Source organism: Toxorhynchites rutilus, chromosome 2 (genome assembly GCF_029784135.1).
Source record: "Toxorhynchites rutilus septentrionalis strain SRP chromosome 2, ASM2978413v1, whole genome shotgun sequence".
In the NCBI taxonomy this organism is placed as follows: domain Eukaryota; kingdom Metazoa; phylum Arthropoda; class Insecta; order Diptera; family Culicidae; genus Toxorhynchites; species Toxorhynchites rutilus.
In genome coordinates, this window is record NC_073745.1 from 28,247,326 (window position 1) to 29,400,758 (window position 1,153,433).

A 1,153,433-nucleotide genomic window follows, 5' to 3' on the forward strand; every position below is an offset into this window, starting at 1 on the left:
ACATAGTTTAGGGTCAGGACTACGTGCTTCAAGTAATTAAATAACGCCAGATAGAAATTTTCAATTAATTCAAATTTTAGCAATCCAAAATACCTTCGGAGTCCTTTTTTTTGTTGTTAATGTATATTGTCAAAAACTAATAAAGAGCGTTGTCTACGAAAGTTTGATCCTCGCGCGCGTTTCGGTAGATCTGGACTATGTTAATAGTGAACACTGGCAGAACACTGATACACATTGAAATTTTTATATGGGGTCTGAAGTGGAAACTAGAATGAGAATAGCTCATGCAGAATTGTTGTGAACTACCTTTTTATCAGATGGTTATATCGAGTATTTCTGAATAGTGAAAGATCAAACGGGTGTTAAATAAAAAATGAGAATTTTTTCAATCACACATAAAAAAAAATATTTTTTTTCATCGATTTCAGTATTTTTTATTAATAACATAATGTATTTTCTTCAAAAAAATGTCAATGAATGTTTGAGTAAGGGCCGTGGTCTGCTGTTCGACGCAACTTTGTCGCGATGCTCTCACAAGAACGATGTACGGCACTTACGTCCATTTTCCGGATACAATTCCGGATTCTTGTAGTCAGTTGCTTCGTGTCCTTGGCCCTCCAATTGTTTTTATACACTAGGGTACTGAATGAGCCAAAGAAATCCTCTATTGGGCGGCACTGGGGCAAGTTTGTTGGGTTACGATCTTTCGGAACGAACGGTATCTTTTTCTCCTCAAGATACGCCAGCGTCTTCTTGGCGTAATCGGAAGACGCCTTGTCCGGCCGGAAGACGTACTTCCCATCCGCGTGATGCTCGTTCAGGAACGGCAGCAGGATTTTATCGAGGCACTCTTCTCGATAGATTTGTTGGTTGATTACCAGACCGCTCGGCTTAAACCAAGGCTTTGAAATGCCCCGATCGGAAATGGCGATGTACAACATAACCTTTGTTTCAAACTTGAGCTTGAACTTGTATTTCACTTCAGGCGGTTTGGATGACTTGTCGCTGGAGTAGTAATTATCATTTCCTGGAATATGCGTTTTGGACAGCGGAAAATAGCTTCCGTCGTCCAGAACGAAAGACGTCCCGCGGTTTTTTTTGGTCATCCACCGACACTGTGATTTAACCGTCTCAATCTGCTCCTCCGTGTACTCCGGCGACCTCGTCTTCTTCCTGCAGACGATTCCTTCCATCTTGAGGGTCCGATGGATCAGCCATATTTCCGACCGGCGTCACGCAGGCTGGTTGCGTCCTTGTTGTCAAACAGCTTCTTTAACGATGTCTTCCTCTGCTTCGTCATTATCGTCACCGGACGTCCACTTCCGACCTTCTGCTCTACGTTCAGGGAACCCAGGATACGATATACCGTACTGACAGGTACATTTTCTTCCTTAAAATGTGCCACCGTGAACTTTTTTCCTTGCTGGAAATGCGTTTCCTAGAACCGTACAATGCGTTCGCGGAGCACGTGCTGTTTCGACGCCATCTTTGCTTTGACTAAATTCAAACTAGCAAAACCAAACACGCCTACTGTTTCTAGGGAGCCCAAAGAACAATTTTCTTGGAGAAAGAAAATTTTACGCTCTTTATTTGAGTTACTGAACGGTATTGAAAAAATTCTCATTTTTTATTTAACACCCGTTATATTATGTTCTGAGTTGACACTTTTGAATGTTGAATTCCCAATCAGTTAAGGATCTTCCCTGGTTGGAAATTTTCTTGACATGCCTTGAAAAAAGCTTTGGACCTGAAGTTGAGACTATGATTATGTCAATGTTGATACGGATATAACCATACCCAGCAAACATTAAATCGCATAACAAGCGTATATATATAACATCATATGCCCTAAAATTTAGTTGGCATATAATGCGCCTAACTGGCATATGCATGCAAAAGTGGAGGCCATATACATACATGGCAAATGCTTACCGAATTTGTTTGGATGAATCTTTGACCGGCTATAATAGCGATTATGTTGGAATTGAATTGCGATCTAATATGAATATATTCATGAATTGTCAAAGCACCAAATACGACTTTTGCCATACTTATATACGATTTATTACAGACATAGAAAAAAACAAATGGCGCAAAATATTTTCGTGAAATGTTTATTATAGCCTCACGAATTGCCATTTTGATATATGAGTATTCATGTTTGTAGAAATAATAAAATTGATTGACTTGTGTTGGGAGTGGAATATGAATATTTAAAATGCCACAGATTGATGTTTGGTGAAAACTGCTCCGATGTGGGTTCGAACTCCGGTCGTCTGGATTGTCATCCACCAGCTATCTCGCGCGGCTATCTGAAATTTAATTCAACAGCGGTTGAAACTTTGGAGTGCATCATTGACATTTCAATATGATGTAATATGTTCTATATTAGGATCTAATATGATTTACTGTTTCATGATTTTCTTCAGCATGCAACACGATTTACTACAGTACTGAATCGATTTAAATTATACTCTTATACGACACACAAACTGCATCAGCGTAATATACGCATATGATGCGGATTAAATATATTTTACGACAATGTACATCATAAAACTGATGTTTATTATACCGAATTGCGACTTAATTTGATAATGGTATATAAAATCGAGTTTTTACATTTTATGCGATTTCAAATATACACGATACATACTTTGATTGATATTATATGCGATTATGATTTATTCGGATTTCTTGTAAGACTTGGCACGTGCAAAATTATACGATTTAATGTTTGCTGGGTGGTGTCTTAGTTTTGATACAAACCTAAATATTATTTTTAAGATAAATCGACCTGTTCAAACATTTGAAGGGGTATAAGGTAGGTCATCAGCATCATTCATTCATGAAAATTGGTATGGAAGGGTTTTTGGGGTCGGGGAAGGTTTTTATGATGGTTCGAGACCCCTCCCCTCTCTCTAAGGGGAGGACTGCCATACAAATGAAACACAAATTTCTGCATTACTCGAAAAATAATCAAGCAATCAAAACCAAATTAGACATATGGAGGTTTTAAGGTACAATAAATGTTTCTATGGTGGTTAGACACTCCACCCTCCCCTCTAAGGGGGGCTGCCATACAAATTAAACACAAATTTTTGCATAACTCGAAAACTAATCAAGCAAATGGAACCAAATTAGGCATATGGAGGTTTTAGGGAGCAATAAATGTTTTTATGGTGATTTTACACTCCTTTCTTACTCTAAAGAGGAAGAGGAGAGGGTGCAGAACAACTCGAGAACTAATCAAACAAATGGAACTAAACTTAGCATTTAGAGGTTTTAGGGATCGATATACGTTTTTATGGTGATTCGACACTCCTCCCTCCTCTCTAAGGGGAAACTACCTACAAATGAAACACAAATTTTTGCATAACTCGAAAACTAATCAATCAAATAGAGCCAAATTTGGCATGTGAAGGTTTTCGAATATGAGGAATGTTTCTATGATGGTATGACACCCCTCTCTCCTCTGAAATGGAGAGGAGGTCCCGTAAAGACAATACACATATTTCAACCAAACATGCCAAACATGACAAATAACTTTTTTAATGTGATAAAACGCACTCCCACTCCTATATTCTATATAAATAAAAATGGATCAGCACAACACCAAACAAACCCCCCCGCCTCCCTCCATAAGAGCAGGGCGGGCGAGCAGGGCGAAAGCTCAATCGCCCAAGTTGTTCGGCCAATGAGTGTCTGTTCGCGCAGCGCTTACTTTCGTGGCCTTGAGTTTGGGGAGGGGAATGAGAAGGTCGTATTCAAGGACGGTTAGTTGGAACAAGATGCACACGAGGGGATGCTTTGGGGAAATTGTCTTCGGCTGAGCTTTAGCTCTGAATCGCGAGATACCCTGCGGTTTATCTGAGGACTACAATGTTCTTCGACCATTTTACTAAGTACTGTCCGACGTCGCAGAAGCATTGTGTCTTGCTCACGCGTTTCAAATGTATGGTCTATTGTATAACGTGAGGTTTTTGTGATTGTGATTTGGATCGATTTTCAGCGTGAGCATTGTTCCTACGTATCAAATAAAACCTCAATTATTTAAACGAGCAACAAGCGACTACAGGTATGAATTTTGTTTAAATTAGGGACCATTTCTAAATGTACAAAATTGAAAAAGAGGGAAATCATTCTGGACGGAACCTGGCAAACGGAAAACCGTCGGAAACAGGCAGCGCCATCATCATCGCGCCTTCGAAGGATCCGCTGGACCGAATCAACCGGCGGAAATCCACATCCAGAAAGCAGAAGGAGTGGGTGAGGAAATAGGTGTTCTCACCGCACTCCCCAGGTACCCTGTATTGTATAGTTTTGTCTATGTGCATATGTGATGTCCCTTAGATTTAAGTAAAAGTAAATGTAACAATAAAATGTATCAATGTAAACCGTAGTCCGCTCAGAAAGATTTGTCGTCAATATAATGTTCGTTAGGAGTAAAAATGGTCAATACATGTGATCCTGTAATTATTCAGTTTATATTCATTAAGGTTTCACGTTATCCGTGTTACGAATTTAATGTTTGGAGTGTTTTTGGTTGTCAGTCTTTGGTTCCCAGATGGCCGTGCCAGTCTGGTGATTTGTTTGAAAAACGTTGACTGTGATGAGAAAACCCTGTAGAGGTTTTCCGTCGTTTTCAGAGTAATTCTCAGGTGTTTGGCGATTTTCTTGGAGCTTCCTGTGGATGTCTTCTGTCAGCCTTCGCTGACTAGAATTCGTACAGTTCGATCGTCCCCCGATCCTTATAAAAGGAAAGAAATTAGACCTGCGTGTCAGACCTCTAGCTGGACAACGAACGCGGCGATTGGTCCTCGAAAGAGGTGGCGCTTAAGCCAATCGCTTAAGGGAGGTTGGGTGGGAAGGCTAACTTCTCAGCCTTCTTCGAGCTGGCCGTAGGTTTCGGGTTGTCTTTGGAAACCCGGTCCGCTACAACATGCCAAATTTTGTTTCATTTACTTGATTAGTTCTCGAGTAATACATAAATTTGCGTTCCATTTGCATGGCAGCCCCCCTTAAGAGAGGGGGGTGGAATGTCTAACCACCATAGAAACATTCATTGCATCCTAAAACCTCCATATGTCAAATTTCATTTCATTTGCTTGATTAATTCTCGAGTAATGTAGTAATTTGTGCTTCATTTGTATGGCAGCCCCTCCTTAGAGAAGGGGGGAGTCTCAAACTATCACGAAAACCATCCCCTAAAACCCCTACATACCAATTTTCATGTCGATCGGTTCAGTAGTTTCCGAGTCCATAAGAATCAGACAGACAGAAATCCATTTTTATATATAGAGATCTGGGTTTAAGTGTGGGACTTGGTTATGAATGAGGAATATAAAGTATTATTTTGATGGGGAAATCAATTTGATTCAACAATGTGGAATATTAGATTTAATTGTTAGGCAACACTACCTAGTTCTTGCGGATTATCAGTATTTTTTGGCCATTTTTGGTTAACTTACGGGAGAATCAAGGGAGCGTAGGGAAGGAATTAAGTTACTTGAGCTAGAAGGGGGATTAAGCGGACAGGGATATGTATAGTTTTTGAACAAAGCATATAATCCATTGTTTTCTTCGCTAATCAAACTTTTTATTTATTATATAATAACATCAACGCTCTTTGAGCTTCTCTTTTTCACATATCTACCTTGTTATACACCCCGAACGATCCAGTTCCACTTTTGCACAGCTGACCCACCATGAGCCGCGATGAGGGCGAATCAAGATGATCATTGTTCCCGTTCAGTGCGGCCGCCTTCAAGAATTGAATCGAGGATTCGAACGAAATCTGTTGCAGCGGTGAGGCGTTGTTTTCCATTCCTTTGCGACTCATCGAGTTGAAGGTTCCATCTACAGTCATGTAATCCGCCACCAGCAGCAGATGGCGCGGGTTAATCGTAATACCGTACACTTTGAAAACGTTCTGCACTTCCTTCACGATCACCCGTGAAGCCGCCTCAATTCCGTACGTTTTAGCAACGGCATGAATGTCGTTCGAGTAGAGCCGATTCAGGTCCAGGATCTTGCTGTACTTGGTCATCGCGTAGATGTTGATACCGTCCGTCTTCAAATACAGCTGATCGTTCTGGGTATAGGTAATGGCTCGCCGAATGCGGGGGATCTGCCAAAATTGGAATGTATTCATCAGTTTTTGACGAAAAACGCAAAACAACAGTAAATTACCTCCCAGATGACACACTTCTCGGCTATTTCCCGCAGAATTTTGGTGAAATCAATTTCCTTATATTTCATCGGCATATGGAACATTACCTGGCACCAACGAAATTCTTTCTTATCGTAGATATAATCTCTGATCATTTGGCTCTGGCTCTCCACAAGCATTTTCTCCGTATCCTCCACCAAATTAATGTCGGAAACATTCAGTGCCCCTCCGTTAATCATTTCCTCCTCGCTATCAGATTTGCCCTGCTCCGGCGAGGCGACACTACTCTCGTTCTCTTTATCTTCCTGGGAGTTTGGCAGCTCATCCTCACTTTCGTCAACTTCCCCCTCCTCCTCCGACTCGTACCCCACTTCGTCACTCTTTTTATTCTTCCTCTTGGAATCAGTTGCATCCTCGTCACCATCATTCCCCTCAGCATCCTCGTCCGAGCTGACGGCTCCGTCATCTCCAAACTGAGAAGCACTCGGTTCGGCACGATCCGCAATCTCGTCTTCTACATCCGGATTGGTATCCGGATTGGATTTGGACTCTTGCAAGGTTTCGATTCTGCGTGATGAAAAGAGAGAAATGGTTGTGAATTAAAACTACGTGCGGATCTGGCAGATACACTCACAGCACATTCTTGCTCCTGGCCGATCGAAAGATGATGCGGAACATACTCTTGAAGTAATCTCTCGACATTTTGTGCAGAATCTCTTTCGGCCCGATGCGATAGTCGTGCGAGTACGCATCCTGGGGTAGAAAGTTGAACCTCACGACGTATTCCATCCCGCGGACGGGTCGTAGCACCAGTCGACATTTCACCTTGATATCTGCAGTGAGAGTAAAATTAGGCGTTGTTTTTGGTGGTGTTAAAGTGTGGTCTCCGAACATCATCCCAATCGTTGGAAACATGGAATTCTCAGCTCCGTTAGGCTGACGCGAATGACACTACAATGTATTTTCTTTGTGCTTTAACCCTCTTCGATCAGGTTCACCTTTGTGCCAATAGAATACATTGAATCTTGAGTCTTTTTGTTTGAGGAACCACCCATAAGCCATTTATTTAGGAAGAATTGTTGGTATTCTTCATATCCCCTTCCATATCTACATCTTCCCTCATAATTTCAGACAAAGTTAGTTCCAAAAAGTTCCATAGATTTAAATTACAAATATTCGTCCATACTCAAATTTCCGACCTTCACCGCTGTCGGTGTAGGGTTCGTTATTATATACATTCTTTTTATATCCTGACAATTTCTATGAATCTTGATAATCGATCAGATTTATACCTGCGAGCGCAGACCCTTGGTTGAATAGACTAGAGATTTGACAGCTCAGAAATATGGGAAGGATGGAGAAAATTGGGGACTGAAGGAGAAGCCGTAAATAGTGGTGAGAACCAGGAATGATTGAGAAATAGCTGGGATAAACTCTACAGTCGGAAACTTGAGTATGTCCCACCTAGAGCTATAGTTTGGTGGCAACAGCTCAGAGATATTGTCGAAATCATGGAGGGTTCGGTTAATTTTGAGTAATTTCAATTCACCGAGCCCAATTGGTTTATGACCTGTGCGATAATTCTAATAACCAATTTGTTTAGCAAATTTCTGCAGCAGCATTGTTCCGCGGGGCTGGAGACAATTTACTGTTAGAGTGAAACCTATTAATCCAGCCGGCGACCACAATTCATTCGAAAATAGCTGGAGAAAATGATGCGCAATTTGGGTTCAGAAGAGGTAAAGCACAAATGGTTGTCTAGCGTTGTTTTCGTCTGAAATTCAAATACCATTTTCTCGTATAGAACAAATCGATTTTACTTGATATCAAGGAAGATTTTAGCTCAGTGTATATTGCTGAATTGGCAGCAATTCATTGGGCGCTGGACGCGTCGCCTCACGACCTGTTGAACACTATTACATTGTAACGGATAGTCTTAGTTCTGTCGAAGCTATCCGTTCAGTGAGGCCGGAAAAGCACTCGCCGTACTTCCTTGAGAGAATACGAAAAATTTTGAGTGCTTTATCCAGACGCTGTTATGTCATTACCTTTGTCTGGGTCCCTTCTCATTGCTCAATTCCGGGCAATGAGAGGGCTGATACATTAGCAAAGGTAGGTGCAATTGAAGGCGATATTTATCAGCGTCAAATCGCCTTCAATGAATTTTATTCTTTAGTCCGCAAAAATACCATCGCTAACTGGCAACGCAAGTGGAATGAAGATGAATTGGGCCGTTGGTTTCACTCGATTATCCCTAAGGTTAGCCTCAATCCGTGGTTCAAAAATCTGGAATTGAGTCGGGAATTTATTCGCACCTTCTCCCGACTCATGTCCAATCACTGTTCTTTAGATGCACTACTCTTTCGTTTCAATCTTGCCAGCAGCAATCTCTGTGTTTGTGGCCAAGGTTATCGCGACATCGAGCACTTTGTTTGGTCGTGCGAGGTGTATCTGGTCGCCAGATCGAATTTAGAAAACTCCCTTTGGGCCCGAGGAAGACAGCCCAATGTGCCGGTGAGAGATGTGTTGGCTCGGTTAGACCTTGATTACATGTCCCATATATATGTTTTCCTTAAAGCTATCGATCTTCGTGTGTGATTGTCCCTATGTCCTTATACCCTCCTTTCCTTCCTTTGCGGGTAATTCGTCCCCTTGCTATAAATAGTAGAATAAGTTGAAATGTAAAAACACTATAGATATACGAACAGATGTAAGAATTGAGTGTTCATCAACATTGTTACAGTTTCCTTATACCCCATCCTTCTCCTAAAAATATGTCTAAACCTTCTAAACTCGAGTACACCGCGAGTAATCGGTTTTCCACCTTACTAACCATAGATGTAAGAAAATTGTTTATATATATAGTTTTAAAATTATATTTAAGAATTCGGCTCCTTTAAACTTAAGTTACTGAGCCTGCAAAAATAAACGAATTAATAAAAAAAAGGAAGATTTTATTTCTATTGAAATATTATCAGATCATAATTGTGGATTTTCACCAACTCTAAATAAATATTTGTAACTAGCTGACTCGACAAATTTCGTCCCGCCCAAAATTCATTTTTCGTTATCACATCGTTTTCTTACTAAGCGTACGTTCATGGGTGCAATCGCAGAACTGTTCATTGATTGATCTCTAATATACCCTTTAAAATTATTTTTTACTATAAAATTTCAGTACATCTACCAAAACTCGACATTATAATATCAGTTTATTCTCAGAAACCATTTTTCTAATTTTTCCATTTTCCTTCACTGTTTTCTGAAAATTTTCAATTATCATGTTTGGTTGAAATATGTGCATTATTTTTATCGGACCTCTCCTTTCCGCAGGAGAAAGGGGTGTCATACCATCATAGAAACATTTCTCGTACCCATCCCAAATTTGGCTCCATTTGCTTGATTAGATCTCGAGCTGTGCAGAAGTGTTTCATTTGTATGGCAGCCTCCCCCTTAGAGAGGGGGAAAGGGTCTCGAACTATCATAAGAACCTTCCCCGACCCCAAAAACCCCTACATACCATTTTTCATGTCGATCGGTTCAGTAGTTTCCGAGTCCATAAGAGTCAGACAGACATCACTCCATTTTTATATATATAGATAGATATTTTGCTGTCAGAAAAATACATGAGCTTTGCTCATGGAAATTCCGCTTCACAGAACTATCATACAGATATCTTATCGAAGAACGCCTTCAATTAAATACAGAGTCAAGGTTCATTATCTTATACACTGCGTTTCATAACTATAGAACCACTCCATTTTTCTGAGTTTCCAGAGATATTAAAGAAGTCGGTTGAATTGAAGTAGATAGTGTAGTATACTATAACTATCTTCAGACTGGCAATTTAAACTTTATTGTTGTGTTCAGGCGCGAAACATTTAAAAAACAAAAATTTCAGTGTTTCATAACTATAGAACCAGATGGAAAAACTATCACTTCTTTACAAAATTAACGCCAATTCGACACGAATTTCAACAAATTTCTAATTCGTAGGTCATCTTTAGTTCTCAATCAGTTCAAATTATTGGTTTCGAACCAAGCTGCGCCATGTTGTGGTGAGTATCTTATTCTACAGAGAGGATACTGCTCGTTTAAGCTCTCCAAATCACTCATACTGCTTGAAAGCTGCATCTACTATTCATACGATCACTCCTTATAAGTTCTTGATAGGGTTTTGATCTGGTAAACAAGCTGGCCAGTCCTGAATCTGAAGCCCTTGAAGCCCAAATTACCCAATTATCACACTGTTTTTGATGCAGTAAATGATTCTGAAGTACTTCGTTGCACTTCTGACTGATCATTCGTGTTGATGGTAGGCTATCTAAACCAGGCCTTTTTGAGAAAATTCTCATCTCCAAAGCTGCCTTCAAACATTCACGTTTTCTTACTAAGCGCACGTTCATGGGTCTAATCGCCCTCCCTTAGAGATGCGGGAGGGGCTTCAAACCATCGTAAGAACCTTCCGCGGCCCCTAAAATCCCTACATACAAATTTTAACGCCGATCGGTTCAGATGTTTCCAAGTCCATGAGAATCAGAAAGACAGCTTTTTTGATTGCGAGCCGATCCGAATCCGCTCACTATGATGAAGGGAGTCGGATGCACAACTCATGAGCGGATGGCACATCTCTACAATGGGGTCGATTACATTGAAAAAGACCTCAATCGTCGCAATTGCTCCCAATTCCGCCCAATCGAAAAATATTGGGTAATTGTCAAGCGGAAATTGAAAAATCGAAGATCGTGGAATTCGTTAGATGGGCGTTGAGGTTAGCAAACAGAAAACCAAAATTTTTGATGGAGGGTATCCGAAGAAAAGCATGAAAATTCATCAAAACTGTAACGGACTCTTTTCGTACCCTAAAAGAACAATGAATTGTCTGCATTTTGAAAAAAAAATATATGTACCATTAATCAATCCTTAGATACAACTGGTTTTGTGTTTCTGGATTCTAAATGTTTAAAGACAAAGCGCAAGGAAGTGTAAATATTAACAATACAGTGCATCACATGATACCGAATAAAATGAGTCAGTATAACAATAGTTGAAACACTATGCGTTCGTTCATTTGTAGTTTATCTGAAACGTATTTGAAGCTGACGCAGAGCCTATGGAAATCTTACTATTCGAAATGACACACTTTTTTTTTTGATTGAAGATCCAAAATCCAAACAGCATCCAAATTTGTCCGAACCCCTCAAAATTTCAAAAGAACCACAAACCTTCCAGCACATCGGCAACCGTCACCCGGTTCAGCGTTTTCCTCATCCTCTCGGCGATCGTCTCCATCTTTCGGGCACTCCTGTGCGCCCGGAACGGAATCTCCATCGAAGGCGTTTTGATGTTCTCCGACGCCAACATGAGAATCTCCCTCAGCCGAGGGATACCCAGGGTGACGTTCATCTCCCCCCGACCAGCAAAGTGAAACGTGTTCAGCGTCATCTGGGTCGACGGTTCCCCGATGGATTGTGCCGCCAGCAGTCCTACCGATTCGCCGGGGGCGGCCAGCGCGTGGCTGTATTTCACCTTCAACAGTTCGTCGATGTCATGAAGCGGTCGTTGCGCGGATCGATATCGTTTGACGAGCTGTTCCAAATGCTCGGAGATTGATCCGTAGCAGCTGTCGGGTCGGAAGAGTGACGCCGTGGGATCGGGACACGGGGCTGTTTTGCGGTTGTATTTTGACTTTACCTCCGGCGCTGCTTTGATCCATTTCTTGATAAGCTTCTCTGTGAGACGGATACGACCGCTCTTGGATTTCAGTCGATCCGGATCGTTGGTTTCTGCGCGAACGGTTTCGTTCATGTCCGTGGAAAATTTGGCAAAGGCTGAGACTCTTCGTTTTTGGAGAGCGGTTCCGTTCTTTTTACACCAGCCCTTCATCTTCTTCACGTGCGCTTTAATCTGGTCGTTCATATCCTCGTCGTTTGCCAGCATCCTGGTGAGCTCAGGCCGAACGATTACGTCACGGTTAAGGTCCAGGAAGTTGAAGTGATTCGAGCTTTCGATGAACTGGGCTTTGGAAATGTCCATTCCATCCTCTCCGTACATGAACTGCACAACGCTGTTATCGCTGTCGCGAACCGTCATATCGTAGTTGATGTTCAGCCCCTCCAAATGTTTGATCAAGCACCGCTGGAGATACCCGGAGCGACTGGTTTTCACTGCCGTGTCGATGAGACCCTCCCGGCCGGCCATACAATGGAAGAAGAAATCCTGTGGCTGGATTCCGGTCATGAAGCGACCATCAATGAATCCCCCCGACTTGGGTGACGTCTCGAAGATGGCAAAACTGGGCAGCGACTTCCCGGATATCATCAGTGGAGGTCGCTTACCCTCCAGCTCGATCTGTCCGAGAAGGCAGGAGATTTGCATGGTATTGACCGTGGAACCCTTCGCCCCGGATTGCACCATCAGCTGGAGGTTGTTGTCGGGGAACTTCGTGATCAATCCACCCGGAAGGCAAGCTTCGTTAATTTGGTTGGTGTAGGTGTCGAGTGCCGTTTTGAATTTTCGATCGATTATGGCGCGGAATTTAGGATTCCGGGCGTACGTTTCCTGCATTCGAGCGTTCAGCTCGGATTCGGACACATCCGGGGGTAAATCTAGGGCGGAAGCGGCAGTCTGATGGCCAATCTGGCGGCAAGCTTTGATTATTTTCGCTCTCTTTTTGTCCGCTGCCTTCTGAACCAGGATATCCTTCACACCCAGCGTGAATCCTTCCCACTGGAGGTAGTAGGTGAATAGTCGGGAAAGCGAGGATAACAGAGCGGAGGAGCAATGTCCACCGTATAGCTCGTACATACAGTGAATCAAGCCGTAAGGTGTCGCACCGAAGTGGTTCTTATCCAGGATGCCTACCAGCAATTCCCCGTTGCGGATGAACACCTCCGTTTCGGACATTTCGTTGTCCACGAACGGAGTGCCTCCGGCAAGCCACTCGCGAGATGGCTGCGTTTGCCAGTGTTTATTGCTCAGCTTAGCCTTTCCAATCATATTGATGTGGGGCATCTTCTTCGGGATGATGTTCTTTACAATCGTGGATATGATTTGTTTTCCGGACCAAAGCGTTGCCGGCTTGAGGATGGTCGGTGGGAGCAACTCGATGTCGCCCCGTTGATTGCAAAGCGCTTGGTAAACCAGCTGATGATAATCATTCCGATTGAAGAACTTGCCTCGGATGAACAGTTTCACAGCGGAAACAATATGATCCTGAATAAGACCTCCCAGCGGAGTGCCATCCTTCGGAACCAGATACTGATGGGGAACGGCCACAATGTTATACGCTTCGCTGCGTGCCAATTCACTCTGCGGGAAATGAGCATTCATTTCATCACCATCGAAATCGGCATTGTAGGATTTGCAGTTCGAATAGTGCAACCGGAAGATCTTCTCTCCGCTCAAGATTTTGGCCTTATGGGCCATTATACTGGGCCGATGAAGTGTCGGCTGCCGGTTAAGTAGAAGCACATCCCCATTCAGCAGATGACGATGGACAATCTTAACACCCTGTTGATTGGAACTGTGCGGAGTCAACAACGTCTTGGCAACCGATTCTCTTTGGGTCACATTCGTGCTCGAAATCCTACTCACGTGGCCATTCGAATCTTCCACCATGTTCGCACCGGGATAACCTTCCGGTCCATTGAGCACCATCTTCCGCAGCTCCGAAACATTCCATGAAGTCACCGGAACCGGATAGGTGAGCCTCTTAGCGAACGTAATCGGAATTCCGATTTCATCCACTCCGATGTTCGGATCCGGCGTGATGACCGTTCGAGCCGCATGATTCACCCGCTTCCCCATCATGTGCATCCGTACGAGGCCTTCCTTCTTCTCTATGATCTGCTTCAGCCCAAAGCCACGACTTTTGTTCCGATCCTGGGCAACATTGATGTCCAACAATTGATCGACGAAATTTTGCAACAATATCCAAGCTCTGTACATCTTCTCGTGGGTACTCTCACCCTCAGCTGCGGCATAGATTTTCTTCATTTCAACTTCCATCGCATCACCCGTTTCTTCGCCCTCCCTCTTCGCCAGCACCAAAATCGCCCGCAGCGTCGTGTTTGCCATCAGAATATTCCGCAGCAGAGATGTTTGCGGGTGTTCCAGGATCTCCATGCCATCGACCCGTCGGACGGGACGCACCAGCGGGGGTTGCACCGGAATCACATCCATGAAGAACAGATCGATCGGATGCTTCATCGAGCTGGAACTGTTGGTCAGGATCGGGAATAGTAGCTGCAGCAGGGCGCCATCGTTTTTGTACAGCTCGTGAAAGTATTGCTGACATTCTTCGGCAAAAACCACCATACTCGACATCTTGATCTTGTCCTCGCTGACGTCGCTCATGCCGTTCTTTTCGCTGGAATGATAAAAGTGCACATGCCATTGAAATAATTCCCAAACGGAGTAATTATAAAGAAAAACAAAAAAAAATATTAAGGTCCCACTTCGTTTCACTGCAAAAAGGTTTGAGCTGAAGGAGTTATCTTGGAGGTAATTAAATATTAGGGTTTTCCTTTAAAGTTAGGCTGACCAAATAGTTCAGGAATAAAAACGGGACCCGTAAACCAAAAAAAAACTAGACGAAACATTTTTTGAAGAATATTTGGTGAGTGAGTAAAACCGAGAACAAAACCAATCAATCAAACATTCTCAGCTGTCCCTGCTTTGGTCGCTACCAAAAGGAAAAATGTGTATGCTGAAGAGAACTAGTGAAGCAGATTATGGTTTTTGGAACATTTATCATAAAATTTGTCTCATTCCAGATCAAAGTTCTGTTTAACAATTATCATAGCGTTTATGCCGTGACTTTTCTGTTGTCCAAATATTGATAATCGCAGAAAATTCTTTCAACTGATGCGATACTGCCACCCAAACACAAAATATAATATTAAGCTTCACGAATTCATCAAATTTCAGATTTTTTAATAAATTCAGCCTCCTGTATTTCACCTGAATCAACTAGTCTTACTTCAAAACTACATCCTTCTGTAAGGGAGCCAATTAAATAAATACACCATCCACGCTTTCTAATACGCAGTCTCGCTCCAACTAGCAAGCAGTTAGTAGTCTCTCCTAGCGCTGATGTCACACACAACGGTTTTGCTCGATACAAAGTTCAAGAGCGAAATCACTACGGAGGATCGAAATAAATGAAACAGAGCCTCTTGTCGCCATTTTAACATTCCATGCGTTGAATCGGTTAAACATTTGTATACTGTAACCTTTGGAAAGGGTGAATATAGTACACTAGTTGACCCGGCAAACTTCGTCCCGCCCAAAATTTATTTTTCGTAATCACATTTAGGTTTTTTTACTAAGCGCACGTTCAGAAGGTCCAATCGCAGAACTGTTCATTGATTGATTTTGTCATATACCCTTTAAAATTACCTTTTACTATAAAATTCCTAGTACTTCTACCAAAACTCGTCATTATAATATCAGACTATTTTCAGACACACCTCTCGTTCGAGATTTTTCAACCACTTCCAAACAACACGTTTCTCCGTTACATGGAATAAATGTTTGGTACAGAAAATATGATAGAATAAAGACAGCCCTATATCGGGTAATTCCTTTCTCGAGTTTTGCTCTTATCAACACATTCGGTGATCCATTTTTATTTATATAGATATAAGAAGATATAGGAGTGCGTTTTATCACATTAAAAAAAAATTCAATTGTCATGTTTGGTTGAAATATGTGTATTATTTTTACGGGACCCCACCTTAAAAAACATTTATTGCACCCTAAAACATCCACATGCCGAATTTGGTTTCATTTGCTTGATTAATTCTCGAGTAATGCAGAAATTTATGTTTCACTTGTATGGGAGCACCCCGAACCCCTCACCTTAGAAAGGGGGGTAGAGTGTCTAACCCCCATACAAACATTTATTGCACCCTAAAACCTCCATATGCTTAATTAAGCATATAATTTGGTTTTATTTGTTTGATTAATTCTCGAGTAATGCAGAAATTTGTGTTTCATTTGTATTCAATTTTCAAGGTTATTAGTCGAAATGGCAAGGTTACCAATTATAGACATGTAAATCAGCCTATCGTTTTGAATTTTTCATTGATAGTACTTATGAATTATAAAGTGCGGCCGAGCATTGCGTGCTGCAAAATAACTTTATCGGGTCTTTGCTCGTATTGTGGCCGTTTTTCCTTCAGTGCATGGTTCAAACGCATCAATTGTCGTCGGTGGAGGTTCATTCGGTTTTAGCAGCTCATAGTAAACCACATCCAGCTGGTTCCACCAAATAGATAGCCGTGAATATTCCGCCGTCTGGCCGTGAATATTCCGCGCGGCCGTCGACGTTGATGCATGACCGGCGTATCCATACGTCGCCCGACGTTTGGGATTGTCGTCGTAATGGACCCACTTTTCATCGCCAGTAACGATTCGATGAAAAAAATCTTTCTTTTATGCCGTTGGAGCAGTTGTTCGCACGTGAAAAAACAGTGTTCGACGTCTCGTGGCTTCAATTCATACGGCACCCAATATCCTATCTTCCGGATCATTCCCATTGCTTTTAAACAATCGGATATGGTTTGCTGAGCTACTCCAAGTGTATCTGCAAGTTCTTGTTGCGCTTGTGACGGATCTTGATCGAGTAAAGCCTCTAATTCTTCATCTACAAACTTTTATGGCGGTCCGGAACGTCTTCCAAATCAAAATTACCACTTTTAACCCGTGCAAACCACGTCTGACACGTTCGTGCTGTTGGAGGTCACCATAAACTTCCACCAAAATGCGATGACTTTCCGCAGCTTTTTTCTTCACTTTGAAGTAATGAAGTCCCCACTCCCCGCAAAAACACTCTCGTTGGTACGAAATTCGACATATTCGAAGTGGCAAAAGACTATGTTGTTTACGCTTCAACTTTTTGACATATACTGAAAAAGACGCGCAATGACAGTAGCTTTCAAATTTTCAGGATTCCGGATTCTAAATGAATCATGCTTTAATCAACAGTACGAAGGGAAACATCATGTGAAAGGCTGGCTTCGTCTTCTGATTGAAGTTATTCATTGACTTTACTAAAACAGCAACACAATATTGTATTATAGACTACGTTTGTGAGTACTTTATTATGCTTCGATATAACGTACAATTTTGAAAGTGAAACGTACGTTATATCGAAGTTTACCTGTACAAAATACAATCTTACGTGCATCGCGGTACAAAGTATTAATGAATATGTGAAAATTAACGTGAAAATACATTTCTATAGATCTGCACACTTTTACAGACTTTTCCACATTTTTAACAGACATTCACATGTTTTTACAGACTTTTTTTTTTAAATCATCTGGCATCTCTTCGTTCCACTTTTCATCGAATATTTTAAAATCGCATTAGTAAACATTTACGTAACTCTGACTTCGTTTGTTTTCATTTCATTCGGAAAAAAATTATGTCAAAGAAAGGGGACATTAAAAATGCGTTGCTCAGTGAAAGGCTGAGATGCTCTTTCAGAGATGCAATGGTCAATTAAACAATTGACGGAAAAAATGTAGTTCGTTCATTTTATAATTTTAATTATTTTTGCCCTTGTTAACAATACCCTTTTTATAGTGTTGATTATCATAAGAAAAAAAATTCGAGGGGTTGTATCCGAGACGCGAACGTAGGGCTACGCAATCTTTTTTTTTTAATTTGTTGGTTTATCATTTCGGATATTATTTGATAATACGTCGGAATTTCATAAATAACTCTTTAGTAAAAAGTCCCGGGACCCTGAAAAAGTTTAATGGCTTGCGTGGTTTTGTAGAATCATTTCGAGAAGAAACGATTCTTTCTTGCCTTTGCGAGAACAATAAACTAATTGGTCATATGTCGCATTTTGTTTTCTTATATCAATGCACGCATTGCACTGAGTATTTAACGAGAGACATCTTCCGTGCATCGCCATTTAACAAGCATCAAACACGCGTCTAACAGATGCACACAGTCGCAGCGATGGGAATGAAGCAACGAATGCCTGAAAATTTGATTCACTGGAATAATAATCAAGTTACGCCATCTGTTGTAAAACTGAAGAAACTTACCGGTATACCTAATATTTAATTTTGTTTATGCAGTAAACTCTTCGGTAATTTTTTCTATAGATAATATTCCGGTTTGAATAATTCTATAGCCATGAAGTAAAATTCTGTGCATAGCAGTAGTCATATAGTATCAGGAGTACAGATGAACCTAACGCTAGGTAGTGCGGACTGAATCAAAACGGCTGTCAAAAAAGATCCAAAAAAAAAAAGAAAAAGAAAAAAAATGTAAAAAAACAGAAAGTGGGTTATTTCTATGGTATAACCGCAATGGTGACGTAGCTCTTTCGTTGATTCAGTGATCCTTTGTTTGAAGTTGAATCTAAATCCATTCTGAATGAATGAATAAATGAATATTTGGGGGACTTCGAAAACGAGAGCGTTACGTTGGAGGTACAAGGTTTTATGCATCCAATATTGGATACGAAAATATCCTACTGATGGGGAAGAATAATCTTCAGAAGCTATCCTGTTAATTGCGATTGATTGAAAAATCATAAAACCAAATGTATTTAGTCACAGTGTTACATGGATAGAAAACATTCGAATAAACTCTTTCACATGAATGTATTTTTAAATTCCCAGCGGAACTGGCAGATTATTTTCAGTAACGATTAGATATTTCCACATTTTCCTCGATACTGGAAGCCCACCAGTGGTTAATGCTAACTCGATAACCATCTGTTAATAGCACTTGATTGAAACATATTTGGTCACAGTGTTACATGGATAGAAAACATCAAAATATACTCTTTCACATGAATGTATTTTTAAATTCCCAGAGGAACTGGCAGATTATTTTCCGGATCTTTCTCGATGCTGAATGGCATCCAAACGGAAAGAATTCCGTGCGTGTATGTGTGTGTGTAGCGGCTGCTTCGATGGTCACCTTCTCTTCTCCTGAAGGATCGGCTTCTCTGTGCTCCCTCACAGTTTCAAACAAACTGCTTGCGTTTCAGGGCAGATCTCGATCTTTCGCCGTCCAGCATCCTCAGCAACGATGTTGTCTTGTCGATGTCCTCACGAAAAATGAATGCGTCTCACCACCAGAATATCGCTTAAGTATGCTTTTTGTGCGTGATTGAATCGAGAGAAGGCGTGGTTTACGATGGCAATTTGGAAGGCAAACTAGAGGGGAATGAACACTCTGAGCTCGGAACTTTCGGCGACTGAGCAATAATCGATTGCGGGCGCATACAATGTTGGATACGGAAATATCCTACTGATGGGGAAGAATAATCGTCAGAAGCTATCCTGTTAATTGCGATTGATTGAAAAATCACAAAATCAAATTTATTTGGTCACAGTGTTACATGGATAGAAAACATTCAAATAAACTCTTTCACATGAATTTTTAAATTCCCAGAGAAACTGGCAGATAGTTACTGATATTTTCAGTAACGATTAGATATTTCCACATTTTCCTCGATACTGGAAGCCCACCAGTGGTTAATGCTAACTCGATAACCACCTGTTAATAGCACTTGATTGAAACATATTTGGTCACAGTGTTACATGGATAGAAAACATTAAAATAAACTCTTTCACATGAATGTATTTTTAAATTCCCAGAGGAACTGGCAGATTATTTTCCGGATCTTTCTCGATGCTGAATGGCATCCAAACGGAAAGAATTTCGCGCGTGTATGTGTGTGTGTATCGGCTGCTTCGAGATCTTCCCGGGGAACCGTTTGTGGCATCACTCTCCTCCTGATGGATTCATGTCTAGCCTAAGGTGCACAAACAGGCTCTTGGTGACACCGTTCATCCGCGCTTTCATGATAAACGAAGAGCTTCACCACAACAGCGACAACATGCTCCAATCGCTGTTCAATTAGAACTGAGTGGATTTCCGAGCGGCGCTCGCTTATATACCGATTGGTGATTTCAATAGCCTGCAATTTTAAGACTATTGAAACAAGTTTTTGGATCAAAAAGTAACAAGTAAAAAACGCGTAGACATTTTATCTTTCGAATAAAGTGTTTATCATACCATTTCGTTCAGTTGTTTAGGAGCTATTAACGCTCAAAATCTCGGTCTCCGGCGTAACGATTTCGTTTTCGAAACTTTGATTTTACACCCTGGTATAGAAATGAAAGACGTAGTCCTACGTCAAAAAATAGATCCACCGATCAGGAGTGTTATTGACGTAGGACTACGTCTTACATTAAGGGTGCCAAATCAGAAAACAGGTCATATTTTTATGAAATAAAGTTAACGTTAATAACTATTCTTGCTGCGAACGGATTTTAACGATTTGCATACCAATCGAATCGGAAATTTTCTAAGATTTGTTTGATATGCTATACATTACAATCCCATAGTCTGTATATGGTTTAAATTGATGAAAATTGGAAACATTCCCATTTCCCCATACATTTATTTTGTTCATTTGTGTGCTTTCCCGAACAGAGCTGTCGATAACGGGCAACTTATGCAGCCGCTAGAATAGAAACAACGAATGGTAAGAAACTTGCATAGTAAGTAAGATGTCGCATCTCCTCTGAGGAAAATTCTCAGAATCTTTCTGTGCTCGAAACAACAAACGTTGCTTATTCTGCTCGTTTTGTGTTTTATGTTTCCCCTCAAGCTGTGAACGCTAGCGAATATTTAACTTCAAGTACATCTGGCATTGCAATTAATACAACCATCCAAGCCATGGCAAAGCAGGAGAAACAAGAGAAGAGTGCAAGCTAGCTTTGTGGACGGTTTTGACCGAGAATGGAGAAACGATTTTTCATAAACGGTCATTCTCGCGATGCTTCATTTCTATCGCTGCAACTGTGTGCATCTGTTAGACGCGTGTTTGATGCTTGTTATATGGCGATGCACGGAAGATGTCTCTCGTTAAATACTCAGTGCAATGCGTGCATTGATATAAGAAAACAAAATGTGACATATGACCAATTAGTTTATTGTTCTCGCAAAGGCAAGAAAGAATCGTTTCTTCTCGAAATGATTCTACAAAACCACGCAAGCCATTAAACTTTTTCAGGGTCCCGGGACTTTTTACTAAAGAGTTATCTATGAAATTCCGACGTATTATCAAATAATATCCGAAATGATAAACCAAGAAATTAAAAAAAAAAGATTGCGTAGCCCTACGTTCGCGTCTCGGATACAACCCCTCGAATTTTTTTTCTTATGATAATCAACACTATAAAAAGGGTATTGTTAACAAGGGCAAAAATAATGAAAACTATAAAATGAATGAACTACATTTTTTCCGTCAATTGTTTAATTGACCATTGCATCTCTGGAAGAGCATCTCAGCCTTTCACTGAGCAACGCATTTTTAATGTCCCCTTTCTTTGACATAATTTTTTTTCGAATGAAATGAAAACAAACGAAGTCAGAGTTACGTAAATGTTTACTCATGCGATTTGAAAATATTCGATGAAAAGTGGAACGAAGAGATGCCAGATGATTTAAAAAAAAAGTCTGTAAAAACATGTGAATGTCTGTTAAAAATGTGGAAAAGTCTGTAAAAGTGTGCAGATCTATAGAAATGTATTTTCACGTTAATTTTTACATATTCATTAATACTTTGTACCGCGATGCACGTAAGATTGTATTTTGTACAGGTAAACTTCGATATAACGTACGTTTCACTTTCAAAATTGTACGTTGTATCGAATTGTACGTTATATCGAAGCATAATAAAGCACTCACAAACGTAGTCTATAATACATTATTGTGTTGCTGTTTTAGTAAAGTCAATGAATAACTTCAATCAGAAGACGAAACCAGCCTTTCTCATGATGTTTCCCTTCGTACTGTTGATTAAAGCATGATTCATTTAAAATCCGGAATTACAAAACCAGCTGTATTTCGGGATTGATTGAAGGTACAAAACTTGTTTTAGCATCACAATACAGATAATTCATTGTTCTATTAGAAAAAAAATATTGGAATTTTTTTTCCTCTACACTTTGGAAATGTGTACGTTATATCGAGGGTACGTTATAACGAGGGTACGTTATATCGAAGTTTCCCTGTATATATACAGCCGTTCCATGCCAAACCGATATAGTGGTTCTCAGATTTTCGTCAAAAGTGGTAATTTTGTTCTCTATCGCAAAACATTAGATCCGTATTTTTTTAATTTTTCATTAGGGTGCCCATTTCCATTTCAGGGTTGTCCGAACAATCAACTTTTTTTTTTTTTTCCCAAAATACATTTTTCAAAAATTCTTAACTTTTGAACTACTAGACCGATTCAGATGATCGACATATCAAATTGAAGCCAATGAGCTTTAACTGAAAAATATTAAACTTGCAGAGAATATGGATCCCATTTTCGTAATTACTGATTGTAGTCGTTTTTAATGTTCTCATGGCTTTGGACTTGGGGCGCTATATATTTTTTATATTTTTTCTTGAAAACTGATAATTTTTTACATCTCGATATCAGAGATGCTATTTTTTTTCGTTTTTGAGATATGATTTTTCAAAATTAATCGATGGTTTAAAAAACAATTTTCCCCATTTTTCCCACTACAAAAATTCATAACTTTTAAACTATTGGACTATTGGAAAACATATCATCGACATATCAAAATGAAGCTTACGAGTTATTTTTCTTTGAAAAAAATGGGTGGGTTATATCTATGATATTACCGCAAGGTTGACGTGGGACTACCTTAGCTTAGTAATCATTTGTTTGTATTGATTAAATTTTTGATTGAATAAAACAATTTCCGAATTCAATTGAATTCAATATATTTGCGTTGTGAGAAAAAATTTGAACAAATGCAATGTCTCTAGTGTCTGCACGATCTTACCAGGTACCTAAGTTTAGAAGACCGTGTTAGGGAAACGCATTCTAGTCTGTACAAAGGTAAGCGAGTACAAAAGTACTCGCAGTTTGCATGTATTTTCAATGCCGATTTCCCCAGACACATTGGTCTAGAAGTCTTTATAGGTAATCAGATTTCAGTCGGAACAAAAATACTCCCGACCTGCATGAATTTGCATTTCCAATTTTCCTAGACACCTTGGTTTTGAAGCCTGTGTTAGGGAAACACATTTCAGTCGGAACAAAAATACCCCCGACTTGCATGTATTTGCAATGCCAACTTCATGCACGCTCCTTAGATTTGAAGTCTGTGTTAGGGAAACACATTCCGGTGAGAACAAAAGCTCCCCCTACTTTCATGTATTTGTAATGTCGGTTTCGCCAATACTACTTGGTTTTGAAGTCGGTGTTAGGGAACACATTTCGGAGAGAACAAAAGTCCCCCTACTTCCATGTATTTGCAATTCTGAATTTCCCCAAGGCTGCTTGGTTTTGAAGTCTGTGTTGGGGAAACCGTAAAGCGGGCCAATCAAAACGAGGCAGTAAGTGCGTTTAGATAACGCTTAACATTTTACAGTTATTCAATTATTTACCTAATGGAAAATAACACTTTACTAATTGCGATAGATGCGTAGAAATATTCCCTATTAATTGATGCAAACATCTTTCCGATTCAGTAGAAAATGTTCGAGTTATAAGCATTCGAAATCTTGCATTTTTTCCTGCATGTTCAGTGTTTATGTTTTCATTTTACCCCCCATATATTCCGGTCAGACGTAGTCCCACGTCAAAAATATTACTTTTGCGCAAATTTGAATTTTGATTGAGTTAGTTTTTCATAGTTTTCTCGGTTAAAGATAGAGGGTGCTATATTTTTTATATTTTTTATGGAGGATTATTTACATAACATATCTCAATATCAGAAATGTTATGATTATCGTTGATAAGTTATAGTTTTGTAAATCTAACATGCTTTGAGTCTTCGATCAATATTCCTATGTGACTAAACTAGACCTATGCGACTAGAATTTAATCTACCCGCAAGTGTGATATTTTTTCAAAGTTTGCTTATTGACTTCAATTCAATACATCTATCATCTAAATCGGTTCAGTAGTTCATATGTTATGATTTTTTGCAGAAAATCGTTTTTGGACAACGGGGGAAAAATTATTTTTCGAACCACCGGTTAACTTTTAAAAAATCATATCTAAAAAACCAAAAAATAGCATCTCTGATATCGAGATATGTTATGTAAAAAATCCTCAGCTTTAAAAAAAATATTAAAAAAATATAGCGCCCTCTGGTCCAAAGTCATAAAAAAATATAGCGCCCTCTGGTCCAAAGTCATAAAAAAATAAAAAACGACTACAATCAATAATTGCTAAAATAATTTTTTTTTTCGCAAGTTCAATATTTTTTAATAAAAGGTCATTAGTTTCAATTTGATATGTCGATCATCTAAATCGGTTCAGTGATTCAAAAGTTATGAATTTTCATTTGTCATTTTTGGGAAAAAGTGGAAAAAATTTATTTTTCGGACCACCCTACAATGGAAATGGGTCTAATGAAAAAATAAAAAATACGGTTCTAATGTTTTGCGATAAAGAACAAAATTACCACTTTTGATGAAAATCTGAGAACCACTATATCGGTTTTGCATGGAATGGCTGTCTATATACCCGGCAAACGTAGTTCTGCCATAAAAAATTATTTGTAATGAATATGTTGAATTAAAAATAACTTATGTGTTGTAAGTTTGTTTGAGTTTGTTTGTTTTTATGTCTGCATTGTTAATTTTTATTAAAATCAGTATATTTTCGTTGATATATTGGACATCCACCAAGGCTTGCGATCTTGTCGTTGGTGAAATTTATAAGAAAATGCAGTGTATATTTTCCATCCGCCATGCAAGGCTATACAAGTTTTAGATCACCACACGGCCATGAACCATGTCTGTGGTAACAATATCGAACAGAAACCATATTTCGTCATAAGCAGACCCGAAAGCAAATTTAAGTTGTTGAAATTTTGAATGTTTTTATTCGATGTTGTTTAAATACTTAGAAGACATAGTTCTGACCCTAACTTAACTATTTTTCCATAAATCTCCTTGCATTTCAGCAAAAAAATATTATCCAGAACAGAAAATAATTATCAGAGACAATTTTCGTTCAAGATTTTCCCTACTTGCAGAAAATGCAATTTTTCATTAATTGTGAATAGTCGTATCCTCTCTTTCGTCTGCAATGATGTCAGGGCAAAACTACTTATGTGTATGAGTTCCAAACTTCATACACACCAGATGGGCCAATCAGAAAGTTTGCCGGGCAACATCTTTGATGTGATGAATAGAGCCTCTCATTTTTCAAAAACCTGTGAAATATTGTTATATCCAAAAATCTGCAACAAGAATAAAGTGTTTTACAGATATGTCTGTGAATTTACAAACATATTTGTAAATCTGGCATCTCTGGCGGTCTGATAATTTTCTACAAGAAATCGCTTGAAAACATGCATTTGCTTAAAAATGAAGTGGATTGAGTCTGCACCACAAATTTTTATAAGAATATTTCGAAGTAGTTTAATCAATTCTTAGTTCACGCCAGTTATTTCGGAACTCGTTTCCGGATTCACAAAAAACTTACAGCCTTTGGTTTGTCAATGATGAGACCCATTCTAGTTTTGAAGCTTTCCTAAATGTGAAAGTTCCATTGATTGGGATTGCTGGGCAGAAATACCGATCTGTTCTTACCTAATTTTTTTTTGGTGGTATGGCATGTGTTTCGAAACTAAATTTTTGCCAGCGCTTGAATCCCAGCCGATATGCCGTATCCAACCATGTTAATATTGTAACTTCACAAGCACACCAGCGTTGCACAGAAGTTGTATTTGCTAAGGAATTGACGCATTTTCCATCAATCGTACATTTGTACATATGAAAGCTTATGTTCTTGTCTAAACTTTGAATGCAGTCACAACCGTGGTAAACCGCGGCAACAATACTTTAAAGTTGGAATTCTAAAAACATCACTTTTTTTCATTAATTTTTTTTGTTGGGCCTAATATGATCAAATTTTACAACATCGAATGAAAAAGATTTGTTTTGTATAGTTTTTCGAACAACTTTTTCGTTGACGCCAAAAAAATCCAAGGTATTATTAAAGCTGCAAAATTGTTGGAAAAACTTCAGTATGCCAGTCTCTGAAAAGTCATAAAAAATCAGATTTCATGAAATTGCGCCCAAATTTGGGATTTAAGCACTCGAATATTAAATATTAAAAGGGAAAATATTACGAAACAGCTGAGATAATTTTGATTTTTTTCCTGGTGGACTGCGATTCCCCACCGTGTGGCACTTCTTTGAATTTAAACGTAAATTGTATAGCAGAGGTGTCTCTGGATCTGCGTTCATTTCAACATTTTTTTTTTAATCAAATTGCTTGATTTTGCTCTTATTGCATCTTTTAATTTGTACCCAAAACTGTTTGCCAAATCTTGATTGATTTTAGCACCCGATATTATTAAGAATTTGACTAACGGAGACATCAAATTAATTATTTCCGAAGCCATTTCCATTCAACAAGACAATGAAATGAAAATCTATTTTTCCACAATGAAAAACAACAACCGATCAAACCAAAGACCAAAGCCAAGATTCCCAAATACTCACTAGAAAGCCTTCATTTCGTTTCGGTTCATGCTGAACACCAGGCGTTTATTGGAAACCCTGATCTTCCTGATAGCCATTTTGCAGTGGATGCAAATGGATTTCACACCTTCCTTCATCGCGCTATTAACGATAGCAGTACGAATCGCATCCGAGCTCTTTGTGTTACCCAACTTATTGTACGGATCTGTAAATAACAAAAAAAACATCAACATTTTACGCTACTATCAACTTCACCCCACCATCCTTACGATTCATCAGTAGCTCCGAATAGTACTCCACCCCTTCGGGCAGCCCATCGGCCGGATTCATCGCCACCTTCTGCTTGTATACCTCCAGTTCCTCCGCCTCCACAATGTATCCGGCATCCGCAAGCTGCAGTTGCAGCTCCAGCAAGCTCTTCATCGCATCGTGGAACTGCAACCGGTGGCAGCTGGTGCAGCAAGCCCTCAGCAGATTGTATACCGTCTTTACGAAAAACGGATTGAACACCGGCAAACAAATTTCAATGTGACCAAAGTGTCCTTCGCACTGTGCGATGTCCTTCACACAGGTGCTGCACACCTCGCCCCGTCCGCTCGGACCCATCGCTGCATCGTACAGACCCCCGGGGATGGCATGGCCCAGCTCGTCGAACGATCTCGCCGTAACAATTTGCGTGACACTGATCCGCTTGATGTCCTCGGAGCTGAACACCGTGAAATGCAGATTGGTGGGGTCGAGATTAACCTCCACGTTTTGATCGATGGTCATCTTATGGATGCAAATTAAAAATTTCAGCACTGAAGCGGTTAACTAGCGAATGAACGCAGGCGGGTTGAGTTTGTTTTGGACGACGTGAAACTTTGGGTTTCGATTTTTCATTCAACTCCGATTAGTAAGTTGCTCTTTGTGTGTCTTTCACTTATCTGATACTACGTACTTTATATCACATAAGAATAGTTACCATTAACATCACTATTCACGCTTATTTCACATCAATCCCAGAGCACACCTCGTAGCACATGTTCTGAACTGTCAAAACTGGAATCAGAATGAATCGTTGATTTAAAATGAATGGATCTTCTCGACGGGTGTGTGTTCAAAAAGTGTGAGTGATTTGTTTTGGCGGCGTTGGTCCAGTAGCGGTGTATATTCGTGGTAAACAAATGTATACGAATAGGCGGGCTCGCATGAAAACATTGGCACTGTTGATAGTGTGCGCAGATTGTTTACGGCAAAACACTGAAAGAAAATGAATCGAAAATAAAACAGACTGAGAAGATATTCAGATTATGTATTTTATCACTTTTTTCTTACAATTCGTAGTGTATATTTTAGGCATGATTGGCTGGTTAGGCACTTTCTTATGGGCACCTTACACAATCAACCGGATTGACAATAAGTGTCTTTAATATCGTGACAGCTAGGCTTTTAACATCTGGTCTAACCTCAATCAATATTTTTCCACCTTACACGGTCAATATCGCCCTCAACCCGAGACAACGAGAATATTCGCGATGGCTAGTGGCGACATTTGAGTTTGGGATCGAAACTATTCTCTATCAGATTAGAAGGCTAAAAGGCAATTTTCAATTGGTAAAATTTGAATAAAAATATCTACTTGGTATTATTTAATTAGTTGAAGCGCGAAGTCCTAACCTTAACTTAACCTATTTCCCCTGAATTTTCAGATATTCCTACTAAAATGTATTATTATAATATAACGTCAATTTCAGACATAATTTTTGTATGAGATTTTCTCACCACTTGCAGAAAAAAAGTGATTTGCATTCACATAGAATACTAATTTGATTCGTATAAGTTAATTTTCATTCATAATTTACACTTTAGAATTCGGGTTTTCTTCTCAAAAATACATCATAATACTCGTTTCACAAATACAGACTGTTCCTTTCAGTTTCAGAGATGCCAGATTATTTTAAATAGTTTGCGAAAATATATGCAAGTTATTTTATCTGCAAGCAAATGTTTTTATTCCATAAATGAGACTATTACAGTAGAACCCCGATTATCCGCAAGCGGGTTATTCGTGTCTGCGAGTTCCATAGTAAATCAATAGGCCTTTACGGAATTTGTTAGTGAGTGGTAGGCCCATGCTCTTTTGTTGTGGTCATGGCTTTTACATTATTTAGCCACTGGTGTACACGACCTTATAGATGGATAGTTGATTGATTTCTGTATTGATAGAACATAGTTTTTATGTTGAAACATCTCTTTTCGTGTTTGCATTTTTTTGTCCTTTAATGGGTCATCCGCGATTTTCGTTAATCGCGGTGAGTTTGCCCGACGATTCCGTTGATAATCGGGATTCTACTGTAGCTTGAATTAACACATGATGTTTTTTCATCTGTGATTTTCCCAGATCTTCTCATTCTCCAAATTTTATAGCGTAGTGTGAAGAAACACACAACCCGCTCACTAGCGCAAAGAATGATCGAGTTCAACGTTAAAAAAATCCTAAAACGTTGTTAAGTTTCTTCCACTCTCTCACCATCACATTGTCAGTTTACTTTGAAGTTTTGATTGGTATCGTGAAAAGTACCGTATTTTGCTATTCAAAGTATCGGTTTTCCAAACCAAAAGCTTCCATTTGTGATTCCTACAGTTTCAGTAGTTTATAAATTTTAATTGCAATCGCAAAAAAGACTAACAAAAATTAAATGTGCGCTTGCATATCTGGCAACTCAGTCTGGAAGTCCGTGAGGTAAAACGTCAACATCATGCATCCATATGAAATGTCACGATATTGATGCTCGAAAATCAGAAAATCCGGATTTCTGCGTCGTCGGCCATGTTCAGCTGTCATTATGCTCTCAAATGTCATCATATTGTCAATAAAGTTGACCGTGTAAGGTCCGCTTTAAACTAACGAATCAATATACTCTACAACCGCGGAAATTTGTAATAGAAAAATCAACTTTTTTTTTATCCCATTTAGAATTAGGATAATTCGGCTCATTAGCATTTTATCTGTAACAGAGCCGGGTTTTTATCGTGTACATGTACATATGTAAATGTTTCTATAAATTGTAAATTACACAGTAGTAGTAGTAGCCATTTAGGCGTTTTTAAGGTTTTCTGTTCCATTACATTATGGTAAATTACACTGTAGTAGCCATTTAGGCGTAGGGGTATTCTATCTGTTCTTCCATGTTCTTTCATTGTTGGGTTATTTATAGAACAGCAGCCCGATGATTTTTGCAGAGCAGAGCAGTTGTATGTATGAATCGATCTTTTTTCGACCGTGGATCGATCTCCATCGCTGATGATGGTTACGTGGCCATAGTTATTCTGTTATAACACAAAGATGGTCAATTGAGGGCCCTGAGTTTGAACTCACGATCGATCGCTTAGTAAGCGAACGCGTAACCAAGTGGCTTCGAAGACCCCTCAAAAATCAACTTGATAATACAAAGTCCGTCAAATCCGACGCAGGAAATTGAGCGCATTTCACAACTACTAGTGTAAATTGAATTATCCTGACCCGCATCGAAAAAAATCCACTCGCATTCATTAACTTTTTTAAAGCTAAATGATTAGATTAGATAAATAAAAGTGCATATCAACCGTTATTGAACAGCATTGAATAACATAAATTTAATTGGAAATTTTCCAAGTTCTATGCAAATTTGGTAATTTTTGGTTAGAACAGGTATGACATTAAAAAATAATCCGTTGGAAAATATCACAATATCTTTCACAAAACAGTGACATACTCCTTGTTATTGGTGTTGCCTTATGTAAAAACTATTTGTACGCGCCATTTACGTTCGATAGATTCAAGCTATGCTATCGCTGAAAAGAGTGTTGGAACTTGGAGAAACCTTTTTTTTTTGCCCATTTCGCAATGGTCCAGGAGATGCATTTAAGCATTTAGAGCTCGACGGTTATTCTCAAGAAATAAAACTGACTTCGACAAAGTTGTTACGTATGGTAGAGCGCTCATTTTCATGTTATCAAAAATAGGGTGACCAAAATTGTCGACGAAATAAAAAATATAACTTTCTCATCTTTATAGATAGAGTTTGTAGTACCAGTTTTTTTTATTAAATCGTTTATTTTTACAGGCTCAGTTACATAAGTTTAAAGGAGCCAAACTCCTGACTGTATTGTTACAAGTATATATAAACATTTTTCCTTAATTCTAATGTTAATGGTGTAGAAAACCGATTACTCGCGGTCTACTCGAGGAAAAGGAAAGGATAAAAGGATATGTTGACAATGTTCACTCTCACATTCACACTCACATTCATTACACTCAATTCTTAAGCCTATCATATATCTAATATGTATTTACATTTCATCTTATTCTATTGTTAATAAGAAGGGATTTGATTTCTCGCGAAGGAAAAGGAAAAGGAGAATATAAGGATATAAGGACAATCAGACACGAAGATCGATAACTTTTAGGAAGACATATATTTGGGACATGTAATCAAGGTCTAAACCAGCCAACACATCTCTCACCGGCACATTGGGCTGCCTTCCTCTGGCCCGAATAGAGTTCTCTAAATTCGATTTGGCAACAAGATACTCCTCGCACGACCAAACAACGTGTTCGATGTCGTGGTAACCTTGGCCACAGGTACAGATATTGCTGTCGGCAAAATCAAAACGAAAGAGTAGCGCGTTTAACGAACAGTGATTGGACATGAGTCGGGAGAAGGTGCGAATAAAGTTCCGACTCAAGTCCAGACTTTTGAAGCATGGTTTAAGGCTAACCTTAGGGATAATTGAGTGGAGCCACCGGCCCAATTCATCTTCGTTCCATTTGTGTTGCCAGTTAGCGATTTTGCGGACTAAAGAATAAAATTCATTGAAGGCGATTTGACGCTGATAAATATCGCCTCCAATTGCACCTACCTTTGCTAATGAGTCAGCCCTCTCATTACCCGGAATTGAGCAATGTGAAGGGACCCAGATAGAGATAGAGATAAACATAGTTCGACAATGTTGTAGCCCCAATTATTTTAAATAACTTTGTAGAACAAAGCTTTTTTCTATCTTTTAATATAATCGATTTAGCGCTTTTTTTCCTAAGTTGCATTAAGGTGACCATGAAAAAGCGGGTTTTTTTGCTCTAACTTTTATATTTCAAAGTTTACATCAAAAATGTCTTCATACAACTTTTAGAGCTTATCAAGACCAACATTTTTCGATGCAGAACTTGTTATTATCTTAATCGTACTCAAATTCATTGATCGTTTTTTACCCAAAAACTCATGATTTTCATGTTATCAAAAATAGGGTGACCAAAATTGTCGACCAGTTATTTGAGATATCTTTGTAGAGCAAAGTTTTTTTTCTATCTCTTGAATTAACCGATATAGCGCCTTTTTTCCAAGTTGCGTTAGGGTCACCATGAAAAAAAAAACGGTTTTTATACTCTAACTTTTATATTTCAAATTCTACACACATACTGTCTTCGAAAGATTTTTAAAACATACTAATACAAACTAATACAAAGATGCAGAACTTGTCTATATCTCAACTTCACTTAAAGTTATTGATATTTCTTCCCAAAAAATACGCTCTCTTCAATTGCTTACCATTCTTTCTGGTGCAAACATAAAAAATGTTTGTTGACGGAATTTGAAAGAACAAATTTCACTCTATATAATTTGTGATTTTCGAAGATATGTTATTTTTTGCATTTGAGTAAATTAAAATTGAAATCATGAGTTTTTGAATGAAAACCAATCAATAACCTTGAGCAGGATTATGATATTGACAAATTCTGCATCGCAAAATGTTGGTAATGATTAGCTCTAAAAGTCGTACGAAGGCAATTTTGATGTAGAATTTTAAATATAAAAGTTAGAGTAAAAAAAAAACGTTTTGTTCATGGTTGTCCTAATGCAATTTAGTTAATAAACAACTTTGTGGCAGATATTTATTCTTTAGACAAAAACTGTCTTCGACAAAGTTGTTACATATGATAGAGCGCTCATTTTTAAGTTATCAAACATAAGGTGACCAAAACTGTCGACGAAATAAAAAATCTAACTTTCTTATCTTTATAGATAGAGATAAACATAGTTCGACAATGTTGCTTCAGATTCAGCATTCGGTTGTCACAGTAGAACACGGCGCTGGTAGTCAGATGATGCATGGTAAATTGGCGGCTTCTGGAATTGGAACCATGGTGTTTATCGATTCGGCGATGTACAAGATGGCTCAATTGATCTTCCTGAAACGTAACCTGCAGTCTCCCGTCCAGAAATTCGGTCTCCCTCGTGATACAACAGAATAATGACCCGAAGCAAGCTGACTTCGGGTTGCTGGAATGCCTGTTCTATTATGTCCCAATCAACTCAAAACACCTCCGAAATCACCGAACTTGAACAGCATTGAGTATATATGGTGGAAAATCAAGAACCATCCATCCATCCATCATGATCCAGGGAACGAAGCGGAACTCAAAACGACGATTACGGAGATCTGGGAGGAACTTCCGTCTACAGTGACCAGAAATCTCGCCTCGGTGCTTGCAGGAAGTGTTGGACGCCAAAGCGGGAGCATACCAAATACTAGGTGATTGATTTTTGTTATCTATTAACATTTCTGAACTGATTTCAATGATTTCAATAAAAAAAAACTTGAACTGTACACTCAATTTTGCAACGTCTTAATTGGAGATTTTTTGTTTGTATTTTAAACATGAAGTAGAAATGTGACAATTTTAATTTTTTTCTTATCACTACATGAGAGTAAAATGGGTCGATTTTACGATGAATATAAGTCGCATTTAATTATTTATTTCTTAACCCCGAAAAACTCAACAATAACAAACCAGCACGAGTTGTATACTCAATTTTGCGATTGATTGTACGTTGATTTGTGCTTTTCTTACTCCACCGGTTACCAATTCTTGGTGTTGATCAATTCTACACGCTCGACAGTCTTCTCAATTACTTGCGGAGTTCTGCAAGGAAGTTTACTCGGCCCATCACTAGTCACAACTTTTTCCCATCTTTCTGGCAAATCACGGATCCCTAACCACGCTAACCACGAATCGATCCAATTTTTGACTTCATCAAAATTGGAGAAGTGTTGGTCAACCAGGTCATGTTACATCGATCGAAAAAGGTAGTAAACGGACGGAGCAATGTCTGGAGAACACGGCGGGTGGGATAGTACTTTCCATTTCAGCATTTCCAAGAATGTTTTGACCGGTTTCGTGACATGCGGCCGAGCATTGTCGTGCTATAAAATAACTTTATCGTGTCTTTGCTCGTATTGTGGCCGTTTTTGTTTTTGCTCTAGTGCCGGGTCAAACGCATCAATTGTCGTCGGTAGAGGTTTCATTCGGTTTTAGCAGTTCATAGTACACCACATCCAGCTGGTCCCACCAAATAGATAGCATAATCTTCTGTTTGTGAATATTCCTCGCGGCCGTTGATGTCGATGCATGGCCGGGGTATCCATACGTCTCCCGACGTTTGGGATTGTCGTAATGGACCTACTTTCGCCAGTAAGGATTCAATGCCAAAAAACCTTCTTTTATGCCGCTGGAGCAGTCGTTCGCACGTAAAAAAAAGGGATTCGACGTCTCGTGGCTTCAATTCATACGGCACCCATATTGGAAAGAAGTAGGGTAACACGGGGTGATTTGGTCATATGGGGTGATTTGGACCACCCCTTTATCTTAAAAATTACGGCTCAACTTGGATTTGTTATAATGTCATTTCCTTCTATTGTTGAACCGTATGTACCTAAAGTGAAAAAACTTTGGTAAAACTTCACAAGTAGAGGAAAACGGTAGCATAAACACAGCAAGCACTTTGATCGTCTAGAAATGTGAACTTTTCGTGTATTGTGCAGTAAAGTTATGTTCGCCTACAGAAGAGGAACAAATAGGCCTTTGGTGTAGCGAAACCGTAAGTTTGATAAAAATAAATGAAATTGATTGCATTTTAATTTTTGCGTGTTGTGTGGGGTGACATGGAAACGTTTCTGTGGGGTGAATTGGTTCTACAGGTTTGAGACTTTTCTTTGGTCTAATTGATTCCAGATGCCGCTGAATTACAAAAAGAGGATGGGCAGACAACGTTGGAAGAAGGAGGAGCTTGGAAGTGCAACGTAGGCCATCGAGAACGGATTTTCTTTGACCAAACATTGCTACCTTGGCTACCATGACTGTTGATAGATCACAGTAGCCATGCCAGAAGCAGGAGTGACATGCTTTTCATGCCATACAAAAGCCAGAAAAGGATCCTCAAGCAAGTTCACCAAGGACATCCTGGCATCGAACGGGCAAAAGCTATCGCTCGTGGAATCGTTTTCTGGCCGACAATAGATGAAGACATCACCAACTACGTTCGTAGATGCCCAAGCTGTGCGAATGCTGCAAAATCTCCACCACATGCTCAACCACAACCGTGGCCTCGAGCTGAAGGACCCTGGCAACGACTCCACATCGATTTCGCTGGACCTGTGGATGGAGAATACTATTTAGTTGTGGTGGATTCTTTCTCAAAGTGGCCGGAAATACTGCAAACTCGTTACCCGACTACTTCCACAACGACCACATTTCTTCGAGAAAGCTTCGCAAGATTTGGAATTCCTACAGTCATTGTGTCGGACAATGGAAGCCAGTTCTCCAGTGCTGAATTCCGTGATTTCTGCGAAGAATTTGGGATCGTCCATTTCCGTACAGCTCCGTATCATCCACAATCAAACGGGCGAGCGGAGAGGTTTGTGGACACCTTGAAGAGATCGCTGAAGAAAATTGTCGACGGAGGAGAGAGGTCAACCCTTACTGCGCTTCAAACGTTCCTGTACGTCTACAGATCCACTCCATCAGCGGTTCTGAGTGGACAATCTCCAGCCGAGGTGATGCTTGGACGCAAGATGAGGACAACTTTGGACCTGTTACGACCGTCACTCAAACCAGAATTTCACCCGCAACATCAACCAGTCAAGCGAAGTTTCCTAGCTGGTGCTCGAGTTTATGCCAAAGTCTACTCTGCAAACGATAAGTGGAAGTGGATGCCCGGTGTTGTGCTCGAAGCTATTGGCAACGTAAACTACAACATATTATTGGACTGCCAAGTTGGTCGACGCAAAGTGCTACGTTTGCACATTGATCAACTCCGAACGGGAATGGAAGAAGTTGCTCTTGCACCAGCGCCATTATCCATCTTGATTGACGACTTTGGACTTACTCCAGCTGAACCAACACCTCAGCTGGACAGAACCCAATCTTCGGTCCAGAACGATCAACCATCACCTAATGAAGTCCTGAACTTGGATCAACCAACATCTGATGAGGAGCACGTTGAGTCAGCCGAGGTTCTTGATCTTCAAGATACGTTGTCGAGTGAAGGAGATGAAACTCTACTGTCAATGGATGTTCCCCAGCCGATTCTGACATCGACACCTTTGCAACGTCCCGTGCGATCAACCCGGCCACCAATCAAGTTTCAAGATTATCACTGCTACCAAATTAGAGGGGGAGATGCTACCTTGGCTACCATGACTGTTGATAGATCACAGTAGCCATGCCAGAAGCAGGAGTGACATGCTTTTAGATTTGTGCTTATTCTAGTTTTACCTCCCAACTAATAAAGACATGAAATCCTCAAGCTCTCATAATTTATTTGACTACTGAGAAGGTAACAAACATCAAAAGTGTTTGAAAATGCTCGACCAACAGTGAAAAGATTCATGCAGAATTCGATATGGTGTCAATCCAACTTTTCTGGTGTGGAATTTGGCCAAGACACCTGGTATCGATCCCAAAACATTGTTACTGATTGTAACATTATCCCAAAATACCTTACATAAACATAAGTATGTTTTTTTTCGATGAAACACACACTTGACCAAATCCACACACTTGACCAAATGTCCAAAAATCATCTCTTTTATTTTATGATATATTTGGTAGATTGAAGCTTTATATAATGATTAAACATTATTTATTGAGAGAAAACAAGTGTAGCTCAGTATACAATGTGACATTTTTTATTTAGACCGTATTGGTTTGGACATATTAGGCGATTTGCTTAGGTGGTCCAAATTCCCCCCTTTTCCCCTACTGTATGTTGAACCTTCTTACAACTTCTGGTAGAACGCTCGTCAACTGAGACTCGTGGACTTTATAGAATCCCTAGCACTCAATTTTTACGATTATTGTACAAACATCATATAAAACCTAACAAGCCATTTCAGATTTGATAATTGATTGAAACTACTTGATATAACAACTTTCTTTTCTTTCTTTCTTCTTTCTCCAACATCCCATATTCAATACAATACCACCAAAATCGATTGGTGACAGAGAGTATTCGGCTGGTTTGGATCATATTTTATCCATCACCGTTCCCCATATAACCAACACACATTGAGCTTTCCTGAGTGTTGTGCTCAACCCAAGAATGTACCGGTAAGAGACGATAAAAACAGGCTGAAACAAGAAACAGAAAAAAAATAATATGAAACGAGCAAAAACCGCAAACTGGGAAGAACGAGAATAACAAATGATCCTGGAATGCTCGTGTTCAACACGATCTTGATGCTTGACCACAATCCGGGGTGAAACGGGCTTATTACATATCAAATGTGAACTGCGAAATATTTTCGGGGATTTTTTAAAACCGGTGATATTTTTCACTGTAATTAACGAATGTGATTTTACTCGTAATAAACGGCGAACACGTTTCAATCTTAGTTAAACTCGACCACGTGATAATATTCGCTCTGCGGATTGACACGTTTCTCTCATCCAAAGGTCACATCAACAGGATGCTGGAGAGTTACCACCTCGTTTTAACTGTTTTCTGTTCGGTGTCATTCAGGTGTGAAAAGAACCCTCTGATGGTCAGTCATCTGAAACGTCGTCCGAATCTATGGTTTCATATGCGTTTATGGAGCATTCGTTTTTTTTCATTTGGTTCTCTTTGAACTCGTCTATTTATGTCTCATTTGTTTCGCTGGCGTTGGCTCGTGGTTGCTCTCTGCTTATGGGGTAAAAGAACCAGTAGATGGCTGTCTGGTGAGTTGTTTCATAGAGTTTGTCAAATATGTTGGCGCAAAAATGTATAGTTATGTGATTAGAGGTATTGATAATAGGGCATAATTAGAATAAGTTTACATTTTAAACTGTAGTTTTTTTCGTATTGTGTTTCTGTGGACGCCATTGTCTTGATAGAGGAAGTGAGGGTGAAAAGGCCCACATATTTAAGGAATATGCCCATTTTTTGCGTCCACATACCGCTTCAAGTTGTTATTGAAATTTTCTCATGCGCACAAGAACATAATAAGAAACATATAATGAGGCCTGGGGTTGGTTAGGGTGGCGTATTTTTCTCGACTCTCGAAACCACTAGAAAAGCATTGAGGTGTTAAGGTCTATCAATTTCAATAAACAGAACATTGTAAGTCGTAAGACCAATGGCCGTTTTGTCTCCAACCAAAAATGTAATTTCTATGTGCATTTGTTGCTGAAATTAAACAAAATATTAGGTTGGGGAATCAGTAATCCATTATTTTTGGGTGAAATTTAACACTATTTTTAATGTACTTGGGATTGTCCGATTTGGGTCAAATATGCACCGTTTTGTTGTCATTCTAAAGGTAGCTTCATAATGTCTCTACAATACAAGTCTTGGTGGTAATCGCTTGGTGTCAGGACCGGACTAGATGGTGGCCTTGCGTTGTCCTGATGGAACACAACACCTCTTTTGTTCGTCATTTCTGAACGTTTCTGGTCAATCGCTTGCTTCAAGTGATTCATTTGTTGACAGCAGAGATCAGAATGTATTGTATTGCACTAAAAAAAAGTATTAAAAAATTTAAAAAAATAGTTTTTCTTAAATAAATTAAATTGCACGTATTTTACTGTTGCATTATTGGCACCATAAACACCATTCACATTTTCAGCGACCTAGCTTGTATTTTCGCCTTTATAAGAGAAAAAGTATAAAATATACCGAGTTTTCTCTTTGTTGACCTCCATTGTCCTCACTCACAACTGAATGGAACAAACAAAAAATACGTAGCTATACGTACGCGAAAAGAATTGTTTAATACATAAGATTCATTACGTCGGGGCTTAGAAAATTTATTCGTTGTCACTTTTTTCACAGATGAAAGGGCTGTTCCTTAAATATTCTCCGCAAACGTGTAGACCAAATGTTTATTGTTTCATGAATTTTATTCGCAATACCCATTTTAACTGATTTTCATTTTTCCTGAAATTGTAATTAAATCTGCTGAAGTTTTATCTTTACTCTTCATGCTCATGTAAATTTTGGTATTCAGTGGGAAAATTCTTGTGATATTCTTTCTTCAATTGTTTGATCCTTTAAAATCCGAGCATTTATGGCCAACTAGCTGACCCGGCCAACTTCGTCTCGCCTAATTTTTTTTGTTATCAATACCTTCAAACATTCACGTTTTCTTACTAAGCGCAAGTTCATGGGTCTAATCGCAGAACTGTTCATTGATTGATCTTCTAATCGACCCCGTTGAATTTACCTTTTACTACAAAATTCCAGCACTTCTACCAAAACTCATCATTATAATATCAGATTATTTTCAGACATTCCAGAGGAGGGAGGGGTGTCATGCCATCATAGAAACATCATACCCAAAAACCCTCACATCCCAAATTGTGCTTGATTAGTTCTCGAGTTATGCAGAAGTTTTTGTTTCATTTGTACGGCAGCCCCCCTTAGGGGGGGGAGTGTATTCACTATAGAAACGTTTCGTGCCCTGTAAAATCTTCACATGCCAATTTTGGTTTCGTGTGCTTGATCAATTTTCGAGAAATGTAGAAATTTGTGTTTCATTTGTATCGCAGCCCTCCTTTAGAGAGGGGGAAGGGTGTCGAACTATCATAGGAACGTTCACCGCCCCCAAAAACCTCTACATACCAATTCTCATGCCGATCGGTTCAGTGGTTTCCGAGTTCATAAGAATCAGACAGACAGACAGACAGACAGAAATCCATTTTTATGTATATAGATTGCTAGATTTTTTTTATTAAATTCATTATAAAGGGGCGCTTCATCCGTAAAATTATACCTATGCGTCTGCCGTCATGAGGTCACCGTATCAGTACATTTCAACAATGGTTGTGGATAGTTGAAAAACTCGGCCAAATGACCCTGTCACCCTTACTCAAAGATTTATTTATTTTGAATCAGTTATGGAGAAGTTTCATGAAGACGAATAATTTTTTGTCAAATTTTGACAGTTGAACGCTGCAAAATTTTTAAAACGGTTTCAAAAACAACGAAAAAATATCAAATTCATTCACAGTAACTTCTTCGTACGACAAACGTTTCGTCACATGGCACTGAGCGATTACCTCTAAGCTTCAAACGAATCACTTTCCAACTTGCTGCCTATTGGCGATCTAACGCAAAACGCAAACGATCGGTGAGACACCTGGATTTTGTTTTTGAACTATGAAAATGATGCTAATGTAACCTAAAACTCAAAAACAAATCACGAATATTTTACTTCCGGGCTTTCCAAGGTAGTTCTCACATGCAGGAATCGTGCATTTTTCTACTTGTGTTTGATTGTGCTCTCGAATTTCCTTCTTTAATTCAACCATTGTCAACATTTTTATAGTTTTCACTACTGAAAGAGGTAAATAAATAACATGTTATATATAAAATTGCGCAGAATTAAATTTCTTACAAATTCATCGCAATCAAATAATCTTTTATGATTATAACATTGTAATTTATGGAAAGAACTACAACCTTCCATAAGCTCACATAGCAAATTTTTGAACCATCTTCACTTTCACCGCAGCGCCGCCTAGGTGTAGATTTGTACGTTAGATCGCAAATAGAAATTAGAAATTTTGCCTTACTTTTTAAAATTTTTAACATACACTGATAGATATTTTTCATTATCTTCTCCTACATTTCAAGCATATATTCGCTGAACTAAATGTTTGTTTTTTCATATTTATTCATTGTATTTTGTTCCACTGTTTCGTTTTTTCTCTTTTTTTTGTTTTTCTGGTATGGGACGTTTTCCATGTGTTCCATGTGCCATGAAACTGACAGATTTCAGATAACTTGATTTCTTCAAAACTACATTGTGTCAGCCAGACCACTGCCGGCCGAATCGTGTCCACACTCTCCTGCGGAGCTGTTGGGGAAGGACCGATAAGCAACAGTCGATCACGTGCTTCACAGCAGGAATCTGCTTAATTCCTCACTACTGGTGTCAAACCACCATAGAAACATTTATAGCACCCTACATGCCACATTTGGTTCCATTTGCTTGATTAGTTCTCGAATTATGCAGAAATTTGTGTTTCATTTGTATTGCTGCCCCCCTTTAGAGAGGTGGGAGGAGTGTCGAACAACCATAAAAACGTTTATCGATCCCTAAAACGTAAATATGCTTAGTTTGATTGTTTGATTAGTTCTCTAGTTGGTCAGCACCCTCCTGCCCCGTCTTTCGAGAGGGGAATGGAGTGTCAAGCCACCGTAAAAACATTTCTTGCTCCCTTAAACCTCCACATGCCAAATTTGGTTTCATTTGCTTGATTAATTCTCGAGTAATGCAGAAATTTGTGTTTCATTTGTATGGCAGCCCCCCCTTAGAGAGGAGGGTGGAGTGTCTAACCACCATAGAAACATTTATTGCACCCTAAAACCTTTATATGCCTGATTTGGTTTCATTTGCTTGATTCATTCTCGAGTAATGCAGAAATTTGTGTTTCATTTGTATGGAAGCCCCCGTTCAGAGAGGGGGAGGAGTCTCAAACTATCACAAGAACCCTCGCCGGCCCCTAAAACCCCTACACACCAATATTCATGTCGATCGGTTCAGTAGTTTCCGAGTCCATAAGAATCAGACAGACAGACAGAAATCCATTTTTGTATATATAGATGAATCCAAAGTGTTAGAAATCCTGACAATTGGATTTTGATTTTGTGTTATACTTTCTAGCAATTTGATCATTTCTACCTGGTTGGCCATCATTAACATTTACCTGTTTTTTCTATTTCTACAAATTTATGCTCCCAACTTATTGTAAATCTACAATTATTTGATTTGCAAAACTGCATTGCAAAACGTACCATTTTGTCTGTCTTTTGTGCAGACTTGGGCAATTATACTCAATCGAAAAGTTCCTAGTAATGTAGTTATTTTTGATACAAATTATATTGAGTAGGTCTGCATCTTGCTTCTGACGAAGTTAGCTGATCATAAACAATAACTTTCCCAACTAGTTAGTAGCAGTTTTGGCTGTTTTTTATGCCACACCGTCGATATGAGAGCAAATTTGTCAGTCCGCAAATGCTGGGTTTGCTCATCTCTTCTGTCAAAACGAATAAGTCGCATAACTTCTGAGAAACAATTTCTGTTCTTTTCTTTTTCCATATAATGGGACGGTTAAATTTCTTGTTCGATATGCATCAGGTGCATATAAAATTGCATCTAAATCTCACAGAAGCATCTAATATCTAAATCTGTAGAAATTAGGGGTCGCGCATAAATTATGTAACGCTAAAAATGCGGTTTTTGTACCACTTAGGGAACATCTGAAAACGGTCTGTAATCGGCTGTTGGACGAAGATTCCATTTGATGTCGGAACAGGAGCACGGCATACGGTCTTTGCGAATGCATCTCTCGATTCTACCAAACAACTGTTTGCTATTCGTGGTTCTCCAGTTGGACTCGTACACCAAGGAGCTCAAAATCCCGAAGAAATCTTTGATTGGGTGACACTGAGACATCGATTCGTTTATTCGATTCGATTATTGAAAAACAATCGTTCCTGAATTGTTGGGAAGGGGGTTATTAAAGGGTGTGTCACATCAAATTGCATCACGGAAAAAACGCTGTAGAAATTTAATTTTTAGGAATTATATCTTCAGCTTTCGCTTATAATCAGATAAGAGTGTTTAGATCACGTTGGCCATGCTTCACTGTCAATTTTTCGTAAATTTGGAAAAATGTCGTCGAACGAAAAAGAGCGTCGTGAATTAATCCTGTGCATTCATTTCGAGAATCCGGAGTTGTCACATCGGGACATCGGTAAGATGCTGGGAATCGTCCAATCCACGGTCAGCAGAATATTAAAACGATACTTCGAGAACTTAACCATCGACCGGAAGGTGAAGAACGGCAAAAATGGATGCTTCGTCAGTGAAAAAGATCACAAGCGCGTAGTTAAGCAGTTTAGACGTGATCCGAGAAGTTCGGTCCGGGATGTCGCCAATAAGCTGAATTTGTCAAGTTCATTCGTCCAGCGGACCAAGCAGCGGGAGGGCCTGCGTACATACAAGGTTCAGAAGGCAAAACATGGTGGGGAAGACGCGAGCCCGGAAGCTGTACACCGAAATGCTGACGAAGCCGCATTGCCTGATAATGGACGACGAAACTTACGTCAAAGCGGACTTTCGTCAGCTTCCGGGCCTGTTGTTCCTCTCCGCAGAGGACAAATTCAGCGTTCCGGAGGAGATTCGCAAGCAGAAACTATCCAAGTTTGCCAAAAAGTACATGGTGTGGCAAGCGATCTGCTCTTGCGGAAAGCGGAGCGCCCCCTTCGTGATAACCGGCACGGTAAACGGGCAGGTTTACCTTAAGGAGTGCCTACAGAAGCGCTTACTACCACTATTGAAGCAGCACGAGGGCCCGACCATCTTCTGGCCGGATCTCGCTTCGTGCCACTATTCAAAGGACGTGTTGGAGTGGTACGAAGCCAACGGGGTCACCTTCGTGCCAAAGGAAATGAACCCGCCCAACGCACCGGAGCTTCGCCCAATAGAGAAATATTGGGCGATTATGAAGCAGGTCCCCCGGAAGAACCCCAAAGTTGTCAAATCGGAGGCGAACTTCAAGAGAAAATGGATTTCTGTTCAAAAAAAACTACAACCTGACGTTGTACAGAATCTTATGGACGGGGTAAAGAGGAAGGTGCGAGCATACGGGCTTGGGCTCGACGTATGAATAAAAAGAAAATGCCAAAAGTTGTTTAATAGTTTTTATTTTACTGTCTAAAATTTTCAAAAGGATCGGTCTATTGGGCGAATTTTTACAGCGTTTTTTCCGTGATGCAATTTGATGTGACACACCCTTTATATTGATCTACGGGAAGAGACGAATACAACAAAATACAGAAGGCTCAAATCGGATCATCCCTTCTTCGGGTTATCCGCTTACCAACAGATTTTGTCTTACATTTTTATTTATATAGATTTTGTGGACTTTGTGGTAAATTAATACCTGGAGAGGAATTATTTTTCATGCTGCATACGACACATGTCTTTATAGATTAAACTATAAATTGTTGGTACTCATGAGTCTTTCATTAAGGACCTGTCAACGGTGGGTTCGTTGGACCCAATTTTCCACTATTTGGCCACGCATTCCGACCGGAAAGTTACGAATTTCGCGATGGATGTTGTAGACCAGTTACCTGACATAGGCCCATGAAAAGAAATCCAATGACGTCAAATCGCATGAACGAGGACAAAAACAATAATACATATTTTCTTGTTAACAAAGTCATTTAGCCAGAAATAAACATCATAACTGAAGATTTTAGAGGCGAATGAACTGCAAAGTTTAAAGCCTCTTAAAAACAATGAATCAATCAATAACTGAAGATGATTTTGATTTCATAATTTTTTCCAAGATTCGTCAGGTCCCAAAAGGGGAAGTTTCGGCACTTCAAATGATCAAGTAGCTTTAGTTCTTGAATCAATTTGATCTTCTAAGGTTGTAGCCCAAGATCTTTACGCAAAATACGCCATAATGAGGTTTGGGAGATGCCCAATTTTTGAGAACGCCGTGCAATTGACAGATCATTTGAATGTTTTAAGGGTACACGAATACACAAAACTAACAAGTCGCTAATGGTATTTGACTTTTCAGACCAAAAATTCTATCGATTCGATATCAATGAAAGTTCCATAGCATTTAATGACAACTGTTTCCTGATCCGAGGGAAACAACATTACGTTTGCCTTAATATGATTACTGACACACCAGCAAACTATGCATGTTTTGTTAATTTTCTTAACATTGTTATGTTTTCAAGTACTGTTGACTATTATTCATATGACAACGGGCAAACGTCCACATTCTTGGTATGATCGCTATTTCTAGTAGAGTCCAACATTTTGTGAGGTTATCATCGGTCAGGAGATCGCACACACATACACACCCGCTAATGGCATCTCCGGATAAAACCGGACCAAAAACCAGAGACAAATGGGAGTAGTAAATGAGCGACAAGAGCGCGAGAGAGCCATGAAAAAGAAGAGAGGATGCATCAACTCCAACTCCATCGCGCTTACCAGGTTTCAGTGGGTTAAGCCTAAACTGCTTGTCCGAAGTGACGCTAGTATTGAAGCGACAGGTAGAGTTTCAACATTGCTCGGTAGAGTTTAGTCGGTGTTTCGCTCAACACGCGGGTTTCTCTCGATTAGCTGAAATCAAGGAAGTGACGGAGAAGGGAACGAAGGAACGACAACGTAATAAAAATAATAATATTCAATACAGACATCCGAGGCTCTGTCCATAGTGCATTCTTTGGTGCTGGTTCTGAAAGTGAGGAAGCAAAGTTGTGTGACGGTTTGTGTGCAGGTGCAAGAAGAAAGGTGGTCACCTCGAATTTCTACCAGTTTCGCGAGTGGCTGGCTATTTCAATCGGCAAAAATCTTACAAATTTGTCGTGTGGATTCAGTGCTACTACATCGAAACGAGAAGGTAAGTGGTTGACCTGGCGCTGTGATGTTAAATTGTTGTAAACGGCTGTATAGAAGGTACGGTTCAGAAGATAATTACATGCTCAAAGTGCGATTTCAATATCCATCATCTTACGAAGAAGCCATTAGGGTTGAGCTATGAACCGCACGCAATTGCATACACACGGTGACCTTAAGGTTTTTCAGTTCAATAGGAGTATGCCCGTCACTGACCGCCTGACTTTGAACATTCACAAAAACCGGTTGTAATTGAAATTATTCAATTCCACCAATGGTGCGTTTTGCGTAATGTTAAGTCGCGTTCGTCGGATTATTGGACATTAGAATCAAGTTCATATTGTTTATCATTTCTAGACTAGATTAAAACTAATTATCTTAAAAGTGATTTTTATTTTCATAAGAGTAATAATTGATCGCGAGTAGTGAATTAGAAGTTGAGTATTATTTACACCTTCTACTTACATTTCACGCGATTGAAGGTCAGTACGCAGTAAAATGGACAGATCAACAACAATGAACAACTCCGTGTTGAAATTGACTATTTAAGAATTATGCCAAATCAACGTTAAAGAAAGTGTGCATCGAACAAACGAATTACGCAAGTGGCGCCAAGCAGCCTTGTAAACAGTCTCAGCAATAAACAAATAAATCCAGAACAATTATGCAATATTATTGATTGATTCCATCATCGATTCGTGAGTGCTCTAAAGTGCTCTGTAATCTACTTTGTTCAATTTGTGTTTCTTCTTTTGCAAAGCCCAATTTGCAGGGGATTTTTCAGTGGAATTTTTTGCCAGTCTGCTCTACATTTTTGTGTTACATATTATTCTCTCATAAAAAGCAATACGCGAAATGGAGAGTTTTTTCGGTTAGAAATAATTACTCGAAGATGTCGCTGAAGTTTGGTCAAATACGCTAAGTAGGACTTTGATCGTGCAAGGAAAAATAACAGAAATGTCAATATTGACAGAATTGAGCAATGTCATGCGGTTATGCAAGGAATCATGGCAATGTTATTGTTATGTTAAATTGCGATGCTCAATTTGAATTCAAATATTTTCGCAGTGAATTCAAAATAGTTCCTTTGAAGAAAGATTGTGGCACAGACCGCAGAGGACCGGTTTTTGTCGGAATATGAAGGGAATCATGAGGCGCTGGTGCGGCCTCGAATCAACTATGCCTCGCTCAATTGCTCAGATTCGAAGTAAAAAAAACATGCTTGGCATCCTGATTAACTTCTGTTTACCGCGTTGGTTTAGTTGAGAGATGGAAAAGTTTGACGCAACCAGTTGAGGTTCTAGGGACTGGACCGGAACTTTGACGCCCGGGTCAAAATTTTCCACGCTTTGCTCCACGGTTGGTTATCATTTTCCGTGCTTTATTCGTATACAAAATTAACATTGAATACATTTGTGATCGCGGATATATAGTTCAATATGAACTATCGGTCTTATTAGTAACATGTTTTTCATCAAGAACATCAAGAACGGGATCACTGACCACCACGGGTCCGTTTACAGTGATCGAATCGTTGGACCCAACTTTCCATTACTCGGCCACACATTTCGACAGAAATGTTGCGAATTCCGCGTTGGATTTTGTCTGTGACAGTGACTTGATATAGCCTCGTAAAAAGAAATCCAATGGCGTCTAATCGCATGGATGCGCCGATCAATCGATAGGTCCATTTCTCGAAATAACACGTTTATCAAACTTACTTTTCAATAAATCCATTGTAATGTGCGCTGTGTGGCAAGTGGCACCGTCTTGTTGAAACCATACAGTATTATTGATGTTAAGATCTTCCAACTCTGGTCGAAAATAGTCTTCCAACATGTCGCGATAGCGCTCTTCATTGATGTGAAGGGGCTGTCCACTAACCACGTGTACAGAAAAGCACAATTTTAGGCTCCCCCTCCCCCTCCGTGGACAAGCGTGGACAATGACTATACCCCTCCCCCGTTGTCCACGTGGACATTCTTCCATATTTTTTTAATATTTTGATTGAAAAAAGGTAAATAATTGCATTGCGCCTATATTCTATTTTAAATTAGTCCTATTTTATATTTGGTGTTTTTCAATGATAAAAAAAAACAATTCAAGAATAAAAAACATGTTCAAGGAATATTTCGATTCATTCGTCTCCGCAAATCATATATTCAAAAAATGAAAAAATTATACAAATTGGCTTTTAAATAGGATCGGTTGTTTTCTATTCTTTGATTTTTCCATCAACATTGCGCAAAAAGTTATTTGTATCGCTCTTCAGTTTGTTTCAAATTCTATTTTTGTAGTATTAATTACACCTCTTCCTACCAATATATCTTACAGTTTGAAAATATGTGAAATAGTTTACTGCAGGAAAAGCTCGGCTATGGCAACTGTATGAAATGTTAACAGTTACTAAAAAGTCGTTCTTTTTCATCACATTTGCTCTACTACATATGGAAGTCTATTTAATCATTTATATTTTGGGCTTAACTGATATTGAACCCAAAATACTACTCGGAGGCGATCTGGCGTAGTGGTAACATCCATGCCTCTCACGCTAAAGGTCACGAGTTCAATTCTCACTCCCGACATTCTTCCAAAAATGGAAGTAAAAGTGACGAACCAGCCAAATGTGTTGAAAGTCACTATAATACAGATAAAAAAAAAAAAAAAAAAAAATACTACTCCTTCAAAATCGCTTTTCGAGAGCCCACGACAAATACATATCTTTGCTTTTCCAATGGCAAAAACTAAAATACTATTGATTCCCTTCGACACTAGGATTGCATCCTAAATAATCCTACCGAAATTAGAAATATTTCTTTGGTGACTTCAAAGGACTGTACAACAATAAAACTGCACAATCAAGTAAAATGTTGAAAATTTATCAAACATTTTTCTTCTAGAAGATCAAAATCAGCAACTAAGAATCAGGAAGAATGAAAATAAAAATCAAGAAGGAATCAGCAAAACTCATATTGGGTTGTCCGAATAGTTTGTGCCGATTTTTGGGAAAACGAGTAACACAACAAAACCGATTGTTCATTTCGGTAAAATAGACTTATATCTAAAACAAAGAAAGCTTACTTCGATGTAAATTACGTTGTCTGTAAAGTTCACGAACTTTCTTGGGAACATCTGAAATTAGGTTCCGTACAGTATCCTCAGATACGCTGGCGGCGGCGCTTTTCCATCTCCTCTTGAAATCATTAATGCCATTCGCTTTCTTCTTAGTTTCGAATAGTTTTCGCTCAATCAGAGCCCAGTACTTTTCCACTGGGCGAAGTTCTGGACAGTTAGGTGGATTTGCTGTTTTTGGCACATATTTGACCTCATCATTCCAGGATGGACTTTGCCATCTGTGCCAAATCTGGCCAAAACAACGCTGGGGAGTCGTGGCTTCTTATGAATGGTAGCAACCGCTTCTGGAGACATTCCTTCTCGTAGACATCCTTTTTGATAGTGCCGGTAGAGACGAAAGATTTGGCTTTTCGGCCACAACTGCATATTTATGATTGGCAGGTACCAAGTACTTTTTGGGGAATTTAGACTGCTTCTTGGTCCGGAAACACTCGGCTACGGCATTCCTTTGCATTGCAGTATAAAAAGCGAGACCCGGAAGCTGTTTGAAGTCTTCGAGAACATAAGTTTCATCGTCCTTTCTGGTACATGAACATTTTGGCAAAAACTGGGTGTAGAGCACCTTAGCACGGCTTTTTGCAGTGAAATTTTGCTTATCATCACGATTGGGTACCTTTTTCACTTTGTACGCCTTCAGTCCATGCCTCTGCTTCACTTTTCGTACATATGATTTTGATTTTACAACCTTTCGAGCCACATTTCTAACTGAAAGGCTACTACCTTTCGGTCCATCTGTCGATAGCACAGTTTTCGATTTGTTCCGCTTTCAACATTCCGATTCACAGTTAAACGCTGGTCGAACAACTTGCACACACTAAACACGGTACTGTTCGGCAGTTTTAGCTTTTTGGCGAGATCGCGTACCGACAGTGTTTGATTTTGCTACCGTTCGCGCAAAATGCGTTTGCGTACTTCCACTTGATTCGACGCCATATTACCAAACTGAAGAAGAATGTAAACATGTTGGACATCGAAATAAAGGGTTTCAGCTGTCATGTAAGTGAAATATTCCATTGATTAATGGAATATTTCTTAAACTACACTGAAAGAAAAGTGTCCGAAATTTAACGTGGACAGGCTTTAGGTAGACATTCATTTATTAAATTTTATTTTCACAGTTTTTTCCACATGTTCTGGCCAAGGTTATTTTATGCAGTCCATGGAGTAAAAGTTTTGCCCTTGAGAGTATTTTGCTGAAACCTGAACTTGTGAAAATCTGAAGGTGCAATATTCGGTTAGTTTAGCTTATGTTAGTATCGTCCTATGGTTAGTTTCATGGAATATTAGGCTGTCAAAAAAGTCCTGCGGTATTTCCGCGAGGTGTCGTTGTAAGCGCGTAGTTCTAGTTGTATTCATTGTATCGAGTCATACTATAGCTTGTTGGAAAGGTATTTTGCGCGCTATAATATAGTCGTTTACAGTGTTTTGTTTGGTTAAGTCGTTCGTGAGTTATAGTGTCGCAAATATGGAGCAAAATAAAGAGAAAATCCGACATATTTTACAGTACTACTATGACAAAGGCAAAAATGCATCTCAAGCTGCCAATAAAATTTGTGCAGTTTATGGACCCGATACAGTTTCCATTTCCACCGCACAACGATGGTTTCAACGTTTTCGTTCTGGTGTAGAGGTCGTCAAAGATGCGTCACGCTCCGGAAGGTCTGTCGTCGAAAATTGCGACAAAATCGCTGAATTAGCCGAGAAAGACCGGCATAGTAGCAGCCGTAGCATCGGCCAAGAGCTGGGGAAAGTCATCAAACCGTTATTAACCATATGAATTAGCCTGGATTCACAAAGAAGCTCGATGTATGGGTGCCACACACGTTGACGCAAAAAAACATTTTTGACCGTATCGACACATGTGAATCGCTGCTGAATCGCAACAAAATCGACCCGTTTCTGAAGCGGATGGTGACTGGCGATGAAATGTGGGTCACTTACGACAACGTGAAGCGCAAACGGTTCTGGTCGAAGCCCGCTGAAGCGGCTCAGACGGTGGCCAAGCCCTCATTAACGGCCAGGAAGGTTCCGCTGTGTGTTTGGTGGGATTGTCAAGGAATAATCTATTATGAGCTGCTTCCCTATGGCCAAACGCTCAATTCAGACCTGTACTGCCAACAACTGGACCGCTTGAAGATATCACTCATGAAGAAGAGGCCATCTTTGATAAACAGAGGCCGCATTGTCTTCCATCAGGACAACGCCAGGCCATACACTTCTTTGGTGACGCGCCAGAAGCTCCGGGAGCTCGGATGGGAGGTTCTTTTGCATCCGCCGTATAGTCCGGACCTTGCACCAAGTGACTACACCTGTTTTTGTCCATGGCGAACGAGCTAGGTAGTCAGAAGTTAGCCACAAAAGAGGCCTGTAAAAACTGGCTCTCCGAGTTTTTTGCCAATAAGGAAGCGAGCTTCTATAACAGGGGTATTATGAAGTTGGCATCTCGTTGGGAACAAGTCATCGAACGAAACGGTGCATATTTGACTTAAAACAGGTGATTGTAACTAATTTTATGAACAAATGAAAATTCAAAAAAAATACCGCAGGACTTTTTTGACAGCCTAATACATCATTTACTTCAGACGCAATCAATCAAACAATACCTTCCAAGTATGTTTTTCATTGATTTTGCAGAGTACAACTATTTAACCCTACCACAAACAGGACAAACCCACTACTTGACGATCTGTGTGGTTACCAAGGCTGTACGTTGGCTTAGCCTCAAAGGTCACGCAAATGTCCTGGTACTCTCCAATTAAAAGTTGAATCCTGGAACTCGGAATGGTTCTACAAGCATAACGTTCCTTTCGTTTTTGGCGTTGGAGTAGCTGTTCGCACGAAAACAATTCATCGCCCAATATATCAAAACCAATACGGTCTAAATAAGAAATGTAACTTTGTCGTTTGTCGAGAAATTTATAGAAATGTATTGGATTGTTATTAGGAAATATATTCCCAATAACAATCCAATCAACCTGATCGTTTCGCTTCCATTTGATTCATAGAAAGTTTCAGTAGGACTATTTACTACAAAGGTATTCTCTATCGAATGAAAAATTATGCTTTAATTTTGAATTAAGAGTATTTCATGAAATAATGAACGCACAGCAAATCGATGGTCAAAACTGCCCACTGCAAACTTAACAATATTCTATACAAGGTCCAGTTGTTGCTTTGACGAATGCATTATTTTATAACAGAGTTACTGCGTTTCAAAAATCACTCAAAATTTTCGATGTGGCATTTTGCTCCTCTTTTTTTGTCGAGTGTAGTTCTTTGTCCACTCCGGAATACGATTGATCACAGGAAATGTCGGTTCATTTACACACTCGATTCACTTTTACTCGTCAACACAATACGAAACCTTTTTCGCAATAGTTCGGGAAATTTTCAGAGGGCACTAATAGCGTATTAAAAATATTTTCAATATATATTTTCTTATTTTTAACTGCTTATTGCCCAATCTGCATTAAAAGTCTAGATGGCTTCCAAATAGCTCGTGGGGAAAACTTACATAAAAAACTCACGACTCATTGATTTTTTACTAACCTTACCCGAAAAGTTATTTGTATTGCTCTTTAGTTTCTCCCATTTATGTTGTTTTGATTTTCCTCCGCTTAAATACTTATCAAAACATCACTTATGAAACTCCAACAGTTTACTAGAGAGTGATTCCATGCCAAATTAATCAGCCACTGCCCTTCCCCATCCATTATTTTAAATTTGTTCAATTTTCCCAAAAAAATATAGCTCTGCCCGATTGAAATAAGTTTTTGATAGATCAATTAACTTTCTATTAAAATTTAAAGAAACTTTCTCATAAGTTGAAAAAAATATTGTTAGGTAATCGATACGGAATATTTCAGGTGATAGAGGATCATGTTTGATGATAAAAATTTTCCACGCTTATGGTCAAATCTCAACTACGAAAGAATGATTGAACATTCATTTTTTTGCCTTGATTTTAATTCAAAAAGTATCCTGCTTAACACGATTCAATTGCTTCCATTTGAAGAAATTTTGCATAAAATTCTGTTGTGAAACATTTAAATTAGGGGAATATAACAAAAAGGAAAACAGTGTGGCATCAAGGAAGGAATTGTAGAGTGGTTATAGAGCTTCAATGTGGTTGATCAAAACAATCCAGTTTATAATGCTTTTTTGGAAAATGAATAAAAGCCCATAAAAGACACAAGATTTTAAAGTTCTTTTTTACTTCTTAAGGTTTCCTGGTTACATTAAATTGAATGTTTTACAACTGCATTCTACGCAAAACGTTCTTATCTTTCAAATGAGCAGCATAATCATTCTAAGTAGCGTACTTTCTAAATTAGAGTTAGTTCAAGACATGCAATAAGGCTCAAGAAAAGTTCAACAACAGTGTCCTACTTGAGAATTGACCATATGCGTAGAAGAATCTTTTTCATCAAATATGTTCCTCTATCACCTCCTGAAATATTCCGAATCAGATACCTTATTCCATGTATATTCTTATCAGAATACTGGCTTAATTGTTTTGAGTTTGACGACTAGTGGGGCATGGACAATCTCACAATATTTACATTGTTTCCTAGAAATTGACGAAATTAAAATACTTTGGAAGGATGATTTTACGCGCAATTCTGTATGAAAAACTATACAGACATTATTATCCTAAGACTAACTGTTCTCGAAATATAATAAAATGTATAGGAAATTATATTTGATAATAAAACAGTTTACGCATATCATAAAATCTCAACCATTATGAAATCGTTTATTTTTGTAGCATACTTCGTTACTATAAAAGTTCGATCATAGGAAATAGCTTGGTCATTCACAGTTTACGTGAGATATTTTTATAATACAGATTTCTCTGAAGAAGTTCAATGATATGAGATAAAATATAAGAACTTTTGACTGGGTAGCACTCTCAAGCGGCTCAATCCATTTATTGATAAATATGGAAAGTTTTGAAATTCTTGAACATGTATTTTTAAATTTAATTTTGAATGAATAGATGATTGTATTTAAACAAAATAATCTTCCTGTCCACGTGGACTCAGTGTATACCCCCTCTCCCCTCTCCGTGGACAAGCGTGGACATTTTCTTACCCCCTACCCACCCTAAAGTTGTCCACGTGGTATGTGGACAGCCCCTTTACATGTTGGTGTTGGTGCATTGGACAACATCGAACACCTGCGAAAAGCGTGTTCGTGTAAACAAAAACATTGAACATCGCGTGCACATGTGTAAGTGTGAGTGTGAGTAGATCTTTTTTTATCTTACAGATGATCATGTTGGCTTTTGCTCCTCTCTTTGGTCGATCAGCAACACTTCCAAGCTGTTGATTACCCATTCGGTTATATACAATGCGTTTCACAACTATAGAACTACTCATTTTTTCTGAGTTTCCAGTGATATGTAAGAAGTCGGTTGAATTAAAGTATATAGTGTAGAGTACAATAACTATCTTCATTTATAAGACAGGCCATTTGAACTTCATTGTTGTGTTCAGGCCCGAAACATTCAAAAAACAAAAATTCCAGTGTTTCATAACTATAGAACCAGATGGAAAATCTCTCACTCCTTGACAAAATTAACGCCAATTTAACATGAATTATGATAAGTTTCTAATTCGTAGGTCATCTTTAGTTCTCAATCAGTTCAAATAACCCATTCGGAATGGTATGAATTTGGCATCAATTCATGAAATCCGGAAGGTCATTGCATGGTTTATTGAATAGGGGCTTCAGATTCTGGACTGGTCAGCTTGTTCACCAGATCAAAAACCCGTAAAAAAACTTATGAGGAGTGGTTGTACGAATTGTACATGCAGTTTACAAGCAGTATGAGTGATTTGAAGAGCCTAAACGAGCAGTATCCTCTGCGTAGAACGAGATACACACTACAACATGGCGCAGCTTGGTCAAAACCACCCCGAATGGATTATTTGAACTGATTGAGAACTAAAGATGATTTATGAATTAGAAACTTATTGTAATTCATGTGAAATTGAATTTAATTTTGTAAACGAGTGAGAGTTTTTCCATCTGGTTCTATAGTTATGAAACACTGAAATTTTAGTTTTTTGATTGTTTCGCGCCTGAACACAACAATGTAGTTCAAATGGCTAGAAGATAGTTATTATATCCTACACTATATACTTCAACTCAACCGACTTCTTACATATCTCTGGAAACTCAGAAAAAATGAGTGGTTCTATAGTTGTGAAACGCAGTGTACTGGCGCGAAGATAACGATAACCGTCTGGCAAACAAATCCGCCGGACGGTACTTCTGTTTGAATTGTATTTCATGACAATATTGTCATCCGAGAGTTCTGGTTTTTTTGGTCCATCCGAATGATTTTTTTCCTGCTAACGGAAATGTTTGAGGATCCTACACATGGATCATTTTTGTACCCGTCCCGTTCACGACAGCTCTGGTTTTGAAACCACAAAGTGCAAGTACAAAACCCCATATAAAAATGATAAAAGTATTCAGAAATCTCCAACTGGGGAACAGTGCGTATTCGTAACAGATTGTGTAGGTCAACATGTCAAATTAATTACCAAAACCGTTCGGGAACTCCTCACCCTCAGTCTGCATCCGCGGAAAGGTGGCCCGTAATTTACTGCACGATCGTAACAACGAAGCGTTAAATTGTATCTTCAATCAATGCGGACTCGATTTTGGGAGTTTGCCATTCACAGTGAGTCTACCGCATGTCATTTCCATAAAGTAACGCTCAAATAATATGTGGTTCCAACCGGAAGTCATTCCATAATTTTGTACGTTCCGTAAACGTGCCGAAGATGGTGCAAATTGTACACACGATCAAAAGCCAGTCTGGGCATATGGGATGTACCAAATAAACACATTAATCAATCTCTGTCAGCGCTCAAGTCACAGTGAATGTTGCGTATGGCTTCGAAGATAAACCAATGGCTCTTGAAATAACATCGTCCTTCATTCAGCTTCGATTAGCGAAACTATCGTTGTGATCCGGGTTATCGATGGCTATGAAAGTTAGTGATAAAAACGATGAGTAATGTTCTGCTCTGTGTGGAATGAAAACGAAAGCACAGTCCAACGGACGAAGTCAGTCAATTGGAGTGGAGCAATCGGACCAGATAATTCTAGTCTGGAAACCCCCGGTCCAGATAATTATGCTGAAGGGGGAGGGCCGTAGAAAGTGAAATTGTGACATTGAAGGTGGTCATTTTCACTGATTGCACGGTCACTCGGTCCATATCCAAGGTGTACCCGACAATTTGAGATGAAATAGCTAATAAGTATCTCGGATGCAGCTTGCAGCATCGTTGTACGCGTAGGTTGATTAATCTCACAGGAACTCACATCTGCATATATTATTGATTATTTTTATATCGCGACGTAAACATAAACAGCTAGGAGGTACATTGTATCACTACCTGGGTGCGTGTGGCGCTAGGATACGGGTACCATAATGCGCCAGTCGCCTCCTCGTGGTAATCGAAGATAACCAAATGCGTGATGTGTTTTCTCCACCGAGTTATTATCGCGTACACACGGGGGCATTGATAGCAGCAGGCAGAACAAGCGGGCGCAGAACGGACCCAAGGTGAGCAAGCTTTGACCGACGAGTCGGTCGATCAACTGTGAAATACCTTCGATTCGGATCGAGACGACAAACATAACACAAACAACGCTTCTTATTTTCATTGCTCCCTCTTTCAAAAAATAACACTCAAAGTCGCACGGATTGGTGGCACTAAGCTCGCGCGCGCTTAGTTACCGTCACGTGATTGTGTGTGTGTGTGTGTGTTTGTTTGTGTGCTCTTCGTGCAGAATTCCAAGCTCGATTTATCACCACGGGGGGTAGGAGGCTGGCAATTTGCGCTTTGTTCGCGGTCCAGGTCGGATAAGGTTGGAATGTTTTGTACACTTTGCTTCCATCAACAGCACCGCACACATTAGTCATCTCCAGTGCGCTAATCGGCCAAGAATGCTGCTGCTGCTGCCATTACACACACGTTTTGCCACCCTATTGAAGCCGAACGTGAGGAGATAATTCGCGACCGCGTCAGGTTAGTTATGATGAAGATGACGAGTAGTTGTTCATCAAATGGTCACAGCGACAGGTGACCTTCGCGAGTGGAAGGTGTTCTTGGAATGAAACGCGAGGAATTTAAATTTTGAATAATTAGATGATGATCATCGTTCGGCTAACGGAAGTGTCTTGTTTTTGTTCTGACCGTGAGGATTCACAGCAAAGTCGTTTGGAAATATCAAAGAAGTTGGGAATGTCAAGAAAGAAGCAGAGTATAACAGGATTAAGACGATTATTCTAATAGCGTGTAGATTAATTGTTTTGTATCCTAAGCAAATGGCAAAAACATAGACAGCTAGTTAAGTTCAGCTTGTTCTCATCATCGTAAAAATGAATTCGTTAGACTCCTTCAGCGTAGCTCAACGGGATCAAAATTCCACTGTTTTCAAGAAACGAAAACTTAACAACTAGGTTATTTTTTATTAAAACCGTTTACTAAAGTTAGTAATTTTGATTACATTATCATGAAAGGAATAAAGGTTCTTCCATTTTCATACAGACTTTAACTTTTGGAGGCGATCTGGCGAAGTGGTAACATCCGTACCTCTCACGCTAAAGGTCACGAGTTCAATTCTCAATCCCGACATTCTTCCAAAAATGGAACTAAAGTGACAGCCAATGTGTTGAAAGTTACTTTAATACGGATAAAAAGATAAAAAAAATTATAGGAGGTTGTGTCCAAGATACGACCGCATTGTTGACGTAGAACTACGCTGTTATTTTATATAAGTCGCTTTTTTATACCTTCGGATATTATTTATAATGCTGTGAAATTTTAGAAACAACTGCTTAGTAGAATAATCTCTAAAAAAGTTTTTTCATTGTAGAATCAGTTGACGATAATTGATTGATGATTCATTCCTGCACTCGCAAAACAATACACTAGCTGATCGTATGTCACAATTTATTTCATGTCAATGCATTGAAAATTTACCTCGAACGTTATTCCGGTGGCCTTTTTTGCAATTGACGTAGACTCGGCTACAGTCGATTATATACATGTTGCACCAGCACCATTATTCCACATCTCATAACTACATCAATATATCTTTGGCGCCGCATGGAAACAACAACAATGACAACACTTGCAAGTATCAAATATCCTGCTACATATTATTTAGTATTGCCTCAAAGGAATCGCACCTCTAGGCATCGTTCGTACAACGTAAACCAAGCGCCAAACAAGCGTTCGCCATAGCATGCATACAGAGCCATATATTGGTGGCTTGAAACTAATAGGAATATAAAAACTTCTCACTATTTTGCGCTATCCTCAAAAGAAACTCTTCTGTTAATATTACTGGTCTCGAAAAAAGTTACATTACTTTCTCATCCTCGAGAGAAACGCAGTTGTCACCCTTAGTGGAGGAAGTTTTTCTACTGGCAAGCGAAACCTAATCACATACAAAATTCCAGAACAACATTTACTTTCTTGGTGACTAAACAAACAAAATAAACTCTTTTTGTTAAACCTCGAAAACAGTTGCAATGCTTCATTATGATCAATATTAGCGCAAATGAAATTCCAGTTGAAGGCAGTTTTGCGACTGGCACGCGAACCCTAATAACTTATGACATTCCAGTAAGACATTCAAGATGCTTGGTATTCCCCAAATAATTTTTTGGCGCACAACCTTAACGCCTGCTTCGCCATAACGTCAGTTTAATGCATTGATGCATTCTCAAAGGCACCAACGAAGCCCTTATGATGACGGAAAACAAATAATGTTAATTGCTTGGAAAAAGACTGAATTATGCCACACAGCTTGTACTCTGCTGTAACACCCATCGATGCGAATTCGCTGATGAGTTTGTCAAGAGCGACCGCCTTCACCACCAGCGGGAGGCCACCAGTTCCATGCGGTATCACACTCGCGAAGGCTCGGTTCAGTGCGAGCGCTTTTCACTGCACCAACACCGCGTGCATCACTAGCTGAAGCTTGCCTCGAAATGTTATCGCCCCTGGCAATGCGTTCGTTTTTTTGCAGGGCTAGAGCCTGTTTTCCTCTTCTTCTTGCTCATTACACACTACGCGAAGCGTCCAATTTATGACGCGGAAAGAAAAAAAGTCACAGGAGGGTTGTGTCCGAGACACGACCGCATAGTTGACGTAGGATTCCGTTAGGCTATCTGTTGAATTTGGATATGTTTGAAGAATTACATCGTTAAACTCTTTGATAATGATTTGGTGGCCCTGAAAAGGACAACTTTGTTTGGTTGTTGGATATTGTTTGTTCACTCCACTAGTGTTTACCGAGTGATGATGACAGAAGTATGGTAAACAGTAGTTGGGTGGTGCGCATAAGATGGAAGATGCCGAAGTGGAATAAGATAACACCTAACACTATATGTAGAGCATATGGGAAATCACTTTTTCAAATATTTCTTCACTTTTCCATTTTTTTCTCGCAGCATGAACTCCCCTTGGGTGAAAATGAACACAACAAAACAGACAACTTAAGCCGAACGACCCGTTCTCGAGCGGGAACACACCTTGGTTTTTATTTATGAAAATTGAAATAAATCGATTCATATATCAAGTCATTTTTAACACAACTGCTACCATATACAATTTTACAATTACACTCGTGCTAAATTTTATCACAATACGCGACCAGTCATTGATATGAAATTTCACGAAGCAACCAACATTAAAGTTCCAAATTTAAATTTTATTTGCTAGAATTAATCGTATCACTCACCCTACTTGCTATATAAAAATACTCCCGACTTGCTAATATTTGCAATGCCAACTTCCCTCGGGCACCTTGGTTTTGATGTCTCTGTTAGGGAACACATTTCGGTGGGAACAAAAGCTCCCCTGTTATCATGTATTTGCAATGTCGATATCCCCCAGGCAGCTTGGTTTTGATTGCTCTGTTAGGGAACGCATTTAGGCAGGAACAATAATTCCCCCTATTTTCATGTATTTGCAATGTCGATTTCCTCCAGGCAGCTTGGTATAGATGTCTCTGTTAGGGAACCGCCGCATTTGTCGCAATTTCGACCAATTAGAAGTGGATATTTCCGTTAGACTAGGGGTTGATATTTTTCAATTGTTCGAAAGTTAGTTTCATTACATATATTATTTTATTCAATATAAAAAATTGTTATGGAGTGCCGACATCGATTGACGCAAAAATTTCATCAATCCATCATGAAATGACTTAGCAATAAGCGATTGAAATTGGACAATTTTCACGATGTGCTCGATTTTCGATTTTCAATTTGTACCCCAATATTTTCCCGAAAGACGTAATCCTACGTCAACACACGATACGAATAACGCGAAAAACGAACAGAAAAACCAAACGCGCAGCGAAAGCAAAGTGAACTGGATTGCTCATCAGTCCGATGCCGAATGAAAGTTTGCCTCAGCGAGATCCACTGTTTATACTCTAGGCAAGTATTCCCCTTCATTTTTCTACTTTTCCTTTGTTCACAGAGACTTTCCCCTCCGTTGGTTGTCGATAAGTTGCTCGTTATTGACAGCTCTGTTCGGGAAAGCACACAAATGGACAGAACAAATGTATGGGAAAATGGAAATGCTTAAAGTTTTCATGAATTTTAACCACTTCTCGTTTTGTCGACTAAATATTTCTTTATTGTTATGATTCCACACGCAGAAATCCCAGATTGTGAAGGCGATCTGGCGTAGTAATAACATCCATACCTCTCACCCAGAGATCACGAGTTCAATTCTCACTCCCGACATTCTTCCAAAAATGGAAGTAAAAGTGATGAACCAGCCGAAATGTGTTTGATAGGCACAATAATAGAGAAAAAAAAATCCCAGATTCAAGGACTTCCTAAACGTTCTCTATGGGATTTAAGTTGGGTGAGGTTCCAGGGAAAAATGTTATCTATATGGCATTGTCAGAACGAGCCATGCATAAATCTCGCCATCGGGAAACCTGCTACCTATAAATACATTTATCGCTCCAAAACTTTCTGCTCCCTTTTGAGCTGATGACGGATCTTTTCACGACTGAATCAAGATGCTTGACTCGTCCAATGCAATCGTCATTTTGTTTTCCATCAGACCTGCGTCGGAAGAAGTTTGTTTCTGACACCCCAACCCCTAACCGACGTCTCATTCACAGCGGAAATTCTACGGAGCTTTATCAGATTTTTGTCAATCTCTGTGCGCAGTGTTGGTAATGGAAGATATGAAATGTTTTCGATCCTTTGCGCTCTACACCAGTGAGATATTTATAAATCAAAAACTTACATTCTGACAAATATATACCGGGAACTTGTTATTTTAAATTTTCCCGATGAACATTTTACAATTTTTCTCTTTAAGTAGGTACTACTGTCAGTAATCTTACTGTCAATATTGAGCGTGATTTGCCATTTAGTTTTTTTTTAACATTGAGAGCAAGTTATTTTTTTTTGGCTCGACGATTTTTGATATGGGGTATTCTAAGTGGCGTCGAGTGGAGCTTTCGCACCCCTCCCTCTTCGCTATTTATGCATGATACATGCCGAATGATGAAGTATTTGCGAATGTATGGGGTGTTTTGTACCCCTAAAATCGTGTACCCGGAGGCGATCCGCTATATCCGATTTTATCCGATATCCGATTTCCGGTATATATTTGATAGAATGTATTCCACAGCACAGTATCTTATTCATTTCAACAATTACATATTTCATTGCTCAGAATGCTTCGGATAAATGGGGAAGCATGATTGTTTGGACCACCGGTTAACTTTGAAAAATCATATCTCAAAAACGAAAAAAATAGCATCTCTGATATCGAGATATGTTTTGTAAAAAATAATTAGCTTTTCAGAAAAAAATATACAAAAATAGAGCGCCCTCTAGTCTGAAGCCATGAAAACAACAAAAAACGACTACAATTAATAATTACGAAAACAAAATCCATTTTTTTGTAGCTTCAATATTTTTAAATAAAAGACTAACTCATTGGCTTCAATCATTTTTGGGAAAAAGTGGAAATAATTGATTTTTCGAACTACCCTATAATGGAAATGGTCACCCTAACGAAAAAATAAAAAATACGGGTCTAATGTTTTGTGATAAAGAACAAAATTATCACTTTTCACGAAAATCTGAGAACCACTATATGGAATGGCTGTATTTACACCCAGCATGTTGGAAACGGACGGAGCATGAATTGCAATATTTCCTCTCTTCGCATTGTCACATTGTCTTCACATTGAATGCTGTGTTTGGATTTCCTTCGCAGTGGTATAAAAGCGCGGACATGCTCACACATAAATAAACAAAACGAGTGTATGAGAAAAGGAAAAGATCAATTTTCGTTAATTCAAACCAATTTCCTCCAATCAACGGTGTATGAATGTCCTGAAACGACACTTTGCTGTGACACAGACACAGAGAAGCAAAGGCAGCTGATTATAAAACAAGCGCTAAGAATAGCAGGAGCGCGATAATCCTAAAGCATGAAATATTTATCTGTTTCTCAGCTGTATCTCGGCATTGGTTGCACATACCAAAAATGATTTTATGTCACAATGCAGATTTGAAAATGCCAATTGAAAAAAATATTCCGTTACAGTTTTGATGAATTTTCGTATTTTACTTTGGATATCCTCCATTAAAGTTTGGACTCTCTACCGGTCAACCTCAGCGGCCATTCAGCAGCATTTCGAAACACTTTGGCACCTTTCTTCAATTATCGTTTGACAATTGCCCTATACTTTTCGATTGGGCGGAATTGGGTGCAATTGGGAGGATTGAAGTCTTTTTCAATGTGATCGAGCTTGAGCCTGGGTAGACTGTACAATTCGTAGTTGCTCTCCATGACCTGAACCAACCAAATTGCACAAAGAACACACAGAATGACGCTTGGGACTAGCACATCATTCTCGTTGTGCAATTTTCCGTGATTCGAGCTTTAAATGGTCAATAACGACGCCGGCCACGTCCTTACAGTCACCAGGGGAAGGGAAGGAATGTTAGTATGATATTCGCCGCCCGAATGCCAGAAGGGTCGCCCCTATAGCGTGGTTCCCTAGCGTTTATCAAGGAAGGGATAGTTGTTAGTGGGGAAGGTAAGAATCGGGATTCACTGCGGTAAGTGATGAAGTCTTTTTTAATGTGATTGACTAGTTTTTCAATGTGATAGAACTAGTAATTTGTTTTTTGTGAAATACTACTACTATTGCATTGGTCATTATGGAGAACGTAAAATATCGGGTATGATCACGAACGTCACTTTACGGTGAAAACGAAATGATTTGTATGCAAGGTTATATGCACTTCATTTCGTTTTCACCATTCGTAATCAAGCCCATCATACACCCAAAATAAATATTTAGCACATCTTTTGACGTCCTCATTCATTACATTAGATGAGTAACAAAAATGTGCTATCTATCGGCTATGCACAAACTCTGTACTGCTGTACTCAAGCGAGAGGCGAGTTTGTACATAATGTATATGCCATAGCAATAAAAGAGTGATGTGAGAGAGCAAAATAAAAAACACTTTGCAAATAACCACGCATTAACCTTTTTGAGACGACGCATCTCAACCATACTTTGCAACTTTTCGCATACTTTGCCACTAACATGTCACCCGTCGCGAAATGGGTAAAGGTACAGATCACATTCAGTCTGAGAGAATGAGAGGTCTGCTCCATACATACAATCATTTTAACACTCGTAAATAAGGTGCTTTTATTTGTGCATTTGACCCTTTAACGCAAGAAAAAGCATCTTTCCTGCCAAAGTAACATCTTTTCTGTCAACGTAAGTTTTGGTGTAAAGGGTCTATTGAAATCCAAGAAGTTTCATTTTGTTTCAAGAAGCTCCATCAACATGTACTTTCTCGAGGGTTATCAATGACCAAAGTATTGGATTTCAAATCACAGCCACTTATTACCACTTGAACCATTGTTATCAGTAAACGAAATGCCATCTTGTTATAAATTTTTCGGTTTGGTTTGGTTTAGGTGACTACAACAGTAGGACTCGAAAGATTTAGTTGAAGATGCTGAATGCCGCCAGTGGAAAACAATTTGTCAGAACCTTATTCGCAATATCTCACAGAAAAGATCAATGGAATAACCACTGCTGAATTAGCAGTGCTAATCCATGAACTTCTCAACACATAGTCGAATGAAAAACGGTAGATTTGCCGCGTACACAATCTTATTTTTACGTCCATACAAGGTGAAACGAAAACTTGATTTCTGATGCAAAAAAGTAGTTACACCATTATTGGACGGCTCCATTGTTAACCCACCGTGAACTCAAACCAACGAACTTAGACAATTGCCAGGTATGCTATGAAGTTTCGGAGGAATTCTAAACAAAATTTTAGTTCACTTTATCTCCGAGTTCATATTTAGTGAAAAAAAAAACAGTCAGACAAACGGGCTTATATCAACAAAATTGACAAATTTGTCAGTGTTTCTGAACACAACACTGTACGCTATTTTATATGCGTGAGTAATTTTCATGTACAATGAAAAACAGTCGAGTTCACCTGTAGTATATGTTGAGCCACGTTGAACTCAAACATCGATACATTCATACGTGATACATGAGAGAGAGAAACGAATTCAATTTTGGGGGAATCACTTCAATACGCCTTGAAGTCCATTTGACGGGGAAGCATGAAATGAGATAGTCGAGTCGTAGAGAGATAGCTACTAACGCTCGAATGGCCGCTGAGTCATGCTGACGGTCAAACAGCTGGGATTTTTTAAATACCAATACTATCGCGTTGGCCAATATGGGGAGCGTGAATATATGATATAGGATCTTAAAATTTCAAGAGGTTTATAAAAAGTCTCATTACACGTTCTCTTTCGCGGGTTATCAACGATCAATACATTGTATATAAAATCATGAGAGTAATGCTACTTAAACCATTGCTGCCAAACAAATGAAACACAAATTTCTGCATAACTCGATGACTAATCAAGCAAATGGAGAAAAATTTAGCACGTGAGGGTTTTAGAAGGCATGAACCGTTTCTATGGTGTATAGACACTCCTTCTTCTGTATAACTCGAGAACTAATCAAGCAAATAGAGACAAATTTGGGATGCGAGGATTTTTGGGTACGAGAAATGTTTTTATGATGCTATGACACCCCTTCCTCCCCTGGAATGGAGAGGGGGTCCCATAAAAATATTACACATATTTCAACCAAACATGAAAATTGAAAATTTTCGGAAAACTCTGAAGGGAAATGGGAAAATTTGAAAATTCAATTCCCATATGTTCTATAATTACATAGTGATAAGCGTTGTTAGTCCGTTTGATGTTTGCGCCAACGAAATTGATTTTTGTTCGAAAGTTGAAATGGATTTCAATGTGATAAAACGCACTCCTATCTATCTATCTATATAAATAAAAATGGATCGCCGAATGTGTTGATAAAAGCAAAACTCGAAGAAAGAATTATCCGATTTAGGGCTATCTTCATTCTACCATATTTTCTGTATCAAACATTTATTCGATGTAACGGAACATGTTACTTGCAAGTGATTGAGAAATCTTGAACGAGAATTGTGTCTGAAAATAATCTGATATTATAATGACGAGTTTTAATAGAAGTCCTAGGAAATTTATAGTGAAAGTACATTGTAAAGGGCCAATTAGAAGATGAATCAATGAACAGTTCTACGATTGGGCTCATGATCGTAAGTAAGAAAATGTGAATGTTTGGAGGTATTGATAACAAAAAATGAATTTTGAGCGGGACGAAGTTTGCCGGGTCAGCTTGTTTATTATGAAATTCTAAATTTCATGTCGGAAAACAAACTTGCTCAGGGGGGCAAGGCAAAACTGCACTTGTTGAGTAAGGTATTCATAATACAAGGTACATAACCTAACCTACGAAATCATTCAGAGAAGTTCAATTGTTGGCAGAAGAGCAAATCTTCACTTCTCGTCTGTTTTTTCGTGTTTCGTGTTTCGTGTGCTTAAAATTAAAGATAGTTTTATGATGAACCTACAGCATCAATAACGTACGATTAATAATGTCGATTTATCGTAAGCCTATCTTTAAAGCAAACGAAATTTCTTTTCCCATACAAAATTTGAGACAACCCTGTTGTTTAGTATTCTGTAAAAATATGAGGCTGGTTGTAAAAAAAAAAACAAAACATCCATAAAACCATCAAGAAATATTTGAGCGCCCAAAATTGGAACATTCTTCGTTATGTGACCGATTTTTAGTTTTCCAATTTGAATCGCCAATGTATCTCCCATTAATCGCATTTGTTAGAAAAAATCCGCTTTCGGTTTTCGTAGAAAACAGAATCACATCGCGGGGCATATTTGTATCGAAAATTCAAGCCAACAGTCTTAAAATTCTACAAGACACGCAAGCTCTTATCAGGTTACACTCACTTTATAGCTTTAATCCAATAAACCTTGAACGTGGTTTTGTCTTTGAATTTGAAGCGGTACGATAAGCGATTTTAAATTACCCCACATTCTCGACGTCGATACCGTCGTCTCTCGTGTTTGCTCGAGTTTATTGTTTGTACAAATGATATTCAATTTACCCCGGCAGCAGCAGCAGCAGCATCATCTAGCCGAACGAAGATCGCTCAGAGGATGACAAACACGGTACGACTTACACTTTAATGATCGTCGCCAGGAATGACAAAATACGTGACAAGACCTGGTGGCCTTGGGCCGAGTCAAGGACAGGTTGTCGCCATAAAAGTTTTCTCGTGATTTACAGCGCAAAGAGACATTCTTCTGGTATGTTTCGAGGGTTGATTCAAACTTCAGTGCCACTGACGGATTGGCGGATGCTCAAAAGGTATACCTACCCGGTTCTATGTATGTCAAACAAACGCAATTACAAAAAAAGTAATGTTTCCACGGGTGGAAGAGAACACAATCGCTGCTAAGCGAACAACGAGATGTGCACCACCCAGTTAATTAGAAACCTCTCGCTTGCAATCTCCATTGTGTGACCCAAAACGAGAACCTGCGCGCGACAACGACTCGGTGACACGGTGACACAGCCCAGAATATGTGGGTACTGCCGATGGGACACAACACCTGTGCTCTAGCGCGATGTTTGTTCTGGAACCAGTTGCCAGTTGCAGCAGTACACATACAATATCTCGCAAGACTTTATCTGCATTCTGTGCGACCGGCAATGCGGACGGTTGGAGCTGCTGCTATTACACATATTTTTCAACGCGATATGCAACGTGCCGCCAGATACGGAATTGACACGCCATTCCGTTACACGCGTGCCTCCATCCCTGCGACTAAGGGAAACGCGATTTTCCACGAGTAGGGTGCTGCTACCCCGATATAGAACTGCAGCTATGCATATATGACGGCGTGGGGGTTTCAAAGATGTGTATCTTCGGTATGATCCACACGCGGTGGCAAGCGACGATCATTACTCATCAACGCGTTTGTTTTCGGTTTGTGGCGAGATGCCGTGCCCCTCTCCGAGCGGTGTCGCAAAGCTTCCGACACGTCCAACGCCACCTCCAGCTGTCATGTCGAAATTACATATAAACACGTTCCTCACCTCGCAATGATTGATCAAACTTTTGGTGTGTAGTATGTACAACATCTTCCTCCTTCCTCCTTTTTGTGGCTTTGCCAACACGAAACCCGTTCACCGGCTGCTGGAGTGAATTGATCAATCGGCTGATACCATTTTAAAAGTGCGCTAAACACGCCACGGGAGGGAAGCAAACATTTGCGCATTTGCGACAAAGATAATAAGTTTCGCACAAAGTTTACTCAGGCTTTTTCCCTGCGCAGCAGCGTACCAGCGATAGATAAATAGAGTTTTCAGTGCTTATTTTCGTTTATGATCACATGCATGCACGAAGTGTTTACTCAGCAGCTCCGCCAACACACACAGAGAGAGAGGAGGTGGATTTGGTGGCGTCTCGCTAGCTCCGATAACCGCGTCGTCTGTGCGAAAGTCACTGCGTGGAAAGCTTGCGTGGGGACTCCACAGCAACAACAGGTCTGCATTTTCCTTTCCGGTCCGACCCGAGCGGGAGGTGAAAAATTCCCACCTTACGATGATGGGCTTAATGTGCGCGGTGAATGACTGCTAAATGAGACAAAATTTGCGCCGTTTGTGAAGATGTGCAGATTTTCAGGAGATTACCCAAATTAGATGCGTTGCATCATTGCATCAGAAACAAATATTGTATTTGTGGGATAAAGTCGACCTCTCCGGGTTGGAAATCGACATATTGAAGTTTGAACACGAAGAAATCTTCTTGTATTTACTTGCGTAATTTTTGTTAGTAATACTTAGTTGAGATTTCTATGCCGAAAACTCGCCTTGATTGTATTCTGAAGTGGCAAGTTCTAGAATACGCGTGAAATACGGGCTCTAAAATATCGCTAGAGTAAAATTACGCATTCACATTACGCATATTGTAAGGTCATGGTCCTACCTCACTGCTTACCATAACTGACCTACCATGTTCGAGCATTTCCCTGAGCAAAGGCCTCATTTTTTGCACCAACTGTTCCCAACTTGTTCGGTAGCCAATTTCCATTTTCGCATGAACATCTTCTCGTCACTTCTCGGCCTTAGTTCCGGAGTATTGGTCGTATTCCGCTTCTTTTGAACCACACTGTTTTTTGAACCACTGTTTAAAACGTTCGTCGCCCAATACGATCCGGCTGAGTTTCTTACGGGGCCAAACTTGCGGATCAATGAAGGTCGAACTTTGTTTTACATATTAGGGTACAAATTGAAAATCGAAAATAGACCACATCGTGAAAATTGTCCAATTTCAAACGCATATTGCTCAGTCATTTCATGATGGATTGATGAAATTTTTGCGTCAATCGATTTCGGAACTCCATAACAATTTTTTATATTGAAGAAAATAATATATTAGGCTGTCAAAAAAGTCCTGCGGTATTTCCGCGAGGTGTCGTTGTAAGCGCGTAGTTCTAGTTGTATTCATTGTATACGAGTCATACTATAGCTTGTTGGAAAGGTATTTAAAGTTATTAGATGATGTCAGTAAGGGCAAAGGCGAAGGACCTTTTGCACCAGATAGCGTGGTATTCGGCAATAATAATAATAAACCAAAATCTTGGGAAGAGATATTGGACAGAATTATAGAATTACCCGGAGATGATCCAATAACGTGGATGAAAATTCCCGGACTAAAGAAACGTCGTAAACAAAGAGTAGCGAGTAAAAACTATAGTTAAACTTTTTTTTGGATGAATAAATAATATGAAATTTTTCCTTATTTCAAATAATTTTTTTTTACTCTATCTCTTCAATTCGAAAGGATAAATCCTAAACAATCATGAAAATTAAATGGAACAGCTCAGAGAAATTGAAAGTTATTTGAAACGAGAATATCAGAATCTAAATAAAAACAAAAATAGACCTCGAACATTACATAACATTGAAACTAAAAGGCAACAGTTACATGAGAACAAAGCCAAATACAGAACAATATTGAAATCTTATGAATATCGACTTACAGCCTCCGTTTGGAATGAAGAAGTGGAAACATACGGAGCTTTGAAATTATTGTATCAGAAAGTTGTAAAGATTATAGACCAAACTGAAATCATCCAGCGGGAATACGATAGTGAACCGGAGACACTTGGTAGGTCCAGTGGTCTCCTACACCCAATCGCTGACGATTCCCTATTGAAAGTAAAAAGCGAAATTAACCTGGTTAAAAGAAAGATCAAATTCAAAATACTAATAAAAATTTTAATTTGGTACTATAAATCACGCAACTTAACTAAAATGGCGTTGAGTATTAAGACAGCTGCTGAATTAGCAACCTTAATACCCTTTTATGATGGAAACCCAGGAGGAGTAAATTCTTTTCTAGATGCGGTAAATCTAACCAAAACGATAGTGCCAGAAGAAAACAAAGCTGCAGCTATCACAATTATTTTGACAAAATTAAGTGGAAAGGCAAGAAATTTATTTCCTGTTACCCCAACTGATTATGACGAACTTACGCAAAAAATTAAAACAAATTGCGAAGAGAAAGGTAATTCTGATTTAGCATTAGCTAGTCTTAAAAACCTGAAATTGAAATCTTCAAATGACGGTGAGAATTTTACAAAACAACTCGATTCTCTAACAGAAAAACTGAAAGATACCTATATTAGAGAGCAAATTCCTGATAATGTAGCAAGGAAAATGTCTCAAAAAGTAGCGATTCAGACGCTCATTGAAGAAACATCAAACAAGGAAACTAAAATGATGTTAAAAATTGGAAAATTTGATAATCTCCAAGAAGCAATTAATGTTATGGTAGAAAATGAAAAAACTGAAACAAACGCAGTAGTATTACAATCATCTTATACCAATCAAACACATAATAACAGATACGTAAATCGCAATTTCACCTATAGAAATCCTATGGGGAATGAACGATTTACGCCAAGAAACTTTTCTCAAGGTAGATGTCAATCTAGATATCCCATGAATAATAATAGAAATTTCAACCAAAATTGGCAACGATATCCCATCAAAAGAAATACTGGCCAAAATTTTCAACAATATAATAATCCAAGAAATTTTAACAATAACAACAATAGAATCCCAAACACAAGATTTAACAGAAATTACATACCTACGCGAATGTATTTCGCAACCCATCAGAATACAACTCAACCAAATAGACAAATAGGTAATAATCAATATTATCCTCAAATGGAGTTAGAAAACTCTAGCCAAGCTTTGGTAGCAGTTAGTAGCAATAATGCAAATAACTCAACTAATCAACTACCACAAGAAAGATCCTATATTACCGACCATTTTTTAGCCAACCAGTAACAATTGATAACAGATGTCGACTAACTGGACAATTGTTACGGACAGGCATACCGATTTTGACATTAAATTTAAATGCATCAAATTTTATTCAAGTCAAAGTGCACATGACTGGAAATAAAATATGCAACCTGATCATCGACACCGGTGCAGATATTTCGTTGTTTAAAGCACGAAATATTCTCCCAAATCAACATGTAAATACTAATAATAAGATTAAATTAACTGGAATTACGGAAAATAGTGTAGAAACACTAGGATTAACAAATACACCTCTATGTTTTAATAATACTTTAACTTTAAATCATGATTTCCATCTTGTTACCACTGACTTACCAATACAAGCAGATGGTATACTAGGAAGAGATTTCCTAATAAATTACAAATGTATAATAGATTATGAACATTGGCTACTTACATTCAATATAGCCAATATACAAATTTCAATACCAATAGAAGATAATTTAAACGAAGGCTTCATTCTACCGAGTCGTAGTGAAGTAATTAGAAGGGTACCATACTTAAACATTAGAGAGGATATGGTAGTCCATTCAGAAGAAATTTACCCAGGAGTTTTCTGTGGTAATACCATTATTTCACCATTAAAGCCTTATGTAAAATTTGTAAATACTACGAATAATCCTTTGTACATACATTATTCGGAATTTAAGCCTACCTTAAGTATTCTAAGTGATTACACTATACTTAATGTAAATAACAAAAAAATTAATAATAAGAGGTCTGAAGAAATTTTCAAGAGCATAAACACGGAAAAAAATTCTACATATGCTAAAGATAAATTTAAAACATTAATTAATGGTTATCAAGATATATTTTGTCTTCAGGAGGAAGACATTACACAGAATAATTTCTATTCACAGAATATTGTGCTCAGTGATAAAGTTCCTGTATATATTCCTAATTACAAGACAATTCATGCACAGCAAACCGAAATAAATAATCAAGTAAATAAAATGTTAGAGAGTAATATAGTGGAACCTTCAGTTTCACCATATAATTCACCAATTCTTCTAGTACCAAAAAAATCCCAGAATAATGGCAAAAAATGGCGTTTAGTTGTTGATTTTAGACAACTAAATAAAAAAATTTTAGCCGACAAATTTCCTTTACCAAGAATTGACGATATTTTAGATCAACTTGGAAGAGCAAAATATTTTTCAACATTAGATCTCATGTCAGGTTTTCATCAAATACCTTTGGACAATGAATCTAGAAAATTTACAGCATTTTCAACACAAAACGGACATTATCAATACACTAGATTACCATTCGGATTAAACATAAGCCCAAATAGTTTTCAACGCATGATGACTATCGCAATGGCAGGTTTAACACCAGAATTAGCATTTATTTACATAGACGATATTATAGTCGTAGGATGTTCAGTAGACCATCACATTTCAAATTTAAAGCAAGTTTTTGAACGATTAAGATTTTATAATTTAAAGCTAAATGCACAGAAATGCAAATTCTTTAGCACTGAAGTTACCTTTCTAGGTCATAAAATAACAGAGTATGGCATGTTACCAGATGATTCCAAATTTTCAGCTATTCAAAATTATCCAATTCCCAAAAATGCAGACGAAGTTAGAAGATTCGTTGCATTCTGTAATTATTATCGTAAATTTGTACCAAATTTTGCCCTAATTGCAAATCCTCTTAACCAACTTCTAAAGAAACATTCACAATTTATATGGACCAATATTTGCCAAAACGCATTCAACACCTTGAGAAATTCGTTAATGTCACCAAGATTACTACAATATCCAGATTTTACGAAACAATTTATATTAACAACAGCTGCTTCAGATATAGGTTGTGGAGCTGTATTGTCTCAACAATCACAACATGGAAATTTACCAATAGCTTTCGCAAGCAAAACTTTTACACCTGGTGAAAAGAATAAACCAGTGATTTTAAAAGAATTAACAGCCATACATTGGGCTATTAATTATTTCAAACCTTACCTTTACGGTAGAAAATTTTTAGTGCGAACTGATCATAGACCATTAGTTTTCTTATTCGGTATGAAAAATCCAACTTCAAAATTAACAAGAATGTGTCTTGATTTAGAAGAATGTGACTTTACAATTGAATACATTGCAGGAAAATCAAACGTAGGAGCTGATGCTTTATCAAGAATAGTATATTCCTCTGAAAAAAAAAAATTTTAAATATATTAGGAGTAAGCACAAGAGCGATGACTCGAAAATTGCAAGATAATTCAAATATGGGAAAAACATCTGATAAACGAATTTCTGTACCACGAGGAACTGATCACCTCTCTACGTACATGACAAATAATCCATCAGAAACAAAAAAATTAATTAAACTTGAAACACACGTCGACAAATATGGAATGATATTTTATTTAAAGAAAAATAATAAAATTGTTGCCCAAGTGCACCAACGAATTTTACATGGAAGTCAGACATTAGAATCTGCACTTCTGAAGATAAAAGAAACAATGATGAAAATGAACCAAAATTAATTAGCGCTGTCAACAAAAGACGAAATATTTAAAATGATATCAATCGAAAATTTTAAAATATTGACAAATGCACAAGTGTATTCATTTGAAATAATTATTTACAAACCACCAACTGTTTTAAAGAAAAATGAAGATATTCAAAAAGTATTGAATGACTATCATAATACCCCGACCGGAGGTCATATTGGTCAGCATAAATTATACCTTCAAGTAAGAGAAGTGTATCATTGGAGCAATATGAAAAGATCGATTGCAGAATTCATCAAGGCCTGTGAATTATGCAATGCACGCTATAATATAGTCCTTGACAGTGTTTTGTTTGGTTAAGTCGTTCGTGGGTTATAGTGTCGCAAATATGGAGCAAAATAAAGAGAAAATCCGACTTATTTTACAGTACTACTATGACAAAGGCAAAAATGCATCTCAAGCTGCCAATAAAATTTGTGCAGTTTATGGACCCGATACAGTTTCCATTTCCACCGCACAACGATGGTTTCAACGTTTTCGTTCTGGTGTAGAGGTCGTCGAAGATGCGCCACGCTCCGGAAGGTCTGTCGTCGAAAATTGCGACAAAATCGCTGAATTAGCCGAGAAAGACCGGCATAGTAGCAGCCGTAGCATCGGCCAAGAGCTGGGGATAAGTCATCAAACCGTTATTAACCATTTGAAGAAGCTTGGATTCACAAAGAAGCTCGATGTATGGATGCCACACACGTTGACGCAAAAAACATCTTTGACCGTATCGACGCATGTGAATCGCTGCTGAATCGCAACAAAATCGACCCGTTTCTGAAGCGGATGGTGACTGGCGATGAAAAGTGGGTCACTTACGACAACGTGAAGCGCAAACGGTCGTGGTCGAAGCCCGCTGAAGCGGCTCAGATGGTGGCCAAGCCCTCATTAACGGCCAGGAAGGTTCTGCTGTGTGTTTGGTGGGATTGTCAAGGAATAATCTATTATGAGCTGCTTCCCTATGGCCAAACGCTCAATTCGGACCTGTACTGCCAACAACTGGGCTTGAAGATAGCACTCATGAAGAAGAGGCCATCTTTGATAAACAGAGGCCGCATTGTCTTCCATCAGGACAACGCCAGGCCACACACTTCTTTGGTGACGCGCCAGAAGCTCCGGCAGCTCGGATGGGAGGTTCTTTTGCATCCGCCGTATAGTCCGGACCTTGCACCAAGTGACTACCACCTGTTTTTATCCATGGCGAACGAGCTAGGTAGTCAGAAGTTAGCCACAAAAGAGGCATGTGAAAATTGGCTATCCGAGTTTTTTGCCAATAAGGAAGCGAGCTTCTATAACAGGAGTATTATGAAGTTGGCATCTCGTTAGGAACAAGTCATCGAACAAAACGGCGCATATTTGACTTAAAACAGATGATTTTAACTAATTTTATGAACAAATGAAAATTCAAAAAAAATACCGCAGGACTTTTTTGACAGCCCAATATGTCATGGAACTAACTACCGAACAATTGAAAAATCTCAACCCCCATCCTAACGGAAATACCCACTTCTGATTGATCGAATTTGACGACACATGCTGCCTGGAGGAAATCGGCATTGCAAATACATGAAAGTAGGCGGAACTTTTGTTCCTACCGAAATGTGTTCCCTAACAGAAACATCAAAACCAAGCTGCCTGGAGGAAATCGACATTGCAAATATATGCAAGTCGGGGGCATATTTGTATTGCAAGTAAGGTACGTGATACGATTAATTCTAGCAAATAAAATTTAAATTTGGAACTTTAATTTTGGTTGCTTCGTGAAATTCCATATCAATGTACGATCGTGTATTGTGAAAAATTTAGCACATGTGTAAGTGTAAAATTGTATATGGTAGCAGTTGTGTTAAAAATGACTTGATATATGAAACGATTTATTTCAGTTCCATAAATAAAAACCAAGATGTGTTCCCGCTCGAGAATGGGTCGTTTGCTTTAAGCTGTCTGTTTTGTTGTGTTCATTTTCACCCGAGGAAAGTTCGAACGGCGAGAAAAATTGGAAAAGTTAAGAAATTTCCCATATGCTCTACATATAGTATTAGGTGTTGTTAGCCCAATCAAAATTCGCATTGGGTTGAATAAACACTCAGAAAGTAAAAAATGTAAAAAAATAACCCTTTTCAATTTCAAATATGTTTTCTCTATATCAAAGTAATATGTTTTTACTGATGAGAAAAATTGATAATTGTGTTCGGTATTGGTAATTATCAAAAGATCTTCTTCTTGAATGGCGTTAATGTTCCCTGTGGAAATTTTGCCGTCTCAACGTATGTATTAGCTAGCGTCATTTATTAATACTTAGTTGAGATTTCTTAAGCCAAATAACACGCCTTGAATGTATTCCGAGTCTTGAATACGCGTGACCACAGTGCAAGTCGAAGGAAATTTCTTTGACGAAAAATCCTCCGGCCAGAACGGGAATCGAACCCGAACACCCGGCATGATAATGTGATACGCTAACCACTCGGCCACGGGTGCACAATTATCAACAAACTAACGAAATCCAACGTCAACTATACGGTCGTGTCTCGGACACAACCCTCCTGTGACTTTTTCAATTTGAAGAGATAGTGATGGACGCGAAAAATACACCCCCCATTTGATATCAAAGTGTTCCAATACTAAAGATTTTTCAAACTTTTCGGTATTACAGCAAATACTACGAAAAAGTAAGTAATAAGTAGACCCTTCCGCCATTTCGATATCGTTGATTTATTTTTTAGAAAAACAAAAAAAAAAATACTTTTTTTCCTAAATAAGTTCTTTTAGGGCAGGGTTTCTCAAAGTGGTCGATATCGACCCCCTGGGGTCGATTTCGGATTCCCAGGGGTCGACAGAAACGAAAATTGATTTTGGGGGTCAACGGGGTCTTAATATCGACCCCTATAAAACAAAACAATTTTTTTTTTGAAATATTTAAGATGCTCCGTAAGTTGTATTACGTGAACTACCCTGTTATAAGAATGATCAGGGTTGCCACATCTGAATAAAAACTGTATAATTGTATTTTTAACAAAAAAAACTATCAAAAAACTAACGGAAAAAGGAAAGTTTATTTTCATTTTGAATTTATTGTTCTTATTTATAGTTTGCTCAAGTCGTATCAATACAACAAAATAAATCATATAAAAAAATTTCTCATAATAAATTGTATGATGTTTATACATGGTTTTGTTGAACTCTTCCTAAAGTTTCCGTCAATTTTAGTAAGAAGGTAGACAGAGAAAATGAACTGTAATTAAAAAAACATTTAAATTTGAATTTGAAAAAAATATCTTTAAATTCTGTATCTTTGCAGAAAATCTGTAATTCTGCATATACAGATTCTGTATCTGAAATTTAGCGAAATATCTGTAAAATACAGAATATTCTGTATATGCTGCAACCCTGAGAATTACTAACATCTTAGTAGAAACTATTTTTGCTGTACATTTTAAAAACTCAACAAGACGATGAGTGTGTCCAAGATGAAAATAAAAAAAAATGATGAAAAGTACAAAAGTACACGATGAAGAATTCGGAAAGAAAAAAAAACACGAACAGGTTCTGCAAGATAATGTGTTTGAGCGTACGAGTCCTTCAGGCATGTTTAATATTTCTCTGCATTTTAAACATGCACTCTGTCCAACTTCTATAAGACCACCCTGATTCTGTTTCGTTGCAAAACAAACAGTTAGAATTCCAACAAGATACATTCATACATTGTTGAATGCTTGGAATAAAAAATATTTAACGTCAATTTCGTTCAAAAGAGTTTTTTGTTCTTTTATTGTGCTTAAATATGATAATTTCAGCTGTCCAGTTTCTATAAGACCATTTCAAAATTCGTAAGGATGATCAATGAAAAATTCACAACTATCGGCTGATTTACATGTCAATAATTGGCAACCTTGCCGTTTAGGCAAATAACCTGGAGAATCCAAATGGAACTATTTACCAAATGCTACTAAACGAATTTCTCGATATTTTTCCATGTTTCCGAAATCGCGATCTTGAGCTCTTCAACCGTGGTGTACCGTTTTCTCTCAGTGTAGATTCTGCGTACTAGGATCCCCCTAAAATTCTCAATAGGATTGAAATCTGGAGATTGAGCCACTCCAAAAAATTAAGTCATTTAAATTGAAATATTCCTTTGTTTGCATAAGCGATTTTGAGGTATTCGAATCTGTTCTAGCCATTTCCCGCTTATCCCGGTCAGAGAGCTTCGATTTACATGGAGCTCTCGCCTTCTTACCGTATCCTTGAGAATTCTCCAAATAATTGAGCACTGCTTGATGGGATCGTCCAATCCGATGAGAAATTTCTCTGATACCAACATTTTCTTGGTGAAATACATCGATTTGTCTTTCTTTTCTCTCCGTGAACACTTTTCCCTTCGGCATTTTCCAGATTTATTGATCAAAACAACTAAAACAACGGAAAAATGTAACAGGTCTTATAGAAACTTGACACTTGGAAAATACAAAACCTTTGGTTTACGCTCAGCGCTTGCACACACACATATTAAAATCAGGCAATGTATGGTAGTCACCAATACAAACACACTAGAATATAAGTTGAACCATTGTTTATTTATATTGGCACAAAGCACCAAGATCATCACTTGGTCTTATAGAAGTTGGACAGAGTGTATACGCGATTTAACACGAAGAAAGACATCATCAAATTCATGTCCAAATATGCTCCTGATGCGGGGCAAAAGTGCGCACCTAACTGTTGTCGTCCAATAACTCTTGGAATAAAAGCAAATAAAATCCAGTTTACCAAATTGTAACTATATATATATGACCTTAGAAACGTAGTACAAGCTTTTCTCGAGTTGTGTTTGTAGTTGGACAATAGGTATTTGTACAAAAAGTGTGCGCACTTTTTGAATCAAACTTTTGAGATAACTTGTAACAAAACTAAATGTTCTATCATTACCAGCGGGAGAAGCCTCATTACTAGAGTGTGTAGGTACCATCCAGAGGGGAGGAGCGGGTGTTGTATAATGTTTTATGGGTGGGGAAGGGTGGTTGTTTTGGTCGAACATAATTTTGTTATGTGTTGATTGAGTCTTGGCATCTAGAAATATGATAACGAGCCATCCAGTTTGGAAAAAAACAATATTTTTTGAAGTTCATTGTGAAAATATAAACATAAACGAAGCATAAACGTTGTTGAATTGAAAATAAAAAAAAACATTTTTAATTTGAAGTTCATTTTGAATTATTTTTGAGCAATTTTTTGTCTCATCTTGGATTTCGGTTCTGAGGATTCCGACGCTTTGCGCTGTCGTGGGGTTAGAAGAGACACACGATGTTTCCTCATGCAGCTAGAAGCCCAATCCCTTCCTACCAGTTTTGCAACTTGGTTGAATTCATGCTGTAGATTGTGGCTTCCGTAAAATCAAACGACAGTTGCCTCAAGTCTTTGAGAATCATTCCATAGAAAGCTTTGTCCAGTGCTCTGCAAAGGTTTGCCAGATCCACAGGCTGTTCACTCGTAAATACTTGTCTGAACCGCCCTAGGTGCTCGCTGGCACATCCCATCAAAAGTAGAAATGTCAATAAAAGAAGATTCAAATCATGAATCACTTACTGATATGATACTCTTCCTCAGAGCTAATTCAGAAATACCGAGGTCTGCCGCAATCCGACGCTTCAACTACCTCCCGAAGCCTCTGTCGGGCCATTTTGGGCATTCCTGGAGTGCATTTCTTTAAATTAGTTTTCTTTTTTGTGGGTCCCGTTAAAAATAAAAATTGAAAACATTTAATTTTATTTGAGAGCAAAACTCTGGTGCGAACTTTTGCCCCACAGCCACTGCGCACCTTTGCCCCACAAGTAATTTTTCAACTAATCGATTTTTTAAAAAAAGCTCACTTTCACAAAAACTAATACGCACTATTATCTACTATAGAATAAAGGTTTCCTTGACAATGTAGTTTCGAACTTTCCAGTTATTTTAGGTAACTAAATCGCCATCCCCAAAGTTGCAAAAAATATAAAAAATAAAAAATAAAAATTAGATCAAAAAACCACTTTCATGAAATGTATCATGTATATACGTGTGAACAGCCGGTGTAATAGTGAGTCAAACGAATACACTATTGCCGAATTTTCATACTCGTTTGTTACAGAAAGGCCACTGCGTACTTTTGCCCCGCTCTACTCTATAACAAGCTTGCCCTGGAGCAATGATAATGTACTAAACTTCTTATTAAGTTCAAGAGATTACAAGGTATCTACATAGCTAAATGAAGTGAACTAGAATAAAGAGATTGAAAGAGAATTTAAAATGCTTGGTCATCTATGTGCATGGCGTAACAAATTTTTTTTTAATTCTTTCAGAAAACTTGAGATTTGTCGCGAAGAGGGAAAAATGTTATTCAATTTATTATAGACCAACAGATTTTCTCTCCAGCTGGACGAGTCTACATTACCCCGCAATGAAGCTCTGTTGTTAGGGTATGTTCGATATATTAAAGATGAAAATATGTGCCAAGAAATGATTTTTGCTACATATGGGAAGACTGACACTAGAGGTGAATCGATCGGTTTTTTACCGCAAAAGCTATTCCATGGAAGAACATTGAGACTGATGGTGCCCCATCAATGGTTGGTCGTCATCGTGGTTTTACAGCTCACTCAAAGTTTCAAATGCGTAAGGTACTGGTCATTCACTGCGTGATTCACAGACAGTATTTAGTAGCAAAAAATCTGAGCCCTAGATTGCATCAGTCTTTACTATATGTTATGAGTGCTATTGAAAAACCTTCGACGCAATTTTTTGAACACTCGATTATTTGCTCAGATATATGAGAAAAGCGACGAAATCTTTACTCGATTACTTCGACACGCTGATGTTCGCTGACCACCAAGAGTCTCTTGCATAGCAAGATTTTTAGCTATTTTGAATTTGTGTTTCAGCTGCAGGGTGACGATTTCAACTTGATTGAAACAATATCAAAAATATCGACCCTTCTGACAAAACTTTCAGAACAAAATTTAAGCAGAAGAGAACATTCACAGTTTCCGCATTTGTCAAAATTATCACAAATGTCACTCAATGCGTCCATTACACAAGGATTCTACTAAAATGTTTTTAGATCTTCAAAATTCCTCAATGGATAATAAATCAGTACTATATCACATTCATGGTGATAATGCAAGAAAAGTTGATTATCATCAGCACAAATGAGGCAGGAGTACAAACAAGGTTGTCATATGTTCTAGTTATAACGAAACATTGAAAAACAGTATCCTACGATGTGAGACATTGCTGAAAAATATCTTCTCGTTTTTTCATCATCCTACTTTGTCGAAAAATTATTATTATGCTTCATTATGGTTAAAAACAACGCGAAACCGAAGGAACCATTCAAAAATCAATGAACGCGGAGGTTTAAGGCTTTAACTAACTAATATTGAACCATATTTTGATATTTTGGTATTCGTTTGCGATTTGAATGTTTTCATAGTTTGTGAGTAAATTGTATTAATAATTATTTATTACACTTGATATTTACTAAATTTTATCTCTATTTAGTTTGTTGAATATGATTACAAGATTACAAGGTATTTACATAGCTAAACGAAGTGAACTAGAATAAAGTGATTGAAAAAGAATTTAAAATGCTTGGTCATCTATGTGCATGGCGTAACAATTTTTTTCCGAATTATTTTATGGGTCGCGAAGAGGGAAAATTAAAGTATTAATAATTATTTATTACACTTGATATTTACTAAATTTTTTCTCTATTTATTTTGTTGAATATGTTGAGAAGATATTTTTTTCTGTTTTATAGTTCTGCAATCTTTTCAAATTATTAATTATTCAGTAAGAAAAAAAAACTAAAGATATGATTTTCAAAGAAATTTGGCTATGAGAGTCTAAGGTATGACTTAGGTCTGGAAAAAGGATCTCTTGCCCAAAACAGTTTGAGAACCCCTGCTTTAAGGTATATAAAAAAATCACTCCATGGTTTATTTAAATAAAATAGTATAAACAAATAATATGACTTTGGTCTCGATAATCAACTGACAACGCTTTGGCATACTCTCCACGAGGTTCCGGAGGTGTTGTGCGTCCAGCTCTTCCCAAGCATTCTTCAACGCAACAAAATAGATTTGCTTATTCTTAACATCAGTTTCGTCCACCTTGTTGTCCAAAATCGCTGGTGCAGATCCAACTTTACTTTAATCACCCGAAGGGTCATTTTTTACATCCCGAATGATAAGCGTGTCCGTTCTTGCATCAGTCTTACGATGCCAGACATCTGATGCCTCTAAATGTCACGTCACGCACAATCAAATTTTGGACCTGTGTTGGTATTTGGTATCTCCATCCATTTTCCGCAAGCTTCCTCAGCGTCAAAAACACGTTACTACGCTCGGAAAGTTGACTAAACAACTACGAAAATAAAAAAAAACCGAGGGGTGCATCGATGAACAAAACACGGTAAAACAAATTTACGCAAGTGGATTTTTTTTGTGTCATACCCTAAAAGTACCGATTTAGGAACAAAAGTAATTTTGTGTTTTACTAAAAAAAATAAACAAACGATACTGAAATGGCAATGTGCCCATCACTGCAGAAGGCCCGAAGGCAGTTCTAAATATCTAAAAATTTTATAAAAAAATTTTTACTTGACATTATTTAATTATTTGAAGCACATGGTACTGACCCTAACTTATCCTATTCTATGTTTCGTTATTCTCACTAAAATTTATCATTATAAGATGAAATCATCTTCAGATACGATTTTCGCATAAAACGGTTGGAGGACCTTCAGATGGATCATATTTTGAAGAAGATAAAATAAATTTGCCTGAAGATTAACTCTATTTTGTTTTATTAAAAAATTCCTGGTACTTTCTGATTATAGGGTACTAGCTGACCCGGCAAACTTTGTCCCGCTCAAAATTTATTTTTTGTTATCAACACCTTCAAACATTCACGTTTTCTTACTTACGATCATGGGTCCAATCGCAGAACTGTTCATTGATTCATCTTCTAATTGACCCTTTACAATTTACTTTTAATATAAATTTTCTAGGACTTCTACCAAAACTCGTCATTATAACATCACTGGTGGATCACACCATTGAGGAACTAGGCGGATCCATCGGCTGAAGGAGGCCTCGGGTTGATAGCTCAGGATTATACACGGAAACTTCTAACACTTGGAAAATTAAACACCGGAATACTTTGGATTTGTGGATTTATTTCGCGATGCTACACATTGGAAAGTTTGATTTGGAATGAATAATAGCGTGGAGATGGTATTCTTCGTTTGATTCACGTTGTATATGTGTAAGCTAAAATATGCTGCTATCTGTATTAGTGAAATGCGCCACACATTGCATTATTGAAGGGTGGGGAGTTGTTTTGGATGGGGATAAGGATAGGGATGGACATTGGAAATAGGAAATAGGGGTACTTGCTCAACATTCGCGCTGTCGGTCGCGAACAATCACATTATTTTCAGACACAATTCTTGTTCAAGATTTTTCAATCACTTGCAAATACAGTTATACCTCGATATAAGGCAACTTTATTTTCTTTCTCGTTACGTTATATCGAAGCAAAAATTTTTTTTTTATTGATGCGAAACTGTTTATGATTACTTAAAAATGAGCAAAAACTAGTTTTCTATCACCCAGTTGTATTTATAAACCTTTCTTAAGATAATTTTCGTAATTTTCTTTAAGATAATTTTCGTAGACAAACATGATCAGTTTTAGGTAGAGGGAAAGGTCTACAGAAATTGAAGTGAAATTGGTATCAATTAGTGATGAAACGGATAGTAGGTTGGCTGGATACCGGATAGCTTCAAGTCTTGACAGTCGGATATTCGGCTTTTTATTTGCGAATACGAAACTGGATGACACTGCATTTGTGCATGAAGCGAATAAACGATTACGTTTTAAAGGAAATAAACACATCTTTAAATAAAATTAATGAACTATGAATAAATTTCCCGTTTCCGTCGATATCCTTTAATAGAGATTCAAGTTTTATGGAAGTAATCTTTAATAGGGTTTTTTTCTGGTAAGGATTCAACTACTTAGGAAAAGATCAGAATTACTCAATTGCAACCTTTTTAGACCCGAAGATCTAGTCAGACTATTTAGGAGTTCTTGAAACGTAATGACAATGTTATTGGAGTACATAGAATATCTTGCGACGAATCTTCTGAGAGTAACAGTTCATCGTCGTCTTCAAGACCTGTAAATGGAACAAAAGAGACGAAACTGAATCAAACCTTATATCCGAGACTGATTTTCAGTCGGAATGAACATGTTTCTAAAATTAAAATTATGAATGAAAATTAGCTTTTCCATATCAAACTAGTATTCTATTGAAATGAAAAACATTTTTGTTTGCAGGTGGTGAGTCTCATACGAAAATTACTTATGAAGACAATTCTATATTATGATGAAAAAATTCAGCAACAATGCTGGAATTGTTTAGTCATATGGTTGAATGAAAGTCAGAAACACGTGTTTCAAGTAATCAAATAACATGATGTGGAAATTTTCATTAAAATTTTAGAATTTACAAACCGGCTTCGTGTCTTCTAATCTGATAGAGATTACACTAACGAGTTTGGGACCCAAATTATGGCCATAATTTGAAGTTGCCACCAGACGTCGACACCATGCCACTGTCATCGCGAATTCGGGGCAAGCAGTTTAGAACAAATGTTAGCGTTTAGTACAACGATGCTAATGACGCAACGCATTATTGTGTTTGACTAAATGGAAACACACATATTTAAAATGAAATGTCAAAGCACTATTGTCGTAATGCGACCCATAGGGCAGCATCACAGCAGTGGAACTCCATACAATTCACTGACTAAAAAGTGTCCACATTTTCATCGCTTGTTTACGTGAAGAATATAATTTTTTCAGGCACACTTGATTTGAGAGTGTATGGATTTCTAGCTGTCTTGACGCAAGGTCTTTAATGAAGAATGAGAAGATGGGAAGGTTTATATAAACATGTTTATAATTACATTAGTTTATTCAAATATTAATATTGCTCTTATTTAACTATTTAGTGCAATTTTATCAAAATTTGAAAGAGTAATTAAAAAAGGAATGTTTTTTTTCAATATTTTTCTGAGATGGTTATTAAAAATCCATGATTAATATTGCTTTATTATTTACCCTCCATTATTTGTTAATTTCTCCTGCTTTTCATTCTTTGACCTATCATTTTAACAATTCAATTTGAGAGGTTTAAAATTGCGACAAGATAAAAGTTTGGTGTGAAAGAGCGAATTGTGGAAAATTAAGTCGCAAATTCTCTAAGCGTTATAATTAAAGTTTTTCTGTAGTATTTAATTTTTGAGTTTGTGTGAATGACAGATTAAAGTTGATTCATAAAAGAATAAGATTTCATTTGATATGACGATTTTTTAAATCGACTCAATGGTTGTAAAGTTATGACGTTTTGTAAGAAATCTTACTTACTTAATCAGCAAAAGGCCCTAGTGGCATGTGCAAACCAACATATCATATCTTTCCGTTATCCGCAAGCATGCCAAGCAGTAACTTAAAAAAAACAAACTCATAAACGACAAAAAGAGTCTTAGATAGTATATTTTTTATATATTTTTCACAGTTTTACAGTACCATTTGCTTATTGGCGTTTTTTTAGTTGGAGTGCCTTTTAATTGGCGGTTCACCAGTTGGAGCAGCGCCAATCAAAAAGCAATCATCTGTCATAATTGTATGTCAGTTTTACTATGTTGTTCCAATGCCATTTTTATTGAAGGGTCTTTGAACGTTAAACCCAAAAAATGAAGGCACAGTATAAAAGTATTTAGTTTTGCAGTTTGATTGACAAATGTATTCGTTTGAAAACATTTATTAATATATCTACATATATAAAGTGAATTATATCACATCCACTATTCAAGGAAGTTAATGATATTTTCTAGCATCAATCCAAATGCAGTAATTCTAATTATTATTATGGCCGCACTAAAAGACATAAAAAACAACAAGAAAAACGCGAACTTTGAAATTTGTGAACTATTGCAGTATTACTTCAGCCATTCCATGCCAAACTGATACATTTCGTTTTCGTCATGGTAAAACATTGAACCTATATTATTATTTTTTTGGGTGATTCGATTTTTTCACTTTTTCTCAAAATGACTTTTATCAAAAACTCATAACTTTTGAACCACTAAGCCGATTCAGATGATCGATACATCAAATTGAAGTAAATTAGCTAGTCTTCGGGACCAACGGCGCTATATTTTTCTATATTTTTCCTTGAAAACTGAGGATTTTTTTGCACATTTATATTTTTTACTCAAATATAGATATATTCTTTTTTCTTTTTTGAGTTATAATTTTTTAGAGTTAACCGATAGTTCGGAATATTAATTTCTTCCCCTTTTTTCCTATTTTCAAAAATTCATAACATTTGAACTGCTAGGGCGATTCAGATGATCGATATATCAAATTAAAGCCAAGAATTCAGAGTTGTTCGAGAAATAATAAAACGTAAAATAAGTAAAAATAAATTTTGTTTTTCATAAATAAAAAAAAATTTGCGCCTGTGAAATTATTGACTTAAATTAACTATGTCGATTATATGAATCGATTCAAGAGATAAAAGTTATGAATTTTTAAAAAACCTCATTTTAGGAAAAAAAGGAGAAAAATGATTTTTTGAACCATCGGTTAATTTTGAACAATCATAATTTAAAAACGAAGAACACATTTTTGGATATGTTATCTAAAAAATCCTCAGCTTTCGAGAAAAAATATAAAACACATAGCGCCCTTGAATGAAAACTATAAAGAACAATTACGATCAATAATCAAGAAAACAAAATTATTTTTTTTTGCAAGTATAGTATTAAAAAAAAACTGGCTAACTGGCCAATTTGATATGTCGATCATCTGAATCGGTTTAGTAGTTCAAAAGATATGAATCTAAAAAAAATATCTTTGGAAAAAAGGAGAAAACTAGATTTTTCGAACCACCCTAAAATGGAATGGGATCTAATATTTAACGAAAAGGGACAAAACTACCAATTTACACGAAAATCTGAGAAGCACTATGTCAGTTTGGCATGGAATCTATGTATAATACTAAACAAAGATAGTTTGGTGTTAATTTCCCCTGCAACTAAAAAACTGATTACTAGAAACTAATTGACGTTAACGTTTGATTACCTTGTAAATTCTAGATACAATACCAACAGAGGGTATTTTAAAAAATTAAAATAGCTTTTTATGGGGTGTGTTCAAAACTGAAAAAAAATATATTCAGAAATCATATTTTTATGTTGTTTTTTAAGCGTACCTACATTATTTAGTCGTATAATTATTGTATCATTCAATTTATTCCGATGAGAATGCTTTAAAATATTTCAACTGATGCTCTTACCACATTTTAATTTTTTTTATTCAATGTTCAGTTTCTATGGCGAAGTTTCATTCGTAAATTACACATTTGTCATCATTGGTGGAATACGATCATAAATGTTGTTATGATTACAATACATATGGATTTATTTTGATAATACATAAAGCGATAAAAATGCATTATAATATCTATCCACAGCGTTTTTGCGTCTATATGTATATTTTATTCAATTTCAGTTATCATGATGATGCTAAAATTAAAAACATTATATACGAACCTCCTACCTTATATATGATGTCTCCCACCCTTTTAGAGACATCTTAACATTATGTTCAATTTTTAGAGCGTAAACTATCTGTCAATTTTTTCACTGTTTACATTTTCTTGCCACAAATCGTTGCCACTTTTTTCTCTCAAGTTCCACTTCTCTTCTCTGGCGGCATTCTGGTCCCACCCTAAGACAAGACGTGACAACTGGCTTCTTACTCTTCTTTCTGCATTTTCGTCAACCAAGGCTAGATAACAGGGGGCCGAGCCACACGAGATGTGAAAGTTGCCAAATGTTATAAAATTTCGGAAGATTATTTTCCCATAAGAGAAACATGTGTTCTTCGTATCATGTATTATTTGAGCTGTACAATTTTTCATATTATTTATAAAATCGGGTGTCATATATTAACAGTTAGTATTTTCCTGTTATTTTGGTATCCAAAACAAATTTAAATTCAGAGAAAGCAAAAAGAAATAGAAAACGTAGATTTGAACAAGAGTATGATACGTTGAAATACATGAATTGAATGAAAATTAACTTCTCTGTATCGAATTAATGTTCAATGTGAATGGAAAACTTTGTTTTCTTCATATGGTAAAATAATCTCTTACAAAAATGGTATCTGAAGATAATTTTATATTATAATAAATTTAATGAGAATATCGGAAAGTGTATAGAAAATGGGTTAAGTTATGGTAAGAAAGACGTGCTTCAAGTAAATAAACAACGCCAAGTAAAAAATTTCATTCAGATTTTGACAAATTTAAAACTGCCCTCGGGCCGGGTAATCTGATGTGGTGAGAGTAGTAAGCCTTGTTAAAAACTAATTTTGTTTCCAGGTGTCAACATTGTATAGTTGTCATCGCGGATACACTTCATTTCGTTTTCACCGTGAAGTGTATACGGAAATAAGGCCTTATAATTCAACTCCGACATCGTTCAAAAACTAACAGTACTGTACAATGTTTCCCTCTCTTCGGGAACTGAACACAGGACATAACAGAAACGAAAATATACAAAGAATCCATAATAGAAATTTTCGCTAAATTGAAATATGAATGCAACTATTAGTCAATTTTGAATTTTTTTGAATTTTAGTATATTTATCTTTGTCAACTGTTTTCCTCATCAACCAATCAGGAGTCGAGTTGCAAGTGGTCCTAGTTTGACAGAAAAAGTGGTCCGGAATCGGCCCCCTATTGTCATGTCTCGTCTCAGGTCTCACCGTCTGAAGTTAGCCTGGTTTTCGAAGCAAAGCGTAATCGGTTGTCATCAGCAACTTCCGAAAATTTATTATTTGTTCATCCTAATAATAAACAGTGGGTAATTTTGGATACAGTTATTAAATTAATGTTATGAGTAAATATTGATTTAATTAAAAAAAAATCTGGCATTTCAGTAATCAAACCTTATTTTTAATCATGAATAAATGGTTTTGCTGTTTCTACCTATCAGATTCAACAACTCATGACCGGGCCAACTTCTTTTACTTCCCTTCCGGAGGAAGACGTAACCAGAGATCTTTCGCCTCAGAAAATCCCAACGACGCCAGCTGGGAACCCAGGCCGATCGGATTGTGAGAATGTTACGCTAACCACACAAACACTGGCGCCGTCCGTTATTTATGTTGTGTTAATGACTGTCGTGGACTGTAATACAAAACAATCCGTACATTGCTTTTCCACATGCTACTTTTTATCAAAAAAATAAAACAGAGATCCAAAATGAAAACTACCAATGCTACCCCATTTTACGGTACTTATTTGTTTGAAAACTAACTAGAAATATTTATTCGAAATAATCTATACTCCAAAAACTATTTCTGTATTGTTTATTTTTACATCTTAAAAAGTTACGTTATATCGAGGTTGCCTGATATCGAGGACTGACTGTAACATGTTTCTCCGTTACATGGAGTAAATGTTTGATACAGAAAATATGTTAGAATGAAGATAGCCATAAATCGGGTAATTCCTTCTTCAAGTTTTGCTCTTATCAACATATTCGGCGATCCATTTTTGTTTATATAGATAGAAGACGATATAAGAGTGCGTTTTATCACTTTAAAATTCATTTCCACTTTCGAACAAAAATCAATTTCGTTGGCGCAAACATCAAATCGACTAACAACGCTTGTCACTATGTAATTATAGAACATATGGGAATTGAATTTTCCGAATTTTCCCGTTCCCTTTCCGAGTTTTCCGAAAATTTTCAATTGTCATGATTGGTTGTAATATGTGCAATATTTTTATGGGACCCCCTCTCCTTTCCAGAGGAGGGAGGGGTGTCATACCATCATAGAAACATTTCTCGTACCCAAAAACCCTCAAATGTCAAATTTGTGTTCGTTTGCTTGATTAATTCTCGAGTTATAAAGCAAATTGTGTTCCATTTGTATGGCAGCTGCCACTTAGAGAGGGGAGGAGTGTCTATCCAACATAGAAACATTTTTTGCATCCCAAAACGTTAACACGCCGAATTTGGGTTCGTGTGCTTGATCAGTTCTCGAGTTATACTGAAATTTGTGTTTCATTTGTATGGCAGCCCCCCTTAGAGATGGGGATGGGGTCTCGAACTATCGTAGAAACCTTCCCCGGTCCCAAAAGCCCCTACATACAAATTTTTACGTCGATCCATTCAGTAGTTTCCGAGTCCATAAGAATCAGACAGACAGACAGAAATCCATTGTTATATATATAGGTTGGGGTGACAATGGATGTATGGAAAAAATTTCATCATCGAATTTCAAAAACCGACTATGTATAATTTGTTTATTGGCTCAAAAAATGATCTGTGCAAAGTTTCAGCTCAATCGGACATGATTAAGAGGTGCCTCAAAGCACTCAAAGTTTTGATTTTTTGATCAAGAATTTTTTGGGCCAATAAACAAAATGTACATGGTCGGTTTTTGAAATTTGACATGACCATTTTCACTGCCACCCTAATATAGATACTTCATCAATTCCGCAACATGGGAGCCCGCAATACAAAACTTCCTACCATGTATGCGGCGGCGTACATTTTATCTTCGACATCACAATCAATGTTCTTGAAGTATTGAGACTGTGAATTTCGTATTATTCTACATTTCATACAATTCACGAGCGAAAATTCCGAGATTTTATTTGCGAGATAGATCAACTCGCTGACGACTTCTTCCAGTCTGACATTCATACTTCCAGATGTGAGAAGTCTCTCATGATTGTCCCAAGAACCCTAGAAAACCACCAGTCAACAGTCATCGTTCGCGGGGGAAATAACGCGATAAAAATTCACAATTGAACGCGCGTTGATTGCAGCATTGCTACGGAAATACGATGACGTTACTGTTTTGGTTCCGCATCTCTCTCCAACTTTAAATTTGCCTACGGTGAACAGATGAATCATAACGACAGCAACGATGCTGATGATCGCCTCGTTCAAATCCGCATTGAACGGAGAGTTCGAGTGACATCAGTTCTATAAATTACAACTTAGCTTGGATCAGTTTGTTTGGCTTCCTCCTCATCCAGCATTCAGTCTGTTCTCGGAGAAATATGCATTACTGATTAGTTTATAATTAGCCACAAAATGATCATCGGGGATGGTTCGCATCATCGGTCAAAACAAATCTGAGAGAGAACGAGCAAACAGCGGAGACTGGTAATTTTGTTTTGCAACCTTAGAACGTGTCCATAATATCACCCAAGAAAAAAAAAACATTATTTATTCGCTTCTTTTCACTTCGTTTCGGTCTATCCGACGGGGCTTGATTCTTCAACCACATTGATAAAAAAGCGAACCTCGGTGGGACCTGTGGAGATCAGTCGAGTCGTGGTCCGTCCGTCACGTCAAAGCCCAAGTCTCGCGCATGTATGGACATAATCGAAGTTAGAGGCTGGAGTTTTTTTTTTCTCGTTATTATTATTTTGCTGTTCTGTAGATTCCCTTCTTCTTAGTTGGTTGGCATGTGGCATGGAAAAACCGGTTCACACACGATGCAAATGGTGTGTGCTGTTTGACCTATCCGTGGTTTCCCGTGTGCATGCAACATGATCATGAGTACCAACAGTTCTACAGTGGCAACCATAACAGCTATGAGAGCGAAACCCGGGGGAGAGTGGTGACCGCATCTTCGATACTACATCTCCTCCTCAGATTGGTGTTCTGCTGCTGCTGCTGCTGAAGTCGCCGGTGAAGGAACTTGCAGGCCAAGGTGGAAGAATTCTGGTCGGAGAAAAAAACTTGACCTGTGGGGACTGCGCATGTAGAAGTTGGGAAGAAAAAAGTTGCATCACAGAACAATTGACGTGATGTTTAAAAAAACGATACCCGCCCCCTTTTCTCTACCACTTGTATGAATAAGTGAGAGATGTACCGTTCGAAAGTTATGAACTGATAGTTTTTTTCCACATATTCTTGGGTTTACTCGAGTGTGATCATACAGGTAATTGAATTGTGTTTACCAGTAATCATGTAGATTTTCTTCACCCATGTACGAATACATTAACACTACAAACCTTGTTCTCGAGCTATCCGTCGGATAGACGCACTGTAAATTAATGGGCCATCAATAGAAGCTGAATTCTTTTTTGTATATTGCGAAACAAATGTTGAATAGTCAAATCTGCGAATTTTCATATCGTACAAGGACAACATTTCTGCTATCGACAGATTCTTTAGCGATGCGCTTCAAGTGACCTAAAATCTGCTCTTCCGACAAGCTTCTTATCTTTCGGGGTCATGAATAAAAAAGGCCGACAAGGGGTCGTTTAAGACAATGAGATTGGTAATGATAACGAAATGTACAATCAGATTCGAAGCGAAATAAATTATTATTCTATGACTAATGACAACCAATCAGACCTATGAGAAATGAGTGTGATGGAGAGTAAATAATATAAGACTACTTGCTGACCAGACAAACGTTATTCTATCATATAAATTATTTCTAGTAAATATTTTGGGTGTTCGATAGAACATAACTAATGTATTGTGAGTGTGTTTTAATGTTTTAACGATCTAGAAAATTTATCGAATGTGATCGTTAAAGAAACGGACGTGCTCACTTTATTCTTCACCGCCAAATGTGGAGGCGATCAGACGTAGTGGTTTTGGCATCCTAAAGCTGTTATGTGACGTCATGATGTTATGTAGCATCCTAATACAGTATGTGTGACGTCATGAAGCGAGGTCAGTAGAAAGATAGACGTTTGGAGTGCACGGTTGAATGGTAGCTCGTGGAGTATCTCATTCATTTTACAGGATATCACATTGGCGATCCTGCCAAAAAGCGAACGGAAGTCGTGAAAGTGAGAGTATAGATTTTGTGTTGTCATTGCGAAAGCGATAGGATAGGGGTTAATTGAGGTAAGGACAAAATTTAAAGTTATATACATCGACAGAAAATAGTGATTCAATAAAATAAAATCAATAAAATGGAAATTTTTCGAGTCGAGTTAAGCCCAAGGCCGAAATATACAATGAAAGTTCATATAGTTGAGTCGGTAGTAGACCAAGACCAACAAAGTGAGGAGAAAAAATGAGTCGGGTAGAGCCTAAGACCAATAGTAATAAAAATAAAAATACAATGTTTTGTTTGATTGAGCCGGAGGAAGACCAAGGCCAGTTATAAAACAGGTTGAGTCGGGAAAAAGCCCAAGACCAACTGTCGAAAAGATTGAACCGGGAAAAGCCCAAGGTCAACGTGTCATGAAGGTTGAGTCGGGAAAAGCCCAAGGCCAACGTATCACCAAGAATGAGTCGGGAAATACCCAAGATCATCAAATTAAAAGAAGAAATAAAGAGGAAAGAACAAAGTATGAGCTGGTAAACGACCACAGCCAACATGAGAAAAAGTTGAGTTGGCAGAAGCCCATGGCCAACAATTTTTAAATGATGCATGATATGATTTTATTGGAGTGGTAAAATGGAAAGATGCTACTTCATTTTGCAATTGTGAGTATTGATGAGTTAATTATGTGTATCGTGAAATGACAGAGAACGGGATTTCGAATGATTGTGAACCCATCTCAAGGCGACGAGTAACAAGAGAAATTTAAAGGGTCACAGCGATACATAAATAATATTGGTAATCTACTGTGTTTCATTTGAAACATTGCGATGTATTGATCTTTATTTAGGGCCTAAGGCTGTTAGGTGACGTCATGATAATACAGTATGTGTGACGTCATGAAGCGAGGTCAGATAAAAAGATAGACGTTTGGAGTGCACGGTTGAATGGTAGCTCGTGGAGTATCTCAATTTTACAGGATATCACAGTGGTAACATCCATACTTCTCACGCTAAAGATCACGAGCGCAATTCTCACTCCCGACAAGCGTTGCTAATGTTCCAGTTTAAACTGGATTATCCCAGATTTTCTTCTTGATCCAGTCATCCAGTTAAACCCTGAAATCATCCAGTTTTTTGGAATATCGTCCAGTTTTATCCAGTTTTCTATATGTGTGCTCTAGTTTTATCCGTTATCTCTCCCTCCTCCTTCCTATCCCTTGAGTAATTTTATTTTCTGACATTTATCGTTTGACCCTGGATCGACCTCTCTTTTCTGCAACAGGTGAGGTTGTAATTCGGTTCTTTCCATTTCGTTCAATTCGTCGGTGTTTCATCGAAAATCACAAAACGAAGAGCTTTCCCGAATGCTAGAAACTTATCAAACTACTTCAAAAACAGGGTATCAATCAATTGTTAATCTTATTTAACAGCCTACCCAAAAATTAATGTGCTACACTGTGTTTCAATTTATATAAATATCAGATGTTCTAGGTCCTCCAAACCATTCTGAAGTTCAGACCAATTGATCACGACTGGTACAATGTTCATAGCAAGAAAACTTACCCAAAATAGTTCATAGAGTCCGCGTGCTATGCTGGCTTTGAGTTTATATAATCATTAGATGTTACAGATTCTCCAAATCATTCTGAAGTTCAGAAGGTCATAGAGTAAATGGTTTCCATTGACTTTAATTGATATGCATATAGAACCCAAGTAACCTTGCTTCCATTTACATCAAATGGATATTAGTTTCACTCAAAGGAATTTTAGTTCTAAACGTCATTAATTTAATGATATGAATAATGCAATGAATGATACAAAAAAAATTATCTCAATACCAAAATTTGATAATTTCAACACCAAAGTAATACTTGAGCATTGTTGTTTTGGCATTGAATGTGGTTATTTGAGTATTGAAACAATACTATCCCATGCTAATCCATACATTTTTGAGGTATCGAACTATTCGCAGTTTTGCGACGAATCTTCTTTCATTGATTTTATGGACATGAAGCGATAAATACAAGACTCTTCAAGTTTTGCCTAAATAAAACCATCCCTCAAATATTGTTTCACAATAATTACAGTTACAGTTTTATAAAGTACATATAAATACTACACGAAGCATAAAAAGATTCAACTTCTCAAGTATTGAAATTGGTAAAAAAAATCAATTTAGAAAAAGCATTGCAGGATACAGTTTTCTTTCAGTTTTTTCAAAAATATTATTGGCAACCCTGCTCCCGACATTCTTTCAAAATGGAAGGTTTGTTTTTCTCTCTCATGTATCATTTATGCATGTATCAACGTAATTATAATATCAGATATATTACATCGCCTATTTGATACACACACTCTCCAATACAAAGAATCTAATTTTAAAAACACTGTACAATTATCATGTTGAAACTATGTTTTGCTAACGTTCCCTGTGGAACTTTTGTCGTCTCAACGTATGTATTAACTAGCGTCATTTATTAATACTTAGTTGTGATTTCTTAAGCCAAATAACATGCCTTGAATGTATTCCGAGGGGCAAGCTCTAGAATACGCGTGACCACAGTGCAAGTCGAAGGAAATTCCTCTGACGAAAAATCCCCCGGCCAGAACGGGAATCGAACCCGAACACCCGGTATGATAATGTGAAACGCTAACCACTCGGACATGGGTGCGATGTAAAAATAATAGAGCCGTGCGCTGGATAAATAAAACAGCCGTCTATCAATGGTGTAACTATATTTTTGCATTCGAAATCAAGTTTTCGATACACTTTACAGGGACGTGAAAATAAGATTGTGTACGCGGGCAACGAGGCACATGTCAGGGTGGAGTAGTAGTGGTGAATTGAAGTCAGGTTGAATGAAGAGGCAGATTTGTACTCATTCGTCACGTCGATTAGAATAACTATTTGTTAGAATTGAGTTGATGAGCGTTAAGAACGTGGATGACTGATGAACTAGTTATGTTGACGGCGAATGCCGAAGTAGTGCTACTCGAAGCGAAGCAACTGAGAGAAGAGTCGATTTTCATATTACGTCATTGAAAATGTTGGACCCTGCATATTCCATCTACCACGGCAAGGCGATAAAAATTTCACCTCATGGGCAATGAGCCATACTAGTGGTAACAGTATCGAAACGGTCATTATTCATATATCGGAATACGATGGTTTTGAAACTCGATTGGATTTCACGATTCGATCGAAATCAACTTTTGCATTCTCAAATTCGTTCGATTCAAATTCAATCGTTTTATGTAAATGTGGCAACCTTGCCTTGTCGCAAAATATACGTCAAAATGATCCGTATTCGTGAAACAATTTACTCTCGATCAGATTGGCAGAAAGCAAATTTGAGTTGTTGGAATTTTAATGGAAATTGTCACTCAATGCCGATTGAATGCATAGAAGACATAGTCCTGGTATACAACACAGACAGGGGACAAATACTGAAGAAGATCTCGGCGGGAGTTCCATAAGGATCCATCCTAGGTCCAACGCTTTGGAACACGATGTACGACGGAATACTAACGCTGAAGCTTCCCAAAGATGTGGAGACCGTAGGCTTAGCTGACGAGATTGTAACAACGGTGATTGGCGAGACGCCTTAGGAAGTGAAAATGTTGGCGACACGATCGGTAGCTGGATGGACAGTGTAAAGCTCCAGATGGCACACCACAAAGTCGAGGTGCTGTTAGTGAGTAATCGCAAAGCAGTGTTGCGAGCAGAAGTCTCGGTCGGAGGCCATACCATCGTTTCGAGGCGGGCGGTGAAATAGCTCGGCGTTATGATCGACGACCTGTTAAATTTCAACCAGCTCGTCGACTATGCATTCGGGAAGGCGACAAAAGCCATCAACGCAGTAGCGAGGATCATGCCAAATATCTTTGGTCCAAGCAGCAGCAAGAGGCGCCTTTTGGCAAACGTATCATCGTTGATACTGAGGTACGACGGCACTGCCAGGTTGGCGGCTCTGGAAACTCACCGAAATCGAAGGAAGCTGAACAGCACATTCCGGCTCATGGTCATGCGAGTCGTAAGCGCTTATAGGACCATTTCAACAGAAGCTGTGTGTGTAATCGCCGGGATGATTCACATCTGCATCACTCTGGCGGAAGACAGCGAGTGCTACAAGCGGAGAGTAACCAGAGGTTTCCAGGAAACGATGAGAGTGGAGTTGATGGACAAATGGCACCAGGAATGAGATACGGCAGAGAACGATAGATGGACGTACAGGCTCATACCGATACCATCAACCTGGTTGAATAGGAGACACGGAGAGGTAAATTTTCATTTGACGCAGCTCCTGTCTGGACATGGCTGTATCAGGCAATACTTACATCGGTTCGGGCAAGCAATGTCACCCCTTTGTCCGGAGTGTGAAGATGTGTAGGAAACACCAGAGCATGTCGTTTTTATATGCCCCAGATTCACCGCAAGGCGCGAGGGGCTGCTTGCCCTTCATGCCTGAAAGGTGGTACCCCACGTGAGTGGCTGTGACGGAGTGCGCGTCATGTTGGAGGGCACTACCTAATCGGCGCTCCGCTGGTAAGAGAAATCCTGCGAGGGTAACTGACGGAGCGTGCGTTACGTTGGAAGGCGCTTCCTAATCGGTTCACGTCTCGACAGGTGTGGAACCCCGCGAGGGTGGCTGTGACGGGTTGCGCGTCAAATTGTATGGTAATTCCTAATCGATACACGTCTCGACGGGTAAACGGATACTGGCGAGCGGTTTGGAGTACAACAAAATGCAGACTGGCAACATCTGATTGTGCAATGAAGGTGTAACATTGCAAGGGTCGTTTCTAACGTTTGCATTAAAAAAATGGACTTTTTTCGGATGGTGATAAAAAAACTAAGACAGATAATTGAGTTTGATAAATTTCCCATAGAAGGTAATTATATTAGCTTACTTGCAAATAAATTCTACGCCCTTGCGAGCGGTCTTCCGACAGTTAACCGGAGCATAAGTCATGGCGGACGAAAACATGCGTGTAGGCATGTTTTGAGTTCTTTCTTCGTTTTATTTATCAATTCCTTTTCAGTTTCATGACAAAATTGTTGGAGCAGATCTTTTCAGTTTCACGACAAAATTGTTGGAGCAGATCTTACGCTTCAGGTTTGCCCAGAAATTCTCAAAGGGACGCAGCTGGAGGACGTTGAGCGGGTTCGTAGACTAGGGTATCACATCGATATTCAGTCGCTCCATCTCCTCCAGCTGCTCATCTCCTCATCTCGTTTCGAATAGTAAGTCGACACCACATCCGGCCAGCACACAGCGTCTTCGCTCTTATGGTATTTCTTGATGAACGACGCAACTTCCGACAGGCAATCCGGAGCTCAATAAGAGCGGCTTTGACATCGCTGATTTTGATTCTCGCTGATTGTCAACCACAGCAGCACCTTCTTGGGGAACTTGGTGTGTGAAATAAACTTCACTTCGGAGCTCACTCACAGAATACGAAGTGCCTTGCCAGTCGTTGCCTTCCAGGGTGAGATAGGTCTCGTCATCCATCACCACCGCCACGTCGCGATTCGCCGGGAAAATCGACTTGACCATCTTATTCAGCCGCTACCGCTGCGTCATTGCCTGCAGCTCCGAGGCTAGTTGACGGGACGTCCGCTTCCTGACATGTATGTCCATGTTCACCAGGTACTTTTTCACTGTTTGGTCGGTTGCACCGACCTCCCGGCCAAGCGCATTTTCCCTCGATCTTCCCGTTCACCATCCTCTGGTGCTTCTTGTTGCTCAGGGTCATCGGCCGTCGGCCGTCGTACAGTTCTCTGATCGCGCACACTTCTGAACGGAGTAGCTTCACTGTTTCCGCCATCACGCTTACAGTTCGACTGATAGAGCTGTCATTTTTTTCTGCTGGCTCATGGGTTACTATGATTGATGCTACATGGGTAGTTTCGACAGTGCGCGTGAAGGTAAACCCATGAAAAATCGGCAATTTTTGTCCATTTTTTTAATGCAAAAGTTTTTGTGTAGGCCGCAAGTTGTTTCCCTAATACAGATTATAATCTCGGTATAGTTGTTAGGGAAACACATTGCGGTCCACGCATTCATTGTTGTCTTTCGCACCATCGTTAAACGTAACCTAGATAGGTTCACATACGACCGAAACCAAATAGAAAAACGAATTTTGAATTATCGAACCGTTCAAATGACCAAATCTATTTTACTATTTTTTGAGTTACATTTTGCAATTGAGTATTGAGTTGAACAAAACAAACTGATACACCTGAACTCATTTGGCTTAATTTGGGAACCAGAACAATTAATCTTACAAATATATGCCCAGAATGATACACCAAATCTAAGGTAGCGGACTTTGAAGATTTTGAACAGGATCTGAGGAAGCCATAAAGTATCTATGTGTTAAAACTATATCTGTGTTTAGGTGCCATCTGCTGAATCGTCAGACGGTTGAACGACGAGTGTTCGAATACAATTTTTTAATTTGAATAAAAACATAAAGAACCATAAAAACATTAATTTATTTAGAATGAAAAAAAAAACTCTATGAGAACCTATTGGTATCTCATGCATATTGTTTCATAGCAACTTTATGTCTCTTTTTCAAGCGTTGACAGTTCTCCAATTTTTGAAATGTTACCTTTTAATTCTTTACAACATTGTGTGTAACAGAAATATTTTATAATAAAGGTAACTGTGTGAACTTCCATTACATCTCAATGAAGCACTGTTTTTACGCATTGTAAATCCTAGCTGGCTCTACGTGAATACCATCAACGTGTCGAATCTACAAAAACTATGCCAATCACTGATACTAAAGCTAAGATTATGCTTCAAATTTGGAAAACATTTAATACAGATAACGATATAGATTTTTTTTAGAAAAACAGGAAGTGGGTTATATCTATGGTGTAACCGCAAGGGTGACGTAGGACTATCGTTGATTTAGAGATCATTTGTTTGAAGTTGAATCTGAATTCATTCTGAATGAATGAATATTTGGAGAACTTCGAAAACGAGAGCGTTACGTTGGAGGCACAAGGTTTTATGCATCCAATATTGGATACGGAAATATCCTACTGATGGGGAAGAATAATCTTCAGAAGCTATCCTGTTAATTGCGATTGATTGAAAAATCACAAAACCAAATGTATTTGGTCACAGTGTTACATGGATAGAAAACATTAAAATAAACTCTTTCACATGAATGTAATTTTAAATTCCCAGAGAAACTGGCAGATTATTTTCAGTAACGATTAGATATTTCCACATTTTCCTCGATACTGGAAGCCCACCAGTGGTTAATGCTAACTCGATAACCATCTGTTAATAGCACTTGATTGTTAATAGCGCGTGTATGTGTGTGTAGCGATGTCTTCCCAGGGAACCGTTTGTGGCATCACTCTCCTCCTGATAGATTCCCTTCTGGCCTAGGGTGCACAAACAGGCTCTTGGTGACACCGTTCATCAGCGCTTTCATGATAAATAAAGAGCTTCACCGCAACAGCGACAACATGCTCCAATCGCTGTTCAATTAGAACTGAGTGGATTTCCGAGCGCCGCTCGCTTATATACCGATTGGTGATTTCAATAGCCTGTTTTGAAAGCAAATTTAAGACTATTGAAACAAGTTTTTGGATCAAAAAGTAACAAGTATAGAACGCGTAGACATTTTATCTTTCGAATGAAGTGTTTATCATACCATTTCGTTCAGTTGTTTAGCATGCTATTAACGCTCAAAATCTCGGTCTCCGGCGTAACGCTTTCGTTTTCGAAACTTTGATTTTACACCCCGGTATAGAAATGAAAGACGTAGTCCTACGTCAAAAACCAAGTTTGAAAGATTTTCTTAGTCCAAAAACACAGATTTTATTATGGCAACCCTGTCCCAGAACACTGTTACTGTTTGTAATATTATCCTGAATTACTTTACATAATCCTAAGTATGCTTTTTCTCTTCCATTTTATTACATACTAACTGACCCGACGAACTTCGTCCCGCCCAAAATAGATTTATGGTTTGAATACTTTCAAACATCCACGTTTTCTTACTGAGTGAACGTTAGTGAGTCCAATCACTGAACTCTTCGTTGATTGATTACCTTTTGACCCTTTACAATTTCCTTTTACTATAAATTGTCTAGTACTTTTACAAAAATTCGTCCTTATAATATAAAATAATTTTCAGACATAATTCTCGTTCAAGATTCTTCAAGCATTTGAAAATAACATGTTTCTCCGTTGCATGGAATACATGTTTAGCGCCAACATCAAATGGACTAACAACGTTTAGCTAATTGTAGAACATATGGGAATTCAGTTTTCCGAATTTTCCGATTTTTCTCTTCACTATATTGATCTATGGGAAAAGACGAATACAACGAAATATAGATGACTCAAATTGAACCATTCCTTCCTCGGGTTGCGCTTACCAAAACATTTGGCCATCCATATATCCATATTTATGGATATAAGATATGGAAATGCGTTATTTCGCCTGAAAATTCATTTCCACTTACGAAAAAAGATCAATTTCGATAGCGCAAATATCGAATGGACTAACAACGCTTATTATGATGTAATTTACGAACATGTGGGAATTCAATTTTCCGACCTTCCTTCAGGATTTTCCGAAAATTTTCCGATTTTGCTCTCCACTATATTGATCTACGGGAAGAGACGAATACAACAAAATACAGGAGGCTAAAATCGGACCATCCCTTCTTCGGGTTTTCCGCTTATCAACAAATTTTGCCTTACATTTTTATTTATATAGATTTGATAGTTTGAAGCTTGATATAATGATTAAACATGATTGAAAGAGAGAAAACAAGCGTAGCTCAGTGTACAATGTGACTTTTTTCATTTTGACCGTATTGGTTCGGAAATATTAGGCGATTTTTGCCAAATTGCCCCCACTTATCCTATATAGATAAAATAATTTTCAGAAGCTTCAAACATCAGTTAGGAAGACCATTCAATGCTATTCCTGCATGCCTTATTCAATTACCTATGCTATTATGCAACCTTCCGAAAGCACTTCATAGCAAACAAGAATCAATGGCCTAGGCCTCTCGGTTCGGCTAATTGTCGATTAATTAAAACTATGCATCGGCCGCATTACGTAACAACAATTGTAACTCACTTCTGAAGACATTGTCTCTCCCAAGCGCACGCCTCGGAGCATTCAAATTGATGCATAAACTCTACTTCCCCGAATGAGCGCATCATTAAATCAAATTCAGCCACTTTAAGCGACGGTGTACAGACCCGCGATTTGCATTTGTGTACAATGCCTCCGCGGACCGGTTGCTTAGATCATATGTCATGAGTTTTGGTTTCGGGCCGAGTGGTGGAGACACTGTTTCAAAAACCATAACAAACTCAATGAACGCGCCACGCCGACTTTGCATTTCACTTTTCGCCACCGCCACCATATTTGTATACGGAAAATCCCATCCCATCGCTTCTTGGATTATACGTATTACATCACGTGATGGTGGTGGCTCAACAATAACACAGCATCAATCTGCTTGTTTTGAATTTTGTCCACCATAATAACCACCACCACAAATCGCCGATTGCAGTTCCCATCATTGCCGGGACAAACAAAGTTGTTTCGAGGAGAAATCCACCCGAAACCGGCCCGGCAGCGACAGCTCCGCAGTTTATATATTTCGTTTCGTATTGCAAAGTGCTACTTAAGGCGCGGAACGCATACCTGTGTCCGGTGCGGTGAATCACACCACGTACTTTCGCCTCGTGACGCCAACCGGTGGAGTTGGGTACGATGCCGCCGCCATCCATTGATGAGTTTGACATATCGGAAACAGACCCCATCAAGTTCACGATGACATTTCAGCGACTTTCCGTCGCATCGAATTTGACTGAAACCTACCTCAGTTTGCGGTAATAAATTGCGCTAACCTCATTTGTTGTAAACACAGATTTGACGTAATTGAGCAGTTTCGCAGTGTGTCCTAAAGCTTAATCACCGTGGACAAATTACAACCTGTCGGCAAATTGCGGCAGTACCCGAGAGTAGTGATCCCCGATTTTTGAAATTAATCGTTCATCAGCTACTCGAATACTTTTCAGCAGTTTGTAATTCGATACGATTAGTCGCCCCAAATAATCGATTAATCGATTAATCGATTAATCGTCACACTAGGAGAAATAATTATTTAGACTAACATTTCTCGTTTGCTAGAAAGCCATCTAGAATCAAAAAAGTGTTCATTTCGCCTGAAAATCTATTTTTCTCCTTCACGCTCCCCTAAAGTCGTAAACGAAGCTCAATTCGCGTTGACGGAATTGAGCTTTGTTTACGAATTTAGGGGAGCGTCAAAGATAATGATTGATTTTCAAGATAAAACTGCAGCCGCGTATGTTTTTTTCTCTCTGGATTTGGATCGATTAATCGACGTAAATTATTCGTTCGCTTCGATTATCGGTTGTGCAGTATTCGTTCGATTAATAATCGATTTCTGTATGAAGTATTCGATTAATCGATTAATCGAACGATTATCGGGGATCACTACCCGAGAGAGTGCACGCAAGTGTGTGGGTAACTAGTTATTGCCAAGTTATTATAACTTATCGCTACTTTCCGGCTAATTTGTTTCTCTGTATGGCCAAGACCGAGAGTGTAATGTCAGGCCTTAATTCGTTCCGAGCAGCTGGCGCTGAATTTCGTGTCGAAATTGGAGGTTCTCTTGCTCACACCAAAACCGGAACCGATGAGGCATGACATAAGAAGGCTTTTTCGAGATTGAGAACTCTGAAAACAAACATTGCCCAAATGAAGTGTGTTTGTCCTCCATTCTTTTCACCTTCTCGCTTACAGCATTAAGATCTGGTGAGCCACGAAACGGCTAACAGTAATGGCTCACTACCTGTTTGAGCAAGGCACGAGCGATGTGTTCCACATCGATAATGATCGCTGGTTGAGGGCTTTAATCCAAAACCTGTCACACGGTGAACTTCTTGCGGCATGGCGGTAACAGCTGCAACGCATTGTGCCACAGTAGCGGGTGGAGGATTTCGGAAACGAACTTTGTTCTGCTCCAATGGCAAGCGGCCCAGTGTGGAGATGTAGAGGCCGGCTAAGGTGGCTTTTACTCTCTTTCTCGTTCTCCATCGCATCTCCGGCTAAGCTGGATCATTTCTCCGACGTTCAACGACGTTCCGACGTTCGTTCAATGTCACTGGAAGCAATGGCAAAGGTTGAAAGTTTTAAGATACGTTATTACTGTGAAGCTATAGAAGATATTTCATTGTTGAATTAATTTTCACTAAATTGAATTGATGTGTAAGAACGGAAATAATTTTCAATTACTCGATTATAATAATAAGTTTGAAAAAAAAATCGTGCTGATTTTTAGGCATAAATCAAAAGCATCATTTATACGTTATCATACACCGGTTTGTTCCACAATCATCCGACATCTTTCACACAGATTGAAAATTTCACTCTCCCAGCACTTGTTGGATTTCTCGTCGGAAAACTGGTTTCGAGGTGTTTTTTACTCATTGAACTCAAAGAGTCTAAGTTCTTCCCTAAAAGAATTTTGTAGGTACCTGAACAAGAGATAACCTGAAGGTCCAATATCTGTTGAGTGAGGCGGATGGAGTAGCACATCCCAGCCATACTCTTAATTTTTTGTTGGGTTTCCGAAGAGACAGGAGGTCTGGTGGGACACCACGCCTTTTGACTAATCAGAGACGTTTGTTCGGAATCGTTGCCTTTAATACATACAGTTGCGAACAGTACTACCTGGAATTTCTCGACTGGTTGCTTGCTAGAAGCTCACAATACAGAATTCTTCTCCAATCTCACCAGATCTGCTTTGGAAGAAGCGCAAAGTGGTTCATTTCGTTTATATGTTTCGGTAAAATTGCGTCGAACCCATACATCGTAACGATTGACGTAACCAAGCTTCACCAGATGCTCATGAACGGTGGTTTTAGACAAGACAGGTCTATGGTACTAAGTGAAACCGTTCCGTCAATAAGTTGGTTGGGGAGTAAATTTACAACTGCGTTCATTCATATTCATTCTGTTCTGTCTGAGTTTCTTTATCAGTTCGAGTCATGAGAATTTATTCACATTTATTCATTGCCATTGAATTGTGAGTAATTTTGTGACTGTTCATTTTCAATATCCCGTTAAGTGTGTGATTTTCTCATTGAGACAGTGCCTTGCTTATTCGGTTATTTCTGAAATTACTCCGAAAATCGGTGGTTCAAGCGGAAATTCCATCAAAAAAGCAAGATCTGCACGCACACTCGCAAAAATTGCCAAGGATTACATAGGCTTGGACGGCGAAAAAGCATTCTGCAAAATCGATCCGACTAACGAATGCGAACTTTGTTTGCGATCTTAGCCTTATTTGCTGTTTAATTTTCAGCATAGAACTAAATAAACCTATACCGTTTTGACCCATATTCCGAACAGACTCAAATTCTCAACACCTCATTTTAAAAACTAAATTTATTGAACATCAATGCTATAAATAGTTGAAACATTTATAGGTATCGAAACAGGTATATTCAGTAAATTTAGTTTTTGAAATGATTTGGAGTCTTGCATGAAGCATGTCTGACCAGTGGAATTGGAATTGCATATTCACTATGTAAAATGAAAGCATTTCGATTGAGACGGAAACATTGCTTGCTTCAACAATAAAAAGTCTTTTTCTCGACTTACATTGTCGATTCTTTCACATTCCGCAATACCATCCAAATTTGTTGTCACTATTATGCATTTTCTGTACTTCCTTATATTTCTCAACGAATTTTAACGCTTCGAGTTCGGGAACGATGTTGATATTGAATGGGCTGGTATATCAATATCAATGAATGACAAAACTAGGAATATTTCCCTTTGTTCACATTCCGCGAACGCAGAGCAGAACGAAATAGATAATGAACGAAACTGGATTAATCAACTATTAGTAGCTTGCTGTGATTGTGAGGCTTGGCGTTGGTTCATTTTCGGTATCCCGAATGTAATGGTAAAGGGTGTGTCACATCAAATTGCATCACGGAAAAAACGCTGTAGAAATTTAATTTTTAGGAATTATATCTTCAGCTTTCGCTTATAATCAGATAAGAGTATATAGATCACGTTGGCTATGCTTCACTGTCAATTTTTCGTAAATTTGGTAAAATGTCGTCGAACGAAAAAGAGCGTCGTGAATTAATCCTGTGCACTCATTTCGAGAATCCGGAGTTGTCACATCGGGACATCGGTAAGATGCTGGGAATCGTCCAATCCACGGTCAGCAGAGTAATAAAACGATACTTCGAGAACATAACCATCGACCGGAAGGTAAAGAACGGCAAAAATGGATGCTCCGTCAGTGAAAATGATCACAAGCGCGTAGTTAAGCAGTTTAGACGTGATCCGAGAAGTTCGGTCCGGGATGTCGCCAATAAGCTGAATTTGTCAAGTTCATTCGTCCAGTGGACCAAGCAGCGGGAGGGCCTGCGTACATACAAGGTTCAGAAGGCTCCTAACCGCGACGAAAGGCGCGAGCCCGGAAGCTGTACACCGAAATGCTGACGAAGCCGCATTGCCTGGTAATGGACGACGAAACCTACGTCAAAACGGACTTTCGTCAGCTGCCGGGCCTGTTGTTCTTCTCCGCAGAGGACAAATTCAGCGTTCCGGAGGAGATTCGCAAGCAGAAACTATCCAAGTTTGCCAAAAAGTACATGGTGTGGCAAGCGATCTGCTCTTGCGGAAAGCGGAGCGCCCCCTTCGTGATGACCGGCACGGTAAACGGGCAGGTTTACCTTAAGGAGTGCCTACAGAAGCGCTTACTACCACTATTGAAGCAGCACGAGGGCCCGACCATCTTCTGACCGGATCTCGCTTCGTGCCACTATTCAAAGGACGTGTTGGAGTGGTACGAAGCCAACGGGGTCACCTTCGTGCCAAAGGAAATGAACCCGCCCAACGCGCCGGAGCTTCGCCCAATAGAGAAATATTGGGCGATTATGAAGCAGGCCCTCCGGAAGAACCCAAAAGTTGTGAAATCGGAGGCGGACTTCAAGAGAAAATGGATTTCTGTTCAAAAAAAACTACAACCTTACGTTGTACAGAACCTTATGGACGGGGTAAAGAGGAAGGTGCGAGCATACGGGCTTGGGCTCGAAGTATGAATAAAAAGAAAATGCCAAAAGTTGTTTAACAGTTTTTATTTTACTGTCTAAAATTTTCAAAAGGATCGGTCTACTGGGCGAATTTCTACAGCGTTTTTTCCGTGATGCAATTTGATGTGACACACCCTTTATAATAATCGAAGGTCTGAAAATCAACAGAAAAGATTGATGTGAAACAAATATTTCTAAGCACTGCCCAGACAGGTGCGTCTGTGGTCGGTATGGCTACATAATGACATCCATGCCGAGGAAATTTGCAATGAATGTAACTACAGCCATGATGATTATCAATATCATTAACCCATTAAGGGGGGTTAATCTCTAGAATGTCGAAAAAAAAACGGATTTTCGCGATTTTTATTTTCGAGTTGAAGTTGGTGTTGGGGCATTTTGACGATTGATCAATGTATATTCGAAGATGTATTTTTAGTTTTTTGGATGCCAATACAAAATATTGACTCCAAAATGATGCCTTTTTCTTTGGCAGGCCGATAACGCTGATACGCTATCCGCGGAATAGAAGACAAGGTCACCGCGGAAAATGCAATAAACGACAAAGATGACGTGAAAACAATTTTTGTGCACTCACGTATAATCGGAAATCTGCTGTAGTTTTTAGCAGAGCCACACGAAAATTACTTATCATTAACCTCGACAATTTATACGAACTTTGTCAACCACTTGTTATGTCCCTTGTGATGAAACTAAGCCCTGCACAAGAAATCATATTCAGCAATTCCAAATGAAATCGACAAATGACAAAACATGAGTATTTTTGATTCGAATGAAAGTGTGTATTCCGTTTGGGTTAGAGGAAATATGAGTTTTCCACAGCAATTGTGAATTTTTTGACTCAAGCGTAACTTTTGAAAAGGGCGTATCGATTTGAGTAAGAGAAATCTTTGATAATTTATATCTCAAAAACTATGAGTCGTACCGAAATAGTGTCTTAGAAGAGTTATAGAGTATTGATGGTTAATATGAAAAAAATGTACACTGAGAAAAAAAATTAGTACTCTTTTTTTTATTTACAAAATAAAGATTTAATTTGCAATATCCAAAATACATATTTTTTATTTTTTTTTATTTTTTCATACAAAATAGAAGTATGTTATATCGATCATGAAGAAAATTTAAAAAATGGGCCCAAGATGGTAAAACTATTTTTGACGAACTTTGTGCAACATCGAACTTTTAGGAATTTTCGAAACTTCGAATTTTTGTATGTTAACAATCATTTTTAGCCACAAATTATGAATCCTGATGTTATTGAAAACAAAAAAGGTTATTATCAATCTCCTTCTAACTGTAACTATTCTCGAAATATTTAAAAAAATATTTCTAATTTATTGTCCTTGTTATAGTAAATAATCCCTTTTAATATGTTTGTCGTGTTATACCGTCATGTTCATGACATTTTATGAATTTGCTTATAATTTCCAACAACTTTTCCAAATACATTATCATGGTTAATTTTTTGACTCAAGCGTAACTTTTGAAAAGGGCGTATCGATTTGAGTAACAGAAATCTTTGATAATTTATATCTCAAAAAATATGAGTCGTACCGAAATAGTGTGTTAGAAAGAGTTATAGAGTGTTGTTGGCTTAATTTGAAAAAAAATATACACTGAACAGAAAAATTAGTACTCTTTTTTATTTACATAATAAAATTTCAATTTGCGATATCATATTTTTTGTATTTTTTTAATATTTTTTTCAATTTTTTCATATAAAATAGAAGTCATGTAGAAAATTTAAAAAATGGGCCAAATTACAAATATTTTTTTAAATATCTCGAGAATGGCTACATTTAGAAGGAGATTTATAATAACCTTTTTTGTTTTAAATCACATCAGGATTCATAATTTGTGGCTAAAAATGATTGCTAACATACAAAAATTCGAATCCCTAAAAATTCGATGTTCCACAAATTTCGTCAAAAATAGTTTTACTCTCTTGGGCCCATTTTTTAAATTTCCTACATGACTTCTATTTTGTATGAAAAAATTGAAAAAAATATAAAAAAAAACATATTTTTTGATATCGCAAATTAAAATTTTATTTTGTAAATAAAAAAAAAGAGTATTAATTTTTCTTCTCAGTGTATATTTTTGTCAAATTAAGCCAACAATAATCTATAACTCTTTCTAACACACTATTTCGGTATGACTCATATTGTTTGAGATATAAATTATCAAAGATTTCTCTTACTAAAATCGATACTACCTTTTCAAAAGTAACACTTGAGTCAAAAAATGAACCATGATGATGTATTCAGAAAAGTTGTTGGAAATTATAAGCAAATTCATAAAACTTCATGAACATGACGGTATAACACGACAAACATATTAAAAGGGATTATTTACTATTAAAAAAAATTAGAAATATTTTGTAAAAGATGCCCAATACGCAAACTCGGTTGATGCGAAGGAATCAACCTTGCGAATCTGGATTGGCACTTTTACTGGGTTGAAGTAAGAAAAAGTGTCGAGTGAATTACCCTAGTTCCTGGAACAAACTGAATTGACTGCTTTCGCACTAATTCCCTACGGAACGAGCCACGAACGGAAGTTAACCAGTGTTATTCCTTTCAACAAATTGAACTGACTGCCTTCGCACTAATTCCGTACGGAACGAGCAACGAACGGGAGCAGAATCAATCTATTAAATATCAACTAAGCGGGAGGGTCAACGAGTACAAGATCTTCACGAACTCCGAGCGTAAATTATACAACTGTTGCTACGGACGTTGGAAAACTTGAATCTGAAGAACTCTCGTGAGTCGATTCAATAGGAAATTTCGGATTTAATCGTACGACACGATTCCAAAGACTACTTGCTTTATTCAGAGAACCTTGGGTTTTTATACAATTTCCTTCTATCCTAATTCTAGCCTAAATTCAAACTTAATGTGTGAAGGAAAGGGAAAACTATAAACGTTCTTACACCTTTGCATATAAGTCCTTTACCTATCGCTTATCTGTATTTCACCACATGCAACCTGGTTAGACTTTGACTTTGACTCATAGCTGCATTCTAAGGGCAACGAACTTAGCACGATTAGAAATGTGTGCGATCTATTTGGTCCCTTTCCTTTCCGTTATTCTATTGCATTGGGTTTTATTGCACCCGCTGCCGGTAGGTGAGATTGTTATTTTAGGATCGTACACATGGTTCGCTCTTATCGAATCATGTTTTCCTTCTGTCCTTCTTTCGATCGTTTAGGATATTGAAATTGAATTGCCAAATTCTTTCGATTTCTTACATATTTTTTTAAATATCTCGAGAATGGTTGCATTTAGAAGGAGATTGATAATAACCTTTTTTGTTTTAAATAACATCAGGATTCATTATTTGTGATTAAAAATTACTGCTAACATACAAAAACTCGAAGTTTCGAAAATTCCTAAAAATTCGATGTTCCACAAAGTTCGTCTAAAATAGTTTTACCATCTTGGGCCCATTTTTTGAATTTTCTACATGGCTTCTATTTTGTATGAAAAAATTAAAAAAAAATTAAACAATATTTATTTTGGATATTGCAAATTAAATTTTTATTTTGTAAATAAAAAAAGAGTACTAATTTTTTTTTCTTAGTGTACATTTTTTCATATTCAATCATCAATACTCTATAACTCTTTCTAAGACACTATTTCGGTACGACTAATAGATTTTGAGATATAAATTATCAAATATTTCTCTTACTCAAATCGATACGCCCTTTTCAAAAGTTACGCTTGAGTCAAAAAATTCCCAATTGCTGTGGAAAATTTATATTTCCTCCAACCCAAACGGAATACACACTTTCATTGGAATCAAAAATACATGTTTTTAAAATCTGCATTTTTAGGACGATTTCATTTGGAATTGCTGTATTTGAATGGCGGTTGTTTCGACACTTCCATCCGTCCGTGTTTCAAACCAGTATTAACCGAAACGCTCTCAACCGCTCGATGCTAACGTGTTCTCTCCTTTTCTCTTCCAACATTCCAGATCTGCGGCGCTCTCGCGGTTAAGCCGACGCTTCGGAACTTCGCCGCTCCAGTATTGACTAGAAGCAGCAGCTGATAAGACGTGAACGGCGGTTTACAGCACGTGCGTACGTGGGAGTGAGTGTGTGTATTTATTTATCTTGGAGCAGAAGCCAAACAGAAGAACATGTCCAGCGGTAACAAGAACGGATCGGCCAATGGCACCGTCAAGTACGAGGCCCGGCTCTGTCACGTAGTCAAGCGGCCTGACTTCGATGGGTACGGGTTTAACTTGCACGCGGAGAAGGGTCGGCCCGGGCAGTACATCGGCAAGGTGGACGATGGATCCCCTGCGGAGTCGGCTGGCTTACGCCAGGGCGATCGGATCATCGAGGTGAACGGAACTAACATCACAACCGAAACCCACAAGAAGGTCGTCGAGCTGATCAAGTCGGTCCCGAACGAGACAAAACTGCTGGTTATCGATCCCCGGGCAGATGGTAACGATCTGAAGATGGCCTCGAGCAAGGCCAAAAATGGTGGCGTGGATGTGAATGATAACAGCAAACAGATCATCGAATCGAGCGAAAAATCCACCAATCAGAATAAACATGACGTCAACGGGGATGAGGACGCAAACAACAAAAAGAACAACAACGTCGACACGAGTGCTAATAAAATGACAAATGGCGACGCGAAGAAACAACCGCCACACGCCGTCGATCAGATTATCGAGGACACAAAGGCCTTGTCCGTGGTGGCAACGTCCCCCAAGACAGCGGAATCCAACGGCAAGTCGGCGGTGGCGAGCGCGAATGGAAGCAGCACAAAGGAAGGCCTTAAGCTGAACCTCAACATGACCGCGGCTGAGCTACGTGCCCAGCTGGCTGCCCGGAAGAAGTACGACCCAAAGAACGACGTTTGTGATTTGCGCAAAAAGTACGAAATTATTCAGAAAATGTGATAAGCCAGATAGAAGTGACACAAACACGTGTGCTGCGTTTTCATCTCGTTTTCGGTTAGTTACTTAAAAAGAGAGAGAGGTACTCTTCCAGAGGATCAGTATTGTACTTCGAGAACCACCCAAACTTACGGCCGGTGGGCATTTAGTTAGCACTAAGTGACTGTGTACAGAAAAAAAGTTTTTACGCGCCCTTTATCGTATTTCCCTATCACCCCACTCGCGTAATGCCGGCAGATAGGGGGTCTTTATTAGAGAAAACACCTAGTATTTTACCAGTTTATTATTAAAACTATTACAGTATATCCACCTCACACAATGGTAATGAAAAAGGAGGGTTGTGTGTGACCAAAGTTCACGCCAGATTACCTTCTCCGGAATGCGACACAGGAAAACAGTCAGAGAAAAAATCGATCGCTGTTATCATTGCAATTTTCGATAGCAGCTGATAAGGAGACAACAGTGCATGTGTATAAAGTGAATATCTAGCGCGATGTGTACACAATAAATTAATTAGCAAGCCCAAAACATGATACCGACAGCAGGCAGCCACACTCTGAAGAGGTAAACCCTCAGACCAGAGAGCGGAACACGAGATAGAATACTGGTTTGGTAAACAACACTCGAAAAAAAAAAGGAAACAAAATATTTGTGCTTTGCTTGATCGTTCGGTTCCCTCCGAAGCAACATTCTTGTTATTTTTGTACTTTTCGTGTTCATATTTGATTGCGTCGTTTTTGAAACACGTTATTTGATAGTGCCGCCTGTGATTTGGTTCAGTTCTTTTTTTTTTTTGCGTTTGTTGTTTCCGATATCAGATCCTGAAACGGCGTTTCCCGCGTGTGCTGTTGCTGTTGCCGCTTGGGGGACGCGGGCAATGCTGATGTGTTGTTTGCAACTAAGAATTAAGTTAATTGAACTGTAGAGGACAAGTATGTATATGAAAAAAAAAACTGAAGGGGTAAAATGTGCCAAAATTTAAGAGAAGAAAAAAACGTGTGTCTGAAAAAGATTTGTTCTTTTATCGTGGAGTTTATGTGAAATAATATATACCGAGAGTTATACAGGAAGGAAGTGAACAGAACTGTATCGCATAAAATGAATAAAGTATCATATTTATAGTGCGTTAGAATCGCTGTGGTGAATCTTTTTTCCGAATTCCCCTGACTTGATATAAGGCTGTAATGAGGTTTGATTGTACGGAAATTTTGCGGTACTGAAAAAAAATCACACGGAATGGAATTGCGATGAAACTGTTCTTTATGATATCGTCATTATTTCACACGCAACAGCCAGTTTCCAATGGATTTGATTTCAGACGTATTCCTATTCGGGGGAAAGCAATTTCATTCTTGAAAGCAAAAAAAATATATTGTATCATTTTCCACAAAATCATTTTAAGTAAAACGTTTGTCATTTGGAAATTTGAGTACAGACCGGAACAAATAACTATTCAAAAGCGTTAAATATTTAAACCTTTGTAGGTATGCTTAAGGTCGTCCACGAAATTATCGCACCATATAGAGACTGACCAAACATACCGTTTTGAACGGGAGTGTACCGTTTTTTCACCCATTTTTGATTGTCCCGTCTTTCAATCAATTCGTAATGTATTTTCAGTATGAAGAAAAAAATATTTATTCATTTTAATTTTGTTTTTCAATAAGTTGTTTTCAAATGACCATCTTCAACATGCAACTGAGAGTTTCAATATTTGAGATACTGTTGTGAAAGTTTATAACTATTTATTAGATTAGGCAGTAAAACGTACTACTCTCTCCAGTGGTTGAAACAGAAGTGAAAAATTTTATTTCCTAATTTATTACATGGTTGCTGTGTTTGAATCTACGGTCTGAACGCCTACTACTTCTAACACTCCTCCTCGATCAGATCCGGACGAATTCCTACTTCACAGCGTAGTTTTTCCAGTCGAAGTCGTTGAAGTGGCTTCGTGAGAACGTCGGCCAACATGGACTCCGTTGGACAATACTCTATTTTAATGATCTCCTTCTCTTGCAGGTCGCGAACGAAGAAGAACTTGGTGTCGATGTGCTTGCTGCGTCGTTCGATTCGGTCGCCTTCCACCAACTTGATGCAACTTTGGTTGTCCTCAAATACAGTAATGGGACCATCGATGCCTACGCCGATTTCCTCCATCAAACGTTTGGTCCAGACGAGCTCCTGGCAGCCTTCAGCAAGCGCCACGAACTCCGCTTCAGTCGAACTTAGTGCAACGCACGTTTGCTTCCGCGAACCCCACGCAATTGGTCCACCTCCGAACATGATGAGGATACCGGAGTTCGACTTCCTGTCGCGAGAATCTCCGGCCCAGTCCGCATCCACAAACATCATCAATCCACCGGTCGATGAACCTAGCTGCAGCTTGTGGTCACTGGTGGAATTCAAGTAGCGCAGGATCCTCTTGGCTTCAGTCCAATCCTGGCCGTTAGGGCAGCTGGACTTCTGCGCCAATATCGAGACACTCACCGCAATGTCCGGCCGTGTGTGCACTGCTACGTACAGGAGACCACCGATCAGACTCAAATAATCGTGGTTATTGGGTAACTGATCCATTTCCTCCTTCTGCTGTAGGTAGCTGATGTCGATAGGAATTTTCGATGGTTTCGCCTTGTCCAAGCCAAAACGTTGTGCCAATTTCCGGATGTACGAGGTCTGGTTGATCTTGAATCCGGACGCACTTCGTTCCACCTCCATTCCAAGGAAATGACGAACGTCTCCCAAATTCGTCACGTTGAAATGGGCTTGGAAACTCTGGAAGATACCCTTGAATTCCTTTTCCGTCTGCGTCACGACGATCATATCATCAACGTAGATGAGGATATACGACCACGTACCATTCTTCAGTTGCACGTACAAGCATGGATCCGACTTCGTTGGCTGGAATCCCATGGCCTTGAAAACGGAATCCACTTTCCGGTTCCATACGCGCGCTGATTGCTTCAGGCCGTACAAACTTCTCCTCAAAAGGCAGACGGTTCGCTCATCACCCGTCGTGTACCCTTCCGGTTGCCGCATGTAAACGGTTTCTTCGAGTGTTCCGTTCAAATATGCGGTCTTGACGTCGACATGCTTGACGATGGATCCCCTACGGCTTGCCATGGAAAGCAGAGCTCGGAAGGTTGTCTGCTTTGCCACCGGTGCGAAGACCTCATCATAATCGGTGCCGTACTTCTGGGTGAAGCCTTGTACAACGATTCTCGCCTTGTGCCGTACCACGTTTCCTTTCTCGTCCCGCTTGGTCTTGAACAGCCACTTGCATCCGACAGCCTTCTTGCCTGGCGGTAGTTGCACCAGTTCTCACGTTTGGTTCTCCAACAGCGCCCGAAATTCTTCGTCCATGGCGGCTTGCCACTGGAACGCCTCATCACTTCGTAACGCTTCCGCCGGTGTTTGAGGATCGCCGGTCTTCCTCGTCGCCCGTCGCTTGCTCACCGTGAGGCCTTGCTGGGCGGCATTCGGTCCAGCTTCGTTTTGTGGAACTGGGGAATTGTGGAACGGAAAGTTTTTGTTCGTGAAGACAAAGTCATGGTACTTGCCTGGAATCGCGCGCTCCCGATCACTGCGCCTCAACACCTGTGACTCGGGTGGATTTGAAGATTGTCGTGGAGGGAGCGCCGGAATTGTCACGTCAAAAACGGTTTCATCGGATGATTCGCCAGCGCTTGTATCAACTTGCGAAAAGAAATCCTCCTCGGAATCCGATGACTCCTTGGGATCCGACGACTCTTCATCGGTTGTCTTATGATCGTCAGTCTCGGCTGGTTCTTCAACATCCGGCTCGGTTGGTTCCACTGGTCTTGCTTCCGGAACGTCGTCAAGGAAATCGAGACTCACGAAATTCCGGACTTGAAGTTGCTGTCCGCTCGTAGCTGCAGGTTGCGTCTCGACTTGGGGTGACTCGTTGAGGAAAACTACATCCCGACTCTTGAAGACATTCTTCTTCACCGAATCGTACAACCGGTATGCCTTGGTCTGCTCATCGTAACCGACTAGGATGCACTCCTTCGATTTTACGTCCCACCTCTTCCGCTTTTGCTTCGGAACGTGCGACATCGCCTTCGAGCCGAATACACGAACATGGGAAAGATCAGGCTTGCGACCGGACCAGGCCTCCTCCGGTGTCAGCTTGTGACCTTTGGTAGGGGAACGGTTGATGACGTACGTCGAAGCTGCTACCGCTTCCGCCCAGAACGACTTCGGTCGTTTCGCCTCGAACAGCATGCACCTAGCTCGCTCAACGACGGTTCTGTTGACTCGCTCGGCCAACCCATTTTGTTCAGGAGAGTACTCGGTGGACGTTTGGTGTACAATCCCTGCATCGGCAAGGCGTTTCTGAAACGATCGGTTAGTATACTCCTTACCATTGTCGCTGCGAAGAACTTTCAGCTTGAACCCGGTCTGTCTCTCAGCTAGGGCTCGGAACTGGTTGAATGCATGTAGGACCTCAGCTTCGGATTTCGTCTCCAGGAAATAGATGAATATCCGCCGTGTCCAGTCGTCCACGAACGACACGTAATACCGGCTTCCGCCGATTGACTCTTCTTCCATCGGTCCGCATATGTCCGTGTGGACAAGCTCCAGGACGCCATTGGCACGATGACCGTTCTTCGGAAACGGTAGACGGGTTTGCTTACCCATGGCACATACTGTACAGTTGTCCATTTTCGTTTCCTTGAACTCCATCCCGGTGGCTAGCCCATTCTTCAGTAGCTTCAGGCTATGGACGTTGATATGACCCATTCTCCTGTGCCAAACGTTCAAATCGGCTGCCGTGGATGCGAGCGACAACGCGCTCTGCTCGTCCCCCTCTTCGAATCGGAACAATCCACTCTTCAAGTCATGTATCCCGGTAGCTATCACCTCACCATCCGGATCAATCACCTTCACGCCTTGGGTGCTGAACCGCACTTCGTGACCATGGCGAACGATCTGACTCACCGACAGAAGATTGTTGGACATCGTTGGAATGAACTTGACATCGTTCACGTCGATGGGGGGACTCTCAGGACTGCACTTAGCTGAAAGCTTGACGACACCCGTGGAAACAATCTTCATCATTTGTTTGTCGGCTGCCATGACAACGCCACTCGCCGGTTTTTCACCATGTAGCAGGCTTCGATCCTTGGTGAAGTGGTCTGATGCTCCAGAATCAAACACCCAGCCATCGTTGCTATGGTAACCGCTGGTTGTTAGTACCGTGCAAAACGCCGACCCTTTTTTCGTCTCGTTTTTCACATGGCACTCCCTGGCGATGTGTCCGTATCGATGACAACGCTTGCATTTTGGACCTTTTGGCTGCTCAGCTGACCGTCCTTCGGCTGCACCTTGCTTCGGTTTTGATGGAAACGGTTTTCGTCCAACGAACGCCGTCTGGTCCTTGGAAAATTGGACTTCCTGGAGCAACTTCGTCTTGATGCTGTCGCCGGTGATCGGGGTGCCGGAATTTTCCAGCGCCATGATCATTGGCTTGTACTCCTCCGGAAGGCCCGCAAGCAGTAGGGAACCGACCCACTCCTCGGAAATGTCGAAACCAACTCCCCGAAGGCTATGAGCGGTGGAAATGATCTCCGTTACATACCTGTCCACCGTGACGCACGACGAGAGGGTGGTGGTGATGAGCTTCCTGAGCAGTCCCACGCGGCGGGTTAGTCCGGTGTCCTCGAAAGCTGCTTCAAGCTTCGCCCATACCTCACGGGCCGTCGGTGCGTCCTTCACGTGAATGTAATTGACGGGATCCAAGAGCAAAATGATTTTCGCTCGTGCTCTTCTGCACTTCCGCTGGTCCACCGCTGGCAGCGTTCCGTCCGCGTTCGGAATCGGCTTCACGGCTTCCCACAGCTCCTCCAGCTCCAGGTACGTCTCCACCGCGAATTTCCACGTTGGCCAATTCTCTCGGCCGCTCAGACGCTCGATCGGCGGAAGACTTGAAAGGTTTTGCTGGACTTGTTGCGGGATCGCTTGACCATCACCAGCTCCGGTAGACATCTTGCGAAAAAATCTTGAAGAATAACTGGGCCCATAACCTATTAGATTAGGCAGTAAAACGTACTACTCTCTCCAGTGGTTGAAACAGAAGTGAAAAATTTTATTTCCTAATTTATTACATGGTTGCTGTGTTTGAATCTTCGGTCTGAACGCCTACTACTTCTAACACTATTTTCATAACTACACGTTGCATGTAGAACAAGTGAAGAGATTTTGTGATTATGCTGAATTTCTCGAGCGTGCTGACACACAATCACTCCTGTTTTCTTTCACAAGAAAACATTTCTATTGTATTTATTTGATTTACAGTGGAAACACCGATTACCCGCGAAATAGTCTGGCATGATAATGAAAATCGCGGATAACGCAAACAAGGATGAAAAATGGGGTCTAAATACGAAAAAAAAAAATATTTCGGTACGAAAATTATGTTCTATAAACACAAAAATCATTAAACTATCCATCTGTGATGTCGTGAAAACAAGTGGTCAGATAATTTGCAAAACAAAAAAAAACATGTGCATACCCCCAACTCTCTGGCAAATTTCGGAAAGTCCTATAGATTTACTATGGAACTCACTTTCGCGAATAATCTTCACCGCGGATAAGCGGGGTTCTATTGTATTTGATAACCCTTTTAAACTACGGTTGCTTTCTACCAGAGATCAATTGGTGACCTTTCGAACATTTATTGACCTTGTTGAGAGAGGCGAGGTATCTGCTGCTGAAGTTGCTGGTAATTTTGATGATTTTATTAGAATTTTTCAACATGAAAGGGAAGATGTTTTTGACTGATGAGGTGCGTTTCTTGCCTCCTGAAACCTCCACATGCCAACTTTTGACTCCATTTACTTGATTAGTTCTCGGGATATGCAGAAATTTGTGTTTCATTTGTATGGCAGCCCCCTCTTACAGAGGGGGGAGTGATCTCGAACCATCATAGGAATGTTTCCCGGCCCCAAAAACCCCTATATACAAATTTTCACACCGATCGGATCAGTAATTTCCAAGTCTATAAGAACCAGAGAGATATAAAGGAGGACAGACAGAAATTCATTTATATACAACCATTCCATGCCTAACCGATATAGTGGTTCTCAGATTTTCGTGAAAAGTGGTAGATTTGTTTTTTATCGCGAAATATTGAATCCGTATTTTTTAAATTTTTCATTAGGGTGCTCATTTCCATTTTAGGGTGGTCCAAAAAATCCATTTTTTTCGCAGTTTTGCTAAAAATGACTTCTTTCAAACCACTGGATGGTGAACAGATGGTGAACATATTAAATTAAAGCCAATTAGCTGGTCTTTTTTTGGAAAAATACTACAGTTGCAGAAAATTTGAATTCTGTTTTCGGTATTATTGATTGTATTTGTTTTTTATAGTGTTCATGGTCTCGGGTCCAAGGGCGCTATATTTTTTTAATTTTTTTTCTGGAAATCTGAGGATTTTTCACATAACATATGTCGAAACCAGGGAGACGTTTTTTTGTTACTTTTTCCACAAAAGACTAGCTAATAGGCTTCAATTTTATATATCGATCATCTGAATCGGTTCAGTAGTTCAAAAGTAATACATTTTTGAAAAAAAGTCATTTTTGGGAAAAAAGGGAAAAATGATTTTTGGACCATCGGTTAACTTTGAAAAATCACAACTCAAAAACGAAAAAAAAACACCTCTCTGGTTTCAAGATATGTTATGTGAAAAGTCCTCAGCTTTTCAGAAAAAAATATTTAAAATAATACAGCGCCCTTTGTCGGGACTAAGGGCGCTGTATTTTTTTAAATACTTTTTATATTTTTATGATTACTTTAAAAAACAAATACAATCAATAATAACCAAAACAGAATTCAAATTGTAGTATTTTTCCAAAAAAGACAAGCTAATTAGCTTTAATTTAATATATCGAACATCTGAATTGGTCCACTGGTTCAAAATTTATGAATTTTAGAAAAAAGGCATTTTTGGCAAAAATGTGAAGAAATGGATTTTTCGGACCACCCTAAAATGGAAATAGTCACCCAAACAAAAAAAATTAAAAAATACTGGCCGAATAATTTACGATGAAGAACAAAACTACCATTTTTGATGAAAATCTGAGAATCCCTATATCGGTTTGGCATGGAATGGCTGTATATACAGGGATTTCCATTTCGGGCTTCCGAAAGTATACAGCCCTGCGCTGACAACCGTTTGACATAACTGTCAACCAAAGCGTCATATCGTTATACTTATGACAGACATACAGCTGTACTTGCGTTGTACTTCGAAAATTGTATGTCTGTCACCATGTACAGCGCTAGAACCATGCAAGCAACTCGGTACAATCGCTGTACCTGTACCGACCTATTTTACCGCTGTACATGGCTACAGTTGTACTGTGCGCAGCGCCATAGACGGTTAGTGGTGGGTAGCATGAACAAGCAGAATCAAATCACTTGATAAACGTTCTTTTCATTGACTTTCTTTCAAGTTAATAACTCAGATTGGAAACTTTTTTGTTGTGTTTGATAGTTTAGACACTAAATAAAAACCTTTTTCATTGAAATATTGGTGGAAATTGGAAAAATATCTGATTGTCAGTTTGACATACGGTACAACGTACAACCAAAGTATGTCTGTTATGGTACGATGGTACCTGTACAACGCTGTACACGTACAACGCAAGTACGGCTGTATGTCTGTCCCTGGTATTAGTTGAATGTCTGCCATTTTACAATATGGATCGTTTTAGCATCGCACAACGTGTTAATTTTGTTAAATTATACTATAAAAATGATGAAAAACCGGCAAATGTTTTTCGAGCATTACGGACGGATTTTGGACGTCATGCCTACAGAGCACACAATCGCTAATGTAATGCGTAAATTCGAACAAACTGGATCCGTAGCGGATATTGTGAAACCTGTGCATCATCGTAATGTGCGTTCGGCCGAAAATATTGCTGCTGTTGCTGCCAGTGTGGAGGATGACCTGAATGTTTCGATTCCACGGCGTGCTCAGCAATTGGACTTGTCAAACACATCATTGTGGCGAATTTTGCATTTGGACTTTCACCTACATCCATATAAAGTCCAACTGGTACAAAAATTAGAGCGTGGTGACCATGGAATGCGTCGGGCATACGTCGATTGGGTGAACGAACAACAGCAGCAAAATGCTGAATTTTCGCATCAAATTTTCTTCAGCGATGAGGCACATTTCGAGCTCGGTGGCTATGTGAACACCCAAAATTTCCGTATATGGGGCTCAGAAAATCCACACGTGATTGTTGAGAGGCCATTGCATCCGCCAAAAGCCGCTGTTTGGTGCGCATTATGGTCTGGTGGAGTCATCGGGCCGTATTTATTTGAAAATGAGGACGGCGAGACGGTAACTGTGAATGGTGAGCGCTATGGCCGCATGTTAACCGATTTTTTTTTGCCACAAATTGAAGATATGGATACGGATGACATGTGGTTTCAGCAAAACGACGCCACGTGCCACACAACACGACCGAACATGGCCATATTGCGAACGAAATTTGAGGGACGCATAATTTCGCGTTTTGGTGATGCCAATTGGCCGTCCAGATCACGCGATTTGAACCCGCTAGACTTGCCAACTCTCCGCAAACTCTTGAACATTTGAAAGACAACATTCGTGAAGTTATGACCGAGATACCGTCCCATATGTGCCGAAAAGTCATCGAAAATTACCTGTTTCGGATCAAGGTGTGCGAGGAAGCCCTAGGTGGACATTTGAATAATGTTGTATTTCACACATAATGGCATGAACCAAACTTTAATTTGAAATAAAAGTTTCATCGAAATTCGAATTCTAAGTGTTTTTTTTTTCAATTTACTTTCGGAATTTAAAGTTGGAAAACCCTGTAGATCTAGTATAAGCATGTTTTCTCACTAATTTGCCTCCCTTTTATTGATATTCAGTTCGATTTGGATAATGTTTATATAGGTGCTGCTATCCAAATGTTGATCAATGAATATTTATCAGTATGTAAAATTTCACACAACGCCGTAGCTGATTTCAATACCAAGTCGATCAAGCTTTGCATTACACTCTGCAATCAAGTTCTAAAACATTTCAATTTCAATGATTCTTTAATCATCCACAATGCGACAATTGATCCAACTATTGTCATGGAAGGAAGCATGTGTAAATTGTTCCCCTTCAAAGTCTTTCAAATATTTACGATCGAAATGATATCCAGGAAGTAGAACTGGAGAAAAAAACTATACAAGGAATTCTGGCTTTCAAAAATTATGTAAAAACGAAGAATGATGAAGCAAAATAAAGCAAAGTCTGAATTAGAATGACACTACATGCAAAACAGAAGTATAATGTTAAAATGTATGATCACAAACAGGAAAATAAATAACATGGCCGGTCCCAAGAAGTCATTGGGAGCGTATACAAGGAATGACTGCCCAGACTTGTTCACACTAAAATGTATTTGCCATAGTATGTCCCTTTATGCATCATATGTATATAAACATATGCCTAAGAGAATCGAGCAGCTGCGTAAGGACATCTACTCCTATCTGAGCTGAAGTCCGTTACGGAACAGTAAGTTTACTGAAATTTAAACTCTTTGAAACCCTTGCAAATGCTGCATCCGTCAGCCACGCGCTAGCTTCCATTAGAAATCCACAACACGAACGTATATTGAACGTTATGAACCGCTCAGAATTTATTTTGGATTTGGATTTTGAATGGTGATAAAGTGGAGAAGATCCGAGTAAGATCGATCTATGACGGTTTAATGACCCTTCGACGATTATCTGTGAACAATATTACCAGATAATAATCAAGGGTTTCAATACTAAGAGAGTTTAAATTTATATTTTCTGTACATTGCACTGCGATGAACAAAGAGAAGCAATTGTGTTTTTTAATGTTATAATTACCTAAATTTCTGCATTTGGAGGAGATAATGAAACCATCAGATCAGTAGTAAAATTTGAATAATATTGGTTCTTAGTATCATAATTATTGCATATAACATTGCAGATTGTCTTTACAAATTCAATTAATTAAGGAAAAAAACTAACCTGCTGTTCTTATCATATCCTAGAGTATTAAAAAAAAAGTACTATCATAGACTCGCAACAAATCCAGAGCACCTTTCCAGCAATTTCACTAAATTTCTTTCAAACTTTCTTGACTTCATCCGATAACAACTGAAACTACCGACGGAGAAGTTTGGGCTATTATCGAAAATGTAAATACTAACGTAACAGCCAGAGCAACCTGATGATTGCGTCTAGCTATGCGAACAAATGTTCATTGAAACGATTGGTTTTCCGCATAAATAGACTTAAGCGTTTTCCAAATGGAAAAAATATGGTTTAATCCGCAAAATCTCCTAGGTCCTCTTTTTGCCGATAATATCCTTCAATTGGAAAAATTATTTCATTGGAAATTTGCATGGCTTCGCTTGTAGGCAAAAAAAAACCCAGCAAAATTGCGTTTTCCCAACACTAATGGTGTTGGTAATTACGTCTCCTATGCAAACATGGGCAGTGTTGTTGTCTTTTGCGTAGAATTTATGTGAATCTGAATTTCCTACAATGCTGCTGATGGGAACAAAACATCGTAACAGAGTAGAAATCGAAGACATGAGATGTGCTCCTCGACAACGTTCTGAAAAATTGGCGGAAATCGTTCAGGAAATGTCATACTGACATGTCAAACTTTATAACCAGATACAAGTATAAAATCAAATTTGTTGCGAATATAACTTGAAAAACGTCTGTATTCTCACATTAATTTACTGATATGCTACAGACTTTCTTACTGCTGCTTACTGATAGGGGTGAAGCACTGGGATTAATTTTCGTAAAGAGGGGAATTGACCCCCTAAATTTTATCATTTGATGGTTTAGATCAAGACGGGTCTATGGTACTAGGTGAGGCCGTTTCGTCACTAAGTTGGTTAGGGGAGCGGTATATGAAAACAGTACGGAAGAAAGCAGAAGAGGAATTATTTTCTTGAAGCGTGAAAGAGACAGACTGATCAGGAGCGAGCTTCGGCACTAGCGTATTGTGTTTTGTTTACAAACTAAACACAGTAGACTTCCAAGATGGCTGAAAAGTGGTTTTAGAAAATTGGCCCACCTTAGGATATACTTCTACGCGTCTTGCTATAGTCCAAAACCTCTCTATAGGGCTTAAAATGGAGACAGTTAGGAGAACTCAGTTAATTTTATATGAACTGTTATCCTCGTATCATCGTAGCATGTTTTTGCTGCACCGGTAACTAGCTAGATCTAGCCAAAACGTCATCGGAACATCATGGAACATGATGAATGATGAATTCCGATTTTCGAGACACTCCGTTTTATACATTTCTGAATTATTAACCATATACACCAAAATTCCGAGATTCTTATCGTAACTACACATTCTTTGCTATTTTTTTTTCGCAAATTTATCTACAAACGCAAATTGCAATTCCACAGGAAACTTGTCAAAAGCACAAGCTTGATCAAATTTTTGTCACGGGATTTGTCTGAAGTCAGTCGTCACACACGTTCCATCGTTCATTAACCCTTTCACAACGGCAATGTGCTCCATCGGAGTGCTACCGCTGAACGGAGCACTGCGCCGAAAAGTATGCATATCGCGCTGGTGTGATCGATGTGCGGTATCACCCTGATGTCTATAGACGACGCTCGTAGCGGTAGAGCTAAAAACATCCTTTGAGTTTTATCAGCGCCTAGAAGTACAGCCTACGAACTTGGAGTTTGGCGCCTTTGTTCTGTTAAACGCTTTTGATTACCCAATAAGGGTGGTTTTCATGGTCTATACAATTTGTAACCTACCCGAAGACGAATTCGTCACACAGTACAGCGTTTAACATCCAGTTTTTTTTCTCTAAATTGTAATTTGAGATACAGGGATAAGTCTTAATCTTATGGTAAACCTTTAACGACAAATAAGGTTTTTTTTCGACGCTTGATTAATTGGGATTTTATTATTTTTGTGTCAAAAATATTGTAATAATTTAACCGTTGTTCGTTTTTTCAACAGAACGAATTCATTTAAGTTGTTCAATGACTGATGGCGTAACGCCCGCTTCATTGAACATCCATCTACAAATACACAAGTAACATCAATTTATCTCAAGCAGGGAGCATCTCCGACGAGCTGGAAGCCTTTTTGAATGAGCACAATGAGTTATCGAAATTCTTCAAATCACATTTGCTCGGATTACAAAATGACAATCACGCTATTGCCATCAACCCTGATAAGACATCAGCTGGAGAGCACGTGTGTAGATCCAAAGCACAAGCGCTGCTGGAATCTTGATAGCACGGTGACACGAGAAATTTAATGCGAAGAAAAAACAATAATCTGGAATTAATCGTTGACACACACCGTTCATACGACCCTCGCTATGTTCTTCTTCAATGGCACTAACGTTCCCAAGGTTTGCCTTCTCAACGTAGTACTACTTGCGTCATTTTTATTAGTAAATAGTTGAGATTTCGATGACGAACAATACGCCTTGAATGTATTCTGAAGTGGCAAGCTCAAGAATACGCGTGACTACAGTGCAAGTCAGAAGGGTTTCTTTAACGAAAAATCTCTTGCATAAACATTAGACCAACGAGACCCCGTCACAGATACTTAATTCATTATGAACATCATTTCTCATTTTGATTTAATATTTATGAACATGCAACGAAACAAACAGAGGGTGCGCTCGAAGGATTTTTATGTTTATCATATGGTGATTTGACATGGTCAAGAAACGCCAATTCAAGATATCGTTAGTTGGGCCAACAATTTATGGTCGACATATACGCGAAGGTAGAGATAGAACGACTGCAATTCTTACTACACAATCAACAAAAGCGGTGCGAGGAATAATACATTCACTTCCGAGACACTATCATGAGCAACGCCGACACAGCTTTAGTTATAGCCAGGCCAAAGCGCAATGCATTGTCATGACATTGCGCGTGTGTTCAAACACAAAATGAAGTTCGATCGTATTCGTCCCCACATATTGTTGGTTGTATTCTGTTGAATGGAAAAAACGCAATTTTGCATTCTGTTCAAGCTCAAGTCCAATCAAGTTGAGCAAATGTGACAACCTTGCCACGCAATTCGACGTAAACAACATTGGTCTCCATGTTCCATTTCTATGAAGCAAAAATAGTAATGGTTTTTCGGGTGGAATAAACACGCAAAATTTAGCATTCAAACACATTCAAAACAAATTTAGCATCCAAACGAAATCGAATAATAATTTTCATTCAAATTCCAACAATTCAGAATTATTCCCGAAATAATGCCGATCAGATAGAGAGTAAATTGAACCACAAATACGGATGACTTATTTTGACCATTGTTTCGCGACAAGGCGAACAAATTTAAGAGTGTAAAAGTTGATTTCGATTGAATTGTAAAATCCGATCACTCATATGCATATATGAATATTGAGTTCTACAAATCGGTGAAGAGTAATAAAAACATCCATGAATAAAGGAAGCAATATAGGGCTGTGCTTCAAACTTAGATCACCGATGTGAATACTCCTCGATTGAATGACAACGATAAAATAACGCGATTCCAAACAGGCCGATTAATCAGCTCCATTGAAGTTAGCTGGTGTATCGCTGTTTTCCAATTTATGAACGAGACCAAGCTGTTATAAACTATGCCATGTTGAAAATCACATGCACGTATTTTCTAACAAGGAGACAGCAATAAATATTGATTTTCTATATTTCATTTTTTCAACTTTACGACAAACTTATTACTTTTTTCAGTTGACGTTTAACTTTTAAGAGATCAAACATGCCAGTTACGTTATGAAATACACCAAGAAACATCATATAACCTTTTGTTCAAATCATTTAATTCGTTTTTTATCGGTCACATTCGATTTATTTTAAAGATCGTTAAAATATACAAACACACTTACAATACATTAGTGTGTTTTATTCAACACCCAAAATATTCACTAGAAATAATTTATTTGGCAGAACAACGTTTGCCTGGTCAGCTAGTATATATATAAATCTCGTGTCACGATGTTCGTGGCCGAACTCCTCCGAAACGGCTCGACCGATTTTAATGAAATTATGCACAAAACGTTTGTTAGGCATGAGAATAGGTAGTGAACCATATCACATACCGCTAGGTTACCAATTACCGTAGTTTTAATACTGATTAGGGTGACATTTCATTTCGCAAATTTAGTATTTTTGTAAAGACAATATCCAAATAAAAAAATTAACCCCCGCTCAATTTTCCAACAGGACGAATTTATTTACGTTGTTGAATGACAAATGGCACTAAGTACGCTTCATCGACCTTTCACTCACACATGCGAAAGTAATCTCAATTCGTCTGAAGCTAGGGGCATCGACGAGGTACTGGAAACCTTATTGAATAAGTGAATTATTGAAATCCTTCATTTCACACATGCTCGGATAGCAAAATGTTAATTACTCTATTGTCATCAATCCAGATAAATTATCAACTGGAGAACACGTGTATTGATTCAATGATTTGAATTAATATTTATGAATATGTAGTTACAAGAGACGAAACAAACAAGAGAACTCGATGGATTTTTATTATTTAACCATCATTCAACGCAGCTAGGGCATAGTCATTCTACGATGTCGTGAGCTGGGGCAGCAATTCAAGGTCGGCATGTACGCGAAGGTAGGGGTTGAACCACTGCGATTCCTACGACACAATCGACAGAAGCAGCATGAGGACGAATAAATTGACCTGCGAGAAGCTATCAAAAGCAACGCCGACACAGCTTTTGCTATTGCCAGGCTAAAACGCAATGCATTGTTATGGATATTGTTCCCACAAACATGGTCAACGGCCCATGCGGTGATCTGAAGATTGTACCACCTTGCGTTGCAGATGGAAAAAGCGATCACGAGGGTAGGTTGACGGACTGAGAATGGTTGGGTAGTTCCCTATTTGGCTCAACTGAGCAAAATATTGAATGTTCGTATTGATGTTGAGTTCCGCTGTTCGGCGAAAAACAGTAAATACAAACAAAAGTCCGTGAATAAGGGAAGGGGAAGCAATATGGCTGTATTTCAAATTCAGAGTATCGATGTGACTACTTCTCGATTGAATGACAACGACGAAATAATGCGCCAACAAATTCGCCGGTATGTCAGCACCAATGAAGTTGTCTGTCATATCTTTGGTTTCATTGGCAATTCATGAACGGGACCCAACAGTCATGAATTTGGTTGTCCTTTCAGAAAACCTATAATTGCCGTAAATCGTAATTGAACAAAATTAATATGGATTTCATTTATTTCATTTTTTGCTTTAAGACAAAAATATATTACTTTCTTTCACTTCACATTTTACTTATTAAAATTATTCATTTTTTATTATTCACATAATAAAACTTTACATCAAACATATCAGTTACGTAAATGAAATACATTAAAATAATATGGTTTGAATAATTTGATTTTTTATTGTTGTCGGCGGTCATCGTCTAAAGCCCTCAATTCATCTGTATGTTATAGCTCTTATTGCCACATATTCGTTTGATCTGCACCAACGAATGGATCAAACACGTAAAACCATTCAAACATACATACAATATATTAATTATTGTTTATTCAATCACCAAAATATTCACTAAAAATAAGATATTAGGCAGAACAACGTTTTCCGAGTCAGCCAGTTTATTCTATAAGTTCCTCCAAAACTTGTGGCTTATTCAACATAGCAACGGTATCTTAATAGAGGAAGTAATCGAGAAATGTTGAAATTCTTACCTTAAGAGGTCAAAGTTTCATTAAGGCTTCGGTTCTTGTAAATTCATGTTCTTGTAAATTGTTAATCTTGCGCTGAAAACCATCCGATCCGACTGAACGAGTAGCCGAATATTATCGTCCCGAAGTGGGGAATGCAGTGTTACCATTTTTTTTTATCCCATTTATTTATTTATTAGGCTCATTAGCATTTTAGTTGTAACAGAGCCGGGTTTTAATCGTGTACATGTACATATGTTTATGTTTCTATAAACTGTAAATTACACAGTAGTTAGTAGTAGCCATTTAGGCGTTAAGTTTTCTGTTCCATTACATTATGGTCAATTACACAGTAGTAGCCATTTCGGCGTAAGGGTATTCTTTCTGTTCTTCCATTGTTCAGCAGACCGGACAGCAGAGACAGTTGATATTGATCATTGTTGGGTTATTTATAAACAGCAGCCCGATGTTTCTTGCAGAGCAGAGCAGTTGTATGGATGAATCGATCTAATTTCGACCGTGGATCGATCTCCATCGCTGATGATGTTTGCGTGGACGTAGTTATTCTATAACAACACAAAGATGGTCAATTGAGGGTCCTGAGTTTGAACTCACGACCGATCGCTTAGTAAGCGAACGCGTAACCAAGTGGCTACGAAGACCCCCTCAGTGTTACCATTGACGGAGCGGAAAAATTATAGGAGGTTGTATCCAAGATACGACCGCATTGTTGACGTAGAACAACGCTGTTATTTTATATAAGTCGCTCATTTATACCTTCGGATATTATTCTATAATGCTGTGAAATTTTAGAAACAACTGTTGCGTTGTCGTTGAAAGTTGCATTACTTTCTCATGCTCGAGAGAAGCGCAGCTGTCACCCTTAGTGGAGGAAGTTTTGCTACTGGCAAGCGAAACCTAATCACATACAAAATTCCAGAACGACATTTACTTTCTTGGTGACTAAAGAAGCGAAATAAACTCTTTTTGTTAATAACAACCCCGAAAACAGTAGCAATGCTTCATTATGATCAATATTAGCGCAAATGCAATCCTAGTTGAAGGCAGTTTTGCGACTGGCACGCGAACCTAAATAACTTATAACATTCCAGTAAGACATTCAAGATGCTTGGTATTCCCTACATATTTTTTGGGCACACAAACTTAACGCCTGCTTCGCCATATCTTCATTTTAATGCATTGATGCATTCTCAAAGGCACCAATGAAGCCTTATGATGACGGAAAACAAAGAATGTTAACTTCTTGGAAAAAGACTGAATTATGCCACACAGCATGTACTCTGCCCATCGATGCTAATTCGCTGATGAGTTTGTCATGAGCGACCGCCTTCACCATCAGCGGGGGGTAGGCCGAAATCGCCTACTTCGCTGATGTTCGATGCGGTGTCACACTCGCGAAAGCTTGGCTCAGTGCGAGCGCTTTTCACTGCACCAACATCGCGTGCATCATCAGATGACGCTTGCCTCGAAATTTTATTGCCCCTGGCAATGCGTTCGTTTTTTGCAGGGCTCGAGCCTGCCTTCCTCTTCTTCTTACTCATCATACACTACGCGAAGCGTCCAATTTATGACGCGGGAAGTAAAACACACGATACGAATAACGTCAACAACGAACTGAAAAAAACACACGACGATATCCAAGTTGGATTACCACTGGTGGGGTCCAATCTTAGATCGAAGCGCAGCGAAAGCAAAGTGAACTGGATTGCTCAACAGTCCGATGCCGAATGAAAGTTTGCCTCAGCGAGATCCACTGTTTATACTCTAGGCAAGTATTCCCCTTCATTCTTCTATTTTTCCTTTGTTCACGGAGACTTTAAATCCTACGATTTCCCCTCCGTTGGTCGTCGATAAGTTGCTCGTTATTGACAGCTCTGTTCGGGAAAGCACACAAATGGACAGAACAAATGTATGGGAAAATGGAAACGCTTAAAGTTTTCATGAATTTTAACCATTTACAAACCAGGGGATTCTAATGTATAGCATAATAAACAAATCTTACGGAATTTTCGATTCGTTTAGTGTGTAAATCGTCAAAATCCGTTCGCGGCAAAAATAGTTATTAACGTTAACTTTATTTCATAAAAACGTGACCTGTTTTCTGATTTGGCACCCTTAATGAAAGACGTAGTTCTACGTCAAAAAATAATTATATGGAGCTATTCGATTTTTTGCGTGAGCGTTTAATCTGAAAGACCCTGTAAAACAGTAAAAATCACTTTACAAGGAACAAAAACTGCAATCACCCAAAGTGGGTGTCCCAATCAAAAATGATCTAACTTTTACGCAAGTTCCGCTGAGTGCATGATACCAGGATGCATTGTAATTGAAACAGAGGCTGATAAAATGATCGAGCGAATCTAATCACCCTCTTACCATTGTTTCAATGAACGACGGTTTATCTACCATTGCAATCAATTTCATTGCGGCTCCCTCATCTCCTGCTATGAGCATTTGCGTGGCATGTGGATGGATCAAATTTCGCATGCCGCTCTCAATTACTACCGCCAAAGTTGTCCACGAGTTAATTCCGTTCCCTCGAACAACCCTGCCATTGACAATGCAATGTTGTTAAATTTCGCATTTATTGTGCGTTGTGCACCAATTCACGGTTGTTTTTTTTTGTTGGTTACAATTATCTCACCTGGTCAAGAGAAAAATAGGCTCGGCGGCAATTAATCTTCGCGCGTCACTGACCGCTGTATGTGAAGAAGCAGTCAATGATCATGATGTCAGTAGGCCACGGAAACTGTCGTCATCGGTTGGTGCGGGCGCGGGCGATCATATCTTGAGGGGGTTGCAACCTAATACCCCCATTACTACTACTGCTGGCATGGCTTGCTTTGTGCGATATGCGCGATGTGCGATGAAGCGCATGGGAAAGATGTTCGCGCGCGCGCAAATACACCACATGGGAAACTAATTGAATTCGTGAAATATAATAAAGAAACAAACGTAATGAAGCCGCGGGAAATAGGAGCATTTATTGTCATGTGTTGCATCAGAACACACTGCAGCACCAGCAATATCAACCGCCGCGCTGCTGGTACTGTTTTGTAATTGATCTCGGATCTCGCCATAAACTGCACCTCGATTCGTCGTCTGGTGATTTTGGTATTGAATGGTTGGAGTGGGATATTATATGGGGATCTTCAATTATTTATATGAGTCGATAAGTGCCTTGCTTACAATTGCATACTATATTGCTGATTTTTGAATGAACCAAGATAAAACTTCTCACCCTTCAGTCACATGCTACATTTGCCCCGGTGGTGACGATCAACACGAGCACTTAACAAGAGGATGATGATGAGGTTGCAACCCAATGGTTGCTGCCAAACAAACGCTCTCATACCTTACCGCGCTCTGTGATGAGCACTTCGCCATGGGATCGAACACAATGGGAACGGGTTGATAGTGGACGCTGATAATGGGACAAATAGCATGTAAAAACGTTTCGGATTACTGTTTTCCAAACAAAACCTCACCTTGCCTCACCTGTCTCGCCAGACGAACTTCCCGACCTTCGAGAGCACATCGAAACGCGATGGATTAGCCCCGCCGACCGGCTATTCAATCGCCCGAAGGGCAGCGATAAACCAGTGCTCCTATCGCTTATGCATTTACCCCGAATGTAACCCGTTTTGTGGAATGTTCGGAATATTTTCCACCGCCACCGCCGCCGTCACCTTTATTGTTGTTTATCTCCCGTGCGTAAATATAGCTCGAGGCTATGGGGCCTCGGGTCGCGATCAAGGTCATTGGAAGAGAGGCACTTCGTGTGGCGTGCGACAATGGGACGGGATCCAGTGGGTCCATTGTATTCGAAGGCGTACTTTTAAATCCGTCCAATTTGTTTGGATTTGGACGGTAAAATAGATTTCCGAATAAATTATCAGTAGTGAGCTGCGTGATCCGACAACGTAACTGTTTCGGATCACGATGGGGTGGTGGTGGCCTGATTGGGAACCAGTTCTGAATTGTGTTTTGATTAAGATAGCCGGAACCGGGCGCAACTTGTTTCGCTGTTTTTTTTTATCTGAGATATTTGATAAATGTTTTGCTCACATAACGCGATGACTGATTCACATGATTCACCGCGTGTGGTTTTGAACTGGATGAATGTCAGTTGCCACAATTTTGGCAGAGAATGGTACAATCTTTTTGTCTTAATTGTAAACTAATTCAAAAACTATGTTTTTAAATCTGACCAGCGAGTGGATTGGTGGAGAATGTCTGTCACCATCAATCAGATTGAAATTTAGAACACAAGCTAATTGTTTACGACAATGCTTTCGCAAAACATTCGACCATATACGAAATGTCGAAAATTACTTATTACCTCATTACTTATAAATCGGAAATAATAATGAAAAACAATTTTTTATGCTTCCGCTCGGGCGAAGAATTTCTTCAAACTTTAATTCGAGTTTGCAGATAAGTTCGCGAGAACAACAAGATTTGGAAAAGGATCTGTAAATGCGGCAAAACGAAGTGTCTGAAGAAACGAATTTTATTTTTCATTAGGTTCAATGAAGATCCAGTGCCGTATTGTCCAGATCCAGCTAGCTGCTATTACAGCTATGACGTGCTACGATGATATGGAATGAACGGAGTCTAATGCATCAAAAGAACCATTGAAGAAACTTAACTCTTTTAACTGCTCTAGTTCCGCCCAATAGTGATATTCATTAAAGAAAAAGAGAGATAAAAATTAGAAAATGTTGTAGGACAATAGGAAAACCCGAAAAACTGTTTTCTCATATGTTTTTCAGTAACATCGTAGTATGCGCCTTTAATCCAATGGAATTCCACGTACACGGCATTAAGCTTCGTGTACCGTTGGTGTTAAGCGAAAATAGTAATAGATTTTCACGTGGAATATCGCATTTTGAAAATGAAAATTATAAATGAATATAAACTTTCTTTTTTTATTAATTCGTTTATTTTTACTGGCTCAGTTACCGTTTAAAGGAGCCGAATTCTTAAATATAATTTTGAAATATATATATATATATATATATAAATACATATATATATATATATATATATATATATATATATATATATATATATATATATATATATATATATATATATATATACTAGCTAACCCGGCAAACTTCGTCCCGCCCATTTACTTGATTAATTCTCGAGTAATGCAGAAATTTATGTTTTATTTGTATGGCAGCCACCCCTAAGAGAGGGGGAGGGGTATCTAACCACCATAGAAACATTCATTGCACCCTAAAGTTTCCATATGCCTAATTTGGTTTAATTTGCTTGATTAATTCTCGGGTAATGCAAAAATTTGTGTTTCATTTGTACGGCAGCCCCCTCTAAGAGAGGGGGAGGGAGTATCTTAACACCATAGAAACATTTATTCCATTCTAAAACCTCCACATGCCAAATTTGGTTTCATTTGCTTGATTAATTCTCGAGTAATGCAGAAATTTGTGTTTCATTTGTATGGCAGCCCCCTCTAAGAGAGGGGGAAGGAGTATCTTATCACCATAGAATCATTTATTGCATCCTAAAACCTCCACATGCCAAATTTGGTTTCATTTGCTTGGTTAATTCTCGAGTAATGCAGAAATTTGTGTTTCATTTGTATGGCAGCCCCCCCTTTGAGTGGGGGAAGGACTGTCTAACCATCATAGAAACATTTATTGCACCCTAAAACTTTCACATGCCAACTTTGGTTTCGTTTGCTTGGTTAATTTGCGAGTAATGCAGAAATTTGTGTTTCATTTGTATGGCAGCCCCCCCTTAGAGAGGGGGAGGGGTCTCAAAATATCACGAAAACCTTCCCCGGCCCCAAAAACCCCTACATACCAATTTTCATGTCGATCGGTTCAGTAGTTTCCGAGTCTATAAGAATCAGACAGACAGACAGACATCACTCCATTTTTATATATATAGAAGATATATATATATATATATATATATATATATATATATATATATATATATATATATATATATATATATATATATATATATATATATATATATATATATATATATATATATATATGAACAATTTTCTTACATCTATGGTTAGAGTAAGGTAGGTGGGAAACCGATTACTCGCGGTATACTCGAGTTTAGAAGGGTGACATATTTTTAGAAGAAGGAAGGGATATAAGAAAATCATAACAAGGTTTATGAACACTCAATTCTTAAATCTATTCGTATATCCATAGTGTATTTACGTTTCAATTTATTCTACTGTTTTGCAGCGAGGGGACGAATTACCCGCAAAGGAAATAAAGAGGTATAAGGCAAAGGTTTGCGCTGAGGAATTCAGGATCGAGAGAAAACCTGCCAGTATACGAAGATCTCTGCTGTTAAGTAGACATGGATACTATCAGAAGTAGACACAGAATCGCGGATATGATTTTCTCTTGTAAACTATTGAGCGGACGGATAAGAAGCCCGTGTCTCCAGGGACGGATAAATTATAACACCAGCCCCCTTTCTCTTCGTCGCCGGAGGTTTTTTGATCCACCTCTGAGGTCCAGAAATTACACCCAACACGAACCTACAACTCGATTCATGCGTGAGTTCAACATGCTGCAAGAAGTGATTTCCATAAACACAACAGAAGAAATTCGAAGAAGACTACGATTATTTTTAAGAGGTTAACTAAATGTATAAGTGATGATGTGTTTTATTTCTGTTTCCATGTTTAGTTTTTAGGATGAGTTTTATTTTCTATGTTTAGTTTAAAAAAAAGGGGCTTGCAGCCTATAATCTTATAAACATTACATTAAAACTGTAATGACATAACAGCGTCTGGATAAAGCACTCAAAATTTCTCGTATTCTCTCAAAGAAGTACGGCGAGTGCTTTTCCGGCCTCACTTAACGGATAGCTTCAACAGGTCGTGAGTTGACGCTGTCCAGCGCCCAATGAATTGCTGCCAATTCAGCAATATACACTGAGCAAGGAAACTGAAGAGTATGGGAGGTGCTGAAAATTTTGTTGAACACTCTAAATCCTGTGGACTTGTTTATAGTGGACCCACCAGTAAAGTACATTTTATCACAATTGATACCCCCATACTTTGCATCGAAGATCGTTGAAGCAAGATATCCATGGATATCTTGCTTCATGGACAGATAAAAATGCACAGAAGAATTGATATAGTCAGGAAAACAAACACGGTTGGGAATATACGAAGAAGGATCAACCTGCATGGAGATGAATTCATGAATCCAGAGTAAAAATTTAACTCGATCAGCTGCTCAAAATTTCCGATCACCAATGGGTTCATGACCTTACACCGGATGAAGAACCGAAAAGATAATAAATTGAAGCGATCTTTTAGTGGGAGTACGCCTGCCAAAACCTCGAGACTCATGGTATGCGTTGAGGGCATACATCCCAACGCAATACGGAGACAAAGATACTGAATTCGCTCGAGTTTAATGAGGTGTGTTTTAGCAGCTGATTGAAAACAGAAACTGCCATACTCCATCACTGAGAGAACAGTTGTTCGATACAACATAATAAGATCTTCGGGATGGGCTCCCCACCAGGTGCCGGTAATTGTACGGAGAAAGTTTATTCTTTGTTGACATTTTTTACTCAGATACCTAATATGGGCCCCCCAAGTACATTTGGAGTCGAACCAGACCCCAAGATACTTGGATGACATAGCATGAGTGATCGGCTTTGGTTTTGCTGGTCTATGCTTCCTAGAAAAAAACCACCATCTCTGCTTTCTCCGTGGAGAACTCGATCCCTAGCCCAATGGCCCAGGTTGAAAATTTGTTCAAAGTATCTTGTAAGGGTTTTTGCAGGTCGGATTCTTTCGATCCTACGACAGACACCACTCCATCATCTGCAAGTTGTCTTAGGCTGCAATTTTGTGTAAGGCAATTGTCGATGTCGCTTACATAGAAGTAGGCTTAAACATGAGCCCTGGGGGAAGCCCATGTAAAAGAACCGACTTACTGCCGAATCTCTGTGAGAAAAGTTCAAATGTTTCCCACAAAGCCAGTTCAATATAGGCGGCAGACCCGAGAGAGTAATTTGTCTGACAAAACCTCTATTGAAACAGAATCAAAGGCCCCCTTTATGTCCGAGAATACTGAAGCCATTTGTTTTTTTTTCGGCGTAAGCCAATTGAATTTCTGAAGAAAGCAACGCAAGACCTCTTGCCCCTGCGGAACCCATATTGTGTATCTGAGAGTAGACCATTCGTTTCAACCCATCAATCAAGGCGAAACAAGATCACTTTCTCCAACAATTTCCGTATACAAGACAGCATTGCGGTACGAATTGAAGTCGGACGCGGGTTTTCCGGGTTTTTTAATAGCTATAATTCGCACATGTCTCCAATCATCTGGAGAAATATTATGCTCCAGAAACCGATTGAATAAATTCAACAAGCGATGTTTCACCACATCAGGGAGGTTTTTCGGCAAGTTGAACTTAATTCGATCCGATCCCGGAGCAGAATTGTTACATGAAAAGAGAGCAAGAGAGAAGTCTACCATCGAAAACTCGGAATCAAGATCGCACCTATCTTGTGGTATATCTCGAACAATTTTTTGCACAGGAGCGGAATCAGGACAAACCTTTCGTGCAAAATTAAAAATCCATCGATGTGAACACTCTTCGCTTTCATTCGTTGAAGAGCGATTTCTCATGTTTCGAGCCACTTTCCATAATTTTTTCATTGACGTTTCTCTTGACAAACCTCCCACGAAATTTCGCCAATTTTCCTTTTTCGTTTTTTCCTTTTGATCAAATTTTTGAACTGATTCTCAAGGGCTCAATACGTTTGAAAATTTTCAGGGTTCCACGTTACCGAAAAGCTTTAAATGCATTCGATTTTTCTACATGAAGCTTGGAACATTGGCTATCCCACCATAGATTGGGAGGCCTTCGGAGAATGGTGGACCCTGGGATGGGTTTCGTTTGAGCGCGAACTGGGCTGTCATAGATCAAACGAGAAAGGAAGTTATACTCTTCCAATGGAGGTAAGCCATCTCTGGAATTGATGGCTAGAGCAATCGCGTCCGCGTATGTTTTCCAGTGAATGTGTCTTGTGAGGTCATATGCCATGTTTATAGATTCAGAAGAATTCGACCCAATGGTGATGGAAATTGATTGGCAAGTGATCACTACCGTTGGGGTTCTGGATTACATTCCACTTGCAATCTAACGATAGTGAATTCGAGCAAAGCGAGAGGTCAAGAGCACTTGGGTTAGCAGGAGGTTTAGGTACACGTGTTGTTCCCCAGTGTTCAAAACGGTCATATTGAAGCTGTTACAAAGGTCATATATCAACAATGAACGATTGTGGTCGTACTGTTCCCCCCAGGCAGTTCCGTGAGAGTTGAAGTCTCCCAAGATCAATCGTGGCTCAGGAAGGAGTGAGCACATGTCATCAAGTTGTTTGCGGCTAACCGCAGCTCTCGGAGGCCAATACAAGCTGACAATACAGAGGTATTTGCCTCTGATGTTTGCATGACAAGCAACAGTTTCGATCCCTCCAATAGGTGGAAGGTCAATTCGAAAAAATGAGTGACACTTATTGATCCCCAATAGCACCCCTCCGTATTTGTTATCACGGTCCAAGCGTATAATATTAAAATCATGGAAAGAGAGATCATCTCGCGTAGAAAGCCAAGTTTCGGACAGAGCAAAAACATCACAATTGAACTTATGAATTGAAAATTTGAATGAATCCAATTTAGGGATAAGACTACGACAATTCCACTGTAAAATAGTAATATCTCCGACCTCTCTATTTGAATTAGGCATCACGAGAGATAGTCATTGCAAGAAGGGGCCATGTTTGCATCAATTGTTGCAAAATTGTCTTTAATACTGGAAGCATTGAATGACAATGGTTCTGATGAAGTCGGAAACATTAAGGCTTGTGAAGATTTGAGCCACAAGGTCAGTCAACTTTATAAATCCCGATTGGGAAGTTAAGCTGGACGGAAAAATAGGGACAGTTGGGGTTTTTGATGTCCCCTCGAGTGCTGGGTCGTTCGAAGGTGAACTATTCCCACGGAAGCCAGGAGGAACCTGATTTTGCTTGTCCGCTGCACTCGATTTTTTAGGCAAGCTAACAGGGGGTATCACCGGGGGGACTTGTTCTTGAACTTTGGGAATGGTCATATTTTTGCGTCGGCGATTCCTTTTGAATATAAACGGTGTGCCACCGCTAGCTGTGTCCGCTTCCATTTCGTCAACGGGCAACGTGGCGAAGACATTTTGTGTGTTGAATGGTTGTTGTTGTTGGGCCAGTGGAGAAGCACTCTTTAAAATATCCGCAAAAGTGCGTTTCGAGCGTTCCTTCAAAGAGCGCTTCTGTTTCTCCCAGCGACTTTTGTAAGTTTCATAAGCTGAGAGCTCGTGTGGGGATCCCTCGCAATATGGTCATTTATGCTCAGTCGCACTGCAGGATTTCCCCTCATGTTGCTCTCCGCAAGTGGCACAGCGTTCCTTGTTGGCACAATAATCTGAAGTGTGACCAATCGACTTGCATTTGTTGACAGTCATGGGTTTTGGTACGAAGAGTCGCACAGGTAGTCTCAATTTGTCCACCATAACGTAGCCAGGGAGGGCGGAACCAGCAAAGGTGACTCGAAACGAGTCAGACGGCGTAAATTTAGTTGTCTCCCCATCATGGGAGAGTTTCCCGAGTCCAAAATTTTTACTTCCATTGAGGGGAGCTTCTTGAACTTGCCTTTTCCTTCAGTTTTTATTTGTTCGCTCGTCAGACCCGTTTCAGCTATCACCCTCTCAATTTCTACGTTATGGGAGGGAATCCATACGCGATATTCGAGAGTGAAATGTTGATCAGCAACAATCTCGTATGTGTGTTTCCATTCACGACAACTCGCAATTTGTTCGGTCTAACCCTGCGAATTTCAGACACAGAAGGGTATCTGGCCAGATCTCTCATGATCTGAATCACATTAAGGCTTTTTCCATTTGGTTTTGGCCGGAGGAAAACAACCTAAAATAAACTTTCGTATCAGATATGTATTCCATGTAATACACTCCGTCTGCAGAAGGCGGATCTCTATAGTATCTCTATAGTACCGGAAAAGTACTTAAAACTAGTCGAAAATATGATCATGGTTTGTCCACTTTTTTGGATGCTCTAATTCAGGTTTTCAAATCGAATTTAAAAATTTTTCAAATTAAATTTTAGGAAAAAATCTGATTATTTTTATTGTATCAATACACCCCTCATTTGAGATAATTTTTAATTACCCACCAGATGATTATTTGTGCTCCCGTGGCCGAGTGGTTAGCGTCAAACCTAACATGCCGGGGGTTCGGGTTCGATTCCCGTTCTGGTCGGGGAAATTTTTCTTCAAAGAAATTTCCTCTGACTTGCACTGTGGTCACGCGTATTCTAGAGCTTGCCACTCAGAATGCATTCAAGGCGTGTTATTTGGCATAGAAATCTCAACTAAGTACTAATGAAAATGACGCAAGTAATACTACGTTGAGACGGCGGAGTTCCTCTAGGAACGTTAGTGCCATATAAGAAGAAGAAGAAGATGATTATTTGGTACGTGTTCAAATCTTTTCTGGATTATAACACTTACAAATATTGTAAAAATCATGCTTGCACACTATTCCTATCAGATTTATAAATCAAAATCATGTAATTAATGTATCTTGATGACCTCAATTTTGATCATAGTTTGACCGACTCGCTGATGTTGGTTTGTCTACATGATTACTATGGCAACTATGGTTTGGCACGCTGCAGTTTGTTTGTTTTGTTTTGTTGTCCATCGCGTGAAGCAGCAATAAAGTTTCTCTGTGTTGAGTGCTGTTCACACTTAAAGTGCCCAAGAAAAGGCAATGTGCTGAAGAGATACTAAAATATTAATGGATCAATATAATAACAGGAAACTCAAGCAATGAGAAGTGCAATATCTACTTGAAAATTCGATTTTTTTCATTCAAAAATGATGAATTCTAAAACCGGACAAACCGTGATCAGAGGTGTACAAACCAAGATCATATTTTCTCTTTTTTTTTATCCCATTTATTTATTTAAGGCTCATTAGCAATTTAGCTGTAACAGAGCCGATTTTAATCGTGTACATGTCACATGGTTATCATATCTATAATTAGCACATTACACAGTTGCCATTCGCCAGTATTCCTTCTATACCATTACATATGGTACATTCACACAGTAGCCATTTAGGCGTAAGAGTTATTCTTTCTGTTCTTCCATTATCCAGTTGGACCACCGGACAGCGGAGACAGTTGATTGATCATTGTTGAGTTATTTATAGAACAGTAGCCCGATGTGTCTGGCAGAGCAGAGCAGTTGTATGGATGAATCGATCTTATTTCGACCGTGGATCGATCTCCATCGCTGATCGATCTCCATAGCTATTCTGTAACAACACAAAGATGGTCAATGAGGGCCCTGAGTTATGAACTCACGATCGATCGCTTACTAAGCGAACGCGCAACCAATGTGGCTACGGAAACCCCCTATATTTTCTCTTTGAAGAAAATCGTTAAAAAACGTAAAAAATTGAGCAATTCGAACGCCTTATGATATTATTAGCAACTCTAGACTTGGGGCTTTTCAACAAATCCAAACTCGTCTTGATTTCATGTGATTTTCATGACGAAAAATCGATTTGCATTTACTAGTTGCGTGAAAACACCCTAAATCGGACAAACCAAAATCATTTACCATACCTTATTTTTTTAAGGGGTAGGTATCTTCAGAGAAATTGTTCACAACATCGATTCGGACAATTATAAATTTTCATTTAAATTTTTGTTGAGTTAGAAAAAAAATTTAGAATACTAACTTTTTGAAATTACAAGATAGTTGAGTTTTGTCTTCAGCAAAATCGTAGAGCTCTCAATTTTTTTAAACACTAGCTGACCCGGCAAACTTTGTCCCGCCTAAAATTTGTTTTTTGACCTTCAAACATTCACGTTTTCTTACTAAGCGCAAGTTTATGGGTCCAATCGCAGAACTGTTCATTGATTGATCTTCTAATCGACCCCGTTGAATTTACCTTTTACTATAACATTCCTAGTACTTCTACCAAAACTCATCATTATAATATCAGATTATTTTCAGACACAATTCTCGTTCAAGATTTTTCAATCACTTGCAAATAACATGTTTCTCCGTTACATGGAATAAATGTTTGATACTGAAAATATGATAGAATGAAGACAGGCAACCAAATTTAGTTCTGTTTGCTTGATTAGTTCTTGAACTTCATCAGCAGTGCAGACAAAAGCCGTCCTCACAGCAATAAAAAACACAGCAACGACGGGCAACGATTTCTTCATCCTCGCCCAGCACAACTGCCGGAGTGACGCGACAATTCTAAGAAGCGGCTTGGTAAATGAAATTGGCGAGAAAAACACATTCGAAATCTTCGTTCTTTCCATGTCGTATAACGAAAAAAATGGGTGGGTTATATCTATGATATAACCGCAAGGTTGACGTGGGACTACCTGAGTTTAGTAATCCTTTGTTTGTATTAATTAAATTTTTGATGGAATGAAACTATTTCAGAATTCAATATATTTGCTTTGTGAGTAAAAAGATTGTATAATTCCATGTAAGGTTAATTCATGCATTGTGATAGATTACGTTCTTCGTTACAAGTAAATTTTATGACAGTCCTTTTACGTTTGGTATCAAGTGTACGTACTTCTAGAACCGCGAATTTGTTTGATTTGATGAACTTCAGGCACTCAGTTCCGATTTTGACATGTACGTCGAACGCATATTGTTTAATCAATAGGCGTTATCGCAGAAAATGGTTAACAACATTTTGCCTAATCATCAAATGGTATGCGTAGAAATTTAGTGAGTGGAAGATATGAAGGCATATCCTTCAATGCAATAATGAATAACCAAGCCAAAGCGTTGTGTTCGTACCCGCTTTTATAATCCGTGCTAGGAAAACACTTTTTGGAGTGCAAAAAAATGCGGGTGCAGAAGTACCCCCGGCTTGCATGAATCAAAAACTTTAACTTCTACTTTTCATACTATGAAGGATTGAAATTTGAAAGTTCATTCGTCTCTAGTGTCTGCCGATTTTCCCAGCTTCTTAAGTTTAGGAGACCGTGTCAATGAAACATATTATAGTTTGCACAAAGGCTAGCAAGTACAAAAGTATTCGAAGTTTGCATTTATTTGCAGAGCCGATCTTCCCAGACATCTTGGTTTGAAATCTGTGTTAGGCAAACACATTTCAATCGGAACAAAAATGCCACTGACTTGCATGAATTTGCAATGCCAATTTCCTCAGACATCTTGGTTCTGAAGTCTGTGTTAGGGAAACACATTTCAGTCGGAACAAAAATGCCACTGACTTGCATGAATTTGCAATGCCAATTTCCTCAGACATCTTGGTTCTGAAGTCTGTGTTAGGGAAACACATTTCAGTGGGAACAAAAATACCCCCGACTTTCATGTATTTGCAATGCCGATTTCCCCAAGGCTGCTTGTTTTGATGGCTGTGTTAGGGAAACCGTAGATCGGGCCAATCAAAATGAGGCAGTTAGGGCGTTTAGATAACGCTTAACATTTTACAGTTATTCAATTGTTTATCTAATGAAGAATAACATTTTATTAATTGCGATAGAAGCGTAGATATATTCCCTATCAATTGATGCAAACATCTTCCCGATCCTGTAAGAAATGTTCGAGTTATAGGCATTCGGAATCTTTAATTTTTTCCTGCCTGTTCTGTGTTTAGGTTTTCATTTTACCCCCCATAAACTCCGGTTAGACGTAGTCCCACGTCAAATTGATATAGCTATTATATCTCGAGAACGGTTAACCCTAGGATAAAATGTTATACATAGTTTTTGATGTAAAATCGCATGTTGATTTCATTTTTTTCATTACTTTTCCTAAACAGTTAAGATTTGGCAAAGTATTGAAATTTCACAAAACTTTTAAAAAATCAATCCCCATTTTGGTGAGTCGGACATGGTACCACTATACGTTAAACTTTGTTAAATAGAAAAAGTTTTTGAATAAAAATATGTTTTGGCCATGTTTTGAGCTATAAACATTTTAAATAATTAATTAAATTTTTGAATAAAATTATTTAAACGATCTATTTAAAATTTCATTTTTACTAAACAGTGCGTCGATTTTCCAACAATTTTTCCATGCATTAATTTTTAATCAGACATCAGAATTTCGAGCTATGATTTTATGATCAATAGTCAATGATTCTGGAAAGGCCCTCGTAATTAAAATTGGTCATTTGATTTCGGGTAGCTTCCACCTTATGTACAATGTTTAAAAGAAATCGGATGGTTGCGTTAAAATTGGTTGTTTCTCGGCTGTTTTGGCATGGAATTGCTCCATTTATAATCTTCTCATTGTGAACACTGCAAATTATTTGGTCCAAGCAACTGATAATTTTGAAAACGAAATGATATCGTTATTTCCATGTACTATTGCAAACAGTGATACAGTATTCATAATTGTTCGATCTAGGACGAGCATTGCGTTCATGTATAAAAATGATAGCGTTTGACTCGAGAGACATTCGTCCAACATATACGAATGGATCTGTCAATTATACTGTGTCAAAACACCTATACAGTAATGCTTTTGTATCCGGATACTTTGCAATACATTCAATATCATGCCACAGCCATAACATTTTTTGCTTGTTAAGTTAATGCGATCGATTAGTAACTATTAAATGATTATGCAAAGTGTCCGGATTCGAAAGCATTACTGTAATTATGGAAATTTCTTCAGATCGTGATGCAATAGTTTTGAATTGCAATGAATGATATATTTCAGAACCAAAATTAACCGGGCAAACGTAGTGCACCAGACGAACGTATGCTGTCTGATGCTCGCTAAAGCTTGGTCGGATCTTGCAAAAGGATCGTATCCTATGTTTCAAACTAACCGTGTAATCAGTGGAACACAAGTTTGTGTGCGAGAGACCGCCGCTTCCGACGGCGGATCGGTGAGTCGACGATCGACTGGAATCGCGTTATCTTGGCGGTCTGGGCCTCGACTTTTTATTCTCGTTTAATGGGGACTTCGCTCCCCTTACTTTGATCTCAGAATAAGTTTCGAAAAACGAAAACGAAAAAAAAAATATTTATAATATAAATAACGCTTTTCTTCTGTGAGGCATTTATACCCATGATATTTTTCAAAATAGCCTATAGTTTATAGCCTACTACACTTTTTCTGAGTCGATGTTGCTGTTGCAGTTGTTTTCTGGAGCAATTTATTCCGGTCACGTTTATAACAGTTCGGCTGAAAAGTTTGTAAGGTAAAACACTTATAAACCCTTTTTTTACAAAATTCAATTTTGTTATTCAACATAATTGCCTTCGAGGGCGATACAGCGTTTACACCCAGGTTTTTTTACGCCGGGGATACGTACCTCGTAAAAAAACCGCGTTAATTGGAAAATCAGCGCTAATCGGAAAATCCGCGTAAAAAAACTCGTAGAAAAACCTCGTAAAAAACCGCGTAAAAAAACCTTGGTGTACCATTTTTATAGTACTCTTTCGGTTTTCCTCAAAATAGGCTTCAGTTTCGGTAATCACTTCATCAACGGTCTTAAATTTCTTTCCAGCGAGCATTCTCTTCAGGTCTGCGAACAGAAAATAGTCGCTGGAGACCAGATCTGGAGAATACGGTGGATGCGGAAGCAATTCGAAGCTCAATTCATGCAATTTTGCCATCGTTCTCATTGATTTGTGGTTTTTCCATTTTTTTATTCACAATAACAAAAGTTGCTTCACTCTCAATGCTGTAACTCACGAACCAATCGACCGATTGTTGTTAAATTTTGACACGTATCCATTGAAAGATGATGCTTTGTAATAGTCAAGTAGATTTTTGAAAGTGGAGCCATCTAGACGTCAACCTTATGAACTTTTCAGCCGAACTAACCTTTTTTTCTCATATATATATTTTTTTTCTTTTTTCTCATTTTCTCAACATTGAAAATCCTTTACTGCTGAATATAAAAGAAAGGATCATACAAGGAGCACATTCTCTGCTTAATGTACATTCATTAACGATCAAAATAAGTACTAATGAAACAAGTACTAATGAAAAAATCCTAGGAAAATTCTCAATGTTATGAAAAATTTTCGAAAGCAGAAAAGTGCAATTTTCGTCATTCCTTTTATTCTGGCGCGGGAGCCATAGTTCAAGGTTTTGTCGAGTATAATTTAAAAATGCATAGATTATAGTGTCTAAACCCTCAAAAAAAAACTGAAAATGTTTTTTTTTCGTATATTACGTGCTTATTTGATGATTGTTTTTTCGTTCATTTTTAGAATCAATCATTTCATTGGAAAGAGTACGATTAGAGATTTAAAATGATCTGCATAAATGTATTGTTAAGAGCAGTCTGTTTGGAGTTTCAATCGAGTAAACTCAAAAAGAAGAATAATTTTCAACTTTGGTGTTGTTTACGACTAAATTTGAAAAGATAGTGATTCTTAGAAACAAATCTTGTGAAAGCACATTTTATAACAAAATGAGTACCGTCGATGGGGGTGAGAATGAGTCAAAAAAGTATGTTTTCAATTTTTTGTTGTTGAATAACTATCGTAAATTAGACTGGAGCGCAGTGTTGTTTAGAAAAATGTTGAAAAGTATTAATTTTTCACTAAACTGCGATTAAATGAAAGTTGACCCTCAAAAGGGGTGACGATGAGTCAAAGTAATAAATATTGTTTCATGTCATAGGTTCGAAAAAAGCCACCTCTAGGGTGGTGTAATGAGCGTTGAATTTGGAGAATTGGTACTAATTGTGAGTGTATTGATGCATTTTCGCATGTACATTGCTTAGTTGTTGTATTCAATTTTATGCTTGACTCATTCTTTCCCCCACTCAGCGTAAATAAGAGATTATTTCGAAAATGTTGAAACAATGATTCTCCTAGACAAGACATGAAAGAATAATTCTACGAAATATTTAACCTTATAGTAGTTTTTATTTTTTTTAAATTTATTAATCATTACAGTGTAAGGTGGAACCTTTTAATTTACTGCAACCAGTTACTAATTCGAATTCAATAGTACATATCCTTAATCACATCAATTATCTATTTTTCTAATTTATCTATTTTCTAATTTGATTATTTTTGACGTAGAACTACGTCTTTCATTTCTATACTGGGGTGTAAGTTCAAACTTTCGCAAACGAAAGCGTTACGCCGGAGAACGAGATTTCGAGTGTTAATAGCTCCTAAACAACTGAATGAAATAGTAAGACAAACATTTCATTCGAAAGATAAAAAGTCTACGCGTTATATGATTGTTACTTTTTGATCCAAAAATTTGTTTCAATAGCCCTAAAATTGCTTTCAAAACAGGCTATTGAAATCACACCAATCGGTATATAAACGAGTGCCGCTTGGAAATCAACTCAGTTATAATTGCGCAACGATTGAGGTACGATCGCTGGAATGGATGGATGTTTCCCTAACACAGACTTCAAAACCATGGAGCTAGGGGAAATTGGCATAGTAAATTAGATGCAACCAGCGGGTACTTTTGTATTCGTTTGAGTTTCTGCAAATTGGTATTTTTCCCTAACACAGACTTCAAAATCATGAAGCCTGGGGAAATCGGCATTGCAAAATAGATGCGAGCTGCGGGTACTTTTGTACTGGCTTGCGTTTCTGGAAATCGGAATGCTTCCCTAACACAGGCTTCAAAACCATAGAGCCTATGGAAATCGGTATAGCAAATCAGATGCAAGCAGCGGGTTCTATTGTACTCGGATTGATTATGGATTTGATATGGTATGATACGGTGTAGTGGATATAATCGAAGTGGATATTATATTGCATATCGAAGACATCACATTTATAGAAGCAGCGTTATAAAATTATTTGCTTACGAATGCTGCAATCGATCGTCGTTATTGGGAAGTTGGAATTGTTGGGAAGGGGGTCTTATTTTCGCTGTGTAATTCCGAGGAGGAATCCATTCCTTCTCAAGCGTTAATAATCCTGATCCGGATCAACGATGATTCCAATTGTCGGGGTTTGGGGAGTGGGTATTTCCGAGGAGGAATCGATTCCCTCTTTGAACGTTAATAATTCTTTTCCGGCTAAATGAAGTGTGATAATCACTTTATTCGAAAGATGAAACGTCTAAGATTCGTATGCTTGTTACTTATTGATTGCTAAGTCGGCGTTAGTTCTACGTCCACCTTGAGGTTCTATCAAAGATATAACCCACTTCTGGTTTTTTATAGTTGCTGATTTTCCACATTAAGCCAAGCCATGCTATCTCGCCGAAATCCACTGATTGAATGATTGTTTTTTACGAAATTAGGAAGGAGATTCCGATAAGTTATGCCCCTGACAAACAGTTCTGTATAATACTAAGTATGGATTTTTTTTCTGAGATGTTATTTGATGGCTTTGATGTGCGAATAGATTTAATTTTGTGTTGCGATATGTAGGCTATGAATGAGCAACTCGCGATTAGTGGTAAAAATACATATATTTATTAGACGATAACTACGAACAATAAAACTAATGTGCGCGAGCTGCTGATCGCAAATTTAAACTTGTGTTCCAATGATGGCTGTCGTTGTCGGCGACAATGTAAACTGAGAGCCGCGGCGGCATCTGTCAAGCTGACGGCTGTCAGCTGGAGAGCCCCGCTGGCAAATTTGGTAACGCCAATTGACGGTTGGTGGGATGTCCTCCCAACACCTCCCCTTTCAATAAAGTTGATACGGATTGTACCTCGCAGGCTGCCTTCGAGATCTCGAAGACTGACGAGTAAGAATCGGTTGTTGCTGTTGCGTGCTAAGGGAGGCTCGTTGACGTCGACGACTAATCTGTGGCTGCAGATCTTCTTGGAGTTCGGCTGGCAAGTCGAGTTCATCAGCTTCCGGCTCAGGAGTAGGACGTAAACCCCAACTGTCCAGGAGAATAGACAACGGTACTTGGGCAGTTTCCGGTGTCGTCTCAGCTTCTGCGTTTATTTCAGATTCGTGACGAGTCCGCAGTTGGTTGCAGTGGGATCGAATGAGATTTTGCTTCACAGGCAGACAGATGTTATACATAACCCGACCGATGCGCTCGATCACCATGCCAGGCTGCCAGGTCCACTTGTTGGCTGAGTAGACCTTAGCCCAGACGAGATCTTGTGAATCGTAACTTCGAGCTTTCGCGCCGTGCTTCCGGTTGGATTGCTTTTCCTGTTTAGTACTAGGTAACTTGTAGAGCGGCTTAGGCGGGCGAAGTAATTCCAGAGACGTACGTCCATACATCAGGTTAGCGGGAGATTTCCCACCAGGTGCGCTGCGACAGGGTGTTGTTCTGTAGCACAGAAGGAAGGTATCGATGGCTTCGTCGAGGGTTTCCCCCCCTGCGGTGATTTTCTTGAGCGACCGTTTAAACGTGTCGACAAACCTCTCTGCTAGTCCATTTGACTGTGGATGGAATGGCGCTGTCTTCAGGTGAACGATACCGTTCGTGTCGCAGTATGATTCGAACCGGTCGCTGGTGAGTTGTGTCCCATTATCTGTGACCAATGTTTCCGGCTGACCGTATCTTGCGAAGATGCCACGAAGGATTCGCAAGGTTGCTGTGGTGGTGATCTCCTTGGTTCGTACGACTTCTGGCCATTTGGTGAACGAATCCACCAGAATGAGAAAATAGTTCCTATCCAGCGGACCGGCGTAATCCAGATGTAACCGTTGCCACGGTTTCTCCGGTGCGGGCCAAGATTCCATGGTAGTCTTCCGGTCTGTCTTGGCTACGCTGGCACACTCGTTGCACGAAGCGACAAGCTTCGCTACCTCGTCGTCGATGTTTGGCCAGTAAACATATTGACGAGCGACGGAACGCATTCGTTCAACTCCGGGGTGTTCTTTATGCAGCTGTTGGAGAACGCGCTTTTTGAACGTTGGCGGGATGACCAACCTTTCACCATAGAGTAGGCATCCAGCTACGACGGAGAGACACTCCCGACGTTGATAAAATTGTTGGATTCCGGGATCGGTAATGCTGGTCTTCTTCGACGGCCAGCCTTCGTTGACGAAACGAATGATTTGCTGCAAATTCGCGTCGCTTTTGGTTCCGCACTGGATGGCCTTGAACGAGAGCGGGGAAACCTGCAGCGACTCGTTGATGACGGTGCGAATGCTGTGTTCCAGTTGGAGATTGGCAATCACGTATTCCTCTTCTGGTCGCACGTGACGGTTGATGAGTCTGGAGAGTATGTCCGCGTGACCGAAGCTATCCGTAGAGATGTAGCGAATTTCGAAATCGTAAAGGAGAAAGGTTAAGGCCCACCGCTGGAGCCTGTTAGCGGTGTAGGTGGGAATACCTTTCTTTGAGCCAAATATCTGCAGGAGCGGTTTATGATCGGTCTCCAAAGTGAATCGACGACCGAACAGCATTCTATGAAACCGCGTCACTGCGAACACCAGTGCCAAGCCCTCCTTTTCGACTTAACTGTAGTTGCTTTCGGCTGGGGTTAGGCTACGGGACACGTGATAAATGGCTTTGATGGACCCATCGGGGAATCTGTGGCATCGCCCACTCCCAGCCCGACCGTTGATGCATCCGCCGACACGACGATTTCCATGTTAGGGTTGTAGTGCGTCAGAAGCAACGGTGATTGAAGAACCTCCCGGATGCGATCGAATGACTTTTGGCAGGCGGACGACCACTCGAACTTGGTGTCCGCTTTCAGCAGCTGGTCTAGCGGCTGCCGAAGAGTGCGCATTTCCTTTACATATTTGCCATAATAATTAATGGCACCTAGGTACGAGCGAAGTGTAGAAACGTCGTGCGGGGGTGGCATGTTGGCAATTGCTGCTACCTTCTCCGGGTCTGGTCGAATGCCATCTCCATCGAGAATTTGACCCAGATATTTCACTTGGCGCATGTTGAAACTGCATTTTTCAATGCGTACGGTGAACCCAAATTCCTGCAGGCGAGTGAGGACCCGATACAGGTTCCGACGATATTCCTCCAACGTTCGGCCCCCTACCAGGATGTCATCCATATAACCAGAGGTGCATTCCAGACCAGCAAGCATGGTATCCATTATTTGCTGGAACGCTCCCGGAGCTGATTTGACGCCGGGTGACAGTCTGGTGAACTGGTAGAGGCCTTTATGCGTGTTGATTGTAAGAAGTGGTTGGCTTGCCTCATCGACCTGGACCTGGAGGTAGGCGTCCGACAGATCAATGTGGCTGAAGTACCGGCAGTTGGCCATCTTTGTGAAGATGTCTTCGGGTAGAGGGAGCGGATAGCAGTTCGGCTCTAGTGCTGCGTTTAACCCCGTCGAATAATCCGCACATATGCGAACTGTCCCGTTAGGCTTCCGCACAACGACTATTGGTGCTGCCCAGTCGGAAAAGTCAACCTTTTTGATGATGTCAAGGCTTTCCAACCGGTGAAGTTCCTCTTCCACGACGCTCTCCATGCTGTAAGCCACCGGCCGTTTTGGTCGAAACACCGGCTTGGGATCATCCTTCAGCACCAGCTTTACCGGCGTCTAGTTGTACATGCCCATTTTCGTGGTAAAAACGTCGGGAAACCCGGCCCGAAGGTCGGAAACGTCTTGGGTCTGCTGACTAGTAACTTGGTTGCAGAACGCCGTGATCGGTTGGTTCCACAGACCGAACTGGTCCATCATATCGATGCCTAAAATGTCGAGATGAGCGTTAGGAGCTGATACGTAACCTTTACCCTCTCTGGTGATGTTGTTGAGGGTGATGCTACACTGCAGCTATGAAATAAGTTTCAGCGGCTCCCCGGACGCTGTTTTTGCTCGACAACTTGCTGGCAGTACTTTCGGACGACCAAGTTTGACCCATGACTGATGCGAGATGATGGATATGTCCGACCCAGTGTCCAACTGCAGTCGGAGAGGGACACCGTTGAGTTGGACTTCGATGAATTTTCGACCCTGACGAATGTTCCGAACTGTCACCGTCTTTGTTGACTGCTCACGCTTCTTCTTCATCTTGATTTTCTTCGGTAGCTGCTTTCTCGAACCGCTCGCTGCCGACTTCGATGAAAAACATGCGCAGTACCCTTCTCGGTGACCTTACCGCAGTCGCGACATTTGTGATCGCGAAAACGGCAATCTTTGCTGAAGTGCATCCCTCCGCAGGACCAACAGGGTGTTCTGGGCTGATCGTGCGAGGGAGTGCTGCTGGTTGATCGACGCCTGTTCTTCTGGTTGTGAGCAACGAAATTCACTCCCGATGGGTTTTCTACCATAACAGTGTCCATCTTGAGGTTGACGAGGTTGTTGCATTGCTCAACTACTTGTTGAAGAGCAAGATCCGCAGCTTCATTGAACTTGTTGATTAGCCGTATTCTGATCTCGGCGTCTTGCTTGGACTTGAGGCCACACACAAACGTCAGACACTTAAATTGTTCTTCAGTAAGTTCTGACAGTTTGAAGTCAACACAGGACTTATTCACCCGGCACGAGTAGGCGAGATAATCCTCACTGTCCTCCTTGGTTGTCTGGAGGCAGTTGTACCGTCGACGAAAGATTGAAGTGGACGCACCGAACAGTGATTTCAATTTTTCTACCGTTTCGGCGAAGGTGTACTCACGAGCGAGCGTTGGTAAGATAAAGCTGTGGTAGCGCTCGTGGTCCGGTGGGCTCATTTTCCGTAGGAGGAGTCGAACCTTAGCAGCGTCATCCAATTTGGCGGCGTCCTTCTCAAAGAGATAGGTGTAGCGGGAAAACCACGCATCGAATGTGTGCCCGCTCTCTTTCTCGTATACGAATTCCGCTATGTTGCTTGAGAGGAAATCCAGTACGGTTTCATTGCAGGACAACTTCGTGATGGCAGTCTGGGTGGCTGATATCTGCTGCGACAACTGCGTTATGAGCGTGTGTTGATTGTTCAGGATCCGCAAAATGGCATCCGGAAAGTTCGGCTGCTGTTGAGCTGCTCCACTTGCTGCACCGGCAATTCGCCATTGATTGGTCGCCATTGCGAAAATTTCCACGTGCTTTCACGCAATTCACGAAAAGCGTTTTTTCCCGGATAAACGAACTAAATTAGCTCAACTCCACCACTATCTCGTCGCCACTGTTGCGATATGTGGGCTATGAATGAGCAACTCGCGATTAGTGGTAAAAATACATATATTTATTAGACGATAACTACGAACAATAAAACTAATGTGCGCGAGGTGCTGATCGCAAATTTAAACTTGTGTTCCAATGATGGCTGTCGTTGTCGACGACAATGTAAACTGAGAGCCGCGGCGGCATCTGTCAAGCTGACGGCTGTCAGCTGGAGAGCCCCGCTGGCAAATTTGGTAACGCCAATTGACGGTTGGTGGGATGTCCTCCCAACATTTTGATAAATTTTGAAATATTTGTAGTACAGTTAATTATTATGTATTGGAAGTAGTGAAAATATGTCTCCTACTCAGGCATCCCAAAAGTACTGCATTTTCATAACAGTCGGTATGAAATTGAATCGACAGTCTCTGTGAGCGCGCTACACTCGTATACAAGCGACAGAGCATGAATGCATAAAGTAATACTATACAGCAACAGTCGGTGTTTCGTCGAATTCATCTAATTTGTCGTGCCCGACCGTAGTGAGCCGGGGAGACTGTTCGTTTCCGATTTTTTCGTGTCAGCTATTCCGTTCGCTCTGTCGCCGTAACAGTCGCTGACGAAGCGAGGAATCTCATCGGTTTACCCGGGTTACTGTCACACGTGACTGTCGCCAGAAAAATGTCGTAATGCTAGCTTGTATCTTATGCGTTTGTGCTTCTTCACCAGTACGCTTTGAGATGTGTATCGGACATATGGCTGTGATCACTAGTTGCGTGCACACATAGGAAGCCGAGTTAATTTCATATCGACTGTAATAAGAATGCTTTACTGTTGGGATGCCTGAATCCAGATACACAAATGATCAACAATTCATATGAGAAAAACACGCACAGCTTAATAATTCTAGGCGAGAGTTTCTTCGATAATATATTGGTGACGTCGGAAATACTCAGTGTTGGGAGTGTTTAGATTTATCCTCCAAGTTGGAAACTAATGCAGCGCGAACTCGATTATATACAGTCTCCGATTTATTTTCACTGTATATAATAGAATCCTGTATATAATCGAGTCAAAAAAATGTTTTTTTTAATTTGTTTTTCATGCATATAATTTTTGATTATTGAATGTAAAAGAAGAATTTAATATATTTTCCCAGAATCTCTCAGGAGGTGATAGATGATCATATTTCATGGAAAAAACCCTCCTACGCATATGTTCGAATTTTAACAATGACAGAGTTATAGAACTAAACTGGCTCTACACTAAAAAGTACGCTACGTGAGCCAATTATGTTGCTTTCATTTGAAAGATATATTTTTTTTAAATCTTTAAAACATTTTCTTGCTAGTTGTACGTTTTTCTCATAATCCAGTGGACCGATATGGCTGATTTTTTTAGCATGTAAAAATCTTATTATCTGAATTGTTACGTAGCGGTTTTTGAAAATTATGAAAATCACCAAAATGTCGGCCATTTGAATAATAATAAAAAATTCAACAAAAATTGTAAGGCCGTGGTTATCAGAGAAGTTATCAATGATGATAATCGATCAAAGCAGATAGGTCCTTTTCGTAGGTCAGAATTCATTTTTGCATGCTGAAAAAAAACTTCTGCTAAATTGGTCCACTAGATTCTGAGATAAACGTACCACCAGCTGAAAAAATGCTCTTAAAGATTCGTACAGCCATGTTACTCTTGAGATGACCCCATAGTTTTGACGTAGGACTACGTCTTTCATTTCTATACCGGGGTGTAAAATCAAAGTTTCGAAAACGAAAGCGTTACGCCGGAGACCGAGATTTCGAGCGTTAATAGCTCCTAAACAACTGAACGAAATGGTATGATAAACACTTCATTCGAAAGATAAAATGTCTACGCGTTCTATACTTGTTACTTTTTGATCCAAAAACTTGTTTCAATAGTCTTAAAATTGCTTTCAAAACATGCTATTGAAATCACCAATAAGCGAGCGCCGCTCGGAAATCCACTCAGTTCTAATTGAACAGCGATTGGAGCATGTTGTCGCTGTTGTGGTGAAGCTCTTCGTTTATCATGAAAGCGCGGATACACCGTTCATCAAGTTCACCAAGAGCCTGTTTTTGCACCTTAGGCCAGACATGAATCCATCAGGAGGAGAGTGATGCCACAAACGGTTCCCCGGGAAGATCTCGAAGCAGCCGCTACACACACACACACACACACATATACACGCGCGGAATTCTTTCCGTTTGGATGCCATTCAGCATCAAGAAAGATCCGGAAAATAATCTGCCAGTTCCTCAGGGAATTTAAAAATACATTCATGTGAAAGAGTTTATTTGAATGTTTTCTATCCATGTAACACTGTGACCAAATACATTTGGTTTTGTGATTTTTCAATCAATCACAATTAACAGGATAGCTTCTGAAGATTATTCTTCCCCATCAGTAGGATATTTCCGTATCCAATATTGTATGCGCCCGCAATTAGTGATCCCCGATAATCGTTCGATTAATCGATTAATCGAATACTTCCTACAGAAATCGATTATTAATCGTACGAATACTGCGCAACCAATAATCGTAGCGAACGAATAGTTTACGTCGATTAATCGATCCAAATCCAGAGAAAATAAACGTATGGCCGCTGCAGTTTTATACTGAAATTCAATCATTATCTTTGACGCTCCTCTGGGATCGTAAACAAAGCGCAATGGCGTCAATGCGAATTGAGCTTCGTTAACGAGTTTAGGGGAGCGTAAAAGATAATAATTGATATTCAGGCGGAATGAACACTTTTTTGATTCCAGATGGCTTTCTAGCAAATGAGGAACATTAGTCTAACTAATTATTTCGCTCAGTGTGACGATTAATCGATTAATCGATTATTTGGGGCGATTAATCGTATCGAATAACAAACTGCTAAAAAGTATTCGATTAGCTGATGAACGATTAATTTAAAAAATCGGGGATCACTACCCGCAATCGATTATTGCTCAGTCGCCGAAATTTCCGAGCTCAGAGAGTTCATTCCCCTCTAGTTTGTCTTCCAAATTGCCATCGTAAACCACGCCTTCTCTCGATTCAATCACGCACAAAAAGCATACTTAAGCGATATTCTGGTGGCGAGACGCATTCATTTTTCGTGCGGACATCGACAAGACAACATCGTTGCTGAGGATGCTGGACGGCGAAGGATCGAGATCTGCCCTGAAACGCAAGCAGTTTTGTTTGAAACTGTGAGGGAGCACAGAGAAGCCGATCCTTCAGGAGAAGAGAAGGTGACCATCGAAGCAGCCGCTACACACACACATACACGCACGGAATTCTTTCCGTTTGGATGCCATTCAGCATCGAGAAAGATCCGGAAAATAATCTGCCAGTTCCTCTGGGAATTTAAAATTACATTCATGTGAAAGAGTTTATTTGAATGTTTTCGATCCATGTACCACTGTGACCAAATACATTTGGTTTTGTGATTTTTCAATCAATCGCAATTAACAGGATAGCTTCTGAAGATTATTCTTCCCCATCAGTAGGATATTTTCGTATTCAATATTGGATGCATAAAACCTTGTACCTCCAACGTAACGCTCTCGTTTTCGAAGTCCCCCAAATATTCATTTATTCATTCATTCAGAATGAATTCAGATTCAACTTCAAACAAAGGATCACTGAATCAACGATAGTCCTACGTCACCATTGCGGTTATACCATAGATATAACCCACTTTCTGTTTTTAATGCAGATTTTCAACGAAATGAAATATCGAAGAATCCTTCCGGTACAACATTGCATAAAAACATTTTTTTTCGATTTACCAGAGTTGATTCCCCCATTAAACAGATTCCCGAAAAAATCGCAAATGAAACAAGTATAACGAAAATTTTCGCAAGTAGAAGATTTCATGGAAATAAATTTGTACATAAAAAAGGCAATGTTTTTTTTTATTAACTTCACACTTTCAAAAATAGCTGAATGTTCAAATCAAAATATCTCTATATGTGGAAAATTCTTCAGATCATGATATAATTATAGTTTTGAATGTCAATGAATCATATATTTCAAAGCAAGAATCAACCAGGCAAACCTAATTCACCAGGTAAAAGTATACCGTCGTATTCTGAAATACAATCGAGTTAGAATTACCCGAACGGATCGCAATTTTGCATTCTGTAATCCGTTCGACGACTCAAGTTCAATCGAGCTATGCATCCTAGCCACACTCTACCGTATCAAACATGTGTTCTATGTAACAGAGTAATAAAATCTTGCATGAACAACATATATATTAATGTTCTGCAGTTCTGTAGTTCCGTGAAAAGCATTAAATACATTTGCAAGTCCGTGAATGAGGGCAGTAAGGTGGCTGTATTTCAATTATCTAAATGGCAGCATAACGTTTACCGGGTCAGTTAGTAATAATGATAATAATACTAAAATTTTGTTGATAATATTAAGATTACGCGCTAAACATATTTTATTCATAAATAAAATAAAATCTCCTTCATGTCCAAACCTACATTGCTAAGTGCGCAACACTTCCCCCAGCCGCATTCTAATCTGGCCCTACAGTTGCATTCGCGTAACTTTCATTCACACGACTACCACCCACGACACTTCTCCACGCACCTCTTTCAACAGATTCTCTTCTGTTGCTCACACTATTTCCCCCGAAAACTTCTCTACATAGAATAGCCGCGTCATCAACAAATTAAATTTTCCCATATCGGAATATGCTGCAGAATTCGCCAGTTATTAATTGTTATTAATTCTTCGCTGCACAGCAGGTTAATCTCTTTAGTTTGCGAAAATGAAATGAAATAAAATGACGTTGTACTGGAAAAATACATACTAAGACACCCGACATCATCAGCACGAGGGAAAAAAATCATCAACGACGGTAGCAACGTATAACTATTGCATTCAGAATCTACAAAAACATCACTAATGAGCAAGCGGGTCTGTCGCAGACGAAAGACCAAAATACTCTCACATGGGAATGTATTCGTGTACAGTACACGACAGTAACAATATATGTCGCATAACATTTCCACTGTGTGACTGTAGTAAAAATTCAATCGCGTGACTGTCACGGGACAATGGTGGCGACAGTCATGAGATTACTGTCGTGATGCAGTACATTTGGTACCCCTGCTCCTACTAAACGGTTCACGATTCATTCAAATATTCGAATGATTTGTCAAGATATTACTAGTAGTAACTTTCTTCGTTTTTTAACCTAATCTCACCGACGTTACAAATTTAATAAAATCAGATAGAAATGTTTGAAGTTATGCAGAATTCAAAGCAAATGATAAAGAAAATACAATTCGAACAATTTCCATAGGAAACTGACCGATTTGGCTGAAAATGTGTGTTCTTCCAAGAGAGTAGCATCTCTAAATATAACCTCGATACGCGCCTCTCTAATAGAGCACGGACTTTTCAAACGACCCTCGTATATAAGTACTAGTTGCTGTAGGTTCAATTTATTTACTTGTGGCTACTAATTGAATCACTCAATAAATTAGATTATAGTCTATTTACCAGGCATGCTATTTCAGGAAACGGGCGAATTTGTTGGATAACTACGATGTTCATTCGGAAACACTTATATTTTGATAGAGGCACTACTGTAAAGGTGGCCGTACACTGTTTGCCCGGAGGTCAAATATTTGATATTTTTTGACAGATAAGGTTTGATTTGATATTTGTACAAACACTATTTTGTTTGCCACTCTTCAATTTTCAACAGTAGTAAACAATATCAAACACCGAACATGGAAAAAATCAGCTGAAATATTCAAAGTAACCTAACCATGTACCGACAGGTTCGAAGAACAGACTGAAAAAATATTCTAGGCATCCAATAATTGAATATTTGCTTGTCGTGTTTTGTGTAGAAAATATTTGATCAGTACACGTTGACCAAATTTTATCTGTCAAAAAGAGTCAAATATTTGGCTTCGGTCAAACAGTGTATGAGCACCCTATGTAGCTGCAACTATTGTGCCAATTAGAGGTGGGAAAAACGGTTCACTTCAATGAACCGTTCACTTAGGAGAACTAGTTCTTTTAAGCAGTTCACTCACTCTTTTGCACAGTAGAGGGATATGTCAAAGCAAGTATAAAAAAGTGTGGGATGTTATGTAAGACTGTTCTAAGAAAGGGCTTTTTGTATAGAATATACTAATTTTGATTCAGTTACACGAATTCAAATAAATATTACGGTTCTCCATGGTGTTATATATCCAACAAACCTACAAAATAGGTTCAACAGAGCGGTTTCCATGGTGTTCTATCTGATACTTGTCAGTCGAGTAAACAAAGAACCAAATATATTTTGACTTTTCACACTAATGCGTTTCGAACGTTGCTTTCTTCAGTACATATTATTCTGATTTTTTTTCATTATCAATTCTATTATTAATTGTTCCAAAATGGCAAGGCCATGAATCATGAACGAATAGGAAAATAATAAAAGAACACAGAACAAATTGTAGTCTTATCTGTTTATTTGTGGTTTGACAACAAACGAAATTTTCTTCTTAAGTTTCATGCCTATCAGTAATTGCGGTATTCCAATCATACATAATCGGGATGATGTTCTCGAATATATTGTTGTTGAGTATCCTGATGTATCCTGAAAAGCTTCTTCTGACAATCCTGTCCTCAAATCCGAAAGAATTAGTGCCAGTGCACTGTTTTCGAAGTTGAGATTGCGAAGCTGTTGTTGGAATGTGGATATAATAGTTGATGAGGTGTCCTCCGAACTTCCAAATAGCTCAGTTAGATAGTCGTCCATTTCATCGGCTTTCGGGGAACTAATTTCGCATCTCGGCTTTTCAGCAGATGCAGACGGTTGAAGTTCATTAGCCGCTTTTCCAATCTTCACTATACTTTCCCAGTAGTTAACACTTAAGTTCTGATTTTTTAATTATTAATAAGCTTACAATTTCACATCCAAAGCCACAATTTTAATTAACACGTTAAGCTTTTTTGGTAGGAAAGTGCTGACTGACTGAGACTGACAGTTATAAAATAATAAATTTAAATAATGATAAAATAATAAAATTATGATAAATGATAAAAATTTAAATTATGAGTTCATAAATTCATAAATTCATAACTTCATAGATTCATAAATCCATAAATTTATAAATTTATGAATTATGAATTTCTTTTTTATCTTCACTTATTTTCCGTCGCGACGAAAACCTATGTTAAAAGTGTTACAAAAAAATGATAAAATAAAACAAACATAAAAAATATATACATTTAAAAGAAAATAAAATAAAACAAGAAGGACCGAAACCACATCATTGCCATCCTCGCTCCCCACGCTCGAAAAAGAGGCGCAATGCCAATAGTCATGGATTCTATGCAACTTAACGATTCCATTGCTAGGCTTGTACCGAAAATGAAGCAGCGTAACGATATTCCCCTATTCTTCTTTGTGCACCGAGAACGGCTACGCTCAGTAATGGCTGTAAATAGTTGCAACTTGCTGCCGCGCGACTATCTTCATCGTTTGTCCGCAACAATATAGAGAATATTATTTGTTCCTTCGCCTCAGGGGGTAACGACAACTTTTATTTTTTCTTCTCCTTTGTGTGACGGGAATGACTAATGTCACCCCTGTTCATCAGTATGGCAGTAAACCCACCCCCCTCCCTCAGAGAGACGGGAGGAGTGTCTATTCACAACAGAAACGTTTCGTGTCTCCTAAAACCTTCGCATGCCAAATTTGGCTCCATTTGCTTGATTAGTTTTCGAGTAATGCAGAAATTTGTGTTTCATTTGTATGGCAGCCTCCCCTTAGAGAGCGGGGTGGAATGTCTGTCTTTATTCTATCATATTTTCTGTATCAAACATTTATTCCATGTAACGGAGAAACATGTTATTTGCAAGGCATAAAAAGTCTGTCAAGTCAGTATGGCACCTGCGCCTAAACATTTTCGCCAAATTTGCCTTAATTCTTGAGGCAAGTCATCTTCGATATCCACTCTGTTATGGTGTTTTGTACTATGCAAAATACTGCGCAAAAGACAACAACACTCGTAACGCTTTTTCCGCATATCAGGATAAGAATCGATCATTCAAAGATCGATGAATTTGTTCTGAAATTGATCCGAAACTTTCGTCACTGCCAGTCGGAAGGGGTTTCGTCCAAATCTTGTTCTTTGACATAAGGAAAATATGTTTCAAGTTTAACTTGAAGTCTCAACAAATGCTGTATAAATCCGTTTTTATGGTCTTATATACTGTTTTGTCGTCTGGTCCACCATCAATCGCTGACGAAAGTCTTTCAGACATTGCGAAGCTGATCAATTGAACATTGCATTTCAGATTTGGAAATGTTTGCCGAGGATCGCATCCAGTAAAATTTTTGTGGTAATTTATGCTAATCATTGTTATCTTCAAAACGAAATAAATGTGTAATATTCCCTTGCACAATTCCCCCCTTTTAATGACTAAATTCCCCACTAGGGGGGAATTCCCCCCGGTTGAAAATCACTGATCTAAATAGGAATAAAATGAATTATCACGACCGCATCTTGCTTTCAAGTGCATCATCACTTTTGTTGGATCTGAGCTCTAATGTAGGTGTCGGTCGGTCCTTGGTTTTAAAGAGGCTTTAAACTTTGCAGTTCATTCGCCTCTATGTAGGTGTCGCATAAGCTGATTCAGCTTTGCGTAAGTTTGTCAATACCAATATACAGAATACACATGGAGCGCACCTACACAACAATGAAAAGTTGTATTAGAACTTATTGAACACTCTGTAGTTCCACATATTATCGAGACTCTCGATTCAGACACAGAACACATGAAACCAACTCCTAGCTACGAAACTTACCTTCAACTCGGTGAACTTCAAGAGTTGAGCGACAAACTATCCAAAACGGTCAGTACTTTCGGTATGCTCTAGCAATGAAAGCGCAATTAATCCACTCCTGCCGATAAATAACCTATATTCGCTGGGTTGATATCACGTAGCCCGCGTGTACTCCGCCACGATGATTGCTTGCGGTTTACCACTTTTATGACCCGTTTGCTGTTGGTGTCTGTAAAGCCCAGCCGTAACTACGAAGGCCTGTCCGCATTCCTCACAGCTGAAGGGCTTCTCTCCCGTGTGCCGCCGGTAGTGAACTTTGAGGTCTCCATTCGTGACGAACCTACAAATTCGGTTGTACATTTATATGAAAGTTTGCCGTGGAAGTTTCTCAAAATTGACCTACCTCTTCTCGCAGACATCACACGAGAACGGTTTCTCACCCGAATGCGATCGCTGGTGAATTTTCAGGTGATCCTTCACCCGAAAGCGCTTGAAACAAATATAACACTGAAAGGGTTTCAAATCCTTGTGGATATTCTCGTGCTTCCGAAGGGCTTGCTGGGAAGAGAAAGGCTTCCCGCACGTTTCACAAACCGGGCGCGTTTCCGGTGGAGCATGAACGTTCCTATGCCTTCGCAGCGTTGACGGACAGTTGAAGCGGGCCGAGCAGATTTTACAGCTGTAGCGTTTTTCGTTCGAGTGGATCCGCATGTGGGCCTTCATGTCGGCTTTGGTGCGAAAGTCTTTGGAGCAAATTTCACAAAGGAACGGTCGAACTCCCTGGTGCTTGATCTTATGACGCATCAGCGTTTTGCGTGATGGGAACTTCTGGTCGCACTCGTCACAGGGAAGATTGAAGTGAAGCGTGATGTGATTGCGGAGACCACTTTTTCGAGCGAATCGCGCAGGACACTCGCTGCATTGGAACGGCTTCTCTCCGGTGTGAATAACGACGTGCATTTTCAACGATGCCGCGTCCCCGAAGGATTTTGGACAGCTATCGCAGAGATAGGGTCGTTCGCCTGTGTGAGTTCGTAGGTGGTTTGTGAGCACAAACTTCCGGGAGAATGATTTGTGACAGGTTGGACACTCATAATTTTTCGAGTTTTTATGACCTCTTGGAGGTTTCAGCTTTGGTTGTCCATCGCCCAACACATCTTCGGTAGGTTGCGATTCTAATTGTTTGTCATCTTTGTGAGATTCATCCTCAATTTCGGCGGATTGCTCATTTTGATTAAAACATTCATTTTCTGATAATTGCACGTCACTCTGTTCCTTCTCATCTTTCGCCTTTTGTAGACTGGTCGCTTCCTCATCGCTTGGAACTTCCTCTTTGATCTCGAAATCAACATCAATCGAATCAATTGCGATTTCTTGCTCATCTTGGACTTCCTCTTTGGATTCGGGAACTATTTTCGAAGAGATTTCCGGCACTGTTACAAGCTCTATAGTCGGGTTTGGACTTACTTCCTCCTCTCCAGATGACTCATTATGATCTGTACCAAAGCTAACAGATTCGTCTTCGTTGTCACTGCTGCTATTTTTCACATTTTCCTTCAGTCTACTTTTACGTTTCTTGATTATCTGAAAGTGATATTTATTATCAAGGGTATAAATACAAACCACAGTTATACACAATACCTCCGTTCTCCGCTCCTTCTTCTTCGTTTCTTGCATCTGTTCCAAAAATTTCTTCCGCTCCTCGGGAATAAAAACCTCATCGCTACCGCCCGGATCTTTGAACTTACTCTTCGAAAACTCACACCTTCCGTTCGTAGTATGCTTCCTCCAACCGCCGCTCGTCTCGAACATTGCCCCGCAACGCTCGCACTTATGCTGCTTGTTCCGGAAGTGCAAACTGCGATGCTCCAGCATCGACTTCCGGTGCCGATACTTCTTCCCGCAAATTTCGCACTCATGCTCCTTGAATTCCTCGTCTTGCCGCTTCCGCTGTAGTTTGCTTTGCTGGTAGTGGGCATCACATTCCCCGTTTTTCGCCAGATGATTTCGGAGGCCACTTTTCGAGCTGTACTTCGTACCGCAGGCGCCACAATTGTACCGATCATCGATGTGCACCTTCTCGTGGTCGCCCAGCGTTTGCATGTGGGAAAACTGGCGCCCACAGAACCGACAGCAGAAGGCTTTCTTCTCCTCCACCGAGACGTATCGGTGGCCGGTTTTGTGCAACTTCAGCGATGTGACGGCCAGGAAGCGACTGTCACAGATGTCGCATTCGTAGATGAAATCTTTTTTCGTTTTCGGGGTGACAGGCTTCGCTGTAGGAGATTTTGTCAAATGTTTCCTTTTCTTGGTTCTCTCATGGTTTACGGAGATCTGATTAGACTTTTGTGGGGCTTCTGCTGTAGCTTCGCCGATCTGAACAGAATCTAGTTTTGGGCCAGAAACAGATGATGGTTGTTCACCATTGATGCTATCATTTTCAATTGTTACTGTTGCTGTATTGAGAATTGTATAATTGTTGGCCGAAGAATGGATTGTAGGCACCTTTTCGTGATTCACTTCAATCTGGTGGATAACTTCCTGATGTTGTACATTTTCCACAAATCGGATGATTGGTGGCTGAGCTTGAATAATAGTCCCTGTGCATGCTGTATTATTTAAAATAAGTTGTGTTTTATTTCCAGATACTTGAGGGATCAAAGTAAACTTGTTTACCTGGTACAATTTGAACGATGTTATCCGGACAAAGTATGGTGCTAATTGTTCTCGTTGGGACGGAATTTGATTGCACATTACCTTGCTTGATTTGGTATATCTGGTCCCCAAGAGTGTAACCATACACAACAATATTTTGAGAATTGTTCATTTTCTTTGAGATTTCACCGGATAAACGAACTGGAACTTCTGTTTTTGTTGCTGTATGTATCAACAGAGCTGTCTCTCGCTAAGACATCTCGTGTAGTAAACAAACTACACTGATGGAAAAGTGCAGCTTTAGTTAATCATTGAATTTTTTTGTATTCACAGGGTGTGCTTAAACTGAAAATCAGAAAACTGAGTGAATATGATATCGGTATGGATCGAATAAAAAAAATAATTCAACTAATAAAAATAACTAAATAGTAATATTGGGTTGGGGAAAAAGAAATGTCGTATTTCTGATCGAAATTTTACGCTTTATTTAACATACTTAAAATTATCCAATTTAAGTCAAATATGCGCCGTTTTGTTCGCAAACTTGGTGTCATTTAGAAGGCAACTTCATAATTCCTTACCCACCACCCCGCCTCCCCCCTTTTGAAACCCTCCCCCCTTAATTGCAAAAAACTCAGAAAGCCAGTTTTCGCGAGCCTCTTTTGATGCCAACTTAGTATCACCAAGAGCGTTTTGCGTGGACCGGAAGAGATTATAATTACTTGGAGCCAGGTCCGGACTATACGGTGGGTGCAATAGAGCATCCCATCCGAGCTCCCGTAGCTTCTGGCGGGTCATCACAGATGTGTGAGGCCAAGCGTTGTCCTGGTGGGAAACTACACCATTCCTATTGATCATTTCTGGCCGCTTCTGGTCAATCACCTGCTTCAAACTGCTTCAAAGGGTCTGGCCAAAGATGAGCAGCTCATAGTGGATGATTCCCTTCCAATCCCACCAAACACACAGCAAAACCTTCCTGGCCGTCAATCCGGGCTTGTCGATGGTTTCGGTCGGCTCACCGCCCTTCGACCACGACTTTTTTCCGCTTTAGATTGTCGTACGTGATCCACTTTTCATCACCAGTCACCATCTTCTTCAAAAATGGGTCGAGTTTCTTCCGTTTCAGCAGTGCATCGCAGGCGTTGAGTCGGTCTAAAAGATTTTTTTGCGTCAACTCAATGATTTCAACGATTTTATCGGTTTCCACGACGATTGGCCTACCAGTACGGGGTGTATATTCGACAGCCACAACTTCTTCTTCTTCTTCTTGGATGGCTCTAACGTTCCAGTGGAACTTTTGCCTTCTCAACGTAGCATTACTTGCGTCATTTTTATTAGTAATACTTGTTTGAGATTTCTATGCCGAATAACACGCCTCAAATGTACTCTGGAGTGGCAAGCTCTAGAATACGCGTGACCACAGTGCAAGCCGGAAAAGTTTTCTTTGACGAAAAATCTCCCGGCCAGAACGGGAATCGAACCCGGACCCCCGGCATGATAGTGTGGGACGCTAACCACTCGGCCACGGGAGCCACAACACCAGAACTAAATCGATCAAACCAACGCTGTGCTGTGCGAATCGTTACAGTATCGGGTCTATAAACTACACGATTTTTTTTTTCGGCCACCTTTGTTGCAGTTTGACCTCGCAGGTAATAAAAACGTAAAGTATGGCGAATTTCTTGCTTGGTGGATTCCATCTTTGACGCGCTATAACTTGAGAATGAAAAGGACAATCACAACCAGTGATGGTAAAAAATAACATTCAACGATCAATGAATAAGTATATCCCTCTAGTCGGATGTTTTTAAATCACCCCCAGCAGGCGATGCTCTTTTATCCTTCATATGTACGCAAAGAGAATACTTGGAACGGTGAGCTACCAAGATCTCAAAAAAGCAATATGAAAGAGGAATCCCAACTGTATGCACTCTCGAAGCATTACTTCTACTACTCAAGGCTACTCGTGAGTGCAAGCCACAAACGATTAATCCCATCCCATGGAGCGAATGATGAGTTCTTGATCGGAAAGTGTACAAGAGACGATCAAATGAAATCTTACGACACTCGTCGAGGGATTTTTAATTCTCTATTGAACTGACCGCAGTGAGTGGCGTGTCGATTTTATTTTGCTGTCGTCTCTCGCCCGATAAACCGCCGACGGGTAATGGATGCAACTGATTAATTTTATTACCAGCAGATTTGGGCGAATCTCATCCCACCCAAAATCGTTTTTTAGATTCCAATAATTCTGAACATTCACATTTCTCTTCAAATATTTTTTTCTAATAATAATTCAATTAGTGATTTCACGAAACACTTTTTTTCAATGGAATTTAAGATCATTTTTCATTTTGTAGATAAAACGGATCACATATTTGATTAACTCAATTCTATGGTTATGTTTTTCGTTGCAAATAAATGTAATGAATTAGTATGGACATATGTTATTCATATATCGTGGACTTCCGACATATGTGGCAGTAGATTTTTTGAACGACCAATGTTTTTTTTCATATCCCTTCAAACTTGTTTCATTTCTTGAGTATACATACTGCTTTGTCCGCAGATTTGTTTGGTTGAATCTGGTTAATTTCAAGTATTCAATCTCCATATTGTCGAATAAATACTGTTGGAACAATCGGTATCGCAGAAAATGATTATCAACATCCTACCTAATCATCAAACGGTATGCGAAGAATTTAAGTGAAATGACATTGGAATATATGCTTTGTGAGGACCACACAATTATTATCAGACCGGATAAACGTCCGACTGGAAGTCATGAATATTAATTTAATGTTCCCAAGATAAATTTATCATTTGAATGTCGTTAACCTTCCTAAAGATGATCAGATGAAATATATTCCAATCTCGTTTGGAATAACCGAACCAACACCTTATGATCGTGATGTTGTTTTTGCTATTGTTCTGATGTTTCATAACACGGCACTCTATTGATTATTCGCCGAAAATGGATAAAAAAAATATCCTTGAGGTTAGCCTACGGTTTTAGTAGCAGTGCAATATGGTGAGCCAGCCTCAGGATAAGAAAACATTTTAAAATAAAGCTTTTTTATTTGAATGAATCAGTAGTAAAACAAAACGTCAAAAAATTTCTCAGCTTTGTAATAGCAGATAATCATTACCCATTTGAGTAGTATGAGTATTCCCCCCCACAAACTATGGATAGTCTATCTGCATACAACTTATGTAGAGTTCCACAATCCTAAAATTTTATGAGTAAATATTTACGTGCTTACACAAAAAACACATGTTGACATATTTGCGCTAGTTTATGTTATTGATTAATTCAAGGTAATTAAGGTCTTTTCTAGCCACAAGTTTACTCGGGCCCGAAAGGACTGCTCTGTATTTGGGCTGGCGGAAAAATATATCTCGCAAGACCACGTGTTCGATATCGTAATAGCCTTGGCCTATAACGCATTTACATTAACTCATAAAATTAGTGATTTGAGGCGGATTATTGTTTGTAGTCTCTTGTAGATGAATTTAAACACCATCTGAGAAATCCTCTGTGGAACATTAAACATTAAGGTGAAGGTGGAAGCTAGCCACAAATGGCTGCCACAATGGCGCTCATTTCTTTCATCTCCGTCCCTCACCCCTCGCCCGAAAATAATAATTGCGCGAAACTATGTGAAGAAAATTATCGTTTTCGCACACTTCCCATGAAGTAATATCAACCAAAATCTAATCGATTACTCACAAGATATTAAATTTTCATCTGCTGTCGCACTGTATAGTGAAAAACGTCGGAAAACTCGAGCAAGTGCTCTGAAAGTTAAATTTTCATTTTTCAATCTTCGGCAATGGTTTTGTTTGTATTGGTGAAAGCATCGTTATTTTTTCGACACTGATGCCAGACAACATAATCGAAACAGCTATCAAAACCACTCAATAAAATGTTATTCCTGAGTCATAGCCTTTCATGTCATGAAAATCAATAAAATTAAATAGTGTTGATATCAATACAATCATTATTTTTACGTTTAATGGGTCTATAATGTAAGTTTTAGCAACTTTAATATTGGGTAAGAAAATTGTATTGCAGAGCTCGGAACACTGCCACGGCTGCCTATGCTTTCAAAAACAATAAACGGAAAAGTATTACATTCAATCAAAATGCCTCGGCCAACGAAGAGAAGGGTTAAGGCTCTCCAACGTGGATATGTGAAAAAAATATTAAAGAATTATCAACATCGAGTTACTATGCGTGCGTCTATTTACGTGTGCTTTGCTCTTCTCTCACTAACACTATTACCCCATTTTTACACGTGGGTTTACCTATACTACTACAATGGCTAGCTTCCACCTTCACCTTAATGTCGTCCTATCTGCTGTAACGCATTTTTCCCTCACACAGTTTCACCGAAGTAAACGCGCTCGGAGAGGAAAATTGAACGCCCGGACGAGAGAGCCAGAATTGTAAAGCGTACGCCATAGAGATATTCATTCCCATGGAGTAAATTCTTGTTACGAGGTGTAAACAGAACGAGGAAGGAGAGTAACCAAATTATTCGAACTAGTTTCGGTCTAGCAATGCTTTGGTCAACTCAGAGTTACCAAGAGAAAATCATTTGGTTATGATGGGAGAGGATTAATAGTTAGTCGCAGTTTGCACAGATTACGATCTGTGCAGTTTGCGATTAATCGTAAATCTCATCATGCTCCCTTGTTTTCCATCCTTGATCACAACACTGTCAAAACGACACTTGTCGTCATTAAATAGCCGTATGGTATGACCCGATGCGATAAGTACAAAACAAGATATGTTTAAGTGTTGCCATATATTGACAATATACGACATTTCTTTTTCCCCAACCCAATATACCGAACAAAAACCAAACTGTTTTTTCATAATATTTTAGATTTCAATAAAGTATAAAATTTTTCGTATTAAATCAATTACTGTTATTGTGTAATTAGTTTAACAGTAGTATAACTCAGGGGTTGTCCACATACCACGTGGACAAAAAAGCTTTTAGACACCCGCTTCGTAGACAATGTTAAAGTTGTTTCTATTGTCTATTCTATGGACCTGACATTGATAGAAATGTTAGCTTTATAAACAGTAGAAATGTTCTCAATTTTCTCCCCAACATTTCCCGAGAAATTATTTGTATAGCTGTTTAGTTTCTTTCAAATTCCATTCACGTTTTAATTACTTCATATTAGCTGACCCGGCAAACTTCATCCCGCCCAAAATTCTTTTTTCTTTTTTACATTCACGTTTTTTTACTAAGCGCACGTTCATAGGTCCAGTCGCAGAACTGTTCATTGATTGATTTTCTAATCTACCCTTTAAAATTACCTTTAACTATAAAATTCCTAGTAGTTCTACCAAAACTCGTCATTATAATATCAGATTATTTTCAGACACAATCCTCGTTCAAGATTTTTCAACCACTTGCAAATAACATGTTTCTCCGTTACATGGAATAAATGTTTGATTCAGAAAATATGATAGAATAAAGACAGCCCCTAATCAGACAATTCCTTTCTCGAGTTTTGCACTTATCAACATATTCGGTGATCCATTTTTATTTATATAGTTAGAAGAAGATATAGGAGTGCGTTTTATCACATTAAAGAAAATCAATTGTCATGTTTGGTTGAAATATGTGTATTATTTTCACGGGACCTCCTCTCCATTTCAGAGGAGGGAGGGGTCATCATAGAAGCATTTCTCCTATCCAAAAACCTTCACATGCCAAATTTGGCTCCATTTGATTGATTAGTTTTCGAGTTATGCAGAAATTTGTGTTTCATTTGTATGGTAGCCTCGCCTTAGAGAGGAGGGAGGAGTGTTGAACCACCATAGAAACGGTGATCGATCCCTAAAACCTCTATATGCTAAGTTCAATTCCATTTGTTTGATTAGTTCTCGAGTTGTTCAGCAACCTGTGTCAAACCACCATAAAAAACATGTTTTGCTCTCTAAAATCTCCATATGTCAAATTTGGTTCCATTTGCTTGATTAGTTCTCGAGTTATGCAGAAAATCATGTTTCATTTCTATGGTTACGATCTAATAAGCCCCGCGGGATGTGTTTACAATGAACTTGTTACCAACATTTTTGATTTTGCATACAGATACAGATAAACAATTTAAAATTTCAACACATTCACACATTAATTTGTTTTTCCTGGTCGTTTGGCGAAGATGCCCGATTACCAAGGGCCCAGGCCAATGGTGGTCAATCACGGAGGGGAAGAAACAAGGATCTTTGGATCACTATTCTTTATTTAAATTTTGAAATACAAGTTGCATCTTGTATTGTTTTCTTGAAGGGTTGCAGTTATCTTCAAGTATGACCACAAATGTTCCCGCTGATCCCGTAAAAGTTCCAGAGGTTTTTGTATTTCAGGCAAACACAATCGACATGTTCGGCCGAATTGCGGATCTCGCACAGACCGCAAAGGGGATGTTATTGTGCAGTGGACAGTTCTTAGTCTGGACAAGATCCGCTGCTTCCTCATCGCTTTCGTGTCTTCGATCCGTCGGAGTGCTACCGCTGAACAGAGCATTGCGCCGAAAAGTATGCATATCGCGCTAGTGTGATCGATGTGCAGTAGCACTCTCATGTAGTCTAAAGACGACGCTCGTAGCGAAAAGGTTAATACCACGTTGCGGATCATTTTCAATGAGCGGTGAAACCGGTTGAAATAGGCCTGGTTGCTGGCCATATATCAAGGACCATCCAAAAGAGCGTGTCTGTCCACCCGATCGTCGTCAGCCCTCGCCAATGCTAATTTACGCCACACTCGAAGTTCTTCTTCTTAAATGGCACTAACGTTCCTAGAGGAACTTCGCCATCTCAATGTAGTATTACTTGCGTTATTTTCATTAGTAATTAGTTGAGATTTCTATGCCGAATAACACGCTTGAATACATTCTGATTGGCAAGCTCTAGAAAACGCGTGACCACAGTGCAAGTCGGAGGAAATTTCTTTGACGAAAATTCCCCCGACCAGAACGGGAATCGAACCCGAACCCCTAGCATGTTAGGTGTGACGCTATCACTCGGTCACGGGAAGTCTATAAACTATTGTTCATTAACCCTTTCGCTACGAGCGTCGTCTATAGGCGATATACGCGCGACGACCTGTGTATACGAGTGTCGTCTATAGATGACATGAGGGTGATACTGCACATCTATCACACTAGCGCAATATGCATACTTTTCGGCGCAGTGCTCCGTTCAGCGGTAGCGCTCCGGCGGAGCACACTGCCATAGTGAAAGGGTTAATCTAGAAATTGCTTAATATCGCTAAACAGATCCGAAAGCCTCCCCACACAACTCACGCGGTGACCCTGAGACCCAAGGATCCAGAAGAGGCCTTTCGTGCCCAGACGTGCACGGTCATAGATGAAATCTAGGGGCTTAGACTGCGTTCCCTTCTGGAATCAGTGAGTTGGGGACTGAGAGCAGCCGCACCAGAGTAAATTGTAACAAGCGGAACGGTATACGTAAACAGTATGGAAGAAAGCTTTTATCGAAGATAGATATTTTGCGTGTAGGAACGACGAAACATTTGCTTAGGTTGAACTAAATGTCGCATTAAGCGGCCAATATTATTGTGCAATATTTTGCGTAACATGGGCTGCTTTAAATACAGTTCACAAAACGTGTACAATGAACAAACAATTATTTAAGATAGACCACTATTCGGTATTGAGATATTAACCCATTTGGTATTGGCGGAGGAGGGGGCAGAGCAGAACAATTAACGGGAATCGGATAACACGCGAAGAGAAACCGTACCGGAGAAAAACGTGTAATGCAATGTGCGTTTATTTCTCTACTTGTGGTTACAATAAAAGGCAAAACATAACTGTCTCTTTCGGTTAATGATGGCGAAGATGATGGATAACGCAAAAGGGCGTATTCGCGGATTATGTACTAAACAGTGCTGTACGGCCAACATTTGGTAGTATACTTCTGAGCGGCTTGATTAACACCATTTTAATAATTTGACAGTTCTCGTGATAGACGTTGCATTTGTGACCAGAACATGACAATGCTGTCACATACTGTGTGTAGTGATCCCCGATTTTTGAAATTAAACGTTCATCAACAAATCGAATACTTTTCTGCAGTTTGTTATTCGATACGATTAATCCACCCAAAAAATCGATTGATCGTCACACTGAATAATTAGTTAAACTAATATTTCTCATTTGCTAGAAAGCCGTCTGGAATCAAAAAAGTGTTTATTCCGCCTGAAAATCAATTATTGTCTTTAACGCTCCTCTCAACTCGTATACGAAGCTCAATGCCAAAGTGTCAAAGATAATGATTGATTTTCAGGATGAAACTGCATATCGAAAATAACAGGTTGTGAACCAAAAGTCCACAGTCCGAGGAATATTCCAGATAGCGACAGAAATATTTCACAGTTCCATCCGTTTCATCCGTTTTTCCCCATTTGTTAATATATTTAGACTCATTAGCATTTTAGCCGTAACTGAGCCGGATTAAGTGCGATTCACATACAACATCCACGTCACGTTCACGTCCCGTTACGTCACGTCACGTCAGTTACTCTACCATACAATTCTTATGAAAACATTCACATACACTGGCAACGTAACGACCCGTCAGCATACGTTCAACGAAAACGACCGGCAGGATTTGTAGAAAAGAATAATTGACAGAGAAGGACAGTTCGTTGGATTTTTGTCTGGGCTTTATGTCACGGCTTCTGTTTTGATTTTGGTTGTATTTTTTATGCCAACATATTTCTTAGTTCCAAATTTCGGAATCAAAATCATTTGCGACTAGCTGAGAAAAATAGTCTATATATTATTATTGTTGAATAAGGGTCGGGACTACTGAGTTTAAGCATTCAAATAATATAATTCAATGAGTTTCATTGAATTTTTCTATATTTAGAACTGATTCTAGGCATGCTGATTCGGAAGAATGCATTGCAATTTAAAATTGTTGTAGGTGGCGACACCATGAATAACATTGAATAGATCATTCGTTTGACATTTGACGTGACGGTGCTGGTGCAAGCATTGACTGCATGTGTGAATTGGTGGAGACGTTGAGGGAACGTGGACGTTCTTTTCCGTAACGTTCTATGTGAATTGCACATTAGTGCTCCCGTGGTTAGCGTCACACCGTCACACACATATCACACTGGGGTTTGGGTTCGATACCCGTTCTGGCCGGGGGTTTGTTCATCAAAGAAATTTATTCCGACTTCTCCTGCGGTCACGTGTAATTTATAGCTTGCCACTTAGAAAGTTTTCAATGCGTATTATTTGGCATACAAACCTTAACTAAATAATAGTAAAAATGACGCAAGCAATACTATGTTGGGACGGCGGAGTTCCACTAGGAGCATTAGTGCCAATAAAGAAGAATAAGATCGAGAGCCGGATTTAGTCTTGTACATTAGGGTGGCAGTGAATATATGGAAAAAATCTGCAGTTTACAGAACGTTTATTCTCTGGGTTTGGATCGATTAATCGACGTAAATTATTAGTTCGCTTCGATTATTGGTTGCGCAGTATTCGTTCGATTAATAATCGATTTCTGTACGAAGTATTCTATTAATCGAACGATTATCGGGGATCACTAACTGTGTGGTAGAATCCGCGTTAACGGCATTGAGCTTCGTTTACTAGAATAGGGGAGCGTGAAAGAATAACTAATTTTTAGGCGGAATGAACACATTTTTAAAATTAAAATTATGAACAAAAATTAACTTTTCCGTTTCAAATTAGTATTCTATTTGAATGAGAAACACTTTTTTGCAGATGGTGGAAAAATTCATACAAAAATTGATTTTGAAAACAACTTTATATTATGATGAAAAATTTAGTAAGAATTTTGGGAATGTATAGACAATAGTCAGATAAAAATCTGAAATACGTGATTCAAGTAATCAAGTAAGTTTATTTGGGCTCCAATTGGAAGTCGCCACCAGACGTTGACACTCTCGCACTGTCATCGCGAATATGCATGCCAATAGGCCGAACAGATCCGTCTATGGATTGTATAAACATAGTGCAAGATTACACCAATACAAAGATAGTGTGAGCGCTGCAGTTTCGCCACTACAGCAAGGTAAAAAAGTGTATGAGAATATATTGGACACTGTGTATATTAGCTTTGAGATATTATATCTCAAATATCTCAAGTTATGCGTGCCAAGCTAGACATTTATTTACAAACTTACCACGTCTGGAAGATAAATTAGATAAATGTTTGCTTCCATTAGTACTTAATCTTAGAAAATAATAAAAGACGAGATGTTTGTTTTCGGACAGTAAACAACGTTTTATTGCAGACACAACATTCGCTATCTGATTAAAGTTTGCACTTTTGATAACAAAAGTGAATGCAAGGCGATAAGAGTCTATCAATTAGTTTGCAATCATCATTTTTCTGACGAATGCAATAGGCAGGAACTCTATTTTTTGCAAGAACCAACTTGGTTCGCTTATTGTCCTTGAGTTTTTTCTCCACATTCTACGAAAATTGAACTCGTTTAACACTCTAAATTTATCTCACTTTTCACATCATTATGCACCTTCTTCCGGTGTTTATTGAGCAGATGTCCGACGATGAAGGTCTTCGGACAGAGCTCACAGCTGAACGGTTTCAATCTTTTGTGCTTCCCACGTTGATGAACTTTCAGATCACTGTTGGTGAGAAATCGCTTACCACAAAGATCACAACCGAACGGTTTACTTCCCGTGTGAGTTAATTTGTGCGTCTTTAGGTGGCCAGATTGTTTGAATCTGGCTGAACACTGGTCACATGCGTGGCGACGATCCTTCACATAGTGAACGTTTTGCTGGTGCTTCCTAAGCTCTGAGGGCGACTTAAAATGCAATTTGCAATCTTCGCAATCGTTTGCACCGTATTTGTCCGACACGTGCGCTTGTTTCCGGTGAATCTTCAGCTGACGCGGATATATAAAAGCTTCCGGACACTCTGAACACTTGTGGCGTTTTTCATGCGTATGAACACGAGCAATATGCTTCTGGCAGTTTCCGGACGATGAGAACCGTTTGTTGCAATGATCACAGGTATAACCATGGTCCGCGGTGAAGTGAGTTCTGCGGTGAAAATGCATGTGGCTGGAACTCTTGCATTGCTTGTTGCAAACATCGCACACGAATGGGTTGATGCCGACATGGTGCTTCCGGTGGCGATGCAGCGAACTTTCGGTGACAAACAAACGCAAACAGATGTCGCAGAAAAATGTGGTCTTGTGAATTGTCTTGAGGTGTTTTTCTAACTCTAAGGTGCTTTTGAACAGTTCGTTGCATCGACGGCAACGACTATAGATTTTTTCAGACTTATGAATACCGTCCAGGCGATGTTTGAACAGCATATGTCTCACCAAATGTGCCTTTACCTTGAATCTCAGCAAGCAAACGCCACATTTATACTTGGACTCATTATTTGGCGTTTCGCTCTTACGCGTCGAATTTTCCACGCCCTCAATAGGCGCTGTTCGCTTCTCCTTCCCGTTACATAACGTATCCTCGTTCTCCTCCGCGGACGAATCAATACTATCGTTCGCGTATAGACTGTCTCTTCCATCGGCTTTGATTGAATCTAGCACCGCGTTACCATCCAACCGTACGAAATCCACAAATTGTTCATCGTCTTCGGGCGTGAGCAGGTCATTATCGACCGGAATCTCCTCCCAGATCACACTGTTTTCGTCACGGCTCAAAACATCCTCGTCTGCCACCTCGGCTGCGTTGAGATGAGCGAGAATTGTAGCTGACATGCTAGCGCGAGCACTTGCCGGGATAAACTGAGCGATGATAATGCAGTACAAGTGCAAAAATCGCCGGCAAGTGAGAGACGGTGAAAACATAACTTTTCCCAACGTGGGCCACCGATCTGTCTATCACGAGACGGGTTGCTTTGTTGTATTTACAAACGAAAAAGTCACGTTTTTGTTGGATCTATTTTAAAATTTCCGTTTACTTTATAATGGACGCGCGAATGCGGGGTTTGATGAACCAATTCACACGGATTACGTTCTTATGTTTTTGTTCCGATGATAATACGATAAGACTAACTACTATTTTAGAAAAAAAAATGGAATATTTTTTTTTTTTTTTTTTTATCCCATTTATTTATTTCAGGCTCATTAGCATTTTAGCTGTAACAGAGCCGAATTTTAATCGTGTACATGTCACATGGTTATCATATCTATAATTATAGCACATTACATTACACAGTTGCCATTCGCCAGTATTCCTTCTATACCATTGCATATGGTACATTTACACAGTAGCCATTTAGGCGTAAGAGTATTCTGTATTGTATTTTTCTTCCATTATCCAAGTTAGACCACCGGACAGCGGAGAAAGTTGATTGATCATTGTTGAGCTATTTATAGAACAGCAGCCCGATGTGTCTTGCAGAGCAGAGCAGTTGTATGGATGAATCGATCTAATTTCGACCGTGGATCGATCTCCATCGCTGATGATTGTTGCGTGGACGTAGCTATTCTGTAACAACACAAAGATGGTCAATGAGGGTCCTGAGTTTTGAACTCACGATCGATCGCTTACTAAGCGAACGCGCAACCAATGTGGCTACGGAGACCCCCCGATGCTGAATATTTGATTGTGTTGTATTTTCACGAAGGAGTACGTCTTTTGGGCATTGAAAAAACTAAATATCGATCGCGTCCTGAAAATTGATCAATTCTGAGCGCTTCCTGTCGCAGTCATTTCTTGATAGATTAACGAGATTTTTGCACCAATAAACTCCCTACTACTTCACCAATGCAACAGGGTTAATAAAATAGTTAGTATGTTAAAGTAGAGTTGAAATGTTAGCTTCTAATTTCCCATACAGTTGCGTAGACCGTAAGGTGTTCCCTAACACGTGGTTGACTGCGGCGAATTTAGTTCAAATATACTCACAATAAAAGTGCAACATATACCGTTCTGAATCATATTTCGGACACTTTGTTCTGATCTTGAAATGCTTAATGCACTGATGACATAACTATAAAATTAGTATCACAATTGCTTCTTTAGGGTAATCCCTTGGCTTCACTATCATTTTGTATGAGAACTACATTTGAATTTTAACATAATCGGCAAAAATTTGACAACACTACTCATTATTGTTTGTGTTTGACGTTTACCTAGCGAGAGAATTTACCCGTTCATAGATATTAAAATTTCTCCAGTGTTTCATCAGTTTTCATCATCGTTAACAGTTTTCTGTGATTGCATGGTAAGTGGTGTTTCGCAGTTGATTATACAATATAATCAAGTGTAATGTAATTTTCGTCCAAAAAATTACAAAATAAAGTGTACGAAATTTGAATTCAATCTGTCCGAAATTTGATTTAGTGTCCGAAGTTTGATTTTTATTCGCTTCATTTGAAAAGCATTCTATTCGATGATTTTTTTATGTTTTCAATCAAATAGGTACCAAAATAGAAAGCTTAAATGCCTTAAACGTCCGAAATATGATTCAGAACGGTATCGTAACCTAATCCTATGCCAATTATTGTCTTCCGTAACAAGTTTCAGCGACACAGCGCGACCGAAATTGTCAATTAAATATGGTTCTATTAAAATGAACCGTGAAAACCCAAAAAATGTTTGACACATTCCATGAGGTTGCGCATTAGAGAACCAAATTTCGAATCTATTTTTAGAAGAAAACTAGCTGACCCGGCAAACGTGGGTCTACCATATAATTTGTTTTTAGAGAATATTTTGGTTGGTAAAAATAACCAGTATATTTCAAGAGAGTTTGTATGTTATCGTACAGATCTGTAAAATTGATCTAAATGATGATTTTCACAGCGCTGTTCTGGCAATACAGCCCTGCAGACTTCAACTGTGTCACAGCAAGCGTTGTCAGAATATTCAAAAATCAATTAGGAAAAATCCATTTTCAGACCGCGTTGCTTGAAGAATGTTGTTCCGGATAACAGCGGTGAATTTTGAAGAGAACTCCGCGAAGTAGTTATGCGATATTCAAATCGAGAAGAAGAAAAAAACTAATGTAAGCAATTCAATTTGTACTAAGGATTGTATCAATTATTGTATCAATAAATGATTTTCAGCTTAGAGCAGTTGAGAAACCAATCGCTGCTCCAGGGACTTTTTTTTTCACGTCCGAACAAGCGCAACATACATAACTTTCTGCAACCTCCTGGGAACACAACTCGAACCGACGACTTTGATTTTCGACGCTGCAATTTCACCGAACTCAACAGATCTATCTCTGCCACCGACTGGGTTACGTTGTTTCTCGGGATGGATACAGACGAGACGGTGAGCATATTCTATGACAATCTGTATGCAATCCTGGATGAGCATGTCCCTCGTAGTCGATCCTACAAGCAGACTTGGTGGACATCTGAGCTGCAGCACCTTCGTAACGTAGTTCGCAAATCCCGTAAGCTTTATTTTCTAGCGCGAACGGATGCAAATCATAACAACCTTCGTACAATTGAGACTTATTATCATGAACTGCAAACCGCAACATTTTGAAATTACATCGCCCGTCTGGAGATGACTGCGAAGCAAAATCCCTCCTATTTTTGGACGTTTATCCGCAATCGGATACAGTCTAACCGATTCCCAGCCGAGATGACTTATAACGGTAACATAGCTGATTCCCCCGAAGGCTTAGCCAACCTGTTCGCAGATCATTTTGAGAAGGTACATAGCACCAATTCACCAGCTTTCTCGCCTGACAGTCTCGGGAATTGCCCCGCTTTCGATTTGGATTTGCCACCGTTCGAAATAACTCAGCACGATGTCTCATCTGCCTTGAATAGACTTGACGTGACCAAAAGATCTGGAACTGACAAACTTCCGCCACTGTTCCTAAAAGAATGCGCCTCATCTCTGCAGACACCACTAACGACAATTTTCAATAATTCGCTACGTCACAGCACTTTTCCGCAGCAGTGGAAAACCGCTTCAATATGTCCGATCTTCAAATCAGGATCTAACCATGCTGTTGAAAATTATCGAGGCATTTCCATCCTATGTTGCGTGGCGAAAGTATTTGAGGGACTAGTTCACAATGTGCTGTTTGCTGCATGTCAACCGATGATATCGGAGTATCAACATGGTTTCGTCAGTAAACGATCGACAACGACCAATCTCATGACGTTCACTAGTTTTTTGTCAACGCAAATCGAGCTCAGACACCAGGTAGATGCAATTTACTTTGATTTCTCGAAAGCGTTCGACAAGGTTCCCCACGAACTCGCAGTAGCAAAGTTTAGTCACCTGGGTCTACCGTACTGGATAACTGAGTGGCTTCGTTGTTATTTATCTGGGCGGAAGGGATACGCTAACATCAATGGCTCGCATTCTCGAATTTTTCCCATCACATCTGGAGTACCGCAAGGAAGCGTTCTCGGACCGCTTATCTTCGTTTTATTTATAAACGACCTGTGCTTCCGACTGAATGCTGGAAAACTGCTCTACGCCGACGATCTGAAAATTTATAAAGTAATTAAATCTCACCTTGACTGTTGTGCGCTACAAGCTGACATAGAAGAGCTACGGTTGTGGTGTCGGGATCATTCCGTTATCCCGAAATGAACATAACAAAATGCAAAACAGTGTCGTTCACTCGCCGGCAGTCTCGAATTGAATTCCGTTATTTCGTTGGGCCTGGAATTCTGGAACGCGTCGATTCCATACGGGACCTTGGAGTCGTCATAGACAGTAAACTGAGGTTCAACCAGCATATCTGCGTCACAACCGCCAAAGCGTTTGCTGCCCTCGGATTTGTCCGTCACAGCACAATTAACTTCAACGATGTCTACGCTATCGAAACGCTATACTGTTCGTTAGTCCGCAGCATTTTGGAGTATGCTGCCTGCGTGTGGTCCCCGTTCCACACTACGCAAATCATTCGAATGGAGAGAGTGCAACGTAGCTTTATCCGATATGCTCTCCGACAAATGCCTTGGACTGACCCAGACCATCTTCCGAACTACACAAGCCGTTGCAGACTGATCGCCTTGGAATCGCTAGTTACTAGGCGTGCCAATCTTCAAAAACTTCTTGTGTTCGACCTATTAAATGGTAATCTTGACTGTCGATCGTTATTATATAATGTATCGTGTTATGTGCAATCTCGACAACTACGTGAGCGTGATTTACTGTTTGTTTGTCGCCACAGGACTTCTTATGGATTTCATGAATTCAACAGTGTATGTGCGATGTTTGACTTTAATATGTCCAAACCCTTTTTTAAAAATAGGATTAAGAGCTTATTATAGTGATACAGTCTGTAGAATTGATAAACAATTCGAGACGGTGATAAATAAATAAATATGCGTACCTCTTATTTTCGAATTTTCCCTCTTTATTTTAAATATCCTTCTTTTGTAATCATCTCAAATATTTTCCAAAGTACTCTATCATTCTAATTTAGGTGAAGGCAACTTCAAAAAAATATACTGACCGTGCCGATCTGATCAGCCGTTTTCCTGTAATGATATTTTACACGTACGTGGGAAAATCCTTCTTTCCTATGAGGGGCTTAGAATGAAAGGGATGTAAGTGATTTGATCGATTTCTCTACATCGACTCTCTCTTTTGGTCATAACTGAGCTGCAAATACATTCCCAGCTGTATTTGACAATGTGGAAGATAGATCAGAACCTCAACTATCGAATTATATTGCAAACTTAATTTGGAACATTTTTACAGTTGATTTATAACTAAAGAAAAAGTTGGTGAAGAGAAATCGATCAAGTCACTTACACCCCTTGCATTCTAAGCCCCTCATATATAAAGATTGAAAACATTATTTGAACAAGAAATAGTTATAACATAATTTTTTTGAAACGAATTTTATTTTTATGCCAAAAACTTTGAGAGAGACGAGTTAAAAAAACTACATAATTATATTTAAAATATTTTAGATTTTCACTATTTTTATGTTTCTTGAGATACCTCTGCACTTGCTTAAGGAGGAACTCCTGTCCGGAAGGTCGAAAAATAATGATCTATCGTGATTTTTTTTCGGGTGTAGGAATAAAGTTAAGTGTACGGGTATTTTGGTTATTGTTCAAGGTATAAGGTACATGATTTTAGTTTGTCCAGTCGCAAATATGATCATGGTTTGTCCACTTTTTTGAATGCTCTAATTCAGCACACCTTTGTGAAATCAGGTATTCGAATGCTTTAAAACATATAAATAAAATTGTCTTTTTGATTTACAGTAGATTTATAGTGTATTTTTACGTAATCACATGTTTTAAAGGATTATAAAATGCACCTTCTATTGGTGTCAATGCGCCCCTCATTCGAGCTAACGTATTCAGACCTATTCTGGATTATAACACTTACAAATATTGTAAACATCATGCTTGCACACCATTTGTATCAGATTTACATAGCTAAACCATTAAATTAACGCATTTTGATAAACTCAATTCTGATTATGAGTTGTGCAATTCAATAATGTTGTTTTGTCCACATAATGTCTATGGCAATCGCTTGGCGCGCTGCAGTTTGTTTATTGTGTCCTTCGCGCATAGCAGAAATAAAGTTTCTTTGTGTTGAATGTGTTGAGGTAAACACTTTTAAAATGCCCAAGAAAAGACAGTATTCTGAAGAAAGCCTAAATTATGAATGGATCAATATGATGACCGTAAATTCAAGCAATGATAAATGTAATATCTACTTGGGAATTTGAATGTTTTCATTCAAAAATGGTGACTTATAAAATCGGACAAACCGTGATCAGAGGTGGTCAAACCATGATCATAATTTCTCTTTGAGGAAAATCGTAGATCTCAGGATCTACTATTTGAAAAAAACAAGGTTTCGATCAAAACGCGTTTCAAAATTCGTACAGCAATACTATAACCCTTGAAGTGACTTCATACTTTTGGCTGTAACTTTCCAACGAAATCAAATATCGAAAAATGCTTTTAGAACAACATTTCTGAAGGCATAAGCTTCCCAAAAATGCAAAAAAAAAAACAAAATCCGATTTATTCGATTTTTCAGACCGTGGTCTCCCCTTAAACAAACTTCAATCTTTATATTCCATTGAATAAGGATTAAATACCGTGGGTTGACCTAGGTTGCATTTTTTAATTTATGTAAAACAGGTATTTTGACGCATTGTCACGTCACAAAAAATAGAGCATTTTTATAGTTTATCAGTTGAACTTAAGTTCGAACATTTTATCATGTACATTTAAATCATACAAAATTAAACGATGTTATTGGGGAAAGTTATGTATGATTGATGAACTACGTTTTTACTTTAAATTAGCTGACCCGGCAGAACTTCATCTCGCCTAAAATGGATTTTTTGTTATCAATACCTTCAAACATTCACCAATACATTCATGGGGCCAATCACAGAATTGTTCATTGATTGATTCTGTATGACAATTATTGATTGATTGACTATTCCCTTTTACTATAAGTTTCCTAGTACTTCTACCAAAACTCGTCATAATAATATCAATTTATTTTCAGACACAATTCTCGTCCAAGATTTCCCATCACTTGCAAATAACATGTTCCTCCGTTACATGGAATGCATGTTCGATACTGAAAAAATAATAAAATGAAGGTATCTCAAATCGGATGATTCATTCCTCGTGCTTTGTGCTTACACATTTTTTACACAACACATTTGGAGATCTGTTTTTTATATAGTTATAAGATGTAGGAGTGCGTTTTTTCACTTGAAAATCCATTTCCACTTTCGAACAAAGAACAATTGTTTCCTTTTGCTTGATTATTACGTAATCGACGACGAGAAATGTTGAAATTCTTACCATAAGTGGACACAGTTTCATTAAGGCTTCGGTTGCTCGAGTAATACGAGTTCACCAAAAATACACGTTCTTGTAAATCTATTGACACTAAAAACCATCCGATCAGACTAAATGAGTAGCCGAATATTATTGTCCCGAAGTGGAGAATGCAGTGTTACCATCGACGAAGCGAAAAAAAAATTGAGAGCATATTTTATAGTGAGACTATCTGACACGGCAAATGTTGTTCTGCCATATAAATTATTTCTAATGAATATTTTGGGTGTTAAATGAAACATATATAATGTATTGTAAGCGTGTTTGAATGCTTTAACGATCTATAAAATTAATCGAATGTGATCAATAAAACAGCACAAATGAAAAGATTTGAATGGAAGTGTGTATAGTGTTTCTTGATTCATGGTATTTCGTTAACGTAACTGTTTGATCTCTTAAAAGTTAAATGTAAAGTGAAAAAAGTAATATATTTTTCTCGTAGTATTTCTTCGTTGATATATTGGACATCCGGTGTGATGCAGTTAAAACCTGGTCAAACGACTAATGATGAATTCTACAGGCAACAACTGATCCGTTTCACCCCTTCACGTATAACGTCGAACCACACTCGTGGCGATTAGAGTGTGCCAGATCGTACAACATCGAACCTCACTCGTGGTGTATCGATGTGATATGATTACATAGCTTTCGGCATATGATGTTCGCTCAGCAGCGGAACGACTCGATGTACTCGTGTTTTGGTCGTGCTGTTGGAAATCAAATCGTAAGGCAAGGGGTTAAAGCGAGCTATTGTCGAAAAACGTTCAGATTATGCGACCAGACACGAGTCGATAATATTCCTTCACGGCAACGCTCGTCCTCATGTTGATGTTCGAGTTCCAAACAATTTGAAGAATAGAGGATCTGAAATTAATTCTGATTCACTCGCATTATAGCCTAGATCTGCCCCTACCGACTACCATTTGGTTCGATCGATGCAGAACGTTTTGAGTGGAATACACTTCAGAACAGAGTATCAAAAATTGACTGGATTCATTCTTGGCATCAAAAGATGAACGCTTCTTTCGCTACGGAATATTTAAATTGCCAGAAAGATGGGGAAAAATAGTGGCTCGTGATGATCAGTACTTTGAATAATGTATTAATTCATTTTAGTATTCAAATAAATGTGACCGGAACCGGAACGAATTAAGTGGTGCACCCAATACAAAAATGTTTCGACACTCTGCCGGGCGGCCTCTCGGCTGATGGTCAGAACCTTAGAAATTGCCGATGAAAAGACATGTTCTTCATCTCATTCGTGGCATTGGCGATCAGCTGCTTTTTTGTTTTAGCCACAAAATTATTGGAGCAGATCCTCCGTTTGAGATTCGTTTAATTTTTTGACGTACGACTAGGTCTTTCATTTCGGGGTGTGAATTAAAGTTTCGAAAACGAAAGATAAAATGTCTTGTTACTTTTTGATCCAAAAACTTGTTTCAATAGTCTTAAAATTGCTTTCAAAACGAGCTATTGAAATCACCAATTAGTATATAAGCGAGCGCCGCTCGGAAATCCACTTAGTTATAATTGAACAGCGATAGGAGCATGTTGTCGCTGTTGTGGTGAAGCTCTTCGTTTATCATGAAAGCGCGGATGAACGGTGTCACCAAGAGCCTGTTTGTGCACCAGGCCAGAAGGGAATCCATCAGGAGGAGAGTGATGCCGCAAACGATTCCCTGGGAAGAGATCGGAGCAGCCGCCACACACACACATACACGCGCGGAACTTTTCGTTTGGATGCCATTCAGCATCGAGAAAATTCCGGAAAGATTCAATCGTTGCTGAAAAATAATCTGCCAGTTCCCCTGGGAATTGAAAAATACATTCATGCGAAAGAGTTTATTTTAATGTTTACAATTGGTTTTGTGATTTTTCAATCACGTGCAATTAACAGGTGGTTATCGAGTTAGCATTGTAGCGTGTACCACAAATTACTTTGGGGAACCCCTCGTACTATTTTCTTCAGCTCAGAATCAACAGCGGTGTGTGCTTCTGAGTGTCTTTCTCTGTGTAGAATGAGATGCATGACAATGCGAGTGCCATTCCCATTTTCGATTTGGGCGGCTGACCATATTGAGTGCCAGGTGTAACTCGGCGGCTCAATTTAGCCAGGACGCAGAGCACCAACACATGCCTCGTAGACTTTTTTTCGTTTTCTGTTTTTTCCCCCAAAGGGAAGAGTCTTTCGGCGGTTTTCTTGTTCTTGGAAATCTAAACCCGGCAAGTGACTCGATTGAAACTGCGCTCGGGAGATGAAAGACAATTGCCCGCGAATATTTGAAAGCGGGACAAATCCAAGCACAGAAGGAACTTCGGTGCGACTACGGAATTGTTATCATCGTTAACAATTACGTAGTTCCGGTTCCAATGAACATCTGGCTGATCTGAGGATCGAAAAGTGGGCTTGCCCATTCCGACTTGGACCGTGGAAGAGGCCAGAGCGGATTAGTGTTTTTTGTATCGCGTAAAAAGTTGCCAAAGGTAAAAGTCGGTATATGTTACACCGCAGTCAGTGTGCTGAAGTTTTTCTCTTTTTTTTCCGTTTTTCTTTTTGTAATAGTTAGATAGATCAAGTTCGTTTATAAAACGTGAGTAAGTGAGCTAGATTCCCTCTCAAGTTATCTATCAAACCAAATTGGAGGTAAGCTTCAGAAACATGTGGCACGTGGCTTAGTTCATAATTTAAATGTGGCACTATGTGGTATTTCGTTTCTTTCCCTTAAATGTGTGCAGGAAGAACCGCTTTGGACCCCACGCTCGAGGCCCGGATTTGTCACCTCTTTCGTCAACCCAGGTGGCTGCGCGAAGTACGCAGACGCAAAACCACACCCGCGCACCGGTAAACGCAGTACGGCGCCAGCATCATTCTGTGAGCGGACTCAAAGATTCACCCGTTCATCGTCTAAAGGAATGGCGGTAAAGCAGAACCACGTAAAATCCTAGGTCGTGAGTAGAAATCTATTTATTTCCATTATTAACATACATGCGCATGTAGGGAATAAATAGAGACAGAAAAACCACACAAAACTAATGAATGCCACACGAAACAAAAGCCACACTAAGTTGAAGCGTGTTCTGGATGAACCGATACCGATGGTGAGCACATGCCCATCGGTATAGAAGAACGCTTGGTCGAGGTGCAATCGTAGGGTAGATAGGAAACGCGCAGGTCCGATGTTCGAAACCCGAGGGAGATAAAATAAAAATATGTATATGTTTAAATTTTAAGGTTGTTGAAATAATCATGTTTGTATAAAATTATATCGTCGGTAGTTGAATGCTGTTTTGAATATACATGAGTTTGTTATGGGGAAAAATGTATGTAATTGATTAAATCGAGTTTTGTTTGATAAAATAAATGTCGTTAAAGTTTGTTTAGGGAAGAAGAGTTCTGCATATTTACTGGCTTTGCGGTGTAGCCTAAAACCCGTCAATACGATTAAATTTGTAGTGAGGTCACACGTGTCCTGGGTTGGGACTCCTTTCTGTTACGGAAATCTTCAACCCCCGCTTCCCATTCTGAAGCTGGTTCAAGGTGGGTGGGAGATCATCATTGATTAGATCCAGTGATGAGAATTTCAGTATAAACGGCGTTCATTGAGAATCACCGGAGTGAATTTCGATTGCTTTAGGTTCGGAACGCGGACAAACGGTGTCGCGGGTCTCACTTTGTAGCGCAGCCAACAGTCGCGGAACAAACCGGGTTTAGCGACAAACGGACAAACCCGCCCTCAGGTGTAGGGTATCTCAGAGCCGGGCAACGACAGCAAACACGGCGGCTGGTCTCCTCTTCGCGAGGGTGGCGCATAAGCCAGCCGCTTATCTACGTAAAAGCCCCGGTAGCGACTGGCTCGCACGCTTTCCCAGTGTCGCGGGTTACAGCATTAACCACTGGTGGTGGACTTCGAGAAGAATCCGGAAAGATATCGCTGCTGCAAAATAATCTGCCAGTTCCCCTTGGCATTGAAAATAACATGCAAGCGAAAGAGTTTATTTTAATGTTTTTTAACCATATAACACTGCGACCAAATACATTTGGTTCTGTGATTTTTCAATCAAGTTTAATTAGCAGGAAAGCTTTCGAAGATGATTCTTCCCCTTCAGTAGGATATTTTCATATCCAATATTGGATGCATAAAACTTTGTACTTCCAACGTAACGCTCTCGTTTTCGAAGTCCCCCAAATATTCATTTATTCATTCATTCAGAATGGTTTCAGATTCAACTTCAAACAAATGATCACTAAATCAACGATAGTCCTACGTCACCATTGCGGTTATACCATAGATATAACCCACTTCCTGTTTTTTTCTATTGGTCGCAGCTGGGGAACGTTGAGAGGATGAAACGTTTATTTTCGGCCGGTCCATCTTCTCCAGTTATCTTTTGACATAATGGATCGAGGCCAAGTTCGGACAAAAAACAACATCCTTCTCGCGTGGTTCTTCCTGATGGAGACGAAAACTTCGTAGGCACTTCGTACTGTATATTTCCCCACTCATCGCACATTCTCTTCTTGCTGATTGTTAGCCGCAAGAGAACCTACTTAGAGAACTTGGTGTGGGAGATATATCTGCCGTCATCGCTTATCTCCTTGGGTGGGGACGTGGAGTACTCGGTTCTCTGCCAGTCGTTGCCGTCCAGCGTCAAGTAGATATTTTTCACCAGCACCTTCAGCCGCTCCTTCTGTGTGATTGCCTGCTTCTTAGGAACAACCGGCCACGAATGACGTTTCCGCATTTTCCGGCCCAAGATGCTGAACTTCGCTCTCGGTCTTCCTTCTCAGCTTCTGCTGCAATTAGACGACCGGGATCAGGCTTCGATGCCTTCATCCAGTAGTGAGAGGATGTTGTAAATTCCAGGTCAGTTATATCCGGCGGACACAAAGTGCCTGATGATATTCAAATTATTCGCTCCAGGGTTGTGCTGACAGTACAAATAAAGTCTCGAGCAAGACGGGTCTATGGTACTAGGTGAGGCCGTTTCGTCACTTAGTTGGTTAGGGGAGCGGTATATGAAAACAGTACGGAAGAAAGCAGAAGGGGAATTATTTGCTTGTAGCGTGAAAGAGACAGACTGATCACGAGCGAGCTTCGGCACTAGCGTATTGTGTTTTGTTTACAAACAAGACCGAGACCAAGGCGCGTAGAAGTATATCCTAAGGTGGGCCAACTTGCTAGAACCACTCTTCAGCCATCTTAGGAGTCTACTGTGTTTTGTTTGTAAACAAAACACAATACGCTTGTGCCCAAGCTCGTTCGTGATCAGTCTGTCTCTTTCACGCTTCAAGGACATAATTCCCCTTCTGCTTTCTTCTGTACTGTTTTCATATACCGCTCCCCTAACCAACTTTATGACGAAACGGCCTCACCTAGTACCATAAACCCGTCTTGATCTCGAGCATAGCCGCCTGTTTATTGTGACATTGGATTGGAGTACATACGTAAATTTGATTGTGCGATAAACTGACAAAAATAAACCAACTATTTTGTTTGTTGGAAGTAGATGATTTCGAACGAAGCGAGGAGAAGTAAGGGGCTGTCCACATACCACGTGGACATTCCTTACCTTTTTGGAGAAAAAATCGAAGTTTGTTTCTATTTTCTGTTTTATGTTTTTTGACGTAGGACTACGTCTAACCGGAAGATATAGGGGGTGAAATGAAAATCTAGGCACTGAACAAGTAGGAAAAAATGCAAGATTTGGAACGCTTATAACTCGAGCATTTCTCAATAGATCGCAAAGGTTTTTGCATCAGTTGATAGGAAATATATCTACGCATCTATCATATGGAAAAATAACATTTCATTTTTCTTGAGATAAATAATTGAATAATTGTGAAATATCAAGCATTGTCCAAATGCACTATGTGCCCATTTTTGATTGGTCCATTTTGTGCTCCTCAAATCGTACCGACCAAAACGGGCAACCAGAGCAGCAGCGAAATACAATGAAGCATGATTGGAAAGGAAAAAGAAAAAATATGAACGAAACATTGGTCGCAGTCTCACACATGCGTAATTCTCGAGCCAGCCAGTCAGCTTAAAAATCCCCGCTCCGCTGCCGTAACGATCATTCTCATCCAAACCGTACACCACATCGTTTCGTATCACATCAAATCAACAAACCAACACAAGCAGCCATGGTTGGACATGACAAAGGAAGAAAAGTGAAGGGAAAGGCAAAATCCCGCTCAAACCGTGTTGGTCTGCAATTCACCGTAGGTGTATCCGCCAATTGCTCCGCAAGGGGAGCTAGGCCGAGCGCGTTAGTACCAGTGCACCAGTCCACCTAGCCGGCGATATATAGTTTCGGCCGCCGAAGTTATCGAGTTAGCTGGCAAAGCTGCTCGCGACGATAAGAAAACACGCATTCAGAACAGACCACAATCGGTTCCGTGGACACCAAGACAACAACAGGCAGTTGCAGCGAGTGGCAAACGGATTGCGCAAAACGGCAGCTGGTAGCAGAAGAAAAAGTTTGTTCTTTACACAAACTGCTTTGGTGGCAAATCCAGAACAAGGCGGCATCGAGGGCGTTCGAAATAGATAAACACATTACAGCCGGAATAAAAATGTCCCCGACTAGCATGTATTTTCAATACCAATTTCTCCACACTCCATGGATTCGAAGTCTGTGTTAGGGAAACACATTTCAGTCGGAATAAAAATGTCCGCGACTTGCATGTATTTGCAATGCCAATTTCCGTACGCTCCATGGATTTGAAGTCTGCGTTAGGGAAACACATTTCAGTCAGAACAAAAATACCCCCGACTCTCATGTATTTGCAAAGTGGATTCCCCCAGGCACATTGACTTTGAAGTCCGTGTTAGGGAAACACAGCTCGGTTGGAACAGAGATACTCCCTACTTGCATGTATATTTGCTAAGCGGATTCCTACAGGTACATTGATTTTGAAGTCTGTGTTCGGGAAACCGTAAATCGGGCCAATCAAAACTAGGCAGTTAGGGCGTTTAGATAACGCTTGATATTTCACAGTTATTCAATTGTTTATCTAATGAAAAATAACATTTTATTAATTGCGATAGAAGCGTAGAAATATTCCGTATCAATTGATGCAAACATCTTTCCGATACAGTAAGAAATGTTCGAGTTATAAGCATTTGGAATCTTTCATTTTTTCCTGCATGTTCTGTGTTTAGGTTTTCATTTAACCCCCCATATACTCCGGTTAGACGTAGTCCCACGTCAAAATGGACCAATCAAAAATGGGCACATAGTGCATTTTGACAATGCTTGATATTTCACAATTATTCAATTATTTATCTCAAGAAAAATGAAATGTTATTCGTTATGATAGATGCGTAGATATATTTCCTATCAATTGATGCAAAAACCTTTGCGATCTATTGAGAAATGCTCGAGTTATAAGCGTTCCAAATCTTGCATTTTTTCCTACTTGTTCAGTGCCTAGATTTCCATTTCACCCCCTATATCTTCCGGTTAGACGTAGTCCTACGTCAAAAAATGCTGTTAAAAACTTTTTTTGACGTAGAACTACGTCTTTCATTAAGGGTGCCAAATCAGAAAACAGGTCACGATTTTATGAAATAAAGTTAACGTTAATAACTATTTTCGCCGCGAACGGATTTTGGCGATTTACATACCAAACGAATCGTAAATTCCCTAAGATTTGTTTGATATGCTATGCATTACAATCCCATGATGTGTAAATGGTTAAAATTCATGAAAACTTTAAGCGTTTCCATTTTCCCATACATTTGTTCTGCCATTTGAGCGCTTTCCCGAACAGAGCTGTCAATAACGGGCAACTTATCAACGAGCAACGAAGGGGAAATCGTAAGATTTAATGCCTCCGTGAACGAAGGAAAAGAAGAACGAAGGGGAATTGCCTAGAGTATAAACAGTGGATCTCGCTGAGGCAAACTTTCATTCTTCGTGAGGATACCGACTGAACAACGTCGTTGCTGGGTGAGCTGGACGGTGAGAGATAGAATGCCTTTCTCAAGTAATACGAGGAAAAAGTCAAGTTTTCCAAGAACCTTTTTGAAGGTTAGAGACGAATGAACTGAAGAAATTTAAAGTCTCACATGTCTTCGTTTCGGTTTGAGCTGTGGACGCGATCAAATTACTCGCTGATGTCTCTAGCATTGCAATCATGGTATCAAACTGACGCCATTGCATTAAGGTTCTGAGATACACAATTTTGTAGGAAATCACCAAGCTAGGCTATCGTCAGCTCACCAAGAAAATAAATGTTCTGGAATTTTGTCTGTGATTTGGTTTTACATGACGGTGGTAAAACTCTCTCCACTAAGAATGACAGCTAAGCTGATCTAGACCGGCAATATTAACAAAAAGGGCTTCTGTTGAGAAGAGCGCAAAACGGAGATAATTGTGTGTATATTTAATGGCTTCAAGCCATCGATATATGGATACTTGTGTGCGTACGTGCGTGCGTCATAACCCGTACGTAAAATAGTGCATATTCGCTACCCTGAAACCCCATTTGTATCTGCTCCCGTGTGCATTGGCCCTGTAACTATGTAACAATCGCCTAATTTTTTAATGCTATGATTGACTACTGTTTGCTGTTGCAAATTATGCAGTCGTAATGATAAATATAAACAAGGAGGGGAGATAACGGGAGGGAAATATTTACGCTAGGGTATTAGTAATGAATCTCTGCTGAGGCAAATATGTTCCAAGCAGTTAACATTGTTTGTTTTCTGTCATCATAAAGGCTTCGTTGGTGCCATTGACAGTTCATCAATGCATTGAACTGACGCTATGGTGAAGCAGGTGTTAAGGTTGTGCACCAACAAATTATTTGAGGAATACCAAGTTATTCAATAAGTTATAATAAGTTATTAATTTATTTGGGTTCGCGTGCCAATTGCAAAACTGCTTTCAACTAGGATTGCACTTGCGCTAATCTTGATCATAATGAAACAGTGCTACTCTTTTCGAGGTTGTTGAGATTAACAGAAAGAGTTTATTTCGTTTATTTAGTCATCAAGAAAGTAAATGTCGTTCTGGGATTTTGTATGTGATTTGGTTTCGCTTGTCAGTAGCAACACTTTCTCCACTAAGGATGGTAACTGCGTTTATCTCGAGCATGTATTTTTCTGTGAGGACAAGAATGAATCACAAGCGACTTGAATCAAACTACAGCGTAGTTCTACGTCAATGCGGTCGTGTCTTGGACACAACCTCCTATAATTTTTTAAGTTTCTTGATTTTTTTAAAATAGTAAAGTTACGAAATTATGATTTTTTATAGGTTCATGCGATAGAAATATACATACAGATTGTATTCATATAAACATAGATCGGATAAGTAGAACTTGAGATATCGTGTAAACCAGTTTGAAAAACATATTTCGAGAAAAACGCGTTTGAAGTTAATTCTTATGGCCGTACTAGATAAGATATCGCATCACTAAAATGGCTATAACTTGGTAAGTAATGAGATTTCCAAAAAGTCTCTTCTATGGTATATTCTTAAATGTCTAAATTAGAGAAATAATTTTTTTCAAATTTTTAGACTAGAATATCCTCTTAAAGAACGCAACATTGTGCTAATTTCAAATCCGACCGGATTCAAGAATAAGGGTTTATTTTACCGAAAACACTTGAAGGGACTTATCTCAATCTGCGTTTCGTTCCATAAACGCGACGAAAACACATATTTGTAGCGAATTGTAAAGGCCAAATCATTTACAAGAATATTGAGTTAAAAAAAATCTTAGCAAGTGAATGGAACCCCGAAGCAGGTTTTCGCTTGAAGAAAGTTATGGCTGGGTCTGGTAGGACTAGAAGAAAATCTGTATCATGAGCTTCTACCAAGCAACTAGTTTCGATGAATTCCAACAAGTACTGCTAGCAGCTGAACGTATGAAAATCAACGATCCAGAACGCTTCTAGGGCGCTTCTAAAACTCCACCCGCCTTACACACCAGATATTGCATCTTCAGATTATTAACTGTTAAGATTCTTGTAAGAACTTCAACTTACTGTATAGCATAAGTTCTGAGAGGATGGAATTCTCAAGTTGCATGAAGGATGCTGAAATATTCAGGAAAAAACGGTGCATCTATGATCGAAAAGATGTATGCCTACAAAAATATGCTTTTGGTTTTTTCCTTAGAATCGGCATGAATTTTTCAGGACAACATTCAGCATCATTTAACAATTAAGGGTTGTAGGTCAACGGAATCATCGATCACGATGGAAGTAAAATATACGTGATTTGTTTTTGAGTTTTAGATTACATTAGCATCATTTTCTTAGTTCAAAAACAAAATCCAGATGTCTCACCGATCGTTTACGTTTTGCGTTAGATCGCCAATTGGCGAAAACGTGAGACTGGATTTTGTTTTTGAACTAAGAAAATGATGCTAATGTAACCTAAAACTCAAAAACAAATCAAGTATATTTTACTTCCGGGCTTTCCAACGTAGTTCTCACATGCAGGAATCGTGCATTTTTCTACTTGTGTTTGATAGTGCTCTCGAATTTCCTTCTTTAATTCAACCATTGTCAACATTTCTATAGTTTTCACTACTGAAAGAGGTAAATAAATAACATGTTATATATAAAATTGCGCAGAATTAAATTTTTTACAAACTCATCGCAATCAAATAATCTTTTATGATTATAACATTGTAATTTATGGAAAGAACTACAAAGCTTCCATAAGCTCACATGGCAAAATTTAAAACCATCATCACTTTCACCGCAGCGCCGCCTAGGTGTAGATTTGTACGTTAGATCGCCAATTGGCGATCTAACGCAAAACGTAAACGATCGGTGAGACATCTGGATTTTGTTTTTGAACTAAGAAAATGATGCTAATGTAACCTAAAACTCAAAAACAAATCACGTATATTTTACTTCCGGGCTTTTCAAGGTAGTTCTCACATGCAGGAATCGTGCATTTTTCTATTTGTGTTTGATTGTGCTCTCGAATTTCCTTCTTTAATTCAACCATTGTCAACATTTTTATAGTTTTCACTACTGAAAAAGGTAAATAAATAACATGTTATATATAAAATTGCGCAGAATTAAATTTCTTACAAACTCATCGCAATCGAATAATCTTTTATGATTATAACATTGTAATTTATGGAAAGAACTACAAACCTTCCATAAGCTCACATGGCAAACTTTAAAACCATCATCACTTTCACCGCAGCGCCGCCTAGGTGTAGATTTGTACGTTAGATCGCCAATTGGCGATCTAACGCAAAACGTAAACGATCGGTGAGACATCTGGATTTTGTTTTTGAACTAAGAAAATGATGCTAATGTAACCTAAAACTCAAAAACAAATCACGTATATTTTACTTCCGGGCTTTTCAAGGTAGTTCTCACATGCAGGAATGGTACATTTTTCTACTTGTGTTTGATTGTGCTCTCGAATTCCCTTCTTTAATTCAACCATTGTCAACATTTTTATAGTTTTCACTACTGAGAGAGGTAAATAAATAACATGTTATATATAAAATTGCGCAGAATTAAATTTCTTACAAACTCATCGCAATCAAATAATCTTTTATGATTATAACATTGTAATTTATGGAAAGAACTACAAACCTTCCATAAGCTCACATGGCAAAATTTAAAACCATCATCACTTTCACCGCAGCGCTGCCTAGGTGTAGATTTGTACGTTAGATCGCCAATAGGTAGACATTCAAACTGCATCAAAACATTGTACCTCTCCGTTTTTCTACCCATCCTTTTCCCACGCGCAGACACTGTAGCAAGCAACTGCCCCTGTTTGGCTGCTAGGTTTCTTTTATCACTGTTGTACCACCCGGCGAAGCAAGCGGACGTGTAATTGGAGCTTCATCGCAGTGCGCAGCATCTGTTTTGGCGGATCATCATCGTCATCGTCATCGGCAGCAACACAACACAACACAACAAAACACATCATTACGTCCCGTAAGGGGCCTGTTTGTTGGTGTGTGCGAGCGCGCGTGTTTTTTTCCTTCTCTACTTCAGTGCTGCTTCTGTATACAAGTGAGGATCTTCCATAAACAGAAGCGAGTGTCAAGTGTTGTGATACCAGTGATGTGCCATACCGAACTCTGCTCAATCAAGCGGTTTAAATGAAGTTAAGTATAAAAAAGTTAAGGTCCGGAGATTGACTGTGAGTGACAGACGTGAGTGAAACAAGAATTGGTCGTTGGAATCATGATAAATCTACCGAAGAACATCGAGAACATTTGTCGGCTCTGTCTGACGGAGTCGGACGGAAGCGACATGCTGCCGATATTTCCGGTACGCGGAGGAAATCCAAACGCCCCGACAACGGTTGTATCCAGGGTTATGATGTGCACCTCTGTTAAGGTAATTGAATATTGATTTTGGCTTCGAACAGTTCCACAGAAATAGCAAAAGTTGGTTTTGGGGGTAATGTGGGTAGATCCTAGAAAAAGGTCGATACCATGGGGTGTATTCCCAAGCCCCAGCCCCCGAGAGCGCTGAGTCAGTGGATATTTTATGTGGGTGCCGAATGGTTTCATTCCGTTCACTGTAGCGAGAGCATTCAGCTTTGACGAGGGTCATTTAGCTTGTAAGGGGCTTTTTGTTGGTGTTGGTACTCGGTTCGATGGTTCGTTCACAATTTGCACTGAGGCTATTGAGGGTCGGGTCGATTGGGTAGAAAGATCTGCGCACCAAATGGCTGTATAACCATATTGGCACATACACACAGAACAAAGACGAAGGGTGAAAAGGGTCCTCGGTAAGATTATTCATTTAGGATACACAAGGGAAATGGTTATACACATCAAGGCAGAGCGGATAGGGACCGAAAAACCTTTCTGTTTCTACTTCTTCCACACCGTTTGCGTATGGTATATTTCAACGCTGCCGTTTGTATCGCTTGGTTTTGGTTTTCATCGGTCGTTGGTTGGTTCGTTCGGTGGGTCGCTCTAATCCCAACTCAGGTTTCAATTGGTTAGCGTGGGTAGGGGTGATCGAAAAGTAGTATACACGTAGGAGTTTCAGAATAAGATTCAAGTGATTCTTATTTTTATTCTATGGAAGTATGTTGACGACTAATAATTTTTGATTATTTATTCTAACTAGAATAGTTCATTAGATACTATATTATGGCTAGTATGATATTAATTGCGCAAATCGAATGGTGCCTCTGGATGCTACCCAAGTAATGCTATCAAATCTGAATAAATTTTTTATAGATTTCTCAAATATAGGCATACACATAGACCACCTATAAATATACATCTAATCCGGATTCTCGAACCTCCCTTAGATTACTTAGGCTTGTTCAAGATCTCAGTGTCTTAGAATATCAACAAATATTCACGAGAAACGAATATGATTTTGTTCCAGTGTAAATGACTTTTTTTCAGCTTGAAACACACTGCCCTCATTATATTGATGACAATTACAAACGAGTTCATTTTGTTCATATCGCTGTTGCATGAGCAAATTTGCTATAATGAATGAATGCGACATTAACTTCGCTATTATTTATACTTTGGATATCAAAAGCAACAAATTGATATTCATCACATCCGAAACAATATTCGTTCTGGCAGTGAATTTGAGTTCAAAATAAATTTTATTTGCCGAAACGGTAGCAACGGCATATGCAGAATGAATACAACGAGTGGTTTTAGCTACCGTCAAGTCATTTGCGACATCGGGAATTTCATAAGGTATTTCCGATCACGGCATCCGGCAACTGCAAAACCCAACCGCACACAGCAGCCTCAGGTTAGAAGTTAACAACAGCTGTTATCCATTTGGCTGAAATGAAATTCAGTTCTGACGTTTCCGATAATCAAGATGAAAATGACACTGGGTGGAAAAAATAAACATCAAAACATATTGAAGGACGAAAGTTCATTTGCTCATATTCAATGGTTGCCTGGATCTATCTTTTTGATTTTCGTTTGGAATATATAGGTTTTCGATGCTACCTAGCCCGAAAATCTATGCATTTGATCTTAGCGAAGATGCTTTTTTCCAACACTGCAAGATCCATTATTTGGGTAACTCTAGAGCAACATGTCAATAGGGCCTAACTGGAATGTGACAGTTTCGAGAAACATGACTATGAAATTTTAACTCTCTTTTTCAAATCCTATTTAAAACAGCAACGTTGTTATAAATATAATAACGTATCAACAGAAGCGCGAAAATTTATTCTTCACTTATTGATACGACACTGTAGGAAAAATCAACACTAACATTACAAATTTTTGAAATGAACGTAACATTAATATATAGCGCCTTTATACTTGTTGATTTCAGTTAGACCTTTTTTGTTAGATCCAATGTTTGTGTTATTTTGAGTTAGACCCTTTTAGGTGTGCCCTTTTGTGATCTGACATCTCAATTAAATCCTTTTCGAGTAGTTTTGAACAGTGAACTCAATCATTATTAACGCTCAAAGCACGAATATTGTCGAAAGGGTAAATAGTTGAACACTAAAAGAAACAATAAATAAAGTGATTTACAATTCCGTTCGGTCATGGTGTTAGTGGAAGAAAAAACAATTTTTTTCCCAAAATATATATTTTATTAAGGCACATGTGGCGTTAGCCTGACGGGGCCGGGAGTCCAATATTTTGACAATTTTTGTCTTACAACTATATTAGTAATATGTAACCGATTACTCGCGGTTGGCTCGAGGTTAGTATTACAAGTGTTCTGTACGTGTGCCCGACACGGGATACTTCCTATTGGGATGCAGCTGACCATTAATCAGCAACGCCCCCCTAGTCTGTACCCCATATCTAGCGTGGTGCGTCTTTCTCGACTCGAGGAATCCAGGATAGAATGGTCACTAGCCGGCGCAATCATCAGCTCGTGTAGAGTTGTCATGAGCGGTACAACCTTTGGCTCTTGTTGAATGATCAGTGGACTGCACAACCTTTGGCCCGAGTGTCTGTAAAGAGTGTGTGTATGTATTGCCGCGACTAAGTAAAAGTTTATAGATCGGATAGGAGGGACATGAAACAGGGACACAACGAAGGAAACATCATTAAACGTTGACATCGGCGTTTCTGAGGAACAGGTATAGATGAAGCAGAAGATCAGGATCCCGGCTACCTAAGATATCCCGGACGGGGATATCCGATTGTCTGCCTTGTGCTCTCAGTGCTCTAGAGAGCTGAGAGCGAGCAGCATGGAACCGGATACACGACCAGACAACATGCTCGATGTCGCCACGATCACAAATATTGTTTGCTGCGAACCCAATGCGATAGAGATGCGCGTTTAGGTTGTAGTGATTGGACATAAGCCGAGATATCACGCGAATGAAATCACGACCTACATTCAATCCCTTGAACCATGCACTCGTCGAGACCTTAGGGATAATCGTGTGTAACCAACGACCGAACTCATCACCACTCCACATGCGCTGCCAACTTACGAGCGTATACTGACGAGGAATGTGGAAAAATTCATTATAAGCAATTTGCCTTTCAAAAAGTGTGCCTCCTAAAGCGCCCACCTTAGCTAGCGAGTCCACTTTCTCATTCCCCGGAATCGAGCAATGAGAGGGAACCCATGCTAAGGTAATCTTGAATAATTTTTCGACCAAAACACTCAATAGTTGTCTTATTCTTGTTAGGAAATAAGATGAGCGTTTATCAACTTTCATTGAGCGGATTGCCTCTATTGAGCTGAGACTGTCTGAAAAAATAAAATAATGGTCGATGGGCAGTGTTTCAATGAACTCCAGAGCATAGTATATCGCACCCATTTCTGCGACATACACGGAACAAGGATCTTTGAGTTTGAAAGAGGCACTGGAATTTTCATTGAAGATGCCGAAGCCTGTGGACCCGTTTATGAATGAACCGTCAGTAAAGAACATTTTATCAGATCCAACTTTCGAATCGGAGCGTAGGTGATCTGGGATTCCATGGATTTTTTGTCGCATGGACAGATCAAAAATGACAGAGGAATTGCAAAAGTATGGGAAGCAAACTTGGTTGGAGATGCCTGGTGAAGGGTGCACGTCGTGGGTAAGGAAATCATGGTACAAAGACATAAAACTTGATTCTAAAGACTGATTATTATTGTTATCACTCGTTGAATTGCACTGAAATCGATAACAACACCTGTAATAAACAAATTCCAAAACGACCGGAGTACGACTGCGAGTTGTATCGACTGCTTTGTTACTTCGGACGTTTCGGCCGTCGGAGGAAAGTGGCGTCCGAAGTAACAGCCGGGTGCTTAAAATTCGAATCTGTACATTGGATATTTTTTGTATCGGCGACAAAAAGATGAAGAAGATAGATACGTGAACGATTGTTTTTGTAATACATTCAATGATTGAAAACTAATAGCGTGCATCCATTAACTCGATTTGTTTACATTTGTTACATAGGACCTTTTCAAAAGTTACGCCAGATTTCATTCTTCCCGCTCAAATTGTCCTCATTGCATTTTGAAGTGACTTCCCCCAAAACGAATTCGTTCCTCTCTTTCTTCTCCCATGTACGTGTGCATGTATCGATGTTTGAGTTCAACGTAGTTTGACATACGCTACAGGTGAGCTAGATTCTTTTTTATAGCATACTTGATAAATGTCTGAGTCCGTTGGTTTGAGTTTACGATGGGTAGACAATAAACCGTCCATTGATGGGGTAACTTCTTTGTTGCATCAGAAATCATGTTTTCGTTCCTCTTTATATGAACGTAAAAATAAGATTGCGTACGCGGGTAACAATTTAGTTCCTAGGGGGGTAGAAATGTGGCTCAGTTGAATGAAGAAGCAGATTTGTATTCATAAGTCGAGTCAGTTAAAATAATCACTGGCTGGACTAGTTCACCAGTCATCCTCGCTAGCCGACGCTAGTCAATTCATTTTCTAGTCAAGTCACTTTTTGTTGTGGGCGACTGCCGAAGCCGTTCTAGTCGAAGCGAAGCTACTGGGAGTAGAGTCGGTCTTCATTTTTCACCTTTGAAGATTTCGGGCCCTGGTTAGAGCAAAAAAAAAACGCTTTTTCATGGTCACCCTAATGCAACTTAGGAAAAAAGCGCTAAGTCAATTATATTAAAAGATAGAAAAAAGCTTTGTTCTACAAGGTTTATTAAAATAATTGGGGCTACACTATTGTCGAACTATGTTTATCTCTATCTATAAAGATAAGAAAGTAAGATTTTTTATTTCATCGACAATTTTGGTCACCCTATTTTTGAGAACATAAAAATGAGCGCTCTATCAAATGTAACAACTTTGTCGAAGACAGTTTTTGTCTAAAGAATAAATATCTCCCACAAAGTTGTTTATTAACTAAGTTGCATTAGGGCAACCATGAAAAAACCGATTATTTCACTCTAACTTTTATATTTAAAATTCTACTTCAAAATTGTCTTTGTACGACTCTTAGAGCTTATCAATACCAACATTTTGTGTTGTAGTATTTGTCAATACACCCATACCTCGCTTTACGGCCTAGGTACGTTCCTGGGCCGCTAAGGAAAAAGCCGTGTAACGAATCAATTATTCCAATACTAATTCATACAAACTCTATTGGATCGGTTCCAAGCTTGTTCAACGAAAAGCCGTATAAAGAGCGCCCGTATAGCGAGGTATGGGTGTATCTTAATCCTGCTCCAAGTTATTGATGGGTTTTCACCCAAAAACTCATGATTTCAATTTAAATTTACTCAAATACAGAAAAAAACATATCTTTGAAAATCGCATATTATATAGAGTGAAATTTGTTCTTTCAAATTTCATCAACAAACATTGTTTATGTTTGCCCCAGAAAGAATGGCAAGCAATTGAAGAGAACGTATTTTGACGTAGGACTACGTCTTTCATTTCTATACCGGGGTGTAAAATCAAAGTTTCGAAAACGAAAGCGTTACGCCGGAGACCGAGATTTTGAGCGTTAATAGCTCCTAAACAACTGAACGAAATGGTATGATAAACACTTCATTCTAAAGATAAAATGTCTACGCGTTCTATACTTGTTACTTTCTGATCCAAAAACTTGTTTCAATAGTCTTAAAATTGCTTTCAAAACAGGCTATTGAAATCACCAATCGGTATATAAGCGAGCGCCGCTCGGAAATCCACTCAGTTCAAATTGAACAGCGATTGGAGCATGTTGTCGCTGTTGTGGTGAAGCTCTTCGTTTATCATGAAAGCGCGGATGAACGGTGTCAACAAGAGCCTGTTTGTGCACCATAGACCAGAAGGGAATCCATCAGGAGGAGAGTGATGCCACAAACGGTTCCCCGGGAAGATCGCGAAGCAGCCGCTACACACATACACGCGCGGAATTCTTTCGTTTGGATGCCACTCAGCATCGAGAAAGATCCGGAAAATAATCTGCCAGTTCCTCTGGGAATTTAAAAATACATTCATGTGAAAGAGTTTATTTGAATGTTTTCTATCCATGTAACACTGTGACCACATTTGGTTTTGTGATTTTTCAATCAATCGCAATTAACAGGATAGCTTCTGAAGATTATTCTTCCCCATCAGTAGGATATTTTCGTATCCTATATTGGATGCATAAAACCTTGTGCCTCCAACGTAACGCTCTCGTTTTCGAAGTCCCCCAAATATTCATTCATTCAGAATGAATTCAGATTCAACTTCAAACAAATGATCTCTAAATCAACGATAGTCCTACGTCACCCTTGCGGTTATACCATAGATATAACCCACTTCCTGTTTTTTGGGAAGAAATATCAATAACTTTGAGTGAAGTTGAGATTTTGACAATTTCTGCATCGCAAAATGTTTGTATCAGTATGTTCTAAAAGTCTTTCGAAGACTGTTTGGATGTAGAATTTGAAATATAAAAGTTAGAGCAAAAAACAGTTTTTTTAATGGTGACCCCAGCGCAAAATAGGAAAAAGGCGCTATATCGGTTATTTCAAGAGATAGGAAAAAAAATTGTTCTACTAAGATGTTTCAAATAACTGGAACTACAACATTGTCGAACTATGTTTACCTCTATCTATGGAGATAAGAAAGTTAGATTTTTTATTTCATCGAAAATGTTGGTCACCCTATTTTTGGCAACATGAAAATGAGCACTCAATCATATGTAATAACTTTGTCAAAGACAGTTTTTGTCTAGAGAATAACTTTCGAGCTCTAAATGCTAATTTCCACTCAAATGCATCTCCTGGACCATTGTGCAATGACACAAAACAGCTTGGTCTTATAGAAGTTGGACAGAGTGTACTTCCCAAGTTAGTTCAGTAAATTGGTCGTGGAGCTCATGGTATCAGTGATGGGGAGCTCACTGAATGTTTAAGTGTTTAAACCAATGCTACGGATAAAAATAATGTCTTGTTGCGTCCCTGCAATCGACAACTCAAATTCCAACAGCCATTGTCGATGTTTCCAATCACACCATTGACATCCCCACAGAAGCACATATTTCTTCCATTTCTGCGGTTACCTGGCTCCCCTACCAGGCAATAACACAACACGCTACAAAGTCTTATATTTCTGCTTTATTTTACTTCACGGAAATTGCACATCGCACCCGTCCGATTGGAGCGAGAAACATCTTGCTGTGAGGCAAACCGCCCTAATCCATCCATCCATCCAGTCATTCACTTGGTACAAAAGTTGGTCAGAAAATTCCGCCTTAACGTATCCAAAGCTATGCCAGCTCGGAATTCGAAGACCGTCGTACACCCAATGCCCATCCCTAGCGAGCTCCCAACGATCCCCGGGTAGCTAAAAATGGATGGTAATCATGAGTCGGCTTCAGCTGTGTATACCCCGGGTCTCGTACGGTAGTATGGGTAAAGTGCGCAGTTACGACGGTATTACGTTCTCGAAATCATCATCAACCCAAATGGTACAACCTTTTTTCATGGTAACTTTCCACAGCACACCATCATCGGAGGCAGTGGCGTCGAATTTGGTGTTCTGTTCTCTGACTCTGGGTCTGTGTGTTCGTCGTCAGCGTCGTCAGCGTCGTCTTCGTTGTCGTCAAGCCAAAAGCGGAACGGTTTGCCTGCTCTCACAGCTGCTGCCGCTGGTGCAGGAAATTTTCGCCGTCTGGCCTGCGGGTCATCATCACAGAGAATGCGCAAAAGCAAAAGTGGAGTGGAGAGTCGAACATTTTGTGGAAGCGTTTTCACTTCATGCCGTGTCGTGTTCAACAGCACGATGACGGTTGAAGCGGCACCAACCTTCAGGGGGTTTTAAGAGCATTATCTTGACCGACCCTTTTTCGTTGTCCCCTTTTTGGTCGGTTCTCCCCCGTTTCAGCTGGGCGATGCAAGTTGTAGCCATTGTGTTGTTCGAGGCGTCGACGGCTCAAATCCTTTCAATGGTTTCAATCGATCCCAAACCCGTTTCTCTGAAACCCCGGTGGGGCCCCCCTTTTATACGGTCTTCTTGTGTGCGGTTGCCAGGGGAAACTTAGTTTTGGAGTTTGTTGTCGAGATGATGAGATGAGAGGTTTTTCAGTTCGTCGGAGAATGAAAAAAAAAACCCTTCAAACTTGGATCGATAGTTGGTTCGAAGGAAAAACGTGCGCCGCATCTGCTCTGAACGAACGGTGAAGCGTACTCTGCTAGTGATAAGCGACCATGGGTCGGTCACCGAGTGGAACCCTTCGAATTGTATGTGCACAAACTCGCCCAGTCGATGCTCTCGGGCCTTGATAAGAGGCTATCACGAGGGTATTTAAACCAGCTTTTTTTCGCTGTTGTTGTTGTCCCACATTCCGTTCGTATTCGAGATAGGGATGCGCACGGTCGACTCGTCGACGGTGGTTGTTGTGTGGTTATGATTTGATTCAATTTAAGTCATGTTGATGACGCTTAACTAAAGCTATCTTTATAGAAGACCAACGGTGATAATCAATGGTTTTGAAAAATTGAATTGTGGAACTTCACTTAGTGCTGTGCAGCAATGAACTGAGCCATTCATGCCCCAAATTTAAACCAACAGCAGTCCCAGCGGCGATTGAATCCCTCTAACCCTTATCCGTTCTAGACTCGTTTGGGTGTCCAGCACCGGTTGCAAAACTGCTGCTTCATGTGTTGTTACTGGCTGGGAGAGAATATTACTTCAACATCTTTGCAGCTGGCAGCTGTAGCAGACTCTTGACTATCGATTTTTTTTTCACTTTTTTCTTTGGAAATCAGTAATAACTTGCCCTTCCGGGAAACAGCTTCCCATATTCGTGTATGGAATCTTGAAAATGCTCCATTGCTCCGTTGGCATATCTGACAATGATTTAGCGTAAATTTGGTCTTGCAAATCGCTTTTTAAATAAAATCGCTTCTGGTTTAAATTCTTCATCATGATATGTATCCTCTGTTTTGTGGCTTCGAATAGTTTATTGGTCCTTTGTTGAGAGAACGCTACCCAGACGTATTCACATCATCCCGGGTATCGTCCAGTCGTTTCCGTTCCGAACAGACAGATGGAGACCGATCCCTCACCCACACCAAAGCCCAAAATTTAGGAATACGGTTCGAAAGATTTCGTTGTGTTGAACTGAGCAGGCAGTATTCAGTCAGCCCGCATGAGATTCGAGCGAACGCACCGGTATGTTGTAACATGAGATGGAATCAGGGCCGAGACTCGCTTCTGCCCGTTTTTGGTTTTCAATACGTTTTCTTGGTTGCTGTTGTTTTGTTTTTGTATCACGAGGTCGAATTTTATTTCATACTTACAAAGTATGAAACCTTCATACGTTAGGGGCATTGGAAATAATAGCGATAACTCGTGGTTTTGTTCGATGTTCGTGGTTAACGAATTTGTACTTCATCATATTTTATATTATATACATCTGATTTGTCACCTCTCGAGTCTCAGACTTGTGCTGGTCTTACCACATGGTCACGACACCCAAGAGGATATGGTTGTTGTATCAGTTTAGGTTTGCAGTGCTATCTTTTACACGATACTGATTCGATATCGTTTCGAATACTAATCTAGCACGGGTTGTGGACTGAACTGGACAACAGAAGCACAGCACCGAAGTCACTGACCAAATCAAAACGCTGATCAAGAATGACTCTAGGAACAACACGTGAAATAGCAGATTCACTTTAGACATCTAAAATCACCGTTCATGAACAGTAGTTGGTTACGTAAAACGCTTCGGTGCATGTGTTCCACATGATCAACACATTTAATTGATCAAATCTCCATTTGTGACTTACTTTCTGAATGCAACGAAAACACACCTCACGTCATCATACATCAAATGAAAAATGGTTCATTTACACCTATGTTGAGCGAGATTGTTTATCTCAGGTAAATGAAATGAACAACCTTTAGGTACCACCGAAGCGGATCTTTACCCGGCGAAAGCATACTCTGTGCCTGGTGGGATTGGAATAAAAGTCTGTATTATGGCCAGATAGATTCCAGCTAGTTTTGCTCACAATTGTGTTCCCCACCTGACAAATTATTTACGAATTCAATCTCGGAAAAAAATGATTCGTCTTCGGAAGTGATCTAGACTTGAAAGGGGCGAGGCTTGTTTCAACCTTGAAATCTCCATCCTTGAGACGACGAAACAATTTTTTGTTTTCAAATTTTATCAGGTGAACATCAGTTGTATTTTTCTCAAATCTCAATCCCTCCCGCAGAAGATAATTGATCAACAATTGAGATTCGATATTTCAAACACATGAGGGCTTCTTAAATGAATAAAACAAGCTTCTTGGGTGATCTAAATTTTTATTATATTTTTTAATAGATTATTTTTACAGGCTCAGTTACATAAGTTTGAAGAAGCCAAACTCCTCACTGTATTGTTAAAAGTATATATAATTTTTTTTCCTTAATTCTAATGTTAGTGATGTAGAAAACCGATTACTCGCGGTCTACTCGAGTTTAGAAGGGTGATACATTTTCTTCAGGAAAAGGAAGGGATATAAGGATATGTTGACAATGTACACACTCACATTTATCACACTCAATTCTTAAGCCTATCTTATATCTAATATGTATTTACATTTCACCTCATTCTATTGTTAGTAAGAAGGGATTTGATTTCTCGCGAAGGAAAACAATAAGGAGAATATAAGGATATAAGGACAATCAGACACGAAGATCGATAACTTTTAGAAAGACATATATTTCGGACATGTAATCAAGGTCTGACCTAGCCAACACATCTCTCACCGACTCATTGGGCTGCCTTCCTCTGGCCCGAAGAAAGTTCTCTAAATTCAATCTGGCAACAAGATACACCTCGCATGACCAAACAACGTGTTCGATGTCGTGGTAACTTTGGCCACAAGCACAGATATTGCTATCGACAAGATTAAATCGAAAGAGTAGCGCGTCTAACGAACAGTGATTGTCCAGACTTTTGAACCATGGTTTGAGGCTAACCTTAGGACTAATCGAGTGAAGCCACCGGCCCAATACATCTTCGCTCCACTAACGTTGCCAGTTAGCGATTTTTATTTTTTACGAACTAAAGAATAAAATTCATTGAAGGCGATTTGACGCTGATAAATGTCGCCTTCAATCGCTCCCACCTTTGCTAATGAGTCAGCCCTCTCATTACCCGGAATTGAGCAATGAGAAGGGACCCAGACAAAGGTAATGACATAACAGCGTCTGGATAAAGCACTCAAAATTTTTCGTATTCTCTCAAGGAAGTACGGCGAGTGCTTTTCCGGCCTCACTGAACGGATAGCTTCGACAGAGCTAAGACTATCCGTTACAATGTAATAGTGTTCAACAGGTCGTGAGGCGACACTGTCCAGCGCCCAATGAATTGCTGCCAATTCAGCAATATACACTGAGCAAGAAAACTGAAGACTGTGGGAGGTGCTGAAAATTTCGTTGAACACTCCAAATCCTGTGGACTCATTCATAGAGGACCGATCAGTAAAGTAGGGGCAAGGGGGGCAGTTTCGGACAACGCTTGTACAAATTAAGTGATGCAACTTTCAACCAAATGAAAAGTATAAGTAAGTTAACAGCCCTTCCACCAACAGCTGTCATATGGTTTGACATCTCTTGTTCGTTTATTACTTAAGAAAACTACACAGTGCCCTTTTTCATACATGTTTCGAAACTTTTAAGCTTGAAGTTGCTTGAAGAATTTATAAATTTAAGTACACCACCTCAGTTAGTAACTAATATGAAATGAAAAAACGTGCATACAACGGGGAAATAAAGGTTTATTTATTAGATAAAATTATTATTTGTCTCCGGATGGTGGTGGGGCACATTCGGACATCGTTCACGGGGCACATTCGGACACTGTTTAATACCTCATAAAATTTGTGTCTGATTGTTGTTTACTAACAAACATCAATTTAGTCTGAGACCTCAGAGTCTCTGAGTCTCAGACCTAATGATGGTTCGAAACTGCAAAAGGAAAACCGATAGAACCAGCATCAACGAAGATGAGATGGAAAGAGCTATCGAACTAGTTTCGAATAGAACGTTTTCATTATTCTAGCTCACAGGTGGTCCAACTGAGTCCATTGTCTTTGCTAATTTCCCAACTATCGGTTGCATAACGGGAAAACTGTTTCTCAATGTTATGGAACATTTGTAAAAGGTAGCAAAAAGCAACTTAAACGAATCAATTTCAAAAAATCAATTATCAATCAAAAAGTCATTGCACTTTGGAAACAATTAAATATTGCCGAGAAAATTGCACAATTCATGTATCTTTTCCACCTTATGTCACAAATCGCTTACATTCGCTGGATGTTTCAGTTATGGGCCCTTTCAAGCAAAAACTCTCAAAACGATTGGCTACTCAACCATTCTGAAAAAAACTAATTCTATACACGACCTTTCAGATATAGTTGCATCGGCTTATAATGCTTTTTTTAAGCTGAGTAATATCCTAGCTGGATTTAAAATGACAGGTTGCTATCCATTCTCAAGAAAGGTTTTTTTCTGACAAGGATTTTGAATGCTTAAATGATTTCACTTACTGGAACGGAGGTAGTAACTGACTCATCGGGTAACACAACAATGCTGCTGCGAAACATTGCGTCTACAGCACAGATAGATTTTACTTTGGCAACGTTGTCCCCGAAAAAAATGTTGAACCTTTTCCAAAAACTTCACTGTGGAAAACCACCACTCGAAAACGGAAGAAAGCAAAATCACGAATTTTGACTGACTCTCATAGCAAGCAGTTTCCTTTCAAACAAATACTGATAAACAGAAAAATGCAGAATATGCTGGAAATAAGAGGAAACGGAAGTAATTGCTGATAAACATAGAATTTTAATTTTTTTTTTCGTTGTCCGAAAGTACCCCAGGACTGTCCGAAACTGCCCCACAAATGGGACAAAACATTCGGACAAAAAGGCAAAAAATTCAAAAATTCGAATATACCATTCGTAATCGCATCAACGCACACATCTAACACGATGATATGATACATTGATGTCCAAATGATAACCAGGATGAATTCAGGATTGTTTTAAGTTTACAAAAAAATATTAAAATTCGAGGAAAAAAAAGTGTCCGATTGTGCCCCCCTCTCCCCTACATATTATCACAATTGATACGTCCATACCAATGAGATACTGTATTGGCAAGCAAAATATCGTGTCGTAATTATTTGCATTGAATATGGAATGTATATGGAAGAAACAAAACAACGTTGAAAGTACTCACGGTTGCATGATAATTTCAGCCAAAATTCTCATGAAATCATTTAACTGGTTGTTTTTTAACAGATGACAATTATATCGTGGCATATTTCGATTATTCATTTGTTAAAAAGGGCCAGAGAGCAGTCGTATGCTTAGTTCTCGAAAGCAGTAACATTTTCGGTGAAATTTAGATTAATTGACGATTTTTACACACACCGACACTGAGAGCCTTCGAAACATCAACTTTATAACGGTAAAATAATGAAACTTCGTTTGTTTCTATGAACGTGGCGGAGTGAAAATGGTACATGGTAATATCACTTTTATCCGTCTTTTTCGATGTGATTTCACAAATATTCACTGCAAGCTATCAAATTAGCCTCATATTCAGCGGGAGCTCTACAAAAATGTACGTTTTTAATTGATAAATTACTTCCTGAAAATAGCATTTTTACATAGATACGGTGGGCAATCAAAGATAAACACAACGACTGACGTCACTATTTGCGAAATAGTTATGGCAGCGCATGCTATGTCGCTCGAAACCCGACCATCTTCATTACCTTTTTTCCAGGACATTGCGTCCATACTTTGCATTGAAGATCGTAAGAACGATCCCCGATCGATGATAATCTGGTATTCCATGGATTTTCTCCATCATGAACAGATCAAAATGTACAGAGGAATTGATGTAGTCAGGAAAACAAACACGGTTGGGAATATACGAAAAAGGATCAACCTGCATGGAGATGAATTCACGATATGAAGTCATGAATCCAGAATGAAAATTTAGCCCGATCAGCTGCTCAAAATTTCCGATCATCGATGGGTTCATAATCTTACACCGGATGAGGAACCGAAGAGATAGTAAGTTGAAGCGATCTTTCAGTGGGAGGACGCCTGCCAAAACCTTGAGACTCATGGTATGCGTTGAGGGTATATATCCCAATGCAATACGGAAACAAAGATACTGAGTTCGCTCGAGTTTAATGAGGTGTGTTTTGGCAGCTGATTGAAAACAGAAACTGCCATACTCCATCACTGAGAGAATAGTTGTTCGATACAACATTATAAGATCATCTGGGTGGGCCAAGTACATTTGAAGTCGAACCATACCCCAAGATACTTGAATGACATAGCATGAGTGATCGGTTTACCCAAAAGTTGAAGCTTTGGTTTTGCTGGTCTATGCTTCCTAGAAAAAACCACCATCTCTGTTTTCTCCGTGGAGAATTCGATCCCTAGCCCAATGGCCCAGGTTGAAAAATTGTTCAAAGTATCTTGTAAGGGTCCTTGCAGGTCGGATTCGTTTGATCCTACGACAGACACCACTCCATCATCTGCAAGTTGTCTTAGGTTGAAATTTTGTGTAAGGCAATTGTCAATATCGCTTACATAGAAGTTGTACAAAAGGGGGTTTAAACATGTGCCCTGGGGGAGTCCCATGTAGGAGATCCGACTTATTGTCGAATCCCCATGAGAAAAATTCAAATGTTTCTCACAAAGCAAGTTACATAACATATTCAAAGGAATCAAAGGCCCCCTTTATGTCCAAGAATACTGATGCCATTTGTTTTTTTTTCGGTGTAAGCCAATTGAATTTCTGAAGAAAGCAACGCAAGACAATCATTCGTCCCCTTGCCCCTGCGGAACCCATATTGTGTATCTGAGAGTAGGCCATTCGTTTCAACCCATCGATCAAGGCGAAACAAGATCATTTTCTCCAACAATTTCCGTATACAAGACAGCATTGCTATTGGGCGGTACGAATTGAAATCGGACGCGGGTTTCCCTGGTTTTTGAATAGCTATAACTCGTACTTGTCACCAATCATTCGGAACAATATTATGTTCCAGAAACCGATTGAATAAATTCAACAAGCGATATTTTGCCACATCAGGCAGGTTTTTCAACAAGTTGAACTTAATTCTATCCGTTCCTGGAGCCGTATTGTTACAAGAAAGGAGAGCAAGAGAGAATTCTACCATCGAAAACCCGGAATCAAGATCGCACCTATCTTGGGGTATATCTCGAACAATTTTTTGCACGGGAGTGGAATCGGGACAAACCTTCCGCACAAAATAAAAAATCCATCGATGTGAATATTCTTCGCTTTCATTTGTTGAAGAGCGATTTTTCATGTTTCGAGCGACTTTCCATAATTTTTTCATTGACGTTTCTCGTGACAAACCTCCCACGAAATCTCGACAATAAGCACGTTTTTTTTTCTTTGATCAAGTTTTAAAATTGATTTTCAAAGGCCAAATACGACTGAAAATGTTCAATGGCTCCACGTTTCCGAAATGCTTTGAATGCGTTCGTTTTATCCTGATAAAGCTTGGAACATTGGCTATCCCACCATGAATTGGGAGGCCTTCGACGGATGGTGGACCCTGGGATGGGTATCGATTGAGCGCGAACTGCCCTGTCGTAGATCAAGTGAGAAAGGAAGGTCTACTCCTCCAAGGGAGGTAAGTCATCTCTGGAATTGATGGTTAGAGCAGTCGCGTCCACATATTTTTTTTTATTATAAGCATATGTCGAATGAACCATTTCCATTCTCGAAAATATCGGACCTACCCGTAGACCATAGAGGGTGGTAGTCCCGATTCGACCCCCTCAATTGTAAAGAATATTCTTTTTAACCAGTTAACTGTGATTGACGAGTATACTGGTCATACGTGTAAACCAGTGACCATTAACTATTTAAATTGCATTGTTTGAGAAAAACTAAAAATATCCTCAAATTTCAAGATGTTTAGAATATTCGAGGCTATACCGTAATAAAACATACAAATAGAAACTACAGTTTTATATGATGTCTTGCGTCCCCTGAAATGCAGTTTTATATGATGTCCTGCGTTCACGTATGCACTGGTTGAAAAGCTCATCAGTTCGCATAATGAATTTATTTATGTGCGATAATAATGTTTTTTTAGATGTTCGCATTGCTACAAACATAGAATCAGGAAGGAATCGCGTTACTGGTGTTCGATTTGCAAAGTCCCATTGTTTATAATATCCTGTATCGCTAAATCACTTCAGAGCAAGAATTTTTATTCTTACTTTTATATATATAGTATTCAATTCAATTCATTGCATTCTTAGTTTTGAATGAATGTAATATATGCTTATGTTAACCAAAAAAGTAAATATCAGAAAAAAAAGTTCAATTTTATAAAATAAACCCATCTTTTTCATCCAATATCTTACCAGCGCAATCTGCTCTGTGATCGACGAATATACTCGTCATGGCTCGATTCTGCTGACACAGTTAACTGGTTTATCACATTGGACATCAGCATTGATTTGTATTTTTAAACTTTTACTATGTTTTTACCAGCTGGTGTGGTTTTGGGTGAAGTTTCAGAAAAACAAATCCGAAAAGGGTGATCCAGTCGTTTTAAAACCATCCTCCCCTATGTGTTTTCGTTGAGAACCATTCTCTGGCATCTGAATCTTTCCAAATTCCATAAGGTTTCTTTCATTGAAATTAGCTATGTTATGTGGTATAAAAAACATTGAGATACTAGCGGATTGTGTCAGACAAGTCTTGGGCGAAAAATGGAGACCTAACATCCTTACACTGGATAAAATTGAGGTTTAAGATAAACAAACACTCAGTTTTTCCAAAATATTCCGGCTTTTTGGCATTTTGTCCCAAATCATCACCATACGATTCTTAAAAGTGTCCAAAGTCATGCTTCACTTCATCCAAGAATTCCTAGCATGTATTCCCGAATACCGAATTTCACTTGATCCAAATCGGGAGGAGACGCGGGCCATTCAGAAGTGTTTATGAAATACGGCAAATTGCCTCGACGCTGAATCCGACCTCCATTTTCCAAGCAAAAAATATGTTATGAACAGTGTGCGTTACAACCGAGATCTGGCGACCTGATCGGTAAAATTTTAGGGACCTAATCCGTGATTTTCCTGTTCATATCCAAAGTCTGTTCCGATTGTTTTATTCATAACGTTTGCATTAAAAAATGGACTTTTTCCTAACACACGGATATTTAAGATTGATAAAGATTGGTAATTATATTAGCTTACTTGCAAAAAAAAATTCTACGCTCTTGAGAGCGGCCTTCCAGCAGTTAACCGGGACATTCGCCATGGCAGACGAAGACATGCGTGTAGGCATGTTTTTGAGTTCTTTCTTCGTTATATTCATCAATTCCTTCTCAGTTTTTGCGACAAAATTGTTGGATTAGATCTTACGCTTTAGGTTTGCCCAGAAATTCTCGATGGGACGCAGCTGGGGGACGTTGGGTGTATTTTGCCGACTTGGGTACCACTCCGACATTCAGCCGCTTCATCTTCTCTAACGATCGCTTCGAGTAGTGGGCCGATGCCAGATCCGACCAGAACACCGCGTCCTCGCTCTTATGGTATTCCTTGATGAACGATGCAACTTCCGGCAGGCTCTTCGTACTATAAATTTCCCCGTTCACGGCCAGTCTGGAGCTAAAGAAGAGCGGCTTTGTCATCCCCTTCTCGCTGATTGTCAGCCACACCGGCACCTTCTTGGGGAACTTGGTGTTTGAAATAAACTTCACTTCGACGCTCACTTCCTTCGTGGGAGAAGTAAAATACGAACCTTACTTACTTACGGCGCTATACAATAGCGACTTACGGCGCTATACAATTGTTCACCAACACAACCCCACAACCGGCATGACTGGAGAAACTCACGAGCGCTCCAGCATCTCGCGTCACCAGGACAATTTGCACCGTTCCATCGTGCTACAGGCGTCTCAATTTGCTCCTGACCTTTGAGTTCGACTGACAGAGCTGCCATGATTGATGCTGCATGGGTAGTTTCGTCAGTGCGTGTGAAGGTAAACCCATGAATAATCGGCAATTTTTGTCCATTTTTTTAATGCAAACGCTAGCAATATTTCAGAGACACGCACAATCTGTGAGTATACAAGATACGATTTTGCGCGCGAATACAGGAGGGTTGAGTGTCTGGTATCATGTTGAATAGAATATTCATAACCACCTTCATGCTCTCCATGCAAAAAGGATGTCTCATCATGCGAGGGTAGGTATACCTGACATGAGTTGACAGTATATCTCGAAGTTTCATGCAATTTGAAAACATTTGGCCTTAAAAATTGTTTTGAAAACCCCGATTTCCTTTACTCCCGCTTTGGGTGATTTTTCGGTTTTAAAAAAAATCAAACTTTGACGGCTGTCCGACATTAGTAGATAAAGTCCGATTGAGCTGAAATTTTGTATAGTGTTTTTGAGCGGGGATAAACACTTTTTAGAAAGTCCTGTTCGTAAATTTGAGATGACCGAAAAAAAAGGTAATGAAGATGTGGAGTGACGTCACAACGTCAGTCGTTGTGTTTATCTTTGATTGTCCACCGCATCCATGTGAAAATGCTATTTTGAGGAAGTAATTTATCAATTAAAAACGTACATTTTTTCTAGAGCTCCCGCTGAATATGAGGCTAATCACGTCGAAAAAGACGGATAAAAGTCTCACCACCCCACGTTCATAGGAACAAACGAAGTTTCATTATTTTAACGTTATGAAGTGTATGTTTCGAAGGCTCTCAGTGTCGGTGTGTATGTTATGAGAGAATAACGCCAATTAATCAAAATTTCACCGAAAATGTTACTGATTTCAAGAACTAAGCATACGATTGATCTCTGGATCTTTTCACCACATAAATAATCGTAATAAGCCACGATACAATTGTCATCCGTTCAAAAACAAAAAGTTGAATAATTTCATAAGAATTTTGGCTCAAATTATCATGCAACCGTGAGAACTTTCAACATTGTTTTGTTTCTTCCATATACATTCCATATTGAATGCAAATAATTACGACACGATATTTTGCTTGCCAATACAGATACACTTCGCCTATTGCTCCACCTCTATACGTACCTCATTGCCATCAATCGATGAAAATGGCAAAGAATACCATTCGTCAACAAAAAAAGCGTTGCTCGATCGTTTGAAATTGGTTAATATCGTCAATTGAGATCCGAAGGGGTTCATTGTCAACCGAAAGCTATTCTTTCTCGTGTGATGAATGTCATGAATGTTTTGATTCGAACGAAAAAAAATAATTCAGTTTCACAACCTCAGCTTTCCGCATTGGAGCACTATTTTGGTTTATTCACTGCCATATAGACAAAACATTAACAGAGCAGGCGATGGGAGTGTATTTTCTCATGTTCCCTTATTTATGTGTTGGCGTGACACTCTCACAGTAATGAGAGAAGCGTTAGAAATTTACTCTCATCAAACCTGATGTTTCCAAACCAGTTCTTGGTTTCTACTTGGCAAATCTCTAATAACAGCATGATGAGCGGCTTGAATGAAGGTGCGACTATTCAATAGAATAAAAGGGATGCAATGAGAAGACATCCGTATGAATAAAACAAGCCCATTCGTCAAATCAGCTTATGAACCCACGATATTCGTGGGAATAGAAGTTGAATAGAATTTTGAATAGAATTGAATAGAAGTTGTCAAGTACGACTGATGGTACTTGTTCGTTGTTGTTCGACGCTCGCTAAAGTTCGGTCGGGCCTTGCTAAAGGAGCGTATTAGCGGTGGACAAAATGGGTTCATTTCAGTGAGCGGCTCAGAGCCGCTCGTTCATTGAAACGAGATGGTTCATTTGAGCGGCTCTTTTTTGAGCTGAAACTCTTTTTTGAACCGCGACTTTTTTTGAGCCAAGACTCTTTTTGTTATACGAGAGCAGTCCAATAAGTACTTAGCCTCATCGCCCGATGGTGTCAGTATCGCAAGAGAGATTACTTATCGTGTAGTACATTCTCGTAACTGTCGGCTACTGTCTAAATTTCAGCCGAATGGGACTCGTAGTTTTGTTTTGACCGTGTGTGGAAGCGGGCGTGTCCGCGGGTTTAGGAAAAATGGAAAAAATGGAAATTCCGCCGTCGCTACGGCCAAGTTGGTCGAATTGCACTACGAACTGCTGCCCCATCCACCGTATTCTCCAGATTTGGCCCCGAGCGACTGTTTTGTTTCCAATCTTGAAAAAGTCACTCGCCGGGCAGAAATTTGAGTCGAATGAGGAGGTCATCGTCGAAACGGAGGCCTACTTTGCAGACCTCGAGAAAACGTATTTTTCAGATGGATTGAAGAAGTTGGAGCATCGCTGGATCAAGTGTGCTAAGTGTGCTAAAAGGAGACTATGTTGAAAAATAAATCGCCACTTTTCTAAAGTTTTGGTTTTTTTGTAGGCTAAGTACTTATCGGACTACCCTCGTATAACTATCTCTACGAACAGGCGTCTATTTGACGCGTGAACGAATACTTACAACACATGGTATACTTTGAGTAAAAAATAAAATATGTATAATTGAGGTTCACAATAACATAATGATTGATACTGATTCAAAAAATATTGCAGTATTTGATTTTTCAATTCTCGAACTAAGCAACTGATTTTTTTTAAATCTCTCCACATTCGGACTTCAATTTATATTCTGTATTTCGTGGTTTATATTGTTGCTTCTCGGCAACAGTTGTTTATCGCTTGTCTCATTTGAAATAACGAAGATAACAAATCAAAGTATTGTCGGTGCATTCCTTTTGGTTTTTGTTATGATGTTTGCATGTTCACTCAAAACTTTGTCTACATTACGATCGCGTCAAATTTGACGCATATCCGTAGGGATAGGTATACCATATAGATAGTTTCAATACTTCAACTTGATTAGTATTTTATTTTTGTGAAAATTTCTGAAGTGAAAGTGAGAAAACTTCACCGCTGTTTCGATAAACTGGAAGAGAAGTGATGGTAAAACACAAACTTCGTCCCGCCCAAAATTAATTTTTCGTTATCACATTCACATCGCAGAACTGTTCATTGATTGATCTTCTAATCTACACTTTAAAACTACCTTTTACTATAAATTCCCTAGTACTTCTACCAAAATTCTTCATTATAATATCAGATTATTCTCAGACACAATTCTCGAAGATTTTTCAAATAATGCAAATAATATGGTTCCATTCGTTTGATTAGTTCTTGGGTTATGCAGAAACTCATGCTTCATCTGTATGGTTCGTTTGCTTGATTAATTCTCGAATAATGCAGAAATTTATGTTTCATTTGTATAGCAGCACCGCCCCCCCCCCCCCCTTTGAGAGGGGGAGGGGTCTCGAATTATCATAAGAAACTTCCCCGAAACCCCTACATATAATTTTTTATGACGATCGGTTCAGTAGTTTTCGAGTTAAGAATCAGAAAGACAGAAAGATAGAAGAAAGACAGAAAGACAGACAGACAACATTCCATTTTTATACATATAGATTTCAACAAAAAGCTGTCACAGTAAGTGTCAAAGGTATTGAAACACTGTATTGCAAGTTTGTACCTAATTAAAATTTAATATAAAAATGTAATTTATCGATTATACAGGGGTGTCCGTCTTTCCCGACTTTCCCCTAGTATTCAGTTGAGATTTCTATGCCGGATAACACGCCTTGAATATATTCTAGAATGGCAAGCTCTAGAATACGCGTGACCACAGTGCAAGTCGGAAGAAATTTCTTCAACCCTCTACTGCCCAAGTTTTTTATTTATCTAAAAAAAACCTACTTCACTATCATCTCGAATTTCCGACTTTCAACATAGAAAACTCCTAGCAGAAAGCTGCCAGCATAAAAACAATGTGTATGTATGGTAGACGAAAATATTCTAAAGACGTTCTAGTGGGGGTGAACATTGAAAATCATGTCTGAATAATTTTAAAAGACAATCCGCGAAGCCCGTCTAAAGGCGGGCTTGGGCTGTAGAGGGTTAACGAAAAATCTCCCGCCGAGAACGGAAATTGAACCCGAGCCCTCGGCATGATAATGTGGAACGCAAACCACTCGACCACGGGAGCACTACTTCGAAAGAATAGCATCAATAAAAATCTCGAGGTAATTAATTCAACTAGTGCAAACCTCTTACTCTCTTTATCCAGAAGACAAGAAAACCGGAAGAAAAAAGTTTTTGCGTCAATCAACATTAATGAACTACGAGAAACAGAAGCTCATTCTCTCGATGTGAAATGAATAAAATTTGGAAAACCCTATAGAAGGAAATCGAAAGATTCCGAATATTTTCAGTTATCAGGTTAGGTTGGAAAATGTGGTTCATTTGTATGTGGCCTCCTTCCAGGGGAGGGAGGTACAGTCAATCGCGAAATTAAGTGGTTTGCTATTTTTGAGTTTTTCGGGGTTGAAAAATAAATAATTAAAAGCGACTTATGTTCATCGTAAAAGCAATCTTTCTTACTCAAATGTAGTGATAAGAAAATAATTAAAATGGTCATACTGTCCCAGCAGTTGTTGGGTGTTGACATTACCCATTGATGAAAAAAATAGTACCCTCATTCGCAACGCAACAAGGTTTGGTTAGAGAAATTTAAGGTGTACACTCAAATTGATATTTTTTCATCTTTAAGGGTTAAATAACATCGCGAAATTTTATTGCGCGTATAACTAGTTGATTGTGTGAATTATTAATATGCATCAAAAAGAATAAATATATTAAAAATATTTTGTACTGAAAAAATGGAAAGTATCATCAACCAGAATGTGTACACTCAATTTTGCGATTGACTGTATGTCGTACCCTAAAAATCCCAAATTTGGTTCCATATGCTTGATTAATTTTCGAGTTACAGGCATACTTTTTTTTGTGCGGGGGATAGGGACCGCACAAAAAAAATCGTGCAAAACTTCACCAGTAGCTTTAGAAAATCGTGTTCGGTACACATTTTGAAAAAAAAAACTTTTTTGGGCGGTAGACCGTATAAAAAAATTTCCCCCAAGAAAATAACTCAAATTCACGCCGTTCACCGTTCAATTTCCTTTTGTTTCCATGCTTTGCGATGGGACAGTTTGCCTTTTCGGTTGCGCGTGGCTGTTTTGTGCTTTTAGCTGCATGTCGAAATGTGTTGCTGTTAGAAATCATGTCATGCAATAACTTAGAAAAACTTAGAGCATTTGATGGGAGGAGGTGAATGATTCCAAAGTGGATAATTGAGACGCAAATATGCTTTTTTCGCACTGAAATGCATATAAACCATAAAATAAAAACTAAATGAACGATAACTTCGTCAAATATGCTTCTTTTCATATACCGCACAAGAACAGAAAACCGCACAAAAAAATCGCACAAAAGAAAATTCGCACAAAAAAAAGCCGCACAAAAACAGGTTTTACTGTATGCAGAAATTTGTGTTTCACTTGTATCGCAGCCCCCTCTCAGAGAGTCGGAGAAGTGTCGAACCACTATAGAAACATTTCTGGCCCCCTTAAACTTCCACATGCCAAATTTGGTTTCATTTATTTGATTAGTTCTCGAGTTAGGCATAAATTTGTGTTTCATTTGCATGGGACCCTTGGGATGACAGTAAAACAGTGAATCGTCTGGACTGACCGAGCCAAGCAAGTTCTTAATCTGAAGTCACCCTTATGGTGTTAATTTGATTATATAAAAACAGAAAACCGGCGATATAAGAGCTCATTCAAACTCGAAAAGAATTGTGTTTGGTTATGGTTTCTACCGAAATTTAAACTCTCTCAGAGTAAAGTGGAACAACTGGAATCAACAGCGTGTGTCCCGATGTATATTTCCCCTTTCATTCACCACAAAGGTTCTTACACAAAAGAGAAAACCAGAGTCCGGAGTGCTTTCCCACCCAACACAATCGAGGAGCGACACCATAAAGAATGTTCATCCTGTGAAAATCAACTTTTATGCGCCACTACCCTAAGCTTTGCTTTTTATCTTGACCATGTATGAGAAATACAAGTAAGAACGTTCGCTCGAAACGTATTTAGTCTTCGCATCGATTTTCCAACTTTGCTCGCAAATCCCGCACATCATCTCGTACCCCACCGGTGGTACGCACGTACGTACGACCCATACCGATGATGGCAAGGGGCCATTATATCCCAGAATCATTCCATCAATCTTCTTGGAAAGGAACCAAACTTCTCGCCCTCACTTTTGCCTCGCTTCAGCCCGAAACGTCCCATCGACTGGGGAAAAAATCGATAAAAAGGACACAGCAAAACCCAACTCAAGTACCGCTGCTGTCTCCAGGCTGAAACAGGTCGGCCCGGGTTGGTGCATAAAATTCCTACAAAATCCATCCTACATTCGAACAAAGCCAACGCCCTGAGATCCTCGAAATGTGTCGGTTGGTATTATTGAATGAAAATAGAATGCGAGCGAGCGAACGAACGAACGAAGCGTTTCTAGAAGAAACCAGACTCGACACACACGTAGGCATCTCTCGTTCGATTCGACACCAAGCCAAGAAGATGCTATATCGAGATATTGTGCTCTTCACAAACTTCTTCCCCAGCGGACCGACCGACCGACCGACCAATCGACAAAGATGGCGATGATGATGATGACGATGACTGCCGTTCATTCCCCAGAGATTATCTGCTGTTTCTCCCGTTTTGTCGTTTGTTGGTAACTTTATACCAACTTTGCAGTGTGCCGTGTTATGAACAGCTGCCAGCGATGGTATTTTCCACCCAGGGGTTCGACTCTGGTCTTTTCTGGCTGCCTGGAAACGGGGTTTCGATGCTGTGCGGCTGATGACGATGAGTAAGTGGGGACCTTTTTGGCTAATGCCACGCGTCAAGGCGAGAGATCGATGAGTGCGCAGCGAACGAAAATCGAGGGCTACCAACACAGATACCCAAATGAATGGTCCGTCCGCGTAACACTTCTCGCTGCCAGCTGTAAAAACCTGTGTCGACGGCGATGGTTATTGAGCCGCGCGTTCTGGTTTCGTTGGTCCTCAAGGGTATCACGCGAAAACTAGTTGTTTGGTTCGTTGATTCGTTGGTCCGTGGTTGGTTGGTTCGCCCGACGACCGCGTTGAAACCCGCGCACCATGCGATGGATGGTCATGCAATGTGAAACCTCGCTTTGGTAAGATAGACCAAATGCGGCGAACGCCTCCATGGGTAGGTGTAGATGTTTATATAGCACACAACAAAGCGCGGTTCCCCTGGCGGCAGCAGGGTTGTTATTATATAGCTGTGTCGCTGGTGCTGCTGCTGCTGCTGTTTGTGCTCTCTCACTCGGTAGGGGTGCTCGAATTCGTTCATGTTCGAGGCAGTAGTGGCTGACAACTGATGCAATGCTCCTTGAAGTGGTGTGGAAATAGAACAATTAATACGGTTTGTTGAAAGCCAAGAAATTTCGTGATGGTTTCGGAAACAAATATTTTTGCAGCTATAAGCCTTGCTTGAGACTTGATGAGACACTTCTAAAAAATATGAGGAATGGAGCGGTGTGTTGAGATGGCTTCCTGTTGGATAATTTGAAATTTCGATTTAGTTTTTTATGATTTCCTCTTTGTCAGAAGCATCTCTTCTTTGCAGTTGGTTTTGCAGCCCAGTTAACGGATGGGATGAGATCATTGGGTTGAATCTCCAGTTCAGTTAGTGAACGAGTTATGTAGTTATGTATTGGGCTCTTCCGATCGATCATTTTTGTAGCCATTGCATTGTTTCAAAGATTTTTTTGACGTAGGACTACGTCTTTCATTTCTATACCGGGGTGTAAAATCAAAGTTTCGAAAACGAAAGCGTTACGTCGGAGACCGAGATTTTGAGTGTTAATAGCTCCTAAACAACTGAACGAAATGGTATGGATAAACACTTCATTCGAAAGATAAAATGTCTACGCGTTCTATACTTGTTACTTTCTGATCCAAAAACTTGTTTCAATAGTCTTAAATTTGCTTTCAAAACAGGCTATTGAAATCACCAATCGGTATATAAGCGAGCGCCGCTCGGAAATCCACTCAGTTCTAATTGAACAGCGATTGGAGCATGTTGTCGCTGTTGTGGTGAAGCTCTCCATTTATCATGAAAGCGCGGATGAACGGTGTCACCAAGAGCCTGTTTGTGCACCTTAGGCCAGAAGGGAATCCATCAGGAGGAGAGTGATGCTACAAACGGTTCCCCGGGAAGATCTCGAAGCAGCCGCTACACACACACACATACACGCACGGAATTCTTTCCGTTTGGATCGAGAAAGATCCGGAAAATAATCTGCCAGTTCCTCTAGGAATTTAAAAATACATTCATGTGAAAGAGTTTATTGGAATGTTTTCTATCCATGTAACACTGTGACCAAATATGTTTCAATCAAGTGCTATTAACAGATGGTTATCGAGTTAGCATTAACCACTGGTGGGCTTCCAGTATCGAGGAAAATGTGGAAATATCTAATCGTTACTGAAAATAATCTGCCAGTTCCTCTGGGAATTTAAAATTACATACATATGAAAGAGTTTACTTTAATGTTTTCTATCCATGTAACACTGTGACCACATTTGGTTTTGTGATTTTTCAATCAATCGCAATTAACAGGATAGCTTCTGAAGATTATTCTTCCCCATCAGTAGGATATTTCCGTATCCAATATTGGATGCATAAAACCTTGTGCCTCCAACGTAACGCTCTCGTTTTCGAAGTTCTCCAAATATTCATTCATTCAGAATGAATTCAAATTCAACTTCATACAAATGATCTCTAAATCAACGATAGTCCTACGTCACCCTTGCGGTTATACCATAGATATAACCCACTTCCTGTTTTTCCTTAAAAAATCCTTCATGAACGGTGTTTGTGAAAATAATGAAAACAGACGGAATTTAAAAACATAGAAAATATAAAAAATAAGAAAATTAGGAAAGTTGAGAAAATTGAATAAAATAAAATTAAGAAAATTGCTAGAAATAAGAAAATTGAGAAAGCTAAGAAAAAAAAAGGAACGAGAGAAAACTAATAAAAAAAAATTCTAAAAATTAGAGAATTAAGAAATTAAAAGAATTGAAAAAATTGAGGAAATTGAAAAAAAGAAAAGATAAATCAATAAAATTGTGAGAGCTTTTTTTTATCTGTATTTTAGTGACTTTCATTTGTCGTGGTTCGTCTTTGCTTCCATTTTTGGAAGAATGTCGGGAGTGAGAATTGAACTCGTGATCTTTAGCGTGAGAGGTATGGATGTTACCACTACGCCAGATCGCCTCCACGTTTTGTGAGAGCTAAGAAAACTATCAAAATTAATAAAATTAAAAAAAGAAAAATTTAGGAAATTTTTAATCAGTGAGAAAACCACGAAAATAAAGAGAGTAAAATAATTGAGAAAATCAGAATACCTAGAAAATCAACAAAATTGATAGAATTATGAAAATTAAGGAAATTCAAAACAATGGGAAAACTAGGAAAACTAAGAGAGTTAAGAATATTATAAAAAAATGAGAAAATTAACGAAGCCAAAGAAATTCAAAAAACACGGAGAGCGGAGAATGTTAAAAGATGAAAAAAATGAAGAAAGCTAAAAAAACTTAAAAACGCTAATTAAATTAAGAGAGCTGAGAAAATTAAACAAACTGAGCAAATTGAAAAAGTAAAAAAAAAAAAGAAAAGCGAAGAGAATAAGGAAGCTATACAAATTAGAAAAGTAAACAATAAAGAGCATTAAGACAATTAAGAAAGCTTAGAAAATTAATGGAATTTAAGAAAATTAAAAGAAAATAAAATTAAGGAAATCTAGAAAGTCAAGAAAATTAAGAGAGCTAAAAATATTTTTTTTAAATTAAGAAAGCTAAGAAAATTTAGAAGATAGAAGAAATTGAAAGAAAACTGAGAAAATTAAGAAAGCTTAAAAAGAATACAGGAGATCTTCGATATAACGTACACATGGACCAATTTCATGCCAACTCGTCTTAGGAGTTGGCAGTGAAACGTTGTGGGTGTAAAGATATTGAGCATTTGAGCAACTTTGCATACTTGAAATGTCAAAAAAAATGAAACTACTTATTGAACAGTGTCTTTTTTTCTTTTCTCTTCTCCTTACCAGTTTTTTGATTCAAAAACAATAATACCTACAAAATTTTGGGCAAAGAAATACATTTTTTTAAATCGTACTGAAAAAAATTGGAGATCTCCCAAAATTTGCCAAAATTAACAGTGCCTTTCTTCCAATGTATGGGAGACTTGTTGATAGTGGTATGGACTATTCATATAATTTTCGTTAATATTGTTTCTTAAATATGTTTTTAAGAAAAACGAATTTTAATTTTTAAAATATATTTTCAAATACCACTTATTTTTTTAAATTAATTATTATTGAATGAACGACACTAGCTTGAATAATTTCCTGTATTTTATTGTTTGACAATATCTCGTAGTTCTTACATTTTTTGAGTTAGATTTTTTTTGAAATGCTAAGCTTTTATTGTAAAACTTTTTCGAAAAAAGATATCTAAAAACTCTAAGACCTACAAAATTTATGTCAGAAAATGAAATGTAGAAAACAATTTATTCTTCAATTAAAAACAAAAAAAAAAGCCAAAAAAAAATTCTCTGAGAAAAAAATTTAAATTCATTTTTCTAAAAAATAAAGTTTTTTCAACAAGCAAGCGGTCTTTTATCTATTTCCACTCAATCAACAGTATGGAGGGAAACATCATGAGAAAGGTTGACTTCACCTTCGAGTTGGATTTTTTCATCATTATTTACTAATTCTACCCAAACAGCATCACAATAAAGTAATATGAGCTATGTTTCTGAATTCTTTATTATGCTTCAATAAAACGTTGGATACAACGTACAATTTTGGAAGTGAAAAGTACGTTATATCGAAGTTTCCCTGTATTAAATACAATTAGGAAAGCTTGATAACATTCAAAAGTTGAGAATATAAACTGAAAGCTAGGAAAATTCAGAAAGCTGAGAAAATTAGGTGAATTTAGAGAATCACAAAGAAATAAAACATTAACAAAATTAAATAAAAAAAACTGAACATCGGTAACCAAAAAATAAAATATTTAAATTGAAGAAAATTAAAAATTAAAAATCAAACATTGAGAAAAATAAAATTTGAGGGAATTTAAATTGATAATTGAAAAGAAACAAAGTCGAAGAAAAATAAAAAAAATGGGAGAAAATTGAAGATAATTAAAAATTGGAACAAAGAAAAATTGAATAAAAATATAAACTTAACATAATTAAAGATTAATTAAAACAAAAATAATAATAAAGAAATAAGAAGTTGGTGCAAATTACAAATGGGAGAAAACTGAATATTGAATAAAAATAATATTCGGGTGGGTTGAAAATTGAAGAGAACTAAATTGAAAGAAATTGGTAACAATTGAAAATTTAAAAATTTAAAAAAATTGGAGAATTAATTGAAGAAAATTGAAAAATGTAGATCATTTTATGTTTTCAGAAAATTAAAAATTGGATAAAATTGAATTCTTTTAGAAAATTTAAAATTGAAGAGAACCAAAACTTGGAAATAAAATTGGAAGAAAAACAAAAATTGAGGAAAGAAAATTTAAAAAAAAAACAAAAATGAAATTTGGAAACAAATAACGATTGAAGAAAATGGAATGTAATTTGAAGAAAATTGAAAGAAAAGAAAATTAAAAATTGGGAATTGGTTACAATTAAAGATTGAAGAAAATTGAAAAAAGAATTAAAAACTAGAAAACTTTGGAGGCGATCTGGCGTAGTGGTAACATCCATGCCTCTCACACTGAAGGTCACGAGTTCAATTCTCACTCCCGACATTCTTCCAAAAATGGAAGTAAAAGTGACGAACCAGCCAAATGAGTTGAAAATCACTATAATACAGATAAAAAAAACCTAGAAAACTTTTAACAATTCAAAATTTCAAACCAATAACGATTGTAGAAATTCAATACTTGGGGAACATTAACAATTGAAAACAATTGAATTGAAAAATTGAAGTAAATTGAAAATTGGATAAAATTAAAGATTGAAGAAAGTTTAAAAAGATAACAAAATCGTAGAAACACAATAAATAGAAAAAAAAAATAATTGTAGAAAATTGAAGAGGAAAATATGAAAAATTGAAGAGGAAAATAGAAAATATGAAAATTGAAGAGGAAAATATCTCAAATTTGAAAAATTGTAGTAAATTTTGAAAAAAATTTAAAATTGAATTAGAGAAAATCAAATAAATTTAAAAAATAGTAAAATTGGAGACTAAAGAAAAAGGAAAATATAAATCGATTAGCCCTTTTGCTACGGCAGGGAGCTCCTTCGGAGTGATACCGCTGAACGGAGTACTGAGCCGAAAAGTGTGCATATCGCGCTTAGGTGTGATCGATATGCAGTATCACCCTGACGTCGTCTATAGGCGACGCTCGTAGCGAAAGGGTTAGTAATGGAGAAAAAAATTAGGAATAATTCATTTTTTTTTACCCAAAATCGATTCGCTTTTTAGTCAACAATATAAACATGCCTTTCCGCTGGTGTGGTTTTGAATTTGCACAATTTAAATATTATGTGTCTATACTGACGAGTCTAATACGATCTCAACCGTATAAAAATGTCACTTTTCCTATAAAATCCTATTATCATCGCTTCCAGCTGCCCAGATGAAATTGATTGGGGGGGGGGGGGGGGGTTTCTTTACGATAACCTTTTCTCAATCATCTATGATATGTGCGATAATTTAAATATGTCATTTTTGAAAACTGATAAAGCTACAAGTTCACAAGAGCACTCAGACTTCCTTCTAAAGCAGGGGTTCTAAAAGCAGTCGATATCGATCCCTCGGGTCGATATCAGTTTCCCAGAGGTTGATAAGATACTGTATAAGTTGTGTTACGTGAACCAACTTGTTATAAGAATGACTAATATTTTAGTGGAAACATTATTGTTGAACCTTGTATTAATAATTATTAATTACACTTGATATTTTCTGAATTTTATGTCAATTTATTGATGAGAGAATGATTTAAAGTTTACTCACCTTGACCTACCACAAATTTTTTGGGGGTCGATGGTATTACTTCATTTGGGAAAAGGGGTCTCTTGCTCAAAATAGTTTGAGAGTCCCTGCTCTAGAGAAAGTCGGTTAGACTTGTTCATCTGTTCGTCCGCTTCATCGTTTGGATTCATTGTTGGAAATAATCCAAGAACTCATAATTTTGTTTAATTTAAATTGCTTTTTACTCTATTCATAAGGAATATACGTATACGTAAGACATGGTCCATATTTGTGAACACCACTCGGCATGAATATGAAATTTGACATTTTTTTTTGGTTTTACTTACCTTGAATATCTTGAATTGGACTAAATTAATTAACAAAGTAGGTCACGCTTTCTTCTCTCCACATACATTTATTACACGCCTATAAAATATGCTAATCCATCTCATTTTTTTCGTATTTTAATTACAGATCGAACACTTCCCGGGCGCGCCGGCGACAATCTGCGAGTTTTGCAGCAGCCGACTCGAGGACTGGCAAGCCTTCCGGGATCAGGTCATGGGTACGGACGAGTACCTGAAGGCAAATTTTCGACAGATTTTCTTCCCCTTCGAAACGGCAGCCCTCGAGCAGGCAACAAGCTTCCACAGTGAGAGGATACAACAATTGCAGCAACAGAAGCAGCAGCAGCAGCAGCATCAACCGGAGGAGCAACAGAATGCTGAAGTTGTGTTTCAGAATGGGGGAGACAGTAACGACGGCGGTTATCTGGTCGGAGAGGAGGTTCCAGTGGAAAGTATGATGCAACAGGACGATCAAATGTACAGTGATAATTACGACGACGATGATGACGGATCGTCGCCACCGCCACAGGAATCAGCGATGCCGGTTCAGTTCAAAAATGGCATGCGGATACCCAAGTGGTCTAAGGAATTCGGTGCCAAGTTGAACACATTGCTGCATATGATTGGAGGGGAAAGACCACATCAGTGTAAGGTGTGTCGGAAGAAATTCTTACGGCGACCCCACTGCCGGAGACACGTTGCTCAGGCACATCCGGCAGAGATTGACGATGTGACTCTGCCTAAAAACTGGCAGCTGAACTATCGGAGGAGATTCACCTTCCCGACGACTCCCGCCGCACGGCCGCCATTGGTTAAACAACAAGTGCCGGCCGCGATCATAACGCGGGAGGAAACCTACGAACCCACAGTGGATAGACCTCACCAGTGTGAAGTTTGCAAAAAATGTTTCAAGCGACTGCAGCATCTCAGACGGCACAAGACTTCCCACCTGCAGATTGAGATCGATCGGTCCGAGATAATGCGAGGAATTCACGAGCAGCAGAAAGCTCAACAACAGCTGCAACAACTAACCAGCCACCCGGAGAACGGCACTAGCAATGGGACCACCACCATTGAAGAGGATGACGATGTTATCGCACTTTCCGACGATGACGATATGGGCGAGGAAATTTCCCCAGAAGAATTCAACAACGGTTTAGCTCCATTCGTAGATGAGGAAGAGATAGAGATTGAGCCACAAGCGCTGAAGCGACCGCGACTCTCAGATATTCCTCATCTGTACTACGGCAGCGAAGAGGACGAGGACGACAGCAGCTATACCACCCTCGCCAACCAATCCCTTCCCACCAAGCTGGGCACAGTTCGCAAACGAGCGCCACCGATGGAGAAAATACCGGGAGAGCGGCCATATCAGTGCAAGTTGTGCTCGAAAACCTTCAAACGGTCCGACCACCTCAAGGTGCACATGCGAACGCACACCAACAATACCAGTTTCAGCTGTGACTGGTGCCTGAAAGGGTTCCGCTATCGGCAGAACTATTTGATCCACATGAAGAACAAAACCTGCGTCGCGGAGTCCCGGGGCAAACTGCGCGGTCATCCCATGCCAAAACTGCAACCGAAGCCGGGTCTGAAGGGAGCCCGGCACGATGATTATGATGATGAGGTGGTGTTGGGGGATTAGAGAGTGCCAGATTTTTTTTAGGAGAGGGGAATGTAAATGAAGAGATTTTGTTTTGTTGTTTTTGACAGTGATGATTGACTAGTGCGCGGGAGTTGAACCCCGTAATAGACATTAAGAGAGCTAGATATAGGGCAGTATACTAAAGATTAATAATTATAAAACTAGATTAAGAAATGGAATATTGACTTTGAGGCGTTTGTATGAGGATATAGTTTTGAGCGAAAGTGACGAAATGTAAAATGTAATAATTCAGGTTTTGTATACAGTAATCGTAAGAAGGGTTTTCTTTCTGAATGTAGAATACGATAGAGAAATGCCCTCGGCGATTCGTTTTGACTGTTGATTCCCCAGTAACTTTGATCACATTTCGAGTAAATCGAAGTGCAAATGATTCAGAGACGCATTATTGAAGGACGCCACCAACAAACCATTTATTCGATTTGTTAGAAGTACCCGAACTGTTTACAGGTGAGCATGAACTTAAATTGAAGGTACTTGATATAAATACGGATTTATATATTTTTTAGGTTTTGCTCACTCATCATCTTGTTCCGGTAACAAAGTACAGAATTTTTAAAAATTGCAATGGAATTTTAGTAGTAAGTACTATTACATCTAGTTTGAATATTTAGTCGACTATTGTTTATGCAATCCGTATCTGTGAAGTCGGTCTGCCACTCAGACAAACAAGCTGTACCGATCTGTTGGCTGTCGCACTGAAGACGGCACTCTGCTCCCTTTTCTAGCAAATAGATTTGATCGGAATCCAGAAAAAGGAAAGGAATAAAATTACAATCATAACGTAAAGCTAAATTCCTTCGAACAAATTCGAGTCTCTGTTTGGAGGAATAGTTGCTATTGTGCCATCAATTTCACTTTTTCTCATTTCGTTGAATCCTTTACAATACAATGGTTACTGGTTACTCATTTCTGACAATACTTAAAGGGGTATTCTAGTGTAGAGACACTCATTTTGGACGTTTCTTCGAGCTTCGTAAAAATAAAACAAAGAATATTCTTAGTATCCATTATATCACTATTTGTTTTCTTGTTTTCTTATTGAGCGCACATTCATGGGTCCAATCGCAAAACTGTTCATTGATTGATCTTCTGATCTACCCTTTAAATTACATTTCACTATAAAATCCGTAGTACTTCTACCAAAGCTCGTCATTATGATATCAGATTATTTTCAGACACAATTCTCGTTCAAGATTTTTCAACCACTTGCAAATAACATATTTCTCCGTTACATGGAATAAATGTTTGATACAGAAAATATGATAGAATAAAGACAGCCCTAAATCGGACGATTCCTTTCTCGAGTTTTGCTTTTATTAACAGGTATCGCATCGAAATTCGTTCAACAACACTCATTCACAGATAAAACTCACCCATCTATTCTCCGTTTATGCCTCACTTTATTTGAAACAGAAAACGTTCACCTGTCATCTTCGCAAAGTTCATTCTCGAGTTTGACGGAAAAATACTGGGCCTGATTCTCGAATACACTTCACGGTGGAAACGAAATAAACGGCACGCCATTGAACTACGTTTTACGAGTTAGCGAAGTGTCGAAGATAATGATGAGTTTTCAGACAGAATGAGCACTTTTCAAATAAAAAATCATTAATGAAAATTAACACCTTCGTATCAAACTGGTATTCAATGTGAGTGGAAAACTTTGTTTTCTTCGTGTAATATAATAATCTCATACAAAAATTTCATCTGAAGATAATTTGATATATTTTTATTTTATTTTTATAGAGACTTTGCCTAATGTGGCATTCGCCTCTGAATTTGATATTATAATGATAAGTTTAGTGAGAAACTAATCTCGTATCCAGATGTCGACACCGTACCGTTGTCATCGCGAATACGTTTCATTTGACGAATTTACGTTGGATTTTTAGAACCAGATGGCGCAGCGTGTAAAATGACGATGTTTTGTTTTTTTGGTATGAAATTCGTTCAAATTTTCTAGACAAATCAGAATTTATCTTCAAATTTCTTGGTTTCATGTATTCTTTCCACGCTGAAAACGTTAGAAAATCATCATTTTACAATGTGCAATGTATATTACGAGGAATGGCTTGTTATAAGTATTGTAACTTTAATTTTGTTCAACTAAGTAAACGATGAATAGGGTGTTTTGCGCTAAAAATACTGCAAATCCTTCTCGTATCGGCCCTTACATAATCAATGATATCAGCCAATTTGATATGATATCGATTTCATCGCAATTATCTATAATATCAATAACCGGTATGCATTAATTGGTAATTATTTATTTTATTTCAATTTAGATTCATTTCAGCCATTGAATGTCGTCAGTATATGGTAAGAAAGTTGGAGTTTTGTATATTTACGATGGTTTCAACACGCGATTTGACCAAAGTCATAGATAATTTTCGAAAATTTTAAGTTTGACAATGCATACCGTTTATTGATACTATGGATAATTGCGATGAAATCGATATCATATCAAATTGGCTGATATCATTGATTATGTAGGGGCCGATACGAGAAGGATTTGCAGTATTTTTAGCACAAAACACCCTATTCATCGTTTACATAGTTGAAAAAAAATTAAAGTTACAATAAAAAGTTGCAAGCCATTCCTCGTAATATACATAGTACATTGTAAAATGATGATTTTCTAACCTTTTCATCGTGGAAAGAATACATGAAACCGGAAAATTTGAAGATAAATTCTGATTTTTCTACAAAATTTGAACGAATTTCATACCAAAAAAGACGGGTGGGTAATGTCGGGGACATAACCGGAGTGACGTAGGATTATACAAAGGGGACAGCTTTTGTTAAATATATATTTTAAATATATTGTTTTATTTTCTTCTCCTACGTGAATACCTACCTATCTACCTGAAAAATGGATTAGTTTACTGTTTACTCTTTATGAATATGTTGATGGTTCTGAAAAAAACCTTTGGTGTTGTGTTTTTTTTTTTTTTTATCTTCGCTTATTTTTCGTCGGCCTATTTCCGCCACTTTAGTGCCAATCACCGACAACAGGGAGGCGACTCCACCTGTTCCTACCTATCAGACTCAACAACTCATGAGCCGGGCCAACTTCTTTTACTTCCCCTCCGAAGGAAGACGTAACCAGAGATTTTTCGCCTCAGAAAATCCCAACGACGTCAGCTGGGATTGAACCCAGGCCGATCGGATTGTGAGGCTGTTACGCTAACCACACAACCACTGGCGCCGTCATCTTGTTGTGTTTTTGTTATCACTCGATATTCCCATCTTGTTCGGTTAAACCTTCCTGTTTAGCTATTGCGTTTGCCACTCGCCACAGCTTTCACAGTTGGAAAATTTCTTCCCATCCAGCTTGTGACATGTTGTTCAGTAAATTACATTTAATGCGACGTGCCGGAGAAACACTTTGCCACTCACTGAAACTAATTGTTGCCTTGATGAGCGCCGAACCGAAGCTGCTCTGTTCTTGATGCGGGTTTACCCTTGCGGAGCAATCAGTGAATGCGACCAACAGGGAACTGGAGACCTGCACGGTTCGAGTGAGACTTTGCCTTTCCCTTAACTTGTCCTCCTTTGTTACGTCCACGATGCCGATGCCGTACAACCACACGGGTTTACGGTTTGAAATAAAATAAGATATTTTTTTGGGGTCCGCGTGTTTTATACTCTAGCGGTACACACTCACAGGATAGAGACAAATCGGCAGACTCAGCCAGAGGGGCGAGTCCAACGAGACGAACGAATGAGCGTTAAAAGGGAGCGATGGCAAAAAAATACATTCATTACGATTTGTTCGCTCGTTGGATTCACATGCAGGCTAAAAAGGGTCCTTTTCAGGATCACAAAATTATCTTCAATCTAAAGAGTTTATTGTTTTGTTATCACTCGATATCCCCATCTTGTTCGGCTAAACCTTGCTGTTTAGCTATTGCATTTGCCACTCGCCACAGCTTTCACAGTTGGAAAATTTCTTCTGACATATTTTACAGTAAATTACATTCAATGGCACGTCGCATTACCACCACTCAGTATTGGATTGGAGGTAATTTTAACCTGTAATTGAACATTTGCGATGACAGTGGTACAGTGTCAACTTTCAACGTGGGGTCATAATTTGGACCCTGAACTCTATGTTTCCAAAATTTCCAAATAAATATGTCGCATTACAGGTCCGTCCAATTAGCTAAATGTAGAGATAAGTGTAAATTACTGTACTTTCAATCTAGAAGCAATTTAAGAATTGGTGAAAATCAATAAGCTCAGAACAACTGCCAAATTCACATACTCATCATATCCTGGCAAACAAATTATGAAAAAATTAATTTGTGTTTTATTATTATTTTGGATATTGTTTTAGAAAGCATTGAACTGTTTATCCTAAACTTTTTTTTGGAAGGTTTAATGGCCCTGAAAAGCGCCTTGTTTTATGGAATGGTTTCAATTTAGAAAACTTAGTACTCGTGGTTTTGAAGAAAACCATTTCGAACGCCCTCGATGCCGCCTTGTTCTGGATTTGCCACCAAAGCAGTTTGTATAAAGAACAAACTTTTTTCTTCTGCTACCTGCTGCCGTTTTGCGATTGCGTTTGCCACTCGCCACTCGCAGCAACTGCCTGTTGTCTTGATGTCCACCGAACCGAATGTGTTCTGTTCCGAATGCGGGTTTTCTTATCGTCGCGAGCAGCTTTACCAGCTAACTCGATCACTTCGGCGGCCGAAACTATATAACGCCGGCTAGGTGGACTGGTGCACTGGTACTAACACGCTCGGCCTAGCTACCCTTGCGGGGAACTCCAGATCAACACGGTTCGAGCGGGATTTTGCCTTTCCCTTCACTTTTCCTCCTTTACTATGTCCAGACATGGCTGCTTGGGTTGGTTTGTTGATGTGTTGTGATGCGAACCGATGTGGTGTACGGTTTGAATGAGAATGATCGTTACGGCAGCGGAGCAGGGATTTTTAAGCTGACTGGCTGGCTCGAGAATTACGCATGTGTGAGACTGCGACCAATGTTTCGTTCATTTTTTTCTTTTTCCTTTCCAATCGTGCTTCATTCTATTTCGCTGCTGCTCTGGTTGCCCGTTTTGGTCAGTACGATTTGAGGAGCACAAAATGGACTAATCAAAAATGGGCACATAGTGTATTTTGACAATGCTTGATATTTCACAATTATTCAATTATTTATCTCAAGAAAAATTAAATGTTATTCGTTATGATAGATGCGTAGATATATTTCCTATCAATTGATGCAAAAACCTTTGCGATCTATTGAGAAATGCTCGAGTTATAAGCGTTCCAAATCTTGCATTTTTTCCTACTTGTTCAGTGCCTAGATTTCCATTTCACCCCCTATATCTTCCGGTTAGACGTAGTCCTACGTCAAAAACAAAACATCCTCATTTTACTCGCTGCGCCATCTGGTTGTAAATCCAACGTAAATTCGTCAATTCCGCAAGGATACGGAAAAAGGAGAGAACTCCGCGTAATTAGAAACTCTCTGACCAGGATAAGCGGGAAATAGCCAGAACAGCTACGAATACTTCAAAATCGCAAATAAAGGAATATTTCAATTTAAATGTTACTCGGCTGACAATTCGTCAAGTTTTGGTAAAAAATTCTCACATAAAGAGGGCTTAAATGGTTAAAGCTCTTCATCTTACACCATCTCACATCGGAAGACTTCTGAGATTTGCCAAAGCTCACATGAATCTACAGTGGGGAATGATATGTTGTGACAAAGAATGTTTCAATAATAATTCATTTTGCTATATACCATAACGAAAAGTTCTTCAATGTATAGGTATGTAATGTATGTCTTCACTAACGAAAAAGAAAGGTTCAATTTGGATGGTCCTGATGGTTTCAACGGGTACTGGCGTGATTTATGGAAGAAGGAACAGTATTTTTCAACCAGCAGTTTTTATGGAGGCTCGTGCATGGTTTGGGCGGGATTCTGTGCAACTGGAAATCCTCTCTTCTACCGTTTTTGCATGGATATCGTCAAAAAAATTGACATTCCAGCAAAACAATGCTACTATTCATACCAGCGAGGAAACTAAGCAATGGATTAAGAACCAAAAACTATTTTTTTTGGACTGACCGGCTCGCTATCCAGACTCTATTCCTGTTCAAAGTCTTAAGGGGGATCCTTATACGCAGAATCATATATACGCCGATGGAAAACGGTACACCACGGTTGAGGTGCTCAAGGTCGTAATTTCGGAAAAATGAAAAAAATATCGAGAAATCTGTTCAGCAGAATTTGGTCAATTGTATCCTAACACGAATTTTGAAGGTTATTAGTCAAAATGGCAAGCTTGCCAATTATTGACATGTAAATCAGCCGATCGTTTTGATTTTTTCATTGATAATAATAATAAATTTTGAAGTAGTCTTATAGTAACTGGACAGCTGAAATTATCATATTTGAGCACAATAAATAAACAAACAATTCTTTTGAACGAAATTGACGTTAAATACACTTTCTTCTAAGCATTCAACAATGTCTTGTTGAAATTCTAACTGTTTGTGTTGCAACGAAATAGAATCAGGGTGGTCTTATAGAAGTTGGACAGAGTGTTTCCTTATCTATGGACTGAAAAAACATACGATAGCTTTCAACAGGTCGGAAAAACAGCAATGCACTGGAAAGTTAGAATATGGAGCGAGGCGAATGATGATCTGGAAATCATGTCCGTATTGATGTCAACTCCACTCAGAGTTATGTTAGAAAGATGGTTGGTTCTCGCATATTGTCATCATGAATTTGTGTGCGGTGTCTAGTGAGCTTTCTCAATGCTGCCCTCTTTATGGATTTCAGTCTTCGTAGTTCACAGGTTTGCTTGGTTTGCGGGACGTATGGTGGCACTTTTTTCCGGCACATAACCATCGATAACATATGCCAGAACGGTGGAGAATGTTAAACCAGAAGATTCGACGTTGACGTGGATGTGATCCGCGTGTTAAGATGTGTCGCAAATTTAGCTGTCATTGCCAAACTATCAAACTACTCGGTGAGCTCAAGGCAGATCTATGTAACAAGGTGCGCCCATTCGCTAATCATATTTAACTCAATCATTAAATTCACGAAAATTCAAAGAAGGCAGGTGTAATTTCTTCAAATTACCCAATGGTATGCTCTAAAATTCCAATCCGTTTTTCATCGATTTTAGTGTTAACGTATGCATTAAAAAATGGACTATTTTCGGATGGCGATAAAAAAAACTACAAAAAATTATTTATTGAAACAAATTTTCCTCAAATATTACGTTTATTAAGCCTACAACAAAAATGATTCAAGGCAGTTGATTCATAGCAGCAGCACTGTCAAGCAACTTGATGATTTTTTCATACTACCAGCTCCACCCCACAGCAAAGGAGTTGGACATCCTGAGGCTCTTTGTGTCCGCCAGATATAGCCGATCTGGTATTTACAACATCCTCTCCCTGTCGCTTCTTAAGCCAGGATGTCGAAGCAACCGGCCAAACGGTGAATGAGAATTTGGCCAAAATGGATATTTTTATGCGGAAGCGTCAGACGAGACCGGCCGTATCTGAGCAGCAGGCAATCATCCAGAAGGAGTAGCTTCAGGTGCTGGTGAAAAACTTCTTCCCGGCGAAAGAAGTGAAAAACTTCTTTTGTGCTCATAATGGAAGACGAGACGTACTTGATGCTAGAATTCAACGAATGGCAGGGGACATCAAGTTCTCGAAGAAGGTCTTTCTCTGACAGACGAGAAGGGAATTTCTAAACCGCTCTTCTTTCGAGTCATATGGTGAACGGGAAACGAGTACGAAGTGCTTGCCGAAAATTGCGAAGGTGATGTGGTATTCATGCCGAACCTGGGATCAGCCCATTATGCCAAAAGATTACTGGAGAATGGATAATGGATCGGCTGGAGATAAATATTGTTGCGAAGACCGCCAACCTTCCCAACATCCCCCAGTTGCGACCAATAGAAAATTTTTGGGCGAATGGCGCCAAAATGTAGAGATGGCTGACTGCCAAAGCCACGGAAAGGTAAAAGAACACGTCGGCATACATCTTTTCATCGGCCATGTTTAAGGTTCCGGTCAACTAAATACCGTAAGGCCGCCCGGCTCTTCATTTGCGATACTTCGTCAAACAAACCTGCCTCTTCCTGTCTAGTATACACTAGTTATTCCGGCTTATTTGACACGTTAAGCCTTGATCGAGCTAGGGGACCAAAGATGAACTTTTCGTCTGACTCACGTTGGTCCCTCCGGATCAATAGGGAACTTTTATAAAAATCATTTTTCAATTTAGTTTCTGTCGTTCCCAGTTGACACTCTCTGAACAAAAAGTCCACTGTCGGTGCGATGAAACCAGCTCAAGGTATTAATCGTTGAATGCATTGGAGGCACTCTTGAACAGTCTGCCAAATAAAAGTTTTCTTTTGAGGTTCATCCATTTAAGAAAATCAACATGATCAAATTGTAATATTGAAATACATTCGACAAAATAATTAGAGGAACAGAATGCGAAGTCGGAAATTTTAACTGATTTTTGACATGCTGTGACTTCGTGAAAAATCAACGCATATCGATGGAAGGCGCATCATTTTGAAGCTTCAACTTTCAGGTATTATAATACGAGGGTCACTATTTATATTTCGGGAATAGGAACAAACATAAATAGTTAAGCTGCGAATATATTTTTATTGTTTTTCAAAGTACTCGCCACGATGATCGATACACTTTTGCATGCGCTTAAACCAATTTTCAAAGCATTTATTCCAATCGACACGAGCCTTTTTTTTGAGCGATTGTCAAATTATGTGGGATCCAACGTGAACATAATTTTCGCACAACTAAGTGTTCATGTAAAATCGCATGTATGCTGGTGGAACTAATGCTTAGGGATGCCTCAATCTCACAATAGGTTACATGACGATCTTGCTTAATCATTTCGTGCACAGCATCGACGTTTTCTGGCACTACAGTCGATTTTGGACGACCTTCACGAAACTCGTCGGACAGCGAACTACGACCACGATTGAATTCACGATACCAGCGATACACAGTGGTTTTTGATGGAGCTTCATCGCCAAAAGTCAAATTAAGTTGATTGACGCACTCTTGTTGTGATAATCCACGTCGAAAGTCGTAAAAAATCATCGCACGAAAATGTTTACGATTCAGTTCCATTTTTTTGCCGAGACCAAACTTTCAACTGAATATAAAATAAACAAATAGCGTCCGTATGACAAAATGTTCTGAGTACGTATATCGTCAAAAATGTCAAACTTTACGATGGAACCGTCAGATGGACTCACATGACATCAGTGTTGCCAATTCCCGATATATAAATAGTGACCCTCGTATTATACGTACATATTTTTATATTGGTGTGTGTAGGTGTAGTGGGCAGCAATAACGGGAAGGAATGAAAAATCGATTTTTCTTTACTTTTTCAAGAATATTCTGGACTAACCTAAATTTTTGCCAACCAACTCAGCAGCAAATCCAATTAACATCATTAATCAGCTTTTTTTTGGTTCCAACAACGTTCCTGTAGGACCTTCCCACACAGAGATATTTAATTTTGAATGAAAAATCACCCCTTCGTCTTCGAAGATGAATAATTCAATGAACATCCATCGCATCGCAAATCGAAAAGCAGTTTTGAAAACTCCAATAAATTCTGCACAAGGATAATTTGTTACTTTGACGAACAAAAAATTATTCAAATTTTTTGCATCGATTTAAAAAAAGTGGCAAAAACAGGATTTTCATAGTGCTTTACAAAATTCACTGTAGTTCTGCAAATAACGCAGTAAGTTCTAATGTTTGCAGGCAAATTTTTAGTCTAGTGTATTCCCTAAACATCTGTGAACGTTTAATATTAATACGTTCAACCGTTTTGACGTAGAACTACGTCATTCATTGAGGGTGCCAAATCAGAAAACAGGTCACGTTTTTATGAAATAAAGTTAACGTTAATAACTATTTTTGTCGCGAACGGATTCTAGCGATTTACATACTAAACGAATCGGAAATTCCCTAAGATTTGTTTAATATGCTATACATTAGAATCCCCTGGTTTGTAAATGGTTAAAATTCATGAATACTTTAGGCGTTTTAATTTTTCCATACATTTTTTCTGTCCATTTGTGTGCTTTCCCGAACAGAGCTGTCAATAACGAGCAACTTATCGACGACCAATGAAGGGGAAATCGTAGGATTTGAAGTCGCCGTGAACAAAGGAAAAGTAGAAGAATGAAGGGGGATATTTGCCTTGAGTATAAACAGTGGATCTCGCTGAGACAAACTTTCATTAGGCATCGGACTGTTGAGCAATCCAGTTCACTTTGCTTTCGCTGCGCTTCGATTTAAGATTGGACCCCACCAGTGGTAATCCAACTTGGATATCGTCGTTTGCTTTTTCTGTTCGTTTTTCGTTATTCGTATCGTGTGTTTTTCTTCCCGCGTCATAAATTGGACGTTTCGCGTAGTGTGTGATGAGCAAGAAGAAGAGGGAGGCAAAAAACGAACGCATTGCCAGGGGCAATTAAATTTCGAGGCAAGCGTCATCTAATGATACACGCGATGTTGGTGTAATGAAAAGCGCTCGCACTGAACCGAGCCTTCGCGAGTGTGACACCGCATCGAACAACAGCAAAATAGGCGATTTCGGCGCGTCGGTCGAAAATGTAAACGGCTTCTTTGGTGCCTTTGAGAATGCATCAATGCATTAAAATGACGTTATGGCGAAGCAGGCGTTAAGGTTATGCTCCAAAAAAATATTTGGGAAATACCAAGCATCTTGAATGTCTTACTGGAATGTTATAAGTTATTTAGGTTCGCGTGCCAGTCGCAAAACTGCCTTCAACAAGGATTGCATTTGCGCTAATATTGATCATAATGAAGCATTGCTACTGTTTTCGAGGTTGTTGATACTAACAAAAAAAGTTTATTTCGCTTATTTAGTCACCAAGAAAGTAAATGTCGTTCTGGAGTTTTGTATGTGATGTGGTTTCGCTTACCAGTAGCAAAAATTCCTCCACTAAGGGTGATTGCTGCGCTTCTCTCGAGCATGAGAAAGTAATGCAATTTTTTTTTGAGGCCAGTAATATTTACAAAAGCGTTTCTTTTGAGAATAGCGCAAAATAATGTGAAGTATTTGTATTCCTAGTAGTTTTAAGTCACCAATATATGGCTCTGTATGCATACTATGGCGAACGCTTGTTTGGCGCTTGGTTTACGTTGTACGAACAATGCCTAGAGGTGCGATTCCTTCGAGGCAATACTAAATAACATGTAGCATGATATTTGATACTTGCAACGGTTGTCATTGTTGAAAAGTTGTTTTTGTTTCCATGCGGTGCCAAAGATATATTGATGTAGTTATAAGATGTGGAATAATGGTGCTGGTGCAACATGTATATAATCGACTGTAGCCGAGTCTATGTAAATTGCGAAAAAGGCCACCGGAATAGCGTTCGAGGTAAATTTCCAATGCATTGACATGAAATAAATTGCGACATACGATTAGCTAGTGTATTGTGTTGCGAGGGCAAGAATGAATCATGAATCAATTATCGTCAACTGATTCTACAATGAAAAAGCATTTCAAAGATTATTATTCAGCAGTTGTTTCGAAAATTTCACAGTACTATAGAATAATATCCGAAGGTATAAACAAGCGACTTATATAAAATAACAGCGTAGTTCTACGTCAACAATGCGGTCGTATCTTGGACACAATTTTTTTCTAGCCGATTTTGCAAAGTTTGGAGTAAATTAGAGGAGCATTTGTTCGCAATCGTATCAGAAGTACAAAATCCTACGCGACTCTCAGTACGTACGATCCGTAGCATTCGTTTTCATGCATCTGTAGGTACAAAAATTGTAAGGAGAGATGATACTCATAAATATTCATACGCATTTCCACACATACACGCACTCTTCACCCACAAACTCATAAAGACGAAAGTTACGAATCGTTCGCATCGCGTAGGATTTTGTACTTCTGATACGATTGCGATCAAATGTTCCTCTAATTTATTCCAAACTTTGAAAAATCGGCTAGAAAAAACGGCTGAACGTATCAATATGAAACGTTCTCAGATGTTTAGGGAATACACTAGGCTAAAAATTTGCCTGAAAACATTAGAACTTACTGCAGAACTACAGTAAATTTTGTAAAGCGCTATTGACGTGGGACTACGTCTAACCGGAGTATATGGGGGTTAAATGAAAATCTAAACACAGAACATGCAGGAAAAAATGAAAGATTCCGAATGCTTATAACTCGAACATTTCTTACTGGATCGAAAAGATGTTTGCATCAATTGATAGGGAATATTTCTACGCTTCTATCGCTATTGATAAAATGTTATTTTTCATTAGCTAAACAAATGAATAATTGTAAAATGTTAAGCGTTATCTAAACACCCTAACTGCCTCATTTTGATTGGCCCGATCTACGGTTTCCCTAACACAGCCATCAAAACCAAGCAGCCTTGGGGAAATCGGCATTGCAAATACATGAAAGTATGGGGACTTTTTTTCTCACCGAAATGAGTTCCCTAACACAGACTTCAAACCCAAGCAGCGTTGGAGAGATCGGCATTGCAAATACATGAAAGTCGGGGGTGTTTTTGTTCCGACTGAAATGTGTTTCCCTAACACAAACTTCAAATCCATGGAGCGTGGCGTAATTGGCATTCCAAATACATGTAAGTCGGGGGCATTATTGTTCCGACTGAAATGTGTTTCCCTAACACAGACTTCAAACCAAGATATCTGGGGAAATGGGCTCAGCAAATAAATGCAAACTGCGAGTATTTTTGTACTCACTTGCCTTTGTGCAAACTAGAATATGTTTCCTTGAAACGGTCTTCCGGGGGTACTTCTGCACTCGTATGTTTTTTTTGCACTCCGAAAAGTGTATTCCTAACACGGATTACAAAACAGGTACGAACACAACGCTTTGGCTCGGTTATTCAAGATTACATTGAAGGATATGCCTTCTTAACCGTTTGCTACGATAACGCCTACTGATTAAACAATTTGCGTTCAATGTACATGTCAAAATCGAAACTGAGTTCCTGAAGTTCATCAAATCAAGCAAATTCGCGGTTCAAGAAATACTTGGTGCAAAATTGAGAGGTGCAAACTTCAGAAGGAAACGTAAAATAAAATAATCGTTTGATAATTCATCCGTTCCCATAATTTGTCCTAGGCATCATACCAAACGTAAAAGGACTGTCATTAAATTTACTTGTAACAAAGAACATAATCTATCACAATGCATGAATTGACCTTATATGGAATTATACAATATTTTTACTCACAAAGCAAATATATTGAATTCAATCAAATTCAGGAATTGTTCATTCAATCAAAAATCTAATCAATACAAACGAATGATTGCTACGCTAAGGTAGTCCCACGTAAACATTGCGGTTATATCATAGATATAACCCATCCATTTTTTAAAATCCTGTTTTTGCCACTTTTTTTTAAATCGATCCAAAAAATTCGAATTTTTTTTTGTTCGTCAAAGTAACAGATTATCCTTGTGCAGAATTTATTGGAGTTTTCAAAACTGCTTTTCGAATTGCGGTGTGATGGTTGTTTATTGAATTATTCACCACCAAAGACGAGGGGGTGATTTTTCATTCAAACCGAAATATCTCTGTGTGGGAAGGTCCTACAGGAACGTTGTTGGAACCAAAAAAAAGCTGATTAATGAGGTTAATTGGATTTGCTGTTGAGTTGGTTGGCAAAATTTTGGGTTAGCTCATAATAATCTTGAAAAAGTAAAGAAAAATCGATTTTTCATTTCTTCCCGATATTGTTGCCCACTACACCTACACACACCAATACAAAAATATGTACGTAAAATATTCCAATACCTGAGAGTTGTAGCTTCAAATTGATGCGCCTTCCATCGATATGCGTTGATTTTTCACAAAGATACAGCAGGTCAAAAATCAGTTAAAATTTCCGATTTCGCACTCTGTTCCTCTAATTTTTTTGTCGAGTGTATATTGATATCGCGGGAAACTTTCGTTTCTTTTGCCAAATGCGGGACGTAATCTTACGCGGGACATTTTGTTGAAATGCGGGACTGTCCCGCGTAACGCGGAACGTCTGGTCACTTTACAGTTGTGCAATGTTAAAATTTGAACGGAGTTTCTTAAGTTATTCGATTACTTAAACCACGACGCTCTCTTAACCATTTCGCTATATATTATATTTCACAACACACAACATTTACAAAAACTCGCCATTATAATATAAAATCATCATCAGACACAATTCCAGTTCAATATTACATAATACTGTATTGCATAGAATACATATTCGAAATAGAAAAGAAAAATTTTCATTCATTATTTTTTTTATTTTAGAAGTGTGTTAATGTCATCCTGTAAATTAATGGCTGTAGAGTGGCTTTCACATTTTGACCCACCTGGCAGTATGTTAAGCGCCTTGATTTACACCAGCTTAAGAGTTTGGCAGTTCTCGCGAGTGACATTGCATTGCGGCCCGGACATATTTGACGCTGTCAAATGTTGTGTATTAGTATACCAATGCCCTAAGGGTGGTCGCACTTCGCTACTGAATGCGGTCGGCTGTGGACGTGAATTTTACCAAATTATTGGTTGCATTATTTCTTGAAGAAAGTGAGCCAAACGTGTAAAAACATTCCAAAGTGGACCGTTTGGAAACGATAAACATTGTGTTTGGAAGGAAGTGGTGATTTTTATTGAGAAAAAAAATATAACAAACGGAAATTTTTGAGTGAAAAAAAAATGGCGGACGACGGAGGAGGCAATAAGCCTCCAGACAGAGGGAAAACACGTGATCAAGACAAAATGGACGACAATGATGGCGAAAAAGAATCTTTTTCCTACATGCTTGGCGATACGGCACCATATCGTGTGTACGTTGAAAAAGTGAATAAAAATGAAAAAATTAATAAGTTTTCGCTTGAATCGATTTTACAAAAGGATCGGAATTATGATAGAAGCATAACCGAAATGAAATATCTCGGAAAAAACAAAATTATTGTTTTCTTCAACGGTATGACAAAAGCTAACCTTTTAGTCAATGACAAAATTTTGATGGAAAAAGGATATCAAGCCTACATCCCGCAGCACTTAGTCACTATTTCCGGTGTCGTAACCGATGTACCAACGGAAATAACGAATGATGAAATATTCGAAGCAATCGAAAGCGCGAAACCGGTAATTCGGATTTATCGATTATCTCGATATGTAGAGGGTAATAAAATACCAACGAACCGAGTCAGCATTACTTTCCGCACAAGTACTTTACCAGAGAAAATAAAACTTTTCTGTACATCGTGCAAGGTATATCCTTTTATTCGTAAAATTCATTTCTGCACGACATGTCATCGCTACAACCACAATGCTCAAAACTGCAAAGGAAAGGAAAGATGTAAAAACTGTGCAAAGATTCACGAGCCAAATGAAACTAATTTCAACATATGCACTAATGGTATTAAATGCTTCTACTGCAGAACATCTCAACATACAACCGAAGATCCAAATTGCCCAGAACGACAACGTCAAGCAAGCATTAAAAAAATTATGGCGACAAAAAATCTAACCTACATAGAGGCAAAAGAGTTGACTGCGTCGACGTTGGTTAGCAACTCTTATGATTTATTAGCGAACATTAACGAGTTTCCATCTTTGTCGGAAAACTATGCCATGACGACGGCAGGACGAAGTGTAAACCGGAAACATAGAGAAACAACGGAAAGCAGACAGTCAACATCGGAACATTTTAGTAAAATTCGAACGGGAAACACAGTCGATATGGAACAAGGCAAAAGAAAACGATTGGAAACAAACGATATGAAAAGAGCAGAAGCAGCAACCAGCGCTCATAGATCAAATAATGGAGTAGCACTACAGAATCAATCTAAAACGACCGAAAGAGAAAAAATCGACAGCGCAATAGCAGAAGCAGCCAGGAAAGCAGCCGAAAACGCAAATAATGCTGCTAAGGCCGAAATTATGAGCTTTTACTCAGCACTCTTTCAAATACCGGAAATAACGGAAATGGCACATGAAAAAACTCGACAATGTTCCAAGCAATATTTATCTTTCAATAATTTTCTTACGTAATAACGATAAAAATAGCCCAATACTAATATCAAGTTTCCTAGTTACAGCAAAATGGATATGCTCAGATTTGTACAGTGCAATATACAAAGTCTTACAAAAAATAAAGACGAACTGCAAAGGATTCTTTATGGCGAAAACTATGCCGCGGCTTTTTTATCTGAAACATGGACGCAAGTAGAACAAGAGTCAGGTAAAAAATACAATATTTCCCGATATCACAAATTTCTAAAATCACGATCCGATAATTACGGCGGATCTGCTATCTACTTGAGACAAGATTTAGCATATACAGAGATTGCTATACCGCAATTATCAAATTGTACACAAGTGGTCGCTGTAGAGTTGTTTTGTTTGAGAACAGTTTTAGTTTCAATATAAATAGCTCCACAAATAACTGGGAATGATCTGGAGTCTGATTTGAATTTAATATTTGATGCCTTAAGAACATATAATAAAATAATAATTGCAGTTGATTTCAATGCCCATCATTCGATTTGGGGAAACGATTTTGACGATAAAAAGGGTGAAACAGTAATGAAACACATAAACAATAATAACATTCTAATCCTCAACGATAAATCCAAAACATATATACCTTTACAAATAAATAAACGGTCCACAGCTATTGATTTAACATTGTGCTCACCAAATATTTTCGCAACAATAGAATGGAAAACATTAGACCATAGCATAGGTAGCCATCACTTATTGATCGATATAGTTCTCAATAATTCACAATGCACATTAAGGCCACAATACGTTTATAACAATAAAAAAAATGCTCAACAAATATGCAACATAAATTCAGCAGATTTCAACTCCATAGAAGAATTCCAGTCAATTGTATCTAACACTTATAAAAACAATAGAATAAAAAATAAATTCGTTCCAAAATACTGGTGGTCCGATGAAATAGAACAAGCTTGGCAAGAAAAGAAATTATCTAGGCAACAGTACAACAAATACTCTACAATAAAAAATCTCATTAATTTTAAAAAGAAACAGGCAGTGTTCACAAAACTAAAAAACGAAGCAAAAAAACAAAATTTTAATAGATTCATGCAAGAAATTAATCCTCAGATGAGTTCTTCAGAATTATGGCAAAAAATCAACAGAATTACTGGGAAAAACAAGCGTAAACCATCCAATAACATTTTAAACGAAGATATAGTCATGGCCGAAAAATTTCTCGACAAGCATTTTGGTCCGAATGATCCCACCTGTTTAACGGATATGGAATTCAGAATTCAATATAACTTGTTGAACATTCAAAAATTCAATGAAATTGTCCATAGAAAAAACAGAAAGTGGGTTATATCTATGGTATAACCGCAATGGTGACGTAGGACTATCGTTGATTCAGTGATCCTTTGTTTGAAGTTGAATCTGAATCCATTCTGAATGAATGAATAAATGAATATTTGGGGGACTTCGAAAACGAGAGCGTTACGTTGGAGGTACAAGGTTTTATGCATCCAATATTGGAAACGAAAATATCCTTCTGATGGGGAAGAATAATCTTCAGAAGCTATCCTGTTAATTGCGATTGATTGAAAAATCACAAAACCAAATGTATTTGGTCACAGTCACAGTTTTGGATAGAAAACATTCAAATAAACTCTTTCACATGAATTTTTAAATTCCCAGAGGAACTGGCAGATTATTTTCAGTAACGATTAGATATTTCCACATTTTCCTCGATACTGGAAGCCCACCAGTGGTTAATGCTAACTCGATAAACATCTGTTAATAGCACTTGATTGAAACATATTTGGTCACAGTGTTACATGGATAGAAAACATCAAAATAAACTCTTTCACATGAATGTAATATTAAATTCCCAGAGGAACTGGCAGATTATTTTCCGGATCTTTCTCGATGCTGAATGGCATCCAAACGGAAAGAATTCCGTGCGTGTATGTGTGTGTGTAGCGGCTGCTTCGATGGTCACCTTCTCTTCTCCTGAAGGATCAGCTTCTCTGTGCTCCCTCACAGTTTCAAACAAACTGCTTGCGTTTCAGGGCAGATCTCGATCATTCGCCGTCCAGCATCCTCAGCATCGATGTTGTCTTGTCGATGTCCTCACGAAAAATGAATGCGTCTCAGGTAAGGTAAGGTATTGTATTATAGAGACTTTAAACTTTTGCAGTTCATTCGTCTCTAGCCTTGAGAAAGGCCCTTTGAAAATTCTAATCTACTCCAGCGCTACCACCTCCACCCTCTTGCCTTGAGAAAGGCACTCGATCCCTCGCCGTCCAGCTCGTCCAGCAACGATGTTGTCCAGTCGGTGTCCACACAAAGAAATGAATGCGTCTCACCACCAGAATATCGCTTAAGTATGCTTTTTGTGCGTGATTGAATCGAGAGAAGGCGTGGTTTACGATGGCAATTTGGAAGGCAAACTAGAGGGGAATAAACTCTCTGAGCTCGGAACTTTCGGCGACTGAGCAATAATCGATTGCGGGCGCATACAATATTGGATACGGAAATATCCTACTGATGGGGAAGAATAATCTTCAGAAGCTATCCTGTTAATTGCGATTGATTGAAAAATCACAAAACCAAATGTATTTGATCACAGTGTTACAGGACAGAAAACTTTTAGAAATTAAAATAAACTCTTTCACATGAATGTAGTATTAAATTCCCAGAGGAACTGGCAGATTATTTTCCGGATCTTTCTCGATGCTGAATGGCATCCAAACGGAAAGAATTCCGCGCGTGTATGTGTGTGTGTGTAGCGGCTGCTTCGAGATCTTCCCGGGGAACCGTTTGTGGCATCACTCTCCTCTTGATGGATTCATATCTGGCCTAAGGTGCACAAACAGGCTCTTGGTGACACCGTTCATCCACGCTTTCATGATAAATGAAGAGCTTCACCACAACAGCGACAACATGCTCCAATCGCTGTTCAATTAGAACTGAGTGGATTTCCGAGCGGCGCTCGCTTATATACCGATTGGTGATTTCAATAGCCTGTTTTGAAAGCAATTTTAAGACTATTGAAACAAGTTTTTGGATCAAAAAGTAACAAGTATAGAACGCGTAGACATTTTATCTTTCGAATGAAGTGTTTATCATACCATTTCGTTCAGTTGTTTAGGAGCTATTGACGCTCAAAATCTCGGTCGCCGGCGTAACGCTTTCGTTTTCGAAACTTTGATTTTACACCCTGGTATAGAAATGAAAGACGTAGTCCTACGTCAAAAGAAAAAATCATCTCCGGGAGAAGATAAAATATCCTATGAAATGCTCAGAAATCTAAAGGAACATGCAAAAATCGCTCTAGTAGGATATTTGAATGACATCTGGAAAGAATGTTACCTACCTATGTCACTGAGAACAATTTTGGTTGTTGCGATCCCGAAACCAGGAAAAGACCAAAGCAATATAGATGGGAAACAACCGATTTCATTGGTACCTACTCTAACTAAGGTAATGAATTCCGCTGTTTTAGAAAAAGTGCTTGATTTTGCCAACGATAAAAATATCATCCCACGGACATCCTTTGGTTTTCGTAAGAATACATCGACAGTGACATGTGTTAACTATTTACTAAACACCATCAAATCGAACAAAAGAGAAAATTATATCACCGCAGCAATATTTTTAGACCTATCCAATGCTTTTAACACAGTTAACACAAGTTTGTTAATAGAACAAATGCAAAACTATATGTTTCCTCCAGAAATAACTTCATGGATAGCGCAATTTTTAAAAAACAGGAAAATAACATTCAACAGCAGCAATAAAATAGGTCGATTTATAGGCAACGGGCTACCCCAAGGAGATGTTGTATCTCCTACATTATTTGATATATACACATCCCATTTACATAATACTGAAGATAATGATGCAGTAATAATCCAATAAGCAGACGATTTCTGTATCATAACCCGATCAAAGAACATCTATAACCTTAACAATAAAACACAAACAGTATTAAACCAATTTATTGATGAAATGTCACAACTAAATTTTTCTATAAACCCGGATAAAACAAAACTCATGCTTTTTCAACATTCAAATAATTTTCTCAACATCAGTATAAATAATAAATCAATAGAGTCAGTAAAGTCACATATATATTTAGGTATTACTATGGACAAATTTCTTAGTTTCGGAACTCACGTTAGAACAGTTAAAGAAAAAATGACAGATAGACTGAATATGATTAAAGTCCTAACCAGTATTAAGAAAGGAGCCCATCCACAGATGATGACATCTATTTATAAAACATTGTTTCGAAGCGTAATAGAATATGGATCATCTATTTACAACAGTACTAGCAAAACGAACAAAAAACAACTTGAAACAATCAATAACAGCTGTTTACGAAGAATTACCGGTTGTACAAAAACCACTCCTATCAATACTTTAATGGCAATAGCTGCTCAGCATCCTTTAGAAATCAGACACGAATACATAGCTGCAAAAGAAATATCAAAATCAATTTATTACAATAGTATACTAGCAGGACAATTGAAATCTTTACCACAACATATAGATACGGATAAATTAACTTACACAGAGAGTTTTCCTAAAACATAAAAATATTTTTGAAATTATCTCACCTCTAGTACACAGAAACAATAGTCAAATAATTGAAATAAAATCCACTCTACAACACATGAACCATTCGAAGAAAAATATGAATCCCACACAATTGAGACAAATTGCTCTATTCCATATGAACCATATATACAAAGACAGACCCAGAATATTAACAGACGCATCCAAATCAAACAATAGCTGTGGCATCGGAATATATAATAATAAGACTTACGGAAGGTAGGTCATAAAAAAAACTTTATTTCTTCGCTTAAACACTAATGTTACACTTTTGGGATCGTAATAATAACTGAACTGGCTAATTTGGTTACGGCCCTTATTTAAAACCTAATTCTGTTGAACTTGCAACTTCTGTCTGGCGTGGTCCGGCTTCTCCAATTATGCTGACTTGGCTGTGGTGGCGTGATTGGTGATATGGATGGTCGAACGTGTACTTTGATCCTCTGACTCAGCGTACACGTGGAGGTCTGTTGCATAACTTCTCCGGGGGTAGAATGAAGGGCGTCCTCGAACTTCTACTCAATCTCTTTGGGATGATTCTCGTTTTCCAATCTTAATGACTACTCGCTTCCTAAAAACGCAAGTCGCTGTTATGACGATTAGAATGATCATTGACGTTGATAGGCCTCCGAATACGGCAAATAGCAGGTTCTTGTGCTCGAATTGTTTCAACGCGACGTGTTCCAGACTCATTCTATTGTGTATGGTTTGATTGTGAATGCTCGGGATGTCGTGTTGTTGTAAAATGTTCCAATTGATGGCTAAGCTTGGGAAAGCTCCCTGGAGTTCCTTTGTGTTACTAACCAATTCATATGATGTGAAGGTCCGTTTATCGATTTGTACGCTACAATTGTTGAAAGATATTAAAAAATTTCCGTCAAGTGTACGGTTGTGCGGTCCGCAATTTGATTTCATGAGCGACCCCTTCGCATTATTGACCAATATCTTATTGATTGCTATCAATGTGATTCTGGTACTGTTATCAAACGTTGCTGTGCAGTGGCTTTCCTTTCCTAAAATAATGTGAGCCGAGCAGTTGTCTCTTAATGGTTCTAGGAATGTATCTTGTTGAATTATGCTGCTTGGATTTGTAGTTTTGAAGAGATCGTTCCCGCTCCGAATGACGTATTGAGGGAGATCTGTAATCACTGTGTTTTGGACAGTTAATGGGATGATTTGAATAACATCGCAGTTTCCTTTGACTTTTGGAACTTGCAGGATGTATAATAGGAGGTCACCTCTTGTTGCTATTTTGGGTTGGGCATAATTGAGGGCTTCCTCAGGGAATTGTGTTTCTATTCCTTGTTCGTTGAGTAGCGTTTCTATAGTGAGAATTTCTTTGAGTGAGAGCAACTTACTGTTTGCTAGTTCTATCCGGGTTCTAAGGATTGTATCTTCCAAATCTTCTAAAATGGTATTCGTTGTGTCCATGTAGAGGAGAAGCATTACTGCGTCCATTTCTTCAAGTAGAATCTTGTTTTCCGTTGATTGTTGTTCGACGAGTCGGTTAACTGTTGTCATAATTTCGTCGATTCTGTTGTTGATAATATTGTTGACTATTGTTCGTTGGTTGTTTTGAGTAATTAGATTGTTCAGCGTGGTATTGATAATCCTCAAGTCGTCGGCGTCGGGAGATCCGGCGATCCACTTCCAGGCGGCTCCTAATGTGTCCCATCGTCTGGTTCTTCTGGGTTTCATCGGCTTCAGCTGGTACAAGTTGTTGACAAGTTCTTTACTTTTTTGGAGTATGAGATTTGATATCGGAATATCTCTGTCTATCTGTCTAGCCAGTTTAGAAAATAGGTGGACATTATTTTCGAGATTTGTAATATTAATGGGATGTATTATCTTGATAGAACCTGTTCGTAATTTACAATCGTTTATTTTTAACAATAATATCGGATCATTCATTAAATCGCGTATTTCTAATAGCTCTGATTGTGTGAACATTACAAGCGTTATGGAGACAAAAAATTTTATCAGTGAGTGCATCTGTAATTAGAAGAAAATGTTTCCGTTAGTATTGGTGTTAAATTTGTATTTTCTGTAGCCTTTTAATTTTATTTTTGTGTCGTTTGACTCTTTTATTGTTTTTGAATGTTTTTTCTGTTATTTCCCTGGCGTTTGTGGGTTTTGCTCTTGGATCAAGTTTTTTCCTAATGTTTGGAATTAAAAATACTTCTTGATTGCCGTTTAAATGGGGAGGTTCCTCTTTATTTTTATTTTGTTTTTCCTGACTGACCTTAGCTTTGTCGATATTTGCTTTTACTTTTTTATACAATTGTTTCGTATTTTCTTTAATTTCATTTGGGTTTATGATGTTATTGTTATTGAAAATTATTTCATTCGGGGAAAAATTGGTAGCAGAATGCACTGTTGTGTTATAAAGAGATATTGCTAAACAAATTAGAGCGGGAGTATCTAAATTTGGGAATTTGTATTTGTTTGTGTTAATAATTTCGATTATCGTTGAATGAGTCTTCTCTACTTGCCCATTTGATTCGGAACAGGATGCGTAGGCTAATTCAACGTTTAGGGTATCCAAATAATTTTTCAATTGTAACGACATGAACGTCGTTTCATGGTCTGTTATGATCTTCCTTGGTGTACCGTACGTGCTAAAGTACAGTGCCAAAGCGTTTTTTACGTCCGTCAAATTTTTGGTTTCCATGAAGATCATTTGTGCGTGTTTCGAAAATGAGTCAACCAAAGATAAAAAGTTGTGTTTGTTGATTTGAAAAATGTCCATGTGGACGCGGTCAAATGGTTTGTCAGTTGTAGGTCTGGGAGATAGTTTTATATTATACGGCTTCCTCTCATATTTGTGCATGTTACACATTCTGCACGTCTGATTTACTGTTTTAATTTTCGACAACATTTTAGGGAAGAAGTAACATCGCTTCAACTGGCTTTCCACTTCTGTAACCCCACGATGTGCTCGGTTATGTTCCTTGTTTATAATGATGTCTTGTCTTTGCTCATGTGTCACGTCCTCTACTTGTAATTGGGTTAGTACGAAGTGTCCTTTTTGGTTAAAATGTTTTCTATAAACTTCTTGGATGATTGGAATAAGTTCTTCTGGTGCCATGATTGCAGTCTGTTTGTTGTTGTGAAGTCTTTTTAGTTTGTCAGTTATGATGTCTTCGTCAAACTTGTCTCGACAGATTATTGTGCGCTGAAAATTGGGAAAGGGGTTTTCTGAAATGTCTGTGTTAATCCGTGTAAGCCTGAAAATAATCTGGTTGCGGTAGTAATTAATTGGCCTCTCCACGCAATGTATGTAGTAGTCGTCCGAAGACTCGGCTGAATGGACGGTGTCGTCATCTGATTCGTGTCCCTCGGTTGGTTGCTGATTTGCTTCACTTGGTGTTCGTCCTCCTTCGTTTGGTTCTTCCTCCTCTTCGTTTGCTGGATCATCTTCTTGTGTATTGTTTTCTGGAATTAATGGAGCTGTATTATGCAGGTTGATCTCGCATTTTTCTTCAGTTTTTCGACTCAACGCGTCAGCGACTACGTTGGTTTTGCCTTCCTTGTATACTATTGTGTAGTCGTAATTTTCGAGTTCTGTCCTCCAATTTAATATTTTTTGGTTTTTGTTGCAATTTTTTATGTACTGTAATGGTTTATGATCAGTAAAGAGGGTGAATTTGTTACCATATAGGTATGGTTTGAATTTATCTATACCCCACATGATTGCCAAAGCTTCTTTTTCTATTGTACTATAATTTGTTTCACATTTGGTGAGGGTTCTGCTGGCGAATGCAATCGGTCTTTCGATTTTGTTTTGGATTTGAGAAAGAACAGCGCCAATCGCATAGTTGCTTGCGTCTGTGGCTAGAATAAATGGAATATTGAAGTCAGGATAGGCAAGTATTTGGTCGGAAGCTATTATTTGTTTTAATTTTGAAAAGGCTGCCTTATAGCTTTCATCGTCTAGTTTAATCGTTTGATCTTTTTTTAAAAAATTTGTCATTGGCTTGACTATTTTTGAGTAGTCCTTAATGAACCTTCTGTAATATCCAGAGAGTCCTAAGAACTGTTTGATTTGTTTTTGATTTTCGGGTAATTTCCAATCTAAAATTTTACTTTTTTTTTCTGGATCTGGTTTGATTCCCTCTTGTGTAATCACATGGCCAAGGAATTCAGTTTCTCGTTTCATGAATTCGCATTTGTCCAATTGGATCTTGAGGTTGAATTCGGCGAGTCTCTTTAGTATTTTTGATAAATTCTGAATATGTGTTTTAAGATTTTTTCCGATTATTATTATATCGTCCAGGTAAACAAAACAGATAGTTCCAATATATTCGCCTAGTATGTTGTTCATAGCGCGCTGAAAGGTTGCAGGCGCATTCTTCAAACCAAAAGGCATTCTGGTGAATTGAAAATGACCTAATGCCGTCGAAAATGCTGTTTTTTGTTGGTGGTCGGGATCCATTTCTATTTGGTGGAATCCCGATTTGAGATCTAACGTGGTGAAGTAGACTGATTTCCCTAAATTGTCTAAGATTTCATCTATTTGGGGAATCGGAAATTTATCGCTTATGGTTTTTTCATTGATTTTACGATAATCAATCACAACTCTGACTTTTCGTTTACCCGAAGCGTCCAGTTTTTTAGGTACTACCCAGATGGGGGAGGAATATGGACTAGTAGAAGGTCGGATGATACCATTATCTAGAAGTTCTCTAATTTGTAGTTCCACATCATTTTTAAAAGCGTGGGGGTAGCGGTACGATTTTGTATAAACCGGTTGATCGTCTGTTGTGATAATTTGGTGTTTAACAGCTGACGCAGCTGTTAGTTTTTCATTTGGCTTCAATAGAACGGATTGATTTTCGAGGATAGCTTGAAAGAGCTTTCCTTTTTCTAGTTCTGATAGGTGACTTGTTCGTATGAGTTTATCCAATGTTTCTGTTGTGATCTTGTCCTGTGGTTCGATAGGGATTGGCGTTATTGTTTCGAAGTTGTTAATTTTCAACTTGAAAACTTCGCCTATAGAAGGAGGGTCTTTTTTGTCTGTTATGATTCTGACTTTCGAGTGTTTATTCTTGGAGTTGTATAGCCCTGGTTCGATTATAACGGATTTATAGAGTTTCTGAAACGTTGGTACCAACCAATCGCCATTCTTTGTTGTGTTTATTTCAATTGTATGTGAATAGAGTTTGCTAGCCGGGAAGTATTTTTCGTAAGGGTGTTCAATATTTTTTACAGATAGAATTTCTTTTTCATAGTCGATTTTAGCTTTGGTTTTAGCGAAAAATTCGGAACCTAGAATTCCGTCAAAGAAATTGTGAAAGTTCAGTTCATAGTATGTTTGTGGAGGAACCCCGTGACCAATTAAATTTGCCTTCCCTCTTCTTGAGATTTCGTGGCAACCGGAAATGTTTTTGATTTGTTTATTCTTTATAGTTTTTAGGTTTTTTAAAACACCGGGTCGTATAACATTTTTATTCGCCCCTGTATCTATGAGTAGTCTAATTTTTGTTTTCGTTTGTGAGTCCGTGCATGTAATGTAAGGTAAGTAATTTAGGTTGTCGCTCGTTTTTGCTGTGCCAAGCAAAAATTTATGTCTACATTTTCGCTTTCGCTTTCTGTTTCTGTTTCCGATTCAGGGTTCTTATCTTCGACTTCGTTAATGTTCACTTGGCGCCTGTTGAGCGTCAGTTTACTTCTAATGGATCCTATGTCCATTGGCTGGGGAGTGTCATTGACCGGCTCCGACTTTTCAGTTTTATTTTTATCGAATTGGGGTTTCTTAAAATTTTTATCATGGGGTTTAAAATCTCTCTGTTTTTTATTGAAGGTGTCCATGTGCAAGGCTGTTGTCTCCTTACACTTAAATTTACATACGAAGGCATAAGCTGCCTCCATGTCATCGGGTCTAGCAGCTTGTGCATAGCCGAAATAGGGTTCTTTGAGACCGGCCAGGAAGGCTGCCAGAGTATCTTCCCCAATAAATGCATTTATTGCATCCCAGTGTTCTTTATATTTGGGTTTCTGTTTTGCAAAAGACTTGATATTCTGGCAAATCTCTTTGCACTTGTTATAATACTTGTGTATTGACATATTATCCATCCTAGTTTGCCAGAGTTGGCTTTTGTAGTACGTTAATTCCTGACGATCACCAAGAGCGTTAGTTAATATTTCTTTAATCTCGTCAAATTTTTGTGGGTTGCCCGCAAGACAAATAATGTCTTTGGCCTTTCCCTCGATTTTGTTGATAACTGCAGTTACAAATATTCCAAATTGTTCATCTGGTACAAGGTCTTTAAATACATTCAGCGTATTTTCCGCTGTCGTGAGCCATGCGGCGAGTTGCTTCCTATTCCCATCAAATTTGGGAATAGATTTGATTGGGTCTGGAATTTTGAATAATGCTTCTACTGTTATATTAGTAGGAATAAGTTGTGTGCGGGCTTGTGCAGTGCTCGTTTGCGCTTGCCCTTGTGATAATGCATTCAATGCATGTTGTTGCTGCTCCTGCTTATTTTTTATGTCTTCCAGCATTTGAGCCAGCGTACTGATTTGGGCCGTCAGCTGTTCCATATTGTTGGAATCTACACCGTCGTTTAATGATAGATTTTGCAAAGAAGGCACGTTTTTCAGGGGGACGTGCGAAAATTCTGTACTTTCGTCACTTTATGCCTCCGATTCGGAGCTGCTTTCGGTTATTTTAATTTGCACCGAGTTAAGCAAGCGCCTTGTTTTCTTGAGGGCGGTTACTTTGTCAGCTTTTGGCATTAGAAATTGCCTAAAGCCTAGTAATCAATGTTACCACAAAAGAAAAAATAGAAAGTATACTTTGTTTCACAAGCACACTAAATGGTGTTGATTCGCTTGTTTCTATGAGCACACTTAAGAGTGTTGAATTGCTCAATTGGAAGCACACCGTAATTGGTGTTGATTCGCTTCCTTATCGTGAATAAAAAAAAATACTCACAGTTGTTTTGAGTCGTGTGCGTAGTCCCGGCCAAACGCTGCTGGTGCTCCAGGTGATGTTAGCGGGGGGATCCTCGAATCTTCGGCGACGTCGTTTAAATCACTCTGTCTGTTTGCCTTAGACGCCTCTTTCGGCGGAATCACTTTTGCTAAGTTGGTTTTTCTTAGCTACTACTTTTTGTCACTAACACTCACTTCAGCCGGTTTCCGTACGGCTGCGCCAATAATAAGACTTACGGAAGGTAGGTCATAAAAAAAACTTTATTTCTTCGCTTAAACACTAATGTTACACTTTTGGGATCGTAATAATAACTGAACTGGCTAATTTGGTTACGGCCCTTATTTAAAACCTAATTCTGTTGAACTTGCAACTTCTGTCTGGCGTGGTCCGGCTTCTCCAATTATGCTGACTTGGCTGTGGTGGCGTGATTGGTGATATGGATGGTCGAACGTGTACTTTGATCCTCTGACTCAGCGTACACGTGGAGGTCTGTTGCATAACTATATATCGAATACTGTAGAACTAGATATTCATTTCAACTTACATCAGAAACCACTATTGCAACTGCAGAACTAATCGCAATAGATCATGCCTTGAATATAATCAGACAGAACCAGATTATTATGCCGGTTATTTATACAGATTCAAAGACTGCTTGTGAAATCCTAAAATCAGCACAATACTCAAAATTATTACCCGAAATGATAAATTATTTACTGCGTAAAGCAGTAGAGTGGAACGTAACAATCCAATGGATTCCGAGTCATGTAAACATATTAGGGAATGAAATAGCTGACCATCTCGCAAAAGCAGGTTTAACTGAAAATACAACTGTCTTCAATAAAATACTTCTAAAAGACACATTTTGGAAATTCAAGCAAATCATGATCAACAATGGTAATTTGTGGTATCGGGAATATGCAGAAGAGAAAGGAAAAACTTTTTTCCAGTTTCAAAATTCGTTAGGTTTTGAAGCCTGGTTCTATAATAAACCTCTAACGAATCAACAGATAAGGCTACTGAACAGATTACTAGCAGGACACGATTTCTCTAAATACTGGAAAGCAAAAATGAAAATCGTTGATGATGATTCATGCGAGATTTGCGATGAGCCAGAAACGAGCAATCACATTATATTGCATTGTCCAAAGTTTGGGCATATCCGCTCCAAATACAATTACGATTTTAGATTCAATACACTCACTGAACTTTTTCAAACGAAGAATGTAAGTTTTTTCATAGAAGTCACCGAATTTTTAAAAGAAATCAAAGTAGATTTATGAACGACTAATTAATGGTAATACACAATCGTCCGTTATTTTTGGAACTGAAAGATGTGTGATGAGTTAGCTCTGATCAAAATATTTCACGTGCCATAAGAAATATTTCAATCGAAGAAACGCAACAGGGCAATATAGTCGAAGCAACTTAGCCCTTTTTATTTCATGAACTGCTGAATGTCAGTGGTCGCCTCAATTCAAGCTAGAGAGCAACTGGCGGATTCTACGATGATCGGCATTACGAAAGTCATTGAAAACGGCTGCAGGTGAAATTTCGAAATCCTGTAACAAAACAACGGTATCCAGCAGGGGTGGACGATGAGGGGTTAGTTTCACAAGAGAAGCGGCTCGAGGCAAAGGATACAAGGGATTCAAAAATGCTTTTCACTGTGCGTGTTTGTTCAGGCGTTAGCTGAGGCGGAAAGCTCTTCATAAAAGCATTAGCGAACGTAAAAGTCAGAGTGGCGCTGTTGTAGCTGGAACTCGGTTTCAGGCGACGACTGAAACGATACTTGCCTTCTGAAGCATGTTGGAAGACTTCCGATCTGCAATTGCCTCCAGGACCGAGAATACTACGATGTTCGCTAGCTGAAAATTACACGACATCAGAAAAGGAGGCGGGGACTGTCAAGGACTCTCCGCGATGTGTCCCGGTTCAGATGTTGGTCGTTGCGTGCGTCCCATTTTCTCTTGTTGATTTGGCCACCGAGTGAGCTTCTTTCTGCTGTAACCCTGATAACTCTCGGCTGGTTTTTTGAATTGTGATCAAACCCGCAGATGTAAGCATTCTCATGTTTTCCTTAACATCCTTGAGTTGAGGTTGAGCTTGGGAAGACTGTACACTTCATGGTAGCATGGTAATTGGTTGGTTGGATTCTAGGGATGTTCGAATTGTTTCAGAGCGAAAACGTTAACACACATCATCTCAAATAAGTTTTCAAATATTGTTTAATATATTCTCTTCAGTATCAGCTAATAACGATTTTTCTTTGTTCTGTGTGTATGTGACTAAATGTCGTGAAAAGGAAGAATGCAACAAAACAAAGGATAATACCTATAAACAGGGTTGTAATCTTCTCTTAACAATAATGAACTGTTCCGTTTTCCACATTGTAATCCTTTGTTATGCGTCTGTGTCTGTGTTTTTGTGTGTGAATACGTTGAGTGTATGCAAACAGAACCACATTCGTCGATAATACAGGTAATGGCGATAATCACGGTGTTGAGAATGAGAATGTATACATTTGAATTTTAAACCTCTAACCTTTGCTTGCTTTGCTTGCACTTAGTTTTGCGCAGAGTAATTGTAAATATAGTATTTTTAACGTTTCACTTCGTTTTTGTTTTTTTTTCGTGTTTACTATGTGTTTGTTTGTGTACTAATGATATTGTTTTGAGTAGTAGTAATAAACCTTTACAAATATGTACAAAACCCTAGTCTACTAGGCGCGCTGCGCGCCTGCGCTCATTCACCATCTGCTGTACAAGTTTCTTCCAAGCGTCACCACTATCATTGCCGTTTCATTCTTTGTTTTTTAAGTACTTGTGAAAACCCTGTTTCATGGGAGGGGAGGAGGTTTTTCATGAGAATATAAATTATTTCTAGGAAAAAGGTTGGTGTGGCGACTCTATCATACCATTAATTGATCGTTCCGGTTGTTGTATCGCTGCTTCTCAAAATAGCACGATTTGTTTGTGATTTTCGGGGCAGGTCTTTTTGACACGAGATCGTCTCTTCAGTGTTCCCCGACCAATTCAAAATCTTCATGTTGGTTTAACAATTTATGCGACTGAGGAAGCCTGGTTGGGGCAGATGCTTTGCTACGATCAGAAGAGTCCGCTTAGTCTGTCTGATGCGGAACTATCGTAGAGGAGGTATTCTTTGTTCTGATCCGTGTATTACTATGACCAAAAATCATTATAATACATTCTCTTCCTTCAATGGCAGGTTCTCGAATTATATCCAATAAAAGGGTGATAAAAAAGAGGATAGTTTTGATATTCTTCTGATTGTTTTGAGCGTAAAAGCGAAACAAAGTAAAGCTTGCATTTAAAAAATGGACAAAGTTTATCAATTTTTCATGCGTTCACCTGGCGATGCCCCCCCCCCCCTTGAGCATAGTCAAGCATAATAACCAATGAGTTTTCAAACAAAATTTGACAACGCTATCAGTTGAACTGCGGAAGTTATGGCGAAAACAGTAAAGCAACTGTGCTTCATGGTTTGTGCCTACTGGGAGCTCCATCCCGTTGCGAATAAAGTGGACATCGTTAGGTACTTTGAGTCTGCCGGATACGGCTGTTCCGGTATCTATAATAATCTTATACTTCTGAAGAAAAATGAGAGTATTGAACGGAGGCCCGGTTTCGGTCGTCCGACGGTGCTACGCGATCGTGAACTACGGGCTGAAGCTAAAGCAGAAGACGGAGGGAAAGGTGGCTTCATCGTTCTGGGCTTCGGGTCCGGAGGTCGTAACAACGGACCAGACAGTGAAAAAATACCTAGCGGAAATGTACATTATCGTGCGGAAACGTAAAAACAAAAAAAAACAATCATGGAATTGCGAATATTATTTCATGTAAAAAACAAAAGAATTCTTAAAAATCGATGTTTTAAGAACCCGACCCATTCGAAGGATTGCAACATCTAATTGAATCGACAACTGAACTTTTAGCAATTTCTAAAGGATTCAATCGAATCGAAACCTCTGATAATATATAGAAGCATCTATTTTTTTGTTGGTCTAATTTCATCACTTTGCTGGTAACGTGGCCAAGCTAGGAATGTAATCAGCAGCTTTACCATAAGTTGACATATCTGACCTTTCAACCCGGGATGGTGAACAGAGGGCTCCACTTCCTCATTCCGGAGGAAGACCTGATCATATAGAGTTTATTTATTTTGGATTATTTTAGAGAATCAGTCAGTGAGGCGGTCCCAACGCCATCGAATTGAATAAGTTACAATTCCGTTCAACCCCGAATTTTGTGAAGATTCTCATGCAATCAGTTTTCGAATAAACAATTTTCCATGTAGAATAGTCCATCCACGTACCCGACCCTCTTCGATTTATCTGAAACATTGTGCACATGATCCATCATACTACTCAAAATGCGACTTAACATTTTGAAATGACCAATTATTGTTGAGACTATTTTGTTATGGGAGCGTATCATATATCTAACTTGGATATCTTTTTCGCATTTCGCATAGGTCGCTTCAAAAAATCTTCCACCATCGACGTTTTGTTAGTCGAATAATATTAAATCTATTGACGAATCGACGCAAAGCTGCGTCAGCTCATGCGACACCTACATTAGAGCTCAGAACCACTAAAATGATGATGTTTGTATTTCTACGCGCTTAAAAGCGAGATTCGGTCGTTTAACCATTAAATGTTATCAGTAAATGTTAAGAAAGTTGGATATCTGTATATTTACGATGGTTTCAAAACGCGATTTGACCAAAGTCAAAGATAATCTCTGCGATTTTTAAGTTTGATAATGCATATAGGCACTACCTTCTGGACATTTTTCAGAAGCTCATGCTGTTGATAATGCAATCGATGTGATATTAAGTTTGTTGATATCATTGATTACGCAGGGGATTCCATTCGGCCGATACGAGGAAGATCTGCAGTATTTGAAGTGCCACCCATCGTTTGCCTGGTAAAAAATGTGAATTACAACACTTATACCAAACCATTCTCCATATGTAATGAATGAAACAATGTCAAATGATGATTTTCCGACCTTTTCAGCGTGGAAAGAATACTTGAAATCGGGAAATTTGAAGAAAAATTCTTATTTTTCGAACGAACTTCAAATGAAATCATAATTTTACTCGCTGCGCCATCTGGTTGTAAATCTAACTTAGATTCTTCAGTTTTGTCGCTTCTTTCTAGTAATTTCTAGCGCCTCTAGTTGTCATGCCAAGAAACTAATGATAGCTGCAAGTAACAGTTCGGCTGAAAAGTTTATAAAGTAACACAGTAAAACAATTTTTTTTGCAAAATTCAATTTTATTATTCAACATAATTGCCTTCGAGGGCGATCCAGCGATTATAGCGATCTTGCAACTTTTCGACATTCGACCATTTTTATAGTACTCTTTCGATTTTTCCAAAATGGGCCTTAGTTTCGGTAATCACTCCATCATCGGTCTCAAATTTCTTGCCAGCGAGCATTCTCTTCAGGTTTGCAAACTGAAAATAGTTGCTGGGGTCAGATCTGCAGGTGGATGCGGAAGCAATTCGGAGCCCAATTCATGCAATCAATTTTGCCATCATTTTTATTGATTTGTGATTTTTCCATTTGTTTTCACAATAACAAAAGTTGCTTCACTCTCAATTGACGAATTTACGTTAGAATGCCAACCAGATGGCGCAGCGAGTAAAATGATGATGTTTTGTTTTTTTTTTGGTATGGAATTGACGAATTTACGCAAAGCTGAATCAGCTCATGCGACATCTACATTAGAGCTCAGAACCACAAAAGTGAGGGTGTTTGTTCATTTCACGCATTGAAAAGCAAGATTCGGTGGTGATTATTATTTTTTTTTCAATTTAGATTCATTTCAGCCATTAAATGTCGTCAGTATATGGTAAGAAAGTTGGAGTTTTGTATATTTACGATGGTTTTAACACGCGATTTGACCAAAGTCATAGATAATCTTCGAAAATTTTAAGTTTGATAATGCATACCGGTTATTGATACTATGGATAATTGCGATGAAATCGATATCATATCAAATTGGCTGATATCATTGATTATGTAAGGGCCGATACGAGAAGGATTTGCAGTATTTTTAGCGCAAAACATCCTATTCATCGTTTACTTAGTTGAAAAAAATTAAAGTTACAATACTTATAACATGCCATTCCTCGTAATGTACATACCACATTGTAAAATGATGATTTCTAACCTTTTCAGCGTGGAAAGAATACATGAAACCGGGAAATTTGAAGATAAATTCTGATTTTTCTAGAAAATTTGAAAATTTGAACATCCTCATTTTACTCGCTGCGCCATCTGGTTGTAAATCCAACGTAAATTCGTCAATTGGCGATCTAACGTACAAATATACACCTAGGCGGCGCTGCGATGAAAATGATGATGGTTTTAAATTTTGCCATGTGAGTTTATGGAAGGTTTGTAGTTATTTCCATAAATTACAATGTTATAATCATAAAAGATTATTTGATTGCGATGAGTTCGGAAGAAATTTAATTTTGCGCAATTTTCTATATAACATGTTATTTTCTTACCCTGAAAGAGGTGAAAACTGTATAAATGTTGACAAAGGTTGAATCAAAAGAGGAAATTCGAGAGCACAATCAAAAACAATTTGAAAAATGCATGGTTCCTGCATGTGAGAACTACCTTGGAAAGTGCGGAAGTAAAATATACGTGATTGGGTTTTTGAGTTTTAGGTTACATTAGCATCATTTTCGTAGTTCAAAAACAAAATCCAGATGTCTCACCGATCGTTTACGTTTTGCGTAAACGCCAATTGACGATCTAACGTACAAATCTACACCTAGGCGGCGCTGCGGTGAAAATGATGATGATTTTAAATTCTGCCATGTGAGCTTATGGAAGGTTTGTAGTTCTTTCCATAAATTACAATGTTCTAATCATAAAAGATTATTTGATTGCGATCAGTTTTTAAGAAATTTAATTCTGCGCATTTTTATATATAACATGTTATTTTCTTATCTCTTTCAGTAGTGAAAATTGTATAAATATTGACAATGGTTGAATCAAAGACAGAAATTCGAGAGCACCATCAAAAAGAAGTAGAAAAATGCATGGTTCTTGCATGGTGTCTTGCAAAGTCCGGAAGTAAAACATACGTGATTTGTTTTTCAATTTTAGGTTACCTTATCATCATTTTCTTAGTTCAAAAACAGAATCCAGATGTCTCACCGATCGTTTACGTTTTGCGTTAGATCGCCAATTGGTTTGATTTGTTTTGAAAAATCAGAAATTTTCTGCAAATTTCCCGAATTTAGGTATTTTTTCTACGCTGAAACGATTAGAAAATCATCATTTTACATTGTTTCATTTATAACATATGACGAATGATTCGGTACAAGTGTTATAATTTCCATTTTTTCACTATGCGAATGATGAGGGGCATTTGTTGAGCTTCAAACATTGCAGTTCTTTCTCGTATCGGCCGAAAGGAAGCCCCTGCATAATCAATGATATCTACTAACTTGATATGATATCGATTGCATCGTCATTATTCACAGTTTGAGTTTCCGGAATGTGCGGAAGTTAGTACTCAGAACCTTTATTCACTATCAAACATAAACATTTCGAATATTATCTATGACTTTGGTCCAATCGGGTGTTGAGACAATTGTACATAGATAAAAACATAATTTTCTTACCATTTACTGATGACATTTTATGGCTAAAATGATTTTAAATATAAATTAATGAAAATAATCACGACCGAATCGGGCTTTAGGTACGCAAAATAAACAAACATCATCATTTTTGTATTTCTAAGCTCTAATGTAGATGTCGCATTAGCTGATTCAGCTTTGCGTGAAATCCGTCAATGCTGCAACTCACAAACCAATCGACCGATCGCTGTCAAATTTTGACACGTATCCATTGAAAGATGGTGCCTTGTGATAGTCAAGTAGATTTTTGCAAGAGGCGCCATCTAGACGTCAACTTCATGAGCTTTTCAGCCGAACTGTTATTGTTTATTTAGTTGTTAAAAATTTCATCAGCGAAACGAAGAGCAGGGCGGTCCAAAATAATTCTGAGATCTCCAGAGGTGATTTGGCGAAAACGTTCACTATGGTGTACACTACAGTTCGGCGATTCTGTATCCTACAAAGGGTTTCGGTCGTACCATGCCAGCAAATATCCCAACAGGACGCTGAAACGGAACCTGGTTGTCAAAAACCGTACAAGGAAACTGCTCGTCCGAGTTTTGACCACGTTGATGGATGATGGAACATATGTAAAAATGGACTCCAGACAAGACCTGGGTCACAAATATTACCTTCCTCAACGAAAGGGGACAAGTTAAAATTTATCTTCGTAGATAAGTTAGCTCGCAAATTGATGATTTGTGGCAAGGCAGTTGTGTAGTTGTGGAAAGTAAATAAGGGCTTTCAATCACTAGAGCAACTATGAATGGACAGCTTTACAAAGAGAAGTGTCTTCAGGAGATAATTCTTTCATTCGATCACACGAAGGTTCGGCGAAGTTCTAATCTGACCCGATTCAAATTTAATGAATTAGTCCGACCGCCCGTTATCCTTTCGCGTATGGCATGATAGCTTTGGGTGTGGAATTATTGCATCTCTCGAGCGTTCGACCTTACCGAATCGCGGTTTTGCTTGATTTGATGAAATTTGATGTAACTTAGGCACTCAGTTTCGACTTTGACATGCACGTTGAACGTGTATTGCTGAATCGATCGATGTTATCACAGCGAATGATTATCAAATTTGCCCAATTATCACGAGATATGCTTAGAAGATCAGTGAACTGAAGATATGAAGACATATTTTCCATTGCATAGGCATCAGTTCTAGATAAATAGTAGTTCGACAAATCAGGACAGTGTAATTTGAGCGCGTAGAAACGAAGACTCCGGTTACCGAGCCACCTATTTGATCAATAGTTTTGACGCAATTTCTCTGAAAATAAGATCCGACGAATTACAAATACCGGATACACATTGGTCACATTGGTTTCCTTCCGTTAATGATTGTCTTTTTGGGGCCGTGTTTGCAAGTTTCCAAGTTTGCAGATGTAAGTAGATGAAGCTTAATAGTTCCTTGTAAATGCAATAGTAGTAAATATTCAATTCAAATATGCTTGAAGACTGGAATATGATATACATGATAATGATAGCATCCTTGTACAAATAAGATTCTCGCATACAATGTTTTGGTTTTCTTTCCCTGCACGTAAGCTATAATTTGCATCGTAATAGGCTGTGAGTAAAAGAAGCCGATTTTCTTAGTTTGACAGTTGCACCATGGCCAAGGGTGCTCATACACTGTTTGACCGAAGCCAAATATTTGACTCTTTTTGACAGATAAAATTTGGTCAACGTGTACTGATCAAATATATTCTACACAAAACACGACAAGCAAATATTCATATATTGGATGCCTAAAAATTTTTTTCAGTCTGTTCTTCGAACCTGTCGGTACATGGTTAGGTTACCTTGGATATTTCAGTTGATTTTTTTCCATGTTTGGTGTTTGATACTGTTTACTACTTTTTAAAATTGAAGAGTGGCAAACAAAATAGTGTTTGTACAAATATCAAATCAAACCTTATCTGTCAAAAAAAAAAATCAAATATTTGACCTCCGGGCAAACAGTGTACGGCCACCTCAAGTGGCTGCGTATTCGTGATTTGTCTCACGCACAAATGTTGCAAAGAGACATTTCAATCACCGTGGGAGTGCCCCTTTTGACCGTGAAAAGGATCTTAAACCGAGAAAAGCAAGAACAACTATCCGCGAAGGTAGTAACAGGTCGTCCGAGCCACCAAAAGATTCGGGAGTATCTAGTGAGTTCAAAGAGGAAAATGGCGAAAGAATACGGGATCAGTGATTTTACGGCACGGAAAATTGCGGGGCGAATTCGAGGGTACAGAAAAGATCTCATCCACCGCATCCGGACTACGAGTCGAGTGGTGTAAAAAAATCTTATTCACTTATTCAAGCGAAAAAAACGATGATCCTGTTAACCGACGAGAGCATGTTTACCGTCGATCCCTTATCATATTCCAGAACTCTCTTGGTAAAATGCGAGGTCGACAAGCATAAAACCGTGTATCTGACCTAGCATTCCAGAAGGTGACAAAGTAAACACGGAGATCTACATCGGGATATGACGCATCATGCAGGCGCCATCTAAGGAAAGCAATCCTCAGACTAACATTGACCCCACCTGGAGAGAAATGGTTCCAGGCTACATTATTAGGACCTGCCGTGCGTTCCGGAAGCGCGAGGAGGCCGTAATTGCAGCAAGTGGAAACTCGATCGTGGATTAACAAAGTTTATGACTCTCAGAAACATCCCCCTTTTGAATAAATGAAAAAAATCTTTTACGATTGTTCGACTTCCGCTTTCGTGAATCATTTCATATAAGCTCCTCGCAAAAGTGCTGATACGGATAGATAGTTCTCCCGTGATCTGCCGCTTCTTGCGCTATTTTTGTTTAAAAAAAAACACAGCTAAATTGCTGTAATGTTTCGAAAATTGAGATCGGACATACGAGGGCGGTCCGATAAATACTTGGCCTCATCGCCCAATGGTGTCAGTATCGCAAGAGAGATTACTTATCGTGTTGTACATTCTCGTAAACGGCTACTGTCAAAATTTCAGCCGAATCGGACTCGTAGTTTTGTTTTGATCGTGTGTGGAAGCGGGCGTGTCCGTGGATTTTAGAAATATGGAAAAACAGGAATGGTATATCTGTGGTATCTGTGGTGTGGTTTGAAATTGAATCTGTATCCATTCTGAATGAATGAATAAATGAATATTTGGGGGACTTCGAAAACGAGAGCATTATGACATCTTCCCGGTATCTTATCGATGCTGGAAAACAACCGAACGAAAAGAGTGCCGCGCGTGTATGTGTGTGTGGCGGCTGCTCCGATGCCTCAAGCGGAATCGTTTTTCGATACTGGTATTTTCTTGGTAGCTTTTTCAGTGGCATCACTCTCCTCCTCATGGATTCCCTTCTGGCCCAAGGTGCACAAACAGTCTCTTGGTGACACCATTCATCACTTGGTGACACCATTCATCAACGCTTTCATGATGTACTTCACCACCAGCTTTACCACAACAGCGAAAACATGCTCCAATCGCTGTTCAATTATAACTGAGTGGATTTCCGAGCGGCGCTCGCTTATATACCGATTGGTGATTTCAATAGCCTGTTTTTAAAACAATTTTGAGGGTATTGAAACAAGTTTTTGAATCAAAAAGTAACAAGTATATAACGGGTAGACATTTTATCTTTCGAATGAAGTGTTTATCATACCATTTCGTCCAGTTGTTTAGGAGCTATTAACGCTCAAAATCTCGGTCTCCAGCGTAACGCTTTCGTTTTCGAAACTTTGATTTTACACCCCAGTATAGAAATGAAAGACGTAGTCCTACGTCAAAATGAAAATTCCGTCGTCGCCACGGCCAAATTGGTCGAATTGCACTACGAACTGCTGTCCCATCCACCGTATTCTCCAGATTTGGTCCCGTGCGACCTTTTTTTGTTTCCAATCTTGAAAAAGTCACTCGCCGGGCAGAAATTTTAGTCGAATGAGGAGGTCATCGTCGACACGAAGGCCTACTTTGCAGGCCTCGAGAAAACATATTTTTCAAATGGATTGAAGAAGTTGGAGCATCGCTGGGTCAAGTGTATCGAGCTAAAAGTAGACTACACTTTGTCCAACTTCTATAAGATCAGGTGATGATCTTGCTGCTTTGTGCCATTGTAAACAAACAAAAATAGACTGCATGATTTACCGTTTTGTCTCATATTCCGAACACTTAAGCTATGATGGCCATTGAACACTGTCTCGTTACTCAAAATGGTACTTTTTAGCGAAATTAATTTAATTGTTGGGAACAATAGAGCCTTCTTTTTCATTTGACTGCAATAAAATTGATTTACGAATACATATTCATGGTAAAAAACTAAAAAAAAAAAGTTTAACCACATTGTCCCAAACTCCGAACACCATTTTTGCCTCTGACTCATATTCCGAACACTTTTGTCTCAAATTCCGAACAGCGAAAATGCCTTTTTAAAAAAATCATAACTTTTGAACTACTGGACGGATTTATTTGATCGATATATCAAATTCAAGCCAATTTGCTAGTCTTTTTTTGGAAAAATGCTATACTCATAAAAATTTGAATTTTGTTTTTGTAATTATTGATTGTACTTGCTTTTTATTGAAGAAATAACGATTCTCGTTATTTTACCGAATCTACTGACGCAAACATATTGTCATTTTGACAGTCACATTTTTTTTTTGCAAATGCTTAGTATCATGAATTATACGCTGTATCGATACCTGTAATTGATGTAAAAATGAAGGCTATAACCCAAAGAATGTCAAGGTTTTGATTATTCGATGATTTATAACATTAAAGTTCAGTAAATTTACATTTGAAAATGAAGTGTTCGGAATTTGAATCATGCGTAGAAACTTGATTCACATTCCGAACACTACTTCAATACTAATTTTATTGAAGATTTCTGCATAAAATATCATTTTTTCATCCATTTATTGTAGATTCTTACATTCTCTAGCACTTAAAGGGTGTGTCACATCAAATAGCATCACGGAAAAAACGCTGTAGAAATTTAATTTTTAGGAATTATATCTTCAGCTTTCGCTTATAATCAGATAAGAGTGTATAGATCACGTTGGCCATGCTTCACTGTCAATTTTTCGTAAATTTGGAAAAATGTCGTCGAACGAAAACGAGCGTCGTGAATTAATCCTGTGCACTCATTTCGAGAATCCGGAGTTGTCACATCGGGACATCGGTAAGATGCTGGGAATTGTCCAATCCACGGTCAGCAGAGTACTAAAACGATACTTCGAGAACCTAACCATCGACCGGAGGGTGAAGAACGGCAAAAATGGATGCTCCGTCAGTGAAAAAGATCACAAGCGCGTAGTTAAGCAGTTTAGACGTGATCCGAGAAGTTCGGTCCGGGATGTCGCCAATAAGCTGAATTTGTCAAGTTCATTCGTCCAGCGGACCAAGCAGCGGGAGGGCCTGCGTACATACAAGGTTCAGAAGGCTCCTAACTGCGACGAAAGGCAAAACATGGTGGGGAAGACGCGAGCCCGGAAGCTGTACACCGAAATGCTGACGAAGCCGCATTTCCTGGTAATGGACGACGAAACCTACGTCAAAGCGGACTTTCGTCAGCTGCCGGGCCTGTTGTTCTTCTCCGCAGAGGACAAATTCAGCGTTCCGGAGGAGATTCGCAAGCAGAAACTATCCAAGTTTGCCAAAAAGTACATGGTGTGGCAAGCGATCTGCTCTTGCGGAAAGCGGAGCGCCCCCTTCGTGATGACCGGCACGGTAAACGGGCAGGTTTACCTTAAGGAGTGCCTACAGAAGCGCTTACTACCACTATTGAAGCAGCACGAGGGTCCGACCATCTTCTGGCCGGATCTCGCTTCGTGCCACTATTCAAAGGACGTGTTGGAGTGGTACGAAGCCAACGGGGTCACCTTCGTGCCAAAGGAAATGAACCCGCCCAACGCGCCGGAGCTTCGCCCAATAGAGAAATATTGGGCGATTATGAAGCAGGCCCTCCGGAAGAACCCAAAAGTTGTCAAATCGGAGGCGGACTTCAAGAGAAAATGGATTTCTGTTAAAAAAAACTACAAACTGACGTTGTACAGAACCTTATGGACGGGGTGAAGAGGAAGGTGCGAGCATACGGGCTTGGGCCCGTATGCCAAAAGTTGTTTGATAGTTTTTATTTTACTGTCTAAAATTTTCAAAAGGATCGGTCTACTGGGCCAATTTCTGCAGCGTTTTTTCCGTGATGCAATTTGATGTAACACACCGTTTAACATGAAAACAGCAAACAAAATAGTTGAAACAACTACGAAAACTGAAAAAATGAGTTATGCTCGTTTTTTACGGAATTTGCTAACGCAAACATTTTATCTTTGGTTTTGACTGTCACTTTTTTGCAAATGTTTAATATTATAAATTATAGGCTATATCGATACCTGTAAATGATGTCAAAATTAAGCCTATATCCCAAAGAATATCTGTGTTTTCATTATTCAATTATTTATAACATAAAAGTTTAGTAAATTTACCTTTAAAAATAAAGTGTTTGGAATATGAGACAAAAAGGTACATATATGTGTGTGTGCAAGCCTTGAACGTAAATAATTGTTTTTGTATTTTTCAAGTGTCAAGTTTCTATAAGACCAGTTACGTTTTCCGTTGTTTTTAGTTTGATTAATTAATCTAGAAAATGCCGAAAGGAAAAGTGGTCACGGATAGAGAAAAAGGACGAATCGTTGCATTTCACCAGGAAAATGTTGGAATTAGAAAAATTGTTCGTCGTATTGGACGATCCTATCAAGTAGTTCTCAGTTATTTGACGAATACTCAAGGATACGGTAAAAAGAACAGAGCCCCACGTAAATCGAAGCTCTCTGACCGGGATAATCGGGAAATAGTTAGAATAGTTTCGAAATGTTTCACGGGAGACGTCAAATTTTGGTTAAAAGTCCTTACATCTTCTTCTTGAATGGCGTTAACGTTCCCTGTGGAACTTTTGCCGTCTCAACGTATGTATTAACTAGCGTCATTTATTAATACTTAGTTGAGATTTCTTAAGCCAAATAACACGCCTTGAATGTATTCCGAGGGGCAAGCTCTAGAATACGCGTGACCACAGTGCAAGTCGAAGGAAATTTCTCTGACGAAAAATCCCCCGACCAGAACGGGAATCGAACCCGAACATCCGGCATGATAATGTGAGACGCTAACCACTCGGCCACGGGTGCAAAAGTCCTTACATAAAGAGGTTAAAAAAGGTTAAAGCTTCTAATCATACACCATCCCACATCGAACGACAACTGAGATTTGCCACAGCTCACATGAATCAATAGTGGGACGTGGTCACGACAAGGAAAGTTTTCAAAAGAATACATTTTACTATATTCCATAACGAAAAGTTCTTGAGTTATTTTTTTTACTTTTATCTTTGCTAGTTTATCTTCAGTGACGAAAAAAAGTTCAATTTGGATGGTCCTGATGGTTTCACCGGGTACTGGCGTGATTTACGGAAAGAGGAACAGTAATTTTAAACCAGGAATTTTGGTGGAGTCTCGTGCAAGGTTCGGGCGGGATTACATTTATGCTCTGGAATCCTCTCTCCTACCGTTTTTCCGTGGATATCGTCACAAAAAATTCACAATTCACAAACAATGCTACCATTCATACCAGCAAGGAAACTAAGCAATGGATTTAAGGACTAAAAACTCAATTTTTTGGGTTGACTGGTTCGCTCTCCAGACTTGAATGCTGTTGAAAATCTTAGAGGGATCCTTGTACGCAGAATCTACACCGAGGGAAAGCGGTACACCACGATTGAAGAGCTCAAGGTCACATTTTTGAAAAACGGAAAAATATCGAGAAATCCGTTCAGAAAAAATTGGTAAATAGTATGCCAACGCGAATTTTCCAGTTTATAAGTCCAAAATGGCAAGGTTGCCAATTATTGACATGTAAATCAGGTAGTAGTTTTGAATTTTTCATTGAAAATACATATGAATTTTGAAATGGTCTTATAGAAATTGGACAGCTGAAACTATCATATTCAAGCACAATAAATTGACGTTAAATATACTTTATTCTATGCATTCTACAATGTATGAATGTATCTTGTTGAAATTCTAACTGTTTGTGTTGGAACGAAATATAATCAGGATGGTTTTATAGAAGTTGGACAGAGTGTATGCTGAGAAATAACTCGCCACTTTTCCAAAATTTTTGTTTTTTTTGTAGGCTAAGTACTTATCGGACTGCCCTCGTAGAGGTCAAGTCAAGCACTTCAAGGAAAATTAGTTCTCGAGGGTAACGAGGGCTTTGTTGAATGCGGTGAATTTAAAATAAACCGGCCGGAAATGTTACTGGGGTTTGACTAAATGAAAAGTTCAAACGAAAGAATTTTTGATCAATCGTCAAAAACAGTGGCGGTTCCTTCATGGTTTGGGATGTTATGTCTACAGTTGGTGTTGGAAATTTGTATTTTATAGATGGAACAAAGGATCGATATTTCGATATTCTGGGGGAAGACACGAAACCCGTGCTAAAAATTTTGGGTATATTCAAAACATTCTAATTCTATTAGGGTAAAGAACCAAATGTGCTCCCTTGGCCGAGTGGTTAGCGTCATAACTAACATGCCGGGTGTTCGGGTTCGATTCCCGTTCTGGTCGGGGGAATTTTTCGTCAAAGAAATTTCCTCCGACTTGCACTGTGATCACGCGTATTCTAGAACATGCCACTCAGAATGCATTCAAGGCGTGTTATTTGGCATAGAAATCTCAACTAAGTACTAATAAAAATGACGCAAGTAATACTACGTTGAGACGGCGAAGTTCCTCTAGGAACGTTAGTGCCATTGAAGAAGAAGAAAATCACACAACCACGAGATCCACAGCTTGGGTGCTTCAGATTTGCCCGAGGGGGTTTCATAACATTCTTATTGGTTTGCTACTGCTTTACCATTTTTGGTAATTTTAAGAGAAATAAGAACCATGTATGAACGAAGCTGAGAAGGAAGTGAGCTAATGAAAAATTGCATATTATGAATAGTGTTCGGTGATTATCCAACGAAGTTTCAATCAACTCTGTAAAAATACACATTTCGATTAAAGCAGAATTTCTCATGTTATGATTTTTCAATGAAAAGGTTTTTTAAATTTTTGATTCGTTATTATGAAAAAATTGTCTCAACTAAGATTGGTCATATTTTCGTCTTTTTCTGTTTACAAAGACTTCACATAAATCTTCATAATGATTCATTCGTCTCCGTAATAGGATATATGGAAATGAAAAACAACATTCCGATAAGGCTCACCATAAATTTTAGGAAAAGCACTGACGATCAGGACAAAGGAGGAAATAAGAAGCTGTCAGTAATATTTCACTCCGCACCGCACAGGTCCTCCCTAAACACCACTATATTTTATAAGATTTTATTCACTCGAAAGAGTGGCTCATGCAATTCTGACAATAATAATAATAATACAAAAAATCCTAACCTTTCTTCTCCCCATTTATCGGCGAATGGAGCTCGAAACAGAAAATTTCCCTTTTTAAGTACACTAATCTAGTTACTTGAATACTGAATACATGATGAATTTTGTTCCAGCCGATACGCGCACTCTATCTACACACATTTATCCCGCTCCCATTTTTTTTTGTTCTTTGCATTCCTAAATTTGAATATAATAATACTAACGAAATCATGCTCTCAAATCGTGGATGGTGGCTTCCTCTTCCCGCGAGACTGTGTATAGGAGCCAGAAGCCACCAAATCAAAACGAATCGGGAAAAAAATAAATGACTATCCTACAAAAATCGTATATCACAACTTTCAGTTGCCTTTCAGCTCTATATCTATGCTAAATAACACTCTCCCTTTTTGCATATTGTATATAAACTCATGCTTTTCGTTTCTTGGTTTTTTTTTGCTGATTGCTCCTAAATCTCTTACCTTTTTTCTCTCTTCATTTTGCGAACCTCGATCGTCCATCTCGATTGAGTTACATCACGACGCAGCACCTCCGGGAGCGGGTGCTATCGCTGACGACGTCACTGGTATTGCCACTGAACTTGTTCAGTGTCCCACTGGGTGTGCTGTTGTTGCCCTCGACTGTCCCTGCCGCCATGAGCAGTGACCCATTTCCGGTGGCCCGGCTGAGCGTGGAAATGGCAGATTTGTCTCCGCCGGTGATACTGCCATTGCCGCTGCTGCCGCCGCCGCCGCCGTGATGATGCGTCGTCGTGTAGTGATGGTGATGATCCGCGGCAGCGGCGGAAACCAGCGCCAGTTCCAGCGGCTGTCCCATGGCGTTGTTGTGGGCGCCGCCATTCTGGTTTAAGCTGCCCAGGCTTTGGCCACTCAGGAGCGATCCATTCTCCGGACTCACACTGGAACGGTTCTGCGAGCGGTGCTTCTTCAGGTCGGCCAATGTTCCTGCGACAGATGGATCTTGTGGTTGGTGAGATGATTATTTGGTGGGCGGGGTTTTGGTTTTGAATTGTGTTGAGGATTGGGTTGGTGTGAGGGTGTTGTTGGTGTGTATGTGTGTGTGTTTTTTTTGTTCGCGAGAAGGAGAAAAAAGAAAGAGAAAAACCGTTGTTTGCTTGTTGCTTTTTACAGTATTATCATCTTAAAAATGTTACAAGATATTGGAAATATAGAATGGTTATCACGAACAGGTTAAGGCATCACTAGATTAGTAAACTACTTTTGAACAAGCGTGGCAAAGCATGAAATATGAACAACAATTGGATGACTGTAAAGCAGAATGAGGAAAATTTACAGACCTTGGTTCATTTCTTTCATTTGGCCGTACACTGTTTGTCCGGAGGTCGAATATTTGTCAGCTTTTGTTCACTACTCTTCAATTATTAACTCGACTGCGTGAAAACTAACGGTACCGTCCCAGCCGTACAAGACGTGCTAGCGAAAAAGCTCGACGACTCGTTAAAACCTATTTTAACCGAGCTTGGTGAAATTAAAACATCTATTGTCCAAGCTCAACTTCCCAGCACAGTCGCATCAACAGTCTGGCCCAATATAAAACGGCCTCGCGCTGAATTGAATGTAACGCCTACAAGAAAGCCAACAGCAGTTCTGCGAATAGGGACTAAGTCATCAGCACCCACTGCCAAGACTATCGCAACTGTACCCAAGCCTGCTGACAAATTCTGGATTTATCTTTCACGGATTGACCCGCAAGTCTCTGAAGAGGACGTTGCCATGTTGGTTCAGGACTGCTTAGTATGCTCAGATACCGTCGTTGCTAAGAAGCTAGTGAAGAAGGAAACCGACCTGACAAAACTTCAGTTTGTGTCATTCAAAATTGGAATCAATCCGAACCTGAAGGACACGGCAATGGACCCTTCTACCTGGCCAGCTGGAATATTCTTCAGGGAGTTCGAGGATGTTCGTCGTTCCCAGGTTTTTCGGATGCCGAGCACGACAAAACTGCCTCGTCTAGACCCGTTCACTCCATCCGATGCTCGCACACCTCAGTCTACACAACTGTCGAACACGGTAGCCCATTAACAGCTCTACCACCGGAGGATATTGAGGGCCATCGGGCCCTCATTCCAGATAACTCATCACCTCCAGTTGATCCTGTATTCGTCATATACTACCAAAATGTGAGGGGATTACGTACGAAGACCACGGAGCTCCGATTGATGCTCTCGACCTGTGACTACGACGCTCTAGTTCTCACTGAAACGTGGCTTCGTGCGGACATTTCAGATTGTGAGCTATCCTCTGAGTATCAGTTCTTTCGCTGCGACCGTAATCCAGTTACCAGCCAATTTTCCAGAGGAGGTGGTGTACTTATCGCGGTAAAATCCAACTATTCGTGTGCTGTAGTACCGCTTGAGGACTGTGGCCATCTCGAGCAAGTGGCTGTGCGCATTAGTCTGCTGTACAGAACACTATACATCGCAGCTATCTATTTGCGCCCCCTCTCCAGTCCGGCTCTCTACACGTCTCATACCAACGCGCTACAGACGATCATGGATGGATGTTCGAGTAAAGATGTAATCTTGGCACTAGGCGACTACAACCTCCCGCTTTTGAGTTGGGTCTTCGATGAGGACATGAACGGCTATTTACCATCTAACGCATCTACGGAACAGGAACTGGCACTTACTGAACCGATGCTAAGTTTGGGATTAACTCAAGTGAATTCGCTTCCAAATTCTAACGGCAGACTTCTCGACTTGGCGTTCATAAGTGAACCGGACATCGCTAATCTTCTAGAGCCGGCGGTCCCGTTATTGGCAGCCGATGAACATCACATGCCCTTTGTTTTAAACATGGACGCCCTCTACAGTCCGGCCAACTTCTCTGACTATGCGTCTCTTTCACCTGAATTGAATTTCAGGTTGTGTAACTTTGACTCGTTGAACAACATACTGTCCTCTATTGACTGGCTTCAACTGCTGGAGGCTCGGTCGAAGATATAGCTGAACGTTTCTACGACAAATTGTATGAAGTTCTTTATGCGCAAATTCCCCTCAAACGACGTGTAGTGAAGCCAATTCCGACGCAACCTTGGTGGACCTCTGATTTACGCAACTTTCGGAACGTACTGCGGAAGGCACGCAAACGCTATTTGAGCACAAGATCAACAGAAGATAAAAATAATCTCAGATTAACAGAAACAAATTACAACGCATTATTGAGGTCCAGGTACGGAGAATATATACAACGAACTCAAGCAAATCTTAAGCGAAACCCATCGACATTTTGGAATTACGTGAAATCGCATCGCTCAGGCAATCGCATCCCGGATACAATGGAGTTCGATGGAATCACTGCCAGCTCTCCTGGCGATGTCGCTAATCTGTTTGCGAGCTTCTTCCAGACAGTGTACAATTCAACTTCACCGCCTCTGCACGGTGCAAGCTTCGATCGCATACAGGAGCACAATCTGAATATGCCAACGTTCAATTTCTCTCCGGATGAAGTCTTGAAAGCCTTGCGTGATCTAGATGCATCAAAAGGGCCTGGAGTCGATGGCATTCCTCTATCTCTGCTGAAACACTGTGCTCACTCACTCGCTTTTCCCGTCTCTTGCATATTCAACCGCTCGTTGAGGGAAAGAATTTTTCCCACCGTTTGGAAAAAGGCCTCAATAGTACCAATTCACAAAGCGGGTAATCGGAATCACGTGAAGAACTACCGTGGAATATCACTTCTCTGCTGCTTCAGTAAAGTCTTCGAAAAGTTAGTGCACAACGCTTTGTACAATGTGGTGCATCCACTCATATCGGAGTTCCAGCATGGTTTCGTCCAGCATCGGTCCACAACAACGAATCTGCTTTGCTACACAAATACATTGTTTCGTGAAGTCGAAGCTCGTCGGCAGGTCGACTCCATCTACGTCGATTTTTCAAAAGCTTTCGACACCGTGCCGCACATGTATGCATGTAAAAAATTCAGCGCTATGGGATTTCCAAGTTGGGTGGTTGATTGGACCTTTTCCTACTTGACCGGTCGCCAATCCTTCGTGACGATCAATGCGGCTCACTCAGAAATCTTCCCAACTACTTCAGGAGTTCTGCAAGGAAGCGTGCTAGGGCCAATGTTATTTGTTCGGTTCGTCAACGACCTGTGCCCCCGTATTTCATCATACAAACAAATGTTCGCTGATGACCTGAAAATGTATCGAGTAGTCAGGACAACGCTCGACTGCCTCGTACTCCAAAAAGACATTGACGAAACGTTATTGTGGTGCAACGTAAACGGCATGAGAGTAAACGTGAAAAAATGCAAGGTGATTTCATTCACCCGTAGGATCGCCGCCGTAAAACATCAGTACCACATTGGGTCTGTGCCACTGGAACGTGTTTATACAATATGCGATCTTGGAGTTACTATTGACTCCAAGTTGAGATTCAACGAACATGTTGCGCTTATCACTGCTAAGGCTTATACGGTACTTGGATTCATACGACGATCTACCTGTCAGTTCACCGACATCTACGCCCAAAAAACTTTGTTTTGCGCTTTAGTCCGAAGCATCCTGGAATACGCTGCACCTGTGTGGGCACCTTACCACACATCGCTGATCATCAGAATCGAACGCATTCAGAAGTGTTTCATTCGATTTGCCTTGCGGAATCTCCCTTGGAACGACCCCTCTAACCTGCCCGATTATTCCGCACGCTGTATGTTGATCGGTATGGAAACACTACGTGCGAGGCGCACTCACATTCTGCAACTGATGATCTTCGACCTACTGCGCAACAACATCGACTGTCCCCAACTCTTAGAAAATGTTCCTTTTCACGTTCCTTCACGGCAGTTAAGATTCACACAGCTCATCTCTGTACCTGTACACCGAACCGGCTACGGCTTCAACAATCCATTGGACTCATGCCTACGTGCATTCAATGAAATCAGTGCTCACTTTGATTTTACGACTAGCAAATCTACTTTTAAAAATATTAGATAGAGTAGTCTGTGCGAGTTTTATCGAAGACGAAACAACAAATAAATAATAAACAGTGGGAAACAGTGGCAAACATCGAACATGAAAAAAATAGATTGGAATATTTAACGTAACGTAAACGTGTACCAATAGGTTTGAGAAATAGATCGAAATTTAAATAATCATTCAATAACTATATATTTGCTTGTCTTGTTTTGCGTCAAACATGTTCGATAAGACACGTTGATCAAATTTTATCTGTAAAAAGGTGTCAAGTATTTGGCTTCGACCAAACAGTGTATGAGTACCCTTAGTATTATCGATTCTCTCATAATAATTATTCAATTATGATTCAATGCAGACTGTTTTTGAAGAAATTGCAGTACAACTATTGTCCTTGTGTTAGACTAAATTGAACTCTCGATTTACAGCTTCAACGTTAATATATTTTATCTTGTGAAACATTACTTACACTTTGATCAGAAAGACTCGTTTGGCGTACACTCTGTCCAACTTCTATAAGACCACCCTGATTACATTCATTCATACATTGTAGAATGCTTAGAATAAAGAATAATTTAATGACAATTTCGTTCAAATAAGTAGTTTGTTCATTTATTGTCCTTAAATATGATAATTTCAGCTGTCCAGTGTCTATAAGACCATTTCGAAATTTTTAAGAATTATCAATGAAAAATTCAAAAAAAAACAGGAAGTGGGTTATATCTATGGTATAACCGCAAGGGTGACGTAGGACTATCGTTGATTTAGAGATCATTTGTATGAAGTTGAATCTGAATTCATTCTGAATGAATGAATATTTGGAGAACTTCGAAAACGAGAGCGTTACGTTGGAGGCACAAGGTTTTATGCATCCAATATTGGATACGGAAATATCCTACTGATGGGGAAGAAAAATCTTCAGAAGCTATCCTGTTGATTGCGAATGATTGAAAAACCACAAAACCTAATGTATTTGGTCACAGTGTAACATGGATAGAAAACATTCAATTAAACTCTTTCACATGAATATATTTTGAAAATTCCCAAAGGAACTGGCAGATTATTTTCAGTAACGATTAGATATTTCCACATTTTCCTCGATACTGGAAGCCCACCAGTGGTTAATGCCAACTCGATAACCACCTGTTAATAGCCGCGCGTGTATGTGTGTGTAGCGATGTCTTCCCTGGGAACCGTTTGTGGCATCACTCTCCTCCTGATAGATTCCCTTCTGGCCTAGGGTGCACAAACAGGCTCTTGGTGACACCGTTCATCCGCGCTTTCATGATAAATAAAGAGCTTCACCGCAACAGCGACAACATGCTTCAATCGCTGTTCAATTAGAACTGAGTGGATTTCCGAGCGCCGCTCGCTTATATACCGATTGGTGATTTCAATAGCCTGTTTTGAAAGCAATTTTAAGACTATTGAAACAAGTTTTTGGATCAAAAAGTAACAAGTATATAACGCGTAGACATTTTATCTTTCGAATGAAGTGTTTATCATACCATTTCGTTCAGTTGTTTAGGAGCTATTAACGCTCAAAATCTCGGTCTCCGGCGTAACGCTCTTTCGTTTTCGAAACTTTGATTTTACACCCCAGTATAGAAATGAAAGACGTAGTCCTACGTCAAAAATCGGCTGATTTACATGTCAATCATTGAAAACCTTGCCATTTCGGCTAAAAACCTGGGAAATTCGTGTTGGCATACTATTTACCAAATTCTGCTGAACCGATTTCTCGATATTTTTCCATGTTTCCGAAATTGCGACCTTGAGCTGTACACCACGAGCTTTCCCTTCAGTGTAGACTTTGCGTACTAGGATCTCCCTAAGACTTTCAACAGGATTCAAGTCTGGAGAGCGAGCCGGTCAGTCCAAAAAATTAAGTTTTTGGTCCTTAATCCATTCCTTAGTTTCCTTGCTGGTATGAATAGTACCTTTATTTTGCTGGAATGTGAATTTTTCCTGACAATATTCACGAAAAAACGGTAGGAGAGAGGATTGCAGAACATGTGAGTAATCCTTGAATGGTGTGAAAGCTATCTTGAGCTTTCCGGTTGCATAGGATCCCGCCCAAACCATGCACGAGCCTCCACCAAAATTCCTGGTTGAAAAATACTGTTCCTCCCTCCGTGATTCACGCCAATATCCGTTGAAACCATCAGGACCATCCAATTGCACTTTTTTTCGTCAGTGAAGATGACGTGAAGAACGTTTCGTTATGATACATAGCAAAATGTATTCTTTTGAAAACATCTTTGTCACAACATACCATGCCCCACAGTCGGTTCATGAAAGCTTTGACAAAACTCAGACGTCTTCCGATGTGAGATGGTGTAAGATGAGGAGCTTTAACCTTTTAAGCCCACTTTAAGTGAAGATTTTTTACCAAAACTCGACGAATTGTCACCCGAGTAACATTTAAATTGAAAGTATGCTTTATTTGCATAAGCGATTTGAGGTATTCGAAGTTGTTCTAGTTATTTTCCCGCTTTTCTCGGTTAGAGAGCTTCGATTTACGTGGAGCTCTCTCCTTCTTACCGTACCCTTGAGGATTCGCCAAATAATTGAGTACTACTTGATGGGATCGTCCAATCCGACGAGTAATTTCTCTGATACCAACATTTTCTTGGTGAAATGCAACGATTTGTCTTTCTTCTCTCTTCGTGAGTACCTTTTCCTTCGAAATTTTCCAGATTTATTGGTTTTGATCAACTAAACAACGGAAAATGTAACTGGTCTTATAGAAACTTGACACTTAAATAACACGAAAACATCAACATGAACAGAAATCCATTTTCTCTTGAAGTCCGCCTCCGATTTGACAACTTTTGGGTTCTTCCGGAGGGCCTGCTTCAATTTCTCTATTTCTCTATTGGGCGAAGCACCGGCGCGTTGGGTGGGTTCATTTCCTTTGGCACGAAGGTGACCCCGTTGGCTTCGTACCACTCCAACACGTCCTTTGAATAGTGGCACGAAGCGAGATCCGGCCAGAAGATGGTCGGACCCTCGTGCTGCTTCAATAGTGGTAGTAAGCGCTTCTGTAGGCACTCCTTAAGGTAAACCTGCCCGTTTACCGTGCCGGTCATCACGAAGGGGGCGCTCCGCTTTCCGCAAGAGCAGATCGCTTGCCACACCATGTACTTTTTGGCAAACTTGGATAGTTTCTGCTTGCGAATCTCCTCCGGAAAGCTGAATTTGTCCTCTGCGGAGAAGAACAACAGGCAGCTGACGAAAGTCCGCTTTGACGTAGATTCCGGGCTTCCGGGCTCGCGTCTTCCCCACCATGTTTTGCCTTTCGTCGCGGTTAGGAGCCTTCTGAACCTTGTATGTACGCAGGCCATCCCGCTGCTTGGTCCGCTGGACGAATGAACTTGACAAATTCAGCTTATTGGCGACATCCCGGACCGAACTTCTCGGATCACGTCTAAACTGCTTAACTACGCGCTTGTGATCTTTTTCACTGACGGAGTATCCATTTTTGCCATTCTTCACCTTCCGGTCGATGGTTAGGTTCTCGAAGTATCGTTTTAGTACTCTGCTGACCGTGGATTGGACGATTCCCAGCATCTTACCGATGTCCCGATGTGACAACTCCGGATTCTCGAAATGAGTGCACAGGATTAATTCACGACGCTCTTTTTCGTTCGACGACATTTTTCCAAATTTACGAAAAATTTACAGTGAAGCATGGCCAACGTGATCTATACACTCTTATCTGATTATAAGCGAAAGCAGAATATATAATTCCTAAAAATTAAATTTCTACAGCGTTTTTTCCGTGATGCAATTTGATGTGACACACCCTTTATACCAAATTGCATATAATTTATTGTTCTTTAAAAAAAAAAGATCGTTTTATTCCACGATCTCTTCATGTCTGCAGCATCCTGAATTCAGATCCCCGCTTCACAATTGCCCAATATCTTTCGATTGGTCGGAATTGCGGTCAACTAGGAGGATAGAGGGCTTTTTTAATGTAATCGACCCCATTGTCATGGTACCACTGAACCACTGAAGCATTTCTCGACTGTAGTGGCAGCTTGCCAAATCTGGCCAAAACTTTACCGGACCTTCTTGCGCCTCAATAAATGACAAGAGAAGTTTCTGCATGCACTCCTCTAGCAGTGGCCTTATAGCTGTCTCAAACCCATCTTCCATCAACTTCTTTGTACTTTGTAAAAACCGAGCATGTCTTTTGGTCAACAGATTTTGCTTCAAAGAACTGGGGCTATATCCACTCAATCAAGCCAATTATCATTTTTAAACTCATAAAATTTAGTTCGCAGTTGCGCAATATATTCTTTGTTCACTTTGTTATTGAAATAAATTTCAAAACCATACCTTCAAAGGTAAGTTTAATGAAATGCGCTTTATAACAATATCAATTAGGATTAGAACATTGAATAAGCTATCAAACTTTGATCAGAAGCAAGTTATGAATTTTTGCTTCCTTCGATATGATTGTGAAGACATTTGAAGACATTTTTTCGTACCTTGTGAAGACATTTGACAAAATCACCTGGCATCCCTGCAGGGTTTACAAACAATTCGCTGTCAAGAGATTTCGGATACGCCTACTACGACCGCTGCTTAGAATTAACAGTGAATCCGGATCCTAAATGTTTCAAACTTCAAGAGTTCGATTGACGACTTCCATATGGTAGTACTTATTCAGTTATTCAGTACTCCATCAAACTTCAGGTCTTAGGTTTATGAAACTGTTACCAAATGCGTCGTCTTACTCCGGTATTTGTATTCCTAAATTACCAGGAATTTAAAACTTCACGTAAGGAATCACATGACTGTCTATAAACAGATATTCTACCCTGTCATTGAATATGTAGTACCTGTTTAGAAGGACTGTGCCCGGACACACAAGCTGAGACTCCTGTTCGGGATTTTTAAAACATACACCACCGTTTTTGTAGCAGCTTTGATGCAGCTCAAACTGCAATTTATTAATTTCAAAACAATAACTGTTTTGCATTTTCCGATTTACAAACTTACCATTAGTAGTTTTCTTCCACCTCGTGCAATGAGTATCGTGGATTTTTGCAGGACTTGCTGATTCACAAAATAGTCTGAATGAATCCAAATTTAGATCTTATTACGCTTCATCAATTTATCATGTTGCGCTTACAATCTAGCCAATAGAACTCGTTTATAAACTTTTTGTTCTTTTTACAGAAATCTGTAATTTTTCTTTTGCAGACCTTATTTTGAATAATATTAGATAGAAAAAGAATAATATTTTAATTAAATTGAAATAATATTACCGTATGTCGTTATCGCTCTAGCTACGATTCTCTAGACACGTTCCAATATATTTTTTTACTTTTGACGTAGGATTACGTCTTTCGGGAACATATTGGGGTACAAATTGAAAATCTAAAGTCGAGCACATCGTGAAAATTGTCCAATTCCAAACGCTTATTGCTCAGTCATTTCATGATGGATCAATGAAATTTTTGCGTCAGTCGATTTCGGTACTCCATAACAATTTTTTATATTGAAGAAAATAATATATGTCATGAAAGTGACTATCGAACAACTGAAAAATCTCAACCTCTATCCTAACGGAAAGACCCACTTATGATTGGTCGAAATTGACGACACTTGCGGTGGGTCCCTAACAGAGCCATCAAAACCAAGCTGCCTGGGGGAAATCGGCATTTCAAATACATGAAAGTAGGGGGAACTTTTGCTCCCACCGAAATGTGTTCCCTAACAGAGACATCAAAACCAAGCTGCCTGGGGGAAATCGACATTGCAAATACATCAAAGAAGGGGGAGCTTTTGTTCCTACCGAAATTGTATTCCTTAACAGAGATATCAAAACTAAGGTGCCCGGGGAAAATCGGCATTGCAAATATGTGCAAGTCGGGGGCATTTTGATATTGCAAGTAAGGTGAGTGATACGATTAATTCTAGCAAATAAAATTTAAATTTGGAACTTAATGTTGGTTGCTTCGTAAAATTTCATATCAATGACCGATCGTGTATTGTAAAAAATTTAGCACAAGTGTAAGTGTAAAATTGTATATGGTAGCAGTTGTATTATAAATGACTTGATATATGAAACGATTTATTTCAATTTTCATAAATAAAAACCAAGGTGTGTTCCCGCTCGAGAACGGGTCATTTGGTTTAAGCTGTCTGTTTTGTTGTGTTCATTTTCACCCAAGGAAATTTTATATGGTGAGAAAAATTAGAAAAGTGAAAAAATATTAGAAAAAGTGATTTTCCATATGCTCTACATATAGTATTAGTTGTTGTTAGTTTAAATAAAATGCATCGGGTTGAATAAATATTCAGAAAGTAAAAATTATAAAAGAAAATTAGCTTTTCCATTTGAAATATGTTTTCTCTATATTAAAGTAACATGTTTTTACTAATGAGAAAAATTCATAATTGTGTTCGGTATTGGTCATCATCTTATATTACGTTGGTGAGTTTTTTCTTTCTTTATTTCATCCAAACATAACACAGGTGGCAACTCGTCTAGGATCACAGAAGCCGGTTTTCATCATATCTCGCCGACTGTTTACCATCCTTCTATCATCATCACTCGGTAAACACTGGTGGAGTGAACAAACAATACCCAACAACTAAAAAAAACGGCCCTTTTTAGAGGCACAAAATCATTATCAAAGAGTTTAACGATGTAATTTTTCATCCATATCCAAACATATCCAAAATAAACAGATAGCCTAACGGAATCCTACGTCAACTATGCGGTCGTGTCTCGGACACAACCCTTCTGTGACTTTTTATAAACTGTTTTTTTTTCTATTTTAGTTTCGGAAACCACCTCTATCAAACTCTGATTTATTTTTGTTTTGATTCTATCCCCTGTAAATATTCAACGACAGTACTACCGGTGAAGACCGGCGTACCATACCTCTCGATACTCGTGTATCCCATTTTATGGCAGGTCGGTCGTGAGCAGAGACAATTCTCAGTGTAGCCAACAACTCCAGTGTGCTCAAACCAAGATCCCTGAAATGATTCTCAGCGTAACCCCCCGAGCGAGAACAACGGAGGTTCGTGAAAAGTCAGCCTGGCCACTTTAGACGTAAAGTTTGAAAATGCCATACAAGTATTTCAAGATATGTATTCCACTTCCTTGAATGAGATCGAGCGGAAATCATTCACACAGTTCAGCTTGAAGCGATCGGACGCTTTGTGCTATTGTGCTCGCGTTTCGGTAACAGCTATTGTTATTGGCTGGTGTTTTTTCCTCAACCAAGTGTACTTCTTCCATCGCGTGTTAATTGTGGGAACAGTGAAGTGCGCTCAACAATTCCCACCAGCTGGAGTGAATAGCTTCTCACAGCAGATACTGTGTAACAATAGACGCCAACACGTGATCAACTGGACGGTGCAGAACGGATCGAATATTATCTGCGCGGGGTGCGCATTTAGGTGAATACGCATAAAAATACATTTAGAGAAAATATATATAAATATTATATTTTATTTTATTTTTTTCTTGAAATAGTATAATTTTTTATTTTATTATTGTGATATTTAAAAAAAAAATAGAATTTAAGTGCCATTTACAATGGCAGAAGGTGGGGGGTCTCCGAATATGGAGATCTCAGACAATGAAACCAATGAATCCCCCCCATCAGGTAAAAAAGGGAAAACACTTAAACGTGTTCCTAAATCGCAAGATGTTTCTTCTGGGGACGAATCAGCTCATGCTAATGAGCCCCCTCATAAAAAAATCGCAAATCTCTCCTCTCCACCTCTTGACGTTCCCACCCTACCTTCGACTTCGGGTTCCCTTTCTGTTATCCCCGCTACCACTCAATCCTTACCTTCGCCTACTCCCCATGTTGTCTCCCTTCCCACTCAATCCTTGTCCTCGTCTTCCCCCTCTGTTACCTCGTCTTCCCCCTCTGTTACGTCCTCCCCCCGTGTCAAGGTCTATCCAGAAGATGCATCTGGAACTGGCCCATGGGTTGTTTTCTTTCGGCCCAAACCAAATGGAAAAGCTTTGAAAGTCATGCAGATCGCGAAAGATCTGGCAAGGTATACCTCCGTGTCGGAAATTTCGAAGGTTAGACCAAATTGCGAGTTGTCGTGACTGATCGAAAGGACGCAAACAAGATTGTTGTCGACCAGCATTTTACAATTGAGTATCGGGTTTACATTCCCTCTCACGTAGTTGAAATTGAGGGTGTGATAACCGAAACGGGTCTGACGTGCGAATACATTACGAGTGAAGGTACTGGCCGTTTCAAGAAACTGCCCTCGATGACTGTTAAGATCTTGGGTTGCCGCCAGCTCGGAACAGTCTCCCATGAAGGGGGTGAAACCAAATTTACGCCGTCCGACTCGTTTCGAGTCACCTTTGCTGGTTCAGCTCTCCCGGACTACGTGATGGTAGAGAAATTGAGGTTAGCCGTGCGACTTTTTATTCCGAAGCCAATGATTTGTCAAAAGTGCAAGTCAGTTGGTCATACGGCTGCTTATTGTGCCAATAAAGAACGCTGTGCCACTTGCGGAGAGCAACATGTGGGCGAAGCCTGCAGTGCGACGGTAAAAAAGTGTCCATATTGCGGGGGAACCCCACACGTGCTCTCAGCTTGTGAAGCATACAAGAGTCGCTGGGAGAAACAGAAGCGCTCTTTGAGGGAACGCTCTAAACGCACTTTCGCGGAAATTTTGAAGGGCGCTTCTCCACTGGCTCAACAACAACAACCAATCAACACACATAATGTTTACGCCACGTTGCCAGTTGACGAAATGGAAGCGGATACAGCTAACGGGGGCACGCCGCCTATTTCTCAAGGGAATCCCCGGCGCAAAAATGTGACCACTCCCAACGTTCAAGGACAAGTCCCTCCGGTGATACCCCCAGTTAGTTTGCCTAAAAAAACGAGTGCAGCGGACAAGCAAAATCAGGTTCCTCCTGGCTTCCGTGGGAATGGTTCACCTTCGAACGACCCAGCATTCGAGGGAACATCAAAAACCCCAAATGTCCCTGTTTTTCCGTCAAGTTCAACTTCCCAATCGGGATTCATAAAGTTGTCCGACCTTGTGGATCAAATTTTCACGTGTTTTAATGTTTCCGACTCCATCAGAACTATTGTCACCGCAATGCTTCCAGTATTAAAGACAATTTTGCAGCAATTGATGCAAACATGGCCCCTCCTTGCAATGATTATCTCTCTTGATGTCTAATTTAAATAGAGAGGTCGGAGATATCACTGTTTTACAGTGGAATTGTCGTAGTCTTATCCCTAAATTGGATACATTCAAATTTTTAATTCATAAGTTCAATTGTGATGTTTTTGCTCTGTCCGAAACTTGGCTTTCTTCGCAAGATGATCTCTCTTTCCACGATTTTAATATTATACGCTTGGACCGATATGACAGATACGGAGGGGTGCTATTGGGGATCAATAAGTGCCACTCATTTTTCTTCCACCTATTGGTGGGATCGAAGCTGTTGCTTGTCATGCAAACATCAGAGGCAAAGACCTCTGTATTGTCAGCATGTATTGGCCTCCGAGAGCTGCGGTTAGCCGCAAGCAACTTGCTGACACGTGCTCACTCTTTCCTGAGCCACGGTTGATCTTGGGAGACTTCAATTCTCACGGAACCGCCTGGGGGGAACAGTACGATGACAACCGTTCATCGATGATATATGACCTTTGTAACAGCTTCAATATGACCATTTTGAATACTGGGGAAACAACACGTGTACCTAAACCACCTGCTAAGCCAAGTGCTCTTGACCTCTCGCTTTGCTCGAACTCACTATCGTTAGATTGCAAGTGGAATGTAATACAGGATCCCAACGGTAGTGATCACTTGCCAATCAAAATTTCCATCACCACTGGGTCGAATTCTTCTGAATCTATAAATATGGCATATGACCTCACAAGACACATTGACTGGAAAAAATATGCGGACGCGATTGCTCTAGCCATCAATTCCAGAGATGGTTTACCTCCATTGGAGGAGTATAACTTCCTTTCTCGTTTGATCTATGACAGCACAGTTCGCGCTCAAACGAAACCCATCCCAGGTTCCACCATTTGCCGAAGGCCTCCCAATCTATGGTGGGATAGCCAATGTTCCAAGCTTTATATAGAAAAATCGAATGCATTCAAAGCTTTTCGGAAACGTGGAACTCCTGAAAATTTTCAAACGTATTTAGCCCTTGAGAATCAGTTCAAAAATTTGATCAAAGGGAAAAAACGTGCTTATTGGCGAAATTTCGTGGGAGGTTTGTCACGAGAAACGTCAATGAAAAAATTATGGAAAGTGGCTCGAAACATGAGAAATCGCTCTTCATCGAATGAAAGCGAAGAATATTCACATCGATGGATTTTTAATTTTGCACGGAAGGTTTGTCCCGATTCCACTCCCGTGCAGAAAATTGTTCGAGATATACCACAAGATAGGTGCGATCTTGATTCCGAGTTTTCGATGGTAGAATTCTCTCTTGCTCTCCTTTCATGTAACAATTCTGCTCCGGGATCGGATAGAATTAAGTTCAACTTGCTGAAAAACCTCCCTGATGTGGCGAAACATCGCTTGTTGAATTTATTCAATCGGTTTCTGGAACATAATATTGTTCCAGATGATTGGAGACAAGTACGAGTTATAGCTATTCAAAAACCCGGAAAACCCGCGTCCGACTTCAATTCGTACCGCCCAATAGCAATGCTGTCTTGTAAACGGAAATTGTTGGAGAAAATGATCTTGTTTCGCCTTGATCGATGGGTTGAAACGAATGGCCTACTCTCAGATACACAATATGGGTTCCGCAGGGGCAAGGGGACGAATGATTGTCTTGCGTTGCTTTCTTCAGAAATTCAAATGGCTTTCGCCGAAAAAAAACAAATGGCTTCAGTATTCTTGGACATAAAGGGGGCCTTTGATTCTGTTTCAATAGAGGTTTTGTCAGACAAATTACACTCTCGGGGACTGCCGCCTCTATTGAATAATATGTTATATAACTTGCTTTGTGAGAAACATTTGAACTTTTCTCATGGAGATTCGACAGTAAGCCGGGTCTCCTACATGGGACTCCCCCAGGGCTCATGTTTAAGCCCCCTTTTGTACAACTTCTATGTAAGCGACATTGACAATTGTCTTACACAAAATTGCAGCCTAAGACAACTTGCAGATGATGGAGTGGTGTCTGTCGTAGGATCAAACGAATCCGACCTGCAAGAACCCTTACAAGATACTTTGAACAATTTTTCAACCTGGGCCATTGGGCTAGGGATCGAATTCTCCACGGAGAAAACAGAGATGGTGGTTTTTTCTAGGAAGCATAGACCAGCAAAACCAAAGCTTCAACTTTTGGGTAAACCGATCACTCATGCTATGTCATTCAAGTATCTTGGGGTCTGGTTCGACTCCAAATGTACTTGGGGGGCCCATATTAGGTATCTGAGTAAAAAATGTCAACAAAGAATAAACTTTCTCCGTACAATTACCGGCACCTGGTGGGGAGCCCATCCCGAAGATCTTATAATGTTGTATCGAACAACTATTCTCTCAGTGATGGAGTATGGCAGTTTCTGTTTTCAATCAGCTGCCAAAACACACCTCATTAAACTCGAGCGAATTCAGTATCTTTGTCTCCGTATTGCGTTGGGATGTATGCCCTCAACGCATACCATGAGTCTCGAGGTTTTGGCAGGCGTACTCCCACTAAAAGATCGCTTCAATTTATTATCTCTTCGGTTCCTCATCCGGTGTAAGGTTATGAACCCATTGGTGATCGGAAATTTTGAGCAACTGATCGAGCTAAATTTTCACTCTGGATTCATGAGTTCATATCATGAATTCATCTCCATGCAGGTTGTTCCTTCTTCGTATATTCCCAACCGTGTTTGTTTTTCTGACTACATCAATTCAATTCCAAAGATCACCAGTTCGATTCTCACACCCGATATTCTTCCAAAAATGGAAGTAAAAGTGACGAAACAGCCAAAATGTGTTGAAAGTCACTATAATGGAGGGAAAAAAAATCGTCCAATATTACAACATGATAGGCGTTATTAATCCAATTGAAATTTTTATTAAGGAAATTAAAGGTCGTGTGGATTAAGAATCTAGAACGAGAATTGTGTCTAATATTAATGTCCTATTACCATGTTTCTGTTATTGTAGCTTCCGATTACAAGGTTCATTTACCTCTAGCCATGGATAAGTACAATTATAAGATCAATGAACGAATATTTCTGAGATTGAACTCACGAACGATCGCTTAGTAAGAGAACGTAAATGTTCGAAAGTGTTAATTAAAAAAAAACAAATTTAAAAGAAATTTTCGGGTATGGTCAGATTTGAGCCGTATTTATTTTGTTGTATTTGTCTCTGCCCATAGACCAATGTCAATGTTTTGAAGTTTTTGATAAGCTTCGAGAAAAAGTTAAAAATAAATTCTCACATGCTCCACAATAACATTGTTGTTAGGATTTCGCGTTTGCAGAATCAAACTTCGTGTTCCGTTAGTGTGAGGCAAAAATGGTTCTCAGGTGGAAAATACAAAATTATGAATGAAAATTTATTTCTCTGTATCAAACAGTTATTCCACGTAACGGAGAAACATGTTACTTGAAAATGAATCAAGAATTTTGAGCAAAAATTGTGTCTGAAAAAAATTATATTACAATGGCGAGTTTTGGTAGAAGTAATAGAAAATTTATAGTAAATGGAAATTGTAAAGATCAATCAATGGAGAGTTCCCCGATTGAACCTACGAACGTTCGCCCGGTAAGGAAACGTGAATGTTCGAAAGAATTCATATAAAAAAAATGAGCGGACGAAGTTCGCCGGGTCAGCTAGTTTGCTATATAAATTGAATCTTCATGTTGCCTGTAGTACGCGGCATGTCGTTATTTGAAAAAAAAGCCTGCTCCCTGTTTTTACTTTGTAATTATTTAATATGTTCAATCTGGTGTTTGCCATCAATGGCTCGCACAAGTCTGGCTCATCGGGCATTTTTTTCTGCTGTCAGGAGTTTTTGATTAACTCTATGTAGGTATCTGTGCGTATGTGCGCGTACCTGTGCAACGACGTTTATGTTTGCGTGTTGAAGATGACGTTGAGGTTGATATTGATTTTACTCGTTGTACTCGTTCACGTTTGCGTTTGTTTGTATGCACTTTCTTTGATAACTCCACACTCGTCACTCTAAGACGAAGTTCTTCTCACCCTAACATTATCTTCCTCTAGTTCATATCCTATCTGCTCACTATATTTCTTTTTCTTTTTTCATTCTTGTTCGCGCACCCATGGATATATGCTAACACTACTGTTTTAGAGCCGTTCTTTACGACCCGGAAGTCAACCACTTCGAGATCAATGTGGCATCGGAATACGATATTCGACTTCCGCTGGTAAGACCCTTTCATTCAACACCCATATCGTATGAATTTTCCGCACTTTTGACGTAGAACTACGTCTTTCATCAAGGGTGCCAAATCAGGAAACAGCGATGGTGGCGCGATAATCTACCTAGCGCGAGCACAACAACATGTCAGCATGGAAGTGTTGGTATTATACGACTATGCCAAAACCAATACAACAACACAATCGGAAATTTTCCATGCATGCTTCGAGTTAGAAACAACGGGGGATTGGTCGAGTAACCGCTGTTGAGAGAAGACGGTTTTTTGGTTCGCTGCGGTTAAGTTTTTGTTAGTCGAAGCACCGCCATTGTGGCTAGACGGCTTTTGGATTACTGCGGTGGAATTGGTTTCGACCGTTGGCAATTATATTAAGTTCTGTTGCTGCTGTTGGATAAAGTTCTGCTGCTGCTGTTGGATAAATTTTGGAAAGGACTTCCGGTTCTCAGATGGACGCGTGAGGACAAAGAACGCGGACAACCAATCAGCAGGCTTCACGGATGAAACAAAAGGTGAGTGCATGTAGAAGAGTGTGCGTATGCGTATTGGTGGCGGGGTATGTGTGTGAATATTGGTGACTACTGGTGTGGTAACGCTCAATTTTAGCATGATGGCAGCTTGATACATGGCTCCATCATGCAGGATTTGTAAATGCAACGGAAACGGTAGAAAAAGAAGAAGCTCCCGCAACATACATTACAATGTCCTGGTTTGTAAATGGTTAAAATTCATGAAAACTTAAAGCGTTTCCATTTTCCGATACATTTGTTCTGTCCATTTGTGTGCTTTCCCGAACAGAGCTGTCAATACCATGCAACTTATCGACGACCAACGGAGGGGAAATCGTAGGATTCAAAGTCTCCGTGAACAAAGGAATAGTAGTAGAATGAAGGGGAATACTTGCCTAGAGTATAAACAGTGGATCTCGCGTTATTCGTATCGTGTATTTTTCTTTCCGCGTCATAAATTCGACGCTTCGCGTAGTGTGTGATGAGAAAGAAGGAGAGGAAGGTAGGCTCGAGCCCTGCAAAACACGAACGCATTGCCAGGGGCAATAAAATTTCGAGGCAAGCGTCATCTAATGATGCACGCGATGTTGGTGCAGTGAAAAGCGCTCGCACTGAACCGAGCCTTCGCGAGTGTGACACCGCATCGAACAACAGCGAAGTAGGCGACTTCGGCGCGTCGATCGAAAATGTAAACACCGTTACCCAGGCAGCAACCAAAATCAAGCTCCCCCCGCTGGTGGTGAAGGCGGTCGCTCTTGACAAACTCATCAGCGAATTCGCATCGATGGGTGTTACAGCAGAATACAAGCTGTGTGGCATAATTCAGTCTTTTTCCAAGCAGTTAACATTGTTTGTTTTCCGTCATCATAAGGGCTTCGTTGGTGCCTTTGAGAATGCATCAACGCATTAAACTGACGTTATGGCGAAGCAGGCGTTAAGGTTGTGCCCCGAAAAATTATTTGGGGAATACCAAGCATCTTGAATGTCTTACTGGAATGTTATAAGTTATTTGGGTTCGCGTGCCAATTGCAAAACTGCCTTCAACTAGGATTGCATTTGCGCTAATATTGATCATATTGAAGCATTGCTACTGTTGTCGAGGTTGTCACCAAGACAGTAAATGTCGTTCTGGAATTTTGTATGTGATTAGGTTTCACTTGCCAGTAGCAAAACTTCCTCCACTAAGAGTTACAGCTGCGCTTCTCTTGAGCATGAGAAAGTAATGCAACTTTTTTCGAGGCCAGTAATATTAACAGAAGCGTTTCTTTTGAGAATAGCGCAACATGATGAGAAGTGTTTATATTCCTAGTAGTTTCAAGCCACCAATGTATGGCTCTGTATGCATGCTATGGCGAACGCTTATTTGGCGCTTGGTTTACGTTGTACGAACGATGCGTAGAGGTGCGATTCCTTTGAGGCAATACTAAATAACATGTAGCATGATATTTGATACTTGCAAGTGTTGTCATTGTTGTTTCCATTCTGTGCCAAAGATATATTGATGTATTTATGAGATGTGGAATAATGGTGCTGGTACAACATGTATATAATCGACTGTAGCCGAGTGTATATCAACTGCGAAAAAGGCCACCGGAATAGCGTTCGAGGTAAATTTTCAATGCATTGACATGAAATAAATTCCGACATACGATCAGCTAGTGTATTGTTTTGCGAGGGCAAGAATGAATCATTAATCAATCATCGTCAACTGATTCTACAATGAAAAAACCATTTCAGGGATTATACTACTAAGCAGTTGTTTCTAAAATTTCACAGCATTATAGAATAATATCCGAAGGTAATAAGGTAAGTAAGCGACTTATATAAAATAACAGCGTAGTTCTACGTCAACAATGTCAACAATCTTGGACACAACATCCTATAATTTTTTTTATCATTTAATACTTTTATCAGCAAACCGGAAGTCGGAACAATATTATATTCTATATTCTGGAATTTATGTTCATCTATTGTTGACAAATCATAGAGCAAAGTTCATTTGTATGTTTTGAAACGGAACTGCATTTAATTAAATAAATCATTAATGTTCAACAGTCCAAAACAGTAAAAGATCAGGTGTTGTCACGTCACAAAAGTATTTGACTGACAACAAACAACTATAAAATATTCCCCAACTGATGATTCTTGTAGGAAATTTTCTCAATTTTACCATAACATCGTTTAATTTTGTGTGATTTATACATGAAAACGCAAATAAAAAGTGTCTGTAGTGAGTCAAAATGTTGTCACGCCACGCTGGATCGTATATTTTTGGTGACGTGACAACAACTTCGTGAGACAGTTGGTTTGTGGACCGATCGTAGCCAAATTTTGTGGTTTGTTGATCCTCATTGTTTGCTAAGAGGAACTCAAGTGTAAAAAAGTTTGAACATAGGTTCATCTAATAAACTAAAAAATTCTCTATTTTTGTGACGCTTGTTTTTCATAAATTACAAAATGAAACCTGAATGTGCCCACTGCTCTTCAAAAAAGTATTTCATTATCCATTCAATGCCATAGACATTGAAGTTTGGTTAAGTAAGGTATCTCAAGGAACATTAAAAATAGTGAAACTTAAAATATTTTAAATATTATAATGTAGTTTTTTAAACCCGCCCCTCTCAAAAATTGGTGCATGAAAAACAAGCTCGTTTCCAAGAATTTATATAAATGCTTATTCAAATAAAGTTCACTTTTCTCCTAAAACTAGATTCGAAATTTGGTTCTCAGGTGCATAACTCCATGGGTCTAATGCTGAATATTCTCGTGTAAGTATAAAAAATGACAAATTTTGTTGTACCACTACTGTTTGAACATCTACTCTGCGCATCCACGGAACGCATTTCACAGTAGACATCTAGGTAGTGCGGACTGAATCAAAACGGCTGTCAAAAAAGATCCAATGATCAGGAGTGTTATTTTTCTTATGATAATCAACACTATGAAAAAGGTATTGTTATCAAAGGCAAAAATAATTAAACTTATAAAATGAACGAACCACATTTTTCCGTCAATTTTTTAATTGACCGTTGTATCTCTGAAAGAGCATCTTATATTGCAAGGTATCAGAACCTAACAGAATATAAACAACCTACGAATAACGCTTAGTTCACTCCAGTATTTTAATGTGGGAGCTAAATTCGACATCGACGAATCTCGATACGTACATACATAGCAAAAGTGATATGTTTTGGAGACGTTTTTTTTCTAACGTCGGTGAAAACAGCTTTGCTAGTGAAGCTGACCGAATGAAATCCGCCTAATTATGATCCACTAGTCCTGGTGAAGAATCTAACGGTAAAGCAATCTGCGCTTCGTATTGATGATGGACGTAATCTTCTGAGTCAACTACCGGCCTAATTGTGGAGAAGGCATCACGGTTTCTCACGGGGTTTCTTTTCCGGTTAAAATGTAACGATATATTTCTATCATAATAAACCTGAAAATGTGTATGAAAGGTTTGCTACACTTTTGGTTTTCAATAATTGAAACATAGTACTTCCTCCACAGATACGGGAACTCTTACTCGGAACTAGTTTGTCGTCTCCGCAAAAATCGACCCAGCGCGTCTGTAAATACGTTTCCGAGGGTATACGATAAAAGCTAACGCGAACATTTTCACTCGTATTCGGACAGCCTTTCACTGAGCAACGCATTTTCAATGTCCACTTTCCCTGATATAATATTTCTCCGAACGAAATAAAAACAAACAAGTCACGTAAATGTTTACTCCTGCGATTTGAAAACATTCGATAAAAAGTGGAACGAAGAGTTGCCAGTGTATTTTGTATATATATACAGCCTTTTAATTCCAAACCGGTATAGTGGTTCTCAGATTTCGATGAAAAAGATTGTTTTTTTATCGCAAAACATTAGACCCGTATTTTTATTTTTTTCGTTAGGGTGACCATATCTATTTTAGGGTGGTCCGAAAAATATTTTTTTTCCCAAAACTGCCTTTTTTCAAAAAATCATAACTTCAGAACTACTGAACCGGTTTAGATTATCGACATATCTAAATAAACCCAATAAGCTAACTTTTTATTAAAAACTATTTAACTAGCAAAAAAATGAATTTTATTTCCGTAATTATCGATTGTATTTGTTTTTTATTGTATTGCTTTGGACTAGATGGCGCTATTTTTTATATTTTTCTTGAAAGGTGAGGATGTTTTACATTACATATTTCGATTTTGAGATATGATTTTTCAAAGTTAACCGATGGTCCGAAAAATCATTTTTCCCCTCGAGAACGCATGGAATGGCTGTATATATATATATATATATATATATATATATATATATATATATATATATATATATATATATATACATATATATATATATATATATATATATATATATATATATATATATATATATATATATATACATATATATATATATATATATATATATATATAACATATATTTTTATATATATATATATATACTAGCTGACCCGGCGAAGTTCGTCCCGCCCGAAATTATTGTTGTGATATGAACTGTTTAGAGGGAATTTCTAAATTTTTTCTCATCATAACATTGTTCTATGGGCAGAATACAACAAATACAACAAAATGAAGATAGCTCAAAAGGATTCATCGGATTTTGCGATTAGCAACACATTTGGCCTTCCATTTTTACCATTTTTATTTATATAGATACATAGATAGATGATATAGGAATGCGTTGTTTTGCCTGAAAACCATTTACACTTTCGAACAAAGATTAAGTTCGTTAGCGCAAATATCGAATGGCCTAACAACGCTTATCATGGTATAATTTTCGGTCATATGGGAATTCAATTTTCCAAAATTTCCGACATTCCTTCTGAGTTTTTTCCAAAATTTCCCGATTTTTCTCACCACTATATTGATCTACTGGAAGAGAAAAATACAACAAAATAAAGAAGGCTAAAATCGGGCCATCCCTTCTTCGGGTTTTCAGCTTACGAACAGATTTGGCTTTACATTTTTATTTATATAGATAAATATAGGCTAACAGTGCGAGGTTGAAAGGATGCTCATGAACTGGGATGAAACGATCTCCGTTATCGCTTAATATTACTCGAAGATGTTCAGTCAGGGCTTTGATGATGATGATGATGATGGTCCCGCCTCCTTCCCCTACAGAGGTTTGAGCAAGACGAGTTATCTAAAAGATAATTTATTTATATTTAATTATTTCAACATTGAAATCAGTTTAGCAAACATGAAAAACGAACTGATTTTATTTACAGATATAAGTTCAAAAAATTGGAATGTCCAAGAAAGCCAATACTCAGTCATGTCCGCCACAGAGCCGATACGGTCCCGACGAGGCCCTTGCAGCCAAGTGGTCCACCAGAGCACAAGTCCAACCGCCAGCCTTGTTTTAGATTGACTGTGAATACCCTCATTCAGAGAAATCGAGAAAATTTCCTTTACGAAAAATCCCTAGACCGGCACTTAAAAAAAAACTTTCAATTTAATATCCTTTATATATGTACGCTCAAACTTTTGTAGACTACTTTTATTTTTTTAAAACTAATACAACTATAAGAACGACAAAATAAAAATAAAAATAGTCCATCATCACCAAGATCATGACAGACATAACAGAGATCAATACAAATTTAAAAAAAGATGATTTAAAAAAAATTAAATAATCTACATAATATAATCCGTTCAAAAAAAAACTTCGTCAGATTCATTGAAAATATTGAAAACAAACTGCAAAAAAATTGTCCACATTAAATTATCCGTTCGTATAAAACTTCGTCAGTAAAGATCTTCGTCATAAAAATAAACAAAAACTCGTTCAGCTGTTAAGAGAACACAGCTTTTACATGTGAAATACAGTGCCTCTTAAATTCTGTAAGTGTTGTTGCGCATTTAATATGTCTTGGCATCGAGTTGAACACATTTATTCCTTTGAAGTACAACGAATTTTGTGAAGCACATGACAAGAAATTAGGTGTTCTTATTTCATTCGCGTTTCTAGTGTTATAACTATGAAAGTCACTTCCTCTTTCAACTCGATCACAAATCAACGATGAGTTGAGAATCAACTCAAAAGAGACCCCTCTAGGAGAGTCATTTTTAAGGAAATTAGCGTCGCATATGTTGCTGTCCACACGTTTGCTAAAAAATGATTCGCTTAGCGCCGGTAGCGCTAATTCGGTTTAGTTGGTTTGTCGGTGGCCGTTCTCGACATTATCGGGAAATAACAATCTGTTAAGTTTTACCAATCTCATCGATAGTTCTCGTAGGTTCTCGATTACTGTCTCCCTCACTGTCATGAAATTTCGAAGTGTAGTATAGTAAATGTATGCTATGTATAGTAAATGAATGCAATTTTTATTCATCGTGAAGAATTGTATCGTCTCCTTCGTCTGCAATGATGTCTCAGGGCAAAAGTTCTTACGAAATCATAAAAAACGTTGACGTGTACAAGTTATTGTTACCGAACAAAACACCAACAGAACGCAAAAGATACTGAAGTACTGTCGTCGGCCACTGAAAGATGCTATGCTCACGACATCACTGCGGTGCGACCTATCTTGCGAACGTAACCACTGTGGTTACGCCGGACGGCAAAGTGTTGAATGAACTCAAAATGAATGACTCAAAAAATAGGTCTAACGTCATGTGTATTGATATACCTATGGAAAAATGTCATACGGTGAGTCAAATATATTTAATGTGATGAATAGAGCCTCACATTTTTCATAAACCTGTGAAATATTGTTATACCCAAAAAGTCTGCAACAAAAATGAGAAGTATTTTACAGATATGTCTGTGAATTTACAAACATATCTGTAATTCTGGCATCTCTGGTGGTATGAGAATTTATTGCAAGAAATCACTTGAAAAAATGCATGAATTTGCTTGAAAATGAAGTGAATTGAGTCCGCTCCACTTAGGTAGACATGCCACACAGTGTAAAATCAATTTCCAAATGTTTGCTAAAATCAGGGTTTAGATCGATCTGTTTACACCATTCGACGCTTCCACAGCTCAATCTGTTATGCCATTCCCATATTCACAAACATCAAAAAATAGGATCTAATAGAATTACGTCTGGCTTATTTGAACAAGTTCAATTGATCTGCTCACCCCATGAACGATGTGAACGAAGCTCTGCCAATGGGCTATGTCAAACGAACGGTTTAATATTGACCAAACTTCTCCTCTTCGTTCCATCTGTGAACTTTTGTGAGACAGACAAAAAAAATAGCCTGGGGGCACGGACGGAAGTTTGACGTAGGACTGTGATCGTTCAGAACACTTGGTTATTTTAAATGTAATTCTTTTCATTGTTCGGAAATCTGTTAGTTTAACTCTTTTGAAAACGCTAAATAGTTGCCCTGAAAAGGGCCGTTTGTTGTATGTACTCATAACCTTCAAACGGTTTGTAACGAACAAAGAAAGACAATAAGCTTCTGGCAGGAAGTTCAACTGTCTAACTGAAAATGATTAATGAATATCAGTGGGACACATAACAGGGTGGAATGGTAGATGAAGTATATGTGAATGGGTAAACAGAAAAAATATCGTCATTGATTACATTGAATATCAAATTTATGGGGAAGAAACGAAAAAACAAGTTGAAAATACTTACGATTTCGTGATATTTTGAGGTAAAATACACATTAAATCATGAAGTTGCTTTATTTTTAATGAATAGCTATGGTATTGTAATTTCTTTCCATTGTCTTATTCTTATTATTAGCCATCGAGAACAGTAGCTTTTTCGGTGAAATAATGTTCGTTTGCAGACAATCACAATCAAGTCGTATTGGTTCTACTGCTCAATCAATCATAGAAGGAATTGAGTATTGAGAATTATGAATATGTCAGTCATGATGATTATTTATTTTTTATTTCGTTTCATTTTGTGACGCGATGTAATGCCGATCTCAATAGGTCCTCGCATAATAATCGCTGCCTCCTCCTAATTAATGAACGACACTGTATGGGTAACACTTTTCTCGTTGCTTTGATGAAATCTTGCATGAAGTTTGAATTATGCATGAATTCTTGCATCTGATTACTTCAACATCTTGCTTTGTTATATAGAACGAATTATTGCACGCAAGTTCATGTTACATACAACATTCATGAGAACGAAGTTGGAAGAAAGAAAACATACCTCTTTCATTTGTTAAATTGCTCGCTTGTTTTATTACTTCCACTTTTGATGTATCAGGCGAAAAAAATGCTGGATAAAATTGCCGTCTAATTATGTATATTATAACATATATCGTAAAAAACGATTCTGCGTAATATGCATTTGAAAACTCTTAATAAACGTTACATTTTTCGCACAGTGACTCCCCTATATAGAAATCAAAGACGTAGTCCTACATCAAAACGAAACATTATTGTATCTCAATACATTTTTTTTCTTGCCTCCATATGATTGGAAAAGTTTTGTCCTCTTCCGAATTCAGAGCTAACACACATGTTGGGTGAAGCTCCAACTTTCCTTTTTTCTTCGGGGGACAAAAAGCACCTCTAGCGTCCCCAACAATAGCCCATCTAAAGTGTTCCGATAGCGAAGAGGTGGAGGAAAACGCAAACAAAATGCAGATTCGATCGAATTTATGACATTTTGTATTGCTTCCGATTCGGATCGTAAGCCGGGAATACGGAGCAGAGCAGAGTACTTTTATTGTCCCCCTCACCAGGAAGCCGATAAATTCCACTTCATTTATTTGGTGTACCAAACGTGAAACGCCAGAATCTATCGGTGCGTTTTTCCTGCTGACAGACGAGAAAATTGATGATTTGATTAGAATTATATCCCATTACCCATTCCCTTCATTGTGTTTGTCTCCCAAAATAATGTCTGGATGGAATACCAGGCGTTCGCAACCCAACAAGCTTTAACCAGACATGCCGCAGAAATGTGCTTTAAAGTAGAAAGAGAGTGGCAAACCAGGAAAAGTTTTCACTTACTTTTAACACTTTAAGGGCCGGGAAGAAATATGTAAGACATACGCCTGGATCCGCACGTTTTGACTTGTGTGAAGTTGCTTGCTTTGCTTGCAAGTTTTTAAGAGGCTTTAAACTCTGCAGTTCATTCGCCTCTATTTGTAAAGTTAGCGGATGAAAGTTCAGCGGATAATAGTTTTTTGTTGCGTGCAAGTTTCTGTTCAACGTCTTGCAGGATTTAATGAATAATGAATTATTTCAGTTGAAATAAATTGATTGTTTATCAAGTTATAGACTGAAACCTGAGCATGGGCCAATATAGGAAAATATACAGGATTTTGAAAATCAAAAAAAGTTATTCGATAGAGAAATATTCCAACCACAATTTGATTAATCGGAGAAGTTGTATGGGAGGGAGTCAACCGCGAGTAATTGGGTTTCTACCTTACTAACCACAGAATTAGGAAATTGTTCATATATAGTTATAAAAATATAGTTAAGAATTCGACTCCTTAAAACTTATGTAACTGAGCCTGAAAAATAAACAAATTAATAAAAAATAAGAAAATTCAATTTTTTTCAATTTTAAAGAAGATTAACAAAAGTTATTTGGAGGACCGAAAACACATTCTCGAGATAGTACTCATTCGATAAAGAATATTTTTATTAATCTTTAGCCAACATTGCATTGACCGGAGAAAGGGTCTAAGAAAAGTTATAGGCCAAAACCTATACAACTTAAATGGGAAAAATTAATAAATTCAAAGAAAATTGGAAAAAGTTATTTGAAAGGACCAAAACACATTTTCGAGATAATACTCATTCGATAGAGAATATTTTTATCGATCTTTAGCCAAATTTTCATTGCTCGAATAAGGGTCTAAGAAAAGCTATAAGCCAAAACCTGTAGAACTTGTATGGGTGAAATAAATTAATTTAAAGAAAATTGATTAAAGAAAAGTTAAAAAAGTTAATCCCTATCCATAGGGTATATGGTGACAAACATACCTTTAAATTTTTAGCACGTCATTCTCAATACCTTTGAGATAAAGAATTGAAATAAATACTGAAAGTGCATCTTACTATGATATATCGAGAAATATAATCAAAAAATAAATTCCTGAAAAATTTAAGTACTAAAAAAATCTTGAAATATTTATTTTTTGTTATAGTATTCAGAGATTCAGTACTACTATAATTCGAATTGAAATGTACTCCTACGCCTTTTATAGATATGTGTGATAATTATATATTATGTATGATAATATTATAATTTTATATTTCTTTTTTCCCATTTTCAATATGCTTGGAAATGAAAATTTGAGAAAATACTCAAAGTACATCTACTATGGTGTACCGCGACAAAGTATAACAAAATTCTATCCCCTGCGTAAATAATTCTGGGTGTATAGAATTTATTAGAATTTTAAAAACTGTTTTTTGTTGATTCTGTCGATTACTATTTATTATCGAACACGAGTTCGAAATGTTTCGTTCATACAATAATATCTCAGTACTGAATGGTCCACAACAACGTTATAGGAATCAAATGAAAGATGGTTGATAACGTTAATTGAATTTGCTATCTTTGAAAATACAAAACAGAAAGAAATCGATTTCTCATTTCTTCCCGATATTTTTATCCGCTACATCTACACCCATCTAAATACAAATTTCTCTGTAACATTCCGTGTAAATCCATGTAAATTATGCTTTAAAGAGATTTATATCCCATCTTCATGCGTTGATATTTCACGTTTTTAAAGCAATTCAAAAATCTCCTAAAAATTTCGACTTCGCACTATGTTCCTTCATTTTTTTTCGATTGTGAAAAAGTTCTATCTTCATTTTCGATAAATTTATTAATTTCCCTCCTACAACTTGTATACATTTTGGCCCATACCTTCTCTCAGACTATTCTCCGGCCAACGAAAATTTAGCTGAAGATGGATAAAAGTATTCTCTATACAATGAGCATTATCTCAAAAATGTGTTTTGGGTCCTTTGAAAAAACTTTTTTTAATTTTCTTTAAATTAATTAATTTCCCCCATACAAGTTGTACAGGTTTTGGGCTATAACTTTTGTTAGATCCTTCTCCGACCAATGGAAATTTTGCTAAAGATAGATAAAATACTCTATTTCGAATAAGTACTATCTCGAGAATGTGTTTTCGGTCCTTTCAAATAACTTTCTTCAATTTTCTTTAACGTAATTAATTTCTTCCATACAACTTGGCTTATAACTTTTCTCATACCCTTTTTCAATTAATAAAATTGTGGCTGGAAGATAGGTAAAATATTTCTCTATCGAATAACTTTCATAACTCTATTCGAACCACTTTTTTGATTTTCAAAATCAAAATTTTATAAATGTAAATTTTCCTAAATTGACCCATGCTCACGTTTCAGCTTATAACATTTCTCTGTCGCGATCAAGAAAAAAAAAAGTCAAAGGAGGGTTGTTTCCGAGACACGACCCTCCTTTGTTGACGTAGGATTCCGTTAGGCTTTCTGTTGATTTTGGATGTTTGAATTATTACATCGTTAAACTCTTTGACTATGATTTGGGCCATTTTTTTGGTTGTTGGGTATTGTTTGTTCACTTCACCAGAGTTTTCCGAGTGATGATGACAGAAGGATGGTAAACAGTCGTTGGATGGTGCGTATCAGATAAAAGACACAGAAGTGGAACGAGATATGATAAAAACCGCCGTCTGTGATTTTGGACGAGATGCCTCCTGTCTTATGTATGGATGAAATGAAGAAAAAAAAACTCACCAATGTGAAAATTAACACAACAAAACAGACAGCTTAAACCAAACGAGCTGTTCTCGAGCGGGAACATACCTTGGTTTTTATTTATGAAAATTGAAATAAATCGTTTCATATATCAATCATTTTTAACTGCTACCATATACAATTTTACACTTATACTTGTGCTAAATTTTTTACAATACACGATCGGTCATTGATATGAAATTGCACGAAGCAACCCACATTTAATTTCCAAATTTTAATTTTTTTTTGCTAGAATTAATCGTATCACATACCTTACTTGCAATATAAAAATTCCCCCGACTTGCATATATTTGCAATGTCGATTTCCCTCGGGCACCTTGGTTTTGATGTCTCTGTTAGGGAATACATTTCGGCAGGAACGAAAACTCCTCCTACTTTCATGTATTTGCAATGCCGATTTCCCCCAGGCAGCTTGGTTTTGATGTCTCTGTTAGGGACCCGCCGTATGTGTCGTCAATTTCGACCAATCAGAAGTGGATGTTTCCGTTATGATCCATCAATCCATCATGAAATAACGCAATAAGCGTTTGAAATTGGACAATTTTCACGATGTGCTCGATTTTAGATTTTCAATTTGTACCTCAATATGTTCCCGAAAGACGTAATCCTACGTCAAAAGAATTATGTGGAAAAATGAATGATTCAATTCTCTATCTAATGAGCATGGTTTTGAAGGTTGTTACTTGATAAACAATCAATTTATTTCAACTGAAATAATTCATTATTCATTAAATCCAGCAAGACGTTGAACAGAAACTTGCACGCAACAAAAACTTTTATCCGCTAATTTCACACAAGTCCATAAAGAGGAACGTGAAAACGAGAAATCTCGTGAGCGGTCCGCAAGGGTTAAGCGTCACAGGGTATTAAATTCAATTTCTGCTTTCAAGTTCGGGAGCAGCGGGAAGCGTGGTGAATGAATTCGACATCAAAAAGAGACACAGGGAAGACAGTGGATAATGTAACTAAATTTATGGTGCGAAGCAGGCAGTGGAGATGATAGCGTGGGGGCGATGACATCATGCAAAAAGCAACAGCGAATACACATTCTACATAATACAGTATAATATTCTCTCACGCATGTGAGGAAGGATAGAATAGAACATTGGAAAGGCTTGATGGGGTGAGATTGATATGTCTCATCATTCAATCATGGGTCTCGCACACCAAAAAAAAAAGAACAAAAAACGCGCACTACTCACCTACTAAAACCGTGACCTGGACGTTGATCTTGCCGTTCTCGTTGTTGGAGGTTGAGTACACTTCCGTCGTAGTCGTGGCAGTGGCCGCATTTGGAATGTTTGATTGCTGATTACTACTACTATTGCTACTGACTAGATTACCATTGACTGTGGAAGACGAGGAGGAAGAGGAAAGGGATGATAAGGCTAGTGATTTGCTACTGTGTCCGGTATTGTATTTATTGTGTTTACTGTTGTTGTTGTGGATGTTGAGCATCTTGGCGGCGCCGTTGCTGCCCTCACTCATGAACGAGTCGTTGTCCTTTCCCTCCGGCGAGCGGCGATCGTACTGGATGAGCGATGTTGGCTGCGAAGAAGACGTCGAATAGGCCGACGAAGACGATGAGGTCGTGTTCGTTCCGTGGCCGCCATAGTTTTGATCCTTCCGGCTGATGTTATTGTTGTTGTTGTTGTTGTTGTTCAGATGATTGTTGTAACGAGTATTGTTGATGTTCAGTCCGTTATTCAACGTTACGTTCGTGCCGTTATTCGTTTTGCCGTTGTTGAGGCTGTTATTGTTATTTACAGAGTTGAGGTGACCATTGCTATTCTTGATGCTGTTATTGACGGCTGGGGAATTGATGGAAGAGGAATTATTATTAGCGGAAGTGTTAGCACAAGAGGACCACGCTGATTGGTTGTTGTTATCACCGTTTGTAGTCGCGTTGTTCGCCGCCGGTGGGGGCGCACCATCCGGCGTTGTGTAGCCCTGGAAGATACAGAAAAGTCTAAAGTTAGTTAAGTGCTGACAACAAACTTTTTCGAAATAATTTCCCCAAAACAAACTTGAATTGACGAAACAATAAATATGTATATTGTTTTGTGATATAAAATATATTGCTTTCTTATTGATAACTGTAACTTTGTATTTCATTTTTATTTTTCTCGGGTTTTCATAACAAATATGTGATAGATTCAGTTGAATTATTTGGAACTTGAGCGCAGGATTCACTTCCCAATAAATTCAGCATCAGGGAATATCTACAGTATTGCACCGATAATTTGCATCTGACTTAATTTTTATTACAGGGCGGATTCGTTTTTTTTAATAAATCTTGAAATAAAATGCATTTTATTTTTTGCTTGTTTCTGTGGGGTGAATTGATCATATAGGTTTGAGATTTTTCTTTGACCTAATTGGTTCCAGATGCCGCGAAATTACAAAAAAAAAAGATGGGTGGGTAATGTCGGGGACATAACCGGAATGACGTAGGACTATACAAAGGGGACAGCTTTTGCTAAATATATATTTCGAATATATTTTTTTTTATTTTCTTCTCCTACGTGAATACCTACCTATCTACCTGAAAAATGGATTAGTTTACTGTTCACTCTTCATGACATGTTGGGGGTTCTGGAAAGAACCTTCGGTGTTTTTGCGTTTTTATTTTTTACAAACTTGATTCCTGTTTTTTTCTGAAGGCTTTGTACTTATTAAATGTTCAACGCCGGGCATCTTTCGGCGTATGCACATAACGTACAATCAAAATGATGGCGGTGATAGGGAATGCATGGGTGGTTATCAGCTCATTCACTATCATATATATCACTATTGAGTACATTACCGTACCTTAAACTGTGGTTTCGGAGACGAATGAATTGTAAGATTTGTAGTCTCCGCAAACCGTAAATAAAAATGAAAAAGAACTGAGGTTTTGGAGACGAACTCTACGATCTGTCGAGAAATAGACGAGCTATAAGCGTTCTGAAAAACCAACAGTAAATACAGGGATGGATGACCTTCGGATTAAAGTCCTTGTTATCCTTAGTTATGTTTCTATACAATGCAGATGTAACGTCAGTCAATTTTCAACATAAGTTATCAACCAAAGAAAACAGTTCTTGCTACCGATAAAATTTGTTAATGCCATGCTGCATTGTATGCAATGTTGTAATTTGTAATTTGTTGTAATTGTGTTGTAATTTGAAGCCACTTTTAATTCGGGAACCATGGGTTTGTGAAAACTGAATGATCAATTTAAAAGACCCCAACCACCAATAAGTTCAAGAACAAGCATAAACAAAATAAATCAGTTTATATTATATGTCATATTGTGTCACTTTAGAATGCATTGGTATTGTGAATAACTTTTAATAAATCTTCTTTGAATGGTTTAATGGCCCTGAAAAGCGCGGTGTTTTACGATGGCTGGTTTTGACACCAAAGCAGCAAAGCACCAAAGCGTTTTGCGATTGCGTTTGCCACTCGCTGAAATTAGTTGTTGCCACCGAATCGAATCTGTTCTGCTCTGTTCTGTAGGCGGGTTTTCTTATTGTCGTGAGCAGCTTTGCAAGCCAACTCGAGCACTCCGGCGGCCGAAATTCTATAACCGCTATTAGGTATACTGGTGCTCCGGCACCAATCCGTTGATGCGATGTGATGTGAAATGATACCATACAACCACACTGATTTAGGTATCTGAGTAAAAAATGCCAACAAAGAATAAACTTTCTCCGTATAATTACCGGCACCTGGTGGGGAGCCCATCCCGAAGATCTTATAATGTTGTATCGAACAACTATTCTCTCAGTGATGGAGTATGGCAGTTTCTGTTTTCAATCAGCTGCCAAAACACATCTCATTAAACTCGAGCGAATTCAGTATCTTTGTCTCCGTATTGCGTTGGGATGTATGCCCTCAACGCATACCATGAGTCTCGAGGTTTTGGCAGGCGTACTCCCACTAAAAGATCGCTTCAATTTATTATCTCTTCGGTTCCTCATCCGGTGTAAGGTTATGAACCCATTGGTGATCGGAAATTTTGAGCAGCTTATCGAGCTGAATTTTCGCTTCGGATTCATGAGTTCATATCATGAATTCATCTCTATGCAGGTTGATCCTTCTTCGTATACTCCCAACCGTGTTTGTTTTCCTGACTCCATCAATTCCTCTGTACATTTTGATCTGTTCATGAAGGAGAAAATCCATGGAATTCCAGATTATCATCGATCTGGGATCGTTCCTACGATCTTCAATGCAAAGTATGGGCGTGTCAATTGTGATAATATGTACTTTACTGATGGGTCCTCTATGAATGAGTCTACAGGATTTGGAGTGTTCAACGAATTTTCTAGCACCTCCCACAGTCTTCAGAATCCTTGCTCAGTGTATATTGCTGAATTGGCAGCAATACATTGGGCGCTGGACAGCGTCGCCTCACGACCTGTTGAACACTATTACATTGTAACGGATAGTCTTAGATCTGTCGAAGCTATCCGTTCAGTGAGGTCGGAAAAGCACTCGCCGTACTTCCTTGAGAGAATACGAGAAATTTTGAGTGCTTTATCCAGACGCTGTTATGTCATTACCTTTGTCTGGGTCCCTTCACATTGCTCAATTCCGGGTAACGAGAGGGCTAACTCATTGGCAAAGGTAGGTGCAATTGAAGGCGATATTTATCAGCGTCAAATCGCTTTCAATGAATTTTATTCTTTAGTCCGTAAGCGATGGTATGCTAACTGGCAACTTAAGTGGAACGAAGATGAATTGGGTCGGTGGCTTCACTCGATTATCCCTAAGGTTAGCCTCAAACCATGGTTCAAAAGTCTGGACTTAAGCCGGGACTTTATTCGCACCTTCTCTCGACTCATGTCCAATCACTGTTCGTTAGACGCGCTACTCTTTCGTTTTAATCTTGCCGATGGCAATATCTGTGCTTGTGGCCAAGGTTACCACGACATCGAACACGTTGTTTGGTCGTGCGAGGAGTATCTTGTTGCCAGATCGAATTTAGAAAACTCTCTTCGGGCTGGAGGAAGGCATCCCAATGTGCCGGTGAGAGATGTGTTGGCTCGGTTAGACCTTGATTACATGTCCCAAATATATGTCTTCCTAAAAGCTATCGATCTTCGTGTGTGATTGTCCTTATATCCTTATATTCTCCTTTTCCTTTTCCTTCGCGAGAAATCAAATCCCTTCTTACTAACAATAGAATAAGGTGAAATGTAAATACATGTTAGATATAAGATAGGCTTAAGAATTGAGTATGATGAATGTGAGTGCGAATGTGAGTGTGAACATTGTCAACATATCCTTATATCCCATCCTTTTCCTGAAACAAAATGTCACCCTTCTAAACTCGAGCAAGCCGCGAGTAATCGGTTCTCTACTTCATTAACATTAGAATTAATAAAAAATGTTTATATATACTTGTAACTATACAGATAGGAGTTTGGCTCCTTTAAACTTATGTAACTGAGCCTGTAAAAATAAACGATTAAAAAAAAACCACACTGATTTACGGTTTGAAAGAGAATGATATATTTTTCAGCGGATCCGCGCATTTTGTACTTTAGCGGTACACGCTCACAGGATAGAGACAAATCGGCAGACTCAGCCAAAGGGGCAAGTCAACGAGACGAACGAATGAGCGTTAAAAGGCAGCGATGGCAAAAAAAAAAATACATTCATTACGATTTGTTCGCTCGTTGGATTCACATGCAGGCTAAAAAGGGTCCTTTTCAGGATCACAAAATTATCTTCAATCTAAAGAGTTTATTGTTTTGTTATCACTCGATATCCCCATCTTGTTCGGCTAAACCTTCCTGTTTAGAGATTTGTTGCCACTCGCCACAGCTTTCACAATTTCTTCCCATCCAGCTTTGTGACATGTTTTACAGTAAATTACAATTAATGTGACGTGCCGAAGCACCACTCAGTGTCGCATTGGAGGTGATTTTAACCTGTAATTGAACATTTGCGATGACAGTGGTACAGTGTCGACTTTCAATGTGGGGTCATAATTTGGGCCCCGAACTCTATGTTTACAAAAATGTTCAACTAAATATGTCGCATTACATGTCCGTCCAATTAGCTAAATGTCGAACTAATTGTAAATGACTGTACTTTCAATCTGGAAACAATTTAAGAATTCTCAACTATTCTTCTTCTTTCTTTGTTTTTAAGAGGCTTTAAACTTTGCAGTTCATTCGCCTCTAGGTCCCCAACTATCAATAAGCTCAGAACAACTGCCAAATTCACATACTCATCATATCCTGGCAAACAAATTATGGAAAAATCAATTTGTGCTTTATTATTATTTTGGATATTATTTTAGAAAGAATTGAACTGTATTTCGTAAAATCTTTTTTGAAAGGTTTAATGGCCCTGATAAGCGCATTGTTTTATGGAATGGTTACAATTTAGAAAACTTTGTACTCGTGGTTTTGAAAAAAAAAAACATTTCGAACGCCCTCGATGCAGCCTTGTTCTGGATTTGCCACCAGAGCAGATTGTAAAAAGAACAAATTTTTTTCTTCTGCTACCAGCTGCCGTTTTGCGATTGCGTTTGCCACTCGCCACTCGCTGCAACTGCCTGTTGTCTTGATGTCCACCGAATGTGTTCTGATCCGAATACAGTTTTTCTTATCGTCGCGAGCATCTTTGGTTCGAGCGGGATTTTGCCTTTCCCTTCACTTTTCTTCCTTTGCCATGTCCAGACATGGCTGCTTGGGTTGGTTTGTTGATGTGTTGTGATGCGAACTGATGTGGTGTACGGTTTGAATGAGAATGATCGTCACGGAAGGAAGGAAGGTATTGTATTATAGAGACTTTAAACTTTTGCAGTTCATTTGTCTCTAGCCTTGAGAAAGGCCCTTTGAAAACTCTACTCTACTCTACTCTACTCCAGCGCTACCACCTCCGCTCTCTTGCCTTGAGAAAGGCACTCGATCCCTCGCCGTCCAGCTCGTCCAGCAACGATGTTGTCCAGTCGGTGTCCACACAAAGAATGATGATTACGATGATTACGAATGATTACGGCAGCGGAGCGGGGATTTTTAAGCTGACTGGCTGGCTCGAGAATTACGCATGTGTGAGACCAATGTTTCGTTCATTTTTTTTCTTTTTCCTTTCCAATCGTGCTTCATTCTATTTCGCTGCTGCTCTGGTTGCCCGTTTTGGTCGGTACGATTTGAGGAGCACAAAATGGACCAATCAAAAATGGGCACATAGTGCATTTGGACAATGCTTGATATTTCACAATTATTCAATTATTTATCTCAAGAAAAATTAAATGTTATTCGTTATGATAGATGTGTAGATATATTTCCTATCAATTGATGCAAAAACCTTTGCGATCTATTGAGAAATGCTCGAGTTATAAGCGTTCCAAATCTTGCATTTTTTCCTACTTGTTCAGTACCTAGATTTCCATTTCACACCCTATATCTTCCGGTTAGACGTAGTCCTACGTCAAAAGAATGGATAGGAAGCGTTGGAAGAGTGGAGAGTTTGAAAAAGCAATGCAGGCCATCAATGACGGATTTTCTTTGTACAAGGCATCGGAAGTGCTTGAAAATGCTCGAACAACGGTGAAAAGATTCATGCAGAATTCGGAATGATGTTTCAATGCAATTTTTCTGGTCTGACTTCTGACCAAGACACCAGGGGTGACATTGCGCATTTCGAAACGAGTAACTCGTTTCGAGAAAATTCGAACTCAAATCGAAATGGTTTTAGTATTATGTATATTTTTCAAGTTCATATTTTCGGTGTACTTGATTTAGAGCAAAATTTGTCTCGTAGAGAAATGTAAAATTTTTGGGTTCGTAAACAAAGCTGGTCAAAGGCATGTCAAAATGGCCGAAACGAACAAAAATCACTCGTTTCGAAATGCGCAATGTCACCCCAGGTATCATTCCCAGAACACTGTTTCTGATTGTAATATTATCCTGAATTAATTTACATACATAGGTATGTTTTTTTTCGATGAAACAAACACTGGACCAAATCACCCCGCATAAAATTTTAATGCTCAAAAGTCAAGTCATCGCTCTTATTACATATTTGGGAGCTCCTCACAGTTCCAAACAAACTGCTTGCGTTTCAGGGCAGATCTCGATCCTTCGCCGTCCAGGTATGGTATGGTATGGTATTGTATTATAGAGACTTTAAACTTTTGCAGTTTATTCGTCTCTAGCCTTGAGAAAGGCCCTTTGAAAACTCTACTCTACTCCAGCGCTACCACCTCCACCCTCTTGCCTTGAGAAAGACACTCGATTCCTCGCCGTCCAGCTCGTCCAGCAACGATGTTGTCCAGTCGGTGTCCACACCTTTCGCCGTCCAGCATCCTCAGCAACGATGTTGTCTTGTCGATGTCCTCACGAAAAATGAATGCATCTCACCACCAGAATATCGCTTAAGTATGCTTTTTGTGCGTGATTGAATCGAGAGAAGGCGTGGTTTACGATGGCAATTTGGAAGGCAAACTATAGGGGAATGAACTCTCTGAGCTCGGAACTTTCGGCGACTGAGCAATAATCGATTGCGGGCGCATACAATATTGGATACGGAAATATCCTGCTGATGGGGAAGAATAATCTTCTGAAGCTATCCTGTTAATTGCGATTGATTGAAAAATCACAAAACCAAATGTATTTAGTCACAGTGTTACATGGATAGAAAACATTAAAATAAACTCTTTCTCATGAAGTATTTTTAAATTCCCAGAGGAACTGGCAGATTATTTTCAGTAACGATTAGACATTTGCACATTTTCCTCGATACTGGAAGCCCACCAGTGGTTGATGCTAACTCGATAACCATCTGTTAATAGCACTTGATTGAAACATATTTGGTCACAGTGTTACATGGACAGAAAACATTCAAATAAACTCTTTCACATGAATGTATTTTTAAATTCCCAGAGGAACTGGCAGATTATTTTCCGGATCTTTCTCGATGCCGAATGGCATCCAAATGGAAAGAATTCCGCGTGTGTATGTGTGTGTATGTGTAGCGGCTGCTTCGAGATCTTCCCGGGGAACCGTTTGTGGCATCACTATCCTCCTGATGGATTCATGTCTGGCCTAAGGTGCACAAACAGGCTCTTGGTGACACCGTTCATCCGCGCTTTCATGATAAACGAAGAGCTTCACCACAACAGCGACAACATGCTTCAATCGCTGTTCAATTAGAACTGAGTGGATTTCCGAGCGGCGCTCGCTTATATATATAATATATATATATTGGTGATTTCAATAGCCTGTTTTGAAAGCAATTTTAAGACTATTGAAACAAGTTTTTGGATCAAAAAGTAACAAGTATAGAACGCGTAGACATTTTATCGTTCGAATGAAGTGTTTATCATACCATTTCGTTCAGTTGCTTAGGAGCTATTAACGCTCAAAATCTCGGTCTCCGGCGTAACGCTTTCGTTTTCGAAACTTTGATTTTACACCCCGGTATAGAAATGAAAGACGTAGTCCTACGTCAAAACAAGTGTAGCTCAGTGTTCAATGTGACATTTTTTATTTAGACCGTATTGGTTTGGAAATATTAGACGATTTGCTTTTAAGGGGTCCAAATTGTCTCCCACTTACCCTACTCTCGGTACGGATGTCTCTTAACGGGTGTTAAATAAAAAACGAGAATTTTTTTTCAATACCTTTCAGTACCGTACGGTTCTACGAAACGCATTTCCAGCAAGGAAAAAAGTTCACGGTGGCACATTTTAAGGAAGAAAATGTACCTGTCAGTACGGTATATCGTATCCTGGGTTCCCGAACGTAGAGCGGAAGGTCGGAAGTGGTCGTCCGGTGACGATAATGACGAAGCGGAGGAAGACATCGTTAAAGAAGCTGTTTGACAACAAGGACGCTACCAGCCTGCGTGACGCCGGTTGAAAATATGGCTGCTCCCACGTATTGAACCATCGGACCCTCAAAATGAAAGGAATCATCTGCAGGAAGAAGACGAGGTCGCCGGAGTACACGGAGGAGCAGATTGAGACGGTTAAATCACAGTGTCGGTGGATGACCAAAAAATACCGCGGGACGTCTTTCGTTCTGGACGACGAACGCTATTTTCCGCTGTCCAAAACGCATATTCCAGGAAATGATAATTACTACTCCAGCGACAAGTCATCCACACCGCCTGAAGTGAAATACAAGTTCAAGCACAAGTTTGAAAAAAAGGTTATGTTGTACATCGCCATTTCCGACCGTGGCATTTCAAAGTCTTGGTTTAAGCCGAGCGGTCTGGTAATCAACCAACAAATCTATCGAGAAGAGTGCCTCGATAAAATCCTGCTGCCGTTCCTGAACGAGCATCATGTGGATGGGAAGTACGTCTTCTGGCCGGACAAGGCGTCTTCCCATTACGCCAAGAAGATGCTGGCGTATCTTGGAGGAGAAAAAGATACCGTTCGTGCCGAAAGATCGTAACCGAACAAACTTGCCCCAGTGCAGCCCAATAGAGGATTTCTTTGGCTCACTCAGTGCCCTAGTGTATAAAAACAATTGGAGGGCCAAAGACACGAAGCAACTGACTACAAGAATCCGGAATTGTATCCGGAAAATGGACGTAAGTGCCGTACAACGTTCTTGTGAGAGCATCGCGACAAAGTTGCGTCGAACAGCAGACCACGGCCCTTACTCAAACATTCACTGACATTTTTTTGAAGAAAATACATTATGTTATTAATAAAAAATACTGAAATCGATGAAAAAAAAAATTTTTTTTATATGTGATTGAAAAAATTCTCACTTTTTATTTAACACCCGTTATGTGATCTTAAGTGATGGAATTTACCGTATACTTCGACCAATCAGGAGACGCTTTGATACTCGTTACTACCACTAATCTATCAAACACAGTTGAGACAATGTATCTGAGGATGTTTTTCTACAAACTGTGTTGGTCCAAATCCCCGAGGGGTTTATAAAATCCCGTTTGAATTGCTGCCTTGTGCAGAGAATAATAATGCCGTTAAGATGGGGTCTTCCACCAAGACAAAAATCACATCGCTAGAGTAAAAACTAATAAAATCATGGTAATGAACTGATCATCTCAATTTCCCGATCGAGAGCTTATGGGGGATCGTAAAGGTGTACCCAAAACTGAATTGATAACATGTTCCTCTCTATGCTTATAAAATGCATTCTTCATAATTACACCAGTTGATGTACAGGTCGGACTCGATTATATACAGACTCTATTATATATGATTCGATTATATAGAGTTAATTTTTTTTATGTTTCAAATATGACTTATTTCAAGGAAAAATGAATTATTTCAACGTTATAGTGGAATTTAATTGGCTATAGTAAGGGCAGAGGAGTAAAAATCGCGTATTTTGTTGATTTCAATTTAAAAATCACCAGGAACTGCTGAAAATGATATTACAGCGAAATTAAGAAAAATATCAGTTGGGTGTCAAAGAATAAATAGTAGAACGGTTGGAGAGCTTCAATTCAGTTGATAGAAACAATTTAGATTATTATGCATTTTTGGGGTAAAATCATAATAATACCTTGAAAACCACTAACTTCCAAGTTTATCACTTCCAAAATGTTATTTAAATCCATTAATTTAGATGTTTCACAACTATATCCTGTTCAAAATTTTCTCATCTTTCAAATGTAAGCAACAGAATCGTTCTACGTAGCGTACTTGTTGCCAATTCCAGTTAGGGACAAACAGGAACCGAAACAGTGAAAAAGTTGAATAACTCAGTCATTGTTGAAATTCGATCATATGCTTGAAATTTTTTTTTTCGTCAAATATGTTCGTTTATCACCTCCCGATTGAATTCGAATTTTTTTATGTGAGAAAGGTATTTAATGACTTTGAGGGAATTAACTAAAATTTAAGTTCAACTTTTATTAAAAATATATACATATATAAAACAATTTTAACTATTTTGTTGAATAGTTAGATTGTTCTTTTGTTTTTGTTATTACCCGATAATTCCCCGAAAAAATTGAGTGGTACAGAAAAGAATATTATAAACAAATCTGACATCACTGAAATTCTCAATTTGTACTTTCCGTGCACAACTGATATTGAATGGTAACGTGAAACGCCCTGGAAAACACTCATTTTTTGGAAGGAAGAGCAAGAAAGCATCGTCCATTGGGTAATCGAGTCATTCAGAGCCGGATTTCCGATTGACAACAAACGTTTGAAGCCATCCGTGGCATATTTTCTGCGAACCGTTCAAAGGATGAACCCATTTAACACTTTCGACGCCCCGTCACCCAGATATGGGCGACACTTTCCTCGTTCAAATTTAATAGGATTTTTAAAAGGAATTTGATAGAATAGGCACCTAAGTGTAACTATAGGATACGTAGAAAAATAATAAAACTATAACCATATTATTATAATGTTTATACTGTACTTTTTATTGATTTATAGTGCGGATGGTTTGTATGGCAGCTTTTTTGCAAAACCCATATAACATGACTTTAGCATATGTTATTGTTGTCAATTCATCTTCAAATTAAATAAAATATTGCTACATCATGTAAAAGTTGTCTACAAACTAAGTTTGATCTTCATTTAATAATTTATTCGCAAGTTGGGCTCCGCAAGAAACTTAGAAAAGCCGCTTTGGGCGTCGAAGGTGTTAAGGGGATAGCTTGAAAAAATAAAAATAAAAATCTGGCCTAAAATATCCTCTGGGATGTCTACTTTACTGTATTGTTTATCCCAGGTTTGTCCGATGCTCCGTTCCAATGTTACAAGCCAATTAGTGGACCTAAGTCTATGCGTAAGGAGCGCGAATCCAAAATTTAACACTCGTTTTTCTTGAAGCTAAGTTTTGCAGACTGGTGGGAGTTCTACCTCCGGAACGGTCCATCCGATTTTGATGAAATAGCTTTTCCCAAATTCTCCACTAAATTTCCTGTCACCGCACGTAGTATTTGTTTTATATTTTAGAAAATAAAAAACTTGTTTGCCAATAAATGGTAAAAAACCTTTTTGACAGATATATTTACATTTTATGTGTGCGCAGAATTGGGAACACACCTGCGCAGAGTTAGGAACATTATAATTTAAGTGCGCACATCATGAATCGTTTTATGCTGTTGTGTCTCAGCGGTTCGTGGGCTGAATTATACCATCATTCCTTCTATCCCAAATTTCCATACATCCTCCAAAATTTCCTTCAAAAACGTATCAAAATTTCCACAAAAACGTATTCTTCAGGTAAGTTCAGCTAAGAATTTGATTCAATTTCCAGGTGAGTATCCAGTCGAACATTCCAGGTAAGTCCACGTAAGTACACTGATAATTTCTCCTTTTATTCCAAATTTATTTCAGATTTAATTTTTTACATCATCGATTTATTTCACAGCACATCAATAGGAACAAAACTTTCTTATTACTCTTTTATATCCATCTTCAAAAGGACCTATTTTACTTCTCCCCATCCTTTATCTATTCAGTCGTATTTATTCCTTTTCTGTCTCTCTATCTCTCTATCTATCTCTTACTCTTGAGTGTCTTTATTTGGGGGTGTTCAAGTGTATAACACTTAGTGACACAAACATATGCGTTTTATGAATCATTGTTTACGATTTTCATTTTCAATGTTAGTACTAATGATATAGTGTCAAGGCAGCATTAACTGTTTTGTGTTATATGCAGTGAAAAGAAATTGGAGACTGTATATAAACGAGCCCGTCTAAGCCTGTATAAGAATATTGAATTTTATATTGAAAAATCTGATTGACACCATATTAATAATAGTGGGTAAATGTTTTCTTCAATCCTGTACATCAAAGAGTGAAGGCAAATTGTAAAAATTGCAGAAACAGCAAACACTTTAAATATTACAAGATATGCAAAGCTAAACACGTTTGATATATATCATGTTTCGTAAATGTGGAATCATGTATATGCCAAAACGAAAACATTGTAGATAATGCTCAATTGGAAAGGTGCATTTGTTCAAGGTAGGAAATAAGGCGAGCTAGATGTTGAAGAAAACTCATTCGACACATTTTGATTTTAGCCGAGACACTTATAAATCATCGATGGGAATGAAATATTGCTTATCTAGATATGAAATATTTCGCTTGCATTTCATTCCAATGTGCTGCCGCGGCATGGTAGCTTCTTGTGTAGTTTAACCCTTTGCGGTCGTATGTCTGCTCTCAGCCACCACAGTAAGGAATGATTCCCAAATACTGTATACAATAATATGTAATGGTTTACACGTTTTTAAACGAATTTTAATGTCTAGTGAACTTATTCACGAATTAGTACGAAGTTCGTATGGATGATAGATAATGGTACTCGGTGTAAACAAAAGAATATTAGCCAGAGGATTTCTTTCAAGGAAAATTAATTCCGACCGCAAAGGGTCAAACGCCGAAACAGAAACACATTCCAGCGCAAATTCGAATTCTGGTGAGTGAAATTGCTCTCTGGATAGGCTGGCCAAATAGTTCAGGAATAAAAACGGGACACGTAAGCAAAACATAACACAAAATGCATTTTTTTGTAGAATTTCATGAACGAGTGAATCATACCGGGAATAAAGCCAAACAATCGAACGTTCTTAGATTTAGGGTAAATGATCTTGGTTTGTCCGACTTGGGGTGTTTTTATGCTACTAGTGAATGCAAATCGTTTTTTCTTCATGAAAATCACACATAATCGATACGAGTTTGGGTTTGTTGAAAAGTCCCAAGTCTCTAAATGCTAATTGTTTGGGCACTTACCACAATTAACAAGCTGACCCTAATAGAATTTGCCATAATTATATTTAGTCACTCACTCCGTTTTGCATGACGCAAAGCGGAGGAGAGCAGTAATAGGAGATAGTATTCTCTCGCATCTCGTTATCGAGATGAAACACTCTGCCTCGATAACCACTATCAGTTTTATCGAGCAGATCAGTCTAATAAAAACCGTCGGATAAGATAGTTCTGTTTCCATTTCGCTACGAATAAAATTTCAATAGTGTACCACGTGTTACCGTTCGCGCTTTTATTACGGTAAACTTCTACCGATCAACGGACCAGATTCCGCCGTGAAAAGATTACCAATCCGGAGAACCAGCGCCCCTACACTAATACTACCATAAGGTGTTGAAACTATTCATTTTTTATGTTTTTTAACGATTTTCCTTAAAGTGGAATTATGATCATGGTTTGACCAAAAAATGATCATGATTTGTCGGGTTTTAGAGATCACCATTTTTGAATGAAAATAATCACATTCACAAGTAGATGTTGGATTTATCATTGCTTGAGTTTACTGTCATCATATTGATCCATTCATAATTTAGGCTTTCTTCAGAATATTACCTTTTCTTGGGCATTTGAAAAGTGTTACCCTCAACACACTCAACACAGACAAAACTTTATTCCTGCTACCGCGAAGCACACAATAAACAAACTGCAGCGCGCCAGGCGGTTGCCATAGAAATCATGTGGACAAAACAACATTATTGAATTGGACAAACTCATGATCAGAATTGAGGTCATCAAAATGCGCTAATTTAATGGTTTAGCCAAGTAAATCTGATACAAATGGTGTGCAAGCATGGATGTTTACAATGTTTGTAAGTGTTATAATCCAGAAAAGGTCTGAATACGTGCGAAATAATCATCTGGTGATCGATTAAAAGTTAGCACGAATGAGGGGCGCATTGACACAAATAGAAGGTGTATTTTATGATCCTTCAAACCATGTGATTCCGTAAAAATATACTATAAAACTGCTGTAAATCATGTAAAAGATAATTTTATTTATATTTTCTAAAACATTCGAATACCTTATTTGACACAGGAGCGCCGAATTAGAGCATTCAAAAAAGTGGGCAAACCTTGATCATATTTTCGACTGGACAAACCAAAATCATTTACCTTACCTACTTAATGAATTAATGAATGATTCATTCAAGATCATTTGAAAAGCGACCAGAATTTTCAGGTTGGAATGGCAGCAGAAGAAACTATCAGTACAATGGACAAGGATTGGCCTTGTGTTAGAGGCGTTTCCAGGGTTCTACGATGGGAATATACAAGATCTGGAGAATGAATTCCGTACCCTAAAGGTAAAATTACTCCGTAAGGAAATCACAGTTTTTTTTTGAAATCGTTTTGCGGGGAAATGTCCGCAATAGATCCCCCCATAAGCTGACGTAATATGAAGAAATTCCGAGCATTGCCCATGAGATCCAAAAAAACAAAATGGGGTACCGAATTTGTACCAGTTCCTCTAGAGCAGGGGTTCTCAAACTGTTTTGGGCAAGAGATCCCTTTTCCAGAATTAAGTGATACCATAGACCCCCTAGCCAAATTTCTTTGAAAATCCTATCTTTAGTTTTATTTTCTTACTGAATAAGTATCAATTTGAAAACATTGCAGTTGGTTAAATGAATAAACATTATTTTCTCACAGAGGCGATATGGCGGAGTGGTAACATCCGCATCTCTCACGCAAAAGGTCACAAGTTCAATTCACACTCCCGACATTCTTCCAAAAAATGGAAGTAATGTGATAAACCAGCCAAAAGTGTTGAAAGTCACTGTGATACAGAATTACACTGATTCTCATTTTCTCATATTCAACAATATCTCTATTTTAATTTAGTAAATATTAAGTGTAATAAATAATTATTAATACAAATTACCCACAAACCGTAAAAACAATCAAATCGGAAACCAGTTTATCCGCAACTATCAAAATATCAAAATACAGTTCAATGTTGGTTAGTGGAAGCCATAAATCTTTGCGTTCGTTAATTTTCAAATGGTTCCTTCAGTTTCGTTTCTTTCCATTAAGCCTTTTTCGACAAAGTGATGATGATGAAAAATGATGGAAAAACGAGAAAATATTTTTCAGCAATGTCTCATATCGCAGGATACTCTTTTTCAATGTTTCGTTATAACTAGAACATATGACAACCTTGGTTGTACTATTGCCTCATCTGTGCTGATGATAATCAACTTTTCTTACATTATCACCTTGGCTCATTCCATGGATGTGATGTAGTACTGATTTATTATCCACTAGCTAACCCGGCAAACTTCGTCCCGCCCATTTACTTGATTAATTCTCGAGTAATGCAGAAATTTGTGTTTTATTTGTATGGCAGCCACCCCTAAGAGAGGGGGGAGGGGTATCTAACCACCATAGAAACATTCATTGCACCCTAAAGTTTCCATATGCCTAATTTGGTTTAATTTGCTTGATTAATTCTCGGGTAATGCAAAAATTTGTGTTTCATTTGTACGGCAGCCCCCTCTAAGAGAGGGGGAAGGAGTATCTTAACACCATAGAAACATTTATTGCATCCTAAAACCTCCACATGCCAAATTTGTTTTCATTTGCTTGATTAATTCTCGAGTAATGCAGAAATTTGTGTTTCATTTGTATGGCAGCCCCCCCTTTGAGTGGGGGAAGGACTGTCTAACCATCATAGAAACATTTATTGCACCCTAAAACATTCACATGCCAACTTTGGTTTCGTTTGCTTGCTTAATTTCCGAGTAATGCAGAAATTTGTGTTTCATTTGTATGGCAGCCCCCCCCCCCCTTAGAGAGGGGGGAGGGGTCTCAAAATATCACGAAAACCTTCCCCGGCCCCAAAAACCCCTACATACCAATTTTCATGTCGATCGGTTCAGTAGTTTCCGAGTCTATAAGAATCAGACAGACAGACAGACATCACTCCATTTTTATATATATAGATAGATTGAGGAAATTTGAAAATTTTGAAGATCTCAAACATTAAAACATTTTAGTAAAATCCTTGTGTATGCGTCCAAGTGTGTGACATATGATAATATAACATGATCTTGAAGCTTTTGTGATAATTTGGACAAATGCAGAAACTGTGGATATTCTCTTCTGCTTAATTTTATTTGTTTTGACAGTTTTGTCAGAAGGGCCGATATTATTGATATTGCTTCAATCAAGTTGAAATCGTCACCATGCAGCTGGAACACAAATTCAAAAAAGCTGAAAATATGTAAGATTTCGTCGTTTTTCTCATATAGCTGAGCAAATAATCGTGTGTTCAAAGGATTTCCTACGAAAGTTTTTAATCCGATCTAGGGCTCAGATTGTTTGCTACTAAATGCAGTCAGTGAATCACGCAGTGAATGACCAGTACCTTACGCAGTTTTAACTTCGAGTGAGCTGTACAACCACGATGACGACCAACCCTGGATGGTGCACCATCAATCTCAATGTTCTTCCATGGAATAGTTTTTTCAGTCAAAAAACCGATCGATTCTCCTGTGGTATCAGTCTTTATATTTGTAGCAAAAATCATTTCTTGGCACGTACTTCATCTTTAAGGGGGTAGTACACTATGGAAACTTGAAAAAATGAAAAAAAAATGCTGACTTAAAATGTTCTCTGGGTTGTCTACTTTACTGTAGTTTTCGTCCCAGGTTTGCCCGATGCTCCGTTCCAAAGTTATAAGCCAATTAGTGGACCTAAGAGTAAGCGCGGACCCAAAATTTAAAATGCGTTTTTCTCGAAACCATGTTTCGCAAACTGGTGGATTTCTACCTCTGGAACGGTCCATCCGATTTGAATGAAATTGGTTTCCCCAGATTCTCCACTAAATTTCCTGTCATCGTACGTAGGATTCCACCAGTTTTCAAGGTTTTAGCTGCAAGGGTTCAACAAACCGGTTGCGGCTATTCAGAGGACAGTCCAATTGACATCGCGAAAATCACATACTTTTTATGATGTTCATAATGTACTTCTACTTTAATATCTCGAACATACCCTAACAACAGAGCTTCGTTGCTGGGTAATGTAGACTCGTCCAGCTGGAGAGAAAATCTGCTGGTCTATAATAAATTGAATCACATTTTTCCCTCTTCGCAACCCAACTCAAGTTTCCTGAAATAATTTAAAAAAAAGTTTTATTGCGCCATGCACATAGATGACCAAACATTTTGTAAAGTCTTTTTCAATCACTTTATTCTAGTTCACTTCATACAACTATGTAAACACCTTTTAATCGTTTGAACTAAATTAGAAGTTGAGCACATTCAGTTGAGCTTGAATGCTCCAACGTATTGCAGAACGCATATGAACTTACAACCTAAGGGCAGGCTTGTTATACAGTAAAATATTAGGAGCATGTTTGGACATGAATTTGATGATGACTTCCTTCGTATTAAATCGCGTACATGTTTAAAATACAGAGAAATGTTAAACATGCCTGAAGGACTCCTATGATCAAATACAATATCTTGCACGAGCCTGTTCACGTTTTTTTTACTTGCGGAATTTTTCATCTTGTGCACACTCATCGTGTTGTTGAGTTTTTAAAATATACTGCAATAATATTTTCTACTTTTTTTTAATATTTTCTTCTGAAATCGGTTGACTTCCACAATGATGGACTCTATTTTGAAAGCAAGGAACTATGTATCGGCGTCAAGGATGAAATTGACGGAAAATTCAAGAAGAGCAAAATTCAACAAAACCATGTATAAACATCATACAATTTATTATGAGCAAACATTTTCTATGATTTATTTTGTTGTATTGATACGACTTATGCATACTATAAATAAGAACAATAAATTTAAAATGAAAATAAACCTTTCATTCCATTTTTTTCCGTTAGCTTTTTGAAACAGATTTTTTTGCTAAAAAATTTTACAGGACCAAATGTGGCAACCCTGGTAATTCTTATAACAGGGTGGTCACGTAACACAACTTATGGAGCATCTCAAATAATTCAAATAAGAACTTGTGTTATTTTATAGGGGTCGATATTCAGACCCCGTCGACCTCCAAAATCAATTTTCGTTTCTATCGACCCCTGGGAAACCGAAATCGACCCCAGGGGCCGAAATCGACCCCAGGGGCCGAAATCGACCACTTTGAGAAACCCTGCTCTAGAGTTTTAGGGATCGATAAATGTTTCTATGGTGTTTCTGCATAACTCGAAAACTAATCAATCAAATGGAGAAAAAGTTGGCATGTGAAGGTTTTTGAATGGAATGGAATGAGGGTTTGCTAGGAAGTATGTTATTTCAAGTTATTTAAAAAATTTCGATGCATTCTATAATAACAATCGAAGCGGATTGAATAATATAATTCCGTGTTTCTACGTTGAAAATGCAGTCGTGTCCTAGATACAACCCCTTACAGTTTTTTTTTATCAATGTATTTTTGTCGAAGAAATCTTATTTGGGGCTGTTCACATACCACGTGGACAACTTTAGGGGGGGTAGGGGGTAAGAAAATGTCCACTCTTGTCCACGGAGAGGGGGGGAGGGGGTATAGACTGAGTCCACGTGGACAGGAAGAATTTTCTCTGCGTATTTATCAATAAACGGATTGAGAAACCTGAGAGTGCTGCCCAGTCAAACGTTCATATATTTTCTCTCATATCATGGATCTTCTTCACTGAAATCTGTATTATAAAAATATCTAACGTAAATTGTGAATGACCAACTATTTCCTATGATCGAACTTTTATAGTTACGGGGTATGCATAGCCCTCATAGCCAAAACTATAAAAATTAAACGATTCCATAATGGTTGAGATTCCATGATATGCGTAAATGATTTTTATCAAATATAATTTTCAATACGTTTTGATATATCACGAGAACAATATATGATAATAACGTCTGTATAGTTTTTCATACAGAATTGCGTGTAAAATCATTTTTCCAAAGTATTTTCATTTCATTAATTTCTAGGAATAAATATTTACATTTGCAGGAGATTGTCTATGCATCACTAGTCGTCAACTTAAAACAATTGAGCTAGTGTTCTGATAAATTATAGAATATTTCAGGAGGTGATAGAGGATCATATTTGATGAAAAAATCCTACGCATGTAGTCAATTCTCAACTAGGACATTGTTGAATTTTGAAGTTGATTTGAAGTTCATTTGAAAGATAAGAAAATTTTGCATAGAATGCAATTGTAAAATTAATAGAACCCAGGATAAACTTTTAAATGTAAGGAACCAACTCAAATTTTGTGTTTTTAATTAATTTTACAAAAATGCATGATAAACTGGATTGTTTCTATCAGCCAAATTGAAGCTCTCCAACCACTCTACAGTTCCTTCCTTGACACCACACTATTATCCTTCTTGTTATCTTCCACTAATTTAAATGTGTTCACAACATAATTTTTATGCAAGTTTTCCTCAAATGAAAGCATCGTGCGCACTTTTTGACTTTTCAGTTCAGTCATTTTAAGGCAAAAAACCGGTCTCAAGGAAAAGTTCAATAATTCTTTCGTAGTTAAGATTTGATCATCAGCGTGGAAGATTTTTTATGATCCCCTATCTCTTCAAATTTTTCGGATCATCTACCTAATAACCTATATATAATAATATTATTTTGAACAGATATAATAGTTTTCGATATTTTATTCAATTTATGAGAAAGTTTTCTTAATAGTTTGAACATTTATAAAAAAAATAATAGAAGGTTAATGAATTTCTTAAAAAAAAAAAATGTTTCAATCGGGCAACAGGCTTCAGGGCCATTTTTGGAAAAAATGAACAAAATTTCAATAAAATGGGGAGGATCGGGGCAGCGAAGGATTAATTTGGCGTTGAATTGCTCTCTGGTAAACTGTGACGTTTTAATAAGGATTTAAGTAGAGGAGAACTAAAGAGGATAATTTTTCATTCGATAGAGAATACCTCTGTAGTAAATAGTTCTACTGAAACTCTCTATGAATCAAATGGACGCGAAATAATCATGTTGATTGGATTGCTTGTAAGCATATATTCTCAAAATCTAGAGAAACTTTGAAAACAAACTATAAACGCTTCATCTGTTCTTGCAAAGTATTTTATCTACAACACATATACACATCACACACTAGAAATTTGTAGCTTGAAAATGCTGTATTTTTTATCTTAATGTCATCATTTATATCGAAGATTCAGGCGTTCCGAAATCTCTGAAAAATTTCGACCTTTCACTCCTCATCCTTTGTCAAGTGAGGATCTATAGATATCAGTACATGCTTCCTACTTTATCTTTTTTTTTTCAATTCTTTTTAAATGATAGAAAAAGAGTCTATGTATATAAAATCGTTCTGTTCGTTTTTGTGCGCTTCAATAACTCGAGCTCTGATGGAGCTCATATTATAACACAACATACGAGCCACTTCAAAAATTGTTGTTGCTACTGCCAACGCCTCAAGAAGCTTCAAGCTTTCCAGATGAAATGAGCACACTTCTGAAATAAATCTGTGAAAGTAAATTAACTTTCTAGTATTCGCGTCATCGAAGGTATGGTGTCGCCACCTTTGAAAGTTTCGCGTGTGAGTGAAAAATATGTAAACAAACCGTTGCATATTTTCTCTGTAATTAATATACTGATTTCTCGAAAACTTGTACCGTGTTTATCTTACAATTAGTGCAAATTGTTGAAAAATAGTTTTCCTTAGCTGTTTCGATGCTCCGAACCAAAATTTATTGTCATTTAGTAGTGAAAAAAAGCCGTTGAAGTACACCCTCTGTCAATCTACCTGCGAGAGAGGTAAACCGAATTAATGAAATTTGATATAAAAATATCCGCTTAGTGTTCATAAAATACCTAAAATACAAAGATCTGGCTTCTATTCAATCAGTGCTCTAATATTTTTCAAAATATTTTCCTTAGAACGTGTTAAATATGGACGTCAAAAGCTACGCAAATTGCCCGGAGAACATGCAAGTCGGACGAAATTAGCTTGAAGCTGACTCCGAACAATCTGCAAAATTCAAAAGCCGTATTGTTTGTGTCGTTCCCGGATGTAAGCAGAGATATCGCCCCGGAATTTCTTTTCATGCCTTCCCTCCGAAAATGGACAAATCGCGGTATCAAGACTAGATCCAACGACTACGGCTAAAGATAGAACCTACAAAAACCTCCCGTATTTGTAGCCTCCATTTCACCGTGTCGAACTTCTACTCTCCAAGTATTCACATTCACATTTTCGCAAAAAGTGTGAAGCAGTCCAACTTGATGCAAAATGTGCAATAATAAAGAAATAAAATAAAACATACTTAAGCAAATGACACAAAACAGCCATGACGTGTTTGCACTTCCCTTTGCCAGCTTTACAGGAACACGAAAACAACTATTTGGAGAAAGAGATTTTCGTACGAATTTTTATTGTGTGGGGTTCCGAGCTTGGAGATGATGACTGGAGGCAGGACGAGAAAATACTGAAGCCTTCATCGTGAACTTCTTCAACACCAACTATTAAAATATGTCCAGCTTTGAATACTCTTTCGCCTTCGACGACTAAACGGCTTCCACCCGCAGCGTAATCGAACACATCCGCAAACTCCACATCCACGTAGCAGGTTTCATTTTCTCCGACTGATGGCTCCTGATAATGCACGAAACAAGGTCACAGAAAAACACTTATAAGTTAAATTCAGCTTAAGCTACGGCAATTTTTTTTCACTGCATAAGGAAAACTCATTTTCCAACCGTTTGGAAGATAAATTTTACACACAATTATTAATTTTCATTAAAATTTAGTATCCTGAAAGTATGTTTACTTTTTCACAAGTAAAGACAGTGTCCTTTGGATGCGGTAAGAAAACGTTTTCCCCTGCAGTAAATTTATGTGATTTAACTAAATTAGCATCCTAGAGGATAGTTCTTTCGATACATACTCACCATTACGAAAATTTCTGCAAAAAACGTTGAAAACGGTGCGTTTAAAAATCACATTTTTTTTTGCAATTCTTTGTTGACATTCGCTTCACGCACACAAGCTGTCAAATTCAGCTTCGTAGTCGCGAATTGAATATGTATTCTATGTGACAGCAACACAATTCTTTGTATGTGTTCAATGAGGTACATATAGAGGTGGAGCAGTAGGCGAAGTATATATGTATTGGCATGCAAAATAACGTGTCGTAATCATTTGCATTCAATATGAAATTTATATGGAAGATACAAAGCAATGTTGAAAGTGTGTGATACACAATGAAAGAACGACCAATTTAACGATGTGTTCTCTCACACATATGACACGTAGGGTGAACGCTTAGTTGTGACGTCATGACAGCGGCGTGAAAGACATCGACACCGCATAAACCTTTGCTGAGTAATCATTGGCCCTGGACTTCACTTTCATCATCAACGAGCATAATTTTTCATTCGATATCATAATTTTCAAATTGATATATACGCTGGGTGATTCCCAAAGAAAGATATATTTATGAAACACACATTGGCGATCCTGCCAGGAGTTGCTTAATAAAGCAACATTTAAAATCCTGGAACCTGATAATTTATTGTCACGGTTTCAATAAATAAAAAATTGTGAAAAGGGAATCACCCAGCTATTCGAAGAATTTAGTTTATGTCAATTCCTTTCAACGTAAAACTAAAAGTGTTGAAGCGGAACGGGATGTCCGCGATCAGACAGACAGGTTTCAGCGGAACGGGATGTCCGCAGTGATTTGGCCGAATGGAGTGTGTAGAGTAGTGGCGGAACGGGATGTCCGTAGTGAAGGCGGAACGGGATGTCCGCAGTGATGTGACGGAACGGGATGTCCGCAGATTTGCATTGTGATGAAAATTCAAAAGGAGTGTCCTCAGTATTTTGGCGGAACGGGATGTTCGCAAATTGCTCGTAGTGCAAAAAACTCTGTGTTTGAGCGGAACGGGATGTCCGCAGAGTAAAATGCCCAAAATTCAAACAGACTCAAATGTCGTTGCGACTATCCTTCTAGCGTTACAGAACGCCCATATTGGATCAATGTTCCGCAGTGTCTAAGAATACTTAGTCTAGATCTCACAGATTCATTTAGTCAAGAACTACCACATGATAAACTGTGCCAGTACAATTCCTTGCGACATGCACCCGTATGTTAGTGGCAGTTATATTGCCTTTTCTTTGTGCGGTGTTCATCCCTAAATGTGAGACGATCAACGGAGAAGATATTGTATATTTGCCTTTACTTGAAATGTGCAAGATAACACTGAAACCATGTCGATTGTTGAATAACACGAGTGATTAAACCGAGTATCTAAAAAATATAACGAAACGTTGCATCCCTCCAAGTGTAAAAAAGTTTGGGAAGTGATGAAATTCAACGCAACATGATCTGTGGATTGCATTGCAAGGATCCACTGTACACCGATTACGAGCATCGTCAGATTCATTAACTCGTCGCCTGGGGAAAAGCAATTCAATATGTTCACCATTGCTATTTTTCGTCGTTGATTGGCACAATGCGAACAAATATTCTGCGTTAACGATCTTTGGCTAGCACAGTTCACGCAACATTTTTCATCGTTGCAATGATTTGGTTCGCCACCTGCACCTACGTGTGGCACATGAACTTCAAGGCGACCAAAAAATCCATTATCGAATCACTACGGAATCATCGTATATCCTTTCAATTGTGTGGTTCTTGCCTCTGGTTCTGAGTGAAGGAAATCACGTAGTTGAGACTTGTTTCGTGGATTATGCAAATCGTCCCATAAGAGGGTTTCTTCCAGATCCTTAGAGATCTTTAGATAAACATGCAATATTATTGGCAAATACTTTTTGTGTACGAATATTGTTGACGATAATTAAGTTGAAAATTTCCTGCGAAAATCTTTCGGATGGGAATCTGTTCCATGTTTACATTCTTGTTCCTCGAGGCAACAATTTTCTGGTTTTTTGGGAAGGGGAATCGACAGAAGCATTTTTCGATATTGCTCCCAATGCAAGTACAACATTGCAAAGGTGGGTACCCGATGCAACATCAGTGTGTGGAAAATCAAGTTAGCATGAATAGAGGATTGTTTGGTCGCACGTTGAAGGTTATTTTCTGAAATATTGCGTATTTATCAATCAAGTTAGTTGTACAAACGAAAAGATTACTATTATCAGCGTGTACAATTCTGCGCTTTTTTTTGAGAAGAGGGAAGATGTGTGATACACAATGAAAGAACGACCAATTTAACGATGTGTTCTCTCAAACATATGACACGTAGGGTGAACGCTTAGTTGTGACGTCATGACAGCGGCGTGAAAGACATCGACACCGCATAAACCTTTGCTTAGTAATCATTGGCCCTGGACTTCACTTTCATCATCAACGAGCACGAGGTAAGACGTTTCTCCGTTAGAATAGATACGCTGGGTGATTCCCAAAGAAAGATATATTTATGAAACACACAGAAAGTACTCACGGTTGCATGATAATTTGAGCCAAAATTCTCATGAAATTATTCAACTGTTGGTTTTTTAACAGATGACAATTGTATCGTGGCTTATCTCGATTATTTATGTGGTAAAAAGGTCCAGAGAGCTGTCGTATGCTTAGTTCTCGAAAGCAGTAACAGTCTCGGTGAAATTTTGAATAATTGGCGATTATTCTCTTATATCATACACACCGACACTGAGAGCCTTCGAAACATCCACTTCATAACGTTAAAATAATGAAAATACGTTTGTTTCTATGAACGTGGGGGAGTGAAAATGGCACATGGAAATATCACTTTTATCCATCTTTTCCGACGTGATTTCACAAATGTTCACTGCACGCTATCACATTAGCCTTATATTCAGCGGAAACACTAAAAAAAGTAACGTTTTTAATTGATAAATTACTTCCTGAAAATAGCTTTTTCACATGGATGCGGTGGGCAATCAAAGATAAACACAACGACTGACGTCACTATTTGAGAAATAGTTATGGCAGCGCATGCTATGTCGCTCGAAACTCTACCATCTTCATTACCTTTTTTCCAGTACATTGGTATGTGTTCAAAAATCGTGAGCTTAAATAGTATCTGATAGTGATTTTGAATCTATTTAATTTTATTCGATTGGCTTTGCTCAAGATCATTCCTTGGAATTTTGTAATTTATTTTCGGATGCGGATTGTCCAACTGGATATTGTGCGTTTCCGTGTTGACAAACCAGATAGCAGATAGCCTTTAAGATAATAGAAAAACAAAGTATTACAAGTATTTTAATTAGAGGCGAATGAACTGCAAAGTTTAAAGCCTTTTAGAAACAAAAAACAAAGAACATACAAGTATTTCAAAATTAAACTCATATGGAATATTTGCTTTGTTTTACTACTCATTTTTCTGTCATAAAACACCAATGAGCCACGGCAAACGTGGCAGGGTTCAGCAAGTAAAATTTGAAACAAAATAAACTAAAATGGAATTAAAATTTACTTCTTGCGCAATTCAGTTATTTCCCGAATTATTCTAATAAAATCAAGAAAAATGTCCACGTGGACAACAGGGGGAGGGGTATGAAAATGTCCACGCTTGTCCACAGAGGGGGAGGGGGGAGTTTAAAATCGTGCTTTTTCTGTCCACGTGGTATGTGGACAGCCCCTTTTCTGATCAAGACTGAATCACTCTTATTTCTCATTGTTTTACACTAACTCATAACTTTTACACTAAAAAATTGTTTTACACTAAAATAAAAACACTAAATAAATAAGATATGTATTCATGTAATATTTAGAAAAACTTATGAAAAAATATGACGGTGCGCCCTTTATTTTGCCGATGATTGTAAGCAAATAAAATCGTTGGATGTAGGTTGCAGGATGAAACCTTTTGTTGGCAAACAGCAATCAGTTCCATCACAGGTTTATTGATGACTTTACTCATCATTGCCACTATATTGCGTCGCATCTGTTACCAGCCTTTTTGGGCAACACATTATTTCTAGGAAGTAGGAAGCCACTGCACAACCTCGCAGTTTAATAAGAGAAGGAAACCAGACGTTCCACACGGAAGCGTCCGCGTGCTTGCATTTGAATTATTTTTATAAGTAGTTTTTTATTTATTATAAACTATGTCCCCTTTCATAAATCATGATTGAATAAAAGCGTACGAAAATGTAATGACCGATTGGTCTGAAATCAGGACGATGTTATTTTAGGATATTAAACCAACAACCAGCTTACCCACCCGATATCGCAGCCCGATGATGGTATCGTCCTCCAGCATGCCTTTGTTTTTCTCCCGAACTTTTTCCAAATAGAGTACACGCTTCATCTTTTTGGGTTGAATTTTCGGGCCGTTTCCGAAACACAAAATACACAGGAACACTCCCCGGTTCTTGTCCGCACTAATTAACTGCCTAACTGGAACCTAGAAAAACACATCGAAAACAGACACACACACCTGATGACCTAATGGGAATTAGGTTAGATTTGGAACTGACAAGAACCGTGTGTGTTGTGCCCGCCGAGCTTCTCCGATTGAGTACACGGAAATCAGTCAGTCAGCACTGGTGTTATTATTTAAGTGATGAACTTCCTCCTCGTCCTCCTACTACTCCACGATATCATCGTTTATCGTCCGTGCACAAAACGATTCGTTTCTTCGGCTTCTTCGCGTTACGCCTCGTTGCCCAGCACCGAGACCGAGATCCCACCACACACGCCACCGCCAGTTCGGTTCGGAAGGTCACATTTGAATCCAAACCCCAAACTGATTCACCTGTTTTTCCTCAATTCTTGAATTCTTCCACACGGGAGGGAGGTCATCGCGTAGTAAAATCACTCAACCGAGCGCTAACGATTGCACACGAAAAACGTTTTCGAATTAAGTTTCTGGGTGTAAAGAGGGAGAAGCATCGGACAGGTGCGCAAATTGAAGACGCAACTCGGCGGCAGATAGAGGAATAGTTTTTTTTTTTTTTTTTGAAGCCAATATTGTTATTACTCGGCGAACACTCGTAAACAGGAAAATTGAACTTGCCGTGCAGCGCAAATCAAACAAACAAATATGCAGCAGCAGCAGTTATCTGTGCACATATATGCGTCAATTTGGTGCACTCCATAACTTGTGTCGGCTTTGATGTTCGGTACGCGCGGTGGCCATAACAGTGGCCATAAAATCGCGGATAAAATCGGTCAATGAATAACAATAACCGGAGTGGTCATCGTATCGGAGGTAGGTTATGTAAATCAAAAATTTAGCCCAATTAGTTTCAACTGATTGGCTAATAACTTTGGCACAATGCCGCGCCACCATCGTCGTGGGTGGCATGGAACGGAACGGCACGGCACTGGCCCTGCGTGCCATTGGCGGTTTGTTGATACACGAACGGAAGTGAGCTTAAAGGGTGTGTCACATCAAATTGCATCACGGAAAAAACGCTGTAGAAATTTAATTTTTAGGAATTATATCTTCAGCTTTCGCTTATAATCAAATAAAAGTGTATAGATCACGTTGGCCATGCTTCACTGTCAATTTTTCGTAAATTTGGAAAAATGTCGTCGAACGAAAAAGAGCGTCGTGAATTAATCCTGTGCACTCATTTCGAGAATCCGGAGTTGTCACATCGGGACATCGGTAAGATGCTGGGAATCGTCCAATCCACGGTCAGCAGAGTACTAAAACGATACTTCGAGAACCTAACCATCGACCGGAAGGTGAAGAATGGCAAAAATGGATGCTCCGTCAGTGAAAAAGATCACAAGCGCGTAGTTAAGCAGTTTAGACGTGATCCGAGAAGTTCGGTCCGGGATGTCGCCAATAAGCTGAATTTGTCAAGTTCATGCGTCCAGCGGACCAAGCAGCGGGAGGGCCTGCGTACATACAAGGTTCAGAAGGCTCCTAACCGCGACGAAAGGCAAAACATGGTGGGGAAGATGCGAGCCCGGAAGCTGTACACCGAAATGCTGACGAAGCCGCATTGCCTGGTAATGGACGACGAAACCTACGTCAAAGCGGACTGTCGTCAGCTGCCGGGCCTATTGTTCTTCTCCGCAGAGGACAAATTCAGCGTTCCGGAGGAGATTCGCAAGCAGAAACTATCCAAGTTTGCCAAAAAGTAGATGGTGTGGCAAGCGATCTGCTCTTGCGGAAAGCGGAGCGCCCCCTTCGTGATGACCGGCACGGTAAACGGGCAGGTTTACCTTAAGGAGTGCTTACAGAAGCGCTTACTACCACTATTGAAGCAGCACGAGGGCCCGACCATCTTCTGGCCGGATCTCGCTTCGTGCCACTATTCAAAGGACGTGTTGGAGTGGTACGAAGCCAACGGGGTCACCTTCGTGCCAAAGGAAATGAACCCGCCCAACGCGCCGGAGCTTCGCCCAATAGAGAAATATTGGGCGATTATGAACCGGAAGAACCCAAAAGTTGTCAAATCGGAGGCGGACTTCAAGAGAAAATGGATTTCTGTTCAAAAAAAACTACAACCTGACGTTGTACAGAACCTTATGGACGGGGTAAAGAGGAAGGTGCGAGCATACGGGCTTGGGCTCGAAGTATGAATAAAAAGAAAATGCCAAAAGTTGTTTAATAGTTTTTATTTTACTGTCTAAAATTTTCAAAAGGATCGGTCTACTGAGCGAATTCCTACAGCGTTTTTTCCGTGATGCAATTTGATGTGACACACCCTTTAATTCCCGCAACGCCCCGCCAGTTGAGAGGGGTGGGGACATTTGCGAATCATGTTTATAATTCAGGTTCGGAAAATATCACTTGTTGGAAGGATCGCAATTATGATTAATTAATAGTATGGAAATGTTCTGATAATCGGGGTGTTGGTAAACCACTGCTTGAGAAATGACCGTCGGAATAATCGGAATCAATTCATTTTATGCTCTTATAAGTGGTTTGAAGCCACTGTATCAAAATGGGTTGTTTCCGGGGATAGCGAACTTGTTGCAACCAATTCAGGTTATTTTTTTTTTGAACGATCATATTTTCTACTATGTGGTTTGGTTTAGTACGAATTTTCATTTTGCTCAACTGTCCGAAACAACCTGGACGTGACTTACTGGTTAGGGTTATTTTAGCTCTATTCATTTAATTTCCCTTTATCTGTTTCTCAAAAGAATTGGTTTGATTCTTCATCTCCAATCCTCATCAAACCACCCCAGCAAACATTAAACCGTATAACTTGGCATATTCTTAGTCGTATATAAAATGGTATCGAATCACAATCGTATATAATGTCGATCAAAGTATACATTGTGTATATCTACCAGGATTCGGCAAAGTCCTGTTCAGCTGAAGATAGTCACCGGACTATGAAGAAATATACCTTCGTATTCAATTGGAAATTAGTTATGGCATCTTCCTGCAGTTTCTCCGTCATCATCAGAGATGCCAGGTTTGAAGATATGTCTTCATTTCGAAGACAATTGACTTACTGTGAAGACATTTGATTTTGTGAAGACATGTTGAAGACATTATGAAATACGTGGAGATATTTCAGATATTTCATAGCGTAAGTGAAATTTTTAGAGATATTATTTCCATAAAATTCTAACTATTTGCCGAAAAAAATCATTAAAAAAAGTAGGGATTCTGTCTCAGTATCATTCACTCGCTTTTTGATCAGTGTCACTTGTTTACCTTTATTCTTAGTAATCAACGGAGACTTTTGTCTCGGGTCATTAACCCGCCTTTTTCAAACTTTCCCGAGCACAAAATCCACAAGTATATAGAATGAATTCAACAACAAAGCGACTTTTACTTCAAATTCTGAAACGTCAAGCGGTCCGAATACATATTGTCTCTAGAAGACATTAAAGGGTGTGTCACATCAAATTGCATCACGGAAAAAACGCTGTAGAAATTCGCCCAGTAGATCCGATCCTTTTGAAAATTTTAGACAGTAAAATAAAAACTATTAAACAACTTTTGGCATTTTCTTTTTATTCATACTTCGAGCCCAAGCCCGTATGCTCGCACCTTCCTCTTTACCCCAGCCGGGTGCTATGATTGATGCTAGGATCGTTAGCGAAATCTCAAGCAGAACTGTCAGTGGGATACCCAATTAATGTGAAAACAAAGGGAAAATGTCAGTGGGATACTCAATATGTTGGCTCCTGTCAGTTCAATAGAGGTTCTCTAAAGACGCCACCCAGGTGCTTTACCCCGTCCATAAGGTTCTGTACAACGTCAGGTTGTAGTTTTTTTTTAACAGAAATCCATTTTCTCTTGAAGTCCGCCTCCGATTTGACAACTTTTGGGTTCTTCCCGAGTTCCTGCTTCATAATCGCCCAATATTTCTCTATTGGGCGAAGCTCCGGCACGTTGGGCGGGTTCATTTCCTTTGGCACGAAGGTAACCCCGTTGGCTTCGTACCACTCCAACACGTCCTTTGAATAGTGGCACGAAGCGAGATCCGGCCAGAAGATGGTCGGACCCTCGTGCTGCTTCAATAATGGTAGTAAGCGCTTCTGTAGGCACTCCTTAAGGTAAACCTGCCCGTTTACCGTGCCGGTCATCACGAAGGGGGCGCTCCGCTTTCCGCAAGAGCAGATCGCTTGCCACACCATGTACTTGGATAGTTTCTGCTTGCGAATCTCCTCCGGAACGCTGAATTTGTCCTCTGCGGAGAAGAACAACAGGCCTGGCAGCTGACGAAAGTCCGCTTTGACGTAGGTTTCGTCGTCCATTACCAGGCAATGCGGCTTCGTCAGCATTTCGGTGTACAGCTTCCGGGCTCGCGTCTTCCCCACCATGTTTTGCCTTTCGTCGCGGTTAGGAACCTTCTGAACCTTGTATGTACGAAGGCCCTCCCGCTGCTTGGTCCGCTGGACGAATGAACTTGACAAATTCAGCTTATTGGCGACATCCCGGACCGAACTTCTCGGATCACGTCTAAACTGCTTAACTACGCGCTTGTGATCTTTTTCACTGACGGAGCATCCATTTTTGCCATTCTTCACCTTCCGGTCGATGGTTTGGTTCTCGAAGTATCGTTTTAGTACTCTGCTGACCGGGGATTGGACGATTCCCAGCATCTTACCGATGTCCCGATGTGACAACTCCGGATTCTCGAAATGAGTGCACAGGATTAATTCACGACGCTCTTTTTCGTTCGACGACATTTTTCCAAATTTACGAAAAATTGACAGTGAAGCATGGCCAACGTGATCTATACACTCTTATCTGATTATAAGCGAAAGCTGAAGATATAATTCCTAAAAATTAAATTTCTACAGCGTTTTTTCCGTGATGCAATTTGATGTGACACACCCTTTAGTTGATTTGCATTCGAGATTTCGAATGATTGCGACAACGTATTTTTATTATTTTGGGTCTATATCACACAATAGTTTAACCTAGATCTTTCAAACGACCACTTCACAAATCGAAGGTTTTCCGGTTACATACCGTTTCAATAATTAGTTTTAAGGATATGATTTGAGTTACAACCAAAACATCAAAGCTGAAATAAACAAATTGAGTTATCGCACTTCCGTTTTTGTGGAAGATCTGGGGGCGATATTCACTCAATCAACGGTAGGTATATTAAGCTTATTGTCATCTGTAAACTCACAAAATTTAGTTCGTAGTTGCAGAATACATTCCTTGTTCACATTTATTGAAATAAACTTCAAAACCTCGAGGTAATTTTGATGAAATGCGCTATATAACTGACATTGCTATATAGCGCATTTCTTTAGAATAAACATTGAACAAGCTGTCAAACATTGTTCAAAAGTATGTTATGAATTTTAGTTTCCTCCGGTATGATTGTGAAGACATTTGAAGACATTTTTTCGTACCATGTGAAGACATTTGAAAAAATCACCTGGTATCCCTGGTCATCATGACTCAACAGTCATTCGGGGGTTTAGTTGCTATCTCACTCTATGATTCGACTATCGCATTTCATTCTTCCCCGTCTAATGGACTTCATTGTTTTTGTTCAACATGGTTTGACACATACTATAGGTGAGCTAGTATTTTTTTTTTGTATCGTACACAAAAATTACTCACACGTGCGAAATAGCGTGCAGTGTTGTGTTCAGAAACACTGACAAATTTGTGAGTTTTGTTGATATAAACCCGTTTTTCTGTATGTTTTCTCCAAGAAATTGAACTTGGAAACGAAGTGAACTAAATTTTTCCCTCTCAAACTGCATGCTATGTTTTGTAAATACGAATACTAACACGAGAACCTTGTACATGATAACTGTATAAGGTCATTGGTTTGAGTTCGCGGTAGGTAGACAATAAACTGTCCATTAATGGTGTAACTAAAGGGTGTGTCACATCAAATTGCATCACGGAAAAAACGCTGTAGAAATTTAATTTTTAGGAATTATATCTTCAGCTTTCGCTTATAATCAGATAAGAGTGTATAGATCACGTTGGCCATGCTTCACTGTCAATTTTTCGTAAATTTGGAAAAAATGTCGTCGAACGAAAAAGAGGGTCGTGAATTAATCCTGTGCACTCATTTCGAGAATCCGGAGTTGTCACATCGGGACATCGGTAAGATGCTGGGAATCGTCCAATCCACGGTCAGCAGAGTACTAAAACGATACTTCGAGAACCTAACCATCGACCGGAAGGTGAAGAACGGCAAAAATGGATGCTCCGTCAGTGAAAAAGATCACAAGCGCGTAGTTAAGCAGTTTAGACGTGATCCGAGAAGTCCGGTCCGGGATGTCGCGGACCAAGCAGCGGGAGGGCCTGCGTACATACAAGGTTCAGAAGGCTCCTAACCGCGACGAAAGGCAGAACATGGTGGGGAAGACGCGAGCCCGGAAGCTGTACACCGAAATGCTGACGAAGCCGCATTGCCTGGTAATGGACGACGAAACCTACGTCAAAGCGGACTTTCGTCAGCTGCCGGGCCTGTTGTTCTTCTCCGCAGAGGACAAATTCAGCGTTTCGGAGGAGATTCGCAAGCAGAAACTATCCGAGTTTGTCAAAAAGTACATGGTGTGGCAAGCGATCTGCTCTTGCGGAAAGCGGAGCGCCCCCTTCGTGATGACCGGCACGGTAAACGGGCAGGTTTACCTTAAGGAGTGCCTACAGAAGCGCTTACTACCACTATTGAAGCAGCACGAGGGCCCGACCATCTTCTGGCCGGATCTCGCTTCGTGCCACTATTCAAAGGACGTGTTGGAGTGGTACGAAGCCAACGGGGTCACCTTCGTGCCAAAGGAAATGAACCCGCCCAACGCGCCGGAGCTTCGCCCAATAGAGAAATATTGGGCGATTATGAACCGGAAGAACCCAAAAGTTGTCAAATCGGAGGCGGACTTCAAGAGAAAATGGATTTCTGTTAAAAAAAACTATAACCTGACGTTGTACAAAATCTTATGGACGGGGTAAAGAGGAAGGTGCGAGCATACGGGCTTGGGCTCGAAGTATGAATAAAAAGAAAATGCCAAAAGTTGTTTAATAGTTTTTATTTTACTGTCTAAAATTTTCAAAAGGATCGGTCTACTGGGCGAATTTCTACAGCGTTTTTTCCGTGATGCAATTTGATGTGACACACCCTTTTAAACACTTTTTTGCATCAGAAATCAAGCTTTCGTTCCACTTTGTATGGACGTAAAAATAAGATTGTGTACGAGGGTAACAGGATTCATATCAGGGGGAGTAGAAGTGTGAATTGATGTCAGGTTAAATGAAGAGGCAGATTTGTATTCATTAGTCACGTCAATTAGAATAACCATTGACTAGAGTAGTTCGTTAGTAATACTCGCTCTCAACGCTTGTCAATTCATTTTCTAGTCAATTCACATCATGTTGACGGCCAATGACGAAGTAGTCCTAGTTGAAGCGAAGCTACTGAGAGGAGAGTCGAATTTCATTTTTTTTTTCAAATGTTTTCTGCGTATCTGAAATGTTCAGAACTTTTCACTTTAGATGAACAAAGATTTTGTTGCTTGAGACTCTATGCGATTATTCGAATAACATGAGACATTTATACAAACAGTATATCTGACACTTATGAACAATCTTTTCGAACACACCAAAGTGTTACAATGGCTAAATTCTGCTGTTATGATTTTTGTCCCACATTCCTATGCATTCAACGCACTGTGCGTTGTCTTGTGTGGGTGGCTTCTTTGCTTGTACCGTTATCTATTATTTATAGGATCACCGTATTAATTCGTGAACAGGCTCACTAGACATCAAGCTTCGTTTAGGAAAAGCATAAACTGATACTTAGTTGAATAAAATATAAGATTAGCATGGCTTCTTGCTGTGGTGGCTGAGAGCAGACAAACGACCACAAAGAGTTAAATCAATGTAGTACTGTGAAAAAATCACGTTACATGGTGGGAATAATCATTTAACAGTAAATCATATCAGATTGTAATGGAGGACATATCACATCATATTATGAATTCGACACATCAAGATTGTTCTTCTTCTTTAATGGTACTTACGTTTCTAGAGGAATTTCGCCCTTTCAACGTTGCAAAGATTTTTATACCAAATAACACGGCTTGAGTATAGTATCAGTGTGAAGCTCGAGAATACGCATGATTACAGTGCAAGCCGGAAGAATCATCTTCGACGAAAGATCCGTCCGACTTTATTATAAGGTGAAATTTGACTCCGTAAACTCTAGGCGCTATGAAAAATCCAACTCACCTTAGCATTAGTTATAGAAAAAATGTTGGTCTGAATCAAGCTTTATTTTAAGATGGAATTTGATTCCATAAACTCTAGCGCGATGAAAAAAGGCATAGCGCAAAAAAACGGAAAAGAAAATGCATTTTTTACATTATTTTAAGTGTCACTAGACTTTAAAGATATGTTCCCAAAAATGTCAACAAAAGCACCAATTAACCTTAACTTTCAATTGATTACATTACAGTAGGATATTTTACTACAGAGATGTTTTTAATTGAATTAAAATTTACCCTTTCGTTTTTGATTATAAATATTGCGCGAAATAAACGAAATAATGACCGCACATAAAATCGACTGGCAGTTTTGAAGAATGGATTTTGTCTGTACAAGTTTCAATCATTGCTTTAGAAAAAAAAACTACATTATTAAAAAATTTCACGAGTTAAAAAATTTACCAAAAACGGTTTTTTTGTAGCGTTTTGGAAAAAAAACTACTAGAATTATGCAAATATTGCAGCATGTTAATAATTATTTTTCAACATAATCTAAAAAAGCTCTGCCAATTACTGATACAGTAGAACCCCGATTATCCGCGAAATAGTCGGGCCAGGTCATCGCGTATAACGAAACGTATAACGATAACACAATACAGGACTAAAAATGAGGAAAAAAACGGAAAAAATATATTTTAGAAAACTATGTTTCATGAATACAGAAATTAATGAACTATCAATCTGTAAGGTCGTGTACATCAGTGATCAGATAATGTGAAAGCCATGACCAAAACAAAAACAGCAAGACTCTACCACTCACTGACAAATTTCGGGAAGGTTTATAGAATTACTAGGGAACTCACTTTCGCGGATAATCCGCACCGCGGATCAACCGCTCGCGGATAATCGAGGTTCTACTGTACATCCCGCCGTGTTCCTTTCTCGATTGATGAATGTTTTGAATAAAATGAGAGGAACATTTCATTGCCAACTTATTACAAGTTAGAACGTTCTTTGGATCAAATGACAGATGCGAGACAATTAATTGGGTTAATTGATTGGATTGATTTGGTTAGGAACACATTTTCTTTGTATGGAGAATCTTTCACAAATAACGGAAAATATGTATTTATTTCTCTCGCAATATTTTGTCCGTTATGCCAAGCCTATATAGCGATTCTCACATTTTCTTGATAAGGACCTGGCCGGGTAAGGGAATAAAAAGTGCCCCCAAACCAAATCACTAGCTGTATGGCAAATATTGTAAAGGATATTAAATAAGAAATGTTGGCGGTTTATTTGAACCCCTATGGGGTTTGACGTAGGATCTATAGTGAAAAACGTACTTTTTCGTTTATTTCACGCCGTCCTCAATAGATCCGAGATAAAAATTTGAAAAAAAATACTGAATGTACATCTTACCACGGTGTATCAAGAAAAATTATCAAAAAAAATTTCATCAAAAATTTTAGTACTAAAAAAAATATTTAAATTCTGAAATTTTTTTTTTGGGATTTAGAGATTCAATACTACTCTAATTCATATTTAAATGTGCTCTTACGGCTTTTCTAGATTGATAAATATCTTCAAATTGTTTTTTTTTCAAATATCTATTAAAAATAAAATAAAAAAAATACACAGTACAAAAAAATGTTATAGATTTTCTGGCATTTCGAAATTTTGAAAAAAATTATAACTTTGAGACCCACTCCTGCTCAAATTTTTATTTAAATGCGTTCGTATGTGTCTTTCTTCTACATGTGGCGTAATTTTTCCTGAATTTTTAAGAGCAGAAAAATTATTTTGTGACACAAAAATAATTTTCTTCATCGTCTGCATTATTATTTTTATTTTTTTGTAAACGATTATTTTATTGTATTCGTTGTTTTCAATTGAAAGATTAAAATAAAAAAAAACAAATCGGATTTGTGGTCTCAAAGTTATATTTTTTTTTCACAATTTCGAAATGCCAGAAAATCTAAACATTTTTTTGCACTGCGTATTATTTTTTTTTATTATTTTATTTTTATTATTAGATATTTGATAAAAAAAACAGCTTGAAGATATTTATCAATCTAGAAAATCCGTAAGAGCGCATTTAAATATGAATTAGAGTAGTACTGAATCTCTAAATCCCAAAAAAATTTTTCATAATTTAAATTGAAAAATCAGAAATAAATCTAAATCAGCTAGTGATTTGGTTTGGGGGTACTTTTTACTCCCTTACCTAACCACTCTTTGGAAATTTAAAAAATATATTTTTTGATACCGCGCAACACTGAAAAAAATCACACATATCTAGAAAAGCCGTAGAAACACATTTAAATATAAATTAGAGTAGTACTGAATCTCTAAATCTCAAAAAAAAAAAATTCAAAATTTCAATATTTTTTTTGGTACTAAAATTTTTGATGAAATTTTTTTTTGATAATTTTTCTTGATACACCGTAGTAAGATGCACATTCAGTATTTTTTTAAAATTTTTATCTCGGATCTATTGAGGATGGCGTGAAATAAACGAAAAAGTACGTTTTTCACTATAGATCCTACGTCAAACCACATAGGGGTTCAAATAAACCGCCAACATTTCTTATTTAATATCCTTTACAATATTTGCCATACAGCTAGTGATTTGGTTTGGGGGCACTTTTTACTCCCTTACCTAACCACTCTTTGGAAATTTAAAAAATATATTTTTTGATACCGCGCAACACTGAAAAAAATCACACATATCTAGAAAAGCCGTAGAAACACATTTAAATATAAATTAGAGTAGTACTGAATCTCTAAATCTCAAAAAAAAAAATCCAAAATTTCAATATTTTTTTTGGTACTAAAATTTTTGATGAAATTTTTTTTTGATAATTTTTCTTGATACACCGTAGTAAGATGCACATTCAGTATTTTTTTAAAATTTTTATCTCGGATCTATTGAGGATGGCGTGAAATAAACGAAAAAGTACGTTTTTCACTATAGATCCTACGTCAAACCACATAGGGGTTCAAATAAACCACCAAAATTTCTTATTTAATATCCTTTACAATATTTGCCATACACCTAGTGATTTGGTTTGGGGGCACTTTCTACTCCCTTACCCGGCCAGGCCCTTTGTAGTTTTGTTAAATTAAGAGAAAGATAGAAGTTGGCTGTCAAATAACAAATTGTAGGTCGGTTAAAGAGCTTCAAATTAATTGATAGAAACAATCTAGTTTAATGTGCTCCCGTGGCCGGGTGGCTGGAGTCACACCTAACACGCCGGAGGTTCGGGTTCGATTCCCGTTCTGGTTGAGGGATTTTTTGGTCAAAGAAATTTCCTCCGACTTGCACTGTGGTCACGCGTATTCTAGAGCAAGCCACTCAGAATGCATTCAAGGCGTGTTATTCGGCATAGAAATCTCAACTAAGTACTAATAAAAATGACGTAAGTAACACTACGTTGAGACGGCGAAGTTCCTCTAGGAACGTTAGTGCCATTTAAGAAGAAGAAGAATCTAGTTTGATGTTATTAATATCCACTAATTTAGTTGTTCTACTACAATATCCTGTACTAAATTTTCTCATCTTTCAAATGAAAGCATCAGAATCGTATTCCGTAGTGTACTTTTTAATGTAGAGCTAGTTGGCGGCAACAGAGTCCGAAACAAAAAAAAAGCTCTATAACTCTATCATTGTTGAAATTCGAACATATGCGTAGGAGGAATGTTTTCATCAAATATGATCGTCTATCACCTCCTGGAAGAATCTGGATAAATTTATTTTATTCACTTGAGAAACGTGTTTTTCTGATTTTGAGGGGATGAATCAAAATTCAAATTCCGCTTTTATTTTCAAAAAACCAAAAATACATGCAAAAAAACAAATAAAAAATTTGTTTTGACTCGATCACATATAACATTCGATTATATACAGTGAAAATAAATCAAAAACTGTATATAATCGAGTCCGCGCTGTATGTAAAATACATATTTTTAAGTTTTTCTTAAACTTTTTCATATAAAATAGAAGTAATGTAGAAAATTTTAAAAATGGGTACAAGATGGTAAAATTATTTTTGACAAACTTTGTGGAACATCGAATTTTTATGAGTTTTCGAAACTTCGAATTTTTGTATGGTTACAATCATTTTTAGCCGCAAATTATGAATCCTGATGTAATTTTAAATGAAAAATATCTTTATCAATCATCTTCTAAATGCAGCCATTCTCGAGATATTTGAAAAAAAAATATTTCTAATTTATTGTCTTTTTTAATTTTATTTTTTTTTAATTTAGGGGAAAGTCGGGAAATATGCACACCCTTGTACAATTAATAAATAACATTTTTATTTTGAATTTTAATGATGTACAAACTTGCAGCACAGTGTATCAATACCTTTGACACTTACTGTGTACACCTAGCTGGCTTTCTGTCAAAATTATAAATAAAAACAAAAAAGTAATCTACAAAGAGCAGCTCGATGTAAAGTTTCGTCTGCAGTGAATAAGGTTCTCATTGTTATCGAGTAATAATAGTTTTTGGGGTATTTTTCGTTACATGAATGTTTTATCATACCTTCTCTTCTAGTTTACGGAATCAGCGGTGAAATTTTCTCATTTTTACTCCAAAAATATTGACGAAAATAAAGTACTAATCAAGTCGGGTAAGACGGACACTCCACCGACATTTTGTTTTGAAAACAATTTGGTTATCTACTCCTTCTCTTACTAACAGATGCTCACTACCTAAGTTTGCAAGTGCAACCACATATCATGGATGAATCAGTAGAGCGTTTTTTAAAACGTAATCCGAATTTGTCATTCCGAATGCCAAACATGGAAAAATGAGAAAAGTTACAAACCCTTCTAGGTGATTTTTCAGTTCTTAAAACGTAATCCGAATTTGTCATTCTGAATGCCAAACATGAAAAAATGAGAAAAGTTACAAACCCTTCTAGGTGATTGTTGTCTAGCCTTTTTTTTCTAAGACATATTTGAAGACCTCCAAAATCTATCGAGTACATAAACTTGAGTTTTCAGTTAGTGTCCATCTTTTCCACCGCAGGTGTCCATCTTACCCGCCAAGTGTCCGTCTTTCCCGACTCAATCTTATTTTTTCAAAGATGCCGGAAACATTCATTTCTCAAAATTCCTGCCTCAAAGACAAATTTTATTATAAAAACAGACCTAGACTATCAATTTCTGTTGAGATGGCTATATATTTTTTGTGAAATTCACGAAAAAAATCAACTTTTACTAAGTGTGTCCGTCTTTAACATCCTTCCCCTATATATGCATTTTATTTTTTTGAATTTTTTTCATACAAAATAGAAGTCATGTGGAAAATTTAAAAAATGAGTCCAAGATGGTGAAACTATTTTTGACGAACTTTGTGGAACATCGAATTTTAATGAGTTTTCAAAACTTGGAATTTTTGTATGTTAACAATAATTTTCAGGCACAAATTATAAATCATGATGGGATTGGAAATAAAAAAGTTCTTCATCGATCTCCTGATGTATTTGGAAAAGTTGTTGAAATTAATAAACAAATCCATAAAATTTCATGAACATGGCGGCATAACACGACAAACATATTAAAAGAGCCTATTTACTATAAAAAAGACAATAAATTAGAAATATTTTTGTAAATATCTCGAGAATGGCTGCATTTAGAAGGAGATTGATAAAGAGCTTTTTTGTTTTAAATCACATCAGGATTCATAATTTGTGGCCAAAAATGATTGTTAACATACAAAAATTCGATGTTTCGAAAATTCATAAAAAATCGATGAAAGTTTGTCAAAACTAGTTTTACCATATTGTAACCATTTTTTTTTAATTTCTACATGACTTCTATTTTATATTAAAAAACAAAAAATTAAATTAAAAAATATGTATTTTACATATTGTAAATTAAAGTTTTCTTTTGTAAAAAAAAGGTTTAAATTGTTTTTCTCAGTGTATATTTTTTTACGATTGGACATCAATGCTCTATAACTCTTTCTAAGACACTATTTCGGTACGACTCATAGTTTTTGAGATATAAATAATCAAAGATTTCTTTTACTAAAATCGATAGGCCCTTTTTCAAAAGTACACTCGAGTCAAAAAATTCCCAAATGCTGTGGAAAACTCATATTGACTCTAACCCAAACGAAATACAAACTATCGTTCGAATCAAAAATACATGTTTTTAAAATCTGCATTTTTAGTTCGATTTCATTTGGAATTGCACTTAAGGTAAATAATTTTGGTATGTCCAGTCAAAAATATGATCATGGTTTGTCCACTTTTTTTTTTTGAATGCTCTAATTCAGCACACGTTTGTCAAATCAGGTATTTGAATGTTTCACATACATATAAACATATAAATAAAATTGTCTTTTTCATGATTTACAGTACTTTTACAGTATATTTTTACGGATTCACATGTTTTAAAGGATCATGAAATAGACCTTCTATTGGTGTCAATGCGCCCCTCATTTGAGCTAACTTTGAACCAATCACCAGATGACTATTTGGCACGTATTCAGACCTTCTCTGGATTGTAACACTTACAAATATTGTAAACATCATGCTTGCACACCATTTGTATCAGATTTACATAGCTAAACCATTAAATTAACGCATTTGATGACCTCAATTCTGATCATGAGTTGTCCGATTAACTAATGTTGTTTTGTCCACATAATTTCTATGGCAACCGCTTGGCGCGCTGCAGTTTGTTTATTGTGTCCTTCACGCATAGCAGAAATAAAGTTTCTCTGTGTTGAGTGTATTGAGGTGAACAGTTTTAAAATGCCCAAGAAAAGGCAATATTCTGAAGGAAGCCTAAATCATGAATGGATCAATATGATGACAGTAAACTCAAACAATAATAAACTTGAAAATTCGATTTTTTTTTCATTCAAAAATGGTGATTTCTAAAACCGGACCAACCGTGATTATTTTTTGGTCAAACCATGATCATAACTTCTCTTTAAGTGAAATCGTTAAAAAACATAAAAATTTGAATAATTTGAATAATGACTTGGGGCTTTTCAACAAACCCAAGCTCGTATCGATTATATGTGATTTTCACGAAGAAAAATCAATTTGCATTTACTAGTTGCGTAAAACACACTAAATTGAACAAAACAAGATCATTTACCCTATATGAGATTTTGAAGCATAATCTTAGCTTTAGTATGATTGGTTGGCATAGTTATTATGAATGTTAAGATGTTGATGGTATCCACGCAAAAATTCGCATTCACTGTGATTTAGTAGGAAAAAGATAAACAGTGTTATTTATTTATCGGAAAGCTAACCAATAACGTATATTTTTGCATCTTTTTGCCTTAGATTGAACATGAGGAAGCAGTATTACACGCTACATATGAATGCCAAAATTACTCGCATTTAGACTGATTCGAATGCTATGTGAATAAAATTGGGGAGTAACAAAATATCTTGTTGAAATGTTTATGTTACAACGAAATATGTTCAAGGTGGTCTTATAGGAGTTGGGCAGAGTGTAAAGGCCGGTTAATTTAGCGTAGAATTACTCTACAAATGAACCTAAAAATATATTCAATGTTGTGTTTCTAAATCACTCATCATTAGTTTACAAAATGTGGACGTTTAAATAATTAAGTCAGCCAATCATATCCAGCCGTAAACATTGAGTCATTCAAGATTATGACACAGTGAATAATATCTGTAAACAAATTGCGATGATGCTACACAATTACTGCGGAGCTTATAAAAAGATATAAGGCAATCTCATTGAAACAGATACATCCAATGTCGCATTTGTCGGAGCGCTTGTCCAACCATGTGATATCATACTGTTAGATATTTAATCATAACTCTGTCCCAGAGAACTCATTCTGTGCGATTGGATCATTGCTATTGCACGACGGAGATTGCGATGACTACACCGCCCCGAACGAAATGAATCTTGGAAACTGGGCAACTTGGCATCCAATATTTTTCCATTCGCTATCTCTCGCTGTGATATCCGTTCAGGGAACTGAACTGAATCGGACCGGACTTTCATTTACTTCTTCCCACGGTTGTGACGACAATCACGCTGATGAGGACATGACTCCCAGCGGGCGCCAATTCAGTCTTAGCATCTAGCGTCCCAATTTCTCTTTTACACTCTCCCACCACGAGAACACCCTCCTCGAGGGCTTTAGCACGGGCAAACACCGAGATCTAGGACACCGTATCTCTTCAGGGCACATCTTCATTCCAAATCGCGCTAAATTAATCACTTCCATCCGGTTTTGTTATCACCATCCATTTTAGCACTGTTATCCTCCCACTTCTTTCGCTCCACTCTGATTTATCACCTTAAATATCTCGCCAATGAATGTGAGAGACACACAACAACACAAACACACACTACCCGGGGGGGAGTTACTTCTTCTCGTTATCGTCGAGTTGATCCACCGCACCTAATCAGCTGTTAAATGGGATCACACAATCGACTTTACTTCGATTCCGTTGTTCCGGAATCCTCGTTTTCTTTTTTCTCTGTTTCCGATTGGAAGTGGTTCCGTCTCTTCCGTCCGCGTTTAATGTCCGTGTGTGGCTTCGGCAGCACGCGAAAATCGCCACTCAGTAGCAGCAGCAGCAGTAACACACACGCAAGGACTCTCGTTACCTAACAGCAGCGGAACCGACCGTCACGGAATCACCATCGACTATTAACCGCGATGTTTGTTTTTGTTGTTCCTATTGGGGGGGCCTCGGGGTACCAGCTTGGATCCAAGCTAACAGCTAACTAACTTAGCTCGGCAGTAAACCACGATGCGCGATTCGATTCGATTGAGTACATTACGCGCGATTGCCTGTTATTATTGGGGGGCTGCTATTCGCCACGATCGTCATGCGCGAATTTCCGTCGAACTCGCGCGCGTTGTCGGATGAATGAGCGCGGGCTCGCACACACGATCGTATGGTATGCTCACCGTGCATGGTTTGTGTCAGTATGTGGTGCTGCTGTTTGCAACTGCTGCTTCCATTGTCACTTTTTCGATAAATATTGGAAAATTGAAGAAAACAGAAAACCGATCGTGGCAGGTCGGAGCGCGACGAGGAAAAATAGAAAATTGAAATCACTACCCGGTGATGGCAGGGTTGTACTTGAGAGGGGGCTACATGAAACCATAGATAGAAAAAAAAATGACAAGCAACCTTGCAAAGAAATGTTTGCACAAATCGAACCGAAAATTTTCGAAGATTTGCTTGAAATACTATATATTCTCATTTTCATTTTCATTCTCATTCTCATTCTCATTCTCATTCTCATTCTCATTCTCATTCTCATTCTCATTCTCATTCTCATTCTCATTCTCATTCTCATTCTCATTCTCATTCTCATTCTCATTCTCATTCTCATTCTCATTCTCATTCTCATTCTCATTCTCATTCTCATTCTCATTCTCATTCTCATTCTCATTCTCATTCTCATTCTCATTCTCATTCTCATTCTCATTCTCATTCTCATTCTCATTCTCATTCTCATTCTCATTCTCATTCTCATTCTCATTCTCATTCTCATTCTCATTCTCATTCTCATTCTCATTCTCATTCTCATTCTCATTCTCATTCTCATTCTCATTCTCATTCTCATTCTCATTCTCATTCTCATTCTCATTCTCATTCTCATTCTCATTCTCATTCTCATTCTCATTCTCATTCTCATTCTCATTCTCATTCTCATTCTCATTCTCATTCTCATTCTCATTCTCATTCTCATTCTCATTCTCATTCTCATTCTCATTCTCATTCTCATTCTCATTCTCATTCTCATTCTCATTCTCATTCTCATTCTCATTCTCATTCTCATTCTCATTCTCATTCTCATTCTCATTCTCATTCTCATTCTCATTCTCATTCTCATTCTCATTCTCATTCTCATTCTCATTCTCATTCTCATTCTCATTCTCATTCTCATTCTCATTCTCATTCTCATTCTCATTCTCATTCTCATTCTCATTCTCATTCTCATTCTCATTCTCATTCTCATTCTCATTCTCATTCTCATTCTCATTCTCATTCTCATTCTCATTCTCATTCTCATTCTCATTCTCATTCTCATTCTCATTCTTATTCTCATTCTCATTCTCATTCTCATTCTCATTCTCATTCTTATTCTCATTCTCATTCTCATTCTCATTCTCATTCTCATTCTCATTCTCATTCTCATTCTCATAGCAACTTATTCAGCCTAGGGGCACAGACGGAAGTTTGACGTAGGACGTAACAGTTGTTTTACTAAATGTATTTCTTTTCATTGTTCAGAAATCGGTTAGCTTAACTCTTTTGAAACTCCAAAAATCAGTCTAAGCTCTCTATAGCTACAACCTGTATAGCGAAAAATATCTCTATAACGACGTTTCCAAAGGTCCCTTCAAAATCACATAGAAATTATTTTCTTTATTGCGACATTTCTCTGTAACTACCATCCCATGTAACGACACATTTCCACTCATACAAATCATTCTCTATTGCGTCAATTTTCAATGCCACTCCATTCACAGTGCTATAATAATTAGTTGAATTTGACTTAGTATATGGCTATGAACGAAAATAGTCTTTGTTATGATTTGTGAACATCAATCTGTTCGCGCGCAAATAATATGAATTTTCGGGTACTTTACAAAAACAGAGAAATTTTTAATTAAAACATATTACTTAACCTGAACACATATTTAGACGTGGTTCTGCTGGCGGTACATTTTCAAATTCTGTTCAAAATCCTACTGCACATAGTCTGCTGTACCATTTCCTATGGCGAAAAAGCAATTCAAAAAAAAAAAAAAATCTCGAAAGAAAGGTGATCACTCTGAAATTCTCTGATGCGCGTTGGGAAACAATCTAAACGCTACTGTGTGGGTAAATAGAAATCAATGCAGATTAGCTGTTAGCCTGAACAAGAGTGCCCTAATGATATACTTAAATCTAACTTAAATTCTACTTAATATCTAAGGGCATTAAAAAAAATCTTTTTCTGATGTGAACGGGTCAAGTTAAAATCGTGCGAAGTGTACGAGCGGTTGAAAACTCGGCACATACTCGAAACGGGTTCATTATACCCGTAATTAGTGCGTGAAGAGGGGACACAAATGAATGAGAGCGCAAAGTTCGTATCCTTATATTAAAATTAATTAATTGGAGAAGATTAGAACAGTCGATGTTTGAGAGGATCAGGTCTGATACGAGCTGTTGTGGATTACGTTTTCTTGTCTGTCTTGATTCTGGCGCAAACAAAATCCATTCCGCTAAAACAGTGCCAGAGAGAGGCAAAAAAGAAACTTCAGTTTCCCTTATCTCTGTCCAGTTGCCAGACATCTGAACTCAACACAAACTTAGCTTATACAATCCACTATTGTTAATTCCTTGGTCAAAGCTGATTTTGTGAAGCCATACAATTTGATATGCATTAACGAAAACAGCATTGATAACGACATGGGCCGTAATGTATTCCGATCAAATTTGAAGCGTTCGTTGAACAAGAACAACTTATGAAGGTTGGGTTTTAAATTTTTAATATTTTCAAATATCATATAAGGTATTACCGAAATTTGTATTTTCCATACTACGTAACATTTGACGACAACTTATGCGAAGGAGCAATTTTGTCTGACGATGACATAGGGTCTGATCACGAACGCCACTTCACGGTGAAAACGAAATGGAGTGCATATAACCTTGCATACAAATCATTCCATTATAACGACAATTCTCTATAACGACGGTCCCTTGCGATGTCGCTATAGAGAGCTTTCACTGTAGTAGCCCCGAAAAGGGCCGTTTGATTTTTTTTAATCGTTTATTTTTACAGGCTCAGTTACATAAGTTTGAAGAAGCCGAATTCTTAAATATATTCTTTTAATACTATATACAAACAATTTACTTAACTCTATGGTTAGTAAGGTGGAAAAACGATTACTCGCGGTTCACTCGAGTAGGCCCATTTGTTATCAAACGGTAACGTACAAAAAAAAAGAAAAATAGGAAGTTCAACTGTCTAACTGAAAATGATTAATGAATTTCAGTGTGACACAAAACAGGGTGGAATAGTAGATGATGTATGTGTGGATCGGTAAACAAAATAAATTATATCGTCGTTGATTACCTTAAATATGAAGTTTATGGGGAAGAAACAAAAAAAAAACAAGTTTAAAATACTATTTCGTGGTATTTTGATGAAATTATGAAGCTTTATTTTTAATATACAGATATGGTATTGGGATTTCTTTACATGGTCTTATACTTATTATAAGTCTTATTCTAAGGTATCGGGAGCAGACTCACAATCAAGTCGTATTGGTTCTATTGCTCAATCTACCATAGAGAGAATTGAGTCATTGAGAATTATGAATATGAGTCATGAAGATTATTAATATTTCATTTCGTTTCATTTTTGTGATGCAATGTAATGCGGTCTCAATAAGTCCTCGCATTATAATCGCTGCCATCCTCCTAGTATTGCTATCATTTTTCGCTGTACAATTGCCCATGTTTTCGCAGCCCGGAAGACACTGCACTATGGTCCAGGAGGTGCATTTAAGTGGAAATTAGCATCTAGAGCTCGATAGTGATTCTCTAGACAAAAACTGTCTTCGACAAAGTTGTTACATATAATAGAGCGCTCATTTTTATGTTATCAAAAATAGGGTGACCAAAATTTACGATGAAATAAAAAATCTAACTTTCTTATCTTTATAGATAGAGGTAAACATAGTTCGACAATATTGTAGCTCTGGTTATTTTAAGTAACTTTGTGGAACAATTTTTCTTTCTATCTCTTCAAATAACCGATATAACGCTTTTTCTCTAGGTTGAGTTAGGGTTACCATGAAAAAAAAGGTTTTTTGCTCTAACTTTTATATGTAAAATTCTACATCAAAACTGTTTTTGAATGATCTTTAGAGCTTTCCAGTATACGCATTTTACGGTGCATAACTTGTATGTATCTTAATGCTACTCAAAGTTATTGATGTTTTTTCCCCGAAAACACGACATTTTCATTTGCTTGTCGTTCTTTTTGGGGCAAACATAATATAAAATTATTGATAGCATTTTAAAGAGCACATTTGACTCTACATAAGGTGGAACTTTCAAAAGAGTGTTATTTTTTGTATTTGAGTAAATTAAATTTGAAATTATGAGTTTTTGCATATAAATGAACAAGTTGCAATTTTTAAATGCATATAGTAAGCGTAAACTTTCAAGCAGCATCACTTCAGTTCAGTCTTATAGCCACTCAACATGGAGGCTCAAAGAAGACACATTGTTGATTTCCTTTTTCGGTGGACGAAATATAGAAGACGTTATACAATTAATACGAGAAAAATTTCTGACTATTTTCTATTTCTACAATAAAATATATTTATTGTATGAAAAGAAAAACGGGGACCAACAAATTATCAAATGCTTCCTGAATAGAAACCGCATGAAGAACAACTCGGAGCTCGACGTGTTATTTTTTAGTAATATATTGATATATTTTACTGGCGATGAGTTGATTGATGACATTATTTTACCAAACTTTTGTTGTTCCTATTGTTTTATTCAAATTTATTTTTATAATCTTCCGTATGTACATATTAACCTGTTTTAGTTGTTATAATGGAAATTAAATTCATAGTAATAAATAAAAATCATACAAATAAAAAACTACAAAATCAAATGCTTAGCATTTTCCGGAATCAGAAGATCGGAATACTCTGGTGTTTGCCTATTACTAAGAGATAATACTGGATCCGAAGCTGTTGCGAAGCCCAGTTCTTCAGCAGAATTTTTTTCTGTAATCTCTCGAACACGGTTACGCTTCATCCTTTGGCTCAGCATTTGGCATTTCAGGCACTTTCTGGCACTCAAAACACATATGTCTTGGCATTTTTCTCGTAATAATTGTATAACGTCTTCTATATTTCGTCCACCGAAAACAAAAACAAAAATGTGTCTTCTTTGAACCTCCATGTTGAGTGGCTATAAGACAGAACTGAAGTGATGCTGCTTGAAAGTTTACGCTTACTATATGCATTTGAAAATTGCAACTTGTTCATTTATATGCAAAAACTCATAATTTCAAATTTAATTTACTCAAATACAAAAAATAACACTCTTTTGGAAGTTACACCTTATGTAGAATCAAATGTGCTCTTTAAAATGCCATCAATAATTTTTTATTATGTTTGCCCCAAAACGAACGACTAGCAAATGAAAAGGTCGTGTTTTCGGGGAAAAAACACCAATAACTTTGAGTAGAATTGAGATACATACAAGTTATGCACCGTAAAATGCGTGGATTGGAAAGCTCTAAAAGTCATTCGAAGACAGTTTTGATGTAGAATTTTACATATAAAAGTTAGAGCAGAAAAACCTTTTTTTTCATGGTAACCCTAACTCAACCTAGAGAAAAAGCGCTATATCGGTTATTTGAAGAGATAGAAAGAAATATTGTTCCACAAAGTTACTTAAAATAACCAGGGCTACAATATTGTCGAACTATGTTTACCTCTATCTATAAAGATAAGAAAGTTAGATTTTTCATTTCATCGACAATTTTGGTCACCCTATTTTTGATAACATAAAAATGAGCGCTCTATTATATGTAACAACTTTGTCGAAGACAGTTTTTTTTCTAGAGAATCACTGTCGAGCTCTAGATGCTAATTTCCACTTAAATGCACCTCCTGGACCATAGTGCACTGGTTTAAGATGTTCGTCATCCCGTCATATATGTATGGGTGACACTTTCCTCGTTGCTTTGATGAAATCTTGCATGAAATTTGAGTGATGCATGAAATCTTGCATCTGATTATTTCAACATGTCGAAAAAGGTTTTGTTAATTTGTTTGATAGAACGAATTATTGCACACAATTTTGTATTGCATACAACATCCGTGGGAAGTTGAAAGAAAGAATGCAGAATACATGATTAAGCTTCGCATCGGCTCCCAAAACATACCTCTTTTATTTGCTAAATTGCTCACTTGTTTTATTATTTCCACTGTTAATGTTTCAGGCGAAAAAAAAGCTGAATAAATTTGCCGTCTAATGGTATATATTATAACATATATCCTTAGAACGATTCTGCGTAATATGCATTTGAAAACTCTTAATAAACGATACATTTTTCGTTGAGTGACCCCCCTATATAGAACTCAAAGACGTAGTCCTACGTCAAAATATATTTTTATACTATACTTTTAAACGGGTTTATTTAGCATGGCCTATTGTAAGTATGTTTGTATGTTTATCTGTAGGGTTGTCCCATATCAATAGAAAGTTAACCCCCTTACTGTTGGCCGATTGATCTGAAATTTGGAACACGGCTTTATCTCTGCTGTCGTTATAAAACTGCGTATTCTATGATCTTGAAAATCCAAGATGGCGGCCGCTTCAAAATGGCGGACTACATATTTTATCAAAACCCCATCAATATGGGTATCAAATGAAAAAGGCTTGACTAGTAGGACACATTAGATCATGAAAAATCCAAATTCAAAATGGTCAATTACTTTTATTCATACAACTCTCGTACAGAGCAATTCCACCCCAAAGCTGCTGACCCGACCCTCTACGATTTTTTTGAAGCTTGAAGCTTTGGGAACTATCTAAATTACAATTTTCATTATTATATGACCAATATAAATTACGACTGATTTTTGGATTGATTGGTCTTACTTTCGAAAAATTGTAACTGAAAAACCAGATGTCTGATTAAAAATTGATGTTCGATATTATTGGAAAATTAATAAACCGTTTGAGAAAAATCACATTTTGATTGTACTGCATAAAAAACATTCTCAAAAATAATATTAAAAACATTTATATCTTTATGTCGTCTATAGTAAGTTCTTCTAACATATCATCCAGGTCTTCACCTGCGTATAGTTCCGGAATAACCGAATCGGAACTTGATGAAATAATACTCGAAACTGTTCTTCTAACGCTTCGCACTATTCCGTCTTCACTACTTTCCTCGCTTTCAGATATACTATTACGCCGCCCGGTCAACATTTTGAGGACGAAAAAAACACATGTGCGTCTAAGATAAAAAAAAGTTTGGGCCTATCCGAGCTGGGCAATTATTATTCTCATTTTCAGAAAAAAAACTTGCAACTTGCTTCTTCTTTCAGTTTTTTTATCTACCAAGCGCAATGAAAACGAATCACGTGGAAAGTCGGATTTACCGAATGTGATATAGCTTACGACGATTGTTTTCCCAGAAAAGTGACATATGTTCTTGGTATGATATATTCACAGAATCTTCGCAATCGATTGAACAGAATATTGCATATTCTCTAATAAAATTGCAGTTATTCATCGTCATCGAATATAGTATATAAAGCAAGCACGTTCGGTTGAACTTCATTTTTTATTATCATTGGCAACACTGTACAGTTGGCTGAATTTTTGACGTAGGACTACGTCTTTCATTTCTATACTGGGGTGTAAGTTCAAACTTTCAAAAACGAAAGCGTTACGCCGGAGAACGAGATTTTGAACGTTAATAACTCCTAAACAACTGAACGAAATAGTATAATAAACACTTCATTCGGAAGATAAAATGTCTACGCGTCATATGCTTGTTACTTTTTCCAAAAACTTGTTTCAAAAGTCCTAAAATTGCCTTCAAAACAGGCTATTGAAATCACACCAATCGGTATATAAGCAAATGCCGCTCGAAAATCTATTCAGTTATGATTGCGCAACGATTGAGGTACGATCGCTGGAATGGATGGATGTTTCCCTAACACAGACTTGAAAAGCCATGAAGCCTGGGGTAATCGTCATTGCAAAATAGATGCGAGCTGCGGGTATTTTTGTACTCGCTTGCGTTTCTGGAAATCGGAATGTTTCCCTAACACAGATTTCCAAACCATGGAGCCTGGGGAAATTGGCATAGTATATTAGATGCAAGCAGCGGGTACTTTTGTACTCGTTTGCGTTTCTACAAATTGGAATGTTTCTCTAACACAAACTTCTAAACCATGAAGCCTGGGAAAATCGGCATTGCAAAATAGATGCGAGCTGCGGGTATTTTTGTACTCGCTTGCATTTCTGGAAATCGGAATGTTTCCCTAACACAGACTTCAAAATCATGAAGCCTGAGGGAATTGGGATAGCAAAATAGATGCAAGCTGCGGGTACTTTTGTACTTTGCGTTTCTGCAAATTGGAATGTTTCTCTAACACAGACTTCAAATTCATGAAGCCTGGGAAAATCGGCATTGCAAAATAGATGCAAAATACGGGTACATTTGTACTCGCTTGTATTTTTACAAACCGGAATTGTTTTCCCTATACAGATTGCGAAACCAAGAAGTTGGGAAAATCGGCATTGCAGGTACATTCAAGTTGGCAATACTTTTGATTGACTGGATTTGATAGTGAAGAATACGATATGACATGGTGTGGTGGATATTATATTACATATCGAATATATGAAAGCAGCGCTATAAAATTATTTGTTTACGAATGTTGCAATCGATCGTCGTTTTTGGGAAGTTGGAATTGTTGGGAAGGGGGTTTTATTTTCGCTGTGTAATTCCGAGGAGGAATCCATTTCTTTTCAAGCGTTAATAATCCTGCTCCGGATCAACGATGATTCCAACTGTCGGGGCTTGGGGTGGGGTTATTATTGCACTGGGTATTATCGAGGAAGAATCGATTCCCCCTTTGGGCGTTAATAATTTTTTTCTGGCTAAACGAATTGGTATTATTATCACTTTATTCGAAAGCGAAAGTGTCTAAGATGTATATGCTTGTTACTTATTGATTGCAAAGTCAACATTAGTTCTACGTCCACTTTGCGGTTATAACAAAGATATAACCCATTTCTAGTTTTTTTTAATAAGTTTTCTAATCAGCAGTAAGTTGATTTCATTCGGATTCAACAGAAAAGTAGTCCTGAATCGAACCCGAATTCATTATTATCGTTGCCCGCTTATTTCTCTAGCGCACCGAGAGTTGAATTTGGGTCCCGCAAGAAACTCGACCGATTCGTTCTGGGCGATAAAAGTGTTAAAAAATCTGGGATGTTGTGTCCAAGACATGACCGCATTGTTGACGTAGAATGACGAAATTATTTTTGTTCCATTGAACATTTGGTAGGATAGGAGACAGGAAATCCGCTGACTTTCCTCCTACGAAATGGACTGTATTGGATGGACTCATGTGAACTCTTTGAAGTTTTGCATCTATCCACGTGTGGATAAGAAAACCTTTTCCACTTTCACTAATCTTCGATATTCATTCCACTTCTGTGATGTTAGCACTACTATATACAAGAAAACAATGAATTGATTCGCTCTAGACTGCCTCCTTTCATACCCGAACGGTTGCGTCAGCTCGTTGTATTGAAATATTCCGTTAGATGAGACATGCATAGTGACATTGTCTCTTTGGATTTGTCAAAAGCATACAAACGTGCGTAGCTCCTTCCTTTCCTCAAATCGCTTTATGACTACCAAAATAATTCTTCAGCACGAAAATGACATTAAGCGTATCGTCATTCAGCTTAGGACAGACTTTACTCTCCAAATTCATGAATATCGAAGAAGTTCTCTAGAATACAACGAATATTGGTTTGATTACTGCCACTATTTTTCATCATGAAGCGAACTGCGGTATTTCCTTTATCTTCTCGAAGTTCACAGTAAACGGACTCCGATCTGATGGCCTTCTTAAATGGACTCTGAAGTCATATTTGAGTTTGAATTGATTGCAACTTATATGTAGTTACGAGCTGAGTTACCACTGAGTTACATTAACAGTAATTGATAATGAGTGATCAAAAAACATCAATGACTGAATAGAATAGAATGGCGTGAATGACAATAAATAACAATGAATAATAGAATTGGTTTCTTGTGACTCAAACAATACAATGATAGGTCAGTAAGCATTCGCTCTCTTTTGTCGAACACCTATAAATGATAGGTTGAGTTCAATGTCAAATATTAATTGTAATCCAGACAGTGATGTGATAAGTTCAATTTGGTGTATAATAAAATAAAGTTTATTTTAAATTAAAATTCAATCGAATATATCACAAAAAACCGTATTTTTAGCATAACGTAATTCATGAATCGCGTCTTTTCGGTTATGCTGAATTGGTTGTACTAGCAGGGCTGTTAGGTAGGGTAGGGCGGGGCTAATTGGTCATTTTTGAATAAATTTGGCTATAACTTTGTGGTACGAAGTTTGGCGTTAGAATGTTATGTACCACAATGAAGCTTACCTTTTACCCTTTCAATGAAAAATAACCAGAGAATCAATTATTTGACATTTTTCTTTTATTTAACGTCTTTATATTTCAGAATAAATTGACCAACTAACCCCACACTCGGGGTAAGTTGGTCAATAATAGGCATGTTTTTTGAGCAAATAATAACCGTTTTTCCATTAGAAGTTTCCTTCATAAAAAATAATTAATTGAATCAAAACAAAAACAGTTAACTAATATCATGTAGCAAGTAAAAAACAAATTAATGAAAATTGATGATGATGATGATGTTGAATTAAAGAGGCTTGAAACTTTTTAGTTCATTCGCCTTTATCTTCTTCTTCTTCTTCTTCTTCTTTGTTTAAAAGAGGCTTTAAATTTTCCAGTGCATTCGCCCCTAAAACGCCTCTATATGAAAATTTCAAATTATCATCGTTGTTGAAAAATAGTCAGGCAATCTTTTCTAGCGATTTCGTCTCTCTTCCACTTTGTGGCGATCCAGAGATGCCAGGTTTGAAAACATGTCTTCATTTTGAATACAATTGATTTTGTGAAGACATTTTGAAGACATTATGAAATATGTAAAGACATTTCAATATGATAGCGTACGAGGATTTTTAAAAGATATCATTTCCATGAAATTCTAACTATTGGCCGAAAATATCGTCAAAAAATAAAAATAGCTTGCGTAGTGAAACACGGCATACCTGAAAATTTTATATGCGTTGCTCTCAAACGAGTAATTTGTGTGACAAACTAGCCCCTCAATATAAGAAAAAGAATATTCATGAAAATTCAATAAACATAATTTTAAAAGCGATTTCCATTAACACTTCAAGCTAATACGTACAATAAACCTTTGTTTTATGTTTGAGCCGATTTTTTTTTCATGGTTATTAACCAGTTTTAGAGCACATTTTATAATGCGCAAACCGTGAATGATTTTTGGCAAAATCTGAACCATGTCCGTATTTTTTAACCTACTCAATAAAAAAAAATTCCAATTTGCATATTTTATTGTATCAGCAATTCGCTATTTTTCATCCATAGATCGCTAATTTTTTGGACGCTCAGATTCCAAGATATCGTCACTGACCAACTAACCCCTATGACCAACTAGCCTCGCCCTACCCAACTCGTTGAAAAATACGTTTTAAAAAAAGGCAAGAAAATAATCGATTGCGCTTGAATTTCTTTTCATGTTTTTTTTCTGTTTTATGCTATTTTTTTTAAACAAGAAAATTGAAGGGTTGTTTCCGATCCATGATTGAATAGTTAACGTAGGATTACTTTAAGATATTTGTTGTATGTTGATTTTGAATATCTATTTGAACAAGGTATGGTGAGGTTCAATGAATAAAGATATGATGATGTTCAAAAAATTAAGTAGTCACCGGTCGAGGTTATGTTACTTGTAATGTTTTAGGGGTATGTCTTGCGTTACGTTAGGGATCCCGGCTGACCCGGCAAACTTCGTCCCGCTCAAAATTTGTTTTGTGTTACTGTTATTTTGTTTGTAATACATTCAAACATTCACGTTTTCTTACTAAGCGCAAGTTCAAGAGTCCAATCGCAGAACTGTTCATTGATTGATCTTCTACTCGACCCCGTTTAACTTACCTTTTACTAAAAAATTCCTAGTACTTCTACCAAAACTCTAAATTATAATATCAGATTATTTTCAGACATAATTCTCGTTCAAGATTTTTCAACCACCTGGAGGAGGAGTGTTTATTCACCATAGAAACGTTTCGTGCCCCCTAAAATCTTCACATGCCAAATTTGGCTCCATTTGTTTGATTAGTTTTCGAGTTATGCAGAAATTAGTTTCTCATTTGTATGACAGCCCACTCTAAGAGAGGGGGGAGGAGTGTCGAACCACCATAGAATCATTTATTGCATCCTGAAACCTCCACATGCCAAATTTGGATTCGTTTGCTTGATTAATTCCCGAGTAATGCAGAAATTTGTGTTTCTCTTGTATGGCATCCCTCCTCCCTTAGAGAGGGGGGAGGAGTATCTAACCACCGTAAAAACATTTATTGCATCCTAAAATCTTCACATGCCAAATTTGGTTTCGTTTGCTTGATTAATTCTCGAGTAATGCAGAAATTTGTGTTTCATTTGTATGGCAATTGTAAATCGTTTAATTTGTCCGCGTGGAAATTATCTCTACTGCCTCCCCTCTCACAGTGGACAAGCGTGGACAGTTTCGTAATCCCTACTCCCCTTAAAGGTGCCCACGTGTTATGTGGACAGCCCCTTATTTCTCTTCAATAAAATTACATGCACACGGTGGATCGCTACGATTGTTTTGAGGATTCAAATTGTACCGTTTTGTCTCAAATTCAGAACACTTAAGCTTTGATGGTCATTAAACAGTGTCTCATTACTCAACATGGTACTCTTTCGCAAAGTTAAATTGATTTTTGGATACAATAGAACCTTCTTTTTATTTTTACTACTTTGATTTACTAATTGATTTACAAATAAATACTCATGGTGAAAAACTAAAAATATGTTTAGTCACTTTTGTCTCAAACACCATTTTTGTCAGTGACTCATATTCCGAACACTTTTGTGTCAAATTTCGAACAGCAAAGATGAATTTCTTTAAAAAATCAAAACTTTTGAACAACTGGACCGATTCATATGATCAATATATCAAATTAAAGTCAATTAGCTAGTTTTTTTTGGAAAAATGTTATACTCGCAAAAAAATTGGATTTTGCTTTCGTAATTATTGATTGTATTTGCTTTCTATAGTTTACATGGTTTCGGACCCAAGGACGCTCTATCGGTGTCGATACCTGTAAATGATGTTAAAATGAAGTCTATAACCAAAAGAATGTCAAGGTTTTGATTATTGTATTATTTCTAACATGAAAGTTCAGTAAATTCACATTCAAAAAGTGTTCGCAATTTGAATCATGCGTAGAAACCTTATTTATATTCCGAACACTAATGTTAATAAAGACTTCTCCATAAAATATCGATTTCTCATCCATTTATTGTAGATTCGTGCAAATTCTAGCACTTACCATAAAAACAACAAACGAAATAGTTGAAAAAACTTAACGATTCTTGTTTTTGACAGGATTTGCTAACGTAAAAATTTAATCAATGGTTTTGATTGTCACTTTTTTGCAAATGCTCAATATTATAAATTATAGGCTGTATCGATACCTGTAAATGATGTTAAAATGAAGGCTATAACCCAAAGAATTTCAGGGTTTTGATTATTGAATTATTTATAACATTAAAGTTCAGTAAATTTACATAAAATATTATTTTTTCACCCGGTTATTCTAGGTTCTTACATTCTCTAGCACTCAACATGAAAACAGTAATCAAAACAGTTGAAACAACTACAAAAACTGAAAAATGAACGATGCTTGTTTTTTACGGAATTTGCTAACGCAAACATTTTATCATTGGTTTCGACTGTCGCCTTTTTGCAAATGTCTAATACTATAAATTATAGGCTGTATTGATACCTGTAAATGATGTCAAAATGAAGTGAATACCTCAAAGAATGTCTGTGTTTTCAGTATTTCAATTAGTTATAACATGAAAGTTTAGTGAATTTATATTTAAAAATGAAGTGTTCGGAATTTGAGACAAAACGGTATTTTGCTGTTACTCTGGTTGTCCATTTTTGTCGGTACAATTCGAGATACACAATTTGGGCCAACCAAAACGTGGGATTTAGAGCGGCTAGAAAATGTTTGACTTTTTCAAATTGTTTAATTGTTTATCTTAAAAAACTAAAACTTTCACTATTAAGATAGATGCGTAGAAATATTTCCAATCAATTGATGCAAACATCTTTACGATCTGTTGAGAAATGTCTGAGCTATAAGCGTTCAGAATTCTCAATTCATTGTTTTAAAATAAAATTACAACTAACAATCCACTAGCTAATGTGTTTTACTGAGTAATGGTGTTTTCTTTATCATTTGGATCAAGTTTACCACAATCGATTTATTTACAGACGAAAATATGCATTTTAAACACTCATTCCCAATGTGGTCGTCAATGCGTTCATGCTTACATAATATGTTGTCAACTCCCAGTTCAACAACATGTTTGATGCTCCAAACGGTTCAGCATGTTCCCGGCGATAAACCACATTGTCTGTTGAAAACGGTTCACGTTCGGCTAATAGAACATGATGTTTGCTGGTGAGGTCAAGCTCCAGGTCTCATTCGATAAATATTGAAAGAGAATGTGTGTTCAAACAGTGCGAGAGAGGTGTGCGGTGGGACGGAAATGGTACACATTACGCCAACAGATATTCAGGTTAAATGAACCGCATCGACGAACATCACGCCTGATTCAGTGTTACCTCTTTCACTCCCGCTCTCTCACCCGCTTAGTCCAGTGCTTGGGGAGGCAAACTTTGGCGAACTGTCGAAGGTGAATTGTGTTAAATTTGTTTTCCGATTTAATTATTGTTTCGTGATTTAATTTACCACTATAATTTTGTTTGAGGCCTTCTTCAAAGCCCGAGGTCAACTGATTTGGGCAACTCAAATTGGTGGTGATCGTCGTTATAGCAACGCCAAGCAACGATTTTCCTTTCGTTACGAAAATACGAAACCGTGTGCGCATATTCTGACCGCTTAATTTCACACATAATTTGCGTTTTCTTACAAAACAGCGGCGATTTGTCACACCGCGAGTGGCATTCGCTAGAGCGCGGTGTGCTCGCGTTTGAAAGATGTTTATCGGTGTGAAATCAACAGGTGTTATGGTGGAGCCTACAACAAACATCAACAACAACACGCGGCCCGCATCCGCATCCGTTGATTTAGTGGCACCTTGTGTGTTTTTTCTTTCTTTGTGTGTATGCGTTGTTCATTACTATAGCATTATTGCACGAATTTTCCGCCTATCATGCCTACATCAACCATGGTAAGGTATGGTGTGGGGTTTAGTGCATAATTGCAGACCGGTATCGGAAAAACACACCCCCCCACCCCCAACGCACGCCGCCCCCTCTGCTTTGTTTTGGTTTCATTTTCTTTCCGCGCGTCAACTCTCCAAAGGAAAATCGTTGGAATTGGAAATCGATGGAACGGGAAAGGGTGGGGACGCATTGTAATTGGTACCCTTCACTCTCTGCGCGCGTCTCCACTTGGTTTTTTTTTCTCTGTGGTAAATATCGCTCATTAAGTGCTCGGTACAGCGGTTCACGATTTGCCAATTGAAGATGAAAATTTTAATTGTGCGCCACAGGGGGGTAACACCTCGCATCACAACTGCTAACTCGAATTATCAATACCATGGCAGATGAATGCATACATATTATTTGAAGTGAAGTTCATCCATGCGGAACTATGCCTTTATTTGGTTTGTAATGTAATGTTTATTAGATTATAGGCTGCAAGCCCGTTATCTTTCTTAAAAACTAAACATGGAAAATAAAACTCATCATAAAGACTAAACATGAAAACAGAAATAAAACACATCATCACTTATACATTTAGTTCATCTCTTAAAAATAATCGTAGTCTTCTTCGAATTTCTTCTGTTGTCATATTTATGGAAATCACTTCTTGCAGCATGTTAAACTCACGCATGAATCGAGTTGTAGGTTCGTGCTGGGTGTAATTTCTGGACCTCAGAGGTGGATCAAAAACCCTCCGGCGACGAAGAGAAACGGGGCTGGTGTTAATATTTATCCGTTCGTAGAGACACGGACTTCTTATCCGTCCGCTCAATAGTTTACAGAAGAAAGTCATATCCGTGATTCTGAGTCTACTTTTGATAGTATCCATGTCTACTAAACAGCAGAGATCTTCGTATACTGGCAGGTGTTCTCCTCTCCATCCTATATTCCTCAGCGCAAACTTCAGGAACTTTTTCTGGACATTTTCTAATCTTTGGATATGCAGATCGTATTGCGGTCGCCACACTACACTCGCAAAGTCGAGTTTAGACCGTACAAGGCTGGTGTAGATCCTCAGAATTACATGCGGGTCAGTGAATTCTTGCCCAAAACGACGAGTGAGAGCAAATAGTTGCAGCGCTTCCTTGACTATTCGTTCTAGGTGGAGGTTAAACGTGAGGGATTGATCCATCGTCACGCCTAAGTCTCGGACATACTCTACTCGTTGTAGATCTGTACCTCCTAGCCTATAGTCGAAAGTTATCGGCTGAGCTCTCCTGGTGTAAGTAATAACGGAGCACTTGCTGGGGTTTACACTCAGTCCGTTGCTCTCGACGAATCTCCGAAAATTGACTAAATCTTGCTGAAGAAGATGGCAATCATCGATGTTTTTCACGGGCAAGAAAATCTTCACATCGTCTGCGTATATGAGCACTATTGCGTTGGCCAAACATGATGATAGTTTATTCATGACCATGACAAACAGAATAGGCCCCAAATGACTACCCTGCGGAACACCTGAACTAACACCGAAAGACCTGGATGCGTTGTTGTGCACCTTCACATATTGTGTTCTGCTCTCCAGATACGTCCCAATCCATTCGAACATTTTTCCGTGAATGTCGAAATCAGCCACCGCGCGCATTATGCTGCTTATTCCTACTACATCGAATGCCTTGCTCATATCTGTGTATATACAGTCCACCTGATACCCTTTAGATATATAATCCGTTACGGTAGAGCAAAATTCGCATAGGTTCGTCACAACTGACTTTCCTTTTACGAAACCCTTCTGTGCTGCTGACACACGGTCGATAATACGTTCATAGAGGCGAGAGTAAACAAGTCGTTCAAATAACTTTGGCACCGCAGACTGGATTGCAACACCCCGGTAGTTTTCGACATCTGAACGTGAGCCCTTCTTATGGATTGGAGTAATGTGCGAGATTTTCCACAGTGGTGAGAAGTAGCCGGACGTAAGCGAGTAATTGAATAGAGTAGTCAGGGGTTCCATAAGTTCATCCTTGATTTCTACCAGAAGTTTTGCGGGGAGTCTATCTGGTCCTGCTGACTTACCCGGGTCCAAATCCGATAGACCTTGATTCACTTCACGATGCGAGAGAACCAACAGGTCATCGGTCCTGTCAGTCGAAGAGTTGGCGATTCTCGGTTGGTCATTTTGATGAACGCTCTTGAAATACTCCGCAAAGAGCTCGGCGGTCTCTTGTCCACAAGTTGAAGATCGGTTACCGTAACTTATCACGTCCGGAATTCCCCAATTTTTTTCGTTTGCTATTCACGAATTTCCAAAATGACTTCGGGTTTTCCTTTATCCCATTCTGGATCCCAGTGATGTACACTTGATACGCTTCTCTGTGTAACACTTTGAACGACCGCAGCAGCTGTTTGTAAGAAGTAACATTTTCCGGATTTCTGTTCTTATGCATTTTTCTCAACGCTTTTCGTTTGTCCTTGAGAACTCGAATAACAGCTGATGAAAACCATTCCGGGTACGGGGTTGTCGATCTCGGGTAGACCCTATTAAAAGGGGCAAACCTTGCGAAAATGGTGAACAGCACGAAATACAGCGACCTAACGTTGAAGTCTACACTGTTGCATACAACTGTAGAACATTCGAGTCCGCAGTGAAAAACATCAATTGAGTTAAGAAACTCAAACATTGATGTGGCGTGCTGCCTATAACTTTCTTCATCACGTTCAAAATCAGCTGACGATATGAAGATGTCATTCCACGGAACACTCCTTAGTGCTTCTTTAACCAACGTCGCGTCCATTAAGTTAAGATTTAAGTGCCTCCTGGACTTCTCAACTTCTATTTCGCGCAGTGTAGCAATAGTGATCGTGATTTGCATAGCGAAGTGGTGAATTTCGTGCTTAATAATCGGGTCTGTCACAACAACTTGACATAATTCGGGGTCAGTGGTGAACACCAAATTCAAATATTTATTGTTTTGATTCGGTATATCACAAACTTGCATCAGTCCAGACGACGAGAATCCATCAACAATGGCTACTTCACTTTGTGAAACAATTCGCTCAGGTAAGAGAAACGAATAATCCCCTTCTTCGATATACTGATTCCAATTTAAATTCGGTAGGTTGAAATCTCCACTCACGAGCACAGTGTCACCCGGCTGAACGATGTTCATAACGGAGTCAACAAACACAACGAACGAGTGGTAACGAGCGATATTCGAGGTAGGTGGAATATATCCGCAAAACAAAAATACATTTCCATTCAATGTTTTCAGTTTAACACAGATCGCTTCATTCATTGGACATTCGTCTTCCTAAGCTCGAAGCCGCCGGACGGTTTTATATCGTTATCGTCCATCGTTGAAGTGATACCGTTATTTTCGTGGCTGGTGAAGTGAGTGTTGGACACTAACGGGATTCCCTGTGAATTCATTGAAGCAGACACAACAAGCGAGAGGAAGAAACCCTGCACGCGAGCGCTGTGTGCTGGTGTGTTATCGCCGTAGCACCTTTTCGACATCATCACCGCGTGGTGCGATACACGGGTTCAGCTGTACCGAACGATCAACACGCAGCACCGTTATAAATAATCCGCACTGGTGTGCATAATAAGTATACTGAAATTAATAGGTTAAGGTTATTAGGTTAAGGTTAATTATAAAAAAAAAATTGCAAAAATTATAAGAAAGTGTACATCTGCCATTCTAAATGGCAGAAGGGGAAGAAAGCGTTGACATGGATATCGAATCCACTGTCTCTCCCTCCCCAGCTACGGGTGCTGGGAAGTCGCTTAAACGCGTTCCCCCCTCAGAAGATGTCTCTTCACAGGAAGAGTTAACTCACCTCAACAAGCCTCCCTCAAGAAAATTTGCAAACCTTTCCTCTTCACCCCCTCATTCTCCCGCTCCCGTTTCCGCTCAACTCCCGAACTTGCCTCCCAGCCCTACTGATCCCGCTCCCGCTCAACAATCGACCTCGACCTCCCCCTCAGTTGCTTCCTCTCCTCGTGTCAAGGTCTATCCAGAAGATTCACCTGGAGCTGGCCCATGGGTTGTTTTTTTTCCGGCCCAAACCGAACGGAAAATCCATCAATGTCATTCAGGTTTCGAAAGATCTGGCAAGATATTATTCCTCCGTGGTCGAAATCTCTAAGGTTAGACCGAACAAACTGCGTGTTGTCGTGAGTGATCGGAAACACGCAAATGCAGTTGTGATCGACGAGAGATTCTCCCTAGAGTATCGTGTCTACGTGCCGTCCCATGACGTAGAAATCTCGGGGGTGATAACTGAAACGGGTCTGACGTGTGAAATGATAAAGGAGTTGATAAATTTAAAAGACTCCCGTTGGTGGGCGTTAAAATTTTGGACAGCCGCCAACTAGGGAAAGTATCCCAAGAAAAGGGAAAAACTAAATTCACGCCGTCAGACTCGTTTCGAGTAACTTTTGCTGGTTCCGCTCTCCCTGACTACGTCATGGTGGGCAAATTAAGACTGCCTGTGCGACTCTTCGTGCCAAAGCTCATGACTTGCCAAAAATGCAAGTCAGTTGGTCACACTTCAGATTATTGTGCCAACAAGGAGCGCTGTGCCACTTGCGGAGAGCAACATGAGGGGAAATCCTGCAGTGCGACTGAGCATAAATGTCCATATTGCGGGGGATCCCCACACGAGCTCTCAGTTTGTGAAACTTACAAGAGTCGCTGGGAGAAACAGAAGCGCTCTTTGAAGGAACGCTCAAAACGAACTTTTGCGGATATTTTAAAGGGCGCTTCTCCACTGGCCCAACAACAACAACCAATCATCACACAAAATGTCTTCGCCACGTTGCCCGTTGACGAAATGGAAGCGGACACAGCTAACGGGGGCACACCGTTCATTTTCAAAGGGAATCCCCGGCGCAAAAATGTGACCACTCCCAAAGTTCAAGGACAAGCCCCTCCGGTTAACCCTCCTGTTAGCATGCCTAAAAAATCGAGTGCAGCGGACAAGCAAAATCAGGTTCCTCCTGGCTTCCGTGGGAATAGTTCACCTTCGAACGACCCAGCACTCGAGGGGACATCAAAAACCCCAAATGTCCCTATTTTTCCGTCCAGCTCAACTTCCCAATCGGGATTTATAAAGTTGTCTGACCTTGTGGACCAAATCTTCAAGTGTTTTAATGTTTCCGACTCCATCAGAACCATTGTCATTTCAATGCTTTCAGTATTAAAGACAATTTTGCAACAATTGATGCAAACATGGCCCCTCCTTGCAATGATTATCTCTCTTGATGTCTAATTCAAATAGAGAGGTCGGAGATATCACTGTTTTACAGTGAAATTGTCGTAGTCTTATCCCTAAATTTGATGCATTCAAACGTTTAATTCATAACTTCAATTGTGACGTTTTTTGCTCTGTCCGAAACTTGGCTTTCTTCGCGAGATGATATCTCTTTCCACGATTTTAATATTATACGCTTGGACCGTGTTGACAGATACGGAGGGGTGCTATTGGGGATCAATAATTGCCACTTATTTTTTAGAATTGACCTTCCACCTATTGGGGGGATCGAAGCTGTTGCTTGTCATGCAAACATCAGAGGCAAAGACCTTTGTATTGTCAGCTTGTATTGGCCTCCGAGACCTGCGGTTAGCCGCAAGCAACTTGTTGACATGTGCTCACTCCTTCCTGAGCCACGATTGATCTTGGGAGACTTCAACTCTCACGGAACTGCCTGGGGGGAACAGTACGACGACAATCGTTCATTGTTGATATATGACCTTTGTAACAGCTTCAATATGACCGTTTTGAACACTGGGGAAACAACACGTGTACCTAAACCTCCTGCTAACCCAAGTGCTCTTGACCTCTCGCTTTGCTCGAATTCACTATCGTTAGATTGCAAGTGGAATGTAATCCAGTAGGTAGTGATCACTTGCCAATCAAAATTTCCATCACCATTGGTTCGAATTCTTCTGAATCTATAAACATGGCATATGACCTCACAAGACACATTGACTGGAAAAAATATGCGGACGCAATTGCTCTAGCCATCAATTCCAGAGATGGTTTGCCTCCATTGGAGGAGTATAACTTCCTTTCTCGTTTGATATATGACAGCGCGGTTCGCGCTCAAACGAAACCCATCCCAGGCTCCATTTTTCGTCAAAGGCCTCCCAATCCATGGTGGGATAGCCAATGTTCCAAGCTTTATCAGGATAAATCGAACGCATTTAAAGCTTTTCGGAAACGTGGAACCATTAAGAATTTTCAAACGTATTTGGACCTTGAAAATCAATTTAAAAACTTGATCAAAGGGAAAAAACGCGCTTATTGGCGAAATTTCGTGGGAGGTTTGTCACGAGAAACGTCAATGAAAAAATTATGGAAAGTGGCTCGAAACATGAGAAATCTCTCTTCATCGAATGAAAGCGAAGAATATTCACATCGATGGATTTTTAATTTTGCACGGAAGGTTTGTCCCGATTCCGTTCCTGTGCAAAAAATTGTTCGAGATATACCACAAGATAGGTGCGATCTTGATTCCGAGTTTTCGATGGTAGAATTCTCTCTTGCTCTCCTTTCTTGTAACAATTCTGCTCCGGGATCGGATCGAATTAAGTTCAACTTGTTGAAAAACCTCCCTGATGTGGCGAAACATCGCATGTTAAATTTATTCAATCGGTTTCTGGAGCATAATATTGTTCCAGATGATTGGAGACAAGTACGAGTTATAGCTGTTCAAAAACCCGGAAAACCCGCGTCCGACTTCAATTCGTACCGCCCAATAGCAATGCTGTCTTGTATACGGAAATTGTTGGAGAAAATGATCTTGTTTCGCCTTGATCGATGGGTTGAAACGAATGGCCTAATCTCAGATACACAATATGGGTTCCGCAGGGGCAAGGGGACGAATGATTGTCTTGCGTTGCTTTCTTCAGAAATTCAAATGGCTTACGCCGAAAAAAAACAAATGGCTTCAGTATTCTTGGACATAAAGGGGGCCTTTGATTCTGTTTCAATAGAGGTTTTGTCAGACAAATTAGACTCTCGGGGACTGCCGCCTCTATTGAATAATATGTTATATAACTTGCTTTGTGAGAAACATTTGAACTTTTCTCATGGAGATTCGGCAGTAAGTCGGTTCTCTTACATGGGCCTCCCCCAGGGCTCATGTTTAAGCCCCCTTTTGTACAACTTCTATGTAAGTGACATCGACAATTGCCTTACACAAAATTGCAGCCTAAGACAACTTGCAGATGATGGAGTGGTGTCTGTCGTAGGATCAAACGAATCCGACCTGCAAGGACCCTTACAAGATACTTTGAACAATTTTTCAACCTGGGCCATTGGGCTAGGGATCGAATTCTCCACGGAGAAAACAGAGATGGTGGTTTTTTCTAGGAAGCATAGACCAGCAAAACCAAAGCTTCAACTTTTGGGTAAACCGATCACTCATGCTATGTCATTCAAGTATCTTGGGGTCTGGTTCGACTCCAAATGTACTTGGGGGGCCCATATTAGGTATCTGAGTAAAAAATGCCAACAAAGAATAAACTTTCTCCGTACAATTACCGGCACCTGGTGGGGAGCCCATCCCGAAGATCTTATAATGTTGTATCGAACAACTATTCTCTCAGTGATGGAGTATGGCAGTTTCTGTTTTCAATCAGCTGCCAAAACACACCTCATTGAACTCGAGCGAATTCAGTATCTTTGTCTCCGTATTGCATTGGGATGTATGCCCTCAACGCATACCATGAGCCTCGAGGTTTTGGCAGGCGTACTCCCACTAAAAGATCGCTTCAATTTATTATCTCTTCGGTTCCTCATCCGGTGTAAGGTTATGAACCCATTGGTGATCGGAAATTTTGAGCAGCTGATCGGGCTAAATTTTCATTCTGGATTCATGACTTCATATCATCAATTCATCTCCATGCAGGTTGATCCTTCTTCGTATATTCCCAACCGTGTTTGTTTTCCTGACTACATCAATTCCTCTGTACATTTTGATCTGTTCATGAAGGAGAAAATCCATGGAATTCCAGATTATCATCGATCGGGGATCGTTCCTACGATCTTCAATGCAAAGTATGGGCGTATCAATTGTGATAATATGTACTTTACTGATGGGTCCTCTATGAATGAGTCCACAGGATTTGGAGTGTTCAACGAATTTTTTAGCACCTCCCACAGTCTTCAGAATCCTTGCTCAGTGTATATTGCTGAATTGACAGCAATTCATTGGGCGCTGGACAGCGTCGCCTCACGACCTGTTGAACACTATTACATTGTAACGGATAGTCTTAGCTCATTACCTTTGTCTGGGTCCCTTCACATTGTCATTACCTTTGTCTGGGTCCCTTCACATTGCTCAATTCCGGGTAATGAGAGGGCTGACTCATTAGCAAAGGTAGGTGCAATTGAAGGCGATATTTATCAGCGTCAAATCGCTTTCAATGAATTTTATTCTTTAGTCCGTAAAAATACCATCGCTAACTGGCAACGTAAGTGGAACGAAGATGAATTGGGTCGGTGGCTTCACTCGATTATCCCTAAGGTTAGCCTCAAACCATGGTTCAAAAGTCTGGACTTAAGTCGGGACTTTATTCGCACCTTCTCTCGACTCATGTCCAATCACTGTTCGTTAGACGCGCTACTCTTTCGTTTTAATCTTGCCGATGGCAATATCTGTGCTTGTGGCCAAGGTTACCACGATATCGAACACGTTGTTTGGTCGTGCGAGGAGTATCTTGTTGCCAGATCGAATTTAGAAAACTCTCTTCGGGCTAGAGGAAGGCAGCCCAATGTGCCGGTGAGAGATGTGTTGGCTCGGTTAGACCTTGATTACATGTCCCAAATATATGTCTTCCTAAAAGCTATCGATCTTCGTGTGTGATTGTCCTTATATCCTTATATTCTCCTTTTCCTTTTCCTTCGCGAGAAATCAAATCCCTTCTTACTAACAATAGAATAAGGTGAAATGTAAATACATATTAGATATAAGATAGGCTTAAGAATTGAGTATGATGAATGTGAGTGCGAATGTGAGTGTGAACATTGTCAACATATCCTTATATCCCATCCTTTTCCTGAAACAAAATGTCACCCTTCTAAACTCGAGCAAGCCGCGAGTAATCGGTTCTCTACTTCATTAACATTAGAATTAATAAAAAATGTTTATGTATACTTGTAACTATACAGATAGGAGTTTGGCTCCTTTAAACTTATGTAACTGAGCCTGTAAAAATAAACGATTTAATAAAAAAAAAAAAGATCGCTTCATTGTTTTCAGCTCGAGCAACCTCTGTACTGATGATGCGACGATGGACCGCAACAAGCACCCCACCGCCAGTTCGCTTTTCGCTATTAAGCGTGTTTCTGTCGCAACGATAGACCGAAAAACACGAAGGAAATAGTATACCGTCTTGTACAGAAGAGTCCAGGTAAGTTTCAGCAAATGCATAAGCATCGTAGTCTAGTTCTAGCGATGATAAGTATAAATGTTTCTGTCTTTCTACTCCTTTGATGCTGTTCATATTTTGAAAATATATGCTAATTACTGTTTTCTGTTCCACAGGGTTTCCCACGATCAGCGGAGCAACAGGACGAAACTCTATTCCATCGGTAACAACAGATAGAGTAGGTAGACTTAGGACATTATTGTTTACAATACGCATAATATTCGCTTCATAACCCCTTTCAGACTCCTCACACAAATTTCCGTTATTGCTGCATCGCAACCGTCGGCTGGATGGGAGCAGCGAGCGGTGTGGAGAAACAGTCCCGCTGCTGCGATGGACCATCTCGTCGTCGCTCGTCTCGAAAAATAGTGTTGTTACGTTCGGTACCCACAAACTCGCGGAAATAAATTCCCTTTTGCCAGCTTGTTGGCTGCATTGCTTTTTCCTTCCACTTCATCCCCACTCCGATCTTGAACGATATGAAGGAGAGTTGATTGAGATCAACTCCTCTTCGAACCAACTTGATCACTTCAACAGATTCATTCATTTCTAGATTCCGCTGTACGAGACTTGAGATCTCCTCCACAGTGGCGTGTGGAGAAAATCTCGATAAAAACAGCCAGAATTTAGGCTCTCGTGCAGCGGTATGCACGATTGGAACGGACAAAGCGGGGTCTAGCTCTTTACTACCTCAAAGCGTACGGGTGGCATCCTCTTCGACTTGTGGCGGGTCGATTTGGATGCGAGGACACTTTGTTGACCTTGGTTGAACTATCGGCCAGGGCGAGCGGTTAGAGAGACCTTGCTGCTGTTGTTTTTCTGCAGATCATGGAATCTCGTCATGCAGACGCGTCTACGTTTTTCTCTCGGAAAATTACAGTTGTGCATTTTTTGACTATCAAATCGGTGTTAATATTTAAAAAAAAAAAAAAAGAAAGAATTGGAGTTGATTATTTCCAATTCTACAATTGGGCAGCGTTATTGGTTTTGTTTACGAAATACCATATTTGAGTGAACTGGAAAAAAGAGAAAAAGAAGAAAAAGAAAATCATAAACAACCTTGGAGAATATGGAGGAGGAGGTGACGGATCCACCGGATCCGGGTGCAATGAAGAGCACAGGAGCGATTGCAAAAAAGTTCAAGCAAAACAGTGAAAAAAACACGGAGTATAGAGGAACTAAATGGGTTGCAGAATCGGACCGTTTTACTCAGAAGACAGCAGAAAAACTGAGCAGTTTTGAGTACACCATAACGGATATGGCACCGTATCGAATCTTTTTCGAACTTCAGGGGAGAACAGAAAACGTAAAAATTAACAAATTTTCGCTCGGAAGTACGCTGAAAGATCTAGGGATGAAGAACTACGTCAGTGATATGAAATACGTGGGACAGTACAAAATCATGGTCTTTGTAAATAGTTACGTGAAAGCTAATCTACTGATCGAAATTTTTAACAAAGGAGACAGCGCATATAGAGCATATGTACCAAAACATTTGGTGTGTATCGCAGGAGTAGTCGCAGGTGTTCCAACAAATATCAACGTGGACGAACTCAAGGCGGAGATCCAGAGCGAAGTGCCAATAATGGATGTTATTAGGATGACAAGGTATGAGGAAGGCATTGGAAAAGTACCGATAAACAGAATAAGCATAAATTTCCGTGCAAACCAAGAAACGTTGCCAAGAAACGTCAAGATGTTCTGCTGCTCCAGCAGTGTACAGCCATTTAGGCCGAAAGTAATAATATGCTTGAAGTGTCTGAGATTTGGACATAAGACAGATAACTGCAAAGGAGCAATGAGATGCCAACGCTGCAGTCAACGGCACGAACAACAAGAAGAATATCAAAAATGCTCGAAAACATACCACTGCGTTCACTGTAAGTCATCCGAACATAGCTCGGTAGATCAAACTTGTCCCGAGCGGAAAAGACAACACGATATTAAACGTCTAATGTCAAAGAGAAACTGGACGTATGCAGAAGCCCGAGAACAAGTGCCTGAATTACAAAATATGTACGAACCATTACGAAATGTGGAGGAGTTCCCGACAGTAGCAGAAACATATGCACAACTAACGAAAGGCCAATTCACTTGGAAGAACCCAATGCGTGAGAAATGGATAAAAACCAATCAAGAGAGGAAAGCAGTACATGCTGCTGTTAAAACGTATAAGGAGGATCCGAAGAAAAAATCGCAAAAGAGAGTTTTAAGTGAACAGCCACTGGTGCAAACAGCTGCTAATAAAACTACTGAACAAAGAAATCTTATTGTTGCAGAGATACCAGAGGCAAAAAATGGAACTGGATTGAACAAAAACCTCAAATCGACGGAAAAGGAGCGATTGGAAGCAGAATTCAAGAAAAAGGAAGAACTCCTTATGGAAAAATTCCACCAGATGCAAGCCACGGAAAGCCGTAGACAACAGGAGCTTATTATGTCTTTCTACGCGGACTTTATCGAAAATGTGAACGAAGACATGGACGTGAGAGAGACATTTAGAAGATGTACTATGAAACATTTCAATCTGACTAACACGATAATTATGGATACAGATCAAATGGAACACCTACCAGAGATCCCAAATGGCGAAGAAAACCTTTAAAATACTCCAAGCCAACGTACAAAGCTTAAGCAGAAATAAAAATGAAATACATCGTGTACTCAATGGATATGAATATTCAGCAGCGATTTTATCGGAAACATGGACAGATCAAGCAATGGAAAACACTAACAAATACAAAATAACTGGTTTCCATTATATTCCTAGTTCAAGAGATGATAAGTATGGAGGGGCCGGAATATATTTGGAAAATTCGTTGAACTACAAACTGATTCCTTCTCCAATCGTCTCTAGATTGACACAGGTGACTAGTGTACGGATCATACACCTTGATTTAGTAATAGTATCACTGTATGCGAGCCCCTCAATTACATTGAAGGTATTTGAAGATGATATACGAAGAATTTTCCACGGTTTGCAAGGTTTTAAACGAGTGCTGATTGGAGGAGACCTAAACGCACATCATTTCGTTTGGGGTGACGATATCTGTGATAGAAAAGGTGAAATTCTGGTAGATGTTTCCAACAACAGTGATCTTTTCTTTTTAAATGATGGCTCGTACACATTCATACCTATTTGTAATAATGCACGATCTACTGCAATCGATGTTACACTATGTTCGAGAGAATTGATTAACAATATGAGTTGGAAAACATTAGATTTCGGCATAGGAAGCCATCATGTCGGAATTGAAATTGATTGGACAAGTGAAAATGAGACTAGATCAGGGTTCTTTTTTGACAGAAAGAGGATTACTGAACAAATCTCTAACCTGAACCTATCAAGTGTGCAAACTATAGAAGATCTAACAAGAAATTCCATAACGATTCATAAGAGGAACAAGAAGAAAGATGTTCGCACACCGAAATTTTGGTGGTCAGATAGCGTTGAGACAGCATGGAAGGAGAAAAATTCAGCAAGGAAAGAATTCAACCGATTATCCAGTGTGCAGAACCTCATAGAGTTAAAGCGGAAAGCTGCAATTTTTCTACGAAGAAAACGAGAAGAAATTAAAAAGAAGTTCGAAGAATTTCCGGATGAAGTCGGACCGTTTACCGAATCGAAAGAACTGTGGCTCAAAATAGGTAGACTAACAGGAAAGCGAATCAGCAGGAAAGAAAATAAAATTATCTACGACGATGCAGATGAAGCTGAATGTTTCCTTAATACACATTTTGGTGCACAATACTCAGCTCCAGAAATAGAGTATCCATTTTATCCACTTCAAGTAGCCACGGATGACTTACTGACGAGGGAGAACTGGACAATGATACTCAACTCTAAACGAAAAGTCTCTGCGCCAGGAGAAGATAAATTAACTTACGAACTGCTCAGGTGTCTAAGCCCAGAGGTAACGGACAAGATCATCGAAGATATCAATATCATGTGGAGGCGCGGAATAGTAAGCGAATCTCTGAAAATTATAAAGGTGGTTGCTATTCCAAAACATGGTCGTGACCAGAGCATACCCACAGGAAAGCGACCGATTTCGTTAGTACCAACGTTGGCAAAGGTAGCGAATTCAGCAGTACTACACCGTTTACAACAGTTCCTCGAATCAGGTGGGGTGCTTCCGGATACCTCTTTCGGTTTTCGTAAACATCTATCGACGACCACTTGCGTTTCCTTTGTGATAAACTGGATAAAAGCAAGCAAAAGAGAAAATTTTGTGACTGCTTTAATATGTATCGATCTTTCAAATGCATTCAATGCGGTCAAAGTAGAAAAATTAGTGGATATAATGTCTATACTCGGCGTGTCTGTGGATATACAGTCATGGATATCATCGTTTCTTACGAAGAGGAAAATCAGCCTCCAATTGCGCGATCGGAGTATTTGCAGGAGAATCACGAATGGCTTGCCCCAGGGAGATGTTTTGTCCCCAACACTTTTCAACGTATATACGTTAGAACTTCACCAGATAAGTCGGGAAGATAGAGCACTCGTGCAATACGCAGATGATTTTGGTCTACTTGTTAGAGCAAAAACGCTAGAAAAGTTGAATGAAGCCGCTAAAAATTTCATCGGTACGTTTTTGGAAGCAGCAACATTTCTAAATTTTGAAATCAACCCAGACAAAACCAAAGCGGTGCTGTTTATGAACAACAACAAGACTTTAGACATTAGAATAAACGGCACATTAGTGGAGACAGTACCGTATCATAAATATCTCGGAGTAACTATAGACCGCTTTCTGAGTTTCGGAATTCATATCAAAGACACACGAAGGAAAATTCAAGATCGCCTAAATATGGTTAAGATACTTAGCGGTGTGAAGAATGGTACTCATCCAGACGTAATGCTTAAAGTATACAAGGCAGTTTTCCGCAGTGTTATGGAATACGGCTGTGGTATTTACAACAACGCCAAACCAACAAATCGCAAAATGTTAACTGTGACGAACAATCAATGCCTACGCCGGGTGACTGGCGCAACTAGGACGACACCACTCAATGCATTGGCAGGTCTAAGCGGACATGGTCCATTAGACATCAGACAACAATACGTTGCATCACGAGAAGTTGCAAGGTGTATTTCTACAGGTAATGTAGTAGCTAAGCAACTTCGAAAAGTACACTTACCAGAAGACAGCGAGCAATGGTCCAAATATACGTACATGGAAAAATTATATTGGAGTAACAAAAGGATTTTTGACAATATTGATCCATTGATCAAGATGTGTAGAGTTGAAGGAATCGAAATCTTCGATTGCCTAGAAGGTTTAAACTCAGCGAAGCAAAATTGTAATCCTATGCGGTTGAAACAATTGGCACTTTTTGTGATGAATGGAAGAGATAGGCATCGTGGAAAGGTATATACTGACGCTTCAAAGGACGGGACGGTGTGCGGAGTAGGTATATATGCAGAGTTCTCAAAACAGAAAATCAGTTATCGATTGGAAAATGAAACCAGCATAACTTCTGCAGAAGTTTACGCGATTCGAATCGCCACGAATATCATCGAGGAACAACAGCAAAGTGCAATGGTTATATACACTGACTCACGAGCAGCATGTGTTATACTGCAAAACGCACAAGAATCTGGATTAGCGGAAAAGAATGTTACAGATATTATTACCATCTGCAGAAGATGGGACATTCGGATACAGTGAATTCCCAGCCACGTCAATATAGAAGGAAACGAGATCGCGGATCAGCTTGCAAAAGGAGGACTAACAACAACCAGCGTAATCAGCAATCGTTTACAACTCAATGACGCAATGTTACAGCTTAAAAAACAGATGCAGAAAAGAAATTTAGACTGGTATCAGGTTTATTCAGAAGACAAGGGCAAAATTTTCTCCTCGATTCAACCTGTATTTTCGGAGAAACCGTGGTACACTGGAAGCACATTCAAAGGATATGAAGTCAGGCTCCTAAACAGACTCATAACCGGACATAACTTCTCAAAATTTTGGTTGGCAAAAATGAAAATAACAGATGATCCAAATTGTGAGATTTGCGCCGTACCAGAAACATCAGAACATGTTATTATGGGTTGCCCAAGATACGCTGTATCACGATCCAAATTCTCATATGAAACTCATTTTGCTACGCTTACTGAACTATTCGAATCTGGGAACCAATTCTTTTATAAAGAAATATTGGAATTTGTCAAAGTCATTGAAATGAATTTATAAACACAACATGTGCGATCATTTGTCAAAGTCATTAGAATGCATTTACAAACACAACAGTATGCGGTCAGCAGAAAAACACAGGGCATATAGTCTGCAGTAACAGGCCCTCACATCGAACCGTCAACAGATGGTTCCTCAAGAAAAAAGAAGAAGAAGAAGTTGTTTTTCTGCAACTTTGTTTATTCTGTCTGTATTTTTCTTTATCTCACCTCGCAAGCTTTCAAGCATCTGACTGTGTTGACCGACAACCGCCTGTAAAAGGTCGTTCGTGGAGCTCAGAGCATTGCGAAAGCGAGTGTTACTCATCAACTTCCTACAAGATGGGCACATCCAAAAGATCATTGAGCTCGATCTGATCTGAGCCCACAGGTTTGAGAGATAGATAAACATAGGTTTCGCATGGAAAAAGTACTGTGATGAGACGATAGTCTTCCTCTTCATCTGATTCTGCAAGTGTAACTGACAATAAAAACATTCAAAATGCCATGGGATGAAGTTTGATTGGCCCTCCTCGGATAATAAAAAAAAGTCACAGAAATGTTGTATCCGAGACACGACCGCATAGTTGACGTAGGATTCCGTTAGACTATCTGTTGCATGCTGATTTGGATATGTTTGAAGAATCAAACCGTTCAACTCTTTGATGAATTCGAAACACTAGAATTTCCAATGTCGTTCATATTCTTCCAAAACTGTCCGATCAATGCTCTCTTCCAGAATATGGTTCACGGAATATATCGCCGGTTCGTTTGATTTTGGATGGGTTCTCTCGGTGGCCTTCTCGGGTTGCCCGCGGATGGAGGAATCCAATCCCGACGGCGTGGAGATGTCTTTTCGTGGGCCTGAGGGGATGACCGGGAGAGCTCCTCTAGGACCAATTGAAACGACGAAAAAGCATACGCGCAGTAAATAATGGAATATATTGTCAGGACGATTTCTCTAGAAGTATTTTCTCGGTGATCTTGTCAGGTTTCCCAGTTCGATACAGAATAGGCGTAATTAATAATGGAACATATTGCCGGCTCGGTTGGCTTTGGAGGAATTCTCTCGGTTACCTTTTTAGGTTTCTCACAGTTAAATCTCCGCCGGAGTGATTGAATTTCGATAAAAAGTACGTGCGATGAATACTAGAAAAAAAGCCGGTCCAATCTATTTTACAGGTTTTCCTTCTCAGGATACCATAATCTCTGCCGCGTATTGTAACACATGCGGTTTTCGGATTTTTGTTTCGTCGAGTGGTCGATAGTTCGCGTTCACATAATCACATCACTTACCTCAGTGAATCCTGATTTTTACCTCTCCCTACTAACAACTATCCCTCCCATGATAAACGCTAGGGAACCACGCTATAGAAGCGACCCTTCTGGCCTTCGGGCGGCGAATATCATACTAACATTTCTTCCCTTCCCCTGGTGACTGTAAGGACGTGGCCGGCGTCGTTATTGACCATTTAAAGCTCGAATCACCGAAAATTGCACGACGAGAATGATTTGCTAGTCCCAAGCGTCATTCTGTGTGTTCTTTGTGCAATTTGGTTGGTTCAGGTCAATCACGGAGAGCAACTACGAAGTGTACAGTCTACCCAAGCTCAAGCTCAAGCTCAAACCGTTCAACTCTTTGATAATGATTTGGTGGTCCTGAAAAGGGCCGTTTTTGGTTTGGTTGTTGGGTATTGTTTGTTCGCTCCACCAGTGTTTACAACCGAGTGATGATGACAAAATATATATTTTATTAAGGCTCATATGGCGTCAGCCTAACGGGGCCGGGAGTTCAATATTTTGACAATGTTTGCTTAGACTATGTTAGTAATATGTAACCGATTACTCGCGGTTGACTCGAGGTTAGTATTACAAGTGTTCTCATAATTGGTATGTCGCAGTCTTCGATGCTCTGTACGTGTGCCCGACACGGGATACTTCCTATTGGGATGCAGCTGACCATTAATCAGCAACGCCCCCCTTGTCTGTACCCCATATCTAGCGTGGTGCGTCTTTCTCGACTCGAGGAATCCAGGATAGAATGGTCACTAGCCGGCGCAATCATCAGCTCGTGTAGAGTTGTCATGAGCGGTACAACCTTTGGCTCTTGTTGAATAATCAGTGGACTGCACAACCAACCTATGTATTGCCACGACTAAGTAAAAGTTTATCGATCGGATAGGAGGGATATGAAACGGGGACACAACGGAGGAAACATCATTAAACGTTGGCATCGGCGTTTCTGAGGAACAGGTATAGATGAAGCAGAAGATCAGGATCCCGGCTACCTAAGATATCCCGGACGGGGATATCCGATTGTCTGCCTTGTGCTCTCAGTGCTCTAGAGAGCTGAGAGCGAGCAGCATGGAACCGGATACACGACCAGACAACATGCTCGATGTCGTGGTAGCCATCGCCACAATCACAAAGATTGTTTGCTGCGAGCCCAATGCGATAGAGATGCGCGTTTAGGTTGTAGTGATTGGACATAAGCCGAGATATCACGCGAATGAAATCACGACCTACATTCAATCCCTTGAACCATGCACTCGTCGAGACCTTAGGGATAATCGTGTGTAACCAACGACCGAACTCATCACCACTCCACATGCGCTGCCAACTTACGAGCGTATACTGACGAGGAATGTGGAAAAATTCATTATAGGCAATTTGCCTTTCAAAAAGTGTGCCTTCTAAAGCGCCCACCTTAGCTAGCGAGTCCGCTTTCTCATTCCCCGGAATCGAGCAATGAGAGGGAACCCATGCTAAGGTAATCTTGAATAATTTTTCGACCAAAACACTCAATAGTTGTCTTATTCTTGTTAGGAAATAAGATGAGCGTTTATCAACTTTCATTAAGCGGATTGCCTCTATTGAGCTGAGACTGTCTGAAAAAATAAAATAGTGGTCGATGGGCAATGTTTCAATGATCCCTAATGCGTAATATATCGCACCCAGTTCAGCGACATACACGGAACAAGGATCTTTGAGTTTGAAAGAGGCACTGGAATTTTCATTGAAGATGCCGAAGCCAGTGGACCCGTTTATGAATGAACCATCAGTAAAGAACATTTGATCAGATCTAACTTTCCCTTATTCTGCCGAAAATATCGGCGGAATAGAATCGGGGCGTAGGTGATCTGGGATTCCATGGATCTTTTGTCGCATGGACAGATCAAAAATGACAGAGGAATTGCGGAAGTATGGGAAGCAAACTTGGTTGGAGATGCCTGGTGAAGGGTGCACGTCGTGAGTAAGGTACTCATGGTATAAAGACATAAAACTTGACTGAGGAGTCAGTTGGAGTAGATTTTCGAAGTTATCAATTACCAATGGATTCATGATCTTGCAACGGATGAGAAATCTGTAGGATAATTCTGTGAACCGAAGAGTAAGCGGGGGTACTCCTGCCAAAACTTCGAGACTCATCGTAAGTGTCGAATGCAAACACCCCATTGCTATACGCAGGCAACGATATTGTATCCTCTCCAGCTTGAGAATATGAATCCTGGCAGCTGATCGGAAGCAAAAACTGCCATATTCTAACACTGACAATATCGTTGTTTTGTACAACTGAATGAGGTCTCCTGGATGGGCACCCCACCATGTTCCGGTTATTGTTTGGAGAAAATTGATTCTTTGCTGGCATTTCTGTTTCAAATACGCAATGTGTATTCCCCAGGTACATTTAGAGTCAAAATATCCTTCAAGGTATTTGAAAAACATCGAGTGCTTGATCGTTTTGCCGGATAGGTGAAGCTGGAATTGGGCGGGTTCGTGCTTCCTAGAAAAAACGACCATTTCAGTTTTCTCCGTAGAGAATTCGATACCCAGCTTGAGGGCCCACGTGAACAGATTGTTCAGGGTATCTTGCAACGACTTTTGCAGAACGACGGGATTAGTACCCGTGATGGAAATAACTCCATCGTCCGCAAGTTGTCTCAGCGTGCAGTCTCTAGTTAGACAATCATTCATATCATTGACGTAAAAACTGTACAAGAGGGGGCTAATGGGCGAGCGAAGGTGATTAGTCGTTGCGAAGGATGGTGATTAGTCGTTGGATGGTGCGTATCAAGATAGAAGATACCGAAGTGGAATGAAATAAGATGAAAGCCGCCCTTTGTGGCCCTGGACTAGATGGCTCCTGTGTAATGTATCGATGAAATAAAGAAAATAAACTCACCAATGTCATATAACATAATTATCATTCTCGAACATAAATATCATTTTGACGTAGGACTACGTCTAACCGGAAGATATAGGGGGTGAAATGGAAATCTAGGCACTGAACAAGTAGGAAAAAATACAAGATTTGGAACGCTCGAGCATTTCTCAATAGATCGCAAAGGTTTTTGCATCAATTGATAGGAAATATATCTACGCATCTATCATAACGAATAACATTTCATTTTTCATGAGATAAATAATTGAATAATTGTGAAATATCAAGCATTGTCAAAATGCCCTATGTGCCTATTTTTGATTGGTCCATTTTGTGCTCCTCAAATCGTACCAACCAAAACGGGCAACCAGAGCAGCAGCGAAATAGAATGAAGCACGATTGGAAAGGAATAAGAAAAAAATGAACGAAACATTGGTCGCAGTCTCACATATGCGTAATTCTCGAGCCAGCCAGTCAGCTTAAAAATCCCCGCTCCGCTGCCGTAACGATCCAAACCAACCCAAGCAGCCATGTCTGGACATGGTAAAGGAGGAAAAGTGAAGGGAAAGGCAAAATTCCGCTCGAACCGTGTTTATCTGGAGTTCCCCGCAAGGGTAGCTAGGCTGAGCGCGTTAGTACCAGTGCACCAGTCCACCTAGCCGGTGTTATATAGTTTCGGCCGCCGAAGTGATCGAGTGAGCTGGCAAAGCTGCTCGCGACGATAAGAAAACCCGCATTCGGAACAGAACACATTCGGTTCGGTGGACATCAAGACAACAGGCAGTTGCAGCGAGTGGCGAGTGGCAAACGCAATCGCAAAACGGCATCAGGTAGCAGAAGAAAAAAGTTTGTTCTTTATGCAAACTGCTTTGGTGGCAAATCCAGAACAAGGCGGCATCGAGGGCGTTCGAAATGGTTTTTTTTCAAAACCACGAGTACTAAGTTTTCTAAATTGGAACCATTCCATAAAACAAGGCGCTTTTCAGGGCCATTAAACCTTCCAAAAAAGAGTTTAGGAAATACAGTTCAATGCTTTCTAAAACATTATCCAAAATAATAATAAAACACAAATTGATTTTTTCATAATTTGTTTGCCAGGATCTGATGAGTATGTGAATTTGGCAGTTGTTCTGAGCTTATTGATAGTTGGGGACTTTCTTGATTATTCAATTTTCACCAATTCTTAAATTGTTTCCAGATTGAAAGTACAGTAATTTACAATTAGTTCGACATTTAGCTAATTGGACGGACCTGTAATGCGACTTATTTAATTGGACATTTTTGTAAACATAGAGATCCAAATTATGACCCCACATTGAAAGTCGACACTGTACCACTGTCATCGCAAATGTTCAATTACAGGTTAAAATCGCCTCCAATGCGACACTGAGTGGCGCTTCGGCACGTCGCATTGAATGTAGAAGAAAATAAAACAATATATTTAAAATATATATTTAACAAAAGCTGTCCCCTTTGTATAGTCCTACGTCACTCCGGTTATGTCCCCGACATTACCCACCCGTCTTTTTTCTTATCCGAAGAAGCACGTTACTTTATTATAGAGAAAACATATTTGAAATGGAAAAAGTAATTTCCAATTATATTTTTTACTTTCTGTGTGTTTATTTAACCCATTTCGATTTTGGCTTTAAACTCATCGGAGAACGATGGTATATGCCTCAATGCGAATTTCACTAACAGCACCTAATGCAATATGTAGAGCATATGGGAAATCACTTTTTCGAATATTCCTTCACTTTTCCAATTTTTCTCGCATGAACTTTCCTTGAATGAAAAAAAAACCGTTTCATATTTCAAGTCATTTTAACACAACCGCTACCATATACAATTTTACACTTACAACTGTGCTAAATTTTTCACAATACACGATCGGTCATTGATATGAAATGATATGAGTGAAGCAACCAACCTTAAAGTTTCAAATTTAAATTTTATTTGCTAGAATTAATCGTATCACTCTCCTTACTTGCAATGCTAAAATGCCCCCGACTTTTTGCAATGCCGATTTCCCCCAGGCAGCTTGGTTTTGATGTCTCTGTTAGGGACCCACCGCATGTGTCGTCAATTTCGACCAATCAGGGTATTTCCGTTAGGATATGGGTTGAGATTTTTAATTGTTTGATAGTTAGTTTAATGACATATATTATTTTCTTCAATATAAAAAAATGTTATGGAGTGCTGAAATCGATTGACGCAAAAATATCATCAATCTATCATGAAATGACTGAGCAATAAGCGTTTGAAATTGGACAATTTTCACGATGTACTCGATTTTCGATTGTCAATTTGTACCCCAATATGTTCCTGAGAGACGTAATCCTACGTCAAAAAAAAAAACAAATTATCGCTGTATGGGAAAAACGATATAGGATATTTCCGTATCTGATAAGGTCCAATCAAATGTTTTATCAAACGTCAAGAGTCGGTAAGAGAGAATCACTTTTGGTCTGGAAAAAAGACTGTTAATTGCTTCATGACTGTAGCGAGACTAGAATAGAAAGTGCAAATAACATATACTTTTGGACGGCACAATTTTTGTGCATTGACGAAGCTTAATTTGCAAATGTTTCATTTCCTCTCAGCACTATGCAGAACGATTTGAAAGTGACCTGTGCGCTTCTCAGGCAGGAAAATAACTATTGTACCTTCTTTTTGATATTAGGTTGGGGAAAAAGTGATCCATTATTTTCTCGTTGGCTGGTTCAATGCTCAATTTTAAATCTAAAAAATTTGGCTCGTTGTAAAGGTGTAAATCTTTTGATGTTTTTTTGTTTGGTCCATTCAGTTGTGAGTTACAGAGTGTTAACAATGGAGGTCAACAAAGATTGAATTTGGTACATTTTACACTTTTTATTTTAGAATTGGCCAACAAAAGAGGTATTGTGTTCCATCAGGACAACGCAAGGCCACACTATTCCGAGAGCTTGATTGGGATGTTTTAATGCATCCACCATATAGTTCAGACCTGGCACCAAACGATTATCACCTTTTTCTCGCATTGGAAAATTTCCAGAGTGATAAGAAATTGGGATCAAGAGAAGATTGTAAAAAATCTATTGCTATGGTTTTTCGCTAATAAGGACCAAGACCTCTATGATAGAGACTTTATGAAGCTACCTTTAGGACGGCAACAAATTTTCCATCAAAACGACTCAAATCTGACAATCCGAAGCATATTAAAAATAGTTTTGAATTTCACCCAAAAATAATGGATTACTTTTTCCCCAACCTAATATTATACAGACTTTCGGGTTCATTCGCCTCTAGCCATTCAGAAGAATTTACAATTGTGGAGACGATCGTCCATAGAGGCGAATGAACTGCAAAGTTTAAAGCCTCTTAAAAACAAAGAAAGAAGAAGAAGAGACGATCGTTCGCTACGTAAACGGACATATTTGGTTACAAAGACTCCCAACATATATAATAAACTTTTCCCAAACCAATCCCATTCGATTGTTATGCAAATCATCAAAATCCGTTCTTTGCATAAAGCGATATTAAGGTAAAAACAATTTAATAAAAAAGAGACACGTTTGATTTGATACCTTTAACCCTCCCATACTCGCGCGCTGGTCTCACAGACCGATAAATCAATAATTCGTTCATTCCGCAGAAAACATCAACACTACGACTTTGCGATTTTCTCTACCATTCTGCATTCTCAAAATATGCGCGAAGTAAGCCTAGTGCAGAGCTTGCACTGACTGGCAGAAGCGAACCGGAAAAGAGATATACTCAAATGGACGTATCGCGTCGGTTTCCTTACCGTTATGTTGAGATTGGTTGTGTATGATCGAATACCACGAACGAATTGTTGATTTTATGCGCTATCAAATAGATAACGGTGATGGAAATACTAATATGTAACCGCCTTGGACCGCACTGTGTCCAGCACGAGAAGAATATTCGCGATGAATACTGAGTGTGCTACGTGCAATGGCAATAAGAACACAAATCTCGTGTACACCCATACCTCGCTTTACGACCTAGATACGTTCCACGAAACTTAGCGGCAAAGCCGTATAAGGAATCAATAATTATAATACAAATTCATACAAATTCAATCGGTTCGACTCCAAATTTGTTAAATATGTAACATGATTTATTCGAAATACTTTTTTTTCATTTAAATTAAAAATACATACATAAAAAGTACATTCATTTTTACACAAAATAATAACATAAAACTTCATGTTACATTTAATCCAAAAATACCAAAGGATGAATTGAGTTTTTTGAAAACCTAAAAATCATTCAAGAACACATTTTTCTGAGAGTAAATTTTTTTCGTGCAATTTGAAGACACTTGGCATCATTTTTTTTTGTAAACCCCGATTTCGAATCATGTGAACCCATGATAGCATGCCGTTATAGCGAAACATTTAGGCCGTAAATCGAAAACGTGCCTTAATTGAAGAGAGCCGTTATAGCGAAATGCCGTATAAAGAGCGGTCGTATAGCGAGGTACGGGAGTATTGTTTTCGCGAGAACAAGATTGAATCATTAATCACCCATCTTTAATTGTTTCTACGAAATCTCACAAACCCATCAGTCCTCTTCAGGGCCACTAATTTTTTTTTTAATTTTCAAAATTTCTATGCATTTTAAAACTATATCCGAAATAATCAAAAGCGAATTGATTTTTTTAGTTTTTTTTTACTGTTTTTTACTTCTGTGAATTTAGGAGCATGGTCGAATTTGTTGGTGTAATGATGATGATGTTTCGAACTATAGAGGCATTCTTGGACTCTCAGACTTTCTCTGTTCATTTGCTTCTAGTCTTAAAAAGGACCAATTTGGAAAACAAACCGTGGCCTTGAGAAAGGCCATCTGGAAAGCCTCGCTGCCGCTGCCATCTGGTCTCTAGAAGGATGCCTAATAAACCGTGAAAGTCTTTTGGGTAATTTTTTCCAATAGATTTCAAGCAGGATGTGAAGAGGGTATTTTTCAGTGGTGAAAGCTGCGTTCTTCGGAGGAAAACTGAAGGTAAAATTTGTTCCGCGGTTGCGGTTAGCAGTAAGCGGTTGTTGTCGACGCCGACACCCCACCAAATCCCAAATTCAACTCGGACTTTCTGATGTCTTTCTGATTGTTCTTGCGTTGGAGCGTTGGAAATGGAATTTTGCTAGGAGATACTGAAAAACTACCTGGATATTCAGTGAGCTCAGTGTTTCAGTGTCGCTCTAGACAGTGAGCAATCAACAGTACATGTTTATTCTGAGAATCAATATGAAATTCTGCTCATGTTGGCGATTTATTCCTTCGCGACATCCTTTACCCAGTGAAAACATTTATTCCTCAACTTTTGTTAGGGCTACGAATTGATTGTACCGTAAACCGGGGGCAAATTGATCACTAATTTCAGAAAAATGTGAATATTCCCGATTTTTTTTTGTTAGATTTATACACAATTATTTTTGAAATCAGTACTGGCGCTAAGGCCACAACACGTTATGGAAAGTTTTGTTCAAAAAATCCTTAAGCGCTGACGTGGAATTCGGGGTGAAATTGATCCATCCACGTTTTACATGATTTTCATGTATCATATGCACAAAAATGTATAGAAAATCAATTCTTTCTTCACCTACGATCATTTCAATGATAATTCAAGGGTTTGAGGATACAAAAACCTGATCCAATCCACCTAAAGGTGTGGTCATGCCTTTCCATAACTCGATTTAAAGACTGATCTGCAGGTCATCTGGAGTTTTTTCATTCAATTATATTCTTTTCTGGAAATAAATACCAATAAAGCCTTAAAATACAAAATGAGAAGTTCAATTTTCGGTATGTGACACCGTGCGCGAGTATAAGAATAATGAGTTTGCACGCGAGTACAGGAGGGTTAAAGAGAATAGAGAAACGACCGACGCTAACAAAAACGATAAATGAAATAAGAATGTTTTTATTTCGTCGCAAAAAATACTGTAAATTATATCACATATAATTACTATCGTGAAAGTTAATGTTCACTTCATTTGTTCTGTCAAAATCAGATAACAAACGGTTCAAAAATCACAATCGGATGATTCAAGGCGAATTGAATCCGCCATAAATGACATTTCCAGATCGTCAACGGGGGAGTAGTAAAATCACAACTTTCTATAATTCAAAACAAAAATCCGGGAGTGCGGTGGGACGATTCCGCGAATCGATTACGATGGATGGGCTCCACTGAACACACAGCCGATATGGTGAAAATGAAGCCGAAAGTGACACGCTTGAATTACCATCGCAGTCCATCCATCCATCGCTCGAATCAGTGAGCAATATCAATACTGATCTGTGCAAATTTAATGTTTTTTTTTGCCTGTAACGTCAATCAAACGTCGCGTTACGGCGTTGACAGCGAGTTGTTTGGGAATGAAGAAACAAAGCGGTTCATCCTTCCGGCGGTTGTCTGTGCGGGTGAATGTGCCCCACATCAAGTGTCAACCAACTAACTACCAACAACCAACTGATAGGGCTTTGATCTGGTCCAATCACACGGAAGCATCTTCAACTTACTTGGAGGTTATGAACACACGCACAACATTTGCGGAATTTAAAAGTAGGAAGCGCGCGGAAAAGTACGGTGGAGCGGAACATTGTGCGCAGTCTGTGATGGGTTTATGAATTATGGAGTTTATAACACTGTTCGGAGGAAGTCAAATAACAAAAATCAATTTATATTCAATAAAATGGGTAATTTACGCGGCCAGCGCTGTTTATTGTTGGATTCAAGGCGTAGAATGAATTAATTTAACGCTCAATTGGATGCTTCTAAAACTGTTTACTTATATTATCAATAACACTACGTATTGCTCGTTCAAGGAAGGACAATCCGATAGGTTCATTTAACTTATATTATTTAGCGTCAAATAGACTGCAACAAGTCCTTTTTATTTGGGAAAACCCAAAATACACTCGTTTTTACTCGAGGAGCGAAAGATCACACTCAACATCCAGAAAACAGAACCGTATTAATTTCTAAATATCACATTCTCAGAGGTACACCCAAACTAGCGTTGTCAGAAAGCATTTTATTTTCGACAGAAAACATGCCATTTCGTGCCTTGAAGCGTCAAATAGGTGGTAAATAATGTCATCTGTCCCCCAACGCTTGAAAATGTTTGTACAAAGTACAAACGACAACAACGGGGATCGAACCAAGGCCGGAGGCAAGACTATTTTACACGACCACGCTATCCACATGGCTAATGACGCTGTTCGGCAAATGCGTGATAATATTGCACCTGAAGTATGCGAAAAGCTTATTTGTCTTTTGTTTCGCTCGCTCGTATTGATCTTATATTGCTGTACCATGTATATTATACAAATGCTTATCAGTATTTGAGAATCATGACATTTTCTGTTATGTTATGTCTCATTCAATGTCATAAATCGAGATGACAAAACATGAGCTAAAAATTTTGGGTGTAATCCAAGTACGGTAGTCTAATTCAGACAATCTTCAGAAAAAGAGAAATTTTGCTTTATGATAGGTACTTGATCTAAACTTGCATGTTCACATTAATGATAAATATGCTTCTTTGAGACTAACATGTTAGTTTAGACCTATTCCAGCGTGAAATGACAACGTTTTGACTCACTAAAAACATGTTTTTTTCTCGTTTTCATGTAAAAGTAACAAGATTTCCAAATAATAAACGATGTCAAAGTTAAATTGAGTAAATTTTCAACAAGAATTTTCAGTTGGTGGATATTACAGTTGAATTCGCTTGTTGCCAGCCCAACGTGATAAGCGTGATAACGCCTGTCTTTTTGCGTTTTCCGACAATAATGTTGTATTTTCAGTTCCTTGAAACATACAAAGATGAACAACGATTCCTGTATGTTCAGTTTAAAAAAAAAAACTCGCAAGAACTTTGCAAAAATCGGCATGCATTTTGTGACGCGACAACGCACTCTGTGCGAAAAAGCAGTCTCCACAAAGTGTTGTCACGTCACACAATCTATAAGTTGTGTTAAGTAAGAATTTGACCCTATTGTAGCATGCTGTATACAATTTTTCATATTTTTTATTACTCTGAACACTTTCCGCTGAGATCACCCCTTCCCCTTCCAAAAGTCCATCCTATAGGGGAAGGTGGTCCTAACGCAACCGGAGGTCCTGAATCTACTCCCTTTGTATCTTAGTAACGGTGCTTCATACCGAATTTTCAGTAGTGTCAAATAAAAGGTGTCACAACGCTGACAATTTAATATCATGGTGACCTTTTTCTGGCTCTCTTCATTCTAGCGTTTTAGTGCCATTTTGCGTTTTCGTAACATAGTGGCATAGTGAAAAAAAAACCTGTATGGAAAATGAGTTCAATGTTCTTTTAGATTGCGAAACATTGCTTTTGTAAGCCATTTTTAATTGCTTATGGTATGTTTATTAAAATCTCTATATATATATTTCCATATATTGTTTCCATATATTGTTTTTTTTCCACGTGTTTGACAAAATTATGAACTGAAATTTTGTTTCGAAGTGTTTTCAAACTTATTGATACATACAAATGAAACACAAAGGGCCTGACCGGGTAAGGGAGTAAAAAGTGCCCCCGAACCAAATCACCAGCTGTATGGCAAATATTGTATAGGATATTAAAAAAGAAATTTGGGCGGTTTATTTGAACCCCTATGTGGTTTTACGTAGGATCTATAGTGAAAAACGTACTTTTTCGTTTATTTCACGCCATCCTCAAACGATTTGAGATAAAAATTTGAAAAAAATACTGAATGTGCATCTTACTACGGTGTATCAATAAAAAATATCAAAAAAAAAATCATCAAAAATTTTAGTACTAAAAAAATATTGAAATTTCGATTTTTTTTTTGGGATTTAGAGATTCAGTACTACTCTAATTCGTATTTAAATGTGTTTCTACGGCTTTTCTACATATGTGTGATTTTTTTCAGATTTTTTCAGTGTTGCGCGGTACCAAAAAACATTTTTTTATAAATTTCCAAATAATCTGGCTATGTAAGGGAGTAAAAAGTCCCCCAAACCAAATCACCAGCTGTATGGAAAATATTGTATAGGGTACTAAATAAAACATTTTGGCAATAGTACCATATATTTGAGTCCTTATATGGTACACCATATGATCAATGGTGAAAAAGGCACCTTTTCGTTTCTTTCACGTCATTCTCAATAGCTTTGAGACAACAATATGAAAAAAAAACTGAAAGTACATCTTACTTAGGTGTATCGATCAATATTTTCAAACAATTTTTCCATCAGAAAATCTAACACTAAAAAAAAATTGAAATTAATTTTTATCTTTATTTTAAATTAAATTTTAATTTTTTTTAAATTTTGACATTCAGTACTACTCTAGTTTGTATTCTAATTTCTTCCTACGTCTATTTTAGGCATATGAGATTTTTTGCGAATGTTTAGAGTGTTTTTCGCGGTACAAAAAAAAAGTATATATATTTTCGAAATTTTGATAAAAAATATTACTCTGAGTCCCAATTTTACTCTAATTTTTATTTAAATTCGTTCGTATGTGTTGTTTTATCCACATGTAGCGTTTTTTTTTCTTGAATTTTAAGAGGGTTGCGCGAAGAAAAAAATTTTTTTTTTGCATTTTTAATTTATTTTGAATTTTGAGACCCATTATTGCTCTAATATTTTTTAAATTTTGTTTTTCATATGTCTAAATTTTGTCGGTATATTTAGAGCATTGCGCTGTACAACTTTTGTTTTAAATATATGAGATTATCTTCACATTGGATTTAGAAGGTTTACCAAATTCATCAGTATGATAGAGCTCTGTGAGAAAAAAAAATAATCGATTTCAAAAAAAAAAATGCATACGATGAAGAAAATTATTTTTGTGTGCCGCAATGCTATTAAAAATTAAGAAAAAATTACGCAACATGTACAAAAAAGACACGTACGAAGGCATAATATTTTTTTTTTCAAAATTTCGAAATGCCACAAAATCTATAACATTTTTTTGTACTGTGTATTTATTTTTTTTATTATTAGATGAAAAAATAGTTTGAAGATATTTATCAATCTAGAAAAGCCGTAGAAACACATTTAAATATGAATTAGAGTAGTACTGAATCTCTAAATGCCAAAAAAAAAAATTTCAAAATTTCAATATTTTTTTTAGTACTAAATTTTTTGATGAAATTTTTTTTTGATATTTTTTCTTGATACACCGTAGTAAGATGCACATTTAGTATTTTTTTCAAATTTTTATCGGATCTTTTGAGGATGGCGTGAAATAAACGAAAAAGTACGTTTTTCACTATAGATCCTACGTCAAACCACAAAGGGGTTCAAATAAACCGCCAAAATTTCTTATTTAATATTCTTTACTATATTTGCCATACAGCTAGTGATTTGGTTTGGGGGCACTTTTTAGTCCCTTACCCGGCCAGACCCTTTCTGCATTTATCGAGAATTATTCAAGCTAATGAAACCAAATTAGGCATATTGGGGTTTTAGGGTGCAATAAATGTTTCTATGGTGGAGCTTTAAGGGAAGGCTGCCATACAAATGAATATTTTTTCCCAACTCGCAAATTTTATACATATAGCATTCGAATCAGTTTGAATGCAAGTCACTTTGGCATTCATGTGTAGCGTGTAGTACTGCTTTCTCATGTTCAATCTAAGGCGAGAAGATGCAAAAGTCCGCTTCATCGGCTTGCTTTGTAATACATAACTAACACTGTTTATCGTTTTCCTACTAAAGCACAGTGATTCGAATTTTTACGTGGATATCACCAACATCGTCAAATTCATAATTTAACAATCAATGATACTATAGCTAAGATTATGCTTCAAAACCCTTAATCCTTTTGACATTTGTGTCATACTGGTCGCAATAATTTTTTCTTGAAAAAGCAGTGATATATAACTTCGTGAGATTATGAAAGATGAACAAAATTACTTTTATTTTTTCTACATTCCTGATAAGTATTTACAAAACAATGTTCCTTATGTTTATGATTAAAAAATATTTCCTATAATGCTTCTTCGTGTGATATCTTTCGCATGTATCACAAAAATAATTATTTTGGTGTCTTTCGCTTTTTATCTATCTGTTAGAACATACAGAACAATGGTCTTTACACAGTGTTGCAATACATGAAGTTTTCCATTAATCCTTTCCTCAAGCACGGATGACAACTTTTGTTTATACTGAATACCGTTATCTATCATTCATAGTAGCACCGTTTTGGCACGTGAGTAAGTTAAAATTAGTTTAGAAAAAGTGTGAACTGAGAGCAGACAAAAGCCCGCAATGGGTTAATACAGATTTCGATACAGATTTTCTGTGAAAATCCAGATAAAACCAGATAAAAAGGTTTTTTGAGACCAAAAACACATATTTTTTTATGGCAACCCCCAGACCTTGCCCAACTCAAATACATATTACTCAATACTCTTCTTACAAAAATTCTCTCCGTGGTAAATCTTTCAAATCCCTAAGCGAAATGAAAACGCACCTAGATAAATATTTTGCATATAAGCTTCAATAATTTTGAAATGAGGGCATAATGAGACTTATTCAGGGATTGGAGGAGGCTATAGAACAGATCTGTTCATATCTTATATCAGCCATTCTATGTGGATTTTATATTCGTAATTATTGATTATAGTAGATTTTTATTGTTTTCATGGCTTTGGACTAGAGAGCGTTATATTTTTCATATTTTTTATTTAAAGCTGAGGATTTTTTACATAACATTTGCCGATATAAGAGATGCTATTTCTTTCGTTTATTAGATATGATTTTTATTATTATTTTTATTAGATATGATTAATATTACTCGAGAATCAAAAAGAGACCGAAAAAACTCAACTGGCAGTGTTGAGCTGATTCTACAATATCTGAACTTCAGTTCAAAAATCGCTGCCCGATTTGAAAAAGGAAGCACAGGATAAGCTTCAGCGATGAAGAACTCATAGCGATACTGCTAAGCCGATAGAACTATATCCTTTATGAAAACTGACGTCAGATTGCAATTTATGCTAGAACAGCTATCGGAGCAACCATCAGAAATTCCGGATCAGCTATTTGAAGTCCTCATTCAACGGACTGCAGAAAAACGTTTCGTATATGCAGATTTGTTTGCCTATATGAAAAATCATTGCGCTCGTGGTCGTGACACAATTAATGATGACTTCGGCGTCTTCTATCAAACATCACGGACTGCAATGATCAAGCAGACAAACAAACAATTGAAATCATTTATGCCTTGATGGAATTTGACGATCATGGTATTGATTCAGTAGCTGGACAACAGGAGGGAAAAAAACCCACTGGAAGTTGCAGAACCTGCAGAACAGTTGAGCATCAAGGGAAAACTTAAACCACGATTGTAGCAATCAAAAATATCAACATCCAGCCCAAGCTCAACGTCTATGAACGGATTAATGAAAACCCTCAGACAAGAGTTGTACAGAGGGCGTCAGAGGTAAATGCGTGAAAATGGTATTCGATGCTCTTCGTAATGTACGCCCAACATCATTAAACTCTGAACGTGCGTTTTCCTCTTCTTGAAATTTCGTTGATGATATCCGATCTAGATTAGAAGACGACAAAATTTACATTATTTGTGTCCTTAAATATTACTTCAACCAACAAAAAAAAGTAGAAAAAAATTGCAAAATGTTTTCTTGTAAACTAATCATAATTAATAAAAGCCATTTCATTAAAAAATAGTTTATTTTAAAGTATTTGTTATTACCGGTTATTTCATTCATTATTTTATTACCGGTTTTTCATTACCGAATAACCGGTTATTGAAATTTTGACACGGTAATGCAATCCCTAGCACGAAGCGTTTAATTCAAGCATTTTTAATTTTTTTCGTGTCCGTTCCCGTTCACGAAAATATTTTACGACGAGAAAAATCTAGAAAAAAAAATCAGGAAAATTTGAATATTCGGTAAAATGAATTTCTCATATGTGAGATCGTAGTTGGCGTTGTTAGTCCAATTGAAGTTGGATAGTTTGACAGATGTACTTTCGATCTCGCACAATGTCCTGGAAGAAAGGGTAATGAAGATGGTAGCAGAGAAGAGAAGTGGAATATGAGAGAAAAAAGTGGCAACGATTTGTGGCAAGAAAATGTAAACAGTGAAAAAATTGACAGATGGTTTACGCTCTAAAAATTGAACATAATGTTAAGATGTTTCTAAAACGGTGGGAGACGCCATATATAAGGTGGGAGGTTAGTATATAATGTTATTAATGTTAGCATCATCATGATAAACACGGCGAATGTGATAGAAATTACGAACTGAAAATTGAATAAAATATATATATATAGACGCTGAGAGTTCTGTGGACAAATATTATAATGCATTTTTATCGGTTTATGTATAATGTCGTTAATATTTGCATTATCAAAATAAACCCATATGTATTGTAATCATAACTTGCTGTGCTATTCATAACAACCTTTATGGTCGTATTCCACCAATAATGACAAATGTGTAATTTACGAATGAAGCTTCGGCATAGAAACTGGACATTGAATAAAAAAAATTAAAATGTGGCAAGAGCACCAGTTGAAATATTTTAAAGCATTCTCATCGAAATAAATTGAATGATACAATAATTATACGACTAGGTAACGTATGTACGCTTAAAAAACAACATAAAAATATGATTTCTGAATAAATTTATTTTTTTTCAATACCCTCTGTTGGTATTGTATCTAGAATTTACAAGGTAATGAAAAGTTAACATCAATTAGTTTCTAATAATCAGCTTTTTAGTTGCCGGGGAAAATAAAAACCAAACTATATTTTTTTATTGTTATATGTATTCCATTCTCAGATTTTCGTGTAAATTAGTAGTTTTGTTCCTTATCGCAAAATGTTAGATCACATTCCATTTTAGGGTGGTCCGAAAAATCTAGTTTTTTCCCTTTTTTCAAAAATAACTTTCTTCAAAAACTCATATCTTTTGAACTACAAAACCGATTCAGATGATCGACATATCAAATTGGCCAGTTAGCTAGTCATTAAAAAAAATACTATACTTGCAGAACAAATAATTTTGTTTCCTTAATTATTGATCGTATTTGTTTTTTTATAGTTTTCATTGTCCAAGGGCGCAATAGTTTTTTATATTTTTTCTCGAAAGCTGAGGATTTTTTATAAAACATCCAAAATGTGTTCTTCTTCGTTTTTAAATTATGATTTTTCAAATTTAACCGAAATAAATCATTTGTCTAATTTTTTCCAAAAATTACGTTTTTCAAAAATTCATGACTTCTGATCTACTGAACCGATTCAGATAATCGACATAGTTAAATGAAGTCAATAATTTCACACTTGCAAAAAGGGGAATTTTATACGCATATAAATAGTCTTATCGCATAGGATGATTGAACGAAGCTTAAAAACATGTTAACTTTGTAAAATCATAACTCATAAACGAAAAAGAACACACCTCTGATTTTTTACTGTGTTAAGTGAAGGTTTCACGAAAAAAATATAAAAAATATAGCGCCCTTGGTCCCGAAACTATGTAAAGTATAAAAAAATTAATCACGAAAACAAAAAAAATTTTTTTTCGCAAGTGCATTATTTTTCCTAAAAATTCTAGCTCAATGGCTTTAATTTGATAAATCGATCACCTCGGTTAAAATTATAACTCAAAAAAGAAAAAAAGAACACATCTGATTCTGAGTAAAAATGTAAATGTGTAAAAAATTCTCAGTTTTCAAAAAAAAAAAATTGAAAATTATAGTGCCGTTGGTGCCGAAACCATGTGAACTATAAAAAATGGATACAATTAATAATTACGAAAACAAAATTCGAATTTCTTGCAAGTTTGATAAAAGACTAGCTAATTAACTTCAATTTGATGTGTCGATCATCTGAATCGGCTTAGTGATTCGAAAGTTATGATTTTTTGATAAAAAATGACTGGGAAAAGTGAAAAAAAATCGAATCACCCAAAAAAAAATACAGGTTCAATGTTTTACCATAACGAAAACAAGCTACCAATTTTCACGAAAATACGAAAACCACTATATCAGTTTGGCATGGAATGGCTGAAGTAATACTGCAATAGTTCACAAATTTCAAAGTTGGCGTTTTTCTTGTTGTTTTTCATGTCTTTTAGTGCGGCCATAATAATAATTAGGATTACTGTATTTGGATTGATGTTAGGAAATAAAAGTATCATCAACTTTCTTGAATAGTGGATGTGATATAATTCACTTTATATTTGTATATATATATTTCTATATATTTTTAAACTAAAACATTTGTCAAACTAACTGCAAACCAAAAAACTTCTATACTGTGCCTTCATTTTTTGAGTTTAACATTCAAAGACTAGCAAAGAACCGCCAATTAAAAAGCATTCCAACTAAAAAGCGCCAATAAGTGAATGTGTACTGTAAAACTGTAAAAAATATACAATCGAAGACACTTTTTGTCGTTTATTAGTTTGGTTTTTTAAGTAACTACTAGGCATGTTTGCGGATTAATAGAAAGATATGATATGTTGATCCTTAAAAAAAAGTTTGAACGTTGAGAATTGGAAAAAGATATAAAATTCATGGAGACGACTTTTGTGTACAGCACATGCCACTGGGGCCTATTGATGATTAAGTAAGTAAGATTTCTTCCAAAACGTCATAACTTTTCAACCATTGAGTCGATTTCAAAAATCGATATATTAAATGAAATCTTATTCTTCTATGGATCAACTTCAGTCGGTCATTCAAACAAACTCAGAAATTAAATACTACAGAAAAACTTTAATAAAGTTTAGAAAATTTTGCCTCTTAATTTTCCACAATTCGCTCTTTCACACCAGATTTATATCTTGTCACAATTTTAAACCTCAAAATCATCTTGTCAAAATGATAGGTCAAAGCACGAACATCAGGAAAAACTAACAAATGATGGGGGGTGGGGGGGTTAAATAATAAATAATTTTAATAACCATCTCAGAAAAATATTGAAAAAAACATTCCTTTTTTAATTTATCTATCAAATTTCGATAAAATTGCACTGAATAATTCAAGAAGGGCAATATTAATATTTGAATAAACTTATTTAATTATAAACATGTTTATATTAACCTTCCCATCTTACCATTCTTCATTAAAGACCTTGCGTTAAGACAGCTAGAAATCCATACACACTCAAATCAAGTGTGCCTGAAAAAAATATATTCTTCACGTAAACAAGCGATGAAAATGTGGACACTTTTTAGTTATAGAGAATTCGTTTTTAAAACTGAGTCAGTGCCAAACTGACTCTGTAATAAAAAAACGTTTTCAGTTTCACGAATGCGGTGGTTTGTTAGTGTGCGTTATATAGTCTGATTTGTTTATATTTACGACGGCAAATGTACAGTGTCGACGTCTGGTGGTGATATCAGTGCTTGGGAGGTAAATTGTTCTCCATCAGATCAGAAGGGCCAAGTGCAGTGTAAACATATAAAAGTTTGAATGAAAATTTTTACTTAATATTGTTTGATTACCTAACACATGTAGTTCTGACACTCACTTAACCATTTGTCGATGCATTTCCTGTTTCTTCCACAAATAATTACTATTATAATATAAAACCATCATTAGACACAGTTTTCGTTCAATATTCTGCGATATCGGAAAAAAACTTTTATTTAATCACATAAAATAAATATTCGATACGTTAAAGTAAATTTTCATTCATAATTTTGATTTTGAATTTATTCCACCTGAATATCCATCATTATTTTCACCTCCCAATGAAAGCACACGTAGCTTAATGCCGTCTATTCTACTCTTCAAAATCAGAATCCGAATTGGATTACGATTCCAATAATACAAAAGCAAAAGCAGCAGGTTTTCCATTTTCATAGTCTCTATTTTTAGATTTTCCAAAACAATATTCGGAACACGAGAGACGAATGAACTCTCAGAGTTTAAAGTCTCTCTAATTCATTACCATTACCATTCGGAACTTGACAGTTCAGTATAGTTGTATTGGTGAACCCGAGTGCCAACCCGTGATACATCTCAGTGCGAAACTAACAGCTTTCGGGGCGAACTAGTGCGACCCTGAGTGCGAAACTGAGTGAATAAAAAAACGTTTTGACAACAGTTAGTGCGGCACTGGGGTTGAAACTGAACAAAAACGAATTCGCTATAAAATAGCCCCAGCGATTACTCCTGAGGGTATGCAGCACAGACAGCAGGTATTTGATTTGAACGAATGAAAAAGTTCGAGCAATGGAACTTGGCGTGAGAAATGAGGACACCGCATATAGTTTCCAAATAAAACAGTTTTACAATGAATTTTCATGAACCCTATTTGCTGTGGATTATTGGTACAGCGAATAAAGTAATTTGGAATTATGAGACTCGCTATCACCCGAGTGTATTTCCGTTTCCTCCAGGAAGAAATACACAGATACACACAGGAACGTTTCTAATGATACCAGCTATCGAATCCAGCTCACGCTCCAGCTCTACTTCCAAACACTCTCAGGACGAACGCAACAGTGAAGCAAGAAAATTCCGAATCTGGTGTGCTGTAAGCTACTTACAGTCGTATGAAATGCAAAATAATCCTGCCGTCGTTCAACTGAGGAATGGTAAAAGTTTTCCCGTTTCCCAACGCTTCTGCAATCATGCTCGGGGGACGTAAACAATCCATCTGGATCACCTCTGAGCGAGTCGGTATCCACCCTCATACGCGCTGTACCACCAACACAGAAAGTTTGGAAATTATATGCGGCTCCAGACTTTATCTGGTAAGATCTAGTTAGGAATTATTGCTTATTAAAAATTCAGTACGTAAAATTCACGCTTTCAAAAGCGATATTTTCCGATTCGCACCCGCGCTTAATGGTGAAAATCATGTAACCCCACTTCAAAGTAACTCGTAAACAAGAAGCCTTGGTGCGATATGGTGGCAAAACACTCACCTCTTGCGCTTGTAATCGAAAGCGGGCTTCCTCGACGGCGTCCTTCTTGGTGGTGAGACCCTTGTCTCGCAACGAAGTTCGCCGCACCGATTGTGCCCTGAGATTGCACAGACACAGGGAAAACACAGAGATAACAATTATAAGTGGGCTGAAGCGCGAAAAAGTTAGCAATTAGTAGCTTCCTTACCTGGTGTTATTGCTCTGTGATCGCCGGACTCTTTTGCGCTGGGCTTCCGCCAAACGTTTGCTCTCCTGCTCGGACTTGAGCTGTTCTATTCGTTCCCGAATCTCCGGATCTTCGCAAATGTCTACAAAAAAAAGAACCTTTGTTTATGCCAAGACTCGAACGGATAGGATTCCATCGGAACTTACCGGAAGGCGTTTCGTCGTTCTTATTTTTGGCATTCAGGTCTGCGCCACTCTGCGCTAGCATCTCCAATACTTCCAGCTGGAAAGTTGCAGAAAAAGAAATGTTAGAAATGCTATTGACATATTTGGCCGGATGCAAACTCACGTGACCCCAACAAGCGGCAGCATGGACCGGTGTCCAGAGGTCGTGGTCCACCGCGTCCGTCGACACGTGCTGCTCTAATAGGAACTCTACCGCTCTCGTGTAGCCATTGGCCGACGCTATGTGTAGCTGAAATGGGATCGAAAAAAGTGTTGGATGAGGTTTCATTGTAATTTTGCTTGAATTTTCGATTAATTACACTTGATTGTGAAAATTGATCTGTCTGTTAGTCTTCCTACTAATTAAAATTGAAGAAATTACGTGTGAATCTAATGGAATTTGTTAGAATTTTTGCTCTATTCATTTATCTCGATTATTTTTTTCAATTTTTTATCAATATTCAAGTGTTTGAATCTTTTCTACTTCTTCGTTTCATCAGTTCTTTCTTATTAACTGTCTTTATCCTTCGTTTGAAACTTAATGTTTTGTTTTCCAATTTTTAGCCAGTTCCACTTTTCTATTTGTTTTTTTTAATGAAGTCACTTTTTTCAGTTCTTTAGCTTAATTCAATGGGCATTAAAACAATGTATTTAATTCGCCTCTAGCTACGAAAAAGGAACATGGGATGATAGTCATAGACGAGGGACGACTCTGAGATTAAACATACGATTGTTCGCCTAGTAAGCGAACGCACAACCATTACCGTAATACGCATTACGAATCTATCGCTTTCTATCGTCTTCAGTTACACGGCAGATTTGCTCATTCAAAAAATGGCTATCCTAGCTTTTTGAAAAGTTTTCTATTTTCTTTTTTTTTCGTCTGGTACAGATTTAAATGTGGCAACACTGGTCCAGATTATATTGTCAATCATTCCGCGCTAAATGCACATCTCTATCGTGTAGGTCTTGCTGCTAACAATTTACACAATTGTGGTCAAGGATGTCATGAAATCGAGGATATCACGTTGTTTGGCCATGTAGTGAATTTTGAAATGAAGGAATCAAACTGGTTACCGATTTAGATACTCGAGGAGTACACTGAAGCATTCCATTTCATGATTACTTGAAAATAAAATGTTAGGAAATGTCCAAATCTTAAATATTGTAATTCCATCGATTGGGCAACTTTACGTGACGCGACCGATTTTTTTTTTTAATTGCAACCCGACTACATTTATGGAATGAGAAAAGATTAGTAGATTTCATTATTGAAGTCACTAACCCCAAAAGCCCCGAATAATCAACGGCAGATGAAACATGCCAGGGCCACATTTGGACGCTTTAATCAAGGATCAACCGCGATAAGTTTGCAGTTATATTCAGATGCTCCGAGATTGAAGGCATCTGATCAGTGCTTGGAAATATCTGTATGACATGAATCTTTTCAGCTGAATTTCCGACCACAGTCGATCATTGTACCATTGCATTCGGGATACCGAAAATGAACCAACGCCGAACCTCACAATCACAGCAAGCCCCTCACAGTTGATTCATCCAGTTTTGTTCATTCTCTTTTTCGTTCTGTTCTGCGTTCACGGAATGTGAGCAAAAGAAAATATCTCTAGTTTTGTCATTCATTGATATTAATATACTAGTTCATTCACTATCAGCATCGTTCTCGGACACTGACGAAATGGAGAAAGCTGGTCCTGGAACGGGCGTAAGAGCGAGCGGCCAGCGGCTGGAAGGCGATGTGCAAGAGCGGGCCACCAGCCGGGTTCAACCCGAAGAGCTACCGCCACACGGAAACAGCAGCCATCGACATCACCCAAGAAACGCTGCGCCTACGAGACGTGTTGCGACTGCCAGACGACAGTCGTCCACACTTGTGGGTACCACTAGACGCCGGATCATGTGGACACACGAAATGAATGAATTCGTGATCCGCGCCTATTACATCTGCACTGCTTTGGAGACGGACATGAGCGGTCGCCCTCGAATACTAACAATGTTCGAGGAAGCATATCCAGAGTTCGTCGGGAGGCTTGATCAGAACGCGATGAACGCGAGGCGTAGAGCGATAGTACGCAACAACATGCTCTCCCAAACGCAAATCGACGAGATCAAGCAGCAGGTGCAGAGAGAAATAAGCTCCAGGAACAACAGAGCAAGCGATGTGTCGAGACGAAGTTCAGTACGGCTGAGCAATTCATTCGCGAGTGGGGCACGCGAATCAGCACCAGTGGAGGCCACAGTACAACAACCCCCTGAGCCGGAAGACCCACAGCCAGATCAACAACTACTACGCGATCTGGTCTTCCACTACGACGAGGCGATCTCACAGTTCCGCGACACAGACCCATTGTCGCGCCCCAGGATCCCGAAGTTGCAGCATTCCCGCAGGCTGACAAGTGCAGTAAAGCTCATGAACGAGCACGTTCTTCCGCTGCACTTGGTTGATGCTGAGAACATGGAGGAGCTGCAACTGAAAGTTTACTGTGCTGCTGTGGCGACCGCCAAAAGTTTAGGATACCGTATTAGGCCAAGAGGCGGACTGCTCCAACATCTCCGTGAAAGGCGTGAGCCTCCATGGCGAAGGAGATTGGAGCAACGGATCCTAAACAAGCGCGCCGCAATTGGAAGACTGATGGCGTACAAAAGAGGCAGCAGATCGGCGAAATTATGTCGCAAAGTTGCTGTGATCGTGCGGCCTACTGAACTTCGCCAGCTGGGAGCTCACCAGCTGACGGAAAAACTCGACACACTGGTACAGCAATTGAGCGTCCTAACTAAACGGCTGAAACGTTACTCTGACTCTGCAAAGCGCCAGGAACAAAATCGGATGTTCAGAGATAACGAAAAAGCGTTCTACGACCACATTAGCGACGAGAAGCCCGACTACCGCGAAGGTTTGCCAGATATTAGCGATGTGACGAACTTCTGTGCTGGTATTTGGGAGACCCCAGTACAACATCGCGACGGGCAAATGTGGTTAAGACGGGAGGAGGAGAGTTGTGGTGAAATTGGAGAGATGCCAGCTATCATCGTCGAAGAGAACGATGTCCGCGAAGCCTCGCGGTACCTGAGGAACTGGGCAGCACCGGGCCCCGATGGTGTTCAGAACTTCTGGCACAAGAAGCTGACCGTCGCACATCAAAAGATAGCTGAGTGCTTCAATAAGGTGCTACGTGACCCACACAACCTCCCTGAATTCGCCACCCGTGGCGTCACATTCCTCCTCCCGAAAGACAGCAACACATTGAACCCATCAAAGTACAGGCCGATAACGTGCCTATCGAGTCTGTACAAGATATTAAGCAGCATCATAACCGCCAAAGTTTCTGCCCACTGCGAACAACACCATATCATCGCAGAAGAGCAGAAAGGATGCAGAAAAAATACGCATGGCTGCAAAGACCAGGCCATCATCGACGCAGCCATAGTCGGCCAGGCGGTTTATAATCAGCGGAACCTAAGCATGGCCTATATCGATTACAGGAAGGCTTATGACTCCATACCTCACTCGTTTCTCGTCCGGGTATTGGAGCTCTACAAAATTGATCCCGTCGTCGTTAGGTTCCTGCAGCATGCGATGAGGCAGTGGAGCACGTCTCTGCACCTTAGTGATGGGGAAAATGTGTTGCAGTCTAGAACGCTGCAGATAAAGAGGGGGATATTCCAAGGCGACTCTTTCAGCCCGCTTTGGTTTTGTCTGGCATTGAACCCCCTCAGTAGGACGCTCAATAGAAACGGTCATGGCTATAAAATAAGGTATGGCGACGGCGCCCACGAAGAAGTGACCCATACCTTTTACATGGACGATCTCAAGGTCTACGCTGATTCACGTCAGCGTCTAGGTGTAGCTATCCGGGTTGTCGAAGACATAAGCAGGGACATCTGTATGGAGTTCGGCCTCGACAAGTGTCGCTGTGTCCACCTGCTGAAAGGACAACTTACCGAATCCGGAGGCTACGAGGTCTATGACGGCGAGTTTATAAGAGACATGGTTCGTGGCGAATCCTATAAATATCTTGGATTCCGACAGCTCACCGGGATTCGCCACTCCGACATCAAGACGGAGCTGCGAGACAAGTTCTTGAGTCGAGTGAACTGTGTCCTGAGGACTTTCCTCAACGCGGGGAACAAGGTACGCGCGATCAACACATTCGCGGTTCCCCTGCTGACCTTCAGTTTTGGTGTAGTCAAATGGAGCAAAACTGACCTAGAGGACCTTGAGAGGAGGATGAGGAAAGCATTCAAAGAGGCCGGAATGCACCATCCTCAATCGGCACTGGAGAGAGTTTCACTGCCACGCAAAGAAGGGGGACTTGGAATAGTCGACATATCTGCACTGTGTGTTGCCCAGGTACGACAACTGCGCGAGTACTTCGCAGAACGCGCCAACCAAAACGCGCTATACCGGGCTGTCTGCGCCGCTGACAGAGGATACAGCGCTCTGCACTTGGCGCAAGCGGAGTACCAACTAAACTGCAATCTGCAGACAGTGGAGGAGAAGATTGCAGCTTGGAAGCAGAAGGCAGTGCATGGTGCCCACCCCCATCAACTGGACCGGCCACACGTCGACAAGGCCGCATCTAATCTGTGGCTAACGCGTGGTGAACTCTCTTCAGTAGTAGAAGCCGACATGATAGCCATCCAGGACAGGATAATGCCGACGAAAAACTGCAGGCGGTACGTCTGGCATCAAGACGTTGATGACATTTGCCGGATGTGCCATCAACCAGGTGAAAACATAGAGCACATTATGGGAGGCTGTCCCGTTTTGGCCAACGCAGCCTACACCGAGCGCCACAACAACGTGGCCCGTATTGTTCATCGACAACTGGCGCTCCAATGTGCTCTACTGGAAGACAACGTACCAAACTACCGGTACCTGCCTGCACCTGTCCTGGAAAATGACCGTTTCAAGCTGTACTGGCCGCCCAGATATAATGGTTTACGACAAGAGCGACCGCAAAGTCACCATCATCGATGTCGCTATTCCACTGAACCAGAATCTGGAGGAGACCCACGGTCGCAAAATCTGCAAGTACCGACCATTGGCCGTGGAGCTCAAGGAACTGTGGGGGCTAAGGGAGGTCCCAAGAATTGTTCCAGTCGTTCTCTCTGGAACTGGAATTATCCCGAAGACACTTCTGGAAGCGCTAAAGGTGTTGAACATGGAGAAGGAATTGGCCGGCATCCAAAAGTCGGTCATCCTTAGCACCTGCGCGATTGTCCGACAATTTCTCGGTCAGGACTGAAACAGCACGAGCATGCAGATACGTGCATTCCGCAGAGCCTAGTCCCCCTTTGGCATTCAGAAGCCCGGGGGCAGGTGAAAATTCTGGCTAGGTTCGCCTAGTTAAGAAGTGAGATAAGTCTGCTAAAAAATTAAAAAAAAAATAAAATAAATTGAAAAAAATAAAAATTTTCTAATGAGTTCTAATTTTTTTTCTCAATTTCTTCTTTTTGTTTCTTTTTTTATTTCCTCCATGATTTTATTTTTTACGATTTTGAAATTTTCTTTATTTCTAATTGTGGTCAAATTGAAATTCTCCTCAGTTTCAAGTTTTGTTTTTGTCAGTTTTTAAATATTTCTTTTTAATTTCATATGTTTTATGTTTTTAATTTTGTTCACTTGTCTATTTTAATTTCAATGTTGTTCCAAATAAATATTTCCTTGATTTTTCCTTTCATCTGCAAATTTTCCACAAATAATATTTTTAAACTTTTCAAAAAATCTTAAGGCGATTTCAAATTATTTATTTTAATTATTTTAATTTAATTTTCTTCAATTTACACAATCTTTATATTTTTCAATTTATAAACTTTCTGTGGTTTTACATTTATTTAAATTGTTATTTTCGAATCCCAAATTTATTTTAACTTTTCATTTCACTATTTCTTCAGTTTAATTTTTTAAATGTTTTTTTATTCAATTTATTTTTTTTAATTTTCTTTTTCATTTTCCTAAACTTCAAATTAAATTTTAAATTTCGCTCAAGTTAAAACTTTCTTTAGTTTTTAATTTTTGTTCGTTATTCAAATGAACTTTTTCAATTTTTGTTCTTTTTCCTCAATTTATAACTTTCTCTATATATAATAATCTCGCTCAACCTGATTTTTTTTTCCAGTTTTAAGACTTTGTCAATAAGTGACAGGTGATCATGAATCTTAAAATTTTTTCATCGTTCTCAATATTTTTTTTGTTAAATTGTTTTTTGAACGGTTTCTTTCAAACTTTAATTTACATGATTTAATTTTTTTCTCAATTCTAAACTTTCTTCAATTGGAAATTTTTTTTTCAATTAAAGATTTTCTTCAAATTTGAAATTCCTACTGTCTTCAAATTTTCTTTTTTTTCAGTTTTGAATTTTATTCAATTTAATCAATACAATATATCCTTTATTATTTTTTGTTTTTTAAATTTTATTTAATTTGTTTCAAATCACAATTTTTCATTTTACTACATTGTATTTTTCAGATTTTTTTTATGTATTTCAATTTGTTTTATTCTTTTATTTTTTATTCAATTCTAGTTTTTTAAATAGTCTCTTCACTTTTGAAATTTCTTTCGTTTAAAATTTTCTTTGCTCTTCAATTTTTTTTTAATTTTTAAACTATTTTCATTTTAAAAACAATTCAATTTTGTTTTGCATTAAAAAAAAAATTAAAAACAATATTTTCGTTTCATTTTCTTTAATATTTTTTTTGTCAGTTTTGAGTTTTGTCAATTTAATGTTTGTCTTTAATTTTCTCCAATCTTAATGTTTTTTTAATGTCAATTTAGTTTTTCCTCAATTCTGAACTTCCTTCAATTGCGAATTTTCATAAACTTTTTTTCAATTTTAGATTTCATTCAATTTTAAAATTTCATACGTTTCTATTTTCTTCAGTTTTAAATTTTAATCAATTTAATCCATAAAATTTGCGGTCCGATTGATTCTTTATCGTTTTTTTTTAAATTTTATTAATTTTTTTTCAAAATCACAGTTTAGTTCAATTTTTCGTTCTACTGCATTATTTCCCCCAGATTTCGTTTGTCAACTTTTAAATAGTTTTTTAGTCAATTTTTTCAACTTTAATTTTTTTATTTTTCTTCATTTTTAAACTCGCTTATTTAAAATTATCTTTAGTTTTAAATCTGTGATTTTGAAAAACATTTTTTTTTATTTTGCTTAATATTATTTTTTTATATTCTTCACTTTTGAGACATTTTTCAGTTTCTAATTTTCTTTACTTTTCAATTATTTGTTTGAAAAAATTCAACTTATTTCCTTATTTTATAATTTAAAATCAATTCCCTTTTTTCAATTTTTTTTTCAACTTTCAATTCATTTCAATTTCAAATCAAAGTCATTTTTGTCTTTCATCTTTCATCTATTTTCTTATATTTTAATATTTTTCAATCCTTCATTTTCATAAAATTTTTTTTGTCAGTTTTGAGTTTTGTCAATTTGAAGTTTGTTTTGAATATTCTCCAATTTTTAGGTTTTTTTTATTTTTTATTTCGCTCAATTTGAAATTCGTTTTCAGGTGAAATTTTTTTTCTTTTTTATGAATTTCTTTTAAAATTTTCATCATTTTTTAATTTTCTTATATTTTTAATTCAAATTTCAACAAATTTTTAATGTTTTTTCAATTTATTTTCTTACAATTTTTTCATTATTTCCAATTTTCTATGTTCTGTTATATCAATTTTCATCAATTTTACGTTTTCCTAAATATTCTTGATATTTAAATTTAAAGTTTTAGTCAATTTGTTTATTTAAGTTTCTCTAATTTTAAATTTCTTCAATTTTTTTTTTATTTTTAATTCGGTTTAGCTTAAAATTTTCTCTAATTTCAAATTTTTGTCAGTTTTTTAAATATTTTTTTTTATTATTAATTAACACGTCTTCTCAGTTTTATTTTATTATCATTTCAATTTTTGTTTTAAATTTTCTCCAGTTTCCATTTTTTTCAATTAATTTATCTATTATTTTCATCTTTCATTTTCTTTTTTTTTTAATTTGCTTCAATTTGAAATATTTTCAATTTGAAATTTTCTTCTGTTTTGAAAAATTTTAAATCGAAGAGAATGAAAAACTTAGGAATATTACTGAAGAAAATTGAAAAATGTTACTCATCGACAAAGGAAAACATAACAATTTAATTCAGGAACATTAAAAATTGAAGAAAATTTAATAATGAGTTGAAAAGAAATATTTTAAAAAACTGATAAAAACTGAAGATTTCAAAAATTAAAATCGTGACATTGAACGAAATTTAAAATCAAGTGAAAAATTGAGCAAAATTTTAAGTTGAGGAAAACATTGGAGAAAATATTGTTTTTTTGTCAATTTCATTAAAAAAAATTTGAACAAAAATCAATGAACGAAGCTAAGAATGAAGAGAAATTTTCGAATTAATCACAACAAAGGAAAAAAAGCAAATAAATTTGAAGTTAAAATTAAAAACTGATGAAATTAATTACTAAAAAAATGTAAAATAAAAATTTAAATGTAAAAGGGAATTAAAATTAAAAAAAAAATTCAAAAACTGACAAACACCGAAAAAAATTAGAAAAATTTCAAATTTAGGAAAAAATTGGAGGAAGCATTGTTTGTTTGTCAATTTCATTAAAAAAAATAATATTACAAAAAAATATTTGAGCGAAACTAAGAAGGATGAAATTTTCAAATTAATCAGAAAGAAAATTTAAAGAGAATGGCATTATTGAATGAAATAAAAAAATTGAAAAAATAGGTATAAAAATAAAAAAAAGGAAAAGTTGAAAAAATAAATTGACAAAAAACTAAAACTAAAAGTTTTCAATTGAAAAATAAAATAAAAAAGTTTATACAAAGTAAAGTGAAGTGTGAATGAAGAAAAGTGAAATTGAAGGCATGTTAAGAAAAACAAAGTAAATTGAAAAAATGATGTAAATTTTAAATTGTTGAGTTGAAAATAACGAAAATTGAAGGAAAAACAAATAGACGTAAAATGAAAACTGAAAAAAATTATAGAGATTAATACAAAATTGTAAAAAAAATCGAAAATTGGAAAGAAGTTTGAAGTTGAAAAAAATAAAGAATTGAAAAAAACATTAAAATTGAAAGAAATAGAAAAATTAAAAAAAAAAAGAAAATGTTAAAATGACACAAACAATAAATTAAAATTTAATATTGAAATTGTAAATAGATGAAAATTGTAAAAAAATCGAAGAAAATTTCAAACTGGAGAAAACTGAGGATTCAAGAAAAATGGAAAATGAAGAAATATTATGGAAATCGTAAATTGTGTAAAATTAAAGATTGAACGAAATGGGAAAAAAATGAAAATATAAAATTGAAAAAAATCTTAAATTAAATTAAATTGACAAAACATTCAAACTAAAAGGAAATAAAATGGGGAAAAATTGAAGAAATTTGAAAATCGTAGAGAATGTGAATTGGAAAAAAATTAAATGAAATTGAAAATTTAAGTATGAAAACAAAAATTGAATTGAAGAAAATGTAAAACCAAAAAAAAACTGAGAATTCAAGAAATTTCGAAAAGTGAAATTATGGAAAACTTTAAACTGAACAAAATTAAAGTTTAGAAAAATTGAAAATTAAAAAAAAAACAAAACAAAAAAAACAATAGTGATAAATAAAACGTAAACTGAAATATCGAAGATTAAATTAAAAATAATTTAAAGATGATGATGATGAAATGATCATCTTCATTTCATCTGTTTTGTTCTTCAATTTAAAACTGTTTTTTGTTAATTTCTGCAATTTTTTTTTACTTTTTATATTTAAATTTTTTCAATTAAAATTTTTGTTAATTTTAATATATGTATCAATTCTCTTCAATTTAATTTTATTCTCCAATTTTTCAGGTATCAAGTTTCCGTTTACAGATCAATTTTTATTTCAAATAAAAATTTTCTTCAGTTTTGTTTCAATAAATTTATATTGAAGAAAATCAAATTCCATTATAATTATTGATTTTTTTTCAATTACCTCAATTCAACACTTTCTTTAATTTAATTCTATATTTTCTCAATTTGCAATTTTCTGCTATATTATAGTTATATTTTTAATTTTCTGCAATTTTTTGTTATATTTTTTTTCTTCGATTTTTTTTTAATTTTCCACATTTTATCTAAATGTCAATTTGTCAATTTGTCAATTTATCAAATATTCCAACTCACCGGCGTCGCGCCCTGGCTGTCAGGTACTTCCAGATCTCCACCCTGGGCGGCAATGTCCTGCAGATCCTTCAGCATCTGCGTCTCGGTGGCCGCCCGCGTCTCGTCGATCAGCTCCTGCGTCACCCCTCGCTTGGACATCTCCGCCTCGATGTAGTCCAGAGCTTCCTCGTCGTCGCAGATATCGTACGGCATGTTCCCGTCGGCGTTCACCGACAGCAGATTGGCTCCGCGGGCAATCAGAATCTTCACCAGATTGAGATGACCGCAGGTGGCGGCCGCATGGAGCGGTGTCCACCGCTCGCTATCCTGGGCGTTCACGTTCGCTCCGAAGTCCAGCAGCAGGTTCAGCATCTCGGCGTTGTCATCGATACAGCACTGATGCAGCGCCGTCAGCCCGTCCATGTTGGTCGCGTCCGGAGTGACCCCTTTCTGCAGCAGTTTGGCCACCTGTAATTGGAGGGAAATTGTGGTTCAATAAAAATCGTTTTCGGGTAAAGCAAATCTTTCCCAACTTGATCGATAATTCAGCAAGCATAAATCCACAAGGATGTCACGTCCGAGGGACACACAAGAATCACGCTCCGGAAAGAGGAGAAACTTTATCAATAAAGCGTAAAACTCGATTCGGGATCGCGGCAGCGATAAATTGGTTTTGGAAGTATTTTATTTCGCTACACGCGGGATGCGCGCCAATGCGGCAAGTTTCAGCCGTAAAACTTTTTCGAAACAATTCGTTGCTCAACTACTTGCTGCTTGACGGAAACCCCAAAAACCGGGATGGCGAAACGTGCGACCGATGCCCTCCCGAGATTCACATTCTGCCGGAATGCAGAATTGTAACCGGGCATGACCGAGATTGGGAATTGAGTGCGCCATTGGAAGGCGATGACGGGTTGGAGAATGTTCCCTCCAATGGTCGAGTGGCGAATCTCTCGCTCTATTGATGATGCCGATTGAGGGATACCGACTTGTGTTAGAATGCTAGTGTTAATATGAGAATGTTTCGTTGATGCTGCGGAGATCTAAAAATAAATAACGTGATCGTTTGGAATTCCCTATTGGGAATTCCAATTAGCGAGGGGTTTTCGTAAGAAGTGGAGTGTTAATTCTATCGCTACGATATTTTTATGAAATTGTAGAAAAAATAAGTCATAATTTGAAAAAATGTTAAAAAAACATACTAAACTGGCAGAAAAAATACCATAATATACTGATTTCATTATGTAATAATTCTCCGTGAGGCACCTCTTTTTCATCCATACACTGATTGAGTCAAAGCGAAACTCGCTTCGACTTCTCAGAACTTCGATACTCCTTCGTTGTGGGAACAAACACAGCAGAGGATGCATTATTAAATACGGTTGTTGTTTTTTCCATCGTGAAAAAGGAACACAAATCGTCGGCAGGTGTACAAGTACGTACACCAAAAGATCCGCTTTATCCGAATGCGAGAACCGACGCCGCTCATAAATTCACTTTCCGCAGAAACTAAACAAATTCCGGCAAAAACCCGTCAAGTCAACCAACCATAGTGGCCAACACGGTTATCCACCTTCGCCGAGGTTAGCTAGCTGAGTTTGTTTTTGCTGCGAAATTCATTATACGACCTCGTGATCCTCGCTGCTCCGTTTGAATTTCCGTTCGCTCCCGAAGTGCGCGTCGCATCGTGACGCGGCGTGTCCTCACTCCCACACCCATCGTTGCCAGTGTTCCAGTTTAAAGTGGATTCTTCCAGTTTTTTTTCTCGATCCAGTCATCCAGTTGAACCCTAAAATCTTTCAGTTTTTTGGAATATCGTTCAGTTTTATCCAGTTTTTTATATGTGTGCTCTAGTTTCATCTGATTTATGTAAAATAAATTTAGAATGATAAATATTATCTCTCCCCCTCCTTCCTATCCCTTGAGTAATTTCATTTTTCAACATTTATCGTTCGACCTTGGATTGATCTCTCTTTTCTGCAACAGGCGAGGTTGTAATTTGGTTCTTTCCATTTCGTTCAATTTGTCGGTGTTTTGTAAGCTGGAAGCTGGAAGCTTATCAAACTACTTCAAAACAGGGTATCACTCAATTGTTAATTTTATTTAACAGCTTAGCCAAGAATCAACACTACACTCTTTTTATATAAAAATTAGATGTTCCAGGTCCTCCAAACCATTCTGAAGTTCAGAAGGTCATAGAGAAAATAATTACCATTGAATTTAATTGATATGAATATAAAACCCAAGTAACCTTGCTTTCGTTTACATCAAATGGATATTAGTTTATCATAGTCACTCAAAGGAATTTTAGTTCTAAATATCATTAATTTAATGCATAATCTATACTCCCCTGAAGAGCTAATGGAAACTTTGCACAAAATATAGGGTGGGCCATTTATAGTGGAAGGATTTGTTTTTGCAATAGCAAAGTAAAGAAGTGGAATTTTAAATTTTTTTTTTGAAATTCATTTATTTTGGTCCAAGGAGATTTGTTCTAACTACTTTTTGATTATGATATCTCGTAAATGACCGCCTCTGGCCTTGACCGCAAAATGTGCCCTTTTTTCGGCATTTTCCATCACTTTGCCCAATGTTTCGGCCGATATGGCAGCAATTTCTTGTCGGATATTGTCTTTCAGCGCAGCCAGGTTCCTTGGTTTACCAGTGTATACCTTGGATTTTAAATGTCCCCATAAAAAAAAATCAGGAGGCGTCAAATCAGGTGATCTCGGTGGCCAGTCATAATCGCCGTTTTTCGATATTAATCTTCCGGGGAACATTTCGCGCAATAATTTGGTCGTGGCAGCCGCTGTATGGCATGTAGCGCCGTCCTGTTGGAACCAGTAATTGTCCAATTCTTTTTCACGAACAAATGGCAATAAAAAGATGCCTAACTCTTGCGAACGATGGCGACCTAATGTCGATGGAGTCTCTGCAACACTGGCTCGAACGGCATCAATATTCTCGTCGAAACGTCTTGGTCGTTGTCTGGACAGATGACTGGCATTACCAACACTACCAGACGATATAAATTTGGCATATAATCGACGTATGGTGTTGTCTCCAGGCGATGTTTTAACTTTATTTTTATTTTTCCACGCACGTTTAGTTAACACAATTGAGAAGTTATTTTGAATGTACAGCTGAACAATTTCAGCGCGTTGTTTAGGTGTGTATTGTTCCATGGTTAAAATTGTACTGAAATGACGCTTCCAACGCGGCATGACATTTGTTAATCTGACATCTCTGTCAAAAGTTATGGGGTTGCCAGATGCTTCCACTTTAAATGGCCCATCCTGTACATGTGAACCAAAGTACAAAAAAGCATACTAATTTGCAAAAAATACTTTCTCGAGCAAGAGGAAATATTTAAGAATACCTCATTTTCATCTTGATACCGAAATTTGGTTATGGATTATAAGAGATTTGTATTTTATAAGATGTAAATTAGCAATGTATAATACCAAAAAAATTGAAATAGCTCCTCAATACTTAAATTTGATCATTTCAATACCAAAGTAATACTTAAGCAGTGTTGTTTTGGCATTGAATGTGGTTATTTGAGTATTGAAACAATAGCGTGAGAAGTTGTTCACGATATTTTTTGGTACCTCACCTCGTATCTCATGTTAATTCGTACCTTTTTGAGGTATCGAACTATACGCAGTTTTGCGACGATCATCTATCATCGATTTTATAGACATGAAGCGATAAATACGAGACTCTCCAAGTTTTACCCAAATAAAACCATCCCTCAAATAATGTTTGACAGTATTTGAAGTTACAGTTTTATGAACTACTACACGAAGCATAAAAAATTTGTATTTCTCAAGCATTGGAATGTGTAAAAAACCCAATTTAGATAAGTCATAGCCGGTCTTCTTAAAATATAAAGGTTTTACAGGATCCAGTTTTCTTCCAGTTTTTTTTTAAGAGCAATCTTCCAGTTTTTTCAAAAATATTATTGGCAACCCTGCCCACACCCTTGCGTCAGAGTGAGTGCTGTGAATGAAGCGAAGTGTATTCTAGTGTATTGACACTACGCAACACTGGGAGCCAACCGAAGTGTTTAGGGGTTTTGGTGGGGACCGTAAAGCGGCCAGCCGCGCACTTGGTCGAATTTATTAGCCCAAGGGTTGTTGATGTGTTTTTGTTTCCCCGAGAACATATGGTTTAACGTGTTTTTAGTGATCGGTTCGACAAATTTATGCATTACTAGTCCGCTCGTGCATTACTGAGTCATTGAACGTAAGCCGTTTGCATGTAGCGCTTGGAGAATAGAGGAATCTTTTCTGAGTCACAAACAAAACTCAAAACACCTTTTACAACAAAGCTTACAGAACTAAACACAGGCAAGGGACTTCGCCGGAAGAAGGCACGTGGCACAAAAGTTTTTAAATTTTCTTAATTATTAATATTATATTGACATCTCATTGAATTGTCTGAAAAGCATCTGTTCGATCCATTAGGCACTGTACGTAAATTATGTGCCTCTAAAATACGGTTTTTGGATAAACTCTCCCTTATAATCAACGCAAGCCATACCCCCTAATAAGTAACAAGTAACACAATCTAGACCCACTTCCCTCAACGCGTTATGTAATTTTTGCAAGGAGCCTTCAATGTTGGCTGCTGAAAACATATAATTAGCAGGTTTCTTCCATGTGGATTTCGAATTCTTCGATGGACGTTAACACTTCGATGGACGTAAACATCCACAATTCAAAATTCGTATGCGAAAGCTGTATTTCAGTTATTATAAATCGTTCTTAAAACCACGTGACGAAATCGGTAAATTGCAATATACAGTAAAACCTGTTTTTGTGCGGTTTTCTTTTGTGCGAATTTTTTTTGTGCGATTTTATGTTCTTGTGCGATTTTTTTTGTGCGGTGTATGAAAAGAAGCATATTCGACGAAGTTATCGTCCAATTAGTTTTTTTTATGGTTTATATGCATTTCAGTGCGAAAAAAGACTTTTTGGGTCTCAATTATCCACTTCTGAAATCATTCCCCTCCTCTCATCAAATGCTCTAAATTTTTCTATGTTTTTGCATGACATGATTTCTAACAGCAACACGTTTCGACATGTAATAAAACCACAAAACATCCACGCGCAACCGAAAGGGCAAAGTGTCCCATCGCAAAGCAGGGAAACAAAAGGAAATTGAACGGTGAATGGCGTGGATTTGAGTTATTTTCTTGCAAAATGCAAATGCAAAACCAAAATGGCCGCCACCGCAAGATGGCGCCATATATATTTTTTTACAACCCCATCAATATGGGTATCAATTGAAAGGGCTTGACTAGTAGAATACAGTTATTTATGGAAAATGCAAATCTAAGATGGCGACCACTACAAAATGGCGAATTAACTATTTTCACCCCATCAATATGAGTATCAAATGAAAAGGCTTGACTAATTGAACACAGTTATTTATGAAAAATGCCCAAAAATGTATCAAAAGAATGCTCTCGACTAGTAGAATATAACAGATAATGAAAAATCCAATTTCAAGATGGCCGCAGTCCGAAACAAAAAAAAAAAAGTTTTGTAACTCTGTCATTGTTGAAATTCGAACATATGCGTAGGAGGTTTTTTTTTATCAAAAATGAACGTCTATCTCCTCCTGAGAGATTCTGGATAAATTAATTATTTTCATGTGAGAAAGGTGTTGTCTGACTTTAAGGGGATGAATCAAAAATCAAATTCCTCTTTTATTTTCAAAAAACGAAAAATACATGCAAAAAAACGAACAAATAAAGAAGAAAAATTGTTTTGACTCGATTATCCGGAGGATTCGATTATCCGAAGTGAAAAAAAAATCAATACTCCGGATAATCGAGTCCGACCTGTATTAATGTTTAATTCGTAACATTTTTATGTATAAACTATCGCAATTTACATGCTCTGCTAACTTTTCTATATTTAGAAACATATAAAGCACATGTCAAACGTGAGAATTCACACACAAAAATGTTACAAGCAAAACATTATATTTTCCTGTAGTCTTCATACAAAACTTACTTATATTCCAAAAACTATAAAAGATAGGAAGTTGATGTCTTCGACAAAAGTTTATATTTTAACAAGTTCCAAAACTTTGTCGAATACAGTATATCGCTATCTCGACTTTGAACAAAATTAGGGTTGTATTTTTTTCAAAGAAAACATGAAAAAGTTGTTGTTCGAAAAACTTTTTCCCTGTAAAAGTGCTCATCTTCCGATGTATGGACGACTTGTTGGAAATTGTTGGAAATTGGACTTGTTGGAAATTGTAAGAGTATTCATATAAATGAAATTTTTGAATGAATTTTAATTTTTAAAATAACTTTTTTGACAGCGAAATTTTTTACCAAAAAATGTTTGGTATTTTTTTGTGAACATTAAAATAGTTTTCTACATTTAAGCCTTTGACAAGAATTACGTAGGTGTCATAGTTTTTAAGTTATATTTTTAAAAAAAAATTAAGACAAAAATTTGGATTTTTCCTAAAAGTAGTCTAATTATTTTTCGAATATTTCAAGTATGCAATGTTCCTTGAATGACCCATGTCTTTACACCCACAACGTTTCACTGCTATCTGAGATGGTGCTGCCAACGGCCAGTCGAGTTGGCATGAAACTCGTCAATTCAGAATCCACACTTCAAAGTCTGCAATGCACAATTCGCAATTCAAAATCGAAAACCTTAAAAATTTGGAACGAAAAATTAACAGACAAATCTTAAATCGCTCTTTACACACTATAAAATTCATAAATCGATTACAAAATTCAAAAACCGCAATAAAAAATCTGAAAATCGATAGAAGATCTGCAATTCAATATTTAGAATTCAAAAATCCTGAATGAGAAGTTCTGAATCTCAAATCCAAATCCTGAATCCTTCAGTCCGCAATATAAAATTGGCAATGAAAAAAGAAGATTAAAACTTCGGAAACATTTTAAAAATACCAAGTCTACACTATAAATACTGAATTATTTATTTTTTCCGCAATCCAGAGTGCTCAACATAATTCACCTCCGAAATTAAAAATCCGCAATTCAAAAACCAAAATCTAAAACAACTAGTTATGGACTCGTAATCCAAAATCCGTAATCCAAAAAAAAAAATAAAAATTCGAATTTCAAAATCCACAAATCATTTCCGGAATCCAAAATCTGTATTATAAAATTCACTGCATGAAACTCTCAATCCAAAAAATAAAAATTTGGAAAAAAACAAAAATAAAATAAATCTGAATTCCGGAACATTCAATCCGGTTCCTTAATCCTTCATTCTTTTCATAATAAAAAACCCGTAACTTAAAAAAATTATTAAATTCGGAATTCAAAATACGCAATTCAAGATCATTGATCCAAAATTCGTAATCCAAAAACTTCTAAATTCTAAATCCAAAACTTACAGTGAAAGAAAAGGAAAAACATTTATAAATTTCAAATCCATCTAAATCCTACATTCTCTCGTTCTCCCGCATTCAAGTCCTCAGCTCGAAATCCGTTATGCAACTAGTATTTAATAATGTAATAGGAAAAAATCAGAAAATAATAATATAGAAAAAATCAAACGAAAAAAAATCAAATAAAAGCAAACCCTCAATTTTTCCTTCTTTTCATAATATAAAATCCTAAAATAGAACAAAAAAATGTAATTCATTTCAGAATGCGCAAAAATGCGCAATTCTGAATCGGTCGAAATTCGAAAATTGTCGAAATTTTGCAATTCTGAATCGAATGCAAAATTCGATGATTCTAGATCTTAAGTCCAAATTTTAAATCTTTCGTTTCTTTCGCGATACTAAATACGTAGATCTAAATTCGCAAACCGAAAATGTTAACTCAAAATCCTCAATTCCAAATTCACAGTTCAAAATCTGCAAAGAAAAATTTTGAATCGCACATTTTTAAACATAGAACAAATTTAAAAAAAAAAACTTCTCCTTTCCTTACACAAACTACACAAATTCAAAATCCGGAAAACTTTTCCGGAATCCAAAATTTGTAATCCAGAGCTGGTCATGAAAAATGTGCAATTATAGAACAATATATGAAATTGAAATTTCAAAATTGAAAATCTCAAATCCATCCTTCCTTCCACAATTCAAAACCCACGTCAAAATTTAGAATCTAAAATCCGCAATAGAAAATCCACATATCAAAATCCGTAATTTAAAAGTTGCGATCCAAAACAATGTTTAAATTTTAAATATTTAATCTATGTATGAAATGAACAGTGTTTGGATTTCGATCAAAATCGAATGATACACAATGTGTCATGCAAGTAAACTCTCACGAACATATAACCAAATATGAGAGGATCATTCAGATACTTGTATAAATGTCAGTAATCACTTGTGTAATATTTAGTGATTAAACTGAGAGAGGAACGAAGACTGTTGATTGCATATCCGATCTGTATCAAACATCGCATACCATTTTCGAAGCCTGCATACAAGTTTGAACCACATATATCGTCCCATTTTACTATAGCGAAACCCACTGCACAGAAAAGTGCGAAGCAATAAATGATACAAGAAAAATTACGTCACCATTTAGTCACCATTTGCGGAGAGCAGCGAATGGGAAAAGAGATGAAACGCGAGAGTTTTTGCTTCTCACTGGAGCGGTGTTGCTAGTAAAACTATGCGGTCTATATGAATATACATATTTCAAGGGATAGCGGCGTTAAAAATGGAAAATATAATCTGACTACCCTCCCTTAGTCTCTATCGAGCTAAATAATCATATAGTTTGCACTCTCTAAGGGTGGGTTTAGACTAGGGATATATTCATGTGAAGAAATATGATGAGATTTATAGAAATCGCATCAACCGTTTACACTAGCGTGAACTTCTATAATGAATATATTCATATCTTCGGTGAATTTATTCACCTGAAGTAGAACTGCATCCAACTTTAGTGATTTCTCACCAGTGAGAAATTCACAAGCGTTTACATATGCTGAATTTATTCAAGTTATATATACCTCGAATAAGTGTATCATATTTATTCTCACCCGTTTACACCTATTTTCACGTGAATAAATCCATCTATAGCTATAGATCTCCCTAATGTAAACCCGCCATAAGACTTAAAAATCAGGATCTGCTACATTAGCTGAATATGAATCTTTCGCTTTGCGTGGTCCGTACGATCCTGCTGTTTCATGATGCATGGAGAGGTCGATATGCATATGTTAGAGGCAAAGAAGAATATAAGCTTTCTGACCAAAAGCGTATATGATAGCTTTGCTTGCATGCTGGTGTGCAATGAAGTGCGAGCCGATGCAGAGTTGTCTCGTTCTCTTTTGTGTCGTGATTTGCAGCACATAACAACAAAAGAATACCGCTGGGGGAAATGTTTCCTGAAAGATCATATTTGAACGAACGAAAGCGATTTTTTCAATGAGTGGATCATTTGGCAAACACTGGAAATGAAAGTAGATCTTGTCGTTTCATGCAATTTTAAAACACTTGGCATCAAAAAAATTTCAAATTTAATTTTTTTTCGAAAACACCATTTTTACGTTAACACATAACCACATAACATAGTGGGAAATGGGAAATTCAATAGATTTCCGGATTTCAAAATCCGTAATGCTCGAAGTTCGAAGCAAACAAATTTTGGACTTCCGAATCCTGAATCTTTCCTTCCTTCTGCGATACAAAATTGGCAATTCAAAATTCTTGATTCACACAATCCGTAATTCAAAATACACAATTGAATTCTGGAAGCGAAAATCCTAAAATAACAAATCCTAGATCCAAAATCTAAATCCCTTTCATAACTATACAAAATGCGCTATTCATAATCTGCAATTTAATTCTCTAATCAAAAATTCACAATCCAATTGAAAAAAAAGTCGGAATGAACAATTCAACAAATCAAAATCTTGTTTTCTTTCCTTCACCAATACGAAATCCGTAGCTCAGAACCCGAATTTCCAAATTTACGATTAAATAAAATAAGTATAAAAAACTTTTCAAGTTAAACGGTTTAATTGTGATTCAACATAATAACATAATTTCAAGATAAGCAGTTTTAAAATAACAGCAGAGATAAAGGTGATTTATAAATTCGGTTAGTTCCTATTGGTCAAATTTATATTGATGTGGGACAACCCTACAGACATACAAACATACATACAAACAGTTCAAACTAAATTAAACCGTTTAATAAAGTAATTTGCTATTTTGTGATTGCGGCCATCTTGGATTTGATTTTTGCATGATCTACTGTGACCTGCCATTCAAGCTCTTTCATTTGATACCCATATTAATCGGGTTTTGAGAAAATATGTGACCCGTCATTTAGTAGTGGCAGCCACCTTGGATTTGCATTTTTCATAAATAACCGTACTCTACTAGTCAAGCCCTTTCATTAGATACCCATATTGATGGGGTTTTGGAAAACTCATATCGATGAGGTTTTGAGAAAATATGTGGTCCGCCATTTTGTAGCGGCCGCCATCTTGGATTTTCAAGATCATGAAATACGCAGTTTTATAATAACTACAGAGATGAAGGTGTGTTCCAAATTTTTCAATCGGTCAACAAAGGGGGTCAAATTTCTATTAATGTGGGTCAGCGCTATTTACAAACATACAAACATACAAACATACAAACATACAAACATACAAACATACAAACATACAAACATACAAACATACAAACATACAAACATACAAACATACAAACATACAAACATACAAACATACAAACATACAAACATACAAACATACAAACATACAAACATACAAACATACAAACATACAAACATACAAACATACAAACATACAAACATACAAACATACAAACATACAAACATACAAACATACAAACATACAAACATACAAACATACAAACATACAAACATACAAACATACAAACATACAAACATACAAACATACAAACATACAAACATACAAACATACAAACATACAAACATACAAACATACAAACATACAAACATACAAACATACAAACATACAAACATACAAACATACAAACATACAAACATACAAACATACAAACATACAAACAGGGCAAGCTAAATAAAACCGTTTAATAAAAATCACAAACTTCCAATCAGAAATCCGAATTTAGAAATCGTGATCTAATTTTGTTTTGCCCCAATATTTTTTTGATTCCAAAATTCGCAATTTAAGATGCATTCTAAATTCTAAATTCGCAATTCAGAACTCACAACTCACAATCCGCAATTCAAAATTCGTTATCCTGACAGTGGAATTAAAATCGTCAGTTCGCAATACGCAATCTAAAACATCATTAAAAATTCAATATTTGAAATCAGCAATCCAAAATCCACAATTTGTAATCTGCAAATCAATGCCAGAATCCAAAATCCATAAGTCAGAAACCGTAATCTAGCATTAAAAATTGAAAATTTAATAATTCTGAATGAAATGAATATGAATATTCAAATTCTAAATCCTTTCTTCAAAAAAAAAAAATTGTCATTCGAAATCCGCTATCCACGACTCAAAATCTGTAATAATCCAAAATGCTTCATTCTTTTTGCAAACCAAAATCCCCGATTTAAAATTCCCAAGAAAAAAAAATTAATATTCGAAATGAATAATTCACAAATATCCCAAGTTGATTCCATTTCCTTTGCAAATCCACAAATCAAAATCAGTTATTCTAAAATAGGAATTAAAAACGTCTATTTGGTATTCCACATTGACAGTGCCAAATCCACAAAGACAATTCAAAATCCATAATCTGAAATTCACAACACAAAATCCAAAATTTAAAAATTCTGAATAAAAAAATCAAAAAGAGTTCAGTTTCTAAAAACTGCAATCCGAAATCTCCATATACATTTTTCTCGAATCTAACGGTCAAAAATCTTTTGATAGCGCGCTTTGGATTGGCAGTTTCGGATTACTGATATGATTTTAGATCGTGGGTTTTGAATTGCGGATTTTGTACCGCATTTTGTACGCAAGAAAAAAAAATAATTTGAAATTTTTGAACATTTTATCATCAAAATTCGTTATTTCAATGTTTCAATGCAAAATATGCAATCCAACCTCACGATTTTTATTTAAAAAGCGGATAATTGCTAGACAAAATTCATATTTAAAAACTATAAAAATTCAAAAACTGATTTTTCTAGTTTTGTGGTTTTTTTTAATTCAAATTTTGTTTTGTTCTTGTGATTTCAAATGTTTTAATTTTTTTCTCATTTTTGTCATTTTATTTTTGAAATTTAGCTATTTTTGTCATTTCTTCCATTTTTCTAATCGTTTTTTATTCATACCTTTCTCATTTTCCTTATTTCTTGCATTTTTCTATTTTTTCCAACATTTGTATTTTTCCCAATTATTCTTTTTTGTTATCTGTTTTATCATCTGTTTCTCATTGTACAAATTTTTCCAATATTTTTTTTCAATCCTTGCATGTGCCTAACTTTTCAAATTTTCCTCCATCTCCGTATTTTTGTGGTTTTTTCTTATTTTTTTGATTTTTTCTCGTTTCTCTCATTTTTATAATTCGTATTCGCTTTCAATTAAAAAAATATTTTTTTCATTTTTTATCATTTTTAATTTTATTTTTTTTTTAAAGTTAAACCTACGTATGTATCGGAGCAATTCAGAGGATTTTTCTTCAGTGAAAAATATCATCGAAGAAAAAGGAATTGAAAATTTTCACCGTAGCTCCTCTTATTCTGATTGGCGAATGACGTGAAATAGCTCGAATCACTTGTGTTACTCTGCTCTAGAAGGAAAATGCTGCAAAACATCAACACGAGATGAACTTTCGCGGCATTCCCGGAGACGAATAACGGTACTATGGATGTCATTAAGTTAGTTTTGAAGACGTTTTTTCTTCTGATATCGACTCGGATACAAAATAGGAGCAAAAAAGTAATCTGACTTCCAGAAGCGAGTGACTTAGACATGGCTAAAGTCGGTTCACGTCGCTCGTGACGAAACATTTGTGATTCCCAATTCGAATTGAAGATTGCGATTTCGGAAACCTGTCTCCGAGGATGCACACTTCTGAATTCAGACACAGAAAAAAATCAAGATTCGAATTTCATACTGATTATTACAAAAATGTATTCTGTAATTAAGTTTCAGGATTCCTGATTCTATAGTTAAGAGTTTTGATTCAGATACGAATTCCATGCATTTTTCTGACTCCATCTTGGAGATTTCGAAGATTTCGAATTCAATTTCCATCAGAATATGATTTACGCTATGTCATCTGTATCAAAATTTCAGCTTACAGGTGACTCATAAGGCCTGCTCTTATCGAATATTTTTTGTTGAAAACATGGAAGCAAAACACAATTTAGTTCCACTTCTTGGTGTTAATTGGGTTGATGGTTTGGGGGACTTCTCGGTTTCGGTTCGGGAGTAAAATGAACGCGTGTATACTGTCCGATAGTCTATTGTACACTAAATTATAAAATAATATTTACAGCTTATGTGGTTCACAATTGTGTGGAGATCTGAGTGTCTATTGTTAATTCCATTGAAGGGTGTGTGTATGTGTGGACAATCGTTTATCTGATTCGTGATAATGATCGGGTGACCAGAGTGTTTCGCCACAGTACTCTCCCCTTAGGTTTATCAATACCTCTGGAGAATAATCACGCGGCGGCCAGATCGGGTTCGGTATGTCGGGGGTTCGGTGTTATCCGGTATCTTCGGTTGTTTCGATGGCTGTTCGTCGGCTTCGATGAAGGCTGCTTTCAGTCGATCTATGGAGATTGGTGATTTCTTTCCATTAATGTCTACGATGAATACTTTCTTCTTCCGACGAAGTACTCGGAACGGTCCGTTGTATGGCACCAGAGGAGGTTTAACGGTGCCAATTTTCACAAAAACGTGGCTGCAGGTGCTCAGTTCTTTTTGCAGGAATGGAGATGCATTGGAATGGTTGCTTGTTGGAGTTGGTCGAAGTTTTGCCATCTGCTTCTTTAATTCAATGACGAAATCTGGTGTGGTGTTTTTGTTGGATGTTTCAGAGAAGAATTCTCCGGGTAAACGTAAGGTTTGTCCGTATGTTGTCTCTGCTACTGATGCTTGCAGGTCTTCCTTGATGGCGGTTCTCATTCCGAGGAGCACAATAGGCAACGATTCAGTCCACTTTGGATTATTGTGACACATGATCGCGGCCTTAAGTTGTCGGTGACACCGTTCAATTTGCCCGTTGGCTTGGGGATGATACGGTGTTGTCTTCAGGTGGGTGATACCCAGGTTTCTGACTAGCTCATGGAACAACTCAGACTCGAATTGTCTTCCAAGGTCAGTGGTGACGTTTGTAAGAACTCCAAACCGCGCAATCCATCCGTTGATAAAAGCTCGCGCTACGGTCACTGCTGTCATGTTTGGAATCGGAATCACTTCAGGCCAACGCGTGAACTTGTCGACCATTGTCAGACAATACGCGTGGATGGTGGTAATGGTCTGATCAGATCAACGTGGATGTGAGAAAACCTTTCATCTGGTGTTGCGATTTGGACGATAGGCGATGTGCCGATGAATTTTCGATTTCTGGCAAGCGATGCAGTGAGTAACAAAACTTTTTGCAATCGCGCCGCACTGAGGGCCAGACGTAGCGATCCGTCACGAGACGAGTGGTCGCACGAACACCAGGATGAGATGTGCTGTGCAGCTTCTGGACAATTTGCTTTCGAAAATTCATAGGTACGAACGGTCGAATAGCAGAAGTAGAAATGTCACAATACATCGGGATTTTTGATAGCGGAGATTGAAGTGCTTTCAGTATCAGCTTAGTATTCGTGGGTGGATTGGTGAGGTGTGCGTTGAATTCGGGTTCGTCTCTCTGCTGCTTTGCCATCAGTTCGAAGTCGATGGGTTCGTCAATGTTCGTGATGGTTTCGAAACGACTCAGCATGTCAGCGACTTTGTTTGCTTCACCGGGTATATGCCGAATGTCAGTGGTGTACTCACTGATAAAGCTGAGATACCGCTGTTGTAAAGGACTGGCTCGTTCGGGGCGCTGTTGGCAAGCTGTGACAAGAGGCTTGTGATCCGTGTAGATGCAGAAATCACGAGCGGTAAGAGTGTCTTTGAAATACTTCACCGCTTCGTACATCGCATACAGCTCCCGATCGTAGGTACTGGACTTTTGTTTGCTGTTGATCAGCTTTCGAGAGAAGTATGCCAGTGGTTGATTACCTTTCTCGGTGCTTTGGTGTAAGACTGCTCGGTGCATCGGTGCCCGATGCGTCCACTTCTAGAGCCAAATTGGCATCAGCACACGGATGAGCAAGAAGAGCCACGTTCGCTAGATCCTGCTTACACTGCTCGAAGGCGACGATCGCTGTTTCATCCCACTTCAACGGAGTTTGATCATTTCGGACGTTGCACTTCATCATTGCATGGAGAATTTGCTGGTTTGTAGCTGCATGCGGAATGAACCGACGGTAAAAATTAATGGTACCCAGAAATCGTTTCAGCTGCTTCGTAACTGCTGGTCGCGGGAACTGCAAAATAGCCTCCACTTTGCTCGGTGTGGGTTTAATACCATTTTGGGTAATGAGGTGGCCAAGGAATACAACCTCAGGTTGGCCGATTTGGCACTTGCTGGGATTGATGGTGAGTCCATTTTCTCTCAGCCGCTCAAAGACCAGGCGAAGATGCTTTTTGTGTTGTTCGATGTCGTCGGATGCGATGCAAAGATCATCGACATAGGGGAAAACAAAATCAAAGTCTCCTAAAATATCGTGAAGATGTCTTTGCAACGTTTGCCCTGCGTTTCGGAGTCCGAATGTCATGAATTTGAAATCGAACAGTCCAAATGGAGTAGTAATAGCGGTTTTAGCGATGTCTTCCTGTGCAACGGGAATTTGGTGGTAAGCACGTTGCAGATCGATGCAAGAAAAAACCTTCTTGTTGTAGAGGATATTGGAAAAATCCTGAATGTGCGGTATAGGGTACCGATCAGGAATAGTAATCGCGTTTAGGTTCCTATAATCCCCGCAAGGACGCCATTTCCCATTAGTCTTCTTGACCATATGGAGTGGGCTAGCCCAAGCACTGTTGGATGGCTGACAAATACCCTGTTCCATCAAAAATCTGAACTCCGCTTTTGCTTCGTTCAGCTGATCGATTGGCAAACGACGTGGTCGGGAAAAAACTGGTTGACCTGTCGTAATAATTTGATGAACGGTTTTCGCTTTCGTAGGTCGGTGATTCATATTCAAAATGGTAATGTCTTGATATTCCCTGAGAATGTCGGCAAAAGGTGAATTCACGTCGAAGGTGGTGATTGTGGGTTCGGTTACGGCAGTGATGTCATTAATTTCCAGTCGAGTCTGATTGTCAATAAGTTTATTTCGTTTGAGATCCACCAGCAGGTCGTAATGTTTTAAAAAATCCGCCCCGATGATCGGCGGTTGAACATCAGCGATGGTGAATACCCAAACGAAAGAACGTCGAAGTCCAATGTCGATAGTGAGACGTTTGGTACCGTAGGTCTGAATTGCACTCCCATTGGTAGCGAAGAGTTGATGAAATTTCACAGGGTGGAGAAGTTCGTACGGAGACGGGGGAACAACAGAGATATCGGCACCAGTATCGATGAGGAATTTCTGGCATGTTTGCTGATCATGGACGTGAATTCTTCGAATTTCGATGGCTTGGTTCGTGTTGGCGTATGTTTTATCAGGTCGATTTATTTCAGGTTCGAATATGAGCTCGGATATTAGTTTTTTTCTGAACGTACATAGACGGGCATTTTTCCGTCGTAAAAAATACAAATAACATTTGCGTTATCTCCTTTTTGTTTCTCACACTTCCGAGCCTGTATTCCGTGGCGATAGTGGAACCAGCATATCCAACGGCGAGCTACTTTCGGTCGTGACGGCGTTCCATCGCGTTGTCCAGGCGAACGGGATTGATGGCGGCCTGTAGAACGCCCTCGTCGTCGGGAATCCCTCGAGAAAACTTCATCGAAGCGGCGAGTTAGCACTTCGATTCGGTGCTCCAAGCTGGAAATCCTCGTAGACTGGATTGTCGAAATTTCGTTGCGGGGCGCTTCCATGATTTTATCAGCGACCTTCGCTTGCTCATCAAGTGTGACGGTTGACATTGAAGCGATAATTGAACGGACGGTATTAGGCAGGGCACGTAGCCACAAATTCGTGATTTTGACTATTCGGACGTTTGTCCGTTTGATTTATTGCCCCTTTTTGTTTTGGGGATTCAATCCTTTGCTAATGATTGACTCTTGAATAGTAGCCAAATAATTTATGGTTTTTTGTACCTTTTGGAATACTGATTGAAGCTGTATTGTGGATCTGAATATAAAGATTAGACATGCCGGCCTTGAAAAGAGTTTTTCAACATATTCTTCGCTTAATTTTAAATTTTTCGACGAACCTTCTTCGATGATAGTTGCATCAACCTGGATCGGGAGTAGGCATACCTTGTTGTTTAGCCGCTTCATTGGTTTCTAGTGGTTTGGTACAAGACGGGTCTATGGTACTAGGTGAGGCCGTTTCGTCACTTAGTATATACTTCTAGGCGCCTTGGTTTGGTAGTTTCACTGAAGCGACCCGAAGAGAAGTAGAATTCGACGTTGAGATCAGCTGTTCCGAGATATGTGGCGTTCCTATGACTAGGGGCGCGATAATAACATCTGACGAGGCTCCTTGAGGTCGAGAGTAGGAGACATGCGATGAATCGACGAAGGGCCGCAGTAGTTGCGGTACAGATGATTTCGGCGACAACCTCAAGATGTGACGATTTGGCGATGACGCATACGAAGTCCGTCACATATGCTTGAACCGGAGTTCCCTTGCGGCTGGAAGGCTTGATGTGTACTGGGTCTGCAAAATCCACCTCAACGTACTGGAAGGAATATGTACGAATAATGATTACTAATAGAAGTTTACTTATAAGAAGCTCCATAAAGCGAGTTTTAGCCTTCACATTTACGACGTATTTGTGCGCCTTTCGTGTTAAATTTCTGCCAATATGCGTAAAAAATTCGGGCCGCATGACTGCTAACAAAAGTTGAGGACCACTGTAGAAGGTTCTTCGATGTGCTGCATTTGTGGCAAGCAATGTTAATGGGTGATTTTCTGACAGAACCAGCGAATTTGTATGATTTACTGGAACTGCGACATATTTGAGACGGCCACCGACTCGGATAAGACTATCCCTGAGCTTCGGATTGAGAAAGCTTTGACGAGATGGGCGAGAAATTTCGTTCCTTTCCGTATGTGTATGAATTTCGATAGTGAGTGCAGGTACAAGCGCAAGCGATGTTTGGTGTATTTCCGCGTACGAGATCAGATCGACTCGAGACGTACAGCCTGGAGTTGAATCATTAACGAAACGTCGACAGAGAGATCCCACACGCAGTAGTTCGATGTAGCAGGAATAGCGTTTGATGATATCACGGCTCGCAGTCGTAATATGTAAAGCTGATTTACGAATTTTATTATATTCTCCCGACAACAAATGGCGATGTGAAGGTGCGATGATATTGGGCCACGGTTGTTTTGTTGAATCGTCAAGAAGTTCTTTATTTATCGAGATTCCTGATTGGGATTTTGTCGATGTACCTAAGGCGACGCGTAATTTTGTTTCGGAGCTCACGGCTTGATGAAGCAATGAATTATTTGGTGGCTGTGCTATTTCCGTTGACGACAATTCACTCATATGCCCCAACACGACATATTCTTCAGAAAAATAGTGATACTGGGGTTTAGGTTCGACATTGGATTCGGAACTGCATTTTTTCGTTGGAGACCAACTGTCATTAGGAGAACAGGATTTTAATTCCCACATTTTGGGTTCCAAGGTATTTGATTTATCGAGATGACATGAGTGAAATGAGTGATGAACTACATGTTGAGGCACTTCTGTGCATTTGCCCGTTACGATCCATCCAAAAACTGTTTTTTGAAGTACATGATAATTATTTCCGAGACTAATTTTGCCATCACGAAGGATATCTGCGAAACATTCATTTCCTACGATGGCATCGATGGGACCGGAAACGTTGAAGGTAGCATCACCTAGACAAATGTGATGAGGAATGTTCCATTCAGCTACATCCACGGAGCTAGAAGGCAGCATTCTAGTTATCGACGGTTGTACGAGAAACGAGAGCTCCTTATGGAAGGCCGAGAAACGAGACGAGATGACGGCTGTTGCAGAGTAATTGACTTTTGCGACGGTTGAATCAATTCCTGCCACATCAGTTGGTGTGTGGATAAGATCGAGATTGAGTTTGTGGCATAATGCTTCTGTTATAAAGTTGCACTGCGATCCACTGTCGAGAAGTATTCGTGCCTGGAAACGCGTTCCATTCCGATTTTTGAAGTTGACTAAAGCTGTCCACAGCAAAATAGTCTTGTTGTGAGATTCCACTTGTGTAGTGAACGCATCAGGTGGGTTCGAGGTAGGTTCCAAATCTGACGATGACTTTGCGAAATAAGCTGATTGATCAGTGCGTGGAGCGAGAGTATGCGACAAGTGCGACAATGAAGAAGGACCAGGTTCGGTTTGGCTGGTTGGAATTTGGAACGACTGATTTGTTCTGTAAATATTTTGTGTAATCTGTTGATCTTCTACGGGTACAAGCGGTGGTAAATGGAGCAATGTGTTATGTTTGCGGTTACATTTTCGACAGGTTCCTGATGGACAGTTTCTGCAACTGTGGGCTGTTGTCTTCAAGCAATTTAAACACAGGCGATGTGTTTTCACGAGACCTAAACGTTCATGAGGCGATAGTTCAATGAATTTGCTGCAGCTCCCGAGAAAATGAGCTTGATCACAGCACTGACACGTGTGATGGGACGACGATAATGCTTCTGCTACGTGGAGAGTTGTTTTCCATGGCTTTGAATTTGTTTCTATGAATCGAGACTGGTGATGAACGTTGAATTGTGGTGAAAGCGATTGGAGATCGCTTGCGTGGTCTTGTAGAAATTTGATCATGTCGACATACGTTGGCATTCCATCGTTTGGAGTACTTACTGTATTTCCACTATTTCTCAATGAAAAATGTTCCCATTCACGTAGGGTATGATTATCTAATCGGAGGCTCAAATGATAAACGAGAATTGAGCTCCAGCGGTCTGCGGGTTCACCAAGACGCTTGAGAATTGAAACTTGCGTTCGAAGCTATCAACTAAGCCAAGCAAGGACTCAGGAGACTCCCGGCGAATTGCGGGGGTGTCAAACAGTGCCTTTAAGTGACACTTTATTAGCATTCTCTTGTTATCGTAACGATTGTTCAGAGTTTTCCAAGCCAAGGAATAATTTTCCGAGGAAACGGCAATCGAGTCAATCACTCGGAGGGCATCGCCCTTCAAACAACCTTTCAAGTATTGAAATTTTTGAATTTCATTCAATTGATTACTTGAGTGAACCGCAGTGTGGAAAGAATCGTGGAAAGATTGCCAATCTTCAAGTCTACCGCCATAATCGGGTAACTTGAGTTCCGGATATTTAATGTGATTAAATGACGTTTCCTTTGCCCTTGGCGGGTTCAGCCTTGCTTGTTCCGGTGAATATGTAGTTAGAATGGATTTGTAGACGTAGTACTGTTCTTCCAATTCATCGAGTGAGCTTTCATAGTCCTCTTCTGTTTCAGATAGAAGTTGCAACTCCAAAATCACTTCTCGATATTCGACAAAAAGTTGTTCCAACCGAGCCAACCTCACTGAAACCTGACCTAAATCTTTCTCCAAATAGAATTTTTTGACGAATTCACCAATCTTGTGGATCGACCTTTCAATATTATCAGCCCGCTTTTGAGCAATAGCGGTGCTATTGCTTGCTTTGGACTCTTCCGAGAGCATTGTGCTCGAATCGGAGAAAAATTCGTCTGGATCTAAGTCTAATGATGTAGAAAAATCTGGAACGAACCCACCTGATTTTAGCGTGCGTTGTTCTGTTGCGACACAGAAGACAGAAGCGACGACAGCGCTGAGCGGCGACAATTATGCGACGGGAATCACAGCAGGACGTTTTATGCCGACGGCGTTGATTCTCACTCCACAACGGTAATAAATATTTTCAATATTTCTTTCTGGTTCCACTATAATTTTTGTTGTTGCGATTTTTCACCACAGTTTGCGCGTAGTTTACGCGTGAATGTTCGACACAAGTTCGTGAAATAATGCTATTTGCGATCACCGGTTTTCCGGTTTGTTTATTCACTGATAATATGTTTGTAATGATACACTATTTTTCGACAAGTGTTACGGTTTTTCCGTTTTTATTTTTTTTTAAACCACTATTCTCTACCGAAGCACTTAAATTTTTCGACACTCAGCGGAGCGCAGTTAACGTGAATTATGTCACGTCGTTCAGAGCGAGTAAGACGGATAATCTGCACTAGATAATACACGTCTTCGAGAGAGTTTTAAATTTACTGACCGGCGAAAACAGAAAACTACGTCACTGCGCGGATCCGGCTCGAAGGACCATGTTTCGACACGACAAATGAAAATTAATTTTCGACACTGTTCGGCGAGAAGCGGTTTAAATGCGCGACAAAAGGATAAGTAATTTTCGAGATACAAACAAGAGATAACGAGATGCGTTTGGTTCAACAGATGTATTTCGAGTGTTCGTTTCCTTCATGTTACAGCGTTATATAGGCTGACCGGTGGCTATCGACTCAACTGAATTAGGATATAATAAAGGTTCCCTTTGACTGGACAATCGAACTGGATATTGAATTTCTATGCACTATTGGATGCTGTGATAAAGGAGACTTAGAAATTCTACGCGCGGTTATTTGAAATTTGCCTTTTGACTATTCGGACGTTTGTCCGTTTGATTTATTGCCCCTTTTTGTTTTGGGGATTCAATCCTTTGCTAATGATTGACTCTTGAATAGTAGCCAAATAATTTATGGTTTTTTGTACCTCTTGGAATACTGATTGAAGCTGTATTGTGGATCTGAATATAAAGATTAAACAGCTGCCGCTTTAATTGTATCGTAGCGGTCATTGTTCATGGACATATTGCACTGAGCGATGGCGGAATGGAAAAATTTAGCACGCGGTCCAAGCGCCACTATCACTGCATAGAACTTTTGTTTGTCATGTTTGACCTGGTTGACACTAAACGCGGCTTCCAGGCAAATGAACCACGTATCGACATCGTCCGGGTCGAAATCTGGATAGTTGATCTTAGCGATTACCGCGGGTTCACTATTTTCAGCTTTTACGGTGCTGTTCGAAGTGTTGGCTTCACCGTCAGTCATTGTGTCAATTGTGTGTAGATCTGAGTGTCTATTGTTAATTCCATTGAAGGGTGTGTGTATGTGTGGAGAATCGTTTATCTGATTCGTGATAATGATCGGGTGACCAGAGTGTTTCGCCACAATGGGAGTATTTAATGCACCCGTGGCCGAGTGGTTAGCGTCTCACATTATCATGCCGGGTGTTCGGGTTCGATTCCCGTTCTGGCCGGGGGATTTTTTCGTCAAAGAAATTTCCTTCGACTTGCACTGTGATCACGCGTATTCTAGAGCTTGCCCCTCGGAATACATTCAAGGCGTGTTATTTGGCTTAGAAAATCTCAACTAAGTATTAATAAATGACGCTAGTTAATGCAAACGTTGAGACGGCAAAAGTTCCACAGGGAACGTTAACGCCATTCAAGAAGAAGAAGAGTATTTAATTTGAAGTATCGCACAATTTTTTCCAACCCAAAGAAATCGCTGAATTTGAAGGTTGTCAAAAATATTAAATTTCAATATTCATTTATTTCTGTATTTCTCATTCTGTTTGTGATTCTGTGTGTTGTTGAGTAACATTTTTCAAGCATTATTCGTCTTCAGAGTGTCCATCTCTGAATGGAGCACAAAAGAAACGAATTTCCACTGCGTTTTAGAACAAATGAAGCATCTATATTCAACATGCTTAGGATTAGTATAGCAAACATTGTTCCCGAATGGCTTAAATTCGTTTGCCAAAATGTTTCCCCATGAACGATGGAAACACATTAAATCACGGAGCCCCATTCCGTTTGTCTGTTCCAAGCTCTGTTATCCGATTGGGATAGCTGACAAGGTGATATTTATTATGGATTCACTTTCTCTCGTGCTCGAGTTTCTCTGATTTGTACCTTTTCCGTAGTCACGTCCAGAGTCACTCTTTCCGTTCGCATTGTTCCTGTTCTGGCAGAGCTGGATTTTGTCTACCGTTGCAGTGACAGAGTTGCCACGTTTTCGTGGTTTTATTTATGCTTACGGAAATAAATTCCGATACTCCCATTTATTTGAGTTTACCATAGTCCTAAAGATCCAAATGGAATCTTTAGTAAAAAATACACAAAAAATCGAGATTGTATTCTTAACAATGACACAATATTTCCAATGTTCAAAATCTATATAGTTCCAATCACCCTTTTTGTACTGAATCCATTCTTTCCATTTTGTCTAAGAATGGTTTGAAACTGAAACTTGAAGAAATAGTATTCCTGTACATTAATTATACGAAACTCTACAGAATCATACCGCAAGGATCTGGCATCTCTGTTGAACCGAAAACATAAGAGATGGGAAAGAGGCTCCAACAATTTGCAATTTGGTCACGTTCACTTGTATTAATTGGGAAATTCCTCCTCCGTGACAGCACTTCCAAAAAGCACAGAAATAGATGTAACCGAATCGGTAGCATACGATATCGGAAAACGACGCCAATAACTTCATCTAATCAATGAGACGAACGATGTATCGATTTTTCGGAAACGTTTCACATTTCCAACAAAAACAACAACAATAACAAACTCACAGAGTTCCGTCGGTGTGATCTTAACATCAATCTGAGTGTGCTCATTGCAATGTTTACACCCCCATTTCTACACCATCTCTTTCTCTCTCTCTCTTTCTCTAAACAAACATTACCCAAAAGCAAATATTTATTCTGTGTGCATCACAGAGACACACGCGGACAGGCGATTGCTAGAGAGATGGAAAGACACCACACCGGATTCAATTGTCTTGTGGTTCCTCTCACATACCCCTGTGCCGTGGGCGCTGGAAACTGTTTAACGATGATGATCACCATCATCACCGCCGCAGCGTTTCAATCTCCCTCGACCATAACCACCATCAGCCATCAGCGGATGTGTTTGTGGTAGGAAATTACCGTGCCCCGATGTGGTCCGGGTGTCTCTCGGTGCGAAGGAGCATCACGGAATGCGGCCTCCAAAACACAATCGTCTGGGATGATGCGAGTCCATCCCACGCTGACTTCCGCGTTTTTGGCGCGGATCCGGAGACTGACTGACAGCGTGCGGCGCGTCAAATGTGTGCTGTTGGATTTAGCGGGGCAAACACGTTCCACATCCATATTAACATGTTTATTTTTGAGAAGTAGGTCCAGCGAATTCTGTGCTCAGCAACCCGCACCGGGATGATGTTGCTGCTGGATGATTTGTTTTTGTAACCTTCGTCGAAATGTGTGTACGGTGTGTTATGGTTCTTTTTATGCGCCGTCAAACTGATCATTGTGTCTGTATGTTGATCTTTCTTTTATTTCGGGGGGAAATCATGTTTCCAGTTTGTTGAATCTTATGACATAAATAATGGGAGACGAATTTGATGTTATTTTTGGAGCAAATGAAAACAACATTCATCCATGCATTCAAACTGATTTTTTTCAATCTATTTTTATTTATTTCGGGAGCAGGAAAACAGCAATTTATAACTTTAATGAGCTCAAATGTACGAAACGCTGAGAAAGGTTGTCACACATGTTGAAAACTGTAAATTATCTTTTATTCGTAGTAATCAAAAATAGGTAAAATTTTCTTCACCAAATGAACCTAGGTCGCGAAAAACACAAACAAATTTGTCTCGATGTTGACAACGAAATCTCTTTCATTTCATTGCTCTCATTCTTCACATTTTCCTTATTTTTGTAATTTTTTTTTATTTCCTAATGTTTCTTTCATCTTTCTTATTTTTATCATTCTTCTAATATTTTCTTTTTTTCAATTTTTTTCTTTTTTTTCCAAATTGGAAATTTCTGCTTTCGCGTTCTTTTCTAAGTAGAAAACTTTCCTAATTTTTCAAAATTTCCTCATTTTTCTAACTTTTAACAGTTTTCAAACGTTTAATATTGTTTTTTAATTAAATTTTTTTTTTGATTTTGTTTTCATTAATCTATTTCTTAATTTTTAATTTTTTTAAAATTTTCTTATTTTCACAATTTGAAATTAATTCATTCTTTTCCCATTCTTCTCATATTTCAAAACTTTAAAAGTTGAAAATTATTTAAGTTTTTCCAATTTTTCTAATCTTTTTGTTTTTTGTAAGTGAAAATCCTGCTCTATTCTTTCTAATTTTTAACTTTTCTGATATTTTTCAAATGTTACATAATATTTTTAGTTTCTTAGATTTCTGTATTTTTTCTCATTTCTCTAGTTTGTTGCATTTGTTTCATTTTTCGTTTTTTTTCATTATTTATATTTTTTTCGGATTTTTCTCTTCAGATTCTTTTAAATAAAAAAAAAGACGAATGATTTTTTCTTGTATTTCATAATTCTTCATAATTTCATAATTTATCCCATTTTGATTGATGATTTGATTGAATGATTGAATGATTTGATTGAATGATTTTTTCTTGTATTTCATAATTCTTCATAATTTCATAATTTCTCTCATTTTTAATAGTTTTACTATTACATTTTCAATTTTTTCCATCTTTTATCTAATTGTTGTTTTTATTTTTCGGATTTCTCAGTTTTTGATAAATTCGAGAAATTAGAAAAAAGGAGAAAAAATATTAACATGATTTTTTTTCTTATTTTCGTATTTTTCCATTTTTTCAGTTGTGCAAATTGCTTCATTTTTCATTTTTTTTAGGTGTTTCATTTTTACCTTTTTTTTTGTCGTTCATTGTTCTAATTTTTGACATTTTCCTAATTTTTCTTATTTTTCATTATTTTCAGTTATGTAAGTTATCTCATTTTTCAAATTTTGTGTTTTGGATGTTTAATTGTTTTCTTTATTTTTCTCATTTTCTTATTTTACAAGCTTTTGAAATTTGATAAATAGAAAAAATAGATAAATTTAAAAATCTTAGTATGACAGACAAAACAGCAGAATGAATATAAGAAAAAAAAATTAGGAAATGAGAAAATGATGAAAAATTTTCTAAAACGATTTTGTATCCTCATTTTAGAAAAATCCTAAGAGAAAAATCCAAGAAATGTGAAGAAAATGTGAAGAATAAAGAAATGAAAGAAAAATCAGAAATATTTAACAAAAGTTTTTTTTACATAGAAAAAAAATAGTAATTTTTTTTAAATATTGAAGACTTTAAAAAATTAAACCGTTTTTGATTGAGCGAAGTTAGAGAAAAATAGAAAACATGAAAAAATATGCAAAAATTACAAAAATGACAGATTTTTTTAAATTTTTTTTCAAAATTTCAATAATAGAAATAAAAAATTTTAAAATTAAAAAATGGAAATTTGAAAAAAATTAAAAAAGAAGAAAAATAAGAAGAATGAAAGATATGATATACGAAAGAAATGAAGGAAAAGAAAGATAGCGAAATATAGGTAAATTGAAAAAATAAAAACAGCAGAAATGAGAAAAATAAATAAAAAAATTAAAAATTGGAGAAAAAGGAAGGAATATTATGCATTTTAAAACTAAAAATTACTAAATTTTGAAATATTTAAAAATAAAAAAATGTTTACGGAACTGGAAAAATTAAAAAAAATAGAAAAATGAGGAAATGAAGAAAACAAGATAAATGATTGAAGAAATTGTAAAAAGAAAAAAGATTAAAAAGTTACTAAAATGAGATAAGCGTGTAAATCAAAATTAGAACAATAAAAAAAAATTATTTAGCAAAACATTAGGAAAATCTTAAAAAAAACCAGAAAAACTAGAAAAATAGATCCTCATTTTTCTTATTGCTTTCATTTATTTCATTTCTTTAATTTTGCACATTTTTTCATTTATTCTCTTTATTCTGATTTTTTTTTGAAGTTAAAAAATGAGTTCATTATAATGTTTAATGTTTTTTTCAATTTTTTAATTTTTTCGATTCTCTTATTTTTTTAAATTTAAATTTTTTTTTATTTTGAAAATATTTTAAATTTTATTTATTTCTCAATATTTTTTTCTTATTTTTCAAACGAGTAAATCCATTGTAAATGACAAATCTATAGGCCTTCCCGAAAACAAAATTTATTTCTTTTCTTTTCGCTGACAAAAAAGTTATTTTAAAAACTAAAATTGATTTTTCTCAAAAACGTATATATGAATTACCCTTACAATTTCCAACAAGTTGTCCATACATCGGAAGATGAGCACTTTTACAGGGAAAAAGTTTTTCGAACAACAACTTTTTCATGTTTTCTTCGAAAAAAATACAACTTATGCTAATTTTGTTTAAAGTCAAGATAGCGTATTCGACAAAGTTTTAGATCTTGTTGAAATATAAAATTTTGTCGAAGACATCAACTTTCTATCTTTTGTAGTTTTTGGAATATAAATCATTTTTGTATGAAGACTCCTGAAAAAAATAGTGTTTTGTTCGTAACTTTTCTGTGTGTAAATTCTCACGTTTGACATGTTCTTGACATGTTTCTAAATAGAGAAAAGTTAGCAGAGTATGGAAATTGCGATAATTCATAAATTCAATAAAAATATTATGAATTAAACAGTAATACTATTTTTTCAAGGAAAGAAATGAAAAAGTTGTTGCTCTAACAACTCTTTCCATGTAAATGTGTCCATCGTCCGATGTATGGAAATCATGTTGGAAATTTTAACGGCTATTTATATCTATTTTTTACAGAATTTTAAAAGCATATGTTTTCGACAAAAATTAATTTTGATCACCAAAATTTTTTTTTTTTCAATTTCAATTTTTTTTCCAAAAAATTCATTGATAATTTTTAATGAAAATCCAAGTGTTTTCTTACATTTCTTTCTCTGACCAACTTTTTGTAGCCTTTTCCAAAATTTTTTTGGCAACTTTTTTGTGAAAATTTAAACAATTTCCTACATTTCATCCTTTGACAATAATTTTGTAGGTATCATAGTTTTGAAGTTATAAATTTTTGTAAAAAAATAAGAAAAAAAAATGTTTTTTTTCCAAACTTAATAAAATTATAAAACTTTTCAAATTTATCACGCATTCGATAATATTTGTATTTCAATATTTTTAATTTAAATGATTTTATTAAATTTTAAATGTGCTGAATAATTCACGGAATTTTTCTGATTTTCACAATTTTCAAAATTGTTCTTTTTTCCCATTCTTTCCATATTTCAAACTTCAAAATTCTTTGTCAAAGTTTTTGTCAATTTGTCAAAGTTTCAAAATTTTCTAATCTTTTTGAATCTTTTTCCTAGAAGAAAACATTTCCTATTTTTTCTAATTTTTCTTTAAATTTTTCGAATGTTCCATATATATTATACATACATATTCCTTTCAGTTTTTTTTTCATTTATGCAATGTTTCTTATCTCTCTAATTTCTTTCATGTATTTCTTTTCTCTCATTTGTCGCATTTTTCTCATTGTCTCATTGATTTTCGCCTTCAGATTCTTTTTAATTAGAAAAATAATACAATTGTTTTGATTTTCAAAATTTTCAGAATTTCACCATGTTCGATACATTCGGAAAACTATAAATAGTACAAATTAGAAAATAAAAAAAAAATATTAAGATACAATTTTCGATTTTTTTTTCAAATTTTTATTTTTTTTAATTATTTTCAAATAAAATTATTCATATTTTCAGTTATGTAATTAGTCTGCTTTTTCTAATTTTTTTTGCGATTCTTTTTCCTTCCCCATTTTCTAATTTTACAAGCTATTTAAATTTGAAAAACGTGAAAAGTTAAAAAAACTAAACCATTAGAAAAAAAGAAAAATAAAAAAAAAAATCTTAATTATAACAAACAGTTATTCTAATGAACAAATAACAAAACAAAATAAAGAAATAATATGAAAAAATGAGAAAAATGGTGAAAACTTGAAAAAAAATAATTTTTTCTTGATTTTCTAATTGAAAAAAATCTAAAGAGAAAAATATGAAAAAAATAGAAAAACAATTAAAAATCAAAGGAATGGAACCAATGAAAATAAATAAATTTGAAAACAGAATGAATTATTTATTTATTAAATTAAATAAAAAAAACTTTGGAGAATTGAAAATTTTAAGAAATTGAAAAAAAAATAAGAAAAAATGAATGATGAGAGAAAAATTGATTATTAGAAAAATGAAAAATATGAAAAATAAAAGAAATGAAAGAAAAGACTAGTTCATGCAAAATTTGAAAAAATAAAAGCAGAAAACGGGAGAAATGAGAAAAATGAAAGCCTTAAAAACTTTGAAAAATTGGAAAAGTAAGGACAGTTTAAAAAAATTGAGAGATATTTTCAAAAAGATTAAACAATTAAAAAATTAGAAAAATTACTAAATGAAGGAATTGAGATAAACGATTTAAAAACTTGTGGAAATAAGAAAGATTAAAAATTTAAAAAAAGTGAACAATCAGAAAAATGTAAAAAATTGGAAGAATTTAATAATCAGAAAATTTTGAAAAAATTGAAAAACTAAAGAAATGAACAGAAAAACAGATGCTCATTCTTCTCATCACGTTCATTCATTTAATTTTTTTTTAAATTTTTCACATGTTTCTCATTTTTGCTCTTTATTCTGATTTTTCTGTTCTTCTGTTCAGAGTTTTTTTAAACAGAAAAATGAGAAAAACGAGTACATTTTTATTTTTCAATATTTTCAAAATTTTTCTAACAAATCAAAATATTTCGACGAAAAAAATATCGAGAAATTAGTATATATAGAAATAATTTAAAGTAAAAAGTGAAAAAAATTAAAAATCAATGAAATGAAAACAAACAGGGAAAAATCAGATTCTAACAATTTTTGATAAATTCAAAAAAATAGGAAAAGCAGTAAAATTTTGAAAAAAAATATTTTTTTTTAATTTATTCTATCTTATCTAACTTTTTAAATTTTAAATTTTCAATTTCTAATTTTATTTATAATTTTTTTTTCCAATTTATCAAATTTTGGTTTTTTTTATTTTTTCAAATGTTTCATTATTGTTTCAACCAGAAAACATATTTATAGAAAATAAAGATAACAATTCTTTTTTAAGGTTTTTCAATTTTAATTTTTGTTTTTCGCATTTTGGTTTTTTTAAAGTACTTTTATCCAATTTTCTAACTTTTTTCATTTTTTTAAAATGTTTTTCATTTCTCATTTGTCAATTCTAATTTTTTATTTTTCACTTCTCATTTTTGATCATTTTCTAGATTCACGAAATCGATAAATATCAACATTGGCCACCGCACCTAAAACCTAAAATAGCGTAAATCAGTGCAAATGGAAAGCGTGAATCTGGACCTGACTACGGAAAAGGTATAAACAAACACAAATGAGAGAAAAAGAATCCATAATAAATACCACCTTGTCAGGTATCATAATCGGTAACGAAGCTCATAGACACATATAGACAGGAGGGGCATCGTGATTTAATATTCTACCATCGTTCTTGGGGAACATTTTGGCACACTCGAAGCAACGTAATTTTTTCTCATAGAGACATATGGACGAATATATGAACAGTCGGAAGAATGAACAGAGATTCGTAATTTCTACGTTACTTGTCGATTAGATTTTTTGTATATTTCAGAATCCAGTTTAAATTATTCATCTTGTGATGGACACCTTGAATTTTACCGAACTAAAATTTTGCTTCAGTTTGCTCAATAGAAATGCTTGAATCAAAAGTACTGCCTTTATGAGGCTAAGTTTGATGAAACCAGAATCACAATCAGATATCTGAAGTAGGGGAATATCGGGTTAACTCAGATGGTAATTTAACCTTAAATTGAAGTCTGGATATCACTCGAATGAGCACACAACATTTGAACAAAATCAGAGCAAATTATTTGGTAGAGAAAAATAAATATGTCCTTCTATCTGTGTGTCCTGTAGACTCGAAAATCTTTGAACCAATTGTTTATATAAGGTTTCTCAGACAGATGAGATGTGATGAATAAGGAAAAAAAACATCAAAAATAGATGTATTTGACTGAGGTTTGCTTCAGTGATTTTGAAATGACACCTTTAAACTTTTCTACATTACTTGAAACACCGTTCAAAACTATAAAAACTCACCTCGGCGATATCGTTCCGAGCGGCGGCTTCCAGCAGCACCACGCTATCCTCGAACGTGATGTGCCGCTTGTAGGAGGACATGTGCTGCTGATTGCCCATCCGGTCCTTGCTCCGCTGGGCCTTGAGCCATTCCTTCTCGCGCTGTTTGGCCACCTTCAGCTGTTGCGCGCGTCGCCTGTAATCCAAAATTTGGAGAGTGATTAGCATTTTTCTAATAGATAAGAAATAACGCGCCATGACACCATCCTTCTTCACCGGCTTCTTATTTTCCAACGCCCGTTATGTTTGTGTGTGTGTGCGGGTGGTCTCTAGTTTCGCTTAATCCCCCGACCATCATTTAGAGAAGAAGACGAGCGGACTTTCTTGGACCTGGTCCAGAAATGAACTGAATCAGGGCATCCTCCTCTGGGGGTGATTTAGGTTCAATGGCTGTGCTCCCAGAAACACTACATCATCACTGCAGGGACAGGACGACGAACGGCGGACCTCGCTAGCAAAAAACTTGCTGCTGAGTTTGCTCAATGTGCCAGGGATTAGGTGTTAATATTTAAAGAGACTTGGGGCAGTCGTCTTCCTGAGGGGGCTGCACTTTCGGCGGCAGAGAGTGGGAACAATAATCCGCACCGAATAACTAACTTATGCACGGAATGGGAAGTGTCGTTTTTTTCGGGGTTTTCACGATGTGAAAAGGAAAAGTTTTCCCATGGGAGGTGGTAAACAATTCAATTGGCTCAAAGCAGGATTATGTTGGATGAAGTGTACAAACAATCTGCAGGATAAAGTCCCACATTATGGCATGTCCATCACACAAGAGGTGAATACGTAATACGTGGAAGAGACATATTGGAACATCGATCATATTGTGTAACGCTATGAATCCTGAGCGAGCGATCCAGCACCATTGTCAGATGACAGAACATCGTGGAAAACGACCCGGTTCAGCGGATGTCCTCGTTTAAGGATTGAATGACTAGCAATAAGTTTGTGGTTCATTCGCTATCCAACTCTTGACGAGTAAAGTTCAGTGTCGGTATTGTGCGTTGCCACTTTTGCTATTGTGCTATTGGTATAGTGTACGAGTGAAGGTCATTGCTGTCCGCTTTCGAATTGACCTTTTGTGAAGTGGAACAAAGGAACAAAGGAAGCAGCGCTCTTGCAGCTTACAGCCCTTGACGGCTGTTGAACATCGGCATAACGGGATCGCCATCGTGTGGCTGTCGTTAACGGGAATTATCATCACGTGACCGTGTAAGCTATTCTTGCGCTATTGTGTTGTCTCCATAGCGCGTAGCCTCTGTCTCTCCCTGATTAGGGCAGTAGGCGGCTATATTTATTATTAATATTATTATTCAACTCATTTGTTCATTGTTTAATATTATTATCATAATTTTTCTTTGTTTTGTTTTTTTTTTCTAGAGATTATTGTTAAAATCAATAATATATTAGAAATAAGACAGAAATTTTTGTAAAATGGAGGATAGTGGAGGATCTCCAGAGATGGAGATCTCCGATAATGAATCTCATACAAGATCGGGGAAAAACATAAATGAGTCCCTCATAAAGAAGATAATTCTTCTGGGGACGAATCCGCTCATACTTCCAAGCCCCCCTCTAAAAAAATTGCAAGCCTCCCTTCTCAACCTGTTACTTCCACTCCCTCTCTCCCATCGTCGATTTCGCTTCCCCCTTCTGATGATACCGATCCAACCCAATCCTCGTCCTCGTCCTCGTCCTCGTCTTCTCCCTCTGTTGTCTCCGCTCCACGTGTCAGAGTTTATCCAGAAGATGCACCTGGAACTGGCCCGTGGGTTGTTTTCTTCCGGCCAAAACCAAAAGGAAAAAGTCTTAACGTGATTCAGATCATGAAAGATCTGGCCAGATACTCTTCTGTATCTGAAATTCGCGGGGTTAGACCGAACAAATTGCGAGTTGTCATGAATGACCGGAAACACGCAAACGAGATTGTTGCTGACCAACACTTCACTCTCGAATATCGAACAATTATACCCTCCCATAACGTAGAAATTGAGGGGGTGATAACTGAAACGGGTCTGACGAGCGAACAAATAAAAAAAAGAAGGAAAAGGCAAGTTCAAGAAGCTCCCCTCAATGGAAGTAAAGATATTGGACTGTCGCCAACTCGGGAAACTCTCTCATGATGGGGACCAACCTAAATTTACGCCGTCAGAGTCGTTTCGAGTCACCTTTGCAGGTGCCGCCCTCACTGACTACGTTATGGTGGACAAATTGAGACTACCTGTGCGACTCTTCGTGCCAAAGCCCATGACTTGTAACAAATGCAAGTCAGTTGGTCACACAGCAGATTATTGTGCCAACAAGGAGCGCTGTGCCACTTGCGGAGAGCAACATGTGGACAAATCCTGCAGTGCGACTGAGCATAAGTGTCCATATTGCGGAGGAACTCCACACGTGCTCTCAGCTTGTGAAACTTACAAGAGTCGCTGGGAGAAACAGAAGCGCTCTTTAAAGGAACGCTCGAAGCGCACATTTGCGGAAATTTTAAAGGGCGCTTCGCCACTGTCCCAACAACAAGAACAACTAATCTCAACACATAATACCTTTTCCACGTTGCCAGTTGATGAAATGGAAGCGGACACAGCTAGCGGGGGCACACCGTTTATTTTCAAAGGGAATCCCCGGCGCAAAAATGTGACCACTCCCAAAGTTCAAGAACAAGTCCCTCCGGTGATACCCCCTGTTAGCTTGCCTAAAAAATCGAGTGCAGCGGACAAGCAAAATCAGGTTCCTCCTGGTTTCCGTGGGAATAGTTCATCTTCGAACGACCCAGCACTCGAGGGGACATCAAAAACCCCAACTGTCCCTATTTTTCCGTCCAGCTCAACTTCCCAATCGGGATTTATAAAGTTGTCTGACCTTTTGGATCAAATCTTCAAGTGTTTTAATGTTTCCGACTCCATCAGAACCATTGTCATCTCAATGCTTCCAGTGTTAAAGACAATTTTGCAACAATTGATGCAAACATGGCCCCTCCTTGCAATGATTATCTCTCTTGATGTCTAATTCAAATAGAGAGGTCGGAGATATCACTGTTTTACAATGGAATTGTCGTAGTCTTATCCCTAAATTGGATACATTCAAATTTTTAATTCATAAGTTCAATTGTGATGTTTTTGCTCTGTCCGAAACTTGGCTTTCTTCGCGAGATGATATCTCTTTCCACGATTTTAATATTATACGCTTGGACCGTGATGATAGATACGGAGGGGTACTATTGGGGATCAATAAGTGCCACTCATTTTTTAGAATTGACCTTCCACCTATTGGAGGGATCGAAGCTGTTGCTTGTCATGCAAACATCAGAGGCAAAGACCTCTGTATTGTCAGCTTGTATTGGCCTCCGAGAGCTGCGGTTAGCCGCAAACAACTTGATGACATGTGCTCACTCCTTCCTGAGCCACGATTGATCTTGGGAGACTTCAACTCTCACGGAACTGCCTGGGGGGAACAGTACGACGACAATCGTTCATTGTTGATATATGATCTTTGTAACAGCTTCAATATGACCGTTTTGAACACTGGGGAAACAACACGTGTACCTAAACCTCCTGCTAACCCAAGTGCTCTTGACCTCTCGCTTTGCTCGAATTCACTATCGTTAGATTGCGAGTGGAATGTAATCCAGGACCCCAACGGTAGTGATCACTTGCCAATCAAAATTTCCATCACCATTGGGTCGAATTCTTCTGAATCTATAAACATGGCATATGACCTCACAAGACACATTGACTGGAAAAAATATACGGACGCGATTGCTCTAGCCATCAATTCCAGAGATGGTTTGCCTCCATTGGAGGAGTATAACTTCCTTTCTCGTTTGACCTATGACAGCGCGGTTCGCGCTCAAACGAAACCCATCCCAGGTTCCACTATTCGTCGAAGGCCTCCCAATCTATGGTGGGATAGCCAGTGTTCCAAGCTTTATGTAGAAAAATCGAATGCATTTAAAGCTTTTCGAAAACGTGGAACCCCTGAAAATTTTCAAACGTATTTAGCCCTTGAAGATCAATTTAAAAACTTAATCAAAGGGAAAAAACGTGCTTATTGGCGAAATTTCGTGGGAGGTTTGTCACGAGAAACGTCAATGAAAAAATTATGGAAAGTGGCTCGAAACATGAGAAATCGCTCTTCAACGAATGAAAGCGAAGAATATTCACATCGATGGATTTTTAATTTTGCACGGAAGGTTTGTCCCGATTCCGCTCCTGTGCAAAAAATTGTTCGAGATATACCACAAGATAGGTGCTCTTGCTCTCCTTTCATGTAACAATTCTGCTCCGGGATCGGATAGTTCGGTTCAACTTGCTGAAAAACCTCCCTGATGTGGCAAAACATCGCTTGTTGAATTTATTCAATCGGTTTCTGTAGTATAATATTGTTCCAGATGATTGGAGACATGTGCGAATTATAGCTATTAAAAAACCCGGAAAACCCGCGTCCGACTTCAATTCGTACCGCCCAATAGCAATGCTGTCTTGTATACGGAAATTGTTGGAGAAAATGATCTTGTTTCGACTTGATCGATGGGTTGAAACGAATGGCCTACTCTCAGATACACAATATGGGTTCCGCAGGGGCAAGGGGACGAATGATTGTCTTGCGTTGCTTTCTTCAGAAATTCAAATGGCTTACGCCGAACAAAAACAAATGGCTTCAGTATTCTTGGACATAAAGGGGGCCTTCGATTCTGTTTCAATAGAGGTTTTGTCGGACAAATTACACTCTCGGGGTCTGCCGCCTCTATTGAATAATATGTTATATAACTTGCTTTGTGAGAAACATTTGAACTTTTCTCACGGAGATTCGGCAGTAAGTCGGGTCTCTTACATGGGCCTCCCCCAGGGCTCATGTTTAAGCCCCCTTTTGTACAACTTCTATGTAAGCGACATCGACAATTGCCTTACACAAAATTGCAGCCTAAGACAACTTTCAGATGATGGAGTGGTGTCTGTCGTAGGATCAAACGAACCTGACCTGCAAGGACCCTTACAAGATACTTTGAACAATTTTTCAGCCTGAGCCATTGGTCTAGGGATCGAATTCTCCACGGAGAAAACAGAGATGGTGGTTTTTTCTAGGAAGCATAGACCAGCAAAACCAAAGCTTCAACTTTTGGGTAAACCGATCACTCATGCTATGTCATTCAAGTATCTTGGGGTCTGGTTCGACTCCAAATGTACTTGGGGGGCCCATATTAGGTATCTGAGTAAAAAATGTCAACAAAGAATAAACTTTCTCCGTACAATTACCGGCACCTGGTGGGGAGCCCACCCAGAAGATCTTATAATGTTGTATCGAACAACTATTCTCTCAGTGATGGAGTATGGCAGTTTCTGTTTTCAATCAGCTGCCAAAACACACCTCATTAAACTCGAGCGAATTCAGTATCTTTGTCCCCGTATTGCGTTGGGATGTATGCCCTCAACGCATACCATGAGTCTCGAGGTTTTGGCAGGCCTACTCCCACTAAAAGATCGCTTCAATTTATTATCTCTTCGGTTCTTCATCCGGTGTAAGGTCATGAACCCATTGGTGATCGGAAATTTTGAGCAGCTGATCGAGCTAAATTTTCACTCCGGATTCATGAGTTCATATCATGAATTCATCTCCATGCAGGTTGATCCTTCTTCGTATATTCCCAACCGTGTTTGTTTCCCTGACTACATCAATTCCTCTGTGCATTTTGATCTGTCCATGAAGCAAGATATCCATGGATATTCAGATTACCAACGATCGAGGATCGCTCCAACGATCTTCGATGAAAAGTATGGGGGTATCAATTGTGATAATATGTACTTTACTGATGGGTCCACTATAAACGAGTCCACAGGATTTGGAGTGTTCAACGAATTTTTTAGCACCTCCCACAGTCTTCAGAATCCTTGCTCAGTGTATATTGCTGAATTGGCAGCAATTCATTGGGCGCTGGACAGCGTCGCCTCACGACCTGTTGAACACTATTACATTGTAACGGATAGTCTTAGCTCTGTCGAAGCTATCCGTTCAGTGAGGCCGGAAAAGCACTCGCCGTACTTCCTTGAGAGAATACGAGAAATTTTGAGTGCTTTATCCAGACGCTGTTATGTCATTACCTTTATCAGGGTCCCTTCACATTGCTCAATTCCGGGTAATGAGAGGGCTGACTCATTAGCAAAGGTAGGAGCAATTGAAGGCGATATTTATCAGCGTCAAATCGCCTTCAATGAATTTTATTCTTTAGTCCGCAAAAATACCATCGCTAACTGGCAACGCAAGTGGAATGAAGATGAATTGGGCCGTTGGTTTCACTCGATTATCCCTAAGGTTAGCCTCAAACCGTGGTTCAAAAGTCTGGACTTGAGTCGGGACTTTATTCGCACCTTCTCCCGACTCATGTCCAATCACTGTTCGTTAGATGCACTACTCTTTCGTTTCAATCTTGCCAGCAGCAATATCTGCGTTTGTGGCCAAGGTTATCACGACATCGAGCACATTGTTTGGTCGTGCGAGGTGTATCTGGTCGCCAGATCGAATTTAGAAAACTCCCTTCGGGCCCGAGGAAGACAGCCCAATGTGCCGGTGAGAGATGTGTTGGCTCGGTTAGACCTTGATTATATGTCCCATATATATGTTTTCCTTAAAGCTATAGATCTTCGTGTGTGATTGTCCCTACATCCTTAAACCCTCCTTTCCTTCCTTTGCGGGTAATCCGTCCCCTTGCTATAAATAGTAGAATAAGTTGAAATGTAAATAAACTATAGATATACGAATAGATTTAAGAATTGAGTGCTCATCAACATTGTTACAATTTCCTTATATCCCATCCTTCTCCTAAAAATATGTCACCCTCCTAAACTCGAGTACACCGCGAGTAATCGGTTTTCCACCTTACTAACCATAGATGTAAGAAAATTGTTTATATATATAGTTTTAAAATTATATTTAAGAATTCGGCTCCTTTAAACTTAAGTAACTGAGCCTGTAAACATAAATGAATTTATAAAAAAAGAAAAGTTTGTGGTAGGATGGTAATAAGATATTCAGATCAGACAAGAGTAAATCCATCTCTTATCTTTGATTAATTCCAATTTATGGGCAGAAACGAAGCGGACTGACTCTTTTTTTATCAATTCGATGTTTCGCCTTCGTTACGCGAAGCTTCGAACGCTTTCGAGGTAATCGATGTGACATCGAAAATGTCCCCACGTGTCGGTCAGAGAAAATCTGAAAAGTCCCGTCGAGGTGTGACATTTTTAGGTCCGCCGACAGAGTCAATATTTTATCTCTATTGTATTTGGAGATTGCATCAATACAGCTAGTATTTTATTCGGTTGAGATTGTCCATCGTTCGTTGAGCTGGGTTCGGGAATTCGATATGAAACGAATCTGAATTTGGAATCGTTCTGATTCAGAATCCAAAAGCAACCATTTCAGAATCCTTGACATTCTGAACTCTCTAAGATATCTGCACATATTCCCCCCAGGAATGTGAAACTTCAATTCGAATCTTTAAAAAAATTAAATGTGGATCTAGAGGTGTCTACATCTCAATCAGAAATTGTGACGTATCTGAAATTTAATTCAGAAATTTGGAATTCCAATCCGGATCTTGGAATCTGGAATCTGAACATTTAGTCTTTGAACTGAAACCTGATTAAGTGAATTCCAAAATATGAATGTTAAATTTGTATTCGGGTTTCGGAATGTGGAATTCGTGAACAAGAATCACTAGCTTGATTCATAATATTGGTCATTCTTATTTTTACGTTTGGATTTCTGATTTGAAACTCTAGTTGTCAGATCGGGATCCCGGATTCCAGAATGCAGATAATAGATTTTCAAAAAACAAATATTAGCTTTCTGAAATTCTGAGCTCCAATTTGATTGTTTCGGAGACCAAATTCATATCTCACCAGATTTTAGATTTCAGAATCCAGATTCAAAATTTAGGTTCCAATATCAGATTCCAAATCAAGATTGCAGATTCAGATTCCCTCTCTGTGACGATGTTCTAAATTCAGAAATTCAGGAATATTTATTTTCCAGATGTCACAGAAGAAGATACAAGATTCTAAAGTGTCAAATCCATATGGTAGATGGTAGATTACAGATTCAGAATCATATTCCTAATTGAGGTTCCAGATTCCATTCAGATGCCAAATTCTGAGTCCGATTTTCAGTTTCCAGATAACACATTCCAATTCGCAGATTATATATTCGAACTACTGATCTAGGTTCTAAATTCAAAATCTCGATTCCAGATACCGCACATGCAATCCCAATCCCAATCAGGGTGTGATCAAATAAAATTGGGTTCTTGAACCTTTTATCGGAACTGCGAATCAGAAACCTGGAATTCGATTCTGCCGGAATATGGAATCCAAAACCGTGGAACTAGAACCGCGGATGTGGAACCTGAAAAACAAGAATCTTATTATATTTTAATTATATTTTTCGTGATTCTCGTTTCTGGTTTTTGAGATTTCTTTTTCCGATTGTTTTCATTTTTGTAATTTTATTCGGCTAAGCATTTTATTTTCGAATTGGAATTATTTTTATTTTTATTTGCTTTATCTTAAGCACTTTTTTCTGAATTTCTATTTTCTAATCTTCTTGTCTTAATTCCTTTTTCAATATTTTTGATTATTTTTTATATCATTTCATAATGGTATTTTTTCTTCAAATTCTTTTGTTTTTTAATCAAAAACTCAAATAAAATCACGATTACTTTCAAATTCATTGAGTATTTGAAAGTAGTAATCTGAAGGAACATCATAGAAATATAATCCTGAAACGGATTAGAGCAAAAAATCAATGAAAAGAATAAAACAGGAATTCAAAAGCAGTAAATCGTTATTATAAATAGAATTCAAATAGATAGAATTTTAAATATAATGAAAATAGAATTTAAAATGAGTGAATTCAGAGAAATAATAAAAAAAAATTAATTGAGAAAATTGAGTCAGATAAAGCAAATCATGACAATAAATCAAACGAAAATATTAATGAAAAAAGAGTTTAAAACAGAAGAACTTATTTCAGCAGAACAGAAATTAAGACAAAAAAATGTTAAAAACGATTCTATCAAAACCGACTTTGAAAGAATTACAATTAATTACAGAATTACAATTACAATATAGACTGGAATTGGTATTTACGCGGCGGATACGTGGCGCGTAAAAAAGACCGCGTAATTCCAAAAATCCGCGTAAAAAACTGAGTTAATTCCAAAATCCGTGTAAAAATAAACTGCGTAAATTGTGATACAATACAAATTTATTTCGTGAAAAGTCACATCAATTAGCACATAAAATCTGGTTACACTGGAATGTCTTTTTATGCGGTTGATACGATTCGCGTAGAATAAAACGCGTAAATTCCGAAATCCGCTTAAGAAAAACCGCGTAAAACCCTCAAACTTTTTTGCGCAGTTTGAGCCACGTAAAAAGCGACTTCGGTGTATACAATTACCACTAAAGCTACCACGAGGGGTCAAATGACCCATTTTAAACTTTTAGTCAACATTTTCTTGCGAATTACATTGTCATATTACATTTACCTTCACTACTTTTCCTAAAACATACATCGAATGTAATTTTTAGTGTTACTCCTCTCTTGTTATTTTTTTTACTGAGAAATATATGTAATCTGCCCTAACTACCGAAACGGGTAATTTGCCCTTGCAAACATTTCTATGATATCAGAAAGGTTGTACCATTGCATTACACATTGTTTGCTATTGCTTTATATATTTTGTTGTATTTGTGAATTAATAGTGAATGATCAGAATTAATTGTATAGCTGACTATCCAAGCGAGCTAACAGTAACCATTCCCAGTTACAGTGCTATTTTGCGTGTCAAAAATTGTAATTGCAATATTTTGCTAATAATTGTTATCCCAAAATGTCGAAATATACAGCAGAAATATGGTATGTCACGTTTCTCAACAAAACTTTATAAATCGTGTCATTGTTCACTAACTATTTACAAAAGGGTCACTTGACCCGCTGTGGTAGGAATAGGTATACATGAAACATAGGTAGGTTTTGGTGTTAAAGAAAGCACAATTAAAAACTTGTTTTTTTCAGTTCCGATTTGCGTCTTTTTCTAATTTTGTTTATCTCAGTGATTTTTTTCTCGATTTATTTTTCCGGTTTGAAGAAAAAATTGATTACAGTTTTATTCGAATAACATTTAATAAATGCTTTTATTTTGCTGGAATTTTTGTTTTTTCTATTTCCTTTTCCTGAATGTTAATTGCTTTTCTTAAGTTACTTTCCCGAATTTATTTTTCTTGATGAATCCTAAATTCTTACTTGTTTTCCATTGTTTTTCGTCACGTATTTTTGAGATTCTGTGTTTCAGAATAACTTTCTTGGTTATTTTGCTGAATTTCTAGGATGGATTTATTCGTCTGATTCGTTTTATCACCCATTTCTTAGGTTTCTTTCACTGATTTATTTCTCTTAATTTCCATTTTCAAGTGTTTTTTTTTTTGCAGTTTTATATTTTATTTTATTTTCCTAATTTTTTTTATTTTGAATTTGCTTAATTCATAACTCGAATTGTTTTAAGTTCTTCAAAATTTCTCTGTTTTTTTTGTAATTAGTTTAATTCCTTTTTGTGTTTTCTATGTTATCTCTTCGTTTGACTATGTTTTGTGATTATTCTTGATTTCCATCTCCTTCATTTCATTCTTCACAATTGAATTCGTCTGACATTTTTTCTGAAGTGTTCTTTTTTTGCAATTTAGTCTTTACGACTATCTTTTTTCGATTTATTAGGATTTTTGTTAGGGTTTGACATGGATTCTTTGCGCTGTTTTATTGTATTTGTCTTGTTTAGATTGAACATTTTACATCCTTCAAATTGACCTGTATTCTGGTATTTTGTATTTTTTTCTGTTTTTCCTCCATTGCGTTCATTTGACTATTGGTTTATTTTGTTTCAATTCGTTTTCTTTCCAAATATCAGAATTGTTAGTTTTTTTTTTGTAATTAATTACACGTGATGTTCTTCCGAGTTCATTTTGCTGAATTTATTTTCTCAAAATAATTCCTAAATCTCTTGTATGAAAATTTTTTTTCCTAAATTTCATTCCCGAATTAATTTCTCTTTGTGCATTTTATATTCTTTCAGAATTTCGTTTACCATTACGTTATTTTTTTAAATTCTGTCTGTCTTTTTTTTTACTTTTTTTGGTTTTTTGCTGGGTTTCTTGGTTGGATTAATTCTTCTGATTCGCTTTATCACCCATTTCTTAATTTTAAGAAATCAGAAATATTGACTTCTTTTCGAAATTTCTTTCTCTAAATAGTTTTTGGGATTCATTCTCCATATTTTTCCAATTCTTTTATATCAGTTATTTTTTTTTTCGATCAGTATTTTTCAACCATCTCTAAAATTTTTATCGGGGAATAATTTTTTTATCATTATTTTCTTTTATTTTTTTAAAATTTATAATTGAAACTGTTTTTTTTTGCATTACCCACATTTGATTTGCCATATTTATTTCCGATTTTTTTAATTTTTTTATTTTGTTCTACACCCATATTTGCTATACGACCGCTCTTTGTACGGAATTTCGCTATAACGGCCATCTTCAATTAAGACACGTTTTCGAATTACGGCCTAAAATGTTTCGCTATAGCGGCAAAAAAAAATTCTTTTGCGTCGATATATCTACATGTAAACTCTTTTACATTTCCTCTTGTTTACGAGCTTTATTCAGTGTGTGGTTTAGACTTGTCTGTGAGTGTTTCACCTGGATCTGGAGACAATTAGAGATATTTGTAGTATGTAAGTAAAGGGTGTGTCACATCAAATTGCATCACGGAAAAAACGCTGTAGAAATTTAATTTTTAGGAATTATATCTTCCGCTTTCGGTTATAATCAGATAAGAGTGTATAGATCACGTTGGCCATGCTTCACTGTCAATTTTTCGTAAATTTGGAAAAATGTCGTCGAACGAAAAAGAGCGTCGTGAATTAATCCTGCGCACTCATTTCGAGAATCCGGAGTTGTCACATCGGGACATCGGTAAGATGCTGGGAATCGTCCAATCCACGGTCAGCAGAGTACTAAAACGATACTTCGAGAACCTAACCATCGACCGGAAGGTGAAGAACGGCAAAAATGGATGCTCCGTCAGTGAAAAAGATCACAAGCGCGTAGTTAAGCAGTTTAGACGTGATCCGAGAAGTTCGGTCCGGGATGTCGCCAATAAGCTGAATTTATCAAGTTCATTCGTCCAGCGGACCAAGCAGCGGGAGGGCCTGCGTACATACAAGGTTCAGAAGGCTCCTAACCGCGACGAAAGGCAAAACATGGTGGGGAAGACGCGAGCCCGGAAGCTGTACACCGAAATGCTGACGAAGCCGCATTGCCTGGTAATGGACGACGAAACCTACGTCAAAGCGGACTTTCGTCAGCTGCCGGGCCTGTTGTTCTTCTCCGCAGAGGACAAATTCAGCGTTCCGGAGGAGATTCGCAAGCAGAAACTATCCAAGTTTGCCAAAAAGTACATGGTGTTGCGAGTGATCTGCTCTTGCGGAAAGCGGAGCGCCCCCTTCGTGATGACCGGCACGGTAAACGGGCAGGTTTACCTTAAGGAGTGCCTACAGAAGCGCTTACTACCACTATTGAAGCAGCACGAGGGCCCGGCCATCTTCTGGCCGAATCTCGCTTCGTGCCACTATTCAAAGGACGTGTTGGAGTGGTACGAAGCCAACGGGGTCACCTTCGTGCCAAAGGAAATGAACCCGCCCAACGCGCCGGAGCTTCGCCCAATAGGGAAATATTGGGCGATTATGAAGCAGGCCCTCCGGAAGAACCCAAAAGTTGTCAAATCGGAGGGCGGACTTCAAGAGAAAATGGATTTCTGTTCAAAAAAAACTACAACCTGACGTTGTACAGAACCTTATGGACGGGGTAAAGAGGAAGGTGCGAGCATACGGGCTGGGGCTCGAAGTATGAATAAAAAGAAAATGCCAAAAGTTGTTTAATAGTTTTTTATTTTACTGCCTAAAATTTTCAAAAGGATCGGTCTACTGAGCGAATTTCTACAGCGTTTTTTCCGTGATGCAATTTGATGTGACACACCCTTTAGATATGTATGTATATTTAAAAATTTCAATGTGTATTTTTGTAATGAATTTATTTTATAATTTCATTATTTTTCAGAAAAATGTCGCCGAAACGATTATCGAATTCGGATACTGATAAAAACGAATTGCTGATAATCAGTCACGTTGGGAACTAAACTAGAACTAAACATTGAGCTTTAAATTTTGCATATTCGTAGGAATCAACATTTCCCATATTTTTTTCAAAAATGCAATAATAAACTATGTTACGTATTTGACAAATTTGGAACGGATCCGATTGAATTTGTACGAATTTTTATCATAATAATAGATTCCTTATACGGCTTTTCTATTTACGGCCAAGTTTCGTGGAACCTATCTAGGCCGTAAAGCGAGGTATGGGTGTATTGTTTGTTTAGTTCTTCGGATTGATTTTTCTGTATTCTAAATTCCTTTCGGAGAAAAATTCTTAAGAATTTCTCTCTTTTCTAATTTGTTCAATTCCCTATTCTTTTTTATACTCTTTCTTCATTTGACTAGGTTTGACTCAATTATATATGATTCGATTATATAAAATTTTAGACTCGATTATATACAGTTAAAAAAATTGTTTTTTCTATATTTCAAAAATGAATCATTTCAACATTAAAATGATAGTTAAATGGCTATTATAGGTACAGTGGAGTAAAAATCTTGATTTTGGTAGATTCTGGTTGAAGATTCACCAGGAATTGTTAAATAATTTGATATTGCAGCGAAATTTTCGAAATAAAGCCAGTTAAAGTCAAATAGAGCCCGAAACAGAAAAGGTTCAATAATTATGTCGTTGTTGTAATTTGAACATATGCGTAGATGTGATCGTCTGTTACCTCCTGAAAGAATTCGGATTTTTTATGTGAGAAAGGTATTTTATGACTTCAAGGAGATGAATAAAAAATCAAACTCTTTTTTTCTATTTTCAAAAATGGAAAATATTTGTTCAAAAAACAAATAATAAAAATAATAAAATAAATTTTTTTGACTTAATTATATACAGGATTCGATTACACACAGTGAAAAGAAATCGGACACTGTATATAATCGAGTTCGTCCTGAATTGTTATTTTTCTTTTCAAAATTCTTACTTTTTTCAGTATTTTGTTTATGAATTTTTCAAAATTCAGCAATTCAAATCAATTGTACTAGTCTGAAGGAACAAAAACTTCCTGAAACAGGATAGCACAAATAATCAATGAAAGGAAAATCGTAATTTGGAGAAACGAAAATGTAGAAGAAAAAAAACTAGAAGATTGAAAATTGAATTTGAGAAGAATTGTTTTAGAGAAAAAAAATAAAATTAGGGAGATGGTACTCCGATGAAGCAAATCAGAACAATATATCAAACGATGGAGATTCATAAAAAAAGGTTTCAAACAAGGTAATCAGAAGTAATTATTTCCGCAGAACAGAAATTAAGAAAACAATATGAAAAGTATGATAAAAAAACAACAAATTGGTGACATTTTTTTGATATCCTACTCTAAATTGTTTTTTGAGTTCCGTTTAGCAACTTTTTCTAATTTTCTTTATCTCAGTGAATTTGTTTTTTCGGTGTGGTTTCCCGGTTTATCTATCTCTAAAATTTGTTTCGGGAAAAAAAAAATCTTCTGATAGCAAAATTATAATTCTTTTGATTATAATTCATAATTAATTATACTAAGTTTGAAATTTTTAATGTTTTTAAAAATTATGTTTCCATATTATATTTTAAATTAATTTTATTTCATCGTTCTAGATTTTCATCTCCCAGATTCAGTTTTTCATCAGAATAATTCATTTTTTCACAGAATAATTCTTTAATCTTTTGTCTAAAATTTTACATTCGAATTTCTCCATGATAAAAACAAATCAAACCCGTTATCCACCGTAATCCATAATTTGAAATCCCCTTTTTGACTTTCCTCAAATGATTTTTAACTTCTTTTCTTGAAATTCGTTTTTTCATATTTTTTCTGATTTATTTCAATTCTTTTCATATGAATAACATTCCCATGAAATTATGGCTTGGATGGCTTGGATTTTTTAAATTTCCTTTTCTTGAATTTCGTTATTCTAAAAAAAACTTTTCCTTTATCCGAATTTCTTTTCCTAAAATTAAAGGATGTATTCTGTTTTTTTTTCTTAATTTATAATTTTTAATTTTTTTTCAATTCCGTTTTCTTTTTTTTATATTCTTTCTTCCCTTGACTTGTAATTGCTCTAGATTTTAAACTCTCTCATTCGATTCTTCAGAATTACTATCGTCTGATATTTTTTGGAGTTAACTTTTCTGAATTCATGTGTTTTTTTTTATCCCATTCATTCATTTAAGGCTCCTTAGCATTTTAGCTGTAACAGAGCCGAATTTTTAATCGTGTACATGTCACATGGTTATCATATCTATCATTAGCACATTACACAGTTGCCGTTCGCCAGTATTTCTTCTATACCATTACATATGGTACATTCACACAGTAGCCAATTTAGGTGTAAGAGTATTCTTTCTGTTCTTCCATTATCCAGTTGGACCACCGGACAGCGGAGACAGTTGATTGATCATTGTTGAGTTATTTATAGAACAGCAGCCCAATGTGTCTTGCAGAGCAGAGCAGTTGTATGGATGAATCGATCTTATTTCGACCGTGGATCGATCTCCATCGCTGATGATTGTTGCGTGGACGTAGCTATTCTGTAACAACACAAAGATGGTCAATGAGGGCCCTGAGTTTTGAACTCACGATCGATCGCTTACTAAGCGAACGCGCAACCAATGTGGCTACGGAGACCTCCAATTCATGTGTTGTTTTTATTGCAATTTTGTTTTTTATGAGTACTATTTTTTATAATTACAATTACCTATTTTTGTTACGTATTTTTTTGGATTTTTCGCTCTTTTCCTTCCTTTTTACTCTTATTCTGATTCCATATTTTACATTCTTCAAATTGACCTGTATTTTGAATTTTATTCTTTTGCATCGCATTTATTTCACTTATGACTAATATGTTGGTTGCTTCATTTTATTTCGCTTTTATTTCAAATTTTTAGAATTCAGGAAAAAAGAAAATTTTAAGTTTAGAAAAAAAACTAAACAAATTTTTTTCTTGATTTATAATTTGAATTATTCGGGATAGCATTTTTCTGATTTCCTTCTCTAAAAATATTTAATAAAATATTTATCAGAAAAATATCAGTTTCCATATTTTTCTATAATTTTATGTTTTTTATCAGTTATTTTTTTCTTGATTTGTTTTTTCACTTATCTTTCTCTAAAACTTGCTTTGGGAAATAACATTGTTGTGGCAGCAAAATTATGTTTATTTAATTCTTTTTTAATTATTTTTTAACTTTCTGTATACTGATTTAAAAAAAAAGTTTCAATAATACTGTTCCTCCTATCCTTTCAGAGACATTTTCTTCGTTTTACTGTATTTTTTGGATATATTCTCCTGATTTACTTTAGTCTCCTTTTAGTTTCCTTTTCTCTGATATTTTTGACACTTGCTTTCAACTTCCAAAAGTTTTTCTTATTTCGTTTTTCTAATTATAATTTTTTTAAATTCTTTTTAATTTAGATTTTTACATGGATTCTTTGCTCTGTTTCGTTCTGATGTTTTTCTTATTTAGATTGTATTTTTTTTACATTCTACGAATTCGCTTATATTTCATAATTTGATTTTGTTTTCTGAATTGTTTTATTTTAATTGTAAAAATAGTTATAAATAATAATTATAATTATAAAAATAAACTAAAAAAACAATTCGAATTTTGAATTAAAGAAAAAATAAACCAAAATAAATCTGAGATTTGAAATGAAACAAAACGAACCAAATTATTCGTTTTGTTTCATTCCAAATCTCAGATTTATTTTGGTTTATTTTTTCTTTAATTCAAAATTCGAATTGTTTTTTTAGTTAATTTACCTAAATTTATTTCTTTCTCGGTATCTGTTTCCGATTTTTTATTTTCCTTTCTTTTGTTTTTGGAAATAGCGTTCTTCTGGTTAATTTTTCTGTCTTCTAAATTCCTGCTGGAAATAAGTTTATTTATATTTCTGTGCTTTTAATTTTTTGTTTCATTTGACTTTTTTGGGATTATGTGAAGTTCTTCAGAATTACTTTCATCTGATGTTTTTCCTGAGTTTATTTTTTTGAATTCCATTTTGAATTTAGTTTCTCATCACATTTTTTTAAAATTCATTGTCAACATTTATTTATTCGAATTTCTTCTTGATTTAGAAAATTAATTTCATTCAAAAAAAAAAATTGAAGTTCTCTGTAATTCCTTCTTCGCGTACGTATGTTTAAAACATTGTTTTTCGTTGATCTTTTCCGTTGAACTCAAACAATAGAGCAGGTAGATCGAAAAGAATGTAATTCTGAACAATTTAAAAGTTCTGAGTTTTGAGTCAAAACACAATTTGAACGATTCAGTTACAAAAATAAAAAGGAACAATTTTATGACTTAGTAGAAGAAATTCAAAAACTAAAGTAAAGCAAAACGAAATTCGAATACAGTGAGAAAAACACGAATGAAAAAAAAATCAAACAACAAAATTATTATTTTATTTTCATCAGATCAGATACCTTTCATTGTTAAGAAAGAGATCGAAAGTTAGTCAAGCGGTTCAAAACTTCCGAACTTCAAAACTTCACAATCGGCAAAAACGTCAAGCAAAATTGGAGCAAATTTCCTCCATGGATATATGTATATTTCATTATTCCTACTGTACCTGTTCTTATTAGTTTGAAACAGCGTATCTATTCTGATATAATCGACTGTTTTCTGATTTGGCAATAAAAAAAAACATGCGAATGAAATGTTTTGAAATAGACTCTGCGCTCAGAACTTCCCATTGCATTAAGTACTAACAATCTATAGCAAAGATGAGAAATTAAATTATGTGCATCTAACGAAACTCCCTCAATATCTTAAAACAAACCTAAAAAGTATCATTCCTTCTCGCACGATGATGATATCATAAACAGTTCGTTCTAGTGTATATAACCTACTCAACCGGTGCAGTTGACGTGAGTTGTCAAGAGAGGGAATAACCGTTTGTTTTTCAGCTCTTCTCGTACAGACTTCCCCTGCAGCAGCCGCAGCAGGTGGGAAGAGGTAAAAAAGCTACTTTTTACGATCTACTCGCAAAAACAAAACACGCTGCTAAATGCAGACACAATTCCCCGAATGTTCATATGCCAAGCAAACACAGCGCCGAGCAAGAGTACGCAATTTTCCCGGAAAATAAAAACACGTTAGCTGCTAATTGGGGAAGCAGCGTCGAAGCTGTCGCCATTGGACACAAAAAACGGGGACTTGGTAAAGTCGCTTGCGACTTAATTATTAACCCGGGAATGCCACCACTATTCCATGCTCTGTTTCCTGTGCGGAGAGCAAGCAAACATTCACTTTGCGTGGAATTGAAGGCAGCAAACAAAAAAAAAAAAAGAATCAGACACTGCTGGAAAGCTTACACAAATCGTAATCTAACAGACCAATAATTAAGCGCGCGCTCCTCGCACGAGTGGTACGCGATTTAGACGTTCCGCCAGGTTGATCCCATTCAGGGGTGCCCACTTGCCCGGACCGATGCACCGTGAGAAATGGTCTGTCGATTGGGGCGACGGCTAACTCACCCGGAATTGGGTCACCGTTTTCCCACAGTGCACTCAGTACCACTCCTAACCGAAAGCCGGGGGGAAAAAAGGGGTGGAAATCGAAATCGAAAGTCAATAAATAATAAACCTCTGCAGTGCTGGGTATAGCTGCGGACAAGTACCAGCTGAACACGGAATCGAGCAGCGCGCAAATATTAACTAACGCAATCCGTATGATTGCCGCTTTCTAACTTTTCCGTATATCGACCGCAACCCCGTTGATTCCAATCAACATTCACGATTTCCGTTATTGTGTTGGTTTCAAACAGTTTTTTTCCTCGTTTGATCGAGTACCAGTAAATATCGCGCAACAACAACAAATAATCCTTGCATAAAATATCACCACAGCCTCGCTATCGGAAGGCGGTATCGGATTGCGGATAAGTAGACTATAAAGTTGCGTTTGGCAGCATCCGCAGCCGGCCGCCGGATAAAACGTATCTTCCGTTCGGCTAGAATGTAGCATTCCCGCCGATAAATAGGAATGTGCGCTGACACACATATATATTGTATAAAGACTTGGGTGGCCCTTTCAGCTGAGATTCAAGGAACGCCAGACAGCAGCTGAATGAACGGAACCACCCGTTCAAACCCCCCGCGGATTGATTTGAATCTCGCCTTGTAATGGCATTTTGCAGGGTGGTTCGTCTTGGCTTGGCTGGCGCTGTGCTCCATTGAAATATGATGCTTCGCATTGTTCATTCATGAATACAAATGAGCGATATCCGGTGACTGGCAATCCTTTGCCCTTTTCATGGTTCAAGATGAATCATGAGATCCTTTGCTACGCTTGGAATATTTGTTCTGTTCAGTTGGTAGCTATGCAAGAAGAGATTGATCTTTAAGATCTTTATTCTCATTTATTTTCAAAATTAGGTTGCTGCTGTGCAGGCACTTTTCAATTTACCCAATGTTGTTTAGGAGTCGGTTCCTAGAATTGCCGTCGTTGTTAGAGTCCATTGAACGTATCCTCCATACGCTTCCAATAGATACAACCAGTCTAAGAACTATAAAGGGATTTGTTGTAAGATATATTCAACCAGAGATTTCCTTCAGAAAAAATTATAGGAGGTTGTTCGGATAGAATTTAGATGAACTGTATTTTTTCAAGCTTGTGGTACAAACAGCTCAAAAACTGAAATTTATTTAACGTGAGTATTGTTTTACAAAAGTATTCATAAAGAACTCACATACGCAGTGCTGACTACAGGGATGTATATTTTGATGTTGGTCCGGGTGGTACCTCTACAGCCCCACCCCGTACATCCGGTGAAAACTCCTGGCTACATCCGGATTTACGGTTTCTAATTTCAGGTACCGCCAACTTCGCCACCGGTCGCCGATATGTTCCTTTCGTAGTTCGTATAACTGCTTGTCTAATGCGGCCATCTAGTCCTCTGATGACTTCCACTACAATTCCCCGTAACCAATTCCGACGATTATCGTCGTCGGCCATGTAAACTATTTCTCCTTCCTGAATTGGCTCTCGTTCCTCGTGCCATTTACTCCTCTTGTTGATCAATGGCAAGTATTCTAACAGCCATCTTTTCCAAAATGCTTTGGCCAACCATTGAGATCGTTTGTATTGATCACGTAACGCTGCTGCCTCGTCAGCTGCTTCTGGATAGCCTTCTGCACCGCTCGATGGATAACCTCGCAGAAAGTGGTTGGGCGATAATGCTTCTCCATCAGCGGACTCCTGCGGGACGTAAGTCAACGGTCTCGAATTTATAACATCTTCTGCTTCGGCCAAGACAGTTAACAGTAGTTCGTCAGTCAGTCGTCGACCATCATCTAAAACTGACAATGCCTGTTTCGTAGATCGAACTAAACGTTCCCACGCCCCACCCATGTGGGGCGCGGACGGCGGGTTGAAACTCCATTTCGTTCTCGCGTCAGTATACACTTCGCAGCAATCCTTTATAATGGTCTTCATCACTTCCTTACTCGCAGCGACAAAATTTGTTCCCTGATCGGAGAAAAATTCCAGCGGAAAACCTCTATGGCAAGCAAATCTTCGAATCGCCATCAAACATGATTGGCTAGAAAGACTATGTGCGACCACGAGATGGATTGCTCTTGTGGTCAGGCACGTGAACAACGCAACCCATCGTTTCTCCGATCGACGCCCTACTGAAACAATAATTGGTCCAAAGAAATCTACACCTGTGAAGCTGAAGGGACGTAGATTTGATGTAACTCTTTGTGCTGGCAATGGAGCCATTCTTGGAATTACCGGTCTGCAGCGTTTTATCTTACACCAAACACAAGCCTTCATCACCTTACTCAATTCCATGCGGATGTTCTGGATGTAAAATCTTTGCCTCAATTCATTTACTACTGTTTCTCGCCCAGCGTGTCCCATTTTATGATGGTAATGTTCAATCAATTTGCGTGTAATAAGGTGACCTTTCTGAAGTACAATCGGAAAACGAAGCTCGAATGGAATGAACTCAACGGGTTTTGTTCGACCTTCCATTCGAATGATTCCAAATTCGTCCATAATCGGAGAGAGCTTGAATAAACTGCTGTTCCTTTCAATTTTCATAGAACTACTGCAATCATCCTGCCGGATTTTGGTAAAAACTCGCACCTCATCTGGAAATCCGTCTGCTTGCGCCATTTTCCAGAGGATCCTTTCCGCAACCTGATATTCTTCCCTTGATAACGATTTTTGAATTGATGGTAACGGTATCAGCGCCATCGCTTTAATTTTCGATGTAGCTGGAACTACTACGATTGGTTTGACCTTGCATTTCGCACGAATGTTGTAAATAAATCGATTGACACATGCGAGTGTTCTGATCAGCACGTTCCATTTCGAAATTCTTGAAACGTCCATAAGTGATCCTTGAATCTCAATCGTATGTAGTAGAAACGTTGCTCGCATTTCCTCCTGTACATTCGCTGTTTTTGGTAACTGCTGCGGCCAGTTCATACTTGATTCATATAAAAATTTTGGTCCTCGGAACCAAGGACTTTCCTCTCCAATGTGTGGACCAACCTTCCACTTTGTTAGATGGTCCGCCACGTTGCCTTTGCCTCTTATCCAATTCCATTGCGAAGGCTTTGATCGACTGATGATCTCTCCAATTCGGAATGCAACAAAGCTTTTATATTTTCGTTGTTCGGAAATGATCCAAGAATGGACAGTGCTAGAATCGGTCCAATAGAATACATCTTTTACAAGGAAGTTGTGGTTTGCTTTGATCGATTCTGCTAGCCGAACACCAAGGACTGCGGCCATTAGTTCGAGTCGAGGTATTGATACAAGCTTCAATGGCGTTACCTTCGATTTGGCTTGAACGAGTGCACAACGAGGGACTTCTCCCGCCATTATTCTGAAGTATCCGGCGCATCCATACGCGCTTTCGCTCGCGTCTACAAAAATATGTAGCTGTAATGTACTGTAATCCAGCATCAGACCATCACCGAAATAGTATCTTGGGATTTCAACCTTCGCCACGTCCACCAAATGCTTCGTCCAGCGCCTCCAGTCTACAGCTGCTTGTTCATTGATAGTTTGATCCCAATCGCATCCTGATCTCCAAAGGGCTTGTATCAAAACTTTTCCAAAAAACGTAAACGGTGTTATGAAACCCAATGGGTCAAACAAGCTCATTACGCAGCTTAGCACGATGCGTTTAGTAGGTACACGTTCTTCGTACACATATGGTGATAAATCATTTCGCACTTTGAGGACAAAAGTGAAGTTGTCTCGTTTGGTTTCCCACACAATCCCCAGCACACGATCTGGTTTCGAAGAATCAAGACAAACTTTTTCTGTTTCTTCAGGATGGCCAATTTGGCGAAGAAATTCGGGAGCATTCGAAACCCAGTTTCTGATTTCAAAACCAGCTTTCAAATGGACAAATCGTACAGCGGAAGCTCGCTGAACCGCTTCTCCTACGGTGTCTGTACTATCAAAATAATCATCAACGTAATGCTTGTTGAGTATCGCATCACAAGCATCTGGAAACTGGTCCTTGAAGTCCTCAGCATTTCTGTCCTTCACATACATGGCCGAACAAGGAGAGCATGTAGCCCCAAATATCGCACGATCCATAACGTATACAACGTTGTCGAACACAAACCTCAATGCCTGTTTGTCTGCTGGTTGCATTTCTATCTGATGGAACATCTCTCGGATGTCACCGCCGAAGCCGATGAGATGTTCCCTGAATTTGCATATCACTGCTGGTAAAGGCGTTAGGTTGTCGGGTCCTTTGAGAAGTTTCGAGTTCAAAGAAACTCCTTTCACTACCGCAGCTGCGTCCCATACCAAGCGGACCTTACTTGGCTTTTTAGGGTTAAGTACAATATTTAATGGTAAGTACCACACCCTATTTGGATCGCTTCCTTCCAGCTCCTCTCGTGTAGCTTGATGGCAGTAACCCTTCTGTTGGTACTGTATTATTTGCTGTCGAACGATCGTTGATAATTCAAGACTAGCAGACAACCTTTTTTCCAAACTTTTCATCCGTTTCATTGCTAAGGGTAAACTATCTGGAAATCGAGGATCTTCTTCTTTCCAAAGCAGTCCAGTCATGAACCGCTCTCCAACTCGAACTGTTGTTTTTTCCAAGATTTCCCGCGCTCTTACTTCATCTTTAGATTCTGGTAATATTTGAGCGGAGATGCCATTTTCATCCAGTGAATACTGCGCCTTAAGAAGGTCGTGTAGTTCTTCATTAGTTAGACCCACACACGAGTGTTGTCCAACGAAGCTTCCAATTTCCTCTGCGTCTTTTGGGCCATAGATGGTCCAACCTAATTTCGAGCGAACTGCTATGGGTTCACCTGGTCGTCCAATACGTGATTCCAACGGGGCGAACAAGTGAATATGCTTGAGACCGATAAGAATAATCGGTGTAGCCTGATCATAATCCATCATGGGTATACCTTGCAAATGTCGGTACTTATCTGCTATTTCCTCGAATCGTAATGTCTGCACTGGAAGTTTCAAATTGTCCACCGTGTGTACGTTTTGGATTACAAACTTTTCCTGCGTTTCTCGAGCTGCGATTGTCAGGTGAACTCTCTGTGAGTCTTTCTCCAATCTGGATACTCCTGCTGTCCACATGACACGAAGAGGTTGTGTTGTACCCTTGCACTTCAGTTGCTTGGTTATCGAACTGTCCACTAATGTATAGGATGACCCCTCGTCCAGGAATGCAGTTGCTTCTATTGATCTGTCTCCGTTAGACAAAATGATTGGTGCCATGCGAAAAAGGATCGAGTTTCTGGCTGCATATCCATGTGTGTTGCAGCTAAACTGCTTTTCTACTCGATGAAGTAGGGTGTTGTGACGCTCTCCGCATTGTTCTACTGCACAACGTATGGTTAGCTTACATTTTGATTTTCCATGTGCGTTCAGACAAATTGAACACAGTTGCCACTTTTCGATCGCATCCCATCTCTGATGAACACTCAGCTTACGGAAATTCTCACAGTTTCGTAGTCGGTGATTAGTATGACCGCACATCGGGCACGGAATACGTTCGGTTCTTGCTGTGTTTCCCACTCTACTATCGACACTCACGGATCCATAGTGTGCATAAACGTTACTTTCTTGCTCTCTACTTTTATTGGCCTTCATTTTTCCCGTTCGATTAATTCCAGATTGTGAAGCGTTATCCACCAAACAAGCTACCTCACTCGCTGCGGAGACGATATCTGACAAAAAATCTGCTAGTGTTCGCAAGGTCACTCTTCCACACTGTCGTTTATATCGAACCCAATCAATTTTGGTACTTGCAGGAAGTTTTTCCACGAGTTCCTGGATCAACATAGGGTTGACCAAATGATCCACAAGATTCGTAGCTTCGAGGTGGTCGCAGAGTTGTTGCACAAGCACACCAAAATTAATGAACGATCCCAGTTTGTCCGACTTCGGTGGATCTGATTTACGAACTTTCGACAAAAGTGTATTTAGAAGCTGCTCTGGTCGTCCGTAGAGCATTCGCAGAGTCCCCATAACTTTCGGTACGGAGTCGGGTAGCAAAAGTCGGCTACTTACTGCATCTCTCGCTGGGCCTCTTAAGCTCTCCTGTAGACGGGCTAAATTTTCCAAATTAGAGAATCCACAAGCTTTCGTCGATGTCTCAAAGCTTCTGAAGAACATCGGCCAATCATCCGGCCGCCCGGTGAACGTTGGAAGTTTCCGGGACAGAAACTGGCGTGCAGATAGTTGTGATTTCGTCGGTATTGTCGTTTCAGCTTTCTCTGTTCCTTCGTTGTCACTGTGTGCAGAAGAATCGGATTCGGATGTGCACGATTCGTCATCATCGACATCATCATGCTGGTTATCGTCTTTCTTTTTGCTCAACAAACGTGCATTTTGATCATTTTTCGGTTTTTCCTGCAACTGCGTAGATTCAAAGGGGGCCCGTGAGCTTCCAGGTTGCGCCTTTGGAGTCGAATTACTTGGCTGTCCGACGTCAAATGCTTCAGGATTTTCCGTATCCTCTTTTCGTGCCTTATTGCGTTTGGACTTCTTCGTTCGCTTCTCCAACTCTTGCGTTCGTTGTTGTACGAGTTGGTCCCAATCTTGTTGCAGTTTTTTACGTTCCACCTCCCTTCTCTCGTTAAAGGCTCTTTCGGTGGCTATCTTCATCTCTAAAATTTTCTTCTCTATCGCCCATTGCATATCGCGTTTTTCATTCTCGAGCTCGATATCCATCTGCGCAAGCTTTAATTTCTTTTCCATATCTTCTCTCATACGCTTTCGTTTTTCAGCAGCGACTTTCAACGCTTCATCCATGTCTTCTTTTCCATGATCCACCACCTTTTCAAGGCAATTAGGGCAGCTCCAGTCTTCGTCGTACTCTACCGCGGAAGTCACTCCTACGCAGGAAAAGTGAAACCATCGTTGGCATGAGTCACAAAATACCATTTGACTTTCGTCGTGATCTGGGCGTGAACATATTGCACAATTACTTGCAGTTTCGTCCGGGTCTACTTCGAGGTTACGTCTGTTTCTTATTGTACTCATTTTTTGAGTATGTTCGGATAGAATTTAGGTGAACTGTATTTTTTGAAGCTTGTGGTACAAACAGCTCAAAAACTGAAATTTATTTAACGTGAGTATTGTTTTACAAAAGTATTCATAAAGAACTCACATGAGTAGTCCACGTTTTTTCCTGCTACGTATCTATCAACCAAACCTCTACGAACGTTTAGTGCGGTAACTGATAGAGTTAATAGAATTATTCATTAATTCGTAATGATCATTTTATAATTGATATTAATGTTATACCTGCCTTACAATCGAGTTCAGTTTAATGCAATTTAATAATTTCGAGAAAAAAATATTTAGGAAATTCACGTCTCTACAAAACACTTTGTTTTCTTATAGTTCAATCCAATTGTTTCCTATGACATGAACATTTGACAGTACTGCTTGCTTGTTTATACGCAGTGCTGACTACAGGGATGTATATTTTGATGTTGGTCCGGGTGGTACCTCTACAGAGGTTGTGTCCAAGATACGACCGCATTGTGACGTAGAACTACGCTGTTATTTTTTATAAGTCGTGTCGCCGCTAGCTGAAATCAGCTGTTAGCGTTCGTTCAATTTTCCTTCCACCAGCTGTAAAGCGACAATATGAGCGCGCTGCCGTGCCACTGACCGAGCGGGGGATCAGATTACAAAGAGCTGATTCATTACGCGCACGCGTTCGCGAGTATGGATATAGGTCAGTTGTGCTAGGATCAGCAATTAGATTTCGTCGCGGTTTAACCTAACCAGCGACTGGAAGAGAACATACTGTATAAAAAGTATAGCATGGACACATATTCCCGATTCGAAAGGGATACCGAATTCGAACGCCCTTTGCTTCCCGGGTGTCAAAATATTACTGAATGAAATTGTAACTCCTTTCACACTGGGAAGCAAAGGGCATCAAAATTGCTGACAATCCATTATCTTAGTATTTAAGAACCCACAAAGTATGTAAATAATCAGTATCAATAAAGTATCCAAAGAATATTCAAGTAGTACGTTCGGGTCCTCTACATCCGAAAAAGGTTTTCCTCCGGCGTGAGGAAGTTTACTAAGTTGCATCTTTCACTTCGCTACAAATCCTGAGTTACTCTGTTTCACTTGTGCTGCAAGTGGAACATAGAAACTTACAAACAAACTTGGAATTAGAATTGGCCTGTACTGCAGGACGGTTCTAACCAAACCTCTCCCTTGCAAGGAAGTTATCATTGGAGTTCTCGTTACGCGGGATTTTCATTGTCTAACTTCTGGTTAAGTCTTGGACGGTCTGTTCAGCAGAACGTCGAATACTGACCGGCAACCCAACTCGCGTCGTAAGGTCGGCGTGTATCGATCGCCGACAAGTCGCTTGTTTTTACCTTCGTATATTATTCTATAATGCTGTGAAATTTTAGAAACAACTGCTTAGTAGAATAATCTCTGGAACGGTTTTTTCATTGTAGCATCAGTTGACGTTAATTGATTGATGATTCATTCTTGCCCTCGCAAAACAATACACTAGCTAATCGTATGTCGCAATTTATTTCATGTCAATGCATTGGAAATTTACCTCGAACGCTATTCCGGTGGCCTTTTTCGCAATTTACATAGACTCGGCTACAGTCGATTATATACATGTTGCACCAGCACCATTATTCCACATCTTATAACTACATCAATATATCTTTGGCACCGCATGGAAACAACAACAACTTTTCAACAATGACAACCGTTGCAAGTATCAAATATCATGCTACATGTTATTTAGTATTGCCTCGAAGGAATCGCACCTCTAGGCATTGTTCGTACAACATAAACCAAGCGCCAAACAAGCGTTCGCCATAGCATGCATACAGCGCCATACATTGGTGGCTTGAAACTACCAGAAATATAAACACTTCTCATCATTTTGCGCTATTCTCAAAAGAAACGCTTCTGTTAATATTACTAGCCTTGAGAAAAGTTGCATTACTTTCTCATGCTTGAGAGAAGCGCAGCTGTCACCCTTAGTGGAGGAAATTTTGTTACTGGCAAGCAAGATCACATACAAATCCACATACAAAATTCCAGAACGACATTTACTTTCTTAGTGACTAAACAAGCGAAATAAACTCTTTTCGTTAATAACAACTTCGAAAATAGTAAAGGGTGTGTCACATCAAATTGCATCACGGAAAAAACGCTGTAGAAATTCAATTTTTAGGAAAACTGAAGATTCGCTTATAATCAGATAAGAGTGTATAGATCACGTTGGCCATGCTTCACTGTCAATTTTTCGTAAATTTGGAAAAATGTCGTCGAACGAAAAAGAGCGTCGTGAATTAATCCTGTGCACTCATTTCGAGAATCCGGAGTTGTCACATCGGGACATCGGTAAGATGCTGGGAATCGTCCAATCCACGGTCAGCAGAGTACTAAAACGATACTTCGAGAACCTAACCATCGACCGGAAGGTGAAGAACGGCAAAAATGAATGCTCCGTCAGTGAAAAAGATCACAAGCGCGTTGTATAGCAGTCTAGACGTGCTCAGAGAAGTTCGGTCCGGGATGTCGCCAATAAGCTGAATTTGTCAAGTTCATTCGTCCAGCGGACCAAGCAGCGGGAGGGCCTGCGTACATGCAAGGTTCAGAAGGCTCCTAACCGCGACGAAAGGCAAAACATGGTGGGGAAGACGCGAGCCCGGAAGCTGTACACCGAAATGCTGACGAAGCCGCATTTCCTGGTAATGGACGACGAAACCTACGTCAAAGCGGACTTTCGTCAGCTGCCGGGCCTGTTGTTCTTCTCCGCAGAGAACAAATTCAGCGTTCCGGAGGAGATTCGCAAGCAGAAACTATCCAAGTTTGCCAAAAAGTACATGGTGTGTCAAGCGATCTGCTCTTGCGGAAAGCGGAGCGCCCCCTTCGTGATGACCGGCACGGTAAACGGGCAGGTTTACCTTAAGGAGTGCCTACAGAAGCGCTTACTACCACTATTGAAGCAGCACGAGGGTCCGACCATCTTCTGGCCGGATCTCGCTTCGTGCCACTATTCAAAGGACGTGTTGGAGTGGTACGAAGCCAACGGGGTCACCTTCGTGCCAAAGGAAATGAACCCGCCCAACGCGCCGGAGCTTCGCCCAATAGAGAAATATTGGGCGATTATGAAGCAGGCCCTCCGGAAGAACCCAAAAGTTGTCAAATCGGAGGCGGACTTCAAGAGAAAATGGATTTCTGTTCAAAAAAAACTACAACCTGACGTTGTACAGAACCTTATGGACGGGGTAAAGAGGAAGGTGCGAGCATACGGGCTGGGCTCGAAGTATGAATAAAAAGAAAATGCCAAAAATTGTTTAATAGTTTTTATTTTACTGTCTAAAATTCTCAAAAGGATCGGATCTACTGGGCGAATTTCTACAACGTTTTTTCCGTGATGCAATTTGGTGTGACACACCCTTTAGCAATGCTTCATTATGATCGATATTAGCGCAAATGCAATCCTAGTTGAAGGCAGTTTTGCGACTGTTTTCGGCGTTGTTATGACCAAAAAGTGTTTATTTCGCTTGTTTTAATCACCAATAAGTAAATGTCCTTCTGGAATTTTGTATGTAACTAGGTTTCGCTTGCCAGTAGCAAAACTTCCTTCACTAAGGGTGACAGCTGCGCTTCTCTCGAGCATGAGAAAGTATTCTACCTTTTTTCGAGCGCGAAATGATGAGAATTGTTTATATTCCTAGTAGTTTCAAGCCAATGTATGGCGACTAATATAAAATAACAGTGTAGTTCTACGTCAACAATGCGGTCGTATCTTGGACACAACCTCCTATATTTTTTTTTGAAAAAAGACAATTCTGCTATTTGTTTCAAAGTATGTCAGAATCTTGGCCCATATTTCTGGCAATACACGAATTCCTGAATTATTGGTAGAAGTGTGCTGCCGTTCTACGCATAGTTGTCCCATGTTCCAAAATCAGCAACTGAGAAAAACCCAATCAAAGTTTTCTCGCATATTTGTCTACCAAAAGCTTTAAGCATTTTAATTTAGCAATACACCGGGTTTTTTAGAAGTACTAAACTATTGTTCAATGGGATGTTATGAGATCCCCTCACTGAATCAATCAAGCTTGATTACGGGTTTAAGAATTCCTGGTTGGACAGTTATATATAGAATATCAACATGGGTCAATTGAGCTTGTTGTTGCTTTTTAAAAAGCTGGGAACAAACTATAGGTCTTTTTGTGTTTTTCCGTAAGATTATGCATAAAAACATCGTTTTATGAAGGAATGAGTGATCTGCAACACCTTCGCCGCATATAAATCTCATTGTAATTAGGCATCTGCTAACAGGGTGCACGGGATGTTCTGTTAAAATTTTTCTTATTTGATTGAGAATTATGTAGTTCGTCCTTCCAAACCAGAAATAAGTGCATTAGCCCTGCTTAAAGTGTGACATTTTTTTTTATCTGTATTTTAGTGACTTTCAACACATTTGGCTGGTTCGTCACTTTGCTTCCATTTTTGGAAGAATGTCGGGAGTGAGAATTGAACTCGTGACCTTTAGCGTAAGAAGTATGAATGTTACCACTACGCCAGATCGCCTCCACTAAAAGTGTGACATGAAATTCTTGCACTTGAACCGTTTTATTCGATATGGATCTACAAAAAATACATAGTGGGACAGTTATGAATAGAATATCAACATGGGACGATTGAGCATGGAAATTTAATGGAATATGATTTTAGAGGATATATTTCAGTTCCTCAAAAATAACCGATATGTCAAGCAAAGTTTGATGGAATATATGACCTATTTGTTTCACTTTATACAAGTTCTCTCGGATGTCTTGGCCGTCCTAATTGAGAAAATACACAAATAGGCCATACTTGCGGTGAATAATTAGACATATTCACCAGTCCGATTGATTTTAGATGAACTATCCCTTCATATATTGCTTAAAAATAACCCCAAGATGTGAAAAATGTGATTAAATGTATTTCGCATAATGGATAGCGATATACATTACCAGTTCGATTAGTTCTCTGAGTTGTCTTCTCAGGTTTTCCAAAGGGCATAAGATATTCGGGATTCTATCGAATTGTTGCACAGATAACGCACCGTTAACAAATAATTCGAAGGGCCTGGCCGGGTAAGGGAGTAAAAAGTACCCCCAAACCAAGTCACTAGCTGTATGGCAAATATAGTATAGGATATTAAAAAAAGAAATTTTGGCGATTTTGTTGAACCCCTATGCGGTTTAACATAGGGTCTACGGTGAAAAACGTACTTTTTCGTTTATTTCACGCCAAGAGCTTCGAGATAAAAATTTTAAAAAAATACTGAATGTGCGGTGTATTCTACGGTAATCAAGAAAAATTATCGAAAAAAATTCCATCAAAAATTTAAGTACTAAAAAATATTGAAATTTTGTTTTTTTCTTTCATTTAGATATTCAGTACTGGATTGTGTAACATTTACCCGAAACACACTCACCCGAATGACAGTTACCCGAAAGACATTCACCCGAATTCTACTTACTAGAAAGCGACAGCTACCCGAATGCAACATCTACCCGAATTGACACTTACACGAATGCGACATTTACCCGAATGCAACAATTACCCGAATGTGACATCTACCCGAAAGCGACACTTACCCAAAAGAAGGATGTATTCAAATAATACAAAAATTTTACTATATTTGTATTTGTATATTTAATTCTGATCAGTGTTATATAAAGATCATATTTGTCTCATACTTTCATTTCCATTCAAAAAGTATTTTTCGTGGGAAGTACAATTCGAGAAAAACTGGCATTGAATAAAATCCTTTTCAAAATAATGAAAAGTGAAAGAATGCAGTTATATAACGTATTATTAAGTCCATCCATTCTTATGGATGACGCAGCCCGTTTACGAGCGTCGAACGCCATGCGTCTATCCGGTGCATCGCGTTTGCAACCAGGCAATCAAAATACATGACATGCATAATTAACCGCTAACGCTCGGTCGGGCCTGACTAAAGGATCGTCTCCTATCTTTCAAACAAACCGGGCAATCGGTGGAACACAGGTTTGCTTGCGAGAGGCCCTTTACATTGATCTCAAAATAAATTTAATCGCGAAATAATATTCTCATGATAAAAATTGCACTGCGGCGGCAAATACGTAAGTACCATTTATTCTTATCTATTCTTTTCACATTTTCATTAAAAAAATTTATGTTAAAGTTACCTGTTTAATTTTCGGAATATTTCATAACCCATGCTCATTTCTGAATGATCTCTTGGTCTTAAAGAGCAATACGGAAAGGAAAGAAGAAAGCATGTCGATTGTGCCTACACTAATTTCTAAAAACGACACAGCGAAGTCTTCAACATCTTTTCCGAATTTCCTCATTACAATTTCTCAGTTTACTTCGTAACTTCCTAACAGCAGATTCGACAAAACTCATAAACTGATTTGTCGGAATTTTTCCTTCTTCATTCGGGTAAACATCCCATTCGGGTAAATGTCGCATACGGGTAAACGTTGCATTCGGGTAAATGTTCATTCGGGTAAATGTCCATTCGGGTATATGTTGCATTCGGGTTTTATTAACATTCGGGTGAATGTCATTCGGGTATGCGTTACATTCGGGTAAATGTGCTTCGGGTAAACGTGTTTCGGGTGAATGGGACACAACCTCATATTGAAATGTGTTCCTGCGGCTTTTCTAGAGATGTGTGATTTTTTTCAGAGTTGCGCGGTATAAAAATATATATTTATAAATTTTTAAAAGGGTCTGGCTGGATAAGGGAGTAAAAAGTGCTCCTAAACCAAGTCACCAGCTGTATGGAATATATTGTGTAGGGTACTAAATAGAACATATTGGCAGTAGAACCATATATTTAAGTCATTATATGGTACACCACAGGATCTATGGAGAAAAATGCACCTTTTCGTTTTTCTTCACGCCATTCTCAATAGCTTTGAGACAAAAATAAGAAAAAAAAAAAATATAGGAAGTACATCTTACTAAGGTATCAGAGAAGAACCAGCCTTCGGCTGCAAATCTCTTTAATAACGAAAAAAAAATCTCACTAAGGTGTATCGAAAAATATCTTCAAACTTTTTTTCATCAAAAAATCTAATAATAAAAAAAAATAATACACGGTACAAAAAAAATTTATATATTTTCCGACATTTCGAAATTTTGAAAAAAAATATAACATTGAGACCCACTTCTGCTCTAATTTTTATTTAAATGCGTTCGTATGTGTATTTTTTTCTACATGTGGCGTAATTTTTTCCTAAATTTTAAAGAGCATTGCGAGTCACAAAAATAATTTTCTTCATCGTCTGCATTATTATTTTTATTTTCTTTACATCGATTTTGTGGATTTCAATTGTAAGATTAAAATAAAAAAAAATAATAATTTGGATTTTTTCAAGTGTTCTTCTCATTATTCCGAGTGATCTTTCCACAAGGACTTTATTTTTTCTCACAGAGCTCTATCGTACTGCTGACTCCTATGAATTTGGTAAACCATCTAAATCCAATGTAAAGATAATCTCATATATTTCAAATAACCAACAACAAATAACGTACCCAACCAGACCCTTTGGAAATATAAAAATAACATATTTTTTTGTACCGCGCAACACTAAAAAAATCTGAAAAAAATCACAAATATCTAGAAAAGCCATAGAAATACATTCAAACATGAATTAGAGTAGTACTGAATCTCCAAATCCCAAAATTTCTTATTTAATATCCTCTACAATATTTTACATACAGCTAGTTATTTGGTTTGGGGGCACTTTTTATTCCCTTACCCGGCCAGGCTCTTTAAATGAAATTATAAGATGTATAAAATTTATCATATATGTATAAGATTTAAGATCTCAAATTGCTTTTTTCAACACAACTAATTTTTCCTTTTCCTAATTTTTATAAAAATATTTTTTTTAGTCTTTATTGTTTTATTTGCTTTTTTTTCATTTTCCAAATTTTTCAGCGTTTCTAATTGTTTAATTGTTTTCCTTTTTTTATATTTTTTTTCAATTTTAACAAACATCTAAATTTTTACATTTTGGGATTTTTTCTATTTATTTTTTTTATTTGATCAATTTGATCAAATTTGTCAATTTCACATATTTTCCAAATATTGATTATTTAGAAATTTCTCTCATTTAGTCATTTAGTCTGAGAAATGAAAGGATAAATTCCTCAGTTTTTCACTGATTCTTCGATTTTCTTTAACATTATGTTTTTTTTATTATTCAGATTCTTTACGAGTGTTTTCTATTTTTTTTTATTTATTTCTTGATTTTTTCTGATTATTTATCAAGTTTTTAAGCTTGTTCAATTTTTAAAAAGTTTTTTCTCGTTTTCTTTAAGAATTCTCAATTTTTTGTTTGCCATTTATTATTTTTATTATTTTTCATATTTCTATTTTATTGGCAATCATTGAGAAACATGAAATTTGACATAAACAAAATATTTTTTGATCGAATAAAACCAAATCATTTCAAGAGTTTTAATGTGGAAACCGGAATGAAGCTAGGGATAGCTCAGCCGGAATACTTGTAAATTCATCTTCAATTATAACGAAATTTTTCTGTGTTGTGGCAGATCTCATTGCAGATTCAGGTTTAGAATTGAATTATTAAGAATTGTTTAATTGATTTCAGCTTTTTTTAATTTTAAAAATTTTCTGATTTTTTCATATATTATTTTTATTTTTTAAATAAAAAAATGGATGAAATAATGAAAATAAATATAAAATGTAAAGAAAAAAGACAGAAAAATTAAAGAAAAACAGCAAATATTATTTTTAAAAATAAAAATAATCAGAAAAAATCAACAAAAATTAAAAAAAATCAACAAAAAGAATTAGGAAAAAAAATAAAAACACAGGAAAAAGTTTTAAAAATGAAAAAAAACTCGAGAAATATAAAAAATAATGAAAAAACGGGTTCTCATCTATATTGATTTTGAATATGTCGATTTTTTTTCACTTTTTTCTGATTTTTCCCGACTTTTGCTTTTGATTTTTCTGATTTATTTTAATTTTTTGAAAAATTTCTTCTTTCTCTATTTTTCGGGTTTTTCTATGGGTTTTGTTTTTTTTTCGCTAATTTGTGTTGATTTTTTTATATTCTCTTTGTTTTTTCGTGTTTTTTTAATTTCATCAGATTCTTTCTAACTTATTTCCTGATTTTTTCTACTTTTATGTTTATTTCCGACACTTGATGAGTTTTCAGATTTTTTTTATTTTTTTTCACGGGTTTTTATCTTTTTTTATTTTGAATTTGTGGATTTTGATTCACTTTTTTCTGATTTTTCCTGGCTTTTGATTTTGATTTTTCTGATTTATTTTATTTATTTTTTATTTTTCTTCTTTCTCTATTTTGTTTTTCTATAGTTTTTGTTTTTTTTGCTGATTTGTATTGATTTATTGTTATTCTCTCAGATTTTTTTTTACTTTTGAATTTTATCAGGTTCTTTTAAATTTATTTCCTGATTTTTTCTACTTTTATGTTTATTTCCGACACTTGATGAGTTTTCTAATTTCTTGAACTATCTCTTTAACTAATATCTTTAATATCCCATTTGTTCATTTATTAAGGCTCATTAGCTGTGTTTCTGTGTTTGCTGTGTTTCATTTTCTCTGATTATTTTAGTTTTAATTTTTTTTCCTTTTCTCGCCATTTTTTTCTATTTTTTTTCAATAAAATTCAAAAAATAAGAAAACTTTTTTATCTGAAATTTGCAAATTTTTGATGATTTTTTGATTTCTTTCTAAATTTTGTCAGTTTTTTCACCAACATTTAACTGTACTAATTACATATATTTAAAGTCGAAAATCTGAATAAGAAACTAAAAAAAAAAAATAACAAGGAAAAACAGAGAAATTAAAATCGAAAAACAACAAAAAACAAGAAAAGAAAAACTTATGATAAACGAAAATATAAAAATTAACTTGAAAATTAATTAGGTTGAACTAAATCAGAAATGAGCAAAAATGGAGAAAATTCATAATTTATAATTCACCAAATACTACTTGTATGTTTATTTCCGACATCAATGAGTTTTCCGATTTTTTTTTGTTTCTTTCATTCTTTAAAATTATCTGATTAAAATAAAATTATTTCTGATTTTAAATTTTTCGATTTTGATTCTATTTTTTTTCTGATTTCTGATCACTTCGATTTTTGTGATTTATTTTGTGATTTTAGATAAGAAAATAGAGAAAAGTCGTAATTAGGAAAATTATTGAAAATTCAGTAATTGATCAAATTTAAAATTGAGAAAAATCACGATTAAGAGTTAATAGCAAGAAAATTAATAAAAGTTAAAAATAAAGAAGAGTGAAGATAAAGATGAAAAGTGAAAATTATGAGAATTGAAAATAATAAATTAAGAATATAGAAAATAACAAACTAAGAAAATTGAAAATTGAGAAAAATTAAAATCAACTTTTCCTGATTTTTACTTTCCTTAGCTTGAATTTTTCTCAATTTGCAATTTTCTTAAGATTTGTCTTACTTTAAAATTGAGAAAATTTAAAATTAAATAAATTGAAGAAAACTAGAACAATGGATTGGAAATTGCAAAAGAATAAAATTCGGAAGATTAGGTAAATTAAGAAAACTAAGAAATGTATAATAGTTTACATAATTAGTTTAATTGAAATAAATAAGAGAATAAATGAAATTGAAAACAAAACAGTTTTCGGAAATTCCGAAAATTCAGAAAATTCAGAAATTCCTAATATATTAAAAATTCTAAGAATTGAAAAATTTCAAAAGTTGAAAAATCCGTAAGATTAAGAATTTCGAAAAGTGAAAATTCTGATAGTTGAAAATTCCAGAAATTTATTAAAAGATTAATTAATTATAAAAAATTAAAGTTCTAAAGATTATAATTTCAAGAAATTCCATAAATAAAAATTCTTAAAATTGAAAAACTCCAAAAATGAAATTCCAAATTCCAAAAGTTGAGAAACCCGAAAAATTAAACATCTCTAGAAGCGAAAATTCTGAAAATTTTAAATTTCAAAAACCGTAAATCACAAAAATTGAAAATCACGAAAATAAAAAATAATAACTCCGAAAATTAAAGCGGAAAAATCCTATAGTTTCGAATAAAGGGTGTGTCACATCAAATTGCATCACGGAAAAAACGCTGTAGAAATTTAATTTTTAGGAATTATATCTTCAGCTTTCGCTTATAATCAGATAAGAGTGTATAGAACACGTTGGTCATGCTTCACTGTCAATTTTTCATAAATTTGGAAAAATGTCGTCGAACGAAAAAGAGCGTCGTGAATTAATCCTGTGCACTCATTTCGAGAATCCGGAGTTGTCACATCGGGACATCGGTAAGATGCTGGGAATCGTCCAATCCACGGTCAGCAGAGTACTAAAACGATACTTCGAGAACCTAACCATCGACCGGAAGGTGAAGAACGGCAAAAATGGATGCTCCGTCAGTGAAAAAGATCACAAGCGCGTAGTTAAGCAGTTTAGACGTGATCCGAGAAGTTCGGTCCGGGATGTCGCCAATAAGCTGAATTTGTCAAGTTCATGCGTCCAGCGGACCAAGCAGCGGGAGGGCCTGCGTACATACAAGGTTCAGAAGGCTCCTAACCGCGACGAAAGGCAAACATGGTGGGGAAGACGCGAGCCCGGAAGCTGTACACCGAAATGCTGACGAAGCCGCATTGCCTGGTAATGGACGACGAAGCCTACGTCAAAGCGGACTTTTATCAGCTGCCGGGCCTGTTGTTCTTCTCCGCAGAGGACAAATTCAGCGTTCCGGAGGAGATTCGCAAGCAGAAACTATCCAAGTTTGCCAAAAAGTACATGGTGTGGCAAGCGATCTGCTCTTGCGGAAAGCGGAGCGCCCCCTTCGTGATGACCGGCATGGTAAACGGGCAGGTTTACCTTAAGGAGTACCTACAGAAGCGCTTACTACCACTATTGAAGCAGCACGAGGGCCCGACCATCTTCTGGCCGGATCTCGCTTCGTGCCACTATTCAAAGGACGTGTTGGAGTGGTACGAGCCAACGGGGTCACCTTCGTGCCAAAGGAAATGAACCCGCCCAACGCGCCGGAGCTTCGCCCAATAGAGAAATATTGGGCGATTATGAAGCAGGCCCTCCGGAAGAACCCAAAAGTTGTCAAATCGGAGACGGACTTCAAGAGAAAATGGATTTCTGTTTAAAAAAACTACAACCTGACGTTGTACAGAACCTTATGGACGGGGTAAAGAGGAAGGTGCGAGCAAACGGGCTTGGGCTCGAAGTATGAATAGAAAGAAAATGCCAAAAGTTGTTTAATAGTTTTTATTTTACTGTCTAAAATTTTCAAAAGGATCGGTCTACTGGGCGAATTTCTGCAGCGTTTTTTTCGTGATGCAATTTGATGTGACACACCCTTTATTAAGAATTATAAAAAAAATCTGAAAGTTGAATATTTTCAATTTTCAGAATTTTTATTTTAAAGATTAAAAATTTAGAAAATCCGTGAAATTCGAAATTTCAATCAAAATTCTAAATATTTTGAATATTAAAAATTGAAAAAAAAAATAAAATATTTTGAAATTGAAGTTTACGATTATTACAAATTTAAAATTAAAAAAATTCAAAATTTAGAACATATTTGGATGTTTCAATTGCCAAATCGATTAACTCCATAAAACAAGATGTTGAGAAAAATGATAAAATATTGTGTTTAATTATTATTCATTATTCAATTACTAAATAGATTTTGTTATTTAGTGGTGTTCATACTTATTATTGAAGAAATTTGTTTTGAATATATACAGTTAGGAGCTAATCAAGTGCTTTGATACTAAAATTTAATAATATTAAAAAATAGAGTCAATCGATTTGGCAAGTGGAGCATCCATTTGTAATTCCAAATTCAGGAATCCGGCAAAATTTGAAGGATTCATCCATCGAATAAAGTCTGATTTGAGGTATAATCATTCGTCACCATAAGCTCCGTCATCCTCTATTCTAGTCACAACCAATGTTATAATCTGAACCCACAAGAGAGTCATGCTTATCGCTTGGCATGCACACCTTGCTCACCATAATGAACCAGTGACATTCTGAATTTCCAAGCCAAATAGGGGGAAACCAAACCACAGTTCATGAGGCTTGTGATACCGACTACGAGCATGTGATGGGGGGAAGGTACGCAGATGGCCAGCTGAAAATTTTCTGATACCCAAACTCATTCACATGCCTTCTAGGAACATCACAGCGAACATCGGTCACTGAAGTGTATGTGTGCACATAAAAACCGCATTTCTCGATGCACCCAGCAACAAAAAAAAAGAAAGGACGGAAGCATGTTCTTTTGCGATGGCTAGAGTGAGATCTGTAATCTGCGATGAGATGTAAAAAAGGGAAAAAATGGGGTGTGAAAAGTCTTGTTTATGACGGCTGGCTTCGGCAGAGTGGAACAGATGAATATTTATAAATATTGTTGGGGTTGTTGGGGCTCCGAGGGGGCAGTGGAGCGGCGTTTGGATCGGATCCACTTCCATCGCAGCGCGAGAGAGGGCGTTATAAATAACCAAATGGATGCGCGGATGGATTAATCGGCAGATTTGCTCTAGTTGGAGAAGAGAAAACGGAAAAGTTTTTTATCCAAGTATCGATCCCTATATTTATGCGTTATATCATAACTTTATTGAGCAGAGCATTGATTGAAAAACTTTGCCAATTACATGTAATCAAATTTTACATATCAAACCCTATTTGAAATTAGCCAGTGGAGAATGTGCAAATTCTAAATAAATTTCTCTTCCGCTGTGATGGATCGCAATCACTCCAGTCAAGCGAATGTGCGTTAGTAAATCACCGGGAGCAGCAGATTGGACTGACATATGATAAGTCCTCTCATTCCCAATCGTCGCCATCGTCTCGTTTTGGATGATAATAGACTACGCGTACATATGAATGGATCCGTGGGCGGTTATCACATTTCCCGAGATGATATCATGTGACTTGGACAGTACCTTACCTCATGATTTAACGCCGTTGATGGAAGTTGGTTGAATTGTCGAGCGGCTGTCCATCAAATATCGTTGAAAATGAACGCTCGAGGGATTCATTCCCTAAGCGCACGAGAATGAGAGAGGAAACCTTCTGTTGGGAGCGTATTGAATAATAAAGGAAGGATATTCAGAGTTTGTGGCTTCCATGCCAGAGTGGTTAGCGGCATCAGTACTAATCACACATGGCTTGAACAAGAGCTTTGGGTTCGATTTCCGTCCTGAATTGTAACTCAAAACATGAAAGACACCAATAAATCCTCGTTGAGGAAACGAAGCTCCCCAGGAAACCAGTTGGTGCCGGTGAACGAAACGAAAACGTATTCAGGGTTTTTTTTATTTCCCGAGAGCAAGAAAGACATGTGGGCGGAATAAACATTGCTTGGTTTTCCGGTTGATTATTATTGGTAGGGCTCAGAGACTGATGATTCCCCGCAGCCCCGTGAGGACAATATGAAAGTGGTTGGCTAATTCCAGACAATGTATCATCGTTCCGGCATCGTTCAGAATTCTCGAGAATAGACTCAATTTGTATGCTTGTGGCCCACTGAGATAGACTAATAGAAGGAAAAACTCTTCCCATGCGAATTGGGGTTTGATGGAAAGTCGTTTACATTGATTTCCACAGCGCAACCAACCGCATAACTATCATATTCAAATATCATAACTGATAACCAAACATAAAAGGACACAGGACACGATGCACCATGTCAGTTATTTTCACTATCACCATCCAAAAAAGTTGATAAATCACTTGTTGCGTAATCAGTGAAATATGAAGAGAAATTTGGACTACAAAAATTTGTGTTTTTTCTTCATACAGTTCGCTTAGCCAGAACCATTCTAACCGCAGTTAGCGCGGTTTACACGCTAACATTTACTCCTTTAAATTTACGATTCTCTCAATTTTCAATTTCCTCAGTTTTAAGATTTTTAAAGTTTCCAAATTTTTAGTTTCCTTAATTTCCATGTTTCTCAATTTTGATTAACCTCAATTCTCAATTTTCCTAACTTATTTTCCCTAATTACAAGTTTTATCAATTTTCGATTCTTGAATTTCAACTTTCTCATTTTCTATTTTCCAGTGTTCTTTTCAATTTACTTTTTTTTCAACTATGTAATCAATTTTCAGTGATTTTTTTTTTATTTCTTAAACTTCCAAAAATAAGGTAAGTTCTACTTTGCTTAGTTTTGATCATTTCCTTTTTTTTTTTAATTGAAAAATTACTAAAATTTCCAAGCAAATAGTTGTTTTTAGATTTCGAGATTTTCAGATTTTCTGGATTTTCGGAAATTTTAAAATTTACATAATTTTAAATTTAGAATTTTTAGAATTTTTAGAACTTTTTGGTTTTTTTTTTAAATTTAGAAATTTGACTTTGTTTAGAATCATTTCAAAATATTTGAAACATTTAGATTTTTAAAATTTTTTAGTTTGTTTTAGAATATTTGAATTTTTAGAATTTAAAAATTTCTTTTTTTTTATAGAATTGTTTCAAACATCAGGATATTTTGAATTCTCAGAATATTTTGAGTTTTCAGAATATTTCAAATTTTCGGAACATTCTAAATAATTATAATCTTTGGAATTTTTCAAATTTTTAACAATTTTTGTAGAAAATTTAGAATAGTATTTTTGGAATAGTTTCTATCATCTGAATGTTTTGTGTTTTCAGAATATTTTTGAAACTCTCAGATTTTTAAAAATCTCAGAAATTTAAAAAAAATTAGAATTTTTTGATTTTTTTCAATTTTTAAAATTGTTTTAAACATATGAATATTTTGAATTTTCCAAATACTTTGAGTTTTCATAATTTTTAAAATTTTCAGATTTTCAGAACATTCTAAATATTTATAATTTTTATGATTTTTAAAATTTTTAGAATTTTCAAAATTTTTAGAATTTTCAAAATTTTTAGAATTTCTGTAATTTTTTAACAATTTTTTTTTTGGGATTTGGAAGAAATGTTGGAACTTTAGATTTTTTTGAATTTTTAAAAATTCTAGAATTTTTTGATTTTTTTTTTAAGTTTTAGAAATGAATATTTAGATGATTGAATCTAAATATTAAAATTTTCAAAATATTTTGAGTTTTCAGAATTTTTCAAATTTTCAGAACATTTTCCAAAATTCTTTTTCCAAAAGAGTTTTTGATTTATTTTTACTTTTTTTCAGAATTTTTAGAAATGTTATAATTTTTAAATTTCATGGAATATGTAATTTTTTTAATTTTTAGAATCTAAATGTTTTGAATTTTCAGAACTTTTGAATATTTTCAGATTTTTAAAAACAAATTAAAATTTGAAAAAAAGTTTGGATTTATACAATTTTCAAAATTTTTAGAATTTCTGTAATTTTTTAACAATTTTTTTTAGGATTTGGAAGAAATGTTGCAATATTAGATTTTTTTGAATTTTAAAAAATTCTAGAATTTTTTGATTTTTTTTTTTAAGTTTTAGAATTGAATATTTAGATGATTGAATCTAAATATTAAAATTTTCAAAATATTTTGAGTTTTCAGAATTTTTCAAAATTTCAGAACATTTTCCAAAATTTTTTTTTTCAAAAGAGTTTTTGATTTATTTTTACATTTTTTCAGAATTTTTAGAAATATTAGAATTTTTAAATTTCATGGAATATGTAATTTTTTTAAATTTTTAGAATTTTTAGAAATGTTTAAAAAAAATTATTAATAAAATGTTATAATTACAATTTTTTTCAATTTTTTGATTTTTTTTTTGAATAAAAGTATTCATCTAAATGTTTTGAATTTTCAGAACTTTTGAATATTTTCAGATTTTTAAAAACAAATTAAAATTTGAAAACAAATTTGGATTTATACAATTTTCAAAATTTTTAGAATTTCTGTAATTTTTTAACAATTTTTTTTTAGGATTTGGAAGAAATGTTGGAATATTAGATTTTTTTGAATTTTTAAAAATTCTAGAATTTTTTGATTTTTTTTTTTAAGTTTTAGAATTGAATATTTAGATGATTGAATCTAAATATTAAAATTTTCAAAATATTTTGAGTTTTCAGAATTTTTCAAATTTTCAGAACATTTTCCAAAATTTTTTTTTCAAGAGTTTTTGATTTATTTTTACATTTTTTCAGAATTTTTAGAAATGTTAGAATTTTTAAATTTCATGGAATATGTAACTTTTTAAATTTTTAGAATTTTTAGAAATGTTAAAAAAAAATTATTAATAAAATGTTATAATTACAATTTTTTTCAATTTTTTTATTTTTTTTTAGAATAAAAGTATTCATCTAAATGTTTTGAATTTTCAGAACTTTTGAATATTTTCAGATTTTTAACAACAAATAAAAATTTGAAAAAAAATTTGGGATTTATACAATTTTAAAATTTTCAGAACTTTGTTTTTTCAATATTTTTTTTTGCAAATTTTTAGAGTTTTTAGAAATGTTGGAATTCTAGAATTTTTAGAACTTTTAGAATTATAAAAATGTTTAGAAATCGTAGACTTTTCCGATTTTTATTCAAATTTTCAGAATTGTTTCAATCATCTGAATATCAAATCAATCAATCAATTGAATTTCAAAATAATTTGAGTTTTCAGAATTTCTAAAATTTTCAGAACTTTCTGAATTTTTATAATTTTTATAGTTTTTTAAATTTTTCATATTTTTTGAATTTTCAGAATTTTCAGAATTTTTAGAATTCTTAGAATTTTTTGAATTTTTGGAATCTTGAAAATTTTAGAATTTATGAAATTTAAAATTATTTTCTTATTTAAAATTATATGTCAATTTGTCAATTTGTCAAATTTCCAATTTTTTAATTTTTCAATTTGATTTTTAGTTTTTTTTCAGTTTTTAAGTTTTCGCGTATTCAATGTTTCACAAGTTCACTGTCCTTTTCCGGCTATCGCTAGTTACGTAAGCTTAAAGTTCGAAAATGGAGAAGAATGGATCTGCTCTTTTTTCGTCTTTTTTTTCCAAATTAATGATTATGTTTATTTATAATTTGTGTATAGTTCATGCGAATGCAAAACGATTGAATCATCTATCTTCTATCTTCTATCAACTATCCTCGGTTGCAGAGCCACCAAAAATTTCTACAAAAGATTTTACTCTAAAATTTCGTTTCATTTTAAAATAATACCCAGAGTTATGAACAAGCGAAATAAACCAAATGAATAAGTAGTCCTACGTCAACAATGCCATCGTGTCTTAGCCCTTTTACTTTAAAAAAACTTAGGTTCGAAAGCGGCCTTATCTTAGCCGCTATCATTTGGAAACCAATTTACAGGATGTCCCAAAATTGCTCTGGAGTATACTTGAATTGTATCTGTTGAAAATAGAATCGTTTTTTTCCTATAGCCCCATTACTCTGCCTTCCTGGGAGCATTCCAATCAATGTTATATTGTATCGAAGTTCATAATTGAAGTAACCAACCCAGCCTCTATGACTCGCGAGCAGGTACTTTCATCGTTAGTGTCTACCTGTAGTAACGGCGTTCACAGTTTAAAAATAACCGCGCAAATACCGACACGGGAATAGCGGAGCTGGAATCATCATCACCATCACCAAGCTGCGCATATAACAAGCTGAGGTAAATATTTTACCGTGGCGTCGCTATTAGTGCGTTCAAATATTTGCCACCAATTGAGTGGTGAGTGAGATTAGATAAAATTAGCAATCGCTATTAGCCGGAGAAGATCTGCGGCGTGATAGGAGCGAAGTATCTGTGGTGCGAAATTTTGTTGCCAAAATGAGATTTTAAATAGGCCAATCAAGATTACTTTTTTGGTGTTATTTTAGGCTAATTTTGAAAATAAAAACAAGGATTCACAAACTACGCCTTCTACCGAAGATAGCGGGTTTTAGGGATGCTCTGGGATGGATAACCTCAGAGGACAGAAAACGGTCCGCTCTCACTAGGAGAAAGAACAATTGAGAACGCAATACTCCTCGCAGTCGTCTATCTTGGTCATCCATCAAAATTAATGCGAGACCTTAATTTTTCATTGCCGCGCGGATCCGTTGTCAGAGAGAATGAGGGAACAAACGGTCAAACGGCGGCGGCGGATAAAATCCCGTGTTCATCCGATTAGAACAACACTTAACCTAGCTTTCCAAAAAGAATAACAAATCATAATTTACGACGCCGCTTTTTGTGGTGAGTTTCAGTATTTTTTCTCGTTTCCTCGAAGCACCAAAAAATGAAGAAATTGCGCTTCTCTCGTCTGGTTGCAAGTTGGTTTCTCGCACTTCCCAGCTTCTTTTCGAGGAAGTGGTACGAAGAGAGGAGTGACACAAAAAAAAGCGGCGCTTATTTGGAAAGCTAATAGACGCGATGCGGGCCACTAATTTCTGTATGAACATGAACATGGGGAACACGGAAGAACATTATCGCTACCATCTTAATCATCATCATCATCGTCATCCTCGTTTCGCTGCGCGTTCGCTTCTTCTCCAATTCGGTTTCGCCGGATCCCAGAAAATTGGACACCCGCAGACCGATGCGTTCCGATTTCATTGTTATCATTGTGGATGAAATCCGAGGCGGGAAGGATGATGGGTATCCCACCACCAGCAGAAAAAGGGAAGATTTGGTTAAGAAAATACAATAAACTTGGGTCGTTATCGCAGAAGAAGTTATTTTGGGAGTCCAGTTTCCACTTTTTGTTTGGATTTGTGCCAACAGCTTCAGCGCGTTCGCGTTGGCGTTGCGTCACAAAATTGTTATATTGAGAAGCGTATAATGTTCCATTACATCACATGGAAATCCATTGCCCGTTTGTTCCAAATTATAACCCAGAACTGATCGCTTCCAAGTGAACTTTATTATGCTGCCCCCACCGTGTAATTTTTCCAAGAATGAGAAGAAAATCAGCATATTCAATTATAGAATTTTCATTGTAATTCAGTTTTTTTTGGTTGAAAATTCTAATTCATTTTCTGCATGCGATAATTTCAATGTTCCATGCTCCTTATATGAATGTGTTTATCTTAATTGGAGATATATTTCATTCGATTGAAATTTCGTTCAAAATAAAATTCTCCATACGAATTCATCTCATCTCGATAGAAGGGGCGATTTTGTCTGTTGTTTACTTTCGAAAACAATGCTCATTTGCATTCTGGAAAACTTCAGTTATCCATAAAATCCATAAAAAAATCGCAGACCTCCAAAATTTTGCTCTATTTTCAAATACTCTTTTTTAATTTATTTAATTTTCCATGTTCTCAATTTTAAATTCTATTAATTTTAAAATTCATCATTTTTTTACTTTTCTATTTTCTTTTACTTTTGTAATTTTTATTTTTTTAAACTTTCATTTCTCTCAGTTTTCGATTTTCTTAATTTATAATACACTTTAAAAATTTGCTATATCTTTAAAATTTTTAAATTTTTAAATTTTTTAGAATTTTTTGTTTAATTTTCCAAATGTTTCAGAATTATTCAAATCTTTTGAATTTTAAGTTTTCAAAATTTTTGAAATTTTTGGAATTTTTAATTTTTTAGTGTAAAAAAAATTAAAATTTGCAGAATATTCAAAGTTTGAAGATTTCATAAATTTTTAAAAATTTTAGTTCTTTTAAAAAATCTCAGAAATTAAAAAAAAAATATATACGTGAATATGCAGGTATATTTTATTCGATTGAAAATTTGTTTCAAATAAAATCCTCCGATTTTATTTTGTCTGTTGTTTACATTCGAAAACAATGCTCATTTGCATTCTGGAAAACTTCAGTTATCCATTTGAACACATTCAATAAAAAAAAAATCGCAGACCTCCAAAATTTTGCTTTATTTTCAAATACTCGTTTTTTATTTATTTAACTTTCAATTTTCTCAATTTTATTCTATTTTATTGATTTTCATTCATAATTTTTTTACTTTTCTCCTTTTTTTTTATTTTTGTGATTTTCTTTTTTTTAAATTTTTCATTTTTCTCAGTTTTCAATTTTCTTAATTTGTAATACACTTTAAAAATTTGCTATATTTTAAATTTTTTTAAATTTTTAAATTTTTTAGATTTTTTTGTATGTTTTTTTGGAATTTTTTGTTTAATTTTCTGAATGTTTCAGAATTGTTAAAATCTTTTGAATTTTAAAAGTTTTCAAAATTTTTGAAATTTTTGGAATTTTTAATTTTTTAGTGTAAAAAAAAATAAAATTTGTAGAATATTCAAATTTAGAGATTTCATTAATTTTGAATATTTTTAGTTCTTTTAAAAAACCTCAAAATTTTTTTAAAAAAAGTGTATACCTGAATTTGCAGGTATATTTTATTCGATTGAAAATTTGTTTCAAATAAAATCCTCCGATTTTATTTTGTCTGTTGTTCACTTTCGATTTTGTCTGTTGTTTACATTCGAAAACAATGCTCATTTGCATTCTGGAAAACTTCAGTTATCCATTTGAACACATTCAATAAAAAAAATCGCAGACCTCCAAAATTTTGCTTTATTTCGAAATACTCTTTTTTAATTTATTTAATTTTCAATTTTCTCAATTTTAAATTCTATTAATTTTTAAATTCATATTTTTTTTACTTTTATCCTTTTTTTTATTTTTGTGATATTCTTTTTTTCAAACTTTTCATTTTTCTCAGTTTTCAATTTTCTTAATTTGTAATACACTTTAAACTTTACACTTTACACACACTTTAAATATTTTTAAAATTTTAAAAAATTTTAATTTTTTAGAATTTTTTGGATATTTTTTAGAATTTTTTGTTTAATTTTCTGAATGTTTCAGAATTGTTAAAATCTTTACAGTTTTAATAGTTTTCAAAATTTTTGAAATTTTTAGAATTTCAATTTTTTTAGTCTAAAGAAATATTGAAATTTGTAGAAGTTTCAAAAATAAAAATATTTCATAGTTTTTGAATATTTTTAGTTTTTTAAAGAATCTCAAAAATGTTCAAAAAGAGTGTATACCTGATTTTGCAGGTATATTTTATTCGATTAAAAATTTGTTTAAAATAAAATCCTCCAGACGAATTCATCCCATCTCAACAGAAGGGGTGTTTTTGTCTGGAAAACTTCAGTTATCCATTCAAACACATTCAATAATAAAAAAAATTTATAATTCACAAACCTCCAAAATTATCATAAATCGTAGAGATAGTAAAACTAGTGACAAATATAACAAATAAAAACAATATGTTTTGTGAACGAATGTGAAGGCGATAATGCGACAATAGTGAGATCGCTGCTATTCCACAGCTACTTTCTGCCTTGTGACATAGTCAACCGTGTTCACACAGTTCTCTTATGTGACAGTGGCAGTGTGCAGTGAATACCTGGAATCTCATCGAGAAAAACGAACGAATAAAACGATTACGACCCACCACCGGCAATGTTCCGGACGTTAAAATGGAACTCAACTCAAAAGCAATTGCTCCCAAAAATCACAGTCCTACGTCAAGTTAACGTCCGTGCTTCTAGGCAATGATCCACCTACTTGTTCTTTTTGACGAGGATTACAAGTGCTGCTTTAAATTTTCAATTTGATATCGAAAAACAAAACTTTGCCAACTTGTTCGGCATTAGATGCGATGCCAATTGATGGTATCTGTTTTTTAAATTCGATCACGACTAATGTTTGAAAAGGGCTTATGCAAAAATGGTATCGTTTCAGAAAAAAGACTATAATCCCAAAACGGGTTATTAGATCGAAATGGTGTCTTAGACAAAGTTATATATTATAATTTTGCGGTTCTGAAAAAAGTACACACTAAAAAAAAAACTTTTCTTTGCCGAAAAAAATTGAAAACAAAGTTTAGAATGAAGTATCTAAAAAATACATTTTTTAAAATCTAAACACAATAAAGCCTCGTTAAACGATAAAATGTAGGAAATTATTTAATTTTTCATAAAATATACATTTTTTAAAAATTACACTGAAAAAAATATTGAAAAAATATTATTCTTAAAATAAAATTTAAAATATGAAATATTAATATTGAAAAATATTAAAAATTCAAATTCATTTCTCACAAAAACGCATTTTTCAAAAACCTAATGTGAATAGTCCTCACAGTCCTTACAATTTCCAACATGCCATCCATACATCGGAAGATGGGCAAGGAAAAAGTTTTTCTAACAACAACATTTTCATGGTTTCATTGGAAAACTTACAACTTATCCTACTTTCGTTTATAATCAAGATAGCGATATAGTGTATTCGACCAAATTTTAGATATCAATGAAATATGAACTTTTGTCGAAGACGACAACTTTCTATCTTTCATAATTTCTAGTATAAACGGCATTTTTGTATGGAGTGGATTCCTGAAAAAAATAATGTTTAACTCGTATTTTTTTTGTGTGTAAACTCTCGCGTTTGTCATGTTCTTGACGTGTTTCTGCCATACAAATGAAACACAAATAAAGCAAAAATTACATTACTCGACAATTGATCAAGCAAATGAAGCGAAATTTGGCATATGGAGGTTTTAGGGTGCAATAAATGTTTCTATAGTAGTTAGGTACTCGTACCTCCCTTTTTTTTTGGGGGGGGGGGGGGGGTTGGCGGTGGTTGTTGTCATACAAATGAAACACAAATTTCTGCATTATAAAAGAATTAATCAAGCAAATGAAACCAAAATAGACATATGGAGGTTTTATGGTGCAATTCTATGATGCAAAAAAATGCTATGATGAATAGACAGACACTCCTCCCCTCTCTCTACGGAGGGGGGTGGGGTCTGTCATACAAATGAAGCATACATTTCTGTACAATTCAAGAACTAATCAAGCAAATGAAACCAAATTTGGCATGTGGAGGTTTTAAGCGGAAAAAAACCTTTCTAGGGTGGTTCAACACTCTTCCCACCTTACTAAGGGGGGCTGTCATAGAAATGAAACACAAATTTCTGCAAAACTCGAGAACTAATCAAGCAAATTAAGCCATATTTGGCATGTGGAGGTTTTAGGGGGCCCGAAACGTTTCTATAATGGTTCGACACACCTACCCCCTCTCTAAGGACATGGGGGCTGCCATACAAATGAAACACAAACTTCTGCAACTCGAGAACTAATCAAGCAAATGATGCCAAGTTTGGGTGTGAGGGTTTTTGGGTCTATGATGGTATGACATCCCTCCCTCCTCTGGAACCCATAAACATAATGCACATATTTCAACCAAACTAATTCCAACCAAACATGACAATTGAAAGTTTTCGGAAAACTCTGAAGGAAAATGAGAAAATTTGAAAAATCCAATTCGCATGTGCTCTACAATTACATATTGACAAGCGTTGTTAGTCCATTTGATGTTTGCGGTAACGAAATTGATCTTTGTTCGAAACTGGAAATGGGTTTTAATGTGATAAAGAGCACTCCTATATCATCTTCTATCTATACAAATAAAAATGAATCGCCGTGTTGATAAGAGCAAAACTCGAGAAAGGAATTGTCCGATTTAGGGCTGGCTTTATTCTATCATATTTTCTGTATCAAATATTTATTCCATGTAACGGAGAAACATGTTATTTGCAAGTGGATGAAAAATCTTTGCACGAGAATTGTGTCTGAAAATAATCTGATATTATAATGTCGAGTTTTGGTAGAAGTACTGAAATTTTATGGTAATAAATAATTTTAAAGGGTGGATTAGAAGATCAATCAATGAGCAGTTCTGCGATTGGACCCATGAACGTGCGCTTAGTAAGAAAACATGGATGTGATAACGAAAAATATATTTTGGGCGGGACGAAGTTTGCCGGGTCAGCTAGTGATGAATAAAATCAGTTGATGTTATGTTCCCAGAAGTGAAACATCTTTTTTTCTATCACAAATATCACCCACGGGCTCCCCACCCGTAACTATTTTTTTTTAAATTAAAAAAGAATACGTTTTTGAGGAAAAAAATATTTCAGTTTTTTTTTATTTGGAAAGCGAAGTTGGACGTATATTGGTGCCTTGTTGGACTTGCCAAATGGAGATATAAAATTTGGAAAATTTATGAAATTTCAATACTTTGTGAAATCGTCACCATTTCAGAAAATTAATATGAATAATAGAATCTACATTAGATTCAGCATGAAAAACTATACTCTTGAGTACAAATATTTGGCAGCACTGACAAGGACCGATGAATGGAGGCTTGCACTGAATTAGGGGCGCGAACAGCTTGCAGATTGTAGATTACAGAGAGACATTATGAAAATATCTTTCATAGTTTTCAATATCTTTCAGAAAAAAACATATCGCTCCAAGAACACAATTCTCAAAGAAATAATTCACAAATTATGTTACGCAGAACAGCAACAGTGGTGGCCGATCCAAACTAAAGATTTAGCTTCCATGTTCAAATTCCAAACTCTTGATTTATATTTTAGTGTCCAGAGATAGAGATTGTATTGCATTGAAGTTAGTGTGTTTCCAGCTGAACAAGAACTATTATTAATATCGGTTTATAGTGTCGCCATCTGTTTACTGCCGCCTGAGTTGTAAAAATGTATCATTCACTGGCGTTCTTTCAAATTTCATTATCAGAAGTCTAGTTTTTGTCAGTATTGTAGCTTAGTGGAAAATAAAAGATTAATGTTGAATACTGCAAGAATTTTTCGAAATACAACCGAGCTCTCAATTGAAATCAATGGAAATAGGATTGTATATCTCCATCATAATATTCGTTTCCCGTATACAAGCTATTCTTTCCAGATCCAGAGATGCCAGATGCTCTTTACTTTCCAGGCACAAAATCGAGTGCGCTTTACGCGCTGGTGGAAGAAATTTTCTCGGTAAACGGAGGATAATATTTTTGTAAGTTCAGCGGAAACAGATTGACTGAGAAAAAATCCTCAAGCAATCATAAATCCTGATTCATGTTTGGCATGATTGCATTCAAGTTAGAATGTGGATAAAATTTAGCCGTGTTTCAGCAAATAGCCTGGGGATTTTTCCTGAATTTTATCCTTTTACTTCACCTTTTGCTTTACTTAGAATGAGCATTATCCGTAATAAATATTGTGGAATCTCTGTCAATGTTTTTCTGGTTGGAAATGAGAACTGTCATAATAACGCTCCAGTTCGTATCTGTATAGTGCTGACATTAAATTGAATTCTCATGGTACAAAGATGTACCTAACTGTTTTACTGATATGTATGATCGTTGCTAATCGATTGAAAAAGCTTTTCCAGAGTAAAAATTCCGATTTTTTTCACTGCGCATAAATGTTTCAAGGCTTTTCACAACAGTGCTAGATGATTTCATGACGACATAATATCTGAAGAATTGAAGAAATAATAACGGGTTTATGTTCGGGGAATAAAATTACCTTATAAGATAAGTATGCACGAGTAGCCGCATAATTATTGATGAAATATTGTAATATTACTCAAGCGAAACATTTTAAATTCCGAGTTAATTTAATAAAAATCTATATGACATTTTCTCGTTAGATTCAAAGTAGAATCAAGTTTAATGGTGAAACTATAGTAATTATATCGATTATATCGTAATTATATCAAATCATATAACATCAGAATAAAAAAAAATTCAACAAACCATCCACTGCTAATATGCTTTCCTCATTTGATTCATCGTCCATGAATTCAAAAAATTCAATATCGATTTCTCTACAAATCACTGTAGTGGTGCTGTATATTTTTGAAAAACAAAAAAAAAATAAACGATCAAAAAATTCCCGCAAAATCCTCTCATTGGCAAAAACGTGAACTCTATGAATTTTAACGTTTTCAAACGGTTTCACTAAACTTGATTTCCATTATTCTATTTCATTATCTTGAAAATCCAAGATGATAACCGTTACAAAATAGCGGACTACTCAAAAAAAACTTCAACAATATAGGTATCAAAGGAAGAGTTTGACTAGTAGAACATAAAGGGTGTGTCACATCAAATTGCATCACGGAAAAAACGCTGTAGAAATTTAATTTTTAGGAATTATATTTTCAGCTTTCGCTTATAATCAGATAAGAGTGTATAGATCACGTTGACCATGCTTCACTGTCAATTTTTCGTAAATTTGGAAAAATGTCGTCGAACGAAAAAGAGCCTCGTGAATTAATCCTGCGCACTCATTTCGAGAATCCGGAGTTGTCACATCGGGACATCGGTAAGATGCTGGGAATCGCCCAATCCACGGTCAGCAGAGTACTAAAACGATACTTCGAGAACCTAACCATCGACCGGAAGGTGAAGAACGGCAAAAATGGATGCTCCGTCAGTGAAAAAGATCACAAGCGCGTAGTTAAGCAGTTTAGACGTGATCCGAGAAGTTCGGTCCGGGATGTCGCCAATAAGCTGAATTCGTCAAGTTCATTCGTCCAGCGGACCAAGCAGCGGAAGGGCCTGCGTACATACAAGGTTCAGAAGGCTCCTAACCGCGACGAAAGGTAAAACATGGTGGGGAAGACGCGAGCCCGGAAGCTGTACACCGAAATGCTAACGAAGCCGCATTGCCTGGTAATGGACGACGAAACCTACGTCAAAGCGGACTTTCGTCAGCTGCCGGGCCTGTTGTTCTTCTCCGCAGAGGACAAATTCAGCGTTCCGGAGGAGATTCGCAAGCAGAAACTATCCAAGTTTGCCAAAAAGTACATGGTGTGGCAAGCGATCTGCTCTTGCGGAAAGCGGAGCGCCCCCTTCGTGATGACCGGCACGGTAAACGGGCAGGTTTACCTTAAGGAGTGCCTACAGAAGCGCTTACTACCACTATTGAAGCAGCACGAGGGTCCGACCATCTTCTGGCCGCTTCGTGCCACTATTCAAAGGACGTGTTGGAGTGGTACGAAGCCAACGGGGTCACCTTCGTACCAAAGGAAATGAACCCGCCCGCCGCGCCGGAGCTTCGCCCAATAGAGAAATATTGGGCGATTATGAAGCAGGCCCTCCGGAAGAACCCAAAAGTTGTCAAATCGGAGGCGGACTTCAAGAGAAAATGGATGTCTGTTCAAAAAAAAACTACAACTTGACGTTGTACAGAACCTTATGGACGGGGTAAAGAGGAAGGTGCGAGCATACGGGCTTGGGCTCGAAGTATGAATAAAAAGAAAATGCCAAAAGTTGTTTAATAGTTTTTATTTTACTGTCTAAAATTTTCAAAAGGATCAGTCCACTGGGCGAATTTCTACAGCGTTTTTTCCGTGATGCAATTTGATGTGACACACCCTTTAGTAGCTCGTGAAAAATCTAAATATAATATGGTCGCGTCACAACATGACCTTTTTTGAGCGGTTTTATTTAGCTTGGTCTGTTTGTATGCTTGGAACATTTCCGTTTCGAATATGTATACTTTGCGACAAAGTAACACGTTTTATCACAAATTGTGAGAAAATATTATATGAAAAATGTGTTTGATAATGTTTGAAGAGTTTTAGTGGAAATATCATGTTATTTCAATATCGATGAATGGTTAAGTAACGGTCAGGACGCCAATCAGAGATAACATGAAGTAAAAATTTTCATTCAAAATTTGAACAACTTAAAAATGCCTTCGGGCCCGGCAATCCGATAGAGAATAATTTGCCTGCCTAAACGAATATCGTTCTCAGACGTTGGAAATGTACATCTGGTATCGCGGATTATTCCACATTTCTGATAAATGAAACATTAAAACCAGCGATTTTAATCTACATTTGGCAACGCATAAAAATTAGAGTCGAACGCATAAAACGCATAAAAATTAGAGTCGAACTAATAAAAATGTCCAAACAAGTTGAAAACGGGCAGAAACGAATGTATTAGTTGCTCGTTATTGACCATACGGGTAGGTAAGCACACAGATTAGCAGAGCAAACGCATTGGATATTTTGAATGCTTAGGCTGCCATACAAATGAAACACAAATTTCTGCATTACTCGAGAAGAATTAATCAAGCAAATGAAACCAAATTAGTCATATGGAGGTTTTAGGGTGCAATAAATGTTTCTATGGTGGTAAGACATTCCATCCCCCTCTCTAAGAGGGGGCTGCCATACAAATTAAACACAAATTTCGGCATTACTCGAGAATTAATCAAGCAAATGAGACCAAATTAGGGCACATGCAGGTTTTAGGGTGCAATAAATGTTTCTATGGTGGTTAGACATTCCATCCCACTCTCTAAGAGGGGGCTGCCATACAAATGAAACACAAATTTCTGTATAACTTAAGAATTAATCAAGCAAATGAAACCAAAATTGGCTTGCGAAAGTTTTTGGGTACACGAAAAGTTTCTATGGTGAACAAACACTCCTCCCCTCTCTCCAAGAGCTATTCTTATTAAATTTCAGTCCCTTTGGTAACTGAATTGAACGGATCCATATACTAACTATTCGTCGATATATTCGTCGTTAGATTCATACGTTCAAAAGCAAAATATAAATGTTTGATTTTCATATAGTTATTCGCTAAATATAATGGTTATACATATACACACATGTGAAAGAATTTCACTTGTGGAAGAATTGTAAACAATAAACTATAAACTAATCGGTAGCTTATGGTAATTTTTAACAGTTACAGTTTCGAGGATATTTTTTCTATAATATTGTTCATTATAGAAAAAATATCCCCGAAATTGTAACTGTTAAAAATTACCATGAGCTACCGATTAGTTTATAGTTTATTCGACAAGAAAACAAGACAAAGAAAAGGAAGTTCCTAGAAATCCTTTTATATCATCTTTTTATGCCCCATCTAAAAAAAGGCATTAATTCTTAATTTACCAAGAAAACAGAGACAAAGAATATTAGAAGTATGCAAACTTTATATTCCAGAACTTTTATCATCTGGTAATTATCTAGAAAATCGTTATACGTTCTTCTCTTCGATAAAAGACCCGAAAAACACGCAACAATTGCATGAAATGTAAAAAATATGTTCGTTTCGGGCATGCAGTTATGCTATGTTCTGATTCTTACTCCAATGAAACCACAATCGATGAATACGTTTTTATGTTATTTTATAGAACTTTATAATTCCATGAATTATTTTCAGTTGCTTACTTTTGATTTATAACAGTGAAAAAATCGAATTCCGTTATTTGTGTTGGAGTATCAAAAATCACTCTGTTTTGAGGAGACTGAATAAGATGACTATTAAAGTCATCTTATTCAGTCTGATTTCAGATTCAGTGTTATGATTTTGCACGCGAGTACAGGAGGGTTATTTGATACTCAATCTTTTTTTCATGGGCCCACGAACACACATTAATCATGGTGTGGCGGGCCGCAAAAAAATGAAAAAAGAAGTGTGGTGTCCAAGACACGCTGGTATTGTTCACGGATGACTACGAAATTATTGCCGACGAGAACAAACATTATAGACATTCTTCACCATAAAAATTCGGCAGCATTGGCATGGACTTCAATCATACAATAATATTTCTCTTCTGCTTTGCTTCTGGCCGTCAGTACAAGCTCTGCACTATGCTTGCTTCATGTATATTCTGAGAATGTATTCTAATGCGAAAAATGTTGCACGTCCGTTCAACACAGTAGCAAAATAGAAACAGTGGTTGCACAGGATGAACACAATATATATAGTGCTTTCACTGCCAGCCGATAACAAGCATCTACTGCTGGCCAATGTTGACTGAGATTGAGAATTTCAAGCAATCTATTGAAACCCAAAGAATCTGTAAATATCGGTACCTATATTTACAGATTTTTAAGAATTTAAAAAGTTTGCTTTCAAAGCAATTTTTAAGCTGTAGAAACAAGTTTTTGGGTCAATAAGTAGCAAACATCACTCATACACCTTCTATCCTCCGCAACTGATTTTCAAAACACTTCGTTCAGCCGACAAAGAGGTATTACAACTCCAAATCTTGCGAACGTTACGCTCTCATTTTTGAAACTTTAAACTTACATCGCACTACAGTTGTAAAAACGATGTGGTGCAAAAATGCAGTAGCACTGTCCGCTAGACAGCATGAAAATCGATGCGGTGTCTCCACCGAACAAAATTGCAACACTGTGTGCGATATCACTCTTCCATTCTTCCATTGTTCATTTGTAACAACCGTTGTGTGTGACCTCAGCACTGAGAAAGACTGCAGTCTGCTAGCGAGGAACGAGAGTGCGACTTGAACGATGAGGATGCATTGAATTACAGAGGTTCCAAATTTTCCCAGTTCAATTGCATCTAGCCTGAAGGCCATTAAAAATACATAAATTAAACTCCCGGCCTTCAGAATGATCGTTCGTAAATCCTCGTTGACGTCCGATCGCTAGCTTAAGGGGGTATTCTAGTGTAGAGACACGTATTTCGGACGTTTTTTCGAACTCCGTAAAAATAAAACAAAGAATATTTTTACTATCCATTATATCATTATTCGTTTATCTATCTTTCAACAATAAAACAAAAATAGGACGGAAAAAAAATATTCATAATTAGAATAGTTACATGCTGGTGAAGTGAGGGTGTTCAAAAAAAAGTTGTGCCATGGCGTACACGATTCCAGTCCTTCTGGTTATCTGAAACAAAAAAATCGAACAGATTCTGAATCAGTAAAGATGTCGCTATGGCATGAACCTCGGACAAGTCAAAAACATGGGTTTTAACCAAATGGCGGCCGTTTGAAAACAAAAATGCTGTTTAAAACGTTTTTTTTTTGCGTTTACCGATTTTTTAAAAATAGTAAAATTAAAAAGTTATAATTTTTTATTGGTTCATGCGATAGAGAGATGTATGCAGATTATTTTCATATAAATTTGACATAAATCGGTTCAGTAGAACTTGAGATATCGTGTACGCCAGTTAGAAAAAAACTAGTTCCGAGAGAAACGCGTTTGAAGTTCATTGTGATGGCCGTAACATGTTAGATACCACATCACTAAGATGGCTCTAACTAGGTAAATAATAGGATTTTCGATAAGTCCTTTCTAGAGTATATTCTTGAATGCCTAAACTACAGAAATATGGTAAAAAAAAAATTTCGATTTTTTCAGATTTCTAGACTAGAATACCCCCTTAATGACTGATGAATAGTGGATGCTGTGATCTGAAATCGCGAGATGATTGGATTGGTGAAATCGCGCGATGAATGATTGGGCTGAGCTTAAATTGCAATATTTTCTCCATCCACATCGCCCTTAGAACGAACGCTGCATTTTCATTTCAAGTGAGCGATTCATGCGTGCCGGATTCTCAGTGGTATAGAAATAATATGCCTTGTCGGTGCATTAGTTGCTCGTTATTGATAGCACGGATAGGTGAGCGAAGACATGCTTAGGAAAATATCAATTCTTCAAATTTTCTGTAATTTAGCACTTTCGTCGCCCCGTCACCCATATATGGGTGACACTTTCCTCGTACAAATCGAATAGGATTTTTAATAGGAATTTGATAGAATAGGCACCTAAGTGTAGCTATAGGATATGTAGAAAAATAATAAAATTATAACCATATCATAATAATGTTTATACTATACTTTTTATTAATTTACTAGCTGACCCGGCAAACTTCGTGCAGCCCACAACTGCCTTTCCTGATTTAAATAATTTCGAACACTCCCGTTCCCCGAAAATCATTTTTCTGTGCGCGATCTATATTCGCAGTATATAATTTCTTTCTTGACATATACACCTGACGCGGGCTGAGACACTTCAATCCTGGTACTGACTGTTCAAATCCGTTGCTCCGTTCTTGAGTAAAATCGTGAGGAACGGGCACCAAATCATTTTTATTTATATAAATATGCAAAATTTGCCAAAAAAAATGACTTTCCAATTTTCCATTTTTCCGAATGATTTTTATATTTTTTTTAGTATATAACCCTGACGCAGACTGAGACACTGCAATCCTGATACTGACTGTTCAAATCTGTTGCTCCGTTCTTGAGTTGAATCGTGAGGAACGTACACCATATCATTTTTATTTATATAGATTTCCTAGGACTTCTATCAAAACTTGTCATTATAATATCAGATTATTTTTAGATACAATTCTCGTTCAAGATTTTTCAATCACTTGCAAATAATATGTTTCTCCGTTACATCGAATAAATTTTTGATACAGAAAATATGATAGAATGAAGATTGCCCTAAATCGGATTATTCCTGCTTCGAGTTTTGCTCTTATCAACACATTCGGCGATCTATTTTTATTTGTATAGAAGACAGATAGAAGGAGATATAGGAGTGCGTTTTTTCACATTAAAATCCATTTCCACTTTCGAACAAAAATCAATTTCGTTGGCGCAAACATCAAATGGACTAACAACGCTTGTCAATATGTAATTGTAGAACATATGCGAATTGAATTTTCCGAATTTTCCCATTTCCCTTTCAGAGTTTTCCGAAAATTTTCAATTGTCATGTTTGGTTGAAATGTGTGTAATATTTTTATGGGACCCCTCTCCATTCCGTAGGAGAGAGGAGTGTCATACCACCATAGAAACATTTCTCGTACCCAAAAACCCTTACATCCCAAATTTGGGTTCGTTTGCTTGACTAATTCTCGAGTTATGGCGAAATTTGTACTTAATTTGTATGGCAGCTTCCCCTTAGAGCGGAGGTAGGAGTGTCTACCCAACATAGAAACATTTAGTGCACCCTAAAACCTCTACATGCCACATTTGGGTTCGTTTGCTTGATTAATTATCGACTTATGCTGAAATTTGTATTTCATTTCTATGGTTGACCACCCGCCCCCCTTTAGAGAAGGAGAAGGTGTGTCTATCTAACGTAGAAACATTTTTTGTGCCCTAAAACCTCCACACGCCATAATTGGGTTCATTTGCTTGATTAATTCTCGAGTTATACTGAAATTTGGGTTTCATTTGTATGGCAGCCCCCCTTAGAGAGGGGGGAGGAGTGTCTACCCAACATAGAAACATTTAGCGCACCCTAAAACCTTCACTTTCCAAATTTGGGTTCGTTTGCTTGATTAATTCTCGAGTTATGACAAAAATTGTATTTCGTTTTTATAGGTATTGAGTTTTTTATGTTTTCGTGATTATTACACATACACAATGGTTTGGAATAAAGTAACACCAGATGGGCCATCCAGAAGGGCCCAAAATGAGCCTCATGCGGCCCATGGGCCGCGTGTTGAGTAGGGTATTGATGAGGCTGATCTAGGGTATTGACGAAATCGAAATAAATTCGTGGGCATATGTAAAACCACTAACTGTGAATAGCAACTTGACAATCTGAATGTTCCTGGCCCAAGCGGTTCAAACTCAACGGCAATCGCAAAAAGGGTAGGAACTTAAACTACGTCAAGTGAAAAAGGTGAGTTTCTTCAAACCCCCCATCACGCCAGACCCAAACGAACATGGACACTGGCGTTCATGTAAGTTGTTCTACGATGACAAGCATGGCTCCCCAAGAGCTGCTGTCTTAGTAAATGCCAACATTAAATGCTTTCCTATTACAGAGTTCATTCAAAGGGACATCGTCGCAATCAGAGTGGAAGTACCAACCGCCAAGGGATGATCCGACATCGTAATTGCGTCGGCTTACTTTCCTGGTGACGTTCCTGAGGTTCCCCCACTACTGTAGGGAAATCAACAAGGACTTCATCATCAGATGTGATGCCAACGCTCATCACACAATGTGGGCAAGTACCGACATTAACTACCGAGGTGAGTGTCTTCTAGAATTTCTCTCGTCAAACAACATAGATATTGCTAACAAAGGAAATGAACGCAATCAAACAAGAAGTCTTGGACCTAACGCTGTGTAGCCCGGTTATTCTTGACAAGATTCATAACTGGAAAGTTTCCGAAGAGGCGTCTTTGTCTGATCATCGACACATTATTTTTGAATAGGATGCTGGCATGACAGTTCAGAGAGAATACCGAGATCCCAAAAAAAAAACAACTGGGTTCTGTATTCCCTTGAACTCGAGTCAAAAACTCTATACTCAAAAATAAGGTCGATTCAGCAGCTTCAAACGAACTAAACGAAACGATAGTCTCTGCCTACAAAAGCAATTGCCCACTAAGAAGACCACAGCTAAGCGCTGGTCAAACGATTTGCACACACTCTTCGGCTGTTTTAGCTTTTTGGCGAGATCGCGTACCGACAGTGTTGGATTTTGCTGCCGTTCGTGCAAAATGCGTTTGCGTACTTCCACTTGATTCGACGCCATTTTACCAAACTGAAGAAAAATGTAAACATGTTGGACATCGTAATAAAGAGGAGGGTTTCAGCTGTCATATAAGTGAAATATTTCATTGATTAGTGAAATATTTCATAAACTACACTGAAAGAAAAGTGTCATACTGTTGATAAAGCTTGTTTCATTTAGAATCCGGAATCATAAAACCAATTGTGTCTCGGGATTAGTTAAATGTACAAAAAAAGTTTTTATATCAAAAAATAGATAATTTTTTATTTTTTATTTTTCTTTCGGAAAAAATATTGTAAAAATTATTCCTCTACAGTTTTGATGAATTTTTATACTTGTCTTCGGATACCCTCCATCAAAGTTTGGGCTCTTTGTTGTTTAACCTCAGCGTCTATTTTATTCCACGATTTCTTCATGTCTTCATGTATGCAGCATCCCGAGTAACTTTGGCACAAATTTCGCAATTCTGCTTCACAATTGTCCAATATTTTCCGATTGGGTGCAATTGAAGGCAATTGAGGGGATGGAGGTCTTTTCAAAGGTAATCGATCCCATTGTCACAGGAGACCACTGAAGCATCCCTCGGCTGTAGTGGCAGCTCACCAAATCTGGCCAAAACATCACTGGATGTTTCTGTAGGTACTCTTCCCTATACATTTTCGAGTCCATTGTCTTGTTTGTGACGAAAACCTTGGTTTCTTGGCTGCAAATCCCTTGCCAAATCAAAAACATCCAGGCAAAATTATCAGCGAAAACGAACTTAAATTTGCTGGTAATGGGTTATCTTCTGGAATGTCAGGCCTCGGGGCTGTCCAAAATCCATCTTCATGTACATTTCGTCATCCATCAGCATGCATACTTCGTACTTCGTCAAAACCTTGTTATCCTGTTTTTTTGCTTGCGATAACCTTCTCGCATATGGATTCTCCGGATATGGACTACCCTCAATCTCAGTTTCCGATCGCATTTTCCGCTTAGATCCGTCCTCTGATCCACCAGAAGAAGACTTGCACGTTCACGAAAACATCTGTACTGTCGATTCAGCCACCTTCAGCGATTTCGCGATTTGAGTAGCTGACAAAAAAGATCAACGTGAAATTCGTGCAACAATTTGCTGTCAAAATATTTGAAATACGTCTACTACGACCAGTGGTATAAATTAAACTGGGATTCCGGATTCAAATTGAATTAAACATTAGAAGTAAATAGTTAAAATGACCGCTTGCACCTTTTTTCTTCAGCACAAGTGTTCAAGCCATATTGCATAGATGTAATGCAAAAATGCAAATTCCATATGGAAATCCTGATTATGAGCTATGGTTTCAGACATGGGACTATAATCAGCTTATTCAGAATGCACAATACACAGGTAGATTGTTTTTATGGGGTTTCCAATGCTCAAATAAAATTCGGGAACCTATACCTATGACCTTTGTTGAACCTGTGTGGTTGACATGAAACTCTTAGTACCTATTCCGAAAATATTTTTCACATATTGAATATATGTACGTTATATCGAGCTAAAATGTTCAATATATCGAGTGACGTATTATCGAGGGTACGTTATATCGAAGTTTCCCTGTATTCCGTTTGGGTTTGAGGAAATATGAGTTTTCCACAGCAATTGGGAATTTTTTTGACTCAAGCGTAACTTTTGAAAAGGGCGTATCGATTTGAGTAAGAGAAATCTTTGATAATTTATATCTCAAAAAATATGAGTCGTACCGAAATAGTGTGTTAGGAAGAGTTATAGAGTATTGTTGGCTTAGTTTAAAAAAATATACACTGAGAAGAAAAATTAGTACTCTTTTTTTTATTTACAAAATAAAATTTTAATTTGCGATATCAAAAAATATGTATTTTTTTATATTTTTTTCAATTTTTTCATATAAAATAGAAGTCATGTAGAAATTTTAAAAAATGGGCCCAAGATGGTAAAACTATTTTTGACGAAATTTGTGCAACATCGAATTTTTAGGAATTTTCGAAAATTCTGATGTGATTTAAAACAAAAAAGGTTATTATCAATTTCCTTCCAAATGTAGCCATTCTCGAAATATTTAAAAAAATATTTCTAATTTATTGTCTTTGTTATGTCTTTGTCTTTGTCTTTTTTGAAAGAGATTATTCTTTCAATATGTTTGTCGTGTTATACCGTCATGTTCATGAAATTTTAGGATTTTTTTTTTATAATTTCCAAAATTTTTTTTGATTCATTGAAGTTTGTATTAAAAAAACAGATTTTTTAGTTTCGCTACGTTTTGTATTATCCCACATGTCTACGAATGTTTCGTAACGTAACTCCTAAACATGTGTCTTAACCATAACGATGTATTTGGAGAAGTTGTTGTAAATTATAAGCAAATTCATAAAATCTCATGAACATGATGGTATAACACGACAAACATATTTAAAGGGCCTATTTACTATTGAAAAGACAATAAATTACAAATATTTTTTTAAATATCTCGAGAATGGCTACATTTAGAAGGAGATTGATAATAACTTTTTTTTGTTTTAAATAACATCAGGATTCATAATTTGTGATTAAAAATGACTGCTAACATACAATAATGAATAAAAAAAGATTACTAATTTTTCTTCTCAGCGTATATTTTTTTCAAATTAAGCCAACAATACTCTATAACTCTTTATAACACACTATTTCGGTACGAGTCATATTTTTTGAGATATAAATTATCAAAGATTTCTCTTACTCAAATCGATACGCCCTTTTCAAAAGTTACGCTTGAGTCAAAAAATGAACCATGATGATGTATTTGGAAAAGTTGTTGGAAATTATAAGCAAATTCATAAAATTTCATGAACATGACGGTATAACACGACAAACATATTAAAAGAGATTATTTACTATAAAAAAGATTATAAATTAGAAATATTTTTCAAAATATATCGAGAATGGCTACATTTAGAAGGAGATTGATAATAACCTTTTTTGTTTGAAATCACATCAGGATTCATAATTTGTGGCTAAAAATGATTGTTAAGATACAAAAATTCGAAGTTTCGAAAATTCCTAAAAATTCGATGTTCCACAAAGTTCGTCAAAAATAGTTTTACCATCTTGGGCCCATTTTTTAAATTTTCTACATGACTTCTACTTTATATGAAAAAATTGAAAAAAATATTAAAAAATACATATTTTTTGATATCGCAAATTAAAATTTTATTTTGTAAATAAAAAAAAGATTACTAATTTTTCTTCTCGGTGTATATGTTTTTCAAATAAAGCCAACAATACTCTAAAACTCTTTCTAACACACTATTTCGGTACGAGTCATATTTTTTGAGATATAAATTATCAAAGATTTCTCTTACTCAAATCGATACGCCCTTTTAAAAAGTTACTCTTGAGTCAAAAAATGAACCATGATGATGTATTTGGAAAAGTTGTTGGAAATTATAAGCAAATTCATAAAATTTCATGATTATCTATATATATAAAAATGGAGTGATGTCTGTCTGTCTGTCTGATTTATATAGACTCGGAAACTACTGAACCGATCGACATGAAAATTGGTGTGTAGGGGTTTTTGGGGCCGGGGAAGGTTTTCGTCATATTTTGAGACCCCTCCCCCTCTCTAAGGGGGGGCTGCCATACAAATGAAACACAAATTTCTGCATTACTCGGAAATTAACCAAGCAAACGAAACCAAAGTTGGCATGTGAAAGTTTTAGGGTGCAATAAATGTTTCTATGATGGTTAGACAGTCCTTCCCCCACTCAAAGGGGGGGCTGCCATACAAATGAAACACATATTTCTGCATTACTCGAGAATTATTCAAGCAAATGAAACCAAATTTGGCATGTGGAGGTTTTAGGATGCTATAAATGTTTCTATGGTGTTAAGATACTCCTTCCCCCTCTTAGAGGGGGCTGCCGTACAAATGAAACACAAATTTTTGCATTACCCGAGAATTAATCAAGTAAATTAAACCAAATTAGGCATATGGAAACTTGAGGGTGCAATGAATGTTTCTATGGTGGTTAGATACCCCTCCCCCCTCTCTTAGGGGTGGCTGCCATACAAATAAAACACAAATTTCTGCATTATTCGAGAATTAATCAAGTAAATGGGCGGGACGAAGTTTGCCGGGTTAGCTAGTTTACTATAAAAAAGAGAATAAATTAGAATTTTTTTTTTAATATTTCGAGAATGGCTACATTTAGAAGGAGATTGATAATAACCTTTTTTGTTTTAAATCACATCAGGATTCATAATTTGTGGCTAAAAATGATTGTTAACATACAAAAATTCGAAGTTTCGAAAATTCCTAAAAATTCGATGTTCCACAAAGTTCGTCAAAGATAGTTTTACTATCTTGGGCCCATTTTTTAAATTTTCTGCATGACTTCTATTTTGTATGAAAAAATTTAAAAAAAAATTAAAAATATGTATTTCGGATATTGCAAATTTAATTTTTATTTTGTAAATAAAAAAAAGAGTGCTGATTTTTTTTCTCAGTGTACATTTTTTTCATATTCAACCATCTTACTAAAATCGATACGCCCTTTTCAAAAGTTACGCTTGAGTCAAAAAGTTCCCAATTGCTGTGAAAAACTCATATTTCCTCTAACCCAAACGGAATACACACTTTCATTGGAATCGAAAATACAAGTTTTCAAAATCTGCATTTTTAGGACGATTTCATTTGGAATTGCTGTTCTGAGTAACATATTCCGAGAGATACTATTCCACAAATATCACAGTACAAAAACCAGCGTTTGTGCTTGTTGTACATTCCATCAACATTGTGAGGCATTTCCACTTCCACTTCCTCAACTATTGCTATGGTTGTTGAACTTTTGCCTATCACTTGGTGGAACCGTTGTTCGTTTTTAACATTTGCACAGGTCAATCACTCTTCAGAACAGTTTCAGAGGACACTTTCCTTCGTCAGAAACAAATGTATTCACACAAAATATACCCTCGTATCACCTCCCCCCCCTCAAATCAAAACAATCACATGCTTTCGAGCCATCACAACTTCCGAAACCGGCATTTTTTCCTCCATTGACACAGTTGAACTTTGAACTTTCGAATCCGGCCCCAAAAACTTGACCTTCGTCAAAACGAAACACAGATATGAGAGCACACACTTTCCACAAAATAAATACCCATAAATAATGAGCCCCGCACACACACACACATACCCCACCCCCAAACACACCCCTTTGAAACCGAGCGGTGGTCAAACGGAAAGAGGGAAAATAAGAGACGCAGATTCCAACTAGAGCGTGGAAATGTGGTGCTGTGCGCTAACACGTGAGCGCATTTGGTTCGTAGCGGCGTCAAAAAAAAACACGTAAAGAAAAACAACAACAACAACAACGAAAACACTTACATCCGCGCGAGATGCAGACGATCCTGCGTTGAAAGATGCTCGACCTGAGCCATCTCGGCAACTAAATCGGAGTGCTCCATTTTGCTGATATCGAAGCTCAACTTTCGGCCACTGCCACTGCTACTGATTCGTTACTTCTCCCAATGATTACGCGCCGCGATGATGTTGAGGATGACGATGATGATCTTGTGTTTGTTCGCGCGTTGCTTTCGTGGTGGCGGCAATTGTTGGGATTTCGCGCGCGCTCTCCGACACACAAACGCGCGCCCGCGTTTGTTTAAATGTTTCGGAAGGAGGACCAGAGACCAGAGAGAGAGGTTATACGGAAGTTACGGTTTGCGAGTGCGAGATTTACTGCAGCTCACAAAATTCACTAATTGCATTAGCACTCTCCTTCCCTTGTAGCGGCGCGGTCGCTCTATTTCCTCTTTTTTTTTTGGGGGGGGTTTTGTTTAACAAGTGTTTTTTTTCGGATCTCAGTCACGTTCGCCGATAAATCCGGAACCGGACAGCGATAGGGGCCACCCCACAGTTGATGGAGCTTCCTGCGTTGGTTGCATCTTAATCGTGGATCGTCAAACCACGATTCAATCAAGTCGAGCGTTGTCGAAGCACATCAGATCTGTGAAAGGAAAAGAATGAAGAGAAAACCTTAAGTACTTAAGTTGATCTAGATTCCGGGAAACAATATCTACAGATCAATGATTCAATCAATCACATCTGAAACCAAAAACTGCCTAACCGGTTTTTTTTCCGGCCATGAAGTAGCTCCAGTTTTGAAGTGGCCGTTTGTCCACCATAAACAACAATTGATTTGTTTATTGAAGCCAATAAAACCGATGATCAAAAAACATAGCCGGAGTGGGTAACGTTGATACACGATACGCACAGACGTTGAATAAATAAATGTTTGGAGATGTTAATAGAAATAACAAATAAGACGGGTGTTGTGAACGGCTTTGATGATCTCGGGGGTATTTTTTTACCGCCGATCGAAACTAGTGTTTGATACAGTCTTTCCGATTGGGCGTTAGGAATTGAACGCAAATGGTCGCGGAGGTATCGATACGTTTGAAATATTTTCTCACTTTTATCGAAATGAGTTGTTTTACGAAATTACTTCATACTGATTGTTTTTCTTTAACCCTTTGCGGTCGTATTAACACTGAAGCTACCGATGTTTCATGTATACCTATTCCTAACACAGCGGGTTAAGTGTCCCTTTATAAATAGTTTGTGAACAATGACTCGATTTTTTTTTTGTACTAAATTTATTTTCAAATGGCTCAGCAACATTAAGTAACAATGAGCCGAGTTAATGAATAGGGAAAAGCCTATTTGAGTAGAACAATTCCAATGTTCTTTCTCAAAAAGGCATAAAAACCCTATTATCTTTTCGTAAAATGTTACAATATGGATAATGACAAAATTCACAATAACATAATATTATAGGCTTCTTGTTTAGGCTTCTTGTTATAGAGATGTCCATCTCCTAGGAACTTGCTATCTCCTTGGGACTGAGTAAGGGATGAAAATCTGCTCACTTTTCGAATTCTGAAGAAGAAAGTTGCAATAGAGAAAAGGAAACGCTAATAATAAAAATCAAAACAATAAAGGAAAACTAAACATATATATTCATATTTGGAAGTGTATGGATTTGAGAAAATCATAAATTAAAGAAATAGCATCAATATTACGAGTAGCCAGAACGTCGCGAATCGGAAAATTAAGTGGCATTCCCTTATTGCGAAAATTTTCTATTAAAGATAACCTGTCATTTTGAAACTCAGAACAAAACCACACAATATGATCAATATCCTGATATCCTATACCACACACGCATAGGTTACTATCACTGATGTTAATTCGAAAAAGATGTACATTCGAAGAATAATGGTTAGACATGAGTCTGCACACTACCCGTATAAAATAACGAGAAAAATTATACCCTTTAAACCATGGTTTGAGAGAAACCCTAGGAATGATAGAATATAGCCATCGGCCTTTATCACTACTATTCCAACTTGACTGCCAAGATACAAGTGCCCGTTCACGAGGAAAATGAAGATATTCATCGAAAGTAATAGGCCTATAGAATAAGTCTCCTTCCATAGCGCCCTTCTTAGCAAGAAAGTCTGCTTTCTCATTTCCTGGTATCGAACAATGAGACGGAATCCATACAAAAGTGATATTAAATGAACTAGTTATCAGAGCACTTAAAAGATGATGGATTTCAGATAAGAAATACGACGCATATCTAGTTCTCACTGAACGGAGTACCTCTAAAGAGCTGAGACTAACAGAAGAAATGAAAAAGTGAAAAAGTGATCTGGGGTCAAGGTCTGAATATGTAGTAAGGCCATGTATATTGCAGCCAATTCTGCAACAAACATCGAACAAGGTAAACTAAGCCTACGGAAAGTGAAGAAGTTGATATTTAATATACCAAAGCCTGTGGATCCATTAAGACAAGATCCATCAGTAAAAAAAGATTTGTTTGGGTCAATATGTTTATACCTTGACAGGAATATCGCAGGTATAACTAAATGGCGGAGATCATCTGAAATATTATGCACATAATCCTTCATTGACAGGTCAATAGTAATAGAGGAATTGAACAAAATTGAAGGAATGATCTGGAAACCAGATAAAGCAGATGGACTTTCCAAAGTCATAAATTCATGATATAGAGACATTCGCCTAGATCGAACGCCTGAGTTCAACATTTTTTCTAAGTTTGCTATCACTATCGGATTAAGTGTTTCACACCGTATTAAAAAACGGAATGATAACTCGAAAAAACGTACGGAAAGAGGAAGGATGCCAGCTAAAATTTCTAGGCTCATTGTATGCGTTGACTGCATACATCCTAGAGCAATACGCAAACAGCGATATTGAATCCTTTCCAGATGCAAAATATGGGTACAGGCAGCGGACCTGAAGCAAAAACTACCATACTCCATAACAGATAAAATGGTTGTTTTATACAACCTAATCAAATCCTCAGGATGAGCTCCCCACCAAGTTCCTGTTATGGATCGAAGAAAATTTATTCTTTTCTGACATTTTTGTTTCAAGTAGCCTATGTGTTTACCCCATGTTCCTTTGGAGTCAAACACAACACCTAAATACTTGAATGACATCGTGCGACGAATAGGTCTATCCAAAAGTTTAAGCTGTATTTGTGCAGTATTATGTTTTCTTGAGAATACAACCATCTCGGTCTTCTCAGTAGAAAATTCAATACCCAATCTACAGGCCCAATCAACCAAATTGTTAAGAGAATCTTGCAAAGGATTATGAAGATCGGTGCTGTCTTTGCCCATTACCGATACTACACAATCATCTGCAAACTGTCTCAAAGTACAATTTCCCTGTCTCAAAGTACAATTTCCCGATAAACAAACATCAATATCATTTACATAGAAGTTGTAAAGAATTGGACTAAGACATGAGCCTTGAGTAAGACCCATGTAGCTAATGCGTAAAACTGACGAAGAACCATGAGAAAAACTCATATGTTTTTCACGCATCAGGTTAAACAGAAAACTATTTAATTTCTGGGAAAACCCATTTAGACGAAGTTTTTGAAAAAGAACTTCAATGGAAACAGAATCGAACGCACCTTTGATATCTAGGAACACTGATGCCATTTGTTGCTTACTACACAAGGCAAAGTCAACCTCTGATGAAAGAAGCGCAAGACAATTATTGGTTCCTTTGCCTCTACGAAACCCGAACTGCGAAGGCGAGAGAAGATTATTAGATTCAACCCAGCTGTCTAAACGATGGAGAATCATTTTTTCTAGTAATTTGCGAATGCAAGATAGCATTGCAATTGGTCTATAAGAATTATAATCAGACGCAGGTTTACCAGGTTTCAGAATAGCTATAACTTTAATTTGTCGCCACTCATGCGGAACAATATTCTGATCAAGGAAAGCATTGAACAGTTTCAACAAACGTCTCTTCGCATTATCAGGTAGATTTTTCAACAAATTAAATTTGATCCTATCTGACCCTGGAGCCGTGTTGTTGCAAGAAAGAAGATGTCTCTAAGAAGGGAGAAGGTGCGGGGGCTGAGTCTGGACATATCTTCTTGGCTAAGTCAAAAATCCACCTTTCTAATATTCAACTTCTTCATTTGAATGAGATGAATTTCTCATTTGTCTGGCAACTCTCCAAAGAGTGCTCAAGGAAGTCTCTCGTGAAAGCCCATTTACAAAATGACGCCAATAGCCTCTCTTTTTAGCTTTAATGAAGCTTTTGAATTTACGCTCCAGATAAATGTAGTTATCATAACGTTCACGGGTGCCCAATTTTCGCCAATCCTTGAACGCATTCGATTTATCTTTATAGAGATTTGTACATTCTTGGTCCCACCATAGACTAGGAGGACGTCTACGAAACGAATTACCAGGAAAGCGCTTCGTCTGAGCATCAATAGCACTGTCAAGAATTAAACCAGTTAGAAAATTATATTCTTCCAGCGGGGGTAACTCATGAACTAATGCCACCGATTCTGAAATAATTGAAGAAAATCTCTTCCAATCAATGTTTCTAGATAAATCATGCTGAATATTTGTTGTTTCAGACGATTTTGAATTATTTGAAATGGAAATAGTGATTGGCAAATGATCACTTCCATGTGGATCTTGGATGACATTCCAATAACAATCTAAAGAAAAAGAGGAAGAACACAGGGACAAATCTAAGCAACTAGTGCGGCCTGAAGATGGAGCAATTCTTGTTACATCACCTGTATTCAAAATTGCCATGTTGAAGTCCTCACAAAGATCATAAATCAAATTGGCCCTTCGATCATCAAAAGACTCACCCCATCCAATTCCATGAGAGTTGAAATCTCCCAAAATAAGATTAGGTTGCGGTAAAAGTTCAACAATATTCACAAGATTTCTATAATTAAGCATAGTTCTTGGAGGAATATAAATAGAAGCAATGCATAAATCTTTACCCTTGATACGTGCCTGACACGCAAGAATTTCAATTCCTGTGACTAACGGCAGGGGAATCCTGTAAAATGGGTAGCATTTTCTAATACCTATGAGAACTCCTCCATAGGAATCATTGCGGTCTAAACGGATAATATTGAAATCATGGATGTTTAACACATTGTCCGAACGAAGCCATGTCTCAGAAAGAGCAAACGCATCACAATAAAAAAAATGGAGCATTTGCTTGAAAGAATCAAGTTTAGGAAGAATACTTCTACAATTCCACTGCAAAATAGAGGATTTTCCTGGCTCATCCAATAAATTAGACATCGAAATTAATGATCGAGAGGAGGGGCCATTTTGAAGTCATTTGTTTAGCTATCTGGCTGATAGAAGGAAGCCAAGCAAAAATTAAACCTTTCATTGAATCTGATATTCCGAAAAAATCAAGAATCAATTGAACAATTGATGAAAAGGATATACCTCCTGAAAAAGATGAGGATTCAGGAACCGATTGAGAAGTAAATTGAGAATGGCTTGACAATTCAGGGAAATGAACGTCATAATTTGAAGATCTCCAACCAGGAGGGTTATTCTTGGGTGGAGCAGAATAATTAGAAGACTCTGGATTATTAGAGATCAATCCTCTTTTTTTAGATGGCTTAGATGAAGAAGCAATTTTTCTCTTCCTGACTCTTCCTGTGATTACTGGATCAAATTGAGAATCCGAATCATCATCCTCTGATAAAACAGAGAAAGGATTTTCTGAAGCCTCGGGTACCTGAGGTGAAGCTGCCTTGAGCATATCAGCGAAGGATCGATTAGAACGATCCTTAAGTGATTGCTTGAGTTTCATCGAACGTAATTTGTATTTCGGACAATCCTTAATTGTATGAGGAACATCTCCACAAAAAATACATTTATCACCATCTTTGTTACAAGTGACTTCGTCATGGTCGTCTCCACATTTTGAGCATTTCGTTTTATTACAACAGTAGGTTTTAGTGTGACTTAACTGATTGCAATTTAAGCAAGTCATTATTTTAGGAATATATAACCGAACTGGAAGACGAATTTTGTCAATAAGCACATAATTTGGAAGTGCTGTGCCTTCGAAGGAAATTCTAAAAGAGCCAGAAGGATAATACTTTTTTTCTGTACCCTCAGATTTCAAAGAGTTCAGAGATCTCACCTCCAAAACTTTAGCATGTGGAATATTTGCATTGTGGAAGATACCCATAGCTTTTACAAAGTCTTGAAGTTGAAGAGATTTTTCCGTAACTACACCATCGATTTCAACAATGTGAGCCGGAATATAAACTGTATATTCATTAGTGAACAAAGAGTTTTTCACTATCGCGTTAGCGTCTTTGTAATTTGAGAGCACAACACGAAGTTTATCTTTATTGACTTTCGTCATTTCTAAGACACCTGAGTAGTTAGACGTCAGGTCTTTGCAAATTTGAGATACTCTTAGAGGTTTCCCTTTCGGACGGAAAAATACCACCCAACGGTTTTTCGATGATGCCGGGGCGTTCTGGTATTGTCTAATACGTGGAAGTTGAGCAGAATTAGGCAGAGATTGTGTCGAAGAGTGAGGAACAGAGTCACTATTTGGCACAGACAAAGAGTTTGACTGCGATTGTTTTTGTTTTTTTTCCTGAAGAAACCGTAAAATCATCTGGAGGAGGGTCTAAGACCCTCATTTCAGCATCGGAGGGTTCATTACCCTCCATTTTCAAAAAAAAAAAGAGTCGAAAGAGTCGTAAAAACGAGAGAGAAGATTCTTTAGAACACGTAAATATTAAATGATAAAATTAAAAAAAATAATAATAAAATGAAATATGTGTATGTATATGTATATGTATACGTATGCGTGAAAGAAAAATAAAACGAAAACTTATCTTAAATGTATCTAGATGAATGATAGAGAACTTCTAAAATCCTTGAAGCGGGTCCAATGGCAACTTCACATTCAAAAAAAAAAACTTGAAAAATAATTCCGACTTCAAGAAAATTCCTTTCTTCTCAGTATATTGTCCCGGCTTCTTTCGAAATACCGTCAAAAATAGTCTTGAATATAACTGAAAATCACAGAAAAAAAAGGAACGGAAAATACGTTTTTATTCGTGATGATTTGAAATATACGTCACCTTATTCCCAAAGCTTGCTGCTATATGAATGACTCGATTTATTAGGTTTTGTTGAAAAACGTGGCATACCATATCTCTCCTGTATATTTCGACATTTTGGGATAACAATTGTCAGCAAAATATTGAAATTACAATTTTTGACACGCAAAATAGCACTGTAGCTTGGAATGGTTACTGTTAGCTCGCTTGGATAGTCAGCAGTAAAATTAATTCTGATCATTCTGATCACTTTTCATTCACAAATACAACAAAATATATAAAGCAATAGCAAAAAAATATGTAATGAATGGTTTTGTATCACAACCACACATACAAATCTTTCTGATCTATATATATATATATATATATATATATATATATATATATATATATATATATATATATATATATATATATATATATATATATATGGATTTCTGTCTGTCTGTCTGATTCTTATGGACTCGGAAACTACTAAACCGATCGACATGAAAATTGGTATGTAGGAGTTTTTGGGGCCAGGGAAGGTTTTCATGATAGTTTGAGACCCCTCCCTCCTCTCTTAGGGGGGCTGCCATACAAAGGAATCACAAATTTCTGCATTATTCGAGGACTAATCAAGCAAATGCAACCAAATTAGGCATCTGGAGGTTTTAGGGTGCAAAAACGATTCTATGCTGGTTAGATACACCTCCCCCCTCTCTTAGGGGGGCTGCCATACAAAGGAAACACAAATTTCTGCATTACTCGAGAATTAATCAAGCAAACGAAACCAAATTTGGCATGGGGAGCTTTTAGGATGCAATAAATGTTTCTATGGTGGTTCGACACTCCTCCCCCCTTCTCTTAGGGTGGGCTGCCATACAAAAGAAAAACAAATTTCTGCATAACTCGAAAACTAATCAAGCAAATGGAGCCAAATTAGGCATGTGAAGAAACGTTTCTATGGTGAATAGACACTCCTCCCCTCTCTCTAAGGGGAGAAGAGGGAAGGGGTCTGTATTCATTATATCATATTTTTTGTATCAAACATTTATTCCATGTAACGGAGAAACATGTTATTTGCAAGTGGTTGAAAAATCTTGAATGAAAATTGTGTCCGAAAATGATCTTATAATATCAGATCATTGAACAGTTCTGCGATTGGACTCATGAACTTGCGCTTAGTAAGAAAACGTGAATGTTTGAAGGTATTGATAACAAAAAAAAAAAACAAATTTTGGGCGAGACTAAGTTTGCCGGGTCAGCTAGTATCATATAAATGTTTGCAAGGGTCAAATGACCCGTTGCGGTAGTTAGGGCAGATTACATATATTCCTCAGTAAAAAAAATAACAAGAGAGGAGTAAACACTGAAAAATACATTCGATGTATGTTTTATGAAAAGTAGTGTAGGCAAATGATGTTGTGACTATGTAATTTGGAAGAAAATTTTGACTAAAAGTTGAAAAAGGGTCATTTGACCCCTCGTGGTAGGTTTAGTGTTAAATTTGGTCATGGGTATCGTTCTTCTTCTTCTTCTTGAATGGCGTTAACGTTCCCTTGTGGAACTTTTGCCGTCTCAACGTATGCATTAACTAGCGTCATTTATTAATACTTGGTCGAGATTTCTTAAGCCAAATAACACGCCTTGAATGTATTCCGAGGGGCAAGCTCTTGAATACGCATAACCACAGTGCAAGTCGAAGGAAATTTCTTTGACGAAAAATCCCCCGGCCAGAACGGGAATCGAACCCGAACACCCGGCATGATAATGTGAGACGCTAACCACTCGGCCACGGGTGCACGGGTGCATGGGTATCGTACTGGTCGGAATTATTTTTCCTTGAATAAGCAGTGATACATGCAAGATTATGAAAAATAAACATTTTTTATTGTTTTTGTGAACTATGTATACGTATTAACTTAACAATGTATTTTAATGTGTTGTTTTTGTATAAAAATTATAGCTTGTAATCCGTCTTCGTGTGAAATCTATCAAAACAGTCTCCAAGAGAATATCATATGAAGTATAATCAATACATAATTTTATTTTTATCATCCGTTGAGTATGATAGACTTTTGCCGTTGATGCAATGAATGTATAATTAATGCCAGCAATGTGTATCTGAAAAGATCAGCACTTTTCACTTTTAACAAGCAAAGATTTTTTTACATGAGATTATTCTGATGACATAAGACACTTATGCAAACTTTATAAATTCAAACAACATGAGACATTTATGCAAAGAGTGGTTTGATACTTATGAACAATCATTTCCATCAAGCCAAAGTGTTACAATGGCTAAATTCTGCTGCTATGATTTTTGTCCCACATTCCTATGCATTCAGCGCATGATTCGTGGATTTGTGGATTCGTGGGTTCGTGAGTTCATGGATTCATGGATTCATGGATTCATTGATTCATAGATTCATAAATTAATAAATTCAAAAAAAATCATGATTTAATAAATTCATAAATTCTTAAATCCATAGATTCATAATATCATAAACTCTTCAATTCTGCAGTTTTCTCATTTTTTATTTTTCTATTTTGAAAGATAATACAAGTGACGAACATCGAAATACATAGTCAGTTTTAGCGAGTTAAAAGAATTTCCTCGGTGACCTTCTCAGGTTGAGAATATATCGTCAATTAGAGGAATACTAAAAGGGTTTATTAGCGACCTTCTCAGGTTGCCAAAAATAACCTTGGTCTCCGCGATTGAATAAAAATATATAGATCGAGAGTTTTTAAAAGAGTTTGTTATGACCTTCTCAGGTCAGGAAAAATATCCTTGGTCTTACGCACGATGAATAACAAAATGCATGACGGTCCGATAAGAATGTATATTTTCTTCAAAACTCATTTCGCCGAATAGTTGAGAGCTCACGTTTTTAAAACCACATCACTTACCGCAGTGAATCCTGATTTTTCTTAACCATTCCCACTAACAATTATCCCTTCCATGATAAACGCTAGGGAACCACGCTACAGAGGCGACCCTTCTAGCCTTCGGGCGGCGAATATCATACTAACATTCCTTCCCTTCCCCTGGTAAGGACTGTAAGGACGTGGCCGGCGTCGTTGTTGACCATTCAAAGCTCGAATCACCGAAAATTGCACAACGAGAATGATTTGCTAGTCCCAAGCGTTATTCTGTGTGTTCTTTGTGTGATTTGGTTGGTTCAGGTCAATCACGGAGAGCAACTACGAATTGTACAGTCTACCCAAGCTGAAGCTCACTTTCCTATGCATTCAACGCACTGTGCGTTGTCTTGTGCGGGTGACTACTTTGTTTGATACTGAATGCCGTTATCTAATACTCATAGGAGCACCGTATTGATTCGTGAACAGGTTCACTAGACATCAAGCTTCGTTTAGGAAAACCATAAACTGATACTTGGTTGAGTAAATTATAAGACTAGCATGGTTTCTTGCTGTGGAGGCTGAGAGCAGAAAAACGACCAGAACGGTAAAAAAGGTATGGAGGCTGAGAGCAGACAAACGACCACAAAGAGTTAGTAGCCGTTTTTCGAATTTCAGAAGAATGAATCAAACGAAGCAAGTATCTGCTCACCATTTTCAGTATGTATATCCATTTTCTTATATAATTTCTTTCTAGATTTTTTTTTTTTTTCATTTGTTTTTAAATAGCAATTTCCTGTTTTGAGTTCCTTTTTTATTCTGGACTAGTTGACCCGGCAAACTTCGTCCCGCCCAAAATTTGGTTTGCCCCCCCTCCCTTTAGAAAGGCGGAGGAATGTATATCCAACATAGAAACATTTATTCCCCCTAAAATCTCCACATGCCAAATTTGGGTTCGTTTGCTTGATTAATTCTCGAGTTATGCGGAAATTTGTATTTCATTTGTATGGCAGCTCCCCCTTAGAGAGGAGGTAGGAGTGTCTATCCAACATAGAATCATTCATTGCACTCTAAAACCTCCACATCCCAAATTTTAGTTCATTTGCTTGATTAATTCTCGAGTTATACTAAAATTTGTGTTTCATTTGTATGCCAGCCCTTCCCCGGCCCCAAAAACCCCTACATACAAATTTTTACGTCGACAAAAACAAAATTCGGAAAAAAGAATCTCAAAAACCAGAAACGGGAATCACAAAACAATATTATGTTGAAATCCAATTTCCAGAAAGAAATCAAAATTTGGAAACAATAATTAAGAAGAAACGCATTTCTGTCATCTATAAAAAAAAATCTGAATTTAGAAGAAATTCGTAAAAAAAAATTTGGGAAAAAAGGAATGATGTGATGCTAACTTTAAAATATCGAAAGAAAAAGAAGACTAAACAGTTTCAGATGTAAATTAAAGAAAAGGTTGTTCCGGATATCTCAAATCGTCATATTTTGTCTTTATTTTGTTTCCATATTTATTTGTTTTCTGATTTCCTTCTATTAAAGTAATCTAACTTTCCTGAATATTTCTTCTGTGCTTTTTTACATTATTTTTGTTGTTTTTTTTAGTTCCAGTCTGTTTTAGTTTAGCTTTTTTATACTGATCATGTTTGCTTTTTTAAATTTTCATTTTGTCAGTTTGTTTGCTCAATTCTATTTTTATTTCAATTAATCATCAATTTCAAATCCTTTTCCATTCATTTGTTTGAAATTATTGAATTTTCAGAACTCAAAAACAAAGTTCCGAACAATATAACATTATAAGAAAATAAATCCGAATGATTACAAAGAGTCCCTTTGAAATGAAAAAAAAAAACAAATTAGGAAACGTAAATTTAGGAGAAAAAACATGCTAGGATAGAGCTATACAAAATTAAATTCAAAGAATTCGCATTTTTTAATTTTCTTTTTTTTTTAATTCGTCAGTTTTTTTAAAATTACTTTTTTTAATTGTTTTTTAATTAAAAAAAAATTAAATGAAAATTCAATTCATGATTTGAAAATAAATTAAATTAAAAAACAATAAAAAAAATAAACAACTGACAAAGTGAGCAAAGGAAAATTTTAAAATTTGTTTACAATTTTTAAAATTCAAAATAAAAAGAAATGCTAATTTAGGTCAAACACTCAAAAACACAAAATTAAAAAAAGCAAAAAAAGAATTCGAAAAGCTAACTGTAATTAAATTGAAAGAATTCGCATTTTTTTTTTAAATTCATCAGTTGTTCCAAATTTATGGGTTGTTTTATAATTTACAAAATAAATAAATGAAAATTGAATTCAAAATTTGGAAAAAAATGAAGTTTAAAAAACAACTAAAAATTGAAGCAACTGACAAATTGAAAAAAGAAAAAAAAAAGAAAATTCTTTCAATTTAATTTCCTTTTTAAAATAAGAACTACTTCTTGAAAATTTTTGAATTTTTCAATTTTTGAACTGAATTTGAATTTTTGTTTATTTTGAATTTGTATTATTTCTACAAATTAAAAAGATTAATAATTTTAAAATGATATTTATGAATTTTTCTATTTTTATTTTCATTTTTGAATTTCGAACTCTGTTTTTTAAAAACTTTTATTTTCGTGAATCCACTTCTGAATTTTTAAATGTTTGAACTAAATTTGTACTTGTTATTTTGAATTTTCCGTTTTTGCCTCCGCCTATTTTTAGAACCTGTAAATGTTTTGAATGTTATCGTTCGAAGTTATGCATATCTTTTCGCTTTACACTTTTCCTTCGATTGACATATAATCATAGGCTTGTTTAATTTACATCAATGAACAATAGGATTCGTAATTCTTGTGGTCTACCTTTTTGAATGTTTTTTTTTTTTTTTTTTGAGATTTGTTGTTTAATTCAGTTCCAGTCTATTTTAGTTTAGCTTTTTGATACTGATTATGTTTGCTTTTTTAATTTTTATTTTGTCATTTTTTTTACTCTATTATCTAATCATCAATTTCAAATCCTTTTCCATTCATTTGTTTCAAATAATTGAAATTTCAAACCTCTAAAACTAAATTCCGAACAATATAAAAATATAAGAAAATAAATCTGATAACAAAGAAGGTACTCTTGATGAGAAAAAAAAACAAAATTAGAAAACATAAATTTAGATAAAAACAGCAGGATAGATCAGAAGTGCGAATCAAAACAAATACAGGACGAAGAAATTCAGAAACACGAAGTCAGAAAAGGTTTATTCGAAAAAAAAATGGAATGAAAGATTAGAAAAGAGTATTCTTCCCGTGTCATTTGGCTCGATACGAAATCTGAATCATGATGTTTATGTTTGATCCGATTATCTGCTTACGAGTCTGGCTAGTTCAACAAATAATCATCACCAGTCAGACTAATTAAAGCAAAGAAAGGGATTAAGAAAAATGAAATTCTGGTAGAAAGGATTCAAAACAGACAAAAGCAGGAAAATGAAATTGAAGGAATGGATTTCACAGAAAGAGATCAGAAGTAGAAAATGAAAAGAAAGTAATTTCGAATGATGAAATAAAAAAAAAAGAAATCCTGACAAATAAATTCAATTAAATCCGTTAAACTTAATTTTGAGGAACAAAATTTCAGAAGAAATTTAGAATTCATAATAATAAATGATTTACTTGTTCCAAAATGCAATTCGGAAGAAGAAAATGGTAAGCGAGAAAAAAGAAATTGAGACAAACAAAATTGAAAAAAAATAGTCTGGAAAATAAAACTCAAAAAATATTCATATTTTAAACAACTCAAAATGCTATTCCAATAGATAAATTCAGAAACATTTCTGAAATTTTAAAGAAAGAAAAAATAAGTAAAGTAAAACAAATTTTGAATAAAATCTGAATCTGAAAAATCAATCGAAGAAAAAAATCCAAAAAGCAGATAACTAAACTAAAATAAACTAAAACTTGGAAATTCAGGAATATCGATGAGGAGGAAACAATGAATGTTCAGATAAAGCAAATCAGGATAAAAACGAAAAGTGAGAAAAACTGAATTCTAAAAAAATATAATAAAAGAGCCTTAAAGAAACCATATTTTAATCTTTTGAACTAAATGTCAGAAGGAGTTCAGAAAAATCTTTTAAACGAGAAGTTCAGAAAAATGCAGAATGTAGATATGAACAACTGAAAAACGTTATTCAAATAATGAATCCATAAATGATTTAACTTAATTTTGAGAAACTAAATTACAGAAGAAATTTTAAGTTAAAAAAATGAGAGGTTGTTGGTTTAAAAATGAAATTAAGAAGAAGAAAATGGTAAAACTCGCCAAAAAAAAAAAAGAAATCGAGATAAACAAAAAATGAAAGTAACAAAAACTGGAAAACAAAACTTAAAAAATATCAAGTATTTTGATTAACTCAAAACGCAATTCCAAATAATAAGTTAAAAAAATCTTAAAGGAGAAAAAAATAAATAAAGTAAAACAAATTTTGCATTAAAGAAAAAAAAACAACATTTAGTTTTATTAAAAAAAAAGATTTGAAAAAGGGAATCTGAAAAATTAATAAAAAAAATTCAAAAATCAGATGAGAGCAATTTATTTATCAAGATAAACTGAAAATTAGAATTAATAAAAAATGTTGTTATACAAAAAACCAGCAATTTTGAAAAAATTTGATAACGAAAAATCGGGAATATCGATGAGAAGGAAACAAGGGGAATTTAGAAATGAGTGTTCAGATAAAACATATCATAAGGATAAAAATGAAAAATGAAAAAATTTAATCCTAAAAAATAAAAAAAAACCCTCAAGTAGAAATATTTTGAACTTTTGAACTCATTGTCAGAAGGAGAAAAATCTATTAGATGAATGTTATTTCCCGAAACGAAATTTGAAGAAGAAAATCAGTAGAGATTAAGATGAATATAATGACCTAGAAAGTGAAACTCAAACAAATTGAGAAGGGGCTTGAGTTTGGGTAGACTTAAGAAAATAGAGAAGGAAGCAAAAGAAGGTGGTTATGAACAATTCAAAAACACAATCCGAATAATGAATTCATGAAATATTTTCGAGGATTAGAAAAAAAAAATTAAAACAAATCAATGTTTGCATTAAGTAAAGACACAATTGATAAAGACCTGTGAAACGAATAAATAAATTCAGAGTAATAAGAAGGATATAGAAATCAGGAAACACAAGTAGAGCAAAGAATCTATGAAAAAGAACTTAAAATACTGAAAATCTTCTTTTAGAATTACGATCTTCTTTTGTAATATTGAAGAAAAACCTTTATGGAAATCAATGAATGTAAAGAAACACAAAAAAGAAAAAGAAAATAAATAGACGAGATTTCAAATGAAGGAAACCAGATGAAGGTAATTTCGAATAATGGAATAAAAAAAAATGGGAGTCTTGGAAAAGAATTTGAAAAAAAAAATGAATTCACTATATTCTACATTATTAGTTCTGAAGAAAGGAATCAAAAGAATCACGAAACAAAATGAAAAAATAGAAAACCCGAATTAAAAAAAAATAATAATAAAAGAGAATCGAGAAATTACTATTTTGGGGAACTAAACGTCAGAAACCATTTGGAAAAATCTATCAGCTGAATGTTATTTCCCGAAACTAAATTTTCAATCAAAAAAAAAAGGGAAATTATGGTGAAAATAATAAACTAGCAAACGAAACTTAAAACAAAAATTAATTAGATGCTTGAGCTTGAATCGAATAAAAAATAGTGGAGAAGTTAGAAGAATGTAGTTATGAACAAGTCAAAAACGTTATTCTCAAAATGAATTCAGAAAGTAATTATAAGATTTAGAAAAAAAATTCGAAAAAACCAAGCAAATCGAAAAGCAAATAAGCAAATAAAAAAACAGAAAAAAAACAAGAAAAAAATTTGGAAGGATATAAATAAAAAATAATCTGAATAATAAATCAAAGATAAAAAAATAAATTTATGGAATTTTTTACAACTACGATTTTCTTTTGTAAATTTAAAAAAAAACTCAAAAATTTAAATGAAGAAAATTGAACTAACAGAAAAATTTAGAAAACGAAGCAAATAAAAAAATCCAATGAAGAAATTCAGTGAATAAAGTTTAAAAGAATTAAACTAGAAAATAAGTTATTCCGAAGAACGAAATTAAATAGTTTTGAGAAAAATAAAACAGAAAAGATCTCTCAATAACCATATTCAAAAGAAGAGTAATGTAAGTAAGAATAACGAAGCTCTGATTCTATAGACTGAAAAACGAGTAGCTTAGAAAATACACCAAGAGAATGAAACCTGGGAAACGAATTCAAATAGAGGAATTCAGAAAAAAAATCCAGAAGGAGGAAAAATGAAACAAATTAATTTCAAAGAATTGAATTGCAAAAACTAATCCAGGAAACGTCAATAAAAAGATTTCGGAAAAGCGAAATTTAGGAAAAAATAAAAAGGCATTTGAAAAAGGAACAATACCTTTTCATCTTTTTTTTACAATTAAGATTTTCTTTTGTAATATTGAAAAAAATTAAAAATTCAAATAAAGGAAATTGAACTAACAGAAAAATTCAGAAAACGAAGCCAAAAAAAAACCATTAGGAAATTTTGTGAATAATTTTTCAAAGAATGAAATTAGTTAAAAAATTATTACGAAGAACGAAACTAAAATGTTTTGAGAAAAATAAACTCTCAAAAACCACATTCGAAAGAAGAGTAACGAAAGTAAGAATAACCAGGCTCTGATTTTTTAAGACCGAAGAACAATTTGTGTAGGAAGTACACCAAAGGAATGAAATTTGGGAAACGAATTCAGGAAACATCATTAAAAGGGATTGCGAAGGTATTCAAAAAAAAAAATGTATTAGAAAAGAGAAGAAAACATTTTTGAATCGTGAAGGTCTTTTGTCAGAAAAAGATAATTTTGAATAATAAGTTTACAGAGCGAAATCAGAGACAGAAAATCAGATGAAGAAAATCATGGCATGAAACTCAGAACGAGGATCATTACATTACGCACCGTTGCTGTTCGAGGGGCTGTTGTGGCGAAAAGTATTTAAAAATGAAAGTTCAGGATGTTCCTGAACGTGACACCAAGAGATAGAAGTTCAGAAAAACAATTGAAAAACAGGAAACAAGGAAAGTGTTTCCTAGATTGAAACAATAAACGGAATACAGGAAGAGTAATTCAAGAAAATGAATTCAGGAATGGTAGGAAAAAGAATTGAAAATAATATTTCAGAAAATGGAATTGAAAAGGAGGAAAAGTTTATTCGAAATATGAATTCTGATGAATATGATGAAATGAACTAGATAAAAAATCGAAAATTGAGAAAGCAAATAAGAAACAACTAGAATAGAAATAAACAACGAAAAGGCCGTAAGATATCATATTCAATATATTGAAAAGAAATTCAGAAAAATCATCGGAAATAAATTCTTCAATGGGCGATGAAAATCTAGGACAATGAAACGAATTGTTATATAAAAACATAGAAACATAAACCACGAAGAAGAAAGTCAGAAAAAAAATCAAAAATTTGGATGGGAAATCGGGAAAATATAATTTTAGGTGATGAAAATTCATGAAGGTTTTCTAAATTCAGAGAAATAAAACATAAAAAAGGAATAAACATTGTTCTTATTTCTCGACACAAAATCCAGTACAGGTCGGACTCGATTATCCGGATACTCGATTATCTGGAATTTTACACTCGATTATCCAGAGTATTTTATTTTTGATTTTCGGAAATTTTCAATAATTTGTATAATAATTGTATATTGAATAGCTAATATGGGTATCATGGCGGCCACTAAAAAATGGGGGATTACATAATTTCTCAAAACCCCATGAATATGGGTATCAAACGAAAGGGCTTGACTAGTAGAACACAGTTATTTAAGAAAAATGCAAATCCAAGATGGCGGCCACTACAAAATGGCGGATTACCTATTTTCTCAGAATCCCATCAATATGGGTTTCAAATAAAAGGCTTGTCTAGTAGAACACAGTTATCTTACTATAAATAAAATCGCTGAAAAATAAAACGCGGTCATCGTGAACAGTCGTAAACGGTCGTAAATGGTCGTATTCTTGACGTAAACACAAACAGAGTGAGAGAGTGAGCAGTAAGCAGCTGCGATGTGTTTTTTGTGCGTGAGACTGTGCGCGTCTGCGTGTGCTCATTTGTGTGTGCATGTTCGGGTATGTGTTTATGTGTGCGTGTGCGGGAGTGTGTTTTTTGGTTAGTTGGTTGGTTGATGTAAACAAAAACAGTGTGAGAGAGTGAGCAGTCAGCAGCTGCGATGCGTTTGTTTTGTGTGTGAGACTGTGCGCGTCTCCATGTGTGCATGTGTTCGTTTGTGCGTGCATGTGCGTGTTTTTTTTTGTGTGTGCCTTTTTTTTGGAGTAGCGAGTGGAGAGTAGAGAAAGTAGAGAATAGATAGAGTAGAGAGTATTGAGTAGAGAGAGTAAAGAGGAGAGAGTAGAGAGAGTACAAAGTAGAGAGTAGAGAGAGTGGAGAATAGAGAGAAGAGAGTCAAAAGAGTAGAGAGAAGAGAGTCAAAAGAGTAGAGAGAAGAGAGTCAAAAGAGTAGAGAGAAGAGAGTCAAAAGAGTAAAGAGAAGAGAGTCAAAAGAGTAGAGAGAAGAGAGTCAAAAGAGTAGAGAGAGGAGAGTCAAAAGAGTAGAGAGAAGAGAGTCAAAAGAGTAGAGAGAAGAGAGTCAAAAGAGTAGAGAGTAGAGAGTAGAGAGAGTAGAGAGAGTAGAGAGAGTAGAGAGAGTAGAGAGAGTAGAGAGAGTAGAGGGTAGAGAGAGTAAAGAGAGTAGAGAGTAGAGAGTAAAGAGTAGAGAGTAGAGAGTAGAGAGTAGAGAGTAGAGAGTAGAGAGTAGAGAGTAAAGAGTAGAGAGTAGAGAGTAGAGAGTAGAGAGTAGAGAGTAGAGAGTAGAGAGTAGAGAGTAGAGAGTAGAGAGTAGAGAGTAGAGAGTAGAGAGTAGAGAGTAGAGAGTAGAGAGTAGAGAGTAGAGAGTAGAGAGTAGAGAGTAGAGAGTAGAGAGTAGAGAGTAGAGAGTAGAGAGTAGAGAGTAGAGAGTAGAGAGTAGAGAGTAGAGAGTAGAGAGTAGAGAGTAGAGAGTAGAGAGTAGAGAGTAGAGGGTAGAGAGAGTAGAGATAGTAGAGAATAGAGAGAGTAGAGAGAGTAGAGAGAGTATAGAGAGTAGAGAGAGTAGAGAGAGTAAAGAGGAGAGAGGAGAGAGGAGAGAGTAGAGAGAGTACAAAATAGAGAGTAGAGAGAGTGGAGAATAGAGAGAAGAGAGTCAAAAGAGTAGAGAGAAGAGAGTCAAAAGAGTAGAGAGAAGAGAGTCAAAAGACTAGAGAGAAGAGAGTCAAAAGAGTAGAGAGAAGAGAGTCAAAAGAGTAGAGAGAGGAGAGTCAAAAGAGTAGAGAGAAGAGAGTCAAAAGAGTAGAGAGAAGAGAGTCAAAAGAGTAGAGAGTAGAGAGTAGAGAGAGTAGAGAGAGTAGAGGGTAGAGAGAGTAAAGAGAGTAGAGAGAGTAGAGAGAGTAAAGAGAGTAGAGAGAGTAGAGAGAGTAGAGAGAGTAGAGAGAGTAGAGAGAGTAGAGAGAGTAGAGAGAGTAGAGAGTAGAGAGTAAAGAGTAGAGAGTAGAGAGTAGAGAGTAGAGAGTAGAGAGTAGAGAGAGTAGAGAGAGTAGAGAGAGTAGAGAGTAGAGAGAGTAGAGAGAGTAGAGAGAGTAGAGGGTAGAGAGAGTAAAGAGAGTAGAGAGAGTAGAGAGAGTAAAGAGAGTAGAGAGAGTAGAGAGAGTAGAGAGAGTAGAGAGAGTAGAGAGTAGAGAGAGTAGAGAGAGTAGAGAGAGTAGAGAGAGTAGAGAGAGTAGAGAGTAGAGAGTAAAGAGTAGAGAGTAGAGAGTAGAGAGTAGAGAGTAGAGAGTAGAGAGTAGAGAGTAAAGAGTAGAGAGTAGAGAGTAGAGAGTAGAGAGTAGAGAGTAGAGAGTAGAGAGTAGAGAGTAGAGAGTAGAGAGTAGAGAGTAGAGAGTAGAGAGTAGAGAGTAGAGAGTAGAGAGTAGAGAGTAGAGAGTAGAGAGTAGAGAGTAGAGAGTAGAGAGTAGAGAGTAGAGAGTAGAGTGTAGAGAGTAGAGAGTAGAGAGTAGAGAGTAGAGAGTAGAGGGTAGAGAGAGTAGAGATAGTAGAGAATAGAGAGAGTAGAGAGAGTAGAGAGAGTATAGAGAGTAGAGAGAGTAGAGAGAGTATAGAGAGTAGAGAGAGTAGAGAGAGTAGAGGGTAGAGAGAGTAGAGATAGTAGAGAATAGAGAGAGTAGAGAGAGTAGAGAGAGTAGAGAGAGTATAGAGAGTAGAGAGAGTAGAGAGAGTAGAGAGAGTAGAGAGAGTAGAGAGAGTAGAGAGAGTAGAGAGAGTAGAGAGAGTAGAGAGAGTAGAGAGAGTAGAGAGAGTAGAGATAGTAGAGAATAGAGAGAGTAGAGAGAGTAGAGAGAGTAGAGAGAGTAGAGAGAGTAGAGAGAGTAAAGTAAAGAGTAAAGAGTAGAGAGTAGAGAAAGTGAAGAGTACAGAGTAGAGAGTAGAAAGCAGAGAGTGAGGAGTAGAGAGTGAAGAGTAGAGAGTTTAAAATAAAGAGCAGAGAGTAGATAGTAGGAAATGAAGAGTAGAGAGTTGAAAGCCAAAGTCAAAATTGAAAGAGCAATAATTGATCGCAGAGAAAGAGTAAAAGTTTGAGACATAAAGACAATTGGACTAAGAAAAAAACATTGAATAAAAGAAAATGGCCGCTAGTTTATGAAAAAAAAAAATTAAAATTAACCCCGTTCCTGTTGAATGATTGATCAGAAATTTGGAACATACATTTAATTCTACTGTTATTATAAAACTGCGCATTCCAAAAATTTAATTTGGCTGCCGCAAAAAAATTGTTGAATGGCTTGATTTGGAGAATACACTACACTATGAACAACATAAATTCGAATAGGTCGCCGCCACAAAATGGTGGACTTGGTTTTTTTGCAATCTCCTTAATATTGGTATCAAATGAAATGATTTGACTAATAGAATACAGTATAGGTCGGACTCGATTATATACAGACTCGATTATATGTGATTCGATTATATACAATTTTGGATTCTGTTATATTCAATTTAGAAAAAATGTTTTTTTATATTTCAAATATGGCTTATTTCATGAATAAATGTAACCTTTCAACGTTAAGGTGAAGTTCAAGTGGCTATTACATGTACAGTGGGGTGAAAATCGTGATTTTTGTATATTTTGCTTGAATTTTCACTAGGAGTTGTTTATATCGATATTGCAGCCAAATTAAGACAGATAGAAATTGTGCGTCAAAGAACAAATTATGGAGCGGTTAAAGAACTTTATTTTAATTGATAGAAACAATCTAGTTTAATATAAATTTTTAGGATAAAATTAATAATAACACATTGAAAATTATTAACTTTTAAGTGTCTCACTTCCAAAATGTTACTAAAATTCACTAATTTAGTTATTACATTACTATATCTTGTACCAAATTTTCTCATCTTTCAAATGAAAGCATCAGAATCGTTTTCTGTAGCGTACTTTTTAATGTAGAGCCAGTTTGAAGCAACAGAGTCCGTAACAAAAAAAAAAGTTCTGTAACTCTGTCATTGTTGAAATTCGAACATATGCGTAGGAGGATTTTTTTCATCAAATATGATCGTCTATCACCTCCTGAGAGAATCTGGATAATTTTTTTTTCATGTGAGAAAGGTGTTTTCTGACTTTAAGGGGATGAATAAAAAATCAAATTCTTCTTTTATTTTCAAAAAACGAAAAATGCATTCAAAAAAATTGTTTTGACTCGATTATCCGGAGGATCCGATTATCCGGAGGGAAAAAAAATCAATACTCCGAATAATCGAGTCCGACCTGTACAAGATCTGGAAAAGAAATGGAGGAAAAGTGATTGAAATAAAGAAAGTTATCAAAAAGATAAGCTGAAAACCAAAACCCAGAAAAACTTGAGAAATTCTAAATGGAATTCAAATGAATTCATGACGGAAATAAGAATACTATGAAAAGAAAAATTCAATTCAGAAAACATTTAGATTTAAAAAAAAAATCAAACAGCAAAAGATCAATGTAAGAATTTACAAAAGTTAATCTTAATATCAAATCAGCAAATCTCGGAAAACCGAATAGACGAACAATTTACAAAAAAAAATTAGAATTAAAAAAAAAGTGTAGTAAAAAAATGAATTGTGAAAAAGCAGAAACCAAGAAAAGGGTGTTCAGGAAAGCGAATCCAAAGAATAAATCCAATGAAGCAAATCAGGAAGAAGGCAATTTGAAAGCCCGAAGATTAGAAATAGTAAATCTGAAGAACGAAACCGATAATATTCTGAAATCAAATCAGGAAAATGCACTTAGAGAAAGAAAATCACAAAAATAGCGGAGAAAACTAGAATAAAGTTTTTTTGAAGAAAGGAACAACAATAAGACATTCAGAAAATGGAATGAGTTCAGCAGAACGGATTTCAGAAAAAAAATATAAAATAATAATTTAGATCAGAAAACGTAAGGAAACATTTCGGAAAAAAAAATTAGAACAGCAAACTTGAAAAGCGAAATCCAGCGAAAGACATTCAGGAGAAGAAATGCATGGAATGGAATTCCGAAAAAAAATAATTTGATAAAAGAAATTTCTTAATTTCATTCTCGGAAGGAATACATTTAAATTATTATGAAAACTTCAATGTAGTAAAAACGAGTGAATAGGATACCAGTTAATCCAAACCACAAAATTCAGAAATTAAATGTAAAGTATATTGAAAATTTCAAAAATAAAACTAGAGCATAAATAAGAACAAGAACTGATGTTAACCGTATAATGTCTTAGGCAATATGAAACATTATACCTCATGCGAAACGCTGAATTTAAAATACAGAACATGAGGAAATACATATGGATACTCAAAAAACTCATGCTAGATATATTCGCAGTTGCATATTATTAATTTTGGGTTGAAGAGACACCAAACTTTTTTATAATTTGCTATTTGTGTAAATGTATTGCTTGAATTTTCTAAAAATGAAATATCGTTTTTGACAAAAAAATTTAATGACAAAATATAATAATCAATTAGGCCGCTACTTGAAAATTTCTTATGATCTCTTTGAGCTACTTCACTCAATATTTGAGGAAATGAAAGTTCTTGTAATCTTCAAGAGCGCTTTTCTAAAGAGCTAAAGCCATTCTCCTACAATGTTCCACGGTTCGTTCAAACAGGAACCTCTCAGCTTTCCATTAGTTAACAACAACACAGCGCCGTAAGGCTCTTTGCTTCCATAATCCTTCATCTTCTCCTGAAAGCAGAAAATTACTAGACCTTTCGACATTAGCATAAATTTCGCTTTGCCGTTTGCAGCTGTGGGAAAATTTACGCTTCAAACGAATTCATCATCAAGAAGGTGCTGCCTTCCAGCTAGGGGAACGATTCTAAATCGAATCTTTTTGTTCGTACAGAAGCAACTCATTGGTATTCATTGATTCTGCCGATCGGTTGTTAAACCACATGCTTCATGGAGTTCACCCGCAAACGCAATTACCTCCTCCCTGATCCAATATGCAAAAGATACGTGTTTTATTTACATTAAGTCGCACAGGGGGGTGTGAGTAAAATTTAAAAAGAGGAATCGCGACCCATAAAATCCTTCCCATAAATAGAAACAGTCCCTTGAGTTTACGTAACTCGCAGTATCCATTCCCTAATCGTTGGTTCTCTGCTGAAGTGTATGAAGTTGCCGCCGTCACAAGAAGCCTATCCAACTGGAAAGCCATAGATTAGCAGCAGCGGTGGTGGCGGGTAAACCTCCCACACGTAGGGACCAAGGATGACACACGCGGAAACGCCGCTGTAACCCACTTTCAACCGGACGCGGCCTTGCTGGGTATTATGTGCCGCCAACCGCCAACCGCCAACCGCCAGCGCCATCTCCATTCTCGTTCCGAGCGGGTTCCTTCACCTATTCACCTAAATTTCACAGAGGGGAATTAAAGGATTCCCTTTCATCGCGTTTCATGGCTTTGTGCAGAATGGAAAATGGAAGCTTTTTTGCAAGTGACCAAGAGGATCATTAAGTGACTCGGCAAATGCACTTTGGTTGGACGGCAGCAAAAAAATAAAAATAAATTACAGGAAGTAAAAACGGAAGGCTTCCATGTTTAGGATAGGTTGTGTCTGGGTGCTGACATGTTGACTGTGCTGAACTACTTTGCAGCGCTCCGTTAAGGACAATGTGGACATATATTGCAAGACGATGACTTGAGCAAAATGGCAGAGTTTATTGACAGGAATGACAATTTCGAATCATTCTTACTGAGCGTATGCGTATTTCAAAAGTCATTCCTTGGCATCAACGATTGACAAGAGGAGGCAACCCATCAAAATTTCACGAGATTTAATTCATCGTCCCTAAGCTGTCAGTATGTGAGAAACATAATTGCCATTGTGCTTATCAACATTGTTTCATGTTACGCTTCCATACAGTTTCCGACGTATGCAAGGATGGAAATCAAGCGTCTAGAAAAAGACAGCTTAGCTCCACGGGAAATTGCCTCCGTTGTCATACGAGGAAAAGTTTATTTTTTTGAACAGAAATAACCGATGAAAGTAGTGCTTGCTTATACATGGAAAACTTGCTCTGCTTACAATTCGTTTCTGAGAAATGTTCCTTTTTTTTTGCCGCATCCGGTTCCTGTGAGCTTCGACGAAATACCAACATCACGATGCTTCAAGAATAAAAAATTCGACCATAGTGAGGTTATATAACTGCGATACCTCAGTTTGTGCTTCAGAGATGTATTCATTTTGTGGGTTCCTATACAGCCTATATACTTTATTTCAGGATTTCAACTTTCTGTTTTTTGTTTACTATTATTATTTTTTCAACCGTCTCAATTAATTTTATTTGTATTTTTTTCTATTACTAGCGGCCCAATTCTATGTTTTAATAAGTTTACCGCAAAGTCATTGGAATAGCTTTGCTGTTCCATTCAAACAGACTCTCGCAACTTTTTTTCTTTTTATTTATTCAATGTTTCTTTTTTAGTCCAAATGTTTTCTGTCTCAAACTTCTACTCTTTCTCTGCGATCAATTGTTGCTTTTTCAATTTTGACTTTGACTTTCAACTCTCTACTCTCCATTTCCTACTATCTACTCTATATTTTGTTCTCTCTTATCTCTACTCTCTGCTCTTTATTTGAAACTCTTCACTTTTCACTCTCTGCTTTCTACTCTCGACTCTCCACTTTCTCTCCACTCTCTCTACTTTCTAATCTCTATTCTCTCTACTCTCTACTCTCTCTACTCTCTACTACCTCTACTATCTACTCTCTCTACTCTCTACTTTCTCTATTATCTACTCTCTACTCTATTTACTCTCTACTCTCTCTACTCTCTACTACCTCTACTATCTACTCTCTCTACTCTCTACTTTCTCTATTATCTACTCTCTACTCTATTTACTCTCTACTCTCTCTACTCTCTACTCTCTCTATTCTCCCTACTATCTACTCTGTAATTTGTTATCTCTTCTCTCTACTCTCTGCTCTTTATTTTAAACTCTCTACTCTCTCTGCTCTCCCTGTTCTCTATTCTCTACTATCTCTACTCTCTACTCTGTACTCTCTCTGCTCTTCTCTTTACTCTCTACTCTCTACTCTCTACTCTCTACTCTCTACTCTCTCTACTCTCTCTACTCTCTCTACTCTCTCTACTCTCTCTACTCTCTCTACTCTCTCTACTCTCTCTACTCTCTCTACTCTCTCTACTCTCTCTACTCTCTCTACTCTCTCTACTCTCTCTACTCTCTCTACTCTCTCTACTCTCTCTACTCTCTCTACTCTCTCTACTCTCTACTCGCTACTCGCTACTCTAAAAAACGCACACACAAACACATACTCGCATATGCACGCACAAACGAACACATACACACACGCAGACGCACACAGTCTCACACACAAATGAACGCATCGCAGCTGCTGACTGCTCACTCTCTCACACTGTTTTTGTTTGCATCAACCAACCAACTAACAAAAACACACACTCCTGCACAAGCACACGTACACGCACACACACGCACACGCAAACGAACACACGCAAACGCGCACACTCTCTCACACAAAAAACACATCGCAGCTGCTCACTGCTCACTCTCTCACTCTGTTTGTGTTTACGTCAAGAATACGCCCATTTACGACCGTTTACGACTGTTCACGACGACCGCGCTCTAATTTTTAGCGATTTGATTTATAGTAAGATTTAATTCATTTCTCGGATTCCATTTTCCGAAATTTCATTCTCTCGGTTTTCTTCTTCCGAATTCCTTTTCCAGAATTTCTTCCTCCTAGTGTACTTTTCTGTGCTCCCCATTCTAAACGCTTCCTCATTATTTACTTTTTCCTAATTACAGTGTCTTTCTCGTTTCTTCTGAAAGATTTTTTTAATATATTTTTTTTAATTATTTTTTCTCAATTTCCCTCCTTTCCTTTTTTTCTGGTTTATTTTCGTTGGATTCGTTGGACTTCTGATCGTTTCAAATTTGTTCTTAGAACTTTCCATTTATATTTTTTTACAGTTCCATGTTTACTATAACGGCCGCCTTTTTTGAGTTCTTATTTCTTCATTTCTTCTCTTCTCGTGGTCTCTTCACTCTATGCTATTTTCCCATTGTTTTTATTGTGAACTAGCGGCCATTTTCTTTTATTCAATGTTTTTTCTTAGTACAAATGTCTCTATGTCTCAAACTTTTACTCTTTCTCTGCGATCAATTATTGCCCTTTCAATTTTGACTTTGACTTTCAACTCTCTACTCTTCATTTCCTACTATCTACTCTATACTTTGTTCTCTCTTCTCTCCACTCTCTGCTCATGGATTGTCGTCCACGTCCCGACATAACTCCCTGAAGCAATTAGATTTGCTCCGCTTAATCGCCCGTTCAAGAGTGGATCTAGCCTCTCTGAATTCCACTCTCCGCTCTTCTCTGGTGTCTATGCTTGACCGTTGGAAGCGTCTTCTGGCGTTGAGGCAGTTGGCCCGAAGCACGCCAAGTGCCTCGCTCCACCAATAGGCTGGAGGTCGCTTATACCTGGGTTCCCTTTTTCTTGGCATTGTTATATCACATGCTTTGGCTAGCGTTTCCGTCAGTTCATCCGCGTTCATGTTCAAGACGCCACTCTCCACGCGTAGTGCTTCGATGAAAAGATCCTTGTCAAAGATTTTTGTCTTCCACCTGCGTGGGCATGTCCTAGTTATCCGTACTGCCACGGAGTGTCGTTGGCCAATGGTATAACGAATGGCTTGATGATCACTGTGTGTGTATCCTTCGCATACCCTCCATCTCATTTTTGTCATTAACGACGGACTGCAGAAAGTCAAGTCGATGATGGACTCTCGACCCTCTCGGCGGAAGGTACTAGTGGTGCCCTCGTTGCACAGGGTAACATCCAGCTTGGCCAGAGCTTCTAGTAAGCAAGTTCCTCTCGCGTTGGTGCATCTGCTTCCCCAATCTACTGCCCAAGCATTGAAATCCCCTCCTATAACGACTGGTTTTCGTTCGGTGAGCTCCTCGGTGAGGACATCCAGCATATAGTGGAACTGGTCCATCGTCCATCTGGGAGGTGCGTAGCAACTGCAGATGAAAATTCCGTTGATCTTTGTGATCACGAAACCCTCGCGAGTCCTCGAGACTACCTCCTGAATGGGATATCGGCCCATGACCTGGATGGCGGCCATTCCCACTTTATCCGTCACCCAATTACCGTTACCGATACGGCTCCGCGATAATTGCGACATCACATTTTGTTTCTGTCGTTGACTGCCACAACAGTTGCTGTGCGGTATCACAATGGTTGAGATTAATTTAGGTTATCTCCATCACTGTTGGCTTGCCCTCGCCTGTTTGTACACAGGGCAATTAAAGCCTCCCGTCATATGGTCATTACTGTCCTCTTTTTCGCAGAGCATACACCTTGGTTTTCCCTTGCAGTCGCTGGCAAAGTGTCCCTCTATTCCGCATTTCCTGCACAGTTTGGATCTATCTGGCCCCAAGCAGCCTTTCGCCAGGTGGCCGAAGTTTAAACACTTGAAACATCGCTCCAGTTGCTTGGGAACAGGCGGAATGATTCTAAAACGACCCACAGCCCAGCAGACGTTTATACTCTCTAACTTCAGCAACTTGTTCGCTGCGTCCGTTGAGAGACGAATCGTTGCGGTCTGCGTCCCGCGATACGCCTTTCGTAGTCGGATTTTCATCGGAACTTTGCCCAGGATGTTTTCCTCCTCCAACTTCTGACGTAGGTCTATCTCGGTGGTGAACAGACTGAGGTTCCTGCATTCTATCGATGCCTCGGAGGATAAGGCCCGTACGTTCGCTCCATCGCCGAGAACCCTTTCTACAAGATCCTTGAATGCTGAGCTCCTGATTTCTGGGTCTCTCTTCAGCTCGAACAGCATTTCGCCGTTCTGGGTGCGCCTGGACTTCACCACGCTCTCCTCCAGTTTCTTGAGGCCAGGGTCCTCTCGCATTTTTTCAAAGAGATCAGCGTATGATACGTTGCCCTTCGCTTCGACGATGAGTGCATCGCCTTTGTCTCTCGCCCGCCGAGGATTAGGCTTCTTGTCTTTTGGCCCCTGCCACTTTTCATTCTCTTTCTTATTTTTTCCACTATTTTCACTTTTCTCTCCCTCTCTTTTTCTTCGTTCCTTTGTTTTTCCTTGTTTCTTTTCGTAACCGTGCTCCAGTCGTTTCTCTTGCTATCGGTGCTGATCTGGTCATCGCTGTCACCCAGCTCTTCGCTGTCGCCCTGGGCGGCACTATCGTCTTGATCATCGTTGTCGTGATCGTCCTTGCGTTTTTTGAGCATTTCTTCTTCTGCTGGTGAATCCTTTTTTCTTTTTTCCGAACGGTTTCGACGAATCTTTGGCGTCACCTGTCCAGCTGCAGCTCTTTGCAACGCTTCTGCGAGTGCCTTCTCGGCGGTTTTCGTCCTTTCGACGAGTCCATCGTGCTCCTTCAAAGCTCGTCCCAAGAGAGATCTTATACCCGACATCCTGGTCTTGATCTCCTTATGCACGTTGGGTTTGTCCTGCACGAAGGTGTCGAGTTCTTTGACCCTCAACATGATCGCGTTGACGGCGCCAGTGGTTGTATGGTTAGCGTAACAGCCTCACAATCCGATCGGCCTGGGTTCAATCCCAGCTGGCGTCGTTGGGATTTTCTGAGGCGAAAAATCTCTGGTTACGTCTTCCTTCGGAGCGGAAGTAAAAGAAGTTGGCCCGGCTCATGAGTTGTTGAGTCTGATAGGTAGGAACAGGTGGAGTCGCCTCCCTGATGTCGGTGATTGGCACTAAAGTGGCGGAAATAGGCCGACGAAAAATAAGCGAAGATAAAAAAAAAAAAAAAAAAAAAAACATGATCGTGCTTAGGATGCTATCTCCAGTCAACCCTCCTTCCTGGGTTAAACTACCGCTGGACTTTGGCAGGAACAGGGGATTGATCCCCCGACTTTGCTGGGTCTCAGGTATTCCTCCATTACTGCCGCTAGGGCCTGGTGTTTCCACTTGTTTGAGTATTGGCGATCGCAGAAGCTTTTTACTACGAATGAACGCGTTGGCTTGGTCACCTGTATCCATCATACTGTTTCTTCGTTCTTCGTTGGTTTTGTAGGTTGTCTCCATTTTGGTTGGGTCCCAACTTCGGGCCGCTATCTCCGCTCGTTTTACATAGTCGCCTTTTTGTGATCCCATGGTTATCTATGCAAGCAGTGAGGCCATGCAGGGGTTGACACGGTCCTTCATGGGGACCGTGTTCAGAGCCGGATCAGCGCAAGTCAGGAATGTGACATCTGATGCCTAGTACCTAGTGCCAAGGCCTAGACGAGCATCGAACGTACCCGAAGACTTGCCAAGTTGTTACCGGGACGGGGGCAACCGTACTATTAACCCACACGCCATTTCAGGTAGGTGTCACCCTTCCTTACTCAGGGAGCAGAATAGCACGACTGTCGGCTTTTAGCATCGCATGTTATCCGTTTTCGTGTCTTGTCCGTTTTCCATGTCATACCAGTATGTCGTAATCAGGATCTTACTGGCGTCGATCCTGATGTGCTCGGCACTCCTCTTGTTGCTCCTGTACACGGTATTTCCCCCGTGCATTCACCATAGGCTTTACCGCGCCCTTACTCGCGTTGTCACCCGATTAGTCGCCTTCTACGACAGGGACAGGGACGTAGACCCGAAGTGCTATTCTAATAAGTGCCTAAAATAGCACTACTCTCTACTCTCTACTCTCTACTCTCTACTCTTTTACTCTTTACTCTCTACTCTCTACTCTCTACTCTCTCTACTCTCTCTACTCTCTCTACTCTCTCTACTCTCTCTACTCTCTCTACTCTCTCTACTCTCTCTACTCTCTCTACTCTCTCTACTCTCTCTACTCTCTCTACTCTCTCTACTCTCTCTACTCTCTACTCTCTACTCTCTACTCTCTACTCTCTACTCTCTCTACTCTCTCTACTCTCTCTACTCTCTCTACTCTCTCTACTCTCTCTACTCTCTCTACTCTCTCTACTCTCTCTACTCTCTCTACTCTCTCTACTCTCTCTACTCTCTCTACTCTCTCTACTCTCTCTACTCTCTCTACTCTCTCTACTCTCTCTACTTTCTCTACTCTCTCTACTCTCTCTACTCTCTCTACTTTCTTTACTCTCTCTACTCTCTCTACTCTCTCTACTTTCTCTACTCTCTCTACTTTCTCTACTCTCTCTACTCTCTCTACTCTCTCTACTCTCTCTACTCTCTCTACTCTCTCTACTCTCTCTACTCTCTACTCTCTACTCTCTCTACTCTCTACTCTCTCTACTCTCTCTACTCTCTCTACTCTCTCTACTCTCTCTACTCTCTCTACTCTCTCTACTCTCTCTACTCTCTCTACTCTCTCTACTCTCTCTACTCTCTCTACTCTCTCTACTCTCTCTACTCTCTCTACTCTCTCTACTCTCTCTACTCTCTCTACTATCTCTACTCTCTCTACTCTCTCTACTCTCTCTACTCTCTCTACTCTCTCTACTCTCTCTACTCTCTCTACTCTCTCTACTCTCTCTACTCTCTCTCTCTCTACTCTCTCTACTCTCTCTACTCTCTCTACTCTCTCTACTCTCTCTACTCTCTCTACTCTCTCTACTCTCTCTACTCTCTCTACTCTCTCTACTCTCTCTACTCTCTCTACTCTCTCTACTCTCTCTACTCTCTCTACTCTCTCTACTCTCTCTACTCTCTCTACTCTCTCTACTCTCTCTACTCTCTCTACTCTCTCTACTCTCTCTACTCTCTCTACTCTCTCTACTCTCTCTACTCTCTCTACTCTCTCTACTCTCTCTACTCTCTCTACTCTCTCTACTCTCTCTACTCTCTCTACTCTCTCTACTCTCTCTACTCTCTCTACTCTCTCTACTCTCTCTACTCTCTCTACTCTCTCTACTCTCTCTACTCTCTCTACTCTCTCTACTCTCTCTACTCTCTCTACTCTCTCTACTCTCTCTACTCTCTCTACTCTCTCTACTCTCTCTACTCTCTCTACTCTCTCTACTCTCTCTACTCTCTCTACTCTCTCTACTCTCTCTACTCTCTCTACTCTCTACTACTCTCTACTCTCTCTACTCTCTCTACTCTCTCTACTCTCTCTACTCTCTCTACTCTCTCTACTCTCTCTACTCTCTCTACTCTCTCTACTCTCTCTACTCTCTCTACTCTCTCTACTCTCTCTACTCTCTCTACTCTCTCTACTCTCTCTACTCTCTCTACTCTCTCTACTCTCTCTACTCTCTCTACTCTCTCTACTCTCTCTACTCTCTCTACTCTCTCTACTCTCTCTACTCTCTCTACTCTCTCTACTCTCTCTACTCTCTACTCTCTCTACTCTCTCTACTCTCTCTACTCTCTCTACTCTCTCTACTCTCTCTACTCTCTCTACTCTCTCTACTCTCTCTACTCTCTCTACTCTCTCTACTCTCTCTACTCTCTCTACTCTCTCTACTCTCTCTACTCTCTCTACTCTCTCTACTCTCTCTACTCTCTCTACTCTCTCTACTCTCTCTACTCTCTCTACTCTCTCTACTCTCTCTACTCTCTCTACCTCTCTACTCTCTCTACTCTCTCTACTCTCTCTACTCTCTCTACTCTCTCTACTCTCTCTACTCTCTCTACTCTCTCTACTCTCTCTACTCTCTCTACTCTCTCTACTCTCTCTACTCTCTCTACTCTCTCTACTCTCTCTACTCTCTCTACTCTCTCTACTCTCTCTACTCTCTCTACTCTCTCTACTCTCTCTACTCTCTCTACTCTCTCTACTCTCTCTACTCTCTCTACTCTCTCTACTCTCTCTACTCTCTCTACTCTCTCTACTTGCGTCCTACTCTTTCTACTCTCTACTCTCTTTCTACACTCCCTACTCTCCCTACTCTCCCTACTCTCCCTACTCTCCCTACTCTCCCTACTCTCCCTACTCTCTACTCTTTTGACTCTCTTGTCTCTACTCTTTTGACTCTCTTCTCTCTACTCTTTTGACTCTCTTCTCTCTACTCTTTTGACTCTCTTCTCTCTACTCTTTTGACTCTCTTCTCTCTACTCTTTTGACTCTCTTCTCTCTACTCTTTTGACTCTCTTCTCTCTACTCTTTTGACTCTCTTCTCTCTACTCTTTTGACTCTCTTCTCTCTACTCTTTTGACTCTCTTCTCTCTATCTACTCTTTTGACTCTCTTCTCTCTACTCTTTTGACTCTCTTCTCTCTACTCTTTTGACTCTCTTCTCTCTACTCTTTTGACTCTCTTCTCTCTACTCTTTTGACTCTCTTCTCTCTATTCTCTACTCTCTCTACTCTCTCCTCTCTACTCTCTCCTCTTTACTCTCTCTACTCTCTACTCTATCTATTTTCTACTTTCTCTACTCTCCACTCGCTATTCCAAAAAAAAGGCACACACAAAAAAAAAACCCGCACATGCACGCACAAACGAACACATGCACACATGGAGACGCAGTCTCACACACAAAAAACACATCGCAGCTGCTTACTGCTCACTCTCTCACTCTGTTTGTGTTTACGTCAAGAATACGACCATTTACGACCATTTACGACTGTTCACGATGACCGCGTTTTATTTTTCAGCGATTTTATTTATAGTAAGATTCTTATTGAATCGTTTTTTTACATTCTTCAATAAGTTTTTTGATTTTGTCTGAAAAATATCCTATAGTTTGGTTTGTTTTGTACATTTTACGGTGTTTTAACTTTAACCAAATTCTGTTTTGCTCCATTTTTCCCACAGAATTTTTTCTAATTTTTTAGAATCCATTATCTGTTGTTTCTGAATTCGATTTATACTGCATTTTGAGTTGTTCAGAAGTTGGTTTGTTCTGGTTTCCATCTAAAAATTCCAATTTTTTTTCAAGTAATTTTTTTTTCTCTGTACCTTTTCTTTTAATTGCTTTCCCGATTTCTTCTTCTTAATAACGTTTCTAGAAATGACAAACTTTTGATTTATTCTTCCGAAATTTTTTGTTCAGATTCCCTTCTTCTGAATCTCATTTTTCAGAATTTTTCGTTGGATTTCTTGTTCTGTTTTACTTCATCTGAATATTCATTTCTTAATTCGCGTATTCTGATTTTTTCTCTTCATTCATTTTCATCACTTTCCATTTTCTTACAATTTTGAAAAATGACTAATGATTGTCTTTCCTGAATTCCTTTTTGTTTTGTTTCTCTTCATGGATTATCGTATTGTTCTATGACCTCTTTTGTTTTATTTTTCTGTTTTCCTATTCAGATTCTCTTTATCTTGATTCTTTGAATTGAGACAACAACAAAAAAGATTTGATTTTTTTCTGAAATGTATTGTTCCACCAGGTTTAGTAAAATAAAGTATTTTTATTGGGTTTATTTCTTACTCTGATTCTTCTTTTTTTGTGAAATCCCAAAACCATGTTCATCTGTTGTTTTTCGAATTCTCTTGAGATGTTCATGATTTAAAATTTTCGATTTTCGTTTGTAAGTTTTTTGAGTTTTGTTTTCCAGATTATTTTTTTTTAAATTTTCCTTATCTCCGTTGGTTTTTTCTTCTTTCTGAATTACGCTTCGAGATACAACATTCTTCTGATTTATCTTTTGTGTATTTCTGTATTAGTTCCTTAAATTTTTTTATGACTCCTATTGCTATTTTACAAATTCTTCTTTTCATCTTTTTTTTAAATTTTCTTTCCATTCAATTTCCTAGCCATTTTTTGTGGTTTTCAATTTCTATCTTCCATATCTTCAAAAAAAATATCTTCCGCTTCATATTCTTCTGATTTGATTTAATTGAATACTCCGATTTTTCGTTTTTTTATATGTTTTCTCTTTATTCATTATTTATTCATTCTTCTAAATTTTTACAATTTAGTTCTTTAAATACCGATTTTTTTCCAATTCCCATTTCTCAAGTTTTTTATCATGGATGTTAGTCTCTATTTTGTTGTTCTGACTCATTCATTCTTCTAAATTTTTCTTTAGCTTTTTTTACAATTTAGTTTTTTAAAATACCGATTTTTTTTTCCAATTCCCATTTCTCAAGTTTCTTATCTTGGATGTTGGTCTCTATTTTGTTGTTCTGACTCATTCATTTTTCTAAATTTCCCTTTAGCTTTTTTTACAATTTTTTTTTTTCCAATTCCCATTTCTCAAGTTTATTATCATGGATGTTGGTCTCTATTTTGTTGTTCTGACTCATTTTCCTCTGACTCATTATTTACATTCCTTTTTTAGAACCCTTAAATCCTTTGAATTGAACAAAATTACTATTCTCATTCTTATTTTATTTTATCTCTGATATTTTTTTCATTGATTTAATTTTCTTGAAATTCCATTTGAGTTTGTTTTTTCAATTATTTGTTTATGATTATAGTTTAATTTTGAATTCCCATTTTTACAGTGTATTTCCAATAATTATTTGCTCTATTCTGCTCTTTGGAATATTTTTATCTCTGGTTTCTAATTCACATACTGTTTTTTTAATGATTCTGTATCATGAAAATTGAATCTTCGATCAAGTAACAGATAGAGCAAAACCAAAAAATATGGAGACCTAAAATGAGTTGAAAAAGTTCGATTAAGAATATTACAAACAAAATAAAAATGACAAAAAAATGGAAAAATTTAATTTAGAAAAATCAATCAGAAGGATGTTATTTACTGAAACAACGAATAAAACATGGCAGAAATGATCTTGAAAACGGAACATAATCAGAAAAAGATAATCTAAAAAATGAAACTGTATAAAATGAAAGAGGAACTGAAGTTTCAGTAGACTCAAAATATGGGTCTAAATCAGAAAAAAATGAAATCAATACAGCTCGGGATAGAAATACAGACAAATTCATAAATTCTCAATAAGACTACAGAGTAGAAAATCTTAGAATACAAATTTCTGAACAGAATTATTTCAGAACGAAAATCCCGGAAAAAATCAAAATTAATATTCAAAATAAATTTTAATTTTTAATTTCACAGAAAAAAGTGAGAAGAAGAAACTTGGAATAGAAATTTGAAAGAAAAAATGCTATAGTGAACAAGTTAACATGGAATTCGTTTTTCTTAATTGTGGTACTCCACTACAAAATTCCGTTTTGCTAATTTCTTAAAAACTATTTTTTCCTTATTTTTTCTCTATTTGTTCATTAAAATTACTTGCTACTTATTTCCTTAACTCATTTCTTTCTGAATACATTCTTTGGATTTATTCTATTTGTTTTATCTGAACATTCTTACCTATGTTTCCATGTTGTATTATTTTTTGGTTTGATTAAATTTTTCCAAATTTTCAATTTGAAAAAAAAACTTTATATTTCATTTTTCATAAAAAAGTTTTTTTTGAGTTTTTATTTTTCATTTTATTTATTCTATTAGGTTCTTCGGAAAGTTTTTTCTTTGATTTCAGATTCAGGTTTTTTCTTTAAAATCCTTCACATTGATTTGAATTTTGGTACTGTGAAGATTTATATTACGGGAAACGGAATGGGTTCATGGAAATAAAGAATCAAGGAAAAATGGATAGATTAGAAAAATTACAGGAAGAAAAAAATCAGAAAGTTTTTGCAAAACCTAGAATGTCATAAAAATATGGAAAAACTAATTTCCAAAAAAAAGTTGAAAAAATCAATCAGGAGAATGCCCTTTATGAAAAAAATGAAAAAAAAACATAGAAAAGAAATAAAAAAATTGAAATTGAATGAAACAAAATAAGAAGAGATGAAAAATAAAAGAAAAATAGAGAAGCTAGAGATTGTGCAGACAAATGAATAAATATTGAACGAAATCAGAAAAAAAAAATTACAGTTATTACTCAAAACGCTATTCAAATAATGTATTCAGAAAATATAAACTGAAGAAAATAATTCTGAGATTTATGAGAAGAAAATCAGAAAATGAACTGAGGCAAATTAAAATTTGAATACAAAAAATGTTGCATCCGAATTTTTCGAATTTGAATTCAAAAATCAGTGAAAATCCTGTCCTCCGGGATTGTTACACAGAAAAAAAGAAACCAAAAAATGAGATGAGAAAATAAGAAAAGGAATTAAGAAAAATAAATAGGAAAATCGTAATAATGAAGGAAGCAATCAGAAGAATCCAAAAACAACAACAAAAAACAAATTTGCAAAAAAGAGATTAGAAGCTAGTAAATCCGAAAAACGGAAACAGAAAAAAAAATTGAAAACAAAATCAGAAAATTCAAATTTAGAAAAAGTAGTACAAAGATATTTTCATGAATGAACTTCATAATAAAAATCAAGAAGATGGAATCAATTGGAATGACTCGTGAGAACTAAGAAAAAGTAAGTCCGAACAACGAAATTTGAAAAAAAAGAATGATTTTAAATTTTTTTAAAATAACTAGAAAAAGTAAAAAAAAGTAGAAAACCTGAATAATTGAAGAAGTTTGGGAGGGGAGTCCAATCGGAAGATTGGCGAATGTTTTAATGTTATTTTAAGGAAACAACTTATCGGTCTTGATTATAAAATTTAGAATAATACTCTAAGAATGTATACCATAATGAGAACTAGAAATGATAAAAAATAATTTGGGACAAGAAATCAAAATTAAAATTAATAAAACCAGAATAATAATTAAAGATTGTTCCAAACTTAAAATAAGAAATAAACTCAGAATAAACGTCCAAAAAAGACATTTGAAGAAATTCTAATACACATTAGTATGGATAATTCGGAAATGGAATTCAGAATGCCAAGTCAACATACGACATTAGAATAATATCCAGAATAATATTGCGGGATAGAGAATAAAATCGGGTGTTTGAAATGAAAAACCAAACTTAAACCAGACTAAAAATTCATTCAGAAAAAGTATGGGAAAATCGTGAATATTCACGATATGAATTCAGAATTCGAACTTTAAGTAAAAAAACAGATCTCAGAAAAAAAATAAATTACAACCGGAACACACAATGGAAGTGAAGAATAAACAATAAGAATTCAAACTGAAAGGTTACAAATTTAGATCCTTAACCTTAACCTTAACCTTAAAAAAATAGTTTAAAATAGAAAAGAAGAGAACTTTGAAAACATATTAGATGAGACTTGAAATACGTAGGAAAATTTACTGGAATTTGATAAACTCTTAACGTAATTCAATGAAGTTTGGGAAAAAATATAAAATAAAAGATTCGGGAATTGAGAAAACATAAAATTCAAAACATGAGTTCTTGTTTTAAATTTGATTTTTGCTGTGAGAAATTTGAAAAACTGCAACAAAAAAAATCAAAAAACAAATTATAATCCAATTGAAATAAAAATTCGAGTAAATGTTCAGAATAAAGAATTAAAAGAAAAATTCCGAAATCAGGATAATATCCAATTAATTCAATATTAGATTTCCGAATTCGATAAATAAACCAGAATGAGAGTTCAGAATCAATGTTTCTGAATTAGAATAATAAGGAACCAAAACATATAGAATATGGATCCAGGTTAAACGTTCAAAAAACATTCAAAAACGTTCAAAAAAAAAAGTTAAAAAATATTATTCAGAATGAGAAATAAAAATTGACTTTTGAAATCAAGAAAATAGGAATATCGTATGTATGTTCAGGAAAAATTCGGAAAAAGAATTGAGCAATAAATAAATCACAAAACTTGTTTTAGAGAAAAGCATTTTGAAACAGAAATGATAAGTTCAAAATTACGCAATTCGAAAAGACAATGAAATAGATGTGTAATGCTCAATGTAAATAAATAAAGAAAATACTGCAAAATTGCTCAGAATTTAATTCGAAGTCTAAGACTAAGAAACACACAAAAAATAAGTTTTCAACCGATATTTCCTGTAGAATTCAATCTTCTCACGACAGGTTTTCTCCATCATCACAATTCTTCAATCCCTCAATCAAGTCAAGTCAATTAGAATTTAAACTTCTCGCCTTCAAAGTTCCTCTTCCTGTCCCGGATCGGTCAAAATCCGGGCCGTAAAAATAAACCAAATTGTTTCCCGCGTAATTTCGAAAGGGAGCGCGCGAGTCCGAAGTAGGGGCGATTAAATTTGTCGTTGGTGGAAAAAATAAACTGCGAACAAAGATTAATCATCCGATAATGCAATTTTCTGCCTCCTATTTGCACGGATTTTTCCGCGTTTGTCCGCACTGAAGGGAAACACTCTCCTCGGAAGGTCAGCAGTAGTGTACATCGGGCTTCGCAACCATCGAGGGATGACGAAGATTTGTTTGTCGCACAATGAATCTCTCTGTTGATTTTCACGGCGACAAAAACGAAGAGTTATGATCATTTGGATTAATTGCCACCATTGGGTTGTCTCTGGCAGGGCTGGCTGATGATGATGAAGATCATGATGATGGCGGTGGAAGAGGTTCACACAAAAGTCGGGTGGATATTTTTTGTCTGGCCCTGTTTTTGGGATAAATCCGTTCCGGGGATGAGAGAGGAGGGGACACAATTATTATCACTTCCGCCGAAATTAGCACTTGACAAACAAACAAACATACAAAAACGCTTGGCGGAAATTTTTGTTAGCTCTCCAAGCGTCGCGGATTTCTTTGTGCTGTGTGTTTGGTACTATTTTTAGCCAATTCTCAGATTGGAAAGATTATTATCACCCCGTTTTTTGTTGGCACAAGGTCACACAGTAAACTAAAGTGGCAAAATCATGCGAAGAGATGGTTGATGGAAATTTACGGGCAATTATAGATCCTGACACAAAATTCACAAATGCGCCACGTGTTGGAACGGAATATTGGCAATGGTACAAACGGTCCCCTGCTTCGAATGTTCTATTCTTGATTTAATTAGGATTCCTTCATAATTAGCGACGCAAAAACAAATATGATGAAGTTTTCATCGCCTTGATTTGATATTATGCAACACCTCGATTTCGGCTTCGACCTAAACACTTTAAACTTCAAACGCTTCAGCGTTAAAGTATGTTTTGCCTGTTTATATTTCGTCTCTTCCCCGCCGGAGACTCATTAATATTCAAACTCGGTAACAAATGGCCATTTGGTGAACCCGAACATACGTGATTTTTTCTTCCAACTCCTCGAATCCACCCACAGAGGAAGACAACAACGACATCCACTTGAAATGAATGCGAACCTCTCGATGAGATCTACACACAAACACTCCGATAGAATAGCGGCGAGACGATGGCTGGCAGCGGTAGACAGCAAGACGCTACGATGAACGGGACCTGGGAGTTCTGTGCCGTATCCGTTGACAAATGGCGCCTAATGGAGGAGCCGTTGAACCACCCGCACCATCGCCATCATCACCGCGACCAACCTCAAACGACGTCTCTGGAGAGTCTGGCTCTGAAATCAGAGCGCTCTATTGCTCCCTACACACGTATGATTTATATTCCACTGATGTAGCGATCCGGTCATTAACATAAACACGTGTACCTGACTTGGGTACGGTAAACCGAACGAACGCATGGTTTTGATCGCTCACGCTATTGAATTGATGAAAACATAGTGTGGAAAAAGTGAAAGTTTAACCTCAACATGCGGTTCTTCTACCGCCACCCACCAAACACGGCTCCTCGTCGTCCTGCTCCCCCCAAAAAAAACCTGATTTGATGATATGTGAGGATAAAGGGTGTGTCACATCAAATTGCATCACGGAAAAAACGCTGTAGAAATTTAATTTTTAGGAATTATATCTTCAGCTTTCGCTTATAATCAGATAAGAGTGTATAGATCACGTTGACCATGCTTCACTGTCAATTTTTCGTAAATTTGGAAAAATGTCGTCGAACGAAAAAGAGCGTCGTGAATTAATCCTGCGCACTCATTTCGAGAATCCGGAGTTGTCACATCGGGACATCGGTAAGATGCTGGGAATCGTCCAATCCTCGGTCAGCAGAGTACTAAAACGATACTTCGAGAACCTAACCATCGACCGGAAGGTGAAGAACGGCAAAAATGGATGCTCCGTCAGTGAAAAAGATCACAACCGCGTAGTAAAGCAGTTTAGACGTGATCCGAGAAGTTCGGTCCGGGATGTCGCCAATAAGCTGAATTTGTCAAGATCATTCGTCCAGCGGACCAAGCAGCGGGAGGGCCTGCGTACATACAAGGTTCAGAAGGCTCCTAACCGCGACGAAAGGCAAAACATGGTGGGGAAGACGCGAGCCCGGAAGCTGTACACCGAAATGCTGACGAAGCCGCATTTCCTGGTAATGGACGACGAAACCTACGTCAAAGCGGACTTTCGTCAGCTGCCGGGCCTGTTGTTCTTCTCCGCAGAGGACAAATTCAGCGTTCCGGAGGAGATTCGCAAGCAGAGACTATCCAAGTTTGCCAAAAAGTACATGGTGTGGCAAGCGATCTGCTCTTGCGGAAAGCGGAGCGCCCCCTTCGTGATGACCGGCACGGTAAACGGGCAGGTTTACCTTAAGGAGTGCCTACAGAAGCGCTTACTACCACTATTGAAGCAGCACGAGGGCTCGACCATCTTCTGGCCGAATCTCGCTTCGTGCCACTATTCAAAGGACGTGTTGGAGTGGTACGAAGCCACCCCGTTGGCTTCGTACACACCTTCGTGCCAAAGGAAATGAACCCGCCCAACGCGTCGGAGCTTCGCCCAATAGAGAAATATTGGGCGATTATGAAGCAGGCCCTCCGGAAGAACCCAAAAGTTGTCAAATCGGAGGCGGACTTCAAGAGAAAATGGATTTCTGTTCAAAAAAAAACTACAACCTGACGTTGTACAGAACCTTATGGACGGGGTAAAGAGGAAGGTGCGAGCATACGGGCTTGGGCTCGAAGTATGAATAAAAAGAAAATGCCAAAAGTTGTTTAATAGTTTTTATTTTACTGTCTAAACTTTTCAAAAGGATCGGTCTACTGGGCGAATTTCTACAGCGTTTTTTCCGTGATGCAATTTGATGTGACACACCCTTTATATAAGCACAGACACGCGAAGGCATGCCACGAAACCTCACCAGCGGCCGTGTTCTTGAATGCGTCCCCTGTGTCGATATGGATGGTTTTTGGATTGGTGAAGTTAGATATAATACACGGTTTGGAGCGGAGTAATCGCGAGATGAAAAATAGAAGGTGGGAAGATTCCCGGGTTTTGGTTGTGTTGAACTTTGATTGTGTTAGTAGCCAGGAAGATAGGCAGTTCACATATCAGGCATACCAGTCAGTTACTGAAATGGTACAAAATTGAATGTGTCAACGAATAACGTTGAAGGAGGATATACAGAAAATAATTACATATTTCCAAAAAATATTTTTCGCGTTACATTCATCATTTGAAAAATAAACAGAACATGTCACGAACCAAAATGTTTCATTTTTGTTATTTCTTCTTATATCAGAATTAGTATTCTAATTTTTACTATGTTTGGATTTTAGAGCATCTTCATAGTAGTTTATCTGTTGTTAGCAATTGTAATTCCTTTTTCCACAATTAGGGTGCTGAACACTTCATTCGTCTAAAACTAGGACGGAAGCAGAAAACTTTTCGTCTCAATTTAGGTCATATGGAGTCTATTCAATTTATTTTTCAAGTGCATTTTACGCGGAAAAAAAACTTGCTACTTTTTTCTCATGCGCTGTAAAATGTTTTCCGCCAAAGGAAAAAACGATTTTGTAACTCTGACTTTGTTCATTTACGTTTTTGGTTCATGTAACGAGAAGTAAAATAAGATTGAAATAAAGTTTAGAACACCTCAACAATACTGAAATTTCTGTGACGTCACAGATTTAAAAATCTTCCCACCTTTCATTTTCCATCTCGGGGTAATCGCATGGAAAGCAGAGCTGCAATCCATCACCGTCAATGCCACAAAAAAGCTGACCGTAGTCACTCACGTGAGATCCAAATATTCAGTAGTGATACTCACTATTTTGTTTCTGACACCTAACCAAATGACGGTTGGTTCCAATGCCTCTCACTGCCGATTGCTCTGTTTACAACTTTACGTTATACCAGGGACAGACATACAGCTGTACTTGCGTTGTACTTCGAAAATTGTATGTCTGTCACCATGTACAGCGCTAGAACCATGCAAGCAACTCGGTACAATCGCTGTACCTGTACCGACCTATTTTACCGCTGTACATGGCTACAGTTGTACTGTGCGCAGCGCCACAAATGGTTAGTGGTGGGTAGCATGAACAAACTGAATCAAAACACTTGGTAAATATTCTTTTCATTGACTTTCTCTTGAGTTAATAACTCAGATTGGAAACTTGTTTGTTGTGTTTGATAGTTTAGACACTAAATAAAAACCTTTTTCATTGAAATATGTGGTGAAAATTGGAAAAATTTCTGATTGTCAGTTTGACATACGGTACAATGTACAACCAAAGTATGTCTGTCATGGTACGATAGTACCTGTACAACGCTGTACTCTTACAGCGCAAGTACAGCTGTATGTCTGTCCCTGGTATTAGATTCGTTTGTTGAAGTAGAAGTTGTTGTTGTTGTTAGAGATGTCTAAATTTTTCGTTTATTCGATTAATCGTGAGGCCAATATTCGATTCATTCGTCTTTCAGTGTTCGATTAATCGAGCGAATATTTATTTCTTGTAGTTAAAATGAACAGACATATATAATAAAAAATATTATGGTGTCATAATTTTAAAAGTTACATTGAATATAATTTTCAAATGAACATGGTGCAGCATAATGGTTTTGAATGAAATAGTATTTAAGTATATTGATAAATTTACCATTTCATAATTATTTTGCGGATCATGAAAACGATCCGATTGAAAACCGACAATGCGTGTTTTTTTGACGTAGAACTACGTCTTTCCTTGAGGGTGCCAAATCAGAAAACAGGTCACGTTTTTATGAAATAAAGTTAACGTTAATAACTTTTTCTGCCCCGAACGGATTTTTGCGATTTACATACTAAACGAATCGGAAATTCCCTAAGATTTGTTTGATATGCTATACATTATAATCACATAGTCTGTATATGGTTTAAATTAGTGAAAATTGCAAGCATTCTCATTACTTCATACATATGTTCTGTCCATTTGTGTGCTTTCCCGAACAGAGCTGTCTATAACGAGGATTTAAAGTCTCCGTGAACAAAAGAAAAGTAGAAGAATGAAGGGGAATACTTGCCTAGAGTATAAACAGTGAATCTCGTTGAGGCAAACTTTCATTCGGCATCGGACTGTTGAGTAATCCAGTTTACTTTGCTTTCGCTGCGCTTCGATCTAAGATTGGACCCCACCAGTGGTAATCCAACTTGGATATCGTCGTTTGGTTTTTCTGTTCGTTTTTCGCGTTATTCGTATCGTGTGTTTTTCTTTCCGCGTCATAAATTGGATGCTTCACGTAGTGTGTGATGAGCAAGAAGAAGAGGAAGGCAGGCTTGAGGCCTGCAAAAAACGAACGCATTGCCGGGGGCAATAAAATTTCGAGGCAAGCGTAATCTAATGATGCACGTGATGTTGATGCAGTGAGAAGCGCTCGCTCTGAACCGAGCCTTCGCGAGTGTGACACCGCATCGAACAACAGCGAAGTAGGCGATTTCGGTCGGTCGTTAATGTAAACGCCGTTACACAGGCAGCAACCAAAATCAAGCTCCCCCCGCTGGTGGTGAAGATGGTCGCTCTTGATAAACTCATCAGCGAATTCGCATCGATGGGTGTTACAGCAGGGTACAAGCTGTGTGGCATAAACCAGTCTTTTTACAAGCAGTTAACATTGTTTGTTTAAGTTATTTGGGTTCGCGTGCCAGTCGCAAAACAGCCTTCAACTAGGATTGCATTTGCGCTAATATTGATCATAATGAGGCATTGCTACTGTTTTCGAGGTTGTTGATATTAACAAATTGATTATTGATATTAAACGAGGTTGTTGATGTTAAAAGTTTATTTCGCTTGCTTAGTAACCAAGAAAGTAAATGTCGTTCTGGAATTTTGTATGCGATTAGGTTTCGCTTGCCAGTAGCAAAACTTCCTCCACTAAGGGTGACAGCTTGCAAGTGTTGTCATTGGTGTTGTTTGCATGTGGTGCCAAAGATATATTGATGTAGTTATGAGATGTGGATTAATGGTGCTGGTGCAACATGTATATAATCGATTGTAGCCGAGTCTATGTCAATTGCGAGAAAGGCCACCGGAATAGCGTTAGAGGTAAATTTTCAATGCATTGACATGAAATAAATTGCGACATACGATTGTTTTGCAAGGGCAAGAATGAATCATCAATCAATTATCGTCAACTGATTCTACAATGAAAAAACCATTTCAGAGATTATTTTGCTAAGCAGTTGTTTCTAAAATTTCACAGCATTATAGAATAATATCCGAAGATATAAACAAGCGACTTTTATAAAATAACACCGTAGTTCTACGTCAACAATGCGGTCGTATCTTGGACACAACCTCCTATAATTTTTTTATTTTGAGTTAATCATTACCAGAACTATTGAAGTTTAGTTAATAAACGTGTGATGAACACAAAAAATTTATTTTTTCATTAAACGAAAGAAAATTGCGATCTCAAAGAATCGATCAAAAATAATCCACTTGCATTGAGGCTTTATTGCCACGCCACGAACAATTCCAGATGGAATATATGTTTGCTTCCTTGCTGCATCCGGTGTTCATAGTACCCGGCGTAATTCAACGTTTGCGTCTTCAGACTCGTCGCAATTTTTAATCAGATTCGGTACCAATCCACAGATTATAACATTCGATAGAACGCCTTGGGATAGCAGTTCGTATAGCTGTTTCCTCACCACTTCCAGCTTCTGTGGACTTTGTTCGAGGGCAATCTGATTGGCGGTTTCTCGAAGGAATATTTGCCTGACGATTTACGGCACCTCTTAGTTGACCGTGAACGGTTACAGTTGTACCTTGCAAGCTTCCAGCATGAGGATAGCGTAATTCTTTTCGAATATCCTCCTAAGATAGAGCCGGCACTCTTACTCAAGCAACGACCGCGGGAATAACCCGCGAAGTAGAATTGGCGCACAAAATCAATCTGCACGTAGACAAATACTTTTCAATGGTTCTTCTCAGCGCATCCTGGGTATCTTTGGTCAGCTAATCCACTTCGGACAAGACGAGTCTCATATTCCCTCTACCCAATTTGCTTGATCAAATTCGACACGACCACCCTGTTATATTTATATCAACCGATGAATTCAACTCGATGTGGTAATTACTGCTGATGCTCCTGATTTCCACCTTCCGGTTCGAGGGCGTTGTGTAATTCATTATCTCATTGCGTAGCCGTTCCGCGCCCGGTTGGTAAAGTTTCCGCAGCAGACACATGATACAAGTTTTGTTACTGGCCTGGAAGGGCCGTAGAACATGCGGGAAGTCTCCCTGGGAGCAAAGATTGATCAGATGCGTATCTTGCGTTTTGTGGTAGTCCAGTTTGGATAGCTGGCGCGGTCGGTAGCGGTCAACCCAGAGAGCCATTGTACACAAAAATATTTGATGTATAATGTATACACAAATACTTGGTGACTTGTTGTTTTCGTGTTGGCCTTTGTCAATGTAAATGTCATCACCTCCAGATGCCGATATTTTTTTTGAAAGTCTTCGACACATATTTTTGTAACCGCGAGAATAGCAAAGTAATGTTTAAAAAAAGAGGTTTTAAGCGCAGGGAATCAAGTCATAAAGAGTAGAAATACCATATCCCTGTAGCCTGCAACTGAAAATATAAGTCTGCAACAGGATAGGCAGAACATCAAACATCAGTAAAATTGCGAACATGTCTTCAAATTTAGCATCGTTGCAATGATGAGAAACAAATTTAGGAAAAAAAATCGAGGTCAAACGGGTTTCAAAATGCATCATTTTGCTAATTTCAATCCCGATCGGGATCCGCAATAGAGGGGATATTAAAGGCGTGTCATTCCACAAACTAAGTACTAATACAAATGACACGTGTAATACTACGTAGAGTCGGCGAAGTGCCACTAAAAACATTAAGGCCATCTGAAAAGATGAATAGAAAATACATGCCTGAAAATACAATATTCTTCAAATTGTATTTCAAATGAAACTGTATATTCACATCTGGCATCCCTGGCCGTAAAGAACGAACACAAATAGGCGAATGTTGTGAATATCGCCAAACACCAAACCATCAGCTAGACTTTTGAGTGTCGCACTATTCTGACATTTCAGCAACAGGACACTCACCAAAGAGCTCGGATTTCTACTGTCAAGTAGAAGCTGGACTTGGCTTTCTTCGCGAGATGATCTCTCTTTCCATGATTTCAATATTATACGCTTGGACCGTGATGACAGATACGGAGGGGTGCTATTGGGGATCAATAAGTGCCACTCATTTTTTCGAATTGACCTTCCACCTATTGGAGGGATTGAAGCTGTTGCTTGTCATGCAAACATCAGAGGAAAAGACCTCTGTATTGTCAGCTTGTATTGGCCTCCGAGAGCTGCGGTTAGCCGAAAGCAACTTGTTGACATGTGCTCACTTCTTCCTGAGCCACGATTGATCTTGGGAGACTTCAACTCTCACGGAACTGCCTGGGGGGAACAGTACGACGACAATCGTTCATCGTTGATATATGACCTTTGTAACAGCTTCAATATGACCGTTTTGAACACTGGGGAAACAACACGTGTACCTAAACCTCCTGCTAACCCAAGTGCTCTTGACCTCTCGCTTTGCTCGAATTCACTATCGTTAGATTGCGAGTGGAATGTAATCCAGGACCCCAACGGTAGTGATCACTTGCCAATCAAAATTTCCATCACCATTGGGTCGAATTCTTCTGAATCTATAAACATGGCATATGACCTCACAAGACACATTGACTGGAAAAAATATGCGGACGCGATTGCTCTAGCCATCAATTCCAGAGATGGTTTACCTCCATTGGAGGAGTATAACTTCCTTTCTCGTTTGATCTATGACAGCGCGGTTCGCGCTCAAACGAAACCCATCCCAGGTTCCACCATTTCCCGAAGGCGTCCCAATCTATGGTGGGATAGCCAATGTTCCAAGCTTTATATAGAAAAATCGAATGCATTTAAAGCTTTTCAGAAACGTGGAACTCCTGAAAATTTTCAAACGTATTTAGCCCTCGAGAATCAGTTCAAAAATTTGATCAAAGGGAAAAAACGTGCTTATTGGCGAAATTTCGTGGGAGGTTTGTCACGAGAAACGTCAATGAAAAAATTATGGAAAGTGGCTCGAAACATGAGAAATCGCTCTTCAACGAATGAAAGCGAAGAATATTCACATCGATGGATTTTTAATTTTGCACGAAAGGTTTGTCCCGATTCCGCTCCCGTGCAAAAAATTGTTCGAAATATACCACAAGATAGGTGCGATCTTGATTATAAGTTTTCGATGGTAGAATTCTCTCTTGCTCTCCTTTCATGTAACAATTCTGCTCCGGGATCGGATCGAATTAAGTTCAACTTGTTGAAAAACCTCCCTGATGTGGCGAAACATCGCTTGTTGAATTTATTCAATCGGTTTCTGGAACATAATATTGTTCCAGATGATTGGAGACAAGTACGAGTTTTAGCTATTCAAAAACCCGGAAAACCCGCGTCCGACTTCAATTCGTACCGCCCAATAGCAATGCTGTCTTGTATACGGAAATTGTTGGAGAAAATGATCTTGTTTCGCCTTGATCGATGGGTTGAAACGAATGCCTTACTCTCAGATACACAATATGGGTTCCGCAGGGGCAAGGGGACGAATGATTGTCTTGCGTTGCTTTCTTCAGAAATTCAAATGGCTTACGCCGAAAAAAAACAAATGGCTTCAGTATTCTTGGACATAAAGGGGGCCTTCGATTCAGTTTCAATAGAGGTCCTGTCAGACAAATTACACTCTCGGGGTCTGCCGCCTCTATTGAATAATATGTTATATAACTTGCTTTGTGAGAAACATTTGAATTTTTCTCACGGGGATTCGACAGTGAGTCGGGTCACCTACATGGGACTCCCCCAGGGCTCATGTTTAAGCCCTCTTTTGTACAACTTCTATGTAAGCGACATCGACAATTGCCTTACACAAAATTGCAGCCTAAGTCAACTTGCAGATGATGGAGTGGTGTCTGTCGTAGGATCAAATGAATCCGACCTGCAAGGACCCTTACAAGATACTTTGAACAATTTTTCAACCTGGGCCATTGGCCTAGGGATCGAATTCTCCACGGAGAAAACAGAGATGGTGGTTTTTTCTAGGAAGCATAGACCAGCAAAACCAAAGCTTCAACTTTTGGGTAAACCGATCACTCACGCTATGTCATTCAAATATCTTGGGGTCTGGTTCGACTCCAAATGTACTTGGGGGGCCCATATTAGATATCTGAATAAAAAATGTTAACGAAGAATAAACTCTCTCCGTACAATTACCGGCACCTAGTGGGGAGCCCATCCCGAAGATCTTATAATGTTGTATCGAACAACTATTCTCTCAGTGATGGAGTATGGCAGTTTCTGTTTTCAATCAGCTGCCAAAACACACCTCATTAAACTCGAGCGAATTCAGTATCTTTGTCTCCGTATTGCGTTGGGATGTATGCCCTCAACGCATACCATGAGCTTCGAGGTTTTGGCAGGCGTACTCCCACTAAAAGATCGCTTCAATTTATTATCTCTTCGGTTCCTCATCCGGTGTAAGGTTATGAACCCATTGGTGATCGGAAATTTTGAGCAGCTGATCGAGCTAAATTTTCATTCTGGATTCATGAGCTCATATCATGAATTCGTCTCCATGCAGGTTGATCCTTCTTCGTATATTCCCAACCGTGTTTGTTTTCCTGACTACATCAATTCCTCTGTGCATTTTGATCAGTCCATGAAGCAGGATATCCATGGAATTCCAGATTATCATCGATCGGGGATCGTTCCTACGATTTTCGAAGCAAAGTATGGGCGTGTCAATTGTGATAATATGTACTTTACTGATGGGTCCTCTATGAATGAGTCCACAGGATTTGGAGTGTTCAACAAATTTTTTAGCACCTCACACAGTCTTCAGTATCTTTGCTCAGTGTATATTGCTGAATTGGCAGCAATACACTGGGCGCTGGACAGCGTCGCCTCACGACCTGTTGAACACTATTACATTGTAACGGATAGTCTGATCTCTGTAGAAGCTATCCGTTCAGTGAGGCCGGAAAAGCACTCGCCGTACTTCCTTGAGAGAATACGAGAAATTTTGAGTGCTTTATCCAGACGCTGTTATGTCATTACCTTTGTCTGGGTCCCTTCACATTGCTCAATTCCGGGTAATGAGAGGGCTGACTCATTAGCAAAGGTAGGTGCAATTGAAGGCGAAATTTATCAGCGTCAAATCGCCTTCAATGAATTTTATTCTTTAGTTCGTAAAAATACCATCGTTAACTGGCAACGCAAATGGAACGAAGATGAATTGGGCCGGTGGCTCCACTCAATTATCCCTACGGTTAGCCTCAATCCGTGCTTCAAAAGTCTGGACTTGAGTCGGGACTTTATTCGCACCTTCTCCCGACTCATGTCCAATCACTGTTCGTTAGATGCACTACTCTTCCGTTTCAATCTTGCCTGCAGCAATCTCTGCGTTTGTGGCCAAGGTTATCACGACATCGAGCACATTGTTTGGTCGTGCGAGGTGTATCTGGTCGCCAGATCGAATTTAGAAAACTCCCTTCGGGCCCGAGGAAGACAGCCCAATGTGCCGGTGAGAGATGTGTTGGCTCGGTTAGACCTTGATTACATGTCCCAAATATATGTTTTCCTTAAAGCTATCGATCTTCGAGTGTGATTGTTCATACATCCTTTTCCCCTCCTTTTCGTCCTTCGCGAGCTATCGGTTCCCTTCCTACTAACATTAGAATAAGTTAAATTGTAAACACATATTAAATGTAAGGATAGTTTTAAGAATTGAGTGTGAAGTGTCAGTGTGAATGAGAATGTGAATGTGAATGTGAATGTGAGTGCGAGTGTAAACACACATCTCCTTACATCCCATCCTTTTCCTAATGAAAATGTGTCACCCTTCTAAACTCGAGTCGACCGCGAGTAATCGGTTTCCTATTTCATTAACCATAGAATTAAGGAAACAACATGTTGATATATGCTAGTTGAAATATAGTTAAGAGTTTGGCTCCATTAAACTTATGTAACTGAGCCTGTAAAAATAATCGGATTAATAAAAAAAAAAAAAGTAGTAGATTACTAAAACATAGTTAGTGTTGTGATAATACTCTTCTCACACTATTGAACTGGCTTTGAGATGGTCACCAAAGATAATCGTAGTACAAAATTTGTTGATTATCTTTGTGTGAGTACCATCACTTGATTCTCACGACAAATCGCAGCTCTGATTGGGAAGTCGATGGCACACACTCCCGAGATTGATAATAATACTGTCTGGCACTGGAAAGGCAAACGGTTCGATCCTTTTCATACATTATTCAGGGCTTAATTGATGTGGATTGGGGGGGGGGGAAATTTTCATAGCATGGGATGCCAGGCCTCTTGTGCAGAAATACCACATCAATCGATCGATGAATATATTCTTATTCGTGGTTTTATCCCACAGAAACAACTTTGTCGGGAAGTCAACTTTTATCATTCTCTTAGAAATTTTGCATACATCATTGAAGAGGAGTCGAGTGGACGCTTCCATATTGGCTCGAAAGCGAAAGTGTATGAATATTTGTATCAATGTGAACCTCAGCATCAATTTATAATGAGAAAGCAAATTTCCGAAGTCCGAAAGCTCCTGATTTAAATGTCAACATGATATCTAAAACAATTCTCCTATGATGTGGTCTTTGGAATTTGAGATTCAATGATACCTTGCATACGAAGCGTTTTATGCTAAGTTGCTTAAATGGCCAATGTCTGAAGACATTGCAGACCTATTAAGTTTCTGGGATGCTGCTACCAATGGCTAATCGAGTTCGCATGAAATTCGTCAATGACAAAGAATGTGTTGAAATGGAATGTTAAAAATTAGAGCTCATTCATCCAAATATAATTGGAATGACTTTCGATTTCTGAATTATTTTACTCATTTACTTGTTTTAAATCCGTTACCCTGAATGTATTCTATTGAACTTTTATTCGAGGATTCATTCTTCGAAAATACTTTCTTATTGAATTCAGTTTATTGACACCTTTTCGTGGATTTCTTCTTTGAAATCGTCTCTTCGACACTTTGTTCGTCTGGATCCATTCATCTAATTTCCTTCTTTTTCTTGGTACAGTGGGGGAAAATCCTATAAGCGCACCTGGGTTTTCCGAAAATTCTAGATATATAGTAGATTAAACCATTCCTTTTTTACGTAGTGATTTCCTAATGACTAAATGTGTACTAACTTTGTTGTCATCATTGGTGCAATGGTATTTTTTTTTTTACTAAAACATTTTTAAAATTATGGTGCGAAATTCTCATAAGCGCAACTGGCATTTTAAATATTTTCCCACCAATATGTAAACATCTTGGCCATTTTTCAACACATCCTGGTAAGGTTGTAACGTAACTCCGCCTGCGAATGACGGATCTCGATAATGGCATGTCCTTATAGGAACCTGAAATTATCTTGATAATAGCCTGTCCGTATAAGAACCTGAAACTATTGAGAACCAGAGCAGTGGGTCCAAAGCCCCTAAAAGGAGGATGGTTGTAATAGCTGTTATCCATGGTTATTATGGAAAGAATGTAATGGATAAACCCCTAATCTAAGGTGTGACGCGACCCGTGCTGAGGAATGAATGGTTGGGGGGGTTTCAATCAAATACCTTGCCTCTAACGAAGCCTGTGGAGTACCAGGGCACCCTCCACAGTATCGTCTGCCCCCTCTGCATTAAGCGGGTCACTGATGCAGTTGACCTTCTTTACCGCGCAACTCGTGGGAATTTCATGAATAATTCAACAAATAACAAAAATCTTCCGGGTTCCGGCAGCCTCTCTCTGTCGGAAAAAATCGTCATAGAGGTCGACTCTATGAATGTCGAAGAGGATGAAGTACTGAGCGACGCACCTGCGGATGTTCAGTCCTGCTCCTCTTCCATCCTCAACACCCCGACTCGTTGTGAGTCGCTAGAGGATGAAAGTGACGAAAGTAACGTCATTACAAAAACTGAACCTAAAATGCTAGATTCAGCTGAGGTCCACTCTTCGTGGAAAAAAAACCTCACCAAGGGTCAGAGAAGGAGGCTGAAGAACTTGGTCGCAGCTGGGATCCCTGCAAAGGAAGCTCGGCAGCAAGCACTGAGTCAGCACATCTCTGGACCAGCAAAACGCCCCCGAGGATCGGAACTACCTAGTAGTGACGAAAAACCGATTCTTAAAAAAACTAAACAAAATCTCTGCCCCCGTAAAAGAGCGGGGATGAATGAGCAAAAAAAAGATGCCCAAAACACTCTTCAAAACAAAGACTCCACAATAACTTCTGTCGAAACTGGAATCTCCTTCAAGGAAGCTGTGGAACAGATCAAAGTGCTCTACTCACTGCAATAGAGCAACAAAGAAACGAGCCGGTTAAGCCCAAATTTTTCAATTGCTCGTATAAGTCAGGTTATCTAATCCTTTCGTGCAAAGATCATCAAACTTCGGAATGGTTGAAGAAAGTGGTTCCCGGGATAATCCTAGACGACAACATCAAACTGGTTGCTCTAGACGCCAAAAATATTCCGCGTCCAGAAATTCTCCATGCCTTTTTCCCACAAAGCGCAACATTCAGCGACGAGAGACTCAAAAGCCTCATTGAGAGTCAAAATGAAAATCTCTCCACCGATAAATGGCGAATACTAAAGAGATCCAATCCCAACGAAATTCACGCGGACTGGACGCTAACAGTCGACGAAGCTTCGATGCGTCAACTAACTAGCACAAACTTCAACATAAACTTCCGATTTGGCGAAACTAAGCTGAGGAAAACAAATCCAACGCAGCGCCAAGTCATAATCCATAAAAGCTCCGGTGTATTCAAAGGAGATCTGGGGCCAAAAAACGGGGAACCTACAAATTCCAAAAACCCAGGAAACCTGAAGTCTTCAGAGACTAGTGACTCCAAAATAGTGGAACCACAAAATGCTCAAGAAGTCGTCAGAAGGGTTTCTGGCAAACAAAAGCGCCCTCGTGAAGCTTCTCCGAAAAACAAGAAGCTTGGCATCCTGAGTATTCCCGGCCCAAGCGGTACAAACTCAACGGTTATCGCAAACAGGTTAGGAACCTCGATTGTGCCAAATAAAAAAGGTGAGTTTCTTCAAACCCATCCCAGATCCAAAACGAATACGGAAGCTGGAACAAGCAAAAAACATGACCTGATTTTCAAAAAAAAAAAAACAGATGGTACTCCGATCCTCCCAAATGAACCACCAGATCGGATAACCCAACATAATGCAGAACACTAAAGTTCTGCAAATAAACCTCCACCATGCCAAAGCAGCGTCGAGCGTGCTATCCAGGAGGTTTACAAAAGACGCTGTGGATCTAGCTCTTATACAAGAGCCTTGGGTTCACAAAGGAAGAATACTAGGTATTCAAACAGGTTCATGTAAGTTGTTCTATGATGACAAGCATGACTCCCCAAGAGCTGCTGTCTTAGTAAATGCAAACATTAAATGCTTTCCTATTACAGAGTTCATTCAAAGGGACATCGTCGCGATCAGAGTGGAAGTTCCTACCGCCAAAGGAAGGGCCGACATCGTAATTGCGTCGGCTTACTTTCCAGGCGATGTTCCTGAGGTTCCTCCACGAGAGGTAGCGGCGTTTGTAAACTACTGCAGGGAAATTAACAAGGACTTCTTTATCGGATGTGATGCCAACGCTCATCACACCATGTGGGCAAGTACGGATATCAACTACCGAGGTGAGTGTCTTTTAGAATTTCTCTCGTCAAACAACATAGATATTGCTAACAAAGGGATTGAACCAACCTTCATTAACGCTATCAGACAAGAAGTCTTAGATCTAACGCTGTGCAGCCCGGCTATTGAAGAAAATATCCATAACTGGCACGTTTCCGATGAGGCGTCTTTGTCTGATCATAGACACATTATTTTTGAATGGAATGGTGGCATCGAAGTTCATAGAGAATACCGAGATCCCAAAAAAACCAATTGGGATCGGTATGCACTTGAACTCGAGTCTAAAACTCTAAACTCGAAAATAAGGTCGATTCAGCAGCTTGAATCAGCTACAAAAGAACTAAATGAAACGATAGTCTCTGCCTACAACAATAATTGCCCACTGAGAAAAGTTTCTTCGACAAGAAACGTTCCTTGGTGGAATAAAAGGCTCGAACGGCTTCGCAAAACAGCGCGCAAACTGTTCAACGGAGCAAAAATTACCTCGGACTGGTCTCATTATAAGAGAGCCCTAACTGAGTACAGTAGAGAACTGAGACGATCTAAACGAAAATCCTGGGTATATAGCTGCGAAAGCATTGAAAATACCCCAATCGTTGCTAGACTCAACAAGACTTTGGCAAAAGACCACTCGAACGGGCTTGGATCGCTTAAAAAGGATGACTAGACTTACTGATGAAGACTGATGAAGACTCACTTTCCGGGATCTACATCTGTCCACTCGGATACAAATCCTGGCTATAATGGCGACACAATATGCTCTCGAAGGCGTCTCATAGGACCCGAAAGTGCAAAGGATGTCGCTAACATAGTTGCTGGGTTAGTCTTCACGAGGGCCAGAGTAGTAAACGCGGTGAGATCCTTTCTACCTTACAAATCTGCAGGTGCAGATGGGATTCTTCCAGCCCTGATTCAAAATGGAGAATCAAAACTAATTCCGTCTCTAATCGAGATCTTTAAGGCAAGTCTGATACTAGAGCACATTCCTTCGATATGGAGACTTGTAAAAGTAGTTTTCATTCCAAAAGCCGGAAAACGCGACAAATCACTTCCAAAGGCTTTCAGACCAATTAGTTTATCATCAATACTGTTGAAAACTATGGAAAAAGTATTATATGAATACATAAAGTCTGTATTCATGTCCAAACGCCCACTATGGTATTTGGATAGTTTGCCTACCAATCAGGCAAATCCACAATAACAGCACTACACATGCTTGTGACAAAAATTGAAAAATCTCTCTTGTCAAAAGAAACCGTAAAACTTGGCTTTCTTCGCGAGATGATATCTCTTTCCACGATTTTAATATTATACGCTTGGACCGTGATGATAGATACGGAGGGGTGCTATTGGGGATCAATAAGTGCCACTCATTTTTTCGAATTGACCTTCCACCTATTGGAGGGATCGAAGCTGTTGCTTGTCATGCAAACATCAGAGGCAAAGACCTCTGTATAGTCAGCTTGTATTGGCCTCCGAGAGCTGCGGTTAGCCGCAAGCAACTTGTTGACATGTGCTCACTCCTTCCTGAGCCACGATTAATCTTGGGAGACTTCAACTCTCACGGAACTGCCTGGGGGGAACAGTACGACGACAATCGTTCATCGTTGATATATGACCTTTGTAACAGCTTCAATATGACCGTTTTGAACACTGGGGAAACAACACGTGTACCTAAACCTCCTGCTAAACCAAGTGCTCTTGACCTCTCGCTTTGCTCGAATTCACTATCGTTAGATTGCAAGTGGAATGTAATCCAGGATCCCAACGGTAGTGACCACTTGCCAATCAAAATTTCTATCACCAATGGGTTGAATTCTTCTGAATCAATAAACATGGCATACGACCTCACAAGACACATTGACTGGAAAAAATATGCGGACGCGATTGCTCTAGCCATCAATTCCAGAGATGGTTTGCCTCCATTGGAGGAGTATAACTTCATTTCTCGTTTGATCTATGACAGCGCGGTTCGCGCTCAAACGAAACCCATCCCAGATTCCACTATTCGTCGAAGGCCTCCCAATCCATGGTGGGATGGCCAGTGTTCCAAGCTTTATGGAGATAAATCGAATGCATTTAAAGCTTTTCGGAAACGTGGAACCCCTGAAAATTTTCAGAAGTATTTGGACCTTGAAAATCAATTTAAAAACTTGATCAAAGGGAAAAAACGTGCTTATTGGCGAAATTTCGTGGGAGGTTTATCACGAGAAACGTCAATGAAAAAATTATGGAAAGTGGCTCGAAACATGAGAAATCGCTCTTCATCCAATGAAAGCGAAGAATATTCACATCGATGGATTTTTAATTTTGCACGAAAGGTTTGTCCCGATTCCGCTCCAGTGCAAAGAATTATTCGAGATATACCACAAGATAGGTGCGATCTTGATTCCGAGATTTCGATGGTAGAATTCTCTCTTGCTCTCCTTTCATGTAACAATTCTGCTCCGGGATCGGATAGAATTAAGTTCAACTTGCTGAAAAATCTCCCTGATGTGGCGAAACATCGCTTGTTGAACTTATTCAATCGGTTTCTGGAGCATAATATAGTTCCAGATGATTGGAGACAAGTACGAGTTATAGCTATTCAAAAACCCGGAAAACCCGCGTCCGACTTCAATTCGTACCGCCCAATAGCAATGCTGTCTTGTATACGGAAATTGTTGGAGAAAATTATCTTGTTTCGCCTTGATCGATGGGTTGAAACGAATGGCCTACTCTCAGATACACAATATGGGTTCCGCAGGGGCAAGGGGACGAATGATTGTCTTGCGTTGCTTTCTTCAGAAATTCAAATGGCTTACGCCGAAAAAAAACAAATGGCTTCAGTATTCTTGGACATAAAGGGGGCCTTTGATTCTGTTTCAATAGAGGTTTTGTCAGACAAATTACAATCTCGGGGTCTGCCGCCTCTATTGAATAATATGTTATATAACTTGCTTTGTGAGAAACATTTGAACTTTTCTCACGGAGATTCGGCAGTAAGTCGGGTCTCTTACATGGGACTCCCCCAGGGCTCATGTTTAAGCCCCCTTTTGTACAACTTCTACGTAAGTGACATTGACAATTGCCTTACACAAAATTGCAGCCTAAGACAACTTGCAGATGATGGAGTGGTGTCTGTCGTAGGATCAAACGAATCCGACCTGCAAGAATCCTTACAAGATACTTTGAACAATTTTTCAACCTGGGCCATTGGGCTAGGGATCGAATTCTCCACGGAGAAAACAGAGATGGTGGTTTTTTCTAGGAAGCATAAACCAGCAAAACCAAAGCTTCAACTTTTGGGTAAACCGATCACTCATGCTATGTCATTCAAGTATCTTGGGGTCTGGTTCGACTCTAAATGTACTTGGGGGGCCCATATTAGGTATCTGAGTAAAAAATGTCAACAAAGAATAAACTTTCTCCGTACAATTACCGGCACCTGGTGGGGAGCCCATCCCGAAGATCTTATAATGTTGTATCGAACAACTATTCTCTCAGTGATGGAGTATGGCAGTTTCTGTTTTCAATCAGCTGCCAAAACACATCTCATTAAACTCGAGCGAATTCAGTATCTTTGTCTCCGTATTGCGTTGGGATGTATGCCCTCAACGCATACCATGAGTCTCGAGGTTTTGGCAGGCCTACTCCCACTAAAAGATCGCTTCAATTTATTATCTCTTCGGTTCTTCATCCGGTGTAAGGTTATGAACCCATTGGTGATCGGAAATTTTGAGCAGCTGATCGAGCTAAATTTTCATTCTGGATTCATGAGCTCATATCATGAATTCGTCTCCATGCAGGTTGATCCTTCTTCGTATATTCCCAACCGTGTTTGTTTTCCTGACTACATCAATTCCTCTGTGCATTTTGATCTGTCCATGAAGCAGGATATCCATGGAACATCAGATTATCTTCTATCGAGGATCGTTCCAACGATCTTCGATGCAAAGTATGGGGATATCAATTGTGATAATATGTACTTTACTGATGGGTCCTCTATGAATGAGTCCACAGGATTTGGAGTGTTCAACGAATTTTTTAGCACCTCACACAGTCTTCAGAATCCTTGCTCAGTGTATATTGCTGAATTGGCAGCGATACACTGGGCGCTGGACAGCGTCGCCTCACGACCTGTTGAACACTATTACATTGTAACGGATAGTCTTAGCTCTGTCGAAGCTATCCGTTCAGTGAGGCCGGAAAAGCACTCGCCGTACTTCCTTGAGAGAATACGAGAAATTTTGAGTGCTTTATCCAGACGCTGTTATGTCATTACCTTTGTCTGGGTCCCTTCACATTGCTCAATTCTGGGTAATGAGAGGGCTGACTCATTAGCAAAGGTAGGTGCAATTGAAGGCGATATTTATCAGCGTCAAATCGCCTTCAATGAATTTTATTCTTTAGTCCGCAAAAATACCATAGTTAATTGGCAACGCAAATGGAACGAAGATGAATTGGGCCGGTGGCTCCACTCGATTATCCCTAAGGTTAGCCTCAAACCATGGTTCAAAAGTCTGGACTTGAGCCGGGACTTTATTCGCACCTTCTCCCGACTCATGTCCAATCACTGTTCGTTAGATGCGCTACTCTTTCGTATTAATCTTGCCGACAACAATCTTTGTGTTTGTGGCCAAGGTTACCACGACATCGAGCACGTTGTTTGGTCGTGCGAGCTGTATCTTGTCGCCAGATCGAATTTAGTAGTCACCCTTCGGGCCCGAGGAAGGCAGCCCAATGTGCCGGTGAGAGACGTGTTGGCTCGGTTAGACCTTGATTACATGTCCCATATATATGTTTTCCTTAAAGCTATAGATCTTCGTGTGTGATTGTCCTTATACCCTTAGTTTTTCCTTTTCCTTTTCCTTTGTGAGAGATCGGATCCCTTCTTAAGAATAAGATGAAATGTAAATACATATTAGATATAAGATAGGTTTAAGAATTGAGTGTGATGAGTGTGATTGAGAGTGTGATTGAGAGTGTGAGTGTGATCATTGTCAACATATCCTCATATCCCCTCCTTTTCCTGAAGAAAATATGTCACCCTTCTAAACTCGAGTTGACCGCGAGTAATCGGTTTCCTATATTATTAACATTAGAATTAAGGAAAAATGTATATATACTAGTAACAATACAGTAAGGAGTTCGGCTCCTTTAAACCTATGTAACTGAGCCTGTAAAAATAAACGATTTAAATAAAAAAAAAAAAAAGAAACCGCATTATGTGCGTTTCTTGACATCGAAGGTGCTTTTGATAATGCTTCTTATCTATCAATGGCACAGGCAATGAGAAGAAGACACTTCGATAATTGTATAGTCGAATGGATCCATGGCATGCTCACACACAGAAAAATCACCTCGGAGCTGGGCGGGTCGTCTAATTATGTGATTGCAACAAAGGGTTGCCCACCAGGAGGCGTTCTATCACCTCTACTTTGGTCACTAGTAGTTGACGACCTCCTGACAAGTTTAGAGGCAAAAGGTTTTGAAATTGTGGGCTTCGCCGATGATCTAGTCATAATGATACGAGGCAAGTTCGACGACGTGATATCGAGCACAATGCAGATGGCCTTAAACCTTACACAAACTTGGTGTACCACAGAAGGTCTGAGCATAAATCCCTCAAAAACAACAATTATTCCATTCACCAAAAAGAAAAAACAGCATCTGCAGTCTTTATATCTTGGGGGAGTGGAAATAAAATGCAGCGCTTCAGTGAAATATCTAGGTGTTATCCTAGATGCTAAACTCAACTGGAATGCGCACTTAGATGCAATAATCAGTAAGGCCAATACAGCCCTATGGGCATGTTCTAAAATGATGGGAAGAACATGGGGTCTTAAACCAAAAATGGTAATGTAGGTCTACACTGCCATTGTGCGGCCTAGAATAACCTATGCCTCATTAGTCTGGTGGCCAAAGACCAAGGAGACTGTAGCTACAAAAAAAGCTAAAAACTCCAACGACTAGCATGCATTGCAATTACTGGAGCAATGCGAAGCACACCCTCGAAGGCACTGGAGGCTATCCTTCACTTACTACCTCTGAACCAACATGTTCAGCTAGAGGCTAAGAAAAGCGCTCTAAAGCTTGAACAATGGAAAAAAATACTAGACGGAGACAAAATTGGTCACTTGAGCATCCTGAATCTCTTACCCGTAGGACCATCCTCAGAGATGAACAGTGATTGGATGGAACCTAGGACTAACTACGACATTCCATACAGTGTAATCGAAACTTCTCGTTCAATATGGGATGAAGGCGGTCCCAGTGTTCGTAATGGTTCAATCATGTTCTACACTGATGGGTCAAAAATGGGAATCAGAACAGGTGCTGGAGTGTATGGTCCCAGAACAAAAATCTCTGTAGCTATGGGAAACTGGCCAACAGTTTTTCAAGCAGAAATAGCTGCGATAATAGAATGCTCAAATGTCTGCCTTAAAAGAAAATATAGACATGCTAACATCTGCATATTCTCAGACAGTCAAGCGGCACTTAAAGCTCTAAATGCTTTTAAATGCTCCTCAAAAATTGTCTGGGAATGCATTCTCCTCTTACGGCAACTAAGTCGGATAAGTTCGGTACAACTGTACTGGATTCCTGGCCATTGTGGAATAGAGGGAAACGAGCGAGCAGATGAACTTGCCAGGAACGGCTCAAGCTCACCTTTCACTGGTCCAGAACCATTCTGTGGAATATCTGACTGTGTGTTGAAAGGTGAGCTGAAGAACTGGGAAGACCGGGAAGTGTTAGCCAACTGGTTGGCGGTACAACTTAACCAGTCAAAAAAATTTATCACGCCGAGTATTAAAATTACTCAACAATTGCTGAGTCTTAATAAGAAAGACTTAGGCACAATCACAGGCCTTATAACAGGACACTGTCCGAGCAAATACCATCTCAAAAACATAGGTTTAGTGCAAGATGATATTTGTCGTTTTTGTAATACCGAAAGCGAAACCTCGGAACATTTGCTCTGTAATTGTGGAGCTCTAACTAGACGCAGACTTAAATACCTTGATAAGGCTATCCTGGAGCCCAAGGAAATTTGGTCTGCGTCGCCAATCAGGATTATAAAATTTATCAAACAGAGTATTCCTGATTGGCACCAATCTCGCTATAGCTTTCAGTCTACTTCTTCATCAATAAGCAGTAGGTAAGCTTGAAGCGGAGTACAAAAAAAATGGGATATACCACAGTAGTTCAGAATAATGGACGCAGTGGTTCACATCCAACAGGGGAAAAAAAAGGTTGTAACGTGAGAACGAGTTAACCACAATCAGCTAAGCAGTGAAGTAGCGCAATTGAATTTGAAGCACGATGCCGAAAGGAAAGTTCTTGGACGAAACTGAGCGGAGATTAATAACCGAATTGAAGGATATTGGTTTAAGCAACCGGGAGATAGCAAAGAGGATCGATAGAGGAGAAACAGTGGTCCGGATTTTTTTCAAGAAGGGCCCAAAATATGGCATCAGAAGGAAGAATAAAGGTAACGGCAAAATTTCAAACCGCGACCGGAACCGCATCATTCAGCTTGGGGAGACTGGAAAATTTAATGCTTCGGAAATAAAGCAAGAACTGGACCTCCCCATATCCAAACGACGTGTTTCCCAAATTTTTCGAGGATCTGGACATCAGGTTTACACGAAGAAGGCAAAGAAACCAAACCTCACCCCAAGGCACATTAAAGCAAGATTGGATTTCGCTAAACAGCACATGGATTCCTGGAATCCTGGCAAGGCGAGTCTACAGTGGTAGACGGCAATTTGCATCAGTTCGTGAGTTGGAGAGATGTGTAAGGGACGAGTGGAATAAAATTCCACATGAAATGTTGGATAATCTGATTGAGTCAATGCCAAACCGTGTCTATGGAACTATTCTGAAAAATGGTAAACCAACCAAATATTGAATGCTGTCATTTTCATGTATAAATCGTTCTTTGAGAATAAAATCGGATTGGGACTTTTCTTCGCAAGATAAACTTGATGTTCGAAGGTCATTTAAATCCCATGAAAATATTTTGGAAATATATATCTAGTTAATCTTACAGCCAAAATATACATGTGCGCTTATAGGAATTTCTCGCACTGTATGTCTCCCACAACCTTTTCTTTAAAAAAAACGTTCTTGTTCTGCGTCAAAATTCTGCTTTTTTTCAAATTTTGACGCTCTTCTATATTTGAATTTTCTAAAAAAAATTGCTTCATGTGAACAGGTTTTTCTGAATTTCCGTTTTGTTATTTTTTTCTTAACCATTTTTGGTGAAAATACGTGCCACGCGTGTCGAGATGTTATCATGTTATCGGAGCGTTAGTGACATCGTTAGACGATTGTCGCAGAAACATTTGCTGTTTTTCACTATTTATTTTTGTTATATTTATGATTTTCTCTTTGTGTACTCCTTTTTTAGTTTCTATGCTTACATGTGCTCTATTGTACTTTTCGGAATATTTTTTTCCCATGTTTCTTATTTAGTTCTCTTTTCAAGTTATCTAAATTGATCCGAATTATGTTTTTGGATTTTTTTTTAATTTTACTTTAACTTCATCCAAAATTTGGTTTTGCTTCACGTCTTTTTTCTAATTTACTTACTTTGACATATGTTGTTTTCGTAATTTTGATCACGTTTTGAGTTATTCAGGATTACATTTTTCTATAATAAATTTTTGAGGTAACACAATCTGAAGCTCCTTCTTTGTTCTGATGAGTTTCGTTTTCTAGGCTCTATTTTAAGTTTTTGTTTATCTCAATTTCCTTTTCTTTCTATTGATCACCGATTTTTTCCTCTACATTTCTTCTCGAGAACCACAACATAACATTACTCTCACTGCTTCATGTTTCCATACTTTTGGTTTGCTCGCTCTGAGCAATATTGTTTGAATTTCCATTTTCTTATTTTTTCCTATGCTCAACTTTAATTTTCATTTACAATTTTTTTTCATTATTTCATAATTTATAATAACGATACTCTGTTATCCTACATCCTGTTTTTTTTCTGATCTCATTTATCTGTACAGCCATTTGAGAAATTCCGTTTTCTGATATATTTATCTCTTAACTCATTTCTTCGGTGTTCAATTTTGTAGCATTCTTTCAGTTTTTTTCATTATCAGAATTTTCTTTTTTGTATTCTATGCTTAAGTTTCTTTTCATATATAATTTTCCTGTAAAATTTTTCAGATTGTTTTCTCTGATTTCTTATTCAGTTTCCCTTTTCTTACATCCTTCGAATTTATCTGTGTTTTGTGAGATATTTTATTTCTGAGTTTTGTTTTATGTTTTATAGCTATCGAATTTAGTGTTTATTTCTATTTCCGATTTCGATTGTCTAAATCACAGAATTATTCTGGGTTTTTCTTAATTTATTATTTTTATTATTTTACTCTTATTTCATTTCTATAAATTTCTGCTTCATTTTGTTTTCATAAAAACCCTTTTTTATTCCCATTTTTTATATTCCTTCCTATAGATTCTCTGCTGTGTTCTGTTTTCTGGAATCTCTTTGTATGATTGTTTATTCATATTCCCAGCTAAATTATGTTTTCTCATTTGTGTTTTTCTGATTTTTTTTTCTTCGAATTCTGTTTTTCCTGTTAAACATTCTTTTCTGATTTTTTATTTAATAATTTATTTGAGTTTGACTATAACAGTTTTTTCCTGAATTGAATCATTCCAATTTTATGTTGATTAATTACGTTCTCTGATGTACTTCCAAGTTCTAGAGTTATTTATATCTGATCTTTTTTCTAAGAGCATTACTTGAATTGAATTTGAGTTGTTCTGAATAATTTTTTTTTCCATTCACTTCCTTCGATTTCTGATTTTCTTCAGGTCTTCAAACTAAAATTTCTTATTTTCTCAATCTGATGTTTATTATTTCGTATTGTAATTTTCTTTCTAACTATTTTTTCATAGCTCCTGACTTTTATCTCTCACATCCCCTATTGTCTTCTGATCTGATTAATTCTGTATCTCTGAGATCCCGTTTTCCGGTAAATTTACCATAAATTTCAATATTGAACCATTTTTACATGTTTTGAGATTCCCTCTTTTGAATTCATATTTCCTAGTTTGTTTTTCATTCGTTAGTTTCTGTTAATAGAACATATATTTTTCATGTATACTGTTGATAGAGTCATTTCTTCAGATTTTTTCTCTCGGATATATAATACTATTGAGATTCCCGTTTCCCAAATCCTTCAATCCCTTCCCCTATTATTTAATATGTCACACATCAAGTGATTTCACTACTATGCTGAGCGTCATAGCGCCCTATGTTATGCAAGTACACCAATAGTGAGACTCGATGTTGTGCGGGAAAGGGTTTAACTTATCTGCGATTTGATCTTTAACTTTGTTTTTTTTGTTTTGTTGGAAATTTGTTCCTCAAAATAATATTTCTCTAATTCTCTATTCCTGTTGTTTTGTTGATTTTCCTGTTTGTGAAATGCTTAGTTTTTGTAATTTTCTTCATTCTTTTTTTTTATTTTCGTCGTTCCTTCTTCGTTCGTTGTTCACCTCCTTTTTATTCTGAGTTGATTTGTCTGTACATTCCTTTCTGAAATTTCGTTTTCTAATATATTTTCTCTCGTAATTTGTTGCCATAAATTTTCCATTTTCGACCTTTTTCCATTTTCTTGTTTTGAGTTATAGTGATACTTCAATATATTTTCGTTCTATTCAATTTTTTAGTTTTTTTTTAATCTGATTTTTTATTCCTCTCATCTCATTCTGTTGTTTGATTTGTTCTGATTATTTTTCTTTTACTTTATCTGTATTTTTTCTTTCGCTGGTTTTCATCTTTTTTTGTGTTTTATGGCATTTCGTTTTTTTTTGTATTGACATTATATAAAATTTCTTTTCAAGGATTTTTTGCAGTATTCTGTTTATCGGAATATATTTTCCTCCAATTTATTTAATCGTATTAATTTTGTTAATTTCTCTATATTTATCTGTAGATTACTAAGAGATTACTTTAATTGTTCTTATTAATGTTTTTTTTTCCGATTTATTTCTGAATTTTGTTTTTATTTATCAAAACCGAATTTTCCTTTATTTTTTCTATTTTTATATTTGGAATCTCATAATTAAGTTCTGTTTCTCACTGATGTTATTGTTTGAAAACGGCTTTCAGTTATTCTGAACTTCCTTCTTTCTCTTCCTGATTTATTCCTTTTCTAAGCTTAGTTTTCCAAGGTTATCTTTTTCTAATTTTATCCCAATTTAATTGCATGATTGCTTCATCCGATTATCTTCCTCTAAATGTCTTCCCTGGCAACAATATTACCTGATTGTCTTTTTTGAATTGAATTTTCCTCTGGAAATAATTTGCTTGAAATAATATTCCACGGATTCCGTTTTCTAGTTCTTTTCAATTCATTTTTCTTTACTTTCTTTTTCTATTTTTTCCCATGCAATCATTTTTATCATGTTTCTTGATTTTCATCCCCCATATCGCGTTTTAATTTTTTTGGCTTGCTTAATCTAAACAATACATTCCTAATTTCCGTTTTCTATTTTTACTCTCTTTATTGTTGTTATTGTTCCTTAATTTCCATTTGATAAAAATATATCAATTTGTTTTTTTTAATTACAACTTTCTTTTTTCGAATGCGATTATTTAAATTTATTTCTTGGATTTCTTTTCTGTGTTCTGTTTTGCGGAATATTTTTCCTCTGATTTTCAATTTATATTCCTTAAAACATATTTTAAATTGATCAGAGTACAGTTACTTTTTTTCTTATTTGTGGTTTTCTGATTTTTTTTTACTTATCAAAATATTATTTTACCACTTTTCCTAAATTTGTTAATACTTCTAGATCTCAGATCTCTGACTTTTCTGATATTGTTTGGATTGCGTTTTGCGTTCTTCAGAATTACTTTCCTACCTTTCTTGATTTCTCTTTTTGTTTTCCATTTATTTTATTCCACTTTTCCTCAAACTATTTCACCATTTTTAATTTTTTGTTTCAGGAAATAACATTCTCCTGAACGTTTTTCTGAATTTGTTCTGCTAATTGGTTCCTCAGAATAATATTTCCTAGTTTTTTTTTATACATTTTAATCCTTTTTCTGTTATTTTTTCACGATTCTTGAATTTAATATCTGATATCCGATTTTTATTTATTAACTGTTTATATTTATTTATTTTTTTTTTACTTTTTTCTGTAATTCATTTCCCCAAACTTTCATTTTCAAGTATTGTTTACAATTATTTTTTTTATTTACTTATTTTAATTATCAGAATTACCAGATTGGAATTTTCCATGTTATGTATATGTTATTTCTCAGACTTTTCCTCTGATGTGTTTTTTCTTCTTCTTGAGCGTTCCACAGGAGCTTTTACCGTCTCAACGTAAGTATTAACTTGCGCCATTTGTTAATACTTAGTTGAGTTTCTCATGCCAATTAATACGCCTTGAATGTATTTTAAGTGACAAACTATAGAATACGCGTGACCATTACAATGCAGGTAAATTTCTTTGATGAGAAATGGCCAGAAAAGGAATCAAATCCGTTATTGGTTTTTTTTTTCTGAATCCTGTTTTTCTTTTATTTTATTCCTGGTTTTTTTCAATTTCCCACAAATTTCATTCTCATTTTTTTTTGTTTCGATTTTTGTAAGTACATTTCTTTTCTTTTTTGAATTCCATTTCTGTATTTCCTATCATGGAAACAGTGCTCTGTTCTGTTTTGAAACATTCTTTTCTGATTTTTTATTCAATCATTTATTTGAGTTTACTATCACAGTTTTTTCCTGAATTGAATCAATCGAATTTTATGTTGCTTAATTTCATTCTTTGATGTACTCCAAATTTCTAGAGTTATTTGTATCTGATCTTTTTTCTGAGAGCATTACTTGAATTGAATTTGAGTTGTTCTGAATTGTTTTTTTTTTCGATTCACTCATTGATTATTTTGTTTTTATTGTCCGATTCGCTTCTTCTAAAATTCGTTCCGAAGAATTACATTATTCTGATTCATTTCTCTTAATTCCAAACTTCTACTGGCTTAATTTCAACTAATTTTATTCCCTGGTTTCCTTCTTTGAATTCCATTCATATAAATTACTTTCTTTTGGTATCTTTCGTCTGAATCCCTGAATCCCTTTCCGATTTTCTTTCTCTTAGTACATTTTCCTGAATTCCTCGTTTTCAAACCTTCTTTTTTTGTTGAATTCTGTTTTTTATATTACGATTCTATTTTTTAAATTATCCATCTTTGATTTCTTATTCATATTTCATTCAAATTACTTTCTTACATCATCTACGTAGGTTCATTTGATTTTCTTTTGCTGAATTGTGTTTTTCTTTTATTTTATCCGAATTATGATCAACATTAACTCTTTATCTGACTCCCATTTTCAAATAACAGAATTATTTTTTTGTTTTTTTTCCTGATTCATTATTATTATTATTATTATATTTGAATTCAGTTACATAAATTTTCATTCTCAAGTTTTTTTATTGCGTTTTTATAACTACATTTTTTCTACATTTTTAAAACCATATCACGAATTCTTTGCGTTATTCTGTTTTTTGAATAGTTTTTTCGATAATTTATTTAAGTATCTTTTTTTTAGTCTGTGTTTTTTTTATTTGAGTGTTATCATCTTTTTTTTTGAATTGAGGTTTCTGGTTTTGTTTAGAATTAAATCAACCAAATTTTGCATTGTTTAATTTTATTCTATGATGTTTTTCTTCGAAGTCTGATAATTATTTTCATCTTCTTTTTGAGTTCATTATTTAATTTTTTTTTAATTGTTTTTTTCTGAATTACTTCTTTTTTTGGAAGCTTCCTTTTTCTTGATTATCTTTTTTTTTTGCATTTTGTAGTTTTTTTTTCATTACTTAAAATAACATTCTTCTGATTCATATATTGGGTTGCCCGGAAAGTAATTGCCAGCTTTTTTGATTACAAATAACATACATTTTTTTGTACATAGAATGAACGCATACAGAAGGGATGTACATCACTTTAAAGCTTATACTCTCATGTTTTGGGATATATTACGAACAAATTTTTTATCTTGGTCCACTTTCGCATGTTAAGTATTTTGGCTGGATGAAATCATTAATTTATTTTTTTAATTGTAATCAACTGAACTTTTCACTGAACTATGGTTTTGATTCATTCACACATTCCTGAATCCAGAAATTTTGAATATGAATCTGCAATCTGAGCTAAGAATTCCAGATGTCAAATTCAATAATATAAAATCTGTATCTGGGATCTAAATCTATGTCTTCGTCTGAGATCTGCGATTCAGACTATTGAATATTCACCAGAAAACAAATAAAAAAAAAGGTTTCTATACATTATTCAGTGCATAATTTTTTATGGATTGAGGAGAAACTTTTCCGCAACTTCGAACGCTACGTGTAGAAGTACCACTCCAATCGATCCTGCAGAAATAAGTTTTCTGGGACATAAGCTCAGAAGTTCTGTAGCTATCAAGATAAAAAAGCAAGCCTTTATGTCGCTCTGAGAACTGGTTCAAAAGTATGTTCACATTTCTCTAGAGTAATACAGATTAGAATATTTAACAGTAAGGTTGAATAATCACAATCGAGGTTTCTCTCGAGGCACTTGATTGCATGCAATATATCCACAAATGAACCGAAGATTACACGTTCGAGGCATTCGCATCCGATCGATATACGCGCTTACAAGAGTGTAATCCCCTTTCGGGATTCCAATTGAGTGATTTTTCACACCCCACTCCCATGTTTTCGTATCGGCCCAAATTGCCCGCGGCAATGTTGGGCTCGTGAGCCCCAAAATAAATCCCCACTGTCGAATAAACTTCAAATTGCCTTATCTACCCCCCCCCCCGCACTCAAGGAGATGGCTGGAAAAGCCACTATCCCATTTTACAGCATCAGCAGCCTTCACGATTATTTGCATCAATGCGTAATAGCGTTGGTAGCTCACTCATATGGTGTTTTGGGTTGTTTGGCTTATGCGACGATGGGATGAAAATATTCATACGCACATTCTGCCGTTTGAGGTTTACCTTTTTATTCAACGAGAATACCACTCTTTAGCGGACACGGACAAAAGGATTAGAGCTTGACGGTGGGGTTATGGATTGAGGTGACATTTATGGGTAGCTGAAATTTCGTAGAAAAGTGCCCATGTCACCGCACATACGACCCTTTCCTGAATAAGGTGATTGATTTCCTCCATTAGATGAGACTAAAAAAAACCGCTCCCAGACACCGCTATAAAAATATTGTTTCAGTGAGTTTTTATTCGTTTTTATTTACATATCTTTAGGGGCGATAAAAAAAAACGATGTTTTCTTCTGCTATTCCCAGAAGTCACCGATATTTGCAGTAAGGGCTATTTACATGCAGGCTCAATCAACATAGCTTTTCAGTTTTCACGCCACACACGGGTGAAAGATGATCTCTATACGATGCTGATGAACCTTCCTGGAATCTTAGATGGGCAGAAAATGCTTAACTGGCTTCTGAAACGGTTTATTAGTTTTGTCATGAAAAGATGTCGACTCCTATTATAAATAAATGTTTGAAAATGGTGTATACTGTAAATTTGCCATTATCTTTCCCATGGAAAATGTTTTCAACGCGTATAATACTTGTGAATTATTATACGAGGATCATTCGATTATAATCCATTAACATAGTTTCCTTTCAGATAAACACAGATTTTTGATTCAGTCACCAGAAAAAGTCTTTTATTAATTGCGAAAATAGGTTGAGATATAGTACTCATAAACTCACGTCCCATCACGATGTGTTTGTTGGGACTGTTCCAACCTTCAAAATCACGGTACAATAATTAAAACGAAAAAAAAAAGTTCGCCAATCTATGCAGAGTTTCAAATTTCAATTTTCAGAAAAAAAATGTCAAACTCATCCATTGAACGTAGTTTTTAATAAAATTTTGAAATCCAAAACTCAGCATTTAGAATTTTGAAATTATTTGGATTATTTTCGAAGTTCCAGATGTTTTTTTTTTTCATTTGAAGATTCTACATTTTGATAACTTCCAATTTTTTAAAAATTAAGAAAATTTCAAAATTTTGAACAATGAATTCCAATTTTCCCAAAAACCTTGGATTTTTTGGAAATTTTAACCTATAAAAACTTGAGAATTTTCAAGATTTGTCCAATATTTAAAGAATATAAAAATTGTTTGCAATTTTCGAAATATTTTTTTTTCTTTGAAATTAATAAAAAAAATTGAAACTATCATATTTTATCTAAAATTTCACAATTTTTTGAATTGTTGGAAATTGAAGAACTCAATAATAAATTTAAAAAATGTTTTTTTTTATTTTAAAAATTAAAATTAGTTTTTAAGTATTCAAAAGTGAAAGTTGGAAATTTGATTTTTTAGATCTAGAAATTTCAATTTTTTCAATATTATCAATTTTGAGAAGTTTGAATTTCGAAAATTAGAATAAGTTTTATTTATTTAATTTTTTTTCAAAAACAATTTATTTTTAGGAATTTCAAATCCTCAGAATTAAGATTTTTGGGAGATTCTGAAAATTTCCTTAACTTTAAAAAAAAATCAATTCTTAATGTGCATTTTTTACTAAATCAATAAAATTCAGAATTTTCAGAATTTTCAGAACCTCAGAATTTTTAAAATGATAAATTTTCAGAATATTAAAATATTAATTAACATTTTCCAAAAAAATGGGGATTTTCTAGAAATTTTAGAAATATGAAAAATGTATAATTTTTACAGTTTTAATTGTTTATATTTTTTCTCGATTTTTCAGAAATTTTATAATCACCAGTCATTTTATGAAATTTTCAAATTTTTTTTTTATTTTTGGAAGTTCAAATTTTCAATTCACAGAATTAAGATTTATTTTCACTATAGAAATGATTTATTTTTCCGTATGTTAAAAATTAAAAAAATTCAAAAATATTGAATTTAGAAATTTCGATTTTTTTTTAATTTTAAAAAAATGACTTTTTTTTAAATTCAAAAATTTTAGATTTTTTCTTGAATATTAGAAAATTCAATTTTTAATTGCCATTTTTTCTAATTAAAAGAACTTCGAATCGTCGGAATTTTAAATCCCCAGAATAGAGAATTCGAAAAAAATCAAAATATTAGAAATTTAATTTTTCAGATAGAATTTTTTTTCTGAATTTTTAATTTTTTTAATAAAATGTTAGAAATTTCACATTTCACACATTGACATTTTTTGTACTCCTAAAAATTTGATTTTCAGAATTTTGTACCGTTGGAATTTTAAATTTTCAGAATTCAGTATATTTCATGTTTCTAAAATTTTCATAATTTCAATTATTGATGTTATTATTTCCTCAGAATTTTGAGCTACGAGAATTTAAAAATTCTTTTCTCAGAGAATTTAATTTGCGTTATATGATGAATCCGAAGAATTCAAAAAATATAGAAATTTCATCAAATTAAAGAAAAATCTGTTTTGAATTTTCTTTCTTTTTTTTCTTAAAACTGATAGAATCGCAAATCATCAGAATTCCAAGTTCTCAGAATTTAGTATTTTCGGAAATTTTAGAATTTTTCTCAAATTTTAGAAAAGATTTTTATTCTTTAAAAATTTGAACCTAAAATACTTCAAATCATCGAAAGGTAATTGAAAAAATTAATTTGAATCTTGAAAAAATATCATAAATTTAGAAATATACGTTTTTCTAAAATTTTTATTTTCTTAGTTTTTAATTCTGAGAATATGGGAAAATTTTGGCAATTTGAACTTTTTTGATTTGTTTCAAAAATTTTAATTTGCAGAATTTCAATCTTCGCAAATTTATATGTCCAGAATTAAAAAAAAAATTAAAATTCAAATTAGTTCGCAAACTTTAGTTTTAAAACTAAATTTAAATTGAAGAAAATTCAATTGTAACTTTCTATTTCTTTTCAAACTATTTAAATTTAAAATTTAGAATTTTCGAAAAATTTACAAATTTGACAATTTTTCTCAGATTTCAGAAAATTTCATTTCTAATTTTTGAATTGGTTTCGATATTTTAAATTTTCAGCATACAAAATTTTTGCGAATTTCACTAATCTTTGATTTTCAATTCCTTGAATTTTCAATTCCCAAAATCCGTTTTTTGTATTGTTTCCAACAAAGTTTATATTTTCAGAATTTTTGTCCAAATTTTGAAAAAATCATTTTTAATTTTTTAATTTTCTTCAAAAATGTTAGTTTTCGGAATACCTTATTTTAGAAAATTCCAAATTTTATCATAATCAATGAAATGGAATACGGAATGTTGGAATCTTCAGAATTTTTGAATGTTTATTCTTAATTTCAATTTGAAAAAAAATTAACGTTCGAAAAAAAAAATTATTTTCTAAATTTTCAATTTTGCATCTTCCAAATTTTGGATTCTCGGTATCAAAATTTATATTTATCGGTAATTTCAATTTTTTTCTTAAATTTTAGGAAAATTAATTTTTATTTTGTTTTTTTTTATCAAACATATCAGAAAAATGTTTTAGAATTTTGAATTTTTGAAAATTGCAACATTTTACTTGAATTTCGAAATATTCAGATTTAAATTTTTTTCTATTATTTATTTTCAAAATTTAGATGTTTCTAAAAACAAAACATTGATTTTTTCTCGAATTCTAGGAATTTCAATTTCAAATATTTTTAAAAAGATTTTTCAAGATATTGAATTTTCAGAACTCTGAATTCTCATTTGAACAATTTTGAATTTTTTTCTCAATTCCAAAACCGAAAATTTCAAGAAATTTCCATATATTTCTTTCTTTTTTTTTCTAAATTTTAAAATAAAAAAAAATAAAATTTCATTCATTTTTAATTCTTTAAATTCTTAGAATTTGGATATTTTTTAGTTTGAAAAATACAAAAAAAACTAGATAGTTTTCATGATTGTTGAAATGTTTCATATTTCACAAATTTAACTTTTTCTAATTTTCTTATTTTTCTTATATTTTTCCGATATTTCAAATGAAACATAAAAAAAATAATTTTCAGAATTTGAGATGAACCAGCCTTTGGCTGAAAATCTCTCTAATAAAGAAAGAAAAAAAAATCCGAATTTTATATTTTATTTCCAAATTTACTGAGTTTTTCTGAGGTTTGATTTATTTTCAGTCATTCTAAAAATTTCAGAGTTTTTTTGGGCAGTTTGTTTTGAATTTTGTTAATTTTTACAATATTCATGAATTACAAAATTTACAGAATTATACGGACAAAAATTTTCAAAAATATTAGAATTCATCGAATTTTTCATTTTTATTTTTTAATTCTCAAAATGTTGAATTTCTACAATCCTAAATTCTTAGAAATTTTCTATCTTTATCTATCTTAATATCTTTTAAAATTTCATCATTTATCATTTAAATTTATTATTAAATTGTTCCTAGATTTTTTTATCAAATTCTCAGAATTGTTCAAATTTAAAAACATTTTTTTTAAATTTCGTAAGATTTAAAAAAAAAGCTAAACTTGCACTTGCAAACTTGTCTACCATTTTTTTCTTTATTTTTCGACTCGAATATACAGAATTTAAATCATTTATAATCTAATAATTTAAGAACTGTTCGGAAGAAATGAAAAAACGAGATAATTTTTTTTCATAGCCTTAAATTATCAAAAAATTATTAAAAAATCTAAAAAAAACAGAAAAGTTATACCTTTCGGATTTTTTGATTAGTTTTTAGTCATTTTCAAAATATTCGTGAATTGCAAAATTTACAGGATTAAAAAAAAGAACTTTTCAAAAGTTTCAAATTTCTAAAATTTTAAAAATTCTCCGAATTTTTCATTTATTGTTGATTATTTTCAAGAATGATGAATTTCTAAAATCTTAAACTCTCAGAAGTCAGCAAATTTTAGAATATTTAATTTACTATTACTTTTTTTTAAGAAACTGCAAAATTTCCAATATTTTTAGAATTTCAGGATTTTTGATTTTTTAAATAGAATTCAAATTTTTTTATCTTTAATCATATTAGTTTTAAATGTCTTGAATTCTCGAAATATTTTTTTAGTCATTCAATGTAATTTTTTTTTAAATTTCTAAATTGTAACATAGCGTTTGAATACTCTTTAGTTTCAAACATGTTCAGAAGTTTTTTAAATTTAAAATTCACAGATATTTTGAAAAAAATTGAAATTTTCTATATTTTGATACTGATAACAATTTAATTTAAAATTTCAGCATTTTCACTTCGTTTTCTTTTTCTAAATTTTTAAATTTTTTTTTCAATTTTAAAGAATTTCAAAATGTCCTTAAAATTTTTAAATTGTGTTTTTTTTTAATTTCCGTAATTTTAAGTCTTTTGAAAAAAATGCAAATCCAATAATTTTGAGAATTGATCAGAACTTGTGATTTAACAAATGTTAAGAAATTTTTAAAATAGCAACAATTTTATATAATTTTTTTTAAACATTAATTTTAGAAATTCAGAAATTTTTATTATTCAAATCATTTGAAACTTTGTGCTCCCGTGGTCGAGTGGTTAGCGTCAAACCAAACATGTCGGGGGTTCGGATTCGATTCCCGTTCTGGTCGGGAGAATTATTCGTTAAAGAAATTTCCTCCGACTTTCACATTGGTCACGCGTATTCTAGAGCTTGCCTCTTAGAATGCATCAAAGGCGTGTTTACGGCATAGAAATCTCAACTAAATACTGTTAAAAATGACTCATGTAATACTACTTTGAGACGGGGAAGTTCCACTGGGAACGTTAGTGCCATTTAAGAAGAAGAAAAAGAAGAAGATCATTTGAAATTTAATTACTTTTCAAATATTTAAAATGTAGCAAAAAATTTTTTTTCAAATTTTTCCGAAAACGCGAAAAATAAAATTTTAATTTCTAAAATTTTTAAATCTGTATTGAAATTTCTTCATTTTTCTACAATTTAGAAAATGTCGAGGCTCTTTTGTTAAATATTAATTCTTTTTTTATTTTCGTTCTTCTTGTAATTTTTAAATTTTCACGAATCTTTGGAATGTTTAGATTTTAATGTCTTGAGTTTCCAAAATAATCAATGTTCATAAATATTTTTTTTTTGTTTTTCAAAATTTTTCAGTTTTATTTTTGAACACTCTTCAGTCTTGAAAATGACAGATTTAATTTAGAAGATATTTTAGGATTTCAAGATTTTTTGTTCGAAAAAATGTATCCTTACAGTTTTATTTTTATTTAGTATTTTCATAATTTTAAAGTTTTCAGAAGAAATGTAACCTTTCAACGTTAAGGTGTAATTTAAGTGGCTATTACATGTACAGTGGGACAAAAATCGTGATTTTTGAAGATTTTGATTGAATTTTCACCAAGAATTGTTTATATCGATATTGCAGCCAAATTAAGAACGATAGAAGTTCGGTGTCAAAGAACAAATTGAAGAACGGTTAAAAAGCTTCAATTTAATTGATAAAAACAATCTAGTTTAATATAATTTTTAGAATGAAATTAATAAAAACACATTAAAAATAATTAACTTTTATGTTTTTCACTTCCAAAATGTTATTAAAATCCACTTATTTAGATGTTCCACTACTTTATCCTGTATTAAATTATTCATCTTTCGAATGAATGCAACAAAATCGTCTCCTGTAGCGTACTTTGTAATGTAGAGCCAGTTTGAGCAACAGAGTCCGAAACAAAAAAAAGTTCTATAACTCTGTCATTGTTGAAATTCGAACATATGCGTAGAAGATTTTTTTTCATCAAATATGATCCTCTATCCCCTTCTGAAAGAACCCGGATAAATTTATTTTTTTCATGTGAGAAAGGTGTTTTCTGACTGTAAGGGGTTGAATCAAAACCCAAATTCCTCTTCAATACTCAAAAAACAAAAAATACATGCAAAAAAAAAACGAGTAACACAAAATTTTTTTTTACTCGATTATATACAGGATTCGATTATATACAGTGAAAAGAAATCAAAAACTGTATGTAATTGAGTCCGCGCTGTATTACAAAAATTAACTACCAATTTTTAGTATTTACAGTTTCCAATAATTTTATTCATATAATTTTGAAATTGCAAATGTTCTGTATAGTTTTTGGAATTTTCAGATTCTTTTACAGAAGTATTCAAATGTTCTAAAATTTAATAATTTTTCGAACTTGTGAGATTCAAAAATATTTTTTTAAATAATATTTAAAAAAAAATTGATAAATTATTAATTTTTTTTTTAATTCTGAGTGTGAAGACTTGAAAATAAACAAAAATACGTTTAATTTTCCGGACTTTAGAAAGTTTTTGAAAATTTTTCTGGGAGTCATGTCACAAATGTTAGTATTATTTTCAAATCATTCAAAATTATCAAAATTTTGGATTCGGAATTATTTCTTTTAATTTCAAATTTTTCCCAATTTATTATCTTCTTAAATTTAAATTTTTAAATTAATTTTTTTTTTAAAGTGCTCCCGTGGCCGAGTGGTTAGCGTCATAACTAACATGCCGGGTGTTCGGGTTCGATTCCCGTTCTGGTCGGGGGTATTTTTCGTCAAAGAAATTCCCTCCGACTTGCACTGTGATCACGCGTATTCTAGAGCTTGCCACTCAGAATGCATTCAAGGCGTGTTATTTGGCATAGAAATCTCAACTAAGTACTAATGAAAATGACGCAAGTAATACTACGTTGAGACGGCGAAGTTCCTCTAGGAACGTAAGTGCCATTGAAGAAAAAGAAGAAGAAATTTAAATTTTTAAGTTCTCCATCTCCATACTTTCCATTGTTTTACAGTTTTGATCATTTTCAGAATTTCTAATCATCAGATTTTAGAAGAACTCTCAAAATTTTGAATCATCTAGATTTTTATTTTTTTCGATATTTTAGGAATTTTAAAAATTCTATTTTGTAATTAATAGATTTTTTTTATTTTTCTAATTTTGAAAATTTTAAACCATCAGAAATATTAATTTTCAATTTTCAGAACTAAGAAAATTTCTGAATTCACAAACTCAGATTTTGAAATTTTTCGAAAATTTGGAAAATATTAATTTTAGGTTTGATTTTTTCAGTTTTTATTACTTTTAGGAAATTACCTATATAATTTTTCCGAATTTATAAATTTTTTGTTTAAAAAAATATTGAATATTAATATTTTAACAATCCGAACAATTAAAATTCAAACACATTATTTAGATTCTATGAGTATTACATTACCAGAGAAAGAGAATTGTTGCGAGGTATTTGAACTCTTCCATCCAACCTAATGAATACAGGGAAACTTCGATATAACGTACCCTCGATATAACGTCACTCGATATAACGTACACATTTCCAAAGTGTAAAGGAAACTGTTTTTCCAATATTTTTTTCTGATAAAACAATGAATTATCTGTATTGTGATGCTAAAATAAGTTTTGTACCTTCAATCAATTCCGAAATACAGCTGGTTTTGTGATTCCGGATTCTAAATGAATTAAGCTTTAATCAACAGTACGAAGGTAAACATCATGAGAAAGGCTGGCTTCGTCTTCTGATTGAAGTTGTTAATTAACTTTACTAAAACAGCAACATACTAATGCATTATAGACTACGTTTGTGAGTACTTGATGAAGCTTCGATATAACGTACAATTCGATACAACGTACAATTTTGAAAGTGAAATGGACGTTATATCAAAGTTTACCTGTACTATTTTTGGAGAGAAAAATCATCCGAATTTGAAACGAAGTTTTCCACCAAATACCACAAAAGAGATGACGAGCGGCACAGCTAAGTTCATTCTATTCCTTGAATGAGGTCACAAAATGCACGGTCAAATTTCCATCCTAATTTCGCGAAAGCTCTCACGCCGCGGGTCAGTTCCGTGTGTGTATCCGTGCTCTGTGCGTAGCAAAACTGTTCAGCTGAAGAAGATTTATCTAATTAAAAATTGCTGCAAGAGAGCAAACCAACCGCGAAGACGTGACTTTTCCCAGGCGCTGCGAATCGATACCACACAAATTGATTTTTGCGGAAAGTTATCCATGCGCTTCAAATTAGTCTAATAAATGGTGCAACGGAATATGTGGGGATGGGGCGAACATTAAATTGATAGTTCGAAGCAGGCAAACACAATTAGCTATGCACGAATATGGAACCAAATTAGACAAACTGACTTTGCTTCTGCTACTGCTATCGACCGCAACAGATGTTGGGGAATTTAGGAAAACGGCAGCAAAGCAAACGTTTTTCGAAGTTCACTGAAGGCAACCTACTTTCGACACGTTCCATGTGGCGGAACTCACGCCATGTAAGGGTGGTGGTGTAGGATGGGGAGGGAAAACTCACGATAAGATCGATATTTATTGCATTTTCGCTGTTGCATTGTTACACAAATCGATCCGGGTGCGAATGAATGAACGTCGTTCAACACCACGCGACAGCTGTGAAACACTGAATTTCGTTTCGAAATTCGCTAGACGAAATTCATGTGAAATTTCTGAGACGCTGAAATTAAATCAACTTCAAAGCCCTCGAGCCGTTTGCTAAGATTAAGAAGGGGGAATAAAGTACGACGACACTCGAAGATCCCTTTTCCTTTGAAATGGAATTTTCTCACAACGAAGCATAATTGTATTTCGGAATTAATTTCCACGAAAGCTCCATCCATTCCGTCTTCCGTGCCAGACGAAGTAGTAGCCGGCAGTGGGGGAAAAAGGTTCACAAACGAATAATTTGTTTCGACTCAAAGCTTCATTCATCCTGGCGCCCTCCGACCCCAACACTACGCGCCTCTGAGCAATTAATCCCATGTACACACATCCACAGTTATATCATATATTTTTTCAGTGCGTTCCCAAATCCAGCTGAAAATTCGCTGGAACGTGACAGCGAAATATGGTCGATTGGACGCCCTCGAGGGACTGACGCAAATTTAATTTGGCACCCACGAATCCCTCTCCACCCGACGTTCGTCTGCAGGACTCGGATGCAGTTTCGCGTGACAGTCAGCGAGTCCCAGCTGGAGGATTTTTATTTCGTTACGAATGAAACGGGGGCAAAAAATATGAAAATCAGCATTTGGTCCCGAGTGATCGATTATCATCCGTTGGTCGCGTCCGTGTTGGTGATTAAAATTGATTTATGTCCACGAAGCGAAAGGTCATAAGGTCATGATTGGTAGCTGCTGTGAATTTGTTCTTTCGATTTTGAATAAAGGGTGTGTCACATCAAATTGCATCACGGAAAAAACGCTGTAGAAATTCGCCCAGTAGACCGATCCTTTTGAAAATTTTAGACAGTAAAATAAAAACTACTAAACAACTTTTGGCATTTTCTTTTTATTCATACTTCGAGCCCAAGCCCGTATGCTCGCACCTTCCTCTTTACCCCGTCCATAAGGTTCTGTACAACGTCAGGTTGTAGTTTTTTTTGAACAGAAATCCATTTTCTCTTGAAGTCCGCCTCCGATTTGACAACTTTTGGGTTCTTCCGGAGGGCCTGCTTCATAATCGCCCAATATTTCTCTATTGGGCGAAGCTCCGGCGCGTTGGGCGGGTTCATTTCCTTTGGCACGAAGGTGACCCCGTTGGCTTCGTACCACTCCAACACGTCCTTTGAATAGTGGCACGAAGCGAGATCCGGTCAGAAGATGGTCGGGCCCTCGTGCTGCTTCAATAGTGGTAGTAAGCGCTTCTGTAGGCACTCCTTAAGGTAAACCTGCCCGTTTACCGTGCCGGTCATCACGAAGGGGGCGCTCCGCTTTCCGCAAGAGCAGATCGCTTGCCACACCATGTACTTTTTGGCAAACTTGGATAGTTTCTGCTTGCGAATCTCCTCCGGAACGCTGAATTTGTCCTCTGCGGAGAAGAACAACAGGCCCGGCAGCTGACGAAAGTCCGCTTTGACGTAGGTTTCGTCGTCCATTACCAGGCAATGCGGCTACGTCAGCATTTCGGTGTACAGCTTCCGGGCTCGCGTCTTCCCCACCATGTTTTGCCTTTCGTCGCGGTTAGGAGCCTTCTGAACCTTGTATGTACGCAGGCCCTCCCGCTGCTTGGTCCGCTGGACGAATGAACTTGACAAATTCAGCTTATTGGCGACATCCCGGACCGAACTTCTCGGATCACGTCTAAACTGCTTAACTACGCGCTTGTGATCTTTTTCACTGACGGAGCATCCATTTTTGCCGTTCTTCACCTTCCGGTCGATGGTTAGGTTCTCGAAATATCGTTTTAGTACTCTGCTGACCGTGGATTGGACGATTCCCAGCATCTTGCCGATGTCCCGATGTGACAACTCCGGATTCTCGAAATGAGTGCACAGGATTAATTCACGACGCTCGTTTTCGTTCGACGACATTTTTCCAAATTTACGAAAAATTGACAGTGAAGCATGGCCAACGTGATCTATACACTCTTATCTGATTATAAGCGAAAGCTGAAGATATAATTCCTGAAAATTAAATTTCTACAGCGTTTTTTCCGTGATGCAATTTGATGTGACACACCCTTTAAGTCCGCTGATCAAATTGTCAAATGAATCATTTTTTTAGAAGGTAAATATCTTACAAGTGAATAAATATGTGAATCCTTCTGAATCCTAGAAACTTCGATATGAAATGTGAATGGGATAGACATAAGAAGATATATCCAGAGATTTGAGATTCTTACATGAGGAGTGGAAAAAAATGCAGAGTCTAGAATTTGGAATCTGAAACCCACAATTTCTAATCTGTTTCTTGAATAGACAATTCTTGAATAAGAAACCTGTCTGAAACATTGAATGTCGGAAATCCAAAATGTTGGGAAATGTCGGAAATCTTTTTGGAAAAAGACAATTTTTTTTCTTAATTTTGACGCGGGACTACGTCTAACCGGAGTATATGGGGTTTAAACGAAAACCTAAACACATAACATGCGGGAAAAAATTGAAAGATTTCGAATGCTTATAACTCGAACATTTCTTACTGGATCGGAAAGATGTTTGCATCAATTGATAGGGAACATTTCTACGCATCTATCGCAATTAATAAAATGTTATTTTTCATTAGACAAACAATTGAATAACTGTGAAATGTTAAGCGTTATCTAAACGTTCTAACTGCCTTGTTCTGATTGGCCCGATTTACGGTTTCCCCAACATAGACTTCAAAACCAAGCAGCCTTTGGGAAATCAGCACAGCAAATACATGAAAGTAGGGGGACTTTTGTTCTCACCGCAATGCGTTCCCTAACACAGACTTCAAAACCAAGGTGCCTGGGGGAAATCGGCGTTGCAAATACATGGATGTCGGGGGTATGTTTGTTCCGACTGAAATGTGTTTCCCTAACACAGACTTCAAATCCATGGAGCGTGGAGAAATTGGCATTGCAAATACATGTAAGTTGGAGGCATTTTTGTTCCGACTGAGGTGTCTGGGGAAATCAACAATAATCGGTTGATAACTCTTTAGTACACATATTTTGTAAGTCCTAGATATTATACCAAATCTAAAAGGATAGTCATTAAATTTAATTGTAACGAAAAACATAATCAGTCACAATGTATGAATTGACCATGCATGGCATTTGTTCAATATTTCTACTTACAAAACAAATATATTGAATTCAATTAAATTCGGAAATTGTTTCATTCAATCAAAAATTTAATCAATACAAACAAATGATTGCTAAGCTAAGGTAGTCCCACGTCAACCTTGCGGTTATATCGAAGATATAACACAGCCATTTTTTTACAAAAAAATTATAATTTAAAAACTATGATACCTACAAAGTTCTTGTCAAAGGATGAAATGTAGGAAATTGTTAAAATTTTCACAAAAAAATGTCCAACATGTTTTTGGGAGAATATTGCGCTGACAAAACAGTTATTGTAAAAATTCAAATTCATTTTTCTCACAAACGTATTTTTTTTAAATTCCCAAAAATATATATATGAATAGCCCTTACAATTTCCAACAAGTCGTCCATACATCAGAAAATTGGAACTTTTACAGGGAAAAAGTTTTTCGAACAATAACTTTTTCATGTTTTCTTTGAAAAAAATACAACTAACCCTAATTTTGTTTAAAGTCAAGATAGTGTATTCGACAAAGTTCTAGATGTTGTTAAAATATAAACTTTTGTCGAAGACATCAATTTTCCATCTTTTATAGTTTTTGTCATTTTAGTCAATGAATGGAATGTACGAAATCATTTTGGTTTTCATTAAAAATTATCACAGAATTTTTTGGAAAAAATACATTGAAAAAAAATATATTTTGAAAATTAAAATTCATTTTTTTCGAAAACATATGCAATTCAAATTCTTAGAAAAAATTGATATAAATAGCCCTTAAAATTTCCAACAAGTTTTTCATACATCGGGCGATGGGCACATTTACATGGAAAAAGTTTTTCGAACAACAACTTTTTAATTTTTTTTCTTTGAAAAAATACTATTGATATTAATCACATTTTTATGTACAAATTATCGCAATTTACATGCTCTGCTAACTTTTCCCTGTTTAGAAACATGTCAAGAACATGTCAAACGTGAGAATTTACATGTTACGAGCAAAACATTTTTTTTTTTCAGGAGTCTTCATACAAATATGACTTATACTCCAAAAACTATAGAAGATGAAAAGTTGATGTCTACGACAAAAGCTTATATTTCAACAAGATCTAAAATTTTGTCGAATACACTATATCGCTATCTTGACTTTAAACAAAATTAGGGTTAGTTGTATTTTTTTCAAAGAAAACATGAAAAAGTTGCTGTTCGAAAAACTTTTTCCCTTTTCTTTCGATGTATGGATAACTTGTTGGAAATTGTAAGGGCTATTCATATACAGGTCGGACTCGATTATCCGGATACTCGATTATCCGGGATTCGATTATCCGGAATTTTAGACTCGATTATCCGGAGTATCTTATTTTTGATTTTCGGAAATTTTGAATAATTTGTATAATAATTCTATATTGAATAGCTAATATGGGTATCAAAAGAAAGGGCTTGACTAGTAGAATGCAGTTATTTGTGGAAAATGCAAATCCAAGATGGCGGCCACTACAAAATGGCGGAATACATATTTTCTCGGAACCCTATCAATATGGGTGTCAAACGAAAGGGCTAGTAGAACACAGTTATTTATGAAAAATACAAATCCAAGATGGCGGCCACTACAAAATGGCGGATTACATATATTCTCAGAACTCCATCAATATGGGTATTAAATGAAAGGGCTTGACTAGTAGAACACAGTTATTTATAAAAAATGCAAATCCAAAACCGCAAAAAATGGGAAAAATGCAAATCTAAGATGGTGGCCACTACAAAATGGCGGAGATACCCATCAATATATTTAGTGCTCCCGTGGCCGAGTGGTTAGCGTCAAACCTAACATGCCGGGGGTTCGGGTTCGATTCCCGTTCTGGTCGGGGAAATTTTTCTTCAAAGAAATTTCCTCTGACTTGCACTGTGGTCACGCGTATTCTAGAGCTTGCCACTCAGAATGCATTCAAGGCGTGTTATTTGGCATAGAAATCTCAACTAAATACTAATGAAAATGACGCAAGTAATGCTACGTTGAGACGGCGGAGTTCCTCTAGGAACGTTAGTGCCATATAAGAAGAAGAAGAAGACCCATCAATATGGGTATCTAATGAAAGGGCTTGACTAGCAGAATACAGTTATTTATGAAAAATTCAAACCCAAAATGGCCACCACCACAAAATCGCCCCATACAGGGAAACTTCGATATAAAGTACCCACGTTATAACGTACCCTCGATATAACGTACACATTTTCAAAGTGTAAAGGACATTTTTCCTAAATTTTTTTTCTGATAAAACAATGAATTATCTGTATTGTGATGCTAAAACAAGTTTTGTACCTTCAATCAATCCCGAAATACAGCTGGTTTTGTAATTCCGGATTCTAAATGAATCAGGCTTTAATCAACAGTACGAAGGGAAACATCATGAGACAGGCTGGCTTCGTCTTCTGATTGAAGTTATTCATTAAATTTACTAAAACAGCAACACAATCATGTATTATAGACTACGTTTGTGAGTACTTTATTAGGCTTCGATATAACGTACAATTCGATACAACGTACAATTTTGAAAGTGAAATGTACGTTATATCGAAGTTTACCTGTATATATTTTTTTCACAACCCCAATCAATATGGGCATCAAAAATACAGTTATTTTTGAAAAAATGCAAATCTAAGATGGCGGCCACTACAAAATGACGGATTACCTATTTTCTCAGAGCCCCATCAATATGGGTATCAAATGAAAAGGCTTGACTAGTAGAACATAGTTATTTATGAAAAATGCCAAAAAATGTATCAAAAGCGAGTTCTCGACTAGTACGAGGGTCACTATTTATATTTCGAGAATAGGAACAAAAACAAATAGTTAAGCTGCGAATATATTTTTATTGTTTTTCAAAGTACTCGCCACGATGATCGATACACTTTTGCATGCGCTTAAACAAATTTTCAAAGCATTTATTCCAATCGACACGAGCCTTTTTTTTTGAGCGATTGTCAAATTATGTGGGATCCAACGTGAACATAATTTTCGCACAACTAAGTGTTCATGTAAAATCGCATATATGCTGGTGGAACTAATGCTTAGGGATGCCTCAATCTCACAATAGGTTACATGACGATCTTACTTAATCATTTTGTGCACAGCATCGATGTTTTCTGGCACTACAGTCGATTTTGGACGACCTTCACGAAACTCGTCGGACAGCAAACTACGACCACGATTGAATTCACGATACCAGCGATACACAGTGGTTTTTGATGGAGCTTCATCGCCAAAAGTCAAATTAGGTTGATTGACGCACTGTTGTTGTGATAATCCACGTCGATAGTCGTAAAAAATCATCGCACGAAAATGTTCACGATTCAGTTCCATTTTTTTGCCGAGACCAAACTTTCAACTAAATATAAAATAAACAAATAGCGTCCGTATGACAAAATGTTCTGAGTACGTATATCGTCAAAAATGTCAAACTTTACGATGGAACCGTCAGATGGACTCACATGACATCAGTGTTGCCAATTCCCGAAATATAAAGAGTGACCCTCGTAGAACATAGCAGATAATGAAAAATCCAATTTCAAGATGGCCGCAGTCCCCAAACAACTAATTACTTTTTGAATGGTTTCATTCAGTTAGAACTGTATGAATGTTTGAATGTTTGTTGGGTTGTCCCACATTAATAGAAAATTGACCCCGTTCCTGTTGAATGATTGATCTAAAATTTGGAACATACATTTAATTCTACTGTCATTATAAAACTGCGTAATCTATGATCTTGAAAAATTCAATTTGGCCGCCGCAAAAAAATGGCTGAATGTATTGATTTGGAGAATACACTACACTATGTACAACATAAATTCGAAAAGGTCGCCACCACAAAATGGTCGATGTATGTATTTTTTGCAATCCCCTCAATATTGGTATCAAATGAAATGATTTGACTAATAGAATACAGTACAGTTCGGACTCGATTATATGTGATTCGATTATATACAATTTTGGACTCGATTATATTCAGTTTGGAAATTTTTGTTTTATATTTCTCTATATTTTTATATATTTATATTTCTAATATGGCTTATTTCATGAAGAAATGTAACCTTTCAACGTTAAGGTGAAGTTTAAGTGGCTATCACATGTACAGTGGGGTAAAAATCGTGATTTTTGAATATTTTGCTTGAATTTTCACCAGGAATTGTTTATATCGATATTGCAGCCAAATTAAGAAAGATAGAAGTTGGGCGTCAAAGAACCAATTGTAGAGCGATTATAGAACTTCAATTTAATTGATAGAAACTATCTAGTTTGATATAAATATTGAGGATAAAATTAATAATAACACATTAAAAATTATTAACTTTAAAATTTTTCACTTCCAAAATGTTATTAAAATCCACTAATTTAGTTGTTCCACTACTATATCCTGTACTAGATTTTCTCGTCTTTTGAATGAAAGCATCAGAATCGTCTTCCGTAGCGTACTTTTTAATGTAGAGCCAGTTTGAAGCAACAGAGTCCGAAACAAAAAAAAAGTTCTGTAACTCTGTCATTGTTGAAATTCGAACATATGCGTAGGAGGATTTTTTTTATCAAATATGATCGTATATCACCTCTTGAGAGAATCTGGATAAATTAATTTTTCTCATGTGAAAGGTGTTTTCTGACTTTAAGGGGATGAATCAAAAATCAAATTCCTCTTTTATTTTCAAAAAACAAAAAATACATGCAAACAAAACAAACAAAGAAAAAAAATGTTTTGACTCGATTATCCGGAGTGAAAAAAAAATCAATACTCCGGATAATCGAGTCCGCCGTGTATATATATTTTTGAGAATTTAAAAAAAATACGTTTTTGAGAAAAATTAATTTTAATTTTTAAAATAACTTTTTTGTCAGCGCAATTTTTTCCCAAAAAAAAGTATATATATATTTTTTGTGAAAATTAAAACAATTTCCTACATTTCATCCTTTGACAAGAATTTTGTAGGTATCATAGTTTTTAAATTATGAATTTTTATAAAAAATTAAGAAAAAAAATGTCTTTTTTTCCAAAAAGTAGTCTAATTCTTTTTCGAATATTTTGAGTATGCAAAGTTGCTTAAATGACCCATGTCTTTACACCCACAACGTTTCACTACTATCTGAGATGGTGCTGCCAACTCCTAAGACGTGTTGGCATGAAATTCGTCTACTTGAGAATTCATTCCGAAATCAGTGATTGGAACGGTAGCAAATGCATATGAAATAGATTTTCAAATTTTGAATCAGAAACTTAACAATTGAATGCAAAATGAGAATCTATCTTTCATACCTCGAATTGACAATCTATAATTGAATCTAAGATCTGGAAAAAGATAGAGGAATGTGGCATTGAAAGTCTAGAATTTAAAATCCAACGACCATGTTTTTAGTTCCACGCGAAATCATTGGTTGGATTCTCTTATCGGATGATATTTTCATTCTAAGGTTGTTCGAATTTGACACTCTCTTGTTATTACTTTGGTTATAGCACGGCAGTGGAACTCCACACAAATCACTCGTCGAAAAGTGTCTTCTTTTTCACCGCTTGTTTACATCGACGGATATATTTTTTTCCACTATGTTTCGTAGGAGAGTGTATGCATAATGACAGATTTCTACTACGAGGAGTTTAATGAAGGTTGAAAGGTGGGAATGTTTATGTTTATATATTAATTATCGTACGATTCAATTGAATGCATAAAAGTTGTCAACAAAACTGGAGTTAAGCACATCTATAAATTTGAACAAATATTGATAAGAGATTTCCAGCAATTCTTAATGTTCATTGCGTGATTTTGTTACTGTATAAGTTGTTTGAAACGATGGGCTAGTGTAATGATTTCATTTTAAGTTTTTTTTGTTTGTGAATTACATACAAGTATGACTAATATAAAGTGCATGTATATGATGGGCAGCCAGCCCATACATGTAAACGTGGAGGCGATATACATACATCCCAGCAAAAATTAAATCGCATAATTATCGTTTATATAACATCATATACCTCATACACATGTATATGGCCTCCAATTTCGTATGCATATGCCAGTTATACACATCATACAAGTAATGTTCCTTGGATGTATGTGTATCGCCTTCAATTTTAGATTTTTTTATGATTTAATGTTTGTTGGGCAGGCCCGAAGGCAGTTTTAAATTGTTAAAATATGAATGAAAATTTTTACTTCATGTTATTTGATGACTTGAAAAATGTAGTACTGAACTTTTTTCAAAGATTTCTATATAAGTTTGGCGACATCCCCACTAAAACACAATCGACAATCAGGAATCACGTATCCGATTACAACTCTTTCGTTACATATGTAAGAGCTTCAACTGCCCTAGAATCATATTTCAGATAGCCGTGCGAGATAGCTGCGGCTTGATAATCCAAACAACCGGAGTTCAAATCCCATCGGAGCAATTTTATAACCATCGCCACCACTCATAAAAAACATTTATATCCCTATGAGTCATTCGATTAATTCCTATTTGTACAAACACAAATATTTAAAAAGGTTAGTGCCTCGGTTTGTCGAATTAGAGGTAATTTACTGTATATGCTATTTGGGCGCATCATATACCACACAAAATAACGGAAATTCGCTGGGACGGCATTGCTTGGCAGCTTGGTTTGTCGAGCTATGTAGCTCGTACGGATGTCATTTTGCTACTTTTTCGGGTATCATTAGACCCATTCCAGCGTGACGTGACAACATTTTGACTTACTAAAAATAGGTCTTTTCTCGTTTTCATGTATAAATCACACGATTTCCAAATGGTAAACAATGTTAAACTGAAATTGAGAAAATTTCTTACAAGAATCTTCACTTGGAGAATATTTTAGAGTGTAATTCACTTGTTGTCAGCCCAATTTGTTGTATTTTAGTTTTTTGATTTTTTTTTTCAACTTTCGTTTGGTAAAACTTTCATTTTTTAAGTTTAGCAATTTTTAAAATTCATGTGCTCCCTTGGCCGAGTGGTTAGCGTCATAACTAACATGCCGGGTGTTCGGGTTCGATTCCCGTTCTGGTCTAGGGAATTTTTCGTCAAAAAAATTTCCTCTGACTTGCACTGTGATCACGCGTATTCTAGAACTTGCCACTCAGAATGCATTCAAGGCATGTTATTTGGCATAGAAATCTCAACTAAGTACTAATAAAAATGACGCAAGTAATACTACGTTGAGACGGCGAAGTTCCTCTAGGAACGTTAGTGCCATTGAAGAAGAAGAAGAAGAATTTTTAAAATTATTAATTTTTGAATTCTCATTTCTTTAAATTTTCTTTTTTTTCAATTTTCAATTTTCGAAAATTCTTTTTATTTTATTTTTTGGTTTTTCGAAATTTTGATTAACATTTTCACCTTTTTGAATTTTTAAGGAATTTTCATTCTTTTGAATTCTTAACTCACAAATTAAAAGTTCTTGGAATTTTAGAACTTTTAGAAATTTTTACACTTGAATTTTAGATTTCAAGAATTTTTCGCTTCTTAATTTTTGAAATTTATTTTTATTTATTTCAATCTAATGGATTTCAGTTTTCAATGCACTGAATTTTAAAATTGATTTTGAGTTTTTCGAATCTTGAATTATTGAGTTTTCAATTGTATGACTCTCAATGTATTTCATTTCCATTTTTTTTTTAATTCTGAGAATTTATATTTATTGAAACTTTTAAAATTTTCGGAATTTCCACTTTTCAACTCTGAATTTTTGGAATTTTCAACTTTTTGTTAGTTAACCGATGGTCCAAAAAATCATTTTTCCCCCTGTATCTAAAAATGACGTTTTTCGAAAATTCATAACTTTTGAACTACTGAAACGATTCAGATGAACAACATATCAAATTGAAGCCAATGAGCTAAATTGCTAAACTGGATTCTGGACGCATAGGTCTGGTCTAGTCACATAGCAATATTGGACGAACTCTTAAAACATGTTAAATTTGAAAAATCATATCTCAAAAAAGAAAAAAATTGCATCTCTGATATCGAGATATGTTATGTAAACAATCTTCTGCTTTCAAGAAAAAATATGAAAAAAATATAGCGCCCTCTATCTTTAACCGAGAAAACTATGAAAAACTAACTCAATCAATAATTATAAAAACGAAAATCCAAAAGAGCAAAATAGTGAAATAGTATAGTATTAAGTTATAATTTTTTGCAGTGGAAAAAAGGGGGAAAATTGTATTTTCAAACCATCGGTTAACTTTGAAAAATGATATCTCAAAAACAAAAAAAATAGCATCTCCGATATCGAGATATGTTATGTAAAAAATCCTTAACTTGCAAGTACAAATATAAAAAAGTATAGCGCCCTCTAGTCCAAAGCCATGGAAGCAATAAAAAACGACTACATTCAATAATTACGAAAATAAAATCCATTTTTATGGAAGTTCAATATTTTTTTATGAAAGGCTTATTGGCTATAAATAGATATTTCGACAATTGAATCGGTTCAGTAGTTCGAAAGTTATGAAAAAAGTTGAAAAGTTTGAAAAAAGTCATTTTTGCAAAAAAGTGAAAAAAAAAAAGATTTTTCGGACCATCCTAAAATGAAAATGAACACCCTAATAAAAAGATTTAAAAAATATGGGTCTAATGTTTTGCAATAAAGAACAAAATTACCACTTTTGACGAAAATCTGAGAACGACTACATCGGCTTGACATGGAATGGCAGATTCCTCTATAGTGCACTTACGTTGATTTGTACCCTCATTAGACATGTAAATACCTGAAAAACAAAGAAAAAAAAATTGTCAATAAATCGTTAAATTACAGAAAATATACGCTGGAAGCGTATGACAGAGGAAGAAGGAAAATACAACGAAGGATATGAATATGTATCAAACATCGGTGGAGAAAGATGCGACTGTTTAAGAATCAACCTACAAACTAACGTTAATGGTATATGTTCCAGTTACGGAGAAGATCCAACAAAATGCTAAAACAAATAAGATCATTTACTTAATTAGAATACATAACATTTGTTTCATATCCGATCGACATCCAAAAAAATCACAAACACTATCCAATTCTCCAATTCGCCTCTTTACAGGAAAGGCCATTGACCACGTGTTAAAAGTGCCCCTAGGGACCGATGCGGGGCTCAACGTGATAAAAGACGGGTGGTCCTCTGTCTGGGCATACGATCGTACGCATAGTCAACGGACGCACAATCATTTGGCTACAAATACCCTCTTCTGTGAAACAGGTTCACTGCTCGCTGGCTAGAGCGAAACTGTGCAGTGCAGTAAGTTGCAAACAAGCGGAGCTTAAGTTGAAATATTTCCTCTCTCCTCAGTGTTCGTAAGGCATTTGCATTTGATCGAACGATTGCTTCGAAATCTATAAAAATAAAAATGTAAGACAAAATCTGTTGGTAAGCGGAAAACCCGAAGAAGGGATGGTCCGATTTTAGCCACCTGTATTTTGTTGTATTCGTCTCTTCCCGTAGATCAATATAGTGGTGAGAAAAATCGGAAAATCCGGAAAATTGAATTCCCACAAATTACATCATAATAAGCGTTGTTAGTCCATTCGATATTTGCGCTATCAAAATTGATCTTTGTTCGTAAGTGGAAATGGATTTTCAGGCGAAATAACGCATTTCTATATCTTATATCTATAAATAAAAATGGAAGGCCAAATGTGTTGGTAAGCGCAAAACCCGAGGAAGGAATGGTTCAATTTGAGTCATCTATATTTCGTTATATTCGTCTCTTCCCTCAGATCAATATAGCGGAGAGAAAAATTGGAAAATCGGAAAATTGAATTCCCACATGTTCTACAATTAGCTAAGCGTTGTTAGTCCATTTGATGTTGGCGCTAACGAAATTGATTTTTGATCGAAAGAGAAAAAGTATTTTCAGACGGAATAACGCATTCCTATATCTTCTACGAGGGTCACTATTTATATTTCGGGAATTGGCTACACTGATGTCATGTGAGTCCATCTGACGGTTCCATCGTGGAGTTTGACATTTTTGACGATATACGTACTCAGAACATTTTGTCATACGGACGCTATTTGTTTATTTTATATTTAGTTGAAAGTTTGGTCTCGGCAAAAAAATGGAACTGAATCGTGAACATTTTCGTGCGATGATTTTTTACGACTTTCGACGTGGATTATCACAACAACAGTGCGTCAATCAACCTAATTTGACTTTTGGCGATGAAGCTCCATCAAAAACCACTGTGTATCGCTGGTATCGTGAATTCAATCGTGGTCGTAGTTCGCTGTCCGACGAGTTTCGTGAAGGTCGTCCAAAATCGACTGTAGTGCCAGAAAACATCGATGCTGTGCACGAAATGATTAAGCAAGATCGTCATGTAACCTATTGTGAGATTGAGGCATCCCTAAGCATTAGTTCCACCAGCATATATGCGATTTTACACGAACACTTAGTTGTGCGATAATTATGTTCACGTTGGATCCCATATAATTTGACAATCGCTCAAAAAAAAGGCTCGTGTCGATTGGAATAAATGCTTTGAAAATTGGTTTAAGCGCATGCAAAAGTGTATCGATCATCGTGGCGAGTACTTTGAAAAACAATAAAAATATATTCGCAGCTTAACTATTTGTTTTTGTTCCTATTCCCGAAATATAAATAGTGACCCTCGTATCTATATAAACAAAAATGGAAGGCCAAATGTGTTGGTGTGCCCTAAACCCGAGGAAGGAATGGTCCGATTTGAGTCTTGAGTCTTTATTTTGTAATATTCTCTGTATCAAACATGTATTCCATGCAACGAAGATACATGTTATTTCCAAATGCTTGAAGAATCTTGAATGAGAATTGTGTCTGAAAATAATTTTATATTATAAGGACGATTTTTTGTAGAAGTATTAGACAATTTATTGTAAAAGGGTAAAGGGTGTAAAGGGTCAAAGGGTAATCAATCAATGAAGAATTCAATGATTGGACTCACTAACTTTCACTTAGTAAGAAAACGTGGATGTGTTCATTGATTGATCTTCTAATCGACACCGTTGAATTTACTTTTTACTATAAAATTCCTAGTATTTCTAACAAAACTCATCATTATAATATCAGATTATTTTCAGACACAGTTCTTGTTCAATATTTTTCAAACACTTGCAAATAACATGTTTCTCCGCTACATGGAATAAATGTTTTATACAGAAAATTTGATAGACTAAAGACAGCCCTAAATCGGACAATTCCTTCCTCGAGTTTTGCTATTATCAACACATTCGGCGATACTTTTTTATTGGTATAGATAGAAGAAGATATAGGAGTGCATTTCATCGTGCGTAGCATATATGGAAATTTCCGAATTTTCCGAATTTTCCTCCAGAGTTTTCCGAAAAATTTCAATTGTCATGTTCGATTGGAATATTTTTGGATGAAATATGTGTAATATTTTTATGGGATCCCCTCTCCATTCGAGAGGAGGGAGGGTGTCATACCATCATAGAAACATTTCTCATACCCAAAAAGCCTCACATCCCACATTGCGTAGGGGGGCCCGCCCTCAGAGAGAGGGGAGGAGTGTCTGTTCACCATGGAAACGATTCGCGTCCCCTAAAACATTCGCATGGTACATTTGGTGTCATTTGCTTCATTAATTCTCGAGTTATGCAGAAATTTATGTTTCATTTTTTATGGCCTTTGAGAGGGAGGGGGGGTGGTGGTGGAGAGTCTACAAACCACCATAGAAATATTTATTGCACCCTAAAACCTTTATATGCCAAATTTCGATTCATTTGCTTGATTAATTCTCGAGTAATGCAAAAATTTGTGTTTCATTTGTATGGCAGTCCCCCCTAAGAGAGGGGGAGGAGTATCTAACCACCGTAAAAACATTTATTGCACCCTAAAACCTCCACATGCCAAATTTGGTTTCATTTTTTGCTTTGCTTGATGATTAATTCTCGAGTAATGCAGAAATTATGTATGGCGGCCCCACCTTTGAGAGGGGGGGGGGGGGTTGTAGAGTCTAACCACCATAGAAATATTTATTGCACCCTAATACCTTTATATGCCAAATTTCGTTTCATTTGCTTGATTAATTCCCGAGTAATGAAGAAATTTGTGTTTAATTTGTATGGCAGCCCCCCTTCGAGAGGGGGAGGGGTCTCTTAAAGGGTGTGTCACATCAAATTGCATCGCGGAAAAAAACGCTGTAGAAATTCGCCCAGTAGACCGATCCTTTTGAAAATTTTAGACAGTAAAATAAAAACAATTAAACAACTTTTGGCATTTTCTTTTTATTCATACTTCGAGCCCAAGCCCGTATGCTCGCACCTTCCTCTTTACCCCGTCCATAAGGTTCTGTACAACGTCAGGTTGTAGTTTTTTTTCAACAGAAATCCATTTTCTCTTGAAGTCCGCCTCCGATTTGACAACTTTTGGGTTCTTCCGGAGGGCCTGCTTCATAATCGCCCAATATTTCTCTATTGGGCGAAGCTCCGGCGCGTTGGGCGGGTTCATTTCCTTTGGCACGAAGGTGACCCCGTTGGCTTCGTACCACTCCAACACGTCCTTTGAATAGTGGCACGAAGCGAGATCCGGCCAGAAGATGGTCGGGCCCTCGTGCTGCTTCAATAGTGGTAGTAAGCGCTTCTGTAGGCACTCCTTAAGGTAAACCTGCCCGTTTACCGTGCCGGTCATCACGATGGAGGCGCTCCGCTTTCCGCAAGAGCAGATCGCTTGCCACACCATGTACTTTTTGGCAAACTTGGATAGTTTCTGCTTGCGAATCTCCTCCGGAACGCTGAATTTGTCCTCTGCGGAGAAGAACAACAGGCCCGGCAGCTGACGAAAGTCCGCTTTGACGTAGGTTTCGTCGTCCATTACCAGGCAATGAGGCTTCGTCAGCATTTCGGTGTACAGCTTCCGGGCTCGCGTCTTCCCCACCATGTTTTGCCTTTCGTCGCGGTTAGGAGCCTTCTGAACCTTGTATGTACGCAGGCCCTCCCGCTGCTTGGTCCGCTGGACGAATGAACTTGACAAATTTCGCTTATTGGCGACATCCCGGACCGAACTTCTCGGATCACGTCTAAACTGCTTAACTACGCGCTTGTGACACTGACGTTGTGTCACTGACGAAGCATCCATTTGCCGTTCTTCACCTTCCGGTCGATGGTTAGGTTCTCGAAGTATTAGTTTTAGTACTCTGTGGAGTACCGTGGATTGGACGATTCCCAGCATCTTACCGATGTCCCGATGTGACAATTCCGGATTCTCGAAATGAGTGCACAGGATTAATTCACGACGCTCTTTTTCGTTCGACGACATTTTTCCAAATTTACGAAAAATTGACAGTGAAGCATGGCCAACGTAATCTATACACTCTTATCTGATTATAAGCGAAAGCTGAAGATATAATTCCTAAAAATTAAATTTCTACAGCGTTTTTTCTGTGATGCAATTTGATGTGACACACCCTTTACTATCACGAAAATCTTCCCCGGCCCCAAAAACCCCTACATACCAATTTTCATGTTGATCGGTTCAGTAGTTTCCGAGTCCATAAGAATCAGACAGACAGACAGAAATCCATTTTTATGTATTATATATAGATACAAATGGTATACCAGTATTTGAGAGTCATCACATTCTGATATTTTAGGCTCATTTAATGTTAATTAATTTTAGGTGTAGCTACAACTAGGGATTCATATTCTAGTTCCAATTCGTAGAGTCTAAACTAACGCTTTTCCAGCTTCCAACTTCCCGGATACCAATACCAGAGTCAGTCTCTTACTGATTATTACCGACTATATATATAGAATATGAAATCAGATATTATATCTACATATTCCACAGATTGAGGCTTCGGATTTCACATTCCGAAGAAAAAGAATTCCGGTTCGAAATTCTAGATTTATGATTTTACCGAGCATGAATTCCACATTCAAATTTCCCAGATCTCTGATATTAGATGCAGGTGCCAAATTCATGAATTTGTATTATCGGAAAGACTCGTACAGGGAAAGAATTCTACATTTATTTTTTTTTAATTTCAAAAGAGTGAATGCTGTGTGATATAAAAAAAAACTTTGAACAGATGGTGTGCTTACGATTCCAAATGTTTGGGAAGTTTTATCTTATAGACTTCATTAGTATATGTTTGTAATTGAACGTCAAACCAATGCAACACCATCATTCTGTGAGTGGTATCTGTATCATTCACATTCAAGAATCGTAACACTTGCGTACACTTCATGAATTATTAAGAAGTTTATGGGAATCGGAAGCGAAAACGACAAAGGATATGCATGAACTTCGAATGATCCTGGGGACTGCTTTCCTCTCTGTAAACACAATATTGTCACAATCCCATCTGGAACATGAACAAACGCGACAATTCAAGCACAGACTTGATTGTCATTCGTTACGTTCCCAACTGTAAGAAACAAAAGTTTTCTTGTGAAATAAAGCTCATTTCAGAATGATATACACTCGATTTCCACCTCATCATAGGATTCTCAAGAGGTTTCCCAACGATTGAACCTGCCGTTTTTCGAACCCCCACAAGCGCTGAACTCTCGGCGAATCTTGAGGATAGCCACAGGCCAAAAACAATTATCTCACCTCACCGGATCTAGAAAACCATATACCCCAGCGCAGTTTGCATCAGTGAAACTATTATCAATCAGATGCTCAGATGCTCGAGTTGGAAAATTGATCACGCATCGCGCGAGGAACAGCAGGGAGGATGCGGTCCACTTTACCCACATTTGCTCGTACCTGTTTGCTGACCGAATAGGATGCTGAATATGATGATGCGAGCAAGAGAGTGATGTCAGAGAAGCTTGTTCGCGATCATGATCATTAGTGCTAACCTGAAAGAGGGCGGCGAAAAAGTGGAAAACAATTATGACTTAATGAGCGTTCGCCGCCACTGGCGATTTGAAGGTACTTTTTCTTGGCTGAAACCACTGCTACTGCTGTTGAAGTGATTTTCAATTAGGTGTGAAAAATAGTTGCGAGGTGACAGTGATTCGTAGAGTGGCTCTAATTAGAGAAACTACACACGCTTCCAGAGAAGCTTGTTAAATCGATAGAGTTGATGTAGGTTTGCGTTGAAGTAACATAGCCACAATAAAGTAATCAAGCCAGAACACAGAGTATGGAGAAGTGAGTTCACATGAACTTGGTGTGTTTCCAGGAAAAGAAGAAACAGTAAGGACCTCCCGAAGACTGCAAACTTTTCATCGGCCGTAAGGTTGGTCGAGTTGGCCTGCTAGTGCAAGAACCGACCTAACTGAATCGGTGTAATGTGCGCATATGCATACTTCTCCGTACTGATTAAGAAGTCGACCAAACTATCGCCCGATTAAAAGTTTGCAGTCTGCGGGCTCTAATTGAGTTATGGTCTAGATATTTAGATAACGAGTATCTAGGTATCTACATGAAGAAGCAACGCATTGTCAGACGTTTAGAAATAGAGGGAAATAACAAACTTAAGTTCAGAGTTCATTTCGCTATCTGGATAGTGAGTGAAGTGCCCTGCCTGCAAGTGGATAGAGGCTTTCATCCTCGGAAAGCCAAGCATTGGTTTTTGTTTTGTCGCTGCTTCGCCGACATTGGAGATTTCGCCAAGTCATCGCCGAGCCAACAGTGACAGTGCGGGTCAGCTTTCACCGACGACTGTGTGTAGTGGTGTCGTAGGCACATTCCCACCACCAACGAGCTTTCAGCACGCTCCCGTTCATCTGCACTGGAGTGCGTTCATAGGTGAATAACATTAAATATACTGAGAGAAAATATTTAATAATTGTAAGTTTTTTTTTTTGTTTTTGTGAATTATTTTATTGTGAAATATTGTTTAAAAAAATACTTAGAATATAAGTGAAAATTTAAAATGGCAGAGAGTGGGGGACCTTCGGATATGGAGGTCTCTGACTCTAGTTCCCTACTAACGGATAAAAAAAATTCACTCAAACGTGTTCCAAATACGGAAGATACTTCTTCTGGGGACGAGTCAGCTAACCCTACCAAGCCTCCCTCCAAAAAACTAGCAAATCTCCCATCTGCCCTTAACGATCCCACTCTACCTTCAACCTCGTCTTCTCCCTCTGTTCTTCCCGCTCCTTCTCAATCTTCGCCTTCCCACTCTCAATCCCCGTCCTCGCCTTCCCCCCCTGTTATTCCCACTCCCCGTGTAAAGGTCTATCCAGAAGATGCGCCCGGAACTGGTCCCTGGGTTGTTTTCTTCAGGCCTAAGCCAAATGGAAAGGCGTTGAGAGTCATGCAGATCGCGAAAGATCTGGCAAGGTATACCTCCGTTTCGGAAATTTCGAAGGTTAGACCAAACAAATTGCGAGTTGTCGTGAATGATCGAAAAGACGCAAACAAGATTGTTGTCGATCAGCATTTTACAATTGAGTATCGGGTCTACATTCCCTCTCACATAGTCGAAATTGAGGGTGTGATAACCGAAACGGGCTTGACGTGCGAATACATTACGAGTGAAGGTACCGGCCGTTTTAAAAAACTGCCCTCGACGACTGTTAAGATCTTGGGTTGCCGCCAGCTCGGAACAGTCTCCCATGAAGGAGAAGAAAAGAAATTTACGCCGTCCAACTCGTTTCGAGTCACCTTCGCTGGTTCAGCTCTCCCTGACTACGTGATGGTAGATAAATTGAGGTTAGCCGTGCGACTTTTTATTTCAAAGCCAATGACTTGTCTAAAGTGCAAGTCAGTTGGTCACACGGCTGCTTATTGTGCCAATAAAGAACGATGTGCCACTTGCGGAGAACAACATGAGGGGAAATCCTGCAGTGCGACTGAGCATAAGTGTCCATATTGCGGGGGATCCCCACACGTGCTCTCAGCTTGTGAAACATACAAGGCTCGCTGGGAGAAACAGAAGCGCTCTTTGAGGGAACGCTCTAAACGCACTTTCGCAGAAATTTTGAAGGGCGCTTCTCCACTGGCTCAAGAACAACAACCAATCAATACACACAATGTCTTCGCTACGTTGCTAGTTGACGAAATGGAAGCGGATACAGCTAACGGGGGCACGCCGTTTATTTCTCAAGGGAATCCCCGGCGCAAAAATGTGACCACTCCCAAAGTTCAAGGACAAGTCCCTCCGGTGATACCCCCTGTTAGCTTGCCCAAAAAATCGAGTGCAGCGGATAAGCAAAATCAGGTCCCTCCTGGCCTCCGTGGTAATAGTTCACCTTCGAACGACCCAGCACTCGAGGGGACATCAAAAACCCCAAATGTCCCTGTTTTTCCGTCAAGTTCAACTTCCCAATCGGGATTTATAAAGTTGTCTGACCTTTTGGATCAAATCTTCACGTGTTTTAATGTTTCCGACTCCATCAGAACCATTGTCACCGCAATGCTTCCAGTACTAAAGACAATTTTGCAGCAATTGATGCAAACATGGCCCCTCCTTGCAATGATTATCTCTCTTGATGTCTAATTTAAATAGAGAGGTCGGAGATATCACTGTTTTACAGTGGAATTGTCGTAGTCTTATGCCTAAATTGGATACATTCAAATTTCTAATTCATAAACTCAATTGTGATGTTTTTGCTCTATCCGAAACCTGGCTCTCTTCTCAAAATGATCTCTCTTTCCACGATTTTAACATAATACGCTTGGACCGCGATGACAGATACGGAGGGGTACTATTGGGGATCAATAAGTGTCACTCATTTTTTAGAATTGACCTTCCACCTATTGGAGGGATCGAAGCTGTTGCTTGTCATGCAAACATCAGAGGCAAAGACCTCTGTATAGTCAGCTTGTATTGGCCTCCGAGAGCTGCGGTTAGCCGCAAGCAACTTGTTGACATGTGCTCACTCCTTCCTGAGCCACGATTAATCTTGGGAGACTTCAACTCTCACGGAACTGCCTGGGGGGAACCGTACGACGACAATCGTTCATCGTTGATATATGACCTTTGTAACAGCTTCAATATGACCGTTTTGAACACTGGGGAAACAACACGTGTACCTAAACCTCCTGCTAACCCAAGTGCTCTTGACCTCTCGCTTTGCTCGAATTCACTATCGTTAGATTGCAAGTGGAATGTAATCCAGGATCCCAACGGTAGTGACCACTTGCCAATCAAAATTTCCATCACCATTGGTTCGAATTCTTCTGAATCTATAAACATGGCATATGACCTCACAAGACACATTGACTGGAAAAAATATGCGGACGCAATCTCTAGCCATCAATTCCAGAGATGGTTTGCCTCCATTGGAGGAGTATAACTTCATTTCTCGTTTGATCTATGACAGCGCGGTTCGCGCTCAAACGAAACCCATCCCAGGTTCCACTATTCGTCGAAGGCCTCCCAATCCATGGTGGGATGGTCAGTGTTCCAAGCTTTATGGAGATAAATCGAATGCATTTAAAGCTTTTCGGAAACGTGGAACCATTGAGAATTTTCAAACGTATTTGGACCTTGAAAATCAATTTAAAAACTTGATCAAAGGGAAAAAACGTGCTTATTGGCGAAATTTCGTGGGAGGTTTGTCACGAGAATCGTCAATGAAAAAATTATGGAAAGTGGCTCGAAACATGAGAAATCGCTCTTCAACGAATGAAAGCGAAGAATATTCACATCGATGGATTTTTAATTTTGCACGGAAGGTTTGTCCTGATTCCGCTCCTGTGCAAAAAATTGTTCGAGATATACCACAAGGTAGGTGCGATCTTGATTCCCAGTTTTCGATGGTAGAATTCTCTCTTGCTCTGCTCTCATGTAACAATTCTGCTCCGGGATCGGATAGAATTAAGTTCAACTTGCTGAAAAACCTCCCTGATGTGGCGAAACATCGCTTGTTGAATTTATTCAATCGGTTTCTGGAGAATAATATTGTTCCAGATGATTGGAGACAAGTACGAGTTATAGCTATTCAAAAACCCGGAAAACCCGCGTCCGACTTCAATTCGTACCGCCCAATAGCAATGCTGTCTTGTATACGGAAATTGTTGGAGAAAATGATCTTGTTTCGCCTTGATCGATGGGTTGAAACGAATGGCCTACTCTCAGATACACAATATGGGTTCCGCAGGGGCAAGGGGACGAATGATTGTCTTGCGTTGCTTTCTTCAGAAATTCAAATGGCTTACGCCGAAAAAAAAACAAATGGCTTCAGTATTCTTGGACATAAAGGGGGCCTTTGATTCTGTTTCAATAGAGGTTTTGTCAGACAAATTACACTCTCGGGGACTGCCGCCTCTATTGAATAATATGTTATATAGCTTGCTTTGTGAGAAACAGTTGAACTTTTCTAACGGGGATTCGGCAGTAAGTCGGGTCTCTTACATGGGACTCCCCCAGGGCTCATGTTTAAGCCCCATTTTGTACAACTTCTACGTAAGCGACATTGACAATTGCCTTACACAAAATTGCAGCCTAAGACAACTTGCAGATGATGGAGTGGTGTCTGTCGTAGGATCAAACGAATCCGACCTACAAGAATCCTTACAAGATACTTTGAACAATTTTTCAACCTGGGCCCTTGGGCTAGGGATCGAATTCTCCACGGAGAAAACAGAGATGGTGGTTTTTTTCTAGGAAGCATAAACCAGCAAAACCAAAGCTTCAACTTTTGGGTAAACCGATCACTCATGCTATGTCATTCAAGTATCTTGGGGTCTGGTTCGACTCTAAATGTACTTGGGGGGCCCATATTAGGTATCTGAGTCAAAAATGTCAACAAAGAATAAACTTTCTCCGTACAATTACCGGCACCTGGTGGGGAGCCCATCCCGAAGATCTTATAATGTTGTATCGAACAACTATTCTCTCAGTGATGGAGTATGGCAGTTTCTGTTTTCAATCAGCTGCCAAAACACACCTCATTAAACTCGAGCGAATTCAGTATCTTTGTCTCCGTATCGCGTTGGGATGTATGCCCTCAACGCATACCATGAGTCTCGAGGTTTTGGCAGGCGTACTCCCACTAAAAGATCGCTTCAATTTATTATCTCTTCGGTTCCTCATCCGGTGTAAGGTCATGAACCCATTGGTGATCGGGAATTTTGAGCAGCTGATCGAGCAAAATTTTCACTCCGGATTCATGAGTTCATATCATGAATTCATCTCCATGCAGGTTGATCCTTCTTCGTATATTCCCAACCGTGTTTGTTTCCCTGACTACATCAATTCCTCTGTGCATTTTGATCTGTCCATGAAGCAAGATATCCATGGATATTCAGATTACCAACGATCGAGGATCGCTCCAACGATCTTCGATGAAAAGTATGGGGGTATCAATTGTGATAATATGTACTTTACTGATGGGTCCACTATAAACGAGTCCACAGGATTTGGAGTGTTCAACGAATTTTTTAGCACCTCACACAGTCTTCAGAATCCTTGCTCAGTGTATATTGCTGAATTGGCAGCAATTCATTGGGCGCTGGACAGCGTCGCCTCACGACCTGTTGAACACTATTACATTGTAACGGATAGTCTTAGCTCTGTCGAAGCTATCCGTTCAGTGAGGCCGGAAAAGCACTCGCCGTACTTCCTTGAGAGAATACGAGAAATTTTGAGTGCTTTATCCAGACGCTGTGATGTCATTACCTTTGTCTGGGTCCCTTCACATTGCTCAATTCTGGGTAATGAGAGGGCTGACTCATTAGCAAAGGTAGGTGCAATTGAAGGCGATATTTATCAGCGTCAAATCGCCTTCAATGAATTTTATTCTTTAGTCCGCAAAAATACCATAGTTAACTGGCAACGCAAATGGAACGAAGATGAATTGGGCCGGTGGCTCCACTCGATTATCCCTAAGGTTAGCCTCAAACCATGGTTCAAAAGTCTGGACTTGAGTCGGGACTTTATTCGCACCTTCTCCCGACTCATGTCCAATCACTGTTCGTTAGATGCGCTACTCTTTCGTATTAATCTTGCCGACAACAATCTTTGTGTTTGTGGCCAAGGTTACCACGACATCGAGCACGTTGTTTGGTCGTGCGAGCTGTATCTTGTCGCCAGATCGAATTTAGTAGTCACCCTTCGGGCCCGAGGAAGGCAGCCCATGGTGCCGGTGAGAGACGTGTTGGCTCGGTTAGACCTTGATTACATGTCCCAAATATATGTATTCCTTAAAGCTATCGATCTTCGTGTGTGATTGTCCTTATACCCTTAGTTTTTCCTTTTCCTTTTCCTTTGTGAGAGATCGGATCCCTTCTTAAGAATAAGATGAAATGTAAATACATATTAGATATAAGATAGGTTTAAGAATTGAGTGTGATGAGTGTGATGAGTGTGATTGAGAGTGTGAGTGTGATCATTGTCAACATATCCTCATATCCCCTCCTTTTCCTGAAGAAAATATGTCACCCTTCTAAACTCGAGTTGACCGCGAGTAATCGGTTTCCTATATTATTAACATTAGAATTAAGGAAAAATGTATATATACTAGTAACAATACAGTAAGGAGTTCGGCTCCTTTAAACCTATGTAACTGAGCCTGTAAAAATAAACGATTTAAATAAAAAAAAAAAAAAACAAACTTAAGAACAAATAGAATAGTAGTGTTCATGCCAGATATGAAGTTCGAAATAAATCAGTTCTAGACCTCAGCTCAAAGCATATTGCGACTCAAATTGTGCCTAACGCCCAAGCACTAAATGGAACAAGACGAACGCCAAGACCAGTTGCCTTCAAAACCTCCAGGAAAACCATTCAAAACTAAAACTCAAACCTAAAAAATGTTTTTTATTCCTAAAAAATCAACCAATGCTTTTTCGGACATTCTACCATATAGATCCATCATTCGGAGCGGGTTTTTTTTTATTGTCGAGCAATAAATACGAGATTTTTCAAGTTTTATCCAAATAAAACCGTATTTCCTAGAGGTGCCAGAAAAAAGATTCTCAAATATTGTTTCACCGTAATGTTCGAGCGGTGGGAAACGTTATTTTGATCTGCTCGAATGGGTAATCAATGTTTATTTCATTATTTTATGGTATTTTATAGGTAAAAGCAATCATTTTTTCGGCTTTTAGCGATTCGATTGGTATGTAAATCAATTCGATTGGTCATAAATCATTACTTGGCGAAAACAGTTATCAACGTTAACATTATTTCATTGAAAGGTTTTCAACATTACTTAATGATTGCGAAATATTAGGTCAAAAATGAAATGCATCAAAATATAAAATGTAAGATAATAAAATAATATAGAGTCGAAATATCAAAAATGAAATGTATAAAAATAAGAAAACAATTGAAAATAGACAAATGTGGCTTACTTTGACTAACCCTGGGCAACGTGCGCTTGGTATAGCTTGTAAAATGGAAGAAAAATTTCGAAATATCTTTTATAGTAATTTGATTTGATTGGTAGTAGAAAAAACCTACCTCAGCTAAGAGAAAATCATCAATCTCTGTTTAAATATCAGAATGAATGACGATGGACTTTACATAACAACTCAAAAGTTGATGTGCTGCAGTTCCTCGACCCTCCTGTTGTCGCGTGACAATAATTCATCAAAAGGGTTTATTGAGAGTGATGTATCAACACGAGATTATGTCAACATCGTCCAGAGAGTATCCCTCCCTTGTCGCCCCAAACAATTGCTTGCATTACTCTAATCAAAATGCCATCAGCTAGCCCTGATGGGACAGTGGCAGTGGTGACAGAGAACGCATGTTGGCTTGGCCACTCACCACCATGGTTGGTGAACCATAATCTAATTGTTTCATAGTACCGACTTGTCGCTTTATATTATGCAACTGACTTCCCACCATCGACCCCACCAGCAGCATATTTCCAGAGTTGGTCCCATTGGTATGGCTCTGATGATACTTAAATTCGCTGCAAACGATGCAAATTGATGGCGCTCTCACTCCCACCACAAACCTCACCAACCGACCAAAGCGCGCGATGGCTAACACGGTAACACACAAAATTGCACTCTGGGGCTGACGATAATGCAACCGAACCACGTTCTGACGTCCAGACGCTGATGACCGACCGACCAGTAGCGGAATCGAATAATGAAATAGTCATTATCGATACTTACGGCACTTTCCCCGCCTCGGGGAGATGGTGAAGAGTGGAGAGCGCTCGAAAGCGCGATCAATTTTCAACAATCATCAATCGCGCGCTAATCGAGATTGATGATTGTCGCTCGCCGCGAATCTTTTTTCGCGCTTTTCTCCTCCTCCTGCCCCTGAGCGACAGAGAGACGAATTGGGGGTGGAAGCTGGCAACGAAAATAAACTTATTTCGTCGCTCCAAACACAAGCGAAAAAGGAAGGAAGGAAGCTTCAATCGCCTCAAGTTAGAGTTGAGCTGAAAGCTTCTCGCGGTGCCCCCTGAATCGCGACTAGTGTAGAGTTGTGTTTTTCCCTCTTTTACCTTTATTCGTTTTCTAAAAGTTGTATTTTCGTTTTCTCGCCTCGAGAGCTTTTAGAGAGCGATAACGGATGCAAACATCCACAATTGATTATTTGCGCTTCCACTTTCTGGATTCGCGGAGATTTTCGGACATGCAACGGTGCATAGTTTTGTTCGGAAGCAACCGGCTCGCGGCGGAATGAATTGAGTTTAACGAAAACAAAATTTCGAGAGGAATAAAAAATTGTTCCGGGCGGGTTAGCAGCCATCGTCCAGATTGTTTATCACATGTTGAGGTAATTTCATTAGCAAGTGACGATCGGTAAATGTTGGTCATTTCGGTCAATATTTAAGCAGAGCAGCAACATGGAGAAAAAGAGGTGTGCGGTGTTAATCATTTGTCACTGCATCTCATGTTCGGTTGTGCTCGGTTTGATAATAGCCTGGAAAATTTCCATATTTTTATCTATTCTTCAACACTACTTCGCAGTTTAAATGTTTCGAACAAAAATACAATTGCGAAAAAAAAAGTATAAAAACCACAAAAAACGAACATTTTTGAAGTTTTCGTCTGAAACTATATGGAACCGTATAATATTTTTTCTGAAATGTCTACTCACATAACTTTTAGTTTGACTTAAGAAATTGTAAATTGAAATTTAAAAAAAATATAACTGAAATTTTTCGAAAGGAATAAATACACGAGGTTTGAGCAAAACCAAACGGCCATTCCATGCCATAGTGGTTCTCAGATTTTTGTCGAAACTGATAATTTTGTTCTTTATTGCAAAATATTAGACCCGTATTTTTTCATTTCTTTATTAGGGCGCCCATTTCCATTTTAGGGTGGTCCGAAAAATTAATTTATTCCACTTTTTCCCAAAAATGACTTTTTTCAAAAATTCAGAACTTTCGAACTACCGTAAGCCGGGGTGACTTTGATCACTTTTCTGAATATTTCTTGAATATTTTAAGTATGTTCTGGAGACTAAAACTTCTGATAATTTTAAAATGAGTACTGACATGTATTGAGCAAGATCCAATCAAAACCTCAAGTATTTTGAAACATTTTTGCTGTTTTTTTTAAATATTCCAAATTTTTTACATCAATTTTAGATCCGGGGTGACTTTGATCACTTTATTGTTTTGATGAATTTAGAGTGAAACTTTATCGTTTTGACCAATGTAAACAGCCTAAAGCGTCTTTAATGAGATTATAAGTATGACAAGCAACATAGGGGCCATACACATTCCACGTGGACAGTTTAGGGACCATCCAAAAACTACAATGACTCCACGTTCCATACAAATTTTTGGATTTTTTTATATGGACAAAAGTTTACTAGGGGGAGTCTGAAATAGTCAAAATTGAGTTTTCGTAGTTTATGGATAGCCCCTTAGGGGCCATCCACATTACACGTGTACAGGTTTTTGACTATTTTGACCGCCCTCCCCCTCCCGAGGACAAACGTCCATATAAATTCTAAAAAAAATTTCTAGACCGTGGACATTTGCCAATCATTTTCAAACGCAAACATTGGTGGACTTGGGTTGTCCACGAGACGTTTTATCTCGCAGTTTGCTTGTTGACTTCTTCTGGGATCTCGAATTCTTAGCGGGACGTCTGCCCGGTTCTGTCTTGACAGTCTTGCTGGGAACCTCTTTTTTTATTTTCACGTTTTCGCTGCTTCGGTGGAAGATGAGGTGTTTGCTGCTCTTCAGTTTCCAATGCCTCCCGTTTAACTTGCATGCCCAACGGATGACAATTTGTCGGCTCCGGAGTCTTTCTCTTCAAGTTGCTACGGTTCTTCGCGTTGTCTCGTTTTGCCATAAGTTGCTGTACCTGATCCTCGCTGACGCTTGCACCGGGTTGAATATCTACCAACCGGCGTCTTTTCGGAATATTCCGCTCACTAGCCCCTTCCGAACCTTTCCTCCTTCAGTAACAATACCAGTTCATCAGAAAACGAGCTGTTAGTCTGTTCCTTTCCTGCAGCGTTTGGAATTTTTCGCAGGACTGAAAATCTATTCAGCGGATGTATGCCACATGCCCTGAATCCGGAGCTTGTTTGAGCAATCGAGGGAAAACGTGCTTCGGGACGCAACCTTTGTTGTCCTTCTTCCAAGCTTCCAGTGTTTTTTCCAAGCCCTTTTCAATGGTCGAAAGTAAGCGACATCTAGTGGCTGACAAAGGTGGGTAGCATTGGGAGGCAGGAAAACAAACTTTATGTTGTTGTCCTGGCAAGCCTTGATCACGGTATACGATAGATGAGATGCCACATTGTCGCCGATGATGACTCTGGCTTTGTCATTCTTCAAGCTCCGGAAGTAAGGCACAGCAACAGAGAAAAACCAATCTTCGAAGACGACACCGTCAAACCATCCTGAAAAAACTAGGGATAGGTTATACCTATGATATAACCACAAGGTTGACGTAGGACTGCCTGGACTGGCTTAGTAATCATTTGGGTTTTTTTCAACTAGCAATAATCGCACCTCGGATGTTTATGATTGGGTACCATATCGCCAATGCGTAAAGGTATCATTTGTGTGTATTGATTAAATTAGTGAATGAATGAAACAATTTACGAATTCAATTGCAAACAAATCCCTATTTAGGTCAATTGCTGCTGATTTCCCCAGGTTCCATGGTTTTGAAGTCTGTGTTAGGGAAACATCCATTCATTCCAGCGATCATACCTCAATCGTCGCGCGATCATAACTGAGTGAATTTGCGAGCGGCGCTCGCTTATATACTGATTGGTGTGATTTCAATAGCATCTTTTTAAAACAAATTTTAAGGCTATTGAAACAAGTTTTTGGATCAAAAAGTAACAAGCATATAACGCGTTGACATTTTATCTTTCGAATGAAGTGTTTATCATACCATTTTGTTCAGTTGTTTATAAGGTATTACCGCTCAAAATTTCGATGCTCCGGCGTAACGCTTTCGCTTTCGAAACTTTGAACTTACACCCCAGTATAGAAATAAAAGACGTACTCCTACGTCAAAAAAACAAAGTTTTCAAAATCTAGGAATTGAAAATCTGCTATAGTATCATACCTGACTTAGTCCGGTTGTAGCGGCATTTCTTAGGACCGCCCATTGTCCATGTCGGATACAGATGCAGCGCAGCGTAAACTACGTAAGCTGGTAATACCTTCCCGTTGGCGGATCCAGCGAACATGACCGAGTACGACGTCTTTGAATGGTCTAGCACGTTTTCGACGTGCTTTTGTCCCCTTCTAACTACAACCTTTTTCGATTCTGGGTCGTCGGTGAAGTTGGTCTCATCGTAGTTGACGATATTTTCCGCCGGCACATCGCGGAGCGTCTCCTCCAGGTTTTGAGGATTTCATGGCTCACTTCCGCTCTGGAACGCTTGATATTTTGGGACCAGCGAGACGCCAGCGATGATTTGTTCCGCTTGAGAAACAAAGACAACCAGTCTTCCCCCGGAATGTTGTCAACGATTCTGGTCGTGATTTTGTTGTGATCAAGGTAGCCCTTGACCAGCTTCTGGATTGATGCTGGAGTTAAGGGATAACCCCATTCTCCGGCAATCCTGATGGTTTCACACAACTCTGCTTCCTGGGAACTGGTCAAGACAGTTGGTCCTCCGGGTGGGTTCGAGTGCAAGCTGTGGAGTTTGTTGTACAACGTTCCGTACGGGATGTTGAAGAGCTGGGATGCCTCGCGGAGCGAAAACTTGTGTTCTCTCACTGCAGCGACAGCTTCCGCCACAGTTTCGGATGTGTACTGCGAATACGTCCTTCCGCCTACCTTTTTATGGTAATTTCGAGGCATCTTGACCACAAAACGAACGATAAAAGTTATTTTTTAATCCACTCACGAAAATCTTCCCAAAACGTAAACAATGAAAATTGCTCGCTGACAGTTGGGAAGATAGTTCATCGGCTTGCTCAACAGTCCAAAGTTGCATAGTAGGTTACGTCGTAGGTTGTCGTGAAAATGAAACCAAATAATTCGTTGGTAAACTTATTCGGACTAAAAATTTCTATTGAGGAAAAAATGTTGAAAATAGTAATGAAAATCATTTGAGTGATATTTATTCATCTTCAGAACTAATATGAGAACCATTTTCAAAAACTTTACATACCGCAGCTTGTTGTTTTGTATCTGTTCGAGTCGATTGTTTGGACGCAATAAAAATCGCTGAAAATCTACTTTATTTTAAATTAATCTTTTAGCATGAAAAACACTCAGTATTTAACGGGAAATGCATCTATGGTAGTAAAGCTGCCATATTAGAACACGTCCAGTACAAATTATGACAAATTCCAAGTACTACGAGTGCTCTTTCTTACGTATTCAAAAAAGGGATGAAGTGATCAAAGTCACCCCGGTTTGCGGTACTAAACAGATTCTAATGATCAAATTAAAGCCAACCACCTCGTCTTTTCAGGAAAAATACTCCAGTGGAGGAAAATTTAAATTTTGTTTCCGTTATTATTGATTGTAGTAGTTTTTTATTGTTTTCATGACTTTGGACTAGAGGGCGTTATATTTTTTTATATTTTTTCTTGAAAGCTGAGGATTTTTTACATAACATATCTCGATATCAGAGATACTGAAGCCTGTCCACGTTAAATTTCGGACACCAAGATGATGCCAGTAAAACAAAAATTTACGTAATACAACAAAATCGATTGTTTCTTTTATTAAATAGACTTATATCTAAAACGAGGAAAGCTTATTTCGATGTTAATAACGTAGTCTGTAAAATTCATGAACTTTCTTGGGAACATCTGCCGTACAGCATCCTCAGATATGATGGCGGCGGCGCTTTTCCATCTCCTCTTGAAATCATTAATGCCATTCGCTTTCTTCTTAGTATAAGTATTCTTAGTATGGGCTCTGATTAAGCGAATAGTTTTCGCTTAATCAGAGCCCAGTAATTTTCCACTGGGCGAAGTTCTGGACAATTCGGTGGATTTGATGTTTTTGGCACATATTCGACCTCATATGCATTATACCATTCCAGGATGGATTTTGCATAGCGACAAGAGGCCAAATCTGGCCAAAACAACTCTGGAGAGTCGTGGCTTCTTATGAATGGTAGCAACCGCTTGTGGAGACATTCCTTCTCCTAGACATCTTTGTTGATAGTGCCGGTAGAGACGAAAGATTTGGCACAATTGCGTATGGCCTGCCAAACCAAGTACTTTTTGGGGAATTCAGACTGCTTCTTGGTCCGGAAACACTCGGCTACGGCATGCCTTCGCATTGCAGTATAAAAAGCGAGACCCGGAAGCTGTTTGAAGTCTTTGAGAACATAAGTTTCATCGTCCATTATGGTGCATGAACATTTTTGCAAAAACTAGGTGTAGAGCACCTTAGCACGGCTTTTTGCAGTGAAATTTTGCTTATCATCACGATTGGGCATCTTTTTCACTTTGTACGCCTCTGCTTCACTTTTTGTACATATGATTTTGATTTTCCAGCTTTTCGAGCCACATTTCTAACTGAAAGGTTGGGATGTTTCTCAATAATGGCAACCACCTTTCGGTCCATCTCTCGGGAGCATACTTTTCGATTTGTTCCGCTTCCAACCTTGCGATCCACAGTTAAGCGCTGGTCAAACGATTTGCACACACTAAACACGGTACTCTTCGGCAGTTTTAGCTTTTTGGCGAGATCGCGCGCCGACAGTGTTGAATTTTGCTGCCGTTTGCGCAAAATGCGTTTGCGTACTTCCACTTGATTCGACGCCATTTTACCAAACTGAAGAAGAATGTAAACATCAAGGCGTTGTACTATAGGTGGACCGCAATGTCAAAATTGTTGTTCGGCCATTTCTCGTGAAAAAACAAATTTGTTTACAAAACAAGTCGTATCTTTTGGTGACAAATGCATTCGTTGGCAAAATAGCTGCTCGCGCTTTATTGTCGAATCATAACAATGCAGAAGGATGTTTTAGTATATCTTTTCGCCTTCCTTTCCAAGCAAAATGTACTTCTGTTTGGCTCCCATCGGCGGAGAAAAGAGTACTATCAGTATAACGCTGATTGTGGCTCCACTGATTTCGCTCAGGGAGGAGGAGAATGCTGTACATATACCGGGAAGGAGATCCGGAAAGGGCCGTTACAAGTAATTGGCTAGAGCAAAAGGAGGTTGTGCACTATATTCCACGAATATATATTTGCTTATTTTTTCCTTCAATTATTTGCCTTAGCGAGTTGACATTGAAATCATAACCACACACCCAAACAAAAAGTAAATAATTCTGAAAGTTACGTCTCGCTACTCGTCTCACGTCATGTCCTGAAAATGTCAAGAACGAAACACCTATAGTTCAGCATCTTGGTAAACATGTTGGACATCGAAATAAAGAGGAGAGTTTAAGCTGTCATGTAAGTGAAATATTTCATTGATTAGTGAAATATTACACAAACTACACTGAAAGAAAAATGTCCGAAATTTAACGTGGACAGGCTTTATTTTTGTTGTTTTTGAGATATGATTTTTCAAACTTAATCGATGGTTCCAAAAAGCCCTTTCTCCCCATTTTTTGCACTACAAAAATTCTTAACTTTCAAACCACTGGACCGATTCTTATGATCGACATATCAAATTGAAGCTTATGAGTTAGTTTTCTTTGAACAAATATTATTAATTGAGGTGGATTTTCATAGTTTTCTCGGTTAAAGATAGAGAGCGCTATATTTTTTTATATTTTTCATGAGAGGCTGAGGATTTTTTACAAAACATATTCCGGTATCAGACATGCTATTTCTTTCGATTTTGGGTTATTATTTTGCAAATTTAACATGTTTTAAGTCTTCGTTCAATATTCCTATGTGACTAGACTAGACCTATGCGACTAGAATCCAATCATCCCGCAGGTATGATATTTTTTCGAAGAAGGTTAGCTCATTAGCTAGCATATATATCGGTCATCTAAATCGGTTCAGTAGTGCAAATGTTATGATTTTTTGCAAAAAGTCATTTTTGGATAAAGGGTGACACATTATTTTTCGAACCACCGGTTAACTTTGAGAAATCATATCCCAAAAATGGAAAAAATAGCATCTCTGATATCAAGATATGTAAAGTAAAAAATTCTCAGCTTTCAAGAATAAATATTAAAAAAAATAGCGCTCTCTAGTCCATGAAAACAATGAAAAAACGACTACAATCAATAATTACGTGAATGAAATTCATTGCGTCTGTAAGTTCAATTGTTTAATAAAAGGCTAGCTCTTCTTCTTCTTCTTCTTCTTCAATGGCACTAACGTTCCTAGAGGAACTTCGCCGTCTCAACGTAGTATTACTTGCGTCATTTTTATTAGTACTTAGTTGAGATTTCTATGCCAAATAACACGCCTTGAATGCATTCTGAGTGGCAAGTTCTAGAATACGCGTGATCACAGTGCAAGTCAGAGGAAATTTCTTTGACGAAAAATTCCCTCGACCAGAACGGGAATCGAACCCGAACACCCGGCATGTTAGTTATGACGCTAACCACTCGGCCAAGGGAGCAAAAGAAAAGGCTAGCTCATTGGCTTCAATTTGATATATCGCTCATCTAAATTGGAAAAAAGACATTTTTGGGAAAAAGTGGAATAAATTGATTTTTCGGATCACCCCAAAATAGAAATGGGCACCCTAATAAAAAAATATATCTGAATTGATTCGAACGGTCGATTCAATCCCTATGATTATCACACCGAGCCAATTTTTCGTATTTTGTGAATCGATATAATCTTACCGAACGTCATGGGTTGCGAATTGCATATTTTGAAACTTTGCCGAAATATTTCCCAAAGAAAAAAAAACAGAGATGCAACAAGCAAACCAAACAGCTCGAAAAACATTGCCGACAACTTTCACCCGACTGTGTCTATAACAGTAAAATAGATCTAACGAAGAAATTCTGTACAACTAGAATTACATAATTGGGTCCAATATAAATTTTATATTTTTTCTTATGCCTTATTCATCTCTTTTGTTCTATTCACAACGTTATTTCTTGATATTTTTTTTAGTTTTTATTGATTTAACGTATCATTGCGTTTGGAGGTGACACTATCCTACACTCAACATTATTTTTTAGCACGTGTTTTGCCATTTCGATTTATCACATTAAATGAGTCTAAAAATAACAGAAAATGCGCTACTTCCCAATACTTGTATATCATTTGTATAATATATATGCTAGAGCAATACAGCCAGTTTTTTTTTCAATTTGAAATTAATTTGAAATTCCGCATAAAAACCCTCGTAAAAAACGCGTAAAAAACCTGTATAAGATCAATATGAGCGAACGAAACAGGAAATAAGCACCTATGAAAACTTTTCGTATAGTTTGCCAAATACACGACCCGGAACATAAAAGATATAGATTCTCGTTTATACTATTCTTTTTACTCTCAGAAAACACTTTCCAACTTCATTTTATAATGAGGTGTATTATTATCACGTATTTATACAACAGTAAAACAACCTTGCATTCTGGCTGACCTTGGTTCGATCTCCGTTAACATCGTATGGACTTTTTTTAAACGGTTTTATTTAGCTTGCCCTGTAATCTGTTTGTATGTTTGTATGTTTGTATGTTTGTATGTTTGTATGTTTGTATGTTTGTATGTTTGTATGTTTGGCAGACTTATCTCACTTCTTAACTAGGCGAACCTAGCCAGAATTTTCACCTGCCCCCGGGCTTCTGAATGCCAAAGGGGGACTAGGCTCTGCGGAATGCACGTATCTGCATGCTCGTGCTGTTTCAGTCCTGACCGAGAAATTGTCGGACAATCGCGCAGGTGCTAAGGATGACCGACTTTTGGATGCCGGCCAATTCCTTCTCCATATTCAACACCTTTAGCGCTTCCAGAAGTGTCTTCGGGACAATTCCAGTTCCAGAGAGAACGACTGGAACAATTCTTGGGACCTCCCTTAGCCCCCACAGTTCCTTGAGCTCCACGGCCAATGGTCGGTACTTGCAGATTTTGCGACCGTGGGTCTCCTCCAGATTCTGGTTCAGTGGAATAGCGACATCGATGATGGTGACTTTGCGGTCGCTCTTGTCGTAAACCATTATATCTGGCCGGTTGTGGTGGATCGAGAGGTCGGTCAGAACAGTGCGATCCCAGTACAGCTTGAAACGGTCATTTTCCAGGACAGGTGCAGGCAGGTACCGGTAGTTTGGTACGTTGTCTTCCAGTAGAGCACATTGGAGCGCCAGTTGTCGATGAACAATACGGGCCACGTTGTTGTGGCGCTCGGTGTAGGCTGCGTTGGCCAAAACGGGACAGCCTCCCATAATGTGTTCTATGTTTTCACCTGGTTGATGGCACATCCGGCAAATGTCATCAACGTCTTGATGCCAGACGTACCGCCTGCAGTTTCTCGTCGGCATTATCCTGTCCTGGATGGCTATCATGTCGGCTTCTACTACTGAAGAGAGTTCACCACGCGTTAGCCACAGATTAGATGCGGCCTTGTCGACGTGTGGCCGATCCAGTTGATGGGGGTGGGCACCATGCACTGCCTTCTGCTTCCAAGCTGCAATCTTCTCCTCCACTGTCTGCAGATTGCAGTTGAGTTGGTACTCCGCTTGCGCCAAGTGCAGAGCGCTGTATCCTCTGTCGGCGGCGCAGACAGCCCGGTATAGCGCGTTTTGGTTGGCGCGTTCTGCGAAGTACTCGCGCAGTTGTCGTACCTGGGCAACACACAGTGCAGAAATGTCGACGATTCCAAGTCCCCCTTCTTTGCGTGGTAGTGAAACTCTCTCCAGTGCCGATTGAGGATGGTGCATTCCGGCCTCTTTGAATGCTTTCCTCATCCTCCTCTCAAGGTCCTCTAGGTCAGTTTTGCTCCATTTGACTACACCAAAACTGAAGGTCAGCAGGGGAACCGCGAATGTGTTGATCGCGCGTACCTTGTTCCCCGCGTTGAGGAAAGTCCTCAGGACACAGTTCACTCGACTCAAGAACTTGTCTCGCAGCTCCGTCTTGATGTCGGAGTGGCGAATCCCGGTGAGCTGTCGGAATCCAAGATATTTATAGGATTCGCCACGAACCATGTCTCTTATAAACTCGCCGTCATAGACCTCGTAGCCTCCGGATTCGGTAAGTTGTCCTTTCAGCAGGTGGACACAGCGACACTTGTCGAGGCCGAACTCCATACAGATGTCCCTGCTTATGTCTTCGACAACCCGGATAGCTACACCTAGACGCTGACGTGAATCAGCGTAGACCTTGAGATCGTCCATGTAAAAGGTATGGGTCACTTCTTCGTGGGCGCCGTCGCCATACCTTATTTTATAGCCATGACCGTTTCTATTGAGCGTCCTACTGAGGGGGTTCAGTGCCAGACAAAACCAAAGCGGGCTGAAAGAGTCGCCTTGGAATATCCCCCTCTTTATCTGCAGCGTTCTAGACTGCAACACATTTTCCCCATCACTAAGGTGCAGAGACGTGCTCCACTGCCTCATCGCATGCTGCAGGAACCTAACGACGACGGGATCAATTTTGTAGAGCTCCAATACCCGGACGAGAAACGAGTGAGGTATGGAGTCATAAGCCTTCCTGTAATCGATATAGGCCATGCTTAGGTTCCGCTGATTATAAACCGCCTGGCCGACTATGGTTGCGTCGATGATGGCCTGGTCTTTGCAGCCATGCGTATTTTTTCTGCATCCTTTCTGCTCTTCTGCGATGATATGGTGTTGTTCGCAGTGGGCAGAAACTTTGGCGGTTATGATGCTGCTTAATATCTTGTACAGACTCGATAGGCACGTTATCGGCCTGTACTTTGATGGGTTCAATGTGTTGCTGTCTTTCGGGAGGAGGAATGTGACGCCACGGGTGGCGAATTCAGGGAGGTTGTGTGGGTCACGTAGCACCTTGTTGAAGCACTCAGCTATCTTTTGATGTGCGACGGTCAGCTTCTTGTGCCAGAAGTTCTGAACACCATCGGGGCCCGGTGCTGCCCAGTTCCTCAGGTACCGCGAGGCTTCGCGGACATCGTTCTCTTCGACGATGATAGCTGGCATCTCTCCAATTTCACCACAACTCTCCTCCTCCCGTCTTAACCACATTTGCCCGTCGCGATGTTGTACTGGGGTCTCCCAAATACCAGCCCAGAAGTTCGTCACATCGCTAATATCTGGCAAACCTTCGCGGTAGTCGGGCTTCTCGTCGCTAATGTGGTCGTAGAACGCTTTTTCGTTATCTCTGAACATCCGATTTTGTTCCTGGCGCTTTGCAGAGTCAGAGTAACGTTTCAGCCGTTTAGTTAGGACGCTCAATTGCTGTACCAGTGTGTCGAGTTTTTCCGTCAGCTGGTGAGCTCCCAGCTGGCGAAGTTCAGTAGGCCGCACGATCACAGCAACTTGGCGACATAATTTCGCCGATCTGCTGCCTCTTTTGTACGCCATCAGTCTTCCAATTGCGGCGCGCTTGTTTAGGATCCGTTGCTCCAATCTCCTTCGCCATGGAGGCTCACGCCTTTCACGGAGATGTTGGAGCAGTCCGCCTCTTGGCCTAATACGGTATCCTAAACTTTTGGCGGTCGCCACAGCAGCACAGTAAACTTTCAGTTGCAGCTCCTCCATGTTCTCAGCATCAACCAAGTGCAGCGGAAGAACGTGCTCGTTCATGAGCTTTACTGCACTTGTCAGCCTGCGGGAATGCTGCAACTTCGGGATCCTGGGGCGCGACAATGGGTCTGTGTCGCGGAACTGTGAGATCGCCTCGTCGTAGTGGAAGACCAGATCGCGTAGTAGTTGTTGATCTGGCTGTGGGTCTTCCGGCTCAGGGGGTTGTAGTACTGTGGCCTCCACTGGTGCTGATTCGCGTGCCCCACTCGCGAATGAATTGCTCAGCCGTACTGAACTTCGTCTCGACACATCGCTTGCTCTGTTGTTCCTGGAGCTTATTTCTCTCTGCACCTGCTGCTTGATCTCGTCGATTTGCGTTTGGGAGAGCATGTTGTTGCGTACTATCGCTCTACGCCTCGCGTTCATCGCGTTCTGATCAAGCCTCCCGACGAACTCTGGATACGCTTCCTCGAACATTGTTAGTATTCGAGGGCGACCGCTCATGTCCGTCTCCAAAGCAGTGCAGATGTAATAGGCGCGGATCACGAATTCATTCATTTCGTGTGTCCACATGATCCGGCGCCTAGTGGTACCCACAAGTGTGGACGACTGTCGTCTGGCAGTCGCAACACGTCTCGTAGGCGCAGCGTTTCTTGGGTGATGTCGATGGCTGCTGTTTCCGTGTGGCGGTAGCTCTTCGGGTTGAACCCGGCTGGTGGCCCGCTCTTGCACATCGCCCTCCAGCCGCTGGCCGCTCGCTCTTACGCCCGTTCCAGGACCAGCTCCAGTTCGGGGACCCTCCTCGGGTGATCGCATTCTAATTATTCTTCGTGATCGTAGCTCCATTTTATTGGGTGTATCTCCTTTGCCCGGGAGACAGCGGGTTGGCAAGGCCTCCATGACCCGGGAGGCCTTCCCCGGGAGAGATATAGCGCTCTGACTCGCTCGCACCCCCTCACTTAGCCACTTTCGACACCCGTTCTCGGAGCCAAGACCAGGTGTGTGTTTCCAGTTCACGCCCGATCTAAAAATGTCGTCATATGATCTTCGTGGAGGCGTGAGATAGGAACATTTGAGACCAACAGGCAGGCTCCTACCCTATGTTGATCCCCATTTGAGAACCCATGTTTGTATGTATGTATGTTTGTATGTTTGTCAGACTTATCTCACTTCTTAACTAGGCGAACCTAGCCAGAATTTTCACCTGCCCCCGGGCTTCTGAATGCCAAAGGGGGACTAGGCTCTGCGGAATGCACGTATCTGCATGCTCGTGCTGTTTCAGTCCTGACCGAGAAATTGTCGGACAATCGCGCAGGTGCTAAGGATGACCGACTTTTGGATGCCGGCCAATTCCTTCTCCATATTCAACACCTTTAGCGCTTCCAGAAGTGTCTTCGGGACAATTCCAGTTCCAGAGAGAACGACTGGAACAATTCTTGGGACCTCCCTTAGCCCCCACAGTTCCTTGAGCTCCACGGCCAATGGTCGGTACTTGCAGATTTTGCGACCGTGGGTCTCCTCCAGATTCTGGTTCAGTGGAATAGCGACATCGATGATGGTGACTTTGCGGTCGCTCTTGTCGTAAACCATTATATCTGGCCGGTTGTGGTGGATCGAGAGGTCGGTCAGAACAGTGCGATCCCAGTACAGCTTGAAACGGTCATTTTCCAGGACAGGTGCAGGCAGGTACCGGTAGTTTGGTACGTTGTCTTCCAGTAGAGCACATTGGAGCGCCAGTTGTCGATGAACAATACGGGCCACGTTGTTGTGGCGCTCGGTGTAGGCTGCGTTGGCCAAAACGGGACAGCCTCCCATAATGTGTTCTATGTTTTCACCTGGTTGATGGCACATCCGGCAAATGTCATCAACGTCTTGATGCCAGACGTACCGCCTGCAGTTTCTCGTCGGCATTATCCTGTCCTGGATGGCTATCATGTCGGCTTCTACTACTGAAGAGAGTTCACCACGCGTTAGCCACAGATTAGATGCGGCCTTGTCGACGTGTGGCCGGTCCAGTTGATGGGGGTGGGCACCATGCACTGCCTTCTGCTTCCAAGCTGCAATCTTCTCCTCCACTGTCTGCAGATTGCAGTTGAGTTGGTACTCCGTTTGCGCCAAGTGCAGAGCGCTGTATCCTCTGTCGGCGGCGCAGACAGCCCGGTATAGCGCGTTTTGGTTGGCGCGTTCTGCGAAGTACTCGCGCAGTTGTCGTACCTGGGCAACACACAGTGCAGAAATGTCGACGATTCCAAGTCCCCCTTCTTTGCGTGGTAGTGAAACTCTCTCCAGTGCCGATTGAGGATGGTGCATTCCGGCCTCTTTGAATGCTTTCCTCATCCTCCTCTCAAGGTCCTCTAGGTCAGTTTTGCTCCATTTGACTACACCAAAACTGAAGGTCAGCAGGGGAACCGCGAATGTGTTGATCCAAATTTATGTCTAAGCACTGATTGCCGCAGTACTGATTTATTCACTTGCGGCACCTTCTTTCTCGTATTTTTACCGAACGTGAATTATTTTCGAACGACTCGAAACACCTCCACAAAATCCCGAGCAACTTCTTTCGCGATTATAAAAATGCACAACACCTTCCGTTCGATTTGGTAATCCAAACTTGTAACTTGTAATACAAACTTGTCCAAATTTATGTCTAAGCACTGATTGCCGCAGTACTGATTTATTCACTTGCGGCACCTTCTTTCTCGTATTTTTACCGAACGTGAATTATTTTCGAACGACTCGAAACACCTCCACAAAATCCCGAGCAACTTCTTTCGCGATTATAAAAATGCACAACACCTTCCGTTCGATTTGGTAATCCAAACTTGTCTATATCGTCTCTATTTGTATACTGTTTTTCTCTTGTCTTCCTATTTACAATCGTAATTTTGTTGGGTCTGGTGGTTTTGTGTATAGTAAACAATGCGTGTTTTGTTGTTAGTTCTTGGATTCGCACAGTGTGTGCGGCGTGTAAAAAACTGGTAAGTATTCCATTTTAGTGTATCTTATTTTCTAAGTGTATGGTGAGTGTATTGTGTAGATGAGTATTTATATGTTTACAAATTTCATTTTAGTTTTCAGATATGTATTGAACATTCCGGCCGCCAATGAAATTTCGCTCTTTCATTTGAATATCAGCGGGGGAATCATATTCCATGGAGGACCTGGAGGATAGGTCGGTATTGTTGCTTCAGCAGGAGACGGCTACGCATCGTCGACGTCGCACGACATGGAAACGTCCCTGATTGTTTCTGTGGGGAAGAAGAATTCGTACGACGACTGGCAATGAGTAGTGTAAAAGGAGAACTTAACTTGCGTTAAGTCTCGGTCACGGGGCCGGGGTTGCCGCACCCCAAGGGGTCGGAATTACCGAACCCACATGACGAGACTTTTTTTTCTTATTAGAGATGTTCCTCGAACGCATTTCTTCTTTGATGTGGTTGCTTCACAGGGCTGGCGCTGTCTTGGGTTCTGGTGCATCGTTGATCTTGTAGTAGATGGAAAACTGTAATTAAACACGGTTGTATCGATCGGAAGAGAACACAAACGGGAGTACTTAACTGCTGTCAATTCTCAGCCGGGGGCTCCGAAAAGCCCACACGGCGAGGCCTTGTTCTCTTTACAGATGCACCAGGAAAACGCTCGATACCCCCGAGCTTGGGCCAGTACCCCGTACTAGCGACTTCTCACCCTGAGCTAGGACCAGCTAGTTCTGGCGTCGGTGAAACGGATTCCGGATCGATCTCAACAGGAAGCAGGCACAGCTTAGAGATCGCACGTTGCATGATTCCGGAGCTGGTCTTCACGGTGGCTACTCGAACACGGCCATCGGTACCGGGATGCACGCTAAGCACGCGACCCAGGGCCCACTTCTGCGGTGGTAGCTGTTCATCCTTCAAGACGACGATGGACCCAACGGCAAGGTTATCCAATGCTTCAGTCCACCGGTATCGATGTTGCAGCGTGGTGAGGTATTCAGTATGCCAGCGGTTCCAAAAATGCTGCGACAACTGCTGAACTCGTTCCCAGCGAGACAAACGATTCTCTGAGATGCTAGTCTTATCGGGATCAGGCATCGCGTTAAGCGGCCGACCGATCAAGAAGTGTCCTGGAGTCAGCGAGAGTTCATCTGTTGGAGCGCCTGGCATTGGCGTAATCGGACGAGAGTTAAGCATTGCTTCAACTTGGCACAGAGCTGTCTGGAGTTCGGTCTCGGTCAAATGGGCATTTCCAAGAATCCTGCGCAGATGCATCTTGGCGGACTTCACGCATGCCTCCCAGATTCCTCCAAACGACGGCGAGCGGGGCGGAATGAAGTGGAATTCGATTCCATCATCCGTGCACTCTCTGGCTACAGCATCCTGATGGTGTTGGGACTGGAAGAGTTTTCTCAGTTCCCCTAGCTCTCGTTGTGCACCGACGAAGTTGGTCGCATTATCGCAGAAGATGTGGCTCGGCTTTCCCCTTCGACTGACGAATCGACGAAGGCTGGCGATGAATGCTGCGGTCGTCAGATCGGTGACGAGGTCGAGATGCGCAGCTTTTGTAGCCATACAGACGTACACCACAATGTAGGCCTTGAAAAACGGTGTTCGCTTGTTCCTTAACGTGGTTCGAACGTAGAATGGCCCAGCAAGGTCGACACCAACGTTTTGGAATGGGTACGCCTGGTTGACCCGAACTGGTGGAAGGTTGCCCATCAGCTGCTGCAACGACTGAGGTTTGGCTCGCGTACACGTGACGCATCGATGAACGACCTTTCGCACAAGGTTCCGACCGCCAAGAGGCCAAAATCTCTGACGGAGGGACGAAAGCAGCAATCCTGGACCAGCGTGCAGCGTCTTGAGGTGCTCTCGTCGACAGATCATCTCAGTGAGTCGATGGTTAGCAGGTAGCACGATGGGATGTCTCTCGTCGATCGGTATTCGCGCGAAGTGCAACCGGCCGCCAACTCGGATTATTCCGTCCACAATCTGGGGATGTAGGAAACGGAGCTTCGACTTTCTGTCCACCTGGCCAGAACTAGTGAGCTGCCGTATCTCGATGTCAAAGCACTGCCCTTGGACTCTGCGAATCAGCATCAACAAGGCGTGGTCGATGTCTTCGGGAGTCAGCGGTCCAACAACGAGTGGTTGGTTTTGTGCGTGACGACGACAGTTTTCGCAGAATCGCCAGAGGAGGGCAGCCACTCGGAGCACTTGACGAATGCTGTGGTAGCGATCGATGATATCGGGTGGTTCTTGGTCAGCAACTGGAAGGGCCACTGTCTTACGAGTCTCAAGAATCTCCGTGGTAGCTGTGGAATAGGGTACGGTTTCGGGCCACGGAGAAGTCTCGGAGTGCAACCACGTCGGTCCGTTCCACCACAACGAAGCGTCGAGAAGTTCATCGAGGTCTTTTCCACGGGAGATTAAATCTGCGGGATTATCTTCTGACGGGACGTGGTGCCACACAGCATGAGACGTGAGCTCTTGTATTTCTGCCACACGGTTCGCTACAAACGTCTTCCAGGTTGACGGTGTGGCCAAGATCCAGTTCAGCACGATCGTTGAATCAGTCCACAGGTATGTCGTTGCTGAAACGTCGACGCTGTCCAAAACCTTCGTGAGAAGTCTGGAGAGGAGCTGCGCTGCGCACAACTCAAGGCGAGGAATAGTCGTCGTTTGGATCGGAGCAACCTTGGACTTTGCGCTGAGAAGACGTACGGTACACGTTCCAGCAGCGAAAACGGAGCGAAGATATATGCATGCGCCATAGGCGTCCTCCGAAGCATCGCTGAAGCCATGAATCTCCAGGCGTGTGTAACCCGGACGAAGAACGTGACGTGGAACACGAACATGTACGAGTGCGATGAGTTTCTGCCGAAAACAGGTCCAATCGTGGGCGAACTGATCGGGTACTGGTGTGTCCCAGTCAAGCTGCAGCTTCCACAATCCTTGAAGCTTGATTTTAGCCCTGGCGATCGTCGGACCAATCAACCCCAGTGGATCAAAAAGGCTGCTGATGTCGGAAAGTACCGTTCTCTTAGTTGGCGTTGCGTGTTCCTTCCACTTTGGAGTCTTGAAGAGAAGGTTATCCGTTTCTGGCTCCCAACGAAGGCCAAGTGCTGTCACGGAGAAGTCGTCGTCCAAGTCGCGCAATGTTGCAGTATCTCGCAGCTCTGGTGGAATTCCGTTTAACACAACTTCGGAATTGGATGACCACTGGCGGAGAGGAAGACCTGCAGATTCTAGCACTGCAATAATCTCCCTGCAAATGCTGGCGAGAGTACCAGCGTTGTCAGAACCTGTGAGTAGGTTGTCCACGTAGAAGTCGTGACGTACGGCAGATGCGGCGAGCGGGAATGTCTTCTCTTCATCGTCGGCGAGCTTCGACAATACTCTGGTCGCAAGAAACGGGGCACTACTGGTGCCGTAGGTGACAGTGCGAAGTTGAAACACCTTGAGCGGGAGAACAGGATCGTCACGCCACAGAATTCGCTGGAAAGGTTGGTCTGATTCGTGGACCAGGACTTGACGGTACATCTTCTCAATGTCAGCTGAGACGACGTAGTTGTGGAATCTGAAGCGTAAAACGATTGTGACCAGAGTATCTTGGATGGTTGGCCCGGAGAGAAGAACATCGTTGAGCGACAGGCCTGACTTGGAACGGCACGACGCATCGAAAACAACGCGCATCTTTGTCGTGGTACTCTCTGGCTTCATGACAGCGTGATGAGGGAGGAAATACTGCGGCTGGAGATCCTCTTCGGCAGATTTCACCTCGTACATATGACCTAAGTTGAGGTACTCACGAATAAACTCCTGGTACAACGCTTTCTTCATAGGGTTTGCAGCGAGCGAACGTTCCAGCCCGTAGAAACGTTTTGTAGCGTTGTAGCGGTTGTCTCGTAGCTGCCCAAGTAACTCCTCACGTTTGGGAAGTCTCACAACGTAGCGTCCATCGGCGTTGCGAACGGTGTTAGCGGTGCTATGTACCTTTCAGAAAGGAACTAATAATAGAAAACACACCTATGGGGAAAGTCTACGTCGAATCCCATCGATTGAGGAATCGTTGAGACTTTGGAAGATTGCCTAAAGTCTGGGTTGAAAGCTCACAATGATTCAAAAAAAAAAAAAAGTAGCAAAGTTCACGAAGAAAAGGAAAGAGTCGGAGCGATGACCTGTGCAAAGTAGCGGTCATGGTACCGCGAAGCGTAAAGCGAGCACTGATGATGATTTTCGAAACAATCAGTAGTGGACTTTGTGAAGAAACGAAGAGGAGAGCGCCTCAGCACTTGAAAGCAGTCGGAAGAAGAAGAGACTAGATAAACCTCTCGATCTGGGTGATTCCGTAGAATCAAGCATTTGAAAGCTATGTAGCCGAAGTGACTAACGGGAATCCCAACGAAAACATCAAGAAAGAGACCGACCTTCGGAACCGAGTTGGTAGGGAAAAGTGACCCGGATTGTAAATATTTGTAAATATTAGTTGTAGTTAGTTATTATTTTTTCCTAGTTCCCTAACCCTTACTTCTAGTGTTAGTCTTAATTCTAGTTAGATTAGTTTGTTAATTCATTAAAAAGTTATAGTCACTCACGTTTTTCCTTTGTTTATATTCCATATTTTTCGGTTGTTTTTGTTTTTTTCGTCATTTTTGGCGTTCCGGTATTCCATTATTTATTTGTTTTTTTTTGGTTCGAAGAAATTCCGTTTAGTTTATTAGGTTATCCGTGTTGGTACAGTTTCCTTAGTTTAATTCCTAAAATAAGTAAAAAATTAATAGATATTTAGATTGAATAATTACATTTTGGTTATCGTTGTGATTTTGGTCTTGTCACTGTGTCCTCCAGCTCATATTCCGTGTCCTATCCTTGAAAATTTTCCTGTCCGTGTTTCCCTTGTGTTTCACCAGTGTCCAGATCCAGTTGTTCCCGTTTTCTACCGGCTTTTCAGTAGCCTCCATCCTTTTCCATTATTGTGTTTTCTTTTGATGATTTTCATTCCATTCCTGTGTTTTCCTTCAGTTGTGGTTTCCAAGAGTTGTCCTAGTCGTTTTGCAGATTCCTTCATTATTTGTCTCCAATGGTCCCGTTCAATATTCCTCCGTCCTTTTTGTCCTAGTCCCTTTTTGGTCCCGTTCCTGGTCATCCTCGTCCTTCGTCGTTGTTTGGATCGTTTCCTCAGCAACAATCCAGTCCAATCGGTGATGCTGTTCCCCTTGTCGAACCTAATCTGGGAAAGAAAAAGAGAAAAAAAAGCTTAACACCTAAGAATTGGAACGACTCACCATTTCTACTTTCCTTTTTCATTATCGTCCTTATCGCTCACAAGGTTGTTCTTCATAAACACGGAATCGTCCGTGTGAAACACATAAATTAAAAAAATTACTTCACTGACCAAACCATCGCTCCGGTTTATTTACTTCTCAAACACTGTTTAGTTGGCAATAGCTTGAGTGAATTGTGTGAATGTATTGGGAGGATGAGTGTACGTCGCTTGTAAGCGAGGGGTGCATGAATGTATGATTGGTTGATTATTTAGTTTTGTTTTGTGATAATTTTTAGGAAAAAGGTCATCTCATCGTTGGAGCATGCCAACGATTGAGGTTGACGAACTTTAAGATTTTTCTTCGGAGGAAGCACGCAATCTTTGGAGTTTTCCAAAGTAGTTTCCATATCCGAAGAAACTTCGGGCAAATTTAAGATGGATATTGTTTTCATTCCTTTTTACTCGGATAGAGTTCTGAGGGCGGAATGAACAATATCTATCGAGTTATTTTTTTCGACGTAGGTCGATAGTACGTTTTTTACATCTCCAGAAATACTTCTATTAATGAGAAGTGGAGTATGTAAAGACTTTAGTTATAGTTTTGGGTAATTTTGAGTATTTTTTTTTTTCATTTAAGTGTGGGTAAGATTGTCAGCTAATAGTAGCTCTTAAAGGTCAGATCGATTGTTGTTTTTTTTCGAGCTTTTCTTGTTCCTCAGTTCGGTAGTTTTCTGTTAGTTAGGTCTCTGTAATACCAGTAATTTTTGATTGGCGTTTAGAGTTAACCTTTGCAGTGGTCCACACGACATTTCGCTGGAGACCGGAGCTGCAAAGCGTTGATGGTCAGTTACAGACTGATCAATTGATCTGATACTGGAAATAGAGGATAAGTCAATTCAGTTTGACGATGACCACATATGACCCCGAAAATGTTACTGAACAATTCTGCAAAGGGAGACTCTATTTTCGCCTTCGAAAATTTGATTGGTTTATGCCAATCAAATTTTCGAAAATTCAGCAGGGAATGATGTAGCGTGGTACTGGTTTCGACATTTGGAAGCCCCTCGTTTAGTTATTTTGAAGTTCAGATTCTACACCAGCTCACTTGTGTGAATCGGAGCCTCTCTCTTCTTTCAATGTATTGGATGTAAGGCAACGCGAGTGCCGCTCCTCTTTTTAGATTTGAGCAACTTGGCATAATGGGTGCTGGATGTGATTCGACGGCTGTGTTTTAGCCAAGACACCCAAATACCAATACACCCGAAAGACTCATGCTTTCCTTTTTTCATTTTTTTCGTTTGGATATTTCCCCCAAATAGCAGAGTCTTTCGGCGGAGGTTTTCTTGTTCTTGGAACCTCAGAAACCCGGCAAGCGATTCGATTTGAACTGCGCTCGGGAGGTTAAAGGTGATCGCCCGAGAATATTTGAATATGAGACCGATGTAGGGACAAGGGAACTTGGCATGACTTGCGTGATTATTAACTTCGTTAATAATTACGCAGTTCCGGTCCTATTGATTAGTACGCTGATCTGAGGACTAAAAATTATGTTCTTCCATTTCAACGTGGACCGTGGAAGAGGTCGGAGTGGTGTTATTTTCTTGAACCGCGAATTTCACAAAAGGTAGTTGGTGTTTTAATTATCGCGAGTTAGTTGTGCTCATTAGTGTTCTTTTTTTTTTTTGTTCAAATTTTGTTAGCTGGATAGTCGATAGATTTAGGCAAAGTTGAAGTTGTACCCTCCCGTGCATCCGTTAAATACATCCGGAGGTAAGAATGGCATTGTGGTTTGGCTCATGTGGCGTAATTTTGAATGGTTCTTGTGTGTGCTTTTCGTGTAACCTCTTTAGGAAGCGCCGCTACTGACCCCACGGAGTCAACGTTGGAATTGACCAAAAATCCAGCCAAGGCTCAAACCTTTCCGCCTGGTTCGAAGACTGCGCTGCGCGAACAATACTGGCAGCCGCAACAGGCGTAAACCGGAAGTTAGGACCGCTCATCGCACGCCCAGCTAGGAGTAGAACCCGTCGACGTAAAGTAGATGCACGTAAAGCCTAGGTAGTGTGAGTACAAAACTTCTTTCACCCTAAAAATAACATGCGCATGTAGGGTTAAGATCAAAAATAAAAACCACACACAAATTAACAAAGCCACACAAAAAAAATGCCACACAATTTAGAAGCATAGAGCAATACCGTCAGCGTGCACATGCTGCTCGCTAGCAAGAAGGGTTCACACAAGATGGAGAATTAGACTCGATAGTAAGATCGCTGGGCTTGAATTCCAGGGTCCGGTGTTCGAAACCCATATGGGGATTTAGTGAAATAAATTTAGTAACAATTATTTTTCGTTATTTGTTGTGATGATTTCGTATGTAATATAGATGTGAATATAACCTAGATTCGTGGGAAGATGTGGTGAACTTAATAAATGTTTAAGGAATCAATGTAATTTGAAGTAGACATAAATGTTGTGCATTTACTGGCTAGCGGTAGCCTAAACACCCGATACAATTTTCAGATAGGTCACGAGCCCAGGGTTGGGGCTCCTCTTCTGTGGTGGACAACTTTTCAACCCCCGCACCTCGTCCTCTGAAACTTCAAGGTGGGTGGGTTTGGCATCATTGCGTAGGTCCAATGATGAGAATTTTGGCATAAACGGTGTTCATTGGAAACAACCGTATTGCCTCTGTTGCCTGAATTGTGGAACGCGGACAAACGGTGTCGCGGGTCCTTCTTAGCGCAGAAGAGTCGCGGAAATAACCGGGTTTGTGAGAAAAAGGACAAACCCGCCCTCAGTGGGTGTCTCATTGCCGGGCAAGGATAAAACACGGCGGTCGGTCTCCCTCGCGGGAGTGGCGCTTAAGCCGACCGCTTATCTGCGCAAAATCCCCGGTCGCGACGAACTCGCGCGCTTCCCCGGCGTGATTCGTGATCCACTCCTGCTGCCACTTTCTCATGGAGCCAGCCCTAGCTCTTACCCGCACTTTTCTGTTACTCTGCACGCTTTCTGTTCTCTGTTTGTAACACATGTCGTCTTCGGCCAGAGTGAGATCGATCGGGATCATTCCGGCTATGACACAAACCGCATCCGCAGATATAGTTCTATAAGCGCTCGCTACTCTCATCGCCATTATTCGGTATGTTCTAGTCAGCAGCTTGCGATTTTGTTGGCATTCAAGCGCTGCTGTCCAAACTGGACCGCCATATCGGAGTATTGATGTTGCTACACTGGCCAGGAGGCGTCTCTTACAACTGCTAGGCCCCGCGTTATTCGGCATAACTCTAGCTAGCGCCGCGATGACTTTGGCCGCTTTCGTGCATGCGTATTTAACATGACTCTTGAAATTTAGTCGGTCGTCGATAATCACCCCAAGGTATTTCAGCTCACGTTTGGAGACGATAGTATGCGCCCCAACATTGATCTTCGCTTGCTTTACAACTCTGTGATTGCTGACCAACACCATTTCGGTTTTGTGGTGTGCTATCTGCAACTTAGCCTCTTTCATCCAATTTTCCACTATCTTTATCGCCTCTGTAGCCAGCATCTCGATTTCCTCACGAGTTTCGCCTGTCACCGTCAGGGAAATATCATCGGCGAAGCCGGTAATCTTCACTCCTGTAGGAAGCTTCAACCTCAGCACACCATCGTACATCCCGTTCCACAGCGTTGGACCCAAGATGGAGCCCTGAGGGACACCCGCTGTTATATTCAATGCCTTCTGTCCCTTCTCTGTGTCGTAAGTCAGAACCCTGTTTTGAAAGTAGCTTTTGAGGATCTGGCACACATAATTCGGTACCTTCATTCGGTGCAGTGCTTCGGCAATAGCTTCCCAACTGGCGCTGTTGAAAGCATTTTTCACGTCAATCGTTATTATAGCGCAGTATCGATCGCCGCGTCTATTCTGTTTTAAGGCTTTTCTGGCTGCTTCGGCAACTAACAGGATGGCATCCACCGTGGATTTATATTTCCGGAACCCGAACTGCGTCTTCGAGAGTCCGTTGTCACTTTCTGTGTACTTCGTCAACCTGTTCAGAATTATCTTCTCCAGCAGTTTTCCGAGGGTATCCAGTAGACAGATGGGCCTATAGGAAGAGGGTTCCCCTGGCGGCTTTCCTGGTTTCGGCAACAGTACCAGTTTCTGCTTCTTCCAAATATCTGGAAAGCATCCTTCATCCAGACACTTTTGCATCGTTGCTCTGAAAAGATCTGGATACGCTTCAACCGCGGCTTTGAGGACCACATTTGGGATTCCGTCGGGGCCAGGTGCTTTATTCACTTTCAGTTCTTTTGCCGCCGCCAGCAGCTCTTCTGTGGACACTCTCTCGACGTGTTCTTCATTTTCACTATATGGTGTTGCTGGCCAGCTCGTTGGATCATGCTGCGGGAAGAGCCCTTCTACAATATTCTTCAACCGCACCGGACAGCTTTCACTGGGGGTCGATGAACCTTTAATCTTTGCCATCACCACCCTATATGCATTGCCCCAAGGGTTCGCATCGGCATCGCGGCATAGTTCTCTGAAGCAGTTTATCTTACTACGTCTTATTTCATGCTTAAGGGCGGCTTTTGCTGTTTTGAGTTCTTCCCTGCGCTCTACTCTGTCGATAGCATTTCTGGCCCTTTGCATCCTCCTCCTGGCTCGGAGACAGTTCGACCGAAGGGAGTTAATCGTCTCGTTCCACCAATAAACTGGGCGATGTTCGCCTTTCGGTATTAGTTTTCGTGGCATGGTAACGTCGCATGCTCTCACTACCAAATTTGTTAGTTCGCCGGCACTAAGACTGGTGACTGTTCGCTCCTCTCGGAGTGCTTCAATGAATAAATTCTTGTCGAATTTCTTCGACTTCCACCTGCGACCTTTTGTTTTTATATTTCTTGTTTTAGATGAACTCTGACAGCGCACAGTGTAGCGGATTGCTTGATGGTCGCTGTGAGTGTAATCATCACATACTCTCCAATTTACTGCCAACATCGGACTGCAGAAGGTAACATCGATGATTGATTCTCGACCGTTTCTATGGAAAGTGCTGGTGTAGCCTTCGTTGACCAGTCTCACATTCAGCTTCGCCAGGGCTTCCAGTAGACTAAAACCCCTCGCGTTGGTAAATCTGCTCCCCCACTCCACTGCCCAGGCGTTGAAGTCTCCACCGATGACTATGGGACTCCGTCCGATGAGCTCGTCTGTTAGGTTATATAGCATCAGATCAAACTGTTCTATTGTCCATCGCGGGGGGGCATAGCAGCTACATACGAAGATTCCATTTATTTTGGCTATCACGAACCCTTCGTATGTATTGGATACCACTTCCTGGATGGGGTATCTTCCCATCGTCGATAGTGCAGCCATTCTAGCTTTATCGGTCAACCAGTTTCCGTTATCTGGAGGTACTTGATACGGCTCTGCTATGATCGCCACATCGCATTTGGTTTCTGATGCGGCTTGTGATAGCAATTGTTGCGCCGTGTCGCAGTGATTCAGGTTTATCTGGGTTACCTCCATTTGGTTATTGCTGCCATCGCCCTTTTATAGACCGGGCATCTCGATCCCCCTGTGGCGTGGTCTTTTTCTTCCTCCGTCGTGCAGAGCATGCACCTTGGGGGCTTAGTACAATTCTTTGCCAAATGCCCCTTGTCGCCGCATCTTATACAGAGCTCCGATCTGTCAGGTCCTTTACAGTACTTTGCTTGGTGGCCAAAGTCCATGCACTTGAAACACCTAGATACTTGCTGGATAGCTCTCAGGGAACACACCGTCCATCCGACTTTCATCTTACCAACCTCCAATAGCTTGCTAGCTGCGGTTTTTGGCAGTCTTAAGGTTGCTATTTGAGTATTTCCAAATGCTTTCCTCAGCCTGATTGATATGGCGACTTCTCCCAGCTCAAACTGTTCATTCAGGGCTACTCTCAATTCGGTATCTGTAGTGATCTCATCCAGGTTTCTACATTCTACAACTGTTTCTTGGGACAGAGCTCTCACTTTCGCTGTTTCGCCCAAAGATTTCTCGACAAGCTCTTTATAAGTTGAGCTTCTAATCGTTGGGTCCTTCTTCAATTCGAACAGCAATTGTCCATTTTGAGTTCGCCTTACTTTGGCCACGTTTTCTCCGAGATTTTTCAGGGACGGATCCTCTTTAACTTTTCGCAAAATCTCAGCATATGTTGCAGCGCCCGCTGTAGCCACAATCAGAGCGTCCGGCTTTGGCCTCTCCAGCCTAGGCTTTAATTTTTCTTTCTTCTTCTCTTCTTTTTTCTTTCTTTCGATCTTTTTCCACTCATTTATCTCTTCGTTGTTCTGTTTGCTTTCACCATTAGCCACTTCGCTACCATCTTTTTGTTTCTTTGCTGCCCTTTTTTCTTCAGGAGTTAGTCTTTTCCTTTTCGCGGTTAACGGGGTACTGTCACTCATTGGTGTCGAGATCGCTTCTATCGGCTTACTCTGCACATTCTCTTTCAGTGCGTTCTCCGCCTTTTCAGCTTTTGCTCTCCAGAATTGTTGCTCGCGTTCGGCTGCTGCAAGCGCCGATTTGATTTTAATCGTCAAGGTCCTTATGACGGCGTGAACGTTACTGCGAGGCTTAATGTACTCGTAGAGTTCATCAGATGCCCTTTTGGCCTCACCCAGCTTAGTTTTCTCGTGTTGCAGGTTTGGCTGCTCTCCGATGTATTTATCGCTTGTGGATTTTGGTGCTGGTGGTTGGCTCAGCGGCGGAGATCTCATCACCTGTCCCCTTCTGGCAAAGATGCCTACCTCTTCGATTTCGCTCTCGATTTCTGTTGAATTTGTTTGGAAACTCATTTTTGTTGTTGGGTCCCAAACAATGTTTGTATGTTTGTATGTTTGTATGTTTGTATGTTTGTATGTTTGTATGTTTGTATGTTTGTATGTTTGTATGTTTGTATGTTTGTATGTTTGTATGTTTGTATGTTTGTATGTTTGTATGTTTGTATGTTTGTATGTTTGTATGTTTGTATGTTTGTATGTTTGTATGTTTGTATGTTTGTATGTTTGTATGTTTGTATGTTTGTTTTTTTTTTTTTTTTTTTTTTTTAAAGAGGTGAGGAACGCTCTACCAGCCTTACCTGGGAAGGGTTAACCCAGACGTCGAGTGGGGATCGCACCCACAAAAACCAAGCCCTCTACTCGTTGCCTTATTCCCCCTGGGACCACATCTAGGCGACTACTTCAGGGGGCGGCTGTGCTCATGCACTTCTCGAGTTTTCAACGCAAACTAGCGTTGTCCTTCCCTTTTTCTCAATATTTTTTTCTTTCCATTCGTTATTAATTCCACTGCGCTGATGTCCTCTTCGCAGGCATTTTGAATTTACCCGTCGAGACGTGAACCGATTAGGAATTGCCCTCCAACTTGACGCGCAACCCGTCACAGCCACCCTCGCGGGGTTTCTCACCTGTCGAGACGTGAACCGATTAGGAAGCGCCCTCCAACTTGACGCGCGCCCCGTCACAGTCACCCTCGCAGGATTTCTCTTCCCAACGGAGCGCCGATTAGGCAGTGCCCTCCAACCTGACGCGCACTCCGTCACAGCTACTCTCGTGGGGTATTCACCATTTTGATCGTGGCTTCATCCTTGATGCTCGTTCCTTCGAAATGTTCGCGGTGTTCCTCCATCCAGGCCACGATCAGGCGTTGTCAGGTAGGCCTTTTGCTGTTCTCCGCGGCAGTATCCGTTTACCTGTCGAGACGTGCACCGATTAGGAAGCGCCCTCCAACTTGACGCGCGCCCCGTCACAGTCACCCTCGCAGGATTTCTCTTCCCAGCGGAGAGCCGATTAGGTGGTGCCCTCCAACACAACGCGCACCCCGTCACAGCTACTCTCGTGAGGTACCATCTCTTGCAACAGCCGTCGCCGTTGTTCACCTTTCACCGTCGGACGTTGTCAGCACTTTGGTCAGCCCTCCACCTTCGCTGCAGCTCCGACATGATTTGTGTGATTGCACTGCTCACGGCATTCCAGATCATCTCGTCGCGACACATCTCCTCCACAATATTCTCGACATGAAGTGCAGGCAGCCCCTCGCGCCTTTCGATGAACCTGGGACAGACAAAAACGACGTGCTCCGGTGTTTCCTCCATATCTCCACACTCCGGACAGAGGGGTGAAACTGCGTGCCCGAACCGGTGTAGATATTGCCTGAAACAGCCATGCCCAGACAGAAACTGCGTCAAGTAAAAGTTAACTTCACCGTGTTTCCTGTTCAACCAGGTCGAAAGTACCGGTATCAGCCTGTACGTCCATCTACCATTTTCTGCCGTATCCCATTCATACTGCCATTTGTCCAACGACTCCGCTCTCATCAATTTCCGGATACCTCTGCTTTCCCGTCGCTTGTAGCACTCGCTATCTTCCGCCAGAGTGATGCAGATGGGAATCATTCCGGCGATTACACACACAGCTTCTGTCGAAATGGTCCTATAAGCACTTACGACTCGCATGGCCATGAGTCGGAATGTGCTGTTCAGCTTCCTCCGATTTCGGTGGGTTTCCAGAGCCGCCAACCAGGCAGGGCCACCATACCTCAGTATCGACGAAGATACACTTGCCAAGAGACGCCTCTTGCTGCTGCTTGGGCCAAAGCTATTTGGCATGATCCTCGCCACCACGTTGATGGCCTTTGACGCCTTCCCACATGCATAGTCGACGTGCTGGTTGAAGTTCAGCCGGTCGTCGATCATGACTCCGAGGTACTTCACCGCCCGCTTCGAAACGATGGTATGTCCTCCGACCGATACCTCTGCCCGCAGCACTGCCTTACAATTGCTCACTAACAGCACCTCGGTTTTGTGATGTGCCATCTGGAGCTTTACGCTGTCCATCCAACTACCGATCATGTCTACAGCCTCAGTCGCCAACATTTCCACCTCCTGAAGCGTCTCGCCGATTACCGTTGTTACGATGTCGTCCGCGAAGCCCACGATCTCCACACCTCTGGGTAGCTTCAGCCTTAGAACACCGTCGTACATCGTGTTCCAAAGCGTAGGACCTAGGATGGAGCCTTGTGGAACTCCCGCCGAGATATTCTTCACTATCTGTCCCCTGTCTGTGTTGTATACCAGGATCCGATTCTGGAAATAACTCCTCAGTATCCTGTACAGGTAGCTAGGGACCTTCAATCTGTGTAGCGCCTCGGCGATGGCCTCCCAGCTGGCACTATTGAAGGCGTTCTTCACGTCAATCAAAATCACCGCGCAGTAACGGTCGCCTCTTCGTTTTTGTTTAAGCGAGACCTGAGCTTTCTCGATAACTGTCCGAATAGCGTCCACTGTCGACTTTCCTTTCCGGAACCCGAACTGCATTTTCGACAATCCGTGGTCATCCTCCGTGCATTTCACCAGTCTGTTGAGAATAACCCTTTCCAAGAGCTTTCCCAAAGTATCCAACAAACAAATAGGCCTATACGACGCTGGATCTCCAGGTGGCTTTCCTGGTTTCGGGAGCAGCACCAACTTTTGTATCTTCCATTCCGCAGGGAAGAGACCGTCATCCAGGCATTTCTGCAGCACCACCCTGAACATGTCGGGGAAAGCAAGGATCGCCGATTTCAGGGCCACATTGGGGATTCCGTCGGGGCCGGGTGCTTTTTTCAACTTTAGACCTTTTGCCACCGCGATGAGTTCTTCGTTGGTGACTTGTGCGTTCTCTGCTTCGTCCTCACCGTACAGTGTGGGTGGCCACGTCGGTGGGTCGTGCTGCGGAAAGAGTCCATTCACAATGACCTCGAGTTTTTCCGGACATAATTCCATGGGAGTCGTTGAACTACGGAATTTCGCCATCACGATTCGATATGCTTCACCCCAAGGATTTGCGTCGACGTCACGACACAGCTCCCTATAGCAGTTCGATTTGCTCCTACGTATCTCTCGTTTCAAGGCGGCTCTGGTCGCTCGGAAAGACGCGCGGTGCTCCTCTCTCTCTACATCGGTTCGTGCCCTCTGGACTCTTCTTCTGGCTCGTAGACAGTTAGCGCGGAGGATGCTGAGTGTCTCGTTCCACCAGTAGGCTGGACGTCGTTCATTCGTCGGGTTCAGTCTTCTCGGCATCGCTGTATCGCATGCCCTCACCAATGTTCCTGTTAGCCCGTCGGCGCTCAGATTAAGAGTTCTGCTGTCTATGCGTAGTGCTTCGACGAAAAGCTCCTTGTCAAAAACCTTTGTCCTCCACTTCCGCTCAAAGGTTTTTGTATTCCGTACCGCTGCGGGATTCCGTTGGCCGACACTATACAGGATTGCCTGGTGGTCGCTGTGTGTGTATCCCTCCGACACTCTCCACTTCGTATTAGCCGCCAGTGATGGACTGCAGAAAGTTACATCGATGATGGATTCGCGGCCGTCCCTTCGAAAGGTGCTGCTAGTGCCTTCGTTCAGAAGTGTGACGTCTAGTTTTGCGAAGGCTTCTAGTAGGCTGTACCCCCTGGCGTTGGTGCATCTGCTTCCCCACTCCTCAGCCCAGGCGTTGAAGTCTCCTCCGATGATGACTGGTTTGCGGCCGCTGACCTTATCCGTGAGTACGTCCAACATCTCGTGAAACTGCTCCGCTGACCATCTTGGGGGTGCATAGCAACTACACATGAAGATTCCGTTGATTTTGACGATCACGAAACCTTCCTGTGAGCTTTCCACCACTTCTTGGATGGGGTACCTTCCCATCACTAGTATTGCAGCCATCCCTGCTTTATCCACCACCCATTTTCCGTTATCGCGAGGAACTCGGTACGGTTCTGCGATCATTGCAACGTCGCATTTAGTTTCAGTTGTTGACTGCCACAACAATTGCTGTGCTATGTCGCAATGATTGAGGTTGAGCTGGGTAACCTCCATTACTGCGAACCCGCAATCGCCTTTTTGTACGCCGGACATTTGAAGCTACCTGTGACGTGGTCGTTTCCGTCCTCCTCCTTGCACAACATGCACCTCGGTTGCTTGGTGCAGTCTCTAGCAACGTGACCTTCCGTCCCGCACTTCCTGCACAATTTCGATCTGTCAGGACCACCGCAGTTTTTCGCCTGGTGACCGAAGCCCATGCATTGAAAGCATCTCTCCATTTGCTTGGCCATACGAGGGGGAGCTTTCATCGGGCACACGGACCACCCCACTTTTATTTTACCCTTCTCCACCAGTTTATTCGCAGCTTGTTTCGAGAGCCGTATCGAGGCCGTTTGTGTCCCACCGTATGCCTTTCTCAGTCGGATTGTCATTGGCACATCGCCAAGGTCACATTGTGACTGTAACGCAGTTCTCAATTCCTCAACAGTCGTGATCTCGTCCAGATACCGGCACTCGATGGTTGATTCCTGAGAGAGAGCTCTCACCTTCGCCTCCTCCCCTAGTGACTTCTCAATGAGTTGTTTGAAAGCGGAGCTCTTAACCGCTGGATCTTTTTTAAGCTCGAAGAGCATCTCGCCTTTCTGCGTGCGCCTAGTTTTCACGACGTTCTCGCCCAGTGTCTGCAACTCCGGATCGTCTCTCACTTTCCGAAGGATAGCTGCATACGATACTCCTGCTGACACTTCAACGATCAAAGCATCGCCCTTGATTCGCTCCACTCGAGGTCCGAGTTTCTTCTTTTCCTGCTCAACTTTTTTCTTCTTCTCCTTCTGTTTTTTGCGTTTTTCTGCCTGGTTATCGACAGTACGCCATTCACTGCTTTCACCTCCTTTCGCGTTACTCAGATCGTTCTTGGCCTTTTTCAGCTCTTCTTCTTCTCCTGGGGTGTCCCTCCTTCTCTTGTCCGATCGTGTGTTCAGAGGACCCTTCGGCGTCTCAAGTATCTCGACGGGTTTCTCATTCGCCTCGAGCAGAGCCTTTTCAGCACCCTCTGCTCTCATCTGCAGCTCCTTATGCTCGCGTTCAGCAACCATGACGACCGATCTGATGCTCGTCACCAGATGTTTTATTTTTAAGTGGACATTGTTTTTGTCCTTTACGAACTCGTAAAGTTCGTTGACCTTTTTCCTAACGTCCGTGATGCTGAGCCTCCCAAGTTGCCCTTCTTGGGATGCGCTTGAGGTCAGCGTAAACAACTGGCTCTGTACGGAGCCAAGATCTCCTTGGAATGCTTGGGCAGCAAACACTTCTTGTGGTTTTGTGTTGCTTGTACTCGTTGTGGCTACTCGAGTGACAGGTGACCTCAGCATTCGTCCGCTTCTCGCGAACACATTCTCCTCTCCATCGTTTGTTGGTGTGTTATTGCAACTATTCATATTTTTCTGGGTCCCAACTTCGGGCCGCTATCTCCGCTCGTTGTACATAGTCGCTACCAGTGATCCCATGGTTATCTATGCAAGCAGTGAGGCCATGCAGGGGTTGACACGGTCCTTCATGGGGACCGTGTTCAGAGCCAGATCAGCGCAAGTCAGGAATGTGACATCTGACGCCTAGTACCTAGTGCCTGGGCCTAGACGAGCATCGAACGTACCCGAAGACTTGCCAAGTTATTACCGGGACGGGGGCAACCGCACTATTAGCCCAAACGCCATTTCAGGACGGTGTCACCCTTCCTTACTCAGGGAACAGGATAGTACGACTGTCAGCCTTTAGCGTCGTGTTGAAATCGTTTCCGTATCGTGTCCGTTTTCTATGTCGTAACCAGTATGTCGTAATCAGGATCTTACTGGCGTCAATCCTGATGTGCTTGGCACTCCTTTCGTGGCTCCTGTACACGGTATTTCCCCCGTGCAATCTCCAATAGGCTTTACCGCGCCCTTACTCGCGTTGTCACCCGATTAGTCGCCTCATACGACAGGGACAGGGACCAAGACCCGAAGTGCTATTCTAGGCCGGCAACTCCACGGCCATGTTTGTATGTTTGTATGTTTGTATGTTTGTATGTTTGTATGTTTGTATGTTTGTATGTTTGTATGTTTGTATGTTTGTATGTTTGTATGTTTGTATGTTTGTATGTTTGTATGTTTGTATGTTTGTATGTTTGTATGTTTGTATGTTTGTATGTTTGTATGTTTGTATGTTTGTATGTTTGTATGTTTGTATGTTTGTATGTTTGTATGTTTGTATGTTTGTATGTTTGTATGTTTGTATGTTTGTATGTTTGTATGTTTGTATGTTTGTATGTTTGTATGTTTGTATGTTTGTATGTTTGTATGTTTGTATGTTTGTATGTTTGTATGTTTGTATGTTTGTATGTTTGTATGTTTGTATGTTTGTATGTTTGTATGTTTGTATGTTTGTATGTTTGTATGTTTGTATGTTTGTATGTTTGTATGTTTGTATGTTTGTATGTTTGTATGTTTGTATGTTTGTATGTTTGTATGTTTGTATGTTTGTATGTTTGTATGTTTGTATGTTTGTATGTTTGTATGTTTGTATGTTTGTATGTTTGTATGTTTGTATGTTTGTATGTTTGTATGTTTGTATGTTTGTATGTTTGTATGTTTGTATGTTTGTATGTTTGTATGTTTGTAACAAGTTTGTTTGTAGCGCTGACCCACATTTATGGAAATTTTAACCCCTTTCTGTTGACCGATATATCTGAAATTTGGAGCACACCTTTATCTCTGTAGTCATTATAAAACTGTGTATTTCATGACCTTGAAAATCCAAGATGGCGGACGCTACAAAATGGCGGATCACATATTTTCTCAAAACCTTATCGATATGGGTTTTCCAAAACCCCATCAATATGAGTATCAGATGAAAGGGCTTGACTAGTAGAATACAGTTTTTTATAAAAAATGGAAATCCAAAATGGCCGCTACCACAAAATGGCGGACTACATATTTTGTCAAAACCCCGTTAATATGGGTATCAAATGAAAGGGCTTCACTAGTAGAACACAGTTATTTATGAAAAATGCAAACCCAAGATGGCTGCCATTACAAAATGGCGGACGGTATGTTTTCTCAAAACTTCATTAATATCGATATCAAATGAAAGGGCTTGACTAGTGGAATACGGTTATTTATGAAAAACGTAAATCCAAGATTGCTGCCACTACAAAATGGCGGACCACATATTTTCTCAAAACCCGATTAATATGAATATCAAATGAAAGGTAGCCGGGATCCTGATCTTCTGCTTCATCTATACCTGTTCCTCAGAAACGCCGATGTCAACGTTTAATGATGTTTCCTTCGTTGTGTCCCCGTTTCATATCCCTCCTATCCGATCGATAAACTTTTGCTTAGTCGCGGCAATACATACACACACTCTTTACAGATGCACGGGCCGAAGGTTGTGCAGTCCACTGATCATTCAACAAGAGCCAAAGGTTGTACCGCTCATGACAACTCTACACGAGCTGATGATTGCGCCGGCTAGTGACCATTCTATCCTGGATTCCTCGAGGCGAGAAAGACGCACCACGCTAGATATGGGGTACAGACTAGGGAGGCGTTGCTGATTAATGGTCAGCTGCATCCTAATAGGAGGTATCCCGTGTCGGGCACAAGTACAGAGCATCGAAGACTGCAACATACCAAATATGAGAACACTTGTAATACTAACCTCGAGCCAACCGCGAGTAATCGGTTACATATTACTAACATAGTTGTAAGACAAAAATTGTCAAAATATTGGACTCCCGGCCCCGTCAGGCTAACGCCACATGTGCCTTAATGAAATATATATTTTGGAAAAAAAAAAATCAAATGAAAGGGCTTGAATAGAAGTAGATCATGCAAAAACCAAATTCAAGATGGCCGCAATCACAAAATAGCAAATTACTTTATTAAACGGATTTATTTAACTTGAACTGTTTGTATGTCTGTATGGTTATCCCATACTAATGGAAATTTGACCTGTAGGAACTGACCGAATTATTAAACATCTGTATCTCTGCTGTCATTTTAAAACTGCCTATCTTGAAACATCCAATTTGGCCGCCGTTACAAAATAGCTGATTCCATATCCTCTCAAAAAAAAGGTTGATTGAGATATGTGTATCAAACGAACGAACTTGACTTGGATAACACACTATGTATTTTCTGCAATCCACTCAATATCGGTATCAAATGAAATTATTTGACTGATAAAATACTGTGCAATGATTTTATTGTAGAGAAAGATTCTAATGAAACAGATAATGTACTAAAAACTAGAAAATAAAATAAGTAAAAAAAACTTTTTAAGTTAAACGGTTTAATTGTGATAAAACATAATCGTTGAAGACTTAGATAAACTTATTTTCTCTATCCTCCGAGAGCGAGCGAGGCGAACTTGTCGAAATCACTGACTTCTTCCAATAAATGATGTACACAGATGTAGAGTTGTATGATAAGAGAGAGTTTTATTTATCCACTTCGGGCTTTTATATAATGCGATACCAATAGACAGAGGAAACAGTAGAATTCAAAATAATTCATAATATTCAAGCTTGTGTAATTTCAGTACATTGGATTGAAGGTGTTCCATACTTATAGCATGCACGGAAAAGTATTTCTGAATACATTATCGTATAAAAAATGCAATATCAAACAATAATAATGAACTAAAAGCTAGAAAAAAAAAATGGGCAAGTAGCAGTTATCACACCTCTCCTTCATTAGTCTAGGGCATTGATAAGACTGAAATGAAATCGTGGGGCACGTTGGATTTCCATTATCCACAATTAGCGACTTCATGATATGTCCTTGTTAGATTGGAAATGTTTTTGGGATTTAACATTACAGGCAGCCGTGAGAGTTCAATAATCAAAATCAAAACTCTGCCTCAACTGTTTTACCAACTCCTCATGTTATCATTTTATCACTCCAGAAAATCCGAACCATTCTGTATGAGAATTTTTTCAATCACACATAAAAAATATATTTTTTCATCGATTTCAGTATTTTATATTAATAACATAATGTATTTTCTTCAAAAAAATGTCAGTGAATGTTTGAGTAAGGGCCGTGGTCTGCTGTTCGACGCAACTTTGTCGCGATGCTCTCACAAGAACGTTGTACGGCACTTATGTCCATTTTCCGGATACAATTCCGGATTCTTGTATTCTAGGGCATTGAGTGAGCCAAAGAAATCCTCTATTGGGCGGCACTGGGGCAAGTTTGTAGGGTTACGATCTTTCGGCACGAACGGTATCTTTTTCTCCTCAAGATACGCCAGCGTCTTCTTGGCGTAATGGGAAGACGCCTTGTCCGGCCAGAAGACGTCCGCGTGATGCTCGTTCAGGAACGGCAGCAGGATTTTATCGAGGCACTCTTCTCGATAGATTTGTTGGGTGATTCCCAGACCGCTCGGCTTAAACCAAGGCTTCGAAATGCCCCGGTCGGAAATGGCGATGTACAACATAAACTTTTTTTCAAACTTGTGCTTGAACTTGTATTTCACTTCAGGCGGTGTGGATGACTTGTCGTTGGAGTAGTAATTATCATTTCCTGGAATATGTGTTTTGAACAGCGGAAAATAGCTTTCGTCGTCCAGAACGAAAGACGTCCCGCGGTATTTTTTGGTCATCCACCGACACTGTGATTTAACCGTCTCAATCTGCTCCTCCGTATACTCCGGCGACCTCGTCTTCTTCCTGCAGATGATTCCTTTCATTTTGAGGGTCCGATGGATCAATACGTGGGAGCAGCCATATTTCCGACCGGCGTCACGCAGGCTGGTTGCGTCTTTGTTGTCAAACAGCTTCTTTAACGATGTCTTCCTCTGCTTCGTCATTATCGTCACCGGACGACCACTTCCGACCTTCCGCTCTACGTTCAGGGAACCCAGGATACGATATACCGTACTGACAGGTACATTTTCTTCCTTAAAATGTGCCACCGTGAACTTTTTTCCATGCTGGAAATGCGTTTCGTAGAACCGTACAATGCGTTCCCGGAGCACGTGCTGTTTCGACGCCATCTTTGCTTTGACTAAATTCAAACTAGCAAAACCAAACGCGCCTACTGTTTCTAGGGAGCCCAAAGAGCAATTTTCTTGGAGAAAGAAAATTTTACGCTCTTTATTTGAGTTACTGAAAGGTATTGAAAAAATACTCATTTTTTATTCAACACCCGTTAGCAACACTGCCTGTAATGCATGCTCATTATGGTGTTCGTCGTATTTTCTCTTGAGGTGAAGAATGAATCATGAATCAAACGTCTCCTGCTACAAAACCACGTAGAGTATCGGCGTTTTTCAGGGCCACCTGCTAAAAAGTTGTTTTCGAAATTTCCATGAATTTTAAAATATTAGGCTGTCAAAAAAGTCCTGCGGTATTTCCGCGAGGTGTCGTTGTAAGCGCGTAGTTCTAGATGTATTCATTGTATCGAGTCATACTATAGCTTGTTGGAAAGGTATTTTTGCGGAAAGGTATAATATAGTCCTTGACAGTGTTTTGTTTGGTTAAGTTCTTCGTGAGTTATAGTGTCGCAAATATGAAGCCAAATAAAGAGAAAATCCGACATATTTTACAGTACTACTATGACAAAGGCAAAAATGCATCTCAAGCTGCCAATAAAATTTGTGAAGTTTATGGACCCGATACAGTTTCCATTTCCACCGCACAACGATGGTTTCAACGTTTTCGTTCTGGTGTAGAGGTCGTCGAAGATGCGCCACGCTCCGGAAGGCCTGTCGTCGAAAATTGCGACAAAATCGCTGAATTAGCCGAGAAAGACCGGCATAGTAGCAGCCGTAGCATCGGCCAAGAGCTGGGGATAAGTCATCAAACCGTTATTAACCATTTGAAGAAGCTTGGATTCACAAAGAAGCTCGATGTATGGGTGCCACACACGTTGACGCAAAAAAACATTTTTGACCGTATCGACACATGTGAATCGCTGCTGAATCGCAACAAAATCGACCCGTTTCTGAAGTGGGTCACTTACGACAACGTGAAGCGCAAACGGTCGTGGTCGAAGCCCGCTGAAGCGGCTCAGACGGTGGCCAAGCCCTCATTAACGGCCAGGAAGGTTCTGCTGTGTGTTTGGTGGGATTGTCAAGGAATAATCTATTATGAGCTGCTTCCCTATGGCCAAACGCTCAATTCGGACCTGTACTGCCAACAACTGGACCGCTTGAAGGTAGCACTCATGAAGAGGAGGCCATCTTTGAAAAACAGAGGCCGCATTGTCTTCCATCAGGACAACGCCAGGCCACACACTTCTTTGGTGACGCGCCAGAAGCTCCGGGAGCTCGGATGGGAGGTTCTTTTGCATCCGCCGTATAGTCCGGACCTTGCACCAAGTGACTACCACCTGTTTTTGTCCATGGCGAACGAGCTAGGTAGTCAGAAGTTAGCCACAAAAGAGGCCTGTGAAAATTGGCTATCCGAGTTTTTTGCCAATAAGGAAGCGAGCTTCTATAACAGGTGTATTATGAAGTTGGCATCTCGTTGGGAACAAGTCATCGAACAAAACGGCGCATATTTGACTTAAAACAGATGATTGTAACTAATTTTATGAACAAATGAAAATTCAAAAAAAATACCGCAGGACTTTTTTGACAGCCTAATAATATCCAAAGTGATAAGTGAGCGGCGAATCGATTCAAATAACTTCGTAATCCTACTTCGACGAAGCGGCCCTTACAAATGTTGGTTTAATGCTGAAGTAATCAACTCCCCATGAGTGTCTGTACCTGAAGTGATACCGAATATCGTTATCAATAACCTCATTGACACTTCCCGATTCCTGGGTACATAAAGAAATTACTTCGTTCCCGCGAGATGAAAGAGCAATTGATTGTATAAATTCCCTTCTACTATATGACATTTCTGCTACTAATATAACATTTTCTTCTTGATTGCATGACAGAGACAATTTTCTCTAGTCGATATAATTCTTTCATATAGACTGAACTGAGGTTCTCCACTCTTTTTCGCACGGTGCATTCAACCGCTATATCGATTGGATTTCGCTGCAGCTAATTAATTGCGGTCTTCGATACAAATTTTGTAACTGGGCGGCGGCGCCGATGGTGTGGTTTCGCTTAGAAACCGTAGTAAAACCGATACCGCTCCCCGATAAGGCTCCGCTCCGTGTGTGTGCTTCGATCGATACAAATTGTGAAAACACAGTTTCATCCGGCCGGCATCGCTTTCCCACCGGCCCACCTGACTCCGCTGCTGCTTCTCAACATATTCGGAAATCTTGTACCTGTCAGCAGCCGGCTGTCGATGGATATCGGAGCATGAAACCATGGGGAGCGGATTATTCAAGCGAAAGAGGACCCTCCATTCGCCGTTGTGTTGGCCGGCGATGATATGCATGTCTGAACATTATGGGCAGCGGCAAGTGGAAAATATGTAGAGAAGGAAAATTGTATAATTCAGTTTCTGCATGCGCATACTGATGCACCAATAATTATCGGCGCTATCATTACGGTAGATGATTACGGACCGCTCCCGATGTGTGAGGTTCTGAACCGTTGTCACAATGCGCGAGTCGCGAATGCTGGAGATGGCGTCCGGAGTAATCCGCTGGAGACACATGGTGAACCACAACTAAACTGAAATTCCAAATCATATCGACAAATGACAAAACATGAGTATTCCTGATTCGAATGAAAGTTTGTATTCCGTTAGGGTTGGGAAATATGAGTTTTCCACAGCAATTGGAAATATGTTGACTCAAGTGTAACTTTTCAATAGGACGTATCCATTTTAGTAGGATAAATCTCTGATCATTTATATCTCAAAAACTATGAGTCGTACCGAAATAGTGTCTTAGAAAAAGTTTTAGAGTACTGATGTTTAAACGTGAAAAAAATGTATACTGAAATTAATACTCTTTTGCTATTTACGACAAAAAACTTTAATTTGCAATTTGAAAAAAAATTTCATATAGAATAGAAATCATGTACAATCATGTTTAAACATCGAATTTGAATGAATTTTCGAAGCTTTGAATTTTTGTATGTTAACAATGAATTTTGGGCACATTTTTTGATTTCAAACAAAAAAAGTTCATTATCAAACTCCTCCTAAATGCAGCAGTCATCCAGATATTTAAAAAAATATTTATAATTTATTGTCTTTTCATAGTAAATAGGCTCTTTTAATATGTTTGCCGTGTTATTCCCATGGAATTTTATGAATTTGCTTATAGTTATTTGCTTATAGAAGAAATTTCCAACTTCTTCAAATATATGATTATGATAAAACTATATATTTAGGAGTTACAACAAAAATCAATTCATGAAAATGAATATGAATGATAACGATATTAAAAAAATATATCCTATACCGTTAAGTCGCCATTCACCGTGCATTTTCGAAATATGTTCCAATATTTTTTCGTAATACAGGGAAACTTTGATATAACGTACACATTTCCAAAGTGTAAAGGAAATTTTTTTTCATAATTTTTTTTCTGATAGAACAATGAATTATCTGTATTGTGAGGCTAAATCAAGTTTTGTACCTTCAATCAATCCCGAAATACTACTGGTTTTGTGATTCCGGATTCTAAATGAATCATGCTTTAATCAACAGTACGAAGGGAAGCATCATGAGAAAGACTGGCTTCGTTTTCTGGTTGAAGTTATTCATTAACTTTACTAAAACAGCAACACAATAATGTATTATAGACTACGTTTGTGGGTACTTTATTATGCTTCGATATAACGTGCAATTCTTACCTGTGCGTAGTTTACATGCCTCCTGATAGGATAAACGATGGACCTTTGATCAACCAACATCTTGACTCTCTCTATTGGGCTGTTTCACAACTAGAACCGAGAGACAACATTATGATCCTGGGCGACTTCAACTTGAGCTCAATCTCTTGGCAGCATAACTCGCATGGCTTTTTCTACCCGGTTTCTTCTCAATCCTCGATCTGCTTGACATCACAAGAACTGCTTGATTCCTATTGCACTGCTGGACTGAGGCAAATGATAGGAATCAAAAATGAAAACGATCGCATACTTCTCAATTTTAAACCTTTGCGACAATTTCACGATGCTTCTGAAAGTGTTTCGTACGATTTCAGTAAAACTGATTTTACCGCGATGAACAATTTCCTCGCACAAATCGAGTGGATAGATGTTTTTCAAGGCTGTGACGCTAACCTCGCTGCATCGATCATGTCGAGTAAAGGGTGTGTCATATCAAATTGCATCACGGAAAAAACGCTGTAGAGATTCGCCCAGTAGACCTATCCTTTTGAAAATTTTAGACAGTAAAATAAAAACTATTAAACAACTTTTGGCATTTTCTTTTTATTCATACTTCGAGCCCAAGCCCGTATGCTCGCACCTTCCTCTTTACCCCGTCCATAAGGTTCTGTACAACGTCAGGTTGTAGTTTTTTTTGAACAGAAATCCATTTTCTCTTGAAGTCCGCCTCCGATTTGACAACTTTTGGGTTCTTCCGGAGGGCCTGCTTCATAATCGCCCAATATTTCTCTATTGGGCGAAGCTCCGGCGCGTTGGGCGGGTTCATTTCCTTTGGCACGAAGGTGACCCCGTTGGCTTCGTACCACTCCAACACGTCCTTTGAATAGTGGCACGAAGCGAGATCCGGCCAGAAGATGGTCGGACCCTCGTGCTGCTTCAATAGTGGTAGTAAGCGCTTCTGTAGGCACTCCTTAAGGTAAACCTGCCCGTTTACCGTGCCGGTCATCACGAAGGGGGCGCTCCGCTTTCCGCAAGAGCAGATCGCTTGCCACACCATGTACTTTTTGGCAAACTTGGATAGTTTCTGCTTGCGAATCTCCTCCGGAACGCTGAATTTGTCCTCTGCGGAGAAGAACAACAGGCCCGGCAGCTGACGAAAGACCGCTTTGACGTAGTCCATTACCAGGCAATGCGGCTTCGTCAGCATTTCGGTGTGCAGCTTCCGGGCTCGCGCCTTCCCCACCATGTTTTGCCTTTCGTCGCGGTTAGGAGCCTTCTGAACCTTGTATGTACGCAGGCCATCCCGCTGCTTGGTCCGCTAGACGAATGAACTTGACAAATTCAGCTTATTGGCGACATCCCGGACCGAACTTCTCGGATCACGTCTAAACTGCTTAACTACGCGATTGTGATCTTTTTCACTGACGGAGCATCCATTTTTGCCGTTCTTCACCTTCCGGTCGATGGTTAGATTCTCGAAGTATCGTTTAAGTACTCTGCTGACCGTGGATTGGACGATTCCTAGCATCTTACCGATGTCCCGATGTGACAACTCCGGATTCTCGAAATGAGTGCACAGGATTAATTCACGACGCTCTTTTTCGTTCGACATTTTTCCAAATTTACGAAAAATTGACAGTGAAGCATAGCCAACGTGATTTATACACTCTTATCTGATTATAAGCGAAAGCTGAAGATATAATTCCTAAAAATTAAATTTCTACAGCGTTTTTTCCGTGATGCAATTTGATGTGACACACCCTTTATTGTCATTTCCATGCGGTGCCAAAGATATATTGATGTAGCTATGAGATGCGGAATAATGATGCAGGTGAAACAAGTATATATTCTAATGTCAATTGCGAAAAAGGCCCCCGGAATAGCGTTCGAGGTAAACTTTCAATGCATTGACATGAAACAAATTGCGACATGAGATCAGCTAGTGTATTGTTCTGCGAGAGCAAGAATGAATCATCAATCAACTGATTGTACAATAAAAAACATTTCTGGGTAATCAAATTACACCCAGGTTTTTTTACGTACCTCGTAAAAAACCGCGTTAATTCGAAAATCCGCGTTGAATCGAAAATCCGCGTAAGAAAAATCCATGTCACCTAATGATAGATATCAAATGGGACTATCTCTACCTAGAACGGAAGTAAAAAGTTGAGTGTTGCTCGCTACCGAAAACCCGTAGTTTTTTCCTGCAATTTCGTTGGTTACTGGTAGCTATAGTTCGGTTTTCCTCACGAATGAGGTCATCTGCTGTTGCTAGAAGATTCCCTAGTAATTTGTACACTCTTCTTGCGATGCACGTGCAGTACCACTGTTGGACCGTCCAGAGCTAAGTAGGCAGGGAAAGACATTCACGAATAGCTGCCCGTAGAAACCCCGCCCCTTTGTAACGCCCGGCGAGCTCCCCATTGCCTAACACCTAAAATCCACGTATGATTCATGATAAGGTGCGGCACTAAGCGCTAAACTCCGTTACAAGCACTAATTACCGTAATTTGCTCTGAGGGAACATGAGAGAAAAATGTGAGCTGAGGGGGAGATATGATATTGCACTGGTCTTTTTTTCACGCGGGTATCGCGTAAAAAAACCGCGTTAATTGGAAAATCCGCGTAAAAATACCTGGGTGTATTCTACTAAACAGTTAATTCTAAAATTTTACAGCATTATAGAATAATATCCGAAGTTATAAAGAAGCAACTTAGTTCTATGTCAACAGTGCGGTTGTATCTTGGACACAACCTCCCATATTTTTTTAGATATGAAAGATTTCTCCTACTAAAGCGATACACCTTATTGTAAAATTACACTTGAGTCAAAATGTTCCCAATTGCTGTGAAAAACTCATATTTGTTTCAACCCGAACGGAATACAAATTTTCATTCGAATCAATAATACTCATGTTTTGTCATTTGTCGATTTCATTTGGAATTGCTCTGAAGATGACGTCCAAAGCAATCCGCTGGAGACACCACAACTAAACTGATGGAGAGAATGTGACTGTATATTGATTATCCGCAGTGTATTTTGATTTTGTATTTATTGACGAACTGCATTACATTCACGTTACATTTATTAACTAATTAACGAATTACTACATAACATTTAAACATTTCTTCAAATACGATAGACACAAGTATATTGATGGACGATTGACGGTACAATGGTTTCAAAAGATCTCCTCTTACAATAACTATAGTACAATACCCTATTCTTACGAACATTTAAATTTAACTCCGACAAATCTAGTACCATAATGAGTCTACTTGCACTTGGTAAGCGTGCGCCGAGAAATACCCAATAGAAACCCTCACCGAGTGGATACCGTTCACAGCTCCTGAATCCCGCAACATCCTCGCGCACCCTGAAGTGTCTCCGGACTTCTGAAGTAAACAGTGATCTTCTCTTGCGCCATGATGTTCAGTGATCAGCTTCATTATGATTAGTTGAGTTTCCTTCCATTGGCAACAAACAAAGTTTAGCTACAGGACGCTTAAATAGCCCACTTGATGTCCGCACGGTAACTACACGTACTATACCATCCTTTCCAGGGTGTAATTCCTCAATGCGACCTTTCTTCCATAGCATTGGTGGATTATTTCCATCCACCATGATTACCAACATTCCTATATCCAATTTTATTGGTGATTTCCAGTTGGGATAAATACTCAGTACGCCAACGTTTCCAGAAATCCTGCAATTGCCTTTGCACTAGTTGCCATCGACTTAAACGATTGAGCTGGACCGTGCTATAATCCGGTTCCGGAATATTTTGAAGCGAGTCACCTGTCAGAAAATGAGCCGGAGTCAGAGTTTCCAGATCGGTTGGATCATCTGACATTGGGGTAAGCGGCCGGGAATTTAAACACGCTTCTACCTGGACCAAAAGGGTGCTGAAATCTTCTTGGCAGACCGGATTTTCTCCTAGTACACGTAGTAGATGGAATTTTGCTGAGCGTACCGCAGCTTCCCATAATCCACCAAAGTGTGGGGCTGCTGGAGGAATAAAGTGCCATTGCATCCCCTCGTTTGCACATTCCTTGGAGATAGCATCATGATGTCGCTGATCCTTGAGCAAATCGAACAACTCACGCATTTTATTCTTTGCACCCACGAAATTAGTACCGTTATCGGAAAAGATGTCCGTGCATCGGCCACGTCGAGAAATAAACCGTCTCAAAGCCTGCAGAAATCGTTCAGTCGACTAATCCGTAACATGCTCCATATGCACTGCCTTCGTACTCATACACACAAACAGCGCTACATAAGTTTTTCTTGTAGGTTTTCGGCGTCCATCGCGGATATATACAGGTCCAAAATAGTCTACTCCGGATTTCAGGAATGCTCGACCTACTGTCACTCTTTCCCTTGGTAATTGACCCATTTGTTGTTGGATCAGAATTGGTTTCGCTCTGAAACACCGTTGGCATTGATGGATCACCCTTTTAGCAATGTTTCGGCCGCCTAATGGCCAGAAACGTAACCGGACAGCACTTAGCAGTAATTGTGGACCGGCGTGCAACAACTTTTCGTGATGGTAAACAAAAATCATTGTGGTTATTGGATGCTTAGCCGGTAATACAATTTGATGCTTTGTTTCAGCTCGTTCTTAAGATTGGCTTAATCTCCCACCTACGCGTAGTATGCCGTCTTCCATGATAAATGGATTGAACCATCGAAGTGATGAATTACGAGGCACTGGTTTGCTGTTCGACAGTGTTCTAATTTCTTGGTTGAACGCCAACCGTTGAACCAAGCGAAACAAAATCATTTCCGCTCCCTTGAGCTCGCTTGATGTAAGGAATCCAAAATTGTGATCCGAATTTTGTGTGCTCGTACTGCTTCCTTCACCTTTTCCATCAATTCGACCGCTAGTACTGCTCCACAAAGTTCCAAGCGTGGCAATGATTGCACCTTCAACGGAGCAACCTTAGATTTTGAAGAAATGAGCCGCACGGTGACCTCGCCGTTCGTGTTAATGCTTCTGATATATAATTATACAGTCATTCGCGGACTGGGATTTCTTTTACACAGACAAGACCGTCGTTTCCAAATGCTCGTATAATACTGGTTTATTTCCATTCCTTTTACATTGGTGCACCCTGACTCAGAAGGCACAGCAGGGGAGATAACTGCTTGTGCTGGTTTTGCTTATCTCAGAATGTGTAGGCTAAGAGAGATAATAATGTTTACGAAGGAAACATTCTATGTAAAAGGCAATAAAAGTTTATATCTATCTATGCTATGTTTCTACTGTAATCTATCTTATCCTACAAGCCATGTGGTATAACTCCTCCGGGGTGAAAAAAGACGCGTGTCCTCAGGCGTTTTCGTTTGATGCATTTGAAGATGGTGGATTTCTAGTTCTTCTTTTTCGTGAAACTCTTGACAGTATAGTTGTTGATAGCTTTTTGTAATGTAGGAGAGCAAGGACAAGGATAGTAACAGTTATTATCGTTGAGAGTGATATTCCTCCTAGTAGGCTCCAGTTCCAAATTTCATTTTTGTATTGTTTCAGGTACACATGGTCAATCTTCTTTCTATTGGAGAGGGCTATGCTGTCTACTTCGTGCAAGTCATTTTCTTCTGGTTGTTGGTCGATGAGAAGGTTGTGCATTGCTCCTTGAACGACTGTGCTTTGGATGGTACTCTCTCTAGTTGTGAATGATTTGTTTTCGAATTGGATACTGCAGTTTGAGAATGTAATTAGAAAGTTTCCCGTAAGCGTGCGGTTATCCGGGCCGCAGTTCGAATTTAGAGATCCATTCTTCGCATTGTTGATGAGAATAAGATTGTCTGATATTGCCTGAATTTCTGTTTTGGTTGTTTGTTTTGTTTTGCATTGACTTTTTTTCCCAGCCAACATAGGATTTATACAGGTGTCGGTGTACCTGTTAAGGAACGAGCTTTGTTGTATGTACTCGTCTGGTTTAGATGTTGTGTAAACATTTTTTCCAAGCTTTATCACGAAGTCTGGGTGATTTGTAATAATTTTACCTCCTTGGTTCAGTGGGATAATGCGGATAACTGTCCCTTCTTCTTGTTCCAGTTGCGGAATACGAGTGATGTACAGAAGTGTATTCTCGCTGGTAGCTATTTTCGGCTTAACTAATCTCAACGCTTCTTCAGGGAGATCAACAGTTACTCCTTGCTCTTCCAATACGGATTTAATTGTATTGATTTCGATTAGAGAAAGAATCTTGTTGCTTGCTAATGAAATTTTAGATAGCATTATGGCTTCTTGTATGTCTTCTAGGATCTTGTTGATGGTATCGATTTTGATTATTGTTCTTAGCGTCTCCATTTCGTCAAAAATTATTCTGTTCTGGTTACCTTCAATTATTTCATTAATTGCATTTGTTAACAATTGAAGTCTCTTGCCTATCTGGTTGTTCACTTGATATTGTTTGTTATTGCTTTCAATTAGTTCGTTCATCGTTTGGTTGATGATACGTAAATCTTCAGCATCAGGCGTTCCACCAATCCATTTCCAGACCGTTCCAATTATTTCGATGCTCCGTTGACGGCGGGATCTCTGCGGCTTGATTTGCATTAAATTAGCGTATAATTCCTTAACTTTATGTTTAGCAATTTGAACAAAAGGATCATCCGACTTCTTATAGACTACTGTGGTTAAAAGATTGATAGTAGTTTCTATTTCCGTTATGTTAATAGGATGTATAATATTTATATTTCCTATTTGTAATTTACATTTTCCTATCTTTACTATGAGAATTGGTTGATTACTCACATTGGTAATTTCTAGTTCTTGGCAGTAACAATTAATATTGATCAATGTTGTGAATATTATAAATGTTAAATACATTTTGTATGTGAAAATTATATGGTATTTGTATTGTTTCTTAACTTATAATTTTGATTATTCTTATTATTGTTTATATTTTATAATCGTGGTTGAGTTTCGTGTTTCTTCTGGGTTATGAAGTTCACGATTTTTTTTTTGGCGTTGAGGGAAACTGAAAAAAAAAATAATGCATGAGTTTTTTTTTGTGAAACGCTGAAACGAGGTTAATTCTTTTTTCTGTTGATGATGGTGATTCTCCTGTTGAGTGGGGACCTGGAAAAGTAAGAATTCAATTTAGTTTTCTAATTCTTTTAATTTTGTTCTTATGTCTTTTAACGTTTTTTGGGATCTTTATAGTTTTTCCAGTACTCTCTACACATTTTGTCGTCGTGAAACGTGGATCTAGTTTTTTCCTCGTGGTTTTCTTAATATGAATGTTCTGACCTTCGTTCACTGTTGGTGGTTCTTCTTTGGAGTCATTGTGTTTTGTCATTTTCTTTGAGGTTTTCTGGAGATTTTTCGTTACGTTCTTGAATAACCTTTGTGAGTGCTCAGCAATCATAGAAGGATCTGTAATATTTTGTTGATTGAAAATAACCTCGTTTGGGGTAAACGATGTGGCTTGATGTGAGGTGTTGTTATATAGAGAAGTTACAATTTGAATGATCTCTGGGGATTGAAGATCTTTAAATTTATGCTTGTTGGTATTAAATATTTCAATTATTGTACTGTGAGTTTTTTCTATTTGTCCATTTGATTCTGAGGATGATGCAAATTCTATATTTGTTCCGAAGTTGGTTAAAAAGTCTCTTAGTTGAATGCTAGTGAATGCGGCTTCGTGGTCGCAGATTATTCTTTTCGGAGGGCTAAATGTTCTAAAGTATTGTGATAAGGCGTTTCTAATGTCGAATAAATTACGTGAGTTTATTTGTATCAGTTGCAGATGTTTTGAGAAAGCGCAAATTAATGATAGGTAGTAGCGTTTGTCAATGCCGAAAATGTCCATATGTACTCTTTGGAATGGAGCGTTTTCAATTGGACGTGGTGATATTTTTATGTTATACGGTTTCCTTTCATATTTGTGTTGTGCACAAATTGGGCAGGAATAGACGAGACGACGAATTTTCTTCAGCATTCCAGGAAAAAAATAAGAACGCTTTATCTGGCTTTCGACTTCGGAAATGCCTCGATGCGCTCGCTCGTGTTCTTTTTTTACGATTTCGTCTTGTCTTCGTTCTGAGAGTATATCTTCGACCATGTTTTGCGTAATTACGAAATGACAATCCGAGTTGGAAAAATGTTCTTTGTATACTTCTTGGATTGTTTGAAATAGACATTCGGGAGCAAGGATAGCGCTTTGCTTCCCATTGGAACATTCTTTTAAAAAGTTAGTTATGTTTTCGTGATTATACTCAGTTGAGCATATAGTGGTTCTTTTGTAATTAGGAAATGTGTTTTCTGTTAAAATTGAATTGAAGCTAGACGTTCTGAATATTATTTGATTTCTGTAGTTGTTTATAGGTCTTTCAGTGAAATGCATATAGTGATCATCCGATGTTTGAGCTGAATGTACTGTATCAGCATGGGATGAAGGGGTGTTTTTTTCTAATGATATTGCGTCTAAAGTGTTTTTGTTTTCTACTTCGTTAATGTTGATTTCTACCTTTCTACTGAGTGCGTCAGCGACGACGTTTGTTTTTCCCGTTTTGTAGATAACGTCATAGTCGTAATTTTCTAAGTCCAAACGCCATCGTATTAGTTTAGCGTTTTTATTTGAATTTTTAATATAAATGAGAGGTTTATGGTCTGTTACTAAGGTAAATTTATTACCGTATAGGTAAGATTTAAACTTCTCTACTGCCCATATTATAGCCAGAGCCTCCTTTTCCGTAGTTGAGTAATTTGATTCCGTTTTATTGAGAGTGCGGCTAGCGAAAGCGATAGGCTTTTCGGTTTTTTCGAACACTTGCGAAAGGACAGCGCCGAGTGCGTAGTTACTCGCATCGGTTGTTAATATAAAAGGGAGTGTAAAATCAGGATATGCCAGAATTTGGTCAGAAATAAGAATATTTTTTAATCTTTGAAAAGCCTCTTGGTATTCCTGGTCATCTAAGTTTACGTTTTGATCTTTTTTCAGGTATATAGTTAGAGGTTTAGTAATTTTTGAATAGTCTTTAATAAATCTTCTATAATAACCAGTTAAACCCAAGAACTGCTTGATTTCTTTCTGATTCTTCGGTAACTGCCATTCTAGTATTTTGATAATTTTACAGGGGTTTGGTTTGATCCCTTCCTGTGTAATAATGTGTCCCAAAAATTCAGTTTCACGTTTCAGAAACTCGCACTTGTCTAATTGTATTTTCAAGTTGAAATCAGCTAATCTCTTTAGTACCTTTGAAATATTTTGTAAATGGTTTTCTAAGTTATATCCAACAATGATTATGTCATCGAGATATACGTAACAGATGGTTCCTATGTATCCTGCAAGAATACTATTCATGGCACGCTGAAACGTTGCCGGCGCGTTTTTTAGTCCGAAGGGCATTCGGGTAAATTCGAAGTGCCCTTGTGCTGTCGAAAAGGCTGTTTTTTCTTTGTGTTGTGGGTCCATCTCAATTTGGTGGAATCCTGATTTAAGATCGATTGTCGTGAAATATGTAGATTTCCCTAGGTTATCCAAAATTTCCTCTATTTGTGGTATCGGGTATTTGTCGTCTATCGTTTTTTCGTTAACTTTTCGATAGTCAACAACTACTCTAATTTTCCTTTTTCCTGAAGCGTCCATCTTTTTGGGGACCACCCATATCGGAGAAGAATATGGACTTATTGAATGTTGTATAATTCCATGGTTAAGCATCTCTTGAATCTGCTCTTCCACATCTTTTTTGAAATGATGCGGGTATCTATATGATTTTGTGTATACTGGTGCGTTATCCTTTGTGTTAATCCTGTGTTTTATTATTGACGTTGCTGTCAGCTTCTCGTCTGATTTCAATAGAGTTTGTTGGTTTTCCAAAATGATATCTATCAGTTTTTCTTTTTCTAATTCCGATAAATGTTCAGTCCGAATAAGTTTTGAAATTGTAGCCTTGTCTAATGTTGTTTTAGAGTCCATTGGTATTGGTGACAATGTCTCAAAATTATTCACGTTCAGCAACAGTTTTCTAATGTTTTCTGTATTTGGTGGTTCACGATTTTCGGTTCGGACTAGAAAAGTAGTTCTAAAATTTTGAGCTTGATAAAGTCCAGGCTCAACAATAATTTCTTCTGTGAGTTTTGTTGATTTTCCTACGAACCAATCTCCATTTTTATCGCATGGTACAGTGATTAGGTGGTTAAATTGTTCCAACTCGTTGGTAATATAATGTTTGGAAAATTTAATAATTTTGCCATTTATTTCTAATGTGCCGAATTTGTAATTAATTTTCCCATTGTATTTCGATAATGTTTTTGAGCCTATTAGTCCGTCAAAAAATGAGTGAAATTCAAGCTCATAAAATAAAAGGGGAGGCATTCCGTCTAATATTTGTGCTTTTACTTTGGAAGAAATAATACTATTATTTTTCACGCACTTTACTATGAGGGGTTTAATTTTGATTGAATTTTGCAGAATTCCGGGTCTTATTAAATTTGTATTTGCTCCCGAATCAATGAGAAATTTAAGATTTTTGTTCTCATGTTGTATTTTGAGATATGGTAAATAGTTGTGATCTATTTGTCCGGATCTGTCGCGGGGATTTCTAAAAAATTTACATCGATGTTGTTATCGATGTCATCATCGTCTTCGCTATCCAGTAGCTCATGATTGTTAACTCTTTTATTTAAAGTTAATTTAGATCTAACTGAACCGATTTCCATTGGTTCAACTGTTGTTTCGGGTGCATCTGGTTTACGTCGCCTAAAGTCTTGTTTTGGTATGTTGTTAAATCTTGAATGTCCTTGATGTGAATGGCTGTTTTCTTGTCCCGATGAACGAGAAAATCCAGGTTCATTCTTTGGCTTGAAAAATGCAGTTTGTGCGGGTTGAGCTAAAGGCATATGAGTCAGATTTCTATTAGACTCATTCGACGTGAATTTGCATATGAACGCATATGCGTTTTCAATAGTTTTGGGTTCTGCTGCCTGTACATAGCCAAAATATGGTTTCTGTAGTCCACTGACGTACGCTGCTAGGCTGTATTCGTCGATGAAGTCATTTATTGCTTCCCAGTGGGCATTATACTTTGGATTTTGCTTCGCCAACGATTTTATACTACACACTAGTTGCTTCGTTCTTTGGTAATGTTTGTTCACATTACCGTCCATTTTGTTGTGCCATAACTGGCAATTATAAGTGGATAAATCCTGTTTGTCACCGAGCGCTGTTAATAATATGCTTTCATTGAATGTGGTAGGGTTTCCGTTTGTGCAAAGAACGTCTTTGGCATGCCCTTCTATTTTGTTCGATACTGCTGTAAGGTAAATTTGAAAAATATCCGGAGAAACTAAGTTTTCGAATATTCTTAATGTTTTTTCTGCTGTTTCTAACCAGCTTGCTAATTGCTTTTTATTGCCATTAAAGGATGGCAACATTTTTATTGGATCAGGGATCCGGAAGGGGTCACCTTGGGTCATTTCTCTCCGAATTGAGTCGTCGGGACGATTTACAGGCGCAGTGTTTATGGTATTCTCAGTTCCGTTTCCCAATTGAGAATCATATACTGCTTGTCTAGCCGTGATATTCTCAATTGCTTGCATCATACGTGCAAGTTGTTGAGTAATACCATGTAGTGGGTTAATCTCATTTGATTGAGGCTCCGTCATGTTGAGAGTCTCTATGTTTAAATTTAAATTTTCCACAGGAATATGCGAATATTCCTCCGACTCCGTACTCGTGTCGGATTCGTCGGAACTGGTATCGTTCTTTTTACTTTTAAGAAACGATCCTCTTGTTTGCTTCAAAACGTCTTTAAATTTGGGAATTAATTATCCCTTTTAGCACAAAGTTTCAAATTGAAATTGAAGAAAACCGTCTATCTTGTAGTGCGGTAATCTTACAGAGAGCTCGTGTCTATCTTGTAGTGCACTTATCTCACAGTGATGGATTTATTTGTAGTGGCGCGAAATTCTCTCTCTTAGAACGGATTTTCAGCGCACTAACAACTAATCATTAATCACTGGCTGGGTTTCTAATTTGATATCACTTATTTCACTTATAGTAAAAGAGAGACAAAAAAAAAGAACTCACCCTTTTTTTACAATCGTGTCCTATGGTTCGCGGTGAACGATGCCGGTTTTCCGGATGCCTGCGAGCGGGGGGGTCCTCAACTCTGAACGGCGGATTAAATCCTTCGGCCGTAGATGCTTGCGCGGAACCACTTTTGATACGCTTTTTTTTTTAACGTATTACTTCCACTATTTAACACTCGCACGGTCACTTCACACGATTCCGGACGGCTGCGCCAATTATACAGTCATTCGCGGACTGGGATTTCTTTTACACAGACAAGACCGTCGTTTCCAAATGCTCGTATAATACTGGTTTATTTCCATTCCTTTTACATTGGTGCACCCTGACTCAGAAGGCACAGCAGGGGAGATAACTGCTTGTGCTGGTTTTGCTTATCTCAGAATGTGTAGGCTAAGAGAGATAATAATGTTTACGAAGGAAACATTCTATGTAAAAGGCAATAAAAGTTTATATCTATCTATGCTATGTTTCTACTGTAATCTATCTTATCCTACAAGCCATGTGGTATAACTATATATGCATGTGCCATAAGCTCTCTCAGATGCGTCTGAAAAACCGTGTATTTCTATCGAGTTAGCTTCAGATGATACGACACATCGATGAATTTTTATTTCATTCAGAAGTGGTAGCCACCTGTGGAATCTTCGCCATTCTTCTTGCACTTCAGTTGGTAAAGTATCATCCCATTGTAAATGCTTATGTTGTTCATTGCAGAGAGTCCAAAGCTTCTGCATGAAAATTTTGGCCGTTATAATGACCGCACCCAGTAGCCCAAGAGGGTCGAATAGTGTGGCGATAATGGCTAATACCCTTCGTTTGGTGAAGCTTTGATTTGATAAGAGTGGAGGAATTTCGAATTGGAATTTTAAACAATCAGTCTTAGGCAGCCATGTTAAACCTAACGTTCTTACAGTCTGATCCAGCTCCCAGCTGATTTCATGAATTTCTGGTGATGCGAGTGATTCTTGAGCAACGCCTTCCAATACTGCTGTTACGTTTGAAGCCCATTTTCTCAAAGTGAACCCGCCGCTGGACGTCATTTGCTCACATTGCTTCTTAATTCTATTGCTGTATTGACGTCATCCGTTCCTGTGATTAAGTCGTCGATGTACATATCTTCTTCGACTGCCTTCGCAGCAAGTGGATATCTCTCACGTTCATCAGATGCCAGTTGTTTCAAAGTGCGAGTTGCCAGGAATGGTGCGGGTTTCGTCCCGTAAGTTACTGTGGACAACTCGTACGTTGCAAGGTTTTCATTCTCATCAGCCCGCCATAAAATACTCTGCAGTGGTGCATCCTTGGGATCTATGTTTATCTGGCGAAACATTTTCTCAATGTCAGCCACAATCATCACTTGATAAGTTCGACAGCGAAGGATAATTGCCCTGAGGTCTCGTTGAATAACTGGACCCACGAACAATGCGTCATTTAAAGAAATACCGTTCGATGTTTTGCATGAGGCATCAAAAACTACTCTCAATTTCGTAGTGGTACTGAACTCCTTTAGAACAGCGTGATGCGGTAGATAACATCGCTTTAATTGATTTGATTGATCCTCCTCCACCTTCCGCATATGCCCCATTTCGATGTATTCTTTCATAAACCTTTGATATTGCTCTCGTAATATATCGTTTCGAGTGAGTCGTCGTTCCACGCTTTCGAAACGTTTTTTAGCTATTTCCATTGTCTCCTAATGATATTTCATTTCCCGTTTGGAAGAAGCTGAAGAATGATTGTATTCCCAACACTAAATCGACGCTACCAGATTGATAAAATGCTGGATCGGCCAGTTCGATGCCGTCAGGCATGTTCCAGCCTTTCGTTTGTACTGTTGCAGTTGGTAGGTTGACTGTCACCCGCGGAAGAACTAGGAAACTCATTTTTTGCGCATATGGAGATGTTCGAGATCGAATTGTTGCATGTACTTTATGCTTTACACTTGTTGCCACACCGCCAATTCCCACTATAGAGACATCTACCTTTGTTCTGGATATTCTCATACGCTGGCATAATCTCTCCGAAACAAAATTGGATTCTGATCCTGAATCCAACAGCGCTCGTGCAGGGTACTTCAGCCCACAATTGTCTTCGATTAGCACTAAAGCTGTAGCTAAGAGAATTTTCGAAGATTGATTAACCGATGTTGTTGATGAAGCTGAATTTGTTGCCGCCATGTTTGCAACCCTTGAGTGTGATCTCTGATTTGCCGTGATTTCACCTGCTTCGCATGAGTTCCTGGTGCTACTTTCACCTTCTGTTTTGAAACATACCATGGTATGGTGTCGACCCTTGCAGTTACGGCAGGAATTTTTCGATAGACATTCCTTTGCCTGATGGCCCTTTTTAAAACAATTCCGACACAGATTGTTGGAGCGTAAAACTGATTCCTTACTCGGAATTGACATGCGCTGGAAGGTGGGACACAAATAAAGCCAATGTGTATCGGGACATGCAGGACATTTCCCGGTTATATGTGGAGCAGCATGGTGACTGACGCCTATTGGGGTTGGCCCTTTTCTAATAAGTGCGGTTTGCTCGTGTTTATTTTCCGATGATTTAGCAGGGAGCGCTTCCAAAATTCGCACACGTCGCTGCAGAAATTCGATGAGTTCAGGAAGCGTATCTTGCTCTCTCGTAGAGGAAAATTCCTCCCACCCTCTTCGTGTGTATGGATCCAACCGGGAACTGAGAATATTCACCAGCAGTAAGTCTTTGAAATCTGCTGGTTGTGTTATCTGATCCAACGTGTTAACGATTTTCTCAAATCCTTCCAGTAATGATGATGGTCCCACCTCATACCCCTACAATGGTTTGAGCAGGACGATTTATCATTAAGATAATTTTTAAAGTTTAACAAAGCACATCTGGAACCAGTATGCAAAATAAAACGAACTGGTTCTGTTGCAGACATAAATTGATATCATAAGAACATTAAACAAAAGACGGAAACCGAAAAGTAAAGATATTATCCCAAGGCATGTCGAGCAAATTTCCAACCCGGGAAGATCCTTGACTGATCGGGAATCGAACCCGATATCCTCAAGTTTCCACTAGATACTTACACTGAGATCTGCCGCGGTACAGAAAAAAACTCGATATAACCATCTGCTAATACGATAGTTTACAAGTATTCCGTCTGGGCTATCCCTGGTTCGAATCCGGTTTCCACTGAAGACCCTAGAACATTTCATTGTATAACGATTTTCGCCAGTGTTCAAAATCAAGTTATCTATGTCTACCGAAACGCGCACGTGGCTCAAGCTTTTGTAGACTACTCATTTATTTTTTTTTTCAAATCTAACTTACAACAACAATAATGTAACAAAAATCCATCATCATCAATACGAACATGATAGCTTATGCAAACATAGAAACATTGAAACATTTTTACAAGTTCATAACACAGATTTCACATGTGACAGACACAATTCTTTGAACTCAGCTATTGTTGCCGCTCGTTTGATATTTCTGGGCATCGAATTGAAGAATTTTAATCCTTTATACAATAGTGAATTTTGGGACCTGCTAAATAAAAAGTTAGGTGTTCTTGCATCAATCGCGTTTCTTGTATTATATCTATGCAAATCACTTCCTCGTTCAATTCGATCACACAAGTATCGAGGCAGCATATCATTCAAAATTTTAAAGATGAACACCATTGTCAAGTAATAAATCCTTTGCTTCACAGATAACCACTGTAGCGCGTCCAACATTATGACAGAGGAAGTGTACCTATGACATCTTAAAATTAATCGCATGATTTTATTTTGTAACCGCTGCAATCGCAATAGTTGTGTATTATTTGCAAGAAACAGGATGGATGAGCAGAAATCTATGTGTGGTGAGACGAGTGATTTATATAGTTTGACTTTACTAATTGCGTTTAACTCATTCTTCAAACGACAAATGACGCCGTACTTTTTAGCAACCTTTTTGATGACATTATCAATGTGAGACTTAAAAGTTAGTCTGTCATCAATAACTACTCCCAGATATTTTATTTCTTTAACCCGTTCAATAGTCTCACCATCGATTTCAAAATTACCGTTATATCTGGAGTTTGCTGAAGAAATGAGCATGTATTTTGTTTTATTAACATTCAACTTTAATTGTTTGAATTTCAACCACCGAGCGAGAGAATGAAGATCTTCGTTCAAGTGCTCCGCGATTACATTCAACTCCTTAGCTGCGATGAACAGAACAGTGTCATCCGCGAACAGGTTGATATCACAAAAACGTAAAACCCGCCGCATATCATTAATATATAAAATGAATAAAATGGGCCCTAACACACTTCCCTGTGGTACACCAAGTGTGTTATCGATGGGAGTAGAAATAAAATCGTTGAAACGAGTCTTTTGAGTTCTATCACACAAGTAGCTTTCAAACCATTTGTATGATGTCCCTACAATTCCAAAGCGCTTCAATGTTTGCAACAATAAGGCCCTAGAAATTGTTTCAAAAGCGCGTTTCAAATCCAAGAACACCGCAAAAATAGTTTCTTTAGCCTCGATATTCTCTTTCCATTTTGCCAACACCAGATTTAGTGCGGTCTCACAAGAGTGTCCCTCTCGATATCCCGACTGTTCCGGTATCAGCAAACTGTTATTGTCAATAAATTTCATCAGCTGGCCTTTCACAACAAGTTCTAAATTTTTTTCTAATGTGTGCAACATGTTAATGGGGCGGAACTCTTCGGCTTTATCCGTCCCATTAACTTTGGGGATGGGAACCACAAGAGATTCCTTCCAAACTTCAGGCACGTGCCCAGTTTGCAATGATTCATTTATCAGGCCTAGCAATTCGTGTCCAATAACATGAAAGCAATCTTGTATCACTTTTGCGTTGACATTGTCGATACCAGCCGATTTATGCAAAGAAAAACAAATATCTCTCAACTCTGCAAATGTGATGGGTAGAAAACATTCTAATCTGCAATTGCTGCTTATCGGCTGTATTATTTCGTATGGCTCACTGACCAATTCAATACTTTGATTGATCAATTGAACACTATTCACGAAATAACTGTTGAATTTTTCCGCAATGATTTGTTCCGAATGTTCTTCTGAACCTTCAAAAGTTATGGACCGCGATAAACTATTTTTAGTGTTAAGTAAACTTTTTAGTATTTTCCATAACTCCTTGCTGTTATTCTGATGTTGATCGATTTTCCTCTGTATATATTCACATCTTGTGTTTTTCAAGGCTTGTGAATATATATTCCGCGCGCAGGTGTACCTTTTCCAATCGTTTTCTATATTACTTCTACAAAATTTTGAGTACATTTTATCTCGTTTACGTTTGAGACGCAAGAGTGATAAAGTGTACCAGCTGTTCAAATTTTTCAAATTGATTTGTTTCTCAAAAACTAGGCTATTGGTACACACTTTCAAGATATTAGTGAGAACAGCTGCTTTCAAATCCAGATTGTCCGTTATTGCAGTAAAATCCAGGTTTCTAGCAACAAGATGAGACAGTGCTTCCTTTGAATACTTGTTCCAGCACTTGATTTTAACTCTATTTTCTTCACGTTCACTCTGTTCGTTCTCAATATAAATAAAAATTGTCTCATGATCCGTTATTTTCAATTTGGCCACTATCAAAGAATGAACTGTATTAAAATTAGAGAAAACGTTGTCTATCAAAGATCTACTGTTTTTCGAAATTCTTGTAACTTCTGTTACAGTCTGTTTCAAGTTGTAAAAATCAGATAGTTGCTTCAATTGCTTCGAATTCTGCACGTTGAGCCAGTCAATATTGAAGTCACCAGCAATTACATTCAATTTACTGGAGTCAATGAAACTCTCCCACCAGTTTTCTAAAATTTCTAAAAATCGCTGATCACTAGAACTGGGGGAATGATACAAAATTCCAAAATTTCCCATCTGCATACCTCTTTTAACTGAAATTGCCAAGAACCAATTATTTTCAACAGATTCGTTTAACCGAATGTTGAATTTAATCGATTCTTTTGCGTAAATAGCAACTCCTCCAGTGTGTCTGGAATGTGAAAGGCAAAAAGCAACTTTGTAACCCGGGATGCCATATTGATCAAATGAATTCTCATCAACAATATGAGTTTCAGAAAGAAAGACTAATCGTGGACGGAAATTTTCTACAAGTTGGCGCATTGCCACATAATTTGTAGAAAGCCCAGCTATATTGAAGTACAACATTTCAAACTTCCTATCACATCTTCTTTCCTTGGGTTGCTATTTACTAGAAAAAATGTTGCTTTTTTTCTTTTCTAACAGCCTCCGATACACTGGACACTGTGTACTATAAGCTGGGTGGTTTATGTCCAATTTAAATTTTTGCTCTTGATTCACTTTTAAACAATTTACGCACTTAAACTCAGTTGACGAGCATCCAGATGTTATATGTTGTTCATTACATCTTGAGCATTTATCTTCATTACTACAAACTTTGCTCTTGTGCCCGAATTCTCCACATTTGAAACAACGTAGAACAATAAAGGCCTCAGCAACTGAACACTTATCCCATCCGATGCTTACTTTACGAGTACTCATCAGACATCCATAAGTGTCATGATCTACTTCAATAATCGTATTATATTTGTTGTACTTTAAACGTGGATTTTCATATTCTGCATGAGCGCAATTCTACGACCGATTCCTTGACTATAGTTGGTAGTTTGAATAGTGCTTGCATCTGTTTCTTCTTCAATAGTTTGCTGTTATTATCACGCTTGAGCAACAATTCCCAGGCAATATGATAGTTTGCCTTTGTGATCTTCAAAGAATCGATTAGCGCCCTCGCTTCGCCTTCTAAACATCCTTTGAGATAATGCAGTTTTTCTACGTCCGGTAACTCAGGCTTCAAATGAATTAGTGAAGTAAAAAGATCCCTAAAGCTGAGCCACTCGTCGATCTTACCGTCGAAACATTGCAGCTTAATCATTGGAAGACGTACATGTTCGGTTACTCCCTGCATTGTTGCATCTAATTGCCTTGTTGTTTGGTTCAAATTACCAGTATCTTCTAACTCCCTGGCCTTATCTAACAGAAATGATTTTACATCGTAATATCGATTTTCAAAAACTGAACGCTCCTTCACATAGACTTCTTCATCAGGTGAAAAATCTTCATGACACTCAATTTCGTAATAAATATCGTTTGTCTTTTCCCACAAATCATCCAACCTCTCAAGACGAACTGCGATCTGATTGGCGGTTGTCCCCTCAGGATATTCATTCATGAAGCTCACAAGGTTTGAAAAAGAAGCCTGCAGTCCGTTGAGTTTCACTTGCAGTGACTTCATTGATACGGTTTTAGCCTTCGATGATGAAGTTGATGCTGGTGGCATGATTGATGCGTCCAATTCACCTTTCTCTCACGATGATCTGCTCCACAGGAATGATTGGTCCAATAGCGTACGACTTGCCGATGTTCCGAATCGTTCGTTCACCAGTAACAGCGTTATTGTATCCAAGAAATTTCTCCGATTTTGATGATGCGATGAACGATCGCCAGTAAGCGTGATTTGAGACATGCGATTGAGAGATTTGTGTTAGAATCTAGTGTAGTGCCACGGCTGGACATGTACTAAATGTCTACTAACCTACACGGCTATAGAACCGTTCCTGGTACAAGTCCAATATGATCCAAGTTGATTTAAAATCCTCTGAACTCCTTTGATTGCCCCGTGAGATGCTCGATGATTTTTGCAGTGAAGATTGTCGCGTACAATGCGAATTAAGTTAGAGTAGCCCGAGATAACACTCAACAGACGAGATAACACAAACGCTGTTCTTGTGCACAATAGACATCACACACGAAACATCTCAGTAGGAGTATAAATACCGGTCACCGACACAGCATCGCTCTCAATTCTTTGTAAACCGTCACCAATAGTCTTTTTTAAGACTCAAAAAGAGTCAATAGAGTTTTCCGATCAGTCCGCTCCGCCTGTTCAGGCGTGGGAGCTTTACGAGGAGGAGTCCCGGCGCGGACATCTTTGTGGTCCTTCGAACCGGATTTTAAATCCGTACTCCGTACTGCATTGTCGCAAAATCACCGCCATTGCCGTCGCTTTGTCGCGACTTCACCGCTACTGTTGTAGTAGCATCAACGCGATTATCCATTGTGGGACAAGAGGTTTTCAACAGATCCATTGTGGGATCAACGTGAAGTTTAATCTTCTGCATTGCCGCCGAATCACCGCCATTGACATCGCTTTGTCGCGATATCACCGCCACTTTTGTTGTGGCATCAACGCTATCGTCCACTGTGGGACATTAGGTTTCCTCAGATCCATTGTGGGGTCAACGCAAATAGGAACTGCTGCATCGACGCTGAATCACCGCCAGTGTGGTCGCTTTTCCGCGACATCGCCGCTACTTGTATTGTAGTATCAACGTTATTGTCCATTGTGGGACAATAGGCTTCATCAGATCTCTTATAGGATCAACGCACCATCTTGTGATTTGGTTTAGAGGAGATCACAGCTTCCTTCTATTGTTCGGTTGTGCAAATGATTCGCGAGTAACGAGTGAAACTATCGCGATTTTTAAATCGAAATATTATAAGTGTTAACTGATCTCAAAAAGAAAGTGAAATTGGATTCCACCTGAGCGCAGTGGACACTATTAATTGTATAGCGCTAGTGTGTGACGACGGTTCTCGGGTGTGAACGATAAACCCGCATCTTTACTTCCGCCGTTTCCCAGGTTTCGCGTGAAAACCTTTCGAAGATCCTGTCGGTTCCAGATTCGAGTATCGGAACCTCTCATCGAGAGTGAGTTTGGTTGCATTGGGTTGGCATTCGACTGGTGAGTACACAACTAGAGTAGTCGAAGTTTTTGGAATTTTGTGTGGTGGAGTGAGCCGGCATCGTATTTTGAGAATTTTCTGTGGACTGTGGTGGTTTTCGGTGGTTTTAATTTACGTGACGTTCCCAGCTGATACAATGACTTCGCTGCGGGAGCGATCTAAGATGTTGAGTGTGACGGTGGAGGCAATTAGAACCATCGAGAGCTTTGTGGAGGACTACGATGCCGAGATTGATCAAAACAAAATCGAATCTAGATTAAAGAGACTGGATATACTATATGATCGCTTTGTTGATACATCCATCGCAGTGGAATTGTTAATGGAGGATAAATCCGAAACTAAAGCTATTCTAGTGAAAGACCGTAACGAAATGGAAGAACGATATTATACATTACATGATTTCCTAACAACACACAAACCGAATCATCATGTTTCGGCTAATTCCCCTCAGATTTCCACATCTGTTGTACGTTTACCGAAAATTGATTTGCCGAGTTTTGATGGTGAGATTGACAATTGGATTCCTTTTTATGACGCATATCGTAGTTTAATTCATAACAACAAAAATTTAGCTGCTGTGGATAAGTTCCATTACCTGATGGCCGCACTCAAATATCCTGTTAAAAAACTACTCGATACAACTAACATAACGGGCGATAATTATAAAATCGCTTGGGATCTGCTTGTAAGTCGGTATGATAATAAACGTTTGCTTATTAAAAATCACATTGCGTCATTGTTCGCCATTGATCCTGTGAGGAAGGAATCTTCAAATGCGATATTAGCCCTGGTTGACCAATTTGAACGTCACGTAAGAATTCTATCGACGTTGGGGGAGCAAACTGAACGATGGAGCTCTCTGCTGGTACACATGGTGTGTAGTCGATTGAATCATAACACTTTGAGGGAATGGGAGCGGTCAACAGCCTGCGATAAGGAGAAGATTCCTACCTACAATGAATTGATTACATTTTTGAAAGATCAAGCTCGGATCTTAATATCCTTGAATAGTGGTAGTCCAGCAATATTATCACCAAAAGAAAAATCTCGTTTGTCTGTCGCCCATGCTGCAGCTGTGTCCAAATCGTTTTCACCTAAGTCTTGTATCGTATGCAACCAATCACATCGCATTTATGATTGCGAAGTCTTTAAACGAATGCCACTTGAGCAGAAGCAAGATGTCGTCCGCAAGAAAAAGCTTTGTTGGAATTGTTTATCTATGAAACACCTTAGTCGTGATTGCTCATCTCAATCCTGTAGAAAATGCAATGAAAAACATCATTCTCTATTACATCCACTCTCCCCCAACGATCGATCCACCTACACCAATATGAATTCATCACCTGTGAACATACGAACCACAAACGCCACCGCCGGTAGTGAATCTGTTACTTCGGCACAGTTATCCACTCCCACACCATCCACATCAACCACCACGTCCGCCACCCGACAGCCACTCACCAATGCTTTAGCTGCAGCGCAGTCATCGAATACCACCTACTCAACTGTTTTGTTATCCACCGCCGTGGTGAGGGTCCACGGTCCATCTGGGAAATCCACCTTCGTCCGAACTTTACTGGACTCATGCTCCGAGTCAAATTTTATCACCGAAAGAATCGTTCAACTTTTGAGCTTGAACCGTCAAAAGCAAACAACGGTCATCGCAGGCATGGGTGGCGCTACAGTCAACAGCACACATTGCACCGTCGCCACTTTCAGTTCCATCGACACCACGTATTCACACACACTGACTTTCAGTATCCTCCCAAGGATCACTAACGATTTACCAGCTCGACCGATTGACGTTTCACACTGGAAACTTCCTTCCGAGGTGACCTTAGCTGATCCCGATTTTGCAAAACCGCAAAGGATAGACATGGTAATTGGGGCTCAACTTTTCTTCAGCCTTCTGGTGAAAGGTCAGATTCAAGTGGACCCCATGTCTCCTGAAAGCCAGCCTGTTCTCCAACGTACCTTACTTGGATGGATAGTTAGTGGTCCTGTGTCCACCGGTACAGCCTTTCGAGACTCTGGAAGAGTCGCTATGCTTTGTACTACCGATGACTTAGATCAACAACTGACTCGATTTTGGGAAGTCGAGAGTTGTCCGCGGAGCCGTGGGCTTTCTAAAGAAGAATTATGTTGTGAAGATCATTTTTCTAAAACAACCACCAGAGATGAATCAGGCAGATTTGTTGTGCGCCTCCTCAAGAAGGAAAACATGTTGAGTCAACTTGGCGATTCCCAGATCAGTGCTTTTCGTCGATTTCAGTGGATGCAACGTCGATTCATCAAGAACCGAGAATTAAAGGAGCAATATTCTGATTTTATGACAGAATACATTGCTCTCGGCCATATGGCTCCAGTGATTCCATCCGAAGATACCAAAAATTCCAACACGTATTATCTCCCTCATAAAGACGGCGCCAGTGGTTGTATGGTTAGCGTAACAGCCTCACAATCCGATCGGCCTGGGTTCAATCCCAGCTGGCGTCGTTGGGATTTTCTGAGGCGAAAAATCTCTGGTTACGTCTTCCTTCGGAGCGGAAGTAAAAGAAGTTGGCCCGGCTCATGAGTTGTTGAGTCTGATAGGTAGGAACAGGTGGAGTCGCCTCCCTGATGTCGGTGATTGGCACTAAAGTGGCGGAAATAGGCCGACGAAAAATAAGCGAAGATAAAAAAAAAAAAAAAATCTCCCTCATCACGCCGTGCTCAAGCCAAGCAGCACCACCACAAAATGTAGAGTGGTTTTCGATGGATCTAGCAAATCCTCAACGGGAATTTCGCTCAACGAGTGCCTCATGGTGGGGCCGACCGTTCAGGATTCATTATATGCCATCGTCATACGGTTTCGTATGTACGAGATTGCACTCGTTGCAGATATAACAAAAATGTATCGCCAAATATGGGTACATCCCAATGACAGAAGTCTTCAGCGTGTTTATTGGCAAAGCAAAACTGATCCAGACGTCCGTACATATGAGTTGACTACGGTGACATACGGCACTGCATGTGCTCCGTATTTAGCTATCCGATGTCTCCAGCAACTTTCTCACGATCATCGGAGGAACGAAGATGATGCGGCTGAAAGAATTGGAAAAGACTTCTACGTGGACGATTTTCTCAGCGGTGCTGACAATGAAGACGAAGCAGTACAATTGTACTCTGATGTTAAAAGCATCCTCGCGTCGGCAGGATTCGAGCTCAGAAAGTGGAATTCGGATTCGTCAGAAGTATTGTCAAACATCCCAGCAAATTTGAAAGATGATAGATCGATTGTAACAGTTGACGATGTACAAGGATCCGTTAGCACGCTAGGTCTGCTTTGGCATCCGGAATCAGATACGTTCAGATTCAAAGTTCCAGAATGCTTCATTAATGCTCCAATCACGAAACGAATCGTGGTCTCCGAGATGTCCAAACTTTTTGATCCTCTGGGAATCCTGGGACCAATTGTCATCACAGCCAAAGTATTTGTCCAGTTACTTTGGAAATCGAAACTGGGCTGGGATGAAGTGCTCCCCAGCTCGCTTGTGTGGGAAAATTATAGACGAGGTTTGAATACGCTCGAATCATTCTCTATTCCACGCTTAGTGAAAGCTCCAGGTTCTGGAAAAACTATTCAGCTTCATGGGTTCTGCGATGCATCCAAAAATGCATATGGTGCATGCATTTATGTCAGAAGTGTAGGCACGAATGGTATCACCACAACTCGTCTATTAACAGCGAAGTCAAGAGTAGCTCCCATCCAGACCCTATCAATCCCTAGGTTAGAGCTCTGCTCTGCTGTTCTCCTTAGTCATTTACACGAAAACGTTATGCTAAATCTCAATATGAATATTAATTCCTTCTTTTGGTCTGACTCGTCGATCACCCTGCATTGGCTGCACAATCCACCATCGAACTACAACACCTTCGTGGCAAACCGTGTCGCGGAGGTACAGCGACTAACAGAAGGAGGTATTTGGAACCACGTCGCCGGGTTGGAGAATCCGGCTGATCTCATCTCCAGGGGCTGCGATCCCTGCGAACTTATCAACAATACCCTGTGGTGGAAGGGTCCACCATGGCTATCGTCTGACCGTTCAGAATGGCCAAGCATGTTTCCTGTTCCTGATGTAAAGGAATTTCCACCAGAAGTCGTCGAAGCGAAGCCCTGTTCGCTTGCAGCGGTTACCAGATCATCAGGCTTCACTGATTTCACGCTGTTCACCCGCTATTCGTCACTGTCGAGACTCACCCGCATCGTCGCATACTGTCGCCGGTTCGTACATCACTGTCGGATCAAGTCTGCTGGATCCGATTTGCAACTCCTTCCGCATTTAACATCAGATGAACTCCGCCAAGCGTTAATAAGCCTCGTCAAAGTGGTACAAGAAGAACACTTCAGCAACGAAATCACTATTCTCCAAGTCAAAGATGATGCACAACTCAGCAAGTCACCATTACGTACATTGAATCCGTTCATCCACGATGGTCTACTCCTGGTCGGTGGCCGGCTCAATCATTCTTCCTATGCATTCACCCGCAAACATCCGATGATCCTACCTGCAGGCCACCCATTCACCTCTCTACTCATCGATTCAGTGCACGTGCAACTCCTCCACGCTGGCCCTCGTGCAATGATTGCACACATCCGTGAAAGATTTTGGCCATTGAACCTCCGTAACCTGGCACGGAGGCACGTAAGATCCTGTGTACGCTGCTATCGCACTCGTCCTCGAGCAGAACACCAGCTGATGGGTCAGCTACCGAAGGTGCGCATCACTCCTGCTCGTGCGTTTCTCAATACGGGAATTGACTTTTGTGGACCCGTCTGGCTGAAGATCCCGTTACGTCGAATGAAGTCTCCACCAATCCGAGCGTACGTTGCAGTATTTGTCTGCATGGCTACGAAGGCCGTACACCTTGAATTAGTAGGCGATCTTAGCGCCGAAACGTTTATTGCAGCATTGAAACGCTTCGTTTCCCGCAGGGGTAAGCCAATCGCCCTGTTTTGTGACAACGCAACCAACTTTAAGGGAGCAAACAAGAAGCTACGGAATCTCTGCAAACAACTTAACGATCAGCAACTGCAAATGAAAGTAGCGTCCTTCTGTGCTGACTCATCGATACAATTCAGCTTCATTCCAGCTAGAGCACCCACGTTTGGCGGCCTATGGGAGGCCGCTGTCAAGGCATTCAAACACCATTTCCGGAGAGTTATTGGCCTTGATTCGTTATCAGCAGAAGTTATGCAAACCATTCTGTGTCAGATTGAGAGCTGTCTTAACTCACGCCCACTGACTGCGCTTTCTGAGGACCCAAGCGACATGGAAATCCTCACACCGGGACATTTTCTGGTCGGATCAGCCCTCCAATCAATCCCGGAGCCCGACCTAGCCCAAATTCCCAAGAACCGGCTTTCGCTGTGGCAGGAGATGCAACAACGAACTCAATCCTTCTGGAAATTGTGGTCAACGAACTACATTACCCAGCTACAGCAACGGACGAAGCACTACTATCGACAGCCGAATGTTCTGGTCGGCAAACTGGTACTCCTGAAGGACGACAACTTACCCCCACTCAGATGGAGTGTGGTCCGAATCACAGCAATCCATCCCGGCGCGGATGGCCTCGTCCGTGTGGTTACCATCAAACTGGCATCCGGCGCAGTCTTCGATCGGCCGATCGTGAAGATCTGCCTTATACCAATAGATGACGAGATGAAGTCTACTCCCACTTCTGGTGAAGTGACTGGACCTCCTGATGAAGACGCAGCACCCGCTGCTAACCCAAAATAAGCATTGTGAATAGTGAATTGAATTAAAATATTATTGTAAAATTGAATTTGAATGAAACAGATATTTCATTGGTGGCCGGTATGTCGCGTACAATGCGAATTAAGTTAGAGTAGCCCGAGATAACACTCAACAGACGAGATAACACAAACGCTGTTCTTGTGCACAATAGACATCACACACGAAACATCTCAGTAGGAGTATAAATACCGGTCACCGACACAGCATCGCTCTCAATTCTTTGTAAACCGTCACCAATAGTCTTTTTTAAGACTCAAAAAGAGTCAATAGAGTTTTCCGATCAGTCCGCTCCGCCTGTTCAGGCGTGGGAGCTTTACGAGGAGGAGTCCCGGCGCGGACAAAGATGTTCAATTCAAATTAAAATTCCAATGATGTCGACAATAGATCCTTTTATTAGTGATGATCCTTTTAATGGCGATGATCCTTTATTCTCATTGATCCTCTAATCCAGATCCGGTTCGAAGGACCATTTATGTATATTGATTATCCGCAGTGTATTTTGATTTTGTATTTATTGACGAACTGCATTACATTCACGTTACATTTATTAACTAATTAACGAATTACTACATAACATTTAAACATTTCTTCAAATACGATAGACACAAGTATATTGATGGACGATTGACGGTACAATGGTTTCAAAAGATCTCCTCTTACAATAACTATAGTACAATACCCTATTCTTACGAACATTTAAATTTAACTCCGACAAATCTAGTACCACAATGAGTCTACTTGCACTGGTAAGCGTGCGCCGAGAAATACCCAATAGAAACCCTCACCGAGTGGATACCGTTCACAGCTCCTGAATCCCGCAACAGTGACGAAATTCGATCCGATCCGATAATGACAATATCGATGTCATTCGGAGATACGGAGATAAGAATGCGGTGAAACAGACAAATCAATTTATCTTTGCCCTTGTTGCTGTTGTGATCGGTCGTAAATCTCTGTCACGCAATCACAGAACCGATGATCCCACGCTTAATGGCGGCGACAAACGCGATACGTGCTTCGCATTAATATCGATGGAAATCCGATTATGGCATCCCGCCTCTAATGATGTGCTGCGTTCGACACAAAAGAGAAAGTAGCTAGCAATTAATACTTGGTTATAATTAATCACTCACAAGGAGAAACAGAGAAGAGAAAAAACACCTTGCCTTGGGTGCGAGGGCGGCTGGTGCGCTGAACTTGAATCAGAGAGGTACCACAAATAGTCGGCGCCAAAACCCAGTCCCAGAGTGTAGTACACACACAAACACGTACATATGACGTTACGTGCGGACGTGAGAGGTGTAATTAATTTTGCTTTGATCCACGACGCGAGACCCGACAGGTTGTGATTCTCCTCTTTTTTTTTTTTTTTTTTTTTTGGGAGGGGGGCGATTTACGCGCGTCACAAAACTAATGAGTCCGTCGTTTCCCAAGGCCAAGGTCGACGCTTTCCGGTTGACGCGCAGCTGGTGATAACGGCGGGCAATCACATTTTTGGTGCAACACGAAAATTTATGGGAAATGTAGCAATGTCGGAATAACTTAGGTTTGGGTTGCAAAAACACAGAAGCAAATCTGTCACTTTCCAGAAGGGGAGAATCCGGCCATCGAAAGAGTGGAAGCAGAACGAAAAACCAACTTCAATCAATGAACGGGGGATCATAAAAAATAAAAACCACTCTACTTTTTACGATTCTCGGCTATTTTTATTGGGCACATGTCATGAACATAAACTTTATTTTTAAGTTTTTTTTTCGGAGCGATTTTAGGCAGTCAATGTGAAGTGAAGAAAGGACATCCATTGTTGGACTCAAAGGAACACTCTGGTTTTTCAAAACTGCAGCTGCAAGGGGTTCTCTAAAATGATCACTTGAATGGAAATGGAGTTCACAGACTGGTTTTTAATAATTAAATCAGAACTCTGCCAGCAGGGAGTATTCGATGAATATTCATCCAATCACAACAGTACACGTAGCATAAATTAAATTTACCTCTCACTTATAAATATGCCTTCTTTCTGAAAAGGGGTTCTTCTTCTGTTCAACGTCCGGAATTAATCTCCGGAATGAACACAAAATCTCATCGGATGGAAACGATAATCGCACCGTGGTGGTGGTGATGCAGCTGAGACAATTTCACAAATTCATAATTTTAATTTTCTGACGACTCAGGAAAAAAGCAGATTAAACAGAAGCGACAAGAACCTCCTCTCATTAGTACCCTTCATTGACGGGGGATTGCTATTTTTCCACGGTCTCTGCGCGTCAATCCCGACAAGTCTTCAGTCTTTCGCATTAATTATTCATTTCCACTGGGGAAAAAACCTGACCATCAGCGCTTCCAGAAATTGAGACAGTCTTTGGCAGAAGACTGCCACTGCTGCTCATTTCCTAATACAGTCGTTCCCCGAATACTTTGTTCAATGCTCCGCAACAAAAAGCCAACAAAAGTCTGATTATCCTAACGATCACTCCTCCCTTTCCTCTCTCCCCCCTCCCTCTCAGTTTTGACTAGTTTGGGAAAGTTTGGTTGCGATACCAAAAAAGAAACTTTCCTTCCCATCCCATCCCCAATCTTGATTGGTGTGTATTTTTACCCGGTTCTTCTGCTTTGAATTTTCCTTCCCGAGCAGCGAAAAAGTTGCACACACAGAATTGCTGTGGAAATGAAACCGGAAATTCATCATCTGAGGAAAACATTTTTGCCGCCTCCGGTATGGGAAGTAGACCGTCGGGTTTACCGGATTGATTAATGTTTCAGTTCGCATCTCGACTTACTCTTCATTCCGGCAGTCAGTGGGAAAGATGGATAGCGTTTAAATTTAGTTGAGTGTGATGTTGGCCGATGTTTTTTTTCTTGTGATACAAAATGGTAATGCAATAGAACCCCGATTATCCACGAAATAGTCTGGCTCACCGTGAATAACGAAAATCGCGGATAACGCAGTGAAGGTCTAAAAATGAGTTCCAAACACAAAAAAAGGATATTTCAGCATGAAAACTATGTTTTATCAATACAGAAATCATTAAACCATCTATCTAGAAGGTCGTGGACACCAGGAGTCAGATAATGTGAAAGCCATGATCAAAACCTCGGCGGTTGCATAAGCCTATCACTCACTGACAAATTCCGGGAAGGCCTATGGATTTACTATGGAACTCGCTGTCGCGCATAACCCAGTGCGGGTCACCCGCTCGCGGATAATCAGGGTTCCACTGTATATCGAAATCATTTCTCTCGTTGTAAGACGATGTGAATTTTCACCTAAAACTCATTTCAATTTCCGAAATTTTCATTTTTTGCATACAATTCCAATTTTGGTATTTGGAATTTAAGAATTGCGAAAGTTCGAAAATTTTGAAAATTTTAATTCCGAAAATTATATATTCCAAAAATGGAAAATTGCAGAAATCAATTCCAAAGCTTTAAAATTCTGAAAATAAAAAAATCTGAAAATTCCAAAATTTCTGAATTTTCAATTTTCAATACCTTTAATGATTTTTTTTTTATTTTAAATTCTCGTCATTTTGGAAATTTCGGTAACCCTTCAAATCATTTGGAAGTTATAAAATTTTAAATATTTTCGAAGCTTAAATTTTGTGGATTTTTTTATTTCCGAAATATTTAGTTTTCGGCATTTTCAATATTTCCAGATTTCGGAATTCCAATACAATTCCGTGCAATTTACGGAATTTCAAATTCATTCAGTTTATAAGCTTAATAAATAAGAAATTCCGTAAATTGTATTTCGGAAACTTTTCAAAATAGAAAAAAAATCCAAGCTTCTGCAAATTTATGAGCTTCAAAAATTTTTCGAAAAAAATTTTGAAATTTCGTTTTAAATTTTCGTATTTGAATTTTTGAAACCATTTTTTTTTAATTTACAGTTTTGTGTTCCCGTTTTTTTTTTGTTTTTATTTTAATTTTAAATTTATTTGATTGTTTTCTTAATTTTTCAATTCAGAATTTCCGATGTCTGAAATTCTTTATTATTGGCTTTCTTAATATACTAGATTTTCATGTTTCGGAATTTTCAAATTTATGAATTTTTAATTTTTATATTTTTATATTTTCGGAATTTTTGGAATTTAAAATTTTCAGAATTTATTAATTTTTTTCCCTAAATATCTATGTTCAGAAAAAAAACTTGAATTTTAAATGAATTTGAATGTTAAATCTGGTTTTTTCTGTATTCTAAAATTTGGCAATTTGTAATTTTAAGAATTTCTAATGTACGAAATGTAATTTACTTTTTTCAGAATTTTCGGAATTTGAAATTTTCAGAATTTCCAATTTTCGGAATCGAGCTTCGGAATCGAAAATTTGGATAAAAAGTTTTTTTTACCATTTTACATTGTTACTGAGTTTTCAAAATTTAAAATTTTATAATTTTTTTAAATTTTGCTGCTTGCGGATTTTCTCAATTTTTGATAATTTCATTTTCCGCGAATTTATTTAATTTTAATTATTCCATGCAATGATTTTTTTCCAACATTTTTTTATTTAATTTTTGTTCTAAATTTAGATATTTAGGGGAAAAATATTTTCGGAATTTCTCAATTTTTAATTTTGTTGCATCTTTAATATTTAATATTTAGATATTTAATTTTTCTTGAATTTGAAATTTCTTGATTTTTTTAATTTTGAGTTTCTTAAACTTTCTTCAAAAAAAAGCTTGAAATTTCAATTTTTGATTTTAATTTCAAGTTTTTAAAATTATAAATTTTTTGAATTTCCTATTTTTGAAATCACTTTTTTTTTCATTTTGAATTTTAAATTTTTATGAATTTCTCACTTCATCAATTTCAATTGAATCATCAGTTTAATGATTTTTTTCTTAGTTTGAAATTCACACTACACCCATACCTCGCTTTACGGCCTAGATACGTTCCACGAAACTTGGCCGCAAAGTGAAAAGCCGTATAAAGAATCAGTTGTATATCGACGTCGAAAGAAACATTTTAGACCGTGAATCGGAAACATACCTTAATTGAAAGGGCCGTTATAGCGAAATGCCGTACGAAGAGCGGCCGAATAGCGAGGTATGAGTGTATTGGCATTCATATTTCAGTATATTTTTTTTGTATTTTCATATATTTTGTGAAAATAAATTAAAATATTTGCAGTTCTTGAATTTTGATATTTTAATTTTTGAAACATGAATAATTTGGAGTTTTCATTATTTATAATATTTAATTTGTGTTTATTTTATTTTTCTTGCATTTTCGAATTTTGGAAATATTTTTTAATATTGAATTTTTTTACTCCAATTTTTTTTTAATTTTTAATTTTCAAAATTGTTTTTTTTTGGTTTTTGAATTCTTTATTTTGTACATTTATTTTTATTTTTTATTTTACATTTTATCATTTTTGAATGTTTTTTTTTTTTAAATATTGTAATATTATATTTTAATATGTATTTTAATTTATTTTAAATTTGGAGTTTCCAATGTTTAGGATTAAAATTTTTTAGAATCGTTATTTTTAATGGAATTTAAAACCTCTTTTATATATTTTTTTTATTTATTGGAGTTTTCCATTCTACTATTTTTAGTTTGAAAAAAAACTTTGTTTTTTTTTTTTAATTTTTTTTTTTAATTTTTATTTACAATTTCTAAAGTTGTAATTTTATTAATTATTAAATTCCCTTTTTTTCTGAAGCCCATTGAACATTATTTTTAGTTAATTTTTCAATATTTAGAATCTTCGAAATTAATTTTTTTAGTTTTTGAAATATTAATTTTCTAGAGTTCAAAATACTTCAAATTTTTTGAATCTTCTTTTTTTGAAATTTTCAAATTTTTTGATAATTTTCGATTTTCGAAATCGTCAATTAAAGATGTTATATTTTTTTATTTAAAATTTAAAGAAGTTTAAATTCGAAATTGAATTTTCAAGTTTTGAAATTAACTTTTTTTCTTAATTTTAAATTTTTAATTTCTTTTTTTTTTCATTTATTCAAATCTATTAGAATTTTTGATTTTGAAGTTTTCAATTTTGATTTTTGTCAATATTTTCTGTATTTTTTCGAATTTTTATATTTTTTGGAAAGTTATTTTTTTTTTGCACTTCTAATTTTTCCGAAATTTCGATTTATGTTTTTTTTAAATTTTTTAATTTGCTGATTTAGGATTTTAAATTTAAAATTTCTATTTACTCTTTGCATGTCAAGATTTTGGAATTCAATTTTGTTTAATATTGATTTTTTTTTAACTTTAATTTTTTTAAATTTAAACTATTTTAAATTTTTGAAATTCTAATCAATTTTAGATATTTTTCAGATTTTTGAAATAATTCAATTTTTAAAATTTTTCATATAATTTTATTTTTTATTTTGAAAAATATATTAATTTAATATTGGGGTTTTCAATATTTCAGATTTACAATTTTTAGAATTTATATTTTAAATTCATGGATCCATTGATTTTTGTTATTTCAATTTTATCGTTACAGTCTTATTTAATCTATTACAGTTTGATTACAGTCTTTTAAATTTATTTTTTGTTAATTATTGCAATTTTTCATTCTGCTATTTTTTGACGAAAAGTATCAATTATTTGCAGTTTTAGTTTTCGGTTTTTTTTAAATATTTGAATTTTTGGAATATAATTGTTTTAGTATTTTACTTGTTCTAATTTATTTTTTTTCGATTTTCAGTTTTTTTTTTAATTTTCGTGCGTTTTTAGAAACTTCAAAAATTTTAAACTTCATTTTTTTGTATTTTAAAATTCTTTAAAACACAAAATTTTCTCGAATTTTAATTTTAGGAGTTTCGAAATTTTCGAAAACATATTTGGAATTTTAATTGTTTTTCGATTTTCAAATTCATATTAACTTTCAAGGATTTTTTGATTTTGAGAGTCATCAATTCTATTTCGGTTTTCAATATTAAGTATTTTGAATTTATGGAATTTCTCTTTGTAATAATCTTCTATTTTTTGGACTCACAAATTTTTAGAGTTTGGTAATTTGGGAATTGGTTTCAGGAATTTCGATTTCTAAGAATTTTGAACTTTTTTTTCAATCAGTAATAAATTTTTAATATGAAATTTCAACAATTGAATATTCCAATAGTCATAAATTTTCAAAACTATCTAGAAAAAATAAAACTAACAAAAAGTAAAAAAAAAACAAATAAAGTTTTTTTTTGATATTTAATTTTTAGAATGTTAAATTTTTGAAATTTTTAAGCCGTTCAAAGTTTTGGAATTATTATTTTTTTCAAATGGTAAATTTTTGTAATTTTTTGTTTTTCGAATTTTTGAGTTTTTGGAATCTTTAATATTTTCAGATTTTTACCTTTCGTAATACCCAATTTCTTCAATTTCTCATTTTCTCATTTTTTTTTCATTTTTCTTTGAAATTTTTTTGAAATTTCCAATAGTCAAAAAAAATTTCAAAACTATCTAAAAAAAATCAAAACTAACAAAAACTAAGTTTTTTTTTGATATTTAATTTTTATAATTTTCAATTTTTAAAATTTTTAAGCCGTTCAACGTTTTGGAATTATTATTTTTTTTTCAAATGTTCAATTTTTGTCATTTTTGGATTTTGAAATTTTTAAATTTTTGGAATCTTTAATATTTTCAGATTTTTACCTTCCGGAGTACCCAATTTCTTCAATTTTCGAAATCTAATTTTTTTCAATTTTCAATTTTTGTAATTTAATTTTTGAAGTTTCTCATTTTTTTCAATTCTTGGATTTTTTTTTAATTTTTAGTTTTTGGATTCTTTAATTTTAAAACTTTTAATTCGTTTCGATATTATGTTTTTGCATTTTTAAATTTGTAAAATATCTAATTAAAAGATAATTTCATTTTTTTTGAGTTTTTATCTTTTGATATTTTAAATTTTTGGAATTTTAAATTTTGAAATTTTAGATTGTTTAGATTTTGGAATCTTCAATGGTTTTTTTTCCATTTTGCTTTTTCAATAGTAAATTTTTTATTTTTTTATTTTTTCAGTTTTTGAATATTTTTTTCGGTTTTTAATTTTTATTTATATTACCGTTTTAACTCGAATTCCGAGCATTAAGTGTTCAGTGAGAACATCAATATTGATTTGATACCTATAAATGTTCTTGTTCCGAAGGGTATACCCTAAAGAGTACCGGGATATCCATTATTCAATTATTTATACCGTTCTGAATCATATATCGGACGCTTAAGGCATATGATGCAGAAAACAGATCTCAACTCTATGCACATGTTTATTTGGTTGATATTTTTAATAAATTAGTTCAATATACTTTTAAGCTTTCTACTTTGTTACCTATTTGATTGAAAACATTAAAAAACCATCGAATAAAATGTTTTTCAAATCAAGCGAATAAGAATCAAACTTCGGACATCATTTATAAAAAAATCAAATTTCGGACAGATTGAATTCAAATTTCGAACACTTTATTTTTTGAACGAAAATTACATTACACTTGATTATATTTTATAGTCAACTGTGAAACACTTACCAAGCAATCACAGTAACCTGATAACGATGATGAGAACTGATGAAACACGAGAGAAATTGAAATATTGGTGAAGGGGTAAATTCTACGTGCTCTCGCTAAGCAAATGTCAAACACAAACGATGATGAGTGGATTTTGGATGGGTTTTTTCCTACTATGTAATAATTCAAAAGCAATTCTTAAATGAAGTGATAGTGAAATCAAGGGATTACTCTAAAGAAGCAATTGTGATATTAATTTTATAGTTATATCCAATGTTGGTGATTGACGAGAGAATCGACGAGAGCATCCAACTTTTTTCAGCATGTGAAAACAACTTCTTCAATCAATGTGTTCGTCTCGCATCATACGATACCACTCAGTGAGTGAGCGAATCCAAACATGTAGTAGACAAGTTCATTCTGTCTCGTAAGTAGAAAGAACAGCAGCTCTGTCGACCAATGATTCACTCTCCGTCGAACGGATTTGTGTGCGGATGAGACAGAGAAGGTTCGCCAAGCGATAATTTTCCCGTGATTGTACTCATTCACGCATAAAGGACATTGGAAAACCACCAGCAAGTAACTTTTAACGACCAAAAAAAAAACAGGACCACCGGTAACGTAAAGATGAAAACATCGAATAAAAAAGGCTGGTGCATGAGAATATACACACAGATATGATATGACATTGATAGCAAGAATTTTTATGTTATCCGGATGGTCAATATTTACCAGTTTTCGCATGGAGTATAACGTTTCACCAATCGATGGAAAATAAATACGATACAGTAATCTTCCGAATATACATATTTCAGTTTTTGCGGAATGTTTCTTCAGGAAAGAAATGAAGTTCTAATGTGAATCCGAAAGAACTTTTCACACCATCAAATAACGTTACGTTCCAGATTGTATCCATTACTTCTCCCAACAAAACGTTTTTAACCTGTTTTTAACCCTAATATACTCGCGCAAATGGTCTCCCAGACCGACAATCAATAATTTTGTTTTAAAGGGGATGAATTAAATCACTTTAAAAACTGAGTTAAGGCGAAGAACACATATTAATAGATTATCACGTATGCTGCAAGGAATATTGAACAGCTTTTCTTCTGTTAAGAACTTAATAACAGAAAAGGTTACAATTATGATTTTTTGGGGTTATATTGAAATAATTTTAATATAAGTTAAGAAAGAGTACTTAGTACTTTTTTTTAGTACTTTTACTTAGTCGCGGCAATACATACACACACTCTTTACAGATACACGGGCCAAAGGTTGTGCAGTCCACTGATGATTCAACAAGAGCCAAAGGTTGTACCGCTCATGACAACTCTACACGAGCTGATGATTGCGCCGGCTAGTGACCATGCTATCCTGGATTCCTCGAGTCGAGAAGACGCACCACGCTAGATATGGGGTACATACAAGGGGGGCGTCGCTGATTAACGGTCAGCTGCATCCCAATAGGAAGTATCCCGTGTCGGGCACACGTACAGAGCATTGGAGACAGCAACATCCCAATTACGAGAACACTTGTAATACTAACCTCGAGCCGACCGCGAGTAATCGGTTACATATTACTAACATAGATAATAAGAAAAACTGTCAAAATATTGAACTCCGGCCCCGTCAGGCTAACGCCATATGAGCCTTGATAAAAATATATATTTTGGAAAAAAAAAAGAAAGAGTAAGTACAGGTCGGACTCGATTATCCGGAGGCTCGATCATCCGGAATTTTAGACTCGATCATCCGGAGTATTTTGGTTTCGATTTTTTTTTGATCGAATGTTTTGAACAATTTGTTAATATACTTTATAAATATGATTATTTGAACAAATTTGTACGAAGCTAGATAGAGAAGAGAGCTGGAAAAGGGGTTGGTCTATACAACTAGTTTCGATTATCTGCAGTAAATTTATATACGTTGGCAATTCCAAATTTAAATGAATACATCGATTTAATATTTAAACATACCTAATATGATAATTTAATGAAACATGGATGTAGTTAGGATGAGCAGTGTCTGTTTAGTATGTTTTAATTCGGTTATCAACAGTGCAAGTTACACGCAGATACACATGGCACCAAAAATAATATTGCTGACCCGATTAACTCATCGCACGAGTGCACCAAAGTACACATTTAGTGCTGAGTTAGGCAAGCGCAATCGATCGTCCGATCGACTTGTCGCCAGGTGTAGGTTTTTGTAGAATAAGCATTTTATTGTAAATTCATTTCGAGCAACAAATAAAGTCAGTTCTGATTTAGACTCCCTTGACAGCAGGTGTGATTCCCTTTTTTAAAAAGAAACTCCACCAGCTGAAATTGTAACTGGCGCCCTCACACGGGACCTTTATATTTGGTAAAAGTATAAGTTCGAGCTGAACGAAGCCACGCTGAGCATCCTGAGGAAGGAACCTTTCATTCCGGACCAAGAGCCGTCCACTGTCAACCAGAGGATTTGAGGGTGAAGGCGCGAAGCAGTGCACCAATTTAAGGAACCTACCCGGAGCAACAAAATAGGACCAAGGACCAAGGCGTTGTCCCGCGACGTTCAATGAGACGTTTCCTGATATTATTGTGAGTACAATAAAAAGAACAGAAAGAAATTAATTTTAAGAAGTGTGAAATCCCAATCATTTAAAAACTAAACTTTAAACGCGACTCGCTTTACTAATTACGAGCGTCTAGACCGGAGCACCTGGGTGCACCCGTAATCGAAACGCTGAATATCACAAAAGTGCTCAACTAACACTAATTAAACAAACTTTAAAAATAGACGAATTGATTAATTCATTAAATTCCCTCCATTTAACAACCACAATGGCAAACCCGATCCCGGATCCCGAACCAATTCCCTCAACCTCAAATTTTTCTCCACGGTTCGTGGTCGATACCTCCTTGTCATTCCACGAGAGAGGCAAAATTCCTGCTATCGTGTCCGATCTGCCAGATTTTGTGGGAAACCCCAGAAATCTATCCCAGTTCATTCTTGATGTGGAAGAAATCTTGGAACTTTTCCAAGACAAACAAGATTCCTTCCAATATTATCTCATTTTAAAAACTATTCGACGAAAAATTAAAGGTGAAGCTAGTGATATTTTGATCACGAACAACACCCCAAATGATTGGAGGAGTATAAAGGAAGTTCTTCGCCTTTATTACTCTGATAAACGTGATCTGATGACATTAGATCACCAACTAAAATCTACTTCCAGATCTCGAGGTGAATCAATCGAATCTTACTACAGCAAGATCACCGAAATTGTAACGCTGATCAGTTCAGCAATTGTCATGGACGAAGTATGGAAAGGCCACGAGTCAACTCTAATAAAACTGTACAATATGATCGCCCTAGACACGTTTATAAGAGGTCTAGGGGAACCTCTTTCGATGTTCTGCAAAAATTTTAAACCAGAAAGCCTCGCAAGAGCATATCACTATTGTATAGACTATCAAAATTTAGACGCAAGAAATGTTCCTTTCAAAGGACATAATTACGCACCGGCTCCTGCTCCCAGATCTAATATTCCGCAACCGCTTCCACCACCACGGCCTTCAAAGCCATTCCAAATAATAAACCAAAGAAACTTTCAACAACCTATGAACCAAAGGAATTTCCAACATCCCACTAATCAAGGATACTTTCAACAAAAGCCAAATCTTCCTCCCAAGTTAAACTTTCCCAACAAATACAACACCCAACAGCAGAAAGTAGAACCGATGGACGTTGATCAGTCCATACGCTCTAGAATGGTTGATTACGGTAATCGGCAAAAATTTTCTAGGCCCTCATCGGCCTCGATGCAATATCAGTTACCGGAACCAAAACGAGTAGCGCATCAATTAGAAGAATTACCAACAGAAGAAGAATATCTTCTTCAAACTGAAGATGTGAAAACTGATTATGATCAAGAAGAAGTTTCCAACGAATCAGAAGATGAAAACACTGTCAATTTTTTAGAAAGAGACATGAAATAGATGAGCAAATGGTGCGATTAAGAACACAAGTTTCTCCGCTACCTTACATAAAAGTGCCCACGACAAGAGGTGAAATTAAACTTCTCGTCGATAGTGGCGCTAACATAAATTTAATCTCTAGAAAATGGGCTTACAATTCTGGAAAAATCGTACATAAAATTCCAAATGAACCAGTAAAGGGTGTAACAGGTAAAGATTACGTTTCCGAAGTAGTTAAATTAGACATTTTTCAACCTATCGTAGACAACAAATTTGAATTTCTAGTCTTCGATTTTCATCCCTTCTTCGATGGTTTAATCGGAACCGAAATAATCTTCAATGAGAGTTTTAACCTCATGACAAATAAAAAAAATTTATATGTTTCAGGAGAAAAACAAAATTTGAAAATTCCTCTATACTTTTATTCCCCAACTCCTTCACAAAGAAGATTAAACAATGTCAACAATTTGAGTACAGTTGTTAGAACATCACATCTAACACTGACTGAAAAACAATCATTGTTTTCCATCATTAATTCATGTCCAGAGGTATTTCACTGCCCTGATAATTCTCTAACATGTACTACGAATGTCGAATGCACTATAAGAACACAAGATGATATACCCGTATATCAGAAATCCTATCTCTATCCAGCAGCTTATAGAGAAGAGGTTGATAAACAGATTTCAAAATTATTAGCTGATGGAATAATAAGACCTTCGAGATCCCCTTGGAACTCTCCTGTATGGATTGTGCCGAAAAAAATGGACGCATCTGGACAGAAGAAATTTCGACTGGTAATCGATTATCGCAATTTGAACCAGAAAACAATTTCAGATCGTTACCCCATGCCGGAAATTTCGAATATTTTAGATCAGCTAGGTGGAAATGGTTATTTTACCACTTTAGATCTAGCTTCTGGCTTTCATCAAATAAAGATGAAACGCTCTGACATAGAAAAAACCGCATTTTCGGTTAACAATGGCAAGTATGAATTTGTGCGTATGCCATTCGGGCTCAAAAATGCACCGGCTATTTTTCAAAGAGCTATGGACGATGTACTTCGTGAGCACATCGGAAAAAGGTGTTATGTTTATATTGACGATTGTGTCATCTTTGGTAAGACGCTAGATGAACACAACAACAACTTGAAAATTATTTTGAAAGCTCTTTACGAGGCAAATCTCAAGGTTCAACTAGATAAATCTGAGTTCCTCAGGAAATCAGTTGAATTCTTAGGCTATGTTATCACAGAAAATGGGATCCAACCGAATAATAAGAAAATTGAAGTAATTCAGAAATGGCCAGAACCAAAAAGTATTAAAGAAATTAGAAGCTTTTTAGGCTTAATTGGCTATTATAGGAGATTTGTAAAAGATTTTGCCAAAATAGCAAAACCTCTTACAAACCTTTTGAGAGGGGAGAGGAATATAGATTCGAAAAAAGCAATCAAACTTGATATCAATGCCAAAGAAAGTTTTGAAAATTTGAAGTCGATTCTTACTGGTGCCGACATTTTAATTTACCCCGATTTCAAAAAACCATTCCTAATTACTACAGATGCATCGAATTACGCGATTGGCGCTGTTCTAAGCCAAGGTGAGATGGGTAAAGACAAACCTATTCACTTTGCATCTCGCACTCTTAATCGTACGGAAGAGAACTTTTCCGCTACGGAAAAAGAGATGCTTGCAATTCACTGGGCACTGAAAGTTTTCAGGAATTATATTTACGGCCAAAAATTTGTCATACTGACTGACCACCAACCGTTAACTTTCTCGTTATCCGCGAAAAATTTTAATGCAAAGCTCAAACGCTGGAAATCTTACCTGGAAGAGCACGACTATGAAATAGTTTACAAGCCCGGTAAATCCAATGTTGTTGCTGATGCATTGAGTCGTTTGCAGGTCAACTCATTAACACCGACGCAACACTCTGCCGATGATGATGATAATAATTATATCATCTCAACAGAAGCCCCTTTGAATGCCTTTCGCCTACAAATAATTTTAGAAACAACAGACACAGCACCCGACGTAATAACCACTAACCCCTTTCCCGGTTTCACAAGAATAACGATAAAAAGGACTAGATACGACGAACCAATTTTAACAGCTTCAATGAAAGAATTTTTTGCACCTTCAAAACTGATTGGTTTACACACAACCGAAGCAATCTTAGGCCAACTACAAGAAATTTACAAAAAGTTTTTCAGCCGATCCGGCCTTTTGAAAATTCGATTCACGCAAAACATTCTTCAAGACATAACCGACCCGGACGTACAACAGAGAATAATACAGGAGACACATGAGAGAGCACACCGTGGTATCGACGAAAATAAACAACAAATTTTGAGGAAATATTATTTTCCGAAATTAACTGATAAAATTCGTCAGTATGTGCGTGTTTGAGATCTCTGCAATGAAACCAAATATGACAGACAGCCTCTTGTGATTCCACTTCAAGAAACACCAACACCTAATCTTCCATATGAAATTCTTCACATAGACGTTTTCCAAATCGAATCCAACTACTTTTTATCAAGCCTTGATAAATTTAGTAAGTTTGGACGAATGATCCCCATCAAATCCCGACACGCTGTCCATATTGGTCAAGCAATATGGGAAACAGTAACAACCTTCATAGTCCCAAATGCAATCGTTGTTGACAACGAACGTGCTTTTCAATCACCCGATATTCGTGGAAAATTGATAGATTTAAATGTAAGGGTATACCTAACTCCCAATAGTAAATCCGAAGTAAACGGACCGGTAGAAAGATTTCATTCTACCATCATCGAACTTTACAGAATCCAAAAACAACTAACCCCCCGTCTACCTCCCCGTAACATAATTCACATAGTTGTGGAAAAGTATAATAACACGATCCACTCAGTTACTTTAAAGAAACCTAAAGAAATTCTATTTGGAAAAAGACAAGACTCAGACGTACCAATCGACCCAGATCGACTAGAACAAATTAGACAGAAAATGTACGACGAAACTATAGTAAAAATCAAAGAAGCCCAAACAAAACAATTAGAAAAGTTCAATAAAAATAGAAAATCCGCCCCACAGTTAGAAGTAGGTCAAATGGTTTACACTAAGGATAAAATTATAAAGCCGAAACATAAAAAATTGTTTAAAAAAACCCATGTGCAAGAAAATAACGAAGTCACCTTCAAAAATGAGAGAAACTCCAAATTACACAAAACGAATGTAAAAAATATTAGTTTGAAATCTTAATCTTTCAGGGTTCAAGCTGCGCTTGGAAATATTATTATCAGGAATGTAAATCAAGACCATGTAGCTGTTGTCCATCTAGAAAATTGCAAGATTATAGAGGGCTATAAGAAGATAGTTCATGAGATAAATACCACTTTCATACAACAAACACTACTGGACATAAAAGACCAAGTACTTATTCGACAAGACAATGATAACGAGATAACAACCATACTAAGACGAAAAATCCTCGAACTCGAGAACAACCTGAAACAAATCAAACCCGGACGAATGAAACGCTGGGATGCACTTGGCAGAGCCTGGAAATGGATGTCCGGCTCCCCAGACGCTGACGACCTCAAAATTATAAATAAAGATTTAAATGATATCTCGGACAACAACAACAAACAAATCAATATAAATGACGAACTGTACCAAGGGGTAGATAATATAACGGATAGCATCAACAAATTGATTATTACTAACGAAAAAACGAATACAGCAATAGATCTTTTGAACATTATAATGAATTTAGACATTCTAAATGAAGAAATCAGTAACATTCACGATGCGATACTACTAGCAAGACTAGAAATAATAAACAGAAAACTGCTCAACTCTAAAGAGATCGATTTGATAGGTCAGATTCTTAGCAAGCAGGGAATCTCCCCAGTACTTTTGGATGAGGCACTCGGCTTTGCGACCACCACCATTGGAACCAACGGAGAGATCATCTTGTACATCATCAACATCCCCCACTTTGGAAACCTAACGTACCAACATCTTAAAATTGAACCCGTAATATCCAACTCGAAACGCATAAAACTGGATGGCAACGAATACCTCTACGGTGACGATAAACTCTACATTAAAACTGATATTTGTCGTAAATTAGGCAATTGGAGCCTATGTAATCTGTCTGATCTTGAAGACGTCCCAGAAAACAGTTGCATTTTTAACATAATATCTGGCAAAAACAGCAGATGCAATTACGAACAAATTTTACATCATCCAATAGTAACCGAAATGAGTCAAACAACTCTGTTATTGAATGAGGTGAATGACACATTACGAAACACTTGTGGAATATCGAACAGAAACCTAACAGGATCATTTTTGATCACTTATCAGAATTGTTCGGTATCAATAAGAAACTATTCGTTCACAAACCAAGTGATCGAAACAATAAACCAACCGATCTACCTACCCTCTATAGGTTTAGAAATCTCTCAGCACCACATCGATTATCCCATGGATATTCATACATTGAACAAGTTGCACCACAAGAATTTGGAACGTTTGGAAAAGCTGCAATTGACATCGGAGACACATCATTGGACACTCATTGGAGGATTAACCTCCTCATCAACAATAATGCTTCTGTTTACTTTTTATGTCTTATTCAGGATCAGACGTCAGTCAGCTACAGTTATCATAACAGAAACCAGAGCAGACGAACCGGAGATGGCTAGCAACAATAAACCTACTTTTTTATTCCAACCCCAGTCGTTAGGAGTCTGACCATTGACCCTTCGGACCGTTGAACCAGGAGGATCAACACTTAGGAGGAGGGCAGTTACACGCAGATACACATGGCACCAAAAATAATATTGCTGACCCGATTAACTCATCGCACGAGTGCACCAAAGTACACATTTAGTGCTGAGTTAGGCAAGCGCAATCGATCGTCCGATCGACTTGTCGCCAGGTGTAGGTTTTTGTAGAATAAGCATTTTATTGTAAATTCATTTCGAGCAACAAATAAAGTCAGTTCTGATTTAGACTCCCTTGACAGCAGGTGTGATTCCCTTTTTTAAAAAGAAACTCCACCAGCTGAAATTGTAACTTGCATCATATGATCTTTCGAATAATCATGGATGTAGTAAGGAAAAGGAAAAGTTGGGGTAGGAGTGTTGAGATTGCTGCAAAGAATACAAAATAAGTGATTAATCTTTGAATCCGCTTGGATAGTCCTTTGATTTATTGGATTCTCAAAATATTTTGGTTCATGAGCTGTAACAAGGCAATGTTTTTTTTTTCGAATTTCAAAACATTATTCCTCCCCCATGGGGCGCTAGTCAATTTGTGGCTAAGATACTGCTTTGTACAAATAAGTCAGTGCAAATCATAGTTATTTTACGTTTACCGAGAGCAGTCTGAGAAACTGATCATCCATTGCAGACCATTGGACAAAACGATTTCTTCAAAGATTTGGTGTTTTTGCGAAAGCTTCATGAGGATGCATCGTATGCCTTTTCGAAATTTACAACAAATCAGTCTAGCCAGCAAGTAATCAACTACCCATCCCCTCTTGGATGATGCCTACACACGCTATTAATGATTTTTTCACACGCTACCAATGATAAATCATTGATTTTTGATACAAGTTATCTCAAAAGCTTATTTCAATAAGTGCGATCGTTTGCCCCATAGGCTGCGAACTTGTGCCTCCACTATTGGACAAAAATCCGCTTTTGACAATTTGTATTATAATAAATATTGGACAAGCAAAACTCGAAGCATTTATAGATTGCGTTTCGAAGGTTATATATAGTTACTATTTAGTGAGCAAACTGAACCCTATTGGCTTTCCTTTTAAAAGTTATTAGACCACAACTGTTAGGTGCGCACCTGCGACCATTAGCACATCGAAAAGTTATATTTTCATCGCATCGCATTTTTGCCTTGCGATTCAATTCTTTTCTGAGAGCGACACCACTCTATCACAAAGCGATTCGATCCAAAGCTCCAATGCTAAGCACCCAATCGGATCAGGAAACGAAAGTAAAGCGACGGCAGAAACTAACGAACGAATCATAAAATGATACAAGCAAGCATCGATGAACACGCGCACAAATACCAAACCATGACTCTCACGTTGTGTTCATTCAGTGTTTTCGTTGACACATCAGTTTTCTGTTTCATGAGTGATTTAAAACATATTATTGTGTGCGTTGATTGAATCAAATAAGAGAATTGAACGAGCGCTCGTTGATACGATTGGAGCCATCCTTGGTTATATCATCAGTGCATCAAGCAATTCAAGATATTAGAACAAAGTGTCCGAAATATAATGTTGTCCGAAATACGATTCAGAACGGTACCATGATGTTCAGTAAATTTAGTTTTTGAAATGAAGTGTTCGGAATTTGAGTCTGTTCGGAATATGAGTCAAAACGGTATAATTTTTTGATATTTTGAATTCATTAATTTTAGAGATAAAAATTTTGAGTGTTTCAGGATTTTAGTTTTAAAGAACTTATTTTTTTTTTGTTATTTATTAATTTGTTATTTTGTTATTTATTTTTTTCAACTTTCCATTTTTTGGATTTCGAAATTTTTAATGTTTGGAATTTTTATTATCTAAATTTTCCATTTTCGGAATTTTCATTTTTTTTATTTTATTCGGAATTTTCATTGTTTGTGAATTTTTAATTTTCAATAGGTTATACTTTTCAATGGCGCCCAAAGCGACATTGTGAACTTATTTAGCCGTCAATCCAGTTATTGTTTCGCGACATTAATGATAATTTTATTATTTTTCAAAGCGATTAACTCTGCGGGGAAGCAGTACCAATGAAAATACGTTCCATTAACTTTGAATACCAAATTTTCATCTTATTCTCTTCCGCCATGGTAAACACCGCTGTCGGCTGTCACCGAAACAAATGATCTCCCACGAAGCTCCTCGCATCCTCTTCCGAGGGGTCCACAATCCTCCGCGTGGCAGCAGCGTGTAGCCGGCGCACAATGCGGATTGTAATTAATTTAGCGCTATAATGAACCATCACCCTCATTTGCTCGCGCGCGTTTCATCTCCACGACGGAACTGAAAATATGGTTCGTTCGTTCCCTCCAAGAGGGACATTTTTGGCATTGCTGCTGCCGTTGCAGATTCCACAAAGAGTGAGTGAAGGCCACCGTGGCGTATCTTCAGACTGATGACAACCCACCGCGGGAGGTTCAACTAACCCCCGACCGGCTGGTAATTGATTTTCGGCTCACCCGCGAACCCAGAACTGCGAGAAGCACCAAAAGCAGCAGCAGCTGAGGTAAAAGTTTCATAATTGGAACCGTATTTTGTTTTGTTCGCTCATTTACTTTCGGCACCCCTCGGCTAGGAGGGAGGATGGGGAAGCTGAGTTGATGATGTAGCCGAAAAGTTTGGCTCGCACGGAAAGCGTTCATTGGTTTCTGTAGAAATTATCAGGCGATAACGAAATTTTCTCGGAAGATTCATGAGCAGATGCGGTGGAAAAACTATTATCAGATCCAAGTTTTATCGTAATTCATAAATATATTACTAATTGTGAATCATCTGTCTTGGAATCTCGACCCGATCCAATCGGAAACGTATGAGATATTATCTCTGAAAATTGTTCTCCTTGATTTGGAAGACATTTCTCTGCTAGTATAATGCTACAATGCAGCAGTCAGTAGAATAAGAGAAAACAAATGAGAAATAAAATGTCTGTATTCGGGATACGGGCCCTTGCCTTCTGGTCTGGTTCCTCCAGGGTTGCGCTATATCCCCGATTTCCCACTTGGAGTTTTAATCCGTTTTCGGCATTTTCCGTTGCTTCTTTTGTGATCAATATAGAATGTTTTACGATGGATACGTCGTAAAATAAATCAAATTTCTACTATTTTATTCCACTGCTATTTATAATAGTTTCTACAACTTCTTGGTAACTTTTTGCTTGTAATAACAATTCGTTCTACTATTAAACTTGCACTCCCTTTGAATCTTTTGGTTTTAAATTTCAATATTTTCTTGTGTACTTTTATTCTCCCTCTCTCTATTCTTTCCTTTCTTTGTTTATTTATATTTTCCCCTTCTATGGGTTAGTGATCAACATTTCCAATAGAAACAATTCGGACCCATGCCGCAAAACCTATCACGACGGAGGGCTGGCCGGCCGAAGTATTGCTTCATGTTGTATTCAACAAAATGTCAAATGAAAAACGAAATGTTCAAATTCTTTGAATACGAAGTATTTAACAATTAGAAAAAGATTCATGGTAAACTGTCTCTCGGAATAGATTCTCCCGTAACGTAAAAATTCTGCACTTTGTCTTTGAGCGATTCCATTAGTTTTTTTTTTATTTTACTCAAATTATGCAGACACATTCTTTATGATTAAAAAGAACAATTTGTTTTATCAATTTTCCCTTTTGACTATGGCCTTAACAGAAATTGTTTGAATAAAATAAAAAAAATATAACTCCGAATTGGTTAGTCCCATTGATTTGGTGTCTTCTGCAATGTTTTAGGTTATTATTGTATGCACTGCTTAAAAAATATATACAGGTCATCTTCGATATAACGTACATTTCACTTTCAAAATTGTACGTTGTATCGAATTGTACGTTATATCGAAGCATAATGAAGTACTCACAAACGTAGTCTATAATACATTAATTTGTTGCTGTTTTAGAAAAGTTAATGAATAACTTCAATCAGAAGACGAAGCAAGCCTTTCTCACGATGTTTCCCTTCGAACTGTTGATTTAAGCTTGATTCATTTAGAATCCGGAATAACAAAACCAGCTGTATTTCGGGATTGATTGGAGGTACAAAACTTGTTTTAGCATCACAATACAGATAATTCATTGTTCTATCAGGAAAAAAAATATTGATTTTTTTTCCTTTACACTTTGGAAATGTGTACGCTATATCAAGGTAAAATGTACGTTATATCGATTGACGTTATATCGAGGGTACGTTATATCGAAGTTTCCCTGTATCTTTATTTTTTTTTTATTTCGAAAATAACACTTAAAACTCGATTTTCTCCAATTTTTTTTTTTTTAATTTCAGTGTTTTCAATTATTGATTTTTTTTTTATTTTTAAATATTGGAATTTTTATTTTAAAGAATATTTAATTTTAATTTTGAAGTTTTAATTTTTTAGATTTGAAATTTTTAGTTATTTTATCATTTTTATTTTTCAAATTTATGGAATTTAAAACCTTTAAAAGCTTTTTAATTTTATCGAAATTTGAATCTTTTCATTTTTTTTTTTTTGTTAATTATTGGAATTTTTCATTCTGCTATTTTTAGCAATATGTAGTTTTTGGAATATTTAGTTTTATATTTCCATCTTTAAATATATCAGTTCATTTTTTTTTCGACTTTCAGTTGTTTGAAACTAGTTTTTTTTTTATTTTCATAGTTTTTTTTAAATTTTCTTTTGATTTTTGATTTTTAATATCATCATTTTTATGTATTCTTCAAAACACGACGGATTTGGAATATTTTATTTTAAAAGTTTTAAAATTTTGGAAAATTCAAATGTTTTAATGGAATTTTTATTTTCATAGATTATTCGATTTCGGGAGTTATTGGAATTGGAATTGGTATTGGAATTTTCATTTTGGAATTTTTTCATTTAGTGTTTGGTTTTTTTGCTTCTTTGGGTGTCTTCCGCAATGTTTTAGGCTATTGCTGGGGCTATGTGGTGAAAGCACTGTTTAAAAATGTTTTATTTTTATTTTATTTCGAAAATATTAATGTTTTTGATTTTTTTACATCACAGCAACATTACAGCAACTATTGAACTTTATTACACAGTGCGCCTGGATGGAGAAATAATAGACAAAAACATATTTTTATTTTTTGAAAATTGTCGATATGTTTCTTATAATTGTTTTTAGACTCGATTTAATGAAAGTGCGCAATATTTGCAGCCAAAAAGTGCACGGCCAAATTTTTTAAATGCTACCGTTTCTGAGGTACATTGATTGGACCCAATAATGAACAAGCTGTAGAACTTTTTTTTAAGCCATTGATATAATTTTGATTATTGGTGTAACAGAAACAGAAATTTTGATGAAATTTTAAGATTTTGAATTCTTTCGTTCTTGTTCTTGTTCTTGTTCTTGTTCTTGTTCTTGTTCTTGTTCTTGTTCTTGTTCTTGTTCTTGTTCTTGTTCTTGTTCTTGTTCTTGTTCTTGTTCTTGTTCTTGTTCTTGTTCTTGTTCTTGTTCTTGTTCTTGTTCTTGTTCTTGTTCTTGTTCTTGTTCTTGTTCTTGTTCTTGTTCTTGTTCTTGTTCTTGTTCTTGTTCTTGTTCTTGTTCTTGTTCTTGTTCTTGTTCTTGTTCTTGTTCTTGTTCTTGTTCTTGTTCTTGTTCTTGTTCTTGTTCTTGTTCTTGTTCTTGTTCTTGTTCTTGTTCTTGTTCTTGTTCTTGTTCTTGTTCTTGTTCTTGTTCTTGTTCTTGTTCTTGTTCTTGTTCTTGTTCTTGTTCTTGTTCTTGTTCTTGTTCTTGTTCTTGTTCTTGTTCTTGTTCTTGTTCTTGTTCTTGTTCTTGTTCTTGTTCTTGTTCTTGTTCTTGTTCTTGTTCTTGTTCTTGTTCTTGTTCCATTTTTATTTATATTTATGTAGATAGAACTTTTGGAATTGTAGTTTTTTCTATTCTGAGTGTTGGAACCTAAATTTTGTGGGGTGGATTATGAATCGTGGATTTAGATTGCGGTATTCGGCTTAAAAGAATTGAAGAACAAATTTCGGATTGCAGATAGCCGATTTTTGATTGGATTGCAGAGAAGAAAAAAAGACTAAAAATTGAAAATTCCGCATTCTTCCGTCCTTCACCATACAAAATCCGCATATCAAAACTCGCAACACAGAATCCAGAATCCACATTCCGTAATAGAGAGTCTGCAATTCGAAATTCGTTATATTGAATAGAAGAATAAAAAAAATCAAGCTGAAAACTTGAAAAATTGCACATTTTGAATCCACGTATAAAATCCTTCTAGAATCAAAATCCGCAATCAAAAGGCTGCAATTCGAAATATGTAGTCCAAAATCAAGTTCCATTCCATCTAAAAAGCACAATTCAATCCCGAAATACAAAATCCAAACGTTCCAAACGTTATTCAAAGTGTCAAATCCAGAATTTTCAATCCAAAACAAAAATCGCTATTCAATTTAGCAGTACAAAATTTCTAAGATTGTGAGTTTCGAATTGCGGCAACTCGAAATCCGCGATTCAGAGTCATCAATCGGATTTTGAATTGTTAATGTTGTGCCACGGAAGGAAAAAACTGTTTTATGTTGCGTACTCTGGGTCTGAATTGTGAATTATTCTCAAATGTGTATTTTATACAGCGATTTTTTAGATACGGATTCTGTACTGCGGAAGGAAGGTATGATTCATTTGGATTCAATATTTTGAATTATAGAATTTTCCATTCCGAATCTTCAATTTTGTTTTGGGTTACGGATTTTAAATAACGGGTTTTGGACTTGGAATTATACATCGGATTGATCATTGCGGATTTCAAATAACGCATTTTGAATTGCGGAAGAAATAAAGGAATTGGAAATTTTATAATTTTTGCGCACTTTGAATTTGTGGAGTTTTGTAGGATTTGTTTTTTTTATTTTTTCATTCCGAATTTTTGAATTCTAAGTCTTAGTTTTTGGATTTTGAATCGCAAATTGTGCATTATAGAATTAGAACTGTGGACTTTGAGTTAACATTTTCGGATTGTGGAATTAGATCTACGTATTTAGTATCGCGAAAGAAACGAAAGATTTAAAATTTAGATATAAGGTTTTTTTTTCTAATTTTGGATTGAGAATTTTAGATTGCAGATGTTAGAATCCGGAATTGAATTACGAATTTCTAGCCGAAGATTTGATTGCGGGAGAAAGAAGGTATTTAGAATTCTGAAATTTTTAAATGTTCATCCGTTTGTTTAGTGTATGTTTTGGATTTAGAATTTAGGAATTTTTAGGATACGAACTCTAGGATATTGATTTTGAATTGTGAATCTCGATTTCCGAATTGAACTTTTTTTTTAATAACGGATTTTGTATAATGGAAAGAAGGAATAATTCAGGAACTTGATGAACTATAAGGTTTCGAAATTCAAATTTTTATTATTTTTTTTAGAGTTGAGGACTCTGGATTGCGAAAAAAAAGAAAGCATTCAGGGTTTGTAGTAAAATGAAATTTTGTAATGATTCTGAAATTTCTTTTTTTAGAGAAGAATTTTCTTGTTTTAGCAAGGGTTTAGGATATGGGTTTGAGATTAAGAACTTTTCATTCTGTACTTTTAAATTCTAAATATTAGATTGCGGATCTTATATTGCAAAACGGATTATATGTTGTTGCATTTTGAATTTCAGTTTTCGATTTTGTCTTTTAATTTTTCGTGACAAATTTTTAATACTGAACATTTAGGTTCCGAATTTTGAATTGCGAATTGTGCATTTCAGACTTCGAACTATGGATTCTGAATTGCGGAAGACATCAAATCAATTAAACCAACCGTTTCTGAGTTTCTGAGTTACATTAGGTGGAACGAATTATTACAATGTTTCAATAGTTTAAAAATACAAAAAAACTATGTTTTGTGATCCGTGTTAGGTGTCATAAATCTGGGATTTGGAACGTGAATCGTATATTGGACCCAAGTTGATCAAGCTGTGTGCACATTTTCGCAAAACAGTCTGCAAAATTGTATTGGCTGTAATATAGCTTTATTGGAACCCAGACATTAATTTCCATCTAACAACACCCAGCCACACGAAAAGAGAAAAGTTTGGCATTCCAGGCAGCACCATCATCAACATCATCATCATCATCGTGGTCGCAGCATAAAATTCACTTTTCATTCCCCCCGAAATACATTCTCCTTGTATTTACACTTTACTTAGTTTCTCAGTTTTGCTTACGGTTTGCTCGGAGCGATGGCTGAGAACTTTCACCGTTGCCTAACAACAACGGAGGAGCAATCTTTTCACAGCATCGCATTTCATTGTGTGTTATCATAATCATATCGTGTTATGATTAGCCGGGCACCACCCCCTTCGGATTGGATCGAGATTGCATTCCGCCAAACTCATGAAGTCAGACTGTGAGTTAAAGCTTTGTATTGCCATTAGCCGGAAAACATTGCATAACAAGCAAGCGGGAGCAGCAGCAGCAGTTGGGATCATTAAAATTGGCAGGAATGTTTTGGGCAAATTTTCCAACTTTCGTTGTTTTTCAATTTTGCCAAGGCAGGGGGAGAAGTCCTTCTTCGGCTGGCATGAACATGAACAGAAGAAACCATCATTACCACAACGACAACAGCAGCAGCAGCAGCTGTCGGTGGTACGGACCGAATTTTGCTTCGCTTATTACAGTGAGAAGTTCTTGTTTCCAAAGTTACTCATCCACCCCCACCCCCGAGAGGGAGGGGACGAGAAAAATGAGCTATTACACGACAAGGCACATCGAAGCTGTGGTTCGTATCGTTATCAATTTTTCCCCGGAACTGGGTCCGATTTTCGTTAACTCGAGCAAAGACAAACTCATTGTGAAGTGCTCTCCAGTGTATCCAATGAACATCCAGAAGAACATATCGGATGGAAATGAGAATATATGTGTCGTATATATCACTAACATCACGTATCGCAAAAAAAATTATTACAGAATGGAATAATGTTGTCGTTGAGGATGTGCAGGATGTGTCTTCTGTCAATCGACGATGCTCACCTGGAAAAAAATGAGAGAAGAGAATATATTAGAAAGGATTAGATCAGGTTCTAAGACTTATTCATTTATTCAGATTCAAAGAAGGGACAGGACATAGCGTGATCTATGTTAAAATATGCAAAACATGCATCCCATAAAATACATTTGATCAAATCGGAATTTCGGAATTACAAAATTGATGTTCTAAATGGTCCTTTTCAAGGCTAGAACCGAATAGGCTTTATAGTTTGAAATCTCTACAATAAAACATTTATATATATATATATATATATATATATATATATATATATATATATATATATATATATATATATATATATATATATATATATATATATATATATATATATATATATATATATATATATATCGGACAAACCGATAGAAAAATTACCTTTTACAATTTTACCATTTCAAGAAAAATAGAGTCGTTAAAAACATATTTTCATTTTCAAACTGCCACCATTTAGGCTGAAAATATTGTTTTAACTTGTCCAAGGATCATACCATAGCGATGTCTTTATTTATCAGGAATCTATAGGATTTTCTGAAACTGTGGCACTACTTTTTACCTGTAACTTTTTATTTTTATTCCCGTCCCAGTCCCAACCCCAATCTCAACCTAATCTCTCACTCTCACTCTCGTTCTCGCGTTCTTTTTTCATTAGCTTTTCCCTATCTCATTTGATTTACGTTTTTCATTCTCAACCAATTTTAGTTTTGTATCCTCATTTGGTTCATTTTTTTACTCTAATTCGATTTAACTTTTTTATTTTCATTCAATCTTCTTTTTATATTCTTATCAGATTTTCCTTTTCATTCTCATTCGGTTTCACTCTTTATTCTCATTCGATTTTATTTATTTTCCACATTGTCTTTCAATTTTTCTGTTTTCTTTGAATTTTCATTCCATTTTCTTTTTTTAATCCTCATTTGATTTTAAATTTTCATTCTTATTCAATTTTCATTTTCTATTCTCATTCGAGTTTCTTTTTTTCATTATCATTCGCTGCTCTTATTCTAGTTTGGTTTTCTTATTTCCATTCAAGATTCACGTTTTTGAGTAAATTTGAATTTATTCCAGGAGATAGAATTCTTTCCTAGGTGTCATTAACCAAGTTTTCCGAAATTCATCAGTATTTCTAAATTATTGTGATTGTGTCCCCAACACAGACTTCAAAATTAATGTGCCTGGGGGAATCCGCTTTGCAAATACATGCAAGTCGGGGGTATTTTTTGATGTTGAGTACTTTTGTACTCGTTTGTCGTTGTGCAGCCCGGTATATGTTTCCCTAAAACGTACTATTAAACTGAGAAGCCTGGGAAAATCGTCATTTCAGATACTAGGGGTGAATGAACTTTCGCGGTTCGAGAAATACGTAAACTTGAGATGTGCAAAATTTTCAAAGGAAAATGTAAAACACAATGATCGTTTGATAATTCTTCCGTTCGCATATTTTGGTAGTCCTAGGCATCATATTAAACGTAAAAGGACGTCCACCAAATTTATTTGTAACGAAGAACATAATTTATTACAAAAAATTCGATGCAATCTAAAACAATATTCGAAGTGGTAAACAAGTGGTTTGCATAATAAAATTGCGTAGTTCTACGTCGAAAATATGCGATCGTGTCCTAGATACAACCCCTTACAATTTTTTTCACTCTCTCATTGTCTCGCTGTTTCTCTCTAAATTTTTGATTCCCTTTCTCTCTCAATTTTTCATTCTCTCTCTCGTTCAACTTTTCATTCTCTCTATCTCAATTTTTCATTCTCTCTCTTTAAATTTTTCATTCTCTCTCTCTCTCAGTATTTAATTCTTTCATTCTTTTATCTTTCACTCTGCCATTCTTTCACTCTTTCGCTCTTTAACCCTTTCACTGTTTCACTCTTCAATCAGCCTCTGACTCTCTCAATATCTCACTCTTTTACTCTTTCACTGATTCACTTTTTTCATTTTTTTACTCTCTTATGTACATTTTACACGCTCTGACTCTTTCCCTTTTTTACTCTTTCAATCTCATTCGATGTTGTTTCTCTCACTCTTTTTATATTCATTCTCATTTAAATTTTTTTTAAAGAATCGACATTTGTTTTTGGTTCAAAGATTGCAAAGATTCACGATTACTTCGAATACGAAAAAGCAAATTTCTTTTAAAAATTTTAGGCGTTTATACCAAAAACGATTTTTTTAAACATCATGAGAATTTGGACGACTACGAGTCAGTTTTACGTAGGAGTAATTCAAAAATAATGAAAAAAAATAAATTAAATTAAATAAAAATTTCCTCTTCTTCTTACTGAATAGCTTACGTGTTTCTATAAAAACTTCGCCTTCCTAACATGTTATTTCTTGCGTAACATTCGTTGGATGCTTAAAGAGAGGTAGATTGGAAATAACTTGAAAATTTTCTTCTGACGAAAGAATCTCCCCAGTTGGAGGCGATCTGGCGTAGTGGTAAAGGGTGTGTCACATCAAATTGCATCACGGAAAAAACGCTGAAGAAATTTAATTTTTAGGAATTATATCTTCAGCTTTCGCTTCTAATCAGATAAGAGTGTATAGATCACGTTGGCCATGCTTCACTGTCAATTTTTCGTAAATTTGGAAAAATGTCGTCGAACGAAAAAGAGCGTCGTGAATTTATCCTGTGCACTCATTTCGAGAATCCGGAGTTGTCACATCGGGACATCGGTAAGATGCTGGGAATCGTCCAATCCACGGTCAGCAGAGTACTAAAACGATATTTCGAGAACCTAACCATCGACCGGAACGGCAAAAATGGATGCTCCGTCAGTGAAAAAGATCACAAGCGCGTAGTTAAGCAGTTTAGACGTGATCCGAGAAGTTCGGTCCGGGATGTCGCCAATAAGCTGAATTTGTCAAGTTCATTCGTCCAGCGGACCAAGCAGCGGGAGGGCCTGTGTACATACAAGGTTCAGAAGGCTCCTAACCGCGACGAAAGGCAAAACATGGTGGGGAAGACGCGAGCCCGGAAGCTGTACACCGAAATGCTGACGAAGCCGCATTGCCTGGTAATGGACGACGAAACCTACGTCAAAGCGGACTTTCGTCAGCTGCCGGGCGTGTTGTTCTTCTCCGCAGAGGACAAATTCAGCGTTCCGGGGGAGATTCGCAAGCACAAACTATCCAAGTTTGCCAAAAAGTACATGGTGTGGCAAGCGATCTGCTCTTGCGGAAAGCGGAGCGCCCCCTTCGTGATGACCGGCACGGTAAACGGGCAGGTTTACCTTAAGGAGTGCCTACAGAAGCGCTTACTACCACTATTGAAGCAGCACGAGGGCCCGACCATCCTCTGACCGGATCTCGCTTCGTGCCACTATTCAAAGGACGTGTTGGAGTGGTACGAAGCCAACGGGGTCACCTTCGTGCCAAAGGAAATGAACCCGCCCAACGCGCCGGAGCTTCGCCCAATAGAGAAATATTGGGCGATTATGAAGCAGTCCCTCCGGAAGAACCCAAAAGTTGTGAAATCTGAGGCGGACTTCAAGAGAAAATGGATTTCTGTTAAAAAAAAACTACAACCTGACGTTGTACAGAACCTTATGGACGGGATAAAGAGGAAGGTGCGAGCATACGGGCTTGGGCACGAAGTATGAATAAAAAGAAAATGCCAAAAGTTGTTTAATAGTTTTTATTTTACTGTCTAAAATTTTCAAAAGGATCGGTCTACTGGGCGAATTTCTACAGCGTTTTTTCCGTGATGCAATTTGGTGTGACACACCCTTTAACATCCATACCTCTCACGCAGAGATCACGAGTTCAATTCTCACTCCCGACATTCTTCCAAAAATGGAAGTAAAAGCGACGAACCAGCCGAAATGTGTTGAAAGTCACTATAATAGAGAAAAAATCTCCCTAATTTTAAGTATCGAATCTGCAGTTTCCTCCACAATGTGCAAGATACTAACCAAATGGTCATCGCCGCCACAGTGAACAGAGATATGAAAGAAAGAGTTCGGACGATAGAGCGGGAGAAGCAGGGCACAAATGATAGTGTTGAAATTTTAAGACAAAGTCAGAGAGAAATAAAAAAAAGAAAGAAAAAGGAAGAAATAATGAACAAAAATGAAAAAAATAAAAAATCCGCTGAAATTGAAATTGAATTCTTATTGAAAAGGTGAGCACGCAGATGGAAAATGTTGAATGAATTGAGATCAACAAAAGAAAAGTAAAGAAAGGTGAGATGAGACGCGAGAGAGAGAGACAAAAGGAGGAAGAGAAAAAGAAAAGAGAGAGAGAGAGAGAGAGAGAAAGAAACAAAGAGAGAGAGGGAGAGGGGGAAAGGAAAATAGATAGTGGACGAGAAAGAGAAAGAGAGAGAGAGAGAGAGAGTGAAAGGAAGAGAGAAAAAGAGAAGGAGAGAAAGAAAGAGAGGGAGAGAGAGAGAAAGGAAGGAAGAGAGAAAGAGAGGAGAATAAGAAAGAGGAATAAAAAGAGAAAAAAGAAAGGTATTAAGAAAATTAAAAAATAAGAGAAAGAGAGAGAGAGAGAGAGAGAAAGAGAAAGAGAGAGAGGGATAGAAATGGATAGAGATAAAGAGAAAAAATAAGAGTTGAAATGATAAAAATTCATATTCCCAGTTTTCAGCGACATGTGTTTCCATCAACATACAGGGTGTTAATCAGGTTATTCAGTGCAGTGCAGTTTTGACGTAGGACTACGTCTTTCATTTCTATACCGGGCTGTAAAATCAAAGTTTCGAAAACGAAAGCGTTACACCGGAGACCGAGATTTTGAGCGTTAATAGCTCCTGAACAACTGAACGAAATGGTATGATAAACACTTCATTCGAAAGATAAAAAGTCTACGCGTTATATACTTGTTACTTTTTGATCCAAAAACACGCTATTGAAATCACCAATCAGTATATAAACGAGCGCCGCTCGGAAATCCACTCAGTTATAATTGTACAGCGATTGGAGCATGTTGTCACTGTTGTGGTGAAGCTTTTCGTGTATCATGAAAGCGCTGATGAACGGTGTTACCAAGAGCATGTTTGTGCACCTTAGGCCAGAAGGGAATCCATCAGGAGGAGAGTGATGCCACAAACGGTTCCCCGGGAAGACATCGGAGCAGCCACCACACACACACATACACGCGCGGAACTCTTCGTTTGGATGTCATTCAGCATCGAGAAAATTCCGGAAAGACCTAATCGTTGCTGAAAAATAATCTCCCAGTTCCCCTTGGAATTGAAAATTACATTCAAGCGAAAGAGTTCATTTTAATGTTTTCTATCGACACATACATTTGGTTTTGTGATATGTCAATCAAGTGCAGTTAGCAGGAAAGCTTCTAAAGATTATTCCCCAGAACAAGGTTTTTTGTATCCAATATTGGATGCCTTGTGCCTCCAACGTAACGATCTCATTTTCGCCTCATTTTGCCTCCAACGTAACGATCTCATTTTCGAAGTCCTCCAAATATTCATTTATTCATTCATTTAGAATGGATTTAGATTCAACTTCAAACAAATGATCTCTAAATCAACGATAGTCGTACGTCACCCTCGCGGTTATACCATAGATATAACCCACTCTCTGTTTTTATGTTGTGATAGAGGGTCTTATTTGGTGAAAAAAACGTTCTGTGCATACCATCAAATCAGGCTTCTTTTGAATTTGGCTTTGTTTGCCTTTAATTCGTTGTAACTTAAAGTTGTAAAATAGATTTTAGGGAGAATAATTATAAAAATCCCACTGTAGCCAAGCAGAGGCTAAGGTTTGAAGGTTCGATGAATTTCGCAGATAGATTCACTTCGGACTAAAGTAGCCAATCCAATTCACCCTTCAAGTATATCGATCGATGGTTTATTTGAAACTGAGCCTACTGAACATGCTTTGCCCTATTTATATGATTCCCTTTGGTCATTTGAATAATATGGCTTATACTGATTGTTCTTTTGGTCGGGTTTCTTCTCGAACTTTCGCTATAACAATTAAGCTTTGAATATTATAGCAATATTGTTTCTGCCAAACTAAGCGTTATTGTGATTATTGTCAATTTGATGGGATTGTTATTGTTCGTCTTTGCTAAAAGGTAAGTGGATTTCTATCACATTTTTTGAGAATTGATCAAACTGCTTTTTGTTTACAGGTAAGTGACAATACAGGTAATTGTTTAATGAGGTAAGTGACAATAAATAATCTAAAATCTTAATAATTTGTCCTTTTTTGCAGGAATTCGTCGTGATTAAGGCCTCATGTGCAGCGAGTGTATTGTGCTTTTTTTGTTGTGGTTTGATGAGTAATTTAGTGTTTTTTTGATGAAATAAAGTGCTTTAAAGAATTTTAATGTGTTTGTTTTGATTAGCCGAAACATGGCGCCCACCAAAAATTGGGTCAATTTTTTTCTTGCAGTGGTACAATTGAACAATTTCGTAGTCTTTCATTCGTACTGTAGCTAGCCGTGGTTTTCCGTCAAGAGTATTTTTAAACTTCATAATTCTACCAGGAGCCCATTGTTGCGTGGGTAATTTTTGCCGGCGAATTAAAACCAGGTCTCCTATTTCGACTTTACTCTTGCGTTGAAGTTCGGGAAGATATGCCCGGCTCCATCGATCCCAAAAGTGCTTCACTTGCAGTCATTTTCTTGAACCAGTCTTTCATCTCTCGAGTAGCACCCACAAAATTTGTCCCATTGTAACTATAAATATGACCACAGTTACCTCTGCGAGCAGTAAATCGCCGTAGAGCGGCCAAAAATGCTCTAGTTGACAGGCTGCTAACAGCTTCAAGGTGAACGGCGCGCGTCGTGAAGCAGACGAAGACGCAGATGTAACCCTTGGTCGTTGAGGAGGCTGGTCCGCGTCTCTGTATGAGAGTTATAGGTCCACCGTAGTCTAAATCGCTTATGTAAAACGGTGGAGCATGCTCCAAACGTGCTGGAGGGAGCCGACCCATTATCTGCTGAAGCATACTCTTCTTCGGATGGGCTCTAATGGGCCCCTTCGGAATCCAACAACTTCTCCGAACGGTTGCTAACGCTTCATGCGCGTGTCTTAAAATGAGTTGCGTCAGGATGGAATTCACCGGCAGAAGAATTGGATGTTTGCTATCGTAAGCGATGCTTGACCGGGCTAATCTTCCACCCACCCTGAGAAGATTGCCGTCTTCAAATGGAGTTGGAGCCCACAGTTTGCTTTTGCTTGGTAACGATGTTCCGGCTTCTAGTGCGGCAATTTCTGCGGCGGAGTGCTCCTGTTGTACGTATTGAATCAAGTTATTGCGTGCGGTGGTCATTTCGTTTGGTTGAGGTGGTCCGCTTCTCCTTTCTTCGCAGCCAAGTATTGTCAGATCGTTGGTAGCCCATTTCCGCATGGTGAATCCGTCTCGCTTCATCAACTCCTTTAACTGTCGACGCTTCTCTATTGCCTCCTGAGCGGATGATGCGCCAGAAAGAAGATCATCGACGTAAAAATCACTCTCGTCGCCAAGATCGCTTGGGCTCTCGTCGCCAAGAAGGAGGCACACGATAAACCGAAAATCACAGTGCACATTCCATACTCTTCCAGAGAGCTTCCAGGTTGTTGCCACAGCATTCGAATGAGCTTACTGTCTTCATCGGTATCTCGCACTTGGAGGTACATTTTCTCTATATCCCCATCCAGCGCAATTGGATGCAGACGAAAGTTAAGCAGGATGTTGTATAGGCTATCTTGGACTATGGGTCCAGTCATTAGCAGGTCGTCCAATGTCACCCCATTTTATGATTTGAGTGAACCGTTGAACACGACGCGTAGCTTCGTTGTGCTGTTCTCCTCCTTCGAAACCGCGTGATAAGGCAGGTCGGACGGGGGCTCGGGATTGGCGGCATTTGTTTGAAATGTTGTGCCGCAATGAGTTCACCAACGTAATTCTCATACAGCTGCATGTGATCCACGTTCTTGGTCAGCTTGCGCAGCAATGCCCGATATTGTTGTAGCGCTGAGTATCTGGTTTCCCCAATATTCAATTGGTCTTTGCGAAATGGTTGCTTCACTATGTATCGACCGTCAGAACCACGCATGGTATGGGATCGGAAATGCTCTTCACACATCTGCTCCTCCTCTGCTAATATTTTTGATGTCTTGAAGTCTTCCAGCTCCCAGAAGCTGGCCACCAATTCGTTGAGGTTTTTGATTTCGCTGTCATCCTCTATTCGTCCACAGAAGTTGGAGGAGATTGGTTCCGCTCTATCTCCGGGTTCGTGGAATCCTGCTACTATCCAGCCCAACTTGTTTTTTTGTAGGATTGGTTGTAGCGGATCCAATAAAATCCGCCCAGGTTCAAGTAGGTGATAATATAGGCTTGCACCAATAAGTAGGTCGATATCCCCCGGAATATTGAATCGCTCGTCAGCCAGAGCTTGGTCTGGATGATGTTAACAGCTCGTTGTGGAACAGGTTCCGAGATCTTTTCGAGGATAGCACACTCTGTCTCCTGGCGGAAATCGGAATTTCGTGAGAGGATAGTCATTGTTACTGCTTCGCGGATTCTGTTGACTAGTCCCGAAATTCCTCTAAGGGGCAGATTAATGCGGCGTGTGTCCAATTCTAGCCTTTTGGACAGATCGGATGTGATAAAGTACGCTTGTGAACCTGAATCCAGAAGAGCTCTCGCTGTACGAAGATTCCCGTTGGCGTCCAAAACGTTGACGACTGCGGTAGCCAGAAAAACCGAACAAAACGCATCGTTGTAGGAAAGATGGTTCCTAACTACACCGGGAAGTTGCGGTTGATATGGATCTCGCCGTTCCTCATGAACAAGAGTGTGATGGTTTTGACTGCAATGTTTGCAAGTGCCGGAGGAGCAGTCTTTACTTCCATTGTCATTTGTAATGGCGAAGATTGCAGTTCGTTGTATTTCGTGTCTAAGGAATATTACATAGTTGTTTGTGAAATCCTGTTCAATTTTGTGATACATTGTAACCAGCTGGAAGCGTAATTGATAGTGCAAAACATAAGTATAAGCTGCTACATCAACTGATATTTATTTTCAGCATTATCCCTAAAACAGCAGCAAGTGGGATTACCGCAAGCTGCTGTTGACTGAATTTTTTGGTTGTGTTATTGTGTTGGTATTTCGCTACGCTCGTGCTTAGGCCAATGGATGAATGTGGTGTATGTAAGGATGGTATTGTGATCAGCGATTATCCGGTTGCTTGTGTTGGAAATTGTGGCGCTCGTATGTACAGGCGCTGCACGAATCTAACTAAAGCAGCTGCAAAGCTGATCAATGATAATGTAAATACACCCAGGTTTTTTTTACGCGGTTTTTTTACGCGGTTTTTTACGAGGTTTTTTTTTACGCGGATTTTCGAATTAACGCGGTTTTTTTTACGCGGATTTTCCAATTAACGCGGTCACCGCGTAAAAAAAACTGAGCAATATCAAATCTGTCCCTCATGCTTCCTGAGACCATATGACGGAACTTAGTGCTATTGACGGATATTAGTGCCGCACCTATGTGCCAGGTTCGATGCATCTGTAGCGAACACAGATTCAATTTGCCCGCGTTGTTCACCACCGCCTATGCCAGTTTCGATGGGAACGACCACGTCAAGTCGGAGGACAGATTTTGCAACGCAAATGCCTGACAGAACAGAAAGAATTAGACCAGAAGCAGTTAGAGTTGGAACAGAGGCAATTAGCGCTGCAGAGAAAGCATTTCCAGGAGAAATACAAGCTGGGTCGCTAGCTGATGAATCTGCAAGTGCAAGAAGAAGTATCTCGAGATAGCATAAAGCTTGTGCAAGAATGGGTTGATGAGCACACCACTGCGAAGCAGAAATCCTCCGTACGACCTTCGTGTGCAACGAAGTTTCATCCAACCCCACATAACGGCCTGGGGGAAGAAAGATTCATGTACATGTATTTAAGTCCGCTCGTCGAGAGCCACACACAATGAAATTCATGCATAGCATCAATCCCATTTAGGAATGAAATAAGCGCGATTTTTGCGCGTAAACCTGAGCAACATCACTTCTCTCTCTCAGTTCATATCTCTCCCTTTCAAGCTCCCTCCGTTAGGAAATCATTACCTTCACCAGCGACCAATCGGAGCACATGGCGTGCAAGCCATGTGCAGAAATAGGAATGTGCTAAACAAGCACAAATAACGTTATAAAAGAGCCACGACAACGTGGCTCGGCCTCTTTTTCATTTGTATCGCGTAGAGCTAAGTTTGTGTCCTAATAAATTTATCTTTTAAAAAAGTGACATTCTCTAAATCCGAACCTAACTGGTGTCAGAAGTGGGATACCAGCGCGAGTGTAGTGTAAAAAAGTGATCAGAACAACCGCTCTGGAGAAGTCGAAGGCAGCCCTCTGGACGACGCAATCTAATCCGCGCACAAGCTGGTCCCACGGACATATGAAACTCTTGTAAGTAAAGGGTTCATATACATATATATATATATATATCATGCCGGCAGACACGCGTGCAAACGAAATTGAGCAACTTAAAACTTACGTGCAGGAGCTCAGAAATGAGATCTCCACACGAAATATGGAGGAGCGTCGAAACGCTCAAGTAACAGAGCTTCGCGCTGAGCTCGATGAGCTGCGTGCTCAACTAGCAGAAAGAAATCTGCAGGGCGGTGGAGATGCATTTAAACTCCCCGACCCATTTAAATACCTATCCGAATTTACGGGTAATAAGAAAGAACTTTCAGCTTGGCTGGAAGAGGTCGACGACCTATATAATGACTTCAAAGTCAAACTTCAAGACGGGGGATACTCCCTAGGCAGCCTGTACCTACGGGCAATAAAAAACAAAGTTAAAGGGGAAGCCCGCACATTGTTATGTGCGAACGGCAACCCGAATACGATAGATGGTATAAAAAAAAGTACTAACAGAGCACTACGGTGATGAAAAAGACTTCACCACAAATCTGTCTTCCCTATTCCGCATCCGGAAGGGAGACAAAACTCATATACGTTTCTATAACGATATTAAAGAGACAAATATAAGGTTGAAAGCAAACCTCCAATCAAACCCACTGAGCGGCCACGAAATCATAGAAATCATAACGGTGGCAAAATATTTAGACAATATCCAGGAACCATTAGGTTCCATTATTCGAAATTCAAAACCAAAGAATTTGGAAGAAGCTTACCAAGCGGTAATGCTTAACCAAAATGCAGAAACGCGAATAAGGCCTCACCCAAACTCAATCCAAACCAAATCAAATTATGTAAAACCTTACAAGCCGCAAAATGCTCAAACAAATATGCAACCCAACACCTCATATAAACGGAACGACAACCACGGCTACGATAGAAGTGCTAGTGATAATAAACAAACTACGCGAATGAATGTGCAACCGAACACCCAGTATAAAAACGCGCCCGCTAACAATTCATTCAGAAGACAACCGTTTGTTCCAAAGGAACGAATGGAAGCTCATAATAATGAAATAGAAGAAGTAGACGATCCAGTTTACTCCGACAATGAACGGGAGGACGATGCCCCCGATGATAACGCCGATGTAGAGGAGATAAATTTTCACCAAGTCAGGAAAGCAAACGAAGAAACCTGAATTTTATACCATATGTTCGTTTTCCGACCTCCAAAGGAATTTTGAATTTCCTTGTGGATACGGGAGCGAACAAATCTTATATCAATCCAGAACATATAAAAAGATACAAAATTATTAATAATCCCTCCGTGGTTACGAACAAAAACGGTAAAATTTATATTAACAAAGTGATCCATGCTAATCTTTTCTCTGAAGCATTCTCGGAAAAATTGCCGTACTACGTTTTCAAGTTCCATAAGTTCTTTGACGGACTGATTGGATACGAAAACCTTTCCAAAATGAACGCCATCATTGATACTGAAGGCCACCAAATGAAAATAAATAATAAAACGTTTGAATTTTCAAAATATTACCCCTCATCAGTAAATCTCCATATCCATCAAAACAATATAATTCCCCTCGGTACCACCGAAAATGGTACATTCCTCATTGACCACGAAATAAACTTAACACCGCAAATAGCACTACAACCAGGATTGTACTCGGCTAAAGACAACAATGCTCTTGTACACATTTCAAATAAATCACAGGTACCTAACCAAAAATTCGAACCATTCCGCAACGATAATTTTATGTTGAAATCGCAGAAGCCAGCACGGTTAGATCTTCGGTGCGACCATTTAAATCAGGAGGAGAAGTCACGATTGATTCATGCTCTCCAACCTTTCAGAGACGTATTTTTTCATGAAGGGCAAAGATTATCCTTTACTCATGAAATAAAACACAAAATCACAACCTCTGATGAATCCCCTATCCACCAAAAAACTTATCGATACCCATATCATTTGAGAAATGTGGTATCGGAACAAATAAACAAACTTCTAGATACAGGAATCGTGAGAGAATCCTGTTCCCCATGGACATCACCGATTTGGGTGGTGCCAAAGAAATTGGATAGTTCAGGAAAACAAAAGTACCGGATAGTTATCGACTACAGGAAGTTAAATGAGAAGACTCCTGCAGATCGATATCCAATTCCGGAAATAAGCGAAATTCTGGATAGACTGGGAAAAGCCCAATACTTCACGGTTCTAGATCTCGCGAGTGGTTTCCACCAAATTGAGATCGAACCAAAAGATATTCCAAAAACAGCTTTTAACGTGGATGGAGGTAAATTCGAGTTCGTTCGAATGCCTTTTGGGCTGAGAAACGCCCCTGCCACATTTCAAAGGTTAATGGACTCTGTTCTCCGAAAACATTTGAACATTAGATGCTTCGTCTATATGAACGACATCATAATATTCTCTTGTTCATTGGAGGAACACTTGCAGGACATAAAGAAGGTCCTACAAACATTGCGGGAAGCAAATCTAAAAGTACAGAGCGATAAGTCAGAGTTCCTGAGAAGGGAGGTTGAATTCCTTGGTCATGTGGTGACCACCGAGGGAGTAAAACCTAACCCGAAAAAAGTTGAGGCTATCAAAAACTGGCCCCTTCCTCAAAATCCTAAAGAACTGAAGTCATTCTTAGGAACGATCAGCTATTACAGGCGATTCATTCCGCGTTTTGCTCACATAGCGAAACCAATGACTTCCAAGTTAAGAGGGAAACACAAGACAATAGCAATTGACGACTCATTCAAAACTGCATTCGAAAATTTGAAAACCATCATGACATCAGATCTTATACTAACATACCCAGACTTTAACCTTCCATTCATTCTAACTACCGATGCCTCCAATGTTGCCATTGGTGGTGTACTATCACAGATGGTAGACGGTAAAGAGAAACCGATTGCGTACTTATCTAGGACGTTATCGAAAGCCGAAGAAAAATACTCCGCGACGGCAAAAGAATTACTTGCCATCTATTTTTCTGCTAAGACTTTCCGCCCCTATCTTTACGGGAGATCTTTTACAATATACACCGACCATGAACCCCTCACTAAAGAATTGAAATTAACCGACGCAACCGGACGGGTAACCCGACAGCGACTGTACCTTGAACAATTCGACTTCAAACTTGTTTACAAAAAGGGTAAACAAAACGTCGTGGCTGACGGACTCTCTAGAATCCCTCAAGCCGAAATAAACAACCAACAGGTACTGTATTATACGCTTGGACCGTGATGATAGATACGGAGGGGTGCTTTTGGGGATCAATAAGTGCCACTCATTTTTTAGAATTGACCTTCCAACTATTGGAGGGATCGAAGCTGTTGCTTGTCATGCAAACATCAGAGGCAAAGACCTCTGTATTGTCAGCTTGTATTGGCCTCCGAGAGCTGCGGTTAGCCGCAAACAACTTGATGACATGTGCTCACTCCTTCCTGAGCCACGATTGATCTTGGGAGACTTCAACTCTCACGGAACTGCCTGGGGGGAACAGTACGACGACAATCGTTCATTGTTGATATATGACCTTTGTAACAGCTTCAATATGACCATTTTGAACACTGGGGAAACAACACGTGTACCTAAACCTCCTGCTAACCCTAGTGCTCTTGACCTCTCGCTTTGCTCGAATTCACTATCGTTAGATTGCAAGTGGAATGTAATTCAGGATCCCAACGGTAGTGATCACTTGCCAATCAAAATTTCCATCACCATTGGGTCGAATTCTTCTGAATCTATAAACATGGCATATGACCTCACAAGACACATTGACTGGAAAAAATATGCGGACGCAATTGCTCTAGCCATCAATTCCAGAGATGGTTTACCTCCATTGGAGGAGTATAACTTCCTTTCTCGTTTGATATATGACAGCGCGGTTCGCGCTCAAACGAAACCCATCCCAGGTTCCACCATTCGCCGAAGGCCTCCCAATCCATGGTGGGATAGCCAATGTTCCAAGCTTTATGTAGAAAAATCGAATGCATTTAAAGCTTTTCGGAAACGTGGAACCCCTGAAAATTTTCAAATGTATTTAGCCCTTGAGAATCAGTTCAAAAATTTGATCAAAGGGAAAAAACGTGCTTATTGGCGAAATTTCGTGGGAGGTTTATCACGAGAAACGTCAATGAAAAAATTATGGAAAGTGGCTCGAAACATGCGAAATCGCTCATCAACGAATGAAAGCGAAGAATATTCACATCGATGGATTTTTAATTTTGCACGGAAGGTTTGTCCTGATTCCGCTCCTGTGCAAAAAATTGTTCGAGACATACCACAAGATAGGTGCGATCTTGATTCCGAGTTTTCGATGGTAGAATTCTCTCTTGCTCTCCTTTCTTGTAACAATTCGGCTCCAGGATCGGATAGAATTAAGTTCAACTTGTTGAAAAACCTCCCTGGTGTGGCGAAACATCGCTTGTTGAATTTATTCAATCGGTTTCTGGAACATAATATTGTTCCAGATGATTGGAGACAAGTACGAGTTATAGCTATTCAAAAACCCGGAAAACCCGCGTCCGACTTCAATTCGTACCGCCCAATAGCAATGCTGTCTTGTATACGGAAATTGTTGGAGAAAATGATCTTGTTTCGCCTTGATCGATGGGTTGAAACGAATGGCCTACTCTCAGATACACAATATGGGTTCCGCAGGGGCAAGGGGACGAATGATTGTCTTGCGTTGCTTTCTTCAGAAATTCAAATGGCTTACGCCGAAAAAAAACAAATGGCTTCAGTATTCTTGGACATAAAGGGGGCGTTTGATTCAGTTTCAATAGAGGTCCTGTCAGACAAATTACACTCTCGGGGTCTACCGCCTCTATTGAATAATATGTTATATAACTTGCTTTGTGAGAAACATTTGAATTTTTCTCATGGAGATTCGGCAGTGAGTCGGATCTCTTACATGGGCCTCCCTCAGGGCTCATGTTTAAGCCCCCTTTTGTACAACTTCTATGTAAGCGACATCGACAATTGCCTTACACAAAATTGCAACCTAAGACAACTTGCAGATGATGGAGTGGTGTCTGTCGTAGGATCAAACGAATCCGACCTGCAAGGACCCTTACAAGATACTTTGAACAATTTTTCAACCTGGGCCATTGGGCTAGGGATCGAATTCTCCACGGAGAAAACAGAGATGGTGGTTTTTTCTAGGAAGCATAGACCAGCAAAACCAAAGCTTCAACTTTTGGGTAAACCGATCACTCATGCTATGTCATTCAAGTATCTTGGGGTCTGGTTCGACTCCAAATGTACTTGGGGGGCCCATATTAGGTATCTGAGTAAAAAATGTCAACAAAGAATAAACTTTCTCCGTACAATTACCGGCACCTGGTGGGGAGCCCATCCTGAAGATCTTATAATGTTGTATCGAACAACTATTCTCTCAGTGATGGAGTATGGCAGTTTCTGTTTTCAATCAGCTGCCAAAACACACCTCATTAAACTCGAGCGAATTCAGTATCTTTGTCTCCGTATCGCGTTGGGATGTATGCCCTCAACGCATACCATGAGTCTCGAGGTTTTGGCAGGCCTACTCCCACTAAAAGATCGCTTCAATTTATTATCTCTTCGGTTCCTCATCCGGTGTAAGGTTATGAACCCATTGGTGATCGGAAATTTTGAGCAGCTTATCGAGCTAAATTTTCATTCTGGATTCATGAGCTCATATCATGAATTCATCACCATGCAGGTTGATCCTTCTTCGTATATTCCCAACCGTGTTTGTTTTTCTGACTACATCAATTCCTCTGTACATTTTGATCTGTTCATGAAGGAGAAAATCCATGAAATTCCAGATTATCTTCGATCGAGGATCGCTCCTACGATCTTCAAAGCAAAGTATGGGCGTGTCAATTGTGATAATATGTACTTTACTGATGGGTCCTCTATGAATGAGTCCATAGGATTTGGAGTGTTCAACGTATTTTTTAGCACCTCACACAGTCTTCAGTATCCTTGCTCAGTATATATTGCTGAATTGGCAGCAATACACTGGGCGCTGGACAGCGTCGCCTCACGACCTGTTGAACACTATTACATTGTAACGGATAGTCTTAGCTCTGTCGAAGCTATCCGTTCAGTGAGGCCGGAAAAGCACTCGCCGTACTTCCTTGAGAGAATACGAGAAATTTTGAGTGCTTTATCCAGACGCTGTTATGTCATTACTTTTGTCTGGGTCCCTTCACATTGCTCCATTTCGGGTAATGAGAGGGCTGACTCATTAGCAAAGGTAGGTGCAATTGAAGGCGATATTTATCAGCGTCAAATCGCCTTCAATGAATTTTATTCTTTAGTTCGTAAAAATACCATCGCTAACTGGCAACGCAAGTGGAACGAAGATGAATTGGGCCGGTGGTTCCACTCGATTATCCCTAAGGTTAGCCTCAAACCATGGTTCAAAAGTCTGGACTTGAGTCGGGACTTTATTCGGACCTTCTCCCGACTCATGTCCAATCACTGTTCTTTAGATGCGCTGCTTTTTCGTTTCAAGCTTGCCGACAGCAATCTCTGCGTTTGTGGCCATGGTTACCACGACATCGAACACGTTGTTTGGTCGTGCGAGCTATATTTTGTCGCCAGATCGAATTTAGAAAACTCCCTTCGGGCTCGAGGAAGGCAGCCCAATGTGCCGGTGAGAGATGTGTTGGCTCGGTTAGACCTTGATTACATGTCCCAAATATATGTTTTCCTTAAAGATATCGATCTTCGAGTGTGATTGTTCTTACATCCTTTCCCCCCCCCATTTTCTCCTCCTTTTCGTCCTTCGCGAGCTATCGGTTCCCTAACATTAGAATAAGTTAAATTGTTAATACATATTAGATGTGAGGATAGTTTAAGAATTCAGTGTGATGTGTGAGTATGAATGTGAAAGTGAGTGTGAGTGTGAGTGTGAACATGGTTACAATTTCCTTACATCCCATCCTTTTCCTAAAGAAAATGTGTCACCCTTCTAAACTCGAGTCAACCGCGAGTAATCGGTTTCCTATTTCATTAACCGTAGAATTAAGAAAACATGTTAATAGTAATAGTATAGTTGAGAGTTTGGCTTCTTTAAACCTATGTAACTGAGCCTGTACAAATAAACGAATTATAAAAAAAAAAAAAAAAAAAACCAACAGGTACTGGAAAACGAAGTTTACGATAACGACCCTATCTACGGGCCGGAAATCATAAACCGGTTCAAGAATCAAATATTATTATACATATCTAATAAAAGAAATAAAAGTCCTCACATAATGTTTTCTGTATTTCCAGGATTTAACAGGAACATCTTCCACTCCGAGAGTTACTCGGAGGAACAACTCAAAAGCATTCTGAGAGACCATCTGTCTCCAGGAACTACGAATGGAATTTTCGCGCCACCAGAGGTTGCAAAACTCTGCTCAAAAATTTTAAAAGAACATTTCAAACAAGGCATGAAAGTAGAGTTTTGTAACTTAAAACTCCCCGACCTTCTGTCAGAGAGTGATCAGCAGGACTTTATACAAAAGAGTCACAATTTTAACCACAGAAATTGGAGACTCACATTGGATGAAGTCCAACAATCAGTCTATTTTCCTAACATGAATTTGAAAGTCAAATCATTTGCCAAAAATTGCAACGAATGTAAATTCTCTAAATACGAACGGAAACCGTTCAAAATACCTATAACCAGGAGAATTTACGGAAAACCTTTAGAAACCATTTTTATTGACGTCTATGTCAAAGAGGGTGAGAAGTTTCTCACACTTATTGACGCGTTTTCAAAATTCGCCCAAATATACAAAGTTCGTAACGAAACGGCAGACGAAATGACCGAAACCCTGATCAAATATTTCAAAATTTTCGGATTTCCAAAAACAATTACGTGTGATCAAGCCACATCCTTTCGAAGCGCTAAATTTAAAGACTTTCTCAAAAAACACAATATAGCCCTACATTTTGCAAGCAATAGTAATAGCAACGGTACTATAGAGCGGTTCCACAATACTCTCCTGGAGATGTATTTGGCAAACCGCGAAAAGGTGGAAAACCTTACTTTATACGAAGGTCTTTCACTGATAACCGCACTGTATAACGAGACAAAGCACTCTGCTACAAAATTAACCCCGAAATCAATCGTCTTCGGAAATTCCACTTCACTAGACTCAAACGACATTAATGACCACAAAATGAAAATGATACAGACAGCTAGCGATAACATTGCCCGGGAGGCAACACTCCACAACTCAAAAACAAATTTAGAAGACAACCAGAAGTACGAAACAATTAGCCAAAAACATGTCCTCGTTAAGAGTAAGGCGAAACCAACACCCTACACCCAACGATACCGACAAATAGAAATGAAAGAACAAACAGACAAAACTGTGACGGACGAACACGGCATCAAGACACATAAACTGGACATGAAAAGACATACATAGAACTATACGAATAATACTGTACACTAACAAGACACTCCCCACTACCTCTATTTGCAGACTATGCCTATTAATAACGATTGTCATGGCGGACATACACGTTCACGAACTAAACCGCAACCCAATAGCAGTTATTCCTTTAGGACAGGCCAGGATTAGTAATAATTACGTCAGAATTCTGCACAAAATTGACATAAAAATTATAGAAACCACAATAGATTTTCTGAATGAAGCCGCCACGAAGAAGATTGTAAATAATAAATTATTAGGTCCATTAATAAAAGCCAAACAATACAAACTAATGAGCACATATAAAAAATTAAAACACTCAGGGAACAAGATATTCAGAAGATGGAATAGCCTAGGCACTGCATGGAAATATATTTCAGGAAGCCCAGATGCAGACGATTTGAAGATAATCAACAGCACTACAAATTCACTCATTCTACAAAACGATAAACAGATAAGAATAAATAAACAATTTGAAGAGAGAATAGTAAATTTAACTAAATCAATATCAGTATTAGCTTCCAATAGCGATATGATTAGGAACGAATCGCTAGACGGATTCGATTCAGTAAACCTATTATTCAATATAGATGAATTAATCAATCAACTAGAAGCAATCGAGGAGGCGATCACCTTAGCTAGATTCAGCATCCCAAGCAGCCGACTCGTCACACATGAAGAACTACAAGCAACTCAACAATTCATAATCAACAACGGTCTAAGATTGGACTCGCTCGACAACGTTTTGAACATAGCCAGTGCATATGTTATGCATAGCAAAGAATCCATTGTTTATGCCCTCAAAATTCCTCGAATCAAAGATGTCAACTATGAATTAACATACTTAGAGCCAATAGTTAATAACGGTTCAAGGATATATCTACACTACAATTATATTCTAACCGGACCACAAATATACTATGTAAAGACGGATTGTCCTAAATTACGAAATATCTACATTTGTAACAACCCGCTATTAGAAACCATCGAAGAGTGTACCCAGAAACTACTAGCTGGAGATTCAGCAGACTGCCTCATGGAAAAAGCATACGGCAACAATATTATCAAGAAGGTTGATGACTTCAACATCGTTGTAAGCAACGCGAATGTGACGATGTCATCAAACTGTTTGACTCATCAGAAACAACTCATTGGATCATTCCTAATACAACTATCGAACTGTTCCATAAACATAAACGGAGAGGAGTTTTCCAACAAAGACACCAATATACCCGCCAAATCATTTATACCAACGATCGGGTTAAAGGTAAATGCAACAAAAACAATAGATCGTATCCCGCTAGAATACTTACACACTTACCATATCGATCACCGAGAGCACATCAAAACGCTCAACCTGACTACAACAAGCATCCAAGGTACGCTGGGAATACTAAAATGGCTATGGCTCGGATCATTCTCGATAACAACACCATTTGTAACCGGAATTATTCTCGTTTGGGCTATGCGTAAACTGGCATCATCCTGCAGCAAAGGAAAGATTATCATAACAAGAAGGAAAGACCAAGAAGAAGAAAACGAAGTAACGGAAGTACGGGCGGCAGTTCCATCTATAAGACAACCAAGGTTGATTCCCCAGCAGTAATAATCGGAAAGTCGAGGACGACTTTCAAGTAGACGGGGAGCCGTTAGGAAATCATTACCTTCACCAGCGACCAATCGGAGCACATGGCGTGCAAGCCATGTGCAGAAATAGGAATGTGCTAAACAAGCACAAATAACGTTATAAAAGAGCCACGACAACGTGGCTCGGCCTCTTTTTCATTTGTATCGCGTAGAGCTAAGTTTGTGTCCTAATAAATTTATCTTTTAAAAAAGTGACATTCTCTAAATCCGAACCTAACTCTCAGAGCGTATGCCGCACCCCATCACGATTCTCAAGAGGATTTTTATGTGACCTTTTTTTCTTTACGGGGAGTTTCCAATTAACGCGGATTTTCCAATTAACGCGGTTTTTTTACGCGGATTTTCCAATTAACGCGGTTTTTTTTACGCGGATTTTCCAATTAACGCGGTTTTTTTTTACGAGGTACGTATCCCCCGCGTAAAAAAAACCTGGGTGTATACTGTTTAAGTGTCTTCTGCTTCTTATATGGCACTAACGTTCCTAGAGGAACTCCGCCGTCTCAACGTAGTATTACTTGCGTCATTTTCATTAGTACTTAGTTGAGATTTCTATGCCGAATAACACGCCTTGAATGCATTCTGAGTGGCAAGGTCTAGAATACGCGTGACCACAGTGCAAGTCAGAGGAAATTTCTTTGAAGAAAAATTTCCCCGACCAGAACGGGAATCGAACCCGAACTCCCGGCATGTTAGGTTTGACGCTAACCACTCGGCCACGGTTGCACAGTTTAAGTGTTATGAGTGTTTATCTGCTAGCAAAAGTGAGCCACATGATTTGGTTGTTGACATTTCATTGTTGAAAGAGGAAATGAAAAAGCTCAATTTCATATCTGAGACAATAACCAATATTCGTTACACGGTTGCTTTGCAGATAAACAGTGCATTGGAAAAAGCTAAACATGTTTTGGAAACGAGCCTTAATACTGCTCTTCAAGAACATATGAATAAGCTTGAGAGCAGTGTGGCTAGAATTGTGGAAAAAAATATATTGAACAAAAAACATGAAATTGAAAGTCAAAATATAGTTTTTTTTTTGACGTAGGATTACGTCTTTCGGAAACATATTGGGGTACAAATTGAAAATCGAAAATCGAGCACATCGTGAAAATAGTCCAATTTCAAACGCTTATTGATCATTCATTTCATGATGCATTGATGAAATGTTTGCGTCAATCGATTTCGACACGCCATAACAATTTTTTATATTGAAGAAAATAATATATATCATAAATCTAAATATTGAACAATTGGAAAATCTCATCCCCTATCTTAACGGAAATACCCATTTCTGATTGGTCAAAATTGACGACACATGCCGCGGTTCCCTAACAGAGACATCAAAACCAAGCTGCCTGGGGGAAATCGACATTGCAAGCGGAGACGAATGAATCGTAAGATTCAGAGTCTCTACGAACAAAGAAAAAGAAGAAGAACATTGCTAATACATGAAAGTAGGGGGTTTTTGTTTTTGTTATAAAAGAAATTTACCTTTTCCATTTCAAATATGTTTTCTCTATATTAAAGTAACGTGTTTTTACTGATGAGAAAAATTGATAATTGTGTTTGGTAGTGAAAATTATCTTATATTATATTTGTGAGTTTTTTTTTCTATATTTCATCCATACATAACACATGAGGCATCTCGTCTAGGGCCACAGAGGGCGGTTTTAATCATGTCTTATTCCACTTCGGCAGATGAAACTCTTTCGCCTATGGTGTTTTTTTGATGTTCGACACTCAAATCAACAAGACGTGTTTATTCAATCTTCCGTACATCAGAAATATCTTTTCCGTGATATAAAAAAATTCACGGAAACACTTTTCTAACTGGCGAAATGTGCCATATTCTACCCCTTGGGTGTATCCACAAGAAAACGATTTTGCATGTCGGTTTATCACAACAGGAATAGAGAAACGGACATAGGTTGGCCAGCAGACTTATCATGCATCATGCATCAACCGCAGACCAATCGAGACTAAAATGAAATATCAAGAAGCTATGGCTTTTTATAATGATTCAAATAGTTTGTTTTCGCTTTGCGCTTTTGAAACAAGTTTTTAAGGCCAATAAGTAAACAAACATCACTAGATCTTTCGAGTAGTGTTATTTTAATATTTTCTATATTCCATCCATACATAACACAGGAGGCATCTCAGAGGGCGGTTTTAATCATATCTCATTCCACTGTGGCATCTTCTATCTGATACGCACCATCCAACGATTGTTTACCACCCCTCTGTCATCATTACTGTCGTCATCACTCGGTAAACACCGGTGGAATGAACAAACAATACCCAACAACCAAACAAAACGGCCCTTTTTAGGGCCACCAAATCATTGTCAAAGAGTTTAACGATGTAATTTTTCAAACAAATCCAAATTCAACAGATAGCCTAACGGAATCCTACGTCAACTCTGCGGTCGTGTCTCGGACACAACCCTCTCCTGTGACTTTTTTTTTTTATTAATTCGTTTATTTTTGCAGGCTCAGTAACTTAAGTTTAAAGGAGCCGAATTCTTAAATACAATTTTAAAACTATATATATAAACAATTTTCTTACATCTATGGTTAGTAAGGTGGAAAACCGATTACTCGCGGTGTACTCGAGTTTAGAAGGGTGACATATTTTTAGGAGAAGGATGGGGTATAAGGAAACTGTAACAATGTTGATGAACACTCAATTCTTAAATCTGTTCGTATATCTATAGTGTTTTTACATTTCAACTTATTCTACTATTTATAGCAAGGGGACGAATTACCCGCAAAGGAAGGAAAGGAGGGTATAAGGACATAGGGACAATCACACACGAAGATCGATAGCTTTAAGGAAAACATATATATATGGGACAAAATATAGTTGCAATGAACAGGAAAAGAATTGTTGAAAGGGATACGCGATCGGAATCTGATTTTAATCCTAGAAGGAAAATAAAGATTATGTCGAATAGTAATGATAAACCAATTCTCATTGAAACCAAAAATGACGAGGTTTTTCATACTACTGACACATTATCTTTCGCGAACGTTGTTTCAAGAAATCCCAAGATATCAGAAAAAGGTAAGGCTGGTCCTGTTATTGTTGTTAAACCGGTAGAGTCGATTCAAAGTAGTAGTACCGGAAAGGAAATAAAGAAAAAACTCGATCCAAAAATACATAATGTCCGCAGCTTTCGAAACGGGAAAGAAGGCTCGTTTATTATAGAGTGCGCAACAGTAGAAAAATGTAATTCGATAAAATCCGATATTGAAAGCAAATTAGGTGAAAAACATAAAACTGTTGTCCCGAAACCATTAAAACCAAAAGTGAAAATTTTGGGAATGTCTGATCGGTATTCCTCTGATGTTTTTATAGACTTGTTGAAAAGTCAAAATGAAAACATCGGGATAGGTGACGTGAATGTGGTTACTATCTATGAGAATCCACGCTTCAAGTACAATAAATATAACGTAGTGCTTGAAGTTGACAGTAAGTCTTTCAAAAATTTAATAAGCGCTGAAAAAGTCAACATAGGATGGGATCGGTGTCCCGTAGTAGAAACATTCAATGTTATTAGGTGCTTCAAATTTGGAGAGTTCGGCCATATAAGTAAAAATTTTCCAAATGATGAAAAATGTTCTAAATGTAGTAAGCAACATTCCACATCTGAATGTTCATCGATATCGACCGAATGCGTTAACTGCCGAAAAATGAATAAAGAACGTAAGCTAAATTTGGACGTCGGTCATCCAGCATATAGTACAGACTGCCCAGTTTATAGAAACATTATAGAAAAGAGGATATCTATCATTCGGTACGAACAATAGCAAACAACGACAAGTGCTCGAAGTAAAAACTCTAATATTCTGTATTTCAATATTGCTGGGTTGCCTACACACTTCAGTGAATTGAAACTAATTGTAGAAAACGAACGTCCATCGTTGGTGTTTCTCACAGAAACTCATATAGTAGATGCGGAAGCTTTCGACCAATACTATATTTTGGGTTATAGAGCTATTTTTGCTTGTCGCACTCCAAACATACTGGAGGGGTTGCTATGTATATCCAGGAATCAATATGTTTCAACATTCGGTTCAACGAAGCGATTGATAACAATTGGTTTTTGGGTATAGTTATCGAGAGAGGCATTCAGATTGGAAATTACGGACTATTATACCACTCTCCCAGTTCTAGTGACCAGCGTTTTATTGAACTTTTAGATAATTGGTTAGAGCATTTTTTAAATTTCAGTGGAATTAATATTATCGCTGGTGATTTCAATATTAATTTGTTTGATGACCTGAACTCTTCCCAATTGAAGTGCCTGATGAATTATTTCGGATTAAAACAAACGGTTTTTGAAGCTACACGAATTACCCAGTACAGCAAAACACTGATTGATCATGTTTATACAAATTTCGACACGGTTCAATCATTTACCGTTGACGAACTGAAAATAACTGATCATGAAACTATATTTATTAATTTCCATGATACTAACTGTGAAACAAATGATAGAGTTTTGACAAAGTGCTGGAAGAGTTATTCAAAGGAGGCTCTGTGTGCTCTTGTGACTAGAAGCTTGGATTCTTATCCGGTATCGGGTGATTTAGAAACCAGGGCATCTTTTCTTACAGATTCTCTGCGAACATGTACTAAAAAACTAGTCAAACTTAAGTTGGTCGAGACTGAAAACACGAGCTTTTGGTATTGTCTTGACTTAGTGCGAATGAAACGTACGAGGGATAGATGTTACAAAAAGTTTCGTAGAACTAATAGTGCTATCGATTGGCGTTATTATACAGTTGCTCGCAATAATTATTTGAGATCGTTGAAAAAAGCCAGAACAGATCATATCCAGAGGAAGATCGATCAGAACAAAAATAATAGCAAACAGTTGTGGAAAATTTTAAAAAGGTTGATGAAATCTAAAAACAGTTGCGATCCATAACTTTCGAGAATTCAGTTTTAACATCAGAAAACCTAATAAAGTCTGCTTCATTTAATATTGGAACACAAACAATTGCGTGTAGTTCAGTCATTTATTAACGAATTCATAATTTGTTTTTCATACAAATGTAGCATTTTCTTTACTCTTTCATATTAATTTATTATTTATAATTACTTTCATATTAAATTATTCATTGCTGTTTCAAAGAAATTCTCGTACTTTTCCCGTAATACGGCACATTAGGCGGCGCACACCCTTTTCGTCCACCGTTTTGGCGATTTGATTCCACCAGTTCTTCATTTGAGTCATGTTCCTAACAAGTTTTCCCTTTGCCTTAAGCCTCCGCTTCGTGATTGCCCAGTATTTCTCTATCGGCCGGAACTGGGGGCAGTTTGGGGGGTTGAGGTCCTTCGGTATTACGCTGACCCCGTTCGTTGCGTACCATTCCATAACCGTTTTGCTGTAATGGCAGCTTGCGAGGTCCGGCCAAAACATTACTGGACGGTCGTGGGCACGAATAAACGGCAGAATCCGTTTCTGTAGGCACTCTTTTTTGTAGACTTCTGATGTCATTGTCTTGTCAGTGAGAAAGACTTTGGTTTTCTGTCCACAACTGCATATCCCCTGCCAAATCATGTACTTGCGGGCGAATTTATCCGCAAACACGAACTTAAATTTTGCAGGTACATCCCCCCGAGCCGTCGCCAAATGAAATTTTTGACCTGGGATTTGCCCAAAGTCCGCCTTCACGTAGGTCTCATCGTCCATCAGAATACATCCGTCGAACTTGGTCAGCACTTGGTCGTACAGCTTTCGAGCACGGATTGTGGCCACATTGTTCTGCTTCAGCGTCCGATTTGGCTGTTTGCTGGCTCGGAATGACCTTATTCCTTCCCGGAGACGAATTCGTCGCACCGTACTGTGAGCGGCCTGGAACTTATTGGCCAAATCGCGGTCTGAAAGATTGGGATTCCTCTTGACGGCCTTGATGACTTTCCCACGCAGTTTCCGGTCGACAGTTCCACTCCGACGCTTCGAATGCGGCTTCCGAGCCGTCGTCAATGTTTCCTTGTACTGCTTGATAACACGCCATACGGTATTTCTGGGCATTTTAAGCTGTTTAGCTAGCTTAGATGCCGACAACAATGGATTTTCAAGAAAACTGTGCACAATTTTATCTCTCCGTTCGGCTTCCATGGCGGTTGTTTACAAAATGCTATCGTTTGGTGTTATGACATAAATACATGGTGAAAGGTAATCAATTTCCCGTGGGTGAAAAAAGTTTCCAAATCCGTCCACTAGGAGCGCCACAATGAGCAAAAGAATTTGTTCCAATATTAAATGAAGCCGACTTTAGCCAATAAGTTCAATTCATATTTCGTTGACAGTGTTTCACTTATTAATGAAAGTATCGATTTGGTAAGTGAACCTGGCGAAATAGTACAGCCGACGGCCAGTGGATGTAAACTGGATTGTTTTCACCCAATAACTTTTGCGGACCCTAAAAGAATTTGTTTTGCACTAGAAAAGTCGGCTGGTATTGATGACGTCAATGCAAAAGTTTGTTCAAGATTGCTTTCATGTTATTGGACATTCCCTGCTGGACCTGATAAATGATTCATTAAGAACTGGGCACGTGCCCAATGTTTGGAAAGAATCATTAGTGGTTCCAATACAAAAAACAGGAAGTGGGTTATATCTATGGTATAACCGCAAGGGTGACGTAGGACTATCGTTGATTTAGAGATCATTTGTTTGAAGTTGAATCTAAATCCATTCTGAATGAACGAATAAATGAATATTTGGGGGACTTCGAAAACGAGAGCGTTACGTTGGAGGCTCAAGGTTTTATGCATCCAATATAGGATACGAAAAACCTTGTTCTGATGAATAATCTTCAGAAGCTAACAGAAGCTAACGAAGTTGCGCACAACTTCGATGTGACAACGCACCTATATCAAAACCCTATGTACCAACCGTAACGCACAGTGACGTAGCACAAGAATTAGAAAAGCTATTGTATGATAAAGGAAATCAGATAAAGGAAATTGAATAGCGCAAATTCAAAAAAGGCGCCAAAGAAAAGTCGCAGATAGAACAGAAGTGTCGTAGAAAGAAGATAGAAGATATTGAAATAGAAATACGAAAATTGTGTTCAAAATAAGAGATATTAAGGTATTTCAGTGTACAGTACTAAAATATTTACATTCAAAAATACTTTCAATTCAGGCTTATCGAGGAGGGAAAAAGATATTGAAACGTATAACGAAATATCAGGAATTATCGAGAACCTACAAACGTAAGGATTGATTTATTTCGATAACTGTGAATTAATGTGAATATTTTGTAGGGAAATTTTAATACATTATCATCGCAATAAATATTAAAATTACGGAAAGCGTTTCGATTCTTTGCTGGAGCAACATTTTAAAATTTCCGTTTTTCGATATTTAATTTGAAAATGCCATGTGAAATTTCCTCACCTTCCCAGGAGCAAAGCTGTGCGCTGTGTAAGTCTCCTGACAATAGCAGAATGGTCTGCTGCGATGACTGCCAAAAATGGTATCATTTTACATGTGTAAATGTAGACCATAATATTGCCAATTATGATTGGAGCTGTCAGGAATGCCTGAAGGCCAAAATTCCCGCTCCTACGCAACTTTCGGCAATCGGTTCTACCCCCACAATTGTACCACATCGCCCTTTAACAATCGAAAGTCTACCTGTATCCTCACCGCTGACTACTACGGCAGCGTCGTTTCAACCAAATCTGCCTAGCGTTTCGATGGAACAAACGCAGCACACCGTCATGCCAGCTTCACTGCAGCCATCAACATCGCAAGCTTTATTCGTTCCACAGTGCGCTCAATCACACCTTGCTATCTCGAGTACATCGCGAGCAAGTATAAACCAACAAGCAGCGCAAAACGCAAATCTATCGTCGACAGAACTGCAAATCAAACTACTAGAGGAGGAATGGGCTCTTGAGCGAAAATTTTTACAAAAAAAGTACGAGGTATTGATGAATGCATCTACTAAGCAACCATTAAACATTGTAAATTCACCCACGGAGAGAGTGACCGCTGGTGGCGACACGTTTCCACATCCTACTTACCATTCATCTCCGTTACACTCCATCCGACCAACTGTACACGAACTTCATACAAATAACCAGCTACACGAAACTGGTGAGGCTACTCTGTTGAATAATAGCCAACTTGCGGCCAGACATGCTATCGCTAAAGAATTGCCAGTATTTAGTGGCAATCCTGAAGAGTGGCCACTTTTTATCGCAACATTTGAGAACACAACAAGATTGTGCGGCTATACACCGGAGGAAAATATAGTACGGCTGCAACGCTGTTTAAGAGGAAAAGCATTAGAAGCCGTCAGAAGCCAGCTGTTACATCACAACAACATGTGTTCTGTGTTGTCAACCCTGAAAATGCTATTCGGTCGACCAGAAATTATAATTCATTCTCTAGTACAAAAGGTTCACACGATTCCTGCTCCAAGAGCAGAGAAATTAAATTCAATAGTTGAATTCGCATTGGCGGTACGCAACCTGGTGGCAACGGTACAGGCGTGTAATATTGAAGAGCATCTCTACAACATAGCGCTCCTTCAAGGACTAGTAGACAGGCTACCACCGATGATCAAACTTACCTGGGCAACACACCGGCAAGCATTGCATAGAGTTACACTGTTAGAATTTAGCGATTGGTTGTACACTATAGCTGAAGCTGCATGTTCAGTAACTCTTCCACAGTATTCTACCGAAAATAAACCTCAAAGAAATTATCCTTACCTGAGCGCATATTCTGAAACATATCCACGTCAAATAACGAATAGTCGTCACACATGTATAGTATGTGAGGGAGATTGCAGTACAGTAACCAAATGCAGAAAATTCATCAGCTTAGATCATAATGCACGCTGGGTCGTATTACGTCAATTTAAGTTGTGCCGATGTTGTCTGGGAAACCATAGAGGATCGTGTCGATTGGCAAAAATTTGCAAAAAAAATGGGTGTCCATACAAGCACCACAAACTTTTGCATAATGATGCTAAGGACAATCCCATCCCAAACGAGATTAACGATTATACGTGTAGCACTCACCAACTAAATGCTCACTCAGTATTGTTTCAATATATTCCTATCACGTTATATAACGGTGAATTAAGTATACAAACCTACGCATTCATAGATTCAGGATCATCCATAACATTGTTGGAGGAAAATATTTCGAAGGAGTTGAATTTGACTGGTGAAAAACACCCGTTGTGTCTTCGCTGGACCTCTGATGCCTGCCGTTATGAAGATTCGGCTACTCGGGTTAGTTTAGAAATATCAGGCTCGCCAAAAAACAGCAGCAAACACCGAATAACCGACGTTTATACTGTAAAGGATTTGAATCTACCCCGTCAGTCTCTCTCAATGACGGATCTAAGTGAAAAATATAGTCACCTGAGAGGGGTGGGAGCAGAATCGTATAGGGATATTCAACCACGAATGTTGATAGGAATGAGCAACATACGTTTGACACACGTGCTAAATAGTCGAGAAGGTAAAGAGCATGAACCAATAGCGGTAAAAACACGTCTTGGATGGACCATTTTCGGTACTTGCTCCCAGAGTAGTATGTCTCACAACTTCCACGTATGCTATCACTCCAACAAAGAAGATGAAGATCTGAACACCATCGTTAAGAATTTTTTCGCTCTTGACAGCTTAGGTATCGTGAAAGATGATCAACCTTCTCACTCAATCGAATATGAAAGAGGTATGAAAACGTTACGGGCAATTACAAGCTTTCAGAACGGACGGTATCAAACAGGACTTCTCTGGAAGTATGACAATATTCACTTACCTAATAGTAAGCCGATGGCTTTAAAGCGGCATAACTGTCTCATGAAGCGAATGACTCGTGACCCATCTCTTGCTGAAGCATTGAAGGCAATAATGAGAAACTATGAAGAGAAAGGCTATATTCGGAAACTTTCATTGGAAGAAAGCAAAGAGCGAAATGACCGCACTTGGTATTTGCCAATTTTTCCTGTCATTAACCCAAATAAGCCAGGGAAAATACGACTGGTATGGGATGCAGCTGCAAAAGTAGGAAGCATTTCGTTAAATTCAGTTCTTTCAAAGGGACCTGAGCAATTGACTGCTCTGACTTCGGTGCTATACAAATTCCGAGAGCGGAGAGTAGCAATTTGTGGCGACATTCGTGAAATGTTTCACCAGGTGTTGATTAACGAGGCCGATCAAAATAGTCAGCGTTTTCTTTGGTGTGGCGAAGATCAATCGAATGATCCCAACACATACATCATGAAAGTGATGACCTTTGGGGCGAGCTGCTCGCCCAGTTGTGCACAATTTGTTATCAACGAGAATGCTCGTCGTTTCGCTGCACGGTACCCGGCAGCTGTTGAAGCGATTCAGAAGAATCAATATGTCGACGATTTGCTTGCGAGCGTAGATACAGAGAACGAAGCAATCGAGTTAGCAAAATGCGTCCGGTTAATACATCAACATGGTGGCTTTGAAATGCGTAACTGGATTTCAAATTCGACACCAGTTCTGGAAGCTTTACAAACGAGCCGCAAACCAGAGATGAATCTGGATATCATCACAGAATTTGCCTTGGAAAAGGTGCTTGGCATGTGGTGGAACACAACAACTGACGTTTTCCAATTCAAATTAAATGTCGAACGAAATCGCGAGTTACTTGCTGAAGGAAAGCATCCAACCAAACGAGAAATTCTTCGCGTTCTAATGTCCATCTATGATCCTCTCGGCCTGATAGGGAACTATCTGATGTTCCTGAAAATTCTCTTGCAGGAGATTTGGAGAGCAGGAACAGAATGGGACGATATGATTCATGAAAAGCAACTTAAGGGATGGATTACATGGCTTCGGATTCTACCACAGATCGAGGAAATACGAATTCCTCGTTGTTATCATACTTCGTCGTGTGGAGATCAACATGCCGTCGAACTACACACCTTCGTAGATGCGAGCGAATTGGGATATGCTGCAGTTTCGTACTTTCGTTTTGTACAGGATGGTGTGATAAAATGTGCTTTAATTGGGGCTAAAACACGCGTAGCTCCCATCAAATTTGTCTCGATCCCACGTCTGGAGCTTCAAGCAGCAGTCATCGGTGTTCGATTAGCCAAAAGTATCGAGCAAGGGCATTCACTGGACATCAAACGACGTTATTTCTGGACGGATGCACGGGATGTCATATGTTGGCTCAATTCAGACAATCGTCGATACTCCCAATTTGTAGCCTTTCGTACAAGCGAAATTCTAGAAAATACAGAGATCAAGGATTGGAATTGGATTCCATCAAAATTGAATGTTGCTGATGAGGGTACCAAGTGGCAGCGACAACCGGATTTCGATGCTAACAGCCGCTGGTTCAATGGTCCTTCCTTTTTATGGGAGCATGAATGTGAGTGGCCAAAGATGCCAACATCCGACCATGTCACAGTGGAAGAAATCCGCCAAAACCTCCTCCATCATACAATTGATTTCAACGATATTTTGCGACCAGAAGATCACTCCAAGTGGAAGCATCTGCGACGCATAACGGCGCTGGTGATACGATTCGCTGAAAATATAAAACGCAAATTAGCAAAAGCCGTAACACAAACAGGAATACTTACGATGCACGAGTTAGCAACAGCTGAAAACTTTCACTATAGAAGAGCACAAAACGAAGTTTACTCTGAAGAAATGGTAATCCTTACGAAAGCTAAAAGCATAAAAAATCAGCAAATTCTACCGAGGAAAAGTTCACTGTACAAACTCAGTCCATTCCTTGACGACAATGGCGTAATGCGAGTTCATAGCCGAATCGATGTCTGTGAGTTTGTCGGCAAGAAAAGTGCCTTCCCGATTGTGCTTCCACGTGACCATCGTCTCACACAGCTGATTTTGCTAGAAAGACATGAAAGGTACCATCATCAAAATCATGAAACCTACATAAATGAAGTGCGAAAGCAATACTACATTCCTCGTTTACGTGTCCAGTGCGAAAAGGTCAGGCGTAAGTGTCAGCAATGCAAAATACGAATGGCAAAATCTCAACCACCAGCTATGGGGAACCTGCCTCCAGCACGACTTGCTGCCTTTGTACGTCCATTCTCCTATACTGGCGTAGATTTTTTCGGTCCATATAATGTCGCGGTTGGTCGACGTACTGAAAAGAGATGGGGAGTTCTTATGACCTGCCTAACTATTCGAGCGATCCATATAGAGATCGCACACTCTCTTAACACAGACTCCTGTATCATGGCACTAAAAAACTTCATGGCACGACGCGGAACTCCAGTGGAGATTTTCAGTGATCGTGGAACCAACTTTGTTGGAGCAAGCAAAGAACTCTCTGATGCGCTAAAGACTGTTGATAAGCAGAGGATCATGCTAGAGTTTACATCGTCAACAACATCATGGAACTTCAATCCTCCTGCATCACCACATATGGGTGGTAGCTGGGAGAGACTTATACAATCTGTTAAAAAGATTCTTGCAGAAATCCATCCTAAACGATCGTTCACCGATGAAGTGTTGAGGAATACTTTAACTGAAATAGAAAACATCGTGAACAGTAGACCTCTAACATACGTACCAGTAGACGATGTATCATCACCAGCATTAACTCCCAATCATTTTTTGCTGGGATCATCCAACGGCTCTAAACCACTGGTCCCCTACGATGATAGCGCGATAGTTGTAAAACATTCCTGGAAAACATCACAAATTCTAGCCAACTATTTTTGGAGACGTTGGGTAATGGAATACTTACCGACCATAACACGTAGAACAAAATGGTTCCTTCCAGCGAAACCGATAGGCGTCGGCGATATTGTGATTGTTGTAGACCCTAATATGCCTAGATCATGTTGGCCAAAAGGAAGAGTGGTAGCGACAAAAATATCCAAAGATGGCCAGGTTCGTTCAGCAACAGTACAAACAGTTTCAGGTTTATACGAAAGACCAGCGGTAAAACTAGCTGTATTAGATATCGGTGCAAATATAAACAAGTTGAACCAGAGCCCAACTTAGGGGGGGACTGTTGCGCACAACTTCGATGTGACAACGCACCTATATCAAAACCCTATGTACCAACCGTAACGCACAGTGACGTAGCACAAGAATTAGAAAAGCTATTGTATGATAAAGGAAATCAGATAAAGGAAATTGAATAGCGCAAATTCAAAAAAGGCGCCAAAGAAAAGTCGCAGATAGAACAGAAGTGTCGTAGAAAGAAGATAGAAGATATTGAAATAGAAATACGAAAATTGTGTTCAAAATAAGAGATATTAAGGTATTTCAGTGTACAGTACTAAAATATTTACATTCAAAAATACTTTCAATTCAGGCTTATCGAGGAGGGAAAAAGATATTGAAACGTATAACGAAATATCAGGAATTATCGAGAACCTACAAACGTAAGGATTGATTTATTTCGATAACTGTGAATTAATGTGAATATTTTGTAGGGAAATTTTAATACATTATCATCGCAATAAATATTAAAATTACGGAAAGCGTTTCGATTCTTTGCTGGAGCAACACTGCTAACTGTACTTGATTGACAAATCACAAACCCAAATGTATTATATGGATATTTTATGGATAGAAAACATTAAAATAAACTCTTTCGCTTGAATGTAATTTTCAATTCCAAGGGGAACTGGCAGATTATTTCCAGCAACGATTAGATATTTCCACATTTTCCTCGATACTGGAAGCCCACCAGTGGTTAATACTAACTCCATAACCACCTGTTAATAGCACTTGATTGAAAAATATTTGGTCACAGTGTTACATGGATAGAAAACATCAAAATAAACTCTTTCACATGAATGTATTTTTAAATTCCCAGAGGAACTGGCAGATTATTTTCTAGCAATGATTAGATCTTTCCGGAACTTTCTCGATGCTGAATGGCATCCAAACGGAAAGAATTTTGCGCGTGTATGTGTGTAGCGATGTCTTCCCAGGGAACCGTTTGTGGCATCACTCTCCTCCTGATGGATTCCCTTCTGGCCTAAGGTGCACAAACAGGCTCTTGGTGACACCGTTCATCCGCGCTTTCATGATAAACGAAGAGCTTCACCACAACAGCGACAACATGCTCAAATCGCTGTTCAATTAGAACTGAGTGGATTTCCGAGCGGCGCTCGCTTATATACCGATTGGTGATTTCAAAAGCCTGTTTTTAAAGCAATTTTAAGACTATTGAAACATGTTTTTGGATCAAAAAGTAGCAAGTATAGAACGCGTAGACATTTTATCTTTCAAATGAAGTGTTTATCATACCATTTCGTTCAGTTGTTTAGGAGCTATTAACGCTCAAAATCTCGGTCTCCGGCGTAACGCTTTCGTTTTCGAGACTTTTACACCCCGGTATAGAAATGAAAGACGTAGTCCTACGTCAAAATTGCTGGGACGATTAAATCCGAAGAGTTTCGTCCTATTAGTCGTTAAAGGCCAGCTGGTGAATTATTTGGATAATAATTCATTACCAGCACCAGAGCAATCGCGATATCGGGAATCACATTCCTGTGAAACCGCTTTGAATTTGGTGTTAGCTAAGTGGAAGGAATATATCGAGAACAAAGAGGCGGTCATTGCAGTGTTTTTGGATTTGAAACGCGCATTTGAAACTATTTCCAGGCCCTTGTTGTTACTGACTCTGCTGTACTTTGGTTTAGAGGGTTCGTCTTTCAAATGGTTTGGAAGTAATTTGAGTAATCGAATGCAGAGAACTGTTTTTGCTAATTCTGTTTCTGAACCAATAGCTAGTACGTTCAGTGTTCCACAAGGAAGCGTGTTGGGGTCTTCTTTCTTTCTTTGTTTTTAGGAGGCTTTAAACTTTGCAGTTCATTCGCCTCTAACATGTTGGGGTCTATTTTATTCATAATGTACATAAATGACATGAAACGAGTCTTACGTTTTTGCGATATGAATTCATTTGCGGACGATACAGTTCTGTTCATAGCAGCTAGAAAATTGGAATCCGCAGCATTGCACTTAAATGGAGATTTGCATTGTCTTAGTATTTGGTTGAATTATAAGCAGTTAAAATTAAATGTTGGAAAAACCAAGTACATGGTATTTTCTTCGAGATATTATAACACCGAGTGTTTGGTAGAGATAAATGGTGAGACACTTGATCGCGTTAGAGAGATAAAGTATCTTGGTGTTACTATAGAAGACAAACTGCTTTTTAAATCTCACATAGATAATGTCATCAAAAAAATTGCAAAAAAATACGGTATCATGTGCCGTTTAAGAAATGAGTTGACAATTTCGAGTAAAATTTAATTATATAAATCAATAATATCGCCACACATAGACTTCTTTTCATCCATTCTTTTTCTTGCTAACGAAACACAAATGTTGAGGCTACAACGTTTACAAAATAAAGTAATGCGCTTAATTTTGCGTTGTAATAGATTCACTTCCTCAGCTTTCATGCTAAACACGCTTCAATGACTATCTGTGAAGCAAAGGATTGTATATTTAACTATGGTGTTCGTTTTTAAAATTATAAATGGATTGCTGCCTCGATATTTGTGTGATCGAATTGAAAGAGGAAGTGATATTCATAGATATAATACCAGAAATGCAGACGAAGCACGAACGCCTAACTTCTTAAGTAGAGTGTCACAGAACTCCCTATTTTTTAAAGGTGTAACACATTAAAAGAGCAACCACATTAGTGGACTTTAAACGACAGTGTATTTCACATATCAAAAATGTAATATAAATGGTTAAATTGTAATGAACGAAGTTGTTTTTAACGAATTGTGTTTGTGTATGTGTATGAAAGAATGAACTGCCATCTTCGTCCCAATGATAATGAAGGATTTTTTGTATGTTTATAGAAATGAAAAGAGAAAAACAAAGAAAATAGAAAGTAGTCTACATAAGTTTGAGCAGGCGCACGATAATGCAGCCATGAGAAATCTGAATTGTGATAGCGATTGGAACATGGTAGCGTTTGTTCTTATTGTGGAATTGGATATGTTAGTTTCGTTAAAAAGAAGCACAGCTATGATTGGGGTTCGTTTAAGATCGAGGGAGCGACTGTTGTCAAGTAAAGAAGGCTCAATAGCTATTTCTGAAGGATGAAGCAGACAACCGTCAGAATGAAGGGATAGGCTACAACCTGAAATTCATCCAACGGGTCAAATGTTCGATTAATCTGAAGAGTTAATAGTCTGACAATTTTGGCAGTCAGGTTACAGTGAACTCAGAAGATGCTATGGGATAGCCTGACGGGACAGCAAGCGTTTCTTCTTGAGATTTGACTGAACTGAAAGATTTGCTGTGACTTCTTACAAACATGTCCGAAGAAACTTTTGAATAGATGAAGCTAAGTTAAATACCGATATCACAAAAAGGTGATTTCATATCTGCAAATTAAATCAGTTCGTTTTTATTTGTAAAACTGCTTATGTATTAATGAATTATCAACTAGATAATCGACCAACTCAAACCTATGTAGGGGAATGAGGCGGGACCTTCATTATTATTATTATTATTACTTTCATGTCCCTCACGAAGGCAGTTTTGACATCTATACACATACACCACATACAGGTAATTGTTGAATGAGGTAAGTGACAATAAATACTCTAAAATCTTAATAATTTGCCCTTTTTTACAGAAATTCGTCGTGATTTAGGCTTCATGTGCAGCGAGTGTATTGTATTTTTTGTTGTGGTTTGATGAGTGATTTAGTGTTTTTTTTTTGGTGAAATAATGTGCACATTAAAAAATTTTAATGTGTTTGTTTTGATTAGCCGAAACACCCACAATAAACTAAAATAGCGAAACGTTGCGCTACACAACGTCATTTGAAGACACCAGGATTGTGTTGTGCAGGTGACAAAGTCAAATTACCCCCGATTTATTTTATCGCCACTTATTACAACAAAAATATAGCAACGGTTGCTTTAAAATAACGTCATTCGGTGCAACTATTGAAGAAATGAATTCAACCCGACATTGAAGGTAATTTCTTCTCAACACAAACAAAAACTAGCTTAACGTGGAAGATAGTTAACGTTAACTACTAGCTAGAAACCCATAGACATAGAACATCACGCTTAAATTCACAGGTGACTGATAACTTACAATTCCGACTAGCTTCTAAGCGACTCTCGTTTCTTTACATCAAATATTAGGCTGTCAAAAAAGTCCTGCGGTATTTTTTTTTGAATTTTCATTTGTTCATAAAATTAGTTACAATCATCTGTTTTAAGTCAAATATGCGCCGTTTTGTTCGATGACAACGAGATGCCAACTTCATAATACCCCTGTTATAGAAGCTCGCTTCCTTATTGGCAAAAAACTCGGATAGCCAATTTTCACAGGCCTCTTTTGTGGCTAACTTCTGACTACCTAGCTCGTTCGCCATGGACAAAAACAGGTGGTAGTCACTTGGTGCAAGGTCCGGACTATACGGCGGATGCAAAAGAACCTCCCATCCGAGCTGCCGGAGCTTCTGGCGCGTCACCAAAGAAGTGTGTGGCCTGGCGTTGTCCTGATGGAAGACAATGCGGCCTCTGTTTATCAAAGATGGCCTCCTCTTCATGAGTGCTACCTTCAAGCGGTCCAGTTGTTGGCAGTACAGGTCCGAATTGAGCGTTTGGCCATAGGGAAGCAGCTCATAATAGATTATTCCTTGACAATCCCACCAAACACATAGCAGAACCTTCCTGGCCGTTAATGAGGGCTGAGTGTTTAGTATACAAAAGACTTTATGAATTGAAAAAAAGGCAGCTTACATTTCAATAAATAGCAACCATGTTCCAGAAGAATTGTGAATCAATTTCATGTTCTGTATTTGATTATTGCGGGGTTGTCAACAAACTACGTAGCATTACGTCAGATTGTTGAGGAAAAGCGTCCACTTTTAGTTTTATTATCAGAAACACATATTATTGAAATTGAATCATTTGATCAATATAGTATTCCGGGATACAATGTAGCTGCTTGTTTATCGCATTCTAGACATACTGGCGGTGTTGCTATTTATGTCAAAGAATCAGTTCAATTCAATCTTCGCCTCAACGAAGTTATTGATGGAAACTGGTTTTTGGGCATTACAGTTGAACGTGGCATGAAGATGGGTAATTATGGTGTTTTGTATCATAGCCCCAGCTCAAGTGATCAGCGTTTTGTTGAAATTTTAGAAAACTGGCTCGAAATGTTCCTTGATTCTAGCAAATTAAATATATTAGCTGGTGATTTCAATATCAATTGGCGTGATGACTACAATTCGAACCATCTGAAGCGCTTATCTGATTTCTTCAATTTGAAACAAACAGTAAATGAATTCACGCGTATTTCCAGGCACAGTAAAACTTTAATTGATCATGTTTATTCCAATTTTGAAACTATTAACACAGTCACTGATACCAATTTGAAAATAACCGATCATGAGACCTTAGTTATCAATATTGTAGATAATTTCGTGCCAAACGACGATTTTGTTAAATTAAAGTGCTGGAGGAAATATTCGAAACATGCTGTTTCGAATCTTGTGACGAGAAGCCTGGATTTTCCATTCGAGGTCGATAATTTAGATGAATCAGCAGCTGTTCTTACTATTACCTTGAAAACGTGTACAAATCAGCTAGTTACGCAAAAGTATGTATCTTCCTTATTGGCAAAAAACTCGGATAGCCAATTTTCACAGGCCTCTTTTGTGGCTAACTTCTGACTACCTAGCTCGTTCGCCATGGACAAAAACAGGTGGTAGTCACTTGGTGCAAGGTCCGGACTATACGGCGGATGCAAAAGAACCTCCCATCCGAGCTCCCGGAGCTTCTGGCGCGTCACCAAAGAAGTGTGTGGCCTGGCGTTGTCCTGATGGAAGACAATGCGGCCTCTGTTTATCAAAGATGGCCTCCTCTTCATGAGTGCTACCTTCAAGCGGTCCAGTTGTTGGCAGTACAGGTCCGAATTGAGCGTTTGGCCATAGGGAAGCAGCTCATAATAGATTATTCCTTGACAATCCCACCAAACACACAGCAGAACCTTCCTGGCCGTTAATGAGGGCTTGGCCACCGTCTGAGCCGCTTCAGCGGGCTTCGACCACGACCGTTTGCGCTTCACGTTGTCGTAAGTGACCCACTTCAGAAACGGGTCGATTTTGTTGCGATTCAGCAGCGATTCACCTGTGTCGATACGGTCAGAAATGTTTTTTTGCGTCAACGTGTGTGGCACCCATACATCGAGCTTCTTTGTGAATCCAAGCTTCTTCAAATGGTTAATAACGGTTTGATGACTTATCCCCAGCTCTTGGCCGATGCTACGGCTGCTACTATGCCGGTCTTTCTCGGCTAATTCAGCGATTTTGTCGCAATTTTCGACGACAGACCTTCCGGAGCGTGGCGCATCTTCGACGACCTCTACACCAGAACAGAACGAAAACGTTGAAACCATCGTTGTGCGGTGGAAATGGAAACTGTATCGGGTCCATAAACTGCACAAATTTTATTGGCAGCTTGAGATGCATTTTTGCCTTTGTCATAGTAGTACTGTAAAATATGTCGGATTTTCTCTTTATTTTGCTTATAACTCACGAACGACTTAACCAAACAAAACACTGTCACTGTCAAAACACATACTACTAGAACTACGCGTTTACAACGACACCTCGCGGAAATACCGCAGGACTTTTTTGACAGCCTAATATATAATATGTCACCACACACATCATGGGGCGTTCCAGTTAGTTTGTAATGAATATCCACTCAAAGGATAGCAGCATACCCCCGCAGGGAGGCTGGTATAGATGTCTACTTAAATAATTAATAGCTGTCACGTACATGCATCATTATTAGGGGACGGTTTGCTTCCCCCACCAGCACATGAGCCGCTTACAGTGCTCTTTCATATCCGCGTTGGAAGCACCATTCTCTGTGCGCTATCATCATCCTGTGTGTGTGTGTGTGCTTGTCATATGGATTGCGTCCAACCTCCGTTCTATGCACATACGGGAAACGTGTATCCCCACTTCCCGGCTTAGGCGTTTTCCTGTTCGCTTTCCCACTAGTTATTATCAGTCAAACAAACGACTTTGTAGCTGCGAGCTTTATAGTTTCGAGCGAGTCCCCGTGCGACACGTGCGACGGATTCCACCACACACACCGTGATTCAATGTCATATCTCAATATTGGTCCCATCAGTACATGACTCGAGCCGGGCGGCTTTCCCAAGGCTTTTTCCCCCGCCTTCCACGGGGAAACGGGATATGATGAGTGACATTATTAATTTACACAAAATCCACTTTGTTGTGCCGAGGGGGCCGCGTTTTGGAGAGCCACCAGTGAGTGGAGTGTGCATTTGATCATAATAAAAATCCGTTTTGCAACATTGCCGCGCTACGCGCTTAATTCACACTTTCATCACCCATCCGTTGGTGGTACCTACAGTGGTGGTCAAATTACCATAATCACGGATTAAATCATTGTCAGGGAGTTCGATTGTCTCGGAATTTTTGTTCACCACTGTAAAACTCGCGTGACTGTACAGCATCGTCTTGTGGCGCCGCGCTGACATTTTGGTCTAAATACCTTTTCCGATGGCAATGGGCTATTGGAAAGGTGCGCTGCCAACGCGCCTTCATCGCAACCATTATCGCAGGTAGTGAGGAAATTGCGACAAATTCAATTACCACCCTCATCATAAAAGTCGTTTGTAACTGAGGCGTCAAGCATTTTTTCTCTCTCTCTCTCTCTGTGTCTGACACTCTCCATGATAATGATGAAAGCAATAAAAGCAGCTGAAACAATGTATTAATTCGTTGCAAAATGGTTTCAACCTTTAATGCATTGCATTAAAGCATTTTTCTCTCGGTGGGACGTGAATAGAAAGGAATTCGAAACTTGATTCTGACTAGGTCCAACAGAAAAAAGATTTGATAACGATAATTTTCCCCAACTGCTGATTTGAAAGATTCGATGGATGTGGAGAGAAGGAGGTCATCCGTTAGGATGTGTTGCGGCAGTGGCCGGAGTTTCGAGCAACGGGTGCAACTATCGTCCAAACCTGAACTTAAACCTATTAACATGATTTGTTTGTTGATTTTCCTGTGCTGACACACAAGAGAGAAGAAAAGAAGAGATGAAGCTTCGTAAAAGTCGGAACTGGCCTCATTATTTCGGGGGGAAGTTTGATTACGGAAACATGACCGAAATCTAGTTATGAAAGGTCACAGGCTTATGATTTATTTTCGATCTCTCCCCCAACAGAATTATTGGTGCTTTGTCTTCTCTTAGGTTCAGTTGTGAATTCCACAGAGGCATTCTTCGTTCATTCTTGAAAGAAACCAACTACTGAAAATGTTGCTTTAAAAAATGGAATCAATGTATGAAACATGTTGTGATAACAGAAGAAAAACCGTGCAGTTCGGACTCATCGCATCGGAGCGCAACTCATCGCTTTTCAGTGAACATTTCAGGTTCCAGAAGTAGTTGAAGAATTTTTCCGAAGTCATCAAACAGTTAGAATCACACAGTATTTTTAACAATCTTAAAAATTTTGATAATGAAAAAATTTCTTGAGAATTGTCGGTAAAATACTGAGAATATAAGTTTCAGCGCCCAGAAAAAAAAATTCAAAATCATACAATTAAAAAAGATGTTCGGAATCGGAAAGATGTTCCGCAAAATCGTAATAATAAATATTTGATCTTAAATTATTAGATGGAAAAATCAACTATGAACGTGATAATACCAGCTTGATGAAAAAGAAGATAACAAAACAGCTGGAAGAAATTTTATCAATTCCACAAAATTTTCACTCAATTTTCGAAGAAATTCGAAGAAAGGCTATTAAAGCAAGAAAATCAGATTAAGGCAATTTCGTAGAACAAAATCAAACAACTAGTGAATGAATGAAACAATTTACGAATTCAATTGCAAACAAATCCCAATTTAGGTCAATTCATGCATTATGGTAGTGGTAATCGCACCAAATAGTTATCAACATTTTGCCTAATCATCAAACGGTATGCGTAGAAGTTGAACCCGCTTTTGTACACCGTGTGAGCAAAACGAATTCCGGAGTGTAAAAATGCAAAACGAATTCCGGAGTATAAAAGTACCCTCAAGATCTGCAATGCCGATTTTCCCAACTTATTGGTTTCGGAATCTGTGTTGGTAAAACACATTCCGGTTTGCAAAAAAGCAAGCGAGTACAAAAGTACTCGCAGCTTGCATCTCATTTGCAATGCCAATTTCCCACGCTCCATGGTTTTGAAATCTGTGTCAGAAACGCAAACGAGTAAAAAGTACCCACGACTTGCATCTATTTTGCCATGCTGATTTTCCCCAGGCTCCATGGTTTAGAAGTCTGTGTTAGGGAAACATTTCGATTTACAAAAACGCAAACGAGTACAAAAGTACTCGTTGATTGCATCTAATTTGCAATGCCAGTTTCCCCAGGCTCTATGGTTTTGAAATTTGTGTTAGGAAAACATTCCGATTTTCCAAAACGCAAACGAGTACAAAAGTTCCCGCTGCTTGTATCTAATTTGCAATGCCAGTTTCCCCTGGCTCCATGGTTATGAAGTCTGTGTTACGGAAACATCCATTCATTCCAGCGATGGCATCTCAATCGTTGCGCAATCATAACTGAGTGGATTTCCGAGCGACACTCGCTTTTATACCGGTTGGTGTGATTTCAATAGCCTGTATTGAAAGCAATTTTAAGGCTATTGAAACAAGTTTTTGGATCAAAAAGTAACAAGCATAGAACGCGTAGACATTTTATCTTTCGAATGAAGTGTATATCATGCCATTTCGTTCAGTTATTCTGGAGCTATTAACGTTCCAAATCTCGTTCTCCGGCGTAACACTTTCGTTTTCGAAACTTTGAACTTACACCCCAGCATAGAAATGAAAGACGTAGTCCTACGTGAAAAAAGCAAAATGTGTATTGAATTATTCATAATGACGTTTTACTGATTTTCTTTTCCGAATTGTTTTTTGGATCCCGTTTTCCATCTTTTTTTAAATTTTCTTAATCTTTTACTTTTTCCTCGATTCAGTTTCCTTAAGTTAGTTCCTGAAAATAACATTCTTCTGATAACAAAACTATAATCCTTTGATTGCTTTCTATATTATTTTTCAAATTCCAATTTTTAGATTGAAAAGAAAATCAATATTTTTCGCTTTCTAACTATGTTTCTTCAACTATTCTAGATTTTAATATCTTCCACATTCCACATTCTATTTAAGAATTGATAAAATCTAGTAGGTTATCAGAGTACACTTTGCCGAATTTATTTTCTCAGAATAACTCTTAAATCTTTTGTCTAAAATTCTTTATTCGAATTCCTTCATGATGAAAAAAAAAACAAAACCGTAATCCATTATCCGTATTCTTCATTTGCGACTTCTTTATGTCTTTTTTGAATTCGTTTTATATAATTCCTAATTTCGTTTGTTGAAATTTATTTTTCAATTATTTTGTCTGATTCATTAATTATTTTTTCATTTTAATAACCTTCTATAAAAACGTTTATCTGGATTTTTCTTTTTTTTCACTGATTTTTTTTTTTGAATTTCATTCTTCTGAAGTTACTTTTCTCTGGTTTCCTTCTTCCATTTTTTTCCTAAATTTCTTTATCGAGCTTCTTTCTCTGACCCTTTCAGAATTAGGGTTTTCTGAACGTTTTTAAAATCTGTTTTTCAGAATTATTTTCATAGTTTTTTACTGATGGTTCTTGTATGAATTTATTCATTTGAATTTGCTTTAACCCTCTTTTCCGAGATTTGCTTCTTTGATATTTTTTTCCCTCAATTTACATTTTCAAGTGTTTTTTTGCAATTTTTTTTATAATTACGATTTTTTCTTACTCATATTTCATTTTTTTACATCTTTCTTATTGACCTGTTATTTATAATTTGTTTGTTGCTGATTTCTTTCTGTATTGTAAAAACACTAATTAATTTTAGTAGAGGAACTTGTACAAATTCGGTACCCCATTTTGTTTTTTTGGACTTAGCTCTTGGCCAACTGGAATTTCTTCATATTACGTCAGCTTATGAAGGGATCTATTGCCCCGCAAACCGATTTCAAAAATCTTGATTTGGCTCGGAGCTTTGAGCATAGAAGTGAAACAACTCAAATTCGAGTACCCGAGATGCCTGGGTATAAATTTGGCACCCCATTTTTTTGTTTTTTCAAATCAAAAGAATCGTCCAGAAATCACTGAAAATGTATTTTTTTACATTTTCATACAAAATAGAAGTGAAGTACACTATCTTACGTGAATTAACTGAACTTTGACAAAAAAGCATGCAATTTTACAAAACAAAGAGGCACAATAAAACGATTCATCATTATCAATGTAAATCTGCGGCGAAAAGAACAATGTGTCAGACCGGGTGGGTTTTTATCCCCAAATCGAGCGAAATTTAATTTTGCTGCATGGGCATGCAATACTTAGCATAGTGTATCATCAACACTATGTTCACATTGGGGTGCCAAATTACCCGCATACCGAATTTTCACATTGGAATGAAATCTATGAAATTTGTGATTAAAATCTCGATACACTTACTCGAATTCGTTGAAGAACATCAATTTCTTGATCTAAATCAGCTTTAATATTTAAAATCAGCTTACTATTCGATTTTTTATGATTTTTCAAAAGACGCAAATGAAAAATTTTCGAGATTTCTAAAACAACAAAACTTGATTTTTTTTTTTAAACACAGATATTTTGGGTTTTTGGCATCTGACGTTTGTTACTACATTACTAGAACACTTTTTTTTTATTCACAACCAGAGTGCACTCATTACCGCCGGAGATCCGGGTGGGTACCAAATTACCCACGGGGTACCGAATTTGTACCAGTTCCTCTAACTGATTTGATTTGCTTTGTTTCATTTCGATCTCCTTCCAAATAACAGTATTGCTTTGTTTAGTTTTTTTTCTTCACTCATAATTTGAATTGTTCGGAATGACATTTTTCTGATTTCTTTCTCAACAATGTTCTTTTGGGTTCCATTTTCCATCTTTTTCTATTTTTCTTTATCACAGTTACTTTTTTTTCGGTTTTTTTTCCCGTCATCATTCTCTGAAATTTGTCTCGGAAAAAAAATTCTTCTCATGACAAAATTATGATTGAAAAGAATCTTCTTTTGATATTTTTTCTTAACTTCCTTCTGATTTAAAATTTTTTTTCGATGATTCTGTTCCTCTTATCCTTTATGAAATTTAGGAGAATAGCACAAGTTTTCAATACTTGGTTTTTTTTATGTTTACTGTTTAACATTTAACAAATAGAAGAAAATAATTCTTTTGTTTTTCTGATTTTATTTTTATAATCACTATTTAGAATTCATTTTTAGGTTTATTTTTTCTCGTGCATTCCTTACTTGATTCTCTTCCGATTTTTTCTCATTGACATTCCATTTTTACATCCTTCAAATTGATTTGTATTTTGTTTTTTTTTCAATTGCGTTTTTTTACTGTTAACAAATTTGGTTTGTATTATTTTATTTCGGTTTTCCTCCAAATTGTAAAATTATTTTCTTTAGTTTTTTGTCTTAATTCAAAAGGAGGGAATGCATTTCTGAACAACAATTTTATTCACCATTAAAATTGTCGTTCGAAAGTTCTAGCTACAAAAATAGAAGAAATGATTCTGCAATTTGGAGGAAAACTGAAATGAAATAAAACAAACCAAAAAAATCAATCAAAAAAGAAATTTAACTAAATAAATCTTTGAAAAATAATGTTAAACAGTAGACATAAAAAAGAAGTATTCAAAACTTGTACTATTGTTTTGAATTTCATTTTCGCTTGAAAATGAAAACTAAGAGAACAAGTATCAGAAAAGGAAAACTCCAAAAAAGGGGGATGGAGTAAATCAGAATAATAAATCCAAGGTTTTTTTTTCTTAAAAAACGAAGAAAGTAGTTCTGAGGAAAACCCAAATTCAAAGAATTGAGATAAACGAAAATACTAAACGATAGGAGGATCAGAATAATAGGAAAAAAAATTTAAGACAGGACGAAGTTCTTTTTTTCCGAGACAAATTTCAGAGAAACATGAGCGGAAAAACAAATCGAAAACAATAACTGAGATAAAGCAAATTTGAAAAAGATGGAAAACGGAACCAAAAAAAATTGGAGAATGAAATCAGAAAAATGCCATTTCGAACCATTCAAATCAAAACTGTTATTTGGAAGGAGATCGAAATAAAATAAAGCCAATCAAATTAGTTCCAAAAATTTATTAATAACGTTTTTACAGTACAGAAAAAAATAAAAAACAAATTATAAATAACAGGTCAATTAGAAACATGTAAAAAATGAAATCTGAGTAAGAGAAAAATCGTAATTATAAAAAAAATACAAAAAACACTTGAAAAAGTAATATAAGAGAAAAAATATCTGAGAAACAAATCTCAGAAAAGAGGGAAAGCCAATTAAAATGAATAAATCCATACAAGGACTATAAAAAAAACTAAGAAAATAATTCTGAATTAACCTTTTCAGAATTTTGTATAGTTCCAATTCGTTTTTTAATGTCTACTGTTTACCATTATTTTTTCATTTTGTATGACGAATCTACATACAGAAATAGAAGAAAATAATTGTTTTGTCTTATTGATTGTATTTTTATAATCACTATTAAGAATTCATTTTTTTGGGTTTTTTTTCTCGTGCATTCCTTACTTAATTCTGTTCCGATTTTTTCTCTTTGAGATTCCATTTTTTCATCCTTCAAATTGATTTGGATTTGTTTTTTCAATTGAGTTTTTTTCTATTAGTTACAAAAAATAATTAATAACGTTCAGAACAAAAAAATCAGAAACAAATAATAAATAACAGGTCAATTAGAAAGATGTAAATAATAGAATCTGAGTAAGAGAAAAATCGTAATTATAAAAACCAAAATTGTAAAAAAACACTTGAAAAAGTAAATTAAGAGAAAAACATATCAGAGAAACAAATCTCAGAAAAGAGGGAAAGCCAATTCAAATGAATAAATCCATGCAAGAACTATAAAGAAACATAAAGAAACAAAAACATAAAGAAAAATAATTCTGAATTAACCTTTACAAGTTTTTGTATAGTTCTATAAACTTTTCCTGAATGAATCTCGATTTATTTTCAGAACAATATTGAAGAATGCCGACAGCTTTTGAATACATGAATTCTTTTTGTTTTGGAGAGTAAAAAAAATAATTCAAGGAACGTTTTTAGTAGCCTAGGAGGCATAGGATGACCTAGCAGTCACGTTTACCACTACAAAACTGATTCCGACAGCAGGCGCCTAACAAGCAAAGGCACAAGGATTCACCTGACTGCTTTCATTACTTTCAGTGTGTACGTTTCGAATTCAACAAAGCAATTCTCCGATTGTATGTTGACGTAGGACTACGTTTTTCAAATAGGATGCCAATTCAGAAAATAGGTCATGATTCTATGAAATTATTTTAACGTTGATGATTATTTTCGCTGCGAATGAATTTTCTTGATTTGATTTGCATGCCAATCCAATCGAATCAGAAATTCTTCAAGATTCGTATAATATGATGTACATTATGATTCCCTTGTTTCGTTAATGCAATTCCAATTTCCGTTGAAATAAATCATTTACGGGATTTAAATTAACGGAAATTGTAAGCATTCCTATTTTCCCATACATTTGTTCTTGCTATTTTGTTTACCTACCACATACCCAATGCACAATGGTCCTGGAGATGTATCTGGGAATACCCCCAGACTACAAATTGAAAAAATGGTAAAATTGAATCTGTTATACCCCGACAAGGTGCATTAGAGTGGAAATTAGAATTTAGAGTTCGACAGTTATTCTCTAGACAAAAGCTGTCTTCGACAAAGTTGTTAAAATTTAGAAAATAAAAAAAATTGAAGGAATGAACTAATTGGAAATTGACAATTAGGAAATTGAAAACTTAGAAAATTGAAACCTTGGGATTGGAAAAGATGAAAAAAATAAATAAAAGCTAACAAAAATTAAAAACAGAAATTTATGAAAAATCGAAAAAGCTAAAAATAAAAAAAATTTAAAAATTAAAAAAAATGAAAAATCTAGTCTAAAAGTTGATAAACAAAAAAAATGGAAAAAAATTGTAAAAAAAATACAAAATTAGAAAATCTAGAAATCTGACACAAAAAACAAAAATCGGAAAAACTAAAAGATGAAAAATGGAAAAACGAAAGAAAAAAACTAGAAATAAAATCGAAAAACCAAAAATCTGAAAAAAACACAGAAAAAGCGACAAAAAGCAAACAAAACTAACAAAATTAAACGAAAATTGCAAAAAAAAAAACAAAAAAAACCTAAAATATGAAAGAAAAAACTGGAGAGCGAATAAATTTAAAAACCGGAAGTCGTAAAAAAAATATATAACAAAAAAATCGAAATTAACCCAAACAATAGAAAAGAACCTGGCCGGGTAAGGGAGTAAAAAGTTCCCCCAAACCAAATCACTAGCTGTATGGCAAATATTGTAAAGAATATTAAATAAGAAATTTTAGCGGTTTATTTGAATCCCTATGTGGTTTGACGTAGGATCTATAGTGAAAAACGTACTTTTTCGTACATTTCACGCCATCCTCAAAAGATCCGAGATAAAAATTTGAAAAAAATATTGAATGTGCATCTTACTACGATGTATCAAGAAAAATTATCAAAAAAAAATTTCATCAAAAATTTTAGTACCAAAAAAAATATTGAAATTTTGATTTTTTTTTTTTTTTAGATTTAAAGATTCAGTACTACTCTAATTCATATTTAAATGTGTTTCAACGGCTTTTCTAGATATGTGTTATTTTTTTCAGATTTTTTTCAGTGTTGCGCGGTATAAAAAAATATTTTTTTTAGATTTCCAAAGAGTGGTTAGGTAAGGGAATAAAAAGTGCCCCCAAACCAAATCACCAGCTGTATGGCAAATATTGTAAAGGATATTAAATAAGAAATTTTGGTGGTTTATTTGAACCCCTATGTGGTTTGACGTAGGATCTATAGTGAAAAACGTACTTTTTCGTTTGTTTCACGCCATCCTCAATAGATCCGAGATAAAAATTTGAAAAAAATACTGAATGTACATCTTACCACAGTGTATCAAGAAAAATTATCAAAAGAAATTTCATCAAAAATTTTAGTACTAAAAAAAATATTTAAATTCTGAAAAAAAATTTTTTGGGGTTTAAAGATTCACTACTACTCTAATTCATATTTAAATGTGCTCTTACGGCTTTTCTAGATTGATAAATATCTTCAAACTGTTTTTTTTTTCAAATATCTAATAATAAAAATAAAATTAAAAAAAATATACAGTACAAAAAAATACTATATTTGAAAAATATATATATTCGGCAATATTTGAAAAAAAACAGCTTGAAGATATTTATCAATCTAGAAAAGCCGTAAGAGCACATTTAAATATGAATTAGAGTAGTACTGAACCTCTAAATCGTCAAAAAAAATTCAATATTTAAATATTTTTTTTAGTACTAAAATTTTTTATGAAATTTTTTTTTGATAATTTTTTTTTTGATACACCGTAGTAAGATGCACATTCAGTATTTTTTTTCAATTTTTTATCTCGGATCTATTGAGGATGGCGTGACATAATCGAAAAAGTACGTTTTTCACTATAGATCCTACGTCAAACCACATAGGGGTTCAAATAACCTTTACAATATTTTCCATACAGCTAGTGATTTGGTTTAGGGGCACATTTTACTCCCTTACCCAGCCAGGCCCTTTAAAAAAATGAAATCGTAAAATCAAAATATTTCAAAATGAAACATCAAAAAATCCAAAACGAAAACGAAACGAAGCCAAAACTCGAAACATGAAAAAAGAGAAAATGGAAAACAGCAAAAAAATCAAGCCAATCAGAAAATCGAAAAATCCAATACAGGGCGGCTCGATTAAATACAGTCTCCGATTTTTTTTTCACTGTTTATAATCGAGTCGAGAAACACAATTTTTTATGTGTAATTTAAAAATAGAATTTAATTTTTAATTCATCTTCTTGAAGTCATAAAATACTTTTCTCACATGAAAAATCCGATTTGCTTCAGGAGGTTATAGAGAATCATATATGATAAAAAAAATTGTAAGGGGTTGTATCTAGGACACGACCGCATATTTTCGACATAGAACTACGCAATTATATTATGCAATCCACTTGTTTACCACTTCGAAGATTATTTTAGAATGCATCGTATTTTTTGTAATAGATTATGTACTTCGTTACAAATATGTGAACGGAAGAATTGTCAAACGATCATTGTATTTTACATTTCCCATTGAAATAATTGCACATCTCATGTTTACGTAGTAGTAGTAGTAGTAGTTCTCGAGCCGCGAAAGTTCATTCACCTCTGGTATCTGAAATGGGGATTTTCCCAGGCTTCTCAGTTTAAGAGTACGTTTTAGGGAAACATATTCCGGTCTGCACAACGACAAGCGAGTACAAAAGTACTCAACACCAAAAAATACCTCCGATTTGCATGTTTTGACAAAGCGGATTCCCCCAGTCACTTTGATTTTGAAGTCCGTCTTAGGGAAACACAGCTCGGTGGGAACAAAAGTACCCCCGACTTGCATGTATATTTGCAAAGCGGATTTCCACAGGTACATCGATTATGAAGTCTGTGTTGGGGAAACCGTAAATAGGGCCAATCAAAACTTGACAGTTAAGGCGTTTGGATAACACTTGACATATTACGGTTATTCAATTGTTCAGCTCATGAAAAATAACATTTTATTAATTGTGATAGACGCGTAGAAATATTTCCTATTATTTGAAGCAAACATCTTTCCAATGTGTTAAGAAATGTTCGAGTTTTAAGCATTCGAAATACGGGTAGAGTTAGCACACGAAACGGCAGAACAAATGTATGGGAGAAAAGGAAGTTCTTCCAGTTTTCATGAATTTAAACCGTTTAGAGATTAGCGAATTATAATGTATAGCATATCAAACCAATCTTAGAGAATTTTCGGTTCGATTGGTATGCAAATATTGAGAATTCGTTCACATTGAAAATAGTTATTTACGTTAACTTTATTTCATAAAAACGTGACCTGTTTTCTGATTTGGCACCCTTCCTGAAAGACGTAGTTCTACGTCAAAAAAATCCTTCTACGCATATGTTCGAGATTCAACAATGACAGAGTTATTGAACGTTTTCTCTGTTTCGGGCTCTTTTTTATCCAAAATATATATTTTTATTAAGACTCATATGGCGTCAGCCTAACGGGGCCAGGAGTTCAATATTTCGACAAAGTTTGCTTACAACAATGTTAGTAATATGTAACCGATTACTCGCGGTTGGCTCGAGGTTAGTATTACAAGTGTTCTCATAATTGGGATGTTGCAGTCTTCAATGCTCTGTACGTGTGCCCGACACGGGACGTGTGCCCGGCACATGTGTTTCGGGTTCTGTTCGCCTTAATCTGTATCTTATTTAAAAATAACGCTACACATGACTATTCTGTTGCTTCCATTTGAAAGATGAGAAAAAAATATGTAGGATACAATTGTGAAACTTCCAAATTAACATTTTACAAGTGAAAAATTTAAAAATAGCTGGTTTTTAAAGTGCTATTCCTAATTTTATCCAAAAACTTAATAATAAACATAAATTGCACTATCGAAACAAAAAAATCGTAAAAACCCAAAAAAATGTCGAAGAATCGAACAATTGAAGAATAGAAACATCAAAATATAAAAAATGGACAAATAGACAGTCAAACAATACGAAAAATCAAACAATCAAACAAAATTATAATAATATTCAGCTTTTTCCATTGATATCACTTTGTTTGCGAATTCTGACCAATCAAACAACACGAGAGTTAAAACAAATGTAAAAGCTAAAATGCACAGATATTCGAACGGTAAGTACAATTGAAAAATGCCTGAAAAAGATACATTTGGTGAAATAAAACCAGAGGTACTAACCACCAGCAAACAATGATGGAAGGTCATTAAAAAAAAGTAGAAGTGAAAGAGAAAGAGAAGCAAAGTCACTTCTAGTGAAGCATCCAAGTGAGTTAAAATCTTATGTTTAACTTTATTTTGCTCTGTTCTGTTTCTTCTGATTGCAAAGCTTTTGGTCATAATTAACTCAATTTTCGGAATGAGTTCTGCATTGATTAGTTTTTCTTCATTCTCTTGGTTTTTGAAACGATCTTTGCAGAAAACTCTGGCTGTATCCGAAAAGCGCCGGTGTTTTATTTGAATCTGTGAAAATTATTTTCCCTGTTTAGTCGAACTTGATAGCTAATTAATGTATTTTTGTTCCTTCTTTTTTCTAAAATATCCAAAATAAAAGTGCACAGTTTTATTTCGAAGATAATTTCCAATATCAAGAAAAATTTAAAGAAATAAGGATGATGTAGGAAACAAATAAAAAAGGAGATAATGATGATAGAGAATTGTTTTAGCGCTTTCTATCTAAGCTGCATGAGGGTATTCATGGAAAATCGTTGGAAATCGTATTTTTATATTTAAAATTCTACATCGAAATTGTTTTTGTACGACTTTCACAGCATATCAAGACCAACATTATGCGATGCAGAACTTGTCAATATCTTAAGCATACTCAAAGTTATTGACAAATACAAACATAATTTTGAAAATCTTACATTATATAGAGTGAAATATGCTCTTTCCAATGCCACCAATAAACTTTGTTTATGTTTGCCCCAGAAAGAATGACATACAAATGAAAAGAGCGTATTTTTTTTTGGCAAAAAAATATCATTGACTTTGAGTAGAGTTGAGATATTGACAAGTTCTGCAACGCAAAATGTTTGTATAAGTAAGCTCTTAAAGTCTTTCGAAGACGAAGTTTGCAAGTCGAATTTAAAAGTTAGAGCAAAACAAACATTTTTCCATGGTGACCCTAACGCAACTTTGTTCTACAAAGTTGATTAAAATAACTGGGGCTATAACATTATCAAACTATGTTTACCTCTATCTTTAAAGAAAAGAAGGTTTTTTTTATTTCATCGAAAATTTTGATCACCATATTTTTGACAACATAAAAATGAGCTCTTCATCATATGTAACAACTTTGTCGAAGGCATGTTTTTATCTAGAGAATAACTGTCGAGCTCTAGATGTTAATTTCCACTTAAACGCGCTCCCTGGACCGGTGTGATTAAATTTTGGTCCAAATAAACCAACTGAAAGAGCCCAATCAAAACCAATTGAAGCAATTTAACTCGTTCTACTACCGCGATACTTTCTCTCAGCTAGTTTTAAACCCAGCTAAACAGTTGCTATCTCGGTTCGAGCATTTTCCGAGCAATTATCATCCGGTGCGGCCTTAGGCCTCAGGAACACTCACATATTTCCACAGAGTACAGATTCGTACCACCAGGGGGAACCGGAAAAAGAGAAAAAAACATACTTTGTGACTATGCGGAACAACGAAACACAGAGGGAGATGCCCCGTGCAAAACAATCAACCGTGTTATTACTTTTCCATTTCGTTCGTTTATTCGCATTTCGCTGCGAACATATCCATGTATTTTTGCTTCCCCGTTTTTATTATATATTGCGCTGCCCCAACTAAATTATACTGTTTTTTGAGTGTTTGCTTTATTTTACTTTACAGCAAACGTTGCGCCTCGCGCCTTGTGCGATTCAAGGGGGGAAGGGGGACGAACTCATAATCTTGTTTTCGGACCACGATGCAGCAGCAGCAGCAGCTCTGCATTGCACGGAACTTTTTGTTTGTCTGTTTTTCTCGCCTTCTCATTTCCTTACGCTTTTCCCCCCAAACAATGTGCTTCGTGTGGAAAAAGATTTTCCATCATTGTTGCTTAAGTGGATTTTTTTTACTTCCAGTTAAATTTGAATTGCGAAATGGAAATTTGGATGACCCGTTTGTCTGGTGCGCGTGGAGATTTGGGGACCGAAATAAAATTTATTCTGTTACGAATACAAAAATGAATGGGGGGGGTGTAAATCATGATAGGGATATACAATTAAAGGAAATTTAAGCAGCCGCGCGGGTCGTTTCATTCCGATTTGGGTTTATGATATTTAGTAAACGAACAAAAGAATGAGTTTGTGGGATAATCAACATCTTCTCAAGTTAGCATCCCTTTCGTTGTACATAAACATGATAATCACACGCTTTCATGAGTATTCAAAAGAAATTTGGAAATGTACATTTTCGGATGACGGCAACAAAACAAGCTGACATTTGAATTGCGATGAGGGGAGACGAGTTCAAATTGCTCACGATTATATTAAAAGCACGACAAAGGGGCAGTAACATCTATTATCAAAGTACGATTTACAGGTATTCAAAATTAAACGATTCCCTATGAATTAAAACAATATCGTTAAGAAACGAGAAATCGTTTCGAATCATATAGCCTAAAAGGCTCTTATTACAACTTATTACAACTTTGGATATCGAAGATCGAAAATCGAAAATCGCAAACCCGAAAATTATCAGAAATCAGCAATCAGAAATCAGAAATAAGAAATCAGAAATCAGAAATCAGAAATCAAAAATCAGAAATCAGCAATCAGAAATCCGAAATCAGAAATCAGAAATCAGCAATCAGAAATCAGAAATCAGAAATCAGAAATCAGCAATCAGCAATCAGCAATCAGCAATCAGCAATCAGCAATCAGCAATCAGCAATCAGCAATCAGCAATCAGCAATCAGCAATCAGCAATCAGCAATCAGCAATCAGAAATCAGAAATCAGAAATCAGAAATCAGAAATCAGAAATCAGAAATCAGAAATCAGAAAGCAATCCAATAATTTCCAATTAATTTCCAATTAAAGAAATCAGAAATCAGAAATCAGAAATCAGAAATCAGAAATCAGCAATCAGCAATCAGCAATCAGCAATCAGCAATCAGCAATCAGCAATCAGCAATCAGCAATCAGCAATCAGAAATCAGAAATCAGAAATCAGAAAGCAATCCAATAATTTCCAATTAATTTCCAATTAAAGAAATCAGAAATCAGAAATCAGAAATCAGAAATCAGAAATCAGAAATCAGAAATCAGAAATCAGAAATTAGAAATCAGAAATCAGAAATCAGAAATTAGAAATCAGAAATCAGAAATCAGAAATCAGCAATCAGCAATCAGCAATCAGCAATCAGAAATCAGAAATCAGAAATCAGAAATCAGAAAGCAATCCAATAATTTCCAATTAATTTCCAATTAAAGAAATCAGAAATCAGAAATCAGAAATCAGAAATCAGAAATCAGAAATCAGAAATCAGAAATCAGAAATTAGAAATCAGCAATCAGCAATCAGCAATCAGCAATCAGCAATCAGAAATCAGAAATCAGAAATCAGAAATCAGAAAGCAATCCAATAATTTCCAATTAATTTCCAATTAAAGAAATCAGAAATCAGAAATCAGAAATCAGAAATCAGAAATCAGAAATCAGAAATCAGAAATCAGCAATCAGCAATCAGCAATCAGCAATCAGCAATCAGAAATCAGAAATCAGAAATCAGAAATCAGAAAGCAATCCAATAATTTCCAATTAATTTCCAATTAAAGAAATCAGAAATCAGAAATCAGAAATCAGAAATCAGAAATCAGCAATCAGAAATCAGAAATCAGAAATCAGCAATCAGCAATCAGCAATCAGCAATCAGCAATCAGCAATCAGCAATCAGCAATCAGCAATCAGCAATCAGCAATCAGCAATCAGCAATCAGCAATCAGCAATCAGCAATCAGCAATCAGCAATCAGCAATCAGAAATCAGAAATCAGAAATCAGAAATCAGAAATCGGAAATCAGAAATCAGAAATCAGAAATCAGAAATCAGAAATCAGAAATCAGAAATCAGAAATCAGAAATCAGAAATCAGAAATCAGAAATCAGAAATCAGAAATCAGAAATCAGAAATCAGAAATCAGAAATCAGAAATCAGAAATCAGAAATCAGAAATCAGAAATCAGAAATCAGAAATCAGCAATCAGAAAGCAATCCAATAATTTCCAATTAATTTCCAATTAAAGAAATCAGAAATCAGAAATCAGAAATCAGAAATCAGAAATCAGAAATCAGAAATCAGAAATCAGAAATCAGAAATCAGAAATCAGAAATCAGAAATCAGAAATCAGAAATCAGAAAGCAATCCAATAATTTCCAATTAATTTCCAATTAAAGAAATCAGAAATCAGAAATCAGAAATCAGAAATCAGAAATCAGAAATCAGAAATTAGAAATCAGAAATCAGAAATCAGAAATCAGCAATCAGCAATCAGCAATCAGCAATCAGCAATCAGCAATCAGCAATCAGCAATCAGCAATCAGCAATCAGCAATCAGCAATCAGCAATCAGCAATCAGCAATCAGCAATCAGCAATCAGCAATCAGCAATCAGCAATCAGCAATCAGCAATCAGCAATCAGCAATCAGCAATCAGCAATCAGCAATCAGAAATCAGAAATCAGAAATCAGAAATCAGAAATCAGAAAGCAATCCAATTAATTTCCAATTAAAGAAATCAGAAATCAGAAATCAGAAATCAGAAATCAGAAATCAGAAATCAGAAATCAGAAATCAGAAATCAGAAATCAGAAATCAGAAATCAGAAATCAGAAATCAGAAATCAGAAATCAGAAATCAGCAATCAGCAATCAGCAATCAGCAATCAGAAATCAGAAATCAGAAATCAGAAATCAGAAATCAGAAATCAGAAATCAGAAATCAGAAATCAGAAATCAGAAATCAGAAATCAGAAATCAGAAATCAGAAATCAGAAATCAGAAATCAAAAATCGGTATTTTCAATTTCTATTTTTGTGGAATAATTTTATTTTTATATTTTTTATATATTTTCAATTTTAAACTTCACAAATTTTGATTTTTAGGAATTTCATCCTTAAAATTTTTGATTTATTGAAATTCAGTAATTAATTTTTCAAAACTTTTAGTTCAGTTTTTTAAAACTTTTAGAACATTTGGAATTTTTGAATTTAATTTTTGTATTCAAAATGTATACTTTTGGAATTTGAAATTTAATTTTCAATTTTGTAAAATTAAATAGTTTTCGGATTTGTTTAGTTTTTTAATTTTTTTAGTTTTTTTAATTTTCTCTTTTTTATGTTCAAAAAGTATTTTTTTTTAGTTTTGAGATTGTTTTTTTTTATTTTTAATTTGTTATTGAAATTGTTTAAACTTATTTCCAATTTCTGGAGTTTAACATATTTAAATTTTCAAATTTTAAATTCAAAAAAAATAAGAACTAAAAAAATAAAGAATTGAAAAATTAATTGACAATTATTTGGAAAATTTAAAAGCATAAAACTTTAAAAAAATTGCGACAAACAACAAATCATTTCAAATTCAAAAGTTATATGCTATTTTAGATTTTTTTTGAAAATAAAAAACAAAATAAAAAAAAAATCTAAAATAACATATAACTTTTGAATTTGAAATGATTGAATTTTAAAATATTTTTTTTGCAAATTTCTAAAATTGCAAAAAAAAATTAAAAATGAATTTCACAAAAACAAAAATTTAAAAAAAATTCAAATCAAAAATATTAAAATTAAAAAAAATATATAAAAATTGAAAATAAAAACAAATTAAAAATTTGAAAAATTATATATTTCAATCAATATAAATTGAACTGAACATAGTTGAAAACTCAAAAAAAAACAAATCCATAAATTCAAAACTTAAAAAAATAAGAACTGATATATTGAAATATTGACAAAATTGAATATTCAGATATTGTAAATACAAAAACTGTTGATTCTATGAATTTAACATACTTAAAAACTGAAAATTGCTAATATTCAAAATTGAAGTTCCGAATAAAGTTCTGATAATTTTAATGTTTCCGAAAATTATGAAAAGATAAAAATTTGGAAAACTTTAGTATTATAATAAAAACAAATAATTTCAAAAAATTGTAAATTAAAAATTTTAAGAATAAAAAAAGTCATAAAATTGAAATAAAAAAAAAAGTAGAAACTCATAAAATTGCAAAAATTTAAAAAAAAGGTAAGGTAAAAGATAAAAAAAAACTTGAAAAAAAAATGGAATTTTGAAAAATTTAGGGTTCAAAAATTTTCAATCGCAAAATTCTTAATTTTAAAAACTTCAAATTCAGCAATAGGTATTCAAAAATTGAAAAAAAAAATTTCACGAAAATGGAAATTGAAAAATCAAACATTTTAATTTAAACAATTGTTTATTTACATGTAACAACTTTTACATTTACAATTAACAATTAAATTCGAAAAAATCAAATCCAAAAATTCGAAACTTTTAAATAAAAAAGAATGACTAAAAACATTGAAAACGCCAAAAATTAAAAAAAAATATTACCAAATAAAAAAATTAATTTCAAAAAAAAAAATTAAATAATTTTGAAATTGACAAAATTGAAAATTTAAAAACTGATGATTCTATAAATTTAACATGTAAAAAACTTAAAATTCCAAATATTTAAAATCGTAAAATAGAAGTTTAGAATTCTCTGAGCGTTCGTTCTACAGTTTTCAAAAAATAACGAAAACATGAAAATTCGAGAAACTTAAAACTCAAATCAAATTCGAATTTTAAAAAAACAAAAAAATTAAAAAACTAATAGTTTCAAAAAATTGTAAATTGAAAATTCCAAGAATAAAAAAGTCATAGAATAAAAAGTAAAAAAAAGACTCCAAAAATTGAGAGAAAAAAAATTCATAAAAATAGATATTGAGAAATCAAACATTTCAATTTAAACAAATGAACAACAAATATTTTATATGATTCTAAATTCGAAAAAATCAAATCCAAAAAATCAAAATTTTAAAATAAGAAAAATAATTATTAGAAAAATTGAAAATGCCAAAAATTAAAAAAAAAATAATAAATAAAAAATAAAACTTCAAAAAATTTAAAAAATATATTTATTTTAAAATTGAAAATTCGAAAATTGTTAATTTTATGGATTTAACATGTAAATAATTGAAAATTACGTATATTCAAAATTTAAAAATGAAATTTCCTAATTCTCTGATGGTTCTGAGGTTTTCGAAAATTATAAAAAGAGCAGAGTACGCAAAAATTTTAAAACAAAATAAAAAATTAAAAACAAAAATATTTAAAAAATTTTGAATTCTGAAAATTCTAAGGAAGATAAAAATAGTCATAAAATAAAAAGATAAAAACCCAAAAATTTGAAAAATCAAAAATTTCCAACCTTTGAAAATAAAAAATAAATTAAATTAAAAACATTGATAACTCAAACAGACTTAAAATACAAAGAAATTGAAATTTCAGATGCTTGAAATCAAAAAGTTGAAATTTGGTAAGTTCGGAAAATTTTAAAAGCTCCAAAAATTAAATTCAACAAATTCTGAAAATCCATTTAAGAGATAATAATTCAAAAAAGTGGATAATTCGAATAAATTTCAAATTAAAACAAAATCCCATACTGAAAAAAAATAAAAAATTGAATTTCCAAAAATTAAAAGTTTCAAAATTTTAAAACTAAAAATTCCAAAAATTCAAAAGTGAAAATCCAGAATGTACTAATAATTCCAAAAGTTCCAATAATTGCAAAAATTAGAAATTCCTAATTCAAAAAAATGATAAAATTGAAAATTTGAGAGTTAAAAGTTCAAAAAATTTATAATTCAAAAAGTTCAAAATTTAAAAACATTGAGATGCAACAAAAATTTTAAATTTAAAAAAAAAAGAAAATTCAAAGAATTGAAGAAAATGAATTCCAGAATTCCAAGAAATGGAAAATCCAAAAATTGTGAACTAAATTTATGATTGCTTTTTTTTGCGGCATTTTCAGAGGCAAGCGAATGGTTTGCCGCAATATCGTATACACGTCTTTCATTCTATCAACCCATTTCGTTTTCAGTCTTCGCGTCGGGCAAAGCCACTGTGTGGCAGTTTGCTCCTGGAGCGAGAAAGGAAAAAAGCAATTAAACTTTCTTTTTGATTAAAAAATAACAAAAATTAAATTCCGAAAATTCAAAAAAGAAAAATGAACAAACTTTGAAACTCACAAAATTGAAAATTTGAAAACTTCCTATAAAATTAACATGCAAAATATTGAAAATTCTAAATGTACAAAATGTAAAACTTATATAGTTCCGAATTCTTTAAAATTCTGAAATTTTCAAAAAATAAGCAAGACAAAATTTCAAAAAACTTAGAATTCAAAAAATTTAATATAAAAAATGCAAAAAAAAAGAATCACAAAATGTAATTTCATAATTTGAAAATGGATGATTTGCAGAATAAAAAGTTATTCGTAAAATGAAATATGCATAAAAATAGAACCTCAAAAATTGAAAAATCCAAAAATACAAAAGTTGGGATTTTCAAAAAACTAAAATTGAAAACATTGATAATTCCAACAGAACTCAGGTACAAAGAAATTGAAATTTCAAAAGTTGAAGTTTAGTATGCTAAGAAAATTTTGAAAGCTCCAAAAATTAATTATTATTATTCGTATAATCGATTTTAACTCTCGAATTTTTGAAAAATCAAAAAAAGATGAAAATTCCAGTAAATAATGTAAAATATATAATAAATTACAAATTGAAAAAAAACAAAAATTACAATTTTCAAAATATGAAAATTTCTAAAAATTCAAAATAAAAACATTGAGAGCAAATACGAACGGCAACTAAAAATATCGAAGGTGTGCTATTCACATGTTCAGGAAATGAATAAGTTCTAAGTTTCGCGCAACGAAAACATGCAACACACACAAAGCCAAACACTGATGGCTAGAAGCGACCCATAATCAGTTGCACTCTTTTCTTTTTTCACCTGCTTTACTATGGCTCGGCTGGTTGTGGTAATTGCAATGCCAGAGGCATTTCAAGTGAAATATTCGCTAGCGTTCACAGCTCGAGAGGAAACACAAAACACAAAATGAGCAGAATAAGCGACCTTTGTTGTTCCGGGCACAGAAAGATTCTGAGAATTTTCATCCTCTTCTTCTTCTTCATGGAATTAAAGAAACTTTAAACTTTTCAATTCATTCGTCTCTAGTCTTCAAAAAGACCCTTGGGAAACTTTCCTACTCGTTCATCTCCCTTGCCTTGAGAAAGGCACTCGATCCTTCGCCGTCCAGCTCTCCCAGCAACGGTGTTGTCCAGTCGATGTCCTCACGACAAATGATGAATTTTCCTCGTTTTTTTCACTTAAATTCTTTTTATTTCTTAATTTGGTTTACATTATAATATAATACTACATTTCGAGTGATCAACCTAGGGTTCTACATCTTAAAATTGCAATGTCAAGTTCTGTAATGATTTTTCTCATACACATTATCCGTTTTTTTATTTCTATTGTAAAATTAGGCTAAAATTTTCCAGTTTTTTGTAACCTTTTCTTATTTTTTATACCTAAATCTAAAGTGACCAGATGGTCAGAGGTCTAACGCAGGACACAAAAAACGAAACGTTATGTATATACATTATGTGAACATAAACCATAGTTTAGCGAGTCTAAACTGATCAGTATTAAATATTTCTTTCTGAGTATCGGCACTCAGTTGTTTCTCGGTGGTTTAGATTTTGTTTACGCCCGAAAATCACTCGCTCAATCAGAGCATTTACGCCTAGCAAGCACAATTCAATTTCTACAATTTTCTTCGAATTACCGAATGGAATGCTCGAAAATTCCAATTCATTTTTCATCGATTTTTGTTGTCACGTAGGCATTCAAAAAAATGGACTAATTTCGGATGGCGATAATTATAGGAACCAATATTCTTCAAATCTCACGTTTATTAAGTGTACAACAATAATGATTCAAGGCTGTTGATTCGCAGCAGCAGCACTGTCAAGCAACTTGATGATTTTTCCATACTGCAAGCTCCACCTCACAGCGAAGGAGTTGGACATCGTGAGGCACTTTGTGTCCGCCATATATAGCCGATCTGGTATTTACATTATCATCTCTTTGCCGCTCCTTCAGCCGGGAGATTGAAGCAACCGACCAAACGGTGGAGAAGAATCTGGCCAAAGTGGACATTTTTATGCGGAAGCGTCAGACGAGACCGGCCGTATCTGAGAAGCAGGAGGAGTAGCTTGAGGTGCTGGTGAAAAACTTCATTCCGGCGAAAGAAGTGAAAAACTTCTTTTCGCACTCATAATGACAGACGAGACGTACTTGATGCTAGAATCCAACGAATGGCAGGGGACCGGGTACTTTACGTTCTCCAGATAAGCGATGACCACGAATATATCATTCACATCAAGTTCTCGAAGAAGGTCCTTCTCTGACAGGCGTGAAGGGAATGTCCAAGCCGCTCTTCTATCGAGTCATATGGTAAACGGGGAACGAGTACGAAGTGCTTGCCGAAACTTGCGAAGGTGATGTGGTCTTTATGCCGAAACGGGGATCAGCCCATTATGCCAAAAGATCACTGAATGATGAATCGGCTGGAGATAAACATTATCGCGAAGACCACCAACCTTCTCAACATTCCCCAGCTGCGCCCGATATAAAACTTTTGGGCGAATGGCCAAAATAGAGAGAGAGACGACCACCAAAGCCACGAAAAGGTAAAATAACACGCCAAAATACATCTATTCATCGGCCATGGTTCAGGTTCCGGCCAACTTCCGTAAGACCGCCCATCGCATCATTTACGATACTTCCTCAAACAACACTGCCTCTTCCTGTCGAGTATACACTAGTTCTTCCCGCTTATTCAAAACGTTAAGCCCTGACTGAGCTAGTGGACCAAAAATGAACTTTTCGTCTAACTCACGTTGGTTCCTGCGGATCGATAGGGGACCTTTATATAAATCATTTTCCAATTTTGTTGCTGTCGCTTCCAGTTGACACTCTCTAAACAAAAAGCACAATGTCGGTGTGATGAAACCAGCGCTCTTGAACAGTCTGCAAAATAAAAGTTTTTATTTTGAAGTTCATCCATTTAAGAAAATCAACATGATCAAATTGTGATATTGAAATACAGTAAACGTTCACTAACTGAGCGAAAAGGGAAGACCAGTTATCGACATTCGCCTTTTAACTGGTCCGGCATTTTAAACGTCAAATAAAATCGAGGGGAACTTCATTGAATTGTTTGATTCGCGTTGATCATGAAATTGGATAAACAGAAGGATTCCAATGGACGTTTCGCATTAAGTGCGACAACAGATATGGAATATAATTTGCAGAAATTGTTTTTCTGTAATTTAATCAATATTTTTGTCATGCGAAAATAATGTCAATTTTCATATCGTTTCAGATTACATTCGAATGCCCCTCACAGCAAATCTTCCATTTGAATATGGCGTCGATTGTTTACGAAATTCTGCTTTTTAGCTGGTCCAAGGACCAGTTATCGTTCGCCCAGTTAAACCAGGATCAGTTAGCAAACGGTTACTGTATATTGATATCGCGGGACATTTTCGTTTCTTTTGCCAAATGCGGGACGTTTCGCGGGACGGAATCTTACGCGGGACGTCTGGTCAGTTTACCTAAATCTAACTTATGATGATGATGATGATGGTCCCGCCTCCTTCCCCTACAGAGGTTTGAGCAAGACGAGTTATCTAAAAGATAATTTTTTTTTTCAACATTGAAATCAGTTTAGCAAACATGAAAAACGAACTGATTTTATTTACAGATATAAGTTCAAAAAATTGCAATGTCCAAAAAAGCCAATACTCAGTCATGTCCGCCACAGAGCCGATACGGTCCCGACGAGGCCCTTGCAGCCGAGTGGTCCACCAGAGCACAAGCCCAACCGCCAGCCTTGTATTGGATTGACTATGAATATCCTCATCCAGAGAAATCGAGAAAATTTCCTTTACGAAAAATTCCTAGACCGGCACTTAAAAAAAACTTTCAATTTAATATCCTTTATATCTGTGTCTCGCGCGCGACGCTCAAACTTTTGTAGACTACTTTTATTTTTTTTTTTAAACTAATACAACTATAAGAACGACAAAATAAAAATAAAAATAGTCCATCATCACCAAGATCATGACAGACATAATAGAGATCAATACAAATTTAAAAAAGATGATTTAAAAAAAATTAAATAATCTACATAATATAATCCGTTCAAAAACTTCGTCAGATTCATTGAAAATATTGAAAACAAACTGCAAAAAAATTGTCCACATTAAATTATCCGTTCGTATAAAACTTCGTCAGTAAAGATCTTCGTCATAAAAATAAACAAAAACTCGTTCAGCTGTTAAGAGAACACAGCTTTTACATGTGAAATACAGTGCCTCTTAAATTCTGTAAGTGTTGTTGCGCATTTAATATGTCTTGGCATCGAGTTGAACACATTTATTCCTTTGAAGTACAACGAATTTTGTGAAGCACATGACAAGAAATTAGGTGTTCTTATTTCATTCGCGTTTCTAGTGTTATAACTATGAAAGTCAATTCCTCTTTCAACTCGATCACACAAATATCGAGGCAGCAAACCTTTAACTACTTTGAAAATGAACACCATAGTTAAATAAGCAATCCTTTGCTTCACGGATAACCATTGCAGAGCGTCCAACATTAAAGATGAGGAAGTGAATCTGTTACATTTTAGTATCAACCGCATTATTTTGTTTTGCAAGCGCTGTAATCTCGATATTTGTGTGTCATTGGCTAAAAATAAAATGGAAGAGCAAAAGTCTAAATGAGGAGAGATGATTGATTTGTATAGCTGTATTTTGCTGCAAATAGTTAAATCGTTTTTCAATCGACATAAGATTCCATACTTCTTGGCAATTTTCTTGATGACATTGTCAATGTGAGTGTTGAACTTGAGTTTGTCATCAATAATCACGCCAAGATATTTAATGTCCCGAACTCGATCAATAGTCTCATTATCAATAACGATGGAGACGTTTTCATTTAAACGATTTCGCGAGATTACCATATATTTAGTTTTACTTATGTTCAATTTCAATTGCTTATACTTCAACCATCTACTTAAAGAATGTAAATCTCCATTCAAATGTAAAACGACCTGAATCATTAGCTGCAATGCATTAGCTGCAATGAATAACACAGTATCATCTGCAAAAAGATTGATATCACAAAATCGTAAAACTCTTCCCATGTCATTGATATACATAATAAATAAAAGGGGCCCTAATACACTTCCCTGAGGTACTCCAAGATTATTCCCTAGGGGATTCGAAATTGTATCATTAAAAATAGTCCGTTGAGTTCTGTCATTTAAATAGCTTTCGAACCATTTATATGCAGTACTCGTAAATCCAAAGCGCTTAATCGTGTTCAACAACAAGGGCCTAGAACTTGTTTCGAAAGCGCGTTTTAGATCCAAAAAAACAGCAATGATATTCTCTTTGCACTCTAGTTTCTCTTTCCATTTTGCTAATACCAAGTTCAATGCGGTTTCACAGGAATGACCTTCCCGATATCCCGATTGTTCTGGTATTAGCAAAGCATTGCAATTTAAATATTCCAGCAGCTGGCCTTTAACGACTACTTCTAATATTTTCTCTAGCGTGTGCAGCATATTGATGGGACGAAACTCTTCGGCTTTAATCGTTCCAGCAACCTTTTGAATTGGAACTATTAAAGATTCCTTCCACACCTTAGGCACATGCCCAGTTAGCAAAGATTTATTAATAAGGTCCAGCAAGATGTGATCGATGACATGAAAGCAATCTTGAATAACTCTAGCATTGACATTATCCACTCCAGCCGTTTTTCCTAAAGAAAAGCAAATAGTTCTAAGTTCATTTAATGTAATTGGGTGAAAACTTTCAAATCTACAACTACTGTTAACCGGCTGTTTTATTTCATCAGGTTCATCAACCAATTCAATGGACTGATTGATCAATGAAACACTATTGACAAAATAATCGTTAAACTTAGATGCTATAGCCTGTTCAGACTGTTCAAGTGTGCCATTAAAAGTTATGGAACGCGGTTTGCTATTACTAGGTTTTAATAAAGATTTCAAAATTTTTTCAAATGAGGCGAAGATTGAATTGAACTGATTCTCTGACGTAAATAGCAACACCGCCAGTGTGCCTAGAATATGATAAACACGCAGCAACATTATATCCCGGAATACTATACTGATCAAATGATTCTATTTCAACAATGTGTGTTTCAGACAAAAGGACTAGAAATGGACGCTTTTCCTCAACAATCTGACGTAACGCTACGTAGTTTGTTGACAGTCCCGCAATATTCAAATACAAAATATAATATTGGTTCACAATTCTTCTGGAACCTGGTTGCTATTTATTGAAATGCAAGCTGCTTTTTTTCAAATCAAAAAGTCTCTGATATACTTATAAGATACCCTCCCCAAATTATTTACATTGTCCCAACTTAAACTACTTATCTAACTGGAAATAAATATATCTACCCTAATCCGAAGCTGTTACCTTGAAAGGTAACGACTAGAGAGTCAGATAGCATAATCATACAGATTTTGTACTATTCCGTGTATTGAGAGAGCGCTACTCTGTTCAAATTTAATACAATTATTATTGATGATTTCATCTAAGGTTTTCATCCCGGCCAGCTGATGTATCTCCGAATTTCGCGTTCTGGGTGGAGAGTTTAGAATCACACGAAGAATTTTGTTTTGTATGCGTTGAAGTTTTAATTTGTGTGTTGGAGCACAGCCCCAATTATTGAAATATCCAGACAAAACGTCTAACCCTCTTTGATGTGTATTTAGATCTTAGTTCTGTGATACTTCTGCCCTTGTAAATGATGGCAGTGTCATCTGCAAATAGTGACAGTTTCCCATCAGATGGGAGTGCGGGAATATCTGAAGTGTAGATATTGAAAAGAATTGGTCCCAAGATGGATCCTTGAGGAACACCTGCATTCACGATGAATTTCTCTGATGAAATATTGTTTATAGAAACATTGAACGCTCTATCAGAAAGATAATTTTTGATCATTTTTATCAAGTATGTAGGAAAACCAAAGTTCTGAAGCTTGTAAATGAGACCATTATGCCAAACATTATCAAATGCTTTTTCAACATCAAGAAGTGCCATGGCAGATGATTCTGAAACTGACTTGTTTCGTCTAATTATGTTGTATACTCCACGAAGCTGGTGAATGGTAGAGTGTTCCTATCGGAACCCAAACTGCTCATCCAAAAATATATTGTGCTCATCTGAAAAAGCAAGAATGCGCTTCAATATAATTTTTCGAATACTTTCAAAAATGCTGGGAGGAGGCTAATTGGTCGATAGAAGAAGGATCTTTTCCGGGTTTTAGTATCGGGATCACTTTTGCCAACTTCCAACTCGAGGGGAAGTAGCCAAGTAACAGACATCTGTTGAAGATAGAAGTCATAATTTCATATAAGATGTTACTAAGATGTTTCAACTCAATGTTCAATATACTATCGAAGCTGGGGGCCTTCATATTCTTCAACGAGCGTATAACCGAGATAACCTCTTCAGTCGAGATGATTTCATTCTCTTGAGGTGCAGAATGGATATTGCCAATAGCCCTTACAGTATCATTCACCGAAGCTTCAAATGGACTTGTAATGTTCTGGCCAAGATTGTGTGAACTAGCGAAATGGTTGCCAATTGCATGAGCCTTTCCGGCAAGTGTTATCAATCGTTCTGAATTATCAGGTTGAAGAAGAGGAGGAATAGGATTAGACTTGGTCTTCAGAATTTTGACTTAGGACTACGTCTTTCATTTCTATACCGGGGTGTAAAATCAAAGTTTCGAAAACGAAAGCGTTACGCCGGAGACCGAGATTTTGAGCGTTAATAGCTCCTAAACAACTGAACGAAATGGTATGATAAATACTTCATTCGAAAGATAAAATGTCTACGCGTTCTATACTTGTTACTTTTTGATCCAAAAACTTGTTTCAATAGTCTTAAAATTGCTTTCAAAACAGGCTATTGAAATCACCAATCGGTATATAAGCGAGCGCCGCTCGGAAATCCACTCAGTTCAAATTGAACAGCGATTGGAGCATGTTGTCGCTGTTGTGGTGAAGCTCTTCGTTTATCATGAAAGCGCGGATGAACGGTGTCACCAAGATCCTGTTTGTGCACCTTAGGCCAGAAGGGAATCCATCAGGAGGAGAGTGATGCCACAAACGGTTCCCCGGGAAGATCTCGAAGCAGCCGCTACACACACACACATACACGCGCGGAATTCTTTCCGTTTGGATGCCATTCAGCATCGAGAAAGATCCGGAAAATAATCTGCCAGTTCCTCTGGGAGTTTAAAAATACATTCATGTGAAAGAGTTTATTTGAATGTTTTCTGTCCATGTAACACTGTGACCAAATATGTTTCAATCAAGTGCTATTAACAGATGGTTATCGAGTTAGCATTAACCACTGGTGGGCTTCCAGTATCGAGGAAAATGTGGAAATATCTAATCGTTACTGAAAATAATCTGCCAGTTTCTCTGTGAATTTAAAATAACATTCATGTGAAAAAGTTTATTTTAATGTTTTCTATCCATGTAACACTGTGACCTAATACATTTGGTTTTGTGATTTTTCAATCAATCGCAATTAACAGGATAGCTTCTGAAGATTATTCTTCCCCATCAGTAGGATATTTCCATATCCAATATTGTATGCACCCGCAATCGATTATTGCTCAGTCGCCGAAAGTTCCGAGCTCAGAGAGTTCATTCCCCTCTAGTTTGCCTTCCAAATTGCCATCGTAAACCACGCCTTCTCTCGATTCAATCACGCACAAAAAGCATAATTAAGCGATATTCTGGTGGTGAGATGCATTCATTTTTCGTGAGGACATCGACAAGACAACATCGTTGCTGAGGGTGCTGGACGTCGAATGATCGATATAACGCAAGCAGTTTTTTTTTGGAACTGTGAGGGAGCACAGAGAAGCCGATCCTTCAGGAGAAGAGAAGGTGACCATCGAAGCAGCCGCTACACATACACATAAACGCACGGAATTCTTCCCGTTTGGATGCCGATCAGCACCGAGAAAGATCCGGAAAATAATCTGCCAGTTCCTCTAGGAATTTAAAAATACATTCATGTGAAAGAGTTTATTTGAATGTTTTCTATCCATGTAACACTGTGACCAAATACATTTGGTTTTATGATTTTTCAATCAATCACAATTAACAGAATAGCTTCTGAAGATTATTCTTCCCCATCAGTAGGATATTTCCGTATCCAATATTGGATGCATAAAACCTTGTGCCTCCAACGTAACGCTCTAGTTCTCGAAGTCCCCCAAATATTCATTCATTCAGAATGAATTCAGATTCAACTTCAAACAAATGATCTCTAAATCAACGATAGTCCTACATCACCCTTGCGGTTATACCATAGATATAACCCACTTCCTGTTTTTTGTTACGGAGATCAATCATTCTGGCCTGGATAACCTTGGTTAACTGATTATACTGTCGTTTCCTCTCTCGAATACGTTGGTACTGCCTTCGATATAGGTTCCGAAGTCTAATCAAATGTTTAGTAATTGAATCAATTTGAACAGAGTCACTCACCTGAATCGTTTCTGGGATGTGGTTTTGGCGAGCCTCAATAACTGCAGTTTGAATATAGCTGACTGTTGCTTCGATATCTTCGGGAGATTCAAGAGGCTGATCGAGATCAATATGAATTTTCCTCAAAAGAGATGCACTACTTAGACGCTAGCGACAGCTTACTTTCTATGCAAGGGTGGAGTTTACTTCGCAAATATTCTCTTATTGGTTTCTATTCTAGCGGCTGCATAAGTTGCCCGTTATTGACAGCTCTGTTCGGGATAGCGCACAAATGGACAGAACAAGTGTATGGGGAAATGGGAATGCTTCCAATTTTCATCAATTCAAACCAAATACAGACTATGGGATTGTAATGTATAGCATATAGAACAAATCTTAGAAATTTTCCGATTCGATTGGTCTGCAAATCGTTAAAATCCGTTCGCAGCAAAAATAGTAGATTAATGTAAGACGTAGTCCTACGTTAATAAAAAGTAGAACAAATAAAAATATACAAAAAGAGAGTTAAGATAAAGGGTGTGTCACATCAAATTGCATCACGGAAAAATGGCTGTAGAAATTTAATTTTTAGGAATTATATTTTCAGCTTTCGCTTATAATCAGATAAGAGTGTATAGATCACGTTGGCCATGCTTCACTGTCAATTTTTCGTAAATTTGGAAAAATGTCGTCGAACGAAAAAGAGCGTCGTGAATTAATCCTGCGCACTCATTTCGAGAATCCGGAGTTGTCACATCGGGACATCGGGAAGATGCTGGGAATCGTCCAATCCTCGGTCAGCAGAGTACTAAAACGATACTTCGAGAACCTAACCATCGTCCGGAAGGTGAAGAACGGCAAAAATGGATGCTCCGTCAGTGAAAAAGATCACAAGCGCGTAGTTAAGCAGTTTAGACGTGATCCAAGAAGTTCGGTCCGGGATGTCGCCAATAAGCTGAATTTGTCAAGTTCATTCGTCCAGCGGACCAAGCAGCGGGAGGGCCTGCGTACATACAAGGTTCAGAAGGCTCCTAACCGCGACGAAAGGCAAAACATGGTGGGGAAGACGCGAGCCCGGAAGCTGTACACCGAAATGCTGACGAAGCCGCATTGCCTGGTAATGGACGACGAAACCTACGTCAAAGCGGACTTTCGTCAGCTGCCGGGCCTGTTGTTCTTCTCCGCAGAGGACAAATTCAGCGTTCCGGAGGAGATTCGCAAGCAGAAACTATCCAAGTTTGCCAAAAAGTACATGGTGTGGCAAGCGATCTGCTCTTGCGGAAAGCGGAGCGCCCCCTTCGTGATGACCGGCACGGTAAACGGGCAGGTTTACCTTAAGGAGTGCCTACAGAAGCGCTTACTACCACTATTGAAGCAGCACGAGGGCCCGACCATCTTCTGGCCGGATCTCGCTTCGTGCCACTATTCAAAGGACGTGTTGGAGTGGTACGAAGCCAACGGGGTCACCTTCGTGCCAAAGGAAATGAACCCGCCCAACGCGCCGGAGCTTCGCCCAATAGAGAAATATTGGGCGATTATGAAGCAGGCCCTCCGGAAGAACCCAAAAGTTGTCAAATCGGAGGCGGACTTCAAGAGAAAATGAATTTCTGTTAAAAAAAAACTTTCCCTTACTTTCCTATCAATTCACTCTGTTTCAGTCACCTGCACTAGGCAAAGACCCACCAACCAGAAGTGCAAAAACTGGAATGCAATCGATTTAGCGAGTGCTGGTTGTCATCGCTATCGCCAATAGAGCAGCAGCATATCCACGCGGAAAGTGCGATGTATCCCTGCTGACTCTCTTGCATAATCGGATTGAACCCAATAAAACTACTGAATAAGCAGCTTAAATGCAAACCAAGCGTGTCGATCGGTCGGTCGACCAAATGGAATTGACTTACGCCCCGTGATAGGATCAGGGAACGACCGACGAATGGATGGCCACGCGAAAGCGAAACCTCTGTTAGACAAACACTCAGCAAAAATAGATTAAACGGGAAAAAAAAACCGCCGAGTAATTTGAGAAGTGGATGGAGGAGGGAGTCATCTAACTGAACGTCAAACTCAGCCAAATCCCTCCGTTGCGTGGAGTGGAATCTGAAACCGTCGCCAAAATCATTCGCGAAAGCAACAGGGTTCGAACATAATCGATATATTTTGGCAGTTACTTTTTTCTTTTTGTGTTTAAGGCTGACTCATTAAGTTTCGTTGGCGGTGTCGAACTTTAGCCGCTGCCAAGATGTTCCTCACTCATCGTTCGGAGAAGATATGAGTGAGTGAGTAGCGTGAAACGATGATTTTATGACGTAATCGAATTTTAGAAAATATACACACCCTGCTCCTTCACCTCTCGGTGCCGCACGCCTCCGGTTGATAGATGAGGTGAGTGATGCCTTACAGCATCCGCGTTCAAACTTTCCGGGGATCGAAGGACAAACTGTGTGACACAATCCAGACCGACAGTCCGTGGTGTGATGGGTTGTGAAAACAAATCACTTAAAATGGATTGGCACTTTTGAATGGTTTGTGTGGGGGGAACACAGTAATAAACGCTGATGGTTCGATTTATTTACTCGGTCCGTTACGGCCAATTTATCCTTTTCTGCTCGTCGAGTGCCGAGTTTGCAGCAACAAATGCACCAACTGCGTCCATCCATCAGTCAGCCAAGTGACGTGTCCATTGCCGTCGTGGAGCTATTCTTAGGCCACGGTAAAGAGTTGACACACATACGCCATTGGTCAAACTAACCGATTCCTTTGGGTGGGAGATTTTCGTTCTGCTCTTTTCACTTTCGGTTCTGTTTACAATCGATGTCTCGGTTGAGCAGGCGCGCTTGCGGAACGGAGGGGGGGGGACGGAGATGAAAAGTTAATTAAATCTGCTCGATCCCCGATTGGGAGATTGAGTGGGCCGAGATAGAGATGATATCGACAGCGCGACGATTGACCTATTACCGAAAGGCGGGCGCCACTTCTGATTCTAAAATAAGGCAAGGTCGGCGAACAAATTCGGTCCGTGGATCGTCCTGAACGGAATGCAAATTGGCGACAACAGTCCGATGAAATGGAAAAAAAAAAACTTTTAATAGCCACCTACACAAGTTGCATCCTCGGAATGGTTTCTTCGCGTGCCAAGCGTCCATTTCGTTTAAGGATTTTCAGTTGCTGTGCTGGCAGAGTGAACGATTATCCTTCGAATAGTTTCCTGTTCTCTGAATGTCGAATGCGGATAGCCATAATGGGGCTGGAGTGCACGGCCTCCGTCCTGAATTGCTAATCGTACTTCCTGTTTCACTTCCCACACAGGAAGCTAGCTGAAATTAGTTCTTACTTTGGACCATTCCTCTTGAGAGGTCGTGTGCTCTCAATCAAGATTCAACCTCGTTGCATGCGTTGGTAGCTCGTTGTATCGGATGAGCTTTGGAAAATCGTTCTTTCATAAAGATTTTTTTGTTGAATAAATTTCACTCTTCCACTCAAATTTATTGTTCACCCTTCTTTTTCTTGCTGTTTACTGTCCACTAATTTTTCAGCTTCCAATTTTTTAAACTTTTATTTTTATTACTTTTATTACTTTTATTTTTTTCATCCATTCATCCTTTAACTTGTCTCTATTTTTAGCATTTCATTTTCTTTCTCTGCTAGTGTTTTTTTATTGTTTCCGATAAACACGCTAGTTTCATCTCTCTGTGCATTTTCTCTCTCTCTCTCTCTCTCTCTCTTTCTTTCTCTCTCTCTCTCTCTCTTTCTCTCTCTCTCTCTTTCTCTCTCTCTCTCTTTCTCTCTCTCTCTCTCTTATAATCATTTCGTCTTACTACTTCTTTTATTTGTCATTTTCAATTGGCCTTTTTGTTGTCTCTTAATAAATTATTCATTCTTTCTTTTGAAATCACTGGAACTTTCAAATTTAACACGTGAATTTTTGGTAACTTTTCAAATTTTTACTTTACAATTTTTAATTTTTGAAGTTTAATTTATTTAGCACCTTAAATTGTTTTGAATTATTTTTTTTAAAGTTTTTTAAATATTCTCAAATTTTAATTTTATGAATTTTCAAATTTTACAATTAAATTTTCGTTCAATTTTTCGAATTATTCAGTTTTATAAATCCAGATTTTTCAAAACGCTCGATTTGCAAAATTTTCGGATTTCTTAACATTCGATAACTTTAGTTTGTGATTTTTTTTAAAGAGGTTTTTATTTACTTTTGGATTTTTCAATTGAATTTTCAGTTTGAATTTGAAAAAAAAAATTTATATTTCCTTCCTATGTTCTGAATTCTTGAGAATTTTAACTATCAGGACTTTTGAAATTTTCCTAAATTTTTGAACTTTCAGTGTCATAAGTGTTCATTTTTTAAGTCATCAGTTTTAGAAATTTTTAATTTTCATTTTTTTTAAATTCTTAACTCACAAATTTAAAATTTTGTGGTTTTTTAAATTTCTGGGAATTCATGGAATTTTTTTTTACACCTCAATTTAAATTTTCGGAAATTTTTAATTTGTGGAATTTTAATCTTATTTTTTAAATATTTTCTCAAATTTTAATTTTATGAATTTTCAAATTTTACAATTAAATTTTCGTTCAATTTTTCGAATTATTCAGTTTTATAAATCCAGAATTTTCAAGACGCTCGATTTGCTAAATTTTCGGATTTCTTAACTTCCGAAAACTTTAGTTTTTGATTTTTTTAAAGAGGTTTTTATTCTACTTTTGGATTTTTCATTCGAACTTTCGGTTTGAATTTGTAAAAAATAAAATATTTCATTCCAATGTTCTGAATTCTTGAGAATTTTAACTATCGGTACTCATGGAATTTTCCTAAATTTTTGAATTTTCAGCGTCATCAGTGTTCATTTCTTTAAGTCATCAGTTCTAGAATTATTTAATGTCTGAACTTTGCATTTCCAAATTTCGATTTCTTCAAATTTTTTTAAATTTAAAATTCTTTGAACTCTAGCTTAACTTTTTACAATCTATTTATTTTTTTTAATTTAGCATATTTTTGGAATATAGATTTTTCTGAGTTTTCAATTTGTTTTTTTGTCTATTTTTTGACATCTTTTGAATTTTAAAATTTCGAAATCCTTAGTTTTTGAATTTTAATTTTTTTTATTTGCAATTTATAAAAATTCATTTTTTTTAATTTATTTGTTTTTCTAATCCTTAACTTACATAATTTTCACCCTTTTGAATTTTTGAAATTTTAATTTTTTTTTTAATTCCTAACTCACAAATTTAAAATTTCGTGATTTTTTTAAATTTCTGGGAATTTTTCGATTTTCAGAAATTTTAGGAATTTTTACACTTAAATTTTAAATTTCAGAAATTTTCAATTTGTGGAATTTTAATTTTATTTTTGAATCATCAATTTGATTTGATTTTTTCGGAATTTTTAACTCTTTGAATTTTTGGCTTCCTCATTCTTGAAATTTATATATTTTTTAAATTTCCATCTCATGGATTTAAATTTTCAATGCATTGAATTTTGTATTTGGATTTTTTGAGCTTGAGTTTTTCGAAGCTTTAATCATTGAGTTTTCAGTTGTATGGAATCTCAATGTATTTCATATCCATTATTTTTTAAATTCATGAAAATTCTAATTATTGAAACTTTTGGAATTTTCGGAATATCCACTTTTCAACTGATTTTTTGGAATTTTCAACTCTTTGCTCGTTAAATTTCTTGAATCATCTATTTTATGATCTTTCAATTTCTGAATTCATAACTTTTTTAATTTTTAATTTGATTTTTTTCAAATTTCAATTTTTCAATTGTAAATTTGGTGAAAATTTGTAGTATTTTTTTTTATTTTTGGAACATTTAGTTTTTTTTCTTATGTATGTAAATTTCTTAATCTTTTTTTTCGGATTTAAAATTTTTTGAATTTTATTTTTTTTAAATTTAAAGTTTTGGATATTTCTATTTTAATTTTTTGAATTTTAAAACACGTTCATTTAATCACGTAAAAAAAAATCTAAAAACAAAAAATCTTGCAAATTAGGAAATTAAAAAAAAAATTATTTAAAATATCCCTGAAATTAAAATGAAAAAATTTAAAAGATGAATAAAAAATCTGAAATTTTAAATTCAAATAATATAAACACATATATCACAAACAGAAAAATTGAAGAAAAAAAGAAAATTAAAAACTATGAAAAAAAAAACTAGAAGTTTAAAAAGTTTTTTTTTTCATAGTTTTTAATTTTCTTTTTTTCTTCAATTTTTCTGTTTGTGATATATGTGTTTATATTATTTGAATTTAAAATTTCAGATTTTTTATTCATCTTTTAAATTTTTTCATTTTAATTTCAGGGATATTTTAAATAATTTTTTTTTAATTTCCTAATTTGCAAGATTTTTTGTTTTTAGATTTTTTTTTGAATTTATGATTTATATTTTTTATAATTTCCAATTTTTGGAATGTTGATTTTTCAAATTAACAATTTCTGGAATTTTTGTTTTCTTAATTTAAAATTCTGAAGCTTTTTATTTTATAGAATTTAAATTTTTCTAATTTCCAATCATTAGAATTTTTTGTTTTTGGACATACAGTGGAATCCGTTTATAATGACATCGAAGGGAATTGACAAACGCGTCGTAATAAGCATAAAAGGTGACAAGCCACTGTAAAGGAAGTCATAATATCCGTCTTTTTTACAAAGAATTTTAAATGAAACCAAACTTCGTTGTGTAATTACGTCATAATAGGCAATATGAACGGAGTCAGAATAAACAGATTCTACTGTATTATTTTGTGATTTTTAATTTCTCTATTTTTTATAAGAGTTTTCAATACATATTACGTTTCATCTTCGTTTCTCTAAATCTTCAGTTTTTTTGAGTTTTTGAATTGTGAATTGCGTGAATTTTCAGTACATATTGAAAATCAAATTTTTGTTTTATCAAAAATTTTGAATTGTAATAAAGGGCCTGGCCGGGTAAGGGAGTAAAAAGTGCCCCCAAACCAAATCACTAGCTGTATGGCAAATATTGTAAAGGATATTAAATAAGAAATTTTGACGGTTTATTTGAACCCCTAGTTGGTTTGACGTAGGATCTATAGTGAAAAACGTACTTTTTCGTTCATTTCACGCCATCCTCAATAGATCCGAGATAAAAATTTGAAAAAAATACTGAATGTGAATGTGCAATGTGTAGTTATGATGAAATCTACTATTGGCAAAGACTTGTGTACTATACGTAATCGCGTAATCGCGTAACCGCGAAAAGTGTCTTAAGCGCCAAATTAACAGTGTATAATATATTAATAGTATATTGATAGTAAATTAAATTGTTCTTTGGAATGCTTCTCCTGTTTAGATAAAGGGCTAATAACACACAATCTTTTATATCTCATCCGACGACACAGTGACCTAAACGCCACCGTGGTGATTTTTAATTTTTTTATACATTTTTTCGTCTAAGTTGCTAATGCTTCATTTTTAACAATTAAATACATTTTACTCTAGGGCAATGTTTGATTTATATATTCTTACTCTTTGCATAAAAGATTAATGCTTTATACCATTTTGTTTGCATAAAAGACTAACGTTTTGTACATAATCGCAAAAGTATCTTAAACGCCAAATTCATAATGTTATAAAGAAATAAAATGCTTTCCGGAATATTTCTCCTGTTTGGATAATACACAAATAATATATTTTTTTTATTTTTCATCCGATGGCAAAGTTACGCAAACGCCACTGTGGGTCACATTCAATTTTTACATTCCATACATGTATTGTATAGCAGGAGAAACTCTACCCTATTTATTATTTATTTATTATTTTGGAATTTTCCTTAAAGGTAATTTTTTTTTCTCTATTTTGTAATATTTGTTAGTTTATGAATAAGTACGCCTCTGTTGATTAATGTGATGAGAAAGCTTATGTCTTATTTCTTTTCTTACATATTTCGATTATTTTGTAAATTATTCAGTTTCATTAAAAAGACAAACAGAACCAAATTCAGCAAAAAAGAAGAAATATCATTGACATCCGTGTGATGATTATTCGCCATAGTTTTTCTCTTCCGTGCTATGGAAGGGTCAGAAGAAAGCAGCATATAGTTCATCAAGTTCTTATTACTGTAAATTATTGATGCTTTCCTTGTATGCTTCAACCTGTTCTCCCTGATGAGCCTGTTTCTAAAGCCTCTTCCGATAACTGGCCAATAGGCAGATCAAATGCTTCCAAAATATATAAACTGTGTACCAATAACTTATGCACAGTTACAGGCAAAAAATACCATCCGTACAGGCTTATGTAGAGATCTCTTGTGTCCGACAATAGTTCCTGGTATTTGGACATTTCAATTTTTCGCCCGACGATATTATACGGAGAATTGTAGCGAAATTCGTTATCAGCTCCACACTTACCCCTGTTATTTCCGAGCTGGTTTGTGGATCCGAGAAAAAATTTCGTGCAGTTTTGCCGTCATTGCTTGAACCATACCCCGGTTTCGGCTTGTCGACAACTAGACCCAACCATGACTTGAACGCCTCTTGAATTTCTCGCTTCCTGCTTTCATACTCTTGCTTATGTTCAGCAGTTTTCACTTGCCAGGTTTTGAATGGCAATCTGTTGAAATGAATGATAGTTATCATTTATACACTATTCAACATTCTATAATGCTAACCTGTAACCGATGTGAATTACGCATTCAAAACATTTTATCTTGCAATGCAGTGGTGACAGGCCTAGCTCGTAAGTTTCGGTATTTGGTACTGTCTCAACAGCCTTCGATTTCGGAAAAGATCCACAAATTAAGCATTTTGCAGAAGCTTTATTTCCGGAAAGCACATTTGCCACCTTTCCATCTATCATAGTAAGATGGAATTCAAAACTTACAACGATCTGAGCGCTATAGCGCTTTAATTTTCTTCTCCATTTCTGACTGAATGCCAAGAATAGCTTGTGAATCTTCCTTCGTGAACACAAATTTAAGCGGTCTACAGTACGATGTTGGACTTGGCCGAGGATTCATCCAGATGATAGCGTTATTTGCGGAGTCGATCAGTTTTAAGGGAACCAGTGCAACGACTAACAAACTTTCGTCTGAACTTCCTGCTTCCGTAAACTTTTGCTTGTATGCACTATGCCCTGAACTGCCGTCAAAACCCCATTTACAGACGAGATTGACTGAAGTTGAAGTTATTAGCGAAATCTCTTTGACGATGCTAGCGGAGGTGCAACTCATAAGATCTTGTAAATCTACTTCAGCAGACGTCTCGGTCGCAGAGATCAATTTAGGATATTATTTTTGCTTTTTCTTGTTTCAATGCATGAAGATTTGGTAGCAAATATGGATGTATTTCATTCAAAGTACTTCGAAGTACATTGTACTTTCTTTCAGAGAGATCTAAATCAACATATAGAGCCAGTGCTTCTCCTGATTTCCACTTGAACAGTTTGATACATCGGCAGCGAATGCAAGCTCTTCAAGTGCATTGATGTTAACAAGATCTTCAACACGTCGCCTTTTTGTCTTTTTCGAACATTCGTTAAACGATTTCTGAGGTCTTCCTTTACCAATTTGAGGAACAGACTGCAAATCGTCTTCAGTTTTACCTTTTTGATATGCCGGAAGCTTAACTGGTTTTGACAACCAGTCGGAATTTTGCTTTACGAATTTTGAATATGATCTGCAGCATTTCGACCATCTCTGGTTAATTTTGTAGCAATAAACTTTGCAAAATTTCAAAAGCTCTTCTTTAAATTCTTTAGAGAAATCATCCGTATCATAAAAACTCAACAAAAAGGTGAACAAACGATCTTTTCTTTGGGAGGGGTCAACTGGGAGCCATTGTTCGAAAATTTGCTTATTCTTGATTGTAGAAATATCATCTAAAAAACTGTGAACTGTGGTCAGAAGAGCAGACTTGAGCAACAAGAATCACTTGCAGAATATCAAGGGTATAATGACTGAAAAGTTGAGGGGTGTTTTAGAGCGGAACTCCGCGGACCTTTTTTTGCCGAAGGATTTGAAATTTGAGTATCTTTTTTTCTTGAGGAACAAAACTACCTTAACAAAGAAGCGTTCATTTTCACAGTGATTTCGGCATGTCCCAATAATAGTTGAGGAAACGGATTCTACTTACGTGTTGCTACCGTCGCCATTTGGGGTTTCACTTTAAAAGATATCGAACGTAAACGAAAACTCAATGTAAAACTGTGATTAATCACTGAAAATTAATTTGCCACGTGCTTAGAAGGAACTTCTTGACTGCACATCCTTGTTCTGACAAATTGGGTGGGCTAACAAGGCTACTGAGCCCGGTTTCAGCATGCCTGAAACATGTATAAAACACACCGCCTGCTTAGTTTGGGTGAATATAAAAGTGATTTTTTTTACTTTTGTCTATGGGACGCCGCACTGCAATTGCAATTTACTTTTACAAACTTATGAAATTCTAGGAAACATTTAGCATTTGATTTGGAGAAATGAGATGAGATCTTTCAATAGCAACATACCGTACTTTCCGCAATACACATCAAAATCTTTATGAGTTTTTCAACGAAATTGTAAAGATAAATCAACGGAGAGTTCTGCGATTGAACCCACGAACGTACGCTCGGTAAGAAAACGTGAATGCTCGAAAGAATTCATATCAGAAATATAATTTTGGGCGAGACGAAGTTCGCCGAGTCAGCTAGTTATGAAAGAAAATTGATGTAACCGAATCAAATTAGTATTCTATGCAAATGAAAATCACTTTGTTTCTGCAAGTTGTGGGAACATTCTAGGAGTTCGGGTTGAGAAACGTACTTCGTATGAAACGCTTCTTCGCTTTGTGATGTGTTGTTTGTGCGGTTGCGGTTGGGCGGATTTCTATCGTCCAAAGGTGTTACAGTTTGTGAAATGGATGAAAAATGTGCTGTCTGTTCTACAGAAGTGAAAATAAGTGAAATTTAGCATAATTCCATCGCTAATCGCAGAAATTAAAATGAGTAATGGTTCACCGGGTCGAACGAAGCCATTTTTCCAGTTCGCTGTTAGTGAGAGTTTCCTAGTCGTTATGCTCCTAATTGTCTATCTCAATGTGCTTTTGTTCGTTGCACTCTCGGCTTCGGTTTCGTTCTCAGTCGTCGCGCTCTCGGTTGCGCAGTGTGTTTTGACGTAGGATTACGTCTTTCATTTCTATACTGGGGTGTAATTTCAAACTTTCGAAAACGAAAGCGTTACGCCGGAGAACGAGATTTTGAGCGTTAATAGATCCTAAAAAAACTGAACGAAACAGTATGATAAACAATTCATTCGAAAGATAAAATGTCTACGCGTTATATACTTGTTACTTTTTGATCCAAAAATTTGTTTCAATAGCCCTAAAATTACTTTCAAAACAGGCTATTGAAATCACACCAATCGGTATATAAACGAGTGCCGCTCGGAAATCCACTCAGTTATAATTGCGCAACGATTGAGGTACGATCGCTGGAATGGATGGATGCTTCCCTAACACAAATTTCAAAACCATGGAGCCTGGGGAAATCAACATTGCAAAACAGATTCAAGCTGCGGGTACTTTTGTACTCGCTTGCGTTTCTGGAAATCCCTAACACAGACTTCAAAACCATGGAGCCAGGGGAAATTGGCATAGCAAATTAGTTGCAAGCAGCGGGTACTTGTGTATTCGTTTGCGTTTCTGCAAATTGAAATGTTTCTCCAACACAGACTTCAAAACCATGGAGCCAGGGGAAATTGGCATAGCAAATTAGATGCAAGCAGTGATACTTTTGTGCTCGTTTGCGTTTCTGCAAATTGAAATGTTTCTCTAACACAGACTTCAAAATCATGAAGCATGGGAAAATCGTCATAGCAAAATAGATGTAAGTAGTGGGTACTTTTGTACTCGCTTGCGTTTCTGGAAATCAGAATTGTTTCCCTAACACAGACTTCAAATCCATGGAGCGAGGGGAGATTGGCATAGGAAATTAGATGCAAGCAGCGGATACTTTTGTATTCGTTTGCGATTCTGCAAGTTGGAATGTTTCTCTAACACAGATTTCAAAACCATGGAGCCAGGGGAAATTGGCATAGCAAATTAGATGCAATCAGTGATACTTTTGTGCTCGTTTGCGTTTCTGCAAATTGGAATGTTTCCCTAACACAGACTTCAAAATCATGAAGCGTGGGAAAATCGGCATTGTAAAATAGATGTGAGCTGCGGGTACTTTTGTACTCACATGCGTTTCTCCAAATCGGAATGTTTCCCTAACACAGATTTCAAAACCATGGAGCTAGGGGAAATAGGCATAGAAAATTAGATGCAAGCAGCGAGTACTATTGTACTCGGATTGACTATGGATTTGATATGGTATAATACGGTGTAGTGGATATTATATTACATATCGAAGAAATACATTTATAAAAGCAGCGTCATAAAATTTTTCGTTCACAAATGCTGCAATAGATCGTCGTTATTGAGAAATTGAAATTGTTGGGAAGTGGGTCTTATTTTCGCTGTGTAATTCTTCCTCCATTCCTTCTCAAGCGTTAATAATCCTGCTCCGGTTCAACGATGATTCCAATAGTTGGGGCTTGGGACTATTTGCTTTGAACGTTAATAATTCTTTTCCTGTTAAACAAAGTGGTATGATAATCACTTTATTCGAAAGTTGAAACGTCTAAGATTTATATGCTTGTTACTTGTTGATTGCTAAGTCAACGTTAGTTCTACGTCCACCTTGCAGTTATATCAAAGATATAACCCACTTCCAGTTTTTAATCGTCGCTCTCTGCTCGCGATATTTGCTTACACCGCCGCAGCGAACATATCACAAAAAAAGGAATTGCTGACATGGCTGGGCTGAGGATAGACCGATATGGGCTAAGTTTATATTTTCAGTTTCACATCTCATACATATTATATATATTATATACATATAGCATTCTTTGAATGCGGATCCCGGAGACCGTTAATGTTTTTTGACGTGGGACTACGTCTAACCGGAGTATATGGGGGGTAAAATGAAAACCTGGACACAGAACATGCAGGAAAAAATGAAAGATTTCAAATGCTTATAACTCGAACATTTCTTACTGGATCGGAAAGATGTTTGCATTAATTGATACGGAATATTTCTACGCTTCTATCGCAATTAGTAAAATGTTATATTTCATTACATAAACAATTGAATAACTGTGAAATATTAAGCTTTATCTAAACGCCCTAACTGCCTAGTTTTGATTGGCCCGATTTACGGTTTCCCGAACACAGACTGTGTTCGGGGATGTGTACATGCAAGTAGGGGATATTTTTGTTCCAACCGAGCTGTGTTTCCCTAACACGGACTTCAAAATCAATGTGCCTGGGGGAATCCACATTGCAAATACATGAAAGTCGGGAGTATGTTTATTCCGACTGAAATGTGTTTCCTAGACCTCAAATCCATGGAGCGTGCGGAAATTGGCATTGCAAATATATGCAAGTCGGTGGCATTTTTGTTGCGGCTGAAATGTGTTTCCCCAATACAAACTTCAGAATCAAGGTGTCTGGTGAAATTGGCATTGCAAATTCATGCAGGTCGGGTATATTTTTCTTCCGATTGAAATGTGTTTCTCTAACACAGCCTTGAAATCCAAGCAGCGTGGGGAAATTGGCATTACAAATACATGCAATTCGGGGGCATTTTTATTCCGGCTGAAATGTGTTTACCTATTACAGACTTATAAACGAAGGTGTCTGGGGAACTCGGAATTGCGAATATATGCAAATCGGAGGCATTTTTGTTCCGACTGAAATGTGTTTGTCTAACACTGACTTCAAAATCAAGATGTCATCATACCAAACGTAAAAGGACTGTCATTAAATTTACTTGTAACGAAGAACATAATCCATCCAAATGCATGAATTGACCTCACATGGCATTATACAATATTTTTACTCACAAAGCAAATATATTGAATTCAATTGAATTCGGAAATTGTTTCATTAAATCAAAAATTAAATCGATATAAACAAATGCTGGCTAAGCTAAGGTAGTCCCACGTCAACCTTGCGGTTATATCATAGATATAACCCACCCATTTTTTTATTCAGATCATCAGTGAAATGGGGGTTCCCGCAGCGGTCAATGGCTGAACGAAGTAGAAGTGGCGCGAATATGTTCCTGAGCGAATGTTGGACCTTTGGAGAGTGGGTTCCACTTATCAGCTAGTGGTGTTTCGTTGTCTCTTTCTCTCTCTTCGCAATTTCTTTACCTATCTACCTATTAGTACATATATCTTCAACAATTTTGTGACTGTTATGTGATACGTCATCGTTCGCATTCATCGCTTTCGATCGCCATAATCCCTCTCTCCCATTTTCTTTTTATATGTGTGGTGTGGCTGTGTAGAAGCAAAGAGTTTTGGTGTGGTTTTGCTCAGATATTTGCACTCGTCTCCCTTTACAGCGCCGTGTTTTCTAAAATGGATATCATGGGCCAAGCAAATATATCTAGAGATGCTCATACCGAAAGTTAATGTTGTGAAATTATGCTTGGGCCCCCAAATATTGGAAAACGTAGGGCCATCATTTGGCAATCTTTGAATACGCGTAGAGGAATACATTTCTACATATTCTGGCCAAACTTCAACTAAGTCGACTATGTGTTTAAAAAATAGGTAATGCAGTTTGTTGTAATGTTATATGTGTATTTATTATACAGGGTTTTCCAACTTTAAATTTCGAAAGTAAATTGAAATAAAACACACTTAGATATCGAATTTTGATGAAACTTTTATTTCAAATTAAAGTTTGGTTTATGCCATTATGTGTGAAATAAAACATCATTCAAATGTCCACCTAGGGCTTCCTCGCACACCTTGATACGGAACAGGTAACTTTCGATGACTTTTCGGCACATATGGGGCGGTATCTCGGTCATAACTTCACGAATGTTGTCTTTCAAATGTTCAAGAGTTTGCGGAGAGTTGGCATAGACACCGTCTTTCGCGTAACCCCACAAAAAAAAAAGATCTAGCGGGTTCAAATCGCATGATCTGGACGGCCAATTGGCATCACCGAAACGCGAAATTATGCGTCCCTCAAATTTCGTTCGGAATATGGCCATGTTCGGTCGTGTTGTGTGGCACGTGGCGCCGTCCTGCTGAAACCACATGTCGTCCGTATCCATATCTTCAATTTGTGGCAAAAAAATCGGTTAACATCCGGCCATAGCGCTCACCATTCACAGTTACCGTCTCGCCGTCCTCATTTTCAAAGAAATACGGTCCGATGACTCCAGACCATACTGCGCACCAAACAGTGACTTTTGGCGGATGCAATGACCTCTCAACAATCACGTGTGGATTTTCTGAGCCCCATATACGGAAATTTTGGGTGTTCACATAGCCACCGAGCTCGAAATGTGCCTCATCGCTGAAGAAAATTTGATGCGAAAATTCAGCATTTTGCTGCTGTTGTTCGTTCACCCAATCGACGTATGCCCGACGCATTCCATGGTCACCACGCTCTAATTTTTGTACCAGTTGTACTTTATATGGATGTAGGTGCAAGTCCAAATGCAAAATTCGCCACAATGATGTGTTTGACAAGCCCAATTGCTGAGCACGCCGTGGAATCGAAACATTCGGGTCATCCTTCACACTGGCAGCAACAGCAGTAATATTTTCGGCCGAACGCACATTACGATGATGCACAGGTTTCACAATATCCGCTACGGATCCAGTTTGTTCGAATTTACGCACTACATTAGCGATTGTGTGCTCTGTAGTCCGTCCATGACGACCAAAATCCGTCCGTAATGCTCGAAAAACATTTGCCGGTTTTTCATCATTTTTATAGTATAATTTAACAAAATTAACACGTTGTGCGATGCTAAAACGATCCATATTGTAAAATGGCAGACATTCAACTAACGATATGACGCTTTGGTTGACAGCTATGTCAAACGGTTGTCAGCGCAGGGCTGTATACTTTCGGAAGCCCGAAATGGAAAACCCTGTATATGTATGTACATATTTTGTATGTTCTTTACGCTTTCAATTAATGGAAATTCTTCAGAAAGTATGAAAAAACTTTTAGAGGATTTCACTCGGTTACCTTCTAAGGTTTCCAAAGATGACTTTCCGCTCTCACGATTGGATTTCTATATAGCGTACATGCAATGAACAGCATAATTTATATCCGGATCGATTAATTTTAAAGGAGTTCTCTCGGTTACCTTCTCAGGTTTCCTAAACATGACTCTCCGGCGTAGCAATTGGAGTTTCATAAAGAAAATGCGCAACGATAAACAATTTACATTTCTTGTTAGATTGATTTTATAAGATTTCTCTTGGTTACCTTCTTGGGTTTCCCACAGTTTACTCTCCACCGTCCCGATTGCGAGTACGTGCGATAAATAATATAATATATAGCCGGTCCGATAAGCTTCACAGGTTTTCCTTCTCAGGATACCTAAAGATAATCTTTGCCACGTATTGTGACACATAAGATTTCGGGAGTTCGACTTCGTAAAATGATCGATAATTTGCGTTTACATAATCACATCACTTACCACAGTGATTCCTAATTCTTACCTCTTCCCACTAACAACTATCCCTCCCATGGTTTTCGCTAGCGAACCACGCTATAGAGGCGACCCTTCTGGCTTTCGGGCGGCGAATATCATACTAACATTCCTTCCCTTCCCCTGGTGACTGTAAGGACGTGGCCGGCGTCGTTATTGACCATTTAAAGCTCGGATCACCGGAAATTGCCCAACGAGAATGATTTGCTAGTCCCAAGCGTCATTCTGTGTGTTCTTTGTGCAATTTGGTTGGTTCAGGTCAATCACGGAGAGCAACTACGAATTGTACAGTCTACCCAAGCTCAAGCTCAGCTCAAGCAAGCTGTGGAAACATTCTATGCGAAAATTGTGTCTGAGAATGATTCAATATTATGATTAGCTGACCTAGCAATTATTGTCTTCTATTGTCTAATATTGATCGTGCAAGGTGCCCAATATGATAGTATTTTTTCTGTAGCTGTCAGACTGAGTCATCAGATCAAAATCGACTTTTCTGGTTAATTTGACGAGGAGTTGACATATGTTAAAATTATTCATATACAAAACATCAAGCGTGTGATCTTTCAAACGACTTTCAGACCTCCATAAGAATGAACGAAATTAGCAATGCGCTGCTAGCCATAGGGTTCACGATTGCCACAATGCGGACCCATTGCAAACGACATAAAACGTCGATTAAGTGCCTCCCCGCTACAAACGCCGTTACCACTCCAAGGAGGAAGCATTCACCCACGACACAAGTCGGCAAGCAAAAGCCTACACACAAAACTGGCTGCACCATTTGGCACCACGTTCACGTAAGAGGGCTTTCTCCCACACCGTCGCGGAAGCGCTTGTACACATGGCTACGGGATAAAATGCACTTGATTACCTCGCCACCCCTCTCCCCACCCATTCAGGAACAAACAAAAACAGGTCATGTAATGGGAAGCAAAAAATGAAAAATAAGCTGCTCATATGGGCGCAGCAGACATGCTCTTGTTGGGTATTCACTGCAATTTCAGCTGTTTTTTCTTCTGTCTGTTCTGTGTGCCCTCTGCATGACGAAATAGAGATGGTTACAATTGATAAGAACACCACCACACCAACACACACACACATACACACACACAATTTGATTCGCGACCGATTGGCAGGAGAGAGAACCCGTATCATGATGTCTCGTGCTGTCGATGTGATCGGTTTCCGTCGACAAACACCGGGTAGGGGGACCGCCGATAAGATTGATGATAATACATATGTTTGACCTCGTTGATAATCCGGAGCCACCAACGCACCGTGTTATCAGCCTCCGCCACCGCACTGTTCGCACCGGAATCCGGTGTGTGACTGGCTGTCTGTGTGTGTGCGTGTGCACTCAATGACAAAGCCCTCAACAGATGATAATATTTCCAAACCACATGGGGCGAAACAATCTGGTTCAAGGATTGCGCCACGGTGGTGAGCAATTCTCACGCGCCTTCGGCGCCTATCGTAGAAGATCTTAGAACGAATGAACCAATGAAATATTAGGTTCCAACCGGTTGCGGTAGCAACCGGAACCTCTAATCATGCCCTCGCGGACATTCTATCACGGGAGAGGGAACCATAAAACTAGTTAAGAAGGATGCACGACTTACCTTCAAATCTCGGAACGTATAAAATCCCCCAGCGAAGAATGACAGTGCGGCAGCAAATTCGCAAACCGGTTCCTATGCGCAAAAAACACCGCGTGTTGTGTCTTTTCGCCGACGAAGATGAGGAAGCACGAGGCAGGGGAGAGATTTTATAGTAAACTAGTTTGTAACCAACGAAACAACTTCAGCACTAGACACTGGGTATGTAACTATTCTCCCCTCACACAGCAACAACAACGCCAATGCGTACCGTTTTCTTGCGGAAAAACTCCTTTTCCATAAAACCTGCGTTGCGTGCGTTGCAACTTTCGTTTTTCGAAAACCGTAAGCCAACGCACCGATGCTCCTCCTCCGGTGCTCCACCAGATCCAAACACCACCCTAACAATCGAACAGCTCCGCTTTCGATACAAACACAATTTGCGATTTTTTTTCAGCTTTATTTTTGCACAGGTAATATTTTTTCCGCTGCTATTACCTCACCTCGTCGTATTCATTTTTCTTTTTTTTTTTTTGCGCGCTCTACACGAACAATCACTTTTCGCACTGTTTTTTCCCCTGTTTTATTCACTCACTGCGCTGTTGTTGCGTTGCAGCAACAAAAACCAAAACAACTACAAATCTAACAAAACACGAACAAGAGCACTTTGTGTATTGCTTTCCGGTCCACAGCTGCGAAATCTGGTACAAACGCGAACGCGTTTTCGGTTGGCTTAACTTCGTCGTTGTCGGAGAGCTATGGCCGCTGCTGCCACAGTTAATGTCGGGTTTCTGTCGAGCGGAGTTGGAGCGCGTTGGAACTCCTCACTGCACTGGTTCCACCACCATCGAGAAACACGTTGACACTTGGAGTAAGATAAAAAAAGACACAGCACCGCGTTGTTGTCGCCTATCTGGAATTGGCCCAGAATTGTAGGGCAGATAGAAGATAAGAAAAAGAAGAGAAGAAGAAGGTCAACATTATAAAACGGATTTAACATGGTATTGCTGTAAAAAAGGGGGAAATTGGGGGGTCACGGCATCAAACCTCTTAGCTTGGCTAGGAGGTGAAACACATTAACAATACATTTCAGAATCACTACATGACAACGATGGCGTTGAAATAGCATCTCACACAGATTTGTACTAGGTTCTAGGTTTCGTGGTCGTTCGAGAACTGGATAAAATCTCTGCTAAGAGATGTTTCCCCATTCTTAAAGTGCGTTCAAATTAGTGAAAAATACCTATTATATCAAGATACATATTGTCGAGTTGAATACCCGTGCGGCTTAATTTTTTTATTTATTTTTTTTTATTTATAATGATACTACATCCCATTGAGAGATTAGATCTTCTTCACAATTTTTCGCCAATAGTCCCGATCCATGGCTGGAGTTCTCCAACTCCCGGCTGCACCGATTCTTGCCAAGTCCTGCTCCACCTGGTCCAACCACCTTGCTCGCTGGGCTCCTCTCCTTCTTGTTCCTACCGGATTCGATGCGAACACCATCTTTGCAGGGCTGCTGTCCGGCAATCTTGCAACATGCCCTGCCCATCGCACTCGTCCAGCCTTGGCGACTTTCTGAATGCTGGGTTCGCCGTAGAGTTGCGCCAGTTCGTGGTTCATTCTCCTTCTCCATACTCCGCTTTCCTGTACACCACCGTATATTGTTCTGAGCACTCGGCGTTCGAAAACTCCAAGCGCTTGTGAGTCCTCTTCAAGCATCGTCCATGCTTCGTGCCCATAGAGAACAACCGGTCGAATTAGGGATTTGTACATGGTACACTTCGTACGGGGTCGGAGTTTGTTGGACCTCAAGGATTTGCGGAGCCCATAGTAGGCACGACTTCCATTGACAATGCGTCTTCGAATTTCACGGCTGTTGTTGTTGTCAGTTGTTATCAACGAGCCAAGGTAGACAAATTCCTCTACCACCTCGAGCTCGTCGCCGTCGATCACAACACTACTACCAAGAAGAACTCTGTTGCGATCAGTCCCTCCAGCTAGCATGTATTTAGACTTAGACGCATTGATCCCAAGCCCAATCAGCCCTGCTTCGTGTTTCAGTCGGGTATACAAGTCGGCTACCGTCGCATGTGTTCTTCCGATTATGTCCACGTCGTCGGCGAAGCAGATAAACTGACTAGACTTGTTGAAAATCGTGCCCCGCATGTTGAAGCCCGCTCTCCGCATAACACCGTCCAGCGCCACGTTGAAGAGCAGACAGGAGATTCCATCGCCTTGTCGAAGTCCCCTGTGAGTCTCAAATGATTCCGACAGCTCACCTGAGATCCGCACACTGCACCGCACACCGTTCATCGTTGCCTGAATCAGTTTTGTCAGCTTTCGGGGAAAGCCGTGTTCGTCCATGATCCTCCATAGCTGTCGTCGGTCGATTGTATCATATGCGGCCTTGAAGTCGACGAAGATGTGGTGTGTAGGGACCTGACACTCGCGGCACTTTTGGAGGATCTGCCGCAGTGTAAAAATCTGGTCCGTCGTCGAGCAACCGGGCATGAATCCGGCCTGATAACTTCCCACAAATCTACTTACTATTGGCGATAGGCGGCGGAAGAGGATCTGAGACAAAATTTTGTAGGCACCATTCAGGATTGTGATGGCACGATAGTTCCCACAATCCAACTTGTCGCCTTTTTTATAGATGGGGCAGATTACCCCGTCCTTCCACTCCTCCGGTAGCTGTTCTGTGTCCCAGATCCTGACTATCAACCGGTGCATACACTCTACAAGTTTTCTCGGACCTCCCTTGAAGAGCTCCGCTACGAGGCCATCCTTACCAGCTGCTTTGTGGTTCTTGAGCTGATTAATGGCCTCCTTAACTTCACCCATCGTCGGGGGTGGTACGTCGTCGTTGTTCATTGCACCGGTGTAGTCCTCCTCAACGCCGTCTAGGTCTCCTGTCTGCGCGCTGTTCAGGTGTTCATCGTAGTGCTGCCTTTCGATCACCTCGCGTTCGTTCGTCAAGATGCCTCCTTCCTTGTTTCTGCACATTTCGGCCCGCGGCACAAAGCCTTTGTGCGAGGCGTTTAGTTTCTTGAAGAACTTCCGCGATTCTCGAGAACGATAAAGCAGCTCCATCTCCTCACACTCTTTCTCTTCCAGGCGGCGCTTTTTTTCCCGAAAGAGATGTGTTTGCTGCCTTCGTTTCAGTCTGTATCGTTCCACGTTTTGTCGAGTCGCTCGTTGCAGCATGGCTGCGCGTGCTGCATCCTTCTCGTTCAGGAGCGCTCGGCACTCGTCGTCAAACCATTCGTTCCGTTGTCCTCGTTGTTCATACCCGATGACGGTCTCTGCTGTGCTGCTAATTGCTGATTTTAAGGAGTTCCAGCATTCATCGAGGGGAACAGCATCCAGTTCGTCTACCCCCGGTAACGCAGCTTCAAGACGCTGCGAGAATGTTGCAGCAACGTTCGGCTCCTGTAGTCGTCGTAGGTGGTACCGTGGTGAGCGCTGGTGTCTTATGTTATTGACGACTGACAGTTTAGAACGCAGTTTGACCATCACCAGGTAGTGGTCTGAATCGATGTTAGCGCCACGATAGGTTCTGACGTCGATGATATCCGAGAAGTGCCGACCGTCGATCAAAACGCGGTCAATTTGTGTTTCTGTTTGCTGTGGTGATCTCCAGGTGTAACGGTATTGGAGGCTGTGCTGGAAGAAGGTGCTACGTATGGCCATGTTCTTGGAGGCAGCGAAGTCGATAAGTCTTAGGCCGTTTTCGTTGGTTCGCTGATGGGCGCTGAACCTACCAATTACCGGTCTGAATTCCTCCTCCTGGCCGACCTGAGCGTTCAAATCACCGATGACGATTTTGATGTCGTGTTTTGGGCAGCGATCGTATTCACGCTCTAGCTGCGCGTAGAATTCTTCTTAATCGTCATCGGTGCTTAATATGAGATATGAATCTCAGAGTTAACTAAGAGAAAGAGGGTCTCCGTAGCCACATTGGTTGCGCGTTCGCTTAGTAAGCGATCGATCGTGAGTTCAAAACTCAGGACCCTCATTGACCATCTTTGTGTTGTTACAGAATAGCTACGTCCACGCAACAATCATCAGCGATGGAGATCGATCCACGGTCGAAATAGGATCGATTCATCCATACAACTGCTCTGCTCTGCAAGACACATTGGGCTGCTGTTCTATAAATAACTCAACAATGATCAATCAACTGTCTCTGCTGTCCGGTGGTCCAACTGGATAATGGAAGAACAGAAAGAATACTCTTACGCCTAAATGGCTACTGTGTGAATGTACCATATGTAATGGTATAGAAGAAATACTGGCGAACGGCAACTGTGTAATGTGCTGATTATAGATATGATAACCATGTGACATGTACACGATTAAAATTCGGCTCTGTTACAGCTAAAATGCTAATGAGCCTTAAATAAATAAATGGGATAAAAAAACTAAGAGAACTAAAGTTACGAATTCCGTATGCCAAACTATGAATCTCTGTGGAGGCGACCTGACGTAGTGGTAACCTCCGTACCTCTTAGAGCCCCCGCAGACTGCAGACTTTTGTCGGTCGATAAATTGGTCGGACGACCTTATCAGTATGGAGCGATATGCATATGCGCACACTACATCGATTCAGGGCCGGCCGATAAAAAAGTTTGATAGGTCTCCCGATTACATTCAAACTATTCGGTCGGTCAACTATCGGCCGTCCGCTTAATCAGTACTGGCTCGCATCGATCTACGCATACACGACGATTGTTTATCGACCGACAGTTCAATTCGCTCCCAATTCGCTCTCAATTTTGGTATCTGACATACGTGCCGTGCGAATCACTGAGAATGGGATGCACCCAATGCTCTCTGACTCTCTTTTTGATTTTCCTTCACCGTTCTCTTCTCCGTTGTCAAACACAAGTTAAATATAGTCTTTCGAGAATATTCGGCCGACAGTTGGCTAGTGTGCGCACCCTTTACAAACCCGACTGTTTGGTTGGCTCGGTGTGCGCAGCGTTGCCAATGTTCCAGTTTAAACTGGATTCTTCCAGTTTTTTTTCTCGATCCAGTCATCCAGTTGAACCCTAAAATCTTCCAGTTTTTTGGAATATCGTCCAGTTTTATCCAGTTTTTTCATATGTGTGCCCTAGTTTTATCCATTTTATGTAAAATAAATTTACAATGACAAATATTATCTGTCCCTCCCTCTTCCTATACCTTGTGTAATTTTATTTTCTTACATTTATCATTCGACCTTGGATCAATCTCTCTTTTCTACGACAGGCGAGGTTGTAATTCGGTTTTTCCCATTTTGTTCAATCGGTCGGTGTTTCGTCGAAAATTCCAAAACGAAGAGCTTTCCCGAATGGTGGAAACTTATCGAACTATTTTAAAAACAGGGTATAACTCAATTGTAATTTTTTTTAACAGCCCACCCAAGAATAAATGTGCTACATTGTGTTCCAATTTATATAAATATCGGATGTTCCAAACCATTCTAAAGTTCAGACCAATTGATCTACCATTCCACTCGCGACTGGTACAATGTCCATAGAAAGAGAACTTACCCAAAATAGTTCATAGAGTCCGAAAGCTATGCAGGTTCTGAGTTTATATACCCATCAGGATCTGAAACATTCTGAAGTTTAGAAGGTCATAGAGTAAATGGTTTCCATTTTTTTTTCCCCAAAATATATTTTTTATTAAGGCACATGTGGCGTTAGCCTGACGGGGCCGGGAGTCCAATATTTTGACAATTTTTGTCTTACAACTATATTAGTAATATGTAACCGATTACTCGCGGTTGGCTCGAGGTTAGTATTACAAGTGTTCTCATAATTGGTATGTTGCAGTCTTCGATGCTCTGTACGTGTGCCCGACACGGGATACTTCCTATTGGGATGCAGATGACCATTAATCAGCAACGCCCCCCTAGTCTGTACCTCATATCTAGCGTGGTGCGTCTTTCTCGACTCGAGGAATCCAGGATAGAATGGTCACTAGCCGGCGCAATCATCAGCTCGTGTAGAGTTGTCATGAGCGGTACAACCTTTGGCTCTTGTTAAATGATCAGTGGACTGCACAACCTTCGGCCCGTGCAACTGTAAAAAGTGTGTGTGTGTATTGCCGCGACTAAGTAAAAGTTTATCGATCGGATAGGAGGGATATGAAACGGGGACACAACGAAAGAAACATCATTAAACGTTGACATCGGCGTTTCTGAGGAACAGGTATAGATGAAGCAGAAGATCAGGATCCCGGCTACCTAAGATATCCCGGACGGGGATATCCGATTGTCTGCCTTTTGCTCTCAGTGCTCTAGAGAGCTGAGAGCGAGCAGCATGGAACCGGATACACGACCAGACAACATGCTCGATGTCGTGGTAGCCATCGCCACAATCACAAAGATTGTTTGCTGCGAGCCCAATGCGATAGAGATGCGCGTTTAGGTTGTAGTGATTGGACATAAGCCGAGATATCACGCGAATGAAATCACGACCTACATTCAATCCCTTGAACCATGCACTCGTCGAGACCTTAGGGACAATCGTGTGTAACCAACGACCGAACTCATCTTCACTCCACATGCGCTGCCAACTAACGAGTGTGTCCTGACGAGGAATGTGAAAAAATTCATTATAGGCAATTTGCCTTTCAAAAAGTGTGCCTTCTGAAGCGCCCACCTTAGCTAGCGAGTCCGCTTTCTCATTCCCCGGAATCGAGCAATGAGAGGGAACCCATGCTAAGGTAATCTTGAATAATTTTTCGACCAAAACACTCAATAGATGTCTTATTCTTGTTAGGAAATAAGATGAGCGTTTATCAACTTTCATTGAGCGGATTGCCTCTATTGAGCTGAGACTGTCTGAAAAAATAAAATAATGGTCGATGGGCAGTGTTTCAATGATCCCTAGAGCATAGTATATCGCACCCATTTCTGCGACATACACGGAACAAGGATCTTTGAGTTTGAAAGAGGCACTGGAATTTTCATTGAAGATGCCGAAGCCAGTGGACCCGTTTATGTATGAACCGTCAGTAAAGAACATTTTATCAGATCCAACTTTCCCATATTTTTCCGAAAATATCGACGGAATAACATTGGAGCGTAGGTGATCTGGTATTCCATGGATTTTTTGTCGCATCGAGGTTAGGACAGATCAAAAATGACAGAGGAATTGCAAAAGTATGGGAAGCAAACTTGGTTGGAGATGCCTGGTGAAGGGTGCACGTCGTGGGTAAGGTACTCATGGTATAAAGACATAAAACTTGACTGAGGAGTCAGTTGGAGTAGATTTTCGAAGTTATCAATCACCAATGGATTCATGATCTTGCAACGGATGAGAAATCTGTAGGATAATTCTGTGAACCGAAGAGTAAGCGGGGGTACTCCTGCCAAAACTTCGAGACTCATCGTATGAGTCGAATGCAAACACCCCATGGCTATACGCAAGCAACGATATTGTATCCTCTCCAGCTTGAGAATATGAATCCTGGCAGCTGATCGGAAGCAAAAACTGCCATATTCTAACACTGACAATATCGTTGTTTTGTACAACTGAATGAGGTCTCCTGGATGGGCACCCCACCATGTTCCGGTTATTGTTTGGAGAAAATTGATTCTTTGCTGGCATTTCTGTTTCAAATACGCAATGTGTCTCCCCCATGTACATTTAGAATCAAAATATACACCCAGGTATTTGAAAAACATAGTGTTGGATCGTTTTGCCGGATAGGTAAAGCTGGAATTGGGCGGGTTCGTGCTTCCTAGAAAAAACGACCATTTCAGTTTTCTCCGTAGAGAATTCGATACCCAGCTTGAGGGCCCACGTGAACAGATTGTTCAGGGTATCTTGCAACGACTTTTGCAGAGCGACGGGATTAGTACCCGTGATGGAAATAACTCCATCGTCTGCAAGTTGTCTCAGCGTGCAGTCTCTAGTTAGACAATCATCTATATCATTGACGTAAAAACTGTACAAGAGGGGGCTTAGGCAGGAGCCTTGCGGTAGGCCCATAAAACTGTAACGAGAAGATTTTAAGTTGCCATGAGAGAAATTCATGTGCTTTTCTGACAGTAAATTGTACAGGAAATTATTCAGAATTGGTGAAAGTCCACGATTATGAAGTTTCTCTGAGAGAATTTCCATGGAAACTGAATCAAATGCCCCTTTGATATCGAGAAAAACGGAAGCCATTTGTTCTTTGCGAGCAAATGCGATTTGGATTTCAGAAGATAGCAGCGCGAGACAATCATTCGTCCCTTTACCTCGGCGCAAGCCAAACTGCGTATTTGACAGCAAATTGTTCGTTTCAACCCACTTGTCCAAACGAAGTAGAATCATTTTCTCTAACAATTTACGAATACAGGATAACATTGCAATCGGCCTATACGAATTGAGATCGCAAGCCGGCTTGTTGGGTTTTCGTATGGCTATCACTCTCACTTGTCTCCAGTCATGCGGGACTATATTCAGCTCCAGAAACTTGTTGAACAAGTTCAGCAAACGCTGTTTTGCCAAGTCGGGAAGATTCTTCAACAAGTTGAATTTAATCTTGTCCGACCCCGGAGCTGAATTGTTACATGAGAGGAGGGCAATTGAGAATTCTACCATCGAAAAATTCTCATAATCGCATTGGAGCGGAATAACGCGTACGACGCTTTGTGCAGGAACAGAATCGGGACAAACCTTCCTTGCAAATTTGAAAATCCAACGGTCAGAGTATTCCTCACTTTCATTGGTATGGTTCCAGCCACGCATTCTCCTAGCCGTATTCCAAAGAGTACTCATAGCGGTCTCCCTTGACAAACCATTGACGAATTTCCGCCAATATCCACGCTTTTTTGCTTTAATCAGACCTTTTAGTTTGGCTTCTAGAGCTTGGTACTTTCGAAACCATTCCACTAATCCAGTTTTCCTGAATTTTTTGAAAGCGGATGATTTTTCAAGGTAGACCTTTGAACACTCCCTGTCCCACCAAAGTGATGGAGGACGACGTCGGAAAGTGGTAGCCGGTACACGTTTCTTTTGAGCTTGAAGTGCGCTATCGTAAATCAAACTTGATATAAAATTATACTCTTCAAGGGGAGGAAGTTCATGCATCGAAATGAATGCTTCAGATATTAATTCTGCAAATTTTCTCCAGTCAATATTCTTCGTGAGGTCATACGCAATATCGACTGACTCACTAGATTTTGATTCATTGGCGATCGATAAAATTATTGGTAGGTGATCACTACCGTGGGGATCTTGGATTACCTTCCATGTGCAATCCAGGGATAATGAAGAAGAGCAGAGAGATATGTCTAGCATGCTTGCCCGTGCAGGAGGGTTGGCTATCCTAGTTGCTTCCCCAGTATTTAAAACTGTCATGTTGAAGTTGTCGCACAGATCATAAATCAACGTGGCACGGTTGTCATCGTAGAGTGACCCCCATGCTGTTCCATGGGAGTTGAAGTCACCTAAGATTAACCGCGGCTCCGGCAATCCCTCGATAATATCAAAGAACTGATGGCGGCCTACCGTAGTCCTGGGAGGAATATATATCGAAGCAATGCAGAGTTCTTTGCCATTGATTTGTATCTGGCAAGCGACAACTTCAATGCCTGTAATCGATGGGATAGTGACTCTATAGAAGGAGTGACGTTCATATCGTTGTTTTGTACAACTGAATGAGGTCTCCTGGATGGGCACCCCACCATGTTCCGGTTATTGTTTGGAGAAAATTGATTCTTTGAAATGGTTTCCATTGATATAAATATAAAACCCAAGTATCCTTGCATCCGTTTACAACAAATGGATATTTGTTTTTCATAGTCACTCGAAGGAGTTTTAGTTCTAAATATAACTAATTTAATTAATTCAAACAAACCCCCCTAAATAGCTGATAGCTAAAATGCATAAAATGCATGTGAACCATAGTGTATATTTTTCAAGAAAGCATTGCATATTTTTTCAAAAGTACTTTCTCGAGCTAGAGGAAATATTCAAGGGTCCCTCATATTGATCTTGATACCGAAATTAGGTTTGTAAAACCCTAATATAAGATGTAAATTAGCAATGAATAATACAAAAAAAAATAAGAAAGATAGCCAACATTTGATAACTTCAATACCAAAGTAATACTTTAGCAACGTTGTTTGTGGTTATTTGAGTATTGAAATAACATTATGAGAAGTTGTTTATGGTATTTTTTTTTGTATTCAACCTCGTATCTCATGCTGATCCGTGCCTTTTTGAGGTATCGAACTATACGCTACGCTCTTCTATCAGCGATTTGATGCATTTTATGAAGCGATAAATACGAAACTCTTCAAGTTTTGCCCAAATAAAACCATCCCTCAAATATTGTTTCACAGTAATTACAGTTACAGTTTTATGAACTACATATAGACACTACACGAAGCCTAAAAAATCTATTTCTCAAGCATTGAAATGAGTAAAAAAAATCAATTTAGATAAATCATAGCCGGTCTTCTAAAAAAAAAGGTTTTACAGAATCCAGATTTCTTTCAGTTTTTTCAAAAATATTATTGGCAACCCTGGGTGAGCGCACTAGCAACCCAATCCGACCAAACTATCGGCTGAAAAAAAGTCTGCAGTGTGCGGGGACTCTTACGCTAAAGGTAACGAGTTCAATACTCACTCCCGACATTCTTCCAAAAAAAATAGAAGTAAAGTGACAAACCAGCCAAAAGTGTCGAAAGTCACTATAATAAAGAAAAAACAAACTATGAATCTAGTTTCTAGAAATGGTGATTTGGAATCATTGTTGTTCAAATTGAATCTAGAATACGTGTATGTTTCTAAATACAGGCAAACTTTTTTTTTGTACGAGGGATAGGAACCGCACAAAAACTCGTACAAAACTTCACTAGCAGCTTTAAAAAATAGTGTTCGCTACACAATTTGTGCGGTGAATAGGGCAACATAGTGAATTTGATCGAATGTGCGATAATTTGCGAAGTGGATAATTTAGACGCAAACGTCGAAAAAAACTAAATGGACGATAACTTCGTCAAATATGCTTCTTTTCATATACCGCACAAAAAAAAAACGCACAAGAATAGAAAATCGCACAAAAAAAATTGCACAAAAACAAAAAAAAATGTTTGTCTGTACATTCAGTCAAATAAACATCTGAAATTAATAATTTTCAAGCTGAACATTTTTCAGATTTTTAATTTTTTTTATATTAGGTTGGGAAAAAAGTAATCAATTATTTTTGGGTGAAATTCAAAACTATTTTTAATATGCTTCGGATTGTCCGATTTGATATTCTAAAGGTAGCTTCATAATGTCTCTATCGTAGAGGACTTGGTCCTTATTAGCGAAAAATCATAGCAATATTTTTTTACAATCTTTTCGTGATCCCAATTTCTTATCCCTCTGGAAATTTTCCAATGAGTGAAAAAGGTGATAATCGTTTGGTGCCAGGTCCGAACTTTATGGTGGATGCATTTGAATATCCCAATCAAGCCCTTGCGTTGCCCTGATGGAACACAACACCTCTTTTGTTGACCAATTCTGAACGTTTCTGGTCAATCGCTAGCTTTGAACCGTCCATTTGTTGACAGTAGAGATCATAGTTTGGTGTATTGCACTGAAAATAAAATTAAATAAAAAATTTACAAAAATTGAAAAAAAATACAAAACAAATAATTTTTTTTTAAATAAATTAAATTGCACGTATTTTACTGTTTCAGTATCGGTACCATAACCATCAATCACAATTTCAGTGGCATGACTTGCATTTTCGCATTTATAACATAAGTAGTGTAAAATGTATCGAATTTTCTCATTGTTGACCTCCATTGTTAACACCCTGTAACTCACAACTGAATAGAACAAACAAAAAAACAGCAAAAGATTTTTTTAGTGTGAAATGTCACCTTTACAACGAGCCTAAACTTGAAATAGTATGATCGCTATTACGCGAGGTGTTGTTCACTAAAGCCAGTCAACGAGAAAATAATGGATAACTTTTTCCCCAACCTAATAGTTGGTACTACTTTCTGTGGTGTTAATGCCAACTGTGAGCGCGATCTGTCATTCAATTTATTCATAGAACAACGTCTTGACAGCATTGAAGACACAAAAAACGAATTCGCTGCGTGAAATGAAGGCAATTCCTGAATACAGCTGGATTGTTCGTTGGAAAAAGTATATTGATAATGTAAAATTAGATGATAAATAAAGCATTTTCTTCAAAACCATAAATTCTCGTAAAATGTAAAAGACTGCCCAGCAAACATTAAATCGCATAACAAGCGTATATATATAACATCATATGCCCTAAAATTTGGTTGGCATATAATGCGCCTAACTGGCATACGCATGCAAAAGTGGAGGCCATATACATACATGGCAAATGCTTAATGAATTTATTTGGATGAATATGCAACTTTGACCGGCTATAATAGCGATTATGTTGAAACTGAATTGCGATCTAATATGAATATATTCATGAATTGTCAAAGCACCAAGTACGATTTTTGCCATACTCATATACGATTTATTACAGACATAGAAAAAAAACAAATGACGCAAAATATTTTCGTAAAATGTTTATTATAGCCTCACGAAATAATAATTGTTTGGTTGACTTGTGTTGGGAGTGGTATATGAATGTTTAAAATGGCACAGTTTGATGTTTGGTGAAAACTGCTCCGATGTGAGTTCAAACTCCGGTCGTCTGGATTATCATCCACCAGCTATCTCGCGCGGCTATCTGAAATTTAATTCAACAGCGGTTAAAACTTTCGAGTGCATCAGCATTTCATTGACATTTCAATATGATGTAATATGTTCTTTATTAGGATCTAATATGATTTACTGTTTCATGATTTTCTTCAGCATGCAACACGATTTACTACAGTACTGAATCGATTTAAATTATACGCTTATACGACATACAAACTGCATCAGCGTAATATACGCATATGATGCGGATTAAATATATTTTACGACAATGTACATAATAAAATTGATGTTTATTATACCGAATTGCGACTTAATTTGATAATGGTATATAAAATCGAGTTTATACATTTTATGCGATTTCAAATATACACGATACATACTTTGATTGATATTATATGCGATTATCATTTATTCGGATTTCTTGTAAGACTTGGCACGTGCAAAATTATACGATTTAATGTTTGCTGGGTGAATTGTAGTACTTTAACACGATAGTCGCGTGACCTAATGAGCTACCTGTGCAATCAACAAAGGTGTATTTTGAACCTCAAATGTCATTTTTACGTAAGACGGCGCATTAATAGTAGTGATCGCTTCATGCATAGCTGACTGCGTTTACCATGTCGCACTTGAAGATGCAAAAAAGTGTTTGAATGACAGCGGGTTCAGATGAATGGTTTGAACCCAGTAGTAATTACTGTGTTTTTCGTAGTATTATGTTGTGTTGTGTGCGGGTTGTGTGGTGTAGTCAAGTGTTCCATCGTCATCGGATTACATTCTTCGCGGTGGAGAAGTTTCACCCAAACAGAAAAAATAAGGATATTCGGAATGGTTGTTTGTTTTTGAGAGGCTTCAAACTTCTCAGTTCATTCGCCTCTAAAAATATTCGGGAGAATATGGATTTACAAATAAATTTTATTCAATAATGTAAAATTTATCATCATTGAATGTTTACTACCACGTTCCCACAAACAGTTCGACTTGCTTTGTCATTGTTAAGAATAATCAAGTTTAGCTTTTTGAGGAAACAGCTGTGCAATCCCAAATGAAATCGAACTAAAAATGCAGATTTTAAAATTTTTTATTCGTACGAAAGTTTGTATTCCGTTTGGGTTGGAGGACATATGAGTTTTCAACAGCATTTGGGAATTTTTTGACTCAAGTGTAACTTTTGAAAAGGGCGTATCGATTTTAATAAGAGAAATCTTTGATAATGTATACCTCAAAAACTATGAGTCCTACCGAAATATTGTCATAGAAAAAGAGTATTGTTGTTGAAACGTGAAAAAAAAATTACACTGAGAAAAAGAGTAGTGCCCTTTTTTTTTATTTACAAAATAAAACTTTAAAACTGTAAATTTTTACATATTACATGTTCTTTATCATTTTTTAATTTTTTTCATATAAAATAGAAATCATATAGAAAATTTTAAAAATAAGTTCGAGATGGTAAAATTATTTTTGACGAACTTTGTGGAGCCTCGAATTTTTATGATTTTTTGAAACTTCGAATTTTTGTTTATTAACAATCATTTTTAGCCACAAATTATGAATTTTGAAAAACCTTACAGAATTTCAAAATATGTAAACTTTTCTACAATATTACTTTGATAAAAGATCACACATTGTGATGTAGGAAAAAAAACCCGTTGGATTGAACCTCCTACAGGAACAAAAATGATGGTTATGACTAATGTTTTTGTTTGGTGCTTTTGTATTTTTTGTAATTTTCCTTAAAAAGGAACAACGGAAAGAAATAATTCTTGAAGATTGGAGTTTCTGTAACACCAATGGCTTTTGTTAAAAAATATTTTTTACAGCTTGGTCGTTGATGGGTTAATAGCAATCCTTCAAACTTGACGCTTATTACACAGACTTTAAACGTGCGTTTTTCTGGATGTATGATGAGAAATTGGGACCAAATACTCCGCACGTGTAATAAGAAAATCGTTTTCTCAGCGACAACTTTGCAGAAGCTAGGTTTTTCAGGATTGTAGAAGCTACCAGAAAAGAAGCAGCTGGAAAAAATGATTCCCGGAAGAAATCGGCCCGAAAATCAACTGCAACAGAACCAGGGTTGCCAAGTATAATTTAAAAAAATCTGAAAGAATGAGAATAAAAATCAGAATAAATCAGGATTGGGTTTGGTTTTTGGGTAACATCATTTTCAATCGAAGCATATATAGATTATATATATATATATATATATATATATATATATATATATATATATATATATATACGTCATCACAATCGACTCATACTGAGGAAAGCCAATAACATTAGAAGGAAGACTTAATGCATTCTATGCAACACGATTGCAGAAAGCGTGCAACCCAAATCAACATAAACCGAAGATAAGATCAATCCCAACAGCAATAAACCCAATAGCGATAAGGACATCAACGACAATGCAGAATTAGAAATAAACATAGACCGTAGATAGAGGAAACCACCAACAACGATATGAGCGGCGGCGATGAGAATAACTGCAGCAGCATGGCATGAGCACGTTTCTCGCTTGTTTCAAGAATACTAATAAACCAGTCTTAAGTCAGATGTCTTAGAGTTCACATTATTTTGTCCGAAAGCCCGCATAGGGTCTTTAACTGGCGTAGTTGGTAGTTCCGGTTGTGAACATGTCTAAGTGTTTTACATAGTGTAAAGTGCGTGTATGAATAACGCGACACATATCGGGGGAATACCGATACAACTACGGACACACAAGGATCCAATAGTTCACCTTTGTCGGAACATGAATCACACGTAAGTAACTTGTATTTTCATCAAGTGTTAACCCAATCATCAGTTCAAAGCATCAAGCAAAACGTTTTTAAATCCGATATAACTTAAAAGTTCGAATTAAAACTTTTATTCGAACATAATTTACGGCTCAAGCGCTAAGAAAACTGACGAAAAATGACGGATTCAATCCAAGAACAAATAAGGGAAATTATCCTTTTACTCGAAAATCAGCAAAAGCGACTTATGAATTTTGAATTACCATCAATGAGTAGTCATTACCACAATGCAGTACATAATTTTGATAAATTGAGGATCCCTGATCCTATTAGAATGATCCCAAATTTCTCGGGAGAGCCGAAAAGGCTAGTTTCATGGATTTAGTCGGTCGATAAAAAAATTGAGTTTGTTAAAACAATAATTAATAATGATCAATTGGTTAATGATGTTATGCCACTTTGGGTGGGCATCATTAGAGACAAAATTATAGATAAAGCTAATGACGTACTTGTTAGTAACCATGTTCAATTAGACTGACCGGTAATTAAATCTGCTTTAAAAGATTCTTTTGGCGACAAAAGAGATCTTTCTACACTTTGTACAAGTATCCCTTACTTGAAACAAGGTTCAAAAGATTTGACTTCGTATTATGAAGAGTGCCGAAACTTATTAGCTGATATAAAGGCGAAAATTTTGTTGAACGACGAGACAAAAGTATGCGCTGAAGTTCTTATAAAAACATACGAAAGCATGATTACAAATGCTTTCATAGATGGCTTACATGCGAATTTATCGTCATTATCTCGCATTTATCGACCTGATAGTCTTTTAAAAGCCTACGAAAGTGCTTTAGATCAATACAACGCCATACAAAGACGACGTGAAAATTTTCCACAAAGAATGGTCCCTTTTGCGAAAAACAATTCATTTAGAGAACAATCACAGCAGCAATCATATTTCAAAAAACCATTCAGAACAGATCACAAACAAAATCGACCTTCATTGATTAATACTAATCAGTTAGGTTCTTCGCGATTCATTAATCAAGAACAACCCACAAGAACAAATTATAATCAACGTTCTACCCCCAATTTCCAACCTTTTCAAAACAATCGAATTCATTACCAAGCAGCATTCATTCAGCTCGCGCAGTCCGAAGACATCGGTCGCAAATTTGTTCGCGTCTTTTATAAAGTGGAGATTATACCGTTATCAGTTCGTGGCTGGTGAAGTTATTTCGCCCTAACGGGGTTTCCTTTATTGCGCGAGTGAGGAGAGCAGTAATCACTACCAGCGTGAGGAAGAAGTCCTCCACGGCGGACGCGGTGCGTGTGCCGTATCATCGCTGTGTGTTTAGCATCGTCATCGATTCCATCATCGTGTTGTGGTGCGATATACCGTTGCATCTGTGCCGAGCGATTGCCACGCGGTTCGATTGAGACACCGCTTCATTTCATTCGCATTGGTGTGCGATTTAGGTATAATATATATTAGGTTTAGAAATACAAAAAAAAATAAAAATTATATTATTTTATATCTGCCGTAATGGCAGAAGGTCATGTTGACATGGAGATTGAAACTACTGTTTCCTCCTCACTAGCTACAACGGGGGCTGGGAAGTCGCTTAAACGCGTTCCCCCCTCAGAAGATGTCTCTTCAGAGAAAGAGGTAATCTACCTTAACAAGCCCCCCTCAAGAAAATTGGCAAACTTTTCCTCTTCGCCCCCTCAATCTCCCGCTCCCGCTTCCGCTCTACTACCGAACTTGCCTCCCAGCCCTACTGATCCCGCTCCCGTTCAACAATCGACCTCGTCCTCCCCCTCAGTTGTTACCTCTCCTCGTGTCAAGGTCTATCCAGACGATGCACTTGGAGCTGGTCCATGGGTTGTTTTTTTCCGGCCTAAACCAAAAGGAAAGGCAATTAATGTCATTCAGGTTTCGAAAGATCTGGCAAGATTATATTCCTCCGTGGTCGAAATCTCTAAGGTTAGACCGAACAAACTGCGTGTTGTCGTGAGTGATCGGAAACACGCGAATGCAATTGTGATCGACGAGAGATTCTCCCTAGAGTATCGCGTCTACGTGCCCTCCCATGACGTAGAAATCTCGAGGTGGTAACTGAAACTGGTCTGACGTGCGAAATGATAAAAGAAGGAGTTGGTAAATTTAAAAGACTCCCGTTGGTGGGTGTTAAAATTTTGGACAGCCGCCAACTAGGAAAAGTATCCCAAGAAGAGGGAAAAACTAAATTCACGCCGTCAGACTCGTTTCGAGTAACTTTTGCTGGTTCCGCTCTCCCTGACTACGTCATGGTGGGCAAATTAAGGCTTCCAGTGCGACTCTTCGTGCCAAAGCTCATGACTTGCCAAAAATGCAAGTCAGTTGGTCACACTTCAGATTATTGTGCCAACAAGGAGCGCTGTGCCACTTGCGGAGAGCAACATGAGGGGAAATCCTGCAGTGCGACTGAGCATAAATGTCCATATTGCGGGGGATCCCCACACGAGCTCTCAGTTTGTGAAACTTACAAGAGTCGCTGGGAGAAACAGAAGCGCTCTTTGAAGGAACGCTCGAAACGCACTTTTGCGGATATTTTAAAGGGCGCTTCGCCACTGGCCCAACAACAACAACCAATCAACACACAAAATGTCTTCGCCACGTTGCCCGTTGACGAAATAGAAGCGGACACAGTTAACGGGGGCACACCGTTCATTTTCCAAGGGAATCCCCGGCGCAAAAATGTGACCACTCCCAAAGTTCAAGGACAAGTCCCTCCGGTGATATCCCCTGTTAGCATGCCTAAAAAATCGAGTGCAGCGGACAAGCAAAATCAGGTTCCTCCTGGTTTCCGTGGGAATAATTCACCTTCGAATGGCCCAGCACTCGAGGGGACATCAAAAACCCCAACTGTCCCTGTTTTTCCGTCCAGTTCAACTTCCCAATCGGGATTTATAAAGTTGTCTGACCTTTTGGACCAAATCTTCAAGTGTTTTAATGTTTCCGACTCCATCAGAACCATTGTCATTTCAATGCTTCCAGTATTAAAGACAATTTTGCAACAATTGATGCAAACATGGCCCCTCCTTGCAATGATTATCTCTCTTGATGTCTAATTTAAATAGAGAGGTCGGAGATATCACTGTTTTACAGTGGAATTGTCGTAGTCTTATCCCTAAATTGGATACATTCAAATTTTTAATTCATAAGTTCAATTGTGATGTTTTTGCTCTGTCCGAAACTTGGCTTTCTTCGCGAGATGATCTCTCTTTCCACAATTTTAATATCATACGCTTGGACCGTGATGACAGATACGGAGGGGTGCTATTGGGTATCAATAAGTGCCACTCATTTTTTCGAATTGACCTTCCACCTATTGGAGGGATCGAAGCTGTTGCTTGTCATGCAAACATCAGAGGCAAAGACCTCTGTATTGTCAGCTTGTATTGGCCTCCGAGAGCTGCGGTTAGCCGCAATCAACTTGTTGACATGTGCTCACTCCTTCCTGAGCCACGATTGAACTCTCACGGAACTGCCTGGGGGGAACAGTACGACGACAATCGTTCATTGTTGATATATGACCTTTGTAACAGCTTCAATATGACCGTTTTGAACACTGGGGAAACAACACGTGTACCTAAACCTCCTGCTAACCCAAGTGCTCTTGACCTCTCGCTTTGCTCGAATTCACTATCGTTAGATTGCAAGTGGAATGTAATCCAGGACCCCAACGGCAGTGACCACTTGCCAATCAAAATTTCCATCACCATTGGTTCGAATTCTTCTGAATCTATAAACATGGCATATGACCTCACAAGACACATTGACTGGAAAAAATATGCGGACGCAATTGCTCTAGCCATCAATTCCAGAGATGGTTTGCCTCCATTGGAGGAGTATAACTTCCTTTCTCGTTTGATATATGACAGCGCGGTTCGGGCTCAAACGAAACCCATCCCAGGCTCCACTTTTCGTCAAAGGCCTCCCAATCCATGGTGGGATAGCCAATGTTCCAAGCTTTATCAGGATAAATCGAACGCATTTAAAGCTTTTCGGAAACGTGGAACCATTGAGAATTTTCAAACGTATTTGGACCTTGAAAATCAGTTCAAAAATTTGATCAAAGGGAAAAAACGTGCTTATTGGCGAAATTTCGTGGGAGGTTTGTCACGAGAAACGTCAATGAAAAAATTATGGAAAGTGGCTCGAAACATGAGAAATCGCTCTTCAACGAATGAAAGCGAAGAATATTCACATCGATGGATTTTTAATTTTGCACGGAAGGTTTGTCCCGATTCCGCTCCCGTGCAGAAAATTGTTCGAGATATACCACAAGATAGGTGCGATCTTGATTCCGAGTTTTCGATGGTAGAATTCTCTCTTGCTCTCCTTTCTTGTAACAATTCTGCTCCAGGAACGGATAGAATTAAGTTCAACTTGTTAAAAAACCTCCCTGATGTGGCGAAACATCGCTTGTTGAATTTATTCAATCGGTTTCTGGAGCATAATATTGTTCCAGATGATTGGAGACAAGTGGGAATTATAGCTATTCAAAAACCCGGAAAACCCGCGTCCGACTTCAATTCGTACCGCCCAATAGCAATGCTGTCTTGTATACGGAAATTGTTGGAGAAAATGATCTTGTTTCGCCTTGATCATTGGGTTGAAACGAATAGCTTACTCTCAGATACACAATATGGGTTCCGCAGGGGCAAGGGGACGAATGATTGTCTTGCGTTGCTTTCTTCAGAAATTCAAATGGCTTACGCCGAAAAAAAACAAATGGCTTCAGTATTCTTGGACATAAAGGGGGCCTTTGATTCTGTTTCAATAGAGGTTTTGTCAGACAAATTACACTCTTGGGGTCTGCCGCCTCTGTTGAATAATATGTTATATAACTTGCTTTGTGAGAAACAGTTGAATTTTTCTCACGGGGATTCGACAGTAAATCGGGTCTCCTACATGGGACTCCCCCAGGGCTCATGTTTAAGCCCCCTTTTGTACAACCTCTATGTAAGCGACATCGACAATTGTCTTACACAAAATTGCAGCCTAAGACAACTTGCAGATGACGGAGTGGTGTCTGTCGTAGGATCAAACGAATCCGACCTGCAAGAACCCTTACAAGATACTTTGAACAATTTTTCAACCTGGGCCATTGGGCTAGGGATCGAATTCTCCACGGAGAAAACAGAGATGGTGGTTTTTTCTAGGAAGCATAGACCAGCAAAACCAAAGCTTCAACTTTTGGGTAAACCGATCACTCATGCTATGTCATTCAAGTATCTTGGGGTCTGGTTCGACTCCAAATGTACTTGGGGGCCCATATTAGGTATCTGAGTAAAAAATGCCAACAAAGAATAAACTTTCTCCGTACAATTACCGGCACATGGTGGGGAGCCCATCCCTAATATCTTATAATGTTGTATCGAACAACTATTCTCTCAGTGATGGAGTATGGCAGTTTCTGTTTTCAATCAGCTGCCAAAACACATCTCATTAAACTCGAGCGAGTTCAGTATCTTTGTCTCCGTATTGCGTTGGGATGTATGCCCTCAACGCATACCATGAGTCTCGAGGTTTTGGCAGGCGTACTCCCACTAAAAGATCGCTTCAATTTATTATCTCGTCGGTTCCTCATCCGGTGTAAGGTTATGAACCCATTGGTGATCGGAAATTTTGAGCAGCTTATCGAGCTAAATTTTCATTCAGGATTCATGAGCTCATATCATGAATTCATCTCCATGCAGGTTGATCCTTCTTCGTATATTCCCAACCGTGTTTGTTTTCCTGACTACATCAATTCCTCTGTACATTTTGATCTGTTCATGAAGGAGAAAATCCATGGAATTCCAGATTATCATCGATCGGGGATCATTCCTACGATCTTCAATGCAAAGTATGGGCGTGTCAATTGTGATAATATGTACTTTACTGATGGGTCCTCTATGAATGAGTCCACAGGATTTGGAGTGTTCAACGAAATTTTTAGCACCTCCTACAGTCTTCAGAATCCTTGCTCTGTGTATATTGCTGAATTGGCAGCAATACATTGGGCGCTGGACAGCGTCGCCTCACGACCTGTTGAACACTATTACATTGTAACGGATAGTCTTAGCTCTGTCGAAGCTATCCGTTCAGTGAGGCCGGAAAAGCACTCGCCGTACTTCCTTGAGAGAATACGAGAAATTTTGAGTGCTTTATCCAGACGCTGTTATGTCATTACCTTTGTCTGGGTCCCTTCACATTGCTCAATTCCGGGTAACGAGAGGGCTGACTCATTGGCAAAGGTAGGTGCAATTGAAGGCGATATTTATCAGCGTCAAATCGCCTTCAATGAATTTTATTCTTTAGTCCGCAAAAATACCATAGTTAACTGGCAACGTAAATGGAACGAAGATGAATTGGGCCGGTGGTTTCACTCGATTATCCCTAAGGTTAGCCTCAAACCATGGTTCAAAAGTCTGGACTTAAGTCGGGACTTTATTCGCACCTTCTCTCGACTCATGTCCAATCACTGTTCGTTAGTCGCGCTACTCTTTCGTTTTAATCTTGCCGATGGCAATATCTGTGCTTGTGGCCAAGGTTACCACGACATCGAACACGTTGTTTGGTCGTGCGAGGAGTATCTTGTTGCCAGATCGAATTTAGAAAACTCTCTTCGGGCTAGAGGAAGGCAGCCCAATGTGCCGGTGAGAGATGTGTTAGCTGGTTTAGACCTTGATTACATGTCCCAAATATATGTCTTCCTGAAAGCTATCAATCTTCGTGTGTGATTGTCCTTATATCCTTCTCCTTTTCCTTTCCCTTCGCGAGAAATCAAATCCCTTCTTACTAACAATAGAATATGGTGAAATGTAAATACATGTTAGATCTAAGATAGGCTTAAGAATTGAGTATGATGAATGTGAGTGCGAATGTGAGTGTGAACATTGTCAACATATCCTTATATCCCATCCTTTTCCTGAAACAAAATGTCACCCTTCTAAACTCGAGCAAGCCGCGAGTAATCGGTTCTCTACTTCATTAACATTAGAATTAATAAAAAATGTTTATATATACTTGTAACTATACAAATAGGAGTCTGGCTCCTTTAAACTTATGTAACTGAGCCTGTAAAAATAAACGATTTAATAAAAAAAAAAAAAAAATACCAAGCAGAGATCCAAAATAGGAAACACGTAGGTAAAGTATCTCCTGACAGTAATGCCATTAACTATAACAAGTATTCATTAAATAAATCCGCTATTACTCAAAACCCGCCTGAATTAAGGGATAACCTAAATTTTCAGTGGGATTCATACCCCAACCACAAATATATTTCATCTGGCCTCAAACAAAACCATAATTTCTCAGAGCAAGATCTAAACTTTCCAGAGATTCAGACCTCTTTCATATGATAAAGAAAACAGTTTTCTCCCATATCTGAATATTAAAACACAAATTGGAAATCTAAAATTTCTTGTCAACACTGGCTCTAATAAAAATTATATTTCACCAGAGCATATTCACCCCACAATGAAAATTAATTGCGTACCTCATCTAATTAAAAACATTTCCGGATCGCATAATATAGACAAATTTAGTGAGCTTAATATTTTCTTCAACTATAAATCACTACCAAGGCAGAAATTTCTTTTATTTCGATTTCTTAATTTTTTGATGGTCTAATCGGATACGAATCTTTAAAATCATTGGGCGCTATCATCGATACCGTATCCAACGAGCTACTAATCGGAAGTTTGAGAATTCCTATGAACAGAAAAACTTTTAACGGAACTGAAACGAACTTTCAGATCAATAATATTCATGGCGGAAAAACACTAATATCGAACAAAACACAAAATTCTTATACTGATCACAATGTTCAAATCGATCCAAGCTTAATTAATACGAAAAATGTTTCATTATTCAACCCGAGTAGTAATCCAGTTATTCTAGAAACTGACTTACACAGCAAAATATATTCAAGCAATCGAACAAATCTCCAAAATAAACATAAACAAGAGCATAATTATAGGAAAGAGCGAATAAATAGAACAGTACATACGGAAATCAATCAAAATCACGCAGAAATTATCGAAAATTTTACTTATACGAAATCCAGAACTCAGAAACCCTCACATAAACTTGACAAAAACAACGGAAGCGATGGAACCGTTGAAAGGTTCCGCTCAACAAGCAACGAAATATCGTTGCAATATATATAAAACATATATATTGCAACAGACACAAATTCGGAAACTTGACAACTAATGAAATGTTTTTAAAATCATCTATATTACATAATACTACAATATTATCTTCCCCAGATTTCGAGCGTCTAGAAGCTCCTTACGATATTAAGGATAGTGAAGAAAAATCATTCAACTTGGCAAAATTATTTTGATATCGAAACGAATGCGATATCAATGTTGTGGTAAAATAAGACAAATCTCAAAGTAAAACAACCATCACAATAAATGCGAACCGAACACATCTAAAATGTTAAATGAACCAAACATTACTTCTACCATAACAATAATCATATTCTTTCCCTTTCCAGGAATTTCTAAAATTCTTTCCGCCCGCTTCTATCAACTATATCCATACAATCCAATGATTCTAGTAGAAATTCTGGCCTACTAATCATAAAAAAGCCCCAGCGATATAAGTCAATAAAATGTGCCTCAAAATCGACTAAAAAAACTCTTCTAGTACCTTATAAAATAAAAATAGAACGGCAAATTTAAAAAAAAAAACATTCATGCTTCAATTCACATTCTATTGCCAAAAATAGAACAAGATCAAAATCACCGAATTGTATAAGATCATAAACTGAAGAAATAATAAAACATCTAGATAACAATAATTTTAGCGAAATCATAAATAGTCTAACAGACTGAAAGTAGTCTTCTGAAAAACAATGAGTAAGTTAGGTTTAAAATTATTCCTATAAGCATGAAACAAAAAGAAGCAGAAAAAGGGCTGATTTTTTTGCCGAATTTGAATTATTAAATTTGACTGAATTATTTAAATTATTTTCAATTGAGTATTCCTAGAGTCGTACAGCATATCTTCCAAACATATAATTAGTTAAACTTCGATTTACCTGACAATTTTTCCCATGAAAAAAATGAATTTCGCAACAAGTAATGTAAAAAAAAATTTTTTTCTAACAAATTTAGATCAAATCTATGAGTTCTCAAATCTAAATTCATCAGCATTTCACGATCATATGGAAATTTTTTGCATTGTATCGATTCTACAATTAGATAGTACGAGTTATTATATATTTTTTGTTAAACCTATACAGGTGAGAAACACAACACTAAAAGTACCCACCACCACTATCATCATACGAAACCAAATGCCTATCGTCACTAAATAATACCGCCACATCAACAGAAACAGAATATGCATTATGAACTGGTCACCGGACTTCACCGAGAATAAAAGCTTCCCTAAGTTATTGAGAGCATTAGAAGCAAATGCACATTCACTAATCTTACGCAATCGACCGAGATTAAAATATTATCAGCTAATTACCGTCAAAAGCGCAGCAACTATAAATTACAAATGCTTTTCATCGTATTTCACAATCGTTCGATCAATTCCAACGAAAGTTCACCAATACGAAACTCCTCACCACTTCATGTGCTTATAATAGAAATTGAGCATTTTCGATCTGAATCAAGGAACGGAAGATCTGATTACAAACAACAGACACTATATAGTAATTCTCATCAGAAAACGCAAATTCCGTATGTATGCATCTTTGAGGTTGTATAGTTTGAGTATACTAACCTTAGTAGCAGTCGTTGTACTGTTACTCCAAACGAGAAACAATGAGATCTATATCAAACCAAACCAAGCACATCTCGTAACAACAAAATATAATACAGCAACGGGACGTTTCAGACCCAGAGAAGGGAGGAGTTATGGATACGTCATCACAATCGACTCATACTGAGGAAAGCCAATAACATTAGAAGGAAGAGTTAATGCATTCTATGCAACACGATTGCAGAAAGCGTGCAACCCAAATCAACATAAACCGAAGATAAGATCAATCCCAACAGCAATAAACCCAATAGCGATAAGGACATCAACGACAATGCAGAATTAGAAATAAACATAAAGGGTGTGTCACATCAAATTGCATCACGGAAAAAACGCTGTAGAAATTTAATTTTTAGGAATTATATCTTCAGCTTTCGCTTATAATCAGATAAGAGTGTATAGATCACGTTGGCCATGCTTCACTGTCAATTTTTCGTAAATTTGGAAAAATGTCGTCGAACGAAAAAGAGCGTCGTGAATTAATCCTGTGCACTCATTTCGAGAATCCGGAGTTGTCACATCGGGACATCGGTAAGATGCTGGGAATCGTCCAATCCACGGTCAGCAGAGTACTAAAACGATACTTCGAGAACCTAACCATCGACCGGAAGGTGAAGAACGGCAAAAATGGATGCTCCGTCAGTGAAAAAGATCACAAGCGCGTAGTTAAGCAGTTTAGACGTGATCCGAGAAGTTCGGTCCGGGATGTCGCCAATAAGCTGAATTTGTCAAGTTCATTCGTCCAGCGGACCAAGCAGCGGGAGGGCCTGCGTACATACAAGGTTCAGAAGGCTCCTAACCGCGACGAAAGGCAAAACATGGTGGGGAAGACGCGAGCCCGGAAGCTGTACACCGAAATGCTGACGAAGCCGCATTGCCTGGTAATGGACGACGAAACCTACTTCAAAGCGGACTTTCGTCAGCTGCCGGGCCTGTTGTTCTTCTCCGCAGAGGACAAATTCAGCGTTCCGGAGGAGATTCGCAAGCAGAAACTATCCAAGTTTGCCAAAAAGTACATGGTGTGGCAAGCGATCTGCTCTTGCGGAAAGCGGAGCGCCCCCTTCGTGATAACCGGCACGGTAAACGGGCAGGTTTACCTTAAGGAGTGCCTACAGAAGCGCTTACTACCACTATTGAAGCAGCACGAGGGCCCGACCATCTTCTGGCCGGATCTCGCTTCGTGCCACTATTCAAAGGACGTGTTGGAGTGGTACGCAGCCAACGGGGTCACCTTCGTGCCAAAGGAAATGAACCCGCCCAACGCGCCGGAGCTTCGCCCAATATTTCTCTATTGGGCGATTATGAAGCAGGCCCTCCGGAAGAACCCAAAAGTTGTCAAATCGGAGGCGGACTTCAAGAGAAAATGGATTTCTGTTAAAAAAAAACTACAACCTGACGTTGTACAGAACCTTATGGACGGGGTAAAGAGGAAGGTGCGAGCATACGGGCTTGGGCTCGAAGTATGAATAAAAAGAAAATGCCAAAAGTTGTTTAATAGTTTTTATTTTACTGTCTAAAAATTTCAAAAGGATCGGTCTACTGGGCGAATTTTTCCAGCGGTTCTTCCGTGATGCAATTTGATGTGACACACCCTTTAGACCGTAGATAGAGGAAACCACCAACAACGATATGAGCGGCGGCGATGAGAATAACTGCAGCAGCATGGCATGAGCACGTTTCTCGCTTGTTTCAAGAATACTAATGAACCAGTCTTAAGTCAGATGTCTTAGAGTTCACATCATTTTGTCCGAAAGGCCGCATAGGGTCTTTTATTTATATATATATATCTTTAGCTTATATATATATATATATATATATATATATATATATATATATATATATATATATATATATATATATATATATATATATATATATATATATATATATATATATATATAGATTATAGTTTATTCTACTTTGAATCATACGAACAAATTACATATAAAATCTTTTTATATTGACTGTAGATTCAAAAATTTTCTCTTGAGTTATTTTACACTCTGAAAGGTATTCCTACATTAATAACTCTGGGGATACATCTATATACACATTGTCCACAATAAAGCAACGTTGTTCCTCAAATTTAATCTCGTTGTAATGTCATAAATTCGTCAGAAAATCTTGTTTCATGAAATTTTCTAGCACTGTTTTGGGAAGCCACGATACAATTGAGGGTAGAGATAAAAAAAAAGTTAAATACAAAGTTTAACTTAATGTACAATATATACAAGTGCAAACCGGAGGACTATCATGACAGAAAAAATAAATATAATGGAAACCATTATATTTATTATTATGTAGAGAGTACAAAAATCAGGAAAAATCAGGATCATTTCAGAAAAATCAGGACAAATTGAGTGTTCGTCAGGATATCAGGGAGGTTGGCATCTCTGGAAATAACCACTCAGAAAAAAAGTATGGATAGGTTATACCCAGAGATGCCAACCTTCCTGATTTTTCAGGATTTCCCAGACTTTTTGACACGTTCCCTGATATCCTAACAAACACTCAATTTTGCCTGATTTTACTGAACTTACTTACTTTTAACTTCATCAGAATAAAAATCATCCATAATAAATATACTGGAATTCATGCCAAAGTTTTACTATTGGGAGTACAAAGAAGTTTCTAGCGTTTTTTTGAAAAGTTCAACGTCTTATTATAAAAAGAAGAGAAATCACAGATTATTCATAGTACTGTCAATCGCTAGCTACAACCTTTTCCCATCTTTCTGATAGCATACGGATTCCACGTTAAAAGAACGGCTGGTCTTCTGAGGCAATCCACACATCGACCCATTTTTTTGTATCATCATAGGAGGAAAATCGCTGCTCAGCCAGGTCATGTGTCATCGACCGGAACAGATGGTAATCGGTAGTTCTCCAGGTAGTTTTTGACACCAATTGCAGCATGGGGCCGAGCGTTGTCATGTTGCAGAATCACCTTGTGGTGTCTATCGGCGTATTGCGACGTTTTGTCCTTCAAGGCTCGGCTCAAACGCATCAATTGTTGTCGGAAACGCTCTCCTGTGATAGTTTCATTTGGTTTGAGTAGCTCATAATAAATGACTCCGAACTGATCCCACCAGATATACAACATAAGCTTGGAACCAAGAATATTCGATTTTGCGATTGATATTGATGACTGGCCGGGCTTAACCCAAGCTTTTTTACGCTTAGGATTGTCGTACCGTATCCACCTTTCGTCAGCTGTCACGATTCGGTGCAGGAAACCTTTTGTTTTCTTTCGCTGAAGCAATTGTTCGCAGGTGAAAAAGCGCCTTTCAATGTCTCTCGGGTTCAACTCATATGGGACCCAATTGCCTTGTTTTTGAATCATTCCGAGTTGCTTTTAACAATGTGAAATTGCTTATTGTGTTACTCCCAACATTTCTGCAAGTTCTCCTTGAGTCTGGCATGGATCTTCATCGAGTAACTTCTCTAATTCTTCATCTTCGAATTTTTTGGTGCACCGGAGCGCTCCTGATCTTCGAGGTCAAAATTACCACTTTTGAATCGGTGAAACCAAGCTCTGCATGTTGGTTCCGACAGAGCATGCTTGCCGTAACTTTCCACAAGAATCAGATGTGTCTCAACTGCTGTCTTCTTTTGTTTGCAGTAATGCAAAAGAATTCCCCGCAAAAACGGCTTTGACTTTGAGGATTCAATACGCACTGATGATCGAGTCAAATGATTGGGACATATTTGTACACCCAATAAAATTCCAAAATTTATGGATCTTGAATCCACAATATTTTTTATGATCTGAATATGTATGTCTGAAATCGGCATCTGGAATTTGACTTCGAATCCATGGTTTTTGGTGTCTGGAATCTAAATCTATAGACTCTGCATCTGTGATTTGGGATCCCGAAATCCCAGTAAGAAATCCCGAAGAAAACTAAATACGCTAAAAAATGGGTGGGTTATATCTATGATATAACCGCAAGGTTGACGTGGGACGTTTGTGTTGATTAAATTATTGATTAAATGAAACAATTTTCGAATTAAATTGAATTGAACATATTTGCTGTGTAAGTGAAGAATTTAAATTAATGACATGTAATGTAAGGCACCTTGATTGTTGGGGGGTGTTGGGGAAACCGTAAATCGGGCCAATCAAAACGAAGCATTAGATAGCGCTTGACATTTTACAGTTTTTCAATTGCCTATCTCAGAAAAAATAACATTTTATCAATGTGATAGATGTGTAGAAATACTTCCTATGAATTGATGCAAAAACCTTTTGATCTATTAACAAATGTTCGAGTTATAAGCATTCGAAATCTTTCATTTTTTCTTGCATGGGGGGTAAAATGAAAACCTTCTGTGTTTGGGTTTTCATTTTACTCCCCATATATTCCGGTTAGACGTAGTCCCCCGACAAGAAACCTGGAATCGGATATCTGCAAACTTAGTTTGGCATCGGGGATTGAAAGCATTGAATATGAATTTTTAAAAATCCAAAAACCTTACTCAGTATTTCACAAGAGCTGTACAATTGTATGTGACATTTGTAATTATATATGCAACCATTCCATGCCAAACCGATATAGGGGTTCTCAGATTTCCGTGGAAAGTGGAAGTTTTGCTTCTAATCGCAAAATATTTACATTTTGAGGTGGTCGGAAAAATCATGTTTTGCCCTTTTTTCCCAAAAATGCCTTTTTTCACAAATTCATAACTTTCAGAATCATATCGTCAGATGATCAACATATCAAAGTAAAGCCAATTAGCTAGTTTCTTTTGGAAAAGTATTACACTAAAAACAACTTGGATTTTGTTTCTGTAATTATTGATTGTATGTTTTTTATACATTCAACAAAAAAATAGAGGGACAGAGTGCGAAGTTGAAATTTTCAGGTGATTTTTGAAATGCTGTAACATCGTCAAAAACCAACGCATCAAGATTCAGTAGATTCAGTTCAATTTTTGATTCAGAATGAATTGTTCACATTCAAGATTCTTAAATTATATCAAAAAATCGAATTCCTAATATTGAATTTCACATTGATATTGAAGTTTGATTCGGATTTCAGATTTTTTTAAATAGATTATAAATTCCATATATGGGTTAAGAAGATAACAATAAGCTACCCTCCTTATTGCTTAGTGACAAATCACGTTTTTACACGGCTTTTCGAATCGACCTTGCTCCGTCATACTCTCCTAAATTTCTCGTGAGACGATAACGCAAACGGAACAAAATTTAGCATGTGAAGGTTTTAGATGGCACGAAGTGTTAATATGGTGATTCGACACTCCTTCCTCCCTCTCTAAAGGAAGGGGGGGGGGGGTTAGCATAACTCCAGAACTAATCGAGAAAATTGATCAAATTTGGTATATGTAGGTTTAAGGAGTAATAATTGTTTCTATGGTGGTTTGACACAACTACCCCCTCTCTAAGGGGAAGGGGGCTGCCATACAAATGAAACACAAATTTCTGCATAACTCGAGAGTTAGTCAAGTAAAATTTTAAGATGTGAGGGTTTTTGGGTACGAGAAATGGTTCTATGATGGTATGACACCCTCCCTCCTCTGGAATGGAAAGGGGGTCCCATGAAAATATTACACATATTTGAACCAAACATGATAACTTTTTGGAAAACTATGAAGGAAAAAGGGAAAATTCTTGCTTGGGTAGTCTGTACAATTCGTAGTTACTCTCCGTTATTGACGTGATGGTTCACGTCACCAAATTGCACAGAGAACACACAGAATGACGCTTGGGATTAGGAAATCCTGCTCGTTATGCAATTTTCGGTGATTCGAGCTTTAAATGGTCAATAACGACGCCGGCCACGTCCTTACAGTCACCAGGAGAAGGAAAGGAATGTTAGTATGACAAGGCCAGAACGGTCGCCTCTATAGCGTGGTTCCCAAGCGAATATCATGAAAGGGATAGTGGTTAGTAAGAATAGGTATGAATCAGGATTCACTGAGGTAAGTGATGTGATTATGTAAACGGCACCATCGACCATTCGGAGAAACAAAATTCTGAAAATCCTATATGTTACAACATGCGACAGAGATAATCTTTAGGTATCCTGAGAAGGAAAATCTGACATAATTAATTGAACTGGAATACTTTATCGAACGCATTTTTTTCTAATCGCCAGTCGGCGGACATTTAAGTGTGGGAAACCTGAGAAGGTAACCAAGATAACTCCTCTGAAATCAATTGATCTTTCAATATATTCAATTATTCATCACGGATACGCCATCCCAAATCTCATCGCAACGGCGGAGAGTTTTTTTTTTTGGGAAACCCGAGAAGGTAGCCTAGATGACTCGTCTGAAATCAATCGGACTGAGAATAGAATTCCAATCGCAACGGCTGAGAGTAATTTTTGGAAACGATAAATTTCATTAATCATCGTTATCGAACTGCAATCCCGAAGACAGGAAGGAATTGAAGAATTGGAAATTTATGAGTTAAACAATAAAAGAATCAATTATTTAACAAATTTAAAATTGAAAAAAAAAATTTAAAAACCATTAAATAATTGCAATAATGTGTGTATGAGAAAAGAAATAACGCCTAACCTCTCAATAGGATCCTTCCGTCTTGATCGACTCTATTCATCGACATTCTCTGCCGTTAATAACTCAGCTGTAAAACCATTTCCTGATGTGTTCGACGATTCAGGAAGAGAACCTTGTTCATCAAACTATCTGTCGCAAAATCTGTCTACAAGGCAGTAGTTGTCTAAAGAGAATGCCGATGAAGAGAATCGATCGAAACAGACAGGTCCCACTGAAAAATCAAGCATGAAATCCTATCTGATTCCACTGCACGCTCTACCCAATATATCACTAATAACATTAGAAGTACCAAGAATCTTATAATAAAAGGTAATTTTAGCAATAAAACGTGAATGTTTGAAGGTATTGATAGAGGAACTGGTACAAATTTGGTACCCACCCGGATCTCCGGCGGTAATAAGCGCACTCTGGTGGGAATAAATAAAAGTGTAAAAGTGTAGTAAAGGGTGTGTCACATCAAATTGCATCACGGAAAAAACGCTGTAGAAATTCGCCCAGTAGACCGAGACAGTAAAATAGAAACTATTAAACAACTTTTGGCATTTTCTTTTTATTCATACTTCGAGCCCAAGCCCATATGCTCGCACCTTCCTCTTTACCCCGTCCATAAGGTTCTGTACAACGTCAGGTTGTTGTTTTTTTTTTTTTTTTTGAACAGAAATCCATTTTCTTTTGAAGTCCACCTCCGATTTGACAACTTTTGGGTTCTTCCGGAGGTCCTGCTTCATAATCGCCCAATATTTCTCTATTGGGCGAAGCTCCGGCGCGTTGGGTGGGTTCATTTCCTTTGGCACGAAGGTGACCCCGTTGGCTTCGTACCCCTCCAACACGTCCTTTGAATAGTGGCACGAAGCGAGATCCGGCCAGAAGATGGTCGGGCCCTCGTGCTGCTTCAATAGTGGTAGTAAGCGCTTCTGTAGGCACTCCTTAAGGTAAACCTGCCCGTTTACCGTGCCGGTCATCACGAAGGGGGCGCTCCGCTTTCCGCAAGAGCAGATCGCTTGCCACACCATGTACTTTTTGGCAAACTTGGATAGTTTCTGCTTGCGAATCTCCTCCGGAACGCTGAATTTGTCCTCTGCGGAGAAGAACAACAGGTCCGGCAGCTGACGAAAGTCCGCTTTGACGTAGGTTTCGTCGTCCATTACCAGGCAATGCGGCTTCGTCAGCATTTCGGTGTACAGCTTCCGGGCTCGCGTCTTCCCCACCATGTTTTGCCTTTCGTCGCGGTTAGGAGCCTTCTGAACCTTGTATGTACGCAGGCCCTCCCGCTGCTTGGTCCGCTGGACGAATGAACTTGACAAATTCAGCTTATTGGCGACATCCCGGACCGAACTTCTCGGATCACGTCTAAACTGCTTAACTACGCGCTTGTGATCTTTTTCACTGACGGAGCATCCATTTTTGCCGTTCTTCACCTTCCGGTCGATGGTTAGGTTCTCGAAGTATCGTTTTAGTACTCTGCTGACCGTGGATTAGACGATTCCCAGCATCTTACCGATGTCCCGATGTGACAACTCCGGATTCTCGAAATGAGTGCACAGGATTAATTCACGACGCTCTTTTTCGTTCGACATTTTTCCAAATTTACGAAAAATTGACAGTGAAGCATGGCCAACGTGATCTATACACTCTTATCTGATTATAAGCGAAAGCTGAAGATATAATTCCTAAAAATTAAATTTCTACAGCGTTTTTTCCGTGATGTGACACACCCTTTAATGTAGTAACAAACGGCAGGTGCCAAAAGCCCAAAATATCTGTATTTAAAAAAAAAATCAAGTTTTGTTGTTTTTGAAATCTCGAAAATTGTTCATGTGCGTCTTTTGAAAAATCATTAAAAATCGAATAGTGAGCCGACTTTCAATATTGAAGCTGATTTGGATCAAGAAATTGATATTCTTCAACGAATTCGAGTAAGTGTATCGAGATTTTAATCACAAATTTCATAGATTTCATTACAAAGTGAAAATTCGGTATGCGGGTAATTTGGCACCCCAATGTAAACATAGTGTTAATGATACACTAAGCTAAGTATTGCATGCCCTTGCAGCAACTACGCTTGCGACTTTTGTGAAGGCTTTTGATTCGTTTTACTTTTTTAGTTAGAAATAAATCGAGATGAAATTTGTTCATTTTTTCTTGAAAAAATAGTTTTTTGTTCCTCTTTGTTTTTTTAATTGCATGCTTTTTCGTCAAAGTTGAGTTAATTTTCGTAAGATAGTGTACTTCACTTCTATTTTGTATGAAAATGTCAAAAAATACATTTTTCAGTGTTTTCAGGACGATTCTTTTAGTTTGAAAAAATAAAATAATGGGGTGCCAAATTTATACCCAGGCATCTCGGGTACTCGAATTTGAGTTGTTTCACATCTACGCTCAAAGTTCCGAGTCCAATCAAGATTTTTGAAATCGGTTTGCGGGGAAATGTCCACAATAGATCCCTTCATAAGCTGACGTAATATGAAGAAATTCCGAGCATTGGCCAAGAGCTAAATCTAAAAAAACAAAATGGGGTACCAAATATGTACCAGTAAAATAATTTTGGGCGAGACGAAGTTTGCCAGGTAAGCTAGTGGATAATAAAAATATTCTTTGTGTTATGTTTTTCGGGGCTTGAAAAACTCCCAAAATTCGTGCCTCTACACTAGAATACCCTCTTAAGGCGATGTGTAGCTGAGGGTGATCATCTTGCTAAGGATGATCGAATGTTAAAGTACAAAAGAAAAAGGAAAACACTAGATGTGACTTTTACAAAATTAGGAAAAATACAGGGTTTTTCATTTCGGGCTTCCGAAAGTATACAGCCCTGCGCTGACAACCGTTTGACATAGCTGTCAACCAAAGCGTCATATCGTTAGTTGAATGTCTGCCATTTTACAATATGGATCGTTTTAGCATCGCACAACGTGTTAATTTTGTTAAATTATACTATAAAAATGATGAAAAACCGGCAAATGTTTTTCGAGCATTACGGACGGATTTTGGTCGTCATGGACGGACTACAGAGCACACAATCGCTAATGTAGTGCGTAAATTCGAACAAACTGGATCCGTAGCGGATATTGTGAAACCTGTGCATCATCGTAATGTGCGTTCGGCCGAAAATATTACTGCTGTTGCTGGCAGTGTGAAGGATGACCCGAATGTTTCGATTCCACGGCGTGCTCAGCAATTGGGCTTGTCAAACACATCATTGTGGCGAATTTTGCATTTGGACTTGCACCTACATCCATATAAAGTACAACTGGTACAAAAATTAGAGCGTGGTGACCATGGAATGCGTCGGGCATACGTCGATTGGGTGAACGAACAACAGCAGCAAAATGCTGAATTTTCGCATCAAATTTTCTTCAGCGATGAGGCACATTTCGAGCTCGGTGGCTATGTGAACACCCAAAATTTCCGTATATGGGGCTCAGAAAATCCACACGTGATTGTTGAGAGGCCATTGCATCCGCCAAAGGTCACTGTTTGGTGCGCATTATGGTCTGGTGGAGTCATCGGACCGTATTTCTTTGAAAATGAAGACGGCGAAACGGTAACTGTGAAAGGTGAGCGCTATGGCCGCAGGGTAACTGATTTTTTTTGCCACAAATTGAAGATATGGATACGGATGACATGTGGTTTCAGCAGGACGGCGCCACGTGCCACACAACACGACCGAACATGGCCATATTGCGAACGAAATTTGAGGGACGCATAATTTCGCGTTTTGGTGATGCCAATTGGCCGTCCAGATCGTGCGATTTGAACCCGCTAGACTTTTTTTTGTGGGGTTATGCGAAAGACCGTGTCTATGCCAACTCTCCGCAAACTCTTGAACATTTGAAAGACAACATTCGTGAAGTTATGACCGAGATACCGCCCCATATGTGCCGAAAAGTCATCGAAAATTACCTGTTCCGGATTAAGGTGTGCGAGGAAGCCCTAGGTGGACATTTGAATGATGTTGTATTTCACACATAATGGCATAAACCAAACTTTAATTTGAAATAAAAGTTTCATCGAAATTCGAATTCTAAGTGTGTTTTATTCAAATTTACTTTCGGAATTTTAAGTTGGAAAACCCTGTATATATAGATATTAAGCACGTTTCATCTGTAGGATTTTGAAATTGCTTACAAAAGTTTTTTCAAAAACGGAGATTTGATCTTATTTTCCCGAAACAACACAATGTATTTTGCAGAATTCATCCTGATTGAAATCATGGGGATATGTGCCTTACATGACGCGAAAATCCGCTCCAAACCATTGGAGTTTCACCCCCTAAAATTTCAGTGCTCAGTTTGAAGAAAAAACGGTTAAGAATTAAAACAAAAACTTTCGAAAGTCAATGGATCAAGGTCAAGTTGCGACCTAGCGTTTCGCTGAACCGGGGACATGTTGCTAATTGGAGTGATCATCTAATGGAGTTTGCACTTTGTACTCTAAGTCTAAGCGCACCTAATGGTTCGAATGAAAATAACTAAAACAAAAAATAACTGAAACAATCTACTTTACTGCCAAAGGTTAAGGCAAAATAGCAAAAGAGAATTGCCACAAATGCCATTCCTCATTCTGCTAATCTGCCTAAAAAGCAAGTACATTTTTGTATGATCAAAAGCAAATTGCATCATATACTGTGCATATGTTCTCGTCAGCCTCACACGTAGTTCAGTTTAGGCACGTTCCTCAATGTATTTCAGAAATTTTAATACTCAATTAGTCGGGGCGAACAGAATTGGAGAAGCGTTTCTCCCCCCAGAGGGGGTTCAGAATACGATGATTTTTCGTTCCTGAGCAACATCGACTTTTTCTCTGACTCGGTACCAAGAATCAGTTGATTGTAATCCGCGAGGGAATTCTCTTCCAGGAAGGCCGAAAGGCTGACTGCTTTTGCATCAATGCGTCTGCTATTTGGGCAGTTGATGAGTGATGGCGAGAATTCGGCGCAATTTCATCCGTCAATGAATCTCTTAATAGAGCGAGAAAAGGTTTGATTGATAGTGTCCACTGTGAGACATCAGACATCATCATTTTTCTCATCGTCAATCAAACAATAGGTGTGAAAGGAAAAATTACCTTTTATTTATATTCCACCTGACACTTTCGGAGCGGATGTTCACAGTTCAGTGAAGAGGACACAGCAATCTATTCCTCAAAACTCAGCGACCACGACAAAGGAAGTAACAGCTGATCAAATCCATATTTTTTTTTTTTATTTTGTTCTTCCTAGCGGCTGGTTCCAATCACGACACTCCCCAACATTTGCTGAAGCGGTTTCCGTTTTAACCTTTCCAATCGGACGATTTTTTTTCCACACGAAGTCGACGCAAAATTGAAGGTGTTGCTCAATCACACATATTAGTTATTTATGTAATTCCCCAAAATGTTGGCATTTATTTAACCGACCCCTTCGTGACTATTCAGAAAAACAAACAACGGCCCAACCGCTGTCCTCGCTTTCCAAAACAATCATCAATCATCGCGCCGTAGCGCACAACGTTTCCACCAGCCCCCACTCACGCACCAACAAAGTTTGAGACGGATTCAATGAATGCATGAATGAATCAACCGCGATGAAGATCGAGCGCCAAATGCCCAAAAAAGCCCGTCACGCGTGTCCGCTATGTCAAGGCTAAGCACACCGGATGTGGCCACGGTTCTGTGGTTCTGATGATGCAGCATACACGTACACACAACACAACATAAGCAGCATGCACCGTTGCGGATCTAGGTCCCCCCCAACAACTGACCATCCATCAGCCTAACAGACCGACCGACAGACCAACCGGATACGCTCGGTTAAATCGCGCGCGAGAGGCTGCCTCCCAAAATCAACGCCTACACAACAGCGGTGATCCGACCGACCAGTACCAACACATCCGAACGATACAATTTCTCGTCGACAACTGACTGACTAGCAGACTCGCGACTTGCAGCAGACAGACAACACAACAGGCTAACAGAACCGTTGCCAGTTTGGCTCCTTTCGCTTCATTTCGCCGAATGCATTTCGCTGGTTGAACGCTATGAACCCGCCGCAATCTCTCCGTCTCCGGCGTGCGAAACGCCGACACACCGAGCAAAAAGGTAAATAATATTCCGAAGTGCATTACACAAACAAAGTACAGAGAGTGAGAGAGTGAGAGAAACAGATCAATCGTGAGATCACGTCTCAGTGTTGTTCCAGACGGTGCTGAGCTGACGTTCAAGTGTGCGAGTGTGCGTGGTGTGCTCTCATACTCACCAGCACCACCATCGACTGAGATGAGGGAGAGTTTTCCGAATTCCGGCGTGTCTGATGGCTGATGATGATGCTGTGGCGGCGAATTGTGTGCATTTTCTAAACTTGGGAAAAGCGCTCGGAAAAGCGGTACAGAGAGAGGGAATGAAACAAAGTAAAATGGGGTTCTCGCGAAGCAAAGTACCGAGAGAAAGTTGTCTCTGCGATGGGTGAAAGATGAACAGTTCCTATAAATGCTGTGCATTCAATTTCAATAGAAAATTCAAAGAAGTGAGTTGTCTCGTTTTTCGTATCGTATTAGTTATGTTCGATCATTTCATGAACACTGCATATAATAAACACTTTATATCTAAACTAGCTGACCCGGCTAACTTCATCCCGCCCAGAACTCTTCATTGATTGGTTTTCTAATTGACCCTTTACAATTTTCTTTTACCGAGCAATTCCACGCCAAATCGTCCGGCCGCTGACCCGACCCTCCGTGTTTTTAAAGCTTGGCACTTGTGATGGAAGCTACCCAAAATCACAATTTTCATTATAATATGACCAATTTAAATTACCACTGTCAAAATCGTTGATCTTTCTTTCAAAAAATCGTTACTCAAAATCCAGATGTCTGATTAAAATATGATGCTTGACCAAGTTGTTGGAAGATCAATTGGCTATTTAGAAAAACTAACATTTAAAATACACTGTTCAAAAATCTTACTAAAAAATAAAATTTAATATTATAAACTTGTATGAAAACTTGTAAATATGAAATGTCGATACTTTGTGAAACCGTTACCATTTAGGAAAAGTAATATAAAAAATAGAATCTGCATGCGATTCAACATGGAAAGCTATATATAACGTTTAACGTTAGATCTAACCGTTCTCAAGATATAACCAATTTGAACTAATAGAAATCATGTTTTTTTCCTAAATCATTCATTTATGTTTTCAATTGATAAAAATTAATAAAATTTATTTACAGGTTAAACTACCATGTTCGTACTGATGATGATTTTTTTTTGTTTTGTTTATGTATATTGTAAAAAAAAAAGTAATAAGCGTTGTCTACGAGAGTTGGAGCCTCGCGCGCGTTTGGTCGGCCTGGACTATGTTAATGGAACACTGGCAGAACACTGATATATAATGAAATTTTTATGTGGGTCTGAAGTGGAAACTGGAATGGGGATAGCTCATTCAGAATTGTCGTAAACTATCTTATCATAAGATGGTTATATCGAGTATTTGTGAATGTGGCAGATCTCTATCATGTTCTAAGTAGACACTTTTAGATATTGGGTTCGATTCCCAATCTTTCAAGGATCTTCCCGGGTTGGAAATTTTCTTGACATGCCTTAAAAAACCTTTGGGTCTGAAGTTGGGATTATCATTATGATAATGTCGATAAGGATAGGACCATTGTTTTTCTTTTAAAGTTTTTGCCTATTTATGATGTTCGATTAATAGAAATTCATGCCTGCAACAGAGTCAGTTCGCTGTTTTGTTTTATAATACTGATATCTTAATTTGGTTAAATATAAATATTATCTATTAGATAAATCGGCCAGTTCAAACCTTTGTAGGGGTATGAGGTGGGTCATCATCATCATATACTGCTATAAAAAGTGTTTCGATGACTGGATCGTTCATTGGTGAATTGCTTCAGAAGGGGCCTATTTTATATACATATATTTATACATATACAGGGTGGGCCATTTAAAGTGGAAGCATCTGGCAACCCCATAACTTTTGACAGAGATGTCAGATTAACAAATGTCATACCGCGTTGGAAGCGTCATTTCAGTACAATTTTAACCATGGAACAATACACACCTAAACAACGCGTTGAAATTGTTCAGCTGTACATTCAAAATAACTTCTCAATTGTGTTAACTCAACGTGCGTGGAAAAATAAAAATAAAGTTAAAACATCGCCTGGAGACAACACTATACGTCGATTATATGCCAAATTTATATCGTCTGGTAGTGTTGGTAATGCCAGTCATCTGTCCAGACAACGACCAAGACGTTTCGACGAGAATATTGATGCCGTTCGAGCCAGTATTGCAGAGACTCCATCGACATCAGGTCGCCATCGTTCGCAAGAGTTAGGCATCTTTTTATTGCCATTTGGTCGTGAAAAAGAATTGGACAATTACTGGTTCCAACAGGACGGCGCTACATGCCATACAGCGGCTGCCACGACCAAATTATTGCGCAAAATGTTCCCCGGAAGATTAATATCGAAAAACGGCGATTATGACTGGCCACCGAGATCACCTGATTTGACACCTCCTGACTTTTTGTTATGGGGATATTTAAAATCCAAGGTATACACTGGCAAACCAAGGACCCTGGCTGCGCTGAAAGACAATATCCGACAAGAAATTGCTGCCATATCGGCCGAAACATTGGGCAAAGTGATGGAAAATGCCGAAAAAAGTGCACATTTTGCGGTCAAGGCCAGAGGCGGTCATTTACGAGATATCATAATAAAAAAGTAGTTAGAACAAATCTCCTTGGACCAAAATAAATGAATTTCAAAAAAAAAAATTAAAATTCCACTTCTTTACTTTGCTATTGCAAAACAAATCCTTCCACTTTAAATGGCCCACCCTGTATTTGCATCTGTTTACTTCCCCCCTGATCGTGCTCAACTTAGTTGTTATGAGAAATTCTTTGAAGTTGCTGAAAATATTTTATCTTCCTTTGCACCAGAATCAAAAATCCATATATACGGAGATTTCAATCAACGAAATGCGGACTTTATCACTGATTCTGAAAATGAATTTATCTTGCTTCCAGTTGTTGGTGATAATAAGACTCTGCAATTTATTTTTGATAAAATAGCCGGTCTTGGGTTGAATCAAATAAACAATGTTCAGAATCGACAGAAATGCTTCTTGGATTTCTTGTTGACAAATATGACCGAAGATTTTTGTGTGACCGAATCATTAACTCCACTTTGGAAAAATGAAGCTTTCCACACAGCTATCGAATATTCTATATTTATAGATAACACTCAAAAACCATTTGATTATGAATTTGAGGAGGTCTCTGATTACACTAAAGCAAATTACCAATCAAAGATTAGGTGTAAGCTTAACTATATCAACTGGCAGGATTTATTTAGAAATGTGGAAAACATTGAAGTAGCAGTGACGACTGTTCAAATATCAGAAAATGCTGAGACTGACATTCCGCCATTTTACTAACATTATTTTCATTATAAAAAAATGGTTTTATCTCGGGAACGGTTAGTTCTAAGATAAAACGTTATATATATTTTTTCATGTTGAATCGCATGTAGATTCTATTTTTCATATTACTTTCCTTAAATAGTTACGATTTATAAATATACAAAAAAAAAACGAGGGGGGGGCGTTTGTCTTGGGATATAAGAGTTTTTAATATTAAATTCAATTTTCGAGTGAAAATTTTCAACAGTGTATTCTTAATGTTATTTTTCCTTTATAGCTAATTGATTTTCCAACAACTTTCTCAAACATCATATTTCAATTAGACATCTGGATTTTGAGTTACGATTTTTTGGAAGAAAGATCAATGATTTCAAACACGCCCTTTTAAAAAATCAGTCGTAATTTAAATCGGTCATTCAATAATGAAAATTGAGATTTTTTGGTAGTTTGTGCCAAGTTTCAAAAAAAATTCGAGGAGGGTCGAATCAGCAGCCGGTCGATTTGGCGTGGATTTGCTCTATATACAATTTTAGACTCGATTATATACAGATTTTTTTTTTATGTTTCATATATGACTTACTAGCTGACCCGGCAAACTTCGTCCCACCAAAAATTGATTTTTTTGTTATCAATACCTTCAAACATTCACGTTTTCTTACTTAGAACAAGTTCAAGGGTCCAATCGCAGAACTGTTCATTGATTGATCTTCGGCGATACTTTTTTATTGATATAGATAGAAGAAAATATAGGAGTGCGTTTCATCACATTAAAATTCATTTCCAGTTTCGAACAAATATCAATTTCGCTAGCGCAAACATCAAATGGACTAACAGCACTTGTCACTATGTAATTGTAGAACATATAGGAACTTAATTTTCCAAATTTTTCCTTTTACCTTCAAAGTTTTCCGAAAATTTTAAATTTTCTCATGTTTGGTTGGAATATTTTTGGTTGAAATATGTGTAATATTTTTATGAAACCATTCCAGAGGAGGGAGGGGTGTGATACCATCATAGAAACATTTCTCATACCCAAAAACCCTCACATACCGAATTGTGCTTGATTAGTTCTCGAGTTATGCGGAAGTTTGTGTTTGTGTGCCCCCTGTAACTTGTGTTTCATTTGTATGGCAGCCCCCCCTTAGAGAGGGGGGTGGAGTGTTTAACCACCATAGAAACATTTATTGTACCCTAAAATCTCCATATACCTAATTTGGTTCCATTTGCTTGATTAGTTCTCGAGTTATGCAGAAATTTGTGTTTCATTTCTATGGCAGTACCTAATGTTTCTTTCCCCCTAAAACCTCCACATGTATTCCATGGAAACATCTCGTGTCCCCTAAAACATTCGCATGACAAATTTGGCTCCATTTGGTTGATTAGTTTTCGAATTATGCAGAAATTTGTCTTTTGTTTGTATGGCAGCTCCCCCTTAGAGAGGGGGGTGGATTGTCTAACCACCGTAAAAACATCTATTGCATCCCAAAACCTCCATATGGCTAATTTGGTGTCATTTGCTTGATTAATTCTTGAGTAATGCAGACATTTGTGTTTCATTTGTATGGCAGCCCCCCCTTAAAGAGGGGGGTGGAGAGTCTAACCACCATAGAAACATTTGTTGCACCCTAAAACCTTCACATGCCAAATTTGGTTTCTTTTGCTTGATTAATTCTCGAGTAATGCAGAAATTTGTGTTTCATTTGTATGGCATCTCTCCCTAAGAGAGGGGGAGGAGTATCCAACCACCGTAAAAACATTTATTGCACCCTTAAACCTCCAAATGCCAAATTTGGTTTCATTTGCTTGATTAATTCTCGAGTAATGCAGAAATTTGTGTTTCATTTGTATGGTATGGATATAAAGACCGATATAGTGGTTCTCAGGTTTTCGTGGTAAATTTGTTTTAGGGTGGTCCAAAAAATAAAAAAAAAATCACCCTTTCTCCAAAAATTCCTTTTTTTTTTTTAAATTCATAACTTTTCCACTACTTGACCGATTTAGACAATCAACATATCAAATTGAAGTCAAAGAAATAGTCTTTTTTGGAAAAATTCCACACTTCCTAAGAAATTTAATTTTGTTTCCGTAATTATTGATTGTATTTGTTTTTCATAGTTTACATGGTCTCGGGACCAAGGGCGCCATATTTTTTTTTAATATTTTTTCATGAAAACTGATTTTTTTTTCGCACAACATATCCGAATATCAGAGTGGTGTTGGTTTTCGTTTTTAAGTTATGATTTTTTAAAGTTAACATGTTTTCAGTTTTCGTTCAAGCGACTAGACTACATCTATGCGACTCGAATCCAATTTTTACGCATGTATTTTTTCAAAGAAGACCAACTTATTGCCTTCAAATTGATATATCCTCTGATCGTCTGAATCGGCCTAGTAGTTCAAAAGTAATGATTTTTTGAAAACCATCGGTTTATTTTGAAAAATCATGACTAAAGGACGTACTATATATATATATATATATATATATATATATATATATATATATATATATATATATATATATATATATATATATATATATATATATATATATATATATATATATATATATATATATGTTACCGTCAATTCCAAACGGCAACACCAGCCATGCACCAGCTCGAACAACCTAAACAGCGGCATCATCACTTTTGGCCAAACGTCCCATCTTCACTGAAATAACATATTCAACGTAGACACCACAACACGAATCAGCATAACAGGCAACGGTACGCAACTCGAGAATGTAGGTATCAAATTCCCTTCGGCTCATTGAGTAGGCATAAATCATAAGTCATGTAAACTGGAAGCGATAATAAAGTTAGTCTTAATCTTACAGTGAACAAGTGTAGTTCTTTTTTAAAAACGCTCTCCTTTAATTTAAAAACGTAAGTGGCGCAGTCGTGCGGATTGCGGTTTTAGTTAGAAGTTCGCGTGTGTGACCGAATCGACGGCTTATCGATTGTAGTGGCACCCCAAGGACAACTAACAAAACCAAGCGATCAGAACCAGCGAAGGAATATCGCAAAAATTAAGGTAAGCAAAAAGAGACTAGGTATAGTGATTTAATATTTAGTGATTTAATAACGAATAAAAAGGTGATTTTTTTTATAACCGGTACCAAGTGAAAAACTTTATAAAAAGATATTTTAATTTCCTAGAGACTAGGTGTAGTGATTTAATATTTAGTGATTTAATAACGAATAAAAAGGTGAATTTTTATAACCGGTACCAAGTAAAATACTTTTTTAAACAAGGAAATTTTAATTTCCAAAATTAAGCGATTTAGGAATTTCAATCGAGGCCGAGACATGGCAGAGAACCAGCTCGAACTTCTCCAAGCGAGTTTGGAACAACTGGCCAGCCGTCTGGCCGAGAAGGATGAGCAGATCGCTCAATTACAAATCCAAGCAGCGCAAGGTGAGCGAAATGCTCAATCACTTGCCGCCCAACTGGCTGCCAACAGGCAAGCGAACCCTGTGCAGGTGATTCAAGTGCCGGAGCAAAGAACGGAATCGATACTAAAATCGTTACAGACGCCCCAAATTATTCGGGATCTTCCGTGTTTCGACGGAAACCCGTTAAAATTAAACTCATTTTTAAAGGGGATTGATAATATAATCCCTCTGCTGAATGAGGCACAGAATACTAACGTCTATAGAGTGTGGATTCAAGCGATCCGCACAAAAGTAATTGGGGACGCTGACAACGTACTCGAACTATACGGCACCAACTTAACGTGGGCCGAGATAAAACAAACCCTAATCACACATTACAGTGACAGGCGTGACGAGGTCTCCCTCACCAGAGACCTCTTCAAATTGAACCAAATCGGAAACGTGGAAGAATTTTACTCCAAGGTATCGCACATCGTTTCACTGCTCACAAATAATCTGAGCATAACAGAACAAAATGCAGCCGTGAAACAAGCAAAGAAAGAATTTTTCCAGGACATAGGGCTAAAAGTTTTCCTCGCTGGCTTAAGAGAGCCACTAGGACCAATCATTAGAGCCCAATGCCCCACTACAATGAAAGACGCTCTCCGACTTTGTATGGAGGAGCAAAACTATAATTATGTAAAATCATATAAACCAATGCTACCACCGAAACCATTTAATCATCCAAGAGCTCCTATTCCTCCAAACATACCTACCCGGCCAGTGAATCCTTTTAAATTTTCAGCACCATACAATGGTCCTGTGAACGTACCCCGTTTTCCACCGAACCCCAAACCAATCAATTGGCAACCTAATTTCTCTCCAAACCCAATTCAGAGACCCCCAATTTTCAGAAATAATTTCACCCAGCAACCAAATCCTAATTTTCCCCGCAATCAGTTTGGACAAAACCATCAAAATAATTTTCCCAAACCAGTCCCTATGGAGGTGGATCACTCGATCCGAAGTAGGAACGTAAATTACATGAATAGAAACAATAATAACCATTTTAAACCACGCCAGAATTTAAATCCTTTTCACCCAAGTCCCAACTATCATTTCGAACATTGTGAAGAAACATATTTGCCCGATTATGGACATGCTGAAAATGACAATTATGCCTTAGCGAAGGTTGAGGGAAATTACCCAGACTATGACCCCCATAACAACATCTATTCAGAAAATGATCCAAACATTTTCGGAGGAAACATCGAAACCAATGAGACATCTGAGAACACAGAAGGAAATGTAGATGATTTAAATTTTCAACCGGATTCAGACAGTTCAAACGGGAGATAACAAATTTTATCCCATATGTAAAATTAAACACGAAAATAGGAGAGATGAAATTTTTGATAGACAGTGGCGCTAACAAAAATTACATCAATCCTGCGAAAATTGCAAATCTAAAAATTTCCAAACTAAATCATTCTTTCGTCAGAAATATCAACGGCACCCATTCCATTAGCGAATCCGTTGAATTTTCTCCCTTCGATGGAAAACCTCCCATCACATTCTTTTTGTTCAAATTTCATCCCTACTTTGACGGACTTATTGGCTATCAAACATTGACTGAACTTGAAGCCGACATAATCACTTCTTCTAACACACTTAAATTTCCAGACTATACCATCCAGATGAGTAGGAAATATCCTAATTCCTACGACATCAACTTGAATGCAAATGAAGAGGTTCCTATAAAACTTCCAATAGACATACAGAACGGTGACTTCTATATTCCAGAACTTTACTCCTTAACAAACGACGTGAATATCCTTCCAGGACTCTATCGATCAACCGATAATAAAGCTACTGTCATGATTAGAAATACTAGCCATTGTCCGGTGAAAGTTAATTCAAACAGACCTATTTTTTCCGAATTAAACAATTTTGACGAAGTCTCACCTCCTGATTCAATGAATAATAACCCTCAAGAACTGCTGAAACAAATCCGCTCAGACCACCTAAACTCAGAAGAACGCCAAAATCTGTTCAAAATAATAAAGAAATACAGCGATATATTTCATCAAGAAGGACTAAACTTGACCTTCACAAGTGCTATTAAACACGAAATTAACACCAAAGATGAAATACCGGTACACTCGAAATCCTATAGATACCCTTATTGCCATAAAGCTGAAGTGCAACAGCAAATAAGCAAAATGCTCGATCAGGGTATTATTCGTCACTCGAGCAGCCCTTGGTCTTCCCCGGTGTGGATTGTCCCCAAGAAAGAGGACGCATCAGGGAAGCGAAAATGGCGTCTAGTGATAGACTATAGAAAATTGAACCAAAAGACTATCGAAGACAAGTACCCTATACCCAATATAAATGAAATATTGGACAAACTGGGACGTTGTCACTATTTCTCTACATTGGACTTAGCTAGTGGGTTTCACCAAATTGAAATTCAAGATCGGGACATACCAAAAACCGCCTTCAGCGTGGAGCATGGGCACTATGAATTCCTTAGGATGCCATTTGGTCTTCGGAATGCTCCATCCACGTTTCAACGCGTGATGGATAATGTCCTTAGAGATTATATTGGCACCATATGCCTTGTGTATATGGATGACATTATAATTTTCTCCACCAGTCTTCAAGAACACATTGAAAGCCTTTGTAAAATTTTCGATAGACTTAAAAGATTTAACATGAAACTTCAGTTGGACAAAAGCGAATTCTTGAAAAAAGAAGTTGCTTTCCTGGGTCATATTGTGACTCCAGAGGGCGTTAAGCCTAATCCCAATAAAATACAAACAATAAAAGAGTGGCCTTTACCTAAGAATGAGAAACAACTCCGTGGGTTCCTCGGCGTGTTAGGATATTATAGGAAGTTCATTAGAGACTTTGCGAAAATCGCAAAGCCCCTAACAAACTGTTTGAGGAAAGGTGAGGAAGTCCATCATTCAGAGGAATTTATTGAAGCTTTTCACAAATGTAAAAATATATTAACAAGTAGCGACATACTGCAATACCCCGACTTTACACGAGACTTCATCTTAACCACAGACGCCTCTAACCACGCGATTGGAGCCGTATTATCCCAAGGCATAATAGGTCGAGACAAACCAGTAGCGTTCGCCTCGAGAACTCTAACCAAATCCGAAGAAAATCTCTCAACGATCGAAAAGGAATTACTAGCCATTTGGTGGGGCTGTAAATACTTTCGACCATATTTATTTGGCCGCAAATTCACACTATACACTGACCACCAGCCCTTGACTTACGGTTTAAATTTGAAAACCCCCAACAGTAAATTGATCCGCTGGAGATTAGATCTTGAAGAATACGACTATGACATTAAATACCGACCAGGCAAACAAAACACTGTTGCCGACTCCCTATCTCGGATTCCCCTAGAGATCAATCTCAACGAAGACACAGATAATAACGAAGACGAAAACGATACCGACGACGCAACCGTTCATTCGGCAGACACGGATGACTCGGAATTCATACCTATGACACTAAAACCACTGAATGCATTTTCAAATCAAATAGTTTTAAAAATTGGACAGACAGACAGTGAAGAAGTCGAAGAGATTTTTCCACGCGTGTTCAGAAAAACGATAACAAAATTATATTTCGGAGTTCCGACCCTTCTAAGAATACTACGTGATTACACAAATCCAAAAAAATTAAATTGCATCAATTGTCCAGAGACCGTCCTACCTTCTCTTCAAATAGTCTACAAAAACTATTTTAGCCGAAATAAAACTTTTAGAATGAGAATATCCCAAATCACCTTAGAAGACGTCACTACCGAAGAACGCCAGAACGAAATCATACGAGGACAACACGATTTCGCCCACAGAGGTATTCAGGAAAATCTTCAGCAAATCTCTCGAACATACTATTTCCCTAGCATGAAAAGAAAAATCAGAACGTACATAAGATTATGCGATCAATGCAATAAAGCCAAATATGATAGAGCACCTTACAAAATCAAACTAGGACAGACCCCCATCCCAAAACGGCCACTAGAGATTATCCATGTGGACATATTCATATCTCAACCGGATATGTTCTTATCCATTGTAGATAAATTCTCTAGGTTCGGAGTTTTAGTAAGTATCAAGTCCAGAACAATACAAGATATAAGAAGAGCCCTTCTGAAGTTCTTTAGCACTCATGGGAAACCTCAACTTATTGTATGCGATAACGAGCCATCCATGAGATCTATTGAGGTTCGAGGACTCCTCGATGACCTAGGCATACAAATATATTTTACACCGACAAATCATAGCGAGACCAACGGAATAGTGGAAAGATTCCACAGTACACTCGCCGAGATTTATCGTTGTAATAGGCATAAGTATGAATCACTATCCAACAAAGAATTATACAGAATTTCTTGCACTTTATATAATGAAACCATACATTCTGCAATTAACATGAAACCCCGAGAAATCTTTTTAGGTATCAAGGACCAAGATGAAAGACCTCTGGACGCCGAAGAAATATTGGCAAAAAGAGATAAATTATATGACGAAGTCGTATTAACACTGACCAAAACACAAAGGAACACACATAAACAACACAACCGGCATCTGGAAGACGAACCAAAATTGGTCCCAGATCAGCAAGTGTTACATAAAGTGCAGGGAATTCGGAATAAAACGAGAAAACGATATTCAACGGTTCAAGTTGTCGAAGACAGATTGAAAAGCTTTATTGACGACTCGAATCGTAGATTACACAAAAATAATATAAAAAGAATAAATAATAACTAATAATATTTTTTCTTTCAGATGGCACTTTGTCTGTTGATCCTTCTTGTTCTGCAAATGCAACTTTATTTTGGACAAATCATTCAAATTCAAGACATTTCAACAAACCCCGGACTATTGACCATACGAATGGAATCAACATTCATCAAAAACGGACATATTCACGTTTATCACGAAGTAGACCTCGACCTATACCAACCTATACTTAACCAACTCAACACCATAATCACCGGATTAGAAACCTTTCCTAACATCAGAGAAATCACAAGAATGTTGCGTAGTAAAATGCATGAAATTACAAACTTATACAGAATCCTTTCCCCTAAGGAGAGACACAGAAGAGGAGCCTTCAATTTTTTAGGGTCTACAATAAAATTAATTACAGGAAACCTAGACCAAGAAGATTTAGACAGAATTAACACGGAGATTGAACATCTCAAGGCAGGAAATCGACAGTTAATTAATGAAAACAATTTACAAGCAACAATCAATGAAAAACTACAAAATAGAATAAATAAAATAATCCAATCCATTAATGACCAACAAAGTAAGTTGGTAAAACAAATTATTTCAAATAGACAAGCTATATTAGATCCCAACAATGTAAACCAAAATTTCACGGCCCTCAGCAAAGTAATCAGAGTTTCATTTCACCTAGACCAAATACGAAACCACCTAGACACCGTATTCGAAACCATTCAATTAGCTCGCGTAAATGTGATTTCGAGGAACTTCCTAGAACCGGAGGAATTAAAAGTCATAGTGCATCAGTTAGAAAAACAGAACATTACATTGCTTAATTCAGAACAGGCTTATGAATTTATAAGTATAAAAATAGTCTTTAAGAACAGCAAATTATATTTTGTTATCTCAGTGCCATTTGTTAAAACGGAAATATTTAACGAGTTGCTGCTGGAACCATTACCAATCAACGGAACATCTCTAAAACTACCATCAAGGACAGCAATAGTAGGAAGCCAATCAACTTATCTTCTCAACGGGCGATGCCAACCTGTGGGACAAAATACCATGTGCGATCAGAACAATCTGATAGACGTTTCCAACGACGCATGTTATTCCAAAATCCTACGAGGATTTTCCGGAAAGTGCAGCTTCGTGGATCACGATGCCAATTCAGGCGTCAAGCGGCTAACTGATTTCCATATCGTGCTGAAGGACGTTCAAAAAGTATTCATACAAACGGATTGCAAACTGACAAACAGAACACTATCAGGTAGTTTTCTAATATACTTCTCAAACTGTGCAGTAATCATCAATGGCACAAAGTTTGACAATCGAGAAAGACACAACAAACAAACACCACTGGCAATATCGCTAGATGGTCTACAAATAGAAAAAGGCGCTCTCGAGGAGAATATAACTATAGAAAAACTACAAGAATTAAACATCCGCAACCGATTCAATAGAAGAATCATTTGCAATCCATATCTCAACAAATATCGGAATATTTTCGATAATTATAATTTCTGGAATAGTAATAGCCATAACGAAAATCAACAAACGCACTAGTAACGTATTTAAAATTGGCCAGCATCCATTCCCAGAACCCCGCAGAACATTACCAGAGAAGAAGGAAAATTCAGAGAAATCAACATCCGCTAAAATCGAACCGGGACGGTTCGAACTTCATGAGGGAGCAGTTACCGTCAATTCCAAACGGCAACACCAGCCATGCACCAGCTCGAACAACCTAAACAGCGGCATCATCACTTTTGGCCAAACGTCCCATCTTCACTGAAATAACATATTCAACGTAGACACCACAACACGAATCAGCATAACAGGCAACGGTACGCAACTCGAGAATGTAGGTATCAAATTCCCTTCGGCTCATTGAGTAGGCATAAATCATAAGTCATGTAAACTGGAAGCGATAATAAAGTTAGTCTTAATCTTACAGTGAACAAGTGTAGTTCTTTTTTAAAAACGCTCTCCTTTAATTTAAAAACGTAAGTTATATATATATATATATATATATATATATATATATATATATATATATATATATAAAGTTATGACTACCAACAAACTACCGCTTTTCATGGAAGATAAAAATAATCGTGTAAAGTTCGAATGACGGAAAATATTGTATTCACAAATTGATGCGAATCCGGATTTTCTGATATCGGCACATCATTACTGTAAAAATTATTACTAATAATCGTGCAATCAAGAGTAAAAATGTCATCATTTGGGCAACTGCATTTTCCCGGTGAGATCCCTTCCTAACGGGAACCATACAAACTTCACATCACCTGGCGATACAGTTATTACTTCCCATTACCAGGGTTATATACATATACAGATTAATCAGGAAAGATTCAAATGTTTTCGTTTTTCTTGGTACTGCTTCAGTATGATACAGATTACAGATTTTCGACATAAAACAATCAAGTAATCAAGCTTTGCCAAGTTAGCCAAGTTTTGAGTAATTACCAGAATGCAGTTTAAATTTGGAAATATCATCATCTATCTAATGTGTAACAAGCAGTGCCACAAATTATCAAAATTTATTCACGAATGGAGGAATTAACTTTTTCCCAGTGTCGGATGAATTCTTTTCTGTTGATACTCAACATTATATCTGTCCTAATGAGTATAACACAAGAGTCGAGACGCGTGAACTTTGCGCAGTATATTAAACGAAAACAGCACGAATGAATTTCAAAAAGCCTGCATTCAGGCACTTTCCTTACTGTCGATAATTTCTGATGATTATCAAGAAAGCCAAATTGATCTTCATCGCTTGCAGTGAATTTATTGAGAACGTGTTTTATTAACATATTCAGAAAAAAAGAAAAGAACAGGTATCCGGAAAAGCCAACATTATGGGTTTCATTGAGCGTTGACCGTTGTGCGGCGGTAAGCGGTTGAATATCATTAAACCGGAAATCAAAACAAGATTAGGTTCATTTTCCGTTCGGCTATTATTTTCACCCATTGAACATTTGATTGGGGGTGTATGTCGTTCCCGAACGATCGGAAGTAGATTCATAAAACATAGTCAATGAGTTATACTATACATTGCAATGCCGAAGTCACCAAAAACAAAAATTTTATGCCTTCTCTTACCATTAAACGATTTAACACTCAATTGGTTGACGTTGAATTTTACGCTTTGATTCTCACTAACACGCAGTGATCTTCAAGTTCAACGTTTCGAATATCATGACGGAAATGAAGATGCAAATGAAAAATTAACTTCATGGCATGTTGATGGGGATATTCATCCCACTCGTGTTCATTAATAGTGTTGTTTCATATTTATCGACTTTCGCTTGAACAGTGGATCATCAATACAAGATAAGTTGAAATTCGCCGTATTTGAATGTCGTGAACGTGAATATTTTCGGCACTGGTAACAAGCGTAAGTAATCTTTATTCAGATTAATAAAATATATTTTTCTATACAACACACTTTTTCAATGTTGCAGATGTTGAGCCACGAGGGAGAAAGTTCTTTATTATCCAAAATATATTTCGGTCTTATTAAGCTTTAGTTTATGTTTATGTATATCAAAGCATTTTGTGTTTATCTTGGAATGCTGTTGTTTTCTCTACAAAAATGCTCAAAATATAATGTATATTGGGAAATCTATTTGTTTTTTTTTACTCACCCAATAGGTGATTATTGCTGCCTAATAACCTCTTTTCACCTCTTCAACTCTTATAACCCGTTTGAAAAATGTTTAGTTCAGAGAATAATCGACTATTTTCAGGTCCGTCATTTGCATTACAGTCCAATCACAGTCCTACGTGATGATCCCTTACGTGTCTCTACGAATACACCCTACTCTTTTTTTCTGGGTCCAAACATGACGCGAATTGGTATATAAGGGATTTCAACCACCACGATTTCTATGTCATCAATTTGAGGCGCATGAATAATGTTAAAATTTGAAAAAGAAGATTACTGTTTCCGCACATACCAATTCACGAATTCACACGTATGCAGTTTCCATTACGACTTGCTTTTGCAATGACCATAAACAAGGCACACGTACAATCGATGATATCTGGTCCAAATTCGTTCTTCTCACATGGACAGATTTAGCTAGTTTGCTCACGTGAAGGAAAAAAAACATTTGATTAGTTCTTATACCACGACAAACAGGAAAACAAATATTTTGTATGCACAGCAGAACTTCCATGACCTAGATTTGAAATACACATTTTGTTTTGACCATTTTTGCGGTAAATAGGGGTAACAACAACAAAATAATTCGAAATAAATTATATGAATTTATAGCGAATTTCACCGAAATTTAATATTATTAAAGCTAGTTCAGCTAAAAAATTAAGTTTATTGATTGCTCAAAAATGCTCTTGTTTACCCATCCTAGTTCTAGACATACAATCAAATATTATCCACAGTGAATCATTTTGACATAAAGGGTGTGTCACATCAAATTGCATCACGGAAAAAACGCTGTAGAAATTCGCCCAGTAGACCGATCCTTTTGAAAATTTTAGACAGTAAAATAAAAACTATTAAACAACTTTTGGCATTTTCTTTTTATTCATACTTCGAGCCCAAGCCCGTAGGCTCGCACCTTCCTCTTTACCCCGTCCATAAGGTTCTGTACAACGTCAGGTTGTAGTCTTTTTTTGAACAGAAATCCATTTTCTCTTGAAGTCCGCCTCCGATTTGACAACTTTTGGGTTCTTCCGGAGGGCCTGCTTCATAATCGCCCAATATATCTCTATTGGGCGAAGCTCCGGCGCGTTGGGCGGGTTCATTTCCTTTGGCACGAAGGTGACCCCGTTGGCTTCGTACCACTCCAACACGTCCTGTGAATAGTGGCACAAAGCGAGATCCGGCCAGAAGATGGTCGGGCCCTCGTGCTGCTTCAATAGTGGTAGTAAGCGCTTCTGTAGGTACTCCTTAAGGTAAACCTGCCCGTTTACCGTGCCGGTCATCACGAAGGGGGCGCTCCGCTTTCCGCAAGAGCAGATCGCTTGCCACACCATGTACTTTTTGGCAAACTTGGATAGTTTCTGCTTGCGAATCTCCTCCGGAACGCTGAATTTGTCCTCTGCGGAGAAGAACAACAGGCCCGGCAGCTGACGAAAGACCGCTTTGACGTAGGTTTCGTCGTCCATTACCAGGCAATGCGGCTTCGTCAGCATTTCGGTATACAGCTTCCGGGCTCGCGTCTTCCCCACCATGTTTTGCCTTTCGTCGCGGTTAGGAGCCTTCTGAACCTTGTATGTACGCAGGCCCTCCCGCTGCTTGGTCCGCTGGACGAATGAACTTGACAAATTCAGCTTATTGGCGACATCCCGGACCGAACTTCTCGGATCACGTCTAAACTGCTTAACTACGCGCTTGTGATCTTTTTCACTGACGGAGCATCCATTTTTGCCGTTCTTCACCTTCCGGTCGATGGTTAGGTTCTCGAAGTATCGTTTTAGTACTCTGCTGACCGTGGATTGGACGATTCCCAGCATCTTACCGATGTCCCGATGTGACAACTCCGGATTCTCGAAATGAGTGCACAGGATTAATTCACGACGCTCTTTTTCGTTCGACGACATTTTTCCAAATTTACGAAAAATTGACAGTGAAGCATGGCCAACGTGATCTATACACTCTTATCTGATTATAAGCGAAAGCTGAATATATAATTCCTAAAAATTAAATTTCTAGAGCGTTTTTTCCGTGATGCAATTTGATGTGACACACCCTTTAGGACTACGTCTAACCTACAATGGAAATAGTAAAACACGTAGACAAGGTAACGAATAAAATAGGTAGGTTTTTCCGATTTCACTCGCAGCTAACATTCTACCACAATGCAACAAGTAACATTCATGCATGCCATGCAAGAACAGAAAGAATACTCTTACGCCTAAATGGCTACTGTGTGAATGTACCATATGTAATGGTATAGAAGGAATACTGGCGAATGGCAACTGTGTGTAATGTGCTAATTATAGATATGATAACCATGTGACATGTACACGATTAAAATTCGGCTCTGTTACAGCAAAAATGCAAATGAGCCTCAAATAAATAAATGGGATAAAAAAAATAATAAAATTTTCTGGCATTTCGAAATTTTGAAAAAAAATATATAACTTTGAGACCACAAATCCGATTTGTTATCTTTTATTTTAATCTTTCAATTAAAAACCACGAATACAATAAAATAATCGATTTCAAAAAAATAAAAATAATGCAAACGATAAGAAAAATTATTTATGCGTCACACAATGCTCTTAAAAGTTCAGGAAAAATTACGCCACATGTAGAAAAAAGACACATACGAACGCATTTAAACAAAAATTTGAGCAGGAGTGGGTCTCAAAGTTATATTTTTTTTTCAAAATTTCGAAATGCCAGAAAATCTATAACATTTTTTTGTACTGTGTATTTTTTTAAATTTTATTTTTATTATTAGATATTTAAAAAAAACAGTTTGCAGATATTTATCAATATAGAAAAGCCGTAAGAGCACATTTAAATATGAATTAGAGTAGTACTGAATCTCTATATCCCAAAATTTTTTTTTTCAGAATTTAAATATTTTTTTAGTACTAAAATTTTTGATGAAATTTTTTTTGATAATTTTTCTTGATACACTGTGGTAAGATGTACATTCAGTATTTTTTCAATTTTTTATCTCGGATCTATTGAGGATGGCGTGAAATAAACGAAAAAGTACGTTTTTCACTATAGATCCTACGTCAAACCACATAGGGGTTGAAATAAACCACCAAAATTTATTATTTAATATCCTTTACAATATTTGCCATACAGCTAGTGATTTGGTTTGGGGGCACTTTTTACTCCCTTACCTAACCACTCTTTGGAAATATAAAAAAAATATTTTTTTGATACCGTGCAACACTGGAAAAAAATCACACATATCTAGAAAAGCCGTAGAAACACATTTAAATATGAACTAGAGTAGTACTGAATCTCTTCATCTCAAAAAAAATAAATTTCAAAATTTCAATATTTTTTATGGTACTAAAATTTTTGATGAAATTTTTTTTGATAATTTTTCTTGATACACCGTAGTTTTTTTTTCAAATTTTTATCTCGGATCTTTTGGGGATGGCGTGAAATAAACGAAAAAGTACGTTTTTCACTATAGATCCTAGGTCAAACCACATAGGGGTTCAAACAGACCGCCAAAATGTCTGATTTAATATCCTTTACAATATTTGGTTTGGGGGCACTTTTTACTCCCTTACCCGGCCAGGCCCTTTCGGTGAAAACAAGACGTTCTTCATCTTGGAATACCGGAAAAAGAAAGTTGTTGCATCTCGTGCGTCGTTTTAACGCACCAAAACATATGTGTAACATTTTAGAGCGCCAAAAAAAAACATTGAGCGAAAAAATCCCGACTTCATGAAGTAATTCCCGACTTTTTCCCGATGGATTTTGTTTCCTTACTTTTTCCCGCATTTCCCGCTTTTCCCGAATGGGTGGCCACCCTGAAACGCTACAGTGATTCGAGGCATGCGAGAATGTCAATGTACATTTACAGCAAATGTGGTATTTGAAGTGAGTTAATGTAAATATGAAGTTATGAAGTAAATGTTTTTTTTTAAATAAATGAGTTTTCTTTTCATGCTAATACATGAGATCTTGCTCTCCAACGTACATTTTCGATGGTCCTTAAGCATATACAGGTGCGTGAATTTATTTAGGAACAAAAAATTAATTTCGTTTAGTAACGATTACGCCTACCCTCCTCCCCCCTATGTCACATTAAATAACGCAACCTTGCCCACCCTCCCTCCTTGTCGCGTTACATAATTTATGAACAACGTTTTATTTGTAACATGGCACCATTTTTTTTTATTCCACTTGGTTTGACACTCTCTGGATGACACAAATTTGAAAATGATATTTCTTCATCTGAAACGAATAAATTTTCTCTCGCGCCTGGAATTTACCGTTTATAAATATCCAACTACGTCCATAAACTTCATAACTCTCTGACCTTACGAGGTGACAATTTATTGCCCGAAGCGAAAATTGTGCCATCACTCGGTGATGAAGTTCTCATCGGAGGATCCGAATGGCGCCACAAGAAGTAACCCTTCAGTTCAGCCGGAAAAGATCAAACACACAGGTCGCACAGAAAAACAGGTTCCATGTGCGGAGACTTAGCCAACATGATGGCGCACATACACAAACATTTCCCGGTTCTTTGTTTTTTCCGCCTTCGAGCGGAACTCCACTCAAGGGTCTCTCTCATAGTCCCTCTGTTCTATTTAACTTACAAAGTGTAGAAAAAAAAGTAACGTTAACTACCTGCCAGCGATGAAACCACAAGAAAGCCCTGATAAACGGCATTAAGATGAAATGAAAATAGACCTAGTTGCATGTTGCCATACCGACACACACACACCCATTGGTTAACACGGTTCCCTCCGATTGCCGAGAACTATATTTTGCACACGTTTACTCCGGAGTTTTTCCACACAGAGCGCGCGCGTTTGGAAGCGCTGCTGACGGTCTCCCGCGGCATGAATGGAAGCCACCTTTTCATTCCACTCCAACTTCGTCTCGTAACGGTCGACTGACTGGCCACGGCTGGTCCGAGGTATTCAGGTGAGCGAGTGTTCAGCCTGCGAGCGTTGCCACATTTCCGACAGGCACTGTTTCTACCGCGCGCGAGAGATTGGCTTCGATTCTGCGACTGGAACTCAACGCGCGGAGTATGATGATGGCTAGAAACCATCGAGTCGGAGGTTTTTCTAAAAATGCAAACAAGTTTTTCTGGCCGCAGAAAACGCGTTGTTGTTGGTGGGAATGTGCGAAATGATCCGGCGCGAGAGGGGGAAGGGAGACCAATGATGCAGCAGCAGACAGACAACGGCTCTCTCTGGTGGCATGTCACGTGAAGTGTAGTAATGTGGGACTCAATAACTTACCACCGACTACCGACACCATCGTCGTTCCCCTCAATCTCGTTGATCGAGAAACCACTTGTTTTTTGACGTAGAACTACGTCTTTCATTAAGGGTGCCAAATCAGAAAACAGGTCACGTTTTTATGAAATAATGTTAACGTTAATAACTATTTTTGTCGCGAACGGATTTCGGCGATTTACATACCAAACGAATCGGAAATTCCCTAAGATTTGTTTGACGTGCTATACATTAGAGTCCCATCACAGCAGTGGAACTCCATACAATTCACTAACTAAAAAGTGTCCACATTTACATCGCTTGTTTACGTGAAGAATATAATTTTTTCAGGCACACTTGATTTGAGTGTGTATGAATTTCTAGCTGTCTTAACGCAAGGTCTTTAATGAAGAATGATAAGATGGGAAGGTTAATATAAACATGTTTATAATTAAATAAGTTTATTCAAATATTAATATTGCCCTTCTTTAATTATTCAGTGCAACTTTATCGAAATTTGATAGAGAAATTGAAAAAGGATTTTTTTTTTCAATATTTTCCTGAGGTGGTTATTAAAATTATTTATTATTTAAGCCTCCCCCCACCCCCCATTATTTGTTAATTATTCCTGCTTTTTGTGCTTTGACCTATCATTTTCACAAGATGTTTTTGAGGTTTAAAATTGTGACAAGATATAAATCTGGTGTAAAAGATCGAATTGGGGAAAATAGGGTGGCAAATTCTCTAAACTTTATTAAAGTTTTTCTGTAGTATTTAATTTCTGAGTTTGTTTGAATGACCGACTGAAGTTGATCCATAGAAAAATAAGATTTCATTTGATATGTCGATTTTTGAAATCGTTGAAAAGTTATGACGTTTTGGAAGAAATCTTACTTACTTAATCATCAATAGGCCCCAGTGGCATGTGCTGTACACAAAAGTCGTCTCCATTCACATGAATTTTATATTTTTTTCCAATTCTCAATTTTCAAACTTTTTTTAAGGATCAACATATCATATCTTTCTATTAATCCGCAAACATGCCTAGTAGTTACTTAGAAAAAACAAACGACAAAAAGAGTCTCCGATTGTATATTTTTTATATATTTTTTACAGTTTTACAGTACACATTCACTTATTGGCGCTTTTTTAGTTGGAGTGCTTTTTAATTGGCGGTTCTTTGAATGTTAAACTCAAAAAATGAAGGCACAGTATAGAAGTTTTTTGGTTTGCAGTTAGTTTGACAAATGTTTTAGTTTAAAAATATATAGAAATATATATATACAAATATAAAGTGAATTATATCACATCCACTATTCAAGAAAGTTGATGATACTTTTATTTTCTAGCATCAATCCAAATACAGTAATCCTAATTATTATTATGGCCGCACTAAAAGACATGAAAAACAACAAGAAAAACGCCAACTTTGAAATTTGTGAACTATTGCAGTATTACTTCAGCCATTCCATGCCAAACTGATATAGTGGTTTTCGTATTTTCGTGAAAATTGGTAGCTTGTTTTCGTTATGGTAAAACATTGAACCTGTTTTTTTTTTGAGTGATTCGATTTTTTTCACTTTTCCCAGTCATTTTTTATCAAAAAGTGATAACTTTCGAATCACTAAGCCGATTCAGATGATCGACACATCAAATTGAAGTTAATTAGCTAGTCTTTTATCAAACTTGCAAGAAATTTGAATTTTGTTTTCGTAATTATTAATTGTATCCATTTTTTATAATTCACATGGTTTCGGGACCAAGGGCGCTATATTTTTTATATTTTTTTCGTGAAATCTTCACTTAACACAGTAAAAAATCAGAAGTGTGTTCTTTTTCGTTTTTGAGTTATGATTTTTCAAAGTTAACATGTTTTTATGCTTCGTTCGATCATCCTATGCGATAAGACTATTTATAAGCGTATAGAATTCCCCTTTTTGCAAGTGTGAAATTATTGACTTCATTTAACTATGTCGATTATCTGAATCGTTTCAGTAGATCAGAAGTCATGAATTTTTGAAAAACGTAATTTTTGGAAAAAAGGAGAAAAATGATTTATTTCGGTTAAATTTGAAAAATCATAATTTAAAAACGAAGAAGAACACATTTTGGATGTTATATAAAAAATCCTCTGCTTTCGAGAAAAAATATAAAAAAACATTGCGCCCTTGGACAATGAAAACTATAAAAAACAAATACAATCAATAATTAAGGAAACAAAATTATTTTTTCTTGCAAGTATAGTATTTTTTTTTTTTAAAAGACTAGCTAACTGGCCAATTTGATATGTCGATCATCTGAATCGGTTTAGTAGTTCAAAAGATATCTCGCGTAACTTTTGAAAAGGTCCAATGTAACATTTTCGTCAACTCATTTTCGTCAAAAACGAAGTTGAAGACCCGAACATTAATCTGCGAATTGTATTGAAAGGTATCGATCTCTATCGCTACTTTCACCACCAGCAGTCAAGAATAACTCTGTAAAACCAATCGTAACTGTTGTTCAGTGATTTGAGCTTAAATTTGAAGCCTAGGAACGAAAAATGTTACATTGGACGTTTTGACTGCCGCGTTTGCACATTGGACATATTACGTTGCACGATGCGAATCTGAAACTAACTACTAAACAGCAATTCAAATATCAGCATTTCGTTCTAAAGACGTATTATTGTTGTTATCACTCGTTGAATTGTACTGAAATCGCTAACAACGCCTGTAAGAAACAAAAACCCAAAACGACCGAAGTACGACTTTGTGTTGTTTTGACTGCTTGGTTATTTCGGACGTTCCGAGCGTTGGAGGAAAGTGGCGTCCGATGTAACAGCCGAGTGCTTAAAATACGAATCTGCACATTGGATATTTTTTGTTTCGGCGATAAAAAGATGAAGAAGATAGATACATGAACGATTGTTTTTGTAATGCATTCAATGATTGAAAACTAAGAGCGTGCATCCATTAACTCGATTTGTTTACTTTTGTTACATAGGACCTTTTCAAAAGTTAAGCGAGATATGAGTTTTTGAAGAAAGTTATTTTTGAAAAAAGGGGAAAAACTAGATTTTTCGAACCACCCTAAAATGGAATGGGATCTAACATTTTGCGATAAGGAACAAAACTACTAATTTACACGAAAATCTGAGAATGGAATATATATAACACTAAAAAATATAGTTTGGTGTTAATTTCCCCAGCAACTAAAAAGCTGATTAGAAATTAATTGATGTTAACTATTCATTACCTTGTAAATTCTAGATACAATACCAACAGAGGGTATTGAAAAAAAAAATTTATTCAGAAATCATATTTTTATGTTGTTTTTTAAGCGTACATACGTTACCTAGTCGTATAATTATTGTATCATTCAATTTATTTCGATGAGAATGCTTTAAAATATTTCAACTGATGCTCTTGCCACATTTTAATTTTTTTTATTCAATGTCCAGTTTCTATGGCGAAGCTTCATTCGTAAATTACACATTTGTCATTATTGGTGGAATACGACCATAAAGGTTGTTATGAATAGCACAGCAAGTTATGATTACAATACATATGGGTTTATTTTGATAATGCAAAAATTAACAAATTAACAACATTATACATAAACCGATAATGCATTATAATATTTGTCCATAGAACTCTCAGCGTCTATATATATATATATATATATATATATATATATATATATATATATATATATATATATATATATATATATATATATATATATATATATATATATATATATATATATATATATATATATATATATATATATATATATATATATATATATATATATATATATATATATATATATATATATATATATATATATATATATATATATATATATATATATATATATATATATATATATATATATATATATATATATATATATATATATATATATATATATTTTATTCAATTTTCAGTTCGTAATTTCTATCCCATTCGCCGTGTTTATCATGATGATGCTAACATTAATAGCATTATATACTAACCTCCCACCTTATATATGACGTCTCCCACCATTTTAGAAACATCTTAACATTATGTTCCATTTTTAGAGCGTAAACCATCTGTCAATTTTTTCACTGTTTACAAAATGTAAACAGTGAAAAAATTGACAGATGGTTTACGCTCTAAAAATGGAACATAATGTTAAGATGTTTCTAAAATGGTGGGAGACGTCATATATAAGGTGGGAGGTTAGTATATAATGCTATTAATGTTAGCATCATCATGATAAACACGGCGAATGGGATAGAAATTGTCACAAATCCTTGCCCTTTTTTCTCTCATGTTCCACTTCTCTTCTCTGGTCCCATGGTGTGTAAATGGTTAAAATTCATGAAAACTATAAGCGTTTCCATTTTCCCATACATTTGTTCTGTCCATTTGTGTGCTTTCCCGAACAGAGCTGTCAATAACGCAATTTATCGACGAGCAACGAAGGGGAAATCGTAAAATGTAAAGTCTCCGTGAACAAAGGAAAAGAAGAAGAACGAAGGGGAATATTTGCCTAGAGTATAAACAGTGGATCTCGCTGAGGCAAACTTTCATCTTCGTGAGGGCATCGACCGAACAACATCGTTGCTGGGCGAGCTGGACGGCGAGGGATAGAATGTCTTTCTCAAGGCAATGAGGGTGGAGGAGTAATATGAATAAAGGAAAGTTTTCCAAGGGCCTTTTTGAGGGTTAGAGACGAGTGAACTGAAGAAGTTTAAAGTCTCAAGCAAGGAAGGAAGGCAAACTTTCAGTATCGTTCTGTATTCAAAGCAATGAATTCTTGATCTTCCTTGTTTTGTGTCATCACATGTCCTCGTTTCGGATTGAGATGTGGACGCGACCAAATTACGCGTGGGGGAAATCATCAAGCTAGGCTATCGTCAGCTCACCAAGAAAATAAATGTTCTGGAATTTTGTCAGTGATTTGGTTTCGCATGACGGTAGGGAAACTCTCTCCACAAAGGATGATATTTAACTAATCTAGACTGGCAATACACTGCGTTTCACAACTATAGAAACACTCATTTTTTTGGAGTTTCCAGAGATATGTAAGAAGTCGGTTGAATTGAACTATATAGTGTAGGATATAATAACTATCTTCATTTATAAGACTACTTTATTGTTGCGTCCAGTCGCGGAACATACAAAAAAACTAAAATTCAGGAAGCGGGGGAGATAGCGGGAGGGAAATATTTACGCTAGAGTATTAGTAATGAATCTCTGCTGAGGGAGGCGATCTGGCGTAGTGGTAACATCCATACCTCTCACGCAGAAATCACGAGTTCAATTCTCACTCCCGACATTCTTCCAAAAATGGAAGTAAAAGTGACGAACCAGCCGAAATGTGTTGAAAATCACTATAATAGAGAAAAAAAAAATCTCTGCTGAGGCAAATATTCAGCCTTTTTCCAAGCAGTTAACATTGTTTGTTTCCTGTCATCAATGCATTGAACTGACGCTATGATGAACCAGGTGTTAAGGTTGTGCACCAGAAAAAATTTTGGAGAATACCAATTTATTGAACAAGTTATATTAAGTTATTAATTTATTTGAGCTCGGGTGCCAGTCGCAAAACTGCTCCCAACTAGGATTGTATTTTCGCTAATCTTGATCATATTGAAGCAGAGTGTTACCCTTTTCGAGGTTATGGAGATTAACGGATAGAGTTTATTTCGTTTATTTAGTCACCAAGAAAGTAAACGTCGTTCTGGAATTTTGTATGTGATTTGGTTTCGCTTGCCAGTAGCAAAACTTTCTCCACTAAGGATGACAGCTGCGCTTATCTCGTGCATGTATTGTTCTGCGAGCACAAGAAATGATTCAAACAATTCAAACAATTATCGTCAAATGATTCGACAATAAAAAAAACATTTCAGGGCGACCAAACTGGTAGAATGGTTATTTCAAAATTTTCGTAGCATTATAAAATAATATCTGCAGTTATAAACAAGCGACATGAATTAAGCCACAGCGTCGTTCTACGTCAACAATGCGGTCGTGTCTTAAACACAACCTACTATAATTTTTTCTCTTCTGCTCTAGAATGGTTTATGAACTTTAACGGCTCGGATAGGGTTGAAATAGTTTCTTCAGAGACACGCTAATTGGATTCGGCAATGGATCACGCTGAGGTGGTCGGTCTCTCTTGCCGCTGGCGTTGAAGGGAACTACGGAAACAGCAAACATTGGCCAGTGTGCTGATTTAATGGGTGCAGATTGAGTCGTGCCGTTGGTGAAATAGATGCTAACCGGAGTGAGTCACGGGAAAGGAATTTGGATTGAGATCGGATCTATCAGAATTAGCGTAAAATCCTGTTAATGATGGTTATTTTTTCTCTGAGACACGGGCAATTTGTAATCAGCCCAACGGTAAATCACAATAATTCACATTGGAATGTTTCAATTCTCGTCGGGTTATCATCACCGACAAAGCCTTTTTCGTTTTTTATCCACCGACCCTTATCATCATGTCTATTGGTGTGGCGTTCGTTCGCGGTTCAAGGAACGTGGCTGGCGTATAAACACATTTTATCGCACATCGCGTGCCTTTCTGCGCTACTCGTGGCGGTCTGAATAAAACATACGCAAAAACACTTGGTTTTTGTTGAGATAATGTGGGATTTGAATTTGGGAAGACAACGCATATTAACACCTTGAGTTTTACAAAGTTTGTTATCGAACTGAGAAAACCGTTTCAATGCAAGAATAACAGAAAATGGCACAAATAGTTGTTGTTTTTGTCGAGAGCATTGCAAATCTTTCGAAAAACATGAAATACATACTCATGTATATCGCTTTTTTTCTTTCGTACAATAGACAAGAATCGAAAGAAAAGGTATGTTTTCATCGATTTACGTGATCAGGACAGGATATCTATCCTTCATGTAAATATACAAAATTGAATATTAGCACGCGCTGCTGGTAACAAAAATTTACATTTTCACTAAAATAGAAAATGTATCGGACATTTTGGAATGCAGAAGCGATGAGCGTATGAACGCAGTGCATTGCATCTTGCTCCTAAGGGGCTGTCCACATACCACGTGGACAACTTCAAGGGGGGTAGGGGGTAAGACAATGTCCACGCTTGTCCACGGAGAGGGAGAAGGGGTATAGATCAAGTCCACGTGGACAGGAAGAATTTTTTTTTTCAACACAACCACCTACACATTAAAAATTAAATTAAATAACACATATTCAAGAATTTCTAAACTCCCCGTATTTATCAATAAACGGATTGAGCCGCCTGAGAGTGCTGCCTAGTCAAACGTTCATATTTTTTTTCTCATATAATTGATCTTCTTCAGTGTAATCTGTATTTTAAAAATATCTCACGTAAACTGTTAATGACCAAGCTGTTTCCTGCGATAGAACTTTTATAACTACGGGGTATGCATAGACACTCATAGTTCAAAACTATAAAAATTAAACGATTCGATAATGGTTAGCGTGATAAGCGTGAATGATTTTTCATCAAATATAATTTGAAAATATAATATATAAATATAATTGTATAAATAATACACTTTGTTATATCTCGAGAACAGTTAGTCTAAGGATAATAATGTCTGTATAGTTTTTCAGTTTTGTTTTCCTTTTGACGTAGGATTACGTCTTTCGGGAACATATTGGGGTACAAATTGAAAAACGAATATCGATCGCATCGTGAAAAATGTCCAATTTCGAACGCGTATTGCTCAGTCATTTCCTGACGGATTGATGAGATTTTTACATCAAAACATTGCGGCACTCTACAACAATTTTTCACCTTGAATAAAATAATATATATCATGTAATTAACTATCGAACAATTGAAAAATCTCAACCCCTATCCAAACGGTACTGATTGGTCGAAATTGACGTCATTGCTTTTTCGCCTGCTTCGCTTCTTTCGTTCCCCGATAAGTCAAATATTTGCATGTCGAGCGAGTTGGGGGCGCCTATTTCTCACATACCAACTGATATAAAAGGACGGTAGCATTTTTCGATTTCTCCATTCTTTGTGTGGACACCGACTGGACAACATCGTTGCTGGACGAGTTGGACGGCGAGGGATCGAGTGCCTTTCTCAAGGCAAGAGGGCGGAGGTGGTAGCGCTGGAGTAGAGTAGAGTAGAGTTTTCAAAGGGCCTTTCTCAAGGCTAGAGACGAATGAACTGCAAAAGTTTAAAGTCTCTATAATACAATACCTTCCTTCCTTCCTTCGATTTCTCATTCTCGTTCAACGCTCAGATCGGCAAACATCTGGGCTTCTAGTGTGCAGTGCTCTACAAATCAACCAACACCATACGGTGCGGCAAAGGAGAGGAAGCCATCGGCAACCAACGATGGATGCGGTGCGGCAAAGGGAGCAAAGAAGAGGGAGCAGCGGAGAGCATCGAATTAAATCTAGTGTGCATTGCTGGTGCGCTCCTCTTCACATCAACAATTGGATGCGGCAAAGGAGGCAGAGGAGCGAAGTGCATTGCATCGCATCGTATCACACCCGCTATCCGTTGTTTAGCTCGTTCAAACCCTCGCAAATCGACGCACAGAAGCCGATGGCGCCAAAGTCAAGGAAAGCATCAGCGAATCCGTAAAAGCTACCGCTCCCAAAACTAAACTGCTACATCCGACTGAAACGCAGCAGATTCCGTACAACCCATTAAACCATTCCAGTCCTTCTCAGGACTATCAATTTGTTTTGAAACAAAAGAGTTTATTTTATTGTTTTCCACAAAACTATATAAAACCGATCAAAAATACTGTTTATTTTTACATTTTCTACTAACAACTAACATGGAACGTATCACGTCAAAAACGTTCTTTACGTTCATTCGTCTCTAGCCCTGAGAAGGGCCATTGCGAAGAAAACTAGTTCATACTCTTTCTCGACCTACCTTTAGAAAGACATTTTCATTGTCGCTCAGCACTCCTCAGCAAACGAGTCTGCTTTCGGCGGCACCAAGCGACGCCATGAGCAATATTCATTTAGGGTGACAGATTAATCTCCCATCAAACTAGCAGGCCCGAAGGCAGTTTTAAATTGATAAAATTTAAATGTATTTGTTTTTTGACGTCGGATTACGTCTTTCGGGAATATATTGGGGTACAAATTGAAAACCGAAAATCGAGTACATCGTGAAAATTGTCTAATTTCAAACGCTTATTGCTCAGTAATCCCATGATGGATTGATGAAATTTTTGCGTCAATCGATTTCGGCACTCCATAACATTTTTTATATTGAAGAAAATAATATATATCATGAAACTAACTATCGAACAATTGAAAAATCTCAACCCCTATTCTAACAGAAATACCCAGAAAAGAAATAACCAAGCTCCCCGGGGAAATCTGCATAGCAAATACATGAAAGTAGGGGGAGCTTTCGTTCGTTCCTATCGAAATGTGTTCCCTAACAGAGACATCAAAACCAAGCTGCCTGGGAGAAATCGACATTGCAAATACATGTAAGTAGGGGGAACTTTTGTTCCTACCGAAGTGTGTAGGGAGGAATTTTAATCCCACCGAAATGTGTTCCCTAACAAAGACATCAAAACCAAGCTGCCTAGGGGAAATCGGCAATTCAAAAAAGAAGAAGGGAGAACTTTTATTCCTACCGAAATGTGTTCTCTGTAATGTAATTCTTCAAACATATCCAAAATCAATAGAAAGCCTAACGGAATCCTACGTCAACTATGCGGTCGTGTCTCGGACACAACCCTCCTGTGACTTTTTTTTCAGAATTGCGTGTAAAATCATTTTTCCAAGTAATTTTAATTTCATCAATTCCCACTAGTCGTCAAAAAATGGAGCCAGCGTTCTGATAAAAATATACATGGAATTATCCTCAACTAGAGTTGTTGAACTTTTCTTGAGTCGAATTTTATGTCTTGAACTGGCTCTAATTTAGAAAGTACGCTACTTAGAATAATTATGCTACTCATTTGAAAGATAAAAAAATGGGTAGAATGCAGTTGTAAAACATTTAAATTGATGGAACCAAGGAAATGATGAAACATAATTTTTTGTGCTTTTATAGGTTTTTATAAATTTTCCAAAAATGCATGATAAACTGGATTGTTTCTTTTAACCAAATTGAAGCTGTCCAACCATTCTACAATTCTTTCCGTGACACTACACTGTTATCCTTCTTGTTGTCTTGCAAAAATTTAAATAATTCACAACATAATTTATGTACAATTTTCTCAAATGATAGCAACTGAATCGTGCTGAGCAGCGCAATTTTTGAATTAAACTCAGTTTAAGACAAACAAAACGGTCTCAAGCTCAATAATTCTTTCGTGGATGAGATTTGACCATAAGCGTGGAAGATTTTTTCCATCAAATACGATCCTCTATCACCTGAAATAATTCGGATCAGCTGCCTAACATTTTGTATATAACGATATTTCAAACAAATATAATAGTTTTCGATATTCTATTCAATTTATGAGTTTAACCCAACTTTTGGTCGTTAAGCTGTAAAAAATATTTTTTTTTACGAACACCATTGGTGTAATTTTGATTATTGGCGTTACAGAAACCCAAATCCTCAAGAATTGTTTTTTCCGTCCTTCCGTTTTCCGGAAAATGACAAAAAACCAAAAAATCGCCAAACAAAAACCTTGGCTGAAACCTACATTTATGATCCTGTAGGAGGTTCAATCCAGGGGGTCTCCGTAGCCACATTGATTGCGCGTTCGCTTAGTAAGCGATCGATCGTGAGTTCAAAACTCAGGGCCCTCATTGTGACCATCTTTGTGTTGTTACAGAATAACTACGTCCACGCAACAATCATCAGCGATGGAGATCGATCCACGGTCGAAATAAGATCGATTCATCCATACAACTGCTCTGCTCTGCAAGACACATCGGGCTGCTGTTCTATAAATAACTCAACAATGATCAATCAACTGTCTCCGCTGTCCGGTCTAACTGGATAATGGAAGAACAGAACGAAAACTCTTACGCCTATATGGCAACTGTGTAAATGTGGTCCATATGCAATGGTATACAAGGGAATACTCTAACGCCGAAAACATGGCAACTGTGTAATGTGCTAATTATAGATATGATAAACATGTGACATGTACACGATTGAAATTCGGCTCTGTTATAGCTAAAATGCTAATGAGCTTAAAAAAATAAAAAAAAATAAAAAAATAAAGAGAGGTTCAATCCAATGGTTTTTTTCTACATCACAATGTGTGTTCTTTTGTCACAGTATTACTGTAAGAAAGTTTACATATTTTTGCAGTTTAGAAGATTTTGTTTTGATTAGGTTATGTACTTTTCGCACATAGTTGCTTTAATCCGAATTTATTGTCCAATAAAGTTATACAAAATTGAATGAAATTGATGGTAAGTGATAGCTTAAAAAATTGAGCTATCATTTGATGCCAAAACCTTACCATATGATAGCTTTCCAAAGCCATGAAAAAATATTAAAGTTGCTGTTTGATTTTTCGAACCATTGGCCTGAAATGAGTTAAACATTTCTTCATGTTTTTGAGGAATCAATTAACTTTCTATTCAATTAACTGATTTCTCAAAAACTTATTCCAGGCAGCAGATTTCAAACCAAAAATGTACATATTTTTAAAAAAAGGGGAGGATCGGGGCAGCGACTGATTAATTTGGCGTTGCATTGTTCTTTAGTAAACTGTTCGAATATGATAAGTGATGTTTTGATAAGGATTTTACCGGAGGAAAACCAATACAAATAACTTTTCGGGCAAGGTTAGTAAAAAATCAAGGAGTCGTGAATTTTCTAATGTATACCCCGATTCTGCATTCCGCGGGATTTGCATTCCGTTCGAAACCATTATTTCGTTCGAGATATAATTTTGCATTCCCTATATTTTTGCCAATTTGATGTTCGAAGAGAAGCAGTTCGAACGGAATGCAAAAACAACTTGAACGGAACACAGAATGGAATTTTATCAAGTCGATCGAAATGCAGAATAGGGGTGGTAGTTTTTCCCCGCGTGCATTTTGAAAGCCATCTAGACGCTCAATGAAGAATGGTCAATAAGCAGTTGAAAAATTAAAAAATATACATTGAATATATACGCTATTAGTACCCTCTGAAAATTCCCGGAATTATTGCGGAAAAGGTTTCGCATTGCGCTGATGACTTAAAGTGAAGCAAATGTGTAAATGAATCGACATTTCCTGTGACCAATCGTATGTCAGAGTGGGCAAAATACTACACTCCACAAATTCACCTGATATCCATAAACCAGATTTTTTTTTTAGTTTGAAAATGCTGAACTTTGTGTCTTCATGTCATGATTTATATCGAAAGTACAGGCGTTTCGAAATCACTTTGAAACTTCGACCCTTCACTCCTCAATCCTTTATCAAATGAAGATCCTTAGAAATCAGTTAGTCTCTATTCCATCTTTTCTTGTTTTTAATTGATAAAAAAATCTATGCATATAAAATTGTTCTGTTTGTTTTTGTGCGCCTCATAAACTCGAAAAGTTCGCTACTGATGGAGCTCATATTATGACACAATATAAAATCCGCATCAAGGATTGTTGTTGCAACTGCCTATCCCTCAGGAAGCTTTAAGATTTTCAGATGGAATAAGCACACTTCTGAAGTAAAGCTGTGAGCGTAAATTAAATTTCTAGTATTGAAAATGACTCAGAAATGTGCATTTTTTACCCTTTTGATACATCAAATGGAGGTCATGGAAAAACAGTTTCTTATATTATCTTATACACTCTGTCCAACTTCTATAAGACCAGGTGATGATCTTGCTGCTTTGTGTCATTGTAAACAAACAATGCTTAAATTTATATTCTAGTATGTTGGTATTGGTGACTACCATACACTGCATGATTTTGTGTGTGTGCAAGCGCTGAGCGTAAACGAATGTTTTCGTATTTTCAACTGTCAAGTTTCTATAAGACCAGTTACATTTTCCGTTGTCTTAGTTGATTTGATCAATTAAATCTGGCAAATGGCAAAGGGAAAAGTCCTCACGGAGAGAGAAGAATGTCAAATCGATGCATTCCAGCAAGAAAATGATGATATCAGAGAAATTTCTCGTCGGATTGGACGATTCCATCAAGTAGTGCTCAATTATTTGGCGAATCCTCAAGGATACGGTAAGAAGAAGAGAGTTCCACGTAAATCGAAGCTTTCTGACCAGGATGAGTGGGAAATAGCTAGAACAGGTTCGAATACCTCAAAATCGCATGTGCAAATAAAGCAATATTTCAACTACTTAAGGTGAAGGTGGAAGGAAACCATTGTAGTAGTATAGGTAAAACCATGTGTGAAAATGGGGTGATATTGTTTGTGAGAGAAGAGCAAAGCACACGTAAATAGATCAATTCACTTATCAGACTGTGTGGCGCTTCATGGACACGAGTCTTTGAATACATTTGAAGAAAATAACAATTCAATAATAAAGTAAAATGTATGAACGATATGTTCCGATGAGCAATTGCAAATATTAATATATATATATATAGAAGGTGCATTTGCATATGAAGTAAAATTCTGATTATACGCGAGCATAACATGAGCAAATTCACATTCACATTCGAATTGGGGCTCTTTTGGTATTAACAAGTTCTTCCGCATAGTAACTCGATGTTGATAATTCCTTAATATTTTCCTTCGTTGATCGTATTGTTTTCACATATTCACGTTGGAGAGCCTTAACCCTTCTCTTCGTTGGCCGAGGCATTTTGATTGAAGGTAATACTTTTCCGTTTACTGTTTTTGATAGCATAGGTAGCCGTGGCAGTGTTCCGAGCTCTGCATACAATTTCCTTAACCAATGTTAAAGTTGCAAAAACTTACATTATAGACCCATTAAACGTAAAAATAATAATTGTATTGATATCAACACAATTTTATTCTATTGATTTTCATGACATGAAACGCTATGACTCAGGAGTAACATTTTATTGAGTGGTTTTTATAGCTGTTTCAATGATGTTGTCTGGCATCAGTATCAAAAAAAATAACGATGCTTTCACCAATACAAACAAAACCACTGCCGAAAATTTAAAAATGAAAATTTAACTTTCAGAGCACTAGTTCGAGTTTTCCGACGTTTTTCAGTATACAGTGCGATCGATTAGAGTTTGGTTGATATTACTTGATGGGAAGTGTGCAAAAACGATCATTTTGTTCACACTTTTTCGCAAAATTATTGATTTTCGGGCGAGGGATGAGGGAGAGAGATGAAAGAAATGAGCGCCATTGTGGCAGCCATTTGTGGCTAGCCTTCACCTTAACTGCTCGGGTGACAATTCGTCAAATTTTGGTAAAAAATCCTCACATAAAGAGGGCTTAAAAGGTTAAAACTCCTCATCTTACACCATCTCACATCGGAAGACGTCTGAGTTTTGCCAAAGCTCACATGAACCGACAGTGGGGCAAGATATGTCAAGACAAAGAATGTTTTCAAAAAATACATTTTGTTATATACCATAAGAGCAATTCCAAATGAAATCGACAAATGACAAAACATGAGTATTTTTGATTCGAATGAAATCTTGTATTCCGTTTGGGTTGAAGGAAATATGAGTTTTCCACAGCAATTGGGATTTCTTTGACTCAAGCGTAACTTTTGAAAAGGGCGTATCGATTTTAGTAGGAGAAATCTTTGATAATTTATGTCTAAAAAACTATGAGTCGTACCGAAATAGTGTCTTAAAAAGAGTTATAGAGTATTGATGTCTAAACATGAAAAAAATATACACTGAGAAAAAAATTAGTCCTCTTTTTTTTATTTACAAAAAAAACTTTAATTTGCAATATCCAAAATACATATTTTTTATTTTTTTTTCAATTTTTTCATACAAAATAGAAGTCATATACAAAATTCAAAAAATGGGTCCAAGATGGTAAAACTATTTTTGACAAACTTTGTGGAACATCGATTTTTTATGAATTTTCGAAACATCGAATTTTTGTATGTTAACAATCATTTTAAGCCACAAATTATGATTTCTGATGTGATCTAAAACAAAAAAGCTCATTATAAATCTCCTTCTAAATGCAGCCATTCTCGAGATATTTTGAAACATATTTCTAATTTATTGTCTTTTTTATAGTAAATATTCCCTATTAATATGTTTGTCATATAGCAGCAAGCCTTGGGAATAAGGTGACGTATATTTCAAATCATCACGAATAAAAACGTATTTTCCGTTCCTTTTTTTTCTGTGATTTTCAGTTATATTCAAGACTATTTTTGACGGTATTTCGAAAGAAGCCGGGACGATATACTGAGAAGAAAGGAATTTTCTTGAAGTCGGAATTATTTTTCAAGTTTTTTTTTTTTTTGAGTGTGAAGTTGCCATTGGACCCGCTTCAAGGATTTTGGAAGTTCTCTATCATTCATCTAGATACATTTAAGATAAGTTTTCGTTTTATTTTTCTTTCACGCATACGTATACATATACATATACATACACATATTTCATTTTATTATTTTTTTTTTAATTTTATCATTTAATATTTACGTGTTCTAAAGAATCTTCTCTCTCGTTTTTACGACTCTTTCGACTCTTTTTTTTTTAAAAATGGAGGGTAATGAACCCTCCGATGCTGAAATGAGGGTCTTAGACCCTCCTCCAGATGATTTTACGGTTTCTTCAGGAAAAAAAACAAAAACAATCGCAGTCAAACTTTTTGTCTGTGCCAAATAGTGACTCTGTTCCTCACTCTTCGACACAATCTCTGCCTAATTCTGCTCAACTTCCACGTATTAGACAATACCAGAACGCCCCGGCATCATCGAAAAACCGTTGGGTGGTATTTTTCCGTCCGAAAGGGAAACCTCTAAGAGTATCTCAAATTTGCAAAGACCTGACGTCTAACTACTCAGGTGTCTTAGAAATGACGAAAGTCAATAAAGATAAACTTCGTGTTGTGCTCTCAAATTACAAAGACGCTAACGCGATAGTGAAAAACTCTTTGTTCACTAATGAATATAGAGTTTATATTCCGGCTCACATTGTTGAAATCGATGGTGTAGTTACGGAAAAATCTCTTCAACTTCAAGATTTTGTAAAAGCTAAGGGTATCTTCCACAATGCAAATATTCCACATGCTAAAGTTTTGGAGGTGAGATCTCTGAACTCTTTGAAATCTGAGGGTACAGAAAAAAAGTATTATCCTTCTGGCTCTTTTAGAATTTCCTTCGAAGGCACAGCACTTCCAAATTATGTGCTTATTGACAAACTTCGTCTTCCAGTTCGGTTATATATTCCTAAAATAATGACTTGCTTAAATTGCAATCAGTTAGGTCACACTAAAACCTACTGTTGTAATAAAACGAAATGCTCAAAAAGTGGAGACGACCATGACGAAGTCACTTGTAACAAAGATGGTGATAAATGTATTTTTTGTGGAGATGTTCCTCATACAATTAAGGATTGTCCGAAATACAAATTACGTTCGATGAAACTCAAGCAATCACTTAAGGATCGTTCTAATCGATCCTTCGCTGATATGCTCAAGGCAGCTTCACCTCAGGTACCCGAGGCTTCAGAAAATCCTTTCTCTGTTTTATCAGAGGATAATGATTCGGATTCTCAATTTGATCCAGTAATCACACGAAGAGTCAGGAAGAGAAAAATTGCTTCTTCATCTAAGCCATCTAAAAAAAGAGGATTCTCTAATAATCCAGAATCTTCTAATTATTCTGCTCCACCCAAGAATAACCCTCCTGGTTGGAGATCTTCAAATTATGACGTTCATTTCCCTGAATTGTCAAGCCATTCTCAATTTACTTCTCAATCGGTTCCTGAATCCTCATCTTTTTCAGGAGGTATATCCTTTTCATCAATTGTTCAATGGATTCTTGATTTTTTCGGAATATCAGATTCAATGAAAGGTTTAATTTTTGCTTGGCTTCCTTCTATCAGCCAGATAGCTAAACAAATGACTTCAAAATGGCCCTTCCTCTCGATCATAATTTCGATGTCTAATTTATTGGATGAGCCAGGAAAATCCTCTTTTTGCAGTGGAATTGTAGAAGTATTCTTCCTGAACTTGATTCTTTCAAGCAAAGGCTCCATTTTTTGTATTGTGATGCGTTTGCTCTTTCTGAGACATGGCTTCGTTCGGACAATGTGTTAAACATCTTCTTCTTCTTCTTCAATGGCACTAACGTTCCTAGAGGAACTTCGCCGTCTCAACGTAGTATTACTTGCGTCATTTTTTATTAGTACTTAGTTGAGATTTCTATGCCAAATAACACGCCTTGAATGCATTCTGAGTGGCAAGCTCTAGAATACGCGTAATCACAGTGCAAGTCGGAGGAAATTTCTTTGGCGAAAAATTCCCCCGACCAGAACGGGAATCGAACCCGAACACCCAGCATGTTAGTTATGACGCTAACCACTCGGCCACGGGAGCACAAACATGTGTTAAACATCCATGATTTCAATATTATCCGTTTAGACCGCAATGATTCCTATGGAGGAGTTCTCATAGGTATTAGAAAATGCTACCCATTTTACAGGATTCCCCTGCCGTTAGTCACAGGAATTGAAATTCTTGCGTGTCAGGCACGTATCAAGGGTAAAGATTTATGCATTGCTTCTATTTATATTCCTCCAAGAACTATGCTTAATTATAGAAATCTTGTGAATATTGTTGAACTTTTACCGCAACCTAATCTTATTTTGGGAGATTTCAACTCTCATGGAATTGGATGGGGTGAGTCAATTTGATTTATGATCTTTGTGAGGACTTCAACATGGCAATTTTGAATACAGGTGATGTAACAAGACTTGCTCCATCTTCAGGCCGCACTAGTTGCTTAGATTTGTCCCTGTGTTCTTCCTCTTTTTCTTTAGATTGTTATTGGAATGTCATCCAAGATCCACATGGAAGTGATCATTTGCCAATCACTATTTCCATTTCAAATAATTCAAAATCGTCTGAAACAACAAATATTCAGCATGATTTATCTAGAAACATTGATTGGAAGAGATTTTCTTCAATTATTTCAGAATCGGTGGCATTAGTTCATGAGTTACCCCCGCTGGAAGAATATAATTTTCTAAATGGTTTAATTCTTGACAGTGCTATTGATGCTCAGACGAAGCGCTTTCCTGGTAATTCGTTTCGTAGACGTCCTCCTAGTCTATGGTGGGACCAAGAATGTACAAATCTCTATAAAGATAAATCGAATGCGTTCAAGGATTGGCGAAAATTGGGCAACCATGAACGTTATGATAACTACATTTATCTGGAGCGTAAATTCAAAAGCTTCATTAAAGCTAAAAAGAGAGGCTATTGGCGTCATTTTGTAAATGGGCTTTCACGAGAGACTTCCACTTCCAGCACTCTTTGGAGAGTTGCCAGACAAATGAGAAATTCATCTCATTCAAATGAAGAAGTTGAATATTCAGAAAGGTGGATTTTTGACTTAGCCAAGAAGATATGTCCAGACTCAGCCCCCGCACCTCCCTTCTTAGAGACATCTTCTTTCTTGCAACAACACGGCTCCAGGGTCAGATAGGATCAAATTTAATTTGTTGAAAAATCTACCTGATAATGCGAAGAGACGTTTGTTGAAACTGTTCAATGCTTTCCTTGATCAGAATATTGTTCCGCATGAGTGGCGACAAATTAAAGTTATAGCTATTCTGAAACCTGGTAAACCTGCGTCTGATTATAATTCTTATAGACCAATTGCAATGCTATCTTGCATTCGCAAATTACTAGAAAAAATGATTCTCCATCGTTTAGACAGCTGGGTTGAATCTAATAATCTTCTCTCGCCTTCGCAGTTCGGGTTTCGTAGAGGCAAAGGAACCAATGATTGTCTTGCGCTTCTTTCATCAGAGGTTGACTTTGCCTTGTGTAGTAAGCAACAAATGGCATCAGTGTTCCTAGATATCAAAGGTGCGTTCGATTCTGTTTCCATTGAAGTTCTTTTTCAAAAACTTCGTCTAAATGGGGTTTCCCAGAAATTAAATAGTTTTCTGTTTAACCTGATGCGTGAAAAACATATGAGTTTTTCTCATGGTTCTTCGTCAGTTTTACGCATTAGCTACATGGGTCTTCCTCAAGGCTCATGTCTTAGTCCAATTCTTTACAACTTCTATGTAAATGATATTGATGTTTGTTTATCGGGAAATTGTACTTTGAGACAGTTTGCAGATGATTGTGTAGTATCGGTAATGGGCAAAGACAGCACCGATCTTCATAATCCTTTGCAAGATTCTCTTAACAATTTGGTTGATTGGGCCTGTAGATTGGGTATTGAATTTTCTACTGAGAAGACCGAGATGGTTGTATTCTCAAGAAAACATAATACTGCACAAATACAGCTTAAACTTTTGGATAGACCTATTCGTCGCTCGATGTCATTCAAGTATTTAGGTGTTGTGTTTGACTCCAAAGGAACATGGGGTAAACACATAGGCTACTTGAAACAAAAATGTCAGAAAAGAATAAATTTTCTTCGATCCATAACAGGAACTTGGTGGGGAGCTCATCCTGAGGATTTGATTAGGTTGTATAAAACAACCATTTTATCTGTTATGGAGTATGGTAGTTTTTGCTTCAGGTCCGCTGCCTGTACCCATATTTTGCATCTGGAAAGGATTCAATATCGCTGTTTGCGTATTGCTCTAGGATGTATGCAGTCAACACATACAATGAGCCTAGAAATTCTAGCTGGCATACTTCCTCTTTCCGTACGTTTTTTCGAGTTATCATTCCGTTTTTTAATACGGTGTGAAACACTTAATCCGAAGGACATAGCAAACTTAGAAAAAATGTTGAATCTAGGCGATCTAGGCGAATGTCTCTATATCATGAATTTATGACTTTGGAAAGTCCATCTGCTTTATCTGGTTTCCAGATCATTCCTTCAATTTTGTTCAATTCCTCTATTACTATTGACCTGTCAATGAAGGATTATGTGCATAATATTTCAGATGATCTCCGCCATTTAGTTATACCTGCGATATTCCTGTCAAGGTATAAACATATTGACCCAAACAAATCTTTTTTTACTGATGGATCTTGTCTTAATGGATCCACAGGCTTTGGTATATTCAATATCAACTTCTTCACTTTCCGTAGGCTTAGTTTACCTTGTTCGATGTTTGTTGCAGAATTGGCTGCAATATACATGGCCTTACTACATATTCAGACCTTGACCCCAGATCACTTTTTCACTTTTTCATTTCTTCTGTTAGTCTCAGCTCTTTAGAGGTACTCCGTTCAGTGAGAACTAGATATGCGTCGTATTTCTTATCTGAAATCCATCATCTTTTAAGTGCTCTGATAACTAGTTCATTTAATATCACTTTTGTATGGATTCCGTCTCATTGTTCGATACCAGGAAATGAGAAAGCAGACTTTCTTGCTAAGAAGGGCGCTATGGAAGGAGACTTATTCTATAGGCCTATTACTTTCGATGAATATCTTCATTTTCCTCGTGAACGGGCACTTGTATCTTGGCAGTCAAGTTGGAATAGTAGTGATAAAGGCCGATGGCTATATTCTATCATTCCTAGGGTTTCTCTCAAACCATGGTTTAAAGGGTATAATTTTTCTCGTGATTTTATACGGGTAGTGTGCAGACTCATGTCTAACCATTATTCTTCGAATGCACATCTTTTTCGAATTAACATCAGTGATAGTAACCTATGCGTGTGTGGTATAGGATATCAGGATATTGATCATATTGTGTGGTTTTGTTCTGAGTTTCAAAACGACAGGTTATCTTTAATAGAAAATTTTCGCAATAAGGGAATGCCACTTAATTTTCCGATTCGCGACGTTCTGGCTACTCGTAATATTGATGCTATTTCTTTAACTTATGATTTTCTCAAATCCATACACTTTCAAATATGAATATATATGTTTAGTTTTCCTTTATTGTTTTGATTTTTATTATTAGCGTTTCCTTTTCTCTATTGCAACTTTCTTCTTCAGAATTCGAAAAGTGAGCAGATTTTCATCCCTTCCTCAGTCCCAAGGAGATAGCAAGTTCCTAGGAGATGGACATCTCTGTAACAAGAAGCTTAAACAAGAATATATTATTATGTTATTGTGAATTTTGTCATTATCCATATTGTAACATTTTACGAAAAGATAATAGGGTTTTTATGCCTTTTTGAGAAAGAACATTGGAATTGTTCTACTCAAATAGGCTTTTCCCTATTCATTAACTCGGCTCATTGTTACTTAATGTTGCTGAGCCATTTGAAAATAAATTTAGTACAAAAAAAAATATGTTTGTCGTGTTATACCGTCATGTTCATGAAATTTTATGAATTTGCTTATAATTTCCTACAACTTTTCCAAACACATCATCATGGTAAAAATATGTTTAGAAGTTACGTTGAAAATCATTTGAACACAAGTGGGTTAATATAAAATGTAGCGATATTAAAAAATGTTTTTTTTTATCTTAATACAAACTTTTAACATGTTATACATGTTGCGCCAACAGAACACAACATTTATAAAAGGAAAAAATAAAATTCTCTACAATTTGGTCAAATAATTCCTATAGAGATACTAATAATAATACTAGAATTTTTAGCATTTATTTTTTATCAACATTTATTTTCATCAACTAACAATTTTGTTGTATATAATTTAATTTTTTCATTATTTTCTTATATTTCTATACACATTATGATAACTTGCTGCATTGTCGTTAGAGTACAACTTTGCTGCTACTTCATTCTCGGATACAGGTACAAAAGAATGATACTTTTGGGAACCTGGAATTTGTTTGGTGTTATCATACATGCTACTCAACTCTTCCACACCCTGATCATATTCTTCTTGTGACATATACGAAAATGACAATTTTGTAAGATAGTCTTCTTTTTGCTTGCTAGCCCAGTCAAATAACGATTTTGCACTCGTAATCTGCCTAGCCAAACTAGCTCTTGTTGTCATCCGTTTTAATGTACCACCAATTGCATCACAAGGTCCTTTGCCGTGTGATGTTGCAAAAAAATGCCATTCAACGTCAATGTCGTATTTTGATTTAAACTGACATAAACTCGCAAAATTTTTCCTATTTTATCCATCCGACATGAATTTTATTCTTTTTACCTGCATTTGTTGTTTCAAAAATGTTACCAATTTAGAAATAAATACTTGCACAGCTATTGTGTCATGACTTAAAATATAAAACTTCAGATATAACTACAAAGCTTAAATTTGCCAGAGAACCTTTTTCATCTCTATAATAAACAACGAATGGATGGATTGTTGCTTGATCATTGTTCCAGTGATGACTGTGAACTTCATCTTGAAGCACAAATGAATAATTTTCGGAAAAATCGCAAATCACAACAACCTCATTTTCTTGCAAATTAGCTTTTATATTGTTAAGAATTGTGGATTGTTGTGTTTTAATGTAATCATATAGAAGTAATTTTTCTATTTTTTCGCAAAAAAACCATACAAATTCTTCCACCGGTTTTACAAGAGTTTCTATGTCGCATCGATCAGTAGAATTCCATTGTGCATAAGTGATTTCAATTAAATTTGCGTTCCTGAAGCTCATCTAGAAACCAGTTTTCAAACTCGTCCATTGTTGGGCATTTTTTACATTCACGAAGGTAACAGTATTTTGATCTATTTGATATGTTACATAGTATTTTTTCCATATATTCTTTGCATTCAATGTTAAAGGAATATTTTTTGAGACTATGAAGCATAAGATTTACATTTTCATGGAATGTACAAACACAAACGTTATGATTTCCTGAACTACTCAGCAATTTGCAATGCTTCGGACGCATTAATGCAAAAGAGCTAAATCCAATTTTACAATTTGGATTAAGTTACTTAAATCTGTTAAAAGTTTCCCGTAATCATGTTATTAATAACCTTTTTTGGATGTGTTGACGCTTCCCATCTTTGGCTACAGAAACATAGTCTCTTTCTCCAGGTAATGATCGACTGATATCGTCGTCATTATAAAATTCCGAAACATGATTTTTAACATCTTCACTTAAACTAGGTCCATATTTGCTATGTGGTGTCGACAATACACCTTTTTCATTTGCCAGTTTTTTGGCTTGAATTGTCATATATTTACTAACGCCAAATTCTTCTTCCATTTTTTGCACGGACCAAGACTTGGGCAAAACTGTTAAAATTCTAACTTTTTCTGATCTTGTTGTCTCTGTGTGGTCAAATTTCTCATTGTGCTGATTGATAATCTCATCAAACTCTTTTGCCTTTTGTTTAAAGTGCGACTCTTCGTCTTCTTCATGTGAAAAGGAAAATAGATTTCTTTTAATACCTTTAGAAATTTGTTTGAATTTTTGTTCGGGGTAACTAGCCTGTCCAAGCCTTTTCGTCATTATTGGTGAAACGGCGATACCGGCGATTCTCTTGTTGAATAGCTCAATGTTGTACGCTCGGGAATACTCTGGTATATTGCTGTTTTGGGAATCTTGCGAAGATGCTGAAACGACTGGAACTATTGATGATACTTCTTCTAAAGTATTTCCTACTGCTGTACTGATCTGCTCCTCAGTATTACACTGTCATGGTTTGGAAGAGTATACAGATAAACGGCATGATCCGCAAATTTTTAAAGATGTATCTAAAAGGATATTGCATCCCATTGACTTAAGTTTCTCAATCATTGACACGGTTAAGAAACGTTTTTCAGATGAACATTTCTTACCGTTATTCGGAAACGGTCTACAACACGAAAAAAATTTTTTGTAGTCCATTGCGGTATACTGTTATTCACTCTATAAGAAAGATTGTTCGACTGATGAACGATGTTTGAATATGAGTAACTTTATATACATTATAGAGGTACCTTAAAGGTACCTGACTTTATATACCTGTACAGAGGTAGCTTAAAGATACCTGACTTCATATACCTATACAGAGGTAGCTTAGAGATACCTGACTTCAGGTATAATCTAAGCATAACGTAAACAAGTTAATTATATTTGTACCCATAACGTCCGGTTGAATCAACAAGGTGTATTTGTTGTTGGGATTTCAATTTTACTGATCGTGTTTTGATTGTGTAACACGAATAATATGTTAAAAGTTTGTATTAAGATAAAAAAAAAGATGTTTTAATATCGCTACGTTTTGTGTTAACCCACATGTCTTCAAATGTTTTTCAACGTAACTCCTAAACATATATTTTTACCATGATGATGTATTTGGAAAAGTTGTTGGAAATTATAAGCAAATTCATAAAATTTCATGAACATGACGGTATACACGACAAACATATTAAAAGGGAATATTTACTATAAAAAAGACAATAAATAAAAAATATTTTTTTAAATATCTCGAGACTGGCTACATTTAGAAGGAGATTTATAATGAGCTTTTTTGTTTTAAATCACATCAGAAATCATAATTTGTGGGTAAAAATGATTGTTAACATACAAAAATTCGAAGTTTCGGAAATTCATAAAAATTCGATGTTCCACAAAGTTCGTCAAAAATAGTTTTACCATCTTGGACCTATTTTTTAAATGTTCTATACGACTTCTATTTTATATGAAAAAATTAAAAAATATGTATTTTGGATATTGCAAATTAAAGTTTTTTAAATATAAATATATTAAATAGTAAATAGAAAAAAGAGTACTAATTTTTTTTCTTGGTGTATATTTTTTCCATGTTCAGACATCAATACGCTATAACTCTTTCTAAGACACTATTTCGGTACGACTCATAGTTTTTTTAGATATAAATTATCAAAGATTTCTCCTACTAAAATCAATACGCCCTTTTCAAAAGTTACGCTTGAGTCAAAAAATTCCCAATTGCTGTGGAAAACTCATATTTCCTGCAACCCAAACGGAATACAAACTTTCATTCGAATCAAAAATACTCAAAATACTTGTGTATGTCGTGTATGTCAAAAATACTTGTGTATGTCGCTGAAATGGGTGCGATATACTATGCTCTAGGGATCATTGAAACACTGCCCATCGACCATTATTTTATTTTTTCAGACAGTCTCAGCTCAATAGAGGCAATCCGCTCAATGAAAGTTGATAAACGCTCATCTTATTTCCTAACAAGAATAAGACAACTATTGAGTGTTTTGGTCGAAAAATTATTCAAGATTACCTTAGCATGGGTTCCCTCTCATTGCTCGATTCCGGGGAATGAGAAGGCGGACTCGTTAGCTAAGGTGGGTGCTTCAGAAGGCACACTTTTTGAAAGGCAAATTGCTTATAACGAATTTTTTCACATTCCTCGTCAGCACACGCTCGTAAGTTGGCAGCGCATGTGGAGTGAAGATGAGTTCGGTCGTTGGTTACATACGATTATCCCTAAGGTCTCGACGAGTGCATGGTTCAAGGGATTGAATGTAGATCGTGATTTCATTCGCGTGATATCTCGGCTCATGTCCAATCACTACGACCTAAACGCGCATCTCTATCGCATTGGACTCGCAGCAAACAATCTTTGTGATTGTGGCGATGGCTACCACGACATCGAGCATGTTGTCTGGTCGTGTATCCGGTTCCATGCTGCTCGCTCTCAGCTCTCTAGAGCACTGAGAGAACAAGGCAGACAATCGGATATCCCCGTCCGGGATATCTTAGGTAGCCGTGATCCTGATCTTCTGCTTCATCTATACCTGTTCCTCAGAAACGCCGATGTCAACGTTTAATGATGGTTCCTTCGTTGTGTCCCCGTTTCATATCCCTCCTATCCGATCGATAAACTTTTACTTAGTCGCGGCAATACATACACACACTCTCTACAGATACACGGGCCAAAGGTTGTGCAGTCCACTGAACATTCAACAAGAGCCAAAGGTTGTACCGCTCATGACAACTCTACACGAACTGATGATTGCGCCGGCTAGTGACCATTTGTAGCGGTCAGCAGTTTAAATGTTCTAGGGCAAAACATACTCTGTATGTATTTGCCCTAAGGTAGATAATAAGTGTGTGGGTTGAGCCGATATTAAAAACTGTGTAAAGCTTATTCGCCTCACTGTGCCAATATTCAGATCTGAGAGTCCGGGAGAGATTCCCGTGAGAGCTTTCTAGTATGCTGCTTCTTGATCGCGAAAGCTGGGAAGCGGTATTTCGACACTAGAATGAGACGGCCAGCTTTAGTCTTGGATTTCCGAGTGCGGCCGATAAGTTTCGGGAAAAGGGAATTAATTAGCCTGATTTCACTTTCCCTGAGCTGAGGATTTCCGGACTCGCACATTCTGCTGCTGATTGCTTAAAACTGTGGAAGTGCGCGAATTTGTTCGTGAGCAATAAGTTGTGCTAAGTATATATATATTTTAACGTTATTCCAGATGTAAAATTTAGTTATTATAGTAGGATAATCTTGTGTGGTGTGCAAAGTAAATCGCTAAAAAGCGTGTCAGTGCTAATAGCTGAAGAAAGGTAATTTAATTATACCAATTGGTAGAATAGTCAACAAAGTGCTAATGTGCCTGTTCAAAATTGGGCTGCACTATCCTTCTCAGACATCGTCGAGTCGGGACGAAAGAATTGGTTCGCCCACCGCACCCCACAGCAGCGAGAATCAAATCGATATCGACACAGCGAGTTAGCAGAATAAAAGCTCCCTCCAAGCAACGACGTCAGCAGCAGCGATTCATCTTTCGAAGCAAGCTTGAAACGATTTGGTGAGTCCGTTCCAATCACATTCTATTGTGGAAGGTGGCGTCCGGTGAGGACGCCACGGGGATTTTCATTACGTACCGTTCCAAAAGTGGAAAAAGGGCACAGTGAGACAAAGGCGTGTCCAACAAAAGTCATTGTTCCGGTGACGTAATTCCCGGACAATGCAGCATCCATAAAAGCATCAGCACAAAGCACAACCAATTAGACAAAAGCACAAAGCACGATGAAACTTAATGAGTCATGACTCAGACACACACACATGCGTGAATACAAGAAGTAGAGAGGAAATAGATAGGCCTAAGAAATAGAAATAAAGGGTGTGTCACATCAAATTGCATCACGGAAAAAACGCTGTAGAAATTTAATTTTTAGGAATTATATCTTCAGCTTTCGCTTATAATCAGATAAGAGTGTATAGATCACGTTGGCCATGCTTCACTGTAAATTTTTCGTAAATTTGGAAAAATGTCGTCGAACGAAAAAGAGCGTCGTGAATTAATCCTGTGCACTCATTTCGAGAATCCGGAGTTGTCACATCGGGACATCGGTAAGATGGTGGGAATCGTCCAATCCACGGTCAGCAGAGTACTAAAACGATACTTCGAGAACCTAACCATCGACCGGAAGGTGAAGAACGGCAAAATGGATGCTCCGTCAGTGAAAAAGATCACAAGCGCGTAGTTAAGCAGTTTAGACGTGATCCGAGATGTTCGGTCCGGGATGTCGCCAATAAGCTGAATTTTTCAAATTCATTCGTCCAGCGGACCAAGCAGCGGGAGGGCCTGCGTACATACAAGGTTCAGAAGGCTCCTAACCGCGACGAAAGGCAAAACATGGTTGGGAAGACGCGAGCCCGGAAGCTGTACACCGAAATGCTGACGAAGCCGCATTGCCTGGTAATGGACGACGAAACCTACGTCAAAGCGGACTTTCGTCAGCTGCCGGGCCTATTGTTCTTCTCCGCAGAGGACAAATTCAGCGTTCCGGAGGAGATTCGCAAGCAGAAACTATCCAAGTTTGCTAAAAAGTACGTGGTGTGGCAAGCGATCTGCTCTTGCGGAAAGCGGAGCGCCCCCTTCGTGATGACCGGCACGGTAAACGGGCAGGTTTACCTTAAGGAGTGCCTACAGAAGCGCTTACTACCACTATTGAAGCAGCACGAGGGCCCGACCATCTTCTGGCCGGATCTCGCTTCGTGCCACTATTCAAAGGACGTGTTGGAGTGGTACGAAGCCAACGGGGCCACCTTCGTGCCAAAGGAAATGAACCCGCCCGACGCGCCGGAGCTTCGCCCAATAGAGAAATATTGGGCGATTATGAAGCAGGCCCTCCGGAAGAACCCAAAAGTTGTCAAATCGGAGGCGGAGTTCAAAAGAAAATGGATTTCTGTTCAAAAAAAAACTACAACCTGACGTTGTACAGAACCTTATGGACGGGGTAAAGAGGAAGGTGCGAGCATACGGGCTTGGGCTCGAAGTATGAATAAAAAGAAAATGCCAAAAGTTGTTTAATAGTTTTTATTTTACTGTCTAAAATTTTCAAAAGGATCGGTCTACTGGGCGAATTTCTACAGCGTTTTTTCCGTGATGCAATTTGATGTGACACACCCTTTAAATGGGAACCAAATGTTAAATGTAGTTCGTTTGTTCCTATATACAATTAAAGCTAGATAATTCAATTTGATGTTTGGAAATATGTAAAATGTTATGTGTATTTTTTTTGTCGTGATCCGTCTTCCGCTTAGCGGAATTTGAATGATAGATTTTCGCAATTCCATTGGGTTACGCTCTCTGGTGGGGAATAGCGACCTGGCCTGTGATGATTCATTCAGGCACGGGTGAGATCTACCGTTTTCTTTGAGGCTTAATGAAGTTTGATGAGGCTTCATTTGGGTTTTGATTTCTAGTTAGGGTATCGTAGCCTGGCTGGAACGATCCGTACTTCGATTACGGAAGTAGTCGTACTAGAACTCGCCCTCATAAGGGAGTCTCAACCGGGCATATCGAACTTGGCGGGCAGTCTCCTTCGGGAGTGGCGCTTAAGCTGCGCGCTTTTAAAGGATCGGCCAGCCCACGGCTACACATTCTATCCTGGATTCCTCGAGTCGAGAAAGACGCACCACGCTAGATATGGGGTACAAACTAGGGGGGCGTTGCTGATTAATGGTCAGCTGCATCCCAATAGGAAGTATCCCGTGTCGGGTACAGGTACAGAGCATTGGAGACAGCAACATCCCAATTACGAAAACACTTGTAATACTAACCTCGAACCAACCGCGAGTAATCGGTTACATATTACTAACATAGATAATAAGAAAAATTGTCAAAGTATTGGACTCCCGGCCCCGTGAGGCTAACGCCATTTGAGCCTTGATAAAAATATATATTTTGGAAAAAAAAATACTCATGTTTTGTCATTTGTCGATTTCATTTGAAATTGCTCATAGAAGTTGATAGAATCAGATATTTATTGTAAATGTCGATGTCAGGATTTAATTAAAAAAGAGACTCGAGGTAAAATTCATTTCCTCTCTGTCCTATCAGAACCTGTTAAGTGGAGACTAGATAACAACTCCCGAAAAGCTGTTTAGCTTGAAGCATCGTGACGAGACCCTATCCAGCCGACGACAAGGATTTCACCGAAAAAAAGTCACAGGAGGGTTGTGTCCGAGACACGACCGCATAGTTGACGTAGGATTCCGTTAGGCTGTCTGTTGATTTTGGATATGTTTTAAGACTTACATCGTTAAACTCCTTGATAATGATTTGGTGGCCCTGAAAAGAGCCAGTTTGTTTGGTTGTTGGATATTGTTTGTTCACTCCACCAGTGTTTACCGAGTGATGATGACAGAAGGATGATAAACAGTCATTAGATGATGCGTATCAGATAAAAAGTACCGAAGTGGAACGAGATATGATGAAAACCGTTCTCTGTGATCCTAGACGAGATGCCTCCTTCGTTATGTATGGATGAAATAAAGAAAAAAAACTCTTCAATGTAATATACAATAATTACCAATAACGAACACAATTATTGACTTTTCTCATCAGTATAAAAATGTTACTTTAATATAGAGAAAATATATTTGAAAAAGGTAATTTTCTTTTATAATTTTTACTTTCTGAGTATTTATCCAATCCGATGCGGATTTTAATTGGACTAACAGCACTATGATAAATCACTTTTTCTAATATTTCTTCACTTTTCCAATTTTATCGCCGTATAAACTTTCCTTGGGTGAAAATGAACATAACATAACAGACAGCTTGAACTAAACGACCCGTTCTCGAGTGGGAACACACCTTGGTTTTAATTTATGAAAATTGAAATAAATCGTTCCATATATCAAGACATTTTTAATACAACTGCTATCATAAACAATTTCATACTTACATTTGTGCTAAATTTTTCAAAATAAACGATCGGTCATTGATATGAAATTTCACGAAGCAAGCATCATTAAAGCTCCAAATTTAAATTTTATTTGCTAGAATTAATCGTATCACTCACCTTACTTGCAATATAAAAATACCCCCGACTTGCATATAATTACAATGCAGATTTCCTCCGGGCACCTTGGTTTTGATGGCTCTGTTAGTGAACACATTTCGGTAGGAACAAAAGTTCCCTCTACTTTCATGTATTTGCAATGCTGATTTCCCCCAGGCAGCTTGGTTTTGATGTCTCTGTTAGGAAACCGCCGCATGTGTCGTCAATTTCGACTAATCAGAAGTGGGTATTTCCGTTAGGATAGGGGTTGAGATTTTTCAATTTTTCTATAGTTAGTTTCATAACATATATTATATTCTTCAATACAAAAAATTGTTATGGAGTGCCGAAATCGATTGACGCAGAAATTTCACCAATCCATTATGAAATGACTGAGCAATAAGCGATTGAAATTGGACAATTTTCACGATGTGCTCGATTTTCGATTTTCAATTTGTACCCCAATATGTTCCCGAAAGACGTAATCCTACGTCAAAACACCAACGGTTGACACCCACCCATAAAGCATTGTAAGAAATGGGCATTTAAAAAAAATAAATGCACACGTTTTAATTACACTCCACATCCGAGCCTTGATAAGCGTTCTCCCGAAGAGCCGACCCTGAGAGCGATTGTCCTCAAGCTCGAGCTTGCCAACATAAAAAAGGCCTTCAGAGCCCAACCTCAAAGCCTCCCGAGGCTCAGACCAGGAACCGAGGTGTTCCGGGAGATCCGTATGACTCCCGGCAGTAAGAAAGCAGCACCCAATTGATCATGTTCTAGATTTGATTAAACAGATTCAGCGTTCAGATTCCGAATTCCATGCATATAAATCGGAAATTTTGAACTACAGATTCAAAATAAAACGTCTGATTCTAAATGTCCGATTCCAGAATTCGGTTCCCAAATTTAAAGTAGTGAATCCGACTTGATGTTTGAGACTTCAGATTACATTTTCTAAACATTGGTGGTTGAGTTGAGGTTGAGGTGTTTGGATTGCTGATTAAAACATAAATAGTCAATAGCGGTGTCCAAATTAGAATTTTGAACACTAGATTACAAATTCAGGGCTCATATATCAAATCAGATTCCTAAAATGTAGAATTATTATTCCAAATATATTGGAAATTTCAGATAACCAAATTCATAAATTTGAGATTTCAGAAACCAATAAAAAAAGATGGCGAACTACTGACAGTGTATTCCATTTCTAATATTTTCATCAAAATTTTAAGCCTCAATAATAAATAAGTTATTAATATCCGACGATTTCAATAGCATATGTTTGTCAGCGTGTTGATAAAGAATAATATTGCCATTTCCCTAAAAGATAGTTGATGAATTCAATTTGAATCAGAACCAAACAAAAAATTCAAAAACATATTTTAACTCAGCCCAACCACACAATTATCTTCGTCTTGGATAGATAAAAACATTGTTAGATTTGGGAAGGGAAAGAAACAGACTTTTACACCAATAAAATATTTATGAGAGCGGTCAAGAACTTCCTTTTGTTTTGCTTCTCATTGTTTACCTGAGCACGCAGACAATAGCTAACCATAGTCTCTTGGTAAGAAGTCAGTACCTAAAGGCGCGGTAAAATATTGACTTGCACCCTCCCAGCAAACAAAACCAAAACAACCGCAACTGTAGCAACATACCGGCGCATGCCGGAACGGAAAGATTATATGAGATTATCCCATAATTGCAGACGATTCACTTGATTCTGCTTTTATTTATGAGTAGATCCTTTTTGAAAATCCTTTTTGAGCGGGTGAATGAAACCGACATGTTTCAACGATGATCTTGAGTTGTTTTTATAACACTTCACCAATGAATTTCAGTTTTGCATGATTGGAACTGGCAATTGATTCTAAATAAGAACACCTTGTCGACGCCGCCGTTCATAGTGCGTTAGCTTGAGCATGCCGACTAAACATATGGCATTGGGATAGGCTTCTAAGGGAGCGCGCATAACAATTTATCTCGAGGTGACGGGCATTTAACTCGCGCGCCTATATCGCCTACAGTGTGGGACAACACATTTGAACTATTGAATTTTTATGTGTGAAAATGTTTCGTATTTTTTCACTCTATGATAATTTTTACTGCAATTGCAATTGGCGTTCTTTGAATGTTTAGAATACGTAATTGACGCTTACCTCATGATTACCGAAATAACCTATCAATATATCCAAGAAAGGTTCCGAAAACATGAAATTGATCCGATCGACGTCGATACACATAAAGCTAAACCAAACTGTCGCATGGTTGCAAATTTTTTGTCCAATACTGTATATCGCGTACAGAATGCGTCTTGGAAGGTTAAAAATCCCTACCTAATTGATTGAATGTTGATGTTTTATGCGCACTATATTTACTTCAGTGTAATATATAGTCTAGCTAAAACGTTCCGTAAATATCTAATTTACTTGGAATGGTTTCAAGCTTAACTCCTTTGGTTTACATTCTTTTTCGTCACGGACAGATATCGTTAGAGTTGAGTGCTTATCTATTCGTACTCGAAAAAGAAACTAGGTAGACCTTGATAACACATATGAAAACGTGGCATTTTACAGTAGTATCTTACCTTTCGAGTTCCACCGAAGATCACTCGGCCAGTGAACCAAGCAACGCAGGAATTTAATTTCACAATTATCCACAATTAGTTTCCACCTAAGTCTGCAAATGCGGCTCCATCAGCATCACATCTATTTCCTGACGGATAGGGGGAGGAACGACGAGGAGAAATCGTTTCAAACGCACCTGTTCCTCCTTGTCGAATACGACGCTTCGGGCAGCCAAACCAAGAAAGCAACAGACATAAACTACACAGAATGGGATAAACAAACACACACTTTACGTTCTGACTGTATTACTTTTCACTTCTTCTTTGTTATTCACTTTGAGTCTACTTTAACTCGTCTCATTCCGACACCTATTCCAATATAGATCTTGAACAAGTTGACCTTTCACCTTACAACACCTTGCAACCCTTTTCCGGAAGTGATGCCCACCCGTTGTGCGTTCACAGTGTTCCACTAAACGCTCCAAAAGTGTGCCATTGTTGATCCATCGGACGCGACACTGCTCCACATATTTATCGTTACAATCTACGGATCATAGAAAGTAGGCTCTTGGTCAAGAATACGTAAATACAGGCGCACACACACTCAGACACAAACAAAAACCTGTTTTGTGCAACGAAGAAGCCTTCCCGAATAAGAGGAGTGCGCGCGCGTGACATCAAGTGACAGAGCGCGCGGTGAATAACAGCGCAAGAACAACAATAAAAAAAAAAAGTGCACTTCTCCGAGGAGCGCTGCTGCTATGACTACCCGACTGTACTCTCTCATTCGTCACAACACAACACGGGCGCCTGTATGAGTGTGTGGGTCACTCACTGTGTCTCGGTGTGGGAAAAGTGAATGTAAAGGCTGATTAGGTTACGCTTGCGTGGTAGCCGTATTTTGCTTTACAAGTCAAGTGGAGAAAAGGAAAAGGCCACACAAAAATTGTATGATCTTCAAGAGTTATTTATCATTCACCGACAAAAAACGCTCGCTGATAAACTTCACTGAGAAGAATTCACAAAATGTCAACCGATATAATGTAATTCAGTACGCAACGACACTAACTTTCGGTTCTTTTGGGGAAGGAACCAGTCACATGGATAACTTCAAACGTCCAGACACTGATGGACCGAGATCACGATCGCGACTGAATGGATGGATTTGATGAGAACGAATACTGGCGTACGACTGTGGGAAAAAAGAATCCTAGGATACGTGTGTGGTTGCGTATGGCAATTCTTATTGGACTTGGGCCTAAAGGTTTCGAAGAGTGGCTTAACCAGGTGAGCATTGACTGCAAACCGATCAGTGTAGCCAACTTTTATGTTATTTGAATCATGCCATCGTTTAGTTAACTAGTTGAGCTAGTAGGATTTCTTCAGATTAGATTCGCCAGAGGTTGGAATTTTTGATTAAGAGCCTATTAACCCGTTGAGCCCCGCGTTGGTCCCAAGAAACTGACCTTGAACAATTTATTAGAAGAGCGTTTATCAATGAGACTGGCATTTTTGAAATAATAAAATAAAAGAAATTGGTTTGTTTTTGGATGTGTTACAAAAAGCAACTACGTTCTAGTCGGATGTCTGACTATATCCTTCTTATTCGATAAATATATCTTTGGGAGCTGGGACCGACACTGATATTGGGCAAACGCTCTTGGTGCGGACTGAATGGAAAGCGCAACAAGAACAGTGTGGGGCTCAACGTGTTAAGAATTACAGTATGAAAAAAAAGTTTATCCATCCGCGCCACCAATTTAAAATTTTCTCGTTTTTCTTGTTAAAATCAGGTTCAACCCATCAAGGGTTCCATGATTAATCAATTTATGTTTAATTATCATATTGCCATTGAGAATACGGCGTTTATATTTTTTCTTGAAATTATATGTGATGAATTATGAAAAAGGGCAAAAAACTACGCAAAAATTTTATCCACCCCCAATCGGATACTACGATTTAAGTGTGTTTTACAGAGTTTTAGTGTGTACTCTGCAACTTTCTCGTATGTAAACATTGTATCTAGCTGTCATTTAGTGCTCTTGAAGTTTTCCTGCTCAAAATTTTAGTTTCGTGTTCAAAATTTGAAGTTATTTGTTGCAAAACACCCAAACTTCGATAAGCATCAGAAATTTTATCATTGAACATCACAAAACTGGTAAAAGCTCAGGTAATATTGCCGATATTGTTCAGCTTCATTATCTTCAGAGCTATCGTGAAGAAGTCGGAGCAAGGTCGAGGACTATCAGCTCTGCAAAATTGCGGAACACATTGAAAGCGAGTTTTCCACTCAACTGACATCACAATCCGTACGAAATCGTCTCATAAGAAAGGTCTTAAGGGCAGAGTAGCACTTAAGAAGGCATGGTTGTCCGCAAAAATAAAAAATATATAAAAAAAAAGATTGAAGCCGGTCCAGGACCACATTTCATGGACCAGTGATGACTGAAATAAGGTGGTTTGGTCAGACGAGACGAAAGTAATGCGACGAGACGAGAGTAGCCCAGCAAACATTAAATCGCATAACAAGCGTATATATAACATCATATGCCCTAACATTTGGTTGGCATATAATGCGCCTAGCTGGCATATGCATGCAAAAGTGGAGGCCATATACATACATGGCAAATGCTTACCGAATTTGTTTGGATGAATATGCAACTTTGACCGGCTATAATAGCGATTATGTTGAATTGAATTGCGATCTAATATGAATATATTCATGAATTGTCAAAGCACCAAATACGACTTTTGCGATACTCATATACGATTTATTACAGACATAGAAAAAAAAACAAATGGCGCAAAATATTTTCCTGGAATGATTATTATAGCCTCACGAATCGCCATTTGTATATATGAGTATTTATGTTTGTAGAAATAATAATTGTTTGATTGACTTGTGTTGGGAGTGGAATATGAATGTTTAAAATGGCACAGATTGATGTTTGGTGAAAACTGCTCCGATGTGGGTTCGAACTCCGGTCGTCTGGATTATCATCCACCAGATATCTCGCGCGGCTATATGAAATTTGATTCAACAGCGTTTATAACTTTCGAGTGCATCATTGACATTTTAATATGATGTAATATGTTCTTTATTAGGATATAATATGATTTAATGTTTCATGATTTTCTTCAGCATGCAACACGATTTACTACAGTACTGAATCGATTTAAATTATACGCTTATACGACATACAAACTGCATCAGCGTAATATACGCATATGATGCGGATTAAATATATTTTACGACAATGTACATAATAAAATTGATGTTTATTATACCGAATTGCGACTTAATTTGATAATGGTATATAAAATCGAGTTTATACATTTTATGCGATTTCAAATATACACGATACATACTTTGATTGATATTATATGCGATTATGATTTATTCGGATTTCTTGTAAGACTTGGCACGTGCAAAATTATACGATTTAATGTTTGCTGGGTACCCATGAATTGTCAAAGCACCAAATACGACTTTTGCGATACTCATATACGATTTATTACAGACATAGAAAAAAAAAACAAATGGCGCAAAATATTTTCGTGAAATGTTTATTATACCCATAACTCACGAATCGCCTTTTTCATATATGAGTATTTATTTTTTTTTTATCCAAAATATATATTTTTATTAAGGCTCATATGGCGTCAGCCTAACGGGGCCGGGAGTTCAATATTTCGACAATGTTTGCTTACAACTATGTAAGTAATATGTAACCGATTACTCGCGGTTGGCTCGAGGTTAGTATTACAAGTGTTCTCATAATTGGTATGTTGCAGTCTTCGATGCTCTGTACGTGTGCCCGACACGGGATACTTCCTATTGGAATGCAGCTGACCATTAATCAGCAACGCCCCCCTAGTCTGTACCCCATATCTAGCGTGGTGCGTCTTTCTCGACTCGAGGAATCCAGGATAGAATGGTCACTAGCCGGCGCAATCATCAGCTCGTGTAGAGTTGTCATGAGCGGTACAACCTTTGGCTCTTGTTGAATGATCAGTGGACTGCACAACCTTTGGCTCGTGTATCTGTAAAGAGTGTGTGTATGTATTGCCGCGACTAAGTAAAAGTTTATCGTTTGGATAGGAGGGATATGAAACGAGGACACAACGAAGGAAACATCATTAAACGTTGACATCGGCGTTTCTGAGGAACAGGTATAGATGAAGCAGAAGATCAGGATCACGGCTACCTAAGATATCCCAGGCGGGGATATCCAATTGTCTGCCTTGTGCTCTCAGTGCTCTAGAGAGCTGTATTTATGTTCGTAGAAATAATAATTGATTGATTGACTTATGTTGGGAGTGGAATATGAATGTTTAAAATGACACAGATTGATGTTTGGTGGAAACTGCTCCGTTGTGGGTTCGAACTCCGGTCGTCTGGATTATCATCCACCAGCTATCTCGCGCGGCTATCTGAAATTTAATTCAACAGCGGTTAAAACTTTCGAGTGCATCAGCATTTCATTGACATTTCAATATGATGTAATATGTTCTTTATTAGGATCTAATATGATTACTGTTTCATGATTTTCTTCAGCATGCAACACGATTTACTACAGTACTGAATCGATTTAAATTATACGCTTATACGACACATGAATTGCATCAGCGTAATATACGCATATGATGCGGATTAAATATATTTTACGACAATATACATCATAAAATTGATGTTTATTATACCGAATTGCGACTAAAATTGATAATGGTACATAAAATCGAGTTTTTACATTTTATGCGATTTCAAATATACACGATACATACTTTGATTGATATTATATGCGATTATGATTTATTCGGATTTCTTGTAAGACTTGGCACGTGCAAAATTATACGATTTAATGTTTGCTGGGTATATATAACATCATATGCCCTAAGTTTTGGTTGGCATATAATGCGCCTAACTGGCATATAGATGCAAAAGTGGAGACCATATACATACATGGCAAACGCTTACCGACTTAGTTTGGATGAATATGCAACTTTCATCGACCATAATAGATTTTCAACGCACCTAATACGACTTTTGCCATATTTATATACGATTTATTACAAATGTAGAAAACAAAACAAATGGCGGAAAATACTTTCGTAAAATGTTAATTATAGGCTCACAAATCGCCATTTTTTATATGAGTATTTATGTTTGTAGAAATAAGAATTATTCAATTGAACTCCGGTCGTCTGGATTATCATCCATCAGCTATCCCACACGGCTATCTGAAATATAATTCGACAGCAGTTAAAACTTATACATATGACTCGAAAAAAGTATAACCAAGTACATTCTATGCAGTAGGTACAGTCATTCCTGGTTGCCGATTTTATTTATTTAACTATGTTCTAAGGAAAGGGAAATATGACTTACCTATCATAGAAACCAAATATATAATATCATTGAATTGGAATAATAATAAATAAATCAATGTCAATGAAACTATCTCAATTTTATATTTTTTTTATTACAATGTTCACTGTACAATTTGTTCTCTCAAGCATATCCAACTTAGGTTCTGATTTATTATAAATATAATAGATCGATCTGGCAACCTTGCAAAGCGATGCGATGTACACTCCGTTTTGTTGCAAGTTTTAATAGCCGTTGTTATTTTCTCGAACATCAGTAATTTCGAGTGCTGACAGTTCCGATGTACTGGATTAAAGATGGAGTATTATTGTGGCCAACGAAACTGCCGAATAACAGAGGACAGAGTATCGTGGGTCTGCCAAATCAATATCAATAATGATGAACCGCCAGTTCCGAAATTTTAAGTCGGCTGAAGTGGCGGCAATCACATCAAAAACCAAATTGTTTTGTTTTGGTGAATCATACAATAATCCATTTTTATCTGTTAATTGATGATGAGTTTCGTTCATACTCGTTTAGATCCGTTTAGCATCCCCAGCGGTTGCGATGTTTTGGGAATAAGCGACCAAAAGCACTTCTTTTTTAAAATTTAATTATTTTATGTCTCCATATGTAATAAGACATTGTTGTTATGGAATGAAACTTGTCAGTAAAATTCTTTCAATGGTATGATGTGTTATGTTCTTTATTAGGATCTATTATGATTTACTGTTTCATGATTTTCTTCAGCGTGTAACACGATTTACTGCAGTACTCTATCGATTTAAATTATACGCTTATACGACACACAAACTGCATCAGCGTAATATGCGCATATGATGCGGTTTAAATCTATTTTACGATAATGTACATCATAAAACTGATGTTTGTTATACCGAATTGCGACTTAATTTGATAATGGTATATAAAATCGAGTTTTTACATTTTATGCGATTTCAAATAAACACGATACATACTTCGATTGATATTATATGCGATTATGATTTATTCTGATTTCTTGTAAGACTTAGCACGTGTAAAGTTATACGATTGAATGTTTGCTGGGCAAAGTGACCCATTCGATCATACATTGACCCGCAACGGAAGGAATCCACCCAAATTTATAAACTTTTTCATAGCTGAATGGTTAAAAAAATTTGCATGATAATTAAAATAACCTCTCAAATGGAAGTTCATATCAACCGTTATTGAACAGCATTGAATAACTCCAATTTGGTTCGCCATTTCTCGAGCTTTATGCAAATTTTGTATTTTTTTATTGAAACAGATATAACATGGAAAAAATCCACTGGAAAAAATCACAATATCTTGTAACAAAATGACGCACCCCTTTTGTTGTCTTATGTCAAATCTATTTGTAGGCGCCATTTACGTTCGATTCAAGCTATGCTCCAGTTGCTTATCGTTGAAAAGAGTGTTGGAACTTGAAGAAATTATGGCTGGTAAACAGATTTCAATTCCCATCCGAAATTTGGTGGTAAAATATTGTAAGGTCAATCCATCACAAAGTAAAATTGCTGCAAATTATAGTATCAGCCCAGGAAATTTGGGCAAAGTACCAGAAACTCGGATCTGTGCTCAGCCGCGTATGAGAGGTGTGCGTAAAACAGACCGTCGCATTGATCCGATGATCATCCATTCCCAGCGTCTCTCAATTCAGCTTGGCCCTTTTTGTCAATACAATAGGAAACATGTTCCGTCATCGTTCAGAAAATTTTGAAAGTACGCGTTTCACTCTTTTTTTTTTTTTGGATTAAAACTCCATCAGCGTTCATCTGAACGTACATTCGATTCGATGGTTACCCCCATGTGTTGGTAATCATACGCCACCATGCAGATCTCTTTTCTCTTCTTTTGAAAATCGAAAACGAGCTATCGGAGCATTCTACTTAGATAAAGTCATAGTGTCATATGAGAGTTAAAAGATTTGCTATCTGTTTTCAGAATAATGGTTTTTGTTTCTCTAAGAATGGCGAATGTATGAAAATCGACTCAAACTCATATTCGTACGCTTGTTGAAATTCCAGCTCGATTTCTATGGCGTTAATCAATTTCAGAATTTCATCATTTGTTTATCTTATTCATTTCAACTATCTTTAACTGTCTATAACCGTTATCATCTACGAGTTTTTTGGTGTATTCGGAAGGAATATTCATCCATTCTTTCATCATGTGGTTTTCAAAATCATTATTTTCAAAAATTTGATGGTTTTTAAATTTCCCACATAGATAACTTCCTTAGTTTTTAACTTAACAGATTATAATTTCCCGATAATGTATAGAAAGGCCGGCGACAAACCAACTAAACCGAATTAGCGGTACGGCAACATGTGCGTCGCTAATTTCCCTAAAAATGACTCTCCTAGAGGGGTCTCTTTTGAGCAAACGACAATGAGCTGATTCTAAAAGCCCTGACTGAACATCTTTGAGTAATATTAAGATTGACTACATCCAAGCGATAACGGAGATCGTTTCATCCCAGTTCATGAGCATCCCTTCAGCCTCGCACTGTAAGCCTATATCTATCTATATAAATAAAAATGGAAGGCCAAACCTGTTCGTAAGCGGAGAACCCCAAGAAGGGATGGCCCGATTTTAGCCTTCTTTATTTTGTTGTATTTGTCTCTCCCCGTAGATCAATATAGTGAAGAGCAAAACCGGAAAATTTTCGGAAAACTCTGAAGGAATGTCGGAAAATTTGGAAAATTTAATTCCCATAAGACCAAAAATTACATCATGATGAGCGTTGTTAGGCCATTCGATATTTGCACTAACGAAGTTGATCTTTGTTCGAAAGTAGAAATGGATTTTCAGGCAAACAACGTATTCCTATATCTTCTATCCATCTATCTACATAAATAAAAATGGTAAAAATGGAAGGCCAAATGTTTTGCTAACCGCAAAATCCGATGAAGGAAAGGTCCCTTTTGAGCCATCTTCATTTTGTTGTATTTGTTGTGTTCTGCCCATAGAACAATGTTATGATGAGAAAAAGTTTAGAAATTCGTTCTAAAGAATTCATATCAAAGCAATAATTTTGGGAGGGACGAAGTTCGCCGGGTCAGCTAGTAAATATATACAGCCATTACATGCGTTCGCAAGAAGAAAAAATATTTTTCGCACCAGCGGTTAACTTTGAGAAATCGTATCTCAAAAACGAAAAAAAAAGCATCTCTAAAATCGAGATATGTTATGTAGAACAGCCTCATATTTATTTTAGATATGTCGATAATCTAAACCGGCTCATTGGTTCTGAGGTTATGATTTTTTGAAAAAAGTCAATTTTGGGAAAAAGTGGGGAAAAAATTATTTTTCGGACCACCCTAAAATGGAAATGGTCACCCTAACAAAAAAAAAGGAAAAAGGGGCCAATGTTTTGCGATGATGAATAAAACTACCACTTTTCGTCGAAATCTGAGAATCACTATATCGGTTTGGCATGGTATGGATGTATATATACAAAATATACAATTATATACAAAAGACAATCTTACGTGCATCGCGATGTACAAAATATCAATGAATCTATGAAAATTAACGTTAAAAGACATTTCTACAGATCCGCACACTTTTACAGACAATTCCACATTTTTAACAGACTTTCAAATCATCTGGCAATTCTTCGTTTCACTTTTTATCGAATGTTTTCAAATCGCAGGAGTAAACATTCACGTGTCACAGTCACGTTCGTTCATTTTTATTTCGTTCGGAGAAATGTTATATCAGGGAAAGTGGACAGACGCGCTGGGTCGATTTTTGCGGAGACGACAAATTAGTTCCGAACAAGGGTTCCCGTTTCTGTGGAGTAAGTACGATGTTTCAGTTATTGAAAACCAAAAGTGTAGCAAATCTTACAAACACTTTTAAAGGTTACTAATACATCGTTACATTTCAACCGGAAAAGAAACCGTAATGTCTTCTCCACAATTAAGCCGGTAGTTGACTCAGAAGATTACGTCCATCATCAACACGAAGCGCAGATTGCTTTACCGTTATATTCATCACCAGGACTAGCGGATCATAACTAAGCGGATTTCATTCGGTCAGCTTCACTAGTAAAGCTGTTTTCACCGACGTTAGAAAAAAACATTTCACTTTTGCTATGTATGTACGTATCGAAATTCGCCAATTTTGTTGCCACATTAAAATTTCGGAGTGAACTAAGCGTTATTCGTAGGTTGTTTATATTCTGTCAGGTTCTGATACCTTGTAATATAAGATGCTCTTTCAGAAATGCAATGGTCAATTAAAAAATTGACGGAAAATGTAGTTCGTTCATTTTATAAGTTTAATTATTTTTGCCTTTGTTAACAATACCTTTTTCATAGTGTTGATTATCATAAGAAAAAAAACACTCCTGATCATTGGATCTTTTTTGACAGCCGCTTTGATTCAGTCTGCACTACCTAGGTTACTACAATCACGCAAATTGACGTAATACAGTAGATCCTAGATTATCCGCGAGCGGAATCGTATCTTCTCTTTCGTCTGCAATGATGTCAGGGCTAAAGTGCTTATGAAATCATAAAAAACGCTGTACGTGTACAAGTTATTGTTACCAAACAAAACACCAACAAAATGCAAAAGATACTGAAGTACAGTCGTTAGCCACTGAGCGATACTATGCTCACGTCATCTCTGCGGTGCGACCTATTTTGCGAACGTAACCACTGTGGTTACGCTGGACGGCAAAGTGTTAATGGATGATTCAAAAAATAGGTCTAACGTCATGTGTATTGATATGAACTAAATATGAAAACTTTTTATGTGTTAAAGCTATGGAAAAATGTCATACGGTGAGTCAAATATGTTTGATGTGATGAATAGAGCCTCTCATTTTCATAAACTTGTGAAATATTGTTATATCCAAAAAATCAGCAACAAAAATAAAAAGTATTTTACAGATTTGTCTGTAAATTTACAAAAATATCTGTAAATCTGGCATCTCTGGTGGTCTGAGAATATATTGCAAGAAATCGCTTGAAAAAATGCATGAATTTGCTTGAAAATGAAGTGGATTGAGTCCGCACCACTTATGCCGGATTTTCAATCATCCACAATGAGCGCGATTTTTTTCCTTCAATCGCGATTTTTACTCGTCAAACAATCAGAGCAAAGCGCGAAATCACCCATGACAGTGCGAAAAAAGATAAAGCTCTCCAAGCTTTGGCTGCGAAAATCGCGTTGCTTTGATAGGAGACACTATATACATCAGACAGGTGGAACAAAATATTCTTGATGGGTGGAACGATATATCGAAAGAAATGTTCTGCTCTGTACATATGAAACGCTTCATAAAATGAGAGCAGAATCGATCACTTATTGCAAGCGTATTGCTGCATAATCATAATTATTTTTACACATTTTTGTTAATATTTGATTGAATTCGTTAGTTTTTCAATTATTAATTATTTGGAGTTTTATACTTCCATTCACATTTCTAGCGAAATGATTTTGTTCCACCAATCTAGTACGATCTTTTTTTTTTTATAAATTCGTTTATTTTTACAGGCTCAGTTACATAAGTTTAAAGGAGCCGAAATCTTAAATATATTTTTAAAACTATATATATGAACAATTTTCTTAAATCTATGGTTAGTAATGTGGGAAACCAATTACTCGCGGTGGACTCGAGATTAGAAGGGTGATATATTTTTCTAAGGAAAAGGATGGGGTATAAGGAAATTATTACAATGTTGATAATCACACACACTCAATTCTTAGTACGATCTTGTCCATAACAAATAATGACAGTATGATTAGAGGGATGCAGGTTTGACAGACAGATTATGACAGATTATCGCGCGATATCGCTAAGCATTGTAAAGAGCTGCATTGAAAAATATCGCGAGTGAGTATTTCGCATGCGATTAAAAGCCTGCATTGTAAAGGAAGCATTAGGTTAATACATATTCGATTTCGTGTTTTCATTCAGTGTAAATGGATTGTGAGCGTTATTCTAAAGAAGATGGATTCTGCAGCATAGTGTTACAGTTCTGAATAACAACAAAACAATCATGAGTCAGGGTAGGAGAGAATGTAAACATGAAAGGCACAAAAGCAGTATAGCAGCATTATTCCAACGGTTGTAATTTCGGTAGCAGCATTGTAAAAAAGATATAGCTCTTCGTCATGGACAATCTATCGGTAAGATCGAATGCTCTACAGTGTGAGCAAATAACTTCCATAGATGCTTTCAGTTCGACATTGAGGAACTGCTTTCGGATGTGGAGTCACTCAAAATATCCGCGCTAACACATGCAGCGAACATCACCCCATTCATTGAGGGCCGTACCATCGGAGCCGGTTGCAACCCGGCGAAGAATGGCGACCAGTCGGAGAGTAACCGCCTCGATACGGATCCATCAGATCAGGAAAACATCAAGTATGCTCCCGATTTGAAGATTACGTTCAGCAACCGCGCGGATTCGGTTGGCAGCTATCCCAACTCGCGCCAGGTGGGCATTAGTGAGTGCAGGGCGGTCAGCGTGAGGATGTACCAGCAGGACGTGGAACGCAAGCGAATCCAGGATGTGCAAAAGGAGCTGGCCGAGCGACACGCGAGGGTGCGTGAGGCGGATCGGTTGAGGGATTCCCAGCTGGAGGAAAAGCTAAGAAAGGCAGAGTTGGATGTGGCTAGGAGGATTCGTGAGAAAGAGCAGAAGCTGTTGGACGATTTGCGGGAGCAGGAGCGAGTAGCAAACGAGCTCGAGAGGCAACGGTTGGCGGAAATCGAATCCGAAAACAAACGCTCGGCGGAAAAGTCGCAGCTGTTGAAGCGACAGGAAGAGGAAAAACGGAGGAAGCTGTCGATGTTAACGGCTATCTTCAGTCATCACACGAATTTCCACAGCATGACGGACGATGTCACCAAGATGCTTGCGGCTGTGGATAAAGATTACGCGAATAATTTCTCCAAAGAGAAGAAAGTGGTGCAAGCGCTGGTAAGATCGTTCGAGCAGTTGCTTCACGGCGTGAACATCAATCGGGAAGCCACCCAGCCCGATGTGGACAAAGCGGGGGAGTTATGTAAGTATATGGAGAAAACAATCGCGGAAGTGGCGGAAATGATGAGCCGCATACAGGCGGAAATCGCCGAGAGGGTGAAGAAGGAGGCAGAGCAACAGACTCAGGCGGCACAGAAACAAGAGCAGGGGCAGCAACAGCAGTCGGTGGCGGTAGCAGCGGTTCCAGCTACCCAGGATACGACTGACACCTCCGCAGTTCCTAAGGCTACCCAACAAATATCGAGTCAACCGCATCCGTTAGCCGCTTTCGTATCCCAAGAAAGTTTAGCCTTTTATATGGGGATCAAGTCATTCTACGAACAGCACCAAACGGCAGTGAAGGCCCTGCTGGAAGATGCTTCCATGAAGGCGTATCGCTTCAACTGTCAGAAGGTTATTAACACGCCGGTAAATGCGATTTCCGTCGTGAGTAGGGAGCATTTCGTGGATAAGTTCAATAAGTTGGATGCGCTGCTTGGCGGGCAGTCAATCAAAATAGGAGATACAGCCGTTTCCATCAACGGACATCCGCTGGGAAGAGTTTACTGCACCATGCTGTTGGCGAAGAAATTTGTTGTGAGTAAAATATGACGTAGGACGAATTTCGCGCCAACTCGTTTATGGGATTGGCATGACCCTCTTAGAACTCAATGAAACTTTGTGGGCGTGAAGACCTTACCTAATAAGGCAACTTGGCATACTTAGTTTTTTCAAAAAATAATCCAGACTAACATATGGAAAGGGCCAAATATTTTTGGTCTTTTTTTCATGTTTTTTATTACTTGAAAATGGTAAGTCCTACAAAAAAGTGATCTATGGAAGAGTTTGAGGAAAATAATTGAAAATTCAGAAAAAATACTGAAAAATGTTTTTTGAAATGCTACACTGAAAAAAATCGATTTCAAAAACCAAAAATTGAATTTCTCGAAATGGTCGTCTCAGGTTTTGATAAAATGGTAGAAAAGTTATAGATAAATATGTGCCCTGCAACTCTTCCATACATCGCAACTTGTGCATATTTAAGGCAAAAAAATTGTAAGGGGTTGTATCTAGGACACGACCGCATATTTTCGACGTAGAACTACGCAATTATATTATGCAATCCACTTGTTTACCACTTCGATTATTACTTTAGAATGCATCGAAATTTTTGTAATAGATTATGTTCTTCGTTACAAAAAATTTTGACGTCATTTTACGTTTGATATGATGCCTAAAACTACCAAAATATGTCAACGGAACAATTGTCAAATGATCATTGTGTTTTACATTACAATCTGAAATTATTGCACATCTCATGTTTACGTTCTTCTCGAACCGCGAAAATTCATTTACCTCTAATATCTGAATTGACGATTTTCTCAGTTTAAACTCACGTTTTAGGAAAACATATTCCGGTCTGCACGGAGCGGATTCCTCCAGGCACATGAATTTTGTCCGTGTTAGGGAAACACAGCTCGATGGGAACAAAAATACCCCCGACTTGCATGTTTTGACAAAGCGGATTCCCCTAGGCACGTATTTTGAAGTCCGTGTTAGGGAAACACTGCTTGGTGGGAACAAAAATACCCCCGACATGCATGTATAAAGGGTGTGTCACATCAAATTGCATCACGGAAAAAACGCTGTAGAAATTTAATTTTTAGGGATTATAACTTCAGCTTTCGCTTATAATCAGATAAGAGTGTATAGATCACGTTGGCCGTGCTTCACTGTCAATTTTTCGTAAATTTGGAAAAATGTCGTCGAACGAAAAAGAGCGTCGTGAGTTAATCCTGTGCACTCATTTCGAGAATCCGGAGTTGTCACATCGGGACATCGGTAAGATGCTGGGAATCGTCCAATCCACGGTCAGCAGAGTACTAAAACGATACTTCGAGAACCTAACCATCGACCGGAAGGTGAAAAACGGCAATAATGGATGCTCCGTCAGTGAAAAAGATCACAAGCGCGTAGTTAAGCAGTTTAGACGTGATCCGAGAAGTTCGGTCCGGGATGTCGCCAATAAGCTGAATTTGTCAAGTTCATTCGTCCAGCGGGCCAAGCAGCGGGAGGGCCTGCGTACATACAAGGTTCAGAAGGCTCCTAACCGCGACGAAAGCCAAAACATGGTGGGGAGGACGCGAGCCCGGAAGCTGTACACCGAAATGCTGACGAAGCCGCATTGCCTGGTAATGGACGACGAAACCTACGTCAAAGCGGACTTTCGTCAGCTGCCGGGCCTGTTGTTCTTCTCCGCAGAGGACAAATTCAGCGTTCCGGAGGAGATTCGCAAGCAGAAACTATCCAAGTTTGCCAAAAAAAAAAGTACATGGTGTGGCAAGCGATCTGCTCTTGCGGAAAGCGGAGCGCCCCCTTCGTGATGACCGGCACGGTAAACGGGCAGGTTTACCTTAAGGAGTGCCTACAGAAGCGCTTACTACCACTATTGAAGCAGCACGAGGGCCCGACCATCTTCTGGCCGGATCTCGCTTCGTGCCACTATTCAAAGGACGTGTTGGAGTGGTACGAAGCCAACGGGGTCACCTTCGTGCCAAAGGAAATGAACCCGCCCAACGCGCCGGAGCTTCGCCCAATAGAGAAATATTGGGTGATTATGAAGCAGGCCCTCCGGAAGAACCCAAAAGTTGTCAAATCGGAGGCGGACTTCAAGAGAAAATGGATTTCTGTTCAAAAAAAAACTACAACCTGACGTTGTACAGAACCTTATGGACGGGGTAAAGAGGAAGGTGCGAGCATACGGGCTTGGGCTCGAAGTATGAATAAAAAGAAAATGCCAAAAGTTGTTTAATAGTTTTTATTTTACTGTCTAAAATTTTCAAAAGGATCGGTCTACTGGGCGAATTTCTACAGCGTTTTTTCCGTGATGCAATTTGATGTGACACGCCCTTTATTTGCAGAGCGGATTTCCGCAGGTACATCGATTTTGGAGTATGTGTTGGGGAAACCGTAAATCGGGCCAATCAAAACATGGCAGTTAGGGCGTTTAGATAACGCTTGACATTTTATAGTTATTCAATTGTTCATCTCATGAAAAATAATATTTTACTAATTGTGATAGACACGTAGAAATATTTCCTATCAATTGATGCAAACATCTTTACGATCTGTTGAGAAATGTTCGAGTTGAAAGCATTCGAAATACGGGTAGGGTTAGCACACAAATCGGCAGAACAAATGTATGGGAAAAACAGGAAGTGGGTTATATCTATGGTATAACCGCAAGGGTGACGTAGGACTATCGTTGATTTAGAGATCATTTGTATGAAGTTGAATCTGAATTCATTCTGAATGAATGAATATTTGGAGAACTTCGAAAACGAGAGCGTTACGTTGGAGGCACAAGGTTTTATGCATCCAATATTGCATACGGAAATATCCTACTGATGGGGAAGAATAATCTTCAGAAGCTATCCTGTTGATTGCGATTGATTGAAAAATCACAAAACCTAATGTATTTGGTCACAGTGTTACATGGATAGAAAACATTAAAATAAACTCTTTCATATGAATGTAATTTTAAATTCCCAGAGGAACTGGCAGATTATTTTCAGTAACGATTAGATATTTCCACATTTTCCTCGATACTGGAAGCCCACCAGTGGTTAATGCTAACTCGATAACCACCTGTTAATAGCACTTGATTGAAATATATTTGGTCACAGTGTTACATGGATAGAAAACATTCAATTAAACTCTTTCACATGAATATATTTTGAAAATTCCCAAAGGAACTGGCAGATTATTTCCAGTAACGATTAGATATTTCCACATTTTCCTCGATACTGGAGCCCACCAGTGGTTAATGCCAACTCGATAACCACCTGTTAATAGCACTTGATTGAAACATATTTGGTCACAGTGTTACATGGATAGAAAACATTCAATTAAACTCTTTCACATGAATATATTTTGAAAATTCCCAGAGGAACTGGCAGATTATTTTCAGTAACGATTAGATATTTCCACATTTTCCTCGATACTGGAAGCCCACCAGTGGTTAATGCCAACTCGATAACCACCTGTTAATAGCCGCGCGTGTATGTGTGTGTAGCGATGTCTTCCCAGGGAACCGTTTGTGGCATCACTCTCCTCCTGATAGATTCCGTTCTGGCCTAGGGTGCACAAACAGGCTCTTGGTGACACCGTTCATCCGCGCTTTCATGATAAATAAAGAGCTTCACCGCAACAGCGACAACATGCTCCAATCGCTGTTCAATTAGAACTGAGTGGATTTCCGAGCGCCGCTCGCTTATATACCGATTGGTGATTTCAATAGCCTGTTTTGAAAGCAATTTTAAGACTATTGAAACAAGTTTTTGGATCAAAAAGTAACAAGTATATAACGCGTAGACATTTTATCTTTCGAATGAAGTGTTTATCATACCATTTTGTTCAGTTGTTTAGGAGCTATTAACGCTCAAAATCTCGGTCTCCAGCGTAACGCTTTCGTTTTCGAAACTTTGATTTTACACCCCGGTATAGAAATGAAAGACGTAGTCCTACGTCAAAAAGGAGGTTCTTCCAGTTTACATGAATTTAAACCGTTTAGGGATTAGCGAATTGTAATGAATAGCATATCAAACAAATCTTAGAGAATTTCCGATTCGATTGGTACGCAAATCATGAGAATTCATTCACAGTGAAAATAGTTATTAACGTTAACATTATTTCATAAAAACGTGACCTGTTTTCTGATTTGGCACCCCTCCTGAAAGACGTAGTTCTACGTCAAAAAGTTTTCCTAACAAAAATTTTTCAAGATTTTTTCATGAAAATTTTCTATTTTTTTTTTTTTTTGTACAGCTATAGAAAAAATCAATAACAGGTAGAAATGGATGTATGGTGACCCTTGGATGCTAAAGTACAGTTTTCAGCTTGTTTTTGTAGTCAAATCCAATATGTTTCAATTCATAGAGCAACGACAGCTCTCAAACAATAGCCATCTGCCAAAAATCTCTTGATCGGTCAGGTATCTAATAGTTGTCGTGTGTTCCAAATAATGCGTGTGTGTTCCAAAGATGAAACTACGTGTAGATGAGGATAAAACCAACCAAAATATTGAAGATTCACAAGCTCAATCAAATGGTCTGGGGTTCGACAATGCATATGTGGGGTAGTGTTGTCAGTAGTTAGAAAATGCATCAGTTTTGGTTGAGTATAAATGGAGTAGTGCCAAAACTGATACCATTGTACTTATGAGAATGATGCTAATGCTGATGCACCTATAGAGATTTTACTTTATAACAGTAGCCGTACAACTCGATATAATTTACTTATCATTCAATGTTATATTTCAGAAGTGGTATTGTCCAAGCAAAGGATTCCATGATACTAACTGTGAAACAAATGATAGAGTTTTGACAAAGTGCTGGAAGAATTATTCGATGGAGGTTCTGTGTGCGCTTGTAACTAGAAGCTTGGATTCTTATCCGGTATCGGGTGATTTAGAAACCAGGGCATCTTCTCTTACAGATGCTCTGCGAACATGTACTAAAAAATTTGTCAAACATAAGTTGGTCGAGACTGAAAACACGAGCTTATGGTATTGTCCTGACTTAGTGCGAATGAAACGTACGAGGGATAGATGTTACAAAATGCTTCGTAGAACTAATAGTGCTATCGATTGGCGTTATTATACAGTTGCTCGCAATAATTTTTCGAGATCGTTGAAAAAAGCCAGAACAGATCATATCCAGAGAAAATCGATCAGAACAAAAATAATAGCAAACAGTTGTGGAAAATTTTAAAAAGCTTGATGAAATCTAAAAACAGTTGCCCGCGATCCATAACTTTCGAGAATTCAGTTATAACATTAGAAAACCTAATAGCCAATAAGTTTAATTCATATTTCGTTGACAGTGTTTTACTTATCGATTTGGTAAGTGAACATGACGAATAACCAATAACTTTTGCGGACCTTAAAAGAATTTGTTTTGCACTAGAAAAGTCGGCTGGTATTGATGACATTAATGCAAAAGTTGTTCAAGATTGCTTTTGATGTTATCGGATATTCCCTGCTAGACCTGATAAATGATTTATTAAGAACTGGGCACGTGTCCAAAGTTTGGAAGGAATCGTTAGTGGTTCCAATACAAAACAGGAAGTGGGTTATGTCTATGGTATAACCGCAAGGGTGACGTAGGACTATCGTTGATTTAGAGATCATTTGTATGAAGTTGAATCTGAATTCATTCTGAATGAATGAATATTTGGAGAACTTCGAAAACGAGAGCGTTACGTTGGAGGCACGAGGTTTTATGCATCCAATATTGGATACGGAAATATCCTTCTTCTTCAATGGCACTAACGTTCCTAGAGGAACTTCGCCGTCTCAACGTAGTATTACTTGCGTCATTTTTATTAGTACTTAGTTGAGATTTCTATGCCAAATAACACGCCTTGAATGCATTCTGAGTGGCAAGCTCTAGAATACGCGTGATCACAGTGCAAGTCGGAGGAAATTTCTTTGACGAAAAATTCCCCAGACCAGAACGGGAATCGAACCCGAACACCCGGCATGTTAGTTATGACGCTAACCACTCGGCCACGGGAGCACCCGCGAAACAAAACAAAATTGTGTGAAGTTCACTTCAGCGCTTTCTCATTCATGTCTGTAGATTATACACGATGGAATGCAAAAAGCACACAACAAAAACCCACGGAAATATCCTACTGATGAGGAAGAATAATCTTCAGAAGCTATCCTGTTGATTGCGATTGATTGAAAAATCACAAAACCTAATGTATTTGGTCACAGTGTTACATGGATAGAAAACATTAAAATAAACTCTTTCATATGAATGTAATTTTAAATTCCTAGAGGAACTGGCAGATTATTTTCAGTAACGATTAGATATTTCCACATCTGTTAATAGCACTTGATTGAAACATATTTGGTCACAGTGTTACATGGATAGAAAACATTCAAATAAACTCTTTCACATGAATGTATTTTTAAATTCCTAGAGGAACTGGCAGATTATTTTCCGGATCTTTCTCGATCCAAACGGAAAGAATTCCGTGCGTGTATGTGTGTATGTGTGTAGCGGCTGCTTCGAGATCTTCCCGGGGAACCGTTTGTAGCATCACTCTCCTCCTGATGGATTCCCTTCTGGCCTAAGGTGCATAAACAGGCTCTTGGTGACACCGTTCATCCGCGCTTTCATGATAAATGAAGAGCTTCACCACAACAGCGACAACATGCTCCAATCGCTGTTCAATTAGAACTGAGTGGATTTCCGAGCGGCGCTCGCTTAAATACCGATTGGTGATTTCAATAGCCTATTTTGAAAGCAAATTTAAGACTATTGAAACAAGTTTTTGGATCAGAAAGTAACAAGTATAGAACGCGTAGACATTTTATCTTTCGAATGAAGTGTTTATCATACCATTTCGTTCAGTTGTTTAGGAGCTATTAACACTCAAAATCTCGGTCTCCGGCGTAACGCTTTCGTTTTCGAAACTTTGATTTTACACCCCGGTATAGAAATGAAAGACGTAGTCCTACGTCAAAAAATCGAGGGGTTGTATCCGAGACACGACCGCTTAGGACGTAGGACTACGCAATCTTTTTTTTTTTTTAATTTGTTGGTTTATCATTTCGGATATTATTTGCGAACACATCGAAAGTTCATAAATAACTCTTTAGTAAAAAGTTCCGGGGACCCTGAAAAGGTTCAATGGTTTGCGTGGTTTTGTACAACCATTTCGAGAAGCAACGATTCTTTCTTGCCTTTGCGAGAACAATACACTAATTGGTCATATGTCGCAATTTGTTTCTTTATATCAATGCACGCATTGCGCTGAGTATTTAACGAGAGGCATCTTCCGTACATCGCCATTCAACAAGCATCAAACACGCGTCTAACAGATGCATACATTTGCAGCGATAAACTTCAATATTTCGCTAGCGTTCATAGCTCGAGGGGAAACATAAAACACAAAACGAGTAGAATAAGCGACCTTTGTTATTTCGGGCACAGAAAGATTCTGAGAATTTTCCTCAGAGGAGATGCAATACTTATACGCTAGCGACAGCTCACTTACTTCTCAAATATTCTCTTTTCGTTATCCCCCTTCGTTGTTTCTATTCTTCTTCTTTTCCTTTATTTACGGATTTAGAATCCAACGATCATTCGTCTCCGACCTTTTCTATTCTAGCGGCTGCGTAAGTTGCTCGTTATTGACAGCTATGTTCGGGAAAGCACGCAAATGGACAGAGCAAATGTATGGGGAAATATGGGAATAACGCGCATTTGAAACTATTTCCAGGCCCTTGTTGTTACTGACTCTGCTGCGCTTTGGTTTAGAGGGTTCGGCTTTCAAATGGTTTGGAAGTAATTTGAGTAATCGAATGCAGAGAACTGTTTTTGCTAATTCTGTTTCTGAACCAATAGCTAGTACGTTCGGTGTTCCACATGAAAGCGTGTTGGGGCCTATTTCATTCATAATGTACATAAATGACATGAAACGAGTCTTACGTTTTTGCGACAGAAATTTATTTGCTGACGATACAGTTCTGCTCATAGCAGCTAGAAAATTGGAATCCGCAGCATTGCACTAAAATGGAGATTTGCATTGTCTTAGTATTTGATTGAATTATAAGCAGTTAAAATTAAATGTTGGAAAAACCAAGTACATGGTATTTTCTTCCAAATATTATAACACCGAGTGTTTGGTAGAGATAAATGGTGAGACACTTGATCCCGTTAGACAGATAAAGTATCTTGGTGTCACTATAGATGACAAACTGTCTCATATATTTAAGTCTCATATAGATAATGTCATCAAAACAATTGCAAAATGCAAATGAGTTGACAATATCGAGTAAAATTCAATAATATAAATCAATAATATCGCCACACATAGACTTCTGTTCATCCATTCTTTTTCTTGCTAACGAAACACAAATGTTGAGGTTACAACGTTTACAAAATAAAGTAATGTGCCTAATTTTGCGTTGTAATAGATTCACTTCCTCAGCTTTCATGCTAAAAACGCTTCAATGGCTATCTGTGAAGCAAAGGATTGTACATTTAACCATGGTGTTCGTTTTCTAAATTATAAATGGATTGCTGCCTCGATATTTGTGTGATCGAATTGAAACAGGATGTGATATTCATAGATATAATACCAGAAATGCAGACGAAGCACGAACACCTAACTTCCTAAGTAGAGTGTCACAGAACTCCCTATTTTTTAAAGTTGTTACTTATTTCAATTCGATGCACATTAAAATAGTGTATTTCACATATCAAAAATGTAATTTAATTGGTTAAATTGTAATTAACGAAGTTGTTTTTTAACGAATTGTGTTTGTGTATGTGTATGAAAGAATGAACTGCTTTCTTCGTCTCAATGATAATGAAGGATTTTTTTGTATGTTTATAGAAATGAAAAGAGGGAAAAAAAGAATAGAGTGTAGTTTACATAAGTTTGAGCAGGCGCACGATAATGCAGCCATGAGAAATCTGAATTGTGATAGCGATTGGAACATAGTAGAGTTTGTTCTTATTGTGGATTGGATATGTTAGTTTCGTTGAAAAGGAGCACAGCTATGATTGGGGTTCGTTTAGGATCGAGGGAGCTAGTGTTGTCGAGTAAAGCAGGCTCAATAGCGATTTCTGAAGGATCAAGCAGACAACCGTCAGAATGAAGGAATTGGCTACAACCTGGAATTCATCAAACGGGTCAAATGTTCGATTAATCTGAAGAGTTAATAGTCTGACCGTTTTTAAGTCAGTTTACAGTGAACTCAGAAGATGCTATGGGATAGCTTGACGGGACATGAAGCGTTTCCTCTTGAGATTTGACTGAACTGAAATATTTGCTGTGACTTCGTACAAACATGTCCGAATAAACTTTTGAATAGCCGAAGCTAAGTAAAATACCGATAGCACAAAGAGGTCATTTCATATCTGCAAATTAAATCAGTTCGTTTCTGTTTGTAAAACTGGTTATGTATTAATTAATTATCAACTAGATAATCGACCAACTCAAACCTATGCAGGGGAATGAGGTGGGACCTTCATTATTATTATGCTATTATTATTATTATTATTATTATTATTATTATGGAGATCACGGCTTGACTCATGTTGCTAAACAGTGTCACACATTTCTTTGTTGAATTCTGATGATTACGCAGAAACAAAATAATGTTATTTATTTTCCGTCACTTTACATTTGCTGCCGCCCACGACCGGTAATTTTCAAATAACTGCAGAGCCATTTTATTTAATGATGATGATGATGACCAATCTCATACCCCTACAAAGGTTTGAAAAGGTCGATTTATCTTAGGGATAATATTTATGTTTACATTACAATTAAGAGACCAGCATATGAAACAAAAACAAAAACGAACTGACTCTGTTGTAGGCATGAATTATTAATTTTAATTAATTTTTTTTAATTAATTTTTTCAAGGCATGTCAAGAAAATTTCCAACCCGGGAAGATCCTTGACTGATTGGGAATTGAACCCAATATCTGAAAGTGTCAACTTAGAAAATATCAGAGATCTGCCACTATTCAGAAATACTCGATATAACCATCTGATAAAGAGATAGTTTACGACAATTCTGAATGGATAGCTGAATGGAATGGATAGCCATTCCAGTTTCCACTTCAGACCCTACATAAAAATTTCATTGTGTATCAGTGTTTTGTCAGTGTTCACTATTATCATAGTTCAGGCTCACCAAACGCGCGCTAGGCTCAAACTATTGTAGACAACGATGGAGGCGATCTGGCGTAGTGGTAACATCCATGCCTCTCACGCTAAAGGTCACGAGTTCAATTCTCACTCCCGACATTCTTCCAAAAATGGAAGTAAAAAGTGACGAACCAGCCAAATGAGTTGAAAATCACTATAATACAGATAAAAAAAAAAAAAATTGTAGACAACGCTCGTTATTATTTTTTGACGTGGGACTACGTCTAACCGGAATATATGGAGGGTAAAATGAAAACCTAAACACAGAACATGCAGGAAAAAATGAAAGATTTCGAATGCTTATAGCTCGAACATTTCGTACTGGATAGGAGAGATGTTTGCATCACTTGATAGGGAATATTTCTACGCATCTATCGCAACTAACAAAATGTTGTTTTTCATTAGATAAACAATTGAATAACTGTAAAATATTAGGCGTTATCTAAAAGCCCTAACTGCATCGTTTTGATTGGCCCGATTTACGGTTTCCCTAACACAGCCATCAAAACCAAGCAGCCTTGGGGAAATCGGCATTGCAAATACATGAAAGTAGGGGGACTTTTGTTCTCATCGAAAAATGTTCCCTACCACAGACTTTAAAACCAAGCAGCGAAATCGGCATTGCAAACACACGAAAGAGCCTAGAGGCGAGTGAACTGAAAAGTTTAAACCCTCTTAAAGCCAAAAAGAAGAAAAAGAACACACGAAAGTAGGGGGAGCTTTTGTTCCCACCGAAATGTGTTCCCTAATAGAGATTTCTAAACCAAGGTGCCTGGAGAAATCGGTATTTCAAATTCATGCAAGTCGGGGGTATTTTTGTTCCGACTGGAATGTGTTTCCCTAACACAGACTTCAAATCCATGAAGCGTGGGGAAATCGGCATTGCGAATTCATACAAATCGGGGGTATTTTTGTTCCGATTGAAATGTGTTTCCCTAACACAGACTTCAAAACCGAGGTTTCTGGGGAAATCGGCTCTGCAAATAAATGCAAACTGCGAGTACTTTTGTCCTCGCTTGCCTTTGTGCAGAGTGGAATATGTCTGTCCTAACATGATCTTCTAAACTTAGGAACCTGGGAAAATCGTGCAGCCACTAGAAGCGAATGAACTTCCCAGTTTCAAGCAAATTCGAGATTCGAGAAGTATGTACACTTTTGGGATGTAAACTTCAGAGGGAAATGTTAAATAAAATAATCGTTTGATAATTTTTTTGTTGTCTTTATTGGAAAGATTTTCAGCCTTAGGCTGGTTCATCAAACGTTTGATAATTCTTCCGTACATATATTTTGTTCTAGTCATCATACCAAACGTAAAAGGTCCGTCATTAAATTTACTTGTAACGAAGAACAATCAATCACAATAAATGAATTGACTTTACACGGCATTTGTTCATTTTTTTCACTCACAGAGCAAATATATTGAACTCAATTGAATTTGGAAACTGTTTCATTCAATCAAGAATTTAATCAATACAAACGAATGATTGCTAAGCTAAGGTAGTTCCACGTGAACCTTGCGGTTATATCATAGATATAACCCACTCATTTTTGACGTAGGACTACGTCTAACCGGAAGATATAGGGGGTGAAATGGAAATCTAGGCACTGAACAAGTAGGAAAAAATGCAAGATTTGGAACGCTTATAACTCGAGCATTTCTCAATAGATCGCAAAGGTTTTTGCATCAATTGATAGGAAATATATCTACGCATCTATCATAACGAATAACATTTCATTTTTCTTGAGATAAATAATTGAATAATTGTGAAATATCAAGCATTGTCAAAATGCACTATGTGCCCATTTTTGATTGGTCCATTTTGTGCTCCTCAAATCGTACCGACCAAAACGGGCAACCAGAGCAGCAGCGAAATAGAATGAAGCACGATTCGGAAGGAAAAAGAAAAAAATGAACGAAACATTGGTCGCAGTCTCACACATGCGTAATTCTCGAGCCAGCCAGTCAGCTTAAAAATCCCCGCTCCGCTGCCGTAACGATCATTCTTTGTGTGGACACCGACTGGACGGCGAGGGATCGAGTGCCTTTCTCAAGGCAAGAGGGCGGAGGTGGTAGCGCTGGAGTAGAGTAATAGAGTAGAGTAGAGTTTTCAAAGGGCCTTTCTCAAGGCGAGAGACGAATGAACTGCAAAAGTTTAAAGTTAATACAAGACCTTCCTTCCTTCCTTCCGTAACGATCATTCTTTGTGTGGACACCGACTGGACAACATAGTTGCTGGACGAGCTGGACGGCGAGGGATCGAGTGCCTTTCTCAAGGCAAGAGGGCGGAGTTGGTAGCGCTGAAGTAGAGTAGAGTAGAGTTTTCAAAGGGCCTTTCTCAAGGCTAGAGACGAATGAACTGCAAAAGTTTAAAGTCTCTATAATACAATACCTTCCTTCCTTCCGTAACTATCATTCTCATTCAAACCGTATACCACATCGGTTCGCCTATATACTATATTCAGATATAGTTTCGGCCGCCGATGTTATCGAGTTAGCTGGCAAAGCTGCTCGCGACGATAATAAAACCCGCATTCGGAACAGAACATATTCGGTTCGGTGGACATCAAGACAACAGGCAGTTGCAGCGAGTGGCGAGTGGCAAACGCAATCGCAAAACGGCAGCAGGTAGCAGAAGAAAAAAGTTTGTTCTTTACACAATCGAGGGCGTTCGAAATGGTTTTTTTCAAAACCACGAGTACTAAGTTTTCTAAATTGGAACCATTCCATAAAACAAGGCGCTTTTCAGGGCCATTAAACCTTCCAAAAAAGAGTTTAGAAAATACAGTTAAATGCTTTCTAAAACATTATCCAAAATAATAATAAAACACAAATTGATTTTTTCATAATTTGTTTGCCAGGATCTGATGAGTATGTGAATTTGGCAGTTGTTCTGAGCTTATTGATAGTTGGGGACTTTCCTGATTATTCAATTTTCACCAATTCTTAAATTGTTTCCAGATTGAAAGTACAGTAATTTACAATTAGTTCGACATTTAGCTAATTGGACGGACATGTAATGCGACTCTTTTAGTTGGACATTTTTCCAACTGTGAAAGCTGTGGCGAGTGGCAACAAATCGCTAAACAGGAAGGTTTAGCCGAACAAGATGGGAATATCGAGTGATAACAAAACAATAAACTCTTTAGATTGAAGATAATTTTGTGATCCTGAAAAGGACCCTTTTTAGCCTTCATGTAAATCCAACGAGCGAACAAATCGTAATGAATGTATTTTTTTGCCATCGCTCCCTTTTAACGCTCATTCGTTCGTCTCGTTGGACTCGCCCCTCTGGCTGAGTCTGCCGATTTGTCTCTATCCTGTGAGTGTGTACCGCTAGAGTATAAAACACGCGGACCCCAAAAAAATATCTTATTTTCTTTCAAACCGTAAACACGTGTGGTTGTACGGCATCGGCATCGTGGACGTAACAAAAGAGGACAAGTTAAGGGAAAGGCAAAGTCTCACTCGAACCGTGCAGGTCTCCAGTTCCCTGTTGATCGCATTCACTGATTGCTCCGCAAGGGTAACTAGGCCGAACGGATTGGTGCCGGAGCACCAGTATACCTAACAGCGATTATAGAGTTTCGGCCGTCGGAGTGCTCGAGTTGGCTTGCAAAGCTGCTCACGACAATCAGAAAACCCGCATCAAGAACAGAGCAGCTTCGGTTCGGCGCTCATCAAGGCAACAATTAGTTTCAGTGAGTGGCAAAGTGTTTCTCCGGCACGTCGCATTAAATGTAATTTACTGAACAACATGTCACAAGCTGGATGGGAAGAAATTTTCCAACTGTGAAAGCTGTGGCGAGTGGCAAACGCAATAGCTAAACAGGAAGGTTTAACCGAACAAGATGGGAATATCGAGTGATAACAAAAACACAACACCAAAGGTTCTTTTCAGAACCATCAACATATTCATAAAGAGTAAACAGTAAACTAATCCATTATTCAGGTAGATAGGTAGGTATTCACGTAGAAGAAGAAAATAAAACAATATATTTAAAATATATATTTAACAAAAGCTGTCCCATTTGTATAGTCCTACGTCACTCCGGTTATGTCCCCGACATTACCCACCCGTCTTTTTACAATTTACATTAACAACAAAAAAAACTTTATCATCATCAGTACGAACATGGTAGTTTAACCTGTAAAATTTTTTTGCAAATTTCAATCAATTGTAAGCATAAATTAATTATTTAGCAAACATTTAATAAAAACCTGTTTACAAAACAGGTTTCACGTATGAAATACATATTTCCTTAAATTCTGCCATTGTTGCTGCACGTTTAATTTCTCTGGGCATCGAATTGAAAAAAATTACACCTTTATATAACGAGTTCTGCGACCTACTAAACATAATGTTAGGTGTTCTTGTATCATTCGCGATTCTTGTATTGTATCTATGAACATCACTTCCTCTTTCAATTCGATCACACAAATATCGATGAACACCATTGTCAAGTGATAAATCCTTCGCTTCACAGATGGCCACTGTAGAGCGTCCAACATCAAACTAGAGGAAATGTATCTACTACATCTTAAAATCAAACTCATTACCTTATTTTGCAAACAATCGTTATTTGTGTATTGTTTGCAAATCTCGTTATTTGTGTATTGTTTGCAAGAAACAGGATCGACGAGGAAATATCTATGTGCGGTGAAATCAATGATTTATACAATTTAATTTTACTGTGTTACTCTTTCTTTAAACGGCACAAAACGCCGTACTTTTTGGCAATCTTCTTGATGACATTATTAATGTGAGATTTGAAAGTAACTCCTTTCACGCGTTCTAGTGTCTCACCATCTATTTCAAAATATTGACGTTAGCTGAAGAAATGAGCGTGAATTTTTTATAACCAACATTCAACATTAATTGTTTAAATTTAAGCCATTTAGCCAGAGAATACAAATCTCCATTTATGTGCTCAGCGGTTTCTTTAATATCTTTAGCTGCGATGAACAAAACAGTATCGTCCGCAAACAAATAGATGGCACAATATCATAAAAGCTCTCAAACCATTTGTGCGACATTCCTACAATTCCAATGCGCTCCAATGTTTGTAACAATAAGGGCCTTGAAATTGTTTCGAAAGCGCGTTTAAGATCTAAAAATAACGCAAATATACTCTCTTTCGCCTTCATCCGTTAGGTAACTCTACAATCCATTTCTTATTATCATAGCTACAGTGACTCTTAATCAACATCTACATAAATGGATTATATAAAAAAATGGATAATATAAAAATATATATAAATGGATTTCTGTCTGTCTGTCTGTCTGTCTGATTCTTATGGACTCGGAAACTAGTGAACCGATCAACATGAAAATTGGCATGTAGGGGTTTTTGGGGCCGGGGAAGGTTTTCGTGATAGTTTGAGACCCCCCTCCCTCTCTAAGGGGGAGGCTGCCATACAAATGAAACTCAAATTTCTGCATTACTCGAGAATTAATCAAGCAAATGAAACCAAATTAGGCATATGGGGGTTTTATGGTGCAATAAATGTTTTTACGGTGGTTGGATACTCCTCCCTCTCTCTTAGGGAGGGATGCCATATAAATGAAACTCAAATTTCTGCATTACTTAAGAATTAATCAAGCAAATGGAACCAAATTTTGCATGTGAATGTTTTAGGGTGCAATAAATGTTTTTACGGTAGTTAGACACTCCACCCCTCTCTCTAAGGGAGAGCTGTCATACAAAATTCAACCAATTCAACCAAAATTCAGTCGATTAGAAGATCAATCAATGAATCAATGAAGTTCTGCGATTGAACCCATGAACTTGCTCATAGTAAGAAAACGTGAATATTTGAAGGTATTGATAACAAAATATTATAGGAGGTTGTGTCCAAGATACGACCGCTTTGTTGACGTAGAACTTCGCTGTTATTTTATGAAAGTCGCTTGTTTATACCTTCGGATATTATTCTATAATGCTGTGAAATTAACAACTGCTTAGTAGAATACTCTTTGAAATGTTTTTTTCCATTGTAGAATTAGTTGATGATTTATTTTTGCCTTTGCAGAACAATACACTAGCTGATCGTATGTCGCAATTTATTTCATGTCAATCCATTGAAAATTTACCTCGAACGCTATTCCGGTGGCCTTTTTCTCAATTGACATAGACTCAGCTACGGTCGATTAAATACATGTTGCACCAACACCATTATTGCACATCTCATAAGGCGTCGTGCACAAATAATGTTACGCGATAAGCGGGGGGGGGGGAGGTGGGTCGGGGTTGCGTTACTTTCTGTGTATTAGAGATAGGAAATTGCGTTACGTGGGGGGGGGGGGTCCAAAATCCGGATTTTTAGCATTACGTAATTTGTGCACGACTCCTAACTACATCAATATATCTTTGGCACCGCGAGGAAACAACAACAATGACAACACTTCATGTATCAAATATCATGCTACTAATATTTGGTATTGCCTCAGTGGGATTGCACCTTAAGGCATCGTTCGTACAACGAAAACCAAGCGTCAAAGAAGCATTCGCCATAGCATGTATACATAGCCATACATTGGTGGCTTGAAACTACTAGGAATATAAACACTTCAAATCATTTTGCGATATTCTCAAAAGAAACGCTTCTGATAATATTACTGGCCTCGAAAAAAGTTACTTTCTCTTGCTCGAGATAAGCGCAGCTGTCACCTTAGTGGAGGTAGTTTTGCTACTGGCAAGCGAAACCTAATCACTTACAAAATTCCAGAATGACATTTACTTTCTTGATGACTAAACAAGCGAAATAAACTCTATTTGTTAATATCAACAACCTCGGAAACAGTAGCATTGCTTCATTATGATTAAGATTAGCGCAAATGCAATCCTAGTTGAAGGCAGTTTTGCGACTGGCACGCGAACCCAAATAACTTATAACATTCCAGTACGACATTCAAGATGCTTGGTATTCCCCAATGGATTTTTTGGCGCACAACCTTAATGCCTGCTTCGCCATAACGTCAGTTTAAAGCATTCATGCAATGTCAAAGGCACCAACGAAGCCCTTATGACGACGAAAAACAAACAATGATAACTGCTTGGAAAAAGACTGAACTATGCCACACAGCTTGTACTCTGCTGTAACACCCTGTAGCGGCCGCCTTCACCAACAGCGGGGAGAGCTTGAATCTGATTACTGCCTGGGTAATAGCGTTTACATTTTCGACCGACGCGCCGAAGTCGCCTACTTCGCTGATGTTCGATGCGGTGTCACACTCGCGAAGGCTCGGTTCAGTGCGAGCGCTTTTCACTGCACCAACATCGCGTGCATCATTGGATGACGCTTCGTTTTTTGCACGGCTCGAGCCAGCCTTCTTCCTCTTCTTCTTGCTCATCACACACTACGCGAAGCGTCCAATTTATAACGCGGAAAGAAAACACACGATACGAATAACGCGAAAACGAACTGGAAAAACCACACGACGACATCCAAGTTGGATTACCACTGGTGGGGTCCAATCTTGGATCGAAGCGAAAGCTTCGTGAACTTAATTGCTCAACAGTCCGATGCCGAATGAAAGTTTGCCTCAGCGAGATCCACTCTTTATACTCTAGGCAAGTATTCCTCTTCATTCTTCTTATTTTCCTTTGTTCACGGAGACTTTGAATCATACGATTTCCTCTTCGTTGCTCGTCGTTAAGTTGCTCGTTATTGACAGCTCTGTTCGGGAAAGCACACAACAAATGTATGAGAAAATGGAAACGTTTAAAGTTTTCATGTATTTTAACCATTTACAAACCAGGAGATTGTAATGTATAGCATATTAAACAAATCTTAGAGAATTTCCGACTCGTTTAGTATACAAATCGCCTAAATCCGTTCGCGGCAAAAATAGTTATTAACGTTAACTTTATTTCATAAAAACGTGACCTGTTTTCTGATTTGGAACCCTTAATGAAAGACGTAGTTCTACGTCAAAACAAATTTTGGGCGGGACGAAGTTTGCCGGGTCAGCTAGTAGATACCTAAATCTACAACAACTATTCGATACCTGACCGACGGATCAAGAGATTTTTGGCAGATTGCTATTGTTTGAGATCTGTCGTTGCTCTTTGAATTGAAACATATTGTATTTGACTACAAGAACAAGGTGAAAACTGCAATTTAGCATCCAAGGGTCACTATAAATCCCTTTCTTCCTGTTATTGATTTTTTCTATAGCTGTACAATCAAATTCTTGCGTTGCATGGAAGAGGTTTAGGGCACATATTTATCTACTATTTATCTACCATTTCATGAAAATCTGAGATGACCATTTTGAGAAAATCGACTTTTAGTTTTTGAATTCGTTTGTTTTTAGTGTAGGATTCCAAAAATATATTTTTCGTATTCTTCTCTGAAAATTAAATTATTTTTCTAAAACTCTTTCAAAGATCACTTTTTTGTAGGACTTACCATTTTCGAGTAAAAAAAAATATAAAAAAATCGTCAAAAATATTTGGCCCTTTCCATATGTTAGTCTAGATAAATTTTCGGAAAACTAAGTATGCCAAGTTGCTTAATTAGGTAAGGTTTTCACGCACAGAAAGTTTCATTAAGTTCTAAGAGGGTCATGCCAACCCCATAGACGAGTTCCGACCGCGAAATCTGTCAAATGTCGGATTAAATCCTCATCCCTATTTCCAGAGTCAAGCAGATACAATGATTTCGAGCAACGCACCCGCCGCCTTCCCGATTGCCGCCATCGTCGTTGGCCTCTGGCAAAAGTATCCCGACTTTGGGAAGTTCTTTCTCGCTTACCTGCATAAAGAATGCCCTTATTTGGTGCCGTACTTCCTGCCCCAACTTGAGGGTCAAACACAAGACGACTACTTGAAGGGCATCGGTTACAGATTCTCCAGTGAAGGGGTGCTGGAAAAGCAGGACCAGTACCTGAAGAGGATGACCGGCTTGGCGAGACTGTATGCCGCCGTGATTGTGTCCAATCCGAGGCGAGGCGAAAGTGCTCCCCATCCGCATGGTCTCGAATATGGGTGGAAGTGGTTATGCAACATCCTGAACCTTGGTCCGCTGCCCGATATATGCGCTACGCTTATAACCGAGATGCTGCAAACGACTGGAGGAATGCTGTGGGCCACCTATGGGAAGCAATTTGTGAAACTTCTGCGGCTAATGCAGGAGCAGTATTTGCCGGCGCTGAAAAAAGTGGACGAAGGAGGACCGAAGGCGCGTCTGGAAGGGTTGGTTGGGAAAATAGCTTCCGAAGGACGCATCGATCGACCCGAAGGGATGTTCAGTCCCGACTTCTGGTGATGATGATGATGGTCCAGCCACCTTCCGCTACGGAGGCTTGAGCAAGACAAGTTCTTTAGAAGATAATGTATTTTCCTCGGCTTTGAAATCAGTTTAATAAAGCAAAAACGAACTGATTTTACATTAAGATATAAATTCAAAAATGTTATTTTATTGCATTATAAAAGGACAAGCCAATATTCAGTCTTGTTCGCCACAAAGCCGACACGGTTCCGACAAAGCCCTTGCAGCCAACTGGTCCACCAAAGCATGAGTCTAGCCGCCAGCCTAGTTTTGAATAGACAATGAGTATCTCCATCCATAAACTAATACATAAAGAACAACAAAATTAAAAAAAAAATATCGTTTATCATCACAAAGATTATGACAGACCAAATACTGAAAAATACAAATATAAAAAAAGTAGAAGGGTTTGAGCCAGGGGCACGGACGGAAATTTGACGTAGGATCGTGATTGTTCAGAACACTTTGTTAAATCAAATCTAATTCTTTTCATTGTTCAGAAATCTGTTAGTTTAACTCTTTTGAAACTCTAAATAGTAGCCCTGAAAAGGGCTGTTTGTTGTATGTACTCATTAACTTCAAACGGTTTGTAAGGAACAAAGAAAGACAGAAAGCTTCCTGCAGGAAGTTTGACTGTCTAACTGGAAATTATGATGAATATCAGTAGGACACATGGCAGGGTGGAATGGTAGATGAAATATATGTGAATCGGTAAACAAAACAAATTATATCGTCATTTATTACATTTAATATGAAATTTGGGGAAGAAATGAAAAAACAAGTTGAAAATACTCGCGATTTCGTGATATTTTGAGGTAAAATACACATGAAATCATGAAGTTGCTTTATTTTGAATGGATAACTATGGTATTGTGATTTCTTAGTTATAGATGGATTTATTCACGTGAAAATAGGTGTAAACGGGTGAGAATAAATATGATACACTTATTCGGCATATACACTTATACACTTATTCAGCATATGTAAACGCTTGTGAATTTCTCACTGGTGAGAAATCACTAAAGCTGGATGCAGTTTTACTTCAGGTGAATAAATTCACCGAAAATATGAATATATTCATTATAGAAGTTCACGCTAGTGTAAACGGTGCGATTTCTTTAAATCTCATCATATTTCTTCACATGAATATATCACTAGTCTAAACCCACCCTTATTCTTATTATTAGGCATCGAGAACGTATTGGCGAAGTCGTATTGGCTCTACTGCTTAATATGTCATAGAAGGAATTGAGTAATTGAGAATTATGAATATGAGTTGTGCTCCCGTGGCCGAGTGGTTAGCGTCATAACTAACATGCCGGGTGTTCGGGTTCGATTCCCGTTCTGGTCGGGGGAATTTTTCGTCAAAGAAATTTCCTCCGACTTGCACTGTGATCACGCGTATTCTAGAGCTTGCCACTCAGAATGCATTCAAGGCGTGTTATTTGGCATAGAAATCTCAACTAAGTACTAATAAAAATGACGCAAGTAATACTACGTTGAGACGGCGAAGTTCCTCTAGGAACGTTAGTGCCATTGAAGAAGAAGAAGAAGAAGAAGAAGAATATGAGTCATGAAGAATATTAATACTTCATTTCGTTTCATTTTTGTGATGCGATGTAATGCCGATCTCAACATGTCTTCGCATGATAATCGCTGCCTTCCCTGATTAATGATCGATCACTGTATGGGTGACACCTTCCTCGTTGCTTTGATGAAATCTTGCATGAAGCTTGAGTGATGCATGAAATCTTGCATCTGATTACTTCAACATCTTGCTAATTTGTTAGATAGAATGAATTATTGCGCGCAATTTTGTGATACATGCAACATTCATGGGAACCAAGTTGGAAGAAAGATTGCATAATACATGATTTACCTTCGCATCCGCTCGCAAAACACACCTCTTTTAATTGTTAAATTGTTCACTTGTTTTATTATTTCCACTGTTGATGTCTCAGGCGAAATAAATTCTTGATAAATTTGCCGTCTAATGGTATATATTATAACATATATCATAAGAACGATTCTGCGTAATATGCATTTGAAAACTCTCAATAAACGTTACATTTTTCGTAGAGTGACCCCCCTATATATAAATCAAAGACGTAATCCTAAGTCAAAAATTAAAATTTTAAGGGGTTGTATCTAGGACACGACCGCATATTTTCGACGTAAAACTACGCAATTACATTATACAGTCCACTTGTTTACCACTGCGAATATTGACGTAGGACTACGTCTAACCGGAAGATATAGGGGGTGAAATGGAAATCTAGGCACTGAACAAGTAGGAAAAAATGCAAGATTTGGAACGCTTATAACTCGAGCATTTCTCAATAGATCGCAAATGTTTTTGTATCAATTGATAGGAAATATATCTACGCATCTATCATAACGAATAACATTTCAATTTTTTTGAGATAAATAATTGAATAATTGTGAAATATCAAGCATTGTCAAAATGCACTATGTGCCCATTTTTGATTGGTCCATTTTGTGCTCCTCAAATCGAACCGACCAAAACGGGCAACCAGAGCAGCAGCGAAATAGAATGAAGCACGATTGGAAAGGAAAAAGAAAAAAATGAACGAAACATTGGTCGCAGTCTCACACATGCGTAATTCTCGAGCCAACCAGTCAGCTTAAAAATCCCCGCTCCGCTGCCGTAACGATCATTCTCATTCAAACCGTACACCACATCGGTTCGCATCACAACACATCAACAAACCAACCCAAGCAGCCATGTCTGGACATGGTAAAGGAGGAAAAGTGAAGGGAAAGGCCAAATCCCGCTCGAACCGTGTTTATCTGGAGTTCCCCGCAAGGGTAGCTAGGCCGAGCGCGTTAGTACTAGTGCACCAGTCCACCTAGCCGGCGTTATATAGTTTCGGCCGCCGAAGTGATCGAGTTAGCTGGTAAAGCTGCTCGCGACGATAAGAAAACCCGCATTCGGAACAGAACACATTCGGTTCGGTGGACATCAAGACAACAGGCAGTTGCAGCGAGTGGCGAGTGGCAAACGCAATCACAAAACGGCATCAGGTAGCAGAAGAAAAAAGTTTGTTCTTTATACACACTGCTTTGGTGGCAAATCCAGAACAAGGCGGCATCGAGGGCGTTTGAAATGGTTTTTTTAAAAACCACGAGTACTAAGTTTTCTAAATTGGAACCATTCCTTAAAACAAGGCGCTTTTCAGGGCCATTAAACCTTCCAAAAAAGAGTTTAGGAAATACAGTTCAATGCTTTCTAAAACAATATCCAAAATAATAATAAAACACAAATTGATTTTTTCATAATTTGTTTGCCAGGATATGATGAGTATGTGAATTTGGCAGTTGTTCTGAGCTTATTGATTTTCACCAATTCTTAAATTGCTTCTAGATTGAAAGTACAGTAATTTACACATATCTCGACATTTAGCTAATTGGACGGACCAGTAATGCGACATATTTAGTTGGACATTTTTGTAAACATAGAGATCCAAATTATGACCCCACATTGAAAGTCGACACTGTACCACTGTCATCGCAAATGTTCAATTACAGGTTAAAATTACCTCCAATCCAATACTGAGTGGTGGTAATGCGACGTGCCATTGAATGTAATTTACTGTAAAATATGTCACAAGCTGGATGGGAAGAAATTTTCCAACTGTGAAAGCTGTGGCGAGTGGCAAATGCAATAGCTAAACAGCAAGGTTTAGCCGAACAAGATGGGGATATCGAGTGATAACAAAACAATAAACTCTTTAGATTGAAGATAATTTTGTGATCCTGAAAAGGACCCTTTTTAGCCTGCATGTGAATCCAACGAGCGAACAAATCGTAATGAATGTATTTTTTTGCCATCGCTCCCTTTTAACGCTCATTCGTTCGTCTCGTTGGACTCGCCCCTCTGGCTGAGTCTGCCGATTTGTCTCTATCCTGTGAGTGTGTACCGCTAAAGTATAAAACACGCGGACCCCAAAAAAATATCTTATTTTCTTTCAAACCGTAAACCCGTGTGGTTGTACGGCATCGGCATCGTGGACGTAACAAAGGAGGACAAGTTAAGGGAAAGGCAAAGTCTCACTCGAACCGTGCAGGTCTCCAGTTCCCTGTTGGTCGCATTCACTGATTGCTCCGCAAGGGTAACTAGGCCGAACGGATTGGTGCCGGAGCACCAGTATACCTAACAGCGATTATAGAGTTTCGGCCGTCGGAGTGCTCGAGTTGGCTTGCAAAGCTGCTCACGACAATCAGAAAACCCGCATCAAGAACAGAGCAGCTTCGGTTCGGCGCTCATCAAGGCAACAATTAGTTTCAGTGAGTGGCAAAGTGTTTCTCCGGCACGTCGCATTAAATGTAATTTACTGAACAACATGTCACAAGCTGGATGGGAAGAAATTTTCCAACTGTGAAAGCTGTGGCGAGTGGCAAACGCAATAGCTAAACAGGAAGGATTAACCGAACAAGATGGGAATATCGAGTGATAACAAAAACACAACACCAAAGGTTCTTTTCAGAACCATCAACATATTCATGAAGAGTAAACAGTAAACTAATCCATTTTTAAGGTAGATAGGTAGGTATTCACGTAGGAGAAGAAAATAAAACAATATATTTAAAATAGATATTTAACAAAAGCTGTCCCCTTTGTATAGTCCTACGTCACTCCGGTTATGTTCCCGACATTACCCACCCGTCTTTTTTATTTTAGAATGCATTGAAATTTTTGTAATAGATTATGTTCTTCGTTACAAATAAATTTGATATACGTCCTTTTACGATTGATATGATGCATAGGACTACCAAAATATGTGAATGGAAGAATTGTCAAACGATCATTGTATTTTACATTTCCCTCTGAAATTATTGCACATCTCATGTTCACGTAGTTCTCGAACCGCGAAAGTTCATTCACCTCTAGCATCTGAAATGATGATTTTCCCAGGCTTCTCAGTCTAAAAGTACGTTTTAGGGAAACTTATTCCGGTCTGCACAACGTTAAGCGAGTACAAAAGTACTCAACACCAAAAAATACCCCTGACTTGCACTTTTTGACGTAGGACTACGTCTAACCGGAAGATATAGGGGGTGAAATGGAAATCAAGGCACTGAACAAGTAGGAAAAAATGCAAGATTTGGAACGCTTATAACTCGAGCATTTCTCAATAGATCGCAAAGGTTTTTGCATCAATTGATAGGAAATATATCTACGCGTCTATCATAACGAATAACATTTTATTTTTCTTGAGATAAATAATTGAATAATTGTGAAATATCAAGCATTGTCCAAATGCACTATGTGCCCATTTTTGATTGGTCCATTTTGTGCTCCTCAAATCGTACCGACCAAAACGGGCAACCAGAGCAGCAGCGAAATACAATGAAGCACGATTGGAAAGAAAAAAGAAAAAAAATGAACGAAACATTGGTCGCAGTCTCACACATGCGTAATTCTCGAGCCAGCCAGTCAGCTTAAAAATCCCCGCTCCGCTGCCGTAACGATCATTCTCATTCAAACCGTACACCACATCAGTTCGCATCACAACACATCAACAAACCAACCCAAGCAGCCATGTCTGGACATGGCAAAGGAGGAAAAGTGAAGAGAAAAGCAAAATCCCGCTCGAACCGTGTTGATCTGGAGTTCCCCGCAAGGGTAGCTAGGCCGAGCGCGTTAGTACCAGTACCACCTAGCCGGCGTTATATAGTTTCGGCCGCCGAAGTGATCGAGTTAGCTGGAAAAGCTGCTCGCGACGATAAGAAAACCCGCATTCGGAACAGAACACATTCGGTTCGGTGGACATCAAGACAACAGGCAGTTGCAGCGAGTGGCGAGTGGCAAACGCAATCACAAAACGGCATCAGGTAGCAGAAGAAAAAAGTTTGTTCTTTATACACACTGCTTTGGTGGCAAATCCAGAACAAGGCGGCATCGAGGGCGTTCGAAATGGTTTTTTTTCAAAACCACGAGTACTAAGTTTTCTAAATTGGAACCATTCCTTAAAACAAGGCGCTTTTCAGGGCCATTAAACCTTCCAAAAAAGAGTTTAGGAAATACAGTTCAATGCATTCTAAAATAATATCCAAAATAATAATAAAACACATTGATTTTTTCATAATTTGTTTGCCAGGATCTGATGAGTATGTGAATTTGGCAGTTGTTCTGAGCTTATTGATAGTTGGGGACTTTCCTGATTATTCAATTTTCACCAATTCTTAAATTGTTTCCAGATTGAAAGTACAGTAATTTACAATTAGTTCGAAATTTAGCTAATTGGACGGACATGTAATGCGACTTATTTAGTTGGACATTTTTGTAAACATAGAGATCCAAATTATGACCCCACATTGAAAGTCGACACTGTACCACTGTCATCGCAAATGTTCTATTACAGGTTAAAATCGCCTCCAATGCGACACTGAGTGGTGCTTCGGCACGTCGCATTGAATGTAATTTACTGTACAACACGTCACGAGCTGGAAGGGAAGAAATTTTCCAACTGTGAAAGCTGTGGCGAGTGGTAAATACAATCGTTAAACAGGAAGGTTTAGTCGAACAAGATGGGGATATCGAGTGATAACAAAACAATAAACTCTTTAAATTAAAGATAATTTTGTGATCCTGAAAAGGACCCTTTTTAGCCTGCATGTGAATCCAACGAGCGAACAAATCGTAATGAATGTATTTTTCTTCTTCTTCTTCTTTGTTTTTAAGAGGCTTTAAACTTTGCAGTTCATTCGCCTCTAGCCCAGTGAAGAGCCACAATTAGACCAGCCCAGAGGGGACTGGCGAAAAGGGAAACCAAAAACAAAATAACATCCATCAGATCTGTCCGCTCGATTTCCGAGTCAAGAAGAAGGTAGGAAGGGATCCTATGCTTCATAAGATATTTAATATAAGCTGTGAAGGGAAGTAAGTATTTAATGATCCGAGGACCAAAGCGGTAACGAAGCACAAGTGACCCAGCGAAAGGCGTGCTCCAAAAACAAAAAAAAAAACAAAAAGGCCCTTCTCAGGAGGATAGGAAGGAAAGGAGTGGTAAGGATTTGGGTGGGATTAAAAGGAATGGATTAGGGAGGAGTGACATGGGTAGGAAAAGGGGAAGGAGTGGGATAGGTAAGACTTCTGAAATTGTAAATTAGTTAGTTGGCATTTGTTAGTAATTTATTCATTTTTTTACATGTATATATATTTTATTTAATTTTATTTTATTTTATATATGTATACACATACACATATTTATATGTATTTAAAAAGTATTGAGTGTCAGGAATCGCCATCAATCCCACTGAGTGAAATGGAGGACAACTCCCGGCCTTTAGAGAAAATATAATATTAGACTAGGAACCGCCACTCCCCCTACCATCTCCAAAAATAAGGTGAGAGTCGGTTTCCGGTCCTACGATTATGATGTGAAAGTTATTTAAAGAAATAATGCGATTAAATATAATATAGATGAGTGAAAGCCAAGAGACCGCCCTCGGTCCTACCTCTCCCTCAATAAGGCGGTGGCTCCAGGTCTTTCGATTTGATGGAAAGTATGGTGAGAAATAGATAACATATATCTAGCATGAGAGATTTGGAGCATCATCCGCTCTACCCTCTTCAATAATAAAGCGGATGATAACTCCTGGCCTCTCAATTTAACTAAGATAATCGTAGAATTGTTGTAAGAATGCTGAAAAGTAAAGGTTATAATAATGTAATGATTACAGCGTAGGTTTAATGAAAGAAATTATTTATTTGTTCTATTATTACCCTTTGGGGGGCTAGAATTTTTCCTGTTGTGAGTGTTGTTAGTGTTGATGTTATTTTTGGTTGGAGTAGATTGGCTTGAACTGTCAGCCTGTGATTGTTGATTATTAGTGTGTGAGTGTCTATTGCTAGCGTGTGTGTTTTGGTTGTTGTGAGTGTTGTTTCTTTCAGTTGTATGTTCGTTTCGTGTACGTTTCCTTTGACTTTCTTTAGTTTGTTTATTTTCCTCATCAGAAGACTTATGTTCTTCTGAAGATGTTCCCTTGTTCGAAATTTTTCTTTTATTCTTTTTCTTTATTTCTATATATTCCATTGAATTGTCTGAATCCTCATTAGTTTCCCTATTCTGTTCTTCTTCGGTTTCCATATTTTTCTGTTCCTCTTCTTCATCTTCTGATACTTCCGAATCTTCTTCCGATTCTTTATTTGAGTTAACCGATTCATCTTCGGAATGGACGGATGGGCTCTCATCCTGAGGGGAATTATTAGAAGTGCATTGGCATTTGCACTGTGTGCAGCCGCCAACAGCATATTTAGCAATGTCCAGTCTGTCTTTAAGGACACTGGAGTAGGTAGTTTCATTATTCTGGAAATTGAAGATTTCTCGGGCTTCCTTGTAGGAAATTCCCTGGTCAATACGTATTTTGGTCATTTTATTTTCAATTATCCATACTGGGCACATCCTACTAGAAGAGGAATGATTACCCTTGCAGTTGACACAATATGCAGAAGATTTGCAAATTTTATTTCCTGACTTTTTTATTTGGTGCTCTTGGCCGCAATTAATGCATAGTGGATTGTCACGCTTACACCGTTTAGTGGTGTGTCCAAAGCGGAAGCATTGAAAGCATTGCATGGGATTTGGATAAAAATTCCTTGTCCCAGCACGAATGAAACCGAAGTAGATAAATTCGGGGATTACTGTTCCACGAATTGTCAAAATAAGCGTTGGAGTTGGTATAATTGCATCATTATCTTTTCTGGTAATTCGCTTGACGTTGATCACTTTCTGATCTGCAAGCTCCTTTGCCAGTTCAGACTGGGTTAAATCTAAAACATCACGGCAAGTGACAACGCATTTGCGTTGGTTGAGTACCGGATGGCTAATTATCTCAATTGGAGTGTTGTCAATCAATTTAGTAATTTCAAGAAGCTTACCTAAATGTTCCTGGTTTCGTACTGGAAGGATGTATTGGATCCTGTTTTTGTCGTCTCTTTGAGGTCTGGCCTCATTTAAAGATGATTTGATCACACTGTTGATCGTTTTGCTGACAGTAAACGGATTGGTGGGGAGGACATTGTCCCCTTTAGCTCGAAGAAGTAAAATTTCCAGAGGAACACATTCCGGATCAATCCACCTTGGGAGGGGCGGCCTGGTAGACTTCCCCTGATACAGATTGGTAGCTCGGCCTCCTGGAGGCCCGGAGCTACTGGAAGGCATTTTGTCGCCTGGCTATACCCAGGGTATAGCCGGCAAAATGGTCGAACTGTTCACTAGAACACTTGTGAGAAAGGCTAATACTTCTGGATGTGACCAGGAAAAAGCCCTCACTGGGAGAAAACACACGAAATAAGCACAAGAGCACAAACAGTAAGTGTCCTTACTTTCACTTTTATACTTATGATCTTCAGCCTATCAGACTATTTTCCTAGAAATAGTTCACATTAATTTTCTTTTTATTTTCCTATTTCACTTTTCTTCCTAACTACTTATCGCACTCACTTTTCATGTCCCAAAACACAAACGCTAGCAACGTAAAAAACCCCTAATCACTGCCGCGAGAACGTTCTGGAACCTGCAAAAAGTAGCGTGGGGAACGCTAAAAAGCGCGCCCCTTTTTCGCCGTTAAATAGATGCAACGGATGATGGAAGAGATGTGGGAGAACGAGAAATTAACCGCCGTTGCGGCAATATGTAATCCTTATGATGGTTTTGTCCTTCTGCTGCTCTGCAAAGCTGTTACAAAATCTTGTTAGCACATATAATAAGCCTTAAGAAAGGCTGTAAGCAGAAAACTCCTATTTTTCTACTTTCTACTACTACTTTCTACTTTTCCAAGGGGCGCCAAAAACACGACCGAATCGGATGAATGTCAGTAGCACCTTGAATGTATTTTTCTACCATCGCTGCCTTTTAACGCTCTTTCGTTCGTCTCATTGGACTCGCCCCTTTGGCTGAGTCTGCTGATTTGTCTCTATCCTGTGACCGTGTACCACTAAAGTACAAAACGCGCGGATCCGCTGAAAAATATATCATTCTCTTTCAAACTGTAAATCAGTGTGGTTGTATGGCATCGTTTCACATCACATCGCATCAACGGATTGGTGCCGGAGCACCAGTATACCTAATAGCGGTTATAGAATTTCGGCCGCCGGAGTGCTCGAGTTGGCTTGCAAAGCTGCTCACGACAATAAGAAAACCCGCCTACAGAACAGAGCACATTCGGTTCGATGGCAACAACTAGTTTCAGCGAGTGGCAAACGCAATCGCAAAACGGCAGCAGGTAGAAGAAGGAAAAAGTTTGTTTATACAGACTGTTTTGATGGCAAAACCAGCCACCGTAAAACACGGCGCTTTCCAGGGCCATTAAACCTTTCAAATAAGAGTTATTAAAAGTTTTTCACAATACCAATGCATTCTAAAGTGACATAATATGACATATAATATAAACTGATTTATTTTGTTTATGGTTGTTCTTGAACTTATTGGTTTGGGGTCTTTTAAATTGATCATTCAGTTTTCACAAACCCATACATGGTTTCCGAATTAAAAGTGGCTTCAAATTACAACACATTGTATGCAGGATGGCATTAACGAATTTTCTCGGTAGCAAGAACTGCTTTCTTTGGTTGATAACTGATGTTGAAAATTGACGGACGTTACATCTGCATTGTATAGAAAAATAACTAAGGAGCAACATGATGAGCTATGTATTTCCTGCTGCTCTGTTCTTATTTTAAAGGACTTTAATCCTGTGTTAATTTACTGTTGGTTTTTCAGAACGCTTATAGCTCGTTCAATTATCGACAGATCGTAGAGTTCGTCTCCAAAACCTCAGTTCTTTTTCATTTCTATTTACTTTGTTTGCGGAGATACAAATCTTACAATTCATTCGTCTCCGAAACCACAGTTTAAGGTACGGTAATGTGCTCAATAGTGAAATATATGATAGTGAATGAGCTGATGATCACCTATGCATTCCCTATCACAGCCATCATTTTGATTGTACGAGATGTGCATACGCCAAAAGATGCATTCTTTGTGTGGACACCGACTGGACAACATCGTTGCTGGACGGGCTGGACGGCGAGGGATCGAGTGCCTTTCTCAAGGCAAGAGGGCGGAGGTGGTAGCGCTGGAGTAGAGTAGAGTAGAGTTTTCAAAGGGCCTTTCTCAAGGCTAGAGACGAATGAACTGCAAAAGTTTAAAGTCTCTATAATACAATACCTTCTTTCCTTCCAAAAGATGCCCGGCGTTGAACATTTAATAAGTACAAAGCCTTCAGAAAAAAATCAAGAATCAACTATGAGATAGTGAGAAAAAATTGAGAAAGTTTGTAAAAAAAAAGCAAAAACACAACACAAAAGGTTCTTTTCAGAACCCCCAACATGTTCATAAAGAGTAAACAGTAAACTAATCCATTTTTCAGGTAGATAGGTGGGTATTCACGTAGGAGAAGAAAATAAAACAATATATTTAGCAAAAGCTGTCCCCTTTGTATAGTCCTACGTCACTCCGGTTATGTCCCCGACATTACCCACCCGTCTTTTTTACAAGCAGATTCCCCCAGGCACATTGATTTTGAAGTCCATGTTAGGGAAACACAGCTCGGTAGGAACAAAAATACCCCCGACTTGCATGTTTATTTGTAGAGCGGATTTCCACAGGTACATCGATTTTGAAGTCTGTATTGGGGAAACCGTAAATCGGGCCAATCAAAACTTGGCAGTTAGGGCGTTTAGATAACACTTGACATTTTACAGTTGTTCAATTGTTCATCTCATGAAAAATAATATTTTATTAGTTGTGATAGACTCGTAGAAATATTTCTTTTTAATTGATTTAAACATCTTTCCGATCTGTTAAGAAATGTTCGAGTTATAAGCATTCGAAATACTAGTAGGGTTAGCACACAAATCGGCAGAACAAATGTATGGTAAAAAAGGAAGTTCTTCCGGTTTTCATGAATTTAAACCGTTTAGAGATTAGCGAATTGTAATGTATAGCATATCAAACTTAGAGAATTTCCGATTCGATTGGTATGTCATGAGAATTCGTCCACAGTGAAAATAGTTGTTAACGTTAACATTATTTCATGAAAACGTGACCTATTTTCTGATTTGGCACCCTTCCTGAAAGACGTAGTTCTACGTCAAAAAAATTGTAATGAGTTGTATGCTGTCTGATCGGCGTCTAGTTTGTTTGATTCGTTTGTTAATCTTGTTGATTTAAAGCATCTGTATTCCTTTGTTCCGCTTTCATCATCAGAAATTGTTTCACGGCTAAACTAGAATTGCATAAGCAATGTATATTTTCAACTGCAACCATCCAATTCAACGTGCCAATTTAGGCAAGTACGATTCAATTGACACAACTTCCAATGTGATATGGCTATACTATCAAAACGTACGTAGCCCCTGAGGACGAAAATTGACGATCTCTGTGGAGCAGTATGCGATTGTAATTACAACGTTATCATGTTCACTGAAACCGGACTTGCCGACAGCATCAACTCCAAACAGCTATTTCGAGTTGACTCTAATGTTTTTCGTTATGACCGTACTGCCGTTCCACGCATAGTTGTCCCATGTTACTTTTCGGCAATTTTCACTTTTATTCATAACACGATGTTTTTATGCCTAATCTTCCGGAAAAACACTAAAAATTCGAGGGGTTGTATCCGAAACACGACCGCTTAGGACGTAGGGCTATGTAATTATTTTTTTTTGAAATTTGTTGGTTTACCATTTTGGATATTATTTGCGAATACGTCGAAATATCAGAAATAACTCTTCAGTAAAAAGTTCCGGGGACCCTGAAAAGGTTTAATGGTTTGCGTGGTTCTGTAGAATTATTCCGAGAAGCAACGATTCTCTCTTGCCTTTGCGAGAACAATACACTTATTGGTTATATGTCGCAATTTGTTTTTGTCGTAGAACTACGTCTTTCAGGAAGGGTGCCAGCTCAGAATACAGGTCACGTTTTTGTGAAATAAAGTTAACGTTAATAATCATTGTTCAAAGCGAACAAATTCCGATAGGATGGGGCCAGACAAACTACGAGTTGTCTTCTCAAGCAGGACCCAAGCGAACGAAATCACGCGCTGCGACCTCTTTGTGATTGAGTATCGCGTATACGTGCCCTGTTGCAACGTCGAAATAGACGGCGTAATAACCGAAAAGAGTTTGACTCGAAAAGAGATTATCGATGGTGTCGGTCGCTTCAAGAACTCTTCACTAAAAACTGTGAAGATTCTTGCATGCGATCGACTGAAATCTGTGTCACAAAAAACAGGAAGTGGGTTATATCTATGGTATAACCGCAAGGGGGACGTAGGACTATCGTTGATTTAGAGATCATTTGTTTGAAGTTGAATCTAAATCCATTCTGAATGAATGAATAAATGAATAATTGGGGGACTTCAAAAACGAGAGCGTTACGTTGGAGGCATAAGGTTTTATGCATCCAATATAGGATACGAAAAACCTTGTTCTGAAGAATAATCTTCAGAAGCTTTCCTGCTAACTGTACTTGATTGACAAATCACAAACCCAAATGTATTATATGGATATTTTATGGATAGAAAACATTAAAATAAACTCTTTCGCTTGAATGTAATTTTCAATTCCAAGGGGAACTGGCAGACTATTTTCCAGCAACGATTAGATATTTCCACATTTTCCTCGATACTGGAAGCCCACCAGTAGTTAATACTAACTCGATAACCACCTGTTAATAGCACTTGATTGAAAAATATTTGGTCACAGTGTTACATGGATAGAAAACATTAAAATAAACTCTTTCACATGAATGTATTTTTAAATTCCCAGAGGAACTGGCAGATTATATTCCAGAAATGATTAGATCTTTCCGAAACTTTTTCGATGCTGAATGGCATCCAAACGGAAAGAATCCCGTGCGTGGATGTGTGTGTGTAGCGATGTCTTCCCGGGGAACCGTTTATGGCATCACTCTCCTCCTGATGGATTCCCTTCTGGCCTAAGGTGCACAAACATGCTCTTGGTGACATCGTTCATCCGCGCTTTCATGATAAACGAAGAGCTTCACCACAACAGCGACAACATGCTCCAATCGCTGTTCAATTAGAACTGAGTGGATTTCCGAGCGGCGCTCGCTTATATACCGATTGGTGATTTCAATAGCCTGTTTTGAGAACAATTTTAAGGCTATTGATCAAGTTTTTGGATCAAAAAGTAACAAGTATATAACGCGTAGACATTTTATCTTTCGAATGAAGTGTTTATCATACCATTTCGTTCAATTGTTTAGGAGCTATTAACGCTCAAAATCTCGGTCTCCGGCGTAACGCTTTCGGTTTCGAAACTTTGATTTTACACCCCGGTATAGAAATGAAAGACGTAGTCCTACGTCAAAAATGACAAAAGTGTTCTCAATTGGACAAACTCTTTTCGTGTGACTTTTGAGGGTTCCGCCCTTCCAAACTACGTTGCAATAGGTGCACTTCGTTTACCTGTTCGGTTGTTTGTACCCCGAGTAATGAAATGCAACAAATGTATGCAACTCGGTCACACGGCCGCCTATTGTTGCAATAAAAAACGTTGCGCAGATTGTGGAGAGAGCCATGATGAGAATCCTTGCGCGAAAGAGCACAAGTGTCTTCATTGCGGCGGGACTCCTCATGATCTTATTCAATGCCCGGTGTACAAACAACGAGGGGAAAAAATCAAGCGTTCCTTAAAGGAACGTTCCAAGCGGACTTTTGTAGAAATGCTTAAGAGTTCCGTGCCAACGACACAGGACAATCCCTACTCCATTCTGCAGAACGACGAGCCTGTTGCTGACGCTCCCAATGCCGGATGTTCCGGTACATCGCAGGGTGCCATTAGGAAAAGAAAAATTACTTCTTTTCCATCACTCCCCAGAAAGACGACCGAAACTTCCCAAGTTGGAATGAAAACTCGAATTGAACGTGCTGAGAATAAACCGAAGCAAGTACCTCCTGGTTTAAGCGGTTCTTCTACGCACCAGAGGTCCTCAGCAGTTCCCGGAGCAGCACCCACCCCGTCTGTTCCATTTTCGTGGTCGAGGCAACAGCCACAATCTGGTTTGCTTGCGCTTTCTGACCTGGTGGACAACATTTTAAATGCTTTAAATATAAATGATCCTCTTAAAAGCATAGTATTAAGTTTGCTCCCGATTGTAAGAACATTTTTGAAAGAAAAATGTGGTTTTTTAGCAGCGTTCATTTCCCTCGATGCCTGATTCAGTGCAAGATGTCAAGGATTTGACCACTGTATTACAGTGGAATTGCAGAAACATCACTTAAACTAGATCAATTTAAATTTTTAGTTCATAGTTCTAACTGTGATGTATTTTCCCTCTGTGGAACATGGCTTTCTTCAGCCGATGAGCTGAATTTCCACGATTTCAACATTATTCGCCTCGATCGGAATGACTCGTTTGGTGGCGTACTATTGGGGATCAAAAAATGTCACTCCTTCTATAGAGTCACTCTCCCATCGATGACAGGCATTGAAGTTGTCGCTTGCCAGACACAAATCAATGGCAAAGACTTCTGCATTGCCTCGATATATATTCCTTCAAGAACTATGGTTGGCCGCCATCAGTTTTTTGATATCATCGAGGCACTGCCGGAGCCGCGGCTAATCTTAGGTGACCTCAACTCCCATGGAACAGCAAAAAAATCATCCGCTTTAAAAAAATTCAGGAAAACTGGATTAGTGGAATGGTTTCGAAAGTACCAAGCTCTAGAAGCCAAACTAAAAGGTCTGATTAAAGCAAAAAAGCGTGGATATTGGCGGAAGTTCGTCAATGGTTTGTCAAGGGAGACAGCTATGAACACTCTTTGGAATACGGCTAGGAGATTGCGTGGCTGGAACCATACAAATGAAAGTGAGGAATACTCTGACCGTTGGATTTTCAAATTTGCAAGAAAGGTTTGTCCCGATTCCGTTCCTGCACAAAACGTCGTACGCGACATTCCGCTCCAAGGCGATTATGAGAATTTTTCGATGGTAGAGATCTCAATTGCCCTCCTCTCATGTAACAATTCAGCTCCGGGGTCGGACAAGATTAAATTCAACTTGTTGAAGAATCTTCCCGACTTGGCAAAACAGCGTTTGCTGAACTTGTTCAACAAGTTTCTGGAGCTGAATATTGTCCCGCATGACTGGAGATAAGTGAGAATGATAGCCATACGAAAACCCAACAAGCCGGCTTGCGATCTCAATTCGTATAGGCCGATTGCAATTTTATCCTGTATTCGTAAATTGTTAGAGAAAATGATTCTACTTCGTTTGGACAAGTGGGTTGAAACGAACAATTTGCTGTCAAATACGCAGTTTGGCTTGCGCCGAGGTAAAGGGACGAATGATTGTCTCGCGCTGCTATCTTCTGAAATCCAAATCGCATTTGCTCGTAAAGAACAAATGGCTTCCGTTTTTCTCGATATCAAAGGGGCATTTGATTCAGTTTCCACGGAAATTCTCTCAGAGAAACTTCATAATCGTCGACTTTCACCAATTCTGAATAATTTCCTTTACAATTTACTCTCAGAAAAGCACATGTTTTTCAATCATCTTCTCGGTACAGTTTTATGGGCCTACCACAAGGCTCCTGCCTAAGCCCCTTCTTGTATAGTTTTTACGTCAATGATAAGGATGATTGTCTAACTAGAAACTGCACGCTGAGACAACTTGCAGACGATGGAGTTATTTCCATCACGGGTACTAATAACGCCGTTCTGCAAAAATCCTTGCGAGATACCCTGAACAACCTGTTCACGTGGGCTCTCAAGCTGGGTATCGAATTCTCTACGGAGAAAACTGAAATGGTCGTTTTTTCTAGGAAGCACGAACCCGCCCAATTCCAGCTTCACCTATCCGGCAAAACGATCCAACACTCTATGTTTTTCAAATACCTGGGTGTATATTTTGATTCTAAGTGTACCTGGGGGAGACACATTGCGTATTTGAAACAGAAATGCCAGCAAAGAATCAATTTTCTCCAAACAATTACCGGAACATGGTGGGGTGCCCATCCAGGAGACCTCATTCAGTTGTACAAAACAACGATATTATCAGTGTTAGAATATGGCAGTTTTTGCTTCCGATCAGCTGCCAGGATTCATATTCTCAAGCTGGAGAGAATACAATATCGTTGCTTGCGTATAGCAATGGGGTGTTTGCATTCGACACATACGATGAGTCTCGAAGTTTTGGCAGGAGTACCCCCGCTTACTCTTCGGTTCACAGAATTATCCTACAGATTTCTCATCCGTTGCAAGATCATGAATCCATTGGTGATTGATAACTTCGAAAATCTACTCCAACTGACTCCTCAGTCAAGTTTTATGTCTTTATCCATGAGTACCTTACCCACGACGTGCACCCTTCACCAGGCATCTCCAACCAAGTTTGCTTCCCATACTTCTGCAATTCCTCTGTCATTTTTGATCTGTCCATGCGACAAAAAATCCATGGAATACCAGATCACCTATGCTCCAATGTTATTCCGTCGATATTTTCGGAAAAATATGGGAAAGTTGGATCTGATAAAATGTTCTTTACTGACGGTTCATACATAAACGGGTCCACAGGCTTCGGCATCTTCAATGAAAATTCCAGTGCCTCTTTCAAACTCAAAGATCCTTGTTCCGTGTATGTCGCTGAACTGGGTGCGATATATTACGCATTAGGGATCATTGAAACATTGCCCATCGACCACTATTTTATTTTTTCAGACAGTCTCAGCTCAATAGAGGCAATCCGCTCAATGAAAGTTGATAAACGCTCATCTTATTTCCTAACAAGAATAGGACAACTATTGAGTGTTTTGGTCGAAAAATTATTCAAGATTACCTTAGCATGGGTTCCCTCTCATTGCTCGATTCCGGGGAATGAGAAAGCGGACTCGCTAGCTAAGGTGGGCGCTTTAGAAGGCACACTTTTTGAAAGGCAAATTGCCTATAATGAATTTTTTCACATTCCTCATCAGGACACACTCGTTAGTTGGCAGCGCATGTGGAGTGAAGATGAGTTCGGTCGTTGGTTACACACGATTATCCCTAAGGTTTCGACGAAAGCTTGGTTTAAGGGATTGAATGTCGGTCGTGATTTCATTCGCGTGATATCTCGGCTTATGTCCAATCACTACAACCTAAACGCGCATCTCTATCGCATTGGGCTCGCAGCAAACAATCTTTGTGATTGTGGCGATGGCTACCACGACATCGAGCATGTTGTCTGGTCGTGTATCCGGTTCCATGCTGCTCGCTCTCAGCTCTCTAGAGCACTGAGAGCACAAGGCAGACAATCGGATATCCCCGTCCGGGATATCTTAGGTAGCCGTGATCCTGATCTTCTGCTTCATCTATACCTGTTCCTCAGAAACGCCGATGTCAACGTTTAATGATGGTTCCTTCGTTGTGTCCCCGTTTCATATCCCTCCTATCCGATCGATAAACTTTTACTTAGTCGCGGCAATACATACACACACTCTCTACAGATACACGGGCCAAAGGTTGTGCAGTCCACTGATCATTCAACAAGAGCCAAAGGTTGTACCGCTCATGACAACTCTACACGAGCTGATGATTGCGCCGGCTAGTGACCATTTCATCCTGGATTCCTCGAGTCGAGAAAGATGCACCACGCTAGATATGGGGTACAGACTAAGGGGGCGTTGCTGATTAATGGTCAGCTGCATCCCAATAGGAGGTATCCCGTGTCGGGCACACGTACAGAGCATTGGAGACAGCAACATCACAATTACGAAAACACTTGTAATAGTAACCTCGAGCCAACCGCGAGTAATCGGTTACATATTACTAACATAGTTATAAGACACACATTGTCGAAATATTGAACTCCCGGCCCCGTCAGGTCATATGAGCCTTAATAAAAATATATATTTTGGGTAAAAAAAATAAAAAAATAAAAAAATTCTGATAATTTGCGCACCAACTCGAGTGATTCATCGGCGACCGTGGCCGAACGATCGAGTCAGATGAGCTACTCGTCTGTTTTTAGTCGAGCTCGGCTTCTGGAATATGAAGAAAATGAGATGAACGCTCGTCTTCTGAAATGGGGGCCATTCAAAACCGTGGAAGTCATCGTAACGTGTAGGCATGTGGTACTTGTGTGTGCTAGACTATTGGTCGCTAGATTTATTTTACGTTGATCAATATATCACTACTAATTCTACCTGGTGTACATTTCTTTTCATTTCATTTATGTTTTCGCTATAATCAGGCCAATCCTCACACGGGTAACAATAATAGCAATAAATATTAGCGCTTCCCGCAGTTCTTTCGTTAGAACGCTTCTTCTGTCGTAATTTCTGTTTCTGCTGTATATAAGTATAAAGCGTAATAATTAATTGTGTTTGGGAGTTATACACGGTTTTGTTGGTTTTTTGATAAAATCTACGCAGCCGCAGCTTCCAGCTCGCGCTCAATAATTTTCCTATACTCGTCGAAGCCGCCTTCCACGCTCTTCACAGTTCCACCACCGCAAACCCACAGTTCCCTGCAAATCATGCGAATCAGTCGCTCGTCGTGGGAAACCAGAATCACTCCTCCCTGTTCCAAGAAAAAAAAACAATTATTAATCTTCAGCATAAGTGAACAAAAGCACATTCCGAGAACCACAACTCACATTATACTTGTTGATCGCCTTCCCAAGCGCCTCGATCGTCTCGATGTCCAAGTGATTCGTCGGTTCATCGAGCACCAGGAAATTGGGCCTACCCATGCACATTTTGGCCAACGCAACTCGGGATTTCTGCCCTCCTGAGAGGGACGCCACAACCTGGAGCGCTAAATCGCCAGACACACCAAAACTGCCCAACTGCCGGCGGTACTCCTCGATCGGTTTTCCGGGGTATGCGTTCTGCAGCAGTTCCACACAGTTCACCGACATGTCCAGCTGGTCGACGTGATGCTGCGAGAAGTAGCCCAACCGCAGGCCACGGTGCGGATGGACAAGACCACCCGTTGGCTGCAGGATGCCCATGACGATCTTTAGCAGGGTCGTCTTGCCGGCGCCGTTCTCGCCCACCTGTGCGAGTAAAACGTGTGATGAGTGATAAATGATGAAAAAAACCTCTGCTGCTAATGAATTTCGATTTCCAACAATTCAATAAATCCTCTATATTGAAATTCAACATTTGCACAATTTAATTGGGCCTGAGTCCATCGGATTACAGAATGCATTCGGGTAATTCTGACTCGATGGGAGTTTAGAACACGGGTGAATAGTGGATGTTTAGACGGATGTGGAGAGAAAATTACACGACGGATTACCTCATGTCGTATTTCTTCTACTAACCAAACTAAAAATATGTGATAATCCTCGCGTTTGCCATTCAACCGAATCCATCCAGCAACGTGTGGAACCGAATACGTGAAATGTTGTAATGAAACATTTTAAAGATTTTATTTTTTGTTTGAATACACGTCGTGACTAAGAGTAAGCTCGAAGTATCCTTCGTTAGACGAATAGTCCAGTTAAGAAGTGGGCATCAATTTACGAAGTGAACTATTATGAATACTGGCAACACATCGTGATTGTCGGGAACACCGTTGAAGCATCCTCTTTCTTTAACCGACGGACCTTGAGGCAAGACGTCATTACGAAGTTCCGATGTGCAGGGTGATTCCCATCTGTAGTACAGGCTTCACAATGACAATGAATTGCATTTTGGTCTGGCAATAGCAAAGACTGTGTCGGCATTGCTCATGATAGCGTCTCGCAAGTGAATGTATTCACCCTCTCGTCGAACCTGTTTATTGTATCATACACTGAGAGAAATAATTAGTAAATATAACGAATTATTTTGTAAATACTACCAATCTATAGTCATTTTCGACCGTACTAATAAACACTTATGTCAAGCAGAACCATGATTCGGAAGCCCAATATCGGCTACATTTTCTCGCCGAAAATGCACGTATCAGAATTATATCCTTATTATACCTCCGTATTGCCTTATGGGAACAATGAAAATGGGTAATACGCGCTTTTCTCACCAGTTTTCAGATATGACAATATCCAAGCTTACTAATGTTATCGAGGGGCTGATTCTGATGCGCGAATAAGAAGTGACAGCTCGCAAAAATTGCCTCACTCGATTTCCGAAGGCGACTGGGGTGAGATTTTAGGAGAATTGTTGATCCTAACTGATACGTGAAACTCAATTCATTCAGTTTTCTTTCTTCAAAACACAAATCAGACATTCAAAAATTACGAAAAGCTACATAAGTAGTTAACAATCGTATATGGTTAATTAACTTCTTCCATTTGTGAGGCATCCTCGGTGTCATCCTCTAGTGGAGATGTGGAGTCTAGTGGAGGAGCATCTTCACCAGTAGTTACGGCTGGAGTATCATCTGTGCTCATAGCTTCGTCCGATTCCAAGACCCAGTTTGACCATAAGATAGATGCGAGATGCGTGCACACCAGGCTCATCCAGTGAGAAACCAGACGATAACAGCGCAGTTTCGGACAGTATAATTACAAGATCCTTGACAGCTTTATCATTTTTATCGGCTCATTGTCTATGGATAAAATTTATTTAAGGTGAAGGTGGAAGCTAGCCATTGTAGTAGTATAGGTAGAACCACGTGTAAAAATGGGGTAATAGTGTTTGTGAGAGAAGAGCAAAGCACATGTAAATAGATCAATTCACTTATCAGACTGTGTGGCGCTTCATTGACACGAGTCTTTGAATACATTTGAATAACAATTCAATACTGAAGTTAAATGTATGAACGATATGTTCCAGTGAACCATGCCAATTGCAAACATAAATATATAGAAGGGGTATTTTTGCATATGAAGTAAAATTCTGATTATACGCGAGCGTAACATGTGCAAATTTATAACACATGCGAATTGGGGCTCTTTTGATATTAACAAGTTCTACCGCATAGTAACTCAATGCTGATAATTCCTCAATATTTTCCTTCGTTGGTCGTATTGTTTTCACATATTCACGTTGGAGAACCTTAACCCTTCTCTTCGTTGGCTGAGACATTTTATGTAATACTTTTCCGTTTATTGTTTTTGAAAGCATAGGCAGCCGTGGCAGTGTTCCGAGCTCTGCAATACAATTTTCTTACCCAATATTAAAGTTGCTAAAACTTACATTATAGACCCATTAAACGTTAAAATAATTATTGTATTGATGTCAACACTATTTTATTCTATTGATTTTCATGACATGAAAGGCTATGACTCAGGAATAACATTTTATTGAGTGGTTTTGATAGCTGTTTCGATGATGTTGTCTGGCATCAGTGTCGAAAAAATAACGATGCTTTCACCAATACAAACAAAACCATTGCCGAAGATTGAAAAATGAAAATTTAACTTTCAGAGCACTTGCTCGAGTTTTCCGACGTTTTTCACTATACAGTGCGACAGCAGATGAAAATTTAATATCTTGTGATTAATCGATTAGATTTTGGTTTATATTACTTCATGGGAAGTGTGCGAAAACGATCATTTTCTTCACATAGTTTCGCGCAATTATTGATTTTCGGGCGAGGAGTGAGGGACGGAGATGAAAGAAATGAGCGCCATTGTGGCAGCCATTTGTGGCTAGCTTCCACCTTCACCTTAAATGCGATAATAAATATATCTTACCTTGACGGCTTTTATGTGGGGCGACTATAAAATTAATGTTCACTGCAATGTTATGAAGAATAGTCAATCTTCCACCAAACTTTTTGCGTAATTATTACGGAATCGGCACCCCAACACGAATGCGGAATCAAAACACGGATACGAAATGAAAACAATTGAAATAACATACACTCATATTAATGCAAATAGTCCCTTTGAGATTTGAAAATATATTTTTTTATCTATGATATTATATGATATTATTTTTCATCAATTATAATAAGAGAAAAACATTTATAAAAATGAACGAACTTTATTTCCAGTCGATATTTGTAACAAAGAATGAAAATTTTTAAAATCAAAAAAATATATATTCATAAATTCATTGAATGCATAGAGCCTTTGCAAAAAACACAAGCTTTGACATATATTTCAATGAACACTGCACCATTTGCCAATCATTGAGTATTTTACTCCAAAATGAACCTCTCACGTCAGGGCAATCGCCTTCGGCGATACGGTGACTTGGGTCATGTGACTTTAAGGAGTTCATTGCTGTCACATTCCATTCGCGCAGGAGAATCAGGCCCCGAGTAAAATATACTAATCTCTGGTAGAGATGCGGGTTTGTTGACAATATGTACAAAAAAATTGTACATTCTACTAATTTTGCATTACCAAATGTATTTGGTAGTTTTCGACCGAGAATTTTTCTAAGGGTAGGAATCGCAGTCGTTCGTCCTCTACCTAGTGATGTCTAGATTTTTCATTTATTCGATTATCGATTAATCGTTGGGGCATTTTTGAATATTCAAATATTCGATTCATTCGAATAATTATCTTTCAATATTCGATTAATCGAACGAATATTTATTTCTTGAAATAATCACGTATCACGTTGCCATTCTGGTCGCGTGGTCTATCGGGTTGTCGATGTTAGATGGTTGAATAAAAAATGTTGGATAAAAAAAATTATATAGCCTTATTACAGTGAGAATTATTCGATGTATTCATATTTTGATTTCAAGTTATTCGATACAAAATTAATCGATTATAACTTCAGATATTCGATTATTTGAATTAATCGAACGATTAAATGACGTCTCTACCTCTACCTTCCCGTATATGTCGAACATGAATTGTTGGCACAGATCACGACATCGTAGAAAGACGTTGTCCTCCACTTTTTGGTCGTCTCTAACCGCATGTTCATAAATATTAATTCAAAATGAGAAATTATGTTCATAATAAATGAAGTACCTGTTGCGGAATCTCGTTGTTTAATATTTATGCAATATCCGCCTTGTCCCTTCGGAACGGTTGAGGGGTTTTTCGTTAAAAAAAAATTTTCTGACTTGCACTGTGTTCAGACATATTCTAAAGCTCGTCGCTCAGAATACATTCAAGGCGTGTTGCTTGACAAAGATATCTCAACTAAGTACTAATAAAAATGACGCAAGTAATATGGAGAGCATCGATTCTTGTTTCTTCTTCGAATCACAATTTCTTGGCCAGTCATATCTTCAACAACATGGACATTGGATATGCTTTCCAGTTTCCAGTTTCCAGTGTTTTATCACGATTGATGGCAAATAGCGTGACCTTGCAATCCGAGCATGTGTTATTTGAAGTATTTCTATAATTTATTGTGCTTATCCAGAAAGACTGCCGATTCGCCGGCGATAACCAAACTTTAGGCGAGATGAGTTTACTTGTGCATGTATGAATGAAGTTTCGATGAAGCGATCGTAACGCCATCTGTCATTCGACAACGTAAATGAATTCGTTATGTTTGAAAATCGAACAACGGTTAAATTATATGGATATTGTTCATATGAAAAATCTAAAATCGATTAGCTCGATGATTCAACAAAACGATGGAATTGTATTCATGTAGTTCTCTAAACTATTTCGTCACTTCATCAATAGTTTTCTAAATAATCGAGTCATACAAACCACGACAATTGATAACATTACTGTCATTTGTGCTATACCAGATTTTCTATAGATCGTAAATAATTGATCTTAATGTTTCCAACAAAAATTACAAAACCCTTGAACCTAGAGTTGATGTTGAATTCTTTTATGGAGGAGTCTGTCCGTGTACGTTCACACTGTACGATGTCTTGATGAGGAGAGAAGAGAACGCAACAGTGACAAAACACGAACGCAAGCCGAACACTCAATCAACCATAATAGCGAACAGATATACGTACGAACACTACTGTCAACTACTGTAACAACACGAGTGGACTAAGGTACATATTACCAGGTGTGTCAGTCGTATAATTACGTCACAGTACTCAACAGTTGATTTTCATTTTAGATGTTCTCACGCACAAGTTGTTCATGCTTTTTCATAATTTCATGTACGACATGTTCTTACTGGGTGTTGGTACTGGCAACACGGCTTCAGACGCTACAGTCGGGGCACATCGATTCGATATAAGACGTCAGAGTTACAAGGTCGAGAGGGAGAAGGAAAATCGGAAAGAGATGGAAGATTGATCGTTGGCTTTTCCGTCATGTCACAATTATTCTCGATAAAAATCTAATCAGCGTGAACGTGCTTTTTTAGAATTCAACTTAAAATCTAGAAGTGTCGATTACTTAAAAGTATACTTATATAGTTACAAACCATACAGTTTATACTTAAAACTAGTTGTGGAGTGAAAATTAAAATATTAAATCTATACTAAATACGCTTATAGTGCACGGAAACTAAAATTGAAATTGTGGGTTAGTTAAAACTTATCGCATACCGAATTTTGTAAGTAAAAATATGTACAACTTATGAACTATGTTAAAATGAAATTAAAATAAATTACAGCTAAAGCAACGTCAAAATAAAACGACCGTACACGTGACTGGCTAAAAGAAATCGGTGCAATTTCTATAACATAACCCAACAAACTTTAGAAAATTCGTACTGTCGAATTGAGAATATGGCTAGTGCCGAGGCCAGTGCTACTCCCGCCGCTGTTGTTGAGTCCAGTTGCGTCAACTGCGACCGTCCGGACAGCTTTGACAACATGGTGCAGTGCGACACATGTAATTCGTGGTGGCACCAATGTTGTGCTGGAGTAACGGGATCTGTAGCGGAACGTCCGTGGAATTGCAGACAGTGCTCTAACGAAGTGTTGAGCATACGTACTACGTCATCGACATCAAGATCAGCTCGGATTGCACTGCAAGTCGAGAAACTGAAGGAGCAGCGGGAGCTAGAGCGCAAATTTATCGATGATAAATACAAACTTCTGGAGGCCGGAATCGAAGACGAGGAAAACACCAGTCAGCGGTCGAGAGTAAACAGACCAGCCAGCATCGACAGGGTAAGGAGGTGGATCGGGGAGAATGCGAGTCATATGGAAGGCGCCGTAGGTCGAGCAGCCACTGCGACATTGCCCCCCTCATCACTCAACCAAGGCGAAGCTGCTGCCATCAATACTGTCGAACCCATCCCAACTGTACACAAGGATCAGCAGGTGTGTAGCCCGCTGAGGCATCCGTCAATACCTTCGGGAAGAAATCCAATACAAGCGTCGGAAGGCAAGTCATTACCGCCTGCAGTGCCTACTCATGGAGCAGCTGGTATCGTAGGCACAGGTGGTGAGCACGTTCTACAGGTGGAGAAAGCGACACAACTGGTACGTTCATCAGTGCTGATTCCGGCGCCAGCAAATAACCAACCGTTGGGATTGCCCCCCGCGGTAGTAAATAAAGGAGCGATTCCCAAGGTACCATCCAACCAATTGTGGCCATTGAGGAACGTACCCGAAGGTAAAAACGTCCCTAATCCCCCCGTACATCCACCACCAGGTAAGCCACATCAAAGCCAACCCAAAAGGCTACCTGCGGAGTCAAATAAAGATAATGGAATACTCCATTCATTAATTAAACAATTAGAGAACATGATTAAATGTCAGTCAATGCCAATTCCTCCAAGCAATACTGCCCCTCCAACAAGAAGTACAGTACCTAATTATCATCCACAGCCGAATGTTGCTTTGCCATTCGGTGATGTGTCGAACCCGATTTTGGGTGGTAATGAATATACACCCACCCCCTCGCAATTAGCCGCTCGGCAAGTGATGCCGCGAGATTTGCCTCAATTCTCAGGCAATCCAACAGAATGGCCTGTGTTCATAAGCAGTTTTCAGAACTCCACGCTTGCTTGTGGATACACCCATGCGGAAAATTTATGCCGTCTTCAACGCAGCCTGAAAGGCGCGGCTTATGAAGCGGTTCAAAGTCGCCTTCTCCTCCCAGCGTCAGTTCCCCATGTCATGGATACTTTGTACCTGCTCTATGGAAGGCCTGAGCTGCTTATACACGCGTTATTGGAGAAGGTTAGATCTGTCCCTGCACCGAAAACCGATAGACTTGAAACACTAATCGATTTCGGTATGGCAGTTCAAAGTTTGTGCGATCATCTCGAAGCAGCGAATCAACTTGCTCATTTGTCAAATCCATCTCTGTTAATGGAGCTTGTGGGGAAGCTTCCAGCCCATGTGAAAATGGAATGGGGTACTTATTTACGAAATTTTCCGGATGTGAATTTGAAAACGTTCGGCAACTTTATGTCGGACGTTGTTATATCGGCAAGTAAGGTGACCGTGTATAGTGGTATCAGTGGTAGGACTGCATCCGGTGATAAATCGAAGCCGAAAAATCGAGGAGCCATTAACGCACACTCTAATGAAATGGAGGAGGTGCGAACCAAGGAGATCCTATGCTATGCCTGCAAAAAACCAGGACACCGGCTGCAAGACTGTGGAACTTTTAAATCGCTAACCGTTGACGATCGCTGGAAGTGTGTACAGGCCAACAGATTGTGTCGAAACTGTCTGTGTAGTCATGGGAAGAGAAGTTGTCGTCGAACGAGCTCATGTGGAACAAACGGCTGTCCATATCGCCACCATCCTATGCTTCACTCGACGAGAACCGGTAACGCATTCAACCGTCAACTACAACCGGCAACTGGGGAGAACCATACGCACAGGCAGATGGAGCACCATGTTTTCTTCCGTATCATTCCGGTGATGCTTTTCGGACCTAGTGGAATAGTAAATACATTCGCGTTTTTGGACGATGGATCGTCGCTGACGTTGATTGAGGAGGAACTGGTCGAGCAACTTGGCATCGAAGGGGAAAGCCGCCCATTATGTTTAATGTGGACGGGCAACGTGACCCGAAATGAGAAAGAATCACAACAGGTGTCGTTGTCGATCTCTGCGACAGGTAGTCACAGAAGATATGCACTGGACGATGCTCGCACGGTTAAAGAGCTTTGTCTTCCGAGGCAAACGCTTTCGTACGGAGTACTGGAGAATAAATACGATCATCTTCGAGGACTTCCAGTAGCCAGCTATGTGGATGCTGTTCCTCGGTTACTCATAGGAATAAACAATTTAAATTTGATGGTTCCTGTGAAGGTGAAGGAAGGAAATATTCGAGAACCAGTTGCAGCGAAAACGAGACTGGGTTGGTGCATATATGGAGGACATGGAGAACATGGCTCGAGGCAAACCCTCAACTGCCATTCTTGCAGCTGTACCAACGACGAAGATCTCCACAACACAGTTAAACATTTCTTCGATCTAGAGGAAGTCGCCACCAAGTCAACAATCATCCTCATGTCAGAGGAAGACAAGCGCGCTCAGAGGATTCTGGAAGAAACAACCGTAAGAATCGGGAATCGGTACGCAACGGGACTTTTGTGGAAGTTCGACCATATTAAGTTCCCGGATAGTTACTCGATGGCCCTCCGTCGATTACAGTGTCTCGAGAAGAGGATGGACAGAGATCCTAAATTACGCGAGAATCTTCGACGACAGCTCCTGGAATATCAGGAGAAAGGGTACACCCACCGTGCCACAGAGGCAGAATTGGCTAGCGCAAACAAAAACCGGTAGCAGCAGGTGACTTGGTAGTGATCGTCGATGAGTCGACCAGAAACAGATGGGAGCGAGGTCGGATTCTTGAGGTCATTAGAGGAAGCGATGGGAGGATTCGTCAGGCTATAGTTCAAACTGCGAGGGGGTTGATTCGTAGATCTGTGGGTAAATTGGCAGTCTTGGAGGTAGATGGTGAAGGTAAAACTGAATCAGATGACCAGTGTTACGCGGGTGAGGATGTTGGTACTGGCAACACGGCTTCAGACGCTACAGTCGGGGCACATTGATTCGATATAAGACGTCAGAGTTACAAGGTCGAGAGGGAGAAGGAAAATCGGAAAGAGATGGAAGATTGATCGTTGGCTTTTCCGTCATGTCACAATTATTCTCGATAAAAATCTAATCAGCGTGAACGTGCTTTTTTAGAATTCAACTTAAAATCTAGAAGTGTACAAGTTAACTCCCATGCTGGATGAATTCGGGATCCTGAGAATGGACGGGCGTATCACAGCAGCTCCGAACGTGAATGAAAGTGTTACATCGTCTTGAAGAAAAAGAGCCCTCTGGTGGCAAGAATATAAGCCTAGACAGAAAGGAGTATGAACGAGTGCTGGGATTGCTGTGGTTAACGAAAGAGGATAAACTGTGCTTGTCCATGGAAGTACAACAATCAATTCAAAGGTTGATCAATGAAGGAGGAAGACCAACGAAAAGACAAGTACTAAAGTACTTGATGGGTTTTTTCGATCCGTTAGGATTATGGAGCGTATTCCTCGTTCATGGAAAAATTCTTCTACAAGTTGGTTTAGTGGCAGCAAGCAGTGAAGAAGTAGCAGCGATTAGCTCATTGTGAGTGGTGTGTGGGAAATCGAGCAGCAGGCAGAGAGGAAGAAAAAAGTGTGCGCTTTCTGTGGCGGAAAACGAAAAACGGCTCGAAAAGTTGTGTTTCGCGAGTGTAAAGGAAAAGCACAGTCGCGAACATTCGAAAGTGATGGCCCTCAGTCGTATCTACTCATCGAAATTGGCTAGCGCCAACAAGAACCTCCTACCGGTGATCACCACCTATGTGCGCAATGCCTCCGACAGCACAGACCTGAAGTCAATCCTGACCGAGAAGATCCCCAAAGAGCAGGAACGCATCAAAAACTTCCGCAAGCAGCATGGCGCAACCAAAGTTGGCGAAGTCACCGTCGATATGATGTACGGTGGTATGCGTGGAATCAAAGGTCTGGTGTGCGAAACCTCCGTGCTCGATCCAGACGAGGGTATCCGCTTCCGAGGATTGTCAATCCCCGAATGCCAAAAGGTGCTGCCGAAAGCCCCAGGTGGTGCGGAGCCACTGCCGGAGGGTCTCTTCTGGCTGCTCATCACTGATGACGTCCCGAGCAAGGCTCAGGTCGATGCGCTGTCCCGCGAGTGGGCCAACCGCGCTGCACTGCCGTCGCACGTCGTAACCATGCTCAACAACATGCCAACGACGCTGCATCCGATGTCCCAGCTGAGCTGTGCTGTGACGGCTCTCAACCACGAGAGTAAGTTCGCCAAGGCCTACTCGGAGGGTGTCCACAAGAGCAAGTACTGGGAATACGTGTACGAGGACAGTATGGATCTGATCGCCAAGCTGCCGGTCGTAGCTGCCACCATTTATCGTAACACCTATCGCGATGGAAAGGGAATTGGGGCGATCGATCCGAAGAAGGATTGGTCCGCGAACTTCACCAAGATGTTGGGCTACGAGGATGAGAAGTTTACCGAACTGATGCGGTTGTATCTGACGATCCACAGTGACCACGAGGGTGGCAACGTGTCAGCTCACACTGTCCATCTGGTGGGATCGGCGCTGAGCGATCCGTACCTGTCGTTTGCCGCCGGCATGAATGGACTGGCTGGTCCACTCCATGGCCTCGCGAACCAGGAAGTATTAGTGTGGCTGCAGAAGCTGCGGAAGGAGCTGGGCGACAATGCCAGCGAGGATAAGGTGAAAGACTTTATCTGGAAGACGCTCAAATCCGGACAGGTCGTTCCCGGTTACGGTCACGCTGTCCTGCGAAAGACTGACCCCCGTTACACCTGCCAGCGCGAGTTCGCCCTGAAGCACCTGCCGAACGATCCCCTGTTCCAGCTGGTGTCCAACATCTACAAGGTTGTGCCTCCAATCCTGACCGAACTTGGCAAGGTCAAGAACCCATGGCCAAACGTAGATGCCCACTCCGGCGTTCTGCTGCAGTACTACGGTCTGAAGGAGATGAACTATTACACCGTGTTGTTCGGTGTCTCGCGTGCCCTCGGTGTGTTGGCTTCGCTCGTTTGGTCCATGTCCACCGATGGTCTCATCAAAGCCACTGGTGCCAAGTAAAGTGGCAGGCGCACCTTCCCAATATCAATCAATCAATCAAAAAAAAACGACCGTACACGTGACTGGCTAAAAGAAATCGGTGCAATTTCTATAACATAACCCAACACTGGGTCATGTCGGTTCACAGCTAATTGATTATAGCTGAACTTTTCCCATGGCACACAAATGTTGCAATTTATTTAAAACACTTGTGTTCCTAATCGATGTACATGTTGCACCATATGAGTTTGAATACTGACAAATGCTCCGTCAACTTCGCTCGCAAACGTTCCGTATTCTCGTTCGAATATACTATTGCCGATACAGTTCTTAATCGGGAGGACAAGGTTAAGGATTTGGGCGTGCTCTAAGATTCAAAGCTCAATTTTAAAGACCATAAAGCTTACATTACTTCCAAAGCTTCGAAGTGTTTGGGCTTAATTTTCCGTGCTGATGAGAAGATCTCAGACATCCGCTGTCTAAAAGTTTTGTATTGTACGTTAGTCCGATCTATTTTAGAGACAACATACTACAAATAGAGGCAATACAACGTAAGAGTCCAGTTTGCTCTGCGACGGTTGCCTTGGAACGATCCCTTCAACCTTCCCAGCTACAAAGATCATTGTCGGTTAATCGATCTAGAGTTTCTAGAAAATAAACGGAAGGTAGCGAAGGCTGCTTTCGTCACAGATGTTGTTCAGTCTCAAATAGACTGTCCTGCTGTGCTAAATGAATTCAACATGTATATCCCTCGTCGTACTCTGAGTACCCATGACTTCCTTCGAATTCGTACATTTCGTACCAATTATGGCTAGAATGAGCCTATTAGTACTATGTGTCGTGTGTTCAACCGTTGTTTTCATGTTTTTGACTATCACTTGTCTCGTCACGTCAATAAGAGTAGGTTCCTTGGAGTGCTTGGACATACTAGCCTAGTTTTCGGTTAAAATAAGTCGTATTTTTGTTAGGATTAAGATTGTTTCATTTGGACGGTATTTTCTGTTGACGCAAAAGATGAGCAGGTTTTATGCCCATTTTAGAAAAAAGCTTCAAGCACACTAAAATGGGCTTTTCCCTGCTCCAAATAAACAAATAAACCATACTTGAAACGGTCTCATGGCATCGTATTTCATGGAACACCCATTGTGCTAAGCAATTATATTCTTCCGCTTTATCTATGAGCCATCTGCACACGCCCAGAACATAGCGACAATGAGCTCACGTGTGCATATTGGTATTTGTCTTTACAGTTTACTTACTTCTGATTGGATGATCAGTCAATAGTTGTTCCAGGTTTCTCCCCCCAATCTAACATATTGTATTAGAAGTATTGGAATTAAGAACTATCCTCGTTGTAGACGAACTTGAATATAATGATTATGTTGGCAACAGTCAAGCGTAATAAACGTGTTTTTAAATTCGATAAATGAAAAGAAGTCCAGAGGCCAGAGTTACGTGTTAATCCAAACATTGATAGTTTCACCACATACATCAATTATACTTTTAAGGCACTATCAAAATGATGATCTGCTTTAAGCTCCTCTAGAGAAGTAAGGCAAGCATTGACGTTACACACTTTTGATAGAAGTGTGACGCAAAATTTGATAAAGAACATCCGTATGTGTAAAAAATGTCATAAAAAGTTTGAGCAAGAATACAGTGTTGCATTCGAGCATGGATGTGTCAAGACCTCTGGCTGTATTAGGCGCGCGTGGGGTCTTCCCTTATTGGCTTAGGATGGGATGAATACACAATGATTTTTCCATCTCTAAACCATCGGTTTCAACTCAAACTCTAAACCGAGCAATATAAAATCCTCGAAGGAAAGGCCGCGAGGGGCCTAGGAAACACCACCGATGCTACCGAGCACCAGGAAGAACCATAGGATCCCAGCGTAACTGGCGCTGGTAAGTATAGAAGACCGAATTAAAATTCGGTATCCAAAATCCGAAATTTCCAACCACCCTCCCTTTCCTCTCTTTCCATTTGGCTTCGCCCAGCCAAAAACCGCGGTACTACCGGATCGCACTTGTAGCTGCATACTTGTTATGTGCTCTACGTGATCTGGTCTACCATAAAGCGTCCGGTAAATGACCTTCCCTTCCTTCTAAATCGGCACGTTCCAAATTAGATGAGCTCCAACCACACGGAGAGTAATATACCTGGTATTCTATTTACTTCGGTATCGTTCAGCAGAAAACTGTCATTTCAAGCGAGGCAGCGCATTAGTAGTAGTGATCGCTTCATAACTGTCCTGTCGCAATTGAAGATGCAGAAAAACGTTTGAATGACGATGGGTTCAGATGAAAGGTTTGAAACCGGTAGTCATTAGGGTAGCACAAATTACGTAACGCTAAAAATTCAGATCTTAAACCCCCTCCTCCCCTTACGTAATGCAGTTCATATCTCTTAGCGAATTCGTTTTTAAAACTGAGTCAGTGCCACACTGACTCTGTAATAAAAAAAACGTTTTCAGTTTCACGAATGCGGTGGTTTGTTGGTGTGCGTTGTATAGTCTGATTTGTTTATATTTGCGACGACAAATATACAGTGTCGACGTCTGGTGGAGATATTATATAAAAGTTTGAATGAAAATTTTTACTTCATATTGTTTGATTACCTAACACATGTAGTCCTGACACTCACTTAACCATTTGTCGATGCATTTCCTGTTTGTTTCACAAATAATTACTGTTATAATAAAAAATCATCATTAGACATAGTTTTCGTTCAATATGTTTCTGCGTTATCGATAAAAAACCTCTTAATTCATCACATAAAATAAATATTAGATACGTTAAAGTAAATTTTCATTCATAATTTTGAATTTGTAAGCATGTTTATTCCACCTGAATATCCATCATTATTTTCGCCTCCCAATGAAAGCACACGAAGCTAAATGCCGTCTACGCGAATATACTCTTCAAAATCAGAATCCGAATTGGATTACGATTCCAATAATACAAAAGGAAAAAGCAGCAGGTTTTCCATTTGCATAGTTTTTATTTTTAGATTTTCCAAAACAATACTCGGAACTTGACAGTTCAGTATAGTTGTATTGTTGTAACCCGAGCGCCAACCCGTGAAGCATCTCAGTGCGAAACAAACAGCTTTCGGGGCGAACCTAGTGCGACACTAGGTTGAAACTGCGTGAATAAAAAAACGCTTTGACAGCAGTTAGTGTGGCACTGGGGTTGAAACTGAACAAAAACGAATTCGCGATCTGATACACAGTAAGTAACACAGCCTCGACCCCCCTCCTCCCCTCCCCACTTTTTGTGTGATGAGGTTGTGTGATGTAGTCAAGTGTAGTCGTCAGATTACATTCTTCACGGTGGAGAACGGGATAATATGGAAATTACAAATAAATTATCTTCGATAATTCTTCATTCATGCTACAAATGTGAAAAAATACACATTTTTCCCAAGATTGTCTACCTATCTTATAGACAGTTTGAACAGGCAGACGAGATGCTACTGGAATCTTTAGAACGGTGTCCCTATCGGAAGCAATTAAAGCAAATTCCTAATGCTCCAGACTGCAATCTTCTCCTTCACTCTCTGCAGGTTGCATTTGAGCTGCTACTCTGCTTGCGCCAAGTGCAGAGCGCTGTATCCTCTGCAGCGGCGCGGATAGCCCGGTATTGCTCGTTTTGGTTGGCGCGTTCTGCGAAGTACTTGCGCGGTTGTCATACTTGAGCAACACACAGTGCAGATATGTCGACGATTCCAAGTCCCATCGAAAGCGTTGATCACGCATACCTTGTTCCCACGTTGAGATAAGTCTTCACGAGACTCAAGAACTTGTCTCGCAGCTCCGTCTTGATGTCGGAGTGCCGAATTCCATTTATAACATTTATGAGATTCGCCACGAACCATGTCCCTGATAAATTCGCCGTCATAGACCTCGTAGGCTCCGGATTCGTTAATCCTTCATTGTCCGACAAGAAGGTTTGGGTCACTTCTTCGTGAGCGCCGTCCCCATACCTTATCTTATAGCTATGACTGTCGTTATTGAATGTCCTACCGAGGGGGTTCAGTGCCAGAGAAAATCAAAGCGAGCTGAAAGAGTCGCCTTGGAATATCCCCCTCTTTATCTGCAGCGTTCTAGATTGCAACACATTTTCCCCATCACTGAGGTATAGAGACGTGCTCCACTGCCTCATCGCATGCTGCAGGAACCTAACGACCTCGGGATCAATTTTATATCTCCAAAACCCGGACGAAAAAGAAGACGGGTGGGTAATGTCGGGGACATAACCGGAGTGACGTAGGACTATACAAAGGGGACAGCTTTTGCTAAATATATATTTTAAATATATTGTTTTATTTTCTTCTCCTACGTGAATACCTACCTATCTACCTGAAAATTGGATTAGTTTACTGTTTACTCTTTATGAACATATTGGGGGTTCTGAAAAGAACCTTTGGTGTTGTGTTTTTGCGTTTTTTTACAAACTTGATTCTTGATTTTTTTCTGAAGGCTTTGTACTTATTAAATGTTCAACGCCGGGCATCTTTTGGCGTATGCACATATCGTACAATCAAAATGATGGCTGTGATAGGGAATGCATAGGTGATCATCAGCTCATTCACTATCATATATTTCACTATTGAACACATTACCGTACCTTAAACTGTGGTTTCGGAGACGAATGAATTGTAAGATTTGTAGTCTCCGAAAACAAAGTAAATAAAAATGAAAAAGAACTGAGGTTTTGGAGACGAACTCTTCGATCTGTCGAGAAATAAACGAGCTATAAGCGTTCTGAAAAACCAACAGTAAATACAGGGACGGATGACCTTCGGATTAAAGTCCTTTAAAATAAGAACAGAGCAGCAGGAAATACATAGCTCATCATGTTGCTCCTTAGTTATTTTTCTATACAATGCAGATGTAACGTCAGTCAATTTTCAACATCAGTTATCATCCAAAGAAAGCAGTTCTTGCTACCGAGAAAATTCGTTAATGCCATCCTGCATACAATGTGTTGTAATTTGAAGCCACTTTTAATTCGGAAACCATGTATGGGTTTGTGAAAACTGAATGATCAATTTAAAAGACCCCAAACCAATAAGTTCAAGAACAACCATAAACAAAAAAATCAGTTTATATTATATGTCATATTATGTCACTTTAGAATGCATTGGTATTGTGAAAAACTTTTAATAACTCTTATTTGAAAGGTTTAATGGCCCTGGAAAGTGCCGTGTTTTACGGTGGCTGGTTTTGCCATCAAAACAGTCTGTATAAACAAACTTTTTCCTTCATCTACCTGCTGCCGTTTTGCGATTGCGTTTGCCACTCGCTGAAACTAGTTGTTGCCATCGAACCGAATGTGCTCTGTTCTGTAGGCGGGTTTTCTTATTGTCGTGAGCAGCTTTGCAAGCCAACTCGAGCACTCCGGCGGCCGAAATTCTATAACCGCTATTAGGTATACTGGTGCTCCGGCACCAATCCGTTGATGCGATGTGATGTGAAACGATGCCATACAACCACACTGATTTACGGTTTGAAAGAGAATGAGATATTTTTCAGGGGATCCGCGCGTTTTGTACTTTAGCGGTACACGCTCACAGGATAGAGACAAATCGGCAGACTCAGTCAAAGGGGCGAGTCCAACGAGACGAACGAATGAGCGTTAAAAGGCAGCGATGGCAAAAAATACATTCATTCAAATACATTTGTTCGCTCGTTGGATTTACATGCAGGCTAAAAAGGGTCCTTTTCAGGATCACAAAATTATCTTCAATCTAAAGAGTTTATTGTTTTGTTATCACTCGATATCCCCATCTTGTTCGGCTAAACCTTTCTGTTTAGCGATTGCGTTTGCCACTCGTCACAGCTTTCACAGTTGGAAAATTTCTTCCCATCCAGCTTGTGACATATTTTACAGTAAATTACATTCAATGGCACGTCGCATTACCACCACTCAGTGTCGGATTGGAGATAATTTTAATCTGTAATTGAACATTTGCGATGACAGTGGTACAGTGTCGACTTTCAATGTGGGGTCATAATTTGGACCCCGAACTCTATGTTTACAAAAATGTCCAACTAAATATGTCGCATTACAGGTCCGTCCAATTAGCTAAATGTCGAGATAAGTGCATATTGCTGTACTTTCAATCTAGAAGCAATTTAAGAATTGGTGAAAATCAATAAGCTCAGAACAACTGTCAAATTCACATACTCATCATATCCTGGCAAACAAATTATGGAAAAATCAATTTGTGTTTTATTATTATTTTGGATAACCAAACCAAACCAGATTGTATAAAGAACAAACTTTTTTCTTCTGCTACCAGCTGCCGTTTTGCGATTGCGTTTGCCACTCGCCACTCGCTGCAACTGCCTGTTGTCTTGATGTCCACCGAACCGAATGTGTTCTGTTCCGAAAGCGGGTTTTCTTATCGTCGCGAGCAGCTTTGCCAGCTAACTCGATCACTTCGGCGGCCGAAACTATATAACACCGGCTAGGTGGACTGGTGCACTGGTACTAACGCGCTCAGCCTAGCTACCCTTGCGGGGAACTCCAGATCAACACGGTTCGAGCGGAATTTTGCCTTTCCCTTCACTTTTCCTCCTTTACCATGTCCAGACATGGCTGCTCGGGTTGGTTTGTTGATGTGTTGTGATGCGAACCGATGTGGTGTACGGTTTGAATGAGAATGATCGTTACGGCAGCGGAGCGGGGATTTTTAAGCTGACTGGCTGGCTCGAGAATTACGCATGTGTGAGACTGCGACCAATGTTTCGTCCATTTTTTTTTCTTTTTCCTTTCCAATCGTGCTTCATTCTTTTTCGTTGCTGCTCTGGTTGCCCGTTTTGGGCGGTACGATTTGAGGAGCACAAAATGGACCAATCAAAAATGGGCACATAGTGCATTTGGACAATGCTTGATATTTCACAATTATTCAATTATTTATCTCAAGAAAAATTAAATCTTATTCGTTATTATAGATGCGTAGATATATTTCCTATCAATTGATGCAAAAAACCTTTGCGATCTATTGAGAAATGCTCGAGTTATAAGCGTTCCAAATCTTGCATTTTTTCCTACTTGTTCAGTGCCTAGATTTCCATTTCACCCCCTATATCTTCCGGTTAGACGTAGTCCTACGTCAAAACGAGTGAGGTATGGAATCATAAGCAGTCCGATAGTCGATCTAGGCCATGCTGAGGTTCCTCTGATTATATACCGCCTGTCCGACTATGGCTGCGCCGATGATGGCTTTGTTTTTGCAACCATGCGTATTTTTCTTGCATCCTTTCTGCTCTTCAGCGATGATGTGAAGTTGTTCGCAGTGAGCAGAAACTTTTGCGGTATTGATGCTGCTCAGTATTTTGTACAGACTCGATAGGCACGTTATCGATCTGTACTATGATGGGATCGATGTGTTGCTGTCTTTTTTTCCCTTATTGGGTGTGAACCACTGCGTCCATTAGTTTGAACTATTGTGGTATGCCCCATTTTTTGTACTACGCTTCAAGCTTATCTACTGCTTATTGATGAAGAAGTAGACTGAAAGCTATAGCGAGATAGGTGCCAATCAGGAATAATCTGTTTGATAAAATCTATAGTCCTGATCGGCGACACAGACCAAACTTCCTTGGGCTCCAGAATAGCCTTATCAAGGTGTTGAAGTCTGCGTCTTGTTAGTGCTCCGCATTAGCAGAGTAAATGTTCCGAGGTTTCGCTTTCGGCATTACAAAAGCGACAAATATCATCTTGCACTAAACCTATGTTTTTGAGATTGTATTTACTCGAACAGTGTCCTGTTATAAGACCAGTGAATGTGCTGGAGTCTTTCTTATTAAGACTCAGCAATTGTTTAGTAATTTTAATACTCGGCGTGATGAATTTTTTTGACTGGTTGAGTTGTACAGCCATCCAGTTGGCCATTACTTCCCGGTCTTCCCATTTCTTCAGCTCACTCTTCAACACATATTCAGAAATTCCACAGAATGGTTCTGGACCAGTGAAGGGTGAGTTTTAGCCGCGTCTTGCGAGTTCATCTGCTTGTTCATTTCCCTCTATACCGCAATGGCCAGCAATCCAGTACAGTTGTACCGAACTTCTCTGACACAGTTGTCGTAAAAGGCAAATGCATTCCCAGACAATTTTTGAATAGCACTTGAAAGCATTGAGGGCTTTAAGTGCTGCTTGACTGTCTGAGAAGATGCAAATGTTAGCATGTCTATAATTTCTTTTAAGGCAGACATTTATACATTCTATTATTGCACCTACTTCTGCCTGGAAAACTGTTGGCCAGTTCCCCATAGCTACAGAAATTTTGATTCTGGGACCATACACTCCAGCACCTGTTCTGTTACCCATTTTCGACCCATCGGTATAGAACAGGATTGAACCATTACGAACATCGGGACCACCCTCATCCCATACTGAACGAGAAAGTTCGATCACTCTGTATGGAATGTCATAATTGGTCCTTGGTTCCATCTAATCGCTGTTCATCTCTGAGGTTGGTCCAACGGGTAAGAGATTCAGGATGCTCAAGTGACCAGTTTTGTCCCCGTCTAATTTTTTTAATATCTTTTTAGCTTTAGAGCGCTTCTATTAGCCTCCAGCTGAACATGTTGACCCAAAGGTAACAAGTGAAGGATAGCCTCCAATGCCTTTGAGGGTGTGCTTCGCATTGCTCCTGTTACAGCAACGCATGCCAGTCGTTGGAGTTTGTTTAGCTTTTTTGTAGCTACAGTCTCCTTAGTCTTTGACCACCATACTAATGAGGCATAGGTTATCCTAGACCGCACAATTGCTGTATAGACCCACATAACCATTTTTGGTTTCAGGCCCCATGTTCTGCCTATCATTTTAGAACATGCCCATAGGGCAATGTTGGCCTTACTGATAATTAGATCTAAGTGAGCGTTCCAGTTTAGTTTAGCGTCTAGGATTACGCCTAGATATTTCACTGAAACGCTGAATTTTATTTCCTCTCCTCCAAGGTTTAGAGTCTGCAGATGCAGTTTCTTCTTTTTGGTGAAAGGAACAATTGTTGTTTTTGAGGGATTTATGCTCAGATCTTCTTTGATACACCATGATTGTGTAAGGTTTAAGGCCATCTGCATCCTGCTCGATATCACATCGTCGAATTTGCCATGTACCATTATGACTAAATCATCAGCAAAACCCACGGTTTCGAAACCATTCGCCTCCAAACTAATCAGAAGGTCGTCAACCACCAGTGACCAAAGTAGAGGGGATAGAACCCCTCTTTGTGGGCAACCTTTCGTTGCAATCACAGATGTCGACGACCCACCCAGCTCCGAGATGATTTGTCTATTTGTGAGCATGCCTTTGATCCATTCGACTATGCAGTCATCGAAATGTCTTCTTCTCATAGCCTGTGCCATTGATACATAAGAAGCATTGTCGAAAGCCCCTTCGATATCAAGAAACGCACATAATGCAGTTCCTTTTGACGAAAGAGATTTTTCAATTTTAGTCACAAGCGTGTGTAACGCTGTGACTGTGGATTTGCCTGACATGGACTTTATGTATTCATATAATACTTTTTCCATAGTTTTCAGCAGTATTGATGATAAACTAATTGGTCTGAATGATTTTGGGAGTGATTTCCAGGGAAATAAGCCGACGCAATTATTATGCCGGATCTTCCCTTGGCGGTTGGTATCTCAATTCTGATCGCGACGATGTCCCTTTGAATGTACTCTGTTATAGGAAAGCATTTAATATTTGCATTTACTAGAACAGCAGTTCTTGAGGAGTCATGCTTGTCGTCGTAGAATAACTTGCATGAACCAGTATGAATACCAAGTATTCTTCCTTTGTGGACCCAAGGCTCTTGAATTAAAGCTAAATTCATAGCGTCTTCAATAAACCTCTTAGACAGCACGCTAGACGCTGCTTTAGCGTGATGGAGATTTATTTGCAGAACCTTAGTTCGCATTATTTTCGACCGCTCGTTTTGTTCATTTGGATGTGGATTATTCATAGAAGTCCCACGAGTCTCGCGGTAAAGAAGGTCCACTGCTTCAGTGACCGGCTTAATGCAGCAAGGGCAGACGATACTGTGGAGGGTGCCCTGGTGCTCCACAGGCTCCGTTAACGGCATGGTTTAAACCCCCCCCCCTACCATTCGTCCCTCGGCACGTGTCGTTTCACACCTTGGTTTAGGGGTTTATCCATTACTTGCTTTCCATAATAACCATGGATAACAGCTATTACAACCATCCCTCCTTTTCTGGGGTTTTGGACCCACTGCTCTGGTTTCTCATTAATTTCAGGTTCTTATTCGGACATGCTATTATTGAGATCCGTCATTCGCAGGCGGAGTTGTTGCTGTCTTTCTGGAGGAGGAAGGTGACGCCACGGGTGTCGAATTCCGGTAGGTTGTGTGGGTCACGCAGCACCTTGTTGAAGCACTCAGCTATCTTTTGATGTGCAACAGTTAGATTCCTGTGCCAGAAGTACTGGAGGCATACCTTTGTGTAATTGGGCTTCTCTTCGCTAATGTGGTCGTAGAACGCTTTCTCGTTATTTCGGAACATCCGCTTTTGTTCTTGGCTCTTTGCAGAATCATGGTAACGTTCAGTCGTTTTGTTAGGACGCTCTATTGCTGTACCAGTGTGTCGAGTTTTTCCGTCAACTGGTGAGCTCCCAGCTGCCGAAGTTGAGTAGGCCGCACGATCACAGCAACTTGGCGACATAATTTCGTCGATCTACTGTCTCTTTTATACGCTTTTATAGCTTTCCAATTGCGGCGCGCTTGTTTAGCATCCGTTGCTTCAATGTCTTTTTCCATGGTGGCTCACGCCTATTACGGAGATGTTGGAGCAGTCCGACTACGGTATCCAAAACTTTCAGCAGTTGCCACATCAACACAGTAAACTGTCAGTTGCAGCTCCTCCATGTTCTCAGTATCAATCAAGTGCAGTGGAAGTTTATTGAGCTTTACTGCACTTGTCATTTGCATGTTCGGGATCCTAGGGCGCGACAAAGCGTCCTTGTCGCAAAATTGTGAGATCGCCTCGTCGTAATGGAAGAACGGATCGCGTAGTAGCTGTTGATCTGGCTGCGAATCTTCCGGCTAAGGGGATTGTTGTACTGTGGCCTCCACGGGTGCTAATGATATAATTATCATGTTGAAATTTGTTTTTTTATCTTTTAGTACTATACAATAACACACGTTTGAAGGCAGAAATGGTTAACGGAAGAGGTGTTGTATTCCATCAGGCCACTCATGTCTATAGTGACTCGCCGGAAACTTCGGGCGCTTGATTGGGATTTTTCCGACCGAGCCTGGCACCAAGTAATAACCATGTTTTGTGTTTTTTTAGTGACAACAGGCCTCCATATCATGAACGAAATCGACTCATACTGAAGAAACGATGAACGTATCGTTTCTTCAGTATGAGTTCCATCGCATTAAAACTGATTCCTTCAGGTATCAGATCATATTGGTGTGAGCGTAAGTAACATAAGGGACAGCGTAAATTTCATTGCGAATAAATGTACTTACGATACAGATCCTGGAGTCGAGATTCGCGCTCAGATTCACGGAAGTAAATATCACCTTCTCGGGGGAATACTTGAACTGCACTTCGTTCAGCTGCAGCACCGGTGGATTGAGAGGCTCCACCTCTGGGAACTTAATCGTCACTTCAATCTCTTTCTCCACTGGTTTCAGTTCGGGTCTGAAAGAAATCAGAAAAACGTTGGTTAAAATCAACTCAAACTTTTCAAATCGTTCTTGCAGCGTACAATTTTTCCAACATTTTGATCTTAGACTGAACACTCGCCGCTCTATTGGCGTTATATCGGAACCGATCGATGAACTCCTGCACGTGATTCCTGTGCGCCAACTGTGCCTCGTACTCTCTCCGCTGGGCCTTGTGTTTCTCCGTCCGGGTCTTATCGAACTGCTCATAGTTGCCCTTGTACGTCTCGATCAGCTGCGAATGTAGATAGAGAATGTCCGTAGGAACCGTATCGAGGAAGTTACGGTCGTGGGAAACCACCAGCAGTGTGGTCGGCCACGACTGGAGGTAGTTTTCGAGCCAAATGATCGCCTTAATGTCCAACATGTTCGTAGGTTCATCGAGCAGCAATAGGTCCGGCTTGGAGAATAGAGCCCGGGCCAGTGCCAATCGCATTCGCCATCCACCGGAGAAGGTTCGGGTGGCACGGGCCTGCATCTCTTTCGTGAAACCAAGACCATTGAGTATAATTGAGGCACGTGCTGGGGCTTTGTCCGCTTCGATCAGCTGCAGCTGCGAGTAAACCTCGGACAGCTCGTGGCTGAGTTCCGGATCGCTAGAACCGGCATTAATCTGGACATTGAGTTCTCGCTCCTTGCGTAAAAGCTCCGTCCGAACGGTGTCCACCTCAAGCACACTTTCGATGGCCAATGTGTCATCGCCAACGACCTCTTGCTCTACATGGAGAATCGAGATATGACTCGGAATTTGTAACTGCTTGCCGGATATCATCTTCAGCAGTGTTGTTTTACCCAAACCATTGCGACCAACAAACCCATAACGACGACCTGTAGCCAGTAGCAAATCTGCGTTTTGCAGCAAAACTTTATCCCCAAATGATACATCGAAGTTTTCGATCCGGATATCCATCGAACGATTGGTTCCCTTCGCTTCCATCTTATTATCCTTCTTGCTGATCACTTGCGATGCGGTAGCCATCTGTAGTATAGGCGCCGCAGGAGCAGTCGTTTTAGTCTGCTCGCGCTTTTCCAGCTTCTGTTGTCGCTTCGCCTCCGCCTTCTCTAGCTTCTTCGAGTCCACCTTCAAACTGTCGTCCCGCTGGACAACCCATATACTTTGTATGTCATCCGTCGCAACATCCTGGGAGGCTGCAATCTCTTTCAAATGAATGGGAGCGTCCAAAATTTTGGCCGGCCCTCTCATTCCGCCTCCCCCGTCACCGTTCGCGTTTCTTGGTTTCAGCAAATCTAGGAAAATATCACAGATCTGTTTAATGTCATCCTCGCTCTTCTCCAGCGAAACCTCGTGAAGAATCGCCCCAATCGCTTCGTACACTTCATCTCCATTCTCGAACTCATCGGCGCCACTTTGCAGCACATCTGAAACGATGAACGAATTAATTACCAACCTGATTGGCTGTTTATATTTGAGATTCCATACCTTCGACATACGTCAGCAATTCTCCGTCGATCGACGGAAATTCCCGTTTCAGCATTTCCGAACATGCAGCCATCGTTGCGGTAAAATCTCGTAGCAGACTGCCTAGTTGTCTATTTGCAGTAATTCACACCGCCAAAGCCTGTTTCCTCCCACCCGTTTCTGATGTTTCCGATAATTTCACAGCAAACGTGCACTACTGATGAGCTGGAGGCACTTGACCGTCTGACCGAATCAATTAACCAGCCAGCGCTGCGCTGCGCTACGATTGCGATGTAACTTTAACTAGAACTTCACTGATGGGAACACAGTGTGCAGCGGCGTGCGAATGATTTTCCGTACGAAATTGGCAAATAAATGCTGAAAATTTACGTTTTCTCCCCTGATGTCAATGACGGGTCAGCGAGAAAGGAAGAGTCGAAGAATGTCAAAAGCATGCCATTTGCTCGCGTATTTGTTTTCTCAGGGCCGAGGGGTCGACGAATTGGAATGTGGTTTGTAAAAGAAGGGCTAACTTTACGTCATGTCGCATCGGATTTCGGCGCTTGCTATTGGCGATCTGATGTAAAAATCTACACCTAGGCACCGGTGCGGTGAAAGTGACGATGGTTTTTAATTTGGCAATGTAAGTTTATAGAAAATGTGCAGTTCTATCCATAAATTACAATGTTGTAATCATAAAAAAATTGATTGCGATGAGTTTTGTAAAAATTGTGCACAATTTCATATATAACATGTTTTTTTCTTCCCTCTTTCAGGTTGTGAAAACTGTATAAATATTTACAATGATGGTAGTGAAGCGGAACATTGAGTCGTGGGTAACGATAGATGGCGAGCGCACTCTCCTGTCGTACTTCGGACAACAACAAACCTGCCGTCACTGTCACGACTTCATACATAATGGAGTTACGTGCGCCCAGAACAAAAAGCTGCAAGAGCAGAAATCTTATGCTGATGCTGCGAAACAGCCTGCCCCAGCAACGCGAGCAACAAAAAATCAAAGTTGCCGACACTAAACCAAAGACTGTCAGAGTCTGCAAACTCGATGCCACCACCGAGACAAAAACAACAGCTACTGAAACCCCCTTCGAGCTCCGTAGATGTGGAATCAGACCAATCGGCACGACACGCCTCACCTAGCAGAATTCAGCGTTCGGAAAGTGGGTCATGGAACGAGGCACAAACTCAACGACCCCATACTAGCAGCGCATTATTTCAAAAATCTAACAACGAGAAACACGACGGTAACGAAACAGATACTTCGTCGACTTCAAGTACCAGCCGAAGCGCCAGCTTCACCGCAAATATATCCACTTTTCCCGCATTACTAAGTGCGACTCAGCCATCGGATTGTGGGTCACTGAACGTTATACAGGTTCAAAGACCCTCTGCTAGTGGCGAAGTAGTACGCAAAACTGCTAGTGGCAAATCCGATGGCCACGAAACTGATTCGTTATCCACCTCAGCCAGTAATCGAACACTTCGAACACGACCGCCGGGTAAGAAACGGCGAGAAGAGAGCGACGACGAGCGGGGTGAACCGACACAAAAATGAGTCGTTTCGTCAGCTATAACATCGCGACGCTTAATATAAACACGATAACAAATCAGACCAAACTTGACGCTCTCCGAACTTTTGTTCGCACGATGGAACTTGACATCGTCTTTCTTCAAGAGGTGGAGAACGAGCACCTAACTCTCCCAGGATATAAAATTGTGTGTAATGTGGACCACGCCAGAAGGGGGACAGCAATAGCTGTAAAAGAACACATCCAATTTTCGCATGTCGAAAAGAGCCTGGATGGACGCCTCATCGCACTGAGAGTGCAAAACACGACACTTTGCAATATATACGCACCATCGGGAACAGCCATGTGGGCTGAGAGAGAGCGTTTCTTCAACGGTACGATCGCATACTATCTCCGACACAACACCGAGCACGTGATTCTCGCCGGAGATTTCAATTGCGTACTCCGACCAAACGACGCCACACACTTAAACACGAGTCCCGCTCTACAAGCGACGGTGCGGCAACTACAGCTGCACGATATCTGGGTTAGGCTCTATCCCACAACCCCTCTGCCCAGGTATATTACCCATAATGCGACATCCAGGCTCTATCGCATGTACGTCAGTAATGGACTCTGTGAGCAACTGAGGAGCGCCGCCACTCATGTATGCTCTTTCACAGATCACAAAGCTCTTACAGCGCGAATTTGCCTCCCCGAACTCGGCAATGCACATGGCCGGGGTTTTTGGTGCCTCCGCCCTCATCTTCTTTCAAATGAGAACATCAACGAGCTTCAGATTCGGTGGCAGTTCTGGACTCGGCAAAGAAGAAACTTTCCCAGCTGGATAACATGGTGGCTAGCTTGCGCGAAGCCAAAAATCAAAGCGTTCTTTCGTTGGAAGTCCCGAGAAGTCTACAACGAATTTCAGACAAAACATCAACGATTATACGTGCAGCTGCGTCTCGCATATGACGAATATTTTCGAAATCCCGCCATGATAAACACGATAAATCATATAAAAGCTCAAATGCTGACGCTGCAGCGTGAATTCTCAAAAAGCTTCATGAGAATCAACGACACTATGGTAGCTGGCGAAAGCATCTCCACATACCAGCTGGGAGAACGAAGACAGACGAAAAAAAACAACCATCACTAAATTGAAAAACGAGAGAGGCGATTCATTGCAAAGCGCTGAACAAATCGAGAGTCACATGTTAGCATATTTTAGAGGACTCTACACAGCAACAGAAAGAAGAGAAGAAGGGGGCGATAGGTTCGAATGTGACAGAGCGATTCCTGAAAATGACGAAGCAAACACGGCGTTGATGGCAGACATAACCACCGCCGAGATACTCCATGCGATAAAAACTTCGGCAGCAAAGAAATCGCCCGGTGCAGATGGTTTACCGAAAGAACTATATCAGAGAGCTTTTGGTGTGATGCATAGAGAGCTAAATCTAGTGCTCAACGAAGCTATGACTACCGATCTGCCCGTAGAGTTCGTAAGTGGAACCATCGTACTCGTAAAAAAACGGAGCGGAGAGGATACTGCAAAAGCGTACCGACCGATAACACTGTTAAATGTGGATTTTAAAATCCTCGGTCGAATAATGAAAACACGACTAGAACACGTGCTTGGAAATCATCGTTTACCGTGCGAAGCGCAGAAGAGCTGCAACCCTGGCCGCTCGATATTCGAAGCCACGCTGTCAATAAAAGACCGGATAGCCGAACTCACTGCGAGAAAAAGTAGAGGGAAGTTAATCTCCTATGATTTAGACCACGCGTTCGATCGGGTCTCACATCGTTTCCTACACCGTACGATGCTAGCTCTTGGAGTAAACCAGAGCTTCGTCAACCTTATGCAACGTATTTCCGAGCGTGTCACGTCACGCTTGTTAATAAACGGACACCTCTCACAAGAATTTCCCATCGAAAGATCGGTGAGGCAAGGAGATCCGATGTCAATGATACTTTTTGTACTCTATCTCCATCCGTTACTCACACGACTAAAGCGAATCTGTGACGGCGATTTATGTGTTGCTTACGCAGATGACATCAGCGTAATTGCGACATCTACAGATAAAATCGAACGCATGAATGAGTTGTTCAGCCGGTTCGAATCGGTTGCAGGTGCGAGACTGAATAGACACAAAACGACTGCGATTGATGTGGGAATGATCGACGAAAATCGGTTGGTTGTGCCGTGGCTTCAGACAGGAATGGTGATAAAAATTCTGGGGATAATGTTTATAAATTCAATACGAGCAATGATTAAACTGAATTGGGATGCGGTGGCTGCGCGTATAACGCAAAATATCTGGCTGCACTCGCTTCGGGCTCTCACACTTACACAAAAAGTGACTCTGCTAAATACGTTTGTGTCATCGAGAATGTGGTATCTAGCATCAAACATTGGACCGAATAATGTCCACATAGCAAAAATCAAGTCTGCTATGGGGTCATTCCTGTGGAGAAGTCTACCAGCACGTGTCCCGATGCAGCAACTAGCGCGTAGTAAAGAAAACGGTGGATTGAGCTTGCAGCTACCAGCGTTTAAATGCAAAGCGCTGCTCATCAACCGACATCTTCAAGAGGTCGACTCGATGCCATTTTATAATTTCATCCGAACTCGATCAAATCCTCAGATAGCAAATATGCCTTGTCTAAGAGAAATAGTGAAACAAGTACCCCTCCTTCCACTTTCACTCCAACAAAACCCATCCAGTGAGCTGATCCACCGTTTCTTTATTGAGAAAACAGAACTTCCAAGAGTGGAAATAAATTACCCAGCAACGAATTGGCGTCAAGTGTGGAGAAATATATCGTCGACAGGACTATCCTCGAGCCAAAGAAGCTCAATGTACCTTTTCGTGAATGAAAAAGTGGAACACCGAAGACTGTTGAACATCATGCAGCGTGCAGATGGATCTAACTGCCTTCACTGTAATGCGGCAGTGGAGACTATTGCACACAAGTATAGTGAGTGCCCGCGTGTGGCAGCAGCGTGGACCTTCATTCAACGAAAGTTATCTACCGCATTTGGTGGTTGGCAGAGACCATCATTCGATGAAGTGATGCGTCCAACACTAAAAAATATTGAACACAATAGACGGAAAATGTTCCTAAAAACAACAATAAATTATGTTAATTTCGTGAATAAGGCTGACAATAACGTTGATGTGAATGCGTTAAACTTCTATTTAATCATAAATGAATAAGGTTTTATTTTTAAAAAGCTGAAATAATTATTGTATGAAAAAAAAACATGAAATAAACATAACTATGACTATCAAAAAAAAAACAAAAAAAAAATGACCAAATCAAAGAAAAAAAGTCACAGGAGGGTTGTGTCCGCGATACGACCGCATAGTTGATGTAGGATTCCGTTAGGCTATCTGTTGATTTTGGATATTTTGGAAGAATTATATCGTTAAACTCTTTGATAATGTTTTGGTGGCTCTGAAAAGGGCCGTTTTGTTTGATTGTTGGAAATTGTTTGTTCACTCCACCAGTATTTTTAACGAGTTATGATGACAGAAGGATGGTAAACAGTCGTTGGATGGTGCGTATCAGATGAAAGTTACCGAAGTGGAACGAGATATGATGAAAATCCCCCTCTATGATCCTAGACGAGATGCCTCCTGTGCTATGTATGGATGAAATAAACAAAAAAAAATCTCCCCAATGTAATATAAAATAATGTCCAATACCGAACACAATTATCAATTTTTCTCATCAGTAAAAACATGTTACTTTAATATAGAGAAAACATATTTGAAATAAAAAAGTTAATTTTCATTTATAATGTTTACTTTCTGTGTGTTTATTCAACCCAGTGCGGATTTTAATTGGACTAACAACAACTAATACTAAATGTGGAGCATATAGGAAATCACTTATATTAATATTATTATTGCTTCACTTTTCTAATTTTTCTCGCCACATACACTTTTCTTAGGTGAAAATGAACACAACAAAACAGACAGCTTAAGTCGAACGACCCATTCTCGAGCGGGAACACACCTTGGCTTTTATTTATGAAAATTGAAATAAATCGTTTCATATTTCAAGTCACTTTTAACACAACTGCTACCATATACAATTTTACACTTACTTCTTCTTCTTCTCCAATGGCACTAACGTTCCTAGAGGAACTTCGCCGTCTCAACGTAGTATTACTTGCGTCATTTTTATTAGTACTTAGTTGAGATTTCTATGCCAAATAACACGCCTTAAATGCATTCTGAGTGGCAAGCTCTAGAATACGCGTGATCACAGTGCAAGTCGGATTTTACACTTACACTTGTGCTAAATTCTTCGCAATACACAATCGGTCATTGATATGAAATTTCACGAAGCAACCAACATCAAAGTTCCAAATTTAAATTTCATTTGCTACAATTAATCGTATCACTCACTTGCATTACTTGCAACATAAAAATGCTCCCGCTTTGCAATTCCGATTTCCCCCGGGCAGCTTGGTTTTGATGTCTCTTTTAGGGAACACATTTCGGTAGGAACAAAAGCTCCCCCTACTTTTATGTATTTGCAATCCATCATGAAATGACTGAGCAATAAGCGTTTGAAATTGGACAATTTTCACTATGTGCTCGATTTTCGATTTTCAATTTGTACCCCAATATGTTCCCGAAGGACGTAAACCTACGTCAGAATTCGGAAGTACAACATACAAGTTGAAAAGGTATGTTTCCTGCATGTGAGGACTACCATGGAATGCCCGGAAGTAAAATATACGTGATTTATTTCTGAGCTTTTTTTACATTAGCATCACTTTCTTAGTTCAAAAACAAAATCCAGATGTCTCAGCGATTGTTTAGGTTTTGCGTTAGATCGCCAATTGAAGAATTTACGTTAGATTTACAACCAGATGACGCAGCGTGTAGAAAGATGATGTTTGGTTTTTTGGTATGAAATTCGTTTGATTCTTTTTTAGAAAAAGTAAAAATTTAAAGTTTAAAACTATAGTAGTGAGGCTGTGACGTGTTAGCTTTGCAAGTATCATGGGACGGTATAATAAATTTGTCTAAATAAGTTTATTTCTATTGTATTTTAGCTTAATGTATATATTTATTCATTGCAGCGTCAAGATAATCCAATTAGGTTTTCTTTCTATTCAAAACCTACAGGAAGTTGTGGTTCGGCAATTCGGATTTTAGCTTCCTCAAGCTTTCTGTAGCTCTCCGATACCTGTTGCCGCAGTGCTTGAATTAGGCTATCAGAACTGGCCGAATCACTAGGTTTCCGTCAGAGATGTTGATGGTCCTGCTCCCAATTCCTTTTGACGGAATATCCCTCTCGGGATAGTCATTATTATTATTCGTATCAGTTTTCGACGATATTGTACATCCAAGCCTTCAATATGCATGAAACAATCTGGACTGAAATAAAGCGAGCAAATGTACATGTTTTTAGTATTGCTGTTAAGGTCCTGTTCGAAAAATCGAAGCCATTTTTTTATCCAAATGGTCACATCCCTCGGGAATCGATGAAATGATAATTTGTGGAATATGTTTTCATAATTCGACTCGAGCCCGGGCATCGATGACCGAATGCTCACTCATCCGGGTTCCATACCTAGAGCTATAGAGTCGTCTGAAAATGGAAATATTTTATATATATACCGTCGCAGTCGAGTCGTCGTACAAAGACCAGTTTCAAAAAGCAGCACAGAAACAATACATCCAGGGTACTAATTCCGAACGTTAACGTTAATGGTTCACTAACTCCTCTGTTTCACGTATTGTTGAAAAAAAAAGTAGCAAAACACGTAACATTTGCAACAAAAAAACTGTTATGAATTGCTTTGCGATCGGTACTTTTCGTCAAAGTTAAAATGTCATAGTTGAGAGTGTATAAGTGAATCGTGTCGCTACGCACTTCGAGTCCTGGTTACCTTGACATATACATACCCTGGGTCATTATAAACGGACATAATTAATTAAAAATGGATCATAAAAGGCGACATGCCACTATAAATGAAATCAGTATATTCGACTTTTTTTACAAAAAAAATTTAAATGAAACCAAAATTCGTTGTATTATTACGTCATAATAAGCAATTGAATAGAGGGAATCAGAATAAACGGATTCTACTGTATATAGCCAATGTTATTTGAAACTTCTCGACCGTTAAGCAGGAGATATATTCAAAACGTTAACGAATTGGTGCTCTAATCCTCTGCAAATCAGGTTTTTCGTGCCTCACTTGATAAGAAATGATAAATTTAGAGTTTGTTCGTGATATGTGATGATATTTGTGTGTGGTACATAACATGCTAGTACTGTATAATTAATTTCTAACCCCAATCATCAACTGTTTTTTCTGAGTGTAGTATTTATCAGGAGTTGTATTCTGATTTTAAAAAGTGTAGCAGTTTTTTTTCTCATTTTTTGAGCGCACATGTATGTTGACGTTTCAAATAAACAAACTCGAATTCGAACCAAAACAAATACCGGCGTGTTAATTTCCCTGTCACTTCAGCAATAAATATCTAAAGTATCTCAAGTGATTGAAACAAACATGATTGAAGAATTGGAAGTTTATAACTACCTTCGATCGGTGGATTGCTGTCGTGTATGTTGCTTGCGCTTCCTGAATGGAAGAGCAGATGATTTCATCAATATTGAAGATGCTCTCGAAAAAGTATTCATGGTGTTTAAAATTCCTTTTCCAGTAAAGCAATGATAATCTTCATTTCAGAGGAACATATCATCTAGTAGCGATGGTCAAGGCAGTCCGCCGAAAAAGGTCCGCGAAAATACCTGTGTCGCCTGTTTAGGTCTATTCGAATCCGAGCTGTTGGAAAATCTGCTAACGGAGATATGCTCCAGTGCGTCTTTCAAGGAGTACGACTGTCAGGCTTTCTCCAGCTCGATTTCGCTTCCCCTAGTTCTTCACCTGCGGCAGCTGTCGCTTTGGATTGATCTACTGGAGCGGTTCCCAAATAGATACGATAACAGCTCATCGCCGCCGGATGTTACCGTGAAGGATGCTTTTAAGATGATCCTGAATCGAAAGCTGGAGGAGAAATTGAAGAGGCCATTTTCCACCAACGGAGTCATGGTCAATGTTTTTTTCAAGTATGCCGACGAAGAGCGAGAACTGTTGTTGCTTGAGAAGGTAAAGCCGGAAGTATTCGTCGATCGCAAGGCGAAGAAACACTGTCGGAAGGAATTCTTAACCAGAAACGCATTCGAGAAGCATTTCACACCGAGTAATCTCAGTTTAAAATTGTATCGAGAGCACATTTCAGTTCCTCCTGCTGTAAACGATGATAAGCTAGAGTTGGAGATGGTGAATTTTACGGGACCAACGATATTTCTTGCCGGAAGGTATAATAAAATATCTAGGGAGCTTAGCCAAACGCCTTGGGTAATTGACGGGAAGCGAAAAATGGAGAATAGTGTACAGGAAATCATGGCTTCAGTTGTGGCGCCTTACTTCCGTGTTCCGGATGATAGTTTAATTTTTTCATCGAGTGGAAGGGAAGACGTGGACGTTCGTTGTCTTGGCGAAGGGCGACCCTTCGTGCTGGAAATTCCTAACACATATAAGGATTATCTACAAGAATCAGTAGCCGCTGAGATGGAGATGGCTATCGAGAGGTCTAAAAAGGTGAAGGAATAGGATGAAATTATTCACAAAATTGCTCAAATTTCATTTTGTTATATTTTTACAGATATCCGTCAGAGACCTGCAGCTGGTCAGTCGCGAAGAATTGGTACACATCAAACATGGCGAGATGGATAAGCGAAAGTTTTACCGGGCTTTGTGTGTAATTGAGAAACCCGTAACGGTAGCGGTGCTGCAAGCACTCAACGTTGAGGAACCGTTTGAGATTGAACAGTGGACTCCGCTGAGAGTCCTTCACCGAAGACCATTACTCTCTCGCCCGAGGACTGTATATAGCGTGAAGGCGTCCGCTTGCCGGAGCAACGAACGAGTGTTGATTGTAGATATTGTGACGCAGGCTGGAACCTATATTAAGGAACTGGTACACAGTGATTTCGGACGGACCAAGCCAAGCCTCCGAAGCATCATTGGGCAACCGATTGATATTCATGCGCTGGATGTTATGGCTATCGATTTGGATTGGCCCAAGAAGCTGAGAAGGTGAATTCTTATGATAGAGATTGTTAAATAAACTATACGGTTACATTGATCGTTATTTATTTATCGAATTTTATATTATATTGCATGTTGTCCAATCGATTCATGTTTTTATCGTGTAGGTCTCACTAATAACAATTTGTGTAATTGTGGTCCAGGATGTCATAATATCGAGTATGTTGTTTGGTTAAGTAAAAATGCAATAAATGAATTTAAATGGCTGCTGATTTAGAGGATCGAAAGTGTATACCCACGTAAATCAGATTATGATAGCTTGGGTAGTCGCGATCTTACAGGGCTATAAAGTTATTACAAACAATGTTCCGGACAACGTGGTAAGGAAGGAGATAATGCTATTTTTATCTATAATATATTTTTGTAGTCATTGATTGATTTTACTCAGTCTCATATTTATGTAGGTCTTAACTTGTTGGCGCACCGAAATAATTTATTCTCCGTTTTTATAAATCCTTTGTATTTTTCACTTGGATGAAGAATTATAAAATTCCTATAGGAAATAATATATGTAGTTCGATTATGTTCTCTTCTTATACAATTGAAACTCACGTTTACTATTTCCACCCGATCAGTAAAGCTGATGAATGTTTTCTCGGGGTGCCAACTACGTTGAAGTTGCGAATTCAGATTATCGGTTACAAATTCCTAGATTAATCTACTAGATTTAGAATATTTTTAAGTTAGGTATAATTTTTACTAGATTTAGGCAAAATATTACCTTTTGACGAATATAACTAATGATAGCAATTAGATCGCTGCCAGTCGAGTAAAGGCGCGCTCTGATAACATAACTATTTAGATTTGTGTTGAAAAATGATACATGATGACTCTTTGTCTTCTTCTGCATGATTGCATAAACAGAAGAAAAGGGTAGTAATGGCTTTCATGGTATTTTTGTGTACATTTTTGAACAGAATGCGGTACCGAATTCTACCACGTTATGTCATCTAACCCGTTTAAAGGATACAAGTACATACATGAAACGGTTTTTTCAGAGCATCCATTTAATATATCAAACGAGAATAAATACAGATTTTGAACAATGAAAAACTCAATTTAAATGTAATTACTACACACAATCACAGTCCTATGTCATGATCCCTTCCGTGCCCCTAGGCTCAGACCCATCAACTTTTGTTGTGTTCATTTTCATCCAAGGAAAGACTATACGGCGAAAAAAATTGGAAAAGTGAAGAATTATTAGAAAAAGTGATTTCCCATATGCTCTAAGTATAGTATTAGTATTAGTCCCATTAAAATTCACAATGGGTTGAATAAACACTCAGAACGTAAAAGTTATAAAAGAAAATTACCTTTTCCATTTCAAATATGTTTTCTCTATATTAAAGTAGCATGTTTTAACTGATGAGAAAAATTGATAATTGTGTTCGGTATTGGTAATTATCTTATATTACATTGGTGAGTTTTTTTCTTTATTTCATTCATACATAACATAGGAGACATCTCGTTTCTCTTCGGTATTTTTTATCTGATACTCACCATCCAACGACTGTTTACCATCCTTCTGTCATCATCACTCGGTAAACACTGGTGGAGTGAACAAACAATACCTAACAACCAAACAAAACGGCACTTTTCAGGGCTACCAAATCATTATCAAAGAGTTTAACGATTTAATTCTTCAAACATATCCAAAATCAACAGCTAGCCTAACGAAACCCTACGTCAACTATGCGGTCGTGTCTCGGACACAACCCTCCTGTGACTTTTTTATCCCATTTATTTATTTGTTAGGCTCATTAGCATTTTATATGTAACAGAGCCGGGTTTCAATCGTGTACATGTACATATGTTTATGTTGCTATACATTGTAAATTACACACTAGTAGTAGCCATTTAGGCGTTAGGTTTTCTGTTCCATTACATTATGGTAAATTACACAGTAGTAGCCATTCAGGCGTAAGGGTATTCTTTCTGTTCTTCCATTGTTCAGCAGACCGGACAGCGGAGACAGTTGATATTGATCATTGTTGGGTTATTAATAGAACAGCAGCCCGACGTTTCTTGCAGAGCAGAACAGTTGTATGGATGAATCGATCTTTGTTCCACCGTGTATCGATCTCCATCGCTGATGATGGTTGCGTGGACGTAGTTATCCTCCCCCTTATTTTACGCGGCGAGTGACGTGAGATAGCAAAGTTCCTCACTTCATTGTGGAAGCTACATTACTTTTCAACTTCTTTTTGATACCCGAGTCGATAACATATGAGGACACAACTTCAAATCCCACCTAGTGACAAACTATAGTCACGCCATTCGCCTGCAGGAATGCAGTGACTTGAGCCATCTCACCTCATTCGCCGCGCGAAATAAAGGGGTCTATAACAGCACAAAGATGGTCAATTGAGGACCGTGAGTTTGAACTCACGATCTATCGCTTAGTAAGCGAACGCGTAACCAAGTGGTTTTGAAGACCTCCATTTTGTTTTGGTTTGCGTCCCTGATATTTTTTTTGCTCAAAACTATAAAATACAGGATACCTGGGGAGTGCGGTGAGGACACCCCAACTAACAATTCCCCATCAGTGTGACGTTTTGATAATAGTTTTGTTCTGCGCTATGTTTGATAATGCCTGAACTATTTGCAATCAAAATGTCTATTCAAACCTTGTTCACGCAAATTAGGAGAAATTATTAAGCTGTTGCCTATATTGTTCGTTAAATGCAAATTAAAAACGATTATCCAACTCCATTGTGTAGCGGAAACGTTTACTCGATCATATTTGGATTCGTTTAGCTCAAATCAGATGATCGTTGTCTGATTTCATTAGTTTTATGAGGTCGATAGAAATTATACGTTACGTTTATTCGACCTGACACAAATGCGAACCAGCAACCAGCAACGTTCACAAAAATTCTATAAATAGAATTCTGTTTTAGCATCTTGACATACGCTTGTTAGAGTCTGTTAAAGCTACCAGATAAAATTTGTTCAGCTTTTGATGAGCTATAAAAAAAAAGTTAAATAAAGTGGCCGATTGCTTTACTCTTATTCAATCAGCCCTTCCCTTTGCCATTTGCTATGAATCTCATTCGCATGTATTTTGCTGTGAAAATAGGAATTAGAATTATTTTATACAACACACATACCTTCTTCACTGCCGAGATTCAAACCCATGACATTTGCATCGATAATCCTCCATCGAACCATTTGCTCCGTTAGACCACTTAAACGTTCAATCTAAATCTCTCCTACTACTACAGCAGGGCATTCGCAACGGAATCATTGGTTAACGCAGCTGTATAAATAACGGAGTCGAACACGAGCCTCGAAAACGCTTGCAGCTTGCTTATTTCAGTAGTACGTCATGTGTTGTACAAAAACTGCTTTACAGTTGAAGACACGTTATGAGATATCATCTGGGTACACTGCTCCACGGTACTCGGAATACTGCACACAAACCGTCAAAATCGTTTTTGTTTACAATCTGCTACCAAAGTGGTTCTCTCCGTTTTTCTTGTCCGTGTTAATACGTGTAAAAATGAACAAAGGTAACTGTTTATAATAAATTCAATAGTATTGCCCAATCTTATCAAATTCATTTTAGGAGATTACTTCAACGTTGTGCAAACATTAGAGGCAGGGACTCCGATGCTGTCGGTGGTTCCGCATCAATGGATAGAAGGGAAGTTTCTGTTATGGCCTGGGAAGAATGCTAGCGTTATATGTAAAGATGTTTCTTCGAAACCTACTGCTTCTTGGACAAAAATTCCCTGTATAGTTAAGAGGAAGTACATTCCAACATACGCTGAAGCGGAACAGGAGGCCGCTGATTTATCGGGAATGTCCACAGATGTATCAGACTACATACCGAAGATAAAACATGCAAAAAACGCCAAGACTGTTGCATCCAGAAAGAGTTATGATTTTAATCACCTCATGGGTAAATGTATGTGTCTCTTTACATAAAAAAATGTGTTGCAGAGCTTATTTTATCTGTGTTTTTTCACAATTCAGCCGGCTCATGCTCTCCATATTTTCATCAAGATGCATCCACACAAAATCAACTAAATCCTCCAGCTGCTGTCTCAGCCATTAGACAGGCTTCGCCTCCAATCTGAACCTACAAAACCGCCGCAGGACTTTCAAGAAGAAGTGAACCGACGATCTTCTCAACAATATCAACAACCTCAGCCAATCTTCGAAGTTATCAATCAAGATAACCTTTTGCAGCAGAGCGCAATGGAAGACAACCTTATTTCCGGAGGATACGTGCTGAATATTGAGCAGGTATGGGAGTGCCAAAATACCGATTGATCATTAGTGAAACTTTTTGCTTTAATTTTTAGCCTGTGATTAATGACGATATAATCGTACAGCAGATTTCAAAAAAAATTGAAGACGAATGCATGAAAACTAAAAACGAAATGATCAGTACGTTTGAATCTATGCTGGCGAAGACTGTAGCCGCATTGAAAAGCGATTTTGATATGAAATTGGCAGCCGCGTTCCGTCTTCGAGAGAACCAGGATAGAGTATGTCATGAAACGAAATTGGCGAAACCTTTATCAACAATTTTGTAAGTGTAACGTGTATCAAATTTACTTAAAATATTTTTTAATTTATGTAATTTCAAGGTCATCTTCATGCAAAAAATCATTGGTCATACTGGAGACAACTGTAATGGATATAACACATGTTACTCTTTGATTGACCAATTCTTCGACCGCAAGATCATGTTGCATTGCTCGTGGAGTGGGGGTAGCAAGAGCGATACCCCTAAATTTGCAATAAAAGAATGCAAAAACATCCTGAACGTATTTTTTAGAATTGTTCATAATGTGAATCCCAACTTTTCTAAAAAATTGCTGGAGGATTTTTTTAAACAAGTTTTGCGGAATTCGAAAGCACGGAGTCAAGCAAAAGGCTTGCGTCAGTCATCGATCCATCGCCGTGGCAAGCGGTTGGCGGAAAGGTCCATTAAAAGTAAGATGACTTTGCTTTTACAACTTGTGTCTATAATAATTTATTGAATACTTTTTAGGTTCAAGCGATCTTGATAAATCCAGCCTATCAGAAGGCCATTATCCTAGTACAAATAGAACAAAAGAAGAAAACGTCGAACAGGAATCTGGGAACGTGAAATATGAAGATGATGGAGACACTGATGACAACAATTATGGTGACGATGAAAATGACGGCAACGATGATAGTGAAGTTGACTGATGACAAGATGACAAGGATATCGCTTCTCGGCATAAAGGCTAAGATCAAAGAAAAGATGACAAGGATGAAAATAAAGAATATAACGCTGCACGTTACGAACTGCCTAGGTATTTTATTTCTTTCCATAATTTACATATTATTTGAAGCGCTTTTTTTATTTATCGTACATATATATAACTGTTTTTCCTTGTTTTATGTAATAAAAATGTTTGCAGACTGTCTCACGAAAAAGTATATGAATGTAATAAGATTGTGATTTTTGATATATTTCATGATATTATCCTGCACAAATTGTATGGAGAAGTGGAAGTAATACAATGGTGTTTTGTGTGTAAAGAACCGCTACGAATTTGCAAGTAATATCGTTTATGTTATATGTTTTACCTGATTTCAAAAATAATTTTACTAGAAAAATATACAAATATGATGAACGAATGGGGAGCTCGAAAAAGTTGGAGTAGTTCTGTACGGGACAGCCATGCAAAGTAATACCACCGTTACAATCAGTCGTAGCATCTATCATTTTTACAATCTCTAAATTTTTCGTTAAGAACCAAGCATCTTTAAATGAATTGCTAATCATAAATTCGTTTTTAATTTCACAGCGAACATAAGATCCTCGTCTGATTATTTTCGGACATTTTGTCTCCTCTCTCGTGTATCGCGTTCCTCTCGAGCATCCTGTTTACAACTTGCTCTAAACAATTGTTACCCTGCCGGACGAGGTTTTTGATTTGGAATAAGTAGCTTTCGAATGGGTATGCTGATATAGTATATAAGGAACCAAATTGGTTCACATCTCCAACAATATGTTCTAGATTGTGAATGTTGCTGGTTATGTACTGTTCTCCATAAATTCTAATGAATTCCTCAATAAATTTTTCAAAAAGAGCTTGTGCCAAAGGTCGAAGAGCTACATGAATATCAGTAGAACAAATTGTTACTGCCGTAAATAAAAGTAAGAAATGATTATATAATGTTTCATCCAACACATCCTTTAACACTACAATCCCTAGATAGTTCAGAAATGTGCGCCACTCTGTGCCTTTCCAAAAAGATAGGCAATCGGTACCTCGCATTTTGCGATGGATTTCTTTCGGTAATTTTATGCTTTCTATTGCAGCTGACAACCGTTGTATATGATGACTACTGAATTTTCCTGTATAACCTAGATTACCCACTTGCCATCCTGTTAATAAGCGTTTCATGACTCCTAACTCTAATAGATGCAATGGATCGGCAACCACGAAATCCTTGATCATATCGAGGCCTGGAATTCTTTGTAAAGGTGATTCCTGAGTGGTGTGATGCTTCCCATAACCTTTCCTACGGAATATCGCATCAGTGCGCAATGGACAATGGAGAGAAGGAAACACTACCGTGCGAGACAAATAAGAATACTCTCCATTTATTGTACACTTCAGGCATCCATCTTTTCCGTTGAAGTTCACGACTCCCGAAAATGAAGAGTTCAATATCAGTTGTGCAGTACATTCTTCATACACAGGACATTATTTCATGGGTTAGCGTGATTATATAGCCCATACATAATTTAAGATAATTACTTTATTCACCTTTGACGAAAGCTCGCGCTGGAGAATCGCAGATGAAGCATCTCAATTTTATGCTGATAGTGTGATCATTAACGACAATGCCATTTTCTAGACAAGGAATGATTTCATCTACGAAAGGTGTTAGGAACTCGTTGACGTCTGTAGGTTTGCTCTTCCCATAGAATATTCCTATTGGCAATGCTTGCAAGTAAGGAAATTCATGAACGTTGCATAAAATTGGCCAAAGTTGAAACTTAGAGCTTTTATGTACGGGTAAACCATCAATGTTAATATTGATACTAATCATAATATCAGTAGATAAATTTTTGAACCATTTCTCCAAACATGCTTTAAATCCGTGATGCCAATATTTACCACCCCCTATCGGTATGCACAGTTTACCGGTACTTTGTGGAGTTTCAAGAAGGGTTCTTGGATCCAAAGGCAGGTTGTCGTCATGGTATTGTTGTTTGATCAATATAAGTAAATCTTTTAAAGCATGATGAGTTATATTATGACGAAGCGCCCACATTCGTAGGGCTTCATCTGAATTACTGCTGTGCTGAGGATTATGAAAGTCACTTAAATCTTTAGACGATTCGTTTGGTGGTTCACAAAATGTTTCGTTCGTTGTTCGTTGTTTATGTTTGTTGTCATCATTAGATACTTCAGAGACGAGGTTAATGCAAATATCATTAATACTTGCTGGTGTATTCTTGTCTAGAATAGATATATAAATTTATAATTTGAAACATGTATTCAAGTTTCGTCAATGTATGCTTGTGTTCAATGAATTATACATACGTGTTTCAACATTTTGCCGAATGGAAGAATTTTCTGGTACTGAATCGGAATCTGAGCCATAATTGCTGTTTCCCGAGTAAGTTTGGGAATATAAATGCCTTAGAGTGTTTTCATATTGCTTACGTGTTTTTATCAATTTTCGGTGATACGCTCCACTTTTTTTATACTTTTTATATATTTTATCCATATCGAGGTAAACAAATAGCAGAACAGCGCGAGTAATGAACGTCTTTATACCGTGGGCAAACAGCGAAACAGAAGCAAAATTTTCAGCAAATCTTGACAGAACATTAAAAAACTGTAAAACGTTTATTAAGCATTTGTTAAGTATTCCAATGAGCAAAATGTAAATAGTTGAGTAAAAGCTATATTTCAGAATAAAAATTTCGTTTGTTCAGCTCTTTTCGTGAGTTGTTGAACAAAAACTTTATTTTGGCCTGAACAATCTTTTATGCAATGTATAGTTCAGCATATCGTTTTATTAAGCACTCTTTACTATTGTTCGATCATAATTCAACTGACTAGTTTAATTGCAGCTAGCGATTGTTTGTTGGGACAAGTTTCCTCACGTACTCCTTCCGCTTCCTTGATGTGGACTTCCGCCGGTATCGTCCAGCGGATCCGTAGAAGGCGCGATGGTGACGGCGCTGCCTTTTTCTTGAAGTGACTTATGTGCCGGGTTTTGTCAACTATCAATTCCCCTGATAGTCCCTTAATAGCACGGTATATCTACCTGTTGTATTCTCTTTGTTGCTCGTTACAGTACACTGAAACAATTCAGTTTTTATTGTCACAAAGACTCCACGTTATACAAAAAACTTACAATCAAAACGGGCGAACAACAGGCAGAATGGTCAGAATGGTTCTGCGAAGTCGGACAGTACTTAGTAAAATGGTCGAAGAACATTGTAGTCCTCGACTATACCGCAGGTTATCTCGCGATTCAGAGCTCGAGCTCAGCCGAAGACAATTTCCCCAAAGCTTCCCCATGTGTGCATCTTGCTTCGACCAACTATCCTTGAATACAACCTTCTCGTTCCCCTCCCCAAACTCGAGGCCTCGAAAGTAAGCGCTGCGCGAACGGACACTCATTGGCCGAAAAACCTGATCCCTCTAAGAGCGAACTTTGACGATTGAGCTTCCTCCATGCTCAAGGGAGGTGGTATGGGAAGTTGTAACAGGTGTACATTTGTGTATTGTAGTGTTTCACATTTCTTGTAAATATTCTGTTAAGTGTAATGTAATTATTTTCAATGTTGTACATACACTTACTTTCTAGTTAATTTATTTATATATTTATTCACCCACTTTTGGTAGATTTATTTATTTCATTTATTTATTTATTTATTTATTATTTATTTATTTATTTATTTATTTATTTGTTGGAGGAATTATTATGTTAATATAATTAAAATATTTAAATCACACTTGCCAAACTTCTGCTGAAACATAAGTACTCAGTACAAATGAAACAGACTTTTTCCCGTCGATCATTGCACACGACGATGTTCATAACTTGCATGAAATCGTTGTGCTGTTGTACGCAACACAACATCTAAGAGCGAGGCAAAGCTCATGTTCCGCCACACCAATACAAGAGCGAGTGGCTTAAGCGACGCTAGCTTGAGTGGTCACTCATGCGCGAGGAAAATAAAGAAGCCAGGTTTCGTGGAAGAATCGCGAGAATTAGCTGACTCAACCTTGAAACAAAGAGCGGACAATTATGACTTGTTTAGCTGTAGGACTGGGGGTCTGGGGAAATTCGCGGTTCAAAAAGAACCTTATTGGCTTCGGCAAATATTGTTCTCCTGGAGGAAAGGGTTAATTGTTTGAAGCAACCGTCATACTTTTTGCTCGTTCACTTTGACCCAATCTGTGGAAGAGGCAGGAGTGCGATTTTGAAATCGCGTCGCGGTGTGTTTTTGAAGTAGGTTTCTGTGTTAAACGGTTTCTTTAAAATGTGTAATAGTTGTTGCTTTTTTGTATAGGGAAAATTAACGAAGAAATTCAAATTTACCAAGGTTTCGTTAAGTGTCTGTGCTTTGAAATAAAGCTCCAAAAGGTAAAAAAATCAGCTTTACTTTGAAACTATAAAGCCAAACTTATAGCGTCGAACAGCCGTTCGACGGCGGTTTATTTAGGGTTGATTTCCTGAGAACCAACACATCCTTCGAGGCTCGGCACACCGCAGAGGACAACGTGACGCACTGCTGACCCCACGATCTGGAGTCAAAGTTCCCGACAAAGCCATTTCCGTCGGAAGGGAGTGCTACGCTATAACAGCACTCCGGGCAGAGCCAGTTTGAATTCAAACCGTGAGTACCCTAACCCGTTATAACATGCGCATGTGGGTGGGTATTTCTTATTGAACGGTAAATGATGATGCAGTGACCACCGAGAAAAAGAAGACGTTTAGGAAGAATAAACAATACGGTTAAATTCATGGAGACGCACGAGGGACACATTAGGGTAGACATTAGGATTGGGAAAGTATTGTGTTAAATAGTTAGGAATAAATGTTTATATGAGATATATGTATTTGGGTTAATTTTTTTTTGGAGAAACCGTTTTGCGTCTCGTATCGGGTATACTATAATTGTTGAATTTACATGTTTGGATTTACGTTGGAGTTTCACTTTTGCGCCTGAAGCGAGAGGTGATAAGTGGACAGCAAGGTAGTTGATTGTTTTCTTTTTCCCGGGTAGATCTGCGGATTTCCTCCAGATCTCTTTGGTGGCGGCCAAAAAGTCATAGGAACGTTATTGGGAAACACTTGGGGAAAGAGTCACTGTTCGAGCGATTCTTCAACCATTTTCAGAGGCTAGTTATAAGACTGGTCCTTTGCCGGGCAAATCTCGCGCGAGTGGTCCTCTTAGAGGTGGCGCTTAAGCCACTCGCCTTTAAAGAATCCCCGGAACAGTGGCGAAACCGTAGCTGGGAGTTCTGCACGCTACATTTTGGCGCCCAACTCATGTCGAACCTACGCGTTTCATTTGATGTTGGCATTATTAGTCTGTGTGAATTTATTAGTTTCAATTTTATGGCAATTTTCATTGTGAATTTGTTGTATGTTATACGTTAAATACTTAAATATACTATTTATAGTTCTGTTTCGTCTTGCGAAATAGTTTTGTTCGGATAAAGCTGATATTTGAGTAACAGATTTGGGGAAACAGTGAATAATTCTGGCAGATCATTGTGTTTATTGAGTTATTGTTTTCGGAATTATTTATTAAAATTAAGTAGATTTTTGCATGTTATACTTATTAAAATACAAATAATTAATAATTTATTTTTCTAGAATATTCATAGAGTGTTGGTTCATTGAGATTTCGTTTTCTAAATTGGAAATAAGTGCATTACCAAATGCATGTTATTAGAATTATTCATATTTATTATATTTATATATTTTTTATACAATATACAATTTTACAATAATTATAGTAGTGGTGAATTATTTTTGTATTGTTGGTGTCCAGAGATTAATATTTTCTGTATCATTATAATAAAAATAAATTTGAAAATAATATAGAACATTTCAAAATGACAATGAAAATGCCGTATGCTTCGCATCTGTTGGATGATGAAGTGGATTACGAGCTTAGGTTGAGAAATTATAGTGAAGAAATAAATAAAACATTAGATGCAAAACAACGTTTACTAAGAAGATTATTCCACAAAGATTCTAAAGAGAACCGCGAGTACCGTTCACCTTTCTCAATTGAGCAAGAATTTGACCTCATTGATTCTAGAGTGAACCAAATTAGATCAGCCGCTATAAAAGGACCAGATTCTAAACTAATTTCACGTTTAAAACATTATCGTTTACGAACTGAGCGCAGCAATGCGCCCGATGATGCTTCATTGAAAATGAAACGAATGCTTCTAGAAAACATCGATGAAATAATGAACGCTTTAGGTACTAAAACCACAGTTAGTAACAATGATGAACTGGAGGATGTAAGCTCGTCAGAAAAGGATTCGCCTAGAAATAAAAATGGTACACCAAACGAAGAAGTGATACCTGCATTGGATGTATCATGTGACCAACAATCAGCTAATAGGCTAGGTGCAACGAAAAAAACAACGCGGTTGTCAGAGGAGAGCCCATCAAGAGTATTTGAGTTTCCCCCTCCGAACGTTTTTGCTCAACATAATGTCAGAGACATCGAGCCAACGAAAGAGGAATTGAAAATAAAAGTTGTCAACTTGGAAGCACAAGTTAACGAACTCAGAGACATGGTTTCAAAACTCTCTAATGTTAAACAATCACAAACTTCAATAATCCAAGCAAGGGGATTACAATTACCAACAGAACCTTCTAGATGCTTCCAACCTAGCGAACCTGTGAGGAACGGAAATCGGGAACCGGCTTCTCGATCAATTAATGAGACGAAGAATCATTCCAGACACCCTCCCACATATGGAGCAGGACCTTCGAATGATCAACGAGACACCCAAAATAACCAACCACTAAGGCAACTCCGTCTAGAGGAACCTCATGGGGAAAGCAGTGACATTGAAGATACTACGGAACCGTTTGCAATCAGGAATCAACGAAACCCCTACAGAGAAAATCATTACGATCGAAGGATAGAGAAATGGAACCTCAGCTTCTCAGGCGACACGAGATCGACAAGCTTAGAAGACTTTGTATACAAGGTAAAAATTCTGGCTAGTATGAATGGAATATCCAAAGATAATCTATTATGCCACATCCATCTGCTACTCCGAGGAGAGGCCTCTAATTGGTTTTTCACGTACTATGAACCGTTTTGGAACTGGAACGTATTCGAATCGCAAATTAGATTTCGATTTGGGAACCCTAACCAAGACCAGGGAAACCGACAACGAATTTATGATCGGAAACAACAAAAAGGGGAAACTTTCATCGCATTCGTGACTGAAATTGAGCGACTGAATAAATTACTGACCATACCACTGTCCAACCGAAGAAAGTTCGAGATCATTTGGGAGAATATGCGTCAACACTATCGTGCCAAATTGGCCTGTTTCAGCATTAACAGCCTAAATGAACTGATTCAAATGAATTACCGCATAGACGCAAATGACCCGACATTACATCCCATTGGACCGAGGTACTCAGTTCACAACATAGAAGCAAGTTCAAATGAAGACGAATCAGATCAAGAAGAAGTGAACATGATTAATAGGAGAACGCAACGGAATCAATTCAGAAGTCAAGAGGAACAATCGCATGGAGCACAACAGAACAATCGTCAAGTAACAGCCAGGGTCCCTAGTTGCTGGAATTGCCGTCATCAAGGACACTTCTGGAGAGAATGTTCCGAACCGAAGACTACATTCTGTTATGTTTGTGGTAACCCGGGAAAAATCTCTTCAACTTGCGATAAGCATCCCAGAAGAGTTGGCGAATCATCTCACAACACGGAAAACTGAAGATGGAGTGCGACAATGGGAAGTCTAGTACTCCAAATAGAAACATTCTTCCCAATCAGACGAAACCTTACGTAGACCCTTTCCTGATTTTATCAGAGATCCGTATACAAACTAGTCAGTGTCCTCAGGTAACCATAAAAATATTTGAAACACAAATAGAAGCGCTGCTTGATTCAGGCGCTAGCATTAGTGTGTTGAATTCTAAAGATATAATTGACCGGTACGGTTTTAAAATTCTCGATTGTCCAATACAAATCTGCACAGCCGATCGTACCCAATATTCATGTCTAGGTTACGTAAACCTCCCCATCACGTTTCAAAATGTCACAAAAGTGATTGCTGTCGTGATCGTTCCAGAGATTAAACGGAAACTCATTCTAGGGATTAATTTCTGGAATGCTTTCAACATCAAGCCAATGATGAAAGGAACCTACGGATTAGTAGAGGTAGCTCAGATCGACACAAAACGAGAAAATCGGTCACAACAAGATTGTATGCATTTTTATATACATCCCATCGATTCAATTCCGGTTTTGTTAAAAACTGCACCGGATGAATCACTGGACATCCCAGAATTAGACCTTCCAGAACCATCAGTAGTCACACCGGAAACAGTAGAAACAGAGCATGAATTAACGAACGGAGAAAGGCAGCGATTGGCTCAGGTGATACGAAAATTCCCTTGTACATCGGACAATATATTAGGTCGAACCACATTACTTCAGCACGAAATTATCTTGCAAGAAGACGCAAAACCGAAGCGACAGCCTGTATATCGTTGCTCGCCCTCAATCCAGATGGAAATGGATCGTGAAATAGAACGCTATAAAAAACTGGATGCAATTGAGGAATGTTCAAGCGAGTGGGCGAACCCTTTGGTTCCCGTCCGTAAAGCGAACGGCAAACTGAGAGTTTGTTTAGATTCGCGCCGAATAAACGCTCTAACGAAAAAGGATTCATATCCTATGAAGGATATGAAGGGTATTTTTCACCGCTTGGAAACAGCTAAATTTTTCTCGGTGATCGATCTCAAGGACGCTTATTTCCAAATCCCTCTAAAGGAAGAAAGTCGAGATTTTACGGCATTCAGAACATCGAAAGGATTATTTCGATTTAAAGTCTGTCCGTTTGGTCTCACGAACGCGCCGTTCACCATGTGTCGCTTGATGGACAAGGTTATTGGTTTTGACCTAGATCCTCAAGTGTTCGTCTATTTGGACGACATTGTGGTGGCCACCAAAACACTTTCGGATCATTTTCGTCTGCTAGGTGTTGTAGCAGATCGTTTGAAAAAAGCGAACCTAACAATATCTCTTGATAAATCCCGCTTTTGCCGAAAGCAGGTAAATTACCTTGGATATTTATTAACGGAAGAAGGAATAGCCATTGACAATTCACGAATTGAACCAATCCTTAACTATGCAAGGCCAAAAAGTGTTAAGGATATTCGTCGACTTTTGGGCCTAGCAGGCTTCTATCAACGATTCATTAAAAATCATAGCAGAATAGTCGCCCCCATTTCCGATTTGCTGAAGAAAGGGAAAAGCAAATTTGAGTGGACAGAAGCAGCGGAAGAGGCTTTCCAAGAACTGAAAGCGGCTCTGATATCCGCCCCTATCTTGGTCAACCCAAACTTTAATTTACCATTCCTAATCGAATCGGACGCATCTGATAATGCATTGGGCGCAGCGTTAATACAAATAGTAAATAATGAACCAAAAATAATAGCGTATTTTAGTAAAAAGCTTAGCAGTACGCAGAAAAGGTACGCTAGCGTCGAAAAAGAATGCCTCGGAGTACTACTGGCGATTCAACACTTCCGTCATTTCGTGGAGGGAACCAAATTTAAAGTAGTCACAGATGCAAAAAGTTTGTTGTGGTTGTTTACCATCGGAGTAGAGTCAGGCAATTCCAAACTTCTTAGGTGGGCATTAAAAATCCAATCTTACGATATCGAGCTCGAATATCGTAAGGGCAAGCAAAACATAACAGCAGATTGTTTATCGCGTTCAGTGGAAGCGATCACAGCAACGCTGGTCGATCCTGAATATCAGGATTTAATAAAAGCGATTACCGTTAATCCTCAAAGTCACCCAGATTTTCGAGTAGTTGGTGAACGAGTTTACAAACTTGTAAAAAACCAACAGAAAGTGGAAGATCCCCGTTTTGCTTGGAAGCTGTTGCCGCCAAAGGCCGAAAGAAAATCAATAGTTGAAAATATCCATAATAAAGCCCATCTCGGTTTCGAGAAAACATTGGCCACTGTGAGAGAAAAGCATTACTGGCCTCTGATGAATGCCGAAATAAAACAGTATTGCAAAAATTGTGCAACGTGCCAAACGAGTAAGGCCACCAACGTGAATACGACTGCTCCACTGACTACCCAAAAAAAGATAGCTGATTATCCTTGGCAATTTATAACAATGGACTATGTCGGTCCACTGCCTGCTTCGGGTAAATTCAGAAATACGTGCGTACTTGTGATTACAGACGTATTCAGCAAGTTCGTCATCGTTCAACCGTTCCGTCAAGCCACTGCAGAGTCCTTGGTACCGTTCGTGGACAATATGGTGTTCCAAATGTTCGGAGTACCTGAAGTAGTACTCACAGACAACGGGACCCAATTCGTCTCTAAACCATTCCAGGAGCTACTGGCGAAATACCACATCACCCATTGGAAAACGCCAAGCTATCATCCACAAATTAACGATTCAGAAAGAGCGAACCGTGTAATTGTGACCGCAATCCGAGCGACCATTAAGAAGGATCACAAGGAGTGGTCAAATAACATACAATCTATTGCCAACGCTATCAGAAACTCAGTACACGAAGCCACGCGTTACACACCATTCTTCACGGTTTTTGGAAGAAATATGGTTACAGATGGGCGGGAATATAGCCGGTTGCGGGATACAAATGCCCCGTATGAAAGCATCACCAATTCGGAGCGAGAAAAGCTTTACTCAGAAGTTAGGGAAAATTTAAAAGCAGCATTTCAAAAACACTCTAAGCACTACAATCTGAGGTCAAATGCAAATTGCCCAAAATACAGCGTGGGTGAGAAGGTTCTAAAGAAAAATACCGAACATTCTGATAAAGGTAAAGGTTATTGCGCAAAGTTAGCAGCAAAATACATTCCAGCCACGGTTAAAAGAATCGCGGGGGAAAACTGTTACGAATTGATGGATGATAAAGGGAAAAAGCTGGGAGTATTCAACTGTAGTTTCCTCAAGAAATTCAATAGTAAAGCGTGAGAAATTTTAAAGCTATGTCACCTTACTAAAGGTAAACAATAAAACAAATCTAGTGAAAACACCAATAGGGAAATCAACCAAATCGTTTCATGGTAAACACATGAAACCAGTCATTGAAATGTTCAAGCTATGGTACCTCTTTGAAGGGAACAAAGCATTAATAAAATGCGAGAAACCAATGCTATTGCATAAATTCCTCCTCGTATAGCGAGTTGAGTGAAACGATTGAGCTATGTAAAGCTTTTTAGCGGACAATGCAGCATAAAGCTTGCGTAAAAACAGCCAACATATCCATTTGACTCCTCAGTACACTGAGTTGAGCCGTCCCACAAAAACAATATTTACTGGTGACGTTATGCGAGACTGTTTGGTTAAAAGAAAAATAAAGGTCTAATGACCATCGAAAATTTTTGGATTAATCTGAAAGGACAGACAATCCCAATACAAAATTAAAAACCCTACCTATCAGATGATTCGAATGTTAGAACTAGTTTTCCTATCATAACCTATGTTAGTACTTACAATTAGTGTTAATTTTTTGAAAAGGATACAGCTTCAATGTCCTGGCAATGTCAGTCTTCTTTAATGGCGAATGCCTTCGCTTAACCAGCGAATCCCAATAGGTTCAAAGGTTGTGCATACCAGGCGCACATTTCGTTATTGCATGTTCTCTTTTTATTCCATATTTACATTGTCCGTATACATCCTGCAAAATACATAAAGAATCAATTCAGAGAACAAATTATGTAAATAAATACTCTCCCCGTAGAATCCGTTCTTCTAGGATTCTTCCTTCTATTTTTTCCAGTCGAAATTTAGCATCCAATGCTAGTTTGGTACGCCTTCTGTGCTTTTCCTTCCGTCGTATCCGTATGAATTCGTCATCTGTTTGTTTATCTTTGTTTTGACATTTCAACCCACTGCAAATTGTTAGGGCGTGCATAAGTCGGTGAAATATTTCGTATAACAGTTATACGGAAATATTTCAATACATCGAAATTCATTTTATCAAATAGAGATTTGATGTAGAATTTCGTTCGCTTAAGGTAGTTTTGCGTTTTGTGGCAGAAGTGGATATGTTTCTGATGTTGATATTCAGGGTAGGCCATTTCTTCACAAAACAGTTTGTGCGGTGAGTTTAGCAAAGAATATTGTTCTCAACGTAAGGATTGAGGTTTTCTGAGGCTGAATAAACCTGATTTGTTCTGGAGATTTGATTAGTTTAGGTAACAACTCGCTTCAGTGAATTCAGAGACGAATTCACGTAGAAGTGTGTTTGTTAGTGAAAGTGTAAGGTGTTGGACTTATGCCACCTGATACAAGCGGTAGGGAAAATCTGTCAGTGTTTTTCACGTTTCATAAATCTGTTTTTTTTTGTGAGTATAATTCTTTTTGGTAGACTTCATGTTTATGTTCCATATATATCAGTTCCGTAATACTTCATATTCCCTCAATGGAAGAAACAAGCATTCGCTGGAGACCAGAGTCGAAAGACGTTGAAGGTCAGTGGTAGACACGTTCTGTGATGGAGCGTGAACTATAAACAGAGGAGGAGTCAATCTAGGTTGATGATGATAACATATGACCCCGAATAGCTGTACTTCTGTTGTCTGTTGTTTTTGGGAAAAATTCTAAATTTCGTATGCACTTACGAAAATTTAGTTGATTTCATTCAACTAAATTTTCGTAAACTAAGCATGGAGTGATGTAACAGGTGTACATTTGTGTATTGTAGTGTTTCACATTTCTTGTAAATATTCTGTTAAGTGTAATGTAATTATTTTCAATGTTGTACATACACTTACTTTCTAGTTAATTTATTTATATATTTATTCACCCACTTTTGGTAGATTTATTTATTTCATTTATTTATTTATTTATTTATTATTTATTTATTTATTTATTTATTTATTTATTTATTTGTTGGAGGAATTATTATGTTAATATAATTAAAATATTTAAATCACACTTGCCAAACTTCTGCTGAAACATAAGTACTCAGTACAAATGAAACAGACTTTTTCCCGTCGATCATTGCACACGACGATGTTCATAACTTGCATGAAATCGTTGTGCTGTTGTACGCAACACAACATCTAAGAGCGAGGCAAAGCTCATGTTCCGCCACACCAATACAAGAGCGAGTGGCTTAAGCGACGCTAGCTTGAGTGGTCACTCATGCGCGAGGAAAATAAAGAAGCCAGGTTTCGTGGAAGAATCGCGAGAATTAGCTGACTCAACCTTGAAACAAAGAGCGGACAATTATGACTTGTTTAGCTGTAGGACTGGGGGTCTGGGGAAATTCGCGGTTCAAAAAGAACCTTATTGGCTTCGGCAAATATTGTTCTCCTGGAGGAAAGGGTTAATTGTTTGAAGCAACCGTCATACTTTTTGCTCGTTCACTTTGACCCAATCTGTGGAAGAGGCAGGAGTGCGATTTTGAAATCGCGTCGCGGTGTGTTTTTGAAGTAGGTTTCTGTGTTAAACGGTTTCTTTAAAATGTGTAATAGTTGTTGCTTTTTTGTATAGGGAAAATTAACGAAGAAATTCAAATTTACCAAGGTTTCGTTAAGTGTCTGTGCTTTGAAATAAAGCTCCAAAAGGTAAAAAAATCAGCTTTACTTTGAAACTATAAAGCCAAACTTATAGCGTCGAACAGCCGTTCGACGGCGGTTTATTTAGGGTTGATTTCCTGAGAACCAACACATCCTTCGAGGCTCGGCACACCGCAGAGGACAACGTGACGCACTGCTGACCCCACGATCTGGAGTCAAAGTTCCCGACAAAGCCATTTCCGTCGGAAGGGAGTGCTACGCTATAACAGCACTCCGGGCAGAGCCAGTTTGAATTCAAACCGTGAGTACCCTAACCCGTTATAACATGCGCATGTGGGTGGGTATTTCTTATTGAACGGTAAATGATGATGCAGTGACCACCGAGAAAAAGAAGACGTTTAGGAAGAATAAACAATACGGTTAAATTCATGGAGACGCACGAGGGACACATTAGGGTAGACATTAGGATTGGGAAAGTATTGTGTTAAATAGTTAGGAATAAATGTTTATATGAGATATATGTATTTGGGTTAATTTTCTTTTGGAGAAACCGTTTTGCGTCTCGTATCGGGTATACTATAATTGTTGAATTTACATGTTTGGATTTACGTTGGAGTTTCACTTTTGCGCCTGAAGCGAGAGGTGATAAGTGGACAGCAAGGTAGTTGATTGTTTTCTTTTTCCCGGGTAGATCTGCGGATTTCCTCCAGATCTCTTTGGTGGCGGCCAAAAAGTCATAGGAACGTTAGTGGGAAACACTTGGGGAAAGAGTCACTGTTCGAGCGATTCTTCAACCATTTTCAGAGGCTAGTTATAAGACTGGTCCTTTGCCGGGCAAATCTCGCGCGAGTGGTCCTCTTAGAGGTGGCGCTTAAGCCACTCGCCTTTAAAGAATCCCCGGAACAGTGGCGAAACCGTAGCTGGGAGTTCTGCACGCTACAAAGTCTAAGCTCTTAGGCGTATACTTTCTGGAGTATCTTTAAGATAACATTGAGTTGTGATTTTGTGGAGGTACACTGTAAATATTTCAATGTGAATTTTTATTTTTAAATTCGAATGTGATCTTATAATGGAGACTAACTATATTAGCCCAATAAATAAATGCATAAACAAAACTTAATAAATATGCAAACAAATAATAAATAAGTCCGAAAATATCATATGATGATAACAGTTGTGGCAACTGTTACAATTCGAACTTATTGAACACCCTGTATAGTAGTAAAATAGAGCTAAAGAGCACACCACACACCACATTGCTCAAAAGACTTTAAAACTAGGCAACTATACAAGAACAAAAATTGTGACATCACAAATAGTAAAAAATTATCAAACTCAGAAAAATTACATGTAATGTTAGATATTAAAGTATAAGAAGTACGTACACACAGAAATAGAATAGGACACCATTACAGACATAATACACGTGTAATAAATTGAAAAATATCTAGTTTACCGTACATGAATGTTTCTTGTACATATATTTCTATTTATTCTTGTTTTGTCGTTTTCCCGTTCTCAAAAGGAGATCCAGGCCTCGCCCGCTCTAGTTCGGCAGCGGCTGAGGGTTCTGTCCCTGGCAGCGTGTGTATGAGAGCCCCCGCAGACTGCAGACTGATTTGTCGGCCGATAGTTTGGTCGGCTTCTTAATCAGTACGGAGAGGAATGCATGTGCGCACATTACGCCGATTCAGTTGGGTCGGTTTTTGCACCAGAAGGCCGACCCGACCAAACTGTTGGTTGACAGAAAGTCTGTAGTATGCGGGGGCTCTAACACTTCTATAAATTTACCTCGATCTCCCAATTGACAGCTTGATGCTGCCGATGAAATCTGGGGAACGACCCTGTGATTTGCACATTGTGCTCTTTGGGCTAGCAATTCATATGAGAAACTAACAGGAAGTTACAACCCATGATGTTTCCTGGAGCGAATCTTTCCGATCCCGGTTCAGACCCTTCCTGTATTATTTTATACGTCACATATCAAGTGATTTCACTACTCTGCTGAGCGTTCTAGCGCCCTATGTTACGCAAGTACCCACGAGTGAGACTCGATGTTGTACGGGAAAGGGTTAAAACAACAAGCCTCGGTCGGCATTCGTTAGCTTGTGGCATTACGTTTGCATGGGTCATCTTTGTATTGAAATACATTCTGTATATATTTTTATTTTTATTTTTTTAATTTTTTTTATTGTCGTCAATCTAAATTGTAGACCGATACATTCTTAATACTACTTAAAACTACTTACTTAAAACTAAAAATCTAAAGAGAGCTGGCTGGATAATTTATTCGTTTAATTTAAAAGACGATTTTAACAAGTTACAGAATCAATTTTTTTTATTTATTTATTTCGTCAAACCAGCGTAGACTAAATATGCTGCCCAAATATTACAGTAAAATTTAACGATATCTTATGCTATTCAGATAGTCTTTGAGCATTGACCTTGACATGGTTACATCAATTGTTTCACTGTGTTCGTTACAGAGGCTCATCATACGATTAATAGGACTATATTTGGCATAATTCGTTCTTCGATAATCTATGTAAAAAATGTTAGGGTTTCTCAGGTTCCTAATCGGTGCGTAAAAATTCAGGTTTCCAAATATTTCTTCTGAGTCCACTCGTTGTGATATGGTATCAATAATAAATAGAATCATGGCAGAGTTCCGACGTTCTTTTAGGCTTTTAATATTGATTAGCATACAGCGTGCTTCATATGGCGGTAGATGATATGAAGACCAGCCTAGTTTACGAAGTGCAAATAACAAAAATTGTTTTTGTACAGATTCAATCCTGTCTTCGTGTGAAGTTATGTAGGGGGACCATACAATACTACAGTATTCGAGAATTGATCTGACGTATGTAATATACAATGTTTTTATTGTGTACGGATCGTGGAAATGGTAACTAAAGCGTTTAATGAAGCTCAACATATTATTTGCTCTATGGATGATTGTATTATAATGATCCACGAAGGTTAGTTTCGAATCTAAGATCACACCTAAATCTCTTACTCGTTGACATCTACTGATGGGTTGATTACCCAGTATAACACCATTGTTCAATGGTGTTCTTCTTCTTGTAAAAGTAATCAAAGTGCATTTCCTAACATTGAGCTGTAATAAACTCTTAGTGCACCAATTATAAACTATGTCAACTTCATTTTTGAATGTTTGAGAGTCTTCTTCATTCTTTATTTCCATATACAGTTTCATATCATCTGCGTAGATAAGTGCCTTAACACTGTTAAGAAAAACGCAAACGTCATTAACAAATAAAATGAACAAAAGTGGCCCCAAATGAGAGCCTTGAGGAACTCCGGATGTAACAAATATTGGTTTTGAAATTTTCCCATTAAATCTTACCATTTGGGTGCGGTCAGTCAAATATGATTCTAGCCATTTCAATAGCTTGACTTCTATCCCTATTTTTTGAAGTTTAAGAAGGAGTAAGGGTATATCAACACGATCGAAAGCCTTACTAAAGTCAGTGTATAGAGCTTCAACTTGATTACCATTGTCCATTGCATTCAAAGCGAATGTGACAAATTCCAGCAAATTTGTTGTTGTTGATCGTCCTTTGAAAAAACCGTGTTGCTTATTCGTAATTCGTGTCTTTAGTTGTTGAAAAAGTTTTTGGTTTATTATGGCTTCAAAGAGTTTTGGAATGCAAGAAATAATTGCTACTCCACGATAATTTCTTACATCGGATCTATTACCGGATTTGAATATTGGTACAAGAAAAGAGTTTTTCCATATTTTTGGGAACCTTTCTGATTCCAATGACGTATTGAAAAGCCATAAAAGTGGATGAGTTAATTCAGATGCCAAATTTTTTATAAAAACCGGTGGAATTCCGTCAGGACCTGGCCCTTTCGAGACATCGAGCTTATTTAATGCGTCAAAAATTTCAATGTAAGTTAGTTTTCTGACTCCAACATCACATGGAAATTCTGGAAGAAATGCAAAGAAGTCACGATCTCGGTCCTCCTCAGCTGTTACAATATAAACTTCTTGAAAAAATGTGGCATGCGTGATGGAAAACCATTGCTTTTTAATTTTGTTTTTATGTAATTGAAGAAACTTTTCGGGTTAGATTTTATGTCCGACTCTGTTTTTAAGCTGTAATCTTCAAAAGCGCTTTTAACAGTTGAGTTGAGCTGTTCGCAAATGTTCAGATATCTTTGGAGATTAGCGTCAGATTTGTATTTCTTATAAAATTTATGTGCCTTCTGTTTTTTTATTTTTTAGATCCTTTATGCTTTGATTAAACCAAATCGGATATTTTGTGTTCATATTTCTCCTTTTTCGTCTTGTTGGTATCTCCTGCTCTATAATTTAATTGATCATCGAGTAAACAGTCGTCACTGCTACTTCAATGTTTTCCACACTTCTAAATAAATCCTGCCAGTTGATATAGTTAAGCTTACACCTAATTGATTGGTAATTTGCTTTAGTGTAATCAGAGACCTCCTCAAATTCATAATCAAATGGTTTTTGAGTGTTATCTATAAATATAGAATATTCGATAGCTGTGTGGAAAGCTTCATTTTTCCAAAGTGGAATTAATGATTCGGTCACACAAAAATCTTCGGTCATATTTGTCAACAAGAAATCCAAGAAGCATTTCTGTCGATTCTGAACATTGTTTATTTGATTCAACCCAAGACCGGCTATTTTATCAAAAATAAATTGCAGAGTCTTATTATCACCAACAACTGGAAGCAAGATAAATTCATTTTCAGAATCAGTGATAAAGTCCGCATTTCGTTGATTGAAATCTCCGTATATATGGATTTTTGATTCTGGTGCAAAGGAAGATAAAATATTTTCAGCAACTTCAAAGAATTTCTCATAACAACTAAGTTGAGCACGATCAGGGGGGAAGTAAACAGATGCAAATACAGGGTGGGCCATTCAAAGTGGAAGGATTTGTTTTGCAATAGCAAAGTAAAGAAGTGGAATTTTAAATTTTTTTTTTGAAATTCATTTATTTTGGTCCAAGGAGATTTGTTCTAACTACTTTTTGATTATGATATCTCGTAAATGACCGCCTCTGGCCTTGACCGCAAAATGTGCACTTTTTTCGGCATTTTCCATCATTTTGCCCAATGTTTCGGCCGATATGGCAGCAATTTCTTGTCGGATATTGTCTTTCAGCGCAGCCAGGGTCCTTGGTTTACCAGTGTATACCTTGGATTTTAAATATCCCCATAACAAAAAGTCAGGAGGTGTCAAATCAGGTGATCTCGGTGGCCAGTCATAATCGCCGTTTTTCGATATTAATCTTCCGGGGAACATTTACGCAATAATTTGGTCGTGGCAGCCGCTGTATGGCATGTAGCGCCATCCTGTTGGAACCAGTAATTGTCCAATTCTTTTTAACGACCAAATGGCAATAAAAAGATGCCTAACTCTTGCGAACGATGGCGACCTGATGTCGATGGAGTCTCTGCAATACTGGCTCGAACGGCATCAATATTCTCGTCGAAACGTCTTGGTCGTTGTCTGGACAGATGACTGGCATTACCAACACTACCAGACGATATAAATTTGGCATATAATCGACGTATAGTGTTGTCTCCAGGCGATGTTTTAACTTTATTTTTAATTTTCCACGCACGTTGAGTTAACCCAATCGAGAAGTTATTTTGAATGTACAGCTGAACAATTTCAACGCGTTGTTTAGGTGTGTATTGTTCCATGGTTAAAATTGTACTGAAATGACGCTTCCAACGCGGTATGACATTTGTTAATCTGACATCTCTGTCAAAAGTTATGGGGTTGCCAGATGCTTCCACTTTAAATGGCCCACCCTGTATATGTATAAATATATGTATATAAAATAGGCCCCTTCTGAAGCAATTCACCAATGAACGATCCAGTCATCGAAACACTTTTTATAGCAGTATATGATGATGATGACCCACCTCATACCCCTACAAAGGTTTGAACTGGCCGATTTATCTAATAGATAATATTTATATTTAATCAAATTAAGATATCAGTATTATAAAACAAAACAGCGGACTGACTCTGTTGCAGGCATGAATTTCTATTAATCGAACATCATAAATAGGCAAAAACTTTAAAAGAAAAACAATTGTCCTATCCTTATCGACATTATCATAATGATAATCCCAACTTCAGACCCAAAGTTTTTTTAAGGCATGTCAAGAAAATTTCCAACCCGGGAAGATCCTTGAAAGATTGGGAATCGAACCCAATATCTAAAAGTGTCTACTTAGAACATGATAGAGATCTGCCACATTCACAAATACTCGATATAACCATCTTATGATAAGATAGTTTACGACAATTCTGAATGAGCTATCCCCATTCCAGTTTCCACTTCAGACCCACATTTAATTTTACATTTAATTTTACTCTTTCTTCAAACGACACAAAACGCCGTACTTCTTGGCAATCTTTTCGATGACATTATTGATGTGAGACTTGAAAGTTAACGTGTCATCAATAATAACTCCTAAGTATTTGATTTCTTTCACGCGTTCTAATGTCTCACCATCTATTTCAAAATTTACGTCAATACTGGAGTTTGCTGCAGAAATGAGCATGTATTTTGTTTTGCCAACATTTAACTTTAATTGTTTAAATTTAAGCCACTGAGCCAGAGAATGCAAATCTTCGTCTATGTGTTCCGCGGTTTCTTTTATATCCTTAGCTGCGATGAACAGGACAGTATCATCCGCGAACAAATTAATGTCACAGTATCGTAAAACTCGTCGCAGATCATTTATGTATAAAATAAACAAAATGGGCCCTAAAACACTTCCCTGTGGCACCCCGAGTGAGTTGCCAATGGGATCGGAAACAGAATCGTTGAAACGAGTCTTTTGAGTTCTATCGCACAAATAGCTTTCAAACCATTTGTACGCCATCCCTACAGTTCCAATGCGCTTCAGTGTTTGTAACAATAAGGGCCTAGAAATTGTTTCAAAAGCGCGTTTAAGATCCAGAAATACCGCAAATATAGTCTCTTTCGCCTCGATATTCTCTTTCCATTTTGCTAATACCAGATTCAGCGCGGTTTCACAAGAGTGTCCCTCTCGATATCCCGACTGTTCTGGTATTAGCAAACTGTTATTATCTATGAAATGTATCAGCTGACCTTTCACAACAAGTTCTAACAGTTTCTCTAATATGTGCAGCATGTTAATAGGGCGGTACTCTTCGGCTTTATCCGTCCCATTAACTTTGGGGATTGGAATCACAAGGGATTCCTTCCAAACCTTTGGCACGTGCCCAGTTCGTAAAGAGTCATTTATCAGGTCCAGCAGATCGTGTCCAATGATGTGGAAGCAATCTTGAATCACTTTCGCGTTGACATTATCGGTACCAGCCGATTTTTGCAATGAAAAACAGATACCTTTCAATTCAACAAAAGTGATAGGTGAAAAACAATCTAGTCTGCTATTGATAGTAATCGGCTGTATTATTTCGTCAGGTTCTCTGACCAACGCAATACTTTGGTTGATCAGCAGAACACTATTAACGAAATAACTGTTAAATTTCTCTGCAATAATTTGGTCTGACTGTTCTTCTGACCCTCCGAAAACTATGGAACGCGGTATACTATTTTTCGAATTTAATAATGTTTTTAATATTCTCCATAGTCCTTTACTATTATTTTGATGTTCATCGATTTTCCTCTGTATATATTCACATCTAGTCTTTTTCAAGGCCCGTGAATATATGTTCCGCGCTGAGGTGTACATGTTCCAATGGTTTTCTGAATTAGTTCTCAAAAACTTTTTGTACTTTTTGTCTCTTTTGCGTTTGAGGCGCATCAGATCCAAAGAGTACCAGCTGTTCGAATTGCTCAAATCAATATGTTTTTCAACTACTAATTTATTCGTACACTCTCTCAAAATATTAGTTAGAACAGCTGCTTTATCATTCAGATGTCCAGTCATTGCCACAAAATCCAGGTTTGCCGACACAAGCTGAGACACAGAGCTGAGATATCGTTTCCAACATTTGATCTTTACTTTATTTCCATCACTGTCATGCTGTCCATTCTCAATGTAAACAAAAATTGTCTCATGGTCAGTTATTTTAAATTTGGCCTCGGTCGAAGAATGAACAGTAGCAAAATTTGAAAAGACTTGATCAATCAGAGTTCTACTATGTTTAGAAATTCTAGTAGCTTCGAGAACCGTTTGTTTCACGTTGAAATAATGCGATAATTGTTTCACTTGATTCGAATTTCGTACATTGAGCCAGTCAATATTAAAATCACCAGCAATTACATTTAATTTACTGCAATCATCGATATTTTCCCACCAGTTCTCCAAAATTTCAATAAATCGCTGGTCACTGGAACTAGGGGAATGGTATACAATTCCATAATTTCCTATCTGCATGCCCCTTTCAACTGAAATAGCCAAGAACCAATTATTTTCAACAGCTTCGTTTAACCGAATGTTGAAATTAACTGATTCTTTTGCATAAATTGCAACACCTCCTGTGTGTTTAGAGTGCGACAAACAAAAAACAACTTTGTAACCCGGTATGTTGTACTGGTCAAATGATTCTTCATTAACTATGTGAGTTTCAGAAAGAAAAACCATCTGAGGACGCACATTTTCTACAAGTAATCGCATTTCTGCGTAATTTGTACAAAGCCCAGCTATATTCAAATAGATTATTGCCAACTTACTTTCAGTTATAGTTTTCCGAAATTGCTATTTAGTTTGAAAAATGTTGCTTTTTTGCTTCTCCAGCAATCTCCGATACACAGAACACTCTGTACTATAAGTTGGATGATTTTCATCCAAATTCATTTTTTGTTCCTTTTTAACTTTCAAGCAATTTATACATTTCCATTCTGTTGATGAACCCTCAGATGTTTTATGTTTTCCATTACATCTTGAACATGTTTGTTCTTTTTTGCAGTCGGTGCTCTTATGTCCAAATTCTCCACATTTGAAACATCGCAAAACATTAAAGGCTTCAATCACATTACATTTATCCCACCCAACACTTACTTTACCAGCAGTCATCAGGTGGCCATAAGTGTCATGATCAACTTCAATAATCATGTTATATTTATTATATTTCAAGCGTGGATTTTCATACTTCGCAACAACTTTAACATCAGTGATAGAAATGTTATCATTCTGACTTTTTAAATAATCGATAAAAACCTCAGAGGAATATTGATCGCTCATCCCAATAATTTTCAATTTTGGTTTGATCGGTTTTGGTATAAACGTATTAAACCTCTCTCCAAGATTGCTTTCAATTCTTTGTTTTACATTTTCTACATTATCCCCTTCCGCACATTCAACAATAATCGAGCCATCTTTCCCGTTCTTGAAATTGGCTATTTTGTGTATTTTGGGATCTAATTTAGTTTTTAAAATTTTTCTTGTTTCTTCACTCTTTTTATTAGACTCAACTGGTTTCACCACAATCACCAGACGAGCCTTACGAGCAACGACATTCGCATAACTTACAATGTTCTTGCTATTATTATTCAGCATCACCTTTTCTTTCAAATTACCTTTTTGCATCAAATCATTATTGTTATTCATCAACATAATTTTTTTACTCGGTGTGTCCAAATTGGCACTAATTGTGCTTGGACTAACATGTCACTTCCTGTTCATAACAGCTGTGTCCCTATCTACATAATTTTTTTCAGAGAATAAACTTTTTATATTTTCAAACTTTTTGGCAACACTGTTTTCCAAGCTTGCAAGCTTCTCTTTGAAAAGCTCGTCGAAAGATTTAACAAGCTTATCCCTTTCCTTCTCAATCGCAATGTTTATTTGCTCGATGATGTTTTCTTGAATGCTAGTGAGAGAAAGCGAGACCTTTTCCATCTCTCTGTGCAATCCCACAACATCTAAACCTAAGTGGTGCGGACTTAATCCACTTCATTTTCAAGCAAATTCATGCATGTTTTCAAACGTTTTCTTGCAATCAATTTTCAGACCACCAGAAATGCCAGTTTTTCAAATATGTTTGTAAATTTACAGACATATCTGTGAAACAACTTTTTTTTTTGTTGCAGACTTTTTGGATATAACAATATTTCACAGGTTTTTGAAAAATAAGAGGCTCTATTCATCACTTCAAATACATTTGACTCACCGAATGACATTTTTCCATAGTTTTAATACAGAAAAGTAATTATATTTAGTTTATATCAATACACATGACGTTAGACCAGCGATACTCAACCTGCGACCCGGCAGACTTTCTGGTTAGCCCATCTGGTGTGTATGAAGTTTGGAACTCATACACATAAGTACTTTTGCCCTGACATCATTGCAGACGAAGAGGATACGGATTATTCACAATTAATGAAAAATGGCATTCTCTGCAGGTAGGGAAAAATCTGGAACGAAAATTGTCTTTGATAATTATTTTCTGTTCTGGATAAGAATGTTTTGCTGAAATGCAAGAAGATTTATAGAAAAATAGTTAAGTTAGGGTCAGGACTATGTCTTTTAAGTATTTAAACAACATCGAGTAAAAATTTTCATTCTATTTTCAACAACTTACATTTGCTTTCGGGTCTGAAATATGGGTTACTGTTCGATATTGTTACCACAGACATGGTTCATGGCCGTGTGGTGATCTAAAACTTGTATAGCATTGCATGGCGGATGGAAAAGATACACTACATTTTCTTATAAATTTCACCAACGACGAGACGGCAAGCCTTGGTGGTTGTCCAATATATCTACGAAGTAATACTGATTTTTATAATAATTAACAACGTATGTATGTATGTGTAGATCGTTGAAACATTTAAACACACTTACAACACATAAGTTGTTTTTTATTTTATAACTAACATATTCACTAGAAATATTTTTTATTGCAGAAGAACGTTTGCCGGGTTTGTATACAGCCATTCCATGCAAAACCGATATAGTGGTTCTCAGATTTTTTTCCCCAAAAATGACAAATAAAAATTAATAACTTTTGAATCACTGAACCGATTTAAATGATCGACATATAAAATTAAAACTAATGACCTAGCCTTTTATTAAAAAATATTTAATTTGCCAAAAAAATAATTTTATTTTAGTAATTATTGGTTGTAGTCGTTTTTAGTGTTTTTAATGACTTTGGACTAGAGGGCGCTATATATTTTTATATTTTCTCTTGAAAGCTGAGAATTTTTTACATAACATATCTCGATATCATGTATCCTTTTTTTTCGTTTTTTAGATATTATTTTTCAAAGTTAACCGGTGGTTCGAAAAATCATTTTCCCCCCTTTGTCCAAAAATGACTCTGCAAAATCATAACATTTGAACTACTGCACCGATTTAGATGACTGATATATTAAATTGAAGCCAATAAGCAAAATTTGAAAAAAATATCACACTTGCTGGAAGATTGGATTCTAGACGCATAGGTCTAGTTTAGTCACATAGGAATATTGATCGATGACATAAAACATGTTAAATTTACAAAATTGTAACTTAAAACGATAATTATAGCATCTCTGATATCGAGATATTTTAGGTTAGCTTTCCATAAAAAATATTAAAAAAATATAGCGCCTTCTATCTTTAACCGAGAAAACTATGAAAAACTAACTCAATCAATAATTACAAAAACAAAAATTCAATTTTTTCGCAAAAGTAATTTTTTTTTCAAAGAAGAATAACTCATAAGCTTCAATTTGATATGTCGATGATATAAGTCGGTCCAATAGTTCAAAAGTTATGACTTTTTGTAGTGGGAAAAATGGGAACAAATTGTTTTCCGAACCATTGATTAGTTTAGAAAAATCATATCTCAAAAACGAAAAAATAGTATCTCTGATATCGAGATATTTTGTGTAAAAAATTCTCAGCTTTCAAGAAAAAATATAAAAAAGCGCCCCCTAGTCCGAAGCCATTAAAACATTAAAAAACGACTACAATCACTAATTACGAAAATAGGATCCATATTCTCTGCAAGGTCAATATTTTTCAATCAAAGGTCATTGGCTTCAATTTGTCGATCATCTAAATCCGGTTAAGTGGTTCAAAAGTTATGAATTTAAAAAAAAAGTCATTTTTGGGAAAAAAGTGGAAAAAATTGATTTTATGGACCACCCTAAAATGGAAATGAACACCCTAATGAAAAAATCAAACATACTGGTCTAATGTTTTGCGATAAAGAACAAAATTACCACTTTTGACGAAAATCTGAGAACCACTATATCGGTTTGACATGGAATGGCTGTATATATAAAAAATACAATCTTACGTGCATCGCGATGTACAAAGTATTAATGAATATGTGAAAATTACCGTTAAAAGACATTTCTAAAGATCTGCACACTTTTACAGATTTTTCCATATTTGTAACAGACATTCACATGTTTTTACAGACTTTTTTTTTTAAATCATCTGGCATCTCTTCGTTCCACTTTTTATCGAATATTTTCAAATCGCAGGAGTAAACATTTACGTGACTCTGACTTCGTTTGTTTTTATTTCGTTCGGAAAAACGTTATGTCAAAGAAAGGGGACATTCAAAATGCGTTGCTCAGTGAAATGCTGAGATGTTCTTTCAGAGATGCAATGGTCAATTAAACAATTGACGGAAAAATGTAGTTCGTTCATTTTATAATTTTAATTATTTTTGCCCTTGATAACAATACCCTTTTTATAGTGCTGATTATCATAAGAAAAATAACACTTCTGATCGTTGGATCTCTTTTGACATTTCAATTGGATCTTTTTTGACAGCCGTTTTGATTCAGTCCGCACTACCTAGATCTAAACTATCATCTCGCACGCCACATTTCTGGTTCGACAAACATTCGTCACATACAAACTGAATATTCGCATTATCTGCAATCAGTTTCGCTGTTGCCTTTGTAAGTGAAGTACAGCGCCGATGGAATCGAACACCGCACTTACCTACACAAGCGACAGGATCATCGCTAATCATTATTTTGCCGTCACACGCCTTACACTCGCTCATCTCGAGTAGGCCCCGTGCGGCAGCAATGGCTAAAGCGGATGAAAAAAAAAACAATACAACACAAAACACAACACAAGCAGCTACGGTTGCTATCCTGAGCGAAAGCGATCCGTAGAGCCGTGACGCAAAATCACACAAAAATACACAGAATAATTATCAACATGCAAGCAACTTGTACTTATCTGATAATTATTCAAATTCGCCGTCTGTTGCACAATTTTTCAGCAATTTCAGCCGTGAATTCCACACACAAAAAACACTTTAAATTCAGCACTATAGGCATACTAACTACCATGTTCGCCGAAAGAAAAAGCATTCGAAAGAAAAAGCATTCGTATACAGTATACAGTATACAGGAATTGCTTTCAGTTATCGCAGCGAATTGTCTTCAATGTCTTCATGTTTTTATGTCTTCAATGTTGGATCCCACGAAGCAGTAATTTGAGTTTCAGAAATAGGGGAAAGTCACATCTATGTCTCGCTGCCAGTAATTATGCTTTGGATGAACGTGGTATTTGATCGTTCAAGCATGTCTTCAGCTACTCCATTGCGGTGAAATTTTCGAAGAAAATTTAGCTCTATTGTAAAGTGACCAGATGGTCAGAGGTCTAACGCGGGACACAAGAAACAAAACGTTATGTATATAGGTTATGTGAACATAAACCATGTGTCCTTGCAATTAAACCTGATCTGTATTATTTCTTTATAAGTATCGGCACTCAGTTGTGATTTTTCGGTGGTTTAGATTTTGTTTACGCCTGAAAATCACTCACTCAGTCAGAGCATTGAGGTCTGGCAAGCACGATTCAAATTCTACAATTTTCTTCCAATTATCGAATGGAATGCTCGAAAATTCCAATCCATTTTTCATCGATTTTAGTGTTAACGTATGCATTAAAAAAATGGACTGATTTCGGATGGCGATGAAAAAAAAACTACAAAAGATAATTCAACGGAACAAACTTAATCTTAAGTTTACTAAGACTACAACAAAAATGATTCAAGGCTGTTGATTCGCAGTAGCAGCACTGTCAAGCAACTTGATGATTTTTTCAAACTGCCAGCTCCACCCCACATCGAAGTAGTTGGACATCCTGAGGCACTTTGTGTCCTCCAGATATAGCCAATCTAGTTTTTACAACATCCTCTCCCTTTGGCTCCTTAAGCCGGGAGATCGAAGCAACCGACCAAATGAAGCTGGAGAATCTGGCCAAAATGGACATTTTTCTGCGGAAGCTTCAGACGAGACCGGCCGTATCTGAGCAGCTGGCAATCATCCAGAAAGAGTATCTTCAGGTGCTGGTGGAAAACCGGATACTTTACGGAAGGGGACCGGATACTTTACGTTCCCCAGGTAAGCGATGGCCACGAATATATCACCCACGTCAAGTTCTCGAGGAAGGTCATTTTCTGACAAACGAGAAGGGAATGTCCAAGCCGCTCTTCTTTCGAGTCATATGGTGAACTGGTAGATATATAGTACGAAGTGCCTGCCGGAAGTTGCGAAGGTGATGTGGTCTTTATACTGAACCTGTGATCAGCCCATTATGCCAAAAGATCACTGTAGGATGGGTCGGCTGGAGATAAACATTGTCGCGAAGACCGTGAACCTTCCCAACATCCCCCAGATGCGATCGATAGAAAACTTTTGGGCGAATGGCCAAAATGGAGAGACAGTCGACCACCAAAGCCAGGAAAAGGTAAAAGAACACGCCAACATGCAACTTTTCATCGGCCATAGCTGATGTTCCGGCCAACTTCCGTAAGGCTGCCAAGCGCTTTATTTACGATACTTCATCAAACAATCCTGCCTCTTCCTGTTCCGTATACACTAGTTCTTCCGGCTTATTTAACACGTTAAGCCCTGACCGAGCTAGGGGACCAAAGATTAACTTTGACTCACGTTGGTCCCTACGGATCAGTAGGGGACTTTTATAAAAATAATTTTCTAATTCTGTTGCTGTCGTTTCCATTTGACACTCTCTTAACAAAAAGTTCACTGTCGGTGCGATGAAACCAGCTCAACGTATTAATCTTTGGAAGCACTGGAAGCTCTCTTGAACAGTCTGCCAAATAAAAGTTTTTTTTTGAGGTTCATCCATTTAATAAAATCAATATGATCAAATTGTAATATTGAAATATATTGATATCGCGGGACATTTTCGTTTATTTTGCCAAATGCGGGACGTTATCTTACGCGGGACATTTTGTTGAAATGCGGGACTGTCCCTCGTAACGCGGGACGTCTGGTCAGTTTACTCTATTGGCACTAGTCGTGTTGCGATTTTTGTCATGCATCTATCAACCAAGATATGACGAACGGTCTCATGACAGATATTTAATTGACGGGCTAGTTCTCTCAAGCTTAAATAACGATTTCCGAGCACCATTCTTTCTATTTTGTCGATGTTTTCATCAGTTGAAGGGGTGCATCGTCATCCTTGACGTGGCAAATCGTTCATCTCTTCTCTGCCATCTTTGAATACCTTATCCTACCATTCTTACACCCATGTTTTCGACATAGATGAGTCACCAAATGTCTGCAACACTTTCAACGTTTCGGTGCAAGAAATTTTGTTTACAACACACGAACATGTTCCTAATGACGCTGTAAACAAAAACATTAATGGTAGATCGCACTTCAAATTTGAAAAAAAAATGTAAGGGGTTGTATCTAGGACACGACCGCATATTTTCGACGTAGAACTACGCAATTGTATTATGCAATCCACTTGTTTTCCACTTCGAATATAATAAATTTGATGAACGTCCATCTACGTTTGATATGATGCCTAGGACTACCAAAATATGTGAACGGAAGAATTGTGAAACGATCATTGTATTTTACATTTCCCTGTGAAATTATTGCACATTTCATGCTTACATAGTTCTCGAACCGCGAATGTTCATTCACCTCTAGTATCTGAAATGACTATTTTCCCAGACTTCTCAGTTTAAAAGTACGTTTCGGAGAAACATATTCCGGTCTGTACAACGACAAGCGAGTACAAAAGTACTCAACACCAAAAAATATTCCCGACTTGCATGTATTTGCAAAGCGGATTCCCCCAGGCGCATTAATTTTGAAGTCCGTGTTAGGGAAATACAGCTCGGTGGGAACAGAAATACCCCCGACTTGCATGTATATTTGCAAAGCGGATTTCCACAGGTACATCGATTTTGAAGTATGTATTGGGGAAACTGTAATTCGGGCCAATCAAAACTTGGCAGTTAGGGCGTTTAAATAACACTTGACATTTCACAGTTATTCAATTGTTTATCTCATGGAAAATAACATTTTATTAATGGTGATTGACGCGTAGAAATATTTCCTATCAATTGATGCAAACATCTTTCCGATCTATTAAGAAATATTCGAGTTATAAGCATTCGAAATACGGGTATGGTTAGCACACAAATCGGCAGAACAAATGTATGGGAAAAAAGGAAGTTCTTCCAGTTTTCATGAATTTAAACCGTTTAGAGATTAGCGAATTGTAATGTATAGCATATCAAACAAATCTTAGAGAATTTCCGATTCGATTGGTATGCAAATCATTAGAATTCGTTCACAGCGAAAATAGTTATCAACGTTAACTTTATTTCATAAAAACGTGTTTTCTGATTTGGCACCCTTCCTGAAAGACGTAGTTCTACGTCAAAAAGTTCAGCGGAAACATTTCAAATTACAAATTACTAGTATATTTTTGACAAAATATTGAAGAAAAAACACCCCCACACTTTGTGAGCCATGAAAGATGGATCGCTGTGTCCGGGACACGACCGTATGCTAGGTAATTGTACATGAAATCGTAATTCACACTAATACTAATGTAAAAGGTTAAAAGTCATGTCGACCATTTTTTTATGTTTTGATTTCTGACAACAACCATCGCTAAATATCAGAAGTATCATGCGGCCACAGCATTTTTTAGTGTTAAAAATGGTAGAATTGGTGCCTCTGAACTACTTGATTGTGCTCGATTGTGATCAACTAGCAAATGTGGCTTATTCGTCAGATTTGGCTCCTTCCGATTACCATTTTTTCCATCGATGGGATACGCCAAAGTCGCGGTTGGTCGTGCCACTATTGACCTCATCGTATCCGTGGTGAGATCTTTTACAAAATCTTGATCGGGTACGAGAGCCTCAACAGTTTTCTTGGGGAGTTTCTAATGCAATCGGGATAAAAATCTAGCAAATTCATCAAGAAATGATTGAGAACTAACCACTCCAAACTGGCAACAATATGAATAGGAATTTTCATCTAAACTCCAACTCGACACTCTTTATTATTCAACAAATTCAAATAATCACACATTCACACACATCAATCAAAGACCTAAAAAAAAAACACAGGGCGGGAACATAATTCTAAATTCGATAGTTGAGAGAGCTTCGTTCGGTTGATATCTCCACCAGGCTTTAATTGCTCTTAATAATATGCAGCACTGTGCACAAGTTCTCCGAAGGCTTCGAGGAACGAATCCTCCGCTCCAGCGATTCGAAATCAACAGTCTCCAGCTATGAAAATGAAAACAATCATTACACAAAAATCCCTTCATTCCTCATATTCCACATAAATCTGTTCACCTCATGACAGGGATCATTATCCCGATCCTGCGTAATGATGTACCGCTCCGCGAAGGCCACAATTCCACACCACGAGCGAAAATCGATCGGAATCTCCTGATAATACTCGTAGTTCAACTCCAGCAGCTCTCTGATCTCGAAAATCTTGTCCGGCGTTCCGTGAAATCCCAGCACTTCGTGCATCGCTTTGTCAAAGTTCGCCATCGGAATGACGCGCGTCACATCGGCCAACAGATTGCGAAAGCTTTCCTGCGGGTGGTGAATCTCCGTCTCCGGAATCGAGTCGCTGTCATGCGACTCCTGGATCGATCTCCCATCCTCGCTCGGCAGGTTGCGAACGAATATCCGGTGGTACAACTTCTTCCGGTCGTCCCCGAGCACGACGTGACGCTTGAGGTACTCAATCGGTGTCATTACTGGGGGGAAGAAAATTGGAATGTATGTTGTTTTCAAACAAACAATAACGAAGCAGTGATACTCGAAAGTGTTCGCGTGTCCATCGGTAGCTCAAAACGTGCCGAAGATCTGGAAAATTTGCGCGGTAGATCGATCCACTTCTCGTGATCTATGTCGTGAATGTCCAGCGTTTCCTCCAGTTGTTTAACCGCCCTTGTTTGGAAGTTCAACTTATCCGTTGTGGCAGTTCGGAAGGCTTCCCGCATCGCTCGTGATTTCTAAGGGTGGGTCAAAATACTCATCAAATTTATCCATTCTATTTTTGGGGGGAGAATCTTACGTATCTGTCAAAAACCGTTTCCACGATGTCGATGTTCAGACCACGCCTCAGTAAACTCAAGGCCTCATCATCCAGGAAGCACTCAACGTACTCCACGGGCTCTTCAGCGCATACTCTCGGAGGTGTCTCGGCCGAGCTCAGTAGACTGCGCCCGGTCGGTACTAGCGAAGGTCGCGCCGAGTAGTTCGGCGAGTCCGGATCTATCGTCGCCACCTGAGTCTCCGGATCCTGATTGGCGGTGAAGCTAATCGTCTGCGCCAACAACTTGGACTTCTTCCTTCGCTTGCCCCGCCTTCTCGGCGGGTCTTCTTCGCCATCCTCCATAGCGTTGATACAGGTCATTGGAGTAGGCTTGCCCTCTTTGTCCGATTCTGGCCCCTCCCCAAGTGCTTGCTCTTCGTCGACCGTCGGAGGTATCTGGCTGTGATGCTGCATCCAGGAAGGATCCTGGAGCTGACTCGGGGACAGTTCCGATGAAGCATTCCAGTACAGAGTCTCCTGACTGTGACTTCGGCGCAGGTCCAGTATCAGCTGCTTACGTTCTTGCAAGTTCTGCGTCTGGGGTTCCGGAGTGACACAGCGTCGTGTCAGGTGGGATCCACCCACACTCGCTCGAGTGCGCCCGCTAGCTACGGTCGGAGTTGGAGTCAGCGGGCGGGAGTCCGTGTCCGTGTACCGCCGGAAGAACTCTTCCGGCACGTGCTCCGGCAGGTCGGAATCTTTGGACAGGGTGCGTTTGTTTTCACCCTTCCGGCCCAACTTTTCGTTGTGGACGATGCGGGCCTCGGTGATCCAAGCGTCCTTAGCTAGACGGACAACATTTTTGACCTCCTGGGCGGCCGGATGATTGCACAGAACGGAGCAGCCCTTGGAGTACGGATTGTACAGTCCACCGAAGGGGCGTAGCGCCAGTGGCACTTGACGGGTGATCGCACATGGGGCCAGGATGGCCGGGTCGAAGTCCTTCTTCGGACGGACAATGTGCTTCCGGGGGCTGGCGATGAGGCCGGTTTTCGTGGCGATATTCATTTCTATCGGGCGGTGAATTCCTTCGCTGTTGGAGGGTTCGAAATTACTGAAGCGGATCGATAAACGAAACAAAATAAAGCTGGCACTGTAAACAGTTGCCACGGGCAATTGGTTCCCGTTTCCACGGTGTCGGAACGAGCAGTTTACTGTTGCTAAACAGAGTCGAGTAGCATTCGAGGCGAATATTGTTTAGATAACGATTTGTTTGATTCATCAAGCATTTCATTCTCCAAATGTCCTCCGCCGCCAGATGATGTCTCATTTAAGATCAACTCATAAAACCCGCGACGGGGAGTATTTTAATATCGAGCACAATTAATCTTCATTAGGGCCATAAAAACGGATTGTTGCTTAAGCGGGAGAGGGAGATCGTATCAGCTTCTTCACCCTTTCGTCCCCGGGGATTACACACTAAATTCCCCCTTTCGAAGCGAGAGCACGTGGCCGTGGGCTGAGATTTTCTGGTTTACCGAGGTATTCTCCCAAATGTGATTCCGCCTTCTTGGCAGCCAGCCGTGTGACAAGAGACTGTCAAAAAGCCACACCACCGTCGTTCCGTTATTCCGTCGCCAGAACAGGAAGGAAGTGAGAGAGCAAAAATCGTCATATTGGAAATCCCCCCCTCTAAATGCCATGGTGTCAAATTTCATGAGGTTAATTTTCAATTTCATTGGATTACGCGAGAAAAACGGGCGTTGCTAAATGAGGAAGTGGAATTGTTCAGCTTTTCGGCCGAAGAGCGCAAATATTTGCTCCGTTGCCATAGGGAAGCTGTCGTTGCGGATTGTTGCTCTCGCTGGCGGATAAACGGAGGGTTGTGTGTTATCACAACCGGAGTGATAAGTTGCTTTTAAATGGGCACTTTTCACACCATGAGGGAGTGTAATAGTCGATTAAAATCGTGCCATTTAGGCAATAAACGAGATAGGGGGTGTTTATGATGTTGATGGGATTAAGATTTCACGATGTGTACTGAGCTAATTTTATCAACTTGCAGATGATCGATCTCTGAAAGCGCAACATTTCACAGAGGAGCAAAAAAAAAAAATAAGGATGGGATGACACTTCCGAAACCATTTTGTCACCCTCGCATTGTGTATAACCTGTGCGAAGCGGAGAACCCCAAAAGGTGTCAGTTCCGAAACAACTTGACTCTCGAATGCCGATCTCGCCGCAGGGTGTCAAAAGGAGATGCCCGAAGGAACTCTAAATGATTGAAAACAGCGCAACAACAACAACCGGTTCCCGGGTTCCATTATCATATTTTTATTGTTCGTCCATCTTTTATGACCGTTGCGTAGTTCCGATTTTCTTGGAATGCATTCGATTCGGAAGAGAGAAGGCAGCAGAATCGGAACTGCACCTTTTTTATGGTCCTAAAGGCTACGCTTTTCGAATGGTGTGAAAGGTATGAAGAGCGGAATAAAAGAGTGTGTGGAACAAAATATGTAAGCGATTCTTTGTTTTGATTCTTGCTTTCCTTTTTTGGTTTCAGGCAGCATGGGAAATTGTTTGTACAGCTTGGAATCGGAGGATGGACAACTGGTCGGCATGGTTTAATGTGACAAATCATTACAATCCATTAATATATGGTACGAGGCTGAAAAGAAAACAGAAGGAACAATAATTTCCCATCCTTCAATGGAAATCGAACGATTTAACTCAACAAATAAACCAGAGTGGAACAATTTAGAAGATTTCTAATTAGTTTTGTAAAGCTTTAACTTATTGCGGAGAGATGAAAAGACAGTTGGTCCAATTAAAGTTCGAAAATGTTGGCTTCGAGATTTCTAGCTAATTTAATTCGGCGAATTCTCTTTCGTACCATTCGCGAACGGTTTGCCCATCTCTACTTTCGATTATTTTGCTTGAATGGTTTATGCCCGCGATAGATTGCTTTATGTTGGCTTGTCACTAGTGATCCCCGATATTGAAATTAATCGTTCATCAGCTAATCGAATACTTTTCAGCAGTTTGTTATTCGATACGATTAATCGTCACACAGAGAGAAATAATTAGTTAGATTAATATTTCTCATTTTCTAGAAAGCCATCTGGAATCAAAAAAGTGTTTATTCCGCCTGAAAATCAATTATTACCTTTTACGCGTTGACGGCATTGAGCTTCGTTTACGAGTTTGGAAAAGTGTCAAAGATAATGATTGAATTTTAGGATAAATCTGCAGCGGCCGTACGTTTTTTTCTCTCTGGGTTTGGATCGACTAATCGACGTAAATTATTCGTTCGCTTCGATTATTGGTTGTGCAGTATTCGTTCGAATTATAATCGATTTCTGTAGGAAGTATTCGATTAATCGATTAATCGAACAATTATCGGGGATCACTACTTGTCACAGTGGGCTGCGTGGGTATTCCACCTCAAAATATATGCGAGTGGTTGGTTCTCTGAGTGTGAGACTGGGTCTGGATTAAATTCAATTCTAACATGTAAAACCAATAAATACTGTCATCGTGTGCTGAATAGAAAGGAAACTAATAAAAGTTCGGTCTTGTGTAAAATACAAGCAATCCTATTTAGTGCGATCATTTTTCTGCATTTCCTCATTTGTGTGACCTGTTTTTTGCGAGTTTGTTATTTGTGCGATTCAAGTTTCGATTTAATAATAAAGTTGCACAGAGGAAGTCCCACAGGTGAGTAATTGCACGGGTGGGGGTTGCACTAAAACAGGTTGGTCTGTAGTTTAGGTTAACCTACCTAACTAACCTTTTCATGTTAACCTTATTAGTTAGGTTATTGAAAATAAAAACCATTCGCACGATTATTATATAGAAGTTCTCTCGGTTGCCTTCTTAAGTTATCTAGTGATTACCTTCGCGGCGGATATTGAAATTGAAGAGGCATGATTAGTCACACGATTTCATGCCGAGACGATTTTTGAAACATACAGTCTATCGGAAAATTGAGTGTACAAGTGCTACTTGCGATGCTTTTCATTTGTTCGGTATAAAATATTTTGAATACATTGATTATTTTGTTGCATATTAATTACTCACTCATTGAACTAGGTGTACATGGATTAAAATTCCGAGAGTTAAGTTTTCTGAAAATTGTTTATCTCAAAAATTAAAAACAATCTCTATTCTAGGCATCGCAAAATTGAGTGTACACCTTAAATTTCTCCGAACAAATTAGTCTTGTAAGTAAGTTTCTTTGCGAATTAGCGTACTTTTTAAATTTTAAATGCTCGCTTTTAGATTCTAGATTTTAAGATCCAAGCGGCCGCCGGGCACCTGAACATATTATTAACTGGGGAAAATTAAGAGCGTGATGAATCACGCACATAAACATGTATCGCCCTATTGTTTTATCTATGGTCCTAATTTCGTGACCGGAAATAGAAGGGTCCTGTCCAAAAATAACCCTCACCGCTATGTTTGAGATGCGATAAAGATTGCTAAGTGCAATGAATGACGGAGTGCATCGTCGATTCAATTGACTTTAGAGAAATTGCGACGCGATAGTCCAAGAAATATTGTGGCTCCGCTTTTTGTGGACGTATCAAAAAGTATCAAAAAGTATGCAACATTTGCTTTAGCGTAGAGGTGTTTCACGGTGAACTTCTCAAGTTTTAGTGGACTTCTTTTGTTAGGGTATAAAAATACTATAAAAATTAGGAAGTATGCGACGTGAGCGTCCACGAAATATGTTGTGGGTTAGCATTATTGTTTCCCGGTGACCTTCTAAGGTTTCTCGTGGACCCTTCACGTCGGGTATAAAAATATATCATAACTAGCTGACCAGGCAAACGTTGTTCTGCCAAATAAATTATTTCTAGTGAATATTTTGAGTGTTGAATAAAACACACTAATGTATTGTAAGTGTGTTTGAATATTTTAACGATCTTTAAAATAAATCGAATGTGACCGATAAAAAAACGAATTAAATGATTTGAACGAAAGGTTATATGATGTTTCTTGGTGTATTTCATTAACGTAACTGACATGTTTGATCTCTTAAAAGTTAAACGTCAACTGAAAAAAGTAATATAAGTTTGTCGTAAAGTAGAAAAAATTAAATATAGAAAATCAATATTTATTGCTGTCTCCTTGTTAGAAAATACGTGCATGTGATTTTCAACATGGCTTAGTACATAACAGTTTGGTCTCGTTCATAATTTGGAAAACAGCGATACGCCAGCTAACTTTAATGGAGCTGATTAATCGGCCTATTTGGAATCGCGTTATTTTATCGCTGTCATTCAATCGAGGAGTATTCACATCGCTAATCTATGTTTGAAACACAGCCATATTGCTTCCTTTATTCATGGATGTTTTAATTACTCCTCACCGATTTGCAGAACTCAATATTCATATATGCATATGAGTGATCGGATTTTACAATTCGATCGAAATCGACTTTTACACTCTTAAATTCGTTCGCCTTGTCGCGAAACAATGGTCAAAATAAGTCATCCGTATTTGTGGTTCAATTTACTCTCTATCTGATCGGCATAATTCCGGAAATAATTTTAAATTGTTGAAATTTGAATGAAAATTATTATTCGATTTCGTTTGGATGCTAAATTTGTTTTGAATGTGTTTGAATGCTAAATTTTGCGTGTTTATTCCACCCGAAAAACCATTATTATTTTTGCTTCATAGAAATGGAACATGCTATATTGCTATATAAGCGGTTTCCAGACTGAAAACCAGCTTTTCGAGCTCTAGGCAGAACGGTTCTATAGGGCCGATTTGCTTTAGATTTGCCATTTTAGCAATGACTTGCTCCGGAGGGCACGCAGAAATTTTTGCTTGCAATGTTTTCAATATATCGTTAATCGATTCTGGAACTTCGGCAAAAACGTTACTCGCCTTACCCTCCAATTTTGTTAAGATTACTTGAATTATAGTTGCTCTGTTTTCTGCCGTTTCTATTGTCTTGACTAAATTTACGGCGTCTGTAAATGCCTTAATTTTATCCACGTTTCCATCGAATTGTGGCACAATTGAGGATGTGGTTTTAATAATTTCAAGTAAGTTCGCCATTTTAGAACGTCTTGATAATTTTAACATGAATATAATTGCTAAAACTATTTCTTTTAACGATCTTGGTTTTCCTTTTTCGATTGTTAATTTGATCGCGTTTAATAAAGAATTTGCTTTTTCAATGCAGATTAAGAGTTCTGGTTTTGGTTTGTCATTTAACTTGAATGAAGACAATCTTTTTATATTTTTCACAAGAGCTTCCGCTTCCCTGATACGTATTAACAAGGTGGACTTTCTTAACTTCTTCACGACTTCTTTTTGGATTGTATCGTGAATTACTTTTAATTGTTGCAGGTTTGTGTATATCTGTTGAAGGACCTCATCCATTCAAAATCGGTTTATTTAAGGAACCGAAAAAAAATAATGGTGAAAAGTTATTCGTACATATGTATAATTGTTACTTATCTCACTTCTTAACTAGGCGAACCTAGCCAGAATTTTCACCTGCCCCCGGGCTTCTGAATGCCAAAGGGGGACTAGGCTCTGCGGAATGCACGTATCTGCATGCTCGTGCTGTTTCAGTCCTGACCGAGAAATTGTCAGACAATCGCGCAGGTGCTAAGGATGACCGACTTTTGGATGCCGGCCAATTCCTTCTCCATGTTCAACACCTTTAGCGCTTCCAGAAGTGTCTTCGGGACAATTCCAGTTCCAGAGAGAACGACTGGAACAATTCTTGGGACCTCCCTTAGCCCCCACAGTTCCTTGAGCTCCACGGCCAATGGTCGGTACTTGCAGATTTTGCGACCGTGGGTCTCCTCCAGATTCTGGTTCAGTGGAATAGCGACATCGATGATGGTGACTTTGCGGTCGCTCTTGTCGTAAACCATTATATCTGGGCGGTTGTGGTGGATCGAGAGGTCGGTCAGAACAGTGCGATCCCAGTACAGCTTGAAACGGTCATTTTCCAGGACAGGTGCAGGCAGGTACCGGTAGTTTGGTACGTTGTCTTCCAGTAGAGCACATTGGAGCGCCAGTTGTCGATGAACAATACGGGCCACGTTGTTGTGGCGCTCGGTGTAGGCTGCGTTGGCCAAAACGGGACAGCCTCCCATAATGTGTTCTATGTTTTCACCTGGTTGATGGCACATCCGGCAAATGTCATCAACGTCTTGATGCCAGACGTACCGCCTGCAGTTTCTCGTCGGCATTATCCTGTCCTGGATGGCTATCATGTCGGCTTCTACTACTGAAGAGAGTTCACCACGCGTTAGCCACAGATTAGATGCGGCCTTGTCGACGTGTGGCCGGTCCAGTTGATGGGGGTGGGCACCATGCACTGCCTTCTGCTTCCAAGCTGCAATCTTCTCCTCCACTGTCTGCAGATTGCAGTTGAGTTGGTACTCCGCTTGCGCCAAGTGCAGAGCGCTGTATCCTCTGTCGGCGGCGCAGACAGCCCGGTATAGCGCGTTTTGGTTGGCACGTTCTGCGAAGTACTCGCGCAGTTGTCGTACCTGGGCAACACACAGTGCAGATATGTCGACTATTCCAAGTCCCCCTTCTTTGCGTGGCAGTGAAACTCTCTCCAGTGCCGATTGAGGATGGTGCATTCCGGCCTCTTTGAATGCTTTCCTCATCCTCCTCTCAAGGTCCTCTAGGTCAGTTTTGCTCCATTTGACTACACCAAAACTGAAGGTCAGCAGGGGAACCGCGAATGTGTTGATCGCGTGTACCTTGTTCCCCGCGTTGAGGAAAGTCCTCAGGACACAGTTCACTCGACTCAAGAACTTGTCTCGCAGCTCCGTCTTGATGTCGGAGTGGCGAATCCCGGTGAGCTGTCGGAATCCAAGATATTTATAGGATTCGCCACGAACCATGTCTCTTATGAACTCGCCGTCATAGACCTCGTAACCTCCGGATTCGGTAAGCTGCCCTTTCAGCAGATGGACACAGCGGCACTTGTCGAGGCCGAACTCCATGCAGATGTCCCTGCTTATGTCTTCGACAACCCGGATAGCTACACCTAGACGCTGACGTGAATCAGCGTAGACCTTGAGATCATCCATGTAGAAGGTATGGGTCACTTCTTCGTGGGCGCCGTCGCCATACCTTATTTTATAGCCATGACCGTTTCTATTGAGCGTCCTACTGAGGGGGTTCAGTGCCAGACAAAACCAAAGCGGGCTGAAAGAGTCGCCTTGGAATATCCCCCTCTTTATCTGCAGCGTTCTAGACTGCAACACATTTTCCCCATCACTGAGGTGCAGAGACGTACTCCACTGCCTCATCGCATGCTGCAGGAACCTAACGACGACGGGATCAATTTTGTAGAGCTCCAATACCCGGACGAGAAACGAGTGAGGTATGGAGTCATAAGCCTTCCTGTAATCGATGTAGGCCATACTTAGGTTCCGCTGGTTATATACCGCCTGGCCGACTATGGCTGCGTCGATGATGGCCTGGTCTTTGCAGCCATGCGTATTTTTCCTGCATCCTTTCTGCTCTTCTGCGATGATGTGATGCTGTTCGCAGTGAGCAGAAACTTTGGCGGTAATTATGCTGCTCAGTATTTTGTACAGACTCGATAGGCACGTTATCGGTCTGTACTTTGATGGGTTCAATGTGTTGCTGTCTTTCGGGAGGAGGAAGGTGACGCCACGGGTGGCGAATTCAGGAAGGTTGTGTGGGTCACGTAGCACCTTGTTGAAGCACTCAGCTATCTTTGGATGTGCGACGGTCAGCTTCTTGTGCCAAAAGTTCTGGACACCATCGGGGCCCGGTGCTGCCCAGTTCCTCAGGTACCGCGAGGCTTCGCGGACATCGTTCTCTCCGACGATGATAGCTGGCATCTCTCCAATTTCACCACAACTCTCCTCCTCCCGTCTTAACCACATTTGCCCTTCGCGATGTTGTACTGGGGTTTCCCAAATACCAGCCCAGAAGTTCGTCACATCGCTAATATCTGGCAAACCTTCGCGGTAGTCGGGCTTCTCGTCGCTAATGTGGTCGTAGAACGCCTTTTCGTTATCTCTGAACATCCGATTTTGTTCCTGGCGCTTTGCAGAGTCAGAGTAACGTTTCAGCCGTTTAGTTAGGACGCTCAATTGCTGTACCAGTGTGTCGAGTTTTTTCCGTCAGCTGGTGAGCTCCCAGCTGGCGAAGTTCAGTAGGCCGCACGATCACAGCAACTTGGCGACATAATTTCACCGATCTGCTGCCTCTTTTGTACGCCATCAGTCTTCCAATTGCGGCGCGCTTGTTTAGGATCCGTTGCTCCAATCTCCTTCGCCACGGGGGCTCACGCCTTTCACGGAGATGTTGGACCAGTCCGCCTCTTGGCCTAATACGGTATCCTAAACTTTTGGCGGTCGCCACAGCAGCACAGTAAACTTTCAGTTGCAGCTCCTCCATGTTCTCAGCATCAACCAAGTGCAGCGGAAGAACGTGCTCGTTCATGAGCTTTACTGCACTTGTCAGCCTGCGGGAATGCTGCAACTTCGGGATCCTGGGGCGCGACAAAGGGTCCGTGTCGCGGAACTGTGAGATCGCCTCGTCGTAATGGAAGACCAGATCGCGTAGTAGTTGTTGATCTGGCTGTGGATCTTCCGGCTCAGGGGGTTGTTGTACTGTGGCCTCCACTGGTGCTGATTCGCGTGCCCCACTCGCGAATGAATTGCTCAGCCGTACTGAACTTCGTCTCGACACATCGCTTGCTCTGCTTGTTCTGGAGCTTAGTTCTCACTGACTTGCGTTTGGGAGAGCATATTGTTGCGTACAATCGCTCTACGCCTCGCGTTCATCGCGTTTTGGTCAAGCCTCCCGACGAACTCTGGATACGCTTCCTCGAACATTGTTAGTATTCGATATGACGACCGCTCATGTCCGTCTCCAAAGCAGTGCAGATGTAATAGGCGCGGATCACGAATTCATTCATTTCATGTGTCCACATGATCCGTCGCCTAGTAGTACCCACAAGTGTGGACGACTGTCTTCTGACAGTCGCAACACGCCTCGTAGGCGCAGCGTTTCGTTGGTGATGTCGATGGCTGCTGTTTCCGTGTGGCGGTAGCTCTTCGGGTTGAACCCGGCTGGTGGCCCGCTCTTGCACATCGCCCTCCAGCCGCTGGCCGCTCGCTCTTACGCCCGTTCCAGGACCAGCTCCAGTTCGGGGACCCTCCTCGGGTGATCGCATTCGTAGTATTCGTCTTGACCTTAGCTCCATTGTCTGGGTGTATCTCCTTTGCCCGGGAGACAGCGGGTTGGCAAGGCCTCCATGACCCGGGAGGCCTTCCCCGGGAGAGATATAGCGCTCTGACTCGCTCGCACCCCCTCACTTAGCCACTTTCGACACCCGTTCTCGGAGCCAAGACCAGGTGTGTGTTTCCAGTTCACGCCCGATCTAAAAATGTCGTCATATGATCTTCGTGGAGGCGTGAGATAGGAACATTTGAGACCAACAGGTAGGCTCCTACCCTAGTGTTGATCCCCATTTGAGAACCACTGTTTGTTTGTTTTTTTTTTTTTTTTTTTTTTAACAATTTAGACAGAGTCAGTTACTGTCGCTAACGTTTTTGCCGCCTTCATGGCTTTCATGGCATGCGCATTCATGCATCCTTTGTAGGGTGACCGGAATAAATCGCCACAGTAAACAACTGCAACAGAAACAACCGCTTAGAAAAAGTGTAGTAGGCTAGAAATATTTGGCGCGGGAAAAACATCATGTGCCTCACATTTCTATTATAAATTTATTCTCTTGTTCTCGTTTTTCGAAATTTATTCTGAGGACAATGTAATGGGGACGAAGTCCCCATTTGGCGAGGATAAGGAATCGAGGCGGCCCATGCCGCCAAGATGACGCAATCCGAGTCCACCGCCGACCCGCCGTCGGAAGCGGCGGTGTCTCGCACGCAAACCTGGGATCCACTGATTGCCCGGTTAGTTTGAAACATAGGATACGATCCTTTAGCAATGTCCGACCGAGCTCTAGCGAGCGTCGGACGGTATACGTCTGCCCGGGGCGTTACGTTTGCCTGGGGCGATACGTTTGCCCGGTTAATTCTTGTTTTGAAATACAATACCGCGCCACAATATTTATAGCCTACTACACATTTTATAAGCGGTGGTTTCTGTTGCAGTCGTTTTCTGTGGCGATTTATTCCGGGAACCCCTTTGTAGGCTTTGTATGCCTTGGCTACTAATAACAGTATAGCTATGGCTAAGATAATACAAATAATGGTTCCTTGAGCCTCGTGAACGGTGCTGTGGTTGTCAAGATGGTTGAGTATCTGAACTTGGGCATCGCCCGTGTTTGTAACTGGTTTTGTACTAAATAGTCCCATAATGATCCAATTATGTCAGGAAAAAGGAATTTGTATATTTATACAATACTTTTTTTTTTTTTTTTGCAAGAAGGTTATATGGACTATTTTTCTTTGTTTCGCTTTACATTTAGTTTTCGCTTTTCATGGTTTTGTTTTCATTTAATCGAATCTGACTTACTCCACTTTATTTCACTGCCGTCCTCGTTGCTGTCCTCGTTGCTGGCCTTGCTGCTGATTTCGCTGCTGCATTCGACTCCGGGGGGGGGGGGGTGTCTGGCAGGTGAATCCAGCATCCAAATTGTACGAGATGTAGTGCGCCTGGTTTTGTAGGCTGATGTGCGAACAAACGTTCTACCGTTGTGATATTGTTTCACACGGTGTTGGTAGTGTATGATGTGTGTGTTATGGACGATGACCACGAAATCACAGGCGGGTCTATTTCACGGTGATCAAATTGATTTTTCCATCAACTGTGTGTTTCTCCATGTTTAGCTTTCTAGATGTAATGTGTCTCACATAAAATCCAGCATCTAATTCCTCGTGCAATCCACGATGTTGGAAAATTAATCCTTCATAACACTTGATAACTAATTTGTCATATTTGCTGGAGTCATGTTATCCATCTTGTTTTTTTTTTCACCATAACTTTTCTTCTATTTCTTCTCAATTAGCAATTGTTGGACATCCACACCAACTCAGGTGCTTCGGACGGGGGAGTGTTTCCGTGTAGGCACAAAAACCGATTATTATTTTTTTCACTGAACGTTCACTCTGTTTCTGCAGCTTGCTTGTTCGTGCTACACTACACTCGATTGTTTCAACAGTTTCAACTGTTTTACCGTTACGTTCTTCGGAATGTAACCGCTAGGGTCTAAAAAATGCATTTTAGAATTCACTTTCACACTCGTTCACGACCTCACTGCGGTCCGATGTCACAGGTCGCCATGTAAGCAAGTCACTTTTTAGTCTTTCGGATCGAGATAATTAACTGCTACGTTTGGTGTAGCTTTCTCGACTGTGTGGCCCAAGTGCCGCACGTTTGGTTTTATTCAATTGTCTTACTTTCTATGTACCTAGCTATTTTACATATAATAATTTCTAGGCGTGGTCAGACGCACTCTAAAGAAAACCATGTGCGGAACATCTCTTCCGTATGCCAGAATTAATAACAAGGAAGACCGGCACCCAGCGGGGTTCTTGCACATGTGTTTACTATTCGTGGCCTTGCCGAGGCTAGCGGCAAAGCGGAAAGAAAGCAAATGTACAATCACGCTTGGTTCGCATCGAGTTGCGCAACCATAAATAATAAACAGACCCTTGGCCCAGTAAAGAGGCTTGTAGTCGAATAATACTTATGCTTCCGTTGCTCGGCGTCTTCGTGGGGGATTTATTGCCTTAGGGGCATTGAACAATTTAGAGTTTTGTTTATTATCGCGCGGGTGGTCTAGTAGTCATATTACAAGACCAATGTTGTTTACGTCGAATTGCGTGGCAAGGTTGTCACATTTGCTCAACTCGATTGGACTTGAGCTTGAACAGAATGCAAAATTGCGCTTTTTCCATTCTACAGAATCAAACCAACAATATGTGGGGACGAATACGATCGAACTTCATTTTGTGTTTGAACACACGCGCAATGTCATGAGAATGCATTGCGCTTTGGCCTGGCTATAACTAAAGCTGTGTCGGCGTTGCTCATGATAGTGTCTCGCAAATGAATGTATTATTCCTCGCACCGCTTTTGTTGATTGTGTAGTAAGAATTGCAGTCGTTCAATCACTACCTTATATGTCGACCATAAATTGTTGGCACAACTAACGATATCTTGAATTGGCGTTTCTTGACCATGTCAAATCACCATATGATAAACATAAAAATCTTTCGAGCGCGCCCTCTGTTTGTTTCGTCGCATGTTCATAAATATTAAATCAAAATAAGAAATGATGTTCATAATGAATTAAGTATCTGTGACGGGATCTTGTTGGTCTAATGTTTATGCAAGAGATTTTTCGTTAAAGAAACTCTTCTGACTTGCACTGTAGTCACGCGCATTCTTAAGCTTGCCACTCCAGAATACATTCAAGGCGTACTGTTCGTCATAGAAATCTCAACTTTTTACTAATAAAAATGACGCAAGTAGTACTACGTTGAGAAGGCAAACCTTGGGAACGTTAGTGCCATTGGAGAAGAACATAGCGAGGGTCGTATGAACGGTGTGTGTCAACGATGAATTCTAGATTATTGTTTTTTCTTCGCATTAAATTTCTCGTGTCACCGTGCTATCATGATTCCAGCAGCGCTTGTGCTTTGGATCTACACACGTGCTCTCCAGCTGATGTTTTATCAGGGTTGATGGCAACAGCGTGATTGTCATTTTGTAATCCGAGCAAATGTGATTTGAAGAATTTCGATAACTCATTGTGCTCATTCAAAAAGGCTTCCAGCTCGTCGGAGATGCTCCCTGCTTGAGATGAACTGATGTTACTTGTGCATTTGTAGATGGATGTTCAACGAAGCGGGCGTTACGCCATCAGTCATTGAACAACTTAAATGAATTCGTTCTGTTGAAAAAACGAACAACGGTTAAAGTATTAGAATATTTTTGACACAAAAATAATGAAATCGCAATTAAAAATAGGGAATTGGGGTCAAACTTTAAGGTTATATATATGGTATGAAGTTAAATTTTTGAAAAGAAATATCCAGATCTTTTTTTCTGCATAGAGCCACCCTATTCGGTATTAAATGTAAGGTTATCTCATACCTACCGAGTATTTTGAGTATAATTTCATCAAAATCGGTCGAGCCGTTTCGGAGGAGTCGGTAACAAACACCGTGACACGAGATTTTTATATATATAGAAGATTAGAAACTATAGGAGTATTGCAGGTTTGCTTTCATCACAGAGGAGTTTTCCGGTGACCTTCTCAGGTTTCTCATTGATTTGTCGATGTCTAGTATGAACAATTCGAAGTGGTTGAAAGTTCGATTCGAAGTGGTTGAAAGTCCTCATAAACAGAATCTCATCACTTACCACAGTGAATCCTGATTTTTTACCCTACCCACTAGCACACATCCTTCCCATGATAAACGCTAGGGAACCACGCTATAGAGGCGACCCTTCTGGCCTTCGGGCGACGAATATCATATTAACATTCCTTTCCTTCCCCTGGTGACTGTAAGGAAGTGGCCGGCGTCGTTATTGACCATTTGAAGTTCGAATCACCGAAAATTGTACAACGAGAATGGTTTGCTAGTCCCAAGCGTCAATCTGTGTGTTTTTTTGTGCAATTTGGTTGGTTCAGGTCAATCACGGAGAGCAACTACGAATTGTACAATCTACCCAAGCTAAAGCTCAAGCTCCCTATACAAGAATATTACATCACCAAGTGGTGGAGGCGATCTGACGTGGTGGTAACATCCATACCTCTCACCGCTAAAGGTCACGATATTAAAGGGTTCAATTCTCACTCCCGACATTCTTCCAAAAATAGAAGTAAATGTGACGAACCATTCAAAATGTTGAAACTCACTATAATACAGAAAAAAAATCACCAAGTAATATTCGTGGCAAATTGCAACGAAGAAAATGTTGAAATTTTCTAGTAAATCTCTGAAATGGCTGAAATGGTTCACTTCAATATGCCGTGAAGTTCATCCTCCGGTGAAAAACTAAACGAAAATGGACCGTCATAGAGTGAAGTAGGGCCTGAATGACTTTTGATTTATGCTGATAGAGAAACTGCTGGAAGAAGCAAAAACTCATTTCTAATTCAATTCGAAGGCCGTTGGTTCCATAGTTCCTTGACTATCCTCAGTTGAATATGACTTTGCCGAGCCCTGAAGACGCCAATTTTGCATTGAAAAAGATTAACAGATCCCTGAAATCACCGGAGAATAGAGAAAATTTGTTGCAATTTGATTGGTGGAATGAAGAAAAAAGTGCGTGCATTGCTACATAACTCGAGAACTAATCAACCAAATAAAACCAAATTTGGTATGTGAGGGTTTTCGGATACGAGAAATGTTGAACTTATGATGGTTTGACACCCCTCCCTCGTCTGGAAGGGGAGAGGGGTTCCATAAAAATATAACACACATTTCAACCAACCAATTCCAACCAATTGAAATTTTTCGGAAAACTCTGAAAGAAAATGGGAAATTCGGAAAATTGAATTCCCATATGTTCTACAATTACATTGTGACAAGCGCTGTTAGCCCGTTTGATATTTGCGCTAACAAAATTGATCTTTGTTCGAAAGTGGAAATGGGGTTCCAGATGAAAAAACGCAACTTTTATCTTATAACTGTATAACGTACACCGGAGCAAGTTGAAATACGCGGTAAGATAGAACGGAAGCCATAACTTTTACTAGGAATGATGGATTGATGTGAAAAAAAATATATATAAAAAACATTATCTTTCAATCCACCTTATGACAGCCATTACCAGAATATTGGAATGCCTTAACGTAATCCGCGCCTTTGTTTAAAAGTAAACTTGTTCGTGAAATCAAAACAAACATTTTTGCGCGCTGACTCAATCGTTCTGAAAATAGGGTAAATGATCTTGGTTTGCCCGATTTGGTGTGTTTTCAGGCAACTAGTAAATGCAAATCGATTTTTCGTCATGAAAATCACATATAATCGATACGAGTTTGGGTTTGTTGAAAAGCCCAAAGTCTCTAGTTGCTAATACTATCATAAGGCGTTGAGATTATTCAAAATTCAATGTTCTATAACGATTTTCGTGAAAGAGAAATTATGATCATGGTTTAACCACCTGTGATCATGTTTGTCCAAAAAATGATTATGGTTTGTCCGGTTATAGAAATCGCCATTTTTGAATGAAAACATTCGAATTCCCAAGTAGATATTGTAGATATTGTATTATCATTGCTTGAGTTTACTGTCATTATTATATTGACCCATTCATAATTTAGGGCTTTCTTCAGAATACTGCCTTTTCTTGGGCATTTTAAAAGTGTTACCCTCAACACACTTAACACAAAACAACTTTATTTCTGCTATTCGCGAAGGACAAAATAAACAAACTGCAGCGCGCCAAGCGGTTGCCATAGAAATCATGTGGACAAAACAACATTAGTGAATTGGACAACTCATGATCAGAATTGAGTTCATCAAAATGCGTTAATTTAATGGTTTAGCTAAGTAAATCTGATACAAATGGTGCGCAAGAATGATGTTTACAATATTTGTAAGTATTGTAATCCAGTAAAGTTCTGAATACGTGCCAAATAGTCATCTGGTGATCTATTAAAAGTTAGCTCGAATGAGGGGCGCATTGACACCAATAGATGGTGTATTTTATAATCCTTTAAAACATGTGATGCCGTAAAAATATACTATAAAACTACTGGAAATCATGAAAAAGACAATTTTATTTATATGTTTTGAAATATTCGGATACCTGATTTGACAAAGGTGTGCTGAATTAGAGCATTCAAAAAAGTGGACAAACCATGATCATATTTTCGACTGGACAAACCAAAATCATTTATCTTATGTCATGAACCTAACTATCGAACAATTGAAAAATCTCAACCTCTATCTCAACGGGAATACCCACTTCTGATTGGTCCAAATTGACGACACATGCGGCGGCTCATGTACTTAAAATTATTGTTCCGTTATTTCCTGGTGTATTTAAGAGATATTTGCATCAATCGATCTGAGCACTCCATAACAATTCATCACAATGAATTAAATAATATATTATACTAGCTGACCCGGCAAACGTTGTTATGTCATATAAATTATTTCTAGTGAATATGTTGGGTGTTAAATAAAACATAACCTATGTATTGTAGGTTTTAACGAACTATAAAATAAAACGAATTTGACCCAACCGGGTGCTATGATGGATGTTAACATAGTTGGGAAAATCTCAAGAAAAACTGTTGGAGGAGAGCTCAATTCAGGGGAACACAAAGGGAAAATGTCAGTGGGTAACACGATATGCTGACTCCTGTCAGTTCAATAGGGGTTCAATTTGGAAGTCACCCACGTGATGTGACTGATAAAAAAAAAAGAACGAATGAACGGATTTGAACGAAAGTGTGTATGATGTTTCTTTACAATTCGACCGAAATCGACTTTTGCACTCATAAATCCGTTCGCCTTGTCGCAAAACAAACGTCAAAATAATTCATCCATATTTGTGGTTCAATTTACTCTCTATCAGATGGACAAAATTTGATAGCAATTTGAAATTGTTGAAATTTGAATGAAAGTTCGTATGATGTCGTTTGAATACTTTGTTTTAAAATCGTGTTTATTCCACCCGAAAATGCATTACCATTTTTGCTTCACAGAAATGGAACACGGAGCTCAATGTCATCTATGTTGAATTGCTTGCCACATTTGTATAACTCGATTGGACTTGAGTCGAACGGATTACAAAATGCAAAACTGCGATCCGTTTGGATAATTCTGACTCGATCGGATTTCAGAATACGGGTGAGTAGTTTATGTAATATCCGTCTTATCCCTTCAAAACGACTGAAGGATTTTTCGTCAAAGAAACCAATCTGACTTGCACTATAGTCACAAATATTCCAGAGCTTGTCACTCAGAACATATTCAACGCGTATTGCTCGGCATAGAAATCTCAACTAAATACCAATGAAAATGATGCAAGTAATACTATGTCGAGAAGGCAAACGTTGAGAATGTTAGTGTCATTAAAGGAGAACGTGGCGAAAGTCGTAACGGTGTGTGTGTCAACGATAAATTCCAGATCATTGTTTTTTCTTCGAATCAAAATTTCTTGCGTCGCTGTGCAGTCGCCTGTCATCATTCCAGCAACGTTTGCGCATTGAATCTACATACGTGCTCTCCAGCTGGTGTTTTATCAGGATGGGTGACATGAGCGTGATTGTAATCCGAGCAAGTGTGATTTGAAGAATCTCAATAATGCATTGAGCTCAATCAAAAAGGCTTCCAGCTCCCCCCCAAAATGTGCTCCCTAACAGAGACATCAAAACCAAACAGCTCGTGGGAAATCGGCATTGCAAATACATGAAAGTAGGGAGAACCTTTGGTCCCATCGAAATGTGTTCCCTAACAGAGATTTCTCAATCATGGTGCCGGGGGAAATCGGCATTGCAAATATATGGAAGGAAGGAATGAAGGTAATGAATTAAAGAGACTTCAAACTTATTCAGTTCATTCGTCACTAGTCTTGAGAAAGGCCCTTGGAAACATTACTATTTCCTCATATTACACCTCCACCCCCATTGCCTTGAGAAAGGCACTCGATCCCTCGCCGTCCAGCTCGTCCAGCAACGATGTTGTCCAGTCGGTGTACTCACGAAGAATGGCAAATATATGATGATGATGATGTTGAATTAAAGAGGCTTTAAACAGTTCATTCGCCTCTAAGCAAATATATGCAAGTCGGGGCCATTTTTATATTGAAAGTAAAGTGAGTGATACGATTAATTCTAGTAAATAAAAATTAAAGTTGGAACTTCTTCGTGAAATTTAATATCAATGACTGATCATGTATTGTGAAACATTCAGCACAAGTGTAAGTGTAAAATTTTATGTGTTAGTAGTTGTGTTAAGAATGACTTGAAATATGAAACGATTTGTTTCAATTTTCATAAATAAAAAAAAAACAATGTGTGTTACCGCTCGAGAACGGATCGTCCGGTCTATTTTGTTGTGTTTATTTTCACCCAAGGGAAGTGACGGAATACAGCGCGGACTCGATTGTATACAGTCTCCGATTTCTTTTCACAGTATACCATCAAATCCTGTATATAATGGAGTCAAAAAAAAAATATTCGTTTTTTACGCATATACTGTTCTCACCTTTCTCACACGAAAAAAATATTTTTTTCCAGAATCTCTCAGGAGGTAATCGATGATCATATTTGATGAAAAAATCCTTCTACTCATATGTTAGAATTTCAACAAGGACAGAATGATAGAACTTTTTTTTGATTCGCACTCTGTTGCCTCAATCTGGCTCTACAGTAAAAAGCACGCTGCGTCAATTGTGTTGCCTTCATTTGAAAGATGAGAAAATTTAGTACAAGATATAGTAGTAAAACATTGAAAAGCTGGTTATTTTTAATGGGTAATTATTAATTTTATCTCGAAAATTCATATTAAACTTGCTTGTTTCTATCAATTAAATTAAAGCTCTCTAACCACTCTACAATTTGTGCGTTGACATCCAACTTTTATCTTTCTTAATTTCGCTGCAATATCGATATAAATAGTTCCTGGTGAAAATTCAAGCAAAATCTTCAAAAATCACGATTTTTACTCCACTGTTGCTATAATAGCCACTTAAATTAACGGTAAAAGGTTACATTTTATTAAATTTGTCATATTTGAATTATTTTAAAAAAAATTCTTTCAAACTGTATATAATCGAGTCTAAAATTGTATATAATAGAACCATATATAATCGAGTCTGTATATAATACAGTCCAACCTGTATTCGAAAAAGTGATTTCCATATGCTCTACATATCATATTAGGTGTTGTTAGTCCAATTAAAATTCGCATTGAGGTATATAGCATCGTGTTACATTGGGATTGAAGCGAAAATGAAAATGGGTTGAATAAACACTAAGAAAGTAAAAATTATAAAATCCATTTCACATATGTTTTCTCTATAATGAAGTAATATGTTTTTTTTCTGGTGAGAAAAATTGATAATTGTGTTCGATAATGATAATAATCTTATACTAGCAGACCCGGCAAACTTCGTCCCGCCCAAAATTTGTTTTTTTGTTATCAATACCTTCAAACATTCACGTTTTCTTACTAAGCGCAAGTTCATGAGTCCAATCGCAGAACTGTTCATTGATTGATCTTCTAATCGACCCCGTTGAATTTACCCTTTTACTAAAAAATTCCTAGTACTTCTACCAAAACTCATCATTATAATATCAGATTATTTCCAGACACAATTCTCGTTCAAGATTTTTGAACCACTTGCAAATAACATTTTTCTCCGTTACATGGAATAAATGTTTGATACAGAAAATTTGATAGACTAAAGACAGACCCCTCCCCTCTTCTCCCCTTTGAGAGGGGAATGGAGTGTCTAACCACCATAGAAACATTTATTGCACCCTAAAACCTCCATATACCTAATTTGGTTTAATTTGCTAGATTAATTGTCGAGTAATGCAGAAATTTGTGTTTCATTTGTATGGCAGCTCCCCCTAAGGGGGGAGGGGTCTCAAGCTATCATGAAAACCTTCCCCGACCCCAAAAACCCCTACATACCAACTTTTATGTCGATCAGTTCAGTAGTTTCCGAGTCCATAAGAATCAGACAGACAGACAGACAGACAGACAGAAATCCATTTTTATATCTATATATATATATATAAATCTCGTGTCACGGTGTTTGTTACCGAACTCCTCCGAAACGGCTCGACCGATTTTGATGAAATTATACTCAAAATACTTGGTAGGTATGAGAATAGGTTGTAAACTATATATGATACCGGTAGGATACCGATAACCATACATTTAATACCGAATAGGGTGGCTCTATGCAGAAAAAAAGATCTGGATATTTTTTTTCAAAAATTTGACTTCATACCATACATATAACCTTAAATTTTGACCCCAATTCCCTATTTTTAATTGCGATTTCATTATTTTTGTGTCAAAAATATTCCAATAATTTAACCGTTGTTCGTTTTTTCGACAGAACGAATTTATTTAAGTTGTTCAATGACTGATGGCGTAACGCCCGCTTCATTGAACATTCCTCTACAAATACACAAGTAACATCAATTCATCTAAAGCAGGGAGCATCTCCGACGAGCTGGAAGCATTTTTGAATGAGCACAATGAGTTATCAAAATTCTTCAAATCACATTTGCTCGGATTACAAAATGACAATCACGCTATTGCCATCAACCCTGATAAAACATCAGCTGAAGAGCACGTGTGTAGATCCAAAACACAAGCGCTGCTGGAATCATGATAGCACGGTGACACGAGAAATTTAATGCGAAGAAAAAACAATAATCTGGAATTCATCGTTGACACACACCGTTCATACGACCCTCGCTATGTTCTTCTTCAATGGCACTAACGTTCCAAAGGTTTGCCTTCTCAACGTAGTACTACTTGCGTCATTTTTATTAGTAAATAGTTGAGATTTCTATGACGAACAATACGCCATGAATGTATTCTGGAGTGGCAAGCTCTAGAATACGCGTGACTACAGTGCAAGTCAGAAGGGTTTCTTTAACGAAAAATCTCTTGCATAAACATTAGACCAACGAGACCCCGTCACAGATACTTAATTCATTATGAACATCATTTCTCATTTTGATTTAATATTTATGAACATGCGACGAAACAAACAGAGGGCGCGCTCGAAGGATTTTTATGTTTATCATATGGTGATTTGACATGGTCCAAAAACGCCAATTCAAGATATTTTAAGCTGTGCCAACAATTTATGGTCGACATATACGCGAAGGTAGAGAAAAAAGACAAAAGCGGTGCGAGGAATAATACATTCACTTGCGAGACACTATCATGAGCAACGCCGACACAGCTTTAGTTATAGCCAGGCCAAAGCGCAATGCATTCTCATGACATTGCGCGTGTGTTCAAACACAAAATGAAGTTCGATCGTATTCGTCCCCACATATTGTTGGTTTTATTCTGTTGAATGGAAAAAGCGCAATTTTGCATTCTGTTCAAGCTCAAGTCCAATCGAGTTGAGCAAATGTGACAACCTTGCCACGCAATTCGACGTAAACAACATTGGTCTCCATGTTCCATTTCTATGAAGCAACAATAATAATGGTTTTTCGGGTGGAATAAACACGCAAAATTTAGCATTCAAACACATTCAAAACAAATTTAGCATCCAAACGAAATCGAATAATAATTTTCATTCAAATTTCAACAATTTAAAATTATTTCCGGAATTATGCCGATCAGATAGAGAGTAAATTGAACCACAAATACGGATGACTTATTTTGACCATTGTTTCGCGACAAGGCGAACGAATTTAAGAGTGTAAAAGTCGATTTCGATTGAATTGTAAAATCCGATCACTCATATGCATATATGAATATTGAGTTCTGCAAATCGGTGAAGAGTAATTAAAACACCCATGAATAAAGGAAGCAATATGGCTGTGTTTCAAACTTAGATTACCGATGTGAATACTCCTCGATGGAATGACAACGATAAAATAACGCGATTCCAAATAGGCCGATTAATCAGCTCCATTGAAGTTAGCTGACGTATCGCTGTTTTCCAAATTATGAAGGAGACCAAGCTGTTCTAAACTAAGCCATGTTGAAAATCACATGCACGTATTTTGTAACAAGGAGACAGCAATAAATATTGATTTTCTATATTTCATTTTTTCTACTTTACGACAAAGTTATATTCCTTTTTTCAGTTGACGTTAAAGTTTCAAGAGATCAAACATGTCAGTTACGTAAATGAAATACACCAAGAAACATCATATAACCTTTCGTTCAAATGATTTAATTATTTTTTTTTATCGGTCACATTCGATTTATTTTAAAGATCGTTAAAATATTCAAACACACTTACAATACATTAGTGTGTTTTATTCAACACTCAAAATATTCACTAGAAATAATGTATTTGGCAGAACAACGTTTGCCTGGTCAGCTAGTATATATATATATATATATATATATATATATATATATATATATATATATATATATATATATATATATATATATATATATATATATATATATTCACCTTTTAGGGCCACCAAATCATTATCAAAGAGTTCAACGATGTAGTTCTTCAAACATATCCTAAACCAAACATATCTGCACCCCATATCTAGCGTGGTGCGTCTCTCTCTCGACTCGGAGAATCCAGAAATTCCATTCTATCACTATCTATTCGTCTTCACTCATGAGCTGTAAAAAACAAGAAAAATAACGCACTTACCACATTGCTAACATTTAGAATAAGTCACCCTGCATAAAAAACCCTATATATTTCGAACCAAAAAACGGGTAATGGCTGCAGCAACAAATCGAAAGAACGAGATCGAAAGTACACATATGAATCGACTTCAATTGAGGCAAAACACACTTTAATTTACGGCAGGATCACAAGAGAATATATAATTCAACATAATCCTCCATTCCATCACACCTGAAGTTCCAAAAGCACCCGCCTACAAATCGGATTGCAAACAGATAGGATTATGTAAACGACTTGCCCTTAACGATTAGTAGGATTTTACCGTCACTAATTCGGCTAATTCGATTCGGAAGGAAAGCCACAAAACCAACAAAACCGCAAACGGAGATTTGCATTTCAATGTCCCGACGCACGACAGTGGCTCGAGCAGTGGTAAGTATGCCCCTCCAAAGCACGTAAAAACCAAATTAGTGCCAAATCATTGTAATCGATACTATAAAATGTTGCAGTTTACTTACGGCTGCATCTCATTAGCGAAAAATCTACAACAAGAAACACATAGAGGGAGAGTGGAAGAATGAGCAGATTACCGCAATTTCCCCAGATTTTCCCGAAAGAACAAGATCGAGAAATGTTAATGAGCCAAAGTAAACAGAGTGTTTCTTTTGCTTTGATTATGTTCTCCCTCGTCGTAGCTAAGCGTTGTAACGTTCCGGCTCGACGTCTTCCGACAGGCCGAGAAAACACGACAAATAATTCATTTGAGTGGTGGAAAAACATTTCCGGATGCGGATTGTTTCAACCCTTTGCTGACTACCTAAACATCATAGACAAATGGTTCTTTCTGATTTGTCTCTTCTTTTCACGCTTCGAGAGCTGAGAGCTACTCATCTTTTATTATCCCCGCAGGCCTGTTTGGAACTCAGTCGGCCATGAAAAGTGCTCTGAAGGCAGACTGTAGCGTGTTTAATCATCTTCACAACGATGAAAATAGTAATAATAATAAATTATGAATATCAGCAACCCTTTCGGGGACTTTTTTCCCAACGACACTATGATTCAATTGAAGGGTGGGTTTGAATCCTGTTACGATATGTGTTGCAGTGCAAAGCTGTCAAATAAAAAAATATAAAAATAGTGAAAATAATAAATATTTATGTATTGTTACAACACAAAAAGGCAAAAAAAGGAAGAAAAAACTAAAAAACGCAAATAAAAATTTTCATCTGCGAACAGAAAACTGAATTGAATTGATGATTATTGCGAGTATCATAGAAGCGAAATCCGCTCCGTCCCACCGGCTACTTGAGCCCAAATCCTATCCTCCAAAGCTTCCGAACAATAGTTCCGGAACGACTTTCATCACCCGTCGCAGAGTAAATAAATAGCGCTTTTTTTTGCTTCCCATTGTTTGAATTCATCTTTCGTGCTTTACCATCCTCCCAGCTGACTTTACCAAACCGATCGGGAACCTCCTTTCTTTCCGATCGAGCCGAGCATTCCACCCAGGGAAAAAGAGATAGTGTTCCGATGGGCTTTTGAATGAAATCAGATGTAATTGATGTGACCGGATACAGACCGTCCCATTCAGAGAGCATCTCAGACCAGGGGGATGGGTGTCATCGCACTGTCATTGACACACCACCGGTGAAGGCTCTTGCCGTGTATATTCGGCGGTGCTCGGCCCATATCGTCCTCTTCCGAGTGTATTATTATGTGTACGGCTCTAGCTGGACGAAGTTTTTCCCTCTCTGTACAGAAGGGAAATGAGGGGGAAAACATTTCCTAGCCTTGTGCAGGGTCAGACAGACAAGGGACAGACAAAAAATGATGATGAACTAGCATTTCTGGTTGACTGTTTTTTTGTTGTGTATTACTGTGTCGGCTTTGTGTTCCAAAATTACGTCCAATCACTGCAAGTAATCAATTTCGGAAGTAATTTCTGTAAATGGACTGCATAGAATTGACATAAAAAGTGGATAGTTTTTGAAGGGTCACAATTAATGAGACGTCGATACAGATATTTGTGTATATGTGTCTTCATATCAGAGTAGCTTGTTTTTATCCAAGAATTTCATGATCCTGATCACAGGGGAGCTTCGATATAACGTACCCCCGAACGTCACTCGATGTAAGGTACACAAAACCTTTCCGGTACTGAGAGTTTCATGTCAATCTGACACGTTCAACAAAGGTCATTTGGTGCCCTGGGTATAGGTTTCCCAATTTCAACTAGAGCATTAGAAATCCCATAAAAACAATCTATCTGTGTATTGTGCATTGTGGATAAGGTGATTATAGTCTCATGTCTGAAACTATAACCCGTAATCAGGCTTTTCATTGCATTTTTGCATTACATGTTCTGCAATATGGCTTGAGCACTTGTGCTGAAAAATAAAGGTGCAAGCGGTTATTTCGTCTATTCACTGACTTAAAACTGTCCACATTTTCATCAATTGTTCACATGAAGAATAAATTTTTTTCATGCATATTTGATTTGTTAGTGTATGGATTTCTAGCTTTCTTGCCGCATTGTCTTTAATGAAAAATTATGAGATGGAAAGGTTTATATAAACATGTTTATAATTAAATCAGTTTAGTGAAATATTAATATTGCTCTTATATTACCTATTCAGTGCAATTTTATCAAATGTGAAAGAGAATTTAAAAAAGGAAGGACGATTTTTCTGAGATGGTTATTAAAAATCCATGATTTCCTTTACTTTATTATTTACCCCTCATTATTTGTCAATTTTTCCAGCTTTTCTTTCTCTGACCCATCATTTTGTCAATTCAATTTAAGAGGTTTAAAATTGCGACAAGATAGAAATTTGTTGTGAAAGAACGAATTATGGAAAATTTAATGGCAAATATTCTCAGCTTTATAATTAAAGTTTTTTGGAGTCCTAATTTTTGAGTTTGTTGAATGACAGATTGAAGTTGATTAATAGAAGAATAAGATTCTATATGATTTGTCGATTTTTGAAATCGACTCAATGGTTGAAAACTTTTCGGAAGAAATCATTAATTTTATATGTTTTTTTCAATTCTTAACTTTCAAACCATTGAGCTTATTTAAAGGATCGATATATTAAATGGAATCTTATATTTCTATTATTTCGCAAACATGCCTAATAGTAACTTTGAAAAAAACTAGCTCATAGACGACGAAAAGAGTCTTGATTGTAGGATATGTAATTATAGAAAAATATTATATGATAAAATAAGTTCTCAATTGTTTCTGAACTCCCTATTCCACAGAATTCAAGCCACTGTGAAGGAAGGAAGGTATTGTATTTAAGAGACTTTAAACTTTTGCAGTTCATTCGTCTCTAGCCTTGAGAAAGGCCCTTTGAAAACTCTACTCTATTCTACTCCAGCGCTACCACCTCCGCCCTCTTGCCTTGAGAAAGGCACTCGATCCCTCGCCGTCCAGCCCGTCCAGCAACGATGTTGTCCAGTCGGTGTCCACACAAAGAATGAAGTCACTGTGAACAAAATTGACTAGGGCTATAAATAAATCAATGTGGTTTATCGTGTTTACATTCGATCGAAATTAAAGTTTACCGTCTTGCTAACGTTTGCATTAGAAAAATTGACTTTTCTCGAATGGTGATAAAAAAAACTAAGACAGATAATTGAGTTTGATAAATTTCCCATGAAACGTAATTATATTAGCTTACTTGCAAAAAAAATCTACGCACTTGCGAGCGGCCTACCGGCAGTTAACCGAAACATTCGCCATGGCGGAAGAAAACATGCGTGTAGGCATGTTTTTGAGTTCTTTCTTCGTTTTATTTATCAATTTTATCTGTTTGGCCGGTTGCACCGAGCTCCCGGCCAAACACAAGCAGCGATGTAGCCACTTTTTCCTTGAGCTTCCTCTGGAGCCTCTTTTCGCTCATGGTTGTCGGCCGTCCGGAACCGGGCTTTCCTTCGATGCTCTGATTATTGTCCAATAGTACGAAGATATTGTAGATGCCGGAACGGGCATATCCGGCGTCCAAAAGGGGCACACGACGTCCGGTTTCGACGCGGCGGAGTACCGTTCTTTGAACGCGCACACATCTGAATGGGTTAGCTTCACTGTTTTCGCCATCACGTTAGAGTTCGACTAATATAGCTGTCATTTTTTCTGCTGACTCATGGGTTACTATGATTGATGCTACATAGTTTCGTCCAAGGCGCCTCTATATGTACCAGGTGAAACAATCATATGAAATGCACTTTCAGCCATATTGGAATTGCTGTCGGTATTGTTTACAAACAGCTGCCGGCAGCTCTCTACAAACTGCCACGACGCTTATTCGAACGATGCCTACTATGTTCGGCTTTCGCGAATTTATGTGAAAAAGAAGGGATGATTTTGTAGAATTTCATTCTCATCCAGTTCATCCACTACTCTCGCATGTGAAAATGCAATAATGGCGTATCCTAGCAATAACAAAACAAACAACCCCCGCTCCACAAACCGTAATCCCCTTCTTATTGAAGTGATGATGTTGCTTCACCTGTTATACATTTATACAAGCGCCTTGGTTTCGTCAGTGCGTGTAAAGGTAAGACCATGAAAAATCGGCAATTTTTGTTCATTTTTTAAATGTAAACGTTATACAATAAAATGAAACGTCTCCTGATATAAAACCATTGAAAGTTTTACAGTTTTTAACGGCACATATTTTCTGCCCCATTTTTGTGTTTTGAAGAATCTTTTCTAACAAACCTGAAATATTACTACATAACAATTATAATGTTTTCATTGTCAATATCACATATGTAAACACTAAAAAAATATAGTTTGGTATTAATTTCGTCGGCAACTAAAAACTGATTACTAGAAACTATTCTAGAATATTTTCAAAAATAAAATTTTTTTTATGGGGTGTGTTTGGAACTGAAAAAAATAGATTTATTTGGAAATAATATTTTTATGTTGTACTAGCTGACCCGGCGAACTTCGTCCCGCCCAAAATTTGTGTTTTGTTATCAATACCTTCAAACATCCACGTTTTCTTACTATGAGCAAGTTCATGGGTCCAATCGCAGAACTGTTCATATATTGATCTTCTAATCGACCCCATTGAATTTACCTTTAACTATAAAATTCTTAGTATTTCTAACAAAACTCAACATTATAATATCAGATTATTTTCAGACACAATTCTCGTTCAAGATTTTTCAACCATTTGCGAATAACATTTTTCTCCGTTACATGGAATAAATGTTTTAAACAGAAAATATGATAGAATAAAGACAGCCCTAAATCTTTAAATTCCTTCCTCGAGTACTGCTCTTATCAACACATCCGGCGATCCTTTATTTGGTATAGATAGAAGAAGATATAGGGGTGCGTTTCGTCACATTAAAATCCATTTCCAGTTTCGAACAAAGATCAATTTCGCTAGCGCAAACATCAAATGGACTAGCAGCCCTTGTAACTATGTAATTGTAGAGCATATGGGAATTTAATTTTCCGAATTTTACCTTTTTCCTTCAGAGTCTTCCGAAAATTTTCAATTGTCATGTTTGGTTCAAAAATTTTTGGTTGAAATATGTGTAATATTTTTAGGGGACTCCTTCTCCATTCCAGAGAAGGGAGGGGTATCATACCATTATAGAAACATTTCTCATGCCCAAAAACCCTCACATCCCAAATTGTGCTTGATTAGTTCTCGAGTTATGCAGACGTTTGTGTTTCGTTTGTATGGCAGCCCCACTTAGAGAGGGGAAGGAGTGTATTCACCATAGAAATGTTTCGTGCCACGTAAAATCTTCACATGCCAAATTTGGCTTCATTTGCTTGATTAGTTTTCGAATTATGCAGAAATTTGTGTTTGATTTGTATGACAGCCCACCCTTAGAGAGCGGAAGGAGCATCTAACCATCATAGAAACATTCATTGCACCCTAAAACCTCAATTTGCCCAATTTGGTATCATTTGCTTGATTAATTCTCGAGTAATGCAGAAATTTGTATTTCATTTGTATGGCAGAGCAACCCCCCCCCTCCCTTAGAGAAGAGAGAGGAGTATCTAACCACCGTAAAAAACATTTATTGCACCCTAAAACCTCCACATACCAAATTTGGTTTCATTTGCTTGATTAATTCTCGAGTAATGCAGAAATTTGTATTTCATTTGTATGGCAGAACACACCGCCCCCCTTAGAGAGGGGGGTGGAGAGTCTAACCATCATAGAAACATTTATTGCACCCTAAAATATCCACATGCCAAATTTGGTTTCATTTGCTTGATTAGTTCTCGAGTATTGCAGAAATTTGTGTTTCATTTGTATGGCAGCACCCTCTTAGAGAGGGGGGTGGAGAGTATAACCACCATAGAATCATTTATTGCACCCTAAAACCTTTATATGCCAAATTTCGTTTCATTTGCTTGATTAATTCACGAGTAATGTATAAATTTGTGTTTAATTTGTATGGCAGCCCTTCCTTAGAGAGGGGGGAGGGGTCTCAAACTATCACGAAAACTTTCCTCGGCCCCAAAAACCCCTACATACCAATTTTCATGTTGATCGGTTCAGTAGTTTCCGAGTCCATAAGAATCAGACAGACAGACAAACAGACAGACAAACAGACAGAAATCCATTTTTATATATATAGATTTAATTGTTGTATTTAATATATTTTTTTAATCATTCAACTTATTCCGATGAAAATGCTTTAACATATTATTTTTTCACAACTCACAACTGGCAATGTCCAGTTTCCATGGTGAATCTTCATTCGTAAACTACGATACATTTGTCATCATTGGTGGAATACGACCATAAATGTTGTTATGAATAGCACTGAAAGTTATGATTACAATACATATGTGTTTATTTTGATAATGCTAATATTAACGACATTATACATAGACCAATAAAATGCGCCATAATATTTGTCCACAGCTTTTTCAGTGTCTAAATATTAAGTTGGGGAAAAAGTAATTTTTGGGTGAAATTCAAAACTTCATTGAATATGCTTCGGATTTGCTGTAAAATTTGTTGCCATTCTAAAAGTAGCTTCTCTTGATCCTAATTTCTCATCACTCATTAAGTTTTGCAATGCGAGTAAAAGGTGGCAATCGTTTGGTATCTGGTCTGGACTATACGATGGATGTGTTAAAACTTTCAATCGAGCTCCCGGAATCTCTGGTGAGTCACTATAGACATGCGTTGTCCTAATGGAACACAGCATCAAATCTATTGACCAATTCTGACCGTTTCCGGTCAATAACTAGTTTCAAACAGTTCAGTTGTTGACAGTAGAGATCTAAATTTAGTGTATTGCCCCAAAACAAAATAATTCAACAATTCAAAAAAAAAATTAAACAAGAAATAAAATTGCGCGTATTTTTCTGCTACAGTATCGACACCATAAACACTATTCACAATTTCATTCATTATAAAAAGAGTGTAAAATGTACCGAATTTTCTTTTTGTTGACTTCCATTCTTAAAACACTCTAGCTCACAACTGAATGAAACAATAAAAAGAAAAACAAGAAGTGGGTTATATCTGTGATAAAAATTGCGCTAAAAATATTGCAAATCCTTCTTGTATCGGCCCTTACGTTATCAATAATATAAGCCAACTTAATATGATATCGATTTCATCAACATTATCCACAGTATTCATTATCTGTATGCATTATCAAACTCAAAATTTTCGAAGGTTATCAATGACTTTGGTCCAATCGCGTGTTGAAATCATCGTAAATATACGTAGCCTTAACTTTCTTACCATATACTGAAGACAATTTATGGTTGAAATAAATCCAAATAGAAATAAAATGAATAATCACGACTTACTTTTCAGTGCGTAGAATATACAAACATCATCATTTTTGTGGTTCTGAACTCTAATGTAGGTGTCGCATGAGCTGATTCAGATTTGTGTAAATTCGTCAATTGGATTGCATCACGGGAACACCAAGTCGAATGCGTAAATGCGAATATTCGTTCGCTTGGACGCATTCACACGCAAACAATGCATCATGACTGTTCCATGCGAAAGCAGAACAGAAACTGATGCGAGTAAAAGTACTCACACCTTGCATGTGTCCGATGTGGTTTTCCAAACACTAATGCAAGCGAGCAAAAGAAGTCGCAGCTTGCATGTATTCACTATGACGGTTTCTCCAGGTGCCTAGATTACGCGTCCGTGTTCGGGAACACATTGCGATCACCAATCAATGAGCAATGATGATTTCAATAGCTTGCTTTCAAAGCAATTTTTAAGCTGTTGAAACGATTTTTTGGACCAATAAGTGACAATCATATAACTCGTTGATATTTTATCTTTCGGATGAAGTTATTACTACATCGCTCCATTCAGCCGATAAAGAGGTATTAACGTGCAAAACCTTGCACTCCAGCGTCACTCCCTCGTTTTCGAAACTTTGAACTTACACCCCGATACAGAAATGAAAAACGTAGTCCTACGTCAAAACAGCAAAAGATTTTTTTTATCGATATTACGTGAGATATCGATCACTACAGCCAGCTATCGAGAAAATAATGGATTACTTTTTCCACAACCTAATATTTATTTGATTCAACATTCAGTTCGCATTTTCTATCTCACTCGCCGTGTTTATCATGATAATGTTAACATTAATAACATTATTTACGAACCTCCCACCTTTTATATGATGTCTCCCATCGTTTCAGAGACATCTAAACATTCTGTGCATTTTTTTAGAGCGTAAACCATCTGATTTTTTTACTGTTTACTTTTCTTACAATAAATAATTGCCACTTTCTTTCTCTCAACTTCCACTTCTCTGATTGAAGTTTGATTTAGTTGGGATTCGGAATCACTGTTCATTTTATAGCAGCAGTCGTAGTAAGCGTATCTCAAATCTTTTGACAACAAATTGTTTGGGAAATCTGTATCTTTCGATGGGGAAAATTTCAGTAGACCCGTTTTGTTTTGGAAAAGTTGTGCAGGATGGATGCAGAAAGAAAAGATTTTGAAATCCGGCCTAACCAGGTAATCATATCACGAATTCACTGAAGGTGGCTAAATCGACAGTGTATGATGTGCTGTAACGTTTTCTTGAACGAACAACTGTTGTTCCGATGAACCAGAGGCTGCGTCTTAGGGAAACATACGATCGGAAGCTGAGGCTGAAGGTATTGAGATAATCAACGCAAACCCGGGACTCAACATCGTCACAAACACAGCTCTTACTGAAGTACCACCCGGAGAATCCATTTGTGAGAAGGTTACCGCAATTTATGTGCTTGCAAGTAGGGGTTGTTAACCGGTTTTACCGTTACCGTTTTTACCGGTAATACCGTGTCATTTTCCATTACCGAATTACCAGTAGTTTTACAATCATTAACCGGTAATTTCGGTAATTTTCATTTTTACACCATAAATGATATTTGTCTTCAATCCTCCCAATTGCCCCCAATTAAAAAAAAAAGATTCAATATAATAATTACAAGTACATTTCACATTTCAATTGACAGTCAACCCAGTAACAAATGGACATTCTTTGTGACGGCGCTATTCGGAATGGAATTCGGAAGCTTTCTCTCAAAACAACAATATTTTATATGAACGGCACCGTAACTTTACCTGTAATTCAAGAAAAATATAGGAGAAAGTAGACTACTGAAGACTCGAATACTAGGCACCAAAAACTTGAGAAAATAGATTGGGTAAACGACCAACCTTGTTCGTTTTTCGAACAAACGTACAGAATTACAAATTATGACGTCCACTTATGGCCTTTAAAACTACACTCGTTCTCGACAAAGACACTGTGAAATATCATGCAAATAAGCTCGCGTGTACACCTAAATGTGATATTCTAGATCCTGATTCTTTCTCCAATATATGTGTGCGAGAAACATAAAAAATACGAAACACTATCGCAACAAAGGCCGCACCGAAATCCTGGCCTAATCCCGCTTGACGTAAATAATCTCGATCCCGATTCGCTTCGAAACAATGCGATACAATGTATGTATGCAATTGAAAATGTTATTAAATTTCCTCGTCCTCTGGGTTCGCCGTGTGTTTGTCACATTGCAAAAAGCCAGGAAAAAAAACAACGAAGAAACATTAATGGGGTTCTCCTTTGTATGGTTCTTCATTTTCCTGTTATTACTTCGAGAATGTTTCATATTAAAGCGGGTTTTACATGAAGAGCATAGAGTGAGAGGCGTGATTATCATAAATGGAATCGAAAAGTGAGTACCGAAACGACAAGGTGCTACTTATGTCGGGTCCGAGAGAAAAGCGCTTATAGCGCATAACATTGTCATGCAATCGAGTGGTGGCGAAAGAGATGGGTGAACGGAGTGTTTCTATCTCACACTCGCGCCAGTCCCACCAGTTTTGGTATGAGAGGCACCAACCACATTACCACTACCACCGTAAAACAGCAATCGTTGAGTGAATATAGTTTCCGTGTAAATTACCAGGAAGAGACGCAAGTGGAAACTTGTATTTACCCTTGAGTGCCGAGTGCGCGTTTGAGAGAGTTCTCGAGATCCATGCGCAAGTAATACCGTCGTGTCGCTGGATTTTGGACAGTGGGACAAACGTGGAATATTTCGGTGAATTTTTTGTATCTCGAAGGTACAGTATATGGACAATAGCTACCAACGCGATACCAGAATATATTACTCAGCTTCAAGGAACTCTTCGGTTAGCCTCAGTGCTATTCCTGGTATTCTGAATTAAAAATTTTAATGTGGATTCGAAGGAATTTTTACTATTTCAAAAGGTGTGTTCAATTACCGTTCTTTAATCAACCTTCGGAACAGCGTGATACATTGGTTTATGTTTCTCAAAAATTTATTTTGAAGAGAAACTTTTAAGGGTTCGTTAAAAATATCTTCTTTTATAAATAATTTTTTTTTCAATAATAATAATCGTTTCTGAACAATTTTTTTTTAACTAAAAATAGGAAGTCTCCTTGGAAAAAGAATCCTGCCGTACCACTCCGCCCTCTAAATGGCACTTACGATACAAGAGGAACTCTCCTTTCTCAATATATTATTTCTTGCGTCAAGTTCGTTTTATGTATATCAAGTAACAATAAGATTTTATTCCAGAAGTAAGAAGTGAGATATTGAGTTCATAGATGTAATAACGCTATGAATCAATTGAACAACTTCCATAAATCAAACAATATTTCTTGAGGAAATCAAATGTTCGTATATGATAGATTTTATTTTTTTCTCCAAAATATATATTTTTGTTAAGGCTCATAAGCGTTAGCCTGACAGGGCCGAGCGTACAATATTTTGACAATATTGTGATATAATATTTTGACAATATTGTATTTAATGATGTTCGTCAAATATTCTATTTTACAACAACACGTTTAGTTTTTAAATATTTGTTTGCTATATCCATATATACAATTTAGAATGAGGATAGTTTTAATATTATGGTTTTAAGCATTAGATCTCATAAATGTAAGATCTAGATTAAATAATTACCCTGTTCGAGAAAACACGAATCGATTTGATTTTTCGAAATATGAATTTGAGACGTTCTCCGGCAGTTTATGTCTTCCTCGCTTTGGTGATAATGTAATGGCCATTGATTACTTTCTACTCGCTGTGTATGGCTAATAGCGCTTTGTGCCTCACAACTTCAAGATTCTTCTGCAGTGTTTTGATCTCGTTCCCGTATGCTTGGACTTGTGCGAAAAGCCACAAATATGTGTCTGCTCTCTGGTATTCTTCTCGCTGCAAAAGGACCACCGTAGCTGAAATTTTATTTTCTTTCTTTCTTTGAGGATATCTTGGTCGGAGCTTCTTTGGCGTCGTGCACAAATTACGTAACGAGATTGTGTCCTCGATCCCATTTGATTAAGTCGTTATTGTTCCTAGTGGAAATCCACCACCATTCGTCGAGTTACGTGGTGCTACAGATTTTTCCTATTTGGAAGGCAATGAATTATTTGTATCATTGCTGATCGAAGAGGACCTGAGAAAGTATCGTCCTCGAATCGATCTAAATGAACCGCTGTTTCTCCTCTACGGAATGATTCTCGATGATAAAAAACATGCGATCAAATATGACTGGAACCAACCATGACACAGAAATAAACTGCATGTTAGGTACAAAACATCAAGGCAATAGATGACTTCTGTCAACCCCCCAATTTTATGATTTGCTGCATGGGTTCAATTTCCATATTATCAATGCAAGAAAACATGCAATCAAAAATAAAAGAGGAAAGAGACAGGATGAAGGTGAACGAAATAGAGCATAGAGAAGGAAGAAGAGGAAGAAAAATAGAAATAGTTTTTGAAATATAATAGAAACTTTTTTTTTAATTCTTTATTTTTGAGACTTTCAGCCTCCTGGGCTGGTTCGTCTCAGCAGAATAGAAACAGAATAAACATAATTCTTTCTTTTTTTCTTGTTAACTTCTTCAATACATAGAACGAACGTGTTAAAGCGTATGAATATTGCAGCTTGATCCCATATATATTCCTGTCGAGTGGAGTAGAGGCTCTCAGCTCTGGTGGGGCTCTTCGCATGTCCCAAAGTTACAGCAGCAGTCGTGGTCTTGGTGATGTGGTGACTTATATGTGAATTATGATTTTCTTAGGGTAAAGGGCTTTAAGGTTAGCTAATGATAGTTAATATCGCGTACATCAAGTTTTTTGCCACTCATTGTTTTAAATGTAAGTGATTTTCATCAACCATCACTACAAAACGGCATTTTCGTTGCGTTTATGGAGCAAATCGCAGATTGATATGCAATCCATTGAAGGTATTTCGACCAAATTTTGTGGAGCAAACATATCGTAACAATTGACGTGACAAAGCTTCACTAGATCATCATCATCAGTAGCGGCACGAACATTCAGAACAACTTAATATATTTTCTTCAATAAATGAAACACTTTTTAATGACAGATACAATGTCAGATACATTACAAATTCTTACTTCTTATAATATGGGCAGGCGATCTGGCGTAGTGGTAACATCCATATTTCTCACGCAAAGGTCACGAGCTCAATTCTCACTCCCGACATTCTTCCAAAAGTGGAAGTAAAAAGTGACGAACCAGCCAAAAGTGTTGAAAGTCACTATAAACTAGGAATTGTTGTATTTGGGTGTTATTTGCTGCTAAAGCATTACGGAGCCTGTATCTTTCTTATTCAGTTCTACATAATTCTTAGTGACTAATATTCCTTTAATTGTTTCCGTGCCCATTCTATTTCTAATCTTTGTTGTATTTCTTTTATTACATTGTTTTATATTTTGCAAACATCCGCTTGCAACTGGTGCTTATCCTTTTTAGGCATTTTCACAATTATATATTAGTATTGTTTTTTGTGATACTTTGACTACGACAATAAATGACAGATCAGAATTAATGAAAGCGTCGAGAATAATGAATGAAATAAGCAAAGAGATCAGTTTCGAAAGATTGAGCAGAGACGTAAAACTTTTTTCAATTGTCTGCAATTCAAATTTTGAATATGTGTGTTTGATTACGTATGAGAATATTGCACATTTTTATACGGTTTTCAAATAATTTTCATTTATATATTATGCAAGTAAAATATACTAAACATCTATAATCCTGTAATTCTTACATCAGTTCTGGAGTGAGGTGAAAAAGATCTCGCAGAATCATCCACAATGTTCATACCGGAGAATTTTCATTCAAGTTCTCATTTCAAGCAGGACAACTTTGACGAGAATCCCAGTATATTAGTTAAAGAAGGAAGCATTCAATTATTTAATTTTCTTATGTTAGTTTTGTTGCATTTCTAGTGATATTCAGTGGTCTGGTTACCATGGGTAGGGCCGCCTCTGAATAAGTAATTTGTTTAACTTTTATTTTCGGAAACGGGCTTTTTTTTCAGTAAAGCACCGATCTTCTCTTTATGAGTTAGAAAAAAGAAAGAAAAATTTTGGTTACTAACGGGTTTTTTTCAGAGCTAGTGCTAAGTCCGGTTCGTTCGAATAGTCACCATTACAAGATATTCGTTCGCGCAGGCGCAATTGCTGAAACTGACCTAACGTTTCGCAAACATTTAAAAAGTCTTAAGCTTCCGTGTTGAATTCCGAAGGTTTTTAAAATTAAAAATTGGTGGGTTATATCTATGATATAACTGCAAGGTTGACGTGGGACTACCTTAACTTAGCAATCACTTCAGTGAGCAGAAGATATGAAGGCATATCCTTCAATGCAATCTTGAATAACCGAGTAATCCGTGTTAGGAAAACACTTTTCGGAGTGCAAAAAAAACATGCGAGTGCAGAAGTACCTCCGGCTTGCATGAGTCAACACCTTCAACTTCTACTTTATATACTATAGAGGATTTAAACCTGAAAGTTCTTTCGTCTCTAGTGTCTGCACGACAGGTTCTTATGTTTAGGAGACCGTGTTAAGGAAACATATTTTAGTATTCACAAATACAAGCCAGTACAAAAGTACTCGCAGTTTGCATTTATTTGCAAAGCCGATTTCCCCAGACATCTTGGTTTTGAAGTCTGTGTTGGGGAAACCCATTTCAGTCGAAACAAAATACCCCCATCCTCATGTAATTTAAATGCCAATTTCCCTTCGCTCCATGGATTTGAAGTCTGTGTTAGGGAAACACATTTCAGTCGGAACAAAAACACCCCCGACCTTCATGTATTTGCAATTTCGATTTCTCCAAGATGGCTGTGTTAGGGAAACCGTAAATCGGGCCAATCAAAATGAAGCAGTTAGGGCGTTTAGATAATGCTTAACATTTTACAGTTTTTCAATTGTTTATCTAATGAAAAATAACATTTTATTAATTGCGATAGAAACGTAGAAATATTCCCTATCAATTGATGCAAACATCTTTCCGATCCAGTAAGAAATGTTCGAGTTATAAGTATTCGGAATCTTTCATTTTTTCCTGCATGTACTGTGTTTAGGTTTTCATTTTACCCTCCATATACTCCGGTTAGACGTAGTCCCACGTCAAAACGCGACTTTTCTCTAAACGATTCAAACTACGACTGATTTATTGACTTCGATTACAATGATTTCGACTCTACCAAAATGTGCCTAAAAACCTCACCCTGCATTTCCAGAACCAGACCACACTCATGCTCATTCGTCAGGTGCGAAGTCCACGTTGTGATCGGTCGATGATGCGTCGTCGGCAATTCCGATGTCCGGTCGCATTGTTCTCTGTTGGTCTCTTTTCCACTCGTGGTGTTGACAGAATGCGTTTATCTTTGTATGTTACCTATTATGTTGATGAATTGTTCGGTGGTCACCGGTGCGAGTGTTTTGGGAAATTGAATGCTTCCTTCTTTAACTTTTTCTTTAATAAATACGGATACGGAAATACGGATAATTTTCATAGTGATAAAGTAAAAAAGATAAAGTCAGAGAAAATCAGAGCCATTTCAGGAAAATAAGGCGAAATTGAGTGTTTGTCAGGATATCAGGATAAGAGCCAAAAAGTCTGGGAAATCCTGGAAAATCAGGAAGGTTGGTATCTCTGCCCTAGTGGGTGTGACTTTTGCTGAATCTTTCAATAAATGCAAATAGGCTGCATTTCTACTGTGCGGACTTAGTGTTTGGTTGCATAAACTTTTTTTCTTGGGACTGGAAAATTGGAAATTTCTATTCAATTGGTACATTTTTCAAGCACATGTAAAAGACAGAGAAACTATCAGAAAAAAAATATTTTAAAAATAATTTTAAAAAAATCGTCAACGTCAACCTAGATTTTCGAAATCGTCGCCCAACTCTGGTGAAACTACTACTGGTGTAAAATGTATTTTTCGAGTTTCAACGTTTCAAGATATAAGACGTAATTTAAAATACAGTCGCCTGATATCCTTCGATCGTTCTTCGATGCTTTGAATTCCGTATTCAAAAGCTGGGGTTCACTCTCAACATAATTGTTTACGATTTAGTTAAAAAAAAAATTGAATTAGGAGAAAACAAATCAATAAGAGTAACGACAAAAGGAACCAGATACAATTCCTTCTAGAGTTAACGTTATTTCAGGGGAATGCTGTATATTTTTCAGCTTAAACCCGTTAATCTATATTTTTAACAAGACGACCACAAGAGGAAATAGACAACTGTAGTACTTATGAGGAGATACTTCAACCTCGCAAAAACCAAAGCTGCTGAAAAAGTATGTTTATATGCATCAAATGCTATCTAACTTTATTAAAGTTTGTACATCAGATGGAAGATCTAACGCTTTAGACCGGTTGTATCATTTGTTCACAATATTTTTTCTTGAAATTTCATTCAATATTTTCTAATAATGATATGTCACAGTGTCTTTATGCTGTAAGCTAAACTGAGTAAAAGCTACTAATGTGCTAACAGTATACACAAAAGTGCGAATACGATAATATAACAAAAATATAACGTTTTTATCAGACAATTTATTTGTAAAATTATTTAGTTATACCGAATAAAACACTTGACATATCTGAATAGTTGATAGAAAAAATTCGATATGATAAATTCTGTTTCGGCAAAGCAACATTTCTCTCGCTGTGCCACTCACATCCATGAGAAGTGGCATCCTTGTCGAGTTTGAGTGTGCACACATAAGCGGCGCATAAACATCATTGGCCCTCATCGAGCGAGCGAGCGAACGCTGATAATAGCAGGCGATGGCGATGGCAATGGCAACGAAGAGAACGAGGACGAAAACGAGTGCCACCGGCGACACGGACACTCGAAAGCGTGCTCACACTCAGAAAGCTGCCGCTGCCTACTTGCGTGACTAACCGACTGCTTCACTGTTATCGATGGCGAGTGGTAATGGTGGTGGTGGTGATGCCGATGGGCCTGTCGGAAGTCTCACTTTTGCAGCAGTGTGGGAAAGAAAATGGATGTAATAACGAAACGCGCGAAGCCACGCCCACTAGCGCAATGCTAATGGGCGCTTCCGATTGGCCTACTCATCATCATATCGTCATCGTCTCGAAAACGTTGCTGCGTTCGTTGGTCCGTGCGTAAAGTGCCGATGAGAGGATCCACTCACCACTCGTCTTCATACATTCTGATAAATAAAAGGTAGCCTACACGGAAAGAGAGCAGGGCTGGATGTATGTTTTCGAGCTTGTTGGGAAGGCGGGAAGAAGAGGCGAGATGCGAACACGAGAGTGAGCGAGAGGCGGCATCGAAGAAGGATACAAGCAGAAGAACTCAGCTCTCGTCGAGTCGAGTGGCTTGAGGCCCGGTGTGGAGTGCCCACTTACCTTCAAGTGAAAACATAATTTAGTTACAGTCAAGAACTAGCTATCAACGGCTGAAGAGTATGAATATGCGCTTAGTACTTGATAATAACAACATCGTTGTTTGATTAGAGCGATTGCTGCGCTATCGGAAAGTGATCGGGCGTGAGTTTTGGTGTCCCGTGAATCAGTGAACCGATGTTTGTGAATTAGAGTTGTGAATTTACACGAAACAAATAGCGAGTGATTATTACTGTGAAAAAATCTCCGGTGACAATTCCGGTGCAATTGTATTGTGTTCAAAGTGGTCCGCAAAACGGTTCAAAGTGGCCGCGGAAAAGAAAAACGCTGGTGAGCTGAGCACCACCAGCCCACCGAAAACGCCATCTCCATCGCGGAGGAGTTCAGTCTCGCCGCCACCACCGCAGCCCAGGATTGCGTCCAGCGGCGGCCAAACGATCCTCGGAGACATAATGGGTCCGACGGCCGCTACCACCGCCAACACCCCACCGATGCTGAACTGGGCGCCCATCCTGTTTCCATCGGCGTGGAATCCGGCCCTACTTCCGGCGTTCTATCCAGCCGCCCTGCGATCACTGCCAGGGTGAGTAATTGATCATTAATCAAAGCATAAGCTGATTGCAGTTCAGAAGCCGTGAGTTGACAGTGAGCGGAAATGAAACTATCCCTACTCCACATCAAAAAGTCGTAAATAACTGGATTAAATCCTCCGGCTGCGAGTAACTTAAATGCCCGATTTGGATGCGATTAGTCGGATGGTTTATTACTTCCTGAAGCTGTAAATAAACGATCGAGCGATTGGTTCGGAACTGTTGAGTGTTGCGTGAATCAACGCATAACATAACATCGATGAAAAGGTGTGAAGAGTGTCCAACCAGAACACTAATTTAGTCATTGTTTCCTTTGCGAGTGCTTTGTGTAGTTTTGCAAATTAGCTACCACGCCTCGGGACAGGTCCTACCGAAGTTGTTCACCGCTCGAGGATCAAACTTTACGGCGGGGAAATACGCCGAATAAGTTCTCGTCGCCCGTAAGCACGTATTTCCCGAGTTGCAACCGGGTTGAGCACACACACACGTACCTGTTCGAGACCTGTCACAGAGCTTTTGGGGGAACGAAAATGCAAATTTTCCCACCGGTACAATAGTATTTGCAAATGTCATTAGCATAAGGTGATGCACTCCAGCTGGTCCATAAAAATGTGATTGCGAGCTGATTCGAACACCTTCCCGATCACAAGTGGCCCCGTTGTTTACAGCCCTTGGCCAGCCTCTTTTTCACACGTTTCTGGGATCGCTCTCTCTTTCTGCCTTCCTGTAACCTTTTTCGGGCCGGTAATCAGCTAATCGGGAGAGGTAGTCGATATTTTGCTGAACTCCTGATGATGGTCTAAAGACGGCGTTAGTAAATGAACCCGACGAAGGTAAACAATGGGTAGCGAGCGGGGGTGTGCAAGATAAACATGCTTTCTGTTGTTGTTTTTTGGGGATTTCCGAATGACGGGAATTCCCTGTCAATGCAAATAAGGTTGGGGTAGGGTGGGTGTGTGTGTGTGTGCCTGTCTTGGGTTCGGACTGGGATGAGGTGTTCGATGTTGAATGGAAGGAAGTGTCACAGATTAGATGGGACATTTGTTTTCATAATTAGCACAAGGTGTGAATGTTGGGGAGGTAAGTGTGTGGGTATTCATCGTTTCGTAGGTGCGTTTATGTATGCGTTTGTAGCTTATGCACCTCTTTCGCTTCGTATTCTCCTGTGCTCATTTAGTTAGTGATCTTAATGGTTTAAACATGTGTCGTAATGCTCATTAAAGGAAGTTTCAAAACATAATCTAGTTTCTGTGAATGATAAAAACTGGTCGATTCTGAAGGGCGTCTCTCAAGTATAATTGCATCCAAGGGGTGGTCGTCTTATAACATTATCAATTCTGGTAAGTCATTCATCGAATTTGTTATGTTTTTTTTTTATTATGATTAGATGTTATGTTTACTTTTTGGGTGGTTTCGTTTTAAAATTTATGAGGCGTTATAAACAGGTTTTCGTAACACACATTAACCCGGAAGCGACCGATTCTACAACAATCACTAATCAATCATAAGTGAATGCCGTTGGTAATTATTGTACGATAATTACATTGATCGTGTCCCACCTGCATTTTCCTATCTGCATTTTTTTGCGGATTTTCGACTGTATAGCTTTACAGCTTTATTCTTATTCGATCAAAAGGATTCCGTCGTTATGTTTTTGGATCATACTTCTCTTTGTACGAATATGATTTGTCAATCGATCCAACGCTGCTTCCGAGATTTATTAGATTTTCCTGTTAGAAACCTTTCAACAAGTTTGTCTGTTTTTAGATCATTCGTTGAATCTCTCAATTTAGTGCGCTAAAGAATAAAGATAAAGTATTGATTCTAGAAGACTAAATGAGTCAGCAGCACATTCAATGCAATTTCTGTTAGATTAATTTAGAACTAGAAATGAACTCAAAATATTGTAAAAAGTGTTCTTTATATAAATTTCAGAAGATAGAAAATTATAAAAAGAACAGTTTTTACAATCTTTCGGGTTGGACATTAATTCTAAATTTCTCTGTGGAGATGCATACCTTTATAAATAAAAACCCCATAGCAATTTTGACGTGGGACTACGTCTAACCGGAATATATGGAGGGTAAAATGAAAACCTAAACACAGAACATGCAAGAAAAAATGAAAGATTTCGAATGCTTATAGCTCGAACATTTCGTACTGGATAGGAGAGATGTTTGCATCACTTGATAGGGAATATTTCTACGCATCTATCGCAACTAACAAAATGTTGTTTTTCATTAGATAAACAATTGAATAACTGTAAAATATTAGGCGTTATCTAAACGCCCTAACTGCATCGTTTTGATTGGCCCGATTTACGGTTTCCCTAACACAGCCATCAAAACCAAGCAGCCTAGGGGAAATCGGCATTGCAAATTCATACAAATCGGGGGTATTTTTGTTCCGATTGAAATGTGTTTCCCTAACACAGACTTCAAAACCGAGGTTTCTGGGGAAATCGGCTCTGCAAATAAATGCAAACTGCGAGTACTTTTGTCCTCGCTTGCCTTTGTGCAGAGTGGAATATGTCTGTCCTAACATGATCTTCTAAACTTAGGAACCTGGAAAAATCGTGCAGCCACTAGAAGCGAATGAACTTCCCAGTTTCAAGCAAATTCGAGATTCGAGAAGTATGTACACTTTTGGGATGTAAACTTCAGAGGGAAATGTAAAATAAAATAATCGTTTGATAATTTTTTTTTGTCTTTATTGGAAAGATTTTCAGCCTTAGGCTGGTTCATCAAACGTTTGATAATTCTTCCGTACATATATTTTGTTCTAGTCATCATACCAAACGTAAAAGGTCCGTCATTAAATTTACTTGTAACGAAGAACAATCAATCACAATAAATGAATTGACTTTACACGGCATTTGTTCATTTTTTTCACTCACAGAGCAAATATATTGAACTCAATTGAATTTGGAAACTGTTTCATTCAATCAAGAATTTAATCAATACAAACGAATGATTGCTAAGCTAAGGTAGTTCCACGTGAACCTTGCGGTTATATCATAGATATAACCCACTATTTTTTTTTTTTAAAGGAAAACTTTACTTAATTTTATTTGAATATCCTGACTATTTTTCTTCGAATTTGTTTGTATTTCCGCTTAAAATTCATCATTATAATATAACATCATTCTCCAACAAAATTTTCGTTCGAGATCACTACTTGCAAAAAGTGTGTTAGTCTATTACATAGAATAAAAATTCCATAAGGAAAAGATGTTTTTCATTCATAATTTTCATTGTGTTTATTCCACCGGAAAATTCATTTCCCATTTCGCTTCAACGAAACAAGGCAATTTATGCTGTCAACGCAAATAAACAATGAACGCTGCAGCACTTTGCGGCAGGGACAACATTTTGTCTGCCCTGTGGTTTTGACCGCAACGTTTGAAGTTTCTATTCGGGGCTTAGAAGGTACGGTATCGCCGAGTACCGGATTTTATGGTTGTATAATGAAAATGTAAACAAACCGTGCATTTTTCAACTGTACTCTGAGTGCCGCTTTTTTGCAGTTTATGAAACAATCGAATTTTCTGGAGCGGTTGTCATCTCATAAACCATTGTTTCATTTTCTGATACACAAAACAGAACCGAAAAAATGTAGTTTCTTTGAGATTAGCATGCTCGAAGGCAGTTCAAAAACTTCAAGGAAGGAAGGTATTGAATTAGAGAGACTTTAAACTCTGAGAGTTCATTCGTCTCTAAACTTCAAACAAACAGATATCTCTATCTATAAAGATAAGAAAGTTAGATTTTTCATTTCATCGACAATTTTGATCACCTTATTTTTGATAACATAAAAATGAGCGCTCTATCATATGTAACAATTTCTTCTAAGACAGTTTTTGTCTAAACAATAAATATTTCCCACAAAGTTGTTTTTAGCGCCTTTTATCTGAGTTGCATTAGGGTAACGGGTTTTTTTACTCTAACTTTTATATTTAAAATTCTTCATCAAAATGGTCTTCGTACGACTTTTAGAGTTCATTCAATACCAACATTTTGCGATGCAGAACCTGTCAGTATCTTAATCCTGCTAAAAGTTATTGATAGGTTTTCATGCATTCATTGATTTCATTTTTAATTTACTCAAACACAAAAAATAATATAATTTTGAAAACCACATATTATATAGAGTGAAATTTGTTCTTTCAAATTCCGTCAACATTTTTTTTTAATGTTTGACCCAGAAAGAATGACAAACGAATGAAAAGAGCGTGTTTTTTTTGGGAAGAAATATCAATAACTTTGAGTAAAGTTGGGATATTGACAAGTTCTGCATCGAAGAATGTTTGTATTAGTAAGCTCTAAAAGTCTTTCGAAGACAGTGTGCATGTAAAATTTGAAATTTAAAAGTTAGAGCAAAAAAACAGTTTTTTTCATGGTGACTCTAACGTAACTTATAAATAAGGCGCTATATCGGTTATTTCAAGAGATAGAAAAAAAACATTGTTCTACATAGATGTCTCAAATAATTAGAGCTACAACATTATCGAACTATGTTTACCTCTATCTATAAAGATAAGAAAGTTAGATTTATTATTTCATCGACAATTTTGATCACCCTATTTTTGACAACATAAAAACAGTTTTTGTGTAGAGAATAACTGTTAATTTCCACTTAAATGCATCTACTGGACCATTGTGCATTGGTTTTTGGCTCGCATCAACGCTGGAGTTCCACATTGTAATTGAATTATGATGTCAACTCGTGTTCATCGTTCGTAGAGTTATCTGATAATCGGAGTAAAGTCGTTCGGAACCCTGCAAAAACGCTTCTTGTTTCTATACGTGTGGCGGTCTCACATTTTGTGACATTGTTTAGCGTTAGCGTTTAGCTATTTAAATATCTCTTATCATTCAACCTTTGTTAGCACTTTATAAGACAGCTGAAAGAATTTGCCCCGTTCACTTCCATCGACACCCAGATCGATATTTAAAGATGCTCCTGTGAAACTATCCAAGAGATAACTTAATTTCTTCTGCATATTAGCGTGACGAGCAATCCTCTACTAGGATAGAAATCAATTACTTCGGTAAGAATCTCAGAAACTACGATGCGAGAGAGTAAAAATATTAAGATATTGTGTTTTCCAGGATGTTCGTGAGCATTTTTAGAGAATAAATCTCTATTGTTTTGATTCATCATATCATTTATCGATCATTTTCATATCATTTTTAGAGAATAAATCAAAAGCATAGAATATGCACTGCTCACACAATCTTTGATGTAGCCTGAAAATTCCATCCTACCATAACATGCTTGGTTCCTCATCAAACAACTTGTGTAAGTGCCTTCTGATGTTGCCAAATGAGTCGAAGTTCTTGCCCTTAAAACAGTTTTGCAAAATTTTGAACAAGTAGTAATCTGAATATTTCGTACGTACGGCGGAGTAGCACATCCCATCCACATCCCATCTAGAGAAAAATGCCGGGTTTTCAGAGAGTTGTGGTGGGACACAACGACCAATCTTGGATGTTTGTCTTGGGTCGTTGCATACTATTCTTCCGGTTAGATACCATCGAATCAATGCTGCCGCTTGGTTCGATAATTTTGTTTCGAGTTAGTTTTCTACACAGCATTTTATGGAAAATCGTGTCGAAGGCTTTTGAGAAATTAAACAGAAACCAACAGGACGACAGGCTCATACAGAATAAATCTTCTATCATCGACCAGCTTCAGAATTGCGGTTTTTATACTGTGATGGAAGTGATCCAGATTGCATCGAACCAGTGTGAATATAGCAACAGACATGAACAAAAAGTCAACTGCTTCATATTGTTCATTTAATTAATCTGTCTAAATAATAATATAATAATATAAATAATAATAAATAATTAAAGTCTGATAATCTGATAAATCTAGAATAATAGAAATGGCTCAAAGTTTCCGACCAAATCATTTGAAAATTTGCTTTTATATTCAAAATACAACATCTTTTTCCTGGACTCAGGAAAGTCAATTCCATTCTAATTCATTAAATTCCACAACATTATGCTTATGGCTTTAGTTCAAAAATGAGGTTTCACTTCGTTTGAGGCGTCCAGTATTGTTTATCGGCAATTCACACTGAAGTGATTAACACTTCTGACACAGTTGCAAATTCTGTTGAGGTTTGCATTTTTGTTTGTTTTCATCATCACGCATATCATCCGATGATTTTCAGTGAACATTTCAAAATTTCGAACTACAGTAAAACCTGTTTTTGTGCGATTTTTTATGCGATTTTCTGTTCTTGTGCGGTTTTTTATGCGCGATTTTTTGTGTGTGGTGTATGAAAAGAAGCATATTTGACGAAGTTATCGTCCATTTAGTTTTTTTTTTTTGATGGTTTATATGCATGTCAGTGCGAAAAAAGCATATTTGCGTCTCAATTATCCCCTTCTCTCATCAAATGCTCTAAGTTTTTCAAAGTTTTTGCATGACATGATTTCTAACAACAACACAGCACAAAACAGCCACGCGCAACCGAAAAAGCAATTTTCCAAAAGGAAATTGAACGGCGAATGGCGTGGATTTGAGTTGTTTTCTTGGGGGTCCCTATCTACCGCGCAAAAATTATTTTTTTTCAAAATGTGTACCGAACACGGTTTTTTAAAGCTGCTGGTGAAGTTTTGCACGATTTTTTTTATATGACTTTTTTTATGCGGTCCCTATCCCCCGCACAAAAAAAAGGTTTACCTGTATCTGCCAATAATGTGCCAATCTGAAAGAGTGTCCGTTTCCTTCACTGAAACTCGAAGCAAGTGTAGGCGGCGACACTGTGCCGTCTTGGATGCGAATATTTATAGTCGACTGCTTTCCAACGCCTACTGCACGGTACATAGGTACACTATGGAAAAGAATTAGCAATTACTGTCTCTGTAATATTCGTTGAAGACAAATGTTGTTGAATCTGTTAATATCGAGCGGAGGGAAAATTGATGTGTTTGATATGTTGTTATCTTCCTCAATTATTTATGAGGCTCTTTCCACAACTTCCAAATTCCAATTTTCTAATAAGAAGGTGCTCCAAACAAATACCAAATTTGTTGAGTTAATTTTTGTGGTTTGCATAGAATTCATTAGATTGAGTCGTTTGAAATGTTTGCTTATGATGTTCTCTTTTTGTCTATTTGGCTGTCATCTGAAAAAAAGGAAAAGAAAACGTTTCATTCATTTTTTTTGTGTTTTGCTTGGTAAAGTCCAATTTTATTTTCAAAACGTGGTCCTTAATCCAAAATATTCAAACCAGATGTACAAATAGAAAACCACGGTTTTTGCCAGAATCTTAGTTTTATTCCAAAAAAAATGACTCTGTACTCATTCTTGAATGATTGAAGTGTTGTTCAGCCAGGCTATGCGCCAAATATCGGAAGAAATGGTTGTCAGAAGGACCGATATCCGGAGAATATGAAGAGAGTACAGTAATATGTCCCGATAAAGTGTTTCGAGGTGACTTTTAATGACAACTCGGTAGCCAGTGGCCGAGCGTTGTCGTGCTGTAAAATCGTTTTATCGTGCCTTCGGTCATAATGCGGTCGTTTTTCCTTCAACGCTCGACTCAAACGCATAAACTGTGTTCGGTAGCGAGCTTTAAGCTGTGAACTGTGGTTTGGCCGTCGATGTAATTTAAGTTTTTTTTCGTGGGAGCAGCTGATTGCAAACGGTGCTCTGCTACTCGAGTGCCTCAATTTTCTCCTTGCACAGAATACAGATTTGTTACCAATGAAAATTTTCATTTGTAATCATGGATTACAAGCTCCTAACCATATATTTTGACATTTTAATGCGATCGATTCACCAAAAGAAAAATCAATACAGTTATACCTCGATATGCGGCAACTTTTTTTTTCGTTACGTTCGTTAGGATATCGAAGAAAAAACATTTTTTTATTGATGCAAAACTGTTCATGGTCACTCAAAAATGCGCAAAAACTCATTTTCTATCACCCAGCAGTTTCATCCAGTTTCTTATGCCCACTTCAGATAATTTTCGTAGACAAACATGATCAGTTTCAAGTAGAGGAAAAGGTCTGAAAAAATTGAAGTGAAATTCGTATTAATTAGTGATTAAACGGATAGTAGTTTGACCGAACACCGGATAGCTTCAAGGTCGTAGCGAATACGAAACTGGAAGACACTGTGCATGAAGCGTAAAAAGGTTTACGTTTCAAAAGAAATAAACACATTTTTACATGAAAATAATAAACTATGACAACTCCAACATCTGAAAGAAAATCGACTGATTTCGCTCAATAGTTTTTTGCATAGTGCCCTATGAAATGAATAAAGTCGGGAGCATACTTTCAACATTTTTTTTAATATCAAAAAAGGTATAAATATTGTCCAAACAGGAAATTCGGGATGCGAAGTATATAGAAAAGATGTTTTGATAGAACATCAGCATCAAAACCAATTTTTCTTCGAAACTTGAGATGCTTAAGATGTTTTTTATAGTCTTGTTAAGACATAACAGTTGAATTTGAGAATCAATTTCAATATGCAAACATACAAAAGATCATCAAGAAATCAGGGGATGCTGTTTATATGATGGTCTCCCGATTAAACCTCTCACGGGGTTGCCACAATTTCTCCTCGCTCAAGTGGAGACAGCCAATTCCTGCTCTTGAACAAAACCACCCGAGCTGCGAATGTGTCGACAGCCCACTCTCGGGGATTACAACCTCCCCGCACAAAAGCGGACTTTCGGGACTCTCATTGATGACTTCCGATGCCGCCGCCGCCGCTACCGCCACCGAAAACGTGCCCCAGCTGTAAAACATCTTAATTTCACCGGAATCGTGCCCACCAGAAATTTCACCAGAAATATCTGCCAGCAAGTGGGAAATTATGCTAATTTTAGAACACCGGTACAGGTTTGTTCGCTGATCGTTCGTTCCGTACGTGATCGCACACAATGGCTTTGGAAATCCCGCCAGTAAAGGAGCAGAGAATTCCTAGGACTCGATCTCTCAGCTCTCGAGAGTAGTACTCTCTCCATCCAAAACTTTGCCTCAGCACTTAATTTGCATTTATTATTGTTTTTGAAAACGGAATAAATTATCCCTCGGATGTGCGGTCGTGCACACAGCACAGGTGTGGGTGAGCGATTGCCCATGGAAGGAGATGCATTGAAGGTTTAATAAGTTTTACTGCTTGCTTCCCGACAGTGCCGGTGGGAGGTGGCAATTGTTCGGAGGTGTTAAAAAAGGAACTACGGGAAATTCCGGACACTTTCGACACTTGGTCAGGTCGTGTTTTCAAGGTAGTGCAAGGTTGGTTGCCTGTTAATCGTCACAAGTTGAAATCGGATTCTCGGGCTAGAAATGATGAGCTTATCCGGTAAAAGTCTATCGGCTTTTATCTCTGCCCCGATTAACGAAGTGTGCGATTATGATAATTTAAAGAAAACATTGGACCGACTTTCACACCTTTGGATTTTTTCTCGGTGTGAAAGAGGACTTGATGGAGGGGATTTTTGCGCATCCAGCGGCCTTTCGTTTATCTAATTAAATTATTACACCACCGAGGGCTCGAAATATATTAATCCCACCCACCGAATTTTGAATCGAACGATGACAGCCGAACAAAGCGGTGTGGCGTGAACCGGATTACCGGTGACGGAGGAGTGGCATCGGGGGAAAGTAAATACCAGAACTTTATCGAAGAGAAAAATAACTATTCCAAGGATAGAATTAAGTCCCTTACCTTCACCGTGCATCCGTTGGGAAGCGAAAAAAATAGTAATAGAGACCGGGGTAAAACAAGGTGGAAACTGTACAATCTAAATCACATTGTAATCCGATGGAAATGGTAGCGAAAGAAAAGTTTTGTGATCCCCCGACCCTTTGCACCCCAAACACACTCACACTCGGTTCGATCCCAAATTGATTGACGTTAATCTAATCCAATCGTTTTTCTTGGTTGTTTGGTGGGTTGATTATTTCCGTAGCCCCGAAAGGTGCAATCCTTGCCTGTCTAACACAAACGCACCAAGTTGAATGAGAACCAAAAAAAAAAACTATGTATTATCGGATGTCTGATCGAATTGCCTTCTCTCCCACGCCTTCTTTCCAGACTGTTGGACAATATGAAACTGCCCCCGTCCCAGCGATCGACCGGTAACAGCGGCTCCGGTTTCCACATAAGCGACATTCTTGGCCACAAAGACAAACAGGAGAAGCAGCTCGTGGTGGACGATGAGAACACCAGCGAGGAGGGACTCATCCCGACGACAGTCCGTCATCATCATCACCATCATCCGAACGGCGCGGCGGCGGCTGCAATGGACACCGATAGCAACAATGGCAATATGACCCCGGCAAACAGTGACGACGACAGCAGCAGTCACAGTCGCCACCAGGCAAACCGATCGATCGACGATTCCTCTCATCAGCATGAACCGCTGTCCTCGCCGGAACTGCTACTGGATAGCAAAGCGAACCTGCGGTCCGCCCTGGCGGAGGATCTGCACGCCCGCTTCACCGCCCTGCCCGTGTACCCGCATCATCCACACCACCCGCTCTTTCCGGCTGCGACGCGCCCCTGGCTGTACGAGACATGCAGCTCCCTTAATGGTGAGTGTCAATTTGGAATTTTTGTTTCATGGATAGACTTTTTTTTTCGGAGAACAAGAGGAAATGGACGCATGGCTGTTTTGATTGCTTATTCTCAACATTCAAAACCCAAATGTGATGGGTTAATCCAAACGAATCGATTCATATTTATTTGTCACATTTGGAGTGGTCAAAAAAGTACGGAAAATGTCCAAATGAAGTTTAATCAAATCTTCCTTGCTCTCTTCTTACATTATTGACTGCCTGGAGGCGTTCCAGAGATACCAGATAGATTTTATTTATTATGTACATTAATGACATGCGACGAGTTTTACGATTTTGTGATATCAATCTTTTTGCAGATGATACTGTATTATTCATTGCAGCTAATGATTTAAACCAGGTCGCGTCACATTTAAATGGAGATTTGCATTCTTTAAGTAGATGGTTGAAGTATAAGCAATTAAAATTGAACATAAGTAAAACGAAATACATGGTAATCTCGCGAAATCGTTCAAATGAAAACGTCTCTATTGTTATTGATGATGAGACTATTGATCGCGTTCGGGAAATTAAATATCTTGGCGTGATTATTGATGACAAACTCAAGTTCAACACTCACATTGACAATGACATCAAGAAAATTGCCAAGAAGTATGGAATCTTATGCCGATTGAAAAACGATTTAACTATTTGCAGCAAAATACAGCTATACAAATCAATCATCTCTCCTCATTTAGACTTTTGCTCTTCCATTTTATTTCTGGCCAATGAAACACAAATATCGAGATTACAGCGTTTGCAAAATAAAATAATGCGGTTGATACTAAAATGTAACAGATTCACTTCCTCATCTTTAATGTTGGACGCTCTGCAATGGTTATCCGTGAAGCAAAGGATTGTTTATTTAACTATGGTGTTCATTTTCAAAGTAGTTAAAGGTTTGCTGCCTCGATATTTGTGTGATCGAGTTGAAAGAGGAAGTGACTTTCACAGTTATAACACAAGAAACGCGAATGAATTGAGAACACCCAATTTCTTGACATGTGCTTCACAAAATTCGTTGTATTCCAAAGGTATAAATGTGTTCAACTCGATGCCAAGACATATTAAACGTGCAACAACACTTACAGAATTTAAGAGGCACTGTATTTCACACGTGAAAGCTGTGTTTCATTAACAGCCGACCGATATATTTTTAAATTTTATGACGAAGATTGTTACTGACGAAGTTTTATACGAACGGATAATTTAATGTGGGATTTTTTTTTTGCAGTTTGTTTTTAGTATTTTCAATTAACCTGACGAAGTTTTTTTCGAACGGATTATATTTTGCAAACTACTTAATTTTTTAAATTATCTTTTTTTAAATTTGTATTTATGTCCTCTCTATTATGTCCGTCATGATCCTGGTGATGATGGACAATTTTTAGTTTTTATTTTGTTGTTTTATATTAAATTAGTTAAAAAAAAATAAAAGTAGTCTACATAAGTTTGAGCGTCGCGCGCGTAACACAGATATAAAGGATATTAAATTGAAAGTTTTCTAAGTGCCGGTCTAGAAATTGTTCGTTAAGGAAATTTTCTCGATTTCTCTGGATGAGGATATTCATAGTCAATCCAATACAAGGCTGGCGGTGCTCTGGTGGACCACTCGGCTGCAAGGGCCTCGTCGGGACCGTATCGGCTCTGTTGCGGACATGACTGAGTATTGGCTTGTCATTTGACATTGCAATTTTTTTTGAACTTATATCTGTGAATAAAATCAGTTCGTTTTTTTTTGTTCGCCAAACTGATTTCAATGCTGAAAAAAATAACTAAATTATCTTTTAGATAACTCGTCTTGCTCAAATCTCTGTAGAGGAAGGAGGCGGGACCATCATCATCACATCATCATATCATAGATACCAAACGGGAAAACAAGTTTTCTTAACAAAAACATTTGATTTAAAAAATCCTTCCTCAATATTTATTTTTTATTTTTTATGTATTTTAACCGATTCAGAAATGATCACCCGATATGCCCTCCTTTATTCTAGAGAAATCGAGAGCACTCCGTTATAGCATAGTAATTGAACGGCTTGGCGATGGAAGCCTTCGGAGAATCGTCACTTGGGTGTGAGAATCCACAGACACGCTCGCTTCTGAATACGCCAATATCGAAAAGTTGAAGGGGTTCGAATCTGAACTGTTTGGAGGCCAAGTATCTTTCGGCCAAAATGACATGTTTCACTTTAAACAAGTTCAGGTCCGTTTAGAGGTGTGACATGGTGCTCCAGTTTGTTGGAAAACAATATTGTCGAAGTTTCATGAATCCACGAAAGCGCTCGATTCCTCTAAATGCTCTTGTAGACTTCAGAGTTCGCTTTTACACAAATCCCCTATCCCCTGTTGATCCTCAGTTGAATATGATTTTGCCGATCCCAGAGGGATGCTTGGTGGTAAACTTAAATTTTACAATCGCTGGAGCATCGTAAGTCTTCAGGGTTGGAATTTTCGTATTCGTTCGGGAATTTAATACCGGATCAATCGAAAAAAGTTTTTCATAAGAGAACAGACCGATCGGTAGCTTATTTTTCAACTTAGACAGCAAACGTTTCGACCGCTCTAGCCGCAATGCTTTGATACGTTCCGTTATCAAATGCGCCTTATTCTAGCCCTGAATGATGCTCTTCAGGCATCTTCGACCAATCTATGCGTGGAAGATTTCGAGACATTCGCTGCTTTAGCCAGGTTCCGGATTGATCTGGATTTCTAGATTTCACTGGTCACATCTTCCAGCAAAAAGCATTTTGAACTTGCTAGAACTTGCTTGCATTTTGAACCTATAAGGACTTTTGTACGGAAAGTTGCCCATAATCCATCTTCACGTACGTTTCGTCGTCCATAAGGATGCATCCTGCGTTCTTCATAAGAACCTCATTGTACAACTTCCGGGCGCGTCATTCTGGCCACTAGATTCTGCTTCAGTGTCCTGTTTGGTTGCTTACTGGCTCGAAAAGATCGAAATCCTTCTCGCAGAGGATGCGATGTCATAATCCTGTGGCTCTGGGGTTGCCATAATAATTCTCAACACCTTTAAATTCAGCCTCCGATGTTAGACTTCGACTACGATCAGTTTGTGACAAAAGGGTTTGAATGCAGTCTGCAATCACAGATTGTTTGTTAGACCATAGATATTTTTAGAACTTTTCTTTGTGACAATCAACATTTTCTTGGATCACACGACCGATGGATAATGCATTTCTAGCTTTCTAGTTTCGCGATAAACTCATCGATTATAACTAAATGATCCCTTTCTTTCTTTTTGTCATGCTTCGAAGTTCATTCTTCCTGTATGTTTCTGCTATTCGCGTCTTTATTGAATTTTATTGATATAAATCCGTTTTTCTGTATGTTTTTTTCATGAATTGAACTCGGATACAAATTGTACGGGTCGCAAATGACGCTGTCAAATGCTTTGTATTAGTATATGGATACCCCAAGAGTGGCGTTTAGTAATGCGTATTTTATTCTGTTTTAAATAAAAATAAATTTTCCCATCACAGCTAGTATACACACTGTTTTTCAATGAGGTTTCGGGACTGGTTGGTTGAAAACCAACTTTTTTTTTTTTTGGCAGACTTATCTCACTTCTTAACTAGGCGAACCTAGCCAGAATTTTCACCTGCCCCCGGGCTTCTGAATGCCAAAGGGGGACTAGGCTCTGCGGAATGCACGTATCTACATGCTCGTGCTGTTTCAGTCCTGACCGAGAAATTGTCGGACAATCGCGCAGGTGCTAAGGATGACCGACTTTTGGATGCCGGCCAATTCCTTCTCGATGTTCAACACCTTTAGCGCTTCCAGAAGTGTCTTCGGGATAATTCCAGTTCCAGAGAGAACGACTGGAACAATTCTTGGGACCTCCCTTAGCCCCCACAGTTCCTTGAGCTCCACGGCTAATGGTCGGTACTTGCAGATTTTGCGACCGTGGGTCTCCTCCAGATTCTGGTTCAGTGGAATAGCGACATCGATGATGGTGACTTTACGGTCGCTCTTGTCGTAAACCATTATATCTGGGCGGTTGTGGTGGATCGAGAGGTCGGTCAGAACAGTGCGATCCCAGTACAGCTTGAAACGGTCATTTTCCAGGACAGGTGCAGGCAGGTACCGGTAGTTTGGTACGTTGTCTTCCAGTAGAGCACATTGGAGCGCCAGTTGTCGATGAACAATACGGGCCACGTTGTTGTGGCGCTCGGTGTAGGCTGCGTTGGCCAAAACGGGACAGCCTCCCATAATGTGCTCTATGTTTTCACCTGGTTGATGGCACATCCGGCAAATGTCATCAACGTCTTGATGCCAGACGTACCGCCTGCAGTTTCTCGTCGGCATTATCCTGTCCTGGATGGCTATCATGTCGGCTTCTACTACTGAAGAGAGTTCACCACGCGTTAGCCACAGATTAGATGCGGCCTTGTCGACGTGTGGCCGATCCAGTTGATGGGGGTGGGCACCATGCACTGCCTTCTGCTTCCAAGCTGCAATCTTCTCCTCCACTGTCTGCAGATTGCAGTTGAGTTGGTACTCCGCTTGCGCCAAGTGCAGAGCGCTGTATCCTCTGTCGGCGGCGCAGACAGCCCGGTATAGCGCGTTTTGGTTGGCGCGTTCTGCGAAGTACTCGCGCAGTTGTCGTACCTGGGCAACACACAGTGCAGATATGTCGACTATTCCAAGTCCCCCTTCTTTGCGTGGTAGTGAAACTCTCTCCAGTGCCGATTGAGGATGGTGCATTCCGGCCTCTTTGAATGCTTTCCTCATCCTCCTCTCAAGGTCCTCTAGGTCAGTTTTGCTCCATTTGACTACACCAAAACTGAAGGTCAGCAGGGGAACCGCGAATGTGTTGATCGCGCGTACCTTGTTCCCCGCGTTGAGGAAAGTCCTCAGGACACAGTTCACTCGACTCAAGAACTTGTCTCGCAGCTCCGTCTTGATGTCGGAGTGGCGAATCCCGTTGAGCTGTCGGAATCCAAGATATTTATAGGATTCGCCACGAACCATGTCTCTTATAAACTCGCCGTCATAGACCTCGTAGCCTCCGGATTCGGTAAGTTGTCCTTTAAGCAGGTGGACACAGCGACACTTGTCGAGGCCGAACTCCATGCAGATGTCCCTGCTTATGTCTTCGACAACCCGGATAGCTACACCTAGACGCTGACGTGAATCAGCGTAGACCTTGAGATCATCCATGTAGAAGGTATGGGTCACTTCTTCGTGGGCGCCGTCGCCATACCTTATTTTATAGCCATGACCGTTTCTATTGAGCGTCCTACTGAGGGGGTTCAGTGCCAGACAAAACCAAAGCGGGCTGAAAGAGTCGCCTTGGAATATCCCCCTCTTTATCTGCAGCGTTCTAGACTGCAACACATTTTCCCCATCACTGAGGTGCAGAGACGTACTCCACTGCCTCATCGCATGCTGCAGGAACCTAACGACGACGGGATCAATTTTGTAGAGCTCCAATACCCGGACGAGAAACGAGTGAGGTATGGAGTCATAAGCCTTCCTGTAATCGATGTAGGCCATACTTAGGTTCCGCTGGTTATATACCGCCTGGCCGACTATGGCTGCGTCGATGATGGCCTGGTCTTTGCAGCCATGCGTATTTTTCCTGCATCCTTTCTGCTCTTCTGCGATGATGTGATGCTGTTCGCAGTGAGCAGAAACTTTGGCGGTAATTATGCTGCTCAGTATTTTGTACAGACTCGATAGGCACGTTATCGGTCTGTACTTTGATGGGTTCAATGTGTTGCTGTCTTTCGGGAGGAGGAAGGTGACGCCACGGGTGGCGAATTCAGGAAGGTTGTGTGGGTCACGTAGCACCTTGTTGAAGCACTCAGCTATCTTTGGATGTGCGACGGTCAGCTTCTTGTGCCAAAAGTTCTGGACACCATCGGGGCCCGGTGCTGCCCAGTTCCTCAGGTACCGCGAGGCTTCGCGGACATCGTTCTCTCCGACGATGATAGCTGGCATCTCTCCAATTTCACCACAACTCTCCTCCTCCCATCTTAACCACATTTGCCCTTCGCGATGTTGTACTGGGGTTTCCCAAATACCAGCCCAGAAGTTCGTCACATCGCTAATATCTGGCAAACCTTCGCGGTAGTCGGGCTTCTCGTCGCTAATGTGGTCGTAGAACGCTTTTTCGTTATCTCTGAACATCCGATTTTGTTCCTGGCGCTTTGCAGAGTCAGAGTAACGTTTCAGCCGTTTAGTTAGGACGCTCAATTGCTGTACCAGTGTGTCGAGTTTTTCCGTCAGCTGGTGAGCTCCCAGCTGGCGAAGTTCAGTAGGCCGCACGATCACAGCAACTTGGCGACATAATTTCGCCGATCTGCTGCCTCTTTTGTACGCCATCAGTCTTCCAATTGCGGCGCGCTTGTTTAGGATCCGTTGCTCCAATGTCCTTCGCCATGGAGGCTCACGCCTTTCACGGAGATGTTGGAGCAGTCCGCCTCTTGGCCTAATACGGTATCCTAAACTTTTGGCGGTCGCCACAGCAGCACAGTAAACTTTCAGTTGCAGCTCCTCCATGTTCTCAGCATCAACCAAGTGCAGCGGAAGAACGTGCTCGTTCATGAGCTTTACTGCACTTGTCAGCCTGCGGGAATGCTGCAACTTCGGGATCCTGGGGCGCGACAATGGGTCTGTGTCGCGGAACTGTGAGATCGCCTCGTCGTAGTGGAAGACCAGATCGCGTAGTAGTTGTTGATCTGGCTGTGGGTCTTCCGGCTCAGGGGGTTGTTGTACTGTGGCCTCCACTGGTGCTGATTCGCGTGCCCCACTGAATGAATTGCTCAGCCGTACTGAACTTCGTCTCGACACATCGCTTGCTCTGTTGTTCCTGGAGCTTATTTCTCTCTGCACCTGCTGCTTGATCTCGTCGATTTGCGTTTGGGAGAGCATGTTGTTGCGTACTATCGCTCTACGCCTCGCGTTCATCGCGTTCTGATCAAGCCTCCCGACGAACTCTGGATACGCTTCCTCGAACATTGTTAGTATTCGAGGGCGACCGCTCATGTCCGTCTCCAAAGCAGTGCAGATGTAATAGGCGCGGATCACGAATTCATTCATTTCGTGTGTCCACATGATCCGGCGCCTAGTGGTACCCACAAGTGTGGACGACTGTCGTCTGGCAGTCGCAACACGTCTCGTAGGCGCAGCGTTTCTTGGGTGATGTCGATGGCTGCTGTTTCCGTGTGGCGGTAGCTCTTCGGGTTGAACCCGGCTGGTGGCCCGCTCTTGCACATCGCCCTCCAGCCGCTGGCCGCTCGCTCTTACGCCCGTTCCAGGACCAGCTCCAGTTCGGGGACCCTCCTCGGGTGATCGCATTCTAATTACTCTTCGTGAACGTAGCTCCATTTTCTGGGTGTATCTCCTTTGCCCGGGAGACAGCGGGTTGGCAAGGCCTCCATGACCCGGGAGGCCTTCCCCGGGAGAGATATAGCGCTCTGACTCGCTCGCACCCCCTCACTTAGCCACTTTCGACACCCGTTCTCGGAGCCAAGACCAGGTGTGTGTTTCCAGTTCACGCCCGATCTAAAAATGTCGTCATATGATCTTCGTGGAGGCGTTTTTTTTTTTTTTTTTTTTTTCTTTTATTGATCATAACTTAACTTATTTAATATAATTCTTAATACTATAACAGAGGTATGGGTTTCCTTGCAGTGTGGCTTAACATATTCTTTTGTTTCGGGCAATTATGTACAGAGAATGATTGACGAGGGAAACAGGAAAAATTGAAAAAAAACCTGTTGCACGAACTGAACAGAAGGGGGAAAGCATGAGAGGGAAAATTTCTATATTACAGTTGGACCTGCACTAGATTTGATATGAGAGTGTTTTCAGACATCGAGCCAAAATTTATGCAACAGTCTCAACGTCAATTCGGATACTGGTTAGATATGTGCCAGTTTATGTAGATCGTCAGTGGGGTAGTTGAATTCAAGATTAGCATCATCTTGAGTATCTTGTTTTGTCGATATTGAAGGTTTTTCTGTCGACGGCGCGCACAGCTGTGCCAGGCTGAAAATCCGTACGTTATCGTTGGACGAAGTATGAGTTTGTACAGTAAAAGTTTGTTCGTAATGCTTAGTCTTGAACGTCGACTGATTAGTGGGTAGAGCATTTTCATTAGTTTGTCACATTTGATAAGGGAATTGGCTATGTGCTTGTCGAACTTTAGCTTTTGGTCTAGAATCAACCCAAGATATTTAGCTTGGTCAGACCAAGGAACAGGATGTCCAAATACAGTCACTTCCGATTGTGGCAAATATATTGGACTGCGTCGTCGTGTAAAAAATATCGCTTGTGTTTTAGATGGATTGACCTTCATTTTCCAACGTCGTTGAAACTCCTCAAGTGCATCCTGAGCATTTTGTAGCTGGTCTATAACCTTTTGTGGGTTTTAATCTGCAGCAATGTAGCCCGTGTCATCAGCAAAAAAATAGTAGCTGATACCATCCACTCGTGGTACATCAGAGACGAAAATGTTGAATAATACGGGACTAAGTACGCACCCCTGGGGAACACCATACGGAACTGGTTTACAGTCTGATAATACCCCGTTAACAATCACTTGGAAATAGCGTTTGTTCAAAAAAGATTGCAACATTTTTTGGAGGTATATAGGGAAATTCGATACTCTCAATTTATGCAATATCGCATCGTGCCAGACAGAGTCATAGGCTTTCTCGATGTCTAGAAGAATCATTCCCGCTGATTGTCCTTGATTAAATAGCTGCTTAACGTTTTGAGTGAGCCTGACAAGTTGGTGGTTCGTCGAGTGACCGCGCTTGAAACCAAACTGTTCACTTGGAATTATGTTGTGATTTTCCAAATGGCGTTCAATGCGGGTGAGTATGACACGTTCCAATACTTTACTCATTGAAGGTAGAAGACTAATGGGCCGATAGTTGTTTGGTAGTGAGATGTCCTTTCCTGGTTTAGGGATTGCAGTTACGATTGCGTGCTTCCATTGGTTCGGAAAATATGACAGACGTAGACAAGCGTTTATGATCCTGGTGAACATAATCAAACCTTTCCTTGGAATATTTTTCAGCAATATATTTCGAATATTATCCTTCCCAGGAGCCTTTCTTACTTTCGTTTGCTTGATGATTTGTTTTAACTCATTGGGTTGAATAACTGTAGTTTCATTGTCAGGGACTAATGTTCTAGTGATTAGGCGTGCGGATTCTGTTACTACACTCGACGTCGCCAGATCACTAAGTTGTGTGTTACAGTGAGCAGCAGCAAAGTTATTGGCAAGAAAATTTGATTTCTCCAAGGGAGCTGCCACGAGGGTATTACCTTGTCGTAGTGGTGGGTTATACTTGATGCTCTTCCGCAAAGCTTTGCTAATTCGCCAAACATCTTTTGCACCACTTTCTAGATGGCTAACTGTGTTGGCAAATTTTTTATTTCTGACAGTGTTGCATTCAATACGAATTCTATTATTGAGAGACTCCACGACGATCCACAGGAACGGATCACGTGTACGGTACCATTGCCGGCGACGTTGATTTCGTAAACGAATCAACAGCAGGGTCGATTCAGGTAGCATTAATTCATCGTGTGGTCGCACCGGTTTTCTAGGGACAGCTTCATATTCGGCCTCGATGAGGAATCTGGTGAAAGAGTTTAAGCATCTGTCAATTCCACCAGAGTTTTCTATATTCGCCAGTGATGCAGCTAATGAATCGATTTTGTTATTTAAGACATTTTTGAACAGGTGCCAATTAGCCCTTGAGTAACAGTGAACCATTGGCGTATCCTGAGTGAAGGGTACAGTTAGTTCTATGCTGAACAGAACTGGTAGGTGATCTGATGATAGGTCATTAACTACTTTCGGTGGTGACATGTTGACTAGATTATTCGAAAGAACTAGATCCAATGTCGACGGACGACGAGTGCCACTAGGATGATACGTGTATGTGTCAGGGTAGTGTACGAAGAAGCTAGACGATGAAGCTTTCCTGACTAGTATATTCCCAGCCTTATTAGCTTTCAAACAATTCCATTGGCGATGGCGGGCGTTAAGATCTCCAGCGATGAAAAAAGGTGCGCTGCGGTGTACTAGTTTGTTGATATCACTTTGATACATATTCCATGAAACATTTCGATGTTGTCCCGGGAAGTAGACGGCAATAATGTGGATACTTCCACTCGCATGATGGATTTGTACTCCGACAGATTGCGTGAATTTTATTCCTTTTTTGATAGCGATCAGCACACCACCTCCTCGCTCGTTGTCCGTGCTTCTTCTGTCAGCTCGAATGCAGATGTAGTTCGGATGATGGAAAGAGTTGGCAGGTCTAAGCCATGTTTCCGAGACAGTAGCAATGTCCACTTTATTTTTAATTAGAAATTCGAAAAATTCAAGACGTTTCTGAAGCACGGATCTGCCGTTCCAATTAACTACATTGAGAGTTGTATTATCCATGATAAATATATTTAATCATTAGCTCTGAAAGAGCCAGAAATTGCTGTTGTTTAGTGCGGCAGCAACTTAGGCGGATGAACATATCTCTTGCAAGGGCAAGGAACTCTGAAATGGTGAAAAGATTGTCACAGGCAGACTCATCACCATTCTCGGGGGCAACATAACTGGAATCGGATAATACTTGCGCGAAACTCCTCCTACTGGCAGACTCCGATGTTTGTTGAGTAGAAATATGCGGTGCTCCAGGTTTGTTCAATGTCGGATACGTCGAATCGGTCACGCGTGGTGGAATGATGTTTTGTTTCTTCTTTCTTTTCTCCAGATCTTCTATATAATTCTGCCTTGCAGGACATCCACGAAAATTAGCCGTATGATTTCCTTATCGTTATCCAACTCGAGTCCAGTTCAATTTCGTTATCAATTGAACCTATTTATTAGTGTGTTTGAGAAAGAAGGGGCAGTTTTCACTAGGAGAGATTCCCGCTTCTTTTAACTTCTGAAAAATATCACTGATCTGCATCTCCATTATATAAATCGGTGGTATTCTCACTTTACGGAATGGTTGGGATGGAGAAGGGTTTGTTTCATTTTCACTTGCATCATTATTGTGATCACTCAGCAGCTGGTAACTGTTTTGTGTTGATATTGCCGGGCGAGCAGAACGGGTTTTTGGTAGTGACGACCCGTCTACTGTTGGAGCGGTATTATTAGCAGATGTAGTTGCAGATAATCTGTCTAGAGAAGCGGTCCGAAGATTTCGTCGCAAGTTGTATCGCGGATGAAGCATGTTTGCATCGCTGGCTCTCGGAAAATTTTCAATGAGAAGTGGGGTTAGATGCACATACGGTTTATCGTTGTTGCTCCGGTTAATGTTGTGTAATGTCCTGGTGGTTGCATTTTGTATTTCCTGGTCCTTTGTGCTCTTAGCTTTACCCAGGATTGTAATTCACGATTTTTACACGTAAATGTGAAGAAATATAAAATTTTTAATGAGTTGATAGTAGTTCGACTTGTAAACAAAAGTTCAGTGTTGCCAAAACTTCAAAAAAAAATGAAAACCAACTTTAGAACAAGTTATTTGAATATTTGTTAATATTATTATTCGAAGTAATTTTCTCCACACACACTTTTTAACATCGATTTGAAACGCGATTCAGGAAAGTGTTTTAGCTCAAACTGAGAAATAGATACCTATCAATGTTTTGGTTGAAACCTTGCAAATGGTTCCAATATCGTTAAAAAAGGCCTTTTGATGTTGCCCTAATTTTTGGGAGAAGAGAAAGGTTACAGGGTGTGAATACGGCAGATGATTTGGAACGAACAGGCACGGTTCCGAAACAAAATATCATGCAGTCAGTGACTTGTGATTCAATGCATTATCGTGTTCAAACACTCTTTTTCATAGGCTATGATATTCCGGTCGAATTCGACGACCTCAAGCCATATTATTCTTCAGATACCGTTTGGCCAAGGGGAACAAACTCCCTGCAGATCATAGTTTGATAAAGTTTGAGTCGTGAAACTTTATTCACACATTGTGAATAACAACACAATATAAAAACCACTAAGTATATGAAAATCTTTACCATTAAGTATCGTAATGCATCCGAATCCGGATGCTAACTTGAACAACTTAGAAATATTGACAAATCATAGCATGAAAAATTACCGTTCCTATCGAATTAGAAGACATTCATGTATGTTATGAAGCACAAAATTCTATAAAATCATGTTATATTTGTTCAAAATTTTTGAATTTGTGCCGCGATTTAATTTCCAGACATTTTTCCTGATCATGATTTGAGTTTCGGACACTTTTGTTTTTAATTCCGGACACATTTTGTCAGTAGCGTTTTTTGAGAGAAATCAGTTGTTCGGTTTTATTCCCGTTTCCACTTCACGGTGAAAACGAAATGAAGGGTATCTGTGATGACAACGGTACGGCGTCGACATCTGAACACGAAATTAATTTTCCACTAAAACTTTTCGTTATAATGTAAAATTATCTTCAAATACAATTTTTGTAAGAGATTATTTCACCACATGAACAAAACAGAGTTTACCATTCACATTGAACACTAATTTGATACGGAGAAGTTAATTTTCATTCATAATTTTTATTTGTAAGGAGTTCATTCTGACTGAAAACCCATTATTATCTTTGACGCTTCACTGACTTGTAAAACGTAGTTCAATGGCGTGCCGTTCATTTCGTTTTCACCGTGAAGTGAAAACGGCAATAAAGCCGATTGATTTTGTAGAGCTTGTCATTTCATTGTTATTCTCTCATAATCCTAAACCCAACATCAATAATGAAAAAAGTTAGGAAGTTCATTTTATGATTTATTTCTAGTCGATAATAATCATGTGTGACTATCATCTTTTTGGGGGTCTTCGTAGCCTAATTGGTTGCGTGTCCGCTACTAAGCGAACGATCATGAGCTAATAACTCAGGGCCCCTCAACTGACCATCTTTGTGTGTTATTCTAGCTACTACGTCCACGCAACAATCATCATGTGTCGGTAATCCCAGTCCCTTACCGCTCACATTACGATCTGCTGCATCGGTAATTGGTGCTAATTCTAACACAGCAATGGAAGCCTCATATCAGCAGTCCCGTTGTGAACAGTCCAACTATAAACTTCCGTAATAGGAATATTCTAACGCCGAAAAAGGCGGCATGTGTTTGTGTATTGATAGAAATGGAATACTCGGCATGTGTTGTGTATCGATAGAATTGGAATATTCTTAGGCCTAAACAGCTGCTGTGTTATACATAAAAAAACAAATGTTTATCGATGGATAGGAATCTTAAGCCTAAATAATATACAACAATAGTTATCTTAACATAAAAATGTATACGAATAAATTCGGCTCTGTGACAGCTGGATTGCTAAATGAGCCTAATAAACGGATGGGATAAAAAAAAAATCATCTTCGTGCACAACAAGCCGCTTGATCAAGTTATTGGCAACGTTCTAGGAAAGTTCCAGGTGTCCTTTCATAAAGTTATTGATCCATTCTGCTGAGATGATGGGTTTTGAGGAGATTCTCGACGACTCTTCCCAAACTTTCCACTACTCGATAATTATTGCTTCTTCGTTGAAAAGAATGCTGCTGCATCTTTTTTGTGAATGAGTAGCGTTCCTTAATCCGTTTTTCCAGCGTGCTTTTGGTATAACGAAGCGTTTTGCGGTTTTCCGGATCGCAAATCTATGCTATATACTTTCTAGGGTTTGTAACAAACTCTTACGAAACTCCTTCAATATGAAATTTCATCGTTATCTACATCTCCTACAAATCATCTTCTGAATGTGTTTCTTTTATTCTTGACATCGGTTTGTGAAACACGATTATTTGTATTGATTATTGACATTGTTTGTCAACAGTTAGGCACTTTGCTTGACACTGCACTAAATTGATACAGTATTAACTATTAGTCACATTAATTTAACAAGCAAAAGGTGTTATGGTAACGGTATTGAATTAAAGAGACTTTAAACTCAGAGAGTTCATTCGTCTCTACAAGGTGTTATGGTTTTGGTACGATATTGAATATAATGAAAACGTGAATTAAAAAGCACTCTTCTGTTTGGCTCGATAATGACGGGAGTCCCGCATTGAGTTGTTCGTCTATAATTCACTCTTGTCGATTGAATTTCGAATAAAAATGCGTGTTTTTTTTTTTGAGGTGAAGGAAAATCTTGGAAAAAAAGAAAAGTAGAAAATCTTGGAAAATCAGTCGCAAACGAATGCTACAACGCGTTTGTTTCCGTATCTGAAGAGGACTTTTGGACGAGAAACGTTCAATATGGCCTGCTATGATCGTGGATAGTCCGCTATGGTTAGTGAAGCCACATTATTTGAAGTACTAGATCGGTAGAGATGTATATTGTTGATTGTTATATTCTAAAACAACTGTTATAAAAAGATATTTATCCTAAAGGGGAAGTAACTGCCTGAAAATCAACCCAAATTTGAATTTAAAATCAACACTCTCCGAATTGAGCCATGGCGTTTGATCGGAACCATTAATTCAAATTAACCACACTCGTTGCAAGCCATCCTCATCCGGGAACATTACGCATTCGCAACATGGCCATATTCTCCAAAGCAGCACTATTCCGCTAAGCAAACAAACGCGCAAACTTCACCATGATCGTGTCAAAAGCCGGGAGTACGGATTAAACCATCGAATAGAAGTACCCTCTCAAAACCTCCAAACATGTTGCATTGAAAGTAATATATATGTGAGGTACCAATGAAAAAAAAACCCTTCCCCTATTTGATTTCCTCACTGAGAAAGGTGACGAACAAATTAAGCAGATGCAGATTTTTAACACGCCGCACACAAAAAAAAACTCAACTACTCGCTGCATCCATTTTCTAACAATTTATTACCATCGCACCTCGCAACCTTCTTTCCATTCTCCCCCTTTCATCCGTCTAATTCCAATTGCATCGAGCGGAACAAAAATGGTGTGCTACCGGCGCACACAAAGGCGGCCGGTTGAGGTTCCCGTAAAATTGATCCGGCAGCTGCCGCCTCCCGGGATACACTTACAATGAATGCAGAGGTACGCGCCATTGTGACGAAGCGAATGAGCGAGTGAGAGAAAGAGAGAGATACAGAGAGGTGTCATCCTTCCGGAGGCTCAAGCTCGAGGTTATGTAAGGGCCATTGTGTTGCACAGGAATCGGGCGCGATTCGATTGTGTAATTGATTTCAAAACAGCCTCGAATGAATGCACCCCGCAACCGAGAGGAGGAAGTCGTAAATCGTTGCGTGTCCCGCGTGAATGGATGCACACACAAATTGATTTTTGATTTTTGGTTAATATTCGTGTAATTTGGGTGCCCGTTGTGGAATGTACAGCTGTGGAAAGGTGCGAGAGGATGGGCTATTCACCGTCGCATGCCACCCACTTCCTGGCTGACCAGCAGCTGTCATGGAAGCAATGACAGTTACACAACGTGCTTTCGGACACTTAGCGTATCTCGGTTAATAGCCGAAACCAATCGGCGCTCTGTGCGCACTTCCGACACGCTCTTCATTACCGGGTTCGCATAGAATAAAAATGTAGTTCGCAGCATACAGTACCAGTGCCAGTTGTGTTTTCGTTTGTGATAATCCCATTGTGTGGAGGAAAATAAACATCCTTCCGAGCCGTTGCGCGCGAGGACTCCGACTCCGGCACTCCATTGAGTGTCGTGCAAGCGTAATAAAACCGTCAATAAAGCATCAAACAGCAGATAGGCGGTAATGGATCTGCTGCTGCCAAAGGGAGGGAGACAGAGGGTAGGAAAACGGAAACGGTTGATTCTCCCTAATCGACCGAGCCGGCCTGGGATGATAATCAGATTGATTTTCCCTCGGATCGTGCTTTTCCTCCAGCGCCCGCATCGTTTGGTTCGGGGAGAGAATGATTTTCACACGTATTCACGTGGTTTCAACGATTATTCTGACAGCTACGATACAGGACATATTACCTATAGTATAGTGTTTAGCTCACAATATTTTTTCAATACCAAAAATACGGATTCGATAAATTATCACTAATTACAGTATGTCATATACTTAATGGTTTTAATATTGTGTTAAAACTACACAATGTGTAAATAAAGATTCGCGACTCAAAGTATATCAAACCATTATTTACGGAGAGTTTGTTCCCTTGGCCAAACGGTATCAGAAATGGAATAATATGGCTCGAGTTCGCCGAATTCAACCCGAATTTCACAGTCCATAAACAGAGTTTTTCAACATGATAGTGCTTCGAATCTTAATTCACTGATGGAGTGAAATTTTGGTTTGACAAGTCCTGATTTTGAGATTCTTTTGGGACGCCCTGATCCATTTTTCATATTCTAGAATATGTCATAATTTTTGTAAGAAATTCAATTGCTGCATATGGGATTCATAAGGGTTGGTAGCCAATAGCGTTATGTGCATTTTGTTATTTTGTTGAAACAGTATTTTGGCATCCACATTGAACCATTACAGTTAAATCTGATTTGGAAAAGCATATCCAAACACTGAAACACTGCAAGAATCTTCAATTGGAATCCACTCTCAAATTCATGCTGAATTATGTGGTTTAAAAATCAAATTGCTCAGAAGGTTTTGGCTTCGGAAGGAGCTTTTGCGTTTCATACATCATAAAAGCTTAAAAAGACGAAGACGAAGACGAGTGTAAAGAGAACAAAGTTCAACTGATGATCAAGAAAATAGTCGAGATAATGATGACAGATGATTTTCAAAAAATTCAACAACATGCTGGATCTTGAAAATCTCCGCTTTATATTATTTTGAGAGAAACGTCCAATGCAGTTTGAAAAATCCAGTATTATGAAAGTAAAATGTACACTTTCGTGAATAACGCATTGTCTGAAAAGCATATACATTGTGTTTCAATATGAGGTTCTTTTCCGTGTTCACTCTTCTGATGCGGAGAAATTCAACATTTCTTTTGAAATTCCGTTCATTTTCTAGGTTTCTAATAAACGAGAAAACGTGGTTTCTCTCTAATCGCTATGATTGGATGCACTTGGTTCACTCTGACTGCATACTATTATCAGTTTTTGCTACTCAGTCAGCATAAATTTATGACACAAACCTGACTGTTTGCAACATAAGTGTGATATGATAATAGTAGAAAGTATGTTGAGAACTTTTTGATATTTCTTTTTTCTTATGTTGCTACTTAGTCCAGTTTGACTGTACACGAATGTGCACATAATCAGAAATAAAGGGTGTATCACATCAAATTGCATCACGGAAAAAACGCTGTAGAAATTTAATTTTTAGGAATTATATCTTCAGCTTTCGCTTATAATCAGATAAGAGTGTATAGATCAAGTTGGCCATGCTTCACTGTCAATTTTTCGTAAATTTGGAAAAATGTCGTCGAACGAAAAAAAACGTCGTGAATTAATCCTGCGCACTCATTTCGAGAATCCGGAGTTGTCACATCGGGACATCGGTAAGATGCTGGGAATCGTCCAATCCACGGTCAGCAGAGTACTTAAACGATACTTCGAGAACCTAACCATCGACCGGAAGGTGAAGAACGGCAAAAATGGATGCTCCGTCAGTGAAAAAGATCACAAGCGCGTATTTAAACAGTTTGGACGTGATCCGAGAAGTTCGGTCCGGGATGTCGCCAATAAGCTGAATTTGTCAAGTTCATTCGTCCAGCGGACCAAGCAGCGGGAGGGCCTGCATACATACATAGTTCAGAAGGATCCTAACCGCGACGAAAGGCAAAACATGGTGGGGAAGACCCGAGCCCGGAAGCTGTACACCGAAATGCTGACGAAGCCGCATTGCCTGGTAATGGACGACGAAACCTACGTCAAAGCGGACTTTCGTCAGCTGCCGGGCCTGTTGTTCTTCTCCGCAGAGGACAAATTCAGCGTTCCGGAGGAGATTCGCAAGCAGAAACTATCCAAGTTTGCCAAAAAGTACATGGTGTGGCAAGCGATCTGCTCTTGCGGAAAGCGGAGCGCCCCCTTCGTGATGACCGGCACGGTAAACGGGCAGGTTTACCTTAAGGAGTGCCTACAGAACCGCTTACTACCACTATTGAAGCAGCACGAGGGCCCGACCATCTTCTGGTCGGATCTCGCTTCGTGCCACTATTCAAAGGACGTGTTGGAGTGGTACGAAGCCAACGGGGTCACCTTCGTGCCAAAGGAAATGAACCCGCCCAACGCGCCGGAGCTTCGCCCAATAGAGAAATATTGGGCGATTATGAAGCAGGCCCTCCGGAAGAACCCGAAAGTTGTCAAATCGGAGGCGGACTTCAAGAGAAAATGGATTTCTGTTTAAAAAAAACTATAACCTGACGTTGTACAAAATCTTATGGACGGGGTAAAGAGGAAGGTGCGAGCATACGGGCTTGGGCTCGAAGTATGAATAAAAAGAAAATGCCAAAAGTTGTTTAATAGTTTTTATTTTACTGTCTAAAATTTTCAAAAGGATCGGTCTACTGGGCGAATTTCTACAGCGTTTTTCCGTGATGCAATTTGATGTGACACACCCTTTATATCGGGTTTTAGGATCAGAGTGAAGTCTAACCTCTACGGATTAAGACACTTAGATGCTTCTGCGAGATAAGGATGAAATTTTATATTCATATGTAAGGAATAAGAATTGGGGTCGTGCATTTTTTTGACGAACAAAAAACACAAATCGTTTCTTGAAAATTCTGTGATTTATTCGTTTTGACGGAAGAGCTGAATGAACCCAGCATTTGCGGACTAACAAAATGTATCGAACACTGAAGGTGTGGCATAACAAATAACCAAAACTTCTACAGACCAGTTGGAAATGTTCTCTTACTAAGTTGGAAGCATAGATTTGTAAAAATAAAAAAAATAGGTCAATGTATTCGACGGATGAATGGGTAGAATGGATCAAATGGCTAGAAAATATAACACAAAATCAAAAGCTCGTAGACATGCCTTGTAACATTTCAGATGTAATTGTTATGAATTCTTCGCTTTTATTTGATCAATCAACCTGGAGAAAGAATATCGCGACGAGAATTTTCATTTCAGTTGGCGAATAAACTTTTTACTGAAGACCGAAATTTACAGGAGCAAGAAATGAAGAGTGTAGATAAAACTTCAACAGATTCAATTACAATTTCTGAAATCCTAAAAACGAGTCAAATTGGACATTGCGATAAAACGATTCTAAAACAATGAACATTTGTCTACACGTTAGAAATATGTTTGTGGAAAACGTTTACGAAGGCTTTCATTTTTACTTAAACTGGCTCTACTTCTTTAAATTATTTGCAATGATTAGAACAATTGAGAGGCTCAAAATGAGAGGAGTGTAAGTGACATCATTGATTTCTCTACATCGACTCTCTCTTCTGGACATAACTTAGCTGCAAACACATTCCCAGCTGTATTTGACAATGTGGATCAGCTATCGGATTCTATAGCAAACTCAAATTGGAACGTTTTGCAGTTGAGTTATTGACTAAAGAGAAAGTTGATGAAGAGAAATCAATCAAATCACTTACACCCCTTTCCTTCTGAGCCCCTTTATTGTTAACGTGTAGATTTCCACGACAATGAGAGCCAACTTTTGAAATTCAGTTTCACCTTTAGTAAGGAAAAGATGGATAATTTATTTATTTATTGTTACGCTAACCGATGACTCACACTCTGGCATTTTTTCCTCTTAGATTGAACATGAAATAGAAAGACATCACGCTACATATGAATGTCAAAAAAAGATGACTCTCATTCAGACTAATTCAAATGCTATATGAAAAAGATAGGTGAGATTGGCAGATCAAGCCATAATATATGGTGAAGAATTATTTTTAAAAATTGGATATTCTTTATAAAACTCAAAATATCTTCAATCTGTATATACTGTTTCTTGGTTTCAAATAGTACGAAAAATCTGTAGGAATACAAATTATTCTTCAGATATGGTAACCCTGGTTAGGGGCTGTTCACATACCGCGTGGACATCATATGATCGGTGTTACGTCAGACCGGACTATATGACATTTTTTATGATTTCGAGAAAAACGAGTTTGAAGTTTGCTGCTACAAGGGATTTTCATTGAGCGTTCAAAACAATTTCAATAAGTTATTTCTGCTGTACGCGTGATTTTTCAATTTCGATAAATGTGGAATATAGCTTACAAAATGTTTAACCAAATGCAACCAATAACTCGAAATTTTGATTTTTGCGACTTGGTCCGCTCTGACTTAACACCGGCCATATGTGAATCTAATCTCGGACATTTTGTATCATTAACCGGCGCTAGCTGGTTGAACTGTTTGAGTTTTCAAGAAAATTGGACAATGAAATCAAGTGCTTCGTTATTGGAATTCAAATATTGGAAATCACCTAATCTCGAAACAAGACATCAGGAGTATAAAAATCGATATGGATATTATCATGCTTTTGAAAATATAAACATGTTGTGTTGTGCAATGTAGTTTTAGCGAGTTCAACTCCAAAATTACCGATCAAACTAATAGATGTAAGTCAGTGCCTAATAACTGATGCCGTTCACTTAGTTGATTCGCAAATTTATTATCCCAGTAAGACCAGTTTACTATTGCAAAATCTTTCTTCGTCTGAGCTTCAACAATAAGTCCCCGCGTTTTATATACCAATAATCTTTCTTCGTTCAACTTCATAAATCTTGGGAAATATTGAGCTGTTTGGAATAATCATACCGATTTTTAGGAAAAAATCAGAAGCCCTATTTTGTCCCTCAATCTTTTGTCATTCCTCACGCAACTTGCAAAATTTATTATCGCAGAACTTTTTTGTTTCCTCGTCTAAAAACTGTATTCAATGATTTGAATTACTTGATTTTGAATATTGTTTCTTAGCGGCCTGAACAAGTGATAGCAGATGAACTGTCACATCCTAGCCAAACTTCAAGAATTTTTGCTGGGCTGTCAAAGAAATATGAAATTTGGCATTATTCCCGAAGAGGACGCCTTGGCTAATTTTGAACGTTTGTTCTAGATTGCCGATTTAAATTTGTTTAGCTGCGAATGGCACATGTTAGAATTTATCGATTGCCTGTTAGGTAGAAGTTCATAATGCAGACTATCTCTCCTATCCCTTATCATCCCTATCCCAAAGAATGACTTTCTGCGGAGGAAGACCGACATTGTAGATATCTAATGATGTTTCATTTCGCTCCTCTCGATGATCTTTTTTCGCTCAATGTTGCTGTAAACTATTAAATTTTTCTTCGCCTGTCATGATTTGCTTCAAACTGCGAGTTTTCATTGCATTTAGAAACATTTTCGTGGACATTTTTGTAAACTTGATCCCCCTAAAGTTGTCCCTTAACAATGAAGCGATTGTTGAAACCAATAGAAACCATTATAGTAGACCGGAATGAACTCAATTTAAGCCGAACTTTGAGAAATAAGCTCTCATAATACTGCGAGGGACCCGATCAAAATGATTACTCAGATTGATAACTCTCGACTCTCCTCTGACTTCCACTCATTTCGTTCAATGGCGCGCGGCAAAACCACCACTTCCGGTCGCATGGAAGAAGAAAAATTAATTAATTCGTATGCAAAAGATGAAAGAAACTAATGATCAGTGGCTGAATGGATAATAATTTGAATCAGAAATGTGTAATCAGTTCCTTACAAGTTTCAAACGCTGAGAAAAGCTACAGAAAAAAAAACAATTTATAATACATTGTATCCTACAAATCGATTTGTACCATCTAAAACAACCCACAGTGAATGCGCATTGAGTAAATACTGGCAACATTTGATTCCAATTTCCATTACCGTTGCTAGCGAAGGGTTGAGTCCTTTTTTTCATTAAGTATTCGAGACTGCTTTATGCCCCGTAATCAATTTCCATTAGCCCCTATCGTACAAAAACACCGAAACCCCAGTGAAAAGGGACTTCTTTTCAGCTTACACGAAAGCACCTCTCACTCCCTTCATTAAGCCACTCTCGACCTTCGAGGACGATGAGAATGAGTGCCACTCATTCACTCACTCACTCACTCACTCATATATCGATTACTGCCTGGCGCTTTCGAGAAGGGGCGGAGCTATGAAAGTGCGCACACATACGTGTACACAATCACGCTCAAACTTACACAGCCTTAGAATGCTTCGTAATCGTATCCTCGCACTCCATTAACTCCGACTTCCTGTGGCCTGCTTCGATTCGTACATCGCAGGGATTGCGCTTTCTTTGCGCTTTTTGAGGTTAGCAAAACCCCGCTTCTGCGGGGCAAAATTTCGAGCACAAAACCGAATGCGAGTGAGAGAACCCATTAATAATAAGTCTGTGCGCGCTGTCATTTATCAATTTCCCGTCCCCGGTCTGCCGGGAGAAGTGGAAAGAAGCGAAAAACACCTTTCGGCAACCCATCGGGAAAGATAAAAGCCATGCCAGAGAATCAATTGTCCGTGACAATAAATTATCTCGCCTGAGAGAGCGTCCATTTCCGTTCTTCCGGTTTCGAAACGAATGCACCAGTGTCCCGCTGTGGATTCATGTGGTCTCCCGTGGCGTCAGAATTAGCCTCTTGCTTCCTTCCCACACACACGCTCACACATTATACTAATAAACCTATTTTCTTTGCTTCTTTCCTCTCCCTCAACAGCATCACACCAGCAACAGCAACAGCGGCTCGCACAGCAGGTTAGCCCGGACAGCACCTCACCTGTCCACTCGGAGCAGTCCTACCACGGGTTGGGAGGATCCTCGCGAAGTGGGCTCAGCGGAGGACAATGTCCACGGACGCCCAGCCCAACGGATAGCGATGGGCAGCAGCACTTGAACGCCGATGGCAACACGGAACACTCGGACGATGTGGACATCGAGGAGGGTTGCGACGAGGAGATCGATATGATTGACGACGGGGATGATAATCCCGCCGATCGGTTGTCGAATGGGATCGGCCACAAAAAGCGGAAACGACGGGTGCTCTTCTCGAAGGCTCAAACCTACGAACTGGAGCGTCGCTTCCGCCAGCAGAGATACCTATCCGCGCCGGAGCGAGAGCATCTCGCTTCGTTGATTCGACTGACCCCAACCCAGGTGAAGATCTGGTTCCAGAACCATCGCTACAAGACCAAGCGTGCGGCGCACGAGAAGGGATCCATGGATGTTGGGCCGCACCAGGCGGGAGGTTTGCCATCGCCCCGACGGGTGGCGGTTCCGGTGTTGGTGAGAGACGGTAAACCGTGTCTCGCTGGAAGCAAACCCCACGATATGATGGCCGCGGTTCAGACAGCAGCTCACCTTCAGCTGCCACCCGGATTCCAGCATGCCAGCCTACTGCATCACGCTGCCGCGGCCAGATGGTGGCCCTAGTCACTTTTCTCCGAGCGCTCATCCTGTTGTAAATAGTGTCCAAGTTGCATCTCGTCTCCGTCACTCGTCTGGTGCACAAATTAGTTGAATTCGGGTCATCGGATCATTTAGTGTTGTAAATGTAAATCAAAATCGCAGATTTTAGTGAACAGTTTTTAGGAAATAGAAAGCCAGAGGTCTATTATTTAATTATTGTAGTTAATTTATAAGCATAGTTATCACTACGAGTCGCCGAAGATCAAACCGTAAATCTCACATCCAACTAATTGTAAACAAGAATAGTTCAATCCCCTACCGTCTGCTAGGTCGAATCCCATAAAATACTATCACCCCGAAAGCAGAATCATTCTACTCTCAAGCATATATAAGTATGTGATACAATGTACACACGGAAGAATTAAACTCATAAATAAAAATTCTCCTTTGAACGAAATAAACCGAAAAAAAAGAATGTGTCTCATCTAAACCTCTCCCCCTCCATTCATCAGCAATTTTCTCCGTCTGAAGAGGCCGCCGCCAATCGTCTAAATCCTTCCTTAAAACTTCCGCCCGCTCAGAATGATCGACAAAGGCGCAGCGCAAAAGAGCAAAAGTCAAAAAGTCGATAAACCGGATGTCATTTCATTCCAATAAAAAAATCCGTGTCCAAAAGAATCTCTTCCTCCCTCGCCCTCAAACGGACGGCGACGGGAAAATCGAGAAAAAAAATCCGAAACTCGACAACAATTATCGATTCAGTGCGGTCGTTCCCGCACGGAAAGGCTAATTCATCACAATCAATACAAAAAAAAAACTCCATTCCCACACACACCCACACAATAGCGAACATCTTCAAAAGTAACTTCACAAACAGAGCAAAACTGGTAATCTTTCGGGATATGTCCTTCGCAGTGCCAATGTGCATTTCGGAGAGGAAGTGGCAAACAAATGAATGAAGCAACGAAAAAAAAAGGAACGAAATCTCCGATACAAAACGTCATCGTCAGTTCCCGCCGTCTGGCAGAGCCGGAAAGTGTTCTGAGAGGCTGGCACAAATTGGATAATATGAGCACCAACGCATCGGGAACAGACAGACGGACTCGGACAACGGACACCGAGGATGTTTTATTGTCACCCCATGGATAGAGGAAGGGGTTCCCTGCTGGGATGAAGATTGGGCATTGTTTGGTGGGGAATGTTGATTTTTTTTTCTTCTCGAGCTTCGAAGAGGGTCGTGTGCGTTGGCGTTTCCGGTGTGACCACGGGTCGACCGGCCCGGTTCAGGAAGTTGTCGAAGTTTGGAGGCGACTCTTGAGAAGTATTTTTGTAAATTTATGAGAGTTTTTATTTGAATACCTATTCGGTCGAGCATTCTTCCAGGGGTTGAGAGAAAAATACAGAAATTAAATTTGAATGCAGGATTATTTCATTCGGTAGCCTAGACCATTGAAAGCTCTTCTACAAATGAAATTACTGTTTTGTTATTTCATTTCAGAGTGACTGATGAAGAACTACGTTAATGTGAACTTGAGAAAATTGTTACTCGGTGTTTGTTTCGTTCTTCCAGCCCACGTGGATTTTGTTATTCCTCTCAGGATCGAAAAAATCTCAACCAAACAGGGTTAATACGAGAAAAGGAAAACACACATGGTTATTTAGTTAAATGGAAGCGATTTAATTTGCAAGCCCTCAACTTCAATTTTTCCCTAGCCTCTTATTCAATTTACTCGTAGTTTTTGTGGATAACGGCAGTGGCAACTATATTGTTACCAATTTTTCAACTGTTTCAATAGTTTATTGTTTAACAAAAGGTAAGTATGTGTTCTTCCTCATGTAAGGATTATGTTCTCTGAAGTTTGAGTCGATTCACTGTCTAGCTTCCATGACCTAATAAAGGGTTAAAGGACAACACAGACAGATCTTAACGAAAAAAAAAAATATCTGAACATTACCATGAGAACCCAACGCATCATTGAGCTTCTGATAATATTCGTACACTTCACAACACCTCAAGGTGGCCGTACACTGTTTGTCCAGAGGTCAAATATTAGACAGATAAAATTTGGTTTGAAATTTGTACATACACTACTTTGTTTGCCACTCTTTAATTAACAGTTCGGCTGAAATGTTCATAAGGTTGACGTCTAGATGGCGCCTCTTGCAAAAATCTACTTGACTATCACAAAGCACCATCTTTCAATGGACACGCAATTGGTCGATTAGTTCGTTAGTTACAGCATTGAGAGTGAAGCAACTTTTGTTATATTGAAAAAAAATATGGAAAAATCCGAATTTCGTGTGTAATTGCATGAATTGGGTTAGGAATTGCTTCCGTATCCACCGTATTCCCCAGATCTGGCCCCCAGTGACTATTTTTTGCGGCTGCGATATTCCCGTTGCTTCGTTCGGGGCGGCTTCTCACATATCCAACAGCAAAAATGTAGACTCATATCTGGTCACCTGCCGGCTGGGACCATAAATTAGAGTAAGCGTTCTTGGAGTTGCAACCGCCGACTCTGAATTTCGGTAGTAAATTTTTAATAATCATTAGGCGTCGCTCGTTCGTGTGCTTTACTATGATCAAAATATTCGTTCACACGAACATACAAAACTGTGAAGTCGCTAATGATTTATCCGCCTACGTATCATTTTCTAGATTACCAATGGCAGAACTCTACCAATCGACTGACTTTTCCCATTTCAATTAAATTGACAAATGTGTATTCACCTATCCAAGGCATCCAAAAATTTTAGATAAAAAGCCCTTCGTTCCAATCGTTCAAGAAGGCAGCCTTTTGGTTATAATTAGGATCTTTGGGAAACAAGAACGGAAAAAAACATCATCAAAACGCAAACACACTTCATCCACAAAAAAGAGGACATTTAAAGGACCAGCCTTCCGTTCTACCCGAAAGTAACAAATGCCATTCAAGGGATCCTGGAACAACACGGCTTTCAAACAGTCTACAAAAGAGTCCATACGCCGAAAAACCTTCTGTGTTCCCTTAAGGAAATGATCCCGCTGGACGCAAAGTCCAGTATTGTTGTCAGATAATACAATTGAGATCGTTCCTATAAATATCCTGTTATTTTCAATAGATGAAACTAAATGTTTTGTTTACCTGATTGGGAAGATATCATTTTCCTTAGAACACAGTTCAAAAAGTTAAATTGGCCACCGTTTCATATGTATTTGTGTTTCATATATGTTTTAACAAGTTATTTGTATTTTATCTATGTCTGTAGTAAATTGTATATGCGTATGGCAACAGTCGAATAAGGTGCACATATTCAGTATGCAAAAAAATTATCCACCCACAGTGAAAAATTAGATTTCTTCAAAAAAAAAACCCATCAGAAAAATAAAACACGGTTATTCAACAAATTCTCTTCTTCATTTTAGAGATGATGTTAAAAAAAAATTAAAAATAACGCTGAAAAAAGTATATCCACCCCTCTGGCTCACATAGTTTTAGTACATCGTGTGACCACCTTTTGCTTCAATAACTGCTCAGTTTCGTCGGGGCATCGACTCAACAAACTTGGAAGTTGCTTTCGGGGTGATTTTGTACCATTCAGTTGAGGTTACCTGCCGCATTTGCCTGATGCTTGTTGGCTTTTGCTCCTGAAGCTAAGTTTTCAAAATAGACCAGAGATGCTCGATCGGATTAAGGTCAGGAGAATGTGCTGGTCACTCCATAATCTTGATACGCTTTTCCTTGAACCACTGTGAAACCAGCTTTGAAGTGTGCTTCGGATCTCCGTCTTGTTGGATCGTATATCTGCGCCCCAACTTCGTGCAGACGCTGGTAGTTTTCACTTCAAAATGTCCAAATAAACCTCCTTGGTCATGATTCCATCGATGAATTAAGTTCTCCAATGCCGGATATAGCCATAGATTCCCACACTATGACTCTACCTGCAGAAAAAAAGTCACAGGAGGGTTGTGTCCGAGACACGACCGCATAGTTGACGTAGGATTGGTTCACTCCACCAATGTCCATAACCGAGTGATAATGATAGAAAGATGGTGATTAGTCATTTGATGGTGCGTATCACGATAGGAGATGCCTAAGTGGAATGAGATATGATGAAAGCCGCGCTCTGTGGCCCTGGACGAGATGGCTCCCGTTATGTATGGATGAAATAAAGAAAAAAACTCATCAATGTAATATAAGATAATTATCATTATCGAACACAATTATCAATTTTTCTCACCAGAAAAAAAAAAGTTGTTTTATTATAGAGAAAATATATTTGAAATGGAAATGGCATTTTCGCTTTAAACCCAACGGAACACGATGCTACATGCCTCAATGCGAATTTCAATTGGACAATAATATCGGTCATTGATATGAAATTTCACGAAGCAACCAACATAAAAGTTCCAAATTTAAAGTTTATTTATATTCTATCACACATAGGTTCTATTCAGTTCATTGAAATATCATTCTTCAATTAATCCATCGAAAGATTCTTATTGGAACGAACATAAAAAAAACACTCATTCATCGCTCCCTACTAATTCGCCAGCAAGTATGCAATCAGCAATGCCCACGCTAGTTACAATAAGCACTATCCATTTGTGCGCGTCGTTAGTTAAACTATCGACCACGAAGGTATTTACATGCTGATTTCCCCCAGACATCTTGGATTTGAATTCTCTGTTAGGGAATACATGTCGGTGGAAACAAAAGCCCCCCCTGCTTTCATGTATTCCGATTTCCCCCAGGCAGCTTGGTTTTGATGTCTCTGTTAGGGAATACACTTCGGTGGGAGCAAAAGTTCGCTCTACTTTGATGAGCCGATTTCTCCGTATATTCAATTTCGACCAATCAGAACGAGGTATTTCCGTTTGAAAATTTTTTGATTGTTTGCTAGTTAGTTTCATATGATATATTATTTTATCAATTGTGATGGATTGTTATGGAGTGCTCAGATCGATTGATGCAATTATCTCGTAAATCCATCAGGAAATAACTGACCAATAATTGTAAGTACATGAGCCGGGCTAGAGACGAATGAACGTAAAGTTTAAAGTCTCTATAATTCAAAAGAAGAAAAATATTGCTACCAGATGTCACGAACTTCGACATTTTTTGCTACTATGGTGCTACACGCCCGTGTAGTTGGCGGAAAGGCACCACAAAAATATTATTTTTATTTTATAGAATTCCTTCATGCATTTGTCTGATACGGGCTGTGTATCGTTCGTTCTTGTTTTTGAAGGGACTTTAACTCAAAGGTCATTCGTCCCTAACGGGCTGTGTATGACTGGAGCGTTCCGTTATATACATGTATGCATATGTCCTTCGCTTCTTTTGCCAAATCCAATAAAAGGTGGTTGATGAAACGTATGTTTTTGACATGATACGTTCCATGTTAGTTGTTAGTAGAAAATGTAAAAATAAACAGTATTTTTGATCGGTTTTATATAGTTTTTGTGGTAAGTGGAAAACAGTAAAATAAACTCTTTTGTTTCAAAACAAATTGATAGTCCTGAGAAGGACTGGAATGGTTTAATGGGTTGTACGGAATCTGCTGCGTTTCAGTCGGATGTAGCAGTTTAGTTTTGGGAGCGGTAGCTTTTACGGATTCGCTGATGCTTTCCTTGACTTTGGCGCTATCGGCTTCTGTGCGTCGATTTGCGAGGGTTTGATTGGCACAACCACGACGAGCTAAACGACGGGTAGCGGGTGTGATACGATGCGATGCAATGCACTTCGCTCCTCTGCCTCCTTTGCCGCATCCAATTGTTGATGTGAAGAGGAGCGCACCAGCAATGCACACTAGATTTAATTCGATGCTCTCCGCTGCTCCCTCTTCTCTGCTCCCTTTGCCACACCGCATCCATCGTTGGTTGCCGATGGCTTCCTCTCCTTTGCCGCACCGTATGGTGTTGGTTGATTTGTAGAGCACTGCACACTAGAAGTCCAGATGTTTGCCGATCTGAGCGTTGAACGAGAATGAGAAATCCAAAAATGCTACCGTCCTTTTATATCAGTTGGTATGTGAGAAATAGGCGCCCCCCACTCGCTCGACATGCAAACATTTGACTTATCGAGGAACGAAAGAAGCGAAGCAGGCGAAAAAGAAATGACGTCAATTTCGACCAATCAGTACCGTTTGGATAGGGGTTGAGGTTTTTCAATTGTTCGATAGTTAATTACATGATATATATTATTTTATTCAAGGTGAAAAATTGTTATTGAGTGCCGCAATGTTTTGATGTAAAAATCTCATCAATCCGTCATGAAATGACTGAGCAATACGCGTTTGAAATTGGACATTCTTCACGATGCGATCGATATTCGTTTTTCAATTTGTACCCCAATATGTTCCCGAAAGACGTAATCCTACGTCAAAATAAAAGTCATGCTCAGCCGGTTGAAAAATCAATGTTGGTAAAGTAACTCACCACCGTCATGCTTGACTGTAGGCCGCAATTAATTTTCACCGGTGCGCCGCCATTTTCTTGTGATACCATCAGACGCAAATAGCACTACTTACGTTTCGTCTGACTAAATCACCTTATTCCAGTCATCGCTGGTCCATGAAATGTGATCCTGGGCCCACTTCAATCTTTTTTTTTAATATATTTTTCGCGGAAAACCATGGCTTCTTCAGTGCTAGTCTGCCCTTAAAACCTTTTTTATGAAGACGATTTCGTACGGATTGTGATGTCAGTTGAGCCAGTCCAGCTCCGTCTTCTTCACGATAGCTCTGTCAATTCGTCCAGTTGTCTTTGGAGGACGCCCCGATCGCTTAGCTGGTGAGATAGAACCACGTTATTTGTACATCTGCATAATCCTAGCGATCGTATCTTTGTGAAACTGGACAATATCGGCAATATCACGATAGCTTTTGCCGGTTTTGTCATGTTCAATACGGATGCTGATCGAAATTCTACTTTTGAACAGTGACTCAAACTCGTAATCAACCTCCATCATGCAGATCTCTTTTCCCTTCTTGGTGGATAACACCATTGAGGAATGTGGCGGCTCCTTCGGCTGAAGGAGACCTGGATGATAGCTCAGGATTGGATATTTGGCTTGTTGGAGAATGGAAAAAAACACTTGGATAACTTTTCAAACACTGGTTGTTTATTTCGCGAACTTGCTCGAGTAAAATTTGATTTCGGAATGAGGAAATTGGCATTAGGAGGGAGCTGAATGCACTTCACTTCCTTGTTAGTATGTGTTCGGCTGCTTTTACGTTGTATGTCGGGAAATGCAGTTTGTGTTCATGCTATACACCACACAATGCGTTTTGATAGAAAGTGATTGAGAATTTGGAAGTGAAAATACTGTGTTGACACTTGTTCCTCTTTCGCGCTGTCGGTCGCGAACACTTCTTTTGAAAGTCGAAAACAAGCTTTCGGAACATTCTATTTAGATAAAGTTATAGTGTCATATGAAAGTTAAAAGGTTTGCTATCTGTTTCAGAATAATGGTTTTTGTTTCTCTAAAAATGGCGAATGTATGTGCTAACGTATGAACATTGACTCAAACTCATATTCGTACGTATTTATTTGATTTATTTGCATCTTTTCCAAAGGGGAAAAGCCACAGAGAAAATACATTATCCATATTACATCTCAGGCATAAACACCCTTGCATATAATCGGTACAATATTCTTCTTAAACTATTTTTACGATATACTTGTATATTCAGTTCCCTTATATATGCTATATAAGCATTCAAAATAATCAGAACAGTCAGAACGACTGATATTTATGTCCTTTTATTATATTCATTTTTGCACTCAAGAATCCAATCGAATTAGTATTTAGAACTATATGTAATTACATAATTATGGAAAATAAATATTTGCAATATTATGAATAACAAATGTCATAGAATATTATGAAAAGCGAACAACTTCAAAGCTTTTTTAATTCTTGGAAGTGGATGGATGTTTTTTATATTTACTGGCAGATTATTGTAATGTTTTGTTGCAATGTAGATACAGCCCAGTCTGAAATAATTTGTTCTCGGAACTGACACTCGAAGATGGTCAATGGTCTGCATTGCTGCATTACATTGTTTTGAGGTATATTATTTTTTATCTTATAGACAAACAAAACTGTTTCAAAATATTTTTCTGATTAAAATTCAACATGTAAGCACAATAGATTTCTATACAAATCTATTGTGCTTGAATCTGGGTTACTGTATTGTTCTCAAATATAATTCGCATGAATTTATTGATTGTTACAGCTATTTTTTTAATAAAATAAGCAGGTGCATTCTGCCAAATGATATTCAGATACGTGATATGCGAATGAACATGAGCATAGTAAATATACTTCCTTTGCCTAAATGGCAGCATAAAACTACATCTTCTAAGCATTCCAAGAAATTTTGTTATTTTCCCGTGGATCTTTTTACGTGAATATTCCATTGTAGATTCTGCTGTATTGTTAAACCCAAATAAGTGATAGAGTTAACTCTTTCTATTTGATCATTTCCCAATCTCAATCCACATCTTATGTTGCTGAAACGGTCAGTACTCGAAAAAATCATGAATTTAGTTTTAGATGCATTAACCGTTAATCCGTTATGGAAGAACCAATTATTGATTAGGTTCAAGTCGTATTGCATATCGACAAACATTTGGTCTGTTTCCTCAGTACTGTAAACAAGAACTACATCATCCGCATATAATTGTAGTATTCCTCGCAATGGTAAATCAAAGATATCATTTATGTAAACATTAAACAATAGAGTTCTTAATACGGAGCCCTGAGGCACACCATATTGAACGAACTAGCTGAACAAGTTCTTCTTTGATCAATACTTGATTGGATGTTGTTCATTAGGCTAACCACCGCACTAGAAATATTTGATCGAGGTTGGAAACCAAATTGATTCTTATTTACGAGATTATTAGTTGTAAAGAACCTTGCTAGTCTGTTGTGTATAATCTTTTCAAAAGGCTTCGAGAAGGCAGGGCCTTTTTTAAGTTATCGGTAAATTCACTTCTTCCATTGATAGTGTTTCAGAAATGTAAACGGTACCAAATCAATTCCAACAGTTCTTGAATTTTTTAAATCGCGTAAATAATTATCAACTTCAATGGCAGAGGCTGGAGTCAGAAGAAGTGAACCAGAGATACTTCTATTCAATGTGCATATTTGTTCTTGGTTTACAAAATCATTCAACAAATTGATACGGAGTTCATTAGGAATATTTGAAAAGTAATTATTAAATATATTACATATAACAGTACTATTAGTTATTACTACATTATTATATTGCAATTCGGTTATAGCATTCTTTCGATTCTTGGACTTTTTTTTAAAAAAAACAATTAATAATGAATGATATGCTCCATACTTTTCTAATATCATGACTATTGTTCTCAATTAAATTTTGATAGTACAGCTTTTGTTTTTGTCTAATGAGTTTGATAACATAGTTTTTCTGTCTTTTATAATTCAAAGTCAAAGTCATACTTTAGATATTCAATATCCGAATTAGAATACAATAATATATTAGAATACGTGATATTTTCGATGCCTCTCAAACTAAGTAAAACTGCTCTATGATCGATAAACTTACGTCGTGCAGGGCTAACGAGTATTCATAGTTACATAAATCCGTTATTGCATGATCTAGGATGGATCTACATGTTCTATTACTATAAGGGAAATTATTCTCATCAACTTTATTCAGAAACGAAAAACCGTTAGACATTGCCATTGTTTGTACTGTTGCGATAATGCATTCAGCAAATTTATATTAAAATCACCTACACATACCAGCCCATTGTAGGATTCTAATAATCTGTCTAGGAAATTGATGCTTTCAGCTAAATCTGCATGCGTATAGGCCACCGCAATTACTCCTATTTTCATTTTTGGAATTCGAAAAGCTATCACAATTGCACTGTAATCTAAAAACTCTTCATTAACCAATACATCAAAAGTGATCGATTGGTGTACAAACAAGCAGGCACCGCCACCAGCTCGTGTAGATCTTGGACAGCAGACTTCCATATAATCATTGAGTAGACACAGGTATAACACAGGAATATTAATGACTTTTGGGCAATTGTAATGTAACAATGTGCGAACAAGAATCCTCGATTCCATCCCATTTTGTTGACACTTTACTTCACATTTTCTTCCAGGATGTTCAAGATTAGAATGTTTACTTGAGCATCTTGAGGGAAAATATGAAGCGTAGTGTCAACAAAATTAGATTGAATCGAGGATTCAAGTTTTGCCAAGATGACCCAGAATGACCCAAGAATGACCCAGAGCACAAGACATAAAGTTCGCACATGGTTACAATACAACTGCTCAAAAGTTATTGATACTCCTCCCCAATCTCCCGGCATCAACCCCAGTTAAAAACTATGGATGTTATCTGTGTAGGAAATTTAGAAACCATCAAATATCTAAAAATAACTATTTTAAAAACCACGTGATCAAAAAATGGATGAATATTCCTTCCGAATACACCAAAAACTTGTGGATAACGACTATAGACAGCTGAAGATAGGGATACCATACTAATGATGGAATCCTGAAATTGATCCGCGCCTTATGAATCGAGTGAAATTTCAACCAGAGTATGAATATGAGTTTGAGTCAATTTTCATACATTCGCAATTCTTAGAGAAATAAAAACCATTATTCTGAAAACAGATAGCAAACCTTTTAACTCTCATATGACACTATAACTTCATCTAAACCGAATGTTCCGAAACCTTGTTTTCGACTTTCAAAAGAAGGGAAAAGAGATCTGCATAGTGGAGTAAATCAGTATTTTGAAATTTTCTTTTTATTTTCGGGAATTTTTCTATCAAGTCATTACACGTGGTTAATGATTGGCTCAACAAATTGCAGATATGTTTCTTGTCATAAATAACCTTATCTTATTACAAGTTACCCAACCAATAACAATTTCGGGAATAGTGCTAGATATGTTGCTTCACTTTGCTTATATTTGCATTGCGCAATCACCGTTCTTCGCTGCAGTGTTTCCTCCCCGAAAGTAATCTCGAAAACATTTCAAATTTCCGCATCCAATAACGTTCATCCCAAAACGTCAAAAACAATCCCCGGTTTGCAGGCAAACTTTTCCAATTGACTTCCGAGCAAATCTTCTGTCATAAAGTTTTTCACTTTCCCCGGGGGAGAAATCCGTGTCCGATACAGAAAACGCTTGTTCTTTTCGCAGCTTTTTCCCCCAATCGCAAATCTCCGTTTCCATCTCCGATCCCACAGATAGTGATGAAGGAGGGCAACCGGGAGTAATTCTTCGTCGTCGTTGTTGTGTTTGATTAAACTACATCGGGAGGGTTTAATATACGGAACAAATCTCCTTCTCCCGTGGAAAGACGCAGGCATTCGTGGAAACCTTTCTCTGAGTAGTAGGTGGGATACCAGAGAGGAAATAAAAAACAATATGTTCCAACATAACGACTCCTCCGATCATGTGAAATACCAGCCGTTGCTTCAGGAAGGGGAATATTTTCTCGCTGAATGATGGGAATGATGACGACGACGTTGACGTTGATGGCTCAATATTACATTTATACGAAAAGGGAATCCTCCCGTTCTATCCTTTGTTCCGACGTGAGGGAAAGTTCGGGGCACGCAATGATATCTGGCTACGTGAAAAACACACAACTCAAAAGATAAGCTATCAACATTCAGCCTCCGTGCTGCCGGGCGAACAGATTCGGGTGAGAATAAAGGGAAACCAACAGACGAACAAAAAGTTGGAGGAGGAGCAGATTGCGCTGCTGGTGAAATGATTTAATGTGAGAGAATATAATGGGAAGAAAAATTGTAACGAAATTAAAATAAATTTCTCCATTTACACGCTCGTTTGTCGCAGCAACAACAATGTTGTGGGTGGGAAATCTCGGTGAATCTCGGCCCAACCCATTGTGTGGTTGCTAGGAGCGGTGTGGCCTTCGGCAGCGGCACGGGATTGGTGTTAGGGAGAGGGGGAGAAGACAGGAAACATATTGTTCACATTGTGCTCAGAAAGAATGGAAAGAATGATTACCTCGTCCCGCAGACGAGGCTGGAGATGGTGGTGGCAATGATTGTGGGTTGATATGGTGGCGGTTTGGCTTGATGTCTTTATGTGTGTTTTATGAGCTATGGCCATCCCTCACATAGTCTTTATAGACGTGATTTCGTTTTAATAGTCTTGTCGTGTGACGGTAGACAGAGGAAGGGCGGGTGTTTTTGTGTAGCGCAAGACAAAAAGGTGTTATGAATTTTGATTCGTTTTGGGAGGGTTTTAATAATAAATTGTTTGTTTCGATGTCGGTTTTGCACGGTACTTAGTAAAAGAGATCTCATGGTAAAAAAAAGCATCGCTTTTGTGGTTTTCCATAAACATGTTAAAGGAGATCAGAAAGGATATCAACAGCTTCCGGGTGGCTGTTCCTGTCGATTGGTATTTAGAATTGTGCTCGTTGAATCGGTGTTCAATTCCAGAAGTAGCTTGACCGACTCTTGTATCCTACTGCAGCTCGTAAGGTATATGATAAGATACATCTCGATAGAACAAAGCTATAGCTCACATAAATGTTTCTGAATGCCCTTTCTCTTGCATCAACATGCACAATAGCTCGATGCCAACGGCCCTCAGGTTTTCGACATTCCGCCTAATTTTATCGATAAGGTTCTGTTCCTCCTCATAACTAATCAATTTTGATCCGTCATCAATCTGAACAAAATGAATACACCCACATTTATATCAAGCAGAAAATTGTCGTTCAAAATCTTACCCGAAAGTGTCGCTCAAGATCACATAGGCATGGACCTTCGGTAGTCTTACGTCTCAAATTTTGACAAGCCGAATAAACTCGCATGAATGCGTCGTGCTGTTTCCGCAAAATAGTTAGCTCACTATTCTCGCGCCGAAGTTTCACCACTTCCATCTGCAGGGACTGGAGAGATTCTGATTCGTCCTTTTTTTGGCACCGAATTTCACTGCGCATTTGGGATTCGTTTTGCTGCAATGCATCGATTTCTTTTCGGCGGATCACCTGTTTGATATTATTGCATGTTGGATGTTTTAAACAACTTAATGTGAAGGCGAAAGGAAGCCACAAATGGCTGCCACAATGGCGCTCATTTCTTTCATTTCCCTCCCTCACCCCGCGCTCGAAAATCAATAATTTTGCGAAACAGTATGAAGAAAATGACCGTTTCCGCACACTTCCCATCAAGTAATATCAACCAAACTCTAATCGATGACTTACAAGATATTAAATTTTCATCTGCCGTCGCAATGTATAGTAGAAAACGTCGGAAAACTCGAGCTAGTGCTCTGAAAGTTGAATTTTCATTTTTAAATTTTTCCGAAATTATTCTACACTTCTTCTATATGTTTCGGTCGGTTGCTTCTTCTTCCGTTGCTGCTGTTTCCTCGGATGTTGTTGTCGCGATGGTCGGTGAAATAGTGGCGATTTTTGGGCAGCGCACCTCGCTTTAATAGCGAGCGCGAATTGCGTTGTTGTTGGTTTTCTCTGCTGTGCTGCTCAATTTCTTCGCATGGTGTGGTGTGGCATACGAAGTTCGTAGGCGGGGCATCCGACAGGGGTTTTTCGCTTCCGTTGGGACGGAACAGAAAGCATCGTTTTTTTTCGACACTGATGTCAGACAATATCATCGAAACAATAAAATGTCTTTAGTCATAGCGTTTCATGTCATGAAAATCAACAAAATGAAATTGTGTTTATATCAATACAATTATTATTTTTACGTTTAATGGGTCTATCATGTAAGTTTTAACAATTTTGTAGGACTACGCAATCTTTTTTTTTTTTAATTTGTTGGTTTATCATTTCGGATATTATTTGCGAATAAGTCGAAATTTCATAAATAACTCTTTAGTTAAAAACCTCCGGGGACCCTGAAAAGGTTGAATGGTTTGCGAGGTTTTGTAGAATCATTTTGAAAAGCAACGACTCTTTCTTGCCTCTGCGAGAACACTACACTAATTGGTCATATGTCGCAATTTGTTTCTTTATATCAATCGCACTGAGTATTGACCGAGAAGCATCTTCCGTGCTTCGCCATTCAACAAGCATCAAACAGGCGTCTAACAGACGCACACAGCTGTATGACACCCGCCATGTTTTTGGTGCCAACATCTCAAACATCAAAAGTATTTGTTTTCTTCAAAACAGCGATCCGCGTTGGCGGCATTGTGCTTTGTTTACTAGTTTAGAGGAGCGTCAAAGAACAGCTTAATTTCTGTCGGAATGAACGTTATCAAAACTAAAAATATGAATGAAAATTAGCTTTTCCATATCAAATTAGTGTTCTATTTGAATTAAAAATATTTTTTTTGCAGGTGGTGAAAAAGTCTCATACGAAAATTGTTTATGAAGACAATTTTAAATTATAATAAAAAAAAATCAGCAACAATTTTGGAATTGTATAGCCATATGGTTGAATGGAAGTCAGAAATGCGTGTTTCAAGTAATTAAATAACATGATATGAAAATTTTCATTCAAATTTTAAAATTTAAAAACCGGCTTCGTGTCTTCTAATCTGATAGAGATTGCACCAACGAGTTTGGGACACAAATTATGGCCCTAATTTGAAGTCGCCACCAGACGTCGACACCATCGCGAATTATCAATTTACCACCATCTGAAATATCGTGATGTCGATGATGAACTTTTACATCAGAGGGATAGTGAGATATGCGATGACGGTAGGTAGAGTGAGATAGCGATAATCGTGCCATACACTTGGATGCACACAGTTGCAGTGATAAAAATGAAACATCGAAACACACTTGAAGTGAAATATTCGTTAGCGTTCACAGCTCGAGGAGAAACATAAAACACAAAACATCAGAATAAGCGACCTTTGCTGTTTCGGGTACAGAAATATTCTGAAAATTTTCCTCAGAGGAGATGCAAAAAATAAACACTAGCGACAGCTAAATTACTATGCAATGGTGGAGTTTACTTTGCAAATATTCTCTTTTCGCTATCCTCCTTCAATGTTTCTATTCTAGCGGCTGCATAAGTTGCCCGTTATTGACAGCTCTGTTCGGGAAAGCACACAAATGTATGGAGAAATGGGAACGCTTCCAATTTTCATCAATTTAAACCATATACAGACTATGGGATTGTAATGTATAGCATATCAAACAAATCTTAGAAAATTTCCGATTCGATTGGTATGAAAATCGTTAAAATCCGTTCGCATCAAAAATAGTTATTAACGTTAACTTTATTTCATAAAAACGTGACCTGTTTTCTGATTTGACACCCTTAATGTAAGACGTAGTCCTACGTCAAAAGCTGCGGAAAGTCATCGCATTTTGGTGGAAATTTATGGTGATCATGCTCCAACTGAGCGAACGTGTCAGACGTGGTTTGCACGGATCGCCAAAAAAGTTAGCAGATGAAGAATTGGAAGCTTTACTCGATCAAGATCGGTCACAAACGCAACAAGAACTTGCAGATACACTTGGAGCAGCTCAGCAAACCATATCCGATCGTTTAAAAGCAATGGGAATGATCCGAAAGATAGGACATTGGGTGCCGTATGAATTGAAGCCACGAGACGTCGAACGCCGTTTTTTCACGTGCGAACAACTGCTCCAACGGCATAGAAGAGAGGGTTTTTTGTATCGAATCGTTACTGGTGCTGAAAAGTGGGTCCATTACGACAATCCTAAATGCCGGGCAACGTATGGATACCCCGACCATGCATCAACATCGACGGCTGCGCAGAATATTCACGGCCAGAAGGTTATGCTGTCTATTTGGTGGGACCAGCTGGGTGTGGTGTACTATGAGCTGCTAAAACCGAATGAAACCATTACAGGGGACCTCTACTGACGACAATTGGCGCGTTTGAGCCCTGCACTGGAGGAAAAACGGCCACAACAGAGCAAAGACACGATGAAGTTATCGGCTTTGTATTATCGGCTGGGCCGCATGTCGCGAAACCGGTCAGAACATACTTGGAAACGCTGAAATGGGAGGTCCTATCCCACCCGCCGTATTCTCCAGACATTGCTCCGTCCGATTTCTACCTTTTTTGATCGATGCAAGATGGCCAGGTTGATCAGCACTTCTCCAATTTTGATGAAGTCAAAAATTGGATCGATTCGTGGTTGTCCACAAACCGGCCGATTATTTTCGCAAAGGGATCCGTGAAATGCCAGAAAGATGGGAAAAAATGTGACTAGCGTTGTGCATTACTTCGAATATTAAATTTGTAACCATTTTTGCAGAATAAATCATTAATGTTTGAAAAAAAAACAAGAAACTATTATATAAAAGGTGTATTTGCATATGAAGTAAAATTGTATAATCAGAATAAGCATAACATGAGCAAATTTCTAACACATGCGAATTGGGGCTCTTTTGGTATTAATAAGTTCTTCCGCACAGTAACTCGATGTTGATAATTCCTTAATATTTTCCCTCGTTGATCGTATTGTTCTTACATATTCACGTTTAAGAGTCTTAGCCCTTCTCTTCGTTGGCCGAGGCATTTTGATTGAATGTAATACTTTTCCGTTTACTATTTTTGACAGCATAGGCAGTTGTGGCAGTGTTCCGAGCTCTGAAATACAATTTTCTGACCCAATGTTAAAGATGCTAAAACTTACATTATAGATCCATTAAACGTGATAATAATAATTGTATTGAAATTGTTACCGACTGCTCGTTGCGGGTCGTTTTCGGACGTGGGAGTTCGAATAGAGAACAAAATATAAGAACTTCTGTGAACTAACCTTTTTTTATTTAATTAATTTGTGTACCGAAATTGGCCACCAGCTCGCGTCGCTCGGCCTTGTCCGCAGCTGCGTTGTAGCTTTGATACTCGATTGACTGATACAACCCTCAGTACGGATGTACAATGGCACAATCTTCAGAACATTTCTGTTTTTTTTTTGCACTGGCACAAACTTCAGCCCGTCGAATGGTTTTCCTTGGGTCATGATCATCTTATGCATGACGGCTCCCAGAATCTCATTGGCGCGAGAGGTGAATTAAACTGGCGTTACTCGTGGTGAATATCACCTCATATTGACATCAAAATAAAATTTGTGTCGATGTCACAATATCAATACAATTTTATTCTATTGATTTTCATGACATGAAACGCTATGACTCAGGAATAACTCATCTGGCATTAGTGTCGAAAAAATAACGATGTTTTCACCAATACAAACAAAACCATTGCGGAAAATTGAAAAATGAAAATTTAACTTTCAGAGCACTAGCTCGAGTTTTCCGACGTTTTCACCATACATTGCGACGGCAGATGAAAATTTAATATCTTGTGAGTCGTCGATTAGGGTTTGGTTGATATTACTTGATGGGAAGTGTGCGAAAACGATCATTTTCTTCACACTGTTTCGTAAAATTCCTGATTTTCAAGCGAGGGGTGAGGGAGGGAAATGAAGGAAAGGAGCGCCATTGTGGCAGCCATTTGTGGCTTCCTTCCACCTTCACCTTAAACAAACATCAAATAAATACTATCTCATTCTCCATTTCCTTGATACGTATTCCCATCGCTTTCTTCTCGCTCAGCAAGACATCTGAAACCAAGTTCAACAAATGTATCGGACTATCTCATTGTGGATTGAAATGAAGCCCACCTTTATCGACACACCGTTCCGCCAGTTCGAATCGAAGCAGCTCCACTTCCTCAGAACGGTCAAGGGTTTCCGTTAATTGTTTCTTCAACTTCTCTATCACTGTCCGCAGATTGAAATTGTCACAGTTGCTTCTGGAGAGCTCACTTCCCAATTGTACGATTGACTTCTCCAGCTCGTGTATATCTTTGCTGGGGATCGCTTCTCGACCGACAGAAGTTTCGCTTATACTTTCTTTGGTAATCTTCAGCTAAGGATGAACAGATGGATTGTATATTTGACATTTGACAAAAATAATCGCTGATCGCTCAATATGAAGTACAGAATACCGCGTAACATTTCAATGTTATTACATTGCAAAAATTGTAGAATATCAACTAATGGTGAGCTTCTAATTTTGTGAGACACGATAAAAACAAAAAGTCACCAGAGGGTTGTGTTCGAGACACGACCGCATAGTTGACGTAGGATTCCGTTAGGCTATCTGTTGCATACTGATTTTGGATATGTTTGAAGGAATACATCGTTAAACTCTTTGATAATGATTTAATGGCCCTGAAAATCACCAATGCAATATAAGATAAAGGGTGTGTCACATCAAATTGCATCACGGAAAAAACGCTGTAGAAATTTAATTTTTAGGAATTATATCTTCAGCTTTCGCTTATAATCAGATAAGAGTGTATAGAACACGTTGGCCATGCTTCACTGTCAATTTTTCGTAAATTTGGAAAAATGTCGTCGAACGAAAAAGAGCGTCGTGAATTAATCCTGCGCACTCATTTCGAGAATCCGGAGTTGTCACATCGGGACATCGGTAAGATGCTGGGAATCGCCCAATCCACGGTCAGCAGAGTACTAAAACGATACTTCGAGAACCTAACCATCGACCGGAAGGTGAAGAACGGCAAAAATGGATGCTCCGTCAGTGAAAAAGATCACAAGCGCGTAGTTGAGCAGTTTAGACGTGATCCGAGAAGTTCGGTCCGGGATGTCGCCAATAAGCTGAATTTGTCAAGTTCATGCGTCCAGCGGACCAAGCAGCGGGAGGGCCTGCGTACATACAAGGTTCAGAAGGCTCCTAACCGCGACGAAAGGCAAAACATGGTGGGGAAGATGCGAGCCCGGAAGCTGTACACCGAAATGCTGACGAAGCCGCATTGCCTGGTAATGGACGACGAAACCTACGTCAAAGCGGACTTTCGTCAGCTGCCGGGCCTGTTGTTCTTCTCCGCAGAGGACAAATTAAGCGTTCCGGAGGAGATTCGCAAGCAGAAACTATCCAAGTTTGCCAAAAAGTACATGGTGTGGCAAGCGATCTGCTCTTGCGGAAAGCGGAGCGCCCCCTTCGTGATGACCGGCACGGTAAACGGGCAGGTTTACCTTAAGGAGTGCCTACAGAAGCGCTTACTACCACTATTGAAGCAGCACGAGGGCCCGACCATCTTCTGACCGGATCTCGCTTCGTGCCACTATTCAAAGGACGTGTTGGAGTGGTATGAAGCCAACGAGGTCATCTTCGTGCCAAAGGAAATGAACCAGCCCAACGCGCCGGAGCTTCGCCCAATAGAGAAATATTGGGCGATTAAGAAGCAGGCCCTCCGGAAGAACCCAAAATGTGGCAAATCAAGAGAAAATGGATTTCTGTTAAAAAAAAAACTACAACCTGACGTTGTACAGAACCTTGTGAACGGGGTAAAGAGGAAGGTGCGAGCATACGGGCTTGGGCTCGAAGTATGAATAAAAAGAAAATGGCAAAAGTTGTTTAATAGTTTTTATTTTACTGTCTAAAATTTTGAAAAGGATCGGTCTACTGGGCGAATTTCTACAGCGTTTTTTCCGTGATGCAATTTGATGTGACACACCCTTTAATTTTCAATATCGAACACAATTATCAATTTTTCTCATCAGTAAAAACATGTAACTTTATTATGGAGAAAACATATTTGAAATAGAAAAGGTAATTTTCTTTTATAATTTTTACTTTCTGAGTGTTTATTCAACCCATTTCCATTTTCGCTTCAAACCGATTTCAAAGCTATTTTTAATTGGACTAACATCACCTAATACGATATGTAGAGCATATGCGATATCACTTTTCAAATTTTTCTCGCCACACTATCCTTGGGTTAGTTTTGGTTAGAAACAAGTTACGCGTTCTTAGTTGACGCCCAGGTACATAGAAATTAATGCGAGCACAATCAGCTCAATTACTAGAAAAATAGTTGAGCTGATTGTGCTCGTTGCGAAGATAGATCATTCACAAAAGAAAGCATTGCAAATTTACGACATTCTTTTAGTGCTTGAATGTTGATGAGCATGCAACGTGCTTTATATTAAGGAAGTGGAAATGACGTCCAGTTCAACTTACGGAGTGCAAATAAAAGAAACTGTTTCTGGACTGATTTAATACGTTCTTCATGCACGACCGTATACGGGTTCCAAACGATGTTACAGTATTCCAGAATGGGCCTTACGTATGTGATATACAAAAGCTTTATTGTGTATGGGTTCTGGAAGTTATGTGAGCAGCATTTGACAAAGCTTAACAAACTATTTGCCTTATTGATTACAGACTTGTAGTGTTCTATGAATGTGAGTTTACAGTCCGGAACGACGCCTAGATTTCTAACTATTTCACATTTTTCTACATCAAGACGTATTACAATATTTGGTAGGGGAGAGAGAGGCAAGTTGGCGAGGGAGGCAAGATGACAAATCGGTAATTTGACCCGTTGTAATAAAGGTAGCGCCACCTACTTTTCACTGAAGATGCATTATAACAAGGCTAAACTTTGTACTCGGTAACTCTGCCGAAAACTTTATCACAAAAAAAGTGAAAAATAAAAATGAGAAAAATCGTGATTTTGTTATTTTTTCCGTTTTTTCAAATTTCATTATCCACTTTATGAGAAAAATTAAAATTTCAAAATAATTTTATACATGATAAAAGTACTCTATTGTACATAATCTGTTTGTTTCCGGCGAGTTTCAATCATGAATTTTTTTCAGCTAAATTTTTTTTATTGAAAAAGTCGCTTGGGGGCAAGTTGGTGAACTGCAACATTATGAACCACGTGGAGGCAAGATGGCGAATTCGATGCTTTTTGCGCAAAGCTTTTGGGTGGACAAGTTTTTTAGTTTTTTTGTCCATCCAATAGATAATATGATAGAAAACACTTCAGACTATATGAATCAGCATCAACATTAAAAAAAAAAATTCCAAGATCCAGGGCTCGCCAAAGCTTAACGTCACCAACTTGCCTCCCTCTCCCCTACATGATTTTTTCTGCTAAATGTAGTTGCATTGGAGTTGCATTTTTTACATTCAATTTTAGTGGATTTTTATTACACCAAGTATGGAATACATGTATTTCGTTTTGGAATGCTTCGATGTGGTTTTCATTACCAATTTCCGCGAAAAGCATCATGTCGTCTGCATAGACGAACATTGTTTGGAACGCCATTTTAGATGCATGTGATGTTGAATCTGGCTCTCTTGCTTTATCGAATGTGTTGCTCTATGCAATTGACCAGTTTGTCCCGAAGAAAAGAATCCATAATATACAGCAACCTCCGTGGTCAAATCGTAATCTGAAACATTTGAAAGCAGCGGAGAGATCCGCTTTGAGAAATTTCACTAGATTTCGCTCGTATTATTGGAAAACCCGTTACGCGCTGGCCAACAGCAATTACAAACGTCCTAACAAAGTTTTATTTGCCAGTTATCAGAACCGCGTGCAATCCACTTTAAAATGTAACCCCAAGAGATTTTGGGAATTTGTCAACAACCAAAAGAGAGAGTCCGGTCTACCGACTGTGATGACACATGGAAATGTAGTAGCTTCCAGCAGAGAATGTATCTGTGAGCTGTTCCGGTGCCAATTCAAGAGTGTTTTCGTCAAAGAATGTCTTAATCATGAGCAAATTGTCTCCGCAACCGCTAATATACCTCATCTTGCAACGTTTGGATCACCACCTATAATTAACCAGAACATCGTCAAAGACGCCTGCCATAAGCTGAAACGTTCTTCCAACCCTGGACCAGACGGAGTCCCCTCCATTGTTTTGAAAAAGTGTACCGATAGTTTGTCTTACCCACTGAGTCTCCTTTTCAATCTCTCCGTAGATTCTGGCATATTTCCAGATATATGGAAAAAGGCTTATGTCTTCCCGGTTTTTAAGAAAGGCAGCAAGAAAGAAGTGCAGAACTACAGAGGGATCGCTTGCTTATGTGCAATATCTAAGCTACTAGAGCTCATCGTCTTGGATTACATCTCCTACACATGCAAGAGCTATATAGCTGAACAACAACATGGATTTATTTCGAAGCGATCAGCAACTACAAACCTAGTTGTTTACACATCATTTATTGCTCGTGCTCTACAGTCGCGTTATCAAATAGATGCAGTTTACACCGATTTTTCGGCGGCTTTCGATACCATCAATCACCAGTTAATAATTGCCAAACTTAATCGTCTCGGTTTCAACGGCTCCTTTCTTAAATGGTTGCAATCCTATCTGGTAAATCGACAGATGTCTGTTAAAATTGGTGACACTATTTCCAAGACCTTCAGTGTTACTTCGGGTGTTCCCCAAGGAAGTCACTTAGGACCATACATTTTCCTGCTATTTCTGAACGACATCAATTTTGTTTTGGATTGTCAAAAATTGTCTTACGCAGACGACTTTAAATTGTACTATTTAATTAATAGTGAAAATGATGCAGCATTTCTACAGTCGTAAATCGATGCATTTGCTGCATGGTGTGACAAAAATAGAATGATTCTAAACCCCACCAAATGCTCAATTATTTCATTCTCGCGTAAACGCACTACAGTCCACTTCAATTACAAGTTGCAGGGCTGTATATTACAACGAGTCAATTGTGTCAAGGACCTAGGAGTTATGCTCGACTCTAGGCTTACATTTCGTGAGCACATTGCATATATAACGATGAAATCATCCAAAATGCTCGGATTTATGTTTCGTGCAACAAAACACTTCAGGGACATACACTGCATAAAGGCCGTATATTGTTCCCTCGTTCGTTCGATACTCGAGTATGCATCAATTGTTGGGTCACCATACTATCAAAACAGCATTCTGCGGCTAGAAGCTATCCAGCGCAAATTCGTTAAATTTGCTCTACGAAATCTACCTTGGAGTGATCCCAGCAACCTTCCCAGTTACGAACATCGCTGCAGACTCATCGGGCTTGATTCTTTGTGTAATCGCCGCAACCTTGCCAGAATATGTTTCATTTCCGACTTGATACTGTCGCACATAGACTGTTCAGGGCTTTTACAACTTGTGAACTTTAATATTCAGCAAAGGAATCTGAGTTCTCATAACTTCCTCCAGATACCGTTTTCACGCACGAATTACGGATACTACGAGCCAATGTCGAGTATGTGTCGAGAGTTCAATAGACACAGTATTTATTTTGACCTCGGGATATCACGCACATCACTTAGAAAGAGTTACATCTCTTCGATCACAAATACTCCGTCTAGTTATTAAGTTTTTAATTATAATTTAGTACGTAAGCGTCATTTGGGTTCTGTATACCCGTTGATTTGTCGAATAAATAAATGTTGTAATAGACAAGTAGGGGAACCGCGGGCAATACGGACAGTGGGGGTAATATGGAGCGGTGGTCGATTTGTATAGTTACATTTTGAATTTCAGATTTCTGTTAATGTAAACACCTTCTACATGTTATTCTATGATATTTAAGCCACCCTATGGCAATGAACACTGATCAAAAGTGGAAAAAGGGAAACAAAAACCGAAAATCATACATGATTCCGCGTGTGGATGTAATTTTAGCTGCTTCGATATTAAGCATTTTGAGTGGTTATATTTCGTATATTTCGTCAAAATTCAATTCGCTGATGGTTATATTTTGGTATATTTCGGCCGCGGCGTCGAGTCAAGCTTTAGCACCCGAAGCGGAAGAGTCGATTTAGTACAATTATTTCAATAATTTAAATTTTCGACACAAAAATGAATTTATGTTTCCGTGCATACCTAATATCGCTTCCCTGTTATCTCACAAACCGAAATATAACCAACAGCGAATTGAATTTTGATATTAAACCACATATGTCATTTGGATATTCTGGTAAAAATGAAAAGTAGTCTCGATCGCGATTTTCTTCGGAAAATGTGGTATATACTTCCTGAAAGGAAGTAGCAAAGAGATTACAAATTTCGTTCGAAGAATTCCCTACATCTTCATCGTGATGCATCTGCGATGGAAAGTTATTGCTGTTGAGCTTAGACTTTACGTAATCAAAGAATTTCTTCGGACATGATTTGACTTCAGTGGCAACCTTTCTATTATACTCTTCGTGTGCACTTTAAATGGCAAAATTTAGTTCTTGGGAAATTATCTGATATTCCAGCAAGTTTTGATTACTTTTGTCTATTTTGTATTTTTTTGTGTGTTTTTTTTGTTTTCTATTGCAGATACTAGTGGCGAATGATCTTTCAAGTTTGAAGTCTCTATAGTTTAGAATGTTGAAGTTGAAGTTATTGATTCATGCAAACCGGGGGTACTTTTGAACTCGCATGCCCCGGAATGTGTGGATGGACATGGACTACAAAAGCTGGTACGGACACAACGCTTTTGGACCGGTCATTGAGGACGGCATTAGAAAATACGAATATCGTTTGATGGGTAGATAACCATTTGCTGCGACAATATCGTTTGATTGAACAATATGAGAAAGGGAAATGTAAAATACAATAATCGTTTAACAATTCTTCGTTCATATATTTTGGAAGTCTTCGATAAATTAATGAAATGACGATGGAATCAGACCATACGTAAAAGAATAACAGAAGAATAGATTCATTCTTTTAAATTACTTGCAACGAAAAAGTAATCTATCACAATGGATGAATTGACCTAACATGGGATTTGTTCAAACTCTTTACTAAATATGTTAAATTCAATTGAAATCGGAAATTGTTCAACTCAATCAATAATTTTATTAATACAAACAAATTATTACTAAGCAAACGGTAGTTCTACGTAGACCTTGCGGTTATATCACACATTAAATCCACCTATTTTCTATTTTATGAAGATGAAAGACTTTGAATGTCCCAATTCAGAGAATCCGACTTTGATTGAATTGGAGGTTGGATACTTTTTGTGGAATTTGGAAATGTGAATAACTCTACATTGTTGATTTTGCTGAAACGCTAACAGAAGTAGGAATGGTGTTATCTGCGTATACCAGCATTTTATATAGTCGGGGATTTTCGCAAAATATGTCATGTATTTAGTTATATGGAACCGAACGAATAATTCGATGAGGCGAATATAAGGCAAACTTATCCCTTGTTTGGATAAATGGAATCTCATTCAGAAATAAATTATTTCTCACTGAGACTTAAATTCTTAAACCTCACTGTGAGGATTCCTTTGGCTATAGTTTGCTATTCTTAACACAGGAAAATGCTCAGAGACAAGAACCTTAAAACTTTATAGAGTCAAAACATACTACATGAATACGAGTACATACATTCACCTGTTGCGCAGCGGTATCTCCGGAACCGCCTTCACAGGGCGGACATCCCACTTGAACTCCAAAATCCGTGGTTTGTACCACGGTAACACTTTCGGTCTCAATTGGTTGAATTTCTTCTCCGCTGGCTTTATTGACGGTCTCTGGTTTGTCATCTCTAGATGATAATTTGACGTTGGAGTTCGCATTTATTTTGGAGCCCCTTCTTGGGCTTATCTTTCCAGGAAGATCTTTACGAGAATCACCCCTGGGAAGAACGATTGATGGGCGACTCGCACGGGATTGCAAACTGTTTCCGCCAGAGCTCTCCTGCCATGGTGAGGACGGGCGTTGAGGAATTCTAAGTCGCCTTGTTTCGGTGCTCGCTTTTGATGTCTCTGGGAAGGAAAACGTAAAAATGAATTAAATGAATTACGGAACATACTGGTACATTTGATGCTAACCCTTCCTTGTTACGCTGACTCTCAATCTTGGTTCTGTAACAGTATTACGTATAAACGGATACACATTCGGACCAACGGTCGCTGGACGTGTTATTCCTGCCGCTCTAGACTGCACCTTTGCCTCCGCAAAGGTGACTTTCTTGTTGGATGTATACGAAGCACTCGATGACCGGCGGGACAGTGAATTCGGTGTGGCTTTCGCTTCGCTGGAGGGCACAATGGGGGTCTTGTCTGAATCTTCTGAGATGAAATTTTAGATGATTATTGCTACGTTAGCACGTAGTAATTTGTTCTTACCAGACGGCGTGATTTCCATTGTTTCATGAGTCATCCTCGGGATGGGCAAAAAAAAACTAAAAAATAGATATTCTCTTGACAGTTGCCGCACAAATATGTGAGAAACTGCAACCGAGTTGAAATAATGAAATCTTTAGAAATGAACATCATTGGCTACTTTGATCGGATTATAGCGAAAGTCTCGCTTCAAGTGGCATTCCTTCGCGCTACATTAACGCCAACGACGGCGAGCACTTCCGATTATGACGCATCACATATGATTCATAACCAATTTGCTTGACGCTTTCCACAATAGCCATTATAGCCGCACAAAGAGGGGAAGATCGGAGGGATAGATCAAACTAGTATCGAGCCACCGCGAATGGATATGACTCTCTGAAGTACCGGCCACGTGCCTCGCGGCGGGTGTTGATGCGCATCTTGCTATCTATCGGACCGTTTCCCCTCGCCAAAGGGCGAGGGAACCGAATGACGAAGGTCAGAATCAGACCGGTCGGTTCAGTTCACTGCCGCCGACATGAATATATATTGTTGTACACGGTCATTCAATAATGATGATGTTGGTGGTGGCACAAAGATAATGAAGAGTTATGATAAATTTCAGAATCGATATCAAAAACCAGCTGGAACCGGACATGATGTGTCTGCAAATTAGAGCAGTGTTGTACCAATTGATATTGCATGTGGCTCAAAAGCAAAGGATGACTTGCGTAATTTTATTGATTCCCTTCCGGGAAAGGGCACTATAATGTGGGAAAGGTGTTTTTCTTGCTCCTTCATCCATCAACACAGAGTCAAGATAAACCCGCGCTCTACTCTTACATAATTCGCACAATCAATCCCTAGAACCAATCACAAACACACAACAAATAAAATCAAATCCTGACTCCGCATGTTGCACCCGATTCGGACACGTGCCGGAAGCGTTGGAATCAATTAAAATATCAACTTTAAAACTCAATTAGCCGTGCGTTAAATTACCTCTGTGGCACACTCCCTCGTCAGGGGGAAGATTGCCCTACTTCCGGTACCATGGAACGGTCCCGGAACGAGGGCGGCCGGGAAAAGGATGATACGATGCGTATTAGGCGATCTCGGTCGAGGCACGGAATGGGGGAAAATTTCACAAAGCTCAATTAAACGTGCCACAATATGAATTGATGGGTTTTATTAAAGGATGCAAACATGAGCCCGCGTGCTATCCGAAGGAAGTCGATCGAATTTTTCCGGAACACAGACGGTGGCCGGGTGGCCTTTGAACCGAATGCACGTGTGAATATCATTATGACGAGATTGGTTTGGTTTCGAAAATAAAAGAAAGCATGTTTCGTCGTCGTGCACCCGTGGCTGAGTGGTTAGCGTCTCACATTATCATGCCGGGTGTTCGGGTTCGATTCCCGTTCTGGCCGGAGGATTTTTCGTCAAAGAAATTTCCTTCGACTTGCACTGTGGTCACGCGTATTCAAGAGCGTGTTATTTGGCTTAAGAAATCTCAACTAAGTATTAATAAATGACGCTAGTTAAGGCATTTGTTGAGACGGCAAAAGTTCCACAGGGAACGTTAACGCCATTCAAGAAGAAGAAGAATGTTTCGTCGTCGGATCCATTAGAAAATCTGATGTCATATAAAGAAGTATAGAGGCATATTATGATAGACATTTGGAGGTGGTTCAAAAGTTCCACTGGTATAATCTAATGTGCAACAGTATCAGGTGTTTTCATCCGAGTCCGAGATTTCTGTTACTTTTGAGCCACATTTTTTACGCAAGAATCGTCGAAAACAATTTTCAGCAGCACATTGCCGCTATTTATACAAGAAATATAATCGCAAGGTGGGCGTAGGACTACCGTTTGTAACCTCTCTCTCTCAATAGATCAGCCAGAAGGGCTAATCCCAAATGCTCTCGATCCCTGGTCTAAACCGCGGGGACCATTGAGGGTGGGCTCTCAAGACCTCTTTTCGATGGCTAGCTTGAGCTTGAAATGCGGAGGCTCAAGATCGGCTTATTTCACATCCGTGCACAAATCAAGGGATCAGTTCGCAATTGAATACACACTAGATTTTTCTTCTTTCAATTTTTATTAACTTACAGATGTGTGTGCGTGAGCGTAAAGTGTGTCCTTTACGGGGCCGGCCGGCAAGAGTCGAGCGAAGGATCCTTTTAACGATGTGGGCGACCGACGTCGTCAGCTCGGTACCAGAACTGCGAGTCTCTAGCGCGTTGACGACTCAAGTTGATCGAGTTTGAGTTTTCCGTCGACTCCTGGCTTAGCGATGACACCAATTTTCGCTGCGCTAGATATTTAGCGGATATTATTGGGTCCTGTACGGGGAAGGAAAGCACAATTTGCAATTTGGTTCTAGCTCTATTATCCAAAGAAGCTCTTTACCTGAATTCTCGGTCCGCTCGGTTCAAACTGCAGTTCCAAAGTGCTTTAAATTTTCAATTCAAATTTGGAAAGTATGGATACTTTTGTATGTCTATTGTGCCTTGGATGAAGAGCTTTTTATTATAGACCCAGTAGTGACGGGGTCCGGGGACGGGGTTTTCCCCAAATTCTTAAGTCGTATGTCGCTTCTCGAAACAATTACATATTCATTAGAGTCATGGTGGCTTTATGATGTTTCGCTCAACTCCAGGTTTGTGTACTTGGTGTTCATATGTGTGTGCGTGTGATTATAGCTAACTTATGTCCTAATACTTTACATTCTAATTTAAACCTAAAGATATTTATTTATATAAACTAATTTTTTTATGTTCTTAAACCTACTTAATTTCTAAATGGTAACATTACCACCATCTCTCCCTAAAAATTGATCTATAACATGGTGAGAGATTATTTTTATCTGTTTAAATTTACTCAGATAAGCCCAGGGTTGAGTCACATCGTTCATGTTTTCCAGACAAAAATAAACATAACTACGTCGTAACACCAAATAGTTTGTTTTTCCTTCTTTATAGGAACTATTTTACAACGAATTAAACTTCACGTATTCTTATTGAACCTTATTTTCTCCTGCAAGTTCTCAAACAATACTCATTTGTTGAGACAGAAGATTGCTTTTACTAAAACGCGAATTTAACCTGATCCAAAAAAAAGCTCTCATAAACCAAAAAAAAAATTCCTCATAATTACGAAAACCAAAAGGCTACTATATTAGAAATACCATTTCGAATTTGTAGTGTGGATAGAATCGATTCAAATATCCACAACTCGTGCTATGAATCTGTCGTTTATCGTAATATTCCCATTGATCCGTCATCGTTCATTTATCGCGAGCTACTACTTCAACATGGGTTTCGGCCTAATTAGAAGTGTAAATATTTCGGTTCTTGAGGGTATTCTAAACTCACTATAATGCAAAACTACATTCCCACCGTTTCGCATCAGATTCGCTATTTATCCTAAGCTTTTTATGGCTTCGCTTACAGCCATTGTGAGATGAAGCTTTTAGTCGACCATTGTGCATCTCCGCGACGTATGAAATGTTCGTACGCGCACGAGTATCTTTTTGTATATTTCATTTTTTTTAAACTAACGATACTTTCCTTCTAGCTATTCTCCCCTTTTTCAATAAGGGATCCCAGGTTTGAGATCCACAGCGAAAAATACCCCAAGGTGTTTACCATGCTCGTCAGCTAGTTCATAACAGCTGGTTCACCTTCTAGAAAGGATTATGCAGGGTGTGTAGAGAGCACCTAATTTGGAATTATATGCCTCGCCAGCAGATGAGAGCGAAAAGTTCCTCTTGAAGACCTGTTGTCCTACCTGATAGACTGGAGCAGGTTTCCGGAATTGAAAATTGTAAGTCCTAGTTCCTTTTCGATAGGCCTTTTCTAAATTCTTGTGAACCGTTTCGTAAATGTTTCTGTCCACTCTACCCTTGAGGTCCATCCTATTTTTTACAGAGCAGCTGGTCAACGTCAACGTCCCTAACATGAGCCTCTTCTTCGGCTACCACCTCGTGTCCGAACAAAATTCTGTAAGGAGTAAAACTCGTGGATACGTGGACCGTACCACCAATCAATAAGTAACAAGCATAGCTCTTAGACGTCTCATCTTTCGAATAAAGTGATTATCATACCACTTCGTTTAGCCGAAAAAAATGGGTGGGTTTTATCTATAATATAACCGCAAGGTTGACGTGGGACTACCTTAGCTTAGTAATCATTTGTTTGTATTGATTAGATTGAATTGAATGAAATTGAATGAAACAATACGAATTGAACTCAATATATTTGCGTTGTGAGTAAAAAGTTTGAACAAATGCCATGTCTCTAGTGTCTACACGATTTTACCAGGTACAGGTCGGTCTCGATTATATACAGACTCGATTATATGTGATTCGCTTATATACAATTTTGGATTCATTTATATACAGTTTGGATTTTTTTTTTATATTTCAAATATGACTTATTTCAAGAAGAACTCTAACCTTTCAACGTTCAGGTGTAGTTTAAGTGGCTATTACATGTACAGTGCGGTAAAATCGTGTTTTTTGAAGATTTCGCTTGAATTTTTACCAGGAATTGTATATATCGATATTGCAGCCAAATTAAGAAAGAAAGAAATTAGGTGTCAATAAACAGACTGTAGAGCGGTTAAAAAGCTTCAATTTAATTAATAGAAACAATCTAGTTAAATATAAATTTGAAGGATGAAATTAATAATAACACATTAAAAAAAAATTCCAAAATGTTCCACTATATATCCTATACTAAATTTTCTCATCTTTCAAATGAAAGCAACAGAATCGTCTTCTGTAGCGTACTTTGTAATGTAGCGTCAGTTCGAGGCAACAGAGTCCGAAACAATTAAAAAAGAGTTCTATAACTCTGTCATTGTTGAAATTCGAACATATGCGTAGAAGAATTTTTTTTCATCAAATATAATCGTCTATCACCTCCTGAGAGAATCTGGATAAATTTATTTTTTTCATGTGAGAAAGGTGTTTTCTGACTTTGAGGGGATGAATCGAAAATCAAATTCCTCTTTATATTCAAAAAACAAAAAAAATACATTCGAAAAACGAATAAAAAATATTTTTTTTCGACTCGATTATATACAGGGTTCGATTATATACAGTAAAAAGAAGCCTGTGTTGAGGAAACATATTTAGTCGGAACAAAAATGCCCCCGATTTGCATGAATTTGCAATGCCAACTTCCCCACGCTCCTTGGATCTGTGTTGTCTGTGTTAGGGAAACACATATCGGTGGGAACAGAAGTTCCCCCTGCTTTCATGTATTTGCAATGTTGATTTCTCCAACGCTGCTTGGTTTTGAAGTCTGTGTTAGGGAACACATTTCGGAGAGAACAAAAGTCCCCCAACTTTCATGTATTTGCAGATCCGATTTCGCCAAGCTGCCTGGTTTTGAAGTCTGTGTTGGGGAAACCGTAAAGCGGGCCAATCAAAACGAGGCAGTTAGAGCGTATAGATGACGCTTAACATTTTACAATTATTCAATTATTTATCTAATGCAAAATAACATTTTATTAATTGCGATAGACGCGTATAAATATTCCCTATCAATTGATGCAAACATCTTTCCGATCCAGTAAGAAATGTTCGAGTTATAAGCATTCGAAATCTTGCATTTTTTCCTGCATGTTCAGTGTTTATGTTTTCATTTTACCCCCCATGTATTCCGGTTAGACGTAGTCCCACGTCAAAAGAAAATTAACGAAATTAACTCCTCGGAAATACCCAACGCAAACAATAACTCCTCTCCAACGCTCGACAGTTGGAAGCATCGGTCGATAGCGGCATTCGTGAGCATTCGACAAATAGAACTGCTGCGTTTACCAAAAAATGCGGCTCCGTTCAGTCCGGTGGCAGAAAAGAAATGGGATGAGAAGAGCGTAATGGTTGACGAGCTAGCGCGAACATTCTCATGTCACTTTGCAATCACAACTAAATGAATTTCTTCTTATTATTAATAGTCCTTCTTGTTCAATTATAGATACTTTAAATGTTTGCAATTCATTTGTCTCTAGCCCTGAGCAGGGCCCTTGGGGGCAATCAATCCAAACGACGTTCTTGAAATGGATTTCCGAGCGGGCGCCAGCTTATCTTCAGATTTGTATGATTTCAACAGTCAGTTTTCAAAACAATTTTTAAGCTATTGAAACGGGTCAATAATTAATAAGCATTTATTTCGTAGACATTGCATCTTTTGGATCAATTGATCACAACCCACTTCGTTTAGCTGGGAAAGTATATTTCGCCACTGCTTTTCTTATCCGGGTCAAAGAAGGCTCAAAGGAGGAATCGATTTCTTCCCAGAAATACCCAGCACAAACAATACCCCCCTCCCCGATAATTAGAATCATCGATCAATTGTGGCATTCACAACAAATGATATTACTCCTGCTTCCATAAAACAATGTGGTTTCTTTGGTATAGTGGAATATTCCGACATATCAAGTGAACTTTGTTATCAAACATTTCATTTTCCTTAGCCAATGTCATCATTTGTAACCAATCTGTATCGAATTGTCATCCACACTTGGTTTTTCGCCGAACGCTCCGTTCGATCCGGGTGCAGGAAAGAAATAGAGAAGAGCGAGCGTGTGAGATAATCTTCCCGTCACATCCCAATATCAACTAAATGGAGTTTCTTTTACTTTACTTAAAAGTGTATTCTATTGTATATTTTCATGGATTTAAATGTTTGTTTTTTTTTACAAGTGATGCAGCATCATTCGCTTTTCAACTTTGTTATCTGTCGTTACTGATCCTAGTTTTGCTATAATTTTGACATCAAATTAAATATATTGTTGCTTTAGTGACTTGGCACTTGTTATTTTTAACCCTAATACCTAAACCCAAAACTAATACAGGTCGGACTCGATTATATACAGACTCGATTGTATGTGATTCGATTATATACAATTTTAGACTCGATTATATACAGTTTGGAAAAAAAAAATTATTTTCCAAATATGACTTATTTCAAGAAGAAATGTAACCTTTCAACATTAAGGTGTAATTTAAGTGGCTATTACATGTACAGTGAGGTAAAAATCGTGATTTTCGAAGATTTTGATTGAATTTTCACCAAGAATTGTTTATATCGATATTGCAGCCAAATTAAGAACGATAAAAAGTTCGGTGTCAAAGAAAAAATTGTAGAACGGTTAAAAAGCTTCAATTTAATTGATAAAAACAATCTAGTTTATATAATGTTTTAGGATGAAATTAATAATAACACATTAAAAATAATTAACTTTTATGTTTTTCACTTCCAAAATGTTATTAAAATCCACTTATTTATATGTTCCACTACTATATCCTGTACTAAATTTTCTCATCTTTCAAATGAACGCATCAAAATCGTCTTCTGTAGCGTACTTTGTAATGTAGAGCCAGGTTTGAGGCAGCAGAGTCCGAAACAAAAAACTATAACTCTGTCATTGTTGAAATTCAAACATATGCGCAAAAGGTTTTTTTTTTCATCAAATATGATCGTCTATCACCTTCTGAAAGAATCCGGATAAACTTATTTTTTAATGTGAGAAAGGTGTTTTCTGACTTTAAGGGGTTGAATCAAAACCCAAATTCCTCTTTAATATTCAAAAAACAAAAAATACATGCAAAAAAACGAATAACACAAACATTTTTTTTGACTCGATTATATACAGGATTCGATTATATACAGTGAAAAGAAATCAAAAACTGTATATAATCGAGTCCGCGCACTATCGAGAAACACATCAATTTCTATGAAGAATTTAGGTGAGAGTTCTTATATAACCAAAATTTGATGCATTGGCTCTTTGCAAAAGATTATTTTTTATTTAAATAAGTGCTACTTCAACTGTTTTTATACCTACTTCTTCATGCATTTTAATAACTCTCGTACAATACGTTATGTTCTGGGTTTCCTGAATTTTATAGTGGTGCGAACCAGGGCCAGAAATCTTCGAAGGTGAAAAATGAGGACCGACTCTACTCTCAGCGGCTTCGCTTCGACTAGAACTGCTTCGGCAGTCGCCGCCAACAAAAAGTGACTTGACTAGAAAATGAATTGACTAGCGTTGACTAGCGAGGATGACTGGTGAACAAGTCCAGCCAGTGGTTATTTTAACTGACTCGACTAATAAATACAAATCTGCCTCTTCATTCAACTGACTTAAATCCACACTTCCATTTCCCCCTGACACTAATTCATACCCGCGTACGCAATCTTATTTTTACGTCCATATAAAGAGGAACGAAAACATGATTTCTGATGCAAAAAAGAAGTTACCCCATCAATGGACGGTTTATTGTCTACCAATCGTGAACTCAAACCAACGAACTTAGACATTTATCAAGTATGCTATAAAGGTCCTCGCGTTAGTATTAGATAGTATTAGGCGTGCAAAATAGCGCGCACACACTGCACGTTATTTTATACGTGTAAGTAATTTTCGTGTACGATACAAAGAATCTAGCTCACCTGTAGTGTATGTCAAACCACGTTGAACTCAAACATCGATGCATGCACATGTACATGGGAGAGAGAAAGAGAGGAACGGATTCGTTTTGGGGGAAGTCACTTCAAAATGCAATGAGGACAATTTGACTGGGAACTTAGAGACGAATGAACTCTCAGAGTTTAAAGTCTCTCTAATTCATTACCTGTTACCTGTTGACTGGGAAGAATGAAATGATATACAGTAAAACCTGTTTTTGTGCGGGTTTTTTTTGTGCGATTTTTTTTTTGTGCGGTGTATGAATAGAAGCATATTTGACGAAGTTATCGTCCATTCAGTTTTTTTCGATGGTTTATATGCATTTCAGTGCGGAAAAAGTATATTTGCGTCTCAATTATTCACTTCTGAAATCATTCCGCTCCTCTCATCAAATGCTCAAAGTTTTTGCATGACATGATTTCTAAAAGCAACACGTTTCGACATGCAACTAAAAGCACAAAACAGCCACGCGCAACCGAAAAGGCAATGTGTCCCATCGCAAAGCAGGGAAACAAAAGGAAATTGAACGGTGAATGGCGTGGATTTAAGTTATTTTCTTGATGGAAACTTTTTTTATGCGGTCCCTATCTACCGCACAAAAAAAGTTTTTTCAAAATGTGTACCCAACACGATTTTTTAAAGCTGCTGGTGATGTTTTGCACGATTTTTTTTATGCGACTTTTTTATGCGGTCCCTATCCCCCGCACAAAAAAAAAGGTTTGCCTGTAGTCGAGTCGGTAGAGGAAGATAGCGACTAAACGCCCGACTGACTGTTCAGTCATTTTGGCGGAGAAACTGCATGAAGAAGCCAAAAGTCATTACTAACTGACTATGGATATAGTCAGTCAGATAGTCAGCTGACTATCCTCAGTTGACTATGACTATGCAGAGCCCTGGTGCGAACTATAAAATATGGTGGTCACTACAACCTGTTTATAGACGCCAAATTTATTAGGTCTGAAAAGCCTGGATTTTCCACCAATTAGCGGGCAATTCGCGGCAAATCGGCGCTGGTATAAGCTTGGAGGATAATTTATGACGAAAGATGGTATCAGTTTTCGAAGCATTTGTTTTTATTTTCCACGAATTCGCATAAGAAACAAACATATCAAAGCATCTCTGAAGTTTATTCGTCAGTTCCCTCGGAGTTCTCCCTTTTACTGTTATGCAGTATCAGCCGCAAAGAAGAAATAGTTGCAACCATTTGGAAGGTTCGGGAAGTCTGACGTAAAAATATTATATAAATTGGCCCCAAAAGGCTACCTTGGGGAACACCTGCAGTGTGTGACATTGGCACAAACTTTGTTTTGTGTGTTACTTGGATGATATTCACCACAAATAATGCTATAAAAAAAACCACCTATCGCGCCAGAGAGTATTTCCGGAGGCCGTCATGCACAAAAAGACCCTAATGGGGTCAATCAGCGACGAAAATTCGAGTCACTAAGACGTTATTCTTTAGAAGTTCACCCCTTTGAACACAACTGAAGGTTGTGCCAGCTAATAATTCGACGGTCTGAGGATTGTACCAGTGGCATTAAAAAGGTATACGGACTGAAGATTGTTCTAGTCAAACAGTGGATTAGAGTGTCTGAAGTTTGTGTCAGTCATTCAACAGCCAAATTTCCAAGCTGCAACGCAGCTACGGATAAGCCGAGCGACGCGAGCTAATGGACCTTCCCGTTACACAAATTTATTGGATAAAAAGAGTTTAGTTCACAAAGGTTATTATATTTTGTTCTCTATTCGAAGTCCCACGTCCGAAAACGACCCGCAACGAGCAGTCGGAAACAAGTGATAAAACAGGTCCCTGACTCAACAATACCCAGAGAAACTCTGAATGTTCGATCTTGGAGCAATTACGGATTATTTTAACCAGATAAACTGGAGTATTGAGGAGGCAAAGTTTGTAAATAAGCCCAACATGCTAGACGTTGTCGAAAGCCTTTTCGACATCCAACAATGCCATGGGTGTTGACTTAGATACAGCTTTATGTTCATGAATTTTGTTCTAGAGCCTCAGCAGTTGATGGATGCGGCTATGACCCCTTCAGAATTGAAACTGCTCTGGGAAAATTACATTATTTTGATCAATAAATGCTGATAAACGGTTGAGAAGAAGTTTCTCAAATAGTTTAATGGTAATGGGTAATGTGGGATTTTTCTCCGGTTTTACCACAGGTGTTATTTTAGCCACTTTCCAAACAGATGGGTAGTAATAAAGCTCCATACATTTGTTGAATTTGTTGAATTCCTTTGCACGTCAGACCCGTTTCAGTTATGAACCAAACTTTAGATATTTCCTTCACATAGAACACATATTAATTACTGAATAGTCGATTTTCATTAGAAGCTCAATTTCAGAAACGCACCCTTGTCATATATAAAATCATTTTTCTTTCAATTTTCCATATTTTTTTTGCCATAACAACACTCCTTGAAATGGATTGTATATTGTGTACAACTTTGAGGTCAGTCGGTTCCGCACTTTTCGTGTTTTTGACGCATACACAAACGAACAGAACATTTTTATATATATATAGAGATATTTAAACATTATTTTTAATTTATACCTAAGTTCGCGCACAGTACGTATGATTCGTTCCTGGTTGACCACTGTCTCCACTCTATTGTTCGTCAACGAACAGGCTATCGATGCCAATGAACAGACAAAAGATCACAGCGTTCGCTGTGATAATATTCTTTTTTACGCTGTTGGCTGCTTTGTGAGTTTCACCACAACGCGGTATGAAAAACGCACAATTCAAAGAACCGTTAGGACGAAAGAGTCACTTCACTTACCCAACGGATTGGGTTAACGGTAACGTGGACGCAGACAACTTGACACCCGTTATGAAATTTGTATTCACACAATCACTTGAGCTCAAAACAAAACGCACTGCTCAGTACCAGTCTTCAGAAAACATATGCTGCGCGCTGCACTCGAGTTCGATTTTCATCAGCGCGAGTTCGTAACAAACACATCTTCTCTCTTGGTATTAAGTGTGCAAAAATCTTAAACACGAGAGCGCAGGATTCAGATACTTAACATCGCTTCTCACTTGTGTGATGCGCGCTTCTTTTTATACACACACATTAAATTCTAGCACCCGTTTAGTCTTCGCTCGTTCTAAGCAAAGCATAGAAACAACAACGCGCCTCCATACCAACCCCATGAGAAGGATTATTAGGTGGAGCAGATGACAGAATTTGCGAACCATGTTGTGTGTGATAACATGCGCTGCCATTGCTACTTTTCATATTGTGACGTTGATATTTGTGTTTATGTTTAATTGCCTTCCACATCCATATGAAAACGCTTTTTTCGGCATGTTTTTTATCAATTCAAAACAGATCTTTTCGTGGAGTTCCCATTGAATATGCATATAATGTGACAGTGTGCAGTGGATATTCGTGAAATGATGTCGGAAAAGATGAATAAAAGTGATATTTTTGTTCGTCATTTTCACTCTCTCACCTTCATAGAAACAAAATAAATTTTCGATATTTTCGCGGTGATGTGATGATATTTTGAAGGCTCCCAGTACTGGTGTATGTGATTTGAGGAAAATAGTTTACAATTAAGCAACATTTCATTGAAAATTCTGCTATTTCCGAGGACTGAGGATAATACTGTTCTCTGGGCGTTTTTGCTCCTTAAATGATGGAAGTAAATCACAAGCAAATAATGACAACACCACATTTTGTTCACCAACATAAATATACTCTGCCTACTGCTCCACCTCATATGAACCCCATTGATACCAACCGTATGCGCTTGTGTGAACGAAAATAACTCAACAGAGAATGCAAACCAGATTCAAGCGCGGTGTAGAACAGGTGTAAAAATACGACGTAAAACACGGCGCAAAACTCAGGGCAAAAACGGCGCTGACAAAAAAAAACATTTGATCTGTGTTTCGGAGCATGCTCATTCGCCAGAGCGCATGCGTATACATGGAGTGAGAGTTCATTGAGTACAAAAAACTTTCTACACATCTGCACCGCGTTGCATTTTGAAGACTACTCAGTACAACAGTTGTGAGCCGACTGAGCATCTATTATGTTATTGAATCTTTGAGAGCTGTCAGTATTCTGCAAGCAGTCTGATTTTTGTCACAGTTATACTGTAGTTTTTTCATCTATGCTATTTCTTTCAAAAATCTGTATCGCGATCTGTGCAATTCAAAATATTTGTTGCATATCTTGCATATGTTGCATCTGTTGGAAAATAGTGCTCAAGCCTCAAATTATTCATTTGTTTTATGATTGTTATACACACTCTTGCACACACACTTTGACTGCATCGATTATTAAAAGTTTATAGATAGCTTATAGATAAATAAAAAACAAAAAATGGGTGGGTTATATCTATAATATAACCGCAAGGTTGACGTGGGACTACCTTAGCTTAGTAATCATTTGTTTGTATTGATTAGATTGAATTGAATGAAATTGAATGAAACAATACGAATTGAACTCAATATATTTGCGTTGTGAGTAAAAAGTTTGAACAAATGCCATGTCTCTAGTGTCTACACGATTTTACCAGGTACAGGTCGGTCTCGATTATATACAGACTCGATTATATGTGATTCGCTTATATACAATTTTGGATTCATTTATATACAGTTTGGATTTTTTTTTATATGTCAAATATGACTTATTTCAAGAAGAACTCTAACCTTTCAACGTTCAGGTGTAGTTTAAGTGGCTATTACATGTACAGTGCGGTAAAATCGTGTTTTTTGAAGATTTCGCTTGAATTTTCACCAGGAATTGTATATATCGATATTGCAGCCAAATTAAGAAAGAAAGAAATTAGGTGTCAATAAACAGACTGTAGAGCGGTTAAAAAGCTTCAATTTAATTAATAGAAACAATCTAGTTAAATATAAATTTGAAGGATGAAATTAATAATAACACATTAAAAAAAATTCCAAAATGTTCCACTATATATCCTATACTAAATTTTCTCATCTTTCAAATGAAAGCAACAGAATCGTCTTCTGTAGCGTACTTTGTAATGTAGCGTCAGTTCGAGGCAACAGAGTCCGAAACAATTAAAAAAGAGTTCTATAACTCTGTCATTGTTGAAATTCGAACATATGCGTAGAAGAACTTTTTTCATCAAATATAATCGTCTATCACCTCCTGAGAGAATCTGGATAAATTTATTTTTTTCATGTGAGAAAGGTGTTTTCTGACTTTGAGGGGATGAATCGAAAATCAAATTCCTCTTTTATATTCAAAAAACAAAAAAAATACATTCGAAAAACGAATAAAAAATATTTTTTTCCGACTCGATTATATACAGGGTTCGATTATATACAGTAAAAAGAAGCCTGTGTTGAGGAAACATATTTAGTCGGAACAAAAATGCCCCCGATTTGCATGAATTTGCAATGCCAACTTCCCCACGCTCCTTGGATCTGTGTTGTCTGTGTTAGGGAAACACATATCGGTGGGAACAGAAGTTCCCCCTGCTTTCATGTATTTGCAATGTTGATTTCTCCAACGCTGCTTGGTTTTGAAGTCTGTGTTAGGGAACACATTTCGGAGAGAACAAAAGTCCCCCAACTTTCATGTATTTGCAGATCCGATTTCGCCAAGCTGCCTGGTTTTGAAGTCTGTGTTGGGGAAACCGTAAAGCGGGCCAATCAAAACGAGGCAGTTAGGGCGTATAGATAACGCTTAACGTTTTACAGTTATTCAATTATTTATCTAATGCAAAATAACATTTTATTAATTGCGATAGACGCGTATAAATATTCCCTATCAATTGATGCAAACATCTTTCCGATCCAGTAAGAAATGTTCGAGTTATAAGCATTCGAAATCTTGCATTTTTTCCTGCATGTTCAGTGTTTATGTTTTCATTTTACCCCCCATGTATTCCGGTTAGACGTAGTCCCACGTCAAAATAACCAAATAGCTGCCCTATGCGGTTTGATTAAATTTGTTGAATCCAACATTGTGATCATTGTATCGTTTCTTTGTCGGTTGAAGCATGGTAGGAATATGCGAACCGTACTGTAATTTGTTTTCAGGTAACCGATTTTGTGTTCAACAGAGCAATTTCGTATTCAGGAACGGTTTTCATCCCCCATCATAAAAACCTGAAAACGCTTCCAATACTCGTTTGATGCTTGTTAGATTGGAAATTTTGTTTTCTGGGATTCAACATTGTATCAGTCTTGAGGGTCCAATCATTGAAATCAAATCTCTGGCTTATCTGTTTTACCAACTCCACGTGTTATTAATTTATCACGCGAGATTTCAATTGAGATAATGCTTGAGATTTTGTAATTGTTTCATAGTTTCATGAAATATATCATTTTATTCTTTGTAATAAATTGTTATGGACTGCCCAAATTTATTGACGCAAAAATATCATCAATACAACATGACATGACTAAACAATAATCGTTAAAAATTGAAATTTTGTTTGGATGCGATAGATTTTAGTTTTTCTATTTGTACCCCTAATATGCCTTGAATCAAATGAGTTGATCAAAAAGTAGTGCTAGCGTGAGCGACAAAAAATAAAAATTAAAATGGAAAATTCTTAATGAAAAAATAACTACATTTGGAAAGATTTTCCAACAATATAAAGTATGACTCAAAAGCCAAACTAACTTTCTGGCACAAAATGATTACGCGTCCATCTGGCATTTCTTCCATTGAGCCCCGGTTTTTTCCACCTCGCATCATTCGTGCACCTCTAGTGGAATCCTTCGCCACGCTGGCTTACGCGCTTCCCAAACACTGGCTCAGTCCCAAATGGTTCCATCCTCCGTGAAGTTTACTCTGCTAGCGCGCTAGCGTTTACACAGTGGGAGTGGTAAATGGATTCCCATCTTTGCCTTGGCTGCCGCCACCAGTCGCTCCCAGGAGCAGGAGCAACACAACAGAGGAGGGAGAAGCGATGGCGATGACGACCTCGGGCCTTGTGCAGGGATTTGTTACCGTTTTAATAAGCTTCGTTCCTACACAATGTTGTGTTAACCTAGCAGGCAATATAACAAGAGGTAGTTTGAGGGGGGATGAGGATGAGGAGGATGAGAAGGAAGGCTATCTTAGCGAAACAACGAGGGTGTGGATTTACTCTGGATGTATTGAATTGCGGGAGGAGGCACGTGGTTCTCCTGTCGGTTGCTACGGCGGTTGTGTCAATTAATTATCAACAAGCAGATCATTTACACGTGTTAATGTGTTAATTAAGTGATAAAGGGAGCAGCTATAAATCAGTGTTTGCGCTAACCCAAGACGAACTCTATGATATCTCGGGTTCACTGAGAGACCGCGTTAGCGAGGAACTATGATGATTTATAACTGCTGGAGGATAATGAAAATTTGCTCTGGTTCTGCGGGAACTTTTGGAGGTTTGGTTCGGCTAGGGGGTGGCATTTCAGCCCAACATAGCGTAGCTTATCCGACTCAGTTTGTTCAATGCGCAATCATAACAACAATCGTAATTCCACTTTTTTACCGTTAGTTGATTGAGGGCTATTGGTAATATTGATTACTTGTATTGTACATAGTTTAGTGACCAAATTTGAGTCTACATTTTCGCTGTTGGATGCCAACGAGAAGCTACCCCGTACAAAGTGACGGAAATATCGCAGCCGCGAGTAAATCCATCCGAAAAGACCCAAATCAGTCAATGGCACGGCGTTCTCAAGAATTGGGCATCCCCCAAATCTCAGTGTGGCGTATTTTGCGAAACGATCTTGGGCTACATCCTTACAAGATCAAATTGATTCAAGAACTAAAGCCGCTTGACCATATGAAGCGCCGAAGCTTCTCCGATTGGGCTCTGTTAAATTTTGAAGAAAATGATGATTTTTATCACAAAACCATCTTCAGCGATGAGGCTCATTTCTGGCTAAATGGTTTTGTCAACAAGCAAAATATGCGTTGGCCAATGTGGTGAATGTGTTTCAAGAAACACCGTTGCTTTCGCAAAAAAAAAAACTCTGGTGGTTTTCATGCCGGAGGAGTTAAATCTCTTAGGGGGAAGGGAGGGTAAGCCCGCCACTGAGGATAAGACCGGCACCCCCTAGGTTTTACTAGAAAACTCTGATTAACTACGTTTTTGAATACTCTACATGTTTTTTTTTTTTTTATAATTCGTTTATTTGTACAGGCTCAGTTACATAGGTTTAAAGAAGCCAAACTCTCAACTATACTTTTACTATTAACATGTTTTCTTAATTCTACGGTTAATGAAATAGGAAACCGATTACTCGCGGTTGACTCGAGTTTAGAAGGGTGACACATTTTCTTTAGGAAAAGGATGGGATGTAAGGAGATTGTAACCATGTTCACACTCACACTCACACTCACTTTCACATTCATACTCACACATCACACTGAATTCTTAAACTATCCTCACATCTAATATGTATTAACAATTTAACTTATTCTAATGTTAGGGAACCGATAGCTCGCGAAGGACGAAAAGGAGGAGAAAATGGGGGGGAAAGGATGTAAGAACAATCACACTCGAAGATCGATATCTTTAAGGAAAACATATATTTGGGACATGTAATCAAGGTCTAACCGAGCCAACACATCTCTCACCGGCACATTGGGCTGCCTTCCTCGAGCCCGAAGGGAGTTTTCTAAATTCGATCTGGCGACAAAATATAGCTCGCACGACCAAACAACGTGTTCGATGTCGTGGTAACCATGGCCACAAACGCAGAGATTGCTGTCGGCAAGCTTGAAACGAAAAAGCAGCGCATCTAAAGAACAGTGATTGGACATGAGTCGGGAGAAGGTCCGAATAAAGTCCCGACTCAAGTCCAGACTTTTGAACCATGGTTTGAGGCTAACCTTAGGGATAATCGAGTGGAACCACCGGCCCAATTCATCTTCGTTCCACTTGCGTTGCCAGTTATCGATGGTATTTTTACGAACTAAAGAATAAAATTCATTGAAGGCGATTTGACGCTGATAAATATCGCCTTCAATTGCACCTACCTTTGCTAATGAGTCAGCCCTCTCATTACCCGAAATGGAGCAATGTGAAGGGACCCAGACAAAAGTAATGACATAACAGCGTCTGGATAAAGCACTCAAAATTTCTCGTATTCTCTCAAGGAAGTACGGCGAGTGCTTTTCCGGCCTCACTGAACGGATAGCTTCGACAGAGCTAAGACTATCCGTTACAATGTAATAGTGTTCAACAGGTCGTGAGGCGACGCTGTCCAGCGCCCAGTGTATTGCTGCCAATTCAGCAATATATACTGAGCAAGGATACTGAAGACTGTGTGAGGTGCTAAAAAATACGTTGAACACTCCAAATCCTATGGACTCATTCATAGAGGACCCATCAGTAAAGTACATATTATCACAATTGACACGCCCATACTTTGCTTTGAAGATCGTAGGAGCGATCCTCGATCGAAGATAATCTGGAATTTCATGGATTTTCTCCTTCATGAACAGATCAAAATGTACAGAGGAATTGATGTAGTCAGAAAAACAAACACGGTTGGGAATATACGAAGAAGGATCAACCTGCATGGTGATGAATTCATGATATGAGCTCATGAATCCAGAATGAAAATTTAGCTCGATAAGCTGCTCAAAATTTCCGATCACCAATGGGTTCATAACCTTACACCGGATGAGGAACCGAAGAGATAATAAATTGAAGCGATCTTTTAGTGGGAGTAGGCCTGCCAAAACCTCGAGACTCATGGTATGCGTTGAGGGCATACATCCCAACGCGATACGGAGACAAAGATACTGAATTCGCTCGAGTTTAATGAGGTGTGTTTTGGCAGCTGATTGAAAACAGAAACTGCCATACTCCATCACTGAGAGAATGGTTGTTCGATACAACATTATAAGATCTTCAGGATGGGCTCCCCACCAGGTGCCGTACTCTACATGTTAGTAATTATTATTTTAGACGTTTTCAATCACATCGAACCCACCGTGATCCGTCAATTGTCAAAATATAAATCAAAACAAACGCGAGTGCCGATGATATGTAGCCGGATGTAATTTTCCGTCAGTGAAGTTTAAGCATTTATTGTTGAACGCGGTTTCAAATTCTTTTCCGTTGCTCTACAGTTTGTCCCCTGGATTGTTAGCAATCACTGGGAATCGAGTTGAGGTAAGTTAAAGCAATAAGTTAATAGAAACAGTCCTCTTGAAAAATGTGTGCTGTCGGGGTAAGTCCGTCACCCTTTCAGTGGGGGATCCCGGCATGGTTTGCGTTTAGTTGAAGGTTTCTAAGGCATGTTTTCCATCAATTTCAGATGCCTCGCAGCTACCAAAGGAAAACGAATCGAGGGAGTTGGTCCCAGGAGAACCTCACCCTTGCAAAAGAGGCTATTGTTAGTGGAGTTTCTATCAAACGTGCTTCCACGACTTTTGAACTACTGATGTAAATTTAATGTTGGATTTAAGCTGTTCGATAAAATTAAATGAACTTCATCATTGAACTTTGAAAACTTGAAAATAATGGCTGTATGGTCTTAACGACAATAATAAACTAATCACAACTAAACATAATTTATTTAGTTTTATTGCCATCATAATCACAAAAACCTGAAAAAATTTACCTACAGTCATGATCTCATTCTTCTCTGTGATTTCAAGTGGAATCCTAGTGTGATTAATAGCGTCGTATGACGTATGAAGAAAAACTGACCACCGGTAAGTGTTCAATGTGGTCCTAGATTCCATTTAACTTGTAATTGAATTGTGGTGTGGTTTGGTGATTTCTTCTCCATATTCCATGTTCATCGGAACTTGTTCCGACCGTATCTCCGGAATCGGTTGAGCGATTCGTACCATACTCGACAGCGACATTTAGAATTAGAATAACTTCTACTTGCCGACTGTCACATTCAAACTGGTTCATCTGTTGCCAGGTATATATATTGAGAAATTGAGATGACGGTCTTACCCCATAGGGTACCGGTGTTACCCCCATGGGGTGCCGGTTTCACCCGCACTGATTGATGAGCTTCATTTTTATGGCAGTTTTTTAAAATGACTATTACTTGAGAAAATTACCGTTTAAATGTACTGATATTCCTACTATCTCATGGCAAATAAACCAGACAATGATTCTGTGGAGGAAACATATTAATATGTGCCCGCAGGTCTCACAAAACAATACTTTTCCTTAGGGGGTCGGGCATACCCCCCATTCCCCTATTTGTACTCTTAGAAAACACTTTCCATGTATACTTTCAAGATCCAACTTCATTTTATAATGTGGTCTAGTATTCTCACACATTTGGGCAACAGCAGCAGTGGTTATGTGGATAGCGTAGTCGTGCGAAAAAGCTTTACATTCCAGTCAGTCTTGGTTCGATTCCTGCTTGGCGTTATTTGGACTTTTTTTTGGATACAATTCCAAGCTGATGTTCAGTCTGAGAGAAAGAGAGGTCTTCTACATACATACAAACCTTTTAACACTGAAAAAACACTGAAAACGTGTGCCGGCAAACTTCGTCTCGCTCAAAATTTATGTTTCTTTATCACATCCACAGTTTCTTACAAAGCGCACATTCATAGGTCCAGCAGCCCCCATGCCCTTAGAGAGGGGGTAGGTGTGTCGAACCATCATAGAAACATTTATTGCACCCTAAAACCTCCACAGGCCAAATTTGGCTCCGATTGCTTGATTAGTTCTCAAATTATGCAGAAATGTATGCTTTATTTGTATGGAAGTAATCTCCCCCCCCCCCTCTGAGGGGGGAAGGAGTGTTTATTCATCATAGAAACGCTTCGTGTCCCCTGAAACCTTTGTATGCCAAATTTGGTTTCATTTGCTTGATTAATTCTCGAGTAATGCAAAAATTTGTGCTTCGTTTGTATGGCAGTCATAGTCATAGATTAGTTTCGAGTTAGGGAGAAATTTGTTCTTCATTTGTATGACAACCCACCCTAAGAGAGGGGGGAGGAGTGTCGAACCACCATAGAAACATTTATTGCACCCTAAAACCTCCATATGCCTAATTTGGTTTCATTTGCTTGATTAATTCTCCAGTAATGCAGAAATTTGTGTTTAATTTGTATGGCAGACACCAAGACGTTGCTCGCTGACGGAAAAGTTATTTTAAAAATTAAAATTGATTTTTCTCAAAAACGTATTTTTTTAAAATTCCCAGAAATACATATACGAATCGCCCTTATAATTTCCAACAAGTCCACCATACATCGGAAGATGGGCACTTTTACAGGGAAACAGTTTTTTAAATCACAACTTTTTCATGTTTTCTTTGAAAAAAATACACCTTATCCTATTTTTGTTTAAAGCCAAGATGGCGATATACTGTATTCGACAAAGTTTTAGATCTTGTTAAAATATAGGTTTTGGAAGAATAATGTTTTGCTCGTAACATTTTTGTATGTGAATTCTCACGTTTGACATGTTCTTTACATGTTTCTAAATAGAGAAAAGTTAACAGAGCATGTAAGTTGCGATAATTTATACATAAAAATGGTACGAATTAAACATTAATACTATGTTTTCAAAGAAAAAAAGTGAAGAAGTTGTTGTTCGAACAACTCTTTCTATGTAAATGTGCCCATCGTCCGATGTATGGAAAACTTGTTGGAAATTTTAAGATTAAATTAAATTATCGCAATTTACATGCTCTGCTAACTTTTCTCTATTTAAAAACATGTCAAGAACATGTCAAACGTGAGAATTTACATACAAAAATGTTACGAGCAAAACATTATTTGTTTCAGGAGTCTTCATACAGAAATGACTTATATTCTAATATTCCAAAAACTATAAAAAATAGAAAGTTGATGTCTTCGACAAAAGTTTATATTTTAACAAGATCTTAAACTTTGTCGAATACACCATATCGCTAGCTTGACTTTAAACAAAAACAGGATAAGTTGTATTTTTTTCAAAGAAAATATGAAAAAGTTGTTGTTCGAAAAACTTTTTCCCTGTAAAAGTGCCTATCTTCCGATGTGTGGACGACTTGTTGAAAATTGTAAGGACTATTCATATATATATATATATATATATATATATATATATATATATATATATATATATATATATATATATATATATATATATATATATAAAAATTTGTAAAAAATTAATATGAAAAAATTGTCTTTTTCCAAATAGTAGTCTAATTCGAATATTTCAAGTATGCAAAGTTGCTTAAATGACCTCTGTCTTTACACCCACAACGTTTCACTACTATCTGAGATGGTGCTGCCAACTCCTAAGACGAGTTGGCGTGAAAATCATCAACTAGATCGATTCAGATGATCTAGATCAAATTGAAGTCAATCGCCTGGTCTTTTTTGAAAAAATACTACACCTGCAGAAAATTCGAATTCTGTTCTCGTTATTATTGATTGTATTCGTTTTTTATTGTTTCCATAGTCTCGGGACCGAGGACGCTATATTTTTTTATATTTTTTCTTGAAAACTGAGAGTTTTTTACATAAAGGGTGTGTCACATCAAATTGCATCACGGAAAAAACGCTGTAGAAATTCGCCAAGTAGACCGATCCTTTTGAAAATTTTAGACAGTAAAATAAAAACTATTAAACAACTTTTGGCATTTTCTTTTTATTCATACTTCGAGCCCAAGCCCGTATGCTCGCACCTTCCTCTTTAACCCGTCCATAAGTTTCTGTACAACGTCAGGTTGTAGTTTTTTTTTGAACAGAAATCCATTTTCTCTTGAAGTCCGCCTCCGATTTGACAACTTTTGGGTTCTTCCGGAGGGCCTGCTTCATAATCGCTCAATATTTCTCTATTGGGCGAAGCTCCGGCGCGTTGGGCGGGTTCATTTCCTTTGGCACGAAGATGACCTCGTTGGCTTCATACCACTCCAACACGTCCTTTGAATAGTGGCACGAAGCGAGATCCGGTCAGAAGATGGTCGGGCCCTCGTGCTGCTTCAATAGTGGTAGTAAGCGCTTCTGTAGGCACTCCTTAAGGTAAACCTGCCCGTTTACCGTGCCGGTCATCACGAAGGGGGCGCTCCGCTTTCCGCAAGAGCAGATCGCTTGCCACACCATGTACTTTTTGGCAAACTTGGATAGTTTCTGCTTGCGAATCTCCTCCGGAACGCTGAATTTGTCCTCTGCGGAGAAGAACAACAGGCCCGGCAGCTGACGAAAGTCCGCTTTGACGTAGGTTTCGTCGTCCATTACCAGGAAATGCGGCTTCGTCAGCATTTCGGTGTACAGCTTCCAGGCTCGCGTCTTCCCCACCATGTTTTGCCTTTCGTCGCGGTTAGGAAGGAAGGAAGGAAGGTATTGAATTAGAGAGACTTTAAACTCTGAGAGTTCATTCGTCTCTTTCTCGCGGTTAGGAGCCTTCTGAACCTTGTATGTACGCAGGCCCTCCCGCTGCTTGGTCCGCTGGACGAATAAACTTGACAAATTCAGCTTATTGGTGACATCTCGGACCGAACTTCTCGGATCACGTCTAAACTGCTTAACTACGCGCTTGTGATCTTTTTCACTGACGGAGCATCCATTTTTGCCGTTCTTCACCTTCCGGTCGATGGTTAGGTTCTCGGAGTATCGTTTTAGTACTCTGCTGACCGTGGATTGGACGATTCCCAGCATCTTACCGATGTCCCGATGTGACAACTCCGGATTCACGAATTGAGTGCACAGGATTAATTCACGACGCTCTTTTTCGTTCGACGACATTTTTCCAAATTTACGAAAAATTTACAGTGAAGCATGGCCAACGTGATCTATACACTCTTATCTGATTATAAGCGAAAGCTGAAGATATAATTCCTAAAAATTAAATTTCTACAGCGTTTTTTTCCGTGATGCAATTTGATGTGCATATAAAAAAAATCAAGGATGCGTTATTTTTCGTTTAAAAGTTATGATGTTTCAAAGTTAACATGTTTTCCGTTTCCGTTCGATATTTCCTTGGGAATAGACTGGATGTAGACTGGAGGGCTAGAATCCAATTAATTGGCAATGGTGTATATAAATTGATATCTTATTCTATCTATATAAATAAAAATAGATCGCCAAATGTGTTGAGTAAAACTCGAGGAAGGAATTCTCCAATTGAGGGCTGTCTTCATATTTTCTGTATCAAACATTTATTCCATGTAACGGAGAAACATGTTATTTGCAGATGGTTGAAAAATCTTGAACGAGAATTGTGTCTGAAAATAATGTGATATTATATTGACAAGTTTAGTAGAAGTTTAGTAGAAGTATAAGGAATTTTATAGTAAAAGGTAATTTTAAAGAGTAGAGTAGAAGACCAATCAATGAACAGTTCTGCGATTGGACCTATGAACGTGCGCTTAGTAAGAAAACGTGAATGTGATATCGAAAAACTAATCTTGGGCGGGACGTTTGCCGGGTCAGCAATTACAATTATAAAATCTTCAATAGTCACATGTTAAAATGTCTAGTACATGTTGAGAAATTATCATACCGAGGGTTCGGGTTCAATTCTCGTTCTAGCCGGGGGATTTCTTTCAAGGCGTTCTATCCGGCATAGATATCTCAACTAAGTACTACTAATAAAAATGACGTAAGTAATACCTACGTTGAGAAGGCCAAAGTTCCACTGGGAACGTTAGTCCCATCCAAGAAGACGTGTTGAGAAAACGCATTATGCTCAAAGCCCAAGGCGCTCAAAGTAAATGAATATGATTAATTCATTTCAGGAAATATTGGAGCCCAAACTATTGAAAATACTGATAAAGGCTGATGATAATCAAGATGGCTCCTACTGGAATCCGTCTTTAAACGCAACCTAAAAAGGTTCAATTACGACCGAATGATTTTGGAGATTTTGGAACGACAATTGAAAAAGTCACACGTGAACGTTGAAGCTATAGAAACAGAGGCCATAATAAATCTAAATAAAAAAACATGCCTGACTAGTCAACTTAGAATGAGGAAATTCTATCCGAATCTGTTCGTATCCTAGGAATATGGCTTCAAAGCAACTTCATAAACATTTATTTTGATCTTGAAAGACTCAAAAAGTTTCAAACTCAAAACTCTCCATTGGTTACTGATTCCACCCTAAGTTGCGTTCAAATTTCGCAAAGAAAAACTCAGTTTGTAAAAATATTCATCAAACCACAAAATGAATACCTAAATAATCCCTCGGGCAAATCAGTTCCCTTTTCGCATAAAGGGTGTATCACATCAAATTGCATCACGGAAAAAACGCTGTAGAAATTTATTTTTAGGAATTATATCTTCAGCTTTCGCTTATAATCAGATAAGAGTGTATAGATCACGTTGGCCATGCTTCACTGTAAATTTTTCGTAAATTTGGAAAAATGTCGTCGAACGAAAAAGAGCGTCGTGAATTAATCCTGTGCACTCATTTCGAGAATCCGGAGTTGTCACATCGGGACATCGGTAAGATGCTGGGAATCGTCCAATCCACGGTCAGCAGAGTACTAAAACGATACTTCGAGAACCTAACCATCGACCGGAAGGTGAAGAACGGCAAAAATGGATGCTCCGTCAGTGAAAAAGATCACAAGCGCGTAGTTAAGCAGTTTAGACGTGATCCGAGAAGTTCGGTCCGGGATGTCGCCAATAAGCTGAATTTGTCAAGTTCATTCGACCAGCGGACCAAGCAGCGGGAGGGCCTGCGTACATACAAGGTTCAGAAGGCTCCTAACCGCGACGAAAGGCAAAACATGGTGGGGAAGACGCGAGTCCGGAAGCTGTACACCGAAATGCTGACGAAGCCGCATTTCCTGGTAATGGACGACGAAACCTACGTCAAAGCGGACTTTCGTCAGCTGCCGGGCCTGTTGTTCGTCTCCGCAGAGGACAAATTCAGCGTTCCGGAGGAGATTCGCAAGCAGAAACTATCCAAGTTTGCCAAAAAGTACATGGTGTGGCAAGCGATCTGCTCTTGCGGAAAGCGGAGCGCCCCCTTCGTGATGACCGGCACGGTAAACGGGCAGGTTTACCTTAAGGAGTGCCTACAGAAACGCTTACTACCACTATTGAAGCAGCACGAGGGCCCGACCATCTTCTGGCCGGATCTCGCTTCGTGCCACTATTCAAAGGACGTGTTGGAGTGGTACGAAGCCAACGGGGTCACCTTCGTGCCAAAGGAAATGAACCCGCCCAACGCGCCGGAGCTTTGCCCAATAGAGAAATATTGGGCGATTATGAAGCAGGCCCTCCGGAAGAACCCTCTTATGAACGGGGTAAAGAGGAAGGTGCGAGCATACGGGCTTGGGCTCAAAGTATGAATAAAAAGAAAATGCCAAAAGTTGTTTAATAGTTTTTATTTTACTGTCTAAAATTTTCAAAAGGATCTACTGGGCGAATTTCTACAGCGTTTTTTCCGTGATGCAATTTGATGTGACACACCCTTTACTACGAACAGACAGCGGCCAATGAAAGGATCATTCCCTTAAAAAGTCTACGGGAACCGCGGGAGGTCCAGGGATGAGGCGTGCAGACTAGTGTTTCGATATAAAATTCGGGACTACGCTACGCTGAATAGCACGAGAAGGCAGCATCCTCGCCACACTCCCACACACGCACCCACAAACACTGGTTGACGGTATGGGCGGAGGGACCGGTTGCTCCGAAAAGACAATTTTCCATTGAGCGTAAACCAATTTTAAATTTGATTCTTTTCACTTTTCCCATGGCGTGGTGGTGTGAGCGAAGGCTGGTGGTGGGATGAGGAGGGTAATAAAAAGCTTCCGAAAATTGTCCCGAAGATTGATGGGACCGATATGAGGGTAGATTTCATTTTAAAGTTCATTAAAGCAGAATTTTGATGATGTGAATATAACAAATTTGAATGAGAATTGATCTCAAACAGAGCCCCATTAATCATACATTATCGTGTTGATACCACAGGTTAGGGTGGCACAGGCAATTCCAGCCTCACACACCGTGACACGAGCTAAATGGACCATAAGTTCGATTAGCGTAAACAAAAAATGAGCCCTTTTCAGACTTGACAGGGAGCAAAAAAAAACGTCCAATCTCCTGATTACTTTTGGTAGCAAGAGGAAAAGGTCGAAACATCGACACATACAAAACACAAGAGCAAAAAAAACTATTTCTACGATATTGGATTAGAATAAACCTAATAGACCGGAAAAAGTGATTTCTCTTCATTCACTCATTCATTCCTCCCGGCGAGCAGAAGAGAATCGTTGAGTCAAGTGAAAATCGGATGCAAACATAAATTTCCCTCTCCCGGCCGAATAAAAAAGACACAAAATCATCGCATAAAAAGCATCATCCCCTTCGCGTTTCACCGTTTCTTTCAACGGCACGCCCGATAAATATATAGACTGGACCATAAATTCTGGTCCAGTGAATCGGTCATAAATTTTATCTCCACACATAAGGTTCTTTTTATCATACACACATATGCGGAGAATGGCACATAAAGGCTAATCATCACAATGAGTGTACAATATTCATCGCCGTCGTCAACCGGAGCCAAGCGGAGAAAAGGACCTTCCTGTGTGCTTATCGTGTGTGTGTTCTGGCATGTGCCGTTGAAGATCTGCTGGTCACACAACAAAAGGTCAAACTTCGAGAGGACACATTTTCCCATTGGAAAAAAAAAACTGATGTTAACAACATTCGACCCCACCCCACCCCACACATCCCACGGCTCAATGTTTGTGTTTGCCAATGGTGAGGCGGCGGCGGCGGCGGCGCTGGAAGTCAATCACTTGCTCTACTTTGTCCCCTTCCGGCGTTTGAGCAGGGAAAAAAATGTCCCTTCTTTGTGGCCAGTAGCACCCACGCTCCGCGCTCTCGTCTTTTTATGGTCGTTTTTTTATTCATTTTCCACTTTGTCATCAGATTATTTATTTGCTTTGATGCATACCAACATTACACAAACACACGCGCCTCATTTGGGTTCTCTTTACATTAAGCAAATTGCTTTAGTGTTTTTCTGTTGTTGTTTTTGTTGTTTTTGCTTCTGGTGTCTCAATTAAAACAACAAGCATTTACATTTGTTTGTTTCCCGATCAAATTGCGATAAAACAAGCGTCCGATGGCAAATGGTAAATATTTATTATTGGTCTGATTCCGTTTCCCTTCCGATCATCACCCGCATCGGGTGGCGGGAATTGAGCACCGAATGATGTCGCTCGGTGTGCAAAACAATAAAATCGACTTACTGATGGTGACACGACAACAACAAGAGGGGATATAATTGATAAAATCATTCCGATCGTGGGAGGAATTCGAACGTGGGAAACGAAATTATAAATTATTATGGGCTAGGGTGTTCCGTTCAGTTTTTTAGATCATTCCATTTCGTTATCATTCACAATCATTGCATTATATGCCATTTGTGGTTTTAAAATGATAGAATATCACAATATTTTTATATTTATTTATGTACTGGATATTATAACAACAGCAAGTTCAAATGACTCTTATCCCTAAATTGGATACATTCAAATTTTTAATTCATAACTTCAATTGTGACGTTTCTGCTCTGTCCGAAACTTGGCTTTCTTCGCGAGATGATTTCTCTTTCCACGATTTTAATATTATACGCTTGGACCGTGTTGACAGATACGGAGGGGTGCTATTGGGGATCAACAAGTGCCACTCATTTTTTAGAATTGACCTTCCACCTATTGGGGGGATCGAAGCTGTTGCTTGTCATGCAAACATCAGAGGCAAAGACCTTTGTATTGTCAGCTTGTATTGGCCTCCGAGACCTGCGGTTAGCCGCAAGCAACTTGTTGACATGTGCTCACTCCTTCCTGAGCCACGATTGATCTTGGGAGACTTCAACTCTCACGGAACTGCCTGGGGGGAACAGTACGACGACAATCGTTCATTGTTGATATATGACCTTTGTAACAGCTTCAATATGACCGTTTTGAACACTGGGGAAACAACACGTGTACCTAAACCTCCTGCTAACCCAAGTGCTCTTGACCTCTCGCTTTGCTCGAATTCACTATCGTTAGATTGCAAGTGGAATGTAATCCAGGATCCCAACGGTAGTGACCATTTGCCAATCAAAATTTCCATCACCACTGGGTCGAATTCTTCTGAATCTATAAATATGGCATATGACCTCACAAGACACATTGACTGGAAAAAATATGCGGATGCGATTGCTCTAGCCATCAATTCCAAAGATGGTTTACCTCCATTGGAGGAGTATAACTTCCTTTCTCGTTTGATCTATGACAGCGCGGTTCGCGCTCAAACGAAACCCATCCCAGGTTCCACTATTCGTCGAAGGCCTCCCAATCCATGGTGGGATAGCCAATGTTCCAAGCTTTATCAGGATAAATCGAATGCATTTAAAGCTTTTCGGAAAAGTGGAACCATTGAGAATTTTCAAACGTATTTATCCCTTGAAAATCAATTTAAAAACTTGATCAAAGGGAAAAAACGTGCTTATTGGCGAAATTTCGTGGGAGGTCTGTCACGAGAAACGTCAATGAAAAAATTATGGAAAGTGGCTCGAAACATGAGAAATCGCTCTTCATCGAATGAAAGCGAAGAATATTCACATCGATGGATTTTTAATTTTGCACGGAAGGTTTGTCCCGATTCCGTCCCCGTACAAAAAATTGTTCGAGATATTTCACAAGATAGGTGCGATCTTGATTCCGAGTTTTCGTTGGTAGAATTCTCTCTTGCTCTCCTTTCTTGTAACAATTCTGCTCCGGGATCGGATCGAATTAAGTTCAACTTGTTGAAAAACCTCCCTGATGTGGCGAAACATCGCATGTTAAATTTATTCAATCGGTTTCTGGAGCATAATATTGTTCCAGATGATTGGAGACAAGTACGAGTTATAGCTATTCAAAAACCCGGAAAACCCGCGTCCGACTTCAATTCGTACCGCCCAATAGCAATGCTGTCTTGTATACGGAAATTGTTGGAGAAAATGATCTTGTTTCGCCTTGATCGATGGGTTAAAACGAATGGCCTACTCTCAGATACACAATATGGGTTCCGCAGGGGCAAGGGGACGAATGATTGTCTTGCGTTGCTTTCTTCAGAAATTCAAATGGCTTACGCCGAAAAAAAACAAATGGCTTCAGTATTCTTGGACATAAAGGGGGCCTTTTATCTGTTTCAATAGAGGTTTTGTGAGACAAATTACACTCTCGGGGTCTGCCGCCTCTGTTGAATAATATGTTATATAACTTGCTTTGTGAGAAACAGTTGAACTTTTCTCACGGGGATTCGACAGTAAATCGGGTCTCCTACATGGGCCTTTAAGCCCCCTTTTGTACAACTTCTATGTAAGCGACATCGACAATTGTCTTACACAAAATTGCAGCCTAAGACAACTTGCAGATGACGGAGTGGTGTCTGTCGTAGGATCAAACGAATCCGACCTGCAAGGACCCTTACAAGATACTTTGAACAATTTTTCAACCTGGGCCATTGGTCTAGGGATCGAATTCTCCACGGAGAAAACAGAGATGGTGGTTTTTTCTAGGAAGCATAGACCAGCAAAACCAAAGCTTCAACTTTTGGGTAAACCGATCACTCATGCTATGTCATTCAAGTATCTTGGGGTCTGAATCGACTCTAAATGTACTTGGGGGGCCCATATTAGGTATCTGAGTAAAAAATGTCAACAAAGAATAAACTTTCTCCGTACAATTACCGGCACCTGGTGGGGAGCCCATCCCGAAGATCTTATAATGTTGTATCGAACAACTATTCTCTCAGTGATGGAGTATGGCAGTTTCTGTTTTCAATCAGCTGCCAAAACACACCTCATTAAACTCGAGCGAATTCAGTATCTTTGTCTTCGTATTGCGTTTGGATGTATGCCCTCAACGCATACCATGAGTCTCGAGGTTTTGGCAGGCGTACTCCCACTAAAAGATCGCTTCAATTTATTATCTCTTCGGTTCCTCATCGGGTGCAAGGTTATGAACCCATTGGTGATCGGAAATTTTGAGCAGCTTATCGAGCTAAATTTTCATTCAGGATTCATGAGCTCATATCATGAATTCATCTCCATGCAGGTTGATCCTTCTTCGTATATTCCCAACCGTGTTTGTTTTCCTGACTACATCAATTCCTCTGTGCATTTTGATCTGTCCATGAAGCAGGATATCCATGGAATTCCAGATTATCATCGATCGGGGATCGTTCCTACGATTTTCGAAGCAAAGTATGGGCGTGTCAATTGTGATAATATGTACTTTACTGATGGGTCCTCTATGAATGAGTCCACAGGATTTGGAGTGTTCAACGAAATTTTTAGCACCTCCCACAGTCTTCAGAATCCTTGCTCTGTGTATATTGCTGAATTGGCAGCAATTCATTGGGCGCTGGACAGCGTCGCCTCACGACCTGTTGAACACTATTATATTGTAACGGATAGTCTTAGCTCTGTCGAAGCTATCCGTTCAGTGAGGCCGGAAAAGCACTCGCCGTACTTCCTTGAGAGAATACGAGAAAATTTGAGTGCTTTAACCAGACGCTGTTATGTCATTACCTTTGTCTGGGTCCCTTCACATTGCTCAATTCCGGGTAACGAGAGGACTGACTCATTAGCAAAGGTAGGTGCAATTGAAGGCGATATTTATCAGCGTCAAATCGGCTTCAATGAATTTTATTCTTTAGTCCGTAAAAATACCATCGCTAACTGGCAACGGCTTTACTCGATTATCCCTAAGGTTAGCCTCAAACCATGGTTCAAAAGTCTGGACTTAAGTCGGGACTTTATTCGCATCTTTTCTCGACTCATGTCCAATCACTGTTCGTTAGCGTTGCGCTACTCTTTCGTTTTAATCTTGCCGATGGCAATATCTGTGCTTGTGGCCAAGGTTACCACGACATCGAACACGTTGTTTGGTCGTGCGAGGAGTATCTTGTTGCCAGATCGAATTTAGAAAACTCTCTTCGGGCTAGAGGAAGGCAGCTCAATGTGCCGGTGAGAGATGTGTTGGCTCGGTTAGACCTTGATTACATGTCCCAAATATATGTCTTCCTAAAAGCTATCGATCTTCGTGTGTGATTGTCCTTATATCCTTATATTCTCCTTTTCCTTTTCCTTCGCGACTAATCAAATCCCTTCTTACTAACAATAGAATAAGGTGAAATGTAAATACATGTTAGATATAAGATAGGCTTAAGAATTGAGTATGATGAATGTGAGTGCGAATGTGAGTGTGAACATTGTCAACATATCCTTATATCCCATCCTTTTCCTGAAACAAAATGTCACCCTTCTAAGCTCGAGCAAGCCGCGAGTAATCGGTTCTCTACTTCATTAACATTAGAACTAATAAAAAATGTTTATGTATACTTGTAACTATACAGATAGGAGTTTTTTTTCCAATATATATATTTTTATCAAGGCTCATATGGCGTTAGCCTGACGGGGCCGGAGTTCAATATTTTGACAGTTTTTCTTATTATCTATGTTAGTAATATGTAACCGATTACCCGCGGTTGGCTCGAGGTTAGTATTACAAGTGTTCTCATAATTGGTATGTTGCAGTCTTCGATGCTCTATACGTGTGCCCGACACGGGCTACTTCCTATTGGGATGCAGCTGACCATTAATCAGCAACGCTCCCTAGTCTGTACCCCATATCTAGCGTGGTGCGTCTTCTCGACTCGAGGAATCCAGGATAGAATGGTCACTAGCCGGCGCAATCATCAGCTCGTGTAGAGTTGTTATGAGCGGTACAACCTTTGGCTCTTGTTGAATCATCAGTGGACTGCACAACCTTTGGCCCGTGTATCTGTAAAGAGTGTGTGTATGTATTGCCGCGACTAAGTAAAAGTTTATAGATCGAATAGGAGGGATACGAAACAGGGACACAACGAAGGAAAAATCATTAAACGTTGACATCGGCGTTCCTGAGGAACAGGTATAGATGAAGCAGAAGATCAGGATCCCGGCTACCTAAGATATCCCAGGCGGGGATATCCGATTGTCTGCCTTGTGCTCTCAGTGCTCTAGAGAGCTGAGAGCGAGCAGCATGGAACCGGATACACAACCAGACAACATGCTCGATGTCGTGGTAGCCATCGCCACAATCACAAAGATTGTTTGCTGCGAGCCCAATGCGATAGAGATGCGCGTTTAGGTTGTAGTGATTGGACATAAGCCGAGATATCACGCGAATGAAATCACGACCTACATTCAATCCCTTGAACCATGCACTCGTCGAGACCTTAGGGATAATCGTGTGTAACCAACGACCGAACTCATCTTCACTCCACATGCGCTGCCAACTAACGAGTGTGTCCTGACGAGGAATGTGAAAAAATTCATTATAGGCAATTTGCCTTTCAAAAAGTGTGCCTTCATAAGCGCCCACCTTAGCTAGCGAGTCCGCTTTCTCATTCCCCGGAATCTAGCAATGAGAGGGAACCCATGCTAAGGTAATCTTGAATAATTTTTCGACCAAAACACTCAATAGTTGTCTTATTCTTGTTAGGAAATAAGATGAGCGTTTATCAACTTTCATCGAGCTGATTGCCTCTATTGAGCTGAGACTGTCTGAAAAAATAAAATAATGGTCGATGGGCAGTGTTTCAATGATCCCTAGAGCATAGTATATCGCACCCATTTCTGCGACATACACGGAACAAGGATCTTTGAGTTTGAAAGAGGCACTGGAATTTTCATTGAAGATGTCGAAGCCAGTGGACCCGTTTATGTATGAACCGTCAGTAAAGAACATTTTATCAGATCCAACTTTCCCATATTTTTCCGAAAATATCGACGAAATAACATTGGAGCGTAGGTGATCTGGTATTCCATGGATTTTTTGTCGCATGGACAGATAAAAAATGACAGAGGAATTGCAAAAGTATGAGAAGCAAACTTGGTTGGAGATGCCTGGTGAAGTGTGCACGTCGTGGGTAAGGTACTCATGGTATAAAGACATAAAACTTGACTGAGGAGTCAGTTGTAGTAGATTTTTGAAGTTATCAATCACCAATGGATTCATGATCTTGCAACGGATGAGAAATCTGTAGGATAATTCTGTGAACCGAAAAGTAAGCGGGGGTACTCCTGCCAAAACTTCGAGACTCATCGTATGTGTCGAATGCAAACACCCCATGGCTATACGCAAGCAACGATATTGTATTCTCTCCAGCTTGAGAATATGAATCCTGGCAGCTGATCGGAAGCAAAAACTGCCATATTCTAACACTGATAATATCGTTGTTTTGTACAACTGAATGAGGTCTCCTGGATGGGCACCCCACCATGTTCCGGTTATTGTTTGGAGAAAATTGATTCTTTGCTGGCATTTCTGTTTCAAATACGCAATGTGTCTCCCCCATGTACATTTAGAATCAAAATATACACCCAGGTATTTGAAAAACATAGAGTGTTGGATCGTTTTGCCGGATAGGTAAAGCTGGAATTGGGCGGGTTCGTGCTTCCTAGAAAAAACGACCATTTCAGTTTTCTCCGTAGAGAATTCGATACCCAGCTTGAGGGCCCACGTGAACAGATTGTTCATGGTATCTTGCAACGACTTTTGCAGAGCGACGGGATTAGTACCCGTGATGGAAATAACTCCATCGTCTGCAAGTTGTCTCAGCGTGCAGTCTCTAGTTAGACAATCATCCATATCATTGACGTAAAAACTGTACAAGAGGGGGCTTAGGCAGGAGCCTTGTGGTAGGCCCATAAAACTGTAACGAGAAGATTTTAAGTTGCCATGAGAGAAATTCATGTGCTTTTCTGACAGTAAATTGTACAGGAAATTATTCAGAATTGGTGAAAGTCCACGATTATGAAGCTTCTCTGAGAGAATTTCCATGGAAACTGAATCAAATGCCCCTTTGATATCGAGAAAAACGGAAGCCATTTGTTCTTTGCGAGCAAATGCGATTTGGATTTCAGAAGATAGCAGCGCGAGACAATCATTCGTCCCTTTACCTCGGCGGAAGCCAAACTGCGTATTTGACAGCAAATTGTTCGCTTCAACCCACTTGTCCAAACGAAGTAGAATCATTTTCTCTAACAATTTGCGAATACAGGATAACATTGCAATCGGCCTATACTAGTTGTGATCGCAAGCCGGCTTGTTGGGTTTTCGTATGGCTATCACTCTCACTTGTCTCCAGTCATGCGGGACTATATTCAGCTCCAGAAACTTGTTGAACAAGTTCAGCAAACGCTGTTTTGCCAAGTCGGGAAGATTCTTCAACAAGTTGAATTTAATCTTGTCCGACCCCGGAGCTGAATTGTTACATGAGAGGAGGGCAATTGAGAATTCTACCATCGAAAAATTCTCATAATCGCATTGGAGCGGAATATCGCGAACGACGCTTTGTGCAGGAACAGAATCGGGACAAACCTTCCTTGCAAATTTGAAAATCCAACGGTCAGAGTATTCCTCACTTTCATTGGTATGGTTCCAGCCACGCATTCTCCTAGCCGTATTCCAAAGAGTACTCATAGCGGTCTCCCTTGACAAACCATTGACGAATTTCCGCCAATATCCACGCTTTTTTGCTTTAATCAGACCTTTTAGTTTGGCTTCTAGAGCTTGGTACTTTCGAAACCATTCCACTAATCCAGTTTTCCTGAATTTTTTGAAAGCGGATGATTTTTCAAGGTAGACCTTTGAACACTCCCTGTCCCACCAAAGTGATGGAGGACGACGTCGGAAAGTGGTAGCCGGTACACGTTTCTTTTGAGCTTGAAGTGCGCTATCGTAAATCAAACTTGATATAAAATTATACTCTTCAAGGGGAGGAAGTTCATGCATCGAAATGAATGCTTCAGATATTAATTCTGCAAATTTTCTCCAGTCAATATTCTTCGTGAGGTCATACGCAATATCGACTGACTCACTAGATTTTGATTCATTGGCGATCGATAAAATTATTGGTAGGTGATCACTACCGTGGGGATCTTGGATTACCTTCCACGTGCAATCCAGGGATAATGAAGAAGAGCAGAGAGATATGTCTAGCATGCTTGCCCGTGCAGGAGGGTTGGCTATCCTAGTTGCTTCCCCAGTATTTAAAACTGTCATGTTGAAGTTGTCGCACAGATCATAAATCAACGTGGCACGGTTGTCATCGTAGAGTAACCCCCATGCTGTTCCATGGGAGTTGAAGTCACCTAAGATTAACCGCGGCTCCGGCAATGCCTCGATAATATCAAAGAACTGATGGCAGCCTACCGTAGTCCTGGGAGGAATATATATCGAAGCAATGCAGAGTTCTTTGCCATTGATTTGTATCTGGCAAGCGACAACTTCAATGCCTGTAATCGATGGGATAGTGACTCTATAGAAGGAGTGACGTTTTTTGATCCCCAATAGTACGCCACCAAACGAGTCGTTACGATCTAGGCGAATAATGTTGAAATCGTTTAGGGATGATGCTTCTGCAATTCCACTGTATGACAGTGATCAAATCCTTGACCTCTTGCGCTGAATTAGGCATCGAGGGAAATGAACGCTGCTAAAAAGCCACATTTTTCTTTCAACAATGTTCTCACAACCGGAAGCAAACATAATACTATGCTTTTAAGAGGATCATTTATATTTAAAGCATTTAAAATGTTATCCACAAGGTCTGAAAGCGCAAGCAGGCCAGGTAGTGGCTGTTGCTTCGACCGCGAAAATGGAACAGACGTGTTCGTTGTTGTTCCGGGAAGTGCTGAGGACCCCTGGTTGGTAGCATGACCACGTAAACCGGGAGGTACTTGCTTCGGCCTATTCTCAGCACGTTCAGTTCGAGACTTCATTCCAACTTGGGAAGTTTCGGTGTTCTTTCTGGGGAGTGATGGAAAAGAAGTAATTTTTCTTTTCCTGATGGCACCCTGCGATGTACCGGAACATCCGGCATTGGGAGCGTCAGCAACAGGCTCGTCGTTCTGCAGAATGGAGTAGGGATTGTCCTGTGTCGTTGGCACGGAACTCTTAAGCATTTCTACAAAAGTCCGCTTGGAACGTTCCTTTAAGGAACGCTTGAGTTTTTCCCCTCGTTGTTTGTACACCGGGCATTGAACAATATCATGAGGAGTCCCGCCGCAATGAAGACACTTGTGCTCTTTCGCGCAAGGATTCTCATCATGGCTCTCTCCACAATCTGCGCAACGTTTTTTATTGCAACAATAGGCGGCCGTGTGACCGAGTTGCATACATTTGTTGCATTTCATTACCCGGGGTACAAACAACCGAACAGGTAAACGAAGTGCACCTATTGCAACGTAGTTTGGAAGGGCGGAACCCTCAAAAGTCACACGAAAAGAGTTTGTCCGATTGAGAACCCTTTTGTCATTTTTTTGTGACACAGATTTCAGTCGATCGCATGCAAGAATCTTCACAGTTTTTAGTGAAGAGTTCTTGAAGCGACCGACACCATCGATTATCTCTTTTCGGGTTAAACCCTTTTCGGTTATTACGCCGTCTATTTCGACGTTGCAACAGGGTACGTATACACGAAACTCAATCGCAAAGAGGTCGCAGCGCGTTATTTTGTTCGCTTGGGTCCTGCTTGAGACGACAACTCGTAGTTTGTCTGGCCCCATCCGTGTAATTTCGGTAACGTCAGAAAAATGTTGAGTTAGTTCCTTCGAGATGCGAATGACATTGAGAGGTTTGGATTTTCGTCTAAAGTACACAATGAATGGGCCTTTGGAGCCTTCAGGGTATTCTTTAGGACGAAAATCCTGTTTCTCGTCGATTTCCTCATCTTCGGAACTATCAACTTCGTAAACAGAATTCTCTACCTCAATTTCTGCTTCATCCTCCTGCTCTTCAGGAGGAGGTTCGGTATCAGAAATATTCAATTGCGTCAACGGGGGGTCCTTTCCGCCCTCAGCCATATTAGAAAAATCGGCCAACTGTTCGATATGAACAGAATATAATAATTATCAAAATTAATAAGTAAAAAAAAATATTATAAGGTTATGCTGCGGATAATATTTATATTAATTTATTTTATTTATATAAAATTCTAAAATGAAAAAAAGTTCCAATAAAATTTCAACGGTAATGTAACCAAGAAAAAATAGACACCCCTAATGCCAACGTTTGCCGATTTGGTAAACACACAGATGAACAATGGTGTAAATCGAGCACAGATGGTAGAAGGAATGATAGGAGGACAAAAGAAAAATAAACTTATACTTGCCGCTGCTGTGTGGCGTGTGTGATGAATCTGTCTGAATTGTATCCTCTGCGTCTCGGTCGCGCACCACTTTGAGCTTCGCTCTACTCGCAAGCGCAACCGATGAAAAAAACAGTCTGATTCGATGTGGAAAAAAACACCTTTGTTGGATCGTCTCGAAAACCTGTCCGATCTACTTGCGAGTTATCGAACGAATGAATAGGAGTTTGGCTCCTTTAAACTTATGTAACTGAGCCTGTAAAAATAAACGATTTAATTAAAAAAAAAAGTTCAAATGAGTGGACAATACAAAATATTTTGGTAGTTTTTGAACCACTAACATCGGAAAAATTGTCGCATAAGGATGAAAATACAGCATTTTAAAATTGAAATTTGCTGTTTTTTCAGTGATAAATTTACTGCGTAGTGAAAAATAAACCTCACCAGACATGAAAATGTTTAAGAATTTTTACCCAGACTGATAATAATTAATAAATCTGATTATTCGGGATATTCAGCCGGATGATCTGCTTCAGGGATTTTGTTTTCGGGTTTTTAGAACTAAACAATATCAACAACAAACAGAAAACATATATTTTCATACTTATCGTTTTATAAGGTTGTCGGATCCTAAATTATGATGATGGAACCGATTCGAACTTATCTCAAGAGAAATTAGATGAATTTATTGTAATATGCACGTGGTGGAACTAACAATTTGCCAGTTTCTTTTTAGCGGAAGGTCATATGACGGCCCATTATTTTCCAGAAACTATGAGCAAAAATAATTTTCAGAAACTCTAGAACATATGTGAGCGGATATCTACGATTTGGAATACATTCGTTGAGATCAGCAAAAATGCTATCTCTGAATAAAGTACGGTAGACTTAAACAATACATGCGCAGTAAGCCTGATAAATTCGAAATCAAATTTAGATAAGCACGCCATTCGATGCAAATGTACAGCAAACAAATGATAAACGAACATTACTATTTCGGAAATGTTCAGTTCCTTCCCTGATCTCATCGGAGAAGGACGTGTTTTTCTTTCGCTGCAGAGTGGAAAGAAAGTATCAAGTTTTTTTTCTATTACTCTTTTGCTACCTATTTTTAAAAAATTGTGTTTTACAGGTATACATACTCGCCAGCACTCAGGATCTAAACAGGGCACCCATCGACTACCTGGACAAACATCGTCACCGGCTTACAGTCAGCTACCAAGCTTGCTGGAGTTACTCTTCGAAGACAGGTAGGCTAAGTTCTGCTTTTTGCTACCCTTTCTTTTTGCTTTTCCTTCCTGTTTTTATCGTCCTCATTAACAAGAAATTAATTTCTTGCTTTCACAATGGAAGTGGATGTTACTAAACACCACAGTCCCCCTGCCACTCCCATTCCTAATAATGAATCAATTATCCCGGAGCCGGGGAACCCCGATCCACCATGAAAAACAGCTCCTCGGATTAAGTCCTATCCTGAAGATTCCGATGGACCTTACAATGTTTATTTTCGCCCCCGTCAGAAAGCTTTGAGAATTTTGACAATAGCCAGAGAACTCAAAAAGAATTTCAACACGGTCGATTCGATAAAGCTAATTAGACAGAACAAGCTTCGCGTGGTTGTCAAAGACCGCAAGCAAGTCACTGAGATAACGCAATGCAAACTTTTTACGGAGGAATATTTTGTTTATATTCCTTCAAAAGACGTTGAAATTGATGGTGTCATCACCGACCCTAGTCTAACGTGTGATGAAATATTACACGAAGGAAAAGGTCGATTCAAGAATGCCAATATTGATCATCTGAAGATACTTGCTTGCAAGAAATTGCATTCGGTATCTCATTCCGAAAAAGGGAAGGAGTACTTCGATTCAGGTTCGTTTCGAGTAACCTTTCCTGGAAAAGCTCTTCCACAATTTGTGGAGATTGGAAAGGTTTTGCTTCCGGTGCGCCTTTACGTACCTAAAGTGATGAGTTGTATGAAATGCAAGCAATTGGGGCATACAGACTCCCACTGCAGCAACAAGATGCGTTGTGCAAAATGTGGGGGGATGCATGAGGATAAATCATGCTCTGAAGATGCCGGTAACTGCATTTTTTGCAAAGGAGAAGTTCACGATCTTTCTGCGTGTCCAGCGTTTAAATCGCGGGAGGCAAAAGTTAAGAACTCTCTCAAACAACGATCCAAGACGACCTATGCTGAAATGCTCAAAAGGGCTGTGACAAAAGAGACCCCTAATCCTGGAGCACAAGAGAACCCTTATGCAATTCTGCCAACCGATGATTGTGAAAATTTTACTTCCATTGAAGAAGCATTCATGTCAATACCGGGAGGCTCAAGAAAAAGAAAAATTTCTGCTCCTCTTACTCCTCCGACTCCTCGTAAGAAGCAAGAAAACTTTAAACCAACCGAGAAATCCTCTGGAAGTGATAAAACACCAAAACAAACACCTCCAAAGCAAACACCTCCTGGTTTTACTTCCCCGAGAACACAAAAAGACGTGAACACTCCGTCCGTGTCTTCCAAAGCTGGTTTATTTTCCCTTCCAAGTATTGCGAGTCACATTCTAGATGCTTTAAGCATTCCCGAGCCCCTCAAAAGTATTATCATTAGTTTGGTTCCTGCATTATTTGCATTCTTGACAGAAAAATGGCCCCTCCTTGCAACCATTTTCTCTCTCGATGCCTAATTGTTCTATAAGCGATATAGATACAATTAAAGTTATTCAATGGAACTGCAGAAGTATTAAACCCAAAATCGAATCGTTAAAATTTTTAGTCAACAATATAAATTCTGACGTATTTGCTCTTTGTGAAACATGGCTTACCCCTGATGAGGACTTGAATTTTCATGATTTTAACATTAGCCGTTTAGACCGAAGAGACTCACACGGTGGCGTTCTTTTGGGGATCAAAAAATGCCATTCCTTCTATAAAATCCCATTACCATCGCTTCTAGGAATCGAGGTAGTTGCTTGTCAAACCACGATAAGGGGAAAAGACCTATGCATTGCTTCTGTATATATTCCTCCCAGAGTTGGAATTTCACGCAACCAACTCGATGGAATTATCGAGATTTTACCTGAACCCAAGTTAATATTGGGTGATTTCAATTCACATGGTGTGGCCTAGGGGGCACTCTATGATGATAACCGTTCCCCAATCATCTACGATCTATGCGATAATTTCAATTTATCAATTTTGAACACTGGCGAAGCTACAAGAGTACCCAAGCCCCCTGCAAGGGAAAGTACACTAGACTTGTCACTCTGTTCGTCTACTTTATCGTTAGATTGTATGTGGGAAGTAATCCAAGATCCTCACGGTAGCGATCACTTACCAATCCTTGTTTCTATTGCCAATGAGATGTGTCCACAGAAATTGGTCGAAGTTGTATACGATCTTACCCATAATATTGACTGGGAGAAATTTGCTAGTATTACATCAGAGAGCATCAATTCGACTCCTGAACTTCCACCTCTAACGAATATGATTGGATTGCTAGTTTGATTTACCACACTGCCATTCAAGCTCAAACGAAAAGTTTCCCTGGTGCAAAACTTCGCCGACGCCCTGGTGCTCCTTGGTGGGACAAAGAGCGCTCGAATGCTTATGTCAATAAATCCTCTGCTTTCAAAAATTTTCGCAAAAATTGCTCAATGGAAAATTTTGATAAGTATGAACTTTTGGAGACCAAATTCAAAAATCTTATTGGAGCGAAAAAACGCAGCTATTGGCGACGATATGTCAATGGTGTGTCAAGGGAAACATCTATGAGAACCCTATGAAACACAGCCAGGTGTTTGCGAAACAAAAACCATACAAACGAAAACAAAGAGTATTCCGACCGATGGATTCTTGATTTTGCCAAAAAAGTATGTCCAGATTTTGTCCCTGCAGAAGACATATCTCGTAATACATCGTCTTCCAATAGTAATAACGAGACATTGTTTTCTATGACTGAATTCTCACTTGCACTTCTTTCGTGTAATAATTCAGCTCCTGGTTCCGATGGAATCAAATTTAATCTTTTGAAGAACCTTCCAAACAGCGCTAAGAAACGTTTATTAAGGTTATTTAATAAGTTTATTGAGCAAAATATTGTCCCTATCGAGTGGAGACAAGTGAGAGTAATAGCCATTCAAAAACCGAATAAGCCAGCTTCCCATCATAACTCATACAGACCAATAGCCATGCTATCTTGCATCCGTAAGTTATTGGAAAAAATGATACTCCGACGTTTAGACGAATGGGTTGAAGAGAATAACTTTTTATCAGATACACAGTTCGGTTTCCGCAAGGGCAAAGGGACAAATGATTGTTTCGCGTTACTTGCTTCCGAAATTCAGACCACCTTTGGTAATAAAAAACAGATGGCTTCTGTTTTCTTAGACATTAAAGGGGCGTTTGACTCAGTATCAATAAGAATTTTATCCGATAAACTTCACAACCATGGATTTTCACCAATTTTAAACAACTTTTTGTTTAATTTGTTATCCGAAAAGCACATGCACTTTTCTCATGGAAATTGTACCGTTTCTAGGAATAGCTACATAGGTCTCCCACAAGGTTCTTGCTTAAGTCCTCTTCTGTATAATTTCTATATTAATGATATAGATCAGGAGTGGCCAAAGAGTAGACCGCGGGCGACTGGTCGCCCGCGTAGCTATTTCTAGTCGCCCGCCAAGCTGATATTTACACGTTACTGATATTCTTCATGTACAGCAGTATGTTACCAAAAAAAATCACCTTCAAATAGAATGTGTTGTAAAGCAGCTGAACTCACACAATTATAACTGAAATTTAATGCTACCTGTATACATGGGGTTCTTGAATTTTCATCTTTTGGTTTTTTCCTTCACATCAACTCAATACGGAATACTCAAACACATACCCATACGAGTGCATCACATTCTTGTGATGCAGTCGTGGTGCGTTTGGCATTCTTGTTATGCAGGGATGCCAAATTTGTAGATATGTACACTAATTTGCCGAAGCTTTATTCAAGAGACAGTTTTTTTTCCGTTGTAAACATATTCGGACTCTGATTTTCAGTTGCAAACATTCTGCAGTGGTAACAAAACTAAATTGTGGTTTCCACGGTAGCAAATGAAGTATGAAGTATTTTACAGAAATTCAAACACATTTCAGTTTTTAATCGTCGACAATTATTGAAAAATCTGGCATTACTGTTGTAAAGCAAATCAATTGGAAAAATATCATCAAAGCGAGCAGAAGCATTTCCGTTCTACCAGTCAAATTTAAAAAAGTGTGCTATAGAAAGCGAAAGAAAGGAACAACAACGCAAACTTTAAACATAGTAGTTCAGTGGTAAGTTTCATAAAAGCACATGGGGACCTTAGTCGCCTAACTGAAAAGCATGTTACGGGTTTTCAAACTATCATTTTATTACTGTAATCTTCTACTTTGCAGGAAGTTTCATCACTTGTCACTTTATTAGAAGCAATTCAATACGTTCGTGTACCAGTCTCAAATACTGACGGCAAACTTTTCATGTAAGATTCCACTTTCACCATTAGACTCTTCTTTTTTATTATTAATGAATTTTATTTATATCAGCTTCATTCTTCGATTAATAATGAGTCTCCCGAAAACAAGTACCAAGAAGCCGAAAACATATCACTTTAATAGTGAATGGGAACAGGAGTTCTTTTTTACAATGAAAAATGATAAATGTACGTAAATGTAATTTACAATGAAAAAAGAAAAAGACGGGTGGGTAATGTCGGGGACATAACCGGAGTGACGTAGGACTATACAAAGGGGACAGCTTTTGTTAAATATATATTTTAAATATATTGTTTTATTTTCTTCTCCTACGTGAATACCTACCTATCTACCTGAAAAATGGATTAGTTTACTGTTTACTCTTTATGAATATGTTGATGGTTCTGAAAAGAACCTTTGGTGTTGTGTTTTTGTTATCACTCGATATTCCCATCTTGTTCGGTTAAACCTTCCTGTTTAGCTATTGCGTTTGCCACTCGCCACAGCTTTCACAGTTGGAAAATTTCTTGCTATCCAGCTTGTGACATGTTGTTCAGTAAATTACATTTAATGCGACGTGCCGGAGAAACACTTTGCCACTCACTGAAACTAATTGTTGCCTTGATGAGCGCCGAACCGAAGCTGCTCTGTTCTTGATGCGGGTTTTCTGATTGTCGTGAGCAGCTTTGCAAGCCAACTCGAGCACTCCAACGGC

The 1,153,433-nt window shown here is 38.4% G+C and overlaps 17 protein-coding genes, 3 long non-coding RNA genes and 1 pseudogene across 31 annotated transcripts; 11 read left to right on the forward strand and 10 right to left on the reverse strand.

The window, feature by feature from the left end:
* Window positions 1–5,587: 5,587 nt before the first annotated feature.
* Window positions 5,588–27,819, reverse strand: LOC129768941 (DNA-directed RNA polymerase I subunit RPA1). Its single transcript, XM_055770892.1, has 6 exons — window positions 26,956–27,819; window positions 26,708–26,891; window positions 11,398–14,543; window positions 6,807–7,005; window positions 6,193–6,739; window positions 5,588–6,130 (listed from the first exon to the last, which is right to left on the reverse strand). The coding sequence occupies exons 1-6, from the start codon at window positions 27,455–27,457 to the stop codon at window positions 5,645–5,647; spliced, it is 5,064 nt and encodes a 1,687-aa protein (XP_055626867.1). The 5' UTR covers window positions 27,458–27,819; the 3' UTR covers window positions 5,588–5,644.
* A 7,069-nt stretch (window positions 27,820–34,888) lies between these two features.
* On the forward strand, window positions 34,889–36,208 carry LOC129765619 (uncharacterized protein K02A2.6-like). The gene has a single exon (XM_055766032.1). The coding sequence runs from the start codon at window positions 34,889–34,891 to the stop codon at window positions 36,206–36,208; it is 1,320 nt and encodes a 439-aa protein (XP_055622007.1).
* An 8,818-nt stretch (window positions 36,209–45,026) lies between these two features.
* On the forward strand, window positions 45,027–112,051 carry LOC129767502 (Na(+)/H(+) exchange regulatory cofactor NHE-RF1). The gene is made up of 2 exons (XM_055768479.1): window positions 45,027–45,407; window positions 109,981–112,051. Exon 2 carries the CDS (start codon window positions 110,146–110,148, stop codon window positions 110,920–110,922), a length of 777 nt encoding a protein of 258 aa, XP_055624454.1. The 5' UTR covers window positions 45,027–45,407; window positions 109,981–110,145; the 3' UTR covers window positions 110,923–112,051.
* A 19,265-nt stretch (window positions 112,052–131,316) lies between these two features.
* On the reverse strand, window positions 131,317–149,120 carry LOC129765620 (uncharacterized protein K02A2.6-like). The gene is made up of 2 exons (XM_055766033.1): window positions 147,457–149,120; window positions 131,317–131,659 (listed from the first exon to the last, which is right to left on the reverse strand). The coding sequence occupies exons 1-2, from the start codon at window positions 149,118–149,120 to the stop codon at window positions 131,317–131,319; spliced, it is 2,007 nt and encodes a 668-aa protein (XP_055622008.1).
* Window positions 149,121–149,197: 77 nt separating this feature from the next.
* Window positions 149,198–150,697, reverse strand: LOC129765621 (uncharacterized protein K02A2.6-like). Its single transcript, XM_055766034.1, has 3 exons — window positions 150,524–150,697; window positions 150,290–150,460; window positions 149,198–150,226 (listed from the first exon to the last, which is right to left on the reverse strand). Exons 1-3 carry the CDS (start codon window positions 150,695–150,697, stop codon window positions 149,198–149,200), a joined length of 1,374 nt encoding a protein of 457 aa, XP_055622009.1.
* Window positions 150,698–173,550: 22,853 nt separating this feature from the next.
* LOC129767500 (putative zinc finger protein 66) lies at window positions 173,551–175,089 on the reverse strand. The gene has a single exon (XM_055768478.1). It carries the CDS (start codon window positions 175,028–175,030, stop codon window positions 173,774–173,776), a length of 1,257 nt encoding a protein of 418 aa, XP_055624453.1. The 5' UTR covers window positions 175,031–175,089; the 3' UTR covers window positions 173,551–173,773.
* Window positions 175,090–193,874: 18,785 nt separating this feature from the next.
* LOC129764725 (zinc finger protein 28-like) lies at window positions 193,875–228,222 on the forward strand. The gene is made up of 3 exons (XM_055764143.1): window positions 193,875–194,433; window positions 225,921–227,906; window positions 227,966–228,222. Exons 1-2 carry the CDS (start codon window positions 194,278–194,280, stop codon window positions 227,436–227,438), a joined length of 1,674 nt encoding a protein of 557 aa, XP_055620118.1. The 5' UTR covers window positions 193,875–194,277; the 3' UTR covers window positions 227,439–227,906; window positions 227,966–228,222.
* A 19,541-nt stretch (window positions 228,223–247,763) lies between these two features.
* Window positions 247,764–886,965, reverse strand: LOC129764724 (protein phosphatase 1 regulatory subunit 16A). 8 transcript variants are annotated; one of them, XM_055764137.1, is made up of 13 exons: window positions 885,801–886,952; window positions 794,867–795,755; window positions 508,693–509,314; window positions 442,522–442,696; window positions 411,388–411,834; window positions 401,326–401,451; window positions 401,184–401,259; window positions 400,999–401,119; window positions 400,812–400,908; window positions 304,168–304,684; window positions 303,937–304,083; window positions 272,637–273,134; window positions 247,764–247,999 (listed from the first exon to the last, which is right to left on the reverse strand). In XM_055764137.1, exons 3-12 carry the CDS (start codon window positions 508,770–508,772, stop codon window positions 272,686–272,688), a joined length of 2,235 nt encoding a protein of 744 aa, XP_055620112.1. In that variant the 5' UTR covers window positions 508,773–509,314; window positions 794,867–795,755; window positions 885,801–886,952; the 3' UTR covers window positions 247,764–247,999; window positions 272,637–272,685. The 8 variants fall into 8 exon arrangements, with proteins under 8 accessions (XP_055620112.1, XP_055620113.1, XP_055620109.1 ...); XM_055764138.1 differs by lacking the exon at window positions 247,764–247,999 and adding an exon at window positions 248,322–250,134; XM_055764134.1 differs by lacking the exon at window positions 247,764–247,999 and having other exon boundaries at window positions 268,498–273,134; window positions 885,801–886,323; window positions 886,849–886,965.
* Window positions 325,797–326,445, reverse strand: LOC129764727 (uncharacterized). Its single transcript, XR_008741203.1, has 2 exons — window positions 326,345–326,445; window positions 325,797–326,048 (listed from the first exon to the last, which is right to left on the reverse strand). It is a non-coding gene; the product is annotated as an uncharacterized LOC129764727 (long non-coding RNA).
* Window positions 366,292–372,929, forward strand: LOC129764726 (uncharacterized). Its single transcript, XR_008741202.1, has 4 exons — window positions 366,292–366,701; window positions 372,377–372,527; window positions 372,662–372,723; window positions 372,788–372,929. It is a non-coding gene; the product is annotated as an uncharacterized LOC129764726 (long non-coding RNA).
* Window positions 672,750–673,475, reverse strand: LOC129765622 (uncharacterized). Its single transcript, XM_055766036.1, has one exon. It carries the CDS (start codon window positions 673,473–673,475, stop codon window positions 672,750–672,752), a length of 726 nt encoding a protein of 241 aa, XP_055622011.1.
* Window positions 737,476–740,316, forward strand: LOC129765623 (uncharacterized). Its single transcript, XM_055766037.1, has one exon. It carries the CDS (start codon window positions 737,476–737,478, stop codon window positions 740,314–740,316), a length of 2,841 nt encoding a protein of 946 aa, XP_055622012.1.
* Window positions 886,966–897,175: 10,210 nt separating the features above from the next.
* Window positions 897,176–918,894, forward strand: LOC129769338 (mRNA export factor Gle1). Its single transcript, XM_055771546.1, has 3 exons — window positions 897,176–897,315; window positions 897,369–898,751; window positions 917,539–918,894. The coding sequence occupies exons 1-3, from the start codon at window positions 897,301–897,303 to the stop codon at window positions 918,163–918,165; spliced, it is 2,025 nt and encodes a 674-aa protein (XP_055627521.1). The 5' UTR covers window positions 897,176–897,300; the 3' UTR covers window positions 918,166–918,894.
* An 18,391-nt stretch (window positions 918,895–937,285) lies between these two features.
* LOC129765060 (ATP-binding cassette sub-family F member 3) lies at window positions 937,286–962,567 on the reverse strand. Its single transcript, XM_055764892.1, has 5 exons — window positions 962,148–962,567; window positions 960,751–962,086; window positions 960,509–960,683; window positions 937,796–938,197; window positions 937,286–937,719 (listed from the first exon to the last, which is right to left on the reverse strand). Exons 1-5 carry the CDS (start codon window positions 962,218–962,220, stop codon window positions 937,564–937,566), a joined length of 2,142 nt encoding a protein of 713 aa, XP_055620867.1. The 5' UTR covers window positions 962,221–962,567; the 3' UTR covers window positions 937,286–937,563.
* Window positions 947,453–949,018, forward strand: LOC129768824 (probable citrate synthase 2, mitochondrial). Its single transcript, XM_055770735.1, has one exon. The coding sequence runs from the start codon at window positions 947,654–947,656 to the stop codon at window positions 949,016–949,018; it is 1,365 nt and encodes a 454-aa protein (XP_055626710.1). The 5' UTR covers window positions 947,453–947,653.
* A 7,526-nt stretch (window positions 962,568–970,093) lies between the features above and the next one.
* On the forward strand, window positions 970,094–972,834 carry LOC129768320 (putative tRNA pseudouridine synthase Pus10). The gene is made up of 3 exons (XM_055769881.1): window positions 970,094–970,322; window positions 970,380–971,294; window positions 971,359–972,834. The coding sequence occupies exons 1-3, from the start codon at window positions 970,200–970,202 to the stop codon at window positions 971,794–971,796; spliced, it is 1,476 nt and encodes a 491-aa protein (XP_055625856.1). The 5' UTR covers window positions 970,094–970,199; the 3' UTR covers window positions 971,797–972,834.
* A 2,333-nt stretch (window positions 972,835–975,167) lies between these two features.
* On the forward strand, window positions 975,168–976,994 carry LOC129765624 (uncharacterized; annotated as a pseudogene).
* A 3,724-nt stretch (window positions 976,995–980,718) lies between these two features.
* LOC129771318 (uncharacterized) lies at window positions 980,719–981,731 on the forward strand. Of its 2 annotated transcripts, none has more exons than XR_008742339.1 (3): window positions 980,719–981,278; window positions 981,321–981,413; window positions 981,470–981,731. It is a non-coding gene; the product is annotated as an uncharacterized LOC129771318 (long non-coding RNA). The 2 variants fall into 2 exon arrangements; XR_008742338.1 differs by having other exon boundaries at window positions 981,340–981,413.
* Window positions 981,732–989,987: 8,256 nt separating this feature from the next.
* On the forward strand, window positions 989,988–1,084,193 carry LOC129769896 (homeobox protein vnd). Of its 2 annotated transcripts, XM_055772416.1 has the most exons (6): window positions 989,988–990,494; window positions 990,537–990,629; window positions 990,686–990,882; window positions 1,049,438–1,049,909; window positions 1,059,991–1,060,490; window positions 1,083,094–1,084,193. In XM_055772416.1, the coding sequence occupies exons 4-6, from the start codon at window positions 1,049,779–1,049,781 to the stop codon at window positions 1,083,804–1,083,806; spliced, it is 1,344 nt and encodes a 447-aa protein (XP_055628391.1). In that variant the 5' UTR covers window positions 989,988–990,494; window positions 990,537–990,629; window positions 990,686–990,882; window positions 1,049,438–1,049,778; the 3' UTR covers window positions 1,083,807–1,084,193. The 2 variants fall into 2 exon arrangements, with proteins under 2 accessions (XP_055628391.1, XP_055628392.1); XM_055772417.1 differs by lacking the exons at window positions 989,988–990,494; window positions 990,537–990,629; window positions 990,686–990,882; window positions 1,049,438–1,049,909 and adding an exon at window positions 1,051,189–1,051,256.
* On the reverse strand, window positions 1,007,872–1,009,934 carry LOC129769895 (uncharacterized). The gene is made up of 4 exons (XM_055772415.1): window positions 1,008,878–1,009,934; window positions 1,008,620–1,008,815; window positions 1,008,142–1,008,557; window positions 1,007,872–1,008,072 (listed from the first exon to the last, which is right to left on the reverse strand). The coding sequence occupies exons 1-4, from the start codon at window positions 1,009,904–1,009,906 to the stop codon at window positions 1,007,974–1,007,976; spliced, it is 1,740 nt and encodes a 579-aa protein (XP_055628390.1). The 5' UTR covers window positions 1,009,907–1,009,934; the 3' UTR covers window positions 1,007,872–1,007,973.
* Window positions 1,084,194–1,096,091: 11,898 nt separating the features above from the next.
* LOC129770550 (uncharacterized) lies at window positions 1,096,092–1,109,802 on the reverse strand. 3 transcript variants are annotated; one of them, XM_055773457.1, is made up of 7 exons: window positions 1,109,681–1,109,802; window positions 1,109,384–1,109,623; window positions 1,108,944–1,109,317; window positions 1,101,403–1,101,649; window positions 1,101,281–1,101,342; window positions 1,096,546–1,096,806; window positions 1,096,092–1,096,484 (listed from the first exon to the last, which is right to left on the reverse strand). In XM_055773457.1, the coding sequence occupies exons 1-7, from the start codon at window positions 1,109,712–1,109,714 to the stop codon at window positions 1,096,335–1,096,337; spliced, it is 1,368 nt and encodes a 455-aa protein (XP_055629432.1). In that variant the 5' UTR covers window positions 1,109,715–1,109,802; the 3' UTR covers window positions 1,096,092–1,096,334. The 3 variants fall into 3 exon arrangements, with proteins under 3 accessions (XP_055629432.1, XP_055629429.1, XP_055629431.1); XM_055773454.1 differs by having other exon boundaries at window positions 1,108,938–1,109,317; XM_055773456.1 differs by having other exon boundaries at window positions 1,108,938–1,109,317; window positions 1,109,384–1,109,620; window positions 1,109,681–1,109,797.
* Window positions 1,109,803–1,153,433: the final 43,631 nt, after the last annotated feature.

Bases quoted from the DNA above. Each gene is read 5' to 3' on its own strand.
- LOC129768941 (XM_055770892.1), bottom strand. From the start codon at position 27,457: ATGACCATCGATCAAAACGTGGAGGTTAATCTCGACCCCACCAATCTG. The intron at 14,544-26,707 runs GTGAGTATTTGG...TTATCATTCCAG, and splicing joins AACGAAATGAAGGCTTTCTA to CGAAAAGAACGGCATGAGCG. The intron at 7,006-11,397 runs GTTTGTGGTTCT...CTCTCACTGCAG, and splicing joins GGTTGCCGATGTGCTGGAAG to ATATCAAGGTGAAATGTCGA.
- LOC129765619 (XM_055766032.1), top strand. From the start codon at position 34,889: ATGCTTTTCATGCCATACAAAAGCCAGAAAAGGATCCTCAAGCAAGTT.
- LOC129767502 (XM_055768479.1), top strand. From the start codon at position 110,146: ATGTCCAGCGGTAACAAGAACGGATCGGCCAATGGCACCGTCAAGTAC.
- LOC129765620 (XM_055766033.1), bottom strand. From the start codon at position 149,120: ATGCTGTTCGGTCGTCGATTCACTTTGGAGACCGATCATAAACCGCTC. The intron at 131,660-147,456 runs GTACAATCCGTA...GTTCCCAATCAG, and splicing joins TCTCGAAGGCAGCCTGCGAG to GCCACCACCACCCCATCGTG.
- LOC129765621 (XM_055766034.1), bottom strand. From the start codon at position 150,697: ATGAAGAAGAAGCGTGAGCAGTCAACAAAGACGGTGACAGTTCGGAAC. The intron at 150,461-150,523 runs GTACTGCCAGCA...CTTATTTCATAG, and splicing joins TCAAACTTGGTCGTCCGAAA to CTGCAGTGTAGCATCACCCT. The intron at 150,227-150,289 runs GTTTCCGACCTT...ATGTACAACTAG, and splicing joins CTAGTCAGCAGACCCAAGAC to ACGCCGGTAAAGCTGGTGCT.
- LOC129767500 (XM_055768478.1), bottom strand. From the start codon at position 175,030: ATGTCAGCTACAATTCTCGCTCATCTCAACGCAGCCGAGGTGGCAGAC.
- LOC129764725 (XM_055764143.1), top strand. From the start codon at position 194,278: ATGATAAATCTACCGAAGAACATCGAGAACATTTGTCGGCTCTGTCTG. The intron at 194,434-225,920 runs GTAATTGAATAT...TTTTAATTACAG, and splicing joins TGATGTGCACCTCTGTTAAG to ATCGAACACTTCCCGGGCGC.
- LOC129764724 (XM_055764137.1), bottom strand. From the start codon at position 508,772: ATGGAGCACTCCGATTTAGTTGCCGAGATGGCTCAGGTCGAGCATCTT. The intron at 401,260-401,325 runs GTGAGTTTGCAT...GCAACTTTCCAG, and splicing joins CTGCCGCTTGTTGGGGTCAC to CTGGAAGTATTGGAGATGCT. The intron at 401,120-401,183 runs GTAAGTTCCGAT...TTTTTTTTGTAG, and splicing joins GAACGACGAAACGCCTTCCG to ACATTTGCGAAGATCCGGAG.
- LOC129765622 (XM_055766036.1), bottom strand. From the start codon at position 673,475: ATGCCACCAGCATCAACTTCATCATCGAAGGCTAAAACCGTATCAATG.
- LOC129765623 (XM_055766037.1), top strand. From the start codon at position 737,476: ATGTTTCACCAGGTGTTGATTAACGAGGCCGATCAAAATAGTCAGCGT.
- LOC129769338 (XM_055771546.1), top strand. The intron at 898,752-917,538 runs GTGAGTAAAATA...CCCTATTTCCAG, and splicing joins TGTTGGCGAAGAAATTTGTT to AGTCAAGCAGATACAATGAT.
- LOC129768824 (XM_055770735.1), top strand. From the start codon at position 947,654: ATGGCCCTCAGTCGTATCTACTCATCGAAATTGGCTAGCGCCAACAAG.
- LOC129765060 (XM_055764892.1), bottom strand. From the start codon at position 962,220: ATGGCTGCATGTTCGGAAATGCTGAAACGGGAATTTCCGTCGATCGAC. The intron at 960,684-960,750 runs GTACGCTGCAAG...GATTTCTTTCAG, and splicing joins ATCAAAATGTTGGAAAAATT to ACCCGAACTGAAACCAGTGG. The intron at 938,198-960,508 runs GTAAGTACATTT...TTACTCGCACAG, and splicing joins TCGACTCCAGGATCTGTATC to GTGGGCGAGAACGGCGCCGG.
- LOC129768320 (XM_055769881.1), top strand. From the start codon at position 970,200: ATGATTGAAGAATTGGAAGTTTATAACTACCTTCGATCGGTGGATTGC. The intron at 970,323-970,379 runs GTATTCATGGTG...TCTTCATTTCAG, and splicing joins TTGAAGATGCTCTCGAAAAA to AGGAACATATCATCTAGTAG. The intron at 971,295-971,358 runs GTGAAGGAATAG...ATATTTTTACAG, and splicing joins CTATCGAGAGGTCTAAAAAG to ATATCCGTCAGAGACCTGCA.
- LOC129769895 (XM_055772415.1), bottom strand. From the start codon at position 1,009,906: ATGAATATCGCCACGAAAACCGGCCTCATCGCCAGCCCCCGGAAGCAC. The intron at 1,008,558-1,008,619 runs GTATCACTGCTT...TCTTCCCCCCAG, and splicing joins GGACACGCGAACACTTTCGA to TAATGACACCGATTGAGTAC. The intron at 1,008,073-1,008,141 runs GTGAACAGATTT...TCATTTTCATAG, and splicing joins ATAATGATCCCTGTCATGAG to CTGGAGACTGTTGATTTCGA.
- LOC129769896 (XM_055772416.1), top strand. From the start codon at position 1,049,779: ATGGGTCCGACGGCCGCTACCACCGCCAACACCCCACCGATGCTGAAC. The intron at 1,049,910-1,059,990 runs GTGAGTAATTGA...CCTTCTTTCCAG, and splicing joins GCCCTGCGATCACTGCCAGG to ACTGTTGGACAATATGAAAC. The intron at 1,060,491-1,083,093 runs GTGAGTGTCAAT...CTCCCTCAACAG, and splicing joins GACATGCAGCTCCCTTAATG to CATCACACCAGCAACAGCAA.
- LOC129770550 (XM_055773454.1), bottom strand. From the start codon at position 1,109,714: ATGACTCATGAAACAATGGAAATCACGCCGTCTG. The intron at 1,096,807-1,101,280 runs GTATTTATTTGA...AATATCAAACAG, and splicing joins AGGAAATGGAGAATGAGATA to GTGATCCGCCGAAAAGAAAT. The intron at 1,096,485-1,096,545 runs GTAAGATTTTGA...CATTTTGTTCAG, and splicing joins ATCTTGAGCGACACTTTCGG to ATTGATGACGGATCAAAATT.